Source organism: Aedes albopictus, chromosome 2 (genome assembly GCF_035046485.1).
Source record: "Aedes albopictus strain Foshan chromosome 2, AalbF5, whole genome shotgun sequence".
NCBI classification, from domain to species: Eukaryota; Metazoa; Arthropoda; class Insecta; order Diptera; family Culicidae; genus Aedes; species Aedes albopictus.
Window position 1 is genome coordinate 451,978,547 of NC_085137.1, and position 1,153,433 is coordinate 453,131,979.

At 38.8% G+C, this 1,153,433-nt stretch overlaps 8 protein-coding genes and 2 long non-coding RNA genes across 21 annotated transcripts in view; 3 read left to right on the forward strand and 7 right to left on the reverse strand.

Moving 5' to 3' along the window:
* Positions 1 to 136,401: 136,401 nt before the first annotated feature.
* On the reverse strand, positions 136,402 to 148,895 carry LOC115269197 (uncharacterized). Its single transcript, XR_003898667.2, has 2 exons — positions 148,229 to 148,895; positions 136,402 to 139,859 (listed from the first exon to the last, which is right to left on the reverse strand). It is a non-coding gene; the product is annotated as an uncharacterized LOC115269197 (long non-coding RNA).
* A 52,733-nt stretch (positions 148,896 to 201,628) lies between these two features.
* LOC134288597 (uncharacterized) lies at positions 201,629 to 586,659 on the reverse strand. Its single transcript, XM_062853898.1, has 2 exons — positions 586,139 to 586,659; positions 201,629 to 202,078 (listed from the first exon to the last, which is right to left on the reverse strand). The coding sequence occupies exons 1-2, from the start codon at positions 586,472 to 586,474 to the stop codon at positions 201,890 to 201,892; spliced, it is 525 nt and encodes a 174-aa protein (XP_062709882.1). The 5' UTR covers positions 586,475 to 586,659; the 3' UTR covers positions 201,629 to 201,889.
* Positions 241,465 to 264,163, forward strand: LOC109419698 (uncharacterized). The gene is made up of 5 exons (XM_029877637.2): positions 241,465 to 241,686; positions 242,998 to 243,172; positions 252,739 to 252,814; positions 253,523 to 254,115; positions 263,564 to 264,163. Exons 2-5 carry the CDS (start codon positions 243,005 to 243,007, stop codon positions 263,684 to 263,686), a joined length of 960 nt encoding a protein of 319 aa, XP_029733497.1. The 5' UTR covers positions 241,465 to 241,686; positions 242,998 to 243,004; the 3' UTR covers positions 263,687 to 264,163.
* On the forward strand, positions 282,799 to 300,241 carry LOC115269198 (beta-1,4-galactosyltransferase galt-1). The gene is made up of 7 exons (XM_029877640.2): positions 282,799 to 283,122; positions 283,187 to 283,355; positions 283,414 to 283,516; positions 283,578 to 283,784; positions 298,735 to 298,982; positions 299,489 to 299,935; positions 299,994 to 300,241. Exons 1-7 carry the CDS (start codon positions 282,913 to 282,915, stop codon positions 300,191 to 300,193), a joined length of 1,584 nt encoding a protein of 527 aa, XP_029733500.1. The 5' UTR covers positions 282,799 to 282,912; the 3' UTR covers positions 300,194 to 300,241.
* On the reverse strand, positions 317,113 to 533,675 carry LOC115255807 (prisilkin-39). 3 transcript variants are annotated; one of them, XM_029853983.2, is made up of 7 exons: positions 533,298 to 533,675; positions 522,326 to 522,467; positions 425,488 to 425,930; positions 419,591 to 419,850; positions 419,417 to 419,501; positions 380,896 to 381,570; positions 317,113 to 317,705 (listed from the first exon to the last, which is right to left on the reverse strand). In XM_029853983.2, the coding sequence occupies exons 2-7, from the start codon at positions 522,353 to 522,355 to the stop codon at positions 317,450 to 317,452; spliced, it is 1,749 nt and encodes a 582-aa protein (XP_029709843.2). In that variant the 5' UTR covers positions 522,356 to 522,467; positions 533,298 to 533,675; the 3' UTR covers positions 317,113 to 317,449. The 3 variants fall into 3 exon arrangements, with proteins under 3 accessions (XP_029709843.2, XP_062709877.1, XP_029709847.2); XM_062853893.1 differs by lacking the exon at positions 533,298 to 533,675 and having other exon boundaries at positions 380,896 to 381,522; positions 522,326 to 525,366; XM_029853987.2 differs by lacking the exon at positions 533,298 to 533,675 and having other exon boundaries at positions 317,517 to 317,734; positions 522,326 to 525,371.
* LOC109419701 (chondroitin sulfate N-acetylgalactosaminyltransferase 1) lies at positions 572,017 to 731,793 on the reverse strand. 7 transcript variants are annotated; one of them, XM_062853896.1, is made up of 8 exons: positions 731,054 to 731,793; positions 730,837 to 730,928; positions 710,841 to 710,864; positions 695,050 to 695,159; positions 607,558 to 607,889; positions 573,823 to 575,110; positions 573,606 to 573,754; positions 572,017 to 573,535 (listed from the first exon to the last, which is right to left on the reverse strand). In XM_062853896.1, exons 6-8 carry the CDS (start codon positions 575,009 to 575,011, stop codon positions 572,951 to 572,953), a joined length of 1,923 nt encoding a protein of 640 aa, XP_062709880.1. In that variant the 5' UTR covers positions 575,012 to 575,110; positions 607,558 to 607,889; positions 695,050 to 695,159; positions 710,841 to 710,864; positions 730,837 to 730,928; positions 731,054 to 731,793; the 3' UTR covers positions 572,017 to 572,950. The 7 variants fall into 7 exon arrangements, with proteins under 7 accessions (XP_062709880.1, XP_029733506.1, XP_062709878.1 ...); XM_029877646.2 differs by lacking the exon at positions 710,841 to 710,864; XM_062853894.1 differs by having other exon boundaries at positions 730,837 to 731,793.
* Positions 577,246 to 636,135, forward strand: LOC109398320 (synaptobrevin). Of its 4 annotated transcripts, XR_003898668.2 has the most exons (5): positions 577,246 to 577,446; positions 593,497 to 593,544; positions 594,143 to 594,462; positions 606,253 to 606,434; positions 606,501 to 607,426. XR_003898668.2 is itself a non-coding variant. In XM_019670674.3 (4 exons), the coding sequence occupies exons 2-4, from the start codon at positions 593,516 to 593,518 to the stop codon at positions 635,943 to 635,945; spliced, it is 378 nt and encodes a 125-aa protein (XP_019526219.1). In that variant the 5' UTR covers positions 577,248 to 577,446; positions 593,497 to 593,515; the 3' UTR covers positions 635,946 to 636,135. The 4 variants fall into 4 exon arrangements, 3 of the variants coding, with proteins under 3 accessions (XP_019526219.1, XP_029733508.1, XP_019526237.1); XM_019670674.3 differs by lacking the exons at positions 606,253 to 606,434; positions 606,501 to 607,426 and adding an exon at positions 635,917 to 636,135 and having other exon boundaries at positions 577,248 to 577,446; XM_029877648.2 differs by lacking the exon at positions 606,253 to 606,434 and having other exon boundaries at positions 577,249 to 577,446.
* A 4,694-nt stretch (positions 731,794 to 736,487) lies between the features above and the next one.
* Positions 736,488 to 737,660, reverse strand: LOC109419936 (uncharacterized). Its single transcript, XR_003898663.2, has 2 exons — positions 736,819 to 737,660; positions 736,488 to 736,754 (listed from the first exon to the last, which is right to left on the reverse strand). It is a non-coding gene; the product is annotated as an uncharacterized LOC109419936 (long non-coding RNA).
* Positions 737,661 to 749,571: 11,911 nt separating this feature from the next.
* The window catches only part of LOC115269199 (uncharacterized), a 462,914-nt gene continuing 59,052 nt past the window's right edge, over positions 749,572 to 1,153,433 (reverse strand). Inside the window, exons 2-7 of the mRNA XM_029877650.2 lie at positions 776,965 to 778,288; positions 776,701 to 776,895; positions 776,475 to 776,640; positions 752,508 to 752,804; positions 752,229 to 752,442; positions 749,572 to 752,168 (exon numbers count right to left, since the gene is read on the reverse strand). Coding sequence (XP_029733510.1) covers positions 750,064 to 752,168; positions 752,229 to 752,442; positions 752,508 to 752,804; positions 776,475 to 776,640; positions 776,701 to 776,895; positions 776,965 to 778,288 — 4,301 coding nt within the window. The 3' untranslated portion in view covers positions 749,572 to 750,063. The remainder of the gene's footprint in view (positions 752,169 to 752,228; positions 752,443 to 752,507; positions 752,805 to 776,474; positions 776,641 to 776,700; positions 776,896 to 776,964; positions 778,289 to 1,153,433) is intronic.
* LOC134288598 (relaxin receptor 1-like) lies at positions 842,363 to 852,887 on the reverse strand. The gene is made up of 2 exons (XM_062853899.1): positions 849,887 to 852,887; positions 842,363 to 849,775 (listed from the first exon to the last, which is right to left on the reverse strand). The coding sequence occupies exon 2, from the start codon at positions 846,053 to 846,055 to the stop codon at positions 845,117 to 845,119; it is 939 nt and encodes a 312-aa protein (XP_062709883.1). The 5' UTR covers positions 846,056 to 849,775; positions 849,887 to 852,887; the 3' UTR covers positions 842,363 to 845,116.

The following is a 1,153,433-nucleotide window of genomic DNA, read 5'->3' on the forward strand; positions in this document are numbered from 1 at the left end:
TATTTAACGAATTCCTCTAGAAACATCACCAGGAATTCTTCCAGGGATTCATATGAGGATTCTTCCTGAGATTCCTTCAGGAATTCCACCAATGATTTTTCCAGTATTTTTTTCAGATATTTCTCCAAAAAGTCCTCTAGGAGCTCCTCCAGAAATTCCTCTGGGAATATTTTTAAGAGTTTTTCTACGAATTTCTTAAGAAATTTCTCCAGAGATTCCTACCAAAATTCCTAAGGAGATTCTTCCAGAATTTCTTTCAAGGATTGGCTCCATGAATTCTTCTACGAATAGGTCCTCGGAAGTACCCCAAGAATTCCTCTAAGGATTTCTCCAGAAACTGCTCCTAGAATTCCGCCAGGAATTTGTCCAGAAGTTCCTCCAGGCATTCCTCCTGAGGTTGCTTCAGGGATTCCTCCAGGGATTCTTCCAGGGATTCCTCCAGAAATACGATAGAAATAAGGATTCCTCCCGGATTTTTTTCAAAAGGTTTCTTCAGAAATTTCTCCAAAATTTCTCCCATTATTCCTCTAGGAAATCCTCCAGCGATTTCTTTAGGATTACTCTCTGGAAATGCTTCAGGAATTCACCCAAGAATGTCTGCCTTAAGTCCTCTAGGAACTTCACCTGGAATTCCTCCTGAGATTCATCTACCCGAGCAAAGTCGAATAACAGCACCATAACAAAATGATAACTGGTGCTCACTCCAGAACTCATTTACCAATTTTGTGTTATCATCCTGATAATTCATGTTACCGCACCTGTCAAACTCTGAAGCGTCATCATCGACAACAACATCGGACGTTAGTTATCAATGGCCGAGAAAATATCTCACTGATAACAAAATGAGTTTTCAATCAGATCAATTCAATTGATTTACAAAAGTTGTTATCAGGATGCCCCTGATGATAACATAATGAGATATTTTAATGATATCGTGGGTATAATTGGTTGTTATCATGTTTGTTATTTTGCCTGCTTATTCAACCAAGATGAGAACAAATTTGGTTAATTATTTTTGATATCAGATAACAAAGTTTGTTATCCGTTTATTATGAAACTTTGCTCGGGTTTCCTCAACAAATTCCTTTAGAAATTCCTCCATGGATTCATCCAGGTATTTTTCTAGCAATTTATCCAGGAATTTCTTCAAGGATGCCTCCAGGAAATCCACTTATTTTTCTTTTAGCAATTTCTTCAGGGATTGCTCCAAAAAAAAACCTCTACCGGTTTCTCCAGAAATTCCTCCAGATATACTTTAAAGCCTGTATCCGCAATAATCGGGACACAGAAATACGTATGTAACTCTGCAATGGATACACTAAAATTGCTCAAATTTGGCCTGGGAACATCTCAAAATGTGTTCATTTCACCTGCAAAATTTCATGTAAATCGGCGCAGTATTTTTTGTTGTAGCAAAGAAACAGTAGAACGCACGCAAATGAATTTTGTACAGCACCTACTTTAGCATGTCGGCGCTTTAACTTTTGAAATTCGTCATGTAAATGGCTGAAATTTTGAGCACAAACCCCTCGATATACATTCCTTGCATGTACAAAATTTCAAAAAAAATCGATGCACTATCAACAATTTTATGATCAAATCATGTTTTGGGACTAATCGTGATTTTAGCCCTTTGGACAGGAATGAGTGAGCATCCCTTTTTGTTTCGAATGTACTGTTTCAAGTACATTTCCAAAAATCATGAAATTTTGCAGACATAATATGGACATAATCAACTATCTTCTGTGAAAATTTCATGGAAATTGGCCGAGAAATTTAAAAGTTATCAATAGTCTAACAGCGCATATGAAAAACACGAAACATTTCCACTAACACTCACTCCTATCAACACTGGTAGCTTTCAAACCAGTTGATCAATGTTGATGAAATTTTGTATGAAAGTGCCTTTGTGTGTATCACAACTCCCTATAAAATTTCGTTATTATCGTTGCAGTACTTTGGTCTGTATCACAAAATAACCATCTGTCATTTAGATGAAAATTGGCTGTGTCTGTACAAAATGCTTAAACGCACGTTGTTTTGTTTTTGAGCTACAGTTGAAAGTAATGTACCGATTTTTATTAAATTTGGCACAAATAATAAACAAACACGGAAGAGTATTCAGTCAAATTTTTTGGATAACTTTGTTGATTCATGCCAGAGTTACAGCCGTATTTCTGTGTCCCGATTATTGCGGATACAGGCTTTAAGATGTCTCTCCAGAGATTTCTCTAGGAATTGCTCCAGGGACTTTTCCAGTGATTCCTAAAGGGATTCCTCCAGAAAATTCTCTAGAAATTCCTCCAGGAATTCGTCTAACAATTAATCCAAGGATTCCTCCAGAAATTTGTCAAAGAATTTCTCCCGGATTTTTTTCAGGTATACTTTCAGAAATTACTCCAGGGATTCCTACAAGGTTAATTCCAGGCATACCTGCATGAATTTCTCTAGAAATTTCTCCAGAAATTCCTTCTGGGTTTGCTCCGAGAGTTATTTCAGGAATTGCTCCAGGAATTCTTGTAGTGATTCCTCAAGATTTTTTTTTATCAAAAATTTATTCAGTGTCTCGATCAGAAATTTCAAAAAGCCGTTCATCATCTTTTCCAGGGATTCACCCAGGAACTTTTCCAGAATTACCAGAAGATTTTTTGAATTATTTGAAGAATTTTCAGAAGAATTCCTCCAGCGATTTGTATTGGAATACTTTAAGATAATTTTAGAGGAAGTAAGCAGGAATCAGGAGTTCTTCAAGAAATCATGCAAAAATTCTTCCACATTTATCTCAGATAAATCTTCAACGAGTTCATCCATAGATTATTCAGGGATCCATCCATGAATTCCTTCAAGCAATTCCTCCCTGCAGCTCCTGCAAAGGAGTTTCTTCAGAAGTTCGTCCTGCAATTCTTTCAGGAATATATCCTGTTATACTTTTACTGTGACTTACTTAAAACATATGAGTACTTACATGCTAGAAGCGCTTTCAGGCATTTCTCCAGGAAATTTTTCAGGAACTCATCCAGAGAAGACTCTTTTGGAACTCTCCCAGAGTTTCTTTCCTGCAATTTTTCTAGAAACTACACCACGAGTTCCTCTAGAAATTGCTTTTTAAATACCTTCAGACAATTTTTGGATACCTGTGAAAACATCTTAGTAAAAAAAAAACAACTCCTTCAGATACCTCCTTAGAAAAAAAAAGAAACTCCTGGAGGAGCTCTGGTAGTAATTAAACAAAAAAGCTCCAGAAATTTATGGTGAGATTCCTGGAGAAATCCGTAGAGGAAGTCATAAAAGAATCTCTTAAAAATGATTCCAGAAATTCCAGCAGAAGTTGCCGAATAAGGTACTGGAGGAATTCTTTAAGAAGTCCTTCAGTAAATTTCTGAGAGTTGCCTGGAGGATTTTTTTTGAAGAGCTGATAGAAATACCTCTGAAGGAATTCTTAGAAAAACACAACAATTTATAAATGGAGTAAGTAAAATTCCTGAAGGTAGAAATATCTGAAAGAAATCTTACAGAAACAAATAAAAAAACACGAGGCATTCTTTGGAGAACCACTGAAGATATTAACAGAGATTTTTTTTAAGAATCCTCTGAAGAATATCCGGAAGAGCTAGAGAACTCTCTGCATGACATTATGGACAAAATTCTTGTAAAAAATCTTTCAAAAATACCAATCAACAGATTCCGTAGCCTTCATTACAGGAGTTGCCGAGTGGTTCTTCTCAGACATTTTTGGAGCATCGGCGATAAAATTTCTGAAAGAATCTCAAGAAGCGTTCGAATAAATCCTTAGCAATTCCTGGTGGAATATTTGGAAGAATCTATGGAGAATCCCCTGGAGGAACTTCCACAAGAATTTCGTTAGAGTTATCAAGAGGAATCAATAAATAAATACCCGAGAGAAACCGCAAATATATGTATTAATGCATGAACTCACATGAGATGGTGTTATTTGAGGTCAAGGGGAAGATGATATAAATCGATGAGATTTGAATAACCTTATAGAAATTAAAACACCGTGACATCAGTTGGCTCGGTAGCTTAGTTGATAAAGTCCTTGTCTAGTTCATAAGGATTGTGAATTCCATTCTTACCTGAGCTTTGAATTTTTGCTATTTTTGGACTCCGGGAAACATCACCATACAAAATATACCCAGATCGAATGATTTATTTGCCTTAAACATCATTTCACGGCCGTCATCTTGAACTTTGGGAAGTCACCATATTTGGACTCTGGACATCTTCTTCATACCATATAAATCCATACTGAATAGTTTTGATGATGATGATGATGATGATGATGATGATGAAAGTGTACCCACCATCAGCGCAAGGATTACCTATGGCTGCAGAATCGTTCCGGAAGGGAATGATCTAACTGATGGTTTGTTGTAGCAGGGTGAGCTAAAATCCCTGAATTCCTTCGGTAGTCAACGAAACGTTGCTATCTCATGACAAAAGACTGGCTACTCCACGAACTTAAGTCCAGTCATCAGTTCATTTAGCTCCCTTAGGCTACCCCTCCTCATGTGAGTGTGAACCCCGCAATATAAAAATGGAAATTATACATTATCATAATGCATGATCAATGGAAGGTAAAATAGGATAGATCTCACCAAAAATTCTCTTTAATTCCTGAATGCGTAAAGTAATGCACGTCATCTTCGTCTTATGAACTCCGAAAGCGGCAACTTTGACCGGCTGCATGGTAGTTTTTGTCCGGCCGATCATGATCTTCTCCCGAATCGTGTCCCGCTTAACCTCGTTTTCCCATCAGCCTCAACACGTAGGTACACGGTGTGTCTGGTAGAACAAATTTATTACAAAAAATAGGCATCGCTAATTTTTATGCTACGTGAAAGTTGACGCTACCAGCTTTTATTCAAGCCCAACATCGAAATATTCCATCGGGGGAACTTTTTCATACAAAAATTGGGTATGTTTGTTAAGTAGAAATAGGGATTAATTTGGAACCGTGCATTTTGTATGGGGAAAAACAGTATTCTGAAAAAGTTGTTCGGGATCCCTCGGTGGATTTTTTTGAGGGACTCTGCAAATGAAAGCTGAAAGCCTCTATTTTTGAATAGCGAATAATTTGACGATGCCTATTTTTTTGTTATAAACTTTTCCCATACACACGCCGTGAGGTAGTCTTGGTCACGTACTGCAGGTGTCGTTCGTTTTCTTTCTTCTAGATATTTTACTCTCGAGATTCATTGAAGCCCTCGAGCAGTCGCGTCTTCAATCATCCTCAGCTAGCAAGCTTCTGGCAAGCTTCTGCTTCTCAACCAGCTGTCGTTTGACCTGCAACTATGCGCTGCTCTTACATAGCTTATATAGCGTTTTGGTGGTCATCTTGCACTTTTCGATCCATCCAAGAGAGAACTCGGAAAAAATGAACGGAACTGGTTCCAGGCCCAGGGGATTGCAGGTACATCGGGCAACGATGTTGCACTCATGGTTTTCGACGGATTCATTCGCTTCCTTCTTCCTATTTTAGCAGGTATAAAAACTGTGGCTTACATCATTTTTACTTCTAAATTTTGATATCAAATCCATATTGAATAGTTTTGAGCCTAAAACTACATTAAACAACCGCCAACTTGAGTTTCCATCTTGGATTGCATATCGCCATCTGAAATACTCTGGTCGCCATGTTACCAATACCAAATGCCTTTTGTGTTGATTTTATGATGGAACTTGGATTTTAGACCACCATCGTGGATATTCTGGTCATCATTTTTGGACTCCGAACATTTTCCTCATACAAAATATCCATATTGTATAGTTTTAGAGCCAAAAACTCCAATAAAGAGCAGCCATTTAGGCCGCTATCTTGAATGTTGAATTGCTATCTCAGATTTGAAATCGCCATCTTGGATCTGGTTACCATTTTTCGCCATTTTTGGGCTCCGGACATTTTCTCCATACCAAATATACTCATACTGCATAGCTTTAGAGCCTAAAACTCTATTAAACAGCTTCAACTTGAATTTCGAGCCGCCATCTTGTTTATTAGGTCGCCATATTGAATTTCGGGCCTACATCGTGAAGTTTCTGGTCTCCAGTGTTGATTTCCGCACAAAATTTGTCAACCATGCTAAAGGATACAAAAATCGGCGCAGTTTGATGTGTCGCAGGATGGGACTTAGTTAAGTTTTATATACGGATAGTTCTACCGGTGCTGGTCCGGATCACTGAAATGGCCATAACTTCGGAACGCCTCAACCGATCCGGACTATTTTAAATAGCAAACAATGTGGTAAAATTCCGATTCGATTTGTACCAAAATCCGAAAAATCGGTCAATGGGAAGTGCCTTAAAAGTGAGTGAACTCTTTTTGCACACAGACATACATACACGACACACATACAGACATCATCTCAGTTCGTCGAACTGAGTTGATTGGTATGAAGACTGGACTCGAAAAAAATGAGACACTCAAAATAATGTATAACTTTTGATTCCGTTCACAAAAATAGCTGATTTTTTAACCAGGAATAGCATGTTATGTGTAGTTAATGACATAAAAATTTCATCAAAATCGGTAATGGCGCAAATATTGTCGATACAATAAAATGTGATTTTGGAAATTTTGGGCTTCCATTTTAAAAATTGTTTAGGTTATAACTTGGTTGTTAGCTCATCAAAACGTCTGAAAATTTTACTGTAAGTTCTTCAAGTAAGTCATAATAAGAGGTGAAAATTTCATTATAATCGGTTCAGTGCTTTTTTTAAACAATTCAAACAAAATAACGGGGTTTTCAAATTTTGAACACTTTTTAACATTTTAAAATCAGTGTGCATTATTTTGACTGTTGTATTGACAACACTGTCCCGATTTTTTTTTAAACTTTGACAGTGTAAAATCGTTGTGTTAATCTGATCTCAGTGAAAATTTCAGCCATTTTGATTGAACATTTTAAAAGTTAGAGCAGTTTGAATGTCACTTTACCAAAAACCACATCTACTTATTGTGACGTAGTGCTACATATATGGCTATAACTTTTTGAAGGTCAAATCAAATTGAATGAAATTTTGAGACAATACATCTACATACATACTTTTTTTTACAGAAAAATTTTCATTGAAATCGGTTCAGTATTTTTGGCTCTACAGTTTTAGGTAAAAAATGTGATATTTTTCAAAGTGTTTGTTTGGCCCAAGATTCTCAAATGGTAAGTCTCTTGTTTCGACGATATCAACGCCAACACTTAACCGATTTTGATGAAATTTTTATGGTATTAGCTACACATAATGTACTATTCCTGGTCAAAAAATCAGCTATTTTTGTGCACGCAATCAAAAGTTATACATTATTCTTTGTGTCTCATTTTTTTCGAGTTCAGTCTTTATGTGACTCGACCGTTCGAGCCTTCTATCGAAAATTCTTTTTTTGAGTGAACGTATAGCCTTCAGTACACTTTGGAATACAAGAAAGGCAAAAAGAAAGAAAAAAAATTGAAATACTACATACAGTTTCCAATTTTTGGCTAAATCAAACTAAGCAACGGATTCCGAAAGTCACTAAATTTCGCCAACCAGTACAGCTATCTATCCCCATCTGCAGCCGCGACTTTTATCGGGCCGCGTCAATCAACGCAAGCAAGTAAAACCCGACCCGAGGAATGACAATCACGTCCACGAGTTTAACTGCACATATTTGCATACAAATGGAACCCACAGAAGTAGTGGCGACGATGCTGCTGCTGCTGCTGCTGCACCTAACAACCGGGTGGTGGTGACTGTTACCTTCTGTCCTGTCGGTGGACTTCTTTGGTCATATTTTGTTTGACTGTTTGGATTGGTAAATTGGCTGGGTAAATAGCGCGAAAAAAGGTGATGCGATGAATTTCACACTTGCGCCGAAACGGGTAATGAATTTCACGGTCAAGAGCTCGAGCGCGTGGTGGAATGCAATTTGAGTACGACTGAAGTCGATTGGGATAGTTTGGCTTAAATCTATTTAATTTAGAAGATGCTGTAGATTAGACTTACTAAATTTGTTCTTGTGGCCATTACGATTGTCAAAAATTGATACTTGATACCTCACTCCCCTCCTTTCATCGCACTTTCTGTATGAGACCTCTGAAATGTTATAAGGGTCGTCACACTTTGTTGAACTCGCCTCCCCCCATAGAGCATGACGTAATTTAAGCACGTTTCCCAATGCACTTCATTACACAGGAATGAATTCTGCTATTCAAAGAATTAATTTAGTTAAATTTCAGTAACTTGAAAATATTTGTTAATAAGAAGACAGAAGGGGTCTCCAGTTAGCCTAGTGGTTAAGCTATGGATCGCTAATCCGGAGACGGCGGATTCGATTCCCGTTCCGGTCGGGAAAATTTTCTCGACTCCCTGGGCATAGAGTATCATTGTGCTTGCCTCACAATATACAAATTCATGCAATGGCAGGCAAAGAAAGCCCTTCAATTAATAACTGTGGAAGTGCTCAAAGAACACTAAGTTGAAGCGAGGCTGGTCAAGTCCCAGTGGGGACGTAAAGCCATAAAGAAGACGAAGAAGACAATTGCTTAACAGGTTCGAAAGGCATTCTTTTAATTTACAATTAACCAAAATTCATATTTGCTATGCAATTGCTTAATAATAAAAAAAAACAACAAAAAGTTTCCTCATCCCAAATGTGTAGCAAATACGTACACTGACTGTTCTCCAAATACCCACCAAGCGTCATTCGCTTCACTACTATTTGTATTTGCAATTGAAGTACGGTATTGTCACTTCACAATAACTTAGGAAGCGCGATTGGCTTTGGGTAGGGCCAATCAGTAGATTCTTCCATTACCTCTCTCTATTCCCCGTCCCATCGCATTAGTTAAACGAATGAAAAAAAAATCGAAATAAAAACGACTCTAAAACAAACAATAAACACCATATTCGAAGCATGGAACCTATTGTCGATTTGGGACTGAAGCGGAGTGCAAATAATGGCGCGCGAGCGAGCATGTTGGAAACGCACACGGATCGCGCAAACTCGCCATGGATCACTGGTTTTGCTGTTTCGTTTATAGCTTTACTAAAGCAAAAGCCAAGCCCTTCGCATTTGGTTCCGATTGGGCCCGGAATCGGATGCAAGCGCTGCGAGGTTCGGTATTCAGTGCTCACTGTTCAGTATACATAAGTTGATGCGTTGCGCTCCAAAACGTATGTTGAACGGGGAAGATCGATGATTTGTTTGAATTGCGATATGCGGGTGCCCCTCGAATTAAGCATGCTCTACTCGATTATGAAACAGGCATTATTTTAATCGAATGGACTTCTGCACGAATTTGTGCTGGCCTGCTTCGCTTCGCTCAAACGTCAAATTTTCTGTGACAGTATTTTTTTTTTTGCTTCACCCAGGTGACCATATCTTTGATGCCAGAACTCAAGTTCTATTTTTTTGGTCAACAACGCTTCTTCTGGTTCTGACTTATTAAAGATGACATTCAGTTGATAAAGTCTTTTACATATTCGACCAGTTGCGATAGTTTGCGTGGTTTCAACTTGCTTGATAACAACATAAAGTGTTTATTTGACAACTGACCATTTACTACTCCACAGATTCGAATAGTGTAGATGATCCTATTTGACGAATAGCGATTGGCTACTTTTTGCAACGGCAATATTTATCGGTTTGACATGTTTCGTTGAAGTTTACATGATCACGCAGCTTTCCGCTAGCATCCGAGATCATCGAATAGCATTTCGAATGCTAGTGCTCGAATCTTGCACAGATTTAGAACTTGAACGATAACCTCATTCCAGCAAACTCAGATTCCGAGCCAGGTTTATCGTCGAGACCATTATTTTTTTGCATAACTCTTTGCTTCTTCTTCCAGCAAACGGTTCTTGCCAACCTTTTGGACAGCACCATACACATACCGTCGTGTCGTATTGTTCCGTTAACATCAGCCACAGTTGAACACTGAAATAAATTTTGTTGTGGAAACTACCGATTCCATAGTAAAATTACTAACCGTACCTACGATTCTCAACCGACAACAATTTCCAGTTAATTTCACTAAAACACTGTCAACTTAACCAGCAGTGCAGTTAACATTACCAAAAATAATCTTAACCCTCTAATGCCCAAATTTTTGATTTTGATCTAAATATCATTTTTCGTCATCTAAAATCGATTTAAACATGTTTTGGAAGATGATTCTTTTCAATTCTCGATTTCGTGAATTTCAGTTTTTGATTTTTCTAATTTTTATTTTTAAACATCCCCCCACGTTTATATTTTTCCTGGAAGCCTATTTGGGGTACGGGTTTTTTGAAATGAAAACATTTTGAGATTTTATGATTATTGTTGAAATATTTTTATTTTAAATTTTTTTCATACAAAATTTTATTTTCCGTGTAATTTTATGGAAAATAATTTTAGAGTGTATTCGATTCCCTTAAACTATTAAACTAGGATAGAATGATTTAGGAAAAATTTAAAATGTGTTAATTGTAGCGATTCAGTACATAATAAACAATGACTTCTAAACGGTAGCTAAAACATCATATTTTCAATGATTTTTAAAAAATCTAAATACGCTTTAAAATACACCAAAAACCACTTTGAGATATACAAAACAGTCCTAAATATCAGCCAAAAATATAAAAATTTTGATTTTCCATGAAACAAAAATTACAAAAATGCTCAAACTATACCCCGTCTAAAGGCGGGGTTGGGTATTAGAGGGTTAATTTAACAAATTAGAATTGTATTTTTAACCATACTGTGTTGTAAAATGCGTGTCCTGGAAAAATTAACAATGTTTTGTTGTTGAGACGACTATGCTTTTAGTTGAATTTACTACAATGCATTGTAATTTCAAGCATATTTCAGTTACCTTAACAACTTTTGTTGTCGGTTGAGAATCATAGGAACGGTTAGTAATTTTACTATGGAATCGGTAGTTTCCACATCACAATTTATTTCAGTGAATGGTAGTATCATCTTCTTCAACCTTGGCACCGGCCATTTGCGGCCCTAGAAATAGCTTGTCGAACTCCAACAAATGATTTTGCATTCAGGTACTGTAAACCGAAGTCAAATTGATCGAACGATTTTCTACAAATATCGTTTATTATGTATTTCCAATAACAAGATACTTAAAAGAAAATTGTTTAAAATATGCTCAACCTAATTGAAAAACGTTTGCTCAATTTCGACCCGATGATCAATTTGACTCAGTTTACAGTACTTAATTCCATCCTTGATTTCACCAAGCCAAATCATCTTCGTCATTAAGGGCTGTTCATAAACCACGTAGACCAAAATTTGGCCATCTCAGATCCCACCCCCCTCCCCCCTCGTAGACTTTTATCCATACAAAAATTTTGAAATTTGTATGAAGCGTAGACTTTGGCCAGGCCCCCCTCCCATCCCCCCAATAAGTCTACGTGGTTTATGAACGGCCCCTTACAAACGGTTAACAAGATTTCGTCTTTCGAAAGTTCTTTGCACGCTACCCCAACGTTCGTGTAGTTCTCTTTGAAATCTCAAATTTTATTGTGATTTATCGGTAACTCGGTGTACGAACACGCTTTAGCACTTCCGATCAAGTTTACATTTTTCTTCCAGTTGATGCTTCATTTTCGCCTTTACTGCTGCAGTATCTCCACAGTATTTAACGAATTCTTCCTCCTTAAAGGATTCCCCGATACAATTTTCAAGGCCTTATTCCATGCCTTATTCTTCCAACAATACATGCATGCAGTACGCCTACTGATCGTTATTCCTTCAGTCGAAAATCCACTTCCTCTCCTACATTTTACTTGGTTCAAAACTTGTTTCTCGTATCTGAGCCGATTAGTATTATGAGTAGGCAGTGGTTTTGATAACGAAGCAGTTGGAATAGGGCACTGCATTGTTTTGATTTTGTATTGAATTTTGACATTTACTGGTCTTATTGTTTACAGATTTTCAAGAAAAGTGACGGGGAGGGAGTAGAGACTGTTTATATAGAGACATGCAATTACTAACGAGCCTGGATAATACAAAGAGGAGAAACGAAATTGTAACAGTCGATTTTCTGTCATCTCCATAGTTCCAATCGAGCAAGAGACCTGCCAAAACGACAAGGACCCGCCACTTTGGTATAGGGTGGGGCGGGGCAAGATGGGTCGCATAAGGATGGATCACCATAACTTCGTAAATACAAATCGGATTGGTTTGCATTCGTCCGCTACTCTTCAATACACTAGTTAGCTATGCTAAAAGTCGATAAAAAGTTCATTAAATACAAAATATGATGTTAAACAAGCAGTTTTAAAAAGTGATCGATTTTGTGTCGTGAAAAAAGTGCGGGGCAAGATGGGTCACCTTTTAAGTAATTAACATTTTCTCAACGAAAAACGCCAAAATATAAGATTTGTTCCGCATTCAAATATGCTCCATATCCATACTGAGTAAACAAGCGCTACTAGTAAACATTTTATAAATTTATTTGGAATATAAAAAACTTTACGATTTGAGTGGTCCTGAGGCGACTTGAAAATCGATGTTTTTACTAAAAAATTATCATAATTTTATGTTATAATTTTGAGCGTTTATTCCGCTTGATTGAAGTCATTTATGAGATAGTCTTGTAATAAAAAATAAATAACTTTTGAATGCTCCAAAAATACGTTCAAAATTGAAGGTGACCCATCTTGCCCCGCGGCCGTTTATATGGAGAATATATGGAATGTATCGCATAAGAAAAATGGCAAAAAACCATTTTATTTTGTATTTCCAATGAGAGTGAATAATTTTTCAATCAATGCCCCAAACTTTTGTATATTCATGCTGGTCATCTAACAAAATTATTAACATAATCAAAACATGAGTAATGCGCCAGAAAATGGCACTGACCCATCTTGCCCCGCGACCCATCTTGCCCCGCCCCACCCTACTCGAGACACTTAAGCGAAGACGACTTTTTTGACTGTTATTTTTCTTCTTCGCCAGACTTTGTTTACATACTTTTGCTGGCGTCCTCGATAGGTAGCCGATTTGACAGTATGATAGGGTATGTGTTCCATCATTAATCTCACGCTCCCATATTCATCCTATTCGAAAACAACCGATTACGGCATCGATTGATTCCGTTCTTTTTGTTTTCATGGGTGCTCACTTCTAACAAAAAATACGAAAATAAGAAACAAAACAAACAGCGCTTCAATCCTTTGTTTTTCGTAGGATGAAAATGGGAGCCACATGCTTAAGAAGGGAACCAATACCCTATATAGATTTGGTTTCACTTTTTGAGCGTCTCTAATATAAACAACCTCTAGGAGGGAGAACATTTCATGCAGAGGCCTATAGAGCAGTGCACGCTACGGCTGCTAGGTATTTTTTTTTTGTCCAAGTGTTTGACTTTTCGTGGCTTTGATGTTTACGATATGGACGGAATTCCGTTAGCTTTCGGACTTTCGCTATTCATGGGTAGTTTGATCTAATTCAAAATGTGGGTACGCGTGAGTGGGACAGTATGCTGATATATGACTTGATGGCGGCGCGGTTACACCCATACAGGAGGTCCTTTTTGGATTCCACAGGAATTCCATCCGGGATTCATCTTAGAGATCATTCGTGTTTGAGCACAAATTTGTTTCAGGAATTCCTTCTGGAATTCCCAACAAGCTCTTGATGATATTCTTTTGAAGGTTTGTTTGGGTTCCTTCATAAGTTCCCTCTGGGGTTCTTCCAGGACTTTCTTCTGAGGTTCCTAATGAGGTTTCTTCTGGGGTTCCTTCAAAAGCTCTTGCTAGGATTGCTCCAGGAAGTACTCCCGGGATTTTTCCAGAGATTCTTTCCTGGATTTTTCTAGAAATTAATTCTCTCATCCCTGCAGGTTTACTCCTTCTACGATTCCCCCTGCATTTATTCCTGAGATTCTTTCAGGTTTTCAGGATTCCTTCATTATGTGATACCTTAAGAAGCTCCATCTGAGATTCTTTTTGGAATTTATTCAGAAATCCTCTCTGGGATCTTTCCAGGAAACTCATTTGTTATTCTTAAAATGTTCAATTTGAGATTCATCGAGGAACTCCTTCAAGGATTCCTTCTGAAATTCCTATTGAGACCTCAAGGGATTTGTTCCGGGATTTTCCAGTTCCAGGAATTCCATCCGAGATTCTCCTAATAGTTTTTCTAATGTATTCAGAAGTTTTTTTTTTCGTTTTCCACAAGGTATTCTTCGAAACTATAATTCCAGAAGGAACTGTTGGATGGAAACTAGAACTCAAAGAAATAATGCAGAGGCTTCATGAGGAATTCAAAAAAAGCTGAAGGAATTCCCAAAAATTCTTCTGGAGGAGTTCCCTAATAAACATCTGGACTAGTTCCATTAGAAACATCTGGAAGAATTTCAGAATAAACTTCCGGTGGAATTACAGAAGAGTCTGCAGAAAATCCAGACGGAGCTCTGGGAGAACCAGGGAAACCTGAAAAGAGTCTCTGGATGAATCTTAGAAAGAGTTCTAGATGAAATATCGGAAGCAGTTACAGAAAGAATTCCAGAAGAATCCCGAGAAAAGTTTTAAAAAGAATCACGGAAAGTGTTCTCAAATGAATCTCAAAAGGTGTTTCCGAAAGAATTCTGGAGGAATCCTGATAGGAGTACCCCGGTGAAATTACCCTAGGAGTACCAGAAGGAGTTCTTGAAGCAGTCTCAGAAATAGTTCCTGGGGATATCCCGGACAAGTTTTACAGGAATGTAGAATTCCTGGAGGGATCTCAGAAAGAATTTCTGAAAAAAATCCAGAAGGAACTCTGGGAAGAAAAAACCCAGAAGGAACTCTGGGACGATTCTCAGATGGGATCCCAGAGGAATCTTCTGAAAGATCCCCAAAAGACCAAAACAATCTCAAATAGAGCTCCCTGAGAAATCGCAGAATGAAATCCTAGACCCATTTTGTGAAGAAACCACGGAATAAATTTCTGGAAGACTATTAGGAAAAATAGCTGGGGTAATTTTAGAAGAAATTTCTGGTGAAATCTCAGAATTAATCTGTAGAGAAATTTTGGAAGGCATTTCTAAGGAATCGACGAACTCATGAAGTAATATGAGAATGTATTTCTTAAAAATTCCAGAAAGAATCTCAGAAGAATGCCGCGAGTACTTGCTGGAGGAGTTCTGGCAAGATCTCTTGAAGGAATCCCAAACGAAACCTCTGTGAGAATTTCGGAAGTAATTCCAAGAAACCCACGGAGGGAATTTTTGAAGATATACTAAACAAATCTCCAAAAGAATCTCATCAAGAAGGAAACGTCATGGAACAAATTTGTGGACAAACCGCGAAGGATTTCTTGAAGGTATCCCGGATGGAACCGAACGCTAGACGTGAACCCTTTATTTAGAATCATATTAAATCAACCATGTATAGCTGTCAAATTTTTTTTCCTAAATCCGAAAGCTAACGAAGTTTTTGGGATCTCTTAGGGAACTGTTTTGGGGATTCCTCTCGGAACCCCTCCAGCAGTTTCTTAAGGATTCTTTCATGTATTTTCCAAGCATTCTTTTGAAGATTACTCCCGCAGGTTCATCAGAGATTCCTCTCAAAATAATTTTAATTTAAAATGTTTGAATATTCCTCTTAAGGTTCAATCAGGGATATTTTCTGAATTTTTTACCGTATCAAAACTGTGTGAAGAATTAACTCTACGTTTTCTTTATCTTTATTAGAGAGACTTTCAGTCTTCGGATTGTTTGTCTCTGAAGCTCTAAGTTAAAATTCGTAAATACAAAGATAGACATTCGTTTAGCCGAGGCCCACAATTTTTCAAAAAAGTGTCAGGAAACTCATACAAGATTTTATGATAAAACTTTTTATGGCAGTGATAGTATATCAACTATCAGTTACTCGTCCCGGAAGGGTTTTTTAAAAAAACGACTATTTCGTTTCACTGTTGAACTAAGACTGATTTTATTCTCTCATATTAATTATTACAAAGGCCTAACGTTCCCTGAGCTACCTAACAGACTTGCTAGCCTGGCATTCCTATCTGTTGTCGACTCACGGGTGTAACTTGACCTCGGTGCCGGTGCTGGTGCTGGTGCTGGTCCACGTGCGTTGTCTGCTGATGTGCAAGTTGGTGATAATTGCGCGGGCTCGGCGTTAACTCCTCCCTCCTTAAGTTCGAGCCGTCTCGGATCGGTGTTTGATGGTTCCTGATGTCTTAGCCGCAAACAAGGGTTGATGCTCTTCACTAGTAGAATTATGACGATGAAGCAAGTTACCGTTGTCAGCGAAAATCCTCCGAACGTTGTCCAAAGTTTGAAGTGGAGACTGTCTTGTCGCAAATAAACGTGATCCAATTTCCGCCGGTTTTCGATGGCTGTATTTCCAATTATTGCGATGTCATGATGTTTGCTTAAATTCCACTTAATTAAACTGCCTTGAAATGCTCCGTGTAGCACTTCTGTGTTGATAAGGGTGGTTTCCAAGTTCCGAAATGTTTGATTATTGAAGCTAACTGTGCAATTTTGAAATCTGATGATGAAATTTCCAGTGATGACTCTGTCGGTTGGTCCGCAATTAGTTTGTAATGTATGGTTTATGGCATTCGAGATAATGATGGTATTCTCGTTTGCCAACTGCTGTGTTGTTTCGTTCTTTGGAATTGAGCTGCAACTTGACTGCTTTCCAAGTATGATCGGTTGGATGCAATCGTCCTTAAACTCTTTGATATTTGATGATTTTTGTACAAAGTCTCCAGGTTTATCCGTAGTGAACAATTTCGTACCGTGTCGGATGACATAATTTGGGTGTGCTTCGATGATTTGGTTGTTGACGATGAGCGGGAAGATCCTGATTATGGTCGATGTGGTTTCCTCAAGCTGTGGGACTTGTAAAATATACAGCAAGTCTCCGTTTTTCACCGCAATTTTCGGGGTGACGAATTGTAATGCTTCGTCAGGAAAATTGATAGTTACTCCTTGGTCTTGGAGCGTAGATTTGATGACGTTTATCTCTCGCGTAGACAGTATCTTGTGATTTGCGATGGATATTCTCGTAAGGGTGATCGCCTCTTGTATGTTGTCCAATAATTCATTGATGACGTCGATATTCAGCATCGTGGTGATTGCATCTGTTGTGTCCATGCTGGCCTTGTTTACGTTGATCGAATTTACTATATTATTAACTGTTTGTGTCAGCTGGGTAATCCTATTATTAATGTTGTCGTTTATCCTGTATTGATGATTATTTTGGTTGATAAGGTCGTTCATTGTGGAGTTGATGAGTTGGAGGTCCTGAGCGTCCGGCGTTCCTGCGATCCATTTCCATGCGGTGCCAAGGGAATCCCATCTTCGATGTCGACGTGATTGCTGAGGTTTCAGCCCGTATAGAGTCGAATAGAGCTTTTTTATCCTGAACTTTATGACCTCGTGTAATGGGTTAGTAGGTGTTAGTTTGTTATAAAATGAGTTTGTAAGACTTTCAATGGTTTCTTCTATTGTGCCTAAATTAACTGGATGTATTATTTTTATGGATCCTGTTTGAATTTTGCAATCACTTATTTTGATTTGAACAATAGGATTGTTTAAAGTGTTTATGATGTGTAGTAGCGGCTCGCATGATGTCATAAAAAACGCGATGAATAACATGAATGTGAGACGTAACATCTGTGAAATTAAGGCTAATGTTAGTTGTGTTATAATCGTTTTAACTCTATGAAAAATTAAATATTGATCGTGTTTCGTTATAAATTGATTTGATTGGTTGAACAACGTTACAATAATCGAAGAAGTAAATGTTTTGCACTGAGTTACACGTTTACGCTAATAAATTGAAATGATACAATTTGCGAAAGTGTTCTGGATATTTACAAAAAGTGTTTGTTCTTCTTTTTTTCTTGAAATGTTGGAAATGGTAGAGGGTGCATCCTCCCTCCTTAAAGTGCCGAAAATCCTCTTTCGGTTAATCATTTTGTTATTACTGCTGAATTTGGGAAATTTTTCTTTCTTTTCCATTTTCCCTAAAGGAAGATAGGAGAACGTATTAGCATATTATAAATCAATCATGTAAAAAGGTGAGAGAGACCTGTTCTATTTCCTAACGCGGCGCAATTTGTCTTTATGCAATTTGCGTCTTGCACCATCTACATAGGTTTGATGGCGATCTGTATCTACTACCACGTTTTCGAACAAATCTCTCGTTTTTTGTTTGATTCCTTGTCGTCTGTTTAACACATCCTGACCAGAATCAAGAGGAGGTGGATCCTCTCTTCGTTTATTGTGCCACTCTAGCTGTTTCTGTTGGCATATCTTTGCTCGTAGAGCGACCTCGTCGAAAAGTTGATCTCTGGCTTCAATTATTTTTTCCATGTCGAGAGGCCTTTCTTCTCCATCCTTACAGGCTCTAAAAATCTCTCTGGGTTTTAATTTCGTTGTAGAATGGATAGCATTGTTGTACATGGTGCATGCCAATAGATACTTTTCTTTTTGACAAACGTTTTGGAACCTATCACGATTACAACGAAATATCTCACTCAATGTGGAGTGAAACCGCTCTACCGTGCCATTGCTTTCGCTATGGTTGGCAGGGGTGAAAAATTGTTGGATGTTTAGTTCGCAAAGAAGACTTCTTATTTCTATAGATTTTATCGCTGGTTCGTTATCTGAAATAAGTAGTTTGGGAAATCCGTGTATTGAAAAATATTTGATCAAACCTTTCTTTACGTGGGGTATTGATCTAGACTTAATAGCTATGAGAGAAGCATACTTTGAGAATTTATCTACAAACGATAAGAAGATATTCGGTTGCGCTATGAAAATGTCGGTATGTACGATTTCCATAGGGGCTTTCGGCAACGGAGTTTCGCCAAATTTAATTTTATATGGTTTCCTTTCATATTTATTACGGTTGCATGTGTCACACATAATGACGAATTGTCTTATTTTCCTCTTCAAATTGGGGAAATAATACCTTCTTAAAATTTCGTCATAATTTTCGTTAATTCCACGATGAGAGCATTCGTGGGTTTGCTCAATGAGCAAATCCTGTTCTTCATCGGCCGTAATGTCGATCAGCTGTTTTTGTGAAATTTTTACTTTAAAATTTTTGTGTTGGCTGAAATAGTTACGGTACACAACCTGAAGGGTTGGTATAACTTTTTCGGGACACATGATGCAATTGACTCTTTTCGGATTAGTGTATTCTTTCAAGATTCCGATAAGTGTGGGTACTCCAAAAATAAGTTTGGTGATAACCCGTCGGTAGACTCTTGGGAATATTTCTTGAAATGTTTCACTATCCGTTTCTCCAATTTTCAAAATGATTTGGTTTGAAAAGTGGTTTATTGGTTGCTCCGTGCATGGAATGTAATCAGTGACATCTGAATCGGCAGAATGTACTGAAGAATCATCTGATGTGCCATCAGTAGGTTCCTCAGGAGCTTCCTCATTGACATTGATTTCAGAGTTTCCCACTGGAATTCTAGACAAAGCGTCGGCGACGACGTTTTGCTTTCCAGGTTTGTAAACAGGAGTGAAATTATACTCTGATAATCTCAATCTCCATTTAACTAATTTGGAATTCGGGGTTTTCAAATTTAGAGCGTACGTTAGCGGTTGATGATCCGTGTATAACGTGAATTTTCTCCCAAAAAGGTATGGCCTGAAGTGCCTAGTGGCCCAATCAATAGCCAAAAGCTCCTTTTCGATAGCTGAGTAGTTTTCCTCAGACTTCGTAAGGGTACGGGAAGCATAGGCGACTGGCCTATCCTTACCAATTGTTCCTTGTGACAGGACGGCACCAATTGCAAAATTGCTTGCGTCTGTTGTCAGGATAAAAGGTAGAGAAAAGTCTGGATACTGTAGCACGTCGCTACAAGTAAGCAGATTTTTGCATGTTTCAAAAGTTTTCAGAAATTGTGGAGTGTGTTCGACGTTTTCTCCATTTCTGAGCTGGGCTGTAAGAGGTTTCGTTATCTTAGCGAAATCTCTTATAAATCTTCTGTAATATCCCAAAAGACCCAGGAAGCCTTTAAGCTCTTTCTGGTTTTTGGGTATTGGCCATTTTTTAATTACATCAATCTTTTCCGGATTAGGCCTTACGCCTTCATCCGTTACGATATGGCCTAAGAAGGCGACTTCCTTTTTCAGGAATTCGCTTTTGTCAAGCTGCACCTTGAGGTTAACTTTCTCTAAGGCCTGAAGGACTTTGGACAAGTTTACCAGGTGTTCCTGCAAAGACGATGAAAAAATGATAATGTCGTCCATGTAAACAAGACAACATTTGCCAATCAAATCTCTCAAGACATGGTCCATCACCCTTTGAAAGGTTGCTGGAGCATTCTTCAATCCAAATGGCATCCTCACGAATTCATATAATCCGTGATCCACTGAAAAAGCGGTCTTCGGGATGTCTTCTGGATGTACCTCTATCTGGTGGAAGCCAGATGCAAGGTCGAGAGTCGTAAAATATTGACAACGCCCAAGTTTGTCAAGGATTTCAGTGATGTTCGGTATAGGATACCGATCATCAATAGTTTTCAGGTTTAATTTCCTGTAATCGATAACCAGGCGCCACTTCCTTTGTCCCGAAGCATCTACTTTCTTTGGGACGATCCATATGGGTGATACCCAAGGAGAAGTGCTGGGTCTGATTATCCCTTGTTGGAGCATTCCAGATATCTGTTTTTGCACCTCTTCTTTGTGGCAAAAAGGATACCTGTAGCTCTTTGTGTAGCACGGAAGATCGTCAGTAGTTTTAATTCGGTGCTTTATTGCATCCGAGAAGCTTAGGTTAGCTCCTTCTTGGAAAAATGTATTTTCGTGCTTAGCTAGCACTTTAATAAGACCATTCCGTTCTTCCTGATTAAGATGAAGCAATCTTAATTGTTTACTGAACTTAGTGCTCAGCTTGTTTGTGGTTACAGGTGGGGCAATTTCCTCAAAATTACAAATATCTAGTGGTATACTGTCAAGATCTAATGAAACTATACCGGGTTTTTGATCAAGATTCATTAGAGGGATTATCGCTTGATTATTTTCAGCGCGATAAACTCCGGATGGTATGATGATGTCTGGGGAGACTTCTGTATCTCGTTCGATATAAAAATCACCATTCTCAAAAGGGGTTGTTATTGGTTTATGTAATAAAGATTCTTGAAAATTACACTCTGTCATTTTCGGGAACTTTTTAAGCATTTGTATTTCATTGTCATCGATAAATAAAGAATTATTTGCGGTGTTGATGATGGCATTTAGGTTGCGCAAAGTTTCATATCCTATAAGTCCGTCGAAAAAATTATGAAAACGGAAAAGAAAAAACGTTTGCTTTGGAAGAGCATAGTTTCTTATGATACTTTCAAATGGATTCCATTCGATGTACCCGTCGACATCAAATGTACCCTTGATGTTTCTAACTTGATGTTGGAAACATTTAATGTGTTTTGGTTCAATTAAGTTGGGCGAGATATAATTTTTGTTCGCACCAGTGTCAATGAGAAGACGAATTTTCCCAAGACTGGTGTCGAGCTCTAAATAAGGAAGGAAATTGTTAATCACGTCGGGGGGTTTCGTTCTAAGTCTGGAGAAAAATTTGCGTCATGTTCATGATTGGCTAATTCTTCTTGTTGAAAGTTATAGCTTTGACCAGGCTCGTATTCTGCTTCCTCTTCGTATGCAAGATTGTATTGCGATGAAGTGGGTGGTTGCCCTTCTTCATCGATGTACTGTTCGTGCACATTGATATGCCCGGGCCTAAAGGGCGGCCTTAGTCCAGTATGCGATTTTGGTTCCTGTTTGATCGCTAAGCCTTGGTTGGGGACAAACGGTCTTGCTAATCGCTGATTGTGTGGAAAAAAGGGCCTCGGCTGAGCCGGCGGCACATACGTAGGCTGCCTATTATGAGTAGCAACAGGCGCTTTATATGTTTTGAAAACATTCATTGGTTGTTTAGTAATCTTTTCGCGTCTCCTGTGTACCGCCGCTTCGTGCTCGGAAGCAACGAGGTACGCATCAGCGAGAGATTTGGGACGGGTGGATCTTGTTAGATCCGATGTCGCGTCGTGCAACCCGTCAACGAACGCATTAACTATAAGGGTCTCGTAGGTACCCATTATGGCCTTTGCTTCGTTTGGCGTGTTGTTGGTAATTAAAATTTTGGCATTGATTTCTGCCAGTAGTGACTTCGTTGTTTGATAAAATTCTGTCACTGTTTGTCCGCCTTGTTTTAAGGTTGTCATTTTCGACACTAAAGTTGATAAGCTGGACTTATCTCCAAAATATTCTATTAGGGTATTCTTTATTGAGTCCCACTCCAAAGGGGTGTGACTCGCGGAGAGGGCATCGCTTGCTTTCTCCTTGATTTTATCTCTAATTATGCCCGTCCAAATGGGCAGAATTTGAGGAATATCCTGTGGCGGCATAAATTTTTTTGATTCTGTTAATTTTTCTTCCACGGAGTCGATCCACCGTGGTAGATCGCGTGGGTTTCCGCTAAATTCCGGGACCATTCTAATTAGGTCCGGAATCTTTGGAAATGCCGGAGCCAACTGCACGGATGGTGCGGGGGCTGTTGGCTGAGCAGGAGCTGCAGCCTGAAGGGCTTGTAGCAGCTCATTCGTGCGCTCTGCTCTAACATTCTGGTCTTCTACAATTCGTAGGAGATTATCTATCTGCTCCTGCAAGTCGGAGACGGTAGATTGTCTTGTCGGCATTATTTATTTTCACACTGCACTGCACAAATAGGAGTCACTTAAAAATAATATTCACTTTACTATTCAACTAAATAATGTTCACTTTTTCAAAAAATCTGGATTAAATTAAACTTAAGCTATGACTAACCTTTGACCACCGATGATCGTGTTCCTCGATTCCGATGATCTGGGAGGGTTCGTCTCGCCGGGATCCAGTCCTGTGGGTCAGTGCTGTTCCTCCTGATGTTCCCTCAGGATGCGCTTGCCGATGAAAACACTCACACTTAACTGTCGATTTTCACACAAGCCGCTAATTTTCCTTTAGCGGTGGCTTACACTTGAAACACGCGCTTAACACTGAACCGAATCCGGCACGGCTGCGCCAACTATCAGTTACTCGTCCCGGAAGGGTTTTTTAAAAAAACGACTATTTCGTTTCACTGTTGAACTAAGACTGATTTTATTCTCTCATATTAATTATTACAAAGGCCTAACGTTCCCTGAGCTACCTAACAGACTTGCTAGCCTGGCATTCCTATCTGTTGTCGACTCACGGGTGTAACTTGACCTCGGTGCCGGTGCTGGTGCTGGTGCTGGTCCACGTGCGTTGTCTGCTGATGTGCAAGTTGGTGATAATTGCGCGGGCTCGGCGTTAACTTATCTAGTACTGTTTAAGGAAAAGGTGATTTTGAGGATATCCCCCAAGGCATTTAGTTTATGATATGTTAGCAAGACCTTAAAAGTTTATATATTTGTGAAATTCAAAGAAATATTACAAAAAAATGTTTCGATGAGGAAAAACGATGATACATTAATTTATTCAAGGAAAATGCTTTCTGTAAACACTCTAATGTAAGCTAGATTAATTGTTTTTAAAATATGGCACAGAATTATTGTTGAAAATGGTTAAATTATTGCAAAAAATGTCGTAAGAAAATAAAGTATATAGGTTTTCGATTAGTCAAACATCAAAATGGGATTGATAAAAGCTAAAATAAATAGTTCTATGTCGTGATAAAGACGTATCCAAATGCCTGTGAAGTATAACTGTACTATACTGGCATTATGTACTACAATCGAAAGAACTGCAAGAAGAGTCGTAATTTTTGAACCCTGTTTATTTTAAAGCAGATGCTCATACAAAAATGCATGACATGGTCAAAACATTGACTTATTTCATTCAATCTGAAGAAATATATTATCAAATGAGTCTTAGATTTGAACCATATTCATTTTTAACATGATTTATTTGAAAAGAACGTTTAAATTAGGAAACAAGTAGTTCATGCAAGAAATTTGAATACTTTGGGTGCCATTTTTCAAACTGTGAGGCGTCCAATGTATGTCATTTCAGCCAGAATACAGTCTTGCAGATATTAGGAGCTATTAGAAGACGTAATAGTAGTAAACGCTGTGATTTATGCAAGTTAAACTATCATATTGCATCAAAGCAATACTATAATACGTGATTTTTTATGTTTTGTGGCAACTTTTTCTGTTAAAAACTTTGTTTTTCGTAGATTTTCAACCTACACTCGTCGTGATACTTTTATTGGAATCTTTTAAAACGCTTCCGATGAAAATTACTACAACAAATCACAATTTGAAAACATTTTCAATATCATAACTTACTTATATGAGATACATCTAAAATTTATATGGCAACGCTTCTGAAAACGATCAAATTCATGATTTACAAGTCGATCTATAATGCAAGTCACCTTTCAAAATTATTGTGTTGGATATTATTCGAAATTTGATAGTTTTTACTATGGAATTCTAAAAAATGCACAATTTTGCTAAACGAATGTTTAGGCATATTTTCTATTTTTCTTGTATTTTACGGCCATTAAATAAATAATATATTGTTTCATCCCGCTTTCCTGGGAAGCTGACTAGACTGATTAAAGCAACGATGGACGGTGTGCAAAACTGCGTAAGGGTTTCGGGTGAACTATCCAGTTCATTCGAATCTCGCCGGGGACTGCGACAAGGTGACGGACTCTCATGTCTACTCTTCAACATCGCGCTGGAAGGTGTAATGCGACGAGCCGGGCTCAACAGCCGGGGAACGGTTTTCATAAAATCCGGTCAATATGTGTACTTTGCGGATGACATGGACATTATCGCCAGAACGGTGACAAAGCGGTACACCCGCCTGAAACAGCAAAGGTCGGACTGATGGTGAATGCCTCAAAAACATGTACTTATGCTGGTAAGCGGAACAGAACACGACCGGATGCGTCTAGATAGTAATGTCACGATTGACGGGGATACCTTCGAGTCGTGAGTCGTGAAATTCAAAAACGTATCATCAGTGAAAGTCTGCCTACTACGGCTTCTAGAAGAAGCTGCGGTCGAAAAAGATTCACCCACGCACCAAATGCATCATGTACAAAATAGTAATAGGACCGGTGCTCCTCGACGGACGTGAGACATGGACCATGCTCAAAGAGGACCTGCTAGCACTCGGAGTTAAGGACGATCTCCTGTGGTGTGTGGTGGAGATGGATAAATCACGATCTCGCTTCTCTCTACAGCGAAGCCAGCAAACCGGTGGCCAAACCGGAAGGATACAGTGGGCAGAACGTGTTGCAAGAATGCCGGACAACAACTCTGCAAAGTTGATGTTTACTACTGTTCCGGTTGGCACAAGAAGACGTGGAGCACAGTGAGCACAATGGACGGACCAGGGGGACGTGGTCTGGCGATTTTATAAGATTTTTGTTTCTGTCAATTAAGTATAAACACGAAATAAGTTATTCTTCGTGAAGCGGATATAAATTTCACTACACACAAGAAACGAGTATTATTATTTTTTAGGCTGAGGCATAAATTCATAGTTACTAGCTCTCTGATTTTGATAAACTATAGTAGTTCACATTGTAATCAATATCAACCCATATCCCACCTGCCTTTGTCGTACCATCATCGTATCGTCGTTGTTTGGATATCAAACGATCAACCACCACCATCGCCATCCAGAGGAAGTTGCATTTGCCGCGAACCATAAAAACTCATCTGCATCGACACTAGCACACTAGCTGTATCCAATCAGCTAACCTTCGAACAACAAACGAGATGGTTACGGTCGATTGCCGTCGGGCGGTAGCGGTGATGATGGACACCACACGGTGTCATAAGGGGCTGTCCATAAACCACGTGGTCATTTTTTTGGGACTTCTCAACCCCCCCCGCGTGGTCATTAGTCCATACAAATTTTTTTTTTCTTCCATACAAAATGATCATTGGCCGAACCCCCCCCCCCCCCCCCCCTCATGACCACGTGGTTTATGGACAGCCCCTAAAATACCATCGGCTTTGTAGGCCTAGAGCCAGGCAGATAGGCACGAATGGAGATTCCGATGTTCATTCAAAGGTGATGATAACCTTCCAGGCAGTTTGTCGTACGTCCTCGTATAAAGGTGCGTGTAATCCGACTATTTTTATGGCTATCCCGATGCATCAGCACAGTCGCTGCGCCGTCGCCGAGTGATGCAATCAATGCAATGCATGCACCCATACCAGGAGAGGGAAGATCTTGCAACTGACAAGCGACAAGCGCTTCCACCTAGGCTTCCACGTCGATTGTTCTTCCCGTACGTACGCAGCCTTCCAGAGTGCCAGGTGTGAACTATCAAATCTCGGAACCCGCACCCATCAACCTGAACCGTATCACCGTAGAACCGTGCCCATTGAAGTGTAACGATAAATATAGCCACCAACAACCGGAAGGACGCCTATGGGATTGGCGACCGCTGCCGACGGCGCATTCCACGTGTGCGGTGAACGAGCGCGTTGTGGGCGGAAATGTCACGCCCTTTCCTTCACAATTACTTACTTGTGCTCTGGGTGCACGTGAGCAAACGAGCCAACGGTCATTCATTATACCAAAAATCATACTGATGAGTCCGTCGATCAATGGATGGATGGATAGTGGTGGGATGCTGCAACAGGATGATGACGGGGCAATACTTGAAGCAGCACTTGTTCCGGATCATTAAGCACATTCACATGGTATTTTGGAAGAAGTTAACATTAATAATGATCGAATGCGAGCCTGTTTTCAATTTGTCGATGTCAACGTGTTCCACACTATCGAGAAAACAAATGAATATAACTTTGTTAAACAAAGTTTAGTTGATTCATTAAGACGTTTTTTTGATTTTGTGAGACAGATATCAGTGCCAGTGTTAAGTTCATTTGTGTAAGAATTTTTGTTATACTTCACGCAAGAGTTCAGTGGTTGACTTTTAGTAAGAAACCCAAAGAATTATAGAAGACGAAAATTCTAACGAAATTATAAAGCCATCAAAATAAGTCGATAAAACTACCGCGTTCGTGCCCCTATGTTGCATCATATTCCCAAATACACTTCTAACTGGTTCACTGCTTCACTGATAAAATTCATCAAAACCTACATTGAACCACTTCGTGCCTGACTATACAGATACAAAATTGTCATTGGAAGAGGAAACTGTGGAGTTGCTCATAAAACTCAAAGCTGTCGTAGTCGGGACGTTGTTCGAATTTCGATAAAAAATCTTGCACTTCATTTCTTCAGTTTCAACTTTCGGGGTGCTCCAGAATCATGTCTTCTGATATTTTCTAATGTATTCTTCCGAAAATTACTTAAGAAATGCCTCCAGTGCCAACTTTGCCATTGGCAACTTTTTCATTGATTATTTTAGGAATTCCTGAGGAATTCGTGCACCCAATCCTTCAGTAATTTCTACAATTTATTATTATTTTATTATTTATTTATTCATTACTCCATCTTCAGTATTCAGTATTCAGTATAATGATTCATCCTCCAAGAATTCCTTCAGATAGTTTTAAAAAAAATTCTTCAGGTATTTTTCTATCAATTCTTTAGGAATTCCTCTAAGGATTTCTCTAGATACATCCTCATGAATTTTGTACCGGCTTTTCGAACCCTTTAAGCAAAATACCCTCTTCGAATGAGTGTAATCAGTTTCGTACCTTTTAATTCCGCCCTATGTTGCTTATCCTTTGACAGATACGCGTATTTCGACTACCACTTGTAATCTTCCTCAGTGTCAGTTATCCACAGTGGATAACTGACACTGAGGAAGATTACAAGTGGTAGTCGAAATACGCGTATCTGTCAAAGGATAAGCAACATAGGGCGGAATTAAAAGGTACGAAACTGATTACACTCCCCAGGTAACCAATAAGCAGGTAGAATAGCACTAATTCGGCACTATATGCGCCTTTACAGCAGGTCTTTAAATGCTAATCTGCCGTATATGCGCCATTAGTGCTAATTAAATGCAGGTTTTGGCCCAATATACGGATGATTAAATGCTTATCCCTCCTATCCCTCAGATTGTCAAAAATAAAAACAAATATTTTTCCCTGCCCATTTCACGGCTTCCCTTTCTTTTCTTTTTTTCACTCTCCTGTGGAACTTTTGTGGCTTGGGGCACGTCCTGATCTGCTGTTGCTGTTTTTTTTGCTACTTTCGGCCAAATTGAGATTTGATTCCTCGATCCTCGGGTTGACGATGGTGCTGAACCGCGCTAGAGGGTAAGCTATAGATGATTAGATATAGCGCGTTGGATGTTTGATCTATTTAAGACATGGGTATTACAGCGGCGGCAGTTACTTCGTTATGTTTATGAGCTTGGCAGGTGCTGATAATAAAATCGATCATAGGAAACCAACCATGGAATTAATTTGTCAAAGCATGTTTTCCCATTGATTTTCTTCGTTGTTACCTATGATTGACTGAACATGCGAATAATGAGCCGTGGCACGTAAATTAGGAAGTGGAAATGTGTTATGGTTTTAGAATCACCCATCTTTCTCAGCAGTTTCATGGCAATAAAGTAGCAGTTATGATGCCTGTTGACCAAAACATACAGTGCAATGCTACGAAACTCCTGTCAGATTTTAAGTAGCATTTGAATTGTTAATATAGGGCAGTTTGGCATATATAATGTTAATATAGGGCAGTTTGCTATGATACGGCAATAAGCAGGCCGAATGCAGATATGAAACAGAAATACGGCTTATTCAAATGCTTATTGGTTACCTGGGTCCCTCATGAATTCTTTAGATTTTTTTAAAAGGATTTCCCAAGTTATTTATTTAAAAAATTCACATTTTCTTGGAATTTTCCAGATCTCTTCCAAGTGTTCCAATCAGAATTCCTCTAGCAGCCCCCTCAGAATTCCTCTAAAACTTCTGGGATACTTTCCGGAACTTTTCAAGTAGTTTTTCCAGGATCCAGTTCAAGTTCCTTTCAAAATTTTTCACGAATGCCTCCTGGAATCCATCAAGGAATTCCTTCCGGGATTCATTCAGGAATTGTTTCTCGGAGAACCTTCTGGGACTCGTTCAGATACTAGGATAACTTCAGGAATTCATTCCGAAAATTCTCGAGTATTTTTTTCGGAATCCTCCGGGGATTCCTTTTGAGATTATTTCAGGAATTGTTCCTCAGAATCCTCTGTTAATTCTATACACGCATCCAATTGAAATTTCTTCCAAAATCCCACCAGGAGTTTCTTCAAGAATTTCTCCGAGGGTTCTCTCCGGGTTTTTTTTTCTGGAAGTTCTTTCCGGTAACGCTCCAGCAGCTCCCACCAGGATCCTCTAGGAGTATCTTCCGGGATTCCTCCAAGCACTCAATTCTGGTTTCCTTGTGGAATGTCTTTCTGGATACCTAATTGAACCAGGGGAGGATTTCTTGGAGAAATTCGCGGCGACTGAATCCCTATAAAGTTCCAGAGGATACTCCTGAAGAAACTTTTGAGTAAATAAAAAGAAAATCGCGTTAAGTACTGTTCCTTTGAATTCCACTAAGAATTTGCATCCTTTGACAGATACGTATTTCGACCTCAACTGTAAGGTCGTCTTCAGTGTCTTGTACTTGACTCGACTCGACTGCACATATAATTTGCCAAACGTTTTTCACCAATAAAAGTGCATTAACTGAACGACAAATGCATAGGACCATAGGCGCCAACTTACGGGGGGCAAGCATCGTTTTGCCCACCCCCCCCCCCCAATATTTGACGATTTTTTGATTTTCCCATACAAAAAATCAGAAAAACCAGACTTTGCCCCCCCAATAATTTGGCCAAGTTGGCGCGTCTGCATAGGACCTACTTTTCATATGTAATTTAGTAGGTCCTATATAAAAATATTACATTAGGAGAGTTTAAAAAAGTTGAAAACACTTGGCACTTTTATTGATCAAAATATGATAAATTTTCAAATAATACTCTGAACATATACAGATTTTTCATATTTTTTGTAGTGAATATAAAAACTCGAATGAAGCTGCATATGAAAGCCTCAGGTATAAGCTGTAACACAAAAAAAAAATTTAAGAAGTTTCATCGATTACATATTGAGATATAATGTTTTAAAAATGTGTTCAAAAATCTTATAAGTTTTACTAAAAGTTCTATAACTTTCAGAAAACTTATTCGATCTCGCTCAAAAATGTACCAATGGAGCTTCAATATATGGCTTATGATTGGTAAAAATTTCAGCGTTTTTGATTGACGTATAAAAAAGTTATAAACATTTGAATGAAAAATTATTTTGACCAAAAGATTGCTGTACGGACAATTGTTTGATACACTGTACTTAGAATCAATATTGTGCATAAGAAAAAAAAATGATGACGGTAACTATGGCAACGGTGGCCAGGGGCCGTAGCCAAAGTTGCAAGGGCGTTTCAGGGGCTTTCAGGGATTTTCAGGCAAAAAAAAAGATGACCATTTCGCAATGTAGACCTGGCTTTCCAGTGGGATGTTCCGAAAACTGATAAAAAGTTATGCATCAAGTAACTCGAGAACAAGAAGTGAGAGAATGTGGGGACATTGATTGTCAGATCAGGTTTCAGGAACATTTTTGGGCGGTCTGAGGGTGTATCAGAGGCGTTACGCAGGCGTTTTCGGGAGTTTCAGAGGGTCTCAAATGAGTTATATGGAGTCCGAGGGGGTTTAGAGGGATTTCAGAGGCATTTCAGGAAATTTCAAAGGATATTCAGAGACTCCTTTACAAAAACCCTTGAAACCTCCTTAATCCCATTGAAGTGTCCTTTAATTCAGTTAGAATGCCCCTGGAACTCCTTGCATTTAAAGGTGTTCCTGAGACCCCCTGCTACGACCCTACCTGAAATGCGTTGAAACACCCCTGAAATTATCATTATTAGTTTGATATTGCATATGAAACCCCTTGGAACGCCCCTGAAACTCTCTGAAATGCCTATGAAATGCCCTGAAACCTCTGAAACGCCCTTTGGAGGCTCCTGAGACGCCTCCCCAGAATCGCGCTGGAAGCCCCTTTATACCATTAGAACGCCCCTGAAATCCCCGCAATCCTGTTAAAATGCAACGAACGCCATCAAAATGCTCCAAAACTCTCCTAAAACAACACCTTGAAACGCTTCTGAAACCCCTTCCCGTTTCTAAAGATTTCTAGGAACTTCTTAGAAACTCCCTTGGCTCCATATCCAATGCCCAGGAGCAAGACCTGTTTCCGTAAGCTCGTTTCCTCATTACAGCCCTGACATAATTTATGCACCAATTTCCCTCTTTTTATGGCTTTTTAATTTATGTGACCCCCGCCCCCAAGGTCTTCTAGTGCAATCACACTGGAACCTCTTTTTATGCACATGGCTGGGACTGCATAAATAAGACATAAAAAGAGGGAAATTTTTGCATAAATTAGGTTTGGGCTTTAATTAGAGAATCTAGTTCGCGAGAACAGGTCTTGCTCCTGGGCAGTTGAGGTGGGGCTAAGGGGGTTTCCAGAAAGATCCTAGAGAGCCCAAAAAGGGGGTTCCAAGGGGCTTCAGGGGCGTTTTAAGGGGTTGTTTCAGGGGATTTGAGGAGCCTGTTAAGGATGTTCTGTCAGGATTTTTTGGTGTTTTCATGGTATTATGGGGAATTCTGGAGTATGTAGTTCAATAGTATTAAGTAGATTTCAGGGGCGTTCCAAGGAGCTTTTGGAGCAATTCAAGTTTTGATGTATTTCATAGTCTGCTTTGAAACTTCCTGAAATGCCTCAAAAATCCCCCTTAAACCCCCGGGGACCCCATGTAACGCACCTGAAAGGCCTCGAAACCCCTGAGAACTCCTCCGTAACGCCTCTGAATCCCCCGAAAATGATCTGAAACGTCCTGACATGCCTTCAAAATCCCCCTTAAACCGCCTCGGACCTCATGCAACGCACATGAGAGGCTTCAAACCCCCCGAAAACTCCTACGTAACGCTTTCGTAACGCCTCTTAATTCCGAAGAAAATGTTCTGAAACGTCCTAAAATGCCTTCAAAATCCCCCTTAAGCCCCCTCGGTCCCCATGTAACGCACACGTGAGGCTTCGAGCCCAAATAACCAGTTCATTTAGTTAGATCTCGCCTGTAACTGCGTCAAGGTGACGGACTCTTATATCTGTTCTTCATAATCACCCTGAAGTTGTAATGCGGCGATCCCATGATTTCAATATATACGGCAAAGTTGTATAAATAAATAAATAAATAAATAAATAAATAAATTACAGGCAGTTAAATGTTACTTTTAAACTATATAGATAAAAGAATTACCCATTGCTATTCCATGAAGAGACAAAAAAGTGTTTTCCATAGATCAGTGCTTCCCAAACTGTGCGCCGCGGCGCCCTGGTGCGCCGTGAACATCTCTCAGGGGCGCCGCAGGTTCTTGAGCCAAAACACGAAGAACAAACACTTATTATTGAAGGCAGAATATATTTTTCGTTGTCTTTGTATTGTTTAATAAACTAGTGTCACTTCAAACCCTATGTTGTACTCTATAACAATGTCTTGCCTTTTTTGAGGAAGACTTCAAAAGAAAGTCATTCAAAGGGAGTTTCCCTCTTTTAAATTTTCAATTAAAAAGTAAATATTTCAAAGTCTACAAATGTTTTCCGGATTTTCTTATATCCTCATGAAACATTTAGATTTTTCAATTTTCGGAATTTTGAGAAATTTTGTAAAGACTCTCGAGTTGTTATTTAGACTTTTTATGATTCTGCTTAGTTTTCGATTTTATCAATAGCTTGTAATTCAAAGTAAAAATGTCAAGAAACTTTTTTTGAAGTTCTTTCCATAATACTGTCATCTATAATTACTATCAATCTCCAGGTCTTCGTGCTGTCTCAAACGCTTCGGAACAACATTTTAACTTACATCATTATCATAACTTGTTTGTTTGTTTCTATAAATGAGATTTCCAGCTCGAGGCTGGTTTAGCTTCTTTTCGTAAAACATATCTGTGACAATTTATGTGTCGATGATTCTGAAAACCGTCTTTTTTGAGTTGTTGAGTTGAGTAGAGTTTTTTGAGTTCCGAATGCAAAAACATGACCCCTCACCATCATTGTCAGCCGTCCTAACAGCTTCTGAAGAAACCATTTTTATTTCTATTGTCCCTAAAATTTGGTAATCTACGTACTTTGTTTAAATAATTTAAAAGCTTTGCAATGCAATCCTCCAGAAATCTAAAATTTGTCTTAAGTTCTACAAATCTAGGCAATTTTTCTTTTTTTTTTTTTGATTATAAGAAAGCATGACATTGAAGGCTTTTTCTCTTTTTATTTTTGAAATTTTGAACTAAAGCTGTTAAAATTATTGTTTGTTTGTAAAAAGTTGTTGAGGCGCCGCGACAATTTTGAAAATTTCAAAAGGCGCCGCGTTAGCAAAAAGTTTGGGAACCTCTGCCATAGATCATCTGTTCAAGCAGTGGACGGCCCAAAACAAACCACTATTTTTCTACATTTCCAAATAGGGAATCGAAATTCGTGCATTTTTCTTTGTCATTCCCACTTGACTATCCTCGCTAGCACGTTGCAGTTTTCCCACACCAAACAAATTTCACGTGCCAGCCAAGTCGCGCGACGCGCTGTCTATCTCTTCCGCCTACAACAACAGTCAGTGAATGCATATGGCGAGAAGCTAGTACTATAGGTGCTTACCTTCGCTCTGCAGCCGGACCAGGTCACGTTTCTTGATTTTATGCTTTCGCTCGATTTCGTACTTTTTACAAAAATACGGCTGTGGCGCATAGACGGGTGCCCGATAGCGATACTTGGCTGCGGCGGCGGCGGCACCATTGCTGCCGGACGGTTCCATCGGTTCCTGCCGCCGCTGCTGTTCCGACGATGGAATCGGTGGCTCCCGCTGATGCTGATGCAGATGCTGATGATCATCGTAGGCGTGATAAAACTGCCTGGGGCCTTCATCGCCCGATCCAGCGCCGCCGCTGTCGTTCACGTGCACCATCGACAGCGAACCGGACGACGACGACGGTCCATAATTTAGATTCTGCAACAGATTGGTACCTATTCGTTTGAGAAGTGAAATCGATTTTCCACTAGCAGCACTATTCGACGTCCCACCACCACCACTAGTAACACCATCACCCACGAAGGGTTGCTTCAACCCGGCCCGGTAATCGTCGTCCGATTCGGACGAGAAACACAACGGCGAAGGACACTTTAGCTTCATTTCGATCTCATTCCCAGACCAACGCTGAACACGAGAACACTTGCAATGACCTGCGATAGGCGATTCGCGGCTTCGCACCCTGGAAAGGAGAAAGCATTATCTACGCACACGAACTTTTCACTGGGAAATTCAACGGCACGGCACTTGAAGAAAATCGTGCACTTTCGAACGCGCGTTGTTCAAACCGATCCCGCCCGAGTTCGTACTTTCAATGGCAGCCCTAGAGGAACTTTCCCAATATCGGAGCTGGGTTGGGCTGGGTTGGATTGGGACAGCGCGCGCGGTGTGTCCGATGGATTGTTGCGTCGCCTTCGACGCCGAGAATCCTCCGTCTTGCAAGACGAAGCCATATGGCGTGTCGGCTGGCGTTGGTTGGTTGCGATGCAGTGGTTCCCAACAGGGACAGTTGGTGAAATTTTCAGATATTTTCACACCACAGGCACTAAACCGAGATTTGAAGTAAATTTCCGAGTATTTGGCGTAGCGATAAATTAATGATATATTTGTATTCAAAATCGAAAAACTGTAATTTGTATTAATTATAGTTTAACATTTTCAGCAGTTTTAGTGAACTTCATTTTTCCAAAATTAATTTCATATTGAGTAATATTCGCTGAAACCGGCCCACTATTTACACCTTGTCTTTAAAAATGCTTAAGGTGGCGATTTTCTAAAAGTCCATGCCTAAAAAGTAAGAAAAATGCATTTGGTCCCTCAAATTGATGGACCCCTCGTTAGTTAGAGCCACAACATTTTTTGCGGACCCCTCGATTTTGGTCAAATGTTGGTTCATTTGAACAGTTATAACTCGAAAGTTTCTTCTGAAACTCCATCAACATGAAACGTTGTTGAAAAGAGGAAAAATAGTGCTACTATTTACATTTATTACAAGTTGGGTTGGCCATATTGATTTTGGTCGCCATCTTGAATTTTTATACCAAAAAATTTTTCTCACCATGTTGACAATCACCAATTTTCAATTTTTACATCAATTGAAAGCTGAGACATTTATACACAACATATCAAAAAATTGGAGATCCTATCAAAGGTATCTGCAGTTTTGTAAATCAAGTGACGTTTTCTCCATATATTTCCATGCGCACCGGCAACGACATGCAACAGCATCAGAATTTACGCCTGCATGTATACACACACCCACCGACAGCAATATATTTGGGAAACTCGGAGGTTCGTTACCGTTTTTGACTGTTTCTCAATGATGCGGGCATTGCTTTTATTACTTTTTTAGTGTTTTGAAAAGCTTAAACCTTTAGTTTTTTTTATTAGTGTGATCAGAATTTTTATTCGTGTTTGTAAACACTGCGAAATGACGCGGCATTTATGTAAACGACCGGCACCAGGCCCAATGCGCAAGATTGGCATGATTTACAAAACAACAGTTAGCTTTTGAAAGGAGAAAAAGAGAACTCCATTTTTTGATATGTTGTGTATAAACGGTTCAGCTTTCAATTGATGCAAATATTTTGAAAATTGGTGGTTGCCAACATGGTGAAAAAAACTTTTGGTATAAAAATCCAAAATGGCGGCCAAAACCAATATGGCCAACCCAACTATTTATATCTGTAAATAGTAGCTCTATCTTTCCACTTTTCGACAACATTTCGTTTTGAGGTGGTTTTTAGAGAAACTCCCGAGTTATTACGGTTTAAATGAGCCAGGGGTCTACAGAAATTGTTGTGGCTCTAACTAACGAGGGGTCCATCAATTTGAACAACCAAATGCATTTTCCTTACTTTTTTGGCAAGGACTTTCAGAAAATCGCAACCATAAGCATTTTTAAAGACAAGGTGTAAATAGTGGGCCGGCCGAAATTGCTTTCGAAATATTTTAGAAAAGGTGTAATAAAAACGAAGTGAAAATCGTGAATGTGGACTACTGATAAAACTGAAAAACCATTGTGACAACCAGGTTCGGATTAAGGATTGTAAGGGCCCGGGGCCCGAGCGGTTGTGAAGGCCCCTCAGAGGTACAAATGCTATGAGCAATACAGTTTTTCTTTGTTTTTGAGTAGTATTTGAACCAAAAATGGTTTTTGTGGGGGCCCCTAAAATGTGGGGGCCCGGGGAAGAAATTCGTATAGTACAGTCAGGACTTTTTTTACGCGTTTTTCATTTACGCGGCCGCGTAAATGAAAATTCCTTACAAAAAAATTTTTCATCGTCCTATTTTTGCATGATTCATCCAGAAATGGTGAGACTTTTTTGCACGGTTTTTCGAAATTTGAACTGAGTTTTCTTATAACGCCGGTACGTATCCCCCGCATAAAAAAAACCTGACTGTATCTGATTTGGAAATATTGCTCTAAAACTAGTGGAGTTTTTATTATGGAATATTCTAAAATAACTCCACTGCTGTAGTTCGTATACGGTGGCGAGTATCAATATTTCCATAACGGAAATTCTAAGAGCAGATTCTGAGATCTTTTTCAAGATGTTCCAGAACTTCTTGTTGACCTATTGAGTTTGCTATAAGAATACTCAAGTAAATTTGCATAAGGTCCAATTTATCTTTTGAAATTGTGTTAGCGCAGTAAACTGCGAAAATTGTCAATATAGAAATTCTCACCGTAGTAATTTCCCCCACATCTTCCCTCTGCGTTCATCTATTAAATATTCCCGTAATTGAGTAAGGAAACTGCGCCAGTCTTCGTATTTTTTTCAGAATTCTGTGGAAGTGTTCAAGATTTTTTTTTTTACAATTTTGCCGTGATATGCCTCCTAGATATTCCAAGGAATGTTGCTAGAATGTCCTTTAGGCATTTCTCTTTGCTATTTTCCAGAGTAATTCTTGGTGAAATTTCTGGAGAAATAACCGGATATATATGTGGAGGAGTACTCAAAGGGATTTCCAGAAGATTTTTGGGGAAATTTCTGTAGGTATTTCCAGAGACATTTTTTTCAAGAATCATGGATAATAATCTGGTGAAGTTACAAACATAGAGCAAGCCTTAACCTCTAATACCCAAATTTTTTATGTTGATCTAAATATCATTTTTCGTCGTCAACAATCGATTTGTACATGTTTTGGAAGATGTTTATTTTGAATTCCCGATTTTGTGGATTTTCCTTTTTGATTTGATATTTTTTTTATATTTACCTGGAAGCCTATTTAGTACCTATATTGATTTGTTAGGACGAAAAAAAATTAAGATTCTATGATCATTGTTAATTTTTTTCCTGAAAAAAAATCGTGTAACTTTTGGAGAAATCATTTTAATGTGAATTCAACTTCCTTAATATCTTTCACTTTAATAAAATGATTTAGGAAAATTTGCAATGCGTTATTTGTTGCCATTAAATACAAAAGGAACAATGACATCTGAAAGGTGACCAAAACATCAAATTTTCAATAATTAAAAAAAAGGTCAATACGCTTTAAAAGACACCCAAAAACAATTTTGAGATATACAGAACAATCCTAAATATCAGCTTAAAATATAAAAAATTTGATCGTCCAGGCTAGAAAAAATAATAAAAAGACATCGAATGAGAGTTATCAGTTTCGTATACTACCCCGTCTAAAGGCGAGCATGGTGGTCTAGTGGCTACCGCTTCTGATACATATGCAGAAGGTCCTGGGTTCAATCCTTGGCTCGTCCCTTTTCTCCTACTTTGTATCTTTCTATCTACTTTCTCTCTCACTCTCTCTCTCCTACATATACATCTCATGTATATTCGTATGTTCGTAGCGATTGCTAGAACCAGAAACGGATTGAAAAAAAAAAGCCGTTTCCCTTCCTTACAACTTTCATCACAGCACAGTGTCAATCTATCATATAACGCCTACAAGTTATGCAACCAAGCGGACTGTGCCGTTTCACGGTAATCTTCACACAATCTTCTATCGCTTTACTCCTGGCATCCTTGCACCAATGCATGATCCATGTGCCAAAAATAAACATTTCCCACCAACACACCAACATCCGCATGACCTTGTGCAGGCGCAGAGGATTCAACGGTCTGATGTGGGCAAGCGATTGCAATCATCACTTCCCTCCCCTTCCCCATTGACCTGCAACCTGACGCAGCAGGCGCCATTGTCGCCTAAAAATACAAGACCACCAACCCTCACACACTGAAGTTGCCTGTTAGTCCCAAGCAGCTATCTCATTGGTTCCTTGTGTGAGTGTAGCTGATCTGGCGATACTGGAGTAGCAACTGCGGGCGGCCAATCAAGCTCAAGCTCAAGCTCAATTTATACCCCGTCTAAAGGCGGGGTTGGGTATTAGAGGGTTAAACAGTTTGCTGGAATGGTTCTCCTAGAAATTTTGAAAAGAATCCCAGAATTACTGTTTTGTAAATATCTGACTGAATGATTAACATATTTCTCTGAGAAGCTTTCTGGTGAATATATTACTAAGCCATACCTCGAATTTTCAAGAGCACAAATCTGAGGAACCAAAAGACGGACTGCGCTGAAAAGTTGATCGATTGGTGATCGGCTGGTGGTGACCAATCGATCAACTTTTCAGTGCAAACCAACTTTCGGTTCTTCAGATTTCTGCTTTTGAAAATTCGAAGTGTGGCTTCGAAAGAGAAAAAAATCTAAGAAAATATCGGAGAAAAAAACTAGAGAAATCTTCGCAGCAATGTTAAAGGGAATCTTCAGGGTAATTTCTGAAAGAATTCTCAGATGAAACTCTAGAGAAGCAATTTAACGAGAAATTTGCGTAGAAATTGCTGAAACACTTCTAGAAGGAATTTCTTTAGTATTTTTGCTACGAGTTTTGCTATGATTTTTTGAGGAAATTCTCAGAAAGTTTTGGAAAAATCATCGCGTGTATTTTACAGGAATCTTCCGAGAACTTTCTAGAGGAATGCATACCAAATTTACGGAAGAATGTATGAATGAATCCAAGGGCGTAGCCAGCTTTTCGGCCAGGGGGGGGCGAGCACCCTTACACTGCAAACCACTTTGCAGTAACAAGGAGTTCAAATACTTCATCATTTTAAAAAAAATAAAAATGAAGTATTAAATATGGGTGATTAACAGGAATGGTTCAATGGAAGAATCATATATGATTATAATCCTGAGGAATTCCTCAAGATATTGCTTCAGGAATTTCTTAACAAATGCAACTCCTCCTAAAGCAACCGAACTCCTTCGGAAAATGCTTTAGGATTTCCTTCGCAAAATTCCTGGAGGAATTCATTCGGAAATTCATGGAGGAATTCCTTTGGACATTCATGGAGGGATTCCGTCGGAAAATTTCTGGAGGAATTACTTTGGAAATTCATGTAGGAATTCCTTCGGAAAATTCTTTAGAAATTCCTTCGCAAAACTCCTGGAGGAATTCATTCTTACATTCATGGAGGAATTCCTTCGGAAATTCCAGGAGGATATTCTTTAAAAATTCTAAGAGGAATTCCATTGAAAATTCCTAGAAGAATTTCTTCGGAAGTTCTTGGAGGAATTCCTCCGGAAATTCCTCGAGGAATTTCTTCGGAAATTCGTAGAGGAATTCCGTCGGAAAATTTCTGGAGGAATTCCTTCGGAAATTCATGGAGGGATTTCTTCGGACATTAATGAAGGAATTCCTTCGGATATTCCAGGAGGAAATCCTTTGAAAATTCCAAGAGGAATTCCCTTGAAAATTCCTGGAAGAATTCCTTCGGAAATTCCTGGAGGAATTCCTCCGGAAATCCCTAGAGTAATTCCTCCAGAAATTTGAGGAGGAATTTTTCCGAAATTTCCTGGAGGAATTTCCCCGGAAGTTCCTGGAGGATTTCCCTCGGAAATTCCAGGAAGAATTCCTTCAGAAATTCCAGGAGAAATTACATCGGAAATTCATGGAGAAATTCCCTTGGAAATTTCCAAAGGAATTTCTCCACGAATTTCCGACATAATTTCTCCTGGAATTTCTGAAGGAATTCTTCCTGGAATTTCAAAAAAATTCCTCCAGGAACTTCCAAAAGAGGAATTTCCAATGGAATTTCCAAAGGAATTCCTCCAGGAATTACCAATGGAATTCCTCCGGGAATTTTTAAAGAAATCCCACCAAGAATTTCCAAAGGAATTCCTCCAGGAATTTCCGAAATAATTGCTCCACGAATTTCAGAAGGAATGCATCCAAGAGACTCCGGAGGGATTTCTCCAGGAATTTCCGAAGAAATTCCCCTAAGAATTTCCGAAAGAATTCCTGCAGGAATTTCCAAAGGAATTCCTACATGAATCTTCAAACGAATTCGTCCAGCAATTTCCGAAGGAATTCCTCCCGGAATTTCCGAAAGAATTCCTCCAGGAATTTTTGAAGGAATTCCTAACGGAATTTGTAAAGGAATTCCTCCATGAATTTTCGAGGGAATTCCTCTTGGAATTTCCAAAAATAAAATCCAAAAAGACGTTCCAAAAAAATTTCTTCAGGAATTTCCGAAGAAATTATTCCAGCAATTTCCGAAGAAATTCCTCCTGGAATATCCAAAGGAATTCGTCCAGTAATTTCCGAAGGAATTCCTCCAGGAATCATAAAAAGCATTCTTCTAAGAAGTTTAGAATGATTTTTTTCCAGGAATGTCCTAAGGAATTCATCCAAGGATTTTTTTCAGGAATTTCTCTATAGATTTCTGAAAGAATTCCTCCAGAAATTTCCGGAGGTATTCATCCAAGATTATTCGAGGGAACTCCCCAAGGAATTTCCGAAGGAATTCCTCCAGAAATTTCCGAAGGAATACCTTCAGGAATTTCCGAACGAATTCCTTCAGGAATTTCCGAAGGAATTCCATCAGGAATTTCCGGAGGAATTCTTCCAGGAATTTGCGAAGGAATTCCTTCATGAATTTTCGAGGGAATTCCTCTTGGAATTTCCAAAAATAAAATCCAAAAAGACTTTCCGAAAAAGTTTCTCCAGGAATTTCCGAAGAAATACCTCCTGGAATTTCCGAAGGAATTCTTCCAGGAATTTCCAAAGGAATTCGTCCAGTAATTTCCGAAGGAATTCCTCCAGGAATCATAAAAAGCATTCCTCTAAGAAGTTTAGAATGGTTTTTTTTTTCAGGAATGTCCTAAGGAATTCATCCAAGGATTTTTTCAGGAATTTCTCTATAGATTTCTGAAAGAATTCCTCCAGAAATTTCCGGAGGTATTCATCCCCTTGGGGAACTCCCCAAGGAATTTCCGAAGGAATTCCTCCAGAAATTGCCGAAGGAATACCTTCAGGAATTTCCGAACGAATTCCTTCAGGAATTTCCGAAGGAACTCCATCAGGAATTTCCGAAGGAATTCTTCCAGGATTTTGCGAAGGGATTCCTCCAAGAATTTTGGAAGGAATTCCTCCAGGAATTTCCAATGGAATTCGTCCAGCAATTTCAGATGGAATTCCTTCAGGAATTTCCGAAAGAATTCCTCCAGGAATTCCTAAAGGAATTTCTCCTGAAATTTCCGAATGAATTCCTCTGGGAATCTCCAAATGAATTTGTCCAGCAATTTCCGAAGGAATTCATCCCGAAATTTCTGAAAGAATTCCTCCTGGAATTTTTCGAAGGAATTCCTAATGGAATTTCCGAAGGAATTCCTCCCGGAATTTCTGAAACAATTCCTTCAGGATTTTCCGAAGGAATTCCGCTAGGAATTTCCGACGGTATTCCTCCAGGAATTTAAAAAAAAAATCTAAAAAGAATTTCCGAAAAAATACCTCCAGAAATTTCTGAAGGAATTCCTCCAGAAATTTCCGAAGGAATTCCTCCAGTAATTGTCGAAGAAATTATTGCAGGAATTTCTCCTGGAATTTCCAATGAAATTCGTCCAGCAATTTCCGAAGGAATTCCTCCCGGAATTTCCGAAAGAATTCCTAAATTCCTAAAGGAATTCCTCCTGGAATTCCAAAGGAATTCGTCCAGCAATTTCTGAAGGAATTCCTCCCGAAATTTCTGAAAGAATTCCTCCAGGAATTTTCGAAGGAATTCCTCCTGGAATTTCCGAAGGAATTCCTCCAGGAATTCCGCTAGGAATTTCCGAAGGAATTCCTGCAAGAATTTCCAAAAAAAAAATCCAAAAATATTTCCGGACAAATCCTCCACGACTTTCCGAAGGAATTCCTCCTCGAATTTTCAATGACATTCGTCCAGCAATTTCCGAAGGAATTCCTCCAGGAATTTCCGAAAGCATTCCTCCAGGAAGTTTGGAATTATTTTGTCCAGGAATTTCGTAAGGAATTCACCTAAGAATTTCCTCACGAATTTCTCTATGGATTTCTGAAAGAATTCCTCCAGGAATCTCCGAAGGTATTCATCCAAGATTTTCCCTAGGAATTGCTCCAGGAATTTCCGAAGGAATCCTTCAGGAATTTCCGATGGAATTCTTTCATGAAGTTGCGAAGGGATTCCTCCAGGAATTTTGGATGCAATTCCTTCAGGAATTTCAAAAGGAATTCCTCCAGGTATTTCCGAAGGAATACCCTCAGGAATTTTCGAAGATATTCCTCCAAGAATTTCCGAAGGAATTCCTGCATACATTAAAAAAAATACGAGGATGCAGGAGAATTTTATTTTTACTAGTCAAAAACAGCTCTGATCATCTAAGTTTTTCGGTTAAGTTAGAATATAGTTGCTCGATCAGGGGGGGGGCCACGGCCCCCCCTGCCCCCCCTTGGCTACGCCCTTGAATGAATCCTTGAAAGATTCTTCTCAGGATTTTATAAAGGAAATTTCAAATGTTTCCTCGAATAAATCCTTGGAAAAAATATTAATTTGTTTTTTCGGTGGAACTTCTGGAAGATGTTCTAGATCATTTTCGTATAAATGTTGGAAAGATCCTCATAAGAATCTTTGGAGATTCTGGCAGTAAATTCTGGGAGATCCTGTAATGAAGTTCTGAAAAATACATTTTTTTGAGAATCCATATAAAAAATCTGAAGAACCAATGCGTTTCTTGGGGGTTCTTCGAAAAAATATGAAGGATTTTCTGAAGAATTGATGGTGGAGTCCGTGGAGAAAATTTCTGAGATATTTTGGTGAACTTTCAGAAGAATTCTTCAGAACCCACGTTGATATTTCTAAAGAATCCTCAAAAGAATTTCCGGAGGAGCGTCAGGAGGATATTTTGGAGAATTTTTTGGGCAAATCCGCAGGATCATTTGCAATTTTTTACTTAAATTTTCAGCAGTTAATTATGGATGAAATCTTGAAGGAATTTCACGAGTTTTCCTGAAGAATTTCTCAAAAGAACGCCGGAAAAAACTGTTCGATTAAATTGCCGAAGGCGTCTTCTCTGTATCTCCTTGAGAAATTCTTCAAAAAATTCTGAAGAATTCCTCTAAAACTACTCGACTTCTTAAGTAACCATCGGAAGAATTCCAAATTATGCTCTCAAAAAAATTCTAGAAAAAAAATAATCTCGTGGAAATTACAGGAGAAATCTTAGCAGGAATTCTTGGATGAATCTTCGAACGAATTTGCGGAATATTCGGAGTGAAACTTCTGAAGTTATTCTTAATGGACAATCTAATTTTCTGCAAAAAAAAACTCGTCGAACTTTTCGGAAAGAACCTACATGAATTTTCGAGGATTTCCTGAAATAACTGAAGGGGGGAAATCCAAGACGAATGTCTATAGAAAAGTACAAAAATCGTGTCTGTAGGAATTTTTGTTTGAAACATACAAAAGTCCGCAGATGGCATAATAAAGCTTTAAGAATACTTACAGAGACAAACTTTTTTTTAAATTTTCCAGCAGGTTTTCTAACAGCTTTTTGATTAATTGATGAAAATGTTGTTTGAGTTTTTGAAATGCTAACGATGAATTCAGATATTATATAATTTCTGCTATAGTCTTACATTAATTTCTGGTAGTATCTTATCAATGTTGTAATGTTTTTTTAAATATAATTACAGTCGATTCTCCACAACTCGATATTCGAGGGACCATCGAGTTATAGAATTATCGAGTTATATAATATATGAGAGAAAACACTTCTGACGACCTAAAACCTCGATATTAAGTTTTGCGAATCTTCTCTACGCTGTTTTGAGCTGGAAATGAGCAACAGTTTTACTTTTCAAATGAAAAACATATGAAAGCTGTACAGTAGTGGTCCCAAAACCGTATCTGGCTGGACAAAATTCGTTACGCCTATACTATTAATATTGGTTATATCCTGTCTATGGGTAAGTTTCTCCAAATTTTTTGGACATTAATTTTGCATATCATTTAATTAGCGTGGATCAAAGATCACAATATCAACTTTTTAGTTTTTAAATTTGAAGTAATGAAATGTTCCACAAAGTTGAAAAGCACTTAACTCCAAATAACTTTGCCGAAGAAACCATAGTTCTATCGCTTACGGTTTATGAGATATTATTTTAAGGAAAAAAATAGGGTGACACCTGAAAATGTTTTTTTTCCAATTACGATTTATTCACTCATTTCTCCCAAAAAAAAAATGTTCCGCAAACTTTGCTTAGAGCATTTAATATTCAATATGTTATTTAAAGGCTGCAAAGTTCTCAATTTGTATATATTCAGGGTTTTCTTATAAAAACGGCTTATTTGTGAACGGGGTCTTGATCTTGAACTCAAAACGTCAGAAAACACAGTAGGCAAGACAAAGTTTGCCGGGGACAGCTAGCTGTCTATGAATTCCTTCTAAAATTGTTTCATTGATAATAAAAGCCATAAAATGCGTCACGCAAAAATTGTCCGTTTTCAACCCTCATCCCCCAGAAATTCATACAGTGATACCTTCAGGGCATTCATCCATTTATTTTTTCGGAAATTCCTCCGGGATTTCTTCCAAAGATGCATGTAGGAATTTCTCTAGAAATTTTCAAGAGAAACTAGTACAGAAATTCATTCTGAAATTTCTCATGAAATGTTTTTATTATAAGTTCAAATGTTTCTCTAGACATTCTGCCAGGATTTTCTTGAAAGACTTTTACGACTTCTTCAGAGTTTTTCAATTTAATTATAATAAAGGAAATTCCTCTATTTTTTTTAAAAGAAATGTTTACAGGATTTCCACCAAGAGTTTATCAATCAGTTTTTCAAAAGACAATTACACCGTCTTCGACCTTGCGGCCTCTACAGACAGAACAGTACAAACATTCGACAACGGACAACACATATAACACCCAGTGGTCCAGTGGAGAATTTTCCATTTGACGAAAAGTTTTCCCCGACTGGAGCGGGAATCGAACCCACACTCCGAGGCTTACGAGACACCTAAACGACTGACGCCGCTAACCGCTCGGCCACGAAGCCTATTACTCAAGGATTTTTTTTAGCAACGCCTTCAATGATTTCATCGGGAATTTCCTAGGAATTCTTTCAGATTTTTCTACATGGATTTTTTAAAGAATATCTACTACAGAAATTTTCACAAATATGAGAGAAAATTTAAAAAAATCATTTTCTTTCGGAAATTCCTCCAGAAATATTTTGAGAGACTTCTTCGGTAGTTCGAGGATTTTTCCATGAACGTCAGCAAGGGATTTCATCAGAAAGGATTTTTTTTCTTAAAAATTCATCGAGAGTTTTTTTTTTCAAAAAATCTTCAGCGATTCTTTTGGAAATTCTTTCAAGGGCTCATCTAAAGATTCCTTCCAAGATTTCTCCAGGCATTCTTCCAGATATTCTTTCTTGGATTTAACATAAGTTTTTCATTAAATTACACAAAAAATACGGGAGAAATTTTCCAAAGATTCTCTGAACGAATTTTGAAGCAGTTCTTAAAAATTCTTATGGAGATTCTTATTTTTTTTAATTTGTTGAAGAGGCTCCTAAAAAATCTCTGAAGTAATCGTTAGAGAAGTTTCTGCAGGAATCTCTGGAATCCACTGTGGATTACTGACACTGTGGAAGATTACAAGTGGTAGCCGAAATACGCGTATCTGTCAAAGGATAAGTAAAATAGGGTGGAAATAAAAGGTACAAAACTGATTACACTCATTCGACGAAATGTTCAGACAACAAAATCACTTTTCACGTTTCGATGTTTAGCAATCCGTTGTGATCAGTGCCCATTTATGGAAAAAGATAACATGCCCACAATAAACTCAAAAATTAGTATTCTTTACGAGGTAACACACTAATTCTGTGGGATTTGCTGCTAGTTTATGCAGGTGTGATGTCAAATGTATCTCTAAGCGTTTTTCAGTCTGCATAATGCAATTTCTGGTTGTCTAGGAACTCCCTGAAGCAATAAATGGACATCCCCATAAACTTATAAATTAATGTTTGGAGGAATATTTGAAGAACTTCTGAGAAACCCCCTGGACCTAGAGGAACTCTTAGAAGAATCTTTTGAGGCTCGCTAGAGGAATTTCAGAAGTAATGTCTGAGAGATTCTCTGGAGGAATTCCAGAAAAGAACCTCTTGAGGAGCGCCTACACAAATTTAAGAAAGCATTCTGAACACTTCTGAAGGATTGGCTGGAATGGAGGATTTTGGAATGAACTCTGGAAAATTTCCTGCAAGAATATTTTAAGGAATTACAAAAAAATATATATAACTAGAGTAATATTTTATGAAACTTTTGAAGGATTCGTTAGGAGGGGACCTTTCATACACCATGTTGACTTTTAGGAGGAGTTAGAAGTTCTAGCCAAAGTCTACCCTTCATACAAATTTTCAAAATTTTTGTATGGACAAAAGTCTACGAGGGGGGAGGGGGGTCTAAGATGACCAAAATCTGGTCTCCGTTGTTTATGAACAGTAGGCCGTCCCTTATTTTGCAAAAAAACTGGAAATATTAAAAGTTCATTGGTGGAAAATGGTCATTTTGGTTAAGACATGATCGTATCAAAATTTGAAGGCCGTACCTCATGACTAAGTGGTCCTTCAAGGGGCCTAAAGTTGTCAAATATTGTAGAAAGTAAAAAACTTTGTCAAAAATTGTATGAAGAGAAAATAAACATGATTTATTTTCGACGAAAAATTACCATATTCTACTAAAACCGATGATTTTAGGACCCTAAAGGACCAACAATTTATTTAGAATTGCGATATATCCAGTCGTTTTTAAGTTACTGAGCACTGTGGATTTAAAAAAATGGCCAATGTTGCTTATCTCTTTGTGAATAACTCAAAAAAGAGTAGAGACATCGCAATTCTAAGCACATTTTTGGCACCTTAAGATCCTACAATCATCGGTTTGAGTAGAATATGGTATTTTTTCGTCGAAAATAATTCATGTTTATTTTCTCTTCATACAATTTTTGACAACTTTAGGCTAATGAACAGCCCCTAGAGGAACTCCTTCGAAGGAATTGCTAGATGTAAACTGGAGAAATCTTGAAGATTTTTTTAGAGAAATTTCCAGAGGGATTCCTGGAAAATTCTCAAAAATATCCTGATGGCAATTCTACAGGAATTCCTGGAGATAACTTTTGAGGAATTCTTGATGAAATCATGAATAGGGTTCTCCAATAATTCCAGAAAGAGAAATGATTGGAGAAGTTTCAGTAGGGATCTCTTAGCGACTCCTTGTGGTAGACTCTATTTTTATTTAACAATCATGAATTTTAAACTATGATGGCAGCATATGGTGTTCTAGAAATTATCCCGTACTAGGATAATCGGATAATTTATCGATACACTTGTTGGTCCTTGGATTGATATTGTCCTTAATAACTAAAAAAATCTGCACGGATGCTGAAAAATCTCATACAGATAATTCTGTATATGTGGCATTCCTGTTCCCCGATGAATTTGTTCAAAAGCGGAGTTGGCAAAAACCTAATAATAAGTTTTCACCAGCCTAATTATGATTCGAACAACTTCCACATTGAGAAATGCTGGCGGTGTATGAAGCGTGGCACGCGACTCTATTTTCCATATTGGAACAACACCGTCACCAAACCCGGCGACGACCCCCGCGCTGTACCACCTAACCTACGAAAGGACGGTTTGTTGGTTGGTATAGATTTCGTGACTCCACGCCGCGCCGGATGGTTCGGTAAAACGAGTACGGAAAGCGAACGACCGGCAACAACAACACCCAGTAATGAACGGGAAAACAAAGGGATCCGGAATCCGGATGACACTCGACTCGACGACACGGTAAAACGTATTGCCCCGGGGAGGTTCCCTTGGAAGGCGCGTCGTGATACAGATTGCGCACCGCTCAAGTGAGGGGAAAGGTATTAGGTATTGTTTCCTCAGTTGATGACTCGCTTTCTGTGAATCGGAGCAACGGAAATACAATTCGGGGAACTCACTTCTAGGGAGATTGGTTGGTACATCTGTTTTCTCTCGCTTCAGATGTGTCAATAGCGTGGGACACAAACAGACATTTTACTCCTGTACACTTTTTGAGTTCCATTTTGGTCCCATATCAACTGTGCAAAATTTCAGATCGATCGGAGAAACTATATTTTAGCGCCAGCCATTTTAAATTTTCATACGATTTAGTATGGGGAAAATCATTTTTTCAAAGAAAAATCGCCACAGGTTGCCCCTTAACCCCTAAAAATAAATCGATGAATGATTTCTGTTGGAAATTTTATGGGGAATCAACCCTCCGAAGACCGCGAAGCGATCTGAGGCACGTGGAAAAAGTTATTGACTGAAAACCGAATGGCATGCAGACGCTGTTTAACATGTAAGGAATAACAATAAATAATAAAATCTCGTTATTTTATCGATCGGATAAGGCCTAATAACTTTTTCCGCGAACGTCGCATCGATATACTGTCTTCGGAGGTCTGATTCCTAGTAAAGTATTCTACAGAAATCATTCGTCGACTTATTTTTAGGGATCTAGGGGTGACTCCTAGCGATTTTTCTTTACAGGAGTAAAATTTCCCCATAGTAAATCGTATGAAAAACTAAGAATGGCGGGCGCTAAAATATAGTTTTCCCGATCGTTCTGAAATTGTGTACAGTTGATATGGGACCAAAGTGGAACTAAAAAAGTATACAGGAGTTTGAGTTTTTTCATTTTTTATTTTTTCTCATATAAACCGTGTACCAGGCTAATGTGTCAACCGTGCTCTAGCTAGCAGCTATACGAACAGTTTACGCTTCATTTGGCGGGGTAATGATTCTCTCCAGAACAATGCGCCGCGATGCTTGCTGGAGAACTTGAAACCGATTCTTGAATTGTACCAGTGATTCCGACGACGACGACGTTGTTGCTGTTTGGAGTTGCTACAATGGTACAACAGTTGACTGAGTGGTTGTTTTGAATGTGATCGAATGACATCCATCCCATATAAGATGATGGATGGTTCTAGGCTACTGAACAGTTATAACTACTTACCAGATAGAAATGACACTCCTAGAGCACATGACTCACTTTCAACGCCATCTGTTGAAGATGCTCTGCAAATAATACAGAATAAAAAAACATTATGAATAATATTTGATGCAAGTTTCATCGACTTTTATTCATAGATTTTCGTTGGATTTATTTTTATAAAAACCTTCAAAATGATGACAACAGATAATTCAGGATTTGTTTTGAACTTGCTCGATGACTGCTTTGAAAATAACAGAGACAATAATACAAGTTTTTGAATCTCTTTGTATTATGAGGTCATATACTTCAGCCGTACACCGTAGCCGAACGCGCAACTAATCAACAAGATCAATCTAAGGGAGTCTGGATTCAATTTCCAGTACAATCCGTAATCCATTAGATCGTGCCTTCTATTTACAAGTTTTTCCAGTATGTTTCAGACATACCAGCAAATCTGGTAAAATTCCAGTAAAATGGGCAATATGTGTCATTGAATCCAATAGTCATTATAATTTATTAGACGGCACTACAATAGTTGAGACGTGACACTTGTTTCTTTGTCTTGTTGAACTCCAATGCAAAGAAATGATTTAAACCTAAACAAGAAACACATCCTACATTATACTGCTCATTGTTTCCTATACATGCATCCTAATGGATTAATTACAGTCCTGCTCTGAAAATCCAATCAAACGAAAAAGTAGCCTCAAGCCTGATAAACACTTAGCATGCCTGGGGCATACCCTTTGAATTATTACCTATAACGAGCAAACACTGCCCATTCAGATTAAGTCATCTGCCTCGAATTCTCGGAAACCATTCCCATTAAACAGCCGGCCGGATGCCTCCCACGCGGAAGTCCGGCCACTAATTCCGCTAATGAATTCATCCAATCAACATCATCACGTCACGGTTTACCGGCCACTACATAGTGCCAATAATGCAACGTACAAACATTTGATCGGATTAAATCGTTAGTTTACACTTTGATATTTAGGGTGACCGGAACTGTAATGGGCATAAGCAACAAATTCACAGAGGAAAATCCTTCTTGAATCTCACTAAGAACTTCCGATCAAATCCTTGCACATATATCTAGATGAATCTCATAAACAATTCCAGAGTTTTCACTGGAACAAATATGAAGGAATTCTAGGAGAAATACCAAAAAAAATCTCTCAATAGACGTGTGCGCCGAAGGTCATTCCACCGGCGGCGGCGTATAGGGTAATTTGAGGCAGCGGTGGCGGCGACGCCGGCGTCACACTGTACACCTTTTTCGGTGGCGGCGTTACCGGCGGGACCAAAAAAAAAAACGTTAATTTTCATTTTGTTTATTTTTTTTTTCATTGAAAAAAAGGAAACATGGAATAGGTAGGGTCTGAGACCATTTGGTCAGGAGCACCTATTTTAGGCACTTGCCTCTATAACTCAGTCAACTTTGAATCGATTTTTTAAATACGATCAAATAGGCACTAGCATAGTATCTAGCCATGTTCAAAAATTCAAGTTAATCGGTTTGAAATTGACTGAGTTATAGTAGCAAGTGCCCAAAATAGGTGCTCGTGCCCAAATGGTCCCAGACCCTAGTTTGTATTTTTGTGTGCTAAAGCTCCCACCCAGACAACCAGTAATCGTATGAGATGATGAATAAGATGATAAAGTGGAGACCATTATGTGTACATGCCTCCATTTGGGCGCATGTAAAATGTACGCATATCGCCTCCACTTTAGCATTTTATGCAACATCTTATACGATCACTGGTTGACTGGGCAGTTTGCGGGAGTTTACACTGGAAGTTCATCAATTACTTATATGAATCTTCGGGATTTTCAAAAAAACTTTTTCGTGCGATTCCTCTTGTCATAGCACATATTGATACAGGAATCCTTCTGAGATTGTTAGACATTTCGAACAAAACAAAACAAAAAAAAATGAGTGTCATAAATGTGATAGTTTCAGGGATTACTCGATAAATTACCACAACGATTTTATTATTTTGATTAATATTAGATTCCTCTACGAATTCAAGAGATTTGGGTAGCCCCCCGACAAGGGTGTCAGCCTCACAGGGGTACTAAAGAGACTTAAGACTAGAATTGGACAGGATGCTTTTGTACGGTTGCATAAAGACTGCCCCAGAAAGTATGGATGCACCTAGTCTTGAGTTGTCTGGGCCTGATCGATGGTTCTTGTTTCGGGCTTCATTTTGGTCGTTTCAGCTTACTATAGGATCGAAAATTCAAACATTCTTTGACACGATGAACATCGGAATTCGAAATGGTAACTTTTTTGGAAATTCCCTGCTTTGTGTAAGTTAGAAGGTTTTTTCTTGTGCTCAAACACCTTCATTATTTGTTTATCCAAATGAGGATTAGCAGGGTCTTTATTTTTTACCCAATTTTTGCCTATGCTTAAACGTGTTATCCCCACCGTGGTTACTGATTGCTGCTTGCAAGATTTCCTCACTTACTCCCACCATATTTTGTTCATTTCCTAAGTGACCTTTCAAAGTCTGTACTTCGTTTGTGCACATTTTTTCGATGATGCTCCGCTGAAAGTTCATGTATTTTGAAACAAACTGTTGGAATCGCAAAAACCGCTATACAAATGTTGAGAAAATAGGTTGACCAACAGGATGTAGCTTTCAAAAAGAACTAGTCATCAACAGTTTTGAAATGCCAGTATTTTCTTACTGCGTCCATACTTTCTGGACCGGTCTTTAGTTACAGAATTCAACAATTACTGTGGTTTGAATTGATATTTTTACCATCCATATCCTTAAAAGTTCTACAGATTTGTTAAAAGTATCTTTAGAATGTTCGCCGTGATGATTCTTTATCCAGTTATCCAGGGCAATTATCCAGTTATTTTTTTTTCAAAAAATAAACCTCAATATTTTTCACAAATCTCACAAATAATCAAAGAATGTCTTCATACTTCTAAAATAAAACATCCATCAAATGGTTACCTAACAAATCTTATTGAATTTTAATTCTTGAAGATTTCTCTGTGATTCCTCGAGACTTTTTGCAATTGTTCCAAAGTTAAACTATTCAAAGTGAGCTCTTTCAGTTCATGTACGTTTCATTTAAAGAAATGTTTGCAATAAGCAATTAACAATTGCACAGATGCTCTTTAGCAAATTCACCTCATAGGGATTTCAAAATCATAGAGTAAATCATGAAATAATTTAGGATTTCTAAAAGGTTTCATATTTATGAGGTTCCTCCTAGGGTTCCTCCAAGAATTATCCTGTTGCAGGAAAACCAGAAAGGACTTGCTGGAGTATTTCCTCAAACAAATCCTGTAGGAACTTCATGAGGAATAGCATAAATAACTTTAAAAAAAATTGCAGGAAGAATTGCTTAAAATATTCCCTTATAAACTCTGGGAGGATGTCCATTAAAAACATCTGAAGAATTCCGAAATTAAATTCCAGAAAAATCTGCAGGGCCCACTCCCGACATACTCACAAAAATGTGGGTTCTTCCTTCGGAAGGGAAGTAAAGCATGGGTCCTGAGATGAACTAGCCTAGGGTTAAAAATCTCGTTAATACAAACAAAAAAAAAAAATCTGCAGGAAATTCAAACGGAACTCTTGGAGGAAATCATCAAAGAGTTCCTGGACGAATCCTAGAAAGAGCTCCTGAAGAAATTCCGGAAACAGTTTCCGATAGAATTTCAGTAAAATTTCAAGGAAAAAAAGTTCTTGAAGGAATCATGGAAGAAGTTTCCGGAAGAATCCATGAAAAAGTTCCTGAAGAAATTCCAAAAACAATTCCTGAAAAAAATCCACAATAAATTCCCGGAATTTTTGAAGCAATCCCAGAAGTAGTTTCTGTTATAATCCCAGAAGGAGCTTCTCAAAAGATCCGCGTATGAGGTTTTGGAGGAATACTAAAAGAAGTTCTTGTAGGATTACTGGAAGATCTCAGAAAGAATTCCTGAAGAAATTTCAGAAGGACCTTCAGAAGGAATCTCGCATGAAATTTCTGAAAGGAAAGCCAGAGTGAATTTTTGGAAGGAGCTTCTACAGAAATCTTGGAAGCAACCCCCAGGAGAACTCCTGGAGGATTCCAGGAAGAAGTTCCGTTTTTATTTTCCAGGAATACCTTCTGAAAGCAAAAACACAACTTTTGAAGACATTTCTTAAGAAACTATAAAGAATCTAGGATAGGATTCCTAGAGGATTCCCGGAACTCCTTCCTGTAGAAATCCCGGAAGAAATTCACCAATTAATCTCTGAAGGATCCCTAAGCGAACTTCTGAAGGAGCCCCAAAACTAATCTTATATGGGGCTCCCTGAGGAATCACATTAGAATAACTAGCCACAGAAGTCCAATGTCGCGACTGTTCGTGTGACTTACATCTAGTTTTCCTCGCCCTTACAGCTTCTGTCGGGACTAAAAATACTGGGGTAATCGTAGATTATTCGAGGCAGCTTGGAATTATTATATTTCGGAAGGAATTTAAGACCTCCTGAAGTAATTTCAGAAAATATTTCTTAAGAAACCTCAGCAAAACTCTCGGAGGTACTTCCTGGAGAAATTATGGCAAGAGCCCTTGAAGGAATCTCGGACGCAGCTTCTTTAAGAATCTCAGGAGAAAATTCTAGAAGAACTCCATAAGGAATTCCAGAGGGAACTCCCGAAGGAATCCTCAATGAACCCATGGAAGAATCTCATGAAGAACTTCCTGGGAATCCCACAAGAAACGCTTGGAGGAGCCCTGGAAACACGAAGGATTTCTTGGAAAATTCATTTGTATGGGAGCCAGCACTTACAGAGAGAGAGTGGTGCCTCAGACCTTGCTAAGAACCTTCATGGTCCTAAAAACGCCAATATGCAAATTTTCACGCCAATCGGTCCAGTTGTTTCCGAGTTTAAAAGGGTCAGACAGATAGACAGACAGACAGACAGAGAGACAGACAGATAGACAGGCAGAAGGAAATCCATTTATCTATATACAGATCAAATTTTGACTGACTGCCAACGACTGTAATTGACGAATATTTCGCTAGTTTTACGGCTTTTTCAGTCTATATTAAGCAGCTAAAACACCTTTTGCATCTACTGTCCTGCGTTTCGGTGTGTATTTTACCTTCTTCTGGGAATAGAAGCCGTAAAACTAGCGAAATAATTTATATATAGATTTTGATGACAATTCTCATAGAAAGTCATAACTATCTTTAGAGAAGTCAGCGAAAATCCTGAAGATAATGAATTTAGATTTAACTACCAGAGATGTTTTAAAGCCCTTGGCAGATGTGATCCTAACCGATGTAAAGCTTTCACGAATAAATCATAAAAGATTTTAAAAAATGCGCCGGGAGTCAACCATTGATACTGTAATAATGTGCCAAAATATCATCCAATACAGACTGTTTAAAAATTCGACTACTAGTCTACAGGTATGAACAGTATTTTTTATATGCTGACGAGAAAAAAAAACTCGTTGCTTTTTGATCGGCGTGACAAATTTTGTTCAGCGGCGTGGAAAAATGTAAACAGCGGCACGCCGGGCCAATTCGAGTAGCGGCGGTGGCGTGGAAAAACCGTCGGCGACGGCGGCGCGGCGGCGCACACGTCTACTCTCAAATATATATTCCTAAATTTGGCAAAGGCAGGATCTATTCAGAAACTCATCGAATGATTCATTTAGAAAATCTTTCAAAAATTCCTCAACCGATTCCTTCCGAAAATCTTCAAGGAAATTTTGAAACATTATGTCAGGAATGTCTTCGGAGGTTTCTTTGACAACACCTTCAGGAATTTTTCCAGTAATTTATTCAGAAATATAATAGTTTCCTTCAGAATGTTTTTGAAATTTTCGTAGAGATCAACCTAGAAATTAATTTAAGTAATCCTTTTCTTTTTTTTCTGGATTCCTTTCGGAATTACTCTATGAATTCCTTTAGAAAATCCTCCAAGAATTTCTCTCATTAAGTTTACCAGGAATTCCTTTTGAAAGTTTTTCTAGAACATCTTTCATGGATTGCTCCAGAAATTCCTCTAGAGGATTTCCGAAATTTCTCTTAAAATTCCTCTAGACAAGCTTCTATGGGTTTCCTTATAGATTGCTCCATAGATTCTATCAGAAATCAGTACATAAATTCTCAAAAGAAATCAAACACGGATTTATTCAGAAATGCGTTCAGAGATTTTCCAGAAAACCAAAAAATCAGAATTCCGCCAGAAATATAAGGACTGTTCAATTTATAAAACGGACAACTTGCTTGTGCGATATCTTTTTTTATTTTTCAATAAAATCATTATCAATTTTTTGCGTAACTTTCTATAGCTATTCTCAAATGTAGGAAAAATATAACATTAAGCAAAATGTTCTTTATTGTGTATCTGAAGCGGTTTTCGTAAAACATCAATAAACATACCCATTTCTCAAAATTCGACATAACTTTCCACATAATTAACATGCACATTTTCATGAAGTTTTTAATGAATTGGAAGCTTACACTGTTCTACTAAAGGTAAAGCTCAATAGTTGATCAGTAATAATGCACCAAGCAGGCTCCACCAGCAGGTCGCTTGATATAGTGAGTTGCCTTGTTTTCATAGAAATTATTAAAAAATGTTCATTTAAGTCCTGTGTTGCAATAACATCACGGATTCGGCTCAAAATTTGTTCAGAGTAGTAGACGCATGGTTATTCCATACGTATATGCGCACAAGCCTTGAAATTTTCAAAAAATGCAGCTCAAAAACGGCTTTATGGACATTCCTAGTTTTTTGATATGTGATGTAAAATAGTTAAGCTTTCGTTCAAACAATTAAAAAAATATAGTCGTTGTGGTCCAACTTTGTGCAAATCATAAAAAACTGATATATTTGCGATTTTTGCATATAAAAAACTATTTTTTTCGTGATATTTTTTGTAAATCTAGAACTAATAATGGTTTGAAAATATAAAAATAATGATAAATGTCGTTTTTTTTGACCACCCTATTTTCAAAATGGCCAAGTTTTCCAGGAACTCCTTCTTCTATTTTTCCAGATATTGTATAAATGTCATATCTCCAGAAGTTCATTCTGAGATTTCCTCCATCCAGCATTCTTCCAAATACTCCTCCAGGTATCCTTTTAGAACTCATTTTTGTCCAGGTATATTTTGAAAATTTCTCCAGGAATTTATTTAGTAATTCTTTCAAGAATTCATTTAGATATTTTCCTCCTTAAAGAGGAGAAATTTCTCAAATGGTTCATCTTGAAACTAGTTCAAGAAAATACTCCTGGGGAATTTCTTAAGATTCCTAGGAAATTTGTTCAAGCTTTGCTGCAAAAGTTCGTGCATGTATTCGTTAATGCATTTCAGCAAAAAAGAAGAAATTCTTCCACAAATACTATCATATCAGATTATTTTAAAAATTCCTCCTTTCTCAATAGGTTTCATCAGATATTGCTCCATATATTCTGGGAATATTTCAGGCATTTATATAGAAGTTCTTCTGGAAAATTCTCAAGAGATTTTCTGGTATTTCCTCCTGCAGTTTCTCCAAGTATTGCTTAGGATTTATTCAGACCTTTTCCAGGTATTCTTCCAGACATTTTTTCCGGTGATAGTTCAGGAACTTTTCCAAAGAATCTCTAGTTCTTCCAGATATTATTTCAAAGATCCATTAAAAATTGCTCCATTTTTTTTTGTTTCATAATTTACTAAAAAAAAGTTTTCCAAACAAAACTTTAAGGATTTTTGTGTACTATAATTATTTTCAGAACTTCTTGAACATTCTACTAAGAATTTCTTCAGAGGTATCTCTAGGAGTCCTTCCAGGTATTCAGAAAATTCTTCTGAAATCCATTAGAAATTGATTGTGGGTTTTATTCAAGATTTTCACCAGTATCTTTGTCTGCAATATCTGCTGATATTTTTGAGAGACTTTTACAGAAAATCCTTCACGCTTTTCTACAGAAATCCCTCCAGAAATTTCTATAGCTATTTCCCTTGGAATTGCTTTCGGAGTTCCTACAGAAGTTTCTCATGATTTCTTTCTTTAAAAAAATTCAGAAGGAATCTTAAGAAATTTCTTCAAGTACTCACCCCGCCATTCTTTTTTGAACTCATCCAGAGATAACTCAAGAAATTGTTTCAAGGACTAGAGATTACTTTAGAAATCTTCCAGGTATGTTTTACGGAATTCCGCTATAAATTCTTTTAGTTCTTACAGTTATTTTTTTTTGAAAAAATCACCGGAGAAAAATCAAAATCCTGATGGGATTTCACAAAAAAAAATTAAAGAGGAATTTCTTTTTTTTTTTCTTGGGAGAATTTACATTCTTTGTAAGGATTTTAAATGAATAAGAGAGATATCTAAAAAACTCCATAGAAGAGCTTTTGAATTGTTATTACTTTACAAGCTGTCCCGGCAAACGTTGTACTGCCTGCCTACTGTTTTTTGACTAACAGTAAAGAAATGCCCCAAAAAATAAAGTTTAAAATTTTCCCGTTTTTTTTTTGCTTTTTAGATCGATTTTCATGATTTTTTTTTTCTGCACGAACACGCCGAAGCCCTAAGCAAATGTAACAGTGGAAGAATTTTGAGAATCCGTATTCCCGTTCCCGAGCCTATTCGTGACATTCAAACATCATTCCATTTTTATTTATATAGATAGATTATAGAGATCTTCAGTCCTAGGTTGGTTCAGAACTTATAAATAACTTTTGAAGTTATCCCTTGCTGAAATTCCTAAAGAAACCCCTAAAATACTAAAGAAGTGTCTTGATATATATATATTTGAAAGTATTCCTAAAGGAATTTCAGAATTAATAGGAGATGGAATTTCTCAAAGAATCCCTGGAGAAATTTCAGAAGAAATCTCCAGTACAATCCCTGTGGAAATCTCAAGAAGTTCAATGAATCTCTAGATGAATATTTTAAGAAATCTCAAGTAAATTCCTGAAGGAAGAATATTTGATGATATTTCTGAATAAATATCTTGAGAAAGTGTTAGGAAAACCATTGATGGAATTCCCAGAACAGTTTATTGAGGGTTCTCTGAGGAAATTTATGCATGATTTCCAGGACGAATCCCTGAATAAAGTCCTGTGGTGATTTTCTATCGAATACCGTGAGCAATTCTTGAACAAATCTCTGGTGGACTTCTTGAAGAAACACCTATTCGAATTTCTGAAGAAACTTACTGAAGTATCCACTGAAAGAATTTATTAAAAACTCTTAAAGAATTTTTGTTTTGACAGGAATTTTAAAGGATTCCTTAAAAAAAATCAAAGTGATGTTATATACGAATCCTAAGACAAATTTCGAAAAGAATCCCTGACGGAGCTTCAGAGGGATTCCTTAAAAATCTACTTAAAATAATGCTTGAAGACATCTATGGGGAGATTCTTAAGGGAATATTTCCTCCGGATAGATTTTCTGAAGGAGTCTGAAAGATTTTCTAAAGAAATCCTTGAATAAGGACTGTTAAATTTATAAAACGGACAACTTTATAAGGCTATAAAAAGAAGACGCGTAATTCAAATTTAACCACGCTTGCTTCGTTTTTCAGAACACAATCTCTCATTATAGTAATCATTTTTGAATCGAATAAAAATAGTTTTATTTTATAGAAAGTCGGCCAGATGTAAAATGAGGTGAATTTTTCGATTGCTGAAAATTTAAAATATACATAAAATTACTGTGCACATTTGTTATATCGTTTTTAATACCAGAAAAGTATGTGCCATGCTGCAGCAGCATGAGTAATAAACATTCTGGCAAAATTTAAACTTAATTGGAAAATTATGTGTTGAGATATTAAAGTCTCAAGTCAGATTCGATTTTTAAAATAAAATTCAATAGTGAAGCAAAAAGGTCATGAAAATATTAAATAATCCATTTTTTATGCATCCAGTCGAAAGTGGGAATAATGTGGTTTTTAATGCAGAAAACTGCTTCTTAATAGCATTGCTGGTTTGGTTACTTTGCGCCATTAAAGATACAGTAATCAAAACAGTTTCGTTCTTTGATGTTTCTTCCAAATAACAATGCTACCTAATGCAAATTTTGCATAACAATGATGTTGGAAATAAAAACTTTGCATTCGATTATTATTAAATAAGGTGAACAATAACATAGGATCAACTTTGTTGGAAATATATAATAACAAGATTCGCTAGAGTCGAAAATCTGCATCAATGGAGCAAAAAGTATGAATTTTTTTAATATGACCATCTTTTTGGATTAAATTTTTGATGAAAAATGCAAATTCTTCTGTATCATTCAGAGAGAAGAATTAAAATTGAATAAAAGATGACAAAGATATCAACAAATCACTTTTCCATGTTTTACGATAATGACCCCAAACTTTTGGCCGATACATCATATTGAGGGGTGACCCCAAACTTTTGGTCGATGACATGAAGAGTTAATTTATTTAAAAACTTTTTTTTCTAGATTTTTTAGCTAATTTCTGTAAAAAGCAGTTGAAAACTAATAGAAAATGGGTTATATTACCGCTCTCATCTTAAAAATTGGTCGACCCAATTTCCAGCGACACTGCCGTAAGTTTATATTCATTTTTTTAGAAAATTTGGCAACTTTGGGTTAAGTTTACATACATATTTTTTTAGGAAAGTTCTTTTCAATCATGTTCAAAGTTTCTTTGACTTATTACACAGAGCAACATTTTTTTGTCTCAAGAGCAAACTTATGTGTTTCTGACAGATTTTGGGCCGCTGAATCCGAATCTGGGCTCATATTTGCTCCAGCACGTCACAATTTTGAGCTATACCTCAATTTATAGGGCAAAATATGCGTTTTTGGGCTTTTTTGACTGCAAGCCATGAAGCATGGAAATACATTTTCCATGGATAAATTGGTCAAATAACATCTAAATTAATGGCTCATGCAAAATATTACGTTTTACCAAATCAAATTTGATAGACTTAAGCATTTTATGTCAGTATGTAAACTTACATGCAACTTTTAGAGGGTGACTTGTATGGGAAATATTGTACCTAATATAAATCGTTCAAAACTTTAAAATTCAATTTGGTAAAACGAAAGATTTTGCATGAGTCGTTAATTTAGATGTTAATTGGCCAATTTTTCCTTTGATTAGTTAAAATAAATTTTTCCATGCTTAATGGTTTGCAGTCAAAAAAGCCCAAAAACGCATATTTATGGGGCAAAAATTGAGATATAGCTCAAAATTGTGACGTGCAGGAGCAAATCTGAGCCCAGATTCGGATTCAGCGGCCCAAAATCTGTCAGAGACACATAACTTTGCTCTTGAGACAGACCAAAAGGTAATTTTTGTTACGCTGTGTTATCTTTTGAATGAGACCTAAGGTTTTGGAATCAGACGCAAATTGGCGAAGATATGGGCCTAAAAAAATGACATGTTTTTGAGGGGGTGACCCCAAACTTTTGATCGGGAGTGTAAATATATTTAAATGAATAAACAATCAAAAATAAAATAAATAAACAGCTATTTAAAAGTAATGGAGACGCATGGTCATTCCATACGTATATGCGCACAAGACTTGAAATTAAAAAAAAAATGACTTTGAGAACATTTCCAATTTTTTGATATCTTATGTAAAAATAAATGAACTTTCGTTAAAAATATAAAAAAGTACAATCGTTTGAGAAAATCGGTCAAAAACTGATATTTTGATTATTTTGCATATTAAAATGAACCAATTTTGTTTTGCGATATTTTTCTTTTCATTCGTGAAAAAAGATTGTAAATTGGTCAATTTATTCAAAAGTTATGACGGTTCGAAAATACAAAAAATTGAGAAATGTCGTTTTTGGACCACCCTATTTTTAAAATAGCCACCGTAATGGCGCAACAAAAAAAAATACGGGTCTAATTATTTTTGGTAACGATTATTTTCACCGAATTCGAGCAACATCGGAGCAATTTTATTTGCTAGTCTATTATTTTTTCATAGAATGGCTGAATAGTTAAAGATATAAAAATACAATAAAGATAGATGAATAGGTTTCATGCATTAGGTAGAAAACAACTACATTTTTACAACTACGGTAGCATTCATTTATTACGTAACGCCAAAATCGACATTTTTACCCTATGCCCCACTTCATAACAGTTTATGTATAAAAATCGTTAAATATTTGTATTATTGGTCGTAAGCGTAACGATCGGCCGTATCTTCTCTCCCCTTCTCTCCCTGTCACACAGTTTATGGATGTCACCCAACACATCCTACGCGTCTGGCAGATATTATCACCATCATCAACAGCACACGATAGGCCCTAACAAGTTTTCTTCATTTGCCATCCCCACCGGTTCAATATCCTGCCCAGTACTATCCCATTTGTGATTTTGCACGTCGGGTGCATATCTCACCTTTTAAGAAGATTTACTGCCCCGATTGTTGTTGCACTACTACTAGCAGCAGCACCATCACTATGCGTGGAACCATGCACGCTACCAGTCTTCACAGCAGTGATCCTTTTTCGAAACCGTGCCGATTGTCGCCGCAGAAAGTACCTGAACCCACCTTCGTCATCGTCCCGGTCTTCCTGCTCTTGCAGGTCACTTTCCGAAGAGGTGGTCAAAACCCGCCGCCGACTGGTTCCCGCGAAACCATCCGGACTTTTTTCCTCACTACTGTTCGTTGATGGGTTCCGTTTCGATGGACGGCAAAACTTTAGCATTTTTTTTTTGTTTTCACGAAAGAGAGATTAGTTCGACAAATGCGCGCGCGAGGAACTAGAAAAGCGGAACACTTTTACTGCGTGCAGGAGATGAAGAGCTACTGAAATCCGAAATTGAGGTCGAAGTGATAGCAAAAAAGTAGGCGTCTGACCGGGTTGGTTACTGCGTGGCGCAGTGGTCCAAAGCGAAAGTTTTCTACAGCAAATGTGTTTTTGGCACAAAAGTTACTCATTCAAAAGTCACGCTCTATGGTTCCGAGTCATTTGGCTGAACGCCAATTAGCCGAATATAGTTTGGCCGAACTTAACATTTTTGACAAAAATATTCTCTGTTTTAACGCCAACTAATCCCTTAATGGTAAAACTAGAAAGAATAGCCAATGATTAAAAGAAGGAAATATTTCCGATGGTCATATTGGCAGCTAGTATGTTACCAGAGTTCGCCCACGCAAAATTTTGATAATAATTCGGCCAAACGGCCCTTTTGGTCAAATGGCATTCGGCCAAACAGCGTTCGTCCAAACGACATTCGACCAAACGGCATTCAGCCAAATGGCCGTACACAACGCTCTACCTGGTCCGCCTATCATGCTCTCTGCGCTCCATGTCTTCTTGTACCAACCGGATTACACAGTAGCGACCACCAACTTTGCAAGGTTATTGTCCGGCATTCAGGCGACATGTCCAGCCCATCGTATCCTTCCTGCATTTACTACCTTCTAGATGCTGGGTTCACCGTAGAGTTCAGCGAGCTTGTCGTTCAAGGCATTCATAATGGTTGTGGCGAAAAATCTTAAGATATTTTAATAAACATCGTCAGAATATTTCACAGAGTACGCTTGAGAAGTTTTTTGTTTTTTAATTAAGAAGTTTTGAGAAGAAATTATCGGATGAGAATATTTGGTCCCTTGCTGGACCACTGTGATGTGGTGATAGCAAGGATGCTGGGATTAGAACCATATGAAAAAGTGCCACGAAGCTTTGTAGTGCTGGGTTCGAACTACATACATACTATGAAATATACTGAGAAATGGGAAATGGGAAGAAAACTGATGAATCATTTTAACCCGGTGTTATCAAAATCAGGTCCTTCGAGCAAATCCAATATGATCGTTTCAATAACTTCCCATTTAGACCGGCCCGGAGCTTAGTTATCCAGTTTTGATTGCATCGCTTCCGTCATCTTTTCGCATCTTTGTTTGTTTTTCTTTCTCGCGTGTTTTTTTTTTATTATGTGTTGAGGTTAGATTTTCATTAGGGAGCTCCATCACGAGTCATCGCTATTCGTATTCGTCGCTGTCGTCGTCGTCCTCGTCGCCATATCATCTGTGGAAAATCATACAAGTTTCCATGTTTGTGGATTGCGGTGGCTGCGGCATAGTGGTTGTGGGTGGGTGACATGTTTGCCAAGGGCATTGAAAGTGATGAAAAGCATCACCGTGGCCAGCAATCGATAAAGATGAAGAGAAATCGGGTCAGGTCACATGGGAGATAAGTTTGTTACGGATGTCGATACCGAGATTGAACATGTTCTGATGAATTCGCGTTGGTGAGATATGGCACAAACTGTTTGCCCGGCAATGATTTTCTGGAAATGGTCGTTTGAACAAGCTTTTGTAGAACAGAATAAATTTTGAAAGTAATACTAATTAAAAAATGAATAACTAAAATACTTTTGGGATAAAGATACAGTGTATCAAACAATTGTCCGTACAGCAATTTTTTGGTCAAAATAATTTTTCATTCAAATGTTTATAATTTTTTTATACGTCAATCAAAAACGCTGAAATTTTGATCAATCATAAACCATATAATGAAGCTCCATTGGTATAATTTTGAGCGAGATCAAATAAGTTTTCTGAAAATTATAGAACTTTTAGTAAAACTTAAAAGATTTTTGAACACATTTTTAAAACATTATATCTCGAAATGTACTCGATGAAGCTTTTTCATTTTTTTTTGTGTTACAGCTTATACCTATGGCTTTCATATAAAACTTTGGATAAGGTTTATTATTCACTACAAAAAATATGAAAAATCTGTATATGTTGAGAGTGATATTTGGCAATTTTCATATTTTGATCAATAAAAGCGTCAAATGTTTTTTAAATTTTTTAAACTCTCTTAATGTAACATTTTTATACAGGACCTACTAAGCCACATAAGAAGAGTAGGTCCTATGCATTTTTTCGTTCAGTTAATGCACTTTTATTGGTGTAAAACGTTTGGAAGATTATATGTGCAAAATATGGTATTTTTTTTAATATCGTCAACTACATAAGTAAGCACATTTTTCATATTTTTTGTAGCGAATATAAAACCTCAAACGTAACTGCATATTAAATCCTAAGGTTTAAGCAGTAACACAAAAAAAATGCAAAAATTTCATCGAGTACATTTTCAGATATAATGTTTTAAAAATATGTTCAAAAATTTTATAAATTTTACTAAAAGTTGCATTAATATGTGATTCATGATTGGTCAAAATTTCAGCCTTTTTGATTGACGTTTGAAAAAGTTATAAACACTTGAATGAAAAATTATTTTGACCAAAAATTTGCTGTACGGACAATTGGGTTTTTAAAATAAGAAAAATGTATCGATTTTTCAATTTTATACGAAAGAGCACCTTTTTCTGAGCCACTATGATTTTTTTCAGATTTTTAGAACTTTATTTTGGTACCTAAAATCGATTTCAAAGAGATTTTTTGAAATCACCTTTTGACAGCTGGGTAACTGTTTGACAGCTCTGCCCAGTACAAACTGCGACGAGGGGTGATTCGACAAATCGTTCCCATACAAACTTAAAATTGATTTTTAAATGGGTTACCGGGCACCAAAATTCATGAAAATTTGGATTTCGGCTCAGTTTTGCATGCAGATTCAGAATATCAAATTGTCTCAACACCGTTAAAGAAGCCAATTGTTTGATACACTGTAGCTAAGCGTTTTATGAGTACTTCTGTTGTTATGACCAGAGAGCTTACTTTGGCATTAAAATGATCCAGGGCTAACCGATATTTGCATCCCGACACAACAGTGCACAATGGCTCGTGGGTCGTATTTATCTGAAAAAAATATTAGTTTTAGCTTTATGCTGTCTTTGGAAAAATTTCTTCATATATTTTGAACATTTTTTTTTATTTCCTAATTTCCCATGTTTCTCAGGATCACAATACCAACTTTTCAGTATTTTGTTATAGGGAAATGGAATGTTCTTCAAAGTTAAGTTACACTTAATTATAAAAAAAAAACTTTGCCGAAGTGTTGAAGTTTTGATTCCAGAGATATTCTAAGGCCTTAGAGGTACTCCGAAATTTGTGTCACAAATCTTATATTCTAAACCAAATTTAGTGTACGGTACTTTTTTTTTGTCTGTATTAACGAGATTTTTAACCCTAGGCTAGTTCATCTCGGGACCCACGCTTTACTTCCCTTCCGAAGGAAGAACCCACATTTTGTGAGTATGTCGGGAGTGGGATTCGATCCCAGGTCCTCGGCGTGATAGTCAAGTGTACGGTACTCAAATAGCCTTAAAGCACCTCTAGAAAATTCATGGCTCATGAATTGAGAGATCTAGGTCATCCAAACTACTCTGGAATTCATTTTCTTGAGGTCTTCAACATCTACCATCATCTGTGTTGACTCTGTTCAAGAAAATTAGTCACGTTGATGTCCATTAGGCATCGCAATGCCACGAGCAACTCAATGTTGTGGTAGTTGGACAATCCGAGAAATGCAAGTGGCCTCCAAATCACTTTGAAGCTTGTGCATAGACCTAAATATTCCCACGCCTTCCGATATTCTAAGTCAATTCAACTGTGGAAGAAAAAGATGCATTTCTCCCCCACACTCCCGTTAGAGTAGCTGCCTGGGTGTGTTTTTATTTCAATTTTACACCAACAGCTACGCTCTACCCACCTCACGCGGTGTATATTGGAAGCAACGGGAAACATACCATTCATTATTGACTTTGTTTTTATGACCCATCATCGTCCGGTGGTGGCCGGGTGCGATCGTGTTCAAACACGTGAGTCGAGCCGGTAAATCCACAATATGCTTGGGGGGTCAATGGTCGCTGGGTTTGATTGGTGGTGACCGATTCCAAGGCTCAATTGTAAACCTGTAAAGGTTTTGTTTTTGATCTAAAATTTCGTACTGGACGTTGATCAAAACAACATCCGTACGGTGTCCTGGTTTCGCGGGGCAGCGACCGCGCAGCGATGCGTTTGTTTTGTTTTTCATGATCGTACATGTTGGGTCCGGTTGGTTTGGTGCAGCTCTGATTACGCTCGGTGGGCCGTCGATAGGAATGCCATGGAACGGATATCCTATCGATCGCGCTAGAATGTTGCGAAAATCAAGGCGCCGTATTGGCCGCATATGGCTTTAGGTAGCCTAAATTGTTTTTGTTTTGAAATCAAGGCGCGGTTTCAGGTAGCCTAGATTGTTTTGGTTTTGAAATCGAGGCACTGTATCTGCCGAGAATGGTTTCAGGTAGCCGTGATTGTTTTCACTTGGTTCGATTTTTGAACCCCGGTGAACCGTAAAAGGAATGTTGAAAATCGAAACCGTATTGGCGGCATACGGCGCCGGACTTGTTTTGCACTCGATTTGTTTTGACTTCAAGTAAACTGAAAGAAAAGAATGTGGGGGTATAATTTCAACCAACATCCGCGGCCGGGGCTCGGCTAGGGTTCACTGTGCCCAAGTAAGGTACACTTCAATAACAAAGCGGGTGCTTTGTTTTGGAGAATTTGGTGCCAAATTCCAAAGACGATGAGGATGATGATGATGATGGGGAGAATGATAATGACGTCGATGGTGGGGTTCAATTCTTTCACACACCCAAGCCTTGTATACGCTCAAGTGAGGCGGGGCTAGAAGATGTAGGCCTTGGTGTTAAGATTCTCAGTAGGTTTTGTGCGAACACGCCCAAGTCAGGCGTGGTTAGGAGATTTAAGTTTTTCGTTGGCATTAATATTCTTGGTAGGGCTTGGGATACGCCCAAGATAGAAGAGTCGTGATTTTTTCAAGAAGAGAAGGATTTTAATCACGATGAGGACAAGTAGGATAGGTAGAGGTCTAGGTTTTGGACTTATTAGTATTTTCATTTGGTAGGGTTTTGGATACGCCCAAGTTGGTTCGGGCATTGTTAGGAATTATCATGACATCTTCGGCAAGACGAGAATGATCGTAGGAATTTTAGACACGCCTAAGCTGGTTCGGGTATTGCTAGGAAATTTAGGCTATAAATACGGAGGCTTTGGCTTCAGTCGGGGCCAGTAGTCGGGGAGTTCGGTGACAACGTTAACGCAGGCAGCACATCGGATAAGTCTTGAGCTCCCATGTGGGACACCTCTAGATACTGTCCTAAGGCTGTAGGTAGGACTTAGTAGTCGGGTCAAGAAGAAGCTAGAAGTGTCTCTAGATTGTTAAACTTAGTAGTTCGGTGAAGAAATACAGAAAGGTGATATAAGAAAAAGTGAATCGTTGTAATATAAGTTAAGTGATGGTTTGTGATACTTCAATATAGTTTATTAAAAAGATATCGTCGGACTGTTATGAAATGAAAGATATCACATTCCGTGTTGTGTTTAATGCAGCCCCTGGACGGTACAGGGCGCTTCACTTGGATTACGATATCTAAATACTGTATCATGCTTGAATTGTAAAAAAAAATGTTCGCGTAATGTAGTTTATACTGCTGATGCAGCATCAGTAACAACCCTAATGCTTTTGGTATGTTCAGGGGATATTTCAGGCTTTCCAAACTATACTGGAATTAGGACCTTCAAGGTCTACAGGCTCTACTTTTGTTTCTCTTCAATTTTTCACGGTTATGTCTGTTGCACTTCATAATAGGGTGATTTTCCAATTGTTGCACAGCTAAAAACTCGCCTATTGTCACACTCAATGTAATTCTTATGGGGTATGCAATAAGAGGCGAATTTTTAGCGGTGCAACAATTGGAAAATTACCCTATAACAAATATCTCTACGTGTTTCTATTTAGGTGTCCACTAGCATACAAATGGACCCAATATATGTTGAAGTTTAGGTCGCAATATCTGTAATTCTTAGGATATTTTTATTGTAGTTAATGCTCGCGGAATCTAACCTACGCTACTTCTAGAGCCTCACAGTGCAATTCTGATAACTTAGCAACGTTCACTTGGTGATCTAGATCACCCCTCTATTCTGGAATTAAGACCTTTAAGCTCTATAAGCTCTACTCTTGTATATATTTACTTTATCGAGTATTGATCTCTTTACTTTATTGTGTATTTTTTTGTGTTATTTGTGCATCCACTGACATACAATAGTTATTTATGCAACAAGTTGCAAAATGATGATTTTTTCAGCACGAGTCGTACATTTATCCAACGAGGCTTGCCGAGTTGGATAAATACGACGAGTGCTGAAAAAATCGAGTTTTGCAACGAGTTGCATACAAAGTTTTTTGTAATTGCAAAAAATACCCATCCAGTATAATCCTTGGTATAATCTTGCTACACGTACAATGTACATGTATCAAGATGAACCACGTGGCAGCATTCATGCGCGTCAGCGTGGAGCTTTTGTTAGATCAGGTAGGCTATGATAGGGTAGGTGTCAGAAATTTGCAAACTCCCGTCGTCGTCGTACCGCAACCGCACCATGGGCAAGAGCAAAAGTAGCTTCAGCTGCTGCTTCTACGCCTGATCTGCAGTCTTAATCTGAATCTGGATAGTCCTGATTCAGATTCAAGCTCATTAGAAGATGTAGAAGTTGCAGCTGTGTCTACGGTAGCCTCGAAAATTATCGAAAAGTGGGTTCTGGCAAAGGTGCCGAAAAGTGCTACTTTTCAGCACTCTTAAGAGTGCCGAAAAGTAGTACTTTTCGGCACTTTTGTTTAAGTGAAGAAAAGTAGGCCGTTTCAACGTTACAACCGCGAGTGAAAAGTAGGGGAAAACGCAACGCAATTACAAAAATGATCTTTATGGTACCTTATTTGAAGTGCCGGAAATTACCCAAGAATTCTTCCAGGCGTTCATCGGAAATTCATCGTGATGTTCTCCGAGAATACCTCTACGAGTTCCGAAAAAAGCCTCCAGGACTTTCCGTGCTATTCTTCAAGAGTTTCCCGACAGTTTCTCGGAAATTTCTTCATTAGCTATGCTAAAGTTCGTTCAGGAGTTCCTCAGAAATTACTTCAAGAACTTTCCGAAAAATCCTCCGGAATTTCCTCGAGGATTCCGCGGGAGTCCCCCGAAGATTTCTCCAAGAGTTCCTGGAACTCCTACACACTTATTTCTGAATTGCCTGTTCGGTACTTTTTTGACGAGATTATAACAGCAGTACGATCTCGGTAGTTTCGGTAATCGATTTTACTGAGGTTCAGTAAAACAACTGTCAAAATCGTATGGAAAAGGTAAACAATGCATTTTTGCTGAACGAGCTCGGTGCTCAGCAGTTTTAATCTCGTCAAAAAATTACCGAACTCGGTAATAAAAATTAAGTGTGTAAGTTAAAATTCACGAATAAAAAGAAATTAGTAAAAAAAACCTCAAGGTAGTTTTCTTCAGTGTTCCCCCAGAAATTTCTCCAGGAAGTTTTCCAGGGATTCTTCCAGGAATTTTCTCAGGAATTCCTCCTGCAATTCCTCTAGAAAATCTTTCAGAGACTCCTTAAGGGATTCCTTCAGGAATTTGTTCAGGGATTTCTCCAGAAATACCCCCAGAAATTCTTCCATGGACCCATCCAGGAATTTATTCAAATATTCCTTCACGAATTCCTCCAGAACTGCTTCGGGAATTTATCTAGGATTTCCTCCAACGAATAATCTAGGGATTTCTTCATGAATTTCTGAACGGATTCTCCCAGAAATTCCTCCAGGAATTCCCCCTGAGTTTCCTCCAGGAATTCTTCCAAGAATTACTACAGAAATTTTTCCAGGAGTTCCTCCAATAATTTCTCCACAAATGCATCCCGGAATTTCTCTAGCAGTTCCAAATGGGATTCTTCCAGGCATTCCTCACATTGATTCCTCATTAAATTCTTCCGGAAATTCCATCATTCATTCTTCAAGGTATTCTTCAAGGTATTCCTCCAAGGATTCCTTCACTGCCGTAAATCTGCAAAGTGACGTAAGCGCCATATCAAATTTCGACGTCTTGTGGTATATATCTGATGAAATAATAACACTGTGGTATTCATGCTTTTAAAAGATGCAAGATCTATGGAAGAAAAGTTATATAATGACGCAGAATTTGATGCATAATAACCAAAAATGTGCCAAAATTGTCAATGTCGCTTACGTCACTTTGTAGAACTACGGCAGTTCAGGGATTTCTCCAGGAGTTCTTCCAGGAACTCATCCAGGATGTACTCCAGGAATTCATTCTGGAATTACTTTACGAACTCCTCACGGAATTACTACAGGAATTCCTCTGGGAATTGCTCCGGGAAATACTCCAGGAATTTCTACAAGAAAATATTCCATGAACTATTCCTGGAACTCTCCAGTAATTGCTCCAGGAGATGCTTCAGGAATTCTTCCAAGAATTGTTCCAGGAATTCCTCCAGCAATTGTCCCGAGAAATATTTTAAGAATTCCTCGCATGAATTCCTCCAGGTATTATTCTAGGAATTCCTCCAGGAATTAATCCATGAATTATTACAAGAAATATTGCACGAAATCCTTTAGGAATTCCTTCAGAAAATAAAAATTAAAAAAAAAATAAGCTAGAAAATAAATTCCTCTGGGAATTCCTCAAGGAAATCCTTTAGGAATTCCTCTAAGAATTCCCTTAGTAAATTCTTCAAAAATTCTATCACAAATTCCTACAATAAATCTTCCAGAAAGTGCTCCTGAAATAACTTCAGGATTTTCTCCAGAAATCTCTTCAAGAAACTCTTGAAGAAATTCTTGGAAGTATTCTTGTACGAATTCATGGAGGAATTCCTGGAAGAATTCTTCAAGGGATTCCTGAAGAAATTCCTAGAGAGATTCTTGGTAGAATTTTTGAAAAAAGTCTTGGAGCTATTTCTGATGGAATTCATGGAAGGGAATTCTTAAAGGGATTGTTGGAGGAATTTATGGAGGATTTTCTGAAGAATTTATTGGAGGAATTCCTGGGGAGATTCCGGTAGGCATTTCTGGAGGAATTTCTGAAGGATTTCCTGAAAGAAATCTTGAAGGTATTTATTGAAAAACCCTCGGAGGTATTCCTAGAGGAATTTCCAAAGAAATTCCTGGCCAAATTACTGGAGGGATTCGTGGTGGAATTTTTGACAGAAGTATTGGAGCAGGTCTTGGAGAAATCTTATAAGAGTTCCTGTCGGAATTCCTGAAAGAATTTCTAGAGAAATTCCTGGACGGATTCTTGGTGGAATTCCTATCAGAAGTTTTGGAGGATTTTTTGGAGAAATTTTTGAGGAATTTTTGGAGAATTTTTAGGAAGAATTCTTGTAGTTAGCCATAGAGAAATTCTTGAATGGATTCTTGGAAGAAGTTTCGGAGCAGTTCATGGAGAATTTCCTGAAGGAATTCTTGGAGGAATCCCTGGAGTTATCACAGGAGTATGTTCTATAGGAATTTCAGGATGTTTCCTGAAGAATTTTGTAGGTATTCATGATTTTCTGTATGAATTCTTGAAGGAATTTCTTGAAAACATCCTTGGAGGTATTTCAGGTGAAATTCCTGAAGAGATTCTTTGCTGAAATCTTGTGGGAACTCCTGGTAAAACATTTGAAGACGGTTCTGTTGGAATTTTTGGAGAAATTTCTGGAGGGATTCTTGGATGAATTCCTGAAGAAATTCCTTGGGGAATTTTTGGTGGAATTCCTGGAGGGATTCTTGGAGAAATTCCTGAACATATTATAAGAGGAATTCCCGGAGGACTTCTTGAAGCAATTTCGGGAGTAATTTCTGGGGAAATTTCTGGAGAATTACCTGGTGCAATTCCAAGAAGAGTTTATTAAAGAACTCCTGAACGAGTTCCAGAACTAATTTCGGGAGGAATTTTTGGAAGGAGGAAACCCCTGACGGAACTCTCGGACGAATTCTTGGAGTAATCCCAGAATTTTTTTTGAGGAATTTCTAAAGGTTTCCTGAAGGGTGCTGGAGGTATTCATGGAGGAAATTCTGAAGAAATGCAAATTAAATAAAAATTCTTAAAAAATCCCTGAGAGAATTCCTGGAAGAATTCCTGAAAAATTTCTTGGAGGTTTTCTTGAAGTCATTTCTATTGAAATTCCTTGTAAAAATTCTTCACAAATCCCTGCAGGAATTTCTGGAGAAATGCCTAAAAGTCATCTCGGATGAATCGCTGGAGTTATTTTTGGAAGAATTACTAGGGAAATGCTTGGAGAATGTCATGGCAGGAGTCTTGGAGCACTTTCTGAAGAAATTCTTGGAGGAATACCCAGATACACTCCCGTTCAAAAGTTTGGGGTCACCCCCTCAAAAACATGTCATTTTTTTAGGCCCATATCTCCGCCAATTTGCGTCCGATTTCAAAACCCTAGGTTTCATTCAAAAGATAATAAGTCAAAGAAACTTTGAACATGATTTAAAAGAAACTTTTTCGAAAAAAAATGTATGGAAACTTAACCCAAAGTTGCCAAATTTTCTAAAAAATGAATATAAACTTACGGCAGTGTCGCTGGAAGTTGGGTCTACCAAATTTTAAGATGAGAGCGGTAATATGACCCATTTTCTATTAGCTTTCAACTGCTTTTTACAGAATTTAGCTAAAAAATCTAGAAAAAAAAGTTATTAAGTAAATTAATCCTTGATGTCATCGACCAAAAGTTTGGGGTCACCCCTCAATATGATGTATCGGCCAAAAGTTTGGGGTCACTTTCGTAAAACATGGAAAAGTGATTTGGTGATACCTTCGTCATCTATAGTTCAATTTTAATCATTTTTGGCTCATTTCAAAGATAATTAACTAAATTTACGTTTGATGTCTTCAACTTAACGTATTTAACGAGTTTTGTATATAAAAATGTTATGTAAAGTTAGCACATTTTACCACGCTTCAAAAAATGAGGCAACTTTACGTTAAGTTTTAGTATGTAAATTTCAACAAATATGTGTGGTTCTATGATTATGCAGTAAGTATCATTCATTTTGTTTCAAATAAGCCAAGAAGAATTAAAATTGAATGAAAGATGACAAAGATATCAACAAATCACTTTTCCATGTTTTACGGTAGTGACCCCAAACTTTTGGCCGATACAGCATTTTGAGGGGTGACCCCAAACTTTTGGTCGATGACATCAAGGATTAATTTATTTAATAACTTTTTTTCTAGATTTTTTAGCTAAGTTCTGTAAAAAGCAGTTGAAAGCTAATAGAAAATGGGTCATATTACCGCTCTCATCTTAAAATTTGGTAGACCCAACTTCCAGCGACACTGCCGTAAGTTTATATTCATTTTTTAGAAAATTTGGCAACTTTGGGTTAAGTTTACATACAACATTTTTTGAAAAAGTTTCTTTTAAATCATGTTCAAAGTTTCTTTGACTTATTGTCTTTTGAATGAAACCTAGGGTTTTGAAATCGGACGCAAATTGGCGGAGATATGGACCTAAAAAAATGACATGTTTTTGAGGGGGTGACCCCAAACTTTTGAACGGGAGTGTATATTCTTTGAGGAATTCTTGGCAGATTTTTTTTTGAGGAATATCTGGAGAAATTCTTGGAGAATTTTTTGGGTGGAATTCTTGATGGAATTCTTGGATACATTCCTGGAGGAATTCTTGTAGGAATTTCTGGTAGAATTCTTGGAAAAACTCCTGGAAGAATATTCGGAAAATTTCTTGAAAAATTTCTGGAGGAATTCTTGAAGGAATTATTGGCAGAAAATCTTGGAGAAATGCCTGGAAGGATTCTTTGAGAAACTTTTAGCGAAAGTCTTAGAGAAGTTTCTGAATTATTTTTTGGAAGAACTACAACGATAAAGTAAAAAGATACAAGAGTAGAGCTTGTAGAGCTTGAAGGTCTTGATTCCAGAATATTTTGGATGGCCTAGATCACCAAGTGAATATTGCTAAGTTATCAGAACTGCACTCTGAGGCTCTAAGAGTAGCGTAGATTATAAATATAATGTAGATTTATATAAGATTCCTTCATAAATACATCCGTAGGGCTATCCTACAATATTTTCGAAGAATTTAGAAAAAGGATTTATCCAGAAATTTTAACAAAAAAAAAAGCTTCATAATAGTTTCCCGGCATTCCTTGGAGGGCTTCCTGGGAAGTTTCTCTAGGCATTTTCCCAAGACGTATTCCTCCAAAAAAATTCGCCGGGATTTTTTCGGACACTCCTCTTTATTCGAGAGCGATTCCTGAGAGTGCTATAGGGATTCTACTGAAGGTTTCTTAAGAAATTTCTGGAATTTCTTTAATAGTATCACCAGATACTTTCTCAGAATTTTAGGGCTTTTTCAGAAGTTTCAGCAAGGGATTTCTTCAAAAGTTCCTCAATGGCATTTTTCATAAACTCCCGTCAAAATGTCTTTAAAAATCCTACAGAGCTTCCTTTTGATTTTTTTTAAAATTTATTTTTATTCGTGAATTTTAACTTAGGCTAATTCTTCACACTCCTTTTGAAATTGTTTTCATGGTTCCTTCAGTAGTTTCTTGAGAAAATTTCTTCAGGGATTCCTGCAAAAATTCAAACAAAGATATATTTTCCGAAATTTCTCCTGCGTTTTAGTCAGCTAATATAGGTTTCGACGAGAAAGGGATCGGTTTACGTGAGGACTTGCTTGGGAAGCGAACCTGTGATCATCGATACCCTGGACCAGCTGTATAATCTCCAATCAAACCTATCCAAATAGTGCTCTCTTCTCCTTCATTTGCATCCATGGCTCCCCTCCTTTTTTCCAATGTTTCCAACCTCTCCTAAAAGTAATCAATTTGAGCTGTTTACCTTTCCTAGTTTTATCATTCTTCCTTCTACTATCTTCCTTTGATTCCATCCCTCAGTTATCCATGTTTTATCTCCATTCCTAAAAGTCAATGCAATGCGTTTAGTGCGGCTCCAATGATGACTGGGATTAACTGATGTTTGTTGTTGCTGCTGTTGCTGTTTGGCTGATGTTAATTGTTGCTGCTGTTACTAGTGGGCCTTTAGATGCTGTTGAGAAATTGCTGCTGTAGAGAACATATGATTTTTTTTTTGTCTGCAGGCCACTAGACTGCCAACTTTGTAGTGAATTTAAAAGCGTTAATGATATTCATTAAGCTGCCGAGGTTCCTGGTTCATATTGATTCATGTTTGGTGGGTTTTGGGGAACGGTTTGGCTTCAATCCCTATTTCCGCTATAGAGATGACGGATAATGCTAACAACTTCAACGTTTCTACGAATTCTTTGATACCTAGGGCCGTGCTGAGAGCTGCTCTTGATGCCGAATACTTGAATGTCTGTCATATTAATGTTCAAAGCTTGACAGCACGAAAACTTTCAAAGTTTGAAGAACTAAAAATGAACCTTTTAGAAAGCAAACTGGACATTATCTGTATGACCGAAACATGGCTTGATGCGTCTATTGATAATAGGCTAATCAACATAGATGGCTTTAAAATTTTTAGAAATGATCGTAACCGTCGCGGAGGTGGCATTTGCGTATATGTGCGTAAAGATTTAGCCTGTCGTGCTATAGAAACTTCTCAAAACGCTAATTTCGCTACTGGTAACAACTTAACTGAGTATATGTGTCTAGAAGTTTCAAACGGACTTGAACCTTTTTTGTTAGCTGTTTACTACAATCCTCCTGACGTTGATTGCTCCGATACTTTGTTTCGACATTTTGATGGGTATACAGTTAAATATGAATCTACATTCTTCTTGGGTGATTTCAATACTGATCTGCTTAAAGATAACAGCAAACAGAGGCATTTCAAAGATATTATTTCGAGCATGGGTTATGTGTGTATAAATAACGAACCTACATTCTTTCATCAGTGGGGATGTTCTCTGCTAGATATCTGTTTGACTGATTCTCCAAATAAAGTGATAAGACATGATCAAATTTCTTTGTCTGGTGTTTCACATCATGATATGCTATTTTTATCTTTAGAAATTGATTCAATTCGCAACAAAAGCATTATTCACTATCGTCACTACACTAATTTTGATGCGTTTGCTTTGCAAGATGCATTTTATGCCATCAACTGGACTGAATACATGTCACTTGAGGATCCGGATTTATTATTAGCATTCTTGAATAGTAATTTATTGCTCCTTCATGATACACACATACCTCTGAGATCGACAAAACCAAAACATAATCCATGGTTTAACGAGGACATTGGAAGAGCAATCATTTCTAGAGATATTGCATACAGAAATTGGTTAAGGGAGAAATCGCCTACGAAACGGATAGAATATACGCGAATCCGCAATAAAGTTAATTTGTTAATAAGACAATCTAAAGAAAATTACGAAAAGCGAATTTTGAATGTCAATTCTACAAGCAAACAGCTATGGCACAATGTTAAAAAATTGGGAGTATCAAAAGGAAAAGTGAATGAACATATTTGTGATGCATCAGCTGAGGATATTAATAACTACTTCTCGTCCAATTATAGCAATGACAATTCTCCATATCATTCTTACCCAACAAATTCCAACGGATTCACTTTTCGCGATCCTGAAAACTACGAAATAGTTAATGCAATATTTGATATTAAATCTATCGCTGTGGGACTTGATCTTATTCCCATTCAGTTTGTCAAAATTATTCTACCCCTCGCACTTCCTCTTTTTAAACACCTTTTTATCAAAATTTTTTCTACTTCTAAGTTTCCAAATGAATGGAAAAGGGTTAAGGTAATTTCAATTAGGAAAAAATCTAACTCCTCTGATATTACAAATCTCAAACCTATAAGCCTGTTATGCTCGTTGTCAAAAGTTTTTGAAAAGGTTGTTAAAATTCAAATGTGTGAATTTATTGAACGAATGAACTTGCTCAACCCTTATCAATCAGGATATCGTAAAAATCATAGCACGACTACAACTTTGTTGAAAGTTCATGATGACATAGCTAGAGTAATAGATGAAAAAGGTGTTGCCATTTTACTACTAATAGATTTTGCTAAGGCTTTCGACCGTGTGTCGCATCGTAGGTTGCTTAATAAATTATCTTCCACATATAATTTTTCCAACACTTCAGTAAATTTATTAAAATCATATCTAATAGGTCGCGTACAAACTGTTTGTCACGATGGCGTCTATTCAGCTTTTCAAGAAATAAAATCTGGTGTCCCACAAGGGTCAATTCTTGGACCTTTATTGTTCTCCATGTTCATCAACGATTTACCTGCAGTTTTAGATTATTGTTCTGTACATTTATTTGCAGATGATGTGCAAATTTACCTTTGTGGTCATAAACATTTCGATATAAACGATATGGCAAGGAAAATTAATAATGATCTACAAAACATTCTTGACTGGTCTAATAGAAATTGGTTGAGCATTAATCCTACTAAAACTAAAGCACTTTTAATTTGCAGATTAAGAGCTCCTCCACAAACGCCTGATTTATTCCTTGGTGGAGAATTAATCAATTTTGTTGATCAGGCGTCGAATCTTGGTGTCATTATAGACTCTAGTCTCAGTTGGGATGCGCATATCAACTCACAATGTGGGTAGGTCTATGGTGCATTAAAACAATTGAATCGCTCAACTCGTCATTTGGGCACTACTACCAAAATAAAATTGTTTAAGGCGTTGGTTTTGCCTCATCTTACTTACTGTGATTTTATTTACAGCAATGCGTCAATGGCGTCTATCTACAAATTGAGGCTAGCACTTAATGCATCTATACGCTATGTTTTTAACCTCTCCAGATACTCACATGTGACTCATTTACAAAAAACACTATTGGGTTGTTCTTTTCTAAAATTCTATGAATACAGATCATGTTTGCTTTTTCATAGACTCATTACCACTAAAACTCCTGGCTATCTCTATACCAAACTCACTCAATTGCGATTACCGCGTAATATGAATTTCAGTATTCCTCAGCATTACTCATCCTATTATGGGCAGTCATTTTTCGTACGAAGCGTTGCAAGTTGGAATGCGTTACCCGTGAACATAAAATCCATAAATTCATCTGGGGGATTTAAGCGGGACCTTCTTCAGAGATTTGCCAACATGAATTGATTGAACCAAAAACATATTAAGGAGCCTTCAGGAACAATTTAGTTTGTAGATTATAGATTTAAGTATTGAACATGTTACTTACTATGATTGAATTCACAATATGGCAGCAAAAAAGACATTGTCTTACGTCATAAGATTGGATAGCAAATAAATAAATAAATAAAATAAATAATATATCCTGTGATTCCTTCAGAGATTTCTGCAAGAATGGTTTCAGATATTTTTCCAGGGATTTTTTCAGACTATTTTTCCAAAAATAACACAAACAATACTAGAAGAATTCTGAAAAGAACTTCTGGAGAAATTCTCGAAAACTTCCTGGAGGAGTTCCTGAGCAAAACATTATGAAGTTATGAAACTGGTAATTGAACGACTGTAGGGTTAATTTAAAAATTTTCGGCTACGCAGTCTTTAATAAACTAACGACGTTTGTTGTTATCCCAACGTCTTCCTGAGAAAGATGCCCATCAAGCGTCGAAACGTTGCACATTGGGCAAAATCAAGCCCAAAGGTGGAAAAAATTAATAATTTTCTTAATACAAGACACTATGTGACTATCAATGGCTTACTCTAAAGCAAATTTTCTCAAGAATTGGTTGGTGGATGATTCATGTACGGGCAACTTCTCTGAAGCGAGTTATAGAGCCCGGTTTACCCCAGTTCCCCCTAAAATTTGTGAATTTCTGTTATTTTACGGCACTTGTTATGATTTTAATGATTATTTCGTCCCACTCCCATTGAGTAACGTTACATACAAAAAGTTATTAAAATGATGGAATTTTAGGGTATTGTGGGGTCAATTAGGCAATGGTATATTTTCAAGGAAAAAATTCATTTTTTATTTTTATTTATGATTTTTTACGTGACAATAACTGAATAAATGATCGAATAAACATGGTTTATTCCTAAAGAACCCATTTTTGGTGAGTTTGATCTCAAATTATTGGTTACATTTAAGTTTTCCCGCATACAAATATGAGTAGTTCCCATACTTGTACCACCGATTCCAAACATTTCCAAACGATGAGCCATTGCTTATATACTCCAAAAATATTCTAAATGTTGTTTGCGCATAGCCTCATAGACGGGAGGTGACGACAGCATATAGTTTTAGAGCTTAGTTTACCCAAACTCCCCTATAAACTTATTTTTTTATTGTTTTTAAATTAAAACAACTTTAACTTGAAACTTCTATGCATGATATGAGTTAATATTGATGAATAGCTAACCAGTAATATCTCTGCATCCTATGAAATTTGGAAATTAAGGGTACAATGGGGTTAAATGAGAAAAAAAACTTTCAAAAAGCTTGAATGACCATATAAGTTGACAAATAGCTTGTTAACACAAATAACTTGTGGTTAACGATCATTTATTTAGTTATTGTCACGTAAAAAATCATAAATAAAAATAAAAAATGAATTTCTACCTTGAAAATATACCATTGCCTAATTGATCCCACAACACCCTATAATTAAAACATTTTAATAACTTTTTGTATGTAACGTTACTCAATGGGAGTGGGGCGATGGTATCCCAGCGAAATAATCTTTAACATCATAACAAGTGCCGTGAAATAACAGAAATTCACAAATTTTAGGGGGAACTGGGGTAAAACGGGCTATATAACTCGCTTCAGAGAAGTTGCCCGTACATGAATCATCCACCAAATAATTCTTGAGAAAATTTGCCTTCGAATAAGCCATTGATGATCACATATGGTCTTGTATTAAGAAAGTTATTAATTTTTTCCACCTTTGGGCTTGATTTAGCCCAATGTGCGTTGGGATAACAACAAACGTCGTTAGTTTATTAAAGATTGCGTAGCTGAAAAACTTTAAATTATAAAGTTATTTGTAGATTACAATACTAAAAAAAACCTGGGAGAAACTCCCTTAGATACCTCCATTTTTCCTAGAACAGTCTTGAGGAACTTCTGGAGTAACTCCGGAAGTAATTCCAACGACACATTGCTTGAGAAATTTCTAGAGGGATTCCTGGAGAAATCCGTAAGAGAATTTCTGAATAAATCTGTTATTATTTTTTTTGCTGAAATGGCATACAATGAAACGTGTATAATTATTGAAGAAATTCCTCTGAGGGATACCTGGAAGATTTTTCGAAGGAATCTTTGAAAGAACTCCAATACATACCTCTGAAAAAAAAAAATTGGAGAATTTCCCATGAAATTTCTAAAGAAATGTGTTAACAAAAATCTCCAAAGAAATTTCTGAAGAAACAAACAAAAAATGCGGAGAAATTCTTTGGAGAACCACTTAAAACGATTTTTCAATGCATATTTGAATACCTGGATGAACTGGAAAGCCGTCTGCAGGTATTTATGGAAAAGTTTCTTGAAAAATTCCTTCAAAAATACCAAGAAATAGATTTCGGAATAATTTTGGCAGCAGAGAATCTTTGGAGATACTCATAAAGCATCTCCAGAAACTTTACTGAAAGACTTCCTGAAGAAAGGACTGAATGGATCGGAAGCTATTCCTGGTGAAACATCCAGAAGTATCCCTTGACAATTTATTAGATAAATGTGGAAATAAATGCCTGAGTGAATCCCTGAATGTAAGGTGTAATACCTGAAGGAATTACAGCAACAATTTCTGAATAAGTAAAAAAAATATCTGAATTTCTAAAGTAAATCCCTAGAAGAATTTCTAAAATAATCTCTGAAAGAATATCTGAATTTCTGTGAGAAAATTTTGCTGAAATCACAGCTCTTTAAAAATATCAATAAATTTTTTATAGAAATCTCTGAATATCGTAGAAGAATTTCTTGTTATATTTCTGGAAGAATTGGTGAAGAAATCCCAAAGAAAAACTTCTGGAAGAATTCCTTCGAAAATGTCTGAAGAAATACAACCGCAAACTTCTGCAGCAATCTTTGTCTAAATTTCCTTAAAAATCCATAAGAAAAATCTCAGCAGGTATTACAGATGTGATGGTACAACATTTAATTCCAAATCTTTTAAATAGAACCATAAAAGTTCATCTTTTTGAATCACTCTAATGAATTCAAACAACCCAACCGCACGCAAGCCAACACCAAACCAACAACACAGAAAGATGTAAACAAATTTCATTCCAAATAAAACAAATGCTTCCACACGGGGACCTACGGCCAGGTAGCAGCGATACGACCGGTGAACCAGAATGCACTTTGCTTACGAATTATACATGTAGACTTAAGCTTGGAGACTTTTTAGCAATAACAACTGTTACCTTTAATTTAAATACAATGAGCTCAATAAAGAAAAGTACATTCGTACGGGTTCTAGGCAATTGGAACCTCGAGAACCAAGTTCTCAGTTCTTTTGATTAAGTGCTCTGAAGAGAACCCTTGCGGGGTAGTTCTCTTCAGATACCACTTCGTTATTGAAAGAAATCCTCGTGAGCGATAACGCTTAGTTTTGTCGCGATGTTTCGTTCCCGTATCCCGTGCTCTAAGTATTGAAGAGTAAAGGCAGAGCACGTCACAGAAGAAGTTTCTGAAAAAAACGAGGATGAATATTTTGAGAAATTTCTTGAGAAACTCCTGAAGAAGACCCAAGGAAAATTCCTGGTTGATTTTCTAGAAGAATTTTGTGTAGAAGGATGCAAAGAAATTCGTGGTCAGGTATGCATTCTAAAGGGATACCTGGAGGAATATGGAGAAATTCTTGCTCAAATCCTGCGAGATTGAAACTTTCCGGGAGAAAAAATGATAAATTTTGAAAGAACTCTTAAAAGAATTTCTGGCGGTGACCCTGGGGGAAATCTTGGAGAAAATTCTGAAGAAGTACAAGCGAAAGAATATAATCTTAAATTATTCTCGGGGAGGTATCTTTAGAAGAGTTCAGGTTCAGAAGTAAAACTGGTAAATTCTGCTGTTTGGGTTCCTATTGGTGGAGCTTCGTAGCCGTGCGGTTAAGGTCACCAAGCTTCTAATCGCACCATGCTGTGGGGTGAGGGTTCGATTCCCGCTCCGGGCGATGAAACTTTTCGTGAGAATAGTTTCTTCTCCGTATGCACTGTTGCATGCTCCGTGTGTCCCTTGTCTAATGTTATGTTCAGTCTGTACTAGGGGTCGCAGTACCGACCACTTTTGGTGAGTACCGGTATTTCGGTACTGGGGTTGACAGTACCGGTAGTACCGGTAAAATACCGGTACTGAGAAATTTTCCACTAAAATGAAGAATCATTTATTTTACACAGAAAATCTTCAATTTACCAGGAAAATGTTAATCCCGGTTTTCAGGGATGCCATTGAAGCTAACCTATAAATACCTAATTAAACAAAAATATCAAATAAAAATGATGAAAAGAAATGAGTTGTATGAAACTGTTTTTGTAGCTTTTGTTTAGCTTCTACGCAGTTCCACAGGCAGTATCTTGATGAGTCTAAAATGAAACAGGAACACCCTTTGATATACCAAATTCAGATAGACAGCTACAAGGTGAAGACAGAAGAAGATTAAACTAATTTTTCCTTGATGATGCTTTCAATTGATTTTAAAAACTGAAGAAATAACAAAAAACCCTAATCTAACAAGTTTTATTTTAAGCTAATAAATCCATTTGCAGAAACGTTTTGCATATATGAAATGTTTGTTTGTCGCACTTGGTTTTAAATAAATGTTTTCGTTTATTCCCGACTAGAAAATTATGTCAAGTGTGTAACATATTGTTAGAAAGATGTTACATTTTTGTTATAAACTTCTAGTCGAGTTTCCATTGCATATCGGCTATACTAATGATCGGATTAAAAAAGAAAAAAAAATACCGGTTTCCAACATTTCGAAAGAGATTTCACGGTACCGAAAGTACCGGTACTAAGCCTCAGTCAGTACCGGTATTTCGGTACCAAAAATTGGTCGGTAATACCGGTATTTTCGGTACCGGTACTACCGGTACTACACCCCTAGTCTGTACAGCCTTTGGCTGAAGACGGTGTCCGCGTCTTTTTTTTATTATTTACATGTACTTACTGATTATAGCCTGTGTTTCGATATGGCTAGTTACTATAACTATGTACATTGTACAAACAACAATTTTGGAGTTATGTATTGATTATCAGCAAGATGGCTAGTAAAGAGTTGATTGATTGATTTGTCTTTATTAAAGAGACTTTCAGCCCCTAGTAAAGAGTATCATCGTACAATGTATATATGAAAAATGATCATTGCCTTCAGTTAATTACCATTACCAAAAGTGCGCATAGAACACTATTAGCTAACAAGCAGCCTTTGTGCCTATACTTCTGTGCCTCTGTTGGAACGTAATGCCAAGAAACAGAAAAAGAATATCCACAACAAGTGTCATGTCGTTCAAAGTGCTCTTTACACACAATATTCATAAGGAATGGCTACATTGTGTATTTCACATAACGACAATATTTGCTCTCGCTTTGATTTCCCGCCGATAAACGAGATATTGAAAACTACTGGCTGCGGATACCATCATCGACACGCGCAAGCAAATACTCCACATATTAAACTTCGATTGCTTATCGCCACGTTTTACAATCAATTGTGGAATACATTGAATAATTCGAACAATTCGCAGTTGCGTACCCCATCACCATAGGCATGCTGGTTTTCAACGATGAGTATCATTGATATGTACGCGGTTTGTTAGACTGTGTCGGGTGTTTGAAGTGCAATGGAAAACATACTGTTCTGCTACACTCTTTGGATATGACTTGATTGTTTGATTGGATGCTATTGAATGGATTATTGAAAAATGTTGGAAAAGATGAGAAATGTTTGAATGCGTGAAAAAAAAATGTCAAAAAGTTTAAGTCGAGTCAAGTACAAGACACTGAAGACGACCTTACAGTTGAGGTCGAAATACGTATCTGTCAAAGGATGCAAATTCTTAGTGGAATTCAAAGGAACCGTACTTAACCCGATTTTCTTTTTATTTACAGATATTCCCCTAACAAGCCCAGGTTAATCATCATCAAAAAGTTTAAGATAAACTTCAACTTTCATGTGATTTTATGAAATTTATTAGTTGTTAACATTCAAATATTACTCAAAAATTGGAACATCCCAATGGTATCCGACAATATATTTAAATCACCAATTATGAGCAAATTTGCGCATATGAGACCCACACCAAAATGTTCATCCACTCGAGCAACCTACAAGCTCTCCGCTGTACAAACTAGTGGTTCATACAGAACATATTGGTGTACCATATACAATTCAGAACCAAGCATGAAACGATAGGAATTCAAATTACGTAACGCGTACCCATTCGCTGCGGCACCGTACTCCCCTGCCGACATTCCTATTTCATCATCCGCAGCTTCCGCTCGCTCCCTAGACTGGCTTATATTGTTCCAATAACGCCCTATAGAACAGATAAAGGTTTGGCGCGGGGTTCTACTAGAACTTTGCCACTATTCCGATTAGCCATCCACGATGACTGCGATTGTATGATAGTTTTGTAGACGAATGCCATCAGTTTGGTTCTGTTTTCAATTTCTGAGCGAAACGCAATGCCAAACAGTTAAGGGTATGCGATAGCAATACTTTGCCTGCCCTGCCATTAAGTATTGGAATGAATACGTCAAAATCAGTACAGGTAAAGAGTGTCGTTAGATTTTTACAGAAGCACCATAATGCATTTGTCATTAATTGGCTCGGTAGCTTAGTTGGAAAAGCACTTGAGTCTAGCAAATGAGGCTCGTGAGTTCAAATCTCACCTGAGTTGTGGATTTTTTTTTTCGGGAATTCATCCATCTTTTCATTAAAAAATCATTAATATTTTTGTTGCTTACCGCACACAAAAGTTTAAATATTGGATGAACTCAGGAGAAATGCAATACGTGTAAATGTTTGTTGATAAAAACTTACACATTCCTTTTGCTTTGGTCTTTTTATAGGCGCAAGTTCTGGAAATTTTTACTTAAAATAAGAAGGAAATATGACAAACACCATTTGTAGGAAATGTCAGGCTATATGCCGAAGTATTGAATTGATTTTGGGACAAATTGTTACAAAATAGCATTACTTGTTCTTCATCAGCAATTCTTGATAGAAAATAAAATTTTCAGAAAGCAACCAACAAATTTAAGAAATACTATTAGATAACTTTCAAAATAATCGCAGTATATATTTGTAAGTGTTATTTATTATTTCATTCAAGGAGTTTTTTAATGCCTTCGAATATTCTAGAGAACATTATTTTGAGAATTAATTTGAGTTTCCTTCTGGGAACTCCTGAAGGAATGCCCGTGCACCTTCCCGATGACTTGGAGGAATTTCCGGGAAACTCATAGAAAAAATCCCGAGGAACTACTAGTGAAAAATTCGAAGAACTTGTGTAGGAATTTCCGTGGAACTCCTGAAAAAAAATCTGGGGATATTTCCGACAAACTGCTGGAAAAAAATCCCGAGGAACTCCTTGAGCAATTTCTGAGGAACTTCTGTAGGAATTTCCGATTAACTTTTGGAAAAATGAGTTCCTATGAAACCCTGCAGAGCAATTCCTGAGGAACTACTAGAAGAATTCTCGAGGATCTTCAGGAAGGATTCCCTAGAATCTGTGGGAGAAATTCCCTAAGAACTCCAGGAGATATTTTCAGGGGACTTCTAGAGGAATTTCCGGAGAACTTCTGAAAGATTTTCCTAAAAAAAAATCCTGGAAAAAATCCCGTTGAACTATTGGTGCAATTGGAGGACTTCAGGAGAAATTACCTAGGAACTGCGGGAAACAATCCCAAGGAACTACTAGTTGAAATCACGACAAATTCCTGGAGAAATTCCATTGGCGAATCTAGCTTTTTCTTTTTTCTTCTTGCTCACTCTCCTAAACAAACACTAGAAAGAGAAGGATGGAAATGGGTGCCCCTTTGTATCCCGCTCTTTCTTGTGTTTATCAAGGAGGAAGAGTGAGCAAAAAGAAAAAACTAGATTCGCCAACGAGGAATTCCCAAGTAATTTCCTGACAATTCCTGAGGAACTTTTGCAAAACATCTGGAAGAAGTCCCGGCAAACGTCTGGAGGAATTTCCTGGATATTTTCGTGGAATTCGTGAAAATCTACCCGAAGAACTTCTTTCAGAATGTTCGGTAAATATCATGGAAAAATTCCCAAGGAAATCCTGGAAGGATTCTACCATAAATACTGCAGGAATTATTGGGCAGCCTCTAAAAGAATATCCCCCCTGGTATGCATGCTGAAGAAGTTCTCTGGGGACATCAAAAATATTTTTGAGAACTTTTGAAAAAAAAAATGTCTAGAAACTCCTGAAGCAATTTCCGTGGAGCGCCAGGAGAACTACCCGCTGAACTGAGTAAATTATTTATAAGCTACTGAAGGAATTTCTGTGCAAATTTTGGAGAAGTTCTCAGTGTTACTCTAGAAGTATTCACGGGGAACTCTTGGGAATACTAGGAGAATTTCTAGAGAAAATTATAGTTTTATTTCTCAGGCGTATCCCACAAGGAATTCTAGAAGAGAACTATTGCAACCAACAGATGGCGGGGTTTTCGATAACCTGATGAATGATAGACAGAAAAACAGTCTCAGACTATATCTGAACCGATTCTGGAACCGTTTCCGGGTGTCCCGCCGGAAGTGGCCAATTATAAAAGTGAACCAAACACATACATGCGGCACATCAAATTGCGGCTTTTTTGATAACCTGATGAACGGTTAGCAAGAACATTGGATCAGACCACATTTGAAACTAGGGGTAGTTTTCCGGAAGCGGTTCTAGGTGTCTCCACGGAAGTGGTCAAACTAAAAAAGATCCAAACCCATGCATGGGACACCCCAAATCACGGCTTTTCAAATAACACGATGAACAGTTAGCAAGAAAAGTCTTAGATCGATTCAGGGTAACCCGCCGGAAGTAGAAAAATAACATCTGAACCAAACATCAAATCAAGGCTTTTTGCCAACCTGATGACCAGTTATCAAGAAAATAGACTTGTGTCCTGGAACCGGATCCGATTATCCTGATGGAAGTGATCGAATATAAAAGTACCCCAAAATAAATAGGCTCGGACCACATTGCATTGTAGACAAAACGGAAAATTTCCTTATTTTTGCATTTTTCTCATAAGAAGGTAAAATTTTAGATTAATCGTGTGACCAAGGAAAATAAAATATAGCCTAAAGTGAGCAACCAGCCAACCACATATCGTAAATCATTGTGTGGAAAACATCGTATATTTCCATATATTGAATCAGAATTGTATAATAATATGTATATTTGTTGACAATGATTGCGTAAAATCGCATTTCATGCCAAATTAAATTTCATTTGCGATTTTGTTTCATATAGTCGTCTCCGATCATAAAAGGTGCGAGATACAATCGGTAGGATCGCACAGAATCGGATAGAATCGTGAAAAAAACATACATTCTTAGTGTCAAGCTTCAAGTTCGCTAGCATCGTATATATGATTTCTTTGAATCGTGGATATCGTCGCTTCACATCGTATATGAATCTGCTAAATCGAGCTTGCTACCTAAAGTTATGTCGAAAATCGGTGAAATCGTATACAACTATAAGAATGTTGTATATTGATCGTTTGCGTCACACTTGCGTCGTATACGAAGTAAATGAAATCGTAGAAATCGTATATTCATTTTTACAGTCGCATATAATTGTTACTGCACTTTTAATAGTCGAATCTTAATCTCGGGAATCGTAAATGGTTTTGTTTACATATTTGCATGGTGGAGAAAAAGAAAAAAAAATGTATTCATCACAAATTTATATTTTTGTTGTTGTTGTCACATTCCAACCATGGTAGCAATAATTTCAACCAAATACCTATATATTTCATACTAGCAGATGACTTACAATAAGTGATGTATAGATTCCAACAACGATGTGAATTCCGGGCCTCTTGCAAGGCACCACTTTTGGTGCCACTCAATGCACAACAACAACGCTCCCACCACAAGTGACGCACCGTATCACGCTAATTTTTATTCGTTTCATGCCATTCGATTGGAACTCTCTATTTTCAACTTGGCAGTATAGCCAATAGAGATAACGCGCAGTTCTCAATCAAAGGACCTAAGTTCGATTCCCACTGATCACCAATTGGTTTTTTTTTTTTAATTTGAAAATCTTGAGTCGTATATGGGTACTCTCAATCGTAATAAGATCATGCATAATCGTATATTTAGACGGATAAAATCGGCGAAATCGTAGAAATTTTTCGAGAAATCGTAAATTATGTTGGATGGAATCGCAGTAATCGTATATATGTTTCGATATGGCCTCCACTTTAGTATGTATATGCCTGTTTCGTGCATTGAATACGATTTCTTTGATGCTATATATGTCTGACTATTTCAGTTGCAATTTCAATATAGCAACCAAATTGCTGGCTGGGCAGAATAATTGTTACCGAAACCTGCAAAAAGATATGTGATTGTGAATAAAGTTAGGGGGGCTTCCATAAACGACGTAGCATTTTCTGACCGACTCTTTACTCCCCCTCTCCCCTCGTAACATATTTTCCCAGGTGTCCGGCCATTTGACCGAATGCCGTTTGGCCGAATGCCGTTTCGCCGAATCAAGGTCAAAATAATTCAGAGGTAGTTTTTGACATTATAACTGTCAATATGATCATCAGGAATATTTCCTTCTTTTAATCATAGGCTTTTCTTTCTAGTTTTGTCATTCAGGGATTAGTTAGCGTTGAAACTACAACCATTTTATCGAGAATTTTTCCTTCTTCAAATCCTAGGTCTAGCTATACTGTTGTGGAGAAAATTGGCATGGTCACTTAGGTTCATCATTCATTATTCGGTCAAACGGCATTCGGCCGAATGGCATTCGGCCAAATGACCTGAAACCATTTTCCCATACCTAATTCATGGCTCGTCACACAATCCCAGACCCCCCCTCCCCCTAAAAAGCTACGTCATTTATGGACGCTCCCTTATATCCTAGCATGTGATTTTTGTCTTGATATTGATCGCCCTTCAGTGATAGTGAAGGTGGTCAAGCAGTCAGTGATATTTTCCAGCTCTTTCTTGTCGTTGAACATAACGACGGAGTATGTGCCATCAATTCCTTTTCCTGGGACAAGGGACGAATGACCGAAAGGTTAAAGTCCCTCTAAAAATCAAATACACACACACACACATCAATTCCTTCAGAACCTTCCTTCAGAGATTTCTTCAAGGATTTCTACATATATTTCTTCCAGAATTCCGCAGAAAACTGCAGGAATGTCTCCAGAAATTCTTTAAGAAAATTTTACTAGAGGTTATTCAAAAATTAATCCAGGAATTTCTTTTAAAAAAAACATAAGGAGTCCATCTAAGTATTCCTTCTATAATATGTACAAAAATTACTGCAAACATGAATTTCTTCAAATTTTTATCCAGGGATTCCTACATAAATTCTTCCAGGAATCCGCTTAAAAAGTTTTCTTGAGATCTTCACAAATTTCTCCAAGATTCCTCCAGGGATTACCCTGGGAATTCCTTCTGTGATTCTTTCGGGAACAACTTCCAGAATTATTTTGAGAATGCCTCCAAGAACTCTTCTTGGGATTCCTTTAGAAATTCTTCCTGGAATTATTCCAGAAACTCCTCTAAGAATTAATCTAAGACTTCCTCCACGAACTGTTAAGAGATTCCCTAAGGAATTTCCTCCTTGAAATCGATAAGGTTCCTCCTGGGATTTCTTCAAGAACTCCTATAGGGATTCCTTCAGGAACTGGAATTTGAGCAATTTCTTCAGTACTCCCCCCTAGGATTTCTTCAGAAACTCCTTCTTGAATTCTCTAAGAAATTGATCCCTGGATTTTTTCAGGAATTCTTCCTGGGATTCCTCCAGAAATTCCCCCTGGATTCCTCTGGGAATTCCTACATGGATTCCTCTAAAAAATCTTACAGAGATTCGTCCGGGAATTCCTCAAGAAATTTCTCTAGAGATCTCTCTAGGAATTTATCCAGATATTCTTATAGGTAGTCATCTTGAGATATCTCAAGACATTCTTGTAGAGATTCCTCCAGGTTTTTTTCCGGAAGCGCTTAAGTAGTTCTTCAAGGAAATCCTCCAGGAATTCCTCCAAGGACTTATCTAAGGATTCCTCCATGGATTCACCATGGAATGAATACAGGGATTCCTCTAGAGATTTCTCAAGGAATTGCTCTAGAGATTCCTCCTGCAATCTCTACTGGCATGTCTCCAGGAATTTCTCCAGGGGTTTATCAAGGCATTTCTTCACAAATTCCTCTTGGGATTTCCCTAAGCCTCCAGGAGTTCCTTTAGGAATACCTTTACGATACCTACGGCAATTTCACCAAAAAATTCTCTTGGGTTTCCTTAAGAAATTCCCTCAGGAATTCCTCCCGGAGGTTATCCACGAAATATTCCAAGAATTTCTCCAACGATTCCTGCATCAATTCCTTCTGAGATTCTTCGAGGAATTTCTTCAAGGATTTCTTCAGGAATCCTCCAGGGATTTCTTTAGAAATGCGCCCAGGAATTTCTCCCGGAATTCATCCAGGATTTTTTTTTGTAATCCTCCAGGCATTCCTCTAGGATTTCATCTAGGCATTTCTCCAGGGATTCCTCCGGGAATTTCACCAATAATTTCTCTAGGGATTACCCTAGATATTTCTTCAGGAATTGTCCAGGAAATCCTGCATGGATTCTTTTAGAAATTCTTTCAGAGATTTATTGAGGAGTTTCTCTAGGAATTTTTCCAGAGATTCCTCAGGGATTTCTTCCAGGGTTTATTCCAGGAATTACTCTGGAAAACCCTGTAGGAATTTCTTCAAAAAATTCTCCAATGACTCCTCTTAGGATTCTTCCAGAAATTCCTCCAGAAATTTCTCCGACGATCCCTCTAAAAATTCCTCCAAAAATAGTTCTCGAGAAATTCCTCTAGGCATATCTTCAGAAATTTCTCCAGAAATTCTCCCCAGAATTCCTCTAGAGGTTCCTCCAGGGATACATTCAGGGATTTTTTCAAGAATTCTTCTAGGGGTTTCTCCAGGAGTTCCACCTGGGATTCCGCCAGGAATTTGTCCAGAAAATCCTCTAAGAAATTCTTCCTGAGGTTCCTCTAGAAATTGCTTCAGGGATCCCTCTAGCGATTTTTCAGAATAATCCTCCAGGAGTTCTTCCAAGAATTCTCCCGAAATTCTAGGGATTTTTCCAGGGATTTCACCCAGATTCCATCTAGGAAATCTTCCAGGAATTCATCAAGATTTCTTCCAGGCATTCATCCAAGAATTTTGCCCAGAAATTCTTTCAGGGTTTCCTTCAGGTATTTCGATGTACTATTTCAGTTTTTGATATTAAATTTATTTGGACAAATAAATGATCCAAACTTGTACTCGAAACTGCAAACGGACCGTTTTATTGTTTTGCAACATTTTATAATATCGAATCGATGTGAAAACATCGATTCAAAGCATTCGATTAAATTGGTGAATCGATTCTGCTGGTCCGATTCGAATTGATTCACAATAATCGATGTCTGAGCCAAACTTGCCCAATGCTATTCTGCAGTTTCAGTGCGCGTTAGGGGCCGTTTATAAACTACGTAGACTTTTTGGTGGGAGGGCGGTGGTCTGGCCAAAGTCTACGCTCCATACAAATTTCAAAAAAATTGTATGGACAAAAGTCGTCGAGGGGGGAAGGGGTCTGAGATGGCCAAATTTTGGTCTACGTGGTTTATGAACAGCCCCTTGATATTTCACTCATTAGCAGTTCAGGAAGATCTGAGGGCACTTAACGTCCAGAAAAAAATGCATGCATTTGGTATAATACGCACATTCGTCAATGAGTAGTCTGATTGAGTTCAAAATGTGGAGTTCGTGTGCGTGGAAAAGTGCAGATTTATGGCATGAGCTCCTTCAGCGATTCTACAATTCCCCACAAATTGCTTTCGGGGTTTCTACATGAGTTTTTCTGAGTTTGCCAGGGAGATCTTTGTTAAATTCATAGGGGGGATTATTTGGGATTCCTTTAGAAGTTGTCTCTCCCTGGAGTTTATTTTGAGTATTCAAACAAGATTCCATCTAGGATTCGTCCAAAGGTTTTTGCCAGGATTGTTCTAGAGAGCTCCAGCGGGATTTTTCCAGTGATTTCTTACGGGATTGCTTAAGGAATTTCTTCTGGGATACCTCCAGAAATTCCTTTCTTTTTTTTTTTTCAAGGAATCTTTATTAGGATTCCTCTATAAAACCCTTCTGAGACTACTCTAACACCTTTTCCTAGGATTCCTTCAAAAATTCCTTCCGTAGTTTCTTCAGAAATTCTTCCTCCAGGAGCATCAGGGGTATCAGATAATTCCTTCCGAGAATTCTTCAGGAGCTTAGGGCACCCTCCAGGAATTGTTTTTGAGATTCCTTCCGGAATTCCTTCTAAGATTTCTCCAGGAATTTGTTTCGAGGTTCTCTTAATAGTTTCTTTTGGAATGTCTTGAGAAGTTTTTTCTATGATTTGCAGAATAGATTCATGGAAGTATTAAATTCGGAATGAAAAAAAAAACTAATGAAGGATACCATGAAGAAACTTCGGGGGAAACTGCTGGAGGAATTCCCTGAGAAATGGTTGGAGGAATTTCTCAAGGAACTTCATAAAGATCTCCTGGATTAATTCTATGACGATTTCTATACAAAAAAAACTCCTGAAGGAACTCCTTAAAATACTTTCCCTAAGCTACATCTGGAAGAATATCAGAAGGATCTGCATCAATTTCTAAAGAAACTCCTGAAGGATTCCAGAGAAGGGTTTTTATAGGAACCTCGGAAGGAGTTCTTGTAGAAATCCCTGAAAGAATGCCATAATTCCCGGAAAAAAGTTCCTGAAGGATTCCCTAAAGGATCACGCTAAGACCGCTCAGCACTAAAGTGCATCATTTCCAGACTACACCAATTGTTTTAATCGCCGTTATTATTGTTTTAATCGCCGCGATTTGATGTGCTGGTAGTTTATCGATTGTCGCCGAAAACCAATCGAATGAACTACCAGCACAAAAATGTGTAACACATACACATTCACAAAATCAGCTTCTGCGTCCGCAAAATCGTGAAATTCGCAAAAAAAAAATGTACGGCAATCTAGCTAGGTTTACTAGTGACCTTAGTAAACAAAAATATCAACATTTCGCATCAAGAAGAGTGTATAAGCTGTTTTTGTGAATGTGTAGCTGTTACACATTTTTGGTGTGGTCTAGAAAATATGCACTTATGAGTAGATCTTACACACTTTAGGTGCTGAGCGGTTTTAGCGTGATTTCGGATCTTACGAAGATTCCTGAAAAAAAAAACGGGAAGGAACTTCTGTAAGAGTTTCGGATGTAGTTTTTTGGAGGAGGAAATCAGATGAAATAAACGAAACCGTGAACTTCTCGAATTTGATAAACTGTAAAACTTATGAGCAATACTTCATAATTTTTCAACAGTTTTGATGGTAGCTCAACCTGTATTGCTTTTGGAAAAAGTGGGATAAAAGCGCAATGAAAATTGCAAATTAGAACGAGGTGTGATTAAAACAACTACCTAGTGATAAAGCCAAAAACACACTGTACCACCTACCCCTACCATCAAATCCATTGTCAATTGAGCGATCCCGATGCGTAATTTTGACCCAAATTGAATGAAGCACTTCAACTGGAACTGACGTCGGAAATTTTTGGAAGAGACCTTGATTCGCAATCATATTACCGGTTAGATAGAACTGACCGTACCTAATCGCCACAGCTCTCAGTGAGAGAGTTGACCGTCTAGCAAAATCTCGCTGCCCCAAATGGGATCAATGGACACGGCTATGGCTGTAGTACGATGTGATCTGGATTTAATTGATCCAATTGATTGAGCTCAATTAAGAATACTATTGGTGCGGTTCGCCCACTACTTATGTGTGGAATCCCAGTCGTCGGGTAGCACATAGTACAAAATTCCGCACGTTAATCCAATTAACCGGTTGCATTGTAACCACCAGAAGCTTATGATGTGCAACGCGGGGAGGCACACACACTAGACGTCCCCGAGATTGCCCATCGAGCGGGGGTGGTGTGGTGGCATATGGGATGAATTAAATTGAATGACTAACAAGGTTTCACTCTCAGCTCAGCAGGTTTGACGCTTGACGCCAGCCAAGACAACGTGTCAAGCAGAAAACGTAACCTATATACAAGTGTAAGCCTGACTTACTACGCCCGTCTCCACCGCACATTCGCTCGTTATGGTGCGGAACATGAATCGGGATGAAAGGGGAACCTTCCGCAGCCAGCGCAGTCAATACAGACAGCAAAATGTGGAACTGATTGATAAAGTGTGATTAATGGCGGGGAAGTGACTGTCTCTAATCGGGTGGTTTCGATGCCGGTTCGGGAGTTGATCATTACTGTGCTGAGTCAACTGACGTAAGTATATGAGCTATTCATAGCGCAATATGAATAATACAGTTGCTCCAATGCAATGGTGTAAATAGGTTCACAAGATGTCGGAGAGGTTTAATTATGTTTTTTTTTTATTCAGAAAAATAAAGCAACTCAAATTTATTCTCTCTCTTCCTTTTCCTTACTTTCGCGATTTGTCTGTTAGGGATGACTTCAAGAAGGGGGGAGTACATAAGTACTCTCTATTGGTAAGCGTTCCACCAGGTACCGCCTTTCTCCCCTAGAATAGGGTCCTGATTATTTCTATAAACTACCCGTTGGACTCAAGCTCCTGGAAGTGGAGAGATATCCAACTCAACTTGCTGTTGGACGGCTTGCCATTTTCTCTGAAGTTTAAATACAAAACGGCTGCAAAACGGTGAGTCGATAAGGAGAGCGTCCAACATAGCTCTGGTCCTCACAAGTTCCTACCTCATGCTTCCATGGGTCAAACGATGACAAAGACCGCCAGCTAAGAGTTGTGTGCTTAGCTGGTAGTGCAGCCTGGGCGCTGTTGTCCTTCTGACTTCAGCTACATTGAGGAGATACGACCCGAGCGTCTGTTCACCAAGGATGTGCGGCTCAAACAGCGTCTGTTCTGGCATGCAGCGGCTAAATATGAAACGCTGTATCGCGTCAGCTACACCTAAGGTGGCAGCCCCACCAACGCGATGTAGGCAGCGCGACCCCGGTAAGGTAGCCTGTCGAAGCCTTTCAACACTACGAAAAATGAAGTAAGAAATAGAATATGCGAACGATACTCTCGGAAACCGATCCGGCAACGAAATAAGGACTATGATTGGAAACTCGGTACCTGGAACGTTAGGACCTTAAATGAACCTGGACGAGTGAGCCTTTTGGCTCGTGAATTGCAGAAAGTTGGTGTGTGCGTGGCTGCTATACTGCAAATGCGGTGGCCCAAAACTGGTGAACGTGAATTCAGGGCGGTGGATCCCGTCGCCAACACATCGTTCAAATATAACATCTACCACAGCGGCAGCGATAAGGCAGAACATGGGGTCGGATTCATAGTGATCGGGAAACAGATGAAGCGAGTTATGAGGTGGAAGCCGATCAACGAGCGGATCTGCGTATTGAGGATCCGGGGCAAATTCTTTAACTACAGCCTGATCAATGTCTATGCGCCGACAAACGAGAAAACCGATGATGTGAAGGATGCGATTTATGAATGTCTTGACAAGACCTATGGAGAATGCCCAAAACACGACGTTAAGATTGTTATCGGTGATGCCAATGCACAGGTCGGAAGAGAGGACTTTTTCCGTCCAATCATCGGTACGAAGAGCCTTCACTCCGTCACTAATGACAACGGCCTGAGATTAGTCAACTTGGCTGCCGCCAGGGGGGTGGCCATTAGTAGCACCTACTTTGCACGCAAGGATATCCGCAAGCATACCTGGAGACACCCAAACGGTGAGACTTGCAACCAAATTGACCATGTGCTGGTAGATGGCCGACATTTCTCGGACGTAATTGATGTTAGAACTTTTCGAGGTCCCAACATCGACTCAGATCACTATCTCGTAGTTAGTAAGATTCGAGCTCGGTTATCAACCGTGACGGACTCTAGGAACCGGCCATCGATGCGTTTCAACATCCAGCGGTTTTCAGCAGACGGTACGGTAGCTGACTATCACCATAAGCTGGACGAGCGGATAAGTGAGATCAACGAGAGCGATAATCTCAACACTCTGTAGGAGTCCACGGAGCGATGAGTACAGCAGCGCGGGAGGTGATAGGTACTGCTCAAAGATGACCTAGAAACGGGTGGTTCGACGAGGAGTGCCAGAGAGTAACGGACGAGAAGAATGTTGCCAGAAGCCGGATGTTCAGGTCGGGGACCCGGCAGAGCAGGCAGCGATATAGGGAAGCAAGAGCAGCCGAAAAACGAATCCACCGCAAAAAGAAAAAAGAGCAAGAGGAAAATGTGATTGCTCAGGCGCAAGAGAGTATGCAACAGAATGATATGCGGAGATTTTACGAAACTGTCAATAACGTGCGGAAAAAACAGCGCCTTCTCCCGTTATGTGCAATGACTTGCTGACAGACGACAATGGTGGCTGCCAGGTGAAGCCTGGGCTTCGCGGACGATATCGACATCATCGGAATCGACCGTCGGGCCGTGGAAGAGGCGTTCGTACCTTTTAAGAGGGAGACTGCGAGGATTGGACTTACAATCAACACCATAAAGACTAAGTACATGATTGCTGGTGTTCAACGTCGGTCCGGCCGTGGTAGTGGTGACGAAGTGGTGCTAGGTGGGAAAACGTTTGAAGTTGTGGATGAATTTGTTCATCTTGGTACTCTAGTGACGTGCGATAATAATATTACCCGCGAGGTGAAAAAACGGATTGCGGCTGCAAATCGGGCTGCAAACGAAGACAAAACTCGCGTTGCACAAGTCTCTGATTCTCCCGGTTGCTTTAAACGGCCATGACACGTGGACGTTAAAAGAATTTGATCGGAGAGCCTTTGGAGTCTTCGAACGTAAAGTGCTGCGAACAATACTCGGCGGTAAACTGGAGGACGGCATCTGGCGGCGTCGCATGAACTACGAATTGTACCAGGTATATAAAGAGATGGATATAGTGAAGCGAATACAACACGGCAGGCTCTGGTGGGCTGGACACGTAGCTCGTATGCCGGAGGAACGACAAGCTAAAATTATATTCAGCAGAGAACCAGGAACGGGTCATCGGCTTCGTGGAAGGCCGCGCACACGTTGGCTTTTTGCAGTTGAGGAGGACCTAAGGACTCTAAACGTTCAGGGCGACTGGAAGCGATTGGCCCAGGACCGAGGCCAGTGGAGGCGGATACTTCATTTGGCGTAGACTCACCGCTACGAGTTGTAGCCTATCAAGTATCAAGTAAGTTAAATTCAATTTGGAAGACCGTGGAAGTAACGGAAACCGACTTGACCGCCCCCGTACACATCCTTTCAACAATGTTGTCAGGAGTGATATTTCTACCGTATACATCCTGCATACTTGACCTTTGCTTCACGAAGCGTGGGAATTCAAAGAGTGCATGCTCCCCGATTTCGTCGCAGTCTGCACACTCTGGACATGTGTGGGAGCTAGAATGTCAGAATTCGCGAATAAAATCTGCGTGCGTACCGGTCCCTCTCACAGGCGGATCGATGCTTTTGATGCATCTACCTCGCATTGCTGCAATTGTGCGACTGCGCGCTCATCTGCGTCGGTGATCTCGTCCAGGTTTCTACACTGGAGGGTCGCCTCCACCGTTAAGACGCTAACCTGTACTTCGCTCAATACCTCCTGAGATTGTGCCTTCCCGAGCAGAAAAGAATAGCAACAAAATAACATATCGAGGTATTAATCTTAAATAACATTATACCTCGATATGCCCTTCATTAGGTGGACATAAGAGGCAAAATAACAAAAGTTTTGTATAAATAACACCTGAAAAATAACAAGTCTTGTTATTTCAATAATGAATGCATACCATAAATTTCAAGTGCTCTATTTGTTATCCAGAAGGTATGAAATAACAAAGTAATAAGATTTCTTGCTATGACAGCTTTTTCGACAGCTCCATAATGTAATAATAAATCTTGTTCTTCAGTTATTTTCCCAGCTAAATCAACAATACCACATCAATACCTAACTTTTCTCAAATACCTCCAATTGTTATTATGGTGTTCTCATAACATTGCGTAGAATAATATAGCAATACCAACTTGAGATATTAGAGCACAGGTTGCTCTTTGCACGGTATTTGTAAGGTATGCCTTTCTGCTCGGGTTGTAGGGGGTGCCTTTCTTGGCCGCCTCCTTCTTCAGCACTAGCATCATCTCTCCAGTCCTGGTGCGCCGAATGCTTTTTACATTTGCGTCCAGCGGTGAGAGACGATTTTCGCCTCGCATGGCCCTCAGCACTTCGGCGTATGTATCCACCTCAGTTTTGAAGACCAGCGCGTCGCTCCGTTCGCGTTTGCGGGCTGGTTTCACTTTTCTCAACTTCTTATTATTTCCAACCGTAATCCAAGGGTTCTCCTTCCCTTGGTCCGGTTTGCCACTGGTCCTCTTAGGGTTGGCCTCTTGGGGCTTGGTTTCCCTGTCGCTTGCGCGTTTCGCAACCAACTTGACAGCCTGGTTACTCGCGCTGACCGTCCATTTCTTCTTCTCTGGCTTTTTGCCCGCCTCTGCTGGACGCTTCTTAGGCCGCGTCTCCTCAGCATGAGCCGTAGGGCGGTTTGACCTGTCTGCTACAGCTCCAGCGAGTTTAATGGTTTCGTGGTACATCGTCGCGTTGCCTTGTTCCAGGTCCTTGCTGATGGTAGTCAGCCCACTCGCGTACTGTAGCCGATCAGCTCGTCCAGCTGTTCGGCAACTATCAAGATCTTTGGTAGACCGCTCCTGTTGCGGTTCAGCGCCCGCGTGAGGTCCGCGCAAGTCATCTGTGCTTTCTCGACCGGTGCTGCACCGCCTCATGCTTCTTCCGGTGAACCTCCTGTCACCTGCTCGCTGGTGGGTGCATCAGCTCCTCCTAGTGGGGATCTCGCCAGCCCATCTCGCGCGAACGGGTTCAACGCTGTTCCCTCTGCCTCTCTACTCTCGATCACATTGTTGTTGTCAATGGATTTAGTAGTCGTCATTGCTGTTGAATCCCCCTTAGAGCCGTTCTCCCACACTGAAAATGAAGTAGTCGCCAATGACCCTGGTGGTTATCTATGCAAGCAGGGAGGCCACCCGAGGATTGGCCCAGGCACTTATGAGGACTGAGCTCAGAGCCGGATCAGCGTTAATCAGGAGTGTTCATCTGAAACTACTTCCACCCAGTATGTTGCCTAAGCTGTGCACAGGTCAGGAACGTGCTTTAAGGCCACGCCACATTTTTATAGGAGAGCGATTCCAAGCAACAGCATCAAAATTTAGGACTTTTTTTAATTCATGATTTTCTATTGAGCTGAAACTTTGCACAGTTTTTCAGTTCCATCTAAATCACCATTTTTCGATATCATATCTTCATGTTGAGTCACGACTAACTTTTCAAAAGGGTGTATATGAAAATGGTTGAAAAATATTCAAAAAGCTGCACAGCAAAAACGGTTCGTTCGATTGTTATGATTTTTTCAGCAAAGTTAGATAACTAAATGGTGATTACTAAAAAAATATACACTGTAAAAAAATATTTTTTTTGCATTAAAAAATATAATTTTTGTCACAAAAACTTAAATATCTCAAAACCCTATCTTTTTACCAACGTCATTTTTTTAGGGAAAATGGTCCGTTATATTAGCAATCTACCATAAAAATTTGGTGATGGTAAACTAATAAACAAAAAAGTTATGACATTTCAAACATTTCACAATTTTTTACATTTAGTAGAAAAAAATTTTTTTACCGTGTAAATTATTTCGAGAATCACAGTTTGGTGCTGTTTTTTTTGTTAAGGGTCTTGCGGGAGTTAAACAAGTTGTTTTTACGATATTCAATATTTGTGTATTCATTTGTATTATGTATATTATATGTATAAATATTATATGTATTTATATTATATGTATATACATGTAATATATATACATATAATATATATACATATAATATTTATACATATAAATGAATTCTCAAATTACACAACAATAATCATAGATTTGACACAATAGGGGTAAGAGAGGGCTAAGAGTTTTGGGTTTGGATTTTATTATGGGTTATGAGATCATGAAAACAGTTTTACTTATTTTTTATTTGATTTTATTTATTTTTTTACAATATCGAACACTTTGGCATTATTGTCAGAACAGTTTGAGTATAGTTTTGCTTTAATTTTATTTTCTGACAATGGAATGAAACAATGGAATTTTTGGGTTCCTTGGATCGTTTTCGCGTTATTATATTGCTCGCTGAGCTCTGAAGCCTTTACTTCGTACTCTTCCGTAGTAGTAAAACAAAATGATAATTTGGTTAAATCTTCTTCTTTTCTACGATTCGCCCATTCAAAAAGTTCTTTCGCAGTTTTAATTGGATGCTCACGTTCTTTGGCTAAACTTGCTCTTGTGGCCATGCGCTTAATTGTTCCTCCAATAGCATCACAAGGACCTTTGCCATGTGACGTAGCAAAAAAATGCCATTCTGCATCAATTCCGTACATTGATTTAAATTGACATAGGCTCGAAAAATTCTTACGGTTTTTGTACTGCGACGCTGCTCCATCAGACATAAAATATATCTTTTTGACTTCTTTATGTTTATCAACGCGTAAAAAGTTAATCATTTTGGCAATGAACAAGTTTACGGATATTGAATCGTGCCTTAAATATTCGGAAATTACAATGAAACTAAAGTGTTCAATTTGCGAACTTCCATTAAAATAAATAACGAATGGATGAATTGTAGCTTGTTGCACGTTCCAGTGATGGGACTGAACTTCATCTTGCAATACAAAACTGTAATTTTCAGAAAAATCACAAATGACTAAAAATTCACCATTTTGTAACGTATTTTTCGTATTTTTTAAAAAGCTGGATTGCTCTGTTTTAATGAAATCGTGAGGGATTAAACTTTCTAATTTCAAGCAAAAATATGACACAAACTCATCTACAGGTTTTACAATTGTTTCTAGGTCACACCTATCCGTGGTTACCCATTGCTCAAATGATAACTGATCAATATATTTTTCTTCAAACTCACCGAATAAAGTATTTTCCAATAATGAAGAATCTGGACAATCCGAACAAGATCGTAGATAGCAATTTGATGTTGTATTTTCACACAAAAGACTACCAGTTAACATTTTAATATCCTTTGTTAAATTTATTCTTTTCAAACTATGTAAAATAAGGTTAATATTCTCATGGGTTGTGCACACACAAACATTATGTGTTCCTGAATTGGAAAGAAGCTTGCATTGCCTTGGCCGAAGGCTTGCAAATGAGGAAAAACCTACTTTAATATTATTGTGAATTTCCTTGAAGCGTGTGTAAGCTTCTTTCAATGTCGTCATCATTAATCGTTTTTGGATTGCTTGACGCTTTCCATCTTGTTTTACTGATACATAATCTTTCTGGCCAGGCATAGCTCGACTTACTTCATCATCTTCAAAATATTGAACTACTATTTCTTTTGCCTCGTCTGTTAACGCATTACTAGACCTAGTATTTTTGGTTGAAAGACAGTTATTCTTAAATAGTTTTGCCTCTTTTACTGTATATCTATTGGTTTCGAACTCATCAATGGCATCTTGAATAGACCACGAACTTGGCAGCATCGACAAAATCAATAATTTTTCTTTCCTTGTCGTGGCTGGATTCGAGAACCTTTCCTTCATATTCATAATTACCTCATCGTAGTCTGTATTTTCCACATCCTCAGGTCCTAATTTGAAGAGGTTTCTACGTACAGCTTCGTTTATTTCACGGTATTTTTTCTCTGGATAATAAACGTAGTCCATCTTCGTCCATTTAATCGGAGTCACTTTTATCCCAGCTATGCCCTCGTTAAAGCGTTCGATGTTTACCTTTTGAATACACTCATCTTCCGATTGATTTGTTGAAACAGATGTCGCTGATGGTACGGTGGCAAGGCTCTCTGCACTTGGAACTTCTAGTAATTCCTCAGTTGTTGTCGTTTTCGAACTTCCTGCGCCCTGCTCTTCCGATGATATACAGATTGCTCGTTTGTCAACGTTTAGACGGCAGGACGTGCAAATGCGTAAATTTGTATTCAATGTGGACATTGGAGCATAACCTGTCGCTTTCAGTTTATCTAAGGTGCTTTCGGTGAGATTTCGTAACTCTTTTGAGCACTTTTTTTCTGCAAACGGCCTACAACAGTTGAGAAAGCGACTACTCATGTTGTTCGTTAGATTTTAATAAACAAAATCACTTTCAAGTTTTTACTGACTAGTTTGGTGTCGTTTACTTGACTGAAGAAAACTTTTACTTTACAATCCTTAATAACCATAGCGGTAGTAATTTTTTGCTTTTTCGTGAGCATTGTCATGGTACCTATCATGCATTTGTTGTTGTTGAAGTTACTCGCTTCCTCCCGATATTTATGATTCTATTCTCTGATAGGTATTATGTATTTGTATTATGTATTTGTTGGTGTTGCAGTTACTCGCTTTCTCTCCATCATAAAATCTATTATCTAAGAGGTAAGTTTTTTGCAGGTAAACTAGACGCATTCGTCTATATAAAACTTTTGTTTTGCAGCTTTTATCTTAAAAATAATATTACTTATGTTTCTTATTATCAACAGGTTTTAACCCTATTAACAGAATTTTTCGCCAGTCACGTACAATAAAAATAATGACACTATCAATACTTTTGATCACTACACTGGATCGCGTCTAAGTTTCTAATAGATGCTATAATAGTTATGAATAATTAAATAAAAATATCATGAAAATAACTTGTTTAATTCATGCGGTAGCCTTAACAATAAAATCAGCATCATAATGCGATTCTCTGAATAATGTACACGGTAAAAAAAACATATTTTTTTTACTAAATGTAAAAATTGTGAAATGTTTGAAATATCATAACTTTTTTGTTTATTAGTTTACCATCACCAAATTTTTATGGTAGATAGCTAATATAATGGACCGTTTTCCCTGAAAAAATCACGTTGGTAAAAAGATAGGGTTTTGAGATATTTGAGTTTGTGTGACAAAAATGATATTTTTTTAATGCAAAAAAAAAATTTTTTTACAGTGTATATTTTCTTAGCAATCCCCATTAAGTTATCTAACTTTGCTGAAAAAATCATAACAATCGAACGAACCGTTTTTGCTGTGCAGCTTTTTGAATATTTTTCAACCATTTTCACATACACCCTTTTGAAAAGTTAGACGTGACTCTATATGAAGATTTGATATCGAAAAATGACGTTTTAGATGAAATTGAAAAACTGTGCAAAGTTTCAGATATTTTTGAAATGGTCGCTCAGGATCGACTTGCGTGCCTCCGTGGAATCCCTCAGGACGGAAGACAGCATCGACATTAGCCCATCCGCCGTTTCAAGATAGTGCCACCCACCTTACTAAGAGGATAGAACGCCGTCCCCGATCAGAAAGGCATAACAAAATTATAACCGATTGAGTTATTTATTTCAAAGATTTTTCATAACAAAATGAGTTATAAAATTCGCCGGTTAGGTGTTAAAATAACTAAAATTATAACTAAAATTGCTCTAGCCATAACATCATTATAACAGGTGTTGATACAATTTTAACAAATTTATAACATCGTGAGATATAATAAATATTGGAATGATCAAAAAATTATAACACATTTTGTTATAAATCAGATATAAATTTATTGGGTAAAAATTGAAATGGGTAAATTTTAACTCATTTTTGAGTAATTTTTATTTAGAGTGTTATTTATTTTTAGCGAAAAGTTTTTTGTATAAAAAACTTGCCCCACGTAGTATATAAAAAACCCTCACCCAGACGGGAATCGAACCAAGGACGCCAGCCTTCAACTGCAATCCGGCGCCTTTATCAATGAGGCTATTTCATCACTTGAAGTGACGGGTGGTATATGATCAAGTGGTTCTTCGTTTTGGCGGCTGGTCTATAAATAGACTCATTTGTCCAACGACAAATATGACGTCACATAAAAGTGTTCTTGATACAATTGATCGCAATGACGTCATCTTAGGATATAATAACAAAAAAGAATATAATCAAGTTATAATTGTAACTCAAGAATTTGCTCAGCATTTTGGCTTTATCTCTTGATTCAGACCAGAAATAGGTTCGTATCTTAATCAATGTTGTAGAGATAGTTAATGGCTTTTAAACAGTGAAAATAGTGGTATACAATTTCACCTTCTGTTGGTGAAAGCGAGTAATTAAATTAGAACATTTTGACATATGTTGACACATGTGTTATTAAACAATTATCTAAATAATGTTCCTCACCATCAAGGAAGTTCCTGCCTATGGCAAAGTTATTCAGTAGTCTTGTGATTGGAAATTTCACCGCTTCGTGGCGTTAGTGTGCATTTCTTAAGATTGCCAGATTTGTGAAATAAAAAAATAAGTGTTTAAAGCACATATTTAACATTACATGATACAACACAACAATTAACATACTAAAGCAATTATGTGACGTTCGCTTTGCCTCGTGATCTCATATAATGTTTTATTTTCAGCAGTTAAACAAGAAATTCCCCCACTAGTCGAAAGCACCTATTCGGTATTTGCTTCGAAATTTGCTCAAAATGCATGACGATGTCCATCAACATTTTGGTAAAAAAATAGCCTTCTGCTATTGATTGGTTTTTGAATAGCTTTTAACAGAGTTTCTCATTTTGAACTACTGCGCACTTATTTGATTTCAGTTGAGATTCTGTTTCATTGAGTAAATCCTATTTGAATAACTGCTTTCAAATTGTGGAAGTTGAAGGAAATCATTGAAGTCCGATCGGTATTCTATCACGAGTGCCACAAGGATCGGTTTCAGGACCATTGATGTAAGCCTTATTTTTCAACGGCCTTCCGTCATCTTTGAAAGTATGTAATACACCTGATTCTTTTTTTTGCACGGGTCTGGTTTTTGCTATAACTCAGTCAATTTTTAACCGATTCTCATTAAATTCTGTACACGGTTAGTAATATTGGTGTCTACATGTGTACAAAATTTCATGAGAATCGGTTGAAAAATGACTAAGTTATACCAAAAACCAGACCCGTTCAAAAAAAGAATCGGGTGTATCCACATGTTTGCAGATGATAAGAAGCTGTATTTCTACGGAATTATTATGGACGTTAATTGCATGGTTATGAAACGTGGCTAACGACATGATGTGACGAAATTCGATATAAATTTCAAAGCTCCACAAATAATTTGTTATCAATCAATTCTACAAAAACTAAGGTGTTTTTAATTTGCTAATTGATCCAGTTGTATCATGGTAATTCAATAACAATGATAAAACTTCTAGTTTCAGAATAATTTATTAAAAAAATTCATGAATTGTGTGGCTCACCTACAACGTTGTTGTGCGATGCTATATAGAATCATTCACCAAGGACCTAAATATTGTGGCCTCATCACTAAGATACTGATGATCTTAGGGCTTAAGCACCCGTCATCATTTTTCGGAAAGTAAAAAGCAGTTTTCTCGCTGTAAATCAAAACATCAACCATGACAATATGATGGATTGAATTGTTCAACGTTAACCAGCCGCAGTTTATCACGGAAAGATTGCGCTCGTTTGATTTGTACGAGGTGGCGGAGTATACGTAACAGTTCCCACCCGGCGGCTGCAAAAACAGTTTTAGCCAAGGTGCACACCGTGTACAAACTATACGTGCGCGGTCTGGCGCGATCTGATGCTGCGCGTTTCGAACGCAGCTGGCTGAGAATCTAAGATAAGCGCAACAATATCTATCTGAGCTTTCTTAGGGTCTGTTCCAATTGGCGTAAAATTTATTTTCACTTAAACTTGACAGTTCGATATTTTTTTCGATTGCAGAACTTTCAAGTTTTAGTGTCAAACTGCCAAATTTGAGTAAAAATTAATCTTAATTCGCAAATTGGAACAGACCCTCAGAGGTCTATATCATGATTCAAACTTGTTAAAACTACTGTATTTTACAAGCACAGTAGCACCGCACAGCGGCGTAACTGCGTACCAAACACCACCTGTAAAATGTTCATTTGACATAAACTGCATTTTCATAACTGTAACTGAGTTTGTTATAATGTTCATATAAAGATAATCCAAATAATTTTATTTGTATTATAACTAACCTTGTTATAATTCTGATATAATTAAATCAGGGTTTCAAATCATTTTTGTCAAATATATCTAAATATAACAAACGGTGATATATCTATCAACCGTTGATATAATTTTGTTACATTTTTGTTATGCCTTTCTGATCGGGTCGCTACCAGCTCACTTGTACGTAGTTACCTAAGCGTGTACCGTCTCATTTACCAATTACAAAGCAAGACCAGCATGTCGTAATCAGGAACTTACTGGCGTCGTTCCTGCTGTGCCCGAGGAACTTCCAGCTGGGCTGTGATGCTTTGGATTTGTGCTTCCGGATATGTGGCTTACTCCGCTTGAGCAATCCGTATGTCTCGGTGCTTGGACTGGACACCTTCCGGTACCAAAGGTGGTAAGTCTACACTGGTGTGTGGATATGGTTCGTTTAGGAAAGAATCCTAGGCTCCCACCTGACTCGCAGAAGGAGGCGATCGGACTGGACTCCTGTCTTTACTGCCCTGGCTTATGAGGATCTTCAAATAACCTTTTGCAATCTTACCACGGCAGCATTCAGTTAGCTGTAGGTAAAAGTTCCCTTTGTCTAGCAACGCTTTCAGTGCCAGGTAGTATGAACTACCAACCAAGCCGATCTGTTTAAAAGCACAGGTCGCACGGCAGAAGTTTCACGCATTCGATGTATTCGTTCAATACATGGCCTACTTGCCTAATTTCACCTTCTATAAAATTTTCACACTTGTTCGCTACCTAGCGAATTCTATCATATCTATCATTTCATTATCCACTTTGATCTCTACTCCCTTATACTTATGAGTAGAAAGAGACCGATATAGCCACAAAATCATCAAATTAAACATAAAGATTTGTCATTTTATGAAATCATGATCACGAATCATAATTTCATAATCTGAGCAACTAATATCATGATTTGTTGCAACCATATTTATGAGCTTGAACTCATGAAAATTATCAAGCATTACGCGCACTCCGCACACCTGTCAAAACATGGTAATTCAGTGCGTGGTATCGCTGGTGATTGGTAGAAAAAATGAAAAAAAAAGCCATTATTTTAATTGAAATGTCGTTTTAAATACAATAATTATGCCACTTTTTTGTGTTATTAACGTTCTAGTGTGTTCTTCGTGAAACCATTCTCTCAATAAAACTGGTAAGTAAAATGTGCCGAAAATGGTTTCTTACGTTGTTTTACTACGTTTGTTTGTTCCAGTTCCGGCGCCGTCAAACGACACCAGTCATATCCCGACTGCATAGTTTCGGCCGCATAAAAAACGACGCAGGCACCGTCCCGGCAGTGTCCGATTCTATTCCTGTACAGTAGGGTGGCCCACACTTATATGAAAAACAAAAATTTCGGAAAATGCCAAGTCTTACCTCCTAAATCAGTTATTTGGACTCCTAGAATCTACGTTCAAAATTTGAGCAAAATCAATTGAACCTAAGGGGGCGCTCAAAACGCTTGAAGTTTGTATGGGAAAACTTGGGCAAATGTATGAATTAATTTTAAGTTTTCGAATTTTGCCGCTAGGTGGCGCTGTAAGCGCTCAATGAATAAACCCTTTGGTATTATTGTAGGTGACTATCTGCCAAAGAACTTTGTCGAAGACCACGAAGTGATCTGACGGTTGTGAAAAAAAGTTATACCCTAGGCAAAGTGAGGCAAAGTATTGAGATTTTATTATTGATATTATTCCTTTACATGTACTGGAAAAACAACAATAATGCTTCGCCTCACTTTACCTAGGGTATAACTTTTTTCACAGACGTTAGATCACTTTGCGGTCTTCGACAAAGTTGTTTGGCATATAGTCACCTACAATAATACCAAAGGGTTTATTTATTTAACGCTTACAGCGCCATCTAGGGGCAAAATTCAAAAACTTAAAATTTCTGCATACATTTGGCCAAGTTTTCCCATACAAACTTCAAGCGTTTTGAGCGCCCCCTTAGGCTTAATCGATTTTGCTCAAATTTTGAACGTAGATTCTGGGAGTCCAAAATAACTGATTTAGGAGGTAAGACTTGACATTTTTCGAAATTTTTGTTTTTCATATAAGTGTGGGCCACCTTACTGTACAGGCTCCGTTTAGCGACGCGTGAGTAAAAAAAGCGTGTTGAAATTTCTTCCTAATGATTGAAAAAATAATTTCTAAGTAACATCCGATTGCACGCCATCATTCTCATTCCAGCTCAACCGGCTGCGGCTGTCATTCCTCGTCCCGGATCCGTTCGATCCCGTTACGGCTTCGTTCCTGTTCCGGTCAAATGACACCAGCACCTTACCAATCGCATCTTTCTGTGCTATTGAAAGTTCTTCATAGTAATTACTATAGAAACATATTTTGCTTTTGGGTCATCATTAAGGACATACTTGTAAGAATCCCAAAATGGCCGCCACAATGGTCGATTTAGAGGGCACAAATCTCTTCGTAATCAAAACCAGCGCACCTGAGCTTCTTATTTTACGCTTATTACAAGTGAGCAAAAGCAGAATAATAAAATGGATTGGTGTTTGAAGCTTGCTTCTTGAGATTTGTGCGTCTGAAGTTTTGATGCACTGTTGAAGCGGGATTTCAAGACGTTTGTCCTTAAATCACCTCGGAAATGGCTGCAAATGTTTTATTTAAATCCACCAGACTCATAAGGGATGCGCACCCGAAACCATGATTTAAAATTTCAATAACATGATTTAGCTTCATGGTCCTAGAAAATCTATCAGATTCATAAGCGATGCGCACCCGAAACCATGATTCGAAATATCAAAAATATGGTTTAGCTTTATGATTTCGGGAAAAAAATTACCCCATTGGTTGTGTTACGAGACAATGGATCATACTATCATGATAATAAATCATGGTGTATTTTTATAAAACGAAAATGTACTAGGCTCATGAAATCATGAGTCGTTTTTATGATTTTTGGGAGAAGAATTTTACCCGTGCAAAATGTAAGACTTATCATTTTTCTTGACTTTTAAGTTTTTCATATAAGTGTTGCAGTCACAGGCAGTGTTGTTGAAAATATAATTTCGACATGTCTTGTTTCAAACTTGTGCAGCTAGACCAGTTCAACAAGAAAGTCAAGTTTTTCATACACCATATTTTCAGGTTCAGCTTCTGAAACGAACTGTTGATGATTGAATTCAGATAAGTTAAAATGACACTTTCAGCACTGAAGGTAATCTTGGTGCTAATGCTGCTGAAGACATCAAAGCCATGAGTTAATGACCTGTCAAAACTTAACGTTATAAAATCCCTGTTGTGACAAACAGCGTCGTAATTTATTGCTAATCCCACTAATACCCAATCCCGCTTTTAGACGGGGTATAGTTTGAGCATTTTTGTAATTTTTGTTTCGTGGAATATCAAAATTTTTATATTTTTGGCTGATATTTAGAATTGTTTTGTATATCTCAAAATGGTTTTTGGTGTATTTTAAAGCGTATTCATATTTTTTAAAATTCATTGAAAAATTTATGTTATAGTCACCTTCTAGAAGTCAATGTTTATTTTGTATTGAATCGCTACAATTAACATATTTTAAATTTTTCTCAAATCATTCTATCCTAGTTTTATAGTTTAAGGGAATCGAATACACTTTAAAATTATTTTCCTTAAAATTACACGGAAATAAAATTTTGTATGAAGAAAAAAAAATTATAATAACAATATTTCAACAATAATCGTAAAATCTCGAAATGTTTTCATCTCGAAAAATCCGTACCCCAAATAGGCTTCCAGAAAAAAATATAAAACTGTGGGGATGTTCAAAAATAAAAATTAGGAAAATCAAAAACTGAAATTCACGAAATCGAGAATTAAAAAGAATCATCTTCCAAAACATGTTTAAATCGATTTTAGATGACGGAAAATGACATTTAGATCAAAAACAAAAATTTGGGTATTAGAGGGTTATATTTGTTTTATGTAGATGCAAGAATGCATAGAATGCAAGAGTTACACTCATTTATTGATGTGTAATTCAAGATCAACAAAGAGCGGAGCAACCATTGCACGCTTCCGCTTCTTTTGTCTCCCCTAGGGGTATGTCAATTGATATATGCAAAGTTTTCCCGTTATCAGATAGAACTGAACTACCTGTTAGTGGTCAGAGATTATTTATATGAATAATGGGAAATACGCTCACGAGGACCCAGAGAAGCAGGAATTTGCAATGGTCGTTACGTCCATTTCAAATGTTTGTCTAAAATTATAGAATATGTTGCCACTTTACTTATTTTCGTTTAAAGAGACTTTATCATCAAGGGGCATTCGCGTTATTGCAACATAAATACCTAAATATGTTCCAATTTATGTTAACACTTTGTCGCTCTACCTACATACAAAAAAGCACGTGGTGGTGAGCGGCAGCCTAAATGCAGGCAACCACAAAGTACGGTGTTCGTTACACCACCTCTATCCGTCAGCGGTGCTGAATGGTTGTGTATTTTTCATTTCGTTTGAACTTTTTATTAATCGATTCAATACTCAATCAGAATAAATTCTGAATAAACTACTTACCATCAGCATTCACATAAAGAAAATCATGCTTATCATTCGGTTTATCGTTCCGAACACCGTCGTAACCCAAAAGCACTTACACAAACACACCGCCTTATATTCACCACAAACCCACACGAAATTCACCACATCAACACAGACAGTCTGCTCTTGCAGTTCTCATCCCCTCGTGACGTTATCCGTCGCCAGACTGTCTGGCAAACTCACACTCCTCTCTTTATTCTGAGGTTGAGGTGGTTCTTCTTTGAGCTCTAACACTGTCGTTTCGGGAACATAAATCAAACTCCAAAAATGGGTGTTCTTCCTGCCCGACTGTTTGTAAAGAAAATCACTGATTCACCTTTCTCAGGGAATCCTTACAACTTGACTTGGGTAATCCGAGTTCAGCCTGCGATGCGGAGACTATCCTTTGACATTCGTTGTACCCTTGCACTTGTACACCAGCACGGAACACCAACTGTCTGTTTACTTATTCATGGGTTCAATCGACTCACCGTCGCGATTATCGTTATCTTCATCGGCTGGTACACAGGTACGTCCCAACGGTGTCTATTTTCTCACTTTTCGGTTGCACGAAGGTCGCTCCAATCGCCACTAATCACGCACAGTTCCACACGAAATTCCAGGAATCATCGTCCGGGGCAATCCTTGCCACTCAAATGCCATCACACAATCCGGCAACTCTCCGGCACGCAACGGAATGGAAAGTATTCATGAGGACTCTCTCAACACTGATGCACACAAGTCACGGTGCTACACGGTTGTTTGGTTTGACGGATTATTGGCTACGACGGGGACCGGGTGATGGTGACGAGGCCTTGGTGACTACCAGCTGTGAGTTGAACGGATGAAGCGGGGAAATGCTGCGTCTGCGCTCTGTGGTACTAGACAGGTATAGGCATACCAGGACATACCATAATAGAGGGCTCCTATAGTAACAACTGTAAAGACGTGTATAATCAGCATAACCATGCTGAGAGTGACGGATTCGATTTCCGGTCGGTTCAGGAGCTTTTTGTAAAGGAAACTTCCTTATCTTCCTTGGGCACAGAGTATCTTCGTGCCTGCCACACGATATACAAATGCAAAATGGTTATTAGCAGAGGAAGCTCTCAGTTAGTAACTGTGGAAGTGCTCATATAACACTAGCCTGAGAAGCAGGCTTTGTTCCAGTGGGGACGTCACGCCAAGAAGACGGAAAAGAAGAAGGACATACCAACCTAGACAACTTCACGCGAAGTGCCCGGTGTCGGGTTGGTCTCAGTCATGATGCAAGGGTGAGGTGTGAACCAGGGGAAACTGAGAAGGTCAACCGGAAGGAAGCGAAAGCGGGGGGTTGGTGGGATGTTTAGGAAATGTATGTCAGCTGTTTGGCTAATGGCTGCCGCCTGATAGCGCGGCTAATGAATCGATAAACTATAGCGGGGATATTGAACCATGCATTGTTTGCTTCTAACATTTCGCAAACGCTAATGGGTAATCCGGTCAGGCTTGTACTATCTCCATGGAAGCTATCCAGATGACGATCAGAATGTGAAACACTGAAATTTCACTGTTTGTGTTTGACTGTTTAACAACTGTTCAACAAATTCAACGAACTTCAGTTTTTTTATTTATTTTTTAATTGAACATTTTCAAAAAGGGAAAAATCCCTTTTAAGTGATAATATTTTGAAATCATTCCCAAAAATGCACAAAACCTTTTAATATGTTCAGGAAAGATTACAATAATAACATAAAACTATAGGCTCAAACGGCAATAAACCATTTAAATTGATTCATTACACAGCGCAACTTTTTTTTGTCTCAAGAGCAAACTTATGTGTCTCCGAAGGAGTTTGGGCTGCTGAATCCAAAACTGAGCTCAGATTTGCTCCAACACTTCACAATTTTGAGCTATACCTCAATTTATAGGGCAAAATATGCGATTTTGGGCTTTTTTGACTGCAAGCCAATATGCTTGGACATTTTTTTAAGAAATCAAAAGGTTAATTGGTCACTTATCATCTAAATTAACGACTCATGCAAAATATTTCATTTTACCTAATCAAATTTGATAGATTTAAGCATTTTATGTTAGTATGAAAACTTGCATGCAACTTTTGGAGGGTGACTTGTATGGGAAATATCGTACCTAACATAAATCGCTTAAAACTATCAAATTAGATTTGTTCAAACGAAAGGTTTTGCAAGAGTCATTAATTTAGATGTTAATTGACCAATTAACCTTTTGATTGCTTAAAAAAATATTTCCTTGCCTCATGGCTTGCAGTCAAAAAATCCCAAAAATCGCATATTTTGCCATATAAATTGAGGTATAGCTCAAAATTGTGACGTGTTGGAGCAAATCTGAGCCCGAATTCGGATTCAGCGGCCCAAAACCCTTCGGATACACATTAGTTTGCTCTTAAGACAGACAAAAAGTTAATTTTTGTTACGCTGTGTTATCTTAGATAGCATCCTAAATAGTAAAAAAAATATCCTAAGGACTGTATTGCGATTTTTTTTTCGACTTAGACTTTGATGCGATAAATTTCGTCGTACTCATATTTCGCTTTCGATTTCGCTGTCAATCTCAGTCGCAGGGTTTTTGCAACTCGCCCGATAATGTGACAGTTTTCGCAGGCCGTCTCAATGTTTACCATTAAGGTCTTTTGTTCTCGGTCCACCAGCTGGTCATGTTTACACAACAAAACCAGCTGGTTCACCGATGTTTACGTTCATCCTTATTGTTCTCGGCTACCAGCTGTTTATGTTTTCATAACAAAATCAGCTGGTTTCGCCTGAATCGGGGAAAGAAGGCGAAAATGTGTCATAAATGTTAGGTTAGTACCATATTAGGGCGAGTTCAATTTCGTCGCCAAAGTCTGATTATTCGTAAAAAATACAATATCGGAAATTAACTATAAACATTCAAAATGCTCTATCTCGAAGCACGGTTGGTCTTTTTATTCCGGTTCTTCTATGAAATCTTCACAATATAGTTAAGTTTAGAACAGCTTGAAGAAATTTGGAAAATTCTTAGTATGTATTATTAAAAATATGGTTCTATGAGTATAGCACACAATCTGTTCAAACTGCATTTTTCTTAATTTTTTTAAAGTTTCAATAATTTGTAGCGAAAAAAAATTGTACGGGAAAAATGTGGAAGATAATGATTATAACTAGCAGTTATGTACACATAACATATCACGCAATACCGACTTTTAAAATTCTTTTTTTGGATAGAAAAACCTCCAACATTAAGAATAAGGTATATCCCAAAAAAACACCTAATTTTTGGTCGAACTTTGGCGCTCTGTTATAAATATCTTCAGAGGTTATAAAATTCCGTTCTCTGGTAAAACTACCTTTTCAATAGATTTAAATACATACCCAATCGAAAAAATGCAAATTTTCAACTTTATGTATTTTATATTTGCGTAATCGTTCTTTTAAGACGCATAAAAAAAAATTCCTCGAAAAATGGCCTTTTTTCATTTTTAAGAATTGCCCCAAACTGCGGAGGAAATTTTTCTTGATAAGAATAATTTTCCTATATCTTGAGCATTCTGGAAAAGAATATATTTGCGCAAAAATAAGAGAAAAAATTGAATATTTTCCCACAGTTTTCGCAATTTAAATTTTTTAGAAGGTGTCCAAAATTTTAAAAACATTTGTGCAATCTTTAAGATAAAAGTTCAAGTAAAATGGTTATTTTTTGAAAATTAGAACTGCCATTCTTTATTTAATGGATTCATATAGTATCTCCAAAAATAAAGTTATGTTAATTTCGAACAGATTATTTTTCAGGCATTTGTGAACGGTTATAGTTAATATCCGATACAGTCCTTATGGAAAGGTAGGGGCAACAATACTGAAAAAAATCAACATAAATTGCCCATCATTAAATAATGTACGAAATCTAATTTATAAATTTGAACAAAATCTTTGGTTCATCTTTAAAACATAGCAGTGGCTGGTACTTAGGGCACTTTTTCGCTATAACTCAATCAATTCCAAACCCTTTTTTAATTTTTGTACAAGGCTAGGATACTATACGTGTTGCACCGCATTCCAAAAACTTTGTCAATTAGGTCAAAACTGACCGAGTTATTTCAGAAAAGTGCCCAAAATAGAAGCTCTGTCAAGATGGGTCTCCAACCCTATATATTTTTTTCCATTTTTATGCCTAATTCCACTTAGAATCTCTAGTGTTTCTATCTGCTCAGCTATTTCGGTTTCAAATCACATAAACTCTTACAATTCATTTTTTTTCTTCAACTGTTGTGTTGAACCCACTTGGGCTGGGGCACTTATTTCAGTCACTTTTGTACCAATTGATTTTTAATGTTTGTACCAAGGAATTGGCATCCCTATCCCACCAATGCAATGTTTTCGTAACCAACATAACTGTGGCTCAAGCGTGAGGCTCAAGCTGACAACCTATCTTTTAACACAGCAGCATACATGTAATGCTAAGTAAGAAAACAAGAAGACCATAACAGTCCCCTGGTTTGTACATGGATAGATAGGGCAGTACTGAAACTGTCATTTCGACACATCTAAATTCAACCACATCCAGCTCATTGCAAACTAACACATTTCCAAACTTTTGAACCAGTATCGTATCAGATTCCATTTACTTTGAAGAAATGCTTCCTCCTAGGGTTTCTCCCGGTATTCCTGCAAAAATTTCTTTGGAAGTTTCTGTTGAAGTTCTTGTTGGGACCCTTGAAGAGATTGTCACCTTCCCTCAAGAAGGCCGCATGAGACGGAGACAAAATTGGTAGAAAGGAAAAGTAGGAGAATTGGTCCCAAAATCCATGAGCCAATCAAACAAAACTACCAGGTTCGAGCACTTGGAGAACCAGTGAATTTTCTAAACGAGTCATTCCACAATAAATTCAAAGCATAAATTTAACAATTAAATATTAGTGATTTATTACTTACGTTTAGGGTTTAAGAACTTTAACCTATTGTGGGGTGGAGCAGTGCTGCGAAATGTCAGTATCAACCTAGGTATCAACCGACATTTAAAGCTGAAATTGAGATAGGTTACCACTCATTTTTCCATTTACCATAGGAATATCAATTGACTAGCATCTGATCATTCAATTGACATCAGCTCCAGCCTCAGTCAAGGAACATATCATTCAATTGAGCACCAGCTAGGAAGCAAAATTTGTGCTATTGTAGATTTAAAGCTTTTACCATGATTGATGACGTCAAACCCGACATCAACCTATCATTCACCAATTTTTATTTTGGCCACGAAACCCAACATAGACCCAATAGTTGTTCGATGTTGGTTCAACAGTGGTCCAACATTCGATAAAAATTGACCCGACTTTGACCCGACATTTGATATTTTTTTCAGTCTGGCGGAATTTTGCAGAGTTTTTCGTGTTTCGTGCCCTGCTACTCATTCGAGTGACAATTTATTCAATTGACAAGGATTCGCTTCTCATTTGATAGGTGCTCAGAATGAATGAAATCGTTTTGAACATGACTAGAAGGAAAAATTACTAAAAAGATTTGTCGGTTAGAGTTCAAATGAATGAGATGAATTTTTGCTACACTGGGGGTGAGTGTCAGTGTCTGGGAGTATCCCTCGGCGCCCGCAGAACTGGGGTTTGCCCGGACAAACAGATGCCAGCTACTTGCCGACCACTCCACGGCAGAACTCCCTTGTTGCGCCTGCGAGGCCCATGCACCGCACTGGGCTTGATGGCTGCTAACACCATCCGTGTGGGTTACAAATAATGGCCTGAATAGAGGAAGCACGTAAAACACCACTCAGAAGCACTATTTGGGACATATGTTAGACCACAATTCTTCTAGGCTTACCGATCTCGAAAAAACGTTAATCACTACTCCATCATAGCATGCATCCACATGCAAAAGGGAACATTTGTGGCTCTGGATTATTCAAAATTAGTTCACTAATTTGCCAACACGGCCACTAGACACAACCTCCACAAAAGTCAATCCAACTCCAATTAATTTCGTGCAATCACCAGTCAGACATTCAACTATACGCGAGTACTAATTAGGCCTTGCCTGCTTTACAATTAACTAGTCACTGATCGCTCGCACAAATTTTGGGGATGGAGTATATGTTCGTTCAGGTAGGTAGTATTTTGGCGTTAGATTTCTTCTGGGTGGCGATAACAGCAATAGGAACCGAAGAGACTCAGACTTCAACTTCATGGGAGAATTCTCTTTCGTTAGGGTTCCTGGCATAGTCTTATGGCAATGATTCGCTATGTAGAGTGCTCTGATTAGGTATTATAGAGATTGGATATCGTGCGTTTCCTCTCCTCAACAGGCCGTTTAGTCAGGAATGTTGTCTCTCCAGCGAGTTTGTTTTCTTCGACAAGCCGGTCTGTGGTGGGCTTAACCGAGAATGTGTTCTGTTGTGTTGTGTAAGTGTGATGTGGTTTGAACATGGTAAGGTAACTTATACTTTCATTTTGTATGGCAACGACTTTGAGCTACATAGATGCTCTCTCGATACAGGAATGTTGGTTTTAGGTAAGGTTACAAGGTTCTTGCAAGAAATTCTCTTGTAATTCCTGCAGGATTACATCACAGATTATATCTGAGTTATATCTCCTCTACGATATCTTACGTCGCCTTAGTGGGACCAAGATGAATACTACGCTACCTGTGAAAGGCACGTCTGGACAGTTACTGACCGACCCGGCTGACCAGTTGAAACGCTGGTTCGAGCACTTTGGAAACCTTTTTCAAGTGTCGGCCACGCCATCAACACCTCAGCATGATCCGAAAAGAGTTCGACGCATTACCCATGTCAACACCGAAGCTCTTTCAGTACAGGAGATAGAAACAACCATCCGCAGCATAAAACCGAACAGGGCCCCAGGGGTCGATCGCATATCAGCTGAGATGCTCAAAGCTGACCTCGTAGTATCCGCACAACTACTGCATCAATTATTCTGCAACATATGGGAAACCACGACATTTCCGGCCGACTGGATGCAAGGCGTCTTAGTGAAGGTACCCAAGAAGGGTGACCTGACTGTATGCGATAATTGGCGGGATATCACCGTGTGTTATTCTCTGCAAAGTAATTCTTAACCGGCTAAAATATAGACGACTCATAAGAAAGTGATCATTCTTCATAAATAATTCCAAAAGTCCCAGTGAAGAAACAGGGGTGTAAGCAGTCATAAATTACAAAAGTTCCATAAACAAATAAAAAAATGCATTAATAAATCAAAAGTTTCCATAAATAATTGATTTTTGAGCAATTAAAAAAGTCAAAAATGCAATGAATAAATCAACTGTTGCAATAAAAAAAGCCATTTTTCCCACCAAATAACTTCGAATTTTCCATAAATAAATCCAATTTTTCCATAATAAATTAGAAAATTCACAATAAAAAAATATCGAAAAAGCAATAAATAATTTAAAAAGTGCAATAAATGAAAAAATAAATTATCAATAAATGTCACAAAACGAGCAATAAACGTAAATGCATTTTGAGCCAAAAAAAATACATAGACCGTGCGGCGAAGCCGCATAGAGGATTGAGGAACTGAGGCGGCAGAAGGCCGCCGAAGTTTCCGATATCCGATGCACCGCAACTGCATCGATTCGGTTCTACAGTATGCGGCAGGAAAAAATGCGAAAGTGTTTTTCAACTTCAAACCTCATTTTCGTCCATTTGACATTAACCAATCTATGTTTCAACGTTCCATGATCTATAATAGGCTAGTTTTCTGAAAAGTTAATTAAAAAATTTCCCATTTTGGTCACTAACCTTTACAGGGCGGCGCCTGAAGATGAAGACAACCAGAATTTTCAAACCGCAAAAAATCGCACAGGTCGCTAAATTTCGCATCTGATAAAACAAAATTTTTGATTTTCTCTACAATATCATCAAATATATGTACTTATTTCATCTGGTATGTGAAACTACATGGCTCTGGATCAGTGTGGTCTGGTTGTTCATCGAATTTGAGCTAATTTTGTTACTGTTATAGTCATTTTGTTTAATGACCATTGGGCGCGCAGTTTATTGATATCCGCTTATTAGGCCTACATTATCACATGTTAAACATCAAATATGTTCATTTTAATTTTTCAGTGCTAGAATATAGACATTGACTGATACACTGTCATGAAAAAATAGTCATATATATCCCATATTTAGCATGTAATAGTGCCTTGAACTTTTCGCATTTTTTCCTGCCGCACCCTGTAGGCAAACCACAGATCCAAGAATTTGCCCGGTATAATGCAAACATAGATGTTATCCCTTTTTTTAGGTCCGACGAGCGATAGCGAGTTCGGACAGCAAGCGATTGCTCGGTAAATTGCAATCATAGTTAGGCAGGCTTTTCAGTCGTTACAGTCATATAAGTGCGATTCAGCTTTTCACTACCTCATACTTTCCTGCATTTGTTTTTCATGGGTAATTTAGTCATTTTTTATTGCATTTTTTGAATTTTTTATTGCTTTTTTGATATTTTTTTATTGTGAATTTTCTAATTTATTATGGAAAAATCGGATTTATTTATGGAAAATTCGAAGTTATTTGGTGGGAAAAATGGCTTTTTTTATTGCAACAGTTGATTTATTCATTGCATTTTTGACTTTTTTAATTGCTCGAAAATCAATTATTTATGGAAACTTTTGATTGCATTTTTTTATTTGTTTATGGAACTTTTGTAATTTATTACTGCTTACACCCCTGTTTCTTCACTGGGACTTTTCGAATTATTTATGGGAAATTTTGTATTTATTATGGAACGTTTAATTGTCTGCCATTCTTAACCTAATACAGGAGAAGATTGACGCAACTCTACGACGGCAGCAAGCAGAATTTCGTGCCTGACGATCCTGTATGGACCATATTGTAACGCTCCGTATCATTCTGGAGCAAATCAATGGATTACAAGAGTCTCTGGGGCTGTTCATAAACCACGTAGACCAAAATTTGGCCATTTCAGACCGCCCCTTTCCCCCCTCGTAGACTGTTGTCCATACAAAAAAATTGAAATTTGTGTGGAGCGTAGACTTTGGCCAGACCCCCCTCCCCCCAAAAAGTTTACGTGGTTTATGAACGGCCCTCTCTACCTGGTGTTCATTGATTATGAAAAAGCTTTCGACCGTCTCAATCACGGAAACATGTGGGAATCCCTCAGGCGCAAGGGTTTCCCTGAGAAAATCATCGGCCTCATTGAAGCGCAGTATGGGGCACTTTCATGCAGATTGCCGTAAACCGGAGTCAAATTGATCAGCGGGGTGAAATTGATCATTCGGGTACTACATAGTACTTCCATACTAGGAACTTTTAAGCGTCGTAATGATCTTAAACATTTTACGTAATCTGGTTCGTAGATGTTTTGAGATGAGTGTAGACTTTATTTTTTTTTAGAAAAAGTTTAGTTTTGCCTTTTTTTTAGGAATTTGCAATGTATTTCCCATTTAGCTGAAATCATTGCTACTAAACAATCGATTGCTAATATGACCGTAAATTGCCTGTTTTAATGTTTTTGTGGAACCTTGGTTGGGAAGTTATGTAGCTAATCAGAACATGAAATAGTTAAAAAATATTTCTCTTTATGATGAAATAGTCATTTATTGTGATAGAAATCTCTTTTTTTATGAAATTGCCTACCTTAAGGCGTTTAAGGTGAAATTTAAAAATTTAGTTTTGCAATTGAAAGTATTAAATTCACTAGTTGTAAGATTTTAAACGCGTTATTCGGTTTTAGAAGAGCAAAACTAAGCGGAGAAGGAAATTTTCCTTTCCAACCGATGCTTAATTGTATTCTGATCAATTTCGTCCCAAAGAAACCTTCCCAATTTTTTGATATTTGGAGTTATTTAATTTAAAGTTTAAATTTGTTGAACAAAATTCTGTCGCATGGTTCCATGGAGACACTGGGTACTAATTTTCAGGATTTTTTTTGGCAATCTTTGGTTTGGCACTGATGTTATCCGCAGAAGTTGTTTCCAAGTGATCATTTTGACCCCGGATTACGATACTGCACAACGGTATTTTGTGCGATCCCATCCGGGTCATTGCTGGAGTAAGGCAAGGATGTAGGGTCAAGTGGGGTAAAATACCATTTTTCCAAACTTTTATCGTTTTCAATGATAAGTAGCCTCATTTGTTGGGCTTTCAAAGTGGTAATAGCAACTAGACATAATTTGCTCGATGCTTCAGCAAAAAAAAATCACTTAACCATTGCATTTTCATCGATTTTAAGCGATTTGAAAAACTGGTTCGTAAAACGGAAGTGGTGCAAAAAGACCATCTGCCATGGGGTAAGATGCCACTTCATGAAAACATTCATAAATTACGTCCATCAGTTTTTGGGCATTTCCGACTGCTTTTCCCTCCTCTGTCCCGCTTTTTTCGTATACTCAATAAATTGAGTGTTACCCCCCTCCCCGCAAAACGATGATCGTAATATTTGAATGACCCCTAACATGGAAAGCGCAGACATCAACAATCATGCGTCTCCATGTGTGCCTCAATCTCGTTGGAAACACTTGGCTGCAGTGCTGTCATGCTAAAATGAGAGCTGGTTACTCAAGGTTTTCAAATTTCAGCGCCCCTTATACTGGTACGCCCCTAAGAAAATGATTTCACTATTACGCCCAATTTAGAATTATTCTAAAAAAACTACTCCATATTTTACGATTTTTTCCGTGATTATCGTGGAAGGGACATTATTGTTGGAATTCCTTTTATAAATTTGACAAAGATTCTTCTTAAAAATTCTAGAAAAAATAATTCAGTATTACCTCCAAGGACTTCACCAGACATTCCTTTGTATACACTTTCAGGATTTATCAAATATTTTTAATGATTCTAGCAAGAATGCCTCTAAAGATTCCTTTTAGTATTTCTTCATCAGATTCCTTAGAATTTCTCCAGAAATTTCTCCATGGATTCTTCCGGGGATTCCCCAAGGAATTTTCCTTGGGACTTGTTTAGGAGAAATTCTTTCTGAAATTCCACCTAGGTTTCTTCAAAAAATTATATTGAAATGTTCTTTCAAGAAGTGCTCAACATTTCTGAAGAATTTATTAGGAAATATTATCATAGTATTTCAAGGAAATACAAATTTCTCAAGAACTTCTTCTAGGAATTTCTCCAGGAATTTCTCCAAACATTTCTTAAAAATATGCAATTACAGGGCATTTTTTTCACAGATTGGGAGATTCTATCAGAAGCTGCTCTAGGGGTTTTCGCTATGAATTCAGAAATTTATCAAGAAAATTGTCAGTTATTATTACTTGAATTTATCCAGAGATTGCACTACATAATCAATTTTCTTGGGAATTTATTTGGAAACTCCCCTAGAAAATTCTCAAAGAATTCTTCTGAAAATGTTAACAGTTTCTCCACAGATTTCTCCAATAGTTCTTTCAGGTATTCCCCAGGCATTAATTTGGATTTATTCAGAACTTTCTTTTGGAATTATTTCAGATTTTTCTTTTCAAAAATTCTGTCAACAACTCCTGCAGAAATTGTTCTAGAATCTATTTCTTAGCTTTACTTCCTCATATCCCTTCAGAAATCGCATAAGATTTTTTTCTGAGAATTCCTTCAGGAGTTCTTCCAAGGATATCTTTAGTAAATCCTCACGAGATCCCTCACAAACTTATTAAAGGATTTCTTCGACGATTCCATCAATACCTTTGATTGTGATTTCTGCCGGCATGTTTTAAAAGGCTCCTTCAGAAATTCCTTTATGAATTTCATCAAGAATTCCACCAAAAATTTCTCAAGCATTTTTTCCTTGTAATTACTTGCAGAGTTTCTTTAGACGTTTTTCATGACTTTTTTTCTATAAATTAAATGCCTATCCTATGGTACCCATGTATTCTCCTGGGTATTATCCCTGGAGTTCTCTAGGAGTTGCTTCAGAAATAACATCATAAATTGCTACAATTTTTTTAGGAATCTCTCTAAAAAAATATCAAAATTTGTTTAGGAGTTGTCAAAGGTATCCTCGAAAGTTTTTTAACGAAAACTCATTCAGCAGGATTCTTTAACTCCTAAACTACCAAGGGTCCAAAAAAAGTCGGAAGTCCAACTTTGACAAGGCATTTCTCGGCCGTTTTTCAACCGATTTCAAAACTTTTTTTTGCGATGGAACCGGACAGGTTTCAAGATCATCGTCCATTTAAAAAAATATAAAATAGATGCGTCTACCCAAAGTTATTAAGCAAAAGGCACTTCCTAGTTTTTTTTGAGAGCGCATTTTTTGCACACATTGATCAATAAAACAAAATTTAAAGCGATGACATATGTTTTTTTCGACTCTAAATCATGCGTACAGCTAGAGTGAACATGTTTATGCAAAATTAGTGATTTTTCAGTACACTGATATTTTACCTTACTCAAAAAACTGCTAAAATACCCTATTTTTCGCATAAAATAAGCAATAAATCAAAATTCAAAGCGATGACATATAGCTTTTTTGGTCTTAAATTGTTCGTAGGATTGTACTCGACATTTTTGATGAACAATGAAAATGTTCTAATTACACTCTTATTTTGTTTTACCCGGAAAACTACGAAAATTCCATATTTTTTACACAAAGTAGTCAACAAAACTAAATTTCAAACGTGAACATATAGTTTTTAGCCTTGAAATGTTCGTAGCAGTTTGGGGGACATACTTGAAGAATAATAGTGATGTTTTCAATACACTCAAATTTTGATTCACTCAAAAATCAACGAAAGTACCACTTTTTCACGCAAAGTGATTCACAAAAATAATGGCTTACAATGCAAAGTAGTTTTTTACCTTTAAATTATTCGTGAAAACGTACTGGACGTTCTTGATGAGTAATAGTGATGTTTTCATGACACACTTAATTTATTTTACTCGAAAAGCTACAAAAATACCATAACTTTCATACAAAACTGTCAATAAAACAAAATTTAAAGCCATAACATGTAGTTGTAAGCCTTAAATTTTCCGTTACAAAGGTACTGGACCTGTTTTTGATAAAATGTTGATGTTTACGTTACATTTATATTTTATTTTATAAAAAATGTACGAAAATACCACAAAAAAGCGAATAAGCCAAAATTTAAGGTAATGATATGTAGTTATTCAACTTTGAATTTATCGTAGTAGTTTAGTGGATTTACTTGAACAACCCTAGTGAACTTTTTATTACACTCATATTTTATTTCACTCGGAATACTAGGAAAATACCACATTTTTCACACAAAGTAGTCAACAAATAAAAATATAGGGCAATGCATTCTGGTTTTGGAACTGGAAAATCTCGGAAAAAGCCCTGGTAGGAAATATTTAGAAGATTCATGAAAGAACTCTGAAAATCTCTGAGAGAAATCCCGGGAGAAACTCCGGATGAAAACCAGCGAAGAAATTCAGGAGAAATATCGGAAAACTCTTTGGCAGAAATTCCAGAAGTAATTATCGAAAATCTCTGAAAAATATCGAAAAAACTACGGAAGGAATTATTAATGGGAGCAAATAAAAGAAAAACACTTTGCATAGGAACTAGGATGGAAACTTGAGAGAACTGGAGAAAGCCAAAAAAACAACTTCAAAAACGCTCCAGGACAAAAAATAAGAGATTCGTAAAAAAAATTGATAATATTCTAAATGATTCTTTGATGGATTCACTGAGAAAATCTATGGAAGGTTTTTAAATGAATCCTTGGAAAAAATTACCAAGCAATCGCTAGAGGAATTTCTGATGAAAACCCAAAGGAATTATTCACGGGAACATTTCAAAAGTTTTCTAAAAGAATTCCTAGAAAAATAGAACTCCTAAATAAATTCCGCATGCATCATTGATGTTTTTGAAAATATCCCTGAAGGAATCTCTGCAATATTTTTGAAAGATTTTTGAAAAGAACTCACGACAAAATATTTTTAAAGAATCTTTGAAAGATATCCTATAATATAAATGCACCTTTTGGGAAATTTCTAAAAAAACAAATGTATATAGAAGAGTTTCTGAAGCAATACCGGTAAACGGGGTAGCTTTGATAGTTTTTCAGCAAATTTCCCTAATATTAGTCCATGTATCTTTCCTGATTTAATAATTTTAAAACAAATACTGGCGTCTCAGTAATAATTGCAATGCAAGGATTAGACAGTTTTAATTGTTGTGGATGATCAATACTTTTTTCATATGAGCGAAAATCACATTTTCATTTTGGGGAAACTTTGATAGTGCTCTGAAAAACATATTAAATCCCAAAAAATATTACAGATTGCAACGCAAAGAGTATCAGTATGAAGGGAAAAGCCGTATGAAACATGTTAGGTTAATTTATTGTATAAAAATGCGCATAGTAAGTTTCATATCCGGGGAAATGTACTTATGTGGCCGAATAAAACACTTCACACCCGGATATTACGATAATAAAAACATGCACATTTATTTACAGACTATGTACACAAATTACACAACATTACAATTAATCACAACATATTAAAAGTAACACCGCGGAGAGCGCGCGCGGGCAGCATCTGGCTGCTGCTGCAAATGATGGCGTTCTGCTGTTCTGTATGTTCGTCATCGTCGTCGTCGTCGTCGGCGGCGGCGGCCGTCGTCGTCTATCCATCGTTGTGATAGACACGAGCCGAGCCGATCATGGGGTACACGAATGCTCGTTCACAACAGTAAGTTCTCTTCATTTGAGTCTTTTTTGATTTTTCATAAACAAATTTAGAAAACTACGATTGTAATTGAAAGATCACTATTGTTTATCAAACAAGTATAGTACTTTTTTACAATTAATTTCATGGCAAAAAAAACTATAATGCATTGCCTTATATTTTTATTTGATGACTACTTTGTGTGAAAAATGTGGTATTTTCCTAGTATTCCGAGTGAAATAAAATATGAGTGTAATAAAAAGATCACTAGGGTTGTTCAAGTAAATCCACTAAACTACTACGATAAATTCAAAGTTGAATAACTACATATCATTACCTTAAATTTTGGCTTATTCGCTTTTTTGTGGTATTTTCGTACATTTTTTTATAAAACAAAATATAAGTGTAACGTAAACATCAACATTTTAACAAAATCAGGTCCAGTACCTTTGTAACGGAAAATTTAAGGCCACACAACTACATGTTATGGCTTTAAATTTTGTTTTATTGGCAGTTTTGTATGAAAATTATGGTATTTTTGTAGCTTTTCGAGTAAAATAATTTAAGTGTGTCATGAAAACATCACTATTACTTATCAAGAATGTCCAGTACGTTTTCACGAATAATTTAAAGGTAAAAAACTACTTTGCATTGTAAGCCATTGTTTTTGTGAATCACTTTGCGTGAAAAAGTGGTACTTTCGTTGATTTTTGAGTGAATCAAAATTTGAGTGTATTGAAAACATCACTATTATTCTTCAAGTATGTCCCCCAAACTGCTACGAACATTTCAAGGCTAAAAACTATATGTTCACGTTTGAAATTTAGTTTTGTTGGCTACTTTGTGTAAAAAATATGGAATTTTCGTAGTTTTCCGGGTAAAACAAAATAAGAGTGTAATTAGAACATTTTCATTGTTCATCAAAAATGTCGAGTACAATCCTACGAACAATTTAAGACCAAAAAAGCTATATGTCATCGCTTTGAATTTTGATTTATTGCTTATTTTATGCGAAAAATAGGGTATTTTAGCAGTTTTTTGAGTAAGGTAAAATATCAGTGTACTGAAAAATCACTAATTTTGCATAAACATGTTCACTCTAGCTGTACGCATGATTTAGAGTCGAAAAAAACATATGTCATCGCTTTAAATTTTGTTTTATTGATCAATGTGTGCAAAAAATGCGCTCTCAAAAAAAACTAGGAAGTGCCTTTTGCTTAATAACTTTGGGTAGACGCATCTATTTTATATTTTTTTTAAATGGACGATGATCTTGAAACCTGTCCGGTTCCATCGCAAAAAAAAGTTTTGATATCGGTTAAAAAACGGCCGAGAAATGCCTTGTCAAAGTTGGACTTCCGACTTTTTTTGGACCCTTGGTAGTTCGCGGGAGTTTTTACCCCCTCAGAAGTTTAAGTGTTAAACAATCCTCCGGTAATTTTTATGTAATTTCTTGAAGAAATTTCATAAAAACGCTAGAGGAACATCTGAGCAAAAACTCCATGGTAGAACTGTTGAAGAAATCCCTTGCCAAAGTTCCCGAAGAAATGCTTACAATTTCAAAGAAGTTTCTGAAGATAAAAATATTTCTTCAAGGAAATCTTTCCTTTTTTCCTGAAGGTATTACTGAAAAAAAAAATTAGTAGAGGAATACCTAGAGAAACTTCCCGGGAAATGGATGAGAGATTTCGTTAGCGATTTTATGGAAGTATTCCAGGAGAAATCAGTGAACGAGTTCTTGAAAAAAATCCTTGGAAATAACAGGTGAAACGCATATTGAGGCGTCTGCAAAGATAACAAAAACTCTTGGGATATTTTAAATAGAATTTTCATAGAAAATTTCTTAAAGAACCCGTGAAGAAGTTATTTAAATTATCCCAAGAAGAAATTCCTGTGATAATACAGGGAAGAATATCTGGTGGAATTCTTAAGAAATCTTAGAATGAAATTTCTGGATACTTTAACGAGGGAATTTGCAATGGAATCCTTAGAGCAATTCCCGAACGAATCTCTGCTGGTCTTCCTGAAGAAATACCTGAACGAGATTCTTAAAGAATACCTGGACAACTTTCTGGAGAAATCATTGGAAGAATTCATCAAAAAATCTTTGAAAACGTTTCTATAGGAATCCACGTAGAGAATTCTGAAGTCATCCCTGGATCTATTTTCGATGATTTTTTAAACGAATCCTTTTAAAAATGTTGAAGACAGTTACTGTAAGTTTCAGAAAAAAATCTTCCTAAATGAAATCTTGAAAAAAAAAATCTGATGGAATTCATGCGGGAATATCTGAAGGAAGCGCTGGAGCAATTCATTAATGAAACCCTGGAAGAAATTCTGAAAGAAGCCTTTGTAGATTTTAAGAACGAATCCCACGAGTAATTTTAAAAGGAATCCATGGATTAACTTTCAAAGGACCCATGAAAGCATACCTTGGATTTGGAATCTTGAACAAATTTATGTAGTTATCTTCATTGGAATTTCCTAAACAATCTCCACGAAAATTTCTAAAAGAATTTCTTGAAGATTTTCTAAAGAAATATTTGTATCAATTTCTGAAGGCGTCTGTGGAAGAGTTTCTAAAGTTATCCTTGGAGAAATTTGTGGAGGAACTTTTGATTTTCTTAAAGAGTCTCTGAATACATATCCTGAAAAAAAAATCTCGTACAAATTTTTGCAAGAAGCTATTGGGGAATGTTCAACACTTTTTCGGCATAAGAGTCAATTTTGACACAAAATGTACACGTTACCAGCGAGCTGTTCCCAACGTGAAGCAATGGAAAGTTAAGGAAACCTTCTCTACAGTAATTTTTGGATACATTTCTTAAGGGTTCCTCTAACGAAAACTTTAAAAGAAATCATAGACTCCCCGTAAAAATAAAATCCTGGAGGATTTTCGGAAAAAGTCTATGGAGCAATATCGGAAGTAATCCAAGGAAGTTTTTAAGCTCTCCAATTAATTTCTAAGGAAATCTTTTACTTTGGAGACAATTCTATGAGTTTTCTAAAGGAATCAAAATGGCCGGTATGAATTGAATAGATAGTGCCACCGTTGCGTTGTGTGTTTGACATAACTCCTCTGCTGTCACCATGTTAAAGGCCGTATACAATGGCGCCTATGTTTTTTTTTGATATGCTGAGCACCATCAAACTTTGATGATCAAAGTACGTTGACCGATTCCTGAAGGGTTTCTAAAAACATTTCCAAAGTCATTCCTGACAGAATTTTTTTCATTTATTATTCATGAGATTTTCAGCCGGAGATGGGTTCATTTCATTTGCTAAATTTCTTTAAAATCCCCTTGGAAATTTTGTGGAGAAATCGGTGAAGGAATTTGAAAGAAATACCTACAGGATTCTTGGATGAATTTCTGAAAATATCCATAAATGGTTTTAAATTAAATCTCTCGGTAATTTTCTGGAGGAATCTCTCAATGAATTTGTGAAAGAATCACTAAAAGGATTTACGATGAAATAATTTCTAAAGCAATCCATGCTAGTTTTCTAGAATAATATTTAGATACATTTCGTAGGAATAACGAGTAAAATATCTTAATTAATCCCTGTAAGGATTTAAAGATAAAAATACAAATGACTCTTTGATAGATTTTTAGTGAACTTATTGAGGAGTTTGTGAGGTAATTCGAGAATAGATTTCTGAGGAAATCCTGGAAAAAAAAAATTCTGACAGAATCTTCAAAGCATTGTTGTTCACCTCGTCCTTTTTTTACGTCCATGCTTGGCAAAGCGACAAAAAATTCTACCGCTAAGACATTGAGCAAACTCAACAGTTATATATTTTTTAAAACGTCTTCGTGATTATGAGAAGTGTACAAAAATATAAAAATGTGTATTTTGATCATTATTTTGGCAGTAGAATTTTTTTTCGCTATGCCAATAGTGGACGTAAAATAAGGTTTAGGTGTATTTGGAAAGATTTCTGAAGGAATCCACGTAAGAAATCCCCATATCACTGAACTTTGTTATTGCTTGTATGAGCACCAAAAGGGGTAAAACTCACAAGGATAACTTACTTTATTGAAATATAACAAGCCACAAAAAATCGTAGACAAATTTCCATTACGTCTGGAGACTGAAAAATTATAATATTCACTCTATGTTTGGAGGATAAAGATATACATATTAGTAAACTGACGTAGGTTAATTTATTATATTCAGGAGGGCGGAAGCAATCACTATGGCGCAGTCCGTAGTAGACAATTTTTGACCATCTCAGACCCCCCCCTCCCCCTCGTAGACTTTTCTCCATACAAAATTTTCGAAATTTGTATGGAGCGTAGACTTTGACCAGACAAACCCCCCCCCCCTCTCCCCTCTTTAGAGTCTACGTAGTATATGGGCAGGCCCTATAGATACTATAAGAGATTCTTCCGTCCTTCCAAAATTATAAAATACCTTTTTTACTCGCTTAGCGCTCCCGGAGCGCTAGCATAAGCTTAAATATCAGAAAGGAAGTTTTTATTTTGTGGGCGCTATTATATCGAAAAAAAGAGGTGAGAGGTGATATTCTTAAACCTAGAAAAGGGGAACAAAACATTCCGAATTCCCCATTCTATAAGAGAACTTTTTTTACACCAACGGGGGCGCTCAAACTAAAGAAATTTTTTCCTTACATATTTGAGGGCACATACGTGCCAACTTGTCATATTTAGCCGTTCAGGACGCGTGCCGTTGTAAAAAGTACAACACTACCAAAAAACCTCGCTTGTCGTATGCAGCGCGGCGCAGTGCAGTTTCACCTGCTTGATGGCGCGCGTTCTGAAAGGTTAAGTGAAAATTAGAGCATTAGGCTGAAAAAAGCTCCAATTTGTCCAACTTTGGAGAGCTTCGCCCCTTTCCCAAATACGTAGGAGGCTTTCCAAGGAAGGGTTTTGGGGGATAAACCCCTCCCAGTACCTAAATTCCATATATTAGGCGCCCTCCACTTTTTACTGAAAATACGCCTTTCCTGTACACGACCCTGGACAGGGAGCAAAACTTTCGAAAAAAATCACTTAATCGTTTTTTATCTACAGAAGGGCGAAAACAATTCCTAATTTTACTGAAAAGTTATTTTGTTATATGTGTTTCTTATTTTTGTGAGAGCGCTCATACTGGGAGTTGAAATAATATATTTTTATTACTTCAAGAGCTGGTTACTCAGTGAGTAACTTGGAGTAACCACGATGACACCACTGCTTGGCTGGTAATAAAATCACCAGAAAACCTTAATTGCAAGCACGAAAAACTGGAAGTTGCTAATTTTCATTGGGAAATCAAAAGATGTTTCGTGGGTTTGGTGGACTAGCTTCTAGAAGAATGTTCGATGCAAACATACCTTGACACCTTTCACCTATAGTAATGATCAAGTCCCATTCAGGAATGATTTAATGAGTTGGGCCATTTTACCCCATCTTGGCATTTTGGGCTTTGTTCCCCTATACTATCACCGCTACTGTTCCTCATCGTAATCGACGAGATCCTGGTTGGTGCGATTGACCGTGAACCAAATCGTGGATTGCTGTTGCAGCCCATTACCATGGAGCGCCTAAATGACTTCGAACTGGCTGATGACGTTGCTCTCCTAGTTCAACGGCGCTCGGATGTGCAGAGCAAGCTCGACGATCTTGCCAATCGCTCCTCAGCGGCAGGTCTTACCATCAACGTCAACAAGACCAAATCGTTGGATGTAAACACGGTCAACCCTTCCAGCTTTACGGTAGCAGGGCAATCAGTGGAGAATATTGAAAGCTTACAATATCTTGGTAGCCAAATAACGGCCGATGGCGGCACCAAGGTCGACATAGGTGCACGGATCAAGAAGACGAGGGCTGCTTTTGCGAGTTTAAGAAATGTATGGAAAACAACCAGACCAGACGCATCAAAATCCGAATTTTTAACTCGAACTTGAAATCTCCCAGCCAACTCGAAGTCGCATATGATGTAGCATAGGATGCTAAAGTGGAGGCCATATGTGTGCATGCTTCCATTTAACCGCCTGTAAAGTGTACGCATATCGCCTCCACTTTTGCATCCTATTCAACATCATATGCGATCGTGTGTTGGCTGGGCTGTGCTGCTACACGCCAGTGAAACCTGGTGTGTATCAGTGGAGAACACTCAACGGCTGCAGGTCTTCATCAATAGATGCCTGTGGTATATAATTAGTGCATGGTGGCCTCACAATTGGATCTCCATCGTCGATGTCATCATAAGCCGATAGCGACAGAAATTCGGAAGCGAAAGTGGAGGTGGGTCGGCCACACTACGCAGGGGCAGAAACGAAATCTGCAAACAAGCGTTAGACTAGAACCCAGCAGAGGCAGACCCAGAGGCTCATGGCGGCGCAACCTTAAGAACGAAATCAAGCAAGTCGACAGAAATTTGACCTGGCCACAGGTCAAGGCGATGGCTGGCAATCGCCCAGGATGGAAATCTTTCAATTCGCCCCCAAAACGACGATTCGACCGCTTGGGAGTGTTGTCGTCGTCGTGATGATGCTTCCCGAAAGCAATGTCAAATTCGTTGGGGGTTTCAAAACATTGGAAAGAAATTCATTATTTTTACAGTCAAATTGAGATTTACGAGTAAATGAGTGTGATCCGAAGGTATAACTGTTTATTCTGAGCATAACAGTATTTTTTTACGGTAGTGAAAACTAATTAGAAGTACGATATTTCTGGGTCTGAAAATCGTTCGGGCGAAGTGGATAGCAAATCTAACCTAGAATATCGTACAATTCTAACCTCAACTCCTCACTTGCCAAAGCCGGATCTCATTTTATTGGACCAGTAATCTACTATGTTTTTTTGAGAACTCCTCCGGCGATTTGTTTTTCAGAAACTCTTCCAGAGATTCTGTAAGAAATTTATCCAATGCTTCCTTTAGAATTTCTCACCTTCATGAATTTCTCCAAAAATAGTTCCTAGTATTCTATTAGGTTGATTTTTCAAGTTCCTTCTGAAACTCAATCAGGAAATACTTTAGAAATTCTACTCTACTTCTACTAGGGTTTTGCTAAAAAAAGTCATCGGAAATTTCTACAGGGATGCCTTTGGAAATTCTTTCAAAGATTTCTACATAAATTTTTCTTGTGGTTTGTTCATAAAATTTACCAGAGATTTCCTTAAAAATTCGTTCAGGTATCTTTTTTTTCAGGAAATCCACCAGAGATTTTTTCAGGAATTGCACTAGAAATTCCAATTAGAAATCTCGCGTGAATACGTTCAGGAATTTCTTCAGTGAAATTCGTGCAGAAAATACCGCAGGAGTTCATCTTGATTCTTCCATGTATTTCCTCAGAAATTTATTCGGCATTTCGCTGACGGTTATCTATGAATTCCTTCAGGTATTTCTACATTTTTTTCAGAAATTCATTTACAGATTTCTGCAAGAAACCTTTCAGAAAATCCTCCAAGAGTTATACTAGTCCTCAAATTTTTTTAGCAATTCCATCAAGGATTCCCGAGAAAGTTCCTAAAACAATTAATTAAAACCGGCTACTGAGTCTTGAACTAACAAACAATGTTAATTACTTGCTCAACGTTTCGACACGGGGTTAGTGTCTTCTTCAGGGGGAACTAGAATTTATTACATATACTAATTGGTCTGTTACATAATTTTGTCACGGTAACTTACACTAATTTGGTCGTTTTTGGTCTTATGTTTCGTCTAACTGTAACTGTTCTGTTTTTTGTTTGCTGGTACATGCTATAAAATTATTGTCGTTATTATTTTTGTCTAGTTTCTAGTCTGTATGGATCAATTTTATCGAAACTAATTATCTTACACTTAGTTGGCTTGTAATATCTTCTAACGGACTATTGGCAATGGCGCAATTTTGCTATTATCATCCCCTCAATTTTGTTTGAAAATTTGTTGGTAGCGAAAACTGCCCTATCTTAATAATTACGTTTCGTCTACGGTATGGTCTTGTTTGGTATGGTATGGTATGGTATGGTATAGTATGGTATGATTTGGTTAGATTCTTAATGCTGTGCAGCACTGCTACATATATGGTAGGTACTTAGTCTATCAATGTCTGTTCGTTTGTTGATTGTGTGGTCTGTGTTTGTGATGTGGTACATTTCAAGGAATGGTGGTGTTATTGGTTTGTAGCTGTGGTCTATAATCTCTGTTCGGTCTAGGTTAAATCTATGGTTGTGTTGTATGAGTAGCCGGTTTTAATTAATTGTTGGAACCATACCCTCCAGCAGAAGTTCCTAAAACATTTTCTCAAAGAAGGGTTCAAGAATTTATTCAGATATTTCTCCAGAGATTTTTTCGAAAGTACTTCCCAAGATTTCCACAGAGATAGTCCTGAAGAATTCTTCCGAAACTCCTGTCAGGATTACTTCTAAAATTCCGTTGAGGATACTTCTTCAGGGTTTTAAGGATTTCTTCAGGAATTTCATCAAGTTCAAGAAATTTTCATCAAGTTTCGTCTTAAGAATTTCCTTATAAAATCATGGAGATGCCTTTGGAAACTCCTGCAATGTTTTTTTCTTTTTTAAGACACGGACACGTTCAATGCTTCCAGTGAGCTCTTTGAAGGAAGCATTCCTGGATGAATGCCTAGGATAATACCTAGGAGAATACCTTAAAAAACTCCTTTAGTAGCCCCTTAATTCTCAAGACAAAATAAATCGTAAAAGACTTCTGGAGTAACTACAAGGAAAATGCTTGAAAGGTTTCTGGAGAGATTCTTGCAAAATTCTGTACAGGAATTCAGAAGGAATCTCTTGAAAAATGTCTGCACAAATCGCAGACAAGGGCACTAGTGGAATTCATAGAGATTTTCCGAAGGAATTCTTGGAAGAACTCCCGGAGATACATCATGCAATTTTTAAAGGGGTTTGTACACAAAAAATCCTACCACCTACCAACTACCACCTGGAAAATTTCTGAAGCTTATCCTGCAAAAACAAAAAAAAAATGGAGAATTTTTATAGTAGAACCACTGAAAAAAATATTGAAAGGATCCTTGACATAATATCTAGACAACCTGCTGCAGGTGATCAGAGAAAAAAGCCTCGAAAAATGCTACGGAATAGGTTCTGCAGAAATTTCTGCTTGAATTGTTGAAAGAATCTGTACGAATCCCTAAAGCCCAAAGGAAGATCTGAATAAATGCGAAGCACAGCTTGGAGTAATATCTGGAAGGAACTATTGAAGGAACCCTTTAAGGAACTTTCAGAAGAACCTCTTGAGAATTTTTTTAGAGAAAATTCCAAATAAATGCTCGAGAAAATCCCTTAATAAATGCATGAAATTTCTGAAGGAACTTTTGCAAAAATTCAAGAAATGATGTATGAAAAAGTTTATGAAGAAATCTTAATTTATCTAAAAAACCTCTAAATCTTTTTGATGAAAAAAAAAACTTCTGGAATTGTATAATATGAACAAACGTTTGAACGATTCCCTTGTGAAACCCCTAGAAGAATTCCCAGAAGCTTTTTTTTAATCATTAAAAGTTTCTGGAGAAATCCCAAAGAAAAAAAAATCTCACAATATTTCTGATGTTTGAAGAATCAAGTAGGAGCACAAAAAAAAATGTAGCAAGCATTGAAGGAATTTCTCATTGAATTCCAGGAGGGATATCTGAGAGAACCCGTTGACCAGTTAAAAGATGAAACTTTTGAGAAATTTATTGGAAAACTCCTGAAGAAGTTCCAAGGAAAAATCCTGAGGGATTTTTTTCTAAAAAATCACTCACTCACTCATAATTACCTACACATCAATTTTTTTGGAATGCTTCCAGCACAAAAACAAAGTCAGCAATATTTTTGCTGAGTTTCAGCACAAAGTTGCTGACCAACTGTTAAAATTGCTGAATGGTTCAACAAGTTGAAAAATAATTGATGATACTCAGTAAATTCGTATTCCTGAATGTAATAAGCGCAAAAAATAATCAGCAAAGTTGGCTAAATACCAGCAAATAAAATTTGCAGTGTACACACTTAGAAAAAATGACGGATTACGGTAAAATTTTACCGCAATCTCAACAGCTGAACGTACGGTAAAAAGTTCGGTGAATTTTCAAATCACCGAACGTACTGTGAATCTCAGAAAAATGCATCTGTCAAAATTACCGGAACGTTCGGTACTTTTTACAAATTTACCGTAAAAGTCGCAGAACTTTCGGTATGTTTGTTTACGAATGAACTGTCAATATCACTGAACGTACGGTAAATTTCACAAATGGTCCGTAAATATAACTGACCGTATGGTAGTTTTTCACAAATTTACGGCGATTTTATGCGAGCACAAAAAAAGAACCTCTAGGTCGATCATGGGATTGAATACACGACCTTCTAATCAGGAACCACACATGCTGCCATTGTACAAGTGAGTCTTGCTAGGAGAAGATGCGCAAATTCTAATAGAAGTGATGCTCAAAGCTGCCGGCGTGGCTGTCAAACTGTCAAACATAGATCTTCCAAAAATTTCAAAAAAAAAATGTTTTTTTTATTGGAATTGTTGCTTGAACTTCTACTCTTATAGTTTAGATTATGATCAAGATCTATCTTTTTTAACCCAGATATACTTTTTGATGAAGAAGAACTTAGAGAAGGAAAATTCATGCCAAAAAGTCGATGGTAGAGGCTCTTAAAAAGCAACTGCAATACATAATATTTTAATTAGTTTCAAAACATAACTTTTTAATTTTTGATGGACCAAAAAAATATTCAACATCATTATTGTTTTTTCAATAATTTCAGCATATGATTATAACTTTTGTTTCTATTTGTTTTATCAAATTCAGGGAGATTTCCAATTTTTTGAATTTTGTTTATTCTCTTCGTTATGGGGTGTTTTGGTTGTTTCAGCTTGGTTGAACATGATTTGAGGTCAACTCAAAGTTCAACAGGTTAAAAAACACTTGACGAAGAGAACAAAATTGCCGAAAATACATTAGTTCCCATATCTACCGTGATTAGATTGAAGGGTTATTTGAATTTCGGATTTCATATAAATAACAACAGTATGGTTTGTCTTGTTTTAATGTTTTATTCAGTGACTTCCATTCACTCTTATTCACACGCAAACTATTTTTTTTTTGTTATTTAGAAAATGGAATAAGTTAGTATTTTTTTTGCTTAACTATTAAGATTATCCTTATACAATGAAAAGCTTAGCATAAAGTTGATGTGTTAATTTAATGTTAGTTGAATGAATAATAAAAAAGTGTTTTTTAAAGAGTAAAAATTTAGAAAAATTGAAAAACCTAACGCCGAAAAAAATGGGTACCTGAAACATTACACTCTAAATCAAACCTAGCCTACTTGAAAGAAAGATTCAAAATTAACCTGATTTGACGCCTTTTCTTCTTCTGCTTCTTCTGGAAATTTTTCGCGGAACCAAAACAAACATAACAAAAACGAGATGCTGATCTGAACGGATTCATAACAAGAAAAGAAAAACATTAACAAAGCTAACAAAACCTTTCGGTAACGATCGGGTTTTTTTTTAATTTTATGTACGGGTAACGAACGGGGTTGTCGTGTAACAAACTTTTCATAATATAAACATAACCTTAACAGCGCGCGCGGTTTTTTCTACTGTGATTTGGTATTTTTACCGGAACGTAACTATATGGAATGGTTACGAAAACAACGAGAAGTCACCTTGCAAGGGATGACTTCTCCACTCACTCTTACTGTCAGAAAAAAGTCACATCGGAATGTGTTGGGGTGTCTTTGTGGGGAGGGGCGTGAATAAAACATTCTGTAACACTTAGGAAAACTAGTTAACAAGTCGCGCGGTTCGATCCTAAAAACTAGATAACAAATAAAGCAATAACAAGTGTAACAACCTGAATCAACAGACAACAATTTGTGGTGGTGGTGGTGGGGAGTGTTGGGAATGATAGTGGATGGGTGGGTAACAGTGACAAATGCGTCTTGGCTTGTGTTCCTACTTTTTCTCAGTCTGAAGCTCTTCCACGGGAAGATGGTTGCGAAATTGCAAAAGTTTTGCAATTGCAGTTTTTTTTTCTTACTTTTTTTTCGTTTGAACTTGTGATTCGTTTGTTGTGGGTTGGTGTGGTAAAGTGAAAGTTTTATCGGGTCTTGTGGTTCGAGGGCATGCGATAGATCTTGGCTTAATCTCATCTGACGGTGGATTTTCGCTCCAGCTTGAAGCGTTTGCAATTTGTGATTGGTGTTTTTTTTGTTTTCTTTTTGCTGACGAAGTGGTTTCTGTGGTACGGTTTCAGTTCGCCTTCGCCGGAGAAATTTAGAAGCTTAACTAAAATTATTGTCGAAGTCACGCAAGGCGAAATTGGTTGAAGTTTTTTACGTATAGAAGGTGCAGCAGAAATTCAACACAGTTTTTTAACCTAAACTAAGCACAAACACACAAAAGTAATAAAATAAATAGAAGACAGCAATGCTTGCTCACTGACAGCTCTCGCAATAACAGATTAGAGTGAAACTTAACTAAAACTTTAACAGAAACTTAAACAGATGTACGAACGGAACAATAATGGGAATTTAGAAAAACCAAACATGCCAAAAAGGACAATCAATAACAAAACGGAAACACAACAGTTTGACATCGTACTAGGCGTTAACGTAAACAAGCAACGACGCTTAGGTACATGTCAAAATGTCAACAATAATCAGTAAATCGTGCAAACAAACACAACAAATATCGTGCAGTACTCAACCAACATCGCAGCATCCCGCAAGATGGCGACGAAGATTGCGTAACGCTTAGGCATAGTAACGCGGTGACTCCAACAATGAACATCGAAAACAGACAAGATGTAACGGGAACAATAACGGTAAACTTAACGGGACACTGTGACACCACATGACAACGTTACAGATTCCAAGGTCGGAGCTGTCAAAACCGTCATTCGTCAGTCGTTGGAATCCGGAGCGAATTCCACCAAGCGGCGAAGGTGTTTTGAAATTTGGTCAACAAACAACAAACGCGTCCGAGCTGGATCCGTTGGTTGTGGTTCTCAGTGATAACGGGGGTAACAGGGTAACAGGGCAATGGGCAAACAAAACAAAAACAAGTCAAAGTGCGGTAACGAACGGTGTCGGTGGGGGTAACAAATAACAGGCGATAACAGTGTAACAAACGCTTGAGCTGTCAGTTTGGAGCGCCGAAGCGTTAGTTCCGCAGCGTGCATTGCGATCTAAGGTAAATTGAAAAGGTATACAATAGAAGAATTATAGGTAAAGGGGAAAGGCACTCATAAAACGCTTACATCTAGGGTGAAAGTGAAAAGTGAAATTCTTAACCTAGTGAAACGATAGGTGAATAATTTCTTAACAGCTAAATTTGAAAGCCAAACCACACGAGAAAACAAGATAAAACATACTCCGACAAACGGCGAAATAACGCTGACGCTCGTACCATCCACAAACCACTCGCCGTAATGAATTGGAAAAAGATGAAATATTTATGGTTGGAAATTGAAAAATGTCGTGAAGTTGCCGCAGTGAACCGCTTCCGAGCAAAACACGTTTGTCCCAATCGATTCGTTCGCTCGTTCGTTCGTTTTTCTTCCCGCAGCTCTCGGTTGCTGCGCTCGCTGGCCTGCCCAATCCAGGAGTCAGGAAATCGAGCCATGAAAAATGGGATTCCGTTGTTCGATTTCGGAGCTTCCTCCTGGAATAATGGGCCGCATGCATTGCTGCAATTCTGCTTTGCCGGAATCAGACCGAGAGCAAGGGAGGAAAAAGTGCTGCCTCAGCTAAGTTCCACTAAACGACGACAACCGGGACCGGGAGCTGGGACCCGGTTCGACTCCGACAACGTATACGGTGCGAGCAGTAAATTGAACTGTTGCTGACATTTCACGTATTCCTCTGGCTGGGGCATCGGATGGCCCACACCATTGCAATGCATTGTGGGATCTTTTGTGCCAGGCGATGCTTCTTTCTTCTCGCTCGGCGTTTTGCGGAAGAGAATGGGACAATCACAATCGAAAACGATTACGAAGCAGGTTTTTTTTCCTAGCAGAATCGCAGAATCGCAAAAATCCGTAGTGTCGGAACAGACCAAGCCTTTTGTTCGACGACGATTGATCTATCACCTTGGAGTTCTGGAACTCTCCGCTTACGACACCGCAAAAATTAGACCATTTAGCGCTTTTGGGCTTTGGCTACCACACCTGCGATATCTGTTTCGGCGTTAATGGCTGCCGCTTGCCGTAGTCCGCAACCGCGCCGGATCCAGGGGCAGAGCGTTCCAATGCTGTCCCGTTGAAGCCTTGGTGCGATGCAGATTTCCACGGCGCGAAATTCTGAGCAACTGGAAGTCGATGACCACGACGGCGGTGCTGGAAGCCGGTTAAGCCGTTAGTAGGCGATGAGGCCCCTCGGTTCGCCCGAATCGCAGTAGACTGTGGCCTGTTGTTGGTAGTCAGGGCAGGAGCCAGGGGATTCCCCAGAGGAGCTCGGGTTGCTTCGATGATATCGCTGCTTCTTCCTGGAACGAAATGGATCAAGCCGAAATGCACGCGCGTTAGTTTAAGTAGGTCTTTGGCACCGAAATGGGGGGAAAGGGCGGGGATCGGTGTTAATTTGAGGTTAGGTTAGCGTGGTGCATCAGTGTTAGTGATAGTTCGGAAGCGAGAAAATTTTGAGCATTTCGTTCCATTTTTTCTCTTTTTAGTTTGGTTAGTAGGGAAAATATTTTATGAAGACCTAGCGGAATGTGTTCCTGACATCTGTTTAAATTGAGGTTATACTTCATTTTTCCTGACGTTTCATGCATTGTGTAAAATTGACTTTAGCGGGGATGTGCATCAACTGAGCGGGACCAGGTGCGGCGGGTAAAATCAATTTTAAACAATAGCTGTCGCTTCGTGTGAGCGTTTGTTTTCGTTTTCATCATCTTTTTTTCGTTGGAAATGTTTGTAAAACGTTTGATTCTGATTTATGGGTTTCATTCAAGAAACTCATCGCAAAATTGTGAAGCCTTGTTGTGTGTGTGTGAGTGTAGTCCGGTCATCCCTCTTCTAACCCTCGAGATGGCAACGGATTGTAGTTGTAGTAGCCGAATGGGTGGGTGGTAGTTGCTGCAGTTGTATTGTTTAAAGTTTTTGAGTGTTTTGTGCCAGTGTTGCCACATTGAGTAGTTGAAATAGTAAATTTAGATTTGCAAAAGTAATTAAATTTTGTTTGAACAGATTTTGATTTTCTTTGAATATCAACGATTTGTTAAAGTCACTAAAATATTTTTGGAGGTCCAGATTTGGAAAATAAACTCTTTTATCAGTGATAGTAATATTTTTTTTAAATTTCAGATTCACTGCTTGTTTATTGCTTAGCAGATTGCTTTATTATATTTTTAAGTTAAATTTTGTCTTTTGATTTAAGCTTTCCCAGTGTATAAAGATTTGTGGAAATTGTACTGACTCAGTGCTGCCAGTTTATGTGACAGAATAGTTTGGAAATGTGGCATTGATTTTAACAATCCCTTATTTGGAAATTTTGTGTATATCAGAATAAGTTAATTTTCATACTGCAGTCCAAGAATATCGATTATCGACAGAAGACTTGGGGAGTGACATCTTTCAGGAGAATATATGAGTTGCTTAAAGTTATTCAGGTTTAATCTAAATGTTACGAATTTGCTGCTCAAACCAAAAAGTGTTGGACAATTTTGCAGGTTCCCGGGTTGCTTTTTTAAAGTTTTTTGACGATCCCAAAAAGAATGCTAGATTGATTACAATAACTCCAGATTTCACAGTGTCTTGCCCCAAAATTTTAGATTCTTGCAGTTTTGATAGCAGTGTTCCCAGCTTGTATTTCAACTTTCATGTAAGCATTTTAGTTTCAAAGTAGTGTCGTGTGTTGTCTTGTTTGTGAGGAAATGATTGTCATATAAATTTTGAATCGTTTTAGAAATATTGACTCAAGTGTTATATTAAATCTCTTATTGGTTCTTAATATTTAATAGATGAACAGGCAATTTAATTTCAGTTGATCGATCATTGGATATTGAAAAAAAAAAAGTTCAAAAAAATACGCATGTATAGCTCTATGATATTTTTTAAATTGTTTATTATTTTGTCAAACGGTGCAAAATTGCCATATCTAAGATTTACTGAATTAACTTGGGGTTGGTTGATTTTAAGACTGAGTTTACACGGAGATTTGAGCCGGATGAATTAGGAAATTAAAAATTTTGAAATTTTTATTATTTTGTAGACCATTTCTCAGTACGAATAAATTTTATTTTATTTTTTATTTTTCTAGAAAACTGTTTTGAATTTAAAATGGTCTACACAATCAACACTAGAAGAATCATGGTAAACTCGCATTGAGTGTTGTATCAGGATGATTCGAATAGGATATTTCGCATTGCCCATGATTGCTGTTTGAGTACATTTATTTTTCGATGTTCCAGTTTATTTTTATTCTTTTTCTCCCGAAACTTCTAATCGAAGTTCTTAAATTTTCAGTGTTGCCAAAATGTTGTTTTTATTATCAATTTCATTTTGCTGTTCTCTTCATAAAGTCCAGTGTTGCCAAATAAAATTTTCTGGCTTTTATAATAAATGCTAAATATTTTCGATCAAAAGTTGATATGCAATTTGTATAGACCTTCTAGCAGATTTTTTTTGGCTTTTAGTTTGAAGTTTGTATACTTGATGTAACTATGAAGCAGCATACCATCACTAGAGTATATGTGACACAAATTAGTGGAATTTTATGATTTCAATGATTTTTTTTACTTTTGTGATGTTATTTCAAAAACATCCAAAAGACCTTTGATAGAGCAAAAAAATATGCCAGATGGAGTAATTTAGCCTGGAAAAAAAGTACCAGGTTTCACTGTTCCCAGATTTATGATTTTTGTCAGATGAATATTTGAAAAAAGTCTTCCAATTTTATAAAGGAAATTAATAGTATTTGAATGAATTAAAAAAAATGTTTCGTTTCTTCGTGTGTTTCATTGTTTATGCTACGAACAAGTTACTTTGGTTTAATTAGTTTTTGAATGTCATGATTTGCAACAAACAATGTGTACTCTAAATGCTTCGTAATGCAAAATTTCTTGCATTTTTTGGGAAATTTTTAAAGCAAAAAATTTTAAGCAAAGCAATCTAAATTTTGAATAATCTTGAACAGAATTTTGCTTCGATTTTGAAGTGTCAAAAGTAAGATTTTGTAGATTTCAAAATTGTGAAAACATAAATAAACATAACAAAAATTTACCGAGATGGTCAAGTTATCACAAATTTGACTTCAAGAGGAAATAGATCTTTCCACACTTAAGTTTTGGGTGAATTTCAACAAGACATTTTCTGTGCTATCAGTTATGATCGTAGTTTTCTATTGATTTGTGGTCCAAAATAGATCGAATTTCTGTTGGAATGGTCAATTTCTCTCTGCTGAGAGTAGTTGCATCATGTGGATAGTACAGTTGTTGCCAAGAAAGATAATAATTTTAAGTCAGTCTTTTACAGATGTCAATTTCTCTGCAATAAAATGGTTTAATGTTTAGAATAATTCGAAAGAACAGTATTGTGCTGATGATTTTGAGAACGAATTGTCAATTTGCAATATTTTTTAATTGTTTTCACCATCCAGTGTAGCCAGGTTGAGTTTTATAAATTTGGTAGACATTTGGCGTGACCATCCTAGGTTAGGTAGTGCCCACTTGCGAGGTTGTAGACGTTGTATTGCAGCTCTTGAGTTGATAGATTCAATGCTGATTAGGTAATTCAAATCATTCAGTGTTGCCAGATAGATCCAGAATGTAAATTTGGATACTATTTCCAAGATTTAATCGAACAGTTAATTTATTTTAGATTTGTCATGGTTGGTCGTCTTCACTGCACTCCGAATGCTTATTTCGACACTGTGTTGATTTATTTTGAGAAAAGTTTTCATCATCGTATATTGGATGTTGCTTATTATTCAAATGCTTCAGTTGCTATTGGACAGTTATCACTGTTGTAAGATAAACGGAATCATGCGAATTAGCCATTCGTTGCCAGCCATATTTGGTCTAAATAGTTGCCAGTTTTGCTTTCTTGAAGAATGATGAAAGAGCTTTTTACAGTGTTGCCAGATGCACGATAAAGTATCTGTAGGTGCTCGGAGCAGCCAGATGTACATAAAAGATTCTGTGGACTATTGCTGTATGGATTTATTTAAAGCATACCATCAGATTTGTCAGTCCATTTTTCAATTTCAGTGTTGCCAGCCGATCATGGTTTGCTCTTGGTTATAAATATGCAATTTTTTTCTGTGCTTCTAAATTTGACTGGGTTTATTACGGACAAATTAACACCTGCGCTTTCATATGATTCTGAAGCATGAATGATTGAGCATTTAGCTGAACGTTGATTGTTTTGATCCTCCGGAAGGGAAATCCCTCTTGACACTTCTGATAGTTGGCAATTTAAGTGGGTTATTCTATCTGAGTATTTCGACCACACGAACTAAACTGATTAGATCAGAGTTCTGGAATGTAAATTTCGTTGTTGTTTTTTCAGCGTTTTGATGGCAGCGATAATGGTTTGTGGAAGATTCAAACAGTGGTGCCAATTTCATTCGATTTAATATTATCTTTTTCAGATACTCTAAATTCTGCCATGTTTAATTCTTATGTCATTAATTTCGCCAGTTTTACGAAGTATTTTGCTGATTTTGAAACATTTTCTAATGGTTGCCATCGTTATTTTGTGTGGATTTTTGCGAAATTGTCCAGTGTAGCCAGATGATCATATTTCGGTTAATTGTCTTCCAATGGTTAATCTCACAATGATAACTTCTATACCAGTGTGCTTCATCTTTTCTGTGCGATTGCACAATAATTTAAATTTTGTTTTCTTTCCATGTAGCAGCAATGATCAGTGTTGCCATGACGAGTTTTGTTTCTTTTTTTCTGATTTTACAGCGCACAATGCCAATCGCATCGGGTCAGAGGGTAGTGTTGTCAGATAAATATATGTTTACTGGTGTTCGCTTGTATAGACTTTTGAGACGCTGTTCGTTTTTAGACTTCCTCATATTTATATATATATATTTTATTTTTATTTTTTATTAAATTAACATCTGGTTACGTGAAAATACTTTCTTGCTATTCCGACAAAAGGAGGAATTTTGGCATAGTTCAGTAAAAACGAGTTTGTCAGGATATTTTTTCTGCATTTTGTTAGAATTTGTTTTGTAATTTTCTCTTTGGTCTAATTTATGATCAAACATGGTTAACTCGTTTTGAGTGTTGTATTAGATTGATCCGAATAGTTAGTTTTTTTTTCGCAATCCCAGAATTATTGGTTCGAGCACATTGAAAGTAACAGTGTTTTTGAAAATGATATTCAAAAGTTTCGAAATAAAATTCCTGCAATATTCAATGTTGCCAAATTGTTGTTTTCATTATCATTTTGATTTTGCTGTAGTTTTCATAAAGCTCAGTCTTAATTATTAAGGTCAAGTTATCGAACAGAATGACGTCGAACAGCGCCGTCCAATGTTTGATCAAATTGAAAATGGCTGCAAGGGGATGAAGTTTACGCTTTTGCTTGATGATCATTCCTTAAAAAAACTGTTTTTTTGCATCAGAAATAGTTGCCAGTTTATCAGTTACAAATAGATCGAAAGGCATATCTAAATTGTGCAGTGGCATTTGGAAAATCCTCTATTCTGAATGAACATCACGAATATTTCAATTTTAATTTTATTCAATGCTGATTTTTGTTGTATTGTTTTTTTTTTGTGTCGAAAAGTGTTGCCAGTTTATCTGTTACAAGTAATCAGAAATACATTGTCAAATTTTTTGAAAAATAATAACAAAAATTAAAAAAAAATAATAATTTTAAGCTTTTATTTATTTCTGTCTTAAATTTGAAGGGGTAGTGAATTGAATTAGATATTTAAATTGTTCAAAGGTGTTGGGTAAAGTCGAGAAGTATTACTGACGATTGGTTATATAAGACGTGTTTGGGTTGTTCCTTGTTATGTTATCCTTCAATTTTGTATAAACTAATCAAAACCTCTAAAAATATTTATATTGAACCATTTAAATTTTACTTGTTTGTTTCGGTAATCACCCAAGTGTTTTTAATGGAGTTCAATTCAAGCTAAATAATCTGAGCGGATAATATCAAACGAAATTCTGCCAAAGTTCTTAAACTATAAACATTCAACATTGTTTTGAATAAATGTTGGTCAAAAATTCTTCAGTTGCATTAGAACCAAAAATTTATCAATAATATTTTAAAAACGTGTATCAATTTTGCAGAATAGTGGTCAAATCGCAAATTATGAATTGAAACAGAAGAAAAGCTTATTAAAAATGTTTTTTTTTCAATTTTTCTTAATTTGCCTTTTGAACCTCCCAACCAAATTGGTGGTCATTAACATTGTTTTAATGGAGTTTCTTTTATGAATAGTAAGTAGTTTTGTAATAAATATGAGAGGAAGTGTTACCAATGTACATAAAGTTTACTGATTAGTAATTGGGTTAGAATAAATTTGTTCGTTAAAATTATAACTTGCACTCTAAATCGAAAAGTGTTGCCAGTTTATCTGAAATAGGAATTTTCAATGATCTGTCTGGATTGTAGTTTTATAAGATTTAGGTTCAGAAAAACTTTTAAAAAATTTCCAAAGTGGTTTTTTTTTCAATTTTTGAAAATTTGAAATTTGTTGTTTTGTTTGCTATTTACCTTATTAAGGCAATCAATCAAATGGTTTAAAAGAAGTTTGTTCCAATTTATTTGGCGTTTGAGGAATTGATATCAGAAAAGCTACTGTTTATATACAACATGCTTTCTTGTTTGAATTCGTTTTGAGTGAATTTAGAGATTTTTTTGAATTTGTGGTGTAAAACGGAAAAGTGTTGCCAGATAACCAAATTTTATTAATTTGAAAATTTAATCTTCTGTCTGAATTGAATTTTGGTTTTTGATTTTGAATGAATTGAATGCAGATTTTGAATTACTCAAATATATTAAATTTCTTTATCGTTAGGTTTCTTTGTATTTTTATGTTAGTCTTCGACAACACTATTTTAAAGGTAATTGATTCAAGCTATTTAAATAATTTAATTGTGTCAGAAGAGGTGACAAAGAACATGAATCTATCTGATCTGAAACCGTTTTGATTTAGTTTTGATGAGATATTTTTATCAATTTGTGAAATCGTCAAAAAAGAGATTCATATAAGTTTTAATTAATTTTATACACAAAATGAAGCATGATATAAAAAACACAACAAGCTTCTGTTGGTTTTTGTCATGGTTTTTGCTCAAAAGTTGCTAAAGAAGTTTTGTTTTGAATTGCTGAAGTATTTTTCTTAAAGTTTTTGTTCAAAAGATGCAAATTTTTTTTTCTGATTTTTTTTAATAAAATTACAAAATTATAAAATATTTAAAATTGATGATTACTATTTTTGTTAGTATTTGTTATGGATTTCTGATACACTATTTCACTGTTATGCTTAAATTGTTTTGCGTTTCACAGCTTTTCAGAGTGGATGGATAACCGGGTTGCTATTCAAATGAGGTTTGTCGAACAATATTTTTGTTTTTTTACTGTTCAGAATATAAGGTCTAACAATAATTTTTGTCTCCGTTTTTTTATTCTCATTTATCTTTGTAGGAAGTTTTTTCAGATATCGATTCAGTTTTGAATATCAAATTGGAGTATTTAATTTGGAGTATGTCGTGGACCAAACAACACATTGAATGAGATCAATTTGGTTTGAAAGCACAGATATGTGACACAAAACAGGACCAATTGATTTGTTTTGCCTGGAAGTTTTTTTGCCAAAGCATGTAATGAAAGCAATCTAACAGATGTTTTTGTTTTTTTTTTCTTTATTTTACTGAATTTGTTGTTTCCTGAATGGAATAATGGAACAATTTGAAGCAATTTGAATATTTTTTTTTTTTGAAAATAAACAACTGCAGCTCTAATTTTGTGATAACTGTCTGAAATTTTGTTTCAGTGTTTTTTGTTCGTCAAGTTGTTGGTTGGGCGTGAAATTTGTGTTCATAAATATTATCAGTTTGTGAGTTATTTACACGACATCTAACGAAACGCGATTTTTTAAATTTCCAATCACACGTCCAATTACTAATTTCCTAGTTTTCCGATTATTCAACTTTTATGTCTTTTATAGCAAAAGAAAATATTTATGAAACAAATATCAACATCTGATGGGCAGTCGCGCCAAAGTAGAGAGGCAATTTTGATTACGAATATTAGATTTAAATTAAAAATTTAGATGAGCTTCAAACGTCAAATTTAAAATTAACTTAAGAAATGAAAATCATATACAAAATAAATATTAAAAACCAAAGAGAAATGATAAAGTAGTTTTGATTTCGTGCCAAATTTAAATACATTTAAAGTAATAAGTAATTATAAAAAAAACTGGCTAAAAACGAAAAGTCTTACAGAAAATTTCAATGAAAAAAAAAAAATACATAATCAAAACAAACAAAAAGAAAATTAAACTTAAATCATACCATATGCACACAAACATTTCTAAGGACCATCTCTACCTCAGCGCGGACTTCGATCCATTCATAAAATAACTGCAGCCTGCATGCCGCAGATCGTTCGAACCGTTTGATTCGGCCTTGACCGGAGGCCGCACTCCAGATTGCGTTCCTTAGATGCTGGAGCAATGCCCGCCGCGCCAAGGAACGAACCCAAAACCGAGTTCGAACTCAGAAAACCGTTCTACAAACATTTCTCATCCTGTATTATCGCGGATTTTGCTGATATTTTTCTTCTCGCGTACGAGTTTTTTCCATGATTCGACTCTAATCTTAATAAGGCACTTGATTTTCCATTTCAGCAAAAGTGAATTTTGAAAATAACCTACCTCTTTGTGAATGGTGAAAAAATGCGAGCATCACTCGACTGAGTTCCTCTTTCCGAATCCCAGCGTCCTTGTGGAAGCCGTCCTTGCGAATGCGTCCCTGATAGGGCACTCGATCACCCCCGCTTCAGCTTCCCACAGCTTCTTTTGTCCAAATCACCACTGTACTGACGTGTCTCGATCGGTTTGCATTTCTTGCTCGAATTCTCACTCAACAGATCCGCAGATTTCAACACAAACTTTTTCAACAAGTCACAAACTTTAAAGTTCTGCCACTTCCATCTTCCTGATTTTGGAATTCGCTTATCTTCCTTGCCGGAGGACCCAAGGGAGCCCTTGAGCTCCCTCGAGAAACGCTCCTCCACGCGCTTCTGTTCTGAGACGACACGATCTTCACTCACTGAATGCTCACTGAACTGTGAATGGTTTATGAGTTGCGCGAGCCGCTTTTATAACTCGGCTTCCGAAGGGACACCGAAGGGTTCCTCCGATAACGACCACGCAGAACGGGAACGAAAGGAAGAGACGAAGAATGCGTCACCGCGCCGCCGTTGGCTTTCCATTGTTCGCCGTCGAGCCGAACGAGACTGCGCGCCACTACTGCTGCCGATAGGTATTGGTGACTTTCTTTTGTTCGCTGATTCGTTTCCCCCTCTGTTTCTAAACATTCCCATGCTCGGGTCGTCGTCGTCATCGTCAACGACGACGTTGTCGGTTGATCCGTTGCGCCAGGCTTTTGTTCCTTCTGGTGCGTCACCCCGTCGTCGTAGAGTTGGTGACTCAAGAAAAGGGAACCAAAAGGATAATTGAATCTCTGCTCGGTTGGCGAGACGATCGAGACGAGGCAATCAGGAAGGGTATGTATAAGCGCGCGCGTTCCCAAGGACTTTCTCTCTCCGCGCCGTTTCGTTCTTGTCGACGTCAATTTGGAGGGAATCGAAGATTCCCTTTGGATTAGGGGACTTGCCTTTTCTTCTAAAGGTCGGTCGAATCTGGTTCGGAGCGCTATTGTTAGCGGCTTTTGATTTCGTTTCGATTAAATTATGCAGCTGACAGTTGGGTGATTGGTAAAAGAGCGTTGGATTCTTTGAGAATGGAGAAGACGTGGTTGTTCCCTGGAGGAGGAACAGTTTCATGGGAAAGTGAAATTGGTTCAGGACGGGGGGAAATCGTTGAAAAGCCGATTCCAGTTTATGGTGGGGTTGGTGGTTTCTTCTAGAAATTTCAGCGGGGATTTTCAACCGGTCGTATAATTAGACCTTTTTTTAAATCCATGGAATCTTTGAGAGGAACAATCGTTTAATAAATTTTTATTCAACTTTTTCATTTGTTGGTGTTTATTATGATCAATTTTATCAGTTTACTAGCTGTCCCCGGCAAACTTTGTCTTGCCTACTGTGTTTTTGACGTTTCAAGTCTTTAGCCAAGCGCCCAAGTCCCCGTTCAAAATGTATGAAAACCCGATTTTCAAAAACTCGCAATTTTCCCATGTTTTTGGCCTCATAAACCTTCCTTGGGTGAAAACTAACAGAACAAAACTTAGACGACCCAAATCGGACCATCCGTTCGCAAGTTATGCGCGGTCCCACGTATGCCACTGCATTTATATATATATTAGACTGGGTCAACAAAGTCGATTTTTTGGAACAAAGCTTTTTCGACTCCTTTTAGCGTCCAAAACAACTGTGCAAAATTTGGGAGCGATTGGTTGCTTCCTCGTATTCCGCATTGCGATTGAAATTTGTATGGAATTTAGTATGGAAAAACGGGTTTTTCTGCATTTTTCTCATAAATTCAAATTTTTCGTCTAAAACAGTCTAACCAATGACGGTAAAGTATAGCCTAGGATATGCCGAAAAACTTTGTCGAAGACCGCAAAGTGATCCGACACTTGTGAAAAAAGTTATAACGTACAGATTGCCCGATGGTGCTTAACATTTTACATGTAAAGGAATAACATCAATAATAAAATCTCAATGTTTAGCCTAAGTTACCAGGCGAATAACTTTTTTCACAAGTGTCAGATCACTTTGCGGTCTTCAGCAAAGTTTTTCGGCATACCCTAGGCTATACTTTTACGTCATTAGTTACATGATAATAGACAAAAGAATTCAACTTATGAGTAAAATGCAAAAAAAGTACGTTTTTCCATACTAACTTCCATACAAATTTCAATCGCAAAGCGGAATACGGGGACGCTTTCAATCGCTCCCAAATTTTGCACAGTTGTATTTGACGCTAATATAGATTGAAAAAGCTTTGTTCCGGGTTGATACGATCAAATTTAAAGTTTCTCCATACAACGTTGACCCACTCTAATATATATAGATTATATTCAAAATATTTGCTGTTTTCTTCTATTTTATCAATGTTAATGCTTACCTATAATACTGATGGCGATCATTGCTTCATTTCTTGAACTAATCAAATTTTCTGCATGCAGGTGAAGCCTGAAGTACTTATTTTATTTTAAGTTATACAGATTCATGGTTAAATAGTTATTTATGTGACGAGTTGCAAAAAGTTGATTTTTTCAGCACGAATCGTACATGTATCCAACGAGGCTTGCCGAGTTGGATAAATACGAAGAGTGCTGAAAAAATCGAGTTTTGCAACAAGTCCCTTACAAAATTTTATGCAATGATTTTTTCATAATGCAACTCATTTGAGTTGCATAATGTTCATAATGCAACTCAAATGAGTTGCATTATGAACATTATGCAACTATTTTCTATTATGCAACTCATTTCAGTTGCATTATGAACCGGTACGGAAAAGTTGGTCATTATGATACTGAAATGACTAGTATAAAATAGAAATTATGACACTGAATTGCATAAATATTTTTTTTTACATTTTTGATGGCTATACATTTGGTCAACATCTTGAACAAAACTCTTTTTTTTTTGTTTTTTTTAATGCAAAGTAAAGCAATGGAATGTTTCTGAAACATTGTGGGTGTACAGTAGGATATGACTAATATTGAAAAATCTCTCCGGGATATGATTTCCCAAGCGGAAGGTGATCTACTGGTCGAAATAAGTGAGGCGTGCAAAAATGAACGATGTCTATTGATATTTACGGGTGGCGCAAAGGGTTTGCTGGAGCAAACATTGGAATTGCTGGAGCAAACATTAAAAAAACATTTTAAATTTAATTTTCAAACATAATGTTTCAAAACTAAATCGGTGATTCAAGAACCCATCTTGGCCAAATTTGATCTCTAAATGGCGATGCATCTGAGACACTAAAAATGCCATATTTTAGAAAAATGGTATTTTAGTATATACCCTTTGCGTCACCCGCAAATATCAACTGAAATTGCTTATTTTTGCACAGCTCACTTATTTTGACCAGTAGATCACTTTCCACATGGGGAATCATATCCCAGAGAGTTTTTTTTTCAAAATAAGCCCCACCCTAGTGTACAGGTAATCAAGGGGTTTCCCTAAGAAATTAAAAAGAAAATATATTTTTATTTTATTTTCTCGGTTATTTTTTTTTTTGAAATTCCTCTCAAGGGATTCTTGTGCAAGTTCTTCCAGGGGTTTCTTAAATAGTTCCCTTATGTATTCTTTCACATATTTCTCAAAGTAGAAGTTTGGGGATTTTTGAGTACAAATCCCTTCAGAAATTGTACAAGATTTTCTGCTGAGAATTCCTTCAGAGGGATCTCCAGGAGTTCATCCAAGGATTGTTTCAGAAAATCCTCAAGGGATCCCTCAGAAAATGAGCGGGGTTTTCATGCATTCCACCAGCACCAGTACCTTTGTCTCGATTTTAGCAAATTTTTTTTAGAGATTCCATAAGAAATTTCTCTACGGATTTTTTCAGGAAAACCTCCAGAAATTACTCAAGAATTTTCTTCTTGGAATTACTTGGAATTAGTTCCACCAGAGGCTCATTTGAATTTTTGTGAGCATCAAGGGGGTATCTTTATTTATTTTGTCAGGTATCCTACATAGGCATTCATTCAGCATTTAACTTCAGAAAATGCCTCAGGAATTTTATTTTAAGAATTTCTTCAGTAATTTTTTAAGAATGTCTTCTAGGAGTTTTCGAAGATATCTCCCCGAGCTTCAAAAGCATTTCTTGAAACAACCCACCAGTAATTTAGTAGAAAATACTTCACTGATTCTTTGAAGAATACTTTGACATTTTTTGTGCAATTTCTGAGAAAACCGTTTAAGAATATCCAAACATATATCTGCAGAGATCTCTAAATATATACCTGAAGATATTTCCAATGGAGCAGTGAGATCAATGTCCAGAATATTTTTTTTAGGAATTTTCGAAGGAATTTCTCACAAAAAGATTTGGAGAAAGCCAGGGAATAATGTTCGAAGAAATTTCATCAGAATTTCTAAAGAATTTATTGGGAGAATTTCTGGAAAATTTCACAGAGGAATTTTCGATAAATTTCCTTGCTGAAATTCATGAAGAATTTCTTAAAGAACTAGTGGAGAAATTATTGGAGATATCCCTAGAGGAGAAATTTCTGGGAAAATACATGTAGGAATCTCTGAAGAAAATCCCTAAAGAATCTCTGCATCAGCTCCTGCAGGAGTATCTGGAAAAATTGCTGCCTGAATCACTTAAATTATAATGCAAGAAATTCTAGAGGGACTCCTGCTGGATGTTCTGGATGAATCTCACTCACTCTCTTCGCCAGAAATCTGCCTAAAGTAATTCAAAAAAGGAGAAATTCATGGAAGTATATCTGAAGAATGCCCTGGAAGAATTTATAAAAAAAACTGCTAGAGGATTTAATGAAACAAACTTTTGTAGATTTTAAGACCGAGTTTAAGGAGTACTTGCTGAAGAAATTCTTACAATGACTTTGGAAGCAATCCATTGACAATTTACTTGGACTTAAAATCCTTGTACAAATTTATAGAGGTATCTCATTTGGAATTTTTGAATAAATCTCCAGAGATATTTCCTTTATCCTTGGAGAAATATCTGGAGGAATTTTCGATTTTCTTTTACAACCACTGAAAATGATTTTGAAGAAATCCGTGGATGATTACTTGAAAGAATTCTGGTTCGGATTTTTGAAGAAAATGACGCTTTGGAGGAATTTCACGGAATCCCATAAAAGAGAGACAAAATTGTAGAGGAATTCTAGTAGGAATTTTTGAAGGATCCGAAAATTCGCACGGAAATTCTAGAGAAGATTCTGAAATAATCAATGAAAGATATCTGGAGAACTTTTGAAATAAATCCATGGAAGACTGATAGGACAGGATCGTGGCTTCCGGCTGGGATTGGGATCACACACGGGCAGAACACTACCGGGGCCGGTCACTACCGGCGGAACTGGGCACCACAAGATTTCACCACACAAAAACTACTACTTGTCTTCTGTTAGGATCACTTAATTGGACTTTTCACGAAAGAAATTTATTTCTCGAAGGTTCGATTCTTACTGACTAATTTTATTCTATTTCGTTCTAGTTTTACCCTACGTTGTGTGAAATATTTCAGTTTGAACTTGCCCTAAAAACTACTATAAATTTAAAGATTTCAATGTGCTGCCATGTCAGCCAGCATGGAATATCTGAATTGTGACAGCAATAGGTTTTGAGAACTGTCAAAGACTTTTTAAATGGAATCCCTGGAGGGATTTGGAAGGAACTAACGAAAGGTGATAAAAAATCCTAAAATAATTTCAATAAAACATCGGAAAACATTTTAGGGAAAACTAAGAATTTTCAAAAGAAATCAATGGAAGAATGCAAGAAGGATTTCTCAGACAAAGCTTCGAATGCATTTCTGGCAGATTTTCTTAAAAAATCTTCGGAAGATATTCTGAAAAAAATACTGGTGGACTTTCTGAAGAAATAGGGGAATTCAGGTATTTTGGACAGACCGTTACGCGTATATGTTTTGGACATTTACGGCAAAATCAAATGGAAATGTCCAAAATACGTATGCGTAACGGTCCGTCCAAATTACCTAAAACACCCTTATCTGGACGATATTGCATGGCTTTTGAAAGAATCCTCCGTTCCAATCTTTATAGAAAACGCACCAGCAAAATATAAAATGATCTCATTAAAAGTGCAACTTTGCATCCATAAATAAATCGGAAATGCACCATAATAAAATACAAATGCTCCATAATTAATAAGAAATGTTCCATAAAAAACGAAAATTGTACTCATAGAAAATGGAACATTGCTCCATAGAAAAACCACATTGAACCATAAAAAACCTAAATTGCACCATAGAAATAACATAAATGCTCCACAAATATTATCAATCTGCACCATGTAAAATATGAATTGCTCCACAAAAAATTGAAAATTGCCAATGATGTCCATATTGTCATAATTTAAATTCGGTTACTCAATACTACTTCACATTGCGCTACTTCAGTGGTGCAGAAATTCAAAGTTATGGAGAATTTTCAACTATTTATGGAGAAATTCATATTTTTTATGGTGAAGTTTGATAATTTTATGGTGCATTTATCTATTTTCTATGGTGCAATTTTATTTTTTATGCTGCAATTTACTTTTTCTATGGAACAATATTCATTTTTCTATGGCTACAAAATTTATTTTTTATGGAGAATTTCCAATTATTATGGGACATTTGTATTTTATTATGAAGCATATCAGTATTATTTATTGATGCAAAATTTTACTTTCAATGAGAAAATTTCACGTTTTACTGGTACATTTTCTAAAATGTATGGAATTCTATTATTTATAAGCATCAATGCATATTTTTATGATACATATATTCATTCTTTATGGAACACTTTTAAATTTTCTATGGAGCATTTGCAATTTTGCTATTTATGGTTTCAATAACCTTTTGCCATTATTGGCAAATCTAGCTTTTTCTTTTTTCGTGCTCACTCTCCTAAACAAACACGAGAAATATTGGAACGGAAAAGGGGTTCCGCGGCACCTCTTTGCATCCCGCTCTTTCTCGTGTTTATCAAGAAGGATGAGTGAGAAAAAAGAAAAAGCTAGATTCGCCAAAGGTAATCACTAAAGGATTTTTGAAGGAATTCATGAAATTATTTCAGAATGAGATTTTTTTTAAATCTTTAATTCGGAGGAATATCGAGTGATTATTTGCATTTATCCCTGCTAAAAACTAAGGAAATCCCTGAACAATGAATCTTTGATAGGTTGTTTTTCAAGAGCCCGGTGGAATTTCAGGAGAAATTTGTGAATTCTTGAATACATTTTTTTGAAAAAAATCCCGGGATAAGTTTTTGAAAAAAATCCAAAATATGAACGACAGGAGGTTCCAAGAAGTTTCAGGAGAGGATTCAGAATGGTTCAAGGTTTCCTTTGGAGCTGTTTCTGAGCATTTTAAGGGATTTTTATGGGGCTGAGCATCAGGACCATTTCAATGTGCTTTCGGAGATCTCTTAAAGGCGTTTCAGCGGGTTTCAAAGGGATTCTCAGGAGTATTTAGGGGGCTTAACAGGCTCTCAGATGAGCTACAGGGAGATTTCAGAGATGTTTCAGAGGTGTTTTAATTCGTTTCAAGGCGTTTCATGGTGTTTCGGAAGGGTTCCCTGGGCTTCAGTGGGATTTTCGGGGCTTTTAGCGGGGAGGGGGTCTTCCCAACCCATCAGGTGAGTTTCAGCAATGCTCAAATTTATTTTAAAGCATTGCAATGGCGTTTCAGGAGATGTCAAAGCGATGTTTAGGTTCGATAGCTGTTACAGGTCAGATGACTTATACTCAATATAGCTCAGGATAACGTTAAAAACAACTTGTTATTTAATTGATCGAAGTTACCTGATGCTGTGTGAGTGAGTAGAGTATGAATCTTGTTCAAAAAGTTATTAAAAATAAGTAGCTACATTTGTAGATCTGTTGACCTATACTCCAGAGTAGTATTTATCAAACTGTAGATCGAGATTCACTGGCGAGTCGTGGGTTATATACAGTTTGTATAAGTTTTTGTTTTGTTCTTTTAGAAGCTTCGCTGCACTTCTACTCATAATTGTCCCATGTTTATAGAATTTACAGTAGAAATTCCCGTAGGAATTCCAGGAGGAACCTTGATGGAACTACAGAGGAAATTCTTTAAGAAATTCTTGGGAGACCGGAAAGATTCCCTGATGGCTCAAGAATCTCTCTTAGAGAAATCCGATTCCTAATAAATTCCAGCAGAAATTTTCGAAGGAATTCCAGGAGAAACCTCCAAAGAATTCCTGGTGGAGTCCCCGAAGGAAATCCAGAAGATATCTTCGAAGGAATTTTACAAGTAATCCCTGAAGGAATTCTAAAGGGAACCCCCGAATGATTTTCAAAAGGAATTCTCGAAGGAATTCCAGGAGCAATTTTTGAATCATTTCCTGGGCGAATTTTTCAAGGAAAGGGGAAGTAATTTCCATTTCCTATAATCCTGGAAAGAATTCCTCATAGAATCACATTAAATCCTGGGGGTATCTAAAAACAATCTTGCTGGAATGCAGGTTCTGGAGATATACCTGATTATATATCATGGGCGAAAAAACGTGTTTTTTTTGCCAGGGGGGTGCAATACAATCAAATATTCATTAGTTCATCCATTCAATATTCATCGCCCCATATATCAATGCATCTAAACTTTAGGGGTGCCTGACACTTCCGGTAGTTTCGCCTATGCGGATTATAGTCCTAAGATAAATCAAGAGGGAACTTTTGAGTAGAATTCTTGAAGGAACTCCTTTAGGAATCCTGTAGAAATCTCTGATATAACTCCTGGAGGCATCCGTGAATCCTCTTGAAAAAATCTCCAAAACAACTATAGGAATTTATAAATTCTCCTGAAGGTATCTTTGAATACCCTTGTAAGAATCGCTGAAAGAACTCCTGGAGAGCTCTATGAAGGAACTCTAGGAGGAAGCTCTGAAGAAACATCTAAACGAATACCTGAAACTTCTGGACGTATCTCTGAAAGAACTCCTGAACTAATCCCTGTAGGAACTCCAGCAGGAATTTCTAAAGAACTGCATAAAGAATTCCTGGGGGACCTTCTAAACCAATTTCTAAAGGATTTACTGCAGGAATTGCTGAAGGAACTTCTGGAAGGATTTCTGATGAATGTCCAGAAGAAACGTCCGAATCCTGAATCTCGAATCGTGAAAGAATCTCTGAAGGAACTTCTGGAGTAATACCTGAGGCATCTCCCGTTGAAATCGCTGAGGAAACTTCTGAAGAAATCACTGATGAAACACCTAGAGGTATTTCTGTATCCTCCTGGAACTACTGACTGAAGAAATCCCTGAAGGAGCTCCTGGAGAGAAAACCTATGGAACTTCTAGAGTAGGCTTGTACAACCTTTTTCGGCCGCGGGCCACTGGTGAAACTGCATACCAGCCGACGGGCCAGAAATAAAAATTCGTTAATAATACATTATTTTTTTATCTTTTCTGAGCATGGCTAGATAATAGAAAAGAACGTTTTTGCAGTTTAATGTTTCTGATGAAATTTGAAACGTTTTTTGATTTCTTGCAGAATATTGGAGCTTGACATAGTATTTAGGAAGTTTCAATAACATGTTTCAATGTAGTACCAGACTGAGCTATTGAATGGCACAAAAAATCTCTGAAAGCTTCAAAAATTGTGATAAAATTTTCCATGTTTTTCCTAAATTAAGTTTATGACGTAATCTTCCTATTTTGTTTAACAATCTTATCAGGCGAATTTTCACATTACACATTATTTTATTGTTAAGAATCTTTTACTTCAATTCTGTAGGACACTCAAACCAAATGCTTGCATATTTTTAAATCTTTTAAACATTTTACAAAATATACTCTAAAAAGTCATTTTATTTTTTAAAATTATTAAAATACATTTCCATTGAAAAAGGAAAATATACAGAATAATAATATCCTGGTCTAAATTCTATCATTTTTGTCCAATCGTGCCGCGGGCCGCACAAAATGTTCTCGCGGGCCGGATCCGGCCCGCGGGCCGTACGTTGGGCAGCCCTGTTCTAGAGCAATTCTTGGAAGAACTACTATGCTGCAAGAATCCTCGAAGGAATTCCAGGATTAATCCCTGGAGGAACTTTTGAAGGAATACCTGAAGGAACCCCTGGAGAAATCTCTTAAAAAACTCCTGAAAGAATCTGTGAAAAATTTTCATCAGGCATCCCGAATGAATTGCAAGAAAAATTCCCGTAAGAAACTTCAGGAGGGATCCTTGAAGAAATTCCAGGAGGGATCCCAGAAGGAACTATGTACTGTAGGAACCTTTGAAGGAACTGTGAAGGAGCCCTTGAATTGAATCCTGAATAAACTTCTAGAGAGATCCCTCAAATTGCGCCAGGAGGAATTGTTGAATGGAATTCTGGAGGATTTCCTGCAGGATCTCCTGAAGAAATATCAGAAGGATTTCGTGAACTAATTCATAAAGAAACTCTTATATAAATTATTTATGGAACTTCAGAAAAAAATCCCGAAGGAACTCCTTGACTAATCTCCGGAGGACCTCCTATGGGATCCGTGAAGAATCTTGTATCACTGATGAATCTCTAGGAGACATCTTTAAATCCACCTGAAAGGATTTTTGAAGGAATTCCTAGCGAAATCCCTGAAGGAACTCCTGTTGGAATTCCCGAAAGACCTTCCCAAGTCCATGATAAATATTCTAGAGGCATACCTAAATCGTCGAAGGAACTACTAGAGACATATCTGGGCAAACTCTTGAAGAAATCTCTGTAGGAACTTCTGGAGAAATTCTTAATTGGAATTTCAGAGGAATCTTTGACGAAATTTTAGAAAAAATCTCCGAAGAATCTACAAATCACTAAAGAAACTGCTGTAGGAATTCATGAAGATTTTTTGGAGGAAAGTCTGATGGATCTCCTGGAGAGTGGACAGATGTGAATGATGTAATGATGAATACAATCTAATAAATAATAAAAAAAAAGTTCCTAGAGTTTGGTATTTGAGAGGACAGCCTGGAATTCCATTTGAATTTGTTCAGAAGTTTTCAATAAGAGTATGTATTTCCTATCTCGTAGGGGGTCTCATTCACCCTTTCTCCACTTTTTTCTCTGCCGCTTCCAATCTTGTAAAATGCCAACACGGAAAACGGAAAATGCTGATTGCACCATCCTAAGTGTAATCATTTTCCCAATATTCATTTCATGAAATGTGATCTTGCGAAAAAAAAAATCGCCAGAAATCTTAGTTCGATATCCGCAGATTTTAGTATTTCCCTGACGATAACACTCCTTTAGATCAGATTATACAAGGAGAGAACCAGCAATGCATGCAGCAAACTTAGTTCCCATCGATGGTTTATTCTGTCCGCACACCCTGCTACATGCAGTACTGTGCAACGTGTGACGTAATTTATGCACCCCTTTTTTGTCGTAAAGAAAAATTCTAGCGCAAAAGGTACCTACCTAGGTAAATGCCACCGCTCGCTGCGCTGGCTTGCTTCATGCTAGACCGTGGGAATCTCCGGTGCAAATGCATATTCAAGATACGTATCACACCCGATCTAGTTCCGGAGGACGTGCTTTTCTCATGAGTTAGGTACTTCTCTAGCTTCAGACCGGGAGGAGTTACTGGCCATCAAACAAGTGTTGGTTGATGTGTGTGTATGTGGAATTGCATGAATACATTATTTTGGGAATTCATCATCCTCAACCGGAAACACTCAAATCCCAGCACGACGGACGACATCCTCCGTTTTACAGCAACTGAATCACCGCATGACTCAGATCCCTGTTATCATTCATTTCCTCAGCAGTTTGTAACATCCACTCGTGCCGGCATGTCCTGTGCAAAGGATAATAGACTCTCGCCGCACCTCCCGCATCTATCGATCGGCAAAACAATTTTACAACTTTCTTCCTTCCCATGCTGTGCTGTGTCTGCTCAAGCTACACTGTTGTTGATGTGTCAATCCTTCGGCAAGGACTACTACCCGGACATCGTCGTCGTCGTCGTCGTCGTTGTCGAACTTGTCGGACGCATCGAATCAGTTTCATAATTATGCTACCCCTTGTCAATCAACGGACGACTTCGGAAAGCCCGTCTGGTGGTGGTCTCGGGACTAAATCCATTTAGGTGCACGCTTGTTCTCTCGTCAGTGGAGTCGATTTTCGTGTGAAGTGGAATTTATACGGGCGCCGGCCGTTCCTTGCGGGTTGCAGTTGGTGCACTCTGGTAATGATGGTTTGCATACGAGTGTTTGATGTCTTTGAAGGTTTGTGGTGATACCAGCAGTTGATTTTTTGTGAATGAAGAGGTTCTGATTTGAGGTTATAGATACTTTGGTCGGGTGTCTTTTGTGAAGTTCTCGCCATTAATTGACACGCGTTTATGACTTGGAATCAGATTTCATTCATTAGTTTAAGTTACTTTGATCTCAGTTTCTACCATGCGGGTATAAAATTGGGCATGAATTGAGTAGATTTGCCATGTAGGGTATTGGTTCCCTTCTTAAGCATGTGGCTCCCATTTTCATCCTACGAAAACAAAGAATTTCGGTTAACGGAACTTGGTAAAGGTCCATTCAGTGCATGTTTGAAAAAAAAAAAATAATATTTAATATTTGTTCGGCATCATATGCATTGTACCTGATTTTATTGAAAAGAATAGAGGAAAAGTGAACAACTTCCCCCCAGATAACGGTTCATGCATAAGTGTAACAATAAATACCTTATGAAAAATAAAAATAAACACTCTAAGGACCACACGAAATAGAGAACGATTCGCAATCCGTTCAATACTCCATTCAAATTCATGATGTGACAGGCCAAGGTAAAAAAAAAACTGAGTAAATACTCTTTACTTCAGGTTTTATCGAGTACTCGTAAACCAGGGTGTCCACTACCCGAAAAAAGGTTATCCGCAGGGAATTTTATTAACCAGGGAAAAAACTGAAATACTCAGGGAATATCTTGAATTTTGCACCTAAAAAAACATTTAGTCGTTAGAATAAAAAGTAGCGCATCTTATTTCTTGTAGATGTACTCAGAAATAGAGTCCACAGAGTTTGTTACATCGTCGTTGGTATGAATAAAAAAAGTTATCGATTATGTGTAGTGTTAGTATGTCCATGTAGAAAATCGTCTAAAACGATTTTTCCAGGAATTCGTCAGTTTTTTTTTCTTGATTTTCTTTAGAAATATCTCTTTAAATTCCTCCTAGGGTTTTGCAAGATTACTTCCTTCCGTTCCTTTATCCTTCCATTCCACTTGTCTTGGTATTTCTTTTTTGATTCCTTCCGGAGATTCTTCCGGGTTCCTACCAACATGTTTTTTCCAAGACTCGAGCATTTCTTTCCGGGATTCTTCGTTATGAATCTTCCAGAATTCCAGGATTGCGGGGATCATTCAGAACGTCTTTCAGATGTTTTCCCACTATTGCTGTCAGAGCTACCGTGGGTTTCTATCAGGATTTATTCCGAGATCTCCACAAGAGTTTCTAACAGGATATACCGCAGATGTTGTCGCGGAATTTCTGCTACTTTTTGTCGGAATTCCTCTTGAAGATTTTCTCTTGGAACCACATCCGGAGATCTTCGCGAGATTTCTCCCAGCGTTGCTCCCAGGAGTTATTCTTGGGAACTCTACCAAAGCTTCTCTAAGGGTTTTAAGTAGTTTTTCACTACTGTTCTGCAGGAATTCCTTCTTAGATTTCTGCAGCAGTTTCTCCTGTGAAGTTCCAGCTGGTATGTTTCCCAAAGGTTTTCGCGGGATTTCTTTTGAAGTTTCGCCTGAGATTTCTCTCGGAGTTTCTTCCGGGATTTTTCTCTGAAGAGTCCTTCCTGTGTTGATTCTGAGATGTCTCTCAGAGTTTTTTTTTAGATTTTTTCCTGGACTTTCTGTTAAGATTTTTTGAAGAGTCTTCTGGGATTTCTGCAGGGCTTCCGCTGGTATTTACCACGGAGTTCTTCCCGCGTTTTTAGGATATTTTTTTCCGGAATCTCGACAATAGGCTGCAGCTTATTTTTCAAAAGTTGTTGAAACCTAAAATTCGTAAGCTCTTTTGGATTCAAATGACGTAAAAAGAGAAACCTCTGAGTTTGAAGCAAAAATATTGAGATTTAGTGGTGGCACAGTCGCCTCAAAGTTGAATTTTCGAGTAATAAAAAGATGTTTTCACTTCAAATGTCATAACTATTTCAATTTTCAATCGATTTTCAATCTTTTTTTATGAATCTCTCATCAATTAAGTTTTGAATAAACTTGTAGAACATTATTTTTTTCCAAAGTCACGTAAAATATGAGTTTTTAAAGATTTAATTTATTTTTTTTCTTTTTACAAAAAAAAAATGACTTTGGGACTCGATAACTTTTTAATTACTTGATCAATTTCAAATCTTTTGAAGTGCTTTTGTAGATATTTTTGTTGCCTATCTTTGTTCTGAAAAAAAAAACTATTCGTCAAAGTATTCATTTTTATTATACTTTTTTACAAAAAACTGCCAAAACATGCCAAACAATTTGAAACTGGTCAAGCGGTTAAAAAGCTATCAAGTCCCAAAGTCAAGTTTTTTTTTGGAAACAGAAGAAAAAAATAAATTAAATCTTCAAAAACTAATATTTTGCACGACTTTGTAAAAATTAAATGTTCCACAAGTTAATTTGAAATTTAATTTGTGAAAGATTCATAAAAAAAGATTGAAAATTGGTTGAAAATTGAAAAAGTTATGAAACTTAAAGTGGAAACACCTTTTTATTACTCGAAAATTCAACTTAGAAACGACTGCGAAATCTCTAAATCTCAATATTTTTGGCTCAAACTCAGAGGTTTCTCTTTTTACTTTATATGAATCCAAAAGAGCTTACGAATTTCGGGTTTCAACAACTTTTGAAAAATATGCTGCAGCCTACTCTACAAGCAATTATTCTGGATGCTCCTTTTTGAAATTTCTTCAATAATTCCTCCCGGAGGTATTATTCAGAGTTTTTCTCGGAATGTTTTCTGCGATAACTTACAAGATTTCTTGTAAAAAAATCCCGATGAAATATCTGAAGGAATACCGGTCCAATTTCGCAAAACTCCTCAAAGATTTATTGGAGAAATCTCGTAAGAAATCATGAGAGAAACTGGAACATCTCGGAAAAAAAGTTCTGTGAATAATACCAGGAGAAACATCAAGGATATTTAAGGAGAAATTCTGAAAATCTCTAAGAGAAATTCCGGAAGAAACTACGCGTGAAATCCACGAGAAATATCTGAAAACTGTCTCTGGAAGAAAGCACTGGAAGAATTTCTGCAAAAATCCCGAGAGACACTGTTGGAATACTATCTCGAAACCACTAAGAGAAATTTTTGGAAGAACTTTGGAAACAATTTCAAAAGATCTCCGGGAGGAATCCAGCGAGAAACTCTGGGAGAAAGCAAGGGGGTGCATTAAGGTGGCCCACACTTATATGAAAAACAAAAATTTCGAAAAATGCCAAGTCTTACCTGCTCAATCAGTTGTTTTGGACTCCCAGAAGCTACGTTCAAAATTTGAGCAAAATCGGTTGAGCCTACCCGACTAGATGGACATTACAAAATTATAACAAGCTGTGTTATTTTGTTACGATAAATTTTTATAACAAGGGTTGTTATAAAACATGTACCGTTAGTAGTTAAAATAACAAAAATTTTTACAAAGTTCCCACAAGAGAAGAACAAAAATGTAATAGCTTTTGTTATGATCACAACAAAAATATTACAAAACTTGTTCCATGGAATATGATAGAATTTAACAAAATTATAACAAATTGTGTTATAATTCCTTGGCAACCTTTTAGGGTAAAAACAAAATTTTTATACTCATTTTTTGGTAAATATTTTTAAGTGTGTTATTTTATTTTTAGAAAAAGCAGGTAACATAAAAAATAGTTTTCAGTACGTTATAAAATTTTTGGATCCGAACGGGATTTGAACCAAGACACCTACCATCGGTAGCAATCTGACGCCTCTGCCAATGAGGCTATCACAACACTTGAAGAAGGCGGTGATAGAAGCTTTACTGGTTCTACGTATTGGCAGTTTCCTCATTCAAATCCTTGTTTGTCAGACGCACACGAGCGGGGTAGTATGACGTCACATTGTGCTCGTTTACATATAATAGACTTGATTTGTCGTTAGCAATTTTGTTTTAATCTATCACAATTATATCATATGCAGATATGATAACAGCTGTAGATATAATTTAGTTATATTCCACTTTTTTTTCATTTTAAGCAATGAAATGGAATCTATCACATAAGGGGACATCCATTAAGTTTATTGTCACGTTTGGAGGAGGCAGGGAGGGTTGAAAATTTCCAATTTAAGCGTGACGTACTTAATAGATGCTCCCTAAGTTCGAAGCAAAAAATAAGTAGAATAAACAAATTCCATGTTATAATTATTTAGTTCCACTTCTATTTTCTCTATTTTCAAAATCATTCACTACTTGGTATACTTTTTGGCGAAATTAGAACACAGTAATGTTTTGGTATTTGTTGTAATCGATCTAATGTTTTCACGTGTAAAGATACGTCATTTGTGTTAAATTCAACTCAAAAGTATTGGACGGCATACAAAACGTAGTTTCATATAACAAAAACATGGTTCGTCCGGTCGACACATGTAATATCCGTCGTTTTAGACAGGATGACTTTGAGTATTATTGACAGGTTTGTTCTCTTCGTCTTGCGGGTTTTATCGGCCAAATTGCCTAAAACATCCCGGTCAACCAGTGAGAGATTTTCGATATCGTTCGATAAAAACAGTGGTTGCAGTTATCGGACGTCTACTGTATCTTTGACATCCTACCAAAATTTGAAAACGGTCTGATAAAAAGTAAAAAAAAACCTTTTTCACGTTGTTTACCCGACTATCTATCGCGTAAGAATACAAAACTAAGGTTAACAGACAAAAAAGAAAAGCTAATGATCTGATGAAGGGGAAATTTGTCAATGTTTACTTGTTTTGTTTCACACCAGACAAAACTTTATAATTGTTCCACAAAACTAACCCAACATTATCTAGAAAATACTGTGCTATTGCGTCTACAGCTTCTTCGCCCCAGCTTCCAGCAGAAAAAAATGTTCTTTAAAACGGTACAAAGCGCTGCAACAGTAGGGGAGACTGGGGAGACTTGACCCCTTTTTCTGAATTTGCCTGTAACTTTAAGAAAAAGCACAAAACTAGATCCATTTTTCGTACAGAATAGCAGGTACACATCTATTGCAAGCTTATACAAAAAAGAAGGACTTTAAATTATTGTTAAAGTTTTCAAAACTGTGTTTTTTTATGGAGGCATGTCTTATGATGTATTTTTCAAAAATAGGTCAAAATTGATCCCCTTTTGAGCACATGATTAATTTAAAGGGAAAATAACTAAGCTTCCTATTCATTTTCTTTTCAAGTTTTCTTGCATTTTTGATGTATACGGTGTATTTGAAATTATAAGATTTCCTTGAATTGTTAAGGATATGCCTTATCTTGAAAATGAGGAGGCTTGATCCCCCTTTTCATGGTTTGTACTAAAATAATAATTATCTGACACGTTTTGAACATACTAGAATTCCGAGTGAATAGAGGCTTCCAAATTGAATTTTATTTTTCATACGTATAATGTGTGTGTAATCCTCGTGGGATCAAGTCTCCCCATGTCACTGTTGTATACACTAAGCTACATTAATTGAAATATTTATATAAGAGCCTTGTTTGAATAAATACGTTTAATAGTACTTTATTTATACTATGTGCTGTGAAATTTTGACACGATTCGGTTCAATTTTCACAAAGTTATTGAGATTTTTCGGAATCGCCTAAAAGATTTCTGAAAGACTGAAAACAAACCATCAACCATTAAAAAATAATGCAATACACAATTAAAATCAATTGTAGCCAAAACATTGTCGTTTGTCCAGAAGTCGTTTTGGAAAAAATATGCTGGAAGAAAACTGTTTTTGATTCCGAGAAAATATGGGGGGAACAAGTCTCCCCAGGGATCAAGTCTCCTCAGTCTCCCCTACAAAAACGTACTCTATGAAAGCAGCTGTTTTGTTGGTGAGGATTCTTATTCGATTGGCACATCATTCGGGAACTATTCCGGTTTTGAATTAAAGTGTTTTATTGCAAAAAAAAATAGAAAAAAGATAGCTGTGAATTATTTGATTTCCAGCTATATTCCAGCTTACAGTTTGTATTGATTTTTTTTTGTAAGACAGATAATAATGTTTACATCCAACAAGCCATGGTGATATTCCAACAGTTTTTTTTTATTATTACACCTTCCAGCTGTAATAATATCGCATAACGATAGTAGCTTCAAAGCACTGCTGGTTTGGTAAGAATTTGGCAGATTAAAATTAAATGATAACAAATAACTTGTAACAGAACTGTTTTGTTGCATTTTTTTAAACAAATTTGACGCCGTTCCCTCAAGGAAGAGGGGAAAGTACAACCGAGCTTTACGGTCCAAAATACATACAAAAAATCGTAACGTAAGAGGAGGAGGTGTTAGAACATGACGATTTTAGCGTTGCGTTCTAAATGAATGCTATAAGTTTTGTTTTATGGCTTTTGGCTCGAGTGGTCAATGATCAAACTATTTCGCGTCAATACAAAAAACCCAACAAATTTTGAAAATTATTTTGTTACAAAAAAAATGTAGCACATTTATTATAGAATGTGTTACGAAATTTTGTTATAGGCAATTATTTTAATATACATAATGTAACAAATGCTGTTGCATATCTGTTTGAATAAATAAAACAAGTTTAGTTACAGGTTTGTTTTTAAAATTATAACAAATTTTGTTACAATTTTGTTATGGTTATTCACGTATCGGAATCCTTGCAACAAAATTATATCAAATTATGTTATTTCTAACAACGGTTGTAATAATTTTGTTATAATCTTGTTAGGAGCTTCTGGTCGGGTAACCCGATCAGAAAGGCATAACAAAAATGTAACAAAATTATATCAACGGTTGATAGATATATCAACGTTTGTTATATTTAGATATATTTGACAAAAATGATTTGAAAACCTGATTTAATTATATCAGAATTATAACAAGGTCAGTTATAATACAAATAAATTCATTTTGATCATCTTATATGAACATTATAACAAACTCAGTTATAGTTTTGAAAACGCAGTTCATATCAAATGAACATTTCACTGGTGGTGTTTGGTACGCAGTTGCGCCGTTGTGTGGTGCTATTGTGCTTGTAAAATACAGTATTTTTGACAAGTTTGTATCATGATCTAGACCCTTAAGAAAGTTCAAGTTATACGTTTGTTTTATTTATTGACATACTTGTAGATTGAGGGTCATCCGTTTTTGGAAGTTCACAATCGATTTCTTGATTATATAGGTTCAAATTCACTAACATAAATCAAACCAAATAAACTAAAGCAGTATTTTTAAGAAATACTGCATTAGTTTAAGAAAGCTCAGAAGGATATTGTCGCGCTTATCTTGGATTCTCAACCAGCTAAACGCGCAACATCAGATCACGCCAGACCACGCACGTATGGTTTGTACACGGTGTGCACCTTGGCTAAAACTGGTTTTGCAGCCGCCGGGTGGGAGCTGTCACGTATAATCAGCCACCTTGTACAAATCAAACGGACGCAATCTTTCCGCGATAAACTGCGGCCATCAGTATCTTAGTGATGCGGCTACAATATTTAGGTCCTTGGCGAATGATTCTATATATAGCATCGCACAAAAACGTAGTTAAAAAAATTAGAAATGAGTATCCTAGCAGTTTTCATTGTAGGTGAGCCACACTAGAGTATCTAGTCAAATTGAATGCCCAACATATGCAGTGATTTAACCCTCCTAAGATGTTATGTTTTTCGAACCACGATGGAGTAGTGCACGTTCAGCGTGCCTCTCTGGGTCATATTGACCCCAACATCCTACTAGGGTTAATGCAACTCTCAAACGGTCATATGAAGCTATGATAAGTGAGGCAACAAAATGGATATGAAAAGGATGACTTTCATTGAAACTGTTAACATTCCTGAAGTAAGTTTTAAGTTTCACAATCCTCAATAGGTTTTACAGTTTGTAGTCCCATTCAAGATTATTTAATTAATTTTTTTTGAAATTAGAAGTTTTATCATTGTTATTGAACAACTGGATCAATTGACGGGCTTGGTGGTAAAGTGGCTACCGTTTCTGATTCGTATGCAGAAGGTCATGGGTTCAATCCCTGGCCCGTCCAACAACCAGCACACTCTAACATTCCCTTCCCTTCCCAACTGACTCTAAACACGTGGCCGGCGCCGTTATTGATCAAAAATGTATGAGCTGCTTAAATTGCACTTTGAGAATAAGTGGAGTGTCCCAGCTCTTATTCATTTGGATCTCAGTGCAATTGGTACCAGCTCAGATCAATCACGGAGGAGCAACCATTGACATGTATGTATAGTCAGATTTTTGATCGTTTTTTGTTATTGAACAACTGGATCAATTAGTCGTCTGCAAATTAAAATCACCTTAGTTTTTTGAAGAATTGATTGATAACAAATTATTTGTGGAGCTTTGAAATTTATATCTAATTTCGTCACGTCATGCTGTTAGTCACGTTTCATTGCCATGCAATTAACGTCCATATTAATTCAGTAGAAATACAGCTTCGTATTATCTGCAAACATGTGGATATTACATACTTTCAAGGATGATGGAAGGCCGTTGATAAATAAGGCTAACATCAATGGTCCTTAAACCGATTCTTGTGGCACTCCCGATAGAATACCGATCGGGCTTCAATGATTTCCTTTAACTTCCTTAATTTGAAAGCGGTTATTCAAATAGGATTTACTCAATGAAACAGAATCTCAACTGAAAACAAATAGGTGTTATAATCTGTGCAGTAGTTCAAAATGAGAAACTCTGTTAAAAGCTTTTGAAAAATCAATCAATAGCAGATGGCCATTTCTTTTTTACCGAAATGTTGATGGACATCGTCATGCATTTTGAGCAAATGCCGGAAAAATGGGGGAATTTCTTGTTTAAACTATTTTTTGCTGAAAATAAAAACATTATATGAGATTACGATGCAAAGCGAACGTCACAGAATTGCTTTAGTATATCAATTGTTGTACCGTAAAATGGGGTATCTTTGATAATGCGGGTAACTTTGATAGTGGGACATGCATGGTATAGTTTAGCTTATCACTATGATTCCTTCAATCAGTTAAGAAAAGGCAAACGTAGATCAAAACTATATATATGAAAGTCCATCTTAAACGTTTTGCCATGAAAACCCAGTTTTTATTTAACTTTTTGGGCAAAAAATAAAAATTGTTGATATTTTTGTCATTTTGTCAAGCCTTTCAAACAATCTGCTGTACAACTTTGTTACAACTATTTTTTCAATGAATGGACTCTTATTCTCGATAGATCCATCATAGTAGATTCCAAATCTAGCCTTGAATCTCTTAACGATGTGTGTTTTTACGAAATGGAAGCAATTTTGTGAATTGTGACATAAATCTACATAAACCGATAAACGCTTAAAAGTATACAATGCCCTTGTAATTGAATCTGTGTAGTTTAAAATTTGTTAATAAAACATTCAAAAACAACCCAGAAAAAGAAAACTCGTCATGAATAGCATGCAGTGTATGTTCATGTATGTTGATGTACCGTTAAACATATGTTTTTACAAAGATAATGATTTGCGATAGCTAAATTCACTGTGTTTTTCCCTCAGTACTCCATAAACTCATTTTTATATGAAGAAATTAGTAAAAAAAATCAATATGAATGAGTGTAATCAGTTTCGTACCTTTTAATTCCGCCCTATGTTGCTTATCCTTTGACAGATACGCGTATTTCGACTACCACTTGTAATCTTCCTCAGTGTCAGTTCCTCCACACTGAGGAAGATTACAAGTGGTAGTCGAAATACGCGTATCTGTCAAAGGATAAGCAACATAGGGCGGAATTAAAAGGTACGAAACTGATTACACTCATTCATAGAGGGTATTCTGCTTAGAGGGTTCGAAAAGTCGGTACAAGAAAAAATTCAATGTTTTGTATAAAATTTCTATCTGATATATTCCTCAAGGCTTCTCTCCTTCATACTCCTTCATACTCCTAAGATTTCAATCTGTGATTATTTTTAAGGATTTGATTCGTGTTATAGGGCACTAACAAAGTTACCCCAAAGTGAGAATCTGATTCTCGCTCATATGAAAAATTAAAAGTCACCCAAAATATTTAAGATGATCGAATCTTTCAATTGCAATTGATAACTGATACCCCAGTACTTGTTTTAAAAATCACAAAACTAGGGGAAATACCGTTACAAGGAAAAATATTAAGAAAATTCGCTGAAAAACTATCAAAGTTACCCCGTTTTACGGTACCATGTAATGTTAAAATTGTGCATTAAACACTTCATTTTTTATTTCACAAGCCATCTAAATCTGACAATCTCCAGAAGTGCATTTCGTCAGAAGTGCTAACGCCACGAAGCGGTGAAATTTCCAACAACAAGACTACTGCATAACTTTGCCACAGGCAGAAACTTCCTTGATGGTGAGTGAGATGCATTAGATAATTATTTAATAACATATGTCAAAATGTTCTAATTTAATTACTCGCTAGCACCAAGAGAAGGTGAAATTGTATACCACTCTGTTCACTGTTTAAGAGCCATTAACTATCTCTACAACTTTGATGAAAATACGACGTTTATTTCTTGTCTGAATCATGAGATAAAGCATGCCAAAATGCAGAGCAAATTCTTGAGTTACAATTATAACTAAATTGTACCCACTTTTGTTATTATATCCTAAGATGACGTAATTGCGATCAATTGTTTCAACAACACTTTTATGTGACGTCATATTTTCTCTCCCCTGTACGTTGGACAAGTGAGTCTATTTATAAACCTGCCGCCAAAACGAAGAACCACTTGATCATATAACGCCTCTCACTTCAAGTGCTGCAATGGCCTCATTGATAAAGGCGCCGGATTGCAATTGAAGGCTGGCGTCCTTGGTTCGATTCCCGTATGGGTGAGGGTTTTTTATATACTACGTGGAGCAAGTTTTTTATACAAAAAATATTTCGCTAAAAATAAATAACACTCTTAATAAAAATTACCCAAAAATGAGTTAAAATTTACCCAACTCAATTTTTACCCAATATATATCTCAAATTTATAACAACATGTGTTATAATTTTTTGATCATTCTGATATTTATTATATCTCACGTTGTTATAAATTTGTTAATATTGTATCAACACCTGTTATGATTATGTTATGACTAGAGCAACTTTAGTTATATTTTTTGTTATTTTAACACCTAACCGGCGAATTTTATAACTCATTCTGTTATGAAAAATCTTTGAAATAAATAACTCAATCGGTTATAATTTTGTTATGCCTTTCTGATCGGGAAGGGGGCGCTCAAATCGCTTGAAGTTTGTATGGGAAAACTTGGCCAAATGTATGCAGAAATTTTAGGTTTTCGAATTTTGCTGCTAGGTGGCGCTGTAAGCGTTCAATAAACAAACCCTTTGGTATTATTGTAGGTGACTATATGCCAAAGAACTTTGTCGAAGACCGCAAAGTGATCCAACGTCTGTGAAAAAAGTTATACCCTAGGTAAAGATTGAGCAGGTAAGACTTGGCATTTTTCGAAATTTTTGTTTTTCATATAAGTGTGGGCCACCCTAGGGTGCATACAGAGGGTGACCAAACTGTTTGGGATAGGCAACTTTTTTTACTCCCACAAAAAAGTTCTACGTAAACTGTACTGGATATATTTGGGAAAACTGGAGAAAGCCAGGAAAGAAAAACCTCCAAGGAATCTTAGATGAAAATTCCGGAAGAAACCTGGGGCTGGGATTCCTCTTTCTAGAATTTTCTTCAGGAGCTCAGGCCGAAATTTTTCCAGCATTATTGAGAACAACCAGGGGTCCTCTTCATGAGTTTTTCTTCAGGTTTTCTTCCAGGATTTTTTGCGGTTCCATAAAGAGTTTCTTCTGAGACTTCTTCCGAGATTCCTCCAGGAATTTCTTCCGGAATTCTTTCTAGAGTTCCAAATAAAATTCCTCTAGGAGCTTCATTTGGAATTTCTTCAGAATTATTCCAATAATTCACCCAGGAAATCTTTCTGGGGTTCTCATCCACATTCTTGTTTACGGATGTTTTCACTTTTGAGTGTTTTTGATTCGTTTGAATCCGTTTTTCATTTAATTTGTTGGCATGAATGGGAATGCAGATGTATTACGTTCATAAGTGGAATCGATCGTAAATAATAATGACGGTGTCTTTCTAAGACGCGTTCAGCAGTTCCCTTTGAGATTCATCCACTATTTTTTTATTGATATTCTTTGGTACTTTTTTGGAACTAATTCCTGGTTTGCTTTAGATGCGCCATCTGTGATTTCTCTAAGAGTTCCTTTCTGGATTCGAGTTTATCCAGAAAAACCTTCCAGGACTCCTCCAAGAAACTCTTGTAGGATTCCTCCACGACCTTCTTCTGGGGTTAGAACAGGAACTCTTCAGGTGCCCCCCTTCCCCCTCGTAGACTTTTGTTCATACAAAATTTTTGAAATTTGTATGGAGCGTATACTTCTGCCAGACCCCCCGTCTCTCCTTAAGAGTCTACGTAGTTTATGAATAGACCCTTACGGAATTACTCCATGAGTTCCAAATTTTCCAGTATTTTGTTCTGGGATTTATCCAGGAAATCCTTTCGAAATGTCTTCAAGAACTCTAAGACTTATGTCAGATCCTCCAGGAGTACCATCTACAGTATTTGGAGGTTCTTCAGGAATTCTCTTTGATATGTCTAAAATTCCTGTAGATTACTCCAAAAACTTGTGTGTATCGACTCGACTGTTTATAGGAATGTTGCAGTTTCGGATTTCGGCTAAGGAAGGCTTTGGTTTTAGCGTGAACAGTTTGTTATCTTCGCCGACGCCTGGATCGAGCCCTAAAGAAGATCCGATCCCGAAAACCGAAACGTCGGCGAATATAGTAAACTATCAACGCTAAAACCGAAGACTGCACAAGCAGAAATCGGAAACTAGAAAATTACACCAAAAGCTCCGAATGGAATACTTCTATGATTTTGATATAAATTTCCGACATGACTTTCTTGAGGAACTCCTCCAATATATTAATAAACATATCCTCCTGCAGTTTTGCAAGGAATTGGTCTAGCAGTTCCTTTTGGGTTTCCTCCATTAGTCGGGCCAATAGTACTGTTCGGATTAAACGCTATCGGTGCAGGACCCTACCGTCATATACCACTACATCTTATATGCACCTCAATGTTTACAATGTATAATCTATCTATACCACAACGTAGGCTAAGCTAGATGTATTTCTGTACTGTGATAGTTCTTATAGAAATAAAGTATGTGAAACGAAGTTTATAATCACTTTGTCGTGCGGAATCGAGCCTCCCACCTACCACTTGCTCGATCATATGGTGCCGTGACCAGTTGGCCGTGCGACAAAGCTGTGATGGATCAAGAAATAACGACCGAACCTACGCGCCGTCGGTGCCGCAAACAATGGTGGAGAAGTCAACAATGCCTGCTGCAGCACACAAGCGGTTCGTCACTTCATCTGCTCGATGTGAAGAGTGATACCCGTTTGGCTTGGTGTCGAATATAGATTGGATGTGAATGTGTGCTTCTCACGTCTTTCCTGATTTCCAATCTGGACACATCTTTGAAGAATTAGCTTGCCATTAGTTCGTTTTTCGTCTGGCTCCGTGGCCCCTGCGTCAGTGGATCAACGGAATGTAACTCATTTGGAAGCTCGCCTGTTCTGAAGATGACCAAGACACAGATGTATGCTGGCATTAGCAGCGATTTGTTGAAGTTCTCACTTCAAGGCGGGGAGTATGTTCGGATTAAACGCTATCGGTGCAGGACCCTACCGTCATATACCACTACATCTTATATGCACCTCAATGTTTACAATGTATAATCTATCTATACCACAACGTAGGCTAAGCTAGATGTATTTCTGTACTGTGATAGTTCTTATAGAAATAAAGTATGTGAAACGAAGTTTATAATCACTTTGTCGTGCGGAATCGAGCCTCCCACCTACCACTTGCTCGATCAAGTACTATTGGGGATTTCGTTTCGGACTCCCAGAAAAAAAATCTTCAGAAGACTTTCAAAAAAAGAAGAATCTCTGGAGAAACTCCCAAGGAAATTTCAACAGGATCTTCCGGAGGAATCTCAAAAGGAACTTTCGACCGTTTCAATCACAAAAATATGTAAGGAGCCCTCAGGCACACAGATGTCCTCGAGAAAATCATTGGCCTCATTCAAGCGCAGTACGAGGCATTTTCGCGCAGAGTATTGCACAACGGCGACTTGACGACTCCATTCGGGTCATCACTTAGAGTGAGGCAAAGATGCATACTATAACCGTTACTGTTCCTCATCGTAATCGACGAGATCCTAGTAGGTGCGATTAATCGTGAACCAAATCGTGGGTTGTTGTGGCAGTCCATTACCATGGAGCATTTAAATGACTTCGAACTGGCTGATGACGTTGCTCTCCTAGTTCAACGGCGCTCTGATATGCAGAGCAAGCTTAATGATCTTGCCAATCGCTTCTCGACAATTTCACCATCAATGTCAACAAGACCTAATCGTTGGATGTAAACACGGTCAACCCTTCCAATTTACGGTAGCTGGGCAAGCAGTGGGGAATGTTAAAAGCTTTCCAATATCGTGGTAGCCAAATGGCGGCCAATGGAAGCTCCAAAATTGACATAGATGCAAGGATCAAGAAGGCAAGGGATACCTTTGAGAGTTTAAGAAATGTATGGAACAGTGGCTGCAGGCACAGCTGCAGGTCTTAAGGTCTGCGGTATATAGTTCGTGCATGATGGCCTCACAATTGGATCTCAAACGTGGAGCCCCATCGTTGATGTCATCAAACGCCGAAAGTAATAGAAATTCAGGAGCAAATGTGGAGGTGGGTCATTCAGCAGCGAAAACCAGTCAAGAATAGTAATAGGTTATGACTTTCACTGTTTCAGCTGTACGAAAAGAAAACTTTGTACATGTTCACAAAATTCATCTTAGGAAGAATGCCGGTTGTTTGCCAACCAGAAATTTTCATTTAGCCCATGTTCGATGCACAGTAATTCAATAGCACTACCCACTAGTGGCTTACAATGCATTGTTTGAACCAGAGCACCAGCATCAGCTCAGTATTCCTCCAACAAGTTGTAAAGGAAAGTTACTTTCCCTACATCATCGTACCACTTTACCACTGTGAAGATCTTTGGCGGTAGTTTAGAAGCCACTCGTTACCAGCATCATCAACCTCATCAAAGAGGGATAACAATATATGTAAGGTACCCACCACCGTACCATACTCATTTCCTAAGAGAGATGCAAAAAGATCTTCCCATCGTATCGGTGGAAACTCTGGCGCGCGCGCTGGGAGAAGAGATGTGGAGTGTCGTAAAAAATAATGCGATTCTAAGCTATTGAATGAAATTGAAAATTTCCCCCATATTTGAGGTTGCTCCATTCTGCCAGTGGCAGTAGTGGTATGAAGTTATGCACGCTAGTATGAAAGAGGACGAGAGACAGAGAAATAAAAAGTTGTACTTGTGGAAATCCTTGAAACTGACAGAAAGGAAAGTTAGAGCTAGTTACCAACTACAGGATTTCCTTACATGATTTTTTTTCCTTTGGTAGGAAAAAAGCTCGAACAATGATGGGATGGGTCTTTTGCAAAGGTGAACTATCAGTTTCGGTACTGACTGGTTCAGTGTCAGTAGCTGGTAATAATGGCCGGAGAATATGCTCGAATGTGAACAATGTTTTCTTGATGGTTGTTACACACACTTTGTCTGCGGGCTCTTTGCAGTTCAGTATGCAAAAAAAAACTCGAAACCATCCAAAATGATAATGGGATGAACTTTACAGGTACTTTTTGTTCGTTTAAACAGAGCTCTGAATTTTGCTTTCTATAACAGTTTTGTACTTCATATTATGGGCTGCCAAGGTGTGTCATTACCTTAGTTTGCTTTCTTTAATGACATGTAGTTTCGGTGAATTTTTTTTAAACAGCTGTTTTTAACTATACAAAAATATTATTACGCAACTCTGGGCGTTAACATTCACCGCGTGGAGAGTTGCCTTCACAGCTCGCTCACGACTTTGGTATACGTTTGCGACCCCAATGTTATTCGGCAAACTTTCAGATAAAACTACAAGCACAGACAAACAGACGTAACACTCTAACAATTCCAATCGTACACCGATTTATCGGTCTTTTTCAAAATATGATAGTTGGCCAACTGCCCACCCGTGGCGCTCGCATCGGTTTTGTTCGAGTTTGACGTTTGCTCACTACCGCCACCTAGTTGATGGTCGGCCAAACTTAGTCCTTTAAGCATTGGGCGAATATGTTTCCGTGACTATGATTTGAATCGGAAAATGTTCGAAGTGTTACGTCTGTTTGTCTGTGCTACAAGGTTAAATTCATCCATACTTTGTTTTTCGATAGCATGCTTCTGAACTGAGATAATTGCAAATGAATGTAAATCTTTGCAAATGAATGGTCGCAACCTTGGCCGAGAGCACCATCGGATAAGTGGAACGGAATCGACGGAACGAATGGTTCGACGAAGAGTGCGGAACGGTTTTGGAGAAGAAGAACGCAGCGAGGGCGGTAATGCTGCAGCAAGGGACTCGACAGAACGTGGAGCGGTACAAACAGAAGCGGAAACAGAGAAAAGCGCCGCCTGGAAGAAGCGGAGTGTGAAGAAATGGAACTGCTGTGCCGTTCCCAAGAAACACGGAAGTTCTATCAGAAGCTCAACGCATCCCGCAACGGCTTCGTGCCGCGAGCCGAAATATGCAGGGATAAAGACGGAGGCCTCTTGACGGAAGGACGTGAGGTGGTCGAAAGGTGGAAGCAGCACTTCAATCAGCACCTGAACGGCGTAGAGAACGTAGGCACGAGAGCCCACGGCGATGAAGGCAACGACGACGCCAGTGCAGCGGAAAACCACCAGCTCAAAACCAACAAAGCAGCTGGTAAGGATGGTATCGCAGCTGAACTCATCAAGATGAGCACAGAAAAGTTGGCCACCTGTCTGCATCGGCTGATAGTCAGGATCTGGGAAACCGAACATCTACCGGAGGAGTTGAAGGAAGGGGTAATCTGCCCCATTCATAAGAAAGGCGACCATTTGGAATGTGAGAACTTCGGGCCCGAGCAGAAGAAAATATCAACAGCATAATAAAATGTGTTATTTTTGCCAAATAACTGAAAAATGGAATCAGTAATTTTTATGTTATTAGCATAACATATTATGTTATAAACTTGTCTGTCATAAGCGGCAAAATAACAAATATCATAACAAAATAATGTTCCTGGAAGACTTGTTCAATAACATGTTTTGTTAGATCAATTACAACTTAATAACAGGGAATTTGTGAACTTGTTATTGTTGTGTTATAGCTCATCACATATTTGTATCTCTTTAGTAGAATAATAACTAAACTTGTCCCACAACAAAATATATAATTGAAATGTTATCTTGTGAATAAATGATATATTTTGATAAGTTTACAATAACAAATTTTGGTATAAAAACAGGCTATTTGATTTTGTTGTTATAAATTTGCTATTCTCCTCTGCTCCGGGGGCGATCACTATTTTGAATGCTGCCTACAAAGTGGTATTCCAGATCATCTTCCGTCGTCTGTCACCTAAAACGAATGAGTTCGTGGGAAGTTATCAAGCCGGCTTCATCGACGGCCGGTCGACAACGGACCAGATCTTCACCGTACGACAAATCCTCCAGAAATGCCGTGAATACCAGGTCCCAACGCATCACTTGTTCATCGACTTCAAGGCGGCATACGACAGTATCGACCGTGCAGAGCTATGGAGAAGCATGATTCATGGACGAAAACGGCTCTCCTGGGAAGCTGACTAGACTGATTAAAGCAACGATGGACGTTCTGCAAAACTGCGTAAGGGTTCATTCGGACTGCGATAAGGTAGCTATCATGCCTGCTTTTCAACATCACACTAAATGGTGTGATTCGACGAGCCCGATTCAATAGCCGGAGTACGGTTATCATCCGGTTATTATCCGTACGGTTATGGGCTGCAAAACGGTGAGTCGATAAGGAGAGCGTCCAATATAGCTCTGGTCCTCACAAGTTCCTACCTCATGCTTCCACGGGTCAAGTGATGACAAAGACCGCCAGCTAAGAGTTGTGTGCTTAGGGCCTGTCCATAAGCTAGGTAGACTCTTAGGGGGGACGGGGGGGTCTGGCCAAAGTCTACACTCCATACAAATTTTGAAAATTTTGTATGAACAAAAGTCTACAAGTGGGGAGGAGGGGTCTGAGATGGCCAAAAATGAGTCTACGTAGTTTATGGATAGGCCCTTAGCTGGTAGTGCAGCCTGGGCACTGTTTTCCTTCTGACTTCAGCTAGATTGAGGAGGTACAATCCAAGCGTCTGTTCACCAAGGAGGTGCGGCTCTAACAGCGTCTGTTCTGGCATCAGCGGCTGAATAAGAAACGCTGCACCACGCCCAGCTATATCCAAGGTGGTAGCCCCATCAGCGTGGTCGTCCCAGTGCACAGTGGGAAAAATTGAACCCGAAACACGACTAAATTCATTTTCTCAGCTGGGTAACGGGTTCTGCCAACGGCTGAGACCATTTTCGCTTGGAAAAAGTATGCTGAATCGATTGGTGGGGGTCTCATTGGCCGGATGCCTCACCCTGGTCAGCTAGAGGGCCGGAATCAACCCGAGTTCCCTACGGAAAGCAAAATCATTGTCATCCAAGAATACTTTCGCACCCGATATTAATTCTGAAGCCGCAAATCAGAAGTCAACCACACTCCTGATAATATCAGTTGCATATTATGGTCCAATTGCGGTTCCGAAACAATCCGGGACAACCCGGAACATTAGGGTGGGGCTAATTTAAAAAAAAATATCTCTGGGATATGATTTCCCAAGTGGAAATTGATCTACTAGTTGAAATAAGTAAGCAGTACAAAAATGAGCGATTTTGGTTGATCTTTAGGGATGGCACAAAGGGTTTAAATGATTTTATTTTCTAGAGCAAACCTTTAAAAAACATTTCAAATTAAATTTTCAAACCTAATTTTTCTTGACTAAATCGGTGATTTTAGAACCCATTTGGACAAATTTGGCCGAACTGGGTTCTAGAATCACCGATTTAGTCTAGAAAAATTATGATTGAAAATTAAATTTGAAACGTTTTTTGAAGGTTTGCTCTAGCAAAAATTTTACTTTACCTTCTGATATGCTTCCAGAATTCCTTCTGGGATGCTTGCAGAATTCCTTTGGAATGCTTCTTGATTTTTTACAGGATGCTTCCACATTCGTTCCAGGATGCTTCCAGAATCCTTCGGGTGTGCTTTCAAAATCCAACATGGATGTATCTAGATTCCTTTATAAGCTGCTTCCAGAATCCATCAGGGATGCTTCTAGAATCCATCTGGGTTGCTTTCAGAATTCTTTGGAAATGCTTCAAGATTCATTTTTGAATGCTTTCCAAATTCTCCTGGGATGCTTCCAGAATAATTGTGGGATGCTCCAGAGTTCCTATGATATCAGGGTGTCTACTACTTGGAAAACACCTGAAAACCAGGAATCTTCAGGTAATTATATTTAACAGGGAAAACCTGGAATACTTAGAGAACTTCTGGATACATTTCGTAGCGGATAAAACAAATACTAGAAATCCGTTTTGAATTTTGAAATCAATTGTTATAAGTTAATCAAACATTTTCAGTTTCTGAAAATAACCTGAATCTATCTCTGAGTTCTGATGGAGTTCATAATAGAATATTTAACGAATATACCAGTCATAATTTAGAAAACTGCTTATTGGATTTCTGAATAATTTTTATCTGATTTTTTAGAGCATTTAAATATTTTTCCTCTAAGGGTTTTATAAAAAAAAATGCCAAATGCTTCATTAAAAATTTCTAGCCATTATTTTTAAAGGATTCTGAAAATCATATTCCCTTATCAACTCCTTTATATTTGTTTACGAGCTTTCATACAAATCTCCCGTTAAATTTTAACCTAATTAATGAAAATTTGTTTGCATATTTCAAAAAAAGATCAATTTCTTACATTCATTGCTTCCAGGTATTTATATTTTATATGTAAAATATAAACTGATTTACAAATTGGAAATATTACAAAACTTAAGTTTAATTAACCTTGTTAAAACCTGATAAACTTACAGAATTTCATTTTGTCTTATGAGTATGAGTAGATACCCTGGAGATGGTTTCCCAATTCTCCTGGGTTGCTTCCATTATCTTTCTGCGATGCTTTCAAATTCCTTATGGATTTCTTCCAGATTCGTTTTGGAATGCTTCCTGTTTCTTCCTGTGATGCTTTCAGATTTCTAAATGAATGCTTCCAGAATCGGGGTGGAAGCTCAGGTAAAATATTATCTCCTGGGCGCCCATTAAAAACACCACCCCCGGCGAAGACTGGCGCTCGAGCCTAGCTATTTAGCACTGTAGTTGGAGGAAATGCCAATGCAGAACCCGTAGCTTCCGGGAAGGTAAGCCCAGCTCCCTGGGTTAGTGGGTTGGTGTCAGGCCCTGCGAGCCAGCCGTAAAAAAGACTAGCACCGGAAAATCAACAAGAGAAGAATGCGAACCGATACCAATGGCGACGACCACAGCGACGAAAAGGGACTTGCGATTGGAAGCTCGGTACGTGGAACTGCAGATCTCTCAACTTCATCGGGAGCACCCGCATACTCGCCGATATACTGAAGGACCGCGGGTTCGGAATCGTAGCGCTGCAGGAGGTGTGTTGGACAGGATCTATGGTGCGAACGTTTAGAGGTAATCATACCATCTACCAGAGTTGCGGCAACACACGTGAGCTGGGAACAGCTTTTATAGTGATGGGCGACATGCAGAGGCGCGTGATCGGTTGGTGGCCGATCGACGAAAGAATGTGCAGGTTGAGGATCAAGGGCCGATTCTTCAACATTAGCATAATAAACGTGCACAGCCCTCACTCCGGAAGCACTGATGATGACAAAGACGCATTTTACGCGCAGCTCGAACGCGAGTACGACCGCTGCCCAAACCACGACGTCAAGATCATCATAGGGGATCTAAACGCTCAGGTAGGCCAGGAGGAGGAATTCAGACCGACGATTGGAAAGTTCAGCGCCCACCAGCTGACGAACGAAAATGGCCTACGCCTCATCGATTTCGCCGCCTCCAAGAACATGGCCATTCGTAGCACCTTCTTCCAGCACAGCCTCCCGTATCGTTACACCTGGAGATCACCACAACAAACGGAATCGCAAATCGACCACGTTCTGATTGATGGATGGCACTTCTCCGACATTATCGACGTCAGGACCTATCGTGGCGCTAATATCGACTCCGATCACTACCTGGTGATGGTTAAACTGCGCCCAAAACTGTCCGTTATAAACAACGTACATTACCGGCGGCCGCCCCGGTACGATCTAGAGCGACTAAAGCAACCGGATGTCGCCACCGCATACGCGCAGAATCTCGAGGCAGCGTTGCCGGACGAGGGTGTGCTCGATGTGGCCCCTCTAGAGGACTGCTGGAGTACAGTGAAAGCAGCCATCAACAACGCAGCCGAGAGCACTATCGGGTACGTAGAACGGAGTCGACGAAACGATTGGTTTGACGAGGAGTGCAGAGCGGTTCTGGAGGAGAAGGATGCAGCGCGGGCGGTAATGCTGCAGCATGGAACCCGACAGAATGTGGAGCGATACAGACAAAAGCGGAAGCAGCAGACCCGTCTCTTCCGGGAGAAAAAGCGCCGCCTGGAAGAAGCGGAGTGCGAGGAAATGGAACTGCTGTGCCGTTCACAGGAAACACGCAAGTTCTACCAGAAGCTCAACGAATCCCGCAAAGGCTACGTGCCGCAAGCCGAAATATGCAGGGATAAGGAAGGGAGCCTCCTGACGGACAAACGTGAGGTAATCGAAAGGTGGAAGCAGCACTTCGACGAGCACCTGAATGGCGAAGAGAATGTAGGCACGGAGGACCAAGGCAGCGGAGGAAATGACTATGTTGGTGCAGCAGAGGACGGGAACGAACCAACTCCCACGCTGAGGGAAGTTAAGGATGCCATCCACCAGCTCAAAAACAACAAAGCGGCTGGTAAGGACGGTATCGCAGCAGAACTCATCAAGATGGGCCCGGAAAAGTTGGCCACCTGTCTGCACCAGTTAGTAGTCAAGATCTGGGAAACCGAACAGCTACCGGAGGAGTGGAAGGAAGGGATAATCTGTCCCATCCACAAGAAAGGCGACAAGTTAATGTGTGAGAACTTTCGAGCGATCACCGTTTTGAATGCCGCCTACAAAGTGCTATCCCAGATCATCTTCCGTCGTCTTTCACCTAAAGTAAATGAGTTCGTGGGAAGTTACCAAGCCGGTTTCATCGACGGCCGGTCGACAACGGACCAGATCTTCACCGTACGGCAAATCCTCCAGAAATGCCGTGAATACCAGGTCCCAACGCATCACCTGTTCATCGACTTCAAAGCGGCATACGACAGTATCGACCGCACAGAGCTATGGAAAATTATGGACGAGAACAGCTTTCCCAGGAAGCTGACTAGACTGATAAGAGCAACGATGGACGGTGTGCAGAACAGCGTAAGGATTTCGGGTGAGCTATCCAGTTCATTTGAATCTCGACGGGGACTACGACAAGGTGATGGACTTTCCTGCCTACTATTCAACATCGCCCTGGAAGGTGTTATGCGACGAGCCGGGCTCAACAGCCGAGGTACGATCTTCACGAAATCCAGCCAATTTGTCTGTTTTGCGGATGACATGGATATTATAGCCAGAACATTTGGAACGGTGGCAGAACAGTACACCCGCCTGAAACGTGAAGCAGCAAAGGTCGGACTGGTGGTGAATGCGGCTAAGACAAAGTACATGCTGGTAGGTGGGACTGAGCGAGACAGGACAAGCCTTGGCAGCAATGTTACGATAGACGGGGATACTTTCGAGGTGGTAGAAGAATTCGTCTACCTCGGTTCCTTGCTAACGGCTGACAATAACGTGAGCCGTGAAATACGAAGGCGCATCATCAGTGGAAGTCGTGCCTACTATGGGCTCCAGAAGAAACTGCGGTCAAAAAAGATTCACCCCCACACCAAATGTACCATGTACAAGACGTTAATAAGACCGGTGGTTCTCTACGGACACGAGACATGGACGATGCTCGAGGAGGACCTGCAAGCACTCGGAGTTTTCGAGCGACGGGTGCTAAGAACGATCTTCGGCGGTGTGCAGGAGAACGGTGTGTGGCGGAGAAGGATGAACCACGAGCTCGCTGCACTTTACGGCGAACAAAGTATCCAGAAAGTGGCCAAAGCTGGAAGGATACGGTGGGCAGGGCATGTTGCAAGAATGCCGGACAACAACCCTGCAAAGTTGGTGTTTGCTAACCATCCGGTTGGTACAAGAAGGCGTGGAGCGCAGAGAGCACGATGGGCGGACCAGGTGGAGCGTGATCTGGCGAGTGTTGGGCGTGACCGAGGATGGAGAGCTGCAGCTGCAAATCGAGTATTATGGCGGCAAATTGTTGATTCAGTATTATCATGAATTTGATGTGAACTAAATAAATGAAAGAATCCTTGAAATCTTGAAGTGGCCCTTCCAGATTCCTTTTAGGATGCTTCCAGAATTCTTTTGGGATGATTCAAGACTAATTTCAAGAATGTTTCTAGAATTCCAGATAGATTTTGGAAGCATACTAGATGGAATCTGGAAGCAACCCAGACCGTTTCTGGAGACATCTCATAAGGAATTTGTAGGCATCCTTGAAGCAACTTGAAAGCATCCCAGAATCTGAAAGGATCACAAAAAAAATCTGCAAGCAATTCTGAAGGCATCCCAGAATGATTCTGGAAGCTTCCCATTAGGAATTTGAAAACATCCCAGAAAGATTCCGAAAGCAATCCAGAGGAACTCTTGAAGCATTCATAAAAGAGTCAGAAGAATCCTGGAAGCGTGATTCTGGAAGTATCCCTGATATTATGTAACAGTAGGATTCTGGCAGCATACCTGAAGGACTTCAGAAGCATCCCAGAAAGATTTTGGAAGCTTCAAAAAAGGAGTTTGAAAGCAACCCAAAAAAATTTTGGAAGCAGCCATGAACAATTCTGAAAGCATCCCGGGATTCCTGAAGCAACGTATAAGTATTCTGAAAGTACCCCAGAATGATTAAGGAAAAATACCTAAAGTATTCTGAAAGCATTCCAGAAAGATTCTGGAAGCATCTTGGAACGAATCTGCAAACATCCTATAAGGAATCTAGAAGTATTCCAAAAGAAATCTGGAAGCATCCCAGAAAAACTTGGAAAGCATCCTAGAAGGAATCTGGAAGAATCGCAGAATAACTCAGGAAGCATCCTTAAAAAATTGGAAGCATCCCTGAAAGATTCTAGAAGCAACCTAGAAGATATCTGGAAGCAACTCAGAAAGATTCTGGAAGTATCCCAGAAGGATTCTGGAATCTGGAAGCATCCCAGAAAAAATCTGAAATAATTCCAGAAAAATTTTGGAAACAACCCAGATAGAATCTGAGAGTATCTCTGAAGAACTTGGGAAGTATCTTTAAAAAAATCTGGAAGCATCGTAGAAGTTTTCTGGAAGTATCCCAGAAGGATGTTAGAAACATCCTTGATGGATTATTAAAGCTTGCCAGAAGAAATCTGGCAGTATCCTGGAAGAATTTTGGAAGCATCCCAGAAGGAGTCTGGAAACAGTTTAGAAGAATTCGAGAACCATCTCGAAAGAAATCTGAAAGCATCCCTGAAAGATTCTGCGAACAACCTCGAAGAATTAGAAAGCAACCCAGATGGAATCTGGAAGCATCCCAGATTGTTTCAGGTAATATCCCTGAAGGATTATGTAAGTATCCCTGGTAGATTCTAGAACCATATCTGAAGAAATCTGCAAGCATCCCAGAAGGAATCTGGTAACATCCAAGAAAAACTCGGGAAGTGTCTCAAAAGAAATCTTGAAGCATCCCATAGAGATTCTGGGAGCAACCAAGAAGAATTACGAAAGCAAATCAGAAGAATTCTAGAAGCATTCGAGATGGAATCTGAAAGTGTCATGGAACAATTCTGGAAGTATCCCTGATGGATTCTGGAAGCATCTCAGAAGGATTCTTGTAATATTCCCGAAAATCTAGGAAATGTTTCAGAAGGAATCTGGAAGCACCCCAGATGGAATCTGGAAGTATCCCATAAGAACTTGGGAAGCATCCTGAAGGAAAACTGACAGCATCCCAGAAGCATTCTGGAAGCATCCCAAAAGGATTCTGAAAGCATCCTATAAGGAATATGGAAGCATCTCAGAAGTATTTTGGAAGTAACCCAGAAGGACTCTTGACCAAACCTAGAAGAATTCTGGAAGCATCCCTGAGGGATTCCGGAAGCATTCCGGATTGCCGTTTAGTGGCCACCAATATAGTTTTGTTCAACCTGCATTGATTGTGAAATCTGTATTATTTATTAAGCTGCAGCATTATTTAGATATACATAGTATAGGTATTCAGAGGAACTCGGAATTATCAGTGGCCACATCTTACCTTCTAACTGGCTAGTATTATCCAGAGAGTAAAAAATTCGAAGATTCAAACTGAAAATTGACATTCTCATTTTTTCATTCGTGCTTCGCCACATTCATTGTCAGCTGAATGCCTCTCTATTTTCATTCATTCATGGTTTCCGAGATATTAAAAAAAAATAAAATATTGTAATATTTAGGTATCTAATTTTTGGGTTAGGACAATTTTTTTCAAATATCTCTGAAACCAGTAGAGATATCGCAATTTTGAGCACAAATTTGGCCCAAATGGGTTCTAAAATCACCGATTTAGTCAAAAAAAATTATGTTTGAAAATTTAATTTGAAATGTTTTTTAAAGGTTTGCTCTAGAAAATAAAATCATTTAAACCCTTTGTGCCATCCCTAAAGATCACTTATACTACTTATTTCAACTAGTAGATCAATTTCCACTTGGGAAATCATATCCCAGAGATATTTTTTTTTAAATTAGCTCCACCCTAATGTTCCGGGTTGTCCCGGATTGTTCCGGAACCGCAATTGGACCATAATATGCAACTGATATTATCAGGAGTGTGGTTGACTTCTGATTTGCGGCTTCAGAATTAATATCGGGTGCGAAAGTATTCTTGGATGACAATGATTTTGCTTTCCGTAGGGAACTCGGGTTGATTCCGGCCCTCTAGCTGACCAGGGTGAGGCATCCGGCCAATGAGACCCCCACCAATCGATTCAGCATACTTTTTCCAAGCGAAAATGGTCTCAGCCGTTGGCAGAACCCGTTACCCAGCTGAGAAAATGAATTTAGTCGTGTTTCGGGTTCAATTTTTCCCACTGTGCAGTGTTGGTTCTGACGTTAAACAGAACTAGCACGTAGGCCCTCCGGCGAGACAGGAGTGTTGGCGTATGCCCAATAAGCCACCCGTAAAAATCCCCATTGCGAATAACATAGGAGAAAATACGACTCGATACAATCAGCAAAGACCCACGCGACGAAATAAGGACTACGATTGGAAACTTGGAACATGGAATTGCAAGTCACTAGGTTTCGCAGGATGTGACAGGATAATCTACGACGAACTACATCCCCGCAACTTCGACATTGTGGCGTTGCAGTATCTTTGTTGGACTGGACAGAAAGTGTGGAAAAGTGGGCATCGAGCGGCTACCTTCTACCAAAGCTGTGGCACCACTAATGAACTGGGAACAGGATTTATAGTGTTGGGCAAGATGCGACAACGCAAGGATGTGCATGTTGAGAGTTAAGGACCGTTTCTTCAACTACAGCATCATCAACGTCCACTGCCCACACGAAGGGAGACCCGATGACGAGAAAGAAGCGTTCTACGCGCAGTTGGAGCAAACATGCCATGGTTGCTCGCCGCGTGACGTGGAAATCGTTGTCGGCGATATGAACGCGCAGGTCAGTGTCGCGAAGCATCAGCGTACAAGTCACAAAAAAGCTGATTAACACCAAGCTTGTATCACCCTGTCTCTGCGGTTTCTGATTCGCTCTCTCTACAGTCGCTAACACCAGAAAAGACAGAATCCCACACGGGAAAAAATCCGCTGCTTGGAACCTGCTAAATGATTCATGATTTCGCGTAAAATGTGTGTTTTCATGTTATAAATATACACCACAAAAAAAGGTCATGATTTCATGACTCATGTTGCCGTAACGTCACCTTGGCGTTACGTTTTTAATATTTATTGACAAAAATTTGTAAGTTAAGTCATGATATCATGCCCATGAATACCAGAACTATTAGCTAGATTCATAAAACCAGAAGCGGTATTCATAGAACTAGTAGTTGTCATTTATGGTTCCAGTTTTATTTGCGAAATTTGGTAAGTCGGTTCATATTATCATGAAGTACGTACTCAAACTATGAACTAAATTTATGAAAGCTTGAGCATTACTCATGGTGCAAGTATTTGTCATTTATGGTACTGGATCGATTTGCGAAAAAATGGTAGAACTGGTCATGTTATCATAAAGCATGTTCTAAATTTATTACCTAATGTTATAAAAACATAAGCAGTATGCATGATTCTAGTATTTGTAATTTATACTATCGGATTAATTGATGCAAAGTGGCATTTAAGGTCATGTTATCGTGAAGCACGCACTCTGAAATCATGAACAAGGCTCCTGAATATTGAAGTAATTTTTATGATTCTGGTATTTGTCAATATTTATTCATCATTGTGCATTCAACCTACTCAATAGCCCGCAGTAAATCGCGGGTGCTTTTGGATAGATCTACCGCTGGGATTTTGAACAGATGAGCCTGCAAGAACATCCAGAGGGGCTTGCAGTCTGGTGCATACTGGAGATTCAAAACATATATCACTTGCATGCAAATGCAAATGGCATGGAGGATGTGGTCTGCCTTGTACTCCGCTCCCCCGAAAATAACGCTCCTTCTCCCCGCGATGCCCCAACCGAAACAATTTGCGGCTGCAAATTAAGGTTCTCGAATTTTTCCTTAAGAAAATCCAAGCGTGTGCTGATTTTATGTTCCATGTCGCCCGCCGTCTGCATAGAAAAGAAAAGATTTCTATTAAAAAATATATATATAATAAAATAAAGCAAGGCTTAATTGTATAAATTGTTAGTAGTAATAAAATCAATACGTGAGCTTGATTGTTCTGCTGCTGATGAAGCTGGCCGGAGTTTTGTGCCGGAATATAGTTTTTTCACTTTCAACTTCTGGAATGTAGTTCAATAATTATATAGTTTACTACTATTTAAGTAAGAACAATTCACTACACCTTTTCGAAAACCAAAAAAAAACTCATCGGAAAACACTGCCGCTCACAAAAGGCGCCTAGACAGAAGTGACAAAAATGGCGTAGGTGATTCTGCGCGAGGGTTTGCGTAACGCCAACAGTGCCCAAATTCGTTTGTGATTCATGATTTTATGACTCTGCGTTATGTTCATACGACTCAGCGTCTGGTTGAGATGACTCAGCGTCATAGTTTTATGACTCAGAGCCATGCTACCATGACTATGCTTTATGGTTTTCAATTTATGAAAACGAGCTTAATTTTTTCATAACGCTTTTGACGGCCATGGCTTTTGTTGATGGAATCAGTTATTATTATTCATGATAATCGTTGTTAACGTCATGATATCATGACTTGTAGTTACAATATCATGAAGCGACAAGTTTTATGATTTCATAACATTTTAGTCTTGGATCCGGCAACGAATTTTTTCCCGTGCATTATAGTCACCCGGTCACCCTTGTTTTGCTACAATCATCCTGACTTGGATACGGCTCATGTGAGTGTCATGACTCTCTCCGTCGCCTCAAGCAGATGCACGCGCAACATCATGTAAAACTATGCATGTGTATTATCACAAGCACGGTACTACGTCATAAATTCTATTCGTTTTGCATAGCTCAGTTTAAACGCACACATTGAGTGCACCACGCAGTTCGCCCTGGCTACGGCAAACGCTCTCACTTCGCCCGTTATGCATCGTTGCTCAGTGAGATTGATTCTCTCGCCTGAAGAATACTCAGCAACTGCTATCGCTGCAAAGCTGCGAAGGGTGGAACCCACAACATGTTTGTCATTCCAGGCGTAACATGCTAGCTGGTTCGTATCACCTTGGGAACGGTGACTCCAAAAAGCGGTTCAAGTGATTGTCTCGTGATGGTCGCGATTATTCGCAAGACTGGCGCAGGTAGGAAGGGAGGAAATGTACCGACCGGTAAACAGCCTGCACGCCGTATCGAATGATAACGGCCAGCGATGCGTAAACTTTGCAGCCTCCCGTGGTATGGTAGTCCGAAGCACCTTCTTCCCCCGCAAAGATATCCACAAAGCCACCTGGAGATCACTCGACCACCAAACAGAAAACCAAATCGACCACGTTCTAATCGACGGTAAATTCTTCTCGGATATAACCAACGTCCGCACATACCGCAGTGCGAATATAGATTCGGATCACTACTTAGTCGCTGTATGCATGTGCTCAAAACTTTCGACAGTTATCACCACGCGTCGAAGTCGAACGCCGCGGCTTAACATCGAGCAGCTGCGTAACGTAGAAGTGGCTCAAGACTACGCGCAGCAGTTAGCAGTAGCCCTACCAACGGAAGAGCAGCTTGGCGCAGCTACACTTGAAGATGGCTGGAGGGACATCCGATCCGCCATAGGCAGTATCTCGGCTACAGCACTAGGCTTCGCGACTCCGAATCACAGAAACGACTGGTACGACGGCGAATGTGAACATTTGAAAAACGAGAAGAATGCTGCAACACCGTACGAGAGCGAATGAGGCACGTTACAAACAGGCGTGGAACAGGCAGAACTCAGTCTTCCGGATTAAGAAGCGCAAGCAGAAAGAACGAGATCGCGAAGCGATGGAAGAGATGTACGCCTGTACCGTGCTAAGGACACACGAAAGTTCTACGAGAAGCTGAACCGCTCGCGCAGAGACTTTGTGCCACAAGCTGACATTTGCCGAGATAATCACGGGAATATTTTCACGAGCGTGCGTGAGGTGGTCGAGAGGTGGCGGAAGCATTACGATGAGCACCTCAATGGCGACGTTGCAAGCACCGAAGGTGGCGTGGTAACAGATCTTGGAGTATGTGCACAGGACGAAAGACTTCCGGCCCCTGACCTCCAAGAGATTGAGGAGGAGGTTGGCCGGTTGAAAAACAACAAAGCCTCTGGAGCAGATCAACTTCCTAGCGAGCTTCTAAAATACGGTGGAGAAACACTGGTGAGAGCACTACACTGGGTCATTACCAAGGTTTGGGAGGAGAAAGTATTACCGGAGGAATGGATGGAAGGTATCGTGTGTCCCATCTACAAAAAGGGCGACAAGTTGGATTGCGGGAACTACCGCGCGATCACACTAATGAACGCTGCCTACAAGATACTCTCTCAAATTTTATGCCGCCGACTATCACCGATTGCAGGAGAGTTCGTGGGGCAATATCAGGCTGGATTTATGGGTGAACGCGCTACAACGGACCAGATGTTCGCCATCCGCCAGGTGTTGCAGAAATGCCGCGAATACAATGTGCCCACACATCACTTGTACATCGATTTCAAATCGGCGTATGATACAATCGATCGCGAACAGCTATGGCAGATTATGCACGAATACGGATTCCCGGATAAACTGATACGATTGATCAAGGCGACGATGGATCGAGTGATGTGCGTAGTTCGAGTATCAGGGACACTCTCGAATCCCTTCGAATCTCGCAGAGGGTTACGGGAAGGTGATGGTCTTTCGTGCTTGCTGTTCAACATTGCTTTAGAGGGTGTAATTAGGAGAGCGGGGATAAACACGAGTGGAACGATTTTCACGAAGTCCGTTCAGCTGCTTGGTTTCGCTGATGGTATTCATATTATTGCTCGCAAATTTGAGACGATGGCGGAAACGTACATCCGACTAAAGAGTGAAGCCAGACGAATCGGATTAGTCATTAATGTGTCGAAGAGAAATTCAGAGGTGCATTGTGGCAGGAAATCGTGCTTACTTTTGACTCCGCAGAACTCTACGGTCGAATAAAGTTCGCCGTAACACGAAGTAAACCATCTACAAAATGCTGATTAGACCAGTCATCCTCTATGGGCACGAAACATGGACCCAACGTGCAGAGGACCAACGTGCCCTTGGAGTTTTCGCACGGAGAAGGTGTTGCGTACCATCTACGGCGGGGTGCAGATGGAAGATGGGACTTGGAGAAGGCGAATGAACCACGAGCTGCATCAGCTGCTGAGAGAACCAACCATCGTTCATACCGCGAAAATCGGGAGGCTACGGTGGGCGGGTCACGTCATCAGGTTGTCGGATAGCAACCCGACTAAAATGGTTCTCGAGAGTCATCCGACCGGTACAAGAAGACGTGCAGCGCAGCGAGCTAGGTGGGTCGACCAAGTGTAGGACGATCTGCGGACCCTACGCAGAGTGCGGAACTGGAAACAAACAGCCATGGACCGTGTGGAATGGAGACGGCTACTATGTACAGTAGAGGTCACCCCGGCCTTAGCCTGATCGGTAAGTAAGTAGAGATCACCACAGCCGACGGAATCACAAATCGACCACGATCTATTGACGGACGGCACTTCTCCGACATTATCGACGCCAGGACCTATCGTGGCGCCAACGTCGACTCCGACCGCTAACTAGTGATGGTCAAACTGTGCCCAAAACTCTCCGTCATCAACAATGTACGGTACTGCAAACCGCCACGGTACCAACCTAGAGTGACTGAAGCAACCGGATGTCGCATCAGCATTCGCGCAAAGTCTTGAAGCCGCGTTGCCGGACGAGGGCGAGCTCGATGTGACCTCTCTAGAAAACTGCTGAAGTACAGTGAAAGCAGACATCTTCGACGCAGCCGAGAGCACCATCGGGTACGTGGAACGGAATCAACGAATCGAATGGTTCGACGAAGAGTGCAGCATGGTTTTGGAGAAGAAGAACGTTACGAGGGCGGTAATGCTGCAGCAAGGAACCCGACAGAACGTGGAACGTTACAAACACAAGCGGAAGCAGCAGACCCGCCTTTTTCGGGAGAAAAAGCTTCGCCTGGAAGAAGCGGAGTGTGAAGAAATGGAACTGCTGTGCCGTTCCCAAGAACACGGAAGCTCTATCATCCCGCAACGGCTTCGTGCCGCGATAAGGACGGATAAGGACAGAGGCGTCTTGAAAGCCTGACGTGAGGTGATCGGAAGATGGAAACAGCACTTCGATCAGCACCTGAATGGCGTAGGCACGGGAGACCACGGCAACGGAGGAAACGACGACGCCAGTGCAGCGGAGGACGGAAATGAACCAACTCCTACGCTGAGGGAAGTTAAGGATGAAATTCACAAGCTTAAAACCAACAAAGTAGCTGGTAAGGATAGTATCGCAGCTGAACTCATCAAGATGAGCCCAGAAAAGTTGGCCACTTGTCTGCATCGGCTGATAGTCAGGATCTGAGAAACCGAACAGCTACCGGAGGAGTTGAAGGAAGGGGTAATCTGCCCCATTCACAAGAAAGGCGACCATTTGGAATGTGAGAACGTCAGGGCGATCACTATTTTGAATGCAGCCTACAAAGTGCTACCCCAGATCATCTTCCTTCGTCTGTCACCTACAACGAATGAGTTCTTGGGAAGTTATCAAGCCAGCTTCATCGACGGCTGGTCGACAACGGACCAGATCTTCACCGTACGGCAAATTTCCCAAAATGCCGTGAATACCAGGTCCCAACGCATCACCTGTTCATCGATTTCAAGGCGGCATACGACAGTATCGACCGCGCAGAGCTATGGAGAATCATGGACGAACACGGCTTTCCTGGGAAGCTGACTAGACTGATTAAATCAACGATGGACGGTGTGCAAAACTGCGTAAGGTTTTCGGGTGAACTATCCAGTTTATTCGGATCTCGCCGGGGGCTGCGACAAGGTAACTATCATGCCTGCTTTTCAACATCGCACTAAATGGTGTGATTCGACGAGCCCGAATCAACAGCCGGAGTACGATTATCATAAAATCCGGTCAATTTGTCTGTTTTCAGGACGTTAGTGCTTCAGTATACCCAAGCAACACACATGTTATAATAGAGTTACGACAGCGCAAGTTTTGGTTGTATAGAAGTTTATCTTACGTAATTCTAACATTGTGTTGAAATAACGTAAAATAAACTTCTATACAACCAAAACTTGCGCTGTCGTAACTTTTATATAACATGTGTGTTACTCGGGTATTCAAACTGCAATAAAATCCATGATTAGGAACATTAGAGTTACATGGAACGGATGTTATAAATCGCCATGTTCATCATCAGATACTGTTATACCAGCAAGTTTAATGTTTTGATTTCACCTAAATCTGTTTCATAAATTACCGACAATATATATCGCTTGACCATCGCCTAGCTTTTTCTATTAAAAGCTTCATTTGAACTAATAATTCAATGTTGCTGTAATTGAGATAAGCTCAATGTTTGAACCGTTCGTTCAGGAAAAATATCCTTATCATCCAGTACCTCCAAGGTTAACGACAATCGGTCTTTATTATCCAACTTACGCAACAATCTACAAAGCTTAATCTAACCCCGAAAGCCTACGTTATGACACTGATGATCGTCGCTCAAACCAGCAACGAAAACCAATTACCGATTCAATATCAAATTATGCTAATGCCAATCCACCCGTCGACCAGCCGGTGCCACGAGGCATAAGCCGCCCAGCAGCCAAGCATTGATAATCGTATCCGACGAACGGTTTTATTGCTCCGAAAAGCATGCATTTCTATTCAATCAGGCAAACTTCATTAGCGTAGTATTCTGTTGCTCCGGGGGAAATGGACCGAGCTCCCCGGTCAAATCATCGCCGCTGGCCTGGCACCTCACCAGCCAGAGCAGCAGGGCAGGATATCCCTATAACTAACTATTGCTGGCTGCTCCTTGCTGCCACTGCTGCTGTGTGCCAGCCATAAATATCCAACTGAAACTGAACGCATTATGAAAATTTATTTCACGTGCGCGCACTTGGTACGAGACCCCATTTGGCGCATTCCACCGACTAGCGGCATCCTATTGGGGTGTAGAAGAGCAAGTTAGTCGCTGCCATAGTACACACATAGTTAGGTCTCATGCAGTTGCAGCCAACCGAAATTAGGCTCTTTTTCGCTATTCCGACAAGCGCGCTCGTTTGCAGAGCAGAGGCTGGAAAGGTGGTTCAAAGTGTCACTTTTCGGTACACTCAATGAAAGAAATAATTTAAAACAATACAATCTCGTACCTTCTTCTTTGTCCTTCTGGCGGCACGTGTTAAAAGAGACAAACCAGCTTATCAGTATTCTATGGTAACAAGAACTAAGAAACCCCTGTTAGCCCACAAGATTAAAAAAAAAAAACGAAAAGTGCATTTTGAACCATCTTCCTCCACCGCATAGTAGTGACTCACTACTAGTGAGTCGACCAACCGTTGTTATTATACCTGAAATGAGCCAAAGGCTTACAGTTTTCAATTTAGTCCGGTCAGAGTCTCCCAGGAGGGATCTTCCAGTATGGAGCGCTACGGTCATCTCTCACCACCAACAGCTGCACCACCGAAACCACAATGATTAAAAAATCCGTTAATTTATTATGAACGGAATGAAAAACAAATGAGCATAAAAGTTTAAAATTGCCACGTTGCGACACGTTCGCCGGAAAACTGAAACGTAAGAAACGGAGTTTTTCCTTACAGACGGACGAGAAAATCCGTTAAATTATGATAATTTTCATTGGAGAAACCTGTGCGCCCAATAGTTAAGGACCGTAAGGCGGAGTATGTATGTGGGTCTTGATGGTACGAAAGGGGTTGATGATAAATTGCGCAGTTTCCTGAACTCGACCGAATAGCTTGCGCCCCTTTTCGAAAGACTACACGTATTGGTGCTAAGGTTGCTTTCTTTGAATTCCGGTTTTGAAAAAAAAAAAGACGATGTCTTCGATCAAATACCTACCGTAAGGTGGCGTGAAACGGTATCGCATAACAGCATCCTTGAATCAGTTGAACTTATTCAATGAAAACATCAAATAGTGGGTCTGGTATCACTAGTATCAAACATCATATTAAGTTATCAACTGCCTTTGATGGAAATAACGCCTAACCCTTTCGGTATGGATGGGTAATATATGCCCCATTTCTATAATGAGCAGTATAAACTCAGCAACAATGGATAGATGTTTGGTTTCTCTGGCCAAGTTGTCCAAATGACAAGAATAAGGAAAAAATACTATGGATTATATTTAGTAACATCACAACAATCCAGAAAACCAGAACATTTGGAGATATTCCGTTCTCTTTAACCTGATGAACGTAGGCTGCACTCCGCTTCATTTTACCCTCATCGGTGCGAGCTCTTTGCATCCTCCTTCTAGCTCTTAGGCAGGATGCGCGGAGCTCTTCGATTTCTGGACAACACCAGTATACCGGTTTGCGCCCATTACTGAGTAGGGATCGCCTTGGCATTGCAGCGTCACATGCACGGCTTAAGGTTCCGACTAGATCCCCGGTGTTCATGTTACCCTTCCTTATAAGCAATCGCTTCACAAATGCCGGCTTATCGAAGTGCGAGGTCTGCAATCCCCGATGATGGTCGATGACCTTTAGCTGTAGCCGTCTTCCTCCATGTTCTACCTGGCCTTGTCACAGATGGTCACTGGATGGGTATCCATCGTCAACCCTTCAGTCCGATCTGGGGTATAGATGCGGACTCCAGAAGGTCACATCAATGATGGCTCTGCAATGCATCGTTCCTACTGTAGCTACTTTTTGTCGCCTACGTTCGCGACATCTACGTTTAGTCTAGCCATAGCTCTGGCGGCACGTAGATGCTGACACACTGCTGCTGAGATGCGAGCACACTACCAGTCCACTCTGACTTTGTCGACTGCAGTCGCCTTGTTCACCTCCCCTACGGGGAGCTTGTTCGTGGCCATCTGCGTGTCTGCTGGTCCCTTTCGCAGGCGAATCAATGCTCTTGATGCATCTACCTCGCAATGCTGCTTAAGCATGGCTGCGAGCTGCTTTTTGCACTTTTACGCCGTTAGGGCACACACTTGCACTTTTCGCTCAATACCTCCTGAGGTAGTGCCTTTCTTTTCCGCCCTCTTCTTCAGAACTTGCATCATCTCTCCAGTCCTGGTGCGCCGGATGCTTTCTACATCCACGCGCAGCGGTGAGAGATGATTTCCGAGAGATGAGCACCTCCTCGGCGTATGTATTCGCTTCATTTCTGAAGACCAGCGCGACGCTTTGTTTGCGTTTGCGGGCTGACTTCACTTTTCTCACTACCTTCTTCTTTTAAACCGTAATCCAAAGGTTCTCCTTCTCTTGGTCCGATGGGCCACCGTTTCTCTTAATGTACGCCTCCTGGGGCATGGTTTCTCTGCTCCGTGCGCGTTTCGACTTGGGAGCCTCGTTGCTTGCGCTGGATGTCGCTTTCTTCCACTTTGGCTTTCCCCTCGCCTCTGCCGGACGCTTCTTGCAGGTTTCGGCTATGCAGCTCGAGCCGCGAGGTAGTTTGACCTCTCCGTTACAATTTCGACGAACTGCATGGTCATTGTCGCGTTGCCAGTAAAAAAGAACTGTCCGTTTAAGTAGACCGCTCCTCCCTGCTCACATCAACTGCACTCTGCTCTTCGACCATACTCCTTCGTGACCAGAACCAGCGATTTGCGAAGCTTCAACAGGCCCTGTTTCAGGTCCTGGCTGATGGTAGTCCACCCGTTCGTGTAGCCGATCAGCTCGTGTAGCTGTTTGGCAACTATGCGGTTTCTGCACCCGTGTCGCCAGGTCCGCGCCGTTCATCTGCGCTTCCTCGGTCGGCACTGTGCCACCTCGTGCTCCACCTTTTGAACCTCCTGCCACCTGCTCGCTGGTGGATAAACCAGCCTCTCGTAGTGGTGATCTCGCCAGTCCTCCTCTCGCGAACGGGTTTAACGTCGGTCGTTCTCTTTACATCTCCACTCGCGAACACATGGTTTTTCGTAGTTGTTTCTGTTGGGTCCTCTTTAGAACCACTATCCCTCACTGCAAATGAAGTAGTCGCCAATGATCCTCGTAATAATCTACGCAAGCAGGGAGGCTACCCGAGGTTCGGCCCAGGCCCTTATGGGGACTGAGTTCAGAGCCGTATCAGCGCTAATCAGGAGTGTTCATCTAAACCTACTTCCACTCAGATAGTTGCCTAAGCTGGACATAGATCAAGAAAGTATTTTAGGGCCACGCCACGTTTTTATGGGACGACAGACAGCGTCAACATAAGCCGTTCCGAGACGTTACAGAGTTGCCTACGGATGGGTGGAATTTCCGAAGAGGCCAGCAGAGCCCACTTCTGGGCCCCCGCTACGCCTAGGCTTAATCCGCTTGAGCAATTCGTATACTCGGTCACCTCCCAGTGCCAAAGGTGGCAAATTAACACTGGTGTGTGGATAAGGTTCGCTTGGAAAAGAATCCTAGGCTCCCACCTGCCTCGGAGGGGAGCTTGTCAAGCCCTTGGACTCTTGTTCCTACTGCCCACAGCACTTCTGGCTGTGCTGTGGGTGATAGCCGTTGAAACGGCGTTCCAGCCAAACTCATCCCTACGCATCCTCTGGACCAAATTGTCTGGAGTTGTGTCCTCCCCGCATGTGGCAAGCATACGGTCACGCATTGTACGAAAACGCGGGCACATGAACAAAACGTGTTCAGCCGTTTCCTCTAAACCATTGCACACTGGGCATTCGGGAGAATCCGCATGCCCGAAACGGTGTAGATACACGACGTTTTTCGCACTACTTTTCCTCCTTGCTTTACTTTTTTTTTCATGAAGTAAAATTTTGTGGGGGCCCCTGAAATGTGGGGGTCCGGGGCCCTGGCACCCCTGCCCCCCCCTTAAATCCGGCAGTGGCTATATCTGACATACTGAGTAACGTTTCATAATTAATCGCGGTGACTGGACCAATTTGAAGACTACTATACAGGGTGTTAGGTTCCTGAGTGCAAACTTTTTAGAGGGTGATAGAGGACCATAAATGGAGAAAAAAATTGTTCTACGCATATGGTCAAATCTCAACCGTTACGTAGTTATTGAACTTCCCATGTTTATGACTCTTATTGCCTTAACTGGCAATAACTTGAAAATGGTCAAACTTATCGAAGTTTTTTACCCTTATTCGAAAGATTATTGAATTTTCTAACAAATGGCATCTTTGAATCGATTGGTTTAGTTAAATAACTAAGTTTTCTAGAGCAAAATAGCTAAAAATAGTGTATTTTTATTGGGTTTTGTCAATTATTTTTAAAACATGCGTAATAAATTAAAATTCTTTCTTTGGCAAAGTTGTGGCCCCTGTTACACTCTACAATTCGTTCTTTAACACTAAACTTCTATCTCTTATCGTTTTGTTGCAATTTTAATTTTAACATCGCATTTCAGATCATAAATTTGCAACTGTCATGGAAAGCACTTTTTTGCGCATTGTGCCGCACATTTAAATCAAAATTGCAAGAAAACGATAAGAGCTGGAAGTTTGGTGTCAAAGAACGAATTGTAGAGTGTAACAGAGGCCATAACTTTGCCAAAGAAATAATTTTAATTTATTACGCATGTTTCAAAGATAATTGACAAAACTTAATAAAAATACACTATTTTTAGCTATTTTGCTCTAGAAAACTTAGTTATTCAACTAAACCAATCGATTCAAAGATGCCATTTGTTAGAAAATTCAATAATCTTTCGAATAAGGGTAAAAAACTTCGATAAGTTTGACCATTTTCAAGTTATTGCCAGTTAAGGCAATAAGAGTCATAAACATGGGAAGTTCAATAACTACGTAACGGTTGAGATTTGACCATATGCGTAGAACAATTTTTTTTTCCATTTATGGTCCTCTATCACCCTCTAAAAAATTTGCACTCAGGAACCTAACACCCTGTATATAATTAGGAACCATTGGGACATTGAGGATCTCCGAACTATCCTGAAGTTTAGCTCTATTAGTAGCTATTAACACAATGAACTTTAAACTGTAATCAGTAATCCCCCTGGCATATCATGAGTTATTTCAAGATACATAGTTTTGAGATATTCCAGATCAATAATACTACTTCGGAGATCATAGCTTCAGGTGGCACAAATTTCCTAAATGGAGGAGAATGTGCCTCTAGAGCCGACTTACTGATAGCTACAGGTAATAGCTTTTGCCACTACGTTAAATAGTGTAACATAATCCACTGAACTTACCAAAGCAGTTAGAGGAACAATAAGCATTGTTATAAAGTTTTGGGATATTATGGGTTCCCTTACTGTTATGAAGTTTATTTGTTAAAAACAACAAATTACAAATCGTAGCTTTTAATTAAAGAAGTTAGCGTTACCCCGTAGACTTTAGGATCAAAACTCAAGAACAGTTTGAATGACCTAGGATATCCCAACTGATCTGATATTGTCTATTAAAATTTCATAAGACTTACTGGACATGATAAATTGCAAATCGTAACTTTGTATTTGGGTCATTACCAAGATTTGGGAGGTGGAAGTATTACCGGAGGAATGGATGGAAGGTATCGTGTGTCCCATCTACAAAAAGGGCAACAAGTTGGATTGCGGGAACTACCGCCAGATCACACTACTGAGTGCTGCCTACCAGATACTCTCTCAAACTTTATGCCGCCGTCTATCACCGATTGCAAGAGAGTTCGTGGGGCAATATCAGGCTGGATTTATGGGTGAATGCGCTAAAACGGACCAGATGTTCGCCATCCGCCAGGTGTTGCAGAAATGCCGCGAATACAACGTGCCCACACATCACTTGTTCATCGATTTCAAATCGGCGTATGATACAATCGATCGAGTACAGCTACGGCAGATTATGCACGAATGCGGATTCCCGGGTAAACTGATACGGTTGATCAAGGCGACGATGGATCGAGTGATGTGCGTAGTTCGAGTATCAGGGACACTCTCGAGTCCCTTCGAATCTCGCAGAGGGTTACGGCAAGGTGATGGTCTTTCGTGTTTACTGTTCAACATTCCTTTAGAGGGTGTAATTAGGAGAGCGGGGATAACACGAGTGGAACGATTTTCAGTCCGTTGATCTGCTTGGTTTCGCTGATGATATTGATATTATTGCTCGTAAATTTGAGACGATGGCGGAAACGTACATCCGACTAAAGAGTGAAGCCAGGCGAATTGGATTAGTCATTAATGTGTCGAAGACAGAGTACATGATGGCAAAGGGCTTCAGGGAGGAATCACCGCGTCCGCCAACCCCGAATTTAAATCGACGGTGATGAAATCGAGGCGGATGAAGAATTCGGGTACTTGGGCTCACTGGCAGGGGCGTACAATTTCGTTTCAATGATACACTTTCATAAGGGCCCATATAGCCGAGGCGGTAAACGCACGGGTATTCAGTATGACCATGCTGAGGGTGACGGGTTCGATTCCCGGTCGGTCCAGGATCCTTCGTAAAGGAAATTTCCTTGACTTCCTTGGGCATAGAGTACTTCGTGCCTGCCACACGATATACGCATGCAAAATGGTCATTGGCAGAGGAAGCTCTCAGTTAATAACTGTGGAAGTGCTCATAGAACACTAAGCTGAGAAGCAGGCTTTGTCCCAGTGAGGACGTTACGCCAAGAAGAAGAAGAAGAAGAAGATACACTTTCATGCAACATTTGAATGAGTCACTTCAAGTGTTTCATACATTTTTCTAATGACTCGGTCGTTAAAAAAAACTTTTCCACTCATCGTAGCACTCGGTAGTCTCCCACCCGGTCGCATTGCTTGTGCTTCACCCGTCAGAGCATTAGTGTCTCACTGGTGCGCGCTAGTCTCTCAATGGTTACAGGCGCCGGTTAATTGGATTTAAGTGGTCGAATTTGTTATCCTCTTTCATAAAACATAATTATCATTCTATTGGCGTGCACCACTATTTAAAAATGTGGTTTAAATAGTGTTTTTAGCATGTTGAAGTATTTCAATGACTCATAAATGAAACGAAAATCCAAGTGTATCATCCCATGTTTCATACACACTTGTTTCTGTAGCAGCAACGAACGAGTGTGTTGCTGGGTGAGAGATGAAGCATCACAGCAGTCCGTTCGCATGGGACACGATTTGCTACAGTCGTCGTACGTCATGTTTTCCTTTCGAAATTGCACGACCCTGCTCACTGGTGACCGCCGACAACGACACCAGAAGAGAAATTCAGAGGCGCATTGTGGCAGGAAATCGTTCTTTCTTTGGACTCCACAGAACTCTACGATCGAATAAAGTTCGCCGTAACAAGAAGTTAACTAGTAAAAACGCTAATTAGACCGGTTGTTCTCTATGGGATTGAAAAATGGACCCTACGTGCAGAGGACCAACACGCCCTTGAAGTTTTCAAACGGAAGGTGTTGTGTACCATCTACGGCGGAGTGCAGATGGAAGACGGGACTTGGAGAAGGCAAATGAATCACGAGCTGCATCAGCTGCTGAGAGAACCAACCATCGTTCATACCGCGAAAATCGGGAGGCTACGGTGGGCGGGTCACGTCATCAGGATGTCGGATAGCAACCCGACTAAAATGGTTCTCGAGAGTCATCCGACCGGTACAAGAAGACGTGGAGCGCAGCGAGCTAGGTGGGTCGACCAAGTGGAGGACAATCTGCGGACCCTTCGCAGAGTGCGGAACTGGAGATAAACAGCCATGGACCGAGTGGAATGGAGACGGCTACTATGTACAGCAGAGGCCACCCCGGCCTTAGCCTGATCGGTAAGGTAAGTAACCTTGTGTAACGAAAGAAGTTACCATTATACCCGTAGACTTAAAGATCTAAACTTTAGAACAGTTTAGTTTAGGATGACCTAGAATATCCCGACTGATCTGATACTATCTATTGAAGTTTCAGAAGACTTACTGGACATGGTAGATTACAAAACGTAGCTTTGTATAATGTAAGAAGTTACAGTTACACCCGTTGACTTTAGGATCTATCCTCAAGAACAGTTTGGATGACCTAGGATATCCCGACTGATCTGATACTATTTATTGAACTTTCAGAAGACTGACTGGACATGATAGATCTCAAATCGTTGTTTTCTATAATGAAAGAAGTTACCGATACACCCATAGGCTTGAGGATCTAAACTCAAGAATTGTTTGGATGACCAAGGATATCCAGAAACAATATTCTTCCTAATATTCTACCGTTTTTCCGCTACCGCTTCAAAATTCATTTTAAAGCTTGGAAAAATTCCGGCTTCAAAGGATTAAGAAATTTGTTTAAGTCAGATTGTAACACGAACCACACCTTATTTTGAACATATAATTCAAGCCAGATAGATATCACAATCTTCATTAGAATTACTGAATAGTTTACCTCAAAACGAACAGTTCTGGTACACATTTCTTATTTTACCATGAAATTGTTGAAGATCTTTTCGGGGCTTACAGATTAACGCAACGAAAATATTACGGTGGGAAATTTTTTGTGGCAGCTGAAGTTTTTCAATAGAACTGTACGATATAATTTTCTCTACTAGTTATTGGACGGACATATACCTCAGCCCAAGAATCGGGCGAGGGTTCGACCTACCCAGCCGTAATGCTCTGATTAAAGCATAATTTTCGCGCTCTCAACGCCGTCGAAACCACTCCGCCTGGGTCCCTTCTTGCTGCGAAGAAACGACGAATTTTCTTCGCGTAGGGTCTCTCTGGCACACATAATGTCACTTTATAGCAGTTCGTTCTCATTGACGACGACAGCAGTGATGCAATGCCTATTATTGTTATTTTCGTTCCGTTGTATGAGCATTGAGCGTAGATTTTTATTTTGCCTTTCAAGTTTGCTTTCTTACCCTCTTGCAGAAAAGAACCTGGATCTCGCACACGCTCGGAGCCATTTAATTCCAGTTTCTTGGCGCACCCTTGATGCAAGGGATCGTACCTACGTAAATAGGCACGCTGCTGTGTGGACTGCTTCTGGCGTTGTGTTGAATTGTGCATGTTTCGTAAGGGACGGGAAGGATACCGTAAAGAAATGCGAATGAAAATACTCAGGCAGCGCACTTTTGCACACCTGGTTTGGGCGCAATTGACGACAAGCTGCAACTGATTGAATAGCGTGCAACCATCTGATGCAACGGTCAGTAAGAAATCTAACTAAAACGGAAAAAGATTTAGAAGAAACTGCAACAGTCTTGCAAACAGGACATTTAAATGGAAAATAACAATGGAAGGAAAAATAAGTAAAGCTGATTTTTTTCTACGTAGATAGAAATCATGCATCAATTCATATTCTGTTTCTTACTGCAATTGCAAAATACTTTAGTTAAAGATTATCATTATCTGATTCTTTTCGCAGATTTCTAGAACAAAATGAACCTTTTAATGTATTAATTTGATTAAAAGTTTAGGAACAAGATTTGTTTAAATAAGTCAAAACTTTCCAATTTGTTGTGTTTGAAGAAAACACAGTGAGAAGAATATTTTTGAGTAATTCAAAACAGTTTTAAATTCTCATTTCACTTATGCTGGTTTCGGATCATTTCTCAAAAGTCAACAACGAACAAAGGTATCATGGTCTACCGAAGTGGATGGAAACTTTCCGGAAAGCTCTCCCAAGATGACAATATCATCGGAAAAGTTTCTACCTTCCATAAGTCCTCGGCAAATTCTGGCCGTCCATCAGGTTCCTGAACCATAACCGTTCCGCGGAAACGTGAAAGTTTGTAATCTCGTGAAATTAATCTCGACGCGGCTTCCATCATCTTCCAGATCTTCATTGCCCCCGCGCGCGCTCTGGATTCGCCATCATCGAGTAGCTTCCACCAAATGCTTATTAGGGGGAGCTGTTCCTCCACTGTGTTGACTCAGTTTGGCCCCATCACCGTCGTCATTGACATTCCGCGGCGGCTGAATCTGTGACGTGCGCGATGACAAATGAAGATGAAGAGGTTCCTTCTTGTCTGGGCCCCCAAGTCGCGTGGCAGTGGTATTCAAATTGGAAAATACCGCACCCAGAGACACTTTTCGAAGTTTATTTTCGCTCACTTAATCAGGCGGCTGCTGTTGCGAGTTGCGAGGGAAAACTTTTTTCCCAGACTGAACAACGCCGGTGACAAAGCTGAAATTAAGTCACATTCATGGAAAGCGCTTTAAGACGATGATCACGTTTCTGCCATTATCGTGCGGCCCTGCGATGGAAAATTGAAAATCATCATCCCAGTTCTCGGAATGAGATAAATGTTCAATTGAAAATTCGTGGCCAAAAGAGTCACAATGTCATTGGAGATTTCGTGATTGGATTAGGTCGACAGATGTTACGAAACTTTGAGTAACAGCATCTGCGAAGCGAAAAGACATCGAAGAAATCCCGGTTTGACGTCCTTCGGAACCCGTAAGCAAAATATAGTAATTTGTATGCATTTCTGTGACCAGGCCAATCGTAGAGAATCAATTTCTCAAGATCACGTTTTGTTCTTCGGTCAGAGCCCGTGGGACGTGAGTTACCCAAATCACGTTTTGGCGTTTTGATGTCGCCGGCGTCATCGTCATCCTTGGTGGAGAATCAAAATTATAGTAGTTTCCATCCCGATCCAGCGGAAGAAAACGTGAAAATTTTTAATAATCATAGAGCGGGGGAAACGTGCGACCACTCAATTCCGAATGCAAAACCCGGTACGGAGCATTCTAACGATGGAACTAAAACAGGAGTTGTTACGTATTGTGAAAATTAAATCGAAATCTGAAAGCATGATGTTTTATGATGGGAGAGATGAAAATCATTTCGTGGAGGAGGTTTACGACTGGGAGTAAATGTTTAATTGTTGTTGCTTTCTTAGTCTAACAGAATTGAAACGGCTAGTTTGGCATAGCCCGACGTTTCGGACGACCTATTTCAAGGGATAACTAACCCTTCAACGCGACATGTCAAACATCGGATTTCTCTTGAAATTCCTAGGATAAATGATGATGGTTGGACCAGTCCAAAAACTGATCATGGTTGGACCATTTTGAAAAAAAATCGATTATGTAGACATTTTCAAAGAAAAAAATCCCTGGTATCATAGTACAGTCAAAGACTAATCCAAGGTACCTTAAAAATACCTTTGGTTGGACCTAACCGTTACCATGTCGGTTGCTACGTTCGGTTCAGTTTGTTTACCCGCGTTGACAAGTGTAGGACGCTCGTAACAGTGAAAATTTGGTAAATTTAATGTGCATTGTGTATCTGGAAATGGGGGAGTCACACACTGTAACTCAGGATCTCTATTCATCAATAACACTAGTTTACAGCGTTTTTGAACTCGGTAAGCTTATGATCGTTTTTGGTGTAGAATCATGCCCTGAGTTCGAAAACGCGAAGGAAAAAAAATACAGTAGAGCGGAATTTTTTTCGACTTTCCATACAAGGTTGATGATTTGAAATCGATTTTTGTTCTATTTTTAAGCAAAGTCGCTCACTTCACACATCACATTCTCCGTAATCAATGCTCCGATTGAGCTGAATTTTTTACTGTAACTCGCCTACATATGATATGTCAAATAAACGTTGAGAAAGAATTTTTAAATATTTTTTTTCTTATTGAAAAAAAAATACATTTCTTCATATATTTTTTGGAAATTTTACTAAAATTCAAGGAGATCGTCCCCAAAACTCGCCAATATCTTGAATTTCATCAATCTGACGCAAAACCTGCATTCAGATGATCGAATGGTATTGTATTCAGCTTTTAGTTTATGGAAAAAGATTTAAAATTGGTTGAACAAAACGCAAGATATTTGAATTTTATTAAATTTCAAATTTTAAAAAGTTGTAAAACTCGATATTGAGCTAAAATTCAAAAACTGTTCTACTTTAAATTTTTTGAAGCACGCTTTCGAAATCAGCGCTAAATTATGCCTCAAAAATTTTGGTCGTTGACAGAAGTTCACGACTTTCGTTTTATTTTGTAAACTTGTGTAAAAGATGGTCTTGAGCTCAGTCGATACCAAGGTATCTCAGTGACAAATATGTAAAATATGTTACTGAGATAACTTGCGTACCTGACAGCAAAAGGGTATATCACAATAGTTCTAAAATCCAGGCTTGACAGAAACTCTCTCGCGAGAAAATGAGGAAGCGATTTTGGCGATTTTCTGAGGAGTGAAAATAAAACTCAGAAATCACAACGCAAATCCTCAACAGCACCGAGCGCGAGCTTGCCGCGCAGCGAGGAGTTCGTCCAACACTCACAATTGCTTGTTGTGTTTCTCACGTCCACTCACACTCAAAAAGCTCTCGCGAGTTCCACTCCCATACAAAGAAAGACTCTCGAGGCGAAAATCGCACTCAAAAACCCGACATAATCATCGGCTCTTTTTTCGTTCCCCTCTTCCTCGCTCAGTTTTTTTTGGCCTCTCTGTTTGGGGTTCGTTCGCTCCCTCGCGACGAGGCAAAAGCAAAACACCGCTCTAGAGCATGTTGCAAAACTCTTTTGATTTCGAGGAGGATTATCAAGCCTGCAAAATCTGGGCGCAGTGATCTTCACCCGACATACGAGAGAGTATCTGGAAATCTGTTTTAATGAGTCTATCAGTCATCATGAAGGTTTTTTCGTGTGGCATTTCCATAGACGTTAGTGCCATCAAGTATATTGTTCGTGGCAAAATCCGCAGCGTGGATATATAGGTACACTGTGGTGCATAATTGATCGGACAAACGCCGATTTTCATACAAAATGGCCAAGTTTGAGATGCTGTAACTATGGTTTGCTTTGATGGATTGAGCTCAATTTTTGACACGGAACTACAAATATGCTGAATTTTGTGTATACAAAGTATAAAATGTTTTCATTCACAGGTCTAGGCGTGGCAAGGCGTTGAAAAAATTGCAAAAGTGATCGGACAGCGGCACGCGTGTAAATCAAAGGGGTACCGCTGTCCGATCACTTTTGCAATATTTTCAACGCCTTGCCACGCCCAGACCTGTGAACGAAAACATTTTTTACTTTGTATACACAAAATTCAGCATATTTGTAGTTCCTTGTCAAAAATTGAGCTCAATCCATCAAAGCAAACCATAGTTACAGCATCTCAAACTTGGCCATTTTGTATGAAAATCGGCGTTTGTCCGATCAATTATGCACCACAGTGTACCTAAAACTGTTCGTGGCAGATACTTCTTGTCGACAATGTGAACCTGAACATCTGCGATCTCCAGAAGTTGACCAACCAACTGAACCTCCACGGGTGCTTGATTTTCGTCACTGGAGAATCACCCATGGATTTGGCCGATGATCATTGAGATCAAAGAGCGAGCAGCCCCCATAGGGTCGTCATTTTTCCGCTGAAGAACATCCGGATGGAAGAACATCCCGGATAAAAACTAACCATAGGGTATTTGGTGAAAACCATTCCTGTACCATACAGTGTACCAGCTACAATATAGTGTATTGTAATGGAATGGTTCGCTAAAAGCTTTGCACATTGGTAGCTACTATACATTTACATCCGATCTTTATGTAACAATATATTATACTGTTTTTCTTACGTTTGAACCATTCTCTAGTCGGAATTCGCTCGTTGAGCCACAACCTTCACCCAACCAACGAATTCGATTCGTTAGTTGGGTGAAGTGACAGCAGCACAAGGGGCGTGCGCATTGTTTTTTTTTTTTTTATCATGTTTAGGTTGGAAGTAAAAAGTAAAAATTTGTAAATTTTTCAATTATTTTCACATTTAGAGCCAAACTGATACGTTATGAAAGATACATATATGACCAATACGAGAATTAATTATCTTTATCCATTTTAGTTGGTGAAGTGAAAATACAGATGATTATGAAACCACCTGGTCCAAAGTGCAAGTACAAAACGCTTTCAATGATCGACAAAATAAAGATTATCGATGTTTTGCATTTGTTTCGAGGTAATCATACATATAATTGTTTTTTTTTTTTAAGAAAAATGAATGAGAAATTTTTCTCGATTATCAGTAATGTTTAAGAAACCAAAAAACTCATTTGGTCGCCCCTCGGAATTACACATTGGTTGTCATTTTCAGTTTGACATTGAATTATGACATCCAGGTGCTTTTTAGTTGGCTGACAGCTCAACTAACGGAGACCCAACTAAAAAGTCACCCAACTATTAAACCCCCAACCATTGGGTCCCGACTGTATTCCGAAACCATCTTTTTCCGTGCATTTTTAATTATTTATTCAGTTTATGATTTTTTCCGTGCTTTGTTTTGTTGATGTTCGTGACATTTTTGTTGCAAAGGAAATGAAAGAGAAAAAAGTGAATAAGTTGAAACATCTATTTAAAAGTCAATAAAATGTTTAAATAAAGTGGTAAACCAGGTGTCCTAAGGACTGCATATCCAAGATATATGGTGGGCTAGGTCAACCCGGAAAGACGCAGGCCAGATTACCGTAAATCAGTGGATGAGTTCAACACTATTTTTTCTCTTCTTCTCTCATGTGAAATTGCCTTGTACAACAACCGAATTAAATGCGATTTATCTTTGACATTTTTAACATAAGGACAGGACTGGACACTGAAACGACTTCTGATATAAGTTCGTCTTCGCTTTTTAACGTAACTTATAGTTGAATAGAACTTGACAGTTTTCTCATGAGTTGTTATGTACATATTTCATAGTTCAGTCAAACTGGAGCCTCAATATTGCAATAACGGTTAAGCACGCTGTAATGATACTTATGTACCTCGTCACCCACTTCATGCAACTACATTAGTGGTCTAATAACACTTAGCGCGCTAGGCATAGTTCCATCATGCCGCTCAAAGTGTTGCCACAAATAATGCTTAGTTTGCAAAACCCAGTTATCTGGCTGGTGGGACATGGGAGCCTAAGCTTCAACTGTTAATGCAATCTGAGGCTACTCAGACTTAGACGAGTTTAGGTTAGTTTGGCTAGAACTGCCATTATCGAAGGAACATGACGAGATAATATAACATTATATGGTTTATCTAATGTAAAACAATACAACATAACAAAAGAGAACCATTCCAAAACCATGATTAAATTTATAACCAGTAGTGAAATTACAATTAAAAACAATATATTTACGGTACATTTTATTGTTTGAAACCATACGTGTACCATACAATGTACGGTATATTAAAGCCCACGTATCAGTATTTCGAACAATTCATTTACAATAAAATATATGGTTTTGTAAAAAAATATATATGGAGAAAAATATTTTTTTATATTGTTACGATACTTAACAACCCGTATAGTATATTGTAAAAATCTTATTTACAATTCACTGTATGGGTGTCTACAATATATCTTATTGTTTTTGTATTTTTTATTTTTACAGTGGTGTTTATTGTAACAATATGGTTCTAAATAGTACTGTAACAATACAACATTCGGTTTTTCTACTGTATTTTTTATTCGGGATAACAGAGCGGAAAAAACTGAGAAAACGTGAACCGATGTGAAGCTCTTTTTAATACCATTCTCCGACATGGATCTTTTTAATGTTTAACCACAGACAAACAGACGTAACACCTTGAACGATTTTCATGGAAATCCATCGCCCGGTTCACACTACCATCACCTGGTGGCAAAGCTGCACGAATCACTGTGTTATGCAATATCGTCATCAGAAGGCGCTAATGTGAAACGTCAAACGCATAGAAAAACGATGCGCGCGCCACAACTATGAAAATTTAAATTGATCGTTAAAAGCGTGGTCGATGTGAATTTTGCAAGTGTTACGTCTGTTTGTCTGTGGTTTAACCCTCGAGCGATCGCGCTGTTGTATTTTGTACAACACGTTGAAAAAATCTCGTTTTTTGTACTCAGCATTAGCGTGGTGCTGACGCAGGTAGTCAACCGCGCGAGTTACGGAAAGGTAATTGTAGTTAAATAAACGTATTTTTTAAATCTATTCACGAGTTTTTTTTCTGAAATATCACAATGCCTATACGGTACTCCGGTGTTTTGAGGAAATGTATTCAATTAACATGTCAATTAAGCGGCCACTAGTTAGAACAGATAGATAGGGTTGGCGTTTGCTTCGTGGTTTGATTACTAGAAATTATTTCCAAGGGTGAATTCCATGAGGTATAAAACATTATGCGTATGTGTTATACTCATGGAAATACACATTTTCTTCAAATTAATCAACTATTTTTAACCCGATTCAAAACGCTCCTGAGCGTAAATAACAAACTGAATATGATCCCAAAACCTAGTTATTTACTTGTTGAAATTATGGTGAGAATCGCAAACGCCGAGATTTGTGTGTTTGAAAGAATGAAAAAGCTAATTTTATCCAAATACTTTTGAAATTAGTATTGCAACAGATTGGTCCAACCATTACCATTTGGTTGGTACAACCAAAATCAGCATTGGTCAAACCAACATCGAAATTCTCTACTCGAATAAAACGATTTCCGAAATTATTGTTTAACTACTATGGCTTTTGTTAGTCCTTTCTGAAAACTAGATAAGTAGATCTTTCCACCAAGCATCACTTTAGTATTTAAAATTATAGTTTTCATAGTAAAAATACGGTGTAAACTATGATAAAGCGTACACGCTATTTTTAATTCGCTGGAAACCAGCAAAATTTTGCTGGTTTTTGACATGCTGTAAAACCAGCAATCCATCCAGTAAAATATTTCTTGCTGATTTTTCAGTAATGCGGTTTGACAGCTTGTTTTGCTGGTCGTTCAGCAATTTTGTCCGAGCTCTAGTCTGGGCGAAATGTTTTGTTTTTTTTTCTTTTCAGACGAAACAAAAATTGATACAAATGTTTGTTTGAAGTTAATTTTCAGTATCCAGAGATAGTAAACGCGATGAACGCTCATTATAGAAGTGGCGTATTCCATTTTAATGTAAACCGCGATGAAAAATATACATTTTTCGGATAAATTTTCACGTCCTTCTGCTCGCTCCAGTGTCTCGGGCAGGAGCGCGCAAAATGTGTCCAGGAAAATGCTAAGTGTTTGACAACTCTCTTGCTGATGCTCAGCAATTCCTAACTTTGCTGAATCTTCAGCTATCATTACTGAATTTTCGGCACACTACAGTTTGCTGATGGCGTTCCAGCAATTCATTTTGCTGGACGAAAAAATCGAATTTCGGTGTGTAGGAACCACCCAAATTGGTCCAACCATCATCATTTACCCTACTATGAAACCTCAAGGAATTCTTCTAGGGATTTGTATAAAGATTACTAGATTTATTTTTCCTTCAGAAATTCTTGATGAGATCATTCAAGACAATTTCCCTGCGATTTCCACAAGTTTCTCCGGCGAATGTTCCAGGAACTCCTTGAGAGATTTTAGCCAAGGATTCCTTGAGAAATTCCTGATGGGATTCTTCCAGGAACTCGATTTGGCCAATTTCCAGGAATACCAGCACAGATTCCCCAAGTAATACCTCCTGCGGTTCTTCCAGCAATTCCTCCTAGGAATCCTACAGCAATTCTAACTGGTGTACCTTTATGAAATCTTCTTGGGATTCCTCGTGGAACTACTGCTGGCATTCTTGCTGGATTCTTCCGGGCAATCTTGGGATTCCGCCAAACATATCTCCTGTGATTCCTTCAGGGACTCCTCTTGGATTTCTTCAGAATACCTCTACCGATTCCTCCAGGGATTTCTCTAGGCATTCCTCTTGATATATATTCTTTTCTTCGAATTTCGACTGTTGATGATTATGTTGGGAGGTATGGCGTTCAGTCTTTGGAGGAATAACTCAAAAACGGATTCTTAAGCTTTCATCCCAAGAGCTTAAGAATCCGTTTTTGAGTTATTCCTCCAAAGACTGAACGCCATACCTCCCAACATATTCTTTTCGGGCAGCCCTGATGGGGTTTCACTAGAGATTGTCTATCTCATGAAATTCTTTTAGGGATTCCTCCAGAGATTTATATTGGGATTTCTTCAGCTGCAATTCCTGGTGGCAGGCAAAGAGGAATTCATGGAGTTCATGAGAAATTTCTAGAATAATCCATGGATGAAATCTCTGGAGGTATTCTGGATGAGTCTTTAGAAAATACAACCCTGGAAGAATGACTAGAGGTATTTCTGGAAGTATCACTTGTGGAGTTCCAGCACGAGCTCCTGGATGAGGGTCAGGAGGAGTTCCTGGAGGAATCCCATTAGCAATTTCCGGAAATATCCCAGGATAAATTTTCTGGAGAAATTCCTGGGGGAAACACCAAAAGAACATCCGGAAGAATCCTAAAAAGATTGCCTTGAATCATCCCAGCAAGAATTTTTGAAGGGATGCCAGGAGAAATTCGGACAATCCGTAGAAGAATTCCGGGAAAATAAATACAGGAATTTCTTGAGAAATCCCATCAGTACTGCTTGGAGGAATCCAAAGGAAAAATTCATTAAGAAATACCTAGACGAATACCTCTAGAAATGACTGGAGAAAGCTGTAACGGCATTCTGAAGAAATCCACAGAAATGGTTCTGAATCAATCGCAGGAGGAATTTCTGAAAGAATCTAAGGAAGATTTCCCGTAAAAATTCCAGCAAAAATGCCAGTATAAATTCCTAAAGGAATCACTACAAAAGTTGCTGGAGTTACAATATTTAGAATATCTGGAGGAAGAGTTGCTGGAAGAACCGCAAGGGGTAGTTGTTTGAGGAACCTTCGGGGAAAGGCCAAGAGGAGTTTCTGCAGGAATTCCATGACGAATTTGTGAAGCAATTTTTGGGATAACATCTCTGGGGGACTTTGTGGATGTGTCCTTGGAGAAATTTTTGGAAGAACAAACGATGGAATTTCTGCAGAATTCCAGGAAGATAGCCTGGAAGGATCTCAGAAAAAAGACAGGCGAAAGCTCTAGAAGGATCCGTAGCAGAATTTTTGAAGTATCATAGCTAGAATTTTTGGAGCTAGAGACGCAGGAAGCACTGCTTCAATAATCTATGCCGGAATTTTTGGAGGAAGGTCACGAGCTTCTGGAGGAATAACATGAGAAATTACTCAGAAGGAGTTCCTGGAGAAATACCAGAGGAGCTTCTGTAATAATGTCCGAAATATTGCCATGAATAATCCCAGCAAAAAAAATCCTGATGAATTTCCACGAGAAATCTCTGAAGAAATCCCTAAAAGAACTCCTGAATGAATTACAGAAAGAATTTCTGGAGGAGTCCTAGGAGGAAATGCTGGTAAAATCAGAGTTGTAATTGCTTGAAGGATTCCAGCTGTAATTCCCGGATAAAATTTCTGAAGATGTTGCTGGAAGAATCGCCTCAGGATTAATTCATGGTAGATTGTCTTGAATGGTTCTTGAAGGAACTTCTGAAGAAATTCCTAGGAGGTTTCATAGAAATAATTTCTATGGAAATCATAGTACGAATTGGTGGAAGAATCTCTACAGGAGTTATTAGAGAAACCCCCTCGAGCATGGTGGAGGAATCATAAGAGAAATTGCTTGAACAAATGCCTGAAGGAATATCTACAGTTCTCCTGGGAAGAATTCGTAAAGGTAATTCATGATGGAATCCCAGGAAGCATTTGCGCAGGAGTCTCAGAAAGATTTCCTGAAAGTATTGCAGCAAAAAAGTATGCCAGAAATTATTCCTAGAAGTGTTCCCGGAAGTACCACAGTTAGAAATTCTCGACGAAACTTAGTAGGAATTGCTTGAGGAATCCCAGCTAGAAATCATGGAGGAAGGTCAATGGGCGTTGCTGGAGAAATCCCAAAATCAATTTCTGGAAGAACACATTGAAGATATCCCTGGAAGAATCACCGAAAATTCCATTGAAAAATCTCAGGAGGATCACCCGGAAGAATCGCAGTAAGAATACTTGAAGAAATATTAAGAGGAATCCCTAGTACAATTTCTGAAGGTATCACAGTTAGAATTGCTGTAGGAGTCCTATGAAGAATTACTGGAAGAACCGTAAGAGCTATTACTTGAGGAATCCCTGCTGGAGTTCCTGGAGGTAGGCCAAATCGAGTTCCATGAGAAATCCCATCAGGAATTTCTCAAGGAATTCCTGCACGCAGACAAATTACGCTTTATTTGAAACAAAAAACATGGTTGATTTTCAAACTGAGCATTTACTTATTCCAAAGTTATATTTATCTGTTCTTACTTAAAGTTTATTGGTTGAAACAACCAATTATCATCATTGCAGACAACGTTAGAAACTTATTTGCTCCTTCAAATGGGGACCACCAAAATAGCCCGGAAGCACTCACACATCTGTAAAATCCTTACTCTAACTGTGCCACAACGAGGACGATGTAGTAAATCCATGACTGCAACTTCAAAGTGCAGTTTTGGTCATGATGGATAAAGCGCAGGTACTCGAGACAGCATTAGCAAAAAAAAAAAAAAATGGTCGGTTTCGCCTTTTTGTCTCTTCTTATTCGATCCATCCGCTTGCCGAGCGTCTAAAAATAGATTTCCAAGCTGCCGCAGGAGCTGCCGTCACCAACACAATCACATTCCGGCTTTATAAGTAGCAAAAGTGCTGTCGTTTAAAACAATCCTTTATTTTTATATTGAATCTACCAAATCTCTGTTTATAACGGACGTCATTTTTTTTCGCGTCGCGTTTTCATTCGCTGAGCCAACATTCAACATTGAGGAGAGTTTTGGCTAATGGCGGCCCAAATGGCCTAGTGATTGCGTGTCCGAGATATTTTGATTCGCCTTGTAAAGAATTGAACTCACACAGAAAGAAAGCATGAAAATTAATCAACACGTAAGTTAAGGATCGACTGAAAATCATATCAGAAACTTTGCAATTACAGCCATTTACATTGAGCTGATACAGTCCGCTCAGAAAAGCCAATCATGCGTATTGTTTACAGATTTGAGGACATATTCGCTTGAAATTTGCAAGCAGTAATGTAAACGAAGACAGCCTCGCTCAGTCGTCAGCTAATCGGAACGTGATTTCGTCTGCCTCGCTGCGGAGATGGCTCTCTCTCAGTGGCCGGAGCGGTACAACCGTTTATTCAATACCTGAAAGATTTTCTGAAAAAACACTGTAATAGATTTATAAATTAATATTTGAAATAATTTCTTAACCTGTTGAAATTTATAAAGGAATTCCAAAAGAAATTTCCAAAGGATTTTTTCAATGAATCCCTAGAAGAATTTCATAATAATCCTTGTCAGAGTTGCAGAAGAACCCATGGATATTTTCCTAAAACCTTCTAACTTCTGATTAACTTTTGAACTTTTCTTTTCTGAAGAAATTGCCTAAATAATCCCTTTTTTGGGTCTCCAGTTAGCCTAGTGGTTAGGACTATGGATCGCCAATCCGGAGACGGCGGGTTCGATTCCCGTTCCGGTCGGGAAAATTTTCTCGACTCCCTGAGCATAGTGTATCATTGTACTTGCCTCACAATATACAAAATCATGCAATGGCAGGCAAAGAAAGCCCTTCAATTAATGACTGAGGAAGTGCTCCAAGAAAACTAAGTTGAAACGAGGCAGGCCAAGTCCCAGTGGAGACGTAGAGCCATAAGGAAGAAGAAGAAGAACCCCTTTTTTATCCTTCTCTGTTGGGGAAATTAAGCCACTGCGTCCAAAAAGTTGAACTTTTGTGTTATAAGGCATAAGAATCCCCGTAAATCAATGAAGGGGTTAAAAAAATGTTCTTGACAGATTTTAAGATCGAATTCATGGAGTTATTTTTGAAGGTCTCAACTCCATGGAGCAATTTTGGAAGGAATCCATAGAAGATTTTTCAAAAGAGTTGGACAAACTCATGGAAAAATCGCATAAAAAAATTCCAAATGCAACCCGTGGAAAAATTTCTGAAGGAAACTTTGGAAAAGTTGTTGAAGATTTTCTAATGAAATCCTTAGGGAAATTTCTGGAGGTATTCTGCCCCAGTAATTTTCTGATGAAATCGCTGAAAACATTTCCATGGATGATTTCCTGAAAGACTTTTCGTACGGATTTCTAAAAGAAACTATGGTGAAATTTCTGAGGTAATAAATGGAATTTTTTTTTCTACAGGAATTCTTCAATGAATTTCTGATGGATCCTCGGAATTACTGGAGGATTTTCTAGAAATCAAGAGAAGATTTTATTAAGGAACTCTTAAATTTACTTCTGTAGTTAATACTAGAAACATTTCGAGCAATTCTAAAGGAAACTATGATTTTTCAAAGGAATCCCTGTAAGAATTCTCAGATGCGGAGAAGAAATTTCTGACACAATTGCTTAAACATTTCCTGGAAGACTTTCTGAAGGAGAAGCTTGTGAAAATTCTGAAGAGATACCTTGGTTTTTACAGAAACCCATAGAGGAAATTTCTTAAAATAGCTATCTATGGCGTCCTAAATCGAAGGAGGATGTTCAAAAAAAAATCCTTCTAATATTTTTTTAAAGAAAGTTTATGCAAAGTTCAGGAATTTCTACAGAAATTACTCAAGGAATCTGAAAAATTGTTCAATAAATGCATCTAGGGATTTCTGGTACAATCTATTCCAGATTTACTCAAAGATCCATGGAGACATTTTTCAGGGTCTCCATGGAAGATTTCCTGAAAGGAATGTTTAGAACCTTTTGTTTTAAGAATCTGCAACAATTTCAGAAACAAACCATGGAAGACTTTCTAAAGGAGTACCGGTGAAATTTCTGGAGGAAACTCCAGATTTGGAAGGAATACTTGTAGCAAATTCTTGAGGATTCCCAAAAGTATTTATTTAAAGAAATCTCAGAGAGACTTTTGAAAGAAAAATCCAAGAGAAGCAACTGATGGGAGATGTTTTGTAGCTTAGAGGAATTTGTGAAGGGACCTCTGTAGGAACTTCCGAACAAATCTCTGGAGCACAATTCCCAAATGAATTTCGGAAAGATTTTCGAAAATATTTTTTGAAGAAATTTCTGAAAAATACCCGTGATATTTGCTAATGAAGCTTCTACAACTATCATTAAAAACGACTACGCATTCTTGAAATTAGCAAACGATGTTTATTACTTGCCCAACGTTTCGACACAGGGTTAGTGTCTTCTTCAGGGGGAAACTAATTTGGTCGGTTTTGGTCTTGTTTTTCGTGTATGTAACTGTCCTGTCATTAGTTTGTTGGTACATGACTTATTTGGCATGTTAGAACTTTCAACGGACATTTGGCCAAATGTTTTTTAATGATGGTTGAAACGATACAGTCGAGCCTCCACTAGAAGTTTCTACAGAAATTCTAGAACCAATTTCTGAAGCAAGACATTCGGTTTTTTGGAGAATACTTTTTGAAAATTTCTGGAGAAATCCATTTCAAAACTTCTGAAGAAAACACTTGAGGATTTTCTGAAGAATTCTCTCAAAAAAACATCCGTGGAAAAAAGTGGAGCGCTAGAATAATTTATAGAGGTATTCATGGTATCCTTGAAGAAATTTATGTAAATCATTCTGTGAATTTTTCTGAAAATACCGCGGAAGAATTTCTGATGATTGATTTCTTAACGAATCCCTGGAAGAATTTGCGAAGTATATCATGGATAAATTGCTGAAGCAAGATGCAAGATTTCCTTAAACAAAATCTGATGTTATTCCATTTGAAACTTCATGAAACAATTAATGAAATGCATATTATCTAAAGAAATCTCTGGAAAAATCCTGATAATTCTCAAAAAAAAATATGTAGAAAGAATTTCTAATGAATCCCTTTGAGTGATTTCTGGAAAATCTGTAAATGAATTTAGGTATAAAGACTCTTGAGAAACTTAAAAAAATAAATCTCAATTGACCCTTGTTTTTTTACCAATTTAGAACAGAAGTGATCTCTGATAGAATTTCTAAATGGATTTTTCGAAGAATTCGTAGAAAACCATCGGTAGAATTCCTGAAGGATTTCCTATAGGAAACCCTGCAGAAATTTCGTAATAAACATAAATAGTGGAATTTTTCAATCAATCTCTGAAGAACATTTTCGAATACATTATTGAAAAATTTTTGAAGAAAAAAACACGTGAATGAATTTCTGACGGATTTTTTAAAGAAATATACAAACGGAACTTTTGAAAAAAAAATCTAAAAAAAACTCCCACAAATTTGTTTTAAGGACAAACGTCTTGAAATCCCGGTTCAACAGTGCATCAAAACTTCAGACGCACAAATCTCAAGCAGCAAGCTTAAAACAACAATGCATTTTATTATTCTGTTCTTGCTCACTTGTAATAAGCTTAAAATAAGAAGCTCAGGTGCGCTGGTTTTGTTTACGAAGAGATTTGTGCCCTCAAAATCGTGAGTAGGTGCCAAAGTCGGCCATTGTGGCGGCCATATTGGGATTCTAACAAGTCTGTCCTTAAGGAATCTATGAAGAATTTAAGGGGTCTCCAGTTAGCCTTGTGGTTAAAGCTTTGGATCGCCAATCCGGAGACGACAAGTTCGACTCCCATTCCGGTCGGAAAAATTTCCTCAATTCCCTGCGCACAGTGTATCATTGTGCTTGCCTCACATTATACAAATTCCTGCAATGGTAGGCAAAGAAAGCCCTTCAATTAATAACTGAGGAAGTGCTTGAACAACACTCAGTTGAAGCGAGGCAGGCCAAGTCCCAGTGGGGACGTAGAGCCATAAAGAAAAAGATGAAGGAATTTCTAAAGAGATTTTTGGAGAACTTTCTGACAATATACCGAAAGGAATTCTGTAGGAATCCTTGTATCCTTAATTTACTAAGTTTCTTTTGCGCGGTAACTCCACTGCCTCCAAATGGCAAGTTGCTGATATTTTTCTTGGTATATTCGATCGATGTTTATATGCAAACTTTGTTTCATGTCCTTAAGAAATTAGTTTGAAAAATTTAAAATATCACGCTTTAGCTCAACTGATGTAGGAAGCATATTTCGATCATTTGAGACGTCACATATAAATTTGGACATTTTTCGTTTATCAATTGTTCAACAGAAGTTCAAGTCATTCCCGAAAAAAAAGAATGCGTTCCCAACAACATCCATAAAACATTCATCAGATCAACGTTTCGTGGATTGCACCACGGGCATTGGCGTATCTAGGATTTTTTCCTAGGGGGTGCCTGGGGGCTGCCAGTTTCAGTGGCTTCCAGGTTGTTGTGCTTTTTATTTGTAAAAGGAAACACCGATCCACCTTCAACTTCTTAGTACTACAATGATATAATGCGTCGTGGGACAAATTAGCACGAAAATTTGAACGGGCTATATTTTAAAGAACAGTTTTTTTTTTAATCCGAACCGTTGTACTGACTTAACACTCTCCCCGTCATGTGAGGTTTGAGAACTTGATAACATTTTACGTAATCATACATGGAATTTGTATTTTCAGTTTGAACTTAACAATCATCACAACCCCTTTGTTTTGTGGATTGAATACATTGATTAGGAATACATTTTCAGAGCAATTTGTGTTTTCGGCAAAACATTGTTTCGGTAATTCCTCAGGGAATATTCCCGGGCAATTTATTTGAAAATTGTTGTGCAATTTATTTTAATTAGGACTTCTTTTAAAAATCTCTGGTAAATTTCTTCGACAATTTCTTTAAGAATTTATTTGGTAATGTGTCTGGAATTTGATACTAAACACTTTTTACGCATTTAAAAAAAAAATCATCGGAAATTACTTTGGAAATTTCTCCACTAGGAATTTATTTGGCTTTTTTTTATTCCATTGGCAAATCTTTTGAAATGTTTTCTCGGGAGTTCCTTCGCCAATTTTTTAGTAGTCTTTCAAGCGATGTTTTGTTAATGTCGACAATTCTATTGAAATTTGCTTTTTAAAATTCTCCAAATACATTTCTGGCAATTCTTTTAGTGAAGCCTTTGGTAATTCATTCGATATTGACTCTGGGAACTTCATCTCAATTTTTTTTTGGAAATGTCTTCGGCAAACTTTTTTTCTCGATTTTCATCGATTTTTTGGACTTCCATTATCTATGCTATTAGGTATGTATTCACCTTCTAGATTTTTTCAGTAATTATGTAAGGAATTCCTGCAGCAGATGATTTCGGAACACCTTCGGCATTTCCGGTGTTACTTGCATTGAACATTTATTTGGGAATTGGAAACTTCTATTATTACTTTAAGAACTTCTTCGGTAATTCCTTTAGAAATTAATTCGGCAATATTTTAAGAGTTTTCCTTCGGGAATTTCTTTGAAAAAAAAACTCTGGTGGTTCTTTAAAAAATCTGTTACTGCAATTACTTATGGAATTCTTTATAATTTTTTTTCAGAAATTCCTTTGATGATTTCGGAAAATTCTTCCAGAATTTCTTCGATTTTTTTTGTGAATGTTTGTGGACATTTTTATAAAATATATTTTGGTAATTTACTGTGAGATTGGATTCGGCCAATTTATTTAAAAAGCCTTACTATTTTCATCAGGTATTCCTCTGGTAGTTCTTATATGAATTCTCTTGGCAACTACTTTGAAAGCTGTAAGGTAATTTTGATGGAATTTTTTCCGGCAATTTCTTTGGGATTTTTTCAGGAATTTTTTCGTGAATTTCATAGGATTTTCTTTAAGCAAGTCCATTTGAGGATTTCTGAATTTCCAGTTCATCAATTTTCGGAAGCAATAAATTTAAATACAATAAAATCATAAAGAAATACAAAAATAATCACAATAAAATTGGCTGAGAAATTTTCAAAATAACTGAAAAAGAAATTGTTAAAATAATTATGGAGGATGGCTATTGAAAAAAAAAATCCAAGAAATTGTTGATTGTATGGTCCACTGCGCGAATTTATTCTGGCCTGCTTACTCTCACACGAAATTTGACGTTTGAGCGGTGCCGACACCTCTCAAACCTCAAATTTCGTGTGAGAGTAAGCAGGCCAGAATAAATTCGTGCAATGGACCATTCCCAAGAAACGTAACTAGCTGAATATCAGTTTCTTAAACTATAGTTTTGCAAACCATTCTTTTGTTCCTCTCCTAAAGAGCTAAAATGTTTGTTGGGTTCCAATGAAACTACCGTAGAAATTTAAAAAAAAAACCATACCTAAGGAACCTTCAAAGCAATGGTCATACTGCGGTTTAGCAAATACGGATCCGTGTGTTCTCGAATCCCACCAGAACGCGATTTTATTCCACAAATTCATCTCTCATTTAGTCAATTAGCAACATTCTGTGCCTTCTCATTAATTACAAGTTTTTTCCGTACATTCCTATGAGATTTCACTAGAGATTTCTCAAGTAATACCTTTTTTGATTTTTCTGGAAATTCCAACTATTCTCGAAATTCGTTCAGGGATTTCTCCAGATTTCTATTGGGATTCCTTCAGCTAGAATTCCTTGAAGAAGGCCAAGAGGAGTTCTAGGTGTAATACCATGATTAATTTCCAGAGTAATCCATGAATTCCTGGATGGGTCTTTAGAAAATCCCTGGAAGAATCAAAGGCATTTATGGAAGATTCCTGCAGGTATCACAGAAACATTTTTTGAGGAGACCTAAGAGGCATTCCTGAAACATTAGAAGCAGCAGAAATCGCTTATGGAATCCTAGGAGGAGTTTCTGGATGAAAGTCAAGAAGAGTTTCTGGAGAAGTCCAACAAGTAATATTTGGAGAAATCCCAGATTTTTTTTAAGATTTCCAGGAGGACACACCGAGAGTACTTCTGCAAGACTCCTAGGAGATCCCAGCAAGTTTTTTAAGGAATCCCTGGAGACATTATTAGAAGAATTCCTAGAGGAATTACAGTAAGAATGACTGGAGGAGTCCTAAGAGGAATTGCTGGAAGAACCACAGCAGGAATAGCTTGAGAAATCCAGTTGAAATTCCTGGATGAAAGCCAAGAGGAGTTCCTGTAGGAATCCCATGGGGAGTTTATGAGAGAATCCGTGGACAAAATATCTTCCATGAAAATTCCTAGAGGAATCACCGGAGAGTTTCTGAAGAAATCGTAGGAAAAATCTCACGAGGTATTCTTAGAAGGATTCCGGGATGTATCACTGAAGAAACCTGAGCTGAAATACTAGAAGGAATTGCTGGAGAAAACTATACAGGAATTTCTAGAGAAACCCCATTAGGAATGCCGGGGGAATCCAAAGAAAAAATCCTTGGAATACCTAGAGAAGTCCCTGCAAGAACCGGTAGAGGTATTCTGGAAGAATCTATACAGAAGGCCCTGAAAGAATCGCAGAAAGATTTTCTGAAAGAATCTCAGGAAGAATTCCAGCCATAATGCTAGGATAATTTCGAATAAAGAATTTCTGGAGGAATTGCTGGAAGAATCACAGTTGGAGTTGCTTGAGGTATTCTTGGAGAAAGGCCAAAAAAAGTTTCTGCAGGAATTCTATGAGGATTTTCTGGCGGAATATTTGGATAAAATCTCTGGATGAATTCCTGGGTTAGTCCTTGGAGAAATCCCTGGTGGAGCAACCAAAGGAATTTCTGCAAATAAAAACAGGAAGATTGCCTGGAAAGATCTCAGCAAAAAAGGAGAAAGCTCTAGAAGAATCCGTAGCATAATTTCTGAAGTACCACAGTTAGAACTTCTGGAGGAAGGATAGCTGGAAGAACCGCATGAATTGCTTGAGCAGTCACAGCTGGAATATCTGGAGCAATTCCTAGAATTCTGGAAGCTATCATAGAAGTAATTTCTAGAGAAATCCTAGAATCATCAATGCATGGGGTATCTTAAGAAAAGTTCCTCTAAAAATTCCTGGAGGAATACCTACAGTTCTCCTTGAAAGAAACGGGAGAAGTATAGGTGCTGGAGGAATCCCTGATGGTATCTCAGGAGGAATCTCAGGAAGAATTCCCGAAAGTATTGCAGCAAGTAAGTATGCTAGGAGAAATCCCTAGAAATATTTCTGAAGGAGTCCTAATGGGAATTGCTTGAAGAATTCCAGCTTAAATTCACGAAAGAAGGTCAATAGAAGTTTTTGGGGAAATCCCCTGGATCCCCTGGGTTCTGGAAGAACCTCTGTAGAAAGACCTGAATATGTCCTTGAAGAAATGTATGAAAGAATCAATGAAGGGATTTTATATAAAAATCTCAGGGAGATCTTCCGGAAGAACTTTCCTAGTAGAATTCTAGAAGGTATCACAGTGAGAATTTTTAGAGAATAAGAGAAATCGCTGGAAGAATCACAGTAGGAGTTACTTGAGAAATCCTAGCCACAATTCCCGGATGAAGGCCAATATAAGCGCCTGGAGGTATTCCATGAGAAATTTCTGGAAGAATCTCTGAATGAAATCTCTGAAGGAATTCCTGGAAGAATCACCGGAAATCCTAATAGAAATTTTAAGAGGAATCCTTAGAAGAATTCCGAGAAAAATCATAGTAAGAATTTCCAAAGAAATCCTAGCAGAATTTACTGGATCAATCTCTGCAGAAATTTCTAGTATGTACAACCCCATCAGGACTGCCTGGAGTATCCTAAGAGAAGTTTCTTGAAGAAATATCGGGAGGAATCTATAAAGAAAGGCTAGAGAAATCACGGTACGAATAGATAGAGGTATTTCTGGAGGAATCTGTGGAAAAATCTGTTGATTGTTCTTACCAATATCCAAAACGCCAAAACGTACAACAGTTATATAAGTAATTTCGGGTGTGCTTAAGTTTTGTTGAAATGTGCCATTAATAAATATGGGAATTATTGTGTAAAGTTTTAAATTTTTGGTGACTGTGAAGGAAAAATTCTAGGGGGTGCCAAATTTGTTCTAGGGGGTGCCAGGCACCCCTGGAACCCCCCCTAGCTACGCCAATGACCACGGGAATATTGGCTACCGTGTCGACTCAAATTTATGAGAATTTTTCTCCCATAATCTGATTATCCCAAAACGCCCATTACAATAAATGCCGGTCTGGTCGGAACCGAGTGTAGAACACCTCCCTCAACTCTCCGCCCGTCCAAACCATATAGAGAACCGAACCGGCTTCCTTTTTCATATTTATTATTGTTGCATGTGTGTCGGTGGAATAAATTAATTCGATTTTATTTTCCACATTTTGTCACAAGCCGACAGAGGAATAAAAAAACAGCAGCCAATTCGATATCACATATGCGGGCGGGCACCGGGAATTGGAAGGAATTCGAATTCCACTTCACCGCAATCGATAAGTAGGGAAATGAATGCATTTCGTTCGTTTTTATTTTTCCTCTTTCGACAGCATAGCTTTATGTGATTTCGGCTGTGTCGTGCACTATCTCCCTGTTCGTAAATGTTACAACAGCCGCCGGGGGATTTCCTGTCTGTCGTGTCGTTAGTTCTCCTTTCGTTATCGCTACCTCCTGCCTGGGTCCGTCCACTGTGATTCCGTGTTGACGACGATTACAACCACAGTCGGAGTGCAAATGTGTTTTCCCTTGTGACGTATGTATTTACAACAATCTGGAGATCCTGGCCATGTTTATACGATTTTTTGGAAGGCGATTGCCATATCAGCTTTGGAATAAATTTCCGGCAATGGTCTTGTAGTCATTATAGTCGAAGACCACATTATCAAGAAGACTTGCAGCACTGCTGAAAATCGGGAGTCACTGCTAGCAGCGCCACCCCGGATGAAGGTGGCACTATTCATGATAGTGTGTGTAAATTTTCATACTCGCACCAATACACTCTTACACTTTTACACAAAGGTACTCCAAAATACTTCGAAGTTTGTGTCACAAATCCAGAAGGCCGGCTCCAGAGGCACGTTATCCTCCATTTGGGACATTTGTGTCATAGCACTCCTAGAAAATTCATGGCATATGAATTGGGTGATCTAGGTCATCCAAACTACTCTGGGATTCATTTTCTTAAGATCTACAACATCTACCATCATTTGTGTTTACTCTGTTCAAGAAATTTAGTCACGTTGACGTCCACTAGACCAGAGATGGCATTTCACCGTAGCGATTCACTGCGGCGTCAGTTTATCGACCACACTGGGGATAGGAACATTTTTCACCACACCAAGAAGCCAGTTTCTCTTGTTTTGGGTGGTAGGTAGACCAAGCGCTAGTGCGTGCTCTTGCTCGTCCGCCTTGGATCGAGTGTGGCTCACTCTTTCGCGCGCATTGCTCTCCGGCGCTCTCCCGTGTTTTCACCCAGCAGTCACCGAATTATCACCATGGTGTCGCCGGGGCGAGAACTCTCCGGCGTTTCACCGCAGCGCGCACTCTGGCGCAAAAACCTCACTGGAGCGCGCACCCGGGTGATTTTTTACACTTCCACCGAAGAGAATTTGAAATCGCTCTCGCCGCACTGTTGTGTGGCCTAGTGCTCAGGGAGCTAAGAGATTTATTTCTACCCACCAAGCTTGCGCGCATCCGAATCGCAGTGGTGGATCCACATATAAGAGAAGGGCTCCTGTTCAGATGCACAGCGTGAGTGGTGTATTTTCTATTTCTCTTTCCCACACTGAGGATATGGACATCTCTGCACTAGACCTCGTAATGCTACGAGCAACTCGATATTGTGGTAGTTGGACATTCCTTGAAATATAAATGGCCTCCAAAACACTTTGATGTTTAGGTTACGATATTGACATACTGTATCATGCTTAAATTGTAAAAATTATTCGAGGAATGTAGTCTATACTCAGTGCACAACTGTAATGCTTTTGGTACATTCGTAAGATATTCCAGGCTTTCCAAACTATTTTGGAATTAGGACCTTCAAGGTTTGCAGGCTCTACTTTTGTTTCTATTCACTCTATCGGCATAAGGGAACGTCCATAAATTACGTCACGCAAAAATCGACCATTTTCAACCCCCCTCCCCCCTATGTCACGCTTTTTGTATGGAACCTCTAAAATTTTTGTATGGGTCGTCACATTTTGCTGAAACCCCCCTCCCCCCTCAAAGCGTGACGTAATTTATGGACGTTCCCTAATTCTTTATGCCGATATAGTGAATATGATTTTTTGGAAAGGAGATTGCCATATCAGCTTTGGAATAAATTTCCGGCAATGGTCTTGCAGTCTTGATAAAGTAGTCTTCGTTATAGTAGACTGTTTGCACAATGGTTTTGAATCACTACAGTACTTAAGTGATTATTGGTATAAAATGCACTATCTGGGTTTATCTATACCACCAACATACATATTCTAACAATGCATTAATTTGTAGATCCATATTTTCTTCATGAAGGCTTCAAAACCGCTTGTAAAATCTTTCTTATGTATTTTCTTAGAATTTCACAACACAAAAATAAAGTAACATTTTTAAGTACTTATTTGGAACTGTAAACGACATCTTAACTTACGGAATCACATTTTACCCTCAGCTCATTAATTCCCAATAACACAACAAGTGCAAATCGCGACGGAGGAGTAACCTGTGTGGCAAGAAGACCACCACGACACGAGGCATTTTACATAATGAGAAAGTGTGTAGAGGCGTAATTGAGAACGACAAGGGACTAATCGACAAGGTTGCAAAATTTGGCACTCGAAGACTCGACGGTAAATTTGAGTATAACGAGTGGCACGAGTTTGATTGCTCGCATGGACAGGTAAAACCAGCTGGTGCGTTTCGATGGGTCTAGACTGAGAAGGCCCTAATATGTATGAACGTAGGAAGTCAGTCCTTAGTTGTGATGGCTATTGCAATTATGTGCATGCTTAGTCATTAGTGCTCTGAATGTTGTTATTGAACAACGTAAAATGTATCAGTGATTTACCAGAACAATCGAAATATGTAGCACAGGGAACTAACAAACGGCTTGGGAGTATTGAGCTTACCGTTCTGCGCACCGTCGAAAGTTTTTCCACCTTGTCGCATGAAGAAACGAGTTTACCCCGTAATTGAAAAATTGATTACCGTAATCCGGGGTAACATTGATCAGAATTATCTATCTTTCTTGAACAATTCTCTTGTTAAAGCAAACGTTACATGTTTTATATCTTTAAAACAAGTACTGGCCCTCTGAGTATGTATTAAGCTACTCGAAAAAGTATTGTAAAACTTTAAAACATGTTTAAATAGGTTTTTTAATCTAATTTTTGATTGTGTTGATTTGGGGTAACATTGATCATGTCAGTGATCAATGTTCATTTGTGTTGAAAATACCCTTACTAACTAAATTCGGGGTGGCTGATTTCGAATATGTTGTCCAAATTCTTACAAATTATGTACTTTTTAAGATATTTTAGGATTAAAATCCTCTAAACCACGAATAACGCCTAAAGGTAGGCAATGGCTTAAGGAATTGATAGGCGACTTTTATTAAATCGTATATTTTACTGAAAATTAGCATTTTAATAAAAGTTTCGTTTATTAAATTCAACTCTAGGATATCATATCGATATAATACAGTGATTTCGAACCTCATATTTTATCTAGTATTCACGCCAAGTATGAATGTTTGACAATGTATCTCATTGCGTTACGAAACACAGTTATGGAAAAATCGATTTAATTCAATGAATGAAATTCAATTTTCATAAATTACATGTCATTTAATAGCTAAATGATAGCAGATTACGATAAACTATTCCATAGCAGAAACTGATTCAATGTAAAATGCTTGTTTGAACATTTCATGAGGTGGGTCAAGCCGATCAATGTTACCCCGCTGATCAATGATACCCCGGATTACGGTATGTGATAATGTTTCTGCTTCTCAGAAACAACTGTACGGATATTATTAATGAATCCAAGAGAAACCTCTGTATGAAGGAATCCCATAACCTATTTCTGAAGTAATAGCAGGCGCTATTTCAAAAAACAGTCTTGAATTTCTGTAGGAATCCAATAAAGAATTTTTGAAAAAAATCCTGAAGGTTTTATGTGAATGGTTTTACAAGAAGCTCCTCGAGAAGTGGAGGATTTTTCAAAGGACTTCTTTGTGGAAATCATAAAAAAAACATTTGTAGAACTTAATAAGAAGTCTCTTGCTGAAATTGTTAAAAAAAAATGTTTTAAAAATTGATGGCTTTCTGAGTCATTGGTGGTATTTCAAAAAAAAAACCCTTACAACAAAAGAAGTACGTGGAAGAATTTCTGGAAATAAAAAGCCTGCAAGAATTTCTGAGCAAATCTCCAGTTGAATGTAGTACAAAGTCCTAGAGGTACTCTTGATAGAATATCTGTATAATTCCTAAGTAAAATTTTGAAGAAATCACAACAATTCCTGAAGAAGTACCTGAAGAAATTTCATGGAAATCCCTTGGTGGAATTCCCCAAAAATATTGAAAAATGTTGAAAGAATTCCAGAATTGCAGAAAACCTTGTTTGAGAAAATTTTGAAGAATTTTACTTGAACTCCGGAGGAATCTGTATTTCTGAATGGTATTTGTAGGAATATCTGTAGGTTGTATAAGTTTTGTAAACATTTCTAGAGAACTTTTATTGAAAAAAAATTAAGGAAATTCTTGGAAAAACAATTTTTGAAGAATTTTTAATGTGAATTTTATAAAAAAAAGGTGTGGGAAAATCTTTGGAGTTAATCTTGATAAATTTTTTGAAGGGATGGAAATATACACGAAGGTACTTCTAGAGAAATTGCTGGATAAATTCCTGCAGGATTTTCTTGATGAAACCCTAGAAAAATCATGGAGACATATCTGCGGATGCTTGTAATGGAAGCCCTCCAGAAATCCCTGAAGAAATGAATGACTGTAGGACTTCGTGAAGGCATGCCTGTGGGAATTTATGGAAATCCCTGGATAATAATCTGAAGAAACCACTTTAGGAATTTCTGAACGAGTTCCTCGAGAAATTTCGGAAAAATCCTAGAGGAACTTCTGATGGAATCCATAGAAGAAAAAAATCCATGGCGAACTTTCAGAAGGTTTTAAGTCCGTTTTAAAAGGAATTTCTGAATTCTTATGGAAACATCTGAACGAATCCATCGAAAACTTTCTTAATGAATCCACGAAAGATTCTCCTAGGGTAACTCATAGAAGGTTTTCAATAAGAACTCTCATGGGAATTTCTGGAGAATATTTTAAAAGAATGTGAATTTGGAATGTGAGAACTTCAGGGCGATCACTATTTTGAATGCTGCCTACAAAGATCTATCCCAGATCATCTTCCGTCGTCTGTCACCTAAAACAAATGAGTTCGTGGGAAGTTATCAAGCCGGCTTCATCGACGGCCGGTCGACAACGGACCAGATCTTCAGCGTACGGCAAATCCTCCAGAAATGCCGTGAATACCAGGTCCCAACGCATCACCTGTTCATCGACTTCAAAGCGGCATACGACAGTATCGACCGCGCAGAGCTATGGAGAATCATGGACGAAAACGGCTTTCCTGGGATGCTGACTAGACTGATTAAAGCAACGATGGACGGTGTGCAAAACTGCGTAAGGGTTTCGGGTGAACTATCTAGTTCATTCGAATCTCGCCGGGGACTGCGACAAGGTGATGGACTCTACCTACTCTTCAACATCGCTCTGGAAGATGTTATGCGACTAGCCGGGCTCAACAGCCGGGGAACGATTTTCACAAAATCCGGACAATGTGTGTGCTTTGCGGACGACATGGACATTATCGCTAGAACATTTGGAACGGTGGCAGAGCTGTACACCCACTTGAAACGCGAAGCAGCAAAGGTCGGACTGGTGGTAAATGCCTCAAAAACAAAGTACATGCTGGTAGGCGGAACCGAACACGACCGGACCCGTCTGGGTAGTAATGTTACGATAGACGGGGATACTTTCTAGGTGGTGGAGGAATTCGTCTACCTCGGATCCTTACTGACGGCTGACTACAACGTGAGCCGTTGGATTTCGGAGGCGCATCATCAGCGGAAGTCGGGCCTACTACGGGCTCCAGAAGAAACTGCGGTCGAAAAAGATTCACCCACGCACCAAATGCACCATGTACAAAACGCTAATAAGACCGGTGATCCTCTACGGGCACGAGACGGATCTATGACATTTCGTCGAAAGACATTTGGTCGAATGACGTTTGGTCGAATGACATTTGGTCGAAAGTACATTTGGTCGAACGGACGTTTGGTTGAATGGACATTTGGTCGAAACCCATATTATGGAATAGGAAACATATGACATTTAGTCGAACCGACAATTCGTCGAATTGACATCTGGTCGAAAGGCACTAACATATGAAAAGACACTAGACCAGTCGATGACAAAAACCGCTAGATAAGAGTTATGTGCTTAGCAGGTAGTGCAGTCCGCGCACTGTTGTATTTCCAACTTCAGCTTGGTACGTTCCGAATACTCAATAGGGAGGAGCGTACCCAAGGTGGTAGCCCCTTGAGCGCCATGTAGGCAGAGCAGCCCCGGTAAGGAAGCCTGCTTTAAACCGTCACCTACCAGAAAAGCAAAACTAGAGGAAACGGATTGATTTAACAGCAACAGACCAGGCAACGATTTAAGGATAACGATTGGAAAATCAAATCTTGGAACCTAAGAACTTTAATTCAACCCACACGTCTTGCGCACCTGGCTCGTGAACTGCAGAATACCGACGTTAATGAGCCTACGCAGACGTTCGCAGCGGATAAAACTTTTGTTGAACCTGTCATTGGAAAACTTTCATTTCGTTGCCAACAATATTGCTCTGCGGCTTGTAGCGTTCGCTGCTAGAGGAATGCAAATTAGCAGTACCGTAAACCGGGGTCAAATTGATCATTCGGGTACTACATTGTAATTCCATACTAGGAACTCTTAAGCGTCGTAATGATCTTAAACTTTTTACGTTATCTGGTTCGCAGATGTCTAGAGATGAGTGTAGAATTTTATTTTTATAGAAAAAAGTTAGTTTTGGCTTATTTTCTTAAGGAATTTGCAATGCATTACTCATTTAGCTGAAATTATGGCTAATTTTTAGAAGAACCCATATAGCCGAGGCGGTAAACGCACGGGTATTCAGCATGACCATGCTGAGGGTGACGGGTTCGATTCCCGGTCGGTCCAGGATCTTTTCGTAAAGGAAATTTCCTTGACTTCCTTGGGCATAGAGTATCTTCGTGCCTGCCACACGATATACGCATGCAAAATGGTCATTGGCAGAGGAAGCTCTCAGTTAATAACTGTGGAAGTGCTCATAGAACACTAAGCTGAGAAGCAGGCTTTGTCCCAATGAGGACGTTACGCCAAGAAGAGAGAAGAGAGAGAGTATGGCTACCAAACAATCGATTGCTAATGGGACTTCCCGTAAATTCTCTGTTTTAACATTTTTGTGGAGCCTTGGTTGGAAAGTTATGTACCTAGCTAATAAGAATATGAAATAGTTAAAGAAACAGTTATTTATTGTGATAGTAATCACTTATTTCAAATGAAATTGCCTACCTGTAGGCGTTTAAGGCGAAACTGGAAGCATTTTCTCATTTTTTCGGTTTCTGATTTTTTATTAAATAACGAAGCAATATTTTCAAAATCGGTTTTCGTGCACATGTAGAGTGTGGATTTTTGTGAAATTTTGTTCAAAAATGGTTTCTGCAAAAACGAAAAACATTTTCCACTACAAAAAAAAATCAAAAGAAACCTTGACCCAAACTCTAGATGAGTACAAAACCGATTTTGAAAATATTGCTTCGTTATTTAATAAAAAATCAAAAACTAAAAAGTGAGGAAATGCTTCCAGTTTCGCCTTAAGTGGAAATTTCAAAATTTAATTTTGCATTTAAAGTAATAAATTCGCTAGTTGTAAAATTTTAAACGCGTTATTCGGTTTTAGAAGGGCAAAATTAAGCGGACAAGGAAATTTTCCTTTCCAACCGATGCTTAATTGTATACTGATCAATTTCGCCCCAAAGTGGCATTTCCAATTTAATGATACATATTTGGAGTTATTTAACTTAAAGTTTAAATTTGTTGAACAAAATATTGTAACGCGATTCCATGGAGGGTTAAAAAACGTATAAGAATAGCCTATGTTTTAAAGAAGGAAAAATACATGAGAAAAAGACAGCAGCTATAACATTCAAACATAGTAGAAATACGAAAGTTGAAAGAATAGCCTATGTTCAAAAGAAGGAAAAATCATCGATAAAAAAAATCACAACCATAACGTCCACTGTCAGCACAAATAACAAACTTGAAAGAACAGCATATGTTGAAAAGAAGGAGAAACCTTTGATGGATAAGGCAGTATGTGCTACACAAAAACATAATGAAATGATTAAACTTGAAAGAAGATCCAATATTAAAGATAAGGAGAAATCTTCGATGGAAAATCAACTACTTCCCCAATGCCAACGAAAACTACATTGCAAAACAAGTTACCATAATAATAAAAACCCTTGAATGAAATATTTGCTGTTTAGTGTTTGGTATTATTAACATGATTAAATTGCTATACGACTTAACGTCCATTCGACCAACCATACTTTCAACCAAATAAGTTCAGCAACAAATAAATTCAGATACCGAAATCTATAAAATAAAATTCCAATTAAATCTCTTTTCATCGGTTAGTGCCTTTCGACCAGATGTCCATTCGACTAAGACCGTTCGCAATGCTGTTTTATTTTGTATGGCGAGTTTTAAAATTTTTTAAACTCGCCATACAAAATAAAACAGCATTGCGAACGGCCTAAATGTCATATGCTTCTTCTTCCAAAAAATGGCTTTCAACCAAATGTCCATTCGTCCAAATGTCCTTTCGACCAAACGTACTTTCGACCAAATGTCATTCGACCAAACGTCATTCGACCAAATGTCATTCGACCAAATGTCCTAAAGCCGTTCTAACTATATCCTAACGGTATTTTCAGTAACTTTTCGGAGGAATTTTCTGGATATTGGAGTAGATTTTCGTGAAAATGCTCGAAAAAACACAAAACCGATTTGATACACCTCTAATTCTTTAATAATTTGGCTCATTTTTGGACTGAAGACTTGTTTTTACATGTGGATTGATAATTTGAAGTGACACGGGTAGGTAAAAAAAGTGAACAGGTCTATCGTAGAACTTGTTCATGCCTTGGTTTTCTCTAAAAGTTTCATCAGCAATCTTTTCAAAGACTCTGCCAAGATAGTTCAAGATAAGTAATTCCAGAGGATGATGGCATGGAAATTATAATAAAATTTTCAACAATATGTACTCACATTATTGTGAAAAGTTCCCTTATTGATACAGAATTGTCGCATCCTCAGCGGTTGAAGAGCGTGGTGGGTCACATAGAACGGCCTTCAGCTGCCTCAGTTCTTTAATGTTCTATGTGATCTCGCCACATGGCCTTGAAGACATTTATTGCTAAAAATGCATTTAAGTTTATTGCTCGTTGTGTCATATTCATTGATTTATCATGCTTTTCATTTCAATTGCATTTCCGACATTTTTTATTGCTCGAAAATTATTTTTATGAGAAATTATTTTTTATTCATGTGATGGTTGCTCAGCAATAAAGGGGCAGGACCAACAACATATATATCTGCCTCCAAATTCAATGAACGTCCGGTTATAGATTTTCGTTCTGCTACATTTAAAAGGTTCAGGTCAATCATCGCTAACTTAATACCATAAAGATTAGGAATGAGTAACTATCATTGGCCCATACCTACCATAATGTCCTAAACAAATACTTGTGTTAATAATTTTCCTAATATTTGAGTAGTAGTACTGCTTCTACTCACTTCCATCGCATGTAGTTCACAAAAACAGAGTAGCCTCACACTCCCCTCGAAATAATCGAACCCAAGCTCGGTCATCCGACTCGAGCAGAAAAACGTGCTCATCCTCACTTACTCACCAGCATATCTAACCGTTTGACATCAGCTCAGCAGCAGTCATTCTGGGACGGATTCCACCACCGCACCGCACCGATAGGAGCGATAGGAGCTCAGCTCTAGGGCTATGTTCGATGCGCGCACAGCATGGCGCTGCCGGTTCTGATGCGATAACGAGCCCACCAAGAAAGGGGGTGGCACTGCTGCTGCGTCCTAAAATTTATCGCTACACGCTGTGTTGATAACGATGATGATAGGTAAACATACCCTGCACAACTCCGACAGCACAGACAGAACAGCCAGCTCGTCATAATACGCATAAACTCACTTATCGGCAGCAGCTATCAACAACGGGTCTGTGTTTGTGTCGAAAGGAGCTGAAAGATGCCGTTGAAACTTGGTAAAAGATCTGAAACTGTTGTTTTTCTGGTGCATAGGGAGGCCAGGCAGAAATGCGTTTTCTGAAGAAATTCTCGATTCTTTTTCCGGAACACACCGTTAAAATATTTGTACCTAATTTAACAGTAGAACCACCTCTGTTATACCGAAGGCATTTACATGTGTCAATCACGGAAATATTTCACACCAAAGCCGCATTTTAAACCGATTTCCCCGATCCCATAGTAGGTAGCTAGTCATCGTCGATGACGTTTACTGGGATGGTACGCCCAGAAGCATGGCTCGAGAAGTAGCTAGTAAAAAGATGAGTAATTTTTCGGAGGAACCCATTCCAGTGAGGCCGATGTCTTATGATTTATATGGGAAAAGTTGCTGCGTGCCATGTGATAAGTGCGGAAAGGTTTCGGAAAGTTGATATAGGTGATTATTTTTTGTTTTGACCGAAAGCAAATGGCTGTATGGGCCGGAAAGTCACTGTGTCACGGTGATTGGAAGGATTTTGTGGCTTGGTTGGATAGGAAAGCGTACTTTTGTTCTTTAACAAATAAACTAGACAACAATTTCAATTCTAACTTTCACCAATCAGATTTTTTTTTGTTTTGCTCCTTCTTGAAATAACATTCCATTCTAATTGACCAGAGCCTGCTTCTCGGCGCCTTTTTGAACACTCTCAATTTGCTTCCACATCTATATAAATAAAAATGGAATGGTGCTTGTATGTCACGAGTAAGATCGGGAACGGGCCAACGGATCTACACCATTCTTTCAGTGTTTCATTCGTACAGGGCTCCGACGTGTTCATACAAAAAAATAATTGGGAAAATATACCGGGAACGCACCGAAAACGAGAAAGTTTGAAATTCCATTTTGCGGGCCATTTTTCCGTAGAGCTGTATGTCAAAAAACACAGTAGGCAGGCAGAACGACGTTTACCGGGACAGCTAGTTTTAAATAGAAAAAAAGAAGGAAAATTCACGTCCTAGCAAGTCTAACATAACTTCCATCACTAGAAGACTATGGACCGATTAAGCAACACCTTCTTCTTCTTGGCGTATTACTTTCATTACTTTCAGAGCACTCTCAGCATTTCCTTCTGGAATATCCGCGCATTTACCGCATTGAATCATTCATTTTGATAACTTTTGTAAAAATCTCGGCCATTTGCCTACTGTCCGTTGTAAAGTCGTCGAATCATGTACGAACAAAATATCGGTAGGACAGTTGAAAGTAAATGAGGCGTAAGACCAAAAGTTACTCCCAAGGTTATCCCTGAACAAGCCGCCAATCCCATGTCGAAACGTTGGTTAAGTAATAAACCTCGTTTTCACATACATAAAGACTGCTTAAGAGTTTGAATCCAAGAATAAACCCGTCAGCCAATCTATCATTTTTTTTAATGTAAAGAACACGAAACCAAAAACCTTCATTTTTTCATATGTTTATATTATATGAAAAGCTAGTAGTGGTGAATATTTTTCCCACTATTTTCCCCAAACCGCTCAAACATATATATTTAGTTTCAGCACTTGTAAGGATTCACGCTAGATTTTCTTCATGTGCTACAAAACTGTAGCGACTAACTATTCCGTCTATACTAGCCATCAGCCGTCAAACGGTTCCCCATGAACTATGCATATACATTGAAAACGTTTCAGTGGGAAAACAAAAACTTGACTGAATCACTTTTCTTAGGTGCGACTTTTCTTTTGGTTAAGGTAGTATGGTAAATTGAGACATGATTATATATGGGAAAACATAAATTAAATTTTCACGGGTTTCAGAGGGGTATCTGGAGGTCTCCAGGGCGTTTCAGGGGGTTTTCCAAAGGATCTCAGGGGCGTTTCAGAGGGTCAAATGAGAGCTCAGGGGCGTTCAAAGGAGTCTCAGGGACGTCTCAGGTGGTTTTAATGGATTCCATGGGGTCACAAGGGCGCTTTATGGGTCCCATGGGTGTTTCAGGGGGGGATTCAGGAACACACAATTGGTTATAATGGGACACAATTGGTCTCAGGGGCTTTAGGAGAAGGTTGAACGACAAATGGTCGAAGGACAGAAGGTCGAAGTACAAAAGGTCGAATGGACAAAGAGTCGAATGGGACAAAAGGTCGAATGGAACAAAAGGTCGAATGGGACAAAAGGTCGAATGAACAAAAATTTTAGAAGAACAAGTTACCAGCTGGTGTGTCTCACTTATAAGATTGAAAAAAAATGATGAGTTACTTTTGTTACTCATTGAGAGAACATAAAGAGATCATATGAATTTCAGCCAAAAACATTTCCATAGTAAATTTTTACTTCTTTCGTTTATAGGCTGTTCTTTCAAGTTGTGTTGATGTAGTATTTAATGGCAACTTAGTTAGATTTTTTGTTTAGGAATTTTTCCTTCTTTAATTTATAGGCTGTTCTTTTAAGTTTTGTTACTGAAATAAATATTGAATCTTTAGGTGCATATATTTCAATCAGACATTTTGCCTTCTTTTATTCAATAGCTGTTCTTCCTAGCTTTACTGCAGAAATATTCATTGACTATTTGTGCTTAGTAATCATCCTCTCTTGGAATGATAGGTAGTCCCTATGAATTGCACTGTATAAGTAAATAATTTCATTTTGTTTGCTCATAAAATACCCTGAGATTTATCCTTCTCTAATGCATAGACTGTTTGGCTTTATTAACATTAGTAGAATGTTGGAGCCGATATGACCCAGCCCAGACAGGCACGCTGAACGTGCACAACGCCATCGTGCGAAAAACCTTTGCTTCTTAGGGGTGTTAGATCGCTGTGATGATTGGAGTTTCAAATGACCAAAATTCAATCAATGATTCATCCTTCTTCTACCCATTGGCTGCTCTTTCAAGGAACATTGTTGTCCACATTTAATTTCAATGAATAACATAATTTTCAATCATTTATGGACATCCTATCTTTCCTATCCTATCTTTCAATAATGTTTTTTTTTTAAGTTGTTGAATAATTTTAGAATCACTGGTTCTATTAATTTTATCGGAATTATAGTTCTCGTTTTCCTGTCAAATTTTGATCAATTTTTCATGTCTTCAAATTTGTCTTTTGTCCATTTAACCTTTTGCCCTATTCAACCGTTTGTCCATTCGACCTTTTGTCCCATTCGACCTTTTGTCCCATTCGACCTTTTGTTCCATTCGACCTTTTGTCCCATTCGACCTTTTGTCCTTCGACCTTTTGTCCTTCGACCTTATGCCTTTCGACCTTTTGTCATAGATTCGTCTCAGGAGGTTCCGTCTAAGGGTCTAAGATTCCGTCTAAAGGGTTTCAGGGGCTGTTGCCGATACTGGAGGCACTGCAGCTTGCAGCCTAATGGTGTGCCTGATTCGGAGACTACCGCTTTGTACGCGAATGACATGCGAGTGTCATCTATAAACGACAGTCTGAACTGTTTATAGTTTGAGGTGTCAGTTGTCAATAAGTAATGGAAATGAAGATTTAATTCTGCAAGTCAGCACTCAGTACAGGCTACACAACCAAGTTTGGATTTTTTTTTTGAATTAGTTAATTGATAAAAGTAGTTGAATACAATGAACACATATTCCAGCTACGTTGAGTGTAAATTCAGTATTCTTGAAATAGCAAGTAGCGATAAAATAACTTCAATCTAAGAAAGACTAAATTGTGAGTTATCGCCATTGAACTAGTGTACATTGTTTAATAAAATTACCCCAGCTTCAAAAATTCAATGAATAATCAATGAATTGCGTTTCTTTGGAGAGGTCCTAAAACGATATCCAACAGGGGTGTTTCAGGGAGGTTTCAGGAGATGTCAATGGTGTTTTAAGGGGTCCCAGGGGGTCCCAGGGGGTACCACGTTTTCACAGGAGCGTTTAAAGGGGTCTCGGAGTCGTCTTATGGGGTTTTAGAGGGTTTCATGAGGCTTCAGGGAGCTACAGGAGGCTCCAGGGCATCTCAGAGAGTTGCTAGGGCGCTCAAGGACGATTTAAAAAGTCTCAGTGTATCTCCGAGGCTTTTCAGGGGGTCTCAGGGACGTTTCGAAGGATTGTCAGAGGCGTTCAAGGCCATGTGTGGGGCATGTTAACGAGGTTTCAGAGGGTTTCAATGTATAGAGCTTCAGGAGGATTTCAGGAAGCTCCAGGGATCTCAGGGCACGGCAGATGCCAGAGGCATTTCAACGGGGCCGCAATGAATTTGAGGTGCTTCGGATGTTCTTAGGGTCATTTTAAAGGATTTCAGGGCTACCAGTAGATCTCAGCGATATTTCAAAAAGGTCCCAAGAAATTTCAGGGGCGTTTCAATGGTTCCCAGGGAGTATCAATGAGTACCAAGAGGTTTTAGGGGCATTTCAAGGGGTCTCATGAGGATTTTACTGGGCCTCATGAATGCTTTAAAGGGTCTCAGTGAGTTCCGGGGATGTTAGGGCCTTAGGAGCGTTTCAGGGGGGTCTCAGGGGGTCTCAGAGGAATTTCAAGGGGAATTCAAGGGCGAAAGCCTATGAGATCTCCTGGTACCCTCTGAAAATCCCTGAAAAGCCCCTGAGACTTATCGAAACGGCTCTGAAAATCATTGAAACGCCTCTGAGACGACCGTGAGGCCCCCTTGAACGCCCCTGAAACCTCACGGTACCCCCAAAATCTCTCTAGGACACCCTTGAAATACCGCTGAAATCTAGTGGAACCCCCTGTAATCCCTTGGGTCCCCTTTGAAACCCCCTGAACAGCTCTGTCACTGCTCCAAATATTCTAGCTATATTGTTCATGTTATCTGCAAAACAGAAAAATTGACCACATTTCGTTATAATCGTACCCAGGCTGTTGAACCCGGCTCATAGCATAACTCCTTCCAAGGCGATGTTGAGCAGCAGGCATGAGATACCATAGTCTTGTCGTAGATAAATTTGAACGAACTAAACAGATCGCCCGAAACCCTTACGCAGTTTTTACATCGTCCATCGTTGCATTGATCAGTTTAGTGGGGCTTCTGGAGATGCCGTTCTTGTCCATGATTTTCTGTAAGTCTGTATGGTCAATACTGTCCTATCGACACTTGGTGCATTGGAACCTGGTATTCGTAGCATTTTTGGAGGATTTGCCGTACGGTGAATACCTGGTCCGTTGTCGAGCGTCCGTCGATGAAGCTGGCTTGATAACTTTGAGTGAAAGGCGACGGAAGACGATCTGGGATAACACAAATTGTGATCGCTCGGAGGTTCTCGCACTCCAACTTGTCACTTTTCTTGTAGATGGGGCTAATGACACCTTCCTTCCACTCCTCCGGAAGCTGTTCGGTCTCCCAGATCCGGCTGGTGCAGGCTGGTGGCCAACTTTTCCGGGCCCATCTTGATGAGTTCAGCTCCGATACCATCCTGACTTATTGATCTTGAGCAGCTGGATAGCTTCCTTGACTTCCCTCAACGTGAGTGTTGGTTTGTTGTTGCTCATTGCTGTATTTACGTAGTCATTTCTCCCGCTGCCTTGATCCTCCATATCTACGCTTTCCTCAGTATTCAAGTGTTCGTCGTAGTGCTGCTGCTACCTTTCGATCACCTCACGTTCGTCAGTCAAGATGCTCTCGTCCTTATCCCTGCCAATATCGGCTCCCGGCACGAAGCCTTTGCGGGATGCGTTGAGAATCTGGTAGTTCATGTTTTTTTGTGAACGACACAGCTGTTCCATTTGTTCACATTCCGTTTCTTCCAGGTGGCGCTTTTTCTCCTGAAAGTGACGAGTCTGCTGTTCTTTTATATCGTTCCATGTTCTGCTGAATTCCATGCTGCAGTATGACCGCCCTTGCTGCGTTCTTCTCTTTCAAAATCTCTCTACACTCACCTTCAAACCAATCGTTTTTTCGGCTCCGTTTCATATAGCCAACATTATTGGTCTCAGCAACATTTTTGATGGCTGCTTTTATCGTACTTCAGCAGTCCTCTAGAGAGCTTCATTGAGCTCGCACTAGTCCAGTAATGCTGCCTCAAGACCTTGCGCATATCTGGTTGCTTCATTCGCTTCAGATTATTCCGATTCAGTCATCGGTACCGTACGTTGTACCACCGAGAGTTTTGGGTGTATTTTTACTATCGCCAAGCCGTGATCAGAGTCGATGTTAGTGCTACAATGGGCTCTGACGTTGATGGCCATCTTTAACTACGGACCTTTGCACCACCATGGGTGTTCAGGCCTGAAATAAGTAAGTAGTATTGGAGATATTAGGATAAACAAGATTTGTAATGAATTTAAAAGATTTGATTGTGGTAAGAGCGTCTATCTAGTCTAGTCTAGTCTAGTCTAGCCTACACATTCACATTCATTGAAAGAATCCTGGAAAATGATAGAATCAACCACTTCTATAATTTTTCTTGTCATTATCAATGCTTGCAGTGCATTGGAAATGCATTACAATCATTAAAGTGGCCAGACCTACTGTGCCACATTATTGATTTTAAAATGAAACTATTGAGATGACACCTCGTACCATCCGCTCAATTTTAAATAGCATAAAGTTAAAAATCAGTGGGAGTGACGTAGCTGGGAAGGTTAATGTCACTCCTTGGTCCTCGAATTCCTGGGATGGAACACAGGTATTTAGTCGGTGTCCTGGCCCTTATGCCTAGGCTGAAGTGTCTTTAATCGCTCACAGCAAGAGCTTCTAGCTAGCCTATTGAAAAAAACTTTGAATAATACTTGATGATTTCATGCACGGCATCACTCAGCTACCGAGCCGTCATATCGTGTTGAGTATTTTCTTTCACTGGTTCAATCCTCGTTCCCTGCGCTATTTAAAGTGTTCGTCGATATGTTGCTTCCACCTTTAGATCATATTACGCTTGTTCGGCTCGATGCACGATGACTTTGCGGGATAGATTGAGCTTCCGACAGGACTTCCGAGTATCTTGACGATGATAGAGCAGTTACAATTATTTGCACAATGCTTTATCCAGACGGCTTTGCATCTCTCGAAAAGGATCTGCTGCTTCCACTTCCACTTTTAATATTATTATTACTATTATTGTTATTTATTAGCTCTTTATTATTGGGAAATTCAGTCCGAATCTTGTTTATCACCGATTTTAAAGGAGGAGTGGCCATTCTGAATTTAATAAGAATTTGGATTTCGCATGAATTAACACCCTCTCTGTAAAACTAGGTTCCACGAAAATAGAAAAAAAAAACAAACGTATTTACAAAGTCGAGCGAAATGTTTCCATTTTGTGTATTTTTTCCGCCCTGTTGATCGACCGGCTGTTTTTTCCTCTATTTTTTTAAGGCTTCCATCAGCCAGTCAGTCAGTTAGGCTAGTGATAGCTCTCGGTTAGTCAGTCAATTCGTCATTTAAATCGAATTGATGTACGTGGGTACAGGTACATATCCATCCATCCATCCAGTTTGTGTTTGTCATGACGCCAGTTTGAAAATCCCGGTGGTGCCAGGTGGAAATTTTTGTTGACTGTCGCAAATCCAGGTCACCAATATCCAATGAGTGTGGGGGAGGAGGGTGAGTACTGAGTACATACCGGTGTACAAGTGTAATTTTTTAATCAAATAATTCCGCTGCGAATTTGTGACTGCGCTATGCGGGATGTATTTTTTTTTTGTTCTGTATGAGTATGGATGGGAGGCCGGTGGAGTGATGGAATGTGAATAATCTGAAAATTGAATCGTCGAGTTATATACACAGATTGGATTGAAAATTAATAAAGTTCGTGTTTTAAAATCAAATGTTAAAAAATTCAAGATCTGTTATTTTACTTGTGAATTGAAACTGTTGCATGCAGTTATAATACATCTCTAAATATACATTTTAGTGTTTCCAACAAATATGAATATTTAAATGATTGTTATATTTTAAACTAGAATTTGTCTTTCTAGGATTGCAATACTATACGATAGACTGCATAAAGTTAGAGTTACATCGTACAAATTCATGATGGAAAATACATGATGATTCGAAATGTTTAACTTCATCATTAAAACTCATGAATGTAAAGAAGGTAGCCATTCTAAAAATTCATTTCATTTAATTTTGTTTTGGATTAAAATAAAAAAAAACTGCTCCAAATAAATCGGTCATTATTCTGGCCCAAAACAGAAGTAACTTCTGGTGAACATGTCGTCGTTGATGTTGATGCACGGCTCAATGTGTGCACTTTTTTTTCCGGGCGTGTGAAAGCGATAAAATATAATCATCATTGCGATTTTATTGGCACAGCATGAGGCGTACTGCCACCCCACTATTGCAAGCTGCCATTGAGTGCTAAGTGGGCGGTACCACTGAATGTACAGAAATCCCTCCAATGTGAGTCCTAAAAGACGCACATCTGGTTCGCATCGTATTCTCGTGTAATTCGGTTAGAAATTCTTTACCGATTGGGCCTGCTAGATTTGCTGGCTTACTAACTGGAGTACTAATGGAGTGCCCACTGTATACTTCTGTGCTTTCAAGCTTCGAGGAAGCAGGTGTGAGTAAGATGGATCGTCGCGCTTTGGCGTGCGACAGCTCCGAACAGAAACACAACGCAGCGGGAGCAAACAGCACTTGGCTTCCGATGAAGTGAAACATACATAAAACTGGCTGCTGACTGTAATGCGTGGTGGGTGGAATCGGAAAAAGTTCGTAGAATGTAGCTATGTTCAGTAGCAAGCGCAGTAAAATCATCAAATCAAATAAAAGACACGGACAGAGAGTTCTCAGAGAAAATATGTTTGAACGGGATTTTTATTGTAAAGATTGTTTGCAGCGCTGATTCCCTGTTGTAACGAACTTCTGTTTGAAAGTTTCCTTTATTTTCTTCGAATTAAATTTCAGATGAAAAATGGCTCTAAAAGTTCTCTTCCTCACGACGTGCACTCTAGTGTGGCTCTATTGGTTGCAAGTGCCCGATGTGGCCGGATCGTTTTCCTCCATCACGTGCCGCCAGTTCAGGCGAGTCGAGCGAACCTTTCTGTACGACTTCGTGACCTACAGCGAACAGGTGGATAAGGTTAGTTGGAAATTGAAAGATATTTTTATGTTTTCGTTTGTTTTCTATCGCTTGGTAGTTATCACCCACCGGAATCGGGTGATAAACATGTTTTCACTTCTGGAAGAGGTTATAAGTTTTAACGTGATCGTGACTTCCGGTACTATTCAGAACATTTTTCCCGTGTCACATTGCAATTGAACAAAATATGTATATATCGGAGCGCAGTTATCTCTAGCTTGGATATTCTACCACTATTTGTAAAACGTTTCTCAAGTTTCTTAACCTTCCGTAACTCGCGCGGTTTACTACCTGCGTCAGCACCACGCTAATGCTGAGTACAAAAAGCGAGATTTTTTCAACGTGTTGTACAAAATACAATAGCGCGATCGCTCGAGAGTTAATCAATGTAACAACACCATGTCAACGGCACAAATTACCCAAACGGAGGAGAACGTGCCTCTAGAGCCGACCTACTGATGTCAACGGTAGTCCAAAACGGCAAGGTGGGGTAAAGTGGCCCAAGTCATGAAATTATGCTTGAATGCCAAATCATTTAATCATAACTATGTATATGTGAATTGTATCAAGGTATGTTTGTATAAAACATCCTTCTAGAAGCCAGAAGGCAAACCCACGGAAAATCTTTGGATTTCCCAATGAAAATTGGCACCGTCTGGTTTTCCTTAGGGGAAAAGCGGGTAACACCGTCAGGGTGGGTAAGCCCGTCACCCCAATGATTCTACCAGAAAATAGTTATTTAGTAGCTTTTTGGCCACACACCTTATTTGTTTTTACCATTTTTACTCTTTTGAGATACATGATACCAACATTGACCTGTCAAACGCGAAGAAAATAAACAAAACAAACGCACACGTTGTTGCACCAACGGTGGATGTAATTTTTCGTCGGTAGAATTTAGCCTCTGGATTACAAAACAAGTATATAAATTTATTTTAATCAATCATGTATTCTCATCTGTACTATTCTTTAGTGCCAAGATTCATCGAACGGTCAGTTTCAACAATTATTCAGAAATTACGGTGCAATTTAGGAAAAGTTGGCTTTTCGGGTAAGCCTGTCACTCATCGGCGAGGATTATTTCAGGAACTCTTTTTGGGATTTCTTCGGGTATTTCTTGAAGAATCACTGAGGGCTGGCAAAATAGAATCATAATTATTTTTATCTAGTTCAGTTAATCGAGGCGCAATCACGTTCAACGCTTTACGGAGCCGAACGTTATATCAAGCTTAAAGTTACGATATATCGAGGTATGACCGTGTGTGTGATGGGTTCGATTTCCAGTCGGTCCAGGATCTTTTCGTAAAGGAAATTTCCTTGACTTTCTTGGGCATATACTATAAAATATCTTCGTGCCTGCCACACGATATACACATTCAAAATGATCACTGGCAGCTCTCAGTTAATAACTGTGGAAGGGCTCATAGAACAAGCATAACAACAGGCTTTTTCCAGTTGGAACGTAATGCCAAGAAGAAAAAGAAGAAGACAACGAGCGAGGTGTTTTGGTAGTATGGGCTTTTTCACAACGGTGGGAAAGGTTAAATCATAGGCTGTTCTTTCCAGTTATACTGATGTACATGGAGAACAACGGCATGATCACTTAAGTAGATTTTTCCTTATTTGTCATTCAGACAAATCGCAAAATGACCCTTTTGGCCAAAGGGTTGATTAGAAAAATTGGTAGACCATCACAGATCATCAAAAATATATTGTAAACATTTTCAAATTAAAATCTTCAAAAGTATCTTGAAAAAAAAAAGGTATGACGGACTTACCTCATAGGGGTGACGATCTTACCCGCACTGCATTAACAATATCAATATTTAATATGTTTGTGGTATGTTCATAATTCGGTGGAATAAACATATTTTGAAAATTTTAATGCACAAGTCTTATAAAATACTAATGAATCAAACATTCTGCGTAGTCAAAATATCAAATAACCTCTTACATTAATTTTGAATAATCCCAATGCTTAAGGTGACGGGGTTACCCCTTCCTCCCCTACTTGCAATTATGATTTTTTTATGCCGTGGTTTTCTGGTGATTTAATTATCAGTAGCCAAGTGTTTCCATGGAGATTGAAAAACACATGAAAGCGCATGGTCGTTGATGTCCACGCAATCCATGTTAGGAATTATTCAAATAACAATTATCGTTTAGGGGAGAAGGGGCCTGTAAAGTGTGACACTCTATGTACTCAGTATACGAAAATGCATGACAGGGTCTGAAATGTCCAAAAAATGATGGACTTAATTTTTGAATAACATTATCATTAAGCTTAATCTTACCGCATAGCAGATGGCCTTTTTGAACCGCTTCTGTTTACGAACCGGCTTTTAAAATTGCCAAAAATTGATGAAACTGCATTTGTTTCAAGAATGTTTCTGCTGAAGTATTAGGCAAATATTGTTTAGTTACTGTTACCACTATGAATGCCTAGAAAATGAGGCTATTTATCATCGAAAACAATGAATGTTTAAAAAATGGTATATAACTCCGCCTTACCCTGTCCTTATTTTTATTTTAACTACTACATCACATACAAATTTGGAAACAATTCACTACCACAATAGCATACGAGCATAAAAAAATATGATAAAATTAGATTCTCTTCTTTATATAATGCTGCCTACCTTCTGTGACAGAAGGGGTAAAGAAGCTAGACTTTAACTTACCAGGTTTCATCCCCATATATCGAGAATAGGATGGGTCCATACAAAAAAAAAAGCCTGACTCACAGTGCCAACAAAATAAGTAAAATTAATTTTCAAAAATCCAACCAAATGTACATGTACAGACTACCAAAAAACTCCAAACAGACATTCCGCTTAGCAAAGACTACAGACACAGAACGAACGAAATGATTTTTCCCCTGAAGATGGCAATAAACATTGCCGAAACGTAGGGGCGAATTAAACCCGTTGTCGTTCCAAGGAGTTTGGAGACTAGTGCATAGCCGAGAAATTCAGCAACTAGTGCATCCAAACAGTTGAACACTCAAACCTCCAATACTCTACATATGTACGAAAACCGATTTTGAAAATATTGCTTCGTAATTTAATAAAAAAAATCAAAAACCAAAAAGTGAGGAAATGCTTCCAGTTTCGCCTTAAGAACTGAAAGATGAAGTTGTGAAAGACGGACCCGGTTAGGGTGGTGCTTCAAATCCAGTTTGCCTTCTATTCCGCAGAATCGTAACTTGTTATGTTACGATTATGATTAATGCGCCGGACTGGCGATACGGAGTCGTGGGTTCTAATCCCACCAAAAGAAGTGGTATTTTTACACAATTTTATCTCTTAATTTGTTAATTGAATGTAGTTTGTTTTAATATACTTCAAGTTTTTATGTCTATTTCAGATATACTGGCTGATCGGTATAGTCGGAAAAGGGCAATATATTAAATGTTATATCTATAACTACCGTTTTCCATCCGATTTGATATTTTTTTAGAACCAATCATCTATGAATGTGGAATGTTTACAATAGTGGTATGACCATTACTGTATTTATGGGAATTTTAAAACTCGGGGCCAGTACTTAAAACACCATTTTTTTTGGAGATTATTAATATCTGGAGATACTCACCATGAAGACTATAAAATCTTTGCTAAATTACGAATAATACTGGAAATTTGTTAATCTCTTAACGTTTTTCCTTCCGTCTCTTAACGTTTTCCCTTGAGAATTCCCCAATTATTCTAAGAATTCATTTGGAAATTATTATGTGAATTTCTTCAGTACTGCATTTGAAGTTCGTTCGTGAATTTCTATGAGAATTTTTCGAAAGGGCTAAAATATTAACGACACATAAGAAAGTGGTCATTCTCTATAAATAATTCGAAAAATCCCAGCGAAAAAACAGGGGTGTAAGCAGTAATAAATAACAAAAGTTCCATAAACAATGCATAAATAAATCAAAAGTTTGCATAAATAATTGATTTTTTAACAATTAAAAACGTCAAAAATGCAATGAATAAATCAACTGTTGCAATAAAAAAAGCCATTTTCCCCACCAAAAAATTTCAAATTTTCCATAAATAAATCCAATTCTTCCATAATAAATTAGAAAATTCACAATAGAAAATATCGAAAAAGCAATAAATAATACAAAAAGCGCAATAAACAAAAAAATAAATTATCAATAAATGTCAAAAAACGAGCAATAAACGTAAATGCATTTTGAGCCAAAAATTACATAGACCATGGATTGAGGATTGAGGAACTGAGGCGGCAGAAGGCCGCCGAAGTTTCCGATATCCGATGCACCGCAACTGCATCGTTTCGGTTCTAGGCAAACCACAGACCCAAGAAGTTGCAAACATAGATGATATACCGGAAGTTAGAGTCCGACGAGCGATAGCGAGTTCGGACGACAAGCGATTGCTCGGTAAATTGCAATCATAGTTAGGCAGGCTTTTCAGTCGTTACAGTCATATAAGTGCGGTTCAGCATTTCACTGCCACATACTTTCCTGCATTTGTTTTTCAATTTTTTATTGCATTTTTTGAATTTTTCATTGCTTTTTCGATATTTTTCTATTGTGAATTTTCAAATTTATTATGGAAGAATTGGATTTATTTATGGAAAATTCGAAATTTTTTGGTGAGGAAAATGGCTTTTTTTATTGCAACAGTTGATTTATTCATTGCATTTTTGACGTTTTTAATTGTTAAAAAATCAATTATTTATGCAAACTTTTGATTTATTTATGCATTGTTTATGGAACTTTTGTTATTTATTACTGCTTACACCCCTGTTTTTTCGCTGGGGCTTTTCGATTTTTTTTTGGAAAACTTTGTATTTAGTATGGAACGTTTGATTGTCTGCCTTTTCGAAAGTATATTTTGAAACTTCATCGGCAATTCCTTTGGACCTCTTCCTTAATCTGAGAAATTCATTGATTACTTCTTCAGATATTGCCTCGGCGATTTCTTTGAATATTCCTTCGGCAAGGAAATGGGAATATCTTTTGTAGTTTCATTGGAATTCTGCACTTCTGTTCAACAATTTCTTTGGATATTTCAATGACAATTTCCACGATGATTTTCTCAGTAATTCCATTTGAAATTCATGCAGAAATTCTCTTGTGAATGCCCTTTGGAATTTCTTCAGCAATTTTGTTTAGATTCCTTCAGGAATTTCTTTGCATGTTATTGTATTTATACATATTCCTTCAAAAACTGTTTCGACAATTGGTCAGCGTTAAGTCAGAGGGGACCAAGTAACAAAATTGACGAAAATTAGATTTTTAAGGCATTTGATTAAGAATTACATTCACCCGATTTTCTCAATGTTACAAATAACGGGAGTTGTAACTTAATTGCCTCAATTTGAGCTGCGTAAATCGAAAATAGTGTGCAGTCAGAGTAGACCAAATGATGTCAAGAGAGTTGGAAAATATGTTTTGGTTAAAATCCAATATCAAAATAGTTTATCATCAAAATGTAATACGTTTCCAAATCGTATGACTCCCTAACGCAATTTCTGATTATTATTGATAAATAAAGAACGTGAAAATCCCTTTTAATTATGATAAATATCGTGTTTTACAGACCATTGTGTTGAAGCATATTGTGGCATTTCAGGTGCAGACAGAGTGGACCATGTGTCTTTAAAAAATAGTTGAAATAACCTTATTATTCGTAATACTTTCCAAATCAAAATATGTTTGTTAAGTAGCTGTTGGGCATCATATTGAAATACACCAGTACCCGTTTCATGAAGAAATTTATTTTACCAGTTATTTAAAAATTGTACTTGGTTCACTCTGTCTGAACGAATTTTTGAAAAACGCCAGTCCTCTGAATGAATTGTAATGAACTGTGTAACTACAATATTCCGAAAACTATCTGAAATTTGAAAATACATTCAAAATTAGTTAGCCGTTTCATATTCTAGCAAGAGTTCTTAAATACGTTTTTTGTTGACTACCATTCATGTGCTATTGAACTGTTGTACTTGGTCCACTCTGACTGAACATAAAAATTGAAAAAGTAATCTCAAGTCTTATAAGTAAAAATATCAAATTTTGAACCCTCAGTTTACATATACAACATTCTTTATAATTTTCGTCCTCCTCGTCCGTTATTTCTTTTATCATATATGTATGAATCTGAGTACGTAATGTACATAGTTGGTTGTAGTTTTTTTTTTTTCGAAAATCGTTCAGTCAGAGAGGACCAAGTACCAAGTAGTTTTAAGCTTCATTCTAGGCTTCATTTAAGTTTTTTCACAATCAATACAGAGTGATGCTTCGAAGAATTGTTAACAAGTTGTATCGGAAAATTTCTTGAAAAACTCAAAGTTAGTAGATGCGTAAACTAAAAAGTCGTTTTCCTCCAAATTATGAAAAAGACACATGGTCCTCTCTGACTTGATGCCGACCAATTCCTTTAGGGATTCCTTCGGCAATTTCTTTGTAATATTTTTTTGAGTTTTGTTTAAAAAAAAATGTTTGTGAATTGTTTTGATAATTTTTAATAGAATTTATACAGCAAGTATTTCGGGAATTCCTTCAAAATTGTCTTTATAAATAAGTAGGTCGACTGTGTTTTTTTTTTCTAAAACTGCATAGACTATAGAAAATTTTACTAAAAAATCTATCCGACATCCCAGACAATAATGTTAGCAATTCTCTCTACAATTCTTTTGGCATATTTTTTTAAAAGAAATTCTTTAAACAGTTTATTGCTGAATTATTTTGGTCATTCCCTTGGAAATTTCTCAGACAGTTAGAATTGGAAATTGGATTTTGTGATTTCTTGAAGAAAAACAAATTCTTAGAGAAACTGCCACGGAAAAAATCCAAATAAATATTCAAAAAAAAACTGCCTATGATATTCCCAAAGGAATTGCCGAGGGAAAACAGGAATATAGAAATTGCTGAAGAAACTTTCCAACAAATTTGCAGAAAATAGGATACCAATGAAAATTGTCAAGGACTTTCCTAAAACGATTCCAATAGAACTGTCGAAGACATTTTTATAGAAAGTTTTGAAAGAATTTGCAAATAAAATTCCAATCGACCTCTCCAAGAACCTGCTGAAGGAATTTCGGATGGAGTTGGGAGTCCAGAATTGCTCGAGGAATTGGAAAGTAGTTTAATTTCCAAACGATTTTTCGAAGACTCCTCAAAGGAATTACTGAATAAATTTCCAATGGAATTATCAAAAGAATTGGTGAAGGAACTTCCAAAGCTATTTTCAAAGGATCTCTGAAAGAGTTACCGTAGAGTTTTTCAATGATATTTTCCTGATAAATTTTCAGAAGAACTATCGATAAACTTCCGAAGAAAAAGTAATTCTCAAAAGGATTTTGTAAATTTCTTCAGCAAGCAATTTGCAAAAAAAAAAAATCCCCATTTAAATTGCCGATGGAATCCTGAAAGGCATTTAAGACGAAATTCCGAAAGCATTTACAAAAACATTTCCGAAAAATATTTTTTTCTTATTTTTATCATTTATAACCTTTTGCTAACTCATCACACATCGAAGAAATTTACAAAAAAAAAATGTGAAGAAATCCCCAGAAGCTTTGCCGAATGAGTTACATATGTCCCAAATGAAGGATAACGTGTATCTGGAGTAGGCCTTCTTATATAAAAGGCATTACCTAAGAAACTCTCAAAAAGATTGCCGGTGGCATTGCTGGGTATTTCCAGAAAAAAATGGCTAAAACAATTACAAATAACCTAAAGATTTTCTGAAGCATTTATTCAAAAATTCTTGAGAAATTCCCAAAATGATTGACAAAAAATCTTCGTAAAAATTGGTTTGCTGATGAAACTGCTGAAATACAGGGAAAGGGCAAAATGTTTGGGATAGGCAAATTTGTTCTTATGCAGAAATTTTCAGATATTTCGACAAGAACAAAAACTGATATCATATCACTTTGAGTTATTGGTGCGATATTCTTTAAATTTTTGAATAACATATCAAAAATGTTCACGTTGCATCTGAGATTTATCACAACAAGTTAAACAAAAAATGGACAAAAATCGTGAAAAATGGAACAGGTTTATCTGTTGCATATGTTTTATTTCCTTTTTATTTAGTAAGTTAAAGTTAGAAATCGAAAGACAAAGAGTATTTTTTTTCAAATGAGGAAAACATAATTGTTGTTTTGTTGGGAAATCTAAGAGTTCTGTGGAGCCAAAGTTGAGCCATTTTTATGGAGAATTCACTTTTATTGGGCTCCGTTCTGAAAGGGATATTGTATACACAGTAGCGTGGGACACAAAAAGACATTTTACTCCTGTACACTTTTTGAGTTCCATTTTGGCCTCATAGCAACTGTGCAAAATTTCAGCACGATCGGAGAAACTATATTTTAGCGCCAGCCGTTTTAAGTTTTCATACGATTTACTATGGGGAAAATCACTTTTTCAAAGAAAAATCGCCCCAGGCTGCCCGTTAACCCCTAAAAATATATCGATGCATGATTTCTGTTGCAAATTTTACGAGGAACAAACCCTCCGATGAGCGCAAAGCGATCTAAGGCACGTGGAAAAAGTTATTCACTGAAAACCGAATGGCATGCAAACGCTGTTTAACACGTAAGGAATAACAATAAATAATAAAATCTCGTCATTTTATCGATCGGGTAAAGCTTAATAACTTTTTCCACGAATGTCGCATCGCTTTGTGGTCTTCGGAGGTCTGATTCCTCGTGAAGTTTTCTACAGAAATCATTCAACGGCTTATTTTTAGGGATCAATGGGTGACCTCAAGCGATTTTTCTTTGAAGAAGTAAATTTTCTCCATAGTAAATCGTATGAAAAACTAAGAACGGCTGGCGCTAAAATATAGTTTCTTCGATCGATCTGAAATTTTGCACAGTTGATATGGGACCAAAATGGAACTCAAAAAGTATACAGGAGTTGCAGTTTATCCATTTTTTATCTTTTCCCATATAAGCCGTGTACCAGGCTAATACACAGTCAAAGTTTGGGGATTTTTGATGCACTCTATGAAAAGTTACAGCTGGTTGAACTTGTTCGTGAGAGAAATAAAAGATGCCTATCCCAAACATTCTGGCCATCCCCTGTAGTTGCCAAATTAAATCATAAAGGAAACGTTGAAGTATTTTTTAAAATAACTACTGATCAAATGTTTGAAGAATGTGACGAAGTATTCCTTGGAAAAATAATGCCCTTTTCATAAATTTTCCACTAGATTTGGAAAATAAATGTAGTTCCCATCGGAACGCATTTATTTCACAATTTCATTAATAGATTCAAAATTGTTCAGAAACACAACTGTCAAAACTGTGTGGTAAAAGTGGGCAGCCCATTTTTGGCTGAACGAATTCGGTGCCCTGCTGCTTTAATTTCGTTAAAAATACCGTACTCGACATTTAAAATAAGTAGTGTAAAGTGCTAGTGTATTATAATATTGCTAATTTGTATTTTTCATTATAACACTCTGCGAAAACAAAATCCAAAAGATATTTCTCCGAATGTTTTCATCCAATCGTTTTCCCGATACAAAGAAAAATCATCAAAAGATTACAATTTCAAATTCTTCATTTGCTGCTGTTGGATGTAATCGATAATTCAGTGGCTTAGTATCGTAACATTTGTTGCGAGTGATCAGCGTCCTTTGGGAGTAGGTAAAACGTACAAAGTTGTCATTGGTAAGTATAATTTAAAGAAGCGCTCTAAAATTGTAATTAATCATTCAATCATGTTGGGACACAGTATATGTACCACTAAAATAAAATACAAATGCAGACAATCAAGAGCCCACCATTTGAAAGATCTCATTCAGTACCCTTTTCAAGCCTTTTCTCGTAATTTTTTTAAATTGAATTGTCGCAAGAAAAAAGTCAAATGTATTCGAATTGCATCTTTAATCTCCATTTTTTAAATAAAAGAGATCTTGATTGAAATAATTTTTTCTTTATTATCAAAAAAGGTCAACCATTAGATTTCCATATAATAATAAGGGGACTCACTAAACAGTTTAAATGGCTGCGCGTTAGCCATGATTTTCTGTTTATTTGAAATGTTTCATGAAATTGCGAATGAAATAATCCAAGATTGCCTTGGCGATCGCAACGTTTAATCAGAATAATCTTGAATAAGCAGTTTACGCTGTTAAGTGAATCCCCCTAATATTTAAAGTATTACAAAAATAAAACCCTACAAATTAAAAACCGTGTCCTATTAAAAAAAATCATAGTACTTTTTCACACCCAAATTCAAATATATTTTTTTATAGTCAAACTAGTTCTATGGAATTGTTGCATAGATGGAGTCTGTCATGAAATTCAATATCAATAAAATATTTAAAATATAAAAAGTTTAATAATGGAGTCCATTTCTGTCTCGTTTATTCTCAGACTCTTCCACTGTCCTGCACTTCAACGTAACCGACTACATTCCCTTCCGCCACATCGCCCTGGAAGCACCAACAGGCTTTCTCCGGCCACGCCTGGAGGTTTGGTTCTTCAGTCACCACCGCAATGCAAGGCCATCATCATCCACGATTGGCGATAAACCACCACAGCCGGAGCGACCTTCTGCACCAAATGACCCAAAGAACACCATCATCATCGATACCAGAAGTGCCCATAATGGCAGCGACCAAAGTTTGCCCATCGAACTAGCATCATCGTCGTCACATCCGGCCGAGTCGTCATCCACGAAATTGCCACCGCAAACGGGTGTTCATAATGGCGATGGCGGTCGTCAGCGTTGTGGATGTTGCAGTCGTCGGATTCGGAGCAAGGTCATGGACAACGACGACAGCAGGTGCGACGAGGCGGTGAAACCAACCGCAAATGTCATTAGTGGCGATGTGGAACACCATCATCGTTGCCAGCATCATCACGAGCAGCATCAAGTGCAGAATTTACAGCAACTGGAGCCGGAAAATGGCCCGAGTAGCCTCGGTTTGAAGTTTTATTTCAAACATAACTCATTTTTATTTCAGGTGATTATGGAATAATTTTGGGCGAGTTTCCAAGCCTTTCCCCATTCGCTTAAACTGGCTAGGCTGGAGTAGCTAGACTGCAGGAAATTTTATTTAAAAAGGGCTAGAACAGTAGAAGCTTGGAGCTTAAAATTATTACATCTCTCCAGAAGAGCAGCATCCTTGTAACAGATTATTTTTTATAAAAAGAGCAACCGAAACCAGATGAATCCAACTTCAAAGGACTATTTTTTATACGGATGCTCTGAGGGCATGGTTTACCAATGACAAACTAGAGCTCCAAAAAATCGCATCCTTTTAGCGGCATTTTAAATTAATTTTGCAAACCCTTCTCCTGCTTTGGTTGCATTCTATGGAAGGGTTTTGCGGTATGCAATTGGATCATCTCGACACTTGACTGTGTTTCTTGAAAAGCGAATTTTTAAAGTGTCCTCTATGGCCGCTGAATCCAAATCCGGGCTCAGATTTGCTCCAGCACGTCATAATTTTGAGCTATACCTCAATTTATAGGGCAAAATATGCGATTTTGGGCTTTTTTGACTGCAAGCCATTAAGCATGGAAATATATTTTTTGAACAATCAAAATGTAAATTGAGCATTTGACATTTAAATTAACGACTCATGCTAAATATTTCGTTTTACCAAATCTAATTTGACAGTTTTAAGCGAAAGTAAAAAGAAAATCGTGTTAATTACTGTTTCTTTGAATTCCACTAAGAATTAAGTTGCATGCAAGTTTACATACTAACATAAAATGAAGTTCCTCCTAGGATTCCTCCAAGTATATCCCTGGAATTTCTTCAGATATTCATTTATTTTTCATTTATTCATCAACAGATTCATTCGAGAGTACATACTTCCTGAGATTTCAACTGGAATTCTTCAGAGATTTATTCGGAAATTTGTGATCGTGATGCTTCTGAAATTTCTTGGAAAGTTCCATTAAAAATATTTTCAAAGACTTCTTCAGGAATATTAGCAAGTGATTTTTTCGAAGCTTTTCCATGTAGTTTTTTTTCTTTCGGAAATCTCTCTGGGGCTGTTCCTAAACCACGTAGACCAAAATTTGGTCATCTCAGACCCCCCCGCCCCCTCCCCCCTCGTAGACTTAAGTCCATACAAAAAAATTGAAATTTGTATGGAGCGTAAACTTTAATATAATAAATAAAACCATGCAATATGGGTGTATTTGGCATGGGGAAGATGTCCGGAGCCCAAAAATGGGGACCACAATATCCAAGACGGCGGTCTAATATCCAATATGGCGGTTATTTAATTGTATTTTATGCCCTAAAACAATGCAATATGGATCTATTTGGTATAAGGAAGATGTCAGGAGTCCAAAAAAGGCGTCCAGAATATCCAAGATGGCGGCATTTTAATGGAGTTTTAGGCCCTAAAACCTCTGCAATATGGGTATATTTGGTATGGGGAAGATGTCCGGAGTCCAAACATGGCGACCAGAATATCCAAGATGGCGGCTCAAAAATCAAGGTGGCTGCTGTTAATTGGAGTTTTAGGCCATAAAACCATGCAATATATCCAAGATGGCGATCTAAAATCCAAAATGGCGGCGCCAAATTCAAGATGGTGCCTATTTCATAGAGTTTTCAGCTCCGGAACCATGCAATATGGGTATATTTGGTATGGGGAAGATGTCTGGACTCCAAAAATTACGACCAGTATATCCGAGATGGCAGCTCAAAATTCAAGATGACGGCGGTTCAATGGAGTTTTAGTCCCTAAAGCCATGCAATATGTGAATATCTGGTATGGGGAAGATGTCCGGAGTCAAAAGTGGCGACCGGAATATCCAAGACGGCGGTCATAATCCAAGATTTCGGCTCAAAATTCAAGATAGCGGCTTTTTCTTAAGATTTTGAGGCTCAAACATCAAAAGCCATATAAACGATATGATTTCTGGTGCCATAAAATGGATTTTTGTTAAACATGTGAAGGCGCTAAGCAATTTCTTACCGATTTTGGCGACACCCGTTTTTGGCAACATTTTCTTCCCGATTTTGGCAACATCCATTTTTGGCAACAATTACTTACCGATTTCGGTAATACTTGTTTTTGGCAACATTTTTTCACCGATTATGGCAACACAAATTTTAAACAAAATTTTTTTTAATGCTAGATCATCTTAAACACATGTTTTCAGCTTTACCTCTATTAAAAAAATTCATTAAGGTTTCAAAAACGACATTTTTTAAAATCATGACGGAATTAATTACGGTCCCCAAAGGGAAGCGTTTTGTAACTTGTGAATAGTCCATATTGATAATATAAGTCAAAATAACGCATAAAAGTTGTAAAATCGCAATTTTTTTACCGATTTTGGAAACACCCCATTTTGGCAACAAAAATTCACCTCGTGTTGCCAAAATCGGTAAGAAACTGTATTCATCAACATGTCTCTTGAGTTTTTTTGAAATGGGTTTTCGATGGCACGAGAAAGGCGCCAGCACCGCTAGGTGGAATAACTAGGTTTTTTATGTTTTCAAATGCTCTAGCAAGAATTTCTTTTGAAATTCCTGCAGCAGTATCTGTTGAAATCCAACAGAGATTATATTTAAGAAATACTTCTGCCGTTCCATCAAAAATACCTTCTGGAACTCCACAAAAGATGCCTGCTTATTGTTAGAAAGCTTCAGATATTCCTCCAGGGATTTTTTCTCATAAGTTCTTAATCGAAAAAAAAGCTCTGGGAGAATTCTTGAAAAAATCCCTAAATGAATTACTGAAGAAATCCTTGGAGAATTTTCTGAAGGAATCCATTCAAAACACTCTTGATGTTGCCTTTGAAGATACTTCGAAGAAATTCTTTAAAAAATCCGGGCAGATAATCATGTAGCTATATCCTGAAGACATTTTTCTGGGAAATTTTTTGAAAGAAACCATGGAGATATTCTTGAAATCTCCTGTAGAAATTTTTAAAAATTAGGGAATACCAGAAAAAATTCCTGAAGCAATGTCAGTTTAAATGTCTGTGGGAATCTCTTGATGAATTCCTATTGAAATCACTGAAAAAAATCATGCAAGAATCTATGGCGTGAGAAACTGCCGGGAATTTCTGGAAAAAAATAAGGAGCACCTGGAGCAGGGATATCTCCTTAAAGAATGCTCAAAGGAATCCACGAAAGAATGAATAAACGCAAGAATTTTTGAAGAACTGCTGGTAGATATTTTAAACGAAATCCTTCGTAGAGTTTCTAAAAAAAAATCCATGGAGAAATTTCTTCAGATATTCATAGAGGAATATATAAAGAACTCCACTTCTTAAAAAATACTGGATGAATTTCTGAAAGAGTTATTAAAAGATTTTAAAATGCTATTTCTTGTAAAAAAACAAGAAGATTTTCGAAATGAATTCGTGGAACTTTGTGTTTTCGTAAAATTCAACTAAAAACTAATTATTTTCACATTCTGAAGAAATCTTTGAAGGAATTTCAGAAGATATCCGTGAAAGATTAAAGAATAAATGGAGGAAGTTGTGAGAAAATTTATTGGAGATTTTCTAGAAATTTCTGAAAGAAACTCTAGAAAAATTTCAAAAGAAGCCTCTTGGCCAATTTTGGCAATAAATTCATGGAAGGTTTTTGTTGAATCTCTATGGAAGATCACCCTGTCTTGAGATAGTAGTCTTCATCTAACTACTATTACCTAGTCGTTCAACACCATAACAGTAGGCAAGAAGATCATGCTGTTCAACATAATCACAACATTGTTGTTGTGATTAAGTTGTTCAACAATGGCCCTTTGTTAATGTCATTTTCTGTTCAATTTTTATTATTGCTCGCTTGCGTATCTATCCACCGTATTCTTTAATTGCTTTCCTTACTCCCTTTTACTTCGAGTAGTATTCATAGCACCAAAAAAGCCTATTTTAGTTAATTATGATTTAGTCATGCGGTGGTTAAACCTAGTAAATACTAAAAAACTCTATGGAAGAGTTTCATAAGAAAGTTTCTAAGCGAATCCCACGATCAATTTCCGAATGAAACCCACACGAATTTTGAAATACAATCATGAAAAATCCATGGAAGACTTTCTAATGGTTTCCATGGGGACATTTCTTGGAAATTGCTTGAAGTAAAAATCCTTGAAGAAATCAAAGACTTCCTGAAAGCTGCTTTGAAATAAATTTCAACGATGCTGCTTGAATATTTTCTAATGGGATCCATGTAGGGGTTTCTGAACGTTTTTGGAATAAATTCTTCGAGAAATTTCTGAAAGGTTTGCTTTCCTTAAGTCCAATTCCAAATAAACTTCCAAAATTTCTTAGCTTATGGGCTTAGTTTAGCTTCCTACAGAAAATTTTCCAGGGAATTTTTAAGAATTTGTGACAGAAATGCCTCCTTAGACTTCTTTGAGATTTCTTTCAGAAATTCTTCCAGGGATACTCTTGAAAAATGTATAATGTTCTTTAAAATTTTCTCCAAAGTATCTTAATGCTCCTTTTGCATTTGGGTCCTTTATGGCCCAAACCGCACAATACGTCAGTGAGCTGTTCCCACGGTGGTGCAATAGTACGGTTAAAATGACATAGCCTGAATACTCGCAAAAATCATGGATCAAGATGTGAAGTTAAATATATATTAATTGAAAATGTTTTAATCACTATACATCAAGCATTAATATTTCAATAATCGAATCTTCAACTAAAAAGAAGCCCAGAATTTTCTCCAAAGTTACTTATCGTAGAAATCAATTTAAAACCCCCTTCAAAAAACCTTGTTCAATGGATTGCTTTAGTAAATCCTCCACGAACTCCTTTTAGAAGGTTTTCCACGCATTGTTTGCATGTTTTTTTTTTAAGAACATCTTCCACAGATTGCTTTAAAATATCCTCTGATATTTCCTCCACTATTTCCTTCAGAGTATCTTCTTCATGATCCTCCAGAAATTTCTCTAAAAATCGCCTAGAAGCGATTCCTCAGAAAGTACTCCAACAATTCTTTAAGAAATCCGTACAAGAATTCTTCCAAGAAATCCTTCACGGATTCCTTCCGCAAGACTAACAGCGATTCCTTCTGAAAATCAAAAGTTCAGAATTCATCCAGCAATTGCACAGGAATACGTCTAGAATACTTTGAGGAAGTCATTTAGAAAATCCAGCAGGAATTCCTCCAGAGATGCTTGCATTATTACTTTCAGTGATTCAGGCAGGAATTCCTCCAGAGATTTCTACAGGAGCCCACAGAGATTTGCTCCAGGTGCTCCTCAATGTATTTCTCCACAAATTTATCTTGCATTTCTCCTAAGAATAACTGTAGGAATTTCTCCACGGATTCTTTAAGGAATTTAATCAGATGTATATAGGATTTTTTTTCAATTTTTTTTTGTAAATATGTCAAGAGTTTTTTGCAAGGGATCATAAGTTTATCTAGGCGTTTCTCCTTTAGAAATACGTATACAGATTGCTCCTCCTCAAAGAAGTTTATTTGAGGGTTTCTTTGAAGATTTTTCTCAGAATCCTCAGTATACTTTCCTAGGATTCTCACCAAGAGTTTCCCGAAAAGTTTCTGAGAAGTTCATGTATTTCTCTAGGAAGTTATTCGAAAATTCATCAAAACTATCTTCAAAGACTTCTTCGGGAATATCAGCAAGATATTTTTTTTTGAAGTTTTTCCATGTATTTTTTATTTTCGAAAATCTCTCTCAAGTTATCCTCTATTTTTTGCAGATGTTTTACCAAGAATTTCTTGAGAAATTCCTGAAGCAGTATGTGTAAAAATCAAACAGAGATTATATTTAAGAAACACTTCTGCCGTTCCTTCACGAATATCTCCTGCGACTTCACCAAAGATTCCTATTAAGATTGCTTCAGATGTTCCTTCAGGTATTTTTTCAGAAGTTCTTCACCAAAAAAAAAATACTGGAAAAATTTATGAGAAAACCCAAAAAAAAATATTTCTGAAGAATTTGCTTAAGCAATCCCTTCAAAACACTCCTGGTTATGCCTTTGAAGATACTTCGACGAAATTCTCATGAAAATTCCGGACAAATAATCCTGTAGCCATTTGTGGAGGATTTCCTGAATGAATGCCTGGGAGACTACTTGAAAAAAAAATCTTTAAGATACCTCCTCAGATAAAAAATAACAAACTTCTCAGAAAAAAATGAGCAAACTCTGGAAAGAAAAATTGTTCAATACATTGTTGGAGGAATTCCTGGAGGAAAAATTTCTTAAGAAATCTCAGCAGAAGCTACAGAAAAAAAGGTGCTGGAGTAATTCTTTATAAATTCATCAATAAATTTTACAGACTTGCCTGGAGGATTTTTTGAATAAATTTTTGGAAGAACTTCCAGAGATACCTCTTCTGAGATGAATTTATTATACAATTTGTGCATGGTGTAGTACCCAAAAATCTCCGTAGGTAGAAATTTCTGAAGGAAATCCTACAGAAACCAATTGAATTATTTGAAGGAATCTTTGAAAAAAGGGTTTGGAAAATCATAGGCAAATTTCTTGAAACATATTTAAAAAATGCTAAAGAATAGATTCTGTGACAACTTGTGCAGAAGTTGCTGAGAGGTTCTTCGGAAAAATTTCCGAAGTATCCTGGTGAAGTTTCTGAAAAGAATTCCATGAGAAAGGACTAAATAAATTCTACGCAATCCCTAGTCGAAATTTCTGGAGAAACCCTTGGTGGAACTTCCACAAGAATCTATAGGGAGTTTTTAAGAGAAATTTCCAAACAAATACCCAGGAGAATTCTCACGCGACCCGTGAAGTTTCTCAAATACTTTGTCAGTTTGATTAGAGTGTCGGAATTCCATGTCCCGGTAGTGGGAACGTCACGTGTTTTAGGGTACCTGTTTACCCTGTTTATAATATGCCCCCCCTAAGCAGAAATGGCGATATGTCTAAAACTGGCGCCTTATTCCATTTATTGTCCACGGCAAATCGTTGTTCCTAAAGCCAGTGAAGTGTTGCATGCGAACTTTGCCTTTGGAGGACCGGTTATGGAAGCTTTAAAACGTTTTTCGAAAACGTTCGAAAATTTGCCTTTTCAAAACAAACGGGGCAATACGCCCCATCAAAAGAAAAACGTCCAGCCCCGTGATAAAACTGTCCAAGGGGATAATTCCACCACATGATTATCCAAGGAGGGTCTTTTAACAAGTGTTTAACTGCATAAAAGTTGCAAAATAACTCAAGCCAACAGAAGTAGCTTGGTTTACAATGAAGTCAGTTTACAAGAGGTAAAATATTACGCCAAAAGCCGCGATTTCAGACTTTTTGATATTTTTATTGCTTTTCTGTACCAATCAGCTAACGGACCAGCTTGATGGCAATTATTCTTCAATATATAAGATTTCTAATCGATCACGCATGCGAAAAGCGCATGAATCGCTAGAAAATGAAGGGGGGCGTTTTGCCCCGGTGGGGTGCATTATACCCTTTTACCCTACATGCATACATTTATTTTCGCAGCATCACAATTAGTATAACACATAATCAACAATAGTACGGCTGGTTCCATCATCGGTCACGCCCAAAGCATACCAGATCATGCTCCACCTGCTCCGCTAATCGTTCTCTCTGCGCTCCACGTCTTCTTGTGTCAACCGGATCAGTAGCGAACACCAACTTTGCAGGGTTGTTGTCCGGCATTCTCGTAACATGCCCTGCCTACCGTATCCTTTCGGCTTTGCTACCTTCTGGATGCTGGTTCGCCGTAGAGTGCAGTAAGCTCGAGCATTATCCTTCTCCACCACACACAATTCTCCTGCACATCGCCAAAGATCGCTCTTAACACACGTCGCTCAAAAATTTCGAGTGCTCTTAGGCCCTTCTTGCGTTTCACCTATAAAGCTCCGCATCATATCAGATTTACCCCTCAATGTGAAAATTCTTTAAAGTTGCCTGAAATTCAGTTGCAAATATTGTATAGACAAGAAAGTCAAGCAAGACGTAAAAAAATGAAAGCTCACTCATAAAAGAATTCCACTTGACGCGGAACTGAAATATTTATGCTCAAAAGTAAAGCCCTTGCATCTATCCGACGGCCCAGACTTGCACACATTTGTTTTTTTATTTCTTGCCTATCACTTGTACACTCCTGGAATTTATTTCTTCTTCCGGTACAACTTTGATTCTCGAGCCTTTTTGCTGCTGTCTGTCACTTGGTTTCCAAGCGCGAGTCGTTTTCGAATGATGTATCTTGTAAAGGTCGTCGGTTCCCCGACCGAACAGGACGAAGGAAGAAGAATGACATGTCACGTACAGCCAAAGGCGATTAGAGTCTGGCATTCGGGAGGATAAAATAATGGGGAGAAGTTTTGTCTGGAGTGTGCGAGCCAGATGGAAGAACAGATGAACAGATGCTCCATTTCGAAAAAAAATCCAGGCACAAAAACAAAATTATCCTGGGGTGATACACAAATTGAGTCAAGCAAAAATCGACCTTTTTTAACTCCCCCTTCCCTCTATGTCACACTTTTTGTATGGGAGCTCAAGATAGTTTGTATGGGTCGTCATGTTCTGCAAACCCCATCCCCTCCCTCTAAAAGCGTGACGCAATTTGTGCACGACCCTTATTTAAAAAGACAATTACACCGTCTACGACCCTGTAGTCTCTACAGACTGAACATTACAAACATTCGACAACGGACGATACATATTTCACCCAGTGGCCCAGTGGAGAATTTTCCGTTTGACGAAAAGTTTTCCCTGACTGGAGTGGGAATCGAACCCACACTCCGAGGCTTACGAGACACCTAAACGACTGACGCCGCTAATCGCTCGACAACGAAGCCCACTTTTTGAAAGATTCATTTATTACATCCATCATTCATCCATCTCTGTCAAACGGTTTTTTTTATACCCAATGCACATGCTGTCACACTTTTCTAGACCTACCCCCTTTCCCTAATGTTGGACGTTCTCTATGCTGGACACTCTGCGTTTGGTCCATTCTTCACTAAGTGATAGTTGAGAGTGTATGATTTACAACTTGCAGGGAAGATTGTTGAGCAAGACAACTGCTGTTACAACAGAGCGAGAAGAGGGAGTAGAATAACACTTCTGTTTGTCTGTGATGTGGGTGTACTTATACGTGGAAAAGAATATTACAGAGCTTTGAATGATTCGTGACACAGGTGAACAGTTCGACGAAAAACACATTTTTCTATGCCATCGTTGAATGGACTGTTTCTTCAACTCACTTGAACTAACACGTTATGCCACACAGTCTCAATTCATAGCTTAGTTTAACAATTCTACTTCCCATGTTGAAAAATCCATAAATAAAATATTTATTTACAAGGTAAGCTACGCCTAGATCAACAATTTAGTCAATTACTCTTATTTGCTTTCAAGTATAGTTTAGGTAATATTTTGTGATGCTTGTATCATGTTATATTATATTTGCTATTCTTTAGAATGTAACAATAATGGTTTACTAATAATAACAAATAACCATTCCAACCTCACCAGCACACACTGGGACGCTTGTTACGCCTCCAGGTCGAGCGTCACTTCCGCCGGTCGCTGCGCCATCTGGAGCTGATTCTGGACGATATAGAAACACTTCATCGGGAATTGTACCGACCACTGTAACATTGCATTGCTTAGCCCGCCCCTCCCAAACCGATGAAATATCATATCCACTCAGCTAATGGATTTTCCGTTGGTCGTTGGAATCGTTGCAGCAGAGGAGCGGCCGTGGCGTTGAACACATGCTGCAGCATATCGGTTACCATCTGAAATCAATTGCAGTTAAGCTATTTTGCTGGAATTTTGCAGATGCACGGAAGCAGACACCTTCACTAAATCCCCAAGATTGTCCGTCACTATACTAGGATCCATTGGAAGCTCGAAATTTCAGTCTGAACTGTACCACAAAACCACCAAACACGTAATAACTATTTTGGAATGATATCCCAACACACAGCAGCCGTTCAGCATTGATTAACATCAACCGTTTAAGTGATACACATTTCGGTACCATCAGGTTGAGGCCATCATGAACCTCATGTTTGAATTAAACATGCAGTCATCACACAATTATGGGTAACTCTGCCACAACACAACTCAATGTCAGATAATAATTCACCATGCTAAGAAAACTCTACTAACCAATAATTGTAAAATAAATGTACTTGTTATCACATTGTATGATAGAAGAGATTAAGCGTAGAGGGTCTTGCCCGGGATTTCCCGGGACAAAAATCCCGGGAAATCCCGGGATATGAAAAATCCCGAATCCCGGGATATTTTTCCGGAATTCCCGGGATTTCCCGAAAATTCTAACAATGACAACAAAGGCCATAACTTTCTGTAGAAATGGTTAAAATGTGGATTTGGTGGATTGATTTTAAGCTATTACAAGGTTGTTTTCTTGCAGCTTTTTAAGAAGCGAAATTTGTCAATATTTGTATGAAACGTGTGGAATATTTCCAGGTGGAACTTCTGCGCAAAACTTCTTAGGAAATTATGTGCTAGAGGAAGATAGATACCAGACATACTTCAGATGTTTCTGGACCAATATCCTAAAAGTAATAAAATGATATTTTTTCATGGTCTGAGCAATGGCTTGAAGCATTTTCAACATCATTTTGGTGAAATTTCGCTCACATAAATTTTGATGGAAATAGGGAATCGCGCTACTTGGGCGGTGGCTTCTATATTCGTCTGTTTTCCACTATAACTCAGTCAATCTTGAACCAATTGACACAATTATTGGAATGCAGTGAGATAGGTATAGTATCTAACCGTGTACAAAATTTCAAGTCAATCGGTTCAAAATTGACCGAGTTACAGTGGAAAACAGACGAAAATAACAGACGAAGAAAACCACCGCCCAAGTAGCGCGATACCCTATTTGCAGAATTTTTGGAGGCTTATACATAGTTCAGAAAATTTGGTTATCAATTCCTGACGGGACTATACTATCTCTGGAATATTTTTCCGATTAAATTTCTTGAGACATTTTCTTTTGAAGTCCAACCAAAATGTCATACGAAACTTATTAAAAAAATTGGACAAAATTTTATAGATCACCACTGATGAAAATTGACAGTCATCATATGCCATTCGTGATGAAATTCGAAATCATAGGAAGATGTGATGGTTGGAGCGGTGTTGACCCCCTCAACTTTGATTTTAGCCAATGTGATTTCGAGTCGCTCAACTTCTCACTCACCTCAGTGCGTTGGGATGAATGCCTGAATGGGTGCAACCTTGACGATGCTGTTGCAAATTTTTATGAGCGTGTGTACGATATTCTCCGTGAAAATGTTCCAGTGAAGCAACAACGTCCACGTTGGGAGAGGAGACAACCTTGGTGGACCAACGAACTGCGGCATCTACGAAACCGTCTGCGAAAAGCGAGAAAACGTTATTTTCGGACAAGGAATGAACAGCGTAAAGTTGAGCTTCGTGCTTTAGAGGGCGAATATAACTCTTTGCATGAGCAATGCTTTAGCTGCTACATTCGACGCACCGAAGAGAGCATCAAACAGGATCCCAAGTCGTTCTGGTCATTCGTCAGAAGCCGGAAGCAATCTAATGGAATTCCTCAGCGTGTATGTTACAACGGAATGACAGCCGATACTCCAGTTGATTCAGCAAATCTGTTCTCGGCCTTCTTTCGAAGTGTGCTAAGTAATAACCGATCACCTTCGTCAGACGCGTACTTGAGCAATTTGCCCCAATATGATTTGAACGTGGCCCGCTTCAACTTTTCTCCGGATGAAGTTCTACGCAAGCTGCGAGGGTTGGATGGCAGTAAAGGCGCTGGACCGGATCATCTACCTCCGCTGTTTATCAAGAGCTGTGCCGAATCGCTTGCAGTTCCAGCTGCTATTCTTTTCAACCGATCCGTTGCGGAAGGAATATTTCCGAATGTATGGAAAACTGCTGCTATAACGCCGATTCACAAGTCGGGTACGGTTCATGATGTGGAGAACTACCGTGGTATTTCCATTCTGAGCTGCATGCCGAAAGTTTTTGAAAGCCTAGTGCATGATTCGCTATATCCACAAGTGAAACATGTCATTTCCGAATTCCAACATGGATTTGTTAAAAAACGTTCTACTACTACCAATTTGATGACATACGTCTCAACGTTGGTAAATACTTTGGAAAAGCGACAGCAAGTAGATGCCGTGTATGTCAACTTTACCAAAGCGTTCGACAGAGTGCCCCATTTATTGGCTGTTGATAAATTGGACAGAATGGGCTTACCAAGCTGGTTGACACGGTGGATATTGTCATATCTTACTGGACGGAGCGCTTACGTACGCATCAGTGGAACGAACTCGGATGCTTTTGGCATTACATCCGGGGTACCCCAAGGTAGTCACTTGGGCCCTCTTCTCTTCATACTATTTATCAACGACCTTTGCGAAACCATACAATCTCCGAAACTCATGTTTGCTGATGACTTGAAATTTTTTCGCACAATTTCTTCGCTTGTGGAATGCTGTGCACTTCAAGCTGACATCGACAGACTATCGAACTGGTGCCTGCTCAATGGAATGGAATTAAATATCCGGAAATGTAATGTGATTTCGTTTTGCCGCTCAAGAAGTAAAATCGGTTTCGACTACAGGATGTCAACAACTTCTATCGCCAGAGTTGATGCTGTCAGGGACCTAGGTGTGCTGTTGGATAGCAAGCTAAACTTTGCACAACACATTGCAGCAACGATTGCAAAGGCATTTGCAATTCTTGGATTCATCAAGCGGAACACAAAGTATTTCACGGATGTGTACTGTTTGAAGAGTTTGTATTGCACACTAGTGCGCAGTATACTAGAATACGGCGTGCTCGTGTGGGCGCCCTACCATGCCGTTCATAAACACCACATTGAACGTATTCAACGAAACTTTCTTCGATTCGCACTGCGTCAACTGCCGTGGAATGATCCCATTCGACTGCCACCATACGAACATCGTAGTGCTTTGATACACCTGCCAACCTTGGAAAGTAGGAGGATTTTATTGCAGCGCCTCTTTGTGTTTGACATCATGCGTGACAATGTGGACTGCCCGTTACTGCTGAGCAACATACTTCTCAACGTTCCGCCCAGAAGAACCAGACGGGCTGACTTTCTTCGTAATCCCCTTCATCGTACTCTTTTTGGACAAAATAATCCATTTGATGTTTGTTGTCGTCGTTTTAATGAAGTGTCTGTAAATTTTGATTTTAATGTGACTAAGCATATGTTTAAAAGTAGGATAAGTTCTAGTTCATAGTATTAACTGTCTGTACGATGTATTCGAAGACTAGTAAATAAATAAATAAATAAAAATAAAAGTAACAGAAATTTTGTAACAATTTTTATGATAATTTTTGAATTAGTTTCCAGCATAAATAGTACTTCTTGTTTAGACTTTCTGCAGAGTTGTTGCAGAGATGTATGTCAACAAAACGAAAAACAGAGCGAAATGTATTACATAGCCGAGGTAAAAACACAACCAGCAGTAGAACCTGATCTTATTGGGCTTTCAACGTCCCAGAGCATGAAATATAATCTTGCATGAAATGATATTTCAGTGGACTTTTAAATTATCACAGAAGTCAAAACATTAATAAAAGTGAAACTCAATATATCGAAATAGGATTTTTTGGAAGGAATTATCGAAGTCGTAAGATTCTTCAAAGAGTTTTTAATAGCAATTCCACAAGAATTTGTAAGAAGGACGCGCAGTGAATTACTCTGCCAATTGTTCTTTATTATATTTCACAATATCTAATAGAAGCCTTTTTGCTTGAATTTGTTTGAAATTAACCCAATTTCTCCAATCTTTTTCAGTACGATCCAAAATGTTGACAAAAAGTTGTCATAAGAAATTTTAAAATCACTCTTCCAACCTTTACCACTCAAGCTTTGTCAGAGAAGCTGTCTAATTGCTCCCAGAACTAGCATGAAAAGACCTTATGGATTTATACATATTATTTTTTATGATTTTCCCAGGAATGCAAATCCTATCTTTAGGAATAAGAAATGAAAATAAAAATCCGAAGAGTTGAACATCTTTATTAGTCGCTAAAATTTGGTTAAAGACGGTTTCAAAATTCATTCCATCACTTTTTTATCGGTTATGGGAAATTTTGATTTTTCCCGGGATCCCGGGAAATCCCGGGATTTCAAAAATAAAAATCCCGAATCCCGGGATTTTTTTCAGTCCGGGAAACAAGACCCTCTAATTAAGCGTATTTATTTACTGAATTATTTGATCCATTGATTAAAGCCCATGTCTGCACTCGGTTTGATGCCGCAAATCACTTGTGGCCAAAGACAGTCCTTGGTGCTCATTGTTCGAACACTTCAAGTCTCATGACCGTGGAACATCACCCTGTAGTAAACTTTTCGGTTCGTATGACTTCTCTGTGGTATGACTTGAAGGTGAGAGAAGATACAGATTGATAGATTCACATAAAGCAGCGTCCATTTATTACGTATAGCAAAAATCAAATTTACGAAGTGGTTTGTAGTTCTGAAGCAATCCATGCAAAAGATTTAAAGAGATTTCTATTAAAATACCTTAAGAGTCTTTGAAGGTATTGCTGAAGCAATCCCTGGAGCAGGGATAGGAATTGTCATAAAGATGTCGTATTGGGTAGTTCTCGTTGGAACCAGGCTAGCATAACATAAAGTCTAGGGATTAGAATTTTTCTTGGTTATTCGCTAGAAAATGATAAAAAAGGGTGAAAACATGAACAAATCTCCACATTTCTATGAAGGGAAATTAATGGTAGTCCTTTCATTTGAAGTTGAAATTTTTTTGGCAGCCATCTTAGATGTGGCCGCCATTTTACATTTTATATTTTTTTTTTAAATCTAGATTTTTGCTGTGTTCTTAACCACCGATTTCAAATCTGAACTCATCAAGAAACTGATAGTCTAAGCTTTTCAAAACATTCAATTTTTTAGGTGAGCTTTCACCGCAACAGTGAGATATCGATGACAATGTGAGCGAACCTTCCATTCTCCCAAACATTTTGTTACAATCGCCATAAGCGATCAGATGCGCACGTGACAATGTATGGGAAAATGGGAGGTTCATTGCTATTTGCTAATATTGCTTTAGATGATTTCCCAGAGAATTTCCTGAAGAAATCTCTGTATGAATAACTGCAGCAATCCTGCTGGCACAACAGAAAAAAATATGCAAGAATTTTTGGAGAAATTTCTAATGAAAGAAATTCTTGGAGACATTCCTTCGGAAATTGCGAAATATCAGGAAGAATTTCTGAAGCAACTATGGAACAATTCCCGAAAGAACACTTGAAATAATATCTAAGGCAATGCTTAACAAATCTGAACACACACGTGGAGGAATTTTTGAAAGCATTTCTATTCGGAAGTTTGAAAGAATTTTCTAAAAATATCCATGTGAGATTTTATAAAGTATTTCCTTGGTAAATGTCTAAAGGAACTCTAAGAGAAGATTTTGAAGGAGTCTCTGCCCGACCAGAGCTCCTAACAAGATTATAACAAAATTACACTAGTTTACAGCATTTTTGAACTCAGTAAGCTGATGATCGTTTTTGGTGTAGAATCATGCCCTGAGTTCGAAAACGCGAAGGAAAAAAATACAGTAGAGCGGAAATTTTTTCGACTTTCCATACAAGGTTGATGATTTGAAATCGATTTTTGTTCTATTTTTAAGCAACGTCGCTCACTTCACACATCTCATTCTCCGTAATCAATGCTCCGATTGAGCTGATTTTTTTTTACTGTAACTCGCTTACATATGATATGTCAAATAAACGCTGAGAAAGAATTTTTAAACTGTATTTTTCTTATTGAAAAAAATACATTTCTTCATTTATTTTTGGAAAATTTGCAAAAATTTAAGAAGATCCCAAAACTCGCCAATATCTTGAATTTCATCAATCTGACGCAAAACCTGCATTCAGATAGTCGAATGGTATTATATTCAGCATTTATTTTATGGAAAAAGATTTAAAATTAGTTGAACAAAACGGAAGATTTTTGAATTTTATTAAATTCCATATTTTAAAAAGTTGTAAAACTCGATATTGAGCTAAAACTCAAAAACTGTTCTACTTTAAATTTTTTGAAGCACGGTTTCGAAATCAGCGCTAAATTATGCTTCAAAAATTTTGGTCGTTGACAGAAGTTCACGACTTTCGTTTTATTTTGTAAACTAGTGTTATTACAACCGTTGTTCGAAATAACACAATTTGATATAATTTTGTTTATGCAATTCAGTATCATAATTTATGTTTTATGCAACTCATTTTGGTATCATAATGGCCAATTTTTCCGAACTGGTTCATTATGCAACTGAAATGAGTTGCATAATGAAAAATAGTTGTAAAAAGATCATAATGCAACTCATTTGAGTTGCATTATGAACATTATGCAACTCAAATGAGTTGCATTATGAAAAAAATCATTGCATAAAATTTTGTATGGAACTCGTTGCAAAACTCGATTTTTCGGCACTCTTCGTATTTATCCAACTCGGCAGGCCTCGTTGGATAAATGTACGATACGTGCTGAAAAAATCAACTTTTTGCAACTCGTTACATAAATAACTATAAAAGGATTCGTATATGTGAATAACCATAACAGAATTGTAACAAAATTTGTTATTATTATAAAAACAAAGCTAGGGTATCGCGCCACTTGGGCGGTGGCTTCTATATTCGTCTGTTTTCCACTATAACTCAGTCAATTTAGAACCAATTGACTTGAAATGTTGTACACGGGTAGATACTATACCCATCTCACCGCATTCCAAAAATTGTGTCAATTGGTTCAAATTTGACTGAGTTATAGCGGAAAACAGACGAAAATAGAAGCCACCGCCCATGTGGCGCGATTCCCTATAATAAAACATGTATTATTTATTCAAACAGATATATAACAGCATTTGTTACATTATGCATATTAAAATAATTGCCTATAAAAAATTTCTTAACACATTTATTGTATATTTGCTACATTTTTTGTAACAAAATAATTTCAAAATGTATTAAGTTTTTATATTGACGCGAAATAGTTTGATTATATTTGTAATACTGACCACTCGAGTCAAAAGCCATAAAACAAAACTTATAGCATTCATTTAGAACGCAACGCTAAAATCGTCCTGTTTAGAACCTCCCCCCCCCCTCTTCGATTACGCTTTTTTGTACGTAAGTCCTAAAATTTTTGTATGGATCGTAACGCTCGGTTGTACTTTTCCCTCTCCCTTGAGCGACGCGTAATTTGGGGATGGCGTCATATTTGCTAAAAAAACTGCAACAGAGTTATCATTTAGTTATAATCTGCCAAATTCTTCCCAAACCAGCAGTGCTTTGTAGCGTTTTAAAGAACATTCTTTCCTGCTGGAAGCTGTGGCGAAGAACCCGTTGACGCAACAGCACAGTATTTTCTAGAATCTAGATGATGTTGGGTTAGTTTTGTGGCACAACTGTTAAGTCTTGTCTGGGATCTTTAATTGTAATGGCTCGGCAGTCTTATTAAAGAATAAAGCGAACTACAATGTTCTCGCTCCGACGTTTCGGTCCTGGTTTGGGACCTTCTTCAGGGATCTATAATTTATTACAATAAGGTCAATAATTGGACTCGTATTTGACATATAAAGTTACATATAAAACAATTTTACAAACATAAAGGTGTTTAAATTTACATTTTTGTAGTCTGTTTTAAATTACTTACAAAGAATTGTTCGCTCTTGTCCTAATACTTTTAGCCTGTCGTGTTGTCCTTTTTGTTCAAACATTTCTGGAATCCTATTTTGTGTAATAATCTTAATTTCAAATTGTCTGTGTCGCAAAATCTTCTACTCACTGTTGTAGGTGTACTAAACGGTCAACGGTATTGTATATTGTTCTAGTAGCGGGAGTATTTGGCGTTTTCTTTGCACTGTTTCACTGTCGGGTGTAGGCGAGTCTAATGTTTTCCAGTTTTTTAAGGTGATTCCTGATTCTGATTTTGTGTTTGGATTAGTGATGTGTTTGGTCTATTGCTATTAGTGTTATTGTGGTGATGGTACTTTCTTAGTGTGTGCATGATTCCTGCATAACTAATACTTAACCCATCCGTATCGGTCCGTTTGTTTATATTTTTCGTCGTCAGAATGTGGCAAATTTCTAGGATGGGAAGTCTCGTTGGTTTATTGCTGGTGTCTAGTATTGCTGGGTTGGAGTAGTCGAATGTGTGTCCTGTCGTTGCGCTGTTTTGCATTATAGCCGTCCTTTCTTTCCATTGGTCAAGTTGTATGACACAAACACGAACGGAACGAACTAATAATGATGAGACGATATACAGGTCAATCCCATACATCGACAAGCTTTCACCGCTGATAACGAAACACATACAACAGACAGGGCAATATGCAAACATAAAAATATGTCACTACAACAACAACACGATGCAAGGGATGTACACGCGCATGAAAGGGACAACCGAAAAACAGCAGAGGAGCAACGTCATATACAGCCTAAGATGTCAACAATGCGAAGCTATGTATGTAGGGTTAACTACGAACAAACTACAGACACGACTCTACGGACACAAATCGGACAAAAACAAACTCGATAAAATTATGGACATGCAAGATGAGGACTACAAAAAGATACAACTTGACCAATGGAAAGAAAGGACGGCTATAATGCACCACAGCGCAACGACAGGACACACATTCGACTACTCCAACCCAGCAATACTAGACACCAGCAATAAACCAACGAGACTTCCCATCCTAGAAATTTGCCACATTCTGACGACGAAAAATATAAACAAACGGACCGATACGGATGGGTTAAGTATTAGTTATGCAGGAATCATGCACATACTAAGAAAGTACCATCACCACAATAACACTAATAGCAATAGACCAAACACATTACTAATACAAACACAAAATCAGAATCAGGAACCATCTTTAAAAACTGGAAAACATTAGACTCGCCTACACCCGACAGTGAAACAGTGCAAAGAAAACGCCAAATACTCCCGCTACTAGAACAATATACAATATCGTTGACCGTTTAGTACACCTACAACAGTGAGTAGACGATTTTGCGACACAGACAATTTGAAATTAAGATTATTACACAAAATAGGATTCCACAAATGTTTGAACGAAAAGGACAACACGACAGGCTAAAAGTATTAGGACAAGAGCGAACAATTCTTTGTAAGTAATTTTAAACAGACTACAAAAATGTAAATTTAAACACCTTTATGTTTGTAAAATTGTTTTATGTGTAACTTTATATGTCAAATACGAGTCCAATTATTGTCCTTATTGTAATAAATTATAGATCCCTGAAGAAGGTCCCACACCAGGACCGAAACGTTGGAGCGAGAACATTGTAGTTCGCTTAATTCTTTGATAAGATTGCCGAGCTATTACAATTAAAGATCCCAGGTGACATGCAGTCGAAAATACCGCCCAAGTTAAGTCTTGTCTGGTGCGAAGCAAAACAAGTAAATATTGTCAAACTTCCCCTTGATCAGAGCATTAGATTTTCTTTCTTCTCTGTTAACCGTAGTTTTGTATTCTTACGCGATAGATAGTCGGGCAAACAACGTGAAAAAAGGTTTGGAACTTTTTATCAGACCGTTTTCAAATTTTGGTAGGATGTCAAAGATACAGTAGACGTAAGATAACTGCAACTTGTTTACGTTTCACTTAGCAAACAAAAATCCAATAACTGAAACGCCTGACAGTATCAACAAATCATCAACTGACGGTAAATGAACGTAACTTTCATCCGTCTGTTCATTTGGGCTAACATGGCGCACCATTTTGACATTTGGCGGTGCGAGACTTGCAAATTTGTTGCACTTACCGGACTTGTAGTAAAAAAGCATTGCAGTTAAATCGCTTGCACTGACCGAACGTCTACTGTAATAACCATTCTGAAAGTAACCGTTTCCGAGATATTCGGAATTTGACTTCATGAGTCTCTCACTTAACAGCGTAAACTGATTAAACTGATTAAACGTCGCGATCACCAAGGCATTCTTTGATTATTTCACTCGCAAAATCATGAAACATTTCAAATAAGCAGAAAATAATGGCTTACGCAGCATTTTAATCTGTTTAGTGAGTACCCCAAATGATTTTTGATAGCTAAATTCACTGTGTTCTTCACTCAGTACACACCAAACTAATTTTTATATACTGTTTATAGCAGTTTCTGTTATAGCAGTACAAACATCAAATCCTCGATCCAGTAGACTTTTTAGATCCCATTTAAGTCCCATATGAACTGTACAAAATTTCAGCGCAAGCGGTTCAAAGTTTGCATAGGATTTACTATGGGAAAAGTTACACTTTTAAACAAAAAATCCCAGAGGTCACCCTTCAAATCAGTCGACACTTCTTGAAGAAAAATCATTTATGAAATTTGCCTTCGAAAACTGCAAAACGATTGGATGCTTGTGGAAAAAGTTATTAATTTATTACCAATTAGTGATACAAAGAACGGCTTTTTGTTTTGTTTTATCAGCAGCACTGCTGCTGCCGTATCAGGTATCAGAAGGCCGGCTCCAGAGGCACGTTATCCTCCATTTGGGACATTTGTGCCATCGCCATACATATGAGCCTATTTCATCATTTACCTGAGGGAGATTGGGACAAGGGATGGGAATTGGGAAAGGGAAAGGTGATGAAATAGGAAGGGGTGCCCTAAAAGAGGGAATGAACGCCTAAGCGCAACGAGAGCTCATAGCCCATACCTCAACGGGGTTAATCAGTGCCCTGAAAAGGACACTGTAAAACGCATAAGCGTAAAAAGAGCTTGCGACGTCATGCGACTTTCAATATGACATAGAAAGGCACGTCATCAAAAGCATCCTCAATATTCAAGAAATCACCCAAGCAAAAACTACGTTTGAGCGAGTGCTTTCTTGAAAACGTATACAACTTTGTGTAAAAGAGTCACTGTGGACATCCCAAATTGGGAGACATGTGAGTTCACATGAACAGGCATGCTAGCCAGACGAACATCACAGATGTGATAATCGACAATGCGTTTCAAGCATTTCAGAAAGAACGAGGTAACCAGATGAATCTGGAACTTATTCCTTCTTTTTACAACGCACGCACCCTTTCGGGATAAAACTACAGAGTAATTTCACGCCATGAAAATACCCAGTAGAAAACTACAAGAGTTCAAAACATGTTTGAAAAAACTCAAATCCCTCTGGAGAAAAATAGGACAAACCCCCATTTGGTCCAGGAGATTTGAAGTAAGCAGAGCTTTTTAGTGCACACTAAATCGATTCTATAGCTACAATTCTCGGGGTAGAAGCAAAGGTTCGTAGCTATACAAAAGACTGGTTTATCCGAAGATATTTAGAACTTGAACAGGTCCGAGTTCCATTCAGGAATACCTCTTGCGGTCCGCACAGACCGCAGAGGACAAGCTTCTTTCAAAGCAGTAGTTATGGTATACCACAATGAAGGGCGTTTTAATAACAAAACCACAATGAAACTCTCTTGGAGTAGCAATGGAAGCGAGTTATCCATAAAATGTGATCGCAACCAATTAGGTTCCCTAGTTTATTGAGCAGGGACGCCTGAATACGCAAAGTTTGCGAAGGAACACTCAAAAGTGCAAAGAATGTCAAATGGAGATTCCTCATCTGACACATGCCAATCAGTCAACTCATGACAAATTCTACTCATGCAGAGTTGAGTTAGGTGCAATTCTATGTTAAGTTAACCATGAACTGTACTACCTAAGTATTCCATCAAACTGAAGCATCTCAAATCAATGTTTGAGCTACTTCAGATGCCAAATATCAGCGAAAAGATGCTGAAAACAAGGCTTGCTTGAAGGCATCCACAAGGAAAGGTTGAAACATACTGTTAACGTTATTCTAAAATAAAGCATGCTCGAGGCACGACACTTCATCTATAATGAAAAAAGCAAAGCTGGGTTCACAAGGTAACTTATACAGAAGTTACCCTACGAAAATCAACTTTTTGAAGGAGATCCACTTGGGCTACATACGCTTTTTACGCTGAAAATTGATCTGACGTTTCCTTGCCGTAGCCACTACCCAAACTAGACAGGATTACACTCTTCACAATCACAGCACAAAAAGGAAACATCAACGACGAACCAAATCGGTGTCAAAAACGCCAATGGCGAAAACGCAATAAGCGAACCCATATAGGTAGTAATGTAAGCTAATTAACAACATTTGAATAACCCCGCCCTTATTTAGCCTCAAATTTGAGACTTAAGAAGGGCAACTGATTATCTCGGAGTAAGGCAAGGTCCACTACACCAGTGCTCCGGTTAGCGCAGTAAGGGCGTAATACTGTGGAGGACGCCCTAACTCTCCACAGGCTCCGTTTGTGGTTAGGTTTTTATTAGACCCCCCTAACCATTCATTCTTTGGCACGGTCAGCATAAAGCCGCATAACACCATGAATTAGGGGTCACCTGTTTAGTGGACTCTTACCACTGGATCAGGCGATCCGTAGTGTTATTCTTAGCCAATTGAGACAACCGCTACCGACACTACACAGCTATCTAGGCTGATCGGGAAAAGAAGTTAACATTGATGGTCAACTTCCAAACGAACCCGAACAGCCATCAAAAAAAAAACTGTACAAAATTTCAGTGCAAGCGGTTCAAAGTTTGCATAGGATTTACTATGGGAAAAGTTACACTTTTAAACAAAAAATCCCAGAGGTCACCCTTTATTTCCTTAATTCAAATCAGTCGACACTTCTTGAAGAAAAATCATTTATGAAATTTGCCTTCGAAAACTGCAAAACGATTGGATGCTTGTGGAAAAAGTTATTGATTTATTACCAATTAGTGATACAAAGAACGGCTTTTTGTTTTGTTTTATCAGCAGCACTGCTGCTGCCGTTGTAGCATGGGGTGGCAGGAGGCATCACCTCCCCCAGAAATAGCAGCAGCCAAGGCAGCAGATACAGTGCTGCTAATAAAACAAAACAAAAAGCCGTTCGTTGGATCACTAATCAGTAATAAATCAATAACTTTTTCCACAAGCATCCAATCGTTTTGCGGTCTTCGAAGGAAAGTTTCATAAATGATTTTTCTACAAGAAGCGTTGATCGAGTTGAATTAAGGAGACAAGGGGCGACCTCTGGGATGTTTTATTTGAAAGTGCAACTTTTCCCATAGTAAATTTTATGATAACTTTGAACCGCTAGCGCTAAATTATAGTTTCACCGATTGCGCTGAAATTTTGCACAGTTGATATGGGACCTAATGGAATCAAAAAAGTCAACTGGAGTGAGAATTTGATAATTGCCCCATACTAATACACATGCATCATTGGCAGAGGAAGCTCTCAGCTAGTAAATGTGGGAGTGATCATAGAACACTACCCAGGTAACCAATAAGCAGTTAAAATAGCATTAATTCGGCACTATATGCGCCTTTACAGCAGGTCATTAAATGCTAATCAGCCGTATATGCGCCATTTGTGCTAATTAAATGCAGCTTTTGGCCCAATATACGGCTGATTAAATGCTTATACCTCCTATCCCCCAGATTGTCAAAAATAAAAAAAAATATTTTCCCCTGCCCATTTCACGGCTTTCCTATCTCTACTTTTTTCTCACTCTCCTGTGGAACTTTTGAGGCTTGGGGCACGTCCTGAACTGCTGTTGCTGTTTTTTAGCTGTTTTCGGCGAAATTGAGATTTGATCCCTCGATCCTCTGGCTGACGATGGTGCTGAACCGAGCTACAAAGTAAGCTATAGGTGATTAGATAAAGCGCGTTGGATTTTTGATCAATTTAAGGCATGAGTATTACACCGGCGGCAGTTGCTTCGTTATGTTATGAGCTCAGCAGGTTCTGATAATAAAATCGATCATAGAAAACCAACCATGGAATTAATTTGTCATTGACTAGACATGTGAATGATTGACTAGACATGCGAATAATGATGGCTTCTACAGCCGTGGCACGTAAATTAGAAAGTGGAAATGTGTTATGGTTTTAGCATCACCCATCTCTCTTAGCAGTTTCATCACCGACGAACCGACGTGACAGCTAGAACAAATTAATTCAAACTTGGTGTCCCCGACGCCATGATGAAAAATAGCCGAACACAACCGCCACCTCTATAACGGTTCATGGTAGGAAAAGGTTCGTGTCTGCGCTGATTTGACAGAAGCGTTCGCTCGCTTTGCTGGTCGACCGTTAAATTTAGGGGGGGCACTTTTGAAACACCACTGTCACGTCGGTTCGTCGGTGGTTTCATGGCAATAAAGTGGCAGTTATGATTCCTGTTGACCAAAACATACCGTGCATTTGAAATGCTTCGAAACTGCTGTCAGATTTTAAGTAGCATTTGAATTGTTAATATGGGGCAGTTTAGCAGTCGGACTGCTATGATACGACAGTAAGCAGGCCGAATGCAGATATGAAACAGAAATACGGCTTATTCAAATGCTTATTGGTTACCTGGGTAAGCTGAGAATTCAGCTTTGTCTCAGTTAGGGCGTTACTCCAAGAAAAGGAGAGAAGATGTGAATCCCAGGAGAAATTTTGGAATGAATTCATGGAACGTTTTCTAGAGGAATCCTTGGAGAAATCTTTAGATAAATTTCTTGTGGAAATCGTGGAGAAATTATGAAGAAATCCATGTAAGCACTTCTGAAACAATCCATCACTGGACAAATTATTGAAGGATTCCGTTGTTAGAGTTTTAGGAGAAGTCCATGAACAATTTTTAATGGAAGAAAAAGTTCTGAAGGAATCCGGAAAGAAAACTTTCCTGAAAGCTGCTTTGGTGGAAAATCTGATATAAAAAAATAAATTTCAAGGAAACAGTTTTGCTGTTTTTTCCGTACATACAATTTCCAATAAAAAATATTTACTTAGTTTTTACACCAATATTAAACCGTTCTTAAGTAACGGCTAATTAAAATAAATGAGTAAATAAATGAATAAATTGGATTACTTATTTTCTGTGTATTTTTTTAGTTCTTAACACTTCCTGATATATTTTCCAAAACAACATTTTAATTAAACAAACCGTCTCACAGCTATATTTTTTGAAAAACAAACTTGCTGTTTTCATACAGCTGTTCCAAAAGTATTTCCAGCTCAACACACAAATCACATAAACGCGACATTTTTCAATTCAATTTGTTTCAATATTCTTCACCTTGCTTTTGAAAGAGGCGTATGTTAAAACTATAACATTCTTCTTCAAAAATAAATAAAATTTTAATTCAAAAAAAAGTCAAACTGAGAGTAATATTCAGCGCGGATCTAAGTCAGATGTCTTCTTCTTTGTAACTCTACGTCCTCACTGGGACTTGGCCTGCCTCGCTTCAACTTAGTGTTCCTTGAGCACTTCCACAGTCATTAATTGAAGGGCTTTCTTTGACTGCCATTGCAAGAGAATTTGTACATTGTGAGGCAAGGACAATGTTACACTATGCCCAGGGAATCGAGAAAATTTTCCCGACCGGAACGGGAATCGAACCCGCCGTCTCCGGATTGGCGATCATAGCCTTAACCACTAGGCTAACTGGAGACGCCCCAAGTCAGATGTCATATAATTTCAATTTTCCAAAAACCTTACCCTATGATTTTTTAATTATATTTTCTGTAGGAAGCTGCCTTAAAATTTACCAAGTAGCCCAGGATGGTCGTATGCTTCTAACTGTATTAATTTCCTCAAATTTTTATTTTTCATTGATTTTTAAAAGCAAGCAATAGGAAACAATTTATTGGGATTGTTTATATCAAAAATAGGTTTTAAATAAAAGTTATAATGAAAAAACTATGCATACTTTCCCCTGCATGCAACCATATTCGAGTTTACAACAAATTAAAAAAAAAATAAGATACGAATTTGGATTTTAACAAATGTCACCCATGACAGTATGAAAATTTACATATCTGAGAATAAATTGATATGTCAAAAAATTGGTCCACACATTCGCTTCATGAGCGGCAATTTTTCGTCAGTTGCTTTTTCCCCCGAAAGCAGCTGACCCTCTTCGGAGCATATAGCTCTAACGGACCCGGAACTTTGGATATCAGCGAACCGCAACTCATAATGGACGACCCCCAATTCCCGAGCAGAGGGGAATATCAAACTAATAACTATCAAATCTCATATTCTGTTTTTATATCTTGTTTTGTTATTGTTAACTGATCAAGGCATAACTTTTTTGTAACATGTTTAGTTTAACAGTCTTATTTTGTTATGATCAAGTTATTGATATACACTCATAAAATATATTTTAATAATATGTTTTGTTTAGCAACAAATTTAGTTATTATTAGAGAGTGCACATATATTGTTTAAACAGTAGCACGACAATAACAAGTTTTGAAATTGATTTTAATGATTGATAAATTGATTGAAATTGATTTTGTATAATGCGCATAGTTAACTAGATAGGATTATTGATATGTTTGTTTAGCGGTAATTTCTTTCTGGCTTGCAGTCTTGTATGTTGGCTCACGAAACAATTATTTTTGCTCCAACGTTTCGATCCCGGTTTGGATCTTCATCAGGGGTCCAAACCGGGATCGAAACGTTGGAGCAAAAATAATTGTTTCGTGAGCCAACATACAAGACTGCAAGCCAGAAAGAAATTACCGCTGTAACTCTCTCAGTCAAAGAAATTCAAAAAGATATGTTTGTTTAGTTATTGATATAGGGTCTCGAGTCATTTGGGCCTAGCTTTTTCGGGCACTTGATGCTATAACTAAGTCAATTTCAAACCAAATGATTTGAATTTTTGTATAGGGTAAGAAACTGTCCGTAACTCATCGTGTGCCAATTACGTATAAAATTGATTTAGTTACAGCGGCAAGTGCCAATAATAGGCACACCTGCTCAAATGGTACAAGATCCTAGCATTAATACTTACTTTGTTATTAGTTTGATATCATAACTAATTTTGCTTTCGGATTGTCATCAATAACTTTTAAATAACAACATTTGTTATTGAAATATTGCCCAAATTCATTGTTATTATGTTGTTATCGAACTAACAAAACATGTTATTAAATTGTTCTTCCAGGAACATTTTTTTGTTATGATTTTTGTAATTTTGCCGCTTATGACAGCCAAGTTCATAACATAATTTGTTATGTTAATAACATGAAAATAACTTATTTCATTGCTCAGTTATTTTGTCAAAATAACACATTTTCTTATGCTGTTGTTATGCCCTTCTGCTTGGGTTGAACTGGAAAAGGAACAGCAGCCACACATCAGCACCATCGTGCTCATCATTCTACCTATTGACAGGGTAGAAAAGTGGCAGCAGCGCATCGGTAACCAGTTCGATGTGGTAGAATTAGAATATAATACATTGAGGCGCTATACAAAGTGTAAGTGCCACTGCCAATTGGAATCGATCACGCAGTGCCCTAGTGGACATTTATTGTAATTTATTTTAAGTGGTTAAATTCAAGAGCCTAGGTCTCATTCGAAAAATAATAGGTCAAAGAAACTTTAAACATAGTTTAGGTGAAACTTTTACAAAAATTTGTGTATGTAAACTTAATCTGAAGTTGTCAAATTTTCTAAAAAGAATAAAATTTAACTTAAGACAGTATCGTCTGCCAAATTTTAAGATGAGGACGGTAATATAGCCTAATTTTCTATTAACTTTCAACTGCTTTTAGAAGAGCTAAAAATTCCTGAAAATAAATATTAGATAAATCTACTATTGATGTCATCGATTAAAAGTTTAAGGCTATTTTAGTAAAACTGATTTTTTTTGATATTTTTGTCATCTTTTATTCAATAAAAGTTTTTCTTAGCTTGTTTAAAATATAATAGAAAAATATGACTCCAGAGACATTTAACTCAAATATTAATTAAAACTTATATACAAAAAATTAACGTAAATTTACCTCATGTTTTTACAAGTAGTGAAATGTGTTAGCTTTACATAACATTTTTATATCTAAAAATCATTAAATAAGTATATAACACAATTAAAGACTTGATTAATAAATTTTATTTACAATCTTTAAAATAAGCCAGAAAGAGTTAAAATTGCATAAAAGATGACAAAGATATAAACAAATCCTTTTTCCATGTTTTATTGAAGTAACCCAAACTTTTGGTCGATGACATCAATAGTAAATTAGTTTATTTTTTTTTTTCTAAACCTTTTAGCTAATGTCGACAAAAGCAGTTGAAAACTTGTAGAAAATAGGTTATATAACCGCTCTATGACACTGCCGAATTCAAATTTGTTTTAAGAAAATTTTGTATCTAAAGGTTAAGTTAAGATGCAAATATTTTTGAAAAAGTTTCTCCTCAATTTATGTTTTAAGTTTTTTTTTACTTATTATCATTTGAATGAGGCCTAGGCTCTTGAAACGAGATGTAAATAAACAGATAAATGGATCTTAAAAATGACATGTTTTGAGGGGGTGACCCTACACTTTTGATCGGGAGTGTATGGCGTGTATGTATCCAAAAAAAAAAACCTAACGCGTTCCATGCATGGCCTGCAAGTTGGCGCCGTAACGTCTTCAAACTGTGCTGCGCCATAGCACCGGATGTGAAAAGCATTATAATACATAACCAAGAGAAATGTCAAACTGTACTTCGTCGTTGTACGAATGCAGTAAACATATGGCAATCCGGCGTGTCTCAATCAAAAACGCCTTCGTCCCACATATCTCTTATCAGTCCTAGGAAAAACTTGATTCGTTATCTATCAACCGAAACCTGAACTTCGATAAAAAGCAAACCGATTCAGTTATGCGTAAACACTCGAATCCACTGCATTGAATGGGGGCTATTTGAAGTGGTGTTGTTGGTTGTACTTGTACTGTGATATATTCTACTGACGACGTAATGATTCGTTCATCGTCGGAAGAATCGGACCGTGACGGGGCGTCGTCGGAGATGCGATCCCGCATCAGATACCATCCGCTCAAGTCGCGCTCGAAAGCTTTCGTGCTGACCAGCGCGGTGTTCTCGAATACCTTCATCCGCAAGTACGGCATTTTCAGTGTGATACTGTGCCTGGGGCTGGGCTATCTATTCTACACCCGGGTGTTGTACGTAAGTTGAATGGTTTGGGGACGAACGCAGAGGGTGGAATTTGAATGATTTCTTGATTTTCCAGCAACAGTACATCTACCAAACCCTGCCTCTCTACCAAAAAAGCATCCGGTTGCGATTAGGCCACTCTGAGAATTATAGCGATCAGGTGGATCAATGGAAGCCGATTGGAGATCCCTCGGACCGCCTTCAGATCTACTCGGCCTATTTTGATCCTCGGTTGGAGATTGTTCGTGAGTGATTTTTCTTGTTGTTTTCTTGTTCAGTAATGATATTCTGATATTATTTCAGATAACTTCAGAGTTACAGAAGGAACTCTACCATTCGGCACCGTGCGCATATTCAGCATTCTTCCACTAAAAGTTAGACGCCGAGAGATCTACTGTCATTTCCGGTGAGTGAAAGTCGACGCCACTGCAATTCCAACACTTTCATTGAGCAGTTTTTGGCTTTAGGTATGCAAACAACCGGACCGTGTGGCATCGGGCCGACCAGGTGGATGCAATCCACGAAAACTTCGGAATGGAGTTCTCGGCGTCGTACGTAGTATGCAAACTGGTCGGTAACAAACATCAGGTTGATATCGAGCTTCCGGCGGAGGTTGGGTTAACGTACGACCAGGACTTGAGTGCGATGCAGCCGACAAGCTTCGTTGGGATACAGTAAGTAGATTGTACAGCCTCAATCAAAATTTGGCAGGAAAAACGGACAAAAATAGAACGGAGAATTTCCAATGCATACTTCCTATTCGCCTAAAGTTCAATGAAAGCGAAGTGCTGACAACGGCAACTTAATAAAATACGTAATATTAAAAAAAAGAAAGCAGACTGATAGCAACGAGAGGTACATTTTTGTCAATCTAGGAACATCAAAAAATGTGTGGTTACATCGGTCGGAGGTGATACTTCCGCGAAATTCTATTGCAATTAGAAGGAAATTCTCGAGAGATTGCAATGAAAATTGAGATATAATCAGCTGGTATGAAGTTGTGCAATAATTTTCAATTTCAATGGATCATAATCGAAAACTCTCGAGGAATTATGCAGAAACTTGGATGGAGTTGTCGTGCAAATCACGATCAAATTTCACAGAAATATCTAGGATCATCCCCGGAAGAAAATAATTACCGGTTGAGAGAAAAGTAATCAAAGGACAAACTTTCGAAAAAAAAATGACATATTTCCAGGCCCAAAACATGAAATAAAAACTTTGGAAATCGTTCCTACATATGGCTGAAAGCACAGTACATATTTTTAAAAGAAAAATATATAGATAGCTTCGTTGCCGGGGCCCGTAGCGTAGTGGCTACACGTTCACTTCATAAGTGGATGGTCATGGGTTCGATCCCAGCCCCGGCACTTGCAATTTTTCGTCAGTTGCTCAGTTGGAACAAGAGCCACACAGCAACATCGTGTTCATCATTCTACCATGGACAAGGTAGAAAAGTGAAAGCAGCGCAAAGGCTACCAGTTCGAATAAGAATTATGTAGTGGAATTAGAATAGAATACATTTAGGCGCTGTATAAATTGTAAGTGCAGCTGCCTAGTTGAAATCAACAAGAAAAAATATGTGAACAACGGATCACGTTCACAAAAGTTGATTGCACTCATTCAAACTTCACAATTTTCTTAAATTATGATAGAAATAAATAATTTTCCTTAAAATTTCGGCATCTATGCACCCTATTTTGCCATAGTGTACCAGTTATCCTAATCCCATAAGGAATGCATGTAAATAGTACGAAGTGGAACCGAAATTACAAAATGTGTCCATAACTGGTACAGGGTTTCCATTATTGGCACACGCCGTAATAAATACTAAAAGTGGATTTGACTCCGTTTTTATATTTTTCCTGTAATGTATGCGAACAAATCTATCATTTGACATATCGACGACATTCGTCGGTCTTCTTCTTATTTTTGTAGAAATAGTTTTCCTTAGATAGTGCGATAACTGGTACAGGCACCCTATTAGATTTTTTTATCTGTATCAACAAGATTTTTAGCCCTAGGCTAGTACATCTCGGGACCCACGCTTTACTTCCCTTCCGAAGGAAGAAACTCACATTTTGTGAGTTTGTCGGGAGTGGGATTCGATCCCAGGTCCTCAGCGTGATGGACACGTGTTCTAACCATCCAACGAGGTCCACTCCATCAAATTAGAAAATAATTATAGAGATAACTTTAAGCGTCTCATATACTGGTACGCTTGCATTGAAAGGCCTCCAATCTTGCGCTTTATTAAGATCTATTCTGGAGAAACCTCTCAATGATTATTATATAATATTATATCACGGAAGTGGCACTCTTCCTTTCTTTAAGAATTCCTTTTATGTACTTAGCACAAATTCTTCAAAAGATTTTGAAGAGAGTTCTTTCAAAACCTGTTTCTTTCTAACGTACTTCTTGAGAACTTTCACCATTATTTTATCCTAGAACTCCGCCAAAAAAAATTAAATAATTCTTCCAGGATTAATAAAAATCAAAATTTTCATAGCTAGAAAATTCTCGCAGGTTTTCCGAGAATGATTTAAGCAATAATACTTACACAAATTCCTCCATGTATTCCTTATGGCGACATTCTTGTCCATGTGTGTCTTTGAACATTTCTTCAGAAATTTCCAGTGTATCTTCTCAAGAAGTTTCTCAAGAAATTCCTCAAAAGGTTCACATTGAAATTAGTTTTTGAATTTCTTCAGGGATTCATTAACAAATTACGTCAATGGTTTCATTCGAAGTTCTTGCATGTATTTCATCCATCTTGCATGTATTTCTTTAATATTGTAGATGGAATTAATTTAGGATTATTATCAGAATTTCCTCCAGAAATTAAAAAAAATCTTCTATGAATTTCATTCGGGGTTTCTTTAAAAATTTCTTAAAAAAATTCTGGCGGATTTCTTCACAGAGATTTTCAAGAAATTCCTGTAGGGTTTTCTTAAGGAACTCGAAGGTATGCCAGGAACTCTTTTGAAAATCAATATTGTAATTTCTCCAGAGGTTCATTTAGGTATTCCTCTAGGGATGGCTTGGGATTTATGCATACCGAAGATCCCTGCAGGAACCTAGAGGTATTCTGTTAGAACATTTTCTAGTGATGCTTCAGGTAATTTCCCCTAACAATTCCAGCAGAATCTACTTTTTCTGTTCCTGGGCATTTTTAAAGATTTTTTAAAGATAATCTCCAATGAAAACCTGCAGAAAGTTCTCTACTTCTGTCAGGTTCCCAGGTATTCTGTCAAAATTTTCTTCAAAAATATTTTCTCATTTATTTTATTTCTTAAAAAAATATTTTCCGAGTAGTATTTCAAAGATTTTCATACATCAATCCCTTCAGAAATTGTCCATGAATTATTTCAAGAATTATTACGCGAATATTATGGAACCCTACAAATGCTCTTTTCAGTTCACGCTTGTCGCTCAGCTGCGAAAAATAAAACAGAACACTACAAATACACAATAAGACAACGCCACAATTCAACACTTACAACACGTATCATTAATATGATACAATACAACACAAAAACATAAATATGCCCGGTTACCCTTTTGTGTAACAATTTCCGATCGCAGGATAACGAGGTTTCATTTATTGGTTTCGGTCCATCAGTCAATCTTGGAGCAGTGTTCTATTTGGCTGAAGGTCTCCTTGGTAACAGTATTTGTTCTGTATTCATAGCTTGATTTTGTCTAGGAAAGCTAACCCTAATGGAACCATCCCGAATCGGGTTTTAATGCAAGACGGCTGCATTTTGATGTCCCTGCTAGGGAACGGTTTGCCTGTCATGCAGTCATTTGTGAAAGTATGAAACTATTTCGGTTGCTAGGGGACTGTCTTCTTGCTGAGCGATAGAAGAGCCCTATAAATGCTTATTAAATTGAGCAAGTATTCACAAGTTAAAATCGAACATACAACAGAGAAATAAAATTGGTTAATGAATTCGTCCAAATCTTCAGGATCTCCAAAAGTTTTTCCAAAGACTTCTTCAGAATATTGTTTTTTTTTTTTATTATTCTTCAATCACTTAACCTGGTTTACAGCTCTATTGTCCACCAGGGCACAGCGTGAGCGATTCCAATTGTACTTTCACTTTGTACAGCGCCCAAATGTATTCTATTCTAATTCCAAATATTCTATTCTAACTGTGCTACATTGAACTGGTTGCCGTTGCGCTGCTTTCACTTTCTACCCTATCATGGTAGAGTGATGAGCACGACAATGTTGATGTGTGGCTGTTGATTGTTCCTGTTTCCAGTCCGGTTGGGAATCCATTATGAGGTACCGTTCGCCGATGTCCATGTATCCGGGTCCGTTAGAGTCATGGGCTAAGAAGAGGGTCAGTGTCAGCTGCTCTCAGGAGGAAAGAGCAACTGACGAAAGCGCCGGGGCTGGGTAGATCCGGGGTGACCATCTGCTTATGAAGCAAACGTGTGACCAATTGCACCACGGGCCCCGGCTAGATTGAGTATTCTCCCTTGTATATTTTCAGGAATACCTCCAGAGATAACTTCTAAAGTTGCTTCCAGAAATTTATCAAGAATCTCTTTTATACAAACTTGCAGGGATTTGTTGGAAATTTATTCGAGGATACTTAAAATGTTTCTTCCAGTATTTTCTGAGCATTTTCTGGAATATAACTTCCGAGAAAAATAAAATCTCAGGAGGAGTATCTTTAATAATTCTAAAAGAAATCTCTGAACGTATTCCAAAAGATATGCCAGACGGAACCACAGGATTCTTAGAAGATTCTTAGATAAACCCTTGAATGATTTTTTGTAAGAACTCCTGAAGAAATTGTGCAAGGAATTGATGGAGGAACCCTTGGAAGAATTTCCGGATGAATCTCTATAGAATTTTCATTAAAACTTTAAAATTTATGAAAAACTTCATGGGTGAAATTTCTGAAGAAATCCCCCTAAAGAACTTCTGAAGAGTATCTAGAAATATTTTTGAAAGAATCCCAGAAAAGGCATGAACGAATCTGAGAAAGAATCCCTGAAGAAATTTCTGGTACAAATATCAGGAAGTACTCTTTAAAGAATATAGGAATATCTGAAGAAATCCAAGGGAAAATCTTGCAGAAATCCTCTAATAAAGTTCTTTGGGGATTTTCTGACAGTATTCCTAGAACAATCTGTGGGCGTATTTCCGAAGGAATACATGTTCCTAGTGATACTTCTAGATCTATCCCTAAAATAAAAACTTTTGAGACATGTCTTGAAGAATTCTCGTAGAAAAATCTACAAAATATTGCACAATAAATTCCTTAAAGAATTCGTCGAAAAATTGTAAGAGTTTACCTTAAGGTAAAACATCAAGTACATAATCCCAGTGCTATTTTGCATACAAACCTTAGAGGCTTTGCTAACTTCCAAAAATGTGGCAAAAGCTGGAGGGAAACGACGCGCAGGGCATCTTCTGTGAAAGCCGGACAGCAACCCTGCAAAGCTGGTATTTGCTAGAGATCCGGATGGTAAAAGAAGACCTGGAAAGGTGGGTGGATCAGCTGCAGAACGATCTGGCAAATTTGGGACGTGGCCGAGGATGGAGGACTGTAGCTAGGAACCGAGTGTTGTGGCGAGGAATTGTTGATTCTGCTTTATATCAATTGTGATGTAACGCATGCCTTCGAAATTATTCCCAAATATTCTTCTAGCAGTATGAATAGTCTTTTTTTTTTCCTTCTAAACCATAGGGGGATAAATCTGCTCAACAGACACCCTAACAGGAAGGTGAGGGTAGTGTGGGGTTAAGGCCGTCTTCTACAACACTAGTAAAAGCCAGGACTACTCTCTCCTCGACCCACTAAAACACATTCCTATGGTCGCCAAACCCTACGTCTCTCCGGAACCACCAAGAAGGTATTGCTTCAGAGAGGGGCTAGTGCATATCGCACCCACAAGGTTAGCTGCCGTAGCCTAGCAGCAACGAACATCGATGACTCGCTCTGGAGAGTCCATCACGGTAGCATGCTGGCGCTTTGCCAGTTTCCCGAGTGGTCCTCGCCACTCCCTTTGTCCTCGGAAGGCGGGCAGGGTCAACCCCGCCCGCGCCCAACTGCTTAGCAGACATCAAGAACTGATGCCCACGTGCAATCCGATCTGACCTGCCCGCAAAGGAAGGGTATCACTACCCTTCAGGCCCTATCAGATGCACCCGTAGGTTGCAGACAGCAGGGTCTCACCTACCCCGACCCTTGCCGGGGACCCCTTTCCAACCGCGGGCTCGGATCCAACCCAATAGACCGACGCCACGACAGCACCGCTACCGGGACTTCCTCTCCGCGGCCACTTAATCGCTGTAAGGGTCGAACACGACCGCAGGGCACCGGTATGACCTACGAAGCCGACTCCGAACCCCTGGACCACCTCTTGTACTGCATCTGGACTAGCCATTCTCCGAGTCCACGCGCCACCTCCTCTGTAGCTCAAAGACGATATGGGTGATAGCCGTTGAAACGGCATTCCAGCTAACCTCATCCCTACACATCCTCTGGACCAAGTTGTCCGGAGTTGTATCCTCCCCGCATGTGGCAAGCATGCGGTCACGCATTGTGCGAAAACGCGGGCACACGAACAAAACGTGTTCCGTCGTTTCCTCTAAACCATTGCACATTGGGCATTCGGGAGAATCCGCATGCCCGAAACGGTGTAGATACTGTCGGAAGCAACCATGACCTGTAAGGACCTGTGTCAGGTGGAATGTAACTTCCCCATGGCGCCTATTAATCCAACTATCTACCCTCGGTATCAACCTATGGGTCCACCTTCCTGCGGTGGAACTGTCCCACGCGCGCTGCCATTTGACCATGGAGGCCATCCTGGCAGTCCTGCGTATGCCTCTTGTGCCGCGCATTTCGAAGCACTCCATATCCTCACTGATAAGAATGCTGATAGGCACCATACCAGTAATGGCGCAGAGAGCGTCGTGTGACACGGTACGGTACGCGCTCGCAACCCTCAGGCACATAAGCATGTAAGTACTTTTCAGCTTCCGTCGGTAGCATTTAGTACTTAGGGGCTGTTCATAAACCACGTAGACCAAATTTTGGCCATCTCAGACCCCCCCCTCCCCCCTCGTAGACTTTTGTCCATACAAAATTTTTGAAATTTGTATGGAGCGTAGACTTTGGCCAGACCCCCCCCCTCCCCCAAAAAGTCTACGTGGTTTATGAACGGCCCCTTAGCGCGGTGCCCCACGCCGGGCCGCCATACCTAAGTATGGACGTAGCAACACTAGCCAGAAGCTTGCGCTTACTGGCGTACACCGCAGAGCTATTGGACATAATCCGGGACAGTGCCGCACACTGGGGCAGAACGCAGTTATGGACAGACAAAACCTCTAGTGCTTTGGATATCCATCCTAGAGGTTTGGTGTCTTTAGAGAAGTGTCTTGTAAGAGTTTTGACTAAAACCTGGTAACTCAATAATTGATCTAGATAAGTTGCAACTGATCTAGATCAGTTTTAGCCTTTTATAGAAGCGTCATAGAAGAAAACTTTCTACTGCAAAGTTGTTTATTCTGATATTTTTGACATTTCTTCCGAAGACACTTATACTCTATAATGCACACGAAAGGCACAGTGGGCTACTTTACTGAAAAAGTCGAAAAAAATCGATTTTGATCAATATTTTGAAGTAAAAAAATCAGAAAAAAAAATTCGAACGTTAGGTTAGCAAAACTATGTAAGAAAAAGATTATTCCATAACAAAAACTTACATAATCACGGAAATTGGAGGTTTTTCTTATTTAAATAACAAAAAAGAGGTGATTTACAATTTATTTAATAACTCATGAAGCAGCAGGCGAAGGCAGCTAATTGTTTGGCCAAAACATGTCAATACCACTAGCATCGATACAGTGGGGAAAGAAAAGTGGGGTAACTCGGGGCTTTTGCTATATACTAGTATGAAATCATCTCTAAAATAAATAAAAATTAGCAATTGAGGCCATTTTTTTAAAAACCTATCATGATGGAAAACAATTTTTTGGATTATTTTTTGCTGCCTGGAGAATTTTTGTGATGAAGCACATTTTTAATAAAATTGGTTTGGCGTTTTTTAGATCAATATGTTCCTTATGAATGTATATCTAGATTTTTATTGAGAGGGACCTCAAGTAATAATATTTTTGTATATATATACTCATATAATAGCGGAAGGTGGTGAAACCAATTCTATGTGTTCGACTATCTTAGAGCATATGCCTGATAAACGTAGCGAGAGAGCAATGTAACATATCGAGATTTTTTGCTGCAGTTCACAGATTGAAGTTATCGTAAAATATATTATATACTGATAACACTGCGCAACATTTTTTTGTCTCAAGAGCAAACTTATGTGTCTCCGAAGGATTTTGGGCTGCTGAATCCGAATCCGGGCTCAGATTTGCTCTAACAAGTCACAATTTTGAGCTATACCTCAATTTATAGGGCAAAATATGCGATTTTGGCCTTTTTTGACTGCAAGCCATCAAGCTTGGAAATATTTTTTTTAAGCAATCAAAAGGTTAATTGGTCAATTAACATCTAAATTAACGACTCATGCAAACTATTTCGCTTTACCTAATCAAATTTGAAAGATTTTTCTTATAAATTTTTGCTAACCTAACGTTCGAATTCTTTTTTCTGATTTTTTTTACTTCAAAATATTGATCAAAATCGATTTTTTTCGACATTTTCAGTAAAGCAGCCCACTGTGCCTTTCGTGTGCATTATAGAGTATAAGTGTCTTCGGAAGAAATGACAAAAATATCAGAATGAACAACTTTGCCGAAGAAAGTTTTCTTCTATGACGCTTCTATAAAAGGCTAAAACTGATCTAGATCAGTTGCAACTAGATCAATTATTGAGTTACCAGGTTTTAGTCAAAACTCTTACAAGACACTTCTCTAAAGACACCAAACCTCTAGGATGGATATCCAAAGCACTAGAGGTTTTGTCTGTCCATAACTGCGTTCTGCCCCAGTGTGTGCCGCAATATCTGTGGAGGCTCTTTTACAGGTATAATCGACGTGGCTACCGAAGGTAAGCTTATCGTCGATCATCACGCCCAAGTGTTTGACGGAGCGCTTTGACAGGATAGTGCACTCTTCTACACTGATCTCCGTCTGCTGCTCCGACTTCCGGTTGTTAACAACCGTCACCTCTGTCTTGCGGCCCAAACAACCAGTAATCGTATAAGATGTTGCATACGATGATAAAGTGGAGGCCATATGCGTGCATGCTTCCATTTAGGCGCATGTAAAATGTACGCATATCGCCTCCACTTTATCATCTTATGCAACATCTTATACGATCACTGGTTGACTGGGGGGATACCTGAGGTTATGTGAAAGCACTTCCGACCCACTTCCGTGTCGTAAACTAGTACGCGATTCTGAAAGTAGCTTTCGAGAATCTTGTACAAGTACTCCGGTATCCGGCAATAGCAGACCAGCTGGCGCTATTAAACGCATTCCTTACATCCAGAGTCACTACCGCGCAGAAGCGGATTCATCTCCTCTTAGGCTCGAGTGCTTTCTCGGCGGTTTTTGTAACCGAGAAGATAGCGTCTACGGTGGACCTCCCCTTGCGGAAGCCGTACTGGTTGCTCGAAAGACCATTTTCGCCCTCAGTGAACCTCAACATTCTATTAAGGATGATCTTTTCGAGCACCTTCCCCACCGTGTCAATCAAGCATATTGGTCTATATGCCGACGGGTCTCCGGGTGGTTTCCCCGCCTTTGGCAATAGTACCAGGCTTTTAAGGCCAGGTTCGGAACTCCGTTCGGACCTGGGACTTAGCTATCCCCGCAAGTTCCACATCGGTGACCCTCTCCTCATCGCCAGCCCAGTCCCTGGCTGTCCTACGAAAGGAGGCCAAGGACTATGATCATGACGTGGAAAAAGTCCTCCAATGATCCCCTCCAACATCTCTGGAGATTGCTCTGTAGGAGCCATCACACCTCTCGTCTTGGCCATAACGATCCTGTAGGCGTCACCCCACGGGTTCGTGTTGGCACTCTGACAGAGACCCTCAAAGCAGGCCTTTTTGCTTGCTCTTATCTCGGTCTTAAGCGCGGCTTTTGCAGCGGCGAACACCACCCGCCGCACACTGGAGTAACAGGGTCCAATTCATGGCCAAAAGGTTTCAACACGTTTTTATGGTGTATTATGTATGTACTAGCGATAATATTGTGAATTTAGATATTGAGGAAGCATTTTGGATCATAAATAGCCATATTAATCCACTTAAAGGCTAGACATGATTTCTTATAACCTTTCCAAGGACAACGTTTATTTTCACCTCCAAAAATCGCTTGAAGCATCGAACATTTTTATTTGACAACAGAGAACTGAAAAATAATTATATTTCCATGAAAAATATTGTTTGGAAACAAGGACCACCTCGTTTCATAGAAATTCTCCTAGAAGTGTGAGAGAAATTCAATTATTTTATAAGTGTAGATAACGTGTTTATGTCTTCAGCAAAGTTGTAAGGAGTGTCATAATTGGGAAACTTGTTGAACAATTGTTCTATCTTCACAATTTTTGGGAATATGGGCCGTTATTTTTGAACGGACCCTTAAACTCAGTTTAAATGTTGTACCTTTTCTAGATATTTTGGGAATCACATTTTCATTTTGGGGTAACTTTTATAGTGCCCTGGAAAACACATCAAAACTCAAAAAATAATCATGGATTGAAATTTTAGGAGTTTGAACATGATGATAGAAGACGTGTGGAATATATCAGTTTCAATTTTTCTATTAAAACATGGCATTTCAACACAACTTTATACATAAAAGTAAGTTCGTAGAATACTGAGTGAAAAACTCAATGAGTTTAGCTATAAAAAGCAATATTTATCTGAAAATATTTTCTTAACGGTGCATCAACATATGATTACATGCTACAAATAGTGAGCTCTTTATTTCAGTTGTTTTTGGTTTTTTTATAACAAATTTTGAACACAACAGTTCTAGCTACATTAGATTACTACTGCATTGCATACATTTAGGCGTTTATCGGTGTAGAGTAATGCGGGGCAAAAGTTCGCACCTAACAGACTTCACAAAATAACTATTGAACGAAAAGAAAATAATATCGTTTTTCTTCGTTAAACGGATCCTTATCATGTTGCCTTCAAAACGTAGTACTAGATTATTTCGCGTTCCATTTGTAGTTTTAGTAATACAATTTTTAAAACAAGTACTCCAATGCGAACTTTTGCCCCATAGTGGGGGCAAAAGTTCGCATTATGCGGGGCAAAAGTTCGCACCTTGCACAGGGTAGTTTGTTGGTGTGATGTTCATTTATTTCATGTTAATTCATGTTCATCTTTTCATTCTAGCCATGAAATCTGTTTCTTTCTGTTCTTAGAATTACGACCCAACTGGAATACGACCTGGTGTTCAGCTTTTGTATAGAGTATGTTTTATGAAGACTTCCACAACTATTAACTAAGAGCTGTCCTTTACAGCGTTACTGAAGTTTTCAAAATACATTGTGAGGTAAACATAGAGATACGTGTTGAACAAAATACATGAAAAAAAATCAAATATGCAGCAAAACTGTTGACCGGGGCTGTTATCGAACCTTGTCCTCGTCAGTATGGTGAAGGACTATAACTGTGAATTTACAAACTAAGCTATGAAAGACCCCGGTAAAGTAGATGAACAAAAGACCTTCAGAAACATACGAAACAAACATGACGAGGATGACGAAGAAAATGTTTTAAAATGTTTTTTAGCCATTTTTTATTTATTAATTTAAATGCGTGAACATAATGTTTGCCTTACAATCAATCTTCTTACAAAACTAAGTTCAGACTTTCTGTCGCACAGATTTCTGGGTACATACTACTCATATTATGCATATGTAGTAGTTTCTATACGATATTATCATTGCTTTAAAGATTCTGTAAGTATATTGATGTACTAGACTCAGAAATCTAGTGCGAACTTTTGCCCCACAGCTACTGCGAACTTTTGCCCCACTGTCGAGGTTTTAACAATGTCCCTTCCTGCAAGAAGCACTAGTAGTTTATTGTTTATTCGAGTGCACCTCGCGAACTACTATGGAATAACGATTCTCCGACATAAAGAGGTTATGAGATTCTTCTTCTTCCTGTTACTACAAATTCTTATTCCAAAAGCTCCAAAAATTCTATCAAAACCCCTAAAAACACATTTTTTCGCGTAACTCTGCCAAACCATAACGAAATTGTTCCAAATTTTATTGACCAGTAGCTGACCTGATTATGTGTCGAACCCATGCAGATTTGTTTGGGTTCTTAAATCGTGCTCAGAAAAAGACCCACTGCGAACTTTTGCCCCGTGCGAACTTTTGCCCCGCATTACTCTATGGAGATTTCTGCTCAAATTCACTGAATTAATTCCATTTGACACATTTTGTTAAGAGATAGAAGAATAGATTTGCATTCTGCTATGATTCTATCTACCGAGAATAAGTGGCCGTTCATTGAAAAAGCAGTCGAAACGAAGTTGCTTTTTCGAAATTAAACCTAAATTGTAACTAAAAATTAGTTAAAAAGGTGTAAATTTCAAAATGATTTATTTTTTCGTCTGGTACTTTCTGGTACCCGTTCTCTTGCGATTCACAAAGGATATGCTTCATATTTTATTGTATTTTTACCCAGATCGCGGAATGCTGCAGAATCTGAAAACTTTTTGAATGCTGAAAATGGTTCAAAATTGACAAAAACATGATTTTGAAAACTCTTCTGTAAGAGAGCAAAACAAATGAAACCAGGTGAAGTTTTTTGTTTAAATGATACACCCTTATCAGGAGAATTGTGTTACATACTCAGTTTATTTTTTCAAATTGTCAATATTTCGATAATTGAAGATCTTGCGATGAGTTATGATGCAAAAGAAAAAACCAGTAGAGAAAATCATCAAATTTCGGCATTTATTCTTAAAAAAATATGCATCCCAAAGTATTTTAATGATTGCCACATGATGAAGCATTACTTCATTTATCTTTAAAAAATATTAGACTCTGGAAAACCCTGAAAAAATATTTTCGGCTTATGGCCAGGAATTTGGCCCATTTACGCCTGTGTGCGCCGTTCGTTTCGCTTTTCCTCTGATCGTGCTCGCTGCATCCGCCGCCGTCGCCGTCTGCATCCGTGCATCATCCAGCTCGTCGCCGTCTAAACCGATTAAGTTTCGCTCACGGCGGAGCGCCTCCCTAAATACCTCTTTGTCGAAGTATGATGTCTTCCACCTGCGAGGGCTTGGCCTTGGCCTAGCCGCCTGTTCTTCAATCCGCTGTCTGCTGTTGTTGTAGTCGATACTGTAGCGAACCGCCAGGTGGTCGCTGTGAGTGTAGCCATCATCTACTCTCCAGTTCGGACTACTTGTTAGGCCAGGACTACAAAAGGTTACGTCAATAATTGACTCCGCTCTGTTTCGACTATAGGTACTCTTGGTACCGACGTTAGCCAAGTCGACATCTAAGATGGCCAGTGTTTCTAGCAGGATCTGACCCCGCTGGTTCGTGAAACGGCTTCCCCATTCCACAGCCCAGGCATTAAAGTCACCCGCTATTACCACCGGCCTTCGCCCTGTTAGCACGGTCGTTAAGCGGTCCAGCATTTGCGTGAACCGCTCGATCGGCCACCGCGGAGGCGCATAACAGCTACAGAAGAAGACCCCGTTACTTTGGCGACCACGAAGCCCTCATAGGTAGTAGACACCAACTCCTGCACGGGGTATTTACCCGTCGTCCATATCGCCGCCATTTTCCTGGTCCCATCCGAGACCCAGTTGCCGTTGCCGGCGGGTACTCGGTATGGGTCCGAAATGATGGCGATATCCGTCTCCCACTCAGAAACCGCCTGACAGAGCAGTTGCTGAGCCGCATCACAGTGGTTCAGGTTCAGCTGCGTTACCTGCACTGTGATTTGTTGTTAACTGCGGCTTTCTTGAAGGCCGGGCACCCTGGACCACCCATCGGATGTCTGTTTTTCGAGGATTTCCCGGTACAGATCATGCAGATGGGCGGACTCATGCAGCTTTGGGCCTTATGACCTTCAGCGCCGCATCGCCTACACAGTTTGCGCCTGTCGGGGCCTTTGCAGTCCCACGACTTGTGTCCTGGTTCCAGACACCTGAAGCAAACCTCTGGTGGCTCGTGGAATGTCAGGTGACATACACACCAGCCCACCTTTCTACTCCCTACTTTAACGGACTTTTTAACATCCGCCACAGGTAGCTGAACCAAAGCTATCTGTGTCCCTGCTGGCCCTTTCCGTAGCTTAACGGCTGCGGCGGCCACCTGCACATCGCACTGTTGCCGCAGTGCCGTGACGAGCTCTTCCACTTCGGTGATCTCGTCAATGTCCTTGACCTTCAGAGTCGCCTCATGTGTCAGAGCCCTCACCTGCACACCCTCACCAAGGATCTCTTCTGCCAGCCTCTTATAGGCGGCGCCCTTGTGCTCCTTCTGGCGCTTCAGTATGAATAGTCTGAACGAATTCAAAGGTTATACTCTTGGAAGAAGTGCAATAATACGTGAAAAAACGTAGGCAGCAAAGAACTAGTCGCAGCTTAAAACTTACAAGAAAAAAATGGAATTCCTTTAGGAAAAACCTATATGAAAGTTTTGCAAGTTCATAGAAAATTTTCCAGAATAAATTATTATAATACAATGCAGAGTGCATTTATTAATTCAAGTGTTAATAAATGCACTTTGCAAAAATAAAAATATTGAGAAAATTGCTGAAACATTTAGGAATTTTAAATGAAAAGAAGCAATACGATGAAGAATTCTGTATAGAAAATATCCATTGGCTACTGGCGGAACTTCCGGAGAAATTCGCTGAAGGAATTTCAAGCAATTAATTCTTGGAGGAACATCCAGAAGAACTCGATAGAGAAAATCTTGTGGAACTTTTAGAAGAAATTCTGAAAAAATCCATTTATAGATGAAAATTTAGTTACGAGATCAAAAAAAAAATCACGCAGGGAAAGACTACTAGTTAAGTTATCATTTCTTAACTTCTTAACAGGTGCGTACTACGATCGAAAGAAAATGACTTCTTGATATTTGAGAGAAAATTATTTAAAAAAATACCTCTACAGTCAAACTTCTATTAAGGTAGAATCCATCGAGGTAAAATCTATTCAGGCAACGTTACCTAAATAGAATTAGGTTGTGTCCAGAACAGTACTAGTACTAGTAGATTAGGTATAAGGTTGGTTTACTGGAAAGAAAAAGTGAGTGGAGTTTAAAAAAAAAAGACAATTACACCGTCTTCGACCTTGCGGCCTCTACAGACTGAACATTACTAACATTCGACAACGGACAACACATATAACACCTGAAACACAAGCCTGAAACGAACAGTATTTTTTCCTACGATTGCAAGAATCCTAATTGAAAAGCCTATTTCAAGGTCCCAGCTGTTCACTCTCTCACCACACCCTCTATACCTTTTATCTAAACAAAACAGTAGAGAAATAAAAATGCACAAGAAAGGCCCCCAGCGGGCAAGATAATTGTCGGCAATTTGCTCTTTATCCGGAGTCACTCCCCCCATATTCACGTCTTCTTCCTCCCTGCAAACGTTACACCATTTCACTTACCAACCGTTTAATTCCAGCTATCCCAGCCGGCACCAGGACTTTCTGCTCCGCACGCCGCCCCGCCGGAAGTTGGCCATCTGCGTCGGGCCGGCCCATCACAATTACAGCAACGCGGCACGGATCGTCGAGTTCGTCGAGTACTGGCAACTGCTCGGGGCCGAACGGTTCTACTTCTACAATAAATCCGTCACGGCCGAGGTGGACCGGGTGATGAGTTACTACCGGGAGCGAAACGTGGTCGAGGTACTCCAGTGGAACCTGGAGGGTGAGTGCGGTGATGGTTGGTGCGATGGACCTTTTCAATTGCAGTGCCAAGTGTTTTGAAAACAATTAGATTTTGACTTTTTGAGATTACCAATTGGCGATTGCTTTCTCATTATTACTATTCAACAAATCGTCGAAGTGCTCCTTCCACCTAACTGTCACCATTCAGTACATGTTCTTCCTGGTCATTGCACATAGCCGGCACTGATGTAGTATTATATCGCACACCTTTGACAGGTGCATAAAATCTCCGCATATCGTTTCTTTCCTTACTCTCCTGCGTTTGAGCAATTGCACTATCTTTGTGCTGCTGTTTCTTGATGAAGTTAATTCGTTTCATTATTTATATCAACTATTTTCAATTTCTGTTAAGGAATTGATTTTATTTGTTTTTGTTTTATTGTTACTTAGATAATTATCAGCATACTCAAAAACAATGCACATTTCGAGAGATTTTCTTTTTCCAAATAATACAAAAATAACTCTTTGACCTACTGTGCATTATAGGATACGAATTCGAAAAGGATCTGCGCTACGAGGGAATTTTCGCTGCCCTGAACGATTGCCTTTACCGGGCAACGCTAGTGGGAGATTTCCACTACACAGCTCTGGTGGATTTCGACGAATTCCTTCTCCCGCTGAGGGTAATAGTGCCGAAAAACAACGATACCACCGCAGCCGTCGCCGAGGAAGAAACGCTGGTCCAATATTTGGATCGCCAGGGGCGTTTCGATGTCCATTCGTTCAACTTTGAGGCGGTATTTTTCTACGGATTTTACGAGGAAGATTTTTCCAAGTTACCGCCCGGGTGGGCAAACAATACTTATTTATACACTCAGTTCCGGACTATGCGGACCAAGAAGCCACTGATGCATCACAATCGGAGCAAGTACGTGGCCGTCGGGAGAAACGTCATCGAAGCGGGCAATCATTTTGTGTGGCGAGCGATGAGAGGTGAGTTCGAAATACCTACTGGAAAATAATGTTTCATTTTTACTTTGTATTCCTTTAGACACCAACGAGTATCGGGTCCCAGAAACGGAAGGTCTACTGTTTCACTATCGGGACCTCTGCATCGGATATGGCTGTGAAACGTACGTGGAAGATACGAGTGCCCGTCGATTTGGCAACGAAATTCAACACTCCGTAGACAACGTTTGCCAACAGCTGTTTCCCGAAACGGGCGGAGTTTGTCCTTTGGGCGATGATTAATTGAGTTTAAGTGAGTTCAATAAACACATTCATGAAAACGAATACAAATGTATAATAACTCTTTTCTGTTCTGAAATATCCGCAAAAGTTCAATACATATGGTCCGTCAATCACGAATCGCGATGCGAGATAAGACACAACCACAAGTGTTGTGTCTTACCTCGTGTCGCGATTCTTGACTGTATGATTGTGTGGCTTCGTGGCCATGCGGCGAGTGTCACCAAGTATTCAATCACATCGTGCTGGGAAGCGCGGGTTCAATTCCCACCGCATCTGCTTTCGGCTGTGCCACTATGCGTTCTAAGAGCGAATAGCTCACTGGCAGCATTAAACGTGCCCGAGTGTTTTTTTTTGTTCTTACATTAGCAATAAGTACACAAATTGACAGTGTTGGCCTGTACCTATTTTGAAATTGTTGTTTGTCTTAACACCACCCTGTTATTCAAAAGAAAATGCTTTGAGAACTTTGGTCGTGGTCCTCACAGATATTTGGTATAGTTTTACCCTCTTACTTAAAAAAACAACATACAGTATTTGCTAGAAAAATTTACAAAAAAAACCCTAATTAATCCACCTAGCGGTGATGGCACCTTTCTCGTGCCTTCGAAACCCCATTTCAATAAAATTCAAGCGAAATGTTGATGTATATCGCACTTTGATAGAATTAACAGAAATCCATTTCATGATACCAGAAATCATATCGTTTATCTGGCTTTTAATGTATGAGGCTAAAACTCTTAAGAAAAAGACGCTCTCTTGAATTTGAAGCCGCCATTTAGGATTAAAGATTGCCGTCTTGGATTTTCTGGTCGCCATTTTTGGCGTCCAGGCATCTTCGCTACGAAAAATATACTTCATTAAACAGCCGCCATCTTGAATTTGGAACCGCCATCTTGGATTTTGGACCACCATCTTGGATGTTATAGTCGCCATTTTTGGAATCCAGACATCATCCCCATACCAAATATACCAATAATGCATTGTTTCAGGCTCTAAACAGCCGCGATATTGAATTCGGAGCCGCTATCTTAAATTTTAGATCGCCATTTTGGATATCCTGATCGCCAATTTGGACTCTGGAAGTCTTCCCCATACCAAATATATCAATATTGCATGGTTTAAGAGTCGAAAACTAAACCAATAGATTCCAAGATCTTTTTGGTAGCAAATTTAATAATCTTTCAAATGCGATAAGTTTGACCATTTTCAAGTTATAGCCAGCTTGAGACAAGCAAAGTCAAAAACATGTAAAGTTCAATTACTACGTAACGGTTGAGATTTGACCATATGCGTAAAACATTTTTTTTTTCACCGGTCTGAACCTGTTTGCTTACTAACGTTCATAAGGTTATCAAAAAATCCTAGTTTTGCTGTGTCGGATACATAGGTTTAGTTCAATTTTATATTTAGCCGCTTTCGGAGGAACACTCGGAACTGGTTACGGCACTACCGGCTGCCCCTAATGTGGTCCTAACCTATTTCTTTGATAACCAGTCATCAGGTTATCAGAAAAGCCGTTATTTGTTGTATCGCATGCATGGATTTGGTACTCTTTTATATTTGGCCACATCCGTCGGGACCCCCGGAACCGGTTCCGGACAACTACCGGTTCAGATATGGTCTGATACTATTCTCCTGCTTACCGTTCATAAGATTATCGAAAATGTCGCTGTTTGATGTGTCGCATGCATCGGTTTGGTTCACTTTTATACTTGGCCATTTCCGGCGAGACACCCGGAACTGGTTCCGGAATACAGCCGGCTGTCTCTAATGTGGTCCTAACCTGTTTATTTGATAATCAGTCATCAAATTATCAGAAAATCCGTTGTTTGTTGTATCGCATGCATGGGTTTGGTACTCTTTTATATTTGGCCACATCCGTCGGGACCCCCGGAAGCGGTTCCGGAACACTACTTACTGGTTCAGATATGGTCTGATATTGTTTTCCTGCTAACCGGTTATCGAAAATGCCGCTGTTTGATGTGTTGCATGCATGGGTTTGGTACTCTTTTATATTTGGCCACTTTCGGTGGGTCATCCGGAACCAGTTCCGGATTACTACCGGTTCAGATGTGGTTTGATACTGTTTTCCTGCTAACCGTTCATCGGATTATCGAAAAAGCCGCTGTTTGATGTGTCGCATGCATGAGTTATGTTCAATTTGATATTTGGCCACTTCCGGCGGGACACCCAGGACCGGACAACCCACTACCGGTTCAGATATGGTCTGAGACTATTTTCCTGCTTGCCGTTCATCAGATAATCGTAAATACCGTGGTTTGATGGGTCGCATGCATGGGTTTGGTGCATTTTCATGTCTGGCCCCTTCCAGGGGTACACGCAACCTGAGATTGGCAGATTCTAATACAGTTGGGTATGAAACATATACAAATATTGTATTAGGGCCTTGCAAATACAAAAATTGGTAGGTGGCAGTATACCAAAAATTGTATTGGCTTCCTAGAATCTGGAAAAGGAAAATTTCGCATGTGTGCGTGTGCTCTGTCGCACTGGTTTCTCATTATTTGTTCTATTTTTAGACTGATCATGGCAGCAGCGGCGGCATCAAATACCAATCATTGTTTAAAAAGAAATACGGGTGGCGGCGGGAATCGAACCGAGGCACTGTAATGGTGATTCACAGTACCCTGCGCTCTAACCGGCACGGCTACAACTGCACATGGATAGACACGAGGCTGAAAGCCATCATCATCAACACAAACGTGGCTTGGTGATGGAAGTGATACAGCCGCCACACTGCACAATGGGTCCAGAGCCGTATTTGCGAAGACAAAACTGTTTAAGCTTCAGCTTTAAGTTTTAAGACACATACTGTGTTTTAGAAAGTTTATTTTCAATTGTTGACCCTATTCCCTATTATTGTTATGTTAGGGTGGTTCGTCTGGTTAAACTGATTCAAAAATCTGCTTTCTAATAATTTTATGTGCGATGCCATGATGGATGGTGATGGATCGTTTAATTAGAAATTCCACCAATAAACGGCAAATTTTAAATTTCATATATCTCAGGACTCTCACCACTTAGAAAGTTGGTGTCTTCGACAACGTTGTTAAGTGAGTCAAGGGCTTACAGTTATAATGGTCCACTAGGCGGCGCTAGTTACACATTTGCTAAATCATTCAAATGATTGATATTTTTTCGTGAAGTAATCAACAAGCTATAAGTTTGTTTTCTTTGAACGTGTCTAAGTCAAGTCAAAGGTTTTTCAAAGAGCTATGTATTAGTCATAATTGTGCAATATTGCATTTCATTCGGTTCACTTGATCCAGAGATATAGCAATTAAACGAAGAACACTCAAATATGAACTACTTTATTAGAGTTGCTCCAATTTTATGTAAAGTTATCCAATCGAGCCCAAATTTGTACCGTTTATAGCTTACTAGTTGTGCAACTGGCAGGAAAAATTTGAGAATATTTGGTGCATTATTGAAAAAGTTACAGCTTGCTGAATATATTTGAAATAATAAATAAAAGTTGCATGCTTCAATTAATTCGTAACTAGCGCCGCCTACTGACAGAACCTTAAACCAATCAGCTAATCAACTGAGCGGCCGTAACCAACCTAACAACATCGCCGAAGACATCAAATTTCTAAGTGATCTGAGTCCTGAGATATATGGAATATAATATTTGTTTGCTCACTAGCGCTGCCTTTTTGGTGGAATTTTGAATCAAACGGCTCATCATTTGTTAGTTCTTGACCAGCCAAATAATATTGCCGAAGACACCAACTCTCTAAGTAACCAGGATGATGAGATATTTGGTATAAACATTTCATCAGTGTTACGTCTGTTTGTCTCTGGTATGACAGATATCACAGACAGCAAGACGTAGCACTGGCGAAATTTCCGTACCGTACATCTTAGCACCATGATTACTTAAATATTCGGTATACTTGGCAAAGTTGTTAGGCCAGCCAAGGTTTTACTGGTGATGGGCCGTTTGATTCAAAATTCTACCACTACACAGCAAATAATTTTGTAATATCCAGGCGCGTAATTTCTGGCAATGTATTCATTTTGAACGTAATTTCATTCGGTTACATCGTTTTCCAACATTTATCACACTCACCATATGTTCACCCTGGTTGGCACCGGAAAGTATCAACAAACTCATTCCAGCAAATACTCAGAAGCAGTATCATATTTATCATCTACCTCCCAACTCGGTGAAACAGCCGAGAGGTAAGGGATACGCCTCACAATCAACGGATCAGTGTACAAATCCATGCCAATATTTTACTTATATAATATTATTATGATTCATCGATCGTTCCGGTTCTAGCGATTGCTAGCCCCACTTTCAAGTTGCGGCGGCTGATTTGCTGCGTAGAACGAATGTATTTTGTACATCATTTTTACGACACGACTGATGTGCGGCGAAAATGATGTGATATCACAAGAATTTTTTTGCTGTGTAGGTAGCGCTGACGATAAATTAATTATTATATTCCATACTAGCTTACCCGGCAAACCTTGTATTGCCCATTTTAAATGTGCTGGTGTTTTTTTATAATTATGTACCGCATTTAATATTTATTTAATTGTGTTGTTTTTGAAATTCTTCGCATCTCATGCATATTTTAGTAATGCCGTAGTTTTTTTTTAAATAAATTATGTAGTTGATTTTCCCAACTTTTTCTACATTTAAACATAGCCACCCTGAAGTCGAATTGGACCGTGCAAAAATCATGCCGATCGTTCTATTATTTCATCGACTACAACGTTTATTCAAAGTCAGTTGTATATATCGACACTGATTCTTTATAAGGGCCTAACTGACATTTTCGATTTCTCTTCATCGATTCTCTCTTTGTGTTATTACGGAAAGTGTATTTAGTTTTCCAAAGTTTTTTTTTGGTTGAAAGGCGAAGACAACGACTACATCAAGCTCTAGAAACAAATAGAATAATGATTTTGTTTGTTTTGATCAAGTTATTAGCGAAAGAGAGAGTCTACGAAGAGAAATTGATCAAGTCACTTAGGCCCTTAAGAAAAATCATTGTCGATATAATAGAACATCGTGTATGTATAGAATATAATAGAACAGAACTTCTAACCTAAGCTCCATAAGAAATGCCTGGAGACATGCCTGTGCGAATTCCTGGAGGAATATCTAGAGAAATTCCTTAAGAAATCTTCAGATGAACTCCTGGAGGAATTTTTGGAAGGTTTTCTTGAAGAATCGCTGGAAAACTTTTAGGTAGAATCTCTCGAGGAAGAATTTCTGGAGAAATACCTCGAGGAATCCCTAGTGGAATTTCATGAGGTATCTCTAGAGAAATTCCTGCAGGAATTCTTCGAGGAATCCTGAAGAAATCTCCATAGGAACTCCTGGATGAATTTCCAGAGGAATATCCGGAGGAATTCCTAAATGAATAATCTTGAGAGAATATCTGGATGAATTATTGGAGGAATCTTCATAGAAATTCCTGGAGGAATCTCTGGAAGTATCTTTAGAGGAATCCCTGAAGGAATTTCTGGTAAATACCTGGACCAATTCCTGGAGGAATTCCTGGAGGAAATGCTGGTTGTATTCCTAGAGGGATGCCTTGAAACAATTCCTGGAGAAATCTCTTGAGGAACCCTTGGAGGAATATCTGGAGGAGAAATTTCTGGAAAATCTCCCGAAGGAAACCCTGGAAGTATTCCCTGAAAAAACTCATGGAGGAATTACTGAAGAAATTCTTGAAAGAATTTCAAAAAGGAACCCCTGGAGGATTTTCTGGATCAATTCCTGGATCAACTCTTGGGGTAATTTCTGGAAGTACTCTTGGTGGCAATGCAGGATTTTCTGGGTTAATTCCTGGTGGAATTCTCAAAGGGTTTCCTGGAGGAGTCCCAGAATTAAATCCTGAACCCCTGGAGGAATCCTTATACATATCCCTGGAGGAGTGCCTGGAGGTATTTCAAAAAGAATTCCTGGAGGAATTCCTAAAAGAATTCGTGGAGAAATTCCAAGAGCAATCGCTAGAGGAACTCCTGAAGGAATGCCGGAGCCCGTGGCGTAGTTGGTCACACGTGCGCTTCATATGCGGATGGTCATGGGTTTGATTCCCAACCCCCGCACTTGCAATTTTTCGTCAGTTGCTTTTCCCCCGAAAGCAACTGACACTGACCCTCTTCTGAGTCCCATGGCTCAAACGGACCCGGATACCTGGACATCGGCGAACTGCTACTCATAATGGACCCCCAATCGGACTGGAAAGGAACAACGACCATCCATCATCATCCTTGCGCTCATCATTCTACTAGGTATAAAGTAGAAAAAAGTGAAAGCAGCAGAAAGGCAACCAGTTCGATAAAGTAGAATAGAATCTAGGCGCTGTACAAAAAGTGCAGCTGTCAATTGAAATTGCTCACGTAGTGCCCAAGTGGACAATAGAGCTGTAAATTAGGTTAAGTGATTAAGAATAAAAAAAAACTCCTGAAGGAATGCTTGGAGGAGCTCCTGAAGGAATTCCAGTAGACATACCTGAGAGATTTTCTGGAGAAATCTCCAGAGAAATTCCTTGAGCTATCTTCCAAGGAACTCCTGGAGAAATCTCTAGAGTAATCCCTAGAGGAATTTCTTGATGATTTTCTTGAAGAATCACTGGAGAAATTTCAGGAAGAATCCCTGGAGGAATTCCTGGACAAATCCCTGAAAGAATTCCAGAAGAAGTTCCTGGATGAACCCCTGATGGAATCTCTAGAGGAATTGCTTGAGGCATATCTAGAGGAATACCTGGAGGAATTTCTAGAGGAATCTCTGGCGGACATTATAGAGGAATTCCTGGACGAATCCCTGAAGGAATTCCCAGATGAATCCTGGAACAACTCCTGAAGGAATTTCTGGAGGAATCCCAAGAAGAATGCTTGTAGACATTTTTAAAATAATTCCGAAAGTTGTTCCAGGAAAAATCACAGAAAGAATTTCCGGGTGAATTTTTGAAAAAAAAAAACCATGAGGAATTCCTAAGGGAATTACAGGAGAATTTCCTTAGCGAATTCATGGAAGAGTTTATTTAGGAATCGCTGGATAAAAAAATCTAAAGAAATCCATGTCTGCAATAATTTCTAGATGAATAATTTAAGAAAGAATTGGATGGACTCCTAAAGGAAAATATGAGTGTTAGGTTAGTGTAAGACAAACCCAGTTAACATTCAAATGGCCCCAGTTAACATCCGGTGCAATTCCCCCGGAGACTTTTTTGATACGTTGATCAGGATTTCCCCAAAGATTCTGATATGCATACTTTCAGATTCAGATGTTACTACATAGAGTCTCATAAGTCTTCATTTGAGAAGATTTGGATTTCCCAATGAATTTTCCGCTCATTCCTAGGAAATCGTTTCCTCAGAAACCTGCCGGTTGGTGGAAGTCCTCTCAATCCAGTTGCCCAATCCCCGGTCCTCCCGGGCCTGTTTCCTCGGGACAAAGTCGGCACACCACGGGAGTTAGAAACCACGGGCTTTTCTCGGTGGCTATCGACGCTAACCTTGCCGTAATCGCCTCGCTGTTGTTCACCACCCACGCTGCCGCGCCCGGCCATTCCGGGCCTACTTCTTCGGGACGTAGCCGTTGTCGCACCCCGTGGGTCAGAAACCCCCGGCCTTTCCTCTGCGGCTATTGGGGCCCACCAAGGGGCCCACCTGGCCAGCCACCGCCGTGTTTGCCCCACCTGGTCTTTTTGGGCAAACATTCAATTGGCAATTCAAATTTGACAATTGTTGCACCGCATGCTAGATTGGTTTTGTTACTTTTGAGTTTTGATCTTTTCTCTCAGCTCATTTCTGTTTCATTTGTAAGGGAGCCCCCCGTTCCAGAGACCTGAGAGGTCTCACACCAAGCTAAGAACCTTCCCCGGCCCTTGCCCCGGCCCCAAGAGTACCTACATACAAAATTTGACGTCGATCGGTTCAGTAGTTTCCGAATCCATAGCGGTCAGACAGACAGACAGACAGACAGACAGACAGACGGAAATCCATTTTTATATATATAGATAGATATCTCAGAACTCTGATTACTTAGAAAATTGGTTTCTTCGGCAATGTTGTTTGGTTTATTAAGGCGTTTCAGTTGATTAGCTGATTGGTTCAGGATTCTGCCAGTAGACGGCGCTAGTTGCAAATTAGAAGAAGCATGTATCTTTTACTTATTATCTCGAATATATTCAGCAACCTGTAACTTTCTATAATATGTAGGGAATATTCTCAAATTTTATCTGCTAGTTGCACAACCAATTAGCTATAAATGGTACAAATTTGAGCTCAATTGGATAGTTTTACATGAAGTTGGAGCGACTCTAGTAAAATGTTTCATATTTGAGTGTTCTTCGTTAAAGTGCTATATCTCTGGATTAAGTGAACCGAATGAAATGAAATTTTGCACATTTATGACTAATATATAGCTCTTTGAAAAACCTTTGACTTGACTTAAATATGTTCAAAGAAAACTAAATTACAGCTTTTTGATTGCTTTACGAAAAAAAAAACATTCATTTCCATAATTTTGCAAATGTGTAACTTGCGCTTCCTTGTGGCAAAATTACGAAACAAGTGGACCATTAACTGTAAGCCCTTGACCTACCAAACAACATTGTCAAAGACACCAACTTTGTAAGTGACCAGAATTCTGAGATATATTAAATTTAAAATTTGCTTGACCTCTAGCACCGCCTAGTGGTATATACAAAAGCATGCTTAGTTTTAAAAATTGCCTAAAACATTTTTAGCAAGTTGTATCCTTTTATAAAGTCCACCAAAACTATTTTAATTACTTGTTCCTCAACGAGTTTGATTTATTTGGTGCAAATTTGGGCTTGATTGATTATTCAACTTTACACTAAATTAGAGCCCTTCTATCTATATCTAGTTTTTGACTTCCGTTTATCAAATTACTGTACCTTAGGACTAAGCGAACCGAATTAAATTAAATTTTGAAAGTTTATGACTAATGTATTGGTCTTCATGTATCGTTGGACTCGACTAAAATATGACCAAAGGCAAAAAAGTTGCAATTTATTGAAAACTTTTCGAAAAGTTGTAATGATTCGAATGTTTTATCCAAGGGCTGAAAGTCTCTTTAATAAAGACAAATCAATCAAATCAATCGAATGTTTTATTTTTGTAAATTTGCTATAACTTTGTAAAACATTCTGATATTGTATAGAGAATAATTAATCAGCAGATTTTTGGATAAGCCACACTTGATTGACCGTAATCATTTCACAATAATGAAAAAAAAAAGAAATGGCAGAACTTGGCAGAAACATTTTTGTCTTCGTAAATACGACTCTAGACCCATTGTGCACTGAAAAGCCCGCATCCAGCAGGTTGCTGTTTGCAAGTGGAAAATTCCATGTAGACAATAGGACGCGAAGCTCAGCAGCGAAGCGAAAGTTATTTTTAGACGCAACCCGGTTCAACTTCTCGGGTTTGAATGGAGGTGTTTGTGTGTAGTGGTATGGAAGCTATGAAACCGTGTAGCGCATCTTAATACAACGAATGGATTATGATTTATCACATTTTCTGTACGTTTTTAATACATAAATTGGTAGAAAAGGCATATCTCAATTTTTGGTAGCTTTTCTTGTTTTGCGTGTACCGGTTCCGAAACACCTAAATGGCCATAACTCCGGAACGGCTGGACCGATCCGAACCATTTTCAATAGGAAACAATGGGACCAGATTCCGCGTCGACTGAGCCGTCGATCGTTAAAATTGTTACAATTTACTATCTAAAAGTGAGGTGACCTTTTTTTTTGTACAGCTACACACACACATACATCATCTCAACTCGAGCTGAGTCGATTGGTATATGAAACTTGCCCCTCCGGGGGCTCTATCAAAATTTCATTTTCGGAGTAAACAGTGAACTCGGTACACCTTGGTGTACGAGAAAGGCAAAAATGTTGAATTAACTTATGAAATATCGCAACCTTGCGCAAAACCACATCAGCACTCACCTACATCATTGATGTTAGATGTTAGATTCATAAAAACATTCTGAAACTAAAATATCTTGTTGATCTTTTAAACTTTAATTGATTTTCTTTTAACTAAACCTCATCCTGTCCTGATACACCAACAAAATGCAAATTATTCAAACTCTCCTCGAAAACACACCGATAGACTTATGGACAGACTTGTTAGAATCCCAAAATGGCCGCCACAATGGCCGACTTTGGCACCTACTCACGATTTTGAAAGCACAAATCACTTCGTAAACAAAACCAGTGCACCTGAGCCTCTTATTTTAAGCTTATTACAAGTGAGCAAGAACAAAATAATACAATGCACTGTTGTTTGAAGCTTCCTTCTTGAGATTTGTGCGTCTGAAGCTCTGATGCACTGTTGAAGCGGGATTTCAAGACGTTTGTCCTTAAAATTCATAATAATTTAGAGATAATCTCAATATATTTCACATTTCACTTAACTTCAAACAATCAGAATTCCTGAAAAAGCAGCTGCAATTCCCTTGGAAAATTCTGACGATTATACCTTTGGCAATTTTCTCAGCAATACTTACATATGTGAATTTCTTTAGCAATTTTTCTGCAATTAATTCGGAAATTTCCCAGGCAATGCCTATGTAAAATCCATTGCAAATTACACAGCGTAACAAAAATTAACTTTTGGTCTGTCTCAAGAGTAAACTTATGTGTCTCTGAAAGATTTTGGGCCGCTGAATCCGAATCCGGGCTCAGATTTGCTCCAACACGTCACAATTTTGAGCTATACCTCAATTTATTGGGTAAAATATGCGATTTTGGGCTTTTTTGACTGCAAGTTATTAAGCATTGAAATATTTTTTTTAGGCAATCAAAAGGTTAATTGGTCAATTAACATCTAAATTAACGACTGATGCAAAATTTTTCGTTTTACCAAATCGAATTTGATAGTTTTAAGCGATTTATGTTAGGTACGATATTTCCCATACAAGTCACCCTCCAAAAATTGCATGCAAGTTTTCATACTAACATAAAATGCTTAAATCTATGAAATTTGATAAGGTAAAACGAAATATTTTGCATGAGTCGTTAATTTAGATGTTAATTGACCAATTAACCTTTTGATTGCTCAAAAAAAATATTTCCATGCTTAATGCCTAGCAGTCAAAAAAGCCCAAAACCGCATATTTTGCCCTATAATTTGAGGTATAGCTCAAAATTGTGACGTGTTGGAGCAAATCTGAGCCCGGATTCGGATTCAGCGGCCCAAAAACCTTCGGAGACACATGAGTTTGCTCTTGAGACAAAAAAAATGTTGCGCTGTGTTATCATTTGTTAAGTGATGGCTTTCAGAATCCCATCGATATTTTATATAGAATTCCTTCAGCATTTTTTCTAGAATTTTCTTTGGAAATTCCTCAAACAATTCCATTAAGAACTCTTTCTGCATTTGCGTTGAGGATTGTTGCGGAATTTTTTTTTGTAAAGTAATTCAGCGTTACGTTTGCGCATTCGCTCTGCAATGCATATGATAATTATTAAGACAATTTCTATGTCATTTTTTAGCATAAAGGCAGCAATTGTTTTATAACTCTTTTTGAAGCTAGTTTTTCAAAACTATCATATTGACCAAATTCTCAAAATTCCCAACTCCTCGTGCATTTGTTTGGTTGTTTTTCTTATTTCCTTTGAAAATCTATCAGGCAATTATTAGGGAAGCTTATTTGTCTATTGCTACGGAAACTTCTTCAGGTATTCCTTTTAACTTTTGTTCAGCAATATCTCCGGGGAAAATCACATATTGTTTCGGTTTAGTATAGGGTTTTACGACTGGAAACTTTATGGACGGGGGATGGCTTTCTCAGTCTTCGAATCAAGAACGATTTTTATCTACATTGCCGACGCTTCGGCCTAGGGATTTGGCCTTTTTCAAGGGCCAAAACAGTCGTTACCAGTACACAGTGAATTACACATAATTAAAAATCTAAAATAACAACATATATACATGGAAAGCAACCCAGAAGAGCATTCCTTATGCAAACTCCAAAAACGATAGTCGGTAGACACTACTACCCTTGGAAAAGGCCAAATCTCCAGACCGAAACGTCGGGAATGTAGATAAAAATCTCTCTTGATTCGAAGACTGAGAAAGCCATCCCCCTTTCCATCTTACGGTTAATTGTTTGAATAAAAATTCGGAAAACTTTTTGTTCCTACGGAAAATTCCTTCGGAAATTTTAAGAATTCCTTCGATAACTACTGCGGCATTTTTTCATATTCGTCCCGCTATTCTATCGAAAATACATTCGAAAACTCCATTTAAAACTTCTTTGGCAAATTTTGTTGGGAATATATTTGATCAATTTCTGGCAACGATTTGACCTTTCCCTTATGAATTCTTTTAATATTTTTTTCGGCAATTTATTCCGGAAAATTTCTTGAAATTTTCGAAGAAAATTTCATTTTGAATTCCACTGGCAATTCTTTGTTTTTCAAATTTCTTTGAAAACTCCTTCGGTATATTTTTCAAAAATTAATTCGGCAATTCCTCTTGGAATTCTTTCAAATTCTGTTGGAAATCGGTGATGTCTTCAGAATGCTATGCAATTTTTTCAGCAAGTCTGATGCAGAACATTTAAGTTTTCATAGAAACAGTCTGAGAGAGTTTTTAAGCAAATTTGAGAAGGAAATACCAAAAAAAAATATTAGAGGAAGTTCCAAGGAATTCTCAAATAAACTTTCCGAAGAAACTTCCAAAAATAAAAAAATAAAAATAAACTTTCGAACAAATTGCCGAAGGAATCATCAAAGGAAATGGTAAATCAACTTCAAAGGGGTTTACAATACAATAATAGAATATTTTTTTCTCTTAAAATTTACCGTCAAGGTACCATTCACCGTGGATCTAAGAGGATTCGGGGCAAATAAGGGCTGTCATTTGACACCAGTCTTATAAACATTGTTGGTGCCGCTTTTAATTGCCTTCATTATAGGTTAAAATTAAAGCAATATCCACAGAAGTAGAATTTTTTTCACAAAATTTGGTAATATAGTACAATTAGTAGAGGGTAGTAAGGTCGCCTGATTCCGTGATAGGTCACCATTCACCGTGGTAGGAGGGACCCATTCACCGTGTATGAGAAATTTTATTCTATTTTGTTTAAAAATGATCAAAACAACCCAGCCAAGGGAATTTTCTTCGTTTAAATTCATTTCAAGTAATAACTTGCAAGATTTTATTAGAAAAACGAATGTTCAAATTTTCATTTTTTTTAGATATGGGGCACGGTGAATGGAGACCATTGATATTTAGGGTACCTATTTACCGTGCCTTTTTGTTTCAATTAAAATGTGCGAGTGATCGTACTTTCTTGTTAAACTTACTTCGGTAATGCAAAATACATACCTATATGTGAATTGAATTGCTTCTTGGTGGAATAAAAACGTTACTACAGGGGATAGGCAAAATGATCAGGACAGGCAAAATTTTCGCTTTTCAGAAAATGTTCAACAAGCTGTAACTTTTCGAAAACTGCATCAAATATTATCAAATTTTTACTGCAAGTTCATCAACTAGTTGTGCATCAGTAGTCCAAATTTGGAAAAGATCGGATCATTCTTCACGAAGTAATAAATATTCTTGGAAAAGGTAAGATTATCCGATATCCAACTTTCATCTGTTATATCTCCGGATTCAATGCACCGATTGCAATGAAATTTTAACCATTCATGACCTATATAATAAACTCTGGAAAACATCTCTGGAAATGAACTATAATTTGCATCTTGAATTTTGAAACGATGCTGATGTTTTCAATAATTTGGTGTTTTATTAGAAAAATAATCTAATCGTTATAATTTTCTTCCATGTTAGGAATTTTAAGTTAGGTCAACGGTTTTTCATAGCTCATTATATAAGTCATAAATGGTCAAAATTTTATTGCATTTGGTTCATTTAATCCGGAGATAAAACAGCTCAAAGTTATAATTATATATTTTTTCCTAGAATCTTTATGACTTCGTGAAGAATGGCCCGAACTTTTAAAAATTTGAACCACTGATAAACAACTAGTTGGTGAACTTACAGTAAAAAATTGAGAATATTTGATGCCCTTTTCGAAAAGTTACAGCTAGTTGAACATTTTTTGAAAAGTGAAAATTTTGCCTGTCCCGATCATTTTGTCTATCCCCTGTACATTTAGTATATCGCTTAAATCACCTTAGCGCAGTTTTCGTTTTTTCACTATGAATGCAGTGAACGAGCAGAAACCCGCTTCACGTAAACACACTTTAGTGTCAAAATGATACTTTTAAATGTTTCTAATGAGTGTTTTGACATGGTAACAATACATTAGTTTTGTATTGGTGAAATTGAAGGGAAATTGTCATATCATTCAAAAATAGTCGAAGGAACACGGTGAATGGCGCCTTGACGGTACAAAAAATCAATTTTACTATAAAACCAATTCTCAAAGAATTTAACATAGTAATTTACAAATAATCATTAGGCATTTAATTTGAAGTTTCTTCTAAAACTTCTTTGAGAAATCCATTGGAAATTTCTTATACCAAATTACTTTGAAAACTCTTTCGGTAAATCTTCAGATATTTTATTAAGAAATTCCTTTATCTTATCTGAGTAATTTCTAAACAATGACCAAAGTAATTTTCAAAGAGATCGGCATATGGATACCTGAGGAATAGGGTGAGTGGATTTTAGAAATAATTTCCAAAACAATTGAAAGAGGATTTTCCAAAAGAATTTAAAATAATTCTCTAAAAAAATATCTGAAGAAATTTCTAAAAAAAATGTAAAAAACTTCCACACAAATTTCTGAAGAAATCATCAAAGGAATTGCTAAATCAGTTTCAAAATGGGTTTCAAATCAAAATACAAATGAATTACCATAATATTGCCAAAACATTCCATTACATTCCAAAAGGAATTCCAAGAAAAGTATGTTAAGCAAATATCATACCACTTCACAAATTGATCAGCTACAGCCCGAAAGCAGAATTATTGATTTTTGGTTTCAAACAGTATTCATGTTAATGTGATTGGCAGTGAAAATCGGGACCGATTAAACTTCAAAGAAGCAAAAGTTATTATCAAAATTTACAAAGAAATCGTTGAAAAAGAATCTTAATGTATTTTCAAATCAATTCCAAAAGAAATTGACGAACAAATTTCGTAAGAATGACAAAAGAAACTTATGAATTTCAAATAACTCAACGTACATATGTACAGATGGGTAAATAATTGGTTAAATTGGGAAAAAATCCACAGATCAGGTGAGATTTGAACTCACGACCCTTATTCTAGCTACCGATCCAATTAATGACCCGGCAACCTAGTTGTCATAAAGTTCAATTCTAATCTCATCGATCTATATCATCATCCCCTAAACCGCAAATATAACCATCTCTGTTGTACATATGTACGAAGAGCGAAAGCTATTTGTTTAAAAGAAACTTACCAAACAGTTGGCAAAGGAATCCTCAAAGAAATTCCAAAAAGAATCTTTGAAAGAATTAAAAAAATATCGTTCAAGAAATTTTCAATCGCCTCATGGAAAAATTCCAAAATGGCTGAAAGAAAACTGAGCAACAAAATTAAATGAAATTCACAATTGTCAAATTAGGTAAATACCGAACCTTTCCTCAAAAAACAAAAATCCCGAATTAATGAACTCAAAAATTTTTAGAATGACTTAATGAATTTCAAAAGGCATAGTCGAAAGAACTCCCAAAAATATGGAAGCAATTCTTGAAATCACATTCAAGAATCGATCATTGTATGACTCAAAGTAGTATGGAGGAATAAAAGAAACAGTGGATAGAATCTCAAGTCAGTATCGGGAAAATTTTGAAATTGGAGGGCCAATTTTGTAAAACATACAACGATGACCTTCCTGTTAAATGTCTTGATCTTACCCTTCACAGTACCTGATGCCAACTTTTTTTTTTCAAAAATCTGTAGCTTTGTTATAGCATATCCGACTTCAATCGGGTTCAATCACTGAATAACTGACACTGAGGAAGTTACAAGTGGAAGCCAGAATTCGGGTGTCTGTCAAAGGATAAGCAATCAGGGCGGAATTAAAAGGTGCAAAACTGATTACACTCATTCGAAGGTTATCCGATATTGTGAAAAATTTTACAGAAAATTCCAAATGATTTACATTTTTGATATATGTCACTGGGGATGCCAAAACAAGAGTTTAATTATGTCAATTTCTTGATTTTGCTTTGGCTAACCAAGCCATGTGGGAAATTACACTGTTGAAAATGCTTTGACATCCATGTGCACAACAGAACATGTGCTCGATGAACAAATTGAGATTTGAATTAAAAGACACGAACATGTTTAGTACTTCCAGTGAGCTATTCGCTCTTTGAAGGAAGCACGACACTAGACAACGGACTAGCATGCAACGCCCAGTGGCATAGCCGAAAACTTTTCCTGACAGCTGCGACGAGAATCGAACCCGTGCTCCCAGCACGATGCGACTAAATGCTTGGTGACACTAGCCGCACGACTACGAATTATGAAAAGAAATCCACGTATTCCGGTGAGACTCGAACTCACGACTCCCAATTCGCTAGACGGGCGCTTCTATTCCTTCAAGCTACGGAGTCACTCGACCATCTCCGTCGCCAGCAGGCCTAGAACTGAACTCGATTCCACAGTTGCACATGGTTATCTTCTTTTCACAATCCAAACCTCCTTCGGATGGGATTAGATCAACATCTAACACAAATTCGTCCAAATAATTGAAAATTCAATAATTTTTCTTTGAGTTTTTTCACTTTTTTTCTACAGTCATCTTCTTTCAGAATTTTACCAGTACTCGCCATGATTTTCCCGCAATCCTTTAAAATTTTCTATCATAAAACTAAAGACTTTTGGAATTATTCGGATACAACAAAACAAGTTGCTTCTTAGTTTCTTATTTCTTGCTACTATTTTACTTTGCCTTAATCTATAGTATACTACCTTAGGTGCTAAAATTTACCCTATGTTCATTTTAATAGAGAAATACTAGTATATTGCGATTTATCTGAAGGAAAATTGAATACACTTTCATTCAACTTCTTCTGTTACGCCCCTGTCGTAATAGCTGCCCTCAGAGCAAAGTAAACTGTCGTCTCTTCTTAAATTTATTCGAGTTCTTATAGTCATCTCTTCACTAAACCTAAAATCGGATATCATTCCTCATCGTCGTCCTTTGGTCGTTTAGCCTGGGATCAAGTTTCCATTAGTCATTTTAGAGTCATTTCTCGCGCTCATCGCGGATTATTAGGATTCATTGCTTTTCGGTGGGTGCTCGCCGACGGCGCTGGCCGCCGGTTTACCGTCGTTGCTATCGTTGGACGAAGAGGAACTGCTGGGGAGGGATCCGGAACCAGCACCGGCACCGCCAAGGGCGCCACTATCCTCCGAGTGGAGTTCGCTGGCAGTGACGGAATCGCCGGTTTCCCGATCCATCAGGTAGCTGGTGGCGCCTAGGCTGTTGGACGGACGGTGCTGATAGGGACGCGAACCATAGGCAGTGCTAGAAGGGGCGAGAGAAGCAGGGAGGCTCTGTTTTAATGGTTAGCAATTGGTGTGTGGGTTGAAATTGGGGGGAAGGGGGTTAGAAGAAGCAAAATAAGCTCTTAGTTAACGAGTTGAACAAAATTCTTTGCAAATAATGTGAAACGTGCTTAATAGGTAGCAGATTAAAAAAATGACATAGGGTTTTAATCTAATTCCCGTCTGTGTAAGCACCAACAAATAATGATCGGTCTTAAAATACACATAAATAAAAACAAAACAAAAAAATATGATCGATTTTATTCTTGCACCTCGCCAAACGCCTCACGGCTAATTTGGTATCAATAATACTAATTTATATATTAGCTTCCATATCATGTAAAATTGTTGTAAAGGAACTACAATTTACTTAAAACAATGAGATACACTAATGATTGCTCTTCAAATTCTGTTTCCGTCAAGTCCACGTCTATTTCGGGCACAACCAGGTGAAATTCCAGGCAAGCCTTCTTCGTGACACTATGGTACATAGGATGGTAAAAAATTATGATATGACCGTGGGTGTTTATTGAAAAAGCCGATCAAATTCTTCGCAATCCAACACAAATCATGTTTTTAAAAGTACTATTGAGCAGAAAGCTTTTAAATTGTGATACACTCCGACCTTACTTTACGTCCGTTTTTTTAAGCCGGATTGATTTACGTCCACTTTTTACGTCCAAAATTTAGATTAACGTCCATTTCAATCATTGCTCTAAACCTTTATTAGTTTTCCAAATAAACACATGTAATGGTAAGTAAAGTTCTAACGGACAACAAAGGGCAACCAGTAATAGCTCTTGATATCATATATTTCTTATGGTAGATGGCAACACTGTTCAAATAGAATCATATATTGCTGAATACATACATATGAATGTTTGCAATATACAATACTTTTCAGCATAATTTAAATAGACATCAAACGCTATTTAATGTTACATAAACTAAGACGAAGTTTTTTTTATATATAAAAGCTGGCAACACTGCTGAACTGTAATTAAAAATCTGAATATACAATTCACTACAATTAGGACGGTGTCCATGTTCATTGTAGACTGAAATAACGTAACACAATATCAGCAAGTAATCTAGATTTACCTTGAGTGCTTGTCTTTGTAAAATTTGGTTCTTCAAAATTATAATTGCAAATGGCAACACTACGAAATGTTTAACATCGATCAACACGATTTTGAGATCATATATCAATTTTGATTGTTCAGTTAAGATTATGTAGAAGTCAAGTGGCATTTTTGGCGTCATTTTAAAATACATAAATTTTTGAAGTCATTAAATAACACATATTTTTTGTAGAAGCTAGCAACACTGGCCATGTAGATTCAAATTTAGCTCAATATCACTGATCCGGTGTGAGATAGGCCATTCAAATGTTCGGCAATGTTATAGTACACCTCAAGTACAGTACATTGTTTCACGTTCGGACACAAAAAAAATTATTGCTGGCAACACTGATCATACAGATTCAAATATAGCTCAATATCTCTGATATGGTGTGAGATAGGAAATTCGAATGTTCGACAATGTTACATAGTGCATCTAAAGTTTAGATCATTGTTACACATTGGGGCACAAAAAATCTGGCAACACTGGTAATACAGATTCAAATACATATCTCTGAGATGGTGTGAGACGGGCAATTGGAATGATCGCCAAGTGCAGTACATTCTTTCACGTTGGGACAAAAAAAATATTATTCCTGGCAACACTGATCATACAGATTCAAATATAGCTCAGAATCTCTGATATGGTGTGAAATAGGCAATTCAAATGTTCGAAAATGTGCACCCAAGTGCCGTTCGTTGTTACACATTGGGACACAAAAAAAAGTTATTGAAGCCAACACTGGTCATGCAGATTGAAATCAAACTCAATACAGGTCCGACTCGATTATCCAAATGACTCAAAAAAATCACCCCGGATAATCAAAATTTACAGATGATCGAGCCATACTTTTTTTCTTTTATTTTTGATGTTCTTCAATCTAAAACAGTTTAATAAACATACAGGGGGTGGCCAAAATGTTTGGGATAGGCAACTTTCTTTTCTCACACAAAAAAGTTCAACATGCTATAACTTTTCATAGAGTGCATCAAAAAATTTCAAATTCTGACTGTTTGTCAACCTATTATATGTGCATCATTGGGACAAATTTGAGCTCGATTGATTAATCTTTCGCGAAGCGAGAACCGTTCTCGTAAAACACTATTTTTTAGACAACTAATTTTTGAACTGCCATATCTCGGAAACCAGTGAACCGAATTTAATGAAATTTCTAACGTTTAATAACAATCTATTAATGCTTCACAAGTTATAAAAACATAGGTACTTTTTGAACGTTGAAAAAAAATATCATAGATTGATACTTTATGGATCTTTCTCGAAAAAATGCATTTCTTTACATCAATGTCATTAATATTTAGTTTGATATCCAAAGATTTTTTATTTATGTTTTCACTTTTAGTAATTTTTAAAATTTCATTACATTCGGATCACTGGTTTCTAAGATATGACAGTTCAAAAATAAGTTGTCTAAAAAATAGTGCTTTAAGAACTTCGTGAATAATTAACCAATCGAGCTCAAATTTGTGCCAATGATGCACATATAATAGGTTGACAAACAGTCGAAATTTGAGATTTTTTGATGCACTCTATGAAAAGTTACAGCATGTTGAACTTTTTTGTAGGAGAAAAAAAAGTTTCCTATCCCAAAAATATTGGCCATCTCCTGTAGAAAATAAGTGATGTAATGTTATAGTGCTTGAATTAAACAGCTGACAATATTTTTATCATATATTTTGGGGTTTTAGCAGAAAAATCTGCATAAATTAAATAATTCATGTGGTTTTTTAAATTTCCTATATCTTGACATGTTGCTATCTCAAACCAAGTGAAGAATTATTTGATCCCCGGATAATCGAGCCATTTTTGCCAAATAATTGCATCACGAATAATCGAACTCTTGGATAATCGAGTCCCACCTGTATCTCAGATCCGGTATGAGATAGGCAAATCGAATGTGCAACAAAGTTATAATACATTGTTCCATAGTGTGGCACAAAAATATGTTATTTCTGGCAAATAATATTAGAACATTTCTGGAGGGAATACCAGATTTCCCAGAAAAAAAGGCATCCGGAGTGGTGAAATCAGCAACTAATTGGTAATTCACCAGAATGTTCTTATCCTTCTGAACAACGCTGCCGAAGACGACACTTTTCTATCTGCTTTGGCTCTCGAGATAGAGAACCCAAGCAACACACATGTCATATAAGAGTAACGGCATCGCAAGTTTTTGTTGTATAGGAGTTAATTTGACGTAATTCTAGCACTTTGTTAAAATTACTTCAACTTAACTTCTATGAAACCAAAACTTGGGCTACCGTAACTCTTATATGACATGCGTGTCACTTGGGAAGTCTAAAACTTAAATTTATAATTAGCCGAAATCACCAACTTATTGAAGAATCACCAGAAAATGTTCTTCTTCTTCTGAACAACTTTGCCGAAGACGACATATTTCTATCTGCTTTGGATCCCACGATAGAGAAGTCTAAAAATTTTCTTTATAACTAGCGCCATCTAGCGGAGATATCATCAACTAATTGGTGCATAACAAGAATTATCTTGACCTTCTGAACAACTATGGCGAAAACGATTGATTGATTGATTTATCTTTATTTGAGAGACTTTCAGCCCTTGGCTGGTTCGACTCTTCCTGGCGAAAACGACCCATATCTATATGCTTTCGCTTTCAATCCTGAGATAGACAATTCTTAAATTTAACTTGAAACCTAGCGCACCCTGGTGGTGAAATCAGCAACTAGTTGGAGAATCACCAGAATGTTCTGGTCCTTCTGAACAACTTTGCCGAAGATGACACATTACTATCTACTTGCGATCCCGAGAGCTGAAACTTTACTTGGTAACTAGCAACACCTCCAGTTAATGGATGGTCTTATGTAGATCGATCAGTGTTGTCATCTGCAGCCATAATTCTAAATAGTAAATGGTCACACGTGATAGCCCTTGGCCAATACTTAAACTTGTAAATAAGAAATTTCGCGTAATTATTCAGTTTCCAGTGCAATAGGGTTGGTTTTTGATAGTCTAATATATTTTTGCTTCCATCTTATGAGCCATTGGCAAATCTTGATATATCTGTAATTTAGGCTATTTTTCGTCTGATATGACAGGAATTAGCGCATATGACGTAAATTTCTACCCTAAATATTGCTGAAAACGTACGATGAGTGCAAAACTTAAATTTCATTTAAATGTTCCTTAAACTCCTGAAAAGTTGGCTAGAATAACTTTGAATTGCTAAATTGTTCTGAGACGAAGAACAACAATAATACTTTAGACGAACGCCAGAATGTCATAATTTTTTTTCCAGCGACAACTTCTCACCGAAAGAAAAGAATGGCAGTGCTAAAGAACCAAGCTGCCACGTTTCACTCCTTCTTTGTTCCCAATTACCATCCTAGAACGAACTTAAGTTAAACGCTAATTTATAACCCAGTTTTGTGGAACCGAAAAACTTTCTCCGGGTTCATTCGCCACTGTATGGTGTGCACTTTCGTTGGAGGCATGTACTCATCTAGTGCCATTCCATTTAGTTCTAGCAGAATTTTTCCGAAACAATATAACTTCCGGTCCGGGCCTTGTGTTGCGACTCGCAGCCTCCTTTCACAGTTCGCACGAATTTCCTCCGTCCGTTCCGTACCGTACCCACCCATAAGAGAAAAGTTAGACCTCACACAGTCCGAAACTGGAGAACAAGTCCCAAATTTATTGCTAATAAAAGGCTGCTTCCGCCACCGGCAAAGAAGCAGGGAAATTAATTAAACAAAGATTGGAAGCTCTCTACTGGGGGAGGTGCTGTTTCATCCAACCAACAACTATTCTCGAGGAAAAAGCCCAAACCAAATCGGCTTTCTCGGAGAGGAAACAGAGGTTGTGCGAAACTGCAGATGAATAACAAAAAGATACGCGAACCGGAAGGGAAAGCGAAAGCACCCAACTCAGCTCTGTGAACGGCTTCGTCAAGGATGGTGGAAGGATGACGTTTCCTAGTGGAGGGAGCAATTATAAGTTTTCCTTAGCATGGGTTGGCCACAACACTTCGGGTGGTAGTGGCACTGAAGCATATTGAAAAGTGAAAAAATGGCACGGATTATCCGCTGGGCGAGGTACGATTCGATTGGAACACGGATTGATTGAATGACTGGTGGTCGTAGGTTGATTTGCTGGAGCGGAAAAGGGGAGAAAACTCAGAGTCGGAAACAAATGAGAATAATCAATCTGGATATTCTGCAGCAGAAGTAGTTTCAGAAACCAGTTGGAAGAGCAATTTGTTGGGATCAGGATGGATTAAGTTATTGTGGCAATTGTTTTACTAGTTTGCAAAACCATTAGATCGGAGAAGTGGGAGTTGTGGTGGTGTGTAATCTTATTCACACCAGGTCCGCTCCAATTTGCAAGTTTTCTATTTGCAAAAAGACCGGTTCTGGTAAATAGTCACAGTAATAGTAAGGGCTTTTTTTAATGTATTGATGAACCGTTTACAATGAAATGTTAAACCCCCAGAAGTTCTTGAAACTCCATTCATTTTGAACTTGAACTATAAATATTAACCATCAACTGGTGTTAGACCAAGTGCATATCCTTCCGGAATGGTTTAAATTTTCTGACAAAGCCCGGTTCTGGATCCGAATCGGCACGCCTGGCTTCGTTCACACACAACCGACCTAACTAACTCGTATGGCACCTTTGCTAAGCTAATCTTCGTCGTCGGCAGCTCCAATGCCATTCCACGGTACTCCTCAGGAATTCCGGCATTTGAAGTTGAGTTGGCTTTGACTATAGGTATAGTCGCCTTTCAGCCGCCAGCACAGCAGCCTTCCCATCTGCTTCGCCATCCAAGAAGTGGAAAGCTTCCTAAATAATGGCATCTCGCTGAGTGCTGCCTCTGTTGCTGCTAATGCCAGTGCTAGAAGGTTGGTGTTGACTTCCTTTGGCACTGGGGTTAGTCGTTGGAATTTACAGCCAACACCGGATGGATTTTCAAAAACTAAGCAAATGCATTCATTTTTCTCTGTTGTAAGACTTTTCAGGTCCCAGCTGCAACAAATAGAGGCACACTTTCTGCTCACTTCCAGTTCCGGTTACAGACAACGAAACACGTGTTCTTCGTAAATGCGAATATTTTGAGCATTTCACTATGGGAAGGAAGTTAAAAATGTGTGGCGAAATTATTGAACAGCATGAACATGAGTAAGAGCATGTATCAGTAGGTCGGCTCCAGGGGCACGTCCTCTATATACACCTTTGAGAGTCCCAAGCTTTGGAAAGTAAATAACGGTGCCTACCTCGTCCATACGGTCATCAAAAAAGGGAAGGAATGTTAGTACTATTCTCGTTGCTACTGGCTGCTACAAGTTAATCTCTGAGTCTTCACAGTTATGACAGCAACGTAAATTTACCCCATTATCTGGATTCATCTTAAGAAGTCATGCAAGGAGGATAATTTGAATAACATGTCAAAAGATTATTTTATGAGAAATATGAAGTATTCATTGGTAAAGAAAGGCCATTCGTTTTCTATGATCAGAGCAAATTTCAACTACTGAGATGGTCCAGTATGGGAGAATAACCTTAGAGTAAGGGTTTTCAGATCGTGCAATACGAAACCATGTTTTCAATATTTCACCAACAATGTATTTACCTGGATATTGTGTTGAAAAATACATTAACGTTGTGCTATAGTGCTTTTTCATTACGAATGTTGTTGTTTTTCGGATAACCAACCGTTCATAGGCATATTTTTGTTAAAATTAAAATAAACAAATTGAGTGGAAAAATTGCAAAAAAAAATCCACATAGTTCTTGTTGGGATGCAACGCTCACCTCACCCCACGTTCTTCCACGCAATTCACCATCTCCTGCGGTTCTTCCAACACTTTCTGAGCGTACCCACGAACAACAATGAGAGCATGTTATTTTTAGTGCCGAGACTGTTGCCTATTCGCAGCACGAGCTCATCCACGACTTGCGAATAAGACCATCAGTGTGTGAGGTCAGCGTTGGATTCAGGTTGGCTTTCCACTTCGCAGAATTTTTACCTGTTCTGTGGCGTAGTTGGTTAACGCGCCCTGTCTAGCGAACCTATGGGGACGTGGGTTCGAATTCGATCAAAACTACGTGAATTTTTTCGAAATTTTTAACCAAATTTAGCCGTTTTTCAACACAAATTGTTATACGAACAACAGTTTTACGAAAAATTCTTTAGGAATCCCTACAAATATTGAGACGAAAGTTCTATGACAATCCCACGCTTTTTAAAGTTCCTTATAGCTTAAACTATGAACTACGAAACAATTTATACAGCATTTTGGAACACGACTAGAACATATGTAATGAATTTATATAACAAAATTTCCGCATTTTTTTTAAAACAAAACTCTTCAAGAAATACTTTTGAAGATTTCAATGGAATTCATCCAAAGATTCCTCTCAAAACTTTATCAGAAATTGTTACAAGGAGTTCTTAAAAAAACATTCCAGTGATTCTTTCTGAAAATTCCTTGAAACTTCCTTTAGAAACCACTTAAACTGATTTCATCAGAAAACTCTCCAAGAGAATTAATGTAGAAAAACCCACATAAGTTTCTTCAAAACTACCTCTAGAGAAATGTTCAGGAAGTTTTCCTGGATATTCTTTAGAAGTAAGCAAAAGTATTCTTTGAAAAAAAAAAATCTTCAAGTACTCCGTTCATTTATCTTCCATGGATTAAATTGGAATTTTTCCAAGGAATTCCTTCAGAAATTTCTCGAGATTTTCTTTCAGAACCTTGCTATATCTTCCTTATTTGTTCAGAAATTCCTCCGGAGTTTTTTTTTTCAGAGATTTATCTACAGATTACCCAAAATTTTTTTCAAGGATTCTGTTAGAAAACCAGCGATTCCATTGAAAAAATCTTCCAAGGGTTCTTTAAGATTTTCTTCAGAAAGTTTTTCAGAAGTTCCTGTATGAATTTCTGCCACAAATTCCTTCACATCTGTAAGAATTCTTTGGGTATTTCTCATGGATTGTTTCACAAACTTCTCCATAGAAGCTCTCAGAAATCATTATTTTTTTTATTTCCAATGATTTTCTCAGAAGACCTGGATTCCTATAACAATTTGCTCATAAATTCCTCTAGAAACTCCACCTGGGGCTCCGCAAACTATTCTTTATAGATTCTTCTATAGATTTCTTTGGGAAATTGCACGAACTTCTCCCGGGATTTACTTAAGAATTTCTCCGGAGTTTCCAGATGAAATTGTCGTAGAAATATCTTCGAAATATTCCTTTCAGTAGTTTCAGTATTTCAATGGGAATTTGTCCAGGAATTCATACGAAAAATCATGCAGAGAGTTCATAAGGAATTCCTCCGGGTATTCCTCTACATTCTCAGAAACTTCCACAGAGTTTTTTTTTTTTACACGAATACCTCTTGGGGTTTTTCCAGAAATTCATGCAGGCATTTCGACAGGCATATTTTCAGGGAATTCCTACAGTAATTTTTGAAGAGATTTCTATACATCATTCTCGTGTTACAATCAGCATGCCTTGATAGTTTATTCATGTTTTATACTTGCATGTGAAAAAGCTAGTAGTTCTATACTAGTTTTATGTGGTAGTTTTTGGTGTCCGACAATTTGGCCGAATGGGTCGTTTGACCGAATTATAATCAAAAGAATTCAGAAGAAGTTATTGACAGTCTAGCTACCATTATGATCTTCACAAATATTTCCTTCTTTTAATCATATGCTATTCTTTCTAGTTTTGACATTTTGTGATTAGTTGGCGTTGAAACTGCCAATATTTTATCAAATATTTTTCCTTCTTCGAATCGTAGGCTGTTTTTTCGAGTTATATTCATGCGGGGATCAATGGCATGGTCACTCATCATTCATTTTTCGGCCGAACGGTTTTTGGCCAAATGACCCTTTCGGCCAAATTGCGTTCGGCCAAACGGTATTCGGCCAAATGGCGTTCGGTCAAATAACCCGGAACCCTATCATGAGCTCAGTTATGACCACCTCAGGAGGGTTAGCATCAGCATCAGGAATACAGATTTTTATCAGAAAAATATATCGCCTAGTCGGGGTAATTTATGTAAATACAAGAAAATCATTGCTCAATTACATGATTTCACGTACAGCTAAAGATCAATATCTCCGGGAGTTCCACCAGAGATTTTTTCCAAAGATCTTTTCAAAATATTCATTCCTCCAGGGCCTTTTTCACGAAATTCTTCAATTTCTTTACAAAAGACTTTTCATCATTTTATTGCGAGCAGAAAAAATCACAAATATTTCTAATTTTTATAATAGCACATAATGCCATTTGTGTGCTTCAAAGAGAAATTGTCGCAAAATCATTGAGTTGTGAGCAGCTCTTTTTTTTTCTTGAGAGGCTAAGTGTTCTTTGAGCACCTCCAAAGTTTTGAATTGGAGGGCTTACTTTGCCTGCCATTGCATAAATTTGTGCATTGTGAGGCAAGTACAATGATACACTATGCCCAGGGAAGTCGAGAAATGTTCCCGATCGGAACGAGAATCGAACTCGCCGTCTCCGCCGCACAATGTTCCCATAAAAGTCATTCGATTTCAGCCACAAATTAAAAAAAATATTGTTTTTTATCTTGGTGTACTACCTTCAAAATGTTACACCTTTGAAAAGTACTTGAAAACTAATAAACTCCCCCGAAGACACCAAATGGCTAAAACTAATAGTTTTGCCGCAAAACCCAATGTCCCACTTTTTTGAATTTGTCCCACTGTGTCCAAAGTCTTACACACAAGGCTAACTGGAGACTCAGCAACTTTTATGAAATGCTTAAAAACATCCCTGAAGCTACCTAAAGTACCTGAAACCAATGCTCTAAAATATATTTTTAAAAATTGTTGGTACTTTAAAACCCCCTCTAACGCACCCCGAGACCTCCTTAAACCCTTGTTTCGTCTCTGAAACCCGCTGAAAATCTTCAGAAACATCTTGAAATATTACCGAAAACCCTTTAAAACCTCTTCGAACCCTATGTAACACACCTGTGACCCAGCCTAGGGTTAAAAATCTCATTAATACAGATTCAAAAACAACTTCCCAAACCCCGTAAAACACCCCTGTAACGCCTTCGGAACCCTCGAAAATCCTCTGAAACTTCCTGAAATGTATCTGGCCTACCAATAATTCCTCCTTTTTTCTCCAAAATATTTGGGAGTTTTTTGCACAGGATTTCCTCGGGGAAGTTATTAATAATTCTGTCTTGAGCTGCTACAGTTGTTTCACTGCATATTTCATCATGAAATCATTTTTTCCGTTCCTTAAGCCTTACATTTTTGACTATCGCAAAAGGACAGAAAACTCATTTCTCCATTGTTTATGGACCAATTTATTCCGGAATTATTCCAGGTTATCGTGGGGTACAGTTTTTCCCAGATAGTGGTACGTATGCTTTATGGTGCCTTTTGCATTGGTCACATTTCTCAGTGCCTATTACCCCTGGAATGTTATTATTAGAGTTTGAACCTGCTTCTCAACACTTTAAACTTCAATAATTTATTTCTGCTGAAGATCACTCTGAAATTCCTACAAAAGTTGCCTCCGGTGTTCATCCTAGAGTTCCATTCGGGATTTTCAATTAATTTACTGTCTAGGATTTCTTTTGAACTTCCTTCTTGTTGTCCTTATACACTAAAACCTCTTTTTATGCATGTTATTTTTATGCACTTTTAATTCATGCACCTTTTTTATGCCCTGCATAAAAAGAGGGAAAGCTACTCAGAACCAGTATTGTGCATAAGAATAATTTATAATGACAGGGGTTTACAGAAGAGAGCAAAGGAAGATCACAAGATCGTTTTTGGGTGTTTCCGTAGGTCTCATGTGCGTTACATGGGGTCCGAGTGGATCTTCTCTCTCTCTCTCTCTTCTTGGCGTAACGTCCTCATTGGGACAAAGCCTGCTTCTCAGCTTAGTGTTCTATGAGCACTTCCACAGTTATTAACTGAGAGCTTCCTCTGCCAATGACCATTTTGCATGCGTATATCGTGTGGCAGGCACGAAGATACTCTATGTCCAAGGAAGTCAAGGAAGTTTCCTTTACGAAAAGATCCTGGACCGACCGGGAATCGAACCCGTCACCCTCAGCATGGTCATGCTGAATACCCGTGCGTTTACCGCCTCGGCTATATGGGCCCTATTGGGTGTTCGGATCTTCTCAGGTGCGTTATATGGGGTCCGGGGGGGGGGGGTTAAAGGGGATTTGGGAGGCATTTCAAGATGTTTCAGAACATTTTCGGCGGGATGCAGAGGCGTTACTTAAGCGTTAGGCCGTTCGCAATGCTGTGGCGAGTTTTAAAAATTTTAAAACTCGCCATACAAAATAAAACAGCATTGCGAACGGTCTTACGAGGAGTTTTCATGGGGTTCGCAGCCTCTCCGGGGGGGGGGGTGTGGTTTTGATCCCCTCAGGTGCATTACATGGGGTTCGAGGGGGTCTAAGGGGGACTTTGGAGACATTTCAGCACCTTTCACAGTCCCCAGACAACCAGTAATCGTATAAGATGTTGCATAAGATGCTAAAGTGGAGGCCATATGCCCCTATTTAGGCGCATGTAAAATGTACGCATATCGCCTCCACTTTAACATCTTATGCAACATCTTTATACGATCACTGGTTGACTGGGCCTCTTCGGTGAGATTCAGAGGCGTTACGGAAGCGTTATGGAGGAGTTCTCAGGGGTTTCGAAGCCTCTTAGGTGCGTTACATGGGGACCCCGGGGGATTTAAGGGAGATTTTTGAGGCATTTCAGGAAGTTTCAGAGCAAACTCTGAAATACCTTAAAACGCCCCTCAAACCTCTTGCAACGCTCTTTAAAGGCTCCTGAGAACCCTTGAATTGCCCCTAAAGCCCCTTGGAACGCCCTTGAAACCCACTTAATACTACCCAGCAAACACAAAGTCTTACACTGGGAAAAAAATCTTCATTCCTTCTATGTGTCCGGGACATGGATTTTTGCAATGGGGGTAAACAAATGGTTTCCATTAGTGCGACTCATACTTTTGATGAGGCACCATACAGCAGCGACTCATACAATTTAGAGCACATACTATTCATGCGCTAATTTTCCTGCGTAATCGGGTATTGGTTGCATATATGTACTTTGGATGCGGTTTGGCACATGGATATTTGCCATTAAGTATGAGGCAATTTTCCTGAGTGTATATGATGTTGAATAGAATGCTAAAGTGGAGGCCATATGCGTACATGCTTCCATTTAACCGCGTGTAAAGTGTGCGTATATCTCCTCCACTTTTGCATCCTCTCCAACATCATATACGATCGTGTGTTGACTGGGTATTGAAATACCCCAGAATTCCTCTTAATCCCATGAAAACACCAAAAAATCTTGACAGAACACCCTTGAAAGGCTCTTCTAATCACCCGAAACAACCCCTTAAAACGCCCCTGAAGCCCCTTGGAACCCCCTTTTTGGGCTCTCTGGGAACTGGAAGCAAGACCTGTTCTCGGAACTAGATTCTCTAACTTGATTTATGCATAAATTTCCCACTTTTTATGCCTTTTTTAATTTATGCATACATTTTCAATGTATGCAGTCCCAGCCATGTGCATAAAAAGAGGTTCCAGTGTACAAAGAAATTGTGTTTTTTTTTAAATTCTTTTCTGATTATTTTCAGATACTTCTGCAAGAACTTTTGCTAAAGTTCCTTGCTATTTCTTCAAAGAATTCCTTCTGGGATTTCTTCTGCAATTCCTCCTTTCATGGATATTTTCAGGAGTTTTTTTTTTCTGAGATCTCTCCAATCTCCAGTACTTCTTCTGGCCTGGCATTCGTCAAGAAGAGATTCGCAATCCTTAAGGAATCCCTTCTTTAGGTTTTCTTCTTCAAGACTTCTTTCTGGTATACCTTCTGCAGTTTTTTTTCTAGGATTTTCAGGAATTTGTTCTAGATTTTTTTTCAATATTTTCGTACGTGATTCCTTTTGAATTTTTATCTTAGATTCCTCACATCTGGAATCACTCACGAAAATTCCCGGAATTCTTCTAGAGATCTTTTTGAAATTCATCCAGTTGTTTCTGTTACTACTGGAATTCCTTTCTGAAATCCAGAAACGAAGAAAAATCCAAGAAGCAAATTCAGGAGGAATACCAAAAGAAACTATTAGAAGAATCTTGCAACAAAGTCTAGCAGTAATCACAAAAAGAACTCCTTGCAAAACTTTAGAAGGACCTTTGTGTAGAATCTCAGACAAATATCAGGGGAAATCCATCAAGAAACCTCCAGAGGAGCATAGATGGAAATCTAGTGATCATAATTAATGAGGATTGGACTAACAACCCAAGCAACACACATGTTATTTAAGAGTTACGACAGCGCAAGTTTTGGTTGTATAGAAGTTAATTCGACGTTATTTCAACATTGTGTTAAAATTACGTAAAATAAACTTCTATACAACCAAAACTTGCGCTGCCGTAACTGTTATATAACATGTGTGTTACTTGGGAATTAACACCACAAAGACCAAGTACATGACTGCTGAGTGCTGGTGGTCAACGTCGGTCCGGCCGTGCTGACGAAGTGGTGATTGGTGGTGAAAAGTTTGATTGTTTTTATAATTATTATTTTCGTGTATTTTAACTAATGCTAATTCTACACTTAGAAAAGTTTGATGTTGTGGACGAATTTGTTTATCTTGGTACTCTAGTAACGTGCGATAATTGTGTTACCCGCGACCCCGCGAGGTAAAAAGACGCATTGCAGCTGCGAATCGGGCCTTCTTCGGTCTGCGAAACCAGCTGAAGTCCCGTAGGCTGCAAACGAAGACAAAACTCGCGTTGTACAAGACTCTGATTCTTCCGGTCGCTTTATACGGCCATGAATCGTGGACGTTGAGAGAAGTTGATCGGAGAGCCTTTGGAGTCTTCGAACCTAAAGTGCTGCGAACAATACTCGGTGGTAAACTGGCATCTGCGTGGCATGAACCACGAATAGTATAAAGTACATAAAGAAATGGATATAGTGAAACGAATAAATCACGGCATGCTGCGGTGGGCTGGGCACGTAGCTCGTATGCCGGAGGAACGATAAGCTAAAGCCATATTCAGCAGAGAACCAGGAAGGGGTCTAAACGTTCAGGATGACTGGAAGCGATTGGCCCAGGACCAAGACCAGTGGAGGCGAATGCTTTATTCGGCATAGGCTCACCGCTACGAGTTGTAGCCCATCAAGTATCAAGTAATTACTTACTGTATCACGTTTGAAAGACGTCGCGCATATAATTTTATCGTCAAGCATCATAATAAACTACGCTCCGTGAAATATGTATCGCTCGGTGTATACGGCTGCTACACTATCGTTATCATGAAGCCGATATGATATATTTTGTATATCATTCGCTTTTTGAGCATTCTTGTTGCTCTTATTGCAAAAAATGTCTATGAACAGCTACCTTTGATTGTTTGTAGGTATCCTGTATGATTTGTCGCCAGAAGTGATTCCCTTCAATTCTTACAGAGGAAAATCATAAAAAACGTCCTGAAAAATGTCAGATGAAATCTGTGAAATCTCAGACAAAAAAAAATGTATGAAGAACTCCTCAAATAAGTTTTAATTAAACTGATGGGATTCCTAACCAGAAAGAGCAGTAAACTGTAGAAATTGAAAAAAAAAACGATTTTAAAACAAGAACAGTTATATTTGAATAAGTTTATTTTGGTTTCTAAGAGCTCATTAAAACTAAGTGAAATTATTAAAGTTGCTTTAACTTTAAAGAGCCAATTAGCATGAAAAAATCACCTCACTGTAACAGGAGGTTGTTTTTTTAATCTTTTCAATGAAATTTTTAACGCGCGGTTAGTTTATCTTGAGACCCTCAGCTACATTTCCGTTTTCAATGAAGAACCCACATTATGTGAGTTTGTCGAGAGTGGGACTCGATGCCAGATCCTCGGCATGAAAGAAACTTGTTCTAACCATCCCACCAGGTTCGCTCCACACATGCTGATGTTGACTTTGTCGCTCGATTGTGGAATTTGAACCGCGGTGCACTGTAGGTGTATGTGAGTACGAATCGAGACAATGAAGAAGATAGATAATGGGCATCCGAGGACGCCGCATTGGTCCAATCCTGGAACTGCTGACCATCGTCCTCGGTCGTGTGGTTGGCCTATGCTGCACATGGTCTCTTCTTCATGCAAAACCAAATGGCAGTCCGCAGAGAGCCATTTGGGGATTCCTATTCCGGCAGCACTCATTCGAAGAACAACTGTGACATCAGCATTACGTACTCTGTCACGACAACAGTCGCAAAAGGACAATACTGAAAAAAAAAAATCGAAACCAAACAAATAGATCAACCGGTGTGTACCGGTACTACCAAGAAGCAAGTCCTAGTCGTCGTCGTCGTCGTCGCCACACAGAACAAACTGCAATTGGATTGGTTTCGTAGAGCTGGCGGCGGTGTGGGTGGTGCCCTTCAGCAGAATGTGGGAGTGTGACTATGTGTGGTCGACGGAAGTCGGCATGGTTTATCGGTATGCAGCTTCTGACTTTACTCAACTGTACTACCGACCGGTTAGAAAGAATCCAACAACAACGCAACAACGGGAGGAAAGGAATTGCATTCTATCACTTGAGATAAAATGTAAATTTGTTTTGTTACACTACCCTGAATCCTGATGCGAATGCTTTTCGTTTGGGGTTCTTCGCTTCAGCAGGAGAAAGAATATATATTACAACAAGTGCCTAGGGATGTGCTTCCAATTTATGGACGGCCTCAATTGAGCACTGAATTGATGGCTTTGCACTTTGCAGGTTTGGGCAGGGGAATCAAGAGTACAGGATGATTAAAGTATGCAGAAGGTTTTGAGATTAACTCATTCTGTTTAACAATGGTACGTAACCAGGAAACCTAATTGATGGATTATTAGTAAGAATTCTTGTTGAAGTTGAACAGATTCCAATTACAATTATCTCTGGAATTTACTGATAAAAACAACGTAGGTACTCCACGAGTACTCTTTGTTGAATCATTTCATCAGATCTATGCTGAGATTTCATTCATTGAACTACCAGGAAAATTCTTAACTAAGTCAGTTTAACTTGAAGCCTAATAACTACGGTATTTTAGAGTAGTTCATCGCCAGAGTTATAACTTTTGTAGTTTCGAAACATGTGTTTATCACAGTGTACTTTGTGTGTCTTCTCCATTGGCTTTCTTCTTTCTTAAGCACAACACAACGGCTTCGATTAACAAGTGAAACCTTGTGTAAAATCCTCTATCTGGGTAAACTAAAAAACAGTTACTATTACTCTAAGTAAACATATAATAGTGCACAGCGTGTCATGCCTCGAGCATATGTGCTTGTCATTAATTCAATCGTCGTCGTTCTCGTCTCACTTATGATTCTTTTGTAAAAATTTTTAATTTTTTTAGTAAAAGGGCACCAGTACTTTTTAACAGTGTTGTTATAGCCCATCTTAATAGTTTAGGTTTCTAAAACTTCAGTATAAACTTTACTTGAAGGTATTTGCCAAAAAAGATTAAGCATTAGCTCTGCTGGCACAGTACTGGTAAAAAATTTATGATGTTGTATATGTGAAATCCATGGAATCATACATCTACTCTGAGTCTGTCATGGTTTAATCAGAGCTGGTAACTCAAAGTTTTCAAATTTCAGCGCAATCTATAATTGTATGCCCAAACGGAAATGATATCAACATTGCGCCTAGTTAAGCATAATTCGAAGAAAAGCCCTTCATGAACCATCATGTCATAAGTTCAGCGAGATTTTTTCTAAACATTTTTCCAAGAATTTGTTTAAAAGTACCGCTTCCCATGTTCTTCTTTAGAATTTTCTCCACGATATGCTGCAACGCAATCTGCAGAATTTCTTTTAGGTATTTTTTCAGGATTCATTAATTTTTTTCTGGAATTTTCATAAAAAGAACATTCTTGCAGGCGAGAAAAACTAGCTATTAAGTTTAAGTTTACTGATAAAAAGAGTGGTAGAGAATTTCTCCAAAGATTTCTTAGGATTTCTTTAAAACAATCATTCAGAGATTTTTTCATGAATGTTATATCTTCTTCAGAAGTTTCTGAAAAAAAATCTCAGCAATTCCTACCGAAATTACACCAGAAACATTTTCAAATATTGTTTCAACAAACTCTTTATGGACATCTGCTGAGGGTTCTCCAGTTCTTCCAAGTATTTTTTTCAAAGATTCCTTATTTTTATCTCAGAAATTTCTTCAGTGGTTCTCCAAAGAATTCCTCCAAGAATTTTTGTTTCTGCAGGATTCGCTTCTGAAATTTTACCAGGTAAATAAAGAAATTTTTGTGTACTAATCCCTCCACAAATTATGTAAAAAATTGCTCTAAGAACTCCTTCAGATGCATCTGTAAGAATTTTTCCAACAATATTTTCTGAAAATCCTTTAGGAATGCCTCATAAATTTATTGAATAATTTCTTTGAGAATTCCTCCCTTACCTTTGTATGCAATATCTAGGGATTCCAGTACACATAGTCAAAAATATTTCTTCAGGAGTTACTTGATGGATTCCTCTCTGGGCATCCCTTCACAAATTTCTTGAGCATTTTTTTCTTGAAATTACTTCCAGAGTGCCTCCAAAATTTCTCATATTTTTTTCTAGTAATTGAGAAGCTATCTCAAAAAGTTTCTTCATGTATTTCACTGGAATTTATCTGGGAATTCCACCATAGATAACTACCGAAACTGATTTAGCAATTTATTAAGAAATCTCTCCAGCAAATAAAAAAAAACGAATCTTCACGGGTATCACAAAGAGTTTTTAAAGGCATTCCTTCAGATAGTCCTCCAGGGTTTTTTATTATTTGAGGAATTATTCCAAGAACTTTTCCAGAAATTTGTTGTTCATTTTCGTTGAAAGAACTTCTGAATGTTTGTAACAGTTCCTACAGGAATCTCTGAAGAAATCCAAAAAGATGTTCTTGAAAAAATTACTACAGGGTGTTTAAAAGAAATATTTAGAAAAAAATCTGAGATACTACTTGAAAGATGTTTTAAAGAACTCCTTTGTTAAAATTTCTGAAGAAATTCCTAAAATTATAAAAAACTCTCTAGGGATATGCTGGAAGTAACCCTAAATGAATTTTGGATTGAATCCAGTCAAGAATTTGTGAATGTACCCATGGAGGAATTTCAGAAGAATACCCATGTGAAAATCCCAGGTAGTACTCTTGAATGATAATCTAGAGAAATATCTGCAGAAATTCCGGGAAAATTCGTGGAAGAGTCACAGGAGGTGTTTCTTCGAAGGTTTCTGCAAGATTTTCTGGACAAATCTACCAAAAATTATGCATGGGGAATTTTTAGGAAAAAATCTTGGGAGATTTTTTTAAATTTTTTTTATTAGTGAATTTTACCTCATGCCAATCAATGTAATTTCTGAAAATTTTTCCGGAAAATCTCTGAAGGTATTTCTGTCAGAATTTCCTAAAAATTAAAAAAAACCGAAGGAATCGCTGAAGAAATTTTTGTAAAAAAAATACCCGGAGGACTTTTACAGAAATTCAAGAAGGAACTTCTGATGCATACTTTCCAAATAAACCCTTCACTGAATTTTTGGAGGAATATTCTTGAAGAATCACTGGGACAGTTAAATGAAAAATTTCTGAAGCCATCCATGAAGGATTTTTTTTAAATATCCGACTAGAAAATTATATCAAGTTTGAATCATATTGTGTTATTATGTTAAAGCATATTTTTCTCTAACTTATTATGTTATAAACTAGATGTAGAATGATGTTAAAATATTTAAAATGGTAACAAAAAGTACACTGGTATAATCAAGATTATAACCTATTTTGTTATAATCATATCAAAATTATAACAAAATGTGATATGAATTTTAGCCTCAGGATAACTGGTTTCTATCAATATTTGATGTAATTTTGTTACATTCTTTCCCAAATGTCGAAAACTTAAATCTAAATTATAATACAACGACTTATGGAACAACATTTATAACATAATGTAATGTAATTGAGTTAAAGTATTTTGAAAACACCAAGGATGTTGAATATGATTATATCACAATGAGTTATAAATATCATAATTTGTTAGGATTACGTTATATTTTTGTTACAATTTTCAGGTCGGGTATACTTTTGAGAAGTTTCAGAGGACTTGCTAGTGAAATATCTGAATTAATTCCTGAAATACCAAAAAATTGCGGACGGAATCTTTGACAGATTTTTTTTGAAAAACCCTTAGAGGACTTTCTGGAGTAATCCTTGTGTTACCGGCAACACTGTTGACCGCGAAATGGCGGTGAAACCACCGTCCGTTCCCTCGCAACTGAGCGGTTGTCACCGAGTGGACTGACAGTTCGGACAGCGGCAGACAAAACAAAGAAAAACAGATTCATTCAGACTTCACTTGTGCACGGTTAGTCAGCAGTTTTGGCAAACTTTAATAGTGAAAATTAGTGGAGGAAACTTTCTGTTGTATGAATGATAAATTACCGTAGTTTTTTGGATAGAGTCAGCACCGCACAGTTTGTGAAAATATCAATCAGTTGAGATTGTACTGTCCACGCTATTCCTGGTTACCGACACACCAGAAAAGTGACGGAAAAATACTGAAATTGTAAGTATTTGCTACTAACCGTAAACTGACAACCGACAAAACTGAACTAAATTGAAATAAATAAATTACAGCTTTGTAGCTGCTAAGTTTGCAACTGAAAGAACGGTGTTTGTTCTGACGATCGGGAACACCTTGAATAAATTCCTGGGATGAATTTCTGAAATATCACTTAAATACTTATTTTATTTGGAGGTAATTCTAATGGAATCCCTGGAAAAAGTTTCAAAACCCCGAGTTTTATATTTGCACTGATGTGCAACGAAAATAATGAGATATCACAAGATTTTTTTTTTTTGCTGTGTTGGATAAACGTTCGGGTTGCAATCCAGACAGAATAAACTACACTGGAATGATTTAAAGCTTTGTCGCCAAAGAAAATTGCCTTCATCACAACTAAGCTGAAAGGTACATATATCCTTCCTACGGATTGTTTTGCGTCAGCATCAAATCCTGATACATTTTGTTGGACTTCAAAACATAACATTCCAATAATATTTACGACATGCCATTTTCACACATCCCTTCCGGAATTCATCGCAACATGAGGATTAGACACTGTGTGTGTCGCAACAGTGTCTTAATACCGAAAGTTGCTGACTATTGTGACTGCAATGTGTCCTTCCGTGTCCCATCCGTAGAACTCACAGAATTCTTCCCTCCAGACATTCGAGGACGATGAGAATATGGTAAAACACATACAATCCAGCAGAAGCTTACATCTAGAAGCTTTGCCGTCTCTGTTGCTACTCCATAGCAATATTATTCCTTCGCAACGACGACGACGACGCGTTGACGCTGGGCGACAAGAACAGGAAGCACCAAGAAAGCATTGCTAAAATGTATGTAAATTGTAAATATTTGCGGAGCTTTTCGCATTTACCTTCCTCCCGTCGTCGGTTCGGGGGTGGCCGGCCGGTAGACAACAGTGCAGTGAAGGTACCATATGAGCGAAATAGTTTTCCGCTTTCGAGGACAAATGGAGTCATCGAATGCCCCATTCCATCCAACTTACGGATGGGGAATGATTCCGTTTCCATTTCTCCCCTGGTAGCAGCTTCCGATGGCACGATGCGATGGACAACGTTTGCGACAACGTACAACGTTCACATCCCAACCTAGTGCACAGCCGCCTGCGAGAAATGAAGTGCTGATCTTGTCCTGCGGGGGTGAGTTTTTCTTGGCTGGATTAGGCTATTTTATGACTACACCTACAGTCCCCTTTGTAGAATGCAAACTGACCTGAGAGCCATGGGTTCCATGCTTGACCAGGATTTAAAAATATGTCACCCGGTTTAACTATGGATTAATTATGGTTCTAATTTTCGATGGGAGTCAGTTTGAGCTCCTGTCGAATTTTAACTAAAATAAAGTGGATTGGTGCACGGTGTTAAAGTCTCCTCGATTGTTATCAAAGTTGTATGTACCTCGGATTTTTCTTCGGATTCCTCGTATTTGGGCTGTATATTCATAACCACTGAATCAAATTTCAACCATCGCACAATGCGAAAAAATAAGTAAAAAACGCGAATAAGTTCAATATCTCTGCTCGGAGTGGATGCATTCGAATTAATGTTTGACACAAACTGCAAAAATCCCAACAGTTTCAAATAAGGAGGGAGTCATTCGCCGCACGATGCTGGAAATCAGTGTATCATGCCCGTTTTACCCAACTCTCTCTCTTATTCACGTTTTTGGATAAACCCTGAAGTACCAAATAAATGATTTATTTAATACGTGTTTATGTAAAAACTTCCGTAGTATCGAATGGAGCTGGTTTGGCTCACCGCACAGCCTTAATATAAATATGAAATATCCTCAAATAACTCCGACTTCCCCTATTTCTTTAAACTTTCACATGCATCTCCGCCCGGAATGAAACGCAATCGATAAGAGCAGGACCAACCTTATGTCAAATTGCCGATGCTATGGAAGTTTTACACAAATACGAGTCAAATAAGTCATTTATTTTCCACGCCAGTCGGGAATAGATAAGGATTTTCTCAAAAAGATGTGTGTGTGAGAGAGAGAGAGAGAGAGAGAGAGAGAGAGAGAGAGAGAGAGAGAGAGAGAGAGAGAGAGAGAGAGAGAGAGAGAGAGAGAGAGAGAGAGAGAGAGAGAGAGCGGGGTTAAAGGAGCTCAATACACTGATTTCTAGCATCGTGCGGCGAAACTGAAACTGAAACTGAAATTTTTACAGTTTGTGTCAAAAATTAATTCGAATCCATCCACTCCGAGCAGAGATATTTAATTTATTCGCGTTTTATACCTATTTTTTCCCACTGTGCATCGGGAAACAATAATGACAATGTCGTAGCCTGTACTTGTGGCGACAATATATCGTATGTGACATAGGTTTGTCACAACTTTAACAGAATGGGATAAACATCGTTCACAACGAGTTTAGAGATGGTTAAGTCTTGCATTGCGATTTTCGCGAGGTAGCTTTGAGTGGGTAAACAACACTGCATCATCAAAAAGTTTCGTTTTTGGGTGAGTCATAATTTTTTATTCACGAGTTGAGATGTACGCAACATATTATTCTGTTTTGTGACGAACAAAAAATTTCGAGATCATGTCATTAGAAACCCTTAGAGAAAAAGAGTAATCGCCGCGCCTTCTTTGTTGCTTATTTTGTGCCTCTCTTGACCGATAATTCTCTGTTCATAATCGGAATTCTAGTCTTCCGATTCAAAATTATTGAATTCTTGAAACTTTTTTTTGATCTACCGTTCAACCTCCTCTTCCAAATAGGATAACAATAGTGAATATTCAGTAACTCACTGGAACAATCTGTTGCCAGTCATATTAGCAAACTACATCCTTCGGGATGAAAGCAATTCACTCCGCCAATGCTACACTTCTCAGTGAGTATTAGTCGTTCATCGATGGGTTTTCGACGAGACGAACAATCAACACATCAAATCGTGGTGATTCCTCAATGAGGCAGTATCACACTGACAATCTCGTCATGATGATTAGGGAAGACGTCCATAATTTGTCAGAAAAGTGAGACCTCTCTGTCACGATTTTTCGTATGCCTAAAACATGGAGTGTTGCACTTTCTCAAGCCACACCCTTCCTCCTAAACGATGGACGTCATTTGAATTACCCCTTGCAGTCACTGATGATACTTGCTAGGGGTAGGACATGTAAGGGGAATGTCACCAACTATGGTTCACACCTCACACCACAACATCTCAATTATTAACGAAGTTTCATGTACCTCGGATGTTTCTTCACAGATTGTCAGTATTTTGGCTATATTTTAAAATTGGAGTGTTTTAAAATATTATTATTATTATTATTATTATTATTATTATAGAGTTTTGGCACTTCTCAGCAAAAATTGCTGGAAACTTTCACCTACCCCGGGCAATCGGAATGCCAAAGGGGATTAGGCTCTGTGGATCTCATTAGCCGGTTTTTTAGCTTATCCTAATGAGTCTGCTTTTGGATGTACTTTCAGTTGTGATGATTCAGGAACCGCCTAACTATGCTACAGGTTCCAAGAATCACCGCTTTCAGGATGCTGTTCAGGTCCTTCTTCAATTCCAGCTCGTCTAGGGACCTCAGGAGAGATTTAGGGACAACTCCGGTTGCCGAGAGGACAACCGGAACTATACGGACGTCCTCCAGGTGCCACATCTGCTTCAACTCCTCCGCTAGGTCGTGGTACTTGGTTATCTTGCCGGAGAACGTTGATTGGACATTATGGTCTAACGGTACAGCGATGTCGATGAGAGTTACTCGCTTCATCCTTTTGTCGAAAACCACAATGTCAGGCCGGTTGGCACGAATGAGGACGTCCGTAATGATCTCGCGATCCCAGTACAGCTTTATGCAACTATTTTCCAGAACCGGGTCCGGCTGGTACTTGTAGTAGGGTACAAATCTGTCGACCAAGTTGTGCTTTAAAGCAAGCTGTTGGTGCACAATCTTGGCAACTTCGTTGTGACGATCGAGGTAAGCTGATCCAGCTAACACTGAACAGCCTGCAACGACATGCTCGATCGTTTCTCCTACTGAATTACACTTCCTGCAACGGTCCTCCACGTCCTCGTGCAATATGTACCGCCGATAGTTCTTCGTCGCAATTACCCGGTCCTGGATGGCTACCATGAAACCTTCTGTTTCTGAGAAGAGGTCACCCCGCACCAGCCACGCGTTTGACGCCGCCTTATCGATGTGCTCGAGTTCCAGTTGATGGGGGTGCGTCCCATGCAACTCCTTTTGCTTCCACGTTACGATCATCTCGTCGACGGTCTTGATGTCGCAGTTCAGCTGATAATCCTCCTGCGCCAGATGCAGGGCGCTGTAACCGTGGTCAGCTTCACATACAGTGCGGTACATTTCGTGACGGTTCTGGCTTTCTACGAAATATGCCCGCAGCTGCTGGATCTGGGAGACACACAGTGCCTGGATATCGGTGACGCCTCTTCCTCCTACTGCGCGTGGCAGGGTGACTCTCTCAATGGACGACTTTGGATGGCGCATGCGGTGCTTGGTGAACGCCACTCGTACTGCTCGTTCTAACGCCTCGAGGTCAGTCTTGGTCCACTTTACCACCCCAAAGCTGTAGGTCAACAGGGGCACAGCAAACGTGTTGATCGCCTTCACCTTGTTGCCGGCTGACAGAAAGCTCCTCAGAACACAGTTGACACGATGCAAGAACTTGTCCTGCAGTTCCTTCTTGATCGCTGTGTGGCGAATACCTCTAAGTTGCAGGAAGCCGAGGTACTTGTACACTTCGCCTTCAACCATATTCCGAATCTCCTCCTGTTCGTTGACGCGGAAACAGCTGGCGTCCACTACTTGACCCCGGCGAAGATGGACTGACCGACATTTGTCAATTCCAAACTCCATCCGGATGTCGTTGCTGAACACCGTCACAAGCTGCAACAGTTGATGCAGCCTCTGTACTGATTCCGCAAACAGCTTCAGGTCGTCCATAAAGAAGGTGTGGGTTATTCTTGTACTCCTTCCCCCACTTTTCAGTTGGTAGCCATAGTTGCATTGGTTGAGTGCTCTGCTGAGGGGGTTCATTGCAAGGCAGAACCATAGCGGACTGAAGGTATCGCCTTGAAATATCCCCCTCCTGATGCTGAGAGTTCTGGACCGCAACACAGCTGTTCCGTCGGTGATTTGTAGGGACGTGCTCCACATCCCCATCGCGTGTTGCATCAGCCTGATGATGTTCCCGTCTACCTTGTACAACTGCAGCACCTTAAGAAGGTACGAGTGCGGCACTGAGTCGTACGCCTTCTTGTAGTCGATGTACGCCATGCTCAGGTTCCTCTGCTTATCGGTGGCTTGACCCACAATGACTGCATCTATAATGACCTGATCTTTGCAGCCTTGCGTGTTTTTGCGACACCCTTTTTGTTCTTCGGTCATCACGTTGTTGGCATCGCAGTGGGTTTGTATCCTCCTCGCTATCACCGACGACAGCACTTTGTACAGACTCGAAAGACACGTTATTGGTCTGTACTTTGCTGGGTCAGCTGTGTTTTGGTCCTTCGGCAGAAGATAAGTGATACCCCTGGTAATGAACTCTGGTAGCTGCGTGGGGTCTTCTAGCACCATGTTGAAGCATTCCGCCATCCGCCCGTGGATCGTCGTGAGCTTTTTATACCAAAAATTGTGCACGAAATCGGGTCCTGGTGCAGCCCAATTTCTGGTATACCGGGTAGCCTCGCGTACATCCTGAGCGGTTACTACGACCGCGGTCATGTCTCCAACTCCATTACACTGTCGCTCTTCTTCTGCCAACCACATCCCATCGTCGCTGTGCTGGACAGGGTTCTCCCATAGATTGGCCCAGAACTGTGTGACTTCGCCAATCTCCGGAAGGCCTTCTCCATAGTCAGGCTTGTCGTTTCGGATGCAGTTGTAGAACTCTCTTTCGTTAATGTTGAACATCCGGTTTTGTTCCTTCCGCTTCGAACATTCTCCATAACGCCGCAATCGTTTCGCAAGAGCACTCAACCGCTGTACATGGGTGTCGAGGATCTCCGTAATGTTGACTTCTGTGAGATCTCGGAGTTCTGCGGGCTTCACAATTTCAGCAACATAACGAACTAGCCTCGTTGATCGATTCCCCTGCTTGTACTGTGTTAATCGACCAATCTTGGTCCGCAATGTGGCGATCCGGTTCTCCAAACGTCGCATCCACGCGGGTTTCTGTGTGCTGGGGCGTGTGCGACCTTCACCGTCGCCTTGCGGGCGCGTCCGCAGTCCCAGCGTCTTGACAACAGCCACCGCAGCTGAATACACCGTAAACTGCAGATCCTCAAGGTGCTGTACGGCCTCCAAGTACTGTGGCAAAATATCCTGGTTTAGGATGCTTACTGCACTTGTTAACCGATAGGAATTCCGCAGCTTTGGTATTCGGTGCCGGGACATGGGGTCTGTCCCACGGAACTGCGTGACTGCTGTGGCCATGTGGAGCGCTAGTTCGTCTCGTAGTTGCTGTCGTTGCATATCCGCTGTTGGTCCTGGAGCAGTGGGTGCAGTCGTATCACGACTCTCACTCGCGTTCGATGCATCCAGCCCGTCAGAACTCCTTCTCGACGTATCGCTCGATCTTGTCCTCTCCTCTCCCAATTCCCTCTGCGCTTCCAGCTTGATGCACTCCACTTCTGCAGCTGTGAGCATATTATGAGACATAATTGCTCGCTGTCGTGTGTACAGCTTGTTCAAGTCAAGCTGGTTCGCAAAGCGAGGGAATCTCTCGTTGAACATTTCCAGCATCCCTGATCTGCCGGACATGTCCGTCTCCATCCTCGTGCAGACAAAATAGCAGCGAATCACGTACATATTCATCTCCCTCGTCCACATGATCCGCTGCCGTCGGCCGCCTGCTAACGTGAGTGACTGACGTCGATCAGCCACAGCAACATTGGCAGGTGCAGCATGGCCTTGGTGATTGCTATTGCTGCCGTTTCTGCTCTGCGTTCGTGGTACGGGCTGTGCCCGTTGACTGGAAGGCCGCTCTTGCACCAGTTCCTCTTCCAGCCGCTGGCCGCTCGCTCTGTCCCCCGTTCCAGGACCAGCTCCAGTAGGGGCTCCCTCCTCGGGCGATCGCATTCTTCTATTTCGTCTAGCTCGTGTCTCCATATGGGTGTGCTTTCATTCCCGGAAGCTACGGGTTCTGCATTGGCATTTACTCCAAGTACAGTGCTAAATAGCTTGGCTCAAGCGCCGCTGCTCGCCGAGGGTGGTTTTTCATGGTCGCCCAGGAGATATTTTACCTTGAGCTCCCACTCCTCAAATGGTGGTTTTTCATGGACGCCCAGGAGTTATTTTACCTGAGCTCCCACCTATTTATTATTATTATTATTATTATTATTATTATTATTATTATTATTATTATTATTATTATTACATAAGTGACCCGATTTTGTCAGCCCCTTTTCGGAACACAGTTTTTGCTCTCTTCAAAATCTTAAACAGTTTTTCAAAGTTTTTATTCCTCTATGTTCTGTACCTCAGCTGTAGTTTGATGACAAATATTAATAAATTGTTTGAAATTTGATCGTAGAATAATGAGAGCAAAAGGTTCGCCGCAACATGGGGCTGACAAAATCGGGTCCTTACTGTATTATTATTATTACTTTCAGCCCTAGGCTGGTTCATCTCTTTAAAATAGATTCAACTGTGATTTTTTGCAATTTCCATACTACATTGAATTATTCATTATTCATATAATACTGTTTAAGCTTAAATTAAATAACATACTGTTTTGAGCTAATTCCTGAGGATTTCTTTAGGAACTCATTCAAGCTAGATCTTCAGTTTTTTGTCTGAAAAAACCTTCAGATATTGCTCTATGCATTCTTCAGGAATCCTTAAAAGGATCTCTTTTGGATAATTCTCATGTTTAGAAAATTTCTTCCAAGATTTTCCAAGAAATTTCTCCAAGTATTTCTTTAGCAACTGCCAGCAACTCTTCCAAGGCTTCTCTCAAGAATTCCTTCAAAGATTAAAAAGTGATTAGAATAAGTCGATAGATAACTATATAACTTAGCTGAAGACATGCACTTTCTTGGTGTTTTTAATCATGAGATACACAGCAAAAAAATATGAAAGTTAAACAGCATGTAAATTGAAAATCAACTGAAATTTGCTGCAGAAAAATGTAAATTGCCAACATTTAACGTCAGCCGAGCAGCCCGCTGCTGGTCTGACGGCTTGTTTACAGATTTTAAAGCATATTCACTTTAAATTTACATGCATCTGCTATAAATCATGCCAGCCACTCTCAGTTATCAGCTAAACGAACGGCTGCTCGCAGCTGTGGCGGTTTCACCTTTGTCTCTCTCAGTACTCTCTGCAGCAGCCGGAGCATGTCGGGAATGCGTGCATTATGGTGGAAGCAATTTAACTTTGACTGTCTGTTATTCAACAAGCTGAGATAGTCGAGAGAGCTCGGGCGTTCTACTCACACCCCAAGAATCTAAGTTCAATTCTCGCTCGGAGCTCAATTTTTCTTTAAATTTAAACAGATATCTGCAATGTAATTTTAAGATCGCACAAATATTTCCATTATATATGACGGGGGTCCTTTTGTTACATTCGATCCGTCATAATTTTACAGGTTTTTTTCGAACTGTGTAGAACATTCAAAAATGCAGAGTCAATTCTCCAGTTAAGATTGTAAGGCCGTTACAAAAATTTATTTCACTTTTTGTCCCACCACTCTTTGACTGCTCGGGGGGGGAGGGGGTAGGGGCTGGATAAAAATAACACAGCAAAACAAAAATTAACTATTGCTCTGTTTCAAGAGCAAACTTATGTGTCTCTAACAGCACAGTTTGAAAATAACCTGTAAAATAATGACGGATCGAATGTAACAAAAGGACCCCGTCATATATGATGGAAATTTTTGTGCGATCTTAAAATTACATTGCAGATATCTGTTAGAAAATATAAAGAAAAAAATTAATTCTGAGCGTGAATTGAACTCAGATCCTTGGGGTGTGAGTAGCACGTCCGAGCTCTCTCGGCTATCTCAGCTTGTTGAAGAGCAGACAGTCAAGGTTAAACTGCTTCTACCATAATACCATAATGCAAGCATTCCCGACATGCTCCGGCTGCTGCAGAGAGTACTGAGAGAGACAACGGGGAAACCGCCACAGCTGCGAGCAACCCCAGACAACCCAAGTAACACACTTCCCAAGTAACACAACTTGTTACAATACTGTATATAATACATGATTCAAACAAACGTCCATGTTTTGTTCTGAATATGGAAAACTTATTTTCGTACACTTATATCACCGAAAAAGCGCAAAAAATGGCGGCTTATAAAACATCTTCGATGTTACTAAAGATGTTTTTCAATACATTATTATAACATAAAATTAAGTATCGCATATGTTCTCAGCAACATCGTAAGAACTTACTTTTGTCTAGCAGGAAAATTATTCTTTATCAATCGCACACTGGGGAAATAATGTGCCATGTGATATTTGGTAATGGCTCAAAATAATTGTCAAGCCTTACATTTCATTTGCAATTCACCATCACGATGTTTGGTCACTATGACTTAAATACATGTGCCATTCAACATTTATGGTGAAATAAACACATTCACTCTTCATGAATTAATTCGCCTCCCATCGGATTGAAAACAAGAAGGGAGGTTTTTGTCATCTCTATGGTTTTTGTGAGATTTTCGAGTACATTTTCAGATATGCAACATGGTGGATTCTTGACACAGTACCGTCAGAAAGTTTTGGAATGCTATTTTCAATTATAACGTATTATTTATGTGCTTTTACACTGTAGAATTTGTATTCGTTATCATTAAGGCAACTATATTATTATATTGAATGTTAAAATTGTTCCAGATAAATAATTATTCGGAGAAAAACTTGTAGGTAAACAAACTGCTATACATCTATAAAAGCGTTAGTGTCAAATCTTTTAGCAGGCACTGTAATTTGTCTGGCCTGATAGGAAAGTATTCAAAACATTGGAAAAACGTCTCAATAACATGTTTATCGAGTACTACTTGAATCGATTGAAATACATTGAAAAAACATCTTGGCAACGTACTAGCAACATCCATTTTTAAATAGCATACAACGATGTGATTTTTGGTTTTTGATACCTGTTTTGAACATCAGTGCAACAATAACAAAGTTAGAGTGCAGATCGTAGGATCAACCTAAATAAATTCTTGTCTAATTTTGCGGTATCAAAAATTACGTTTCTAAGTGAGTTTTAGTCGTCACGTAAGTACTCAAAGTGTCCGCACAACATAAAATATCATGGTGCTATCATAGTTAAATTTCGGTGTAGTTTTATGTGCATAAGATGTATCATAAATTTAAGTGAGTGACGGGAGACAGAGATCTGATAAACTTATACATTAACGTATTGAATACGTAAAAATAACGTATTCGTAACATATTTGAGCCTAAAGGCTATAACTATGTGCTGATGATGTTTTACATATCATCTTGAATTGAAAGAAGACAACGATACACAAATCAAGTTTAATCAACGTTATATTTACGTTGCTGTAACGTGTGGTGAGGTTGATAAGATTTTTAAGTAGCTTGTTAATGCCAAACATAGTTTAAACCTGATTTCAACATAAGATGTGTACAGATACCATTTAAGTACTGCATTAAAACATCTTTTTCAAATTTCATTTTCAAAGATGTTTTCTGTGTTACTTGGGTTGTCACCGAAGAGTCACGGCGGCGCAAGTTTTTGTTACGCAGGAGTCATTGTGACTTACTTCTAACAAATAAACACTTACTTGCTAGAAGTAAGTCACAGTGACTTCTGCGCAACAAAAACCTGCGCCGCCGTGACTCTTCGGTGACAAGTGTGTTACTTGGGAACCAATTTGCACGTATAATGAAGTTTATGTTCATGTTATACGTACTTTTATGCGTTAAAGTTACATCGCATAAGATGCTGCAAAAGTGCCTTATGCATACAAAAGTGGAGGCGCTATACGTGCATTGATGGAAAATAATAACGCTCTATGACTTGAAGCGATATCTTATGCGATGCACCGCGTGCACTATTGCGACGCAATTTAGCATCTTATGCGATTTAATAATATTAAAAAAAAACAATTCTGTCAGCTCGATATCGAACTAATGACCTCTGGATTGTCGAGCCACCTTCACACAACACCAAACGCTACTTATGATACAAGCTGATTAATTATCATGATATTCTAACTCACCTCAGTGTTTGTTGGAATGCACTTGGTTCAATTGCGCTGTGCGTGTTTGGCAGACTAAAAACGATTTCCCGTATAGTTTTCACTACCCCTCTTTGGCTAGCACCTCCCATTGTTGATTATCAAGCAAACTAAACAAATAATGATGACTTAGCAACGATAATTATGGCTGTTCACTTTCTTGTAGCTTTTTGGCACAGTGCAACAGAAACTCTTTAATTGTTATCACATATCAAATCGCGTAATGCCAACATAAACGCTTCTAGCTTATGCGAGTTTGTATGCACACTTCAACGAGTTTATTTGTACTTTTATGCGATTTCATCCATACACCAATGCGAGGTAAACTGACACAACAAGAAAAGTACCAAGCGAAGTCCTATAATCATCGTAGTACGCAATTATGCGAATTCATTAGACACTTTGCGAGTTCGCTCGCGCGCTTTTACGAGTAAGTAAAGTTAATCGCAATAAAATATCAGAATATCATCTACTACGATGTACTCCTACCTTACCGAAGTTTATTTGTATTCTTATATGACTTTACCTGATATATCGTAATAAGTTCAAAAAATAACATCATATGCGATGAAATTTGTCAGTCAGACGTACATATATGCGATAGTGACTTAAAATAGTACTTTATACGATATACAACGTGGTTTCTTATGCGACTCCTGGTTGTCTGGGCGTTCGTTTAGCTGATGACGGAGAGTGGCCGGCATGATTTTTAGCAGATGCATGTAAATTTAAAGCGAATATGCTTGAAAATCTGTAAACAAACCGTCTGACCAGCAGCGAGCTGCTCGGCTGACGTTAAATGTTGGTGATTTACATTTTTCTGCCGCAAATTTCAGTTGATCTTTAATTTACGTGCTGCTTAACTTTCATATTTTTTTGCTGTGAGATTTTGGACTGCTGAATCCGAATCCGGGCTCAGATTTGCTTCAGCACGTCACAATTTAACCCATTTCCGCCCAGTGATCTATTTATAGATCAGATGCCTCGAACGCCCAGTGATCTATTTATAGATCAGTAACATTTGCGATAACTGCGGAGAAATGAAGCGTTTTGGAAGACTGGTGTCTTCAGCAAAGTTGTTGAGAAGATCAAGGACTCTTCGATAGTACGTAATTTAGTACGTATTCGCTCCAGTAGGTGGCACTAGTGAACACGAAACATTGTGCTTTGACAGGTGTTTCGTTAGCAGCCTTTGGCAATACTGTCGCCTTCGTATCTTGAGAATCAGACTACATAGAAAAAAAATATATTCAGCAAAGTTGATCAGGATATCAACAGTTATCCGATAGTGAACTAGTTGGTTCTAGGTTTATCCGCTAGGTGGCACTAGTGAGTCCTAAAAAATTTAAACCTCTGTATCTCGAGAATCCGACTACATAGAAGAATTTCGTCTTCGGCAAGGTTGATCAGGACATCAATAGCTATCCGATAGTGAACTAGTTGGTTCTAGATTTACCCGCTAGATGGCGCTAGTGAGCTCTAAAAAAATAAACCTCTTTATCTCGGGAATCTGACTACATAGAAGAATTCTGTCTTCGGCAAAGTTGATCAGGGTATCAACAGCTATCCGATAGTGAACTAGTTGATTGTAGGTTTGTCCGCTAGGTGGCGGTAGTGAGTCCTAAAAAGTTTAAACCTCTGTATCTTGAGAATCCGACTACATAGAAAAATTTCGTCTTCGGCAAGGTTGATCAGCACATAAATAGCTATCCGATAGTGAACTAGTTCGTTTTAGGTTTATCCGTTAGGTGGCGCAAGTGAGTCCAAAAAAATTTAAACCTCTGTATCTCGAGAATCCGACTACATAGAAGCATTTTGTCTTCGGTAAGGTTGATCAGGACATCAATAGCTATCCGATAGTGAACTAGTTGGTTCTAGATTTACCCGTTAGATGGCGCTAGTGGGCTCTAAAAAAATAAACCTCTTTATCTCGAGAATCTGACTACATAGAAGAATTCTGTCTTCGGCAAAGTTGATCAGGGTATCAACAGCTATCCGATATTGAACTAGTTGATTGTAGGTTTGTCCGCTAGGTGGCGGTAGTGAGTCCTAAAAAGTTTAAACCTCTGTATCTTGAGAATCCGACTACATAGAAGAATTTCGTCTTCGGCAAGGTTGATCAGCACATAAATAGCTATCCGATAGTGAGCTAGTTCGTTTTAGGTTTATCCGTTAGGTGGCGCAAGTGAGTCCAAAAAAATTTAAACCTCTGTATCTCGAGAATCCAACTACATAGAAGCATTTTGTCTTCGGTAAGGTTGATCAGGACATCAATAGCTATCCGATAGTGAACTAGTTGGTTCTAGATTTATCCGGTAGGTGGCGCTAGTGCGTCCTAAAAAAATTAAACCACTGTATCTCGAGAATCCGACTACATAGAAGAATTTCGTCTTCGGCAAGGTTGATCAGGACATCAATAGCTATCCGATAGTGAACTAGTTGGTTCTAGATTTACCCGTTAGATGGCGCTAGTGGGCTCTAAAAAAATAAACCTCTTTATCTCGAGAATCTGACCACATAGAAGAATTCTGTCCTCGGCAAAGTTGATCAGGATATCAACAGTTATCCGATAGTGAACTAGTTGATTGTGGGTTTGTCCGCTAGGTGGCGGTAGTGAGTCCTAAAAAGTTTAAACCTCTGTATCTTGAGAATCCGACTACATAGAAGAATTTCGTCTTCAGCAAGGTTGATCAGGACATAAATAGCAATCCGATAGTGAACTAGTTCGTTTTAGGTTTATCCGTTAGGTGGCGCAAGTGAGTCCAAAAAAATTTAAACCTCCGTATCTCGAGAATCCGACTACATAGAAGCATTTTGTCTTCGGTAAGGTTGATCAGGACATCAATAGCTATCCGATAGTGAACTAGTTGATTCTAAATTTATCCGTTAGGTGGCACTAGTGAGTCCAAAAAAAATTAAACCTCTGTATCTCGAGAATCCGACTATATAGAAAAATTTCGTTTTCGGCAAAGTTGATCAGGACATCAACAGCTATTCGATAGTGAACTAGTTGATTGTAGGTTTGTCCGCTAGGTGGCACAAGTGGGCTGAAAAAATCTGAATTTTTGCATCTTGAGAATCAGACTACATAGAAGAATTTCAAAATCTTGTCTTCGACAAGGTCGATCAGGACATCAAGAGCTAACCGATACTATACTAGTTGGTTCTAGGTTTATCCACTAGGTGGCACTAGCGAGTCATAGAAATTCTTATCTTCTGTTTCTCAACAACCAGACTACACAGACAATTTTTGTCTTCGGCAAAGTTGATCAGGACATCAAGAGCTATCTGATAGTGAACTAGTTAGTTCTGGGTTCATCCGTAAGGTGGTGCTAGTGAGTCCTAAAAAGATTTAAATTTCTTTATCATGAGAATCCAACTACATAGAAGAATTTCGTCTTCGGCAAGGTTGATCAGGACATCAAGGGCTAACGGATAGTGTACTAGTTGGTTCTGGGTTTATCCGTTAGGTGGCGCTGGTGAGCTCTAAACATTCTGAACTTCTGTATCTCGAGAATCAGACTACATAGAAAAATTTTGACTTCGACAAGGTCGATCAGGACATCAAGAGCAATCTAATAGAGAACTAGTTGGTTGTAGGTTTGTCCGCTAGGTGGCGCAAGTGGGCTCTGAAAATTCTGAAAAAAAATATTGATGAAGCAGTTTTTACGATGAAGTAGAACTGTATGGCTTCTGTTTGATAACAAAACCAGCTAAGTATCAAGCAGCCATCTCATTTCACTAAATATAATTTTGATCAAAAGTATAATTAGTTATCAACTTGAACTAATGGTAACGTAATTTTCGATAACGTGCTATGTGTTATCAATTTGTAATCTTTACTCAGGTTCATTGTGACTCTCACCTCAAAGACATTCGTTTGGGTCGAACGTGCCTCTAGAGCCGACCTACTGATTGGTCGGCTTCATGCAAAATAGCTGTAGATAGATAAATTGAACGTAATTTGATCAATTAGCGCCCAGCAATTTGGTTAGAGGTCAAAAGACTTGAATGCCCAATGGTCTATTCACAAATTAGTAAATTTTGCTAATACCGTAGAAAATGAAGCATGTTGCAACGTCTTCCATTCTCCTCTCTTTTTCGTGCTCGTTCAGGAGAGTTATTATCCGATGATGAATGGGTTGGTTTATGTTAGGCGGCTTCAAAGATTCATAGAAATTTTGAACCTGTGTATCTCGAGAATAGAACTACATAAAGGACTCTGGTCCATATAACCACAGCTGTAAATTACGTGATCCGTAAAATACAATCACGCATCATCAGTGGAAATCGTTTCCACTGTGAGCTTCGGAAGAAGCTGAGATAGATGAGAATGAGATGTTGATTCATTTAATTCATTTATTTAGTATAACAACAAGTTCAAGATAAAACTGAATCAACAATATTTCTCCACAATACACGGTTCGTGGCTGCCGTTCTCCATCCTCGGTCACGCCCGATGCTCACCAAGTCACGCTCCACTTGATCCGCCCATCGTGCTCTTTGCGCTCCACACCTTCTTGTGCCAACCGGATCTGTCGCGAACACCAACTTTGCAGACATGTTGTCCGGCATTCTTGCAACATGCCCTGCCCATCATATCCTTCCGGCTTTGGTCACCTTCTCGATGCAGGGTTCGCCGTAAAGTGCAGCGAGCTCGTTGTTTCATCCTTCTCCGCCACAAACCGTTTTGCTTCACCCCGCCGAAGATCGTCCTTAGCACGCGTCGCTCGAAAACTCCGAGTGCTTGCAGGTCCTCCTCGAGCATGGTCCATGTCTCGTGTCCGTAGAGGACCACCGGTCGTATTAGCGTTTTGTACATGGTGCATTTGGTGCCAGGGTGAATCTTTTTCGACCGCAGTTTCTTCTCGAGCCCGTAGTAGTCCCGACTTCCGCTGATAATGCACCTCCGAATTTCACGGCTCACGTTATTGTCAGCCGTCAGTAAGGATCCGAGGTAGACGAATTCCTCGACCACCTCGAAAGAATCCCCGTCTATCGCAACATTACTACCCAGACGGATCCGGTCGTGTTCGCTTCCGCCTACCAGCATGTACTTTGTTTTTGAGGCATTCACCACCAGTCCGACCTTTGCTGCTTCGCGTTTCAGGCGGGTATGCAGATCTGCACCCTTCCAAATGTTCTGGCGATAATGTCCATGTCGTCCGTAAAGCACATAAATTGAACGGATTTTGTGAAAATCGTTCCCCGGCTGTTGAGCCAGGCTCGTCGCATCACACCTTCCAGAGCGATGTTGAAGAGGAGGCATGAGAGTCCGTCACCTTGTCGCAGTCCCCGGCGAGATTCGAATGAACTGGATAGTTGATTGTGCGATATTTGCCAGAAAACCATTCGCCAGAATGCCATTGGCCAGAAAGACATTTGCCAGAAAATACCATTTCCCAGAAAACCGTTTGCCAGAAAGAACCATTTCCCAGAAAACCATTGCCCAGAATGTACCATTCCCCAGAAAGTACCATTTCCCAGAAATTTTCCATAGTTCTCAATCCAGAAGTGTTCCCAATCTCATGATAATTTCAAAAAAACCTTATTGAAAAATAAATCGTGTTTTTTATTAGTTTGGGATCGATTAGCCCACAATAACGATTGCAAAAATGTAAAATTAAGTTTTTGTTCAGATTTGTATGCCAAAGTTAAATAAATTATCGGAACTGATGTAAGAGCAAACAAGAAATGATTTTAGAGTAACTTTTAAAGAAAAGCCTATAATTTGAAGAAGGGCAAATCACTCTGAAACAAAAAAATGATGTGAAATCAAACCTTTCAAACTTCACAATACATTAAATCTTTTATGTTATTCAAATATTTTATTGCGCACAACAGCTTATTTTTTCAATTAGAACATTTCCACAAATTTGTCTTGTGGAGAAGTTGATCATGATGTGGATCCAATCGATCAAATATTATTTTGACGGAATTTGATCAATACTCATCAAAGATTTTCCTTTTTTCAACACATAGGATGTTCTTCCCAGCTTTTACTGATATGGAATTTTTGGCTTTACTTATATTTTTCAAAGATTCCCTGCTTTCAATTGAAAGTAATTTTTTAAGCTTATTTTTAACAATAACAATAACATGATCTCTTTAAATAATAATGTTTGTGCCAAACAGAAAAATTACCCGGAATTGTTGACCACACACTAAAGTCAATCGAATACCATAAACAAAAACCTTTTGGAAGCAACGAGTAAAATACACAGAAATAATAACTCAAGTGACGGTTTCACCTATACCATTAGCCTGACTGTCACTGCCCGAAAGCCATTACCATTGGGCTGAATATCACTTGATCAAATGCTATAAAAAGCTTGTTCTTGAGAAAATTAATTCTAATAATTCCAGCAGAGTTTTTTCCTTCTTTTAATCATCTGCTGTTCTTTGTGGATGAACTTCTTAGTTTATTTGCGCCATTTTTTAACCAATATATTCCCTTATCACGGTAATTGTAATATGTGAGCTTAACATATTTGGGCTTTCGTATTATGGCTAATGGCGCTCCGGCTACTGTTATAGAATCTTAATATCAATGGTGTTAGGCTGTTGGTGTTGGTGATTCGACTGAAGGCCGTTGGGTCGAATGTCATTTGGTCAAAAAGTTATTTTGCCGAATGGCCATATTTTTTTTTTCGTTTTCTCCTTATATGCTGTTAAAATAATTGTTGAAGTTGGAGCTACTGTATTTTAACCATGAATCTTTCCTTCTTTTAAATATAGGAACAATAAACGAGTCTAAGGTCTGTTATATTTTTTTATTATTAGATATAATATTGCTTTAGGGTTCTAACATAATCAACAATTTATGCCAAAAACTAGTCTTACAATGAAACTAGAAAGAACAGCCTGTGTTTAGAAGAAGGAAAAATTCACTATTTGAACTTGCCAAGTAACCACGGTGCTGAAGCCTTATTGCATGCTGATATACGGTGTATCTAGAACAATTCTTACTTTACATGAACATTTAAGGTTGATTTAAAGTGGAAATGGCAATTATGCGACTGAACAAAGATTATACCAATATAATCTTAATTTGATTTTATAATTGGCCATTTCCACTTTAAATCAACCTTAAAGTTGCATGTAAAGTAATGATTGCTCTAAATACATCGTATATCTGCACGCAAAAAGGCTTCAGCACCATGCTTAAGGTACACGGGGGCAAGTTGAAACACGAAGTTCTAAAATAGATTTCAATACAATTTGGAAATTTAGCCTTCGCTAAAAGATGGTTTGAATCAAAAACTATGGTTTTTGCATCGAAACCGTTGATGTTCAACTAGTGAATTTTGCCTTCTTTTGAACATAGGCTGTTCTTCTTAGTTAGTAAGACTAGATTTTGACATTAATTGTTGATTGTGGTAAAACAATACGGAAATATTAATATTGTAGAAGTATCAGCTAATTATTGGAAAACCGAACAAATTTAAGAAACCGTTCCGATTCCTGTTCCATAATCACTGAATAGCGATTCATGATCACCATTCTATCCATTGACCAATCGGCCTAATGTACTTCGGTCAGCAGTATTTTCACCATACCAGATGTTTGTGGACCTATGCACTTATAGCCTAGTTACATAGAAGTCTCGCTCTTAGTATCATACAGGCGTACCTGTAATGATCGATTTCTCTTCATCGATTTTCTCTTTGCTTAATAACTACCGGTGAATCATTTCCAGTTGTTTCCGTTGTTCTAGCCATAGACGTTCTTTATCGAAACAAACCAAGAGATCATCCTAGCAGTGAACATATCAAATTATTGTAAAAGATTTAAACTGACGTCATTTTTTATATTAATTAACATCCATTAATGGACTGAAATTAATTCCTAGGAAATGAAGAAAATTTCTATTTGCCCGAAAGTACCATTTGCCAGAATGTACCAATCCCCAGAATTAAATATTTAATATTAAATTCTGGGGATTGGTACATTCTGGCAAATGGTACATTCGGGCAAATAGTATTCTGGCAAATGGTACATTCTGGCAAATGGTTTTCTGGCGTTTGTCATTCTGGCGAATGGTTTTCTGGCGAACGGTTTTCTGGCAAATATCGCACAATCGGATAGTTCACCCGAAACCCTTACGCAGTTTTGCACACCCTCCATCGTTGCTTTTTATGCGCTTCAAACTTGGTAACACAGTGTTACCAAAGGCAAATTAGCAACCAAAACCACCGCTAACCTAGGATGTAAATGCTCTCACTGACATGCACACAGCAATATCAGTCTAGTCAGCTTCCTAGGAAAGCCGTTTTCGTCCATGATTTTTCATAGCTCTGCGCGGGAGAATGAGATGAGCAGAACGCTCATAAGGTGGTCCTTTATAAAAATGAAACATAAACCAAGCTCAAAGAACAATTGCAAATATTTGGAGTTTTCGAATGACGAGTGCTAAGATAATCTTTCGCTCTGTACTAGATAACGGTGTGTGGCGGAAGAGGGTGAGCCACGTGCTCGCAAAGCCAGAAGGATACGGTGGGTAGGATATACTACTAGAATGCCGAATATCAACCCATTATATATAGATATTATTACAATGATGCATATTGAAATGCCTTAAAACTATTAAAAACTATCCATTGATAAGCTACTAGCAGATTGTTTTAGTTATTACTAATGTAATTCATTTCTGGAACATTTCAAACTGTAACTTTTTTTATTAGGAGAATATCAACTATGGTCAGTCATCTAAAATAGATTTACATGGCTCATAGAAACAAGGTAGCTGCGCAAAAAAAAAATAAAAAAAAAATATTTTTTCAACGATTCACGTGTATATGCCCCACTGTGTATTAAAACGAAAATTTCACCGTAGATTTCCGTTTTAATGACTGCAATAACTTTCTTTTATGGGGTTGAGGTACTCCAGAAAAAATCAGACATCTACTGCGATTGTGGCATAATTCGGGCGTTAATGGGTTAAAGCTATACTTCTTTTTATAGGCTAAAATATACGATTTAGGAAGTTGCATGTAAGTTTTCTTACTAACATAAAATGCTTAAATCTATCAAATTTGATAAAAAAGAATTATTTGCATGAGTCGTTAATTTAGAATATTTAGATGTTAATTGACCAATTTACCCTTTCATTAGGCGGATACAAATTTAATTTTGACTTTTTATCTTCCCCCCCCCCAAAAAAAATTGGCTGGATTAGGCATTTTGAGGGGCAGATAAAAAAAATATTTATCAAAATATCGGGTCTTGCTAAAAATTCTTTAACAAATCCGATGAATTTTTAATATTTTTCAGATTTAATGCTTTATTATTTTTATCCCCCCCCTCGACCAGTCAAAGAGTGATGGGACAAAAAGTGAAATAAACATTTGTAACGGCCTTATTTGAAAAAAAAAAAATATTTCCAAACTCATTATGTACTGGCAATTAGCTCAAATTCGCATATTTTGCGCTATAATTCGAGGTATAGCTCAACATTGCGACGTGCTGGAGCAAATCTGAGCCCGGATTCGGATTCAGCAGTCTAAAATCTGTCAGAGTTTGCTCTTGAGACAAAAATATGTTGCGCTGTGTAAAATCATTTAATCTGAAAAAATAATAAAAACTCATCGGATTTATTGAAGAATTTTTAGCAAGACGTGAAACTTTGATAAATATTTTTCTTTTTCCCCTAGAAATTCAAAATCCAGCCAACAATTTTTAAAGAGAGGGGAAAAGACAAAAAGTCAAAATGAAATTTGTATCAGCCAAACTAAATTAAAAAAAAACAACGAGTTCCTTTTTCAGGTTGAAGGGCTCCTAGATTCGTGTCCCAGGGTTTTAATGTATTAATTGGAGGAATTTTTGATGCCAATAACTTTTTTACAAAAATAAAATAAGTAAAAAGAAAATCGCGTTAGGGGGCATCCATTAAGTGCGTCACGCTCATAGGGGGAGGGGGGTTCTGGAAAGTGTGGCAAGCAATGCATTAGGTATACGAAAAACCCGTACGAATGGGGGAGGGGCTCAAAAATTTCCAAATTTTGCGTGACGTACTAAATGGATGCCCCCTTAAGTACTGTTCCTTTGTATTCCACTAAGAATTTGCAACCTTTGACAGATACGTATTCCGACCTCAACTGTAAGGTCGTCTTCAGCGTCTTGTACTTGACTCGACTCAAACCGACTCAAGACACTGAAGACGACCTTACAGTTGAGATCGAAATACGTATCTGTCAAAGGATGCAAATTCTTAGTGGAATTCAAAGGAACAGTACTTAACGCGATTTTCTTTTTACTTACAGATATTCCCCTAACAAGCCCAGGTTAATCATCATCATGAAAAATAAAATATCGCTCTAAACGTTAATAACCCAGTTATTCAATGTTAACCCTACTCGGTGAGTTAATGTTTACCCTACTCACTGATTCATAACAACATGTGATATGATTTGATTTTCTTTTCTTGATTTTTTATATCTCACTTTGTTATAAGCTTGTTAAAATTGTGTCTGGACCAGTTATAGTTGTATTTATGATATGAATAGGCCAATTTAACATTATTATATAAAATAATAGTTTTAATGCTTTTTTTGAAATAATAACTTCACCGGTTATAGTTTTGTTATTTCTTATCGATCGTGCAGCCAGTTGAGACACCCGTACTGTATAAACGCTTTTCTGCAATTTCTCATCGTAATAGGCTGTTTTACCTCACGCAAATCTGACAGGAAAAGGCCTACTTTCCCACACCAAATTAACAGTGCTGTAATGGTTCATTACAGCACTGATTTGCGTTGCGTAATGAACCATTACAGCACTGTTTTCAGTTTTGGTCAACTTCTTGATGCTTTCTGGACGCAGTTTTGAAAAATTGTGACAACTGCACAGTATAACCTGTTATGTTCAGATTTTCTTAAACATGGCTATGAACATCAGAGTGCAGTTTGATGAAAAAGTTTTGTTAAAAACTATCCTCAAGGGTAATTTATGAAATTGCAAAAAACGTTGTACGCAACTCGGTGCAGAACTCGATTTTTCCAGCACTCGTCGTAATTATCCAACTCGGCAAGCCTCGTTGGATAAATGTACGACTCGTGCTGTAAAAATCGTCATTCTGCACCTTGTTGCGTAAACTACTATTTCAGAGGAGAAGTTTTGTCTATTAATGATCAAATTCAAAGCAGGGAGAAATAGCTTTCCAAATCCTTCAACTGATCTGGATTAATATTTTTCTCTATGATCTTGATTGGTCTTGGTTCCGTCGAGTGCAATACAATTATCAGTTTAGAATTTCTTTGTAGCTTCCACCGACTCAGTACTATGTGCTTCTATGTTGTATAATCTACAAAAACGTTCAAGTGCATTAAAAATCCTCCCATAGCCGGAACCAAAGCCAAGGTGTCAGTGTGGTAAATTGGTTTTCCTGACCAGCGGCAATCCGTGCTGCACAAGTGTTGGGGTGTGTGGGTAGGTGCATTCCAAAACCAGAATAAATTTATCCAAAAGACAGAATCTAAAAGTTATCAAGTGTTCCGGCTAGGTTGCTTGCTTGCAGGCCACCAGCACTTCCCAGCAGCCATCTAAGCAGCCAGCAAGCAAACATCCTCATCCTGGTGGTGCAATTGAGTACGATGTTATTTTTGCTACTCCTGACCCTCCCAAGCATTCCGCCACCATCGCTTCGTCGTCATCGGGCTATGCAGTGAGCTCTAATGTGCAATCGCTTCTCACGCTCGTCTCCCCGGTGAATTCACCGGGGTGGAGTGCATTTGGAAATTTCTTCACATGCATTTGCTCCAGAACGCATTCTGCTTCGCAATCCTCATCGCCATACCTCCCTGTGCATGCACCTATACATACGTAGCTAGCTGCAAGATAATATATTGTTCAGGGTGGGAAAATCGGGTTGTACAAGCTTTCGTGCTTATTCGCCTGGCTGTTGTTGCTGGCTGGCTGCTGCATGCTGCTGTCTGATTCCATTAGGGTCTAAATCTTGGAAGCAAACATCAACCAAAAAGCAAAAAGAATACGAAATCGAAAAAAGCACTTATCCTGCTAGCGGAAGCAAATTTACTTTTTCCCAGGGAAGCTCCCTAGGTAGCAAGCAACTTACTTTCTGGTCGGCGATGCAACACTATTATACCGTACCAACCGTCGTCAGTAGCAATGGGGCGATGGGGACGCCCACGTGTCAGTGAGATTCGAGTGTGTGCTCTTGCATAGGTGAATGGCTTGGTTGGGTGAATGGGAGACTTGTGCTCAGTGCCGCTGCTGCAACAAAGCGAGAATGCGATCTTTTGGGCTTCTGTCTGGCTGCAGTGGATTGGTTTCTAGTTTTTGATATCGTATGATTAGAGGCTGCAGATAATTTCGTCATCAATTTTCTGAGTCGTTGATAGGATTTTTTAATTGGCAACTAATACACGCTCCCGATATACATGATATTTTGTTAAGCTTTTATCTTCGACAGATTGCGTCCAATTTCAAGAAAAATTCATAGAATTTCTTCAGACAGCCTTCCAAGATTTTTTTAGAAAACTCATGGCTTCGATTAGAATTTTCTCCAAATTTTTCTAGAGGTTACTATAGAAATAAAATTAGGATCTAACTTATAAAATCTTCTTTAATTTTCTTTTGAAATTTCTCCATGAATTCCTTAAAAACCCTCCGGGAACTCCTTTTAAAAAAGTCTTCCATGAATTCCTTCGAAAGGTTCTTTTAGAACATCTTCCATGGACTGCGTTATAAATTCCTCGAGAATTTCCTTCAAAGTTTCTTCAAGATCTCCTCTAGACCAGAAATGCTTTCTGCGATTTGTTCAGAAAATCAAAAGTTCAGAATTCCACCATAAATTTCTCCAAATATGTCTTTAGAAAATCTTCAACAGACTCCTTCGGAAATTCTTTCAAAGTTTCCTTAAGAAAAGTTCTTCAAGGGATTACTAAAGAAATTACATCAGATATTCCCTCAAGAATTTCTCCAGAAATTCTTCGAAGATTACCATGAATTCCTTCTGAAACTACGCCAGAGATTATTTTAGAAATTCTCCTAAGGGTTCGTTTAGAAAATCCTTCGGAAATTTTTCCAGGTATTCCTTCCGAATTTTCTACAGGGATTCTATCAGATTTTTTTTAAATTCTCTCAAAAATTCCATTAGTGGTTTCTTTGCCTAGTTTTCCAGAGATTCCTTCAAAAATTCGTACAGGTATTTCTTCGAAAAGTCCTCCAAAGATTTGGTCAGGAGTTGCTCTAGGAATTCCATTTAAAATTCCCGCAGGGATCTTTTGCAGACATGCATCCAGAATATTGTGCAGGAATTCTTCCACAGATTTTTGCATATTTACTTTCAATATTTCAGGCAGTAATTTATCCAGAGATTCCTGCAGAAGTTCAAACAGAGACTTCTTCAGTATTTCCTAAAGAGGAATACTCTATGCATATCCGCAGAAATTTCTCTGGCATTTCCTCAAAGAAAAACCCTTAGACTTTCTCCGCGGATTCTTTAAGCAACTTATTTAGAAATACTTCCTAGGAATTTCAACAGGAATTACTTTAGAAATATCTCAGAAGTTTTTTTTTCTAGTGATCTTTACAGAAGTCTATCTTGGTGTTTTTCCAAATATTTTTACAGGAATTCTTCCAAGATTAGGCTAATTCTTCACACACAAATTGCCCCAGGATTACTTTCAAAAACCTTAATAAAAAATATTTTTCTAGGAATTCTCCTGAAATTCCTTTAGGGATACCTTCTTAAACATCACAAGAGACTTCTTCAGAGTTTTAGAGATTTCTTCATGAATTTCAGGCTTACTTCAAAAATCTTCCATGGAATTTTACGGAAATGCCTCTAAAAAATTCTTTAAAACTTCTACGGAGAATCCTTCGCAAATGTATACAAGAGTATCTCCAAGAATTTCTTGAGAAACTTCCTAAGGATTTAGATATATTACCAGGGTTTTTTCAAGTAATTCTTTCAGTAATTGCACAAAATTAACTGGCATATTTTTTGAAGGAATTCCTTTAGGAATTTCTAAAGAAATCGTTAGAGGATTGCCTTTAAAAACTCCTGCTGATACCTTTGGAGATTCTTAGAATAAACGCTTGAAAATTTTCTAAAGTCATCACTGGATGAATACCTGGGAGAATACCTAAAAAAAAACTCTCTGAAATACCTTCTTAATTGAAAGTAATTCAAATAAAAAAATGCTTGTGAAATTTCTGAAGAGATTCTTGGAATATTCGTAAAGGATTTTTTGTAGAAATCTCTTAATAATATCTGCAGAAATCCCCGGAGAAATTGCAGACAAAGGTACGAGTGGAATTCTTGAAGGTATCCCTCAATAAAGTTCTGAGGGATACCTGGAGGGTTTGTACCAATACCCGAAAAACTGGTGAACCCTCTACAGGTATTCATTCATAGAAGAATTTCTTGAAAATTTTCTTAAAATATGCCAAGGAATATATTCATAAGAAATTTCTGCAGGAATTGTTGACATTATTTTTTCTAAAAATTCCTGAAGTATCCCATGAAAAAAATCTGAATGAATCCCTCAAGAAAGGTCTGAATTATTCCTAAGCAATCCCTGAAGGAACACTAGCATGAACTTCTGTAAAAACCCTCATAGGAACTTCCAGAAAAATCTCATGTGAATTTCCTATAGAAATTCATAAATTAATGTATGAGAATTTATGGATCAATATTCAAAAGAAGTTCCTGGGGAAATTTTTAAACTTCCAAAAGAAAACCCTGGCGAAATTTCTAAAAGAATCTCCGAATATCTGTGAAAAAATAATATCCTTGAATTACATCTATTGAAGAAATCTTTGGAGGAAATTCCAGAGTAAAAGTCCTGGAGAAAATTCTTTTGATATTCGTGGAAAAAATCTTTTAAAAATGTTAGTAAATATACATGAAAGAATGCATGCACGAACTTCTGTAGCAATCCTGGAAGAAATTTTGTAAAGAAAGCCAGGAGGAATTTCTGAAGAAACCCATTTCAAGATGAATCTTGTAAGAAATTTTTTGAGAAATGTCTGAAGAAGACACAAGGAAAATTTCTGGAGAAATTTCCAAAAGAATCTCTGGAGAAACTCTCAAAGAAATACATGGACAGGAATGGATTCTAAAGGGATACCTGGAGGAATCTCTGGTGAAATTCTTTCCGAAATTATTCTAAGGAATCCGGCGAAAATCTTGTTTCAATAAAAACAATTTTTGGAGGTATCTTCAAAACAGTTCTGGCTGAAAACACGAAAGGAAATCCTAAAAGAATATCCCTTTCGTGAAGTTCAGAACAATCGCAGTAAGTTCAGAATAATTCATGGAGGGGTTTCCCAGAAAAAAATCTTAATCAGGCGCAAAACTGAAGCCGTTTCCATGGGGGCGTAACCAGTATAGAGGACGCCCAAAATTTGGAAACCTTCAGTAACTAGCTCTGATTTTACCATGACAGCACTGCTGGGTAAAATTTTAATGGGACTTTGAAGTTGGGCGGCACTGTTAAGAAAAAAAGGTTCAATCATACATTTCTTTGGGTGACAAAACTTATTTTAAAAATTTGGTAAACTTTTGCATCAATTGCACCAAATGTTCACGGAAGATATTCTAGTTCATTCGGGAATATCATAGGAATGATTATATTCTGTTTTGACATAAATCTACAACGACGCACACTGGGGCAGGATTGAAAATACACGGAAAAAACCTCTAGCTCGTCGAGATGTCGAGATACGCACTTGGTGTCTTCAGAGAAAATATTTCTATGAACAAGGTCGATATTCTGAACGGTAGCATATTTTTCTTACGTTATTCGCATAAAAGTCCTATAAGCCATTTTGGCCATCTTTCATTTTAGCGGTATGGTGTCTTCGGCAAAGTTGTTCGGCTATTTATTCTAAAAAAGTTTGCCGAAGACGTCGAATTTCCAAAGCCTACTGTTCTTGAGATATTAGTCGTTTTATAAAATACCTACCTAAAATCGAGTTTTTTCATTAAATTACGTTTGTAAACAAATTTAATGTCCGTTTTCGAGTTATAATAATGAAAAATACTAAAATAAAACATATGTAAAATAAATTAGTTGGAAAAAACAAAATATGCAGTGATTTTTCATAGAAAGTTCCTGAAAATCACGCATAATGTATATAGGACGTTCTTGCAGTCGGGCAAGTTCGGGCAAGTTTTTTCATCGGCGATCACCTAAAAAATGCATAAGCTTTCAGGTAAATTTTTTTCACCGACATGATATTTGATGATTTTTTTTAAATAGCGTTCAAAGTTTACTGTTTTGTGTGAATTAGTACAACATTTTTGCACATATTTTACCATGTTGTATGTTGCCAAGTGAACCATGAGAAGTATAAATGCAATCTAGTTACAGGTTTAGTCATTTTTAAGCTCCAAACAAATTGTAAAACACAAAAATGTCCGAAACGCCAATAAAAGTGAGTTTTTAGATCATTGAACACACAAAAAATAATTCTATTAAATAAAATTATATAAGATAATGATAAAACCAAGGCTAAATGGCGTGTTTAGGACATTTTTGTGTTTTACAATTTGTTTGGAGCTTAAAAATGACTAAACCTGTAACTAGATTGCATTTATACTTCTCATGGTTCACTTGGCAACATACAACATGGTAAAATATGTGCAAAAATGTTGTACTAATTCACACAAAACAGTAAACTTTGAACGCTATTTAAAAAAAATCATCAAATATCATGTCGGTGAAAAAAATTTACCTGAAAGCTTATGCATTTTTTAGGTGATCGCCGATGAAAAAACTTGCCCGAACTTGCCCGACTGCAAGAACGTCCTATATACATTTTGCGTGATTTTCAGGAACTTTCTATGAAAAATCACTGCATATTTTGTTTTTTCCAACTAATTTATTTTACATATGTTTTATTTTAGTATTTTTCATTATTATAACTCGAAAACGGACATTAAATTTGTTTACAAACGTAATTTAATGAAAAAACTCGATTTTAGGTAGGTATTTTATAAAACGACTAATATCTCAAGAACAGTAGGCTTTGGAAATTTGACGTCTTCGGCAAACTTTTTTAGCATAAATAGCCGAACAACTTTGCCGAAGACACCATACCGCTAAAATGAAAGATGGCCAAAATGGCTTATAGGACTTTTATGCGAATAACGTAAGAAAAATATGCTACCGTTCAGAATATCGACCTTGTTCATAGAAATATTTTCTCTGAAGACACCAAGTGCGTATCTCGACATCTCGACGAGCTAGAGGTTTTTTCCGTGTATTTTCAATCCTGCCCCAGTGTGCGACGATTAGCATGATATAATTATAAGTCGAAATTTGATGTTTCTTTACACTTCGGGTGACATGGGATCCTCATTTTTCACAAGTTTTTAAACGATTTCGAAGTGTTTATTAATAAGAACAAGTAAAATAAGGATTATACGCAACTAGATGTAATAGTTTTCATAGAGAAATAGCTCAAAACAGTTAAAAATATCGTAAAATATGTCCTCACCAGAGCGTTGATGATTAATCATAAATTTAATCATGAATAATGATTAATGATTAAGATTAATAAAAAATCATTAATCTTAATCACAAAAATTTGTAGTTTAATCATTAATCAATAATCTTAATCACACTGCCTTCGCAATTTTATCATTAATCAGTAATCATAATCATGAGAAAAATAATTTAATCAATCATTAATCATTCAAATGATTCATCATATAAAATATATGATCCAATTTAATTTAGTTTAAATGTTGTTCTGAAGACTAAAAGCTTTTTTATGTAGGTTATATTTATGCTCTTTCAATTTTTGCACATTTTTTTATGCTCTACAATATTGTGCATAAGAAAATGTAGGGTGGTTGGGGGCATAATGGGCACCATAAACAAATGAGTATGTTAGGCCTGTATAACAGAGAAAAACTTAACATATTATCAATAGAATTACAACTTTAACGTGTTATCTACATTTTTCAATCATTTACAGCAGGAAAAATGTCTTTACTGGGAAGAAATAATGGATTTAAAAACTTGTGTCTTTAAGGGCTGGCAGAAAAGGTACGGGGCATAATAGACACCTTTGCATATTTTATGATATACCTTTGATAACATCGATCAGTTAAGTAATTTGCCTACGGAGATAAATTCTACAAATATGATACTCCATCTTAGACGAATTTACCTAACCAAAATTGATTAAAACAACTTTAAGCTAAACAATTTCAGTAAACTCTGATCAAATATTTAATATTTCTTCCATTGATAAATCTGCCGATACATGCAGATAACGTAATACGTCGCTCATTTTTATGGTAAACACATCAAACGCTCGCAATACCTTACTTGCTGTTGCTTTGAAATTATAAGAATTCCACCATATATTTCAATATCAATGATGTTTTCGTTATTTTGAAATATTATACATGATACTTTTGAAAAACAAAACAATGACTTGTTCCTTCACATGTTTGCATTGAAATTTTAACGTAAAATTCCATGGTTTGGAAGAAAACAGGGGTGTCCATTTCGTTCCGGATGTTCATTATGCCCCAAACTCCCCTAATAATAACGGTAACTATGGAAACGGCGGCCAGAGGACGTTTATAGAGACGAGCAAAGGGAGGTTGTACAGGGCCAAAAAGCGATTTCAGCAGGGTACCAAGAGATCTTAGGAGCGTTTAAGGGGGTTTCAGGGATCTCTCAGCGGGCTTCAGGGATTATAGGAAGTCTTAGGAGTGCTTCAGGGAGTCTCAGGGGAGTTTCAGGCAGTGTCAGGGGGATTGAAGGGTGCCTCAGGGGAGTTTATGCGGGTCTCAGGGGTGTTTCAGGGGCATTCCAAGGGGTAACAGGGTGTACCAGGAGATCTTAGGGGCTTCTAAAGGGGGTTCCAAGGGGTCTTAGGGGCGTTTTAAGGGATTCAGGGTGTTTCAGAGGGGATTCAGGGGATCTATAGGGCGATTCAGGGGGCCTCAGAGGCGTTTTAGGAGGGGGTCTTAGAGGCGCTTTCAGGGAATCCAATGGGGTTTTAGGGGGGTACCTAGAGGCCAGGTTGGGGACATAGATTCTCGGAGTAGGTTTTAGGGGCGTTTTCGAGGGTATTTTAAGTAAAGATACGACGAAACAACATCTCGAATTTTCAAGAGCACAAATCTGAAGAACCAGAGTTTCTGAAGGAGTCAGTAGCGTTATATGGGGTCGAAGGAGTTCTAAGAGGATATCGGGAGCATTTCAGGAAGTTTCAGAGGATTTTCGGCGGATTTTGGAGGCGTTACAAAGGTGTTTTCGATGGTTTCGGAGGGTCTCAGGTGCGTTACATGGGGTACATGGGCGTTTCAGGGGAATTTCAGAGGCATTTCAGGTAGCTTAACCCTCTAATACCCAACCCCGCCTTTAGACGGGGTATAGTTTGAGTATTTTTGTAATTTTACTTTAGTGGGCAATCAAAATTTTAATATTTTTGGCTGATATTTAGGAGTGTTCTGTGTATCTCAAAATGGTTTTTGGTGTCTTTTAAACCGTATTTAAATTTTCAAAAAATCATTGAAAAATTGATGTTTTAGTCACCTTTCAGATGTCATTGATTATTTAGTATTGAATAGCTACAGTTAACACATTTTAAATTTTTCCCATATCATTCTATCATAGTAAAATAGTTTAAGGGAGTCGAATACACTCTAAAATTATTTTCCTTAAAATTACACGGAAAATAAAATTTTCAGTGAAAAAAATAAAAAATTCAAATATTTCAACAATAATCGTAAAATCTCAAAATGTTTTCGTCTCAAAAAATCCGCCACCCAAATAGGCTTCCAGGAAAAATATAAAAGTATGGGGATGTTTGAAAATAAAAATTAGAAAAATCAAAAACCGAAATTGACAAAATCGAGAATTAAAAAGAATCATCTTCCAAAACATGTTTAAATCGATTTTAGATGACGAAAAATGATATTTAGATCAAAATTAAAAATTTGGGTATTAGAGGGTTAAAGGGATTTTTGACGGCTTTCAGAGGCGTTACATAGGCGTTTTCGGTGCTTTCGGATGGTCTCAAGTGAGTTACATGTGGTCCATGAGAGTTTTAGAAGGATTTCAAAGGCTTTTCAGGCAATTTCAGAGGATCTCTTCACGAAAACCCTTGAAACGCCCCGGAAATGCCCTGAAACGCCCCTGAAACCTCCATAATCTCATTAAAATGCTTTTAAAATAACCGTAAGGGGCCATCCATGAACCACGTGGTCATGTTGAGGGGGGGGGGATTCGGGCAAAGACCACGGTCCATACAAATTGTAAAATTATTGTATGAACGAAAGACCACGCGGGGGAGGGGGGGGGGGTTCGGAATATCCCAAAAAATGACCACGTGGTTTATGGACAGCCCCTAATTCATATGAAATGCCTTCAAAACCCTTGAATGTTCCCGAACCCCCGCTGATATAGTGCTACCTGAAATGCCTCGAAACGCCCCTGAAGCCTCCGTAATCCCATTGAAACGCCCTTGAAATCATCATAATCAATTTGAAAAAAAAAGTTAAACCCCTTGGAACGCCCCTAAAACTCTCTGAAATGTCTCTGGGGTGCCTCTGAAATGCCTTGAAACGCCTCTGAAATTCCCTTTACACTATTGAAAATTAAACCCTCGTTAAAACACCAATAAAACCTGACGAAACGCCCTTAGAATGCTTCTGAAATCCCATGAAACGCCGTTTCGTTTAGCTTTCTGGGAACTTCCAGGAAATATCCTTGGCCCCACCGCAAATGCCCAGGAGCAAGACCAGTTCACGTGAACTAGGTTCACTCATTATAGTCCTGGTTTATTTATGCACAAATTTCCCTCTTTTTATGCCCGTTTTAATTTATGGACTCCCAGCCACTGGCAAAAAAAACCTATTCCAGTATAATGTAATTCATGATTCCTTTTTGATTGATTGATTGATTTGTCTTTATTAAAGAGACTTTCAGCCCTTGGCTGGTTCGTCTCTCTGATTCCTTTTTCAAAAATCTTTAATATACAGATACCTTTATAAGGCTAAGTAGTCCATTCTATTGTTTCGTAAGGAAAACTAACGCTTTCCCTATACTAGATCAGTTGTTGAAAGTACTTCAAAAATGTTTAAGGTGCCGATTTTCTGAAAGTCCTCACTTAAAAAAAGTAAGGAAAATGCATTTGGTTACTCAAATTGATGACCCCTTGTTAGTTAGAGCCACAACCATTTTTGCAGACCCCTCGATTTTGGTCAAATGGTGGCTCATTTAAATCGTTATAACTCGAAAGTTTCTCCAAAAACTACCTCAAAACGAATTGTTGTTGAAAAGAGGAAAGATAGAGCTACTATTTACAATAATAAAAAGTTGGGTCGGTCATAATAATTTTGGCCGCCATCTTGGATTTTTACATTAAAACATTGTTTTCACCATGATGGCAACCACCGATTTTCAAAATTTTTGCATCAATTGAAAGCATTTATGCATAACATATCAAAAAAATTGACATGTCTTTTTTCCTATTGAAAGTTATCTGCAGTTTTGTTAATCAAGCCACGTTTTTTCCATACATTTCGATGCGCACCGGCAACGACATGCAACAGCATCCGAGTTTACGCCTGCATGTATATGCAAGGGCACTTGCCGCAAAATTTGGGCAAATCGGAGGTTCGTTTCCGTTTTTGACTGTTTCTCAATGATGCGGCCATTGATTTTATAACTTTTTTAGTGTTTTGAAAAGTTTAAACCTTAAGCTTTCCATTAGTGGGTTCAGATTTTAAATTCGTGTTCGTATACAATGCGAAAAAACGCTGTATTTATTTAAACGGCCGGCAGAGGACCCAGTACGCAAAAGTGGCATGGTTTACAAAATGGCAGATAACTTTTGAAAGAAGAAAAAGACATCTCCAATTTTTTGATATGTTATGTAAAAATGCTTCAGGTTTCAATTGAAGCAAAAATATTGTAAATCGGTGGTTGCCATCATGGTGAAAAAATTTTTTTGGTATAAAAATCCAAGATGGCGGCCAAAATAAATATGGCCGACCCAACTTTTATTATTGTCAATAGTCAGTCCCGGATTTAAGGGGGGGGGGGGGCAAAGGGTGCAAGTGCCCCGGGCCCCCCGATCAGGGGGGCCTCCCAAGAATCCATGAGCTCTATATATTTTGTTCATGAAACCATAAAAAATGCACAACAAAGACGATTATATTTTATGCAAGTTCTAGGTTGGTTATAATTGGGTTCTTCAAGGGTATCCATATACATAAATTCATAATCTGAAATCGAAATCCAAAATATCATAATTTTGAAGCACTCGAGCTATTTGCAGATTGGATTTGAAGTTTTTCAGGGATTTTTTTTTTCGGTATGAGCTCTAAAATCATAAAACTGATTTGTTGATTTATATTTTGAAGCAAAGAAATTTGCTCTTTCGATTGAGCTAAAAGCAATATTTAAAATACTTAACAATCCAACTCCCAAGTAACACACTTGTCACAGAAGAGTCACGGCGGCGTAGGTTCTTGAAACGCAGAAGTCAATGAGACTTACTTCTAACAAGAAAGTGTTTATTTGTTAGCAGTAAGTCACAGTGACTCCGGCGCAACAAAAACCTGCGCCGCTGTGACTCTTCTGTGACAAGTGTGTTACTTGGGCTGTTTGGAATCGAAAAGTTTTTCCAAAAATGACTATTTTGAGGGATCAGTTGTAATGATTGATTGCAGCAAATTCATCTCTAGATAGACATAATAGTATTCAGCAATTTGGTAGAACGAAGTTTTTGTTTTATTTTGAAATACGCGAGTTTCTCCAAAACCCCTTGAAAGTTCTTATTGAGTTCAGTAGATTTTTTTTTTCTGTGAGTTACTGTTACTACACAAGAACGTCTCTACCCGACTAGAAAAATATATCATGTTTATAACACATTGTGATATGATATTATGAAATTTTTCTATAACTCATTATGTTATAAACTAGATGCAGGATGATGTTAAAATAACTAAAATCGTAACAAAAAGCACACCGGTCTAATCAAAATAATAACCTATTTTGTTATAATCAGATCAAAATTTTAACACAATATGATATAAATTTTAGCTTCAAGAAAACTAGTTTCTATCATATTTTGATACAATTGTGTAAAATGATGTTCTGAATGTCAAGGAATCAAAACTAAATTATTTCACAATGAGTTATTGAACAACATTTATAGCACAATATCTTATCTCATTTCTTATCTCTTCTTTTAATATCAACAGAATTACATACATTCCAAATGATACAATTTTGCTTAATTCTAATACTAATTATAATCTAATTAATTTTAAACCTATCTAAACTAACAGAAACAAACAATTCATACAGAAGCCGGAAAAACTTGACAAAACATTTTACGAAGGGTACAACGAGGTAAATGAAAATCAAAAACATGAGAACAACGATTGAAGCAGCGACACATACTAGTAAAAGGTTCACGCTAAGAAAATGTTACTCTAAAATGAGTAAGATTCACACAAAACTGAGCTAAACTGGAACAGCTCAAAAAATGAGTAAATTGCATTTCCAGCGATAGCGCTGGCCCAAGTGCAAAAATCCAAACAGTTTAAGCCGTATAATATTCTTCACATCAGCAAGAATATTATACAACTTAAACTGATGAGATTTTCGCACTTGGGCCAGCGCTATCGCTGGAAAAAAAATTTACTCAATTTTGAGTTGTCCCACTTTAGCTCAAAAATGAGTGAATTTTCTGACCGTGTTCATTATGAGCATAATTTGTTCGAGCTCCTCGAATAAAAAGAAAGGCATTAGAGCGAAGTTGTCGATGGGGCATATTTATGTTAAGGAGTGACAACAAATGTGGACAGTCAATGTTCGACTGTAGAAGGTCTCAAATGAAAAGCGTTTTGGCTACATCGCGCCGCGCACTTAGCAGCTCTAGCCCTATCAGTTTGCAGCGCTCGTTGTAGTTTGGCAGATTGTTGGGGTCGTTCCATGGCAGATGGCGTAAAGCGAAACGTATAAACTTGCGCTGAATTGCTTCGATCTGCAGTTTACTATTCATATAATACGGTGACCAAACAACCGACGAATACTCCAAGATTGACCTCACTAATGAACAATACAGGGATTTCAAACATTGAATATTTTTGAAATGTTTCGCCACACGGAATATAAAACCAAGCATTTTTGAAGCTTTAGAAGTTACGAAAGCGACGTGTTCCTTAAAAGTTAGTTTGACATCTAATAAAACACCTAGATCCTTAACCACTGACTCTCTTTTAAGAACGGTAGATCGTATTTTGTAGTCAAAGTGTAATGTTGAGCGTTTACGGGAGAACGAAATCACTGAGCATTTACCAGCATTTAGCACCATTCGATTTGTTTCACACCAGCCAATGAACACATCTAGTTGAGATTGCAGGAAAAGTGCGTCACGAACGTCGTTTACAACAAAATATAATTTGAAGTCGTCAGCAAAGGAAAGCTTACACGTTTCAAGTAGGGAATGCACGTCATTCAGATATACTAGAAATATGAGTGGCCCTAAGTGACTACCTTGCGGTACCCCTGAACTAGCGAGGAAAAAGGGCGAAATGCAGTCTCCAATCTTGACAGCCATTTCACGATCACATACAGGGGATAGACAAAATGATCGGGACAGGCAAAATTCAATGAACCGATTGCAATGAAATTTTGACAATTCATGACTTATATAATGAACTCTGGAAAACATTTGACTTAACTTGAAATTATTAACAAGCGAAAAAGTTATAGCGATTTTATTTTTTTCACGATTTTTTAGTAAATTGGTCTATTTTTAATATGCATCCCATTACTTTTTCGACTTATTGGCGGCTATGTTCTTACTTTCCTTCAAAACGCATTTATATATCAGTCAATTAGAGGGAAACTAAATGAACTATAATTTGCATATTGAATTTTGAAACGATGTTGATGTTTTGGGTAATTTGATGTTTTATTAGAAAAATAATCTTATCGTTATAATTTTCTTCCGTGTTAAGAATATTAGGTTAAGGTAATGGTTTTTCATAGCTCATTATATAAGTCATAAATGGTCGAAATTTCATTGCATTCGGTTCATTGAATCCGGAGATATAACAGCTCAAAGTTGACCGTCGGATAATTTTACCTTTTTCAAAAATCTTTATAACTTCGTGAAGAATTGTCCGATCTTTTCCAAATTTTGTCCACTGATACACAACTAGTTGAAGAACTTACAGTAAAAATTTGAGAATATTTGATGCACTTTTCGGAAAGTTACAGCTAATTGAACATTTTTTGAAAAGTGAAAATTTTGCCTGTCCCGATCATTTTGTCTATCCCCTGTAAGTAGGATTTCAGCCAACGGAGAAACGGTCCACCGAATCCGAGACGCTCAAATTTGGCAACAGCTATTTGATGGTTGATTTTATCGAAGGCAGCTGAAAAATCCGTATAGATCGAATCTACTTGTTGGCCTTTTTGTAGGGATAATGCTATGAACGACGTGTATGCGATTAAATTAGTGTTAGTCGAACGTTTTGGCATAAAACCATGCTGATAGTTCGAGATGATGCGATTGCAGTTAGCATAGCATAGCATAGCATGAATACTTGCACAAATCTTGGATGGAGTTGCAAAGTTGAATATTTCCATTGACATTGCTGATGTCGCTACTATCTACAATGTCATAGATTCACTCAGCTCCACACACCTGGCCAAGTCCTTGCAAGCATTTATAAATCCCTTCATCAACTTAGAAAGAGCCCAGAACTGAAGCATCTTCCAATAGATGAAAGGATGTTGAAAATAGCGAATTTTCAACTTATATGCAGTTATAAAGTAAATATACTGAAGTAGAATTATTTATCAATAAATAATATTGGAAAGATCTCACTAATTGTTGTGGGGTTTTTGTGGTTCAATGCCGATCATCTAGTTGTCTTGATTAATGTTCTTCTCTGTAAAGAACAACACAATACTCAGCAAATAACAACACAATACTGAACACTAAACACCCGCGCATCTATTGTTTTGATTTTCACTCGAGACAATAGCGAACGCGATCGATTATGCTGCCATACTCACCCCTACAGGAGCGATGCATGCACAGCAAAGAACAACACAATACTGAACACTAAGCACCCGCGCATCTATTGTTTTGATTTTCACTCGAGACAATAGCGAACGCGATCGATTATGCTGCCATACTCACCCCTTACAGGAGCGATGCATGCACAGCAAAGAACAACACAATACTCTTCGAGATGATGCGATTGCAGTTGTGCATTAAAAAATCATAAACAATTTTCTCAAACAACTTATGTCGTTTTCGTTTTTGTGGCGATGCTACACCGTTTTGTGCTACACTTTTCGCTGAAAAAACGAACGTTTTTGGTGTAGTTGCATTGGTGTGCGTGTATAAAAACCAAAATATTGACAACTTTGCAAACGCTGATTGGTGGACGCGGTGTACACCTGCTACACTCCCGATTTTTTGAGTGCTGCACTATCATGAGCGGTGCAGAAAAAGTGCTACACCGATGCAGCACGAAAATCAAAAACGAACATTTTCGGTGCAAAAGTGCTGCACCGGTGTAGCTACACCGCAAAAACGAAAACGACATTAGAAACAGCACACAGAGCTGCTATGCCACGATAGTTGCTAACGTCACGTTTGTTTCCTTTTTTAAAAACTGGGAAGATGTACGATTGTTTCCAGCGATCTGGGAATGCTCTAACTTGTAGTGACAAGTTGAAAATATGAGATAGGGGCGCGGCTAACCAAGAACAGCATTTCTTCAAAACAATTGCAGGAATTCCATCCGGACCGCAACTAGTTGACCCTTTCAAAGAGGAACAAGCATTACGGAGGATGAACCAGGATGTTGTTTGCGGCTAGGAAAATTTGGTGCTCATTTAGAGTTTCCGATACGAAAACGTCAGTAAACTGACTAAGAAAGAGATCGCAGATGTCCTTAGTCGACGAGCTCTCCATGCTACCCTTAAACATGACCGTGGGGAGACCAGTTTCCTTCCGTTGCTCGTTGACGTGGTTCCAGAATGCCTTGGGATCATGACGCAATTTTTGTTGAACTTTCCGTTGGTGGGAATTAAATAGCGTGTTGTTGAGACGTTTGTAGCGAGAATTGGCAGTATAGTAGTTCCGTTTGCTACGCTGGGTTTTGAATTTCGAGTACTTGCGCAGAGCTGAACGTTTTAACCTTTTCAACTGCTTCAGACGACTATTACTCCACGGAGGATTTGGAGGAGACTTCCTGGAACGCATAGGAACGAATTGTTCAATGGCGTACGAAACGATGTTAGAAAACGTAGCAACTGAAGATTCGAGGTCCTGATTGATGTAGTTCAGCCAATTGATGTTAGAGAGAAACATATTCATGCCGCTATAATCGCCATTTTTGAAGTCATAGTACAACGTCTCAGCTGGATCAATGAAGACACAAGGTGATGTACTAGTTATTTCAACGAGTAAGGAAGGGTGGTATTTCGTTGGTTTTACAAGACTGGAAGGAGCCTCCATCAGTGAGATATCAACATTTCCATCAAAGCTACCGAAGCAAAGATCCAGCATCCGATCGTTATCGTTTTCAATGAAATTCATTTGGGTAATGCGCGCCAGGTTGTAGCTATCGATGAGTTTTGAGACTGATGGGCTGATCGAGGAACGGGAGACGTCTGGGTAGAGATAATTTGAATTGCAATGCTTCCATTTGATTTCTGGTAGGTTAAAATCGCCGAGAATCAGTAGACTATCCCTAATTTTCATTTGGCTGGAAATCCAACTGAGCGAATTTATGTGCTGATCGATAACAATTAAATCTTGCGACATCTTTGGGGGAATGTATAATACACAGATGAACAAAGTATGAGTGCGGAAACTTATTGCTGCCCAAACCTGTTCAACGGCTTCTGATCCTGGAATCGACAACTGACGAGCCTTAAGTTTAACATTTACGGCTAACAATACACCACCACCGGATTTTTTCCTGCTATTTTGTTGGTTTCGATCCATGCGGAACACGTTGTAACTAGTACCAAAAATCTGGCTTGAAATTGTCTCACTGTTTAACCACGTCTCGGTGAAGGCGTAAACGTCGTAACTGCAGTCAGAGCACGCTATGCGGTAATCCGATACGCGAGTGTTGATTCCACCGATGTTTTGGTAATACACCAGCAACTTGTGATGGGATTCGGGTCGGTTGTTGGTGGCAGAGGTACGATGAAGAGGCTGGAATGTTGAACACCCATTCAGGTTTGGTGCGGTATCCTCCCCAGCTTCGGCGGGACATATACCACTGTCACGGTGCTTCATTTACCGTTATTATCAAAAAAAATATACCATCAAAACCTGAAACGCCATTCTCTTTCTTCATCATTCCTACACCTCTGGACAAATTTTTAAAAAAATCGTTAGACGAAATTTTGAGTTACGCCCTTTTAAAGGGCCTAACCCCTAAAAAATCAGGGTTTCTATAGAAAAACATCATATTTTATAACAGAAGCATGTTTCTGCCATCAAAATTTGAAACGCCATCCTCTTTCTTTATCATTTCTACACCTCTGGACAAATTTTGAAAATAATCGTTAGACGAATTTTTGAGTTATGCCCTTTTAAAGGGCCTAACCCCTAAAAAATGAGGGTTTCTATAGAAAATCATCATATTTCATAACAGAAGCATGCTTCTTCCAACAAAATTTGAAACGCCATTCTCTTTCTTTATCATTCCTACACATCTGGATAAATTTTTAAAATAATCGTTAGACGAAATTTTGAGTTCCGCCCTTTTAAAGGGCCTTACCCCTAAAAATAGGGGTTTTATAGAATACCATCATATTTCATAACAGAAGCATGCTTCTGCCATCAAAACCTGAAACGCCATGCTCCTTCTTTATCTTTCCTACACTTCTGAAATTTTTTTTTAAAATAATCGTTAGACTACGCCCTTTTAAAGGGCCAAGCCCCTAAAAAATCAGGGTTTCTTTAGAAAATTATCATATTTCATAACAAAAGCATGCCTTGAAGTCCCAAATAATAAAACGTATTATTAATAATGCTACAATTTGATACTATGCGCTAATATTGGCTATTTGTATTGATGTTTGTATACAAATTGGCCATTACGCTAATATAAGGGAAGTATTTTCAAACATGTAGGGAGCAATCATGTTTGTATCAATTGCCATTCATAGCGTGGGATGTAAGTTTTTTGTCTTGCTTTTTTAATGACAAAACAAGCGATGGCATGTGCCTATCTCATTCGTTAGATTTTTTGGTGAATGCTGTTTTCAATTAATAAACATACAAAACTAAGGATTGAGATGATCAATTGTAATGATAGTTCTATATTTATCTGCTAAACTATGTACGTTACCGAAGAATAAACGTGATTAAATGAAACTAAGTTTTATAATAATTCTACTATAAGTACTTATGACCTTCAAATGGGCGTAACTGGAGAATTTGACCAACATTATTTTTAAATTCAGTTTATGGGTGTGCATTAACTATATAAATGAAAAAGTAAATGAACTGTCGTTTATGTTTTTCATTGTACATTGTTCTGGCTATAATAGTAAATGAAGCCAACAACGTCCGTATCCTACAGGTTAAAGAATACTTCCCTTATACTGGCGTTATGGCTAATTTTTACACACAATGCATTCAATATTAGTACATAGTATCAAATTGTAGCATTATTAATGATACTGTTCGTTATTTTGGACTTTGGAGCATACTTCTGTTATGAAATATGATGGTATTCTATAGAAACCCCTATTTTTTTTAGGGGTAAGGCCCTTTAAAAGGGCGTAACTCAAAATTTCGTCCAACGATGACTTTCAATATTTATCCAGAGGTGTAGGAATGATAAAGAAAGAGAATGGCGTTTCAAATTTTGATGGCAGAAGCATGCTTCTGTTATGAAATATGTAGTTTTTCTATATTTTTTAGGGGTTAGGCCCTTTAAAAGGGCGTAACTCAAAAATTCGTCTAACGATTATTCTCAAAATTTGTCCAGAGGTGTAGGAATGATGAAGAAAGAGATTGGCGTTTCAGGTTTTGATGGTATATTTTTTTTGATAATAACGGTAAATGAAGCGCCGTGACTGTCCAACTTACCTGACAAAACAAGAATTGAAGCGAAGTGGTATGCGCCTGGGACATCTCGTGGTGTAAGCTCGACAACAGGATGGAGCGAATGGTTATCGGTTTGGTTAACATCGTTAAAATGATACAATTGAGTTATAATATTTTTAAACACCAAAGATGCTAAACATGATTATATCACAATGAGTTATACATATCATGGTTTGTTATAATTATGTTATATTTTTGTTAGAATCTTCTAGTCGGGTAAGCACAGAGTGTTATAAGAAGTTTTGCGGAGTAACTTCAAAATCAGTCTATTGATTATAAAATTACAATCTAAAACTACTAGTTAGTACCTATCTGCATCAGTTCATTGAGTACAGATGTAATCATATAAAAGAGAAGATAATGATTCCAGAAGATGTTTCGAAAATTCGGGGCAGTTTTGGAAATCTTATTTCCAAAAACATGGCGGAGCTGCGGTTTAATATTTCTATATTTTGAGTTTCACTTATGTTTTCGAGAATGTATTGCTAAAGTTCCCCTGGTGTCCTACCTTTTTTCTATCTGAATCTTGAAATACTCATAGAATATTGCAATTCGAAATATAATTTCACAATATGCCTAAGTATTATTATCAGAGAATATTGGAATTGGACATCTAAGGACCGATGGAGTTGGTGAATTGCGAAGAAAAACGTGGGGTGTGGTGAGTGTTGGATTCAGGTTGACTTTCTATTTCAAAGAACTGTCAGCTTTTCTATGGCGGTGTTGGTTAACGCGCCCTGTCTTGCGAAGACGTGAGTTCAATCCCCATCAGAACTACGTGGATTTTTTTTCGCAATTTTTCCACTCAATTTATCCATTTTTTTTCAAAATAAATTGTGCCTATGAACTTCAGTCATTAGGTACGTCTAACATACCATTTCGGTTGATTATCAGAAAAACAACATCATTCGTGTTCGTAAAAACTAAAAAAAGTAAAAATACGAACAATGCACAACATTGAAGAAAAAAAAATATAAATCTTCAGAATGTTGCTGTTGGGAGCCCACTTTATAGGGTTTGCCCCGGGCCCCCCGAAGTCTAAATCCGGCACTGTTAATAGTAGCTCTATCTTTCCTCGTTTCAACAACAATTTGTTTTGAGGTGGTTTCTGGGGAAACTTTCGAGTTATAACGGATTAAATGAGCCACCATTTGACCAAAATCGAGGGGTCTGCAAAAATGGTTGTGGCTTTAACTAACGGGGGGTCCATCAATTTGAGTAACCAAATGCATTTTCCTTACTTTTTAGCGAGGACTTTCAGAAAATCGGCACCTTAAAAATTTTTGAAGACAAGGTATAAATAGTGGGCCGTCTCAGCGAGAATTACCCATATGTTTTATTTTCGATTTATCTAATTAGTCAAAGCACGAAATGAAAAAAAAAAATAGAGTGTTTCTTCCAAATGAGGGATAAAAAAATGTTGTTTTGTTGAGAAATCTTAGAATGCTTGAGAGCTGAAGTTGAGCAATTTGTTTGAAAATTTAACTTTTTTTGCGCTCCGTCCCGAAAGGGATATAGATTAAATAATTTTTCATTTTAGGTTGATTCAGGTAAATAGATATTCCAACATCAAAAATATATTTCTTAATGCGCCAAGGAAAGTGTTCCATAATCCAACACCAGATATTTATGAAGGTGGACCAAATTCTTGGACATCATCTTAAGAAGATATCTAATCAATATTTTATTGAATTTCTATGATATTTTGAAATATCCATTTTGCTATAAGGACAAAGTATTTGGAGTGCACAGCTCCAATTTTCTCGAGCACAAATTTATAGAACCGTCATACGTATCTGGGTGAAAATGTAACTTGATGCTTGCTTCCGCACAGTAAATATTGAGTTACATTTTCAACCAGATCCGTTTGACGGTTCTCAAGATTTGTGCTTGAGAAATTTGGAGCCTGTGTACTCCAAATACCTTGCCCTTTTTAGCTATTGGCAGCTTTGGATTAATTTATGGGATTTTTTTTGCTCACATGCGTAATTTTCGAAATAACAGCCAAAATTATGAAATCCACTGCAGCCAAAAGAGAAAACCCCCCTTTTAACATTAACCACTCGCACTCGGACAAACACAACACACAAAGCGAAATCTACTCACTTTTGCTGCCGATCCCCGCTGCCTCCGCTGCTGGCATCAGGCCTGTGTTGCTGCTGCTGCTGCTGCTGCTGTTGATAGTGTGACTGAGGCTGCTGCGGCTGTGGCTGCTGTTGCTGATAACCACCTCGATTGCCGTAATCCTGGCCGGGCTGTGAATGCGACGCACTCCCTGCTGCCGACGCACCCTGGTGGTAGTCCTGTCCTCCGGTGGCACTACCCCCACTCAGATAGTTCCAGGCCCCCGGCCGTCCGTGACTATCGGGTCGGTCGCCGCCACCATATTGGTGTTGTTGGTGCTGTTGCGGGGGATACTGCGGCGGCGACGGTGCTTGATGGTATCCGGGACCGGTTCCGGTTGGACCCGGTGGATACCGGTTGGAGTTGCTAGGGCCACAGCACTCGGAACAGCATGGTCGGCCTGCATCGGGCCGGTCCTGTCCGCCGTGGAATCCGATCGCACCGCTGGAATAGGTTCCCGCTGGACCCGTTGGCACCCCTTGAGATGATGGTTGCTGCTGCTGGTAGTGGTGCTGGGATGATGAGGGGGATGACGGTGCCGAGGGATGGTATTGATGCTGCGATGGGCCACCGGCAGATGGCGATGATGATGATGGTGGTGATGGACGGCTTGCAAAATAATAACCACGTCCAGAATTATCAAAACCGGAAGTTCCTCTTCTCGAATGGGGTGTGCGTTTTATTTTTTTTTTTTTTTTTGGTTCGAGTGGGGTTGGAGTTGAGTTGAGAGTTGGTTTAGTTACGAACGCGGAGAGAAAGTTCCATGTTAAAATGGTTTGCATATGGAAGGAATGTTCGGTTTAATTGTAGTTTGAAACCATTCTTTCGTTCGCTTGCTGGGGCATTCGGTTTGCGTGCATGGCATGCGGTTGTGCAGAAATAGGGGCAGGAACTACTCTACGACTATGGTTCTACGGTTTCTACTGTTGTCTAGTTGGGGAACAAGTTTGCATGGAGAGTGGTTTCGAATTCAATGTGCATTCCCTGGACCAGATGTTAGTTAGTGGGTGTGTGTATGTTCAAGTCTCTTCGGAGCACTACAAAGTTGGTCAATTAGTTTTAATGTGGCGCATACTGGGTCGGTCAAAATGTGAAGGGGTAATCATGATTCTGCGTAATTGTTATTTCGAACGAAAAGTTGAAAACGAGAAACTCACATTTACGATACGATGGCGACCGTCTTCGAATCAGGTTTCCTCATTTTGACTTCTTGAAATGGATGGATTTTTACGATAGAGCTATACTTGACATAAAAGTTTACCAACTTAACGGTGATCATGTAGTAATAACATTTAAACGAGCGCATTATTCTTCCCGAGATATCTAAGAATTAACAGCATTTGAATTTAAAATACACTATCATCAAAACAAATGTTTGAGTTAATTGTTGTCTTGATTATTCGACGGTTATAAAAAGGTTTTGTTTCAATTTTGTTTTCATAATTTTGTTATGAATATTAACATAGAAAAAACCATACAACAAAATGAAATCTATTTTTGTCATTTTTAACAACATTTGTAATATTTTTCTGTTTTGAGTAGGATGAAAGTGAGAGCACCAAGCTGAACAAATGGAACCACGAATTCAACCAGAATATCTAATTTATGATAAAAATTACTTCATATATATTGAGAATATACAAGGAATCCCAAAGATCACAAAAATGTGTGTATAAGCAAGTTTTTTTGTCTTTTGAGGAAATCTCATAGTCCTCTTGAAGAATGTCTGAATGACATCATGACTAAAACTAATCTACCCCTTTCAACTGACTGTGTACTATGTTCGAATATAAATAATAATTAGCTACAATACATTATTTTCACATCTACCTAAATCAAACTCCAAAGTGGCCAAATGTGTGTGAAAGAAAACTTTCTTCCGGAAATTTCGTTAGGAATCCATAAGTAGAGAGGTTAGATAAATTGCCCAAGTTGTGCTACTGCCAGCCACGCATTTCAGCACACGGCATGTGGCAGTTGAGCTGAGGTTGGTAGGTACCTCTACCTACCTAACACTTTTTTAATGATCAAAGTTTTCAGCCACTTTTCCAACACCTTCGCCCTGAATCTCTTCCACCCACATTTTTTTTCGTCGGTGCCACAGAAAAAGCGAGAATAGTAAACCGGTCTGTCTCTGCACTGGATTCGGAGACGGGTTCGGCAAATCGCATCGTTGATCTTTATTGGCACCCGATTGGTGTTATCAAAAAAGTTTCGCAGGATTTCGATTATCATCGAATCAATCCACTCGTGCTTGGCGAGATATTGCGGGAAGTTCGACTGGTTGATGCAGTTATCGGGTTATTAAATTTGATGTCTTTCAAGGGGTGTCTGCTATTGGTGAAAGCTTCATAATTTTAAAACGGATGCTGATACAAAAAGTTCAGCATTACAATTTTTGACATTCAAAACACCTGCAGCAAAGCAATACGTTCCAACACTAAAAAAATAGCCCAACACCGATTTTTAGTTTCCAAAAATAATTGCTCACGCCTTGCACTTATCAGCCTTATTAGTTTCGCCAGAGAACATTTTCGAACTTAAGCCAAATCTCTTTTTTTCACTGAATTATACACTTCTTTGAAATCAATAACGGATAGTGAGTATGCGACAGGCACTGGCGCTGCGCTGCATTGCATAGTGATACCATAACATATACATAAAACCTAAACATATCGTTTCGATCCATACCTTTTTGAAACTTTTGTAATTCCTGCAATCTAAGATTATCAGAAAATTATGTGAAATCATATCAATCCACCGGGAATTATCAAAGTATTGCAACAGTTTGCAACAGTTACAGTTTTTGGTTGAATTTAGAAATCAGTAGCTTGTTTAATTTGTGTGATGAAAATATGACATTTGGACTCTAACAAATCAACAATGATTTTTCATTAGGGCCTGACTTGATCGATTAATATTCATCGATTCTCTCTTTTGCTAATTACTCAATCAAAACAAACTAAATGAATATTCTTTTTGTTTCTATAGCAAGATGTAGTCGTCTTTTTCGTACTTTAGCCAAACAATTTTTGGAAAACTCAATACACATTTTGTGATAACACAAATTGAGGATCGAAGTAGAGAAATCGAATGTCAGTACAGTCCTAATCAAAAATCAGTGTTTGAAATATTTATGAAATCAATTTCTCTTAACAAAAACATGTAGAGAAACTACATTTTATTTGGATTTTGAGAAAAATACAAAAAAAAATCTCCAAAGAAATGGAATAGTCAAGGAATTCCTTCGGAAATTCCTCAAGAAGTTCCTTAACAAATTACTTTAGGTATTTAGAAATTTCTCACTGGGTTCCTTTGGAACATTTTACAAACAATTCTATAGAAACTCCTTTAGGGGGTTAGGTACAAAAGGCTGAAACACAAAAGGCTGAAATTACAGAAGGCTGAATGCATCAAAGGGCTGAAATAGTGATTCGACTAGTTTTCAAACGCACCAGCCTAAAGATTAACCTCAATACTAACAACTCTGACAAATAGACGTATCACTCCAGTTGGGAATAATTACACGCTTTCACTGATTTTACGATAAACATTTTACTTGAAAATCTGCTAGTTGGTCGTTTACTCAGCCGTGGCACTTGCATTCGTTTTGCTTGAGCTTGACCATCCTACCGTCCCCTAGTTCATAGCTGGCCAAACTAAGCCATTTTGGAGGAACATGCTCCAGTTACTATGTTCTGAATCGGAAAGTTTTACTATATGAATTATTGAACGCCTACATTACTAAGATAGTATTTTCCAAAGAATAGCATTTGAAATAGAAGAAGGGAAAATCTCTGATGATATTGTTAGTAGCCGTTATGTCAACAATCTCCAAAACAACATGACTCGAAAGAATGGCTTATGTTTAAAGAAGGAAAAATTAACAACATTAATATTATCAGTCCCTTTTTATGTTGGTTGGTATGCACCATTAGTGTCTTCAAGCTCAGTTCCGAAACTAAGGTCCTTGCTGACAGTTACGCGTTCGATTCGCATTCGGACCAAGAGCTTTTCATTATGAAAATTTTCTTGACTTTATTTGGCATTGAGTATCTCCGTGACTGTTACACGATATGCTTAAGCTGAGAAACAGGCTTAATCTCAGTTCGGGCGTTAGTCCAAGAAAAGTAAAAAGTGCTATAACTTATACATGCATTTTCGTATTTTCAGCCTTTTCCATTTTCAGCCTTTTGTAATTTCAGCCCTATGTTCGTATTCAGCCCTTTGTGCATTCAGCCTTGTAAAGTTCAGCCTTATGTTACCATCCCCCTTCAGGGATTCTTTTAGGAATTACACTAGAAATTCATTCAGAAATTCTTACAAGTTTCTTCAAGGGAATCTTTCGTGGATAGCTTCAAAATTGTCGCCAATTATTTCCCCAAAAATCCTCCAAGGATTTCTTCAGATTGTTTTCTATAGATTCCTCCACATATTTTTTTTAACCTTTCATAAATTTTGTGAAACCCTCAAGATTTTTTTCTTTCCCTGGAATACTTAAAGAAAATCTTCCAGTGCTTCCACCAGAAATTCCTCTAGGGGTTTGGTTTCTGTAGGTATTCTTTTAGAATGATACCGATAGATTGCTTCAGAAATTTCAGAAATTTCATTCTGAATACCTTTAGAGATTTCTGCAGAAATATCTCCAAGAATTTCTTTTGTGGCTGTACATAAATGTTGGGAGAAGGGGGTTTGTGGTCTGGCCAAAGTCTACGCTCCATATAAATTTCAAAAATTTTGTACGGAAAAAAGTATACGAGCGGTTTCTCGAGGTGGTTTCTTAGACAACTTTCAGTAAGTTGCTTCAAAAATTCCTCCAAGACAAACTCCAGGTATTCTTTCGAAATTTTCTCAGAAGTTCCTTATTCTAGATATTTTCAAAATAAAGCTCTCCAGCGAGTTCTTTAGATATACTTTTTAGATTTCCACTGTTAAAACTTCCTCGATTTATATAAAAAGTCCACGAAAGATTCCTTCAAATATCTCTCTAATAATTTTTTTGAAAAATTTTCCACGAATTCCTATATTTCTATCAGAAAAGATTTTTCAAAGAAATTCTCCCAACAATTCCTTTATACTCTGAGAACTGCTTCACGAGTTCTTCAAGGTATTCCTCCATTGATTCTTTTAAACGTTATTCTAAAGCTTCCTGTACAATTCTGCCAGGGATTCCTTAGGAAAATGATCAAAATTTCTTTTGGAATTCCTCCATGCTTTGTTAATAGAAAATTTTCCCTATATTCCTTTATAAATTTCTTTACAAAACCTTGTGGATATTCCAATGGGTTTCTTAAAAAAATTCCAATAGAATTCCTTTAAAGAATCTTCCAGGAAATTATTTTTAATTCTTTTTAACACATTTCCAAAATTTCTCGTAGACTGTTTTTAGAAAACCTTCCGTGCGTTTCTTCAGAAGTTTCCCCATGATTTTTAAAGACAATTCTTCTAGAGTTGTTCTTTTAAAATTTCTCCAAAGATTCCTCCGGAGGTTCTTTTAAAATTCACAAATTCAGAATTGTCTCAGAAATTTCTTTCTTCAGGATTTCAGGATTCCTTCGGAAATCACTGCAGAGATTTTTTCAAATATTCCTCTAAGAGTTTCTTTTGAAATTTCTTGAAATGTGCTCTCACACATTTGTATAAAGAATCTCTTGATATTGAATTGTTTTCAAAATATAGAAAAAATGCCTATTTTATTTTAGAGGTTCTACGCCCTTACAAGAATTTCAGAAATTGCTCTTATGGTTCCATCACAAATATCTTCTGGGATGTCTTAAAGTATCCCTGCGGAAATTGTTCAGATATTCATGCAGGATTTTTTCAGAAGTTCTTCAAAAAATTATCGGAAAATTGCTGAAGAAATCTTTAAGGAATTCCTGAAGACATTTCTGAGAAATCTCTGGACGATTGTCTCAAGAAATTCCTTGAAAACTCCTTTTGGAAAACCTTTTGGTAACTCATAGAAGAAATTCTGAGGCAATTTCTGAAGATATCATTTGAGCAATTCCTTAATGAATGTCTAGGATGATACTTAGGAGAATATCTGAAAAAAAAACCCAGGTTAATCCACCTAGTGGTGATAGTGCCTTTCTCGTCGAATATGTACTCAACATTTTTTCCGGCCATAAGCCGAAGTGTTCCTGAATCCTGAGAATACTCTAGAACGGAATAAATCTCATTTTCTTCTTTTGTCACAGTGCTCGTTGACTCTTCAATGAGGGGTGGAGTTGATAAATAATAAATGTATTCCCGGGCAGAGTTCAAGTACTGACGATCATAATGTGATATTGGTTTGTTTGAGATAAGAGGTAAAAGTACTGAAAATAATAGCAAAAATTTATTCTTGGACCATCTAACCAATAGCAAAATATGATATTTGCAGATCAATCAAATAGCTCACTGCTATTGGTTAGATCTTACCAAGAGCTAAATGTGCTATGATGATGATCTTCCAGGAGTAAAATTGAGATATTTTTTTCAGTACTTTTACCTCTTATCTCAAACAAACAAATATCACTTTTTGTTCTCCATATCAAAATATGCCATTATTGAGCTTTTTCCCTCTGCTCGGGTTTGATGAAAAAATTCATTAAAAAATTAAGCAAAACCGCTTAAGGCGAAACTGGAAGCATTTCCTATTTTTTTTTGGTTTTTGATTTTTTTATAAAATAACGAAGCAATATTTTCAAAATCGGTTTTCGTGCACATGTTGAGTATGGATCAGGGTATATTTTGATTTTGTTACGCGGCACAAAATGTTTTTCGTTTTTGCAGAAACCATTTTTTGTGAAGTTTTGTTCAAACATGGTTTCTGCAAAAATGAAAAACATTTTATACTGCGTAAAAAAATCAGAAGATACCCTGATCCCTGATTTTGCAAATATTGCTTCGTTATTTAATAGTACATCAAAAACCAAAAAATGAGGAAAGGCTTCCAGTTTCGCTTTACTCATCGGTTTTGATAAAAAAAAACTTCTGGAAGACTCTAATTTCACTTTAAAATTGATAAATCTATTGGTTTATTTATTTGTGCACTTCTTCAAGATGTTGAATTCCGACCAAAATTTCCAAGGGGGACCCCTCTGGACTTAAGAGAAAATCAAAATTTGTGTCAGCCTTATTCAGAAAAACAAGAATTTTATCAAAGCCATAATTGAATTTGGAAACTTATTGATGGCTCATATTCCGACGCTATGTTAAACGTATAGGCCGAGCTGAAAAATATCAAATCTCTCAGTTGACTGCTTGACCACCTTCACTAGCACTGACTGGATGCCGATCATTATCAAGACATTTCGGCATTTTTTTTTCTGCGCACTTTAGCCTATATTTTATTATCATTAGTTATAAGATTCATGTAAAATTTGACAAAAAAAAGTGCAAGCAAGCGAAATTTCCCCTATTAAAGCCCATTCAAATTTCTACCGTGTTACAGAGCGCGAGGACTCAACCAGTTGCATCAAAATTGTTCGCAGTAATTTTAGACGCAGAAGGGGATTGGTGCTATAAAATTTAAATTTTTCCATACAACGTTGATCCATCCTACTGTAAAATGACGCCTCAGGAATCTAAAATGATGTAATTTGACAAGATCGCTTAAAGTTTTATCAAGATTTTGTTCTTTTACACATATTAATCGCTTGCATCGATTTTGTTCACCTGCGTAATTTCAGCAATGGATCCAACCCTGATTCTGCAACACTGCCGGTAAACTTAAGTGTGGTCAGAGACTATTTTCTTGCTGCCCGTGTAACTGGTTAACGAACATTTTTGATGATTTGTTTGTTTTTTTATTGGTCACTTCCGACGGGACACCTGGAACCGGTTCCGGAACACAACCGGTTTAGATACGGTATGAAACTGTTTTCTTGCTTACCGTTCATCTGGTTATCGAAAAACCCCGCTCTTCCATGTATCACATGCATGGGCTTGGTTCACTTTTTTAATTGACCACTTCCAGCGGGACAGATGGAACCGGTTCCGGAACACAACCGGTTCAGATATAGTCTGAAACTATTTTCCTGCTTACCGTTCATCTGGTTATCGAAAAAGCCGCTGTTTGATGCGTCGCTTGCCTGGGTTTGGTTCACTTTTTTAATTGGCCAACTCCGGCAGGACATCCGGAACCGGTTCCGGAACACTACCGGTTCAAACTAGGTTTGAAAGTATGTTTCTGCTTACCGTTCATCTGGTTATCGAAAAAGCCGCTGTTTGATGTGCCACATGCCTGGGTTTGGTTCACTTTTTTAATTGCCCAATTCCGGCAGGACATCCGGAACCGGTTCCGGAACACTACCGGTTCAAACGAGGTTTGAAACTGTTTTCCTGCTTACCGTTCATCTGGTTATCGAAAAAAGCCGCTCTTTGATGTGTCGCATGCCTGGGTTTGGTTCACTTTTTAAATTGGCCACTTCCGGCAGGACACCCGGAACCGGTTCCGGAATACTACTGGTTCAAACATGGTCTGAATCTATTTTCCTGCTTATCGTTCATCTGGTTATCGAAAAAGCCGCTCTTTGATGTGTCGCATGCCTGGGTTTGGTACACATTTTTAATTGGCCACTTCCGGCAGGACATCCGGAACCAGTTCCGGAATACTACCGGCTCAAACATGGTCAGAAACTATTTTCCTGCTTACCATTCAACTGGTTATCGAAAAATCCGCTATTTGACGTGTCGCATGCATGGGTTATGTTCACTTTCTTATTTGGCCACTTCCGGCGGGACACCCGGAACCGGTTCCGGAACACTACCGGTTCAGATATGGTCTGAGACTATTTTCCTTCATCTCCTCAGATAATCGAAAATGCCGTGATTTGATGGGTCGCATGCATGGGTTTGTTGCATTTTCATATCTGGCCCATTCCTGGGGTACCGGTCCGGAACACCTAAATGGCCATAACTCCGGAACGGCTGGACCGATTCAAACCATTTTCAATAGGAAACAATGGGACAATATTCCGCGTCGATTGAAAGTGAAAGCGTTGAAATCGGATGATATTTACTATCCAAAAGTGAGGTGACATTTTTGTACACATACACACATACACACGCACACACATACATACACACAGACATCATCTCAACTCGTTGAGCTGAGTCGATTGGTATATAAGACTTGGCCCTCCGGGGGTTCTATCAAAATTTCATTTTTGGAGTGAACATATAGCCTTTCGGTACACCTTGGTGTACGAGAAAGGCAAAAACGTGGTCAGAATTTTGAAGGGATAAAGGGATAATAAGAGGAATCTGCAGAGTAGAGGTAATTCTGAAGATTTTTTTTTTAATTTTAAGAAAAAAAATCTTGCAAAACTCATAAAAGAAATTCCCACACTCCCACACGCATGTTATTTCTGCGATAATTTCAGAAAAATATTGTCAAATGGAGGTATTTCCTCGGAATATTTTTTATTTAGGCGCAATTATGAAGTCATTTCCTTGGGCGTACCAGTTTTGGGGGGGGGGGGGGGTTGTCTGGTATTTGGAAAACTTGAGTAACCAACTCTTGTTCTATCATAAGAGCTCTACACGAACTCTTCCGGAGATTCCTATATGAATTTCAGCAAGGATGTCATTGGAAATTTCCTCAGAAATGTCTTCAGAAACTCATTCAGAAAATTCTCCTAAAATATTTCATAGGATTTTTACATAGATCATAACAGAGCATAAGGAATTCCTCCAAAGATTACTTTATATATACGTCCATGGCCTCATCCCAGGGATGCTTTCAGAAAGTCCTCCAAAAGTTTTATTAAGGTATTTTCCAGACAATTTTCTAAAAAATAATCAAGAGATCTATTTGGGAATTCTATGACAAGTTTCTCAAACATTCTTTCCATGTATCCTCTAGGAATCTATTCAGCAGAACTTTTGGGAACTCTTTCAAAAATTTATGATATCCCCGACATCTTCATTATTTCTTTTATATTTTCTTCAGAAACTCTGTAAAGGTTCCTATATTAAATTCTTTACAAATTCATCTAGGAATTTCTTAATAAATTTATTTAAGAACATTTTTTTCAGAAATTTCTCGGATGACTGCTTCAGAAATATCTCTTGTATAACCTTGTATGACCTTCTATACTACTTTTTTAAAAGCATATCTGTCATGCTCTACTTTTCGTGACAAAAAAACCACGAAAACTTTTGGCCTTCAAATTTTGAATTTGAATCAAATCCAACGATATCACATTCATACCACCGATAGTTATTTTCAGTTACCTTTTTCACTCCATCTATGGTTCGTCCTGTACTCATTACAAAACCGTAGAGAGATCCGGTACTTCACGACCAGTTCAGTGTGTTTCGACATCCACATGAGTAATTGTGTGCACTTTTTATGGAACGTAGGTAGTATTCAATCGACATCACCGACATCGGCGGAATCCAGTGCTCATAGCTCTCCTCCAGTACCGCCAAATAGTCGTGTGGCCGGAAACCCATTAGAGAGGAAGTCCGTTCCGGCAGCACCGGCCAATGGGTCCTAGTCTTTGCTTCTTCGCACCTTGCAGAGGAGCTCGATGTGCGGTTCAGCCAGGGTCATAAAAGGCTTGCACCAAATGCTGGTGGCGATACTTGCTCGTTCGTCCGTCCGTACTTGCTCGAATATTGAAACAGCACGCTTTTTATCGGAGGATAATCAAACAGTCATTAAGCTCAATTTAGTGCTTTCATTAAAAGCATTTGCCCCGTTCGTCTTTCGATCCGCATCGGCTCGTAGTGGTGGCCATTTTTATTCTCTTCGCACCCAGTCAGCCAGAGTGATGGCTCCCGTTCGAGTACTTTGAAATGGCTTGAAAAATATTATAAACAAATTGTAATGCTTGATGAACCTAACGAGCCGATCGATTGATGCTGCGTACAATGAAGGTACATCAAAGCCTTGAGCTGTTGAAGTCCTTTTTCATCTTCTCTGAAGAGGTTCTCCAAGCGGCGCAATATTTCTCCGGAGGGGACGGGCAAATACCAATTAAATAATTCAAAGAGCGCCATGCATCGGAGAGGACACCCCATCGAAGGATAAGGAATGCTTTGTTCCACGGCGCGCGTTTCAGAGGGTACCTTCAGAGAAGTCCTTCTTGATCCCAGCAAATTTCATAACGAAAGATGAACGAGCTTATATGTATGACCCAGGAAACGTCGGATTTGGAAGAACGAACCCCGGATGGCGGTCGGTGGGTCAGAGACGACAGGATCATCTCCCAAGATACAATCATCCATTCTCCCATAAATTGCTTTTAATTGACATCCTCCGGTGATTTATGGCTTTTCATTATAAATGACTCGAGGTATGTGACAGTTCCGTTGCTTGGGTTCGGTCGTCGCAAGCCAGCCACCCGTCAGTCGGTCGGAGCCTTCGGGTGCGCTCCAAGTTCATTAATTTATGTGTATTTTTGGTCACACCACCACCTTTTCGGACGAAAGGGGAAGGGGAGAAGAACTCAAACCCGCAAACACACATCCAAGTGATTTTCAGAGCTGTTCTTTTTCGATTTTTTTTTTTCCAGAGAGTCCATTCTCCACACTTGTTGTGGCTCTTCATATGTATACACCCGGATATAGGAAAAATCAACGAGATGGCATCATCCTCGAATGGGGGCGGGATATTCATCTGAATGGATGCATGCTCTAGTCTGACTGCTGTCAGGATATGTGTACAGTTGTTCTGCTTCCCCAGAGCGATGGCAACTGGTTGTGGAGGACGACTGGTGCCTACCACTGCTGCTTTGATGTTTGATTTGTGGTGACATGTGTTCAGTTGTGAAAAGGTTCTGTTATGCCAGGAAAGGAAGCCTCTGACAGCATGTGTCTCATCTATAATGAATGGGATATTGTCGGAAACCGAAGCTGACCGATGCGGTTTGGGCAGTAGTTTGAAAGTGGAGTTCTGAGGGAAAAATATTGAATCATGTTCGTGTCGCAAAACTGCTTGGATTTTTTTTTTTCATATAATTCCAACACAAACAACCAGTTGGAAATACGATTTTATAAGATTTTTGAGCATTGTGTTTCTTATGACATGGTAGAAGCTGACATACGTTTGAAGGTTACATGATAGAGACCCGTTTAACGAGAAAAAACGGTATTATTTTTTATCCGTTTAACTCTAATAGAGCCCCGGAGGGGCAAGTTTCATATACCAATCGACTCAGCTCGACGAGTTGAGATGATGTCTGTGTGTGTATGTGTACAAAAAAAAGGTCACCTAACTTTTAGATAGTAAATATCAACCGATTTCAACGACCGACGGTTCATTCGACGCGGAATCTTGTCCCATTGTTTCCTATTGAAAATGGTTCGGATCGGTCCAGTCGTTCCAGAGTTATGGCCTTATAGGTGTTCCGGACCGGTACCCTAGGAAGAGGTCAGACATGAAAATGCGACAAATCCATGCATGCGGCACATCAAACTGAGGCATTTTCGATAAATTGATGAACGGTTAGCAAGAAATTATTCTCAGACCATATCTGAACCGGTAGTGTTCCGGAACCGGTTCCGGATGTCCCACCAGAAGTGGCTAAATTTAAAAGTGAACCAAACCCATGCATGCGACATATCGAAGCGCGGCCTTTTTATTAACCTAAGAATAGTTAACAAGAAAATAGTCTCAGACCATATCTAAACCGGTACTGTTCCGGAACCGGTTCCGGATGTCCCACCGGAAGTAGCCAAATATAAAAGTGTACCAAATCCATGCATGCGACACATCAAAGCGCGGCTTTTTTGATAACCTAATGGAAGTCTAGCTAGATAATAGTTCCAGACCACATGGTTGGCGTTAAGTCAAACCGGACCATCTGTTTTTCAATGACTGTAGGGAAAAGTCCTGCAAACTCTTGGGATAGCAAACTGAGCGCATTATTTTCTGAAATACTATAGTTCTTTTATGAAATGAAACATCTGCATCAAAATAAGGCGAAAAGTTCAAAGTTATCGAATTCCTTCGCTTATCTTTACCTGTTCAAAAATCGCGTAGTCCACTCTGACTGAACCGACTGACTGAACCGACAATATCTGAACCGATAGTCCGGAACCGGTTCCGGGTGTCCCGCCGGAAGTGGCCAAATATGAAAGTAAACCAAACCTATGCATGCGACACATCAAAGCGTGGCTTTTTTGATAACCTAATGAAAGGTTAGCAAGAAAATAGTCTCAGACTATATCTAAACCGGTAGTGTTCCGGAACCGGTTCTGGATGTCCTGCTTGAAGTGGCCGAATTAAATAGTGAACCAAACCCATACATGCGACACCTCAAATAACGGCTTATTAGGTAAGTAACATGATGAACAGTTGGCAAGAAAATAGTCTTGGACCATATCAGTGTGTTACGGAATCGATTCCGGGTATCCCGCCGGAAATGGCCAAATGCAAAAGAGATCAAATGCAAAAGAGAACTGATGAATGGCTGGCAAGAAAATAGTCTTAGATCATATTCGAGACAACAGGTCGTGTTCGAGAACCGATTTTGAGTGTTCCGTCGTGAGTGGTAAAATATAAAAGTGAACCGAACCTATGCATACGACGCATAAAATCGTGGCTTTTTCAATAACCTAATGAACAGTTAACCAGCAGAAAGTCTCAGACTATATTTGGCAGAACCGGTAGTGTTCCAGAACTGGTAACGGGCGCCCCGCCGGAAGTGGTAAAATATAGAAGGGAACTAAACCATAGAGGTTTTTTTGAGAATCTGACGAACGATCATCAAGAAAACAGTCTAACCCACTTCTAAGACTGTTAATAGTGTTGCGGGTGTTACACCGGAAGTGGTTAAATATAGAAGTGAACCAAATTCATGCATACTACACATAAAATCGCGGCTGTTTCAATATTTTGCCGAACGGTTAGCAAGAAAATAGCCTCAGATCACATCAGAAACTACCGGTAGTGATCCGAAACGGGTGTACGTGGCACATCAAATAGCGGTATTATAAAAGTGAACAAAATCAATGCTAGCGATTAATAAAATCGTGGCTTTTTGATACTCTAGTAAACTTTGGGTAAGATTAAAAGTGAAGAAATGGTCCAAGTTTTCATATATGCAAGAGAACAAAATCGCGACCAAGGCGATCTCATCAAATCACACCATTTCAGATTCCTGCGGTGTAAATATATAGTAGGATGGATCAACGTTTTATGGAAAAATTATAATTTGATCGCATCAACACCGAATAAAGTTTTTTTTTTCAATTTCCTCTTGCGTCTAAAATTACTGCACAAAATTTGGGTGCGGTTGGATGAGCCCTCGCTCTTTTCATTGCGCTTAAAATTTGAATGGAAAATTTCCCTTTTTGCATCTTTCTCATAAGGAGTTCAAATTTTACATGAATCGTGTTACCAAGGAAAATAAAATATAGCTGACAGTGTGCTGAGTTTTCGAGTGATCTGTAGTTGTGAATAAAGTGAAGGTGGTCAAGCAGTCAACTGAGAGGTCTATTTTTTCAGCTCTGTTTTGTCGTTGAACATAACATCGGAATATGTGCCATCAATAAGTTTCCCAAATCGATGATGGATTTGTTAAAATGATTGCTATTCAAAAAAACTTTTCTCAGTATTTCGAACATATTCGATGAGATAGACACTATCACCACTAGGTGAATTAATCTGGTTTTTTTAGAGTTAACATTATTTGTATATCCTCAAGGGAAGGTTACTCAATGAGTAATTTGGAGTATCCTCTATAACATCACTGAGTTTTTGGAAGGATACCTGAACGAATTCATAAAGAAATCTCTGAAATATTGTATGTAGAAACCGCTCAAAAATTCCTGAAAGAATCCCTGGAGGAATCCTTATAAGATTTTCTTAAGAAATCCTTGGGGAAATTTCAAAAGAAATGTTTAGAGGAATATTTGAAGGAATCTGTGCAGTAATTTCGGATAGAGTCCTTTAAAACATTTCTGAGGTAAATCTGAATTTGCGATATTCTAAAAGAACCGCTAGAGGAATCTCTAGAAAAAATTATAAAGGAAACTTTAGAAGAATTTTCTATTAAATATCATGGGGAAACTTCTAAAGAAACCCACGGAAGATTTTCAAAAAGAACCCCTGGAGAAATTATCTGAAAGAATGTGTGATTTTTTTTTTTTAATTCCCATGAAGATTCTTTGAAGGAATTCAAATGGAAATATTTTAGGAAATCCGTGGAAAATTTTCTAAAACAGTACTCTGATAACAGGATTTTTTGGAATATCCACAGGATTTGGCGAAGGAGTTTTTAAAGAAATACAGGCAGAATTTCATAAAACAAAACATTGAGGAATCTATAGCATTTTTTTCTAAGGAATCCCTAGAATATTTGTACAGAAAGCTTCAGAATAATGTTTAAAATAATCAATGGAGAAGAATGGTGAAGTATTTGTGAAGCAATTCTCAGAGGAACGTGTGAAGGAATTTTTGAGAGAATTTCTTTAAAAAAGTTGTATAAAAAACAATCTCGAGAAACCGAACCCCTTAAGAAATTTCTGAAACAAACCCTGGAAGATTTTCTTAAGAAACTCCTGGAAATGAAGAATTCCACGGGTCATAAAATTTGAGAGTTTGGCGAGTCAAGAATCGCGCATAAAACAACTCAGAAATTGATTTTTTTTACCAACACTGGCTACTCAAAGGTTTTATTAAATATTCTGCTTGCTGAATTCCCAGAAAATACCTGGAAAAATGTGTGGAGAAACTTATCATGGAGTTCCTAAAGAGACCCCTTAATAAATTGTTAGAAGATTTCCTAAAATTACCTTAGTAAAACTATTAGAACACTTTGTGAAAGAACTATGGAGATGTTCATGGACGTATTTATAAAGTTATTGTGGAGCGGACCTGGTTGGATGGTTAGAACACGTGACTATCACGCCGAGGACCTGGGATCGAATCCCACTCCCGACAAACTCACAAAACGTGAGTTCTTCCTTCGGAAGGGAAGTAAAGCGTGGGTCCCGAGATGAACTAGCCCAGGGCTAAAAATCTCGTTAATAAAGATAAAAAAAAAAATATATATATATATAAAGTTATATATGGAAGAATATCTAGAGAAACACGTAATGCTCTGTAATATTTTTTAGAAAAATCTGTTAAAAAATTTCAACAGGAATTCATGTAAAAAGCCTATGGGATATTTTTGGAGAACATTTTGAATGAATTTCTGCAAGAATTTCTGAAGAAATTGCTGAAGAAATTCTTGCAAAAATTTCCCTACAGAAACTCATGTGGGAATCCCTGGAAGAGTGCGAGGAAGCATTCCTGTACACATTCCCGAACAATCTTTTGAAAAAATTTATGAAGAAACCGCTGGAAAAGTTTCTGAAAAAAAAACCCTTGAGATGTTTCGAAAAGAATGAATGAAGAGAGAAGAAACTTCGGAAAGTATGCATGGAATACTTGAATAATTTTCTGAAGAAATTTTCAGAGGAAAATTTGAAGGAATCTCTGCAAAAAAAATCCGATTGAATATTGGAGAAACTTCTGAGGCAACTCTGCAACTTCTAAAGAAGTTCTTGAGGAAGTATCTGCAGGGTTTTTTTGGAATATCTACGGGATTTTCTGAAGTAATCTCTGGAGGAATTTCTAAAGGAATTCTTTAAAAAAACCTTTTGAGAACTCCACAAGTATATGGTAGATTTTCTCAAGGAATCCCTGAAAGAATGCTATAGGAAACGTTGGGGATTTTTTTAAAGGAATCTAAGGAGCAATACCCTGAAGAATTTAAAAAGGAATTCTTAGAAAAACGTGTGGAGGAATTAATGGATTTTTTTTAAAGGATCCTTGAAAGATTTTTGATGGAATTGTCGGAGAAATTCCAATCTATAAAAGGATTTCTAAAGGATTTTTTCTAACTTTTTGGAAAAATCATCAGAGGTATTTCTGATTGAAATTTTAAAGAATTTTTTTTGAATAACTCATGGAAAAATTTCTGAAGCAATATATCGAAATCTTTCTAAAATATTGCCTAGAGAAACCGAACCCCTAGAGCAATTTCTGTCGGAAACCTTGGAAGATTTCCCTTGGAAAGTATCCCTGAAATAGAAAGAATTCTTGAGGAATCCATGGAATTAATAATTAATTGAAAAATACCTGAGAAGGAATCCTCAGAGCTCATACAAATAACTTCAGAAATCCCTGATAAACTTCATGAAAATATTTTTTGGTTATATTTTGGAGGAATTTCTGAAGTAATTTCTAGAGATTTTTCTATTAATCCATGGAAGGTTTTAAGAGAGTATCCTTTGATAAATTTTGTGGAGGAATCATTAAAAAAGTATCTGTAGAAATCCCTGAAGGATTTGTGGGAAGAATTTCTGATAGTAATAGTGTAATTTCTGAAGGAATCTTTGTAGGGATTTCTAAATCAATCTCCGCAGATAATTTCCTAATGAATTCTGAGAAAATTATCAAAAATTTGATGGTTTGCAATTTTTGGGAATTTTTGCGTGAATTTCCAAAGAAACCCTCTGCGAAATTTCCAAAGGAATTGTAAAAGGAAATTCTGTAGGATTTTTGGAAGATTTTCGAAAAAAACACATGGACGAATTTCTGAAGCCAAAGAAACCCAATGAGAAATTTCTGAGTACCTTAAGTTCTTTCTAAATGAATTTATAAACAAATTTCCGAACCAATTCCTTGACTATTATTTTTTATAACAATTTTTTGATAGTATCTCTGAAAGATGTCTTGATACCACAGTGCTTTTTTCCAAGTTTGGAGGTGTAAAATAATTGGAAAATATTAAAGATAAATAACATGTTTTGAATATACATCTAATCCAAAGAAAATCGATATAGTGTAACTCCGATTGTCGTGAAACTTGATGGGCTTGTAGTTCATCGAAAATAATTGGACCCGTATTTTTTATTTTGTCATAAGGGTGACCAATTTTCAGATAGGGCGGTCCAGAAAATCTAGGTTTTTCAAAACTAAACTTTTTCAAAAAAATCATAACTTTTGAACCAGTTGACCGATTAAAACTTCTTTTATTTTGTTAGAATTCCAGTTATCAGGAAAAATACGTTGAAGGAGCCAAATCTTGTTCAAATGCAAATATATGCAAATATATTAGTTTTCTCATGTTTTTATGATCTCGGGACCAAAGGTATCTTGGTTTTATTTTTTTTTCAGAAAATTTAGGGCATTTGGCGTAACATATAAAAAAAAATCAGAGGTGTATATTTTAGGTTTTTGAGATATGATTTTCCTGAAAATTAACTCAAAAATTTATTCTTTCAGGATTCTCTCAGGGATTTCTATTGAGATTATTTCAGGGATTACTACAAGGTTCTTTTATGGATTGCTACTGGGAATTTTGCCTAGATTTTTTCCTTCCGGGATTTACCCGAGAATCCTCTAGGGAATTCTTTCAAGATTCCTTTAGGGATTTCTCCCGGAGTTATTTGAGAAACACAGTACAAACAAAACCTGTAAAATTATGATGGATTGAATGTTACAAAAGCACCCCGTCATATATAACGGATTTTTTTGGACGATCTTAGATTTATACTGTGGATGACAGTTAGAAGAAAGAAAAATAACATCTGGTTTCGAACGAGAATTGAACTCAGATCCTTGAGATATGAGTAACACGTCTGAGTACTCACGGCTATCTCATCTTGTTGAAATCCTGGCAGTCAAAGTTAAACAGCTTCTACCATAAACGAACGGCTGTCTTCATCGGCTGTGTGTTAGCTGCTGTAGCAAGTAGAAAGAGAGAAAACCAAGGTTTGGCAGCCGAAGTGATAAGTGAACCACTCAGCAGTTTTTCTTCCCTTTTGTTGGTTCTGTTTCAATAACCAAGTACGTATACGGAGAGTTCGACTGTTACGATCTATAGAGCTACTAATTTCGGCACTGCAGTCTTGGGGAATTAAAACGATAGTTTTAGATTTTTCCAAACGTTTCGACTCGTATTAGAGTCTTCTTCAGGGGATAATTCTGATTAATCGTTTTTCGTTTGGGTTGACATAGAACTGTCGGGGTCTAAACTATTGAACATTGGATTCTATGTCAACCCAAACGAAAAACGATTAATCAGAATTATCCCCTGAAGAAGACTCTAATACGAGTCGAAACGTTGGAAAAAAATCTAAAACTATCGTTTTAATTCCCCAAGACTGCAGTGCCGAAATTAGTAGCTCAATAACCAAGTATGTCTATTTTCTCTCGTCGAGTCGCATGCACGCAGAACTCGATGTACACAGCGCAACGAGTAACTTTCACGCAGCGGCCGAAAAGACAAAAGAATTTTCACGCAGATTTGTGTAACACCGGATCAACACAAAAAATGTGCTGATCCGGTGTTACACAAATCTGCGTGAAAATTCTTTTGTCTTTTTGCTCGCTGCGTGAAAGTTACTCGTGCGCTGTGTTGTTTCATTTAAGGGTGTGGTTCAGGAACGAATACAAATAAGATACTCCACATACACAAGTTGCAGCGATGAGCGGGCATCGCTAAGTGTAACACTTTCCGATGCTCTCTTATCGTTGGCTCCATCCAAACAACTTTGAAACACGAGTACCGTCGTTGGGGGTGAGAATGGGTCAAAAAAGCATACTCAAAGATTGTTTGTTAAGTAACAAATGCAGTTGAAGTCGGAATAACTTTTTATTTGGTATGTATACTCTTCTATATGGTAAGGATAGTTTAGCAAGAAAGCATCACATTATATTAATTGTCTACTTAACTACAAATGATTGAAAATTGACCCAATCTCACCCCTTAGAGGGGGTGAGAATGGGTCAAAGTATTCGAAGTCGCCTATCTAAGAATAAAAGTTAGTTTTATTGATCATATCTAGTAAACCTGCTTAAAATACAATGTAACCATAACGAATAAAAACTTAGGTAATTTTAAAAGATGATTAATCCACCTAAGAGGGCTAATACAATCGAAAAAATGGTTGAAATTTGATAAAATAAAGTTTGTATGTTGTATCGCCACTTTTAGCCACCATAATCATCCTGATTTAAAGTTTCAACCTCCATGAGAGGAGGGGGGGGGGATTACAATGAGGAAGAGGCGCATTGAAAGATTTATTGAAAAAAAAACATGATATTTTTCGTCGTTCGTTCGTCTTCCGATATTTTGTCATGCTACCGGTTTTATGGCCCCAGTATTTCCTGAAGGCCGCTACCGACTGGTAGTTTCACGATATTTCCTTAAAATTTAAAAAAATAGTGGAGAAGAAAAACGCTATCAAGTCTATTTTGTGAGCTTACGATATTGCAGTACACTAAAGATTAGCTGATGATCAGAGGAGCAGTCCAAACGCATGGGTTTATTGTTATAAATGATTTTAGGCACTGAACGTATGAACACACTCGCTTGACACTTCCTCAACATATTTTCGAAAAACTCGTGCTTTTATGGTGATACGGTAAACATGGCACCATTCTAACGTCAAATGGGGGCTGGATAACAAGTTGAATATTTAGTTAAGGTTATGTGCACTCGATAACTTGCTTGACCCAATCTCACCCCCATTCTTAATATTTAGACATAGGGTCAAAAATATTGAATTTTTGAATAAAAAGTGCATTGACAGCTCGCTTTTTTCGTTGCATCAACCGAGTAATACCTACAGCTAACCACTTTTAAGATAATTTATGGTTGGGTACTTGTGTAAAACATTACGAAGGAGAAATTTTTTCAGAGTGATTTACTAGTAGTTTCATCATATAAGTTTAGCCACAAATTTAACAAAAAAATGATTATTGCTAAACATCTTATTTTTCATCATGACGTGTGAAAACATCTTCTCTTTGAAATAATATAAAGTTATCAATATAAATTAGCGATAGTTGATGAGCTATTTCCAATTTTATGTTTCTCCGTTTTGACCCAATCTCACCCCCCAGACCCATTGTCACCCCCATCGACGGTACACGTTATTTTCATCATTATTTAATGCATTTTCGCTTTAAAAACGTAACATACTAGGGTATTGGTTCCCTTTTAAGCATGTGGCTCCCATTTTCATCCTACGAAAAATAAAGGATTGATGCGCTGTTTGTTTTGTTTCTTATTTTTGTATTTTTTGTTAGAAGTGAGCACCCATTAAAACAAAAAGAACGAAATCAATCGGTGCCGTAATCGCTTGTTTTCGAATAAGATGAAAATGGGAGCGTGAGATTACTGATGGCACACATACCCTATTTAATTTAATTGTATTTATGATGTTGCAGGCGGTGTTGCCATAAAAATCAAGAGTTATGACAATAAATGTTTCTTTCCGAATGCATCACTTTCATTAGCGTCGCCGAGCATCTACTCTCTTGATTGCGCTCTCGTATTGAACCGGGCAAGAGAATGAATAGCACATTTCGGGAAGCGTTCCCGAGCATGTCGCTTCACGATGTGTTATAGGGGAATTGTGGGTAAAATGAACAGGGGGGGTAAAATGAACAAGGTGGTGTTTTACAGCATTTAGGCTATTTTTGTATATTTTAACGATTGGGTTCTATGCAACAACATAAATCATTGTACTTTTGCTGATATTGGGCTTAAAAATTAGCTAAAGCACTTTAAAATGCGGAAAATAGCGAAAATCATGCAAACAATATGGTCTGATGTAAAATTGAGCTAATCGTAATTAAGGTCAATTTGTCCATTATTCGCAAATTTATGCATGATTCACTTGTAAAACAATATACAGGGTGTTGGGTTCCTTACCCAGAATATTTCAGGGGGTGATTAAGGATGATATTTGATGAAAAAAATTGTTCTACGCATATGGTCAAATCTCAACCATTACGGAGTTATTGAACTTTTCACGATTTTGACAATGCTTTTAATAAAACGACAATAACATGAAAACGGTTTAACTTATTCAAGATCTCTCAGCACCGTTTGAAAGATTATGAAATTTGCTATTGAACGTCATCTTCGAACATGCAAGTTTTTGTTACTTACACACTTTTTAAGAGCAAATAAGTGAAAAGTAAGTGAATTTTTAACTGTTTTTGTCGATTTGCTCTAAAAAATGCGTAATTAACTTATTTTCTTCCTTAGACAAAGTTGAGCGCCTTGAAATGCCCTACAATTCGTTCTTTGACACCAAACTCCTAACTCTTGTCATTTCTCTGCAATTTTGATTTGAATGCACAGTTTTGCATCATAAATTTGCTTCAGCAAGTGCATTAGAATTTAGCTCTCTTGACCCCACTGTGACAGCGAAACTAGCGTCATGTTTACTTCGCGCACAGGGCTACTTGATTCCCCGCGCCGAACAACAACAGCATGGCGCGCTGGCGCATGAGTGAAAAGAACGACGCCGCTCGCTGTGTGTTCGGCAAGGTGTTCAGTTGAATCAGTTGAATGCTTTTTGTAGTCCCGATGATTCTGGGAAGCTCATGATAATTTCGGGACGAGTGTTGGATTTTGGTAGACAGTAACTGAGAGGCTTGGTTAGGCTGTGTTATTATTCCAGCATCCTCTTGGAGGATGAGAAACATCAGAATAAAACTGTTGTTGTCAATACCTAGGGTTCGCGATGATTTTAATAGTGAGCTGGTGATCCCGGAAGGAACCTTGTTAGCTATAAAGTAACTTTACTCCAGCTTTGAGCACATAGTACAGCACAATCTTCGTCGGTCTTGGACGCTGTTGCTCCTGTTTCCCCGAACATTTAATAATTCTCAGGTATTTTTCAACCACGTGTAGCCAGCACGTTCGTAGACGTCCATGTAGTCACCGACCATTACCTGGTTCCATGCTGAATATTGTTTTCGTTATTATTCTTTCTTTTGACATTCGCACTACGTGCCCAGCCCACTGAAGTCTGCCGTAATTTATTCGTTTCTCAATACTCCGTTTTGATGAAGTAGGTTGATCTTGATCGAAGTTGCTGCTTCCTGCTCTAACTCATTCGTCAAACAAATAGGTAAGAGCAGGATGTAGCATCTTCGATCATATTCAATCTATCTCATTAAACATGATTAATATTCGCAGCATTTTGTGCTCTGTCTCTACTCGGGACCTTGTGGTTTTGGTCAAGTTTCAAAAGCAACTAAGCAATGCTCAGAAACTCGAAGTGGAAAATTACTGATTTTGGTTGTATTGAATGAAGTGCTTGCAGAAATTTCTCGATTTCTTTCAGAAGAATTTGTGCAGATCATAGTCTGAGAGTGTTTACCAAACTTATTTATGAGCTGCTCTGCGAACATTGGTTTAGACCTCGCTCAAGTATTCACAGTCGCAATTGAGGTAGCTAATGGTTGGAAAATTCTGTAGGGGATGTTTCAGTAATTCTAACAGGAGTTCTTTTAACGATGTCTCCAGCAGTTTCTTCGAGAATTCATCCAAAAATTACTTAGGAATTTTTGTAAGGGGTTTTAAGAGGTTCCACAAAGAATTATTCCGTGAGTTCATTTGAAGTTTAGTCAGGATTTCTTTTCTAAGAACATTTTTCAGGAAAATCATTTGGATGTTCATCTGAGAATTCTTGTAGAAGGAACTAGGAATTTCTTGCAGAACATCCTTCGGATTTGTTTTTTAAGAGTTTTTAGACAATTTATCCTGAAATCATTTGATTAATTCTGCAGAAGTTTCTCCGAAAGTATCTACAAAAATTCAATTAGGGATAATTTTATTAGCTTCTTTGGAGGAATTCCCACAGGAGTTTCTCCGGAAATTCTTTCAGGGATTCCTCCAAAAGATAGCTCCAGGAATTCCCTCAGAGATACATCTACAATAACTTTGGAGATTGTTCCAGATTTCCTCCAGAGATTTCTCCAGAAACTTCTCCAGAGATGCCTCTAGGGATTCCTCCAAGAATTTCTCAAAAGACTCCAAAGCAATTTCTCTAGGGATCACTACAGGAATTACTGCAAAATTTTCTCCGGAAATACGTTTAGAGATTCCTCCAGAATTCCACTGAAAGCTTCCGCCGGAATGCCTCTAGAGATTCCTCCAAGAATTTCTCCAGGGATTCTATGAGTTTTTTTTATCCAGGGCTTAGTCCAGGAATTCCTGCAGAATTTCCTCCAGAAATTCCTGCAAAACTTCCTCCAGGAATTCCTCCAGGATTCCCTTAAAGATTCCTTCAGGAAATTCTCTAGGAATTCCGCAGAGCAATTTCTCCAGCAATTTCTTTAGGGATTACTACATGGATTCTTTCACGAATTCCTCGAGGAGTTTCAGCAAAATTTCGTGCAGGAATTCTTCTAGGGATTTCTCCAGAATTCCCCTTAAAGTTCCTCCAGGAATGCCTCTAGGAATCCGCCAGAAATTCTTCCAGGAACTCCTCCAGGAATTCCTTCAAGGATTCCTCCAGAAACTTCGTAAGTGATATATCCAGGAATACCTGTATGAATTCTTCAGAAATTTCTCTAAGGACTTCTTCAAGGATTGCTCCAGAAATTCAACAGTATTTTTTCAGCAATTCCTACATCAATTTCTCCAATGATGCCTCCAGGTATTCCTCCAGGGATTGCTCCAGAGATTTAGTCAGTAATTGATGCAGGCATTTTTAAAGTAATTCCTTTAAAATATCTCTAGGAACTCTGCCAGGGATTACTTCAGGAGTTCGCTCAGAAATTCCTCCGATGATTTCTTTAAGAATTTCTCTAAAAAATTTCTCCAGGAATTCTTGGATTGCTTAAGGAATTCCTTCAGAATTTCCTCCAGAAATTTATCCAGGGATTCCTCCGGGAATTCCTCCAGGGATTCCTACGAAAACTCTTCCTCCAGGGATTTTATCAGGAATACCTTCAAGAGATTCCTTCACTAGTATTCCATGGATTCCACAAAGCAACCTCCAGGAAATCCTTCAGGGATTTCTTCAGCAATTCCTTTAGAGATTTTCCAGGAATTTCATCAGAGATTTCCCCAGGATTTCCTTCAGGGATTCTATCAGAAACTCTCCCAAGGATTTCTCCACAGTTTTTTTTTTAAAGTTTCCTCCAGAAATTGCTTCAGTAATTTCTCAAAGACTTCAAAATTTCTTACATTTTGTTCAGGAGTTCCTCCAGAGATTTTTCCACGAGCTGCTCCAGAGATTACTTCAGCTTTTTACCAACAGAATTTATTCTAAGAATTCTTTCAGAGATTCCTTTAGGAACTTGTCCGGAGTTTCCTACAGGAATACCTCAGAGAACTTCTCCTGGGATTCCTCCAGAAATTCCCTCAAAGTTTCCTTTACAAATTCATCCAGTAATTTCTTCAAGAATTCCTTCAGGAATTTCTACAGAAAGTGCTTCAGAGGTTTCTCCAAGTTTCCTCCCTAGATTCCTCCAGTAATTCGTCCAGAGATTTCCTCACGACTTTTTCGAATAATTCGTGCAAGGATTCCTCCAGAAATTCCACCAACGATGCCTCCTGAGATTCCTTTAGGAATTCCTACAGGAATTCCAAAGTTTCCTCCACAAATTCTCCCAAGGCTTTCTTCACGAATTCCTCCAGTAATACCACCTGGGTTTCCTCCACCGATTCCTCCATGGATTCTTCTAAGAAATCCGGGGAATTCTCCAGGTATTCCTTCAAGGGTTTCTCCAGGCATTTCGCCAGTGATTACACCAGAAATTCCTACAAGGATTCTTTACATTTTCCTCTAGAGAGTTCTCGAAGAACTCCAAAGGAGCAATTTCTACAGAAATTGCAACAGGAACTCCTGCAGAAATTTTTCTTGTAATTCCTGCAGAATTTCCTCCAGGAATTCCTGCAGAAGTTCCTCCAAAAATGCGTCTACGGATTCCTCCAGAAATAGTCTAAAAGCTCTTTCAGGAATGCCTCTAGGAATTCCTCCAAGCATTCCTCTAGCAATTTCTTTGGAGATTTCAACATGAATTCCTTCTGATATTCCTCCAAAAGTACCGGCAGAATTTTGTGCAGGAATTTCTCTAGGGATACTTCCAGAATTTCCCTTAAAGTTCCTCCAGGAATGCCTCTAGGGAATCCTCCAGAAATTCATCCAGGGACTCCTCCAGGAATTCCTTCGAGGATTCCTCCAGAAATTTCGTAAGAGATTCCTCCAGGAATACCTGCATGATTTTTTTCGAGAAATTTCCTTCCCAGGAATCCATTGAAAATGTCTCTAAAGGCTTCTGCAAGGATTGCCCCAGAATTTTAACAGTGATTTTTCAGCAATTCCTACATCAATTTCTACAGTGATGCTTCGAGGTATTCCTCCAGAGATTGCTCCAGAGATTTTGTCAGTAACTCTTCCAAGCATTCTTCTGAAAATTCCTTAAAAGATTTCTCCAGCAACTCTCCTAGGGATTACTTCAGGAGTTCCCTCAGGAATTCTTTTGACGATTTCTATGGGAATTTCTCTAAGAATTTCTCCAGGAGTTTCTCTTGGGATTTCTAAGGGAATTTCTCCAGAGATTTCTACGGAAATTCCTCCTCCAAGGATCCTTCACTAATTTTTCCATGAATCTCTCAAGGAAATCTTCTAGGAATTCCTCCAGGGATTCAATGAGGAATTTCTCCAATTCATACTTCCACAGTTATCCCTGAAAGAATTCCTGGAGAAATCCCAAGAGAAGTTCTTTGAGTTATCCCTGGAGGAAACTCTGGAGGAGTTCCTTGAGGACTCTTTGAAAGAATTCCTGGAAGAATCTCTTCTGGAGGAATAACCGAAGTAATCTAGTAATCTCTAAAGCACTTTCTGGAAGAATCCCTGGAAAAACTCCTAAAGCAAACTCCGAAGGAATGCCTGAAAATTTTCCTGGAAAAATATTAGAAGGAATCCCTGGACGAATCTATGGAGAAATGTTTGGAAGAATCCCTGAAAAAAAAAATAACTGGTGAAATTCCTAGAAGAGCCTCTGGCGAAATAGACAACATAATTCCTAGAGGATTTTTTTTGGAATCTTTGGAAGAATGCGTGGAAGAACATCTGTAATTCCAGGAAAAAAATCCTGAAGTAGACCCTGGGGCTCACTCTACAGGAGTCTCTGGAGGAATTCATGCAGTAATCTCTGTTACAATCCTTGGAGGAACTCTGGAGAAATCCTTGAAGGAAATCTAGAAGCAATCCCTGGATAAATTTTTGGGGGAATCCCTGGAGGAACTTGTGAGGACAAATTTGGAAGAAACCTTGGAAGAATCCCTGGAGTAAAAACAAAAGGAATGTCTAAAAAATATCTCTGAAAGAATTCCTAGAGGAATTCCTGAAGGAATGCCTAGAGGGATCCAGAAGTAATACATGGAGCATTCTTTGAAGGAATACTTGGAGGATTCCATGAAGGAATTCCTAGAAAAATTCCTGATGGAGTTCCTAGAGGAATCCCTGGAGGAATCTCTGCAGGAATCCGTGGGGGGATTTATGCAGGAATTCGTGGAGGAATTACTGAAGGAATCCCAGGTGAAATTTCTGGAGGCATCTAATTTAGGAAATTACTGAAGGAAAACCTGTAGGTAATAACCAAGAAATCCAGGGAGGAAACCTGGAAAAATCCCTGGAGAACCTTCTAGAGGAAACCCTGAAGGAATTCTTGGACAAATTCCTGGGGGAATTTGTGAAAAAAAAATTGGAGGAAAATTATAAAGAATCCCTGTAGGAATTTATGGTGTAATCACTGGAGAAATGCATGGAGAAATCCTGGAAGGAATGCCTTGAGCATTCCTTGACGGAATTCTTAGAAGAATCCATGGAGGAATCTGTGGAGGGAACCCTGGAGGTATTCCTGGAGGAATTCGTGAAGAAAGCCTTGGGAGAATTCGTGGAGGAAACTTTGGAATTCCTGTAGGAGTTCCTGGAGGAATCCCTGAAGGATTCTCAGAAGGCATCCCTGGTGGGATTTCTGGAGGAATCCGTGGACGAATTATTCGGAAAACTCGTGAGGAAATCTCTGGACGAATTACTGGAGAAACCCCTGAAGGAATTAATCAAGGCATCCAGGGAGAAAACATGGAGAAATCTCTGGAGCACTTTCTGGAGGAATCCCTGAAGGAATTCTTGAAGAAATTACTGGAGGAATTTGTAAAGGAAACATTGGAGGAATTTCTGGAGGAATCCCAGGAGAAGTTCTCTGAGGTACTCCTGGAGGAAACTCCGAAGAAGTTCCTAAAGGAATTTCTGAAAGAATTCCTAGAATAATTTCTGTTGATAAATTGAAAAGTTATCTCTGGAGCAGCTCCTGGAAGAATCTCTAGAGGAACTCCTGAACGAAATTTTAAAGGAATTCCTGTAGAAAGTCTTGGAGAAATAACTGAAGGAATTTCTGGAGGAAATTTCAGAAAAATCCCTGGAGAAGTCCTTGGGAGAGTTTTTGATAGAATTTCTTCAGGGAATTCCTGGGGAAATCCCTGAAGAAATTCCTGGAGGAATCTCTAATGGAATTCCTGAAGGAATCTCTAATGGAATTGCTGAAGTAATCCCAGGTGGAATTTCTGAAGAAATCCCAGGAGAAGTTTCTGGAGGATTCAAGGAATTCGTGGAGGAATCACTGGAGGATTTTCTAGAGGAATCACTGGAGGAAACCTAAGAATTATCCCTGGAAAAAAAATTCTGGGGAAATTCCTGGAGCAATCATTAGGGAAAATTCCGGAGAATTTCCTGGAAGAATCCCTTGAGAAATCCCTGGAACAATCCTTGGAGAAATCCCTGGAGAAATACTTGGAACAAAAATCTGGAAAATTTTCTTCATGAATTTGTTAAAAAAGCGCTAGTGGATTATCTGACGAAATTCTTGAAAAAATCTTTGAAGAATTTATACAAATAGGTACTTGTAGGATTTTTATTCGAAAAATTCTATAAAAGTGTCTCCGAAAAGTTCAATTAGGAATAACTTCATTAGCATCTATGGAAACTCCTGCAGGAGTTCCTCCGGAAATTTCTCCAGAGATTCCTCCAGACATTCCTCCAAAGATTGCTTCAAGAATTCTTCCAGAGTAAATCTCTGGATTCCTCCAAAATTCCTCCAAGAATTCTGACAGCCAATTCTACAGGGAGCTTCTCAAGGAATATCCTTCAGAGAATCCTACTGAAATTCCTCAAAGATAATATTCTAAAAAAATCTCTGACGATTTCTCTAGAAATTTCTCTAGGAATAATTCTAGAAATATCTCCAGAGATTCCTCCTTGCATTCCTACAAGGAATTTCTTCAGTGATTCATCCATAAATTCCTCCAGGGATTTTTCCTCAAATTTCTCCAGGCATTTCTCCACAAAGTGCTTCAGGGATTCTTTCTGAATTAATCCTCTAGGTATTCGTATAAATTCCTTCGGGATTTATTTCAAGGAATTCTCAACAAATTCGTCCAGGGATCTCTCCAGGGATTTCTCCAAGGATTCCTTCATGCATTCCTTCTGGAATTCTCTATAGGATTCCTCCATGAATTCTTCCAGCAATTCTTCAAGGAATTGCTCCATGAATTCTTTCAGGGATTCTTCCAGGGTTTCCTCTAGGTGTCCTCCAGGGATTCTTCGATTAATTCTTTCAGAAGTTCAGAAGGAAGGCTGACAAATTCTTCCAGGGATTACTCTCAAGAATTCCTTAAGGAATTCTTCAGGTTTCCTCCAAAGATAACTTCAGAAATTTTTCCAGTAATTTCTCCGGAGATTCATCCAGGAATTCCTCCAGGGATTTTTCAAAGCATTCCTCCAGTAATTACACCAGAAATTACTACTTGAATTCCTCCAAGGATTCCTCAAGAGATTCTTTCCTTGTTGTGCATTGGGTATTATTGACCCCAAACACTACATCAGCGAGTTGTTCCCAACGCGATTCATTAGGAAGGTTCTCAAATTCTTCAAGGGAATACTCTTGGGATTCCTTCAGGGAATTCGCCAGGTTTTCTCCGGGGATTACCTCAGGAGTTTTTCCAGATATTCTTCCAGAAACTGCACCAGGGATTACTCCAGTTATTCTTCCAGCAGAGATTATTCCAGGAATCCCTTCAGAGATTCCCAGAGATTCTCTGGATAAATTCCTGAAGGATTTCTTTGAGGGATCCATAGAATACTAGTGAAGGAATATCTTGAAGGTATTCCTGATAGAATCTCTGGAGGAAGAATTTTCGTAGGAAACCCTGGAGGAATTCCCGGAGGAATCCCTGAAGAAATTCCTGGAATTCCTGAAATTCCTCTATAAAATCCTCCAGTGATTCCTCCACGAATTCCTCGAATCCTTCAGAAACTTCTCATGGGATTTCTTCAGAAATTCCACATGGGATTACTTCAGCAAATCCATTACAGATTCCTTCAGGAATTCCTCCAGAGACTCCTTCAGCAATTCCTTTAGAGATTCCTCCAGGAATTTCTTCAGGGGTTTCCCCAGGAATTCCCTGAAGAAATTCTATCGGAAACTCTTCCAAAGACTTCTCCAGGGATTTTTCCAAAATTTCCTCCAGAAATTCCTTCAGTTATTTCTCCAAGACTTTCTACAGGAATTCCTTTAAAATTTCGTTCAGGAGTTCCTCTAGAGATTCTTCCAGGAGCTGCACCAGTGATAACTTTTCAATTTATCAACAGAAATTATTCTAGGAATTCTTTCAGAAATTCCTTTAGGAACTTCTTCGAAATTTCCTCCAGGAGAACCTCAGAGAACTTCTCCTGGGATTCCTCCAGAAATTCCTCCAATGTTTCCTTTACAAATTCCTCCAGTAATTTCTTCAAGAATTCCTTCAGGGATTCCTCCAGAAAGTGCTCCAGAGATTTCTCCATGTTTTCTCCCTGGATGCCTTGATTAATTCCTTCAGGGGTTTCTCCAGTAATTCGTCCAGAGATTTCCTCACGAGTTTTCCGAATAATTCGTCCACGGATTCCTCCAGAAATCCCACCAGGGATGCCTCCTGAGAATCCTTCAGGGATTCCTCCAGGAACTCCTACAGGAATTCCAAAGTTTCCTCCACGAATTCTCCCAAGGCTTTCTTCACGAATTCCTCCAGGAATACCTCCAGGGTTCCCTCCACAGATTCCTCCATGGATTCTTCTAAGAATTCCGTCAAGGAATGCTCAAGGCATTCCTTCCAGGATTTCTCCATGCATTTCTCCAGTGATTACACCATAAATTCCTACAGGGATTCTTTATAATTTTCCTCCAATTTTTTTTTCACAAATTCCCCCAGGAATTTGTCCAAGAATTCCTTCAGGGTTTCCTCTAGAAGGTTCTCCAGGGATTTTTCCAGGTTTCCTCCCTGGATTTCTTGGTTATTACCTACAGGTTTTCCTTCAGTAATTTCCTAAATTAGATGCCTCCAGAAATTTCACCTGGGATTCCTTCAGTAATTCCTCCACGAATTCCTGCATAAATCCCCCCACGGATTCCTGCAGAGATTCCTCCAGGGATTCCTCTAGGAACTCCATCAGGAATTTTTCTAGGAATTCCTTCATGGAATCCTCCAAGTATTCCTTCAAAGAATGCTCCATGTATTACTTCTGGATCCCTCTAGGCATTCCTTCAGGAATTCCTCTAGGAATTCTTTCAGAGATATTTTTTAGACATTCCTTTTGTTTTTACTCCAGGGATTCTTCCAAGGTTTCTTCCAAATTTGTCCTCACAAGTTCCTCCAGGGATTCCCCCAAAAATTTATCCAGGGATTGCTTCTAGATTTCCTTCAAGGATTTCTCCAGAGTTCCTCCAAGGATTGTAACAGAGATTACTGCATGAATTCCTCCAGAGACTCCTGTAGAGTGAGCCCCAGGGTCTACTTCAGGATTTTTTTCCTGGAATTACAGATGTTCTTCCACGCATTCTTCCAAAGATTCCAAAAAAAATCCTCTAGGAATTATGTTGTCTATTTCGCCAGAGGCTCTTCTAGGAATTTCACCAGTTATTTTTTTTTTCAGGGATTCTTCCAAACATTTCTCCATAGATTCGTCCAGGGATTCCTTCTAATATTTTTCCAGGAAAATTTTCAGGCATTCCTTCGGAGTTTGCTTTAGGAGTTTTTCCAGGGATTCTTCCAGAAAGTGCTTTAGAGATTACTAGATTACTTCGGTTATTCCTCCAGAAGAGATTCTTCCAGGAATTCTTTCAAAGAGTCCTCAAGGAACTCCTCCAGAGTTTCCTCCAGGGATAACTCAAAGAACTTCTCTTGGGATTTCTCCAGGAATTCTTTCAGGGATAACTGTGGAAGTATGAATTGGAGAAATTCCTCATTGAATCCCTGGAGGAATTCCTAGAAGATTTCCTTGAGAGATTCATGGAAAAATTAGTGAAGGATCCTTGGAGGAGGAATTTCCGTAGAAATCTCTGGAGAAATTCCCTTAGAAATCCCAAGAGAAACTCCTGGAGAAATTCTTAGAGAAATTCCCATAGAAATCGTCAAAAGAATTCCTGAGGGAACTCCTGAAGTAATCCCTAGGAGAGTTGCTGGAGAAATCTTTTAAGGAATTTTCAGAAGAATGCTTGGAAGAGTTACTGACAAAATCTCTGGAGCAATCTCTGGAGGAATACCTCGAAGCATCACTGTAGAAATTGATGTAGGAATTGCTGAAAAATCACTGTTAAAATTCTGGGGCAATCCTTGCAGAAGCCTTTAGAGACATTTTCAATGGATTCCTGGGAAGGAAATTTCTCGAAAAAAATCATGCAGGTATTCCTGGAGGAATCTCTTACGAAATTTCTGGAGGAATCCTCGAAGGAATTCCTGGAGGAGTCCCTGGATGAATTTCTGGAGGATTCCCTAGAGGCATTCCTGGAGGAACTTTAAGGGAAATTCTGGAAGTATCCCTAGAGAAATTCCTGCACAAAATTCTGCCGGTACTTTTGGAGGAATATCAGAAGGAATTCATGTTGAAATCTCCAAAGAAATTGCTAGAGGAATGCTTGGAGGAATTCCTAGAGGCATTCCTGAAAGAGCTTTTAGACTATTTCTGGAGGAATCCGTAGACGCATTTTTGGAGGAACTTCTGCAGGAATTCCTGGAGGAAATTCTGCAGGAATTACAAGAAAAATTTCTGCAGGAGTTCCTGTTGCAATTTCTGTAGAAATTGCTCCTTTGGAGTTCTTCGAGAACTCTCTAGAGGAAAATGTAAAGAATCCTTGTAGGAATTTCTGGTGTAATCACTGGCGAAATGCCTGGAGAAACCCTTGAAGGAATACCTGGAGAATTCCCCGGATTTCTTAGAAGAATCCATGGAGGAATCGGTGGAGGAAACCCAGGTGGTATTACTGGAGGAATTCGTGAAGAAAGCCTTGGGAGAATTTGTGGAGGAAACTTTGGAATTCCTGTAGGAATTCCTAAAGGAATCTCAGGAGGCATCGTTGGTGGAATTTCTGGAGGAATCCTTGCACGAATTATTCGAAAAAGTCGTGAGGAAATCTCTGGACGAATTACTGGAGGAATCTAGGGAGGAAACTTGGAGAAACCTCTGAAGCACTTTCTGTAGAAATTCCTGAAGGAATTCTTGAAGAAATTACTGGATGAATTTGTAAAGGAAACTTTGAGGGAATTTCTGGAGGAATCCCAGGAGAAGTTCTCTGAGGTATTCCTGTAGGAAACTCCGGACAAGTTCCTAAAGGAATCTCTGAAAGAATTCTTAGAATAAATTCTGTTGGTAAAAAGCTGAAGTAATCTCTGGAGCAGCTCGTGGAAAAATCTCTGGAGGAACTCCTGAACAAAATGTAAGAAATTTTGAAGTCTTTGAGAAATTACTGAAGCAATTTCTGGAGGAAACTTTAAAAAAAAAACTGTGGAGAAATCCTTGGGAGAGTTTCTGATAGAATCCCTGAAGGGAATCCTGGGGAAATCTCTGATGAAATTCCTGGAAAATCTCTAAAGGAATTGCTGAAGAAATCCCTGAAGGATTTCCTGGAGGTTGCTTTGTGGAATCCATGGAATACTAGTGAAGGAATCTCTTGAAGGTATTCCTGATAAAATCCCTGGAGGAAGAGTTTTCGTAGGAATCCCTGGAGGAATTCCCGGAGGAATCCCTGGATAAATTTCTGGAGGAAATTCTGAAGGAATTCCTTAAGCAATCCAAGAATTCCTGGAGAAATTTTTTAGAGAAATTCTTAAAGAAATCATCGGAGGAATTTCTGAGCGAACTCCTGAAGTAATCCCTGGCAGAGTTCCTAGAGATATTTTAAAGGAATTACTTTAAAAATGCCTGCATCAATTACTGACTAAATCTCTGGAGCAATCCCTGGAGGAATACCTGGAGGCATCATTGGAGAAATTGATGTAGGAATTGCTGAAAAAATACTGTTGAATTTCTGGAGCAATCCTTGAAGAAGTCCTTAGAGAAATTTCTGAAGAATTCATACAGGTATTCCTGGATATATCACTTACGAAGTTTCTGGAGGAATCCTTGAAGGAATTCCTGGAGGAGTTCCTGGAAGAATTTCTGGCGGATTCCTAGAGGCATTCCTGGAGGAACTTTAAGGGGAATTCTGGAGAAATCCCTAGAAGAATTCCTGCACGAAATTTTGCTGAAACTCCTCGAGGAATTCGTGAAAGAATCCATGTAGTAATCCCTAAAGAAATTGCTGGAGAAATTGCTCTGCGGAATTCCTAGAGAATTTCCTGAAGGAATCTTTAAGGGAATCCTGGAGGAATTCCTGGAGGAAGTTTTGCAGGAATTTCTGGAGGAAATTCTGCAGGAATTCCTGGACTAAGCCCTGGATAAAAAAAACTCATAGAATCCCTGGAGAAATTCTTGGAGGAATCTCTAGAGGCATTCCGGCGGAAGCTTTCAGTGGAATTCTGGAGGAATCTCTAAACGTATTTCCGGAGAAAATTTTGCAGTAATTCCTGTAGTGATCCCTAGAGAAATTGCTTTGGAGTCTTTTGAGAAATTCTTGGAGGAATCCCTAGAGGCATCTCTGGAGAAGTTTCTGGAGAAATCTCTGGAGGAAATCTGGAACAATCTCCAAAGTTATTGTAGAGGTATCTCTGAGGGAATTCCTGGAGCTATCTTTTGGAGGAATCCCTGAAAGAATTTCCGGAGAAACTCCTGTGGGAATTCCTCCAAAGAAGCTAATAAAATTATCCCTAATTGAATTTTTGTAGATACTTTCGGAGAAACTTCTGCAGAATTAATCAAATGATTTCAGGATAAATTGTCTAAAAACTCTTAAAAAACAAATCCGAAGGATGTTCTGCAAGAAATTCCTAGTTCCTTCTACAAGAATTCTCAGATGAACATCCAAATGATTTTCCTGAAAAATGTTCTTAGAAAAGAAATCCTGACTAAACTTCAAATGAACTCACGGAATAATTCTTTGTGGAACCTCTTAAAACCCCTTACAAAAATTCCTAAGTAATTTTTGGATGAATTCTCGAAGAAACTGCTGGAGACATCGTTAAAAGAACTCCTGTTAGAATTACTGAAACATCCCCTACAGAATTTTCCAACCATTAGCTACCTCAATTGCGACTGTGAATACTTGAGCGAGGTCTAAACCAATGTTCGCAGAGCAGCTCATAAATAAGTTTGGTAAACACTCTCAGACTATGATCTGCACAAATTCTTCTGAAAGAAATCGAGAAATTTCTGCAAGCACTTCATTCAATACAACCAAAATCAGTAATTTTCCACTTCGAGTTTCTGAGCATTGCTTAGTTGCTTTTGAAACTTGACCAAAACCACAAGGTCCCGAGTAGAGACAGAGCACAAAATGCTGCGAATATTAATCATGTTTAATGAGATAGATTGAATATGATCGAAGATGCTACATCCTGCTCTTACCTATTTGTTTGACGAATGAGTTAGAGCAGGAAGCAGCAACTTCGATCAAGATCAACCTACTTCATCAAAACGGAGTATTGAGAAACGAATAAATTACGGCAGACTTCAGTGGGCTGGGCACGTAGTGCGAATGTCAAAAGAAAGAATAATAACGAAAACAATATTCAGCATGGAACCAGGTAATGGTCGGTGACTACATGGACGTCTACGAACGTGCTGGCTACACGTGGTTGAAAAATACCTGAGAATTATTAAATGTTCGGGGAAACAGGAGCAACAGCGTCCAAGACCGACGAAGATTGTGCTGTACTATGTGCTCAAAGCTGGAGTAAAGTTACTTTATAGCTAACAAGGTTCCTTCCGGGATCACCAGCTCACTATTAAAATCATCGCGAACCCTAGGTATTGACAACAACAGTTTTATTCTGATGTTTCTCATCCTCCAAGAGGATGCTGGAATAATAACACAGCCTAACCAAGCCTCTCAGTTACTGTCTACCAAAATCCAACACTCGTCCCGAAATTATCATGAGCTTCCCAGAATCATCGGGACTACAAAAAGCATTCAACTGATTCAACTGAACACCTTGCCGAACACACAGCGAGCGGCGTCGTTCTTTTCACTCATGCGCCAGCGCGCCATGCTGTTGTTGTTCGGCGCGGGGAATCAAGTAGCCCTGTGCGCGAAGTAAACATGACGCTAGTTTCGCTGTCACAGTGGGGTCAAGAGAGCTAAATTCTAATGCACTTGCTGAAGCAAATTTATGATGCAAAACTGTGCATTCAAATCAAAATTGCAGAGAAATGACAAGAGTTAGGAGTTTGGTGTCAAAGAACGAATTGTAGGGCATTTCAAGGCGCTCAACTTTGTCTAAGGAAGAAAATAAGTTAATTACGCATTTTTTAGAGCAAATCGACAAAAACAGTTAAAAATTCACTTACTTTTCACTTATTTGCTCTTAAAAAGTGTGTAAGTAACAAAAACTTGCATGTTCGAAGATGACGTTCAATAGCAAATTTCATAATCTTTCAAACGGTGCTGAGAGATCTTGAATAAGTTAAACCGTTTTCATGTTATTGTCGTTTTATTAAAAGCATTGTCAAAATCGTGAAAAGTTCAATAACTCCGTAATGGTTGAGATTTGACCATATGCGTAGAACAATTTTTTTCATCAAATATCATCCTTAATCACCCCCTGAAATATTCTGGGTAAGGAACCCAACACCCTGTATTTAGTGAAGGAAAAACTAGTTATTATAGGGCACCGCATGAAATTCTCTCCTTCTCTTTCACTCTTACAGAAATTTTGTAAACAACAAGGCCAAGAAACGTCAAAATCCCATACAAAATCAAAACAGTGCAGTGGCCTATTTTTAATAAAATTTTAGAAGTAACTTTCAAACAAACAGAGCTTAGGGGTAAAATGAACAGTTGGTTCAAACTTTATATAATTTTTACAAGATTTTATTCAAACTCAATATACTGAAATCTCTAACGTATATCGTTACATAAATAGAGTAAAAAGTTAAGAAAACATATCTTACTTCAACAATATAAGATTGTTATTAGAAAATACGCCTGTTTTAGTAAATTTTTTTCAAATAATTATTTCAGTACATTGCAAACTTTATATAAGAAGTTTCAAAATCGTAGCACATACAATTTACATCAATTTTACTGACATGCAATTGAAAATATCGAAATTACACGTTTAAATTAACTTTTAAATATGTGTTCATTTTACCCTCAGTGTTTTTCGCTACTCGGTTTTCTAGCATTTTTTTGAAATCGAAAAAAAATGAAGAAAACTGTAGTTTTAAGCATTTTTTTTATTATAGAATGTTTAGAACATTATACCATATACGATATTACATGGTAAAACATGAAGATTTTACAATATTTCCATTGAAAAGGACGCCAAACACTTAGGGTGTTTATTTTACCCCCATTTCCCCTACTCGTTGAGTGTAGCACAAACTGAGCTAGACCACTCAGTTGCTTGCGATGAAATTCCAAACTCTGCATTTTTCTTTTAGATACCATATTCGAAAAACATTTTAATATTGAGAGATTTTGACATGAAAAGTCTTACAAATCCTCACTTGTGACTGTAGTTAGAATATACATCAATCAGAGAATGTACATCAATCGTATCAGCTCCTTATTGTTGAAGAGGGCAGCAATTTCAGTCAACTTTTTTTTTCTAGTATCACACATGTATTCAAACTCGTTCTCAAGGGAACAATTCCAAACAAAACATATTCGGCACCTAATGATCAAATACATTTTCACACTTAACCTTTCATGGTTGCCACCTTTTCCATCATACATAGTGTTTCGCCTATAAACTTGCTTCCCTTCTAGCAATAAACAACCGTAAGAAGTCCGCAAAACCGCTCCAATTTCCGGGAGGGTGTATCATCCGCTCAACCTTCGCAGTCTCTTATGACTAATAAAAAACATACACCAGCAACTCCTTTCCGGCGATCCCGCAAAGGAAACCGTCGTCGTTAATACATGATACTTCGTTTTAGACCTACGTAGTGATAGCACACCGACCGGTAGGTATCGGCGACCAACGGCCACTCATTGTGGGAAAACGGATCGCTAAAAAGAAAAGAACTAAAAGCCGGTGGGGTCGGGTCGTCTTTCAGACCGTTATGGCTGCCGGTGAAAAGCATCCACGTGCACACGCCCTAGAAAATGGGATAAGCTTTTGGGGATTATAGGAAGCGAAAAGCTGCACTTTTAAGCCGGTAGAAAATGTTTTCTCGAAGCATTATTTGTACAAAATTTTTATTCTCAAGCTGGATTAGATTTAAGCACGCTGCCAAGCCTAAGCAGAAGCTGTTGGATTTGAAACATGTTAGACTCTTTGATTTATCTCTCTCTTGGTCTGTTTTTGATTTGCTGGCTCATTTGCGATAATCATAATAGTACCTGTACGTTTCGTCCCACGGCCGGAAGTTCTTGTGATCGTACGCTCCGTAGCCACCATATCCACCGGAAGTTCCATAGTAGCGATCTAGAAACATACAAAATGTTATCAGCGTAAACGAAGCGTGCTCAATTGATTGGCTCGAGCAAGCAGTGCAACAGCGAGAGCCCATTTACCTCGGTTGTTGTTGTAGTTGCTGAGGCCTCCGCGAGCTGCCGTCATGTACTGCTCGTAAAGTGGATCGAGATTGTCGTAACCATTACCGCGGTAGCCGTAGCCGCGCATTCCACCGGTTTCCGCTGGGGGATAGTAGCCACCACCCACGGGCATTCGCTGCTCCCCGCGGTTATCGTAGTAGCCACGGGTGGACATCGGATAGTATCGGTCATCGTAACGGTTCGCCGGGCTCATCTGGTACATGTAGCGATCGTCATAGCTGTAATGGGTAAAAGTGAAATGATGAAATTTTTCTCATTACGGTTGCCATAGATAACCAACAGAACAGAGGTTATCAAACATTTATGAGATACGACCCATACCTTAACCCATAATCACAGAAATTTCACTGGAATTTCCAGAGGACTTCCTCCAGGAATTCCGAAGAATTCCTCTAAAAAATACCCAAAAACTCCTGTAGCAATTCTTCTAGGAATTCCACAGAAACTTCTCTAGGAATTCCACAGGGATTCCTCCACAATTTCCTCAGGCTATCCTCCAGGAAATCCTCAGGGATTCCTCCAGGGGTTTCTCAGGGATTCCTCCAGGAATTCCTCGGGAATTATTTCAGCAATTCGTCACGGAATTCCTCCTGGAATTCCTAAAGGAATTCCTCAGGAATTCCTCCAGGAATTCCTCAGGAATTCTTCCAGGAATTCCTCAGGAATTCCTCCAGGAATTCCTCAGGAATTCCTACAGGAGTTCCTCAGGAATTCCTCCAGGAATTCCTCAGGAATTCCCCCAGGAATTCCTCAGGAATTCCCCCTGGAATTCCTCAGTAATTCCCCCTGAAATTCCTCAGGAATTCCTCCTGGAATTCCTCAGGAATTCCTCCTGGAATTTCTCTGGAATTTCTCCTGGAATTCCCCAGGAATTTCTCCAGGAATTCCTCAGGAATATCTCCTGAAATTCCCCAGGAATTTCTTCTAGAAATCTAGAATTTCAAAGGGTATCCTTCTGGAATTCCTAAGGAATTCCTACTGGATTTCCTCAGGGATTTCTCCAGGAATTTCTCAGGGATTCCTCCAGGAATTCCTCAGAGATTCCTCCAGGAATTCCTCAGGGATTCCTCCAGGAATTCCTCAGCGATTCCTCCAGGAATTCCTCAGGGATTCCTCCAGGAATTCCTCAGGGATTCCTGCAGGAATTTTTCAGGGATTCCTCCAGGAATTCCTCAGGGATTCCTCCAGGAATTCCTCAGGGACTCCTCCAGGAATTCCTCAGGGATTCCTCCAGGAATTCCTCAGGGATTCCTGCAGGAATTTTTCAGGGACTCCTCCAGGAATTCCTCAGGGATTCCTCCAGGAATTCCTCAGGGATTCCTCCAGGAATTCCTCAGGGATTCCTCCAGGGATTCCTCAGGGATTCCTCCTGGAATTCCTCAGGGATTCCTCCAGGAATTCCTCAGGGATTCCTCCAGGAACTCCTCAGGGATTCCTCCAGGAACTCCTCAGGAATTCCTCCAGGAATTCCGCAGGGATTCCTCCAGGAATTCCGCAGGGATTCCTCCAGGAATTCCGCAGGGATTCCTCCAGGAATTCCGCAGGGATTCCTCCAGGAATTCCGCAGGGATTCCTCCAGGAATTCCGCAGGGATTCCTCCAGGAATTCCGCAGGGATTCCTCCAGGAATTCCGCAGGGATTCCTCCAGGAATTCCGCAGGGATTCCTCCAGGAATTCCGCAGGGATTCCTCCAGGAATTCCGCAGGGATTCCTCCAGGAATTCCGCAGGGATTCCTCCAGGAATTCCGCAGGGATTCCTCCAGGAATTCCGCAGGGATTCCTCCAGGAATTCCGCAGGGATTCCTCCAGGAATTCCGCAGGGATTCCTCCAGGAATTCCGCAGGGATTCCTCCAGGAATTCCGCAGGGATTCCTCCAGGAATTCCGCAGGGATTCCTCCAGGAATTCCGCAGGGATTCCTCCAGGAATTCCGCAGGGATTCCTCCAGGAATTCCGCAGGGATTCCTCCAGGAATTCCGCAGGGATTCCTCCAGGAATTCCGCAGGGATTCCTCCAGGAATTCCGCAGGGATTCCTCCAGGAATTCCGCAGGGATTCCTCCAGGAATTCCGCAGGGATTCCTCCAGGAATTCCGCAGGGATTCCTCCAGGAATTCCGCAGGGATTCCTCCAGGAATTCCGCAGGGATTCCTCCAGGAATTCCGCAGGGATTCCTCCAGGAATTCCGCAGGGATTCCTCCAGGAATTCCGCAGGGATTCCTCCAGGAATTCCGCAGGGATTCCTCCAGGAACTCCGTAGGGATTCCTCCAGGAACTCCGCAGGGATTCCTCCAGGAATTCCGCAGGGATTCCTCCAGGAATTCCGCAGGGATTCCTCCAGGAATTCCGCAGGGATTCCTCCAGGAATTCCGCAGGGATTCCTCCAGGAATTCCGCAGGGATTCCTCCAGGAATTCCGCAGGGATTCCTCCAGGAATTCCGCAGGGATTCCTCCAGGAATTCCGCAGGGATTCCTCCAGGAATTCCGCAGGGATCCCTCCAGGAATTCTGCAGGGATTCCTCCAGGAATTCCGCAGGGATTCCTCCAGGAATTCCGCAGGGATTCCTCCAGGAATTCCGCAGGGATTCCTCCAGGAATTCCGCAGGGATTCCTCCAGGAATTCCGCAGGGATTCCTCCAGGAATTCCGCAGGGATTCCTCCAGGAATTCCGCAGGGATTCCTCCAGGAATTCCGCAGGGATTCCTCCAGGAATTCCGCAGGGATTCCTCCAGGAATTCCGCAGGGATTCCTCCAGGAATTCCGCAGGGATTCCTCCAGGAATTCCGCAGGGATTCCTCCAGGAATTCCGCAGGGATTCCTCCAGGAATTCCGCAGGGATTCCTCCAGGAATTCCGCAGGGATTCCTCCAGGAATTCCGCAGGGATTCCTCCAGGAATTCCTCAGCGATTCCTCCAGGAATTCCTCAGGGATTCCTGCATGAATTTTTCAGGGATTCCTCCAGGAATTCCTCAGGGATTCCTCCAGGAATTCCTCAGGGACTCCTCCAGGAATTCCTCAGGGATTCCTCCAGGAATTCCTCAGGGATTCCTCCAGGAATTCCTCAGGGATTCCTGCAGGAATTTTTCAGGGACTCCTCCAGGAACTCCTCAGGGATTCCTCCAGGAACTCCTCAGGGATTCCTCCAGGAACTCCTCAGGGATTCCTCCAGGAACTCCTCAGGGATTCCTCCAGGAACTCCTCAGGGATTCCTCCAGGAACTCCTCAGGGATTCCTCCAGGAACTCCTCAGGGATTCCTCCAGGAACTCCTCAGGGATTCCTCCAGGAACTCCTCAGGGATTCCTCCAGGAACTCCTCAGGGATTCCTCCAGGAACTCCTCAGGGATTCCTCCAGGAACTACTCAGGAATTTCTCAGGGATTCTTACAGAAACTCCAAAGGGATGCCTTCAGGAATTCCTCAGAGATTCCTCCTGGAATTCCTCAGAGTTTCCTCCAGGAATTCCTCAGAGATTCCTCCAAGAATACCTCAGAGTTTCCTCCAGGAATTCCTCAGGGATTCCCCCAAGAATTCCTTAGGGATTCCTCCAGGAATTCCTTATGGATTCCTCCAGAAATTTCTCAGGGATTCCTCCAGGAATTCCTCAGGGATTCCTCTTTGGGAATTCCTCAGGGATTCCTCCAGGAATTCCTCAGGGATTCCTCCAGGAATTCCGCAGGGATTCCTCCAGGAATTCCGCAGGGATTCCTCCAGGAATTCCGCAGGGATTCCTCCAGGAATTCCGCAGGGATTCCTCCAGGAATTCCGCAGGGATTCCTCCAGGAATTCCGCAGGGATTCCTCCAGGAATTCCGCAGGGATTCCTCCAGGAATTCCGCAGGGATTCCTCCAGGAATTCCGCAGGGATTCCTCCAGGAATTCCGCAGGGATTCCTCCAGGAATTCCGCAGGGATTCCTCCAGGAATTCCGCAGGGATTCCTCCAGGAATTCCGCAGGGATTCCTCCAGGAATTCCGCAGGGATTCCTCCAGGAATTCCGCAGGGATTCCTCCAGGAATTCCGCAGGGATTCCTCCAGGAATTCCGCAGGGATTCCTCCAGGAATTCCGCAGGGATCCCTCCAGGAATTCTGCAGGGATTCCTCCAGGAATTCCGCAGGGATTCCTCCAGGAATTCCGCAGGGATTCCTCCAGGAATTCCGCAGGGATTCCTCCAGGAATTCCGCAGGGATTCCTCCAGGAATTCCGCAGGGATTCCTCCAGGAATTCCGCAGGGATTCCTCCAGGAATTCCGCAGGGATTCCTCCAGGAATTCCGCAGGGATTCCTCCAGGAATTCCGCAGGGATTCCTCCAGGAATTCCGCAGGGATTCCTCCAGGAATTCCGCAGGGATTCCTCCAGGAATTCCGCAGGGATTCCTCCAGGAATTCCGCAGGGATTCCTCCAGGAATTCCGCAGGGATTCCTCCAGGAATTCCGCAGGGATTCCTCCAGGAATTCCGCAGGGATTCCTCCAGGAATTCCGCAGGGATTCCTCCAGGAATTCCGCAGGGATTCCTCCAGGAATTCCGCAGGGATTCCTCCAGGAATTCCGCAGGGATTCCTCCAGGAATTCCGCAGGGATTCCTCCAGGAATTCCGCAGGGATTCCTCCAGGAATTCCGCAGGGATTCCTCCAGGAATTCCGCAGGGATTCCTCCAGGAATTCCGCAGGGATTCCTCCAGGAATTCCGCAGGGATTCCTCCAGGAATTCCGCAGGGATTCCTCCAGGAATTCCGCAGGGATTCCTCCAGGAATTCCGCAGGGATTCCTCCAGGAATTCCTCAGCGATTCCTCCAGGAATTCCTCAGGGATTCCTGCATGAATTTTTCAGGGATTCCTCCAGGAATTCCGCAGGGATTCCTCCAGGAATTCCTCAGGGACTCCTCCAGGAATTCCTCAGGGATTCCTCCAGGAATTCCTCAGGGATTCCTCCAGGAATTCCTCAGGGATTCCTGCAGGAATTTTTCAGGGACTCCTCCAGGAACTCCTCAGGGATTCCTCCAGGAACTCCTCAGGGATTCCTCCAGGAACTCCTCAGGGATTCCTCCAGGAACTCCTCAGGGATTCCTCCAGGAACTCCTCAGGGATTCCTCCAGGAACTCCTCAGGGATTCCTCCAGGAACTCCTCAGGGATTCCTCCAGGAACTCCTCAGGGATTCCTCCAGGAACTCCTCAGGGATTCCTCCAGGAACTCCTCAGGGATTCCTCCAGGAACTCCTCAGGGATTCCTCCAGGAACTCCTCAGGGATTCCTCCAGGAACTCCTCAGGGATTCCTCCAGGAACTCCTCAGGGATTCCTCCAGGAACTACTCAGGAATTTCTCAGGGATTCTTACAGAAACTCCAAAGGGATGCCTTCAGGAATTCCTCAGAGATTCCTCCTGGAATTCCTCAGAGTTTCCTCCAGGAATTCCTCGGAGATTCCTCCAAGAATACCTCAGAGTTTCCTCCAGGAATTCCTCAGGGATTCCCCCAAGAATTCCTTAGGGATTCCTCCAGGAATTCCTTAGGGATTCCTCCAGAAATTTCTCAGGGATTCCTCCAGGAATTCCTCAGGGATTCCTCTTTGGGAATTCAGCCAGGAAGTCCTCTATCAATTGCACCATCTGCTTATCCACAAATTCATTGAATATATCCCATCCATTAGGTCTCGCCAATTTAACTAAACCACACATGATCCACAACGTGGATTACCAGCTCATAGTTTGAAAAACACTGTCCCAGAACAAAGCTTGCCAAAGTTAGATTAACGAACCAAGCTGGCATGAAATTCGCCCATCATCCGATAATTCCCTCATTGATTAATTACCTAATCGAAGTCATCGGAACGGCCCACCGCACCCTCCAGTCCAGATCAAACTTACCCCATCATCATGTTGGTGTATCTATCGCCCCCTCGGTAGCGGTCGTCATAAACCTCCGGTCGATAGTACCAGTTCCTATCGTCGTAGATTGACCCCCGTCCGCTGTAGTACCCATAGACGCCACCACCGGGCCTTCCGCCGTACGTTCTCATATCCCGATCAGCATAGCCTCCGCCTCCTCCGGCGTAGCCTCCGCCGCCGCAGCTGATGCACCTCTGGTCCCGCCCATAGCGCCCATACTCGTCCCGGGTGCTCCGATACAAACTGCCCAGCGTCGGCCCGGTGACCAACTTCGATGACGAGACCGATTCACCAACGGTACTTTCGCCATCACCTCTGCCATCGCCTCGGCCATCGCCTCTGCCGCCGCCACCGTTCGATAAACTGGCACACGAGCCCCGGTCCAGCAGCGCCAGTGATAGGACCAGCGCGCAGCTGACTAGCTGTGAATCGAAATAGAACAAAATGGAAAAATAACGCATTCAATAAAAGGTAATCGATGGGTGGTGGGTGGCTTGGGAGTGGAAGTGGAGTCCAAAAGCGATGGAAGGTAGGTTCGGTTGAAAAGATTAATTCTGATGTGATGATGGGCGGAGAAGTGGGGGCAACAAATGTAACTCAATGGAATCGTTGTAACTCGATTTGGTTTAACAGTAAAATGGTTTAGTCACTGATGGAGGTGTGGTGTGGTGGTTCCAAAAGAAATATAAAACTCGCGATCAGTATTATTGTTTGTTCTTTCCAATAATCTTTGGTAGTTTAGGTTCGATTAGTTATAACCCCGTAATCTACATTACAAAGGCAATTTGTATAGGATTAAGTATGGGGAAATAAACGTTTTCGCAGTTTTCTCAAACGAAGTTTAAACTTTTCTTAAACTATGTAACCGATAATGTACAAAAGGACTTTTATTCCGCCCTTTTAAATACTACTAAAATTACCTATATCATTTTCCTTTTCTTCCAATGTGTACTAAAACTTTTGTGCCTCCAAACGAATAATAAAAGTTTCTGCTCCTGAATAGAAAAAAAACCGTATGCGCATTTGTTGGAGTAAACAAAGCAAAGTTAGTTTTCTAATTTTAAATACGTGCAATATACAACTCTCTGAAATTGGAACTTCTCCTAAGGATTTCTTAGGAATGCCTTTAGGTGATTTCTTTAGATTTTTATGGAAATCTTTAGAAAGTCATCCAAAAATCCTCCAGTTTTTTATTTCAGCAATTCCTCCCGCAATTCTTTGAGAAAATTTTCCAGCAAATTTTTAAGAAATCATCTCATGAATACCTTTGGAGATATCTCCGAGAAATTCTAAGTATCCTTTAAAATTTTCTTTAATGTCTTCTAAAGATTACCCCGGAAATAAATCCAGGATCTTTTTTAGAAAACTCTCACTGGAGACCTTCCGATATTGCAATTGGCAAGTCCTCTGGAAATATTTTTCGAACAGTTCTTTACGGATTTCTCTTCAAAGTTCTTGAGGAATTCTCGTTAGAGGTTCCATGGTTTTCCTTAAAAATTCTTTCATAGGTTTATGGTTATTTTTTCGGTAATGCGTGTTAGAATTCTTTCCGGATCCACAAATTCCATCAGCAACACTTTCAAAGATTCTTTAAAATAAACAAAAGTTCTTCCAGAAAATTCTCCCTTCAGAATATTTTCGCCAGACCCTTTCAGAAATTTTTACAAAGATTACTTTGGAAGTTCTTTCAGACATTCTTGAAAAAATTGCCCTGGAGATTCCTTCAACAATTCCTTATGAAATTCCTTTATAAGTTTGTCCAAATATTCCAAGTCAAAAAAAAATCAGTGGATTTCTTCCAGAATTTCTCCAGGAATTCACTCTCAAAATCTATCTAGGTTTGTTTCAGAAACTCCTTCAGCGATTTTTCCAGAGTTTCCTTCAATTTTTTTAATTTCACCAGCGCTTCCTTCAGGTATTCTCTGATGAATTTCTCCAGGAATTCTTTTAGGTAGATTTCTACGAGTTTTTTCTGAAATTCCACCAGGAGTTATTTTGGAAAATCTTAATTTTTTTTACACTGTTGTTCAATAAAGTAATCAGAATATTCTACACGGATTTCTATAGAAATTCTTTCAAATATTATTTGATAAATTCTTCCAGTGCTACCAGTGAAAAATTTTCCAGAAATTCCATGCGAGATACGTTCAGGTATATTTTTATTTCACTATTTGAACAGGAATTGTTCAAGAGATTCCATTAAAATTTACCACTAAAATATGTCCAAAATCTTTTTCAGGAATTCATCCAGAAAATCCTACATGAATTCCTCCAGAGGTTGTTGCATTACTAATTCCAGTGATTCAGGCTGGAATTCCTCCAGCGATTCCTACAATAGTTCATATAGGGATTCCTTCAAGATTTCCTCCAGATATACCTCCATACCCGTAAGAATGGATCAAATAACTCCTCCAAGTCCGGCATCTTGGAAATTCTGGTCGGCATTTTCTACTCCAGACTTCTTCCCCATACCAGGCATGCCCATATTGAATGGTTTTAGAGCCCATAACTCAATCAACAGCCACAATTATGAATTCTGAGACGCCATCTTGAGTATTCTGGTCGCCATTTTTAAACTGCGGTTGTCTTCCCCATACCAAATATACCCATATGAATGGTTTTAAAGCGTAATTCTTCATTAAACAGCTGCCATCTTGAATTTTGAGCCACTATCTTAGATATTTTGGTTGCCATCTTGGATATTTTAATCGTAATTTTTGGACTCCAGTCTCATCTTCCCAATACCAAATATACCCATGTTGAATGGTTTTAGAGCCTAAAACTTCATTAAACAGCCACCATCTTGAATGTTGAGCCGCAATCTTGGATTTTCGATCGTCATCTTGAATATTCTAGTCGCCTTTTTTGAACTCCGGACATCCTCCTCATATAAAATATACCCATATTGCTTGGTTTGAGCGCCTCCATTAAACTCCATTAAACAGCCGCCATGTTGAATATGGAGCCGTCATCTTGGATTTTAGACCGCCATCTTGTATATTCTGGTCGCCATTTTAGGAGTCCAGACATCTTCCCCATGGGGTCTCCAGTAAGCCTAGTGGTTAAGACCATGGATCACCAATCCGGAGACGGTGGGTTCGATTCCCGTTCCGGTCGGGAAAATTTGCTCGACTTGTTTGTGTTTGGGGGTTTGTGAAAGTGTGACAAGCAATGTATTAGGTATAGGAAAAACCTGTACGAAGGGGGGGGGGATTGAATATTCTCAATTTTAGCGTGACGTACTTAATGGATGCTCCCTATACCAAATATACCCATAGTGCATTTTAAAGTCTAAAAAACCATTGAAAAGCCGCCATGTTGAATCTGCAGTCGCCATCTTGGGATTAAGACTGCCATCTTGGATATTCTGGTCGCCATGTTTGGACTCCGGACATCTTACTCATACCATATATATTTATATTGCATGGTTTTAGAGCCTTATTAACCCTAAAAGGGGTACCTTCATGGCCTCAGTTTCGTTACCTCGCTGAGTGTGTTCCATCAAAGACGAGCTCTGAAAGGCGCCTGGGGTCCATTGGACCCCAGGTATCTCTTTTAGGGTTAAACAGTCATCAATTGACTTTTGAGCCATCATATTGGATTTTAGATCGCCATCTTGGATATTCTGGTCACTATTTCTGGTGTCTAGACTTCTTCCCTTGCTTCTTCCCCATACTATATATACCTATATTGCATGGTTTAAGTCCTAAACCTCCATTAAACAGTCACCATCTTAAATTTTGAGACGTTATCTTGGATATTTTAATCGTCGTTTTTGGACTCCAGACATCTTCCCCAAACCAAATATATATATTGCAAGGTTGAAGAGCCTAAAAATCCATTAAACAACCGCCATCTTGATTTTCGAGCCGCCATCTTGGATATTCTGGACGCCATTTTTTGGAGTCCAGACTTCTTCATACCAAATTTACCCATATTGCATGGTTTTAAAGCCTAAAACTATTAAACAGCTGTCATCATGAATTTGGAGCCGTCATCTTGAATATTCGGCTGCTATCTTGAACTTCGGGCTGACATCGTGGAATTTCAGGTCTCCAGTGTTGATTTCCACACAAAATTCGTCAACTATGCTAAAGGTAACAAAAATCGCCGCAGTTTGATATGTCGCATGATGGGGCTTGGTTCAGTGTTGTATACGGCCAGTTATAGCGGTGCTGGTCCGGATCACTGAAACGGTCACAACTCCGGAACGCCTTGACCGATCCGAACCAGTTTTAGTAGCAAACAATGCGATAAAATTCCGGTTCGATTCGAGCTATAATCGGCCAATGGGAAGTGCCTTAAAAGTAAGTGAACATTTTTTGGCACACACATACATACATACATACACACAAACATATACACATACAGACATCATCTCAATTCGTCGATCTGAGTTGATTGGTATATGTGACTTGACCATCCGAGCCTTCTATCGAAAATTCGTTTTTTGAGTGAACATATAGCCTTTCAGTACACTTCGGTGTACGAAAAAGGCAAAAAACAAATCGGAATAAGTTCCTTGAAAACTGCATAAGAAATTGCCGAATCAATGGCCTGATGCATTGACATTGAAATTGCCAAAGAATTTTCCAAAGTAGTTGCCACACTAATCCGAATAGAAATTGCTCAAGGGCATCCTAGAGCATTTTCTAAGCAATTGACCAAATCAATTCCCAAAAAATATATATATATATATTGCCAGGATTTTCTGATGGGATTTCGAAAATAATTTACATAGGAATTGCCGAAGACTTCCTAATTTAAAATACCAATTCATTGCCATACAAGTTCTGAAAGAGTTAAGTTTTCGAGAGAACACCGAAGAAGTTCCAAAAAGATTTGCCAAAGGCATTCAGAAACAAACTGTTGCAGGAATTTCTAAGACACTGAAAAAATCTCAAAGAAATACGGTATTTCCAAAACAAATGCTGGTGGAGTATTTTAAAGAAATTCCCAAAAGCATATGCCGAAATGACTGCCCAGCAGCATTGATATATCTAAGGGAACGTCCATAAATTACGTCACGCTTTTAGGGGGGAGGGGGGGTTCAGTAAAGTGTGACGACCCATAAAAAATTTCAGAGGTCTCATACAAAAAGTGTGACATAGGGGGGAGGGAGGGTTGAAAATGGGCAATTTTTGCGTGACGTAATTTATGGACGTTCCCTAAAGGAATTAGAAAGGAATTCCTGGAAAATTTATAAGTGATTTCCGTTGGCATTGCCAAAGAAATTTGCGACAAAGACAAAATAAAGACAAGAAATGTCAGTTTAACTCGAATTGGTGTATGAATGAAATCAATAAATATCAATATGAACTCGTTAAAGTCTGCTCACAAACTCGCTTAAGCTTAACCGTGACATAATGTAATTTTATATGTGATAACAATGAAGGAGCTCTTGAAAATGCTTTGACATTCATATGCACAACAGGAACATGTGCTCGACGAACAAATTGAGATTTGAATTATAAAAAGAATTCCACGTACTCCGGTGAGGTTCGAATTCACGACTCCTAATTCGCTATACGGGCACTTCTATTCCTTCAAGTTACAGAGTCACTCGACTATCTCCGTCGCCAGAAGGCGTAGAACTGAACTCAGATGGGATTAGATGAACATCTAACATATACACTGTTGTGCACATGTTGACATACAGCGGAAGAGGAAATTATTTTTAATTTCCCCATCCGAAGGATGATTGGATTGTGAAAAGAAGATAACTATGTGCGACTGTGAAATTGAGTTTAGTTCTGCGCCTACTGGTAACGGAGACAGTCGAGCGACTCTGTAACTTGAAGTTTGTGGAGCGGACCTGGTTGGATGGTTAGAGAACACGTGACTATCACGCCGAGGACCTGGGATCAAATCCCACTCCCGACAAACTCATAAATTGTGAGTTCTTCCTTCGGAAGGGAAGTACAGCGTGGGTCCCGTGATGAACTAGCCTAAGACTGAAAATCTCGTTAATACAGATAAAAAAATGTAGCTTGAATGAATATAAGTGCCCGTCTAACGAATTGGGAGTCGTGAGTTCAAGTCTCACCGGAGTACGTGGATTTCTTTTCATAATTCAAATCTCAATTTGTTCATCGAGCACTTGTTTCTGTCAAAGCATTTTCATCGGTGGTCAGCCAAAGCCAAATCAAGAATTTTACATAATAAAGAGCTGCTGTTTGACTGCTGGTGTAGTGCCAAAAAGCTACAAGAAAGTGAACAATCATCGTTGTGGTTAGGGAGTCATCACGATGGGTGGCGATAGCCAGAGAGGGATGGTGAAAACTGAGCGTGACGTTTTTAAGTCCATTTCAACAAACTCTGAGGTTGATTAGAATGTCATCATAATTCATCAGCATGTTTCATAAGTAGTGTTTGGTATTAAGTGTAAATTGTGGCTCGAAAATCTAATGACTTTATTTTTAAATATTATCAAGTCGCACAAGATGCTACATTACATCGCAATAGTGCACACAGTGAATCGCTTAAGATATTGCTTTAAGTTGGATAGCAAAATTGTTGTCGTATCAGTGCACATAGATCGCCTCCACTTTTAAACGCATAAGGCATAAGGTTGGCTGGTAAAGAGATTATCATAGGCACGTATGAAAATGTACTTGATTCCACCCTCTTTGGTCGTACAAAAACGTAATTCAACAACTTTCTTACGATTAGGGCGATCCCAAAAGTTTGACTTGTGGTTACAACCGCTACTCGAACATCCAAATTCAAGGAGCCACCCCATCAAAGCTCCAATTTCCCATTCACAATTACATTTCCCCGTCATCGGATTCATCTGCATTGCCAACGCATTTAATCCCCCGTACACTCCTACACACCTCTCCCAACTACCCAACCAACGCAACACACCGCCCAGTCAGACACAAATTCGCTTTTGTCCTCGAATGCGGGTCAAAATTGTAACATGACTGATTCTAAGCCCACGAACTGCCGCCAGAACTGGGCATGGATTCGGCACCGCTCCGCCGGAATGTTGGCCGATTATTGTTGCAAATTGCTCTGTGCAACCGGTGCAAAGTAAAAGTGATCGGCGGACAGAGCAAATGCATTTTCGCTGCGATGCTGTACTAGTGACTGCACCAGGTGCATTGTTGTCGGCCCACCCGGTTGTGGGAACTCGGGAGTCCGCGGCGGGGGCGGTGTGGTGAAAATGGGCGTTCATTTGTTTGATTGAAATTACAACATTCGTTTAGCGGGAGTGCTGCGGGATGTTGAGTTGGAAATTGGAATCGCGATATGTGCGGTTGGGACAGTAGAAATTGTTCCATAAACGATCGTTAATTACATCTTTTTCTGGCGGGTTATTTGGAAATCTCATCAGGTCTATTTGGATGGGTATAATGCAATTGTGATAATGGGAGTTTCATGAACTGATAGTGTAAAAATGAGATTGTGTTCTCTTTTGAATAATACAGCACCACCAGGAGTGTCGTAAAATGAGCAATTTTCGAAACACCAAAAGTTTTTACTAGGAAACAAAACTTGCTCGGCCCCTCTTGCATCATCGCAGCCGCACCACTTGTGTCTCTTGCAGCAGAAGAACAAGGAACCGCTTTCAGCCACTTAAGGGATGGCATGTTTATGTTCTGCCCAACTTTCAGCGGCACAAACTTCATATTTTCTGGCCACGAAGTGTACCGTAGCTGGGCGATAATTTGGTCTGAAAGTTGTGATAGATCATAATGAGATATTTTTCTTCTTATCATTGATTAAGTATTTGTCTGCATATTAAAAAAAAAACCTAGTAAATCCACCTAGCGGTGCTGGCGCCTTTCTCGTGCCTTCGAAAACCCATTTCAACAAAACTCAAGTGACATGTTGATGAATACAGTTTCTTACCGATTTTGGCAACACGAGGTGAATTTTATGTTTCTAAAATGGGGTATTGCCAAAATCGGTAAAAAATGTGGTTTTACAACTTTTATGCGTTATTTTGACTTATATTATCAATATGGACTATTCACAAGTTACAAAACCGCTCCTCTTAGGTGACGTTCATAAATTACGTCATGATTTAAAAAACTGTCGTTTTTGAAAACTTAATGAATTTATATTTTTCCCAATAGAGGTGAAGCTAAAAACATGTATATAAGAAGATTTTGCGATAAAAAATGTGTGTCAAAAATTTGTGTTGCCAAAATCGGTAAAAAAAATATTGCCTAAAACGGGTGTTGCCAAAATCGGTAAGAAACTGTAGAGCACTTTCATATGATTAACAAAAATCCATTTTATGGCACCTGAAATCATATCGTTTATATGGTTTTTGATATTTGAGCCTCAAAATCTTAAGAAAAAGCCGCTATCTTGAATTTTGAGCCCAAAACTTGGATTTTAGACCGCCATATTGGATATTCCGGTCGTCGTTTTTGGGCTCCGAACATCTTCCCCATACCAAATATACCCATATTGCATGGTTTTGGAGCCGAAACTCCATGAAATAGCCACCATCTTGAATTTGGTGCCGCTATTTTGGGTTTTAGACCGCCATCTTGGATATTTTGGTCGTAATTTTTGGATTCCGGACATCTTCCTCATACCAAATATATCCTACCCATATTGCATGGTTTTAGGGCCTAAAACTCCATTTAACAGCAGCCATCTTGAATTTTAAACCGCCATCTTGAATTTTGAGCTGCCATCTTGGATATGTTGAAACTACCAGCTTCCCTAGCGACTCACGACCAGGTTCTTCAGTGGAACACCCGACAAACTCATCACGGGACTTTCGCGTTACGAAGAAAGGAAACAGTAATCTACTTAATGCTAACGAAAATACGTGTTTATTTACCAACGACACAAAAGTTACAGACTAACATGATCTTCTTCACAACAACAATCTGACAGTTTCACTTGGTCAGGGCATGGCACTACCATCGCTGATATTCTACTGGACGAGGGGTGGGACACTACCAGTTCTCCAACAGGATATACTGGTCGTATTTTTTGGAGTCCAGACATCTTCCCCATACCAAATATACCCTTATTGCATTGTTTTAGGGCCTAATACTACATTAAATAGCCGCCATCTTGAATTTAAGACCGCCATCTTGGATATTCTGTTCGCCATGTTTGGACTCCGTACATCTTCCCCATACCAAATATACTCATGTTGCATGGGTTTAGGGCCTAAAACTCCATTGAACAACCGCCATCTTGAATGTTGAGCCGCCATCTTGGATTTTAGACTGCCATCTTTGATAGTATGACTGCCATTTTTGGACTCCGGACATCTTTCCCATACCAAATATACTCATGTTGCATGGTTTAGGGCCTAAAACTCCTTTAAACGCCGCCATCTAGAATTTTGAGCAGCCATCTTGGATTTTAGACTGCCATCTTGGATATTCTGGTCGCCACGTTTGAACTCCGGACATCTTCTCCATACCAAATATACCCATAGTGAATGGTTTGGGACCAAAAACTCCATTAAAGAACCGCCATCTTGAATTTGGATACACCATCTTGGATTTTAGTCAGCCATCTTGGATATTCTGGCCGCCATTTTGGGACTCCGGACATCTTCTCCATACAAAATATACCCATATTGCATGGTTTTAGGGCCTAATACTGCATTAAACAGCCGCCATCTTGAATTTGGAGCCGCCATCTTGGATATTGTGGTGGCCATTTTTTAGTTCCGGGCATCTTCCTCATACCAAATATACCCATATTGCATCGTTTTAGAACCAAAATTATCAACCGCCATCTTGGTTTTTAGACCGCCATCTTGGATAAAGCCTGTATCCGCAATAATCGGGACACAGAAATATGGCTGCAACTCTGCAATATATACATTAAAATTGCTCAAATTTTGCCTGATAATATCTCAAGATGTGTATATTTCACCTACAAAATTTCAATTGAATCGGTGAAGTACCTTTTGTTGTAGCAATGAAGCAGTAGAACGCGAGCAATTGAATTTTGTACAGCCCCTGGTTTAGCTTGTCAGCGCTGTAACTTTTGAATTTGACAAAAGAAATGGCTGAAATTTTGAACACAAACCTCTCAATATACATCCCTTGCATAGGCAAAATTTCAAAAAAATCGATGCACTATCAACAATTTTATAGCCGAAAAAAATATTGGGGCTAACCGTGATTTTAGCCCCTCAGACAACAATTAGTGAGCAGCCCTTATTGTTTCGATTGTATTGTTGAAAGTACTACACCAATAATCACCAAATTTTGCAGGAATAATATAAACATAATCAACTACCTTCTGTGAAAATTTCATGAAAATTGGCAGAGACATTCAAAAGTTATGAATGGGCAAACATCGCACATGAAAAACATGAAACATTTTCACTAACACTATCCCCTATCAACACCAGTGTCTTTCAATCCAATCGATAAAAGTTGATGAAATTTTGCAAGAAAGTGTCTCTATAAGTATCATAACTGCTCACGAAATTACATAATTATCCTTACAGAACTTTGAATTGTAGCGGAAAATAACCATCTAGAATGCGAATGAAAATTGGTGATGATTGTACAAAATCTTAAAAACCACGTCTGTTTGTTTGTCATCTACAGTTAAAAGTAATGCATCGATTTTAATGAAATTTTGCACAAATAATAAACATACATAGAAGAGTTCTCAGTTATTTTTTGATCAATTTTTATTGATTCAGTTCAGAGTTACTGCCATATCTCTGTGTCCCGATTATTTCGGATACAGGCTTTATTCTGGTCGTCATCTTGAATATTGGGCCGATATTGGGGGTTTTCTGGTCTCCAGTATCAATTTCCGCACAAAATTCGTCAACCATGCTAAAGGTTACAAAAATTGGCGCAGCTTGATGTGTCGCATGATGGGGCTTGGTTCAGTTTTATATATGACCAGTTCCACCGGTGCTGGTCCGGAAAACTAAAATGCCCATAACTCCGGAACGCCTTGACCGATCCTATTCAATAGCAAACAATGCGGTAAAATTCTGGTTCGATTCGTGCTAGAATCCGTAAAATCGGTCGATGGGAAGTGCCTTAAAAGTGTGTGACATTTTTTTGTACACAGACATACATATACACATACACACATACACACATACACACATACAGACATCATCTCAATTCGTCGAACTGAGTTGATTGGTATATGTGACTTGACCCTCCGACCCTTCTATCGAAAATTCGTTTTTTGAGTGAACATATAGCCTTTCAGTACACTTTGGTGTACGAGAAAGGCAAAAACAGAAATCTGTTAATTCGTAACTATCATCTTAGTTTTGTACGGAAAAATTCTTGAACGAATCAATGGTAACAATATTGAACAATATTAACCCTCGAGCAGTCGCTTCTTCGGCCACCCTCAACGACACCACGCACACGCTGTGTTCCACAAGCTTGTTTTTTTCATGGTGCGTGTACTCAGTACACGACGCGACCGCTCCCGGGTTAAAACTACAAAAATAATCTATTGGAGCACCATTTCGTAGAACATTTGGTGAAATACTAGAAAGAATTTTGTCTTAATATCCTAAATATTTTTAAATATATCTTTTTTGTTAAATTCCTTAATTTGGTTGTGCGAAGTTCTTAGAAGAACTACTAATGCATCGTACTCCTAACTTTTAGGACATAGGTTCCCAAACTTTTTTGGTTGGCGACCCCCCTAGCTACTGGGCTAACTTTTCGCGACCCACCAGGGAAAAATGTAAACTTAAATACTAAAAATAAATTGAACTTTTTCTTGAACCGAGAAAACGCTGCAATTTAACCATATCCTTACAATGACTATGTTTACTTTAGTGTTAATGTAATCATAATCATCTAGCAAATGTTATAAAATCCATACTTATACCAATATAAATAAAGTGAAACTGTCGCTCGCGACCCCCCTTCTGAAGGCCGGCGACCCCCCTGGGGGGTCGCGACCCACAGTTTGGGAAACTATGTTTTAGGAGATTTCTTTGGCCAATTTCAGGTGCTTTCCTACGATATGTACGAAACAATGGATAGAATTATTGTCTAAACATGTGGATAATGTATTTGTTTTTTTTTTCAAATTTTATTTTAAACACATTGTAATTTTATCGCCTTTGCAGACTAGTCGCATCCTCAACATAAATTTTCCAAACCATACCATCAGCAGTATCGGAGGTCTGAAAATTTTCAGAAAATGACTTTTTGAAGTCATGTAGTGATTTCATCTTATATTTCTCCAATGATTTCTTCGCAGATTCTTTGAACTTTCTTCAGGAATTACCAATGAAATATATCTGGGAAATTCTTCAGATATTCCTAGAGATTTCGTAAAGATTTTTTTGTACTCGCGTGGATTACTGCAGCAGTTACTTCATTAATTTCTTTAAATAAAAATAAATAAATAAATTACATTCATAAATTCGGTCAGGAATTCCTTCAGTTATTTCTCCACATCTTCCAGTGGACTTTCAAAAAATCTTCCAAAAATTCCAACAAAAATTCATCCCAATTTTTTTTTGATTTTTTTTTCAATTCCTCCAGAATTTTTTCCAGAAGCTCCTTGCAAATTATTTCAAAAAAAAACTTCAAAAGATTCATTCGCAAATTTAAAATAACCTTCAGAAATTCCTTTAGAAATTCTACTAGGGATTCCTCCTGAAATTTCTTGAAGTATTCCATTAGAAATCTTACAATGGGTTTCTTCACAAATGCCTCCAGAGAAACATCCTATAGAAGTTTTCCAGGGCTAACTTCCGAAAAAGTTAATAAATTCTTCCAAAAATGTTATCCAAATATGCTATTGAAAATCTTCCATGAATTCCTTGAGAATTTTCTGCGGATTTTAATCAGAAAATCTTCCAGGGGTTCGTTCAGAAATTCTTCAAAGGATTTTTCAAAAATTCATTGGAGATGTATTCTGAAATATTCTCCAAAGATTTCCCCACAAATTGCTCAGCAGATCCATTCAAAAATTTAAGAGCACTTCTTTAACAGAACCTTTCTTAGAAACTCCTCCATTTCCTCTAGGATAAGGTCAGAAGTTTCTCTAAATCCCTTAAAAACCTGGTGATTTCCTCAGTAAAACTTCTATGATTTTCTTTAGAACATTCTTCAGGGAGTAGTAAAACAAACTATTACTTCAGGAAATATGTCCAGAGACTGCTTTGGTAACCACTTTCGAAAATCTTTCAAACATTCTTCCAAAAATTTATTTATATAATCTATTATATAACTCTTTTGAAAATCCTTCAAAGTTTCTTTTAAAAATTCTTCCAGGGATTTCTTTTGAAAATCATCCAGGGATTATTTCACAAAACCTAATACAAATTCCTTCAGAAATTTCTCGATTTTTGAAAAAATGTTGCTTAGATTTCTGTGGAAATTTCTCAATAAAGTTCTTCCAAAATTTCTCCAGAGTTTTCTTCAGATATTCCTCTACAAATTCTTCCACAAATTAATCCAAAGATACATGTAGAAGAGTATAATTTTCTTTGAACATTCAGAAAAATCTTACTCAGGGATTCATTGTCCCTTCATTGGCCGTGCTGTTGCACCACGATGTGTGGTGCTGGTGGTGGTGGCCGACCGCACACTTGGCGAAATGTTAATGAAATTCTTCCAAAGTTTTCACCAGAGCTTCCAGGAATCCTGAATTCCTCCAGAGAATATGGACCACGACAGTTTCTCTAAATATTCATCCAATAATTTCTACAAGGATGCTTTTGAAAATTCTAAAATAGTTCAAAAATATTTTCAAGGATTCATTTAGAAATTGTTCCTAGAAAAATTTACATTTTTTTCAAGATTCTTTGAGAAATTTCTCCAGTTGATCCTTCAAGAATTCTTCAAATGTTTATTTTAGAAATTCCAGTCATTCCTTCAGTAATATTTTAAGAGTTTTTTTTCTTCAGATTTTTCTCCGAGGACTCCTTTGGAAAGATTCCCATGGATTCCTTTAAAAACTTCACCAGATATTCTTTCAAAGAATTTTTTAGGGATACCTTCAAAACCTCAACAAACGCCTTCAGGGATTATCCAGGGATTATTTCAGAATTTCTTCCAAATATTCTTCAAAAGAATCTTCAAACACCTTCTTCAGGGATGTCGCAGGAGGTTCCATTTAAGATTCCAGAATTTCCATAAAGTACTACATGATTTCTTTGAGTGCTTCCAGTACTATTGTAGCCAGGGGTTCCTACAAAAGTTCATACATACATTTCTTATACAATCCAGAATTTTCTGCTTTTTATTTTTCCAATTCATCCATGGTTTCATTCAGGAATCAATTCAAATATTTCTTTTAAAATATTTTATGTAGAATTTATACAGAAAATTATTGAACAAAATCATGTTTCCAGGAACATTTGCATAGGTTTCTACAGAAATGTCTTCAGAAAATAGAACTTGATTGTTTTATGTTATTTCTCTTGGAATTCTCAAAAAAAATTCACTGAAGATACTTTAAAGAATTCCACTCTTTTGGAAATCACGATATTTACAGGAATTTATCTTAAATTCCTACAGATATTCTTCCAGTGACTCTTTTAACAATTTAAGATTTCTTCAGTAATTCGTTCAGGAACACATACATAACATAAATTTATTTGTTCAACATCACATTTAAGACAAGACATAATCAACAATAGTACGCCACAATACTCGGTTTGTGGCTGCCGCTCTCCATCCTCGGTCGCGCCTAATGCTCGCCAGGTTACACTCCACCTGGTCCGTCTATCGTGCTCTCTGCGCTCCACGTCTTCTTGTGCCAACCGGATCAGTAGCAAACACCAACTTTGCAGGGTTGTTGTCCTGCATTCTTGCAACATGCCCTGTCCACCGTATCCTTCCGGCTATGGCCACCTTCTGGATGCTGGGTTCGCCGTAAAGTGCAGCGAGCTCGTGGTTCATCCTTCTCCGCCATACACCGTTCTCCTGCACACCGCCAAATATCGTCCTTAGCACGCGTCGCTCGAAAACTCCGAGTGTTTGCAGGTCCTCCTCGAGCATGATCCATGACTCGTGTCCGTAGAGGACCAGTGCTTGCAAAATGAAGCGTTCTCCCCCGGACGAATCAAAATTTGCTCCTCTTTGACCGATACTGCTCAAGCCAGAGCGGTAGCGGTGGCTAACATGCTTCAGAAGCAAGTGGGAACATGAGCAATCAAATTTATTACTGAGAGTGCGGAATGGTGGTTAATATGCGTGGTGGCTCTCTGAATCTTTCCCTTCGCCAGCGTATACGGCAATGAATATACATTAGACCTGTTCACTTTGAAACTTTTTTCTCCGATTCTCCGTGACACATCAAATTATCAATCCACATGCAAAAACAAGTCTTCAGTCCAAAATTGAGCCAAATTGATAAAGATTTAAAGGTGTATCAAATCGATTTTGTGTTTTTTTAACCGTTTTCACAGAAATTTACTCATAAATCCAGAAAATTGCTCCGAAAGGGTGCCGAAAATACCGTTAAGATATAGTTAGTACAATACTCTACAACTTTGCCGAAGATACTACGGTGTTTAAATTGCTTATTTCGAAGCTATTCAATAATTTTAGTTGAAAAATCACGATTAAACACGATATTTTTACGATTTTACATATAAAAGTCATGTAATTTTACATTATTTTAAGTGACTAAATTAATTAGCTGTTTCTTCTTTGTGTAACGAACATTTCGTCCATACATCGTTTTTGTGTTGGAATTCGTTTTCAATGACTAATTATCAAAAGTATGTCACGTTGATACTAAAAATCGCGTAGAGTTGCCAGCACGAATTAAAACAAAGTTACCCATGATTAAGACGTCATGCCATCGTATTCTAATGTCTTTCGATTCAAGTATCAGAAATGGCGCAAATGATAAGGCTCGAGCCTGCGGATCAGAAGGTCCCAGGTTCAAGCTCAAATACATAATAAACTTTTTTTTCTTTCTTTGTAGCAGTTAGGATGATGAATCTGCCATGAGCCATGGCCCATGACTTACACGCAATCTCCCAAATAATGATGATCGGGACCTGCCAATTAAGCCCATTCCAGGACTAGCTAGATATTTAGTTTACTTGTTGACAAGAAATCGTGTCGACGAGATCAGCTGGACGAAATATTGGACATCTGTTTGATATCGATTAATTTAGCTAAAACAATTCTATACGATGATGGAACTGCTTCTGGCTGGATGCAAAATTTATCATGCAACTGTGGAGATTACTTGTATCTATCTAGCCACAAGCTACACAACTACACGATAAAGGGAAACTTCATTCTTACAATGCACTCTACGGTTTCGAAACAAGGCTATGATGGCAAATTGCAATGAGATGCAGAGTGTAGTCTCATTAACTTATAGCTGGATCGAGACGCAAAAAAATCCTATTCCAGGGCTCGAACCTTGAATCTTCGAATCGGCAGTCTCATGCTCAACCATCTACACCAACTTGAAACTGATGCAGATGCGACAAAGAAATGTAATGACGTTTTAATCATGGGTAACTTTGTTTAATTTTGTGCTGGCAACTCTATGCGATTTTTAGTATCAACGTGACATACTTTTGTTATTTAGTCAATAAAAACGAATTCCTACACTAAAATGATGTATGGACGAAATGTTCGTAACACATAGGAGCAATAGCTAATTAAATTAGTCACTTAAAACAATGTAAATTTACATGACTTTTACATGAAAAACCGTAAAAATATTGTATTTTTTCGCGATTTTTTAACGAAAATTGTTGAATAACTTTGAAATAAGCAATTTAAACACCGTAGTGTCTTCGGCAAAGTTGTAGAGTATTGTTCCAACTAAATTTTAACGGTGTTTTCTGTACCTTTTCGGTGCAATTTTCTGGATATTGGAGTACATTTTCGTGAAAATGCTCGAAAAACCTCAAAATCGATTTGATACACCTCTAAACCTTTATCAATTTGGCTCAATTTTGGACTGAAGACTTGTTTTTGCATGTGGATTGATAATTTGATGTGACACGGGTAGGTAAAAAAAAGTGAACAGGTCTAATATACATATTTTTTTATCCCGTTATTACAGTGCAAATAACATAAATTCAAATTAAATCGATAACAGAGTCCGATGTTGAAGAGTCCATCACCTTGTCGCAGTCCCCGGTGAGATTCGAATGAACTGGACAGTTCACCCGAAACCACGCAGTTTTGCCCACCGTCCATCGTTGCTTTAATCAGTCTAGTCAACTTCGCAGGAAAGCTGTTCTCGTCCATGATTTTCCATAGCTCTGTGCGGTCGATACTGTCGTATGCCGCTTTGAAGTCGATGAACAGGTGGTGCGTTGGGACCTGGTATTCACGGCATTTCTGGAGGATTTGCCGTACGGTGAAGATCTGGTCCGTTGTCGACCGGCCGTCGATGAAACCGGCTAGATAACTTCCCAAGAACTCATTCGTTTTAGAAGAGAGACGACAGAAGATGATCTGGGATAGCATTTTGTACGCAGCATTCAAAATAGTGATCGTCCTGAAATTCTCGCATTCCAAATGGTCGCCTTTCTTGTGAATGGGGCATTATGACTCCTTCCTTTCACTCCTCCGGTAGCTGTTCGGTTTCCCATATCCTGACTATCAGCCGATGCAGACAGGTGGCCAACTTTTCTGGGTCCATCTTGATTAGTTCAGCTGCGATACCATCCTTACCAACTGCTTTGTTAGTTTTGAGCTGGTGAATGGCATCCCTCACTTCCCTCAGTGTGGGAGTTGGTTCATTTCCGTCCTCCGCTGCACTAGCATCGTCGTTTCCTCCGTTGCCGTGATCTCCCGTGCCCACGTTTTCCACGCCATTCTTGCTTGCTGCAGCATTACCGCTCTCGCTGCGTTTTTGTCCTCCAAAACCGTTCTACACTCTTCGTCTTTCGAAGAAAGAATCTAGGGATTCCGAAGATTGAAGAAAACGCTAGTGATTCTAAAGAAAATGTTTTTGTCGTGTTCATTTCCAGAAGAGTTGAAATTTCTCCAGCAACTCTTGAGGATTCTTCCAGCAGTTTCACCAAAAATTCCTAGGAGCTATAGAAGGTCCTTGAGGAATTCATCTTGGAGTTTCTCAGGACATTGCTACAGAAGTTTCTCTGGGACTTTTTGTAGTACTTCCTCTAGAAATTTCTCTAAGAGTTACTCCGGGTATTCTTTTATGAGATCCTCCGGGAATACCTTTAGAAGTTCTTCCTGGGAATTCCTTTAGGAGTTCGTCCGGCAATTCCTTTAGGAGGACGAGATCATCCGGGAATTCCTTAACTAATTTCTACGGGAATTCCTTCAAGAGTTTATATAAACTGCACTGGAAATACCAGTGGATATTATCGTATATTCCGATAATTACTCTAGGAGTTTCTCCGGTAATTCCTCCAAAAGTTCTTCCGGGAATTCTTCTGGGAGTTCTTCGGCAATTTCTGTAGTAGTTCTCCCTGGAATTCTTCCAAGAGTTTCTTTAAGAGTTCTTCCGGAAATTCTTCCAAAAGTTTCTCCAACATTCCTCTAGAAGTTCCTGTAAGGATTTCCCTAGGATTTCCTCCAACCAAGAATTCCTCCGGGAATTCCTCTACGAGTTCCTTTGGGGATTCCTTACCGATTTTTTCCGGGAATTACACTAAGAGTTTCACCGTGACTTTCTCTAAAAGTTCTTCCGGGAATCCGAATATCTTCGAGAACACCTTCACGAGGTGAAACGGGAATAAGTTATCCAGGCAATTTCACTACGAGTTGCTTCATAGGTTTTTTTTTCTATAAGTTGCACTTGGTATGCCAGGAGTTTCCTCCGAAAATTCCTTCAAGGATTCCCCCGGAAGTACCTGTAGAAGTGTTTCCGGAAATACCTCTAAAGTTCCGGGAATACATCCAGGAGTTTTCCTGAACGTTCCTCCAGGAGTTCTCCCAGGAATTTCTCTAGAAATATCTGAGTTCATCCGGGAATTCCTCTACTTACGAGTTCTTCCTGGAATTTCTTGGGAATTCTTTAGGAGTACCTCCGGGAGTTCCTCAGGGAATTTCCTTACGCATTTCTTCGGGAATTGCTCTAGAAATTCTTCCGGGAATTCCTTTGATAGTTCATCTGGGAACTCATCTAGGAATACCTCTGGTAATTTCTCTACGAGTTCCTCCTTGAATTATTTTCCGAATTTGTTCGGCAATTTCTCTAGGAGTTCCTCCGGAAATTGTTCCGAAAGTTCCTCCGGCAATTACTTTACTAGTTGCTCTAAAAGTATTTCTGGGAGTTGCACAAAGAATGCCCGGAGTTTCCTGTGAGAATTCATTTAAGAGTTCCTCCATGAATTCTACTGAGAGTTCCTCCGGCAATTCCTCTAGGAGTTCCTCCAGCAATTTCTCACTCTAAGAGTTTTTCTAAGATTTGTTTCCGGAATCCTTCCAAGAGTTTCCCCAAATGTTCCTCTAAGAGTTCTTTTGGAAATTCGATTAGGAGTTCATCCGGGAATTCCTCTACGAGTTCCTCCGGGAATTCTTTTAAGAGTTTATTTTGAAATTCCTCTAGAAGTTTTGCCGAGAAGTCCTCTAAAACTTCTTTCAGGAATTCCTTTAGGGTGTCATTCTGGATATTTTTTACTTTTATTAGTTACTAAAAAATAAACCACTGATGTTTCTGTATTTTATTGTAATACTGTATTTCATATAATGTTTTTGTCTATGCTTTGTAGACTTCACTTTTGTGATTTTTTATCTTATTTTGGTAATCTTTCTTGGGGGCTGGCCACAGGTCAAGGCGATGGCTGGCAATCGCCCAGGATGGAAATCTTTCAATTCGGCCCTCTGCACCACCGTGGGTGCCCAGGACTGAAAGCACGTAAGTAGTAGTTTCTAGGGGGCTGATGATAATCCTGATCAGTTTCTTGGCTGTCTTGAAATCATCCACGAATGAGGTGAGCGCTTTAGACGAAAGCTTACAAAACAATGTTCAATTTATCACTGGCTTACGGTGCACTTACTTTTCTGCTAGATGAAAATCAGTCCGCACCGCCATCACCCTAAACGACCCACTTGAACTCGGTTTGCGTTTGGGAAACTGCTTTTTTGTTGCGGCTCCAAACAATCTGTAATCGTCCCCAACTTGCCTTGCTTCGGCGTCCCGGCTGGTAGCAATCTCCTGATTGCATGCATCAACATCAACCTGAGGCGCAAAGTATCTTCAAAGGGAATCCTGCTGCTGCTGCTGCTGCTGGTTTAGGACTGACTGTTAGAGAGGCTGTAATAATGTAGCCAGTCAGTTGCTTGGTTGGTTCATAAGCAGGGGTGGTACAAAACCACAACAATGTCTTCTCCCGACTCCTGAGCTAATGCTTCGTTGCGTTAGATGGCTCAAATTGGTAGGTACTTGATGTGCATGCTTGCTTGCATACGTACCACTGCCAAAACGTCAAACGATGATGATGGCGAAGTGCGCTCTCGGCTCGGGAACGAACGGAGTTGGAAAACTTTCCTGGCTCCTTGACTGCTTTTGACACGTTTGAAAATTGATTGTGGTCTCTGTGAAGATTGGTTTATAATTTGTTGCCCCAGGGAAGGGATGTCGATCGGTGAATGAAGTGGTTGGGGCTTTAAACTGTGTTGCGGATTTGAGGTTTACTGTTCCCTAAATGAAAATGAAAAAAAAAATGTTTGCGTTCACAACTATACTATTGTATATACAATACAATGTGCAATTTTAGTGTTGCTTGATTTTGTACTCCATTGAAAATAAGCAATTTTATATTTGATGAGAAATGAATCAGCAAGAATTTGAGTTCCGATAAAGTAATAAAGATCAAAATTTTCTTTTTCAGTCTATGGTACAAGAACATCAACTTTTGATTTGAGATTGAAAAAAAAACAGTTTACAGGCAAAAATATACATTGATCAAAGTAAATGTTTTTGTTTCAAACTTCGATGGATTTGTGGTATTTTACATACTTATATTTATTGAAGGCATAATTATATTGAAATTTTTAAAACAAAACTGGCAACACGACTTTCTATCCTGGTAACTAGTCGCAAGCCCTTCTGAATTCTACAAGGGCTCTCCTTGTGGTTAACTGACTTTGAATTGTGGTTGAAAGCCAATTGGTGATACTCATATCGAATATTATAGCACAATTGGCTTTCACTATCTATGCTTGAATATGCTTGAAGTGCTACGAGAACAATGTAGTTATCAAATAGCATTGCAATATAATATATGGTATGTGTTCCCTTACTAAGCAAATAAGCTTCTATTTTCATCCTACATACATGTCTTAGAGGCTGTTTATTATGAAAGGCCGTAGAGTACTTTCAGGAATCGCTTCAGAAAAAAAAAAATGGAATGTCTCTCTAATAGTTCTTCTACGTATTTAACATGGAGTTTCTCCAGGGATTTCTTCGCCAGCTTCCTTTGCGATTCCTACATGAACTATCACTGAAGAACCTCCAGGTAGACAATCAAGTTTTTCTCAAAAAGCCCCAAAAGAGACGGACACTAGAGTTCCTCTAACAATTCCTTCGGCAATTCCTCTAAAGATTTCTTCAGAAATTACTGCAAGGACTCTTTCCAAAAATTCTCCAAGGATTTCTTTAGGAAGGCCGCCGTTGGTTCTTAATATTTTTAAAATTTTAAATATGTGTATGTTAATATAAAGCTAATTCTTCATTCGATGGTTCTTATAAGAAATGCACAAAAGATTTCGTCAGAAATTCCTGCAAGAGTTCCTTTACAAAATGTTCAGGTATTCCTACATGGATTGCATTAGGAGTTTCTGCAAAAGTTCCTTCAGAAATTCCTCCACGCACTGTTCCGGGAACCCAGTAAATCTGTCAGGAATTCCTCCGAGAAATTTGTCAGAGATTTCTTCCGAATTTCTTCGAAGTTTTTCTCTAGTGATTCGTCTTGAAATGCCCCAAGAATGTGTTAATAAAATTACCTGTATTACTTATAAAATACTCCAAAGATTTTTTCAGGTCGTAACGTATTCTGCAAGAATTCCTTTAATGAGTCCTCCATAAATTGCTCCAATGATTCCTTCTTGGATGTGTCTCAGAATTTCTCCAAGGATTGCAACAAAAATTCCCCCCAGACTACTTCAGAACTCCACCAGGGATTTCTTCGGAGGTTTCTTCAATAAATTCTTAACCATTTCCTCCAACGAATCAGGAATTGCTCCTCCCGATACTTCTTCAGATAAATTTGCACCTATTCATTCAGGCAAGCGGTCTAATCCAGCAAACTTTAAGTATACCTTAATGGATTTTTTTTTTAAATCTCCAACTATTCAAACAAGTATTTATCCGGATTATTCTTGAAAATCCTCCAACGATTGCCTCAAAAATTTCTCAAACATTTTTTTTAGAAATTCCTTTGTTTGCTGGAATTTTATGTTGTCGCGCTTTCTTCTATTAGAGCCCGGCGGCGGTCGTACGCTCGCAAGGCATACCGTCGCAGTGACACTCGCAAGGCAAAACAAATGGAAATATGTTCCCGCTCAAAACGAAAGCACGTGGGTTTCGCGAAGTGACAGATGTTTTTGATTTATTTGTGATGAACGGCAAGAGTGGCTCACTGAGATGAGTGTGCTTGCTGTCAAATCCCATATAATGGGATAGAAGACTATTGAGATTTGGTGACGCTGTTATGGTTAGTAGCTGTTAGAAGCCGAACACAGATAATCGGCATATTCTGATTTTTCTCGAGAGGCATAATAAATTCTCCAAGTATACAAAAATGTCTCCAAAGATATTTTTCAAAATTGCTTCTAGGATTCTAACAGGATTTCTAGTAAGAATCCCATCGTGAACAAACTCCAGGGTTCTATAGAAAATTTATTTTAGTAATCGCTACAAGGATTCCTCCAAAAATTTATTCAAAAATTTCCCTAAGGGTGCCTACAAAAATATCCAAGGATTACTTCCGAAATTTTCGCCTGTATTTTTCCAAGAATTGCACCACATATTTTTTATGAAATTTCACCAGTGATTACTTCAGCAACTTCTACAAGGATTTTTTTGTCAGGGACATTCACAAGGAGTCTCTCTGGTATACCTCCAATAATTTTATGAGGAGCTTCTGCAAGAAAACCTTTAAGAATTCCGTCAGTTCTTATAGGAATATTACATAAAGTAATATTCCTATAAGAACTCCTACAGCAATTCCTTAAGGAAGATCCTCACGGACTATTTTAAGAATGTCTCTTTTAAAAAAATCCTAAATACTTTCTCCAAGTTTTCCTTAAAAGCTCCTTTGGCAGGATTTCACTTGAACTTTAATTTCAAAATTTTATTTATTTATTTCACCGTCTCCAGCTATGCTGCACAGATTGAATAATCCTAATCTAATTGCCTAATACCATTTCTAAAACTATTTCTACTATGATGGAAGTCAAACATAAAATCGATCTCAGGTAACAAATTAAAACACCTTTCAAGAGGATGGTTCCGACCGTACTCAGTGCGATGAAAAGCGGACCAAAACAGCGTTCGATGTCGTAAACGTCGTACCAGAACTGAAAAGTTTACCTGTTCCAAGAGGGCCGGACAATCGATTCGGCCACTGAGTAAATCGAACGCAAACATCCTTCGGAGATCAACACGTTGCCGTCGCAGAGTTTCAAGATAAACTAATTGACAACGATTTTCATATGGCGGCAATCTCAGTAGGTCGTTCCATGGCAATCTTCGAAGAGCGAAACGGACAAAGCAGCGTTGCACTCTCGCAATTCTGGCAATCTGTGTCTCGTGATGCGGAGCCCAGATTTGTACGGCGTATTCCAGGATGCTGCGAACCAGTGAACAGTAGAGTACCTTCAAAGCGTATACATCACGGAATTCGTATGCGTTTCGACGAATGAAACCCAACACGGCAAAAGCTTTAGCAGTGGTCCTTGTAATGTGTTCCGCGAAGTTTAGTTTGCTGTCCAGTGTCACTCCTAATTCCTCCAAGGCTTCTGTCAGGAAGTCCTCCAGAAGATTCTCCAAGGATTTTTTGTATTTTTCAAAAACATTTACAAGGAATCCCTCTGGAATTGCACCAAGCATTTTTTGAGGAACTTGTCACACGGGGGGAACCCCACTGGCATGAGACAAAAATTGAAAATTTACTAATTAGAAGAACACGTGCAAAAGTGCTGTTCTACCAGAAAACAGCTTGAACAGGTTCGCGGCTTGGCTCAAAAGTTTGCTTAACGATTCTAATCCGTGAAATCACCAGATAAAAAAAAGAATATTGAAATTTTACATGCAAAAACCCCTTTATTAATCCCCCCCAAATCAACTTAATTCTAAATGGTTTTACTTATCTGCTAGTGTTGTAAGTGTATCCCAACGGCGAAGTCATTGGGCCCCGGACGGTGTCCACCGGAGCTAGCCACGTGACGCCACGGCACCACTGCGGTCCACACATGCAGTTTGCCGGCCTTGACCTTCACCGGATCTCCCTCGACGACACACTCGGTGGCATTAACTAATAGGCCTATAGATGGGATCAATGGCTATGTAAGATTCTTGGCCACTTCACTATTATTGGGCTTCGTACCGATCTCATTTCAAGCACTTCTTAACTACTCCATGCTACGCATGCAAAGTTCCGAAAAATAATCTAGATCAACCCCGAAGGGGGCCTTAACTTTCTACACCGCACTTGTTAAAAAAATACCAACTGGTACACTTTTGCAATCTTAGATGCAGCACGGGTTAATCGGAACTGATCATAGAAAGATTGGTTTCGCAAATTGATCTCAGATCTCATACGGATCGATATTCACCACTGCACGATGAAAATGTTGTTCGGCAATTGGGTGGTATCAGTGGATCCCTTTTAGTACAGAACGATCGATACTGAGTTTTGTGCTCTTTAATATCGGGTTTTCAGGTAGCCAGAATTGTGAGACCGGCCTAATGGTCTGTTATCCCACCGCATAGGCAGATACTACGTAGTTACATTATCGATTACTGCGCCGACGAACGTTCGGCTATCGACGATGGGTTCTGTGGTTCTGTTGGTGAGTGTTCTGCAGTACAGAAATGAGAACCCCAACATTCTTTTTAATCTGGGATCATCCATTCCATGACGTTATATATAAAAATCTGTCGCATGCTATTTTGTAGCAGGTGACAAACTCTTCCTAGCATTCCTTCAGGAATTCCGTCAGGCATTACCTTTTGTACTCCTTTAGGAATTCCTACAACGATCCTTGAAAAGTTCCTCCAGCTTCTCTCAGGAATTCCTTCAAAAAGTTATGCAAGAATTCCTCCAAAGTTTCCTTCAATGATTGCTTCAGAAATTCCGCCAAGGGCTTCCTTAGGAATTGCTGCACAAATTCCTTTGAAAAGTAATTCAAAAAGTAAATCCGGAATTGTTTCTATAAATTTTCTTACCTACAGTAACTCCTTTGTGTTTTTCTTAAGAGAATACTTTAAAAATTTCTCTAAAAATTCCATCATGAATTTCTTTAAGCATTTTTCCAGGAATTCATCCAAGGATTCCTTCTGAAAATTGCTTCAAGTATTTATTCAAAAATGTATTAAGGACTCTTATAGAAATTCCTGCAGTGGTTCTTAAGTAAACTTTTCAAAATTCTTTCAGTTCCTCCAAGGATATCTTTAACAATGATTCTGAAATTTCTTTCGGAAATGTCATTTTTTTCTATGTTACTCAACATACTTGCTAATTCTTCACAATTCGGAAATTTCTCCGAGGATTCGCTCAGGAACTTCTTCAAAGTTTTTTTCCAGAATTCTTCCTAAGGTTGCTCCATAATTTTCCCAATGATTTATTCAAAAGTTCCTCCAAAGATTCTCTTAGAAATTCCTTGTAGGACTACATCAGTAATTCCATCAAAACTTGAAACCAAAGTGTTCCTTCAGGAACTTTTTTGATGATTCCCTCTACGATTTACATCAATAATTCATCCCAGGCATTTCTCCGAGGTTTTTTTTCTGGAAATGCAGCATGTAGTGTAACACGACGAAACTTAGAAGGAAAATACTCTATAATATCAAACTTTATTGAACAAGAAGCATATAACATTTAACCGTTTCGCGGGTTATCTAATACTAAATTAACATATGGAGAATCTGCACATTTGCGTTGTTCTTCATTCGTCGTCGTCGCTTGCTGCGACGATCGGGAACCGATGGGTTGAGCCACGGTGCACAGTGGGAAAAAATAGGTATAAAACGCGAATAAATTCAATATCTCTGTTCGGAGTGGATGGATTCGAATGAATTTTTGACACAAACTGTAAAAATCCCTCTAGTTTCAGATAAGGAGGGTGTCATTCACCGCACGATGCTGGAAATCAGTGTATTGAGCTCGTTTTACCCCGCTCTCTCTTTCTCACACCCTTTTAAGAAAATCCTCATCTATTCCCGCCTGGCATGCAAAATAAATGTCTTATTTAACTCGTATTTGTGTAAAAACTTCCATAGTATCGGCAATTTGACATAGGATTAGTTCTGCTCTTGTGGCTTGCGTTCCACTTCGGGCGACGAAGCATGCGAAAGTTCAAAGAAATAGGGGATGTCGGGGTTATTTGAAGATATTTCAATTTTAGGGCCGTGCGGTGAGCCAAACCAGCTCCATTTGATACTACGGAAGTTTTTACACCAACACGAATTAAATAAATTATTTATTTTGCACTTCATGATTTTTCCAAAAAGGTGAAAAAGAGAGCGAGTGGGGTAAAACGGGCCCGATACATCGATTTTCAGCATCGTGCGGCGAATGACACACCCGTTATCCGAAACTGTAGATATTTTTGCAGTTTGTGTCAAAAATTCATTCAAATCCATCCACTCCGAGCAGAGATATTGAATTTATTCGCGTTTTATACCTATTTTTTCCATTGTGCGGTGGTTGAACAGATCTAAATCTGTACACAGTAGATGGATGCAATGCACCAGTCAAACGACTGCCGTTACAGTAGCATACAGGTTTTTTTAGGGATTCCTGCCAAAATACCTGTTAGAATTCCTTTGAGAATTCCTCAATGATTAATTTTGGAATTACTTTTAAATATTATTTAGGAAGTCATAAAAGAACCCATCAAAAATTAGTCCTAAGACAATTTCAGAAATTTATCCTAGAGTTGTTTCGTAAATTTCTCCAAAGATTCATTCAAAATAGTTCCCCCAAAAAAATATTAGGAATTTATTCAAGGATTCCCCTAAAAAAATCATCGAGTATTCTTTCAAAAGTTCATTCCGTAGTCCAATGGATTCTTTAGGAATACCTCCACAGGTATATTTTGAAATTTCACCAAGGATTCCACTTTGTCTAGAATCTCAGCAACTTTTCAGAAGATCAGAACAGGTAGCGCCAAGTACTGATGATATTTAAAAGCACACTACCGCCACGTAGCGATGGATTGCCCTATGATTCATGCATGGGCGTAGCCAGAGGGGGGCAGGGGGGGGGGGCCGTGGCCCCCCCCTGGCCGCCAGATTAATTTTTGATATCGAGTCAACTCAAATATTATCAATAATTCAGAGTTCCAGAAAAAAAAATATCTAAAACATTTAATATTTTAATAATATAGGTTTTTAACCACAGGAAATTTCGCCAAATATTTCTCCAAGAGAACCACTTCAATCTTATCTTAGATTTTTTTACCAAATAACAAGCTTGGTCGAATGGCTAAACTTTGTGATGTTTATTCATGCAATACAAAAACAGCATGCCAAATTTTCCAGATATGCCAGAACCGGTTCCGGAAGGGAAAAAGAAGGACTTAGTAGAATTATATGCTGCTATAGAGTGCAGTTATGTGCTACTGCAACACGAATTTTTACTAGTATTAAATTCAAACAAACGTCATGCTAAGAGCAAAATACCTGGCATTTCTTTACAAATGCTTTCAAGTACACCTTCAAAAATTATTTAAGGTATTTATTCAGGAAATTCTTCAGGGATTCTTTCAGAAATCCCACAAGGGACTTCTCCAGGAGTTTCTCCTTCGTGAATTCTTCCATGGGCATCTTACAGGGTTCCGATAGTGATTGGTTGTTCCAAGAATTCCTCCCACGATTCCTACAGATTTTTTTTATAGATACTTCTGTAAGGATGCATCGACGAATTCCTCCAGGATTTTTTCCATAGCTTTCTTCAGTGATTCCATCATAGATTGCTCCAGAGAATTTTTCACCCAACACCAGACATCCCTCCGAGAATTTATCCTGCGATTTCTATAGAGATTCCCCCAGTGACTATTCCAGAGTTTTTTCGAGGATTCCTCCAGGAATTTCTTCAGTGATTCCCAAAGGAAAATTTTTAGGTATTTCTGCAAGTGTTCTTTCAGAGATTTCTTCAGGAACTTCTCCATATATTCCTTCGAGAATTCCTCTAGAGATATAATTCAATCTGGAATAATTCGAAGTATTTCAGCAGGAATATCTTACAGGAAATTTTATCAGAGATTTGCGAAAAAATCCAGGAGTTCCTTAAAACATTGTGCAAAACATTCATTTTTGAGTCCATCCAAAGATTCGAACAATAATTCGACCAAAAGTTGTTGTAGACATGTATTCCTCCATATTTTTTCCCCAACGGAAAAATTTCCTAAGGAATTCCTCATGTGATTGCTTCCTGAATTCCTCATGGTTTTTTCCAGGAATTCTAGGGATTCACCCGGGAATTTCTTCCGTGTTTTTTTCAGGAACAAGTCAAGGGATTATTTAAAAACTCCTCGAACGATTCCCCCAGGAACACTTTTTAAGTAGTTCCTCTTGAATTTCTTTCAGGAATTAGTCCAGTACTTCCTCTAGCGACTTTTTAGGGATTCCTTTAGGAATGCCTCTAGGAATTGCTTCCAGGATTCCTCCTGGGGTTTATTCAGGAGCTCTTGCAGGGATTCCTTCAGAAACTGCTACAGGGATTCCTCAAGGAGTTCCTCCAATAACTCTTCTTGAAATTCCTTCAGGATTTCTCCAAGGATTCCATATGCAATTTCCTCAGGAATTCTTTCAGGGATTCCTACAGGAATTTCTCAACCCAGTCAATCAGTGATCGTATAAGATGTTGAATAGGATGTTAAAGTGGAGGCGATATGGGTACATTTTACATGCGCCTAAATGGGCACGTATATGGCCTCCACTTTATCATCTTATGCAACATCTTATACGATTACTGGTTGTCTGGGAACGGATTCCTCTACGAATTTCTGCAGTGATTCCTCCAGGAATCATTCCAGGGATTCCTCTGGGAATTGCTGCAGGGATTTCTCTAAACAATCATCCAGGGATTCCTTCAGAAATGCCTCTAGAGATTCCTCCAGAAACTCCTCCAGGAATTCTTCTAGAGATTCCTCCAGGAGTATTTCCAGGGCTTCCTCCGTTAATCCTACAGGCATTTCTCTAGGATATACTCCAGGAATTCCTCCATGGATTCCTCCAAGATTTTCTGCAGGGCTAAAATAGGGAATTTCTTCTGTGATTCTTTCTGCAACTACTTATTTTAAAAATTTCTACAATGATTCTCCCTTGAACTCTTCTTAAGATTCCTTCAGGAATTCCTCCTTGTATTCTTTAAGAAACTTCTCCAGGAAATAATTCAGTACTTCCTCCAGGAACTATTTAGCAATTTTCTTAGGAATTCCTCTTGAAATTGCTTCCGGGATTCTTTCTGGAGTTTCGTCAGGAACTCTTCTGGGGATTCCTCCAGAATTTCTCCAAGAATTTCATCTGCGACTTCTTCAGGAATTATTCCTGGTATTCCTCTACGAAGTTCTTAAGAGATTCATCCACGAATTTCTTCAAGATATTTCATTTTATCTAGAGATTTCTCCAGGAGTTGCCTCCAGGATATCCTCCAGGGATCCCTCCAAGAATTTCTACAAGATTTTTCTTCAGATATTCTTCCAAGAAATCCTCCAAGTTTTCCTCAATGCATTCCTTCCTCCAGGCATTCCTCCAGAGATTCCTCTAATAATTGCTTCCGGGATTCTTCCAAAAATTTTACCATGAATTCCTACAGAAATTTATCCAGGAAATCTTCGATGGATTCCTCTAAGGATTGTTTCCAGAGACTACTACAGGAATTCATCAAAAGATTTCTACAGGAATTACTTCAAGGAATCCTCCAAGAATTCCACTAGGAATTTTCCTAGGCATTTTTTCAGGAAAATTTCCAGGCATTCTACCAGAGATTCATCCTTGGATTCTTGCAGAGACTTCTCCAGAAATTTTTCAAGCGATTCCTCCATGAATTCCTCCAGATATTCCTCCAGGAATTCTCCAGGAGTTGTTCCAAGAGTTTCTCCTGGGATTGCTTCAGGAATTCTTCCTGGGATTCCTTCAGAAATCCACGCAGGCATTCCTCCAGGATTTCTTCCAGGAATTTCACCAGGGAATAATCAAGGAATTCCATCCTATGTTATGTCAGTAATTCATCCAGGAATTTCTCTAGGAAATCCTTCAGGGATTCTTTCAATAATACTACCAGGATTTTCTCTTGAAATACCTTCTAGATTTTTTCAGAAATTCCTCCAAAAAATCTTGAAGATTTACCTCCAGGCTTGGATTCCTCCAGGAATTTCGCTAAAAATTCCTCCAAGAACTTCTTCAAGGATTTTCCCAGGGGATTCTCCACGAATTTCCCCAAGAACTCTCCCAAAGATTCATTCAAAAATTCCTTCGAGGATTTCTTCAGGAATTTCTCACAGGATTTTTTTTTCAGAAATTTCTCCCAGAGTTTCTCTAGAGATTCCCCAGAAATTCTTCCAGTAATTGTTGCATGAATTTCTCCAAATATTCATTCGGGAATTTCTTAAAGCATTCCTGCAGTAATTCTCAAAAGAAAACCTTCAGAAATTATGCCAGCAATTTCTCCAGGATTTTTCCAGAAAATCTTCTGGGAATATTTCCAAGAAATTTTCCAGGATTACCCTCAGGAATTTTTCAGGAATTACTCCAGGCATTTTTCCAGGAATTTCTTCTGATATTCCTTCATGAATTGCTCCAGGAATGCCTCCAAGGATTTCTCCACAAATTTCTCCACGAATTTTCCCAGGGATTCCTCCAGGAAATCCTTCGAAGATTTCTCCAGAAAATCCTCCAAAAGTTCCTCCAAGGATTCTTCCAGTAAATCCTCTAGGGGTTTCTTCTAAAATTCTTGCAGGAAATTCTCCAGGAATACCCTCAGGAATTTTTCAGGGATTCCTCCAGGCATTTTTCCAGGAATTCCTCTAGAGATTCCTCCAGGAATTTATTCACAAATTTCTTCAAGGATTCCCCCAGGGATTCCTTCAGGAATACTTTCGAGGATTTCTCAAAGAGTTCCTCCAAAAATACCGCCAGAAACTCATCCAAGATTTTTTCAGGGTTTTTTTTCCTGAAATAGAAAAATAATATAAATCTGCCAGAATTCCTCTGGAGATTCCTCTAGAAACTTATCCAGTCATTTTTTCAAGAATTCCTCTAAAGATTCTTCCAGGAATTTCATCATAATTTCCTTCAGGCATTCCTCCAGGATTTTATACAGGATCTTATCCAGGAACTCCTCCAGGAACTCCTCCAGGGATTCCTCCAGGAATTACCCCAGGACATCGTTCAGAAATTTTGTTAGCAATTCCTCTAGGGATTCCTCCAGCTATTTCTCCAGGAATTTCATAAGGAATTCTTCCGAGATTTCGGCAAAAAAATTCTCCATGGATTTTATCATGGATTCCTCCATAAAATCCTTCGAAGATTCTTCCAAGAAGTTCTCCAGTAGTTCCCCCAAGGATTCTTCCAGGAAATCATCTAGGAATTTCTTCAGAAATTCTTCCAGGAGGAGAACTTCTTGGAATACATACAGGAATTTTACAGGGATTCCCCCAGGTATTCATCTAGGGATTTTTCCACAAATTTATTCAAGGATCCAGATATAGGATTAGAAATCTCCAAAAATTTCTCTGAAGATTCCTCTAGAAATTCATCCAACAATTCTTCCAAGAATTCCTCCAGATATTCCTCCAGCAGTTATCACAGGAATACCTCTAGGAATTCCTTCAGGCAATTATCTAGGATTTTATCCAGGAATTCCTGCAGGAAATACCCCAGGAATTTCTTCAGAACTTCTCCAGGTAATTCTCCAGGAGTTGCTCCTGGACATCCTTCAGAAATTATGTCAGCAATTCAGGAAATCCTTAAGAAATTTCTTCAGAGATTCTTCCAGGAATACTTTCACGAATTTTCCTCCAGACATTCCTCCAGGAATTCTTTCAGAGATTTATCAGGAATTGCTTCAGGGGTTCATGCAGGTAATTCTCTACGAATCTCCTCAGGGATATTCCCAGAGATTCCTCCCAGGAATCATCCAGAAATTCCTCCAAGGGTTCTTCCAGGAAATCTTCCTGGAATTTCTCAAGGATTTTTTTCAGAAGTTTCTCCAGCAATTCCTCCTAGAATTCCTCTGGAGATTTCTTCAGTGATTTATCAGGGATTGCTCCAAGAATTCATCCAAGAAATATCTCCAGGAATTTCTTCAGGATTTCCTGTTGAATCTCATCCAAAAATTTTTCCAGGAATCGCGTCAGGAATTTGTTTAGAAGTTTCTCCAGGCATTTATCCAGGATTTTCTCTAGAGATTTTTCCAAGCATTGCTTCAGGGATTCCTCCTGGAATTCCTTCAGAGATTTCTCCAAGAACATTTCCAAGGATTTTTTTTTAAATTCTTCTAAGATTTCCTCTATAAATTCCTCAAGAGATTTATTCTGATTTTTTTTTCTAGGGATTCCTCCCAGAATTCCTCCAGGAATTTCTCCAAGGACTCCTCCCGAAATTTATCTAGAATTTCTTCTAGGATTTCCTCATGAGATCTCTTCAAATATGTCTCTAGGTGTTTTTCCCATAGACTATAGAGGAATTCCTCCAGGTATACTCTCAGAAATTCTGCCAGGGATTCCTCCGGGAATTTCTCCGGGATTTCTACGGGAATTCCTCTAGGGATTCTATAGGGCTTCCTCCAGGCATTCCTGTAGGAATTGCGCCAGGGGTTTATCCAGGAAGTCTTCCAGGGATTGCTCCGGGAGTTCCTCAAATTATTTCTATAGATATTCCTCTCAGGTTTTCTTCAAAAAATCATTCAGGAGTTCCTTCGGAAATTTTAGAAATCCTTCAATCATCTTTTCAGAGATGTACCCAAAAACTTCTCCAGGTTTATCTGATGATTTATTTCTATTTATTTCAAGAATTTCTGAAGGAATTCCTCCAGCGAATAGTAATGGAAGATAATTTAAAAAGGACTCAAACAGGAATCAGGAAATTCTAGTCCTTAAAATCCTTAATCTTCCAGAAATTGCTCACCGCTACCAGCACCTCCTTGAATCATGTAGATCAGGCGAGTTTTTTTAACGTATTGTACAAAATACATCAGCGTGACTGCTGAAGGGTTAAATAATGCTGTTAGAATATAATGTTATTATATTCAATTTCATCGTACTGCGAATAGATATAGAAGCTAGTAGGCAACAATTTGCTAAGGGTGCTTGCCCCCCCCATTCACGGAGGAGCTACCATTGATATGTACAGTCAGTCTAAGCTGAGCTAATTTAAGCTCTCAACGCCGATTAGGTGTCGAATATTTCATTTGTGGTCTGTATTTCATCCGTATATGTACCACTCTCTGTTGTAATAAAAAATGAATTAATTATAATGGAAATATTCAGAATAACCCCTTGACATACCGCTCAGTTATTCGGGTTATAAAGTTTCATTGCAGTCAGTGTTCGTAATAAAGTGCCCTATTTTCATCACATATGGCAGAGTAAATGTGCACTGCCAGGGTGCACTATCAACACCAGAAATCACACCTGGAATGCCTTCCGTAGCAGGTCATTCTAGTTACAAGCTGATGTGGTAGCAAGCTCACTCGTGTCGGTTCCCTCCTCCTAACCTAACCAACCACGCACGTTGCAACCATGCCCCGGCCCCGGTAATAAACGTGGATCTGTGCATGGTTAATAAAGCGTAACGTGTGCCGTCGACGCGATGACGACGACGACAGAGCACCACCTATCCACCACACCAGACTTAGACCCCACTGACAGCAAGTGGGATAACTGTCGACATTTTGTACTGTGTACTGTAGTATCATCATTGGAGTTAGCAACCAACCAACCAACCAAACTGCCACCAGGTACGGACCAAACTATACACAGGCACGGAGAAAATATGTGTTTAGTCACCTTGTGAAGAACTAGAAATAGGTAAAAAGTAGGAACTAAGAGTATGCAAATTTCATTTAGCTAAAACGATATTATGTAGGATCACAGTGTCCTTAGTAATCCCGTGTTCCAAAATTCATCCTTCATCCCAGCTGAAAAAAAGCCTGCTTCTCACTGTTTTACGAGCACTTCAACAGTTGTTAGCTGAGAGACCATTTTACATGTGTACATTGTGTAGCAGGCACAAAAATACTCTATGCCCAAGGAAGACAATGAAATATATTTTACGAAAAGTTCCTAGACTGATCGGGAAATGATCCCATCACCCTCAGCTTTGCTAAATACAACACACGGTTTTGTATGAAAAATGTCAGTCGTTGAGGTTCCCTCCGTGGAGAACTGCCACGAGCCGGATAGTTGGTCACGAGCGCGACATATTCACGTAATTAAATACAGCGCGCTTCATCGTTCATGCCACACCTTTGCTTTGGGTGAAATGTTTACTGTCGGTGGTAAATTATCAGCATAATATTGCAGGCAGAGTGTAGCAGCATCAAACTGACTGCAGCAAGCAGAATGTGACAACGATAGGTATCTAGCGCCAGCTGAGCATTATTGCTAACATTATTTCGACCTAACGCACAGAATTGTTATGGGATACATTAATAGAACACGTGCGTTCAACATTGGCCACGAGGAAAGTGCATGCCGGAGGAACCATCATGGGAAAATGCTTTTGCTTTAGGGCCTTCAATGAAGATGCCATTGAACGTAAATTGAGACTGCGTCGAATTGAAGAACCAGAAATTTCAATACAAAGAAAAATTGGAAAAGAAATGTGAGTAACCATAAACTCGAATAAGAAGTTCAAAAAACGTCATGAGACATAGCGAATCCGATTCAATAAAATAAATGCAGAGAAATTTGGATGAACAAGATTTGCGATCCATTGAGAGAGGTTTTAGAGTTGGCAAGTGAGTAAATGGCATTGAGTTGATAAGTGGCTGGGATGACTAGTAGATAAATTACCGAGTAACTGAATTAGTGATTAACATAAGTTCATGAGAGAGTTGATAGATTGGCGAGTGATAATCGAGGAAAATTCTTCAACTACAGCCTGATGAATGCGCCGACATTGACCAAACCAGCATTGCGATGACGTGAAGGATGCGGTTTATAAATGTCTTGACAAGACCTATGGAGAATGGCCAAAACCTGACGTTAAGGTTGTCACCGTTGACGCCAACGCGCTATTCGGAAGAGAGGACTTTTTCCATCCAATCAGTGCAGTGGTACGGAGAGCCTTCACTTCGTCACTAACGACAACGACTATGGGGATGGCCATTAGTTGCATCTACTTTGCACGTAAGAATATCCGCAAGTACACCTGAAGATACCCTGACGGCGAAGTTTTCAACCATATCGGCCAAGTGCTGGCCATATCGGCCGACACTTCTCGGACGTCAGTGACGTTGGAACTATTAGGGGTCCCAATATCGTCCCAATCGATCTCGCAGTTAGTAAGATTCGAGCTCGGTTATCAACCGTGTCGGACTCTAAGATTGGGCGATCGATGCATTTCAACATCCAGAATTTTTTTTCCAAGGTTGCAACCATTCATTTGCAAAGATTTATATTCATTTGCTATTATCTCAGTTCAGAAGCATGCTATCAAAAAACAATGTATGGATGAATTTAACCTTGTAGTTTTATCTGAAAGTTTGCCGAATAACATTGGGGTCGCAAACGTATACCAAAGTCGTGAGCGAGCTGTGAAGGCAATTCTCCACGCGGTGAATGTGAATTTCATTCACGCTGTGGAGAGTTGCCTTCACAGCTCGCTCACGACTTTGAAAAGCGTGTGCGTCCCTAATGTTATTCGGGAAACTTTCAGATAAAACTACAAGGTCAAATTCATCCATACATTGTTTTTCGATAGCATGCTTCTGAACTGAGATAATAGCAAATGAATGTAAATCTTTGCAAATGCATGGTTGCAACCTTGTTTTTTTTTCAGCAGACGGTACGGTAGCTTAGCATCAATAGATGGACGTGCGGTTAAGTGAGATCAACGAGAGAAACATTCTTAACACTCTCTGAAAAACAATCCACGGAGCGATGAGTAGCGCTGGCTTACTGGGAGGTGATAGGCCACAGCTCAAAGACGACCTAGAAACGAGTGGTTCAACGAGGAGTGCCGAAGGGTAACGAACGAGAAGAATGTTGCCAGAAGGCGGATGCTGGTGTCGAGGACTCGGCAGAGCAGGGAGCTGTATATCGGAAAACAAGAACAGTCGAAAAAAGATTCCACCGCAAAAAAGAGAGTGAGGAAAATGTGATTGCTCAGGCACAAGAGAGTATGGAACAGAATAATATGCGAAAGTTTTACGATGGTTACGAATTGTCAATGGCGTGCGGAGAAAACCAGTGTCCGTCTTGTACAACGACCGTAATGAAAATTTTCTGACAGATAAAACAAGCAAATGCAATGGTGGCTTCCAGATAGAGAGAGCACTTCGAGGTATTGTTACACGTTGGACATGGAAGAGTGTTACATAAAATTCGAATCGACGATCACGGACAGGCTGTGGAACCTCCTACGCTAGACGAGGTCAAGACTCTGACTCTTCCGGTCACTTGATACGGTCATGAAACGATGACGTTGCATTATAAGAAAGGGCGAACACGATGAAATTGCCACACAGAAAATATTGTATAACTTTTGATTGCGTTCGCCAAAATAGCTAATTTTTTTTACCATGAATAGTATATTATGTGTAGCTAATACCATAAAATTTTCATTAAAATCGGTTGAGTAATGGCGGAGATATCGTTGAAACAAGGAAATTGCCACTTGAGAATCTTGTACAAACAAACATTTTGGAAAATATCACTTTTTTGCCGTTTCAACGCTGGCGCCAAAAATACTGAACCGATTTCAATGAAAATTTTTTTGTACGTAAAGTATGTATGTAGAAGTAGTTTGTCAAAATTTCATTCAATTTGATCATACCGTTAAAAAGTTATAGCCATATATGTCGCACTATGTCATAATTAGCAGATGTGGTTTTTGGTATAGTGAAATTCAAACTGCTCTTACTTTGAAAGTACTCAACAAAAATGGCTGAAATTTTCACTGTAAACAGTTTAACACAACAAGTTTACACTGTCAAAGTTTTATAAAAATCGGGACAGTGTTACCAGTTCTACAGTCAAAATAGTGCACGCGGAACTAAAAATGGTCAAAAAGTACCTAAAATTTACCTTGAAGCGATTTGAATTTTGGATATTTACTAGAAAAAGTACTGAACCGATTTCGATCAAATTTTTACCACCTCATTGATACTATGTTAAGAATATCGAGTGAAATTTTCAAACGATTTGATAAGGTAACAAAAAAGTTATAGCCTAAGTAATTTTTTGAAATGGGTGTACAAGTTTTCTAAAATCTCATTTTATGATATCGACAATATATGCGCCAATACTCAACCGATTTCAATGAAAATTTTATGGTATTAGCTACACATAATATACTATTCATGGTCAAAAAATTAGCTATTTTGACGAACGCAATCAAAAGTTATACAATATTTTCTGTGTGGCAATTTCATCGTGTTCGCCCTCAGGCGGACAAAAATCAAAAAATGATCCTCATCAAATCTTTTTGTTATAGTTTTTGTCGAAAGTAAACATTCCTACACGCTTATAAAACCGTTCTGGAAAACGTCATTTTCTAGTCACGAAATTGTGAACCAGCTGGAACAAGATTTACAAAAATACACCATGAATTTAAATCATGGATCCGGGAACCAGCAAGAACTATGATCCGCAAGCAGTGCGTAACGCCTGCAAAATCGAGCACCATGCATCACAAAATTCATGGGAACGTGATTTCAGTTCCATCGACAATCAATCTGTTCACGTAAACGAGATCGTTGTTCCCAGAAGTGAGAACTTTGTTTACGGTTACCATTTTTAATCGTGATTTTGATCACGGATTTGATAATCTATTTCATGGTCTGTCATTAGCAGGAGCTAGCCAAGACCATTTTTGTCAATACTTTCATCGCATTTTCACTTTCATTTCAAACATTTACTTACATTATGCATGCCAAGCTCATAATTGGCGAAGACTATGGAGACATTCATCACTAAATATACTTTACTTAACACGATCAGAAGAACTAAATATCTGCGCTTATCAGGGGAAATTCTTTCACCCCGGGTGAGCTGCTGATTCAGCAGCTGTAGAGCAGCCGTCCACAAGATCACACTTAATTATTTTAATTGCATCATAGATTCACACACTACCTTTATTTTTGCACGAACAATTACAGTTAAATATAATTTAGACGTTCAATTATTACTAGTCGACAAGAGAAATATACTCAACAACAAAAGTAAATCTTCGCGAAACATACGGAGCGCTGGCTACCGGTTGGAAGTTTGTTTATGCGTTATCAGTCTTGACAGCGCGCATGAAGGGAGTTCACGCTCTCAAAATCTCTAGCACTTTGCGTTTCTGAGATATGAAATGTCAAAGTTGGAAATTTACATAAATAGAACTTTTTGCCGGATAAACTAGGTTTATTTTAAATCAATTATTAAACATTTTTTATGTGAACTCCTTAGTTTACAATACATCATTGAAAAGGTTACTAAAAAAGCTGCAAAAAAGGGTTCTATACAGAACTAATTCATAAAAAAATCATTGAAAGGGGATGAAATATTGAAATATCGCAAATATGGAATATTTTGATCAGCATCTTTTTTTGCGCTGAATTGATTGCACATATCCCAGCAGTTCTGAAGCATAATCGGGGTCTATTCTAGAAAGTTACGGTGACGAAGTTTTCGCATAAGTTGCGCAACTTTGTAATCAGGATTTTCAAAAAAAAAGTCATTTTAGTACAATTTCATTTTTTTTTATATATAGGGTAAAAGCACTAAACTTCGCCACTGCTCTAGTCTTCACCCCCTCCATACAAACTCCATTTTTTATGTACAGGTCGGACTCGATTATCCGGAGTCGGGTTCACATGCTTCTCAATCACATATCTGGGTAACGGAACGCTCTATAAAGCTGAAATTTTGACAGTTTGTCAAGCCAACTTTGATTAGTGATCAGTCAAAATTTCAGCTTCTTACAGCATTCCGTTTGTGAGATTTTATTATGGGAAGCGCCAGAACCCGACTCCGGATAATCGAGTCCGACCTGTATGTAGTGGCGAAGATTAGAGCAGAATTTTAGGGGGACGAAGTCTAGTGTTTTTACCCTAACAATAGCAATTGTATCGCTTTCATATTTATTTCAAGTAGTGTATGGACAGTACCATGTAAAAACAAAACAAAATCTATTGATTTGCAATCAAAGTACGGATCGATTTAATATTTGATTGACTTTGAATTAATAAGTTCATACGCCCTTTTAAAAAGTTATGCTCGAAATACTCAAAAAGCAAATTAACGAAATGTTTTGATTGTATAGACCACAGAAAACGAAAATAAATATAAATAAATTATTTTCATCCGCTTGCTTGTATCGAAATCGCCCATAGTGCATTGTGAGAAGTTGATCGGGGAGCCTTTGAAGTCTTCGAACCTAAAGTGCTGCAAATATTACTCGACGGTAAGGTACACCGGGGCAAGTTGAAACGGGTGGGGTACGATGAAACAGCAGGTTAACATGATATTTTCTAAAGATGATAAAAAATTTGATTGCCATAATACATAGTATTTGATTCAAAAAAAAACGTTTACCGGAAGATAAATTTTCAAATTTTATTGAAATCCATTTCAAAACTTCGCGTTTCATCTTGCTCCACCCGTTTCAACTTGCCCCGGTGTACCTTAAACTGGAGGACTACATCTGGCGGCGTCGCATGAACTACGAATTGTACCAAGTATGTAAAAAGATGGGTATAGTGAACGAATAAAACACGGCAGGCTGCGGTGGGCTGGGCACGTAGCTCATATGCTGGAGGAACGACAAGCTAAAACCATATTCAGCTAAGAACAAGGAAGGGGCCGTCGGTCAGTCTCGCAGAAGGTCGCGCACACGCTCGCCTTTTGCAGTTTAGGAAGACCTAAGGACTCTGAACGTTCAAAGCGATTGGAGGCGATTGACTACGAGTTATAATCACGTATCAGTAAGAGTGATAATCTTAGTTAGTACTAATATAAGTTGTTTTTGTTGAATTTGGTGGAGGGGCCTACCAACTCCCTCACTCACTCACTCATTTTCATTACAACTTACAAGTTTTCTAGGCTGGACGACCGCATTAGTAAGAGTTTTGTTTTTTTTTTTCAATTTGAGCATATTCCATTAGGGTGAGGCTTATTTTGCTTTATCTATCCGGGAATTGACTTAGTGGAAAATGTTCCTCGGGCCAAAATAGATAAGCTGTGCAATAATGAAGATTTCGATTCATTAGAAAGGCACAAAGGGCACAAGTGAAATTACTTAACAATTTTAAAAAAATCTGATAAATTTTCTAGACTGGTAAAATCTCTAAAGAGTAAATTTTGACTTATAAATTTGAGATATCTCTGTTGGTTTTTGAAATATTGACAACAATGCCTTATTTTAATATGTATATTCGCCCATGATTTTTTACCACTTTTTATTTTCAACTTAGCAAGAATGAAAAGGTGAGATATTGAGATAATGAAAAAGTGAAAATTTCTTTATGAACTCCCGTAATGATTGCTGAAAACTTCTTGCACAATTTCTTGTGCCTAATCATTGGAAATTCCTTCGGAATTTTCTTTACGCATTTATGCACTATTTCATAGGAAAATAACCAAACAATTCTAATAGAAATTCAGAAATTTTCTTTTGAAATTATTGAAGTAACTTTCAAACGAATTACAGAAGGAATGTTCTAAGGAATATTGATTTTCAAAAGAATAGCTGTAAAAAAATGAAAACTAGAATGACCGAATCAATTTCCAAAAGAATTTTAAAAGGAAATGACAGAGAAATATTTAAAAAAAAAACCTGCAAGAAAAATTCCAAAAGAGACGAACCAGCCAAGGGCTGAAAGTCTCTTTAATAAAGACAAATCAATCAATCAATCAAAAATTCCAAAGAAATCACCGGGAGATTTGTTTGTAGAAGTGATGGACCCTCGTAGCCGTGCGGTTTGGGTTACCAATTTTCTAATCGTATCATGCTTTGGGGTGAGGGTCCGATTTTCGCATCAAAAGATGACACTTTTGGTGGGAATAATTTCTTTTCCGTGTCCACTAGTGGATGCTCCAAGTGTCCCTTGCATAGTGTTAAGTTTCGTTCAGTCTCTACAGCCTTTGGCTGCAGACGGTGTTCGTTTCCTTTTTTTAGAAGTTGTCTGATAAATTCTCAAAAAAAAAAAATCCAAAAGATTTACCGAAAAAAGATCCCAGTAAATTGTCAAAGGTATTCCTAGAGAAACTAATTCCGCAATTTTAAAGGAATTCGCCAAACAATTCTCAAAAAATGTTGTCAATGATATTTCTACAGATATAGCCGCAAGAAATCACAAAGGAGTCTCCAAAGTTACTAAAAGTTCTTGAAAAAAAAAATGCCACGAAAATTTCCAAGGAAACATCCATAAATGGCGTAGCATTTCAGGGGAAGGAGGAATCCCTGAAGTTGCTACGATCCATGTATGAGGTATGAGAAAATAGGCTATGAGGGGGAGGGGGTGTTGTAAAATTGGACAAAAAATGATACGTCATTTGTGGATATTACCTAAGACTCTGAAGGAATCATCAAATCAATTTTTGAAGTAGTTCCCAAAGTAATAACCAAAGAAGTTTGCAAAACAATTTCCGGCGAAATTTTCATAAAAATTGTTAAAGAAATTCCTTAAGATATTCTTAAAGAAAATGGAAACGGAATCGTCAAAGAAATCTCAAGTTTCTATAGGAATTGTACTGTGTAGGAATTAGGTGTGATCTACGCCAACTCAATCCGTCTTATGGTGAGACTGAATTGGGATGAAATGTTAGCGAAATTTTCCCAAAGAATATGGCTTAATTCGTTGCGATCGTTAACGATAATGCAAAAGGTAATACTTTTAAACACTTTTGTGACCTCTAAGGTGTGGTACCTCGCATCAATTCTCTCCCCGTATTGTGTGCACACTGCAAAAATCACTACAATAATGGGTAGATTTATATGGAACAACATTGTGGCTAGAATACCGATGCAACAACTAGCACGTGAGCGTAAACAAGGAGGTTTGAAACTACACTTGCCGACACTAAAGTCCCCAGCTTTACTGATCAATCGCCATATTAAAGAACTGGATTCAATGCCCTACTACAAATCTCTTCTATTCCGTGACAATCCTGATCGAAACGTTATTCCTGCGGATCTTCCTGATTTGAGGATAATATACCAAAAATACCAAAATCTCCCAGTGCAAATCCTACAAAATCTGTCATATGATCTTCTGCACCGCTTTTTTGCGGAGCAAACGGAACCCCCGAGGGTGGAACGAGTACATCCAAGAGTGGACTGGAGGAGAATCTGGACATCACTGCACTGGCGTGCTTTCACATCAGTGGAAAAAAGCAACCTTTACTTGCTGACAAATGAGAAAGGACCACACAGGGAGCTGCTACACACTATAGGGCGCGCAGATAGCAACCTTTGTCTACATTGCAATACAACGTTGGATACCATGCAGCACAGATATTGTGAATGTCCAAGAGTTCATCTGGCCTGGGAATATCTACAACGCAAAATGAGGGAAATATTAGGCGGCTGGAGAAGATTGCAATTCACAGAATTGGCGAGGCCGGTCTTAAACCGTATCAATAAAAACAACCGTATCTTGATATTAAAACTATTCATACACTATGTAACTTTTGTAAATAGTCATAATAACCAAATCGATATTAATGCTCTTGAATTTTACCTGAACTCTGAACTGATATGATGAATTGTAAAAATTGTTAGCTTTTAATCATTATGACCAAATAAATAATTTAATAAAAAAAAAAATACCAAAAACTGTATAAACCTAAAGAAATTGCATAGGTGTTACAGAAGTAATATACAAAAGAACTTCTGAAAAAAGTTTCAAAGAAATGGTTGACAGTTACTTAAAAAATACCAAATAAACTTCGAATGGCATTGGTAGAGAAATTCTCAAAGAAATTGAATAATAAATATCCATAGAAATTTCCGAAGCAATTCTCAGTGTTATTTCGAAAGATTAACCAGAGCAATTGCCGAAGGAATCCCCAAAGCAATTTCGGAAGCATTTTCTGAGAAAATAAAAAATAATAATCCAGAGTTATAAAAACAAGCCAAACAAATTTCTGAAGCTGCTTTAGCCTTTCGTAACTTGCGCGAATGGCCACCATCGTCAGCACCGTGCTAATGCTGAGTACAAAAAGCGAGATTATTTCAACGTGTTGTACAAAATACAACAGCGCGTTCGCTTCAGGGATAAAACAAATGAAATGCATGAGAATTTATCAAAATCATTGGCAAAAAATCTCACCGGAAAATTTTCGAAGGAATTCTCGTTGAATTTTTAAAATATTTACCAAACATTTTTTTTCTCAATAAAGTTTTGAATAAATTCCCAAAATTATTAACAATGTCATTGCCACCTTAATATCTAAAACCATTACTAAAAGATTTCCTGAAGCAATTGAAAGGGAATTCGAAATAGAATTCCTTACAACTTTCAAAAGAATTAAAAAAAAATCCTGGGAAAATTTCAAAACAAATTATCGGATGAACTTTTTTCCTATTTTTTTTTATCAAAAGCTTTTTTTTCAAGGAATTAAAAAAGCGCATGGAATTACTGGAGAAAATAAACAGTCGAGCGAATATTCAAAAAAAAAATGGAAATCATTCTTTGAAGAGTTCCAAACAGTCAAGTCGTATAACTAGGTTTTCAAAAAAAAAAGGAAGGAAATGCCAAATTAATTTTTAGAGGAGACTAATTTCAGAAATTAGACCAATTTAAAAGTTCTTTTATCGATTGAATGGTTTTGAAGTTTTCACGAAAATAAGATGGAAGGGCGCAGGTGATTCCTGTTGCAATGGATATGTAAGTAAATTGGTTTATTCATGTTTTTTGTTTTGTTTCGGGATGATGAAGAGAACTACCGTAATTTGGGGGGAAGTTGATCGATATGAGATCCACGTGCTTCTACCGTTGAGAATGCAACAATTTTGTTTCAATAAAAGTACGATTGTCGTAAACGAATTATGTGATTATACTTGAAGATTGTATGATGATTTCTGGAGCAACATTTGAAAAGGGCATACAAGCATTGGTAAACAATGACTTCACACGTCGCTCCTGAGCCCCCCCTCAGCTTATTCACAAAACTAAGACCGTTATCAGATAGAGCAAACATCGATCTTTCGAATAACGGTGTTCATTTGCGTGGGCGGGCTGCTGTTATGCCCTACGGAGTGATTTGGAAAAAAGACACAAGACCTCTTGGGCCCTTTACAAATGTTTCTCCAGATTTGTGTACCAATGATGTCGAATCTCTTTTAAAAATATTGATTTTTCCGGAAACAGTGAAACAAAATTCAACCATCGCGCAACAATAATGACAATATCGCAACCTGTATTTGTTGCGACAAACAAACACATGCGACATAAGTTTGTCCCAACTTGAAAATAATGGGATTAACATCGTACACCACGAGTTTAGAGATTTTTAAGCCTTGCATTGCGATTTTCGAACGGTAACTTCGAGTCGGTAAACACTGCAACTCTGGTGAAGCTCTATCATCAAACAGTTTCGACTTTGGGTTAGCAATAATTGATTATTCACGAGTTGAAAAGTACGCAACAAATTCAGCTTCCGTTTTGTCTGCAACAAAAAAGCTCGAGATCATGTCATTATCTGTTACCAGTAGGGATAAAGAGTAATCGTCGCGCCTTCTTTGTTGCTTGTTTTGTGCTTCTTTTGTCTGACAATTCTCTTCACTGTCCGGAAATGTATGTAATATAGCGGGATGAAAGATTGTCTTTCAAAATATCTCTTCCCATTAACACTTTGTATATCGGATGACTTGCAAAACTCTTTTAATCAATCATAGTAAAAGCTTGAGCTTGATTGACCGCCCGTAGATGCTACGTCAGGTTGCAGGTCAATGTGGGGAAGGGGAATCTCTGCGTCTACACAAATTCATGGGAATGTCGGAATGTTAAAGGTATATGGTAGGCAATGAGTTCACACATTGGTGCGTGGATACCAGGCGTAAGGTTATAGATTAGTGCATTTATTACTCTGAAGATATTGCGGCACAGTTCGCTTGATTGCATAACTCGTAGGCATTATATGATAGATTGACACTGTGCTGGGAAAGTTGGAAGGAAGGGAAACGGCTTTTTCATCTCGTTTTTGTTCTAGCGATAGCTATGAACATGTGAATATACATGAGTTATATATGTAAGGGAATAGGGAGAAAGTGTAGAGAAAGATTCAAAGTAGGAGGAAATGGACGGGCCAGGGATTGAATCCAGGACCTTCTGCATACGAATCAGAAGCGATAGCCATTAGACCAAGCCCGTTTAATCAATCATAATTAAAGCATATTAAACTTAGATTCGAGTAAAAATTAAGGTTAGCATATCCTATTTGTTTGAAAAATCATATTTTCGTATAAATCAGACGACTTTTAAGGAAATTGCAAACTTTTAGGCGTTTAATGTGGGTTATTTTGTAACCAAACCAAACGTTATTTTATTACTTACATACAAAATACACCAGATGTAAGAATTTTGAAACGATTTTCAGACTCAACATCAACAAATTTAGTTTGTTCAATAATTTTACAATCACAATCTTAGAATTTAATGCCATTGGTTCATCAACTTCACCCCGGAATCAAAGATTTCAAATTCGGCCTTTCGAATATTTTTTACAAAATGTTGTAATTTCTTGTATGAATTTCGTAAACAGAGCTTGATGGAAGGGTTCCGGTTCATTTTGCCGAATGTCGTTTGGCCAAAAACTGAATGATGAACTCAAGTGAGCATGTCACTGTTGTCCACATCAGTATAACTCGAAAGAACAGCCTATGATTCAAAGAAAGAAAAACGATTCCTCAATAGTAAAACAAGAAAAAATAGCATATGATAGAATGAAGGAAATATTTCTGATGATCATATTAGTAGCTAGAATGTTACCCGGAGTTTAGCCTCACCTCTGAATTCATTTGATCATAATTCGACCAAACGGCATTCGGCCAAAGGACCCTTTCGGCCATATGGCATTCAGCCAAACGGCATTTGGCCAAATGACCGGACACCGATGGAGGTCCCTTCGGTACATGTTCTAAAAACATTTGTTTGGTAACATACGCATTGTAACTGATTTTTTGAAAATAATAGATGATAAAAGATTAACTTTTCTCCAAATTACGGTACCTGTTTTTATATTTTTATCGGAACATTTTGGAGAGCTTTTGATACTTCAAGAGTAACCTGATGATAAATCGACTGAATGGTGACAAACGACGTTCTTTATTTGCCCGACGTTTCGACATAGGGTTTGTGTCTTCCTCAGGGGGTAAATATTTGTACATAATAGCGATACAAATATTTACCCTGGCCAAGTTCGCAGGGGTTGGCGGTATTAAAGTGAAGGAGTTTCATTTTGATTATTGTAATGTAGTGTTCTTTAGTGAAACATCACCTTTTTAACACTTTAATGCGTCTCCAAAGTTTCATCACGAACCGGCTGCTGCAGATGGAGTATGGCTGATGATATGCATCAGACATGCTCGATAAACACGGAGGAACCGCCGGGGCTCATTAGGGTCTACTCCCAAGCAATAGTTCCAAGTCGGTTGGATTTGAGAAGGGTTTGATGATCGTTACAAATCCTAATGAAAGTATTATAGGATTTGTGACAGGTTTCTTTAACCTTTTACAGCCAGCTGACTTCAAAATGTTGTTTGGGCTCTATTTCCCACGTTTCTCGGTTGATTTTGATTAGTAATTTATTAATGTCAAAGTCGCTTTTTTCGAATTTTTACAATGTTGCTTGGTCATAGTTTCTTCAAATAAAGCAATTAAAATCAACCGAAGAATTAATAGTGGGAAGGAGTTTTGCAGCACTTAATTGTGCTGATAGATTCGAAGCTAACGTGCGAACACTTAAACGCATTGTTGACGTCAATGCGTTCGACGTGACATTTTGGACAAAAACTGACCGCTTTTTATCGGCTGAACAAAGTTACTTGTGTATGACTAGGTTGACATTTATAGGCCACGCTTGAAAAATGACATGGCTTATCGAGGTAGGACCGATAGGACAATTGAACGAATTTGAATATTTTTCATAGTATTTGTAGGGGGAAGAATACATAATAGTTAACAAGCAATCTTTATTATTTTACAGTTTGGCTGACCAACTTGGCGTATTTTTGTTTATCTTTGATAGTATTATGACACCATCAGAAAAAAATATCAGTTAGTTCAGTTACATGTTTCTGTGGCCCAAGTAACACAATTTGTTATAATTCTGTATATAATACATGTTTCATACAAACGTCCATGTTTTGTTTCAAATATGGGAAACGTATTTTCATACACTTATATAACCGAAAAAGCGCAAAAAATGGCGGCTTATAAAACATCTTTGATGTTACTGAAGATGTTTTTCAATACATTTTTATAACATAAAATTATGTATCGAATATGTTCTCAGCAACATCATAACAACTTATATATTGCTGGCACGAAATTAATATTTATTAGCCACGCACAGCAAATAAATATGGCATCTATTAAAATGCAGTATTTAGTGATGGCTCAAAATAATTATCGGGCCTTACATTTCGTTTGTAATTTACCATCTCGATGTTTGGACACTATAACTTAATTTCATGTGCCGTTCAAAATGTATGGTGAAATAAGCACTTTTCCTCGTCATAAATTCATTCGCTTTCCATCGGATTGGAAATATGAAGAAAGTTTTTTGACATCTCTGTGGTTTGTAAGAAATTTTCAAACACATTTTCAGACATGCAACATGGTGGCTTCTTGTCAAAGTACCGTCAGAATGTTTTGGGATGTTATTTTCAATAATGATGTATAAATGATGTTCTTTTAGACTGTAGAATTTGTCTTCGTTATCAATAAGGAAATTATATTATTTTATTACATATTTAAAATGTTCCAGATGGATAATTATTGGCAGAAATATCAGTAGATGAACAAACGGCTATATATAAAAATGGTAGTGTGAAACTTTTGAGCAGGCACTGTAATTGGTCTGGCCTGATATACGGAAAAACTCAAAGTTCTAGAAATACGTTCAAATTACGACTATTATACATCTCAATAACATGTTTGTCGAATACCACTAGAATCGAATGAAATACATTGAAAAAACATCATAGCAACGTATTTTGAACATCTACTTCTCAATAGCATACGACGTTGTCATTTTTGGTTTTGGATGACCTGTTTTGAACATAGGTATAACAATAACAAAGTTTGAGTGCGTTTCCTAGAACGAATACCAATTAATTGTTTTAGTATGTTTCGCGCGATCAAAAATAGTGTAAAAACTGTGCTGGTAAGTGAGATTTAGCTGCCACGTAAGTACCCCCAGTGATTTTTAGGTGACGGGAGGCCTGCCATGCATATAATTTTGAACGGTGGCGCCCATCTTTCGAGCCATGGTGACTGTGGTCTGCTTGGTGGTCTGCGCCAAGTTTTCGAGAGGCTATTAACATACCCATTTGTAACCCCGTTTAGCATACTTCTAGCGGGATCAAACCGCAAAGCATAAAATAAAAGTTGTTATCGTATTTGGATTGCCTTGAATTTTTAAGTGAAAGAGATGTTTCTTAAATAGTGATCAAGTCAGTGAGAAGAGCTATCAAACTGATAATGTTGTACATTAACGTATTAAGTACGTGAAAACAACGTTTTAATAACATGTTTGAGCTCAAAGGTTATAACTATGTACTACTGATGTTATACATATCATCTTCAATTGAAGCAAAACGATGACACAAATATCTTGTGTAACCAACGTTAAATTTACGTTATTTCAACTTGTAGTGAGGATGATAACATTTTTCAGTAACTTGTTATTGCCAAACACAGTTATAACATGATTTCAACATAATATGTGTACAAATACGATTATAGTACTATACTACAACGTCTTTTTTTGAAGTTTATTCTCAAAGATGTTTTCTGTGTTACTTGGGGGGTTTTGGACCGATGACAATTTAAGGACACAAGAGATGAACACAGAGAAGTAGAAAACGATTAGCGAAATCAAGAAAACAATTTGACACAGGATCGACTATATTTTAACATACGAGGTTCGACTGATTCGATAAAAAAACAAACATACTACGACTGACTTAACGAGGAGGAAAACATATTGAACCATACCACAAAACCAAACAAGAAGACAAATACAAACCCTACATAGGCAATTAGGCTGAATGACCAATTAAAAACTTTCCAATCTTCTACCGTAGCTTTCTGAGTCAGTTTGCAACAGTGTCTTAATGGATATCATTTTCCGCGTACGGCTGGTAAACTGCTTCTGAAAGATTACGTACTCTTTTCTATCTTCGGGTCTAGTGTAGAGGTTTCAACTCTATTCAGAGTGCAGCTAGAAACCTAGCAAAAAAAAAATAGCGATACAAATATTTACCTCCTGAGGAACACAAACCCCGTGTCGAAACGTCGGACAAATCAAGAACTTCGTTTGTTCAACAAATGACTGCGTAGCCAAACATAGTTAATTTAAGAGTAACATAATATGCAGTTTCAAGTTTATTTATTAAATAAAAATCTACGTCTACTTACGATTATCATTTTTAATAGGGTAGGATTTCAGTACCTAAAATGATAAGAAAATAAATTGTATTAGTTTCTTGTGGTTCATACCTAATCGCATATACATATTGTTATTCTTTTGTGTTTATTTTTGATTTTTGGAAGATTAATACACTGTGAAACTAGCATTATCCCTATAGTAATTGAAGGAAATGAAGAAGACTTGTTTGGCATAGATTGTTTAAAACATAGGCATACCTGTAATCTTCATGGGTTATCACGGTTTTGTGTTACTATGTTACTTTGTGTTACTATGAAAGGACCTTGGACCACCAAGTTACGCCAGATCATCCAGGATCTAGTATGAATTCTACAAATCTATCCACCTGGTGTTCAATGCCTATGGAAAAGCTTTCGACCATCCCAATCACGAACACTTGTGGGAAGCTCTGGCTGTAATAGTATTATATCTGAGAAGCAATAAATCAGAATACTAATTGATTACTTGAACAAAAAAAAATACCACAGCAACCGTTACATATACCGAGCATAACTAACAAGGAAGCAATCTCATTTGCGCTAGACCAGCTGAGTATCCTTCAGTCGATGCTACCGCAATGCCGTCTACTCGCTTGGGGTTGAATTATGATGATGGTGATACTTGGCCAGAATGATAAGAAAACACTTTCTGCTTAAAGGAGCGTGAAACTGACTGCTGCATGTTGTACATATGTTGTTCCATACTACAAACAACAAAGCACGCAAAGAAAGCTTCCCACTTCCGCTCTCTCCCAGTTCCAATTCTCCTTCTGTGGAAGTCATGGTCATTTGAAGTAGTGGTATTCTCTTGATGGTTGCCTTGATAGGTTTCCACTGAGGCTTGTGAGTAAACACGTAAAAAGTTGCAAAAACTAATTTTCTGAACGCCTCAACCCAAGTCATTTTCCAAAGAGAACCGAAGTCAGGTCCAGTTCTCCAAGGCACGTAACATCATCTAGAAGAAGATCAGGCAGATAGCTTCGATGATGGGACGTGATTAAATTTCTACCACTACTGACTGAACTACTGCAACCCCGGCCGACGGGCGGTGGTGAAAAGTTTCCCTCCCTTTCCCTGTACCTTGCGGCAATATTACCAAGTCTGGCGAGCGAGCAAAAGCCGGCTGCTGCTGCTGCTTTTTGAAGTTTGTGTTGTTTCGTTTTGATATTAATTAAATCTGTTTTTCAAGTGCCAAGTACGGCGGCGGATGAAGACGAGACCAAGGGAAAACCAAAGACCCTTACTCGCTCACTCTGTGTGGGGCACCCGGCCCCACGCCATGGTTGGTACTGGTCTTTGGTCACGCCATCGGTGCTCCCAAGGTGGTGGTGTATGGACGTCGTCGTCACAGCAGTCAGTGATGATGCGTTTTTGTACGAGTGAGGGAGTGGATCCGGAATAAGCGTCCCATGGTTGGAGGGTTGCATGTGTGTAATCTGATCTGAACAACACTCCGCACCTTTGTACCTTTGTGTGTTGACTCTTAGGTACGCCCGGGTCGTTTTAGTTGGCACCAGTCAAGAAGTGTGGGGTTAATTACTGCTATTATGATAAGTTTCAATTCTAGCTCGTCTAGTACGTTTCAAAGTTAAACAGTCGCCTTATAAAAATGGGATTTTGTCATATCTTAACGCAGCTCTTTCTAATTCTTCTATCTGCAAAAAAAATCTAGTAAAAATTGGACAGAACTCTTGGATACACACTAAGATCAGCTCGGTATTTTTCCAATGTTTTTACTGAGTTCTCAACAGCAGATTTAACTCGGTACATTCGGTTGTTTCTTTTGCAGATATTCTGTAAATGAGTTACCGAGCTCAGCTAACAAACTGTCAAAAGTTGCTGATGCACGGTAAATATCGTTACTGGTGAACGGTTAATACGATTACCGAGTGTACCGAGATAAATCTGCTGTTGAAAACTCAGTAAAAGGATGGAAAAAATACTGAACTCAGTGAAAAAATTACTGAGCTGGAACATCTGAATCTTAGTGTGTACATCAAAAAGCTGTTTGGCATAGGTTCGCATTGGTGTGTGGATTGCCGAGTAAGGCATTGTCCATAACGAATCCGGACGCAGATAATGACTTATATCTCAAAGGTGGAATAACAAACAGAAAAGGTAAAGCTCTCAGAATAAAGATAAGTTATTGTAATTTCATAGAAAAATATCATTGATATTATTTTTATTTTTTCCGTGTAAACTTCCTTAAAAATCTGCACAATGGTAGGTAATATTAGCATCAACCCCATCGGCGTATTTATTTTACAATAGGATCATCTCTGTAGTGTCCTGAGACCCTCTACCAGTCAGATTAGAATTCCAAAGAAACTGCCAAACATTTCTCTTCTTTATAAATTTCCCAGTGAATTCCAAAGAGGTGAAATTTGAGTGTTTTTTTTTTGTTAATAAACACTATCCATCCGTGTGATACCACTGAACAAACCCCGGCTATCGTGGAAGCTCGCCAAAGTAGCTCAAACATCTACAGGTCCCTTTTGTGCATTTTAGAAGAGCAGTATGCAATTCTTGAGGCTATCATCCACATGATACACATTTGGTGACATTATCGTGATGGAGAAAGCTATCAATTCAATTATTTCAATCTTCCGGGGACACTTCCTCATTGTATGGTTAACAACATCTGAGCAAAGCACACATAATGGTTTTGGAGATATTAACATTTTTTTGCGACTGTCACCTGATAACGCTAAATTTTCAATGTGTTTGTGTAAGATTTTTTTCATTCTCTTATCTTCAATCTAAAACAACTTTTCACTCTTTGAAAAAAAAATCGATGTAATTTTTACCATTAATAGAGACTAGTTTATGAGACTGCTATAAAAGAATGATGATTATGATCATTCAGTGCGTCACAATAAATTACACTTTGCGTCCGGATTCTAACCGGACAATGCTTCAGTAGTAGAGTGGCTGTGAAAATATACGGAAGGATATTTTACCACACTGTCCACATCGTGAACTTCGCATTGTTTCACAACTAAAACTTAACTTTGTTAAGCATTGTTTGCTATTTAAAATTATCCGGATCGGTCAGTTATGGTCATTTCAGTGATCGGGAACAACACCGGTAGAAAACTGACCCAAGCCCTATCATGCCACGTCTATTTTTGTAACCTTTAGCATGGTTGATGAATTTTGTGCGGAAATCAACACTGGAGACCACAAATTCAACGATTTCGACCCAAAATTCAATGCCTCATATTCAAGGTGGCGGCTCCAAATTCAAGATGGCGAATGTGTAATGGAGCTTTTGGTTTTAAACCCATGCAATATGGATGGCTTGGTGGTGGCATTCGTGTCTTAAGGAGTTTAAAAATGGCAAACAGAATATACAAGATGGTGGTTTAAAATTCAAGATGAAGGCGCAAAATTCAAGATGGCAGCTGTTTAATGGAGCTCTAAGCTCTAAAACCATGCAATATGTGAATGGAATGCGGAAGATGTCTGCTGGATTCAAAAAATGGCGACCAGAATATCCAGATGGCGGCATTTTATTCAATTTAGTCAAGGTTCCCCTATTTCTTCACTGGTACATTCCCATGGATGAATTCCTGAATGAATCTCTGAAGCGGTTGAGTAATTGCTGGAGGAACTGCTGGAACAACTTCTAAAGAAATTCATGGAGAATTTTTTTAAAGAAATCGCTGCTGTTATTTTCGAAAGTATCACTGAAGAAATTTCAGAGGGGAATTTTAAAAAAATCTGCAGGAATTTTCTCCTGAAAGAAATTCTGAAAAAAGGAATACTCTAGTAAACCATAAATGGATTTTCTGAAGAAATTATACTGGGAATACCTGAAAAAATTCCCGTCGGATTTCTGGTCGGATTCTGGTCGGATAACCTACCAAAACCTCTTGAGATATTTAAAAAAAAATCTTGGAGAAATCCTTTAATAAAAATCCTGAACAATGTTTTCATTTTTTTCCTGAAGGAATCCATAGAAAAATTCGAAGAAGTACGATTGGAGGAAATCCTGGAGTAAATTCTGAGAAAATGCATAGATGAATACCCGGCGGTATTTCTGATAAAATCTCTATACGAATGTCAGGAATCTGTGCAAGAATGTCTTTCAGTCTTTCCGTAAGAATCTTTATAAGAATCTCTGAAAGAATCTGTAGAAATCTTCTGAAGGAAAATCAGATTTTCTAAGTCGTTCTTAAGGAATCCTTAAAACAATTTCTGGAAAAGAAATGTCTTGAAGGAATATCTAAAAGAACGTGAATAAATATTGATAATTTTCTTAAAAATATCTTCTAAAATTTATAAAGCAATACTTGAAGAAAATTCTTTAGAGAGCTTCTAAGAAAATTTTGAAGGAGTTCTGAATTTTTGATTCTTAATGTATCCGTTAATCATTTTCTAAAAAAAACCATGAACTATTTTTGAGAAAAATTATGGAAGGTTTTCTATGTGAATCCCATGAAAAAATTCTGGAAGGATCACTATGAAAAAAAAATCTGAAGAAATTCGTAGATGAATTTCTGGAACAATCTATGCAAGATTTTTTAAAAGGACTCCTTGAAGTATTTTCCAAAGGAATTCATGCAACATTTTTGGAAGCTTTCCGTGCAAGACTTTCTGAGGGATTTCTTTCAAAAAATCTGGAGGACATTCTAAAGTCTGAAGGAATCCTTAGAAAATTTTGTGAAAGAATTTCTGACTGATTATCTTGCTGATTTTTTAAAGTACACTTAGGAATAGTTTCCAAAGGAATCTCTGAATGTATTTCTTTAAGTATTTCTGGGAGATTTTTTTGGGAACTCGTAAAACATTCTTTAAATGATTTCTAGGAAAGATTTCAGCAAAGACCTATGGAAGAATCATCGAAAAATCTGTGGAAGTTTTTTTAGGTAATCCTTGGAAAAAATTGCAGTTTCTATAGGAGTCCTTGTAGAACGTTCCCGAATGGATTTTTTTAAAGAGTCCCAGGAAGATTTTCTGGCAGAAATTCAGCAATTTCTAAAACAAATCCCGGAGAAAATTTTAGAACAAATCCTTGGAAGACCAATTGAGAGAATGCTTCAGAGAATTTCTAAAGGATTTTTCGGAAAAAAAATTAGAACAGTCCCGAAAAAATAGGCTAAAACTCTGAAGGATCTCTGAAGGAAAATTTTTGAAGAAACACATACACAACTTTCTTACAGTGCTCTTTGTGAGTCTTCTGGATGAATCCTTAGTGGAATTTATGGTGAAATTTGAAGAGTCTGTAGGAGTTTTAAGTGAAATCTTTAGAAGAATTTCCAAAAAAAAAACAATACAAATTTTTGAAGACACTTTATTTTCTGAAAAACTCTGGATTAGTTTCTGAAGGCAGCACTGAATTTTTTTTATAAAAGATTCTCTGGAGAAATTTCTGAATAAATGTCCAACGAAATTTCTGAAGGAATCCCTAAACGATTTTTTGAGGAACTTCTGCTTAAATTCATTAATATTTTTTGGAAAAAAAAATGGAGGAATATCAGAAGTAAATCATGCAAGATGCTTAAAAAAAATTCTTTGTGCAATTTGGAGTATAGGAGGAATTTCTAAACACATCCCTGAAGAAAATTTCCGTATGAATCCATGGAAGATTTTTTGAGAGAATCCGTAAGAAAATTTTTGGCCAAATACTTAGACAAATTTTCGAAAGATTTTTTTTATTTCTTTTAATATTTTTACGAATCCTGAAATAATTTCAGCAGTTTATTCCGAAAATTAGGAGTAGTTTCTGAAGGCATCTTGGAAAAAATCCCTCGGAAACGGCCAAATGTATCTTTGCAGGAGTTTCTGGAAAACTCTTCGGCAAAAATATAGACATATCAAGAAATATGTGAGGTAATTCTCAGAGTTATTTTCGAAAGAATCCTTCAAAAAGTTCTCTAAAATAGTTTATAGGAAACTTTGGATTGACCGAGATGAACCTGCCTACGGCAGAAAATTCCCGAATTAAGAGATAAAAAAAAATCTTTGGATTCGGGAAATTTCATGTGGATTCTTTACAAAAACTTCAGGTGAAATTTCTGAACAAACTTGTGAAAGAAAGTTTGAAACCATCTATGGATAAATTCTTATAGGATCGTCTCATGAAAATCTTGAAGCAATTCTCGTGCAAATCCTCGGAGAAAATTCTATTGGCATCATCGGAGCATTTCTGCTGAAATTTTCAAAGCAGCTTATGAATGAAGTCTTCAGTTAGCCTTGTGGTTAGGCTATGAATGGCCAATCCGGAGATGGCGGGTTCGATTCCCGTTCCGGTCGGGAAAATTCTCTCGACTCCCTGGGCATAGTATATCATTGTACTTGGCACACAATGTACAAATTCATACAATGGCAGGCAAAGAAAGCGCTTCAATTAATAACTGTAGAAGTGCTCAAAGATCACTCAGCTGAAGAGAGGCAGGCCAAGCTCCAATGCTAACGTCGTGCCATAAAAAAAAAGAAGAAGAATGAATTCTTGGAGAAATTTCTTAAAAATTTCCGGAAGAAATCTTGAAAGGAACTCTTGAACAGATCTTTGACTAAATTGCCTGAGACATCATTTGGCCATTTCCTAGAGCAAACCCTAGACAAGTTTTGCAAGATTTTTTCATGAATATTTCAGGAAGAATCAGATAATGAAATTGTGGAAGGAATATCCGAAACAAAATAATTTCTTGCTGAAATTTTCAAATTTTCGGAAATCCTTCGTTTCATAAGCTAGGTTTCTTTTATTCCTTTTATTCGAGAAGATCTTCAAAAAAGTAATTGGAGTGTACCAGCAGAGGTAGAATCCGATCAATTTATGTGCTTTGCACCAATCTAAAACGCGAAGCAGCAAAGATCGATCTGGTAGTAATGTGCTTCAATCATTGTACATGTTGGTAGGCGGGACAGAATACGACAGGATTAGTTTAGAAAATAAGGTCCTCGGATCATAGCTAACGTCTTGCAACAATATGAGTCATGTAATACGAAGGCGCATCATCATTTATAAATGGTTATTGTATGTCATTTTATTAACTTTCAGTAAAATAAAAACAGTTTTAAAGATTTATTTATAACTGGTCACATGATTATGGACAACAGTAGAATACTCGTAACTCATGCTAGGGTGAAATAGTAAGATGATGGATACGGTAAATGGCGCGCACTGGCATAGCAAAAACGGATTGTATGCTTGCACGTCAGAACCCACTCATTAAAGGGGTGGAATTTAGTTTCTTAGCGCATGGAAAAAAGCCCTTTAATGTTCAACAATCAACAAATCTTGATAGCACGAAACAAATTTCATGCACTTTGTCAGGCCACGATTGGACCAATCTCCGAAAGGAAATGTCCTATTTACACGAACTCAAACCGCTGGAAATTAACTGCATTTAAAATGCTTACAAAAACTCCCCCAAAACAGTCGTTTTTATCAGTTTTTTAAACGTGTAGAATTTAATCTAATTTGACACCAAATGTGAGCAATGTCCATTTACGGGTCTGGCAGAACATGCTCCAATTATGGCAATTTTCCGCACCGAAATGCGCAAATTGACCATCAACACAGGGTCCATCATCGCACCGCACCGCAGTCACCACCATCATCCATTGTATGAGTAATCATCATTCGCCGCTCTCTGCCCTCCTGCTGCCACCATATTGTCATGGAAAGGGAGTACCAAACCGTGGCATAGAGCAACTCAACCAAAATGAGCCAAGCAATGACCGTAATATATCATTCGAACCAGAACAGGCTGTGCTCGCACATTATTCTTTGTCTACTTGGAGTTACATCTCAATTGGAACAAAGTCTGCTTCGCAGTCGAGTGTTTTATAAGTACTTGTTTAACGTATGGCAGGCATGTAAATATCCAAGGAAGTCATGGTCAAAAAATCTTGAATCAGTCGGTAATCGAACCCGTCACCCTCAGTATTGTCCTGTTGATTACCCAAGTAACACAGAAAACATCTTTGGAAATTAAAATTCTCAAAGATGTATTATAAATGTACTATAAGTGGATTCTCAAACTATCAGTGTCATAGACGAGCTCTAATTGTGTTGTTCGATAACAAACACAAAACCTAACTGCAGTCTTGCCCATGGGCTTCATAAAGGTATGGAATATTTTGTTTAAACAATTATGCAACACAACTAAAGCAACAGGCGCGCAAGTTCCAAGAATGTTTACGTTTTCACATTTAGCGGTTTTATTATCAATCGTCACTTTTGAAAAAAAAAATCACTTTGTCGTAGTAAATAATCTGCCAATGCGCCCGGTGCTATGACCTCCGCGGAACCAAGTCAGCCAACGTAACCGATTCAGCTGGTCCAGCCGCATTACGTTTCTGTACCTCCCAAAAGACCAAGAACACTCCAAGCCAGCTCCATTTTTTTATCCCAAATACCTATGCGTCGACTTTTTAGCAGCATCGTGCGGTGTATCGGATGCCACTGCAAATGCAGGGGCAGCGTTCTTCCGGCAGTTTTTTGTTGACCTTCCGACTCCAGTGCATCGTTGTTTATTTTAAAACGGCACACGCAAATCGCCCCGGTAGCTTTCAAAACTTTCGAATTCGAACTTCAACGAGACTGAATATGAGCTGAGCCGTCATTCATTGATCTAAGATTCCTCACACAGACAGCTCTTTTGATGAACACCTTGATGAGCACTACCAAATTCCCTCGGCAATTTATTCGGATGGACTTTTAAATTAATCATTGGACGGATAATACTAATGATTAACGGACTAATTGCTAACTGGAAATTTCAAAAAAAAAAAAAACTAAAAAACTCTGGCGAGCCTTTGGGCAGCAGCGCGATTGTTGACAAAAATACATTTTGACGTTTTGATAGACTTGGGAGTCGCTACACAAATATGTTGTAATACAGTTTTTTAGCTGTTGCGATGATTACTGCAAAATTAAATAATAACATATTTGTGTTTATATTGGAAAGAAGCTATCAAGACGTATTATTAACGTTGAGAAATGACCTATCACATTTCGTTATTGAGTTCCTCTCTGAATGTAATTTCAACGCTATTTTAACTATGCTTTTACAAACAAAGAGCAGCATTAGTAGAAATGTTTTTGTGTCTTCGAGAAATAATTTTCATTACAGTGCTGGCTAAAAATATGAAGATGTAAAATGCAAGTCAAGCAAATTGACATTACATATTAATTTCCTTGCTTGGTGAGAGCTATAAATAAATCTCTTTTTAAATCTGAATGTAAAATTTTTTTTATGAGCGATAATTAGTAATTCGTCATATCTTCCATTAATTCGTGTATAACCGAAATTTAAATTATTATCAACATTTTTGATTGTCACTGTTAGCTTCACGAAGTTGCCGACATATTGTTTTCTTTCACGCGGATTAAAAAAAAATCTCCAAACCAGGATTATTTCGTTGATTTATGACATATTTTCAAGTCATTTCAATGGCGCTCAAATTATGCAAAAGTAAAATTATTGGTTTCACAGTAAATCTGCAATAGCATAGCCAAACATGATTACCACCTCTGTGCCTGAGCATTTCAGAATTTATTTTCTGAAAAGTAAACGGCCATTAACGTCATCACTTATAAATCATATTTTTTTTTCTTGCGCTTAGCAAGTGTAGATTATATTGTTATATTAATTTTTTTTTTTTCGGAAAGTTTCTTCGCTTCAAATATCGAGGTTCTTAAATAAATATCAGTTTGTTTGAAAAAGATATTTTGCAAGCTATATCGCTTTTAAATCACTTAATTGAAATATATGAGTATGTTATGTAATATAAGTGTTTTCTGGTAGTTGATTCACCTAAAATTAGCCAAATTTCAACCAAAGAATGTGATTGCATTATCTGAGTATTTTGCCAGTATTAACTACAGACAAATAACTTGATGGAAACTGATTATTAATGATGCGTCAGGTGTGAACGACATAATTAGTATTATAAGTGTATCACAATACATCTTATATAACTTGTAAGATGTTTTATAAGCCGCCATTTTTTGCGCTGTTTTGATTTTATAAGTGTCCAAAATCAAGTAAATAATGCAAGGAAAATACAGCAGATTATGTTGTAAACGTTGAAATTTAACAATTATATAACAAGTTGTGTTACTTGGGTATCGCTTCGGTTAAACGGGCCTCGTGTGCTCGCACATTGTTCGAGCTAAAATAGTAATTTTCGGCCGCGTACGCGCGTGTGATTTAGATCATTCCAGCACGGTCAATTAACGCAGCATGGAGCACGATTAATGGGAGCCTACAGAGCCTTACCTACTGTAGGGTCAATCTAGTGAATTGTCAACATTGGATTGTTAAGCTCTGGTGGAAGCTCTTAGGACATTGGTTGAAGTGGATTTTCTTAATTGAATTCGATATCGCTGAAAGATAAAATAATGCGTTAACATCTGAATGGGATACTGAAGCATTTCTCGAATCATTTCGTCTTTAAAGCTCTTTTTTAGAAATTGATGGATGGCTGTTCTCAGCTAGGACTAAAACCCTGAAACACTGAAGCAACATAGGAACTTTATATTCTATTGAATATATCATCACATCTAGCGTTAAATTAAAAATTTGTATTTCTGTAAATTGTGAACAAACCCAAATTTCCACCATCCCCATCAAGTTCTACCTCAGATATTCCCAAGAACTTTTACTGGTATTATATTTTTGGATGAGTATAAAAGGGCCTCTCTGAAATCGAATGCTCTTCTCGGACCTAACCGTATGTAGTATTAAGTAAAGTATATCACTAAGCTTCCCATACCACATCAACATACTTAACATCCCGGGTAGAGGTGAAGTACTGACGATCAAAACGTGATATTGGTTTGATATAAGAGTTAAAAGATCTGGAAATAATATCTGAAAAATGTTCCTGAAACATCTGAACAATATCAAAATTTGATATTTCAAGTTCAAACGAATAGCTTGCTGCTATTGATTAGATCTTGCAAGATCTAAATATGATCTGATGATGATGTTCCAGGAGTAAATTTCAGGTATTATTTTTAGATCTTTTATCTCTTATGTCAATCAAACCAATATCACATTTTGATCTCAATATCACAATATGCCATTATTGAGCTCTTTTCCTCTGTCCGGGATAGTAGTCATTGACATCTGAGAGAAGACTGACGTTATCGTGAATCATCACGATCATTCTGTAATAAACCATCAACCTGATGATAGGTACGTGTTGTTACTTCCGCACTATATATCAAAAGTGGGATACAGCCAAAAAATCGTTCCTGGACTAGCGTTGGGCAATTTTAAATCGATGTTTGCAACATCGATGTTTTTGTTTCGATTAATCGATTTTTTAAATCGATGTTGAAACCCCACAAAATCGACCGAATCGATTTTTTACATTCGATTTTTCTTTCGATTCAAAACTATTAAATTTTCATTTTTCGTCAGAATGCATTGTCTCAACGTTATATAAATTTTCGTAAAATTGTAGCTAGCGTAGCTAGGATTTTTTTCTGGAGGGAGCCCATGGGGGAGAGCTGACTTGAGATGACTTAAGCGGCATGGGGGCCCGATATGTTGATATGCAAATAGGCATTGAAGTTTTGAGGAATCAAAATGACTGTTTTAGATTTGTTTCTAGTTCGTAAACTGTATGAGTATGAACAAATTCCTCCAGGATTTTTATCATAGGTTGCTGCAGTGATCCCATCTTGAATTCATCCAGAAATTCCTCTAGGGATTCCACTAACCATTTCTTCGGGTTTTGTGCTGGGATATCTTTAAAGGTTCCTCCAGTGCTGTTCAAGTGCTGTTTTCGGGGTTCCCTTCAGGAATTTCTCCAGATGTCCTTTAAGGTATTTCTGCTGATATTCCTTCTGAAATTTCTTCAAGGAATTCTACATTATATTTGGGAGTATTTCTGCAGGAACGTCTTCCAGAAATTCTTTCAGAAAATTTTACTGGTGATTCTTCAAAAATTAATACATACTGGAATTTCTTTAAAAAAATGTACAAATGTACCATCTAAGTATTCCTTCAACGGTTCGTGCAGAAATTACTATAATCAAGGATTTCTTTAATTTTTTATCCAGTGACCCCTACAGAAATTCTTCCAGGAAGTCGCTAAGAAAGCTCTCGTAAGATTCCCTAAGGAATTCCTCATGGAATTGCTTCTGGAGTTCCTTCACAAATTTCTCCAAGATTCCTTCAGAGATTCACTTGGAAATTTCTTCTGTGATTCTTTCGGGAACAATTTCCAGGATTATTTTGAAAATGCCTCCGAGAACTCTTCTTGGAATTCCTTCAGAAATTCCTCCTGGAATTCTCCCAGAAACTCCTCCAGGAATTAATTTAAGACTTCATCCAGAAACTGTTTGAAGATTCCCTTAGAAATTCCTCTTGGGATTGCTTTCAATCTATCTCCCGGGGTTTCTTCGGGAATTTCTCCAGGAATTCCTTTAAGAACTTCTACAGCGATTGCTCCAAGAGTTCCTATGCATATTTTTTTAGGATTTCATCTGAAATTTCAGCGAATTCTTCAGCACTTCCTCCTGGGATATCTTTAGAAACTCCTGCTAGATTTACCTCAGAAATTGATAATTGGATTTCTTCAGGAATTCTTCCTGGGGTTTCTCCAAGAATTCCTCAAGGGATTCCTCCAAGAACTCATTAAGGGATTCCTTCACAAATTCCTCCACGAATACTCTGGAAATGGATCTAAAAAATCTTACAGGGATTCGTTCGGGAATTCCTTTAGGAATTTCTCTAGGTTTTTTTTTAGAAATTTTACCAGGGATTCCTCTTAGGGTTCTTCCAGAGATTCCTCCACGAATTCCTCCAGGAATAGCTCTCGGGGAATTCCTCTAGGAATTTCCTCAGAAATAACTCCAGGGATTCCTCCCAGAATTCCTCTAGAGATTCCTCCAGGGAGTCATTCAGGGATTTCTTCAAGAATTCCTCTAGGGATTTCTCCTGGAGTTCCACCTGGGATTCGTCCCGGAATTCATCCCGAAGATCCTCCAGGCATTCCTCCTGAGGTTCCTCCAGAAATTGCTTCAGAGATTCCTCCAGCGATTTTTCCAAAATGTTCTCCAGGAATTCTTCTAAGAATTTCTCCAGAAGTTCGTCTACGGATTTCTCCAGAAATTTTTCTACGGATTCCTCCAGGAATTCCTTAAGATGTTTCTTCTCCAGGGATTCCACCCAGATTTCCTCTAGAGAATCCTCCAGGAGTTCATCCAGACATTCCTTCAAGATTTCTCCAGAATACGCTCCAGGCATTCATCCAAGAATTTCTGCAAGGAGTCCTCCATGGTTTCCTTCAGGTATTTCTGGAGGAATCTCTCCAGGAATTTCTTTAGGAATTCCTCCACGGATTCAACCATGAATTCCTCCAGAGACGGTTCGATTACAATCTCAATTTTTGACGAATAAATCATCCAATGAACTTGTATTCCATGTTGCAAACGGATCATTTTATGGTTTTGCAACATTTTAAAATATCGAATCGATGTGAAAATATCGAATCGATGTGAAAACATCGATTCAAAGCTTCCGATTAATCAGTGAATCGGTCTGATTCGAACCGATTCACTAAAATCGATGTCTCAGCCAAACTTGCCCAATGCTAGTCCTGGACAGTAGTCAAAACGAAATTTTCCTGAACTATCGTCAAACTATTCGTGGACAGTCTTTAACGTTCAGACCTCAAAATGCTGGAGGATATAGGAAGAAGCCTTCCTTCTCTAGTTGGAGAAAACCAATCCGATTTGCTGAGTTTGAAGTCAAGTAGTTCGACGGATGCTCGTTTCGGGAACACAATTGGAGAATTAATTTCAACAACGAATAGCAACAGTCTCGCTGCTAACCGGAAATCAAGTTGGTACATGAATTTGGAAGAACTCTGTGTATTCGTTCCAAACTTTGCGGGAAATGAAGGAGAACGAGGAAGATTTTATTAACAGTGTTGAACGCTTGCGAAGAATTTTCAACGTTGAAGAAAAAGCCATAAAGTTGGTAGTTGTCAAGCAGTGTCACGATCATTCTGTAGTAAACCATCAACCTGATGATACGTGCGATGATACTTCTGCACTATACCTGATTCTAAAGAGCCTAATAAAAAAATATCTTAATAATAAGGTAGGCCTTTTTGCAAATTATAAATTTGACTCTCCTCATAGCATGATAATAACACAAGTTTACAAAATAAAACGAAAGTCGTGAACTTCTGTCAACGACCAAAATTTTTGAAGCATAATTGAGCGCTGATTTCGAAACCGTGCTTCAAAAAATTTAAAGTAGAACAGTTTTTGAATTTTAGCTCAATATCAAGTTTGACAACTTTTAAAAATATGGAATTTACTAAAATTCAAATATCTTGCGTTTTGTTCAACCAATTTTAAATCTTTTTCCAAAAATTAAAAGCTGAATACAATACCATTCCATCATCTGAATGCAGGTTTTGCGTCAGATTGATGAAATTCAAGATATTGGCGAGTTTTGGGGACGATCTCCTTAAATTTTAGCAAAATTTCCAAAAATATATGAAGAAATGTATTTTTTTCAATAAGACAAAAATAATTTAAAAATTCTTTCTCAACGTTTATTTGACATATCATATGTAGGCGAGTTACAGTAAAAAATTCAGCTCAATCGGAGCATTGATTACGGAGAATAAGATGTGTGAAGTGAGCGACTTTGCCTAAAAATAGAACAAAAATTGATTTCAAATCATCAACCTTGTATGGAAAGTCGAAAAAATTTCCGCTCTACTGTAATTTTTTTCCTTCGCGTTTTCGAACTCAGGGCATGATTCTACACTGAAAACAATCATCAGCTTACCGAGTTCAAAAATGCTGTAAGCTAGTGTAAATAGATAATTTTGAAAAAAAAAAAACAAAAAAAAATAGGTAAAGTAGGTAGGTTGGACAGAAACTGCTATCAATAAACTTATTTTTTCTGTTTCAAGCCTAGGTCTCATCTGGAAAGAAAAGTCCTCAAGTAAAAAACACTCTTATTACCAAAAGCTTTTTTTATAACTGATCAGTATGGGGAGTCACTTTGCCTTTGGGAACCATTGAACGGAACATTTTTCCGCAAGGAGAATGACAGCTCCATTTGATTTTCCCGGCAAGCGTTACGAACGTTGCGCATTTTTCGTTTCTTTCCAGCTACGAACCGCTCAAGAAATTTTGATAGCGAAAACATTTCTTGACCATTTTTTGCCCTCTACTTTTTCCACAGTACCTATCAGGTGAGAACCTCCCCTTTTTTTGTGAATTTTAATCAAGGCTAATTTTTCACAGAGTGATAAGGGTGATGAGTGGTAAGGGTGATGCAAATTTGTTTTATGTCAAAAATCCCAAAATATTGAGCAAAAAACATGGCAGACTCAATTATCAATAGAAAAAATGTTTTCAAGCTCAATTTTTCAAAAGTAGAAAAATATTGAAACCCGATTTTAAAAATATTACTCCGTTATTTGACAAAAATCAGAAATAACAAAATCAGAAAATGCATACCGTTTTGCCTTAATCCCATTTATGGAAAACCGACAAATAAAGTTCAAAGAGTTTTTCGAGATAAACCTGCACACGGTAGAAAATCTAGTGAATAAAAAGCTAATCAAAAGCAAAGTCCAAGAAATTGTTGAGTAAATTAATGAATTTCCTTGAAATTATTCCTGTGAATTCAAAAAATTTCTGAAATAATTCAAGAGTCAACCATCATACAATGCTTTAACGACATGCTAAAGTGTTGTATGGAAGATGTATTTTGAAAAAATCTGATTTAAGTTTCATGAAAAAAGTCTAATCAAAGTTTCCTAAGCCCGTCTAAAAAGATTCATGAAATGCATGCTATGCCAAAAAAATCAATTAATAAAGGCCCATACAAATTCTTGAATGAGATCAATCTCTGCTTTAATCTTTATTTATATTTTATTTTAGTAAAACAGCGAGAAACTTAAAAAAAACCTTTCTTAGCAATTTCTCTAAATTTGATATTTTCGATCTCGTTTTTTTTTTCGATTCGAAACATAAGAAAGTTATCTAGAACTGAATATTTTCATCTGCAGCTGTTTCTTACATTTTATAAAACTTTACTAGAAATATTCTTTTGAATTCGTTAATAAATTATTCTGATATTCTATCAGATATCATGTATGTTTTTTTTCACACAAGAACTTTAACTTGGATTATTGGACTTCTTTGAAAAGCTATAAATCTAAATGTAACGCATTTCCACGAAAATTTCGTGAGAACTTTGGCAAAATTTAGAAGAATGTTTCCAAAGCATGCCTGGAAAGATTCATTGAATATCTAAAAGTCTTTGTACGTTTTTCCGAGAGTCTTTTGATCAGACTAAGGCCTGTACTCGAAAAAAAATGCACCCTAGAAAAAAGTGTATACCTTTTGATTGAACGCACTGGGCATTGAACAGCTGATTTTTTAAACTGTTACCGTATAATATGTGTAGATGATGCCATAAAAATTTCATAAAAATCAGTAAAGTATTGGCAAAGATATCTTAAACTAAAAAATGAGATTATTTTAAATCTTTTGCACCACTGTAAAAAATGGTCTTAGCTATAACTTTACTGTTAAATTGTAAAAACGTCTGAAAATTTGACTGTTGGTTTCCAACCTAATTCATATCAAAAGGTAAAAATTTCATCAAAATCGGTTCGGCACTTTTTTTTTCTAGAAATCAAAACTCAAACCGCGTCAGAGTTTTTCGAAATTTATGCATTTTTTAACACTGCCAAGTGTGCCAATGTGCACTATTTGGACTGTAGTACTGTCCAGGCTGCCCCGATTCTTATCAAAATTTGACAGCGTTCAACTATTATATTAAACTGTTCTCATTCAAATTTTGAGCCATTTTGGTTGAATACTTTCAAAGTTAGAACATGTTTGATTATTGCGACTTTTGGCCACATATACGACCACAACTTTTAATAGGTTAGTTCAGCGTTTCTCAAACTATGGGCCGCGACCCACTGGTGGGTCGTAAGTTGATTTTCAGTGGGTTGCGAAAGTTTGAGCGATATTGTAAAAAAAAATCTTGATCATCTTATTAAAAAATTTCAAGAAGATTTATCTGACCGTCGATCATCACTATGTATATTTATGAAAACTCTACTTGATTTTTCCCCACTAGTCGTAAATATGGAATAGCACAAACAACCAAATCTGCTTGATGATTTTATTTTTATTGTTGCACGAGCAAACGCGACACAAAATGCTCGATTTCAATTTTTTGATGAAGTATTAAAATGGTACTACATATTTCTTCAAAGACTTTGTACAAATTTTATGTATTCTTTATTTTTGAAATGTGTTATATAATAACTGAAGTCTGTGATGTTCTGTAGTGTTGCATGGAGCCAGAGTGATAAAATTTGTATAAGAACTTGCAAACTTATCTCAAATTCTTAAGAAAATGAGTTTACTTAAACTGCTATCTTGGGAACCATAACCTTACGTTGACTTTTTCCAAAAAAAGAAAAGTGTACTGATAATGAAAAAAATATGATTAAGTGTTACATAACGTACTTATCATAAAACCTTCGAAAGCGATAAATGTATATTTTGAGTCAGTCAGTAAAAAAATGACTTATGTTATGAAGATACGTGGAAGTGGGTCGCCAAATTCTATAACAATCACAAGTGGGTCGCAAGCTGAAAAAGTTCGAGAACCCCTGGATTAGATCAAATTGAATGAAATTACCTAAAAATGTTTTCATGTACATACTTTACCTACTGAAAAAAAAAATCATAGAAAACGGTTCAGTATTTCCTGCTCTAGAACTAAAAGAGTAAAAAGGAATTATATTTTTTATCTTCGTTGGTACAAAATAAAAAAATCTCATTTTTTGCGTCTGAGATATCTTCGCCAATACTTTACCGATTTTTATGAAATTTCCATGGCATCATCTACACATTCTATATGGCAACTGTTTAAGAAATCAGCTGTTTCGATACGTTCAAGCAAAAGTTATATACTATTTTCTGTGGTGTACTTTATTTTCAAGTACAGGTTTTATAATGCAATCCGTGGAAAACCTCTGGTATTCTAAAGATCTATTTCTGCCTTTAATCCTTGTTTAATTTAACAAAAAAACTTCCATATGATTTTAAGGTGAGTGTAAGTGTTGATAAACTTTCTCGACCAATTTTCTGATATTGTGAAGGAAATTTGATCTTGTTTCTTTTTTAACTGTAGCAGGATATTTGTTGAATTTAAAATATATACCAATAATTTAGAATGGATTCAAGCCAATACCACATAAAATGCTTCTGACAATACTGTACTGCTTCAATCACTTTTGATGATTTTTTATACTGATTGCGGAAAGTTTTCAAAAAAAAATTATTGCCTTCAAAATATTAAAAAAATGGATTCAAACAATTAGAGTTAAGCTATCGATAGATTTTAAAACTAATTATTGGTATTTGCTGTAGACTATTTTTCTAAAGCGATTTTTCAGAGATTCTACAAAATAAACTTTTCAGGGTGTTGTATGTATTAAAGAAAAAAAAATTCTGGTTGAAATGTAACAATTAATCCCGAAAGAACTTTTGGTGTGACTAAGATGGAATTCCTGGAAAATTCCTGTTATTCTGATGATAAATTTCTTCTTTCGGGCATTTTAATCTAGAACTTCTTGAAGTGTTTCTTTTTTTTAAGTGTTCAATCAAATTCCTAAGATTTTTTTTGGAAATTTCGAAAGATTTTTTTTATCAAATTTATCTTTATTAATTGTTAAAGGGCTTTTATTGAATTCAAAACATATGCAATAAGAGTTGGAAGAAACCAATATTACATTTAATGCTTCATGAAAAAATGCTACGAATGTATTTCTAAAAATTGCTTCGGTAAATCTCTCGGGCCTTCAAGATAATTTCAGCAAACTCTACTAAATAGTTAAAGCAACCATATACCAGAACTTCAAAGTTATTTTCGTAAAAATTTGCCCAGAATCATCTAAGAATATTCCGAGATGTTCCCAATGATGTATATTCTTCGTAAGGGCATGTCCATAAACTACATAGCCTCTTAGGAGAAGAGGGGTGATGGGAGTTTGGCCAAAATCTACGGTCCAATAAAATTTCAAAAATTCAGTATGCACAAAATTCTACGATGAGAGAGTGGGGTCTCTCACATGGCCAAAAACTCAATATGATTCAATATGTGATTTTAAATATATCATCGATATTTTGATGAAATTTATGCCAAATTTGATGCTCGCTGTTTTGTTTTGTTTTTTTATTTTTTAATTTTCAGAAACCCCTTCCCTAGAAATCGATTTTATTTATTGTTTCGATCAAGTGACTCCCAATTACATACGTGCGGAACAATTTCGGATGTCCCATAAAAATGCCTTTTTGAAGCGATTTTGAAGTGCAAAGAAATCGCTCAAACGGAATTTTTCCTCTTTCAAAATCAGAAGTTAAAAATAATTAATAATAATTATGTCATATGGTTTTACGCTTTTTTTTTCAAGACGACTTTTTAGATTTCATTTAATTATTACCTGTGAATCAGATTAAAAAAAATTTAGTAGGCTTTTGATTATTAAAAAAAATCCCAAATAGGCTCTTCTAGCCAACTTAAGGGGTTTTTATGTCGAGGTCGCGCAAACATCAACTTACATCGCAATAACCCATTTACACTCCCGATCAAAAGTTTGGGCTCACCCCCTCAAAAACGTCATTTTTTTAACCAAATCTCCGCTAACTTGCGCCTGATTTCAAAACCCTAGCTTTCGTTCGAAAAATAATAAAGAAAAACTTTGAACATGATTTTTCAGAAATCATTTAAATGTAAACTTTACCCAAAGTTGCCAAATTTTCTAAAATAAAAAATGAATGCCGTAAGTCAATGTCGCTGTAAATTGGGTCGACCAAATTTTAAGATGAGAGCGGTAATATAACCTATTATCTATTAGCTTTCAATTGCTTTTTGCCGAACTTGACTAACTAATCTAAGCAAAATTAACACTTGATGTCATTGTCCAAAAGTTTGGGGTCACCCCTCAATATGATCAGCCAAAAGATTAGGGTCACTATCGTACAACATGGAAAAATGATTTGTTGATATCTTTGTCATCTTTCATTCAATTTTAATTTGCATTTCACCTAGGGTGCCTGTACCAGTTATCGCACTACCTAAGGCAACTATTTCTACAAAAATTAGAAGAAGACTGACGAATGTCATCGATATGTCAAATGATTGATTAATTTTCATATTTTACAGTAAAAATATAGAAATGGATCCACAACTACTTCAAGTATTTATTACGGCGTGTGCCAATAGGACCCTGTACAAGTTATGGACACATTTGTTAATTTGGGTTCCTTCGCATTATTTACATTCATTCCTTATGGGATTAGCCATAACTGGTACACTATGGCGAAATAGGGTGCAAGGAAGCCAAAAAGTTAAGGAAAATAATTTATTTCTATCATAATTTGAGCAAGTTGTAAAGTTTGAATGATTACAATCAGCATTTGTGAACGTGATCTGTTGTTCACGATTTTTTTTTCTTGTTGGTTTGCATCATTGAAGTTTTAAAATCAACTATGGCGAATTTGAGGTAGTATATCCATAACTGGTACACTGAGCCTAAATCATGTTCAGTTTCTTTGACTTTATTATCTTTTGAATGAGACCTAGGGTTTTGAAAACGGACGCAAATTGGCGGAAATATGGGCCTAGAAAATTACATCAATGGAGATGAACCAGACACGGGCTGAAAATCTCCCTAATAAAGCTTATAATAAAATTACATGTTTTTGAGGGGGTGACCCCAAACTTTTGATCGGGTGTGTAGATCATCGTTAAAATCGACCAATTCATTCCATTGTGTGCTATCATGTATAAATAATCTGAAATATATCAATGGGAACGTAACAATCTCTCTGGTTGACTCTAAATTCCTCCTGAAAGAACTCACAACGGAACCACTAATTGGACTCGTGCAGAAAATTTTATCGGACAAGCAAATTTCATCCCGTATTTTTTCTCCGACTCAATTCCAATTCTCCTGGGAGTGCTCACGAACCGCAAGCATTCGTCGCCGTCGCCGTCGAATCGAATTCTATTTGGTTCCCACACAAAACATCGACCAATGCTGCTATCGCCAATTTATCTTGCCACCACCGTTCGCTCGTTCCCGTACTACATACTGGAAGAAGTCATGAAAATGTCGAAACGAGAAACCCTAAATTAGACCGCGTGCCCTCCTCGGTCCGGTCCGGTGCTCCGGTTAGGTGATGCGGGCGGAGGAAAAGAAAAACTACAGAATTTCATTCCTTCTGGTCATCGGGAGGTCAGTCGCCACACACCACAATGTGTCTGGGTGGGTTATCCGTTCGGTCAGTTGCCCCTTGTTCGAATGGGTTCTCCCTTGGGGAGATCTTGGTGATGAACAGAAAGTCGGAAAATTCAATTATCTTTTCCACTTCTATGCCCGCCGCCGCGAAGAAAAGGCGGTATGCGGAATTTGCTGCCCTCTAGTCGGACGGAACAAAGGAATGTGAGGTGCAGAGAAAAAAAAATCCCAGGTAGGCAAACTACCAGGCATCAGCCGTGACTATAAATGTCATCGTAAATATTCATTTGTGGTAACAGTTTTTTTTTTTTCTTCAGCGAATTCCCTCACGTAAGGATATTGAGGTTTCTCACAGAGAGGTTTTTCCTGAATATGGGTGGACAAAATTAGACTTTTCAAATTTTTTAAAAGTCTTAAGGGCCCATATAGCCGAGGCGGTAAACGCACGGGTATTCAGCATGACCATGCTGAGGGTGACGGGTTCGATTCCCGGTCGGTCCAGGATCTTTTCGTAAAGGAAATTTCCTTGACTTCCTTGGGCATAGAGTATCTTCGTGCCTGCCACACGATATACACATGCAAAATGGTCATTGGCAGAGGAAGCTCTCAGTTAATAACTGTGGAAGTGCTCATAGAACACTAAGCTGAGAAGCAGGCTTTGTCCCAGTGAGGATGTTACGCCAAGAAGAAGAAAAGTCTTAAAAAGGTAATCGATGATAACTTCGCTGATTTTGCATAGTAACTTCTGTGCAACCAAAACCTGCGCTGCCGTGACTTTTGTGTTACATGTGTGCTGCCTGCGATCTATATGCAAGTAACCTCCACGGTCCGCACAGCATAGATAGTTTCGTAAAATTTCCGCATATCGTATTGTTCCATACTGTTTTGCGCTTCCGTAATGACGTTCGCCTCATACTACTTCCTTTTGCTATAACGAACCCGTTTCTCGGCTGCTCTCGCTTCCTTTTTGTACCCCTTTCTATTCTTCTGGGCACTGTCACTTCACGCGCTTCTGTGCTTACTGTTCCGTGGATATATTCCCTTAGATTGTCAAGGTTGTCTTCAAACTCAGCTGCTGGATGCCAGAACAGACGCTGTTTGAGCCACACCTGTTTGGCGCACAGGGACGCATCTACTCAGTCTGACTGAAATCAGAAAGACAACAGTTAAGCAACCAATTCTTAGTTGGCGGTAATCGATTAACCCGTGGAAGCATGAGGTAGCAACTTGTGAGGACTACAGCTGTGTTGAACCCTTCTTTGAAGTTGTGCTTTCAACATTTTGCAGCCCAACGTACTTGAACTGTATAGCTCTATTCTGGCCAGTAAGGTTATTGAGATACCCCAATGTGCATTCATTCCAATCTAGAAATTCAGGTAGCACATAGACCTTCTCTTGGTGCTCACCTTAAAAAAAAGAAAACAAGTCCTTCCACACATCCTTCAAACATTCGTATTGGTATATGGCTACAAGTACACATACCCCAGTCAGACCCATTGTGTTCCCCTCTCCAAATCCAAATTGAAGCTGATGCCATTTCCCGGGCAAAAAAAGAAAACGGATGTCCGATCCCAATTTAACTCGAAACTCGGTTGGCTGTGTTGTTGGTGATAAATTTTCGCCGAATGGGCTTTTGTCCGGGATAAATTTTCCGCAATGCTTTTCCTTCTAGGTAGTTAGAACGAACTACATAGCTCCGGTATGGTTGTCTGGTTCCTTATGCACGTCCTCGTCCTCGGTGCTGACTGGCTGGAACCATTCGTATACGTACATACAAAGCTGTAAATATTTACAAACGATCAGATAACAATGCTTGAAAGAGATCTACTGCCACACACCGTTTGGTTTGGTTAGTCGTCGTCGTCGTCGTTGTCGTCGAGGGCGATTCGAAGGAGAAAGTTTTCCACTTCCTTTCTGTTTACTGTTGGTTTACATTTTTCCTAGTGTCGCGCGGTGCGGTGGTCGTTGTTTTATTGCCAAGTGGCACACCGGAAACGTGGAAGGAAACTGGAAAATTTGTACTTTTAATGCTTGCAAGATCTCTCACGTGCTATATCGGTTCTTTATTGAAGGGGTGTTTTATTTTCTTTTCCTGTTTTTGACTCATAATTTTGAATTTATTTCAAAGTATCTACTTCTTCTTCTTCGCATGACGTCCTCACTGGGACAAAGTCTGCTACTCAGCTTAGTGTTCTATGAGCACTTCCACAGTTATTAACTGAGAGCTTCCTCTGCCAATGACCATTTTACATGCGTATATCGTGTGTCTGGCATGATTTTGAAGTATGTCTAATCTATTGCCCGCTTTGTCTCTAAAGTAAAGTTAAGTACCATGTAAATTGAGTTCTGTTGAACAAAATCATTATACCAGGTATCAGGTAAATCATTCTTATAATGATTCGTGATAAGTTCTTTGGCTGTACAAGAAAATCTAAAAATAAAAAAATTGGGAGATCTTTTAAATAGTAATAGTTTTGTAAGATGTTTGAATTGCTTGTAATTGTGCAAAATCAAGAAGTTTGATATGTCGTTAGCTAGATTTCAGAACTGGTTATAAAATGGCCTAATCCCTGGGGACACCGGGTTTTCTAAACATCCAGAGAAGTAGCCAGTGTATCCAGAATCTGGAAACATGGTCCAATAGTCTTGTTTTGCAAAATCATGAAGCTTGCAATATCGCAAGCTAGTTTTCGAAGACGAATTATAGGTTGCACCTCTATCTGTTAAGGAGGTTCAGTACCCCCGGTCATAAATCCGGACAACGGAAAAATCCGGAACCATGATTCCGGTTCCATAAACTAGAATAATTTTGTGATCAACTGTAAAAATTTCACTAACTTTCATTAAGAAACGGAATGGGTTCAAAAAGCGGTTAAGCCATATAGGTGTTAGGTAAAGTTCTAGATAATATAATAATATAGAGGAACTTACGTATTTTCGGCCGTTTCGTTCTCTTCGTCATGAAGGTTTTTTGAAACCCAATGAACTCAAAATTGGCCTCAAATGTTTCCCAATCAAGCTGAATGATATGACCAGATAATTTGGCCAACAAAAACCACAAACAAACCTGCTGATAATACCCTTTGTTTGTCTGAGTTCTCTATTAGAATTTAATTTAAAAAAAGGTAGGATTTTTTTATTTATCATTAGCTTACTTCTAATTTTTTGAATCCGATTCACAGTCAATAACTCAATGAAATCTGGAAAGTAGTTTTGAAAAAACGTAAGAAAATTTCAGACTTGTTCGTATGAGATTCTTGGTAAACATAAACAATATCTAGCGAAATCTCGTAAATAAATATCTAGCGGAATATTTTTATTGACGAACTCAATAGACGTTCAGGAAATCAAATAGACAATCATTCATAGGCGTGGTTGAAAATTTTAGGTTTATGCATATAACTATTTCAATTTTGTAATACAGTTTAAAGGAAATTTCTCGAAGGCGTACCTGACAAATTTCGCCAAGGAATTCCTAGAAAAACTTCCGTAATCATCAAAATTTAATTATTAACCCTAGCGGTAATGGCGCCTTTCTCGTGCCTACGAAAAATCCAATTCAACAAAACTCAAGTAACATGTTGATGAACATCGCATTATCATACGTTTGACAGATATCCATTTCATGGCAAAAGAAATCATATCTTTCTACTGGCTCTTGATATTTGAGCCTTTACCTCTTGAAAAAAAAGCCGCTATCTTGAATTTTAGGCCACTATTTTAGATTTAAGTCCGGTATCTTGGAAATTATGGTCGCCAATTTTGGACTCCAGACTTCTTCCCCATAACAGATATGCCCATATTAAATGGTTTTAGAGCCCAAACCTCAATTACACAGCTGCACTCATGAATTTTGAGACGCCATCTTGAGTATTCTGGTCGCCATTTTTGAACTGCGGTTATCTTCCCCATACCAAATATACCCATCTTCTTCTTCTTGTTCTTCTTCTTCTTTATAGCTCTACGTCCCCACTGGGGTTGGCCTGCCTCGCTTCAACTTAGTATTCTTTGAGCATTTCCACAGTTATTATTCTTTGGCTACCACCATTGCATGAATTTGTATATTGTGAGGCAAGCACAATGATACACTATGCCCAGGGAGTCGAGAAAATTTTCCCGACCCGAACGGGAATCGAACCCGCCGTCTCCGGATTGGCGATCCATAGCCTTAACCACTAGGCTAGCTGGAGACCCAACCAAATATACCCATATTGAGTGGTTTTGGAGCCTAATTCTCCATTGAACAGCCGCCATCTTGAATTTAGAGCCGCCATCTTAAATTTAAGTATTTTGGTTGCCATCTTGGATATTTTAAACGTAATTTTTGCACTCCAGACATCTTTCCAATACCAAATATGCCCATATTGAGTGGTTTTGGAGCCTAAAACTCCGTGAAACAGCCGCCATCTTGAGTGTTGAGCCGCCATCTTGAATTTTCGATCGCCATCTTGGATTTTCGGTCGTCATTTTTTGAACTCCGGAATCTTCCTCATACCAACTATACCCATATTGCTTGGTTTGAGCGCCTAAAACTACATTAAACACCCCCCATATTGAATGCGAAGCCGCCATCTTGGATTTTAGACTGCCATCTTGTATATTCTGGTCGCCATTTTAGGAGTCCACACATCTTCCCCATATCAAATATACCCAAAGTGCTAGATTTTAGAGTCTCAAAACACCATTGAATAGCCGCCATCTTGAATCTGGAGTCGCCATCTTGGGTTTAAGACTGCCATCTTGTATAGTCTGGTCACCATTTTTGGAGTCTAGACTTCTTCCCTTGCTTCTTCCCCATACCAAACATACCCATTTTGAATGGTTTAAGTCCATTCCACTCCATTAAACAGTCGCAATCTTCAATTTTGAGACGCCATCTTGGATATTTTAATCAGCGGCGTCATGTCCGTGATTTTTTCCGCAGTCAAGTTCGCAGATTGTGAACAACCCTCGATACACAACTACGTAAATTATGTTCAGTCCTTTACTGTCAGATCGGTGTAACACACTAAATATAATTTACATAAAAGGAAGTTTACACGGTAATGCATATTATTGGGTACCGGACTTGACACACAAATTTAATGGTTTTCTTTGGTACATCGAGGACTTTAAATTTGTCTATGTTTTAAATGTCATTTTTGGACTTCGGACATCTTCCCCATACCAAATATACACATATTGCGTGTTTGAAGAGCCTAAAAGTTCATTAAAGAACTGTGATCTTGAATTTGTAGCTGCCATCTTGGATTTTCGATCGCCATCTTGGATATTCTGGACGCCATTTTTGGAGTCCAGACTTATTCTTCAAACCAAATATACCCATATTGCATGGTTATAGAGCCTAAAACACCATTAAACAGCCGCCATGATGAATATTGTGCTGCCATTTAAGATTTTAGGCCGTCGTTATGGATATTGTGGTTGCCATTTTTGGACTCCGGAAATCTTCCTCATACCAAATACACACATATTGCATGGTTTTAGAGCCTAAAAATGTATTAAGCAGACGCCATCTTGAATTTGGAGCCGCCTTCTTCAATATTCGGCTGCCATCTTGAACTTTGAACTTGAACTTTTGTGGAATTTCAGGTTTCCTGTGTTGATTTCTCCACAAAATTCGTCAACCATGCTAATCGTCGCCGCAGTTTGATGTGTTGCATGATGAGACTTCGTTCAGTGTTGTATACGGCCAGCTATACCGGTGCTGGTCCGGATCACTGAAATGGTCATAACTCCGGAACGCCTTGACCTATCCGGACCATTTTTAATAGCAAACAATGCGGTAAAATTCCGGTTCGACTCGAACTATAATTCAAAAAATCGGCCAATGGAAAGTGCCTTAAAAGTGAGTGAACTTTTTTTGCGCACAGACATTCATACACACTAGACTAGACATACACATACATACAAACTAGACTGGGTCAACAAAGTCGATTTTTTGGAACAAAGCTCTTTCGATTTCTTTTAGCGTCCAAAAACAACTGTGCAAAATTTGGGAGCGATTGGTAGCTTCCCCGTATTCAGCATTGCGATATAACTAATGACGCTGAAGTATAGCCTAGGATATGCCGAAAAACTTTGCCGAAGACCACAAAGTGATCCGACACTTGTGACAAAAGTTATAACCTACAGATTTCCCAGTGGTGCTTAACATTTAACATGTAAAAGAATTACATCAATAATAAAATCTCAATTTTTGGCCTAAGTTACCAAGCGAATAACTTTTTTCACAAGCGTCGGCAAAGTTTTTCGGCATAGCCTAGGCTATACTTTAACGTCATTGATAACATGGTATTAGAGAAAAGAATTCAACTTATGAGAAAAACGCAAAAAAGTACGTTATTCCATACTAATTGCCATACAAATTTCAATCGCAATGCAGAATATAGGGACGCAACCAATCGCTCCCAAATTTTGCACAGTTGTTTTGGACGCTAATATAGATTGAAAAAGCTTTGTTCGGGGTTGATGCGATCAAACTTAAATTTTCTCCATACAACGTTGACCCACTCTAATACATACATACGGACATCATCTCAATTCGTCGAACTGAGTTGATTGGTATATGTGACTTGACCCTCCGAGCCTTCTATCATAAATTCGTTTTTTGAGTGAACATGTAGCCTTTCAGTACTCTTCGGTTTACGAGAAAGGCAAAATCCAATAAAATATGTGAAAAAAAAAAACAAAAAGTGCTGGATCAACAGATTAAGAAGCAGAATTTTTTTCAGCATTTTTTCAAGAATCCTCTTAGTCTCATAAAAAAAATCTTTGGGAAAACATATCACAGACTTTCAGATATTCCTAGAAATTTTTCCAGGCGGGCTTTGAAATGATTGTGAAATTTTTGGTGGAAATTCGTTGTTACATTTCAATCAAAGCTATAAGATCTTATGACATACACTACACCCAGAGAAGTTTGGTTTGTAGAATCCCTGAAAAATCGCTCAAGAAAACTCGTATAGAAACTTAAGTAGTTCTGCCGAAAGTACTGGATTTTTTTTTTTTCAAATGAGATCTCTGGATAACTTGAAAAAATCCAGTAATTTGGGAACGTAAAAAATTTTGCGAACAATATACATCGTTAAGAATATCTGGCAGAATATCGGAGTATTTTTGACGATCCCATCAGCTTATTTTTAGTAATGCTTTTGAAAATAAAATAAACAGCTGCGGATAAAAATACTTAGTTCTGACATAAAAAGAGGAACTCTTGGAATTCGTCAAGCTGCTTCAGTATGATAAGGATCGTGACAATATGATTCACACAAGATCTTCCTAGAGGAAGGAACTCTAGAGAAAATCATGAAGAAATCTATGGAAAAGGTCTCAAGGAGTTCCTGCTGAAATGCTGAAATTCTTGCTGAGATTGCTTCAGAGGTTCTTCAGGTTGCTTCCTGTGAATTCTTCAAAAATTTCTATAGAAATTCCTCTACAGATTTTTTTTAGATTTCTCCCTTTAGGAATTCCGCTTGTAATCTTACTAGAAATTCCTGAAGGAATCTCAGCAAGAAATTTTGAAGAAATATTTAGAGGAGTAGAATGGGTTGCATTTCAAAAGGTTACCTTTAGAGGAATTCTTATCCAAATCATTCTAGGAAATTCTGTAAGAATCTTCTTTTTTTCGGATTTTTTTCGCGATGTCCATGCGATAACTGTGATGAAATTTCAAGGAATATTAAAAAGATTTTTTCCGGCAATAATTCTTAATTAGGCGCAAATTTGAAGTCATTTCCTTGAGAGCATTGGGGCGTTGAAACTTGGAATCATTCCGGCTCTATTTTGACCATGGCAGCACTGGTCTCACTATTAACCCTTCAGCGCGCGCGCTGTTGTAAAAAGTACAACACTACCAAAAAACTTCGCTTTTCGTATACAGCGCGAGCACGGTGCAGTTTCAGTTGCTTGATGGCGCGCGTCCTGGAAGGTTAATATCAACAGCAATAAAAAGTTGGATGTAAACACGAAGGTTGATGTTGCTTGTAGGAGTTGAGAAAATATCTGAAAACAACATAATTACATTAGTCGATGCACCCAAATCAGAATATTCAACTCAAACGTGAAATATGTGATACTGTATGTCAAAGAAAACTTGATGTTTGTTATTTAGTGGAGAATACTGATCCGGAGCGAATCTTCATTAACAGGCGGTTGCGGTTTATAATTCATGGATTATTAGTGATTTTAAAAACTGGTTCGTAAAACGGAACAGGTATAACCAAAGGTCATCTGGCATGGAGTAAGATGCCACTTCATGAAAACATTAAAAAATTACGTCCATCAGTTTTCGGGCATTTCCGACTCTCTTTCCTCCTCTGTTCCGCTTTTTTCGTATACTCAATACATGGAGCACCACCACCCCCCTTCCCGCTAAACGGTGTTCGTTATATTTGAATGACCCCTAACATGGATAGCGTAGACATCAACAACCATGCACCTCCATGGGTGCCTCAATCTCTTTGGAAACACATGGCTAGTAGTAAGGCACAAAAATCCGAAAGTTGCCAATTTGCATTGGGAAATCGAATGGTTTTCCGTGGGTTTGGCAGCCAAGCCTCTAAAGAATGTTTTATGCAAACATATTTTGACACCATTCACCAAAAGTAATGATCAAGTCCCATTCAGGAATAATTTTATGAGTTGGACCATTTTACCCCACCTTGGAATTTTGGGCTCTGTTCCCCTACTAATAATGATATATATTTGAGGGCAAAAAAACAAACTTATCGCAGGGGTGGAAAGAAATTCTGAAAATAAGAGTAAGACCTAGCCGAACATCATGGTAATTGAAAAAAATATTTGTATTGACAAACAGAAGTTTGAAAATATTGAATACCACGTACCGGAACAAAATTCTCTCCGATAGTAAAACAAATAGTTTGAAAAACTCTTGTCTATAAATAGTCTAATTTGATTTTATTTGAAATAATTCAGTAGCTCTTTTCGGTTCGTTGAAATTTGTGCCCTGTTTTATGCATATAATGCAGAATGGATTAAATCTATCAACACCATCACCATTCGCAAACATTCACAATAAACTCCAGTGCAACACAATTTCCATTTTGTGTTTTATGCATAAAATTAAAACTTCGAAAGCCATGTCCCGAATAAATACCAAGAGTTGTACATCTGTCATAATACACTGGCCCCGGTTTGTATTTTCCCACGAACTGTGACTGCACCATGACCGTCCTATGAAAACAAGTAGTATCCCCCCATCCTCATTGGTGCCGTTTTCCGCACCCCGAAAATCAAAATATTATTCACTGGGAAACGTTAATTTTTATGAAAGAAAAACATTTGCAGCTGATAACTGGCTTTTCTCGGCTGTTGATTTCCACTCTCGAGTGCAAGTTTCTGTGAAGAGCTGTTCTCTAAATAATTATTCCATGTTGACACACTCGATGGCAAGTGCTCCTCGTGTGTTGCTCAACAGGAGTCCAAATAAAACAAACACCCGTGAATACCGGAGTCCACGTGGGACCGGACCGAGCCGCAGCTGCTGACCTGCACGCGGTAGTACAATGGAAGTTCATGTAGCATAAAAACCACATTTCGATTCGCGCAGTAGGTATTATAACCTCAACCGCGGGCACATGTGTGCCCACACACGGATCAGTCTCCGAATCATCATCGATAGGACTTCCCCATCCTTCCGGATAGGAGTTGATAAAACACACAGAAATTCCGACCGGGCCGGAGCGATGCGATGAATTGAATCGAGCGGAAAATAAAAACTACCCAACACGAAAACATCAATTTTCCACACGATTTCGCTTGATCAATGACGGCGGTGCGGTGGTGGTAGTACTGTACTACTGGCTGTTGAGGTGAGGTCCAAACGACGATGGGTGGCTTTTGCGGATCCGGAAACAAAAACAATTATTTTCACTCCCACACGTTCTGACTCAGTTGACTATTGACTCACACTAGAATATCTAAAGTGAGTTTGTGTGGCATCGTCCCATTCGATTGCTTTCATTGGTTGCTCGATTTATCGCAAATCGACTGGTTAGATACTGAAATTTTGCTGTTCCCAATTGAATTTAGTGTCAATGGGGGTAGGGAGGGACTGTCAACTGTGCTGCAATCCGTTTTCGATCGGAATCTCGGTTAGAATTCAATCAATAAATCAACAGGATTGAGGTTGGAGGTTCTTAATCTGTGTGTTTTTGCGTGATTTGATTGTTGTTTGATCCTTTTGCGAGTGCATTACTTATGAGTAGTGCTGAAAATGTCATTTCGAAAAATCTATATTTAATCACCTACATTCGATAATATTGTCCTTAAATGAGAGCATTTTTCCAGTGACTCTCTTTATAACTGATGATAAATCGACTGTATGGTGAAATTAACTGCGTAGCCAAACTTAGTTATTCTCTTTATAACATTTCCTTGCAAGTTCCAAATCCCATGTTTCGTTTGTTTAACAATTCCTTCGATATTTTATGCAGAACTTTACGAGAAATATTCCCGCGAATTTAAAAAAAAAAATCAAAATGATTTCCAATGATTTTTACTGAATTTTCTAAGAAATTTTAGGTATTCATAAAGGGAGTTTCAGATAATTCTGCAACGGTTTCTACGAAAATTACTTACATGACGAAGAGAACAAAACTGCCGAAAATACACAATTTCCTCTATTTATTCTGAGACTCCTTTTTACCCTTCTTACACCCATAAGAAGGGTATAAATATCGCTCGAAAAACCGACTTTCGATCCGAGGCCCGGAGGGCCGAGTCTCATATACCAATGAACTCAGCTCGACGAACTGAGCAAATGTCTGTTTGTGTGTGTGTATGTGTGTATGTGTGTGTGTGTGTGTGTGTGTGTGTGTGTATGTGCGTTACAAAAAAAAGTCACGCACGTTTCTCAGCCGTCTGTCAACCGATTTGAGTTCTCTTGGAAGCAAATGAAAGCTACAACATCCTAGTAGAACGCTATTGAATTTATTTTCGATTGGACGTTTGGTTACCGAGATATCTCTCGAAGAGTACTTATGAGTCATACATCTAAACTTTTTAAGATTTTCGACCAAGTGTATCATAATAAATATCCCTGCTGTTTGTCAACCGATTTGGGTTCCCTTGGCACCAAATGAAAGCTACTGCATCCTAGTAGATCGCCCAGAAATTTTATTTCGATTGGACATTTGGTTACAGAGATATCTTTCGAAGAGTACTTTGGATTTATACAACTAAACTTTTAGAGATTTTTGACCAAGTGTATCATAATATATATCTCAGCGGTCTGTCAACCGATTTTGGTTCTTCAGACTCTAGTTTAATTTAAAAACTTCACTAATACTTTACTTTTGCAAAAGAAAATAAAGTCGAGCACTTGACACTGAAGAAGTCTGTAAGTCACAGACGAAATAGGCCTATCTGTCCGAAGATAAGCACAGTAGTAGAATTAAAAGGAATTTGCTTGTCCTTTCTAGTTTTTCTTTAAAAGAGTTATTCATTTTTTATTTTCTTTTGCAAAAGTAAAGTATTAGTGAAGTGTTTTTAAATTAAACTAGAGTCTGAAGTAACAAGTTCTACTAAAAGCTCTAAAGTAATAGTAAAGCGATTTTGGTTCTCCTGGTACCAAATAGAAGCTACAACATTCTAGTAGAACTCTATATAATTCCATTAGGATTGGACATTTGGTTACCAAGATATGTTTCAAAGAGTACTTGGGAGTAATACGTGTTAACTTTTTGAGAGATTTTTGACCAAGGGTACCATAATAAATATCTCAGCCGTCTGTCAACCGATTTGGGTTCTCTTCGCACCAAATCAAAGCTGCAATATCCTTGTAAAAGGCCCTGAAATTTTATTTCGATTCGACATTTGATTACTGAGATATCTTACGAAGTGTATTTCAATAAATTCTTTTTTATTTTATTATTCTTTTCACTTGTTATCTTTCATGAGTTTTTGACCATCATATGAGAAATTATTTTTCAATAAATAATGCTAACCTCATATATAGTGTATACTGTAGCAGGTTATTGTTTTCAACAAAATTATAAATAACAAATTACAAATAAACAGGATTTCAATGAAAACTAACAATATGTTAAATGAAAGCTTTGAATTTATATATTGTGGGATAAATGCAAGAACCGGACAGCCAAAATAACTAGCTAATGCCAAAACTGATTAACTTAGTAGATATATCAATTTTGTCCTTTTTACACCATAACCATGAATACCAAGTACTTCGGAGCTAATTTAATCGACTGATTAAGAGATATTAGACAAAGTGTATCTCACTGATTTTCTTACCCATTTGTTAATCGATTCAAGATCTTTTGGCAGTTAACAAAAGATACAATATTCCAGAATATGTAAGCTATTTTTTAAACATTCCATACAAGATTATAGGAGGTGTCTGGCATTTCTGGTAGTTAAGTCCATGGTCCATGATGCTATTTTGGAAACCAATCCACTAGATGTCAAATCCACAATATTTTCTAGAACTTTTGGTCAATTACACAAAATAAATATGTTAAATTCAAATAATACAACAATAATTTCAATAAGTGTAAGAAGGGTTCTGTTCACCATAGGTGGATTAAATCGGGTTTTTTTCTATTTAAATCATTTATTTCAGGCTCCCACCCTGGGCAAAGGCACAACCTTGTGATCAGCTTGATTGCTGTCAGGTTTCGGAGCTTAAATGTATCTTTACTCTACAGAGAAAGATGCACACTCGTGGTGCCAACAAGAACCGATACATTTCGTGATCAAACGTCACGGTCATTTTTTTGTTGTTTTATATATTTGATTTCTATTTGCAGGAAGGAAGTTGAGGCACAATTTGTCCTTCTATTTTTTGAAAGTATTATTAACCAAGCTTTTAGTATTGAAGACACAAGAACAAGAATCACAAGAAGAACTAGCAAAAACGGTTCACTGAAAATCAAGCACCATATCGTCAAGCTTGTTCAATTTGTGTAAAATTACGCAAAGGTAAATAACGTGGCCGGCGCCGTTATTGACCTTAATAAAGTTGAGAGCTCTCGAACTGTGTACATTGAGAATAGTAAGCTAATCCCAAGCCCTATTCATTGGTTCCTTTTGCAATTTCGATTGCTCTGGTCAATCACGGAGTAGCAACTACGAATTGTGCGGTCATCTATGCTCATGCTCATGCTGCTCATGCTCATTACGCAAAGGTAAATAACGTTGTAAATGGTCAATTAACAACACATTCTTTCAGAGCTCGATACGTAAAATCAATCTCCCACCTTTCCTCATCCTTAAGGCCACGCAAAACTTAAAAGCCGCATGGCTAAAGAGGCTGCAATTCCTACTCCCAAATTCCACGGTATATTATGGATGCTAACTCTGCTAGCAATGATGGTTCTCCGTAGTTGCATGTCCGAAAGATTGTGAAACTATTGAGAACTTGAGCTACATGTCCTAAGCCCTGGAAAAGGAGGAATGTTGCGATGGCTGTTATTCATGGCCATCGTGTAAAGCAAAAATGGATAAACCCCAATGCCAAGGTGTCATGCGACCCGTGCCGAGGGCTGAATGGTTGAGGGGGTTCTAAACATGCTCAACCGCGAACGGAGCCTCGGGTGCACCAGGGCGAACACCCCAGTAAGCAGCCCTTACTGCACTACGGCGGGGCACTGGTGCAGCGGACATTTATTTCCCTAGCTACTCGTGGGACCAAAAATGAGTACAAATTCTACAAACAACCTTCAAGGTGACGACTGCCTCTCTCAGCCGTGTGAGATCGAAGTGGAGAATACTCTGAGTCAGCTTGGCCTTACCGAAGACCAGCTACTCAGTAGTTCGCAGGAGAAGATGAAAATATCCTGCCCCTCAACGCCTATCTCCCGGAGCAGCACATGTTTAGACAAAGCTGATTCAGATCTACAACCCCCCTCATCGACCGACTCCAACCTGCTGTATATGGAAGATAACGAAGATAATGGTATAAGGATCGTCATCAACCCCCAAGAATCTTTAGCAAGTAGCAAAGGATCCGAAGATAACAAGGGTTCTACGAAAGCCTAGGGGGCTCCGAGCAAGAAAATCCCCACACTCACTCGCTCGCAGAGGAAGCAGCTTAGAACTCTCCGGGAGTAGGGAAAAGACCGGAATGAGGCCTTATCAACGGGGCAGCGCGGACGTCAACCACGAATAGATGAGCCGTAGTCCACATGAATTTGACATGTTTGGGAAATTGACACTTTTGGGCACTCTGACAGATTTGGGATGTGCACGACATTTGCGAATTAGTCATTACCATAAGTTATTACTTAAGTAAAACGTGTAAAACTAGCAAAGGATTATCGAAATTTAAGCGTGCAATCGTTCGAAATTACACGACAACGCGGAGATAGCAAATAAATCAGTTAGAAATTGTGTAATGCATCAATTTACAGCACAAACAATTTTGGACGTGTTTTTGTTGTGAGCTACGGGGATTTTGGCTTTCGCTGGCCCCCTGGGCCTAATCCATAATCCTGAATAAGTAGAGCGAGCCCACTTCCTCAAAACGCTCGAGAAACGACCTAGACAAATCGGCCACAGACCCAAAGACTTTCCCACCGTCCAACTCACTACAGCCCAGCTAGACCTTCTACAAGAAGCACTCCTGCTCAGAGTAGTTCAACAGCGAAACGAGCCAATAAAACCCAAATTCAACAACCTCATCTACAAGTCCGGCTACATGGTTCTAATATGTAAGGATCAACAGACTGCTGAGTGGTTAAAGAGAATATCCCCATCCATGAATCCCTGGGAAGGTGCAGAGTTGATGGCAATGGACGAAGTGGCGATTCCACGTCCAGAGATGATCCGAGCATTCTTCCCACAAAGCTCCAGCCAAAATGACATCACAACAACTAATTGGCGTATTGTGAAACGATCCATTCTGAAAGACATTCATGTCGAATGGATCTTCACAGTAGAGGGTGCGTCGAAGAAATCCAAATACACCCTCAACTACCGATTTGGTGAAATCCAACTAAGGAAGATTACAAATCAACCGACTGCCGATACCGCCAATCCGACTGGAAGGCCAACCCAAGAGCAATCTGAGGAGGCCTCCTGTTCGGGCGAGGTTAGTAAATCTCACCCAAAAAGCACCATAAAGGCTAGTCTGTCCGCCTCTAAAGGAAAAGCTCGAAGCTTACATGCGATCCCCTGCTCTAGTGGTACCAAACCAAAGGTGTCTAAACAGGACAAAGGGAGTGCTAAAAGCGACAGTTTGACCACAGAGGCGAAACTGGAGGGCCAGGTCGCTACAGGGAAGAGAAACAACCCAAACTGTAACATCAAACGACATCCTGATGATCCGCAACATCCAAAGCCGGACAATCGTCGTCCGGAAAAAAGCGGGAACCCCGGAAATGGCGACTAGAGTTCTACAAGTGAACCTCCACCATGCTGAGAGCGCCACGGGTGTGCTCTGTCGGAGGTTCACCAAAGAGAATTTAACCGTGGCCCTCATTCAAGAGCCATGGGTCAATAAATCCAGAATACAAGATATTCCACAACACTCATGTAAGTTGGTATATGATGACAGCCAGCTTTCTCCTAGAGCGGTTATTTCATTACATAACAACTGTAAATACTTTCCAATTCCAGAATTCATTAAAAGGGACATCGTAGTGGTCAGGATGGAGGTACCTCCGCTAGAGGGAGTAGAGAGATCTTGATGGTCTCGGCATACTTCCCAGGTGACGTGGACGAAATCCCTCCTCCAGAAATAGCTGCGCTCGTAGCCAACAGCCACCGACACAACATCCCCTTCGTCATAGGGTGCGACGCAAATGCACATCACACCGTATGGGGAAGTACCAATATAAACACCAGGGGTGAGTACCTGTTACAGTTTCTCTCTTCCAAGAACATTGACATTTGTAATGTTGGTGACAAGCCCACGTTTGAAAACTCCATTCGTCAGGAAGTTTTGGACTTGACTCTATGTAGTCGGTCTTTCTCTGATAAAATAAAAAACTGGCATGTTTCTGAAGAAATATCAATGACAGACCACAAACACATCATCTTCGAATGGGAAGGGGGTCTAACGATAGAAAAAATCGTAAAGATCCTAAGAAAACTGATTGGGAATCCTACTCAGCTATCCTACACTCAGAAATAAAAGTATACACGGGATTACTATTATTTATGCATTTTGTATCCGCATCTCTCTCACTCTCTTTCAGTTTTCATGCTATCTGCCGTTTAGCCTGGGTTCAAGAGAAGTGTTTCGTCAACCCAGACGAAGCACCAGATAGCATGAAAACAGAAAGGGAGTGAGAGAGACGCGGATACAAAATGCATAAATAATAGTAATTCCGTGTATACTTTTATTTCTGAGTGTACAATCCGAAGAGTACACCATAGAAAGTCACATCAAGTCCATAACACAATGGTCCACTGCACGAATTTATGCTGGCCTGCTTACTATCACAGAAAATTTGACGTTTGAGCGGTGCCGACACCTCTCAAACGTCAAATTTCGTGTGAGAATGAGCAGGCCATAATAAATTCGTGCAGTAATCCATTGGAAGATGCGTCCAAATCCATTGAAACAAAATCCTTAACGCCTACCAAGAGAGCTGTCCAACTAAATCAACTAGTTCGAGAAGAGACGTTCCATGATGGAATAAAACTCTTGAGAAGCTTAGGAAACTGCGCTTAAGGAATTCAACCGTGCCAAGCGAACCGGCGATTGGAGCCTATACAGAAAGGCTCTGACGAACTACAACAAAGAAATAAGCTCAGTCAAACGGAAATCGTGGATTCTAATGTGTGAAATCATAGAGAATACACCCGTAGTGGCCAAACTCCAAAAAACTCTTTCAAAAGACCACTCCAATGGTGTGGGTAGCCTCCGAAAGACGGATGGTTCGCTCACTGTAGAGCCTAGCGATACACTGAGCGGATTGTTAAAGATCCACTTCTCTGATTCAATCCCTGAGTCGAGCATCGGCGACCAAGGCACTGGAATTACTGTCTCAGATCCACAAGAGATCCAATCATGGGTTTCTGGATCTAAAAAAGACGCAATAAAGGATGCAAAGGAAGCTTTCACTCGGGCCAGGGTTGAGAGGGCTGTGAGATCTTTCGAGCCATTTAAGTCTCCTGGCATGGATGGAATATTCCCTGCGTTGATATAAAAAGAGGAGAAAACACTGGTTCCACCCTTGGTTGAGATTTTTAGGGCGAGTCTGATTTTGGGGCATATACCCAACGATTGGCGTCAAATCCGGGCTGTCTTCATTCCGAAGGCAGGAAAGAGAGATAAAACCAACCCCAAAGCATTCAGGCCGATAAGTTTATCCTCTGTAATGCTCAAAATTATGGAAAAGGTACTATGCGAGTACATAAATCACAAATTTATGAAAACAATGCCTTTGTCAAAAAACCAATTCGCTTATCAAAGTGGAAAATCTACGATCTCAGCACTACATACGGTAGTTCAAAAGATCAAAAAACACTTAATGCAAAAGAAATTGCTCTTGTAGCATTTCTTGATATTGAGGGCGCATTCGATAACGCTTCTTATTCGTCTATAGGGTCAGCAATGTTGAGGAGAAAATTCGACCCATGCATTGTTACCTGGGTACATGCTATGCTAGCTAATCGAAAAATCTCCTCTGAGCTTAGCGGTTCATACATTACTGTTAAAGCAACAAGGGGATGTCCGCAAGGCGGAGTGCTTTCTCCTTTGTTGTTGTCACTGGTGGTGGATGAGCTTCTAGACAGCTTAGAGAGAAGAGGCTTCGAAGTGGTTGGATATGCTGATGACGTTGTCATTATTGTACGAGGCAAATTCGAAAGTAGTATCGTGGAAAGAATGCAATCTGCCTTAAATCACACTTTTTCCTGGTGTCAAAAGGAACAACTAGGCATTAATCCTACAAAAACTTACATTATCTCTTTCATAAAACGGAGAAAGGTCCAACTGAATCCCCTTTTCTTGAATCAAACACAATTAGTATATTAAAGTGAAGTAAAATATCTAGGTGTCATACTCGACGCAAAACTGAATTGGAACTCTCATCTCCAATCAGTTGTGCAGAAAGGTCTCAATACACTTTGGGTTTGTTCAAAAACCCTTGGTAAAAGATGGGGCCTAAAACCAAGTATGATCATGTGGATAAAACCATTGTCCGTCCCAGGACTACTTACGCTTCCCTTGTCTGGTGGCCTAAAACTAATGAGGCTGCTGCAAGGGCTAAGCTCAACAAAATCCAACGCACCGCTTGCATAGCCATCACTGGTGCAGTTCGTAGTACACCCATTTTGTCCCTAGACGCAATGCTTCACCTGCCCCGGTTAGATCAATTCATAAAGCTGGAAGCGGAAAAAGTGCTCTAAGGTTAAAGAGAACAAAAACACTGCTGTCGGGAGACCTTACGGGTCACCTCAGCATATTAAATGAATTTGCCATAAATCCCGCAATAGGAATTTGTAGTGACTGGATGGAAACGGTAGTCAATTATGACTTACCTTACGATGTGTTCATTCCTTCCCGCCAGGAGTGGGAAGGAGGTGGACCCAGCGTTCCAACAGGCTCTATAAATCTCTTCACAGATGGTTCGAAAATGAATAATCTGACAGGCTCCGGAATCTATGGCCCTTGAACAAAAATCTCTGTCCACTTAGGACAGTGGCCCACAGTATTTGGTGGGCTTCGTGGCCGAGCGGTTAGCGGCGTCAGTCGTTTAGGTGTCCCGTAAGCCTCGGAGTGTAGGTTCGATTCCCACTCCAGTCGGAGAAGGCTTTTCGTCAAACGGAAAACTCTTCACTGGGCCACTGGGTGTTATATGTGTTGTCCGTTGTCAAATGTTTGTAATGTTCAGTCTGTAGAGGCCGCAAGGTCGAAGACGGTGTAATTGTCTTTTTTTTTGTCTTTTTTATTTCAGGCGGAAATATATGCAATATTAGAATGCGTGTTATTATGCCTGACGAGAAAGTATAGATTTGCAAAAATGTGTATTTTCTCTGACAGCCAAGCGGCACTTAAGTCGCCTAATAACTACACTTGTAACTCAAAGCTAGTTGGGAATGCATTCTGGCATTGAAAAACTTATCCATACACAATCGAGTATTGGATCCCAGGACATACGAGTCTAGAGGTAAACGAGATTGCTGATGAGCCAGCCAGGAATGGATCTAATGAAAGGTTCATTGGCCCTGAGCCCTACTGCGGGATCTCAGACTGCTCTGTAAAAATGGAACTGAACAAGTATATGGTCAGTCAAATCACATCAAACTGGAACGCACTTACCCATACGAGCCAATCCAATAGACTCGTAAGGATTAACCCCAAGAAAACCCAACCCAAATGGAACTGAACAAGTATATGGTCAGTCAAATCACATCAAACTGGAATCAATCTCAACAAAAGGGATCTCAACATCTACACCGGTCTAATAACGGACACTGCCCCTGCAGATACCATCTACAAAAGATTGGAGCAATCCAAACCTCAAATTGCCGCTTCTGTGACGAGGAGAGAGAAACATCAGAACACATCCTCTGCTATTGCAGTGCACTCACCCAACGTAGGTTCAAAGTTCTCAGCAAGCCCTTTTTAGGGCCTGTTGACATATGGATCTTATCTCCCAAGGACGTGGTTGGCTTTATAAAGCTAGTCTCGCCAGAATGGGGGAGTCACATACTGTAACTCAGGATCTCTATTCATCAATAATAAAGGCCGTTCACACCTAAATCCGGACACAGAAAAATTATTCTAGAAAAATAACAGCATGTTTTTGATCCATATTTTTTAATTCATATTATAGACAAATGTAATACTCAACACCACAGCATATAGACTTATATGGATTTGATTCCATTAGCTGCTGCGCGCACTTTCTTGTTTACACCTTTCTTGAAACTTTGCACGGTGAACTTGTCGATTTACTTCTAAGCAATATGTCACTGAATACGAAATTATTGAATTGTTGACACCTCTACACTGCTTTTTGAGGTCTTCCTTCATCATAGACCAGTAATAGACCAGTATGATTTAATTGGCAAGAGCTGTGGACGGTTTGGTGATTAACAAACCTTGGTTACATAAGCAACGTTGTTTTGATGGTACCAAGTGATTGTATCTTTAACGTAATAGCAACTGGCCAAATCTGACCAGAACAAGGTCACATGTTTTTTTTTTTTCAAGAAAACGTAAGAGACGCATTTGGCGGCATTCTTCCGGAAAAATCTCAACGTATATGTTGTTACAAAAATCTGAAATTTTAGCTCTCACGAACATATTGCCTGCCATACTTATTATCTTTCAGGGTATTTGGTTTTAAAATTTCGTTTCAGACATTCAGGATCTTCTTTATGGTAAGTTTGTTGTGTTAAAATCCTGTCCTGTGAAATATTCGAACTTTCTGAGGCAGTATGTTTCATCGTCCATTATAAAAAAATCCCAATAGAAATACTGTATAGGAATCCCTAAAAGAATTCCAGGAAGTATCACAAAAGGAATTTCTAGAGAAATCCAAGGATGAATTTCTGCAGGAATCTGCAGGAGACACCTCATCAGGAATACGTGAAGTAATACATAGACAAATCAATGGAAGAATTTATGGAGGTATTCTGGAAAAATCCATAGAGGAACTGAACGGATCGCAGGATAAATGTCTAGAGGAACCCCAGGTAAATTGCTTGGAAGAATTCCTACCACAGTAAGAATTACCATAGTAAGAATTTCTAGAGGAGTGCTAGGAGAAACTGCTTGAAGAACCGCAGAGAAATTGCTTGAGGAATCCCAGCTGGAATTCCCAAAGAAAGTCCAAGATGAGTGAGCTACAATAATAATTTTTGGAGAAGTCCCAAGAGAAACTGTTAGAAGAACCACAGCAGGAATTGTTTGAGGAATCCCTAGAAGTAATTTCTAGAGAAATGGCAAGAGAAACTCCTGGAGGAATTGGTGTAGAAATATCTGGAGGAGTCTGCGGATAAAATATCTAACGGAATTCCTGGAGGAATCACTGGATGATCTTTTGGAAGAATTGCAGAAAGATTTGCGTGTTTAATCCATGCAGGAATTCCTGGAGTAATCCCTAAAACCACTCCTGAGGGTATTACAGTAAGAATTTCTGGAGAAGTCCTAGCAGGAATTGCTAGAAGATCCACAGCAGGAATTGTATGAGGATTCCCAGCTGGAATTCATGGATGAAGATCAAGATGAGTTCTTGGAGGAATCACCGGACAAACTTCTAGAAGAATTCCAGTAAGATTGCCTGGACTAAACCCAGCAAGAATTTCTGAAGAAACCCCAATAGAAACAGCAACAGGAATCCGTCGTAGAAGTTTGTAGAATTGTAGAAACGACTGACTAATTGACAAATTTATCCCTCTTCGGTTGGCTTTACGGTCAGGATGAAATTATAAGCGGGGTGATACTATTTCATCCGACGTTTCAACTGTTGGTTTGGGCCTTCTTCAGGGAGGTCTAATATACGAGTGTTTAATTACCAAACCCTTATTTTGATATGAGATTAGACATACTTCTCTTGGATCACCCACTGGAACATTTCAAAGGCTCTATGAAGCACCTCTTTAAAAGTATTTTAGCGCCACACCTTCCTCAAGTTTCTTTCCTTTTATAATGAATAAATTGAAGAGAAAATTCCATTTGTGAATCATTCATTAACTATGTGGAGGTTTTGGTGTACAGTTTTTTTTTTGCTCACTAAGGTACTATTTCAGCGGTTACTGTAAGTATTACAATTCATACAACACCTGGAAGTTTTTTTTGTTAAAAATCTGTAAAAAAAAACTGGTTGTTCTTTAGTTTTTCTCTTTTTCTCAGAGAATGATAGGTATCTTGATGTATGTTGATATCTGGCTCTTGTAGTTTTTCTTTTTTTTTCGTTTAAAGATTCCCCCGGATTCACTGAAGATTCACGGAAGAGGATCACTGTCAATCGGAGGAACAGCGACTTGAACGAAAACTTGTACATGCCGAGGTATGGATTGTCTTGGAATTCAGAAGAGAAGTTTGGAAAAAAAATAAAATGGGCTGCCTCAGGAATCTTCTACAGGAGACATTTTTTGAATTGCTCATCATTTTTTCTAGATATTCTATCGAGATGGGTAAATATTTATCCTTTGCAAGTGTTCTTTGGAGTTTCTTCTAGCCTTCTTTGTATAAACTGTGCTGATGATTTGATCGCGAATTCTTTTACAAATTGTGAATTTCTGAAAAAAAAAACTGTGGAAATAATGAAACAATGAAGATTTTTTTTCAAAATCTGTTGAGTAATAATTATATGTTGAGAACAGAAACTAATCTACGAAAAAAAATGGTAAGCCTTCAAATGCCAATAATTTTTCTTCTGGTACAACAGTAGTTTGGCCCAAAGCTTGGGAAAAAATCGTCGATGAATTGCTAGACACATCTCTGAATTTTCCGAATTAGGCTCTGAAATCCATTTTTAAAAATCTACCTAATATATCCAATTTGCTATGAACTTTTTTAAGAACACCGATTCAAACGTAATGAAAATTCCCTGGACATTTGTATGACAGCAAACTCTTTTTGACGAGTTCTGCCAGAAAACTAAAATACATTTAGACACTCTGTAAGATTTAGTCTTAAATGCTATCTTAACCCTCCATGTGCATTAGGGAGATATCGACATGTAGAAAGGTAAAATGTATGCAGATTGAAGGGACCGACCAAACTATCGAGATAGGGAAAGATATCGAAATGTAGAACATCGACATGTAGAGAGTCGACTGTATAATCTGCCAAACGTTTTCCACCAATAAAAGTGCATTAATCCGAAAAATGCATTAACGACAAATCCATAGGACCTTCTCCTTATATGTAGTTTAGTAGGTCCTGTATAAAAATATTACATTAAGAGAGTATAAAAAAGTTGAAAACACTTGACACTTTTATTGATCAAAATATGATTAATTTCCAAATGCCACTCTGAACATATACAGATTTTTCATATTTTTTGTAGTAAATATAAAACCTCAAACGAAGCTGCATATGAAAGCCCTAGGTATAAGCTGTAACACAAAAAAAAAATGAAAAAGTTTCATCAAGTACATATTGAGATATAATGTTTTAAAATGTGTTCAAAAATTTTTTTAGTTTTAATAAAAGTTCTATAACTTTCAGAAAACTTGTACAATCTCGCTCAAAATTTTACCAACGAAGCTTTAATATATGGGTTATAATTGGTCAAAATTACAGTGTTTTTGATTGACGTATAAAAAAGTTATAAACATTTTAATAAAAAAATATTTTGACCAAAAAATTACTGTACGGACAATTGTTTGATATACTGTATATCTCCGATTTTTTATATGTTATGTCAATACCTTACAAAATAGGCAATTTGAAATCAACCGACTGGTTCAAAAGAAAAGATTTTTTTAATGTTTTGTTTGGAAAAACTTTGCATTTTTGATCACCATATCCGACGCGGTTTTCCCATACGATTTGACAGCTCCTTATTATTGATTGTTATTCCTCTGCGTGCAAATTTCCGCGTCGCGCCGCGTGACGCGTCCACTCTGGCCGGCACCTAAAACTGGTAATCTTGATGACGAAATAAAAAAAAATATTTTTGAGAGTAAATAAAAAGAAAATCAGATTAAGTACTGTTCCTTTCAATTGCACTAAGAATTTTCATCCTTTGACAGATACGTATTTCGACCTTACAGTTGAGGTAGAAATACGTATCTGTCAAAGGATGCAAATTCTTAGTGGAATTAAAAGGAACAGTTCTTAACCCGATTTTCTTTGTACTTACAGGTATTCCACTAACACGCCCAGGTTCATCATCATCAAATATTTTTGATTATTTTCAATGAACTACAAACCCAAGTAAATGTTACGACATTCGGAGATTCGCTGTATCGGTTTTCAATGCAATGACTGTATTGAGGGTGTCCATGTTTAATTTTCGGTGTGTCCCAGGATTTTTTTTTCTCGTTTTATTTTCATGAACATATCTTCCTGCCTGGCAGATGATCCCACGTAGAGTGAATAGATTATTTCCTACTCATTCCACTGATGTGATATTTCTGCAACAGTAATTGGAGCAAAATTATCTAATGGCGTCATTTAAAAGCAATTTGTCTGACTAGCAAATCGCATTCCAACATTTTCTCTTCAATCCTGACATGCGCTTGTCAGTGTGATTGCGCCACGATGGTATTACAGCTGATGTCCAATAAATTTTCTCAATGGCCTGTGTATATTTTCTAAACTACTTTTATTCAATTCTAGGTGTATGTTTCTGCTTTATCTACACTCGGCATCGACGAACGACAAGTTTAGGATTCTTATTCAAGACATCTCCATGAATGGTTCTACACCTCTGGAGGTGCCTTTCAACTACACTCACAAAGTGCAATTCGATTTGTTCAATGTGACCATCTGGAACCCAACCTGGGAAACCTACCAGCTGCTTGATCACCGAGTTGAATCATTCGACATGACCGATTGTTCTGCTTATCGTGTTTTCTTGATGCCATCGATACACAAGTTCTGTATATCAACTAGTAACGTTTCTGAGCTCATAATCGTCAACTGGGATCAGGAAGATGCAGTCATCATTGACAATATCTTTGTCAGAAAAACTTCGATAAGAGATATTCCTATCAACATTGACAAATTGACCAAATTAACAGCAATAACGTGGATGAGTAATAAACTGGAATCATTGAATTTAAGCGCCTTCAACACGCTGAAAAGACTCAAAAGTATCACGATCAGCGAATGTTCGATTCCCTTGCTCACAGATGAGAACTCATCGCTTGAACATTTGACCCACATTAGCCTCGCCAATAATCGCATTTTGCACCTGGATTCGTGGATCGCGATCAAACTACCTCGACTGATAGTCCTGGACCTGGATCGAAACCTGCTGCAACATCTCGATGCGAGCAACTGGAATTTTCCAAAAATTAAGACTTTCTGCATAGAACACAATCAGCTGCGTACCGTTGAGGGTTTCGAGACCATTGCTGGCAGTTTGAAGACATTCTACTTTGCCGGCAATCCCTGGGATTGCGAATGGGCACACTTTGCCATGGTGGACATGAAGGAATGGATACAGACGCAGTGGGGGAACAATTGTTCTGTTGATGGTGTTTGAACATTAGGATTTAAAAAAAAAATATGTATCATCAATCACGATACGGACGGGTAAATAAAGTTCAATGATTCACCAAGGTATTCCATCCGAGACTTTTTCTTTAACCATCACACCAGATTTGCTCCCAGGACTTATAAGGTTCATCAAACAAAACTGCTAAGTTCCTCACAGAGATGAATGTCTTCCCGTGGCTCGTGCACTATAACAAAGTCATTATAATTTCATAACCACCTCGAACAGTTCTAAAATCAGCTCAGTTCATCGACTACAAAAAGTCATTTGCGAATTCCCACTTGGCAGATTAGATCTCATCTTCAACTCATTACATTTGCATCACCGCGCAGCAACAGCCGCAACAAAATCGCAACCTAAAATCACTCGTTTTGCAAATAGGCACACTTCAACACGCGACCTGACCATTTTACAACCCCCATCATCATCGGGTTTATTACCGTGACTCTTCCGAATCATCAGCCCACCGCGCACCGGCCACCAGGGTCAAAGTTCCCACACTTCGCAGTTCCAAACCCAAACACAATCGAAATAGCATATCACTCACCTTTCGAAAAACTGCACCATCGGACGCCATTCTACTGGGCCGGCTTCCAAAAACTTTTTCACACTGACTGTAATACACCTACGCCCGGCGCACTACTTTTCGGTTATCGTTCACTTTTTTTTTATTTCGGTTTCTTCTTGTGCTGATGGGAACCAAACGAGATCGACGCAAACTTAAACGCTAATTTCCACGTAAAACATAGGTACCTCTCGCTCGACAACACGAACGTGGTGCCACTGCACTGTCAAGAACTTCCCTCCCCCTTGGTCCGTCCGGTGTGGTGGTGCGGTGCTTCTTAATTGTAATTAAATGTGAAAAAGCCGAAACATGCTGCTAGAAGATTTCCATAAACTGCCAATTAACTAATGCTGCCGGAATAACTGAACACCCAGATAAATGGTTTGATGAAAATTCATGGATTTCGACCTTATGAAATATGGATACGGCTTTGAATCGAACTTTAAACATATTATTGATCTCTAAAAATGACCATTAGACTAAATGGTTAGGAATAAAAATTATCACACATTTAATAAAAGTAAACGAATACTCGCACACACACCGGGTTATAAAAACAAATCAATTTGAAACTGTGCGTTATTTATTCTACATTAACGTGAGGAACAATATTAACTATGATTACTTACAAAATATAGTCCCAAGCAAGTTTGAGCACTGGCCACACTAATATTTTGAAAAGTTTCCAATAAATACATACAGGCTGAGGAAAGCTATTTTGAGGCTACCTTTGAATTCAATACTTCAGATCCACACAGTTGCCATTTTTTTTTTTAATTAATTCTCGCGTGTGTGTAGTTTATCGTGTGGAAAGAGAGCTTTTTTTTATTATCGTACAAATTGGGCCGAAGGGTCTCAGATTTTCATGATTTTTTTTTCCACAGGCAGGGCTCATGGATATATTTATGAACAAAAAAAATTGAGAAAAATTCAGGGTCGCCTATTTTCCCGGAAAACTCAGGTGGAATTTCTTTGTTTCCCTTTGACACTACTTACTTTGAAAAATCATAACTCAAGACCGAAGCATCGTAGAAACAAATACTTTTAATGAAAATGAAAGCAAATTTTTTCAGGAATTCAAAAAAATATGGTGAAAAACGTTTTCCACAAAATTTTCCACCGTTGAGTAAATTCATATTGAAAAGCCGGAAAAAACTATGTCCGAAAAGGTGGAAAATTTTCTAAAAAAATATTTTTGAGAAGGTAAAAAAGGGGTAGAAAAGGGTTTTATGGCACATTTGGACATTTTTTAACAAAATTGGCCATAACTCAAAAACGAAAAAAGTGCATTACAAAAATTTCAGCGATTAAAGCTTATAAAATAACCTTCTCAAAAATATTTTTTCAAAAATTTTCCACGAGTTCGGGCATACTTTTCTCGGCTTTTCTTTACGAATTTTCTCAACAGTGGAAAATTTTGTGGAAAGCTTTTTCCAGTTCATATATTTTTTTGATTCCTGAGAAAATTTGCTTCCATTTTCTAAAAAAATTGTTTCTACGATGCTTCGTTATTGCGTTATGATTTTTCAAAGTAAGTAGTGTAAGGGGAAAACAAAAAATTTCCACCTGAGTTTTCCGGGAAAACAGGCAATTTTTTTGTTCATATATCCATGAGCCCTGCCTGGTGAAAAAACTTCATGAAAATCTGAGACCCTTCGGCCCAAACCCGTGCGGTAATAAAAAAAAAATCCCCAAGATAAAGGAAAAAAATTCGGATTGTGCTTCGTTCCAAACAGTAGGTGATGACAAGATTTACTTCTCTTACTGCCTGTGATGGAACGATCGATAGTGCATATCAATTGGTGAGCTCATTTCAAGCTACATATCAATTTTTATTTTTTTGCTAACAACGATATTCGTAGAAATGAAATGTTAATGCATTTTCAATGTAACAATGTAAGAATTGTTTTTGCTTTTAAATGTATTGGAGATTTCTCCTCCTAAATATAAGAAAAAATACCTTTAACTGTTTTCCAATTTTGTGGTACCCCGCGGGTGCCACAGAACACTATGATAATGGGACTTCCTCTGAAAAGTCCGACAGAAATCTTTCGAAATTAAATAAATATTTCCGGAATTCTTTCGGAAATCCATCCCGGGATTTCTTTCTAAATATATTCAAGGAATACCCCACAAATTTTCCCAGAAATGCCTCAGAGAGATCTCTAAAAAAATGTTTCCGAGATTCACTCGGAAATTTTCTCCATGAGTCAGAGCTTCAGTTTCCTATGGGGAATTGCTGATATTTTACCAGATATTCCTACAAAATTTATCTAAAGATTATTTTTAAAAATTTTCCATGAATTTCTTCAGAAACTCTTCCATGGACTGCTTCAAAAATCCTTGAGAGATTTCTTCAAAAACTCATCGAAGGATTTATATTCAAAAATTATCAATGGATAACCTCAGAAATTCCTCAAAAATTTCTTATACAAACTTCATCAGGCATTCTTTTAAAAATTCCGTCAGAAAATCTTTCAGGGGATTTTAAAGAAATTTTGCCAGAAATACATTCTCAAGCTTCTTTGAGATTTTTTTCTAGAATTCTTCCAGGGATTACTTTAAGAAATTCATAGTTTCCTTCCCAAGTAATGCACTTGTCACAGAAGAGTTACGGCAGCGAAGGTTTTGATTGCACAGAAGGCACTGTGACTTACTTCTAACAAGTAAATACTAATTTGTTAGCAATAAGTCACAGTGACTTCGGCGCAACAAAAACCTGCTCTGCCATGACTCTTCTGGGGATTTTTTTTATTATCGTACAAATTGGTACGAAGGTTCTTAGAATTTCATGAATTTTTCTTCTCAGGTAGGGTTCACATATAGTGTGCCTGTACCAATTATGGCACTATCTAAGGAGAACTATTTGTACAAAAATAACGAGAAGACCAACGAATGTCATCAACATGTTAAAAGATAGCTTAGTTTCCATACTTAACAGGAAAAATATAGAAAACGGAGCCAAAACTACTTTTAGTATGATGATTAACCTGGACTTGTTAGGGAAATATCTGTAGGTTAATATAGATATAAGTTTTTTTTTTTTTTTTTTTTTTTTTTTTTTTTTTTTTTTTTTTTTTTTTTTTGGAAATCACTCAAAGGGGCTTTTCCCCTCTTACAAAATTAAAAGTTAAAAATAAATAAATAAATAAATAAATAAATAGATATAAGTTTTTGCATGCTCGGGAAAAAAAAACTCCCCTGATTAAGTTACCTATTATTCTCACCTAAGATGTATAAAACGTGTAGAATGCGATGGATCTCTTTAGTCGAGTCAAGTACAAGACACTGAAGACGACCTTACAGTTGAGGTCGAAATACGTATCTGTCAAAGGATGCAAATTCTTAGTGGAATTCAAAGGAACAGTACTTAACACGATTTTCTTTTTACTTTTAGTATTTGTTACAGCGTGTGTCACTGATAGGAACCCTGTACCAGTTATGGTAACATTTTTTTTTTTACTTATTCGTTTATTTGGAAGGCTCGGGCGCCAAGTTACATTTTTTAACATCGTTTCCTTTTCGAACTACTTGCATGCATTCCTTATGGGATTAGCCATAACTGGTACACTATAGCGATAAAAGGTGCAAGGAAGCTGAAAATTTGAGAAGAATGATTTATTTCTACCATAATTTGAGCAAAATGTGGAGTTTAAATAAGTGCAACCGCCTTTTTTTGTGAACGTAATCTGTTGTTCACAATTTTTTTTTCTTGTTGATTTACATCGTTAGAGGGTGAAAATCTACTATGTCGAATAATTGGTACTATATCCATAATTGGAACACTTACCCTATATGAACAAAAACTAAATTGAAAATAATCAGGGTCGCCTAATTTTCCGGAAAATTCCAGAGAAAAACAAACATTTTCTACAGACACCACCTACTTTGAAAAATCATAACTCAAGAACGAAGCATCGTGGACACATTTTTTTTGTGAAATCATAAGCAAATTTTCTCAGAAATTCAAAAAAAAATATACAAAATGAAAATTGTTTTCCACAAAATTTTCCACTGTTTAGGAAAATCGGTTGGAAAAGTCGGAAAAACTATTAAGGAAGTCCGGACATATTTTCAAAAAAAAATTTTTTTTGGAATGAATTTACACAAGCTATATTCTGTGAAATTTTCAAGATGTGGTTTTTCCCCGTTCCTGAGTTATGACCAAATTTATGGAGATTGTCTAGATGTGCTACATAAGAAAATGGCTTATAACTATAAAAATATGAAAAGTTATGAAAAATCAAAACTTAAGAACAAAGCGTCGTAGACACAATGTTTTATGTGTAATCGTAAGCAAATTTTCTCAGCAATCCAAAAAAATCAAAATGAGAATGGTTTTCCACAAAATTTCTACTGTTGAGGAAAATCGGTTGGAAAAGTCGGAAAAACATTAAGGAAGTCCGAAAAAAATCACAAAAAAAATTATTCGGAAGGAAATTTCATAAGCAATATTCTGTAAAACTTTCAAGATGTGTTTTTTTTTTCGTTCCTAAGTAATGACCAATTTTGTGGAAATTGTCCAGATGTTGGTTGATTTTCGACAATCTTGATTATTAATATGCACTTAAATGATCATTACTCAGGGACGAAAAAAAACACATCTTGAAAATTTTACAGAATACACAACTTATAAAATTTACTTCCAAAAATTTCCTAAATAGTTATCCCAATTTTTCCAATCGATTTCTTCAACAGTGCAAAATTTTGTGGCAAACAATTTTCAGTTTGTATTTTTTTATTTTTTTATAGCTGGGAAAATGTGCTTACGGTTTCATAAAAACATTTTGTCTACGATGCTTCGTTCTGAAGTAATCTGGACAATTTCCACAAAATTGGTCATAACTCAGGAATGGAGAAAAACCACATCTTGAAAATTTCACAGAATATACCTTATGTAATTTCCTTCCATTTTTTTTTTATTTTTCCGGACTTTCTAATCGGCTTTTCCGACTTTTCCAACCGATTTTCCTCAACTGTGGAAAACTTTGCGGAAAACAATTTTCATTTTGTATTTTTTTTTTTCAATTGATGAGAAAACTTGCATATTATTTCACAAAAAAATGAGCTACGATGCTTCGTTCTTGAGTTATGATTTTTCAAAGTAGGTGGTGCATGTGCAAAATGTTTGTTTCCCACTAGAGTTTTCCGGAAACCCTGATTTTATCCAATTTAGTTTTTGTTCATATATATGTGAACCCTACCTGTGAAAAAAAAATCATTAAATTCTGAGAATCTTCGTACCAATTTGAACGATAATAAAAAAAAATCCCGTTACTTGAATTTTTATTTTTTTACACAGTATTTAAAAGATTATCCCAGAAATCAATTTAAGAACTCCTTCATAAAACCTTCCTTGGATTCCTAAATTGCGCCATGGACTTCTTTATAAAATCACCCAGCAATTGCTTTCAGAGAGTCTTCCAAGGATTATTTTTGGAAGTTCTTTAAAAACACCTTGATTGATTCAGAAATTCCTTCCGAATTTGGTTCAGAATTTCTTCTAGAAGACCCCCAGAAGTTTCTTCAAAAATTCCTCGAGAAAAGCTGCCATGGGTTTTTTTTTCAGAAAGGTTTTCAGATATCAGTACGAGACTTCTTTAAGGAAAGTAACCTCAGATTTCTTCAGAAATGCAATCAAATTTTAAGAATTGCTCCAAAAATTTCTTCAAAGATTTCTTTGGAAAGTCTTCCAGTCTTCTTCAGAATTCTTAAAAGTTCACTCCGCAAACTCTCGAATTAACTTTTTGGAGATTTCCCTGGAAATTCCATCAGAAATTCTCTATGAAATTCTTCCAATTATTATTTGAGAAATTCAGATTCATTCCAAAATTGATCCATATGTTCCTTTAAAAAATCTCCCTGGAATACGGTCTGAAAATCTGCGAAAGTTTCCTTCAGAAACACGTCCGGTGATTTGTTCAGATTTTTTTTCATAAATTGTTTATATTTTTTTTCTCAGGAATGTCTACAGAAGTTTTATCGTTCAAGGTAGAAACTTCGATAGGAATTACTTTGGAAATTCTTTTGCTGATTCGGAAATGTTTATGTATTTTCTGAAAAATGAGTAAAACTCACCAGATTTGTAAAGCAGTTTTGGCCAAAATATTTCGACTCATTCAGACTAATCAGGACGTGTCCTTCCTACTCAGAACGGATGAAAGCCCTACCATGGATTACTTCAGAAATTCCTTTTAAAATTGTTTCATTTCTTCGAGTGGTTTCTTCAGAAAATCTTTGAAAGTACAGGAATGGATCTAGGGATTCCACGGAAAATTCCCACAGGTATGTGTCAAGGAATGTATTCAGTGATTATCCCAGAAAATCATCAAGGAATCCCTCCAGAGATTCTTGTACAATTACTTTCAGTGATTTGGGCAAGAATTCCTCTATGGTTATGTACAGGAATTCATACAGCGTTTCCTTCAGGATTTCCTCCACATATTGCTCTATGTATTCTGCTAGAAATTTATCCGGCATTTCCTCTAAGGATAATTCTACGATTTTTCACATGGTTTCTTTAAGGAATTCATTCATGAATATTTCCCAGGAAATTCTACAGAAATTCATTTAGAAATATTGCGAGAGTATTTTCCAGAGATCTTTACAGAAGCTTATCTATTATTTCTTCGGGGATTCGTCCACAAATTACTGCAGAAAAACTTCCAGAAAATCCTCCAAAAATGTTTATTAAATATTTCTCCAAGAATTTTCCATGAAATTTGTCATTTTTTCTACAAAGAATTTCCTGAGTAATTTTTACATCTATTTATCTAAGAGGTTCATTAGAAATTGCTTCATGGACTCCTTCAAAAATTTCCCTAGTATTTCTTCAGATCTCCCTCTAGAGATTCATGGAAGTGTACTTTCTGAGATTCCACAGGGATTCTACTGAAGTTTTCTTCAGAAATTCCATCAGAAATACTTTCAGAAGTCACTGTTTGGATCCCTTCTGAAATTTCTTCAAAGATTTCATCAAAAATATCTCCAGAGACTTCTCTAGAATTTCTGGGATTTCTTCAAAAAAATCAGCAAAGGATTTCTTCTACAGTTTGTTCATGGAGTTTTTTTTGAAACAACGTCAAAAATCTTCCAATGGTGTCTTCAAGAATTCCTTGAAAACCTCCAGCAGAAATTTGTACAAGACTTTTTAGGAATTCAAACTGTGGTTCCATCAGAAATATATTCTATAGAGATTCTTGCTGGAATTGTTTGAAATATTACTCCAGGATTTTTTTTTTCAGAAAAAAATCCAGAAAATTTTCTTGAAAATTATTTGAAGAATTCTTGAAAGAATCTATGAAGGAATTTTTAAAGAGATTCCTGGAGGATTGTCTTAAGGTACTCCTTTAAAAAACATTTGATGATACTCTTAGAAATTCTCAAGGAAATTCTTTAACATTTTATAAGGGAATTCCTGATCAAAATTCTTGAAACAATTTCCGAAGTTATTTGTCATGGAATTCCTGGATTAATCAACAACGATTTTCTGAGGGATCCTGGCTGAAGGAATCCTTGGAAAACTTCTTAGAGATATCTCTACATGGAAAAATTGATTGCAAAATTCTTTGAAAAATGACCATAAACAGAGTGCCTTTTGCAGAAATTACTGGCATCATCTTTGGAGAAGTTCCTGAAGCATCACCGGAAAAAAATCTGATAAATCTGAAGAATGGTCTTTATAAATCTTAGGCAATCCTGGAGAAAGTTCCAGAAAAATTTTCTTAAGTAGAGGCGTTTCCATATAAATGCCTGAGAGAATCTCTGATTATATGGAGAAATATCTAAAGGTACCTCTAGAGAAATTTAAACAATAATTTCTGAAAGAGCTGCTGAGAAAATGTCTGAAATATGTAGAAAACACTAAATGATTTCTGAAAGAATTTACTGAAAAATTTCTTGAGAAACTTTCAGAAGAATTTCCGGAGAAATTCCGCAGAAAAAGTGCTACAGCAATTCCTTTTGAAATATTATAAGAAGTACAGATCAAATATCATATAAAAAATACAATCTCGAACTTCCGTAGCAATCCGTGAAGAAATTTTCTAAAGACAACCTGAAGGAATCCAAGGAGAAATTTCTAAAAAAAAAATCATGCAACGTTCAAGAGGAATCTTTTGAAAAAAAAAACGTGACAAAATCCCTAAGAAGACATAAGGCAAAATCCTGGAGGAATTCCTGCAATAATCTCTGGAAGAACCCCTGGAGAAATTTACAATGAAAACATGAAGATGAATGCATTCAAAAGTAATTCTTGAAGGAATCTTTGAAGGAATTCTTGCCACAATCATTCAAAGAAATCCTGCAAATAATGATTAATCCTAAATTGTTTTGTTAATTTATGGCGTACGGCATGCCGAAAGGAATTTTTCGGCAGCATTCAGCATGCCTATTATAACTTGGAATGAATATTTGAAGAAGAACTTAGGTTAACCTCTGTATAGTTTCCTAAACACATTTTCTGGAGCAACTTTCAATGGAATTTTGTAAAAATCCTTACAAAACTTCAGAATAAGTTCCGGAATGAATAAATAGAGAATTTCTAACGGTTCGAAGGGATGAAAAAAAAACATGGCGGTATTCGCGAAACAATCAGAGATGTCTGTTTTTTAGTTTTTGAGATATGATTTTTTGAAAATAAGAGACTAATCCTTATAAAATTATGGATACCAAGCACATCAGGAATCACTCAAAAAAGCAATACAAAAGAAAGTTTTATGAGATAATACAATATCATGCAATTTTAGAGCAGCTAGTATTAAAATATATGACTCTCTATATTCACAAAATCATATCTCAAAACTAAAGCACATACATCACTGATTTTTTGATATGTTACACCAAATTTCCTTAATTTTCTGATAAAAATATAAAACCAGGGTACCCCTTTGGTCCCGAGACCATGAAAACGTGAAAAAAACACACATAATTGCACATCTTCGAATGAGTGTAATCAGTTTCGTACCATTTAATTCTGCCCTAATTGCTTATCCTTTGACAGATACGCGTATTTCGACTACCACTTGTAATCTTCCTCAGTGTCAGTTATCCACGCGTATCTGTCGAAGGATAAGCAATAAGGGCGGAATTAAAAGCTACGAAACTGATAACACGCATTCAAAGAGGGTATTCTCCTTAGAGGGTTCGAGAAGTCGGTACAAGATAATTGCACATTTTTTGCATCTAAACACAATTTGGCCTCTTCATCGTATTTTTTTTTTGGTTAAAACTACGATTCAATAGCAATCAAACAAGTGAAAGAAGTTTAAAGTCGGTCAACTGGTTCAAAAGTTATGTTTTTTTTTTTGAAAATTTTTAGTTTTTAAAAACCTTGATTTTAGGACCTCCTTATCTGAAAATTGGTCACCCCAATGACGAAATAAAAAAATACTGGTCTAATTATTTTCGAATAACTACGAACCAACCAAGTTTCACGACAATCGGGGTTGCACTATATCGTTTTTCTATGGAATGGCTGCATAAGAAGATTTTCTAATGAAGTTGTTGAATAAATTTCTGAAGGAATCCCTGGTAGTATTAGAAAACAATCGTGAAATTTTCAGAAGCAATCACTGGGGGAATTTCTGCAGAAATCTCTAGAGGAATACGTGAAGAAATATATGTAATGTTTTCTAAAAAAAAAATCTGGAACACTTTCCTTCAAAACATCTCTGGAAAAATTTCTGAAGGAATCTTTGGAAAATGTTTAGAGGAATTGACTTAGGTATTTCTGAAAAAGTCCAAGGACGGTTTTCCAAAGTAATCCTTTTAAAAAATTGAGAAGGAATCTAATTAATTTCTGGTTAAATTTTGAAACAATCCCTAAAAACAATTTCCGAAATTTTATTAATAATTTTTTTAAGAATCCTTGAAAAAGCTCAGAGGGAATTGCTGGAGGAACTTCTTGATATCTTAGGAAGAAAATTGCATGGGCACAGAACATAAGGTGGATCAAAAAGGAAAAACAAAATAGAATTTTTCGAAGCCACGTTAAAAAAAACATCATAACATTTTCTTATATCCATTCATTCCCAATTTCACGAAGGAGCTTTTATCTCACAAGTATGAAGCCTTAAAAATAGGAAAAAGTCACAGCGGTTATTTTTTAAATAAAACCATTAATGCCCAAAATTAAAATAACGAATTGCTTGTTATGAGGGCGCCATCAAATTAAAAAAAATATCAAATGCATTTAATTTGGTTTAGTAAAATATTGCATGAAATAAAAAGAACTGAAGCACTTATAGCATTATGTAACATTTTGATAACCAATTAGTCTTGTAGAGGTTTTTAGAACCGTCATAAAACCTAATATCTTTTATTTTAGCTTTATGGTGGTTATTTAAAACCTTTCCTAGTTTATTTGACTACAAAAAATATTTGGTACACTGAATAGTTTGTTGATTTTGTGACCACTCATTTTCCTCACTACTCACTACATTTCACCTTCGAGTCTATCAGTTTGCCACACTTTCATTAAACATTTTAAAATACGGTCTATCCATGAGCTTCTCAAACCAAATTCTCTGAGTGTAAGACAGCTAAAAATCTCGATAGGCATACAAGAGGAAAAACAGAATTAACACCATGCGCCACCTCCTCCAAAGGGGTTACATAAATGACCCAACTTTGTAGCTGGGCGCCGCCTGTCCGCCGCTGTTCTAGATTGGCTCGTTCAGCATAGCTAAATATTCACAATTTTTACGCTATTGTCACTCCACGCAACCCCGGGTTTTGTTCCACTATTTTCGTGTCACTTTTTCAAGGTTCAACTCTTTTGTTAACACCACCACCAACTTGATCACCCGGGTCACTATTTTTGCTTAATTGGTGGCTATTCATCAGCACCCTGAATTGTCCGAATTGTCCAAATCCGCACTTCCAGGGGTCAGCCAGCACTCAGCGATCGCGATCAGCTTTTGTCAGAACACCCTAAATTAAGTCACCACCACACCTGTTGTGCTCACGCGCTAATCTTCTCGCTTGATAGTTACTTTGATTGATCTGCACCACCGGAACACTCAGAGAACACTCGCGATCGCGTCAGAAAGAACAAGCGACGAACCTCACGCGCGTCCACACTATAAACCTGACGACGGTTGACGTTCGAATGAAACCAGAACTTTTCCGCGGGGTCTATTTTATATAATTGTTTTAACTCACAGACCACACGGATCGGCGGCGTGGTGCTTTTCCCCAACGTTAACGAACGACGATACTACACGCGGATGCTCTCCGGTGCGTTAGACCACGCGGTGATCATAGTGATGATGGTTCTAGTTTTTTTAACGTTTGCTTTTTCCTTCTTCTGAACCGCTCGCCTAGTGTCACCAACAGTTGGGGGAGAACGCGGTGAAATGCACTCAATGACAGAAGGTTGGCCTTTGCCTTTGCCTTTGCCTTTGCCTTTGCCTTTGCCTTTGCCTTTGCCTTTGCCTTTGCCTTTGCCTTTGCTTTTGCCTTTGCCTTTGCCTTTGCCTTTGCCTTTGCCTTTGCCTTTGCCTTTGCCTTTGCCTTTGCCTTTGCCTTTGCCTTTGCCTTTGCCTTTGCCTTTGCCTTTGCCTTTGCCTTTGCCTTTGCCTTTGCCTTTGCTTTGCTGTAAATTCATGTCGATTCATTCGACCACACAAAGTGCATTTTATACTGATTCCCATTTCATCGCGTCGGGTTGAGGTGTGCGCAGATTTTCATAGTTTACTGCGTACCATCATTATCATCCACCCGCGCGCCACCACGGACCACAGTCAAACAGTCAGATAACCTCGTATAACGACCCTAGGGCCACAGTAGTGCTATACAGTAGTGATGAAGCTCCAATAGTTGTGGCGCGTATGGTAATTTCATTCAGTTTAAATTTCTTGTTTTTCCATCTGTATTCTAAGCTAAATAGTCGTGTACCACGCATACGTTCCGGTACATGCTCGGATAGGTCATATGTATAATGTACTGGCCAAATAGATAGATATGTAACTGCAATCGTATGATGACTGGAAATGACGGTTTTGAAGTGTACGGTTGATTTTTTTTAATACTATCTTGGGTTTTCGGGAATCAATGGATATATTCTGCCATCCAATAAGGAATAATCAATTTGGAAAAAAAGTTGCCAGTTAATTAATTCAGAAATGTTTAAATACTACAGAGAAGAGACGTTGACTTTGTCCCAGAAGAATATATCTGAATAACATAACATCAGAATCGAAGAATAATAAAATAAAGAAAAGGAGTAATTAAATAAATACTTATATGAAGGGTCTCTAGGGCTCGGCTTCGATATTTTGCGAAAAACCATGTACGATAGTATAATCGAGACCAGTTCAACACCTTCAGGGAACGGGGATGGTCAAGTGGTTCCTTAGCTTACAGGAAAGAAGCGCCCGTCAAACGAATTGGGAATCCTGGGTTCGACTACCACCGAACCACGTGCATTTTTTTTTTTGCAATACAAACCTTAATTTGTTCATTAAACACGTTTTTCTGCTGTGTACATGAATGTCAAAACATTTCCAACATTGTAATGTCCACTAAGATTGGGGATCCTTAGTAAAAAAAATCATTTCAAAAACAAATAATTTGTAAATTTTGTACTATAATGTTTTTTTTTATATATAAATCTATCTCACTAAAATAAGTGAAGGAAAATCCGAAGCCATTATTTCCATATTTTTTTGTCTCTGTCAACCGCCCAAAATCATTTCAAACTCATCGAGAAAAAATAACCCAAATCACAAAAGAAAATAAACAGTTCCAACACCAAAAACGTTTCCCAACCGGAACTAAACGGCTTGCCGAAATTGTTTGACAAAGTCTGCGTTTGTTCTTTTGTTGCAAAAGTTTAACACAAGGCGACAATACAGCAGTCCCGGCTCTGTATTATTCCAGGTCATTGACGGTTGGCAGTTCGAGTTCCGCTTGCTACCGCCTCCAGAAGGGTTTGAATTCGTCGCCATGTTCACTGAATAACACGCATTCCGTTCCCCAAAAATAATACATAACTGGTGAGGTCAGGTGAAAAATACATTTCGAATGAGTGCTGGCGCGTACCCTAATAAAAATGTTTCAGGAAAATGTAGCCCATTTTGAAGGAATTTCTTCGGAAAAAAAATTTGAGCATTTCTTCGCAAATTTTCATACTTTTTGTAACTCTTTTAAACATTTTGACGGTTTTTTTTTTTCTAAAATTTGTTTTAATTTTTCTAATTTTTTTGTGAATTCCTCCAAAAATTCTTTTGGGGAATCCCTCGGTAACGCATTTGAAAACTAAAATGTCAATAAATTTGAAAATTTGTTTGGCGATTTTTTTGAATCTCCTTCGCAATGTCTTTGTAAATTTTTATTTTTTTTTTTCTTTATTAAAGTGGGTTTTCGCCCGAGGCGAGTTCGCCACTACAGGAAATTTCTTCAGAAAATCACTTCAACTCTACAAGTTTCTCAAAAAAATCATCGATAATTCATTTCGGAACTTTTTCAACAATTCCGTTAGGAATCATCTTGGCAATTACAGTATGACTCATAAAAAACACGAAATTCCATTTTTTGCGGTATTAGATGATTTTTAATGAAATAATCCTAATGAATCAAACTTTTTTGGATTGGGATACAATAAGAAGGTCATTGTCATACAGGATCTCTAAATTTTTTGTCAAAATATTCATTGGTTACGTATATGGGATACCTTATAATTGTTAACAATTTCTAAATAAAATCAAGTTTTCCTCTAATTTTCAGAGCAAAATGAACTAAGATTAAAACTTTTAAACACATGAAAACCATGAAGAAATATGTACTCTCTAATACGCCCATGTTTGAACAATATTTTAAAAATAATTTCAAATGTTTAGGAAACAAAAACTAAAAAAGGTGCTACATATTAAAAACCGTATTTAAGATAAATTAATAAAAAACTTAACACTGTTTGAACATTTTTCAAAACAATTTTTTGTCGATGAAGGCATATAAACCTACCTTTATGATAGGTACAAATACTAAGTACCGTAAACCGGGGTCAAATTGATCTCCGGGTCGAAATTGATCAGACGATTTTCCGTTAGATAAAGCATACTTCAAATAGTTTCCAAGTAAATATCGTGTAGTATCGGTTCCCAACTGCACGATACTTGGAAGGAAATTATTTAAAATATGCTGAATCTAACCGAAAAACGTGTGATCAATTTCGACCCGAAGATCAATTTGACCCCGGTTTACGGTACTTAAAAACAATTTCATGCTTAAAACATAATATTTTCTAAAAATTATCATTTGTCAAATAATTCAATTTTCAGAAAATGTCTCTTAATTTAAAAGTTAATTTTTTTTTTTTGTTTCTTGTCCGACGAACCAACGAATTCCTGAAGACCTTATCCATCCATAAAAGTACTATTTTGAAAATAAAATTTTATTGAATGTAATTGAAAGCAATTGAAAGAAAAGTATATCCTTAAAAAACGGCCTCTGGCGCGTGGACGATTTCGACATCCATAAGTTCAACGTTATATTTCCAAAGGTATGTGCATGAAATCAGTCTGTGTTCCTTTGCCATTATCAGATAAGTGGCTCTACTATACTATCCAATAGATACATGCAAGGTTAATCAGTTCGAAGTAGGGGAACGATGACTTTGAAAACTTTCGCATTTTTTTATGGGTCACTGTATTTCTAAGCAAACCGTGCCGAAACAGTTACAGGATTTTGATGCCAATTATTTTGGGAATTACTCAAGTATTGTTTTTGGAAACTGTTTCAGCAATTCTTTTGGTAGATTTCTTTTTAATTGTTTGGTCTATTTTCTTTTCTGGATTTTATCAAGTAATCTTTCCGGCAATCCATTTGAGAATTCCTTTGGTAATGCCTCTGGGAGTTTCTTTATTTAAGTTTAGTTTTTTATGCTTGTTATCAGTACATCATTTGGGAATTTCTTCATCATCAATTTTCGGAATTCTGTCGGCAATTTCTATGAGGAATTTTTCAGAAAACCTTTAGAATCTTTTTTCGTGAATTCTTCAGAAATTTCTTTGAGAATATTGCTTTGTCACTTGCTATGAAACTTTCAATACGAATTTAATCAACAATTCATTTCACCAATTTTCATACAAAAATCCCTTTAGAAACTCGTTCAGTAATTCCATTAGTAATTCACTAGCAATGTCTTTGAAAACCTATTTGATTATTACTTATAAATTCCATAAGCAATTATTTTGAGAATTCCGTCCTAAGTTCCTTCAGCGTATGCTTCGTATTTTTTTTTGTGACAGTTGCTACATCAATTCCTTCGGAAATCGATCAGTTATTCCTATAGAAGCTGTTCTACTCTTGTCGTTGAAAAGCCATTCGGTTATTACTTCGAAACTCCTCGAGCAATTATGTTGGGAATCCCTTCCTGAATTCCTTCAGCGTCATTCAGATTTTTTTTTTTATACTTCCACGGAAATTGCAGTTGCAATGAGAATTTCTCAGGCTAGTAATTGAAAAATTCCTTTGAATTTTTGTTTCTGTGACAGTTCCTTTATCAAATCCTACGGAAATCTTTCAGTAATTCCTTAAGCAATTTCTTTGTCATAGTCTTTGAAATCCCATTCTGTAATTACTTCTAAATTCCCCGAGCATTTTTTTTTTATTCTCTTCCTAAATTCCATTACCGTTTTCTTTCTGAGGTAGTTCAGTTTTTTTTGTGAATTCTTGAAAATTCCCTCGGCAGTTCCGTAGGGACTTTCTCAGGCAGTTTTTCATAAAATTTCTTCGGATTTTGTTCTGTGATAGTTTTTCTATCAACTCCTTTGGAAATCGTTCAGTAGTTCCTTTAGAAATATCTCTACCATTGCCTTTGAAAACCCATTCTGTAATTTCTTCAAAATGCCTCGAGCAATTATTTTGGTAATCGCTTCCTAAATTCCCTCAGCGTATTCATTGAGAGGTTGTTCAGGAATATCTTTGGGATTTTTTCGAAAACTTCTATAAGGATGTATCCGAGAACTGCATTGGAATCTTTTTCGGAAATTTATTTAAGAGTTTCTATCGCAATTTTTATAGGTATTTCTTCAACTTTCTTTTCAAAATTTCTTTGGAAATTTCTATGAAAATTATCTCGTTAGTTCCATTGAGAATATTTCAGACTGTTTTTTCGAAAAAAATCCTACGTTTTTTTCTTTTCTGTGGCTGTTTCTGTATCAGTAGTTTCGTTTAGTAATTCCTAAAAGCATCTCATTATCACCAGTATCATTGAAATCCCATTCGGTAATTACTTCTAAATTTCTCAAGCAATTATTGTAGAATCCCTTCCCAAATTCCTTTAGCATATTCTTTGATACACCGTTCAGAAATTCCTTTGTGAAATCTTGCGGAAATTTATCGAGCAATTATTTTGGGAGTCCTTCCCTTATTTTTTTCAACGCACTCTTTTAGAGCTTATTCTTTGTAAATTCTTGGAATTCCTATTCAAATTTCTTCGATAACTCCATTGGACTCTTTTTCGGAAATTCCTTTAGGAATTCCCTTGGAAATTCTCCGGCTTTTTTTTCAAAATTTTATTTTAAAAATTCTATCGAAATTCCCTCGACAGTTCCGTTGACAATTTCTCTGGCAGTTTCTCGATTTTTTTTTATTTCTTTGACAGTTCCTCTATCAATTTCTTCGAATATCGTTCAGTAATTCCTTTAGAAATTTCTTAGCCATTGTCTTTAAAAACTCGTTCGGTAATTATTTTGAGAATCCCTTCCCAAATTCCATCAGCATATTCTTTAAGAGGTTGTTCGAATATTCCTTTGTCAATTCTTCCGGAATTTCCAAACAAAATTTCTTCGGCAAGAACATTGATTTTTTTTCAAAAATTTCTTCAGTAGCTCCTCTGACAACTCTCATAGGTATTCCTTCGAATTTATTCAAAAACTCTGTGGAAACTTCTATGGCAATTCAATCGGCAGTTCCAACGGCAATTTCTAAGGCCGTTTTTCGGAAAAAAATCTTTGGATTTTTTTTCTGTGACATTTTCTATATCAATTCCTTCGGAAATCGTGCAGTTATTCATTTTGAAATTTCTCTACCGTTGTCATTGAGAGCCCGTATAGTTATCACTTCTAAATTCCTCGAGCAATTATTTTGGAAATCCCTTCCTAAATTCCTCCTGCGTATTCTTTTAGAGGTCGTTCATAAATTTCTTTTTAAATTTTTGCAGAAATTTTTATGAAGATTTCTCCTTTAACTCCATTCGAATGTTTTTCTGAAATTTCTTTAGCAGTTCCTTCAGCAATTCTCATATGTTTTTCTTCGATTTTTATTTCAATTTTTTTTGTAAACTTTCAAGGAAATTTCCTTAGTGGTTCCATAATAGTCTCGCTGTTTTTTTGAAAAAAAAAATCATTGCATATTTTTGTCTGTGACAGTTCCTATAATGATTCCTTCGGAAATTGATTTGGAAATTCCATTTTTAAATATCTTCAGCTACGCATTTAGAAATCGAAATTTCTCAGTGAAATCAATTTAACATAACGTAGCATAACAGCTGACCTATTTCGGCCAGTCTATCATTTCTCACTTGGGGTATTCTCCCGGTTTATTACGTGGAAGAAATTGCCCAGCTGAAACTTACAATTTTAGGAAACATGACCTGCATCACGTTAAACGTTCATATCTAAATTCAACATATCATTCCAACAATTGAAAGGTACAGAGTACAGACAAACAATTTTGGTTTTTTAAATTGACCCCAGTGTTTTTGTCAATAATTCTGTTTACTGAAGACAACCATAATTAATTAATCGACAATGAAATATTCGTAAAATGTCGTGCGGTAAACAACATGTTATTATTCGATTTCAATCGTTCGAAATTCTTGAGAGCATCTCCTTCTTTTTTTTTTATGCTCTTAAAAATTTTCTTGGCAATTTCTTCGTTTTTTTTTTGTAATTTCTGAGCAATTTCATTGGTAAATCCTCTGCAAGCAATTTAATTGATTAATCACTTTAGGAATTTCCATGACATTCCATTTGAACATTTTTTTTTTTTCATTTCTTTAAAGAATCTGGCTTTTTTTAAACTAACTCCCAAGGGCTGATAGTCTCGTCTCTTAAATAAAGACAAATCAATCAATTAAACTAACTCGGTAATTTATATCAAAATTGCTAGAGTAGTTCCGTTAAGAGCAAAATTGTTATTTTTTTATTAATTTCATCGGAAAACCCTTCGGAAGTGCTTCTGTAGTTTTTTGTCGATCATTCTGGGAATAATGTACTGTAGTATTTTTTTTTAAATTGCTTCTCCAGATGTTTTGGCAATTGTCTTTTAGTTGCTTTCCGCCATTTTATTTTTGGAATTTACGCACTCAGTTTGAGAATTCCTTCGGTAATGCCTTCAGTAACTTATTCGGCAAAGCTTTTGGGAATTTCTTCGCAAACTTGTTTGGATTTTTTTAAATTTATATTTTTTTTGTAAAAGTCCCTTGCACAAGAAATCAACCAAATTCTTTTGTTCCTATGATTTTTTCAAACAATTTGTTCGTTACCCTTCAATGATGCTCTAGAAAATTTCTGCGGCAGTTTCTTTGAGAATGTCTTTGGCAATTCCATTCCAACATGCTTCGAATTTTGTCGACAATTGTTTCGATAGTTTCTCAGGAAAATATCTTTTTTTTGAAAAGTTTAAGCAATTTAACTGAGAAATCTCCAGGCAATTTCTATGGGAATTTCTCCAGTAACGCCTTTGAAAAATTAAGAGGCAGTGACTGGGGTATTTTTTTTTTTTTTTTTGAATTTCATTTGGATCACCTTCGATTCCTTTTTTAATTTCATCAAAGATTTTTTTTAAATTTATTCGGTAATTCATTTGGAAACTGCTTTAACAATTCCTTCAAGAGCAAACTTGCCTATTTTTTTTAGTAATTTTGGAAGTTATTACTGGAGCTTTTTGCCAATCGTTCTGAGATATACCTGAGTATTTTTCTTAAATTGTTCTTGCAGATCTTTTGGTAATTTTCTTTGAGATTCTGTTAGCAATTTTAGTTTCGGAATTGACGCAGCAATCCTTCCGGCAATCAATTTGAGAATTCGGTAATACCTTCAGTAGCTAATTCGGCAATACTTTTAGGAATTTCTTCGCATATTTGCACAAGGAATTAACAAAAATCTTGAGTTCCTTCTGAAATTTCTGCGGCAGTATTCTGCAACAGTATTCTTCGACAATTCTATTCGAACATGCTTCGAAACTTTTTTTTCATTTTGACAACAATTGTTTCGATAGTTTCTCAAAAAATTCCTTTGGCAATTCAATCGGAAATAAGTTTGGAAATTCATTTGCTAATTATCAAAAGGAACTGCATGCATGATAGTTCTAACAATGTTTCAGTACAATGAACATACAGGTATACCTCGATTTAGTGGACATTTCAATTTTTGAAATGTCTGTAAAATCGATTTTTTTTTATCTGTATTAACGAGATTTTTAGCCCTGGGCTAGTTCATCTCGGGACCCACGCTTTACTTCCCTTCCGAAGGAAGAACTCACATTTTTGTGAGTTTGTCGGGAGTGGGCATTAGATCTCAGGTCCTCGGCGTGATAGTCAAGTGTTCTAACCATCCAACCAGATCCGCTCCACAAAATCGAATTTTACATAAAATCGAAGCAAAAAATATTATTTTATTTTTATTTAAATTGTATACCAAAATGTGCAAACACATACACAAATTGCATGAAAATTGAGTTTTCGATAAAAGGCTCGGAGTTTTTGGCATATTTTAGTAATTTTTCGCTAAGTAACGAATAAACCACTATCTCGCTATTTTGTTACGATCGAAATCTTTTGTCCAAAACTATGTATGGTTGATTAAAAAGCCAATATTTTGAGCAATGAATATACATAATAACGTTATTTGCATAAATATCCCAAAACATGGAACAAAATCAGAAATTCACTCAGGGATTCCTTTAAAAAACTGTCTGAGGATTTATTAATCCTGGAATTTCTTCACGAATTGATCCATAAGTTCTTTCAGGGATCCCATCTGAAATTCCTCAAGGGGTTCGGAAATTTAGATATTCCTGACAAGCGCTTGATAGAGCGTGGTTACTGGTTGTGCTATATTTGCCGAACGATCTTTCTGTATGAGTAGTGTAGTCTGCTCGGTCGCCTTTTGTTACAATTCTGAGGTGTTTAATAAAATTAAGTGAACCCAGAATCATCAACTCTATAACGACGGTCTCCGAATAAAACTTCCCACATCATATCATCATGTTACAGAATATTTAAGAAAATCTACCATGTGTTCCTCCAGAAGAGTCACATAGAATTATTTAACGAAATTTGGCAAGAATTGCTTCACCAATTTCTTCATGATTTGTCACAAATCATTTCAGAGATTTTTTGAGAAATTCGCCCAGGGATTACTTCAGAAATTCCTCTAGTTATTTATTTATAACTTTCTCTAGGCATTCGTTTGGAGAATCTTTTGGAGATTTCTTTGGAAAATCTTCCAAAAATTCTTCAGAAATTCTTGTAAAACATCTTTCTATTTTTGTTTGCGAAAACTTGTTCAAATATTCGGCCAAAAAATTCCTTACGGATTCTTTCAAAAAATCTTACATGGATTTATTTGGAAATTTTCTTCAGAGATTTGTTTAGAAATTCTTTTCATTCTAAAAATTTCACAAAGAATTCTTTCAAAGCTCCTCCTCTCCTCTTCTTGGCGTAACGTCCTCACTGGGACAAAGCCTGCTTCTCAGCTTAGTGTTCTATGAGCACTTCCACAGTTATTAACTGAGAGCTTCCTCTGCCAATGACCATTTTGCATGTGTATATCGTGTGGCAGGCACGAAGATACTCTATGCCCAAGGAAGTCAAGGAAATTTCCTTAACGAAAAGATCCTGGACCGAGCGGGAATCGAACCCGTCACCCTCAGCATGGTCATGCTGAATACCCGTGCGTTTACCGCTTCGGCTATATGGGCCCTTACTTCTTTCAAAGCATGTTTCATGATTGACTTTTAAAATTCCTCCATTTTTTTCAAAAAAAAAAAGATATTCATGAATTTGAGTAGCAATTCGACTAGGGATCCTTACAAAAATGCGTTCAGAGATTCATTCAGGAATACCTTTAGACATTTATTCAGAAATTTCTCCAGAGATTCCTTAAATAAAAATTTCTGCAATGCCTTTATTAACTATTTTTCAGAAAATATTTCAAAAGCTCCTTCGAAAATATGAACTGGTGTTACTTCGGAAAATCTTCCAAGGATTTCACCAAAAAATTCACAGCAATTTCTACCGAAATTCCACTAGTGATTTCTCCAGAATTTTCAGAAAGAGTTGCGTATGATTTTGTGTAGAAGTTCTTCCAGGGATTTTTTTCAGAAAATCCTTCAAAAATTTAAGCATTCCCTCAAACGATCCCCCTAGGATTTATTTCAAAAGTTTCTCCGGGGTTTGCTTTAGAAATTGCTCTCGAGTTTTTTTTTTAATCCGAATTTCTGTCAGAAAAACTTTCTGGAATTTCTCTAGAAATTCCTCCAGGGACTCTTTAAAAAATGTGAGATCCATTCAGGAATTTTCTGCAGGGATTCCTATAGAAACTACCCTGAGGGTTTCTTCAGAAAATATCCCATGATTTTTATTATAAATTCGCCTAGTCATTTCTTCAAAAATATCTCCAGATTTTCCTCCAGAGATTTCTTTATAAATTTATCCATTGTTTTGAAAAAACTATCACGGATTTTTCGATAATTCTTACATGGGCTTTAGCAGAAATCCGTTCAAGGATTCTTTTGAAAAACCTTTCACGAGTTTCTGAAAAAATCTTTGGCAAACTGCTCATAGATTTACTTCGAAAATTCATCCAGAAAATCCGGAAGAAAATCAGTCAGATTTTTTTTTTCACAAAATTCCTTTAGATTTTAGAATGTGATTTTGAAACTTCTCCAAGTACTCCTTAAGACAGTCTTGCATGGATAGCTTCCAAAAATCTTGCATAAGTTTATCCCAGAAATTCAGCTACGAATTTCTTCGGATTGCTTTAATAGAGATTCCTTTAGATATTTTTCAAAGCATTCATCTAGAAAACCTTCCATGAGTTTTTCAAAAAAAAAATCCATGATTTTTTTTTAGAATATGATTCAAGTTTTAAAGAAGTTTTGAGTTTCTGATGGCAGCTATATTATCGCTCAATAAAAAATTAGAAATTAGCAATAAACTTGATCAAAATCGCCTAACACTTTGTATGGGTGGAGCAATAAAAATTTCGGTTTTTGTTGAATAACTGGCAACCCTATGGATATTTTTCAATAGTTTTTTGTGCAGATGATAAAAAGAAGGAACATCCTCTGTTATCAAAGACTTTGATAGTTTTTAATATTATTTCTGTGAGATATTGGCTATTGCAAATTTTTGCCGTTTCAGTGCGCGTTAATATTTTAGTCGTTTCTGATTCTCAATGTATCAGAATCAGAAACTTAAAACTCCTTCAAAATTTTCTCAGAAGCTTTCTAAAGAACTGTCTCAAAGGATTGCTTTAGGAATTCTTCAAGAGGTTATTAAGGAAATTCCTTAAATTTATTAACATTCCTTCAGATATTGCTTCAAGATATTTCTCTTCCAGAAATTGCTCCAAGGATGTCTTAAGAAAGTCTTAGGAAATCCTCCAGGGGTTACTTCAGAAATTTTTCTACAGAATTTGCAGACTTCTACAGAGGATTGCTATGGAAAGGCTAGAAGACACTCTTGTAGATTCCTGCAGAAGATTTCATCAGAAATTCCACCGGATATTTATTCCTCTATATATTTTATCAGAAATTCCTCCAGGATTTCCTTCGAGCATACCTCTAAGAATTCCTCTATGGGTTTCTCATGGAATTCATTGAAAAATGTTTAAGATTTTTATTTTGGGGATTTCTCCAGGATTTTTTTTTTTCAAAAATATCTCAAAAGGTTTTTTGTTGGTTATTCCACCAAGAGTTTCCAGGTATTCCTTCCGGAACTTCATCAGAAAATTCATCTATGAATTTAAAAAAAAAACCCTTTTTTTCAGGTATTTATTTAGAATTTTCTTCAGATGTCTGCAATATTCCTTCTGAAATTTCTTCAGCAATACTTTCGGAATTATCTTTAGATACTTGTTCAATGTTACTAGAATTACTTCAGAAATTTCGGCAGGGTTTTCTTCAAAAGTTGTTCCATGGATTCTTTTAGAAGTTGTTCCAGCAGTTCCTCAAGAAAGATTTCTATGGGAATTCATCCTTGGGAATGTGCACCTGAAGGGACCTTGAAATCTGGGAACCTTGACTAACTAGCTCTGATTCTACCATAACAGCACTGGAAATAATTTATCACACATCTTGCCAGTAATCAGCCAAAGCATTACAATGACCTTTTTATGGAATTTGCTACAAATTTTGGAATTCAATCAGCAGGCATCTACCAAAAAATGTCAGAAATATAATACAATTCTCGGTGAGGAAGTAATGAGGAATTCCACGGAGTCATGTCAGTCGATCCTGAGCGACCATTTCAAAAATATCTGAAACTTTGCACAGTTTTTTAATTTCATATAAATCGCCATTTTTTGATATTAAACCTTCATATTCACTCACGACTAACTTTTCAAAAGGGTGTATGCGAAAATAGTTCTAAAATATTCTAAAAGCTGTACAGCAAAAACGGATTGTTCGATTGTTATAAATTTTTCAGCAAAGTTAGATAACTAAATGATGATTCCTTAGAAAATATACACTGTAAAAAATTTCTTTTTCTACTTTGAAAAAATATGATCTTTGTCACAAAAACTCAAATATCTCAAAACCCTATCTTTTTACCAACTTCAATTTTTTAGGGGAAATGGCCCATTATATCAGCTATCTACCATAAAATTTTGGTGATGGTAAACTGATAAACAAAAAAGTTATGACATTTCAAACATTTCACAATTTTTACATTTAGTAACAAAAAAAAAATTTTTTCTGTGTAAATTATTTCGAGAATTATATTTTGATGCTGATTTTATTGTAAAGGCTACCGCCTGAATTAAACAAGTTGTTTTCATGATACTTTAGTTTGATTATTCGTAATTACTATAGTATCTATTTGAAACTTAGACGCGATCCAGTGTTGTGATCAAAAATATTGAGATTGTCATACTTTTATTGTACGTGACTGGTGAAAAAATCCCTTGATAGTGTTGAAAAGCTGTTGATTATAAGAAAAATGGAATTGAATTTATTTTTAAGACAAAAGCTGTATAATAAAAGTTTTTTATACGCGTATACGTCTAGTTTATCCGCAAAATAAATCCCTCTTACACACTTATTTCTGAATTGCCTGTTCGGTACTTTTTGACGAGATTATAACAGCAGTACGATCTCGGTAGTTTCGATAATCGATTTTACTGAGGCTCAGTAAAACAACTGTCAAAATCGTATGGAAAAGGTAAACAATGCATTTTTGCTGAACGAGTTCGGTGCTCAGCAGTTTTAATCTCGTCAAAAAATTACCGAACTCGGTAATCAAAATTAAGTGTGTAGAGAACAGACTTTATGATCGGAAGAATGCGAGTAACTTCAACAACAACAAATGCATAAGAGGTACATACCACAGACAAACAGACGAAACGCCTAGAACAATTTTAGTGAAAATTCATCGCACAGTTCACACTATCACCACCTGGTGGAAATGTTTCACGAAACACTGCGTTGTGCAATATCGTCATCAGAAGGCGCTAGTGTGAAACGTCAAACGCAAAGAAAAACGATGGGCGCTCTTCTTGTTATGAAAGCCACAACCAAGATTCAAAATGATTGTTGAAGGCGTGGTCAATGAAAATTTCGCCAGTGTTACGTTTGTTTGTCTGTATACATACCTGACAATGCTCACGAAAAAAAAGGAAAAAATACTACCGCTATGAATATTAAAAATTGTATAGTATTTTTTTTCTTCAGCCACCAACACCAAACAAGTAAGTTAAAATTAATAAGTGATTTTGTTTATTATAATCTAACGAACAAGATGAACAGTCGCTTTCTCAAAGGTCTTCAACTCAACGCTCTCTTGTAGACCGTTTGATGAAAAAAAATGTTCAAAAGAGTTACGAAATCTCACCGAAAGCACCATAGATAAACTGAAAGAGACTGGTTATGCCCAAATGTCCACATTGTGTACAAAATTACGCATTTGCACGTCCTGCCGTCTAGAATTTGACAAACGAGCCATCTGTATATCATCGGTAAAGCAGGGCGCAGGAAGTTCGAAAACGACAACAACTGAGAAATTGCCATCAGCGACATCTGTTTAAACAATTTAATTACGCCCCTTTTCAAAAATGCCCTGTAATATTCTTCAACATCTATACCCATTTCAATATTTTTAACGTTGCAAAACACGCTTTCAACATTCATCTTGAAGAAGAGGGAAAACACTTGTCCTCAAATGTAACAGCAAATTAATGAATAAACGACTAATGCGCGGAGGGCGTGATAAAATCGGAACATTACTGTACATAGTATATTATATGTAAATATAATATATAATAAAAACAACTTGTTTTACTCACGCAAGGCTATTAACAATAAAATCAGCATCAAACTTCAATTTCCGGCCGAAATAATTTACACTAAAAAAAATTATTACTAAATGTGAAAATTGTGAAATGTTTGAATTGTCATAACTTTTTTGTTTATTTTCATGGTAGATTGCTAATACAATGGACCGTTTTCTCTAAAAAATTACGTTGGTAAAAAGATAGGGTTTTGAGATATTTGAGTTTTCGTGACAAAAATGATATTTTTTAATGTTAAAAAAGATTTTTTTCACAGTGTATATTTTCTTAGGAATCGCCATTTAGTTATCTAACTTTGCTGAACAATAAAATCAGCATCAAATCGCGATTCCCGGCCGAAATAATTTACACAGAAAATTTTTTTTTACTAAATGTAAAAATTGTGAAATTTTTGAAATGTTATAACTTTTTTGTTTATTAGTTTACCATCACCAAATTTTTATGGTAGATTGCTAATACAATGGACCGTTTTCCCTAAAAAATTCAAGTTGGTAAAAAGATAGGGTTTTGAGATATTTGAGTTTTTGTGACAAAAATGATGTTTTTCAATGATAAAATAGATTTTTTTTTACAGTGTATATTTTCTTAGAAATCACCATTTAGCTATCTAACTTTGCTGAAAAATTCATAACAATCGAACAATCCGTTTTAGCTGTGCATATTTTTGAATGTTTTTGAACCATTTTCACATACACCCTTTTGAAAAGTTAGTCGTGGCTCTAAATAAAAATTTGATATCGAAAAATGGCGATTTAGATGGAACTGAAAAACTGTGCAAAGTTTCAGTTCAATAGAAAATCATGAATTAAAAATTTTCCTTAATTTTGATGCTGTTGCTTGGAATCGCTCTAATAAGAAATGTTGAAATAAGCTTGTTAGAAAACTTTAAGGGAAGATCTGGTGAATGAGCAGTTTACATGCATCAGCCAAAAATGTTGTCATTTCTGAGGGATCTGTAAAAAATATCGCCAGAAAATAACTCCGTATCGACAAAGCAAGGGATATTTATAAAAAAAAAATGAAGTCAGAAAGGGAAGTATGACATTACGGTAAATATATAGAACTAAGTATATCGTGAGGTATGCTTTGGCGTTAAAATTTGGGGGCTCCACAAAACAATTTATTGATATGAAGTGCTCCGCGTGTCAAAAAGCTGAAAACCCCTGCATTATAAGTCATCATGATACAAACTGCAAGATTTAAACTGATTGAATATTTAAAAAAATACCAGTTGATATGGTAGAATAGGATACATTTAGGCACTGTACAAAGTAAATGTGCAGCTGTCAGTTGTACCCAAGAAACAGCAGTAGCTGAACAACAGTTTCTTAAGCTGAAGTTTGCTTAAGATGAGTTTGTTTAACTCTTATACAGCTCAAATGTTTGATAGGTAATCACTCATCGTGTCGTGTGTAGTATGGTTGTCCCATGTTTATAGAGATTCCCATAGCACATGGGACAACTATGCTGCACACGGCAGAATAGTTCCCAAGTGAACAAAAGACCTATGAAAATAGCTTTAATGATAAAGAATAAAAAAAGGTATTCTTTAGGGAATTTTTCAGGTTGTTTTTCGGAAATTTCTGAGGGCTTTTTTTATGAGAGTTCCTATTAAAATTTCTTTGGAAACTAATACAGCAATTCCATTTCCAAATTCCTTCGACTATTCTTTTGGAAGTTGCAATTCTTTTGTGAATTCCGTCTGAAATAAATTTGTTCAAGAGCTCTTTCAGCAATTTCTGTAATTTTCAGAATTTCCAAAAGAATTGTATGAGAAATGGCCAAAGGAATGACCGAGGGAATTCACAAAGAAGCTGCCGATGGAATTCCCAAAGTATATTGTGAAAGAATTATGGAAGAATTCCTAGCATAATTACTTTGGAAATTTTCAAATAAATGGCGGATGGAATTTAAAGTTGAATTTTCATAGAAGCTGCCTATATTTTTTTTCGTAAAAAAATAAAAGGAGATACCAAAGGATTTACCAAAACTTGGTAGAAAATTTTTCAAGTTAGGGTGACGAAGGGTATTATCGGCAGGTTTGTTCTCTTCGTCATGGAGGGTTTTTGTGGGCCAAATTGCCTGAAATTTGGGCATATAACTCAGCTTGGATGTCCTGCCCATCCAACTCCTGAGGCCAACTCTGAGTTCAACAGGCTTCAAAAATCCTTCCATGACGAAGAGAACATAACTGCCGAAAATACGTAAGTTCCCCTGTATTTTTTTTTTTGAAAATGTAAATTAGGTTTTTTTCATACACCCTTTTCACGAATTTTACAAAATAAATAACATAAAATAACATTTTTAGATAGAAGCTCATACATGAGCAAAATGTTATTTGAATTAGAATAGATCACAATTCACACATTGAGCTGGAAATGTTCATATTTTCTTTTTCGGGTACTGGTTTCCGGTTGGGAACACTAGAAAATATTCACCTTTTCTGCGGAAAATCAACTATCTACGACCAAACGAGAATAGTGGCCAACGTATTTCCCATATCGCTCTTACTCTTCCTAGCCGTAGATAAAAGCGTGGTAAAATAAATAAAAATTGCGACACTTGGCACACTCACTCACGCGATAATCAATTTCACGACTCACCGGTTTCACGCGAGTGAGTGTTACCGTTTTTATCGGACGCAATGTGCGTTGTGTATGCTCACTCGCTCGCAGATCATTCCAGTTCAACGAGCCGTTGATTAACCATAGCTCCGGACCAACCATGATGATGGTGGTGATGATGATGATGATGATGATGATGATGATGATGTTTGATTACGGCCTCAAAGTAGGTCGCCCTCTAATGGTAAATCAATTGCGGGGGATGATTGTGGGTTTGCTGATGAGATTGTCGCACTCTGGTGAGTTCCGATTGCCATAATTTTCGGATAATTTTTTTTTTTCGGCTCTGCGACATATCACAGGTCACATACGAACGACTAATTTCCCAGAACCTTGAAAATTTTGAACTTTTTTCGCCATTCTGATGGCAGCGCAGATCAGCGCTCTGACTCCGCTAATAAAGCAGATGTTGATGACCTTCGAATGAATTGTTGATGTGTATGCGGGAGGCGCAGTAGACAGTAAAGTTAGCAACCATGGCCCATCAGGCAGGTATTTAATTTGCTTACAGTAGCGGAACCGAAACAAAGGTTTCCAGCGGTTTACCAAAAAATAACGAAAAAAAAACGTATCAAAGAAAATGAGTGACGAATAAAAATGCCATTAAAAATAAGTCGGAATTGTGGCATGATTCCTTTGAGCAGAAGTTATAAAGCTGTTGAGTAGTGTAATTAAGGTGTGATAATTACTGGCGGCTATATTTGCTAATATTTATTACGTCTACGTCTACTGAAATACGGATTAAATTGTAATATGCGCACGGCCTATATTGTCGAAGCGCCAAACAAGCATCTATTCACCAAATGTATGCCAAGGAAATGTGGGTTCCTGTTACGATTCAAAATTAACTTGAATGCCTTGGCCATAGCGTATCTTGATCTCTATGGTTCCTTAATATGTTGAGATGCAACTCTATCGCCTTATAAAATAGACCAGTGGTACAGTAGTCTTCCCATTCAACCTTCCACTCCCCATTGTACAACAATTAAATGTAGGCTGAGTGTACCAGTTATCGCCATAGTAGTTCCCTATTTGGCCATAGTGGTTATTTGAGATAATTTAAAATGTTACATCATTTCAAGAGTTTTAATGACAAAATACATTTAAATGCTAACGATGGACGGTGTGCAAAACTGCGTAAGGGTTTCGGGTGAACTATCCAGTTCATTCGTAACTCGCCGGGGACTGCGACAAGGTGACGGACTCTCATGTCTACTCTTCAACATCGCGCTGGAAGGTGTGATGCGACGAGCCGGGCTCAACAGCCGGGGAACGATTTTCACAAAATCCGGTCAATTTGTGTGCTTTGCGGACGACATGGACATTATCGCTAGAACATTTGGAACGGTGGCAGAGCTGTACACCCGCCTGAAACGCGAAGCAGCAAAGGTCGGACTGGTGGTGAATGCCTCAAAAACAAAGTACATGCTGGTAGGCGGAACCGAACACGACCGGATCCGTCTGGGTAGTAATGTTACGATAGACGGGGATATTTTCGAGGTGGTGGAGGAATTCGTCTACCTCGGATCCTTATTGACGGCTGACAACAACGTGAGCCGAGAAATTCGGAGGCGCATCATCAGCGGAAGTCGGGCCTACTACGGGCTCCAGAAGACACTGCGGTCGAAAAAGATTCACCCACGCACCAAATGCACCATGTACAAAACGTTAATAAGACCGGTAATCCTCTACGGGCACGAGACATGGACCATGCTCGAGGAGGACCTACAAGTACTCGGAGTTTTCGAGCGACGCGTGCTAAGAACGATCTTCGGCGGTGTGCAGGAGAACGGTGTGTGGCGGAGAAGGATGAACCACGAGCTCGCTGCACTTTACGGCGAACCTAGCATCCAGAAGGTGGCCAAAGCCGGAAGGATACGGTGGGCAGGGCATGTTGCAAGAATGCCGGACAACAACCCTGCAAAGCTGGTGTTTGCAACGGATCCGGTTGGCACAAGAAGGCGTGGAGCGCAGAGAGCACGATGGGCGGACCAGGTGGAGCGTGACTTGGCGAGCATTGGGCGCGACCGAGGATGGAGAGCGGCAGCCACAAACCGAGTATTGTGGCGTACTATTGTTGATTATGTCTTGTCTTAATGATGTGGAACAAATAAATGTATGTATGTACATTTAAATGCTAGCTCCTAGAACTTTAACAATAGGTCAAAGCTTGAAAACTTTCTAAATTTCCACTATGGCCAAATAGGGAACCACTATGGCGATAACTGGTACACTTACCCTACGCATTTTCAATATTTTTAATACCGAAAAGCACGCCTTTGGAAGAAAGAAATTACATTCTATGTTGTGTCCTGAAATAAATACTCAGAGTTTTCTAGAAATTACTCTCCAGAATATTCCATGCCTTTTTTTCAAGAATTTCATCAAATTTGAATTCTTCCAGGAACTTCCTCACATTATTTCTGTTAAAAAAAACCTCCACGAGAAATCTTCATGGAATCTCCAGGATTTCCTTCGAGAATTTATTCTAAGATTTCTACAAGAAATTCTACCGGGATTTCACCAGGGATTACCTCAGAAGGTGCGTAGATTCCACCAGAAATTCCAAAGATTTCACCCGTAAAGTTCCCCATCATTATTCTGGGATAATTATGGCAAATTTCCTTGGATTCCTGTAGGAACTCGTCCCGGTATTCTGCCAAAAACTTCTTTCAGGATTGCTTCAGCAATTTTTACAAAGATTTCTGCGCGGATTCCTCCTTCAAATCTTTCCATATTTCCTCCAGAAGTTATTCCAGGATTTTTTTACTTATTCGTTTATTTGGAAGGCTCGGGCACCACATGGGCATAACTGGGCCGAAATCTTTTGTTTTTACAATGATTTTACATTTTACAATTTATTACTGCCTTAAAACTATGTTAGTTTGGGAAGCCGAAGTACTCGCGACTGTTTCGAGGTTATTCCAGGATTCCTCCAGGAATAATTTCCTGGATTCCTATCCGGGGTTACTTCAGGCAGGTAATCCTCCCGTAATAACTCCAAAAGTTTCTCCCGTTGCACAGCTTTAAAATGTGCAAAAGTGACCGGACAGCGGTACCCCTTTGATTTACACGCGTACCGCTGTCCAGACCTGTGAACGAAAATATGTAGTAGTTCGTGCACATGAAATTCAGCACATCCGTAGTAGTTCCGTGTCATAAATAAAGCTCAATCCATTCGGGAATTTTCTGCAGGGGCTCACATAGAAACTGCCCTAGGGGTTGCTTCACAATTTTTTCGACATATTTTCACATATTTATTGATAATACTTTCATGGGCCCTTGCTGAATTCCATCCTAGGATTCATTTAAAAATCTTTCGCCAATTATTTTCTATTCCAGAAATTGCTTCAAGGATTTTCAAAGAAAGTCTTAGAAAAACCGCCAAGGATTTCTTCAGAAGTTTTCATAAAGGTATTCTGAGATTTGTATGAGTATTCTTATGGAAAGGCTGGACATTCGTGCAGAAATTTCTGTACGAATTCACACAGGGATTTTATCAGAAATTCCGCCAGGTGTTCCTCTATGTATTCTCTCTGAAATTCTTCCAGAATTTCCTCCAAGCGTACCTCTAGGAATTTCTCTCCTGTTTTTTTCAGTAATTCTTTCAGGAATTCATTTAGAATAGTTGTTTTTTTAAATCCTTCTGAAATTTCTTAAGCGATACTTTCGGCAATATCTTCAGAGACTTTTTCAATATTCCTAGAATTTCAGCAAAAATTATGAAATTTGGGCAGGGATATCTTCAAAAGTTGTTCTATGGATTCTTTCAGAAGTTGTTCCAGCAGTTTTTTCAGGAATTGCTCAAACGGTTCCTTCAGAGATTCCTCAAGGAATTCATCCATGTGACAATGAAGGGGCGCTGAAATCGGGGAACCTTGACTAACTAGCTCTGATATAACCATGACAGCACTGGAAATAATTTCTCACATATCTTTTCAGTAACCTACCAAAGCAATACAATGACCTTTCTATGGAATTTACTACAAATTTTGGAATTCAATCAGCTAAATACACGCCAAAATAGTATTCCAAGTAACATTTTAAGTTTTGTTCAGCTCTATAAGAGATCTTCATGATCAATTTTATAAAACTTGCAATAAAACTGATTTATACATCAAAACCTCTTGATAACCTCTTTAAGAGCTTCTTCCGGCTAAGTGGACCACTCTCGGAGAGGTTTTGCAAACCACATTAAGAGTAGCAATAAAACCGTTTCGAAACCTTGTTGAAAATGTTTCCATTCTCAAAAAGAGGTTATGATGATTGTTGTTGTTTTTTTTTCTCAACAAAAACTATGACAGCTTAAGATGCAGAGAAGCTTCTTCGATGGCACGTAAAGTTCTGGAGGATACATTATTCGTAAGTAGAAAGCGATCATTTCAAAGTAATATTTTAGTAGTTATTGTGTTGGTAGGCTTATGCGCATTCAATTTTACCGTGAATATTGGGGTTGCAGAAACATAAAATTAATACGCTTCGAAAACGGTGAATATTTTTATCTTGAAATGAAATAAATGAATTTGTAAATTTAGGAAAACTATCTCGAATCACAAGAAAACTCAGCTAAGAGTATTTATTTATGTAAGCATGTTATGGAAATGGCGGTAAACTTTCAATTCATTGGTATTTTTGGGCAAAATTAACTATTTTCCATTCACGTTAGCTAATTCTTCAATGTGGCGACGACCATAATTAGCGAAAATAAAACGAAAGCATGTTTACTTTTATGATGACCGCAATAAACCTAGAAGTGTCACAGTTTCTGCTTCGTCACCATCAGATGTCGTTACTAATCGAACCGATCGCCATCTGTTGAGAGCTTGAACAGTTTTATTGGGGTAATAATGAATGCCAGAAGGTTTACATATCGGAGAGTTTTGTTTACTCTTAAAATCTGGCTTTATGGATATCTTCAAGTATTCTATTAAACATTTCATCAATGGTTTTCATAAAAGTAGTCATACAACTGTGAGTTTTAATTTTTGCTATAATAAAACCCTAATAAAAATCAAACAAAACCAATCAGCAATTGAATTGTTACTTGGGATAGGACATCTTCCAAAAATATCAGGAATATATTACATTTCTCGGTAAGGATGTCATAAGAAGTGCTAAAAGAAGTTAGTTAGAAAGCTGGCGAATGGGCATTTTGCATAATTATCTTACCGAACAGGCTAAGGCCGGGGTGCCCTCTCCATTCCACCCGGTCCATGGCTGTTTGTCTCCAGTTCCGTGCTCTGCGTAGGATCCGCAGATCGTCCTCCACTTGGTCGACCCACCTAGCTCGCTGCGCTCCACGTCTTCTTGTGCCGGTCGGATGACTCTCGAGAACCATTTTAGTCGGGTTGCTATCCGACATCCTGATGACGTGACCCGCCCACCGTAGCCTCCCGATTGTCGCGGTATGGACGATGGTTGGTTCTATTAGCAGCTGATGCAGTTCGTGGTTCATTCGCCTTCTCCAAGTCCCGTCTTCCATCTGCACTCCGCTGTAGATGGTACGCAACACCTTCCCACAGTGGTGCGAGGGCGGTCGAAACCTAAAAAATGAAAATGCTTTTCACGTAGATATAATATTTTTGTCAGATTCCTAAATATTTCAACTGTAGAAATCCAAAATTTCAGATCGATTCATTGAAATTTGAATTTTTGACAGCCTCCTGAACGGACTGTGGTTTATGGCCTTCATACAAAATCTATAATGTTTATTCACAGCTATGCCAGTGTCCCGTGCTTTAATAAACGCATGAACTATAATAGTTGCTTTGAAGGCTTTGTTCGTAGATATGTGAAGATCATCTGTATGGCATTTAAGTTGTGAAAAAGCTGCCTAAAAATGAGTTATCCTTCGATATTCTTGAAAATTACCCATTTTTGAGTCAAAATTGATCTAAAACTATAGTAGGACGTGCGCGCCCGCGATGTGGTTGTGCGATTTTGTAAGCCTAAGACCAGTGCTTTCGATTGGTGTATGATTTATTTTGCGAAAACTTGCGATATATTTCAAGATTTTCATATGTTTTTGAGGGTTTTGGGTAAGAGGTTTTGGCTGGCTTTTGTTCAGCACCACTGTGCTTCCGTTCGAAAACTCCAAGGGCGCGTTGGTTCTCTGCACGTAGGGTCCATGTTTCGTGCCCATAGAGGACGACCGGTCTAATCAGCGTTTTGTAAATGGTTAACTTCGTGTTACGGCGAACTTTATTCGATCGTAGAGTTCTGCGGAGTCCAAAGTAAGCACGATTTGCTGCCACAATGCGCCTCTGAATTTCACTGCTGGTGTCGTTGTCGGTGGTCACCAGTGAGCCCAAGCACACGAATTCTTCAACCGCCTCGATTTCATCACCGTCGATATAAATTCGGGGTGACGGGCGCGCTGATTCCTCCCTGAAGCCCTTTGCCATCATGTACTTTGTCTTCGACACATTAATGACTAATCCGATTCGCCTGGTTTCACTTTTTAGTCGGATGTACGTTTCGGCCATCGTCTCAAATTCTCGAGCTATAATATCAATATCATCAGCGAAACCAAGCAGCTGAACGGACTTCGTGAAAATCGTTCCACTCGTGTTAATCCCCGCTCTCCCTATTACACCCTCTAAAGAAATGTTGAACAGCAAGCACGAAAGACCATCACCTTGCCGTAACCCTCTGCGGGATTCGAGAGACTCGAAAGTGTCCCTGATACTCGAACTATGCACATCACTCGATCCATCGTCGCCTTGATCAATCATATCAGTTTATCTGGGAATCCGTATTCGTGCATAATCTGCCATAGCTGTTCTCGATCGATTGTATCATACACCGATTTGAAATCGATGAACAAGTGATGTGTGGGCACGTTGTATTCGCGGCATTTCTGCAACACCTGGCGGATGGCGAACATCTGATCCGTTGTAGCGCGTTCACCCATGAATCCAGCCTGATATTGCCCCACGAACTCTCTTGCAATCGGTGATAGACGGCGGAATAAAATTTGAGAGAGTATCCTGTAGGCAGCACTCAGTAGTGTGATCGCGCGGTAGTTCCCGCAATCCAACTTGTCGCCCTTTTTGTAGATGGGACACACGATACCTTCCATCCATTCCTCCGGTAATACTTCCTCCTCCCAAATCTTGGTAATGACCCAGTGTAGTGCTCTCACCAGTGCTTCTCCACCGTATTTTAGAAGCTCGCTTGGTAGTTGATCTGCTCCAGCGGCTTTTTTGGTTTTCAACCGGCCAACCTCCTCCTCAATCTCTTGGAGGTCAGGGGCCGGAAGTCTTTCGTCCTGTGCACATACTCCTAAATCTGTTACCACGCCACCTTCGGTACTTGCAACGTTGCCATTGAGGTGCCCATCGTAATGCTGCCGCCACCTCTCGACCACCTCACGCTCGCTCGTGAGAATATTCCCGTGATTATCTCGGCACATGTCGGCTTGTGGCACAAAGCCTCTGCGCGAGCGGTTCAGCTTCTCGTAGAACTTTCGTGTGTCCTTAGCGCGGTACAGCTCTTCCATCGCTTCGCGATCTCGTTCTTCCTGCTGGCGCTTCTTCGTCCGGAAGACTGAGTTCTGCCTGTTCCGCGCCTGTTTGTAACGTGCCTCATTCGCTCTCGTACGGTGTTGCAGCATTCTCGCCCATGCTGCATTCTTCTCGTTTTTCAACTGTTCACATTCGCCGTCGTACCAGTCGTTTCTGTGATTCGGAGTCGCGGAGCCTAGTGCTGTAGCCGAGGTACTACCTATGGCGGATCGGATGGCCCTCCAGCCATCTTCAAGTGTAACTGCACCAAGGTTCCGTTGGTAGTCTTGAGCCACTTCTACGTTACGAAGCTGCTCGATGTTGAGTCGTGGCGTTCGACTTCGACGCGTGGTGATAACTGTCGATAGTTTTGAGCGCATACATAAAGCTACTAAGTAGTGATCAGAATCTATATTCGTACTGCAGTATGTGCGCACATTGGTTATATCCGAGAAGAATTCACCGTCGATTAGAACGTGATCGATTTGGTTTTCTGTTTGATGGTCGGGTGATGTCCAGGTGGCTTTGTGGATATCTTTGCGGGTCATCGCTGGTCGTTATCATTCGATACGGCGTGCAGGCTGTTTCGCCCGATTACCGGTCAGTACATTTCCTCCCTTCCTACCTGCGCGTTCATGTCGCCGACAACGATTTTCACGTCACGCTGCGAGCAACCATCGTATGTTTGCTCTAACTGGGCGTAGAACGCTTCTTTCTCGTCATCGGGTCTCCCTTCGTGTGGGCAGTGGACGCTGGTGATGCTGTAGTTGAAGAAACGGCCCTTCACTCTTAACATGCACATCCTTGCGTTGATCGGCTGCAACCCGATCACACGTTGTCGCATCTTGCCCAACACTATAAATCCTGTTCCCAGTTCATTGGTGGTGAAACAGCTTTGGTAGAAGGTAGCCGCTCGATTCCCGCTTTTCCACACTTTCTGTCCAGTCCAACAAAGTTCCTGCAACGCCACGATGTCGAAGTTGCGGGGATGTAGTTCCTCGTAAATTATCCTGTCACATCCTGCGAAACCTAGTGACTTGCAATTCCATGTTCCAAGTTTCCAATCGTAGTCCTTATTTCGTCGCGTACCTAGGTCTTTGCCGAGTCTCTGTACCGAGTCGTATTTTCTCCTTTGTTAATCGCAATGGGGATTTTTACGGGTGGCTTATTGGGCCTACGCCAACACTCCTGTCTCGCCGGAGGGCCATCGTGCCAGTTCTATTTAGCGTCCCAACCAACGCTGGGACGACCACGCTGATGGGGCCACCTTGGATCTAGCTGGGTGTGATGCAGCATTTCTCGAGACGTACCTCCTCAATCTAGCTGAAGTCAGAAGGACAACAGTGCCCAGACTGCACTACCAGCTAAGCACACAACTCTTAGCAGGCGGTCTTTGTCATCGCTTGACCCGTGGAAGCATGAGGTCGGAACTTGTGAGGACCAGAGCTATGATGGACGCTCTCCTTATCGACTCACCGTTTTGCAGCCCAATTCACAATCTTGTTATAATTTTCCACAAGTTTTCCACTAATAAAAGTGCATTAATTGAACGAAAAACTGAATAGGACCTACTCTGTATATGTAGTTTAGTAGGTCCTGCATAACAATATTACATTAGGAATGTTTTTGGACACTTGGAACTTTTATTAATCAAAAAATGATGAATTTTTTAATACTAGGGTACTTCGCTAATTGTTGAACACTACCCAAATGTTGAACAGTTTCTGAATATTTTATTATAAATCTTACTTAAGTAATTTTCATCCAACGTAAACGTAAGATGTAGATGCATATGCATGTGGGTCACGATATTGCTCTAATTAGGTTACAAAATTATACATATTTTACGTCAAAAAAATTGATTAAAAATTTTGTACCGCTGATGACACGAAAACTGCACAATTCTTAAGATTAATTTTAAGAAATTGCTGTTACGAAATAAGCTTTGCGGGCAAATCGACCACAAATATCAAAGGCACACCATAGTTACAAGAACTGGAAGGATGTAATTAACAGTTTAACATTGTTTAAAATCACATTTTCATTGTAATTTAATTTGAAAAAATATTTTTCTTATCGCACTATCATTATGCATCCATGATCCAATTGTTGAACACTGGCATAACCTACGATGTTAGCATGACTGCTAGAATTTTTTTTCACTTTACCTAACCGTGCATTTCTTGGGGTTTCAAGGGCGTTCCAGGGATGTTCTAGGGGTGTACCAGTGGGCTTCAGAAAGATTCCAATGGTTTTCAATGGATTTCAAAGGCGTTCCAGAGGTGTTCAAGAGGAATTCAGAGTGTTAAGGGGCTCCCAGGAGTATTTTAAGGCGTTCCAGGAGGCTCAGGAGCAACCCATGGGTTTTCAAGGTATTTCAGGGTCGTCCCATGAGTGTTCTTGGGGGTTGAGTGGGTCCCATGGGTTTCCAGAAAAGTTTCAGGGGCTTTTAAAGGCATACTTTTCTTCTATCGTTTTCGCTTCTAATCAAATTTTCTCTGCAATTTTTGCGTCTAGTCATGTTTAAAATGGTTTCACTCCACTAGAGCTCTCTTCAAACGCGCGATTACTTGTCATTCAAATGGATTGTCACTAGCTCGGACTAGATGGGCACAAAACACGAAAAACCTGAAAAAATCCGCCAGAGTGAAAAAATATCGGATGTCGGGCCAAAGTCGGGTCAAATTTTATCAAATGTTGGACCACTGTTGGACTCACATCGGATAACTGTTGGGTCTATGTTGGGTTTGGTGGCCAAAATAAAAACAGGTGAATGATAGCTTGATGTCGGGTTATACGTCATCAATTACTTCAACCGTTCAACAATTGGCGAGAACCGTCCAACATTAGGATAAGCTAGCTTAGGGAAGCGTCCAACATTTGGGTTACAGACTTCCCATACAAATGTTCTATTTTCTCTTAGAAAATGGAATTTAAGGGAATACAAATTCAATTGGAAGTATAAGGGATAAGTAGATCTAGACGTTCACTGGATATTTTTCAACTAAAGTGGAATTATGCACGGAAAAACAAACGAAAACCAAAATGCCGGTACTAACCGTTCAACAATTGGCGAATTACCCTACTCTAAACATGCACAGATTTTTCATATTTGTTGTAGTAAATACAAAACCTCAAACAAAGCTGCGTATGAAAGCCTTAGGTATAAGCTGTAACACAACAAAACATGTAAAAGTTTTATAAGTACAAATTAAGATATATTAAGATAATGTTTTAAAGATTGGTTCAAAAAAGTTCTATAACTTTCAGAAAACTTATTCGATCTCGCTCAAAATTTTACAAATGAAGCTTTAATATATGCTTTATGATTGGTCAAAATTTCATCATTTCTGATTGAAGTATAAAAACGTTATGAACATTTGAATAAACAATTTGAGGAAAAAATTGCTGTACGGACAATCGTTGTATACACTGTAGATATAAGTGACATTTTCAGCAGTCTCTCATTAAAGTTCAATAAGAGGCTCACAGAGACAGTTGGGCCTAGAAAAAATACTGAAAGATTGAAAATTTACTAGCGACATTCTGAGACATTAAGTGTCAAAAATATATTTTTATGTGAATTTCATGAATAAAAATTCAAATAATAATGCGGTGATTCCACCTGCTTAGACCCCTGCGCGGAAATCATTTGCGTAAATCAAATTATCTGAATCATTTCTTTCGCACTGGAATCTATAAATCTTCGCAATGGACAATATTTGAAAAGTTATGTACGAACAAAAGCCTATGTGGGGCACCCAAGCTGATCAAGCATAAGTCCATGCACGCACATAGTTTGAAGAGAGCGTCTAATTTCATAATAAAAATTTTGTCCAGCTGAATACGGCTTTGGGATCATTGTGCAATGGCTCATTTCTACTTTCCTTGACAATCTACTGAAAGCTTTTCCGAGGATGAGTTCAACGATTCCCGTTCCGCTTAAAGAGGCGTTCAACAACATCACGCTGCCATCACCGGCATAGTCGTTTCGTTGTTCTAAAGAGGCCGTGAGAACAAAGGAGCCACTTAGTGCAAATATTCCACTTTATGAAAATTAAGCTGCTTGAGCGAAAATTCTCCTTCTAGCTCCTAGGTAGGTACTTACTTGTGCACATAGAACAGCTAGGTATAGAGTCAGAATGGGCGACGTAGGTACTTTGGTCACGGTTGTAGACTAGAGAAGTTCGCTTCCGATAATGGCCGCTTCTTGAGAGTCGCAGAACAACGACCTGCCTGCCGTGATGATTTATTTGTTTGAGGAGACAAATGTCGATGACATCGCTGCTAGTTGGCTGGCTGGCTGGCTGCTGAGGTGTTGCACTGATGGTAACTAAGAATTGCACGCTTCGGTGCATCACACCCCCGCGGCAGAAAGCTCTACGTAGCTACGTTTCTGTTTGGTATCTGGCTGGGTATCACACGCTAAAAAGGACAATGGCTTCATTTCCGTTCTTTTGCCGGTATCGCTTGATTTTTTCTACGCTTAACTCACTTAACCTTGCATATACACTCTACATATGTGCTACGCATGTGTGTTCTTTTCAACGTTATGTTAATTTTCCACCCGGACCATTTTGGCAGATTCCTTTTACCTCTTATATCTACGAAGTACACGTGGGGCTTCCGTTTCGGTGGGAGGCATTTGAATATTTAATTATTTCCATTTGAAATGGCACCGCCGCGCCGTCCGTCCGGACAGTAGCAGTTCGGTTCGACTTTTTACCGTTTCCTGCCCGAACCATATCTCCGGAAAATTGAAAAGTGCCCCCTCTTTTATCACCCGAGTGGTCTGGTCGCCGCCCGCCGGCCACCGCTAACGATGACTTGCCGAAAAAGATATAAAGGTTGAACACAATCTGGATTCGGCTAGCGAGAGGTAGAATGCCAGTTCAATGACCATTCGTTTATGGTTTCGAGATAAAAAGCACTGAAAGATTGGTAAATTTTTCCTCATTGAAAAAGTTGGATAAATATAACATTTGGGTAAACCAATCATGATAATTTGTCTTGTACTATCTTTTCGAACCCGATATCAATGAGTGTAATCCGCTTTGTACCTTTTAATTCCACTCTCCTGAAAGAGTTAAAAGGTACAAAACCGAAAAGAAAATCAGGTTAACCAATGTTCCTTTTAATTCCACTAAGAATTTGTATCCATTGACAGATAAGAGTCGAGTCAAGTACAAGATACTGAAGACGACTTTACAGTTGAGGTCGGAATACGTATCTGTCAAAGGATGCAAATTCTTAGTGGATTTAAAAGGAACAATAGTTAACCTGATTCTCTTTTCAGTTTTGACCTTTTAACTCTTTCCAGAGAGTGGAATTAAAAGGTACAAAGCGGATTACACTCATTGATATCGGGTTCGAAAAGTTAGAGGAATAAATTAACAAATAAATAAATAAATGAATGAATAAATAAATAAATAAATAAATAAATAAACAAATAAATAAATAAATCAATGTGTATTCCAATGACATGACATTTGAAGACATTAAGCACAGCCAAACAGAGTTATAACTACTATCAATGTTAATTGATTACATTTTTACCGATCATTTCAAATCCTCACAATCAAAAGCACGTGCATCGTTTCACACTAACTTGTTGCACTAAACGATGTTTAGTGAAGAATGCTCACCAGATGGGGATAGTGTAAACTGAGCGATAGAATTCAGGCCAAACATTTCAATGGGTCCTATCTGCATTTGAGAGGCTCTCTTTTTTCACTTTCTCTTTCAATTATTGCAATGTAATGGTACACTTTTCAACTACTTTTGCAGTAAAAATCAAAAGACGACTGTTTTGACCATCGTTCTATGCAAGGAGACAATCATAATTCAAATAAACAGCTGAGATATTAACGAAAGAGAGAGAAAGCAAAGAGAGCCTCTCTTCTGCAGATAGGACCTTTAGACATGTTTGGCCTGAATTTTGAGCTTGATGAACCGCCCGTAGATGCTACTCCAGCATCGCCAGACCAGCTACACTCACACAAGGAACCAAGAGATATCTGCCGGGGACTAGCAGGCATCTTCAGTGTGTGAGCGTTGGTGATCTTCCATTTTTAGGCGACAATGGCGCCTATTACGTCAGGTTGCTGTGCTGTGAAAGTTTTTTGGAAGGAAGGGAAACGGTTTTTTCAACCCGTTTCTGTTCTAGCGATTGCTATGAACATATGAATATACATGAGATTTATATGTAGAGAGGAGGGAGAAAGTATATAGAAAGATACAAAGTAGGAGGAAAGGGACGGGCCAGAGATTGAACCCAGGACCTTCTGCATATGAATCAGAAGCGATAGCCACTAGACCACCTAGCCCGTTTTGTAAACTGAGCGATACAATTTTTAGGAAGAAGTTTCAAGGTTTACGGCTGTTTTCTTCTGTGTTTGCCATACTAAACTTGGATTCCTTAAGTGTGAGAGAAGAATGAACTCTTTAGGTGAAAATAATCTTTAGGTTAAAATAGAGATAAAGTTACCGAACGTCCCGGAATTCTCGGGATAGTCCCGGACTCAAGATTCCTATTCCGCATACTAGGCATCTTAAAAATGTCATTTGCCAAAAAATGCACTTTCATGATTTTTTTTTGTTTGCACTTTTAATCTAACCACCACCCCCCTTAACGACGTTTCATACACTAGGCGCCCCTCCGTCTTTTGCCGAAATAGGGAAAAAACCCTTCCTTGGCACCACTTCTGTGCACGGGACTGCTTTCAATAACATCAATTTAACTGCTTGTATATGAGATTTTATAAAAAGTGATGATAGAGCACAATAAAGTTGTACAATACAATACTTGAAATTGATAAATCCATGTTAAATTTTTATTTCTTCCAACAAATATGAACACAAAAGGCGCAAATATCTGAACAAGTAGAATGGATCTTGTAAAAAGTATTTAAGCCAAATTTTCACGTTGATTGAAACTGATTAATCTTCTGAATGATTCAATTGAATTTTTCTGGCTTAAATGTCACAACAATTTTAACTTTTTCTCGTGAAAACTAATAAAAGATAGCTTTTACTTCCTGTAGCAATTTATGTCGAGATTTTTTGAAAACTTAATTCATGAAAACATTTCCGCTTTAAACATTCAAAAAAGATATTTGAGGCTCATTCCATACCAATTGATACCATACCAATTGATTTTAATTTTAAAGAAAATCAAATCTCGTCCATACAAAAAAAAAAACAAGATGTCTCAGGGAATACCAGTAGCATGTTGTCCGTTGTCTAGTGTGAGTTATTTTCAATCTGCACAGCTTCTGGCTGAAGACGGTGTGTAGTGTCTTTAAATTTGAAAATACAGGGTGTTCAGTATGTTCAATTACAAATTCAAACTACAGTTATTACCTGGGTACTGCGAATAGAAACGGTTTTATTTTCCAAGTTAGCTAGCTATTCAATGATAATAAAACTCGTTTTATTATTAGCCGTTAATCTATAGAGTTGCATATAACGTATGTAACATCCTAGGAGGATTAAACCACTTCAGACGTTCTCAAGTGTATAATGCTCGGCACGCTTAAAGGCAGAGGCAAACTCAAACCATCGCTTTTCTATATTCCGACATGAAATTGCCCATCTAATTTAACCTTCCATTTGCATCATGATGACAGCAGCTCGCCGACGTAGTATACGGTTTGGGTCAAAAATGACCCTAATGCCAAAGAAGGGTTAATGTATCAAAGGGTATTACTATGCTGGTTTGTTATAGCAAGGGGTAAAGTAAAATTTTACAGTTAGTAGTCAGCTCCAGACGTTCAGCCAACGCCTACGAGAAGGAAAAGTGTATTCGAATAGGGGATTGTCGGCCGTTTTGTTCTCTTCGCCATGGAAGGTTTTTCGAAGCCTATTGAATTCTAAATTAGTCTCAACTTAAATCTTTCCCAAACAAGCCATTTATATGGCCTAGTTTCATGCACTTTAGCCGACAAAAGCATATCATGACGAAGAGAAAAAACCTGCCGTATTTGTAAAGAGCATACAAAAAATGATATGCGGCTCCGCAAACGTGAGCCAAGATTTGAGCCTCATGAACTAGATTAAAAAAAAGATTTTCGTTACCATATTCTGACCTAAAAAAATACTTATACAAGTGAAACAGAATATATCCATCTAAAGAAAAAAAATGTATGATTTCCTGAGTTCATATTGCATTTTTCTTAAAAACACCACCCCCGGCGAAGACTGGCGCTTGAGCCTAGCTATTTAGCACTGTACTTGGAGGAAATGCCAATGCAGAACCCGTAGCTTCCGGGAAGGTAAGCCCGGCTCCCTGGGTTAGTGGGTTGGTGTCAGGCCCTGTGAGCCAGCCGTAAAAACGACTAGCACCGGAAAATCAGCAAGAGAAGAATGCGAACCGATACCAATGGCGACGACCACAGCGACGAAAAGGGACTTGCGATTGGAAGCTCGGTACGTGAAACTGCAGATCTCTCAACTTCATCGGGAGCACCCGCATACTCGCCGATATACTGAAGGACCGCGGGTTCGGATCGTAGCGCTGCAGGAGGTGTGTTGGACAGGATCCATGGAGCGAATGTTTAGAGGTAATCATACCATCTACCAGAGTTGCGGCAACACACGTGAGCTGGGAACAGCTTTTATAGTGATGGGCGACATGCAGAGGCGCGTGATCGGTTGGTGGCCGATCGACGAAAGAATGTGCAGGTTGAGGATCAAGGGCCGATTCTTCAACTTCAGCATAATAAACGTGCACAGCCCACACACCGGAAGTACTGATGATGACAAGGACGCATTTTACGCGCAGCTCGAACGCGAGTACGACCGCTGCCCAAGCCACGACGTCAAGATCATCATTGGGGATTTAAACGCTCAGGTATGATGATGATTAACCTGGGCTTGTTAGGGGAATATCTGTAAATAAAAGAAAATCGGGTTAAGTACGGTTCCTTTGAATTCCACTAAGAATTTGCATCCTTTGACAGATACGTATTTCGACCTCAACTGTAAGGTCGTCTTCAGTGTCTTGTACTTGACTCGACTCGCTCTCACTTGTAGTTGTTGGGCACAAACGAGGCTGTGTTGTGGATTGACATCTAAGCCGAAAGAGAGATGGTTCTTGAAAAAGTGAATGTTCATGGTGAGGGCTCGGGTTCAGTTTGGCTTTCTATTCCGCAGAATTATCCCCTGTTCTGTGGCTTAGTTGGTTAAAGCACCGGTCTAGCGAATACGGGGTCGTGGGTTCGAATCCCACCAGAACGCGATTTTTTTCAAAAATTCATCCCTCAATTTGTCAATTAGCAACATTCTGTGTCTTCTAACCACAAGTTTTTCTGTATGTTCTTGGGGGAATTCCTTAAAAAAACGGTGGAGGCATTCCAGAAGAAATTCCTGGAGGATTTTCAGGAGAAATACTTGGAGGAATTCCAGGATGCATTTCTTAATGAATCCTTGAAAATCCTGAAATTCCAGCATGAATTCCTGGAGAACTTTCAGGAGAAATCCCTGAAGAATTTTTGGAAAAAAATCTGGAAGAACCCTTTGAGGAATCGCTAAAGGAACGCTCTCTTTATCGGCTCACCATTTTGCAGCCCAGAATTAATCCCTGGAGGAATCTCTAGAGGAACCACAGGATAAATCCATGGAGGAATTCCTGGAGGAGTTTCAGGGGAAATTCCTATAAGAATCCCTCTTGCATTTTCTAGAGGTTTTTTTCTGGACAAATTCATGAAAAAAATATGCCGGAATTCCTGGAAGAATTTCTGAAGGAATTCCTGAACGAACTTTTTGAGAAATTTCTGGAAAAATATTTGCAGCTTCTTGGAGGGATGATTGGAGGAACGTGGAATTTCTGAAAGAATTCTTAGAGGGGTTTTTGAGGAAGATATTCCTGGAGAAATTCCTGGCGAAATCCATAGAGGAATCCCTGAAGAAATTTCTCGAGAAATTCCTAGAGGAATTCCTGGAATAGTTCCGGGAGTTTCTTTCTGGGGAAATTTGTGGAGGAATTCTAGATACCTAGAGGAATTCCTTGAGGTATACTTGGAGAAGTATTAAGATGATTTTCTGGAGGAATAACTAGAGGAATCCCTGGAGTTATCCCAGGAGAAATTTCTGGAGAAATTCCTGGGGAAATTCCAGAAAAAAAATCCTGTAGAAGTCCGTGGACGAATCCCTGGAGGAAATTTTCTAGGAATTCTTGGAAGAATTCCGTGATAATATTTCTGGAGAAATCCCAAAATGAATTCTTCGAGCAACCCCTGCAGAAATTCCTGGTGGAGTGTCCGTAAAAATTCGTGGAAGTATTTCAGAAGGAATTTCTAAAGGATTTTCCGGACGAATTCCCTAAGGAATTCTTTGTGGTATTTTTAGAGAATTATTTTAAGCTTCCTGGAGGATTTCCCGGAGAAATTCTTGGAGGAATTTCTGGAGGAATACCTGAAGAACTCATGAAGCAGTTCCTAGAGAAATTCCTGGAGGAATCCCTGTTTGCATTCCGGAAGGTATTTCTGGAGAAATTCCAGAAGAAATGTTTGGAGAAATTCATGAAGAAATTCATTCATGAATTCTTGGAAGAATATTTATGAAAATTCCTGGAAGAATTCTTTAAGGAATTACTGGACAAATATTTAAGGCTTCCTGAAGGAATGTATGGAGAAACTCCACGAGGAATTCTCGAACAAATTCCTGAACCGAATTTCTGGAGGAATCCACAGAAGAATCCCTCGAGGAATTCCTAGAGAAAAGTTTCGGGAGAAATTCCCTTAGGATTTTCTGGAGGAATCCGTCGAGGAATTCCTGGAAGGAACCCTGGAGAAAATATTGGAGCAATTCTGACAGAAATTCCAATAGAATTTTTTGGAAGAATTCCTGGAGGAATTCCTGCAGCAATCCCTGGAAGAATTCCGCAAGGTGTTTCTGGAGGTATTTCTGGAGAATATCATGGAGATATCCCTGGAGGAATTCCTAGAAGAGTTCCGTGAGAAATTGATTTAGGATTATGTGGAGGATCCGTGGAGGAGTTTCTGGAAAAATCCCTTAAGAAACTCCTGGAGGAATCCATGAAGAAATTTCTGAAAGAATTCCTAGAAAAAATCCTGTTGAAATTCCTGAAGTAATCCATGGAGGTGTTCCTGAAAGTATTCTTGGAAGAGTTCCAGGAGACATTCCTTCAGGATTCTCTGGAGGAATTCTTGAAGAAATTTCTAGAAGTTTTTTTTGAGGAACCCTCCCAGTCAACCAGTAATCAAATAAGTGGATGCCATATGCGTGCATGCCTCCATTTAGGCGCATGTAAAATGTACGCATATGGCCTCCAGTTTAACATCTTGTGCAACATCTTATACGATCACTGGTTGACTGGGCTGGAGCAATTCTTGGAGGTATTTCTGGAGGAATTTTCGAGGAATTTCTGAAGTAATTCATGGATGAATCATTGAAGGAATTCCTGAAGAAATCCTTGAGAATTTCCTGTTGAAAATCCTGGAGGAATTGCTCGAGGAATTCCAGGAGGAATTCCTAGAAGACTTTTGGGAGAAATGTCTTTAGAAATTTCTGGAGGAATCCATAGAGCAATTCCTGGCAGACATTCCATGAGGATTTTTTCTAGAAGAAATTTCAGGAGCAATCTCTGGAGGAATTCCTAGAGGTGGTTTTGGAGGAATTCCTGGAGTATTTACTGAAGGAATCTCTGGAGTATTTACTAGAGGGATTATTCAAGGACATTCTGGAGAAATATATGAGGCTTCCTGGAGGAATGTCTGGAGGAACTTTTCGAGGAGTTTCTGAAGGAATTCCTGGAGAATTTTTTGGAGAATTATCGAAGAAATTTTTGAAATTTTTTTTAATGAATCTCTGAAGGAATTCCTGAAGAAATTCCTGGAAATTTTTTTTAGAATTTCCTGTAGGAATCCGTTCAGGGTTCCTTGGAGGAATTCCTCGAGGAATTCCTGGACGAATTCTTGGAAGAGTTCTTGGAGACATTCCTTCAGGATCCTCTAGAGGAATTCTGGTAGAAATGCGCAGAGGATTTTATGGAGTAATCCCTGGAGGAATTCCTGAAGAAATTTGTGGAGGAATTTCTGGAGGATTTTTGAGGGATTTCTGAAGAAATACATGGATGAATCTCTGGGGGAATACCTGAAGAAATTCCTTGAGAATTTACTGGAGAACTTCCTGGAGGAATCCGTGGAGAAATCTTTAGAGGAAAATCCCAAGGAATTCCTGAAAGAGTTCCGTGAGAAATTTCTTTAAGATTATCTGGAGGAATCCGTGGAGCAATTCATGGAGGAACCGTTAGAGGAAATATTGGAGGAATTCTGGTAGACATTCCTAAAAAAAATCCTGGAAGAAATTTCAGGAGGAATCTCTGAAGGAATTCTAGAAGTATTTATTGGAGGAATACCTGAAGGAATGATTTGTGGAATTTCTGGAGAAATATATGAGGCTTACTGGAAAAAAATCTGGAGGGATATCTGAACTCCTCGATGAATTTCTGAAGGAATTCCTGCAGGAGTACCTGGAGGAAGTTTTTGAAGAATTTCTGAAGAAATTCATTAATAAATCTCTGGAGGAATTCCTGAAGAAATTCCTGGAGCGAGCCGTGGAGGATTCCCTGGACCAATTCATTGCGGAATCGCTTGAGGAGTTCTTGGAAGAGTTACGGGAGATATTCCCAAGTACTGAACAAGTACCGTCCAATTAGTATGCTCAACAAAGATTACAAATTATTGATGAAAATATTAGCAAATAGGCTTTCTTCAATAATTGAAACATTACTTGGCTGTAGTTGGGGGACGTCCCTGTACCAGAGATGCCAGATATACAGATTTTTGACCTTCTCTCAGACAATATGGATATTTGAAAGACACTATACCTAAAAACTTTCCCGAAGACACCTTTTTTATTTGAATTTGTACCATTTTTCATTGACCGTATTAAAGGGATAGTTTTTACTCAATAAGAGTTATATGAAAAAATGGCTATGCAAAAATTTAGGCAAATAAAAAAATGCTAAATTAAAAAAAAAAAGATATTTTTCGTGTTGTTATGTGTAATTCTCTCACAAGAGTTTTGAATGTATGAACGAAAAGTAATAACGGAAATTAAAATGCGGTGCGAAGTGGTGCTATTTATTAAACATTTGATTATAGTTATATATCATTTAGGATGGTTAGTCAATACTTAGTTGCTGCTCCTGTTTGTTGATATACCGTGTATTTATTGTTGTGGTGTTTCGATGCGCTGCTGTTCTGTTTCGACATTTGTGCTGAAGGTAAACGCATTTATAAAATATAGTAATTCGCCAAGTAATCATTTACAGACAAACAGACGTTTCCCATTCCCATTCCCGAGAATAAATGAAGCTGCAATAAAGTAGGGACATTTCTGCGTATAAGAGTAGTATAACGCAACACACTCTCTTACTCTTTTTCTGACTGTCAATGTTTTATAACGGCTGTTAAAAGTAAATTTCGTTTTTTTAAGTGGTTTAAAACCACGATAAAACCAAAAATGTTTCATGGAATGAGACGTCTGTTCATCTGTATCTTTGTTTCAACACACTCTCTTATTCTTACTTTGATTCGTGAACCTCGGCATGACTTTCGGAAATTGAAGGACCCTCTGGTTTGGGATCTTCTGATTCCGGAATATCCGGTTGCGGGCCCTCTGGTTCCGGAACTTGCGGTTCTGGACCTTCTTGATGGGGTTGCGGTGAATGTACAGACGATCCAGAAGATCGAACTCTAGCGGGATTCCGGATTTCTGGACTTTGAAATTCTGTCAGCTTGATGCCATCGTTTGCCTCCGCGAGTAGGAAGAGAGAAGCAATTATAACTGATGCGAGAAGGACCACTTTTGATGACATTTTTTGTAAGTTGGTCGTTTCTTTCCTTGATCTTTACTTACTGTGATGATTTCAGCTGGGTACGCATCCCTTTATATAGCCGGTAGCTTTTGAGAAGGCATGATCACGATCTTCTGATCGTGACTTACAGGGGAAAACAATGGACGTCATCAACAATGGAAGTCAATATCTCAAGTCGTAAACTTTCTAATACTTCAAAAGTAATTATTATTATCGGTTTTCATGACGTTTTCATTAGTTTCTCACGACTTCGTACATATTTACAATTGATAAATCGTCCCAACCACAAGAAAATCTAACTGATTTTTCAAAAAACCTAAGTTCAAAATATTAACAATCTCTTCCAATTTAAACTCTTACATAATCGCTCGCATTCTTCGCTGAACCTGCTGTTTGGCAATGGAACTAATGTCAGCAACGCGGTTCGCTTCAGGTCACTGAAAAGTACTTTCCCACTTACAAACAAATTACAAACTAGATAACGCACGTTGGTGCCGATAAAAAAAAACTGTATTTAATGGCCACGGATGATCTCCAACAAACGAACGTGTTTGTCATCGCTCTATTTACTCGACCAATGATCATTTCCGGACCGTCCCGCGGCTATCGTTCTGCACGCCCGCAGTTTGAAGATAATCACGAACGATACGCGTACCATTCGTCATGCGTTCTCGTCCATATTCGGACGATGTAGGTGGAGGTGTCGAGGAAAAATTATTTAATTGCCTTCTGATCAGTGACCGTAACACTTTTTACTTCCCGTTCATCTGTTTCTATTCAAAAGGTTGAGCAGTTTGGTAAATTCTGGCTGATTTCTAAATTTGATCTAAAAGTCTTCATTTCAATTGGAATCCTAATTCTTAGGAAGGAGAAATATTTTCTTTCTACGGAATGTATTTACAATTTAACTTGTCTTGAAAACTTAATATCAACTAAAGAAAGGTGTGATAAATTCACTTGATCTATTCGACTAGCCCGTTTATACAAACATCAGGAATTTGATTTTGTTTAACCTATGTCGCGCTTCGTCTATTTAGCTGTTGGTCCTACTAAGATGGTCTAACCTAGAATTCAATGCGCCAGATACTTTCCTGATGCTGTATCATGAAAGATCATGTGCTCTTCTTATTGTGATCTGTCGTTGTAAGCTTCTTGTCCGAGTCCTTGCTCGTCTTATTACCACCGCCGCTGCCACTTCTACTAACCTTCTGATTCACCTTGCTCGAGTTTCCGAGCTTCAGGCCGCTCAAAATCTTACCCTCGTTGGCAACGATGTCGTCCCGGAAGGCCAGGAATCCCAACTGGGCATGGGACGCTTCGTTCAACGCCCTGGATCGGATGCACGCCCGGTACTGATCAACGGAAAGTTTCTGGCCCGCTGCCACACCTGTACAGATCTTGGGATGCCAGATGTGGAAAATACCTGGATCTGTCGCCCGGATGACCTTGATGTGCGATCGCACGTACTTCCGGTACAGCATGACGTCTTCACCGCCCCAACCGATGATTTCCTCGTCGAAACCACGCACCTTAAGGAAATCGGACCGGTACTGGCAGGTCATGCCGTACCCGAAGTCCCGCCAGAAACCGGAGTCCTTCGAAATGAGCAACTGATCCGTTTCCGGAGGCACTTCCTTACCCTGCAACGTGTACACCACGTGCGGGTTGTACAAGCTGAACACCACCGGGTAGTAAACCTGTCATTTGCAGAAAAATAATGAAAAGATTTCAATAATAAGTTCTTCTGAAAAGATGGGATATACCGACCTTTCGATTCGGTTTAGTGTTCCATCGGCATCTATCTAAGAATTTAGCGCTAAATACTATATCTACATCACACATGAACAGCAGCACGTCTTTGTCCTTATTTACATTGCTGCTCCACACCTTTTCAGCACCAACTCGTAGAGCCTTAGCTGTTGAAAAACAATAAGAAATCCCAATCAGTCCCACAACTTCTCCAGCAATCCACCAAACGACTCACCCCTCGAGAACGTTTCGTTCAACGCCAACAGCTTCAGATTGGACGAATTTCCTCCGGAGTTCTTCATACCGATCACCCGGCTCATGATCGACCTCGCCTCCGACAGACCCTCCTCGCCGAAGTAGATCACCGTCAGGTGCACCCGCTTGTCGTGCTTCAGCGCGATCTTCACGTATTTGTCCATAAAGCTCTGGAAGGTCGACGTCCGACCGGACAAAGGCAGTATGATATGGATCAGTTCCTTTTCCTGCTGCTTCGGAAAGGCCTCCATCTGGATCGTCTGCAGCGGAGCGAACGGCCTCATCACGATCAGCTTGGTCGTCCCGTGGTTGCCGTGATCGTGATGCTGTCCGCTGGATGAAGCGCTTTTGTTGAGTTCTTTCGTACGAAAGTATAGCTCATATTGCGTCCCCGTGGTGGGCTCGTTTCGGTAGATACCCTCCGTGAAGTCGTCCAGCGTGTATTTCATCATGTTTGCAGTTATGTTCCGATTCAGCGTCTCGATCGCTTTGTTCAACGCCCCTAGAATGTCCCGTCTCTTGTACCCGATGGGCTTCTCCACCACTCGTTTCCCCAATCCCAACTCGATCGGGTACACCCGGCTGAACGTAAAATGGTTGAAGGGAATCAACTCGTACTCGTTGTTCAATGGAAGCCCATGGAGAATCTCCGCAGATCCGACCTGCCGTCGAATGAATGCCGAACAATCGTGAATGATTGGTGTTTGCGGTGAATTCAACGTTCCACTGCTCAAGCTCCCATTCGGAAGCAGTTCCCCCGGCTGAGCGTTCCTCATCTGCAAGATCTGCAGCTTGAGCGCCTTGATCTCGGCCGTCAGCTTCGCTACCTCTTTGAGGTTCTCCTCTTCGCGCTGTTGCAACATCTGCAGATACCCATTCTGCTGTTCATCATTCGTGAAACGGCTTGCCGCAGGTAGCGCAGCGGAAGACTCTCGAATCCCCGAACCGGGACCAGCAGCGTACTCTTCATCTCCGCCGACGCCGAAGGCTTGCGGTGCACCGCCAGCACGCTCTCCGTTGAGGGCCGCTGCACCGTTCGAGAAGCCGTTTTCTGTGGCGATGAGGCCACCGAGACCGCAGCGGGTCAGTGCCAGCAGCGATACCAACGTGACCGATGAGATCAGTAGCAGTAGTCGTGCCAACAGCTTCGAACCTGCCATGCGAACCATGCTAACGTCGTTCCTTCGGCGGTTGTTGCCACGCCGGGGCTCATCGAGTTGAGGCGAATGTCGTCACAGGGGGAGGCATGTGATAATGAGTTGTGCACTCTGGAAAGAAGGAAAAGAGAGATAGAACAGAATTATTATAAGTGGGGTGTCTTTTCCAGTGCTGGCCAGTGATAGGCTGTTCAGACACGTGGCATGTGGTGGCGAATAATGAACCACGAGGGATGTATACTCGAGAATCTCCTGCAGAGATTTTCGAGGAACTCCTGGAAAAGTTACTGAGGAACTCGTGTAGATGATTCTTGAAGAATTCTTGGAAAAATTTCCGAGGAATTCTCGATGAACCCCAAAAGGATGTCCCGAGAGACTCTTGAAGGAATGCTCGAGAAGCTCCTGGGGGAATTCCCGAAAAACTCCAGGAGGAATTCCCGAGAATCTCCTGAAGCGATTTCCTAGGAACTGTGAGAAGAAACTTCAAGGAACTCGTGGAAGAATTTTCGACGAACTCTCACAGGAATTCCCGATGAACTTCTCGAAGAATTCCTTGGCATCTCCTGGAGAAATTCCCGAGGAACTCCTGAAGAAGAACCCGAAGAACTCCTGAAGAACTTAAGAATTCCCGAGTAATTCCTGTAGGAATTCACGATGAACCCCTAAAGGAATTCCCGAGGAACTCCAGCAGGAATTCTTTAGCTGCTGAAGAAATTACCAAAGAAGTCCTGCAGGATTACCCGAAGAACTCCTGTAAGAGTTCTCGAGGAACTCCTGGAGGAATGCAATAGAATACATGCAACATTTTCCTAGGAACTCCAGGAGGAACTCCCAAATAACTTCTGGAGAAATTCCGAGGATTACATGGAGGAATTTTCTAGGAACTCCAGGAGAAGTTCCCGAGTAACTCCTGAAGGTATACCAGAGAATCTCTTGAACAGATTTCCGAGGTACACTTGGAAGAATTTCCGAGGAACTCGTAGAGAAATTCCCGAAAAACTCCTGGAAGAATTCCCGAGGAACTCATGGACTACTATTGGCGAAATTCCCGAGCAATTTCTCGAGAAATTCCGTGGATTACATGGAAAAAATCCTAGGAACTCCTGCAGAAATTCGCGGCAAGCACCTGGAGGAATTTCCGAGTAACTCCTGGGGGAATTCCCGAGGAATTCCTGGAGGAATGTCCGAGAAAATCCAGGAGGAGTTCCCTATGGACTTCTGGAAGAATTCTCGTGAAAGTTCTACAGGAATTCTCGAGGAACTCCTGGAGAAATTCTCTAGCAAATACTGGAAGAATTTGCGAGGATCTCCAGGAGCAATTGCAGAGGCATTCCGGAGAAACTCTTTTAAAAATCTCAGTGAACTCCTGGAGGAATTTGCAAAGAACTCCCAGAAGAACTCCCAAGGAACAACTGAAAGAGTTCTCGAAAAGCTCATAAATGAATTCCTAAAGAAATTCTTGATGAAATCCTGAAGGAATTCTCCTGCATTCCCGTCGGGAATTTCCCGAGCAACTACTGGACAAATCTTAACAAGTTTTCATGGACAAATCTGCAGGAAATTCTGGATGAAGCTCTGTTTGGAATTCAAACAAAGTTTTGATAGGAATGCTTTACGGGGCATCATCAGAATCATCAATCGTACAGTCTGTTTATAACACAGTCCCGCAAAGAGTGAAACCAAATCTACCTATCGAACTGTCAAATCGGCTACCTATCGAGCACGCCAGCAAAATTATGAAAACAAAGTCTGGCGTAGAAGAAGAACAACAATTAAAAGAAGTCGTCTTTGCGTGTCTCTATATATACAGTCTCTAATCAATCGTTGTTCTCAAACTTTGAGGATGCAAATCTCGAGTTCTACTAAATCAAATGAGTTGAAAATTTGATCGTTTGTATGCTTACATGTGATGAACAATCGACTAAGTTTTCAGTTAGATCAGTCCTCTGGAACCTGAGATTTGCATCGTTAAAGTTTTGAGGGTAATGATGATGAAAGAGACGGAAGATAGCCAAATTAACACGGTGTCCCGTATACATCGCACTCAAACGACTCAAACACGTGTTTGATTCACCTGTTGCATACCTAAACGGCGCATTCCGTGGCGATCAACGCGCGCCTCGCTGACTGCAATCCAGTGCCACAGCGCAAGCGCAAAATGCGCAGGCATGCATGCGCCGAACCGGTCCAACCGGTTCAATTTTGCGTCGTCATTTTCTTGACGGCAGCTGTCAAAACAAAACCGATTTCACATCAAAAAGAAAGACTCCTCCCGTCGTCGTCGTCGTCGTCCGTCACCATCACGCCAGTGCAGCAACGCAGGAAGAAAAAAGTGTCGAAGTCGGAAATTTCGTGTTTTCCGGATTGGAAAAATCGTTCGTCCGTGTCCAGTTTCACCAGGATTTAGTGCAGTTTTTGTTGCATTTAGCTGATCGTCAGCCGCTGCGGTAAGTTTCGTGCCTAAGGGGGTGAAATTCCGGGGCGAATGGGAACAGTAGCCGATTGAGTCACTAAGCTCTGGCTAATGCCGTTTTTACGTGTCACTAAATACCGTTCGAATTCCCATCGGATTCCGCAATGGAATTTGTCTTCCGCGCGAGATGTGCTGGGGAGAGTCATGTGTGTTAGTAACTGCAAATATGTCGGGAGGCTAGAATTTAGATGTGATTGCATTGCATCGCGCGAAAAGATAAAACGCGAAACGACTAGAGGTGCAACAGGTCCATTCGGGGGTTCATCGAAATGCGTCAATCATTACCTATATCAGGCAAAAGCTCTCAATGTTTACATAGTGCTCTTTACACTGTGTGTTTCGTGTATTGATGTAAGAAAAATTTCAACTTCACCACGATATAGAATAAGAACTGACTGAGCTCATCATCGCGACTAGACGAGCTTCCATTCGGATGATGAGTCACCGCGAGCGCTATTGTATACTGGATGCGCGGTATCTTTGATTGAACGACCAGCAAGCTGGCGGCTACAGGAGTTAGTAGTGCTAATCTGCTTACTAATTGCTTGGATGGTGTCTAACTTTCTTATGGTGTGCTTTTCTTCCGCTATGTAATCTTTGTACCAATTACTCTCTCTGGGGGGCGCTATTCAGCAATGAAAGACAGAAAACATACATAGGGGATTCTGGGGTAATACGCACCAATTAAGGAAGATGCGTCCAAATGCATATAAAAAGGCAATAATTTATTGGTTTAATGCATGCATTCATTGCATATACTTTCATTCTAAGAGAAACCAATCAAAATTTCAGCCTTAATACAGTTCAGTTCTTGAAAATAACGTTTTTTGTAAAGACTAACATTACAGCTTCGTATGTTTATGCGGGGCATTATGCACCCTTGCTCGGGGTAAAATGCACTTCAACAATGGGGCAGGATGCACTCAAACAAAGGGGCAAGACGCACCACAACATTGAGGCAAGATGCACCGTCGAGTTTAGAAATCTTTTTACTTCTTAGACAAAATGCATGTTTTATAAGGTTTTAAGACAAACAATAGCTCAATTTTGTTTGTGATTACTTACAGAGCACGCATAGATATGATTACAGCTTTTTTTCTATAGGTGCGTTTTGCCCCAACCAATGGAGTGCATATTGCCCCAATAAATAGCAAAAAATAAAATAGTTTAAAACATATAATTTACGTAGATTACTGTTAAAGTTATTTTTTCTATGCTTAGCATTGTCCTCAATGAACTGAATAAACAGAACAGCATTAGATGTTTGGTTGATTTTCACCATCAACTCATTCGACAAACGATCGGGAAAATTACATCAGAATCGTGCTTTTCAATTTTATTCATTTTTCTCACTAATTACGTAACGCAGATATGTAAAATTTTCCAGATGCTCATTTATTAAGACGTTCTATGAGACTGATAAGGTTTCAAAGCTCTAAAACCGATAATCCCTGAAAAACAAAGGGGGTGCGTTTTGCCTCGACAGTGCGTATTACCCCAGATACCCCTATATGGAATTGACCTTAGGGGCGGTGTAGTTTTCTACCGTCTCAAGGGCGAACAAGTTCAGCGAACTGGAACGCATTTCAATACTGCAATATGATGCATTGTAGCATTTCATTTAAATTTTGCAGTACTTTATACGACATTCTGTGTACTCTAAAAATTTAATGATAGAACTACAAATTTTGATCAGATGTTATCATGGTCCACCCACTCCACAGACAGCTGCCTCCATAGCTTATCATTGCTGAAAACTAGTTTTAAGCCACAACTATTTTCGTTTTATAGTGCAAATTAGACAATAAATAATCAGACCAATCGTGGGAAGCAAAGGGTCAAACCAACTTAATGTTAATTAGCCTTCTTTCACAGAGGCCATCCCCAATTGGCAGTGAAGAGAATTGTCAGACAAAAGAGGCACAAAACAAGCAACAAAGAAGGTGCGACGATTACTCTTTATCCCTACTGGTAACAGATAATGACATGATCTCGAATTTTTTTGTTGCAGACAAAACGGAAGCTGAATTTGTTGCGTACTTTTCAACTCGTGAATAATCAATTATTACTAATCCAAAGTCGAAACTGTTTGATGATAGAGCTTCACCAGAGTTGCAGTGTTTACCGACTCGAAGTGACCGTTCGAAAATCGCAATGCAAGGCTTAAAAATCTCTAAACTCGTGGTGTACGATGTTAATCCCATTATTTTCAAGTTGGGACAAACTTATGTCGCATGGGTTGCTTTGTCGCAACAAATACAGGTTGCGACATTGTCATTATTGTTGCGCGATGGTTGAATTTTGATTCACTGCCAATTGGTGATTTGATGTTGCATGAAGAAGAAGAAGAAGAGAAAGGATGATGTTTTGAAAAATCCCTATCCCTATAACACAGGGGAAGATTTCAAAATCTCTATAAAATCTAAAACAAAATCCATTTAAAAACGGTTTGATGTACGGTGTTAGACTTTGAACGGACTACAAATAAAGTACCTTATCTGCCATTCTGCTATTATCAACGCATCCCCTGGCTTTCGCCCATCTGCGTTGTCTTTTCACTAGGCAATACGTCTACCAATTGATGTTTATGGGCTTGCCGCACCAAGTCATGTAGCTAAGCCAAACACCCCACCTACAACTGTTTAATAGTTTAATAGTTTATTTTCAAAATTACGGGATCCTATTACAGTACAGTATCATTAAGGACAAGGAAACAACCATAGAGTGTTTACTGAAGGATATTGAAAAGCTTAACTTTAAAACTAGAACTTTAACTTTTAAACTGAGATCTGAAAAATTGCACATTTAGTTAACAAGTTTCTTAGATTTATAGAGATTTTTTGAAAGCGTTAAAGGTGGGCTTCATTTTGGTCTCCAGAGGAAGGCTGATCCATACGCTGACACCATAAATAAGTACACTCCTTCCCAGTTGAGTTGAGTGTGGTGGGACGATGAGAGTTCTGCTACGCTGCATCTGGCCATGTTGTAGGTGTTGTTGGATGTAGTCTGGATGCTCCCTTACGCATATAGCAGCAGATTCAGTAACGATAGTTGACATGTAAGTCTCGGCCAAATACGCAGTTTCTTACGGCTGCCGTAGTGTCTCGTGATCGCAGACGGTGTACGAAACGAATTGCAGATTTAAAACAACGGTGAAGTCGATCTTTCAAGGCTGCACTTAGTCCCGGGGTATAGACAACATCACAGTACGTGAAATAGGGCCCTATTACGGCTTGCACTAGCTTACGGCGTGTTTCGGCAGGTAGTACCGAAGAGAACCTTCGAAAGGTCCGCAGTGTCCCGTACACCTTTGCGATCACGTCGTTCACCTGGTTGCACCACTTGAGATGCTTATCCATATGGAGGCCGAGATTGATGACTCTGTCCATAGGTACGATTGTCTCATTGCAGAAGACGATGTTTGGGTGCGTTGTGACCGAGTTTTCACGATGATAGCTTGCGTCTTCTTGGGGTTTGCAGCTAGTTTGTTGGCGGTGGCCCAGTGTTCGATTGTTGCCGGGTCGGCATTTATCTGGGCTATCAGACGATGGATTTCTGCGATGGGTCCAGTCACATAATTTTGGAGGTCATCGGCGCACAGGTGGTAGTTGCAAAGAAGGGTATTTGGAAGGCTATTAATATATAGCGAAAAGAGTAGTGCACTCAAGCAGGACCCTTGTGGTGTGCCGTCTGTGAGGGCATGTTTGTCTGACAACACATTTCCAGCTTTAACAACTTGACTCCTACGGTTAAGGAACGAATCAAGAAGGTTACAGGCTGAAGTAGAGTCCGAACTCTCGTTCGAGCTTCCTCTTTAGTAGACAATGGTTAACACTGTTGAAGGCAACAGAAAAGTCAACCAATACCATAACCGTACAACAGTTATTATCGAAACCGGCATAGATGTCATGCACCAACTTGGTCAGAGCGGTGGTCGTACTGTAGTGTTTCCTGTAACCGGACTGGTGTTTTGCGAGGAGAGAGGGGTCAGACGCTTCGAGGTAATCGGAGATTTGATCCAAAAGGATTTTCTCGAGGATTTTGGATGCCGCCGGGAGCACGCTGATCGGTCGAAAATCTTTTGCTTCGGTGGGGTTGGTTGATTTCGGGATAGGTGTGACCACTGTTTTTTTCCAACACTGAGGAAAGGTTTCAGCATCAATTATGGCGTTGAACAGGTGCATAAGCAACGGAAGAATGAACGGGGACAGCATTTTGATAAACGAAACAGGAATGTTGTCGCTTCCAGTGGCGTTACTGTGTATTTCCCACATCTTTTTAGACACAGTGTCCACATCAGTATGTCTGAAGTTAAACGTCGGATGAACATGGATTGATCGTTGGCAACGATCTTCCACTTGTTGATCAACGTAGGCGGCATGATCCGGAGACCGGAGAGAGTGGTGACCTTCGGCGAAGAACCGATTGAGCTGGTTAGCATCAATGGTCTCGTTTTCTGACGTATTCTTAGACGGGTTGTGGACTCCTTCTCGTTTCAAGTTGTGCCAAAGCTGTTTAGCTGGGAGTGTCCGTTTATCCCTGATGGTAATGGTTTTCTCAGGGGCATGCTGATCGAGAAGTGATTAGAGTGCGGATGTTAAAAGTTGAAATTTGACTTCGATGTTCCTAGACCGATAAAACGGATCCAAGTCTTTTGCTAGGAAATCTGCTTGAAGGCAAACGGGATCGATTCTGCGGAAATTTCGAACCGTAGTTCGTACAGGCGTTGCAGGTGGAATATGTACATCGGCGATGAGGAACACGATTTCATGATCGGAGATGTCGCCGGCGGGCGCCGTTCCTAGGGTTACCAGACGTACTCTTTTTAGAGTACATGTACTCTTTTTCAGCAAAAATTGGACGTACTATTCTTTTTGGTGCAATGGGCCCAATTGTACTCTTTTTTTGTAAAATTGCTTTTTTTTCGATAAAATATACATATCAATCAAAATAATTTTTAAAATAGTAAAAAAAATCAGTATGCAACAAATTAGAATCACTTAACGATAGGTCTTATCTGCAGAAGAAATGACGTCTTTATTTTCCCTTTCTCCCATCGAAATCACACTAACTCATTCAGATAATGATTTGCTCCTTGCTGAAAAATGTTGTCAAAACTGTCGTTTATTATTTTGTTTTGCAAAAATGGCTTCACTTTGATGTGTAATAAACGGTAGGGTAAATAATAATGAAAGTATTTCGTTTCTGTAATATGTTTGCTTTTGAAAGTAGGCTCAAGTTTTTAAACTGTCTTGAACGAAGGAGTAAATTACATTTTCCATTGAGTTCATAAAAGAAGTTTGCAATCTGTATTAACGAGATTTTAGCCTTTCCAAAGAAAGAACTCACATTCTGCGAGTTTGTCGGGATTGGAATTCGATCCTAGGTCGTCGGCGTAAGCGTCACGTGTTTCAACCATCACACTAGGACCGTTTCACGAAAAAAAAAACATTAAAAAAAGTTCTACGAAATCTATTGCACGAAATTCATCTACGGGAGATAAAAATAAATGACAGTTCTCGCTAATTCTTAACGAAAGAAATATGAAAACAAATCACTTACACACAAGTATTTGGATTGGTCAATAGTTGGCATGAATACTGAAAAAATGTGTGATTAGAAACTGCTGTAATAACTATCCAGTGATGTATTATTTAAGAAGACGCAACTTTAGTTTTACACTTCGTTAGAAAATTTATCTACCTTTAGGTGCCAAGTATGGTTTACAGAATTTAAATATCAAAAACTTCAAGAGTGTCAAACAATGTTTAATCGGAAAAAAATAAATATTTACTCGATTATTGTACTCTTTTGTACTCTTTTATAAGAATTCTTGAATGTACTCTTTTCATGTGTGAACAATATGGTAACCCTAGCCGTTCCGGCTCTTCGTACGGTGTGTGGTGAATCGGTTACTAAGAGATCAATCGTGGTTGAGGTCGTGTCCGTGATTCGAGTAGCTGGCGTTGGGAGAACGGTAAGATTGAAAGTGCTATGAATAGCATGCAGGCTCATAGCGTTGTAACTGTGTTGGGTACTGTTTACGTTGATGTTGTAGTCGCCAATTATGAACGTCCGATCAAAACCAAAGTCCAGTAGATCTAGGAGGAGTTTTTCGTAATTAACTGTTGGATAGGCACCATTGTCCCGCCCACTGGTCTTTTACAGCTAGTTGTAGGTGCATGTGTGCGTGTAAGTATTGGAGTGTGTGTGTTAGTGTTGGTGTATTGTAGACGCCAACTCGTTCTAATCCACTCTGATTGCTAACACCCTATTGAACCACTACCCTTAAATTTGGCAATCTATGAAATAGAATGAGTTTAACGACTGTAAAAACAGTCAGTTAAATCAAACAAGGAATATTAGTATTAAAGCGAAGATACAACGAAGCAACGCCCCGAACCTCGAGAGCACAAACCCCAAGAACCAAATGACAGGCAGCGCCGATAAGTCGATCGACTGGCCACCATCAGTGAATAACCAATCGAGCAAACCCCCCAGCACAAACTGCCACCAGCTCTCCCAACCTGCGCCCAACAAATCCGAGGCACAGCCCAGCCTTAGCTTCACCTTAAAACTAAAATCTAGATTACAGAGCACAATACTTATACTTCCCAAGCAACCACGTAGCTCGAGCCGCAAATCACGCACAAGCACAACACGTCACAAATAAGACAAACACTACCCCGCCCGTACAACCGAAACCGACCTAGAGTAGAGAAGGGTCTATTTCCATTCCAACCCGGACTCAACTGCACCCACAGGGCAGCGCACCTCACCCACACCGCACTCATTCATGCATCACTGTCCGAGCCGCACGGTCACCTGGGTTGAGTCTATCTGCATGACCTCGCCCAACCCGTAACACAGAGTTAAAATCCCTCTCTTGCATTACAAAGTACTCCCTCTTCCCAAAAGTCTGTGCGTGGTATAAATGAGATCTTAAGGCTGAAGAAATTGTCACCAATACAAATGCCAACACTGAGCACTCAATGATGTCGGCCTTATCAACGACGACCCCCTCAGTCCCAAACCCAATTATCCCACACTACTCAAGTAACCACCCTGCTGAAGCCGTATGCACCACACGCACAAAGCACACACCCACACCGACACGCACCACCCCACACAAACCACCAAGGCCGAACAAAAGCGGAAAGCGATGCCACAACTGCTGTTTGCAGGTCCTCCTCGAGCATGGTCCATGTCTCGTGCCCGTAGAGGATCACCGGTCTTATTAGCGTTTTGTACATGGTGCATTTGGTGCGTGGGTGAATCTTTTTCGACCGCAGTTTCTTCTGGAGCCCGTAGTAGGCCCGACTTCCGCTGATGATGCGCCTCCGAATTTCGCGGCTCACGTTGTTGTCAGCCGTCAGTAAGGATCCGAGGTAGACTTATTCCTCCACCACCTTGAAAGTATCCTCGTCTATCGTAACATTACTACCCAGACTGATCCGGTCGTTTGCGGTTCCGCCTACCAGCATGTACTTTGTTTTTGAGGCATTCACCACCAGTCCGACCTTTGCTGCTTCGCGTTTCAGGCGGGTGTACAGCTCTGCCACCGTCCCAAATGTTCTGGCAATAATGTCCATGTCGTCCGCAAAGCACACAAATTGTCCGGATTTTGCGAAAATCGTTCCCCGGCTGTTGAGCCTGGCTCGTCGCATCACACCTTCCAGAGCGATGTTGAAGAGTAGGCATGAGAGGCCATCACCTTGGCGCAGTCGCCGGCGAGATTCGAATGAACTAGATTAGATAGTTCACCCGAAACCCTTACGCAGTTTTGCACACCGTCCATCGTTGCTTTAATCAGTCTAGTCAGCTTCCCAGAAAAGCCGTTTTCGTCCATAATTCTCCATAGCTCTGCGCGGTCGATACTGTCGTATGCCGCTTTGAAGTCGATGAACAGGTGATGCGTTGGGACCTGGTATTCACGGCATTTCTGGAGGATTTGCCGTATGGTAAAGATCTGGTCCGTTGTTGACCGGCCGTCGATGAAGCCGGCTTGATAACTTCCCACGAACTCATTTGTTTTAGGTGACCGACGACGGAAGATGATCTGGGATAGCACTTTATAGGCAGCATTCAAAATAGTGATCGCCCTGAAGTTCTCACATTCCAAATGGTCGCCTTTCTTGTGAATGGGGCAACCTTCCACTCCTCCGGTAGCTGTTCAGTTTCCCAGATCGTGACTATCAGCCGATACAGACAGGTGGCCAACTTTTCTGGGCCCAACTTGATGAGTTCAGCTGCGATACCATCCTTACCAGCTGCTTTGTTGGTTTTGAGCTGGTGAATGGCATCCTTAACTTCCCTCAGCGTGGGAGTTGGTTCATTTCCGTCCTCCGCTGCACTGGCGTCGTCGTTCCTTCCGTTGCCGTGGGCTCCCGTGCCTACGTTCTCCACGCCGTTCAGGTGCTGATCGAAGTGCTGCTTCCACCTTTCGATCACCTCACGTCCGTCCGTCAAGAGGCTTCCGTCTTTATCCCTGCATATTTCGGCTCGTGGCACGAAGCCGTTGCGGGATGCGTTGAGCGATTGAACTTCCGTGTTTCTTGGGAACGACACAGCAGTTCCATTTCTTCACACTCCGCTTCTTCCAGTCAGCGCTTTTTCTCCTGAAAGAGGCGGGTCTGCTGTTTCCGCTTCTGTTTATAACGTTCCACGTTCTGTCGAGTCCCTTGCTGCAGCATTACCGCCCTCGCTGCATTCTTCTCCTCCAAAACCGTTCTGCACTCTTCGTCGAACCATTCGTTCCGTCGATTCCTTTCCACGTACCCGATGGTGCTCTCGGCTGCATCGTTGATGGCTGCTTTCACTGTACTCCAGCAGTCCTCTAGAGGGGCCTCATCGAGCTCGCCCTCGTCTGGCAACGCGGCCTCGAGATTCTGCGCGTATGCTGAGGCGACATCCGATTGCTTCAGTCGCTCTAGGTTGTACCGTGGCGGTCGCCGGTATCGTACATTGTTGATGACGAAGAGTTTTGGGCGCAGTTTGACCATCACCAGATTGTGGTCGGAGTCGATGTTGGCGCCACGATAGGTCCTGACGTCGATAATGTCGGAGAAGTGCCGTCCGTCAATCAGAACGTGGTCGATTTGAGATTCCGTCTGCTGTGGTGATCTCCAGGTGTAAAAAATTTCAAAATCAATACGTTGAAAAAAAAAAAACGATGACGAAGGAAACAAAACAGTCAAAAATTACGTACCTAAGTTCCTCTATTTGATATTTGAAGAAATCTCTAGTGGCTCAATAATTGATTTATTTATAATTTCTCCGGCGATAATTTATTAAAATTAAACATAAATTTTAAAAATATAACCTTCATCAACTTGATTGTTTCAAGACAACACATGTTAACTCTAGAAAGATGTTGGGGTCTATTCGACATTCGATCTGACAGTGTGGTACGCCTAATTTAACACCCTAGAAGGGGTAACATCAAGTGTTTTCCAACTGTAAATTTGGTAATTGATTGAGCAGATGATGTTTGAAAAGAATTCTTCTGAAAATTTTGGGTAGATATCAATACACTGCCCAGCGTATTTTGTGCTTCTACGTTTTACCCTCGCCCCGTACATGATTATCGTAAAACAAATTCATTAAAACGCTTTTATATTTCCTAGAAAATGAGATTTCGTATTGCACGATTTACTGTGCGCATACGAGACCAATTAACCCTGCCGGTTAAGATGCGTTTCCTCAAGAACGGAAGTAAAGAAGGGATATACCACAGCTTGCGGTTCGTATGTGACTCAATTTCCAGACATCCGGTCTAGCAGCATCTCCTCGTTAGCCCTTGCGGTGATGTATCGCTAACAAGGCAACGCCTAACGACGAAGGAGCACCCAAAGTAATGAATTCGTTTCGTTGGCGTAAATTGTTACGTGATGGGCATTTGTGTTACGCTGATGGAGCTTTACCCTAATGTCTACATTCATTTGTTGGCTCTCACGCGCGCACACTATCGGAAACAGACGGGCGGTGGCATGCACACGTTTCGATGATCATCAATTGTGGAGTTTCTCGCTTCAACTGGGACTAGGTCTGGCTGGTAAATCAATCGAATTAATTATGGAAATTGCGCTCCGAGAACGCGTTTTGTTCACGCTTCATTCAGTCAATCAAATCGATTGTTCTTGATTGTAAGTTCGATATTGAACGAATTCAAGTCGCCCAGGCCTGCAACCTGGAGGAACATTTTCATCCCAATTGCATTCAATGTAATCATTCTTGTAGCCACCCACCCACTGTGATAACCGCTTGATCCAGTGTACGTACAATTAGTTCACAAACATGTCTTATCTCGAGCAAAACAACCTCTCTACCTCATGTGGGTCCGCCTCTCTATTAGGCTCATTCATTCTTTCTCCGGATCACTATCGTAGCCTCAAGCTTTGCCGGAAAGGCAAATAGACCTAGGAAAGAAGATACACATCGTCGACCATGGTTGGGTAGCTTGACCCAGACCCACCCTAGCACGCTCCACTAGACATAAGCCTTAATGGGACAATTTGTTTGAATGAGTTTGTGTTTTGTCCCCTGCTATTGCCGAGAGACAACTCGGGCAAGCTCATATGCACCTGCCTGGTGGGCATCCTATAGGCTGGCAGACAATTAGGAAAACTATGGATAATTAGTTTGCAGCTTTTTCCTCGATACATTGGCGACTGCAACAGGACGGAACTATTTTGCAGTTGTTGGAAATACGCAAACCGGTTGGGTTTGATTCATGGTAGAATAACCTCTCCTACATCTGGGTTTTGTTAATTAAGTTATTGTAATTTGTTAGACGTCAGCGTAGGACGCATCTTGCCAAACCGATAATATCCAGTTTTTCTCTCGAAACACCGATTAGTCATGAAGCTTGACTTGGTTCAGATATAAGCATTTTATTTTTCTGGCGTTGGGGACAGGATATCATTGCGCCCTTAATTTGATCTAGGGTATCGCGCCACTTGGGCGGTGGCTTCTATATTCGTCTGTTTTCCACTATAACTCAGTCAATTTAGAACCAATTGACTTAAAATGTTGTACACGGGTAGATACTATACCTATCTCACCGCATTCCTAAAATTGTGCCAATTGGTTCAAATTTGACTGAGTTATAGCGGAAAACAGGCGAAAATAGAAGCCACCGCCCAAGCGGCGTGATTCCCTACACACATAGTCGAAATACTACTGATTGCTTGCTCACAGTAGGATCATTGATAAGCGTTTTTATCTCTGCGCGTTTTCTGGATGCCGAATCCGTGCTCTTAAAAATGAGATTTAACAAATTCATCAGAACCTTTATCTGAACGTAATCTCTTATCGCAAAGCCATAGGAATTACATTGATTCTTCAACATAAGTAATCATAAATTTCAAAAATGTTGCGGTCGCTCCACTTCAAAACGAGCTGCGTCGAAAAGGAGAGCGTCCAACATAGCTCTGGTTTTCACAAGTTCCTACCTCATGCTTCCACGGGCCAAGCGATGGCAAAGACCGCCAGCTAAGAGTTGTGTGCTTAGCTGGTAGTGCAGCCTGGGCACTGTTGTCCTTCTGATTTCAGCTAGATTGAGGAGGTACGTCTCGAGCGTCTGTTCACCAAAGAGGTGCGGCTCAAACAGCGTCTATTCTGGCATCCAGCAGCTGAGTATGAAATGCTCCTCCACCGTACACTATACCTAAGGTGGCAGCCCGACCACGGTGGATAGGGGACCTTAGGCCAACACCCTACTTTTTCCGAAACCCAAAAAACGTTACAGAAACCGAAAATGAAAGATTACGAACTGATTCAACGGCAACGATTTTTAGCGCGAAACAACGGACAAGATTTGGAACTTGGAATGTATTAACCCTAGCCCATCAGGGTAAACTGGCACAACTAGCCAATGAGGCATGCCGTTTGAAGGTTGAGATCCTAGGACTGAGCGAAGTCCGTTGGCCGAATTTTGGAGAACACATATTAGCGTCGGGGTAAATTCTGCTATACTCTGGCCTACGTGGTGAACACGCTCCTCACCACCGTGCAGTTGGTTTCCTGCTCAGCGCTCACGCCCACGCTGCGCTCATGAAGTGGGAACCTATTAATGAGAGGATAATTGTAGTCAGATTCAGAACACGGGTTCGAAACCTTACCATGATCCAATGTTACGCGCCAACCAATGCTGCCGAATTGAGAATTTTTACAGTCAACTGAATGCTGTCGTAGACAAGATTCCGAAAGGTTATACATATCAAGATCCTCATGGGCGACTTCAACGCGAAGGTTGGTTCCGACAACTCGAACTATGAGAACGTCATGGGACGCCATGGTCTCGGAAAAATAAGCAAAAACGGAGAGCTGTTTGCAGAGTTATGTGGCAACAATGGCATGGTGATTGGGGGATCGCTCTTTCCTCATCGACCAGTGCACAAAGTGACATGGGTTTCCCGTGATGGCGTCACGGAAAACCAAATCGACCACATCTGCATCAGCCAAAAATGGAGACGGAGGCTTCTTTGTGTGCGGAACAAACGTAGCGTCGACATTGCGTTCGACCATCATCTCCTAATCGGCGAGATCCGACTGTGCATTGCTAGGATTCATTGACAGGAGGAGAAAATCGGGCGCCGGTTCAACACACGTCGACTGGAAGACGCTGCGGTGGAAAGGTCCTTCGTCTGAGAGCTAGAGAACCGTGCTGCGAATATTCCAGAAGGTGAGAGCGTAGAAGATCAATGGAGCGCCATCAAGAACGCCTTCATCGCCACCGGCGAGAATAATTTGGATGAGCTACGCATCCGAAGAAAGCAGTAGATCACAGATGATAATTGGAGGAAGATAGAGGAACGAAGGAACGCCAAAGCCGCGATAGAGCGAGCGAAAACACGAGGAGCCAAAGTCGTAGACCGTCAGTGCTATTCGGCTCTCGACAAGGAAGTGACACGCTCATGTAGATGAGACAAAAAAAAACGTGAGCGGACTCCCTAGCCGACGAAGGCCAGAAAGCCGCAAACACCGGTGACATCCGCCTCCTCTACGATGTCCCACGTCGCCATAGTGGGACCAAGATGAATGCTACGATGCCCGTGAAAGACACGTCTGGACAGTTCCTGACCGACCCGTCTGACCAGTTGAAACGCTGGTTCGAGCACTTCGGAAACCTTTTTCAAGTGTCGGCCACGCTATCAACACCTCAGCATGATCCGCCAAGGGGTTCGACGCATTACTCGTGTCCACACCGAAGCTCCATCAGTGCAGAAGATAGAAACAACCATCCATAGCATGAGAACGAACAGGGCCTTAGGGGTCGATCGCATATCAGCTGAGATGCTCAAAGCTGACCCCGTAGTATCCGTACAACTACTGCATCAATTATTCGCATAACCGCGACATTCCCGGCCGTTTGGATGCAAGGCGTCTTAGTAAAAGTACCCAAAAAGGGTGACCTGACTGTATGCGATAATTGGCGGGGCATCATGCTGTTAAGTCTATGATGTTACTGTCCTCTGCAAAGGGATCCTTAACCGGATACAAGAGAAAATTGAAGCAACTCTCCGACGGCAGCAAGAAGGATTGCGTGCCGGACGATCCTGTGTGGACCGTATTGTCACGCTCCGTATTATTCTGGAGCAAATTAATGAATTCCAAGAGTCTCTCTACCTGGTGTTCATTGATCACGAAAAAGCTTTCGACCGTCTCAATCACGAAAACATGTGGGAAGCCCTCAGGCGCAAGGGTCTCCCTGAGAGAGCCTCGTTGAAGCACAGTACAGGGCATTTTCGTGCAGAGTACTGCACTACGGTTTTTTGCCCGATCCCATCCAGGTCGTTGCTGGAGTGAGGCAAGGATGTATACTATCACCGCTACTGTTCCTCATCGTAATCGACGAGATCTTGGTAGGTGCGATTGACCGTGAACCAAATCGTGGATTACTTTGGCAGCCCATTACCATGGAGCACCTAAATGACTTCGAACAGGCCGATGACGTTGCTCTCCTAGCTCAACGGCGCTCTGATATGCAGGGCAAGCTCGATGATCTTACCAATCGCTCCTCAGCGGCAGGTCTTACCATCAACGTCAACAAGACTAAACCGTTGGATGTAAACACGGTCAACCCTTCCAGCTTTACGGTAGCTGGGCAATCAGTGGAGAATGTTGAAAGCTTCCAATGTAGGGGGCCCGGGGCAAGAAGGTCACCTTAAGCATTTTGAACTATTACATGGTAAAAACATTAATAAATCGAACGTTTGTCGAACGCAAAGTGTAATGCAGATTACTACCTGCAAAAATAAATCGATATTGATGTGAAAAACATCAAGAAAGTGCATAAAATATGAACATTTCTTTCGGTAGTTTTTTCATTGAAAATAATGAGCCGGGGCAAGAAGGTCACTCTACCGGGGCAAAAAGGACACATACCTAATAAATCAGCGTTCGTCGATGAACGCCGTCCTGAGTTAGCTGTTCGCTTTACCGGCATGTCAGGATCGGTCACCGCTTTGATTTTTGGGATCCTTCTGGTGGATTATTATATGATGAATATTACATTGTTAGACTGTGAAGAAGGTTCAGCAGTCATCGATTATGCCTATATTATTGCGTTTCATAGGGAAATCAAAGGGTGTCCTTCTTGCCCCGGTGTCCTTTTTGCCCCGGGGTCCCCTATTGGTACCCAAATAACGGCCGATGGCGGCACCAAGATCGACATAGGTGCACGGATCAAGAAGGCGAGGGCTGCTTTCGCGAGCTTAAGAAATATATATAAGAACAACCAGCTTAGTCGACGCGCCAAAATCCGAATTTCCAACTCGAACGTGAGATCTGTGCTGCTAAACGCCAGTGAAACCTGGTGTGTATCAGTGGAGAACACTCAACGGCTGCAGGTCTTCATCAATAGATGCCTGCGGTATATAGTTTGTGCATGGTGGTCTCACAATTGCATCTCCAATGTCGAGCTTCATCGTTGATGTCAAAAGCCGATAGCCACACTCTACGCAGGGGGCGGAAACGAAATCTGCAAACAAGCGTTAGACTGGAACCCAGCAGGACATCGCAACAGAGCTGCCAGAGGCTCATGGCGGCGCAGCCTCAACAACAAAATCAAGCAAGTCGACAGAAATTTGACCTGGCCACAGCTTAAGGCGATGGCTGGAAATCGCCCTGGATGGAAATCTTTCAATTCGGCCCTCTGCACCACCATGGGTGCCCAGGACTGAAAGTAAGTAAGTCCACTTCAAAAATCTCTAACAAGAAGTCTCAACAAGCAAGCTTACATGCGTAAATATTGTCCATTAAACATATTTATCATTAGAAGCAGAAAAGTTAAAAATAGCCGATATCAAACACGTAGTCCCATTCTTTGAAATACCAGGCGCAATTTAGAGCCATGTTGCACACTTGACTCTGAACGATTCTTTTCCTGAATTATAAGTATATAAGATGGAACAGGCAAGCGAATAAAAGCGTTCCACAGAAAGCACAATCATGTGCCTGACGAGAAGATGTAGATCCTCTTTCTACCCCAACACAGTATACTCGATCCTTCAATCAGTCACTTCCTTCCCCACATCCAAGCATTTAGGCATTCAACTGGGAGCGCTGCCGTAAACGAGACTTCGTCCGTCTTTTCCATCGCTGCTGTCTACTTCAACAATTCAACAAAACAGAAAAATTGATTCGCTTTATGTTTCATTTTCCGCCCACACCTTCATGCTTGTTATTTCATAGCCAATCCATCTCCTTGTTGTTGGTTCCGATGATGGAAACTGGATGTGCGTTTTTTTTTCTTTCCTATTTCCGGACCAAAACTGCCTATCTAGACTTTTTCTTCAAGTGCCATGCTGCTGGAGTGTTCCGCCGATAACGAGCAACGGTAATACATCACAAGCGCAGCACAATTGATCTTGACAATAAGAATGGTGCCAAAGGGGGTTGATGAAATTGGTGTTTATTTGATACTTTTTCTCAGAAGCGTCATAAAGATTGTTCAGAACAATATTGAAGAGTTCGGTGGTACGTTGAAGTTTTAACAATCAATTCTCTTTTTTCATTTCAGAAATTTATAAGCATTAAGAATGTCTGCCCCAGAAGGATCTTCAAATGGGTGAGTATTGTTTACATATATGTACTGATTTGTTGTGTTTATGTAATATGTAGTTGGTTGAGTAGGTCAGAAAAGGCGCGTTTTTATTACTTATTTGAATTACTTATATGAAAGTAACTTATTTGTAATGCAAGGTATCTCAAACTTTCACTTCTTGAAAGAAAAATTCAATGTCTAACTTTGAAACCTTGTAAAGTCTTGAACATCTTGCAGAGCTCAGATCCAACATGTTACGTTTATTCAGACCTACTCATTAATTACTGTAATAGAAATAGAATGTAGTTGTAAGACCCGCTACAAAGTTCTGTAACTAACCATTGACCCACAAGCTATATTGAGAAGTGCTGCAACGCAACTTTCACCATGTTCTTTCAAACATCGCCTTCCAACTTTGTGTAGCAGTAGTAGTTGTACCGCACCATCCGTCCGAATCTCAATCCCCCAGCGCACTGTGTGTAACTATACATTTATGTTAGTTTAGTTTAGAATGGAGTTTTAAAGTTTTAACACGTTTTTCTCGATCATAACCCGTGCCCCCTCTCGTACCTTTCCCGCACCCAACCGCTCGCTCGTTGGTGTACATCTCTAATATGTAAAGTTTTCCTAAATTACCGCCCCCGCCGACCGGTAGCACCCAGCCCGCGGCCAGCAGTGCCAACGGAGCGACGGCCAATCGGCTCAAGCAAACCCAGGCCCAGGTGGACGAAGTGGTCGGCATCATGCGCGTCAACGTCGAGAAGGTCCTGGAGCGGGACCAGAAACTTTCCGAACTGGACCAACGGGCGGACGCACTGCAGCACGGGGCGTCCCAATTCGAGCAGCAGGCCGGCAAGCTCAAGCGGAAGCAGTGGTGGGCCAACATGAAGATGATGATCATCATGGGCATCATCGGCGTGGTCCTGCTAATTATCATCATCCGTGAGTACCGAACAACGTTTTTTAAAGTTTTTCTGTGTATGAACCATCCGTTGTTGCTTTGTGGGGCAACGCGGCGGGGCTAATGGAGTGGCGACGTCCTAATTAGATGCATGTTGTTCCCATACCTACTACTAACCTACTAAACTAAAGCAAGGCTACTCTGCTGGTCAACTTGTAACCGGAGAAAGAGGAAAATAGCACAGCTGTTGTTGCTGTAGTTGCCTTGCCATTAATTATGTCAGTCCGTATTTTTGCACGCTCGCTGCACAGATTCCCACCACCGGAAGCTCCAAAGCGGAAACGTTAATTTTAATGCACGGCAGGCGGTGTCGCTGGATGCAGGATAATCTCTGTATGCAGTGGCGTAGTCAGAACTTTTTTTATGGGGAAGAAGGCACTGTGTGCTGGCACAACCCTGTCTTACGAATAGAAAATAAATAACACTTAATATATTACATGGATTTGTTAAATAAGTATGGTATTCTTGAATTTGGATCATATCGGTGGCTTAGAAACTTTCTACAAACATATGTGGTTGAAATAGATTTTTTGTAATATCGGCCTCCATGGGTCAGATGGCCGACTCCAGAAACACGATCTTCTGCGTACAAACAACGGAGGCATGCTTCAAAGCTACCGCAATGAAGAGCGTTGTAGTATTAACGAAATCATCCAATTCAATTGGATTGACGATTCTCAGGAATCCATCCAGTGATTCCCTTAGGAATACGTGCTGAAATCTCAGGAATTTTCAGCATTTTTTTAGGAATTCTTCTAGAAGTTCTTCGGAAATTCGCCCAAGTATTCTTTTAGGAATTTATTCAGGGATTCCTTCAGGACTTCCTCAGAAATTCTCTCAGGAATGGATCCAGACATTTCCTCGGGAATTCCTTCTGAGCTTTTCTCAGGAATTCCTCCATAGAATTTATTAGATACTTCTCCAGAAACTCTCTCAAGAATACCTGCAAAGATTGCTTCGAGATATCCTCCAAAGATTTTATTTAGGAATTCTTCCAGGTATTATTTTAAGAGTGACAGTTCTATCAGGATTTCCTCAGGTTTTTTTCCAGGAACTTTGCCAGATATTTCTTCCAAAGCTTTACTCAGGCATTTTATGCAGAAACTCTATCAATACTTCTTTAGAAATTCTCTCAAGAATTCCCCCGGGAATTACCTGAGGAATACCTTCAGAGCTTTTCATTAGACAATTCTTCATAGATTTTTCCATATATATCTCCAGAATTTCTTTCAGTAATGCCTCTACACATTTGCTCAGGAATTACTCAAGAGATTTTAGGAAAATTTCCGGAATACCTCCAGAAATTCTCAAGAATTCTTCCAGAGATTCGGAATCTCTCGGTAATTCCTCCAAGCATTCTCTCAGGAATTGATCCAAGAATTTCCTCAAAAATTCGATCAGAAATCCATCCTTCATGCATTCTCTTAAGAATTGCACCAGGAGTTCTCTCTGAACGTCTACCAGAAGTTCTCAGAGGAATTCGTCCAGAGATTTCTTGTAGAATTCATACAAATCTTTGCTAATTACTTCCGTCATAGATTACTTCCAAGCATTATCTCAGGAATTCTCTTAGGAATACCTGCAGAATTTTTCTTAGGAAATTCACCAGAAATTCTCAAGAATTCCTCCAGATATTTGCTCAGGAGTTCCTTCAAAGAATTTCTCAGGAATTCATCCAAGAATTCCTCCAGAAATCTCAGGAACATCCTGAAATTTGCTCAGGAATTTCTCTACAGCTTCCCTCGAAATTTTCATTTAGGTATTCTCTCAGGAGTTGATCCAAGACTTATTTGAAGACTTCCTTAGACAGTCTCTCAAAAATTCATCAAGAGATTTCCTCAGGAGTTTCTGCAAGGATTTTTTCAGGAATTTCTCCACGAATTTTCTCAGGAATTTTTCCATGCATTTTCTCAAGAATTCCTCCAAACATACTCGTAGGAGTTTATCAAGGAATCCCCCACCCCACTCCCGACAAACTCACAAAATGTGAGTTCTTCCTTCGGAAGGAAAAGCGTGGGTTCAGAGATGAACTAGCCAAGAGCTAAAATTTCTTCAATACAGATAAAAAAAAAGAAATTTCCTCAAGACTTTTCCTAGGAATTTCATCAGGAATACCTCCAGAGTTTTTCCCAGAAAGTTCTCCAGAAATTCTCTCAGAAATTTCTCCAGAAATTCTCTCAGAAATTTCTCCAGAAATTCTCTCAGAAATTTCTCCAGAAATTCTCTCAGGAGTTCATGGAGAAATTCTCTCCCAGGAATTCCTCCAGAGATTTGCTCAGGAGTTCTTCCAGGGATCCCCTCATTAACAGCTCCAGGAATCTCAGTAATTTCCAAAAATTTGCCCAGGAATTCCTATATAGATTTCCTCATAAATTCATCTAGATATTCTCTCCGGAATTTATACTAGAATTTTTTGAATTTCTCCATAGATTTTCTCAGGATTTTCTCTCCATGGATTTTCTCAGAAATTCCTCAAATATTTTCTCAGGAACTGATTCAGGAATTACATCAAGAATTTACTCAGAAGTTTACGCATGAATTTCTCCAGAGATTTTCTCAAGATTCGCTTAGGATTTCCCCCAGAGATTCCCCCGGGAATTCTTCCAGATATTTGTTCAGGGGTTCCTTCAGAGATTTTCTCAAGAGTTCATCCAAGAATTCCCTCAGATTAACCTCCAGAATGCTCAGGAACATCCAAAATTTTGCTCAGGAATTTCTCTACAACTTTCCTGGAAAATTTCATAAAGGCATTCTCTCAGGAGTTGATCCAGGAATTATCTGAAGACTTCCTCAGACTCAGAAATTCGTCCAGAAATTCCTCAGGAATTTCTTCTCGAATTTTCTCAGGAATTTCTCCATGCATTTTCTCAAGAATTCCTTCAAGCCATTATCTTAGAAATTGATCAAGAAATTTCATCAGGACTTTTCCTAGAAATTCCCTCAGGAATTCCTCCAAGGATTTGCTCAGGAATACTATACTTCCAGAGTTTTCCCACGATTTTTTTCCAGAAATTCTCTCAGGAATTCCTCCATAAATTCTCTTGGGAATTCATCCTGAAATTCTCTTAGGAATTCATCCTTAAATTCTCTCAAGTATTCCTCCAGAGATTTGCTCACGAGTTCATCCAGGGACCTCCTCATAAATAGCTCCAGAAATCTCAGGAATATGAAAAATTTTCCCTGGAGTTCTTTAACAGATCCCCTCAGAAGTTTATCCTGACATTATCTCGAGAATCGATACTAGAATTATCTGATTACTTCCTCAGACATTTGCTCAGAAATTCCTCCAAAGATTTTCTCAGGAATCTTTCTAGGAATTTTCTCAAAAAATCCTCCAAATATTCTCTCAGGAATTGATCCAGAAGTTTCTTCAGGACTTCCTCCAGAAATTCTCTCACGAATTCCTCCAGAGATTTACTCAGGAGTTCATCCGGGATTCATCAGGATTACCTTTCAGGAATTGATCCAGGAATTATCTGAAGACTTCTCTCAAGATATCCTCAAGAAATTTCTCCGAGAATTCCTCCAGAGATCTGCTCAGAAATTCTTCCAGGATTTTATTGAGGAATTCGTCTAGGGATTCTCTCATGAATACCTCCATGAATGTCAGGAATTCCTACAGAGATTTGCTCAGGAGTTCATCCAGGGATCCCCTCATAAATAGCTCCAGAAATCTAAAAAATAGCAGAAAATTTGCCCAGGAATTCCTCTACAGATTCCCTCAGAAATTTATCCTGATATTGTCTTCAGAATTTATACTGGAATTATCTGAATACTTCGTCAGACATTTGCTTCGCCCAGAAATTCTTTCAGGAATTCTTCAAGAGCTTTGCAGGAATCTCTCCAAAGATTCCCTCAGGAATACTTCCAGACAAGCCTTCAGAAATCTTAGGAATATCAAAAAAATTGCTCAAGCATTTTTTCAGGAATTGATCCAGGAATTATCTTAAGACTTCCTCAGATATCCCCTCAGGATTTCTTTCAGAAATTTCCCCATAAATTCCTCCAGAGTTTTACTCAGGAGTGTGTCTAGGGATTCTCTCATGAGTACCTCTATAAATTCCAGGAATTCCTCCCGAGATTCCCTTAGGAGTTCCTCCAGAAACTCTCTGGAATTCCTTTTTGGGAATTCCCTTAGTATTCCCTCACAGTTTCCCTCGGGAATTCCTCCTGACATTTTCTCAGGAGTTCTTTCATAGATTTTCTCAGGAGTTCATCCAAGAATTCCCTCAGGAATTCCTCCAGAAATCTCAGGAACATAAGACATTCTCTCAGAAATTCCTCCGGAGATTTCCTCAGGAATTCCTCCAAAGATTTTCTCAGGAATCTCTTCAGGAATTTTCTTAGAATTTCCTCTAAATATTCTCTCAGCAATTCCTCAGGAATTCATCCAGGGATTCCCTCGGAAACACCTCCAAAAATCTTAGGAATATCCAGAAATCTGCTCAAGCATTCTCTCAGGAATTGATACAAGAATGATCAGAAGACTTTCTCAGATTTTCTCTCAGGATTTCCTCCAGAAATTTCTCCAAGAATTCCTCCATAGATTTCATCAGGAGTTTGTCTAGGGATTCTCTCATGAATACCTCCATAAAATTCCTCCGCAATCTCTCAGGGATCCCTTTTTAGAGATTCTCCCGAGAATTCCTCCAGAGATTTCTTCAGGAATACCTCGAACAATTCTTTCAGGAATTCCTACAGAGATATCTTCAGGAATTCGTCCAGGAATTCCCTGAGGAATACCTACCTATAGAGCTTTTCTCATGAATTCCTCCAGGAATTGCCTCGGAAATTCTTCCAAACATTCTCTCAGAAATTGACCTAGGAATTATTCGAAAACTTTCTCAGAAATTCTCTCTGGAGTTCCTGGAGGTCACCTCATAAATAACTCCATGGTTTTCTTTCAAAGATTCCTCTGGATTTCCTTCCAACTTTATGAAAAAATGTAAAAAAACAGTGGCAAATCCGTGAAACCTTCAGACAAATACGAAGCTTGCCTAGAGACTATGGCTGTTGCTAAGCCATGGTCTCCAGCTTGTGTACAAGCGAAACTTTCCCACTTTCACTCGAATGTCTAAATCTGTGAAACGGTCCGTAAATCATTATTGCGTTTCCACCGACTGAAGCGTTCAGACGAATGTTTCAATTTGCGAATAGCAACGTGTAGGTATATCCACCGAGAAAAGTTTAAGGTGAAACGGGACGCCGTGTTATTTTTCCTATCTTGCCTCTCTTTCTAACAATTTGCCTCGCGATTTTGAAGATGGTAATCTCGAGACCTATCGCACTGAAGATGCTGAAAACCAATCAGCATATGCACTGCAAGTGAGCATACACAATGATAGGTTTTTGTTGCAAAATATGAAGTAGAATCTGAGATTACCATCTTAGTAGCAACAGAGCAATGGCGGATATTTTCTCGACCGTCCCGTCCGCCCTTAACCATCCCTCGAAGTTTTTTTTTTTTTTGAGGGCTTGTTTTTCCCACTTCCTGAGAAAAAAAAATAGTTCCGTATTGCTGCATCAAACTGTCGTAATCGCCACCAACGAACAACAACCCGAACAACGTTCGGCCCCAGCTAGTTCCTGGATACCAGTTTTGTAGGAGTAGTTCATGCCCGGCTGCTAGGCTAAATTACATGTTAACGTCGTTCGTTGGGCACGAGTTTGTTTTCCTTCTGCTTTGCGTCGCGTCCTGTGGTGGTTTGGCCTTCGTTCTTCGGAAGTGGTGGGGTTGGGCCGCGACTCGCGAGCTTTTCCTACAGTAGTGCTCGGAACATCCGGCCGGTGCGGTGCTGCTGGGCGGTGGAAGGTACAAGATTCATTTACATTTTAATTAATTTGAATTCATTTAGAAACATTTTTTTTTCTCGTCTTCGTCCCGCTTACTGCCTGGTGCTTGTGTGCTGTGCTTATACTTATGCTTGGATGTCCTGTCCTGTGTTCTCTGTGTGTTCGATGGTGTCCGCGACCTGCCTGCCTATGTTGGTTAGGTAGGATGAAGGAAGATATATGTTCCTGCTCTTCCGCCGGCTGCGCCAAGGATTGGGTTGCATTAACGGAGAGTAGCAGCGGGCATTTATTTTCATGCACAATCTGAAGGATTATTTTGCAGTCGTGGAAGTGGGCCTTAAGGCGTAACTGGAAGCAAATCCTCACTTTTTGGTTTTCGATTTTTTATTAAATAACGAAGCAATATTTTCAAAATCGGGTTTCGTGCACATGTAGAGTATGGATCAGGGTGTCTTCTGAATTTTTTACGCGGTAGAAAATGTTTTTCGTTTTTGCAGAAACCATTTTTGAACAAAATTTCACTAAAAAATGGTTTCTGCGAAAACGAAAAACATTTTCTACTGCGTAAAAAAATCAGAAGATATCCTGATCCATACCCTACATGTGCACGAAAACCGATTTTAAAAATATTGCTTCGTTATTTAATAAAAAATCAAAAACCAAAAAAATGAGAAAATGCTTCCAGTTTCACCTTAAGGACACACCAGAGTTAAGCTCCGTGCCGCAGTATGGTTGGAGAGATATTTTAATTTGTTTTGGCTTCTGTTTCAACCGACGACGGTACTGTCGCTCGGTTAGTTCGAATGAAGATTAATAAGGCTGGATGGAATTAAAAATTCATGGATTTCCCATGAATAAATTTAAATTGATTTGGGTTGGATGGTTTAAATATTGTTATTCATCTGAATAGCTCAGTTTTTGACCAAATACACTAGACTTTAAAATACATCCTGGGCTTGGATTATATCTTCCAATTGATTTGAGCATGATGTCGGTGTGCTTTGCAAAAGTGATAAGGGTAACTGATTGTAAAATCAGCGGCAAACACTTTTGTATAAATCAGATTTTCAAATCTTCTGATTATAGTGACACTTATGATATTACTGCACATTTAGTATAGCAGACATCTACCAAAGTCATTCATGTATGTCTCTGGAAAATATAATTCCAAGTTATTGCGAATAAGTATTACAAACTGGGGGGGTAATAATACATCTGAATGGGAAATCTAGGTTAGTGTGTAGGAATGCCATTGAAGGTTTGCAATGTTTTTGACGGCCACAACTGAAAAAGATGCTCGATCGTTACCGGAGCCTGTGGAGTAACTTCCCAACAAACTTTTTGCTGTACAAGAGTGGAACAAAAACTTTCAAGCAAACTTTAGCTTAAGAAACTGTTATTCAGCTAGTTCTGTTACTTGGGTGGGCACTCCCCATATTATTTGCACGGCCAAATGGGGATTATCTATGAAATCGAATCAAAACAAACAAGTACAGGTGGTATACGTAGATGCTATCGACTTTTTCGAAATTCACAGGGGTTTTTTTCGGCTTTTTGTCTGTCAAACGATTGAAACGAAAATTTCGGGCGTAAGAAAGAAATTTTCGTTTCAATCGCTTAACAGACTGAAAGCCGAAAAAAAACCCTGTACAGGTGGTAGTGACGAGGATAACCCCTTCGCAAGAAATGGGTTAGCTAGGTCTCCGTTAAGGAGAAGTGAGGAGTCAGGGAGCTGCGCACGCAGCTCCAACGTGGGAGCTTCGATTCAATCCCCAGTTAGCCTGCCGGGGGAGATATTGGACGGAGAGTGGTTGATGAGGGCCATCAACCAAAAAAGACATGGGTTATTTGCAATAGAGGTGGCTGAGCAGCAGCTTGGGAAGATCATCGACTTTGCGTCCACGAAGTCCAACATAAGCAAGGACCTTAAAACGGCCCTGTTGCGACTTCGTAAGTCGATAAACGATGCCAAGCAAGACCACGAGAAACTCGTGAAGACTGCTGCAGCGGCAGAACCGGCGAAAGCTAGGGTAATGAAGCCTACCCAGACGGAGGCCTTCGCTTTTGCAGGAAGCCCAAACGATGTGGCAGATGCGACTACTTTTGGATAAGCACTCGCAGAAGCGGGCGAAGCAGCCGTCAGGCGAGGAGCTGTCTGGCGGTGCCCGCAAGACTAGGCGGATACTAACTTCCGCAGGTCGGCAGTAATGCTGGCAAGTCGGATCCCAGCCAGGCCTCCCGAAAAGCTCGAAAATACCTCGTCCAGGAGTTGGTGTCTACTACCTACGAAGGCTTCGTGGTCGCCAAAGTAAACGGGGTCTTCTGTAGTTCTTATACGCCTCCGCGGTGGTCGATCGAAAAGTTCACGCAGATGCTGGACTGTATGATGACCGTGCTGACTTGTGCGAGGCGCGGAATAAAGAGAATGGAGAAAGTGTTCGTCGCTGCTAATGTTGCGCTGAAGACCGAGGGCAATCAAAAAGGCCTGCTTTGAGGGTCAATGGGAATCCGTATGGGGTGATGCCTATTGAGTTGTCCAAAAAATGTCTCACGAAACCTAATGCAAGCCTATCCATATACGTGAGAACAAAAGATGTTTACAAAGTTCTTACAGATAGATTAACACGGTAAATCTGAACACAAACCACTATCACACATGAATTTGGATTGGTCAATACAAAATGAGAGGTGTAATGGCTCTGTAGCAATCTCCAAAGATGTTAAATAGAATCAGTCTTATTCCTCGTCATGATCCTAGTCCTTGGCTTTCTTTGGTAGGACAGCCGGGAACTGGGGCGTGTGATGAGGAGAGGGTTACCGATGTGGATCTTCTGGAAATAGCAAAGTCCCTTAGCGTAGGAAAGGCCCCAGGTTCGAACGTAGAGAAAAGTGTTGTAGAGAATCGTCAGCATTTCGTCCAATGTCCTTGTAGCTAATAACGCACTCCAATGAGTGTTTGCAAAACCATTGTCAAGCTAGCGCAAACTAGACATTCCAATAAACGCGAGACTTGAATATTTCCTGCAAGTATTGCAAGAAAATTGATTTGAGAAAAATATTGGCAACAATAAAAGAAAAGAATACAGGAAAAATGATGTGATGAAATAAATTTATCTCATTGTTACGTAATCAACAATAGCAGCATTACTTCAGCCTAGATCATAATTTGTGCCAACCGGGCCAACAAATCTAATAAGCGTATATAATCCGACCTTCCAAATAGGCAACATTTCTTTCCGTTTTTTTTTTCTGGCTCTGCAAACGAACAGATAAAAGGAAAAGAAAAAATGCTCCAGGATACAATGCTATTGAATCAACCAACGCGGTTATTCCTTCGTGCTGCATATCGCATCAGTATGCGGGACGAGATGGGGCTGAGAAAACCGAGCTCCAAACCGATTTCGAAACACAATAAATTACTGCTTGCTTCTTTCGCCAGAAAAGGAAACGTACCTACCCGTTCCATGCTGGATGTTAATAAATAACAGCAGAAGAGGCCCGAAACCTGGATTGTGTATGCTTACTGATGCAGTTCATAAAAAATAAGCATAACTGACCTATGGGGATTTTTGAATATGACCTTTTCCCTTCAAAAACTTCACTCTGTCGAACGAAAACGCTCTTACAGAGGAGACCACTTCTCGAAGCTCCTTTATTCTCGTAACAGTTTGTTTCGCTTGAATATGTTTTTGATGATTTTTTTTGCCTTCCATAACTGTTGATATAGCCGAAGCGGTAAATGCGCGGGCTTTCAACAAGACCATGTTTGAGGGTTCGATTCCCTGTCGGTTCAGGAACTTTTCACAGTTGCTATTTCCTTGATTTTTGTGGACATAGAGCCCAGTGCCACACGTTGCACACATGTAAAACGGTCGTTGGCAAAGCAAGCTCTCAGTTTATAAGTGTGGAAGTGCTCAAAGAATACTAAGCTGAAAAGCAAACTTTATCCCAGTTGGCACGTTATGCCAAGAAAAATTAGAATACATGTGAAAGTGATATTCTTTCGATTAAATGAGGAATTTTCTCAAATCCAACTTATGTCAAAAAGCGTGTTGTGCCTTTAAGGACCGTGTTCCAGAAACATAACATTTCCGAGGAAGAAACCCAGATTCGCCAAGAGAGTTTGTTGTGAAAATTTGCAAGAAGTAAAACCGAACCAAAAAGCTAACCGAATTGTTCGGAAGCATTCACCAATTCAACCCTCCCTCCTTTTGCACCACCCAAAATCTTCTCAATTTTCTCAACGTGGTTTCACCGGAATTGGCAACGACACGTCGGGGTTGGGTGGAAAGCGTTCACCGCCCAGCCACCCTCTGGCATCCTTCCATCCTCATTATTGCTTTCCACAGTCAGTGTTCTCTGTTGAGAAAGAAAATTATAAATTGTGACACCGGTGGCTTTACCCATTCCTTCCGGGGGACCGGGCTTGAACTTCGTCATCCCTCCCTCCCTTCCAATCACACTTCCCGTTTGGCTGTAGACAAGAATCAGCAGGCTCAGTTTTTCTCCGATGAAGAGACACGGATACGAGGAAAAACAACGTTCCCGGAAAGAGCCAAATCGATGAAAGTGAATAAATAAAGTTACTTTCAGTTTTGTTATTTTTTTTTTCTTCCGCCATCAACCACCCAAGCCCAGCTCAGCTCGGCGGCAGCTTTGGGTTGGTACTACGTTTACATAGTGAAAACTTGTGTTCTTTGGTTCTCTGGGCCATGTCCTAGTCGCAGCAGTGGTGAGGATGATGATGACACATCAGGGAGGTCAACCCTCAGCAAGAAGGGGAAAATGGTAAAAAGTGTGGATTTCCCTTGTCCGCTCTAGCCAGGGACCAGGCCAGGCATATTGTTATTCTGACCTAATTTGTTTGGCCGGGTTTTGTCTTGGTGAAAGGCAAGGCGCAGAACAACGCCGCCGCCTGGAGCATAAATGGAACGGAAAACAGGCGTCAATCAGAAGAGGAGTCCAGGAGGCTGATTGAGTGAGTTCGGGACAAAATTGGATTTGTGAAAAATGGGACTCCAATGCGAAATCGATTTCGTCAGTCAATCAACCGGGCTTAAAGGTTGACTGGGTGTTATTTTGGGGTAGTCGAGGTTGAAGAAAAATGAATGGATACTTTTTCTTACCTTGTGTAAGGCAGATTGTGGATGGTTTGCGAAACCTAGGTTCTTCTCTGTGAGTGTCGGATACCTCAAAGGTTAGGTTGTTAGCTTTGTAATGTAACCTAAGATCTGTATATAAACTGGAGTCCCTCGGATTAATATCTGAGCTGACCCAGGTGATGTAATGAGCATTAGCATCACTGACTACAATTAACGGATGGCCGTTTGAAGTGCAGTATGCGATGATTTGTTTGAAAGCATCCGTAGATAATGGTTGGTCATGCTATAAGTGGCTGCATTTCTTGTTAAGGTTTCCAACTGACAATAGTGACTATGTTTAACCCTAGTAGGATGTTGGGGTCACTATGACCCAGACAGACTCGCTGAACGTACACTACGCGCCTAGCCTAACATCTCAGGAGGGTTAATTTCGAAACGAGTGTAGTTACGATTTCTTTGTTGACAAGCACACATGCTCGAGGCATGACACGCCAGTTTGCCTTTTAAACTGGAAACAGCACTCTCCATGTTCACAGGGAAGAAGTTTCTTTTGTGAGATTAAAGTTTTGCGACTTAAGTTACTTAAGTTTTGCATAAGTCTGCAAAGATTGAGCGATTGAGTATTGCTGTTCTTCTAAGCTGAAGTCAAGTGTTATCCTAATCGCTAGGACATTTGCTGAAAATCAGTTTCTGTTCCATTTAAAACACTAAATTTCCATCATAATTGATTTGATTAGTTCAACATACTGCTTCACTTTTAGTAGCTACCAGCTTTTTGTCTAATTCAACTAACGCTTTTGTTTCAATCATGAGTATTTTAAAGCTAATACTTTTTTTCGTTTCGCTAATGAAACCACATTTGAATTTTGGTTCTAGTTGTAATTGTGACTAACACTAACTGACCCAGTAACTAACCAGCACTAGAGCTAGGATCGCAGCAACGTGTGATCTTGAAGCTAAACAGACCAACAGAGAAGCAGATGTGATCCCGTTTGCTCGTTTTACTAAGACTGTTAACGCACGCACAAGTGAGGCTAACAACAACCCTAATCTTAATGGTTAGAACCAAAATTCATTACGCCTGAAGCGTCCTCGATCGCTGACCGTTCTTCTTGTAATTTCAGTTTCCATCGTCTATTAAAAACCATTTACTTCGACGTCCCTCCAAAACACGCACATATAAATAGACACACACACATACTCGTAGGAGCAGAAGCGTCCGATCTTTTCCGCTCCTCCCCGGTAAGAAAACGTAGACGAAGAATAACAAGTTTCGGATCACGCACCGGAAAGGGGTGGTAGGAGAAAAAAAGCTCGTCCAGCAGAAAAACGCGCAATCCAATTTATTTTTTTCCTTTTGATGCCAGTGTAGAACTGGCGGTCCGTGAATCCCTTCGAACCGCTGTGGTTGGGGCCCATTATGATAGGTGACCATTTTCCTCCGGCGAGAAGAAAGGATCTTTGGAAGAAAGATTATCACAGAACGATAGCGCATAATAAATGTCCGTGCAAAAATGGCATAATCCATTGTTAGAGTTCTCTTTTTTTTTTGTTTCGACTAAGGTAGAAAAATAGGGTTAGCACAAAAAGGTGATTCGCCTCCCGCATTATTTACTGGACCCGTAAAAACTCGTTTCACACGAATTCAAAAGCAATAAAACTAAACAAGGTCTCGAAGGATGCAGTGGCCCCGACTAGAAATAATGAAGCTGCGGAAAGTTGTCTTGAGCTTAGATTAGATCCGTTATCAGGTTCTGGGTTTGGACTGTAGAACACTACTCGTGAATAGGGACTAAGCAATGTAGATTCATACATCACAAATAATGGTAATGCCTTATTATAATCAACAGTTTCAATCGCATAACAAGGTAACAGGACGACACGTCAAACTTTTTTCCCGGAAAATGAAATTTAGCATGAGACACCCAGAGAGTATGGTATTTGCTATTATGTAGACTTTTATGTAATTGTTATCAAACTATGGAATTATTATAAAACGGAAATCTTTAATATATTAAAGGATACTAATTTACAATGTATAGGTAGAAAATGCTTTTGTGTTTTGTCTTTGCTCGCTTGCGCCACTTTGTGAAAGTCCCACACGCCGAAAGCTTTGTAAATAGCACCTTGAAACATATCCGAAAGCCAAACAGTAGCGTTACAAAATTTGGGTGTAAGTACCTTCTTGCTGGCGAATCCGACACATCCGTGTATTCCGAAGCCAGCTTCACTTGTCGCAATCCTCGACGGTTGTTTTCGATGGTCCCTCGACGGTTATATGTACCACAATTTTGTTTACGGGAGCATTTCGTCGCATATTCAACACGTCTATGTATGCTTTCCTCTTCACTTAGCTGAGGTAAAATCACCAATCAAATATTACAGCAGCAAAAGCTTCACTTCATTCTTCGTTATTTAGTACCGTGTATTTATTTTGCACTTTTATTCGGAAAGCTTGTTTACCACATGCTGAGTTGGCGTCACACGTTCAATATTCGCAGCTGCAACTTATCCTGTAACGAAAAAGAAGAAAAGTACAGTTAGTTAAATTATTAATTTTAATGTTTCGGGATGAAGCACATACAAATAAGATCTCCATAGGGATGGCTCAAATTTGGCTATTCAGAACTTATGGTCTTTTCAGACAATGCCCACCAATGCATGAGTAAGCCCAAATTGGGAAATCCCCATAACAACGCAGAACCACACCAAAGTTTCGTCAGGGTTTTTTCCTGGAGTTCATTCAGAAATTCCTCCAGGAAGTTCTTCTATGGTTGCTCCAAGAAGTCCATCAGGGATTGATTCTTCAGTGATTCCTCCAGGAACTTATTCAAAGAGTTTCTTCGAACATTCTTGAAATTCTGTTTGAGGTATCTCCCGAAACTAATTCAATGATTCATCTACCAGGTCCTCCGGGAATTTCTTCTTAAATTCCTCCAGGAATTCCGTGAAGGTTTCATCTAGGAATTTCTTTGGGAATTCTTCTATGTTTTTTTTTTGTTTCAGGGACTCATCCAGAAATTTCTTGATCTTCCTTCAGGGATTCGTCCAATATTTTTTTCTAGAAATTCCTTAAAAGATTTCTCCTGGAATTCTCTCTCGAAGTTCCTTGATAGATCTCTCCTGAAATTCCTTCAGGGAATCTTCTAGGAATTTCTTCAAGGAACTTCTTGATAGATTTTTTCTAGAATTCCTTGAGCGATTTCTCCAAGAACTTCTTCAGGAATTTCTCTAGGAACTCTTTTAGAGATTTTTTCAAGAATTCCTTCAGGAATTTCTCCTAGAATTCTTTGTGGGATTTTTCCCGAAATTTCTCGTGAGATTTCTTTACAACCTCTTCCAGTGATTTCTCCAAGGATTCCTTTAAGAATTTCTTTTTTGATTCCTTCAGAAATTTCTGCAGGGATTTTCCTGGAAATCTTTGGCGAACTTCTCTTGGAATTGCTGGAGATATTTCTCCAGGAATTTCTTTCCAAATTCCATCACGGATTTCTCCAGGAACTCCTTCGTAGATTTCTGATGGAACTTCTTCTGGTACTCCTCCAAAAACTCCTTCAGAGATTACTCCAGGGACTATTCAATGATTCCTGCCGGAATTTCTTTTAGAATTCTTCGCAGGATCTTTCCTGGATTACCTTGAGGGATTTCTTCATAAACTCCTTAGTCCTTAAGGATTCCTTCAGAAATGTCTTCAAGGATTTTCCTGGAAATCTTTGAGGGGTTTCTGCTGGAATTGCTGTAGATATTTCTCCAGGCACTTCATGAAGGATTTCTCCATTTACTGCTTTAGAAATTTGTTCTCAAATTTGGAACACCGTCAACGAATGCTCCAGGAAATACTCCATGGATATTTAAAGAACTTTTTGAAGGATTTCACCTGGCAATTATTCAGGGAATTTTCTAGGAATGTCTTCACGGAATTTCTTGATAGATTTCTTCTGAGTGATTCCTCCAAAAACTTGTTCAGGGATTCCTCCAGGAACTCTTTCAAAGTTTTCTACAGAAACTTTTTAGGAATATCTGCAGTAATTTCTGCTAGAATTTTTCGGAATTCCTCAAGAGATTTCTTCATAACATGCTTCGGTGATTTCTCCAGGGATTCCTGAAAAAATCTTCTTGGATTCCTTTAGAAATTGCTTCAGGGATTTTCCAGGTTCGAGACATTTCTCCAGGAACCACTTATGGAATTTCTTCTAAAATTCCTCAACTTATCAAGGATTCCTGCAGGAATTTCTCTTGGAATTATCTGATTTTTCCCGGAATTTCTCGAAGGATGTCTTCATAACCTCTATTCTCTAAGGATTTTTTTCTTGGATTACTGCAGAAATTGTTTCAGAAATTTTCCCGGAAACCTTTGAGGAATTTCTCTAATAATTCCTACAGGAACTCCTTCAGGGACTCCTGCAAGAATTTCTCTTAGAATTCTTTGTGGGATTTTTCCTACAATTCCTTGAAGGATTTCTTCATAAACTCCTTTAGGGATTCCTCCAGAAATGTATTCAGGGATTTTCCGGGAAATCTTTGAGGGATTTTTCCTGGAATTGCCGTAGATATTTCTCCAGGCACTCCATCCAAGATTTCTCCATGAATTTCTTCAAGAATTTGTTCGCAAATTTCTTCAGGGATTTTCCAGGACCCCCTTCAGCAAATTCTCTAGAAAATCCTCCATGGATATTTCCAGAAACTTTTTGAGGGGAACTCCTTGAGCGATTTCTCAAAAAAAATGTTCATAGATTCCTCCAGGATCTCCTTCAAAGATTTCTTCAAAAACTGTTCAGGGATTCCTGCAGGAATTTCTCCTAGAAATCTACGTGGATTTTTTTTCTGAAATTCCTTGTGAGATTTTTAATAACATCCTTCAGTGATTTCTCCAGGGATTCCTGAAATAAATCTTCTAGGATTCCCTCAGAAATTGCGTCTGAGATTTCACTGGAAATTTTCGAGGAAGTTCTCTTGTTGTTACTGGAGACATTTCTTCAAGAAACCCCATCAGGAATTTCTTCTCAAATTCCTTCAGGGATTTCTCCAGGAACTTCTTAATAGATTTCTGAAGGAACTCCCTCGTCAGAAACGCCTCCAGCAACTCCTTCAGAGATTTCACTAGGAACTCGTCAGGCATTTTTTAGAATTCTTTGTGGGATTTTCTTGGAATTCCTTGAAGGATTTCTTCATAAACTCCTTTAAGAACTCCATGAAAGATTTTTCCATGAACTTTTTCGGGAATTTCTTCAGGTTTCTCCAGGAACTCGTTCAGGGAATTCTCTAGGAACTCTTCAGGGTTTTTGTTTTCTGGAATTCCATGAGGGAGTTGTCCTTCAAGGATTCCTCTATGAGCTCATTCAGTTATTTATTCTCAAGTTACCTCAGGGATTTCTTCAGGAACTCTCACGGATTTCTACAGAACTCCGTGAGGGACTCCTCTCAAAACTCCTTCAGGGATTCCTCCAGGAAGTCTTTGAAGGGAGAGGTTTTCCTGGAATTTCTCTTAGCATTCTTGGAGACATTCTTGAGGAATTCTTTCAGTGCATTTTTTACACGGAACCGCCAAACTACCCGAAATTGAGTTCTTTTGACGCAATCCCGTAGTTCCGCCCAATAAACCAGATTTGAGTAAACCGATTAAACTCACACTAGGTAAATTGCCTTTACCTCCAGCAAAAAAATATACTTAAGAGTAGGTAAATTCAACCCAAGACCCCCACCTCATTCAACCCAAATTTGAGTATACCTACATTTACACAAAATTGGCTTATTGGGCTCAAGGACCCCCATTGCACAGTGGGAAAAATCGACCCAAAAAAACGGATCTTTTAACGCCGCTGGTTTCGGTACATGAAGTAGACCATTTCTGACGTAAAAAAATACGAGAAATCGATTGGTGCTAATTTCATTCACCGCACGGTACGGGAAGTGGTCCATTTTGCCCCATTTTGCCCTTTTTTCATACAATAAGAGAATCAAAATGTACTTTCAAACATCAAGCACGACTGTAGATTGCTGAAAATAGCTGCAGGTGTAATTAGAGGTTCATAGCTATCATTAAAATACATGGAAGATCCTTTAAATTGCTTATTTTGCCCCATATGCCCCAACAACTGCCGAAAATTCACACTTTTACCTAATTATGAATGGATATTTAATGTTACTGATTTGAAGTTGTTTTTTTTTGGCATAAACAAAATGCACTGAATCTATTATTACCAGAATCATCTTCGGGAGTTGTCCAATTTGCCCCATTTTGCCCTATTTTCATAGAAAACGGAGATTTAAAAGAAACAGATACTGCAAAGGAACGTTGAAATTAATTTTATGTCCAATCGAAAGCTTACAGCTATCACGCGCATATATGAATTATATTTTCCCTATTTTACCCTAAATGCCCCCAAAATTGCTGGATGATCACATTTTTTGTGTTGTTTTGTAACATCACCCTACATCATGGTTGCAACATGAAGTTATTAATCATTTTTGATACATACAAATACAGTTTATCGATTAGCTTTAGAATCATTCACGGGAAGGTACAAACAGATGTCCATTTTACCCCAATTTGTCCTGATTTTTTGTCGTCTCATGAATAAATTGATTTCTCGTGTTTGCTTATGTCCGAATTAATCGACATCTGGTACTGAATCCAATGTAATCCATAGGACAGGTAAAATATTTTACTTTTTTCTAATTCTTGCTTTTGGTGGGGAATTGAGGGCATAATAAGCATCAATCTCAATCTTAATATCAATATGTGTCAAACATGCACCAAACTGATTAAATGTAGCATCTTTAATATTTACATATTGGTACTTTAAGACGGCCTATTTAATCAGTTTTGATCATATTTACCCTTAATTCCCCATTAAAAGCTGAAGTTATAGAAAAAGTTATATATGTATATATGACTGTATTTTCGATTACATTGGTTTCAGCACCAATGAAAATAAGGGATAATAATTTAAATAATTATAAATACATTACATAACAAAAAAAATCAGTGCAAATTTTGGTAAAATGGACAGCTGTTTGTACCATTCACGGAATGATTCTAGCATTAAACGATAAACCGCATCTGTATATATCAAAAATTATCTCATTCATGTTTTGCAATCAGTGACATTACGAAACCATACAAAATATGTTATTATCCAGCAGGATTTGGGGCATGTAGGGTAAAATAGGGAAAAGATCTTTTATATACGCGCATGGTTACTCTTAGCTGCCAATTGTTCCATGACCTAATTTAAACATTCCCAACAATATATGTTTCTTATAAATACATTTTAAATATCCTTTTTATATGAAAATAGGGCAAATTGGGGCAAATTGGACAACTCCCAAGATGATTCTGGTGATAATAGATTTAACGCTTTTTGTTTATGCCAAAAAAATCAACTTCAAATCAGTAACATTGAAAATCCATTCATAATTAAGTAAAAGTGTAAATTTCCAGCAGTTGTTGGGACATATGGGGCAAAATAAGCATGGGAAGGGATTTTTCATGTATTTTTATGATTGCTATGAACCTCTAATTACACCTGCAGCTATTTTCAATGATCTACAGTCGTGCATGTTGTTTGAAAATACATTTTGATTCTCTTCATGTATAAAAAAGGGCAAAATGGGGCAAAATGGACCACTTCCCGTGCCGTGCGGTGAATGAATTTAGCACCAATCGATTTCTCGTATTTTTTTACGTCAGAAGTGGTCTACTTCATGTACCGAAACCAGCGGCGTTAAAAGATCCGTTTTTTTGGGCGATTTTTCCCACTGTTCATTGGGTAGACGCATCTCTGTTTGTTTTTGACAACATCGGTGGGGGAAAGAGGGAAAACAACCTAATTTTGAATAACTAGTTTATTCGATATACTCAGCTTTGAGTAAAATCGACCCAAAAATTAGGTAGTTTGATTTCTCCGTGTAAAGAGTTTCTTCAATTATGCATGAACAGGAAATTCGTCTTGAACGATTTTTTTTTTCAGAAACTTCTTCAGCGATTTCTCCAGGACTCTAAGAACTCTTTCACTTATTCTTTGGAGATTCTTTTGGGAGTTTCCTTAGAGATTTGTCCCGAAATTGCTGAAGTGGTTTTTCCTGCAATTCCTTCAAAAATTCCTCCAGGGACTCCTTTGGGGGTTTCTACTAGATTTTTTTCAGGGACTTCTCCAGGTACTTATTCAGAAATTTCCTCAGGAATTTCTTCAGCAACTCCTTCAGGAATTTCCACCGAAAGATTTTTTCACGATCTCCTTTAGGGATTCTTTCAGAAACTTCTTCAAGGATTTCTCAAGGAATTTCTTCGGAGATTCATCGAGGATTTTTCAGGAATTGATAAAGGAATTTTTGCAGAGATTCATTCCGCAAGTTCTTCCAGGGTTCATTCACGAGTCCTTTCTGGGATTTCTTCAAAAGCTTCATCAGGGGGTTCTCCCGGAGTTCATTCAGAATTTCTTTCAGGGATTTTTCCAGGAATTCCTTCAGGGGTTCCTCCCGGAACTCCTTCAGGGATTCTTCCGGCAGTTCATTGAGGGATTCCTCCAGGAATTCCATCAGATCTCTACTAGAATTTTTGAGGGATTTCTCCTGGAAAATTTTTCATTGATCTTGTCGGATTTTCCCTGGTAGTCTTTGAGGGATTTCTTCTCCTTCAGGCATTCTTTTGCCTCCTCCAGGAACTCCTCTGGGGCTTTCGCCTAGATTTCTTTCAGGGACTTCTCTTGGAACTCATTCAGATTTTTTTCGGAAACTAGTTTTGGAATTTCTTCAGTAACTCCTTCAGAAATTTCAACTGGAACTTCCTCAGAGATTCCTCCAGGATGTTTCGGGAATTAAAACAGAGTTTCTTCTGAGACGCAAGTTCGCCTGTGGTTCTTCCAGGGATTCCTGCAAAAGCTCCGTCAAGGGTTTCTCCTGGAGTTCATACAGAAATTCCTTCTGGGGTTACTCCAGGAATCCCTGAAGATTTTTCCGAAAATTCGTTGAGGGGTTCCTCCTGGAATACTGTTGAATCGCTACTAGATTTTTTTGAGGTTTCTTGAGTTGAGACATTTCTTTAGAAACTCCTTCAGGGATTCCTCTAGGAAATACTTCATTGATTCATCCAAGAAGTTTTTCCTGGATTCCTTCAGAATTTTTTTCAGGGATTTTTCCAGAAATTTCTGCTTGAAATCTTTCAGGAATTCCGTCTTGAATTCCTCTAGAAATTTCAGAGATTTTCCTTGATATTTGTAGAGGTTCGACTGTGATGTTGACTTATTTCTCGTGAGATTTCGGCTTTCAGTCAAAGAAAAGCGTTGATTTTCTTATCTCATCGCCAACGTTTCGATCCAGATGTGGGGATCTTCTTCAGGGCTTGAAAATAATCAATTTGTCTGTTCCCGTGTACATCTCACGGTTGATTGTCGCATTTTGATTTGTCACTGCACAAATCTGGTACAAAATGGGAGGTCTACACCTGGAGCCACTACACTTGCCAACACTGCCAGGGCTAGCAGCTGATCAAACATTACTCATTCCTTGATATTATTTGAGGATTTTCTTCCCCTTCAGCATCTCCTTCAGGCATTCCTTCTCAGACGACTTCTGGGATCTCTATAGCAACTCTTTTAGGGATTCCATCAGTAATTTGATCTTGAAAGTTACAGCAATTTCATCACAAAATCATTTAGGAGTTCCTTGAAGGATTCCTTGGGAAATCCGTCAGAGGTTTCTCCTGGAGTTCATTCAAGAATTCCTCTAGATGTTTCTTCAAGGATTCCTACAGAAATGCTTTCATAGAAATTTCTCTTGGAATTGCTTTTTTACTGAACTTAATTTAGAAATTTTTCCAGGAGCTCATTCAGGGACTCCTCCAAGAACTCATCCGGGAACTTCTTAAAGGATTCCGTCCGGAATCCTTCCAGGAGTATGGTCTGGGGTTCTTCATAAAGTTCATCCAGCGATGTCACCTGAAATTTCTTTTCTGATTTATCTAGGACTTCCAACAAGGATTCCCCCAGGTGTTCTGTGGTTCTTCCCGGCGTTTCCTTATATGGTTTCTCCTGAAGTTCCGTCAGTGACTCTTGCAGGAATTTCCTCAGGAACCTCTGTCTGCATGAGATCCTTCAGTGATGCCTCCAGCGATTCCGTCGAGGATTCTTCCTGAAGAATATTCAGGGATTATGCTAGAAGTCCTTTCAGGGATTCCTTGCCCAAAAATAATAGACCACCAATACTTGAAAACTGAAGATGTCTGTTAGTCCCCAGCAGTTAGCAATGTTCCTGTTAATACCTCTGTGATATTTCTCAGTATCTACCACGTTAAAGCAACCGTTACCGAAGAAACAGCTAGTATGTAAATACTTGTCAGTTTACCATCCACCGTAAACCACGACTGTAGGAAGTCGATGTCGGGGAGTCGGGTTGGGTTGGAGATGTTGATGTTGATGGCCAAGTAAACCGGACGCTCTGTTCCCAGACTCACATCATCACACCGACAAAACCCATATATCATTCCACAAAAGCATTCGCCCCGCGGTTTCCACCGACAAAGGCCAGTTAGGGCTATAGTGGGACTTATCTAAGCCCGCAACCAAACAAGACCCTTTTCGTTACGCCTGCAGCAGCAGCTGATAATTTTCCGTCTGCTGGGCATCATCAACCTCCATCGGCGGCTTTGGTCATAAACCGACCGACCCGGCAACGAACTGCCGACTGCCGCTGACTGGTCGGATCTCGTTTGTCCGCCGAAGAGTGCACCGAAGCGTGCACAGAATCTTCCGCCTGCAAGGAAACCCCGTCTCGAAAGGTCGTGTAAAAACGCGACTTGTCTCGTTTTTACTTGGCTCATCATCAACTGAGCGCGTCCGAGAGTCTGATGATGCCGCGTGGATGAAAAGCTAGGAAAAGTCATTTTTCATGTTCCTTAAGCCTTGGTTACTCCTACGCGTGGTGCCTTTCGAGCGTATGGTGGCAGTTCATGGCCTGTGCTCTACTTGTGGTGGATTTTACTTTTCTCTACCCTGAAGCTGGTTTTTGTTTTTGTTTCACAGCCACCACGGTTGTCAGGAGGCTTTATTCGACGATGAAAACTTATACCACGGGGAATGTGGGGTGGAATGACCATGGCAATGTGTTATTTTTAGAAAATTTAATCACTCATGATATTTTGATGCTCAACACATTATAATTCGACAACACATACAATTGAAATGCGCCGACCAACGATGAAAGCCATGTCTGAAGGATGTGTTCTACGAATGCCTGGACAAGACCTATGGAGAATGCCCAAAAGGCGACGTTAAGATTGTCATCGGTGACGCCAACGCGCAGGTGTCAGGACTTTTTCTGTCCAACCATCGGTACGGAGAGCCTTCACTGCGTCACTAATGCCAACGGCTTGAGATTAATCAACTTTTCTGCTGTCAGGAGGATGACCATTAGTAGCACCTAGTTTACACGAAAGAACCCGAAAGCATATCTGGAGACATACAAACGGCGAAGTTGTCAATCATATCGACAATGTGTTGGTAGATGGCCGTTACTTCTTGGACGTCTTTGATTTTAAAACTTTTAGGAGTCCCAATATTGACTCAAATCACTATCTCGTAGTTAGTCAGATTTGAACTCGGTTGTTAACCATGTCGGACTCTACGAACCGGCGATCGATACGTTTCCACATCCAGCGGTTTCATCAGACGGTGCGCTAGCTGACTGTCACCAGAAGCTGGACGAGCGTATAAGTGAGATCAAGAAGACGGTGTTGTGTCTTCCCAACGGGAGCGATAATCTCAACACTCTGTGGGAGTCTATCCACGGAGCGATGCGCACTGCTCAAAGACAACCAGAGGGTAATGGACGAGAAGAATGTTGCCACAAGCCGGATGCAGTTATCGAGGACCCGGCACAGTAGGAAGCTATATACAGGGTGGCCACCCAGTCGGGAATTTCGGGAAAACCGGGAAAAGCTCGGGAATTTGAAATCACCGGGAAAAAGTCGGGAAAACCTCGGGAATTGTTGATAACCACCAGGAATTTCTAACATAGACACTCGGACAACTTCAAAAATTTAAACAGTCTCCAGAAGCAAATGTACGAGATTCTTAGGGATATGCAATTAAAAACTGTTGAACTAAAGAAGATAATAGGAGAACGGGCGTAAAAACCATTCTTGGACATTAACATTTTGTCTTCGAGTAATGACAATTAAAGTGAATCATAGTGATGTTACCTAATATCACATTTTGAACAATTTCAAAGATATTTTAGAGAACTTTCTGATGAAAAGACTGGTTGAGACAAACATCAATATTTATAGATTCATATGACACTTCTGAATTTCAGGATGTACATTAGTATGGGACACGCTTGTATGGCAAAAATAAATCCTCGCTCCAGTCGACATTTTAGATCCCATTTAGGTCCCATATGAACTGTACAAAATTTCAGCGCAATCGGTGAAACTATAATTTAGCGCAAGCGGTTCAAAGTTTTCATAGGATTTACTATGGGAAAAGTTACACTTTCAGATGAAAAACCCCAGAGGTCGCCCCTTGTGTCCTTAATTCAAATTGATCAACGCTTCTTAAAGAAAAATCATTTATGAAACTTTCCTTCGAAGACCGCAAAACAATTGGATGCTTGTGAAAAAAGGTATTGATTTATTACCGATTAGTGATCCAACGAACGGCTTTTTGTTTTGTTTTATCAGCAGCACTGCTGCTGCCGTTGTTGCATGGGGTGGCGGGAGGCATCACCACCCCCAGGAACAGCAGCAGCCAAGGCAGCAGCTACAGTGCTGCTAATCAAACAAAACAAAAAGCCGTTTGTTGGATCACTAATCGGTAATAAAACAATAACTTTTTCCACAAGCATCATTGGAGGAGCCAGCTTTTTCTTTTTTCTTACTCACTCTCCTAAACATATACGAGAAAGAGCGGGATGAAAGAGGAGGCAAGCTGCCCCCTCTTCTATCTTTCTCTTTCTCGTGCATGTTTAGGAGAGTGAGTAAGAGAAAAGAAAATGCTGGCTCCGCCAATGACAAGCATGTACAGTTGTGTTCAAAATAATAGCAGTGGCTGATCAAAAATTAAAAAAGTAGAAAAAATCAAAACAAATGCAAAACTTTGGGATTATTTTTTTTGCCATTCTTTATTAAAACTTCTAACAAATTAGTACACATATTTTGTTTGAGCGAATTCATATATTTATTCTTTAAATTTAAAAAAACATACAAAAGTCGGTGTTCAAAAAAATAGCAGTATTCGAGCTCATTGTAATAAACATGATTGAAAATGATCATTTCTCATTAAAAGTTTTTGCGTCTTTTGTACTCGTTTTAGTACTTTGTAGCATAGCCTTTATTCTTGATAACAGCAGCACAGCGTTTCGGCATTGAGTCCACAAGCGCTTGACACCGTGAGACAGGAATTGAAACCCACGAAGTGCGAACTACACTCCATAGGTCGTTCGCATTTTTCGGGTTTGCTTCAGAAACAGCGTATTTCACATCTGCCCACAGGTTCTCAATTGGATTGAGATCGGGAGATTGTGCCGGCCACTCCATAACCTCAATTTTCTTCTCAGTGAACCATGCCTTTGCACGTTTACTCGTGTGCTTCGGGTCATTGTCTTGCTGAAACACCCATTTCAGCGGCATCTCTTCCTCGGCATACGGTAGCATAACTTCATTGAGTATTTTGATGTACCCATGCTGATACATGATTCCTGGTATCCGGTAAATCGGCCCCACACCATTGTAGGAGAAACAACCCCACACCATGATTTTCGCTCCACCATGCTTCACCGTCTTCACTGTATACTTTGGTTGGTATTCTGCGCAAGGTGGACGTCTTACATACAGACGACGACCTTTTGATCCAAACAACACTATTTTGGATTCATCAGTCCACAGAACATTTCGCCATTTTTCTTTTGGCCAATCGCCGTGTGACTTGGCAAACTTCAAACGATTTGAGACATGGCGTTTCGTCAACAATGGTACCTTCCGCGGGCTATGAGCGAGCAACTTAGCTTCAACCAATCGGCGCCTAACTGTAACCGCACTCACAGGTAGCTCCAGCTCTTCTTTGACTTTGTTTGACGTTATGGTTGGGTCCATTCGCACCAGTCGCGCAATCTTTCGGTCGATTCTTTGGGAAGTTTTCCGTTTCCGGCCGCGAGTTTCTGCTTTTGACCTCCATTTCAAGGCATTTCGAATCATTTTGGCTGAACATCCCACTGATTCCTGCACTTCTCTGTATGATTTTCCATCTTTTATTAGCATTTTGATCAAACTTCGCTGTTCCTCGGAACAATGCTTACCGCGACCCATTTTTCTGTAATGGATTTAAACCAAATTACTTATTTTTCTACTACTTCTTATTCGATTACTTACCAAACGAATATATGCTCAAACTTCCGCAAAAACACGAATGGCAACAAAATTTCCGAGATAACTTTTTCTACTGCTATTATTTTGATTGGCCAAAGATGGACGCACGAACAGGTTTGGCTAGATATGTAAACATAAAGAGAACAAACGACAACAAAAGTGGTATGCTTCGGATGGAAGATGGCACTACTACAAATACACATAATCAGATGGGGAGATGTGGAAGCAATACCATGAGAAATGTGTGAAACTGTCATGAGTGATACAGCACTGCTATTTTTTTGAACACAGCTGTAATTGTTCTGCGGTCTTCGAAGGAAAGTTTCATAAATGATTTTTCTTCAAGAAGCGTTGATCAATTTTAATCAAGGACACAAGGGGCGACCTCTGGGGTTTTTCATCTGAAAGTGTAACTTTTCCCATAGTAAATCCTATGAAAACTTTGAACCGCTTGCGCTAAAATATAGTTTCACTGATTGCGCTGAAATTTTGCACAGTTCATATGGGACCTAAATGGAATCAAAAAAGTCGACTGGAGCGAGAATTTGATGTATGTCCCATACTAATGTACATGTTCCAGAAAGCATCAAGCATCGTATTACATTTTATAAAACAAAAAAAATATATAACTTAATTCTAGAAAAAAGTCCTGGTACAATCTCTAAGAGAGTACTTGTGCATTTGAGCGAAAAGTCCTTGAGAAATTCGGGTAGGATGCAGATAAAATTTTTGATTAATTTCTTGAATGAATTGCTCCAAGAAATTCTTGATGAAATGTCAGAGGAAATTCAAATAAAAAAATGTGAAAATCTGGATGAGTAACTCTGCTGAAAACATTCTTACAATTTAAAAATAATGAGTGAAAAACATTTGGCAGAATATATGAAGGGATTTTTAGTATCTGGTGGCATTCCTAAGAACACGCCTAGTATATAAAAGTATTTCTAATATTTTGTTTAAAAAATTCTGTCGTTTTTCATGAAGTTCTTTGTTGTATTCTTTCGTTGAACTGATGAAAAAAAAAGTTCGACGAAAACCGGAGTCGTCGTGAAAATCCCTTTTTGGTGAAGCTTTAGCATAAATCCCCGGTGAAACTTCTGGTCCTGGAAATACTAGAGAATTTAGAAAATTCGTAGTTTCTAGTTAAACTTCCAATTGAAATTCTCGCGGGAGTTCCAATGAGTTTTCAAAAGCATTTGCAGCAATATAGTTGTATGATTTATGGAAGAATTCCCGAATAATTGATCTGCCTCTAAATTTTGATAAAAATACGTTCTCAAAAACGAGTCTTTCAGGAATTCCTGGATAAATACTGACATATCTAAAAATGTGAGACTTTCATATTGCAGTCGCTGATGAAATTACTCAATGCTAGACGATTACACAAGTTTACAAAATAAAACGAAAGTCGTGAACTTCTGTCAACGACCAAAATTGTTGAAGCACAATTTAGTGCTGATTTCGAAACCGACCTTCAAAAAATTTAAAGTAGAACAGTTTTTGAGGTTTAGCTCAATATCGAGTTTTGTAACTTTTCTAAATATGTAATTTACTAAAATTCAAATATATTGCGTTTTGTTCAACCAATTTTAAATCTTTTTCCATAAATTAAAAGCTGAATACAATACCATTCGATCATCTGAATACAGAATTTGCGTCAGGTTGATGAAATTCAAGATATTGGCGAGTTTTAGGGACGATCTTCTTAAATTTTAGCAAAATTCCCAAAAATTTTTGAAGAAATGTATTTTTTTCAATAAGAAAAAACCAACTGAAAAATTCTTTCTCGACGTTTATTTGACATATCATATGTAGGCGTGTTATAGTAAAAAATTCAGCTCAATCGGAGCACTGATTACGGAGAATGAGTTGTTTGAAGTGAGTGACTTTGCTTAAAAATAGAACAAAAATCGATTTCAAATCATCAACCTTGTATGGAAAGTCGAAAAAAAATCCGCTCTACTGTAATTTTTTTCCTTCACGTTTTCGAACTCAGGGCATGATTCTACACCAAAAATGATCATCAGCTTACCGAGTTCAAAAATGCTGTAAACTAGTGTTATCATACAAAATCTAAGATATCTTTAACCTCTGGAAATTCTCCTAAAATTTACGATTTCAGCCTAGCCTTTCTGCAGTAGCCATTTACGCTACCATGAAATACACTGATTTCACCATAAGATTTTCCTAAAAATTGTTTCCAAAATTCTTACATGAGTAATCTTTCCAGATATTCCGCCAGAAGTTCATCTAGATTCTAGAATGTTTATTCTGGGTATTCTATTTCCCAAAAGTACTTACCATGAATTTTTGGAAGAGACCTTGAATATTACTAAGAAATACACCTATTATTAGATTCGTACAACAAATCCTACAGTCATAGTGTATTCTCTAGGAATTTCGACCCCCTAATTTAATCCTCTTTATTTTTGTTTTCTTAAATAACTGCATAATTAGTACTAGATGTCATCTATAAATTTAAGGAATTTTTAATGAAGATGTCGTAACTTCAATGCCCATCATTGGATACGAGACAATCACATCAAACAACACATGACTTAGCTAAATATTTAGTAAATTAGTTATAAACTTATTTTCAGGGTCATATGAACATTATGTTAAATCCAAGGATTTGAAAATATTCAATATTATTTCTCTTAAATGTGTCTTAGTAGGCTACTTTTAATTTTCACTGTAAACCATTATATTTCAGAATCGGGAAAATTTTGAAAAAGCTACCGGGAAAACCGGGAAAAACTCGGGAATTTTATTTGCCGCTTTGAGTGGCCACCCTGTATATACATAGGGATGCAAGAGTAGCCGAAAAAAAAGAGCATGAGAAAATTGTAATTGCTCATGCGCATGAGAATATGGAACAGAATGATATGCGGAGGTTTTACGAAACCACGGAACTGTCAATGACGTACGTAGAAGTGGCTCAAGACTACGCGCAGCAGTTAGCAACAATCCTACCAACGTAAAAGCAGCTTGGCGCAGCTACACTTGAAGTTGGCTGGAGGGATATCCGATCCGCCATAGGTAGTACCTCGACTGCTGCACTAGGCTTCGTGACTCCGAATCACAGAAACGACAGGTACGACGGTGAATGTGAACAGTTGAAAAACGAGAATGTTGCAATACCGTACGAGGGCGAATGAAATACGTTATAGACAGGCGCGGAACAGGCAGAACACAGTCTTCCAAAGGAAGAAGCGCCAACAGGATGAACGAGATCGCGAAGTGATGGAAGAGCTGTACTGCACTAAGGACACACGGAAGTTCTACGAGAAGCTGAACCGCTCACGCACTTCAATAAGCACCTCAATAGCGAAGTTGCAAGCACCGCAGGTGGCGTGGTATCAGATCTACGAGCACGTGCGCAGGACGAAAGTTTTCCAGCCCCTAACCTCCAAGAGATTGAGGAGGAGGTTGACCGGATTAAAAACAACAAAGCCGCTGGAACAGATCAACTACCAAGCGAGCTTCTAAAATGCGGTGGAGAAGCACTGGTGAGTGCACTACACTGGGCCATTACCTAGATTTGGGAGGAGGAAGTATTACCGGAGGAATGGATGGAAGGTATCGTGTGTCCCATCTACAAAAACGGTAACAAGTTAGATTGCGTAAACTATCTCGCGATCACACTACTGACCGCTGGCTACAAGATACTCTCTCAAATTTTATGCCACCGTCTATCACCGATTGCAAGAGTTCGTGGGCTGGATTCACCAGATGCTCGCCATTCGCCAGGTGTTGCAGAAATGCCGTGAACACAACGTGCCCATTGCCCACACATCACTTGTTTATCGATTTTAGATCGGCGTATAATACAATCGGTCGAGACCAGCTATTGCAGATTATGCACGAATGCGGATTTCCGGATAACCTTTCGTACTTGCTGTTCAACATTGCTCTAGAGGGTGTAATAAGGAGAGTGGAAATATTATCACTCATTCACGTTCAGCTGCTTGGTTTCGCAGATGATATTGATATCATTGCTCGCAAATTTGGTACGATGGCGGAAACGTACATCCGACTAAAGAATGAAGCAAGGCGAAACGGATTAGTCATGTCGGAGACAAAGGGATAGAAAAGGGCTCCAGAGAGGAATCACCGCGCCCGCCTCCCCGAATTTCAACCGACGGTGATGAAATCAAGGCGGTTGAAGAATTCGTGTACTTGGGCTCACTGGTGCCCGCCGACAACGACACCAGCAGAGAAATTCAGAGGCGCATTGTGACAGGAAATCCAGTTTACTTTGGACGCTGCAGAACTCTACGATAGAACAAAACTTGCCGTCATACGAAGTTAAATATCTACAAAACGCTGATTAGACCGGTAGCCCTCTATGGGCACGCGCCCTTGGAGTTTTTGAACGGAAGGTTTTGCGAACCATCTACGGTGGAGTGCAGATGGAAGACGGGATTTGGAGAACGTGAATGAACTACGAACTGCATCAGCTGCTGAGAGAACCAACCATCGTCTTCACCGTGAAAATCGGAATGCTGGTCTGGGCTGGTAACGTTATCAGGATGTCAGATAGCGACCCGACTAAAATGGTTCTCGAGAGTCATCTGACCGGTACAAGAAGATGTGGTGCACAGCGAGCTAGGTGGGTCGATCAAGTGGAGGACGTTTTGCGGACCTTTCGCAGAGTACGGAATTGGAGACACACAGCCATGGACCGAGTAGAATGGAGATGACTTCTACGTACACAGCAGCAGGCGCAAGAGAGTATGGAAGAGAATGATGTGCGGAGGTTTTACGAAACTGTCAAAGGCGTATGTAGAAAAACAGCGCCTTCTCCCGTCATATGCAACGACCGTGATGGAAACTTGCTGACAGACAAAACAATGGAGACTGCCAGGTGGAGAGAGCGTTTCGAGGATTTTTTGAACGATGAGAACGGAAGAGCGGCAGACAGAATCCAAAACGAAGATAACGGACACGCTGTGGAACCTTCAACGCTAGACGAGGTAAAGACAGCCCCTAGAGGGCTGAAGAACAACAAGGCTGCTGGAGAGGACAAACTCTCGATCGAGCTTCTCAAGCACGGTAGTGAACAGCTGTATCAACTCTTAAACCTTATTGCATTGAAGATATGGGAAGAGGAAGAACTGCCGGCTAGTTGGTTGGATGATCTCATCTGCCCTCTATACAAAAAAGCATCGACTGTAGTGCGCGAAATATAGAAGAATATCACTTTTCAATTCAGCTTGCGAAATTCTGTCCGGAATTTTGTTTTACAGCCTAAGACCGATTGAGGAATCCTTCATCGGCGAATATCAGGCGGGTTTTCATGAAAGCCGATCAACGGCGATTCAGTGAAGAGAAACGAGTTATGGCAGATTGTGATCGGTTATGATTTTCTGGCGAAGCTAGTTAGACTGATTCGTGCGACGAAATCATGGTACGGGTTACAGATGAAGTTTCGTCATTATTCGTAACCACAGACGGACTAGAGCAGCGCGATGCTCTTTCGAACTTACTGTTCAACATAGCACTAGAAGGAGCGATGAGGAGAGTGGGTGTTCATAGGAGCAGAACCATAGTCACGTCGCTAATGCTCCTTGGTTTCGCGAACGATATCGACATCATGAGGATCAAACGTTGGGTCGTGGATAAGGCGTTCTTGCCTGCGAGAATTGGACTACTGATTAACACCAGAAAGAACAAGTATGGCAGTGGTGACAAAGGCAGTGAAAAGTTTGATATTGTGGACGAATTTGTTTATTTTGGTACTCTAGTGACGTGCAATAATGATGTTGAGCAAACGGGTTGCGGCTGCGAATCGGGCTTTTTTCGGTCTGCGAAACCAGCTGAAGTCCCGTAGGCTGCAAACGAAAGACACAACTCGCGTTGTACAAGTCTCTGATTCTCGTGGTCGCTTTGCACGGCCATGAATCGTAGACTTTGAGAGAAGTTGATCGGAGAGCCTTTGGAATCTTCGAACGCAAAGAGCTGCGAACGATATTTGGCGGTACACTGGAGGACAGCATCTAGTGGCATCGCATGAACTACGAATTGTGCCAAGTAGGTGTATATGGAAGGGATGGATATAGTGAAGCGAATAAAACACGGCAGGCTGTGGTCGACTGGGCACGAAGCTCGTATGCCGGAGGAAGGACACGCTTAAACCATATTCAGCAGAGAACTACGAAGCTGGTCGGTCGCGCACACGTTGGCTTTTTGCAGTTGAGAAGGAGAATTTCTTGGTTTTTCAGTCCGATTGTCAGATCAAAAACACCTTATGTTCTTTTACTCCAACGTTTCGATACGCCACACACACCAAACAAACGCACAGACACAGACAACCTGCACATAGTTTACGCTGCTTTACTCCACACGATAAAAAAACATACAGACGACGAAAATGAAAAATCAAAACAGAACGAAGTTTAAAATCATCAACCGTTATTTTGAAAACGTAGACATACAGTAGCGAAAGAGGTCCGATCACTAGTGATTGAGGTTACAGTTTTACGGATAAAAACGGACGGGAAAGTAAGTAAAACTTGACAAAACTACGTTAAAAAGACTGACAGTTAATTATTTGTAGCTAGAATATCGAATGACGGTTGAAAGATTGAAAAATCTACATGACGAAAAAACGACCAAAAACTCGGTAATGTGTTAATTGTTTGTTAAGTGTCTTGTTGTAAAACGAAAATAATTGTAATGTTTCGAATAAATACAGATTCCTTGATAAAGATCCGATAAGGATCGAAACGTCGGAGTAAGAGAACATAAGGTGTTTTGATCTCACAATCGGACTGAAAAGCCAAGAAATTCTTCAAAGAATACACCAAGAACGTTGAGAAGGACCTCAGGGCTCTAAACGTTCAGGGCGACTGGAAACGATTGGATCTGGTCCGAGACCAGATGGATCCCATCGTCAACATGATGTAGGCTTTATAGTGATCCAGAAGGCAGATGTATCGAATTAGGGTTCGTTCTTTTATTACGTTAAGAATTTAATTTTAAATTAAGGGTCTGTTTCAATTGCAGAATTAAAATTAATTTTCACTTAAACTTGACAGTTCGGTAATTATTTCCATAAGAGAACTGTCAAGTTTAAGTGTCGAACTATCAAATTCAAGTAAAAATTATTATTAATTCGTCAAATGGAACAGACCCTAAGTGTGTAATGAACGAAACGTTATGGGGAGGTTTTATGAAACTGCGCCACTGCTCCAGGGAGGTACATTAAGGGTGAGCAAATGCGTGGTCCGGCGCGCTGCCGACGCTCGGTGAATTTTCCCGTTGCTCGGTGAACTTTTGAAATTTCTTATGGAAAACTGTTCATTACTGTTCATGATTGAAATTTTTTATGGAAACTTTTTGCACCATAAAACACAAAATTCCTCCAAAAGTGAAAATAAAGCAGGAAATCATGAGGCAATGACTAACAGGCATCCACCTGATGCGATCTGGTAGCAAATATCAACGGTATTTGCTACTTTTCTGTGATGTTTCAAGATTTGAAAAAATACCAAGTACAGCTGATTGGATCTGCCATAAGCAATTTCGGCTCAGCTTCGGGTCTTTTCGGGTGAAGCTAACGAAAAATAACTCACGCATACCTGACCAAACACGTCTGTCTTGGTACCCTTAATAAACTACTCTGCCACTGCTCGCCATACGGAATTGCCGGGAAAGAAGTATGACACTATGACAGATTAAACTATGCTGACATCCAGAAACCGGGGTAACCTTTTGATTCGACTAGCTGGTCACCCTATAGAGCCTTGTCGAACGGCATTTGACAATCAGTAGTGTTGATGAATCCAGATAAAATCAGTGGAAGGAAGTAACATTGCATCCTGTGGAGCATTTGGGCACAGCCTCACCCCCCCCCCCCCTACACGGCTATCCGATTCATCATTGCCAGCAGCGATATGACACACTTATCCAGCACGTCCTTGCAAATAGCGAAGCGGTAACCAGCCAACCAAAAACGACGTTTATTAGACAGTGAGTGATGGTTTGTCTCTAGTCAGTCGGTCACCACCGTGCGGCTTTGCTGACATCGCTGGCTGAATGAGCACCAGGCCCGCCGCCACCATCGTCTGTCCCGGAAGCCGTCAAATTGAATCATTTGGGATTCTAATGGCGCAAGGCCCCCCAAAAATAGCTCGGATTTCCTTTCTGGGACGGGGTCGGTCATGTGAGTGGGAGAGAAATGCGTGCCACTTGGAATGGACTTTTTTATGATTGACGAAATAACACCGCACCGGGGTTGTTATCGTCCTTTGAAGCGGCGTGTAGTTCAGTTTTACCGTTGTCGATTACGCGATCGATGATTGCGAGTGGAATTGCGGAATGAAAAAAAAAGTTGAATTCCAGGAATGCTCGCGTAGGCGCGACAAAGTTTCGTCGTAAATTGTGAAAATTAACGAAGAATTACGACTTGTTTTATGACATTTTGCATGTCAGGAATCGAGGCGTGAAATTTTAGTTGTTTACCTGAATTCGATGCGATAAAACTTATGTTTGCTTTGTGGAGAAGCATTTCGTTTATATTACGTGGGCAAAACTTTATGATTTAAGGTACAAAAAATTTAATAAGAGACATTCAGGTAGAAATGATTTGATTGCGATAGTTCAATTTTAATTATTCTTGCGATAGTTCAATTTAAATTATTCTTGGCTCATTTCAAAGATAATCAACTAAATTTACGTTTGATGTCTTCAACTTAACGTACTTAACGATTTTTGTATATAACAATGTTATGTAAAGTTAGCACATTTTACCACGCTTCAAAAAATGAGGCAACTTTACGTTAAGTTTTAGTATGTAAATTTCAACAAATATGTGTGGTTCAATGTCTATGCAGTAAGTATCATTCATTTTGTTTCAAATAAGCCAAGAAGAATTAAAATTGAATGAAAGATGACAAAGATATCAACAAATCACTTTTCCATGTTTTACGATAGTGACCCCAAACTTTTGGCCGATACAGCATTTTGAGGGGTGACCCCAAACTTTTGGTCGATGACATCAAGGATTAATTTACTTAATAACTTTTTTTCTAGATTTTTTAGCTAAGTTCTGTAAAAAGCAGTTGAAAGCTAATATAAAATGGGTCATATTACCGCTCTCATCTTAAAATTTGGTCGACCCAACTTCCAGCGACACTGCCGTAAGTTTATATTCATTTTTTAGAAAATTTGGCAACTTTGGGTTAAGTTTACATACAAAATTTTTTGAAAAAGGTTCTTTTAAATCATGTTCAAAGTTTCTTTGACTTATTATCTTTTGAATGAAACCTAGGGTTTTGAAATCGGACGCAAATTGGCGGAGATATGGGCCTAAAAAAATGACATGTTTTTGAGGGGGTGACCCCAAACTTTTGAACGGGAGTGTATTTATGAACGGCATCTGCACTGTCTGACTTAGACATTTTCTCACCTCTGGAAAACAATTCCAACGAACAACATGCCCTAGGGATTCTTCAACCTGTCCAATTATAGCAACGTCAGTCGAAATTAGCATCAACACAAAGCATCAGTCATTTCAACGCACATCGTCAACTCAGGGTTATGGATGGCTTCTCCGAGCTATTCTCTCGGAGCTAGTCCCGGGAGAAAATTCCACCTCAATCCTACCGAAGCACGTCCTCCATTCAGATTTTTCAATGAATATAAAATTATTCCCCGGACGGGCGGTGGTGGATGGATGCGCTTGTGCTGTGCTTTGAATTGCGTGGCCCCGTCAAAGTCGTTTACAGTTAGCATCGTTCATCGTCTGTGCATTGTCCCTGGTGGATCGGATTGACGGCAACGTTGACGAGTTGATGCAACGTGATGAGAAACTTCCCTGCACTGTGTAGGATGAGGCCACTCACTATCCTAGTGATATATTGTCCATAATAAGGATTTCTAGAAATTGTAGATACAGTGGTAGACATAAGTTTGATCTAATCTACTTACTTCCTTTCAGTTCTGACCACCCACGGTGGTGCAAAGAGCCGAATTGAAAGATCTCCATCCTGAGCGATAGCCCGCCATTGCCGTGACCTGTGGCCAGAGTAAATTCCTGTTGACTTGCTTGATCTCGTTGTTTAGGTTGTGCCGCCATGAGCCTCTGGGTCTGCCTCTGCTGCGTTGTCCTGCTTGGTTCCAATCTAACGCTTGCTTGCAAATTTCGTTTCCGCCCCTGCGTAGAGTGTGGCCGACCCAACCCGGGAGCTTCTTGACAGCTGCCGAACAATGTCAGCGTACCTAAAAATTTTGGTCCGGGTGGTACTGTCAGATTCAAAGCGGCAAGCGCTACTTTTGAAAAGAACGAAAACCGACAATAACAAACCGAACAAAAAATATTAAAACATTAAACAGAAACCTTTATTTGTTGTTTCCGCATTTTTTGTGGTAGATACATGCAAATTAAGTGCGGCATAATGAATTTGTTTACTAGAAGCGAAAATTATATCTATAAAACAAGTAAAGGCAAAGTAATCGGCTTTCATAAAATTAATAAGAAACTCATGTTTTCTTCTAGTGCGGTTATTAAACACCAGCAAGTAATAAATTAGGTAACTTATGCTAACATTTTACAGCTACATATCTGATGGCCAAGTGGAAGTTAAAAACAATCATTTGCAGATGTTTTTTTTTTCGAGTTTGATCTTGGTTTGGTCTAGCATGCGCAGTCATCAATTAATAAGGAAGACCGTTTAAACATGTACTTTTATTACATTTCTTACGACAACAAAAAGAAAAAATCAAAATAATTTCAATTTAATGAACATCAGTTTTTGCGCTTCTGTTGAATACGTCCTTTTGATACGAAACGCTAGCCTCTTGTTGGCTCCACTCACCACGAAACAAAAATATGTTTTCGCATGGACAAAAATTGTAGCGTCAGTGAAGGATGGACCCGTTGTTTACGAACAATAGCGACATCTGCTATTTGCAAGTAGGTACGCGAAACTGAGCTCATCTGTCAAGTTACGGGGGGGTTGGGCCGACCCAACTCTACTTTCGCTCCCGAATTTCTGTCGCTATTGGCTTTTGATGACATCGACGATGGAGATCCAATTGTAAGGCCACCATGCACGAATTATATACTGCAGGCATCTATTGATGAAGACCTGCAGCCGTTGAGTGTTCTCAGCTGATACACACCAGGTTTCACTGGCGTATAGCAGCACAGATGTCACGTTCGAGCTGAAAATTCGGATTTTGGTGCGTCAAGTAATCTGGTTGTTTTACCATACGTTTCTTAAACTCGCAAAAGCAGCCCTCACCTACTTGATCCGGGCACCTATGTCGATCTTGGTGCCGCCATAGGCCGCCATTTGGCTACCAAGATATTGGAAGCTTTCAACATTCTCCACTGATTGCCCAGCTACCGTAAAGCTGGAAGGGTTGACCGTGTTTACATCCAACGATTTGGTCTTGTTGACGTTGATAGTAAGACCTGCCGCTGAGGAGCGATTGGTAAGATCATCGAGCTTGTTCTGCATATCAGAGTGCCGTTGAGCTAAGAGCGTAGCGTCATTAGTCAGTTCGAAGTCATCTAGGTGCTCCATGGTAACGAGGTGCTACAGCAACTCACGGCTCGGTTCACGATCAATCGCATCTTACCAGGATCTCGTCGATTATGATGAGAACAGTAGCGATTATAGTATACATCCAGCCACGACCTGGATGGGATCGGATAAGACACCGTTGTGTACTACTCTGAACGAAAATGCCTCGTACTGAGCTTGAATGAGGCCAATGATTTTTCTTTTTTCTTTTTCAAGGACACCCTTGTGCCTGAGGGCTCCACACATGTTTCCGTGATTGAGACGGTCGAAAGCTTTTTCGTAATCAATGAACAACAGGTAAAGAGACTCTTGGAATTCAATGATTTGCCCCAGGATGATACGGTGCGTGACAATATGGTCCACACAGGATCGTCCGCCACGGAATCCTGCTTGCTGCCGTCGAAGAATTGCGTCAATCTTCTCCTGTATCCGGTTAAGGATCACTTTGCAGAGGTCTTTGAGAACGATACACAGTAACATGATGCCCCGCCAATTATCGCATACAGTTAGATCACCCTTTTTGGGTACCTTTACTAAGACGCCTTGCATCCAAATGGCCGGGAATGGCGCGGTTTCCCATATGTTGTGGAATAATTGATGCAGTAGTTGTGCGGATACTACGAAGTCAGCTTTGAGCATCTCAGCTGATATGCGATCGACTCCTGGGGCCCTGTTCGATTTCATGCTACGGATGGCTGTTTCTATCTCCTGCACTGATGGAACTTCGGTTTTGACACGGGTAAGGCGTCGAACCCTTGGCGGATCATGCTGAGGTGTTGATGGCGTGACCGACACTTGAAAAAGGTTTCCAAAGTGCTCGAACCAGCGTTTCAACTGGTCAGCCGGGTCGGTCAGTAACTGCCCAGGCGTGTCTTTCACGGGCATCGTAGCATTCATCTTAGTCCCACTAAGGTGACGTGAAACATCGTAGAGGAGACGAATGTCGCCGGTGTTTGCGGCTTTCTCGCCTTCGTCGGCTAGGGAGTCTGCACACGCTCTTTTGTCCCGTCTACATGAGCATTTCACTTCCTTCTCGAGAGCCGAATAGCGCTGACGAGCTACTGCTTTGGCTCCTCGTGTTTTTTCGCTCGCTCTATCGCGGCTTTGGCGTTCCTTTGCTCCTCTATCTTCCTCCAGGTATCATCTGTGATCCACTACTTTCTCCGTTTGCGTAGCTCACCCAAAATATTCTCGCCGGTGGCGATGAAGGCGATCTTGATGGCGTTCCATTGATCTTCTACGCTTCCACCTGCTGTAATATCCGCGGCACGGTTCTCTAGCTCCTCGACGAAGAACCTTCTCACCGCAGCGTCTTCCAGTCGGCGTGTTTTGAACCGGCGTCTGATTTTCTCCTCATGTCGCTGGATCCTGGCAATGCGCAGTCGGATCTCGCCGATTAGGAGATGATGTTCGAACACACTGTCGGCGCTACTTTTGTTCCGCACATCAAGAAGGCTCCGTCTCCATTTTCGGCTGATGCTGATGTGGTCGATTTGATTTTCCGTGACGCCATCACGGGAAACCCATGTCACTTTGTGCACTGGTCGATGAGGAGCGATCCCCCAATCACCATGCCATTGTTGCCACAAAACTCTGCAAACAGCTCTCTGTTTTCGCTCATTTCTCTGAGACCATGATGGCGTCCCATGACGTGCTCATAGTCCGAGTTGTCGGAACCAACCTTCGCGTTGAAGTCGCCCATGAGGATCTTGATATCACTTTTCGGAATCTTGTCTACGACAGCATTCAGTTGACTGTAAAAGTTCTCTTTGTCTTGCAATTCGGCAGCATCGGTTGGGGCGTAACATTGGATCATGGTAAGGTTTCGAACCCGTGTTCTGAATCTGGCTACAATTATCCTCTCATTAATAGGTTCCCACTTTATGAGTGCAGCGTGGGCGTAAGCGCTGAGCAGGAAACCAACTCCACGGTGGCGAGGAGCGTGTTCACCTCGTAGGCCAGAGTATAGCAGAATTTGACCCGACGCCAATCTGTGTTCTCCAAAGTTCGGCCTTCGGACTACGGACTTCGCTCAGTCCTAGGATCTCAAGCTTCATACTGCATGCCTCATTGGCTAGTTGTGCCAGTTTACCCTGCTGGGCTAGGGTTAATACATTCTAAGTTCCAATTCTTGTTCGCTGTTTCGCGCTAAAAGTCGTTGCCGTTGAATCAGTTCGTAATCTTTCATTTTCGGTTTCAGTAACGGTTTTTTGGTTTTCGGAAACAGTAGGTTGTTGGCCTAAGGTCTCCTATCCACCGTGGTGGGGCTGCCCGCTGCCACCTTCCGGTATAGCTTCCGGTCATACTCAGCTGCTTGAGCCGCACCTCCTTGGTGAAAATACGCTCAGGACGTATCACCTCAATCTAGCTGAAGTCAGAAAGAAAACAGTGCCCAGGCTGCACTTCCAGCTAAGCGCACAACTCTTAGCTGGCGGTCTTTGTCATCGCTTGACCCGTGGAAGCATGAGGTAGGAACTTGTGAGGACCAGAGCTATGTTGGACGCTCCTTGTCGACTCACTATTTTGCAACCCCCAATCATTCATTTGGTATTGTCAATTCAATTTGACTATTGCAGAGGCAATAGACACACTATTGCGTTTTGATGAGCTCGTTCTAAGCTAATTTAGATTCCAGTGAAAACAACCAAGTTTGAACTCTAACAATTTACCACTTACTTGGAAAAGCTGAAATTAGTTACAAGACGGCTAGAAGTTTAAAGCCTGTCTAGTGCAGGGGGATGACGAAGGGCCAAAATCATCTACCCAGCATTCAATTCAACATGGCGTACAATGTTTTGTTTTGATTGTGTAATTCATGGAAAAAAAATGCGCTGGAAACATCGACGCTGCTTCGCTGCTACACATAATATCGTGCAAAGTGATAAAGAAAGAGAAACAATCATCAAAACCAACGATTTCGTTTAAAATGTGTAATTTCTGAAATAAGCACTAGCAACACACGAGACACACACCCGAAAATCAGGAGCAAGTTAGGGTAAACCGACCAGAAAGTGGGTACCAAAACACGCCGTACCAAAAATGATGATGGGTGGAGCGGCGATGTACCGAGTTTGACAGCCGTGTCACCCCACTGGTCTAGTGCACATTATAACCCTATACGATAGCACGATACCTGATGAGTATGTTTGTGCCTTTACGTTTGCTCGGCAATTTGAACCTCACATCATGTGTTGCCTATTCTCTTGGCTGATTGCAAAGTTCATACCGTTCCGCTTAACCCATACTCCACAAATATATTCATCCCTTGGTTCCTAAGGGTCCATTTCCATCAGCAACGTCATCATCATTAGACACGCATCGATTCCACCCGACGACGTCGACGTCGGCAGGCCAAGGATGTCTATTTACTCCGCGCCACCGTAGTCGATGTGGAGCGAACTAGTCCAAACTACTGTTGGCGGCGCAGTTCTGCTCCCTCAGTAGTGTGTTAGTTTGGAATTGAATTCTACACGCCTGGTTAGGTCCATGGCACGGAGTGCCTGCCTCGTGCCTGTGTGCAACAGCATCAGCATCATCTCATGGAACTCCATCTCTTCATCGTCCTCATCAACCAGTAGGTAGTGCAACGGTGCAACACTAGAAGTGGAGCCAGCTGCAATTTGCCGTTTTTGGAGTCCATCATCGCAGTTGGCAGTCAGTGAGCCGTACCTACTGGGAAGCTTAAATTTCATTTTCACCCGTCTATCATGACTGCGGTGCGGATGTTACGCTGCGCTTCTCGGTGAAAAACTTTCATTTCACGGACTTATTTCCAGGCTATTCGTTAACAGTGATCCTAGTTTGTGAAGTGAACCATAGACAAACAGAAATGCGAAGCTATGCTTTCATTTTTTAAAAAGAGGATGTAAATTTCATACGAGGTGTACCCTGAAATAAAAATAAGTAGCATGTGCTGTATACATATTATGGATCTACTCAAAACTGAACATACATCCAAGCTCATAATTTCTGAAATCCTCGAACTATCGTAACGCTTTATGGATGGGTCCTTGAATCACTAAACTGGACACAATGGGCTCGATACCCGCTTCGGTCAAGGATCTTTGATGGTTGAAGATTTTCTCGATTTCCTGAGCATAATGCATCATTGAATTGCAGTGGCAGGCCAAGTTCCGGTGCCAACGTTGAGATAGAAAAGGGGAAGAAGAATTAGAGCTTCTGATTCCTACATACCTCATAAGTTGAAATTGAAACGTCCATCATGCTCATCACCCGTGTTTTTGTTTTAAGTTTCGATCATTTCGTTGTGGAAAGGCATCAAGAGTTTCGCGAATGTGGGTGGAGCTCTGCTAAGGATACTGACGTCGGCAAAAGGGTATGTATCCGCATCCTCGTCAGCTAACTTGTTTGCAAAGCTGTTCACCTCACTGACTGTGTTGTTGAAGTGTTCACAGCAATACTTGCTAGTTCAAAAGTTGTGTTTGTACTCTTTCCTAGTTTTAGAACAAGACTTAGTCATCCCCATATAATAGTGGTACAATAGTGCTCTGAGACTCGCTTCTGGTAATAATTGAAACATCTCTTCCGTGTACATAATAGCGTCACTGAGCTGAATGCTGTCATCAACCAAGATCATCAACGGCAAAAATAAGTTTTACCTTGCATGTTTTACTTTCTTTTCAGTTTGGCTCGTCCCTAATGATTCGAACTAAGTGAACCGTGAAGAATAAGAAAGGCTTCGATCGAAAAAAAACGTGCCTGATTCGTTATGGAACGATGAGAAAAGGATTGTTTTTTAATCAGAATATACCTATTGACTATTTTAACCCGGTGGCCAGTTACACAATTTATGTGACATATTACTAATGCATACTTTTTAATACATAAGTTATTGAAAGATTATTGGTAGTTGTGTTTATTTGAAAGAAATTCCAGAGATTGTATGCCTACATTTTATAACTTTATTTGACAAGTATAAAATACAGTACTGACCCGATTAGACCCGTTTTTTTATTTCGTCATTAGGGTGATCAATATTCAGATTGGGTGGTCCTAAAGTCAAGGTTGTTGAAATCTAAAAAATTTCAAATAATCATAACTTTTGAACAAGTTAACCAATTTTAAACTTCATTTTTTGAAAGCTATTGAATTCTAGTTTTTTAGGAAAAATGCGTTGAATGGGCCAAATTGTGTTTTTGTGCAAAACATATGCTGGTTTTATATTTTTATCAGAAAATTCAGGAATTTTGGCGTACCATATCAAAAAATCAGAGTTGTATGTTTTATAGTTTTTGAGATATGAGTTATTGAACATCGAGAGTCATATATTTTGATACTGGCTGCTCTAAAACTGCCTGATCTTATAAATCTTCATAAAACTATGCCTTATATTGCTTTTTTGAGTCCATACATGTATAAGGATTCAAAATATAATCAAATTTAAAAAAAAAATGTCTTCTTTGGGAACATTTGGTCTTTTATTTTCATAAAATCATATCTCAAAAACTAAAAAACATACATCTCTGATTTTAGAAAATTCAACCGAAAATCTCAACGAATTCCACCAGTAATTTCAGGAGTTCTGATCGAAACTTCAGTAGAATTTACAAGAGAAATTCTTATAGGCATCCACGTCGAATTCCTGTATTAGTACCACTGCCAATTCCCGCAGGAGTCACATCCTCTAGTTAGTAGTTCCATCGAGAATTCCTCTAGAAGTTCCAACGAAAATTCTTCTAGGAGTTCCACCTGAAATCCCTCTACAGGTTGCCCCGTAAATTCTCTCGCCAGTAATTTCTTTAAACTGCGAATTGTTTCTGAAGTTACAAAGGGAATGCCTCAAGAAGTTTCTCAGGAAAGTCCTCTAGGAGTTCCGTTATGAATTCTTTTAGGAGTTCCAAATAGACTTTCTCCAGGAGTTCCACTAAATGTTTTTTTACTTCCACCAATTATTTCTCTAGTAAATCCACTGGGAGTTCCTCTAGGAGTTGCTTCGGGAATTCCTGTCAGTTTTATTGGGAATTCTGCTCAAAGTTTCAACGGAAGTTCTTCCAGTTACACCGGAAGTTTCACTCGAAGATCCTCTGTAAATACTTGAAGGGCATCCTCCGCTAATATCTAGAAATTGTAGTAGTTGAACCACCGTGAATCCGTCCAGCAAATCTACCGTGAATTCCTCCAGTATATTCACTGGAACTCCTCTAAGACTTCCACCAGAGATTCCCTTAGGAGTTACAGCAAGAATCCCTCTAGGAATTCCACTGGGGATTCGTCTAGGAGTTCCAAAGAGAATTTCTCTAGGAGTTGCATCGATTATTTATCGAAATTTCATCGGAAAGTCCAGCAAGAATTCTTGTGGGAATTCTGCTTGAAATTCCACCGAAAATGTCTTCAGAAATCGTTCCAAAAAGTTCCAAAAACTATTTCTCCAAGAATTCCACCGCAAATTTCCTGTAGAAGATAAAATTCTGCCAGGAATGCCTTTGAAAGTTTATCTCACTGGGAATTCTTTTCGACGTTCTAATGTATAATCATGTAGGAGTTCCACTAGAAATTCCTTGCACGAGTACCGCCAAGAATACTTATGGGAATTTATTTTCAAAATACCATTGTATGAGTTACACAAAGATTTTTTCAGAAGTTTCACCAGTATTTACATTAGCAGTTCTTTAGGATTCGAATTCTTCTAAGACTGTTGATCGATTTTTTTTCTAGGATTTTCATTGGGAAACCCTCTAGCCTAAAATTTCCTACAGAAAATTTTAAGAAGCTTCATCAGGAAATCCTGAAAAATTTCACCAGGCAAAATACACCAGTAATTCCTCTAAAAGCAAGTTTATTTTTTTTTATTTGAAAAAAAAAAAACAAACAAAAAACCAGCAATTCTTCAAGAACTTCCACAGGAACTGTCCTAGGAGTTCCACCGCTAATTATTCTAGGGTTTCTACCAGAATTTCGTTCAGTAGTCTCTCAGGAAATTTCTTCGGGCGACCGTTCAAAAATTCCTTCAAGAGTTCCTCCGGATTTTTTTCCATTAATTTTCCATAAGTTCCAAAGGAGATTCTTGGTGCATCTTCTGGAGAAATTTTCTAAAGTACGGAATTATTTTAAAATCAATTATTTGGTCACAAAAAAGCAAATGACAGATTGGTTTATCACACTTTGCACCACAAGCGTGAAAAACCATATGAGGTCATCTGCTAAATGTCTACTGATGTTTCAAAAACACAATTTGAGTTTCTCTGGTGATCACATCAGTGGACAACGACCAGGAAAGATCGAAATCACCATTTCAATACCAGAACATTTCAGTGACGGTAAATGACAAAAATTGAGCCGTCGGAAGCATACATTTGTTGTTAAAATCTGAGAGCAATACAATATGGATTTCTCCGGTGGCCACTCCTGTGACCACGTGGAACCAATATGACTATTCGTTTGGGGCTCCTATAATCATAGCTGTAAAGGCATTCAGCATGACCATGCTGAGGGTGACGGGTTCGATTTACGGTCGGCCTTGGAACTTTTCGTAAGGGAATTTACCTTTACTTCCTTGGGCATAGAGTATCTTCGTGCCTGCGACACAATATACAATCATTGGCAGAGAAAACTCTCAGTAACTACCTGTAGAAGAACTCATAAAACACTTACTAAGCTGAGATGTATGGGAAGTGCCAGGCAGAGACGCAGAAGCGGACAGAACCGGACGAAATATCGGGAATCGGAATACGCAAATGAACTCTAACAACGCGGTACTCTCAAACACGTTCGTTTATTGTTGTCTCACTTTTAGTTCTGATACAGGAAGTAGATCGGGTGACATATCAAAAATACACTGTTGAATACAATGCGCAGTTTTTCCTCTAATGTTTACACAGCCGTGTTGCCAGTATCGCTACAAGATGCAGGCTATTTTCCAGTAGGGATATAACGCCAAGAAGAAGAAGAAGAAGACGATGTATATCAATCTCTTTGTGTATCACAAGAGCAACAGACATGAAAATCCACGAAGGTTGAATCATGTGGCGCCGGCTTTTGGAGCGAAAACTATACGAAGTTCATTGTCGTTACCCAATTGGCTTCTTTAACGGTGTTGAGATAATTCGATATTCTGAATCAGCATGTCAAACTAAGCCGAAATCCAAATTTTCATGAATTTTGGTGCTCGGGAACCTATTTAAAATCAGTTTGAAGTTTTTATGGGAGCGATTTGTCGAATCACCCCTCGTCGCATTTTGTGCTGGGCGGAGCTGTCAAGCAGTTGCTCAGCTTTCAAAAGGTGATTTCGAAAAATCTATTTGAAATTGATTTTAGGTACCAAAATAAAGTTAAAAAAATCTGAAAAAAATCATAGGGGTTCAGAAAAAGGTGCTCTTTCGTATAAAACCAAAAAACTAATACATTTTTCTTCATTTAAAAACCCAATTGACCACTTTCCGGAATCCCTGTAACCGGTTCCGCATTGACCACACCTGACCAGAACCCCCCAAAAATGGTCCTAAACAATATTTTTCTCATTTCGTTGAGGTGTGCAGAGAATTTATGCAATGAAATGCATAAAATGAATAACATTAGCGGATTTTCAAGCACATAGCAACGATTAAAACTAATTTATTATCAAAGTCCACGTAAATACCTTTCCAACGATTCTTGGGCGGTCCTGATTACTTGTTTGGTTGCTAAGTTATAGCTTGCTAAAGTTAGGGTCTCTGAGGCGGCATTTTTTCAGTTTAAGCAGGTTCCCGGTGGCCTCAGTGGCCAATTCCGGATTTCTCCGGTGGTTTTGAAAACTAGACAAGTGCCCCTTTCATTTGAGCCAAAGAGATCCAAAATCGGACGAGCCACTGATTTTTGCGAGCTTTCCAAAGTTTGGGGTCAAAAATGACCCCAGGGTCTTATTTGTAACTTTTTAGGGACTAAGGAAGGTTAAAAAAGCCTTATAGGCTTTTCGGGCCCGTTGATCAACAATAGTATCTTCTTTTCTCGATCAGCCTAGATAGCAGTATAGTATCGGTAGCGGTTTGTTAACTGCGGTAGGAGTCCACTTATTAGGTGATGAAGCCCTTACGGCCTTATACTTACCGTACCTAGGAATGAATGGTTAGGGAGGTCTAATAAAACCTATCCGCTAACGGGGTCTGCGGAGTACCATGGCTCCTTTACTACGCTTACGGGAGCAATGATTAACTTGAGAGGCTCCAGTTTAATGGAATACTCAAGTAGTACAGACCTTGAATTACTTAACTTAGGCAACCGCCCAACCTTCATGGTATCTGCTAGACAGGAAGTGGTAGACATAACGCTTTGTTCTACATAGTAAAATATGTCACGAGCTGACCAATTGGCATGTGTCAGATGAAGAATCTTTTTTTTTTGAACATGTGAATGGTTACTTCGCAAACTCTGCGTTTCAGGAATCCCCGATCAGCAAACTAGGATCTCTTTACTGATTTGGATGCGGAAAAACTTCATCGATATTCAGTATCAATTGACAATCCAAGTTATTTGGATGATGCCGTTGATGCTTGAACGGCCTTCATCATGGGATTTTTTGAAGATGCTTGCTTTCTGCGGTCTATGAAGACCACAAGAGGAACCCTTTGGTGAAATTCTGATGTAGAAAGAGTTGGAACAGACGGATCGGAGGCTTTCAAGTCGGCTCGCAAGATCTACAAGAAATCTCTCTGCTCTGCTGAACGGCTGAAAGAAACCTTAGTAGAAATGTTTCCAGTTTGAGTGAAGCCAGTCAAGCTGAACAAAATCCTTGCGAGATCTGAGGATTTCCGAATAAACAAACGTCGTTTGCCAAATGGCGATTTCTCTTCCTCTCATGAGGAATGTATGGATATTACATAACTATAGAATCGATTGAGTGGGCAGAGCCCACTGGGCACTAAATTACTTTTCTCCTTTCAATTCTCTCGGATAAGGGATTTGATTATTTCAAACACAAAGTCCACTGTGACTCTTTATCACAAGGATGTTTACGATATCGAGAAGGCAGTCGCTCAAAAGCAATATGCCTGGGTGTTTTCTTATTATGCCGTTTTTCTTTTTTAACCTGGGTTGGAACTGGGTTGGCGGAAAATATGTAAACAAACAACGCCAAACAAACTTCAGGACAAGCGAAATCGAAGTCGGGTTGGGGTTGAAACTGTGATCTCATCCAGTTCCACCCCAGGTTGGCACTAGTTCAAAAAGAAAAACGGCATTAGATATCGAGGGTGCTTTTGACAAGCTGCTTTTTGATGCCATACTGAAAGCCGCACAGAATCATTGTATATCTCGAATCGGATTCACCAAATGCTCGAAAAAACACCATCTAGACATTGCATCAGCGACTAGGAAATTTAGTGTTTGCGGATGCCCCCAAGGGGGAGTCTTATCACCACTTTTGTCGAACCTCATGGCAGATAGGCTATTGAGGCAATTCATCGCTTTTCCTACTTATGATTTTGCTGATGTTAGTTTATATGTGCATCAGCACCCTTTTTGTCGTGATGTAAATTGCTCTACAGGTAGTTAAGGGAAGCTGTCACCAAAATGGACTCCGAATGAAACATCTACTGCAAGATCTATTGTTCTTTCCAAGGCAAGGCGAAATCGTTATGGCCTTTGACCTTTGAGTCTCTTTGATTCTTAAATAATGTGACTGAACAGGTAAAGTATGTTGGAGCCATTCTCCCAAGTAACCAAAAGTTCAGATCAGAGGGTACTTTATAAGCTAAGCAGCTTGTTAGAGGTTGCTCTTTAGCCTTCAAAGCAGCTTCATTTTTAAGTAATTTCGGAACTTGAAAGTTTACATAAGAAAGTCGGATAGCCTTCTAAGCAGCTTCTGACGGAACTTCCTCAAAATGAATGTGTAAACAAAAATGTACTTTTCTGATTCATTCTTACTTGTTGTTGCTTGTATTTTATTGAGAAACATGCTCAAACTTACTTTACATATTTATTTACTTATGCATATGGCACTCCTATGTAGATTTGAACCGTGACCTCCTACGTGATAAGCTGCCGTCATACCGCTGCGTTGCTACAAATACATAGGCTAATATGGCTTAGTTAACTTCGCTGCTGTACAAGTGTGCAAACCTAGTTGTCGACAGAGGATTGATTCAAGACAGATTTCATCCGCTTTGCACTTCATCGCAGTTATGGTGTCGGGGTAGAGTGTACGGTTCTAACGCAGCGACTACCGGTTCGAATCCTGGTGGGCGTCATATTTTTTTTCATTTGCATTTTATATTCATTGATTTGGTGAATTCAATTTAGTTGTCTATAAAAATTTGCTAATGATGTTTTTGCTAAAATGAACTTCAAGGAACTAGAATGTTCAATCAAAGTTCCCAGTAGCATCTTAAGCAGCTTTCAAGTTCCACGAAGTTCAGATAAAGTTCCGAATGAAACTTTCTGGCTGCTTAAGAGGCTAACAAAGAGCCTTGCTGGAACATATGTTTGAAGTTCCTTTCGTAACTTTATCTGAAGCTTGTGGAACTTGAAAGTGCATTTTGTCATGGGAAGCAGAACTTTTGGTTGCTTGGGCTTGATTCCAAGCTTTCCTGAACGTTTCACATTGAGTTCCGAATCAAGCAAGCTTGCAGGGCCTTTGGGCAATGCCGACGAATACAATTTTTTTTTCGATCCATATTCTCCTGTGAATTAAAAACTGAGTTTCGAAAACCCTTTCTCAAAACTCTACATTTGATACAGCAACTACTGAACAAGTAAATGTAATGAAGACCAGCAGCCTATTTCCAGTGTAGCTAACCATCGTACTGCGAATCAACGACCATGGCATTATTACAATGAAATCCTTGCTCTGGCTCGTTTGTGTCGAATTTCCATCCAGCAGAGAACCCCCAAACGGGATGCCAACCGCTCAAATGACCCACTGACTGACTGACTACCTATAGCGCTAGGGATAGGGTCTGCTGCTAGTATTTACTTACCTACGGCTACGGGTTTTCGACGGGCTTCAGGCGAAGCCCCGATGATGCCATAGGAACAGGCTATGAAATATTAAAATTAATTCAGCTAAAAGCTGCGACCCGTGGTTTGCCGTAGGAAATGAGTGAAATGCTAACTTTTTTTTCCACTGACATTTTTATGTTTTCCACGAAACGGAGCTGTGTTGAAAAGTTATTTAATATGCCGACAAATATTGCTGGAAATGCAAGGCTTCAAAAGTTTAGTTCTAACTGTTAACTGCTGCCAACTGCTAACTGCGAACTTTTGATTCTGCTGTATGATGCCAACCATTCATCAATATTGTCTATGATTTTCTTGCTTGGAGACGAACTGGTGCTGAAATGGCTGTGGATCTGGTTCATGAAAATCAAAAAATAAACTGACCAAAAAAGTTACTATTTAATGCGTGTCAGCGTCTAAAAATATTAGCGATAATGCAAACTAAGAATACATACCAGCGTTAGGTGGATTACTCAAGGTTTTTGGTGAATTGTAAAGTAATTTTCAAATGCGATCGAAAAGTTTAGAACCTTAAAAGAAGGGAACGACAAACCCATCTCATTAAAGCCTATGGAGTGGCACAACTTTAAGATAATCATTTTGGGGTAGGAAATTCTTCATTAGAAAGTAGAGAATGGACGACCGAACAACAATGTCACGTAAAATGCTCAAGCTCAAGTGGAAGCACGTTTTATCGACCGGATAGGCACCGGAGCTTTACTATAAGGAAGGGTGGTGGGAGAAGTGACACGGCGACACGCACTTCGGCTGATGGTTCGACCGAGAAAAGACGCGTGGAATTTTGCCTAATGGGAAATGCTGTGCAGCGTCGCCGGAAGATTTGATATCAATAGGAGTTGACAGTTGACATTTAGCGGAACGAACATGAACAGGAATATGAGGCATTAAGCTTTTTTAGCTGGCAAAGGTTATTTGCAGTGCCCTTTTTAACTGTTAGCTGTGACAGTTTTATGTGTCAGCAAGTAGCATTCACGGTTGTTGCACACAACGTGACATGGTGCTGCTTCATTGACAGTTTGGTAAAATTTCCGCATATCATTATGTTCCATACTATTTTGCAACTCCTTCATGGCATTCTATTCATACTGCTTATTCTTTCTGAGGTCGAGGTGGATTCTGTTTTGGCAGTTATCGCTTCCTTTGTACCGCTCCACATTGGCCCAGCACCCAGATTTAAGAGGAAATATGCATTCAGCAGTTTCAAATATTTTTTTAGACGAATATGGTCTTCTACAAAGCTGGTCCCAATAATGAGGTGCTTTTTCGATACATAAAATTTAGGGTGGAAATATTTTTTCAAAGAAATTAGAGACCAAACTTTTTTAAATAGGGTTTCGAACTACTTGGGCACCAGCACCCATTCCCGGCACCTCACAGCAAAACAAATTAAAATATCACTTGCCGCATATTTTCCAAACGCACTTCCGTAGGTAATCGTCTCCCGCGACATTTACACAACGGTAGCCAGTAAACTCGTTCAAAACTATCTTTCCGACAGAAAAACTTCATAACAAACACTGTTAACAACAAGTTCACGCAATAAGGTATCTGATTCAGATGGAAGAAAAAAACGGTCGTTTCGTTGTGAATTAAGATAATGCACAATTTTGTTTACATCTTGTGCCGGAAATGGGGTCAAAAATCCTACATGAATAACTATCGGGGTATCCCAAAAAGTACGATCAACACGATTGCTTCCAACAAGCAATCACAGAAGCAAGCGAGACAGGCGTCAGGTGAGGAGCTACCTGGCGGCGCTTCCAAGGCCAAGGGGTTGTTAACCCCGGGAGTAGAGGGTAGTAATGCTGATAAGTTGGACCCCGGTCAGGCGTCTGGAAAGCCTTTCCGGATCAAAGGGAACAAAGGGTTGCGACCTTGTGTAGGTTCTCAGGTTAAGGGCGTCTTCTCGCTGGATCCTAGTGTACAGGAAGAAAAAGAAGAGTAAGACATGAAGAACCGGAACCCATGGACATGAAGGAATGGTGATGCGGAGGTAAAGGCCCATAAGGTACAAACTTACTCTTTGTGTAGTGCTGGTCCAACAAGAAGCTCAAATGGTAAATGAGTCCTGCATTCACAACGATCATTTGGCGGTTCGCTACACTATCGAGTCCAATAACAGCAGGCAGCAGACGAAGTTAGGGACTACCAGGCAAAGTCAAGCCCTCGCAGGCGGATCTGCCAAAGGATAAGCAACATAGGGCGGAATGAAAAGGTACGAAACTGATTACACTCATCATTGAAAGTTTTGTAATTCCTGCAGAATTTTAATAACATTCTGAGAAATCATTTCAATTTTGCCGGAGTTATCTTTGATATTGCACAGTTCTATTGTTTTGCTTGAATTATTAGGAATCAGCAGATTGCTTTAGATGTAGAAGTTTTTGTCATATTCGTTTTGTTTGTTCGACATTTGAAATCTAACAAACATTTATGATATTCTTAAGCAATTTTTCTTAAAACACATGTTGAAAAACTGAATTTTAAGAAAACATGATATTTTTTATATTCTGCACAATTTTGCATTTAAATTTTTGAACTGAAAGTCGTTTTAAAATAAGGTAAATTCTCTGTAAAAAGATGTTGGTGCGCCGCGACATTTTCGAAAATTTCAAAAGGCATAGCAAAAAGTTTGGGAACCTCTGAGTTAGTTTTATTGTTCTATGTAATTAGTTAGTTTTGATTTCCAAACATTATATAACCAGAATTATATAAATAGCAATGCATTGTTAGTCTTCTTTTTTGAATAGCTGAGAATTTAAATTTAAATGATAATTTCTAGGAATTCCTTGATGAGTATCTTTAAGAATTTTTGAGTTTTCTAGCAGCGTTACTGCAAAATATGGTTAAGTGCTTCTTTGTGGAATTCAAGTATCATGTGGGAAAAAATCTGGTTGAATTTGCAATGGAATTTCAGCCAAAGATTTTGAATTCCTAGTGAGAATAGATGTCAGGGGTATTTGTGCGTCTATCAAACAATGCACACATTCAAAAGGCCATTGATGAAATTTTAAAATATTTAAAAGCTTTTGCTGCAAGGGGTAATCTTGAAGGTATTCATGTTTGGATTCCTCAAAGATTTCTCGGAGATAATTGTGAAAGAATTCCTGGATGACTACTTGGAGAATTTCTTGACTGCTATGTCCCTCTAAAATTATCTAAAAGAATTCCAATACAAATCTCTGGAGGAATTCCTCTAGAAATCCTTCAAATTATTCAAAAAATTTACAAGTAATCCTATAAAACCCTGGAGTGAGTCCGTGATAAAGATTATGAATGGATTACTGAAATTTTTGAACTTATCGCTGAATATTTTTTTGAAAAAATCCAGAGAGAAATTTCGGAAGAAATCATTACAGGAATTCTCGGAGCAAGACCTGCAGGAATCCCTGGAGAAATTTCTGAAAGTATACCTGGAGGAATTCAAAGAGCAATTATGCAAGAATTTCAGGAAAAAAAATCTGAAGAATCCGCATCAGAAATCCTTGTAGAAATTACTAGAAAAAAATTAGAAGAATCCTTGGCGGAACTTCTGGACGCATTCCTGGAGGAATTCTTCGAGAAATCACAGGAGGAATTCCTAGGTGTATTTCTGGAGGAAATCCTGGGCAACCTTCTGGACAAAATCCATGTGGAATCCCTGAAGAAGTTGCTGGACTAATGCCTGGAGCATTAGAGAAATTTCTGAAGAAATTCCAAGATAAATTTTCTAAAAGAATTCCCATTGGAATTTCTGGAGGAATTCCAGGAGGAATGCCATGAGGAATTCTTGGAGGAATTTCTGGAAGAATTACTGGAGGAATTTTACGGAAGAATCCTTAGAGGAATCCCTGAAGGAATTTCTGATATATTCCTGGAGTAATTCCTGGTGGAATTTCTGGAGGAATCCGTGAAATAACTCTTGGACCGATTTCTAGAGGAATCTCTCTCTTCTTGGCGTAACGTCCTTATTGGGACAAGGCCTGCATCTCAGCTTAGTGTTCTATGAGCACGTCCACAGTTATTAACTGAGAGCTTCCTCTGCCAATGACCATTTTGCATGCGTATATCGTGTGACAGGCACGAAGATACTTTATGCCCAAGGAAGTCAAGGAAATTTCCTTTACGAAAAGATCCTGGACCGACCGGGAATCGAACCCGTCACCCTCAGCATGGTCATGCTGAATACCCGTGCGTTTATCGCCTCGGCTATATGGGCCCTTTCTAGAGGAATCTCTGGAGTTGAAATTCATGGATTAATTCCTGGAGGAAACCTGCAAGAATTTCCGGAAGAATCCCTTGGAGAAATTCCTATAAAATTTCCTAAAGAATCTCCTGAAAGAATATCTGAAGTAATCTCTGAAGGATTTCCTGCAGAAATTCTTGAAGGAATGCTGTAGGAATTTCCGAAGAAATTCCTGGAGGAATTCTTGGATCAATTCCTGAAAAAAAATCCTGTAGGAATTTCTGAAGAAATACCTGGGGTAGATCTTGGTGGAATTCCTGGAGGAGTCCCTGAAGAAATGCCTGGATGAAATCCTGGAGGAATACCTGGAATAATTCCTAGATAAATTCACAGAGAAATTTCTGAAGGAATCATTGAAGGATTTCCTAGAGAATTCCCGAAGAAATCCTTAAAATAATTCCAAGAGGAATCTCAGGAGGAATTCATGCAGGAACCCCTGGAGGAATTCTTGGAATAATTCCTGGAAAACTCCGGGAGGAATTTCTGGGGGAATTTCTTAAGAAGCCTCTGGAGAAATTCCTGGAGAAATTGCGGTAGTAATTTCTGAAGGCATTCCTTTAGGAATTTCTGAAGAAATTCGTATATGAATTTCTGGAGGACTTTCTGAAGGAATTCCTTGAGCATTTCTGAAGAAACCTCCTAAGGAATTCCTGGAAAAACTCTTAGAGAAATTTATACAGAAATTCTTGGAAGAATCCCTGGGGGAATTCTTGGAAAGAACCCTGAAGGAATCCCTGAAACAAATTTCTGGAGAAACCTCAGAAGGCATTCCTGGAGGAACTTGCGGACAACTTCCAGGCGTAATCCCAGGAGGAATTCCTGGAGAAATCTCTATAGGAAATCTTGGGGAAATTCCATGGAACTATTCAAGGAAGAATTCCAAGAGGTATCCCTAAATCAATTCTTTGAAAAATCCTTCAATGAATTCCTGGAAGAATCTATAGAGGTATTCTGGAAGGAATCCATGAAGAAATTTCAGAAGAAATTCCTAGAGGAATTCTGAGAGGAATTTCTGGTGGAGTTCCAGGAGAAATTTGAAGAGAAATTTCTGGAGGAATTCCAGGAGCAATTTCAGAAGGAATTTCTAACAAATCTCTATAGGAAATCTTGGGGAAATTCCGTGGAACTATTAATGTAAGAACTCCAGGAGGAATCCCTATACGAATACCTTGAGGAATCCCTGAATGAATTCCTTGAAGAATCTCTAGAGGAATTCTGGTAGAAATCCATGGAGAAATTTCTGAGGGAATTCCTGGAGAAATTTTTAAAGGAATTCTGAAAGAAATTTCTGGTGGAGTTCCAGGAGGAATTATTGCAGGAATCATTGGTGGAATTTCTGGAGGGATCCATGAAACAATTCCTGGAGGAATGTGTAGAAGAAACCCTAGAGAACAAATTCTTGGATTAATTCTTGGAGGAAACCCTGGTAGAATTCCTGGATCCATTCTAGAATAAAATCCTGGAGGAATTCCTGAGGAAATAACTGGGGTAATTCTTGTAGATTCTTGTAGAACTCTTGCAGAAGTCCCTAGAGAAATGCCTGAATAAAATCCTAGAGGATTGGCAGGAGGAATACCTGGAATAGTTCTTGAAAAAAAAAAATCCGGGAGGAATTTCCGAAGGAATCCCTTGAGGAGTTTCTGGAGGAATCTCAAGATTTATGATGAAATACAAAGTTTGAATTCTGAGAGAATTCCAGGAGGAGTTTCTGATGAATTCTTAGAGGAAATACTGAAGAAACCGCTAAAATTCCTGAGGAAATCCTGAAATCCTGGATTAATTCCTGGAAGAGTTTCTGAAGGAATCCCAACAAGAATTCTTGCAGGCAGTTTTGAAATAATCCCGGAATTCGTTTTTGAAAGAATAACAGAAAAAATTTCCCTGGAAATTTTTGAATCCCTGGAGGAACTCGAAGTAATTTCTGAAGAAAACCGATGAGCAATCCCGGAAGCAACCCCATGAGGAACTCTATGGAATCTCAGGAGAGCTTTCTTAGCGAATACCTGGAAGAATTCTTGTAGGAATATTCCTAGATAAAAAATTGAAGAAATAAATGTCTGCAGTAATTGTTGAAGGAATACTAGGATCCCTAAAGGTTTTTTTGTAAAATTTTTTCAAACAATTCTTGGAGTATTTTTTAATAATCTCTAAGTAAAATTTTCTAAAAGATTTTCTGGAATACATTCCTGCAGAAATACTTCGAATCATTCCAGATGTAATTATTGGAGCAATCTTTAGTAGAATTCTGGAAGCCATATATGAAGAAATCCCTGTCGAATCTCTGAATACCTGCAGAAATACCTTTAAGGATCTCTGGAGCCTAAAGAAAACCTAGAAAAAACACTGAAACAATTGCTGGAGGAACCTCTAAAGATATCCCAGGACAAATCCCCGAAAAAATGTCTAGTGGAATCCCTAGATGAATTCTTGATTGAATTTCTGGAAGAAGCCATGATGGAATCACTGAAGCAAGCTATGGAAAAAAAAATCTTGGAGGAATTGTTCGTACTCATATAGTTTACGAAACTATGAACAAATCTAAAACAGTCATTTTGATTACTCAAAAATACAATACCAATTTACATATTCACATATCGCCCCCCCCCCCCTGGGCCCGCTCCAGGAAAAAATCTTAGCTACGCCAATGGAAAGTCCATCACCTTGCCGTAACCCTCTGCGAGATTCGAAGGGACTCGAGAGTGTCCCTGATACTCGAACTACGCACATCACTCAATCCATCGTCGCCTTGATCAATCGTATCAGTTTATCCGGGAATCCGTATTCGTGCATAATCTGCCATAGCTGTTCTCGATCGATTGTATCATACGCCGATTTGAAATCGATGAACAAGTGATGTGTGGGCACGTTGTATTCGCGGCATTTCTGCAACACCTGGCGGATGGCGAACATCTGATTCATTGTAGCGCCTTCACCCATGAATGCAGCCTTATATTGCCCCACGAACTCCCTTGCAATCGGTGATAGTCGGCGGCATAAGATTTGAGAGAATATCGATCTTGTAGGCAGCGCTCAGTAGTGTGATCGCGCGATAGTTCCCGCTATAAAATTTGTCGCCCTTTTTGTAGATGGGACACACGATACCTTCCATCCATTCGTCCGGTAATAGGGTGACATCAGTAATCTCACGCTCCCATATTCATCCTATTCGAAAACAAGCGACTACGGCACCGATTGATTCCGTTCTTTTTTTTCATGGGTGGCTCACTGCTAACAAAAAATACAAAAATAAGAAACAAAACAAACAGCGCTCCAATCCTTTGTTTTTCGTAGGATGAAAATGGGAGCCACATGCTTAAGAAGGGAACCAATACCCTACTTCCTCCTCCCAACAGACAGGAATTAGATGAAAACCTTACCCTGGTTTGGACAAATACGTGTCAAAATTATAGGTACCGTAATCCGGGGTATCATTGATCAGCGGGGTAACATTGATCGGCTTGACAAACAAGCATTTTACATTGAATCAGTTTCTACTATGGAATGGTATATCGTAATCTGCTATCATTTAGCTATTAAATGACATGCAATTTATGAAAATTGAATTTCATAAACATTGAATTAAATCGATTTTTCCAAAACTGTGTTTCGTAACGCAATGAGATACACTGTCAAACATTCATGCTTGGCGTGAATACTGGATATAATATGAGGTTCGAAATCACTGTATTACTTCAATATGATATCCTAGAGTTGGATTTAATAAACGAAACTTTTATGAAAATGCTATTTTTCAGTAAAATTTACGATTTATTAAAAGTCGGCTATCAATTGCTTAAGCCATTGCCTACCTTTAGGCGTTATTTGTGGTTTAGAGGATTTTAATCCTAAAATAACTTAAAAAGTACATTATTTGTAAGAATTTAGACAACATATTCGAAATCAGCGACCCCGAATTTAGTAAGTAAGGGTATTTTCAACACAAATGAACATTGATCACTGACATGATCAATGTTACCCCAAATCAACACAATCAAAAATTAGATTTAAAAACCCTTTTAAACATGTTTTAAAGTTTTACAATACTTTTTCGAGTAGCTTAACACAAACTCAGAGGGCCAGTACTTCTTTTAAAAATATAAATCATGTAACATTTGCTTTGACAAGAGAATTATTCAAGAAAGATCGAAAATTCTGATCAATGTTACCCCGGATTACGGTATCCAATATTTCGGAATAATTTTGGGCAGCTAGATTAATTAAATTATTGAGAGTCGACATTTCTTAAAAGTACGATTCACACCAGTAGTCGAAAGCTTTCAGAAGTATGCCCTGTGAATGACGAAGCGCTTTTCCAGTATCTGGTTCCACGTGTGGCCTTTTTTTCAGGAGTCATGGGAAAGCAGCAACATCACTAACGGATGACAACAACGAGCCTATCCTCGTTAACCAGGAAATGGGGAAAACGCTGCCCAAAGTGGGATGAAGACGATTAATATTTGAGCAGGTAGACATAGCCCGCCTATATCCTATCTGCTACGGCTACCGTAGGACGTCAAAGAGCTCTCTCCAATCAGCAGATAGGGACGCACTACACTACTGTACGTGTATGCTCTTCCGGTCATGAGTAGTGTGGGTAGTAACCGTGGCGCGATGAAAAATTGAATCGCCCCAAACCATACCATACGTATGCGGACTATGCCGGCCGGTTCGGTTGAGTTGCTGCCTGACAGGTGCTCCGTCCGTGAAAATTTAATATCTGCTACGTAGGGTCACCACCCGGGGTTCGGACTCTTTAATATTGCTCATTTATTATTCAAACTGTATTCCTTTGGTCGGAACTTCCGACTGAAGGGAAGCACGACTTGTTAAAATATAAAGAAAAAGGAAACGGGCTTTCGAAAAAGGTTTCAAAAATAATTTATAATTATAGCCATCCGTTTACATTTCAAGTGACTTCGCCTATCTTAAATTTTGAATATGTTGTAATGACATTAGCTCTTTGGCATATCACGTGTTGCACTTCGTCATATGATATTTGTTCTTTTTGTTAGCCACGGAAAATCCTAACAATATTCATCTAAAATGTTGCTGGTTTTTATACTGTGGCTCTATTGAAGCGCAACTGTCGCCATACGACCCCTAAATTATGCAATCCATGTTCTGGGATGATAAAATCTGACTGACGCCCACAACATGTCGATTGACTACGTAACGGCAACAACTACGACCATATATTCTGTAGTCTGCTGAACGTTTGCTTGCTTTCAGTATGATCCACTACCGCAAGCAAGCTACTTCAAGCGAGCCGGAACCGGATGGAGAGTGTGTGGAACTGCAGTAGAAGCATTTTCACCTGCAGCCACATTCCAGCGATTATTATCTCAAAATCCCGGTGCTGAGCGGATGCCACAGTGCCACACGCCATCATCGAGTGATTTTTTTTTGTTACCCGGAGCTCTGACGCGACGTACTCGAGAGATAGGTATGTGGGTGCAAATGCGTAGAGATGATGGTTCAACGTGAAAATACACTCTTCCATAGTTCCATGTCGTGCGGAATTTTCCGTGGCGACTCCATTGCGGGGGAGTCTCCGAATACGTAATGGTAACTGGAGAGTTGATGTCCAGTGATGCCATATTTTGTATGTTGTTAAAACTCTAAGAAAACAATAGTCGCCAAAATGATCATTTCCATATTTTTACGCCTTCACATAGTGTTCTCTTCGTCATGGGGGTTTTTTGTGGGTCGAATTGCCTGAAATTTGGGCATATAATTCAGCTTGATTGGGAAGGATTTGAGGCCAACTTTGAGACCCACAGGTTTCAAAAAACCCCCCATGACGAAGAGTTCTTCTATGTAGCAAAAATTATTACAGTGGATATTTATTTATTTATTTATTGTCTATAATCGTATAACATAAGGCTGAAAGCCTTTTTTATCGTCATACCAGGTATTTTGAAGATATCAAACCATGTTCTTAAATATCTAAATATTTTAAATGTTTCCTACCATTTATCCAACCTACTCTGCCAAATGCTGCTTTAGATCCCTTTTGAAGCCATATATAGAATTATTGGATTTTATACTAAGTGGTAACTGGTTACAACGCCTCGTGCAAATAGCGATTGGCTGTAGTAAACCGATTGGTGTTGCGGAATAAGATAATTGCGATTTCTGTCACTTCGCATTGGATTTAGCTTCCTAAACAAATAATCAGATATTTCCGCTCTCCCTAAAATAAGGAAATATTAGTATCGCATTTGAGGATTTTTTTCCACTTTATGAATTTTTTGTAAAACCTCTTCCAGATTTTCCGTTAGAGGATCCTAGAGAAATTTATCCTAAAATTTCTGTAAACAAGTTTCCTTAAAAATTTTCTCACAGTTTTTGAAGAAATCTGTTCAAGATTTCGAGATCTTTCAGAGAATCATCCACAGATTCAATTAGAAATGATTTCAGAGATTCAGTAAGAAAATCAAAAGATCCTCCAAAGTATTTTTCAATGATTTTGTTTTAGAAAATCATCCACAAACTCCTTTAGAATTTTTTTTAAAAAAATCCTTGAAGATTCCTTTAACAAATCTTAACAAAATTCATCATGCAACGAAGAACATTTCACCAGCGGCGGTGTGTATACTATATAGTGATTGAAGGCAGCGGCGTAATCGGCCTTTTTTATATTTCTTGTATATTTCAGCTTGAGAAAACTAATGCTGAATAAGAAAAAATGTTAACACAGAATTTGTTAAGAAAGGTTTGAACGAACCCCGAAGCAATCAGGGGTTTCAATAAAAACTATCCCCACAACAATTTTGCTATGCATTTTTGAGAGATTCCTTGAGGACTTTCACTAAGAAATTTATCAAAAATTCCTCGAAGTTGAAATTCACAAAGTCGCACGTCTTTTCTAATGATATTTCCACATTTCTGAGCAGTGTGCTCTCATGGTAAAATCAGAGATGGTTACTCAAGAAGGTTTCCACATTCCAGTGCCCCATATACTGTTTTACGCCTCTAGAGAAATTTGTCCAATTTTGAACCTTATGTACATTATTTAGATGCTGCTTTACTAAACTCTTTAAAATAAACGCCCACTCAACATTATTTAATTTATCTTGTGAAGAAATGACGTGTAATCGGTGTTAGTTTTTCTCACCATGAGAAAAAAAAATAAACGAAGTCTTATGAAAAACTGAACTGATAAAAAGAGTTTCATAACAATTACTGTTTGTACAGTATTCTTTGAGAAATTATAGGATGAGTTTCAAAAGGAATTCCTATAGAATACCTTTCGGATTTTTTTTTATTTTTCCCAGGAATTCATCTAAAAATTTCTCAAAAAAATCCTTCATGCGTTTCTTTACAGTTTAGATATTCTTCCAGCCATTCCAAAAATACAATTCCTGCAGATATTCCTAAACAGATTAAAAAAAGTTCCTCCAGTATTTTTTTCAGCAATGCTTCAAGTTATTCTTGCACTCCAGGGGTTTCTCGGGTGTTCATCCCAAAATTCCTTTATCGTTTCCTTCATATTTTTTTGCAGGTATCCTTTTTGAAATTTTTACAATCACTGGAAAGTCTTGATGATCACAGGCTTCGGAGTCACTTTGGCTTTATATTCCGCAGAATCGTTCGTTACTTATTCTATGGTTTAGTTGGTTAAAGCGTCGATCTAGTGAATACGGAGTCGTGGGTTTAAATCCCACCAGAATGCGTTTTTTTTTCATTAATTTCATTCTCAATTTGTCAATTAGCAACAGTTGTCTGGCTTACTGGTAAATGCCAGTAAGGGGCAATTTACATAATTGTGTCCTTCGGGAATTTCTGTTTTTATTCTTCCAGAATCTTCTCCGCGAATTCTCCCAGTAATTCCTTTAGAAAATTCTCAAAAGATTCTTCTAGAAGTTCCTCCAGGGGGTTTCCCAGAAAATCTTCAGATATTCCTCCACGTATTGCATCATAAACTACTGTTGGGGTTTATTGACACCTTTCTTCAGAGATTCTTTCAGAATTTCTACCCGACTCCTTCAAGAATCCCTTAAGAAGTTCTTATAGGAATTTCTTCAGAAATCATGTCAGGCTTTTTTCCTGCAATAACTCAAAAATTCAACTTGGTGTTCATTTGGCGGATGGTGAGGTGACTATTCCAGTGGGAGAAACACGGAGAACGTAGTGAAAAGTTTCTCGGTAGATTGAAAGTGGTCGGTTGGTGAAAAGGAGGGAAAAATTGGTTGAAAGCAGGCGAGGAGAGAGGGGACTTTCGGTTAGTTGTGCGAATATAGTTTGAATGGTGGAACAAGAGAGAGGTGGTCATTTCAGAAGATTTTGTTTGGTGAATTCAAGTCGTTTCTCAATGAACATTCGGCATCAAGTCACGAAGGCAGTCAGTTGCATTTTCGAGTACGGTTTTTTCTCTAGTAAGGGACGATTTTTTTGGTGATTGGTGACGGTGGTTGGGTTGAAGAGGAGGGGTGGGGTAGCGTTGGTGGTAGGGAGCGGTGAATTTCGATCGGAGAGTCGAATGGTGGCTGGTAAAAAGCGTTTTCGTTTGCCTTTACATCATCCGGTGGCATCCATTAGCCGGACGGCGAAAAACCAAGCCAGGGGAGGGGAAGCAGAAGCGGTTGCCGGTTGAAGTGGAGAGTTTCTCAGTGAAAGAAAAAAAATAGAGCTTGGAGTTGGGTAGTGTGAGAAAAGCGAATAAAGATAGGGGAGAGTGGGAATGAAACTGCGAGTGGCGAGAGGAAAGTGCAAGTGCGGCTGGTGTTATTGGGGAAGAGTGTGTTGAAACAGAAGAAGGAAGAAAATTGTCACAAACAAAAAAAAAAAATAAAGTGATGGAAAGCTACTGGTATGACGATTCACACAAACACGAAGGGATACGACATATATGAATGAGTGATGTACGATGGACTTATCCGCCGATGAACCAAGTTCATCGCGGTCCGGGAGTTTTGACACTAGAGCGGGGTCTGTTCCAATCAGAATCGTCCAATTCTGATTGGAAACGGCCCCGCTCTAGTGTCAAAACTCTCGGACCGCGATGAACTCGGTTCATCGGTGGATAAGTCCATAGGATGGGAGAGAAGAATACACCGAGAAAAATTTCTACTCAATGACTGAGTTGGCCTTACTCAGAAATCGAGAAATCCTTTGTTTTCTTACTCAGTTTCGGCTAAAAGTGGGACAACCCATTGGCAATGGGTTGTCCCACTTTTAACGGAAACTGAGTAAGAAAACAAAGGATTTTTTGATTTCTGAGTAAGGCCAACTCAGCCTCTGAGTTGAAATTTTTCCCTGTGTACGAATGGCTAAAATGGTGGTGGTGACGGTGGGAAAACGAATGAAAGAGAACATGTGAGTCAAGTCAAATGGTGCATTTATTCCTCGCAGCTGGTGGTGTTCATTCGGCGGACGGGGGGGTGAGGTGATTATTCCAGTGGGAGAAAAACGGAGAAAGTAGTAAAGAGTTTCTATCGCGGAAGTTTGAAAGTAGTCGGTTGGCGAAAAGGAGGGAAAAGGTGATTAAAAACAGGCTAGGAGAGAGGGGACCTTTGACGACTACAGGTGAATTGACCAATCCAAATTCCTGTGTGGTAGTGGTTTGTGTTCAGATTTCCCGTGTTAATCTATCTGTAAGAACTTTGTAAACATCTTTGTTCTCACGTATATGGATAGGCTTGCATTAGGTTTCGTGAGATAAAATTTGGAGAACTCAATGGTGGATCAAGAAAGAGACAGTGAATGAGCGTGGGTTCTGACGAGGTGGGTTTGAAGAAAATAAAAAAAAATGAATCAATTTAGTACATAGTGGTTTCAGTAAGGGCTTATCTTAATTATTAGAGGGGTAAAATCCATTTTCAACGCAGGGGGGATGGTAAGAAAGTATATGGAGCGGAAAACAAAATAATCGGTTAAAGCTAAGGTAAGAAATTCATTTTATTATTATTATTTTGTTTACTAATTGCATTGCCATAATCCAATCATCTAGATCGTAAAACGGCTCATCAGTGATGTTACTCATTTACTCATTATCTTCAAATGGGAGATTTTCCTGTATCACTACACCAAATTACACTACATTATAATTAATTATTCATTTATTTCCTATATTGATTAGACCATATTTAAATATGATATTTCATTACAACGCACTATACTATTGGTTGTATATAATATATGGAATTGGGAGGGTGCCGGAGTGAGGTGAAAAGATACTATAACATCATTGTAGACGGATCCTTCTATCCCAACAGTTGCAATGGAATGGTTGCGCCCTCATCGAGACAAATCATCCTGTAGCAAGCTTTATAAGAGATGTGAATTATATTATTCATATTGTTGGATCATGTTGAACGGAGTTTCCTTATTTAACGTAAGTGTGTGTTTACGATTCCACCACATCCCCTTTTGGGCCTCCATTCAGTAGTAGGATAAATTCACATTGACACTATAATGACGTTCTCCGCATAATCTAGGTCATAAAAAACACTTCAACAAAATATACTCAAATATCTACAAATTCATGCCTTAATTATTATCGCTATAAAAAAGGTCATTACATTTTAAATCGTTATTATATACTATACTTATATAAAACTTATTTCATTATGATAATTTGGGATGGAGCATCAGGTGAAGTTACAACCGGACGGTAGAGAGGTTTTCAGCCAGAGTAAACAGAGAAGACTGTAGAACATCCTTGTAGATGGATTTTTCAACTCCAACAGTGGTAAAGGATTGGACGAGCTACTAATTCTAAAAAAATTATCCAGCAGAAGCTTAACGAGTGCTGCAGATTTTAATATCAGACGTGTTGAACCACATTATGTAAGATTCACTTCATTTCGCAGGTTGCGCATCACTAACAAGCCCGCCACACTTTTAGATCTTCATCCAGTGCACAGTGGGAAAAATTGAACCCGAAACACGACTAAATTCATTTTCTCAGCTGGGTAACGGGTTCTGCCAACGACTGAGACCATTTTCGCTTGGAAAAAGTGTGCTGAATCGATTGGTGGGGGTCTCATTGGCCGGCCGCCTCACCCTGGCCAGCTAGAGGGCCGGAATCAACCCGAGTTCCTTACGGAAAGTAAAATCATTGTCATCCAAGAATTCTTTCGCACCCGATATTTTTTCGGAAGCCGCAAATTAGAAGTCAACCGCACTCCGGATAATATCAGTTGCATATTATGGTCCAATTGTGGTTCCGGAACAATCCGGGACAACCCGGAACATTAGGGTGGGGCTAATTTTTAAAAATCTCTCTGGGATATGATTTCCCAAATGGAAATCGATCTACTAGTCGAAATAAGTAAGCTGTACAAAAATGAGTGATTTTGGTTGATCTTTAGGGGTGGCGCAAAGGGTTTAAGTGATTTTTTTTCTAGAGCAAACCTTTAAAAAACATTTCAAACTAAATTTTCAAACATATTTTTTCTAGACTAAATCGGTGATTTTAGAACCTAATTAGGCCAAATTTGTGCTCAAAATTGCGATATCTCTATTGGTTTCTGAGATATTTGGAAAAATGTCGTATTTTGGTATTTTTTGGGATAGATACCAAAATATTACATGTTTACTTCAAACATCTCGGAAACCAATTTAACGCAATTTTGAACGCATATTTGGCCCAACTGGGTTCTAAAATCACCGATTTAGTCTAGAAAAATTTTGTTTGAAAATTACATTTGAAACGTTTTTTGAAGGTTTGCTCTAGCAAAAATTTCACTTAAACCCTTTACGCCACCCCTAAATATCATCAGCTTTCTCATTTTGACTGGTAGATCACTTTCCAGTTGGGAAATCATATCCCGGAGAGATTTTTTAAAATGAGCCCCACCCTACCAGAACATCCGTATAAGCGGGTATACAGAAGACTTACTCCAATAGATATTTATATTACATTCATACCCATATTGAAAGTATGAATGAAAATAGAGAGGCATTCAGCTGACAATGAATGTGGCGAAGCACGAATTAAAAAATGAGAATGTCAATTTCCATTTTGAATCTTCGAATTTTTTACTCTCTGGATAATACTAGCCAGTTAGAAGGTAAGATGTGGCCACTGATAATTCCGAGTTCCTCTGAATACCTATACTATGTATATCTAAATAATGCTACAGCTTAATAAATAATACAGAATTCACAATCAATTCAGGTTGAACAAAACTATATTGGTGGCCACTAGACGGCAATCCGGAATGCTTCCGGAATCCCTCAGGGATGCTTCTAGAATTCCTCTAGGTTAGGTCAAGAATCCTTCTGGGTTACTTCCAAAATACTTCTGAGATGCTTCCATATTCCTTTTGGGTTGCTTCCAGAATGCTTCTGGGATGCTTTCAGTTTTCCTTCAGGATGCTTCCCAAGTTCTTATGGGATACTTCCAGATTCCATCTGGGGTGCTTCCAGATTCCTTTTGGAACATTTCCTAGATTTTCAGGAATATTACAAGAATCCTTCTGAGATGCTTCTAGAATCCATCAGGGATACTTCCAGAATTGTTCCATGACACTTTCAGGATCCATCTCGGATGCTTCCAGAATTCTTCTGAGTTGCTTTCAGAATTCTTCTAGGTTGCTCCCAGAATCTGTATGAGATGCTTCAAGATTTCTTTTGAGACACTTCCCGAGTTTTTGTTGGATGTTACCAGATTCCTTCTGGGATGCTTGCTGATTTCTTCAGATATGGTTCTAGAATCTACCAGGGATACTTACATAATCCTTCAGGGATATTTCCTGAAACAATCTGGGATGCTCCCAGATTCTTTCTTGTTTCTAATTCTTCGAGGTTGCTCGCAGAATCTTTCAGGGATGCTTTCAGATTTCTTTCGAGATGCTTCTCAAATTCTTCTAAAATGTTTCCAGAGTCCTTCCAAAATTCTTCTAGGATACTGCCAGATTTTTTCTGGCATGCTTTAATAATCCATCAAGGATGCTTCTAACGTTCTTCAGGGATACTCTCAGATTCTGTCTGGCTTGTTTCCAAATTTTTTCTGTAATTACTTCAGATTTCTTATGGGATGCTTCCAGATTCCTTCTAGGATAACTCCAGAATCCTTCTGGGATAATTCCAAAATCTTTCTGAGTTGCAGTGGTATGCGAAATCCAGAAAACTAAATTCATTATTTTCAAACAGTTATCTTTTACTGCCTCATATTGTTCGTCGATACATTATAGTACATTATTTATCGTCCGTAATTCGAGTAGTTGGTCAACACCGCCAGCACCGCGCGAATGCTGAGAACAAAAGGCGAGATTTGTTCACATGGTGATGTATTGCTTTTTTCACTGAAAATTTTCCTTGCTTCGCTGAACAACATGACGTTTTCTTCCAGCGAAGGCTTACGCGATACAGAAAACCGCTGAATTTCACACTAACACTGCAGAAAATCTGTCAACAATAACTCAATACACATGCATTTTCAGCGAAAAGATCTATTTGCATGACAACAATCCACTCCCATGACTACCGGGCGGCCGCCGTCAAATATCAGGATTGCCAACTGTCCGGCGACTGCTGTCAGTTTTCTTTGTCACCGAATCTTGCGCTGGGTCTTCGGCGCGGAAACCCAAAGGTGGGAATAAAATTTTGGGGTTTGCGCGCAATACAAAATACAACAGATCACTAGAGGGTTGATCATAATAATATATAAGTTATCGCGTTAACCGATTATTACTGTATAATTATGTTCCATCCTATCATCAGATCACGAAAGGACTCCACAGCGAATAATATTCATTCAATTTATCCACAAATTGATACCATATCTCATTTTGCTACATTTTACATCATTAAATTTTATTTCATTTATTTTAGTTGATTGATCATATCTTCACTTCAATTTCTTGTGGTTTGTGCTAACGTAAGAACCTCGACAATACACATAAGATGCGACGCGAGACAGGACACAACACTTATAGTTCTTACAACAAATTACTGGATCTTATCAGAATATTATACATAATTATAATGAACTGAAACATGGAATATATAACTATATGGGGTTGGGAGGGTGCATCATTATATACATTATATACATATACATATACATATACATATGATACATTATATACATTATATTTCATTATTATTTATTGTTTGCTTAACATTGCATCATTAGATTTCATCATATTGAATTATACTACATAATTATACTACTATAAAAATATATAACTATATGACTGTATAACTATATAACTATATAACTATATGATTTTATAACTGTATAACTATATAACTATGTAACTATATGACTATATGGGGTCGGGAGGGAGCATCAGGGCATCATTGAAGTTGTAACTGTGAGAAGATACTATAACATCCTTGTAGATGGGTTCTTCTATCCCAACAGTTGCAATGGATTTGACGCGCCCTTCTTGTAACAAACCATCAAGTAGAAAGCTTGACAAGTGATGTGAATCTCATTATTCACCCTGTTGGATCATACTGTTGGAAGGAGATTCTTATAAACCCGCGGATTTCGCGTAAGTGTCTCTACTTATGGGTCCGCTACACCCCCTTTTGGCCCTTCATACAGCGGTATGTTGAATTCAGAGCGGTAATGAAATTTATTCTTCACTGTTAAGTGGAACTGCATGCAGAGCAAGACTCAAGCTAGGATGGTGGCTACCTACATACATACATACATACATACATACAATAACTCAAAAATTCAACTTGGAATAACTGCAAAACATTCTCCAGTATGCATCAGTGGATCCATTGATGGACAAACATAAGGCATGGTTTTCTTAAAAAAAAACCGCAAAAATGCCAGGAATCCGTGGATGGTTTTCTTTGAGAATCACCGGAGAGATTTCTGAAATAATCCATGAAGGAATTAATGCATGAAAGGTTTTCTAGAAGAATTCTTGATGAAATTTCTAGAGGTTCTTCTTGTGGGATTTCTGAAGGAGAATCTGGAAGAGTTTCTAAACAATATTTTTTGCAAATTTTCTGAAGAAATACATACAAGGAAAATTTTCTGAAAGGAATCTCTAGAAGAATTCCTGAAAAAGGATCGGGATTCGAATCATTCGTCATCTGATAGGCGATTCACAGCCTCAATAATTAGAAGAAGTCACCAACAAAATTGTAAGAAATCCTCCAAGAATGTCTCATATATCAGGTCTTCACACGTAATTACGTAAATTACGTAACTAATTTCGTAAAGTGCTAGCGGAAAAAATAAAATGACGTTTTCTCATCGGCGTAGGAAATTTTGTTCGGCGGCGTTGAAAAAATATGATCAGTGATGCGCTGGGTCAACTTAACAGTCCAAGGAAATCTTCTATAAATGGGTTCCAAAATTAATCCATGGATTTCAGCAGAAACTATTCTAGGAAACCGATAGTAAACTCTGCCAAGGTTTCTTTCAGAAACTACACTGGCAGATTTTTTTTCTTCTGAAATTCTGCCAGGGGTTTAACAAATATTCTCCAGGGTTTATATACATACCATTCCTAAAGTTTTTTTTCTAAATTTATCCGGCATTTCCTCTAAGAATAACTTCAAGCACTTCTCCACGGGTTCTTTCAGGAATTTATTCAGAAATACCCCTAGAAATCTCTACAGTATTTTCTTAACAAATATCCCAAGAGTTTTTTTCTAGGCGTTTCTCCATGTATATCAACAGAATTTGTTTTTCAGAAATTTGCCAGAAGTTTGTACAGAAATTTCAGCAATCTGTAGCTCCAGGAATACATTCAAAAAATCCTCCAAGGACAGTGTTGAAGAATGTCTCCAGGAATTTCTCTTCAAAATGTTTTATTGGACTTTTCTAGGAATTCCACCAAAGGTTTCTCGAGAAGTTTCTCCGGGTATTTCCCCATCTTCCCAGGAAGTTCTTCAGAAATTTCTCCTGGGATTGATATAAAAGTACTTCGCAATTTTTTTTCAAAAGTTTCGCCATGGGTTTTTAAGATTTTTTTTTAAATTTTATTTTTAAAATTCTACCCGAAAATTTTCCAAGTGTTTCTGTAGAAGTTCCTTGAGAAATTCCTTCAGTGGATCCTGCGGAAATTCCTACTAGAAATTGTTTCCACGGATCCATCAGAAATATTTTCTGGGATTTTTTCACAGATTCCTGCAAAACTTGTTCAGACAAGGATCTTTCGAATGTTCCTCCAGAATTAAATAGAATTCTTGAAAAATTCTTCAAGAATACCCTGAAGGAATTTTTAAACTAATCCTTGAAGGATTGTCTCAAGAAAAATTTAAAAAAACTCATGCAGAGACTTTTACAAACTCTTAGAGAAAATTCTTGAAAATTTTCTGCGGGGATTCCTGGACAAAAGTTCCTGAAGCAATTTTTCTGGAGCAGAATATCTAAGAAAATCTCTTAAAAATGGCTGCAAAAATCCCTGCATCAATCGGAGACAAAGGCCCTGGTGGAATTCTTTAAAGAAATCTGTCAATAAATTTCTGATTGAGCTTTTGAGAATTTTCTGAAGGAAGCCTTGGTAAAACTTCTGGATGGAGTTCTCAGAAAAATGTATTATACCATTTTTAAAAGGATTTGTACACAAAAAATCAGCTGGGGTAATTTCTGAAGAAAATCCTGTTAAAACAAATAAAAAAAAACTTGGATGAAATCCTTAGAGAACCATTGCAGAATATTCAAAAAATATGATTTAAAGAAAGAATTCTTTAAAAATTACCTGGAAGAACCTGGAAGAGAACAATTTTCAGGTATTCATAAAAAATACTTGAAAAAGATCTTGAAAAATGCTAAGAAACAGATTCTGGAGTAATTCTTGCCGGATTGTCTAAATATAAAAAATCCAAAACCATCCCCGGAAAAACTATTGAAGAAACCCCTGGAAAATACTTGTGAATTTTCTAGAGAATAAATCTGAAAGTCTCTTTAATAAAGAGAAATCAATCAATTAGAGAATAAAAGGAGAAAATTCAAGCAATAATTTTTGAAACAGTTTCCAAAAAAAACTGATTTTCCGGAATCCTTACAGGAATTTCTGAAAAAATCTAGATTCGTCGATTCGTGAACAAATCTCTTATGGATTTGCATCTATTGGATTGACGTTTAGAGGAATTCCTAGAGAAACCTCAGGAAAAATTCCTTGAACAGTTTGATGAGAAATATCTACAAGTTTTTTGAAAAACATCCCAAAAAGAACTTTTTAGGAGAAAACGCTGGCGATTCTTTCATAAATTTTTTAAGAAACACAGTCATGAACTTCTGCAGCAACCCTTGAAGGAGTTTCCTAAGAAATTCATGTACAGGAATACATTCTGAAGGGATAAGCTTACCTAGAGGAGCCCTATAAAGAATATTTTTGCTGAAATTATATTTGGAAACCTGCAAGAGTACTGCTTTTGTAAAAAAAAAATCAGAAAACTTTTGATGAGTCCTGAAAGATCCCCCAAGGGATTTCTGGCAGTGTTCCTGGAAGTAAACGTAGAAATTTTAATAAGAATTCTTGCTGAACTCAATTTCAGCAAGACTGTCCCTTCCACGGTAACTACAGAAAAAGAATCTATAAATTATAAAGCAGGAGTTTTCCCGAAATAATTTTTAATTAGGCGAAACAAGGAAGTCATGTCCATGGAGATCCAAACCGGATAGGGGGCGCTTCAGTTCGGAAACCTGTAGTAACCAGCCCTGATTTTACCATGACAGCACTGTCAAAAAGTTCCTTCCGAGATTCTTTCAGCAGCTTAGGATTCTTCCAGAAGTGAATCCTCATGGAGCTCCTTGCGAGATTCCTTCTAGGATTTTTCAAAGAAATTTCTTCAAGGGTCAATCAATGGATTCTACATTTTTTATTTTGCATACTCTTAGTATGTTTATGTACATTTTACCTGATTGGCTCATAAAAATTTAGCCCGATAGCTAGGAGACTGTCACCCGAATATATTGGGCACATATGTATGTCCTAAAGGAATCTCTAAAGGGATTTCTAGAGAAATTCTGGAAGCAGTTCTCAGAGGACTCTGGGATGGCACAGAGTCCCAATAGAGTCTCCAGGAGAAATCTTGGATTTAATTCCTGAACAAACATGAAAGGAATTCTAGTAGGAACATCGGATGCCACTGCTCGAGTGATCCTAGCAGGAATTCCTAAAAATACTGAAAATACCCTCCGTGAATCTCCAAAAGATTCAGCGGAGGAATCTTTGAAAGAATTTTTGGATTAATACCAGAAGGAATTTTTGATAGAATCCTGCTAGGAAATCTTAGGAATATCACAGAGAGAACTCCTGCGAGATAATAGAAGAAATTTGCACTAAATTGGCAACACTGCTGCTGTTGCTGTTGCTGCTGCTGCTACTGCATACTGCAGAAGCACCTAGCTTATGTATGGAATGTGTTTTTGGCAAATATTTTCGGTCTTTTGGCTCGTCGTCGGGAATGAACTGGTAGGCGTGGGGACCCCATACCTACCATCAACACGATGCCATTGGTAAAGCTAATGTAAGGTGGGTAAGTGCTCGACGTTCGTGCGGTTAGCGCAGATCAGATTCTCTTAGTTTCAGCATCACAGCTATGATGCGGTTCCAAGCGCTAATGATGCAATGCGATACGCAGTCTACTGTACTAGATGGATGTGGGCATATGTGTTTAGTAAGAATGTGGCGGGGTGAAATTGCATGCTGGGATGATGGAAACTAGGTTAAGCTGCTGGCTGCGCTGCCTTTGGACCAGTAAACAGTTGTAGAAGAGGTGTTCGTCCGGTAGGTGCATCCATATCCAACATGGATGCTGTGATGATGAGATGAGATACTAAAGGGTGCGGATTGCTCTAGGATTAGGATTCTTTAGGAATTGGGATTTAGGAAGCTTCTGGTTAAAATGATCAACATAAATAGATTTTTAGGAAAATTCTTAAATGAATTCAGAATTTGAATGCAAGATTTAGTACCCGAGGTATACAGGGAGTCCCACGAGGTATGGACACAACTTTGCATAGCGAGGATACAATTAACTTCTCAACAAACAGCTATTCTGTTATTTCTTATTTTTTATTAGATTTTTTTATTTATATTTAAAAGAGTGTTTTTCGCACTGTACGATCTTTTCTTTTTATAATCAGTCCGATCTTTTCTAATTACACAAACACTTGCACAAACATGTATCATTAGGAACAATTGCGTCTACCACGTCAGGTTGCAGGTCAATGTGGGGAAGGAGAAGGAAGTGATGATTGCAATCGTTTGTATCCACATCAGATCGAATATACCTCTGCGTCTGCACAAAATCGTGCGGATGTCGGAGTGTTGGTGAGGTATGGTTGGCAGAGGGTTCACACATTGGTGCGTGGATTCTAGGCGTAAGGTGATAGAATTTTTGTGTTTTATTATACACATCTTCAAGTGCGACACAGTTCGCTTGATTGCATTACTCGTAGGCATTATCTGATAGATTGATACTGTGCTGTGAAAGTTTGGATGGAAGCAAAACGGCATTTTCAACCCGTTTTTGTTCTAGCGATGGCTATGAACATTGAATATACATGAGTTGATTATATAGAGAAGAGAAACCGGAGAAAGTTTATATAGAAAGTTGCAAAGTAGGAGAAAAGGAACGGGCCAGGGATTGAACCCAGGATTTTCTGCATACGATTCAGAAGCGGTAGCCACTAGACCACCAAGCCCGTCAAAAATGTAAACTTATAAAAACTTAATAGGGAACGTCCATAAATTATGTCACGCTTTGAGGGGGGAGGGGGGGTTAGGCAAAGTGTGACGACTCATACAAAAATTTCAGAGATCCCATACAAAAAGTGTGACAAAGGGGGGAGGGGGGGTTGAAAATGGTCGATTTTTGCGTGACGTAATTTATGGACGTTCCCATACCGTCGTGCGGGGCTTCTTTTTACACTTTTTCGTGGTTTTTCAAATTTATGACATTATAACTCCCAGAGTAGTGAATGGATTTCCACAATTTATACACATAATAATCGTGAGTGTATATGTAGGGTGTATGCAAAATTTGAACTAAATCCCTCAATAAACAAAAAAGTTGTTCATACACCAATCGGACACATCTCATATAGAACCGGATGGGGACTACTTTGGACATTTGTATGTATAACCAAAAAAGCACTTCAAATTCCAGGGTTATTTAGAAAACTACTTTGTACCAATGCTGTAGTATACTATATCAGACATGATCTCAATAAATATATGCGTTTTAAGATGGTTCTGTGCTACTTTTGGTATTATGAGCAGCGTGATATTGCTATAAAGATAGCCTGAAAAAATGGGCCATCAATCCTTCATTTAGGTGAAACGGTCATTTATAATGTATAACGATACAAATATTCGATTGTATATGCTACGTTGATACATTTTGAATAAATTGATCAACCCTTGGAAATTTATGACCTGTAGAAACAATGCTTACAGACCAAATGTTCTGATACGTTATGTATATTTTATTGGTTTAATCGATGTTTTTTCGCGTCCTGACAGGAAATAAACGGTCTGTTTGAAAAAATAATTTCAACCAAATGAAGAGAAAACTATTGCTTCATAATAGTCCCAAAGACATCAAACAGATTTGAACCATATTTTGAATTCAAAAAATCCATATTCAAAAGTGTCCAAAGAAGCCCCGCACGACGGTATTTGAAAAGGATTTGAACAACAACCCACTATAAATAAAATTTCTTTTTTTTTAGTTTTTTGACATGATAAATTTTTAGAAAGACAAACACAACTTTTTATACTCGGTGTTTGTTGTTACAACATTGATACATTTGGCTAAAAGCGGCAATATGCCTAATCAGAAGACGTTTAAAATCAGCTGATTTTGGAGGCCTTTGACAGATCTCCCATGAAAATGACAGTTCAGCGTTTGCGCCTTTGTTCGGCTTATGGTGCTGTCACATCTTCCTTCAAATCAACTTGAAATCTTCTTACTTCTTGAGTGTCGAGAAAAAAAATCGGGAAAAAGAAGGGAATCTCACTTGCCTTTTTTACTTAGTCAGCATTTTTTAAGCTTCAATGGCAATGTTCTGTGCAAAAAATCGGCAATATACAAGTATCTATTCCCATTCGTCTTTTCAACTCCACCATGTGTGTAGGTGGCTCCATTCCATCGCCCCCACAAAACCAAATGTCTTTATCTTTTGGGTGCTTCCAGTGTGTAGCAACGAAAAAAGCTGGAAAAGCATTTTCATGTTGCACCATCATATCTACATAATATGAGCAGCACATTCTAAAGGACATACGGTGTTGAATCTATGGAACATACTCCTTCTGTCGTACGTAACCAAAAGGACGAGAATAAAGCAAGAGCGAAATTGCGACCTTCCCACACTTCGACCGGGAGTCGAGACATCTGAATGGCAGCGAACATTATACCACGGCACAGAGTTCATATGTAATATATCACAGTCTCAGCTAGCTTGTTGGATTTTTTTTTTTAATTTTCCTCCTTTCACGGTCAGCATATTCTACATTAATATATCTTTTATAGCAAGCTGTGCGCCAATGTTATCAAAATCGCTTACAGCATGTCAAAGTGCCATTTCAAAGTCTTTTTTTTTTCTATCGTTGTGAAATAATGGCATGATTTTGGAATATAATGTGATACTGTTTGTTTTTTTATATGACTTCCTGTTTTCTTTCTTCATTTTGTATCCTTTCATAAAATATCTGTTCCACTGAATAAGCACCATTAATATACACTTAACCATAATCGAAACGAGCACGATTTCATCTTCAACGTACATTTCTCGAACATTTGGTTAGGGGCTGTCCATAAACCACGAAATTATGTTTATGGATATTCCGACAACCCCAAACCCACCCGTTTGGTCTTTTGTTCATTCAAAACATTATAAATTGATATGGAAGTATTTTTAGAGGAATTCCTTCCAGGAATTCTTTTACAAAATTTTAGTTTTTTTTTTTCAAAAATTAATCCAAAAATTTCTTCAAAGCAAAAATTAATCCAGAATTTTTTTCAAAATTTTGTACAAAAATCCTTTAGGAGTCTGTCTAAAGATTCTTTCTGTCCAGAAATTACTGCAGACATGGATTCCTTCAGATTTTTTCTCCAAGGGTTCCTACAGAGAAAGTCTTCCAGGAATTCGTTTAGAAAGGTATATCTCCTTGGTATTTCCTAATAAATTCTCCATGCGTTTTTTTTCCAGAATTTCTCCAGGGTTTTCTACAGAAAATCCTCTAAGTATTCCTCCAAAACTTCCTCTAGGGATTCCCTCTGAAATTTTTTCCGAGATTCTGGCATGAACAAATCCAAGGATTGTTTTAGAAATTTCTTCAAGGATTCTTCCAGGAATACTCTTTGGGATTCTTACAGAAATCACTTCTGGAAGTAAGAGGTATTGTCAAGGGATTCTCCTGGGAACTGTAATTGCTTCCAGGATTCATCCTGGGGTTTCTTCAGGAACTGCTACAGGGATTCCTTCAGGAGTTCCCCTACGAACTCTTCTTCGAAGAACTTTCCCAAGAATTCTTCTGCGATTTTTTTTTCAGAACTTCCTTCTGGAATTTAAAAAAAAATCCTTCAAGGATGCTTCCAAAAAAATCTTTCAGACGTTTCTCTAGGCATTCCTCCAGAAATTTCAGCAGGAATTCTTGCATGCATTCCTCTGGGAAATCCAAAAATTTTTACAGAGATTTTTGCAGGGAGTCCTCCAGGCATTCCTTTACAGATTTCTCTAGAAATTCCTTTAATGATACCTCTATGAAATCCTCTAAACAATTCTCCAAGAATTCCTCTAACCAATCCTCCAAGAATTCCTCTAGAGATTCTTCCAGAAGTTCCTCTAGAGACTCCAGGCATCTCTTCTTGCATTCCTGTGGGAATTTTTCCAGGAATTCCTCCTGGGCTTTCGCCACCGATTCCAACAGGAATTTCTTCCTGAATTTATTTAAGAATTCCTTCAGAAATTCCTCCATGCATCCCTTCAGAGATTTCTTTAAAAAATTCTTCAGGGATTCCTCTAGGATTTCATCCAGGAAGCCTCAGACTCCTACAGGAATTCCTCCAGGTATTTCTCCAGGAACTCCTCAAGGTATACCTCCAGGAATCCCTTCAGAATTTTTCAAAGGATACCTTCTGCGATCTCTTCACTACTTGCCGTTTCTAAATCCCCGGTTCTACAGAGAATCGTCGTGGGATTCCTTCAGAAATTCCTGCAGTAATTCTTCCCGGAATTTCACCAGGAAATCTTCCATGAATGCCTCCAGATATTCTTCCATAAATTCCTCCAAGGATTCCTCTAGAGATTCTTCTAGGAGTTCCTACTGGGAATCCTTCAGGCATTCCTCCAAGCATTGCTCCAGGAATCTTTTCAAGCATTCCTCCAGAAAATTCTCCAGGAATTCCAACATGAGTTCGTCCACAAACTTCTCCAGGGCTTCCTCCAGGTTGTCTTCCAAAAATTTCTCCAGCAGTTCCTCAAGGAATTTATCCAGGTATTCTTCAAGCGATTTTTTTCAGAAGTTTCTCCAGGGATTCCTCCCAGAATTTCTCTGGGGATTCCTCCTAGAATTCTGCAGAGAATTCAATCAGAGATTCCTCCAACATTTTTTTTTCGGGGATTCCTCAGGAGTTCCTCCAAGGATTGCTCCAGTAATTCATGCAGGAATTCCACCAGGAATTGCTTCATAGATTTGTTCAGATATATTTTCAGTCATTACTCAAGGATTTCCTCCCAATATTTCTGCAGTACATCTTCTACGATCTTTTCAGTATTTCTCCCTAGGATTCCTCCAGGAATTGTTCTTGGAAATTCTACAGATATTCCTTCAGAAATTCATCCAAATCTCTATGAGTTCCCCTAAACAGTCCTTCGAAAATTCCCCTAGAGATTCCTCCAGAAGTTCCTCTAGAAATTCTTGCAGGAACTCCTAAAGGTATTCATTCAGTAATTTCTCCAGAAATTGCTCCTGTGATTCCTCCAAGAACTGCTCCATTAATCCCCCAGGGATTCCACCAGGAATTGCTTAATGGGTTCTTCTAGAGATTCCTTCCGGAATTCCTCTAGAAACTCCTTCCGGAATTCCTCTAGAGATTCCTTCAGGAATTCTTACAGGCATATCTCCAGATATTCCTCAAGGGATTCCACCAAGAATTCCTCCAAGAAGTCCACTAGGAACTCCTCCAGGAATTTCTTCTAGGATTCCTTCAGGGATTGCTTCAGGAATTCCTCTGGAAATTTCGCAAGGAATTTATCCAGAAATTTCTCCAGGATTTTTTCCAGGGTTTGCTCTACCTACGGCTTCTTCCAGGGCTTTCTGCAGCGATTCCTTCCAGAATTTTCTTTAAGTGTTCCTCCAGGAATTCATCCAAGGATTCTTCCATAGATTCCTCTAGAAATTTCTATAGTGATTCTTCCACGATTTCATCCAGGAAAGCCTCCAGAGACGCCTCCTTAAGGATTTTCTATGAATTACTTCTGTGATCTCTTCAGTACTTCCTTCGGAGATTTCTACAGAGAATCCTCCTGGGATTCCTCCAGGAATTCCCTCAGAAACTCCTGCAACAATTCCTCCAGGAATTTCACCAGGAAATCCTCCTTGGATACCTTCCGAAATTCTTCCAGGAATTCTTACAGGAACTCATCCAGCGAATCCTTCAGAAATTCATCCATAAATTTGTCCTCAAGGGATTCTTCTATCGATCCTTTTGAGATTTTTCTAAGAGTTCCACCAGCAAATCCTCCAGACATTACTTCAGGCGTTCCTTCAGGAATTCCTCCACAGATTCCTCCAGGAGTTGCTCCAGAGATTTGTCCAGGAATTTCTACAAGAGTTCGTTCAGGAATTCCTTCAGGAAATTGTTTAAGAACTCCTTCAAGGATTCCTCCTTGATTTCCTCCAGAGATTCCTCTAGGAGTTGCTTAAGGAATTATTGCAGGAATTCCTTCAGGCATTCCTCCGATGATTCATCCAAGCATTCTCTCAGGAATTCCGCCAGAGATTTTTCCAGGAATTTCTCCAAGGGTTTCTTCAGTAATATTTCCAAGGTTCCTCTAGGAACTTCTACAGAAATTTCCTGCAGCAGTTCCTCTAAGAATTTATCCAGGACTTCTCCAGGGATTCCTCCAGGAATTCCTCAAAAAATTTCGCTAGGAGTTCCGCCTGGAATTCCTCAAGAGATTTCTTTAAAAAAAATCTCCAGATATTTCTCCCAGAACTGCTCTGAGGAATTGCTCCTCCTGGAATTCCTCGGAGAATTCAATCAAAAATTTCTGCAGGAATTGCTTCAGGCATTGCTCCAGAAATTCATCCAGGTATTTTTTGTTCAGAGATTCCTCCAGGAATTCCTTCAGAAATTCCTCCAGGGTTTCGTCCAGGTATTTCATCAGGAGTTCCTTCAGGGATTCCTCCAGGGGCTACTGCAGGGATTCATACAGGACTTCCTCCAGGCACTCCTCCAGGGAGTTTTTTAGGAATTCCTCCAGGGATTGCTACAAGAATGCATCCAGGGATTGGTCCAGGAATTCCTTGGTGTTTCTTTCAAAAATTCCTCTCGGGATCACTTTAAAAATGTATTCAGGGATTCGTTCAGAAATTTCAGACATCCTATCATCATCTTTCCTGAAGACTCTTTTGAATTACTTCAAGGAAAACTAGAGGATTTTCTCCAACGATTTGTATTGTATTTCTTGGAAATAGTTTTAGAAGAATGCAGGCAGTAGCTAGCAATTTTTTCGAAAAGTCATCCAGGAATTTTCACAATAATTCCTCCAGAGGTTTCTCAGACATTTCTCCAAATTCATCAAGGTACGACGTTTTCGAAATTCTACCAAGAATTCCTCTACGATTTTTTTTTAATCCTCTATACATTTTCTTTTGAATATACATATTCGGACGATTCATCTATAGATACTATAGAAATTCCTTCAGGTCATTTCAAGATTTTTTCCAGGGATTTCATTATTTGCTCTCTTGACATACCTCCAGGAAATTCTTCAAAAACTTCTCTAGGGATCTAAAGGGAATCCTTGCATAGAAACCTCGAGGTGTCCTCTAAAGATAGTTTCAAGGGTTTTACGAGTCTACCTTCAATAATTCTTTCGGGAATACGTCAATTGACATTTCTATAGGATTTTTCTCTTCAGTGAGTATAAGCAGCATATTAGTATATAAAATTATCTTTAGGGAAATTCCGGCAAGGGTTCACTCGGAAGAAATACAGATCCAGAACATTCCAAGATGGGAAGCTGACTAGACTGATTAAAGCAACGATGGACGGTGTGCAAATCTGCCTAAGGGTTTCGGGAGAACTATCCAGTTCATTCGAATCTCGCCGGGGACTGCGACAAGGTGATGGACTCTCATGTCTATTCTTCAACATCGCTCTGGAAGGTGTGATGCGACGAGCCGGGCTCAACAGCCGAGGAACGATTTTCACAAAATCCAGTCAATTTGTGTGCTTTGCGGACGACATGGACATTATCACCAGAACATTTGGAACGGTGGCAGAGCTGTACACCCGTCTGAAACGCGAAGCAGCAAAGATCGGACTGGTGGTGAATGCCTCAAAAACAAAGTATATGCTGGTAGGCGGAACCGAATACGACCGGATCCGTCTGGGTAGTGATGTTACGATAGACGGGGATACCTTCGAGGTGGTGGAGGAATTCGTCTACCTCGAATCCTTACTAACGGTTGACAACAACGTGAGTCGTGAAATTTGGAGGCGCATCATCAGCGGAAGTCGGGCCTACTACGAGCTCCAGATGAAACTGCGGTCGAAAAAGATTCATCCCCGCACCAAATGCACCATGTACAAAACGCTAAAAAGACCGGTGGTCCTCTACGGACACGAGATATGGACCATGCTCGAGGAGGACCTGCAAGCACTCGGAGTGTGCAGGAGAACGGTGTGTGGCGGAGAAGGATGAACCACGAGCTCGCTGTACTTTACGGCGAACCCAGCATCCAGAAAGTGGCCAAAGCCGGAAGGATACGGTGGGCAGGGCATGTTGCAAGATTGCCGAACAACAACCCTGCAAAGCTGGTGTTTGCTACTGATCCGGTTGGCACAAGAAGGCGTGGAGCGCAGAGGGCACGATGGGCGGACCAGGTGGAGCGTGACCTGGTGAGTATTGGACAAAATATGGCCCAAAATATGTACAACAGTGTGACTGCTGAAGGGTTAAACCACAAACTTATATAACTTATATAAACTTAATAAGTTTGTGGTTGAACAATGCTTTTAGAATATAATGTTTCTACATTCTATTTCATCGTGTTGCGCTAAGTTATAAAAGCTAGTAGGTATGAATTTGCTAAGGATGCACCCTCCTCCCCTGACCGAAAAGCTGGTTATGCCCTTGAGTATTTCCTGCAAAAATAAACCATCAAACTCCTTTGTAGGATAACTTCCACTTCCACTAGTAAGCAAGGAAGTAAGGAATTTGGAAAGTAAAGATGTTTAACCCCATTTATGGAAAACAATTTCGATTCTATCGACGTCAAAACCTACCTTAGTAGTGGACTTGATTAATTTGCTTAGAATGGAAAAAATCTCCCTCATCAGCCATGTACAGTATCGACGACAGCCTCAATACGCCAGCAACTCTTAACCGTTATGTGGCCGGCAAACTTTTTGCTTTTTTCTACACCGTGTATTTTAAATGGGTGCTGGGTACCCGGGTACCCTGCCGGCCACATAAGGGTTAATATACAAGTGTGGAGCTGAGAGTGCGGAGCAGCCTGCGGTTACGGAAAAGTTCAACCAGAACCAGACCCGGTTTTGTGTGTGCGTGGAAAAGTTTTACTGACAAGGATAAGCGCAAAGATGGTTCGCTGCGAAGATTTCAACCCACCCGTTCCGCTTGCTACCGTCGTCGTGAGTATAAAAACGTGGGATAACATAACAATCATTACTGGAGCTGGAAAAATTGGAATTCACAAGCAGCGGAACAAACATCAGATTGGATCTGTGATTTCTTTTCCCGGAAACGGCTAAACTTTTGTACTGTCTATTGTTAATATCTTTATATTTTCTGATGGATAACTTTTGTTTTCAACGACGAGTTCTAGAAGAGCAGATTTCTTCAGTAGAGTACAATGTAATGAACAACGAAATACAAAATATGCCAATTATTTCAGATCATTTGATAACAAACTATAATTACAAAACAGGGTCTCCAGTTAGCCTAGTGGTTAAGGCTACCCGACTAGAAAAATATATCAAGTTTATAACACATTGTGTTATGAAATTTTTCTATAACTTATTTTGTTATAAACTAGATGCAAGATGATGTTAAAATAACTAAAACTGCAACTAAAAGTACACCGGTCTAATCAAAATAATAACCTATTTTGTTATAATCAGAACAAAATTATAACACAATATGATATAAATTTTAGCTTCAAGAAAACTAGTTTCTATCATATTTTGATACAATTGTGTAAAATGATGTTCTGAATGTCATAGAATCAGAACTTAATAAGTTATTGAACAACATTTATAACATAATATGATACAATTGAGTTATAATATTTTTAAAACACCAATTATGTTAAACATTATTATATCACAATGAGTTATACATATCATGGTTTGTTATAATTATGTTATATTTTTGTTAGAATCTTCTAGTCGGGTATGTATCGCCAATTCGGTGACGGCGGGTTCGATTCCCGTTCCGGTCGGGAAAATTTTCTCGATTCCATCATTGTACTTGACTCACAATATACAAATTCATGCAATGGCCCTTCAATTAATAACTGTGTAAGTGCTCAAAGAACACTAAGTTGAAGCGAGGCAGGCCAAGTCCCAGTGGGGACGTCGAGCCCTAAAGAAGAAGAAGAAGATAACAAAACAATGTTGTCCTAAAAGTCCGCTTCAATTTGATGAAACTCTGTTGGAAGATTGTGTTTAAGTCTTCTGCTTCTTGACGTAAGAGGACAAAGCTTGCTTCTCAGCTTAATGTTCTATGAGCATTTCCCCAGTTATTAACTGAGAACTTCCTCTGATAATGACCATTTGGTATGTGTATGTCGAGTCAAAGAAATTTCCTTTGCGTAAAAATCCCGGACCGACTGGGAATCTAACCCGTCACCCTAACCCTGGTCATGCTGAATACTCACGCATTTACAACTGTGGCTATAGGGACCTCCCTGTGTTGAAGCAGTCTCCTCTAACCAGCAGAACTAGCATAGCACATGAATCCTACTTAGCACCACTCTCTGTGTAGCGACACTATAAGTAGCAAAATAGCTGAAAAAACTTTTATAAAGATGAGCACTGAAGTGGATGAAGAATAACTCCATTGCAGCGTTGGACGGACGGGACGAGCTGCGAGTGTGCCTCTCACGTCAGCTAAAGGAAGTGGAAACTTTGTCGATATTTTCCGCATTTTTATGCAAAGTTGATTTCCCGTTTCCTTCTTTGGCGCTCACACTTTGCATGACGCTTGTCTTCGTAGTATTTTCTCTTGCGTACTGTACAACATAGGTATGCTTTTTAGAAAGCATAGAGCGAATCATGAAAAGCAGACGGTAAGAATAGGCCAAAGAAGCTTTTCCTTCCAACACTTCATCTGGAAACGGTGTGAACGCGTGTTCCGCGATAAAGTGATGGCGTTAGTTTCTTCACGTTGCAAGAAGGTAGAAGTCCGTCCATGTGAAGTAAATACTTATGGAAAGGTTCTTGAATCCAGCTTGTTACTGTCACTGTATAAACGATAGCACGTAGAACAGCTTTTGAAGTTTTTAAGAATTAATATGCTTCAATTCAAACAGCGGGAGGGAATAAATATTGCATGTTCGTTGAATTCATCCAAGAATAATCCTGCCTGGTAGATGAGTGAGCGAACAAGTGCCATTAGGAAGTTCTTCAAAAATAAGAAACACATTTTTCCGTCGCTTTGTCAAGTTTTTTTTTCCCAGTATGACTTATTTACGATGAGCTCCAGGTTCTTGCCTTTCTTGAACGAAGTGAGTACCGGCAAGAAATAAAATCTGCTTAAGATGCACTGTTTCGATAAATATGCATGAGAACAAGCTTCAAAGTTGAAAACATGAATCGTGAATTTGTGCTACATGAAAAGGTCCTTGGCGTTGATACCTAATATTAGTTGTGGGGTGCATTATTTTCACAATAATTGAGAAAAATCAGTGCTCTAACTTGACTGACATTGTTAGTTTTTTTTTGTTCCCTCTCATTTCTTAGTCTATGAATATAGGGCTGATCGACAGCAATCATTAAAATTACTCAAGATTAAACCTTAAATTTGGAATAATAATCCCACAGTAAGCGATGGCGTTGATGGTCTAATGGCTATCGCTTCTGATTCGTATGGAGAAAGTCCTGAGATCAATCCCTGGTCCGTCATTTTCCTATGCAATTTCTTTTTTCCTCTCTGCATATACAACTCATATATAATTAACACGCAATTCTTTTAGCTGACGCCTGTCATCCACGTACCAATGTGTGAACCCTCTGCCATCCATATCCCACCAACACTCCTACACCCGCATGAATTTGTGCACACGCAGAGTCAGGTTTATTCGTTCTGCTGTGCACACAAACCATTGCAGTCATCACTACCTTCTCCTTCTACCCATTGACCTGCACCCTGACGTCGCAGGCGTCATTTTCGCCTAAAAATAGAATATCACAGATATCTCACTGATTCCTCGTGTGAGTGTAGCCGCTCTGGTGATACTGGATACGGGTCTCTGTTTCATCAGGCATTCCTGAGGGAATGCTAGCAAGAATGAAATTTCAGATTTGAGATAGAATCTAACATGAAAGAAAATCGGGATTTCGAATGTTTCAAAAAACCCTTTGAGAAGGAACTCTTATTTGTCTCGCAGTAGAAAGCGCTAGAGTTCTTAGGAATATATTTGGCGGAGATTCAGTAATTCACGGAATCATAATGAGATATCTAAAATACCCGTAAAAACTTGAAACATTTCAAGACAAAGTGCGTTCAATTGACAAAATGAGAGATAAATTTGTTTTGGTGGGATTCGAACACACGACTCCGTTTCGCTTGTCCGGCGCTTTAGCCAGCTAAGCCACAGAACAAGTAACGATCCTGTGGAATAAAAAGTCAAACTGGATTCGAAGCACCATCCTAACCGGATCCGTTTTTCACAACTTTATATCTCCTTCGGCTCTTAGATGTCAATCTTCCGCACTCTCGCAGCCTGCGAACAACGAGCGTGACCATTATTTTAGAATGTTGATATTAAAGCCCGACTGACACATACTTCGTCACTTTACTTTAATTCGTATTTCGTAAATTAAAAATATATTACAGCTAGTCGACTTCTGCAATTTTTACCGAAATCTCAACTGCTGATCGTTCAATAACGGATTTTTAACGAAATTTCATAAAAAAACAACTTTCAGTGAAATGATATAGTTTATTTGTCAAACTCTGGCGAAGTTCGATAAAAGTTGCTCATTCTACTGGGTTTTTCCTATAATACAAACTTAACGGTTGAGATTTTGGTAAACCATTACAGAAGTCAAAGTTTTTTGTAAGTGTGCATACAATAAAAAGGGCATAAAAAGAGGAAATTATGTGCATAAATGAAGTCAGGATTTTAGTGAAGGAATCTAGTTCGCGAGAAAAGATCTTGCTCCTGGGCATATGAGATGGGTTCAAAGGAGTTTCCAGAAAGTTCCCAGAGATCATAAAAAAAAGCGTTTCAAGGGGTTGTTTCGAAGGATTTCAGGGGCGTTTCAATAGTATTAAGAGAGTCTCAAGGACGTTTCAATGAGCTTTAAGGGCGATTGAGGGAGGGCCTTTAAATGGCGTTACAAGGGACTCAGGGGCGTTTCAAGACATTTCAGAGACTTTTCAGAGACTATCAGGGGGTTTCAGGAACGTTTTAAGGGTTTTCCTAGATGTTTTAGGAGCATTTGATGACAATGCAAGACCGTTAGGTTCGTTTCTGGGGGTGTTTGGAGCCTTTTGAAAAAACTTCAAAAGTTATTAGTTTTTATTAACCCGTTAACACCCAGGACGATTTACTTTTGGTAGAAATGCAATATCTTTTTTGTTTTAAAACATTTTACCCCGGAATTTTTTTATAGTCAAGGGGAATAGTTGTGCTAAGAAATGCATGGTACCTCCCCCCTTTGTACCCTCCCCCCTTTTGCGGGGAGCCGAAAATACGTGGCTTTTTTTGTATTTTTTATAAATTCTGCATGTTTTTGCTCAAATTTTATCGTTTTGCTAATCATCAATAGTTTTCACAGATCCTAGACATGCAATGTATTACTACCCATCATAGTCTGTTCAAGTTTTGATCACAGAGCTATTCTAAGGCCTCCAAAGTACTCCGAAGTTTGTGACACAAATCTAACATTCTCAACCAAATGTTGTACACGATGAATGATCACAAAACAGAGCCTACGGTACTCAAAAAGCCTCAAACACCCCTAGAAAATTCATGGTACATGATTTGGGTAATCTAGGTCATCCGAACTACTCTGGAATTCATTTTCTTAAGATCTAAAACATCTACCATCGTTTGTGTTCAGGAATTCCTCGGGAATTCTTCAGAAAGTTCCACAGGAATTTCTCCGAAAATTTCCCGAGGATTCCACGGGAGTCCCCCAAGGATTTCTCCAGGAGTTCTCTGAAAACTCTTCAAGGAAGTTTTCCCAAGAGTTCATCCAAAAATTTCTCCTGGGGTTCTTCCAGGAAGTTTTCCAGGGATTCCTCCAGGAATTTTCCTAAGAATTTCTCCAGGGATTCCTCCAGCGGTTTCTCTAGAAGTTTTTCCAGGGATTCCTTCAAAGATTCCTGCAGGAATACCCCCAGGGATTGCAGCATGGATTCCTTCATGGATTCATCCAGGAATTCATTCAGGTATTCCTCCAGGAATTCCTCCAGAGCTCCTTCAGAAATTCTTCAAAGATTTCCTCCAGCAACTAATCCAGGGATTTCTTTAGGATTCAAGGGATACTTCAGGAAATCCTTCAAGAATTCGTCCAGGAATTTCTTCAAGACATCCACCAAGAACTCCTCCAACAATCCCTTCTAGAATTCGTTTCCATGAATTCCTTCAGGATTGAGAAATCTTTCAAGAATTTCTTCAAGAATCTCGCTAGGAGTAAGTGTAGAGTTAGCATAAGTAAAAATACACAGAATAAAAAAATAAAAAAAAAACTCTCTAGGAATTTTTCCAGGAATTCCTTGAAGAATTTATTCAGGAATTCCTCCAAGAATTCCTACAAGAATGCTTACAGGAATTTCTTCAAAAATTTCTTGAAGAAATATCTGGAGAATACCCTGGAGGACTTCCTGGAGTACTTCCTGCAAGAATTCATGCAGTAATTTGTGAAGGAGTTTTTAAAGAATTTCCCAGGGAAATTCTTAGAAGAATGCTTGAAGAATTTCCTTTAACTGCGAAGAAATTTTGAAATTTTTTTTTTTCAATTTTTTTTTTCTGGAGAAATTCCTGGAGAATTTCATGAAGTATTTCCTGTAAGAATTCATGGAGAAATTTATGCGAGTAATTCCGAATTCCTCACGTGTTTCCCGCAAGAATTGGAAATGAAGGAATTTCTGGAGAAATTCCTGTAGTAATTCCTACAGCAATTACTGTAAGAATTCTTGCAGTTATTGCTGGAGGAATTCCTAGAATATTTCTTGAAGGAATTCCTGGGATATTTCCCGGAACAATTTCTACACGATTTTCTGTAGAAATTCCAGAAGGAATTCGTAGAGTAATTGCTGGAGAAATTCCTGGGGTAATTCCTGAAGGAACTCCTGGAGTATTTGCTGGAGGAATTTATGGAATATATCTTCGAGTATATCCAGAAAGAATTCCTGAAGGAATACCTGGAGAAATGACTGATGGAATTCCTGAAAGAATGTAAGAAGCAATCCCTGTGAATTTCTGGAGAAATTACCCGGGAAGATTACCCGGAGAAATTCTCTGGAAGAATTCTTGGAGGAAACTCTGGAGGAATCCCTAGAAGAATTTCTGGAAAAATCCCTTGAATCCTGAAGAAATCTCTGGATTAGTTGTCGAAGGAAATCTTGGATGAATTCCTAAAGGAGTTCTGGAGGAATACCTGAATGAATTCCTTGATGAGTCCATGGAGGAATTCGCGAAGGAATCCCTGGGGGTATTCATGAAGGGATCCCTTAAAGAATCCCAGGAAAAACTTCTAGAGAAATCGCTGGAGCAATCCCTGTAGAAATTCCTAGGAAAATTCCTGGAGGAATCCCTGGCAAACTTCCTGGAGGAACCCCAGGAGAAATTTCTGGAGAAACTCTTGAGAAAATTTCTTTGAGGAGTTTTGGGGGGAGTTTTGGGGAGGAAAATCTTTGGGGGACTGCCGTAGAATCCTCGGGGAATTTCTGGAGGAATTCCCGAGGAACTCCTGTAGGACTTTTCGATAAGTTCTTAAAGTAATTCCTGAGGAACTCCCGAAGGAATTCCAACATAGCTCCTGAAGAAATTTTTGAGAAACTGCTGGGAAACTCCTGCAGAATATCATGGGAAGTCCTGAGGCATTCCCTAGGAACTCGTAGATGTTCTCGGAGAACATGACGATGAATTTCCGAGGAACGCCTAGAGGAATTCTTGGGTGATTTTCGACACTACCAAATACCATAACGATCATTTGTACGTCAGTGGATGCACAAGTAATACAAAAAATACTTAATATTTATTATGACATACAACAGAGGTAATCGTGGAAGAATTACACCGATAAAGTAAAGAGATACAAGAGTAGAGCTTGTAGCGTTTGAAGGTCTTAATTCCAGAACAGTTTGAATGACCTAGACCATCAAGTGAATGTTGCCAAGTTATCAGAATTGCAATTGAGGTTCTAAGAGTAGCGTAGATTACATTCCGCGAGCATTCGCTACAATAAAAAGTATATAAGATTTACAGATATTGCGGCCCATACTTCAAAATACATTGGGTCCATTTGTATGCCAGTTGACACCCAAATAGCAACAAATAGAGATACTCGTAATATAATGAAGTGCAACAGACACAATCGTGAAAGAATTATGCCGATAGAGTGAAGAAAAACAAGAGTAGAGCCTGTAGACCTTGATGTTCCTAATTCCAGGATAGTTTGGAAAGCCTGGAATATCCCATGAATGTACCAAAAGCATTATGGATGTGCACTGAGGTTCGATCAGCAGACAATTTTTCACAATTAAAGCATGATATAGTATGTAGATATCGTAACCCAAACTTCAAAGTGTATTGGAGGACATTTGTATTTCACGGAATGTCCAACTACCACAATATCAACTTGCGCATAGCATTGTGAGGTCTAATGGACATCAACGTAACTAAATTTCTTGAACAGAGTGAACTCAAACGATGGTAGATGTTTTAGATCTTAAGAAAATGAATTCCAGAGTAGTTTGGATGACCTAGATCACCCAATTCATGTACCATGAATTTTCTAGGGGTGCTTTGAGGCTTTTTGAGTACCGTAGACTCTGTACTGTGATCATTCATCGTGTATAAAATTTGGTTGAATATGTTAGATTTGTATCACAAACTTCAGAGTACTTTGGAGGCCTTAGAATAGCTCTGTGATCAAAACTTGAACAGACTATGATGGGTAGTAATACATTGCATGTCTAGGATCTGTGAAAACTATTGATGATTAGCAAAACGATAAAATTTGAGCAAAAACATGCAGAATTTATAAAAAATACAAAAAAAACCACGTATTTTCGGCTCCCCGCAAAAGGGGGAGGGTGCAAAGGGGGGAGGTACCATGCATTTCTTAGCACAACTATTCCCCTTGACTATAAAAAAAATCCAGGGTAAAATGTTTTAAAAGAAAGAAAATATTGCATTTCTACCAAAAGTAGATCGTCCCTGGTGTTTACGGGTTAACAGATTTTCAGTAAATTCATCGATTTTTTCCAAAATCCTAAAACTGTGTAACAGAATTCACGGTGGAAATTCTGGCAGTGATTTCTGGCTTTAGCGTAAAGAGTTTTGGATGATTAAAAATAATAAACAATACAAATAACAGAAAAAGCTTTCTCTCCGTAAATTTTTAGAGCTTTTTTATATTTGTGATGGAATCCCCAGAAAGAATTATTTTAAAAAATCATTGGAAATTTCCATTTGAACTCCAGTCTCTTGCAGAAATTTACTGATGAAAGTCTTGAAGGACTAATTTAATCAGTCAACTAAAAATTGAAAGTAAATAGGGCTTATAGTGTGAATTTTATACATGGGACAAAAATTATACAGCAATTCATGTGAAGGTTGAACTCCCAAGGGAGTGTTTCTGATTAATTGATTGAGAAATTTTTGGTGATTTCATTCAGGAAAGTAACCTTCCTGAGCACGGATTATATTGGCAATTGAAAAAAAAACCTGATAAATTGCATTAGATGTCGTGTAGAAATTTTTTTTAGATTTCCCAAGGAAAATTATTGAAAGTGTTTCTCTTATTTGTATTATTTTTTTTATGCAATTCGGTATCATAATTTTTATTTTGTATAACTAACTTTGATATCATAATGGCCAATTTTTCCGAACTGGTTGATTATGCAACCGAAATGAGTTGCATAATGAAAAATAGTTGCGTAAAATGTTTTATGACTATTATCAGAAGCTATGTTCGCGAGTTTTTTTTTCATCAATGTTTACATTAAATTACATTAGCACATTCTCTCAACAATTTCTTGAACAGTACCACCAGATATTTCCAAATGTGAAGGCCCATTTGGAAATATTTGGGGTACTGTTCAAGAATAAAACTATAAAAAAAATTCATACGTGTAAAATCACATCAGAAACAGTTAAAGCATTAGAACTCAGCTTGAAACATCTTTATTAATTCTCTATGTTGGTAATCTCACATTAGGAACTTTTCAAGGAATTTCTTCATAAAAATCCATTTATAGAAATTCAAACTAAATTGTCTGTACTCCTTAAGCATGTAGCAGGTTTTAGCAGTTTAAATAATGCTCAAATTGTATGGTTCAATGAACCATTAGACGCACTTCTCGCATAACCCAAAACCCTCGCCCAAAAAAGTTCGCCAACTTCCCGAAAACACAATGGAAACCTTTTCCGATGATTGATAGGTCGGTGGATCTTTCCGTTTGACCGGTCACCGAAAAGAGTCCCACAAAGTTGGAATGAAATTACAAATTTCGGATTCATTTACCCGGTGATGTTTCGTTTTCCCATTTCGCTCAAACCACGTATCCCGTGGAAAATCGTTTCGACCTTCGACGATGACATATCGCTCGCTCCATTCCTCCTTCGGTTCGGAATCCTTCCAATGAAAAGACGTGCATTGTTACGAGTTTATTAAAATCTGCTGACTCTCTTGAACCCATTCACGAACCCAAATGAATGAGCCAACAACGTGAAACTCCGGAAGGTGCTGCCTGGTACAGAGAAGAAGAACTCAGCAACAACGGAACCATATCCGTAAGTCCATGGTGCAGAAAATGAATGAGTGGATCGTAAAAACAGAAAAAGGACGAACCGGAAGGACGAGCATTTCTTTGGATCCGTCTCGGGCTTTTTCTGTGTGTTGGTCGATGTTGTCAGCGTCTTTACCATCAGCGCACAGTGGTTTAGTATGCAAATTTACGAGGAAAGGCCTAAATATAATACACTCAAACCTCCATTTAAGTAATGAGTCGGGGATACTTAAATGGATCCATTACGTAAATGGATTCACTACGTAAATGGATTCTGTGTTTGACTTAAATAGAGTTCATGCTCTTCCATTGCAGTTTCGTCAAAATATTTACAGTATTATCGAAATAAGCCAATAGACGTAATTAGGTCGAAAGGGCCATTTGGCCGAAAAAGTTGTAAGGTCGAACTGGTCATCAGGCCGATATATCGTTTGGTCGGAAAAAGGTCGTGTGGCCGAAAATATTGTTACATCAAAGTGTTTATTTGGCCGAATAGGTCATTAGGCCGAATAGCTCGGCCTAAAGACCTTTTCTGCCTAAAAACCTCTTCTGCCTAAGGTCCTTTTCGGCCTAAAGACCTTTTCGGCCTAAAGACCTTTTCGGCCTAATGACCTATTCGTCCTATTGACCTGTTCGGCCTAATGAAGTGTTCAGCCTCATGACTGGGCCGAAAAGATCCCTATTCGGCCTATTTAACCTAATGACCTTTTCGAAGAACAGATGTTATCGAAACCGTAGCATATTTACATTCGTTTTGCTGTGAATACAGTCAAATTTCATTAAAGTTGCGTTACTTAAATGGAGGGACTTTAATAGAATTTACTTTAATGGATTCGACTTAAATGGAGGTTTGAGTGTATCAAGCTTTACCAAGTTAATTACAATTCGTAGGGTGTCGACGCGACCGCTCCCGGGTTAACTCTATCTGATATTTTTCCTTCTCTTACAAATGTGTTGTTCTTTCAAGTTAGACTGTTAAAGAGTAGTTTATTTGCCAAACTGTCAATCGCACCTTTAGAGATTTTCCCTTCTTCTAGCAATAGGCTGTTCTTTTGAGGCCTGTTTTTCGATAGCTTTCGTTTCAATCTAGCCTAATGACAATTTGGTTTAGTAATAATGTGGCCAAATATATTTTCGGCCTAATAAGCCACACCCAGTCGTTAGGCAAGAAGTTGAAGTGGGCCTCTTGTTATTTACGGTTTTTAAGGTTTAGTATCAAAAAGGGAAAGAACATATATGAGAGAAACAATAAAAGGGTATAAAAGGGTGAGTGCTACAAATAAATTTTATTCAGTATACTCTTCTTTAATATAGTCATTCATTAACTTCCCCATTTTTGACATTTCGTCTCTCATTTATTTTTTTTTCATTTCAACGTTTTATTTTTGTTTTTTTGTTCGCGTCTGATGTGTAGGTTTCAGAAGCGTTGTCGAAAGATGAGCTAACTTTTTCATTTCTTGAGCTAATATTGACTAATCTGCAACCCACATAGAGCTCGTAAATAGTAAGAAACTTTAGACCAAGAGTATACTGGTTACAAAATATGCGCAAGATGCAACAGGTGCCATTTTATTAAATATAATTCCTTTCTTTTGCTTTCTTTCGAATATTATCTTTTGGATTTACAGCTTCCAGAATTGTCATTGAAAATTTTCCTTCTTTAAAAAAGGCTGTTCATTTAAGATGTAGTGATAAAACTGTTGGCATCATACCTGCTAATATTTTTAATGTTTTTTCGAAGATTTGGAAATAACGCTGAAAACCTTGATTAAATTCTTCAACCAAAATAAGTCAATTATTGTGCATTTCATAAAAAGGATGAAATTTAATGAGTCTGGGAATGGCGCTAACAGTTTTCCGGGAAATGTTCCATTCCGGAAAATGGGTTTCCGGGAAATGGGATATTTCGGAAAATGGGTTTCCGGGAAATGGGTCATTCCGGGAAATGTTTTCCGGAAAATGTCTTTCCGGAAAATGATTTTCCGGGAAATGTCATAGAATCCTGAGACATAGCTGTTTTACCCCAATATCCGCTATTTATGTGAATATTTTTCACGTATTTCTGCTTGGATTGTAATATTTTCGATAAACTAAGACTTTCCGCGAGTGAAATTGCTCGGGGAATCGAATGGAAGTGGTTCAGGTTGCTGCACGAATATGCACGAATATGGGCTCGTTTTGCCCCAATTCCCTTATTTATTTGTATGTTTTACACGTATTTCTGCTCGGCGTGCAACATGATCGATAAAGTTAGACTGTCCCAAAGTAAATGTGCCCACAGAATCGAATGAGAGTGATTTGGATTACTGCACAGTTCCCTGAACTGGAATACTGCCAATTTTACCCCAATTCCCCTAAAATCTTTGAATATTTAACTGATATTTCTACTCGGAGTGTAACATGGTCGATAAAAATGGACTATCCTTAAGTAAAACTTACTGGGAGAATCGAATGAGAGTGGTTTGGATCACTGCACAGCACTGTGAACTGATATGTTGCTTGCTGTACCCCAGTTTCCCCTATTTATTTGTATATACCGGACATATTTCTGCTTGGATCGTAATGTTTTCGATATAGTAGGACTTTCCGAAAGTGAAATTGCCCGGGGAATCTAATGGAGTTGTTTGCATCACCGCACGGTTCTCTAATCTAATATAACGCTTGTTTTACCCCGGATTCCCCTATTTATTTGTAGCTTTCACACATATTTCTGCTCGGCGTACAATGCGAGTGATAAGTTGGACCAGGCTTGTCCGCACTCAGCGCATGAAAATTCTGCTCTTTTGATTTACGTCCCCTAAACCATCGTATTTACTCAATCTTCCTATCTTATCTGATAGAAGGATGTTGAAATATCCTAAATGTCATTTCGAGCTGTCAAAAAACCGCACCGCAGTGCCGTACTGTGCGAGCAAAGAGAATTTCTCCCGGGTGAATTCACCACAGTGAATTTCTCTTTGCTCGCTCAGTGCGGCACTGCGGTGCGATTTTTTGACAGTTCGAAATGACATTTATGATATTCAAACATCTATCTATCAGGTAAGATAGGGAGATTGTATAAATACGATGGTTTTGGTTGTGTAAATCAAAAGAGCAGAATTTTCATGTGCTCAGTGCGGACAAGCCTGGTTGGACTATACTAAAGTAAAATTGCATAGAGAATAGAACGAGAGTGATTTGGATCGCCGCATGGAATCTGAACTTTAATACTGCCCATTTTACCCCAATTCCCCGTAAATCATTGAATATTTCCCTCAGTTCTGCTCGGAGTGTAACAAGGTCGAAAAATATGACTACCTTTACATAAAAATTACTCGGAGAAAAAAAAATGATAGTGGTTTGGACCGCCTCACGGTTCTGAGCCTCACGGTGAGCTGACATGTTGCTTGTTTCACCCAGATTTCCCTATTTATTCAAACTAGTTACTTGTTGGATAAGTGTACTGTTGTGGCTGTAGTGGTTGCCTATTTGGTTATTGTGGATATATGGAGTATTCAAACTTTGAACTTTAATGAGTACTTTATTAGCAAGTTTATAAGTGACAACAAAGCACTCCGAGTGATAAAAAGTTTTAGAATTTATGACTACGTACTATAGCCAAATATGGAACCACTGATTACAGTCACAATAAGCCTATTGCAGCTCAGAAGAGGAAACAGTCGACCAACTAGAATCAGTCTTGAGTCTCGGGAAATCGAATGGAAACATTTTTAGTCACCACACGGCTCTCTAAACTAAGATGTTGTTGATTTAACCTTGATTCACCTTTTTTTTAATATTGCACAAGTAATGCTCCAGTCTTGGGTATAAACTCCTGGAGGTTGAAATAAATGGCATTATGAAATAATTGGCAAATAATGCATTGGCAGAACATTGCACCGATCGTAGAAAGACAGCTTTACGCGTGGATAGTCTTGACGTTTTACTTAACAAAAATGAAGTACATGATTGCGGGTAGAGACAGAGGCAGGTCTACAGCCTTTCTCAAACTATAAGTCGCGACCCACTGGTGGGTCGCGGACTGATTTTTGGTGGGTCGCGAAGGCTTGGGCGATATTGTAATAAATGTCTTGATAAACATATGTCATACGATATTGCTAGCCATCCCCAAGTAACCAGTAAGCATTTAAAATAGCATTCCTTCAGCATTATAGTAGCCTTTACGACTAGCGTTTAATGCTAATTAGCCGTATATGCGCATATAGTGCTACCTCACAGCAGGTTTTGGCAAAATAACGAGCTGTCTTAGTGCTATCCCTTCAGGAACGTCGTGACAAAATGTCAAAGAAGCGTAACGGCTGGTCGAGCAAAAAAAAAACAAAAATAGATTGACGTCTGCTTCTCGTTCTCTCAGCCTGCTTCCCCGCTTCATCGTCCTTCCATATTCCAGCCGGTGCTAGGTAGTACTTTTTTTGCTGATTTTTGAAGTGATGTAGGTTTGAACTTACGATCCGGAGATTGATGAATTATATCTGCTTCTGATTCTGTTGCTCCTGATCCACGATGCTAAAGCTGTTCCGGCGGCGTGCGTTGATTTAATCGCCAACATAAAGAATGATTTGATAACAGCTTCAGATTCAACATCCAAAACTTGTTTTCATTGAGATATTTCATTATGGTAGAGCATTACGATCCCTTCTTTTAAATATCTGTGGAATATGATTCATTCTTCCCTCTTTCAAACAATCCTATGATCCACCAAAGCATCCACCTATTCGGCACACATTTTCCAACGAAATGATAAATAATTAGTGATTTTTTGATGGACAAGTTCCCAATCCAATCCAGCTGCAGTAATGTTTTCTTTGGTCCTTTTGGATGAGTAGGGGAAAATTAAGGAACAAATAAGATGTAAACAAAAGCATAGGCTCTGTAAGAGAGAGACAATATATGTTGCCAAATGCGTAACATATCTCCCAACCTTTTTGCTCCTAGCATTTAAAGAGCAGTTGAAAAGCATTCTGATTGGTCCCAAGTGAAAACACTTCAAGCAGTTGAAATGCTAATTAACAGCCAGAAGCTTTTGAGCAGCACAGCTTATGCTAACTCAAGGCAGTTATGCATTCGAACTGCTTATGTAGGGCAGCAAGCAATTAAAATGCATAATACGGGCTGATACACGGCTTATTCAAATGCTTAGTGGTTACCTGGGTTATCTAACTAACAAATACTCGCTTGGAGAATCGACAGTGTTATTTCTAGAAATTCGGCTCTTCTCAACTCTGTTTAAAATTGTTTATTATAAGTGTAGTTATCGCTCAGCTTCTGAGAGACACAGACGTGATTTACGATTGCGCTCCTCATAAGCCAAGCTTTTTTTTCTGGTCGTTCTCGTTATACCCTCGCAGTGCCGCGTCGCGTGTGCCGTGATTACGCGATGAGGCGAGAAATCACCTTCAGGATTAAATGGATTCCGATTAAATGCTTTATTATTTTTAACCCTTCCCCGACCAACAAAAGAGTGATGGGACAAAAAGTGGAATAAATATTTGTAACGGCCTAAAACATTTCCATCAATGTTTTTGGGGATAGAAATTCTCGATTTTTGACGCACTTCAATGGGAATCGAACCCACGACTCTCGATTCGCAGACGAGTGCTTCTTCACTTTAAGGCCCCTTAGCGTGTCAGCTCAAATCTTGCTCTTCTTATTTGATTCTTATTCCAAACAGTCATCAATCACGATAGTAGTTGTGTAGGCTTTCTATACCAATTACATAAACAAACAAACAAAAATAGCAGCTCTTTGTCTCGGTAACTCCAATGTAAACATTTCGAGAATATGAATCATTTGAAAGCAACTTAAGCAGTAAACTACTCTACTTCAATGAATAACAAGGAAACATATCCAAATGTCACGAAAAATGTTGGGTTTTTTATGTAACAAGCTAGAAATGATCGAATTATTTTGGTACGCTCTCCCACTGTTTATGTTTACTGCAACAGCAGTGCTGGCGGCCCGCTTGGTGAAGATTTCGTAAATTATAATGCTTTGCTTATTTCACTAAAAATTGCGGTAAAAAAGTTAAAAAATAATCACCCCACAAATTATTTTTGATTTTATGATGCATAACCAATGTGTTTGACTGGATTGTTTAATTGATTTCGATCAATTTCATTGATGCTTTGCCCAGCAGGATCGACATCACTGCGTGCAATGATCGATGATTGTGCGCGCCAAAAGACATCACCACGCTGCCGCCGTCGTCGTTGGTACTGCAGTGGGTGGTAAACACCGCCAACCACATTTTTTGTGCGATCGAAACAAATCGTTAAAAATTTCTACTTTCGAGTGAAATAATGCTTAGTAATCGTGATTACTTGAAAAGAGGCTTGTATTTGAAGTAGTGTGAATACATTTTTATGCCGAATATCTCGCGTGAAATTGATTATTTTATAGAATAAGATAAGTGTCGATTTTTTACAAATATGTATTGGTGCAATGTTGTGTAAAGTTGATTTCGGTCAATGATTTTGAAGAAGCCATTTTGCGATGACACGCTAAGGGGCCTTAACCTACGGAGCTAAAAAGGGGACAGAGATGGTCAAGTGGCTTCGTAGTTTGGTGGAAACAAGCGCCCTTCTAACGAATTGGGAGTCGTGGGTTCAATTCCCACCGGAGCCGTTTCTGTTTTTTTTTTCGCAATTTAAATCCCAATTTCTACATCGAACATGTATTTCTGTTGTGCACATGAATGTCAAAATATTTCCAACTTTGTGATTTCCAGTTTAAGCCTAAATAAAATCAAGAAATTGGCATTACTGAGAACAGGTAAAAACCTTTGTAAACTTAAGAAATCGATTTTTTTCCCGCAACTTACAATGATATGAGTTAGAGCTTACGTGCATGCTTAAAAACCCAAGACATTGTGTGTGATGCGGGATACGGAAACCTTATTTGAACGATGGTGCATACATACGCATACGGTACTGGATGACGGGTTCAATTCTTGGTTGGTACTCTTGTTATCTCTTGACATAAAGTATCTTCGTTCTTGTTACACGATACGATATACACTCACAAAATAGCAGAGGAAGCTCTCAGTTAATAACTGTGGAAGTGCTCATAGAACAGTAACCTGAAAAACAGGCAGTACACTCAAACCTCCATTTAGGTAATGAATCGCCAAAATATTTTTTTTACCCAAATGGATACAAGGTTGCAAACAAGGATTAAGAAGGGCGAGTGAACAGGAGATTTAATGGGGAGTCATGTGGAGTTTCAGAGCGCTTGCAAGGAAGTTTCAGGAGAGGAGGGGTTCAGAGGCGTTAAAGAGGGTATCTGGGACATTTTGGGGTTTTCGGTATGTTACATGGAGTCTGAGGTGGTTTTCAGCGGTATTTTTGGAAGTTTCAATTTAAATATACAGCGAGCTTTAGAGGCGTAAATAGGCCGTTTTCAGTAGTTTGCAGGGGCTCAGGCGCGTTACATGGGGTCCGAACCCGAGGGGGTTTAGGAGGTTTTCGATGGTGTTTTTGGAGGGTCTCAGGTGCGTTATATGGGGTCCGAGGGAATTTCCAATGGTATTTTAAGAAGTTTCAAAGTATTTTCCGCGAGTTTTCTCAAGATGTTACCGATGTTACAGGGGTGTTTTCAGATTTTAAGATGGTATCAAATGCGTTAGGGGATTTCAGGGGTTTTTGTTGACATATCAATAAGTTTCAGAGGATTTTAAGAGGTTTCCGGTGGCGTTACAGGAGAGTTTTCGGGGGTTTCGGAGGGACATATGGATTTCTGGGGTTTTCTATGGTATTTTGGGGTCGTACACAAATAACGTCACGCCATTAGGGGGGAGGGGGGATTTGCAAAACGTGACAACCCATACAAAAAAAATTGAGGTCCCATACAAAAAGTGTGATAGGGGGGAGAAGGGGTTGAAAACGGTCGATTTTTGCGTGACATAATTTGTGTATCACCCCTTTAGGAAGTTTCAGAGGATTTTCAGCGAGTTTTCACAAGGCGTTACAGGGGCGTTTCTGGGATCTCAGCTGATCTCAGGTTCGTTACATGGGGCCCGAGCCCGAGAGGATTTCATGGAGTTTACGTTGGTGTTCTAGGAAGTTTCAGAGGATTTTCAGCGAGTTTTTGCAATGCGTTACAGGAGTTACAGGGGCATATTCGGGGTTTCAAAGAGTCTCAGGTACGTTTCATGGAATCCGAGGGGGTTTCAGGGGTTTTTGGAGACATTTCAATAAGTTTCAGAGGATTTTTAGGGGGATTTTGGTGGCGTAACAGCAACGTTTTTGGGGGTTTCGGAGGGTCTCAGCTGCGTTACGTGGGTTCTGAGTGAATTTCAGGGAGTTTTCTGAGGCATTTCAGGAACATTCAGAGCATTTTCAGCGGATTTCGCAGGCGTTACAGAAGGGCTTAGAAACGGAAGCGTTTTCGGAGGAGGTTCCAGGTGTTCTCATGAGGTACAGGAAGTTTTGAGGAGGTTTATGGGGCCTACAGCCTTTAATTATATTTTTTTGAATTACTGCACTGTTTTCAGGTGAGCTTCAGAGGGTTTTCAGATGTCATTTGAAGCGATTCATAAACGTTTAGGGCGATTTCAGAATAGATTCAAGAAGTTGCAGATGCTAGTAGATTACGCTAGAAGATCAAATGACCCATATTAAAGGGAGTACTTGGAGAATCTTAAACCAACATTGAACTCACCACTTGACAGCATACAGTTGCATAAGGCTGTGTAAGCATGTATTTCATTCAAACACATAAGTTATGCATGTGGATTCGATGCTATGCTAAAAAAAAGTTTATAGGGAACCTTAAACAGTCCAAACCAGGGCGAGTTCAGGGGGCATCTTTTACCCCTGAACACGCCCCAAACCCCCTTAGCTAGACTCGCTACTTCTTTCCCGTAAACCAGCCTTACCCCTAATCTGTTCTGAACACAATCGAATTCCATTTTGGTAATGCTACCTAAATGGAGGGACTCAAATAGATTTTACATAAATGGAGGCTTGATTGTAAATCAACAAATTGAGAATTTCCACCTCGGGTCTTCTGAAACTTTCCGGTTTGTTTTTAGAGCATTCTCCCCTAGCCGTTTTTTTCTTCAGTAATTTAACATCGTTAGCTGACTAGCAATTAGCCTATTTACATGTCCATAAGTTTTTGCGGTTAGTCGACAACCACTGTTCTGCAATTGCAGCAACATTGTTGCTGAATATCATTTGTGGTCAGTTATTGGATTGAATCCTTGCGATGTACCTATGAACATTCCTATGCATCAGAGGAAGGGTTAGCAGGATTGCGATTGGGTTGACATAGCCAAAAGCCATTGACTTTGGTGAAACTGTTAACGTCAACTGAACGGTACCATTCAGTTTAATTTGATATATTTACTGTAAGTTAAATTCGACTTTTCATTTTCCTATTTGGTAAACAATCTCAAAACCCAATCCATCAAGCACGGCGTGCTACTCAAACCAGGTTAACCGAGCTCTAGCAGGTCATCCTTCGAAATAAATCTCATCAACCGTACAGAATCCGCTTCTAGTCCTTTCTCGAATCACCGAAAAAACTATTGAAGCGAGAAAAATTCTAGCGATGTTCCCGTCGTCGATTCCACTAGCACCGTCCGTCGAGCTTCGAGATCCGTACCGTAGGGAACAAAAAGTCCTACGCTTTTGGCACCGCGTAGCACACATCCTGCTGCCAACCTGTGTCCTTTTTGTGACTCCTTCATTTCGCCTTCTATATACAAACATGCTGTCACTTTGGTCTCACGACATTTTCTAGCAAGATTGATCCTAGCGTCCGTCGGTCGTCTCGAGCCAAGGACAGTTTAGGGTTGAAACGAGAATGGGTGGGATGTTTCCGGCCGGCGACCGGTATGCTATATTTGGACACGATTTGGGCAATCGGAAGCTGTAGGGGATGCGTTAAACTGAATGAACCCTGTTGTTGTTGGTGCGTGACTAACTAGAAAGCTGTTTTAGCTTCAATCATCATCATCGTACTGCTTATTCAATTGGTTTTATTTTATTGAAGGTAAAACCGAGTCTACAACTTTACACCATTGCATTGTAGTGAGATCTATATCTGCTGGGTAAGAAAGACCTAGTTCAATATATGCATAGTATTTCTAAATTAGAACGTAGACAGCTGCTCCTTCTTAGGGCAGCTGCCTAAATTAATTCTTATTCATTTCGTGAAAGCTACGCAATAATAGATATTGCTAATGTTGTGGCATTTGCTAAGCAAAGAAAAAGAGGGCACAAAGACAAGCAAGGATTCTCTATTCACCAACCAGAAAAACAAACCCACAAATTCTCACCTTTCTTCGGCAAATATGTATGTCCTTGAGCTTTTTGCGTACTGGCGCTACTAATATTTGCACGCCATCACCGTTTTCGCCAGTTTGCCAAACATAGGTCCTGGTTGAATCTGTCGAGAGAGAAGCAATAAAGAATAATAGTCATTATTATCATTATTAATATTACGACAACAAGTCGTTTAGTTTTGTTGCCCAGCGGCACCGGTCATGATACGGATCCCAAGGTGCCACGTACTTTTGTTTGTTTTTCGACCCAAGTTACCCCTCGCTCAAACAATAGAAGATATTGCCCCTTTTCGTCAGGGGTACGAGCATCCATATAACAAAGGGGATGCTGTCTTATCTTTGCATTATGAGACACACTTGCTTGTCTTGATTTACATATTTCTTATTTTGGTGACTAGGTTGAAACGATTATGAAGGGTCTGAGCACATTATTGATCATATTTAAATTGTGATTCTGTAGCCCAAAGCATGCTTTTAAAGTAGTTAGCAGAGGCTAGCAGCTACTGTTTTTTTTGTCCTATTCTTTTATAGATCAGCACCGACCAATAATCGAGTTTATTTTTGCACCACGTCCAATGCCTGATGGCCAATGTGGTATAAATTACTAATTTATAAATTAGCTTCTATATCATGTAAACAATATGTTGAAAGAACTACAATTTCCTTAAATAATAAAATTTAATAATTGTCTCTCAAATTCTATTTCCGTCTTGTCCACGTCTATTTTGGGCACAACCAGAATTCACTTACCACCACACATTCTACGTGACACTATTGTACATAGGATGGTCAAAAATTATAATTTGACCGTAGGTGTTTGTTTTCGAAAGGTCAAATTCAATCCAAATCCAATCGTGTGTGCAAAGTACGATTGAGCAGAAAACTTTTAAATTGAGATAGATGTAACTTTAGAATAACAACCAAAATATTACCATTAATATTTTTGTCCACCTGATTTTAATACGCCATCGTAGTGCAACGAAGAAATCTTTCTCTGTGGTTGTGAAAAAGTATGCTCCGTATGTAGAACATCCACACACACAACTTGTTGTTCACATAATACCGACGGAAAAAAGTTTCATTTGATTAATTGAGCAGCTTTTGCTGCATTATGGAACAGTGAAAACCAACTTTGAAGTGTCAGAGAGCGTGACCAACTTTGAAGTGTCTGGCGAAGTGAATATTAAAAGATGATGAAGAAGAATTCGGTTAGCTGATGTTTTGGTGCGGTTGCCTTCGTCGTACGGAAAATTTTCACATTTTCAACTCGGAAGTGGAAGGAAATTGAAATGTAGAATTTTGCGTTGTCATTCGTTTTCCGGTGCAATAAGAGCCGGTTATCGATATCTCAAATTCCTTCTGGGATTTCTCCGGCAGCTCCTTCATAAGTTTTCCAGAGTTTTCTTCAGGGATTTCTCCTGAAGCTCTTCAGGGATTCCTGCATGAATTTGTTTTAGAATTCTTTGTTGGATTTTTTACTGGAATTCTTTGAGCGATTTCTTCATCAAATCCTTATGGATTCCTCCAAAAATGGCTTCTGGGATTTTCATGAAGCGATTTCTCTTGGAATTGGTGTAGATATTCCTCCTGGCATCCAATCGAAGATTTCTCTATGAACTCTTTTATGAATTTGTTCTCAAACTTCTTCAGGGATTTCTCGTGGTACTCCAGGAAATCCTCCATGGATTTTTTAAGGAACATTTCGAAAAATTCATCCAGGCAGTCTTTGATTTTGTGCCAATTTCTTCAAAAAATTGTTCAGGAATTCCTCCAGAAACTCCTTCAAGGATGTTTCCAAAAACTCTTCAGGGATTCCTGCATGATTTTTTCCTAGAATTCTTCGTGGGATTTTTTCGCGGAATTTTACATAAAATCTTCCAGCGATTTCTCCAGAGATACCTACAAAAAAATCTACTAGGATTTCTTCAGAAATTGCTTCAGGGATTTTCTTGGAAATTTTTAAGGAATTTCTCTTTTGATTATTGAAGGAATTTCTCCAGGAAAACCCTTCAGAAATTTCTTTTCAAATTCCTTTTGAGATTTCTCCTGGAACTCCTTCATAGATTTCCGAAGAAACTCCTTCAGAGCCCGCTCCAGGAAAACCTTCAATGATTTCTCCAGTGTCTTCTTCAGGGATTTCTGCAGGAATTTCTTTAAGATTTTTTTGTGAGATTTCCCCTTGAGGGATTTCTTCATAAATGCCTTTAGGGATTCCTCCAGAAATGTCTGCAGGGATTACCCTGGAAATCTTTGAGGGATTTTTCCTGTAATTACCGTAGATAATTCTCCAGGCGCTCCATCAAAGATTTCTCCATGAACTCCTTCAAGAATTTCTTCTCACATTTCTTCAGGGATTTCTGCAGGAAGCATTCAATGGATTTTTCCAGGAACTTTTTCAGGGATTCCTCCAGGAACTCCTTCAGAGATTTCTTCACCAACAGCTCCTGCTGGGATATCTCCAGCAGCTCTTCAGAGATTTCTCCTACAGGTTTTTTTTTCTGAAATGTGTATTAAAATTATGAGAATATCTACTAGTTAAATTGAAACATATAATACATAGAACGCACGAACATTAAAACACATTAAACAATTATTCTGTCTTATTTATGTAACAAATATTTATATCCGTAACAGATTCTTAGAGGCATTTCGCCATGAGTTCCATGATGGATTTTTTTTTCTGGAACTTATTGAGATAATCTTCAAGAACTCCTCCAGTGCATTTCTCCAGGAGTTTCTTCATCCAAGGAGTGGTACATAAAATTCGTATTGAGAGATTTTCTCAGGAACTCCTTCAGGGATTCCTGCAGGAACTCTTTTAGGGATTGCTTTAGAAACTCCTACAGGAACTCCTTCAGAGATTTCTCCAGAAACTCCTGCTGGAGAATTCTTCAAAAATTCCTCCAGGAACTCCTCTTGGGATTTCTACAAGAATTCTCTCAGATACTTCTCCAGGAACTAATTTAGAAATTTATCCAGAAACAACATCAGGAATTTCTTCAGTAACTCCTTCAAGAATTTCAGCGATTTCTTCAGGAATTTCCTCAGAGATTCCACCAGGATTTCTCAGGAAATAATAAAAAAATTCTCAGAGATTCATCCCGCAAGTCCTCCCGGGGTTTCTTCAAGGGTTCATTCATGAGTTCTTTCAGGGATTCCTTCAAAAGCTCCGTCAGGGATTTCTCCTGGAGTTCATTTAGAAAATTCTCCATAATTTCCTTTAGACATTTCTCGAGGAATTCTTTCAGGGATTCATTCGACAGTTTGATTAGGGATTCCTCCAGGAATTCTGTCAGATCTCTACTAGAATTTTCTGAGAGATTTCTCCTGAAGTTCCTAGAGCGATTGCTCCTGTAATTCCTTGAGGTATTTTTTTAGAAAATCCTTCAGGGATTTCTCCTGGAAAATTTTCATTTATCTTGTCGGATTTTCCCTGGTATTCTTCAGGCATTCTTTCGCAAATGCCTTCTGGGATCTCTATAGAAACTTTTTAAGGGATTCCACCAGGTATTTCTTCTTGAAATCCATCGGCAATTTTCTCAGGAATTCATTCAGGAGCACCTTCAGGGATTCCTTTAGAGAATCTGTCAGAGGTTTCTCCTGGAGTTTATTCTAGGATTCCTCGAGATGTTTCTTCAAGGATTCCTACAGAATTACTTTCAGAGAAATTTCATTTGGAATAGCTTTACATCTTTTTGCTTCCATCTCATGAGCCATTGTCAAAGATAAGTTGGAATATCCGTTTTCGGCTCGCGGCACGAAGCCGTTCCGGGATGCGTTGAGCTTCTCGTAGAACCTCCGTGTTTCATGGGAACGGCACAGCAGTTCCATTTCGTCGCACTTCGTTTCCTCCAGACGGCACTTTTTCCCCCGAAAGAGGCGGGTCTGCTGCTTCTGCTTCTGTTTGCCAGGTTCCTTGCTGCAGCATTACCGTCCATGCTGTGTTCTTCTCCAAAATCGCTCTGCACTGCTCGTCGAACCATTCGTTTCGTCGATTCCTTTCTACGTTCCCGATGGCGCTTTAGCTCCAGCAGTCCTGTAGAGGGGCCACATCGAGCTCGCCCTCGTCTGGCAACACTGCCTCGAGATTTTGCGCGTATGCTGAGGCGACATCTGGTTGTTGCAGACGCTCAAAGTTGTACCGTGGCGGTCGTCGGTACCATACATAATTGATGACGGAAAGTTTTAGGCGCAATTTGACCATGACCAGATAGTGATCGTAGTCGAAATTAGTGCCACGATAGGTCACGTCGTCGATAATGTCGGAAAAGTGCCGTCCGTCAATCATAACGTGGTCAATTTGCGATTCCGTCTGCTGTTATGATCTCCAGGAGTAACGATGAGGCTATGTTGGGAAAAGGTGCTACGTATGGCCATGTTTTTGGAGGCGGCGAAATCAATGAGTCGTAGGCCGTTTTCGTTCGTCAGTGTTGAGTGCTGAACTTACCAATCGTCAGTCTGAATTCCTCTTCCTTGGCCTACCTGAGCGTTTAGATCTCGATCCTATGGGTCCTATGATGAACTTGACTTCGTGGCTTGGGCAGCGATCGTAATCGTGTTGGAGCTGCGCGTTGAATGCGTCCTTGTCATCATCAGTGCTTCCGGAGTGTAAGCTGTGCACGTTTATTATGCTGAAGTTGAAGAATCGGCCCTTGATCTTCAACCTGCACATTCTTTCGTCGATCGAACACCAACCAATCACCCTGCTCTGCCTGTCGCCTATCACGATAAAAGCTGTTCCCAGCTCACGTATGTTGATGCAGCTCTGGTAGGTGGTATTTTTTTTTCTTCTAAACCATAGGGGGGGAAATCTGCGCAACAGACACCCTAACAAGAAGGTTAGGGTAGTGTGGGGTTAAGGCCGTCTTCTACAACAATAGTAGAAGCCAGGACTACTCTCTCCTCGACCCACTAAAACACATTCCTATGGTCGCCAAACCCTACGTCTCTCCGGAACCACCAAGAAGGTATTGCTTCAGAGAGGGTCTAGTGCACATCGCACCCTCAAGGTTAGCTGCGTAGCCTAGCAGCAACGAACATCGATGACTCGCTCTGGAGAGTCTATCACGGTAACATGCTGGCGCTTAGCCAGTTTCCCGAGTGGTCCTCGCCACTTCCTTTGTCCTCGGTAGGCGGGCAGGGTCAACCCCGCCCGCGCCCAACTGCTTGGCAGACATCAAGAACTGCAACCCGATCTGACCTGCCCGCAAAGGAAGGGTATCACTACCCTTCAGGCCCTATCAGATGCACCCGAAGGTTGCAGACAGCAGAGTCTCACCTACCCCGACCCTTGCCGGGGACCCCTTTCCAACCGCGGGCTCGGATCCAACCCAGTAGACCGACGCCACGACAGCACCGCTACCGGGACTTCCTCTCCGCGGTCACTTAATCGCTGTAAGGGTCGATCTCGACCGCAGGGCACCGGTATGACCTACGAAGCCGACTTCGAACCCCTGGACCACCTCTTGTATTGCATCTGGACTAGCCACTCTCCGAGTCCATGCGCCACCTCCTCTTTAGCTCACAGACGATATGGGTGATAGCCGTTTAAACGGCGTTCTAGCTAGCCTCATCCCTACACATCCTCTAGGACCAAATTGTCCGGAGTTGTGTCCTCCCCGCATGTGACAAGCAGGCGTCACGCATTGTGCGAAAACGTGGGCACATGAACAAAACGTGTTCCGCCGTTTCTTCTAAACCATTGCACACTGGGCATTCGAGAGAATCCGCATGCCCGAAACGGTGTAGATACTGTCGGAATCAACCATGACCTGTAAGGGCCTGTGTCAGGTGGAATGTAACTTCCCCATGGCGCCTATTAATCCAACTATCTACCCTCGGTATCAACCTATGGGTCCACCTTCCTTTGGTGGAACTGTCCCACGCGCGCTGCCATTTGACCATAGAGGCCATCCTGGCAGTCCTGCGTATGCTTCTTGTGCCGCGCATTTCGAAGCACTCCATGTCCTCACTGATAAGAATGCTGATAGGCACCATACCAGTAATGACGCAGAGAGCGTCGTCGGTAGCATTCAGTACTTAGCGCGGTGCCCCACGCCGGGCCGACATACCTAAGTATGGACGCTGCAACACTAGCCAGAAGCTTGCGCTTACTGACGTACACCGCAGAACTATTGGACATCATCCGGGACAGTGCCGCAATAGCTGTGGAGGCTCTTTTACAGGCATAATCGACATGGCTACCGAAGGTAAGCTTATCGTCGATCATCACGCCCAAGTGCTTGACGGAGCGCTTTGGCAGGATAGTGCACTCTCCTGTACTGATCTCCGTCTGCTGCTCCGACTTCCGGTTGTTAACAACCGTCACCTCTGTCTTGTGGTGAGCCAGCTCCAGTTTCCTGAACCGCATCAACGCCTCCACAACCTTGATCGAGTGGTCGGTAGTCAACTTCACCTCCTCGATCGTTTTACCGTAGACTTCGAGCGTAATGTCGTCGGCAAATCCGACAATCTCCACTCCCACTGGGTACTCTAACCTCAACACCTCGTCGTACATGACATTCCATAACACCGGACCCAGGATGGAACCTTGCGGGACTCCTGAGGTTATGTGAAAACACTGCCGACCCTCCTCCGTGTCGTAGACTAGTACACGATTCTGAAAGTAACTTTTGAGAATCTTGTACAGGTACTCCGGTATCTCCAGACGCAAGAGCGCATCGGCAATAGCAGCCCAACTGGCGCTATTAAACGCATTCCTTACATCCACAGAGTCACTACCGCGCAGAAGCGAATTCCCCTCCTCTTAGGCTCGAGTGCTTTCTTCGCGGTTTTTGTAACCGACAAGATAGCGTCTCCGGTGGACCTCCCCTTCCGGAAGCCGTACTGGTTGCTCGAAAGACCATTTCGCCCTCGGTGAACCTCAATATTCTATTGAGGATGATCTTTTCGAGCACCTTCCTTCGATCAAGCATATTGGTCTGTATGCCGACGGGTCTCCGGGTGGTTTCCCCGCCTTTGGCAATAGTACCAGGCTCTGCCTCTTCCAAGCTTCTGGGAAAACTCCCTCGTCCAGGCATTTCTGCATAGCAGACCTGAACATCTCGGGAGCCTCTGCAATAGCTACTTTTAAGGCCAGGTTCGGAACTCCGTCCGGACCTGGGGCCTTACCTACGCTAAGGGACTTAGCTATCCCCGCAAGTTCCACATCGGTGACCCTTTCCTCATCCCCAGCCCCAGACCCCGACTGTCCTACGAAAGGAGGCCAAGGACTAGTATCATGACGCGGAAAAAGTCCTCCAATGATGATCCCCTCCAACATCTCTGGAGCCATCACACCTCTCGTCTTGGCTATAACGATCCTGTAGGCGTCACCCCACGGGTTCGTATTGGCACTCTGACAGAGACCCTCAAAGCAGGCCTTTTTTCTCTCCCTTGTCTCGGTCTTGAGCGCGGCTTTTGCAGCGGCGAACACCACCCGCCGTTCGTTTCGCTCTTCCTCTGATCGTGCTCGCTGCATCCGCCGCCTAGCTCGTAGGCAGGCGCGGCGCAGGTCCGCAATCGCGTCGGTCCACCAGTAAGCCGGTGGCCTCCCATTTCTAGGATGGACTCGCCTAGGCATGCTCGCATCACGCGCACGTGAGAGCACCGCTACTAGCTCGTTGCCGTCTAAACCGATTAAGTTTCGCTCACGGCGAAGCGCCTCCCTAAATACCCCTTCGTCGAAGTATGATGTCTTCCACCTGCGAGGGCTTGGCCTTGGCCTAGCCGCCTCTTCTTCTATCCGCTGTCTGCTGTCGGTTCAGGCATTAAAGTCACCCGCTATTACCACCGGCCTTCGCCCTGTTAGCACGGTCGTTAAGCGGTCCGGCATTTGCGTGGTAGGTGGTATGATTACATCTAAACGTTCGCACTATGGATACTGTCCAACACAGCTCCTGCAGGCACCGCTACGATGCCGAACCCGCGGTCTTCAGTAGATCAACAAGTTGAGAGATCGGCAGTTTCACGAACTGAGCTTCCAATCGCAAGTCATTTTTGTTCGCTGTGGTCATTGCCGTCGATCTCGGTTCGTTTATTCTGTTGCTGATTTTCCGTTACAATTTTTTTTTTACATTTGGCTCGTAGGGCCTGACACCAACCCCGATGCCTTCCGGAGGACTAAAGTGCACAGGTGAGCTTAGAGTCCTTCCCTGGCACTCGGACGTTGATCAGCCGCCCTAACATGTGGATTAGATGCTGTTGAGAGCGGCTCCTCCTGGAGAACAAGAGAACGCTCAAGTTTGCAAAGCAAACCCCCCCCCCCCTTCCCTGTCAGCCTACGATCAAAGTTCCCACCGGGGTAGGTAACCTGGTCTTCCCCAAGGTTGCTAGCAGTCTGACCGGTTCCCCGCGGAAGTAGAGATAGGAAGGAGTTGATGTGCAGAGGCTAGTGATCTCAATGGGATCTGTATTGCGCGAATAACCCTCCCTTTACCGTGCCGAGCATTGGTTTATATTTGGTCAAATATTTGACCATGTGTACTAGCATCTTAAGGTTGGTACCATGGAGAGGTAGGGATAGGCATAGGAGTTACTGGTAACTCCTTTACCGTATCGTATTTTTTCTTTCCCCTTTACATACGATACGGTTGAAAGCATTTTTTGCCAATTTCTGTTGAAACATTTGACATTCAATTGCAATATAGCCACGTCCGACACTTAAAGCAGAAACCGCTTTACGACGCACTACAGCGCCCCAGTAGAGCAGGAAATCCAAAACCCTAGCAAAAATAGATTTCGTGTGTGGATCCGATTTGATTTTGCCATATATAGTATACCGGTTCAAGGTGAACTACCAGAGGGCATATATAGAACCGAAAGCGAAAACCAATGTCACGTGAGAACTTTTCCGAAAGTTTGCTATTGGTTGCAGATGGTAAACTAGGTATATAAGCCGGAACATGCTGAGCGGCCTCCTCAATCGGAGGAACAGGGTTACAATGCTCTGTACGAAATTTTCGTTTTTTTGTATTTGAAGATTGCCTACATTCTCTAAATTCATTACACGCAAACATCTTGACTCATTAAAAATAACTTACTTGACGACGAGTAAACTACTGAAAATATCTGCATTTATTATAAAAACAACATGCTGTTTTTATTGGAGCTCTAAAGAAATTTAATCACAAAAATAAATATGTATATGAATTGAACAAAACGGGTGAACAATTTTTCTACACTACTTACAGCGAATATTTTGACCTCTTAGATTAGCATTTTAAACAGGTTAAATTAAATTCGGCAATAGTTTATGTAAAATCGGGAAAATTTCACAATCTTGAGGTATTAAACAAACTTACTTAATTATTCAAGCCGTTTACGGCAATCCTGGAAGTCTAAGTTGAACCGGAACAAGAACGTTAATTTTGCCTAGAGGATGTTAAAATCCGTGCTCCGATCCAACACGAATCATGGACCGGCTACTTGTATAGTTTATGTGTGCGGCGAACAAGACGAAGTAAGCGCTCCGGACATAGGGTGACCATATGGTATCCTAAAGGAGGACATGTCCTCCTTTTTGATCAAAAATCAAATGTCCTCCTTTCCCTCGGAAATGTCCTCCTTTTTAACATTTAATAAAATTATAGTAATCAATTATCTGGCAAATCTCCAGAAGATGGAATAGAGTGCAGTAAAAGCGTAAAAGTACCCCAAGTGAGAAGTTCTTCATTCCAGGACTATAAGACAACTAGACTATAAGATGGTTTTATAGCAGCTGTGAATTTGTTCTAGATTGCTTACTTGTTATTAAACGTTTGCTGCTTCATTCGACTGTTATACAGCGAAAAAACAAATATTTGTGTAGTTGAACGATTGAAATAAAGCTATTTTCCATATTTCCCCAATTCGAAGATTATTTTTATGAGAATAACACAATTTTATTGCGCTCCTATATTTTTGTTTTGCTTATCAAATAAATACATACGCAGTTTCAATTTTCATTGATTTATCATTACTCAATAGAATAGAATGACAGCTCGAAGAAGGACATAAAAATTTAAATGCATTTTAAAAATAGTTGCAGAAGGTTTTCTTGAAATGATGTCTTTTGAAATTTCAATTAATTTTCTGACCCGACCGATTCAGCGAATTGAATAATCTGGATACTTTTGAAAAAAAAAATGCAGAGTTAAGTCAAATACAAAAAGTGACTCTTTAGTGGAAAATATGTTGTGTATTTGCTGCTGCTTCGATAAGTGTCCTCCTTTTTAAACAAATGTCCTCCTTTTTTAACCGAATTTGGTCTAAATATCCTCCTTCGCTTGTTTTCCATATGGTCACCCTATCCGGACAGGACTATCCAAAAGCATCGAACACTACACACATAATCCCTCCCGTCGTCGTCGTTGCTTGGCAAGCTGTAATTAGATTTGCGAGTGGACCGGAAATGAATGGAAGAGCATTGGAACGGGGGCACGTAGGTAGGTAGGCAGGTAGGTAGGTACCTATTGAGCTTTGGAAGTTGTCGGTGGTTGAAATGGAAACTAATTGGAGGAGAAATTGGTTTTCTGGTAAGGCCGTGTCGCTGCGCTGGTGGGCTGGGACTTTGGGACCAGCCGCCACTGGTCTTGTGCTGCATGCTTTGCGACATGGGAAACTAATTCTCGATGAGTGGGGTCGGATTTCGAGACGTTAACGAGAGCTGAAAACTTTTGTGGGTGATCACTGATTTGCTTGCGTGTAGGCATATGGCAACATGTCATTACACGGTTGAATTATCAAGATATTATTACTTATTTATCCTACGATTTTTGTGGTGATTATCTTTTATCACTGAGCTTCGAGAAAAGCTAAAGTTATTCATAATATCTAATGAATCGATATCACATAAACGAGGAAAACTTAAGATATATACACGGTGCTCCCCAGACCGTTATTATAAAATAAAAATCTCCATCCAATCGGTGCCCACCATTCGTTTTCTATGGCTATCCTGCATGTCTGGGCAAAATTTGAAAAAAATCGTAGGGCCCATTTTTGAGTTACGCCCTTTTAAAGGGCGTAAAGCCCAATATTCAAAGAAAAAAATCGAAATATTTAGTACCCAACCATTTTTTAACGATTTTGATGAAATATTTTCTTGAAGAATTGTATTGCATTGAGTATTAGATTTGTTTAGCATAGTTTTTGTTGAAATAATTGAAGAAAATATGACGTTTTTGTGAGGTGACATAAATAAAAATGTTTTTATATGAAAATATTTCAATTATATTTGTAACTTCTCAGGTTCAAATACGGTAAGAAAAACGTGAATGTATATAAACAAAAAAATAAAGTGAATGAAAGGAAGTCTCTTAAAAAGAGAAATTTAGCATAACATGTGAAAAGGGCCTAAGTGCTTTTTTGTAAACAAACACGGTTCGATCGCTGTAAATAGGGCCCAACTGTACCCACGAATATCTGCATCCTTTAGCGATAGCCCGGAGATTGCACTTTCTGAAACATGTTTGTTTACAAAAAGCACTTAGGCCCTTTTCACATGTTATGCTAGAAACGATATTATGTGTGTTTGAATAAATGGAAGAAGAGCTGTTGTGTTAAGCCCTTTACATACTAGTTTTATTCGCACAAGACAAAAAAAACGAATCAATTCTGTATGAAATCATGAACAGCAATATGTGATGATTTATAATTTGTTTATGATAATTACATCTAATCAGATATGTATTGTTTTTGAAAACGTAATATTTTGAATAAGAATGTAGTGTATTATAAATAATAATACCTACAAAGACCACAAAAATGTTTCTAAATTTACTATCTGTGCCGAACCCAATCGCGCGCTATTCATACGGGCGGTTGCACAGGTGCTGCCGTGGAGAGAGACTTTTCGCTCACTGTTGAAAACGACTCAAGGCTACTCGACTATGTTTTCACAAAATAGCAAAGTTGGTTTTAAGTACTATGAAAAAGAGAGCATTTATGCATAGTAAGGGAACTGATACCTTACGTAGATTATGGACAGCGCCTAAGTTGAAATGAGCCGCGCAAATATATAGATATTTCTTTAAAAAAAATGAGATATAAACAGACTTGCTTCAGCATTATCGTTTTTCTAAGTCTCTTCAATTGCATCTCATGTCCACATAGCTTTTAAAAGATAAGACAACACGCTGCCAGGAGGCGTTTGTGGTGTGATAATCATGTTTTCCAATAGTAAATTTAAACACATTTTTGTGGTCTTTATCACCGTAAAGCGGCATTCAGTGTAGGTATTATTATTTATAATACACTACATTCTTATTCAAAATATTACGTTTTCAAATACAATACATATCTGATTAGATGTTATTATCATAAAAAAATATAAATCATCACGATTCCATGATTTCATACAGAATTGATTCGTTTTTTTTTGTCTTGTGCGAAAAAAACTAGTATGTAAAGGGCTTAAAACAACAGCTCTTCTTCCATTTATTCAAACACACATAATATCGTTTATAGCATAACATGTGAAAAGGGCCTAAGTGCTTTTTGTAAACAAACATGTTTCAGAAAGTGCAATCTTTGGACTATCGCTAAAGGATGCAGATGTTCGTGGGTACAGTTGGGTCCTACAGCGATCGAACCGTGTTTGTTTACAAAAAAGCACTTAGGCCCTTTTCACATGTTATGCTAAATTCCTCTTTTTAAGAGACTTCCTTTCATTTACTTTATTTTTTTGTTTATATACATTCACGTTTTTCTTACCGTATTTGAACCTGAGAAGTTATAAAAATATAATTGAAATATTTTCATATAAAAACATTTTTATTTATGTCACCTCACAAAAACGTCATATTTTCTTCAATTATTTCAACAAAAACTATGCTAAACAAATCTAATACTCAATGCAATACAATTCTTCAAGAAAATATTTCATCAAAAACGTTAAAAAATGGTTGGGTACTAAATATTTCGATTTTTTCTTTGAATATTGGGCTTTACGCCCTTTAAAAGGGCGTAACTCAAAAATGGGCCCTACGATTTTTTTCAAATTTTGCCCAGACATGCAGGATAGCCATAGAAAACGAATGGTGGGCACCGATTGGATGGAGATTTTTATTTTATAATAACGGTCTGGGGAGCACCGTGGCTCTATAAGCGTTTCAAGGTGGCAGCTCTATGTAACAGTGTTCGTAATTTGTCATAAGTAGGGGTAGTGTCCCCCCGAGCATCAGCGGAGTGGGCATTCTTGATATTCTTATTCTTTGATTTCAGGCTCATGCATGGTGTCTTCGACAAAGTTTTTTTGTTGTAATGATCAGGGACATTAATCGCCAATAATTTAATAGTTCACAACTTATCCGCATATTCCGTGCCAACATCTAACGTTTTTGTTTTACGCCCTAGAGACTTCGCGTCTTCGAAAAAGTTGTTCATATCTACAAAACAAACGACTCTGTCTTGAACGTCAAAATTCCACAGCCTACTGTTTCGGAATTATTTTAAAAATAAATTTAAATAGTCAAAAACCAGTTTTTTGTCTCAATTTGGCGTTTCTACGAGAAATCATGTGAACTTCAAATACTTCCTAATGCTAATGTGTCAAATAATAGCTTTCGGACAGAAATTGGTTGAATATCAACATTTAAAATAAAAGAAAACATTTAAAATTCGGACATAGGTGTGATTTTCAAATTATAATATCTCATAAAGCGCAAAAATCGCAACCTAAAATTTTCAGCATATACACATCAATACTAGGAAAACATACTGTCAAAAATTTGTAGAGGTATATTTTGGTGTTTTTAAGATATTTAATCTTTTGTAATAGTAAAAGTGGTGCCAGCATCAAACTTTTTTCCGTGACACAACAAAGATAGTTCTCTTTGACAAAATAAAGAGCTCTTCCATAGACGTCGAAATTTCATGGCCTACTCTTTTCGGGTTATTATAAGAAAATCATTATTGATGTTTTTTGAGGAGTATATGTTCAGAATAAACTACATCTGTCAATAACTCAAAAACACGACGTCTATGAAAGAGTTGTTTAGTTTAACAAAACAAACAACTTTCTCGAAGAAACTCTATGTGTATTGTCTATATAAGTGTCACGATCAAGAGTTAGACGCTGGTACCATCTTTCCCAAGTAACACAGAAAACATCTTTAGAAATCAAAACTTCAAAAGATGTTCTATAAACGTATTATAAGAGCTTCAGCAAACATAATATGTTCTATTTGTGCTTATTTTCTGTTGACTGCTGATGAACAAGAAAAGAATATAATTGGCTACAAAATGTGAAAAAATATGTACATAATACACATATTCAACACTTATCATACAATGTGGACATCAAGTAATGTTATCGTTTTGATTTCGCAGAATGCTGATGAGACGGGTAAAGTGAGGTTATAAAATTATTAATGTTTTGTTCGCAAAGGCTACCCCAAAAGATGCATTAATAAGCAAGCTTATAACAAAAGCATCCACAACCACTGCACTGAAAACTAACAACTAATTAAGATCATAGGAACTGGCTCTGAGCAGGACTGGGTACTAGTTCAATTCCAACGGGATGATCAGTTCTAGATACCAAGCGGACAATGAGATATCCTTTTCCTAGCATCCTCCGCACCAATTCATCTAAAGGAAGCGACTATGATAACCTTCCCAGTTCAAACAGGGTATACATTCACAAATTTGGGTAGCAGCGCATTCGTCAGTATTCAGTGTGCTTGCAACTATGTTCCAAATGCAAAGTTGTCAGAATCTAACCACCGGACTTTGTTCCGCTCCGATGTGCTACGTGTTGACCATGTTTCTGAGCTGCTGGCCAATTCTCTCAACTCGTGAACTGTTCACTCATAACTTGTTCCGGGTAAAGAATAGTGAACCGTACACTATATACATGAAAATACAAATAGATTAAGATTTTAACAATATCATTTGATAGTTTTTTATGTTTTTTTTTTCATCTGGATAGAGCCAGCACTCTAAAAAATCGGTAGTATACATGGTAGTATATATGGAATTTAAAAGTTATTTAACTTTCAAATAGCTTTATTACATCATTTGAAATAGGATACGATATAAATGTTTGCTGCAGATTTGTATCACTTGAAAATAACAGTATAAGAACTTTAAAAAGAGATTGTAATATATATGTAATATGTTAGTTTTATAACTAATATGTAACTTGATTATAACTAGTCAATATAAAAGAGTTAGTTGGAACGTACATTTTATGTACTATTATTGTTTTTAAAAACATCTTAAATAACCTGTAAGATGTTCTATAAGCCGCCATTTTTTGCGCTGTTTTGATTATATAAGTGTTCGATATTAAGTTTATAATACAGGTAAAATACAGCAGAGTATGTATGAATCGTGAATTTTAAACTTTTATAGGACTAGTTGTGTTGCTTGGGTTACTAACCCTACAGCAAAAGATCAAACATCTTAAAAACACCAAAATATACCTCTCCAAATGTTTGACAGTATGTTTAGCATAGCAAAGCATAAGCGATTGTACACGTGATGGGTGGCTATACAATGCTTAGCTTCATTTGTTTTGAAAAATCTAACACGTGGTGTCGCTAATGTAAAGTTTGGGATTAAGCATCACATTGTATACCTGGCCACGTCCTTACAATCGCTAGAAACGGGTAGGAATGTTAGTTTAACGTCTACTTGAGAAGATACAGGGTACCCAAACTATCCCCCATAGACGTTAAGGAAAAATAATTTGTGTTAGTAGGGTGGGGTTGTTATGAGGAGCTCTATTGGACAGTCTAGAGCGCAGTTGACATTTGATGGATTCTCACTTTTGGGTTTACAGATCTGTTAAATGAACTTACCTTGATATTCCTGAAAGAGAGTACCTATATAAGTATACAAAAATAAAAATATAAAAAGTAATAAAAATTTGCATTTCGATATTGAAGACATTGAAGGAGCCGAAGGATTGAAGCAACATTGATTGGTTTGACAAACACTAGCTTGGAGAGGAAAAAATAAATAAATAATAACAGAAGCCGTTCGCAGTAGAATCAAAACATAAAAATAAGACTCAAACATCACAAAATACACATCAAAATTTAATCCATGCTCCCAATTTAGATAGGAAAATGGCAATATTAAAACTTGATGTGGTAGATCTTACGCCGTAACACCACAGAGAACAGACGTCTATCTTTGCTTTCTGCCTTGTATAAAACTTTGTAACGATCATATCAGGGAATGTGGTTATGCTCCCGTTGGGTGGCGCTAGCATCCCATCACTAACACGGTCATATTGTCATTTTTGTTTCCACTGCTCACCGTGTTTGGCATTTGAGCGCTCGTGTCGCTTTGTGGGCTAGTGTATTTTAACGATGAACATTGCCATCATGGGGTCAAATCGATTTTATAAGTGGGGCAGTCTGCGTTGGTGGCGTTGAGGTACACTTAAATCCTTTACACACAATTTTAACGTAGTTTTGTTCGAGGTTAAATGTCTGTTCTCTGTGGTAACACACCGTTCTGAGGTGATCTCCCCACGTTACGGGACATATCCAAACTTTTGACAGTATGTTTGCCTAGCATTGATATGTATTTACTGAAAATTTCAGGTTTCGATTTTTTCGCGCTTTGTGAGATAGGGTGACGAAGGGTATTATCGGCAGGTTTGTTCTCTTTGTTATGGGGGGTTTTTGTGGGCTGAATTGCCTGAAATTTGGGCATATAACTCAGCTTGGTTGGAAAGGATTTGAGGCCAACTCAGAGACCTACAGGTTTCAAAAAAAAAACCCATGACGAAAAAAACAAAACTGCCGAAAATAAGTAAGTTCCCCTATATTATAATTTGAAAATTACACCTTTATTTCGATTTGGTAATGTTTTCTTTAATTTTTAACGTTAATATTCACCAACGTCTTTCCGCATCAGCAAATATTTTAAATTCACATGGTTTCTCGTAAAAAACGCCAAAATATGCTCAATAAACTGATTTTTGACTATTTGAATTTATTTTCCAAATAACTTCAAAACAGTAGGCTGTGGAATTTTATCGTCCAAGAAAGAGCCGTTTATTTTGTCGAAATGAACAACTTTGCTGACGATGGTTGTGCCACCTAGGTGGATAAGTTGCGAACTACTAAATTCTTGGCAATAATTGCCTCGGAACATTACAAAAAACTTTGTCGAAGTCACCATGAGCTGGACATGCTTCGTTTCGGAGTAATTTATTTTGTCCCAGTAGATTGTGATCCTGACCCTTAGTGCACTGATCATCTATGTGTATAAAAATGCAGTGGCATACGTGGAACCGCGCATAACTTGCGAACGGAAGGTCCGATTTTGGGCGCCTTAGTTTTGTTCTGTTAGTTTTCACCCAAGAATGGTTTATGAGGCAAAAAACATGAAAAAACTGAGAGTTTTTGAAAATTGATATTTTGTCCGGGGACTTGGTCTTGGCCAGAAACTGGAAACATCAAAAAACGCAGTAGGCAAGACAAAGTTTGCCGAGTGCAGCTAGTTTCTTTATAAATTAGTTTCCAAAATATGTAAAAAATATTGTAAAAGAACTACAATTTCCTTACAATAATAAGACTGAATAATTATCCCTCGAATTCTGTTTCCGTCTAGTCAACGTCTATTTCGGGCACAGTCTGAATTCGATTCCCGGCACATCTTCTACTCGATACTATGGTACATATGATGGTCCAAAATTAATATTTGACCGTTGGTGTTTATTAAAAAAGTCGGTGAAATTCTTCGCAATTCAAATCAAATCATGAGTTCAAAGTACTTTTGAGCAGGAAGTCTTTAAATTGAGATGGATCTAGTTTTAGAATAACGATTAAAATATTTCAATTCATATTTTTGTCTACCAGATTATAATACGCCATAACTGTGCAACGAAGAAATCATTCTCTGTAGTTGTGATTTATGATTGTGGTTTCGTATGCAAAAAATCCACGCACATTTATGTCCGCATCCTCCTTAAATGAAGACAACTGTAAACAAACATTTTACCGACTAAAAAACGATTGATTTGATTAATTAAACAACTTTTGCGGCTTTCTGCAGCAGTGAAATTAATCTTTAAAGTGCCACAGAGCTTTTGAAGGGAGGTTCAAAAGTGATTAGGGCGAACCCAGTAAACCACAGATCGTAATGGGAAGTGCATTCAAAAACCGTATATCTCGCGGTCAGAAATCAAAATCGTAAAAACCGTTGAATCTTGTGATGAAAAGTGTCAAGCCCGCAATTGTATATAAATCGCTACTGCGATTTGTTTTCGAGTACGTTTGTTGTGTATAGAGCAAGTCATAAATAACGCTAATTGAAGTCATCGCTGTTTGCCTACGCTTACAAGTCATATATAATGTTATTAAGGTTTGGTTGGGAATCGTAACGACTTAATGAATTTCGGCACCGCGACGAGGTGATTGGGTGGCGTTGGATGCAAAATGAAATAAGCATCCCACTTGCCTTGCTCATCACCAGTCTTGTGCATTATCACCATCATAACACAAAAAAGCCGCAACATCAACATTGCTCTTCTTCCTCCATCAACGCTACAGCAAGGGGTCGGACAGCCTGATCTGGGATCGAAATATCAAAAAATATTAAAAATATTAATCCAAATATCACAAAAATGATCAAGTGTGCCGTGATGGTTATTTTTGTTTGTTATCATGTCAAACAAGAATGCCACAGAAGTAAGTACAGATCTTATTTTGTGAACAGCCTGATGTTGTACATAAAAAACCGCTGGCCATTTCCGTACTCCTCGGTCCTCGCTACCATACAGCTTCATCTTGTGCATAGGGTATATTCAAAATTTATGTTAGCCTGGGTTTTTGTTAGAACAACCGTTTGTTTATCAATGAGATGCTGCTTAATGTATGTTGGTACTGCCAGCTTAGTTTGTGGCATCAAGCGGCCTGAATATGAAACTATCCTGCCTCGGAAGCGATACCCAAATCATACCAATAACATACTGTTTTCGAAACATAACAAATCATCAAAGAAACCGAAACCCTGGCTAAAATTTTACCCTCCCAAGCTCTATGGTTCTCATTTCGTAATTATTTTCCCCTGAAATACTTCACTACTTTTATAGACACGTAGATTCTGAGAGCCTTCTACGTGTCGGTACATAATTTAATAAATAATCTCTTATGATAATATATACCCCAGAGTTTGATTTACCAAACCTCCCTCAGCTACGTGGAAATCGAGCATGATACACATACGCTTGTTGAACATATTTGCATGGAATCTGCCTTAAAGGTTTTATTGAAAGATTATATGTAAGAGATCTTGGTATTTGATTTGTTATCTCAAGGAACATCAAGTAGAGCTGATTTCGTCTTCAGCAAAGGATCCTCTTTGGTGTGGGTCTTTGTATCGTCAGCTCCTGAAACTGTAAAAATTGTGTGTGATGTACTACAAATAGAAAAATGAAATATGATTTCAAATACTTCAATTCTTTGCCAATGTTTGTCTACGGTTTGACTTTCGTTGTCTTCAACATCCTGGTTTATGACAGATGTTCATTGAAAAGAAAACCAAAGCTACTTTGATGAAATTATGGATTTTAATAAATATTAAAAATATCAACCAATATTAATCCCAGTATCAATGAGCTGTCCGCCCCCTTGCGCTACAGCCGACCGTCTCTATGTTGCTATCGAACACATTCGAGACGAACGCATTGATACGGTGGCTGCCGCCGCCACGCTCTTTCTCTGCAAATCTCTTGAGTAGCCGAACGCTTCTTAACCGTCGTTCCGACGCAGAGCTATGTCACTCACTGCTGGGTGACTCTCGTCTGAAAATGTCAGGATGAGGGTCAATTTGTTAAGTAGTATTGCATGGCGCAGCAAACACAAACATAGCACGCCCTATGAATAGAATGCAAAGCGTAGAACAAAAACTCGCTTCGGTGTTTCATCGTGTGGTTCGAAAACAAGAGACGATCGCTGCTGTTGGATGTGGTTGACTCTGCATTGAACGAGGGTTGGCTTGAGTGGCTTTTGCGTGAATCGATTATGTTTTGATGGACTGCGTTTGTCGTATGAAGTGATGGTTAGAGCGAGTGTCATTCGACATTGACCATCCTGAAACTGCACAACCCTGCTCATCACCGCCAAATTTTACAGACCAAAATGTTTACTAGGAAGTTTTTTTTTATTCACGACACTTTACACCAAGAGGTGCATTCGTGTCGGTAATCCCATTTAAATTACATTCTTTACATTTCATGGTATTTTTTAGCATTAATCAATTATTTATTTTTTCTCGATCTGGTGTTGTAAATTCTCCATTCTGAATCGGGGCCACCCTGACTGCAGGTACGCTTTGATTCATTTTCGGCTCTTTCTCCATCTGTTTCTGTTGACAACCGCCGCTTCCCATGTTCGAGCTCGTTATGATGATCGTCGTCGTTGTCGTCGGTGTTATTGTTTTTCTCATGTACGCTGTCCGATTCCGATTCGCTGGAGTCTGATTCTTCGGTCCGCGTCGATCGTGGTTCAACTGTATTGCAATGAACGGGTTGAGAGTGGTGGTTGTTGTCGTTTCTGTTTTGGTCATTGGTATCGTTTGCTAGTGTTCGACTTTGTTTCTTTTTATCGGCACGCACAGACGGTGCCGATCGGTCGAGGGGGAAGTTGATAAGTGTGCTGTGGTTGTCGATGACTATTGTTGACGGTAACGCTTTCTCCATCCGCATTTGTACTATTTTAACTCCATTCGGTACTCCTGGGAAAAAGTCCTTCCAAACTTCGGTTTTGGATGGAAATTACCTTCCCGTACTGCTGCATTTGCTTGGTGATCGTGGCGTTCGATACATCGGGTGGAAGATCGAGGATTCTCACTGCCATAGTGGGGCCATCTACGTAGACAGGGACATAGTGTGATACCCCTTCGTGGGTGAAGCAGTGCTGAAGATGATGCAGCTTGTGCAGGCGCGGAGCTATTCCGGCGTTGATCATTTCAATATAGACACCATTTTTTAGGTTGTGTAATTGAATGCTCTTTACGTCGGCCATGTCGAGCTCGATGTATTCCTTTAGCAATTTCTCGATCTGATCCAAATACGGACGTTTTGGAAGACCGGAGAAATCCACGACCAGGGTGTTCTTCCTGAACGAAGACATTTTGCATCGAGTGCAAAAGCTTTTCGCAACAGGGGCCACAAAAACTTGTTTTACGAGTGAACGGTATTATGCGAAAAGCCGTGTGTCGCGCACGAAGGGCAGTTGTCAACTGAACTAGAAAGTGAAAATTGAACGGTGATAAGAACAATTCAGCTAGCTGTCGCTTTGGTGCGGTTTTCTTCGTCGTATGCAAAAAAAAAAAAAAAAGTCAACTTGTAAATGGAGTGAAATTGAAACGTGAAATTTTGCGTAATTATTCCATTTCCAGTGCTATAGGGGCTGATTATTGATAGTCTACATCTTTTTGCTTCCATCTGATGAGCCATTGGCAAAGGTAAATTGGATTATCTGTAATAATAGCTCAGAGAACAGACATCCAAGTCCAGTTCCGAAACTGTGTAAGGAATTTAACGACCATTTGAAATCGGTAACACAAGTGGCAATAGCGTGGCGCTGCAATCGGTTAATTTCCCATACTAATTTAATTCACCACTTGAAATGTTTCAATTCACCACTGACTGTGGCAATATGGTGTTTGGTGGCGTTAGTGTTGTCATCGTATATTGGTCTGTAACCTCGCTCAAGTAAAGATTCAAATCCTTACACAACTTTCCGAATGAAATTTGTTCTAGCCTGGATTTCTGTTCTCTGTGATAATAGGCTATTTCCGTCTAACATGACGGGACTTAGCGCATATGACGAAGTGGATTTCTTCCCTCAGCGTTAAAAAACAAACTGCTTTTTACTCGTATAATTAGTACCTGAACCATTGTGTCTCAAATAAGCATAATGCCTTCTAATATACTGTGTACGTTCAAAGGAAAAGACTATGTATACGAAAGCAATAAGAAATTAACAAGAAAAGCGTACGGCCACACTCTGGCACATAAACTTCCTTTCTTTTCTATTGTCGGGTGGCAAAATGTCAAATCCAATAAAAATATTTCGCATAGCTGTGCACCGTGGCATGGCTCTCACACCGTACCACGATACGCCGACGTGCGTGGCTGCAATACATTCACTCGTCCTTGGTCCTTGTGCCACTTCTTGGGGACTTGGAATTCCGGAGAAATCCTCCCACCACGGTGAAACGAGCTTTTGTGTCTACACTTACAATCCGATGGATACACGGTCAGAAAATTCACTCATTTTCGAGCTAAAGTGGGACAACTCAAAATTGAGTAAATTTTTTTTCCAGCGATAGCGCTGGCCCAAGTGCGAAAATCTCATCAGTTTAAGCCGTATAATATTCTTGATGATGCGAAGAATATTATACGGCTTAAACTAGTTGGATTTTTGCACTTGGGCTAGCGCTATCGCTGGAAATGCAATTTACTCATTTTTTGAGCTGTTCCAGTTTAGCTCAGTTTTGTGTGAATCTTACTCATTTTAGAGTAACATTTTCTTAGCGTGTAGAAAGCAATTTTCGGTTAATGCCATTCGCTTACTTCTTTTCAAAAGGCATTGCTCGCTCGACCGAAAAAGGGCACGCCAGCGATTAGATTTAATCTATTTTATATCACATCCGATTTTAATTTCAGTGTCCCTCCTGGGGTGATTTCCTTTCTCTGGAGGAGAAAGCCGAAAGTGAAAAAGTTGGCAATCTATTCGATTCGTTTAATATTATGGGAGTTTCGATAATAATAACTAGACAACATACATAACCTTTATATCTGTTGGCCCGGCGCCAAGGCAAAGGTCAACCCTGCAGTGCGAGCTAAAAGATAAACGACACCATTAGCAGTTTTCGTTGACACCTATCCCCTCCCCATCGCCGCTGACCTGATACTGACTGGCAAAAGGGAGGAGGAGGGACAATTTAATGAAGTAAACTTCCCGTTTCCGCTTTTTATTGCACAAAAGATGGATTCAGCACTTTCATACAAACAGCTAGCTCTAAAAAGTGATATTGGAGCCGGCGGTGCACAGTGGGATATATGTGAGCAATAAAACTCACGCATCTGTTCTTCAAGTGCACGAAATTCCCCTTGTCAGGTTAGTTCGAAAAAAATCAGGAGGCCAATGCGCTACTGAATTCTTTAGGATTTTTTCTCAGGTCATCGTAATGTTTCCGATTCTGATGTCGCACGGTTAAGAAGCGATTAATTGTTGCTTAGCGTAGATGTTTGGATAGATATGAATTGGTGAGCCCGTTTGATGATATTATTTTATAGTTCACGTTCAAACGAAATATTTGTTTGCTGTAGAACATGAGTGATTCGAAAAATTTACTCAAAGTTCGTTCATAAACCACGTAGACCTAAGTTTATAGTAACAAAGGATGTCACGTCACAAATTTTGTCACGCAAAAATCGACCATTTTTAACCTCACTTTCCCTAGTCACATTTTTTTTAAGGCTCACGTTCGGCAAAACACCTTCCTTCCCCTAAAAGCATGATGTCATTTACATCAATATCAGCTGTATGTTAACTATTATCGGCATTTTGGAACATATTCGTTAATCCAACATCACCATTGTGCATTTGTTAGTTTGAAATGCTTAACATTATTTAGGTACAATCTAAAAAATTGTAAATAATTTTGAAAATGAAAACTTTGATCTTGGAGCGGACCTAGGATCGAATCCCACATCCGACAAACCCACAAAATGTGGGTTCTTCCTTTGGAAGGGAAGCGTGGGTCCCGAGATGAACTAGCCTAGGGCTAAAAATCTCGTTAATACAAAAAAAAACTTTGACTTTCTTTCTCACCGTAGCGTCCCGTTGTGCATACGGTGGCCCTCAATAAGGCCTCCGAATTGTGCGGAGACCAGTGCAGTGGCAGCTTGTGTGACAATTTCGGGCAGCAATGACGATGGTTTCACATTTAATGACCCCGATGAGATGATGGGCACGAATTGTGCAAACAGATGCGCGTTCGTTTTAGACAAACGCCAAAGCACTGACTGCTGCTGCTGCATTAGGGGTTTGCCAGGATTTATGTCCAATTAAATGGTTGATGAGCTTTGGTGTCGTATGGCCGGGAGGATAGGTCGCAATAATTTCAAGTCGATGCTTTGTGCATGTGCGTTAGGAAACAATTTATATTTCCACGCCGGAAGACGAAATTAATTGTGGGGATTCTCTTTTATTGCGATCCATTGTGGTCGAAAAGTGTGAGCAATGTGCTATTGTGGAATAGAACCATTCATGCTTTCATAGTTGGCTGTAATGAATTTCAATTGAAACACACGTTTATCGCAAGTGCCACTGTAAACATTTTATTTTTAAATTAATTTTAACAAGTCAGAAGAACATATTTCTTGATGTTGGGTAACCGACTGTTATAATTTTATGTACCTACCACAAAGGGCTTTCCTTATAAATGTGGTATTGTCAAGGGATTTGTCCGAGAGCTTCTCTAGAGGTTTCTTCAGAAATTCTTTGGGATTCCTTCAGCAACTTCTGTAGGGTTTCTTCCTGCAATTTCTCGAATCGTTCTTTGGGAACTCTCAGGGATTTCTGCAGGAATTTCACCAAGGATATCTCTAGTGATTTCTCTTGAGATATGTAAGAGTTTTCTCTAGGGAATTTACTGCGTTAACCGGAGCAATGCTGCAGTTTTATTCTTCAATCACTTCACCTAAATTACAGCTCTTTTGTCCACTAGGGCACTGCGTGAGCGATTCCAATTGGAAGCTGTACATACAATTTGTACAGCACCTAAATGTATTCTCGTCTAATTCTACTATATCCAACTGGTTTCCGTTGCGCTGCTTTCACTTTCTACCCTATCATGGTAGAATGATGAGCACGAGGAAGCTGATGTGTGGCTATTGGTTGTTCCTGTTTCCAGTCCGATTGGGGGTCCATTATGAGTTGCCGTTCGCCGATGTCCAAGTATCCGGGTCCATTTGAGCCATTGGCTCCGAAGAGGGTCAGTGTCAGCTGCTCTTAGGAGGAAAGAGCAACAGACGAAAGTGACGGGGCTGGGATCGAACCCATGACCATCTGCTTATGAAGCAAACGTGTAGCCATTACGCCACGGCCGGCCAATGCTGCAGTTGTCCTTGTGTTTCTCCGAGATAATCAGCTATCCTTCTTAAACCTCAACTGCGAGGCTTAATAAGGGTAGGATTATTAGTATGTTGTTTATTAGTTTTAATTATCACTCCTATAAGGCTCTTCACATTATGCGTTTTACACAGTGTCCTCTGTGTATCTTTGTCTCTGGCGTTCTTCAATCGATACCGCATTGGTTTTTATCGTTGCTGTTATTTTCTTGTGTTGTGATTGTAAGAATTTGGTCCAAGAACCTTACTTTCGTAGGGATTTCTATCTAGGTGTCTTAGCTTTAATTAACACCTAGGGTAATTTTCCAATTGTTGCACGGCTAAAAATTCGCCAATTGTTGCACACCTCATAAGAATAACATGGAGTGTGCAACAATAGGCGAGTTTTTAGCCGTGCAACAATTGGAAAATTACCCTATTTGGTTTCGCATTATGCGTTTTACCCAATGTTTGCTACTTTCAGTAGAAATGGAATGGCGATCTCGCGTGTCATGCCTCGAGCGGCAATTAACATCCTCTGAAGACGATTTCCTAGAATGCTTAATTGCTTATTCAATACTCACTTCTCCGAATGTGTGGATAAAACATATTCGTATAGACTGTTTCAGAAATTATAAATACACTTTGTTTATTCAATAAAATGATCCGTTTTGATGATTTCTACCATCTTACTTCAGAATACAGCATATTGTGCTCTAGTTTTTTGTATTTCCTTTCAATTGTCATGATATTTTGAAGAACAGTCGAGTTATCGAACAATTAACTTCATTTTTCAAATTTGAATTTGCACAAAGGTGTTTTTTAATGATTTAAACATTATTTATCACTAAATGCCTCAAATTATCTAACTTTTATCATATTCGCTTTCTTAACTAGTTGTCGAAGAAATGCCTTCATCAAAACCTGGGAAAAATCGATGAAGGCATTTCCACAACATTTTTTCTGACATCAAGTTTCTTATTTTTAGAGGATTTCTACGAAATATAAGAACTACCACACAGTTTCTTAGATGTTCTAAACACATTTCATTGAAATAAATTAATTTTTTCAACTCATTCGATCCTCCAAATGGCAAAGTTTGTCATACCATAAAAAAGAATGCAGTAAGCACTATTAAAGACATTCGTTTGCTTAACGTTTATCGCTACCTGTGTTGTTGCGAAATTTGAAACAAAAATTTTTGCATTGAGAAGGTCCGTAATGAAGGTTCTTGATCAAATATTCCAGTGAAAATTACTTTTACCTATCGAGAAATAACTTTTCTTATCGACACAGTAACTTTGATTGTGTTTGAAACTTGATTATTTTATTTATGAGATTTTTTCCTTTTCTACTATGCTATATTTTTTGACCACTTTGTGCAACTTAAAATTTTAATCATCTAGTTTACAGAGCCCTATCTTCTAACTTTTACAAAAAAACATCAACAAAGTTGGTATTATTTGCTTCGTTAGAATATTTACTATAAGAGCTTGAAGAAACTTTTTTGGATATTGTGCTCAATTTGAAATGGCAGTCAATCGTTAGTGTATTTATAATTTCTGAAACAGTCTATATGAACTCAATAGATATCGATTGAATGTGTACTAAATCGCTTTACTCCTTTTAAATCTCCAAAATGTGAATACTTTAAACATGTTTTGATAAAACTACTTGTATACAGCCTTGATATTTCCAAATCTTGGCGGTATTATACTGTCAAGTTTATTCCGGGAGTGGATAATGCATCGTATGAAAATCAGACCTATCAGTTTGATCTCTTTCTTATGAAATGATTAGAACGCTTTGTCGAGCATCACATCCGTGATGTTTTTCTAGCAAACATGCCTCTCCATGGGAACCAACATGCTTACTGAAATGTTGCTCACGACATCAAGAAAGCATGTACTCAAAAGCAATTTTGTTGGGGTGTTTTCTTGGATTTCCAGGATACTTTTGAACACGTAGGGTAATTCGCCAATTGTTGAACGGTTAGTACCGGCATTTTGGTTTTCGTTAGTTTTTCCGTGCATAATTCCACTTTAGTTGAAAAATATCCAGTGAACGTCTAAATCTACTTATCCCTTATACTGCCCATTGAATTTGTATTACCTTAAATTCCATTTTCTAAGAGAAAATAGAACATTTGTATGGGAAGTCTGTAACCCAAATGATGAACGCTTCCTTAAGCTAGCTCATCCTAATGTTGGACGGTTCTTGCCAATTGTTGAACGGTTGAAGCTTTGTTCGTAATTGATGACGTATAACCCGACATCAACCTACACTCCCGTTCAAAAGTTTGGGGTCACCCCCTCAAAAACATGTCATTTTTTTAGGCCCATATCTCCGCCAATTTGCGTCCGATTTCAAAACCCTAGGTTTCATTCAAAAGATAATAAGTCAAAGAAACTTTGCACATGATTTAAAAGAAACTTTTTCAAAAAATTTTGTATGTAAACTTAACCCAAAGTTGCCAAATTTTCTAAAAAAATGAATATAAACTTACGGCAGTGTCGCTGGAAGTTGGGTCGACCAAATTTTAAGATGAGAGCGGTAATGTGACCCATTTTCTATTAGCTTTCAACTGCTTTTCACAGAACTTAGCTAAAAAATCTAGAAAAAAAAGTTATTAGGTAAATTAATCCTTGATGTCATCGACCAAAAGTTTGGGGTCACCCCTCAAAATGCTGTATCGGCCAAAAGTTTGGGGTCTTTATCGTAAAACATGGAAAAGTGATTTGTTGATATCTTTGTCATCTTTCATTCAATTTTAATTCTTCTTGGCTTTTTTGAAACAAAATGAATGATACTTACTGCATAGACATTGAACCACACATAAGGTATGCGCACAGCAAAATCTGGCCAAAGAAAAACAAGCAGTAATAATTCATTCCAACTTATTCTCAAACCAAAAGCAATTCATCGTAAAAAATCATCAATTTACTTTAAATCAACATCAAGACATTGCTGATTTGACTTGTTATATCCGTCATCTCGAGTTTTGAGCTTGAGTCCTTCCGTAAAGTTTTGCACAGTACCTTCGACCGCATGCCAAGAAATTTTTACCACCTTTGTGTCAAAATCAATCTTATTTTTCGATGAAAGCTGTCGTACTTGACATTTTTTGAAGGTTCCAATTCACGGTTACTCAATATTTTTCAATTGGGTTGAGTTTTGAAGTGTATGAGATTTCACGTTTTTTGGAAAAATCCAGTACAATTTCTACATAGTTTGCTACATACAAACGCAAGCATTCTCCGCCAAAAACAGGGGACAAAAATCAATTCAAATCAATACACAATATCTAAGCATTTGAATAAGGGGTGCCAGCAATTATTCCCGACATTTCCCGTAGTGAAAAAGATGATTTGCTGTACATGTATTTCTAAAAGTTCGGTTTTTCAAACCACAAATTCATATTGTTGACCAAACTATGTATTACTTGCCAAACTTCGATTTTTTCTTGCTCTTAAGTTGATCTGCAACCTTTCCAGGTTGTAATGATGTATAGAACCGAATACTTGAAAGTTAACTTAGGTCTGCGGGGACGGTCGCTTTAATGTACATTGTCAGATTTTCAGCACGTTTGTGCAAAAACTTTTCGAGGACTTCTTGTTCCCTTGACTCTATTTTAAACACAATGTCAAAATATATCCCGAAGTAAATATTTTTCGATTCCTTACACAATAAGCTTTCATTTGCGCCAGAGATTGCCACGATTCGTTGAAAATAGAGAAATTTCTATCCAAAATGCGGTGGCTAGATTTTGCTGTGTGCATACCTTATTTGTTGAAATTTACTTACTAAAACTTAACGTAAAGTTGCCTCATTTTTTGAAGCGTGGTAAAATGTGCTAACTTTATATAACATGTTTATATACAAAAATAGTTAAATACGTTAAGTTGAAGACATCAAACGTAAATTTAGTTAATTATCTTTGAAATGAGCCAAAAATAATTAAAATTGAACTATAGATGACGAAGATATCACCAAATCACTTTTCCATGTTTTACGATAGTGACCCCAAACTTTTGGCCGATACATCATATTGAGGGGTGACCCCAAACTTTTGGTCGATGACATCAAGGATTAATTTACTTAATAACTTTTTTTCTAGATTTTTTAGCTAAGTTCTGTAAAAAGCAGTTGAAAGCTAATAGAAAATGGGTCATATTAGCGCTTTCATCTTAAAATTTGGTCGACCCAACTTCCAGCGACACTGCTGTAAGTTTATATTCATTTTTTAGAAAATTTGGCAACTTTGGGTTAAGTTTACATACAAAATTTTTTGAAAAAGTTTCTTTTAAATCATCTTCAAAGTTTCTTTGACTTATTATCTTTTGAATGAAACCTAGGGTTTTGAAATCGGACGCAAATTGGCGGAGATATGGGCCTAAAAAAATGACATGTTTTTGAGGGGGTGACCCCAAACTTTTGAACGGGAGTGTATATTTCACCTGTTTTTATTTTGGCCACCAAACCCAACATAGACACGACAGTTACCCGATGTGGGTCCAACAGTGGTCCAACATTTGATAAAAATTGACCCGACTTTGACCCGACATCCGATTTTTTCACCCTGGCGGATTTTTTCCGGGTTTTTTGTGTTTTGTGCCCAGCTAGTTCGAGCTAGTGACAATTTATTTAAATGACAAAGAATCGCAAATTTGAAGAGAGCTCTAGTGGACTGAAATCGGTTTAAAGATGACTAGATGCAAAAATGGCTGAAAAGATTTGATTAGAAGCGAAAACGACAGAAGAAAAGTACGCCTTTTAAAGCCCCTGAAACTCTTCTGGAAACCCATGGGACCCCCTAACACTCTGAATTCCTCTTGAACACCTCTGAAACGCCCTTGAAACCCATTGAAAACCACTGGAATCTTTCTGAAGCCCACTGGAACACCCTTAGAACATCCCTGGAATGCCTTTGAAACCCCACGAAATGTACGGTTAGGTAAACTGAAAAAAAAAAAACTAGCAGTCAAGCTAACATCGTAGGTTATGCCAGTGTTCAACAATTGGATCATGGATGCATAATGATAGTGTGATAAGAAAAATATTTTTTTCAAATTAAATTACAATGAAAATGTGATTTTAAACAATGTTAAACTGTTAATGACATCCTTCCAGTTCTTGTAACTATGGTGTGCCTTTGATATTTGTGGTCGATGTACCCGCAAAGCTTAGTTCGTAACAGCAATTTCTTAAAATTAATCTTAAGAATTGTGCAGTTTTCGTGTCATCAGCGGTACAAAATTTTCAATCAATTTTTTTGACGAGAAATATGTATAATTTTGTAACTTAATTAGAGCAATATCGTGACCCACATGTATATGCATCTATATCATACGTTTACGTTGGATGAAAATTACTTAAGTAAGATTTATAATAAAATATTCAGAAACTGTTCAACATTTGGGTAGTGTTCAACAATTAGCGAATTACCCTACTTTTCAATTCCATATTGGAAACCGCACGGGTTTTCCTGTTTCTCTTTAATGACTTCCTATTGGATTCACCAAAAGCTCAAAAACCGACATCTCTTCTCGGCATTACGTCAAGCAACGATTATGAAATTGAGTGTTTGTGGATGCCCCCATGTGGGAGTCTTGTCACCACTTTTAAGGAATCTCGTAGCAGAAGCACAAATGAGATAACTCAGTGTGGTTTTCCTACTTATGATTTTGCCCACGATAGGCTGCTTCATTTGTATATCTTAACAAAGAATCCGACTATGGAACTTCGTATCTTTTGATTGTAGTTATCCAGTTTTTACGCATCTGCGTTTCCGAGTACTGTAAACCGGGGTCAAAATGATCAGCGGGGTGAAATTGATCACTCGGGTACTACATAGTAATTCCATACTAGGCACTCTTAAGCGTGGTAATGATCTTCAACTTTTTATGTCATCTGATTCGTAGATGTCTATAGATGAGTGTATAATTTTATTTTTTTAGAAAAAAATTAGTTTTGCCTTATTTTTTTTAAGGATTTTGCAATGTATTTCCCATTTAGCTGAAATCATTGTTACTATACAATCAATTGCTAATAGGACTTCCCGTAAATTCTCTGTTTTAACATTTTTGTAGAGCCTTGGTTGGGATGTTATGCAGCTGATCAGAACATGAAATAGTTATAAAAAGTTCATTTATGAGGAAATAGTCATATATTGTGATAAAAATCACTCATTGCAAATAAAATTGCCTACCTTCAGGCGTTTAAGGGGAAATTTCAAAATTTAATTTTGCATTTAAAGTATTAAATTCACTAGTTGTAAGATTTTAGACGCGATATTTGGTTTTAGAAGAGCAAAATTAAGTAGAGAAGGAAATTTTCCTTTCCAACCGATGCTTAATTCTATACTGATCAATTTCGCCCCAAAGTGGCATTTCCAATATTTTGATATTTAGAGTTATTTAACTTAAAGTTTAAATTTTTTGAACAAAATTCTGTCAAAAGGTTCCATGGAGATCCACAGGGTACTAGTTTTACAGAAATTCTTTTGGCAATATTTGAACAGACACTGATGTTATCCGCAAAAGTTGTTTTAAAGTGATCAATTTGACCCCGGATTACGGTACTCGATAAACACTTGATTAAGTGAAACTGACCTAAGGAGCCTGAATCTTCAGGATGTTCTGTTGTTCTGAACCCGTTGTGGTAAGTAGCTATATGCTTACTTTACGCTTTATGCGTTTTTTAGGTGCCCTTTTCAGGGCGCTGTTTGAACCCGTTGTGGTACGCTTATGCGATTATGTCGATCCTATTCCCTCACCTTCCTTTTCCCTATCCCGGATTTACTGTTATGATAAACGTATTTTTCCGAAAATTTGAAGTAGAAAAGCAGCGGAAGTAGATCCAGCTGAGCAAACTCGTTCCACTTCCGCATCCGACTACTGTCTTTTGTAGGCCACAGTTACTGTGCAAGAAGGTTGTGTATCTCAACTGAAACGCATGATATGAAGAAGAAGCAAAAGATTTAAAAGTTCTACTGTAAAATGCAAAAAAAAAAACATTTGTTATATGAAATCATAATATTAAAAATCCCATTTGTATTTTTTCTGCCCCCCACAAAGCGAACCTCCGCACCATTCATCTCCAACACCACTTATTAGGTATCAGTAATCAGAAACCCGCCTACAATAGCACGTAATCCTCCATTTGGGACATTTGTTACATCGCCATATAGGCTTTCATCTATTACATTGTCCGCCTGAGGGAAAAGAAAGGAAATGAGGATTAGGATGGGGATAGGGACAGGTAGGTAAATAGGAAAAACTACCATGGAAGAGGGTACTAACGCATAAGTGCACCACAATGGGTTCAAACAGCGCCAGCGCCCTGAAAAGGGCACTGTAATAACACATGAAGCGTAAAGAGAGCCTTTACCTCTTTACCACAGCGGGTTAAGAAAATAAGAAGAACATAACAGCCTGAAGATTCAGGTTTCTGAAGTCAAAAACTGGACAGTTACATATCAGGCAAAACATTTCAATAGGTCGTCCTATCTGCATTTGAGAGTCTCTCTTTGTTCACTTTCTCTTTCAATTATTACAATGTAATGATACACTTTTCAACTATTTTTGCAGTACAAATCAAAAGACGATTGATTTGACCATCCTACTATGAGACAATCATAATTCAAATAAACAGCTGAGATATTAACGAAAGAGAGGCAAACAAAAGAGAGCCTCTCTTCTGCAGATTGGACCTTTAGAAATGTTTGGCAAGATATCAAATGATACGAAGTTCCACAATCGAATTCACAGCTATCACATACAAATGAATCAGCTTGCTGAATATTCGTCATGTGATAGCTAAACCGGCACTGGCCAGCCAATGCTTTAATCAGCATGCTGCAATTCTGCTTAGACAGATTAGTTAGATACTTCGCCACCCCTAGAGATGGCTCAGTACAATAAAATGTTGTTTGACGACATGACTCCAAACTATTCCAGTATTGTTTGTGCTGAGTGGCAGTCCAGGTGTCAATCTGAAGCTTTACCCAACACTTCGATATCGGAATAGCTGGCTCAGGGCCAATTAAGTCATGTGATGCTCCAGTGTGAGCCAACACATTATCCATTTCATTCCCAGCGATGGAAGAAGGACTGGTACTCATGAAAGGTGAACAGCGTTTGCTGAATTCAGCTCCACGATTTGAGTTCGACAAGCGATAACTATCTTCGACCTAGAGTTGGCCAGAACAAATGCTTTAATAGCAGCCTGGCTATCTGAACAGAAGTATATGACTTAACCTTACCCATTACGTGCTGCTGAAGTTCTGATTGTACTCCGCACATAAAAGCAAAGATTTCGGCCAGAAAAACGATGCAGTGTCTACCAAGTGAGTAAGACTGATGTAGCCTTAGCTCACGAGTGTACACACCAGCACTTGCTCGGCTTTCGAGAAGGGAGCCATCAGTGTAACATACGATGCCGTCTGAAATACTTCTCTCCAGATATTCAGATGTCCACTCTTCCCGGGAAGGGAATTTCGTGTAAAATGACCTATATGGAAAATTACAAGCATTTTTGAGATCACTTGGAGCAAGGACAACTTTGCCCCAATTCACCAAAAGTGGAAACAACGCAGGAGTTTCCTCTAGTGAAGCGTGTACCCGTAAGTGGCGAGTGCCAGAAAGTGCTTCTCGATTGAGATGAATGTGTAGTGGGACAATTTCAAAGAGAACTTCGAGCCCTACCGTGGGAGTTGAAGAGAACACTCCAGAGATCGCCATTAAGCACATCCCTTGTGATGGGCTTATTTTGATTGAATCGTACTCACTTCGCTTTTTTGCCACCACACAAAACATCCATAGGCCAATATTGGCTGAACAACAGTTGTGTAAATCCAATAATATACTTGGGTTTTAGTCCCAAAGTTTCATCAAAGGTTCGCTGGCATTTCCAACTCCAACTCCAACGTACTTTGCCTGTTCAGTGTTCAGTCACATTGATTTCAGAATCAAAGAGACGCAAAGGTTGTACGCCATTACAGTTTCGCCTTTCCGTGAAAAGAACAATATATGTTTTACTCGGATTTACCGTAAGGCCATATTGGCGTTAACACCCCTCAACTATCTGAAGATCGCTTTACATCAGGTCAAAAAAGGTGCTGATGTACATACCGACTAACAATGTTAGGTAGTCGTCGGCAAAACTATAAGTAGGAAACTCGCTATTATTGAGTTGCTTCAATAGAGTACTGCTACGAGATTCCACAAAAGTGGTGATAAGACTCCCTCTTGGGGGCATCCACAAACACTCAATTTCCCAATCGCTGCTTGACGAAATGTCGAGAAGAGATGTCGGTTTTTGAGCATTTGGAAAATCCAATTGGAAATCATTGGAGATATGTATACTATGACCCCGTGCGGCTTCCAGTATGGCATCGAAAGGCATATTGTCAAAGGCTCCCTCGATATCTTAGAAAACACCCAAGCAGGATTGCTTTTAAGTGAATGCATTCTCAATATCGTAAACAACCTTGTGTAAAAGAGTCACAGTGGACTTTCCAGATTGGTAAGCATGCTGATTCACATGAAGAGGCACGTTAGCCAGATGAACATCACGGATGTGATGATCCACAATGCGTTCTAAGCATTTCAGAAAAAAAAGAGGTCAAACTGATAGGTCTGTAACTCTTTACTTCTTCATACGATGCACAATCTATTTTTGGAATAAACTTTGCAGTAATATTCAGCCAAGATTTGGGAATATACTCAGTAACAAAACAGCAAACAAGTGTTTTTTTTTTTCAAAACATGTTAGAAATAATCAAATCTCTTCTGAAGCAAAATAGGATATATCCCGTCTGCTCCAGGAGATTTGAAAGGAGCAAAACTATTTAGTGCCCACTCCATTGATTCTATAGTTTTGATACTCCAAGCAGAAGCCAGAGAATCATAACTACAAGAAAAGACATCAGGTTTATCCGAAGATGTAATGTCTACACATCGGAGGAAACCAAAACTTCCTCATCAGAGGAAGTGAAGTCGGGTTTAGGCAAACGAAGTTCGTGCACTCGGAAATCCTTAGATTTTGCAAGGATTTTGTTCGACCGACTGACTTCATTCAAACTGTAAACATTTGCACAAAGACTTTCCAGCCGGATCGTTCCGCAGACTGAAGAGCTTTCTGTTAGCTCACTGGAAGCTCACTGCGTTGTTGGCAAGCACACAGGCTCGTGGCATGACACGCGAGTTAGCCATTTCATTTTAATTGAAATTAGCAAACACGATGTTCACAAGGTTGCCTAGACAGAATTTCACCTTACGAAAGTAAGGTTCTTGGACTTGTGCACTTGGGCTGTACCATTTTGCATAAGTCTGCAAAGATCGATCGATGCTGTTCTTTTATGCTGGAGATTTATATTCCCTAACCGAAGCCACACTAGGTAAGATTAAACTCTTTGCAACCACAGCACAACAAATAACAGCAGCAATAAAAACCAGATCGGTATCGTTTGAAAAACGCCAAAGGCGAGGATACACAGAATGCACCATATAGGCGAAAATTTAAACTAATTAAGTATGAATTCATAAATCCCGAAGATATTTTACTTATACATTTTAAATTTTTTATGGACAGAAGTATACGAGAGGGGAGGTCTGCAGTGAATTTTCGCCAAGAAAGCTGTAAAAATATGGTGCACATAATTACCGTTTTTATCAAAGGAAATAAATACTACTTGATACCATTTAACTTACCTCACAATGCACATTCAATCAGGACTTGTTTTACACAACCGTAGAAAGCATTCGTAAGCACTTGCTTTGCAGCTGTTTCATTCCACAAACAACTATGTAAATACAAAACCACGACCAATTCAAACCTGCTACGTTTGCAAGTTAATGCTCTTTTTTGCCTCAACTTCGTCCTCACAAAATTGTATCATGCACGAGATCAACACAAAAAAATACTCACAACAGAAAAACTCTCCCACCGTCAACTTTCCTCATCCACAGAAACATCCCACCATCAGTATTGCAGCAGCAAAAAAAAAAATAGAATTAACTTTGTTGCAATCAATATTTTCCGGGAGGCTTTTCCTTCCCTGCAGCTTTGCCAATCTGCGATTATCCTTTTTTTTTCGCGTGTGTAATTTTTATCCTCTCTCCGCGATGGGCCAAATGCAGCAGCAACCAAAACTCTGCACTCCCCAGCCAGGAAACCACATGGTAGCGGAACACAAACACAAAGTATCACTTCCCTGTTACACGATTCGACAAAACTGCCTCAAATGCCCACACCGAGTCAGGAGGAGGAAGTTCACTTGCTGCGGCACACGCTTCCACAAAGCTCTACTGCTCTATTCTTCATTCACCATCACCACCCATTCATTCATCCGGCGACGGACGACCAACAACCAGGAAATGTAAACGATGATAATCGGGAAAACCACACCAGGGGCTTCTTTTTTCTTGGAAACTCACTGTACCCCCTCACTCTTCGTCGCACACTAGTCCACCAGTAGTCTCGAGAGGTCCTTCGAAACGTTGTTGTTGATGGTACAACCGAGCGGTGACAATGTTCTGGAGAATGCAAATGTCATTTGAGATGCTGTCTGGTAGTGGAGGTCCTTTCTGCTCCTGGATCCGCACCGCGCGAACGCCAACCGAACCGAAACGGGTGAAAAGTCAACGCAGACTGAATGCCGATGGAGCCAATGCGGGAGTTTTTCTAGTATCCTCCGTCAGGACACGGAGGTGCGAGCTTTCATCATAGGGGAGGAAAGTTGTTCCTTTCTCTCTGGGGGGAGAAAGGATCAAAAGCACCGGATGTTCTCGGAGAGCTTGAATGACTTCCGCTCGCTTGTTACAAAAATAAAAGAAATTAATTATTACAAACCATTAACACTTCACGGCATACATAGAACCGTACAAATGCACAATATAGAGACATCACAAATTGACGAAACACGACACAAAACATATACGTGCCCTGTTATCCAGATGGATAACATCTTCCGATCATAGGATGACGAGGTTTCATTTATTGGTTTGGGTCCATCAGTCATCCTGGAATTGTATTTTAGTTGGCATTTTGCCTCTTAGTTCACAGTATTTGTTGCTGTATTCATAGCTTGGTTTTGTCTAGGAAAACTAATCCTAATCGGGCATCCCGTTTCGGGTTTCGATACTAGAGCTCTATGACTTGAAGTCTGTGTCAGGGAAAGGTTTACGTATCTAGTACTTAATCGCGGCCCGAAATGGCCTGGATGTTGGCAATCGAAATAGGATTGCACTTCATTGGCCTCTATCCTGCCAGAACCCTATAAATGTTAATTAATACTAGGGTAATATTTACAAGTTAAAATTCAATATGTAGCACAAGGAACGAACGAATATTGTACTTTAAACACATTAAACAATTATTCTGTCTTATTATTGTAACAAATATTTATACCCGTAACACAATCCAACGTTTGAGCAAGAATTTTTCGTGAATCGAGCACCGATTCACGAAAAATTCAGCTCCCATATGCTTCATATCCTTCATAACAATAGTGTTAAGGCCATATACTTAACACTACGATAAAGATAAACAACTTAACCTAAACTCAAAACAAAACCAAAACGAGTTATGCTACCCGAAAGCCACAACGCTTTCCAGAAACGTAGCGGTGAACAGGACTAACAAGTCCCCAGAAAACACCTCAACTCAAAACTAAAGATTGTTACCCGAAAGCCAAACTGCTCTTTAAATCACGTAACGAATTAATCTAACCTTAACTAAACTTTACTTTTATGGAGGTTAACTGTCCACAAAAATAAAATGGCCTTAAGACTGAAGTTATAATCCTTCCAACTAGCTTGCATTTGTATACACGGGGTTTTTTAGTTGGGCGCCATGTTACAAAATACAACATGGAACCCTACAAATGCAAGGGCCCCACGTTGGGCGCCATGTTACAAAAAATAAAAGAAATTAATTATTACAAACCATTAACACTTCACGGCATACATAGAACCGTACAAATGCACAATATAGAGACATCACAAATTGACGAAACACGACACAAAACATATACGTGCCCTGTTATCCAGATGGATAACATCTTCCGATCATAGGATGACGAGGTTTCATTTATTGGTTTGGGTCCATCAGTCATCCTGGAATTGTATTTTAGTTGGCATTTTGCCTCTTAGTTCACAGTATTTGTTGCTGTATTCATAGCTTGGTTTTGTCTAGGAAAACTAATCCTAATCGGGCATCCCGTTTCGGGTTTCGATACTAGAGCTCTATGACTTGAAGTCTGTGTCAGGGAAAGGTTTACGTATCTAGTACTTAATCGCGGCCCGAAATGGCCTGGATGTTGGCAATCGAAATAGGATTGCACTTCATTGGCCTCTATCCTGCCAGAACCCTATAAATGTTAATTAATACTAGGGTAATATTTACAAGTTAAAATTCAATATGTAGCACAAGGAACGAACGAATATTGTACTTTAAACACATTAAACAATTATTCTGTCTTATTATTGTAACAAATATTTATACCCGTAACACGCTCTCATTACCGTGCACTCATACATGTATGGAAGTGGGGCAGAGAGAACATTTTGTAACACTTTGTATTGGTGCAGTCATTAGTTTTGAAGGTTGTGGAAATGCGATGTCAGCTGATTTTCAATGCGGAAGTACGTGTTGATCAGCTGTTGAAAACACATCGTGAGGATGCGTGGGTGGGTTCCAAGGGGCAGTCCGATGTCTCCTTCTTAACCAATTAACGCCCAAGCTATATCACAATATTCTTCATAAAAAATTGTTATGTCTTAACAGTCAAGCTTTAATAAAATAAACATGATTTCACGAAAAAATGGAAGTCTATGGTGTAGTGGGGTCTCAAGTTAACCTAGTGGTTAAGGCTATGGATCGCCAATCCGGAGACGACGGGTTCGATTCCCGTTCCGGTCGGGAAAATTTTCTCGACTTCTGGGTACTTGTCTCACAATATACAAATTCATGTAATGGCAGCCAAAGAAAGCCCTTCAATTAATAACTGTGGAAATGCTCAAAAGAACACTAAGTTGAAGTGAGACAGGCCAAGCCGCAGTGCGGACGTAGAGCCATAAAGAAGAAGAAGAAAACGAAGAAGATGGTGTAGTGTAAAAAAAAGTTATTCAATGTCATTATCTGACATTTTTTTCAAGCTCTATTTTAACACAACTTCTATACTCTTTATAAATACTCACGGTATTCTTTCTTCATCCGTTGAAATCACTCAGAGACTCCTCATAAACAACGTAACGTTATTGAAGGAGGGAATGAGTCTACAACAGCGTTACGCTTCATAAAAATTTCAAAATTTTCCTTACAAAAGATTTTCTAAAGTAATCCTGGCAGAAATCGCTAAAGGAACCCCCGGTAGATTCCCTACAGGAATTCTGGAAGAAATATCTGGAAGAACCCTGAGAGGAATTCCGGCTGGAAGTTTGGCAGGAACCCCTGAAGAATCACAGAACAAATATTGGGAGGAATTACTGGAGAAATCCCGACAAACCCGAAAAAATCGCAAAAAAAACCGCGAAGAATCTGTCAAAGAATACCAGCATATTGGCGTAGTAGGCAATCGGGCGTCGCCTACCCCCCCTTCCCCCCTGGATCACGTTATTAGGAGCCCTTAGCAACACCCATGTTAATGAAAATTAACAAGCCTGGTGAAGAGCCCAGCTCTTTCCTCAACTATTTACCGTGTTATATAGACGTTTAAATATAGTTCCTTTTTGTTCATCGAGTACATTTTTCTCCCTGGAGTCCCCCGATCACACCTTCAAGAGGTTATGGGAACCACCGCGAAGGATCTATCATGCAACATTCCGTTGCTAAAGGGAAGCGGAGCAGACTTCCACAATTGGAGTTACCGCGTACGACTGTTTTGTTGGAGCTATCACACAGCGGAACTACACAACAGCGGAACGAGAAAGGAACTTTCCGGACCGGAGTAAAAGCAAAAACACTTGCGTACGGTTTGACGATCACGAACGACTATTTTATTCAATATTTACATTTCCAATATAAACAATAACATTGCTCGACAACACTCAACATGATTATGGTGCATCCATGAACATAGATGTTGTCTTCTTAACGAGGGGTGCTCGAATGCACACATTACTAATTCCCAACACCCCCTCTCAGGTCGACAACCCGAGTAATCCTTCGAAAAATATCACAGATCCTATCTCACATCTTCGATAGTCAAAATCATCGTCAACATTCAAAACATCTAGGTCAGATCGCCAAATTTAGGCTCCAATTAAACAAGATCATCAAACTAATACAACAACAGTTCTCTCGCACACAATAAACGTCTAAAACAGTCAAATTTCACAATCATCAATCGTCAAACAACATTGTCAAAACACTTAAAACAGTTTTGTCTAATTAGGATTTATTGTTTCGTCGTTTCACAACTTCGTACTCACTCGGATTCATCGGCAAACGCACACGACAGTCGGCTTGTTTGTGTCCAATTTTGCCGCACCGAAAGCACCTCAAGGTTCTCCACACATGCCTGCTCGTCATGGCAACACACTCACTTTCTCGCTCATTTTCGACCACAGGGGCCAACAGATTCTTCTTCAGGTTCACATCGAGCAACCGCTTCTTCACAAACGCCAGTGTCACCAGGGCTGAAAATCGTCGCCGTTCGACCAAAAAAGTCGACGACGAGAACGAAAACTAGATCGTCATCGTTGCTCGTTCCACATCAGATAACTCATTCAAGCCAGCGAATCGTTGTGAAGGGTTTGCGTCGTGACGAAAACAAAATCTTCATTCGTTTTGTTTCGCTCTTCGTCCAAGTGCGTCTAGCCGACGGAGCCATTGTTGCCACCAGCAACACACAAAAAAAAGATTTTATTAAAAACACAATTGCACCTGGAATCAAACAACAAACCTCTAGATTGCCAAACCAGCACTCTTACCAACACGGAGAAAAATTTTTGGTAAATACAAACAAATTTTAGCGCGATTCAACCAAATCTCTAGGTTGATTTTTGCACAAACAAAATCCTAGCTTCCTTCAACTCCTGCCGTTTGTTGAAACAAACTATAATGTCATATAACTGTTTTGAGAGTTCGATAGCTTAATGCAACCAACTTTTGTTTAAATTTACCATTATGTTGGTTGTTCAATTTTGACAGCTCTCGGAACAAACTAAAACGTTTGTTGTTTCAGCCAAGTTGTCTAGTTTCAACTTAACAAAAAATGGCTCCAAACAAACAAACACGACAGTTATACTAAACAAAGAATTCATTGAAATTACTTTGTTTTTTTATTCTTCCCTACCCCTCCCCTTCCTTCTTATTCTTTTTTTTTAAGAAATTAATATACAAATAAAACAGTAAAAGATTGAACATAGTAACACTTTTATTGCCAAGGAAACATTATTACTATCACATTTGGCTTACACTTTTATTGTCATAAAAACATACATCCAGTTCTGCACCTTCCGCAAGGGGGTCTTCCTTTGCCTCAAGAAAATTATCGGATATTGCTAATTCCGGTTGATCATCTGCAAAATCCGGTCGTAACATCGGGCTACTGCTTTGCGGTAAAAAGAAAAATCTTGAAAATCGCAACTTTTTGGCCATGATCCTTGTGCAAAAGCGCATCAATCTAAAATAATAAAATTGCATTGCCAATTAGAAAAATTCTTTAATTGAACAAGAATTAAACTTACTCGTGGGCTGACGATGATTTCTACCTCAAATTTGTCTTCCGGCGGTCGTAGGGCTCCACTAATAGCCGCAGGGATCTACTGCAGCTGATAAGCAGTCAAACTTTCAACCCAACGATCTGAAAACCGCGAAAACTGAGACAAAAACAATGAAAACAAAGAACGACTACGGCTGTAGCAACACATTTAGCAGTGGTATGGACAAACTGATAGCTTAGTTTGCTTCGAACCATTTTTTAGGTTGATCTTCACCCAACCAATTTTTTAGGTTGATTTTATTGAGGTTCTTGATTCAATCCCACCTATGATCTAGTTTAGATTTGGCAACACCGAAACATGTTCATCAACCTAAGTTTTGGTAAAAACAAGCATGTAATCTTAGTTTGAATCAAATCAAACATGGCTTTAGAAGAACCAAATCATGTAGGCACAATATACTCGAAAAAATGATTTGTTTCAAACAAAACCCCAATGTAGAACAACATATTTGTTTACTTTGGAGCAATAAAAATCAGGCTTTGAACATCAACCAAAATTTTGGTTGCTTCAAACTAGATGGTTTTCTCTCCGTGAACTGAGCTAGTGAGGTTTCACACCACCGTAAGTGCCGAAACGCCAATAAAAGCTATTCCCAGTTGGCGTTCGCTTGTCCCGTCGTCGCTCGTTTCCAGGCAACAAAGAGGACGACGAAAAAGATGGTGGGTGACTATTTATGATTGAGCTTCGTCGTGAAGCCCGCAGTCGGCGACGAAAAGGCTAATCGTCACCGTTGTTCTTTCGGACGAAGATTGTTTTATTGTTATCTTCACGCAGTGGTGACGAGAAGGACGATTGTCAACCCTGAGTGTCACACCACCGGGAAGCGTTTCGATGGCCGTCACCACCGAATCGAACGACGCAGGCATTGTCAGCAACAAATGGCAAATTGCATCAGCCTCTTCCACTGCCGCACCACTCTCCTTCAACTCGCGAATCAAACGATCGAACTTTAACAAGTGTTCCGGCAAATCACTATCAGCCCCCTCTTCATATTTTAAGGTTCAACTCACAATTTGTAAGTATTGGTGAAAGCGCCTACTGACTTTACAGAGAGTAAACAAACACTCCTGCACGCGGATGTGCAGATGAGGCAGGTTCGTTAGTGCATTTCATTTGTCTCTTTCCCATCTTCAACTTGTTTATCACGCTGTGCATATGACGCAAGAAATATGCACGCATAGGCAATGGGAGAATAAAAGAAACAGCAAATCAAGAAAAGCCACACCATGTATGTGCACTACATGGAAGTAAATACCGCGCCGGTTGGAAAGTGAAAAACAATTTGGTGCAGTTTTCGCGATTGTGTGGCTATCGCCGCGGACTTTTTCGTGATTTAGTGAATATTATTCCATTTGTGAAGCCGGTGAAACATTTTACACTTCGATTATGGAAGCAATTACGTTTCGAGAGGCAATTAAAAAGTGAGACTGTTCCCGGTAAGATAGTGCTAGTGAAATGGTGCGAGCTGGTGTGCGTTGGGGGGGAATTTGGAAAAGATAGCGCATAATTTATTAAGTAGCAGTTTTGCAGTGAAATATTGTGAAAATGTTGTGTTTCTTGGTTTCAATGAAAAGGTAAGTGTCCTGAGCAAGCGTTGAAGCAAATTTTAACATAACTCGATATCAGATAGTGGTGAAAATTCGAGTATTTCTTCATCTTCAATTGAAAACTCACACATGTGAGAAAATTAAGCAAGCATGTGTTAGAAAAACCAAACTGAATCCCCCCTTAACCGGAGGAGCTGTTTTCGAATAAATAACTGGCCGGCGACACCACAACGCTCGAACACCGCCTTTAGCGTGTCCCAAATTTGTTTCGGATTCGCGCAGTCTTTCACAAGCTCCAGCTGATTATCCGCGATGGCCGAAACGATAATCGCTTTACATTTTTTCTCTGCGGCTCTTCGCGCCACCATTTGCGTTTTCTTCTCCGTTTTCACTTGCGCGGAATCGTCGGCCATCTCACGCAACTCGTCAATTTCTTCGATCTCCCGGTAGACACAATCCAGTAGCCCGTACATGTCGAGGACGGTCTCCATCCGGAACTTCCAGTTATGGAATCCGGACCCGTCGAACGCGGCGACTTTCGCTTTCTCGTCCATACCTGGACCCATAGCCTGTTGGAGCTATCACACAGCGGAACTACACAACAGCGGAACGAGAAAGGAACTTTCCGGACCGGAGTAAAAGCAAAAACACTTGCGTACGGTTTGACGATCACGAACGACTATTTTATTCAATATTTACATTTCCAATACACTCATTGCACAATTATGGGTCACTCAAGGAACAACCATTTCATAATATGAATCGTTTTTCATACAAAAACAACACTTTCATTATTTTTATTTTATATTCTCCTCTTTGAAACCCCTTTTTATTGTTTTAAATAAAAATATGCTTGTAAAATTCACTTTAGGCGGTGAAAATTACTAAAATGTTGGTGAATAATGAAAACCACAATAATGGGTCAAAATTGGCTGTGTAACAATTATGGGTCAATTTGCTGCCTATTATGGGTCACTCAAGAGAAATCGGCTCAACAATAATGTTTTGTCTATTTTTTCAATGAATGATCACTTATTCTCGATAGATCAACTATAGTAGAATCCAAAACTGGTCTCAAACCTCTTAACGAAGCGTGTTTTCACGATTTGGAATCAATTTTTCGAAATTGGGTCAAATTCTCCAACACAACCACTGATAAATGCCTAAAAGTATGCAACGCCCATGTACGCAGAACTGTCAATATTATGCTGCACAAAAAGTGACCCATAATTGTGTGATTTTCGGTGTTCTTTGGCACAATAATGAGTCACCTAAATTTTGCCTGAAATAAGCTTTAATTAGCTGCAGTCACATGAATTTCTACATTTAGAACGTAAATTATACCTTTGTTCTGGTGACGATACCATTTCGCACATGAAAATCACTAAATCTCGCTTTTACAGAGCTTACGAAAGCAGCGCACGCACTGTCCGTTATTCACAATCGAAGCGTTACTTTGACAGCTACTTTTGCGCCGAACAAAAAAATATTGAAAATATGTATTTTTTGATGTATTAGCCCGTGTGCGATACGTATAGTGACACAAAACAAATCAACTTATGTACGAAAAATAATAATAGCTAACAAAAGCTTGCAATTAATAAGTATTTATCTATTAAAGTGAAAAGTGACTAATAATTGTGTGTGACCCATAATTGTGCAATGACTGTATAAACAATAATATTGCTCGACAACACTCAACATGATTATGGTGCATCCATGAACATAGATGTTGTCTTCTTAACGAGGGGTGCTCGAATGCACACATTACTAATTCCCAACATGTTTCTTGAAGTCAAGGGCGTCGCGGATGTGCTGACGAAGAAGGCACCGGCAGCGGGAGCAGAAACGATGGAATTCGAAGAAACGGACCGGATCTCCAAAGCGTTGTTGGTGAGTTGCCTGTCGGACGAGTGCCTGGAAATCGTCCGGGAGAAGGCTACCACAAAGGAGATGAGGAACAATCTGGAAACGACCTACGCGAAGCAGTCTGTGGCGAGCCAAACCAAAATTCGGAAGCAATTGGCTCGTCTTCGGATGAATGAAGGCGAAAACGTTCGGACGCATCTTTTGGAGTTCGATGTTAGGAAGTTGAAGACGTCCGGAGCGACGCTAGCGGAAAGTGATCTGGTATCGCAGCTCTTCCTGATGCTGCCAGACTCGTTCCACTGGTGACGGCCCTGGGTAACGTAGCGGAAGAAGACTTAAACTTGGAGCTTGTCAAGCAACGTCTACTGGCCGAAGAAATGAAGCGATCCGACCGGCAGGGCGATTCGGTTGAAGACAAGTCGGCAACGTTCTCAAGCGATTCGAAGAAGAAGCAAGAATTCCCTGGAAAGTGCCATAAATGCGGACGCCGTGGTCACATGAAGAAGGATTGTCACCATCGGGAAGCAAATTCAGCGAAGAAAGATGCAGTCAATTTTATGGCCGACGCAAACGTTGCGGAGAAGAGACCTGGACGGATCCTGTTCAAGCTAGATTCCGGATGCAGCGACCATCTGATTGGCGAGAATACTGTTTTAGCTGTCTTGAAGAGATGACCAGCCTCGTGGAGATCCAGGTTGCAAAAGATGGAGAAGCCATGCTTGCGGAACAGATAGGCGAAATCAATGCGGTAAGCAACAAAGGAGTACAGTGCAACTTGAAGAATGTACTCTACGTTCCGGAACTACGAGAGAACCTAATATCCGTGAGGAAGATGGCCGAAGCAGGCATTAATGTCTTGTTCTCCGGAAGTGTGGCTTGAAGAAAAACGGGACGTTTTTGGCCATCGGACACCTCCGGGGCGGACTGTACGAGCTGGTCACTTTTTGGATTCGACTGTGATAGATTTTAGCTTGAAAATGGCTCTTCCAGTCTTGTCAAAATTTTAATACAGCTATTTAATCTTGTCCGACGTTTCGGTCTCACTTAGGACCTTCTTCAGGGACTCAATTATTGCCGATTTTTCGTCCAGTGTTGTTTTATCGAACAATGATTGTCGGACGGATGGAGTTTTCCCGCAACGAGCTGGAGCTGTCGTTGGAGGAAGCAAAGGCGAATCACTGCGAGGTAGCAATCGGAAACCTAGGGCATCGTCGACTCGGGCAAATCGACCAACGCGGATTGGAGACCATGGCCCGTAATGGCATACTGAAAGAACAAAGCAAGGTCAAGTTTGACGAGACGTGCTTTCCGTACGCTTCTCGATGAGACAGGATGACGATGTCTCGTCTACTATTCACTTCCCGCTCGAGCAAGAGGGGAAAAAGGGCCATCGGGCCACCGTTGATATAATCGGTGAAGTCAAGCGAGAACCTGAAGCAGAGACCATTGATGAAGGTCAAGACCCAGTTGAAGAACCAGAAAATGCGCTCCCTTCGCCCACAGAAAGACACGAAGTTCCAAAAAAGTTGACGTCGAGGCATAGCGAACACTGAACAGGAAGCCGACTCCCCGGTAAGTTATTCTATTACTTCATCGGTTTTATAGCTGTTTTTGGTGAATTGATTTCTGCAGATGTGCCTGAATCCTACGATGAGATGACCAAGCATACCGACCGAGCCATGTGGATGGCTACCGTACGAGACGAGCTGCATTCCATGGAGGGGAACAAGGTCAAGGAAATTTCAAAGGGAGTGAAGCCTCTGAAATCGAAGTGGGTGTTTCGACTGATGCGTCAGGCAATGCGGTCAAACACAAGGCAAGACTGGTGGTGAAAGGATTCCTACAGAAGGCTGGAGTCGGCTATGAGGAGACATTTGCTCAGGATGCAAGACTTGCCACCATCAGAACGGTTCTCGCGGCCGGTGTGCAGCAAGCAAGCATCATCCTATATGTGTACGACCTGCAATGAAAAGCACAATTATGGCAACTACTTTCCAGGGCCTCCAATGATGGACCAAATTCAATCGCAGTGCAAATACCACGTGCAGTCGAAGTAGTCAACACATCACCCGGCCATGTGGCGACCTTTTTCTAAGAATTATCAAAGAGCGCTTTGATTAAAAATTTGAATACAGGTTTGTTTTCTTAGGCGATTATCTCGCGCGTATCTTTCACTGCGGGTAAAAGTAATCGCTATAGTAGATTTTATTACAATTCGTATAATAGTTTTTGAGTCTTAAACTCCATAATAAAGCCATCAGTTGTGGGCCGCCATCTAGGATTATACGCCGCCATCTTGAATTCTCCGGACACAAATGTTGGAATCTGGACATCTTCCCCATACCATTATCTTGGATTTTAGGCCACCATATTATGATTTTAGACTGCCATCTTGGATTCCCTGGACACCAATTTTGGATTCCCTGGACACCAATTTTGGACGTCGGGGCGTCTGTGAACCGGAACCGATTTCGACGCCACGCCGGGGATCCACATACAAACAGACGTAACACCTAGAACAATTTTCGTGAAAATCCGTCACCCAGTTGATGAAAATGTTTCACGAAGCACTGCGTTGTGCAGTATCAGCAACAGAATACGCTAGTTTGAAACGTCGAACCGAAGACTACTTTATCAAGAAGACATGAAACTCTGTTATTTTCTCACACTAACGGCAAGCGTCACCGACAGCACTGCCACCTGTTGAGTTAAGGTGGTACCTTTGTATAAAAATGTAAGAGTGTATTGGCGCGAGTATGAAAATTTACACACACTATCATAAAAAGTTCCACCTTTACCCGTGATGGCGCTGGTAACAGTGACTCCCGGTCTTTGACAGTGCTGCAAGGCTTCTTGATAAAGTGGTCTTCGGTCACACGCAAATAAAAGCGATGTGCGTGCCTCTGGTTGTGAAAGCCACAACTATGAAGATTTAAAATGATCGTTAAAATCGTGCTCGTGATCGTGGTTGATGTAAATTTCGCCAATTTGTCTGTAGGGGATCTCTTCGTCGGTGTAGGATAGAGTCATTGCCAGTGACTATCCGAGTATTGCGCGATGAGATGGAGTGCCAAAAAACACGATTGTCGACCTCCTTCGTCGGAAACTGGCCATCGGAACGAGAATACCATAAGGTACGTTGGTAGCTCACACAGGTCGTTAAATTGTGAACATATTAAATCTAAAAAAATACTAACTGGAGCCGAGGGACTCGACATGTGGCACGTTAAGTCTAACTAATGCTGTAGAAGGCCACTAAATGGCGGATGTAACAATGAGAAGGCACCCGAAGAATTTTGCTTGATCTAGTTTGAATAACAGATTGCATGGGAGCCAAAGGGCTCACCACGATATAGAATAACGAATTGGAAGCAGTGCACACGACACATACACCTCCCAACCTCACAGAAGTAATGCTGCATGGTGGTACCAGAGGAAACATTTGAGATGATTGGTGAACTTGGAGAGTACCACACAGCGTCTTTAAATGATTTTTTGAATTCCTATACTGCCGTGAATCGCAAGTTAGTCCCATATGTAAAAAGTAGGCATTGAGAAAATGGCCTCTGAAGATTTCAAATTCGATTTCCATGCGAAACTCTAAAAAATCGCCATGAATTGAAAACTTTTGCGATCATCATGAAACTTTCACATATTGTTTCAAACGTGAATACGTAACAGTGAAAAATATAAAACTGGCTAAAATAGTGTTAGGTTTTGTTCCGGAGGGCGCACAAGTTCGTAATGGGACTGACTTGCGATTACATTTCACTATGGGACAATCTGACTTGGTGTTGTTTTTCAATTTTACTGAACAAACTATATATTTTTTTGTACGCAGCTGAAAGATCATCCGAAGAAAGCTCAAAAACGGTCATTAACTCATTTTTGCCCAAAATGCAGATGGGACTGACTTGCGATTCACGGCAGTATATGAATATCTCCAGAATAACGCAAAATTTTAGAATGCCTTCAGAGAAGTTGCTCATCACATCCACTCCCACTCTTTGTTCATAGTGAGCAATATAGTTTGTGACTGGTTCACAAAGTGGCGCAAACGTTGCTTCTAAGATTACATACTGTCAACTCCATAGCTTCATTTCCATTGTGAAATAAATTTATTCCAATTAAACCTTGATAGTGCATAATGGTTTGTAGTTCATGTTTTCAGCAGATTTGTTAATACAAAAATAATCCTTCCAGTCAATGGATCTCTAGTTTGACATTTTTCTACAAGATGGTGTTGTTTTACAAATTTATTTGATTCGTCAATTCAGTCAGTTCTTCCATAAGGTACTCTCTACGGGATTTCTTCAGGAATAACTTCAGTATTTTCTGCTGGGATGGTTTTAAAAAATTCTGAATGGATTCTTCCAGGTTTTCTAGCCAGCATCCTTCGTGTATTCTTATTGGGATAACTTCATGGACAGCCGGGGCCCGTGGCGTAGTTGGTCACACGTTCGCTTCATATGCGGATGGTCATGGGTTTGATTCCCAGCCCCGGCACTTGCAATTTTTTGTCAGTTGCTCTTCACCGAGAGCGGCTGACACTGACCTTCTTCTGAGTCCCATGGCTTAAACGGACCCGGATACCTGGACATCGACGAACTGCTACTCATAATGGACCCCCAATCGGACTGGAAAGGAACAACGGCCATCCATCATCCTTCTGCTTATCATTCTACCATGTATAGAGTAGAAAAGTGAAAGCAGCAGAAAGGCAACAAGTTCGATAAAGAATTAATAGAATACATCTAGGCGCTGTACAATACTGTAGGTGCAGTTGTCAATTGAAATCGCTCACGTAGTGCCCTAGTGGACAATAGAGTTGTAAATTAAGTTAAGTGATTAAGAAAAAAACTTCATGGATTTCTCATGGAACACTTTCAGAGATATCTGTCAAGATATATTTAGAGAGTTCTAGTAAAATTCTTTAGATATACGTATATGCTGTCTTGAAGGTGTGATCGGGGGACTCCAGGGAGAAACAAATACTCGGTGGTTCAACAGTGAACAAAAAGGAACTATATTTAAACGTCTCTATTACACGGGGTCTAGTTGAAGAATGAACCGGGCTCTTGAACAGGCTTGTTAATTTTCACTGACATGGATGTTTCTAGGGGCTCCTAATAACGTGATCCAGGGGGAGGCGACGCCCGATTGTGTACTACGTCAATACCCCTTCTCAATCGGCCAATCATAGGCCTCGGTTCAGCTTCTCCAGATGTACCGCATCCACCCGTTTGGTGAACAAATCCGCCAGCTGATTTTGTGTGTTTACGTATTTCACCGCCACTCGTCCATTGGCAATGTCTCAGGAAACTGACAGGGAAACATAGGTCCGGCCTGGTACACAGCATCACGTACATAATTGTTCCCAGACGCTCACGGTATGGTTCCTGGGTTGCTTCGCCATCGCGGGAAACGGCCAGACTCTTCTCCCATCGGGGTCATGAAAGGGTTGCAATCCGCCATCTTGAAGCGTACCAGTAGCTTGTCGATGCTCGCTTCTTAAGAAAGATTCATGGAATTTGTCAACCGGTCGTACACCAGCTTCATTCCCCGGAAACGGCTGATCTCTCCACAGTCCGTCATCTTGAATATCAAACCGAGGGCTTCCTTCAGATTCAAGACCGTTTCAAGCTTTTTCCCAGTAATGTGTCGTTTATATTTTAGCCTTTCATGCAACGCACAATATGTAAAATGGATATATTTGGTATGAGGATCATAAAGGCTTAGCACAGACAAACAGACGTCTCACTCTACCCACTTCCTAATGTTTCCCTTTTTAACAGACTATTCAAATAAGGAGTGTATCGGAAAGTAGTTGAAAATGTTCAGGATGCTCTATTTCGAAGCTGGGTTGGTATTTTCATTTCGGTTCGTCTCTGAAATCTTAACAATATAGTTAAGTTTAGAACAGCTTGGAAAAAATTGGAAAATGTTTAGTATTATTTAAAATATGGTTAAATGAATACACCTCACAGAATAAAAATCTGCACAAAATGCAATTTTGTTGAAATTTTTCAACATTTCAAACATCTGTAGAGAATAAAACTTGTACGATAAAAAATCTGGAAAATATTGATGCTTGTTAACAGTTATGTACACATAACATACCATTCAACACCGACTTTCAAAATTCATATTTTCGATAGAAAAATCTCATATATCTACAAAATGGTCTACTCCAAAAAACGTCTATTTTTGGGTCAAACTTTGAAGTTCTGCATTTAATATCTTAAAAGGTTATACAATTCTGTTTTTGCTCTAAATTACTCGTCCATAAATTAAAAAAAAAACATACCTTATTTAAAAAATGCGAATTTTTCATTTTATGTATTTTTTATTTGCGTAAACATGATTTGGAGGAGCGTAGAAAAAAGGGGTTCCTCAAAAATGGCCTTTTTTCATTTTTAAGAATTGCGCTTAAATGCAGTGGAGATTTTTCTTGAAAAAAATAATTTGCCTATATCATGAGGATTCTGGAGCTTATTATATTTGCACAAAAAAGTAAACAATTTTCGAACATTATCGAACTTTTTTCGCAATTTCAATTTTTTAGAAGGTGTGCAAAAATTTAAAAACATGTGTTCAGTAATCTAGGATAAAACCCAGTTAAACGAACATTTTTAGAAAATCATAAACGCCATTTAATTTTTCCAGGATTTATGCAGATTCTTCAAAAATAAAATTACTTAGAAGTTGTATTAAACTATTTTTGAGGCTATTCAGGCCAAACATTTCAATAGGTCCTATCTGCATTTGAGAGGCTCTCTTTGTTCACTTTCTCTTTCAATTATTGCAATGTAATGGTACACTTTTCAACTATTTTTGCAGTACAAATCAAAAGACGATTGTTTTGACCATCGTTCAATGCAAGGAGTCAATCATAATACAAATAAACAGCTGAGATATTAACGAAAGAGAGGGAAATCAAAGAGAGCCTCTCTTCTGCAGATTGGACCTTTAGACATGTTTGGCCTGTATTGTAAACATTTTCAACTACTTTACGATACACTCCTTATTCTTCAGTTCGCAAATTTCTCGTTCATGGCGCTCGCATTATTTTTGCTCCTGTTTGACTTTTGCTCACTACCGCCATCTTTTCAGTGGGTTTGCAAAACACAGCGTAATTAGCATTGGGCGATTATGCTTTTGTGACTATGATTTCAATCGCACTTTGTTCCAAGTGATACGTATGTTTTTCTATGGGTTTAGACTCTCAAATCATGCAAATTGGGTATACTTGGCATGAGGAAGATATCCAGAATCCTGAATAATGACCAGAGAATCCAAAATTGCAGTCTTAAATAAATCCAAGATAGCTGCTCGCAGTTTAAAATGGTGGCTGATTTTTGGAGTTTTGGGTAATAAAACCTTGGGGTGCCTTGGGTATATTTGGTACATAGTAGGAAAATGTCCAGAGTATAGAAGTTTGTGCTAAAAGTCGTTGCCGTTAAATCAGTTTGAAATGTTTCATTTTCGGTTTCTGTACTGGGTTTTTCGTTTTGGGAACATTTCGACTTTTTTAGGGTTTTTATGTCAAACATCATATTTTGGAACGAATTTTTGATATATTTTTCAAAAGTTGAATTGCGTTGAAGTCAATCAAATGCGACAATAGTCAACGTTAATTTTGAAACTTCAAATGTGTTTTTATCGTGTTTTTCTATTGTAACATGTGACATTTATGCGTCCGATGGCAGCAAAGCCATGGTGGACGCTCTCCTTATCGACTCACCGCTTTGCAGCCCAGAGTCTAGAAGTGGTGCCCAGGAAATCCAAGATGACAGTCTAAAATCCAAAATGTCAGAAGGATATTCAAGATGGTGGCTGTTTTATGGAGTTTTACGCTGTAAAACCATGCAAAATGGGTATATGTTGTTTCAGGAAGATGCCTAGAGTCCAAAATTGGTGGTCAAGGAATCCAAGATGGCGGCCCACAATTCCCGATGGCGGCTGTATTGTGAAGCTTGTATGAAGTTTAAAACCTTGCAAAATGGGTATACTTGGTATGAGGAAGATGTCCAGAGTAGAGATCTTGCGTCACTTTGTAATAAATTAAATGTATTGACTGACTGTTTTTCTACTCATCATATTGACCAATGTGACGCTACCTTCTACCTGTGTGGAAACTCGCTAGTAGTTAATTGTGTGAAAAACAAGCTACTAAGTAAAAATTCACATATAAAAAAGAATAAAAAATAACAATCTATCGCAAAAATGTTGTATGGCAAATAGCTTTTTAAAGCAAATTTCCGAAAAAAAACGGTTCGGATTCAGCGGCTCAAAATCTGTAGAAGTTGCTGAGTCAAAAAAAAAAAGTTTCACTTTGTAAGACCGCCGAGGAATTGCGCTGGCACCATATTATAGGAATTCCGACTGTATACTCATGTACACCCGCACAAAGCACTTTTATAAAATACACACACTCTCTCTCTTCTCTCCCTATCTATTTCTCAAAGCTCCTACAAGGCTCTCTAAATGCCAGTGATACTGCAGCTGGTGCTTGCTTGACCAATTTTCACACGTGCTGCAATCGAGTTCTCTCTGTTGTTGTAGTTTTTACGCTCAGAGGCTATCAACTAGCTCTCCATGTTGTGGAAATGGGTCAACTTTACGATTCACGTAGAGATTGGTATAAGGAAAAAGCTTCCGTGAGGTTTTTCTACTCACGCCTAGATGGGTTTGGTCCATCGTTAATGCTTCGTCAAAAAGCTGTTTACGTATTATACATAATGGAACTGCAGGCTTTTCCAGCACTATTTAAGGATTAAGCTTTTTTGTAACCGTAAATTCGGACAAAATTGGTCCACGTTGAATCTACCAAGTTCAACCTGATATCTATGTCAATGAGACTTTGATATTACTTAGGGTGAGAACTCTTCTTAATCGTTTTCTTCCTTATTCAGCCATTGTCAATACATATGATTTAGACGCATATAGTTTCAATTAAATGGTCTTAATAAATATGACGAAGGTGTTTAAGTATATTTATTATTTGATGATACGAGTACATATTGATAAAATTAGTAAAAGAAAGCATTAAACCAGTAAGAGATTAATTCACTGGTTTCTTCGCATGGTCAAGTGTAAAACATGTGAAACTGAATAAACTATACTACTTTGGTAAAACAATGATAAAAACCATAAAATAATGTTTTGTGTTGAGCTAGTGCATTATTAATTTGTGTATCAGCCCATATGCATTGTGAATGTTTTCGAAAATATTTTTTCATAGATAATGCTGGTTACTTATATATTGATAGGTATTTCTCAATAAAATAAAAAAACAGCATTTATTTTTTAAATAGATTAAAACTTTATAACTTAACATATTGCTTCCAGTAGTGATGAAAATCGATTGCTTTCCTCGAACATTTATGGCGCATGCTGCTGACGTTTGCGGTTCTAAACTAAAATTACCGTGATGATTTTCGCATTATAATTCTTCTAATTCACTTCCCGCTTTCAGCCTATTCTCGCAGAAACTTCTAAAATTCTCTACTAGAGTAACGAAATTATAAATCACATAAATAAACCTATCTGTGTTATTATTGGTGTGGAAAACTGGAGTAGGTAATAAATACAATATTTGATGAATAGAACACACGCGTCCCCCAAAAAAAAACTGACGAAACGCAACCGTTTGGCTTTTATCACTAAAACATGTAAAACACTCAAACGAACAAACCACGACATTGAAATCTTGGGCGATTCTGGGCCCACACTTTTTGGCTTTGATACATTCGACCAGTTACAGTAAGGCACATTCCTCAGTCTCTCGTGTTCACTGAAATCTCTTAACCTGCTGTAGGACCCATCCTTTGGGAGCCGGGGAGACCTTGGTAGGAGTGGAAGTATCCGAACCCCCACTGGCCACTCGTGGTTTAACCTTCTTCATCTGCTCTAGGTGAGCGGGCTTCACCGGAACAGGAGGCGGTGGTCCACTGGAACTGCTGGAAGCCGAAGAAGATGAACGCGCAACCTGCGAGGTGGACCTCAGCAGTTGCCGTTGCTGGTTGATTTCTCCAATCGATTCGTACACCACCTGGTCGTCCAGGTCGGGCCGATTGTCGTCTCCACTGTAGACTGCTGAATCGCGGAAGTCTTCGTTCTCCAGACATTCCTCAACGGATTTCTCGTAGAAACCACACGAGTCGTCTTCCAGTTCGATTTGAACTCCGCAGACGCTGTCGTTGGATGAGTTGAGTGAGAAGATGGAGTCTCGCTGTTCGAGATCTGTTGAATATAGAGGCTTCAAGGATCCTCGGTTGATGAGAATGTTGGGTTGTTGGTTCGGGCTAGTAAAAAGCGTTCGTGGATCGGCATAATCAAGATTGGCAATCCGCGAACCTAGGTCCAGACTTCCCTGCTTGTAGATGGGTGTTGGATCCTCTGGGTTGGAAATCTTGCGTTGATTGAGGTTGCTGTCGCAACTTCCGGTCGTTGATGGAGAAGCATGAAGGCTGATGAATCTTTGGAGCAAGTTCTTTGGTGACTTGATACTGAGACTTCCTTGTCGTTCCAGTGGCTTCAAGGTATCCTCGCTTGCGAGTGTTACAATCTCGGAGCGCGTGTCCTGCACGGGTCCGGATTCTTCGTCCTTTCGCCACGGATGATGATAGTTGATATTGGTATCGCTGTTCCTCAGCTGAGCAATCGAAGACTTCGGCACGACAGATTGACCATCGATGTTGACCAGGCCATTCTCCGAGTAAGCAAGTGTTACATAATCTGAATCCGGACGGGATCTCTTCGGCTTAGCGTCCGACTTCAACGACGACTCCTGACCTTTTCCGTACTGCTGCGATACGGACCTGGTCAACGGAGGGGCATACTTGTACGGAACATGGACGTTCCTTAGCAAAGACTCGTAGATCGGTTCAGGCGAGGTAAGATCAGATTGAATTTCGTTCAACCGGTTCAACAAGTCCTCCGACTCCTTGTTTAATTCATCAACCTCCCTGAATTCATCTTCCTCGATCTCTTCTGGAGGTTCCGTTTTTGGTAACTCAGGAAGTGCTTGCTCCTCTTCCACCTCCCTACGGTCAGAACCACCATCTTCTTCTTGACTAGTACACGACAGTGATCGAACCGAATCGAATGACTTCTTTTTCGGTGGTCTACTCATCTTCCTGAACTCAGTCTTCTCCAACACCAACTGAGAGATTATATCCGAATCCCTCCTCGGGCTACCTTCTCCTTCCATCTCTTTAGCCCCACCACTTTTTCTAACCTCCACTTCACCCTCTCCTACCGCATCCACCAAACTCAGATTATCCGTCGATTCGGTGATCTTCAGCACCGTCGTATCCTCTTCACCATCGCCCAGCTCCAGATCCGTATAGAACGTCGAATTCCCTGTCAACGTTTTGGATCTGGTCTTTCGTATATTGGCTATTCGCTTCGGTATAGTCGTCGTGTTGTACGACTTCACATCTACCAGACTCTCCTTCGTCTTCCTTCGCTGCGTTGCAAACCTATTTCTCTCTGCCATTGCCTTTGCAAAAATCTCCTCGTCGCTCATCTTCAACCCCTTGCGGTCCTCCGGCAGCCTTGTCTCCGAGCGACTTCTATTCTTCAGCTGCTTCTGCTCCAGCTCCTTCTTCACTGAATCGCACTTACATCCACCGGAATCATCCTTCGTCATTGCCGCTTCTTCGCCGCCACCCTCTTGCTCCAGCGCTTTCGAGTACGACTGGAACGTGGGTTGCTTAACGTCCTTCTGCGAGATCCCATCCAACGATATGCTGCTGGCCGTATTCTTGCGCATCTTCTTCGAGCGCATTCGCATCTCGCTGCGACGAAACTGTTGTCTCCGTTCCAAGTATTCGGGCGTTGACGGGTGATGCGTGGGCCACTTCCAGCTGGCATTCTTGTCGGCCATGCGATCTGAAATGAGGATGACAGTTATTGAAAATGTACGATAATCTGAGAACCCAACAAACATACCATCTTCATCGCCAAGCTGCAGCACCAGTTCCTTGGCCCGTTTCGGAATGTCAAAGTGCTCCAACATGGCTTGTTTGATCTGCTGGGCCCAGTGTCGCTTTTGGTCCCGATTGCGAGCGGTGAGCTTGATCTGGCCCTTCGGGTCGTTGTACGGGATCACGTTGAAGCTGGTCGGCTCGCCCGGTAGATGCTCCACCAACATGAGGTTCTTGCACTGGAAAGAGGAGGTAGGGGAATTAGAATAAGGACATTGTCTGATTGATTCCAGTAATGACTCACCGGAATATAAGCACGAAACTGCAACCGCTTGTCCTCCTTGGGCTTGGTGATGATGAGCATCGTCTGGAACAGTAGCACGACCCGCGGTTTGGCATGCTCGCTGAGCAGCCCTTCCTGGCGCAGTTCACCCAGCACCGACAGATCCGGCCCGAGCCACCCGTCGACGATGCCGGCCAGCTCCTTAACGCGGCTTTGCTGTTCCAGCTTCTTCTTGACCTGATCAATGTTGTGCGCGACGCTTTTCATAAGCTCGTGCGCGTGGGCCACCTGTTTGTCGTCGCAGTGTTTGCGCAGGTTCTGAAAAGATGATGGGAGAACAATGCAAAAGGGCAAAAGGGTGATGACGATTTCCAGGAATGCTCTTGCGAGCGCTTAATTGAACCCATCCCCTGAGGCCTGATTAGCGTGCAGCATGCTGCTCATTGATTGATTTATCGACTCGCGATGATACTGTCTTTATTTTCAGTCATCATTGTTCGCCGATGGTTGGCGCAATCGTGAGAGTAAAATGCAGTCATTGGAAGGCATTCCTCATCTACGCCGGCCATTACTCTACGACGCGCGCGTGAAAGGAATGACCTTCGAGAACGGAGTCGTCATTGATGTGTATAGCATATATGCGAATGAAACGATACACAGTGGCGCAAACCTGAAGGAAAGCTAAAAAAAAAACAAATTGTATTCACTTTAATAATTCTGAATAACATGTACATCCTGTAAAACGTTTAAAAGGGCCAGCTCACTTTTTTCCACTGTATTAACGAGATTTTTAGCCCTAGGCTAGTTCATCTCGGGAGCCACGCTTTACTTCCCTTTCGAAGAAAGAACTCGCATTGTGTGAGTTTGTCGGGAGTGAAATTCAATCCCAGGTCCACGGCGTGATAGTCAGGTGTTTTAACAATCACACCAGGTCCGCTCCTCAATCCCACTTTTTACACATAAAAAGTGGAATTTATACGGGGCGTAGACTTTATTTAGAAGTCCCTAGCTAGAATTCTCACATTATCATTGAATGACAAACTAATGAACCCACGCTAGTTAGCAATTAAAACCACAACTATTTCTGCGCTTTCCTCGACTTTTGTCCATTACTGGCTCATTTAATGGGAGGAGTGTAATTGACGAGGGCCGTCAACTAGAACCGAGAAGGGCTTCCTTCTATGGAAGAGGCTGCATCACAGCTGGACATGATCATCGACTTCATGTCTCCTAAGAGCAACATCAGCAAGGAGCTCAAGCAGGACTTACTGAGGCTCGGGAAGTCGATGCTAGCAGTACTGCAATACCATGCCAACTATGGCAACAAATGGGCCCAAGTCGGCACATGCCGCGTTGAAGAGAGCAGTGAGTGAGTGTCTTCAGCCATCACAGGTTACGGCGGGCCAGAGGAAGGACGCCCTTTGGAGAAAAAGCGAAAGAGGTCAGGAAGGCTCTCTCATCATGAGTGCAAGTACTCGAAGGTCTTGGAAGTGATGTATGCATTATCAGACGTGCTCGTTCCGGTGAAAATTAATGACCCAAGTAACCAAAAGTTCAGATAAAAGGGTACTTTACAAGCTAGGTAGCTCGTTCGAGGTTGCTCATTAGCCTTCTAAGCAACTTCATTTTTAAGTAATTTTGGAACTTGAAAGTTCTCATGAGCATGCTGGATAGCCTTCTAAGCAGCTTCTAACAGAGCTTTGACAAAATTCATGCAGAAACAAAAATGTGTTTTCCAGAATCACAACCGTGTTGGTGGGGTTTGTGATTCATATATGGAAAATTGCTTCTGATAATTATATTTTCACATATGTCGCTGCTATGTAAATTAGAACTGGATCCTCCTGCGTGATAGACTGCCGGCTTACCGTTGCGCTGAAGACACTTGACAAAGTCAAGCTAACTTGACTACTGTACAAATGTGCAAAACTAGCTGCCGACAGAAAATCGATTCAAGTAAGACTTAAGCTGCTGTTTACTCAATCGCAACTGTAGTACTGTGGTAGAGCGTAGGGATGTCACGCAGCGACTATCGTTTCGAATCCGATGGACGGCATTTTTTTTTTGCTCAAGCCTGATTTGATAAATTCATATTTGTCTTTTATTCGTCACGGTGCTCCCCAGACCGTTATTATAAAATAAAAATCTCCATCCAATCGGTGCCCACCATTCGTTTTCTATGGCTATCCTGCATGTCTGGGCAAAATTTGAAAAAAATCGTAGGGCCCATTTTTGAGTTACGCCCTTTTAAAGGGCGTAAAGCCCAATATTCAAAGAAAAAATCGAAATATTTAGTACCCAACCATTTTTTAACGATTTTGATGAAATATTTTCTTGAAGAATTGTATTGCATTGAGTATTAGATTTGTTTAGAGCGATTCCAAGCAACAGCATCAAAATTAAGCAAATTTTTTAATTCATGATTTTCTATTGAACTGAAACTTTGCACAGTTTTTCAGTTCCATCTAAATCGCCATTTTCCGATATCAAATTTTTATTTTGCATCACGACTAACTTTTCAAAAGGGTGTATGTGAAAATGGTTAAAAAATATTCAAAAATCTGCACAGCCAAAATGGTTCGTTCGATTGCTATGAATTTTTCAGCACAGTTAGATAACTACATGGTGATTCCTAAGAAAATATACACTGTGAAAAAAAATATTTTCTAACATTGAAAAATATCATTTTTGTCACAAAAACTCAAATATCTCAAAACCCTATCTTTTTACCAACGTAATTTTTCTAGGGACAACGGTCCATTGTATTAGCAATCTACCATAAAAATTAGGTGATGGTAAACTTATAAACAAAAAAGTTATAACATTTCAAACATTTCACAATTTTCACATTTGGTAAATATTTTTTTCTGTGTAAATTATTTCGGTCAGAAATCGCAGTTTGATGCTGATTTTATTGTTCAGCAAAGTTAGATAACTAAATAATGATTCCTAAGAAAATATACACTGTGAAAAAAAAATATTTTTTAACACTAAAAAATATCATTTTTGTCACAAAAACTCAAATATCTCAAAACCCTATCTTTTTACCAACGTAATTTTTTAGGGAAAACGGTCCTTTGTATTAGCAATCTACCATAAAAATTTGGTGATGATAAACTAATAAACAAAAAAGTTATGACAATTCAAACATTTCACAATTTTCACATTTAGTAATATTTTTTTAGTGTAAATTATTTCGGCCGCAAATCGCAGTTTGATGCTGATTTTATTGTTAATGGCCTTGCGTGAGTAAAACGAGCTGTTTTTATTATGTATTATGTATATCATATGTACAGTAATGTTCCGATTTCATCACGCCCTCCGCGCATTAGTCGTTTATTCATTAATTTGCTGTTACATTTGAGGACAAGTGTTTTCCCTCTTCTTCAAGATGAATGTTGAAAGCGTGTTTTGCAACGTTAAACATATTGAAATGGGTATAGATGTTGAAGTATACTTCAAAGCATTTTTGAAAAGGGGCGTGATTAAATTGTCTAAACAGATGTCGCTGATGGTACGGTGGCATGACTCTCTGCACTTAGCACTTCTGGCAATTTCCTAGTTGTTGTCGTTTTCGAATTTCCTGCGCCATGCTTTACCGATGATATACAGATGGCTCGTTTGTCAAAGTCTAGACGGCAGGACGTGCAAATGCGTAAATTTGTATTCAATTTGGGCATAACCAGTCTCTTTCAGTTCATCTATGGTGCTTTCGGTGAGATTTCGTAACTCTTTTGAACATTTTTTTTTCATCAAACGGTCTACAAGAGAGCGTTGAGTTGAAGACCTTTGAGAGAGCGACTGTTCATGTTGTTCGTTAGGTTATAATAAACAAAATCACTTATTAGTTTTAACTGACTAGTTTGGTGTTGTTTGCTTGGCTGAAGAAAAAAATTACTATAAAATTTTTAATATCCATAGCGGTAGTATTTTTTTGCTTTTTCGTGAGCATTGTCATGGTATGTATACAGACAAACAAACGTAACACTGACGAAATTTTCATTGACCACGCCTTTAACGATCATTTTGAATCTTGGTTGTGGCTTTCATAACCAGAAGAGTGCCCATCGTTTTTCTTTGCGTTTGAAGTTTCACACTAGCGCCTTCTGATGACGATATTGCACAACGCAGTGTTTCGTGAAACATTTCCACCAGGTGGTGGTAGTGTGAACTGGGCGATGGATTTTCACGAAAATTGTTCTAGGCATTTCGTCTGTTTGTCTGTGGTATGTACCTCTCATGCATTTGTTGTTGTTGAAGTTACTCGCATTCTTCCGATCATAAAGTCTGTTCTCTAAGAGGTATTTTTTTTTGCAGGTCAACTAGACGTATACGCGTATATATAAAAGTTTTATTATGCAGCTTTCGTCTTAAAAATAAGTTTAATTCCATTTTTCTTATGATCAATAGCTTTTCAACACTATCAAGGGATTTTTTCACCAGTCACGTACAATAAAAAGTATGACACTCTCAATATTTTTGATCACAACACTGAATCGCGTCTAAGTTTCAAATAGATACTATCGTAATTATGAATTATCAAACAAAAATATCATGAAACCAACTTGTTTAATTCAGGTGGTATAATTCTCGAAATAATTTACACAGAAAAAAAATATTTTTTTGTTACTAAATGTAAAAATTGTGAAATGTTTGAAATGTCATAACTTTTATGTTTATCAGTTTACCATCACCAAAATTTTATGGTAGATAGCTGATATAATGGGCCATTTTCCCTAAAAAATTGACGTTGGTAAAAAGATAGGGTTTTGAGATATTTGAGTTTTTGTGACAAAGATCATATTTTTTTAAAGTAAAAAAAGATTTTTTTTACAGTGTATATTTTCTAAGGAATCATCATTTAGTTATCTAACTTTGCTGAAAAATTCATAACAATCGAACAATCCGTTTTTGCTGTACAGCTTTTAGAATATTTTTGAACTATTTTCGCATACACCCTTTTGAAAAGTTAGTCGTGAGTGAATATGAAGGTTTGATATCGAAAAATGGCGATTTAGATGAAATTGAAAAACTGTGCAAAGTTTCAGATATTTTTGAAATGGTCGCTCAGGATCGACTGACATGACTCCGTGGAATTCCTCTTTAGCATAGTTTTTGTTGAAATAATTGAAGAAAATATGACGTTTTTGTGAGGTGACATAAATAAAAATGTTTTTATATGAAAATATTTCAATTATATTTTTATAACTTCTCAGGTTCAAATACGGTAAGTAAAACGTGAATGTATATAAACAAAAAAATAAAGTAAATGAAAGGAAGTCTCTTAAAAAGAGGAATTTAGCATAACATGTGAAAAGGGCCTAAGTGCTTTTTTGTAAACAAACACGGTTCGATCGCTGTAGGACCCAACTGTACCCACGAACATCTGCATCCTTTAGCGATAGTCCGAAGATTGCACTTTCTGAAACATGTTTGTTTACAAAAAGCACTTAGGCCCTTTTCACATGTTATGCTATAAACGATATTATGTGTGTTTGAATAAATGGAAGAAGAGCTGTTGTTTTAAGCCCTTTACATACTAGTTTTTTTCGCACAAGACAAAAAAAAACGAATCAATTCTGTATGAAATCATGGAATCGTGATGATTTATATTTTTTTATGATAATAACATCTAATCAGATATGTATTGTATTTGAAAACGTAATATTTTGAATAAGAATGTAGTGTATTATAAATAATAATACCTACACTGAATGCCGCTTTACGGTGATAAAGACCACAAAAATGTGTTTAAATTTACTATTGGAAAACATGATTATCACACCACAAACGCCTCCTGGCAGCGTGTTGTCTTATCTTTTAAAAGCTATGTGGACATGAGATGCAATTGAAGAGACTTAGAAAAACGATAATGCTGAAGCAAGTCTGTTTATATCTCATTTTTTTTAAAGAAATATCTATATATTTGCGCGGCTCATTTCAACTTAGGCGCTGTCCATAATCTACGTAAGGTATCAGTTCCCTTACTATGCATAAATGCTCTCTTTTTCATAGTACTTAAAACCAACTTTGCTATTTTGTGAAAACATAGTCGAGTAGCCTTGAGTCGTTTTCAACAGTGAGCGAAAAGTCTCTCTCCACGGCAGCACCTGTGCAACCGCCCGTATGAATAGCGCGCGATTGGGTTCGGCACAGATAGTAAATTTAGAAACATTTTTGTGGTCTTTGTAGGTATTATTATTTATAATACACTACATTCTTATTCAAAATATTACGTTTTCAAAAACAATACATATCTGATTAGATGTAATTATCATAAACAAATTATAAATCATCACATATTGCTGTTCATGATTTCATACAGAATTGATTCGTTTTTTTTGTCTTGTGCGAATAAAACTAGTATGTAAAGGGCTTAACACAACAGCTCTTCTTCCATTTATTCAAACACACATAATATCGTTTCTAGCATAACATGTGAAAAGGGCCTAAGTGCTTTTTGTAAACAAACATGTTTCAGAAAGTGCAATCTCCGGGCTATCGCTAAAGGATGCAGATATTCGTGGGTACAGTTGGGCCCTATTTACAGCGATCGAACCGTGTTTGTTTACAAAAAAGCACTTAGGCCCTTTTCACATGTTATGCTAAATTTCTCTTTTTAAGAGACTTCCTTTCATTCACTTTATTTTTTTGTTTATATACATTCACGTTTTTCTTACCGTATTTGAACCTGAGAAGTTACAAATATAATTGAAATATTTTCATATAAAAACATTTTTATTTATGTCACCTCACAAAAACGTCATATTTTCTTCAATTATTTCAACAAAAACTATGCTAAACAAATCTAATACTCAATGCAATACAATTCTTCAAGAAAATATTTCATCAAAATCGTTAAAAAATGGTTGGGTACTAAATATTTCGATTTTTTTCTTTGAATATTGGGCTTTACGCCCTTTAAAAGGGCGTAACTCAAAAATGGGCCCTACGATTTTTTTCAAATTTTGCCCAGACATGCAGGATAGCCATAGAAAACGAATGGTGGGCACCGATTGGATGGAGATTTTTATTTTATAATAACGGTCTGGGGAGCACCGTGTCGTGTATGCTTAAACAGTTGTTTTCTGTAAAAGAAATAAATTTAATCTTCATTGAAACACAATGCACAGTGGGGAAAAAACGACCCAAAAAGGCACCTAATTATTGCGGCTGATTGCGATCTTTGAAGTCCATCTTTTCCGAATGGAAAAACGTCAAGGAATCGATTGGTGATAGTTTCATTCACCGGAATTGAGTGTAAGTGTCCATTTTGTCCCATTTTCCCCTAAAAACACTGTTTCTCTGAATTAAATAATGGTTTTAACTGATTGCGGCTAACCAACCAATTTTATATTGATGTAGAATTGACAGGTGCATTTTATGGGGCATACCTCGATCTGAGTATTTGACTGGAAGTGCCCATTTTGCCTCATTTTCCCCTAAAAATACTGTTTTTCTAGATTAAAAAATAGTTTCAACTGATTGCGGCTAACCAACCATTTTTTTCTTGATGTAGAATTGACAGGAGCATTCTTTGGGACACACCTCGATTTGTGTCATTGACTGAAAGTGCCCATTTTACCTCATTTTCCCCTAAAAATACTGTTCTTCTGAATAAAAAATTAGAATCTACTGATTGTGGCTTACCTACCATTTTTTTCTTTATGTAGAATTGACAGGTACATTTCATGAGGCACACCTCGACCCGTGTCATTGACTGGAAGTGCTCATTTTGCCCCATTTTCTCCAATAAATACTGTTTTTCTGGATTAAAAAAATGGTTTTAACTGATTACGGTTAACCAACCATTTTCAATCTGATGTAGAATTAACCGGCGCATACTTTGGGACGCACCTCGATCTGTGTATTTGACTGGAAGTACCCATTTTGCCCCATTTTCCCCTGAAAATACTATTTCTCTCAATTAAAGAAATGTTTCAACTGATTGCGGCTAACCAATCAATTTTTACTTGATGTAGAATTAACCGGCGCATATTTTGGGGCACACCTCGTTCTGTGTCTTTAGGTGGTGGTGCCTATTTTGCTCCATTTTCCTCTAAACTACGGATTTTCTGGATTTAAAAATAGTTTCAATTGATTGCAACTAGCCAATATGTTTTTCCTGATGTAGAATCGACCTACACTGTGGTGCATAATTGATCGGACAAACGCCGATTTTCATACAAAATGGCCAAGTTTAAGATGCTGTAACTATGGTTTGCTTTGTTGGATTGAGCTCAATTTTTGACACGGAACTACAAATATGCTGAATTTTGTGTATACAAAGTAGAAAATGTTTTCGTTCACAGGTCTGGGCGTGGCAAGGCGTTGAAAATATTGCAAAAGTGATCGGACAGCGGTACCCCTTTGATTTACACGCGTGCCGCTGTCCGATCACTTTTGCAATTTTTTCAACGCCTTGCCACGCCCAGACCTGTGAACGAAAACATTTTATACTTTGTATACACAAAATTCAGCATATTTGTAGTTCCGTGTCAAAAATTGAGCTCAATCCATCAAAGCAAACCATAGTTACAGCATCTCAAACTTGGCCATTTTGTATGAAAATCGGCGTTTGTCCGATCAATTATGCACCACAGTGTATGTATACTATGTGATACACCTCGCGCTATGCGTTAGTCTGAAATTGCCCGTTTCGCCCCATTTTCCCCTAAAAAGTTCCAACTAATGGCGGTTACCAAGCAATTTTTTTCCCAATATGAAATTAATCGATGCAAAAACTTTATTGGTTAGCTGCAATCAATTGAAACTATGTTTAAATCCAGAAAATCCGTAGTTTAGAGGAAAATGCAGCAAAATAGGCACCACCACCCAAAGACACAGAACGAGGTTCACCTTAAAGTATGCGCCGATTAATTCTACATCAGATTGAAAATGGTTGGTTAGCCGCAATCAGTTAAAACCATTTTTTTAATCCAGAAAAACAGTATTTTTAGGGGAAAATAAGACAAAATGGGTACTTCCAGTCAATGACACAGATCAAGGTGTGTCCCAAAGTATGCGCCAATTAATTCTACATCAGGTAAAAATTGATTGGTTAGCCGCAATCAGTTGAAACTATTTTTTATTCCAGAAAAACAGTACCGTAATCCGGGGTCAAATTGATCACTAGAAAACAACTTTTGCGGATAACATTAGTGACTATTCAAATATTGCAAAAATAATTTCTGTAAAATCAGTACCCAGTGGATCTCCATGAAACCATGTGACAAAATTTTGTTCAACTAATTTAAACTTTTAGTAAAATTACTTCAAAAATAAAAAAAAATTAAGATGCCACTTTGGGGCGAAATTGATCAGTGTGCAATTAGGCATCGGTTAAAAAGAAAAATTTCCTTATCCACTTAATTTTGCTCTTCTGAACCCGAATAAGGCGTCAAAAATCTTACAACTAGTGAATTTCACCCTTAAAATGCAAAATTAAATTTTGAAATTTCCCCCTTAACGCCTAAATGTAGGCAATTTTCTTTGAAATAAGTGGTTTCTGTTACAATAAACTTTTTTTTCGGCAAAAAATGAACTTTTTTTTAACTTATTCATATTCAGAATAGCTTCATAACTTTCTAACCAAGGCTCCACAAAAATGTTAAAACAAAAAACTTACGGGAAGTCCTAGTGGCAATCGATTGTTTGCTGTCAATGATTTCAGCTTAGTGAGAAATACACTGCAAATTCCTTAAAAAATAATGCAAAACTAACTTTTTTCTAAACAAATAAAAGTCTAAAATCATCTCTAGACATCTATGAACTAGATGGGGTAAGAAGTTTGAGATCATTGCGACGCTTAGAAGTTCCTGGTATTCAATTACAATGTAGTACCCAAATGATCAATTTCACCCCGCTGATCAATTTGACCCCGGTTTACGGTACTTATAGGGGTAAATGGGGCAAAATGGGCATTTTCAGTCAATGACACAAATCAAGGTGTGTCCCATAGAATGCTCCTGTCAATTCTACATCAAGAAAAAAATGGTTGGTTAGCCGCAATCAGTTGAAACTATTTTTTAATTCAGAAAACAGCATTTTTAGGGGAAAATGGGGCAAAATGAGCACTTCCAGTCAAATACACAGATCGAGGTATGCCCCATAAAATGCACCTGTCAATTCTACATCAATAAAAAATTAGTTGGTTAGCCGCAATCAGTTGCAACCATTATTTAATTCAGAGAAACAGTGTTTTTTAGGGGAAAATGGGGCAAAATGGACACTTACACTCGCTTCCGGTGAATAAAACTATCACCAATCGATTCCTTGACGTTTTTCCATTCGGAAAAGATGGACTTCAAAGATCGCAATCAGCCGCAATAATTAGGTGCCTTTTTGGGTCGGTTTTTCCCCACTGTGCAATGCTACTGAACTTAACTTCTATGAACTTGAAAGTTCCGACAATTCTTAAGCAGCTTTAAAGTTCAGCGAAGTTCAGATAAAGTTCCGAATGGTTCCAAGTTGCATTTGGAACTTTATCTGAACTTCGGGGAACTTGAAAGTGCATTTTGTCATGAGAAGCGGAATTTTTGGTTACTTGGGGAGCTATGTTGGACGCTCTCCTTATCGACTCACCGTTTTGCAGCCTGCATCAATGAATCAAACGCTCGTGATACTAATCTTCTATGGATCATGCTCGAGAAGGACTCACACCAGGTAGAACGTGATCTGGCGAGTCCACAGTTATTAATTGAAGGGCTTTCTTTGCCTGCCATTGCATGAATTTGTACATTGTGTGGCAGTACAATGATACACTATGCCAAGGGAGTCGAGAAAACTTTCTCGACTGGAACGGGAATCGAACCCGCCGTCTCCGGATTGGCGATCCATAGCCTTAACCACTAGGCTAACTGGAGACCCCGTTTTTCTCAATAGTTTCCTTCAGTTATCTCAGTAATTCATCCAGAAATTTGCTCAGAAATTCATCCTGAGATTTCTTTGAGAGATCCTCTAAACATTCTCATAAATTGACCCAGACATTTCCTCAGGTTTTCTCCGGGAATTTCCTTGAAAATTCTTCCAAAACTTTGCTCAAGAATTCCTCAGGGATTCCAACAGAGTCGCCGGGGCCCGTGGCGTAGTCGCTAAACGTTAACTTCATAAGTGGATAGTCATGGGTGTGGTATTCCAACTCGTCAATATCAACTAGCCTTATATCATCGAGATCAATCACTAGAAAACACACTTCTTTTCACAGCCCATGTGCACTGGCCTCTCGTCTCTTCGGTCCTCGACCCACAACTGTCCGCGGCCTCTCGGGCACTCTTCTCAGGATGCCACATCCTCCCCTTGCAAGAATGTGTGAATACTAGGGATAACTATGCAATTTTTTAATGATCTTTCAATAAAACTGCAACATAAACTACGACACTTCATGTAACCTTAGAAATCATTGTAACTGTTACCTCTTCTATGTATAATTATGTAATTCATCCGTTCATATGTTTATAAATGTGACTATCCATGACTGTGATAATTTAACGCCGATCTATTGTAATTTTCAAATATTTAATCTGTTTACTTCTCCTATGCCTGGTGGGCAAAGGCTACCTATATATGTGGCTTTGCAAGCTGACGTTTGAAATCCTAACTCATCTCATCCTTTTCTTTCCCACAAAATATTTCAGTGTTCTGCTTTCATTTCCTTTCGTTGTCATTCCTTCCATTTGGAAAACTGAAATTAGTCATTTTATGCAAAGGCCCTTTATTTAAATAATGTAATGGAACTGATAAGAAATCATAATTGGTTCATTGAATCTCCGACACATTTTTTTACTTAGCCTCGGAATGAAGAAAAAAAAACTCTACTGCTGGTCAAAACCATAAAGCCTGTAACACATAGCGTCCATTCCGTCGAGGTTTGCGTTTTTATGTGACAGTGAAAATGGGAAATCTGTCAAACTTCTGTCACGCAAACGTAACCATTTAGTAGGGCACTTAACACTCAAGTGAAAAGGCCACTGAAACAGAATCGTATAAGTTGATAAGTTTCCACAAACCAAATCTCTCAAACTTTCGAAAGAAATCAGGTATTTCTATTTTTTTTAGAATAAGCACACAAAATATACTGAGAAATACATTACAGTTAATATGTAACCAACAATTTAAATTATTAATCCATCAAAGAAACAAAGTTTCTAGAAGACCTATTCCATTTGGCAACGCGTACACTGCGTGTCAAAAAGTTGAATATTTCGAAACTCAACCAATGGCTTTTAATAATAAACAGTGTACTCAAGTACAATCGAACTTGCATCTTGTCACTTCAATTTGCCTATTCTACTATGTTACTGTTACTGTTTGTTGCCACAAAAGTTCAGCTTATTGGACGCAGTGGCTTAAACTCCCCAACAGGGGAGGGAAAAAAAAAAAAAAAAAAAAAAAAAAATGTTACTGTACGACCTCCGATGAAACATAGAGTAGCTTAAATTCGTCTATTGTTTTTCGCTGTACATAATTTTGCTAATCCACGTTCCTGTCGCCAACCACCCGCATAGAAAAATACAATTCACAGTATCATGCATATCATACGAAGTTGGTTCGTGGAATAGTAACTATACCACTAAGAATTGTTTTATGATTGCATGATTGAGAATGAAAAAAATTAATTATTTAATATTTTTCAAGAATCATTACAATTATAATAATGATTCATTGAATGATACATGAATAGTTCCGAATCATAGGTTTTCGTAAATTTTGCGGCCGTGACTTGTTTTCTTTGAGATTTGGCATGTCTTTTTCGGTTTCCTACAGATTAGAAACCCCACAATATTGAGTCATTTCTTCTTGCGCTTGTTAATCAGGCTAATAAATTGAACTTCCAGGCGCGAAACATTTTTTTTTTTGTTGGGATTTGAACCACTGCGACCATTATTGTGATCTATTGTGGTAAGGCGCGAAACATGCAGGACATTGTAATAAATTTGATGAGCACTGCAACGAATTCGAATTTCACCGCACCCAAATAAACAGTACAGTGGTAATGATGCAGCGGAAACTGCCGCCCTCGCTGCTGCCCGTGCACATTGAGGATCAAAAACAAACGCATCAGTTGTTGCTGTGGCCGCAAAGAGTATTTCCGAGCAAGCTGCCGGGTATGCATTGCATAAGGAGAGCACTAACTTACCTTGCACTCCTTGCATCGGCCTCCAATGGTTGTTCCTCTGCCAGCTCTGCCACCTTCTTTGGGAGCATTGCTTTCTAACTACCCGCGAGCACCAAGTCGATATGGTCTCATGGGCAAAGACCGCACGAGGAAAAAGGAACCAGCCGAATACCAATCACCGCAGTTCGAGTCCCGGATAGTAAAAAAAAAATCCGCACCCAAATATAAACAGAATGGGTTACGTCACGAACTTGACAGGTGGTTCCGCAGGGGGGTGTATTTTTTTTCAAGTCGATAATGCAGAATAACGAAATATTTCAAGCTTGTTTATATTATTCAGTGTATCATAAAGTAAACGATAAGTTGATTATAATGTGAATGATTTGACAATTTTTTTGTTCGTGAAAATTGCCATTTTTGAATGGTAACGATACTTAACAACCCATTCGGTCTATCGTTCAAACTCCAAATATGATACATGTTATCACCGATATGATTTACAGTATCATCGGTTTATCATACATTTTATGATACCGTGAATAATTGGAAAACGATAAACAGAATCGTAATCGTATAATACCATTCTATTCGGGCAAATATTCCCATGCGAGTAAATTTATAAAAAACAAATGAAGGTCTTTAGCTTCAGATTGAGCTTGAGCTTGATTGACCGCCCGTGGATGCAAAAAAATGCAAGTAACAAAAACCATCCTTTGAATTTGAGAAATGCTATTTGCACAAGCAAACAGGTACTACATCTACCGCACTTCAGCCTAGAAAATGCTATCTCCATCCCACCAATACGAAATTAGTTTATGATGTTACCGTCCAGCATCGGTAACCTATCTTTTAACACATAGGAGCATAGTTTCAATGCGTACCACGGCGAGAAGAAGAAGAGGACTGTAGTTCGCAGAACCCTGACTCCAGTACACAGTGGTGCGTTGCTGAACAAAAGGCAGCCAAAACCTCTTACTCAAAACTCCCAAAAACGTATGAAAATCACGAAATCTATCTCTATCGCAAGTTTTCAACAAAGTACATCATACACTAATCGAAAGCACTGGTCCTAAGCTTACAAAATCACACAACCGCATCGCTGGCGCAAGCATCCTACTACCTGATAGTTCCAGATCAATTTTGACTCAAAAACGGATAACTTTCAAGAATAACGAAGGATTTCAGGCAGCTTTTTCGCAACTTAAATTCCATACATATGATCTTTACATATCTGCGAACAAAGTCTGCAAAGCAACTATCACAGTTCAAGAGGCTGTCAAAAATTGAAATTTCAATGAATCAATCTGAAATTTTGAATTTAGACATATTTAGAAATATTTGGGAAACTGACAAAAATATTACATCTACATTAAAAGCATTTTAATTTTTTTTGGGTTTCGAACGCCCTCGCACCACTGTGCAGCGGGCAGATCGTCAGCTGAGTGACTGACGCTTTCCTCCCCCCGACATCAACAACCCAACAAAATTTTTATGCTTACAACCTCTTACAACCAATCACAATCAGCCACGATCCAAAACATCGTGAGTACTAGGCGACACACACCTCAAAATCTATCTAGTGAAGTTTGTAGTTGTAATGTTTGAGCAAACAAGTTTTGCGTAGTTTATTTCTTTTTTCAAATATATATCGGAAATGTGTCTCTCATGTGTGAAGACACATTTGTTTTTTTTTTCAAACTGCAAATACAAAAACTGAAACCTTTCACAAATTAACGAGCTAATCGCATAGAATTGATTTGTTTTAGCGTGCACGTACGCGTGCCGCTGCCGTTAGTCGTCGCTGACTTACTGACCCCCCTCGAACCGTTGCAAACTCGCCGCACACATATCAATGCATAAATAGAATGAAGCAAAATAGCGCGAAGCTTCGGTTCAAACATCATTCACTCGCGCCGTTGGGCCACGTGTTTTCAAAACAGTGCTGCCAAGCAAGTTTGTATTACATTATTTGCAAAATAAGAAAATAATAAAAAATAATAAAAATATGAACGGATGGTTTTTGGTTTCGGACCAATTTTTTTCTCAAAACAATACTCCTTTCTACACTAACGTTATCTTTTCATGATATATCGCAAGTTACACACCCTATGTGCGGCTCCGTGGTCGTGTGGCTAGGGTCACCAAGCTCTTAGTCGCATCGTGCTGAGGAGCGCGGGTTCGATTCCCGCCACAGCTGTCAGGAAAAGTTTTCGGCTGTGCCACTGGGCGTTGCATGCTAGTCCGTTGTCTAGTGTCGTGTTTCCTTCAAAGAGCGAAAAGCTCACTGGAAGCATTGAACGTGTCCTTGTCTTTAAAATTAATTTAATAATGTTTTTTTTTTATTCCAAACTGTTAAAATACATCACAACTTTTTTTTTCTTTTTATCGCTCATTCTATTAGCCTTGATCTGACTTAGCTTAATACTGATGTTGGCCTTGGGCTGAATCCGGCTCAACTCCACAAAGCATGGCAATAAGCTAAAACTCTACGCAAGCTTATTTTTTAACTGTATGGTAATGAGCGATACTCGAATACTCGACACAATACTTTTGATTTTCTTCCAATTAATTGTTCAAACTGATTGCTAATGAGCTAGCATTCGTTTTTTTTGCACTGTTGCATTGGCCATGAGCTTCACTCGGCGCAATGAATATGTTGGCCATGGGCTTGACCCGACGCAACATTTTAAATGCTTGCCAATGAGCTGAAACTCTACGCAAGCATGAATTTATCTGTTTTCACTGTATTGGCCATGAGCTATACTCGACGCAATACATATGTTGGCCATGGGCTTTACCCGACGCAACATTCAAAATACTTGGCAATGAGCTAAACTCTGCGCAAGCAATTCTCTCCACTAAGTAGGAAAATATATATTTCTGGCAACAATGCCACATGAAGAACTCACCCATCTTACCATCTCACCCTCTGCCAAGCTGATACTTTTTGGCACCATTGATTGATGCACCAAGCGGTAAGAAGAAGAATTTTGACATCCAAGCGGTGTGCCGTTTACATCCATCGACCAATCAGCGACGAGGATCTAATCGACGGCACACCGCTTGGATGTCAAAACTTCTTCTTCTTTTCGCTTGGTGCATCAATCAATTCTCGGAACTCACTTTAACCACAACAAAAATGCTCTCATTTTATAATTTCAACTTTTTTTTATGTTTTCGCATCATAAAACTATTGAAAATATCATGGCAGGATCGCCAATGTGGTATTCCAACTCGTCAATATCAACTAGCCTTATATCATCGAGATCAATCACTAGAAAACACACTTCTTTTCACAGCCCATGTGCACTGGCCTCTCGTCTCTTCGGTCCTCGACCCACAACTGTCCGCGGCCTCTCGGGCACTCTTCTCAGGATGCCACAATGGGTTCGATCCCAGCCCTGGCTCTTGCAATTTTTCGTCAGTTGCTCTTCCCCCCGAGAGTGGCTGACATCTGACCCTCCTCTGAACATATGCTTTAAAGGACCCAGAAACTTGGGTATCGGCTAACGGTAACTCATAATGGACCCCCAATACGACTGGAAAAAGAACAAGAGCCACACATCAACATCCTCGTGCTCATCATTCTACATGGACAGGGTAGAAAAGTGACAGCAGTGCAATATAGTAGATATAGGGTATCGCGCCACTTGGGCGGTGGCTTCTATATTCGTCTGTTTTCCACTATTACTCAGTCAATTTTGAACAAATTGACTTGAAATGTTGTACACGGGTAGATACTATACCTATCTCACCACATTCCAAAAGTTGTGTCAATTGATTCAAATTTGACTGAGTTGTAGTGGAAAACAGACGAATATAGAAGCCACCGCCCAAGTGGCGCGATTCCCTAGTAGAATTAGAATAGAAGACATTTAGGCGCTGTACAAAGTGTAAGTGTAGTACCCTAGTGGACAAAAGAGCTATAAATCAAGTGAAATGGTTGAAGAATAAAAACAATCCACCAGAGTTTTTTTTATATATTTATTTTTTCAGGCATTTTACCATGAATTCCCGTAAGATTTTCTGCATTAATTCTCCCAGGAACTCCTCCAGAAATTTCCTCAGAAGTATCTCCAGAACTTTTCTCCGGAATTGCTCCACAGGTTCTCTCAGGAATTTATCCAGAAATTGTCTCTAGAATACCTCAACAGATTTGCTTAGTAATTCCTCCTGAAATCTGAGGAATATAAAAAAAATTGCTCAGGAATTCCTTCTGATATTCCCTCGGGAATTCATACAAGCATTATCTCAGGAAATGATCCAGAAATCTTTACATGACTTGCTTAGAAATTCCTCCAGAGGTTTTCCCCGGGAATTCCTCCTGAGCTTTTCTTAGGAGTTTCTCCACAGATTTAATCAAAAATTGCCCCAGACTGTCTGGATAGATTTCGTCGTGTGGGTGAGTGTTTTTGGATCGTTGGATTCGCGCGTAGAGGCGTTCGTTTGTAGTAAATATTGAGCGACTACCGGGTAGTTGATTGTAGGCTTTTCGCGTAAATGATGCAGTCGCAGCGATAAACGCGGTCCTTCAGATAACAAAGGTTGGTACTAATATTCCATCCCTCTTCCAACCTCGCTGCAAGGACGTGGCCGGCGTCGTTATTGTACCGTTAAAGAGAGTCTCTGAAGCATGCACAGTGAGAATGTTGACCACCCCCAGTCAATTATTCAGTTGATTCATTGTGCAACTGTCATTGGTTCAGGTCAATCACGGAGTAGCATCCATAGATATGTGCAGTCAGTCTAAGCTAAGCAAAGATTTACTCGAAAATTCTTCTATAAACTGTGGAGTACTTCAAACATGACTACGGCTTCCAAACTCTGGGTAATTTCCAATGGGAACCTTCCTTCGGTAATTCCTTTGATAACTTCTGCAACTTATTCGGCAAGTCGCGTGGCCGTGCGGTTAGCATCACCAATCGTATAACCGTATCATGCAGTGAGTGAGGGTTCGATTCCCGCTACGTGTAATGAAAATTTTTGCAAGAAATGTTTTTTCCTCGTATCCACTGGTGCTCGTAATGTGTGCCTTGTCCGTTGTCTAGTGTTAAGTTTTTTCTTTAGAAGTTGATCCGTAAAATTTTGCGGCATTTTTGGGCGATTCTCCAGTAATTTCTTTGTGAAGAATTTCATCAATTGCTTTGGAAATTCTTTTGATAGTTTCAATTCATTTAAAATCAATTGGTTGAATAACTGTTTGGGCAATCTTTGAAATTTCATCGGCATTTCTATTGGAAATTCGTTCGGTATTTTCCTTACAGTACTTTTTCCCTAGGTCACTCTTCGAAAACTTCCAAGTAAATTCCTTCGAGAATTGATCAGGCAATTTCTTTTTGAACTACTTCGGAAATTCCATTAGCATTATCTTAGGGATATTTTTGGAAATTTGTAATTTTTTTCAGAAATTCCTTTCAAAATCTTTCGACATTTCTTTTGAGCTCATGAGATTTAGTTTTACGTTTATCTAGGCAATATTCGACCTAGACAATGCAATTAATAATGACTTTCTGAAATTTCCTTGAAATTTGAGTACTTTGAGTAAATTTGAGGGCATTCCGAAAGGAAAAATGCATTTTCAAAAGCATTGCGAAAGAAATTACATACGGTTATTTAAGGCAAATCCTGAGAAACATCCAGAGAACTTGCTGACAAAAATATTCTAGCAATTCCGTATGGAATGACCGAGAGGATAGGAAGATTTTTTCAAAGAAATTCAAACAAATCCATTATAAAAGGTATAGCCGAATAAAAGGAAATTTCTGACGGAAATCATAAAAGATTTGAAGACAGAATCTCGAATTGAATTTCCTAAGAAATTTTCAACGGATTAGAAAAAAAATCTGTAATATAATTCTTAGAAATTCTCATAAAATTTTTCGAATTAATTGCAGAAGAAATTCCCAAAGGAATTACCGAAGGAGCTTTGATGGAAATTGCCGAAAGAATTGATGGAGGTTTCCGATAAGTTGCTGCCGAAGAAAATTCCAAAACTGATGCTGAAGGAATCGCCTAATCAATTCTAAAAGAATTGTCGAAGAAATTTCCAAAAAAGTTGCCGAACAAATTTACAAAACTGTTATCATAGCAGTTTCCAGGGCAATTGCCAAATGATATCACAAATTACTGAATCAATTTCTAACGGAATTCTGAAGGAGTTTCCAAAGAAATTTTCGAAGGAAAATAAATTTGACATAGTTTCCTAAGGAGTTTTCCAAAAAATTCTCCGAAAAAAATCCGAAGGCTTTCCTGTTGAAGTTGCTGAAAGAACTCGACAGCAAATATACAAAGCTCAGATCACATTGGTAGCTCCAAATTGCTGTCTATGAGAAAGCTTCTATCCTTTTTAGTAACTTTGCTTTTTATGTGACTAAGAAAGTGATATATACGACGCTTAAACCTAAATGAAAGCTCATCAGAACACCAGCGCATCGCAGTGAGTGGATTTTGAACTAAATTGTTCTCTTCTGAGACACCTTGCCGAGGGCAGTGTGGAGGTATATAAAGTTCAGAAAATGAGATTTACAACGCTTAGACAAACTGGACAAGAAACACTAGCGCCGTGTAGTGAGTAAACTTCGAATGTTTCGACCTCACAAATCGTAAGAGACACATTCTACCGTAACGTTACAAGGTTTTGACTCCTTTTTGGTCCGATTTTTCACTATAACTCGTAAATTCGTCCGTAAACCCTCAAATAATTTTGAATATTCGGATTCCTTGTAAAATTTCCAATAAGTTTAGTCTGTTGGACAGTTTCCATAGGAAAAGTATGTTTAAAATGGGAATTAGTGGCGTGGCGATACAACGTTGTAACGTCAAGCTACTAATTCCCATTTTTAACATACTTTCCAATTTTTTTTTTTTTTAAAGAAGCTATAAATATTTTGGAGGATTGGCTTCTTAGCCAGTATGAGGAGTCGAATTGGAAAAACAAAGTTCGTAGCTATATTAAATTGACACGACTTTGTATAGAAGAAAACTATTTCAGTTTCCGAGGGAATTTTTACAAACAAACAAAAGGAGCACCAATGGGTAATCCATTGTCTCCTTTTCTGAGCGAATTATTCATGGCAAATCTTGAGAGTATTTTGAAAAAGAAAGATTTGTTACCTAAGCGTTGGTGGAGGTACGTTGATGATGTTTTTAGCATCATCAAGAAAGAAAGTTTGCCAGAGATACTTGGAGCAATCAATGGCATCCATAAAGATATTAAATTTACCCATGAAGAAGAGAAGGATAGTAAATTGTCGTTCTTGGATCTTCTAATTGTCAGGGAATCGTCCAACTTTGTATTCGAAATTTATAGGAAACCAACGAATACAATGAGGGTTATTCCCAGAACTTCTAATCATTCTTATCAGCACAAAATGGCAGCTTTCCATCATATGATTCACAGGATGTATACTCTTCCTTTAAGTGATATAGGCAAACAAAAGGAAATGGACTATATTTTTGAAACGGCTAGGCTCAATGGATATAACGATAGTACAGTTAAGGCTATTATCGATAAGAAAAAGAGGGATTTATTTAGAAAAAGCATGACAACTCTTGATGATGAGTTGAAAAGGGTTGCGGTGAACTTTGATGATAATATTACGAAACCATTAAAATCAAAATTCAGAAACTTGGGTATAGATTTAGTTTTCAGTAGCAGGAACTGTCAACTTAAGTCATTATTAGGATCAACAAAAGATAAAATAAGTGATTTAAACAAAGCGGGAGTATACAAGATAACATGTCCACATTGCAATAAAATCTACATGGGACAAACGAAAAGAACGCTTGAAATTCGATTCAAAGAACATATTGCAGAGGTTAAGAAAGCGGGTAAAGAGTTAGAAAAGGGTTTAGCGTATGAATTTAAATCGAAAGTGGCAGAACATGTTTTCCAAGATGAACACCTGTTGACAAAGGATAACATTAGTATCCTGCGAAATGTATCTTCATCTTGGAAACTTGACGTAGCGGAAAGTTTAGAAATCCACAAAGAAAGGGCGGCATTACTTCTTAACAAGGATCAGGGAAACGGCCAGTCACGTTTATTTAAATTCATACCTAAGCGCAGTGCACGTGATAGGAATACGTAGGTACCAAAATAAGCTACATACTAGGTACTTTTATAGAGGTAAAAAATAAATAAAAAATAGGTACATTTATAGGTATAGGTAGTTTTTTAGGTAACTATAGTAGCGGTAGGATTTTAATATATAAGCGGGGTGAATGCGATTACTTCTTCAGTGGATAACTGACACTGAGGAAGATTACAAGTGGTAGTCGAAATACGCGTATCTGTCAAAGGATAAGCAACATAGGGCGGAATTAAAAGGTACGAAACTGATTACACTCATTCAAAGAGGGTATTCTGCTTAGAGGGTTCGAAAAGTCGGTACAAGATACTTTCCAATGAAAACTAACTGTTCAGCACCCAACTAACATTTATTGTGAATGTAAACGTCAACAAAGCGTGTGTTGTACATATGGACGGAAGCTTCTATGCAAGCCCTGTATCAATGAATCTGGCGAACTTAATCCACATGTTCTGTAGGGTTTTAGTCACCGTCCAATGGTATATTTATTGGTTGTTGATATTTTTCGGTGATTGCTACACACTAACGCCTCGATTTATTACGTTTCGGCTTACTCTTCTTTAGCCATCATCAGATCTAAAATATATTTCTATTAGTTACAATGTTACATAATTTTCCCAATTAAGCAATCACGGAAAAAAAATATCAACAACCAATAAATATACTAATATTAATCCACATGTGTATGCTGTACGAGTAGCCACCAAGTCATAGCTCTTTTCTCTGCTCCTATGTTACCACTAACTGAATAACATCTTGGAAAGGCGCTTGTTATGGATGCTGTGACGCAATACACATGGAACTGGAACTATCGCTTTTAAAATTGAAAAGTTAAATTACTTGCCACTACTTGGAATCGAACTCCTGATCTCCGTATCCACTGGTCCCAATGATGTCCTCGCTGCCACATATACAAAAAGCATAGAAAATAGCCCGTTTCGTTTTACTCCAGACAAGGCTTCATAATAGTGCTACAAGAAACCTTACCCAACTTCATCTTACTGCAAAAGCTTGTGAAACGTCAAACGCAATGATATTTACATTGAACAAGCTGTGTGGTTACACCAACAGGTTCTTCGTCACAGCTTCTAGCTGAAAAAGTGTTCTTTAAACAGCTATAAAGCGCTGCTGTTTTGTGTATTTGGCAACATTACAAAACGTACTGTATAAAAGCAGCTGTTGTATTGACTGGGACTCGTACTCGATTTGCACATCTTCCGGCAAATCTTCCGGCATTGAAATAAAGTGCAATAAAAGCAACCCAAATAATTTCACAGCACAGAGATGTATAGCTGTAAAGCAGTTGTGTAGTAGCTATATATCCCGCTTGAAGTTTGTTTTGACAATAATGTTTACATCCGACAAGCCGTGTTGGTTTACCAACAGTTTCTTTATTACAGCTTCTAGCTGTAATGAAATCACATAACGGCCTTCAAAGCGCTGCTGGTATTGGGGATTTGTCAGTATAATGAATTGTACTGTATAGTAGCAGCTGTTTTGTTAGTGGGGACTCCCATTCGATTTGTTCAAGTTTTCACATCTTCCAGGAAATTTCCCGGAGTTGGAATAGAGTTATACTCCACTCTACCAACCCACTATACTCCACTGGCAACCCCAGTGACAAGTGATGGATTGCTGAAAAACGAGTTTGGTAGCTGTATGGTGCTTGTTTTGCAGTCGTGTATTAGCTTATGATTTATATTTGACTAGCTTCCCTTTTATTCAGCGTTGACTGCTTTTATTCGATGGTTACACAACAGGAAGCAAATGACTGAAGCTTATAGCGCTGAAAATGTTAGTTGGGCAGATCATACTTATTGGAAATTTGACAATAAATCCAAATAAGCAGGGTTTACGGTCGAATTTACGAGTTATAGTGAAAAATCGAACCAAAAAGGCGTCAAAACATTGTAACGTCACGGTAGAATGTATCAAGAACTCAAAGGAGAATTGGCCATGGGTCTTGGGAGAAATTCAAGGGAAATCTCTATGTAGTTGAAGTAGATGAACCTCTCAGGTTCGTAACATGGGGTTTTAGGGAGATTTTAGAGGCATTTTTGAGAGTTTCTGAGGATTTTGGCGGGTTTAAAGACATCGTATTTTGTGGTTTCGGAGAGTCTTAGGTGCGGGATCCGACAGGATTTCAGGTGGGTTTCGGAAGTATTTCAGATAGTTCTGGAGGACTAACAGCGAGTTTTAGAAGCGTTACAGGGGCTTCATGGAAGTTCTGGAAGGTGCCAGGTGCGTTGCCTTCTGAACCCCGTAGTAGCGCCCTGTAACGCCCGTGAACGCCAAGATATCTTCCATACGACAGTTGAGAGCCACTGAATATTGTACCACAGCTTCTTTGGTGGTTATGGTTCTCGAAACGCACAATCCCAAAAGCATTTTGACAGTACATTTTAGATCATTGCAGGTCTTTTAACTGTAAAGTTCAAGGGAAGTAGTAAAACATCCCTTAAGATCTACAAAGATGAAGTTCTACTATACGTAGCCAAGACCATGAAGAATCATGATGAAATTTTTATAAGATTTCTGGTCAAAATTGCGTATGAGGATATTCTCAAACTTGTGCCTTAAATGCCAGAATTTTAAGAAATGTATGATTGTATTAACTTTACTCCAACCAGTAACGGAGACGTTTACAATTCATCCGGTTATTGCATGAAGCTGCGCCACTGTGTTACAACGATGACTGATTGAAATTGATTTCGCCTGACGTAACGACTGCAACCCATTGCGCGGGCGACAACTGTAGCTAATACCTAAATATATACTCACATCAAGCAGCAGATGGTACTTCAGTATCCGCTGGACCGGCTTCAGCAGGTACGAACCCAGCGGCAGGTTGTGGTTGAGCATCTTCTGTGTGTGGATGAGCAGGGCGTTCGTGTGGGTGGCCTGCAGGAGACTGGTGAGCAGAGCGATTGCCTCCGGGTAACGGGTGCTGTGGAAAAGAACTTAATGTTCAGTCTCGAATGTCAGGGAATGCGAAATTTAAACTCACCAATAGGTAGTGTAGCAATCGAAATCCTCATGGAGATCGATGAAGCAACCGGAGATTTTGACCGGATCACCTTTGGTTTCGTTCAAGCGGTTCAACAGCCGGCTGTTGAAGTCCCAAATCTCCTGGATGTTGCTGAAGAGGATTTCTAGCTCGTCCACCTTGAGACAGGCTCGTTCCTTCCAGTCTTCCAGGTATCTGAAATAGAGACGAAGAAGACGAAATGAATCTTTGTTCGACGCCATTATCAGAGTAACGTTAACTTACCCCTTGATGATCTGCCCGAGATCCTCGACGAAGCTTCGCTCCGAGTCGATGATCTCCCTGACGGCTCGTTCGCACATGGTTAGCCCGCTGCTGCCGGTCGCACTCTGTTCGCACTCGCTCTGGTCGGCTAGACTTTCAACACTGGCCTGGTAGGACGGGGCTCCGCAGCATTTCCCGTTGACTAGTAGCAGGTGCTCCGAGCCGGAACTGCTGCTCGAAGAGTACGAACAGATGGACGAGGCGGAGAGCGGTCGGGTGCTGAGAACAGGAGTTCCCGGGGCGTTCTGCTGCGTGAGGGATGTCTTGCTGGAAGACAGTGAGGCGGAACTGGTGTCCAGGGATGGAGTCGAGGTTGAGGTGGACCGCGGAAGTTTTGGCGAAATTTGGAGGTTCCGCGGGAAAGAGTTCAGGGTCGTTTTGCGGTTGCGTTCGGTTTCTTCTGCCGAAGGTTCAACTACGACTAGGCTCAGTAAGGGATTTCTGGTTTCCACGATGGTGTTGCGGTTCTCGGACTCGTCACAGTTCTCCACGAAGGCATCCTGCTGATCCACTTGACTAGCTTCCATAGACTTTTCCGGATTGCGGAGAACTGGTTCGGGGTCAACGTCGTCCTGGACGGTGCTTGTCGGCTGTTGGTTGACCTGGTTTTTGGCTACTTCGGAGTCTTCGTCGTTGTCGAAGAGGGCCGAAGTGAGCGACTTGATTCGCTGCTGGATGAAGCTCAGCTTGGGGATGTCTTCCTCGATGGAAGTATCACAGTTTCCATTGGAAGTATCCGGCGAGCTGAATGCGTTAGTGGACTCTCGCTCTGGTTCTCTTCCGAGATGACTGAGTTTTGTAATGTTTCTGGACAGTGGGATGTTTTTCAAGACAAACCGCGACGTGGAGGCTGTGGTGCGACCAGAGTTAAACGATAAAGTATGAAGTTGGTTGCGATGGAAGGGTGCTGGTGGTGGTCGCGGTCGGTTGGTCTCCGAGTCTACGGCTGTTTCCGTATTGGACAATATCCTTGCGACGTTGTTAGATAGATTACGGAATTTGTCTCCGGATTTGGGCAGCTGTGGTGCTACTCGGATGGGACGTAGACTTGATCCGTTGCTGAAGCTGAGGGTCTTGAGTTTGCTGGACTGGCAGGACCTTTCGGTGATGGTAGTGATGCTCTGCTGGCTTACCGATAACGACGAGCTTGCAGTTTTGATGCTGGTGGTCGTAGACTCTGCTACCGAACTCTCGGTGTTACCGTTGACGTTGGGTTCGTCAGTCACCTTGGTAGCTAACGAGTCGTAATAGCCCAGCAGGGAGGGAGCCAAGCTGGTACTGCTACCTGTAATTGAAGGAGAAGAAAGACGAGTACCAAATTAGTTACGACTCGAATTCGAGTGGGAATGATCTCATAAATAAAGCTGTATGAGGGATCCGCCTTCGGAACCCCGGGGAAGGGCCCCCATCGTAGGACGCTTGAAATTCGAAACCTCCCATAAATGGATGCACCGTCGTCGTCCTACAGCCACGTACGCACAGGGTACGACCGCAAGTACAATCGCATCAATTCGATTTCGGTAACATAAATTCTGCCCCTCCCTAGCTGTTCTTATTAACTTTCACGACGATACGTGTTAATAAGCGACCCCGGACGGATGGATTGGATTGGGACGACCACGATGAGAGGATTGATAGGAAGTCGTGAACGGAACGTCGCTAGTGTGAGGTGAATAGGAGTTTGGGGTAAGGCTCCTCTGGGTCGTTTATTTTTTCGACTGTTCGTGGGCTGCAGTGTGGATGCACGACGTCTGCAGGCGTTGCATCGGTTGGGGGGGGGGGAGAAATTTAAATGCATCAGAAATGTAATCCTTAGGGGATAGAAGGTAATAGCACAGATAACAGATGTTCATTTTAGAACTAAATTTCATCCAAAGTCTGTGTAAAACTGTATCTATACAACGAATTTCCTCTGGAATTGGAAAACATAGGAAGTCATGAATATTAAAAGATGAAAAAATAGAGAAGAAAGATAAGAAGAAAAGGAAAATAAAGAGTCAAGAAGATAGGAATAAGGACAAATAAAATGGTAAAAAATGGGAAGCAAGGAAGCAAAACGTTGAGCATAAAAGAGTAGAATGATTTGAACAAAAAGGCCTTACGACATAGGTCATAACTAATTATACTAAATTTTATATACTTTCTATGGTTTATCCAAGTCCACACGCATGTGCCGGTGGGCAGTCCAAAATTTGCTCCGGCTATAATTTATTACCATCCAGCAAAAGAGAAGTTTATACGTGGAGTAAAATTGTTCCACGCGTGAATCGCTGCTGGCTGGGTGCGTCGTCGTCGTAGTTGTACACACTCTTCACCATCACCTCCACCATCCACCGAATCAGACTCCACCGCAATGGAGTTAATTTGCCTTCAGTTCAGTTCGTAGTCTCCGCTTTTTAGTTTTCATTCAGTTTTTGGTCACGCGCGTTGACACCTCGTTAAAAAGTGTAACGCAATAATTCGGCTCTCCGCAGGCGCCAACCAACGCAACGCTGTATAGTTTTGACTTCGTCGTTTCCTCCTGACCCAAACCTGTAAGCTGAATTTGGAGTTAAATGGCGCAGTCGTTGATGCCGTTGCGTCAAAGTCACACCCGTTTTTTCTTCTTCAATGGTTCCAATTAATGACAATTATTCAACGTCGTTGTATGTATCCCGAAGCGTTTCCATGCCAAAAAACGGAAGTCTAATGATCTTGATAAACGATCCGGGGGGAGATACACTGGACATCAGGCACCAAAATTATCTCTATCAATTATCATTATCACTCCTATCTTTTGATAGTATCAACTGATACTATCAGTAGGGGCACTGATAGAGATACTATCATTTTTTTTAAACTGATGGATAGAAGATAAAATAATTATCTCTATCAGCTGATAGAAGGTTACTGATATTATCAGCATTTTTACTATCAAGGATAGACGTGGTCTATCTCTATCATCTATCTTTAGAAAAAAGATACTATCAGAAAAATTCTATCATTATCTCTATCTATCCTATCATTGATAGCAAATCCGGAACATAAATCTTCCGCATAGTGGGAAAAAATTTAATAAAAATATATTAACTTAAAATGAAATATTGGTTTTAATCAACAATTTTTATCTTCCGGATACCAAAAAACGAGTTCCGCAGCCATTTTGAAATCCAAGATGGCGGCCATCGAATTTCAAAAATGGTTGTAAACCCATGCAATATGGGTATTTTTGGAACGGGCTCGAAGAGTAGATGTCGAAAATCGGTGTCTGCCGCCATTTTGAAATCCAAGATGGCGGCCATCTGATTTCAAAAATGATTGTAAACCCATGCAATATGGGTATTTTTGGAACGGGCTCGAAGAGTAGATGTCGAAAATCGGTGTCCGCCGCCATTTCGAAATCCAAGATGGCGGCCATCGGATTTCAAAACTGGTTGTAAACCCATGCAATATGGGTATTTTTGGAACGGGCTCGAAGAGTAGATGTCGAAAATCGGTGTCCGCCGCCATTTTGAAATCCAAGATGGTGGCCATCGGATTTCAAAAATGGTTGTAAACCCATGCAATATGGGTATTTTTGGAACGGGCTCGAAGAGTAGATGTCGAAAATCGGTGTCCGCCGCCATTTTGAAATCCAAGATGGTGGCCATCGGATTTCAAAAATGGTTGTAAACCCATGCAATATGGGTATTTTTGGAACGGGCTCGAAGAGTAGATGTCGAAAATCGGTGTCCGCCGCCATTTTGAAATCCAAGACGGCGGCCATCGGATTTCAAAACTGGTTGTAAACCCATGCAATATGGGTATTTTTGGAACGGGCTCGAAGAGTAGATGTCGAAAATCGGTGTCCGCCGCCATTTTGAAATCCAAGATGGTGGCCATCGGATTTCAAAAATGGTTGTAAACCCATGCAATATGGGTATTTTTGGAACGGGCTCGAAGAGTAGATGTCGAAAATCGGTGTCCGCCGCCATTTTGAAATCCAAGACGGCGGCCATCGGATTTCAAAAATGATTGTAAACCCATGCAATATGGGTATTTTTGGAACGGGCTCGAAGAGTAGATGTCGAAAATCGGTGTCCGCCGCCATTTCGAAATCCAAGATGGCGGCCATCGGATTTCAAAAATGGTTGTAAACCCATGCAATATGGGTATTTTTGGAACGGGCTCGAAGAGTAGATGTCGAAAATCGGTGTCCGCGCCATTTTGAAATCCAAGATGGTGGCCATCGGATTTCAAAAATGGTTGTAAACCCATGCAATATGGGTATTTTTGGAACGGGCTCGAAGAGTAGATGTCGAAAATCGGTGTCCGCCGCCATTTTGAAATCCAAGACGGCGGCCATCGGATTTCAAAAATGGTTGTAAACCCATGCAATATGGGTATTTTTGGAACGGGCTCGAAGAGTAGATGTCGTAAATCGATGTCCGCCGCCATTTTGAAATCCAAGATGGCGGCCATCGGATTTCAAAAATGGTTGTAAACCCATGCAATATGGGTATTTTTGGAACGGGCTCGAAGAGTAGATGTCGAAAATCGGTGTCCGCCGCCATTTTGAAATCCAAGATGGCGGCCATCGGATTTCAAAAATGGTTGTAAACCCATGCAATATGGGTATTTTTGGAACGGGCTCGAAGAGTGGATGTCGAAAATCGGTGTCCGCCGCCATTTTGAAATACAAGATGGCGGCCATCGGATTTCAAAAATGGTTGTAAACCCATGCAATATGGGTATTTTTGGAACGGGCTCGAAGAGTAGATGTCGAAAATCGGTGTCTGCCGCCATTTTGAAATCCAAGATGGCGGCCATCGGATTTCAAAAATGATTGTAAACCCATGCAATATGGGTATTTTTGGAACGGGCTCGAAGAGTAGATGTCGAAAATCGGTGTCCGCCGCCATTTTGAAATCCAAGATGGCGGCCATCGGATTTCAAAACTGGTTGTAAACCCATGCAATATGGGTATTTTTGGAACGGGCTCGAAGAGTAGATGTCGAAAATCGGTGTCCGCCGCCATTTTGAAATCCAAGATGGCGGCCATCGGATTTCAAAAATGGTTGTAAACCCATGCAATATGGGTATTTTTGGAACGGGCTCGAAGAGTAGATGTCGAAAATCGGTGTCCGCCGCCATTTTGAAATCCAAGATGGCGGCCATCGGATTTCAAAAATGGTTGTAAACCCATGCAATATGGGTATTTTTGGAACGGGCTCGAAGAGTAGATGTCGTAAATCGATGTCCGCCGCCATTTTGAAATCCAAGATGGCGGCCATCGGATTTCAAAAATGGTTGTAAACCCATGCAATATGGGTATTTTTGGAACGGGCTCGAAGAGTAGATATCGAAAATCGGTGTCCGCCGCCATTTTGAAATCCAAGATGGCGGCCATCTGATTTCAAAAATTGTTGTAAACCCATGCAATATGGGTATTTTTGGAACGGGCTCGAAGAGTAGAAGCCAAAAATCGATGTCTGCCGCCATTTTGAAATCCAAGATGGCGGCCAACGAGTTTCAAAAACTGTTGTAAACCCATGCAATATGGGTATTTTTGGAACGGGCTCGAAGAGTAGAAGCCAAAAATCGATGTCCGCCGCCATTTTGAAATCCAAGATAACGGCCATCGGATTTCAAAAATTGTTGTAAACCCATACAATATAGGTATTTTTGGTTCGAAGAGTAGAAGTGGAAATCGATGTACGCCGCCATTTTGAAATCCAAGATGGCGGCCATCGGATTTCAAAAAATGTTGTAAACCCATGCAATATGGGTATTTTCGGAACGGGCTCGAAGAGTTGAAGTCGGAAATCGATGTCCGCCGCCATCTTGAAATCCAAGATGGCGGCCATCGGATTACAAAAACTGTTGTAAACCCATGCAAGATGGGTATATTCGGAACGGACTCGAAGAGCAGATGTCGAAAATCAATGTACGGTGCCATTTCGAAATCCAAGATGGCGGCCATAGGATTTAAAACAATGTTGTAAACCCATGCAATATGGGTATATTCGGAACGGTATCGAAGAGTACACACCAAACGCTTTCAGCAATATTTTGCTGAATTTTGCCGAGCAAAATTTTTCACTGAACTTTCGGCAAAGTTTGCTGAATTTCAGCAAAACGTTACTGGTGATCAGCAGAGTTTACTGAACAAATCAGCAAAATTTTGCTGAAACCCTTAACCGATTTTTGGTGTGTAGATGTCGAAAATCGATGTACGCCGCCATTTTGAAATCCAAGATGGCGGCCATCGGATTTTGAAAATCGATAGACACCCATGAAATATGGGTATTTTCGGAACGGGCTCGAAGAGTAGAAGTCAAAAATCGATGTTTGGCGCCATTTTGAAGTTCAAGATGGCGGCCATCGGATTTTTAAAGTCGATAGAAACCCATAAAATATGGGTATTTTCGGAACGGGTTCGATGAGTAGACGTCGGAAATCGATGTCCGCCGCCATTTTGAAATCCAAGAAAGTTAATTTTGCCGTGAGGTTGTTTATTCATCACTACCTGGAGAACCTGAAAAAAATCGAATTTGAGTTCTTTTTAATATTCCTTTTTATGCGCTCTTTTTATTGTTGTCGAAGAGTTAAAAACGAAACAGCCTAACTTTTGCAATTCGAGTACGTCCACAAAAAATGGAGCTTCTGGCACGAAATTTCAATTGGGTGAAAAAAGATTTTTTTTTTTTAAATGGAAGCAAACGGAAGCAACATCAATAACATCTATTGGCTAGACGCACGCAACCCCGAAGTTAGGTGGAAATAACTTTGATAAATAAAATTGAGTACAGCGGGGATTCGTTGGATGGGTCACGACTGCACCCCGATTAGCGAATCGTATTCATTGGTTGGGGCAACTGACCAAAATGCTCTAGACACACGCAATATATAGGAGCTTCGGTGCGTCGGCGGTCAGACGTAAAACTTAATTTTGACATAGACAGTGCTTTTCAGCTGGGTTTTGCCCCAACCAACGAACAATCAATGAGCAGCACTGTGCTCTTATTTTTCCGCGTGAATGGAAAATCCCAAATTCCTAAATTTGAGTACATTTAAACTAACTTTTAAGTTTTTTTATCTCCTCTCTCATTAACTCTCGATATTGTTGTCAAAGTTCGAAAAGCAAAACAACCCAACTTTGACAGTTCGGTGCGGGAAGCCACAATTGAATAAAAAGAACAGTGCCAAAGACGGCTCATAATTAATTAATTAATTTTTACTAGCCGTCTTCGACAGTACCCAAGTTTGAGTATATTGAACTGGCAGTTGGGTAAAACAAAACTTAGGCGGTAAGTGCATTTATCATACGGGATCAAATGTGAATAACCTATCCCAGCATCATTTCCAGAAACTTCTAAAATGCCTAATTTCCTCTCAAATCCCCAACTTCTCCTAAAATCCCCAACATCTAAAAAAATACAAAACTTGCTGCTTATATTTTACAGGGGCATCATTTTCCTCGAAGAACCTCATGAGTCCTAAGTTTCCTTTATCCTCCCCAATATCTCCTAAAAAACCCCAATGTCCCTTAAAAATCCCCAACTTCTCCTAAAACTCCCAACTTCTTCTCAAATCCTCAACCTTTCCTAAAATGCCCAACTTCTCCTAACATCCCCAGCATCTAAAAAATACCCAACTTGCTGCTTAGATTTCCCAGACGCATCATTTTCCTCGAAGAACCTAATGATTCCTAAGCTTTCTTTATTCTCCCCAATATCTCCCAAAACTCCCAAAGTTCTTTAAAAATCCCCAAATTCTCCTAAAATGCCCAACTTCTAAAAAAATGCCCAACTTGCTGCTTCGATTTTCCAGAGGTACCATTTTCCTCGAAGAACCTAATGAGTCCTAAATTTCGTTTATCCTCCCCAATATCTCTAAAAACCCCCAACGTTCCTTAAAAATTCCTCAACTTCTCCCAAAGTCCCCAACTTCTAAAAAAATGCCCAACTTCTTCTCAAATCCTCAACCTTTCCTAGAATGCCCAATTTCTCCTAACATCCCCCACATCTAAAAAATACCCAACTTGCTGCTTCGATTTTTCAGAGGTACCATTTTCCTCGAAGACCCAAATGAGTCCTAAGTTTCCTTTATCCTCCCCAATATCTCCTAAAAATCCCCAACGTTCCTTAAAAATCCTCAACTTCTCCCAACATCCTCAACATCTAAAAAAAATACCCAACTTGCTGCTTAGTTTTCCCAGAGGCATCATTTTCCTGAAGGAACCTAATGATTCCTAAGTTTTCTTTATTCTCCCCAATAACTCTCAAAAACCCCAACGTTCCTTAAAAATCCTCAACTTCTCCTAAAATGCCCAACTTCTTTTCAAATCCTCAACCTTTCCTAAAATGCCCAACTTCTCCAAAAATGTCCTACTTGCTGCTTGGATTTTCCAGAAGCATCATTTATCTCGAAATACCTCATGAGTCCTAAGTTTTCTTTATTCTTCCCCAATATCTCCTAAAATCCCCAACGTTCCTTAAAAATCCCCAACTTCGCCTAAAATCCCCAACTTCTAAAAAAATGCCCAACTTGCTCCTTAGATTTCCCAGAGGCATTATTTTCCTCAAAGTAGCTAATTATTCTTAGGTTTTTTTACTCTCCCCAATATCTCCTAAAAACCCCAACGTTCCTTAAAAATCCCCAACGTTTCTTAAAAATCCCCAACTTCTACTTAGATGACCAACTTCTTCAAAAATACCCGAATTGCTGCTCAGATTTCCCAAAGGCATAATTTTCCTCGAAGACCCTAAAGAGTCCTAAGTTTCCTTTATCCTTCTCAATATCTCCTTAAATCCCTACGTTCCTTAAAAAATCCCTAAATTCTCCTTAAATGCCCAACTTCCTCTCAAACCCCCAACTTCTCCTAAAATCTCCAACTTCTAAAAAAATGCCCAACTTCTCGTAAAATGCCCAACTTGCTGCTTAGATTTTCCAGAAGCATCATTTTCCTCGAAGAACCTCTGAGTATTAAGTTTCCTTTATCCTCCCGAATATCTTCTAAAAACACCAATGTTCCTCAAAAATCCCCAACTTCTCCTAAAATTCCCATCTTGCTGCTTGGATTTTGCAGAGGCATCATTTTCCTCGAAGAACTTTATGAGTTCTAAGTATGTATGTTTGTTTATTCATAACGGTTACCTATTAGTACAATACTTTATCTTAGGTCAAGGAATCTGATTTAAGGAAAATTACATGTAGGAAAGAATAAAGCCACAACGTACAAAACAAAAAAAAAACAACTAAACAAATGAAGTAATGGAATTTTAAGCAGGACTATACTGAACAAAATACTAAACAAGATTTCTAACTAATGCTTTAAAAGTGGCTAATGTTGGTTTCAGCTTGGCATCATTAGGTAAGCCGTTCCAGCAGGTGAGTCCGTAAACCAGTATACTCTTCCCGCTCGAGGTTGTATGCCTTGGGATGATGAAACCGCGAGCTCTCTGCATCTGTCCTCGCTGTAGATGATGTTGGATATAGCTAGGTAGTTAAGTTTCCTTTATTCTCTCCTATATCTCCTCAAAACCCCAACGTTCCTTAAAAATCCCCAACTTCTCCTTAAATGCCCAACTTGCTGCTTAGATTTCCCAGAGGCATCATTTTTTTCCGAAGAACCTCATGAGTTCTAAGTTTCCTTTATCCTCCCCAATATCGCCTAAAAATTCCCAACGTTACTTTAAAAGCTGAGAAACAGTCTCCTCCCAGTGGGGGTGTTGTGCCAGATAGAAGAAGAATGCACTTATATCGTCAAATAAAAAAAATCTTTTAAATTGCCGCCCGCATAGACCCCCTCATCTGAACAGCACCGCAGCAGAGCTACGAGTGCGAGGGATTTAAATGTATGCTCTTGTAAATAAACTTTCATCGGTGCTTTCGCTCCGTCGGAAAATAAGTTTAGCGCACGTCGCACTTAGTTTGCTCACACGATTTATTAATACCAAACTCCGCCTCGATTGCTTCCGCAGGCGGAGATGCGACGCGTCAAAGAGCGAACTCGTTTTCCGTTCGCAACGACAGCACCAGCAGCTGCCGTCGTCCTCATGCTGTGGAGCTACAACAAAAGAACGCGCGAACTGATAGGGTGATGACCATTTTTTTGGTATGAAGTTTATGGAATTTGGAGTGTTATATTCAAAATCATATCTACAATCTACAAAAGATAGAGTTTTGCTGTCAAAGAAACATTTTTAGAGAACAAGTTTGTGCAAGTTTTGTAGAAGAACTTTTTTAACAGAAGTTATTTTTTCATTTAATATTTTTTAAAAGTAAAGGTCGGACTCGATTATCCGGGGGCTCAATTATCCGGGAAAAACGGCTCGATTATCCGGGGAAAAGTTTGTTTTTGCTTTGTTTACAAATTCTTAGATTACAATATGTCAAAAAATGTGATAAACATCAAATACAACACCTGTAAGTAGGATTTAGCCTATTTGCAAATTGTTTTTATTTTTTCACATTTTTCAACAAAAATTTTATTTTCAAAAAAAATGGTTTTAATAATACCAGACGTTGAGTTTAGGCACTACAACGTTATGTATGTTAGCTTCTATGTTTAACGAATAGGTTTTGATTGAAGGACATCAAAAATAAAAGAAAAGAAGCATGGCTCGATTATCCGGGTGATTCAATTATCCGGGGTGAAATAATTTTGGAGTCACCCGGATAATCGAGTCGGACCTGTACCTTAAAAATGACTGATTTTTAAGACACTTTTTGCAAACTTTTTGAAATTTGAACCTTTTAAGTAGCTTTTACCAAATCCCCGTCAAAGAAGCTAAGAAAGATAAGTTCATTAGCTGTCGTTTCGAGCATTAATGCCTAATGTACGACCTTCAATTCCTGAGATATTTGATTGCAAAAATGAGCTAACTTTAAAAAATTAAAATGTGAATACAGGTATGTTCCGTTTTTATCAACACGGGCCGCGATTTTCAGTTGACAAAAACGGAATAGTGATAAAAACGGAATGATTTTCTTTGACAAAATATTTTGCAACATTTTAATATGAATTGGAAGTTTTATTATAGAACACATTACAAAAGTAATAATATGCAGTTTACTCTGAAATTTAACTGTTTTTACTGTCTTTTAGCACATCTTGGTTGCACAGTTCAAATAACATTTTTGTGACTGTGGCGCCGACACATTTTTGGGAATCTATTTTCGTTGAACGCAAGAATGACACATGTTACTGTTCCAGAACCGGATCGACGTTTTAAAATATGACATACTTTCAGGAATGATTAATCTCCAGGAACGTAATTTCGATATAGGATATGTTCATTTCCTTTCGAAAGGCATTTCTCCACGAGTATCATCTTCACAGATTCCCGTAAATGTTTCGTCTAGGATACTTTTAGGGCATCTCCAGGAATTTTTCTAAGAAATCGCTTCTCCAGAATATTGGCAATCAACTTCTCCAGAATATTGGTTTCCTAAGAAGTTCCTCCATAATTCTTCTAGGTTACCTTGTACCATGCCGATTGTTTATCTTTTGGAATTTGATAAAAAATTTTAGAGAAAAGATGATCTGCCCCTTACGATTTCTTCAGAAATTTCTCCTCGGATCAACCTAGATGTCTCTTTGTAAATTTCTCCTAGAGTTTTTTTTTTGGGATCCCTTCAAATATTTTACCAGGAATTGGAATTTATTACCCTTCCTTTTGCATTATGTTGGGAACAGCTCGCTGACGTAGTGTACGGTTTGGGTCTAGAATGGCCCGAATGCACAAGGTGGGCTGAGAAAATCTTTCTGGGATTTAACCTAGAACTCCTGTTGAAATTCAGTTGCTCTGGAGATTCGCCAGGATTTTACTTTTGAAATACAGGTCGGACTCGATTATCCGGAGTAGGGTTTTGGCGCTTCCCAAAAATATAACTTGCAAACGGTATGCTGAAAAAAATCTGACATATTGACTGATTACTTATCAATGTTGCCTTGACAAAATGTCCATATTTAAGCTTTTTAGAACATTCTATTCCCAGATATGTGTTTGAAAAGCAGCAGATCCCGGCCCCGGATAATCCAGCCGGATTTGTATAGAAGTTTCTAAATTTCTTTAGAATTTCCTACGGGAATTATTTCAAGATTACTTTCTGAAATCCCTCCAGAAAATATTTCTCCATAGGTTCTTTCTGGGGTTCCTCCAGAATTTCTTTCTGTGATTCCTTCAACAGTTTTTCTAGAATTTCATCAGAAGTGTTTTCTTTGACTCTTTAAAGAGTTTCTTATAATATTTTCCCTGAAATGTCCTCCATCCATAAATTTCTTTAAAGGATTCCTACATAACTTTGATTTGGTATTTATGCGTAGTAGAAACACCTACACCTACTAGAACTTTTATTACGAATACTTCCCAGAGATTTTCCAAGAGGATTCCATCTTTTATCTTTGTTATTTCCCCATGACTACTAAGGACTGTTCAATTTATAAAACGGACAACTTGCTTGTGCGATATCTTTTTTATTTTTCAATAAAATCATTATCAGTTTTTTGCATAACTTTCTATAGCTATTCTCAAATGTAGGAAAAATATAACATTAAGCAAATTGTTCTCTATTGTGTAACTGAAGCGGTTTTCGTAAAACATCAATAAAAACCCATTTCTCAAAATTCGACATAACTTTCCACATACTTAACATGCCCATTTTCATGAAGTTTTTAATGTATTGGAATCTTACACTATTCTACTAAAGGTAAAGCTCAATAGTTGGTCAGTAATAATGCACCAAGCAGTCTCCAGCTTTATATAGGGAATTGACTTGTTTTCATAGAAATAATTAAAACATATTCATTCAAGTACTGTGTTGCAATAGCACAACGGATTCATCTAAAAATTTGTCCAGAGTAGTAGAATATTGCTTTCTGAATGATACAGAAGAAAAATTTACTTTTAATTGCATTCTTCAGTAAACATTTAATCCATAAAGATGGTCATAGTAAAAAATTGCATATTTTTTGCTTCATTGATGCAGATTTTCACACTCTAATGAAACTTGTTATAATTTATTTTCAACAAAGTTGGTCCTATGTTATTGTACACCTTATTTAATAATAATAGGATGTAAAGTTTTTATTTCCACCATCATTGTTATGCAAAATTTGCATTAGGTTGCATTATTATTTGGAACAACCTTCAAAGAACGAAACTGTTTGGATTACTGTACCTGTAATGGCGCACAGTTACCAAACCAGCAATGATATTAAGAAGCAGTTTTCTGCATTTAAAACCACATTATTCCTGCTTTCGACTGGATGCATACAAAAATTGTTTGTTTAATATTTTCATGCCCTTTTTGCTTTACAATTGAATTTTATTCAAAAAATCGAGTCTCACTTGAGACTTTAATATCTCAATAACTAATTTTCCAATTGAGTTTAAATTTTGCCAGAATGTTTATTACTCATGCTGCTGCAGCATGGTACACGCTTTTCAGATATTCAAAACGATATACGATATGTGAACAGTAATTTTATACATATTTTCAATTTTCAGCAATCGAAAAAGTCACCTCATTTAACACCTGGCCGATTTTCTACAAAATAAAACTATTTTTATTCGATTCAAAAATTATTACTATAATGAATGATGATGTACTGAAAAACAAAACAAGGGTGGTTAAATTTGGACTACACGTTTTGTTTTTATAGCCTTGTAAAGTTGTCCGTTTTATAAATTGAACAGTCCTTAGATGAATCAGCCTTGGGCTGAAAATCTCGTAAATAAAGATAATATAACAATAATTCTCCCCGATTTCTTACTGCCTTTACTGGGAATCTCCCAGAAGTGTCTACCCAAGTAACAATCAGCATGCCTTGAAGGTTTATTCATGTTTTATCCTGGTTTTATACGAGCATGTCAAAAAGCTAGTTGTTCTAAATTAGTTTTATGTGGTAGTTTATTACTTTGAACCTCTTGCGTTCCATAAAACTATCATATAACTTCTGCTATAAACATCTTCAGTTTTAGACTTGCAAGTAGACATTAATTGGTTTTATCACTTGTTATATACCATTTCAATAAAACTTGCATTTGCGGTTGTTGTCGGAGAGTTTTTTTTTTTGTAAACAAATACACAAAACTGTGAGGCAATGAATAAAACCAACAAAAGATTTCGTGGCCGTAACATAAACCAAAAAAATGCTGTGATAAAACTGCTAGTTCTATCATGAGCTCAGTTATGACTACCTCAGGAGGGTTAGCCCTATTGGAGGAATCATCAGGAACACAGAGTTTTATCAGAAAAATATGTCGCCTAGCCGGGATAATTTATGTAAATACAGAAAAATTATTACTCAATTTTATGATTTCACGTACAGCTTAAGATCAAATTAAACCATACAACACGTTTCCGTCATTTTATTTTGTTAGAAAAATTACATAATGTATTTTAAACTCCGCTGTGTTGAAAAAACCTTTTTTGCACGCAATTCCACCGAGTAAATTGAATGCATTTAACTTCCAAATTATGCATAGTTTGTGCGGCGCACTTAGTTTTTGCCATTATCACAGTCACATTCACCACAAATTTTCCGTGGCATGTCTCCTGACACGTATTAAATAGGAAAACAAATCTGAATTCCATATCTGCATCTTTCCAATTGATGGCTGGATAAACAACCAAGCATAATTTATTCTGACGATCGAACATTTAGAGTGAAAAATAATCAAAACAATTATTTGACAAGTCAGAAGATGGTTTTATTTAGAAGATTGATAAAACTATGATACAACCCGAGATCCTAAGCCGGTTTGCATACGAAGTCCTGTAGACCCTAATAAGACTGGGCCAACTAGCCAGAACGTGGGCTTATTGAGGCATACAAGAACTCGAGAGCATTTTCAAGTCGGCATCAATGGTTTTATGTTTAGGATTTTTGAATCGCTAGAAAACTTTGATAAAATTAAAATTGTTATTTGGGTAGTAATCTTCCAGAACTTCTTTCCTCAAATCCTAAAGAAGTTTCTTCACGGAGTCCTCCTGATACAGAAGAAATCTCGGGGGAGTTATTCCTGAGAATTTTCCCCTCCTTCTAGGAATCCTTTATAAGTTCTTTCAAGAAATATTCCAATTGTTTCTCGAAGGATACTTTCAGAACTGATGGGATTTCTTCAGGATTTTTTTTTTGAGAATTTCTTCTGTGATTCCTTCAGGAGTTGCTGGAGAGATCTCCAGATTGTTTTCCAAGATCCAAGGCTCCTCTTTCCTAGAGAAACTTATTTCTGAAAGACTAATTCACCTAAAAAAGGAACTTCTGAATTATTTCTTGGCGATTTCTCAGAAGAAATCCATTAAGAAATCTGGAGGAATACAAGGTAGAATCACTAGTGGCAATTGCTGAAGAAAACCAATGAAAACAAGAGAGATATCTGGTAGAAATTTAGGCCCCATCGGAAAAAAACAGCGTCCTGGAGGGAAGAATTCAGCACATCGCGTAATTTTAAGAAAATCGTGCAAAAAATCGCGTGAAATTAATTTTACTTAAAAAAAGTCTTGTAGTAAAGATTGTTGTGTAAAAATTCAGGCAGCCTTAAACTGTTAAATTTCTCGAATAACAATTTCTCGAATAACACTTGAAGGACAGGCCAAGTTCCGGTTGGTACGTAGAGCCGTAAAGATGAAAAAGAAGAAAGGAGAAAATTGATCTTCAGAAGGAAGTTCATGGAGAAATACCCAGATGGACATCCTGGAGCAATCCCCGGAAGAGACACCAATTAAGCTAATGAAAAAAAAAAAAATGAAAAAAAAGTTCGATTATCCAGTGATTTTTTTTCCTATTTCCGGATAGTCGTGTCCGTCCTTTGATGGTTTATATGCACATCCCATCTATTATTGATCTATAATGATCAGCTACTTATGTTACACTTGGAAAATGATTGAGCCATTTTACAAAATGACAAAATTGCTGATGATGATGTTGATATTCACGTGTTACCTCCTGCCACCTCCTGTCAGATTTTCATTAATTAAATTGGCTCGGTTTAATTTTTCTATTGGACTATTGGTTTAATTTTTCTCATGTTCATATAAGAAGTAAAATTATGCGTGAGAGAAAGCATGAATTAACATTATTTACGGCTAAATTTGAAATGTGTTGAAAGCTGCTGTGGCGTATACGTCTTATATGTCATCATTGGTGGTTGCTTCAAATTCATTCATGGATGCATTTCCTCAAGATTAATGTTAAACTATAAATAACTCGTATTCGAGGAAACAAATTTGACAAAAACTTTAGTGTTGACAAAAACGGAATGAAATGTTGACGAAATCGGATAGTGACAAAAACGGATAGTGATAAAAACGAATAGTGACAAAAACGGAACATACCTGTAACTCACTTAGCAGTGATTTCCAACCCTATGTTACTTGACCATTTTTTCATAACTTTTGAAGACCTAGCTGCCCTAAAATTTTGTAAAGTCCGGAATCAATCACTCTGTATGAAATCCGATGGCCGCCATCTTGGATTTCAAAATGGCGGCGTCCATCGATTTTCGACTTCTACTCTTCGAGCCCGTTCCGAAAATACCCATATTGCATGGGTTTACAGCATTTTTTGAAATCCGATGGCCGCCATCTTGGATTTAAAAATGGTGGCGTACATCGATTTTCGACTTCTACTCTTCGAGCCCGTTCCGAAAATACCTATATTGCATGGGTTTGCAACATTTTTTGAAATCCGATGGCCGCCATCTTGGATTTCAAAATGGCGGCGAACATCGATTTTCGACTTCTACTCTTCGAGCCCGTTCCGAAAATACCCATATTGCATGGGTTTACAGCATTTTTTGAAATCCGATGGCCGCCATCTTGGATTTCAAAATGGCGGCGGACATCGATTTTCGACTTCTACTCTTCGAGCCCGTTCCGAAAATACCCATATTGCATGGGCTTACAGCATTTTTTGATATCAGATGGCCGCCATCTTGGATTTCAAAATAGCGGCGGACATCGATTTTCGACTTCTACTCTTCGAGCCCGTTCCGAAAATACTCATATTGCATGGGTTTACAGCATTTTTTAAAATCCGATGGCCGCCATCTTGGATTTCAAAATGGCGGCGGACATCGATTTTCGACTTCTACTCTTCGAGCCCGTTCCGAAAATACCCATGTTGCATGGGTTTCATAATGTCTATTTAGAACATAACTTAATATTTTATGACGGCTTATGATGTGTCTTGCTCATTGTCCAACAATTTTCTTTCTATCAGTCTATCAATTGATAGAGATAGAACTTCTATCTCTATCAATTGATAGAAGTTTTACTGATAGTATCTCTATCACTATTTTTACTGATAGAGATACTATCTTTATTTTTTCTATCCCTGATAGAACCCGTTCTATCAGTGATACTATCACTGATAGAAAAGAACTGATAGTATCAGTAGCTCAAATTGATAGTATCAGTGGTCTATCAGATAATTGATAGTATCACCTTCTATCAGATAATTTCGGTGCCTGCTGGACATGTCTTTTTTCGTGCAGGGATAGATTAGTCAACAACGAGGCGGTTTGTTTGCGACGATCACTTGTTTTTTCCAGGAGGAAAGTCATAAATCATGGCATCGAGTCATCGAGTTTTGATTGTTACAGTAGCGATCAAAATATATTTGACATGTAAGTTTCGACAAGGTTTTATGAAATTCTATTATATCTATTAAAGCATAGTAGCACGATAACCATTGGTTCCTATTCACTAACACACATTACATATTCCTGTGACCACAAAGGAGATGCAGAGGTAGTCTCGGTCTCTAGTAACATCGGTCGTACCATTCATCTCTTCTGATGAAGGCATGAGTGGAACGTAGTTGATTTCGTTATCAAATTGTAAATATTGTTATAATAGTTATTTATGTAACCAGTTGCAAAAAGCTGATTTTTTCAGCACGAGTTGTACATTTATTCAACGAGGCTTGCCGAAGGCAATGCAGAAGAAAATAATAGAAAACTGTTGAATAACTTCTGCACTCAACCGTATGAAAGTAGTGGAAACCGGTGACAAATTGGAATACGACGAAAAGCTGTAGCATACTTGTTTACAGCCCTCTGGTTCCCCCAGGAGGAACACCATATGCTAATGATGCCTGACCCAATTGTCGTCGGTCAGTTCGGTAGGGCCGGCAACCCGTTTCGAACTGCCACCTGCGCACATCGCTGGCTGTGTTCGTCCCTCCAGAAAAGGCCAACTCGACTCAATTAGCCGTGCGGCTAGACTGCGTGGGGGTAACTGAAAGACCAAACAAACCAGCCAGCGCACAAGCGCAGTATAGGATGCACTCCCGTGTCCCGGCCGGAATGGACCCACCATTATAGACGTTGACCGTGCCGATAGAGTTCCACTAGCTCGTTATCTATTCGGTGCCTAATCGGTACAAAAGGGCCTATGGCGAACGGTACCGTCGTTGTGCGGAGGCCAACATCAAAGGTTACCTTTCGGGCTGTTAGAAAACCTCCCAAATGATCGTGGATAACGGTTTGTGGAATTCCATTCCTGGTGAATAGGTTTTGGTAGTAAAGTTAAAATTAAAAAAAAAAGTGCTTTTCAAAGTTTTGTGGAGCTCGGTTGGAAAAACGTGAAGCTCCAAATCCGATCTGAAGGTCACTGGGATTGAATCGCGCTACGATCCAGGAACTTCTAGTGAAGGAAAATTCTTTAGCTTGACAGGGCGAATCGGATTCTATAGAACTTTAGTTGAAATGATCCCAGGATTCACTAGTAGGAAAAAAATACAATAAATCATAGCTAGTGTTATTCCAAATTTAGAACTGTGCAAAATCAGTCCTGTCACTTGACTCCTGATAATCATCACCCGACTGTAAGCTCATCAATATCAATACGATAATCACAGCCAGCAACATGTCATTGGCCTGCCCTTTATTTAGATTAACATCATTGCAGCTGCTCTGATAATTTGATAGATTTAGCCAAAATCAAACTCAAACTTTTTGACTAACTTATTGCAGTACTTGTTATTTTGTGCTACATTTCAAAATATTATCCTGGTGAATCATCATTTAGATTTGAACATGTATTCAAAATGTCATATCATGCAACCATCACAGTCAGCCAGTCTGATGTAAATATGAAAGTGACGACGACACAACAGAGAACGTGCTGACTTGGATCGCAGTCAGCCTATAAAAAAAAGGCGGAGTTCTTACTGTTGATAGTGACAGAGCGCAGCTCTGAATTCAACAGAGATTTCAATATAAGTCTGTAATAATTTAGTTTCAAAACTAAATCGATCTCGTTCAGATCACCCCATTATCTCACCAGGTGGTAAAACAATTTTGTTCGCTTTTTTTTTTTATTGAAATCTAATTTCGTCGTTTGTTGCCCATCGTCGAACATCTTTCCGAAGCTATGTGGTCTGGTCATGGTCGTAGGTAGTAGGTAGGTTGCATCGAAAGCAGCTTCACGCTGAGGGCATTAGCTCACACACCTACTCATTCCCGAATGCTTAGGCCGACCAGCCGGTCGCCTAAAATCACACCCTGATAACGAAAAACAGAGAACCGTTTTCACTTCCTTCGTTCGGTCGGACAAAAGTCATACGGAGCACGGTGTCAAAATTTCAATTATTATCGAACATTCATGTACCTCGGATTTTTCTTCGAAAATGATTAGTATTTGGTCTATGTATTCATAATCGGAAAACTATTTCATCGGCGAAAATTTTTCCATACATTTTGTATGGGACGTTTTTTGGTCTAAAATAGTAATTATTGATTTTTAGTATGGAAAATAGCCAAAAACTCATCAAACTCAAATTTTCCCCAATAGAATATTTTCAAATTGTGCATTTATACATTATTGCCGAAATTCTAACATTCTATGAAGAAAAATCCGAGGTACATGAAAGTTCAATAATAATCAAAATTTTGACACCGTGCGGAGACCGAAACATTTCGGTTCCCTGCATAAATTATGCAGTTTTGGTTCCGTCCCTTCTTGTGTCTCTCTTTTTCCTCATTGAGTTTTGGAGTCAACTGCACACGCATCCATTCATTGACCGATGCCGCCGGTATGGCGGCAGTTCATTCATAAGTTTATTTTTGTTGCATCTGTTAGTGTTTTCCCTGAAGACATTGACCTAGGTATTACAAGAGCGTCTGGCATAGTAAAGACGAGAAGTGTTTTTTTGTTGTCACAATGCTACTCAAGTGCATGGTATATCCTGAGTTTAGAGAATTTTTAGCCTTCTTGGCTTAGGACCTCCTTTTAGGACCTGAATTTTTCCAAGTGTTATTATACAGTTCTTCAGACATATTTTCATACTGTTGGTGCCAAACATAATTTTAAAATCGTGCACAATTTTCGTAGGGATCATACACAGCAAACATTTCTGAAAATTACAACCAACGTAAAAAAAATATCAACTACAGCTTCGTACTGAGAGCAAACTGTAAATTAAAAAAAAACACTCGTTCCCGTATGTTCCTGTCCTCTCATTTCAAATCAGTGGAATCCTGAAAGTGATTTTCCAAGCGTTAAAATTGCATCCAAAGCAATGAACACTACGGCGAAGATTATAAGTAGGGACAATGGAAATTCGCGATTGGGTAATGGACGCGAAATTATGGAAATCCCGCGAAATGACGCGAAATATGAGGAAATTTAGAAAATAACCTCAAAATTCCTAAAATTTTTAAATTTTTAAACATAAATTAGTTTATAAGTTTTAACAGTGTAATGTAATTTACCATTCCAAACCTGGCAAAATTAAAGTTTAACTAAAATGCCTCTACTTATTCTCTGATTTTTCATCAAATTTGTTACTTTTTCTGTATATTTATGATTACGCCTCACAAAATCCAAGTAAAATATCAATTTCGCATGCAAAATTGGTGATTTTTTCAACGATACAGTCAAAAAAATGTTGCCGCGAAATCACCGCGAAATGTTCAATGTTGGCCCGCGAAACTTGAGAAATTTTGCCGCGAATTTCCATTGTCCCTAATTATAAGCAACAATAAAGATCTAGTAGAATCGCAGCTTCAGTCAAACGTCGTATATCAAACACCATGCAACGACTGTCCAATGGTATACATCGGTATGACTAGGAACTATTAACGCCAACGAATGTACGGACATCAAAATGATAGGGGAGACTGGGGAGACTTGATCCCTTTTTCTTAATTTACCTGAAACTTTGGAGAAAAAACACAAGACTAGATCCGATTTCCGTACACAATGGCAGGGAAACATCTATTGCAAGTAAATACACAACAGAAGGCCTTTAAATTATTGTTAAAGTTTTCAAAACTGTGTTTTTATGGAGGCATGTTTTATGATGTATTTTTCAAAAATGGGTGACACTTGATCCCTCTTTGAGCACATAGTTTATTTAAAGGGAAAACAATTCCAGAGTCTTCCTATTCATTTTCTTTTCGAGTTTTCTCGTATTTTCGATGAATATGGAGTGTTTAAAATTGTAAGATTTTCTTTAATTTTTAAGGATATGCCTTTTTTCAAAATGGGGAGACTTGATCCCCATTTTCTGGGTTTGTACTAAAGTTATAATTATCTGACACATTTTATCGTTGAAAAGACTAGAATTTCAAGTAAATAGAGACTTCCGAATAGAATTTTATTTTTCACATGTATAATGTGTGTGTAATCCTCGAGGGATCAAGTCTCCCCATGTCACTGTTGTGTATACTAGGCTGAATTAATTAAAATGTGTTAACAACAGCCTTATTTGGATTAATAAGTTTGAAAGTATTTTATTTAAACTATGTGCTGTGAAATTTTGACACGATTTGGTTCAATTTTCACAAAGTTATTGAGATTTTTCGGAATCGCCTAAAAGATTTCTGAAGGACTGAAAACAAACAATCAGCCGTTAAAAAATAATGCAATGTACAATCGAAATCACTTGTAGCCAAAACATAGTTGTTTGTCCAGGAGTAGTTTTGGAAAAAATATGCTAGAAGAAAAATGTTTTTGATTCCGAGCAAGTATGGGGGGAACAAGTCTCCCCAGGGATCAAGTCTCCTCAGTCTCCCCTACATATCAACAAATACAACACAATGACAGCGTTTTCGGAGGGTCCCAGGTACATTACATGCGTCCGAGGGGGTTTTAGAGGGTTTTTGATTGTAATTCAAGAAGTTTCAGAGGATTTCAGGGCGTTACAGCAGCGTTTTAGGGGGGTTTGTAGAGTCTCCAGTTAGTCTAGTGGTTAAGGCTAGGGATCGCCAATCCGGAGACGGTGGGTTCGATTCCCGTTCCAGTCGGGAAAATTTTGTCGACTTCCTGGGCATAGCGTATCATTGTGCTTGCCTCACAATATATAAATTCATGCAATGGCAGGCAAAGAAAGCCCTTCAATTAATAACTGTGGAAGTTCTCAAAGAATACTAAGTTGAAGCGAGGCAGGCCAAGTGGGGACGTAGAGCCAGAAAGAAGAAGATGTAGGGTCTCAGGTGCGTTACATAGGGTCCGAGGTTTGAATCGCGTTTTAGGAATTTTGTTTTTAGAAAGTTTAGGAAGGAGCGTTCTAGGAAGTTTTGAAGGGTCCCAGGTGCGTTACATGGGGTTCGTTTCTTAAACAAGTATTGAACTCGCCACTTGACAGCATATAATTGCATTAAGCTGCGCAAGCATGTATTTCGTTCAAACTCAAAAGTTATTTGATGGCTTATGTTCAAGAAAGTTTCTAGGAAACCTAAATAATCCAAACCAGGGGGGGGGGGGCTAGTTAAGGGACATCTTTCAACCCTGAATACACCCTAAGCACTCCTGAACTCAGCTCGCTACTTCTTTCCTGTAAGTCAATCTTATACCTAATCCTGAGTACTTCAACTACTCTGAACACAATTAAATTCCATTTAGGTAACGTTACGTAAATGGAGAGACCTAAATAGGTTTTACCTGAATGGATTCTACCGTGGAGTTTTGAGTGCAGTTGATTATGCAGCGTTACAGCGTATACAGCTGCTGTTACGATTGTACACCTAAAGTCCTGCTTTTTGAAGTAATTTGCTTGGCCAGGAAATTTGGTATATGCATACATACATTTATTTGCTCAACATCACATTTAAGATAAGACATAATCAACAATAGTACGCCACAATTCTCGGCTTGTGGCTGCCGCTCTCCATCCTCGATCACGCCAATGCTCGCCAAGCTACGCTCCACCTGGTCCGCCCATCGATTTCTTTGAGCTTCACGCCTTCTTGTACCAATTGAATCAGTAGCGTACACCACCTTTGCAGGGTTGTTGTCCGGCATTCTTGCAACATGCCCTGCCCACCGTATCCTTCCGGCTTTGGCCACCTTCTGGATGCTGAGTTCGCTGTAGAGTGCAGCGAGCTCGTGGTTCATCCTTCTCCGCCACACACCATTCTCCTGCACACCGCCGAAGATCGTCCTTTGCACGCGTCGCTCGAAAACTCCGAGGGCTTCCGGTGCTCCTCGAGCATGGTCCATGCTTCGTGTCCGTATAGGACCCACCTGTATCAACGTCTTGTACATGGTACACTTAGTGCGTGGGTGCATCTTTTTAGACCGCAGCTTCTTGTAAGGCCCGTAGTAGGCACGACTTCCACTGATGATACGCCTTCATATTTCACGGCTAGCATTTATGTCAGCCGTCAGTAAGGATCCGAGGTAGACGAATTCCTCCACCACCTCGAAGGTATCCCCGTCTATCGTCACATTACTACCTAAACGAACCCGATCGTATTGGATTCCGCCTGCTAGTATGTACTTTGTTTTGGACGCATGCACCATCAGGGCGAACTTCGCCACTTCGCGTTTCAGGCGGATGTACAGATCTGCCACCATTCCAAATGTTCCTGCGTGCCTACGTCCTCCACGCCACACAGTGCTGCGCCCCATAGACAAAAGTGAAAAAATCGACTTAAAAATTTTGTTCAATCTAGTATGCCATGCTGTTCATACATGCTTAAAGTATGTTGCTCGATCATTATAAGCTTGAAGATCGTGTTTATTATACCAAAGAAACCTAGATTACCAAACAGTGTTTTCGCTGTCCAAAGAAAATTAATATTTTATAAAACAGATTCATCTTTGGGCTAGCTCACCATTATTAAACGTTTAAGTTTTCAGTGAAAATCAAAATGGAAGGTCTACAACACATCAGTAGAATCTATTTTTTCGTTTTGCATGACAACATGTTTTGATATTTGTGAAAATAAAATGTCATAATGTAAGTACTTTATGGCGTAGAGGAAAAACGACCCGAAAATTCAAATTGCTAAACTAAAAATGACCTCAAAAGACCTCTCTGAATTTTTCACCATGTTTTCTTTAGAGTATCCGCTAAATACTGAATTCGACTCCAGCTGCTTTTATTTGCTAATTTGTTAGTAATCGAGCTTTTTCCGAATGATGTATTTATAGTCAAAATCGAAGATATTTTTGATCAAGTGTTCTTTTCTGATCCATTCAAACGAAAAGTGTATCGGTTTATATTGTTCTCTCGTTTTCTTATGAAACTGCTGATTTCTACGAAGAATTTCAGGGTAAACTTCAACGATTTCGCCATTTTTAAAGCATGTAACTGGACAAGAAATGGTCAAACGCACGACCTTCAAGAAACAAAATGTTCGGTGAGGATAAAGTTTGTTGAATAAGTCATTCTTGCTATTATCTATTTATGATGATCTATATGTTTATACAGTTGCCTAAACTGCATTCTAGAAAAAAAACAGCAAGATTAAAATAAATTGGCGTTTAAGACACTTAAGCGATTATGAATTATGCAAAGGACATTTATGCAAATTGTAGCTTTAATCAAGTTTGTCAACTTCACCGAAGACACTAATGCGAAAAAATGTATGGTACGTTAGTTATGATTTTTGTCCTGCAGTTCCATACATTCGCAGCACTGTGCGCCATTGTGCTGCTTCCACCTTTCGATCACCACACGTCCGTCCTCCGAGCTTCTCGTAGAACTTCTATGTTCATGGGAACGGCACAGCAAGCAGCTCCATTTCCTCACACTCCACTTCTTTCAGGCGGCGCTTTTTCCCCCGGAAGAGCCGGGTCTGCTGCTTCCGCTTCTATTTGTAACGCTCCACGTTCTGCCGGGTTCCATGCTGCAGCATTACCGCCCGTACTGCGTTCTTTTCCTCCAAAATCGCTCTACACTGCTCGTCAAACCATTCGTTTTGTTGACTCCTTTCCACGTACTCGATGGTGCTCTCGGCTGCGTCGTTGATGATTGCTTTTACTGTTCTCCAGCAGTCCTCAAGTGGGGCCACATTGAGCTCGCCCTCATCTGGCAACGTTGCCTTGAGATTATGCACGTATGTTGAGGCGACATCCGATTGCTTCACTCGCTCTAGATTGTACCGTTGCGGTCGCCGGTACCGTACATGGTTGAAGACGGAGAGTTTTGGGAGCAGATTGACCACAGAGTCAATCCCAAGTAACAATGACAGCCGAATAATAGCTTATTCATCTGTTATACAGCAATAATGTTATTTTTGGGATTTTAGCGCCACGATAAGTCCTGACATCAATAATGTCGCAGAAGTGCCGTCCATCAATCAGAACGTGGTCGATTTGCGATCCCGTTTACTGTGGTGATCTCCTGGTGTAACGATAAGGGAGGCTGTGCTGGAAGAAGGCGCTACGAATGGCCTTGTTCTTGAAGGCGGTGGAATCGATGAGGCGTAGGCCATTTTCATTCGTCAGTTGGTGAGCGCTGAACTTTTCAATCGTCGGTCTGAATTCCTCCTGCTGGCCTACCTGAGCGTTTTGATCTCCTATGATGATCTTGACATTGTGGCTTGGGTAGCGAATGTACTAGCGTCTTTGTCTTTGCAGCGCTACGATTCCGAACCCGTGGTCCTTCAGTATATCGACAAGAATGCGTGTGCTCTCGATGAAGTTGAGAGATCTGCAGTTCCACATACCGAGCTTCTAATTGCAAGTTCCTTTTCATCACTGTGGTAGTCGCCATTGCTATCGGTTCGCATTCTTCTCTTGTTGATTTTTCGGTGCTTGTCTTTTTACGGCTTGCTCGTAGGGCCTGACACCAACACACTAAACAAGAGAACTGGGCTTACCTTCCAGGAAGCTACGGGTTCTATATTGGCATTTCCTCCAACTACAGTGCTAAATAGCTAGGCTCAAGCGCCAGTCTTCGCGAAGCTTTAGATCTCAAATTTGATTTACAGCTCAGTGTTCATGGGAAGTTTGATAACAATCACGTATTTTGAGCTGTTCTTGTAGTGGTCTCTCCACGCCCTACTGGAACTAGTTCTGGAATATCCGAGTAATTGGACTGTTTATCTTTTGGTCCATGGCTTGATGGTATTGTGAATTTAGTTCAAAATTTGTAAAATATGAGCCGTTGAACCATATTTAGGCGTTGCAATCTGAAAACGCTCTGTTCTGGTAAGTCCCTGTGTCCAAGTATTGGCAAGTCGCCAATAGTGACCTAGTAACCCATATGTTTTTTTTTTTTCATTTCAGGCCAAAAGAATGAAAATCGATGCAGAGCTATGCTCCATGGACCTGCAGGATGTTACACCGTATCAGCAATGTTCAAAAATCCATTTATTACGCTTATAGATCTTAAGGCCTTTTTTCGTGGAAGTTCTTAGATGCCCTAGAATAACCTTGAAAATAACATCTCTTCAGAACTATGCTCCATGGACCTGTAGGATATTGCATCGTATCAGTAATGTAACTACAATCCATCGATTACGCTTATAGATCTTAAGGCCCTTCCTCGCGGAATTTCTGGGAGGCCCTTGAATATTCTTGAAAATAACTTCTCTTCAGAACTATGCTCCATGGACCTGTAGGATGTTACACCGTATCAGCAATGTTCAAAAATCCATTTATTACGCTAGTAGATTTGATTGATTTGTCTTTATTTAAGAGACTTTCAGCCCTTGGCTGGTTCGTCTCTCCTGCTTGTAGATCTTAAATTATTTATTCGCGGATATTGGATGAGCTAGAGCATATTTGGGAAGTAGTTTTCTACACAGAACCATGCTCCATGGATCTTTGGGTAACATCATATATAGGTAACCGCATCAATAATATAGCAACAATTAATTGATTACGCTCGTACGTCTCTACAGAACTATGCTCTAAGAACCTGTAGGATGTTGCACCGTATCAGTAATGTAACTACAATCCATCGATTACGCTTGTAGATCTTAAGGCGCTTATTCGCGAAAGTCCTTGAATAACCTAAGTTCTTGGATAACCTAGAACATCATTTAATTTGTTCTTAACAGAACCATACTCCAGGAATCACGTTTAGAAAACCCCCATCTAACACCCCTAGCCCCCCATGTATTAACCCCCCCCCCCTCCTCCACCCTTTTCTACAGACCTCTTACATCATCCTCCCCAACCCCCCCCCCCCCCCCTTATACCACTTTTCAACCCCCTTGCAACCCTTTCCCATAAATCCCCTCTTATCCTTTTACTAAGAGTTCCCTTCTGGATACTTAGCGCGAGAAAGTTGAAAAAAAAACCCGTGTTAATTCGCGAATTCGTGTAAAAAAAGCCGTGTAAAAAAATGCCCTTTAGCAGAAATCCAATTATCCAGGCAGTCACGACGGACGCGCCGGGCCGCCAATTCGTCAAAGTTGGAGCCTCTGTCCGTCCTGTCGCACCACCAGCGCACCACACTACAGGGGAAGATCCACGCCGCCCGATAAGAAAAGCGCGAGACGAGCAGATGATGCTCTCATGACCGCATTCTTGAGGGGATCGCACACCCTGTCAGCTTCGAGTTCCAGTCAACTGTAGTTTGTGTGTTGAACATGTGCGTGCACTAGCGCCACGCCACGGCCGCACGCCGGTCGGCCGCCGTGTTTGCGGGGGAGATTAAAATCACATCAGCTGCGGATTTGTTACGTCCGCCGTCCGTCGACCGTCCATCAGTCAGAGTCAGGAGGATGACAACGGGAAGCCCTCGAGAGGGACACCCAGTTCATTGAATTAGTTGATAGAAGCATTTCGAGAACAATATAGTCGATTCAGGCCAGGCCTTGGGCCAGGCGGCCGAAGGAAAGCGGCCGATACGATTCCGATGCGGCGGCGATGGTTGATTAATTGACGTGAAGTGTGTTCGGCGCGGCACCAGCCGGCAGAGTCTCTGCCAGGGCTGACACACAATGTTTAATGTGGAGCTCGCGAGAGTGGGTGAGATAATCATGGACTTGGACACGCACGCGTACTGATCTGTTTTGATTGGGTGTGACTTATATTAGAAAGCCGACAGGATTGATCATTTTAAGCGAGAAGGTGCAAGGGAAACATGTCAAAATGAACGGTTTTCCGAAGAAAGTCTTTTGTGAAAGATCGAGATAACTAATACTGGCTAATAAGCCTCTTACAAAACATGTCGAACTAACGGGATTGGTTGTCTAACAAATATTACTTCTTATTCTAAAGCAAACGATTGTATGCTAAGCTGCAGAAGTTCAGTATTCCCTCCAGATTCATCATTTTCATTATCAGATATTAAAAATGTTCTAGGTAATGTTCCATCTCCATTTTACATACTAGGAGATTTCAATGCACATAATATTGCTTGGGGTAGTGATATAACTGATGGTAGAGGAAATTTGATTATGGATATTATTAATGAATTTAATTTGAGTATTCTTAATGATGGGTCCTTTACTAGAATTGCTGATCCTCCTGCTCATCATACGTGCATTGATTTATCTTTTTGTTCAAATTATTTGTCATTTATTTCTTCCTGGAAAACTATCAATGATCCTAATGGTAGTGATCATTTACCTATTTTGATTGAAATTTGTAATTCTAACTATAATCAACCATCTAATGAATCACGTGTTTCTGACCTATGTAAAAATGTAGAGAATGGATCAAATTTGCTGATCTCATTTCGTTATCATTAACCAACTTTGATTATTCCGTATCTTCTCTTGAAAACTATCAGTGTTGTTGAGTTCCGAGAGAATCAGTGAGAGAAATTAATATTTTCTCTCTGTTTGAAACAACCGCTTCGATCGGTGTGTTGGTACAGCCTACATAGTACATACACTGCCACTCGGGAAATGAACAAGTTTACACGTTTAATGGCTAAGTTTATTCAGCCGCACCAACCGAATGGACAGTCGAGCAGCAAGGCCGTGATTCGCTCACGCATTGATCGAAGTCGGTTGTAAACATTGCGGTGCTCAATCACTTGGCGATAATTTTCGCAGAAGATTGCTGAGTGCGTTCATTTTGATCGAATCAGTTTCTTCCAAAAGTTCTTGTTGATGTAGCATTAGGCAGCAATCGACAGGCATTTTTTCACGTTTCTTCCTGTTGCACCCAAAGCACTCTATTTCTGCATTAGTGTAGGTGTAACCAGTTGGATTTCCAATAATATAATAAAGGGCGTAAAAAACGTTCGTTTTAATAAGAGACTTTCACTGCATGTTCATACAAGTCCACCATTTGTCCTCTAATTGTCCTCTAATATATCAGCAGGGGAAGGCCCCAAACGTCCCTGGAAACCACTCGAATCCCGAATGCGTCCCAAAAGCCAAATACTAAATCATAAATTAGTACACTTTTCCACACGAACGAATCAAGCGTTTTCCATTTACAATCAGGATAATTGACTGGCCTCTGATCATTAAATTTACACCAACCCAAGCAGCAGTTAGGGTTCTCCGACGACTGACGACCGGCACATACCTTATAATTTAGCTGCCCCAGCTAGCAAGCATATGTTCTGGTTTCGTCATCATTGATGACGTCAAACCCAACATAGACCCAACCGTTATCCGATGTGGGTCCAGCAGTGGCCCAGCATTCGTTAAAAATTGACCCGACTTCCGATAATTTTTCAGTGTGGCGGAATGTTGGTGCTCCGTGCTCAGCTAGTCATTTAAGTTACATTTTTTTTTCAAATGGCAAGGAATCGCTTCCTGTTAGATGGTTGCTCTGGCTGACTGAAATCGTTTTAAGATGACTAGAAGCAAACATAAGTGAAAATGTCGGTTACTGTTCAAATGACTTACTGCAATAAGGCAATCTAGCGTTCATCACCATTCTCTCTCAAGCAGCCACAGAAGATAGCAATTTTGTGTTTAATATTTTCATAGGGAGGGAAACGGTTCCGTATGAAAACAAACCTATCCTCCTCGGCAGCGAAACAGAGAAAGATGATCAAACGTCAGATAGCCTTATACTAAGGGGTACCGCTAAAAAAAATAATCATTTTGTTCCTTCAGCATATTCGTAGTTACACGGTACTGTACCGTGTCAAAATTTGAGTTGAATTCATCAAAGCAAACCATAATTGACAATTTTGATTAAAAATCGGCGCCAGTCTGATCAATTATGAGATACAGTGTGTACATATTTCCAGTTGATTAATGTTTTTATTTTGAAAATCGGTCGACAAATAGCTGCAAACTGAGCTTCCGAAAATTATCAGACTGCGATAGAAATTGATTCGATCAAGACACAAAACATGAAAGGCGCAATCGGATCGGAAAGTGATAATGAACAACCGATTGGCAGAGACGATTCTATCAGTTCATAACAAATACATGCGATGATGAACGCTTGTTTAAATGACAGCAGTGCAAGATCACTCAGTATTCATTCAGATTTTGAGTTACTGTGCCAGTTTTCAAACGTATAGGTGATGCCAGCCCCTTTGCTGTGGGTGTTGATTGAGTGTGGAAAGAGTGGTTACTGATCGGGTTTTGAACTGATTGAAAACATCCTTGAAAACTATAAATTATTTTGTGAGATAATTAGATGTTTATTTAAATCTCAAAAATTTAAAAACTTTACTAAATCATCTGTAAATAAACGTCCTTCATTTTGGTGGGACAGTGATTGTTCATTTGCTTTAAAAAATAAATCAGATGATTTGAAAAAGTTTCGTCGTTTTGGCTCTAGGGAAAATTATTTTTCATATTGTAAGGCAGAAGCTCAATTCTAAATTCAAAAAACGTAATTATTGGAAAAGTTTTGTTGAAAATCTTGATAGAGAGTCTTCTTTATCAACATTATGGACAGTTGCCAGAAATTTGCAAACATAATTCTTCTCCTCCCGAAATTCTAGAATATTCTGAAGATTGGATTCATAAATTTTCATCTAAGATTTGTCCAGATTTTGTTCCTCCGATTATAAATTTCAAAAATCATCAAAAATATAATCACTTTCCTGAACTTTGTGCTCCATTTTCTATAGCAGAATTTAACTTGGCTTTATTCATAACAAATAACACTTCTCCGGGTATTGATAATATAAAATTTATAGTGTTGCAAAATTTACCGCTTGATGGGAAATTACATTTATTAGCATAATATAATTCATTTCTTTTTGAGAACACTTTACCTTTAGAATGGCGTGCTACTAAGGTTATTAGTATAGTTAAACCGAGTAAGGATCCTTCGTTTGTAGATAGTCGTAGACCAATTAGTTTACTATCATGCCTTCGGAAACTAATGGAAAGAATGATATTAAATCGTCTTGAATTATGGGCCGAGAACAACAACATTTTATCCTCGTCGCAGTTTGGATTTAGGAAAGGATCTAGTACTCGTGATTGCATTGCTCTTTTGGCTTCCCAGTCAATCTTTCATTTAATATGAAGCAGGATGTAGTTTCTACTTTCCTGGATGTTTCCGGGGCTTACGATTCTGTTCTCATTGATTTACTTTTTCAGATACTGAATAATTTCAAAATTCCTTGTGTTATGAGTAATTTATATATAATTTGTTTTCTTTTAAAATTATGCATTTTTATCACAATGGTTCTTCTAAACTGATTAGATATAGTTACTTTGGACTTCCTCAGGGCTCTTGTTTGAGTCCTTTTTATATAATTTATTCACAAGTGATTTGGCGTTAGTTAGGGTATATGTACCATTCCTTGGCCTAATTTGCAAGCCACCTTGACAATTTTGACCATAACTCATGAATTAATAGCACTAGAAATAATATGTTGAGCATATTACACACTCTAGGCAATGCATGTTTCACCATTTGGAAGTAAACAAACGTAAATATTCAAGAATTTACTTAAAGAAGTTGAAAAGATTCGATGCGATGGTATGCAACGTTGGTCTATGGTACAAAAATTGGCCTATTAGTGGATACAACGTTGGCCTATTGCTTTCTACGCACTAGAACCACTAATTATCTCATTTTTCAATATTTCTGTTGAAGTATTATCTCTGTTTGTTCACCAATCTTACTTTTAAATTACATATTTGGAGCCAAATTTTCAAAAAAGTATAAATAAATCACTTAAACTAAAGTACTTTCTTAATTTAGTAACGAAAACAACGCAACCCTATTATTGTGTTAAATTTTTTGTCACCGCACACAAAATCTTTCTTCCTGTTCGTTCTTTCTGGTTCTTACGCAAACAATGTTGTGACGTCACTTTATCGGTGTTTTTGACGTCACTTTACTGATGGGCCAAGATTTGGGTACATAGTGAAAAAAAGGTCCTCAATATTCGGCCCACATTCAATTTGTGAAATAGTTATTATTCGTTGAAAACAAATACACAACTTCAAAATAGCGTCTTTGACCGTCGCATTAAATGTTCAGTTATTGAAAAGTCAATTCGAAAAGTTCCAGAATCATGCCATTTATGATCATGTGTATAGGCTACCCACTAAGCCGAAGAATCGTGGCGTCTACAAAAGCTAAACAAAGTGACATTTTCATTCAATTTTAATGCTCCAAAGTGCTAAAATTGAAACGAAATGTTACAGTTGTTTGGCGTATAGCTTTTCCGATATCCAGTTATGTGTGTTTGTTTGAGTTTTTGGTTTACGTTGAGATAGGCCGAACGAGGGGACTATGCCAACGAAGCATCCCGATACCCTATACCAAATGGATGTTATTTTTATCAATTTGCTGATGATAAAGTTTTATCAATCAGTGGTAAAAACAGAGAAATTATTCGTCATTTTATGCAATGTACGTTAGATAATATTGATGTTTGGGCTCATAACAATGGATTCACATTTTCAGTTTCGAAAACCAAATTTATTATATTTTCACGTAAACATTTAATGGTCATGAAATCGAGCAAGTTGATGATTATAAATATTTGGGAATATGGTTTGATTCAAAATTATTGTGGAATAAACATATTCAATATGTACAAAAAATTTGTGCAAAAAGAATCAATTTTCTTAGATCTATAACAGGGACTTGGTGGGGAGCTCACCCTTCAGATTTAATTGCACTTTATAAAACAACCATTCGTTCTGTTATGGAATATGGATGTTTTGCTTTTGTGCTGCCAAAACTCATTTTTCCAAACTTGAAAAAAAAATCAATTTCATTGCTTAAGAATTTGTTTAAAACTAATGAATTCTACTCATACTCAATCAGTAGAATTTTTATCTGGAATTATTCATCTTAAAATTCGTTTCATTGAATTAAATAGCAAATTTATGTTACAATGCTTCAATAATAGTCATCCAGTAGGTAACATTTTAAAATATTTATTTGAAATAAATCCTACTTGTAGAATTTTAGATTCCTTTAATTGTTGTTCTTCAGTAAATATAATACCGAGTTCAATTCCATCACGTCATTTCCATAATTATGGTATTGATAAAGGGCGAACACGATGAAATTGCCACACAGAAAATATTGTATAACTTTTGATTGCGTTCGTCAAAATAGCTAATGTTTTGACCATGAATAGTATATTATGTGTAGCTAATACCATAAAATTTTCATTAAAATCGGTTGAGTATTGGCGCATATATTGTTGATATCATAAAATGAGATTTTAGGAAATTTGTGCACCCATTTAAAAAAATACTTAGGCTATAACTTTTTTGTTACCTCATCAAAACGTTTGAAAATTTCACTCGATATTCTTAACATAGTATCAATTAAGTGGTAAAAATTTAATCGAAATCGGTTCAGTACTTTTTCTAGTAAATATCCAAAGCTCAAATCGCTTCAAGGTAAATTTTAGGTACTTTTTGACCATTTTTAGTTCCGCGTGCACTATTTTGACTGTAGAACTGGTAACACTGCCCCGATTTTTATAAAACTTTGACAGTGTAAAATTGTTGTGTTAAACTGTTTACAGTGAAAATTTCAGCCATTTTTGTTGAGTACTTTCAAAGTAAGAGCAGTTTGAATTTCACTATACCAAAAACCACATCTGCTTATTGTGACATAGTGCGATATATGGCTATAACTTTTTAACGGTATGATCAAATTGAATGAAATTTTGACAAACTACTTCTACATGCATACTTTACGCACATAAACATTTTCTTTGAAATCGGTTAAGTATTTTTGGCGCCAGCGTTGAAACGGCAAAAAAGTGATATTTTCCAAAATGTTTGCACAAGATTCTCAAGTGGCAATTTCCTTGTTTCAACGATATCTCCGCCAATACTCAACCGATTTTAATGAAAATTTTATGGTATTAGCTACACATAATATACTATTCATGGTAAAAAAATAAGCTATTTTGGCGAACGCAATCAAAAGTTATACAATATTTTCTATGTGGCAATTTCTTCGTGTTCGCCCTTTATTCATTCATTTCATCCTATAGTGGATTTGTCTTTTTATTACGAACTGAAACAAATTCCAAATTATGAATATTCTCGTTTTGCACCTATTTTATTTCAACGTAAATTTGTTGGCCTAGAGCCTAATCAGTTTTACTTTTCTGATGGATCATTAATCCAAAATGTAGCTGGATTTGGTATTTACAATTATTCTTCAGCATATTTTTCAAACTACAATCTCCTTGCTTGATTTTTATTGCTGAATTAATTGCATTATATTATACATGTACTTTAAACAGAAATTTGTCTTGTACCGACTTTTCGAACCCTCTAAGCAGAATACCCTCTTCGAATGAGTGTAATCAGTTTCGTACCTTTTAACTCCGCCCTATGTTGCTTATCCTTTGACAGATACGCGTATTTCGACTACCACTTGTAATCTTCCTCAGTGTCAGTTATCCAGTCAGTTAGTTAGTGGATAACTGACACTGAGGCAGATTACAAGTGGTAGTCGAAATACGCGTATCTGTCAAAGGGTAAGCAACACAGGGCGGAATTAAAAGGTACGAAACTGATTACACTCATTCGAATAAATTTGTCGCCAAACATTTTTATTATATGTTCAGATAGTTTAGGCTGTTTAATTGCTATCAAGTCGATTAATTTTAACTTTAAAACGCATCATATCATTTTGAAGTTGAAAGAAGAACTATATAATTTACATCTTCAGGGTTTTGTTATCAAGTTCGTGTGGCTTCCTGCTCATTCAAATATTTATGGTAATGAGCAAGCTGATGCTTTAGCCAAACTAGGTGTTCGTAATGGTGTTGAATATTGTCGACAAATTGCTTCATCTGAATATTTACAGAGTTGAAAAATCATTCGTCAGTTAATTGGCAAAATTCATGGGATTCTAGTGATAAGGGGCGTTGGTTTCATTCCATTTGGCCTATAGTCAACCAAAATTTATGGTTTAAAAATATGTTTGTTGGACGAAACTTCATTTGTACATTATCGAGACTTATGTCTAATTATTATATATGTAACAGTCATTTATTTCGTATTGATATTAAAGATTCTAGTTTGTGTGATTTTTGCTCAGCCTATGAGGACATTGATCATATAGTTTTCCATTGTAGTAGATATTCTGTACCTAGAATTAATTGTATTAGCAATATTAGGATAGATAATCATTGGGTTCCAGAATCTGTTCGCGATATTTTAGGAAGTAAAAATCTTCGTTTGATGAAAATAATTTATAGTTTTTTAAATGAAATTTCGTATATAGTATGATACTCTTTTTTTTTTTTTTTTTAATTTCTCGTTTCAGAATTTAGCAAGATGGTAGATGAAAATTGTGGTTCATTCAAGACTTTGGAGGATTTTCGGCCCATATTCAAGATTTGGCTCTGCTATGGACGAATGCCGTTTGAGCCTTTATTTTAAGTTATATTAGCTTTGTAAATGTTTTTCGAAAAGAAAAAGAGGGTTTGTGCCTTTTTGAGAACGATTTCATTGAGAGAAAAAGAAATCACTCAAAGGGGCTTTTCCCTCTTTCTAAATTTTGGTTAAAAATAAAAACTAACTTGCTAACTAAGTTCAGTATTTAGATTGACCAAGTGGTGTATGCATTTTACATCTTGTAGGGTCTACAGGGGATGGCCAAAATGTTTGGGATTGGCATGTTTTTTTCTCTCACGAAAAAAGTTCAACGAGCTGTAACTTTTCATAGAGTGCATCAAACAATCTCAAATTTTGACTATTTGTCAACCAATTATATGTGCATCATTGGTACAAATTTGAGCTCGATTGGTTAATCTTTCACAAAGTTAGAGCAGTTCTGGTAAAACACTATTTTTTAAACAACTAATTTTTGAACTGTCATATCTCGGAAACCAGTGAACTGAATTGAATTGAACGAATTTTTGATGCACTCTATGAAAAGTTAAAGCACGTTGAACTTTTTTGTGAGAGATACGGCGATACTGGAGTAGCATCTAAGGACGGTCAATATCTAAATTTCAATCGGTTATTTTTTAAATTCTATTAGTATGATTATTCTATTTCTGCCGAAAAACTATTATCAAATTGCAGTAGAAAAGCTTCGAATGATTTATCCGGGGATTTTTTTATTACCAAACAAATTGGTACGAAGGTTCTCAGCATTTAATGAACATTTTTTCACAGGTAGGGTTCAATTTTCACAAAATAGGTCATAACTCAGGAACGGAGAAAGCCCACATCTTGAAAATTTTACAGAATATAGCTTATAAATTTTCTATCAAAAATATTTTTTGGGAATTACAACAGTGGAAAATTTTGTGGAATACAATTTTTATTTGTACTAGCTGTGTCGGCAAACGTCGTACTGCCTGCCTACTGTGTTTTTTGACTTGCAGCTCCAAAGGGACGTCCCCCGTAAAGTCATCTGTATGGTAGCCCCCCGTTCCCGAAACCGTAGAGGTCTCACACCAAGCTAAGAACCTTCCCCGGCCCCCAAAGCACCCACATACAAAATTTCACACCGATCGGTTCAGTAGTTTCCAAATGCATAGCGATCAGACAGACAGACAGACAGACAGACAGACAGCCAGACAGACAGACAGAAATTCATTTTTATGTACATACATAGATTTTTTTAATTGATGAGGAAGTTTACATATGATTTCATATAAAAACATTGTGTCTACGTTACTTCGTTCTTGAGGTATGATTTTCCAAAGTAGGTGGTGTTTGAGGGAAATGTTTGTTTTCCACTAGAGTTTTCCGGGAAATTAGGCGACCCTGATTTTTTTTTCATTTTAGTTTTTGTTCATATATATGTAAACCGTACCATAAATATTTCATTTAATTCTGAGAATCTTCGTATCAATTTGTACGATAATAAAAAAAAATCTTGATATCTTTTCATGGCAGCGAACCAGTCCACGGGAACCAAAACTTGGAAACTTTGAGTAACCAGCTCTTAATTACCGTAACAGCACTAAATAGGATAGTAAAATTAGCAAATGCTCAAAAGATGTAAGGCCATATAACAATAAAGTGTACGCACAATCAATCGGAAAGATCTCACCACGTTCCATTCGTGTCAAAAAGTTGTACCCACGCTTCGTTTTCTTTCCATTTCTGCGACAAAGAATGAACAATCATTGGATGCTTACTGTGTAGTACGGTTTTCACTTTTTGTTTTATTTAAGGTGATACGGGACGTCGTGTTTTTTTTCCTGTCTTCCTATCTTTTCCTATCTCTCTCTTTCTAACAATTTGCCTCGCGATTTTGAAGATGGTAATATCGATTTCGATCACACTGAAGATGCTGAAAAACTAGAAGCATATGCACTGCAAGTGAGCATACACAATGATAAGTTTTTGTTGCAAAATATGAAGTAGAATCTGAGATTACCATCTTAGTAGCAACAGAGCAATGGCGGTTATTTTCTCGACCGTCCCGTTCGTCCTTAAACTTAATCGCTTTGAGTGGCGTAGTCACTTTCCACTTCTGTCGCTCATCAAAAAACTCCCAGCAAGGAATTCTTCGAATCTAGCTGTGTATACGCTCACTGTTTACTTTTCGTGCCGATCAACAAACTTCTATAAAGAAATCCAAATCTAACCGCAAATAAATCCAGATCTTGCCAGGTGATTCAGAACATCCTGGAATTGCATGAAATTAGTATATTTCTCATTATCTTTTCGTGGATAAGTAAGGGTAGCTAAAAATGTCAAAACCGCAACTATTTAACAACTTTTCGCCCACTTCAACTGCAGATTTTCCTCTAAGTCAACCATGGCAAAGTGCACCCACTCGCAGTCCCAAGGGTTGCTGTCGAAATCGAACAACTCCAGTGAGCCAGCAATCGTTTCAAATCCCTCAATAGTGCGCAACTGATTTTTTTCCACGTGCAGTTCTCTTAACACAGGTAGTTTCCACTTACGCAAATCGAGGCGTCCCAATCGGTTCCCATTGAGATGGAGGTGGGTCAACGCAGCGAAATGTAGAGCACTCGTGGCGCTGAGGTTGTGAAATGTGATTATGGGCCAGAATGACGGTGGATAAATGTTCCAGCTGGAATAATTGGTACTGATCTAGACTGGATATAAGGTTGCGATTTAGGTTCAAGGTTTGAAGTTTATGGAAATGATTCAGTATAGGCAACTCTGTTAGTTGATTGTTCTCCAAATTTAGAGTGCGAAGCTCCGGCATGGCCCACCGTGTGGTATAGATGTGTGATATTTGGTTATGCCCTAGTTCCAGTTCGCATAACGATGGCAGCAGCACTGCAGTGTGGTTGGGAACCTCTTTGATAGAGCATGCAGTGAAAACGGCATACTTGAGATTTTTAAGACCATTCAAAACGGCAAGATCCAAAGAATCGATGTCATTATTTCTCCACTGTAGTTCTTTCAATGGCACCAGTCTATTGATGTCGGTCGGAAGGAACCGGACCGAAGCATTTCTAACTTTAATTTGCTCAGTTGCAATTTCGTCGATTTCGTCCGTGTGGATGATTTTGATCTCAGATACGTTACTATTTGTGATAGAAAACCATTCCACCGATGGCAGTAGAAAAACTTGGGATATTGAACAATCCGTCAGATAAAATATTTTCACTCTGTTTTCAAGTAGCTTGTATGTATCAACCGTCGGATTCCAGATAGTCACATTATTCAAATCATATCGCACTTTTTGATTGTAGTTGGAAGGTATTTCCAAAGGTGTAGAACCGTCTATCAAAATATCGTGGATGAGAATTCTATGTACGTTGTTCGTCAATCCCAAACGCAAGTGAAAGAGGAGCTCCAATCTGAAATTCAGTTGAAATATTATAGAAAATATGTACGAACGATTTTAAACCTCTGTTTAACAACATTTGGATTACCATCCTGAAGCGATCACATGAACTGATAGTATCCAAATCTGATTTATGTTCGCCAATGAATAGTGAGCCAAATTACGTTTTAATGAAGATAACAATATGAGTTGCAACTACAATGAAACAAGGGTTATTTCAAATTTTCCCAAATGCTAAAGAGTTGCCGTCATATAAGTACTTAACATTGAATTGATCAACGGAAAATTTCATAACTTTTTTGGAATAGAGCTTCTTCACACCAGTCATACGATACACAATTGCAAAGAAATGAACCATTGGCAGGATATAAGCTAAGTGGAATGATAGCATTTCCGTAAACCTAGGAAAAAATTCCTGAACGCTTCTCAGTGCTGCAAGTGCTATGGGTGGGACCACGTAACGAGACTGACGCGTGTCCTCAAGTAGTTCCAAACCCTATCAGATAACGCCTACAAGTTAACCTTCCAGGACGCGCGCCATCAAGCAACCGAAACTGCACCGCGCTCGCGCTGTATACGAAAAGCGAGGTTTCTTGGTAGTGTTGTACTTTTTACAACAGCGCGCGCGCTGAAGGGTTAATGCAATCAATCGAACTGTGTCGCACATCTTCAGAATAATAAAACACATAATTAATTCAATCACCCTACGAGTGCACCGATGAAGTGAATTCAACGCGGTCCGAGAATTTTGACACTAGAGCGGGGCCATTCCCAATCAGAATTGTTCAATTCTGATTGGAAATCGTGCACTTCTGATTGGAAGTGGCCTCGGTCTAGTGCCAAAATTCTCGGACCGCGATGAATTCAGTTCATCGATGCACTCGTCTATCTTGGCATTCACGCACCAATGCGTGAACCTTCTGTCAACCAAATCCCACCAATACTCCGACATCAGCATGAATTTGTGCAGAGGCAGAGCTATATTCGGTGGATACAAATGACTACAATCATCACTTCCTTCCCCTTCTTCACATTGACCTGCAACCTGACTAAATAGAAGATCATCAACGCTCACACACAAAAGATGCCTTCCTAAGATTGATATCTGCATGACTTTCTCACAATTAGATTTTATTCGCTTTTATATGAATCTAATACTACTTAAATTAGACAGAATTGCTAGTGGCCGACAAGATGTTGACTGTAGAAGTAACATTGAACAAGGGATTTTTTTTAAAGACACGGACACGTTCTATGCTTCCAGTGAGCTATTCGCTCTTTGAAGGAAGTACGACACTAGACAACGGACTAGCATGCAACGCCTAGTGGAACAGCCGAAAACTTTCCTGACTGCTGCAGTGGCAATCGAACCCGCGCTCCTCAGCACGATGTGACTAAATGCTTGGGATACTAGCCACTAAGCCACAACTCTGGAATCAGTAACGGGTCCAGGATTCAGATTTTAGGAATTTCACCAAGGATTTCTTTACGAAGTCTTCTTGGGATTTCCTCAGGCATTTTTTCAGAGATTTCTTCAGTGTGCGAACCATGTGATCAGTTCTGGTTACTATGGCAATAATAATCGGTTTCCTCATGGAACTCTTCCAGTCATGATTAAAACTCAATTTAGCTGATTATATCACATATGGAAAGCATATACTTGTTGGACATTACTCGTCAGTGTTATCGGGTCAGGATGGTTCTTCGTCTGTTGTTCGATACAATCCCGTTTGAAATCGTAGATTTTCTAAAATATTCCCATTGCATTTTAGGTTGGTACTGATTCTCCACATTCATTCGGGATTAAGCGGCAATTACAGCTTTCAGGATACCATCTTGAATGGTTCTACACATCTGGAAATAATTTACAACAAATCCGGAGAGCTGAATAATATCCCCATAGGAAACTTGACAGCTGAAACCTACGAGCTTCTTGATCGCAGACCTTCAATATCCCAGAATTTCTTACTGCCATCCATGGAACAACTTATCATCACAAACAGTACAGTATCTGAGCTCAGTATCGCTGACTGGAACAAAGAAGAAACATTTGTCACTTCAAAAGTAGTGGTAAGAAACACATCTATAAGAAGTCTTCCAAAAGGCATCGACAAATTGGTCCAGTTAAAAGAAATTCGGTGGAATGGTAATGAGCTGGACACCTTGAACCTGGGTGCCTTCAGCGGAATGAAACATCTCATTGGTATCGTCTTTAGCGAATGCAGTTTGCGCGAGGTGACAGACAGCGCCTTAGTACTATTACCATCGTTATCTATTTTAGTGTTAGCCTATAATCAAATCTCCCACATTGACACCGAACGGTGGATCATGCCCAAACTCATCACCCTAAATTTGAGGAACAATCAATTGATAGAGTTACCTAGACTGAAACAGTTTTACAAACTTTATGCCCTTCATGTCCAACACAACCTAATATCCAACGTTAACCCAACCGACTTTTCGGAACTCAATAGTTTGTCCAATCTCAACCTGAACAACAATCGCATTTCGCACCTGGATGCCACCAATTTCATTCATCTTCCACGCCTCAGACTAGTCGTTCTCGATCGAAACCATTTACGCAGTCTCGATGTCAGCAAGTGGGACTTTCCGGAGTTGATTTTGTTCAGTGTAGAGCACAACCAGCTGCGGACGATTGAGGGATTCGGGTCGATTTCCAAACGTTTGAGAACCTTCCGTTCCAACGGCAACCCTTGGGACTGCGAATGGGTGCACTTTGCCATGGTTGATCTGAAGGAACCGGTACAGCGGGAATGGGCGAAGGGGTGTGTTTCGAATAATGGGGGTAGGTATGAGTTCGACATTGTAAAGACGGACTTCAGCGTAGTTGTTTAAAGAATGTCTTAATAAACGTTATTGGTTAGTTCATTATTTCAATCACCAACAGTCACCAATATTACGCCGTAAAACTCGATTTTCGGTTACCATTCTCCACGCTAACTTATACCAGCCGGATCTTTTGCGAATACCAACTTTGATGGGTTGTTGTGCGGCATTCTCGCAACATGCCGTATCCTTCCGGATTTGGCAAGCTGCTGGTTTCTTGGTTCGTCATACAGTGCAATGAGTTCGTGATTCATTCTTCGCCGCTACCCAGGACGAATTCCAGATGAATTATCCAGAGAATTTTCAAAAGTTACTTCAGAAAGACCTCCTGGAGGATTTCCAGAAGAAGAGTCCGGAGGATTTCAAGAGGAACTTCTGGAGTGATTTTCAAGAAAAAAAGTTCGGAGGATTTTGAGAAAAAAAAAATATTTTTTGAATTATTTTCAGAAAGAACTTCTGGATGATTTCCATAAGAAAAGGAGGATTTTCGTAAGGAATTTTTTGAAATTTCTAGAACGAACAACTGGAAAATTGTATGAAGCAACTTCAGCAAGATTTCCAGAAAAAAAAACCTTGTGGAGGATTTTCAGAAGGATCTTTTGGAGGATTTTGAAAAGGAACATCTCGAGGATTTTCAGAAGAAACTTCTGAAGGATTTTCAGAAGGAACTCGTGGAGGAAGTGTTAGATGAATTTCGGAAGGATTCTTTGGAAGCATTCTAGAAGAAACCCTTTGACGCATCACAGAAGGAACTCCTGTAGGGTTGGGCAATTTTGAATCGATGTTCGCAACATCGATGTTTTTGTTCCGATTAATCGATTTTTTGAATCGATGTTGAAGCCCCACGAAATCGACTGAATCGATTTTTTACATTCGATTTTTCTTTCGAATAAAAAATATTAGATTTCTTTTTTTTTAGAATGCACTGTAGAATTTTACCATTAAAAAAAATTACCTAAAATCGGGATAAAATGTACATAAAATCGAAGTTCATTAAATCGAGGGTCTATATAATCTAAGGTCCACTTATTCAAGGTATACCTGTATATATCAGGTTTCTTGGGCAACCCCTCCCAGGCGTCTAAGTGAATCTTTCTCAGGATTCTGGAGAAATCCTTTTTATGGTCGAGAAAGTCCCTTCCAGGGTTCTAGCCCATCCTTCTCAGGATTCTTGGTCAGTCCATCTCTGGATTCCATTTTTTTTGAGAATCCCTCTCAGGATTCTAGTTGTATTTCCTTTAATATGTGGAAGATCCCCTTAGGATCCCTTTCAGAGTTCTGGGGCAATCTGATTTATGAATCTAATGAGATGTCTTTCATTACTGCAGGAAAATTTCTTTCAGGGTGAGGCAATCCATCACAGGATTCAGGGAGAATCCATTTCGGGAATCTGAGGAAATCCCTCTGGGTTCTGGAAGATTTCCTCTTACATTCTGAGAAAATCCAACTCAGAAAACTGGAGTAATCTCTTCCGGGATTCTAGGGAAATCCTTAATAGAATTCAGGGAGAATTCCTACTGGAAGAGTTTTTCTCTCTTTTCTGGGGAAAGGTCTCTCAGGATGATGATGTTATAATTTTCAGCATTTTGAAGGAATCTCTCACATAATTTAAGAGGAACCCTCAGAATTAAGGAAGACGCCCTTCAAAAATCCTGGAGGAATTTTACTCAGCAGTATTATTAAGGAATACCTATCAGAATTCTACGGAATCTCTGGATTCTAAGAAAATTCATTTCAGGATTTTGGGGTATTCCCTAGGGTGAAATCCCTTTCAGGATTCTAAGAAATTTCTGGATGATCTGGGTTGATTCTTCTTAGGATTCTGGAAAACCCTCACTTAGGATCCCACATAGAATTCTGAGGAAATCTTTCTCAGCATTCTCAAGAACTCCTCTCAGACTTCTTGGAGAATCATACTCAGCATTCTCAGAATTGTGGCGAAACTTTTCTTAGAATTCTGGGGGAATATTTCTTAGGATTCTAGGGGAATCCCACACAGGATTCTGCGTAATATCCTTCCCAAGATTCTCAGAAAATTCGGCTTTCTGGGGAAATTCCCGTCAGGATTCTGAGACCATGATTCTGGAGAAATCATTGGGAATCTGAGGCTATATTTTTCAAGATTCCAGGGCACTTTCTTTCAGAATTATTAATTATTGAAGAATCTGTCACGAGATTGTGAGCAGAATTTTCTAGAGAAATTTGGATTTTGGAGAATCCCTCACATAGATTTCGTGATTCCTGTTAGGGTTCGAAAGAAAACCTTCTCAGCATTGTATGAAAATCTCAGTAGAGTTCTGTTTTCTGTATTCTGGAGCAGTTGCTCGCAAAATCCCTTTTAGGATTCTGGGAGAATCTCTCTTAGTAATCAGGGAAAATCGCTGACAAGACTATGGGAAGATTCTCTTGAGGTTCTGGTGTAATTATTTAAAGTATTCTGGGGGAATCACTCTCAGAGTTCTGGGACAACCCCTTTCAGGAGTTCAGGGGAGTCCTTTCAAAGATTTTGGGAGAATGTCTTGTAGGAATCTGCTGTAATTTTTCTGTTTTATGTGGGAATACCTCTTAGAATTCCAGGGAGAATCCTTATCAGATTTTCGGAAAATAACCCGCTTAGGTTAATAGATATATTTCTTTCAAGAATCAGGAAGAACCCCTCTTATGATCCCTCTCATGATTCTGAGTAAATCGCTCGTAGAATTCTTCGGCATACCTTTCGGGATTCTAGCAGAATTATTATCAGCATTTTAAAAGATTCCACCCAGGATTTTTGGGGAATTCTTGGAGAATACTCAAAGGATTCTGGAGGAATTCCCCTCAGGATTCTGGGGGAATCCTATCTTCCAGAATTATATGAGCAGGATTCTGTGGCAGTCCCGCCAGGTATTTTGAGGAAACCTTTCTCAGGATTCTGGAGTAATCCTTCTTAGAGTTCTAAGCTACGCTTTTCAGGATTCTGGGTAAATTCTTTTAAGTTTCTTGGGGAATTCATCTTAGAATTCCGAAAACCTTTTTTTGTGAGAATCTTTCTCAATATTCTACATGAATTTATCTCAATAATGTGGATGAACCGCGCTTGAAATTTCTCTCAGGATTCTGGGAGAATCCATCTTAGGATTCTGGGATAATCGTATTCAGGATTCTGGGATAACTCCTCTTAGGATTCTGGAACATTTTGGGACAATCCCAAGGGAGAACTTCTATTAGGATTCTGAGACAATCTATCACAGGATTCTGGGAGAATTCCTCTCGGGACTCTGAGACAATCTGTCTCATAGATATGAAGTAATCTCTCTCATGATTATAGGAAAATCCTCAATGGAATTAAGAGAGAATTCCTACCAAGATACCGGAAGGGTCTTGCTTTCTTTTCTAGGTAATGTCGCTCAGGATTCTGGTGTGATCATTTTCAACAATCTTAAGGAACTCCTTTCAGAATTCTGGAGGAGTCTCTCTCACAGTTTTGTATTACTTTATAACATCGAATCGATGTGAAAAACATCGATTCAAAGCATTCGATTAAATCGGTGAATCGATTCTGTTAATCCGATTCGAATCGATTCACAAAAATCGATGTTTCAGCCAGATTTGCCCAATGCTAAACTCCTGATGAAATCCTTAAATAAAACTTGTGGTGGAACTCCAGGAGGAACTTCTATGAGAGCCTCGGAAGGAACTCAAGGAACTAAATTAACTTATATGGATTAAATAGAAAATTCCGATTCAGCTCAGAATCGTAAGTCGTAAATCAAAAATTAAGGTATACCTGTCTACATACTTTCAGTATTTTCCGAAATTCTAGCAGATTCTTAAGAACCTTCATCGTTGGAAGCGAAAAGTTTTTGAATAAAATAATGCATTTCGTTATTTATATTAGCCATTGATATTAACAGTTTTTATTGAACATATACATAATAACTATTCTAAGTGTTACACTTGTCCTTACTTAGATTGAATTCCAAACATTTCCGTGGATCGGTTTGTGACAAACGGGCAAGCTTATCGTATTTACACCCATTAGGTTCAACAACTCTTCGCCCACTCCAACTGAAACTTTTCATTCAAATCAACCATAGCAAAATGAACCCACGCACAATCCCATGGGTTTCCACTGAAAAAGGAAACCCTCAGACCGCTGGCAATGGATTCGAATCGCTCAATTGTGTGCAGTTGGTTGTTTTCAATGAAAAAATCTTTTAGCTTCGGAAGATGCCACATGCGCACGTCTAGCCGTCGTAGCTGATTAGAACTAAGGTCGAGGGTCTTCACTACAGGAAGATGGATCGAGCTCCAAGAATCCAGGTGAGAAATACGATTGTAGGATAGGAGCAGACTGGTCAAGCTCTTGAGCGAAGACAAGTCAAAGTGATCTATGTTGGAAATAAGATTGTGCCGTAGATTTAGGGCACGTAGGCTAGTGAATTGTTTTAGTCTAGGCACATGACTGAGTCGATTGTATTCCAGATTTAGCATGGTCAGCTTTGGCATACTCCAGCGTTCAGTATCGATATTGGAGATGTTGTTCTGTTTAAGCACTAAAACAAGTAACGAAGGCAGATGAACTGAATTTCGATCCGAAACTTTCGAAATAGAGCATTCATTGAATGTCACATGTGTCAGCTTGTTCAATCCGTTCAAGCTACTCAGGTTTAACGATTCAACGTTATTGTTACTCCACTCTAAATCGTTCAATTTCACCAGCTTGTCGATGTTGACTGGAATAGATGTGATGGAAGTATTTCTGACCTCTATTTTCCACGTTACAATATCGTTCGTTTTTTGCCAACTGACGATAACAATCTCAGATACCTCACTTTGTGCAATACGTAAGAGTTCTATCGTTGGCAGTAAATACACTTTGGAAACCGAACAATGTTTTATGGTGAACCGTATAACTCTTTGGTCAAGATGCTCGAAGGTATTAGCTGTAGGGCTCCAGATGGTCACATTAATCATATCAAACATAACTTTATGACTGTAGTTGAAAGGCACTTCCAAAGGTGTGGAACCATTGATGACAATATCCCGCAGCACATACCTATGGTTGTTGCTCGATCCCAAGTGTATCGGAAGAAGATGTACCAACCTAGAATTCAGTAGATTAGGTTTAGATTTTTTTTTCAGACGTTTTTTTTTTAAACTAGATCATTCACCAACAGTTGGAATACCATTCTGACGGTGTGGCGTTGACTGCCGATATAAAAAATCAGAATATTGGAAGCAACAGCGAGACAAATGGCATTTTAGGCTCTTGCATCATTTACTGTAATAGTCGTTAACGCCGCTTAAGTGTGCAATTGTGAAATTAATTTGGCGTGACTGACAATTCACAGCACGATATTTCATTTCAAAATCAAATTTAGTTGATACCTGCTTCTTCTTCTACTAGTTTCTGCCACTTTATAAATAAGTGAATCAAAAAAGGCTAACACAGAAACAAAAAAAAATAATACATATTAATTTTACGATATAGAGTTCGTATCGTACTCTCGGGTTGAATCATAGGAATCCTTGTAACAATTTCTGCAGAAATCCTTTGAGAAATTTCTGGGGGAATCCTTGAAAAAAAAATTTGAATGCAATACATTTCTCAAATAATTGTCTGAGAAATTTCCAAATTAATGGCCTAAGGAATTTCCAGAGGAATTCCAGAAAACTTTGGTATGTAATTTGCAAAGAAGATTTGAAAGGAATTACTTAATGATTTTCCAAACAAACTGCCGAAGGAATTTCCAAAGAAAGTGCTTCACACCAAAGTAATTCGCAAAGGGATCGTCGAAGAAATTATCAATGGAACAGCCAAAAGGAATTCTCAAAGAAATTTCCAAAAAAAATTCTAAAGAATGCCAACAAAATTAATAAACAAATTGCCGAAACAATTCTCGAAAGCAAAAAATATGTGTACAATCAAATTATGAAGAATTTAAAAAGAAATCCCTATAAAATTGCCGAAGAAATTTGCAAAGGAACTGTAGAAGGAATTGCCAGAGGGATTTCAGAGGAAAAAATTGAAAAAAAAAATTTCAGTACAAATTTCCAAAGAAATTGTTGATTAAATTACAATGGAACTACTGCAGGAAATACTAAAAAAACAAACATGCTGAAGGAATATTAATTATTTTTATTGATGTTTTTGGGTGGGCCCAAGGTGAAAGCTGCAGTGGTGATCTGAATTGTCTGAGGATGGCTGAAAGCAAAGAGTAGACCGAAACATCACACAAATAAAAGGCTTTTTTATGGCTCACCGAAAAACATCAATAAATAGGATAAATATCCATCATCGGTGATTAACACAACCAATATCTAAAGGAATTAGGTACCACAGAACTATCTAAAGAAAAAGGCGAAGGAATTTCACAAATTATTCCTAAACATTAATTCGAAAAAAAAAAAATCTAAAATAAATTGACGAACAATTTTCAAAAGCATTACCTAAGAAATTCACAAAGTAGAATATTCACAAGAACAACAGAATCGTGTCTCAAATATATTTTCGACAACAATTATACCGCTGAAGTAAATACCGAAGGAAATCTCAAAGGAATTTCCAAAAAAATCACTATGATAATCAATGTATTGCCTTTTTCCGGTTGCACCAGTCGGCCAATATTTCGGAAATAGTCGTAAAAATGAAGCATTTGAAGGCAAAGTGCGTTTAATTGACTAATTGAGAAATTAAATTGAGAAGAAAAAAAAACACCACTTGTTTTGGTAGGATTCGAACCCTAGACTCGGTATCGCTTGATCGGCGCTTTAACCAGTCAAGCCACAGAACAAGTTACGATTCGGCGGAATAGAAAGCCTAACTGGCTTCGAAGCGAGGAGATGCCTAGCTCCCGCGTTCTCGCGGCCTACGAACAGCAAGTGCGAGCGAAATACTAACTTCATGTATTATACGTAGTTTTTTTTATTTATTTGTAAATTTAATAGCTCATACTTCTCACAACTGTACTGGACAAAGTATTCTTAGGACCTTCAAGAAATACATAAAGGGATTTTCGCGACAAATGTTGAGTTCGAACGGAAATTACAAACTTACTGTATTTTGAGACGATTGTGTAGTTTTCAGGGTTCATACTATTCACAATTATGCTGTAATATATTTTTTATTAAAAAGTCAATCGTAAGCTGAAGATGAAAGTGCGTTCTAATAAAACCAACTAAGCGACTTAAATAATTGGTTAATACCAGGAGACATTTACCAAAGAAGTAAAAAAAATCATTCTGGATCTACCACGAATTGAGCCTAAATACCTCCAACAAGTCGACATACTTATATAAAACATGTGAGTTTAAATCTCATCATTTATGATAATCAAAATTAGGCCCCAATAACCTCTTGGCGAAAATGAAAAAATGGCATTCAGAGGCATAGCAAATCCGGCTTTGGCCATGGTGTTCAACTCTTTCCAGTTGTAGCATTACCAGATTCTTGATAATAGAAGGATTGCTCGGTACTCAAAATTGTTTAAATTGATCACTCAGGCCACTATCAGGACCGAAAAAATGATACACACATTTTAGATTAATCCTACTTAGAGGGTTCTAAACAAAATAACCAGCTTGGATAAAATTAGCACCATTTTGGTAATTTATTTATAGAATATAGGTAAGTCTGTTGATTGTTCTTTCTTACCAATCCAAAACGTAAAACAGGTAATGAAGTAATTCCGGGAGTAGCCTAAGTTTTATTCGAATGCGCCATTTATAAATATTGGAATTGTCGTGTGAAGTTTTCAATTTAAGGCGACTGTCAAGGAAAAATTCTAAGGGGTGCCAGGCACCCCTGGAACCCTCCCTAGCTACGCCAATAAATTCCTGGAAGAACTCCGGGGAAAATCTCTTTCAGGACTCTTGGAGAAACACCTCAATGTTTGGCTGAAGAATCTTCAGTTAGAATTTAAGTGGAAATCATCGAGACACCTTTCGAAGAGATCCCTGGGTGAACCTGAGGTGAAACCCCTAGAAGAACTGGAAAAGAAATACTTTAAAAATGTCCAGAAGCATTCCCTGAAAGTACTCCACGCCCTGACATCCTAAATGAACAGCGTCTTAGGCACTTTCCACTTTTGTAGATGGACTTCTGGCCCAAATCTACTGGCAACTTTCCGCCCACTCCAGCTGCAGCTTCTCGTTCAGGTCAACCATGGCAAAGTGCACCCATTCGCAGTCCCAAGGATTCGCACCGAAGAAGAATTTCTGCATCGTACTAGCGATCGATTCAAATCCACCAATTGTGCGCAACTGATTGTGCTCTATCCTGAGCTCATAAAGCTTTGGCAAATCCCACTGGCTGGTATCGAGGTTTCGTAACTGGTTCCGATTAAGATCCAGGTGGGTCAGATGAGGCAGGTGGATCGAGCTCCATGAATCTAGAAGGATAATACTGTTGTTGGCCAGAAGGAGGACCGATAGACGACCAAGCGTTTCCAAAAGAATTGGGTCTATGATGGAAATCAGATTGTTCTGTAGATTGATGGTGTGAAGCTTATGGAATTGAGCTAGTTGAGGCAACTGGCTTAGTTGGTTGCTATCTAAATTGATAATCATGAGATCTGGCATGCTCCACCGTAAAGTGTTGATAAAGGCGATTCTATTATGATCCAGCTCTAAAAATTGTAACGACGGTTGTTGCAATGAGTTGCGATCTGGTACTTCTGAAATAGAACATCCACTGAATACAATATGTTTGAGATGTCGGAATCCGTTAAAGATACTAAGATCCAGAGCGTTGACTTCATTATCAATCCAATGGATTTCTGTCAATTTTAGCAATTTGCCTAGGTAGGTCGGGAGCGTTCTAGTCGAAGAATTTCTTACTATTATTCGCCAGGTTTTAGTATTGTCTATCTCGTACGGATCGACAACTTCTATCTCAGTTACGTTACCATTTGTGATAACTAGAATTTGTATCGATGGAAGTAGGAAAACCTGGGATACTGAGCAATCCATCAGACTTAACATCGTGACTCTATTAGCAAGCAGCATGTAGGTGTCCACTGTTGCGTTCCAGATGGTTACATTTTTCATTTCCAATGTCACATATCGACTGTTGTTAAGACCCACTTCCAAGGGTGTGGACCCATTTAGGTGGATATCTTGGATGAGAACTCGCTGACGGTAGTTCGTCGATACTGAACGGAGTTTGAGAAGAAGCACTCTGAAATTCAGTGAGAAATTTTAGAAAATACGCTCGTGAGATATCGAGAAATGACGCAACAGCAGTTGGATTACCATCCTAGAAGGTGTAACTGGCGATATCGCATCCTACCGAATTAAGTTTTTTTTTCTGAGAAATAGTTAGGCAAATTAGGTTTTAATAGTGGCATGCAATGGTTTAGTAATCATTTTTTTTTATTAGATTCAAGTTTGCATTTGTCGATGTACAATTTACAATCATACTGTTAGTTGTTATGGTTGGCACCTCGACTTCTATTTATGTCCATCATTGGCTAATCAGGAGAAAAATTACCATAAAAAATAAAAAAAGCTTAATATTGCTCTTTTTTTATATTTTTGACATTTCTCTTGAATAAGTTGATATAGTCTTCTAGTCTTTAGCGTTACGTCCCAAATCCGACAAAGCCTGCTTCCTAGCACAGTTTATTCTCCTATGAGCACTTCCACTGCACAGTAATCAACATAAAGATTTTTCGGCAAATAAACACTTTGCATGGCAGGCAAAAATATACTCTGTGCCCGAGAAAGTTAGGGACATTTCCATTACGAGAAGTTTCTGAACTGACGGGGATTCGATGTCGTGTGGAATAGCCTTGCTGAATACCGCTTTGGCTGTATGAATCCAAAGTGATGTAGCAAAAACAAAAAAAAAATAAAAAAAATACGTGTAACTGACAGTAATTTTCAGGAAAATTCAATTGTTTCGACATAAAGATGTATCTGCAAATGAACATACTGAAGTAATTGACGAAAGTCGTGAAGGTAACACTCCAGTACGTACCATGTGAATTAAGGAAGACGCCCTTCAAAAATCCTGGAGGAATTTTACTCAGCAGTATTATTAAGGAATACCTATCAGAATTCTACGGAATCTCTGGATTCTAAGAAAATTCATTTCAGGATTTTGGGGTATTCCCTAGGGTGAAATCCCTTTCAGGATTCTAAGAAATTTCTGGATGATCTGGGTTGATTCTTCTTAGGATTCTGGAAAACCCTCACTTAGGATCCCACATAGAATTCTGAGGAAATCTTTCTCAGCATTCTCAAGAACTCCTCTCAGACTTCTTGGAGAATCATACTCAGCATTCTCAGAATTGTGGCGAAACTTTTCTTAGAATTCTGGGGGAATATTTCTTAGGATTCTAGGGGAATCCCACACAGGATTCTGCGTAATATCCTTCCCAAGATTCTCAGAAAATTCGGCTTTCTGGGGAAATTCCCGTCAGGATTCTGAGACCATGATTCTGGAGAAATCATTGGGAATCTGAGGCTATATTTTTCAAGATTCCAGGGCACTTTCTTTCAGAATTATTAATTATTGAAGAATCTGTCACGAGATTGTGAGCAGAATTTTCTAGAGAAATTTGGATTTTGGAGAATCCCTCACATAGATTTCGTGATTCCTGTTAGGGTTCGAAAGAAAACCTTCTCAGCATTGTATGAAAATCTCAGTAGAGTTCTGTTTTCTGTATTCTGGAGCAGTTGCTCGCAAAATCCCTTTTAGGATTCTGGGAGAATCTCTCTTAGTAATCAGGGAAAATCGCTGACAAGACTATGGGAAGATTCTCTTGAGGTTCTGGTGTAATTATTTAAAGTATTCTGGGGGAATCACTCTCAGAGTTCTGGGACAACCCCTTTCAGGAGTTCAGGGGAGTCCTTTCAAAGATTTTGGGAGAATGTCTTGTAGGAATCTGCTGTAATTTTTCTGTTTTATGTGGGAATACCTCTTAGAATTCCAGGGAGAATCCTTATCAGATTTTCGGAAAATAACCCGCTTAGGTTAATAGATATATTTCTTTCAAGAATCAGGAAGAACCCCTCTTATGATCCCTCTCATGATTCTGAGTAAATCGCTCGTAGAATTCTTCGGCATACCTTTCGGGATTCTAGCAGAATTATTATCAGCATTTTAAAAGATTCCACCCAGGATTTTTGGGGAATTCTTGGAGAATACTCAAAGGATTCTGGAGGAATTCCCCTCAGGATTCTGGGGGAATCCTATCTTCCAGAATTATATGAGCAGGATTCTGTGGCAGTCCCGCCAGGTATTTTGAGGAAACCTTTCTCAGGATTCTGGAGTAATCCTTCTTAGAGTTCTAAGCTACGCTTTTCAGGATTCTGGGTAAATTCTTTTAAGTTTCTTGGGGAATTCATCTTAGAATTCCGAAAACCTTTTTTTGTGAGAATCTTTCTCAATATTCTACATGAATTTATCTCAATAATGTGGATGAACCGCGCTTGAAATTTCTCTCAGGATTCTGGGAGAATCCATCTTAGGATTCTGGGATAATCGTATTCAGGATTCTGGGATAACTCCTCTTAGGATTCTGGAACATTTTGGGACAATCCCAAGGGAGAACTTCTATTAGGATTCTGAGACAATCTATCACAGGATTCTGGGAGAATTCCTCTCGGGACTCTGAGACAATCTGTCTCATAGATATGAAGTAATCTCTCTCATGATTATAGGAAAATCCTCAATGGAATTAAGAGAGAATTCCTACCAAGATACCGGAAGGGTCTTGCTTTCTTTTCTAGGTAATGTCGCTCAGGATTCTGGTGTGATCATTTTCAACAATCTTAAGGAACTCCTTTCAGAATTCTGGAGGAGTCTCTCTCACAGTTTTGTATTACTTTATAACATCGAATCGATGTGAAAAACATCGATTCAAAGCATTCGATTAAATCGGTGAATCGATTCTGTTAATCCGATTCGAATCGATTCACAAAAATCGATGTTTCAGCCAGATTTGCCCAATGCTAAACTCCTGATGAAATCCTTAAATAAAACTTGTGGTGGAACTCCAGGAGGAACTTCTATGAGAGCCTCGGAAGGAACTCAAGGAACTAAATTAACTTATATGGATTAAATAGAAAATTCCGATTCAGCTCAGAATCGTAAGTCGTAAATCAAAAATTAAGGTATACCTGTCTACATACTTTCAGTATTTTCCGAAATTCTAGCAGATTCTTAAGAACCTTCATCGTTGGAAGCGAAAAGTTTTTGAATAAAATAATGCATTTCGTTATTTATATTAGCCATTGATATTAACAGTTTTTATTGAACATATACATAATAACTATTCTAAGTGTTACACTTGTCCTTACTTAGATTGAATTCCAAACATTTCCGTGGATCGGTTTGTGACAAACGGGCAAGCTTATCGTATTTACACCCATTAGGTTCAACAACTCTTCGCCCACTCCAACTGAAACTTTTCATTCAAATCAACCATAGCAAAATGAACCCACGCACAATCCCATGGGTTTCCACTGAAAAAGGAAACCCTCAGACCGCTGGCAATGGATTCGAATCGCTCAATTGTGTGCAGTTGGTTGTTTTCAATGAAAAAATCTTTTAGCTTCGGAAGATGCCACATGCGCACGTCTAGCCGTCGTAGCTGATTAGAACTAAGGTCGAGGGTCTTCACTACAGGAAGATGGATCGAGCTCCAAGAATCCAGGTGAGAAATACGATTGTAGGATAGGAGCAGACTGGTCAAGCTCTTGAGCGAAGACAAGTCAAAGTGATCTATGTTGGAAATAAGATTGTGCCGTAGATTTAGGGCACGTAGGCTAGTGAATTGTTTTAGTCTAGGCACATGACTGAGTCGATTGTATTCCAGATTTAGCATGGTCAGCTTTGGCATACTCCAGCGTTCAGTATCGATATTGGAGATGTTGTTCTGTTTAAGCACTAAAACAAGTAACGAAGGCAGATGAACTGAATTTCGATCCGAAACTTTCGAAATAGAGCATTCATTGAATGTCACATGTGTCAGCTTGTTCAATCCGTTCAAGCTACTCAGGTTTAACGATTCAACGTTATTGTTACTCCACTCTAAATCGTTCAATTTCACCAGCTTGTCGATGTTGACTGGAATAGATGTGATGGAAGTATTTCTGACCTCTATTTTCCACGTTACAATATCGTTCGTTTTTTGCCAACTGACGATAACAATCTCAGATACCTCACTTTGTGCAATACGTAAGAGTTCTATCGTTGGCAGTAAATACACTTTGGAAACCGAACAATGTTTTATGGTGAACCGTATAACTCTTTGGTCAAGATGCTCGAAGGTATTAGCTGTAGGGCTCCAGATGGTCACATTAATCATATCAAACATAACTTTATGACTGTAGTTGAAAGGCACTTCCAAAGGTGTGGAACCATTGATGACAATATCCCGCAGCACATACCTATGGTTGTTGCTCGATCCCAAGTGTATCGGAAGAAGATGTACCAACCTAGAATTCAGTAGATTAGGTTTAGATTTTTTTTTCAGACGTTTTTTTTTAAACTAGATCATTCACCAACAGTTGGAATACCATTCTGACGGTGTGGCGTTGACTGCCGATATAAAAAATCAGAATATTGGAAGCAACAGCGAGACAAATGGCATTTTAGGCTCTTGCATCATTTACTGTAATAGTCGTTAACGCCGCTTAAGTGTGCAATTGTGAAATTAATTTGGCGTGACTGACAATTCACAGCACGATATTTCATTTCAAAATCAAATTTAGTTGATACCTGCTTCTTCTTCTACTAGTTTCTGCCACTTTATAAATAAGTGAATCAAAAAAGGCTAACACAGAAACAAAAAAAAATAATACATATTAATTTTACGATATAGAGTTCGTATCGTACTCTCGGGTTGAATCATAGGAATCCTTGTAACAATTTCTGCAGAAATCCTTTGAGAAATTTCTGGGGGAATCCTTGAAAAAAAAATTTGAATGCAATACATTTCTCAAATAATTGTCTGAGAAATTTCCAAATTAATGGCCTAAGGAATTTCCAGAGGAATTCCAGAAAACTTTGGTATGTAATTTGCAAAGAAGATTTGAAAGGAATTACTTAATGATTTTCCAAACAAACTGCCGAAGGAATTTCCAAAGAAAGTGCTTCACACCAAAGTAATTCGCAAAGGGATCGTCGAAGAAATTATCAATGGAACAGCCAAAAGGAATTCTCAAAGAAATTTCCAAAAAAAATTCTAAAGAATGCCAACAAAATTAATAAACAAATTGCCGAAACAATTCTCGAAAGCAAAAAATATGTGTACAATCAAATTATGAAGAATTTAAAAAGAAATCCCTATAAAATTGCCGAAGAAATTTGCAAAGGAACTGTAGAAGGAATTGCCAGAGGGATTTCAGAGGAAAAAATTGAAAAAAAAAATTTCAGTACAAATTTCCAAAGAAATTGTTGATTAAATTACAATGGAACTACTGCAGGAAATACTAAAAAAACAAACATGCTGAAGGAATATTAATTATTTTTATTGATGTTTTTGGGTGGGCCCAAGGTGAAAGCTGCAGTGGTGATCTGAATTGTCTGAGGATGGCTGAAAGCAAAGAGTAGACCGAAACATCACACAAATAAAAGGCTTTTTTATGGCTCACCGAAAAACATCAATAAATAGGATAAATATCCATCATCGGTGATTAACACAACCAATATCTAAAGGAATTAGGTACCACAGAACTATCTAAAGAAAAAGGCGAAGGAATTTCACAAATTATTCCTAAACATTAATTCGAAAAAAAAAAAATCTAAAATAAATTGACGAACAATTTTCAAAAGCATTACCTAAGAAATTCACAAAGTAGAATATTCACAAGAACAACAGAATCGTGTCTCAAATATATTTTCGACAACAATTATACCGCTGAAGTAAATACCGAAGGAAATCTCAAAGGAATTTCCAAAAAAATCACTATGATAATCAATGTATTGCCTTTTTCCGGTTGCACCAGTCGGCCAATATTTCGGAAATAGTCGTAAAAATGAAGCATTTGAAGGCAAAGTGCGTTTAATTGACTAATTGAGAAATTAAATTGAGAAGAAAAAAAAACACCACTTGTTTTGGTAGGATTCGAACCCTAGACTCGGTATCGCTTGATCGGCGCTTTAACCAGTCAAGCCACAGAACAAGTTACGATTCGGCGGAATAGAAAGCCTAACTGGCTTCGAAGCGAGGAGATGCCTAGCTCCCGCGTTCTCGCGGCCTACGAACAGCAAGTGCGAGCGAAATACTAACTTCATGTATTATACGTAGTTTTTTTTATTTATTTGTAAATTTAATAGCTCATACTTCTCACAACTGTACTGGACAAAGTATTCTTAGGACCTTCAAGAAATACATAAAGGGATTTTCGCGACAAATGTTGAGTTCGAACGGAAATTACAAACTTACTGTATTTTGAGACGATTGTGTAGTTTTCAGGGTTCATACTATTCACAATTATGCTGTAATATATTTTTTATTAAAAAGTCAATCGTAAGCTGAAGATGAAAGTGCGTTCTAATAAAACCAACTAAGCGACTTAAATAATTGGTTAATACCAGGAGACATTTACCAAAGAAGTAAAAAAAATCATTCTGGATCTACCACGAATTGAGCCTAAATACCTCCAACAAGTCGACATACTTATATAAAACATGTGAGTTTAAATCTCATCATTTATGATAATCAAAATTAGGCCCCAATAACCTCTTGGCGAAAATGAAAAAATGGCATTCAGAGGCATAGCAAATCCGGCTTTGGCCATGGTGTTCAACTCTTTCCAGTTGTAGCATTACCAGATTCTTGATAATAGAAGGATTGCTCGGTACTCAAAATTGTTTAAATTGATCACTCAGGCCACTATCAGGACCGAAAAAATGATACACACATTTTAGATTAATCCTACTTAGAGGGTTCTAAACAAAATAACCAGCTTGGATAAAATTAGCACCATTTTGGTAATTTATTTATAGAATATAGGTAAGTCTGTTGATTGTTCTTTCTTACCAATCCAAAACGTAAAACAGGTAATGAAGTAATTCCGGGAGTAGCCTAAGTTTTATTCGAATGCGCCATTTATAAATATTGGAATTGTCGTGTGAAGTTTTCAATTTAAGGCGACTGTCAAGGAAAAATTCTAAGGGGTGCCAGGCACCCCTGGAACCCTCCCTAGCTACGCCAATAAATTCCTGGAAGAACTCCGGGGAAAATCTCTTTCAGGACTCTTGGAGAAACACCTCAATGTTTGGCTGAAGAATCTTCAGTTAGAATTTAAGTGGAAATCATCGAGACACCTTTCGAAGAGATCCCTGGGTGAACCTGAGGTGAAACCCCTAGAAGAACTGGAAAAGAAATACTTTAAAAATGTCCAGAAGCATTCCCTGAAAGTACTCCACGCCCTGACATCCTAAATGAACAGCGTCTTAGGCACTTTCCACTTTTGTAGATGGACTTCTGGCCCAAATCTACTGGCAACTTTCCGCCCACTCCAGCTGCAGCTTCTCGTTCAGGTCAACCATGGCAAAGTGCACCCATTCGCAGTCCCAAGGATTCGCACCGAAGAAGAATTTCTGCATCGTACTAGCGATCGATTCAAATCCACCAATTGTGCGCAACTGATTGTGCTCTATCCTGAGCTCATAAAGCTTTGGCAAATCCCACTGGCTGGTATCGAGGTTTCGTAACTGGTTCCGATTAAGATCCAGGTGGGTCAGATGAGGCAGGTGGATCGAGCTCCATGAATCTAGAAGGATAATACTGTTGTTGGCCAGAAGGAGGACCGATAGACGACCAAGCGTTTCCAAAAGAATTGGGTCTATGATGGAAATCAGATTGTTCTGTAGATTGATGGTGTGAAGCTTATGGAATTGAGCTAGTTGAGGCAACTGGCTTAGTTGGTTGCTATCTAAATTGATAATCATGAGATCTGGCATGCTCCACCGTAAAGTGTTGATAAAGGCGATTCTATTATGATCCAGCTCTAAAAATTGTAACGACGGTTGTTGCAATGAGTTGCGATCTGGTACTTCTGAAATAGAACATCCACTGAATACAATATGTTTGAGATGTCGGAATCCGTTAAAGATACTAAGATCCAGAGCGTTGACTTCATTATCAATCCAATGGATTTCTGTCAATTTTAGCAATTTGCCTAGGTAGGTCGGGAGCGTTCTAGTCGAAGAATTTCTTACTATTATTCGCCAGGTTTTAGTATTGTCTATCTCGTACGGATCGACAACTTCTATCTCAGTTACGTTACCATTTGTGATAACTAGAATTTGTATCGATGGAAGTAGGAAAACCTGGGATACTGAGCAATCCATCAGACTTAACATCGTGACTCTATTAGCAAGCAGCATGTAGGTGTCCACTGTTGCGTTCCAGATGGTTACATTTTTCATTTCCAATGTCACATATCGACTGTTGTTAAGACCCACTTCCAAGGGTGTGGACCCATTTAGGTGGATATCTTGGATGAGAACTCGCTGACGGTAGTTCGTCGATACTGAACGGAGTTTGAGAAGAAGCACTCTGAAATTCAGTGAGAAATTTTAGAAAATACGCTCGTGAGATATCGAGAAATGACGCAACAGCAGTTGGATTACCATCCTAGAAGGTGTAACTGGCGATATCGCATCCTACCGAATTAAGTTTTTTTTTCTGAGAAATAGTTAGGCAAATTAGGTTTTAATAGTGGCATGCAATGGTTTAGTAATCATTTTTTTTTATTAGATTCAAGTTTGCATTTGTCGATGTACAATTTACAATCATACTGTTAGTTGTTATGGTTGGCACCTCGACTTCTATTTATGTCCATCATTGGCTAATCAGGAGAAAAATTACCATAAAAAATAAAAAAAGCTTAATATTGCTCTTTTTTTATATTTTTGACATTTCTCTTGAATAAGTTGATATAGTCTTCTAGTCTTTAGCGTTACGTCCCAAATCCGACAAAGCCTGCTTCCTAGCACAGTTTATTCTCCTATGAGCACTTCCACTGCACAGTAATCAACATAAAGATTTTTCGGCAAATAAACACTTTGCATGGCAGGCAAAAATATACTCTGTGCCCGAGAAAGTTAGGGACATTTCCATTACGAGAAGTTTCTGAACTGACGGGGATTCGATGTCGTGTGGAATAGCCTTGCTGAATACCGCTTTGGCTGTATGAATCCAAAGTGATGTAGCAAAAACAAAAAAAAAATAAAAAAAATACGTGTAACTGACAGTAATTTTCAGGAAAATTCAATTGTTTCGACATAAAGATGTATCTGCAAATGAACATACTGAAGTAATTGACGAAAGTCGTGAAGGTAACACTCCAGTACGTACCATGTGTAACTTGGAATTCTGTATTAGTTAAAAAAATTCAGCAATCCTTTACAAAAACTGTTGGTAATTGTTTTGAGAATTTTCTCAGCAATTTCTTCATTTTCTTGTGAATTTCTTTGAATTTTCTCAAGCAATTTATTTGGAAATTTCTCAGGTAATTTCTTTGGAAAATCCGCTGGCCTTTGGAAACTTATCCAGCAATAACTTTGGGAATTCTTTAGAGAATTTTCTTCGGAAATTCGTCCAATTTTTATTTGATTTTTTCATTCGATAAATGCTTCGGAAATTTCTTAATTAATTCTTTTGGGGTTCCTTTCATATTTTTTCTTGATTCATCCTCCGGCCAATTCTTTGAAAAGTACTTCAGTGAGGATTTTGTAAATTCCCTCTGTGATTCCCATAAGAATTCTAAAGACAATTTCTTCGTATTTTTTCCAGACTTGTAATTCCTTTCAGACTCTCTTTAAATATTTCTTTAAGAAATGCCCACATTCATTTCGCAGTTTTTCATTTATAAATGATTTTGCTACACCCTTTGCAAACTTTTTCGGTTAGTCCTCTTCTCTGGGAATTGATTCGGTAATTGCATTATGAATTTCATAGGAAATTTCTTTGAAAATCTCTGGGAAATTCTTTGAAGACTTCTTTGGAAAGTTCTTCGGCTACTACTCTGGGAACTTCTTGATCAATTGCTTTGGAGTATCCTTCTGCAATATTTGCCGGAAAAAATATTGAGATTTCCTATGAAAAATTTGATTTTTGTTACATTTTTTTTTGAAACTGTTTTCGCTTGCTTGCTTAACCATTGCTTTAAACAATTACTTCAGCATTTTCATTGGAAATTTTGCAAGCCATTATGTTGCAAGTAACTTCTGCTATTTGTTTGGTACACTCCATGAGAATTTCTTCGGAAATTTCTTGGTGAATGCCTGCGGTAATTTATTTGGAAATTTTTAGCAACTCCTTTGGGATTTTGTCCGGCAATTTTATGGGAATTTGGAAATTTTTGTGTGGAAGGTACTTCGAAAATTCGTATATTGGAAATGTATGATGTTAGCGAGTTAGGGTGTGTCCATTTATTACGTAAGGGAATTTTCACAAAAATGTTTGACACCCCCTCTCACCTTGTAACATGTCTTTGTATGGCGCGTTAGCTTTTTTAACCACCCCCTTTACCCCGTTTAATTACGTCAACCACTTACAGTAAAAATCTCAGCTCAGTTGAATCGTTCTCGAACTCAGGGCATGATTCCACTTCAAATTATCATGATTGTTGTGGCGGTTTTCTTGTGAAACTGGCAACACTGTAGGAGCTTATACGACAGTAGAAAAGGCAGCTAGTAGAGTGAGCTGTTCATCAGTTGGAAGTGTGAGCCTTTGTTAGTGACTGATAGGAACACTTAAATGTCAGTTAAAATAATTGTAAATAATGTTTAATCTTTTTTAATAATAAATATATATTCCAGCATTGAAGCTGCACAAATGAAATGCTGCTATCAATAGGTGTTTGTCAGTACAGAGGCGACGCTCCCAACAATCTTCAATGATTTAAAGCGCCTACTGAATAGTGGAATGGAGTCCACAATTCAAAGAATTCAATTGTTGGAGGAGCAGAGCTTGCTGCGTCGAAGGCAATATGAAGAAGAAAAGGTACGAATTGAAGAGGAATACCATCGAGAACTGGTGAGGGTTGACGAAGAGTTCCGGAAGGCTGCAAGGAAAATAGAGCTGAAGTTTGCTGCTAAAAGGGGCAAGGTAAAAAAACAATTCGGTGATGAAAAAGTTGCGAAAAGTTCAACAACAGAACTGCCGCCCGCAGGGCCGCCGATTATTGTTTCCAGTACATCGCCGTCTGTTTGCACTACCTCCCAAAATAAATCAATCAATCGACATCCAACCTACGAACGACAACAAAACGCTGCTCTTCCAGAACACTGCTCGGTTGTCGTGAACGTTTTACGTGGAATAACAGTAGCTGCAGACAATAACGAAGAAATAAAGTGTGCCTGCCTGTGGCATCCATTCAGTACAAATTTAGTTGGATACAAGTTTGAATGCAAGCCACGGGGCATCCAAAAAATTGTGTGTAATCTTGAACACAACAAATGTTGCAATTTGGATCAGTATATAGCACGTGGTGTAATGATGATTTTGATTGCGATAGGGTATATCGTTTATGATCCTGGAGGGACTTTTGTGAACGATTCATTCAAGATTTGCAGTACGCGAATGTTTGTACTTTAACAAAACAGTGTATGAGGATATAATTCAATTGAAAACAGAATAATTTGAACTTAAATATGATAGGTCTGAAATTTGTAGGGTTGAACTATCGTTACCAGTTTCACCCGGGGAGATTGTTGTGGCGGTTTTCTTGTAAAACTGGCAACACTGTAGGAGCTTATACGACAGTAGAAAAGGCAGCTAGTAGAGTGAGCTGTTCATCAGTTGGAAGTGTGAGCCTTTGTTAGTGACTGATAGGAACACTTAAATGTAAGTTAAAATAATTGTAAATAATGTTTAATCTTTTTTAATAATAAATATATATTCCAGCATTGAAGCTGCACAAATGAAATGCTGCTATCAATAGGTGTTTGTCAGTACAGAGGCGATGCTCCCAACAATCTCGTCCGGGAACACCAGAGAATGTTCGGAATCGGAAATATAACTATTTTTTGTAGCAGACTTTTACGCGCAGCTCAAACTAGAAATATATTTTTACTTCAGTATACAGTTGGTTATTCAATTATATATAATTCACTCACAAGAAATAGTTTTTTTTAACCTCATGTAACTACCCTCATGTAACTGATGTTTGATTATATCAGTACTTTGTCAAAAAACTGAACCCTAAGAACTGTGACGAGTGTTCCAAAATTGAGGGTTCTACAGAGATTACAAAGAAATTACAAAAAAAACCACCCTAAGGAGTTAAAAAAAAACAGTTAAGGAATTTTCAAAAATACCTGAATAAATTTCCGCAACAATTCAGAAAAGGTGGAGCGAACCTGGTGTGGTGGTTAGAACCAGGCTTGATAATCCTCCTCGAAATCACAAGAGTTTTGCAACATGCTCTAGAGCGGTGTTTTGCTTTTGCCTCGTCGCGAGGGAGCGAACGAACCCCAAACAGAGAGGTAATAAAAACTGAGCGAGGAAGAGGGAAACAAAAAAAGAGCCGATGATTATTTCGGGTTTTTAAGTGCGATTTTCGCCTCGAGAGTCTTTCTTTGTATGGGAGTGGAACTCGCGAGAGCTTTTTGAGTGTGAGTGGACGTGAGAAACACAACAAGCATTTATGAGTGTTGGACGAACTCCTCGCTGCGCGGCAAGCTCGCGCTCGGTGCTGTTGAGGATTTGCGTTGTGATTTCTTATTTATTTATTTTATTTATTTTAACTCCTCAGAAAAACGCCAAAATCGCTTCCTCATTTTATCGCGAGTGAGTTTCTGTCAAGCCTGGTTAGAACACAAGACTATCACGCCGAGGTCCTGGGATCGAATCCCACTCCCGACATACTCATAAAAAAATGTGGGTTCTTCCTTCGGAAGGGAAGTAAAGCCGTGGGTCCCGAGATGAACTAGCCTAGGGTTAAAAATCTCGTTAATACAGACAAAAAATTCAGAAAAGAATTGACGAAAAGATTTGAGAAGAATTACTGACGAAATTTTCAAAGAATTTACCGAAGCAATTCCCAAAAATCGGTGAAACAATTTTGAAGATATCGCCGAAAACCCGTGAAAATGCATTATCAAACAAAAAATCGAGTAATCCCCATTCAAGCTATTTTACCAATTTTTGGTGATTAGTTCAACTGATTTTACCAGAATTTTTCAACAACTTAATCAAAAGTTTCTTCTGAAGTTTAATCAAAATATTTTCCAGAAGGTCTGTTAGAAAACTTTCAGTAATTATTAGATACACCATAGACATGGATCAATACCAGGAGACATTCCTGACGAAATCGCTATGAGTTTTTGTGGGGATCTCTTGAAGAAATACTGAAATTACTGAACGAAACAATGCAGGAATCTCTTAAGGATTTCCTGCAGGAATCTCCGGTGCATATGAAGATTCGAGAGATATTTCAGCATGAATTTCCAATGAAATCCATGTAATTGTTCTTGCAGGAATTCCAGGAGTAGTTCGCGAAGAAATGTCTGCATGAATTTGTGGAGAACTACTGGAAGAATTTCTGAAAGAATCAATGGAAGGCCTTCAAAAGAATCGTTCGGAGAAATTTTATATAAAATCTAAGGCAGACTTACCGACGGATTGCCTACAGAAGTTTCTGAAGGAATTCTTAATTTATGGTTTTCTGGAAGAATTTATGAGGGAACTCTTGGAAGGTTTTCTAGGGAAATTCTAGCAAAAATAGAGAACGTGGAACAATTTTGAAAGGAATCAATGGAAGGTTTTCTAATCGATATGAGAGATTTATTTTTTCAAAAGGAATCTATACAAGACTTTCAGAAGGAAACTTTGGTCAAATTACTAAAGAAATCTATAGACGACTTTCTAAAAAAAAAATGTCTGGAAGAATTCCTGAAGGATTCCTCAGTGGCATTCCTGAAAGAAATCTCTGAAGGATTTTCTGTAGGAGTCCCCGGAGTAATTACTGCGGAAATCAATTGTTTGGGTTTAAAGTAATCCTTCAATATATTGTTGCAGGAATCTCTATAAAAAATTCTGAAGGAAACTGTGGAAAATTTCTAAAAAAAATCATTTGAAGGAACACAGGAAAAAAATGTGAAATAGAAGTATAAAAAATGTTTGAGAAAGAAGAGATGAACCAGCCTAAGGCTGAAAATCTCTATAATAAAGTAATTATAACAATAGTTTTGAGGGAATCTTTGTAGAAATTTCTGAAGGTATCCTTGAAAATTTACAAATTTATCACTGATGGATTTTTTGGAAGAATATCAGCTGAAATTATTTTTTAATATTTTTTGTGTATTTTAATGTTTGCTAATTCTACACTCTTACCGAAATTCCTCGAAGAAACTATGGAAGATAATTTAATAAATTTCTTAGAGAAACATCTGGAAGATTCCTTTGACTAATTTCTGCATTAATTCCTAAAAGAAATACTTCAATTAATTCGAAGAAAATCCTCGGAAGTAACCTCATGGTATTCCCCAGTGAGAATGTTTAGGAATTTTTTAAAGTAAACTAGAATTTTAAAAGCATTTTGTGTTTGCTTTACTTGTTTAAAAAATAAGTCACTAAAAATAAAAAAATGATGCATTTAAAGGTAAAAGTTAAAAAAAAACTAGAGAAATTTGAATTTTTTAGAATACGGAAACATGTTAAAACGGATAGATACTGATATAGTGAAATCTTGATAACATTCAGGAAGACAGTAACATCATCCTGTTTTCTTCTAGTCTAAGGCCTTTTCGGCGCCCCTCAGAGGTTGGCGCCCTTGGCGGGGGCCAACCTGGCCAACCGCACGCTACGGCTCTGATTGTCCGTATTGTTGTGCTAGCACAACAATATATACAACTAAAGTTAGCAAGAAATGAGGTCATATACAATCCTGAATATCATAGGACCTGCATAAGTAATCGAATTAATGTAGCATTAGAACATGGCGTTCCCTAAGACCGAGTGAATAAAGGTTAATACAATTTCATTGATAATTGGCAAAATTACAAAATAATTATGGGCAAAACTGATCCGAAATAATTTGTTCATTGTTTTACATTTAACATTTTTTATACTGCCTTAAATACTATGTTAGTTTGGGAAGCCGAAGTACTCGCGGCTGTTTCGAGGTTAGGGATTACAAAAAATTAAAATTGGAAAGGAGGCATTTTTTTAAGCTAAATTATTTGCTAACTTATTTTAAAAACATTGATGAGACAAAATGTCCTGATCTATAACAGAACCAAAAAAAAAGGGATTTACGGTAGACCAAGGTTTTTATATATTGTAAGGTTGAGCATGACGTTTAGTTTGAGGAGAAAAGCAGAAATTTCAAAGGAATTTAAGGAGGCGGGGGATTTGTTTTCAGAATTTCTCACGGTGAAAAAATAATGGCCGCTCAGCCAGTTTTGACATCTAAGACTACCTTAGAATATGTAAACACCTTGCGGTAGACAACGACAAGAAGAGGACAAACGGAAGGGGACAGCGACTGACAGGGGCGAACAACAAAACAAAATGGCGGACAGAGAAAACAAGCAACGTGCTACACCAAACTCTGAGATCAACACGTTTCAAAAACTGATAAATCAGATTCATGTATTCCAAATCAAGGCCTGCCAACACTTCACAAACGGGTTTCTGTTGTTTGCCTCGGACCCGGAGAATTTCATGCAGCTCAGATCTGACCTCACGATACTCATCGCACCCCACACGACATGTTCGATATCCTGATAAGCCACGCCGCAGACATAGAAATTGCTTTCCGAGAGCCCAATACGGAAGGTATGTGCGTTCAACAAATAGTGGTTGGACATCAGCCGACTCATTACACGATTGAAATCGAGGCCTAAACCCAACCCTTTGAACCCTTTGGCTTCTCCGACATCTGTGGAATGATGAAGTGCAACCGTCTACCCATCTCTCCATCTCTCCATTTGTGTTGCCAGCCTAGCTGATCATGGTCGGGCCAATGAAAAAAAATCGTCGAAGGCGATTTGACGCTCGTAAATATCGCCTTCGCAACCGCCCACCGTAGCCAGAGAGTCCGCTTTCTCATTACCCGGAATCGAGCAATGTGAAGGGACCCAAGCTATGGTGCTGGTGTATGAGTGTTTGGACAAAGCACTCAAGACTTGGCGTATTCCATTCAGGAAGTACGCTGAGTGCTAGATATTGTATTTTCTAAGTTTTATTATGAAATAAACAATTAATACATATTATGCTAAAAGGTGGCTAGCGAGTGAGTACTGCTATGGTTCTGCTGAAGGTTTGTTTGTCATCCAACGTAAAAATCAAACTTTCAAAAATTTTCTTGTGAAATACGTGACTTTTTTAAAAGTAGTAAAAATCATCAACCAGAACTATCTGGGGATATGTATGAAATAATCGTGATAGATTTATCAGAGAGATGTTTTAAGCACTTATCCCAGAGAAAGTGGTGGTCAATCCCGGCAGGTATTCCTCCGTGCTAGAAGGGAATTCCCTGGACCGAATCATAACGGATGGCCCAGAAGTGTAGCAGACAGCGTGACCCTTTACGACCCGACATTTTTTGCTTTCTAAAAAGTTCTGTGACAGGTTGATTGTTGTATCGAGCCCTGAGGAAGGTCCCATACCTGGACCGAAACGTCGGCGATGATCTGAAATCAGTCAACGCAATTTTTTCAGACTGCAAGCCGAAAACCCAAGAAATCCCAGAGAAAATAGGTAATTTTTGACGATTTATAATATTTTCTTTTTTAGAAAAAAAAAAACCTTTTCAATTTTACTCATATTAAATCAAAATCGTTTAATATACAAATAAGTTGAAGCAGGATCTAACATGCAACCAATGAATCCCCTTCAGAATTGAACCCCCCTATTTCCTCCGTGGAGCCGTGCTTTTTTTAATCCTTAATTCGCAATTCGTGAAGCGGTGTAGGTTTTATTACATAAACGTAATAGAATAATTATATTAACAATATGAAAAACTATTTGAATAGTAAATCGTAATGTTCACATTAACTATTAATTCCAAACATTTCCATGGATTGGTTAGTGACAAGCTTATCATATTAGATTCGACAACTCTCAACCCATTCCGACTGCAGCTGTTCCTTCAATTCTACTACGGCAAAATGTACCCACGCACAGTCCCATGGGTTCCCTCCGAAAGAGAAAAGCCGCAAACCGTTGGCAATCGATTCGAATCCCTCAATTGTGCGCAGCTGGTTGTCTTCAATGAAGAATTCTTTCAGCTTCGGTAATCGCCACGTGCGCACGTCTAGCCGTCGTAAATGGTTCGAATTGAGGTGGAGGGTCTTCACTTTGGGAAGATGGATCGAACGCCAAGAATCCAGGTGAGCAATTCGATTGTAGGACAGGAGCAGAATGGTCAAGTTCTTGAGCGAAGACAGGTCTGAGTGCTCTATGTTGGAAATGAGATTCTGCCGTAGATGCAGGGCACGTAGGCTTGTGAATTGTTTAAGTGTAGGTATTTGACTTAGTTGATTGTTATCCAGATTCAGCGAGGACAGCTTTGGCAAGCTCCAGCGATTAGTCTCGATATGGGAGATGTTGTTTTGTTTAAGCACTAAAACAAGTAACGAAGGCAGGTGCACTGGATCACGATCTACAATTTCCAAAATAGAGCATCTAATGAATGTCACATGTGTGAGCTCGTTTAGTCCATTCAAGCTACTCAGGTTTAACGATTCAATTTTATTGTTACTCCACTCTAAATCGTTCAATTTCACCAGCTTGTCGATGTTGAATGGAATAGATTTGATGGAAGTATTTCTGACCTCTATTTTCCACGTTACAATATCGTTCATTTTTTGCCAATTGACGATAACGATCTCAGATACCTCACTTTGCGTAATACATAGAACATCTATTGATGGCAGTAAGTACACCTTGGAAATCGAAGAATGTTTTATTGTTAACCATCTAACTCTTTGGTCAAGATGCTCGAAGGTATCAGCTGTAGGGCTCCAGATGGTCAAATTAATCATATCAAACACAACTTTATGACTGTAGTTGAAAGGCACTTCCAAAGGTGTGGAACCATTGATGAAAATATCCCTCAGCACATACCTGTCATTGTTGCTCGATCCCAAGTGTACCCGAAGAAGAAGTACCAACCTAAAATTCAGTAGATTAGGTTTAGATTTATTTTCAGATGTTTTTTAAAACTAGATTATTGAACAACAGTTGGAATACCATCCTGGCGGTGAGGCATATGCTAGCGATATAAAAATCAGAATATTGGAATCAACAGCGAGACAAATTGCATTTTAAGCTTTTGCATCATTTGCTGTAATAGTCGTTAACGCCGCTTAAATGTTATTGAAAACCTACAATTATGAAATGAATTTGGCGTGACTGACAATTGAGGGGGTTAGAAGCAAAGGGGTGTAAGTGACAAAACCCTATTTCGAGTAAATGAGGTTTAAAGTTTTTGATCAATTTTTCTTCCCATACAAAATGTATGGAGTTTCAAAATCAACCCAATTTTCTCCGATTTATTGTAATTTTTCCAATCATCTTAGAAACAATCTTAAAAAAGTATATGATATGCTCAGCTCAAAATCGACAAAATCGTCACTTACACCTCTTTGCAACTGGGCCACTCAATTCACAGTGCGATATTTGACTTTATATTCAAATATAGTTTCTGTCACTTTATAAAAACTGGAATAAAAAAAGGTATTTGAATTCGTAACGTACTTTAGTGTTGAATTCATATAAGAAGTACTGAAGTTATGGTGAAACTTTTAAAAGGAATGCTTGCCCGAGCAGAGGGGAATATCAAATTAATAACTACGAAATCACAAAACCTGTTTTTATATCTTGTTGTGTTATTATTGAATTATCAAGGTATTACGTTTCCATAACATGTTGTGTTGGACAATTTTATTTTGTTACTAGCTGACCCGGCAAACCTTGTATTGCCCATTTTAATTGTGGATCTTTCACTACGACGCTTTAGATTTATTTAATTCTGCTGGTTCTGAATATCTTCTGTTCTCATTAATCTTATGATATTTTCACAGTTTTTCTAATGTTTTTGTTATCCTGAGGACGAATTGAACAATTCAAAAATCTTATTGATCATTTCATTCGTTTATTAGTTACATACATGGCTACAAAAGATATGTAAACCAATGTGTGTATATGTACATTGAAATGCCGGCTACAAATGCACGTTATCTTCCATTTGAGGCATTTTACTAATAATAAATTAAAACTTCTATTAGAACATACTTCTTGACTGAGAAACAAAGTTCGAGTTTTATTTTCCTTAATTATTATTATTTTTTGTTGATTTTTTATGCGAAGGTCCACGCTTTTGTAACAGTGTAATACAAAAGAACAGCCTGTTTTTGAAAGAAGGAAAAATCTCAGATGAACTATGTAGTTTGATGGCTAACCAACTCTTTATCATTGTAACTTAAAGGGACAAATCTGCCATAGAGTTAACAGTTCACCTGCCATCAACTACAAATCATTGCCACTTTAAAGAAAAACCTATGATTAAAAGAAGGAAACATTTCTTTTTTCATTTTCAGCAGTTGAATCGCAAACATTGTAACAGTATGACTTGAAAGAACTGCCTTTTACTAAAAGAAGGAAAAATCTCAGATGGAGTGAGCAGTATACTGCAGTATAATCACCCTTATCTACAACCTGTGTGACAATGAGGGTATGATGATTTTCCGCCTGATCATCTTTTGGATCAATGGCCATTATGCCTAATGTTCATTCGGGATATTGTGCAATCGGTTGTATGACGTTCGGCCTAATCGTCATCAGCCGAACACCATTTCCAAATTATGCCTTTTCCCCTTTCAAGGATGGACTGAAACCATCACATGAATCTTCCCCGTCCCAAAAAACCCCTGCATGCAAATTTCCATACCAATCAGTCCCAAGATCGGTCCAGTAGTTTCCGAATCCATAAGGGTCAGACAGACAGAAATTCAGTTTTATATTTTTTTTTTGAGCGTCACAAATCAACCTGGTATGGAGTTCAGGTTTACATTAATTTAGTTCTTTGGGTTTTATGGTATGTGACCTCTATCGGTTTCCAAAATGGTGGTTTAGTTTATGAGAGCAGTCGTTGGTTTCCCAGGTTAGGTTTGGATCATGTTGGTTTTTTCAACCTACCTGTATTATTTAGGGATATAAAAGATTATTTTCAAAGTTTAATCCTTAGTTTATTCTTTTATCTGATTTGCACCAATTTCTAAAAGGAGTTCGAAAATAGCTATAAAAGCTCACAAACATACATAAGAAAATTACTCATGTCGTACCCAGAGAGTAAAAAAGTCGAAGATTCAAAATGAAAATTTACATTCTCATTTTTTCATTCGTGTTTCGTCACATTCATTGTCAGCTGAATGCCTCTCAGACCACCCCCCCCCCCCTGCGTGGTCAAGATCTACCCTTCAAGTAATTGATGGAAGACCTCTTATTGAAGAATCTGGAGTTCGTAGAGGTATACCTGGTAAACCTTCAGCATATCGCGTTAATATTTTTGTCAAACAATGCCGAATAATTTTGCACGGTATTGCAGAACGTATGCATGATTCGCCACGATGCCTCTTTCTATCTGGTCCCGTTACGTCCTTTGCTTATTAAAATCCTCACGAATACCCACAGATTATTGCATATTTTGTTATTCCGATAATGTCCTGTTATTGTAGGCTTGTTCACGTACCTTGTTCTTTCAATAAGGTTGTAGGATAAATTTCTTGAAGCTAGTTTAACGTTCCAACCCCTATTCCGCTTTATGTGGGCAATATCAACGAAAAATGATTTATCATAACCCAGCGCGGACGACCCAATTCTGAAGCAGCTACGTTTAACCTTCATAGCAGTCTCTAACAATCATGCATCAGATCGGCCTCTCTTGGGCCGTTTCATCGATCACATCAACGAACCTCCGGGGGCGACTAAAGCATTAACGTTAAAACTTTAGCAAGGATCGCATAATTCATTCAGTATTTACAAATCCACTATGGCTGTGTCCAAGACAGCTCTTCAGCATGACACCATCCACCCCTGGTATCCAGCTCCTTTTATTAACCAATCGGTGCACTCGATCCATTCCTAGCCATCGCTATGACAAAGCCGCAAAGCTAGCGATCCATCTGATTTCGTTGGCCAGTAATGTTTTTTCATACCTCAGGAACACTTCCGCTATCAATTCCTAGGTCACCCATTCAAAAACGCCTGTGGACCTGGGAGTAGAAAGAGTTCTCTTGTGCCTACCCAAGATGCAGCCGTTGGATTGATCAGAAGTTTGCGACTTGCGGCCGATACCCGGGATCAAAAGTTGTATTAGTCCTTCCCGTATAACTCGGCAAACTCACTGTGTACAAAACAAATTCATTTAATTGTCAGAAGTTTTCCGAATAAATCATCAAATTGTTAAAGATGGTTGAAAAGTCAGTGAACTCGGCCGTCGTGTAGTTTATTAAAATTAAACTTAATACTGAAAACTTCAGTTATTTATTTAAGGAAAGGGCACGGTACATGTTCTTATTTATTTGAAACGAATTTTTCAATTTTAGAGCATCGGGATCGCATCATCCGTGACACAACGGTGATCGCCTCGTTGTACACTTGCACAGAAACCTCCAGATGATGCCGTCGATTACCAAACCCGTTTCTCGGGTGCCGCAAGGTTCTGGAACACTACCTCAGGTTCTACCCATCGCGATGCATCGCTGGAAGAAAACATTGTTGTGTATTACGGTACTGGTCGATACGAAAACAAACCGCAGCATTCGACTGTCTTTAATTTTGCACTACCCTACAGTTTGATTCTCAAACCGTACCTCCTCCAGGGCCAGGCGGGCTCCATAGTAAAAAAAGACCTGCATCCTGAACATTGGCAATTTGACATACTTGTTGAGCAATGGGATCTTAGCAACGCACTCTAGATTGTTGTCCCGACAAACATCGTACTGCCTGACTACTGCGTTTTCTGGCATACACCTCCATGGAGAAGTGCCCCGTAACTTCATTTGTATGGGAGCCCCCCGTTCTCGAGACCGGAGAGGTCTCACACCAAGCTAAGAACCTTCCCCGGCCTCAAACATATCCGCATACAAAATTTCACACCGATCGGTTCAGTAGTTTCCAAATGCATAGCGGTCAGACAGACAGACAGACAGACAGACAGACAGACGGAAATTCATTTTTATATATATAGATGACCAAGCTATTGGTATACAGCAATTAAATAACATTTCAATATTACATTTTGTTGTGGAACAAGTTTAGTTATTATTGTATTATTGAGAGTGTACAAATGCTTTATGCTATGCTATTTATGCTATTTAAACCAAAACAAGTTTTGAAATAAAACTTACGTCATTCTACAACGCTATTTACAGCATTTCGTGAGTGAGGGGAACAACTGCATATTCTCTCATCAATTTGTCTTCCTCTTCCATTTTTTATTACATCCTAACTGAGACAGAGTGCAAGCAAACTTTTTTCCACGGAACACTAGCTAGTGATAGTATTCCGTGGGAAAAAATTTGCATAATGCACCAGCAAAATTGTTGAACGATTTTTTGAAAAGTGCGCAAAGTTAGGCCCAAGGTGCGCAAAGTATGTTACGCTTACGGTATCACATTTGATAAGAGGTGTGGTGTATTACGTGACATGGAGGTGCTGTTATGTGTACAACACCAAGTCCCTGCTGGGCGGCGCGAGGTTTGAAATTGACTGAGTTGTAACTTAAATGTACCCTATACATCAAAACGAGAACATAGCAAACGATATTGAAGGTGGGGTTTGAAAGGGACGTTCCAGATTCCGCCTTTGACATAAGAATTTCAATGATAAAAATGTCAAACTTATTGAGTAAATTTGTTCAAACAAATCTAATACAGACAGCTGAATCCAAAATTATAGATGGTTTTGAATGGGATTTTTCAGAAATAAATATGTATAGCATTCTCAGCCAACACGAAGTCAAATATGATGTAGAATAGGATGCTAAAATGGAGGGCCTATGCGTAAATACTTCCATTTAACCACGGGTAAAGTGTACTCATATCGCCTCCACTTTAGCATCCTATTCAACAGCATATGCGATCGTTTGATATCATTACTAATTTTGCTTTCGGAATGTTATCAATAACTCTTTAATATCAAAATTTGTTATTGAAACATTTCCCAAATTCACTGTTATTAAGTTGTTATTGACACTAACAAAACATGTTATTGAATTGATTTTCCAGGAACAAATTTTTGTTATGTGATTTGTTATTTTGCCGCTTATGACAGACAAGTTTATAACTCAATATGTTATGTTAAAAACATAAAAATTACAAATTCCATTATGCAGTTATTTTACCAAAGTAACGCATTTTGTTATGCTGTTGTTATTCTCTTCTGCTCGGGTGGAGGTATTTCCAGAAAATCTTAGGAGAATATCTTAAGCGAATCCTTTTACAGGTCGGGGAATGTTAAGGACACGACGACACTGCTTATGAAAACCGGAGAATCTTGTACGGGCCCATAATCTTTGACAGCAATCGTGTCATGGCATTTATTTGTATCTGTATTAACGAGATTTTTAGCCCTAGGCTAGTTCATCTCGGGACCCAGCCTTTACTTCCCTTCCGAAGGAAGTACTCATTTGTGAACATTTTGTGAGTTTGTCGGGAGTGGGATTCGATCCCAAGTCCTCGGCGTGTTGGTCACGTGCTTTAACCATCACCCCAGGCTCCACGTCATGGCATAGTAACAGTTATATGTACATTTGCGCAAATCATGCCATCTGAAACCATCACTCAATAAACAAAGACGGCAGAGTTAAGTTCAAGCTGGATCATATGTTTTTTATTGTACAAGGTGAAAACTAACGTTGGTAGGTACTCGACTTGAAGATTGTAACAAAAATGTAGCATAATTATAATAAACCATATAACTCATTGTGTTATAATCTTGTTTGAAATCTTTGAAGTTAATAAAATATTATAACTCATTATGATATGAATTGTATCAAATTTTAGTTTTGATTCTATGGTTTTCAGATAGTATTGTTACAAAGTTATGATAGAAACTGGTTATATTGAAGCAAAGACACATATCTTGTATTGTTATAATTTTGATCTGATTATAACACGATCAGTGTGAGTCTTATATGAATTATTACTATGTTCCCACGAGATGGTTTAGCAATGGCTTTCGAGCTCTGTGTAACCCCAAATAGACGTTCTGCAAAACGAGTTCTTAAACTATCCCCAAAATAAGCTGTAAATACAGTAATGTGGCGATTTTACCACGCTCTCCGCGCGATTTTTATTACATTGAAAGGTACATTTTCCCCTTTTATTTAAAAAGGATGTTGGCGCGTATTACACCATTGAAAATGTTGAAAACGAATGTAGATTTAGTACAATGTCCAAACATATTTTTGAAAAGAGAGGTGATAAAATCAGAACAATACTGTATTTAAATAGAAGATTTTCCCTTCTTCAACTCAAGTTGTACTGATAGAATATTAATAATTGTTGTTGTTCAGGAATATAGATTTCTCTAATATTTTGGCAGTCATTTAAAGTATTACTATTGTTGAACTTTTAGGGAACCCGACTAGAAGCACATAACAAGATTATAACAAAATTATGACTTCTGTTTTCAGAAATAACAGAAGTTGATATAATTATTTTGTAAGGATCTTTCTTTGTGAATATGTATCCATAATAAATTTTTATAATATTTGTTATTATTTTTTGTAACAAAATTATAACAAAACATTTAAAATTCATAACAGATGTATGACAACATTTTAATACTATGCATATTCATATAATTGCCTATAACATAACTTTTACAACACATTTAATGTAATGTTTGTTATATTTTTAACAGAATTATTAAAAAAAATGTATTGTCAAGAAGTTTGGTTTTTTTGTTATTTAGTTCATTCGTGTCAAGAGATTCATATCCCGAGTAATTGAAAAAATCTTACAAATAATATTACTTAGCATTAGCATTAGGCAAGTCGCACAAATTCATGGATGGTACAGTCCCAGATCGCTGATATGCGAATTGCCTCCTTCCCGTCCGTTACCAACGCACAGAGAATTGGGGCTTATCACCGACTCTAAGACAAGATTGCCGCAATCTTTTAACGGTCGAAAGTTGTCCTGGCCACGTCCTTGTGACAGCTGAGGGATGGGTTTTCCTTTCCTTTTTGGACACCTAAGAATGGTAAGTAGAAACTTCTACGTCCTCTCACACCTAGTTGTCATGGGGATTTGGGTGTTGTTAGTGGAAGGGTTAAGGCCACAGGATACCTTTGGTTAACTTTCAGGCACCAAAACGATGTACATGAACTCTCGAGACGAATTTGCGTCTCCCGGACATCTAGCAGCAATATCAGATTTGAGAACGCAGATGCTGGCGTGCACAGCCTGCTGCGATCTCTCGGAAAAATCTAACGAATAACATATTCAGATATTACTAATTGAATTACTGAAGAGCAAAAACTGATATTGGTTAGTTTGAGATAAGAGGTAAAACATCAGAAATAATATTAAAGTTCAGTATGGAGAAGTGCTCAATAATAATTCATTAAGATATTACAAGATCAAAACAATATCGGACAAGATTTCTCGACCGTTTTCCTTGAATAACAAAAAAAAACGGCCAACACCTAGCATCGAGCCTTCGAGCTTAGGATTCGCAAGCAGCGATGTTTACCACTCAACTGTGGCTTACCGATTTAAATATTAGGGTAATAAAAGTATTAGATTCATCGCTTTCACAGCTCACGCTTTTCCATTCTTTAACATATCCGCCCAGCATCATATTTTTGAGACAGTACTTTTGAAGTGAATATCTTGAGAGCTACATAATATTTCAGCATACTGTCCCTAGAGAAGTTATGCAGAATATCCATACTTAGTGCATGGTAAACAATTAACTTCAGAATAAGCTCACTAGGTGGCGCAAACGGTACTGCAAAGATTACACATTGCTGCGGTTTGTTCGTCCTACTTTAAATGCGAAGTCAGTCCTGATATCTTAACCATGGTTTTAGATCTTAAGTTGGTGTCGTCGGTGGAGTTGTTCATACGGTTGTGAATAAATATGGCGTCGTTAATAGAAGTGCAGGCGTATGAAAGCCATGTGTCGAAAAGATATCCAGTTAAAAATTATCGCACTAGATGGTGCTGATGTTATTTATATAACGGATAACTTGGTCTAAATACAATGCCTCCCGCAGGGGATTTATCTATGGAGATATTCAGCAATTTCTCCCGATGATTCTCCGTGGATTTCTTCTATGCTTGCTACTATTCTACCATGTATCATCTTGTAGTTCCTCCAATAACTCCTATAGAAATTCGTCCCAAAATTTCGCTTGGAATTCCTCTCGAAACTCCACTCGGGATTCTTCCTGAGATCCCTGAAGTAATGAGGATGAACCAGCCTCGGGATGAATTTCCCCATAATAAATAGCTAATAATAAAAACTTGAAGTAATCTTCTAAGGATTACTCCCCAGATTCTTTAACGGATTCTCCCAGGGATTCCGACCCGGGATACCTTCATTGATTGCTCACGTGCTTTCTTTAGGAATTTCTCACGGGCATTGTTTTTTTTTTCAATGACTCCTTGGTTTCCGTAAAGGATTCCTCCTGGGATTCCACCAGGGATTTCACGTGGGATTTTTTTCATTGAATTTACTTGGGATTCTTTCAAAATTTGTTTTCGTGATTCCTATTGAGACTTTTTCCTTGAATATTTCATTGATCCTTTCAATGTTTCCCTTATGAACTTCTCCTGGGATTCCCTTAGGTATTCTGACAAGGATTCCTCCAAACTTTTTTCTGGAATTTCGCTAGGATTCTCCGGAATTCCATAAGGGGATTCCTTCCGAGATATTTTCCGGCATTTCATCAGGGATTCTTCCCGGGATTCCTTCATTGATTTCTCCTAGTATTCATTTAGAGATTTCTGCCAGGATATCTGGGTTCTTTCACGGATTTTTCCAGAGATGCCATCAGGAATTCCTCCAAGATTCTATCAGGGTTTTCTCCCGGGATTGTTTTAGGCTTCCATGAGGGATTCTTTCTGGGATTGATTCCTCCTGGTATTTCTTCATTGATTCTGCCCAATTTCCCTTTAGAGATTCCTCCAGTGATTCATTCAGGGATTGTTTCACAGTTCATTATGGAATTCCTTTAGGGATTTCTATCAGGATTCCTTCTGAGTTTTCGAGATTCCTTCATTGATTTCTTCCGAGATTCCTTTAGGGCTTCCGTTCGAGATTCCTCCTCGATCCTTTCAGAGGTTTCTTCAGAAATTTCTCATTGATGCCGATCCCGATGTTTCTTCGGGATTCCTCCAGAGATTCTTTCAGGGATTCCACCCGGGATTCATTTGGGGATTTCTCCAGACATTTCTTCAGAGATTTCTTCCGCATTTCCAAGATTTCTTCAGAGATTTCTTAAGAAATGTCCCACATGATTCCTACATTAATTCCTCTTGAGATTCCTCCAGGTATTCCTCCAATGCTCCTGGAGTATTTTCAGGGATTCCTTCAGTATTGTTTCAGAGATCTCTCTTGGGAATCTTTCAGAGATTCGTCCAGGATATTCAAAAAGACTCCTTTTGCGATTCTCTCAGAAAAAAAAACTCCATGATTTTTTTTGAAATCCTTCTCCGATTACTGTGGGGATTCCATCAGGGATTTCTTTAGAATGGCTACTGGGTTTTCCCCTGGGATTCCTTCAGGGTTTTATTCCGGGATTCCTTCCAGGATTCCTTCCAGGATTCCTTCAGGAACTCCACCCAACATTCCTTCAATTAAATTTCTCAGGATTTCTTCATTGAGTCCTCTCAAAACTCTGACATTGACTTTCCTGGGTTTGCCCTTTAGGGATTTCTCCCGGAATTATTTTCGATATTCTTCCAGGTATTCCTCCCGCGATTCATTTAGCTATCCCTTCGAATATTTCATTCATCCTTTCAGAGATTCCTTCAGTGTATTTTTCAGCGAATCCTTCATTTTGTTTAGGTATTTTTCTCAAGATTCTTTCAGGGATGCCTTCCGGGAATCAACCCGGGACTCCATCCGGGATTCCTTCCGGGATTCTTCCAGAGATTTCTCTTGGAATTCATTGAGGGATTCCTTCCGATTATCCTCCTAGGATTTCTCCCGAAATTTTCGCTGAGACTGGATTCCTCCGGATAATTTCCCCGGGATTCCTGCGAGGATTACTCCATGTGGGAAGTAAGAGTATTTTTCGATAGTGTAACGCGACACGTATTTAGTATGTGAAAATGTGCAACAAGGGGCAGGAGAATGTCAAAAATTGAACGACAAATAAGGCATAGTGAAAGAGAAAATGAAAGAAATTTTTGAGATAGGCAGATATTTCTGTAAAAAGCCGTAATGTAATCTCTTTTATTCGTTTGGAGTTGTTTTGTATCTATACGGATCAGAATGTAATCATAGTATTTGGGATTGTTTAAGGTTTCCCAAAAACTTTCTTGAGTATAAGTCATCGAATCTACATGCATAACTTGTGTGCTTGAATGATTGAATGAAAGTCATGCTTGCACAGTCGCATGCAACTGTATGCTGACAATTGGTAAGTTCAATGTTTGTTTAACCCTTATGTGGCCGACAGGGTACCCGGATACCCAGCGCCCATTTTAAAAGCACGGTGTAGAAAAAAGCAAAAAAAATTGTCGGACACATAACGGTTAAGAATCTCTAAGAGCTCTTTTGAGTATATGTAATCGTATCTACAATCGAAAACAGTCTGGAACGTCTTGAATCTCTTCTGGAACCGCTTGAAAAGTTTATGAAACGCTTTAAAGCGCCGCTGAAATCTCCCTGAAGCTCACTTAAGAACAGTGATCCAAAATGAATTTTTAGAAACTGTAGGCCCCCGGCCACCCTCAAACCCTCTATATCGTCCCTGAGACCCTCAGAAACCCCCGAAAACGTATACATAACGCTTGCGTAATGTCTCTGAAACCCGCCAAAAATCATCTGAAGTTTCCTGATATGCCTTCGAAAGCCCCCTAAAACTCCCTCGGACCCCATGTAACGCACCTTAGACCCTCAGAAACCCCCCGTAAACGCCCCTGAAGCCCCCATGCAACGCCTTTGACTCCCCCTCCTCCTAAAACTCCCTTGAAAGCCCTCTGAAACCCAGCATGAGCCCCTTTAAATCTCCAGGCCACTCGCTCTTCTTCAGCTTCTTTGAAATCTTCAAATCTGTTTAGGTAACGAATCTATTTAAGTTACAAGTTCCGACTCGTTACCTTAATGAAGGTTTGGGTGTAATGAGACATAGACTTCTTTATGCCTAATGGGGTATACTCGTTTTAAAATTATCAATTCAAACTTTTTCCATTCACACCCCCAGCAACGGCGCTTCTATCGTTTCTTAATTTCTGTAGCGACAGCCCTTTGAAACTGGATTGAATAAAATAGAAAATCGATAACCCACAACAACTTACATCACCAAGCCAAATGCCAACAGTCTGTCAACCAGATGCATAGACCGCACAATTCCAATGCAGTACCACCACCGCACACCACTGAGAGGGCACAAGAGCGTCAATTATGGACCGCTCAAGTGTCCGCACGATTCAATTTGACAGAATCTGACAGATTTCCACTCACTGCCCACCGACCAAATGTCTCGCCCGCTCAAACTGCAGCAACACGCACAAATCAGTCACTTTCACCGATGATAATTACGTGGGCTGTCCTACACACCGTTGCACCCACGCAAGAGGGTAAGTTTCACCGGTTGCATCCCTGCCTCATGGAAGGGCCTCCTCAGCTCCTCCAACTCCGCAGGGAACCCATCGCATCGGGCGGCTGCACTTGGAGAACGCATTTATGCGTTCCCTGGCCCCCGGTGGCGGAGGTTGATGCCAGCCGGCAGCTGCTGCTGCTTTGTTGCCAAACATTCTTCTACTTAATCGATCATAAACCATCGCATCGGCAACAGCGAGCGCCAAGTTGCGCCGTAATCCAACGCGGTCGCAGTCTTCGTCTCTTGGGAGTTACAAGAAGCGACACGCGCTGCTGGGGCTGTAAGGCTGCAAGTCTATAAATTTGCTCACTTTTACAGCCTTTTAATCGACTCCTCTCCGGGGGCCACAAGTCACCACATTGGCAGTCAGCCAGCTTGCCAGCGAGCGGCTTAGTAACGTTAAATCTCCAGTTACAATTCAATCTCCGCTGGGTGCTGCTACAGCCAGTTAGGCGGCTGGCTCTGTCTTGTGTCTCATCGGAACTAGAGTGGTGCATGCTGCATTCCAAGCGCCCATGCTCATCTCGTAACGACGATGGGTGACGTCTACTAATCCCCCTAAGCACCCTAAGTCACTCAATCCCCAACTGAATCTAATCTCAGACCTCAGTGTCCAGGGATGCCAGGTGTGCAATTCGGTTTCATAATTGCCATTTTTTTGTAAAGCAAATAATGGGTAAATTGGTCGATTAATATCTAAATTGACGAGTTACATATACAAACTATTTAGTTTTACCAAATCAACCTTGAAAGTTTTGCGCATTTTATTTAAGGTACATTGACTTGTATGAGCATTTCCAGTTCAAAGCGCGAATCGCGTAGACGCGACCTCTTTCGAATCAAGTAAAATTTTGAGCATGTATATGAGCTTCCATCCGAAAACGTTTTTCATGTTATTTGTTTTGTAATATTATTCACCTGACTTTTGAAAAGGGCGCGTGGAAAAAATATATAAAAATCTTCTTAAAAAAACATTAAACAGCTGCCATCTTGAATTTTGAGCCTCCACCGTGAATTTAAGGCCGCCATCTTGTATTTTGGGCCGACATCGTGGAATTTCTGGTCTCCAGTGTTGATTTCCACACAAAATTTGTTAACCATGATAAAGGATACAAAAATCGCCGTAGTTTAATGTGTCGCATGATGGGGCTTGGTTCAGTTTTATATACGGCCAGTTCTACCGTTGCTGGTCCGGATCACTGAAATGGCCATAACTCCGGAATGCCTTGACCGATCTGGACCATTTTCAATAGCAAACAATGCGGTAAAGTTTCGGTTCGATTCGAGTTATAATCCGAAAAATCGGCCAATGGGAACTGCCTTAAAAATCAGTGAACTTATTTTGCGCACAGACATACATACATATACACATACATACACACATACAGACATCATCTCAATTCGTCGAACTGGGTTGATTGGTATATGCGACTTGATCCTCCGAGCCTTTTTTTCGAAAAATCGTTTTTTGAGTGAACACTGAGAGCTTATTTTGCTTGTTTTGCAATTGATGAAAAATTAAAAAATCGAGAAAATAAATAGTTTGAAGCCTAAAGTTAGCTGAGGAAAAATTGTTATGTGCAAAAGTAAATGATTCACGAAATCCAGCGCATGAACAAAATCTCATTCAAATTTAACATTATCCAGTCAAAAATGGCAATTTTTCGTGTTTCGGGCAGAAGATGCTCGTATACATCATTTAGAAGCTGACTTGTATGGAAAATATTTTACCTAACCTTGAGTGTATAAAACTGATTTGGAAAATCAAATATTTGGCATATTAAACTTGTTAATTTAGATGTTAATCGATCAATTTACCTACCAATTGCTTAAAAATTATGCTTAATAATTTTCAGTCAAAAACCCTTCGGATTCAGCGGCTCGAAATCTGACAGAGGTACACATACATTTGTTTTTGAGACAAAAGAATTTTTTCGCTGTGTTCTTGAAAAATATTTAGATGAATTCATCGAGAAATTTCTGTTAAACTATTTAAACGTTTGGTGAAATTCAACGAAACTTTTGATAAAATTATGTAAATGTCTTTTCTTGTAAAAATTCCTCAGACATTCTTTTTTGCAGAAACTTTTTTCGGAATGTATTACATAGACTGATTAATTTAGATTCTCTCTTATGTCAACCACCCCCCCCCCCCTCCATCGGAAAATTTTGGTCGGAATTTCATATTTTGAGAGGGAACACAAATAAATCATTCATAAATTTTAAAATTTTATGGTGAAATTAGAGTCGCTGTGAAAGTTTCTTAACTAATCCGATGAGTTTAATGGTAATGCTTTATTGTTTATGTATTTGTTTATCAAATATATTTATTAATTATCATCCCCCCTTGACGAGTCAACGATCACTGTGACAAAAATAAAAAAAAATGAGATTTGTTCTGGCCTCAATTCTGCCAGAATAACTAGTGGTGAAACTACGAGATCGAACCAGGAATTCATTTATCACTGTTTTTTCTTCACTCTTAGGTTGGAAAAAAATTTGATTTTTTTTCTTATGTCACCCCCTCTAAAACAATTGGTTGTATTTTGGCCCAAATTTGTACTGTAATTCGCTTGACATAAAGAAAATCAATTGTTTTTTCCTTGTTGAGAATATATTTTTTTCAATAAATTTGGAAATTTTGCAAAATTTTAGGAAGATTGTCTCATACAGGGTTGGTAACCATCTGTTTCGTCACCGACCAACGACGAAAAACTAAAAAAGTTCGTCACCAAATAAAACTCCGTCACTTTCATCATCATCAGCGACCGACAAAGAAATCACGACGAGGATGAACCGAAAATAAAACAGGGAGCTATAGTTTTCGTCATTCTCTTTTGTCTCCTTTAGCATCGACAAAAAACGAACATGCATTCATCGCATGTCATCCGACTGCAGACGCAAGGCGAACCAGTCAAGCTTTTATTGATGATTTAGTCTCAGACCTTCCGAGCTGTTGAATTAGCTCTGTTGGTATGATTGTCGTGCTGCCAATTCGAAGGTTTTTTGTGCGATTCCGGTGGGAAGCGTGTTTCATTTTTGCATTTTTTTTTTCTGATCGGCCGTTCCCGTGAGGCTGATTATTCGTTCGTTCTATCAGGGCGATGCAAGCAGTTCAACGAAAATGCCATTAAAGAGAAACGGCAAAACTTTTTCGTCGCGACCAGCAAACTGACTGACGGTGTTTGAAGAAAAATATTCAAGAGCTGCGGACTCAGTGACGCTAACTTTTTATTACCCGTTGTTGTCAGTGATTATGCTTCAGCTCCGATGACTATTAACAACCCTGGTCTCATATTTTTGATAATGACAGGACTTCCATTAACCTTCCTTTTGTATCACGTTGGAAGTCGAAATACGCGTATCTGTCAAAGGATAAGCATTATAGGGCGAAATTAAAAGGTACAAAATTGGTTACACTCATTCTCATTACTAAAACTCTAATTAATCCACCTATTGGTGATGGCGCCTTTCTCGTGGCTTCGAAACCCCACTTCAACAAAACTCAAATGACATGTTGATGAATATTGCACTTTTGAACGTTTAACAAAAATCCATTTCATAGGACCAGATATGATTCGCTTAACTGGCTTTTGATGATTGATCCTTAAACTTAAAAAAGCCGCTATCTTGTATTTTGAACCGCTCTTTTGGATTTAAGTCCACAATCTTCGATATTCTGTCGCCAGTTTTGGACCATAGACTTCTTCCGCATACCAAATATACCCATACTGCATGGCTTTAGAGCCTGAAACTCCATTAAACAACCGCCATCTTGAACTTGGAGCCGTTGTCTTTGATTTTAGACCTCCATCTTGGATATTCTGCCCGTCATTTTTGTACTCCGGACCGGACATCTGCTTAATATCGAATATATAATTATTTCATGATTTTAGAGTATTTGACAGCCGCCATCTTGAATTTTGAGACGCCATATTGGATATTCTGGTCGCCAGTTTTGAATCCAGACTTCTTCCCTATACCAAATACTTATACCCATCTTGTCATCTGGAATTTAAGGCCGCCATGTTAGTTTGTGGGCCGCCATACTGAAAATTCTAAACGCAATTTTTGGATTTCGGACATCTTCCCCATACCAAATATACCCATATAACATGGCTTTAGAGCCCAAAACACTATTATAAAGCCGCCATCTTGAATTGGGAGCGGCCATCTTGGATTTTAGACCGCCATTTTGGATATTCTGGTTGCCACTTTAGGACTCCAGACATCTTCCCTATACCAAACATACCCATACTGCATGGTTTTAGAGTATAAAACGCTATTCAACAGCCGCCATCTTGGATTTAATACCGCCATCTTGGATATTTTGGTTGTAATTTTGGACTCCGGATATCTTCCCCACACCAAATATACTCATATAGCATGGTTTTAGAGCCTAAAACACCATACAATTGCCGATATCTTGAATTCAGAACCGCAATCTTAGATTTGGAGCCGCCATCTTGGATTTTAGACTATTATCTTGGATATTTTGTTCGTCGTTTTTGGACTCCAGACATCTTCCCCTTACCAAATATACCCATATTGCATGGTTTTAGAGCCTTAAACACCATACAATAGCCGGCATCTTGAATTTGGAGCCGCCATCTTGGATTTTATACCGCCATCTTGGATATTTTGGTCGTATTTTTGGACTCCGGACATCTTCCCCATACCATATTGCATGGTTTTAGAACCTAAAACACCATTAAACAGTCACCATCTTGGATTTTATACCGCCATCTTGGATAAGGACTGTTCAATTTATAAAACGGACAACTTTACAAGGCTATAAAAAGAAGACGCGTAGTTCAAATTTAACCACCCTTTGCATCGTTGTTGAGTACATCATTTTTCATTATAGTAATGATTTTTGAATCGAATAAAAATAGTTTTAATTCATAGAAAATCGGCCAGGTGTTAAATGAGGTGGATTTTACGATTCCTGAAAATTGAAAATTTATATAAAATTACTGTTCTCATATGGTATATCGTTTTTAATATCAGATAAGTATATGCCATGCTGCAGCAGCATGAGTAATAAACATTCTGGTGAAGTTTAAACTTAATTGGAAAATTAGTTGTTGAAATATTAATGTCTCAAGTGAGATTCGATTTTTTGATTAAAATTCAATTGTAAAGCAAAAAGGACATGAAAATATTCAATAAACACTTTTTTTATGCATCCAGTCGAAAGTAGGAATGATGTAGTTTCAAATGCAGAAAACTGCTTCTTAATAGCATTGCTGCTTTGGTTACTGTGCGCCATTACAGGCCATTACGCCAAACAGTTTCGTTCTTTGAAGGTTCTTCCAAATAACAATACAGCCTAATGCAAATTTTACATAACATTGATGTTGGAAAAAAAAAATTTTTCATTCGATTGTTATTAAATAAGGTGTATAATAACATTGGATCGACTTTGTGGAAAATAAATAATAACAAGGTTCGCTAGAGTCGAAAATTTGCATCAATGGAGCAAAAAGAATGCAATTTTTTACAATGACCATCTTTATGGAATAATTTTTTTATGAAGAATGCAATTAAAGTATTTTTTTTCTTCAGCATCATTCAGAAAACAATATTCTACTACTCTGGACAAATTTTTAGCCGAATCCGTTATGCTATTGCATCACAGGACTGAAATAAATATTTTTTAATAATTTCTTGTAAACAAGGCAACTCACTTTATCAAGCTGAAGGCTGGCTTGGTGCATTATTACTAACCAACTATTGAGCTTTACCTTTAGTAGAATAGTATAAAATTCCAATACAATAAAAACTTCATGAAAATATGCATGTTAAGTATGTGGAAAAATATGTCGAATTTTGAGAAATGGGTTTTTATTGAAGTTTTACGAAAACCACTATAGTTACACAATAAAGAACATTTTGCTCAATGTTATATTTTTCCTACAATTGAGAATAGCTATAGAAAGTTATGCAAAAAACTGGTAATGATTTTATTGAAAAATAAAAAAGATATCGCACAAGCAAGTTGTCCGTTTTATAAATTGAACAGTCCTTATTTTGGTCGTATTTTTGGACTCCGGACATCTTTCTTATACCAAGTATACCCATATTGTGTGGTTTTAGAGCCTAAAACATCATTCAACAGCCGCCATCTTAAATTTGGAGGCGCCATATTTGATATTTTGTTCGTCATTTTCGGCGTACAAAGACATCTTCCCTATACCAAATATACCCATATTGCATGATTTTAGAGCGTAAGTCACCATTAAACAGTCACCATCTTGAATATGGAGCGCCATCTTGGATTTTATACCGTTATCTATCGTATTTTTGGACTCCGGACATCTTACCCATGCCGAATATACCCATATTGCATGGTTTTAGAGCCTAAAACACCATTAAACAGCCGCCATCTGAATTTGGAGTCGCCACCTTGAATATTAGGCTGCCATCTTAAATTTTGGGCCGACATCGTGAAATTTCTGGTCTCCAGTGCTTAAGGTTTCAAAATTCACCGCAGTCTGATGTGTCGCATGATGGGGCTTGGTTCAGTTTTATATTCGGCCAGGTCTACCGGTGCTGGCCCGGAACACTGAAAAGGCCATAACTCCGAAACGTCTTGACCAATCCGGACCATTTCCAATAGCAAACAATGCGGTAAAATTCCGGTTCGATTCGAGCTATAATCCGAAAAATCGGCCAAAGGGAAGTGCCTTGAAAGTGAGTGAACTTATTTTGCTCACAGACATACATACATACACACATACATACACACATACAGACATCATCTCAAATCATCGAACTGAGTCGATTGGTATATGCGACTTGATCCTCCAAGCCTTTTTTTCGAAAAGTCGTTTTTTGAGTGAACATATAGCTTTTCCAGTACACTTAGTGTACGAGAAAGGCAAAAATGTCTTTATTAAACTGATAGGGTAGCGAACAACTTGGGCAGCGGCCGGTATTTTGGGCACTCTTCATTATAACTCAGTCAATTCTAAACCAATTGACTTGAAATGTTGTACACGGCTAGATACTATACGAATCTCATCGCGTTCCAAAAATTGTGTCAATTGGTTCAGAATTAGCTGAGTTTTAGCAGAAAAGTGCCCAAAATAGGACCCCTGCCGAGATGGTTCCACTTCCCTATTTGTGAAGAAAAAAATGCTGAAGAAATTCTTTGAAAAATCGTGAAGATTGTTTGAAACATTTAATACAAAACAAATAATGAAATAAAAAAAAATCTGCAAAAATTTCATGGAAAATTGGTGCAAATATTAAAATATGATGTTCGGAAAACATGTAGGGCATTTCTTACAATTGGGTTAGAAGCAAAGGGGTGGAAGTGACAAAACCCACTTTCGAGGAAACGAGGTTTAAAGTTTTTCACCAATTTTTCATCCCGTACAAAATGTATGGAGTTTCAAAATTAACCCAATTTTCTTAGATTTATTGTATTTTTTCTAATGATCGTAAAAATAATCGTCAAAAAGTTCCTAAAAGCTTGAAATCTGAAGAATTTTTTTTTATGTGCTTAGCTCAAAATCGACAAAATGACCACTTACGCCCCTTTGCATCCGGCTGGGCCCCTCAATTATCATCAAAGACGCTATCATCCAACTCCCATATTCACAGCGTGAGTGCGTTCGTATTACCTACTTATACTAAACGATAAAAAAAATCGATGGTTTAGTATCGGCGGGTGGCCTCAACAGTTTTACGCCGTGATTATGAGAGTTAGAATTAATTGGTAATAGGTCATTGGGCCGAAGTACGTTAGGTCAAAGTACGTTTGGCCGAAGTTCATTAGGCCGAATGGGTCATTAGACCGAATGAGTTTAAAACCAAGAACGGGCAGCCAAGTTGAATGATTGGACTATGTTATTTGCATAAACGCCGAAAGAACAGTCTATTTTTAAAAGATGGAAGAATGTACCTACCATGAAAATTATGATTTTTTTTATAAAAAAAACTTCTGAAATGAGTCAAACGATTGCCAGGTGATTCAAAACATCTTTGTATTTTGACATTAACTCAGAGTGGTAAAATTAAAACTGGTATTATGTTTTTATTTCATCCGATTACAATTTCTCATCAATGTGATCAAAAAAGCACTTCTAGAACTCAAACACGTGCCATTTGGGTAGCAGAGGATGTCCATCATATCATTTTAGGTTTCGTAATTTCATGCATTTTCTTTAAAAAATCATTATTATTTCAAATGTTGATATCACGAGTTGAGACAAACATGAAAATCATCTCTTGACAAAATCTAATAATAAGTTAGCAAGAAAAAAAAAGAAAGATTGCCCATAATTCGGTCAAAAGTTGCTGTGATTTGAAGTATATTTCTTTCTTTAAATTCTGCGCATAGGATCATTCCTGCAAATAAAACAAGCTTAAGTTTAAATTTATTTAATTTCTGACGAATTTAATGCGGTTTTCGTTATATGAACCTTTGCCCATTGCTGACAGCGACTTCTGGATATTCTAAAGATCCTGCAAAAATTACAAATTGATTACACAAATTTATTAAATAAAAGAAAATAGAAAGATATAAACAACCAAAATTTGAAAACGTGCTTCAAATTTTTACGACAGTTTTTGAGTTATAACGGCAAATGGAAGTTGTAGGTTAAACAAAAATAAATAATTTATTAAACACCGAATATCGTGTGATGTAGTGAACCAATTTCCAATGACCTAATCTTTTAGCATGCATAGAAAGTTGAATACAAAGTCTTTCGATCAATCACTTTCACACAGGTTTTGCGGGGGAGCGGACCTGCTGTGATGGTTGAATCACCTGACTATCACGCCGAGGACCTGGGATCGAATCCCACTCCCGACAAACTCACAAAAATGTGAGTTTTTCCTTCGGAAGGGAAGCACTGCGTGGGTCCCGAGATGAACTAGCCTAGGGCTAAAAATCTCGATATTACAGATAAAAAAAATGTTTTGCGTCAGTAATATAAAAGTGGTTTTATTTGCGATTTTTTTTTATATACGAAACCCTTTTATTTTTTTTTGAAAAATTATCCAAAATCCAAAGATTTGTATTTTGTTAATAAGAAAAAGACAAAACACAAAAATATCGTTGTTTATTTCAAATACTGAATGTTAGCGAGTTACAGTAAAACAATCAGCAACATTGTGGAGTATTGGCTACAATATTTGTAAAAAAAAAAACAAAAATCCAATTCAAATCGTCAGCGTTGTATGAACGAAAATTAAAAAAAACGCTCTACTGTAATTTTATTTCGTCGCATTTCCGGACTTTGGACACGATTCCTACTCCAACTCTAATCATCAGTTCACTAAATTAATTTACCAGTTTTATTCTATTGCAAATGCCTACGAACAGCAAAAGATGTGCGTAAAAACAATAAGCGATGTTCTAGACTTAACATATTTGTTGATGAGCTCAGTTTAATTTGGCGAACCTTGGATATATAAAAATTACCAAAATTGCAAGCTTTCCGTTCCTGAATTTGACGATTTGACCATTATTCTGAAGAAAACATTCCGTTCAAATTAATTGATCATTGCGGGAAAATAAAGTTAGGAGTTTTCAACACTTCTTAATCGAGTTGTTCACCGGAGAAAGCCTGTCTGTGTGGAATAGTTGAGCTCTATTACATATTCTGAAAGCAATACAAATCGATGAAATTGGGAGTACTCTGCTGAACAGATGAAATAGTCTCCTTACATTGTAATATAAAGCATGAATTGAGCTTATCCCTGCCGTCTAGCAGTAGTGGTAAGTCAACGACCATTTTTTTTTAAATATCAACAATTTCAAAACGGTTTCTCAAAATTTTATTCAAAAAGATTAATGTGATTTGTACCACCAACCACGTGTTTTACATTTTCAAAAATTTTATGATTACTTTACTTCACAAGTCAAAATATCATGAAATATCAATTTTGAGTATTTAGAGTATTCACGATTAGCGCCTTGACTTGACCATATGTTTCAATTTAAATGAATATGGATTTTAATATAGTTCTCGCGCTTAGTATCATACGGGCGTATCTGCAATGATTGATTTCTCTTCATCGATTTTCCTTTGGAATACGTTTGTGATGCTCGGTTTCATCGCCGGGGTCATATCCCAAGTAACAATTTTGATTCTATTTGGTTTTATTTGTTTTTATGACAGTTTTATCGGAACATTACATATTCTAGTTGATCTTATCGAAGTTTAAGCTGAGCAAAACTATTCTTCATCAATTTGTGGTTTTAAGAACACCTCCAAGAATACTTGAGATTCAATCCATAAAACCATAAACACTACAAGAACTGTTGAACTTTTTTTCAGTTTTATAAGGCTCTTGTAGTTAACTTCAATCATCCGTTCTTGATCAAGAGCAACTGTTCTCGCATAAGAACAGTTTGATACATGAAAAATACAATAAAAAACTCAAGCATCACATTTTGATTCTCATCGTTCCATTATTGCTGCCAATCAAGAACACCTACCCGGAAACCCAACCGCGACGCGGTGCGGTGCAGTGCCAAGTTCCTCCGGTTGCAGCATCCGAAATGAGGTTGTTCGGTCATCCAGGACGTTGATTCCCGTGCAATCGGCGTTCAAATTATCGACCTGCCAAATCAACAAATTTCTTACCTGTTGAAAATGCTGACCGGAGGAATGAGGCGCTGCACCACCTTGAGGCCGGTTCTCGGAGAAGGTCTACCTGGTTAGAAATGGTACCGGGGATGATAAAATTGAACGGGCGGTTCACAAAATCCACTGCGGTGCGATAATTTATTGTTTGTTTACAACTTGGCATACTCGATTTATGATGTTCTCGGCGGAGTTTGCATAAACCTACATCAAGAACGTTATAAACCTGAGTATTCTGGAGTAATACTTCTTACCCTTGTTTAAGTTGGAATAAATTTAAGACGTTCTTGATGGAGGCCAATCAGGCTGCATTGAGAACGCTATAAATCCAAGTATTCTTGAGTTATGCTTCTAACTCTGGCATGAGTTGAAAGAAATTTAAGGCGATCTTATGGTGATGCTGATTGAAACCACCGGTAATGGACCGACCACCGACCTGGATTCCAATGGAAGCCATGTTGAGAAAACTTATTAACAATGTTCTCATGACCAGGAATAATATTTTTAAATATTTTATTAGTGCATTATAATGGAAGCGCGTTGCAATTTTTGGAAGTATCTTGCAACATATATACGATGAATTTTGCTTGGCACGTGGCTTCCTTGTTACTCCACGGAAATGTATCCAATTTGTGTTATAAATTAATCCCGATTACAATAATGTGTCATTTTCATCGTGTGTTTTTTTTTTGTCAATTTAATTCACCAAACTTTTCTGTCAACATAAAAACTGCATCAGCAACAACACCGACAAATTTATTATCGTTTTATCGTGCACTTGAAAAATTCTACAAGGAGAGAGCAATTCGCCTTGAGGACAACTTGGGAAGTACAACAAGTTTTAAGAGAAATTTAAAAACAACTCTCCAAGAGCATCTAAGGATGGGCCCCTATGGTCTTATGCCGGGTTTATGGTTGAGTTGATGTCGTTTTGCAGAGCAATTTGGTTTATGCATGGTTTTAAAGAATAGGTGTTGAAGAATACTTCAAAAGCATTATAAAAATAATTTTGTTACTTGGGATTTTACCCCTCCGGTTCCAAAGGGTTAAGGCAGGCGAAGCTGTGCGAATTCCCTCATTCTTGGTTTCTTTTTTTTATTATTATTATTAACCCTTGTGGGATGTTAGGATTTTCGCACAACGATGGCGTAGTGCACGTTCAGCGTGCCTATCTGGGTCATATTGACCCCAACATCTTACTAGGGTTCAATAATGAAGCAATACTTTCAAAATCGGTTTCCATACACATGAATAGGAAGGATCAAGGTATCTTCTGAAATTTTGTCCTGGTGGAAAATGTTTTCCGGTTTTCAGAATTTTTTTATCGAAATTTTGTACATAAATGGTTAAAATCCACTTGAAAATAATTCATAAGATACCTAGATCCTTCCACTGAATGTGCGTGGAAACCGATTCTAAAAAATAATGCTCCGTTATTTAATAATAAAAAAAAAAGAGGAGTTGCATTCAGTTTTGAATCAACAACGTAAATCTCATATATATCAATTCTACACGCAGAAAAATGAGGCTTGTTTAAAACATTAAAACGCATGGTTGATTTTCAAACTGAGCATTTACTTATTCCAAGTTATATTTCTTTGTTCTTACTTAGAGTTTATCGATCAAAACAACCAATTTCCATCATTCCATATAGAGGGTCTTGCCCGGGATTTCCCGGGACAAAAATCCCGAGAAATCCCGGGATCTAAGAAATCCCGAATCCCGAGATATTTTTCCGGAATTCCCGGGATTTTCCGAAAATTTAGATAATGGCAACAATTTGTTCTACTGAATCATAACTATTTACTATAAATCATCTTAATCAATATTTCCATTTTGCCATTCGATTCTACATTATATGGCAGGACCAGAGGCCACAACTTTCTATGAAATTGGTTAAAATATGGATTCAGTGGATTGATTTTAAGCTATGACCTTGTTCATTCTCGTATGGTCATTTTTCTGGCAGCATTTTATAAAGCAGAATTTGTTTCAATTTTTTGTACAAAACATGTGGAATATTTTCAGATGGAAATTCTGTACAGAATTCTAAAAAAAATATTAAATTTCGCTTACATAAATATTGATGTACACTTTCACAGAATGTTCGGTTGCTTGTAAAGCCTGTATCCGCAATAATCGGGACACAGAAATACAGTTGTAACTCTGCAATAGATACATTGAAATTGCTCAATTTTGGCCTAATAACATCTTAAGTCATGTTCATTTCACCTACAAAATTTCATGTGAATCGGTGAAGTACTTTATGTTGCAGCAATGAAAGAATAGAATGTGCGCCACTGAATTTTGTACAGCCCCTAGTTTTGCTTGTCAGCGCTGTAGCTTTTGAATTTGGCAAAGGAAATGGCTGAAATTTTGAACACAAACCTCTCAATCTACGTTTGTTGCATAGGCAAAATTTCAAAAAAATCGATGCACCATCAACAATTTTATAGTCGAAACTAGAGGTGGGCAAAACGGCTCACTTCAGTGATCGGAACCGAGTCGGATCAATCGCTCTAGTGAACCAGATCTTCTGAACGGATCTGCGGCTCAGTCATGAATGACCGAACCGCACTGAGCAGTCATAACTGTACGACACGTGCTTTTTCCTCACGCCAAGCAAACACTGCTAAACAGCGCTGGCTCCGAACCCTCACCACTACAGTCGTATTCCAACCGCGTTCTCTTACCTGGCGAAGAATTGACGCATGCGATCCGCTTACGCACACGATGCTCAATCGGAAGATCGCAGATCCGACTGTCCTGGGCGACCTGACTCGAACGACCCAAACACGCAGCGAGGGGGTAATGTGGATGCGAGAATGCATAACACATCAAGAGAGTGAGTGTCGTGCTGTGTCTGAGAGAATAAGCTGGAAGCAATCCAGAGCGATGCAAAGAGGAGCGAACGGTTCTTTTCTCGTGTTTTTCGTACAGAGGTATGCGGATGCGGGTGATCCGGCTCTCTCTAGAAAAGAGCCACGGTTCGCTCATTCACTGCACGTATCCGGATCTTTTCAACGGGTCCTGATCTGGTTGCCCATCTCTAGTCGAAACACATATTGGGGCTGACCGTGTTTTTGGCCCATCAGACAACAATTAGTCAGCACGCCCTATTGTTTCGATTGTATTGTTGAAAGTACTATACCAACATTCATCAAGTTTTGCAGGCATATTATACACATAATCAACTACCTTCTGTGAAAATTTCATGAAAATTGACAGAGAAATTCAAAAGTTATGAATAGGCAAATATTGCACATGAAAAACACGGAAAATTTTCTCCAACACTCACCCCTTTCCACACCAGTAGCTTTCAAACCAATTGATCAAAGTTGATGAAATTTTGCAAGAAAGTGTCTCTATAAGTATCATAACTGCTAACAAAATTTTATAATTGTTATCACAAAACTTTGAACTGTAGCGTAAAAGAACCATCTGTTATGCGAATGAAAATTGGTCATGATTGTACAAAATGCTCAAAACCACAACAGTTTGTTTTTTATCCACAGTTAAAATTAATTCATCGATTTTTATGAAATTTGACACAAATAATAAACATACACCAAAGAGTTCTCAGTCAATTATTTAGCCAATTTTACCAATTCATTACAGAGCTACAACCGTATTTCTGTGTCCCGATTTTTGCGGATACAGGCTTTAGTTCAGAAAAAATGGTAATCAATTCCTGACGAAACTTACCATGTTACCTCTGTGATATTCTTCCGATGGAATTCTTTGGGACATTTTCTTCTGAAGCATAGGTAATATTTCATACAAACTTTGTGAAAAAAATGTGGACAAAAATAAATAGGTAAGTAGAAACTTTAAAGCATTTTGCTGGAAATTTGACAGCGAACTACAAATATGGTCAATATTGTTATTGCAAAATCTGAGAATTTTCGAAGCACGTGGGAAAAAGTTAAACACTATGTGAAATTGTTCAAAATAATAGCAGTGTAAATAATTTGAAATGTAGTTTTACCTTGAAGAAGCAAGAAATATTTTCGCACGCTATTCGAACAGTTTCCGCCTTGATTACAAGTTAATGTTAAAATTTGAAATTTTTAAAATGGTTTGCTGAATTTAAAAAATCAGAACAAACATTGCTATTATTTTGATCAATTTCACATAGTGTTTATCTTTTTTCCACGTGCTTCGAAAATTCTCAGATTTTGCTATAAAAATATTCATCATATTTGTAGTTCGCTGTCAAATTTTCAGCTCAATCGCTCATATGAAAACAAAGTTACAGCATGCCAAAGTTGACCATATTGTATGGAAAACGGCTTTCACTGCTGTTTTTATGAGCACAGCTGTAGCTGGAAAATGAAAATTAAGTGGATTTTTAAACTATCACAGAAGTCGAAACATTAATTAATTAGAAACCCAATATATCAAAATAGCGTCAGAGTTTGAGGCAGGAATTATCAAAGTCTTTTGACTAATAAAACATTTTTACTTGAATTTGATTAAAATTCATTCAAATTTCTTCAAACTTTTTCTTTGGCCAAAAGGTTGACAAAAAGGTACCACTTAGACATTTTCAAATCACTCTTTCAACTTTTACCACTCAAGCTTTTTCAGAGAAATTATCGAATTTGCTCCCAGAAATAGCATAAAAAGTCCTCATGGATTCATATATTTTTTTTCAGGAATGTAATTTTTTTTAGAAATGAGAAATGAAAATGAAAACCCGACGAGTTATCAAACAATGGAACAGTTCAGTTTAAACTTGAAATCAGTTTGTCGCTATAACAAACTGATAAATCGGTTGATTTGAACTAGAATTTAATTGTGTTTACAAAATATTTTTCTGCGTGTAAGTCTTCATGGTGATTAAATTTTCAAAAAAAAGAAAAAACTGGCATCCCTGTTCGCATCGCACGCACTCTCCGGTCTGAAAGTGATCCAATTCTCCAACAAGCGAGCCAGAGCCCGAGCCCAGCCCACTAGTTGTCGGGGTGGTAATCAAAACCGACTTTAATTGAAAATTTATTAGCCGGATTACATTCGTCTTCAGCTGCCCGGAAAATAAGCGTGACCACATGTCACGATGACGACGACGACGACGACGACGACGACGACGACGACGGCTACAATGATTGGCCTGCGGCGAGGACAGATGAACGGGCGCGCGAGAGCGGAGAAGACCTAGAAGTGTTTTGCTTTCGTTATGCCATTCAAGACGATAGGTTAATCTATAATTCATTAGATAATTCAATTTCACTCGGCGAGACTGCTGCATCTTGGGAATGGGTTTGGATGGAGGGAGGGGGGGGGAGAGGTTGAAGCGGGACGCGTGCCCTCAATCTAGCCCATCAGAGAGTAGGTAAGGGTCCATATGTTTATTTTGGGACCCATAGTGTGCTCTCTTCGGAGTTCGGACGATGGGTGTGTGATGATCAATCGCAGCGATGCGATGGTAGCAAGTCAACGTCCGGACAGAGGCAGAAAGGGGAAGCATACCTCGTCAGAGATATTTTGTTTGAAGCGTTCCAACAAGTGGAGGAAGAAATATGATAATTTAATGCGTTTGAGTTGCACTTCCCCATGTCTGCTCCTCTAGCGGCGGTGACCAACGACGGTTCCTAACCGCGCGTAGGGTGTGTGTTTTTCTTCATGTTTGCCATTGGTGATGATGATGGCCATTTGTTTAGCGCGAGATTATTTTTTTATTTTGGCCTTGTTCAAGTGAAAACCGATGAGTGATGGTGTTATGGGTTGGGAATTATATTTTTAGGAAATGGAATCGATGTTTGCGTCAATCGCAAGCCAAAGAAATCAAGAATTTGAAAAAATAATCTTACTTTGTTTTACGTAGATATGTACATATTAAAACGTGTCACCTTTTTGAGTTTAACGTTTTCATAGTTACACTAAAAGCTTTTGCATACCTGGAAAGAGAAGACAAGAAAACATGATTAGCAAAAATATATAAATCATTGCATTTTTATAAACTTTATCTTTAAAAACAATTTCAAAGATAATTTTTAACGAGACTTGGAGATCATTATCCTCACAATAGTCTTAACAACACAAGAAGCAATCTACGTCTACTTCACATTTACCAAACGGTAACCAGTACTTGCGCATATTTTTCACCTAACTTAACCTAAAGGACGTATGAAAAAAAACCTAATAATATTCTACAAAAAAATATAACTCGAAAACGGTTTGCTGGATTGAAATGATGATAGTTTGTTTGTTTGTTTATTACCGACACTTTACACTATTGTGCATTCTTGTCGCAATTGATTGAAATGATGTCTTCGAAGATGTTTGAGGATATTTGAAGGACTTAAAAAAAGAGTAATATTCATCGCGGGTCTATCTAAAATGTTATAGAATTTCAATTTTCCGAAAACCTTATCCTTCGAATTTTTTTATTATTTTTCTGTAGAAAGTTGACTTCCAGCATCAACATTTTCCAAGTAGCCCAGGATGGTCTAATGCTTTTAACTATTTTTCTCGAGTTTTTATTTTTCAACGATTAATACGGATAAAAGGAAATAAATTTAGGGATTTTTTGTATCAAAAATAGATTCTATGTAGTGGAGCGGACCTGGTGTGATGGTTAGAACACTTGACTATCACGCCGAGGACCTGGGATCGAATCCCACTCCCGACAAACTCACAAAATGTGGGTTCTTCCTTCGGAAGGGAAGTACAGCGTTGGTCCCGAGATAAACTAGCCTAGGGCTAAAAGTTTCGTTAATACAGATAAAAAAAGATTCTACGTACAAGTTCGAATGAAAAAAACTACGCACATGTTTTTTCCTACATCTGCGGTAACCGCGTGTGGGTAGCCCGAGTGTGTATAGAAGACTGATCATTCTTGAGTGGCGCCGCGGAGCGTATGCTTGTTGTCGGCCCACCGCGCAGGTGCGGCGCGTATGCATGCATAGGTGTGTATCGTCCCGAGTAGAGATGGGCAACTCACTCGCAAATCGACTCAAAGAATCGATTCGCGAAACCGAGTGAGTGAGCCATGACTCTTTTCAAAAGAGTTACGATTCACTTTGACAATTAATATTGTTTTCATACTTATATCATGTGGGCGGCTCGCACCAGTGATTCGATTCTTCGATGGAATTAACGAAAACCTGCGAATCCTACATTTCATTACGTTATGCTCAGACGTTTGTGCAGATCGTCAACATCCGTACCATGCAAGTGAATTTTCTCGAAAACTGGATAGATTTGTACTAAAAGAAGTCGGCTCACATCGAAAATTTACATTTTTCTTCAAATCCCGGAAATGAGTTACTGAATCGATCAAAAGAGCCGACTCTTTTTTGAGAGTGAATTGAATCTGTTTTCCCATCTCTAGTCCCTAGTAACAATGAATGCTGAATAGTGAGAGTATTAGCTGAACAGTGGCTGATTAATGGTGTTAGTGGCTGAACACAATGACAGCTGAATATTGGTCTGAAGTATGGCTTGATCAACCTCTTTATACAGCAATACATAGATTGCTGAATATCAAGTTGAATAGAATATTCTTCATCTGTGTAACCAGCTTGAAAGCATACACCAACAAGCAGAATTAATCATCTGTTGTTCAAACTTTAATCACAAATTTTTTGACAGCTAACCCAAGCATGTTTTTGTGAAGTCAACCTCGTTTGTTCAGCCTTAATACAGCATTTTTTCAACTTATGTTCTTCACTATTCAGACTCAACAAGTAATGCTCTTGTTTTCGAGCATACGTATACAAGTATGTGTGGTATAGGTGCTAAGGTGAGTAACTGTAAATCAGTAGGTCCGAGTTCAATTCCCAGTTTTCTCACAGATTAACTTATACATTCTAAAACATCTCCTCTGAAATAGAAGCAGCTGATGATAAAAATAGGCTCTCGAAAGTGTTTTTATTTTTACACAACTAATAAATTTAATTGATAACTGATTAAGCGAATATTGAGCCTTAAAACAGCCTTTTAAAGAACCTCAAATCAGCTAAAGGTTGAATAAAATCACCAAAATTAGATGTTTAGGAGCTGAAAATAGGATTGTACCTCTTGTGCTCAGCTTTTGTTCAAATGAAGGCTGATTTAAAATAGTTGGAGAAGCGTTTGTACAGTATCCAATTGTTACCTGGGGTATATTCGTTATTGATAAGGTACCACATCCCCTGTCTTTAATCTACAACTGAACATTGAACTTTAATACTTTTGTGGTGACCTCACACAACCTATCAGACGCAGTCAGATGGTATACCTAATGATTTTAATAATCTGATGTTATGGTACGCTTACCCAACAATAGTGTAGTCTTGCTTTTCTTTTCAAATTGTGATGAAGGTCAAGGAATTAGATTCCTCTCACCTTTTCTACAATCAAGTTGAATTCGTAACTATAGCTTAACCCATAGATTTACTTTCTCTCTGGAGTTAGTTCTTCGCCTCCAGAAAACCATTCAACCTAAAAATTACAAGTTTAATTATCAGCTATTTTTACCTTTCTCTCCGTTGTCTAGAATAGTAGAAACTTTAGAACGATCACTTCTAGTAGGTGAAGAATCAAGCAACCCGTTAACTCACTACTTTTAGTTAACATTGTTTGCTATGATCAATATCTTACAAGTTTGGGTGTGTATGATAAATAATGAAAGCACTTGCAAATCACACAGAAACTATAAAACCGACAGCGATTTTTTTTTTCCTCTACACACTTTATATGAGCATTTTTGTAAGCCATGCTTGCAGTGGGCTCTGTGTCTATAGACTTGATTAATACCGCGAGTTGGTGACTTGATGAACAACAAAGGAAGACTTGCATATACAACGGATCTCATATCAATTTTATGATATGCACAGTATTGTTGGTTTCTGTAGCATGATTCCCAGCAAATCAATTTACACTTCTTACTTCTTGGGTGTTATTATTTTCTCAAGGTTCGCTGTTCTTTTACGATCAACCTGATTCCAACATTTTCTTTCAATTCATTGTGAATGCACGAACAGCGTTTTTTGTACGTTACAAGTGAATTCAATCACCGTTTTATTCACTTGCTTTCAGTGAATTTATTCACAAATTCTCAAAACGCTGGACAGATTTGAACACTCGAAGGATTGATTCTCTACTTAAAACTTGTACCACTTGATTTTTTTTCTATCATTCCAACATCATTTACGTCTCTGTCCTGGCTTGGCAACAACTAATTCATGCTACAATTAAATAATTAATCTGAATTCTGAACTCGCACAGTTTTTGTGATATGTAAAAAGGAAAGCACAACACTTCACGGACAACAATAGCTCTTTTTACGGCTGGCACTTCTTACTTATTCTCACCTGTTCAATCTATCCTGACATTTGCGTTAGGAATCACAGCGCAACATTTTTTTGTCCCAAGATCAAACTTATGTGTCTCTGACAGATTTTGGGCCGCTGAATCTGAATCCGGGCTCAGATTTGCTCCAGCACGTCACATTTTTGAGCTATACCTCAATTTATAGGGTAAAACATACGATTTTGGGCTTTTTTTTGACAGCAAGCCATTAAACATGGAAATATTTCATTAAATCAATCAAAGGGTAAATTGGCCAATTAACATGTACATTAACGACTCTTGCAAAATATTTCGTTTTACCAAATCAAATTTGTTAGATTTAAGCATTTTATGTGAGTAAGTAAACTTCCTTGCAACTTTTGAAGGGTGACTTGTATGGGAAATATAGTACCTAACATAAATCGCTTAAAACTATCAAATTCGATTTTATAAAACGAAATATTTTGCATGAGTCGTTAATGTACACATGTTAATTGACAAATTTACCTTTTGATTGCTTAAAAAAATATTTCTATGCTCAATGGCTTGCAGTCAAAAAAGCCCAAAATCGTATATTTTACCCTATAAATTGAGGTATAGCTTAAAATTGTGACGTGCTGGAGCAAATCTGAGCCCGGATTCGGATTCAGCGGCCCAATAACTGTCGAAAACATATATTTGCTCTTGAGACAGAATTCTTCCATCCTGCCGTACACCACCATTACTGTCCTCAACTGTCTCCATGTGCTGGCGTACGCTACTGGATCCCTTAGTAATGACGACTTGCTACAGTTCGAAGTGGTTTAAAGATGGCGCCTCCAAAGCCACCAACTGAAAGCTCCCTCTGCTAACAACTACTTCGAATGAGTACTGTGTGGCAGGCACGAAGAAACTCCATGTTCACGAAGGTCACGGAATTCTTTCTGGACCAACCGGGAGTCGAACTCGTCATTCTCAGTATGGCCTTGCTATCCATGCATTTACCACTTTGGCTATATGCGCTGGTTGTCCGTTGTCTAGTGTAAGTAATGTGTTCAGTCTGTCCTCTGCTTGGTTTCTCATTTTTCTCCATTTCAGTGAATTCAATCACAGCCTTCATTGCGCTCTGAGTGAATTTAACCCGTAAACACCCGGGACGATCTACTTGTGGCAGAAATGCAATAAGGTACCCCGGGGCAAGTGGGACCTAAAAAAATGCTAGTTTGGTTTCGTCAAGCCAAAAAATTCCAAACATAAATAATTTTATAATTCCAATGGTTCTAAGAGACATTGTTGGTATATTTCTTCTTAGTAATGGGCATTAAAACTGTTTCAAAATTTTTAAATTCTGTATATTATGCATATTATGAAAAGTGGAACCGATCTTCATTTACACCGTATCACGGGGCAAGTGGGACCTATTCGGATTTTTTGTAATAATGGCTTAATATAGTTGCTGCATATATGTAAGGTAGCATAAATTATAAATATGTTATGCGAATAACTATGTTTAGCGACTTATGTTGGAAAAGTTTTGTGGTATCGTGCATAAATTACGTAACACATATAATAACGAATCACTGGGAAAAAAAATGATTTAACTCTAGCATCTCGTGCAAAACAAATTGATTTTATTTATACAAAAAGCGTCCTAAGGTTAAATGCCGAAAGATTTCCAAACTTACTTTTCATATTACGTAGTTGATGAGTCTCGCCAAAAGGTTTTTCAACATTTACAGATGTTATGTTTTCCCTTACCATAATATTACGATCATTAAATAAAGATTTTTAAATCGTAAACTCCGAATAAGTCGTTTTCCAATTTTCTGATACTTTATGGCCGATTCCTTAACATTCAGAGAAACTCATTATGCAGCGAAAAACGGAAAATAATAGAATTTGCTTGAACTAAAATATGAAAAATAGATAATTTCGAAAAAAAAATGTTCAATCGAAGACTTCATTATTTTAAACAATAGCTTCATCATCAAAATAGAAGTAATTAAGTATTATTCAACGATTGATTACTTAAGGCGACTATTTTTACTTCACTTTTATGTGAATTTCGACTTAGTCTGAAGAAAGTGAGATCAAACTATGAAATTGTGTTTGCTTACTCTCATAGGTCTCACTTGCCCCAGATGCTGAAATGCACTGGGGTAAGTGAGAGCAGTTAACAAAAGGTAATAAATGAAAATAAATCACAGCTTTTTCGCTTAAAATAATATGCAAGCACTCCAAATATTATCCTGAAACTGAAAAAGTTTAACTTATTTTGTTATTCTATTTTTAAACGACGAATGTAGTAGGGTACGTTAATCTCACTTGGTGAATTGAAAATTATATATGAACAACAATAACATATATGGTCTCTTTATGGTGAGAACAATAACAATTTTTGAATTCGAAGTATCCGTTGGTGTGATACCTATGTTTTCTATGAAAAATGTTTGCCTTAAAAATAAAAAATAAAAAAAGTTATAGCTGTAGGTCTCACTTGCCCCAGATTCTCACTTGCCCCGGGGTACCTTATCTTCTTTGTTTTAAAACATTTTACCCCGGAGTTTTTTTTATAGTCAAGGGGAATAGTTGTGCTAAAAAATGCATGATACCTCCCCCCTTTTGCTGGTAGCCGAAAATACGTGGCTTTTTTGTATTTTTTTTTATGAATTCTACATGTTTTTGCTCAAATTTCATCGTTTTGCTTATCATCAATAGTTTTTACAGATCCATGACATGCAATGTATTACTACCCATCATAGTCTGTTGAAGTTTTGATCCCAGAGCTATTCTAAAGCCTCCAAAGTATTCCGAAGTTTGCGTCACAAATCCAACATTCTAAACCAAACTTTATACACGATGAATCATCACAGAACATAGTCTACGCTACTCAGAACGCCTCAAAGCACTCCCAGAAAATTTATGGTATATGAATTGGGTGATCTAGGTCATCCAAACTACTCTGGAATTCATTTGATTAAGATCTACAACATCTACCAACATTTGTGTTCACTCTGTTCAAGAAATTTAGTCACGTTGATGTCCATTAGACCTCGCAATGTTACCAGTAATTCAATATTGTGGTAGTTGGACATTCCGTGAAATACAAATGGCCTCCAAAACACTTTGAAGTTTGGGTTACGATATCTACATCCTGTATCATGCTCAAATTGTAAAAATAATATTCATGGAATATAGTCTATACTGCTGATAGAGCCTAATTGCACAACTATAATGCTTTTGGTACATTTATGGGATTTCCTGAGAGCTTCTTGGAAAAATTCAAAGAGGAATTCTTGGAGAATTTCTGGAGAAACGCTTGGAAGAATTTCTGGAGGAATGCTTGGAGAATTTCTTGGCAGAAGTCAATGAGGAATTCCTGGAGAAATACCTAGAGAGATTCTTTGAGGAATTGTTGGCAGAATATTGAGAGTAATATCTGGAGCGATTCTTGAATTTCTGGTGGAATTCTTGAAGCAATTCTTGGAAAAATTTCTGAAGGGATTCTTGTAGGAATTTCTGGTAGATTCTTGGAGGCACTCTTGCATGAATTACCGAGGAAATTCTTGAAAAATTTCAGGATGAATTCTTCCAGGAATTATTGGCAGGAATTCTTGGAGGAATACCTAGAAAGATTCTTCGAGGAATTCTTGGGGAAAGTCTTGGAGGAATTCCTGAACGATTGTTTGAAGGAGCTACACCGATAAAGTAAAGAGATTCAAGAGTAGAGTTTGTGGATCTTGAAGGCCTGAATTCCAGAATAGTTTGAATGACCTAGATCACCAAGTGGGTGTTGCTAAGCTACCAGAATTTTACTCTGAGGCTCCAAGAGTAGCTTAGATTATATTCCGCGAGCATATGCTACAATAAAATATCCTTAGACTTACAGATATTGAGACCCATACTTCAAAATACATTGGGTCTATTTGTATGCCAGTGGACACCCAAATAGCAACACATAGAGATACTCGTATAATTATGAGGTGCAACAGACACAATCGTGAAAGAATTATGCCGATAGAATGAACAGAAACAAGAGTAGAGCCTGTAGACCTTGATGGTTCTAATTCCAGAATAGTTTGGACAGCCTGGAATATCCCATAAATGTACAAAAAGCATTATAGTTGTGCAATGAGGCTCCATCAGCAGTATAGACTACATTCCACGAATATTCTTATCGTTGTTTTGATCACCGTTTACTTTATCTTCATGGGATTCAATTGGTGTTTTTCGGTGATGATTTAAAACTCGTTTTTTACTCTTCTTTACGTTTCAACCTACTTTATTGCTTTCGGTCATCTTCAGAACTGTTAAATAATACAAAATACAAATTACAAATTACAAACATTATAAACATTTAAAATTTTACAATACAAACACTTACGATTCCGCCGGACGTTCGTTTGTCAAGGCGGTACACTTAATTCTAAAATCGTTTCGTTCTTAAGTAATGTGTCCTCGTCTCTCTTGCTGTCGTCGTGTTCGTCGTTGTTCGTCTTTTAGTTTGTTAATCAAGTTGTTGTATGTGTTCGAAAACCCGTCTACGTCACGCTGTAAATTAACCGTCGTTTCGTTGTTGATCTTTATGTGGACCACTTCAGCAGCCAATCTGCTTGCATCATTATTTATTCTCTCTAGGATCCGAGTTCGAGAGAAGTCAAAGTGATGCCCGTTGTCTACCGCGTGTTGCGTGAGTCCCGTAGTTGAAGCGTTGGTGCGTATCGAGTTTTTGTGTTGCGTTATGCGCTTGTCCAGTGTTTGAGAGGTTTGTCCGATGTATTCCTTGTTTTCACATGCTCCACAAGGAATACTGTATACCACGTTTGTTTGTTTCATGTGTGGTATTGGGTCTTTCAATTTTGTGAAGACCGTGTTCTTCACTTTATCACATGGTTTGAAAGACGCTGTGATATCGTGTTTTCGCAACGTTTTGTTCACCTTCTCGCTTAAACCAGGGATGTATGGGATAGACACGTACCTTTTTTGTTCCCCATTCTCGCATCCGTTCTCAAGAGTGTTGTATATGAGATGAACCCGACGCTTTATCGTGCGTTGGATGAGGTTCTCTGGATAATTATTATTGCGGAGAATGTGTTTGACCATTCGAATGCTTTCCTCCCTTCGTTCGACATCTGTTAGCTTCAGTGCTCGGTCAATAAGCGCGAATAGAACCTTGAGAAAACTCAATACGATAATTGAACAATGGTGGAAAGATGGACACATAGACACACAGACAAAAAATCGTCTCAAAGTGTTTAACTGCCATCCTCCAAGAATTTATGGCCTGCCAAAAATCCACAAAACCAACAGACCTCTCAGACCAGTGGTTTCGACCATTGGTTCTGCAACGTACCGCATGGCCCAGTTCTTAGCGAACATCTTGGGTAGTATAGTGGGGAAAACACAATATCACGTCAAAAACAGTTTCGAATTTGCGGAAGAAATCTCGACCGTAGTGATTCCAGAAGGCAGTATCATCTACTCCTTGGATGTAGTATCACTTTACACCAACGTTCCAGTTGAGAAAGTATACGAACTCGTAGAAGAAAAATGGGAACAACTACAAGAATGCACCACTATCCCTTGGGAAAGTTTCAAACATGCAATGAAGACGGTTCTTGAGGCATCTTTCTTCCAATACGAAGGAAAATTCTACAGCCAAACAGCGGGGGTGCCCATGGGATCCCCCCTTTCACCGGTTGTAGCCAACATCATCATGGAAAAGGTGGAACAGGAGGCCATAACACAGCTGGAGGAGAACAACATCATCATCTCATACTACAGAAGGTACGTCGACGATTGCTTCGTAGTCGGCAGAAGAGAGGAAGTGGAGAAGGTGGTGGAACAGTTCAACGCAGTGGATGAGAAACTGAATTTCACCGTGGAGCAAGAAACGAACGAGTCACTCCGGTTTCTGGATCTCACGCTCTCGAGAGAGGGTGAGAGAATTAGAAAAATTTGGTTTCCAAAACAACGTGACGGCAGATACCTGGACTACAACTCAGAGAGCCCGCACACGCACAAAATGAACACTATGATCGCGCTTATTGACCGAGCACTGAAGCTAACAGATGTCGAACGAAGGGAGGAAAGCATTCGAATGGTCAAACACATTCTCCGCAATAATAATTATCCAGAGAACCTCATCCAACGCACGATAAAGCGTCGGGTTCATCTCATATACAACACTCTTGAGAACGGATGCGAGAATGGGGAACAAAAAAGGTACGTGTCTATCCCATACATCCCTGGTTTAAGCGAGAAGGTGAACAAAACGTTGCGAAAACACGATATCACAGCGTCTTTCAAACCATGTGATAAAGTGAAGAACACGGTCTTCACAAAATTGAAAGACCCAATACCACACATGAAACAAACAAACGTGGTATACAGTATTCCTTGTGGAGCATGTGAAAACAAGGAATACATCGGACAAACCTCTCAAACACTGGACAAGCGCATAACGCAACACAAAAACTCGATACGCACCAACGCTTCAACTACGGGACTCACGCAACACGCGGTAGACAACGGGCATCACTTTGACTTCTCTCGAACTCGGATCCTAGAGAGAATAAATAATGATGCAAGCAGATTGGCTGCTGAAGTGGTCCACATAAAGATCAACAACGAAACGACGGTTAATTTACAGCGTGACGTAGACGGGTTTTCGAACACATACAACAACTTGATTAACAAACTAAAAGACGAACAACGACGAACACGACGACAGCAAGAGAGACGAGGACACATTACTTAAGAACGAAACGATTTTAGAATTAAGTGTACCGCCTTGACAAACGAACGTCCGGCGGAATCGTAAGTGTTTGTATTGTAAAATTTTAAATGTTTATAATGTTTGTAATTTGTAATTTGTATTTTGTATTATTTAACAGTTCTGAAGATGACCGAAAGCAATAAAGTAGGTTGAAACGTAAAGAAGAGTAAAAAACGAGTTTTAAATCATCACCGAAAAACACCAATTGAATTCCAAGAATATTTTTTTACAATTTGATCATAGCATGAAACAGGATGTAGATATCGTAACCCAAACTTCAAAGTGTTTTGGAGGCCATTTGTATTTCACGGAATGTCCAACTACCACAATATTGAATTACTGGTAACATTGCGAGGTCTAATGGACATCAACGTGACTAAATTTCTTGAACAAAGTGAACTCAAATGATGGTAGATGTTGTAGATCTTAAGAAAATGAATTGCAGAGTAGTTTGGATGACCTAGATCACCCAATTCATATACCATAAATTTACTGGGAGTGCTTTGAGGCTTTCTGTGTAGCGTAGACTATGTTCTGTGATGATTCATCGTGTATAAAATTTGGTTTAGAATGTTGGATTTGTGACGCACTTCGGAATACTTTGAGGGCCTTAGAATAGCTCTGGGATCGAAACTTCAACAGACTATGATGGGTAGTAATACATTGCATGTCATGGATCAGTAAAAACTATTGATGATAAGCAAAACGATGAAATTTGAGCAAAAACATAATGAATTCATAAAAAATACAAAAAAAAGCCACGTATTTTCGGCTACCAGCAAAAGGGGGAGGGTGCAAAGGGGGAGGTATCATGCATTTCTCAGTACAACTATTCCCCTTGACTATAAAAAAACTCTGGGGTAAAATGTTTTAAAAGAAAGAAGATATGGCATTTCTGCCAAAAGTAGATCGGCCCGCGTGTTGACGGGTTAATCACAGCCTCTTTTGTCCTCAATAAATATACAGGGGATAGACAAAATGATCGGGACAGGCAAAATTTTCACTTTCCAAAAAATGTTCAACTAGCTGTAACTTTTCGAAAAGTGCATCAAATATTCTCAAATTTTTACTGTAAGTTCTTCAACTAATTGTGTATCAGTGGACAAAATTTGGAAAAGATCGGACAATTCTTCACGATGTTATAAAGATTTTTGGAAAAGATAAAATTATCCGATATCCAACTTTGAGCTGTTATATCTCCGGATTCAATGAGCCGATTGCAATGAAATTTTGACCATTTAAGACTTATATAATGAACTCTGGAAAACATTTGACTCAACTTGAAATTTTTAACAAGCGAAAAAGTTATAGCGATTTTATTTTTTTCACGATTTTTTAGTAAATTGGTCTATTTTTAATATGCATCTCATTACTTTTTCAATTTATTGGCGGCTATGTTGTTACTTTCCTTCAAAACGCATTTATATATAAGTCAATTAGAGGGAAACTAAATGAACTATAATTTGCATCTTGAATTTTGTAACGATGTTGATGTTTTGGATAATTTAGTGTTTTATTAGAAAAATAATCTAATCGTTATAATTTTCTTCCGTGTTAAGAATATTAAGTTAAGTCCATGTTTTTTCATAGCTCATTATATAAGTCTTAAATGGTGAAAATTTCATTGCATTCGGTTCATTGAATCCGGAGATATAACAGCTCAAAGTTGGCTATCGGATAATTTCACATTTTTCAAAAATCGTTATTACTTCGTGAAGAATTGTCCGATCTTTTCCAAATTTTGTCCACTGATACACAACTAGTTGAAGAACTTACAGTAAAAATTTGAGAATATTTGATGCACTTTTCGAAAAGTTACAGCTAATTGAACATTTTTTGAAAAGTGAAAATTTTGCCTGTCCCGATCATTTTGTCTATCCCCTGTACTCGAATACTCTTCTACGGTGGTCGTTTCGCTTCGTGTTAGTGAATTGAATCACATCATCTACATCTACATTCACCTCAGTGAATTCAATCACAATATCTATGCTCTACCAATGAATTTCATCACATGATTATGGACTTACATACCAGTTTAACAGTCGATGTTGAATTATCAGTCAACCACTTTTCTAACGAAGAACATCAACACAACTGCAAATACTGGTGAGAATTTAAATCATTTTAAGTAGAAACTGACTGGAAGGATACATGGGCAGTATAAGTACTTTGAGACACTGGCAAATATGTACATATGATAACAACTGCCCTTTTGCTGGTACAAAAGAGATGGCAAGTTGCACCAAAAAAGCATAGTGAAAAGGGGCATTCATTTCATTCATTTATTTAGTATTACATCAAATTCAAGATAAAACTGAATCAACAATATTTCTCCATAATACACGGTTCGTGGCTGCCGCTCTCCATCCTCGGTCGCGCCCGATGCTCGCTAAGTCACGCTCCACCTGGTTCACCCATCGTGCTCTCTGCGTTGTTATCCGGCATTCTTGCAACATGCCCTGCCCACCGTATCCTTCCGGCTTTGGCCACCTTCTGGACGCTGGGTTCGCCGTAAAGTGCAGCGAGCTCGTGGTTCATCCTTCTCCGCCACACACCGTTCTCCTGCACACCGCCAAAGATCGTTCTTAGCACGCGTCGCTCGAAAACTCCGAGTGCTTGCAGGTCCTCCTCGAGCATGGTCCATGTCTCGTGCCCGTAGAGGATTACCGGTCTTATTAGCGTTTTGTACATGGTGCATTTGGTGCGTGGGTGAATCTTTTTCGACCGCAGTTTCTTCTGGAGCCCGTAGTAGGCCCGACTTCCGCTGATGATGCGCCTCCGAATTTCACGGCTCACGTTGTTGCCAGTCGTCAGTAAGGATCCGAGGTAGACGAATTCCTCCACCACCTCGAAAGGATCCCCGTCTATCGTAACATTACTACCCAGACGGATCCGGTCGTTTTCGGTTCCGCCTACCAGCATGTACTTTGTTTTTGAGGCATTCACCACCAGACCTTTGCTGCTTCGCGTTTCAGGCGGGTGTACAGCTCTGCCTCCGTTCCAATTGTTCTGGCAATAATGTCCATGTCGTCCGCAAAGCACACAAATTGTCCGGATTTTGTGAAAATCGTTCCCCGGCTGTTGAGCCCGGCTCGTCGCATCACACCTTCCAGAGCGATGTTGAAGAGTAGGCATGAGAGTCCATCACCTTGTCGCAGTCCCCGGCGAGGTTCGAACGAACTAGATAGTTCACCCGAAATCCTTACGCAGTTTTGCACACCGTCCATCGTTGCTTTAATCAGTCTAGTCAGCTTCCCAGGAGAGCCGTTTTCGTCCATGATTCTCCATAGCTCTGCGCGGTCGATACTGTCGTATGCCGCTTTGAAGTCGATAAACAGGTGATGCGTTGGGACCTGGTATTTACGGCATTTCTGGAGAATTTGCCGTACGGTAAAGATCTGGTCCGTTGTCGATCGGCCGTCGATGAAGCCGCCTTGATAACTTCCCACGAACTCATTCGTTTTAGGTGACAGACGACGGAAGATGATCTGGGATAGCATTTTATAGGTAGCATTCAAAATAGTGATCGCCCTGAAGTTCTCACATTCCAAATGGTCGCCTTTCTTGTGAATGGGGCAGATTACCCCTTCCTTCCACTCCTCCGGTAGCTGTTCGGTTTCCCAGATCCTGACTATCAGCCGATGCAGACAGGTGGCCAACTTTTCTGGGCCCATCTTGATGAGTTCAGCTGCGATACCATCCTTACCAGCTGCTTTGTTGGTTTTGAGCTGGTGAATGGCATCCTTAACTTCCCTCAGCGTGGGAGTTGGTTCATTTCCGTCCTCCGCTGCACTGGCGTCGTCGTTTCCCGTGCCTACGTTCTCCACGCCGTTCAGGTGCTGATCGAAGTGCTGCTTCCACCTTTCGATCACCTCACGTCCGTCCGTCAAAAGGCCTCCGTCTTTATCCCTGCATATTTCGGCTCGCGGCACGAAGCCGTTGCGGGATGCATTGAGTTTCTGATAGAACTTCCGTGTTTCTTGGGAACGGCACAGCAGTTCCATTTCTTCACACTCCGCTTCTTCCAGGCGGCGCTTTTTCTCCCGAAAGAGGTGGGTCTGCTGTTTCCGCTTCTGTTTATAACGTTCCACGTTCTGTCGAGTCCCTTGCTGCAGCATTACCGCCCTCGCTGCATTCTTCTCCTCCAAAACCGTTCTGCACTCTTCGTCGAACCATTCGTTCCGTCGATTTCGTTCCACGTACCCGATGGTGCTCTCGGCTGCGTCGTTGATGGCTGCTTTCACTGTACTCCAGCAGTCCTCTAGAGGGGCCTCATCGAGCTCGCCCTCGTCTGGTAACGCGGCCTCGAGATTCTGCGCGTATTCTGAGGCGACATCCGGTTGCTTCAGTCGCTCTAGGTTGTACCGTGGCGGTCGCCGGTACATATCGTACATTGTTGATGACGGAGAATTTTGGGCGCAGTTTGACCATCACCAGATAGTGGTCGGAGTCGATGTTGGCGCCACGATAGGTCCTGACGTCGATAATGTCGGAGAAGTGCCGTCCGTCAATCAGAACGTGGTCGATTTGAGATTCCGTCTGCTGTGGTGATCTCCAGGTGTAACGATAAGGGAGGCTGTGTTGGAAAAAGGTGCTACGTATGGCCATATTTTTGGAGGCGGCGAAATCAATGAGTCGTAGGGCGTTTTCGTTCGTCTGCTGGTGGGCGCTGAACTTACCAATCGTCGGTCTGAATTCCTCCTCCTGGCCTACCTGAGCGTTTAAATCTCCTATGATGATCTTGACGTCGTGGCTTGGGCAGCGATCGTACTCGCGTTCGAGCTGCGTGTAAAATGCGTCCTTGCCATCATCAGTGCTTCCGGAGTGTGGGCTGTGCACGTTTATTATGCTGAAGTTGAAGAATCATCACTGATTGGGGCGTGTCATTTCTCTCGCCCTATCTTCTTCGGGGTGAAAGTTTTACGACCTCCACTTAGCTGGCAGACTGCCGGGATTGTCACCACGCGTGAGGAAGATACAACATACAATCAATGCTACGAGGGGAGAACTCCCCACAGCAACAATCATCCTTATTGCTGTCCATAAAAGTTGGATATCTTATCAAACTGATTCCCTTCTCATCCATCAAGATCAGACGAACGAACCTCTTGGTCGTCGTCGATTGGCGTGGTATGTTCATTTAAGCGAGCAATGTGTAAACCAAAGCGTCCAGTAGTAAGGGTAGTATGCATCTCTTGTTCGATCTAATGTTTTAAACATCTTCGCGGGAGTCCGTGGCCGTCGTCGTTTCCAATCTGAAGTTGAATTGATGGATGTCGAGTCATTTCCATTTATGATGATACTACTACTGCCGCCAAGCCCTACTGCACACACTCTGTTGTGCAGCTTGTGTCTTTGTCTTTTCTTTATCTATCAGTCGTAAGCTGTCGTGTTCTGCGCTTCTCGGTGCATTCTGTGTTCTGTCAATCTGCCACGGGGTTTTATAGGGAGATGCAATGACGATGACGACAACTTCGCCGGCGATGTTTGTAGCAAAGCGGCGGTTCCTTAAATGATAGTTTTGCTCCGACAAATAAAGGCTGCAATTGTGGCGAATCAGCACCACTGGAGCACATCAGGGTCATCAGTCATGCCGATATATGGAAGTGATGTATCGAATTTCGATCCAGAATCTTCCACAAAGGACCGACTATTGCATTCGAATGGGTGATGAATTCTTCCAGTTTGTTGAGTTGAGGTATTTGAGCCTTTTTCTCATAAATCACTTTTTGCAATTTTGCAATTAGTCTAATCGTATTCAAAAGAAAAGCTCAACCCGTAGTCGCCGTACTCATAAAGTCGTGAAAATTACGACCACAAATTGCAAATCGACTGTCGAGTGTCGAGACTTGTAGGTAGATAAAACAGTCTGCTACAATCCCCCGCAGCTACCATCAAGGTTAGATCCACCTGATGGATGACCTTCCAACTAACTCAACCGACAAGTGCTCTATTTAAATGGGACCACTTTTTTCGCTCACACCTCCAACAGCCAGCCGTGTCTAATGCCACTGCATTGCACACGTTTTACCATATCGTATATCAAGTATCTTATTTCAATCGTTGCGCTGCTGTCTCGATGTCTTGAAAACACTTGAAACCTGTTTCCAATCACCAATGTAGGTAGGCAGACAGTTCCGAAACACAACTCAGTCACTCTAACGCGATTGTCGATTGTACGGTTGTCCGTCCACGCGTCCTCCAAAACCCTGTCGCAGATCTCTAGAAGTGATGCTTCATCTCTCACATGTCACGCATCATCCGCGCTATCAACAACGGATACAGCCGATTCTTGCCGATGCGATGGATACCTACCGACTTCGATCGGAACGGGCGAGGCACGGTCATTTCCAGGCATCATCATCATCATGTTGAAAAACGACAACAACAACGATGACCATCATGATGGTGAGGATGACCTTAACCTAAATCAACGCCCAGCGATTGGGGATGGTGATCGTCGGCGATCACCACCACCGCGACCGGTCGCTGACAGATGATGGACCAATTAAATACGGCATCTTTTTTTTGCTTTTGTTCCCCTTTTGCATTTTTGGTATTGGGGTTGTAATATATGCGTGCCGGTCGCTGCTCTGCTGCCATTGACCCAAAAGCGGGCGCATAAATTTTTACGATCCCGAATACGGTGGAGAAGGGTCTCTGCGATCGATTGGGTGCGCGATGGTGATGATGGGCGTCAGCTTAAGGTGAGAAATTGTTCCAATGATCGAGTGGCAAGGTTTTCTTTTCGACTTGTTGAATTTACATAGTTTTACAATATCTTCTTCCTGCCCTTACAGCGGAGACATGGACTGGCCTATATCTTATTATAGTCACTAATGTGGCGGGAGATGAACCAGCCTCGGGCTGAAAATCTCCCTGATAAAGCTAATAATAACTAATGTGGTTTGCACTTACATGAAAACATAAATTTTGATTGGGAGCAATGAGTTTTGATACCTTATAATTCCACCCTCTAATGCTTGTCCTTTGACAGATACGCGACTTTCGACTACCACTTGTAGTCTTCCTCAGTGTCGGTTAAGGGCAAACGTCTTAAAATCCCACTTCAAAAGTGCATCAGAACTTCAGACGCACAAATCTCAAGAAGCAAGCTTCAAACAACAGTGCATTTTATTATTCTGTTCTTGCTCACTTGTAATAAGCTTAAAATGAGAAGCTCAGGTGCGCTGGTTTTGTTTAAGAAGAGATTTGTGCCCTCGAAATCGTAGGTACCAAAGTCGTCCATTGTGGCGACCATTTTGGGATTCTAACAAGTCTGTCCTTAATCTTTTAGGATCTGGGACCCTTTGGGCAGGGGGACCTATTTTGGGCACTTGCTGCCCAGTTATCCACTGTGGATAATTGACACTGAGGAAGATTACAAGTGGTAGTCAAAATACGCGTATCTGACAAAGGATAAACAAAATATGGCGGAATTAAAAGGTACGAAACTGATTACATTCATTCGAAGAGGGTATTCTGCTTAGAGGGTTCGAAAAGTTGGTACAATATCGCTTCCATTGCTACTCCAAGTGAGTTTCATTGTGGTTTTGTTACTATAACGCCGTCCATTGTAATATACCATAACTATTGCTTTAAAAGAAGCTTGTTCTCTGCGATCCGTGCGGACTACAAGAGGTATTCCTGAATGGAACTCTGATCTGTTCAAGTTCAAAATATCTTCGGATAAACCAGTCTTTTTTATAGCAACGAATCTCTAGCTTCTGCCCCGAGGATTGTAGCTATAGAATCGATTGAGAGGGCACTAACAAGCTCTGCTTACTTCAAATCTCCAGGAGAAAATGGGGTATTGTCCTTTTTTTTCTCTAGAGGAATTAGAGTATTTCAAACATGTTTTGAACTCTTGTAGTTTTCTATTGAGTTTTTTTTATTGGCGTGAAATTACTCTATAGTTTAATTCCGAAAGGGTGCGTGCGTTGTATGAAGAAGGGATGAGTTCCAGATTTAACTGGTTACCTCGTTCTTTCAGAAATGCTTGAAACGCATTGTCAATTATCACACTTTGATGTTCTTCTGGCTAACATGCCTATTCATGTGAACTCACATGCCTCCCAATTTGGGATGTCCACAGTGACTCTTTTACACAAAGTTGTATACGTTTTCAAGAAAGCACTCGCTCAAACGTAGTTTTTGCCTGGGTGATTTCTTGAATATTGATGATGCTTTCGAAGACGTGCCTTTCAATGTCATATTGAAAGTCGTATGATATCACAAGCTACCTCCAATGAGCTATAGGCTCTCTTTACACTTATGCGTTTTACAGTGTCCTTTTCAGGGCACTGATTGAACTTTGCGCTTATGTGTTCATTTCCTCTTCTAGGGCACCACTTCCTATTGGCTTTAGGACATTTGGTCGAATGACATTTGGTCGAATGACGTTTGGTCGAATGGACATTTGGTCGAAACCCATTTTTTGGAAGAAGAAGCATGTGACATTTAGTCGAATGGACATTTGGTCGAAAGGCACTAACTGATGAAGAGTTTTGAATGGAAAATAATTTTATAGATTTCGGTTTAATAATTTATATGTTACTGAACTTATTCGGTTGAAAGTACGTTTGGTCGAATGGACGCTAAGTCGTATAGCAATTTGATCGTGTTTAATTATATCAAACATAAAAAGCAAACATTGTAGTGCAGTGTAGGTTTCGGCTCTTCTTTCCAGTTTCACCATTTCATTGCGTTTTTGTGTATAACATACTGGCTTTTCCATCAAATATTTTTCCTTCTTTTCAACATACGCTGTTCTTTCAAGTGTATTATTTGTGCTGAGAGTGAAGAGTGGACATTATGGTTGTGATTTTTTCATCTATGATTTTTCCTTCTTTTGAACATAGGCTATTCTTTCAAAATTCGTATTTGTACTATGTTTGAATGTTATGGCTGCTGTCATTTTATCATGAATTTTTCCTTCTTTGAAACATAGGCTATTCTTTCACGTTTATTTATTTCATTGCGTTTTCCTGTACCAACTACTGAATGTTTCAGAAGCAATTTCTCCTTTTGAATGCAAGCCGTTCTTCCGTTTGATATTTGGATGTTATAGCTGCAGACTTTTTCATCGGATATTTTTCCTTCTTTTAAGGACAGATTGGTTAGGATCCAGAACTCGCGACTTCGAGCGTACACATCTCTTCGTAAACAAAACCAGTGCACCTGATCTTCTTGTTTCAAGCTTATTATAAGTAAGCGAAAACAGCATTATAAAATGCACTGTCAAACTACAGTTTGCTTCTTGAGAATTGTGCGTCTGAAGTTCTGATGCACTGTTGAAGTGGGATTTCAAGACGTTTGTCCTTAAACATAGGCTATTCTTTGACGCAGTGTTGCATATGAACTGAACGCGAGCCAAAATGGTTATTTATGCAACAAGTTGCAAAATGATGATTTTTTTTTTCAGCACGAGTCGTACATTTATTCAACGAGGCTTGCTTGTTCAATAACATATAAATAATTATGATACCGAAATCCATAATATTATTTTCCACTCACATCCCTTTTCATCAGTTAGTGCCTTTCGACCAAATGTCCATTCGACGAATCGTCCATTCGACTAAATGTCATATGCTTCTTTTCCAAAAAAATGGCTTTCGACCAAATGTCCATTCGACCAAATGTCCGTTCGACCAAATGTACTTTCGACCAAATGTCATTCGACCAAACGTCATTCGACTAAATGTCTTTCGACCAAATGTCATAGATTCCTTCCTATTTCATCACCTTTCCCTTTCCTAATTCTCATCCCTTGTCCCATTCGTCTTCAGGTAAATGATGAAATAGGCCATACATTAGCGTGGGACACAAAAAGACATTTTACTCCTGTACACTTTTTGAGTTCCATTTTGGCCCCATATCAACTGTGCAAAATTTCAGCTCGATCGGAGAAACTATATTTTAGCGCCAGCCGTTTTAAATTTTCATACGATTTACTACGGAAAAAATCACTTTTTCGAAGAAAAATTGCCACAGGTTGCCCCTTAACCCCTAAAAATATATCGATGAATGATTTCTATTGGAAATTTTACGAGGAACCAACCCTTTGAAGACCGCAAAGCGATCTAAGGCATGTGAAAAAAGTTATTGACTGAAAACCGAATGGCATGCAAACGCTGTTTAACATGTAAGGAATAACAATAAATAATAAAATCTCATCATTCTATCGATTGTGTGATGCCTAATAACTTTTTCTCCGAACTTCGCATCGATTTGTTGTCTTCGGAGGTCTTATTCCTAGTGAAATTTTCTACAGAAATCATTCATAGACTTATTTTAAGGGATCTAGGGGTGACTCCTAGCGATTTTTCTTTGCAGGAGTAAAATTTTCCCATAGTAAATCGTATGAAAAACTAAGAATGACGGGCGCTAAAATATAGTTTATCCGATCGATGTGAAATTTTGCACAGTTGATATGGGACCAAAGTGGAACTCAAAAAGTATACAGGAACTTGAGTTTTTTCATGTTTTGTATTTTCCCATATAAACCGTGTATCAGGCTAATACATATATGTAGGCGATGGCACAAATGTCCCAAATGAAGGATAACGTGCCTCTGGAGCCGACCTTATGATACAGGGGATAGACAAAATGATCGGGACAGGCTAAATTTTCACTCCTCAAAAAATGGACAACTAGCTGTAACTTTTCGAAAAGGGCATCGAATATTCTCAATTTTTTACTATATGTTCATCAACTAGTTGTGTATCAGTGGTCTATATTTGGGAAAGATCGGGCCATTCTCCACGAAGTTATAAAGATTCTTGGAAAAGGTGAAATTATCCTATAGCCAACTATGAGCTGTTATATCTCCGGATTCAATGAACCGAATGCAATGAAATTTTGACCATTTATGACTTATATAATGAGCTATCAGAAACCGTTGACTTAACTTAAAATTCTTAACACGGAAGGAAATTACAAGGATTAGATTATTTTTTTAATAAAACACCAAATTATCCAAAACTTTAACATCGTTTCAAAATTCAAGATGCAAATAATAGTTCATTTAACTTCCCTCTAATTGACATACACTGTGGTGCATAATTGATCGGACAAACGCCGATTTTCATACAAAATGGCCAAGTTTGAGATGCTGTAACTATGGTTTGCGTTGAAAGATTGAGCTCAAATTTTGACACGGAAATACTTATATGCTGAATTTTACGTATACAAGATACAAAATGTTTTCGTTCACAGGTTTGGGCGTGGCAAGGCGTTCATATTGTGCAAAAGTGATCGGACAGCGGCACGCGTGTAAATCGAAGGGGTGCCGCTGTCCGATCACTTTTGCACAATATGAACGCCTTGCCACGCCCAAACCTGTGAACGAAAACATTTTGTATCTTGTATACGTAAAATTCAGCATATAAGTATTTCCGTGTCAAAATTTGAGCTCAATCTTTCAACGCAAACCATAGTTACAGCATCTCAAACTTGGCCATTTTGTATGAAAATCGGCGTTTGTCCGATCAATTATGCACCACAGTGTAAGTCATAAATGGTTAAAATTTCATTGCAAACGGGTCATTAAATCCGGAGATATAATAGCTCAAAGTTGGCTATCGGATAATTTTATCTTTTTCAAGAATCTTTATAACTTCGTGGAAAATGGCCCGATGTTTCCCAAATTTGTACCACTGATACACAACTAGTTGATGAACTTACAGTAAAAAATTGAGAATATTTGATGCACTTTTCGAAAAGTTACAGCTAGTAGTCCATTTTTTGAGAAGTGAAAATTTAGCCAGCCCCGATCATTTTGTCTATCCCCTGTACCTGATACCTGATATGTCGGACATGTGGGATAGCACTACATTTTGTCAGTAGTTGTGGAATATCTCGCGCTCTGTACTGCTTAGAAGGAGACTGTCTTCGTCAAAGTTGCTCAGAGCTTTCGCATAGAAAACAATTTAGTTCGAGAATCGTTCACTGTGTGGCGCTAGTGTTCTTACGAGCTTCCAGTTCAGTCTGAACATCATAAATCTCTTGTTCTTTTAACAAATATTTTGCAAAAACTTTCAACTCGGAAAATTTCAGCTAAAAATATTTGGGGTGTGTTAGAAGCTGAAAGTTTCATATAATCGTTGTGTATCCATATGTTACTGTGTTTGTTAAAACTTAGTAGAAGAAAAAAAGCTTCCACATTAAAAATTTATTTCAAAATTCGCTCCTAACGTGGCACTTTTGTTCTTTAAAGCTGTCAGTTAGATCTAAGTGTCAAGTATCTTCTCTGTAGTTTATTCGAAAATTTATTTTCTTTTCAATAATATCTTTGGATATCTGTGCAGTAATTCCTTAAGGAACTGCTTTGAAAATCGATTCTAAAGTTACTCTTTAAGTTCCTTCGGCAATTTATTTAAGAATTTCTTTGGCATTTTTTCGAATTTTTTCACATAATTTTTGGAAATTTTTTGTCAATTCTTTTGAAAGCTGTCTTAGCGACAATTGAACTCGCAATTTCTTTGGTGAAAGTTTTAAAGATTTTTTTAGGAACTTCGTTAGAAATTTCTTTAAAAAATTTATGTGTCAAAAAACGTTTTCCAAATTTCTTTTGGAAGCTTTAATTTATGTTACAAATGCTTCGGCAATGGCTTTGTGAACTTCTTTAGAATTTTGTTCTACGGAAATTGCTTTTGGAATTCCGTCTGAAGGTTCTTTTTGTTTTTTACAATTCGTTTGGAAAATCCTATGGTTATTACTTTGGGATTTTCTTTTTATATTCTTTCACCTTTGCCAATTCTTACTGGACTCGATTGGGTATTCAATTGTGCATTTCCTTTGCAAATCTACTCGATGAATTTTCTACCCTGGAAAAACATTTCGAATTTCCTTTTGGCGGAATTTCTTCTGCAAATTCTTTGGAAATCTTTTCAGCAATTTTTATTGGATTTGATCCAAAACTTCATATAAGTTTTTTTGTGGGTTTTCTCAAGCATTTTATTGTGGAAACTATTTCGGCAAATCCTTTGCAATTTTGTTCGATAACTCTTTTGAAAATTTCTCAGCAGTTATATTGGAAATTGATTCAGGTTATTCTATTTGATAATACCTACAGCATATCTGTGAGGTTCGTGTCCGTACTGTTAGTGACGCCAGCCTTCTAGGCGTATTGTAAGCCACGGGTTGTCAGAAATATTTTTCGGCTGTGCCACTGGGCGTTGCATGCTAGTCCGTTGTCTAGTGTCGTGCTTTCTTCAAAGAGTGAAAAAGCTCACTGGAAGCATTCAACGGGTCCGTGTCTTTTAAATAGTCCATATAGCCACTGTTGTAAAGTTTGGGTATTCAGCAAGACCATGCAGAGGGTGATGGGTTCGATTTCCGGTAGATCCAGGAACTTTGCGTAATGGAAATTTCCTTGACTTCCTGGGTATCATCTTGCCTGCCACAAGATATACACATCCAAAATGGTCGTTGGATGAGTAAGCTCTCAGTTAATTACAGTGGAAATACTTATAGAACTCCAAGCTGAGAAGCAGTGTGGACATTGCGTTAAGAAGAAGAAAAAGAAGAAAAAGGAGAAGAAGAAGAAGAAGAAGAAGTAGAAGAAGAAGAAGAAGTAGAAGAAGAAGAAGAAGAAGAAGAAGAAGAAGAAGAAGAAGAAGAAGAAGGAGAAGAAGAAGAAGAAGAAGAAGAAGAAGAAGAAGAAGAAGAAGAAGAAGAAGAAGAAGGTGTTCACTGAAATTTCTGATTAGGATTCCTAGAAATCAAAAAACAAAAAAAAACTGGTTAAATTCATTAAGCAACACAGCTAGAAATCATGCACATTATTGCATGCATGTAAACCATCATGGACTCCAACCGCTTGCGTGACTATTAGCGGAAATTTACACGATTGTAACGTAATTTCACATGATATCTCATGTAAATATGCACTAACTCTAGCATACCCTGTATGTGCATAATTTCTCGTTGAATTTTACATGAATATTTTTTTCTGTGAATCCTTGGAGAAATTGCTGACACTAATTCTTGGAATAAATCCCACAAAACTTGTGGTAGATTTCCATTACTAACCCGTGGTAAAATTTGCTTCCCTACGGATGAATTGAAGATATTCCTGAATAACATCCGAAGGAGCATCTGATGGGTTATCATAAAGAAAATTCTGGACGAAATTTCGAAAACAAAATCACCATAGAAAATTAGTTTTGACTTTTGCCTGGAACGTCGGCAAAAGTACATGTGATTAAATTGGTAAAGTAATTAATTAAATAGGAAATTGATTTTTTAAATAGACAATTGTGGTTGACTTCTAAAATTCTTAACTTTCATAATAAATATAACCTTGTTTTGTAATAAATTTCGAAATTTCTTAAAGAATAACAGAAATTAATCGTGCTAAAGCTTCTGAGTATTTTTTTAATTGAATTTTGGCAATTTCTGGAATAACTTTCGAAAAATTCTTAAACTACATTTAAATACAATTTCCGATGAACCACGCTGAATAACTTCATATAAATCTTGAACTTTTGCAGAATCATCATTTTTCAAACATTTTCAACATCAATATGATTGTTATTATTTTTCGGATAACCAACCAAAATGGTATGTTAGATCATTGCACTAAGGGCCAGAATCGCAATCTAGCGGAACTAAATTAATTACTCCAAAACGAAGCATTTCCGACACATGGTGTCTTCGACAAAGTTTTTTGCCGTCAGCAGGGGCATCTATTGCTTAGAACGTAATAGTTCGCAACTCGTCCGCATAGGTGGCACCACCATCTAACTTCTTTGTTTTACGTCTTAGAGACTTGGCGTCTTCAGCAAAGTTGTTTATTATGGCAAAATAAACAACTCTTTCTCAGACGTCAAAATTCCACAGCCTACTGTTTTCGAGTTATTTAAAAAATAAAAACCAATCAATGAAAAAACAGTTTTTTAAACTTATTTTGACATTTTTACTAGAAACCATGTGAGTTTATTTTTTTCCTAATGCATGTGTGTCAAACCAAACACATTGTATGGGAATATGTTGAATATTATCATTAAAAACTCAAAATAAAAATACAAATTCGTAAAAATAGTGTGAATTTCAAGCCTTAATATCTCACAAAGCGCAAAAAATCGCAATTTAAAATTTTCAGCAAATACGAAGCAATACTAGGTGAACATACTGTAAAAAATTTGGAGAGGTATTTTTTGGTGTTTTTGAAATAATAGCTTTTTAGTAACAGTATAAATGTAAGTAGTGTCAGCATGTAACTTTTTACTGTTACACATTAGAGAGTTTATGTCTTTGAAAAAGTTGTTCATTTTGACTAAATAAACAACTCTTTCTTAGACGTCAAAATTCCACGGCCTACTGTTTTCGAATTATTGCATATAAATTAGATTATATTGAGAAAAAATGACAATTAAACACGTTTTGATGCAATAGTATGAACTATTTTTATTTTTACGATACATAGTAGGTCATGAACATGTCAGTTTCGTGGAGCTACAGTTTCACAATCTTCGACCAACGTCCTTTCCATCCAGGAACAGATCCACGAGCTTTCGACAAGATATTTCGTGCTCTAAAATTTAATAAGGTTGGCAAAATTGGTTAAGCATAAAACATGTTGAAAAAGACATGCCAAAAATTAAAAGATAGCTTGACCCATGCTGAAATAGTAAACTGACATTTGCTTGACCTACTATGTATCGTAAAAGTAAAAACAATAAAAAAAACATAGTATTGCATCAAAATGTGTTTTAATATCAATTTTTATCAATAACATCTAGGTTATATACAATAATTCGAAAACAGTAGGCCGTGGAATTTTAACATCTAATGGGTAGTACGCTGATCGCAAGAATTTTTTTGGCCTATCTCGATGTGTGGAAAATTCAGGCAAGGAATCGCTCAAGAAATAATAAAGCATCGCTTTATTCTGGATCCTAGTACGGAGCTGAAACGAAACGTCAAATCAAATGGGGCTTGCTGTGTTAAATTTCTTGACCATTCCGGTCACGGAAAAATAATGCACTGAACGAAAATTACTTGAGCGAACCCGTTTGAAGTGCATACCTCGCATAAGAAAGAGTTGTTTATTTAGTCAAAATGAACAACTTTTTCGAAGACATAAACTCTCTAATGTATAACAGTAAAAAGTTACATGCTGGCACTACTTATATTTATACTGTTACTAAAAAGCTATTATCTCAAAAACACCAAAAAATACATCTCCAAATTTTTGGCAGTATGTTCACCTAGTATTGCTTCGTATTTGCTGAAAAGTTGAAGTTGTGATTTTTTGCGCTTTGTGAGATATTAAGGCTTGACATTTACACCATTTTTTCGAATTTGTATTTTTATTTTGAGTTTTTTATGATAATATTCAACATATTCCCATACAATGTGTTTGGTTTGACACACATGCATTAGGAAAAAATTAAACTCACATGGTTTCTAGAAAAAAATGTCAAAATAAGCTTAAAAAACTATTTTTTCATTGATTGGTTTTTATTTTTTAAATAACTCGAAAACAGTAGGCTGTGGAATTTTGACGTCTGAGAAAGAGTTGTTTATTTAGACAAAATAAACAACTTTGCCGAAGACACCAAGTCTCTAGAACGTAAAACAAAGAAGTTAGATGGTGACGCCACCTATGCGGACGAGTTGCGAACTATTACGTTCTAAGCAATAGATGCCCCTGCTGATGTCAAACAACTTTGTCGAAGACACCATGTGTCAGAAATGCTTCGTTTTGGAGTAATTAATTTAGTTCCGCTAGATTGCGATTCTGGCCCTTAGTGCATTGGTATAAAGAAATCACGTAGTTCAACTTACTGGAAATGTTTGCATAAGTGTAGAAAAAGTGTAGAAAAATTTTGTAAAGTGCACCAAAAGTTCTCAAATCTTGATTGTTAGTTTCAACAGATTCAACAGGTATTCAACAGATTGAATCAGAACGCATTCATTGATTCAATTCGTAATACAGGTATGTACCTTTTTTATCTCTTTTCCAATTTCGTCAAGATTATATTCTGTTTTTTGACAACCCTAAAAATTTTATTAAACAAAAATGTTTCGAACACTCGATAGACATTAAACTTGACACTAAATATGAACACAATTACAACACATTTTCGTTCAACTGTAAATAATAATTAACCACAATATATCAATGGCGGTAGGTGAGATAGATAAAATTATAACAGTTAAATTCATGATCTGGGGACATGAAAAAAATTATAATCCCGGTTAATTGAAACACCCGGATAAGAGATCCATTTGCTATTCATTTCCTTTCTTATTTCCATAGGATTTCTGTCGTTTCTCCAGGAATTTCTGAAAGATATCCAGAATATTTTTTTAGGTTTCTCAAAAATAAAATTATATATATAAAGGACTGCCAGAAGCAGCTTTCAAAGAATTTTCAGTAGAAACTTCTGGAGCATTCCATTCCTATAAATAATTTCAGGCAGATCTTCAGAAGGAACATCAGCAGAACTCTCGGAACTTCTGGAGGATTTTCAGAAGAAACTTTTGAAGAGTTAGCAAAAGATACTCCTGGAAAATTCCTAGAAGGCACTCCTGGAGGATTCTAAAGAGAAACCCTTGGAGCATTCCCAGAAAGAAGTTTGGGAAAATTTCCAAAAGTGACTTCTGGAAGATTTCCAGTATGAGCACTTGGAGAATTCCCAGAAGTAACTCTTGAATAAACTTTTGGAAGATTTCTAAAATAAATTCTTGTAAGAAAAGCAGTAATAATTTCTGGATAAATTTTTAAGAAAATTGCAGAGGGACCCCTCTAAGAGGAATCTTAGATCGATGTTCCAGAATAATTTACTGTAGGAATCTCAGAACAATACTCTAGGAGAAATTTTTGAACGAGCTTATGAGCTTTCCTGAAAGAATCTCAGAAGAAACTTCTGATGTAATCCCAGAAATAATTTTGGAGGAATCCCAGTAATAATTTTTTGGGCAAACCGTAGAAAGGAGTTCTCGCTAGAGGAATATTAGAAGAAATTTCTACACGGATTTCAAAAAATAATCTCGGAAGAATCCCCGTAGGAAACTCTGAAGAAAAAATCAGAGGAACTCCTGGCGGAATTCCAGAAAGAATATTGAGTGAATCTTAAAAGCAACTCTAGGAGGAATTACAGCTAAATGCATGATGTCTTGGTTAACTCCCTGAATGAGTTCCTTTGATGAATTCCGATTCCTAGTGAAATTTTAAAAGGGACATCACTGGTTTATCCCAGAAGAAGCTCTTAAAAAAGAATCACAGAGGAACTCCTGTAGAAATTGCAGAAGTTAGGAACTCTTTCTTCGGAAACCTCTCATCAAATTCAAAAGATAACGAAGTGGAATTCTTAGATAAGGCATCGTACACAAATCACGTAACGCTCTAGAGGGAGGGGAGAGTCAAGCTGAGCGTTGCAATCCATACACAAATATTAGATTTTTTATGCAAAAAGTGTTACATAGAGGGAGGGTGGTTATCAAAAGACCAAATTTTGCGTTACATAATAAGTGTACCATGCCTAAATCGTAGGAAAAATCCATGAGAAAACCTAGAAATAGTATTTCTGGAATTGTCGTGCTCGGTTTCTAGTGAACCGTTTTGGCTGAAATTTTGACAGTCGCCGGAGTTACGTGAATTTTTATTTGCATTCAATTGATTAAGTTTAGTTCACTACATCAAACGTTACAGATATACGAAATGACAAAATAATAGGACCACTTTCAGATTGCCATTACACAAGGATATATCAGAGTATCTGATGTTTGATGATTATTACTAGTACTATAACTAAAGGTGCCATTTAAACTTGGAGACATTTTATTTGAAGTGACCACAAATAACCATCATGAAAATCTGGTGTTTTAATTTTGTCGCACCGTATATCTGTAACTTTGGAAGTAGTGAACAGAACTCAATTAATTCAATGCAAATTAAAATTCCCGTAAATTCATGTTGGCTGCAAAAACTTCATCCATATCGGTTTACTAGAAACCCAGTACCATATCGTTAAACTTGGCCACTTTGTATGAAATAGGACCGGTGATCTTACTGTTTTGTCCGACACTGTAGGTAATCCAGAAAAAAAATCTAAAGAAATCCGTGAAGGAGTCCTTAAAACAACTCAAGGAGAAACGTCTTTCAGAAGGGAGTAAAAATATCCTTCTTCGTTGGGATATTAAATCGTGTTCCTGGCGATGGATCGTTTTGAGAAGTGCATCATTCTAGAAAGCGTCGTATCGTATCGAGTAATGGTCATATGTCATATATCAACGGATATATGCTGCAATCGCCTTTGGCTCATAAACTCGGAAGTGATTTTATATTTCTGTCATGAAAAAACGCCACGGGGGTCAATATATGACCAGACAGGAACGCTGAACGTGCACTACGTCATCGTGGTGCGGAAAAACTAACATCTTAGGAGGGTTAAGTGTTTATTGAGAAAGGTTTAAAACTTACCCTCTTCTGCTTGGAAAGTATCAGTTCAAGTCAATTCAAAACCTTGTTTTACGTACCTGAAAATAAAAACAAATCTTAATGTTAGATCGTATCTTGCAATACATAATTATAAAACTATTACATAAGAAGTACAGTTATATCAACACTCAGAGATAAATAACCGTTTTCCTCCAAAACCATCCAAGTGGGTCTCTGGGTTAATTGATTCCCATCACATCCCTCAAAGCGCACGAAGAATCAAACATCACACTCGTTCCCCAAACATTCCCCATTCATCACTGATAACACCCCGGCCTTCAAATTTACACACTCCAATCCAAACATTAGAGCCATCGTCGGCGTCGTCGTCGCCATCATCACACTTAAGCCGGTAAACACGAATATGCAGTTTTCCCGGGCACGTCAGCAGCGATTCCAAATGCAGCTCAAATTGTATGATCAAACATGGGATCGTGAAATTTGACACGCTTTTCACTGGGACCCGCCGTCGTCGTCGATCGACGGCGCTAATTGATCCATCAAATGCGTGCATGAGCCCATTTCCCATCGATTAGTGCGCGCGGTAATATTTTGAATAAATTAAAAGTAAATAATCCGCCGGCGCGGTCACAAATTTATGTTTATCTGCGACTTGGCTGCTTTTTATGAGTACTTATGGACGATACTTAAACAGGTGAATTGATAAACATATGTTCGATCATCGTACGCCAGCACCGCACCGGCGACGCCGCGGTCGATATGCGATCGTTACATTATCGGAATGTTATGTCATTATCCGTTGAGGATAGCAACCAGTAACGGTAGGGTACCTACCGGTGACGACCACAGTGATGATGATGATGATGATGATGATGACCCGTGAGAAAGCATCGCGTCGGTGTTGCGTTAATTGATTGTGCAACTTGCAAACGGCCGGCAGTAATAACGGAGAGGGAGTGTAGAAACAGCAATCAAAAATGCAAATGTTTCATGTTCACGGGCGAAGAAGCTACGTCGTCTGTGGATTAAACCTATGACCTATTGATCCGTGCAATCAGAATAAATAGGGTATCGGGATGCTTCGTTGGCATAGTCCCCTCGTTCGGCCTATCTTAACGTTAACCAAAAACTAAAACAAACACGCATAACTGGAGATCAGAAAAGCTATGCGCCAAACAACTTTAACATTTCGTTTCAATTTTAGCACTTTGGAGCATTAAAATTGAATGAAAATGTCACTTTGTTTAGCTTTTGTAGACGCCATGATTCTTCGGCTTAGTGGGTAGTCTATACACATGATCATAAATGTCATGATTCTGGAATATTTCGAATTGACTTTTCGATAACTGAACATTTTATGCGACGATCAAAGACGCTATTTTGAACTTGTATATTTGTTTTGACCGAAAAATAACTATTTTACAAATTAAATGTGGGCCGAATATTGAGGACATTTTTTTCACTATGTACCCAAATCTTGGCCCATCAGTAAAGTGACGTCAACAACACCGAAAAAGTGACGTCAACAACATTGCTTGCGTATGAAGCAGAAAGAACGAACAGGAAGAAAGATTTTGTTTGCAGAGATTGTAAAAATATAACACAATAATAGGCCAATTGTTTTGTTTTCGTTACTAAATTAGGAAAGAGCTTTAGTTTAAGTGGTTTATTTATAGTTATTTGAAAATTTGGTCCGAAAATGTAATTTGAAAGCTAGATTGGTGAACAAACAGTGATAATACTTCAGTCAAATATTGGGGGGGGGGGGCAAACCTATGCTTGCCCCCCCTAAGTTGGCGCCTATGGTAGAAATATTAAAAAATGAGAGAATAAGTGGTTCTAGCGCATGGTAAGCAATAGGCCAACGTTGTATCCACTAATAGGCCAATTTTTGTACCGTAGACCAACGTTGCATACCATCGCATCGAATCTTTTCAACGTAACTAAGTAAGTTCTTGAATATTTACGTAAGTTTACTTCCAGTTGGAGAAACATGCACTGCCTAGAGTGCGTGATAGGGTCAACACATCATTTCTAGTGCTATGAATTCACGAGTTATGGTCAAAATTGTCAAGGCAACTGGTATATTAGGCCAAGGAATGGTACACATACCCTAATAAATGGCAAATTATGGTTTAATGCACAAAATCAGTCACACTCTAGGCCAGGGCTGCACAGTGGGACCATTCTGAAAAAAAGACGACCAAAACCTCTAAGAGCCATTAGATGACATTTTAGCATATGGGTGTCTTTGGAAGATATGTTCAGAAAAATCTTCACTATTTTTAGGCATATTCACTGTATGGTAAAACTGTAGGGTGAACCGAGCAAAAAAATATTTTTTCAAAATAATTGTTTAGAGGGTTGATGTCTTCAGCAAAGTTGTAGAACAAGTAATTTCAAGTAACTTTGCTGAAGACGCCATATAGCTTGCACTATATTTTTTGGGAGAAAATATGAAAGTTTTAAAAAACAACCTCAAAATCAGTTTTTTGAACTTTTCCATGATTATATCGTAAAATTTCAACGTGATATGTTCTGCAAGTTTGTAGGTACTACTGAAATACACTATCTTGCCGAAGACACCAACTCTGTAAAGTTGAAAATTGCTCCAGCAAACAATTTTTTTTGAAATTTTTTCACTATTTTCACTAATGAATATTTTTTGAACAGGCACTTTTTGGCAGCCCTGCTATCAAAATTTTAAAACTTTATTATGTCCAGAATAGACCAAAAGTGACTTAACAATCGGGTCTGATAAGGCACTTTGATTTCTGATGCTATTTTAATAGTCATTTTTCAAAGAAAATATTCACAAATTTCATACAAATCATTTAATACAAACTGAAAACTCACGAATACTTTTTGACATTAATATTTGTTAATCCAAATAGTATTCTTGTTGAAATAGTCTACATTTTTAACACTGTGGTTGACTTCACATTGATTACCCGACAAAAAACATCGCTTTTTTAATTTTTAGATGTGTTTTTAACACCAATCAAAAACTGTGTTTTTTATCTAATTTTTTATTGCAATTCTCAATGCATTTGTTTTTGTTAAAATGCATACATTAATCAATCAACTAAAACAATGATAAAATATTTTTCATTTGCTATGTTAACATTATAACTTCGGTTAGAACACTAAAAAGGCGAAAATATAATGAACGCCTCTACAAGTTTTGTGTTGAAAATAAAAAAAATAAAATAAAACGAGTGAAACATTGTTACATCACAGGGGGCATCCATTTAGTACGTCACGCAAAATTTGGGATTTTTCGACCCCCCCTCCCCCATTCGTACGGGTTTTCCGTTTACCTAATGTATTGGTTGTCACACTTTTCAGAACCCCCCCTCCCCCCTCTAAGCGTGACGTACTTAATGGATGGCCCCACATTGAAATAGCCAGTATCTGTTAGCGATATTCTAGGTTGTAAATCTTTCGTCATAATGAAAATTCTTCACAGATATTTTATTGAAATTGGTTATGCTGTTTGATACTCCTTAAAATTCATTTTTTCCAGTTTTCAAGAACTGCGTCGGTTAGGTCGATTCCTGTCCTTGATGTTCAAAATTCCTTCGTCGTAGACATATAACCTTGGTACATCCCTTGACAAATCCGCATTAAGATCACGGCTCGATTATGGATACTTTTCCGGAGGAGCCTTTAGTGTTAAGTTTTTATTATAACGATTTTTTGAACAGATAAAAAGGTTTTGTGCCTTTTTTGAGAAAGATTTCGTAGATGAGGAAATCACACGAAGAGGCTTTTCCCTCTTTCAAAATTTGTAGTTCAAAATAAATGACACTAAAAGTTGAAATAGCCTACATTTATTTAACTTGTTTTTTTTTATTCAGAATTACTACTCGGATGAACTAAAAATAATATCGAAAGGTTGTATGAGATTTGTGAATATTTTCTTTGAAAATGACTAAGCATCAGATATCAAAGTGCCTTATCAGACCCGATTGTTAAATCAATTTTGATCTATTCTGGACATAATGAACCATTGAAATTTTGACAGCACGGCTGCCAAAAAGTGCCTATTCATATTCAATAGTGAAAATAGTGAAAAAAATTCAAAAAAAAAATTAAGTAAAAAGAAAATCGGTCAAGCACAAGACACTGAAGACGACCTTACAGTTGAGGTCGAAATACGTATCTGTCAAAGGATGCAAATTCTTAGTGGAATTCAAAGGAACAGTACTTAACCCGATTTTCTTTTTACTTACAGATATTCCCTTAACAAGCCCAGGTTAATCATCATCAAAAAAAAAAATGGTTTACTGGAGCAATTTTCAATTTTACAGAGTTGGTGTCTTCGGCAAGATAGTGTATTTCAGTAGTACCTACAAACTTGTAGAACATATCACGTTGAAATTTTACGATATATTCATGGAAAAGTTCAAAAAACGGATTTTGAGGTTGTTTTTTAAAACTTTCATATTTTCTCCCAAAAAATGAAGTCCAAGCTATATGGTGTCTTCAGCAAAGTTACTTGAAATTACATGTTCTACAACTTTGCTGAAGTCATCTGCCCTCTAAAAAAAATATTTTGAAAAAATATTTTTTTGCTCGGGTTCACCCTACAGTTTTACCATACAGTGAATATGCACAAAAATAGAGAAGATTTTTCTGAACATATCTTCCAAAGACACCCATATGCTAAAATGTCATCTAACGGCTCTTAGAGGTTTTGATCGTCTTTTTTCAGAATGATCCCACTGTGGGCTGCCCACCGTACGGCACGCGGGCCGGGTTCGACCCGCGACTGCATTTAGTGCGGCCCGCAGCACGAATGAAGAAAAACGATACAATTTGGCACGAGATGTATTTACGAATCAAAATAAAAACTACTTTCGCGACTACTTTTACCCGCAGCCAGAGATACGCGCGAGACAGTCGCCTAAGAAAACACCCGTTTTCAAATTTTCCATCATAGCGCTCTTTGATAATTCTTGAAAAAAGGTCGCCACATGGCCGGGTGATGTGATGACTGCTGCGACTACACGTGGCATTTGCACTGCGGTTAAATTTTGTACATCATTGAAGGCCTTGAAATGTAGTCACCATAATTGTGTTTTGCTTGCAACGCACAATAATATTCAGGAATGATTTACTTTTTCAAGAGAAATGCAAGTCAGAAAAAAAAATTTGAGAACTCTTGCTGACATTGTTATTTTACATTTCGAAAAGAACTTCGAGTAACTTTAGAAATCTATCTATCTATCTATCTATCTATCTATCTATCTATCTATCTATCTATCTATCTATCTATCTATCTATCTATCTATCTATCTATCTATCTATCTATCTATCTATCTATCTATCTATCTATCTATCTATCTATCTATCTATCTATCTATCTATCTATCTATCTATCTATCTATCTATCTATCTATCTATCTATCTATCTATCTATCTATCTATCTATCTATCTATCTATCTATCTATCTATCTATCTATCTATCTATCTATCTATCTATCTATCTATCTATCTATCTATCTATCTATCTATCTATCTATCTATCTATCTATCTATCTATCTATCTATCTATCTATCTATCTATCTATCTATCTATCTATCTATCTATCTATCTATCTATCTATCTATCTATCTATCTATCTATCTATCTATCTATCTATCTATCTATCTATCTATCTATCTATCTATCTATCTATCTATCTATCTATCTATCTATCTATCTATCTATCTATCTATCTATCTATCTATCTATCTATCTATCTATCTATCTATCTATCTATCTATCTATCTATCTATCTATCTTTGGAAAACTGTGTTGTTGTTTTCTCCATTTCTTGTATCTTCAACAGCACAGTTTTCCAAAGTTTTGCTCAAATTAGACAACAAATCCTAATACCTACACTTTTTGTACCATTTCCTTGCTGAAACGAAGAATACGCCTTTTCACCATAAAAAAATTCAGCTCATTGCTACAAATCTAGTACTTCTCCCATCGTGCCCTATTGTTGAACTGTTAGCACTGCACCGTGGTCCACGAACCAGATTTACGAGGAAAGATCATTCAACGCCTTTAAATGAGTTTTTAGGCAAATATGGTCTTCTACAAAGTTGCCCCTAATAATAGGGCCCTCTTTAAAATGTGCATGAAAATTAGGGTGGTCCATATTTTCAAAGAAATTGGAAACCAAACTTTTTTATTTGCAAAAATAACTATACACATTCTTGAGCAAAGTTGGAGACCTATCAATTTTGAGCAAGTTTGCTGCATACAGTTTTTTTTGTAGCTTTAAAATTGACCGATCTAGAGATATATTTCTGAATTAGCATAGGGTGATTCAAGAAAAACAGGTTTTCTGGCTTTAACTTTTTTAGTTTCAATTTCTCATCAAAGTCGCCCAAGAAACACATGTGTGCATTTGATAACGCGTCGTTTCGTGCGCTGAGACGATCGTTATCTCTTTTGGTTCAAAAGTTATGAGCGTTTTTCTTCAAAAATCATAGTTTATTCAAAAAGCGAAATTACGGGTTGGGGCAAAGATAAAAAATATCTTTTTCCAGCATTCAAAATAAGAAATATTGTTATAAAACATATCAAAAAATTAGAGAGGTGTTATTTTTTTAACTCAAGAAAATAATAGTTGAAAAGTGCCTATATTTTCTAGAAAATCATCAATATCTTTTGAACGGAATGACGTAGCAATATTCTCAGCGCACGAAAATGTGCGTTTTTGGAAGCTCTCAAAGTGGTTCATTGACGACTTTGATGAGAAAATTGAAATGAAAAAGATAAAGCGAAAAAAATGTTTTGCCCAAATTTTGAGCATTTTCCCATAGTTTTCATAGGGTGACGCTAGAACAAATCGTTTTATCGCTCTAACTTTTTTGTTTCAAATTTCTCATCAAAGTCGTCAAAGAACCACTTTTAGAGCTTCCGAAAACGCTCATTTTCGTGCGCTGAGAATGTTGCTACGTCATTCCGTTCAAAAGATATTGATGATTTTCTAGAAAAAATAGGCACTTTTCAAGAGTTTTTCACTTGAGTTACAAAAATAACACCCCTCTAATTTTTTGATATGTTTTATAACAACATTTTTTTTTTGAATGCGGGCAAAAGATTTTTTATGTTTGCCCCAACCCGTCATAACACCTTTTTAAAAAAAACTATGATTTTTTAAGAAAAACACCTGTAATTTTTGAACCAAAAGAGATAACAACCATCTCAGCGCACGAAACGACGCGTCTTCAAATGCTTCTTGGGCGACTTTGATGAAAAATCGAAACTGAAAAAGTTAACGCCAGAAAACCGGTTTTTCTTGAACCACCCTAAGCTTATTCTGAACAATACCTCTAGATCGGTCAATTTTAAAGCTACATAAAAACTGTCTTCAGCAAACTTGCTCAAAATTGATAGATCTACAACTATCCCGAAGAATGTATATAGTTATTTTTGCAAATAAAAAAGTTTGGTTCCCAATTTCTTTGAAAATATGGATCACCCTAATTTTCATGTATATTGAAAAGAGGGCCTTATTTTTAAGAACAACTTTGTAGAGACCTTATTAATCTAGAAAATCGTTTGAAGGCGCTGAATGCATCTTTCTTCGTAAATCTGTTTCGTGGACCATTGTGCACTGATATTTTCGCTGTCGTTTGTTTTCTGGGGGTTCCAAGGGGGGTTTCGGGTAAAACCGGTGCCGACTTGTCAGGGAATTTCAGGTACCTTCAGAACCCCCTAGCCTAGAACATCGCTGGATACGAATCGTGACGAAATTTTCAGCACTGAAGGAGAAGAGCATTCCAAAACAAACTGCTGTCATTTTTTTTCATACCCGACCACTAGGAGCGCTACAGTAAATTAAACGGGGAGTTTCAAGGTTGTTTTAGAATCGACTTGTCAGGGAATTTCAGGTACCTCTAGAACCCCCTAGCCTGGAACATCCCTTTATACTCTGATACCCCTGGAACATTCCTAGAACACCCCTGAAACCTACCGGAACCCCTTAAAACGGCCCTGGAACTTTTCTGAAAGCAATTCAAACCATTTGGAATGTTCTTCCTTTCCTTAACTGCCTTAGATCCCCTGGTACATGCCTGGAACGCCGTGAAGCCCCCGGGGAGCTTATGAAGCCCCTTAAAACCCCGGGAATGTCCTTGAAATCCCTTGGATCACCGTTGAAACCCTTGGAACCCCTTGAAAATCTTTGGAACGCTTCTGACATTCCTTAACAACTCCTGGAACCTCTCTTAAAATCCTTGGAACGTCCCTGAAATTCCTTGAAACATCCCTGAAATAGATTAAAAAACTTGAAGCATTTGAAGGCATAGTGCGGGTAATTTACAAATTTAGAAAAAAATGTTACTTGTTTCGGTGGAATTCGATCTCATGTCTTCATATCGCTAGTCCGGCGCTTTAACCAACTAAGCCCCAGAACAAGTTACGATTCTGCGGAATAGAAAGTCAAACAGGATTCGAAGCACCACGAATCCAGTTTGACTTTCTATTCCGCAGAATCGTAACTAGTAGTTGGTTAAAGCGCCGGACTAGCGATACGGATTCGTGCGTTCAAGTCCCAACAAAATAAGTGGTATTTTTTTTTTCAAAAAAATATCCCAAGTGTGTTTTCTTTGATTTCAAATGCTTCATATTTTGAAGTCTTTTTCAGAAATACTATCCGACTGGTATAACCAGAAAAGGGCAATAAATTTATTGTCACTCTTAAAACACCCTGGAATACTCCTTAAACGCTTTGAAATTGCCTGAAACGCTTCTACGTTTCCTTGAAAACCTCTGTAAGGCCCTGAAACACCCCTGATATCTCTGAATCTCTCTGTAAACCCTAGGAACGTCCCTGAAACCCCCTGTTATCCTCCGGAAATTCCTTGGAGCACCTCTGAAGTCCCTTGAAAACCTTGGAACGCCTTTGAAACCCACTGGAACGCCACTTAAATACCTGGAATGCCTGGGAAAAAGCAATTTATTGCAATAATTGAGCAGCTTTTGCTGCATTCTGCAGCAGTGAAATCCAGCTTTTAAGTGCCACAGAGCTCTTTTGGGTGTGAATTGAAGATCAGTTCAATAACACAGCGTAATAAAAATTAACTTTTGGTCTGTCTCAAGAGCAAACTTATGTATCTCTGACAGATTTTGGGCCGCTGAATCCGAATCTGGGCTCAGATTTGCTCCAACATGTCACAATTTTGAGCTATACCTTAATGTATAGGGCAAAATATGCGATTTTAGGCTTTTTTGACTGCAAGTTATTAAGCATAGAAATATTTTTTTTTAATCAATTAAAAAATTAATTGGTCAATTAACATCTAAATTAACGACTCATGCAAAATATTTCGTCTTACCAAATCGAATTTGATAGTTTTAAGCGATTTATACGATACTTCCCATACAAGTCACCCTCCAAAAGTTGCACGCAAGTTTTCATACTAACATAAAATGCTTAAATCTATCGAATTTGATTAGGTAAAACGAAATATTTTACATGAGTCGTTAATTTAGATGTTAATTAACCAATTAACCTTTTGATTGCTTAAAAAATATTTCCATGCTTAACGGCTTGCAGTCAAAAAAGCCCAAAATCGCATATTTTGCCCTATAAATTGAGGTATAGCTCAAAATGGTGACGTGTTGGAGCAAATCTGAGCCCGGATTCGGAATCAGCGGCCCAAAATCCTTCGGAGACACATAAGTTTGCTCTTGAGACAAACAAATGTTGCGCTGTGTAAGTGAATCTTGCGGATTGAAAATTGAGCGGTGAGGAAGATAATTTGGCTAGCTGCTGTTCTGGTGCGATTGCATTCGGCATATGCAAAACAATGAAAACTGCGAAGTCGTAAGTGGAGTGAAATTGATACTTGAAAATTTGCGTTATTATTCGATTTCCAGTGCTAGAGGAGCTGGCTATTGATAGTCTACATTTTGTTGTACCCATATATTAAGCCATTGGCAAAAGAAAGTTGGAATATTTTTAATTATTGATTATTTTTCATTTGACATGACGAGAATTAGTGACTATGACGAAGTAAATTCCACCCCTTGTTCTACCCTACTTGCCTCAAATACACTCAAAAAAATATCAGTTTGCTTGGTTGTAAGTTTCCCGACTGTATAATTATACGTGAAGTCAAACATTCGCTGAAACTTTCAAGAGCTTGACAAATAGCTGGCACATAGATCACAAAAATTGTGTCACCAATGCAAAATCCCTTTCGAATCATTCAATGCAACCGTTCCACTTGATACTAGAGGCAGGCGTCACCAAGTGCAGCGAATTGAGCAAAATATTTTGACTTGTTGTTTTAAGTAACCAGCATATGATCTAGCAACTTTGTAGAAGGGACGCGGCTGGTAGCGACCGTGGGGTGCCGTAGGTGTGGCCTCTACTGAGAAGCCAGCCGCACGTCGATCGTTTTGTAACACTCCACTCCTCAAGTAGTTCCATCTAGTAGAGTGTGTGTGGCGTTGCAATTGGTGACTAACCTACATTTTGTTGTGGATTCTCGGTCCGGCTGGGTGGGAAGGTACGTAGGGCTGGAAGGGCACTTTTTAATTGCAAACGACCCTTTTGTTTCGCTGCTCAACGGACGGACGGACGGCGGGCAATTTATCGACTCATTGAAGCCAGTCAGCCCCAGACGCAGCAACATTCGGAGGCGTCGTTGGACATTGAAGAATGGCCCTTTCAATCGATTCTGGACCATTGAATTGATCTATGGGCCTATTGAATGTTGGAAAACTGATGGTGGCTGCCTGGTGGCTACTGGTTCTAGCAGTTGATTTATGGTGCCTCTTAAAACCTGGCGCCAAACAGGGGTGGGCTCTTGATGGAATTCCTCAGCGCAATCGGTGCTGTGCGTCGGAGCTCGCCAGCTTTGGGCGCATGAATCACTTCGCTTCGGGAAGGAGCAATCATCTTAAATTGGTTGATAATTTACATACGAGCAGCATACTTTCTCTACGAAAATTATCGACCAATTTGGATGGCGATTCATCCCATCGTGCATCTCATTCAAAACTTTCCGAAATATTTAAATGCTACAATTTTCATCACCCACCGACCGACCGGTTGGCTCGTAAATTTCGTCCACCCACCTTGAACCACAAACTTCAATAAATAACTCCTCTCCGGGAGATCAAAAGTGCCAAGATGTCCACCGGGTTCACACTTCTCCGAGCGATCGGAGCCGCTGAACATCTTCGAGTCGTAAAATGTCGATAAATTATGATCACCCCCACCACCAGTGGAACCAAGTTCTTGTAGGTATGCTTGTAATCAATTTGGGTGGACCGCCCAAGGAAGCCAAAACCCGACGAACGTTTCTCTAACAAACCAAACAAAAGCGCGACTCACCGTTCATCCGACATGGAGTGCCGTGCAGCGGCCAATAAAAATCAATTAAAATCTTACTCTCCGGTCCGCGGACCGTAGTAAGTTCCAGAAGTTGGGTGCGTGTTTGATGGCCATGTCCCCTCGTGGCACGCACAGGTTAATCGAAATCAATAACTCATCGGATCAGCAGAACGAGAAGCAATGCACTCGGCACAGTGCAGTGAGCAAATATGTATTCCATCGTTAGCGTTTACAAGTTTAAACAAACGAGACTACAGAAGAGGAACGTCTCTCAACTTGTTGGAACAAACTTTCCTCGTGGAAGAGATATGCGGACAGACTCGGACTAACACCAGCTTTTAATTGGCTGAGTACTCACCGATCGTGTGAAGGTGTCGGGGCTGCATGTTGGAGACTTCTTTCTATTTGAACAATATGGGATGGGGGTATTCCAAGTTTGAAGAAGTGTGCCACGCTTTTGAATGTTTTACTGAATCTCAAATCTGGATATTGTGAACAAGCTCTGAGGACTATAATGTAGATCACAAGCCCTGGACATAGGCACACAATAACGTTAATTGTATAAATGTTCAGAAATTTATTCAGGAATTCCTTTGAAAATGTTATTATTATTATTACCATTATTGTGGCATTCGTGTCATTCAAAAATGTCTCAAGAATTTCTTTTTCTTTTTTTCTTTATAGCTCTATGATCCCACTGGATCTTGACCTGCTTCTCTTCAACTTAGTTGCCTAGGGTATAACTTTTTTCACAGCCGTCGGATCACTTCGCGGTCTTCGACAAAGTTGTTTGGCATATAGTCACCTACAATAATATCAAAGGGTTTGATTATTGAACGCTTACAGCGCCACCTAGCGGCAAAATTCGAAAACCTAAAATTTCTGCATACATTTGGCTAAGTTTTCCCATACAAACTTCAAGCGTTTTGAGCGCCCCCTTAGGCTCAATCGATTTTGCTCAAATTTTGAACGTAGCTTCTGGGAGTCCAAAACAACTGATTTAAGAGGTAAGACTCGGCATTTTTCGAAATTTTTGTTTTTCATATAAGTGTGGGCCACCCTAGTGTAGATTTGTACCGATATCTACTCGGTCACCTCTTGTTGCAATTCTGCGGTGTTAAATAAAAGTAAGTGAAACCAGAATTTTCAACTTAACTACGATGATCTCTGAAGAAAACTTCCCAAATCAAATCATCATGTTACAGATTAGGTTAGAAAATCTTCCATATGTTCCTCCAGAAGTGTCAAAAAGAAATCTTTTACGAAATTTGGCATGAATTGCTTCACCAATTCTTCCACGATTTTTCACAAATAATTTTAGAGATTCTTTGAGAATTTCGCCCAGGAATTACTTCAGAAATTTCTCTGGATATTTATTAAGAAGTTTCTTTAGGCAATCGTTTGGAGAATCTATAAAATGTTCCTATAGAAAATCTTCCAAAAATTTCTTTAGGAATTCTTCTTAAAAATCTTTTTAAAAAAATCGTTCGAAAACTTGTCCGAGTATCCGACCAAAAATCCCCTTGCGGATTCTTTCAAAAAATCTTCCATAAATTTATTCGGAAATATTCTTCAAGGATTTGTTAAGAAATACCTCCTATTCTACAAAGAACTCTTTCAGAGAAATTTGCATGATTTACTTCTGAAATTCCTACATTAAAAAAAAAAATCCATGATTCTGAGCAGAAATTCCTCCAGTGATTCTTTCACAAATTCATTCAGAAATTTCTTCAAATATTTATTCAGACATTTCTCCAGAGATTGCAACAACAAAACTTTTAGCGATGTCTTCAGAGTTTTTCAAAAAATATTTTAAAAGTTCCTTCATAAATTAGCACTGGGATTACTTTGGAAATTCTTCCAAGGATTTCACCACAAATTCCCACAGAAATTTCTAATTTCTCCAAAATTCCACTAGGAATCTAGAAGTCTAACAAAGAGTTATGTAAGGAAGTTGTGTAGGAGGTTCTCCAGAAATTCTTCCTAGAATTTCTTTAGAAAATCCTTCATATATATAAGTTACGAGCAACCCGTTTCCACTGACCGCAATTAAACCGTTACCACCGATCATGCCGATATTCGTCAATAAGCCACTTTCGCTATCCAAGCCTGAGACGCAATCATCATGAGTCAACATAAACATTCATTCGCCGGAGCACCATTGCAGCCGAATCGCACCAAACATAAACATCCACCCGCACGCACATCATACGACGTAGAATCATCGTCATAGCTATGGCGCAACATATTTTTCAAGTTCAAGTTCAGTTAGGTTAGATCAGGAATAATCATGATCGATCGGGAAGTGTTAGTTTATAAAAACTGATTTGCACAATACAGAAAAGAGAGTCTTCAGCTGAAACTGAAGTGGCGCAGTCGTAGTTTTTTAAAAACGCCGAAACCCCCTCGGGTATCATAAATGTCGCAGTGTCGGTAGGATACCGCTTGCAGTGATCAGTGATTAGTGAGTTTTTTCGGGACAATTCCCATCAGCGAGTGCATATCGTCGATTAGAAGAAAACTTAATTTCACCTGGACACGGCGGGAACCGAAGACCACGGCAAAACACCGGACACACAACGGACGCATACCGAAGTGCAACGGAAACCCACAGCCAGGACGGAAACGCGACGGACGAACACCGAAGTGAGGACCGAAAAGGATTGTGGTAAGTTAAGTGTAATTTTAAGAGAAAAAGAAAAATATTATTGAAAAATTTATCAAAAATTATTATTGAAGAAAATTTAACAAAGAATTTTTATTGAAGATTTTTTTTAAAGTGAAACAATTAATAAAAGTGAAACCAAATAAAAAGTGAATCAAAATTTTTAAAAGTGAAAAAGTTAATAATCAAAATTAATCTCTAAACCTATAAGTGTATTTTTAAGTGTGTTTAGATATTTTTAGTGAGAAACAACGATGGCCAGGTTCGACGGAAACCGTGATTTATTGGCTGTAGAAAATGAGGCGCTACAAGCACAACTGGAACAAGCCGCTGCAGACATGGTTGAACAAAATCGTCAGGTAATTGAACTACAACATCAATTAGCCGCTGGACAAGATGTGCAAAATCAACTTGATAATGCTTTATTGCAAATTAATCAGAAAGATCAACAAATTGCAAATTTGAGAGCTGCTACTATGAATAATTTCAATGATGTGGAATCTATTTTGAAAAGCTTGCAGACTCCACAAATTTTGAGGGATTTTCCATGTTTCACTGGGGATCCTGTTAAATTGCATTCATTTATAAAATCCATTGACAAGTTAATGCCAACATTGGAGCGTGCAAAAGGAACACCTGCATTTGATATTTGGATGCATGCTATTCGATCTAAAATTACGCATGATGCGGATGCTGCGCTTGAATTATATGGTACTGAAACTAACTGGGATGATATTAAAAACACCCTGATTACTCATTTCAGTGATAAAAGGGATGAAATTTCTCTTACTAGAGACTTGTTTAAATTGAAGCAAGAGTATTCAGTTCAAGATTTTTATAGAGACGTATCACATTCTATTTCATTACTAATCAATTTGTCACAGGTAAACGAAAAGGTAAGTGTTATCATAGCTGCGAAGAAACAGTTTTATCAAGATCTAGGTTTAAAAGTTTTCTTGTCGGGACTTAAAGAGCCTCTTGGACCAATTATTAGAGCTCAAGCACCCAAAACACTTAAGGAAGCACTCAGACTTTGTCTTGAAGAGGATACTTACAATTATGTGAAAAATCCATTCCAATCAGCATCAAAAACTCCGAATCCAATTTCGTTACCACCAAAACCGATGCAAAAACCTTTCCAATTTCCACCACCAAGACCATTCAATTTTCAGAAACCTCCACAATATCAAAGACCTTCCAATTTCAGCCAACACCTCGACCTCAATTCAATAATGGACCACGTCCATTCCAATTTAATACGTCCCAAAGACCTTTTCAATTTAGACCATTCCAACAAAATCAATTCCAAAAACCATTCCAATATCAAAGAAATCCGTTTATGCAAAACACATTCCAAAGAAATTTCCCAAAACCACAACCAAAGCCGACACCAATGGAAGTAGACCCTTCTCTCAGCAAACAGGTAAATTACATGAATCGTCCACATTATCAGGTAGAAGAGTTTGACGAATGTTTTGATTATCCCGATTACAGTGAACCGTATTATTATCCTGAATACACAGAATATTCACCATATCCACAATACTCAGAATATCCAGAATACTTAGACTATTCAGAATATTTTGATGAAGATCCAAATCAACCTTAAGTTCAAAACAAAACAAATTTTCCAAAAGTAACTCTAACTTCAATTAAAGAATGTGAAAATAATAATGTTCAAGTTGATGACATAAATTTTCGCGAGCGAACGGAAAACGGGCACCCAACATGAATAATTTTATACCCTATGTTGAAGTTGACACTACTAAAGGTCCACTCAAATTTTTAATAGATACTGGAGCCAATAAAAATTACATTAGCCCCAAACATGTAAATCAAGCTAAATTTACAGATCCATTAACAGTTCATAATATAAATGGAGTTCACACAATTAATCAGTCTGTACATTTCAATCCATTTTACAAAATTCCAAACACCCAAAAGTTGCAATTTTATGTTTTTGATTTTCATCCATTTTTTGACGGACTAATCGGTTATGAAGCTTTGCAAGACTTAAAAGCAAATATCATAACAAGAACAAATGAACTACAACTTCCCTCTGGAAATATTAAAATGCTACGTAAATATCCATGTTCTACACAGGTACAAATTAATGCAAATGAGACAAAATTTATCCATTTCCCTGTTAATTTTGAAAAAGGTGATTTCTTTGTTTCTCATGATACTCAAATTCATGATTCTATTTTTGTTCACGCAGGATTATACAAAGCAGAAAACAATCATGCTTTTCTAGCAATAACAAATCATCGGAATAACCCAATTCAAATTGAAATTTTCAAACCATTTGTTTCTGAGTTGAATAATTTCGAATCACAATCTTACCCACATGCAGTTAGACCAATCAATCGACAGTTATTTATTCAGTTAAGATTGGATCACCTAAACTCTGAAGAGAAGCCAAAACTTTTAAAATTAATTGCAGACAACCAAGATGTATTCTACTTACCCGGAGAAAGTTTAACATTTACAAATGCTATCAAACACAGCATTAAAACAAAGGATGAAATGCCAATTTATTGTAAATCGTATCGGTACCCCTTCTGTCATAAAGATGAGGTACAGAAGCAAATTAATGAAATGTTAGAACAAGGAATTATTAGACATTCTATAAGTCCTTGGACATCACCAGTTTGGATCGTTGCTAAGAAAATTGACGCATCTGGACTTAAGAAATGGAGATTAGTGATTGACTATCGTAAATTGAACGATAAGACTATTGATGATAGATATCTTATCCCAAATATTACCAATATTTTGGATAAGCTTGGAAGATGTAATTATTTTACCACATTAGACTTGGCGTCTGGATTTCATCAAATTGAAGTTGAAGAATCAGACATTTCTAAAACAGCTTTTAACGTTGAAAATGGACACTATGAATTTTTGAGAATGCCTTTTGGACTCAAAAATGCACCGTCTACATTTCAAAGAGTAATGGATACTATTTTACGTGAACATATTGGCGTAAGATGTTTTATTTATATGGATGACATTATTGTGTTTTCCACAAGCTTACAAGAACATCTTGATAACTTACGAAAAATATTTAATACATTGTCTAAATACAACATGAAAGTACTGTAACATGGTTACAAGATTGAAACTGCTTTCTTGTTTTATAAATCGATTGATCATCTTTTCGTCAGGAAAAGGCTGAGTCAAATCGTACCCTAAAGAAGCAATTATATTCAATTATCATTTTTATGACGGTAGCGCCTCCCTGTGGTCGATATTGATACCATATTTCCTTATCTCAAAGCAATGAAGTACCCACTCATTGTCTAATCCGTTACAAAATAACTCATTCCATGTAAGAAGATTAAGACAGTGAGTGGGTACTTCATTGCTTTGAGATAAGGAAATATGGTATCAATATCGACCACAGGGAGGCGCTACCGTCATAAAAATGATAATTGAATATAATTGCTTCTTTAGGGTACGATTTGACTCAGCCTTTTCCTGACGAAAAGATGATCAATCGATTTATAAAACAAGAAAGCAGTTTCAATCTTGTAACCATGTTACAGTACAATTAGACAAATGCGAGTTTTTACGCAAAGAAGTTGCTTTCTTAGGACATATCGTATCTACAGATGGTGTAAAACCTAACCCTGAAAAGATTTCAATTATTAAGAATTGGCCTTTACCTAAAAATGAACGGGAACTTAGAGGTTTCCTAGGAATTTTAGGGTACTATAGAAAATTCATAAAAGATTTTGCAAAAATTGCAAAAACTTTGACAAATTCACTTCGAAAAGGTGAAACTATAATTCATTCAGAAGATTTCGTGAAAGCATTTCAAAAGTGTAAATCAATTTTGACAAGCAGTGATATTTTGCAATATCCAGATAAATCATTCATTCTCACTACTGATGCATCAAATTTTGCCATAGGCGCAGTACTCTCACAAGGACCATTGGGAAAAGATAAGCCAATAGCCTTGGCGTCACGTACTTTAAATAAAACCGAATAAAATTATTCTACAATAGAAAAGAAACTCTCAGCTATTGTATGGGCTTGCAAACATTTTCGTCCATATTTGTACGGAAGAAAATTCATTTTATACACAGATCACAAACCTTTAACATACAGTTTAAATTTGAAAGAACCAAACCAAAGATTAATTCACTGGCGCTTAACTTTGTCAGAATTTGACTATGAAATTCGATATAAACCAGGCAAACAAAATGTTGTAGCCGACAGTTTATCAAGAATATTCCAAGAATTGAACATTAATGAAGATGAAACATCGTCTAGTAATGATACTATGCATTCAGCAGACACAGATGATTCAGAACTTATACCGTGCACTGAAATTCCGATTAATTATTTCAGTAATCAAATTATTTTGAAAATTGGAAATGAAGAAAGCAATATTTATGAAGAAGTTTTTCCATGAGTTTATAGACGAACTATCACCAAATTTATTTTCGGAGTACCTTTCATAATTAAAATATTCAAGGAATACATGGATACAAGACGTACCAACTGTATTCTTTTTCCTGAAAATGTTATCAATATCATTCAATTTGTTTACAAACACTATTTCAGCAGATGTCGCACTTTTAAAGTAAAGATATCTCAAACGATGCGTATTGACGTTCGAACCGAAGTTGAACAAGATACTCTTATTGAAAACACTCACGAGACTTCACATCGTGGTATTTTAGAAAATCTATGTGAAATACGAAATTGATTTTTCTTCCCCAAAATGAAAAATAAAATACGAAAATACATTATCCTTTGTGAAATTTGCAATAAGATGAAATACGAACGAAAACCATATAAAATCAAACTAGGTGAAACCCCATTACCAAAACAACCTCTTGACATTATTCACATAGATGTTTTCATATCACAACCAAACTTATTTCTCTCAATTGTAGACAAATTGTCACGATTCGGATTTTTAATTCCTATCAAATCAAGAACTACAATAGACATTCGAAAAGGTTTGATAAAATTCATTTCTCAATTTGGATCACCAAAGTTAATTGTTTCAGATAATGAACCAGCGTTCAAATCAATTGAAATTCGAGATTTGTTAAACAATCTCAACATACAACAATATTTTACACCAACTAATTACAGTGAAGTGAACGGAATTGTTGAGCGGTTCCATTCTACCTTAAGTGAAATTTACCGATGCATATACATAAATACGAAAACCTCTCCAGTAAAGAAATGTTTCTAATCGCATGTAGTTTATACAATAACGCAATTCACACCTCAACAAAATTAAAACCACGTGAAGTATTCTATGGAATAAAAGATGGTGAAGAAAGACCACTAGATCGTGCACAACTCATAGAATACCGTGATAAAATTTATGATGAAACCATTACTAAAATAACTTCTACTCAACAGGAACAGCATAAAAACCGGAACGCTTCTAGAGAAGATCCACCAGCTTTAGAACCAGATCAACAAGCATTTAATAGACGACAAGGAATTAAAGCTAAAACCAAAGAATGGTTTGAAAAAGTCAAAGTAACCTCGGATAGAAATCAAACTTACAAGGACGATAAAAACAGAAAACTCCATAAAACTAAAATGCGTCGTATCAGAAAATAAATTTCAAATTATTCTTCTTTCTCGTTTTAGATCTCATCATGGAAACAACAGTATTTCTCTTGTTTTTAATATCTACTAGTTATATGATACAACCCATTCATTGTACTATTCAAATCATGGACCTTAATCAAAACCCAGGATTATTGGCATTGACAGCAGGAGAAAGTTTTATGAAAGTCGGTGAACATAGAATTTACCATACTATTGATTTTGATTTATACGAACCCACTTTCACAAAGTTGAAATTAATTACCAAGGAATTAAGAAATTATGGAAATTTTACAGAATTGAACGATGTTTTATCTACAAAGCTCTTCAATCTCAAAAACCTCTATTTTGGACTACAAATGAAAACTAGACAAAAACGAGGATTGATGGATTTTATAGGTACAGGAATTAAATTTTTAACTGGAAATATGGACCATCAGGACTATATCGATATTTCACGAGATTTAGATGATCTTACAACAAAAAGTAATCAATTAATCAGAGAAAATAATGAGCAAAGAAAAATAAATTATGATATGCAAGATAGAATCCATAGATTGATTAAACAGATAAATAATCAGCACTCACTCATAATGAACGCTATAAATAATAATCAATCAGGAAGCCTACAGAAGCAAATAAAAATATTGGAAAGCATTATTAATGTTAATATTCAATTGGATCATCTTATCTCTCATTTTAAAGATATCTCTGAATCTATTCATTTAGCAAAGGTAAACATTATTTCGAAACATATCTTGCATCCCGATGAATTGTCATTCTCGATCGATAGATTAGAAGAAAAAGGAATTGTAATTCATAATTTTGAACAGGTATATGATTTCTCGGATACTTTTTCAAAACGACGTATAATACACGCAAATCCTATGTTGATACGTCGTTTTGAATAAGTATCCGAGATTTCTTAGAAATATCAGCTTTTTACAATATGACAAAACTTGTTTTTGTAGTTAAAATTCCATCTTTGAAGAATCATACTTACAGTCGTTTGATTTTAGAAGCTTTGCCAATCGAAAATAAGATTTTAAATTTGCCCGCCAGCACAGCTATGACCAACAACAACGAGACATATTTTATTACGAAGGAATGCCGAAACATAGAAGAATATCGCATATGCAATCAGAAGAATTTATTGGATTTAAGCAATGACACCTGTTTTACACACTTACTTCGAGGTATGACCGGTAAATGCACTTTTAAAATGTACAATCAACAAAAAGAATTTAAGAAAATAACTAATAATCATATTATTGTCAAATCGAAATCTCCCGTGAATATTAAGTCAAATTGCGAAATAACAAACAGAAACCTAACTGGCTCGTATTTAATAGAATTTCGCAATTGCAGTATAATTTTAGACAGTACAAAATTTGAAAATACCGAAATATTCAAAACAGAGATGCCGTTGATAGTACCATTAGATGGTTTACATATCGAAAAGCAGATTATAGAAAGTTCAATTGAAGATCTGCAAATACAAAACCGAAAGCATTTGGAAACCCTATCGACAAGTCATCAAATTCACCATTATTCCTCAATAAGTTTGTCGGTATTCAGCATTCTGGGAATTATAACCCTTATCATTTTGTACAAGGTCAAAACCAAAAACGTCAACATCAATTTCCGCAGAAAACCATTTTTAGAAGAAGTATCAAACAATGATGAGTCATCAGAATTGCGAGAGATTTCATCATCCCCAAAAATACAATCAACATTTTTGTCGACCCGGGACGTCTCGACTCCACGGAGGGGAGTAGTTACGAGCAACCCGTTTCCACTGACCGCAATTAAACCGATACCACCGATCATGCCGATATTCGTCAATAAGCCACTTTCGCTATCCAAGCCTGAGACGCAATCATCATGAGTCAACATAAACATTCATTCGCCGGAGCACCATTGCAGCCGAATCGCACCAAACATAAACATCCACCCGCACGCACATCATACGACGTAGAATCATCGTCATAGCTATGGCGCAACATATTTTTCAAGTTCAAGTTCAGTTAGGTTAGATCAGGAATAATCATGATCGATCGGGAAGTGTTAGTTTATAAAAACTTATTTGCACAATACAGAAAAGAGAGTCTTCAGCTGAAACTGAAGTGGCGCAGTCGTAGTTTTTTAAAAACGCCGAAACCCCCTCGGGTATCATAATTTATATATACCCTATTTTTTCAAGACTTTTCTGGTGTTTTTTTTTTACCGAAAAACCCTTCGGAAATTGCTTCAAATAATTTCTCAAACGATCTTTCAAGGATTTATTCCAAAACTCTCTCCGGGGTTTGCTTTAGAAAATGCTATAGGGATTTTTTTTTTTGAAAAACTGATTTCTGTTAGGAAATCTTCCTGGAATTTCTTTAGAAATACCTTCAGGGACTTTTTTTAAATTGTGAGATCCATGCGGGAATTTTCTGCAAGGGATTCCGAAACAAACTCCCCTAGGGGATTCCTCACAAATTTTTTGAGAGATTCTTTCAGAAAATCACTCATGGCTTTTGGGGGTCGTCCATAAATGACGTAGCATTTCAGGGGGGTTGGGGGGAGTCCCTGAAATATCTCCGAGCCTTGTTTTAGTTATAGGAAATTAAGGTACGAGGGGGGAGGGGGTGTTGAAAGTTGACCAAAAAATGCTACGTCATTTATGGACAACCTCTTATTAACCTTAGTAAGGTCTTGGGGTCTTTTTTGACCTTTTTCGAATTTCAACTCGCTGTAGTTTTTGTTTAACGAATCCTAGCAATCTGAAATTTTCTGACAATTATTTTTTCGCGGAAATAAACCTTTCCCAAAAATAAAAAGTATTGAACGACCCCTAGGGGTGCTCCCATAAAAAAAGTTACAAATAAGACCCTGGGGTCATTTTTGACCCCAAACTTTGAACAGCTCGCAAAAATCAGTGGCTTGTCCGATTTTGGATCTCTTTGGCTCAAATGAAAGGGCCACAAGTCTAGTTTTCAAAACCACCGGAGAAATCCGGATTTGGCCACTGTGGCCACCGGGAACCTGCTTCAACTGAAAAATGCCGCTTTTGAGACCCTAACTTTGACAAGCTATAACTTTGCAACCAAACAAGTAATCAGGACCGTCCAAGAATCGTTAGAAAGGTATTTACGTGGACTTTGATTATAGACATTAATATTGACTAATTATTGAGAACCGGTTCCGGAAATCCGGAACATCCGAAATATTAGTTTTCATCGTTGCTATGTGCTTGAAAATCCATAAATGTATTCCCTTTATGCATTTTATTGCATAACTTCTCTACACACTTCACTGAAATGAGAAACATATTGTTTAGGACCATTTTTGGAGGGTTCTGGGCAGGTCTGGTCAATGCTGAACGGGTTACAGGGACTCCGGAAGCTGGTCAATTGGGTAACAACAAAGAACTTCATATAGTTTTCGCTCCAAAACCCGGCGCCACATGGTTCAATCTTCGTCTGTTGTTCTTGTGATACAAAAAGAGATTTATAGTCATCTTCTTCTTCTTCTTGGCATAACATCCCTACTGGAAAAAAGCCTGCTTCTCAACTTGAGTTTTTTAGCGCTTATACTGGAATTTACTGAGAGCTTTGTCTGCTAATCATTATTTTACATATGTATATCATGTAGCAGGCACGAAGATACTCTATGCCCAAGGGAGTAAGGGTAATTTCCCTTAACGGCTTAATTTTTATTATATTAATGTTCTGGTATAGAAATGAACAAATGCTGATCTTGATCTTGTCTTGCGATTTTCGCCTGTGAAGATTACAAATTGGGTTCCAAGCTTTGGAGTCAAGAAAATAAATTCGCATGCCAATTTATTGAGACTGCAAGCCACATTAAAGTTCGTTCAAAGATGATCTCGATCTCGGCCATGGTCATCAGAGTAACTCAAATTGTGTTTTACACCGATAAATCATCTAAAATTTCCGCGGAGAATTTCTCCAAGAGCTTCTCAGAGAATCTGTTGAAGGCATTATCAGGTCGATCTCCTCCGGAACTTATGGAAAATTTATAAGAAAAATTCCGAAGGAACTCTTAGAAAGACAATTCACATCGAAGGGATTTTCGGACGACCGCCTGAAGAAATTTCCTGATTTCCTGAGATTTACTGAAGGAATTTCTGCTAGACAGATTCTTGGTAGAAACCCTAAAAGAATTAGCGGTCGAACTCTTAGGACAATTCCTGTGGAAGTACTTGCGGAATTCCTGGTGGAACTGTTTTTTGGTTTGTTTTTTTTTTCAAATTAAAGAAATAATAAAATTATCTTTTGGATGAATTACTGGTGTAAGGCCTGGTGAAATTTTTACAGAACTTCCCGGTGAAGATCCTCAATGATTTTCGGTAGGAAATCTTGGAGGGTTTCTCGATGAAAATCTTAAAAACAATCGAATAAAAGTCTTTGAAGAATTCCATGTAGAGTATCCATAAAAACTATGAACCAGAAACATAGGGCATTTAGTGGAACTCCTAGGGGATTTTCCGGTGAAACTCCTCTGGGTGTACCCACTATAAATTCCAGAGGAATATCCGGTGTAACTATTGTAAATTCAAGAGGAATTTCTAGAGGAGCTCCTAAAGGAATTCACGAAGCATCTGTGTTGCGGAGCTCCTGCAGATATTCACAGCAAAACTCTTGAAAGACTATATGATGGAGCTCCCAGAAAATAATTCGGTTAAACTTCTAAACAAATTTACGGTGAGAATCCAAGAGAAATTAGAGTGGAACTCTGGATTTTCACACACAAAAATGCGTCATGGAGGGGGAGTGGTCCGAAAATTAAGATTTCATTATTACGTAATAACTTGATGCTGCATAGAGAAATTTCCGAAGGACCTTTTAGAAAACTTTCCGCTGAATTTTCTGCGAAAATTTTAGTGCACTATTTGGTAAAACTTGTAGAGAAATTCCCGATGGAATTCCTGCAGGAATGTACGGTGGAACTTCTACAGTAATTACTTAGTATTCTCGGCGGTACTCCTGTTAGGAATTTCTAGTGGAACTTTGAGAAGTATCCCCAGTGAATTATACTTTCAAATGAATTCCTGACAGAACTTCCCTAGGGATTAAAAGTTTATCTTCTAGAGAAAATTTGCGGCAGAACACATAGAGAAGTATTTTGAGGAAATCTTAAGGAAATTCTCTTTGGAACTTTTAGAACGATTTCTGAAGAGATTTTCGGTGGAACTCCCACAAGAATTTCCGGTATAACTCTTGCCGGACTTCCCGATGCAACTTCTAGTAATAATCGATGAAACTCCCAGAGAAATTCTCTAGACGAATCCCTAGTCGATTTCCTAGTGGGATCCTTGCTGTAACTCCTAGGAGAATCACTGGTGAATGTCTTAGAGGAGTTCCAGTGAATATACTGGAGGAATTCACAATGGATTTGATGGACGGATTCACTGTGGATCAACTACTACAATTTCTGGATATTAGCGGAGGGGGGCCTACAAATATTCATAGAGGATCTTCGAGTGAAACTTCCGGTGTAACTGGAAGTACTTCCGTTGAAACTTTGAGCAAAATTGCCAGTGAAACTCTGACAGGAACTCCTTGAGGAATTCCCAGTGAATCTACTAGAGAAATAACACTAGTTTACAGCATTTTTGAGCTCGGTAAGCTGATGATCATTTTTAGTATAGAATCATGCCCTGAGTTCGAAAACGTGAAGGAAAAAATTACAGTAGAGCGGAATTTTTTTCGACTTTCCATACCAGGCTGTCGTTTTGAATCGATTTTTGTTATAATTTTCAGCAAAGTTGCTCCCTTCATGCATTTCTATTTCCGTAATCAATGCTCCGATTGAGCTGATTTTTTTTAAATAACTGGCCTACATCTAAGATTTCAAATGTAGAAAGATTTTTTTCAATTTTTTTTTATTCTCACTGAAAAAAATACAAATCTTCATTATTTTTGAATATTTTGCTCAAATTTAAGGAGATGGTAAATGTCATATTCAAAAAAAACTATAGAGCTCGATTTTCAGGATAAGCTCAAAAACTGTTCTACTTAAAATTTTTCAAAACACGATTCTGATATCAGAACATAATTATGCATCAAACATTTTGGTCGATGATAGAAGTTCATGACTTTCGTTTTTTTTTTGTAAACTAGTCTAATGAATTAACTACATCGGCTGTTTTCCTACTCTCCGCATCGACCAATGTGGCGCTAGCTTCTATGCGCGAAAAATCGCTAAAAGTAAATCGCAAAAATATTGTATGGCGAATACCATCTAAAGGCAAATTTTTCAAAGTGGAACACATTATTCGAAAAAATATTTGGTTGTGGTTGTGCACAACGGTGACCACTATTAAGCCTACCAAATATTTTTTCGGGAAAAGCTTTGTATTTCAAGTAATTCAAGTTTAGATGCATTTCGCCATACAAAATGAAATTGATTTACTCCTGCTGATCAACTGTGGCTGCGCGCAAAGCGGGTAGTCCATTGGTGGAAGTAATAAAAAAAAATTTAGTGGAACTCCTAGAGATAGTCTATTCAGAACTCCTAGGAGAATTCGTTACGGAACTCCTAGACGATTTTGCTGAGAAACTCCTTGAGGCATTCCCGTTGGTACTTCGAAAACAGTTCTTAGTTCAAAAAAAAATTCTACTGGCGAGAGAATTTCCGGGGTAACCTCTTCTAGAGGGATTTCTGGTGGAGCTCCTAGAAAATTTTTCGTTGGAACTTCTAGAGCAATTCTCGCTGGAAGTACTAGAGGATGCGACTCCTGCGGGAATTTGCAGTGGTACTAATACAGAAATACGAGGTGGAACGCCTATACGAATTTCTGTTGTGAATCCTACTGGAGTTTCGATCAGAATCAGAACTCCTGAAATTTCTGGTGAAATTCCTTGAGAATTTCTGGATGACTTTTCTGGTGGATTTGATGGTGGGACTATTGGAAGTATTCCTTATGGAACTCCTTAAAGGTTACCAATAATGGAACATCTAGAGCAGTGGAGCTCAGCGCTTCTCGTATTTTTCGCAACATTTGGTTAGAAATCAATAAAAACTGAAGAGATGTGTTACAAATTTATGCTTTATCCAATGCCTGGTGTTGTTGCTAACCGGTTATGAAGAAAAACCTGAGTTATATTTTCAATCTTTCGAGATTTGCTCGATTGAGTAAAAAATTACGCCCGCAGGCCACACTCATTTTTGTCGAAGTTCGTCAAGTTACGAAAAGTTGCAAAACTTATTTCAGTTTAGTAACCTTGTACTACTAAATGACCTCGATACTAAGCTTCAGTTTGAATACTAATTTGCTTGTCGTTGAAGTGGTTTTCGATAAGTACTAAGCAATTTTGTTGATGAATTGCGTAAAATGCTGAGCACCACTTCTAGATCAGTGGTGCTCAGCATTTTTGCTGGAGCTCCTGCGGGCACTTCTAGACGAAAAATAGGCTTCGTGAGAGATTCTCGTTTGAACTCCGTAAGGAAATCCTGGTGAAGCTCCTCGTGGGAGCTCCCAAAGGATTTTTGTTTTATTTTCACCGGAGATGGAAAAAGCCGGTGGAATAGAGCAATTTTCAACAATCCTTCCTCCAACTGACATGAAACCTCCTCATTACTTCATCTTTGTATTTTATAATTTGCAATAACATATTTCGAGTTCATTTCCAGTGAGAGTACATTTTTTTTTGGAAGTTAGATTGCTACATCTACAATAAGGTGGATATATATTTCATTTTGACTTTTTGTCTCCCTCACTTCAAAAATGTTTGGTAGGATTTTGCATTTTGAGGGGGCGGATAAAAAATATTTACCAGGGGGTGGGACAAAAAGTGAAATAAATATTTGTAACGTTGAGAAGCAGGCTTTTTTCCAGTAGGGATGTTATGCCAAGAAGAAGAAGAAGACTATAAATCTCTTTTTGTATCACAAGAACAACAGACGAAGGTTGAACCATGTGGCGCCGGGTTTTGGAGCGAAAACGATATGAAGTTCATTGTCGTTACCCAATTGACCAGCTTCCGCAGTCCCTGTAACCCGTTCAGCATTGACCAGACCTGCCCAGAACCCTCCAAAAATGGTCCTAAACAATATGTTTCTCATTTCAGTGAAGTGTGTAGAGAAGTTATGCAATAAAATGCATAAAGGGAATACATTTATGGATTTTCAAGCACATAGCAACGATGAAAACTAATATTTCGGATGTTCCGGATTTCCGGAACCGGTTCTCAATAATTAGTCAATATTAATGTCTATAATCAAAGTTCACGTAAATACCTTTCCAACGATTCTTGGACGGTCCTGATTACATGTTTGGTTGCAAAGTTATAGCTTGTCAAAGTTAGGGTCTCAAAAGCGGCATTTTTCAGTTGAAGCAGGTTCCCGGTGGCCACAGTGGCCAAATCCGGATTTCTCCGGTGGTTTTAAAAACTAGACTTGTGGCCCTTTCATTTGAGCCAAAGAGATCCAAAATCGGACAAGCCACTGATTTTTGCGAGCTGTTCAAAGTTTGGGGTCAAAAATGACCCCAGGGTCTTATTTGTAACTTTTTTTTAGGGACTAAGGAAGGTTAAAAATTTGGCGAATATTTTCTTCAGAAATATCTCCAGATTTTCCTCCATAGATTTCTTTACAAGTTTCTTCAAGGATTGTTTTGAAAAAACTTCCACAGATTATTCGAATGTTCATTCATGGACCCTTGTTGAAATACATTCTAGGATTCATTCAAAAAATCTTTCTCGAGTTCCTGGAAAAATCTCTCTGGAATTCTTAAAGAAATTCTTAGAGGGACCCCTTTGGAAAATCTTTTTAGATTAACTTTAAAAAAACATTCAGGAAATCCTAAAGAAATTTAGTCAGAATTTTTTTTTCACAAAATCTTCTAGGGATTCCTTTAAACTTTGGAATGTCCTCCTGAAATTCCTCCAAGAACACCTTAAGATAGATAGACAGATAGACAGACAGACAGACAGACAGACAGACAGACAGACAGACAGACAGACAGACAGACAGACAGACAGACAGACAGACAGACAGACAGACAGACAGACAGACAGACAGACAGACAGACAGACAGACAGACAGACAGACAGACAGACAGACAGACAGACAGACAGACAGACAGACAGACAGACAGACAGACAGACAGACAGACAGACAGACAGACAGACAGACAGACAGACAGACAGACAGACAGACAGACAGACAGACAGACAGACAGACAGACAGACAGACAGACAGACAGACAGACAGACAGACAGACAGACAGACAGACAGACAGACAGACAGACAGACAGACAGACAGACAGACAGACAGACAGACAGACAGACAGACAGACAGACAGACAGACAGACAGACAGACAGACAGACAGACAGACAGACAGACAGACAGACAGACAGACAGACAGACAGACAGACAGACAGACAGACAGACAGACAGACAGACAGACAGACAGACAGACAGACAGACAGACAGACAGACAGACAGACAGACAGACAGACAGACAGACAGACAGACAGACAGACAGACAGACAGACAGACAGACAGACAGACAGACAGACAGACAGACAGACAGACAGACAGACAGACAGACAGACAGACAGACAGACAGACAGACAGACAGACAGACAGACAGACAGACAGACAGACAGACAGACAGACAGACAGACAGACAGACAGACAGACAGACAGACAGACAGACAGACAGACAGACAGACAGACAGACAGACAGACAGACAGACAGACAGACAGACAGACAGACAGACAGACAGACAGACAGACAGACAGACAGACAGACAGACAGACAGACAGACAGACAGACAGACAGACAGACAGACAGACAGACAGACAGACAGACAGACAGACAGACAGACAGACAGACAGACAGACAGACAGACAGACAGACAGACAGACAGACAGACAGACAGACAGACAGACAGACAGACAGACAGACAGACAGACAGACAGACAGACAGACAGACAGACAGACAGACAGACAGACAGACAGACAGACAGACAGACAGACAGACAGACAGACAGACAGACAGACAGACAGACAGACAGACAGACAGACAGACAGACAGACAGACAGACAGACAGACAGACAGACAGACAGACAGACAGACAGATTAAAAATCTCTCAAGAGGTTCTGTAAGGTCAGGGGTTTGCAGGTGTTTCTTTATGTGTTTCTTCTGGAATTTCTTCAGAAAATCCATCTATGGATTCTCAAAATATTCCTGTGTTTTATTTTTAGATATTCTTTTAGGAATTCATTTTGATATTTTTTTAAATTATTTTTTAAGTTCCTTCCGAAATTTCTTCAGCGATACTGTCGGAAATCACTTCAGAAATTTCTTCAATAGTTGTACCATTGATGCTTTCAGAAGTTGTTCCAGCAGTTCCTTCAGGAATTGCTCAAGCGGTTCTTTCAGAGATTCTTCAGGAATTCATCCATGACAATGGGCCAGTGAAGGGGCGCTGAAATCGGGGAACCTTGATTAAGTGGCTCTGATTTTACCATGACAGTCCTGGGAATAGTTTATCACACATCTTGTCAGTAATCTGCCGCAGCATAACAATGATCTTTTTATGGATTCGCTATAATTTTTAGAATTCAATCAGTTGAGTAAACGCAAAGATATTATAATGCATCTATCAAAAATATCAGGTATATATCACAATTCTCGGTGAGGAAGTCTTAAAAGACGTTTATTAGAAAGCTTTGAAGAAAAAAACTGGCCAATGGCCAGTTTGCATGCATCCACCAAAAATGTTGTCATTGCTGAGGGATCTGTGAAAATATCGCCAGGTAAAATATACATAAAATTGAGGATCTATATAATCGAGGATCCACTAAATCGAGGTATATGTACCAATATTTCAAGTATAGTCCAGGAGCTTCAGAACTGTTTGGCTGACCTGTAATGCTCTGCATTGCAGGTTAAGCAATGTTAATGTTTACTTGTAAAAACATCTTTCTTAACTCTTATACATTCGTATTACTGGGTTCCATGAGAGTTCGGCTGATATAGAACAGCATCCTAGAGCAACCTGTTCAGTGGCTTAGTCAATTGAAGCGTCGGTCTATCGAATACGAAGTCGCAGGTTCGAATCCCACTAGAAGCGATTTTTTTTCGCAATTGGAACTCTTAATTTACGAATTCTTCAAATACTGGGAAACATTAGAAGACACAAAATGATGAAGGCGGAACGTGTTAGGCGGAATTTTGATTGGATGATGCAATATGTCAACACCTGATTGGAGAGATGCCTTAAAGACATTTTTCGAGAAGATGGTTTGTAATCTTACTACTTCCAGATGATTACTGACGGTTTTGTTACGCATTCAATGAGTTGCAGTCGTTCGGAGGTCATTCAACTCTACGACCGACTGTCCAAACGATATGTGATGCAAGAACCTGATCTGTATATGCTAACGACCGATAGGCCTACGCCACGATCTCCCTAGTAAACGTTGGTTATTTCCGCCTAAGACAATGCCTCATGTATGATAAAGACCATTCGTCTCTCGACTGGCCATAGTCTAGTGTCAAAGGCTAATTTAGCCCAACTTCCGATAGCCGTATTTGGCAATCGGATCGTCCGCTTTTTCACACTTTCTTCACGTGCCAGCCACATCGCCGCCGCCACCACCGTGTGGCCCTGGCCATCCATTATTTTGGGCGATTGACACAACTCTTGCCAAATGGAATCGGAATCAGCCCCTGGTGTTGCTCCACGCGCCCCAGGTGCCGATGACGGGAGCAGATCGTTTTGACGATGAAAGACGCCCTTTTACGGTGGTGGACGGGGCTGACGGGTGGGTGAGCAGCCGGACACACACGGTGGCGCGGCGGTGCGCAGTTCATTTCGGGAAACCAATTTGGTGGCAGCTGGTTGGCTGACTGGCTGGCTGCTGGAACTACTCCAAGGTCCGGGATTCGATCGTACCTACGTATTTGCATGCCGGTCGACAACCCAGAGTCAGCAGCACGAGCAAGGAATCAACGAGGCGGCATCTTTTAAAAGCATTTAGCTGGTCGAACGTGACTAGGGTAGGGCGGGGTGAGATGGGTACCCTGGAGATGATATTAATAATTATTTATTGTATTAGAAAATTTTCATAACGAAAACATTCTGAGGCATGAACTCTCAATAATGACTTCTTTCGAGCTTAGTGTTTCGCGGGCTTCTACATTTTTACATCATTAAAACAGAAGTCAATATACCGAATGCCCCGGTTGCTCACCTTGTCACGTTTTCCCCTAGAGAAAGAGATGTACCCACGTTGTCGGTTGGTGTGACGTAAGTGGTGCACTACTGCTGGCTGGAGATTGACAAGGGTTCCATCATCCACCTCCGCCTCGACGAATGCCATCCACCAAAATAAACAAGGGAAACGTTTAAATATGCATTTTGGCATGCGACGACGACGACGACGACGTGCGGCGTGGCATTCAATTTTCGGGGTGTCGAGGGTTTCGGAAAAATCACATTTAAATACCAAACGTGGATGAACTTCCGTCCCTTCGATTGTCGTCACCAGTGCAACGCAGTGATTGCCTGTCTGTCTGCTGGATGCTTGCAACATTCACACCACACGTTGAATGGATTTCTTTTATTTTTCGGCTGAGAAGGGTGAAGCAATTACACTGAACGAAAACCCCCGCCGTGTGGAGAATGATTCATCATTCAACACGATACAAATCCTTAGAATCCTAATTATGAATGATTACGCAGCATAATGATTTTACTGCGTTCAACTGAACGGAAATCATCCAGTTCATTTCATACTTATTCGTTTATTTGGAAGGCTCGGGCGCTACATGAGCATAACTGAGCCGAAATCTTTTGTTTTTTTTACAATGATTTTACATTTTACAATTTATTACTGCCTTAAGCTATGTTAGTTTGGGAAGCCGAAGTACTCGCGGCTGTTTCGAGGTTAAGGATTGACAAAAAAAAATAAAATTGGGAAGGAGGGATTTATGGGTTTAAAACTAAATTATTTGCTAACTTATACTAAAACATTGATGGGACAAATTGTCCATATCTGTAACGGAACCAAAAAGAAAGGACTTTATCGGTAGAAAACGACAAGAAGAGGACAAACGGAAGGGGGGTGACGACAGACAGGGGCGAACAACAAAACCAAAAGGCGGACAACGAAAACAAGGAACGTACTACATCAAACTCTGACATCAACACGTTTCAAAAACTGGTAAATCAGGTTCATGTATTCCAAATCAAGTCCTGCCAACACTTCTCTAACGGGTTTCTGTTGTTTTCCTCGGACCCGGAGAATTTCATGCAGCTCAGATCTGACCTCACGATACTCATTGCATCCCCACACGACATGTTCGATATCCTGGTAAGCTACGCTACAGACACAGAGATTGCTTTCTGAGAGCCCAATACGGAAGGTATGTGCATTCAACAAATAGTGGTTGGACATCAGCCGACACATTACACGAATGAAATCGCGGCCTAAATCCAACCCTTTGAACCATGGCTTCTTCGACACCTGTGGAATGATGGAGTGCAAACATCTACCCATCTCTCCATCTCTCCATTTGTGTTGCCAGCTGATCAAGGTCTCCTGACGGGCCAATGCAAAAAATTCGTCGAAGGCGATTTGACGCTCGTAAATATCGCCTCCGCTAGCGCCCACCTTAGCCAGAGAGTCCGCTTTCTCATTGCCCGTAATTGAGCAATGTGAAGGGACCCAAGCTATGGTGATGATGTATGAGCGTTTGGACAAAGCACTCAAGACTTGGCGTATTCCATTCAGGAAGTACGCTGAGTGCTTCATCGGTTTCATTGACCGAACAGCCTCCAGAGAGCTTAGACTGTCGGTAAAAATGAAGTAGTGCTCAGGTGGAAGAGTGCGAATGTACTCTAAGGTGTAGTATATAGCCGCTAGCTCAGCAATGTATACCGAACATGGCTTTTGAAGCATGTAGGTGGCGCTATGAAATTCGTTGTAGACACCGAAACCACTCGAATCATCGGTTTTCGAACCGTCTGTGAAGAACTGTCTGTCCCCGCTAACATGCCCGAACTTACTTGCAAAAATTTGTGGAATACCTATGGAACGAAAAGATTCCGGTATACCGGTGATCTCATCCTTCATAGAGAGATCAAAATCCACAGAGGAGCTGTCGAAGTCTGAGAAGTTGTCACGATTGGTGTTAACCGGAGATGGGCTTACCTCCAGCGTCATGTACCAGTAGTACACACTCATAAAACGAGTTTGAGGGTTCTGTTCGAGCAGCTTTTCGAAATTTTCTATGACCAATGGATTCACAACCTCGCATCGGATGAGGAACCGGAACGATAACTCCGCAAAGCGGTCTGTCAGAGGCTGTACACCAGCGAGTACCTCTAAACTCATAGTGTGAGTTGAGTTCATGCAACCTAACGCGATCCGAAGACAACGGTACTGAACCCGTTGAAGCTTCAGCAAGTGTGTTTTCGCCGCGGATTGAAAACAGAAGCTACCGTATTCTAAAACCGACAGAATGGTTGTTTGGTACAGCCTGATCAGATCTTCCGGATGTGCTCCCCACCATGTTCCGGTAATAGTTTGCATAAAGTTGATTCGCTTTTGGCATTTCTGTATCAGATACACAATGTGCTTCCCCCAGGTGCATTTGGAGTCGAACCAGACGCCGAGATATTGAGAAGACATGCTATGAGTGATTGTCTTACCCATCAGATGGAGCGGAAACTTTGCCGGTTTGAAATCATCCAGTTATAAGATTAGAACTGACACAATTAGTAAATGATTTTTCGCTTAGGGTTTGTTGTGATTGACAATCATCTCAAAAACATCTGAGAGCGCATTTCCCTCTGTTTCCTATATCGAAAATCATTCAATTTCTGTTCAACTCCGTCATTCGTTGAAAAAAAGTATGGCGGAGTTGTAGTTTGTTCGGATTGTGGAGCCAGCATCTTTAGACATTCCTAGCAAAATATTGAATTTATTACTGCTGTACATCATGGGAGGCAAGAATAAAATTTTCAAGATTTCTGGCGTTCGATTTGAATAGATCGAATATACATAGGAATCGATCAATTCAAATCGAACGCCATGTTTTCTTTGCTTATTATACGATTTTTCAAACATGACTGATGAGTGATTAACATTCGGTAATATATTGCTTCCAGGATCCAGTTATCCCAAGAGTTATCCCGATTCGGATCCACGCACCAGGTCAAGCACCTATACTGTAAAACCTGGAATATTATTATCGAAGTTATTCAAATAAAATGTGCATATAATGTGCATATATGGCATCAATATATGTGTAAAATTCCATTAAAGTTCGTGTGTTTCTTTTTTATTTTCATTTGAGACAAATTCGAAATAGAAACAAATCCCATATAAAATTAAATCAGCAAAGAAATGAACATCATTCAATTATTGGTTTCCTAAAGAGTGATGAAAATCATTCTTTTTTGGAATTGTGATCATCCAAATTGTTTTGATTTTGAAGGAGGCTGCGTCGGACGAAAATCATCCGATCTCTGACTGAAAATAGGCATGGGGCTCGAATGAGGCAAAAATCATTCAATTCATGGCGGGGGTTTTGGTTCAGTGTATGTGAGGACGAAATTGTTTTACGAAGACATTTATGAATGCTATGCTTTGAGCCGGAACATGCGCGTAAATGTCTTGTGAAATTCAGGCGGAAGTTTCCACTTTGGTACCGTGCTAACAGCTTATGTCAAATTTCTACTAAATACAATCAAGAGTACCGTCTACCCCCGTTGGTTTGAACGATACCTCATGCAAACCAACGGGGTTCATTTTTAATTTGAACTTCTGGTAACCCTGTGGGCATCGAAAAATACACCGATGGTAACCTTTATTTCTGTTTTGTTTTGATTCTGCGTTCCGTTTCACCCCGTTCCATGTGTTGAATGGCGTTTGAACCATTTTTAATTTGAACGACATGCAGATTAGCGGGGGTCAAATTAAAAAGTGTTCAGATTAGATGTGGTCAAACCAACGGGGGTAGACGGTACTCTCCTTTATGGGGTCTCCAGTTAGCCTTGATAGAAGAGAGCGGGTTCGACTCCCGTTTCGATCGCAAACTTTTCTGAATTCTGTCAGAATTTCCGTTAGCAACTCCTACGGTTATTATGAGGAACGTATTTAGTGTGGGTCATCGGAACCGTTTTCTCAGATCAAAGCTTTTTTTGTTCCGTTTCGGGTCCTGAGTATCTGTGCAAAATTTGAGCACGATCGGTTGCGTATACACTTTGCGCATTGCAATTGAAATTTGTATGGGATTTTTTATGGGAAAACACACTTTTTTGCATTTTTGTCATAAGTTGAAAAAGTTTGTCTGAAACTTTTCAACCGATTATGTAAAATGATAGCCTAGAATATTCTGAAAAACTTTGTCAAAGACCGCAAAGCGATCCGATGCTTGTGAAAATAGTTATAACCAACGAACCGCATGTATGTGTTTATGTTTTAACATGTAAAGGAATAACAATAGCAACAAAATCATGCTGCTTTGCCAAGCAATGCCAACGCTATAACTTTTTTCATAAGCATTAGATCACTTCGCGGTCTTCGACAAAGTTTTTCAGGACACCCTAGACTATGTTTTCACATTATCGGTTACACGGTTTTAGAAAAATTCGAGCTTGTCATGAGAGAAATGCAAAAAAGTGTGTTTTCCCATGTAAAACCCTATACAAACTTCGAACGCGATGCGCAAAACGTAGACATAACCGATCGTGCCCAAATTTTGCACACTTATTTGAGTCCTGAAATGGGATAAAAAACATTGATCTAATGGGATACCATTGAATTTTTCATTTTTCCATATAAACGATGACCCACTATAAGTAAAGACCGGTCCAGAAATTATGGACGCATAAAGAAAATACTGGCATTTCAAAACTATTGATGAATAGTTCTTTTTGAAAACTACATCCTGTTGGTCAACCTATTTTTTTAGTATTTGTATGACGTTTTTTGCGATTCCAACAGTTTGTTTCAAAATACATGAACATTCAGCAGAACATCATCGAGAAAATGTGCACAAACGATGAACAGAGCTTGAAAGATCGCTAAGGAAATGAGCAAAATATGGTGGCAGTAAGTGAGAAAACCGTTCAAGCAGCAATTAGTGAACATGGTGGGGATAACACGTTTAAGCATAAGCAAAAATTGGGTAAAAAATAGAGATCCGCTAACCCTCGTTTGGGAAAACAAATAATTAAGGAATTTAAGCACAAGTAAAAACCTCCTAACTTACACAGAGCGGGATATTGGCCAAAAAAGTTACCATTGCGAATTCCAATGTTCATCGTGGCAAAGAACATTTGAATTTTAGATCCTATAGTAAGCAGAAAGAGCCAAAACGAAGCCCGAAACAAGAACCATCGATCAGGCCCAGTCTACTGAAGACTAGGTGCGTCCATACTTTCTGGGGCAGTCTTTATGTATTCCGTATTATTACTTCTCTCACTTATCAGAACACAATACCAATGACTCCACTATCCAGAACAGTGACGTAGCTAGGAATTTGAGTGCCCGATGCTGAACCAAATTTGTGACCCCCATGAAAAATAAAGATGTGTATATTTTGCAATGATAAATCTATACATTTAATTTTCGGATAATCTCGTTGTTATATTTTGTACAAAATGTTCAAAAAAAATCTCGACTTAAAGTACTCTGCATTAGTGTGATGCTGGCAGTGGGGCCAACTGACTGACGGAAGGTCAAAAAACATTTATGAATTTCTTTTGGGATTTATGCAACGATACATCCCGGAGTTCTATCAATGAGTACAGTCAGATTTTTTACGCGGGGGATACGTACCGCGTAAAAAAAAACTTAGTTCAAAATTCAAAAAACCGCTTAAAAAAAGTCTCACCATTTCTCGACGAATCATGCTAAAATAAGACGATGAATTTTTTTTTGTATGGAGTTTTCATTTACGCGGCCGCGTAAATGAAAACCGCGTAAAAAATACCTGACTGTATAAGATTTTTTTCTAAGAATTATGTCGTATTTTAACAATTTATTTAGAAATTGCACCAAGCAATCCTTTAGGAATTCCTTCAAAGATTGCTTCACCGTTTTCTTTATACATAATATTAATAATATCTCTAACGATTCGTCTATATTATTCTAGTATTCTCGAAAAATTCCAAAAAAACTACAAAACAAGAATTCTTTTAAGAAATAACATCGCAATTCCGCCAGATGAAGAGAAGTCCTTCAAAAATTCTTCAAAAATTCCTCCATGGTTTGTTTCAGGAGATTATCTCAATATTTCTTTGATGATTTTTCCACAGAAGTTAACTATTTCAGAGATTTCTCCAAAAAATTATCTTGGTACTTCCTGTAGCATTCATCACTCATCTTGGCGTTCTTTTGAAAATTTCTTATGTTTTTTACCCTTCTTACACCCATAAGAAGGGTATAAATACCGCTCGAAAAACCGACTTTCGATCCGAGGCCCGCAGGGCAGAGTCTCATATACCAATCAACTCAGCTCGACAAACTGAGCAAATGTCTGTGTGTGTGTGTGTGTGTGTGTGTGTGTATGTATGTGTGTGTGTATGTGTGTGTGTGTGTGTATGTGTGTGTGTGCGTTGTTACAAAAAAGTCACGCACGTTTCTCAGCCGTCTGACATCCGATTTGGATTCTCTTAGTTGCAAATGAAAGCTATAACATCCTAGTAGAACACTATTGAATTTTATTACGATTGGACATTTGGTTGCCGAGATATCTTTCGATGAGTACTTTGAAGTCATATAGGTTAGCTTTTTGAGAGATTTTTGACATTTAGCATATTGATGAGTATCTCAGCCGTCTGTCAACCGATATGAGTTCTCTTGGCAGCAAATGAAAGCTACAACATCCTAGTAGAACGCTCTGAAATTTTATTTCGATTGGACATTTGATTACTGAGATATCTTTCGAAGAGTACTTAGGAGTTATACAACTAAACTTTTTGAGATTTTTAACAAAGTGTATCAAACTAAATATCTCAGCCGTATGTCAGTCGATTTGGGTTCTCTTGGCACCAAATGAAAGCTACAACATCCTAGTAGAACCCTATACAATTTTATTAGGATTGGACATTTGGTTATCGAGATATCTTTCAAAGAGTACTTGGGAGTAATACAGGTTAAACTTTTGAGAGATTTTGACCAAGTGTATTATAATAAATATCTCAGCCGTCTGTCAACCGATTTGGGTTCTCTTAGCACCAAACGAAAGCTCCAGTATCCTTGTAGAAGGCCCTGAAATTTTATTTCGATTGGACATTTGGTTACTGAGAAATCTTTCGAGGAGTATTTCAATAAATTCCTTTTTTTATTTCGTTTGTTATCTTGCATAAGCTTTTGACCAGTCTATGGGAAATTATTGTTCAATCAATAATGCTGACCTCATAGAAAGTGTATACTAGCAGATTATTGTTTTCAATAAAATTATAAATAACAAATTGCAAATAAACAGGAATTCTATGAAAACTAACAATATATTAAATGAGAGCTTTGAATTTATATATTGTGGGAAAAATGCAAGAACTGGACAGCCAAAATAACTAGCTAATTCCAAAACTGATTAGCATAGTAGATATATTATTTTTGTCCTTTTTACACCATAACCATGAATACCAAGTACTTCGGAGCTGATTTATTCGACTGATTAAGAGATATTAGACAAAGTGTATTTCGCTTATTTTCTTATCCATTTGTTTATCGATTCAAGATCTTTTGGCAGTTAACAAAAGATACATAATTCCAGAATAAGTAAGATATTTTTTTTGTCTGGCATTTCTGGTAGTTTAGTCCATGGTCCATGGTGATATTTTGGAAACCAATCCACTAGATGCCAAATCCACAATGTTTTCTAGAACTTTTGGTTCATCACTCAAAATGAATATGTTAAATACAAATAATAAACAATAATTTTAATAAGTGTAAGAAGGGTTCTGTTCACCATAGGTGGATTAAATCGGGTTTTTTTTTCAAAGATCCCTTCAGAAATTCCTCCAAGGATTCCTTCAAAAATTACAGCAACGCTTTTTTTTGAAAAAAAAATCTGTGAGGACTTTTCAAGGAGTTTCTTTAAGGTTTAACTAAGATATTTATTCCAGAAATTCTCCAAGAAATTACCAAAGAACCCATTAGATAATAATTTTAAAAATTCCAAGGATTAATACAGAAGTTCCTCTTAGAAAATTCTGTAGGAATCCTTTCGAAAAATCCTTCTGCAATTATTACAACGAATTCTTTAATACTCATCAACTCTGGGGGTTTTCCCAAGGATTTCTTCAGGAAATTTTGCCACGCATTCCGCTGGAAACTCTTCTTAAAATTTCTATGACGATTTTTGTTAAAACTCTTTCAAAATTCTTTCGAGAAACCTTTTGAAAAATCATTCTAAATTTCTATCGAGCACCGCAGTCAAGAATTTATCTAGAAATTGCTCCAAAAAATCGTTTAAAAAATTCTCTGTGAAAATAAGAAACAAAACTAAAAGTGATCATTGCTTTGTTTTGAGTACGATGAACATTGGAGCGTATGAAGAAGGTGCTCCAAGGATTCATTCTAAAACTGTTTTGTTCAGAAAGAGCCTAGAAGCATCCTTTAAGTGCTTAATGCCAGGCTAAGATTTAATAGGTGCTTTTCATCGGTAATTATTCAGGAATCGCTTCTAGAATTTTTACGGCAATTTTTCAAAGGATTTCTTAAGTATTTTCTCAAAAAATCTCTTCAAAATTATCAAAAGATTATCTTAGAATTTCTTCAAGGATCTTGTTTGAAACTTCTGCAACGGGTTCATTGATCGGATATAGCTTTCCTTGTTTAGTTATTTTAATAATTTCTCCAAGGAATTTACCGAGGATTACTTTTGGGAATTTTCCAGGGATCATTTTAGGAATTATTACAAGATTTTATTCAAAAACAGGAATCCCTTCAAAGAGGCCTCTAGAAATTCCTTCTTTGCTTTCTTCAGGAATTTTTCCAAAGATTTCTTTATTAGTTCATCCAATAAATTCTCTTTCGATTTCCCCGAAGATTCGTTCGGAATCTATTCAAGTATTGTCTGAGAATTTCCTAAATTTGTTTGATTCATTCATTCTTAAACGGATTTTCCCAGGTATTTTACAAATCATTTTGTACAACAAATCTTTCGGGAATTCTTGCATGCAACGATTTCTTTATGTATTTATATAATTACTCCTGCGAGATTTTTTCGAAAATTTTCGAAAAATTCTACAGGAATTCCTCCCGAGGATGCTTAGAGTGTTTTTGCTAGAAATGCTTAAGAAGTACCTCTGATAAGTCTGATAAGGATCCAGAAACTCCTCCTTTAGAATTGGTTGTATACAAATAAAAATATGAGAATTCTTTCAAGAGCTCTCACAGAAATTCCTTCATGAAATTATATTGAAGTTACTTATAACATTTTTTGGAATTGATTTGTGATTTTTTTTTATGAAATTTTTGTGAACTTCTTTGGTAATCACCTTATTTTTTTTGACAATTCCTTAGGTAATCCTTTCGATTAATTCCGTTGTAAATTCATAGATTTTTTTTAATTCGCAAGAGTGTGTCTCATAGAACTTCAAAAGTAATAACAGGCGGAATTCTGTAAGGAATTATCAATTGAAATTTCCAGAGCAATTATCAAAAGATTTGTTTGAGGAATTGTTGTAGAAGTTTTAAAAAAAATTGTCACTTGAATTTACAAACGAACTGACTAGGGAATTTTCAAAGCACCTGTTGAATGAATTATTAAAGGAACTATTGGAAGAATCACACAAGTAATTGTCAGGTGTATAAGCAAAGGATCTACCAGTGAAACTTTCAATGGGATTGCTGAAATCCCGTAGGATTCTGATCCTGATAAATTTCCAAAGCACTTGCCCAAATAATTTTGAAAAATAATGCTGTGGATATTTTCAAAAAAAAAAAAAAAAAAATAACCTAAACCAATTTCGAATATTATTGCCGAGCAATTTCCATAAGAGTTACCGAATGAAATTTCGAAGGAATTGCCGAAATAGTTTTCAAAAAAAAAAAAAATCCAAGAAAACCTCAAAAATTATCTTATAGAAATTTTTGGATAAAACTCAATAAAAATTGCTAAAAGCTTTCCAAAGAATTTGCCGAAAAAACTGCACAAAAAGTAATTCGAAAGATTTAGTCAGGCAACTCTAAGGAAGTTCACCGAATGAATTCCCAAAGCAAATGCCAAACGAATTAACCATACAAATTTCTAAGGAATTGGCAAATAAGTTTCATGAAGAGTGTTGAAGTTATTCCCAAAGTAATTACCAGAGGATTTTTTAAACTTATTGTAAAAAAAACAGAAAACCCGCCAAAAGTTGCAGGCGATTTTTTTTTAAACAAATTTCCGTAGAAATTAAATTCTGAAGAAGTTCGCGAAGCCATTGCTGAATCATTACCGAGAATTGATTTATGAAGTTTCCAAAGGAATTGCCTAATAATTTCTCAAAAGAATTGCCACAGATATTTTTTAATATTTTTTCTAACGAAGATCCTAAAAAAAACTTGATTTTTTTAGCAGAGGAATAGCGAACTCAATTTAAGACACAATAGCTGAGATAGCTTCCAATAGAATTGTCAAAAAAAAACTAAAAATAATGCAGATAGAATTCGGAAGAATATTGCTTAAGGAATCCTCAAAGAAATTTGCGAAAGCAATTTTCAGAGTTATTACTGAAGAGGATTTCCAAAGCAATTATTGAAAAAGATCCAAAAGAAATTGCCAATTGGGTTACCAAGATGAACCAGCCCTGCGCTGAAAATCTCGTTAAGAAGAAACAAACTCAAGAGCAGTTTTCATGCTGAAATCTCAACTAATGCTGATAAAAATTTATCACTGCACTCCAGTCACCATCTGGATAACACATTTTCAATGACGGTTTTGTGATTTAGAGTAAAAAAAAACATCTTTTGAATAATTGATGTTTGTTGATGGCTGAATGATGGTTATTTGAGCCTTAATAAAGATAATAATAATGAAAAAGAAATCGCCTGTGAAATGCTTTAGAAATTCTTATTAAAAAAATGTTAAAATTCCTTCAAGAATTCTCACAGAAATTCATCCAAGAAATTTAACTCGGATTCTTTCAATTTATCCCTTAAGTATTATTTCAAGGCTTCTATCCGGAATTTTTCTATTGAAACCTTTGAATATTTTTTGGCTATAACACCCGTTACGTCTGAATCCCCTTCTAAAACTTCTAAAAATGTTTCTTAAGCTTTCATCAAGCATTTGTTCCAAGTCAGGAACTCTAAGAACTCTTTATTGGATACCTTTTGCAATTTATGTTGGAATTACTTCAAGGAAATTTTTACAAATTTTTCCAAGATTTACTTTGAAAGTTGCTGTGGGAATTCCTTCAAGCGTTTCTGAAGGAATTTCTTCAGTAATATGTATTCCTAAGAATTCCATAAAAAATCTAAAAGATTTCCTTAAACTGTTCCTTTGCGGCTACCCCAAATAATAACTTGAGCAATTTTCCAGAGGAGTGCTTTTGGTATTCCTCCAAGATTTTTTTTTCAAGAATTCCAATGCTTAAAACAGTTTTTCCTAAAGTACTTTCAATGATTTCTTACGAATTTGTTCAAGCATTTCTTTAAATAAACCTGCGGGGATTTCTTCAGAAATTCTTCCACTAATTGTCCAAAGACTCCTTAGGCGATTTTCTCAAGTTCTCTTTCTCAATTCGTTCGAGAACAATTTAAGAAAGTCTAGTAAAGGTTCAATATTTTTCTCCAAGGTTTTTTTCTTTGTCACGTAGCAAAGATTCGTTCCTGGAATTTTCAAAGGATTCCTGCAGAAATTTCCTAAAGGGGTCCTACAGAAATTCCCCCAAGACCTCCTGCAGAATGTCCTCCAAGGAAATAAATAGGATTTTTTTTTAATTTTATTTGTTGATTTAAGAATTTGAGAGGATTTTTTTTTGAGAATTCCGCCATCGATTTCTTTGGGAAATAATCTAGGAATTTCATCATTAGTTCTAACAAAAATTTCTTTAGGAATCCTTTACGTAAATCTTCAAAGTACTCCTAGTACTTCTAGTTCTACTTCATAGTACTGTAGTAACCCTTCAAGAATACCATCGAAGATACGTCCATAATCAACTCAATAATTCTTTCTGAATACATCTTGAAATTCATCTTCATTCTTCAAAGATTTCGTTAGAAATTCCTCCAAAAAATACCTGGAAGCATTTCTACAAGGATTCCGTCGGGAATTCCTCTAAAATTCCTTTAGGAAATCTATTAGAAAAAAATCTCAGAAATTCATGAAATATATTTTCGATGAGCAACTCATGCAAGATTCTTTCTTGGATAAATCTCAGAAGGAATTCTTGGAAAAATTCCATAATGTTCATCTGAAGGATCCCTTGAATGACTTCATAAAATAATCCGAAAAGGTATTCCTGAACGGATGCTTGAAGAAATTTCTAAAAAAAAAATCCTTGTAGGATTTTTTCAAAAGTTCCTGAAGGAATGCTCGGAGGAGTTCCTGAAGGAATCATCATTGTAAGTATTCCTAAATCAAAACTTAGAAGATTTTCTGAAACAATCCCTGAGAAAGTTCTAAAGTTAATCTTAAAGAATTTTTTGTAGAAGTCTTTGAAGTAACTGCTAGTAAAATCATAGAAGATATCCCCGAAGACAAGGTAAGTATTTACCTCGCCCGAAGGAATTCCCGCAGAATCCCTTCAAAGAATATAATAAAAAAATACTTTGAAAAAAAATACTTGATGAACTAGTTGCAATGCGTTGATTGTCCTTAAGCTAAGTCAAACGCTATGTTTGGTCCTGTGGTAAGGATATCAGGGACGTTTTCATAATGCTTATGAAATTTACTTCCATACCAGTACTGAATTTCGTAAAATTTAATTTTGATTTCTAGCACATTTTTTCTTGTATTTTGGGGCCCCTGTAGAAAGAGTAATCATTAAACTAATCAAAATTAAACTAACTAAACTACTTGAATAAAGTGAGCTGATTTACAATTGTTATTAAAAGGACTTCAAATTAGCCATCTGTGTGTCCATTCCAAAATCCCTTGATAATCATGAAGGGTCTCCTACAAACCTATCAGCAGATCTGCAAGTATTGAACTTACAGGAAACTTTCGCTAACCCTAGTTGGGGTCATTATGACCCATATAAACACGCTGATCGTATCCTAAGTCAGCGTAGAGAGCGTCTGCTATGGCACGAAGATGGTTGAAGAACTTTATTCAAACTAGTGTTAGAAATCTTCTCTGATTAGGAGGCCCCCTGAACTAGGGGGCCGGTGCGGACCGCACCCTCCGCACTCCCCTTGCTACACCACCGATTCAGAACGTCTTGGAACGTGGACCAGCTTCTAATCCCCAACGGCAACTGCGTTTTCTCGGCTGTCAAAAATCGTGACTCAATTTTTCACGTTCCTGCCGAACCCCGGTGTATGTCATAATTAATGTGGAGATGTGTTATTTAAATCCCACACCGCACACGGGTCCAAAAGACAAGAACGGGCCAACCTGAATCTACATATAGCCTCCGGTCAAATTCTCTAAGTTTCAAATCGGAGAAATGGGCGTCTAGGGGAGCCGTCCGTGTGCAAACAATCATTAGCCCAAGAAGCAAAAACAAAGGTTTAACGTCCCAGCTAGAACACCACCCGGCTGGTGGTAGGTACCTATCACAATGTGTAAGGCGGGGGATTCCTTAGGGACGTCCAGCGACGAAGTCGCTGATCGATCTCTTTCTCCTGCGCACGACTTGAAGAGGAAGACGACGACGACGACAACAACAACAACTGTGGTGGTGCCCGGTCGTGGTCGCGATCGTAAATCAATTCGTTTCGATTGAGTTGTCGAGAATATTGACCGCATGTTCAGCCATCGCAGGCACAGCGCACATAGCTTTAGCATACCTGAACTGAATCGTGGACCGATATTGCTGTTGCTGCTGCTGGCCCCCTTAGGGAACGTGATGAGCAAAACCGTTTGAATTGTATAGGGGGTTTCTGGATGAGTACAAATAACTGCGAAAAGAACGCGGCTGGCTGCACCAATGCAGTGCAATGCAAAAGGGCATTTATAATCCTTGATTTGTGTGCTTTTGCACTCTCTCAGGTTGCACGGTTGATTTGTTTGGCGCGCCGAGCAATAATGGAGGTGTGAATCCAAGCCGGTGAAATGCCTTTACGGGTTTGTTCGTGAGCAAAGTGGTCACCAGGTGTCGTTGAACTTTGGGGGATGTTCGTCATCGGTTGAGCCACATTACTTCTCTCAATGTCCCACTATGTGGTATTTATGGGGGTGTCACTGAGTCGCAGGCGTACCTTTAAGTCTGAGCAAGATTATCAAAAGGAACATGAATGTTATTTGTAGTATCCAAATCACGAAAAATGCCACAACTTTGATAATGCTAACGTTAGCGTTCCATTCTTAAAGACGAATCCAAATCTGTCGTTCTTGTGATCTGAGACGGCAAATCCTCAGTCCTATCATTCGTTATGCTATGTCAGAATTGCTGCAGCAGGTAACAAAATCTTGTTTTAACTGCAACTTAACATTTACATTTAAATCTTTTTCAGGACAATTTTATCTGTATCCAACCATCCAGACGAGCTTGGTGGTCTAGTGACTACCGCTTATGATTCATATGCAGAAGGTCCTGGGTCCTTGGCCTGTCCCTTTCCTTCTACTCTGTATCTTTCTATTCACTTTCTCTATACTCGCCTCTCTACATATACAACTCATGTATATTCATATTTTCATAGCCATCGCTAGAACCAGAAACGGTTACAAAGTTACAAGGAAGTTCCAACTTTCACAACACAGTGTCAATCTATCCAATATAACGCCTGCGAGTTATGCAATCAAACGAACTGTGCCGCTTTAACTTCATAGGTAGTAATAATCGCAAAAATCTATCATCCTACGATTGGCATTCACGCACCAATGTGTGAACCACCTGCCAACCATATCCTACCAACACTCCGACATCTGCATGAGTTTGGGCAGACGCAGAGGTATATTCGGTCTGATGTGGATTCAAGCGGTTGTAATCATCACTTCCTTCCCATTTCCCACATTGACCTGCAACCTGACGTGGCAGGCGCCATTGTCGCTAAAAATAGAAGATCAACAACGCTCGCACACTGAAGATGTCTGCTAGTCCCCGGCAGATAATCTCATTGTTTCCTTTTATGAGTGTAGCTGGTCTGGCGATACTGGAGTAGCATCTACGGGCGGCCAAATCAAGCTCAAGCTCAATTTTATCTGCATCCGACCATCCTTCTGCAACCCCTTGCTGTCACAAAAACGTGGCCAGTACGGCTATCGACCGTTGCATAATTCCTCCTTCCTATCAGTCCTGAGCATCCATGGTGCTGTAGACTTCCTCTATTTCCTTGTTGAGGCTGCGCCGCCATGGACGTCTGGGTCTGCCTCTGCTGCGATGTTCTGCTGTGTTCTTATCTAACACTTGCTTGCAGATTTCTTTTCGCGCCTGCGTAGAGTGTGGCCGACCCAACTCCACTTCTGCTCCCGAATTTCTGTCACAATCTGCTTCTGATGACATCGACGATGGAGCTCCACGTCGGAGATCCACTTCTTAAACACGCAAAAACAGCTCTCGTTCTCTTGACCCGTGCACATATGTCAAACTTGATGCCATTTAGCTCCCAAGATATCGGAAGCTTTCAACATTCAGCACTGCTTGCCCAGCTACCGTAAAGCTGGAAGGATTGACCGTGTTTACATCCAACGATTTGATCTTGTTGACTTTGATGGTGAGACCTGCCGTCGAGGAGCGGTCATCGAGCATATTCTGCATATCAGAGCGCCGTCTAATCCGTCAAGCCCTTGGCGGATCTTGCTCAGGTGTTGGTGACGTGGCTTGGTAGCTAAAACGCTAGAGCTGGTGACCCGGATCAATTAATAACTGTGCAGACGTGTCTTTCACGGGCATCGTAGCATTCATCTTAGTCCTACTGCTTACCTACAGCGTAGAGGTGATAAAAGTTGTCAGTATTTCACTAGCATCTCGAGAGTTGAATAGCGCTGACGGGCTACGGCTTTGGATCCTTGTGTTTTCGCTCGCTCTACACAGGCTTTGGCGTTCCTTCACTCTTCTATCTTCCTCCAGGTGTCTTCTGTGATCCATTGCTTTCTCTGGGTGCGTAGCTTACCCAAATTATTCTCGCCGGTGACAATGGAGGCGCTCTTGATGGCACTCCATTGAAGGTGCTTTCACCTCAAGTGCTATAACTTTTTCAATCTTCAACAGATTTTCAATCCTTTGATATGAACCTCATCCAAATTGGTTTCGAATAGACTTGTAGAATATTAAATTTTTCCAAAGTCTCGCAAAATATGAGATTTTAAGATTTCAATCATTTTTTTCTCCTTTTTACAAAAAAAAACTTTAAAGCCCGATATCTATTTAACCACTTGATCAATTTCAAACATTTTAGTGTGCTTTTGTAGATATTTTTGTTGTCTTAATATGACCTGATTATAGGGGATTCCTATGAGAGTTTCTTCAAAAATTAGTCCAGGAATTTTTTGAAGATTCATACAGGATTCCTTTGAAGATTCCTCTAAAATTTCAATCAGGATTTTTTCCAGAAGTTCTTTCAGAGATGTCTTCAGAAGTCCCTTCAGGGACTCATCCAGGAGGATTCAGGGATGCCTTTATAAGCTTCTTCATTGATTATTCAGTTGATCCCTCAGGTATTCCAACAGGAGTTCCTTCGAATATTCTTTCATGAGGATTCAGGAATGCCTCCAGAAGATCCAAAAGTTATTCATCCAGAAAAGCCTTTAGGGATTTCCATAGGAAGTCCTTCAGAGATTAGTCTAAGAGTTCCTCCAGGGCTCGGTCAGGCTAAGGCCAGGGTGGCCTCTGCTGTACATAGTAGCCGCCTCCATTCCACTCGGTCCATGGCTGTTTGTCTCCAGTTCCGCACTCTGCGTAGGGTCCGCAGATCGTCCTCCACTTGGTCGACCCACCTAGCTCGCTGCGCTCCACGTCTTCTTGTACCGGTCGGATGACTCTCGAGAACCATTTTAGTCGGGTTGCTATCCGACATCCTGATGACGTGACCCGCCCACCGTAGCCTCCCGATTTTCGCGGTATGGACGATGGTTGGTTCTCTCAGCAGCTGATGCAGCTCGTGATTCATTTGCCTTCTCCAAGTCCCGTCTTCCATCTGCACTCCGCCGTAGATGGTACGCAACACCTTCCGTTCGAAAACTCCGAGGGCGCGTTGGTCCTCTGCACGTAGGGTCCATGTTTCGTGCCCATAGAGGACGACCGGTCTAATTAACGTTTTGTAGATGGTTAACTTCGTGTTACGGCGAACTTTATTCGATCGTAGAGTCCTGCGGAGTCCAAAGTAAGAACGATTTCCTGCCACAATGCGCCTCTGAATTTCTCTGCTGGTGTCGTTTTCGGCGGTCACCAGTGAGCCCAAGTACACGAATTCTTCAACCGCCTCGATTTCATCACCAACGATATAAATGCAGGGTGGCGGGCGCGGTGATTCCTCCCTGGAGCCCTTTGCCATCATGTACTTTGTCTTCGACACATTAATGACTAATCCGATTCGCCTGGCTTCACTCTTTAGTCGGATGTACGTTTCCGCCATCGTCTCAAATTTACGAGCAATAATATCAATATCATCGGCGAAACCAAGCAGCTGAACGGACTTCGTGAGAATCGTCCCACTCGTGTTTATCCCCGCTCTTCTTATTACACCCTCCAAAGCAATGTTGAACAGCAAGCACGAAAGACCATCACCTTGCCGTAACCCTCTGCGAGATTCGAAGGGACTCGAGAGTGTCCCTGATACTCGAACTACGCAAATCACTCGATCCATCGTCGCCTTGATCAACCGTGTCAGTTTATCCGGGAATCCGTATTCGTGCATAATCTGCCATAGCTGTTCTCGATCGATTGTATCATACGCCAATTTGAAATCGATGAACAAGTGATGTGTGGGCACGTTGTATTCGCGGCATTTCTGCAACACCTGGCGGATGGCGAACATCTGGTCCGTTGTAGCGCGTTCACCCATGAATCCAGCCTGATATTGCCCCACGAACTCTCTTGCAATCGGTGATAGACGGCGGCATAAAATTTGGGAGAGTATCTTGTAGGCAGCGCTCAGTAGTGTGATCGCGCGGTAGTTTCCGCAATCCATCTTGTCGCCGTTTTTGTAGATGGGACACACGATACCTTCCATCCATTCCTCCGGTAATACTTCCTCCTCCCAAATCTTGGTAATGACCCAGTGTAGTGCTCTCACCAGTGCTTCTCCACCGTATTTTAGAAGCTCGCTTGGTAGTTGATCTGCTCCAGCGGCTTTGTAGTTTTTCAACCTGCCAACCTCCTCCTCAATCTCTTGGAGGTCAGGGGTCGGAAGTGTTTCGTCCTGTGCACATACTCCTAGATCTGTTACCACGCCACCTTCGGTACTTGCAACGTCGCCATTGAGGTGCTCATCGTAATGCTACCGCCACCTCTCGACCACCTCACGCTCGCTCGTGAGAGTATTCCCGTGATTATCTCGGCACATGTCGGCTTGTGGCACAAAGCCTCTGCGCGAGCGGTTCAGCTTCTCGTAGAACTTTCGTGTGTCCTTAGCGCGGTACAGCTCTTCCATCGCTTCGCGATCTCGTTCTTCCTGCTGGCGCTTCTTCATCCGGAAGACTGAGTTCTGCCTGTTCCGCGCCTATTTGTAACGTGCCTCATTCGCTCTCGTACGGTGTTGCAGCATTCTCGCCCATGCTGCATTCTTCTCGTTTTTCAACTGTTCACATTCGCCGTCGTACCAGTCGTTTCTGTGATTCGGAGTCGCAAAGCCGCTGCTGCTGCAGCCGATGGCGGATCGGATGTCCCTCCAGCCATCTTCAAGTGTAGCTGCGCCAAGCTGCTCTTCCGTTGGTAGGGCCACTGCTAACTGCTGCGCGTAGTCTTGAGCCACTTCTACGTTACGAAGTTGCTCGATGTTGAGCCGCGGCGTTCGACTTCGACGCGTGGTGATAACTGTCGAAAGTTTTGAGCGCATGCATACAGCGACTAAGTAGTGATCCGAATCTATATTCGCACTGCGGTATGTGCGGACGTTGGTTATATCCGAGAAGAATTTACCGTCGATTAGAACGTGGTCGATTTGGTTTTCTGTTTGATGGTCGGGTGATCTCCAGGTGGCTTTGTGGATATCTTTGCGGGGGAAGAAGGTGCTTCGGACTACCATACCACGGGAGGCTGCAAAGTTTACGCATCGCTGGCCGTTATTATTCGATACGGCGTGCAGGCTGTTTCGCCTGATTACCGGTCTGTACATTTCCTCTCTTCCTACCTGCGCGTTCATGTCGCCGACAACGATTTTCACGTCACGCGGCGAGCAACCATCGTATGTTTGCTCTAACTGCGCGTAGAACGCTTCTTTCTCGTCATCGGGTCTCCTTTCGTGTGGGCAGTGGACGTTGATGATGCTGTAGTTGAAGAAACGGCCCTTAACTCTCAACATGCACATTGCACATCCTTGCGTTGATCGGCTGCCACCCGATCACACGTTGTCGCATCTTGCCCAACACTATAAATCCTGTTCCCAGTTCATTGGTGGTGCCACAGCTTTGGTAGAAGGTAGCCGCTCGATGCCCACTTTTCCACACTTTCTGTCCAGTCCAACAAAGTTCCTGCAACGCCACGATGTCGAAGTTGCGGGGATGTAGTTCGTCGTAGATTATCCTGTCACATCCTGCGAAACCTAGTGACTTGCAATTCCATGTTCCAAGTTTCCAATCGTAGTCCTTATTTCGTCGCGTGGGTCTTTGCCGACTGTATCGAGTCGTATTTTCTCCTATGTTATTCGCAATGGGGATTTTTACGGGTGGCTTATTGGGCCTACGCCAACACTCCTGTCTCGCCGGAGGGCCATCGTGCCAGTTCCTCCAGGGATTCCTTCTGAAGTTCCTTCAGAAATTCCTACAGGAGTTCCTTCAGGAATTGGTCCAGAAGTTCCATCAGATATTCCTAAACAAGTTACTTCAGGTATCCCACAAGAATTCCAATCAGGGATCCCTCCTAGCATTCCGCCAGGTAACCTTCCATGAGTTGCATCAAGGTTCCTACAGGAGTTCCTCTAGGATGTTTATCAGGGATTTCTTTTGGAATTTCTTCAGGGATTACGCAACAAGTTCCTTTGGGAATTCGTACAGGAGGCCTTCTGGAGATAAGTCTAGGAGTCCCTCCATCTTACAGGAGTACCCACAGGGATTAGTCCAGAGGTTCCTTCAGGGGTTCCATCAGAGATCTCTTCAGAGATTCTTACAGGATGATCCAAGATATTTCCAGAAGAATTCGGGATTCCCCAGAAGTTTCCTAAATAAGTTCTTTCAGGAATTGGCCAAACAGTTCTTTCTATGGTTCCTCCAGGAGTTTCTTCAGGGATTCCTCTAAACGTTCCTTCAGGAATACCAACAGGAGGTTCATTAAATATTAGTCTAGGATTCCCTCCTTCTTACTGGATTTTTCTAGGACTTTCTTTATGAATTTATTCAGGACTATCATTCGGAATCCATCTAGAATTTCCTCATGAAGTTCCTACTTTAATTTTTCCAAAATTTGGTTCAAGAAATCCTACAGGTTTTGCTTCTGGAATTCCTCCAGAAATTCTTGCAAGGATTCCTCCTGGAAATTCTTTAGAAGATATTACAGAGTTTTCCCCTGGAAATCTTTCAATGATGCCTCCAGGATGGGCATTCATTTTGAAAATCCTGGAAATCGTTCGAAGATTCCTCTTGAAAATCCTTCGGAGATTGTTCCTGGAAATCCTTCGATGATTCCTCCTGGAAATCGTTCGGAGATTTCTCCAAGAATTCCTTTAAAAATTCCCATTGGAAATTCCTGCTGCAATTCCTCAGAGGATGTCTGCTGAAATTTCTTTGGCTATTTCTGCTGGTAATATTTCTGGGATTTCTACTGGAATTTCTTCGATGATTCTTCCTGGACTTCATTCGGGAACTTCCCAGAATTTGTTTGGGGATTCCTTCTGCAATTCCAGCGGATTTCTTCGGGGATTTCTAAGAAAGATTCTTGAACCTCCAGGGTCCTGCAAAAGTTCCTTCAGGGTTTTATGAAGCAGTTCCTGTTGAGACAAGTCCAGGAGATTCTTCAAGGATTGCTGCACAAGTTCTTTCAGAGATTTCTTTAGGAAAATTTTCAGCGATTGTTTCTTTAAGGATCTTCTTGGAAATCTTTCGGGGGTTCTAAGTCTACCTACATAGTAACAAGCAACATGCATGTCATATAAGAGCTTTGGCAACGCAAGTTTTGTATAAGTTAATTTGATGTAATTTCAACAAAATACTAGAACTACGTCAAATTAACTTCTATACAACCAAAACTTGCGCTTCTTAGAAAACAAAATAAAAACTGTTTCAAATCGATACTTTATTGCCTTTCAATGGCAATGGATAGGCGTAATGTCACAAAAGGTCTTATTACAGATCACAGTGACGAACAGAAAAAAAACAATAGGTATTCAAACGCAATAACTTATGTCATCAATGGTAATGCAAAAGCTCAGACTACAAATTCCAGAGCATACTGACATTGAGGGCAGCAGGGACGGATGTCCTGGGGCCTGACGCACCCCCCCGCTTGCGAGTCAGCCGCGTAGTTGCCGGCTAAGAATAGGACTACTAATCCCAATTCAAGGTGTCAAGCGACCCGTGCCGAGGAATGAGTGATCGAGGGGGTGAAAAAGATGCTCGATCTTTAACGGAGCCTGTGGGGCACCTGGGCACCCCCCACAGTAAGCTGTCCCTTACCGCGTTAATGCAGAGCTCTGGCGTGGTGGACATTCTTTCTCGTGCGACTCGTGGGAATAAAATATGAGTAATAAACAATCTTCAAAAACAAGTGCAACAGGTAGTAGTGGTGCGATCAACCCCTTCGCAAGAAGCGGGTTGATGCGGTCTCCAACAAGGAGAAGCGAGGAGTCAGGTGCTGGAAGCTGCTTACGCAGCTCAAGCGTGGGAGCTCCTGTCCACTCCACGGCAAGCCAGCCGGCGGAGGTTATGGACGGAGCATGGTTGCTGAGGGCCATCAGCCAAGTAGCAGGTAAAGGACGGCCCGCATTGGAGGTAGCTGAGCAGCAGCTTGGCAAAATAATCGACTTCGCGACAACTAAGTCGAATATAAGCAAGGACCTGAAAACGGCCTTGCTTCGGCTTAGAGCGTCAGTCGATGAGGCCAAGCAGGAGCACGCGGTCGCGTTGCTGGCTGCGGCAGCGGCGGAACCCGCAAAGGAGAAAGCCTCTAAGCTTACGCAAACGGAGGCCTTCTCCTTCGCGGGTAGTCCGAAGAGTGTGGAAGCGAATGCTCGTGACAAACGTGACAAGCATTCGCAGAAGCGGGCGAGGCAGCCGTCAGGTGAGGAGCTGTCTGGCGGTGCCCGCAAGGCCAGGCGCATAATAACCCCGAAAGCCGGTGGTTATGCCGGAAAGTCGGACCCCAGCCAGGGTTCCCGGAAAGCTGGGAAGGGTGGGCCTGAAAAGGCCGGCCCGTCTCGGATTGATGGGAACAAGGGGTTGCGACCAATGGTGGGCCCTCAGCAGCCACAGAGCAGGGCGGTCCAAGGAGAAGACCCTCCTTGGACAAAGGTGGAGCGGAAGAGGAAGAAGAAGGGGAATCCGCAGGTAGAAGCGCAGGTCGCCAAGCCAAGGCGTAGGAAGGCAGGTGCCAGGCGCGAAAAAGGTGACGCAATCGTCATCAAGACCGAACAGTCGAAATACTCGGACGTCTTGAAGGCGATGAGGTGCGACGCCAAGCTCGAGGGTCTTGGAGCCGACGTACGCAGTATCAGACGTACTCGTACGGGCGAAATGATCCTGGAGCTTAAGCGCCAGAAGGATCACAAGGGCGCCGCCTACAAGAGGCTGGCAGAAGAGGTCCTTGGAGATGGAGTGGAGGTGAGGGCTCTTACGCATGAGGCGACTCTGAAGGTCAAAGACCTAGACGAGATCACCGAGGCGGAAGAGCTTGTCACGGCACTGCGGCAACAGTGCGATGTTCAGGTGGCCGCCACAGCCGTCAGGCTGCGGAAGGGGCCAGCAGGGACACAGATAGCTCTGGTTCAGCTACCTGTGGCGGATGTTAAAAAGTCCGTTAAAGTAGGGAGTATTAAGGTGGGCTGGTGTGTTTGTCACCTGACATTCCACGAGCCACCTGAGGTTTGCTTCAGGTGTCTGGAACCAGGACACAAGTCGTGGGACTGCAAAGGCCCCGACAGCCGCAAACTGTGTAGGCGATGCGGCGCTGAAGGTCATAAGGCCCAAAGCTGCACGAGTCCGCCCATCTGCATGATCTGTACCGGGAAAACCTCGAAAAACAGACATGCGATGGGTGGTCCAGGGTGCCCGGCCTTTAAGAAAGCCGCAGTGAGCAACAAATCACAGTGCAGGTAACGCAGCTGAACCTGAACCACTGTGATGCGGCTCAGCAACTGCTTTGTCAGGCGGTTTCTGAGTGGGAGACGGATATCGCCATCATTTCGGACCCATACCGAGTACCCGCCGGCAACGGCAACTGGGCCTCAGATGGGACCAGGAAAATGGCGGCGATATGGACGACGGGTAAATACCCCGTGCAGGAGTTGGTGTCTACTTCCTATGAGGGCTTCGTGGTCGCCAAAGTAAACGGGGTCTTCTTCTGTAGCTGTTATGCGTCTCCGCGGTGGCCGATCGAGCGGTTCACGCAAATGCTGGACCGCTTAACGACCGTGCTAACAGGGCGAAGGCCGGTGGTAATAGCGGGTGACTTTAATGCCTGGGCTGTGGAATGGGGAAGCCGTTTCACGAACCAGCGGGGTCAGATCCTGCTAGAAACACTGGCCATCTTAGATGTCGACTTGGCTAACGTCGGTACCAAGAGTACCTATAGTCGAAATGGAGCGGAGTCAATTATTGACGTGACCTTTTGTAGTCCTGGCCTAACAAGTAGTTCGAACTGGAGAGTAGATGATGGCTACACTCACAGCGACCACCTGGCGGTTCGCTACAGTATCGACTACAACAACAGCAGACAGCGGATAGAAGAAGAGGCGGCTAGGCCAAGGCCAAGCCCTCGTAGATGGAAGACATCATACTTCGACGAAGAGGTATTTAGGGAAGCGCTCCGCCGTGAGCGAAACTTACTCGGTTTAGACGGCGACGAGCTGGTAGCGGTGCTCTCACGTGCGTGTGATGCGACCATGCCTAGGAGAGTCCACCCTAGAAATGGGAGGCCACCGGCTTACTGGTGGACCGACGCGATTGCGGACCTGCGCCGCGCCTGCCTACGGGCTAGGCGGCGGATGCAGCGAGCACGATCAGAGGAAGAGCGAAACGAACGGCGGGTGGTGTTCGCCGCTGCAAAAGCCGCGCTCAAGACCGAGATAAGAGCAAGCAAGAAGGCCTGCTTTGAGGGTCTCTGTCAGAGTGCCAATACGACCCCGTGGGGTGATGCCTACAGGATCGTTATGGCCAAGACGAGAGGTGTGATGGCTCCTACAGAGCAATCTCCAGAGATGTTGGAGGGGATCATTGGAGGACTTTTTCCGCGTCATGATCCTAGTCCTTGGCCTCCTTTCGTAGGACAGCCGGGGACTGGGGCTGGCGATGAGGAAAGGGTCACCGATGTGGAACTTGCGGGGATAGCTAAGTCCCTTAGCGTAGGTAAGGCCTCAGGTCCGGACGGAGTTCCGAACCTGGCCTTAAAAGTTGCTATTGCAGAAGCTCCCGAGATGTTCAGGTCTGCTATGCAGAAATGCCTGGACGAGGGAGTTTTCCCAGAAGCTTGGAAGAGGCAGAGCCTGGTACTATTGCCAAAGGCGGGGAAACCACCCGGAGACCCGTCGGCATATAGACCAATATGCTTGATTGACACGGCGGGGAAGGTGCTCGAAAAGATCATCCTCAATAGAATGTTGAAGTTCACTGAGGGCGTAAATGGTCTCTCGAGCAACCAGTATGGCTTCCGGAAGGGGAGGTCCACCGTAGACGCTATCTTGTCGGTTACAAAAACCGCCGAGAAAGCACTCGAGCCTAAGAGGAGGGGAATTCGCTTTTGCGGGGTAGTGACTCTGGATGTAAGGAATGCATTTAATAGCGCCAGTTGGGCTGCTATTGCTGATGCGCTCTTGCGTCTGGGGATACCGGAGTACTTGTACAAGATTCTCGGAAGCTACTTCCAGAATCGCGTACTAGTATACGACACGGAGGTGGGTCGGAAGTGCTTTCACATAACCTCAGGAGTCCCGCAAGGTTCCATCCTGGGTCCGGTGTTATGGAATGTCATGTACGACGAGGTGTTGAGGTTAGAGTACCCAGTGGGAGTGGTGATTGTCGGATTTGCCGACGATATTACGCTCGAAGTCTACGGTGAAACGATCGAGGAGGTGAAGTTGACTACCGACCACTCGATCAAGGTTGTGGAGGCGTGGATGCGGTCCAGAAAACTGGAGCTGGCTCACCACAAGACAGAGGTGACGGTTGTTAACAACATGCAGTCGGCGCAGCAGACGGAGATCAGTGTAGGAGAATGCACTATCCTGTCGAAGCGCTCTGTCAAGCACTTGGGCGTGATGATCGACGATAAGCTTACCTTCGGTAGCCACGTCGATTATGCCTGTAAAAGAGCCTCCACAGCTATTGCGGCACTGTCCCGGATGATGTCCAATAGCTCAGCGGTGTACGCCAGTAAGCGCAAGCTTCTGGCTAGTGTTGCTACGTCCATACTTAGGTATGGCGGCCCGGCGTGGGGTACCGCGCTAAGTACTGAATGCTACCGACGGAAGCTGGAAAGTACTTACAGGCTTATGTGTCTGAGGGTTGCAAGCGCGTACCGTACCGTGTCACACGACGCTCTCTGTGTCATTACTGGTATGGTGCCTATCAGCATTCTTATCAGTGAGGACATGGAGTGCTTCGAAATGCGCGGCACAAGAGGCATACGCAAAACTGTCAGGATGGCCTCTATGGTCAAATGGCAGCGCGCGTGGGACAGTTCCACCAAAGGAAGGTGGACCCATAGGTTGATACCGAGGGTAGATAGTTGGATTAATAGGCGCCATGGGGAAGTTTCATTCCACCTGACACAGGTCCTTACAGGGCATGGTTGCTTCCGACAGTATCTACACCGTTTCGGGCATGCGGATTCTCCCGAATGCCCAGTGTGCAATGGTTTAGAGGAAACGACGGAACACGTGTTGTTCGTGTGCCCGCGTTTTCGCACAATGCGTGACCGCATGCTTGCCACATGCGGGGAGGACACAACTCCGGACAACTTGGTCCAGAGAATGTGTAGGGATGAGATTAGCTGGAATGCCGTTTCAACGGCAATCACCCATATCGTCTGGGAGCTACAGAGGAGGTGGCGCGTGGACTCGGAGAATGGCTAGTCCAGATGCAGTTCAAGAGGTGGTCCAGGGGTTCGAAGTCGGCTTCGTAGGTCATACCGGTGCCCTGCGGTCGAGATCGACCCTTACAGCGATTAAGTGGCCGCGGAGAGGAAGTCCCGGTAGCGGTGCTGTCGTGGCGTCGGTCTACTGGGTTGGATCTGAGCCCGCGGTTGGAAAGGGGTCCCCGGCAAGGGTCGGGGTAGGTGAGACCCTGCTGTCTGCAACCTACGGATGCAGCTGATAAGGCCTGAAGGGTAGTGATACCCTTGCCTTCAGCAGGTCAGATCGGGTTGCATGTGGGCATCAGTTCTTGATGTCCGCTCAGCAGTAGGGCGCGGGCGGGGTTGACCCTGCCCGCCTTCCGAGGACAAAGGGAGTGGCGAGGACCACTCGGGAAACTGGCTAAGCGCCAGCATGCTATCGTGATGGACTCTCCAGTGCGAGTCATCGATGTTCGTTGCTGCTAGGCTACGGCAGCTAACCTTGAGGGTGCGATATGCACTAGCCCCTCTCTGAAGCAATACCTTCTTGGTGGTTCCGGAGAGACGTAGGGTTTGGCGACCATAGGAATGTGTTTTAGTGGGTCGAGGAGAGAGTAGTCCTGGCTTCTACCGGCATTGTAGAAGACGGCCTCATCCCCACACTACCCTAACCTTCCTGTTAGGGTGTCTGATGAGCAGATTTATCCCCCTATGGTTTAGAAGGAAAAAAAAAAAAAAAAAGAGCATACTGACAACTTTTTTGCTTCGTCAATGTTGACCATAAAGGTCAAATTTTAGTCACGCTGATTCACGTCTGATGCAGATATGGTGGAAATTTCATGCTTCTGCCGAGCTTCAAGAATTTTCTTTCAAATAATCGCCGCTGTTCTTATTTCGGCACAAGTTCAAATTACCAAATTCGAGACAAATATTATCATTAGGGGGATTCACTTAACAGCGTAAACTGATTAAACTGATTAAACGTCGCGATCACCAAGGCCATCTTTGATTATTTCATTCTGAAAATCATGAAACATTTCAAATAAGCAGAAAGTCATGGCTTACGCAACAATTTAAACTGTTTAGTGAGTACCCCTATTGTTGCAATAAAGCTAGAGTGATGTTCGGTGAAACATACAGAAAATTCCGTGGAGACTACAAAACGGTTGGTTCCTTGTCGAATTTAAGTATTTTTTTTTGTAATTTCTCTAACTTCTGCTAAAAAAAAGAGTTTGAAAGTGTATATTAATATTTTTCTTTTAGGGCTTTCACTGACATTTACCACAAATACAGTTGAATAGTATTTTAAGCATTAAAAGTCATACGTCCAAAACTCGTCGGTAAGTTCATAAAATTGCCTAAAACAACGCTTTTATAAATTATTTTTTGCAGAGCTATTGAAGGATTTTTTTCTCTTCAGTAAACAGACTTTCAGCCCGGGGCTTGTTTATCTATGTATCAAAAGGTATTTATTACGTTCTTAGGTCTTTTATACAAGAACAAGAATTAATCTGGATATTTAGAAGTTTTTATTGCTCAAACTACTCATAGAAAACCCTGGACAAGTCTGGAGTTAATCAGTGGCTGAGAACTATTGGATTTATGCAAATGTGATCTGCAAACACGATGTAAGAACTTCATCGTAATTCCAAAATCTTTTAATTTTTTTTTATTCTGGCTTGGAACAGCTAAAACCTACATTTCAATTCATCGAAAGGAATTATGTAAACATTCAATATCGTATAACAACCTGAATGATCCACAATAATTAGGCCCGACACGCGGCTTGTTCAAAAAGCCTCTGGACAAATGGAGTCCTGTCCAAGATATGACCCCCCAAAGCACCAACAATCAATACCGCTTGTCACTCCTCGAATTAGGCATCATTTGTCAAACAAAAAAAAAACAAAAAGAAAAAAACAACCGCCATCGAAACAAGACTCACGCTTTCGCCTCCAATATCCAGGAACATACGTGAGTTTCGAACGAACAGTAATATCGCGCGAGAAGGGCCCTGCCAATACTGGTTAGCAGCGCAGTGTTGCGACTACGCGGTGATAGGTCAAAAATTCCACCTGTTATCTCAGTACGCGCGCGCTATCGTTTGTGTGAGATGTCGGTGTGTTTACATTTCACCTGGGCTAATTGACAGCACCTAGGCAGCGTGTCCAGGTGTGTTATGCAAATCACGTTACGCGTCGCCCAATTTGCAACTAGTCAAATCTGCGTACCCACGAGTCGTAGCATAAACCGTCGTAGGGTCCTATGGTGGTGGTCAGATAAATCTGACCAACATTTCCGAACCGTTCAATGTTTGTTTGCTGGAATGTTATTCCTAACTTTTTGGTGGTGACGTTGCGTTGTCATAACCTGGCAAGAAAAGGTTTGCGCATTGTTTATGCTCACGTTTTGACTCGGAGGCTTTCTTCGGACCTTGAATCGGACCACCAAGCCAGCTAGCAGCAAGGCCCACAACTCGTAGCGGAGCGCAGCCACACGTGAGTCAAGGTGTTACAACATACATAATTTATATGCTATCTGACTTGTGGTATCTCTCTACCACATGGTATAATTAATGGTTTTGACAAAGTGCAGTACAAACGTAGCGTAGCGTTTAGGTCGCTTAATTCAATTAGCGATAAATAATCTTGTGGGATCTGGAGTTGTGATTAGACATACCACCCATAGTGAAATCTCTTTAAGGAAAACCACAAAACATAAATGGATAAACATTGATTGGTATAAATGAGAAAGGTTGTAGTCCTAGTCCTAGACCAAGAAAATACGATATCCAACAATGTCTTGAAAATTTTCAAGTACACCAGAAATATCCACGCATTTCTGAGGTCTATCACCCCAAAAAGTATCACAAATAACCACCTTCACGCATCCTTTCCCAACACCGTCCTACTTATTGGGCCGAATCCGATCAATCAAATCGTACCGTTCCGATGTTGACCTTAGGGTTGCCAAATTTCGTCATTTAAGTCTCGCGGTCCGATCCGCAGTCAGATCCGAAATTAATACCCAGCAATTTGTTGAACAGCTGGCTCACAGCCTCTCAACTTCAGATGCTCGCTCAGACCCCAAACTGGTGGCAATAACTGTGTGTTTCGGCGGTGGCGATGGCAGCAGTCGGTCTCTCATTGTTCGAATGACCACATTTATCTGTGTCAGCCGTGTTAAGTTGTTCCGCTAATTGCGATCGGACGGACTTTATATTTTTTGAACTTCGTTTACGCTTGCTTATTCTCCCCATCATCCACCGACGCTGTGCTGCGCTGGGGTCCAAAATGACCTTCCCGCGCTGCCGCGCAGCTTTCTGACATTCTCATTTCGCACATTTGTTTCCCCAAAAAGGTAGCCGAATGTCGTCGTCGTCGTCGTCCTCATCACCATCGGCTCGGCACTGTCATTTTTTCGACTTTGGTTGGTTAATGTTCACTGTATAAAGGACTTAATGAATACCACTTCGGTTTGGTGGTCGGTTCTTAAGACCTCCAAGAGTCGCCCCGGAGGGCAATCAATTATGCCGCCTGTCTGGTCCTAACCGTCGCGATCGCTCTTCGAGAGCTGATCTTCTCACCATCTGTCAAGATGATACAGTCTCCGGAGTGCCGGAGGCAGATCGGTCCAGTGATAACTTCTTAATAGCTCCTGTCCCTTCGAATGATAGGCCAGGCCCAAGAATTTCAACTTTTACATTTTAATTAATTTACACAGTGCCAACTCCTTCTGTCGAAAATCGAGGCGAAGCGAGAGGCTAGTCAGGTTTGAATCATAAAGTCGACGAGTTTACGAACTTCCAGCGGGGACTACGCGCTGCACCGATTTCGTGACGTTCGGAAATTAGTTCGAAATGGGTTTGTGTCGTAAACACCGGTAGCTTTCTTAGCTGATGAGTGGGAACGTCGCCGTCTGGATGGCGGGAGACGATCTTCTCATGAAACTCGAAAAAGAAAGGAGGGCGAGAAAATGAGATGATCGATTAAAAAGGGAAAATTAGTGGAATATTTCCAAACATTCATGATGTACATCAGATGAATGTTTTTTGATGTTCACCATGGAATAATAGCATGAAATGAGCTCACCAATTTGTCATATGACATGAAATGATATGGATTGCCAATGATTTGACATTTCGAATGAATACCACGTAATAAACTCGAGCTTCGACCAATTGAGGTCGCTGCCTAGAATTTCCAGTACCTAGTTTCTTCGTTCTCAATACGCGATGTACGAACCGAAACTCGCCAATAGCACTGGAAATCAAATATTTACGCAAACTTTCACGTTTCAATTTCACTTCACTTACGGTTTGAAAACTTTTCTCGTTTTGCATACGACGAATACAACCGGACCAAAGCAGCAGCGAGCTGAATTATTCTTAGTCATGTTCAATTTCCACTACGTCGGATTCACTTGTTGATCCAACCTTCAATTCACACCCCGCAGAAGGTCTGTGGCAAAAGTTGGATTTCACTGCTGCACAATTCAGCAAAAGTTGTTCAATTAATTAATATTAAATAAATATATTAAATAAATCATTTTTATCCGTCGATAAAATGTAAACAAAAAGTTGTCTTCGCCTAGGGAGGTGGCAAGCAGTTGTGTGCGTGGATTTTTTGCATACGAAACATATTTGCATTTGTATTTCACAACCACAGAGAAAGACTTCTTCTTTGCACAGTAAAAACATATTATGATTTGGTGGGCAATAGAAATTGAAATATTTTGATCATTATTCTAAAGCAGCACCCATCTCAATTTAAAAGCTTCTTACTCAATCATACTTTGAACACATGATTTCATTTGGATTGGGAAGAATTCGACCGACTTTCGGAATAAGCACCTGCGAGCAAATCATAATTTTTGACCATCCTATGTACCATAGTGTTAGGTAGAAAGTGTGCCAGGTATTGAACTCAAGGCGTGCCAGAACTAAACGTGGACTAGCCAGAAACAGAATTTCACGACTACGTGACGCTAGTGTACAGAAAAACTTCCGGTTTGATATAAGCCAACTGTTCATTTCCAAATTACTGCCAGGTCTTCGATAATGATGTTCAGGATAACGATCAACGAATGGATTGCACGGGTTCGACTTCCTCCACCATGAGCAGCTAGTGTACAAACATGTTCTGTTCGATAATCCTCCAGGAAGTTCATCAAAACTTCCCCAGGAATTACTTCAGGGATTGCTCAGGGATTTCTCCAAGGATTTCTTCTGGAATTTCAACTCATTTGAAGATTTCTACCCGAGCAGAGGAGAATCTCAAAGTAATAACAACGGAATCACAAAACCTGTTTTTATATATTGGTTTGTTATTATTGGCTCGATCTTCACGAAATCCAGCCAATTTGTATGTTTTGCGGATGACATGGATATTATTGCTAGGACATTTGGAACGGTGGCAGAACAGTACACCCGCCTGAAACGTGAAGCAGCAAAGGTCGGACTGGTGGTGAATGCGGCTAAGACAAAGTACATGCTGGTAGGTGGGACTGAGCGAGACAGGACAAGCCTTGGCAGCAATGTTACGATAGACGGGGATACTTTCGAGGTGGTAGAAGAATTCGTTTACCTCGGTTCCTTGCTAACGGCTGACAATAACGTGAGCCGTGAAATACGAAGGCGCATCATCAGTGGAAGTCGTGCCTACTATGGGCTCCAGAAGAAACTGCGGTCAAAAAAGATTCACCCCCGCACCAAATGTACCATGTACAAAACGTTAATAAGACCGGTGGTTCTCTACGGGCATGAGACGTGGACGATGCTCGAGGAGGACATGCAAGCACTCGGAGTTTTCGAGCGACGGGTACTAAGGACGATCTTCGGCGGCGTGCAGGAGAACGGTGTGTGGCGGAGAAGGATGAACCACGAGCTCGCTGCACTTTACGGCGAACCCAGCATCCAGAAAGTGGTCAAAGCCGGAAGGATACGATGGGCAGGGCATGTTGCAAGAATGCCGGACAACAACCCTGCAAAGTTGGTGTTTGCTAACCATCCGGTTGGTACAAGAAGGCGTGGAGCGCAGAGAGCACGATGGGCGGACCAGGTGGAGCGTGATCTGGCGAGTGTTGGGCGTGACCGACGTTGGAGAGCTGCAGCTGCAAATCGAGTATTATGGCGGCAAATTGTTGATTCAGTATTATCATGAATTTGATGTTAACTAAATAAATGAATATTGGCTTATTGAGGCATTAACTTTCAATAACATGTTTCGTTGGACAATCTTATTTTGTTATCATCATGCTATTGGTATATTTTCATGAGATAACATTTCAATAATTTGTTTTGTTGTAGAACAATTTCAGTTATTTTTGTATTATTGAGAGTGCACAAATATTTGATCATCGATAGCACAACAATAACAAGTTTTGCAATCAAAACTACATCATTCAAAATTTACGTTGTTTTGAGCATTCCGTGAGACAATATTAGCTTCTCATCAGTTGATCGTTTTCTTCTATCCAATATTACATACTAAAGCTGTTAGTACACAGGGTCAAATATTTGTCCAAAAAGAAACCAATGCTGAAATATCTTGTTTGACTCAATCGAGTTTTCATTAGTGTCAAACTGATGTTGTTTGTTGAGTTCTTTCCTTGTCAAATATTTGACCCTGTGTACTTCAGGCCTAACTGTAACAGAGCCAACTTATCAGCTTATTGCTTTACAATCACTTTGATAAGTATACCTGTTTTTTGTCCCAGTTTTTTTAGTAAAATAGGTACGAATATAGAAAGTACAGTAGAATCACAGACAAACAGACGTCTCATTCTATTCATTTCCCATCGATTCACTTTTTAACGGTTGATTCAAATAATCTATAGTTCGCAAATCGCCCACTAGCGGCACAGGGTATTTAGCATGGGGCGATCATGTTTAACATGGTTAACTTCTGTGTAATTATTTTGAAATTATAACTCATTCTGTTTTCAGATTGTTATCAATAACATTTTCATATCAAAATTTGTTATTGAAATACTTTACAAATTCGTTATTATTATCTTGTTATTGAAACAAACAAAACGAGTTATTTAACTGGCCTTCCAGGAACATTTTTTTGTTATGATTTTTGTTATTTTGCCGCTTATGACAGACATGTTTATAACATAATATGTTATATTAATAACATAAACATAATAAATTCCGTTTCTCAGTTATTTTGCCAAAATATTATATTGCTATTGCCTTCTGCTTGGGTGAAGGGATTTTTCTAGCGATCCTTCAAGGAATTTCTGAGGGAATCCCTCGAACTGTTTCTTCGGAAACTCCACCAGGGATTCCTCTGGAAAGTCCTCCAGCAATGTATTTTGGAATTCTTCTTGAGTTTGCGTCGGGAATTCCTTCGACAATTGGTAGTTCCATTAGGCATTTTGTTTTGGGATGGAAATTCTTCCAGGGTTTCTTTCTGGAGTTTGTCCTCAAGAGATATCTTCAAGAATTCCTTCAGAGATTATATCGGGAATTTCTTAAGAGATTCTTTCGAGAACTCATCCAGATATGTCATCGGAAGCTCATACAGTGATCCCGTTGGGATTTTTTTTTTGTTTGGTGAGTTCTCGAGGTAATTTGGGTTTTCAATCTGGGATTCCTTCGGTAATTCCTCTACGTTTTGTTTCGGTAATTCATCCAGGGATTCCTTCTAGAATACCTTCGTTATTTCCTTAGGGATTACTGTGGGATTTTTATTCGAGAATTCTTTCAATGATTCGTGATTTCATCCAGGGGTACCTTCGAAAATTCCTTCGAAATTCATTTGAACACCTGGGAGGATTTTCGGCGTGGCAGTCGCAATTGCAATCAAATGATCAGATATTCTCCTTCATCCGACGTTTCGATGTGTATTACATCTTCTTCAGGGAATTCTATGATTGAGACAAGATAATTATACTATATATACTTAACATTAAACAATGGAAAATTATAGTATAATATAGTATAATTATCTTGTGTCAAACATAGAATTCTCTGAAGAAGATGTAATACACATCGAAAGACGTTTCGATGTGTATTACATCTTCTTCAGGGAGAATATCTGATCGTTTGATTGCAATTGCGACTGCCACGCCGAAAATCCTCCCAGGTGTCCAGATACCTCAGTCGAAAGCTGCCTCCAGAAATTCATTTGGTAATTCTTTGAGGGGGTTTGTGTTAATATTCAGGCATTCCTATGGTAAATCCTCCTTGAATTTTCTCCGTAATTAATCCAGACTGATTTGAATGCTCCAGGAATTTCTTCCTTGTTGTCATTACAAATAATCAAAGGGATTCGCTAGAGAAAATTACTGATGTACATATTTCCAACGAAATCCGTGGAGTTTTTTTTTTAGAATAAATTACCCATTTTTTAGTGTAACTGAAGAAATCTCTATAATAATGTATTAATAGGTGGAGATCCTAGCCTTGTGGAAAAGGTTACTTTCATGAAGTTATAGTTTAGATAGCTTTCCTGAAATAAACTTACGAAAATTTCTTTACATATTCCGCTAAGAATTCTTCTATGAGTTCTACTTGAAAAATGCATACTGCACCTGAAATGCTCTTCGCATTTTTTCCCAATGGCTGGACTCAATTAGGTAAAGTTGCGTTCTTTAGCTTGCCAAACATGTATCTGGCGAACATCATCCCCATGATTTTTTTAGGATTCATTGAGAAACTAGGAAGTTCCCTCTAGGATTCTTCAAGACTTCCTTCTAAGAATCCCTAAACGGTTCTATTTGTGATCCATTGAGTAATTCTTTCTGAGATTACTCCGAAAAATCCTTCTGGGATTCTTTCCTAAATTCCCCCAAGAATTCTTTTCTTTCGGGAGCTACTTCTGGGATTCCTGAAGAGGTTCCATTTTGGTTTCCACCAGGCACTCCTTCAGCGATTTCTCCAGAGATTCCTTAGGAAATTTTTCAAAGAATTCCTTCTGAGATTTCACCAGAAAATTGTCCTGTGATTCGTACAAGAATATCTTGTTACGGGATTCCTCTAAGAGTTCGTTCCTAATTTCCTCTAGGTGTGGGAAATCCTTCTGCGATTTCACCAGGAATTCCTCTCGATATTCTTCCAGCAGTTCCTTTTAAGATTAATCTAGGAGTTTATTCAGAATTCCTCCTAGCATTCCTTTCTGGGATTTCTTGGAAAGTCGTTGTTGACATTTTTCCTCGGAAATAAATCCAGGACGACTCCCGGAAGGAAGCTATTGAAGAATCTCGTAAGGAGTTCCTGGTGGAATACCACAATAAAGTATTGGGATGAATTTGGAAAGCTCGCTTTTAGGAATCTAAGAAGATTACTTTGAATTCTAGAAAACTCACAGAGGGAACTTGTGAAGGAACTCTGAACAAACCCCAGGAAGAATCTCAGAATGAGCTTACCGAGGAGACCTAGAAAGAACTCCTGCAGGAATCCTCACCTAGAGTAAACACGGAAGCAATACTTGGAGAAATCTTGGAAGGATTCCCCGAAGAAATCTCGAAACACATGTCAGTAGGAATCCTAGAAATAATCCTGGAGGTATCCCGGGAGGGCTTACTGGAGGAATCCCTGATGGCAACTCTTTAGGAATCACAAAAAAAAAACTCCTGAAAGATTCCCAGATTAACCTTCTGGAGGATTTCTGAATAAACCCCCGGAAGAATCGTAGAAGTATCTCTATGAGGAATCCCAGAAGGAGCTTCTGAAGCATTATTAGGAAGAATTTTTGGTGGAAGAATTTCTAGGGGAATCTGAGAAGGTCCTGAAAGACTTACTGAAGGATTCCAAAAGGATCTCCTGGGAGAGTCCCACCAGCAAGTCATATATTAACACCCTTTTTAACACACTTTTAACCCACATTTTAAATTTAATCACGCTACCTAATATTGATTCAGTAGAGTTTTGCCCACCGCGTAGTGTGACCCACAACCTTACCAGGGTTCCACAATAATTCCGACAATTCCACTGGATGTTTACACAGACCCGAAGCAAAATGTCTTCTCGGAAGCTCATAATTCGGGTTTACCCAAGACCCACCCGAAATTTATAAATTGTAACATTTGCCATATAAGTGCGAACCATAATTTTTAATTTCAATTAGTAAATATGAGAAATAGAACATATTTTAAAGAAGGAAAATGTCTGGATAGTCAGTAGCATCAACATCTAAATTTGAAAACTTGAAAGAGCAAAAAAGGGGAAACTTTGATGAAAAGTCAGCAACCCCAACAACTCTAACGGAAACAACACCTATGAAGCAAACAGAATGTCCCATACCCAATTTTTTTCATTTATGAATACGTGCCAATTTCGCAACCGGACTCCTAGCATTTTGCATTTACTGAAACAGAAATATCTTGCGTTGTGGTACACCAGTTTCAAATCTTTTGGGCATGAATGGAATGGGAATAAAATTGCGTTCAAACGTTTCTGTATCAGATTTATGGAAGTTTTGTTATTGACGATCCATTTATGGAAAATCTCAGCAAAATTCCAAGAAATTATAGAGGTTTCAATTCTTTTTTTTTTTTCAATGGATGATTGTAATCGAAAAACTCCTTTTCAACGTACATTTGGAAAAATAAGATTTTAGTGAGTTACAATTAAAATTTTAGCTCAACCGGTGCGTTGGATTCGGAAAATGATATGTATGAATTAAGCAACTTTGCTAAAAACTCAGTGCTTGATTCTGAGTGAATATGAAAAATACACCAACCACCACTTCGAACGAATACGCAAAGAAAGCCGAACCAACTGCAACCGCTGATCCTCATAACTTGATTGGCTCGTGAAGCAAACTGACTGGAGATTATTTATTTTCATTTGCTGCGGCGAAGTAGAAGATGCGGAAATGATTCAATGGCTTTATTTGTTGCTTGAAATTTGTAAAAGCAATCACTTTATTGGTGGGAATGTTGGACGTGACTATTATAGTCGAATTAATTTGTAGTTTATGTCATTTGCACTGAAATAACTGGATAAAAACCAAGTAATATTCATCGGCGAAGAGAAAGATTCAGAGAGCCATACGCCGCTGAACCATGGTTCCTCATTCACAGTCATACGTTTTGTTGGTTCTGCTTTCACTAGCTTCTGAAGAGTGTTAACGAACGAAGGCATGTAGTTACCGCTACCGGAAAAAAATGCTTCACTTTTCAAGCACTGTAAAAAATCGAACAAAAATCGATTTAATCGATTTATGTTCTAGAACTTAGGACATGATTCTCCACTAGAAATGATCATTAACTTACCGAATTCATAATTTCTGTAAACTAGTGCCATTGTTTACCTTGACATTTGGTCATTGGACGTACCAGGATTGTTTTTCTACGTTGCTTTCTAATTGATATCTTAGATGACACTGCAATAAAAAATAGCATGCTTTCTCCTTTTGACATAAAAATGTTAAGGTTTCATGACAAATGCAGTTTTTACCACTGTTATTGTCAAAGTTAATGATTTTTCCTACTGTTCGAGCGGTTCAAAGCTCCATTCCAACTTCACTGACCCAAATGCAACCGATGGCATAACCATTAACAGCCGCATTCCACCTTTTCAATATAACCCACATGCCCACTGACCGAGAAAAAGGCCTTAAAAATATGTGACGCTCCTGGCGCTGGCTGTCAAACCATCAAATCTGCATCAATAAACCCACATATTTAGTAGGTATGACGAAGGTACGGCACCTTCTCGGCCGAAAAACTGCATCCAACAGCATGCACCCCAAATCACATTGACACCACTCAATCACAGTAGTATAGTAGTGGGTCTGACTGCATGCCGCGCGGCTGATGATATGGCTCTCAGAAAGGTGGGCCGAAAAGATTTAAATCCTCCCGAAGTGACAACGAATCCATTAACAACGGTCATTTTTCACCTGTAGGTGGACACTTGGCCCGTCAGTCAGTCACTTGGCTTCAGTAGCCGCGGTCGAGTGGGGCAGAGGTACCTGCTGCCTCCTGGCCTGGCGGCTCGATACCTATGACGAATGTTTTGATTTCATTTGCTGTTTCGGAGGCCGCCTCCGTCTTAAGCCCTAAGTCTTTGATGCTGGCGGTATCAGTTACGAAAAATGTCATAATTCAAACGCCGCATGGATTTAGCTCAACAAGTAGGTATATGACAGCTTATGTGTCACGGTTATTTTTTTGGGTTATTCGGTTTTCCGCACGTTTCGAAAGAGTCCAATCAATACGGCTGTAAGGTTGAACCATGCAGAATGTGGAAAGATATTAATCGGATTGAACTGTCAAAATCGATTTCGTCTGTGAGACCCTTCTTTTTTTCTTGGTGTAGCATCCCGATTGGGACAACGTCTGCTTCACAGCTTTGGGAACTTCGCACAGTTATCATCTGAGACCTTTCTCTGCGAATGGTCATTTTGCATTTGCATACTTATATAAAAGCAGACAAGTAAGCAGATTTGAAGATACTCTCTGCCCACGGAAGTACAAGAAACTTCCACAATTCAACTATTCGAGGACCGCCCGGGAATCGAACCCGTTATTCTCAGCATAGTCGGGAACCTGGGACCCTTAGCTTTATTTTTTTTATTTCGAGAATAAAATCGAGACATTTCGTTATATTTCTAAGAATTTCTCCGAGTCTCTTTAAATTTAAAATAAAATTGAAAAATACACTGTTCTATAAAAAATACATTTGTAAAGAAAAGTTTTAATTTTCTTGGATACCTTGGAAATTTTAAGAATTTTGCCTTGGAAAAAAACTGCAACACAAATGTTTTTGTAGTTTAATAATATCCCAAACAGAAATGTGAAACGCAGTCCAATAGCAGACATTTCCAAAAGAAAGCCATATCCAGTCCATTTCATCCGGCATTGCTATAGCATAAATCATCACTGACAAGGCTCACCGAAGCCTTGAACTGGAAGAAACCATTGGGCATCTGAATCTGGGGAGTTGCATTTCACAAATGCATCCTCGATTAAATGCCCCAAAACATTAAATTAATCCTCCTCTTCCAGCAAGGCATACAGTCATAAAACGATCGGCCGAAGAACAAGCAATCGAAATACCTCATGTCGTACATTTGTCGTGTTCGATGTAAATAAATATTATGAAAACGCGGCAATGCCATGTTCTCTCTCCACACCACATCGCACAGCACGCGCGAGCGCGGTCCCAGTCGCAATCCCAGAGAATAAAAGTTATTTTTGGATTCCGAAATGTCTCCAAAAATAAAAGAACACGATCCCCGCTGGACATTCGGTGGTCGGCCGCCCACCTACTCCTCCAATCTCAGTTTCCGAGTCCGGACGTTGCCTTGTGCGACTGCGACTGAGATGGGGCTCGCGAGCGGTGACATTCGACAAACGACCGTCGTCCACCATCCACCACAACCATGCCAATACCTACATAATTGTCCGAAATTGAATAAATTATGTTTACATCGTCAAAATGGTCCGTATCTCGGGTAAACCTGGGAATTCGATGAGGAACAGGGGCCGGAAAGGTGCAGTCTGATACAGTCGTAAATATTCTGATTCTCTCCAGGAAGGAAGAAAGGTCGATTGTATGTGATTCTCGTCCAAAGTGAGGACAACGCCAGCACAGTTGAGGAAACCGATTTTGTTTCGCAGAAACGATCAATTTGAAATATTTTCGATAAAATTATGATTTTCTCAGCATTTTTGACAAATTTTTCGTTTATTTGGAGGTTTCCTCAAAATTTCTTAAGGTTTTTCTTTGAGTCACGAAACAATAGTTGAGATTTTTTTAAGAGAATAATTAAGAAAATTGTTAATGAACTTAAGAGTCATACCTATGTATTGCAAATACCGTAAATTCATAAAAAAAATATGGGCATCTACAAGATTTGCCTTTCTTGACACGTCTTCAAAAATCAATCTGTCATGTTTAAAGAATTTCATTCTGATTTTTTTTTATTTTTTTTTTCTTCAAGAAGCTGCTGTAAGAATTTTCAAAAGAAATTCTGAAAAGGTCCGTTTAGGAATCAGGTAAGGTACACCGGGGCAAGATGAAACGGATGGAGCAAGATGAAACACGAAATTTTGAAAATGATTTCAATACTTCACCATAAGGTTGTTTGAACTATGTTTTTCAATGTGTAATGAGTAATGACATTCAAATTGTTTATCATGATAAGATAATATCACATTAACCCGCTGTTTCATATATCCCCACCCGTTTCAACTTTCCCCGGTGAACCTTACAGGCTTCTGCAGTGATTTCTTCAGAATATCATAAAACTTCTATAAATTGTAACACATTCCAGTAAAACAATATCTATTTTTAATTGAATCTGAAAAATGTATAGAGTTTTGTTCTTATTTGCATATCCAAAATATCTCAAAAGCTTCTGAGAATAATTATTGCAAAACTATTTTCTTCAACTTTTTTCTTCAAATGTTTTTGAAAGTATTTAAATTCTTCAGAAACCTTTAGTTTGAGTTTGTCTACAGTTTCCTTTAATATTTCCAAACTCTTTCGAATGGTTTTCCAAGATAATCTCTGAGAGTTCTCCAGTTTCACATTAATTCTTATATGTGCAAAATCTCATTATTTTCGGGAATATATTTAAAATTTCCATAATTTTATGATATTATACAGATAGTTTTACAAGACTGTTCAACAAACATGTTTGCCATTTTTTCGCGAACGATTTCTTTTAAGAATATATCTAGAGATCGCTACCTCTAAGATAGTGTGCATGTTGTTCTCAATTCTCCAGATTTTCACGAAATGTCATGATTAAGTTTTCAAGTTGTCCTCTAAATAATCTTGCTCAGTTAAAAAAAAATAAATAGTAATTTCAGAAAGAGTTCTTGGCGGAATTTTAAAATGATAAAAAATATAGAAACTCCAGATATATAGTAAGCAGTTGCTATGAAACTCCTTCCCAAATCATCTCAAGAATTTGCACAGTGATTTCTTCAGGGCCTCTAGAAATTCCTGAAGAGTGTTTATCAAAAATTCTTCAGAAGATATTTTTTCCGATTAAAAAAAAAATGCTCTGTTTTTTAAGGAATTTTTTGCTTTGTGTGGTGAACTAGTACCGTGTACCCCCGCTGGTTTGACCACATTTAATCTGAACACTTTTAATTTAGATACAGCAAAGATATAGCGTTTTGCGTCTCGCTGGGCGCGTAGTGCAAACTTGAAACTTAAAACGCGATTATCCCGGATTTTTGTTTTTCCAAAAACTTCGATGCAATGACTACGATAGCGGGAACAGTTCATAAACGATATCAACCAAATTTGTTTGAGTGTTCGCTATTAATGTGTCGTGTCCTTGAACAATCAACATTTTTCAAAAAAAAAATAAAAAAAATTACAGGATTATGATTTTTTTTTTCATACATTTTGCATGAAGAAAGTGATTTTTTTAAACCGTCCCCGTTTGAAAACTAAAAACATTTTTGAACATTCAGAGCGTTCCTGGGACACGACACATACATAGCGAACACTAAAAAATTGATTGAAATCGGTTGAGAGCTGTTTCCGCAATCGTAGTCACCGCATCGATGTTTTTGGAAAAACATAGTTCCGAGATAATCGCGTTTAAAATTTCAAGTTAGCACTACGCGCCCATAAGGAAGATAAAAGAATAAAAAAGTCGATTTTGTGCTCCACCTCAACGTATATTACCCCTTAAGAAATTAAACATTCAGGAATCCTTCAAACTTTTACAATAATTTTATTAAAATCATTCTCAAGAGATCCTGTCAAAATTTTCTCAAGATGAATTTTACGGTGATTTTTTCGGAGTGCTTATCCGTCCTGGAATTTCTTTACAGTTATATTCTTAACAAAATGATGGGAAAAGATGTCAGCAAATATTATAAATTTCCTCTTCTAGAATTCCTTCAAAGATTCCTACAGAAATCATTCCAGTGGTATAAGACCCTTCTACAATATTTTAGAACATTTTCACATCCAATCACATCGGCTACACCTTGACAGCAAGAACAGCGGTACCGTGATTTCGGGTGAAATTGATCGACGAGAGGTTCATTTTTATTTGTTGAAAATGACGTTTTAACCTAAAACAATTTGTGGAAAATGGCCATAATCTTTCTCAAGGGTTATTGAATGATGAGTTAACTTCTTTACCAGTGAATTAGCCACATATTTCGGTATGAAATTCAATATTCTCCGAAACTGCATGTTAGGCGAACTTCATAGACACTTTCAAACTTTTGTTACCATAGTTGTATCGCACATGTAATGAAAATTCGAATAAATGTTTGTAGCTGCATAATATTCGCTAAACCAGATTTCGTCTTCAAATGTTTTGTAAATATTGTAATTTATGTATAAAATTTTACTTTTCCGGAAGTACAATATTGATACACATAATTAGTGAGGAAATTGCATACTTTCAGGGGTTTTCTTTGGATTTAATAAATTTTAAACTTAAATAATTAAAAATTTAGTAAACTTGTAACAGTTTTGCTTTCTAGAGAGGTTAATTCAGATAGAAAAAAATAATTTCAGCAGTTTCAAAGGCATTTCACTGACTGACCAATTTTACACCGAAAGTAAAATTTTTGATTGTTTATTTAAGGTGATACGGGACGCCGTGTTATTTTTCCTATCTTCCCTATCTTTCTAACAATTTGACTCACGATTTTGAAGATGGTAATCTATCGCACAGAAGATGAAGAAAATCAATCAGAATATGCACTGCAAGTGAGCATACACAGTGATAACTAAGGGTGAAATGGGAGCGCGTGTCCAGGTGCATTTTTGCCTCGCATTTTCGAGAGCACCGATCTCGTCATCCACAAATTGCCTGAAAACGAAAATGCTACACAATGTTTACCACAAGTGAGTAAGGCTACTCATTGCTTTTTTAGCTGTGTTTGTTGTTTAGATGACAAAATCCGTGCTTTTGATATTTGCAAGGCAGCTATTGTGATGGCCATCTTTGGATTCGCTCACATATGTCCTTAATGTTGGGAAATATGAAGTAGAATCTGAGATTACCTTCATAGAAGCAACAGAGCAATGGCGGATATTTTCTCGACCGTCCCGTTTGTCCTTAAAATTATATTAATTACAATAAAATGATTTGCCTAAAATTTTCAACCTCGTTGACTGATGGAAATCAAGGTCGTACTTGTTTTAAAGCATTGAATTTAACCTTATTGTTAAACATTCAAAAATAAGGTGCCAACTGCGAAAAGTGATCAATTTCACCCGAAATCACTGTGCCCATGCTGGAAATTAGTTCGAATTATATGTTAAATTTTGGTTGAAAAGCGCTCGGTTATTCAGATTAAAATAAAATAATATTAAAAAAGATTAGATCAACTGCGTATATATTTAAAAAATCATCCAAATATTTCTAATGATTATTTCTAGACTTCCTGTGGATGCATTTCAGAGTTCCATTGCAATATCTCCATATGGTTTACTGATAATATAATCATTAAAAAGATTCCTTTAGTAATCCTTCCATTTTTAGAATTCCTTCAAGAAGTTTTTTCAAGTGCTCATCGATCTCATAAGTGATATTTTTTCCAGAGATTTCCTCAAAAACTATGAAAATGTCCCTGGGTATATTCAGAACTGTCCCAGACCAGGGATCCATAAGAAATTTCTTCGGAAAATTTATGATTTCAAAAGGTTTCTTAAGAAAATCCTTCTGAAATAACTAACATCCTATTGTTATCTCAGGGAAAAAATGGCAAATTCTTAATTATGATTATTGTAGCGATTCCATCATGGATTTTATAAGATTAATCCCAATAAAAACCTGTAGAAATTTGTTTAGAAATCGCTGCAGAGTTCATTCCCAAAATTGTTCCGCATCTCTAAAAAAATGTAAGAAAATTAGAAATTTGATAAAAAATATTTAGATTTTTTTGGAAAATTCTTCAATTTAAGGATTTTTTTGAAGAATTTACTTAAAAATTGTCATTTATAATCTTTCAGAATTTCTCCAAAAGTTTCGAAATTGTACGTAGCTTTTTAAATGCAATCATCTCAATATGTATAGAAAAGTTCAATCATCTAAATATGTATAGAACATTTCTATTTTCAGATGGGGATTTTTTTTACTACCGTACGGGTTTGTGCCCAAGAATTTCAGATTTACATGAAACTTTTTCCACAGGCGGGGCTTGTGGATATATGAACAAAAAAAAATAAAATAAAAAAAAAACAGGATCGCCTGTTTTCCCAGAAAACTCATGTGGAAATTGTTTGTTTTCCCCTGACACTACTTACTTTGAGTGTGAAGAATTATCATTAAGTTAAAATTCACAAATATAAAGAAATTTAAAAAAAAACCTAACTTTGAAAAATCATAACTCAAGAACGAAGCATCGTAGATACAAAGTTTTTTTTTTTCTAGAAAATGAAAGCAAATTTTCTCAGAAATCCAAAAAATATGAACTGAAAAAAGGTTTTTCACAAAATTACCCACAGTTGAGAAAATTCGTAAAGAAAAGCAGGAAAAACTATGCCCGAACTCGCGGAAAATTTTCAAAAAAATATTTTTGAGAAGGTTACTTCATGAGCTTTAATCGCTGAAATTTTGAGAATGCACTTTTTTTTTTCGTTTTTGAGCTGTGGCCACTTTTGTTTACAAATATCCAAATGTGCCATATAACGTTTTTTTACCATAATATCAACTTCTTGAAGAATTTAATCTCCGTTTTTATCAGGAATGCCCAATACAAATCATCATTTTTTAATTCTGTTAAAATTTGAGAAGATCATCCCATTTTCTCATCAATATCTCGACTTCTATCAATCTGGAGAAAAAACGGTGTTCGATGGTCGAAACATATTTTATTTAGCTTTCTATTCATGCAAAAAATTAAAAAAAAATTGGTTGACTTCAGCTACAGAGCTCAATTTTCAGGTAAAACTTAAAACTGTTCTGCTTATTTTTTTTAAGAACGGTTACGAAAACAACACGTAGATTCTTTCAGAAATTAAAAATTTAGTGTATATTTATTCCAAGAGTTTCGTTAGAATGAATGTTTCAAGCGAATCCAGCAGAAGCTACTTGGATGACAAAATTGGCAGTTCCTGCCGAAGATTTCCCCCAGTCAGTTATTTTTTAAAATTTCAGAAATTATTCTTAAGAAATTTCTTCAGGAACTTTCAAAAGATTTTCTCGAAATTTCGAGTCAGGTTATTTTGAATCCAATAGTTAATATTTTAGGAAAAACACAGACGGAACCTTTTCAAGGTCAAGGTGATTATTAAGGGTTTAAAGGTGACCACCACAACGCCCGTCTTCCTCTTTACCTCTTTACCTACTATACCTAGCACAAAATTTGCGAGTCACCAAATGTATTGCTCTAAAAAGCCTAATCGTTGCATCGCTATTCGCAGTGATATGTGCTCGACAAAATGCATTTGTATTTTGGGAAATTGCACGCAGTGCACCTTTACCTTAACACGGTACCATCAACTTTATGCTCACCATTGGATTTTTTGGTGATTCCTCTCAAAATTTCTAAAACTCTTCCAGTGCTTTGGCCAAAGATTTCTATCTTTTAAAAGTTTTGAAGATGTTTTCGGAGATTATTGGTAAATTTTGTTTGTCTCTTAGTATCTTTCGTGGTGTAGTATCGAGAATGTGAAATTTCATCCACATTTTTGGAGTTCTTCAAAAGATTCTTTTTCCAAATTCCCTCAGAAATCCTAAAATTCGAAGAGCTGCAAAAATCTCATCCAAAGGAAAGTGTTCTGGCATCACTGTATAAAAATCTTCTGCTGCTTGACAATCAACTGCAGCAGATAAGTCGTGTGATGTGGGATGAGACATATCTGCTGTTATTTTGACGAAACGAGATGTTAGATTAGAGAAAGAATGTGTGATGAATGTAAAGTAGTAAAATTGAAAACAATAGGAGGGGATTAGTTTCAGTTTGATCTGTCTAAAATAATAAAAAGGTAGATTTGCAAAGAATGTTATGGGCGTGTCAGTCCACACAGAAACATTCCTGGATTGATAAACTTTCAGGTTTTCAATGACTTTCCTGAGGAATTTATATATAAAAAAACGGAGATTCTGGCTTTCTCAATCGTTTGGATTCCCTAGACTGAGAAAGCCAGAATCTCCGTAGCAAACCATTTCCAGTCGAAAACCTCAAATAAAAGAAAACAACAATTCCAAGTAATTTCAAAAATTAAAAAAAAAATAAATAACAGTACTATCATACAATGGACTGTTTCCAAACATTTTCATGGTAGATGTTTTCAAAATCTTCAAATAATAATTTAATACAATCTGGGATGGGATAATTCACTTGCAAAGAGTTGCACTTACTTGCTTTTGTATTAGTTATGAATCATGCTATCAAAAAACAGTGTATGGAGTACTTATACATTTTTGTTCTTCTTCTTCTTTATGGCTTGACGTCCCCACTGGGACTTGGCCTGCCTCGCTTCAACTTAGTGATCTTTGAGCACTTCCACAGTTATTAAATGAAGGGCTTTCTTTGCCTGCCATTGCCTAGATTTGTATATTGTGAGGCGTACAATGATACACTATGCCCAGGGAGTCGAGAAAGTTTTCCCGACCGGAACGGGAATCGAACCCGCCGTCTCCGGATTGGCGATCCATAGCCTTATTCACTAGTCTAATTGAGGACCCTTTTTGTTATATCATCTAAATAACAATAGGGTACGGTAAACGCATAGTTATGCCGTGATTGAGCTAAAAAGACAACATGGTGACTGTAAATTACATTCATTTCGTGAGGAGTTGTGTCTGTTTCATTAACGGTGGAGTTATAATTTTCAAAATGTTCAAAAACACAAATTCTTACCGTTCTATTTTAAGAAAAATATGTCAGCATTCAGTTTATAAAACCTAAAGTATTCCAAAAAACGGTCCCAGGACACACATTCGCGGATGAAATTTCGAAATGAGCGGCGTGATATTCAAATTTCAAAGTCACGTGAAATTCGTGACATTTACTAGCAGAATACTATTTCTATTCTATTCATTCTATTTTATCTATTCTATTTCTATTTTTCTATTCTATTCTATTTATTCTATTCTATTCTATATTCTATTTCATGGCTTGGAATTATTCGGAAGCATTCGAATAATCATCATTTGGAGGTTCTTCACTGTTTCCTGTTTGGTTTTTTTTTAGTTTGAGATTTTTAACCCAATCTTCTTTGTCGGTACCCCACCGTGATTCCAAATCACGCCGAAGAAAGTTTGTGATCGTCGTAACTCTCATCGTTGTCACCGTGAATCACCTTCTTCCTTTCCAGAAAGAATCAACAACCCCTTTTACGGGTGACCGACCACAATGCAGGAGAAGAATCATACCAAAAGCGGTGGTGGTATGATTCTCGAGCCTCAGCCTTTTTCGGGATAACCTGATATATGTATGTACCATCAACGAAACGACGGTGGTGAATCGCGAGGGAATGCCGGTCTGCCGGGACGCAACCAACAACGTTCGAGAACCCTGCAGTCTGCGGCGTCTCAGTTACGACTTGCAATGCAACTTGTATATTCCAAAACGGGAGCTGCAGGGCACTGCTCTGGAACGCGCGATATAAGGGCAATAATATAATTGGAATTCCTCTTTTGGGGAGGGACGACGGTTGGTTGGTCGGCTGCTATTTTTAGCACTCTCCGACGAGCTCTCTCTTCTGCTTCCTGATGCGCTGCGTGAGATAAGAAATTCTGTTCTGTTTCAGCGAGAACTGCGCGCTGGAGTTGCATGTGCAATGAGCTCAACGCTCAACGGTAACTCGTTTGAATAGCACAGGGAAGAGACCGTGGTGAAACATGAGAAATTGCCGTGTCTTCGAGTGTACTGAACCGAAGTTGTCGCTTTGAAGTCGAACAACGATACAGAAATATTGGAGACTTCTCAAGTTGATCGTGGTCACAATCGAAAATTCTGATTCTGACAATTCTCACGAACCCCGGTATCATCCGTCGTAAATCAAAGGCGCTCTCGTGTTCGCGTGGAAAATCCAGAGCTGAGTAATTAAAAATACATGCTCGTTCATTAGCACCATGCCGGGCCGGGCTGGAGTGCTCGGGGAAGAAGAGCGTTGTACACACATTCTTGAGTGAAAGGGGTCAAACATTGATGGAGCTTGTTCCAACATATGCCACTACAAGCATATTTAGGTATGCATGCTGAGGGTGAACTGGTTCGCCCCATTTCTTCGATCGTCCGGGGAATGGACGTTTCAGTTCGTGTTAACTCACTTAGGGAGAGACATGTAACAAGTTTCTTCCGACACTTGATTTATGGAACACTCTTTCTTTCTCGGCAATTTGAAATTCGTTAATCAAGAATGCTTGATGCTTCTAAAGTGGAGCCCTGTGAAGTTTTTGGATGAAATTTCCAGAATTTTCTAAATTAAGATTCTTAAAGCTTCTGAATGAAGCCTTCTGAGATTTCTTCATGAAGCTTTTTGAAGTTTACGGTTGAAAATTTCTGAAAATTTTGGATGAAGCTTCTAGAATCTTTTGAATTAAGCTTTTAAGTATCCGGAAGCCCTCTAACTTCTAAATAAAGCTTCCTCTGTAGTTTCAAGATCAAGCTATTTCGTGATTGTGAAAGTTACCTGAAAATTCTGGATATAAAATCCTGAAACTAATGGATGAAGCTTCCAGCTTTTAGTGATTCTTTTATATTTCTGAATTGAGCTTACTGCAGCTTTTTAATATAGCTTCCTGAGGCTACTGGGTAAAGTTTACTCAAGCTTTTGGATAAAGCGTCCTGAAGCTTTTGAATGGAGCTCCTTAAAGCTTCTGAATAAAGCTTCTTAAAACTTTTGGATGAAGCTGTCTCAAGCTTCTAAAGCTTCTGGATGAAAGTTTCTGAAACTTTTAGATAAAGCACCTTGAAGTTTCCTGAAACTCGTGAATGTACATAGCTTCTTGAAGTTTCTGGACAAAGCTTCTTAAAGCTTCTGAATGAAGTTTCCTGAAGCTCCTGGAAGAGGTTTCTTGAAGGTTTTGGATGAAGCTTCTTTAAACTTTCGGATCCAGCTGTCTGCAGCTTCCGGGTGCTGCTATCTGTAGATAGCTGTAGTTAAAATTCACGAATCAAATAAAATTAAAAAACGAAGCTTCTGGATAGAAGTTTTTAAAGCTTTTGGATAAAACATCCTGAAGCTTCCTGAAGCTTTTGGATGAAGTTTCCTAAATCTTCTAGATGAAGTTTGTTAAATTTCCTCGATGATTCATGAAGGTTTTGAAAGAAGCTTCTTAAAACTTCCGGATAAAGCTTCTGCCTGAAGCTTTCAGAAGCTTCTGGATGAAGGTTTCTAAAGCTATTGGATAAAACATGCTGAAGCTTCTGAAGCACCTGAAGCATCTGGATGAAGTTTTTCAAAGCTTCTGAATGAAATTTCTTGAGGCTTATCTAAGAATTTTCTCAATGCTCCTGGATGAAGTGTCTTGAAGGATCTGAATGAAGCTTTATGAAACTTCCGGATGAAGCTTCCTAAAGCGGCTGGATGAAGGTTTCCAATGCTTTTGGATAAAGCATCCTGAAGTTTTTAAAGGCATCTGAAAGAAGCTTCATTAAGAAGCTTTTGAATAAAGCTTCCTGAAGCTTCTGAATGAAGCTTCCTGAAGCTTCTGGGTGAAGTTTCATGAAGATCCTGGATGAGTCCTACACTCGGAAATAATAGTATACACGGAATTTATGCATTGTATATCCACATCCTTGTCACTTTCTTTCTGTTTTCATGCTGTCTGAGGCTTTGCCTGGGTAGATGAATCACTTCGCTTCAAAGAGAGTGAGAGTGAGAGAGATGCGGATACAAAATACATAAATAATAATAATTCCGTGTATGCTTTTATTTCTCAGTGTATTGAAGGTTCTGAATAAAGTGGTCTGAAGCTTTCAGACGAAGCTTTCTTAATCTTTTGAACGAAGCATCCTTAACCCTAAAAGGGATACCTTAATGGCCACAGTTTCGTCACCTCGCTGAGTGTGTTCCATCAAAGACGAGCTCTGAAAGGCGCCTGGGGTCCAATGGACTCCAGGTATCTCTTTTAGGGTTAAGCATCTGAATCAGTCATCCAGAAGCTCCTGAATTTAAAGCCAACAATTGAAAAGACCGCATCGACATTGCGTAAACAAACACGTTTTTGTCGAATTAGGGTCTTCTGAGATCCACCCACGCATCTCACTACCATTAACAGAATGTTTGATGTTTGCGCTTTCTATTAGTGGTGGTGAAATGTGTGGGTGTAGTTCAGACGGTCCTTAGTTGACAGAAACATGTTGATGCGGCCTTTTCAATTGTTGGTCTCAAAGAAGCTTCGACAAGCCTCTGAATGAACTTTTTCCGAAGCTTTTGGATGATTTTTTTGTGAGGATTCAAAATAAAGTGTCTTGAAGCTTCCGGCTGATTCCTAATGCTTCTGAATACACCTTCTCGTCTGCTGGATGTAGTTTCCTAAAACTCTTTACAAAATTATTTTTTTTTCATCAAAATTGAATTTTTGTTAAGGATTCTTTCTGTAACTTTATTTTTAACGTTTTGGTAATTATTTTGCAATTTTCTAGACATTTTTTTTTATTTTTTCCGGAAATTCCTTCATTTCTGTTAATTACAGTGTGGAGTTTCTTCGGGTTTGTTTTAAATTTCTTTGGATATTCCTTTGACAACTTAATTGGTACCGTAAAACGGGGTATCATTGATCAGCGGGGTAACATTGATCGGCTTAACCGACCTCATGAAATGTTCAAACAAGCATTTCACATTGAACCAGTTTCTGCTAACGAATGGTATATCGTAATCTACTGTTATTAAGCTATTATATGACATGTAATTCTTGAAAATTGAATTTCATAAACATTGAAATAAATCGATTTTTCCATAACTGTATTTCGTAACGCAATGAGGAGCATTGTCAAACATTCATGCATGGCATGAATACTAGGTACAATATGAGGTTCGAAATCACTGTATTACTCCAATATGATATCCTAGAGTTGGATTTAATAAACGTAACTTTTATGAAAATGCTCTTTTTCAATAAAATATACGATTTATTAAAAATAGGCTTTCAATTCCATTGTCAAAAGTCATTGCCTACCTTTAGGCGTTATTCACGGTTTGGAGGATTTTAATCTTGAAATTACTCAAAAAGTACATAACGTGTAAGAATTTGGACAACATATTCGAAATCAGCGACCCCGAATTTGGTAAGTAAGGGTATTTTCACCACAAACAAACATTGATCACTGACATGATCATTGTTACCCCAAATCAACAAAATCAAAAATTCTATTAAAAAGCCTATTTAAACATGTTTAAAAGTTTTACAATACTGTTTCGAGTAGCTTAACACATAATCAGAGGGCCAGTACTTGTTTTAAAAATATTAAACATGTAACATGTAACAAGAAAGATTGAAAATTTTGATCAATGTTACCCCGGATTACGGTAATAGTTTTTTTTTTGCAGTAATCTTTTGAAAATTGCATCGATAATTTTTGTGACAATTCTTTTGGTAATTGATTTGCAAGTTTTTCAGAATTCCTCTAGCGTTTTTGTCCATGTCATCGGAATATCTTCTTCGGATATAACGTTGTTTTTTTTTTCGGAAATTCTTTTGAAAATTGATTCGACTTTTATTTTAGAAATTTGATCGAAGATTCGTTCTTCCTCTGATATATTCTTTTGCAATTATTTTAGAAACTACTCAGTTAGTTGCTTTTGGGAATTGATTGGGAGCAATTACATTGGGAATTGAAAAATCATGCAGCACATTTTTCAACAATTCCTTTTGAAATCCTTTTGGAATTTTCGTAAAATTTACCTCGAAAACTTTACAGCAAAATTTAATAGGTAGTTTTTTTTGAAATATCTGCAAATCCGTTACCCATTGATTTAGGAAATTTCTTTGAGAATGCCTTTGGCAATTTCTTTGGAAATCTCATTGGCAACTTTTACAGCAGTTCCTTTGGCAATACCTTTTATAACTTCTCGGATTGTTTTTTTCTTAAATTTTTCGTTTTTTTATGGCTGGTGTTTTTTTGTTTATTTTGGGATAGTAGCACAAAGAAAATTCTCTATAAATGTTTGGGTTTTATCCGGAATTTCTCTCCTCTGTACAACTGGGTCTTCAATGTGTTGTTCGAATTGTTTCGCCACTACTGTCGTAACCACGTTGGCCTCAAACAAGTTTGTTATGCTCGATTTCATCGGCCATATATGATCTTTTCGGCTCCAAAGCGTTAGGTAATATTTTAGACTGTGCAACCTTTTCTTCAGCGATGATATGAGGAATTCGTTCAGAAATTCCTCCAATAATTCGTTTAGAAAAAGGTTCAAAAGGTTACATTCCTGTCAAGATCGCTCTTGAAATTTGACCAAAAATTAACGTTGTTGGTACTACTGTTGATTGGCATGGGAATTGCCTTGGAGGTTGCCATGAATATTCCTCTATGAGTAACGCTTGAAGTTCTTTCATGAAATTGTCTGTGAATTTCTCCGCAAATTTCTTTAAAACCTAATGTTTGCATATTTGTATCTTCAGAGGGTTGGCTTGCTTTCCTTTGTGAAGACTGTAGAAATTCGTGAGGGAATTCCTCTGAGTTTTTTTTTAAGAATTTTCGTCAGTTTCTTTAAAAATTTCTCTGATATTTTATTTAATGTAATTTCTTCAAAAATTCTGAGGCCAATTTTGCGAGTTAGTGTTAAGAATCATTTTAATAAAAATGATGACAAAAAAAAAACAAAAAAATAAAACATAAACACCTGCGATACATTTTTAAGGAATTCTATGAATAGTTTCTGCAGGATTTTTTTCTAAAATTTCGTTAAGAATATCTCTGATAATTTCTTATTGATTTCTTTTTGGCAAATCTGTTAAAAGCTTTTCTGCCACTTTCTTTAGGAATTTCTCCAGTAATGTCTTAAGGGATTTCACCAATTTTAGGATTTCATAGTAATTTCGTGAGTAATTTGAAGTACTCCCGTGGGAAGAATTCTCTGAGGGTTTTTTTAAATCCACTGGCTATTCCTTCAAAATTTCTGAAGAATTTCCTTGGGCAAAATATTTAGAAAATTGCTTCGGAAATTATCTTGAGTTCTCCCACAGAAGTCCGTCTGGTGAATTCCTGTGAAAATGTTCCTACAATTCCTACGGCAATAGCCAATGAACTTCTCCAGAAATATCTTTAGAATTTCTCATAGGAATTTACGAAGGAGATCTTGACGAAATTGTTGGAGAAATTCCTGAATACAAAAACAAGTATCGGCAGACATAGTGAAGGAATTACCTGAAAAATTTCTGGAGCAATTCCTGAATAAATCGTCAAATAAAAATTTCAAAAAATCACAAAGTTCATTTTACAAAAACAATCAATTAAGAAATTTCTAAAGCGCTGGCTGCTTCAAAAACCCTTAGGAAATTAACACTTAGAAATGGCAAAGTAATCCAAAGGTAATCGTCTGATAAATTTATATTGAAATTACGAATTCCTAAAAAAAAACGCCGGTTACACAACTGAAGAGGCTGCCAGAAGGATTACTCAAGAAGACGAACAAAAGAGATCCTGAAGGACGTTTTAGAGAAGTTTTTAATTGAATTTTCAAAAAATAATAAAACGGAGTTGTCAGAGGAACTTCTCAATTGCCGGAGCTGTTTTCAATGCAAAAAAAAAACAAATTTCCAGCGGAATTCGGAAAGTTAAGCCTTAAAAATACTGAAATTCCCAGAGGTATTCCTACAGATATTTATTTAGAAATTTTTAAAGGAATCGGAAGGAGCAGCTAACGTAGTTTCGGAAGTGGATTTATGGTAGAAGTACCAAAGGAATAGCCGGACGAATTTAAAAGGAATCTTCGCTGAAATTCCCAACTAAAATACCCAAAGAATGCCCGAAAAAAAAAATTTAAGGAGTTTGTTATGGAATTTACAAAAAGTCTAAATGAATTGCTACAGGAATTTCTAAAGAATTTGGCAGACCAATTTCTAAGGAAGTTTCCTCAGCAAATCATGATGGCATTGTCGAATGAATTTCTTAAGAAATATGTAGAGGTGTTCCCTAAAAAAAATGCCAGGGTAGTTTTGAAGAAATAGCAAGACAAATTCCTTAATTTTCCTGAGCAATTACCGGAGAAATCCACGTCGCAATTCCAGAATTGATTTTCGATAGAATTTCTCAAAATATTTCTGGAAAATAAAAAAAAAATACAGAGGGGTTCAGTCAGAAATAAACGGAGTTGCCGTAGGAAGTGACAAATAAATTGCTCAAGAAATTCCTGAAGCAATTGTTACAGAATTTATTAAAAAAAATAACAGAGGGACCCACAAAGGCATTTCTTTAAAAACTTGTCGAAGGAATTTCAAAATAAACTTTTTTTAGGATCTCAGAAATTCCTATATAATTTTCCTGTAGAGTCCGCGGAGAAAATTTCGGTGGAGCTCTAAAAGAAATTGTGAAAAAAATGCTGAATTGAAAAAAAAAAATGCTGAAGGAATTCCTAAAGAATCTTCAAGCACATATCCTAAGAAAATTTCCAAAGTAAATCCTGATGAAATTTTCGAATGAGTTTTAAAGAAGTAAGTTGAAGAATTCCTCAAAAAAATATTAGATTAAACTACGGAAAACAAAATGCCACGGAAATCCTAAGGAAATCAAACAATAAATCCTAAATAATGTGCCGAAGAAATTACAAAAAAAATCTACTGAGAAATTGTTGAAGTAATTTTCATGAGAATTGCCTTACGATGCAATTGCTACATACCAAAGATGTCCGCCAAAATGGCCACCTTGCTATTCATTCAAATTTCCAAAAGCACGACTCTGTTTAGCAGGCCAACAAGACTTAAAACGCCACTTGATGCTTGCTCACTCGCAAAGAGCAAAAAGTTACATTTTCAGCCCGCGTCGTTCGACGACGAAGTAAGAATAAGAGATAAAAATCATGACACAAGGGACTTTTATCTTGAGAAATGTCCTAAAATTTTCCAAAGAAATCGCCAGAAGAATTTCGTAAAAAATTGCAAGAAAAATCGCGCTGGAAGAAACATCAAATTTTAAAAACAATTTAATAACCATAAGAAATCCTGAAGACATTGTCCAAGTAGTTCCTTAAGAACTTACAAAAGGCATCCCTAACGAAATTATCAGAGAATTTTGTTAGGACATTATCTCAAAAATTTGTTGAAAAATTGGCAGGTAAAAATAAAAAAAAAATATCGGGAAAATTTCTCAATTGCTCGAGATCTTCCAGCAGAATTTATGGAATAATCCAAGAGGAATTATCAAAAAAAAATGTGAATTAATTGCTGGAGGATTTTCTAAAGGAATTGCAGGCTGAGATTCCTACAGAAAAAATCTCGGAGAAATTTTTACATTATTTGCTTGAGGAGCTTCTTGAAGACATTTCCGGAGGAGTTCCTTGAAGCATTTCTGCAAGAATTCTGAAAAAATATCAAGTGGAATTGTCGAAAGGATTTCAAAAAGATTTATCGCAAAGGATTTCAAAAAGCATTCCGCAAAAAAACTATTAGGGAAACAACCAAAAAAATATGCAAATAAAAAAATGTCGGAAATTTTTTTGAAACATTTGCAATTTTTAAAGTAATTGCGAACAGATTTTGTTTTCAAATTAATTGGAGCAATCCCCAAGCGATTGCAAGAAAAATTCCTGGAAGATTTTTTGAAGAAATTCCTAAGAAGCCTTAAAGAAATTGTATTACCGAACTGTTCCTGAAGAAATTGCCAAATGAACTTTAAAAAAAAATGTCGGACGATTTTTAGCAAAAATGGAGCAAGTACTCTTAACGAAATAGTAGTAGAAGTTTGTGACTAATTTCTCAACGAAATTTTTAAAGGAATGCCTTAAGAAACAATCCTGATCAAACTGTTAGAATTTTCGATTAATAGGGAATATCGTGTATTTTCGGGAATTTTGTTCTCTTTGTCATGGGGGATTTTTTTAAAGCTGTTCGACTCAGAATTGGCCTCAAAACTCTTCATGACGAAGACAGCAAACCTACCGATAATACCCATCGTCATCCTATTAAAAAAAAACTTTTGGAAAACATATGTTTAGGAATTTCTGGTAATTTGTGTACATATTTTATTAATTCCAACAATAAGAAGTTTGAATGATGCGCCAGCAGTTCCATCTCAGTTGATTATCAAAACTTGTTTTTTAGAAAGTAGTGCAAAAAAAAACAAGCAAAATTCTATAAAATATTTTCTTGGAACTTCATGGAAGAATCGTTCCAAAATTTCTTGGAAGATGCTTTAATGCGTTCCTAGTCTTCTATGGAGATATTTTCCACAGCATCTCGTGATAAGAGTTCCACAGCTTCTGGGAAGAAGCGTTTCACAACTTCTAGGAGGAAGCCTTCTCTACTTCTTGGGAGAGACGCCTTTTGCTTCTTGGGAGAACCGTTGGCCAGTTTTAAGAGTAAACGTTCTACAACTCTTGGAAAAAGCGTTTCACGGCTGCTTGGAAAAAATGTTAACAGCTTCTTGGAAAAAACGTTCGAAGCTGCTTGTAAGAAGCATTCCAGACTTTCTTGGAAGAATCGTTCCGCATCCTACGATCCAAATTCTAAGAAAAGACTCCCACATCATCTCAAGAAAAGACTTCCATAGCTTCTTGCAAGAATCGTTCACAAAATTCGTGGACAATTCGATCCATAGCTATTGGGGAGATGGATTCGGTAATTTCTTGGAAAACCGTTCCACATCTTCTATGGAAATGCTTTCCACAGCATCTCGTGATAGAGTATCTCAGCTTCTTAACACACCATTTGAAAAAATGCATTTTACGACTTCAAGGAGGAAACCTTCCATAACTTCTTGAAAGACGCCTCCTATGACTTCTTGGACGAAGCGTTCCACAAGACCAGGACGTCTCATGATAAGACGCTCACAGATTCTTGGCAGGTTCGTTCCACAGATTCTTAAAAGATACGATCCACACCTTCTGGAAACAGTTTCTTGGAACAAGCTATCCACAACTTTCTAGAAGAACTGTCTTCGACAGTTTCTTAGCATTTGCTGTACACAGCTTCTGGAATGAAGTGTTCCGCAGCTTCTCAAAAGAAGCGAGAAGCTCTTCAGAAGAAGATTTCTGATGTAATATGTGTTTACTTGAAAGCATACATCACTATTTAACAATTGATGTATCCGGCAGGGAGGTTCGACCAACGGATAAAATACGAGCAGCGGGGTAAATGGAGAAAGACTCTGGTACTATTCGGGGAATAGCTTTCTATAACTTGGAAATATAAAACACTTCTAAATACTTTGTTGGCTGTGGTCCAAAAGAGAAATCTCCGATGGCCTCTTTAATCTTTTATACCTTCGATATAACGTTACATGCCGTTACCATCCATCTTCTAATTCAACTCTGACTGTAGTAGTAATGAAGGTATCCACACTGAACAAAATGCACTAGTAATACTCAATACACTACACAATGTTCAGCAAAATCATTATTTGTAATTTCGTTTTCTTTCAAAGGTGATAAGGTACACCGGGGCAAGTTGAAACGGGTGGGGCAAGATGAAACAGGGGTTAACTTGATGTTTTCTAATTATGATAAACAGTTTGATAGCCATAACACATAGTTTTTGAATCAAAAAATATTTTACAAAGGATAAATTCCTAAATTGTATTGAAATCTATTTCAAAACTTCGTGTTTCAACTTGCCCCGGTGTACCTTACAAATGATGAGATGAAGCTCTTATAACAAACGTTTGACAATTATGCAGCATCCTAATTAGCAAAACCTGCAAACCGATTCGCTTCCTATATCCGGATCTTTGCTTACCTGAAAGTGAAATAGAGAAAGAAAAAAATATCAGATAAACTTGTTAACAACCTAATTTGATAATCGCTAAAGGCAATGAAACACATCAAACAGCGCGATTTGAATAAGATGAGCAAAACTACGCTAAACTGCGTAGATCATATCGAAACAGGCCTCGTTATAAGAAGAAAAAAAAAACGCACTACTCAACCTAGGTAATGGTGCATGATTCAACCCAACCACATTTTTCCCAAGCATCTTTCACTCCACGACGACGTCGACGTTGCCGCGCGCTGCCCAGTTGCTCCATAAGCAGATGCAAATTGCTGGCTCCGCTTAGGCATTAAATAAATCACCTCATGCAAGCTGCCTGATTAGCCCCTCATTTTCCCCCGGTCGGCCGGGCCGGTGCCACCATCCACTACGCTCCTCTATGATGGAGATGACCCTGGCGCTAAGATGCAGTTAGCTGTACTCCGTGCTGCTGAGCTACCTACTCCAGTTTCGTTTCTCAAAATAAGATAACACCCAGCCGGAGACTACGGGAAGCATGTTAAAGCCGACGACGTCGCCATCATCATCGTTATCACACGCCAACAAAACAGCACTTTAAAGACATCTCTATCATCATCATTAGAGCGCGGTTATTACCGGGCTCAGTCTAGTCTTCCTTAGGGTGGATCCGAAGAAAATCCGAGTTGGTTTGCGTCATTCTACTAATCGAACTATTAATTTCTGCAATAAGACATTACAAATTTCAAATGCTCACAGAAAGATTGAGAATTCGAGAGCCCGTATAACCACAGCTGTAAAGGAGTGGATTTTCAGCATGACCATGCTGAGGATGACCGGTTCAATTCCCGGGCGGTTCAGGATTTTTTTGTAATGGACATTTCCTTGACTTCCTTGGGCATTGAGTATATTCGTGCCGGCCACACGATATACACATGCACAATTGTCATTGGCAGAAGAACATCTCAGTTAATAACTGCGGAAATGCTCATAGAAACTGAGAATCAGGCTTTGTCCCAGTTGGGACGTTACGCCAAGAAGACGTAGAAGAAAAACCTGGGGAAGTCCTAGCCAACCAGTTCTAGAGTAAGTCTTTACAGTACAACCTCTACGAGGAGGGCCCTCCGGTCTCGATAAAAGTAAAAAAAAAATCTGCTTTTTTATATTATCCGACGTTTCGGTCCGTTTGGGACCTTCTTCAGGGACTCTATACAATTGTTTATTTATTCAATTAGACAAAAAAAAAATACAAATTTATTAATCGTTAGCGATTTTTACAGATTGTTCGTCAAGAATAATTCTGTCGAACGTCTAAATGTAACGTTTTCGAACCACCCTAACCCACATAGACGATCCCTTCGTCAGATCTCCAAAGTCTGCGTTCGAGTGGGCAGATTCCCGGAAAATGATACAACTTGGAGCCCTGCTTCCATCGAACCCGGTTTGTCAGCTACTCCGCAGTCCAGCCAGTAGTGTGTCGACGACGTGAAATCCAATTTACCGTCTCAAAGTGAGTGATTCATCGCTACTACAGCGCGCGCTGAATGTTATCAGAGTCGCGAGAGTTGAGCACATTGTAGCAATGTAAAGCGGGCAGTTGAGATCCTCCCCCCAATTTGGAATACCGACCGTGATCACCGTCGTCGTCGTCGTCGTCGTCACCCTTGTGCAATGATATTGCGTGCGAAACTTGGTCTACTGAAATGCTGCTGCATCTTGGACGCGGACTATGATTGAAGCACGAAATGTTTAAGTGTCACGGAAGTCTGGTCTTGGTCACAGCTACGACACGAAGGTTCTGCTCGGCGGGTCTGAGCGAGTTTACCTCTCGGCGCGGGTTGAGTGAGTCTGACAGCAAGACAACAAGCGAGAGAGGGGGAGGGCTCGTAATAATTGAATGGTCGTCGTTCGTGGTGGATGGGAATTCAGGTCTCGGAGTTATCGCAATTTATATGGAACCGTGCGCTTCCTTATACGTCAAGTTGTTGCAATTATTTATAGAAAGGCACAACCATCTTTATGCGCGTTCTGATACTGACCGGCTAAGAGTATCAATACGCGGTGCTAGTTACAGTTAGTCACAAATCTTTTCGTTGCGCGATCAATCTGCGGGATTGTAGAGAGTGTGTGGCTGAGATGAATACTTTGACGAGCCCTGCTAAGGGGCTGTCCATTAATTACGTAAGGGAATTTTTGCGATTTTCTGACACCCCCCTCCCCCCCCCCTTGTAAGATTTTTTGTATGAGAACCAAAAAAATTTTGTATGGCGCGTAAGATTTCTCAAACCCCCCCTCCCCCCCCATAAACCCTTACGTAATTAATGGACAGCCCCTAACAAGAAGCTGTGTTTGTTTTTGCTCTTAATATTTTAAATACCTATCTGAAATAAAACTTAAATTTGTAATTCATTACAACCCACAAAAAGCATTGAAGTCAAGTGAAAATCGATTACTAGATGAATTTCATAGTGCTGTTAAATGTTGTATAAGTCAGATGACCTTTTTATTTGAATATAGCTTATTTTTTGCTTCACAGCGTGGAGGTCACCAGTAAACATTTGCTTTTGTAACCATTATTATAACACGTAGCTCACTAAAAGACACTCTTACGGCTTTTGCTTTTTCCATTGGATACCACCAACATGTTTGGAGGGTTGTTCCTGTAATTCAGTTCTTTTGTGATATTTCTGATTCGCTTCAGACTCCGTAAGATTCCAGTTAGCCTCCATAGGGTCTCCGGTTAGCCTAGTGGTTAAGGCTATGGATTGCCAATGCGGAGACGGCGGGTTCGATTACCGTTCGGGTCGGGAAAATTTTCCTGACTCCCTGGGCATGGTATTTCATTGTAATTGCCTCACAATATTCAAATTCATGCAATGGGACACAAAGAAATCCCTTCAATCAATAACTGTGGAAGTACTCAAAGCACACTAAGTTGAAGCGACGCAGGCTAACTCCCAGTGGGGAAGTAGAGCCATAAAGAAGAAGAAGAAGAAGAAGAAATAAAATATACGCCCTTTTCAAAAGTTACAGATGGTTCCATACAATCTTTCAGGAAATTTTTAGGAGTTCTATCATGAATAACATCGGAGATTTTTCTAAAGAATCCTTCAGAAATTATTTTATGAATTTCTTTAGAAATGTTTTAGTTTCCTTAGAATATTCTCCAAAGTTGTCTGGAGATACTGATTAGTACTGATTAGGATACTGTCTGGAGATTACCTCAAAAACTTTAGGATCTTTCATATATAACCTTTCCTGGATTCCTTCCGATATTACTCCACGAGTTCCTTGAGAAAACTCTCCAATAAGTTATTTTAGAAAGTCTTCCAATGACTTCTTTTGATAGTTCTTTCATAACATCTTCCATGCATCACTTCCGAAATTCAGCTGAAATTATCTCCGGAATTCCTCTACAAATTCCTCTAAAAAGCTTCCATGTGTTGCCTTGAATTCGTACGAATTTTTATCAGGAACCCATTCACGGATTCATTCTGAAATGCATTCAGCGATTCTTTAAGAAAACCAAAAGTTCCTGCCTATGAAATTCCTAGAGAAAATTCCAGTAGAATTTCTAGAAAAAATCCTGTGTAATCCTGGAGGAATTTCTGTTGATTTCCCAGAGCAATTTCTGTGGAATTTTAAAATATTTTTTTTTGTCAAATTGAAAAAAGAATTACTATGGAATTCCTAGTAGAATTCCTGGAAGAATTCCTAGTTAAATTATTTGAAGGAATTCTTGTCGAATTTCTGGAGATTTTTTTGTGGAATTCCTAGAGAAATTCCTGAGAAATTCCTGAAAATGTTTTGTGGAATTCCTGGAGATGTTTATGTGGAATTCTTAAAGAAAAACTTCTGTAATTGCTGGAGAAATTCCTGTAAAACTTCAGGAGAGATTCCTGTGGAAATCCTGAATTTCTGGAAGAATTCCTGTGGAATTTCTGAAGGAATTCCTGTAGAATTCCTAGAGAAATTTTTATGAAATTCCTAGAAGAGTTCCTGTGGAATTCCTGGAGAAATTCCAATGGAATTCCTGGAGAAATTCCTGTGGAATTCTTGAAGAAATTCTAGTGGAATTCCGGGAGAAATTCATGCGGAATTCCTGAAAAAATCCTGTGGAATTCCTGGAGAAATTCCTGTGGAATTCCTGGAGGAATTCCTGTGGAATTCCTGGAGGAATTCCTGTGGATTTGCTGGAGGAATTCCGGTGGAAATCCTGGAGGAATTGCTGTGGAATTTCTGGAGGAATTCCTGTGGAATTAATGGTGAAATTCCTGTGGAATTTCTCAAGAAATTCCTGTGGAATATCTGGAGAAATTCCTGTGCAATTTTTGGAGAAGTTCCTGAGGAATTTCTGGAGAAATTCCTGTGGAATTTCTGGAGAAATTCCTGTGGAATTTCTGGAGAAATTCCTGTGGAATTTCTGGAGAAGTTCCTGTGGAATTTCTGGAGAAATTCCTGTAGAATTTCTGGAGAAATTCCTGTGGAATATCTGGAGAAATTACTGTGGAATTTCTGGAGAAATTCCTGTGGAATTTCTGTAGAAATTCCTGTGGAATTTCTGTAGAAATTCCTGTGGAATTTCTGTAGAAATTCCTGTGGAATTTCTGGAGAAATTCCTGTGGAATTTCTGGAGAAATTTCTGTGGAATTTCTGGAGAAATTCCTGTGGAATTTCTGGAGAAATTCCTGTGGAATTTCTGGAGAAATTCCTGTGGAATTTCTGGAGAAATTCCTGTGGAATTTCTGGAGAAATTCCTGTGGAATTTCTGGAGAAATTCCTGTGGAATTTCTGGAGAAATTCCTGTAGAATTTCTGGAGAAATTCCTGTGGAATATCTGGAGAAATTACTGTGGAATTTCTGGAGAAATTCCTGTGGAATTTCTGTAGAAATTCCTGTGGAATTTCTGGAGAAATTCCTGTGGAATTTCTGGAGAAATTCCTGTGGAATTTCTGGAGAAATTCCTGTGGAATTTCTGGAGAAATTCCTGTGGAATTTCTGGAGAAATTCCTGTGGAATTTCTGGAGAAATTCCTGTGGAATTTCTGGAGAAATTCCTGTAGAATTTCTGGAGAAATTCCTGTGGAATTTCTGGAGAAATTCCTGTGGAATTTCTGGAGAAGTTCCTGTGGAATTTCTGGAGAAATTCCTGTGGAATTCCTGGATAAATTCCAGTAGAATTCCTGGAGGAATTCCTGTGGAATTCCTGGAGTAATTCCTGTGGAATTGCTAGAGGAATTCCGGTGGAAATCCTGGAGGAATTCCTGTGGAATTCCTGGAGAAATTCCTGTGGAATTTCTGGAGAAATTCCTGTGGAATTCCTGAAGGAATTCCTGTAGAATTCCTGAAGGAATTTCTGTAGAATTCCTGGAGGAGTTCCTGTGGAATTCCTGGAGGAATTCTTGTGGAATTCGTGGAGGAATTCCTGTGGAATTCCTGGAGAAATTCCAGTGGAATTCCTGGAGAAATTCCAGTGGAATTCCTGGAGGAATTCCTGTGGAAATCCTGGAGGAATTCTTGCGGAATTCCTGGAGGAATTCCTGTGGAATTCCCGGAGGAATTCCTGTGGAATTCCTGGAAAAAATCCTGTGGAATTCCTGGAGGAATTCCTGTGGAATTCCTGGAGGAATTCCTGTGGAACTCCTGGAGGAATTCCTGTGGAACTCCTGGAGGAATTCCTGTGGAACTCCTGGAGGAATTCCTGTGGAACTCCTGGAGGAATTCCTGTAGAATTTTTGGAGGAATTCCTGTAGAATTTTTGAAGGAATTCCTGTGGAATTTCTTGAGGAATTCCTGTAGAATTCCTGGTGGAATTCCTGTAGAATTCCTGGTGGAATTCCTGGAGGAATTCCTGTATAAATCCTGGAGGAAATCCTGTGGATTTCCTGGAGGGATTCCTATGGAATTCCTGGTGGAATTCATGGAGGAATTCCTGGAGGAATTCCAGGAGGAATTCTTGTGAAATTCCTGGAAGACTTCCTGTGGATTTTCTGGAGGAATTCCTGTGGAATTTCTAGAAGAATTTCCGTGGAATTTCCAAGGAAATTAATGTGGTATTCAGGGATGCAAGATGATGTTTTTTAAAATTTGTATCGCGCTTTTCAGAAATCTGTATCTCATACAAAATTTGTGTGAAAAATCTGCATCCCATAAAAAAAATATAAAATGAAATCTGTATGAAATATGTATGGGTGCTCAAAAATCTGTATAATACAGATAAATCTGTATATATGGCATCCCTGGTGGTATTCCTAGTGAAAATCTTGTAGAATTCCTAGATTAATTTCTGTCATCATGTGTGTGTGTGTGTGTCACAAGCACAAGCAATGGTGATCGATCAAGCGCGAGGTGTCAAATTCCAGTGCGGTAAAATTCCGGAAGGGTTTACCGAATCCCAACCGTTAACTGCTGTGAGGGAAAATTCATTCCGCTGGACAACCTTTGTTCAACAGAACACATTGGACGAAGAATCTGTGATAATTGAGTCCCTGATGAAGGTCCTATATGCGACCGAAACGTTGGACGGAATTAAATAGCAGTATTTGAATTTTGTCGAGACTGAAAAAGCCATTTTCAAGTTACTTCAGATGAGAGTCCACCTTTGGGATCACGGAACTCCCCAAGGTTTCTTTCAGAAATTCCAGCTGGGATTCCTTCGAAAATTCCTTCGAGGAGATAGTTTCATCTCCAGAGATTTCTTCAGAATTTCAGAGATTAAGAGATTTCTTCAAAAGTTCTTCCAAGTAGTTTTTTCAGAAATTCTTCTAAATCCTTAAGAGATTGCTTCGGAAATTCTTCCCAGATTTCTTTGGGGAATTGCTCCAGTGATTTCAGCAAATACATCTAAATGGATTTTTTTTGTAGAAATTGCTTTTATGGTTCCAACTTAAATATCTCCTGGGATGTCTTTGCAGATCACTGCATATTTTTTTCAGATATTCCTCCAGGAATTTTTCGAAGTTCCTGTGGAATTCCTGGAGAAATTCCAATGGAATTCCTGGAGAAATTCCTGTGGAATTCTTGAAGAAATTCTAGTGGAATTCCGGGAGAAATTCATGCGGAATTCCTGAAAAAATCCTGTGGAATTCCTGGAGAAATTCCTGTGGAATTCCTGGAGGAATTCCTGTGGAATTCCTGGAGGAATTCCTGTGGATTTGCTGGAGGAATTCCGGTGGAAATCCTGGAGGAATTGCTGTGGAATTAATGGTGAAATTCCTGTGGAATTTCTCAAGAAATTCCTGTGGAATATCTGGAGAAATTCCTGTGCAATTTTTGGAGAAGTTCCTGAGGAATTTCTGGAGAAATTCCTGTGGAATTTCTGGAGAAATTCCTGTGGAATTTCTGGAGAAATTCCTGTGGAATTTCTGGAGAAGTTCCTGTGGAATTTCTGGAGAAATTCCTGTAGAATTTCTGGAGAAATTCCTGTGGAATATCTGGAGAAATTACTGTGGAATTTCTGGAGAAATTCCTGTGGAATTTCTGTAGAAATTCCTGTGGAATTTCTGTAGAAATTCCTGTGGAATTTCTGTAGAAATTCCTGTGGAATTTCTGGAGAAATTCCTGTGGAATTTCTGGAGAAATTTCTGTGGAATTTCTGGAGAAATTCCTGTGGAATTTCTGGAGAAATTCCTGTGGAATTTCTGGAGAAATTCCTGTGGAATTTCTGGAGAAATTCCTGTGGAATTTCTGGAGAAATTCCTGTGGAATTTCTGGAGAAATTCCTGTAGAATTTCTGGAGAAATTCCTGTGGAATATCTGGAGAAATTACTGTGGAATTTCTGGAGAAATTCCTGTGGAATTTCTGTAGAAATTCCTGTGGAATTTCTGGAGAAATTCCTGTGGAATTTCTGGAGAAATTCCTGTGGAATTTCTGGAGAAATTCCTGTGGAATTTCTGGAGAAATTCCTGTGGAATTTCTGGAGAAATTCCTGTGGAATTTCTGGAGAAATTCCTGTGGAATTTCTGGAGAAATTCCTGTAGAATTTCTGGAGAAATTCCTGTGGAATTTCTGGAGAAATTCCTGTGGAATTTCTGGAGAAATTCCTGTGGAATTTCTGGAGAAATTCCTGTGGAATTTCTGGAGAAATTCCTGTGGAATTTCTGGAGAAATTCCTGTGGAATTTCTGGAGAAATTCCTGTGGAATTTCTGGAGAAATTCCTGTGGAATTTCTGGAGAAATTCCTGTGGAATTTCTGGAGAAATTCCTGTGGAATTTCTGGAGAAATTCCTGTGGAATTTCTGGAGAAATTCCTGTGGAATTTCTGGAGAAATTCCTGTGGAATTTCTGGAGAAATTCCTGTGGAATTTCTGGAGAAATTTCTGTGGAATTTCTAGAGAAATTCCTGTGCAATTTCTGGAGAAATTCCTGTGCAATTTCCGGAGAAATTCCTGTGGAATTTCTGGAGAAATTCCTGTGGAATTTCTGGTGAAATTCCTGTGGAATTTCTGGTGAAATTCCTGTGGAATTTCTGGAGAAATTTCTGTGGAATTTCTGGAGAAATTCCTGTGGAATTTCTGGAGAAATTCCTGTGGAATTTCTGGAGAAATTCCTGTGGAATTTCTGGAGAAATTTCTGTGGAATTTCTAGAGAAATTCCTGTGCAATTTCTGGAGAAATTCCTGTGCAATTTCCGGAGAAATTCCTGTGGAATTTCTGGAGAAATTCCTGTGGAATTTCTGGTGAAATTCCTGTGGAATTTCTGGTGAAATTCCTGTGGAATTTCTGGAGAAATTTCTGTGGAATTTCTGGAGAAATTCCTGTGGAATTTCTGGAGAAATTCCTGTGGAATTTCTGGAGAAATTCCTGTGGAATTTCTGGAGAAGTTCCTGTGGAATTTCTGGAGAAATTCCTGTGGAATTCCTGGATAAATTCCAGTAGAATTCCTGGAGGAATTCCTGTGGAATTCCTGGAGTAATTCCTGTGGAATTGCTAGAGGAATTCCGGTGGAAATCCTGGAGGAATTCCTGTGGAATTCCTGGAGAAATTCCTGTGGAATTTCTGGAGAAATTCCTGTGGAATTCCTGAAGGAATTCCTGTAGAATTCCTGAAGGAATTTCTGTAGAATTCCTGGAGGAGTTCCTGTGGAATTCCTGGAGGAATTCTTGTGGAATTCGTGGAGGAATTCCTGTGGAATTCCTGGAGAAATTCCAGTGGAATTCCTGGAGAAATTCCAGTGGAATTCCTGGAGGAATTCCTGTGGAAATCCTGGAGGAATTCTTGCGGAATTCCTGGAGGAATTCCTGTGGAATTCCCGGAGGAATTCCTGTGGAATTCCTGGAAAAAATCCTGTGGAATTCCTGGAGGAATTCCTGTGGAATTCCTGGAGGAATTCCTGTGGAACTCCTGGAGGAATTCCTGTGGAACTCCTGGAGGAATTCCTGTGGAACTCCTGGAGGAATTCCTGTGGAACTCCTGGAGGAATTCCTGTAGAATTTTTGGAGGAATTCCTGTAGAATTTTTGAAGGAATTCCTGTGGAATTTCTTGAGGAATTCCTGTAGAATTCCTGGTGGAATTCCTGTAGAATTCCTGGTGGAATTCCTGGAGGAATTCCTGTATAAATCCTGGAGGAAATCCTGTGGATTTCCTGGAGGGATTCCTATGGAATTCCTGGTGGAATTCATGGAGGAATTCCTGGAGGAATTCCAGGAGGAATTCTTGTGAAATTCCTGGAAGACTTCCTGTGGATTTTCTGGAGGAATTCCTGTGGAATTTCTAGAAGAATTTCCGTGGAATTTCCAAGGAAATTAATGTGGTATTCAGGGATGCAAGATGATGTTTTTTAAAATTTGTATCGCGCTTTTCAGAAATCTGTATCTCATACAAAATTTGTGTGAAAAATCTGCATCCCATAAAAAAAATATAAAATGAAATCTGTATGAAATATGTATGGGTGCTCAAAAATCTGTATAATACAGATAAATCTGTATATATGGCATCCCTGGTGGTATTCCTAGTGAAAATCTTGTAGAATTCCTAGATTAATTTCTGTCATCATGTGTGTGTGTGTGTGTCACAAGCACAAGCAATGGTGATCGATCAAGCGCGAGGTGTCAAATTCCAGTGCGGTAAAATTCCGGAAGGGTTTACCGAATCCCAACCGTTAACTGCTGTGAGGGAAAATTCATTCCGCTGGACAACCTTTGTTCAACAGAACACATTGGACGAAGAATCTGTGATAATTGAGTCCCTGATGAAGGTCCTATATGCGACCGAAACGTTGGACGGAATTAAATAGCAGTATTTGAATTTTGTCGAGACTGAAAAAGCCATTTTCAAGTTACTTCAGATGAGAGTCCACCTTTGGGATCACGGAACTCCCCAAGGTTTCTTTCAGAAATTCCAGCTGGGATTCCTTCGAAAATTCCTTCGAGGAGATAGTTTCATCTCCAGAGATTTCTTCAGAATTTCAGAGATTAAGAGATTTCTTCAAAAGTTCTTCCAAGTAGTTTTTTCAGAAATTCTTCTAAATCCTTAAGAGATTGCTTCGGAAATTCTTCCCAGATTTCTTTGGGGAATTGCTCCAGTGATTTCAGCAAATACATCTAAATGGATTTTTTTTGTAGAAATTGCTTTTATGGTTCCAACTTAAATATCTCCTGGGATGTCTTTGCAGATCACTGCATATTTTTTTCAGATATTCCTCCAGGAATTTTTCAGAAGTTCTTCCAGAAATTGCACAAAAATTGCTGAAGAATTCTTTGAGGATTTCCTGGAAGAATTTCTAAGAAATCCCAGGAAGATTGTCTCAAAAAAATCCTTAATAACTACTGAAGATACCTTTGGAAACTCCTAGAACAAATTCTTGAAAATTATTTAACGAACTTCTTAACAAACATTCCTTAAACAATTTCTGAAGTTATCTTGTAAGCAATTCTTGAATGGATGCCTAACACAATACATAGGAGAATACCTGAAGAAACACCTGAAAATACCCCCTTGATTCTTTGAAAAAAAAATCCATCAAATTATACCTGGAAGAACTAGATGGCCCTCTCCGGGTATTCATAAAAAAATCTTGAAAAATACCAAGGAATAGATTCTGGAGTATCTTGAGAATCTTAAAAAAAAAACATTCGGAAAGAATCCCTGAAGGAAGGTCGGAATAAACTCAAAGAAAAGGAATACCTGATGGAACTGTTGGAGAATCCCTTGGAAGAACTTTTAGAAGAATCTGCTGAAAGTTTTGTAGAGTAATTTCTGAAAATATTTCTGAGAAAATCCCTGAATAAATGGAACAATACCTGAGGAAACTTCAGAAAAAAATCAAGAAATTATTCTGATAATGTTTCTGGGAAACATCTTAATTTGTGAATGCAACCACTGGCACTGGATGAATTTCTGAAAGAAATTTAAAACCTTCACGAAAATTATTCCCGAAATTCCATCTTTTGAAGGAGTGTTTGGAGGAATTCCTAGAGAAACCGCTAGAGAAGTTCCAAGAAGATTTTCATGAGAAATTTCTAGTAATTTTTTTGGAGAAATCTCAAAGAAAAACTCCTGGAAGAAATTCTGATAATATTTCCGGAAGGATTCCTCCAGAAATGTTTCAAGAAATACGTGAAAGAATGCAAGCATGACCTTATGTGCATAGCATTCCTTGAAGGAATTTCCTATAAAACTCCTTAAGGAATTCCGTGGAGTTCTGAAAGAAATTTCTTTGGACCAGTTTCAATCTTTTGAGAAATTTCTTGAGAAACTCCTGAAGAAGTGTCATGGAATATCTTGGGAGAATTCCTGAAAGAATGTCTGGATTAACTCTTGTGGAAATTGTCAAAGAAATCCATGGACAGGGATGAATTTTGAAGGAACACTAAGAGTAATCTTTAGAGGAAATCTTTCTTACATCATTCTACGAAATCCTGCGAAAATGTATAATAAATCCTCAGAAAATCCATAAACGAATTTCTGGCAGTGTCCCTGGAAATAATCCTGGAATATTTTCTAAAAATTTTAAGAAGAATTCTTGAAAAAAAAATCCTAAAAGGAAATCCAGCAAGAATGTCCTTTCCGCGCTTATTACTCCCTTTGTCAATAACTGCAGACCTTGAGTCCGGCCTGCAGAAGATGTGGAGTCCTCAATGCGGAAGAACAATGAGAAAGTCAGATTGCCTTTAGTGAAGCTCTGCGATCCACTGGGAAATTGGAACCCTGTAGCATTATAAGCGAAGGAAGGGGCGAAGATTGGTTTGAGATTGTAGGACAGGTAGAGAAGGTTACAGCCGGATGACACGAAGGAGTGCATCAACCGATAGTTGGCACAGAATCAGGGATATCTAAAAGACCTGCAAAGAAGTTAGCTCAACTAGATAACGTCGAGAGCGGTGAACCTGAAATCGATAATGATGGTGGCTCCAGAGAGGAGCCCTAGGACGTGATCCAGGTTCGGTGCAAATAACACTAGTTTGCAGCATTTTTGGACTCGCTAAGCTTATATCCATTTTGAGTGTAGAATCATGACCTGAGTTCGAAAAAAAAAATACAATAGAGCGAAATTTTTTTCGACTTTCCATACAACACTAACGATTCCTTTACCGCTGTGACTATAGGAGCCATATTTACGTCCCAGGAACTTTATCATAGACAATTTTCTGAAATAGTTTCTAGAAATGTTGTCGAATATTTCAATTTAATCCCTTTGGAGCCGGATAATTTTGCCGCTGGCCTCGAATATGTTTGTTATGCTCTGTTTCATCGCCGGGGTCACTTTGTCCCATCCGGCTCCAAAGAGTTAAGGCAGTACCTCAGAAAGTTTCGTAGAATATTCATTAAGAAATATTTCAAGGAGGAATTCTGTCATAAAAGAGTTTGTGAGAATTTTATGGTTTGGATTCCGTGAATTTTTTAATCTAATAATATGGGAATACCTACTCTGGTTGTTCTCGTATTGTTAGTGAGGTGAATCGAAATCTCTTGATTAATTTGCACTGATCTTCCGCCGATTCCCAAATGAACTGTATACTAGAATTACCATCAAAACACCATCACCTCCTCCATACCACACCGATTGTCGGTGACAATGCAGCTATGATGATGATGATGATGATGACTAGGGTGTGAATTACCGGACCGCTTCCCACTGCTTGCCACACTCGGCTCTAGCTACCGAGCACACTTGGATACCGAGTCGAGAAACTTGTGCACACACTAAATCACGTTGCCCTTTTCATCCAAGCAACACTGCTGCTGAGTACTCGACCGAATAGGTTTCGAATTACACCACCAGCTTTGAGATTGTAACAAGCACCTTGAAAAATAGACAGGAACCCCCGACGACAACGCCGACGTAATTACACTCTGTAGGACAAGGTCACTGGTGCTTACGAGCACAAGATTGTTTTCCTAAACCGAATTACACCAAATTTGGTGCATCCACTTCCGAACAGCAAGCGCTCACGACTAGCGCATTAACACACACAATAGTTATCATTCATTCGGGGTGTCAAACATAAGGAGCGCGCGGTGGTTCTCCACTACCTCTACAACGTGCACAGCTGGAGATAAGATATGAACGACCGAACGAGCGACAGAATCGGTTGCAACCCGAACCCGTCCGCGATGTAGGTAACACCAACAATAACAGAGGAGATATACTCGCGTAAAGCCAATTCGCGGAATAGATAAATGCGTTGGATGTGTTGAATGCTCGCGGAAAAACAAACACGCTTAAGTGAAATCACCGAGAATGGTTATCAATGAGTGGGTTTATGTTTGGCCAAGATATTCAATAATACTTCAAATACTATATAGTAGCTTCACGCATTTTGTACGAATTCGTATATGATGATGATGATGACGGATTTGATTCCAGGTCGGTCTTGGGACTTTTCGTAAAGGAAATGTTCTTGACTATCTTGGGCATCTAGATAAAAAGATATAACAGTCTGAGAAGACACACTAATAGAGAAGATAGCGAAGACATAAACTCTAGTTAAGACAGAGCATTCAGGAAAGAAATGAAAGGCAGACGATACTGAAAAGAGAGAAAAGATATACGAGAAAAGCGAAAAATAAAAGAGAGACATTGGCGCAAAGGAAGGAAAGCCCTGACAGAGAAGTAAGAGAAGACAGAAAAGACAAAGAAGATAGAAGAAGAAGATTCTGAAGACATAGAAAACGACCAAATAAGCCAGAGTCGGGAGTCGAAACAGAAAAAAAAACCAAAACAAAAATCAGAGAAGACAGAGCAAACAATAGTGGGAGCAGAGAAAACAGTACAGGTGTCGGAGAAAGAAACCAGGGAAGGTTGAAACAGATAAGATACAGAAAATAGAAAATATTGTGAATACAGAGAATACACAGGCAACACAGATAACACAGATGGTAGAGATGATTGATAAGACAAGAAGAAATAGTAGTGAGATGACAAAGATGACAAGAAGGTAGAGAAAAGAAAAAGACACACCAGATAGAAAAGACAGTAAACCCAGGAAAGAATGGAGTATATAGCAAACCAAACAGAGAAGAAAAAGAGAATACAAAGAAGACAGAGAAAGTAGAGAATACAAGGAATATAAAAGGCGAAAAAGAAGATAAAGCAGAACATACAAGCAAGACAGCAGGACAGAGAAGCCAGAAAATATGAAGACGACAAAGAGGTTATACAATTCAGAAAGACACACAGAGAAGACATAGTAGATAGAGAAGACAAAAATTATGAAACCATAGAAGCCCAGACAGGTCAGATGGAAAAACAGTAAAACAGATAATGAAAGTAACTGAAGAAGCCAAAAAAAGTAAGTAAAATAAAGAATGTGGAGAAGACATAGAAGACAAAAAGACTAATGCAAGACTGGGAAAACAAAGAAGGTGATAAGATATAAAGGGCGAACAAAGACGAAAAAGACAGAGTCAATAAAAAAATAGAGAAGATAAAAATACAGGAGAGACAGAATTGGAAGAGTGTATAAAGAGCAAAAATAACAAAGACATAGATGCTAAGCAAGATAGAGGAGTTTATGTAGACAGGGAACAGAAAAATTAGAAAAGGTAAAAACATGGAGTATACAGGTGACTAAGAAATTTTGAAATTCAGGGAAGACATAGGAAACAAAAAAATAGAACATAGATGATCGAGACGACCGAGAACATAAGAGACAGATAGGAAAGAGTATAAAGGGCTGTAATTATAGACAGGAAAGTAAGAGAAGAGAGAAATCAAATAAAGAATGCAGAGATAAATAAATAGACAAGACCGATATGCCAGTGCAAGTAGAAAAAAAAACAGAAGACTGTGATGGTAAAAAGGTAGTGAAAAAGGAAAAGTTAGAGCAGACAAACAAGACAAAGAAGACAGAAACAACAGAAGACAAAGGAGCCAGAAAGCCAGAGGCAATAAAACTTTAAGGAGCAAAATATGACGGAGAAGATAGAGGAAACATAGAAAACAGAAAGAAAGCAGAAAAGATAGAGAAGGCAAAACTTCAGAGAAGACATAGTTGGCATAACAGACACAGCAGAGAAGATCAATAAGACAAAGAAGACAGGAAAACAGATAAAACAGTAGTGCCAGAGAAGCCAAGGAAGAGAAGAGAGAAGAGACCAAAGATGGCGTCAAAGAAGCCAAGGAAGAAAACATAGAAGGCAGAGAAGATCGAGAAGCCAGCCTCTACAGACGACATAGAAGACAGAGATTATAGAGACATCAATGAGTCAGAGTAGTCAGAGAAGAGGGAAAGATATAGAAGTAAAAAGAGCTGAACAGGAAGGCAGACCCGACAAAAATATAAAGAAGACAGAGTAAACAGGAAATACAGCGGACGAAAGATACAAAGAATAGAAAAAGACTGAAAATACTGATAAGTAATAGTTAGCAGCAAATACAAAACATACAAAGAAGACATAGTTGACATAAAGACAGAGAAGACACAGAAAACAGAGATGGAAGAAAAACCAGAGAAGATGCAGAGGGCAACGAGGACAGTAAATACAGGGAAGATGAAGAAGACAAATAAATTAATGTAGACAAAGAAGTCAGAGAAATCAGAAAAATTAGAGAAGGCAGATTATACAGACGAATAAGGAAATACAGAGAACACGAAGGAGATAGAAAAGTCTAGTCAAGAAGACATAGATGACCGAAAAGACAAAGAAAACACAGTTGACTTTGAAAACAAAGATGAAAGAAAATAGATAGAAAGCATAGAGGATGCAGGGTATGGAAATAGCGAATTCAGAATAGCCAGCGAAGCGAAGTAGATAAGTCAGAGAAGACAAGCATGACATAGAAAACAGCGAAAACAAAGAAGATAGAGAAGGCGAAAAAATACAGAAAAAAACAGCGTGAATAAATAAGATAGAGAAGATAAAATATACAGGAGAGACAGACTTGAACAGTATGATAGAGAAAAAAAGAGAAGACACAACACATACAACATAGAAGATAGAAATGACGAAAGTAACAAGTATGACTGATTAGATACTAACAGAAACCAAAGAAAACGAAGATGAAACAGAGAACAAAAAAGACAGAGAGACTAAGTAGGATAAAGAGGTTCACGAAGATAAAGAAAACTGAAAAATCAAAAAAGACAGAAATAGGAAATATAGAGGAGACAAAATATTCCGGAAATACAGAGAAGACATAGTAGACAGAAGAGACAATGAAGACGAAGATGATCGAGAAAACAGAACACACATGCCATGATAGATAGCACCGAGAAGGCAGGGCTGACATAAGATACAGACAGACAAGAAGATATAAATAACAGAAGACGGTGATAATGGAAAAAGGCAATGCAAAAGAATAAGTTAGAGAAAGAGTAGAAGACAGAGTTAACTGAAAAGACAACGAAACCAAAGAAAACAAAAATAACAAAGAAACCGAACAAGACAATATCAATTTGAGATGTTAGAGAAGACAGAGAAGACGAGATAGAGGAGACATAAAAGAAAGAGAGGACGGAGAAAATAGAGACAGAGAAGGCAGAAAATGAAACAGAAGTCCGGAGAAGACATAGTTGACGAAGCAGACACAGAAAAAAGAGCGAGCAGAGAAGATGAAATAGACAGAGAAGTCAAAAAAAAACATATAAAACAGGGGCGTTGGAGAAGTTACGGAAGATAAGATAAAAGAGATAGAAATGACAAAGAAAATAGACAACGCATGGAATAAGAAGAGATAGAGAACACACGAGAGACAGAGAAGACACATAAGATCGAGAAGACAGTGAAGAACAGGTGGCAGAGAGGACGTAAAAACAGATTGATTGATTTGTCTTTATTAGAGAGACTTTCAGCCCATACGTAAAAACAGAGATACTTATACTAAGACAGAACAGAATAGAGGGAAACAGTGGAAGTACATAGAGAAAAATGGAGACAGAAATGAGCATATAGTAAACAAAGCAGTAAGAGAAAAAAAAGTTTGAGAAGCAAAACAATATAAGTCTGGAAAATAAGGAAGACTTGACAAAAATACAGCGTAGACAGAGTTAACATGAAAGACAGAAGAGTATATTTATGGCACAAAAAACAGAGAACACAGAAATTACAGGTGACAGTATGGGTGACAGAGAAGACAAAAAATACAAAGAAGACAGAGTTGTCATAAAGACAGAGAAAATACAGAAAACAGAGATGACAGAAAAAAAAAACAAAGAGGATGCAGTGGACAGCGAGGAAAGAAAAATTCTTACCTGAAGGAGACAAAGAATTTAATGGATTATTATTACTTCTTTTTTATCGACATTTTCAGCCCTCGGTTTGTTCATCTCGAAATTTAATAGAGACAGAGAAGTCAGGCAAGATAGATAAGTGAGATATAGCAGAAAAATCAGAGAAAGCAGATTATATGAAGGAGACATAGGAATAAGGAAATACAGAGAACACATAGGAGACAGAGAAGCCAAAGTGGATATAGATGACCGAGACAACAGCTGACTAGGAAAATAAAAAAGTAAGAAAAAGACCTAAAAAGACAGGATACAGGGTATAGAAGACAGAACAGTCAGAGAAGCGAAGTAGAAAAGTCAGAGAATATAAGTAAAACATGGAAAACAGAGAAAACAGAGCAGATAGAGGAGGAAGGGAAGACAGGGTTGGAAAAGAAGACAACGAAGTAAACTGTGATGACAAACGAGATAAAGGAAATAGAAAGCAATGGGAAGTCAGCGAAAGTAGAGCAAAGGGCAACACAAAGAAGACATCAGCGTCGTGGAAGACAAAGAAGACAATCAATACAACGAAGGCATAAAAGATAGAGAAAAAATGAAATTAAAAAGGGCAAAGAAAAAAGATGTCAGAAAATTTAAATAAAACAGAACTCAAAACAACAAAAAAAGAATCAAATGTAGAAGAAAAATAGAAGAAGAAGAAGCAGATAAAAGTTCGTTTTTGCAAAGATGTCATTTTCAATTTGTATTTCATGCGGCATAATCGAAGATTTCTCAGCACAGGAAAAATCAAGATAGATTTCAATACAAAGATATTTTAGACTGCACTGAATATTGAACACATATACCTTCAGCATGGCTTTGCAATGTGGGTCCATTCTGTATCACCGCCTCAACACAGCCATCAGTAGGTACGGAGCCGAGTGACACTCAATCCAAGTAGCGTCGCATCGTCAACGCCGACGTCGCCGCCGTTCTCGAGCAGCGATCGTCGCTTTGCCGCGCGTCTAATTACGCCTCATTTGTCACCTGGCTGGTAATTGTTATTTTTCCTGAGTAGCGAATCATTTTCTTAGCCGCCGCCCACCACACCTCCACCGTTGTTGGGCGCCAACTCCCATCTCGTCTCACCCACCACCGACCGGACGGAGCTGATTACCATGAACTCACACTGCGCGGACGCCGCACACTACCTAGCTAGAGTAGCTACCCACCTTCTGGAGTAGCTGATGCCGATGATGCCTGATTCCGAGACAGCTGACGGTGGTGGTGGTTGAGGGTTTACACCGCAAAGGCGGAGAAGTTCATACGCGCGCGCGACCAAGACTCTCAGAAGCAGCAAATTTATAATCTCGTTATGTAAAAAAATAAGAGTGTTTCGCGCAACGCGCTGGTAATGGTGGCTGATGATGATGATGATGATGATGATGATGATGGTAATAATGCTGGGTTTCGAGTTGAGTGTTTGCAAACATTAAAACAGCTGGCACGGAAAACAACCAACAACTGTGCAGTGTAGTTTCGACGTTTGTCGAGGAGTTTTACGTCAGACTCCGCGCGGGCCGGGCCGAAAGATTGATACTTCCTCAAGGGTGGAGTTGCGAGTTTGCTTTCGATTTGGGAGTAATGATCCGGTACATTTTCCTGTCCGTGTTGCTTTATGGAATCGTAAATTTTGCTTTTAATGTTTGTTGATTTCGAGATTGAGTTTCCTTTACAGGCTTTTGCAGTGCTTCAGATATTACAAATGTTAATACAAGGAACTTCCGTAAAGATCGATGTAGGAGTTCCCGCAGGAGTCCAAAGAAATTTTCTCTACACATGAACATGAGATTCAATTCCTTTCAAGGTAAAAAAAAACACACGAATGGATGAACCCATCAATATGATTTTGGCAATTGGTCAATTCCTCTTCAGGGCAACAACTGTGTTTATAAGCAGAAAACTGCCGGAAATTCAGTAGAAACCTCTTAAGGATTGTTTTAGCAAGAATTCTTGAAAAATTCTTCGCAAGAATCCATCGAGAATGGCCTTCATGAATCTCAGTCTAAAATTAACCCCTGCAAAAAAAAATCCGTATAAAAACCTTGAGAGAATTATCTTAGGGATAATGAAGATATGCAGCAATCGAGCTCTGTTTAAAAGCGTAACTTCTGGAGACACCTGAAAAAAAATGCGTGATCAAATTTATAAATTTTCATTAATTTCGATGAAATTCATGCAGAAAGTTTCGATAGAAAGCTGCACTTTTTGCTGCACATTCTTTAATATTTTATTCTCCAAAAACCACTTACAAAATATGAATTTGAAAAACATTCTTCTGAAAGCATAGCCATGTTTGTATCTAATAATTCAGCCTAAAACTTCTGAATAAAGGTCTTTTGCAATTCTCCATAATGCAATTTTTAAAACCTACACACCTAGAAAATATCATGTAATTTTATGTGTCCTGAACCTGACATATACGAGCATCTTCAAACACACAAATTTAGAGGTTGAAACATTTAAATTTACGTCTTTCAAGACACCTCGAAATAAAACTTATTTTTTAAGCGTCTAGCAATCGCTAGAACCGGTTTGACAGATAAAACACAGAAAAGTAAAATAATGCCGTTCATGGATTCGAACACCGGATCTGCTGATCGTGAGTCACATCTCTTACCTCTCGGCTATTTCACCGAATTAGAAGGCGGTTGATGAACGAGATACTGATTCTACGTTTATGGTGAAACGAATTTGTTGACATCTAACGCAACCAACCTGCAATTACATGATGTGCGTAAAATTGAGTCCAATTTGTGATTCAGTCTTGAAAACGTTTACGTTCTTTGGTGATTCCGTTTCGTGCAAATTTCAGAATTTCTAAGTGTGCAGTATATTCACTACGATCCAGTAGCTATTCAGCAAGACCTTCCTTCGGATGGCAGGTTCAAATCTCCGTCTTCATTCATAGCCCACATCTCTTCAATTGATGGATATTAGTAGTTTTTTTTCGAAATCCATTAAAGTTTTCATGGAATTCCATTTTGTTCCGTCAAAACATGTGTTTTGATTGCCAAATCGTTGGGAATTGACAAATCGGAATGAAATTCAAAACCATAACTTTTGCTTGATTGAAAGCTGTGAAACTCTGTGCGAAATTGAGTCTCGAGATGTAAACGGCGAAATATATAGGTATACCGAATACCCTTAGGGGCCGTCCATATACCACGTGGACAGAAAAATCATAGTTTTTGACCCCCTCCCCCCTCCCCGTGGACAAGCGTGGACTTTACATTGACCCCTACCCTCCTCCCCCAATGTCCACGTGGACATAACAAAAGATTTTTCATTTTTTCGATTTTGATTTTTTTTAAATGATTCTTTTTGTAAGCAATGTTTTATAGATAGTTAATAACTTTTTTTTTAATGAAATAATTGCTTCTTTCAAAGTCTTTTTAAAAGAAGTATGTACAACATTATTTTAAATTGAACGGAATGTTTTTTAATCCATGATTGTCATGATTTGTTTAGACAATTTCTCTAAAAGGTCTTCAATTGTGGAATCCTCCAGGAATTCTGCCGCAGATTCTTTCAGATGTTTTACTGGGTATTCATAGTGAAATTTTTCAGGGGATTCCTCGCCTAGAATTCCTCGAGAAACATCACGGCAAATTCATCTAGGAGTACCACTAGGAAGTCATTCAGAAGTCCAATGTGAATTCCTGCAGGAGATCATTCGGGAATTCCTCTAGAAGCTCCACTAGTGATTTCTCTAGAAACGCCTCTAGGATTTCCTCTTAGGATTCCACTGGGGGTTCTACGGGGATTTTTTTTCAAAAGTTCTTCCGGAAGTTGCTTCGGGAACTTTCTCATAAGTTCCTCTGGGAATTTATCCAGATGTTTGGTAGGAAATTCCTCTAAGAGTTTCACCGGGAATTCCTTAAGGAGGTACTATTGGGTTCACTAGGTAATCTTCTAGGAGTGCCACTGCAGGATTTTCACCGGCAATTTCTCTACTGAAAATTCTTTAAAGACTTCCACCAGGATTTACTCTAGGAGTTTCAGTGGAATTCTTGGATAAACTCCATTGGAAATTCTATCGGAAGTTTTCCTGAGGATTCCAAGAAATGCTACGGTATTTCTGCATTCGGGAATTTATGCGTAAGTTAATCCAGTTCTCCAAAGTTTCACCGTTGTTTTTTTTTCAGTAATTCATTAAGGAATTCTGCAGGGAGTTTCTCTGCGAGTTTTCCAGAAATTCCCATGAGGATTCTTCCAGAAGCTCCCCCAAAGATTCTGATAATTCTTCCGGGAATTCTGTATTTTTTTCTGTCAAATCTTCTTGAAGTTTCCCAGGGAATTCTGCCAGGAGTTTCCCCCGGAAGTTTTCCGAAAGTACCATCGTAAATTCTTCTAAATTTTTTTGCAAGGATTTTTCTGGAAGATCCTCCGCAAAATCTTCAAAAGTTTCTTCGAAAATTCCTGCTGGAACTCTTTTGGAAGTTTCTTCAAGAAACTTTTCGTATGTTTTCCGGGACTTTTATCCAGGAGTTTTTTAAAAGAACTTTTAATTCCTAAGAAAACTCTTCCGAATTGTTTCGATCTTGTCGTGGAGTCAGATATCAGTCCTAAATATTTGTGCTTTGTGTAACAGATGGGAAGAAGGGAACTCTCATAACAGCGTTCTAGGAATGTAACACCTACAAATTTGTGCGACTCGCTTGATGCTAATACTGGCTAATGCTTATGATAAGTTCCCAGGAGTATTCCACCGAGAGTTTATCCGGGAAATCCACCGAAGTTATCTCATGGAATTTCATCTTGTAATTCCTCCCACTTTTTTTTAATAATTCCTCAGGATTTTTTCCAAAATTTGCTCCGGGAGATGCTTTGGAAATTGTTTCAAAAATTACTTATTAGAATTATTTGTTTCGTTAGTGTATCTTTGTTTCTTAATTTTTATATCAATGTTGTCCACGTGGACATTTGATAAACCCCCACCCCCTCTCCGTGGACAAGCGTGGACTTTTCCCGAACCCCCTCCCCCCTCCAAGTTGTCCACGTGGTATATGGACGGCCCCTTATTTAGAAGGAATATTTGAAGAGAATAAGGAAAGGAACATCTAGAGGAATTATCACAGGAATAGAAGAAGTTCCTGAAGTAATGTCTGAAGGAATGAAGAAGTTGTGAAAGGAATTTTAAATGGACACCCAGTAGTATTTGATATTACTGACAGAGGTTCAGAAGGAACTACTAAAAAAAACTTTGAGAGGAACACTCGTATGAATCCCTGAGGGAATTTTAGAATAAAAAACCTGATTGCAGATCAGCACTCTAGAGAATAGGTTGTCCCAAAAAAAAAACGATGTTCAAAAATATAAAAATATACATATTTGATGCATTTTTGTAGAACATCAAGATTGTCTAAAAAATATTTTGACATTCCGCCAAGATGACTTTTGAAAAATTGCCATCTTTCATAAACAATCCTCAAAAAAAAAAAAAAATCGAAATATTTTTTCAATTTCAGATTTTTTTACATTTCATATTGTATTTTTTATGGACCACTGGCCAAGTGTATTGGCTTTTGAAATTTTATGGTAAGTAAAATTTTGCAAACATTTAAAATATTGTCCAATTACACGGAGCGTGATATCTCAGCTTCTGGACATGATTTTTCGTTTCAGAAAGCGAGTAATGGCTCTAGACTAGACTAGACTAGACTAGACTAGACTAGACTAGACTAGACTAGACTAGACTAGACTAGACTAGACTAGACTAGACTAGACTAGACTAGACTAGACTAGACTAGACTAGACTAGACTAGACTAGACTAGACTAGACTAGACTAGACTAGACTAGACTAGACTAGACTAGACTAGACTAGACTAGACTAGACTAGACTAGACTAGACTAGACTAGACTAGACTAGACTAGACTAGACTAGACTAGACTAGACTAGACTAGACTAGACTAGACTAGACTAGACTAGACTAGACTAGACTAGACTAGACTAGACTAGACTAGACTAGACTAGACTAGACTAGACTAGACTAGACTAGACTAGACTAGACTAGACTAGACTAGACTAGACTAGACTAGACTAGACTAGACTAGACTAGACTAGACTAGACTAGACTAGACTAGACTAGACTAGACTAGACTAGACTAGACTAGACTAGACTAGACTAGACTAGACTAGACTAGACTAGACTAGACTAGACTAGACTAGACTAGACTAGACTAGACTAGACTAGACTAGACTAGACTAGACTAGACTAGACTAGACTAGACTAGACTAGACTAGACTAGACTAGACTAGACTAGACTAGACTAGACTAGACTAGACTAGACTAGACTAGACTAGACTAGACTAGACTAGACTAGACTAGACTAGACTAGACTAGACTAGACTAGACTAGACTAGACTAGACTAGACTAGACTAGACTAGACTAGACTAGACTAGACTAGACTAGACTAGACTAGACTAGACTAGACTAGACTAGACTAGACTAGACTAGACTAGACTAGACTAGACTAGACTAGACTAGACTAGACTAGACTAGACTAGACTAGACTAGACTAGACTAGACTAGACTAGACTAGACTAGACTAGACTAGACTAGACTAGACTAGACTAGACTAGACTAGACTAGACTAGACTAGACTAGACTAGACTAGACTAGACTAGACTAGACTAGACTAGACTAGACTAGACTAGACTAGACTAGACTAGACTAGACTAGACTAGACTAGACTAGACTAGACTAGACTAGACTAGACTAGACTAGACTAGACTAGACTAGACTAGACTAGACTAGACTAGACTAGACTAGACTAGACTAGACTAGACTAGACTAGACTAGACTAGACTAGACTAGACTAGACTAGACTAGACTAGACTAGACTAGACTAGACTAGACTAGACTAGACTAGACTAGACTAGACTAGACTAGACTAGACTAGACTAGACTAGACTAGACTAGACTAGACTAGACTAGACTAGACTAGACTAGACTAGACTAGACTAGACTAGACTAGACTAGACTAGACTAGACTAGACTAGACTAGACTAGACTAGACTAGACTAGACTAGACTAGACTAGACTAGACTAGACTAGACTAGACTAGACTAGACTAGACTAGACTAGACTAGACTAGACTAGACTAGACTAGACTAGACTAGACTAGACTAGACTAGACTAGACTAGACTAGACTAGACTAGACTAGACTAGACTAGACTAGACTAGACTAGACTAGACTAGACTAGACTAGACTAGACTAGACTAGACTAGACTAGACTAGACTAGACTAGACTAGACTAGACTAGACTAGACTAGACTAGACTAGACTAGACTAGACTAGACTAGACTAGACTAGACTAGACTAGACTAGACTAGACTAGACTAGACTAGACTAGACTAGACTAGACTAGACTAGACTAGACTAGACTAGACTAGACTAGACTAGACTAGACTAGACTAGACTAGACTAGACTAGACTAGACTAGACTAGACTAGACTAGACTAGACTAGACTAGACTAGAGGTATTAATATTAATGGTGCTCACTCTTCCCTGACCAAGAAGCTGAGGCTCAGTGTACCAGTTATGGCTACAGAACCTTAAATTGGTCATAGTTAATTTTTAACTTTTGGCGGAATTTAATTAACATAAATAATTTTCTTTTCAGTTTTTGGTATATTGACAACATTTGTAGGTCGTGTTGTAATTTTTTGTAGAAATAATTTTGATTATGTAGTGGAATGAATGGTAAAGGTAAGAGATATTTATGTAAAATTTACAGGATACCGCGAAAAACAAGGAAATTTCTTTTCGAATTTTGAATGGTTTTTCTAAGCTTAACCCTTTGAAGCTGGATTTTTTCCAAGCGTTATTATGGAGTTTTTTCTACGTTATTCTGTAGTTTTGGTGGTCAATGGCATAAAAACGGTAGAATATTATGTAGAATATTTTTTCTGGATATCCTTCCTAGGTCATCCAAACTGTTCTTGAGTTTAGATTCAAAAGTCTACGGGTGTAACGGTAACTTCTTTCATTATACAAAGCTATAATTTGTAATCTATCATATCCAATAAGTCTTCTGCAAGGTTAATAGACAATATCAGATCAGTTGGTATATCCTAGGTCATCCAACCTGTTCTAGGGTTTAGATCCTAAAGTCTATGGGTTTTTTTTAGTTTTTATTAATGTGTATTTTAACCTAAATGCTAATTCTACACTCGAGTCTATGGGTGTAACGGTAACTTCTTTCATTATACAAAGCAACGATTTGTAATCTATCATGCACTGTAATTCTTCGGAAAAGTAATAGACAATATCAGATTAGTCGAGATATCCTAGGTCATCCAAACTGTTCTTGAGTTTAGATCCTAAAGTATGCCGGGGTACTGCCCATGATCGCATAGTTGACGTAACCACCATTGACAATGTCAGCATTAACGAGCTAATATCTTTCACATTTGCATAATTGTAATCAGTTTTATTCAATAGAGCACAAGATCTAATCACTAGCTAGATGACAACGTGAAGGAAAATCTTAAACATTCCATTATTCATTGCAAGGATGGGAACACTCACTTGCAAAGAGTTACACTCACTTGCAGTTTTCTCAGTTCATAAGCGTGCAATCAAAAAACGATGTATGAACGACTTTTGCCTTGTGATTTTGTCTAAAAGTTTGCCGAATAGAGTAGGGGTCGCACACGCTTACCAAATTCGTGAGTGAGCTGCGAAGGCAACTCTCCACAAGGTGAATGTAATTTACACTCACCTTGTGGAGAGTCGCATTCACAGCTCTGTCACGACTTTGGGACTCGTGAGCGATCCCTACTCTATTCGACAAAGTTTGAGACAAAACCACAAGCAAAAGTCGTCCATACATCGTTTTTTGATTGCACGCTTATGAACTGAGAAAACTGCAAGTGAGTGTAACTCTTTGCAAGTAAGTGTTCCCATCCCTGATTCATTGTTAAAATTTCAAAAGTATATTGTGGCGCTTACGTCAACTATGCGAATATAGGCAGTGTAACGGTAACTTCTGTAATTATACAAAACAACGATTTTGAATCTATCATGCCCAGTAAGCCTTCTGTCAGGTTAATAGACAGTATCAGATCAGTCGGGATATCCTAGGTCATCCAAACTGTTCTTGAATATAGATCATAAAGTCTACGGGTGTGACGATAACTTCTTTAACCCTAAAAGGGATACCTGGGGTCCATTGGACCCCAGGCGCCTTTCAGAGCTCGTCTTTGATGGAACGAGGTGACGAAACTGAGGCCATGAAGGTATCCCTTTTAGGGTTAATTATACAAAACTACGATTTGTAATCTATCATGTCCAGTAAATCTTCTGAAAGTTACAGTGGTTGTTTCTATCAACTCAGCTTCAGTAAGTGTTCAGTAAACCCATAGTGTCTCCAAATGACATTTGAGATTTCAAGAGCATCACGGATCTCAGCAGATAATGCTATGCTATTATTTTGGGTGAAAGCACAAAGTTTTTCTTGTTGATTTGGAGAACTTCATTATATAACAGTTTGGACGAACATGAATGTCCCAAAGGTTTATAATAAAAAAGCAGATTGGTCCAGTAATCACGGATTAATATTCAATGTTACTCAGTATAAAATATATGGCTGTTGTTACAAGTGTAGACCTAAAGTCCTGAACTCCGAGGTAGTTTGGCCGACCTGGAATATCCCTGTAGTATCTCTAAATGACATTTGAGATTTCAAGAGCTTAGTGGATCCCAGCAGATTATTCAATAACATTATTTATGGCGATAAGACATAAGATATTCTTGTAGATTTGAAAGACTTCATTTTAGATCAGTTTGGACGACCCTGAATGTCCCAAAGGTTTATAATAAGCTAGTAGACTCCAGATTGCTCCAGTAACTCCGGTTGATTATGCAACGTTACTCAGTATAACAGATATGGCTACTGCTACGAGTGTAGACCTGAAGTTCCGAACTCCAAGGTAGTTTGGCTGCCCTGGAATATCCATTTAGTATCTATAAATGGCATTGTAGATGTCATGAGCTTCACGGGTCCCAGTAGGTTCCGTTCTATTATTTGTGGTGAAATTGCATAAAATTATTCTTGTAGATTAGATAGACTTCACTATAGGACAGTTTGGAACACCTAGAACATCCTGGACTATAAAACACCTTTTGATACTCTTGACGAAAGCTAAATGATTACATATAAACGTAGCCCACATCCAAGTTTAGCTTTTAAAACAACTGGTATGCCAATTATTTCGTTTTTCCAAATTTGATGGTGTTCAGGATGTTCTAGATTATCAATGAAAACCCAAATACAAATATTCCCATTTTTCCTAATAGAGGACTTAATTTGCAACACCTTTGCTGAAGACAGTATTCTGTTTTATCGAATGGATGGATTGATACAGCCATTTCTATGTTGGGGTCATATATGACCCCTTCGACTCCAAAGGGTTAAGGCGACTGCACTCAATTTTCGAAGAGGTTTGGTGGTAACTTATACTTAATTTTCAGGACATAAGGTTTCAAATTTCAGAAATATCATCTGAAACGGTGCCACTTTGCATCATGGAGTAATAAAAATCTATTGAATCAGCTACGAGTAGTCCAGTGGTGATTCCGTATGATAATTGGATCCATCACTCGTGTCTAAATCACTCAACAAGAGAGTTCCGTCTGGTCAAAAGGAAGGTAAATGAAATTCGTTTCGCCAACAACAGCTAAAGCACACAAACCCGATGAATGCAAACAACTGGCGGACGACAGCCAGACATCGCGACATCGCGACTTCGGTGTGCGGACTTTGGTTGGAGACTCTATCTACGCCGAAGGGAGACTCAACTCAATTGACATTAGCCGGCCACTTAAAGTGCACCGCGCACTGCTGCATAAACTTCATCGAGTTACTTCATCTCGTTTACAACAACTATTGCACTCTGCCATGCCGGTCGCCGGTCGTTCTCCCATCATGCACACTACTGGGCTGTCTGGAACTTTCCTTTGGCCTCTTGGGTGAAAATAAAAGTGAATTTATTATTGGTCATAAAGCAGAACTACGGTGTACGGTCGTTGTCGTTACTTTGGAGCAGCGACATTACCTACAACATCCCAGTCATTATTGCATTGGATGGAAGAAACAAACGTGTCGAAGAAAAATTATCATAATTATCAACTACAAGTTCTGCCTGATTAATGAATCAATAAGCTGTGCTGGATGTTTCTCTGTTTGTTTGCCTTTGCTTGCAGCTCAGTGGGATTGATACAATATTTGTTACTTTTTAGTTGGAAATATTGTGGGCAGAATGAATTTTCAGCTGAGGAATGAGTTATTAAGTATGTTCCAGAACATCCGGATAGACCTCTCAAAATGCTCGTTAAGACAAATTGTTACGCTTCTAGATTCTATTGCGTGTTGGAAGAATCTGAAGTACATCGAAGATGGTTGAAACTAACAATAGTAAGGCCGATGCAAATATTATTTTTCTTTTATGTCCGAGACCTCTCATCGGGTACGAGGGGGGGGGGCAAAAATAAATAAGGAACAAACAAAAAAAAACTATTGAAAAATTAAAATTTTTACCAACTATTGAAAAAATATTTTTCAACTATTGAAAAACAGTTGCTTGTAAACATTTTTTCTATTGAAAATGAAGTCAATGGACGCCATGTTTTTTTTTCGCCCCTTCAATATTTTTGGATTTTTGAAGGGGGAGGGGGTGACATAAAACAAATTAAATATTTGCAGCGGCCTAATGAAGCTGATAAATTTCTCCATACATTTGGTTGATTATTCTTTACATACTTTTTCTAGTAGCTGAAACTCATATGCACCTAATAACCACAAATTTTCATTGGGTTACACTGGTCACAAACAATCAATGGATGTGGAGCGGACCTGGTGTGATGGTTAGAACACTTGACTATCACGCCGAGGACCTGGGATCGAATCCCACTCCCGACAAACTCACAAAATGTGAGTTCTTCCTTCGGAAGGGAAGTAAAGCGTAGGTCCCGAGATGAACTAGCCTAGGGCTAGAAATCTCGTTAATACAGATATAAAAAAAAATCAATGGATATGATTTGAGACCTCTGAATCAGCTTGGAACAATCTCATGACGCACTCACTGTTGTTTTCACTGCATGATGAAATATTTTCTTCTACATTTCATCTGATGATATCGTAGTTGAGTTCGTAGTTGAGAGCCACTACACCAGTTAAATAGAGTAGTTAAATATTATGCAAAACTACACACATAGATCTTGGAAACACCGCAAGTCAACCACCCCAAACAGAGGCCATAAACGGCGACAACTAACCGTGCCTCCGGATTGATCGCGTTCAGTAGGTAATCACACTTCAGCAGCGCACTTCCACACGGTTGCTTACACGGACTTTCAAATCTGTCTAGACAGGGACGTCGATCTTTTTCTCTCTCGTCTCTAATCCACGGCCGCGGGAGCATCTACCACAGCAGAGCGGTCAAGTTAGTAAAAATGCAATTTTCGCAACGCGGATCGATTAACACTTGCTCGGACGACGACGCAACGGTTCACTGCTTGGATCGAACTTGTTATCAGGCAGACTACCGCACCTCCTGAATATACCAAGGTGGTGCTAGGTATACCAAACTAACTGACGAAGATACGCGATACGGACGGAGCTCAACTCGAAACTGACTCGAAGTCGAGGACGGAACTTGCGCGGCGTGATGTGCGCCCTTCGGCGGTATCAGATTTGATTTGCAAGTTCCACACACCAGTTCAGAGCTATGCTGGGACGGATACCGACGGAGTTGTCACTACACGGAGGATTTGTTTTCGGATGTGCGGGTTTCGGTCGTGTTAGTATGTAGGAGAGTGACGACCGGATGATAACAAACAAACGACAATGACTGATAAATGACGATGACGGCGACGACGATGATAATGGGACACTTGTTATCACATTTATTCAATCGCTCGTCTGAAATGGGGGAATAGCCATCTAGGGGTTCCTCCAATCGTTGAACAATGCATACGTACAGGCGTTTTCGTTTGTCATTGATGGAGGCGTCTTCGAGTGGTTCTAACTATGTTCTGATGTTTTCATCGTGATCTATAGTGTTCTGATTTATAAGCAGAAATACCTTAGTTCAATATTAGTTCAATTCAATACCAATACATTACTTCCAACAATTGGCAATCCGCGAACCAAAGTGAACCTGTGCGACTGTCATAATGTCATAACCATCGTGTTACAAATAAGATCAGTTCTGATTCGCGTAGTAGTTAATATGGGCCAGTGGACGGCCGAATGCTTCATCAATTCATTCCATTTCCATCACTACGCCAACTTGATCTCGAACTTCAAAGCTTGGATGGACCGCGCGCCCGAAGGTAATTGCCTTTCCACAATCGATAGATCAACTGCAATCCGATTACTACTAAGGGGCTGTTCATAAACCACGTAGACTTTTTGGGGGAGGGGGGGGGGTTGTCCAGCCAAAGTCTACGCTCCATACAAATTTTAAAAATTTTGTATGGACAAAAGTCTACGAGGGGGGAGGGAGGGGTCTGGCCAAAATTTGGTCTACGTGGTTTATAAACAGCCCCTGAGAACTAACAGAGCCTTTAGTAAACAAGGGCTGAGGATTTCCTTTTTTGCCTTTCTCGTACACTAAGTGGAGTGGAGTGGAAAGGCTATATGTTTACTCCAAAAATGACTTTTTGATAGAAGGCCCGGAGGGTCGAGACACATATACCAATCGACTCAGCTCGACGAATTGAGGTGATGTCTGTGTGTGTGTATGTGTCCCTAGTAGCACATATGTTTTATAAAAGTCAATGTAACTCCTATATGACCAAATTTGGTCATATAAGAGTCACATGAACTGATGTAGAACAAGTGTGCTACTGGGGGTGTGTGTATGTGTGTGTATGTGTGTGTACAAATAAACTCACATCACTTTTTGGCAGTAAACCTCAACCGATTTTAATGTCCGATGGTTCATTCGACGGGGAATCTGGTCCCATTGTTTCCTACTGAAAATGGTTCGCATCGGTCAAGCCGTTCCGGAGTTATGACCATTTAGGTGTTCCGGACCGGTACCCCAGGAAGGGGCCAGATATGAAAATGCTACAAACCCATGCATGCGACACACCAGACTGCGGATTTTTCGATAACCTGACGAACGGTAAGCAGGAAAATAGTCTCAGACCATATCTGAACCGGTAGTGTTCCGGAATCGGTTCCGGATGTCCCACCGGAAGTGGCAAAATATAAAAGTGAGCCAAATCCATGCATGCGACACATCAAACAGCAGCTTTTTCGATAACCTGATGAGCAGTTAGCAGGAAAATAGCCTTTTACCCAGCAGAGACTACCAGTAGTGTTCCGGATCCGGTTCCGGGTGCCCCGCCAAATACAGAATTGAATCAAACCAATATATGCTTGATGTGTCGAGACTCTTTAGATAACCTGATGAACGGTTAGCAATAAAATGAAATCAGACTATATTTAGGAAAACCAGTAGTATTCCGGAACCGGTTCCGTGTGTTCCGCCGCAAGTGGTCAAATGTAGATGGGAAACCAAACCCTTGCATGCGACACATTAAATAGCAGCTTTTTCGATAACCTGAAGCACGGTAAGCAGGAAAATAGCTTTAGATCACAGCAGAGGCTACCGATAGTGTTCCGGAACCGGATCTGGGTGCCCCTAGACCGGGAACCCTAGACCAAACTCATGCATGCGACACATCAAATCGCAGCTCTTTAGATAACATGATGAACGGTTAGCAAGAAAATGGTTTCAGACCATATTTGGGAAAACCAGTAGAATTCCGGAACCGGTTCCGGGTGTCCCGCTGGAAGTGATCAAATACATATGGGAGCCAAACCCATGCAAGCGACACATTAAATCACGGCTTTTTTATAACCTGATGAACGGTTTACAAGAACCCAACCTTTGATCACATCAGAGACTACCGTTAGTGTTCCAGAACCAGTTTTGTATGACTCGCTAGAATGATCAAAATGTAAAATAAATCAAATCCATGCTTGCATATCAATTTTCGGCTTTTCAGAAAACCTGTTGAACAGCTAGCAAGAAACTAGCCTCAGACCATATTTGGGACAATAGGTATAGTCTTGGAACCGGTTCCGGGTATCTTACAGGAAGTGGTAAAAACAGTTGAAATAATCAATGCAAGCGATAAATATGTGTAAGAGAACAAAATCTTGACAAAACTGAAGCAGGCTCATCAAATCCCACCTTTTCAAATTCCTGAGGAGTAAATATACATTAGAATGGGTAGAACCTCGAACAATTCTAAATTCCCTTCAGGTTTGACTCTGCCGCCATAGGTAATCCTTACGCTTATGGTGGGTACACAATCATCATCATCATCATTAGAATGGGTAGAACCTCGAACAAAGCTTTTCAATCTCCATTCGCGTCTAAAATTACTGCGCAAAATTTTGATCCGACTGGTTGCTCCTCGCGCTCTGTGATATGGTTCAAATTTGAATTGGATTCAGTATGAAAAATTTCACTTGCTTCCATTTTTTGGTCAAATTTTATGAATCTAGTAAACCATTGATAATAAAATATAGCCTAAAGTGTGCAGAAAAAAGTTTATCGAAAACTGTAAAGTGATTTTTGGTTGTGAAATAAATTATATTTTAGCTTTTTATTGTCGTCTTGGTATCGATCGGCCTCTAGTAAAGGTGGTCACGCAGTCAACAGAGAGGCATGATATTGTTCAGGTCTGCCTATACATTGAACATTACGCCGGAAATATGCGCCATCAATAAGTTTCCCAACTCGATGATGACTTGGATAAAATTCTTGCTTTTATAAATAAAGTTTTCACAGGATTCAGGGTGCTTACGTCGACGGAAAGATCATGAGTAGATATTCGACGAGAAAGGCATTATCACCACTAGGTGGATTAATCCGGGTTTTTTTGTGCAAGTATGGCCATGTCAGAATGTTGCTGAATAGAAAGAGTATAGAAAGAAAGAGAACAGAAAAAAAGCAATATGATAAAGCAATCACTTATCTGCTGCAGATCGTATGGGGCTGTCCATAAACCACGTGGTCATGAGGGGGGGGGGGGGGGTTCGGCCAATGACCATTTTGTATGGACAAATAAAAAAAATTGTATGGAGTAATGACCACGCGGGGGGGAGTTGAGAAGCCCCAAAAAAATGACCACGTGGTTTATGGACAGCCCCTATGCACTGCTTCACTTATCTGCATAAGTTAATCGTTAATGCTGATGTTGGAGTGTTGAAAAATGATTGCAAGGTAAAGGTTCACGTAAGTGCGTGAGTAGCAGATTAGTTGACTGTAGATTGTACACTACTGTGAAGAAGGAGCTTTTAGAGTCCCCAAAATCTTTCTTGTGCATAAGGCAGATGCAAAACGTGTGATCTCTCATTGTGTTATGAATAAGGCTTATACCCACATGAGGTCATACAAATATGTTTTATCTATCTATGAAATCAATGATTTTCTAAATGTGTCCGAGAACTCCCTGGAGTATAGGTCATCAGATCTACTCGTGTAATCAGTGATCTATTCGATTATAATAAATAAAAATGTGTGCTTGCACAGCCATATGCAACTATAAGCTGTCAAGTGGTGAGTTTATTTTCTATTTGAGGACCTCAAAGAACTTCCTTGAGCGCTTGAGTATAGGTCATCGGATCTACCAACGTATTTAATTGTTTCTAAGATCTTTATGACTAAGGTAAATACTCACACAGCCTCAGGTAGCTATGATTTGTCAAGTGATAAGTTCGATATTTTTTTTAAGGGTCATCAAATCCACGAGAGCTACTAGTTGTATCTATTAGGATTATGAATAAGGTTAATACTCACACAACCTCTGGCATCTATGGTCCTATGGTCTATCTAGTCTTAAGTTCTATGATTGTTTAGGAATATTCGAGAACACAAGTAATCAGTGATCTGTTGGAGCATTTTTAATGAAATTTATGCTTACACAACCTCGTGTAACTATGTGTTATCAAGTGGTGAGATCATTGTCAGTTTGAGTGCTTGAGTATAGGTCATCGGATCTACCATAGTATTTGCTTATCTCTAAGAGCTATATGATTTAGGTTCGTACTAACGCAACCCACACTCTATCAGGTTGTGAGTTCAATCACTTTTTAAGAGTTCCCAAGAACTCTTATGCGAAAAGCTAATCGAACCTAGGAGCGCTATCAGTCTGGAACGTCTTGAAGCCTTGCTGAAACAATTTGAAGTACGCATAAAATGCTGTGAATCCCTAGATCCCCGGGGCTCCTGTAAAAGCCCTGCTGGAATCTTCGTAGAACGCATTTAAACCGCTCTTTCTTCTTCTTTATGACTTTATGTGCCCATTGGAACTTGACCTGCCTATCTTTGGCTTAGTATTTTTTGAGCCCTTCCCCAGTTATCAATTGAAAGGCTATCTTTGCCTACCATAGCATATTTTTTTTATATTGTAAGGCAATCACAATGATACACTACTATGCCCACGCCGACGACCGTAACGAACATTGAACCTGCCGTCTCCGGTTGCAATCCATACCCTTAACCACAACCCCTGGAGACATTGAAACCGCTCTAAGCTATCTACATTTCTCCTGAAATCCTTTGAACCCCTTCAAACCAACTAAAGTGCCCTGAAACTTGCTGAAGTCCTCCTGAAACCCTCTGAAACGTTTTGAAATTTACTTGAAACCCCGTGAAACCAATTGAAATATACTTAAAAGCATGTTAAGGTCCATAAAACTTGCGAAACTCTTCTGATATACCTTGAGAAGCCTCTGAATGCCCCTTGAACATCTCTAAAGCTCAGATGAGAGCCCGTGAACCCATCTGAAATCCACCGATCCTTCTTAAAATGTCTTCAAACACCTCTGGAACCTCCTGAAGCTCACCTGATCTGGCTCCCAAAATATCAGATAATTTCTACGAAACCCCCGGGCTTGGATTCATATATATATATATATATATGGTGGGCTTCGTGGCCGTGCGGCTAGAGGCGTTAGTCATCTAGACGTGTCGTAAGCCTCGGAGTGTGGGTTCGATTCCCGCTCCAGTCGGGGAAAACTTTTCGTCAAACGGAAAATTCTCCACTGGGCCACTGGGTGTTATGTGTGTTGTCCGTTGTCATATGTTAGTGCTTGTTCAGTCTGTACAACCTCTGGTTGAAGACGGTGTAGTGTCTTTTTTAGAAGCCTATTGATACCGGGAGTCTGTTTGTCTTACAGCTCTTATTATCCAGGAACTGATAAGGGGTCGTCCATAAATGACGTAGCTTTTTGGGGGGGAGGGGGGTGTTTGTGATTTTGTGACGAAGTGTGACGATAGGGGGGTAGGGGTTTATGATATGCTACGTAGCATTCTAAGCTCATTGAAAAAAAAAAGTATTTCGTAATTAATAAAAGTTTTACTTACATTATTACGTATCATTATCCAGGAAATAAGAAAAATATATTGCATGTTCTTTTTATTCCATCACATTAATGTGAATAACAAATAATGGACATAAATGCCGACTTTCTTTTATAAGACTAGCTATCGGACGCAACAACTGTATCTGAGAAAATGGTTTTGAAGTCCTGCGTAATAAATAATGAATAATGAAAGAATAATGTGCATGAAAATCAATTTCGCTCAAATACTTCTCACGACCAATAGTTTGCTGCTTGCTATAAGGTACTGCACGCCGCTAAGGTTGTTTTTGGCATCATGGTATTATTCTAGGAGTTCCTTGTATAGTTTCTACAGGACTTCCTTGAAGAATTCCTCCAACAATTTCTTAGCAGCTTTATAAGAAATTTCTCATAGTGTTCTTTATAGGTTTCCCCAACAGTAGAAGGATAACACTTTCATAGGAATTCTTACTAGGAATCCCAGAAAAAGCTTCTAAAACATCCCAAAAGAATTTGGAGAAACCTCAAAAGGAGTCTCTCAAGGAACTTCCAGAAGAATTTCAGAAGAAGCTCCTGGAGGAATCTTGAAAGGAAATCATAAAGAAAATCCAAAAGAAATCCCCTGAGGAGTTCATGGAGCAATTCTAGATGGAACTTTTGAAGAAATCTTGAATAAACTCCTGGAAGAATCTCAGAAGGGACTATTTGTAGAGTCTCATAAGAAACTCCTGGTTCAATTTCTGAAGGAAACACGGAAGAAATTATTGTAGGAATCCCAGAAGAAATTTCTGAAGAAATCTCGAAAATAACTTTAAGGGAATCCCGGAAGATATCCAGATAGAACTCATGGTGAAATATAAGAAAGATAATCCTGGAGGAATTCCAGATGAAATTAATGGATGGATGCCGAAAAAAAATCCTGGAGGAGTCTTAAAAAAACCTGGATAAATCCTAGAAGGAAAATCTCGAGAAATCCCAGAAGTAACTCCCAGAAGAATTTTGGAAGGAATTTCTGAAGGAATCCGAAAAAGAACTCCTGAAGGAATCCCATAAGCAACACCTGGAGGGATCTGAAAGAATGTCGGAGGGGTTTCCTGCAGAGATCTCTGAATGAATATCTGTGTGAATTCCTGAAGGAAACCAAGAAGGAACTCCTGGAGGAATCCCGAAAGGGATTTCTTTAGGAAACCCAGAAAGAAGTTCTGATGGAATCTCAAAATAAATTCTAAAAGAACTCCCGAAGGAAATCACGGATTAACTTTAAGAAAAACCTTAGAAAAAAAATTCCCGGAGAAGTCCCAAAAAGAACATTTGCTGTAATCTAAGAAGGACTCCGGAAGGAGTTCTTGGAGGGATCTCCGAAGTAACCTCTGAAGCAGAGTTGAAGTACACGTGCTGTAGTCTCATGTACAGGAGCCACATTGTAAGCTCCCAGGAGCACAGTACATTTTAAGACTGAAAGTTGTGCGCCTCATTTTTCTCAAGATGTGTCTCATGAGCTTCGTCTCATACGCTGATTAAATTAGAAAATTTCACGACAAAAACTTCCTAAACGAACGAGAATTGAAACCTTAACCTTTGCATTGAGAGTCCCTAGTCATATCGCATAGACCAATCAGACACTTGTGTTGGGTACGGAATGAAGATGTTGAGGTTCTTCGTTACCAAGATGTTGTTTTTCACCTTAGATACCAACAGCTCACACAGCGCATGAGACGAGCTCCCCGGGAGCTATGCGCTACGCTCGCACCCACCAGGTTTTCGTGAGCCTCCTAGCAGCCCAGCACACTGCGATTTTGAAGAGCTAGGAGACAATTTGGTGGGAGGCTCGCTGTCATATTTATGTACACATGAGAAATCGGAAACTCTGCTCTGAAGGAATACAAAAAAGGAGGAAATTTCAAATGGAATCCTAAAGGAAATTTTTGGAGAAACCCTAGAACGAAGTGCTGGAGGATTTTAAAAGGGAGGAATTTTCAAAACATGGGAATCCCAGAAGAAACTCCTTGAGGAATTCCAGAATGAACTGCTGAAATAATTTTAGAAGAAACTCCTTCAGAGTCCTTCAAATGTCATGGTGAATTTTATTAAACTGAAACAAAATTGATATTCTTAACAGATTCATTACTGAGCAAACCAATATCTTCGGAAGAGCTCCTAGACTAATATGGTATTGAACTGTATTGGGAGCATAGATCCCAGGTCCTCGACGTGATAGTCACGGGCTTTAACCATCACACCAGATCCACTCCACAGTTGGCAATGTTTTCTTGCTATTGTTTCTTATAATATTCGTTAAACATTCAACATATGATTGAAATCAGAACTAAGTTTTTAGTTTTTGTTTGCGTTACTTGCAATTAGAAATGAAAATTTTGTTAAGGGGGGTTGTTTAACAAGCTACGTCATTTATAAGGGGGGGTATCCAAATTTGTGACGAAATGCTACGAGGGGGAGGGGGGTAGTAAAAATCGCTTAAAAAAGCTACGTCATTTATGGACGCCCCCTAAGGAATCCAATTGTTACGTGTCGGCTGTGGTGAATAAATATTGAGCGATCACTTGACAAGAGTGGTCTATTGTTTGCTTCCCGCGTAAAGCGAACAGTGTCATGGCGGCCTGCATGGCAGGAACTAATATCAAAAGGTCATATTACTTATCAAAGTGAATCCTGACCCAACGATACCATCCCTTCTAACAAACACTCCTTCCTGCAGCCTTTGGTGGAGTCGCAACGGTAAATGCGGTCCTTCACTTAACAAAGGTTGGTACAAATATTCCTTCCCTCTCCCAACCTGACTGCAAGGACGTGGCCGGCGCCGTTATTGTACTGTAGAAGAGAATCTCTGAAGCGTGCACAGTGAGAATGTTGACCACTCCAAGTTGATTCATTACGCAACTGTCATTGGTTCGGGTCAATCACGGAGTAGCAACCATAGATATGTGCAGTCAGTCTAAGCTAAGCTAAGCTAAGAAACCCCCAGAAACACCTTCAAACGTTTCTGAAACATCCCTGAATACCCCTTGAAAACCTGTGAATCTCCATAAAACCACCCGGAACCCCTCTAAATTTTCTGAAACCTGAAATACCCATTAAAAGCCTTGAAACCACACCCGTTGAAACCTCAGAATCGCATTAAAACATCTTCCGAAGTCCCGTGAAGTGCCTCTGAAACGTCTTGAAACGCCTTTACAACCCCCTGATCCTGGAACTCACCTGGAAGTCTGTAAGTTCTCCTTTAACTTCCACGAATTCCGCTGAAGCCCCCTGATGCCTCCCAAAATCCTGCTGAAACGTCTTGAAACGTTCCCTATTTTTAGGGGATCTCAACCGCTTAGGTTAAGCTTAGCCTAAATTATAGCTCTATTGCACAGTGTTTTATTTTGCCGATTTCGTGGGCTTTTTAATAACGTTTCAACCGATGATTTAAGCGATATAGTTTCTTCGGAGAAGTTTCTACATTAAACAAGGCGCTTATTTTGACATGAAGAGTTGAATGATCAATCCACCTATAAGTGAGATGAAAAAAATATTCTTTCAAAAAATGCAGATAGACGTTTGATGTCTTCGGCAAAGTTGTGCAAAATGCAATTTTGAACAACTTTGTCGAAGACGCCATAATGCTGAATCTCATACTTTCCGAGATATATTGCGTTGTATGTGCATGACCCCTAGAAATCATGTATTTCATCATAACTTTTTAACGGGATTTTTCAGATTTTTCGCGTCTTCTACAAAGTTGTTTGGAATGTAAAAATACATGTTTTTGCTGAACATTGAAAAACGCTAGCTTTTGAAATAACAAAGTTATTTACTGATTTTTATAGGGTAACTTTGAACTCGTGTTACTTTTTTCGGCGCAAAATGGCGCAGAGAACAGTTTCGAATAATGAAACTACTATATTTCTACTATATTAAAATGGCCTAAACTTTTGTATACAAGTGTATTCTTTATGTGTTATGGTAAATAAACAAACAATTATCAAATATTGAAATTATTTAATAACTTCTTCATTTAACGAGATAGAATGTCGAAAAGTTCAGCAAAATTGTGTATTTTTATATGCTCAACAACTTTCTAGAACATGAAAAAAATGTAGAAAATCTTGATAAAAAGCTAAGATTATTTTCACGAATTATAAATAAAAACATATTTAAAAATCACTCTGAAATTGATTTTTATTATAACTTTTAATCCATAATTTTTACATTATTTGCAGGTTCTGCAAAGTTGTTGAGCATATAAAAATACACAATTTTTCTGAACATTGCGACATTCTATCTCGTTAAATGAAGAAGTTATTAAAGAATTTTAATTAAATAATTCGAAACGGTTATCTGCGCCATTTTGCGCCGGAAGCAGTTAGACGAGTTCAAAGTTACTCTATAAATATCAGTAATTTGTAAATAACTTTGTATTTTTAAAAGCTAGCGTTTTTCGATATTCAGCAAAAACATGTATTTTTACATTCCAAACAACTTTGTAGAAGACGCAAAAAATCTTAAAAATCCCGTTAAAAAGTTATGATGAAATATATGATTTCTAGGGGTCATGCACATACAACGCAATATATCTCGTAAAGTATGAGATTCAGCATTATGGCGTCTTCGACAAAGTTGTTCAAAATTGCATTTTGCACAACTTTACCGAAGACATTAAACGTCTATCTGCATTTTTTGAAAAAAATTTTTTCATCTCACTTATAGGTGGATTGATCATTCAACTCTTTATGTCAAAAGATGCGCCTTTTCTAATGTAGAAACTTTTCCGATGAAACTATATCGCAAAAATCATCGGTTGAAACGTTATTAAAAAAGCGCACGAAATCGGCAAAATAAAACACTGTGTAAGGACTGTATCGGAAATTAACTATAAACATTCAAAATGCTCTATCTCGACGCACGGTTGATCTTTTCATTCCGGTTCTTCTATGAAATCTTCACAATATAGTTAAGTTTAGAACAGCTTGAAGAAATTTGGAAAATGTTTAGTATTATTGAAAATATGGCTCTATGAGTATACCACACAAAATAACAATCTGTACACACAACATTTTAATTTTAATTTTTTTAACGTTTCAAACATCTCTAGCGAAAAAAATTTGTACGGAGAAAAATCTGGAAAATAATGATTATTACTAGCAGTTATGTGCACATAACATATCACTCAAAACCGACTTTTAAAATTTTTATCTTGGATAGAAAAACCTTCAACATTAAGAATATGGTCTATCCCAAATAAACACCTACTTTTTGGTCGAACTTTGACGCTCTGTTTTAAATATCTTTAGAGGTTATAAAATTCCGTTCTCTGACAAAACTACCTCTTCAATAGATTTAAATACATACCCAATCAAAAAAATGCAAATTTTTCAACTTTATGTATTTTTTATTTGCGTAATCGTTCTTTGAAGACGCATAAAAAAAGAGTTCCTCGAAAAATGGCCTTTTATCATTTTTAAGAATTGCCCTAAACTGCGGAGGATATTTTTCTTGATAAAAATAATTTTCCTATATCATGAGCATTAGGTTGTCCCAAAAATTGCACATGGTCGAAAAGCTTGGGGGCTCACCCTGCAAATGATAGCAAAGGGTGTTAGAAACAAACTTTTGTATGACGGCAACTTTCAAAAACGATGTTTAGAGGTCGCCCCGGCAAGATTTTTGAAAAATGGCCATTTTTCGTAATCAATTTCATACAAATATTTTTAAATGTGCAAAAATTGGCAATACCCACTATTTTTATATTTTTTACAACTTGATATAGATCCAAACTACCTGGGAAAAATAATTAACAACATGTTTTGAGGTTAACTTTTTGATACTGATTTTTTGAATTCACTAAAATTTGTCATTTTTTGATATACTGTGCATTTTGCCCATCATAAAAAGTATCTGAATCTATTTCTAATTTAAAACAATTTCCATAAAAAGATAGGAAATTTTATGAGGAAAAACTTTGCCAAAGACAGCATTGCATTTTTTCTATCCGTTTTAGAGTTATTCGCGATTTACTATTTGGTGAAATTTTGATTTTCAGGTATTTTTTTTAAATCACAAAAGAACTGCCCGAAAACACATACAAAGTAAAAAATCACGTATACTCAACAAGTTTTTGTCTTCATTGTGTTTAGGAATTACGGTAGCATCATTTATTGAATTTTTGTTTCCGTTGACAAATCCATTTTCTTTGATATAGAAAGGTATCTACTAGCGAGAAACTTTATCATTTGGTACTATTTTGAGATGCGTCAGTAGGCCATGGCATATTTAACGGTTATGTACTGACAATGGTTTATACGAGCATAATACACAATCAAACGCACGGCACATTTTCTGTATCATTTAGAAGGTACATTCCGCAAAACATGCCGTTTTGGTTTTCAATGATGTTGTTCAAATCGTACAAAGACATGAATAAAACGTTCTAGTAGTCCCTATCATTTTAATCAACATACATATAGGACGATAAAAATGATGTCATGTCACTTGTTTACGTCCTAAACTGTTCTTTACCAATAATAGCCTACCTTGTCTTATTGTATGCCGTGTATGTGTTATGGTAATCAAATGGTTCTAACCTTGGATAACATTACGTTAACTCGCTGGTTCATCTTATCCCACGCGTTTCAATTTGCCTCGGTGTATATATTTTCGGTGTTGATAAGATAGTTCAAGTCAGTAAATGTAAAAAAGACATGCTCTGCCTTTTAGAATGTCTTGAATTGGAACTTAGTATCTAAAAATTGTTACCTATTTTTACGTAAAATGTTCGTAATCGCGATTTGAATTTGGTATGGATCAACGTATTCGTCTTTATTCACTTTTTCACTCTTTCCTGGGCTGTTTCACTGATCCAGGACTCATACGTCTTCGTGTAGAAACATAATTGAGAATAACGACAGGAAAGTAAGATAAACGCGAAAATATGGCTCAACATTTTGTGGAGAATATCTTTAAAAAATCAATAGGCAGTACGAAACTTGTCAAGAGAACTAGCTTTTTAATAAATTCTGCTAGTTAATTTCTATATGAAGGGATTGAATAACACCACCATGTCACCATGTCACCATAATTTCATAACACAATCAAGACAAAAACTTGTTGAGCATATGTGATTTTTTACTTTGTATGTGTTTTTGGGAAGTTCTTATATGACATTTTTAGAAAAATACCTAAAAATTCAAATTTCACCAAATAGTAAAATGTGAATAACTCTTAAACGGATAGAAAAAATGCCATGCTGTCTTCGGCAAAGTTTTTCTTCATAAAATTTCCTATCTTTTTATGGAAATTGTTTTAAATTAGCTTAAGATTCAAATACTTTTTATGATGGGTAAAATGCACAGTACTACAAAAACTTACAAATTTTAGTAAATTCAAAAATTCAGTATCAAAAATTTACCTGAAAAACATGTCGTTAAATATTTTTCCCAGGTAGTTTGGATCTATATCAATATGTAAAAAATATAAAAATAGTGGGTATTGCCAATTTTTGTGCGGTAAAAAATATTTGTTTGAAATTTATTACGAAAAATGACCATTTTTCAAAAATCTCGCCGGGGCGACCTCTAAACGTCATTTCTGAAAGTTGCCGTCATACAAAAGTTTGTTTCTAACACCCTTAGCTATCATTTGCAGGGTGAGCCCCCAAGCTTTTCGACCATGTGCAATTTTTGGGACAACCTAATGAGCATTCTGGAAAAGAATATATTTGCGCAAAAATAAGTGAAAAAATTAAATATTTTCCCACAGTTTTCGCAATTTTAAATTTTTAGGAGGTGTCCAAAATTTTAAAAACATGTGTGCAATCTTTGAGATAAAAGTCCAAATTAAATGATTATTTTTTGAAAATCAGAACTGCCATTCTTTATTTAACCCTTTGGAGCCGGAGGGGTCATATATGACCCCGGTGATGAAACCGACCATAACAGACGTGTTCGAGACCAGCGAGGTTGCGGCAGCAGTGGCGAAACAGTTCGGCTCCAAAGGGTTAAGAGATTTATATAGTATCTCCAAAAATAAAGTTATGTTTATTTCGAACAGATTATTTTTCAGGCAATTGTGAACGTTTACAGTTAATTTCCGATACAGTCCTTATTGTCTATTAGGGCACTATACGTGAGTGATAACAGCGCTCAAATGCATTCTTTTCTTCTACGCCGAACTGGTTTCCTTTGTACTGCTTTCACTGTTCTACTCAGTCCATGGTAGAAGGATGAACACGATGATGTTGATTTGTGGCTGTTGATACTTGTCCAGTCCGATTGAGGGCCCATTATGAGTTAGAGGGTTCACTCAAATATTACGCAGCATAAAATTAAACTATCTTGAACCCCTCATTCCCCCACGTAACAACTTTTGTATTGGAAGTTCTGAAATTTTGTATGAAGCGTGACGTGCTCTGCCTTTACTCTTCATTATTTAGAGCACGGGATACGGGAACGAAACATCGCGACGAAACTAAGCGTTATCACTCACGAGGATTTCTTTCAATAACGAAGTGGTATCTGAAGAGAACTACCCCGCAAGGGTTCTCTTCAGAGCACTTAATCAAAAGAACTGAGAACTTGGTTCTCGAGGTTCCAGTTGCCTAGAACCCGAACGAATGTACTTTTCTTTATTGAGCTCATTGTATTTAAAGGTAACAGTTGTTATTGCTAAAAAGTCTCCAAGCTTAAGTCTACATGTATAATTAAATTGAAGGTCCAACAATCACAGTCAGCGCGGTCGGCCGGTGGATCAAAACGATTCGTAAGCAAAGTGCATTCTGGTTCACCGGTCGTATCGCTGCTACCTGGCCGTAGGTCCCCGTGTGGAAGTATTTGTTTTATTTGGAATGAAATTTGTTTACATCTTTCTGCGTGGTTGGTTTGGTATTGGCTTGCGTGCTGTTGGATTGTTTGATTTCATTAGAGTGATTCAAAAGGATGGATTTTTATGGTTCTATTAAAAAGATTTGGAATTAATAAATGTTGTACCATCACAAGCGTAATAGAGCACTAGAAGCCCTCCCTCGCTCATTCGCGTTACGTAATGTTTGAAAGACAATTCCCGGTCGGTCGAGGTACTTTTCGTAATGGAATTTTCCTTGACTTCATTGGGCATAGAGCATCTTCGTGCCTGCCAGATGATGAACACATGCAAAATTGATACTGGCAGCAGAGGAAGCTCTTTGCTAATAACTGTGCAAGTGCTCATAGAACACTCATAGCTGAGAAGCAGGCTTTGTACCAGTGGGAACGTTATACCAAGTAGGAGAAAAATAAATCTCGAGAAGAGAGGAAATTCCTCCAGTAGCTGTTTAGGGGATTGCTCCAGCAGTTTCGTCAGTAATTCCTCTAGGAGTTTCTCTTGAAGTCTAGTATAAGTTACTCCGGGAGTTCCACTAGTAGTTCTGCTGAGAATTTCTATTTCGGAGTTTATCTGGGAATTTCTCTTGAAGCTCAATTGGGAATAGCTCTAGTAGCTATACTGGGAACTTATTCGGGAGTTTTATTAAAAGTTACATTAGGAATTCCCTAAGGTTTTCTACCTGAAATTACTTCAGGAATTTCACAAAGAATTTCTCTAGATTTTTACTGGAAATTCCTCTAAGAGTTTCACCGAAGGCTCCTGTAGTAGTCCCAACAAGAATTCCACAAAGAAATTAAAAGATAATTTCTCTATGAGTTCCACAGTAAATTCCTCAAGCATGTCGTTCAACAGCTACTCCGGCAATTTCTCTAGAAGTTTTTTCTGCGGATTCCTAGAGCTTCCTTTGGGGAGTTCAACTGAGAGCTCCTCTCGGAGATCCTCTATACTATGAATTTCACTGGGAATTCCATTAGCAGTTGCTTTAGGACTTCCTTCAAGAGTTACGCTGGTAACTAATCTCGAAGTTCCACCGGGAGTTCTTCTAGAATTTTTACCAGAAATTCCACTAGGAATTCCATTGGGAATACCACCACTGGAAATTCCATTAGGAGTTACACTGGGAATTCTTTTAGAGAAATTCTACAGTACATTCCTAGATTGCTTCAGGAGTACCACCGGGAATTGTTCTATAAGCTCCTCCGGGTATTCCTGGAATGTCCTCTGGGAAGTTCCATTGAGAATTCTTCTAGGAACAAGAAGCTTCATTGGGATGTGTTCTTGGAGTTTCACTTGGACTTCATTCAGGAGTTACCCTGAGAATTCCTTTAGAAAATTCTCCGGGAATCGCTGTAGGAGTAATTCCAGCGGATTTTTTTTTCGGAATTTGCTGCTGGGATTCTTCAACATTCTACATTATATTTTTAGAAGTTTTTTTTCAAGAACTTTTGTAAAAGTTCCTTCGTTATCACTTTTAGAAGATCCTTCGGAAATTCTTTGAGAACTATTCTGGAAATTTATCTAGAAGTACTATTCTTACGAATGTTCAACCATGCGTTTTTTTTTTTCAGAAGTTTCTTACAGATTTTTTTTTCATGAGCTGCTCCAAGAACTTTTAAGATATTCTTCCGAAAACACATGAGATCTTTCAGAAGTTCATCCAGATATTTTTCCGGAATTTCCTCCGGGAACTCTACCAGAAGATCCTTTACAAATTCTGCTGATAGGTACTCTGAAAAATCTTCCGGACAAATATCTGGAATATCTCTCGAAACATCCACTGGAAATCCCTCCAGAAATTGTATCGGAAGTACATCGAGAAATTCATAATTTCCTGCGTTTTCAAAAATCTCCAAACGAACTTAAATAAATTCTTAAAAAAAATCTCTTCACTTAGATTCCAGAAAAAAATCTTCCGGGTGTTCTATCTAGAATTCTACCGGAAGTCCCCCGTCCGCAATAACTACAAACCAGCTCAATGTAGAAGAACTATAGCAGAATATGGCTCACGCAGTGCCCTAGTGAACAAAGGAGCTGTAATTCAGGTTAAGTGGTTAAGAATAAAAAATAAACTGGAGATTCAACTATTGATATAAAAGGGATGATCTCCTAAAATTCCCTGCAGTATAGACATTCAGATCTACAAGCGTAATGAAATTTCTGTAAATTAAGTCCAGCTCAAATAAAATGAAAGTATGAGGTTCCATGGTATCTTTCAATTCATCTGACTAAATCCTACCCGTATTGCCATCAATTTGAATTGCGTCGGTGTCTCAGCTAAAAATGGCAAAGCCAACTCTAGAACCCGTTCCACAATAATGTCCTACAAATGCGTTCACTTTGGACATGTCTTAGAATATGGCATTGCAAATTCAATGAAAGGCAATGCGAAAATAAAATGTAACAAATCTCCTGGTGAAATATAATGAACTACAACCCAAATGCGCAAGGGAGGATAATGGCCCTCTCTTTTTCCGCCGTCACGTCGTAGGGCGACGCATGCATACAGTCAGTGTTTAATAATAAAGATTTTAATTTAATTATTGCATAATCCAGTCAGCCGGCTTTCAGTTCAACGGCAGCAGCCAACTGGAGGCAGACAGTTGTGGCAAATTTGCCGCGCATAGCGAGAGTAAAAGAGTGATCACAGTGCCAGTGGTACTTATTGCGCGAATCCTCCCCAGAGGCCCCTTAGGCAGTTAGGACTAGGTGGAGCCGCGCAACAGTGGTGGTGGCAAGGAGCACAGACATCGAAACTAAATCCAATTGCCATTTTAATTTGACTCGCTCATTCACAAGTTTTTTTTTTTGCTTAGCCTCGCTCTAGCTGCGGTCGCTGGAAGCTGTGACTTGTGTGCAATGTGAATTGGATACGAAAGAGTTTGCTGGAATATGGAGGACCCGCGGAGCTGTGGGGCTGCAACCTACGCACTCTATGAGCGGCCTGTCGCGGCTGATCCTGCTGCGGTGGCTCTCTTGTGCGATTAGCTTTGCGGGAGTGTGGTTGCGGTGCAGCGGTGGTCGAGGAGGACAACTGCGAAAAATGGCAAGTTGTAATCTATATTTATGCCATTAGTCGCTTCTGAATAGGAATTCATGAATAACAACCGTACACAGCGAATGCAATTCAGTTGGAAGTTTTATGAAGCTATTTGTCTGGGTATAGTGGCGATGCGATAGAGCAATGATGGAGCGAAAAATGGAGATAGAGTACGCGTAATGTTCTGGATAAGGTGAAAACGTCAGGTTTGGTTATTATAATACGATGGCCTATTGAAGACGATCAGATTGAGTGGCATATTGCAAAATTTATAGAAATGCTTGGTAGTGACACAAGAGGTCATTCGAGAATATTAAATTTGGGGCCGCAAAGTTAGCCGACAATAGTTGATGTTTTTTGACTTAGTGTAATATTAGGGTCAATGTAAGCGAAGCATTCAATATGCCTGTGAAGCTGCTATATTTCTATGAATATCAGACAGACAGACAGACAGACAGACAGACAGACAGACAGACAGACAGACAGACAGACAGACAGACAGACAGACAGACAGACAGACAGACAGACAGACAGACAGACAGACAGACAGACAGACAGACAGACAGACAGACAGACAGACAGACAGACAGACAGACAGACAGACAGACAGACAGACAGACAGACAGACAGACAGACAGACAGACAGACAGACAGACAGACAGACAGACAGACAGACAGACAGACAGACAGACAGACAGACAGACAGACAGACAGACAGACAGACAGACAGACAGACAGACAGACAGACAGACAGACAGACAGACAGACAGACAGACAGACAGACAGACAGACAGACAGACAGACAGACAGACAGACAGACAGACAGACAGACAGACAGACAGACAGACAGACAGACAGACAGACAGACAGACAGACAGACAGACAGACAGACAGACAGACAGACAGACAGACAGACAGACAGACAGACAGACAGACAGACAGACAGACAGACAGACAGACAGACAGACAGACAGACAGACAGACAGACAGACAGACAGACAGACAGACAGACAGACAGACAGACAGACAGACAGACAGACAGACAGACAGACAGACAGACAGACAGACAGACAGACAGACAGACAGACAGACAGACAGACAGACAGACAGACAGACAGACAGACAGACAGACAGACAGACAGACAGACAGACAGACAGACAGACAGACAGACAGACAGACAGACAGACAGACAGACAGACAGACAGACAGACAGACAGACAGACAGACAGACAGACAGACAGACAGACAGACAGACAGACAGACAGACAGACAGACAGACAGACAGACAGACAGACAGACAGACAGACAGACAGACAGACAGACAGACAGACAGACAGACAGACAGACAGACAGACAGACAGACAGACAGACAGACAGACAGACAGACAGACAGACAGACAGACAGACAGACAGACAGACAGACAGACAGACAGACAGACAGACAGACAGACAGACAGACAGACAGACAGACAGACAGACAGACAGACAGACAGACAGACAGACAGACAGACAGACAGACAGACAGACAGACAGACAGACAGACAGACAGACAGACAGACAGACAGACAGACAGACAGACAGACAGACAGACAGACAGACAGACAGACAGACAGACAGACAGACAGACAGACAGACAGACAGACAGACAGACAGACAGACAGACAGACAGACAGACAGACAGACAGACAGACAGACAGACAGACAGACAGACAGACAGACAGACAGACAGACAGACAGACAGACAGACAGACAGACAGACAGACAGACAGACAGACAGACAGACAGACAGACAGACAGACAGACAGACAGACAGACAGACAGACAGACAGACAGACAGACAGACAGACAGACAGACAGACAGACAGACAGACAGACAGACAGACAGACAGACAGACAGACAGACAGACAGACAGACAGACAGACAGACAGACAGACAGACAGACAGACAGACAGACAGACAGACAGACAGACAGACAGACAGACAGACAGACAGACAGACAGACAGACAGACAGACAGACAGACAGACAGACAGACAGACAGACAGACAGACAGACAGACAGACAGACAGACAGACAGACAGACAGACAGACAGACAGACAGACAAAGACATTCTTTGACTGACGTTATATTTGAATGATTTCACATCTAGATTTTGTCAGAATGGCAAGTATTTTAAAGTTTGAAGAAGTTCGACATGTGATTTTACTAGCCAGTGTCTTTACAGAACAAGATTATCAGAAACGCGTCAGGAAATATTACTTTTTGCTGAACGCTCATCTTCGTCCAAAGTAACAGAACAACGATTACCCAAGAACTCTTTCCAGGCTTTCGTATTACGGAAAGCATGCGCAGCAGCATCGTATGTACCTCCACATCTCCTCGGGCTCTCAAAGCATAAATTCAAATCGAGGACGACAACGGTAGGTATTGCTTCTATTTTCCATATCCGCCTGCGCACAACACACAGCAGTTGTTGCATGTCGTAGGCAAACATAGGCGACGAAGACGACGATAAACAAACGACAATTCGCCGACCTCTGGGCTATTTTCTGGCGAAGTTGAGTTGCATGTTTGCGTTGGCTTGGCACACACCGTCATCCCATGTAGGTAGGTACTCTACTGTAGGTAGTAGGTAGAGGAAAGGATAAGTGCACGAGAATATTATTCTGCGGTAGCGACATGAGGTGTACCCATTTTGCATCGTTTTGGCGTCGCCGTCGATGAATATAAATAATGGCGACGCGCGCGCGGCCATAATGAAGCATATCATCGGTAGTGTTTGCGTAGCGTAGCGCCGGCCTCGGTACTCGCATTAGTAGGCCAAGTCCTCGCACCGTCGCCGCCGCCGCCGTTGTGGTCTAATAAGTTATGCCACGCAGCAAAGACAGTTAGCATAAAACGCAAAACAAAACAGTAGCTTGGACAACATTTGGCGCCATCTCTCGCGAGAGCTGCGATGGTAGCGACGGTGGCCAACAGTCGGCGGCGCCACCTCAGCCGTGAGAAGAAGAAACGTAACGCGTGAGGGAGTGAGGTTCGCAAGTGGTAGGTAGCAGAAGTAGCACCAGGCGTTGATTACGGCACCCGCTGCAAATAAGGCAACCCGCGAGGCGCGCAGCTCAATTGTGGCCTTCTCCGAGGCTGACCTAATGACTCGCTTGAACGCGTGTGCTATGCGCGCCTGCCTAGAGACCTCCGTCCGTCCGAAAACGGCTGCGCCGCCGACGAACCGCGAGCCACAATCGAGGGGATCAAGTTTCGGAGGTCTTTTCGGTTAACTGCCTGATGACCACCACTCACCGAGAAGGACCGAGAAGATCAACAACAAGGAAGAGAACGCGAATGGCGAAAATCCGAATCGATAAGTGCTTGTGTATCGTTTAGGATCAACAACGACCCCTGGGAGAGGGCTCGAAGATAAACATAGGTCTGGCGCGTTCGGGCTGGCTCTGCTCGATTCGAACTGGCAAATGCCACCAACGACGACGTCGACGTCGTCGATGAAACCGATACACTGAAATAAAGTGATCAGAGACCCCTGGGAGGACTGCCTGCCTGGGAAGACTGGGCCAATTGACGCTGCGGCGCATCGAGATCAGCTGGCGAGCGAGCCGGCAATAACTAGTCCACGCCATTTCGCAAGTCGCAAGTCGATCGCGCAGCAAGAATATTTGTTTAGGACCCCAGGATGGATGGATGTAAAGCGCAACACCGGCGAGCAACAGTAATCGATATCGTTCAGTTTTTGCACCACCACTTACTTAAGCCGGGGGTGGTCTAATCCATTAGCTGTTTTCATGGTACGGGTTAAGTTTGCGGCGCAGCATGGAAACCAAACCACCAATATTTCATTCCGGTAATCTGGTGGTGACCACCGGTTGCGGAACGAATGCCAAGGCGTTGAAACTATTTTTGAACACAGGAAGATGAATCATGCTCGAAGGGTTCCACCCGATTGCGCCGGTTTGAAGTGGGTCTGTGTCACGTACAGCAGCGATGACTAAGAGTGGTAAACAACCAGTAGTGGTGGCACAAATGCAGGAAAACCCGAAGATATAAGAAATCATTTGTGTGACTGTGGACCATTCGTAGCTCTGCGATAAAAGACACAAAGTTTTGATTAAGCAAATCAATCTACAAGTTTGTTAGGGTGTTCAATCAAGAAAATGGAATGATTTCTAAACCTAGTGAGATCAACATGTAGCAGTCAGTCATCATTGACATTCGCTCTATCTGTCGTTGCACACATTTGATGCAATAATTGTCTGACCTCGAAACAAGATGCCTGACGGAAGGCATCGACCAGCTATTACCTCTAACCTAGCGATCGTGCTTGCTTTGTAGTGGGTAAGATATGAAATTGTTCGTCATAGATAACTGCACAAAGAGGAGCTCGTTATTAGCTTCTCTTAGTTCATTTAGTGACAAGAACGATCAGTCTATAATCTTTGTTTAACTGATAGTAGAGAGGTTTTGATGGTCAATACAACATTAAAAATGTGTAATGACAAATTTCTACCAGAAGGAGGGAGCCATCTGACAAACCCAGCAACATATTTGCGTAGTTAAAGTGTAAGTAGCGCTATTGAAATACGACTGTATGGTTGAATCTCTCGATTAACGGCTACGCAGTCTTGGGATTTAAAAAACGAGTTGTTTTATTCACCCGACGTTTCGACACGGGGATAGTGTCTTCCTCAGGGGGGCGTAGCCGTTAATCGAGAGAGTGTAAGTAGCAACATATTGCAGTAATTAAAGTGAATGTCTTGAGAGTAACACCAAAGTAAATTTTTTTTAGTCAAATTGACAAATAGAGGTTTAGAAAACTACCACAACACCAAAATTAAAGATGACGGTTCTCAAAATCTCAACAATGCTAATTGCTAATCGAAATGTGGAGGCCATATATGTACAATGAACATGCTTCCATTTAACCACGTGTAAAGTGTACTTATATCGCCTCCATTTTACATTCTATTCAACATTATATGCGATCGTGTGTTGACTGGGTATATCAGTTTACTGTCATCGGCGAAGTTATTCCTACATGATGAACAATAAACCTATAAATCGGCTCACTAAGGAATTCGAGAGATTCTTTCAATAATTCGTAATCATCTCTTTCAGGGATTCATTCCGGTTCTTTCAGGGCTTTCTCCTGGAATTGTTTCCGTGATCGCTTCCGGGAAAACTTCCAGGATTCCACCCAAACTCCTTCATTGACTTCTCACGAGTTTCTCTGGCAGTTTTCCTTGGGATTTATCAGCAATTTTCCTCAGTGTTCCTTTCGGGATTCTTTCCGGAATTCCATTGTTGATCCCGCCCAAGATCCTTCTTTTAGGGATTGCTCCTGGGATTGCTTCAGGGGCTGCTCCAGGATTCTGTCAAGGGTTCTTCCAAGATTTTCACTGGAATTCCGTTAGGAATTCCTCTCGGGATTCTTTCATTGATTTCTACAGGGATTCCTTTCGGTATTGCTCCTGGGATTCTTCAGAAATATTTTCCATTCCATCAAGGATTCCTCCTGAGATTTCTACAACGATTTCTCCCTGGTTTTCTGCGAGTTTTTTTTTCAGAGATTTATTTCGGATGCTTTCACGACTCATTCCCGAAATTCTAACAGAAATTTATCAAGCATTCTTCGAGAGCTTTTTCCCGGGATTCCTTCAGAGATTTTGATCGAACTTACTTGAACTACGCCTTCCTTGATTTTTTAGGGATTCCTCCCAAGATTCATTCAGAGATTCTTCCCTGGATTCTTTTAAAGAATGATCCCGGAATTCCGTTTGGCATTTCTTCATTAAATTGTCACCGGATTCCTTCCTCCCGGATTTTTTTTTAGAAAATTATCCTTGGCTTTCGTTAAGGATTTCTCCCGAATGATTGATTTATCTTTATTATAGAGACTTTATTATAGCTGGTTCTTCTCCCACTGTTCTCCCGAATGAATTTCTTCGGCATTGTTCGTGGAATTCTGTCAGCTTTTTTCCCCGAGATTCATTTCGATATTCTTTCCAGGATTCGATGCTTCCTGAATTTTCTTTAAAGATTGCCTGGAATAATTCTTCCTGGAATTCCGTTAGAAATTCCTACCATGATTCCTGTAGGTAAACGTCCCGGGCTTCCTTCACGAGTTTTTTTTCGAGATTACATCAGGAATATGTTCTAGCATTTCATCAGGAATTCTTACAACATTTCTTCATTTTGCTTCTCCCAGGATACATTCTGGGGTTTATCCCGGGAATTCCTTTAGGATTTTTTTACGGATTATTCCCAAAATTGCATCAGGGGTTGCTCCACGATTCTTCCTGGGTTTCTCCTCTGGGGTTTCTCCAGGAACTCTTCCCAGAATTCCTTCATTGATTCTTTCTTAGATTTCTTCTTTGATTTTCACAGTTTTCCTCTACAGATTCCAGAGATCATTTAATGAATTTTTCCCGAAGTTTTTTCAAGGGATTCACCCGATATTTTTTCTGAGATGCCTTTATTGTTTTGTTCCGGTTATTTCTTCTAAGATTTATTTTGGGATTTTTTTGGGGATTCCTTTAGGGATTTTTCTCGAACTTCTTCAGATACCTTCGACCGTCTTTCTGGAATTTAAGTTGGTATGCATCAGTTTTCTGCCAGAATTCTTTCAGTGATTTTTCCGGAATTCCTGCATCAGTTCTTCTTGGCATTTCTTCAATGATTCCTTTGGCGATTTGTCTTAGGTTTCCTTCAAGCTTTTTCATAGATCTCTCCCAGGCTTCCTTGAGAGATTCGGTTAGGATATTCAAAGGAACTCATTTTAAGGTTCTTTTATGGATTGTCCCAGCATTTGTTGGAGATTCCTTCAGGGATTTTGTTTAGAATTCTTGCTGGATTGGGATTCCTTAAGGAATTCCTTCAAGGCTTTCTTCCCAGGTTTCCTTTAGGGATTTCACTAGGGATTCCTCCCGGCATTATTTTAGGTATTCCTCCCATCCCTACTAACAAAAGTAGCTGCATAACAGCATACAGAGCAAACGCCTTTGTAAGCAAGCGCTTTTAAACTCTTTTACCGCAAAAATGTTAGTCGGGAAGTCATTTAGGAATTTCTTCATGTATTTTTCCCGAAGTTCTTTCAGGGTATCCTTCCGATATTCTTTCAATGGTTTCTTCAGGAATCCTTTCGAATTTCCTTTATGGATTCCTCTCTGATTTTTTTTTCTAAAATTTTCTGGAATACTCTCATGGACTTTTTTTTTGGACATTATTTCATGGACTGCTCCCAGAATTCTCTCTGGGATTTCTGGCAGGATTTTTGCCAAATTCTTTAGGCGTTCCTTCCAGGATTCCTTCAAGAATTGTTCACGGATCTTCTTCAGGAATTTCTTTCGAATATCTTTTCCGTGATGCCATGAGGGGAAGAAAGGAGTTTACTCTTCGATAGTGTGACGAGCCTTGCAAAAAGTATGAAACTATATGATACTAGCTGTACCCGGCAAACTTTGTCTTGCCTACTGCGTTTTTTGACGTTTCAAGTCCCTTGCCAAGCGCAAGTCCCCGTTCAAAGTGTATGAAAACCCGATTTTCAAAAACTCTCAATTTTCCCATGTTTTAGGCCTCATAAACCTTCCTTGGGTGAAAACTAACAGAACAAAACTTTGACGACCCAAATTTGACCATCCGTTCGCAAGTTATGCGCGGTCCCACGTATGCCACTGCATTTTTATATAGATAGATATTGGCCAGAAGAATGATAACTTCGAATGAACATTGATAAAAAATAAAATGTAACTTCGTTTATGGATTCTCCCTTACGAAAAGATCCTGGACCGACCAGGAATCGGGAAAAGACACTCTCAGCCTGGTATCGATCAATAATATAATTTGAATAAGATCAAATAAGATTGAGAGCGTAAAAAATGTTTATGATGGATAGACATTTCTGTAGTAAATAAGCCGTAATGTATTTGAACAGTCCTTTTATATTATTTTTGTGAAATATCGTCTATTTCTCTCGTTTAAAGTTGTCCTGTATCTATTAGGAACAGAATGTAACGATAGTATCACCTTGGTCCTGTATTAGATCTTGAAAAAAATATTAGGCGTTGAGGCCTAAGGCATTTTTTCACGGATATTTGTCAAAAAAAACTTCCAAATATTTTGGAAATGTCCCAATCATTTAATGTAAAAACATGATTTCTATAGAAACATTTCAAAGAATTCCACGAATTCACTAAGAATTCCTTGCAGATATTCTTGCAGAAAACCGTTCATGGATCCTTTGAGAAACTCCTTCGGTTTTAAACGAAAAATCTTTTACATTTTCATTCGGAAATTTTCTCCACCGATGTTTTTTTTTCTCGAAGATTCTTTTTTTTTTCAGAAAATCAGTCATGCATTGCTACAAAAATCTCTCTAAGAATATCTTTGGAAATTACAGCGAGATGTTCTTCAGGCTTTCCTTCAAAAACATCTACAGAGATTTCTCCAAAAATATATCCAACGATTTGTTCAGAAATCCCTCCACTGATTCATTTGGGGAAAAACACGAACTTCTACAGAAACTTCTTTAGAAATTTCTTAAAATCTTCCAGGGATTCTTTAAAAGAGCCTTCGAAGGAAATTCCTCTGGTTATTGTTTTAGAAACCCATCCATATTTTTTCAAATTTCTCTAAAGTTTTCCACAAAAGTTCTTTCAGAGGTTGCATAGGAAAAATCTTCATTTTTGCAGAAAAACTTCTAGGGATGAAAGGGTTCATGTTCCCAGTCGGTTTAGGAACTTTTTGTAAAGGAAATTTCCTTAACTTCCTTGAGTATAAAGTATCTTCGTTCCTGCCACATGATATGACATTTTAAAACAATATTCGCAAAGGAGGCTCTCAACTGAAAACTGTGAAATTGCCCCTAAAACTCTAAGCTGTAAATCAAGTTTTTTTTTTACCTAGTTCATTTATTTGGGGCTCAATCGCATATAACGCTTTGCGGAGCCGAAGATCTTTTTTTTTGTACTTAATAGTAAAGAATATACAGAGTAATAACTTTCTGATGATATCTGTTAGTAATGGGTGGAAGCCAGGGTACTCGTGGCTGCTCCAGGCTAGAAGGTCACATTTTGAGGGATGGACAGGGTAAGGCTTGGGCCAAAGGTTTCACTGCTGCTCATCCGGGGGTGAATCGCATCTTGCTAGCGAATTCGGTGCCTTGTGGTGTTGGTACCAACTTGTTGTGGGACTTGGTCTTCCGGATGGCCAGGAGCAGCTTGGTAACACAAAGAGGACAAAACAGAGAAAAAAACTGAAGAAGAAAACACCAGCGAATTAAACTTTTATACCAGCAGAGCGAAGAAAGTCGAAAATACATCCCATGTATGTGACATCGCGAGTGCCCAACACATCTCTCACAAGAACAAAGGGTCTCAAGGGTATCCAAAATTAGTGCTCTGGAGGCGTCATTATCCGGGCATTGCCAAACTATGTACGTGGTCGATGTCATCATAACCGGAACCGCACTTAGTACAAACATTGCTCATCGCGAAGTTAATCCTGTATAAATGCGCATCTAGCGAGTAATGGTTGGACATAAGCCTCGACATCACGCGAATGAAATTTCGACTTACATCCAAACCATGCCACCACACTCGCAAAGAAACATTAGGAATAATGGAATGTAACCACCGTCCCAGCTGGCCATCTCGCCAATCATTTTGCCAACTTTGAAGAGAACTCTGGCGAACAAAATGGAAAAATCATCATGTGAAATTCTTCTACCATAGATCTCACCTTCCTGTGCGCCCACCTTTGCGAGAGAGTCCGCCTTCTCATTGCCATAAATTGAGCAATGTGAGGATGGGTCCCCAAAGGTAATCTTGTATGATCAGTCGAGCAAACTCGACCCCTAAATCTCTTGCCCAGATTGACAGATTATTTAGAGAATTTTGCAATGGTCTTTGCATCATTTCTGCATGTGGGCCTCTTAGAAAAACCACAGCATCATCTGCAAGTTGTCTTAGCGTGTCCTTCCAAGCAACTATCAATGTCTTTCACGTAAAAAATATAAAGCAAGGGACTTAAACATGAGCCTTGAGGTAGGCCCATGTAGCTAATTCTGGAAGTTGTCAGTTGTCCGAGATTGAAACTCATATGTTTTTCTGACAAAAAATTGTACAAGAAATTATTTAGAATTCCTGGAAGTCCACTAATGTGCAGTTTTTCTGACAATATGCCTATGGAAACTGAATCAAAGGCGCCCTTAATATCCAAGAAAACTGAAGCCAGTTGCTCCTTTTCCGCAAAGGCCAGTTGAATATCTGTTGAAAGCAACGCTAGACAATCGTTTGTTCCTTTGCCCTTGCGAAACCCGAACTGTGTATTTGAAAGCAAGCTATTCGATTCAACCCAATGGTCGAGTCGCGATAGGATCATTTTTTCCAACAATTTCCTTAAACATGATAACATAGCAATTGGGCGGTATGAATTATGATCAGACGCTGGTTTACCAGGCTTTGGAATAGCTATTACTTTGACCTGTCTCCATTCTAGCGGAACAATGTTGTTCTCCATGAATGAGTTGAACAGATCCAGTAGTCGTCTTTTCGCGATATCTGGGAGATTCTTAAGAAGATTGAACTTGATCATATCGCGTCCCGGAGCGGAATTGTTTGATGAAAGAAGAGCCATAGAAAGTTCCAGCATAGTGAAGGGTCTGTCCAGAGAACCGTCTCTTGGGGATGTTTCCCAAGAAATCGGCTGTGCCGGGACTGAGTCTGGGCAGACCTTTTTCGCGAAGCTGATTATCCAACGGTTGGAGTATTCGTCACTCTCATTAGAAGAAGAGCGGTTTCGCATGTTGCGAGCCACTCTCCAAAGCGTTGTCATTGAAGTTTCTCTTGAGAGACCCTCAATGAAGTGTCGCCAATAACTACGCTTTTTCGCTTTTGACAAGTTCCTAAGTTGTCTTTCAAGTTTAGCGTACTCTTGATGAAGATCCGAGGTGCCATGCCTACGAGAAGCTTTGAAGGCATCAGATTTTTTTAAGATATAATTGGGTGCAATCATCATCCCAGCCAAGTGTGGCTGGTCTTCTTTTGAAGGTTGCACTTGGAACGCGTCGTTTTTGTGATTCTAATGCACTCCTGTAAATCAGTTCAGACAGGAATCGATACTCATCCAAAGGTGAGAGAGGATTGGATGATTCAACTCTAAAAGATACCGCTTCTGCATACTTTTGCCAATCGATATTCCTAGGGAGGTCACAAGGAACCTGAATTGGTTGGACTGACCTTTCACTATTTTGCTTTATGGTGGTTATAATGGGCAAGTGATCACTACCATGAGGATCCTCGATTACTTTCCACAAGCAATCGAATGATAGTGAACTCGATCCCAGTGATAGGTCTAGACGACTTTCTTTGCCGTCAGATGCAATACGTGTCACTTCACCTGTATTTAAAATGTTCAAATATCGTCACACAAATCATAGAAAATGACCGTTCTTTTATCGTCATATGGTTCGCCCCACCCTGTACCATGTGCGTTCATATCACCCAGAATCAAAACTGGATATGATAGTGCAGAAACCGCATTCCAAAGATGACGGCGGTTAATAGAAATTCTTGGGGGAATATAAACGGAAGCTACGCAAAGATTTTAACCCTTTACGTTTATTTGGAATTTCATAAAATGAGTAACTTTTTTTTGATTCCCAAAAGTACTTCTCCGTAATGGTCATCTCGATCCTGGCGTATAATGTTGAAATCGTGGAAGTTGAGTTCATCTTCAGAAGAAAGCCATGTTTCACAAAGGGCAAATATATCACAATCTGAGTTGTGAATCAAAAAATTAAACAGGTCTAATTTAGGTTTTAAACTATGACAGTTCCACTGTAGCACAGTGATCATATCTTGCACCTCTTTTGATGAATTATTCATCGAAAGATATGATCGAAGCAAGGAGAGGCCATGATTGTGTCAAATTCCGAAGATATTCTTCTACTGTTGGGATAAAAATATCAAGAATGCCTCGAAGAGTGTCCGGAAGGCCAAGGGCATGATATAAGCGATCCACAAGAACCCTGAAAGTAAGCAGTCCTCGTTTGGGCCTGGGGGGTTTAGTTGAAGTTCGAGGAGCTTTTGTAGCCTTTTTTGCTACTTTGTCGAATGTTTCTTTTTGAAGTATACTTAACAGTAGGAGGCGGCTTCACTAGGTCTTTACTGCAGCATGGAACTGAGTAATCAGGGGCCTGTTTATTCGGAGTTTTTAAATTTACTCCGCCTCCTTTCATATTAGGCAAACCTTTGAGGGAAGATTTCAAAAAAAAAAAAACTTTTTCCAGGTGCGTGTACCTCCGAAGAAGATCCACCCTTATCAATTTCGTCATCATCCTGATCATCAGAAGACAACTCGTGAAAGGGATTTTCAACTGGGACAGCTGATTCAGACACGGATTCTGGTGTTTTAAAAGATTTCACCATCTCCGCATATGTCTGTTTGGAGCGCCTTATGATCCCCCAAAAACTTCTCCGTGGATTTTCTCAGAAAATCTTCCATAAATTGCTTCCAAAAATGATGCATGGATTCCATTCTAAATTTACCCAGGGATTATTTCAGAAAATCTTCTACAGATTCCTTAAAAAATACTCAAGGTATTCCTTCGTAAAACATTCAAAGGGTTCAAAAAGGACTGAAGGGCGTTCCAGGGAATCTCGACAGGTTTCAAAGAGATTTTGGGGTGTTTTGGGAGGTTTTCAGGGTCGCTTCAAGGAAAATTCCAGAGGATCTCAATGGGTTTTCAGTGGTATTCATGGCATTTACGCTCTTAAACTCCATGAAACGTTCCATGGAAGGGCATTTCAGGTGGTTTCAGGCATGTTCCAAACAGTTTAAAAGGGTTTTCAGGATCATTTCAACGGAATCCATGGGGTATTCAGAGGCGTTTCAAGGGTGGTTTAGGGGCTTTCAGAAGGCTTCAGAAGATTTCAAAATGGTACAGGGTGTTTCAGAAGACCCCACCGGGTTTCAAGGGGTTTCCAGAGCGTTTCAAGGAGTTCAGAAAGTCACAGGGGCGTTTTATTGGGTTTCCATGGCGTTTAAAGAGGGCTAAGGAGTTTCCAGGTAGGGCACTGTACCTCCGAATTCTTTAGAAACATCCCTGAACCTCTTGAAACGCTTCTGAAAGAGGCAATAACCTCTTGAAATTTCTTTAAAACTCCTTTGAACTCCTCTAGACTCTATAGGAAGGTTTTCGGAGCCCCATGAATCTCCTGGAATCTTCTTTGCCCCACCTCAGTAGGAAAGTCTATTTTCGTGAACCGATTTCCCTCATGCAATATACTGAATTAAACTATGTACAAAATTCCCTTGTATGCCCCCATTTTGTATTTAGGGTCACCCATAAACTATGGTTAACTAGGAGAAGGGAGAGGGCTTTGACCAAAGACCACAGTCCACACAAATTTATTGATTTTTTGTATGAACAATATACCACGCAAGGGCGAAGGATTAACCACGTGATTTATGGACAGTCCCCTACGTACCCCCACTCCATGGCTTGAAAAAGTTACAGTGTACTTTAATTGTTTTTCTTTGTTGAATGCATACCATATGATTCCTTCTACGATGAATATTATTTTCTGAGCAATCGTAATTAATCTCGTACATACCTGTAAAGAAAAAAAAATACGAAACAATTAGCAAAATTAAAACCTTGTTCAAATTGAAATTCCTCGCCTTAAAAGTAAGCAAACCATCATCGAAAGAATGTTAATTTGTAGAGAAAGACTACGCACTATTAAAATCGTCAATCAACGCTAATGACCCGCAATCAAAAGCGCACTCCCAACGATGTGTTTTAGTGCAAAAACCATCATCATCATCATCGTCATCTGCATCAATCGAGCAACCTCCGTCAACGAAACGACGGCATGGCATACGCTCTTAATTAAATCGGCGGCGGCAGCGTGGTGCAGTAAAAGGCCATTTAGATTAAGCCGCATTGCACTGCACGGCTCATACATGAGCCGCTCGCTTAAGTGCAGCAAATCGACCATTGCAACCTTTACCTCGAAAAGAATGTCTGGCGACGGTCGCAGCACACCGCGACGAAGCCGCAAAGTCCGCAACTTTTGGAGGTTAGCCGCTTGTCCGATAGTGCGCCGCCGCCGCCGGATTTTCTCTCTTTTTGGTTGCATGCGAAGGCCGACGCGCCTGGTTTGGGTTGATACGGTTTTCTTGATGGGGAGCGGGATTGATGCGGCCATAAAATACGCTAGTTGGTTTGGTATAGACTGCTTAAGCCTTTATTAAAACCTTTTTGAGATATTAGGTCGCCGAAACAAGAGTTCAGTATTTCCTTTCTGCTATAGTGTCTATTGTGACTCGATGGAGACAAAAGACTTAAAGAGCTTTTAATAACCATCATAAAACCAGAGCACGATTGGTGATGAATTTGAAAACCTCTTTAAAACTTAACAGATTTCAACTGAATGACTTCGATATGCTAGATCGACGAACGCTTTTTAGGTTAAGTATGTGACGATTGTGCATCGAGTTTTTCCGTCAGGACAACAGACTTAGTGAGCTTTTGACAAGGCTTTTGACAAGCTTCATAAAATCAAAATAAAGGTAAATAATGGCCTTTAAATCTTCTTAAAACTAAATTGACTTGAAATTGCTACCTGTGATAGCTGAATGAACATCTTCACTGACGAACTGCTGTTGAAGCCGTGAACTCTAAATACCGAACTCCAGGGTAGTTTAGATATTCCAAAACGTTTAGATTCATGAACCAATTTCGATTTACTGTAATACCCACCTAGATCTTCAATGAACGTACAATTTTTTGCCTCATTTTTTGAGGTAGGCCGCAGCAGGTTGCTACCATAGGGTATGGCACTTGTGCCGCCGCGGGTCCATCCGATTGATCACGTCGACCACAGTTTCAAGTCACGACCACGACTAAAACGACGACCAAGATCGCTTTTATCCGGCAATGCGACTACCTACAACAGGCTTAAGGAGGACCGCTGGCCGGTCCGACCCGGTCGCCGTCGATAATCGAGACCCGATGATGTTGCAACAACCACACAACCCTATGCAATGGATGGACTTGGACGCCCATGGGGAGAGTTTTCTCATGGCTGCTGGCTGACTGGCTGGCTGGCTGGAAGCGAAGGGGTTTGCTGCCTGATTTTTGGGGTCATAAAATAATTGCTTTTTATTGAGTGTTTTACCAGTTCCAGCGAGCAGCAACACCAGGGCAGGGAGTGTCTTAGCTGCTTTTGATTTGCATAAGTAAGCAGGCGGCTGGATGGCGGGAGCTCTCTATCTGTCTCTTTCAAGATGATCAGCATCACTGATGCACAATGGGTAAGAAGAGTTCAAATTTTATTAATGTTTAAAAACTTTCCTGCTGGAATTTCCAGTGGATTACTTGGGGGGATTCACCAGCAATTCCTTTTGGAATTTCAACAGGAATTCCTCCAGGAATTCCTCAATGAATTCGACCAGGAATTCGTCCAGGAATTCGTCCAGGAATTCCTCCAGAAATTCCTCCAGAAATTCCTCCAGAAATTCCTCCAGGAATTCCTCCAGAAATTCCTCCAGGAATTCCTCCAGAAATTCCTCCAGGAATTCCTCCAGAAATTCCTCCAGGAATTCCTCCAGAAATTCCTCCAGAAATTCCTCCAGGAATTCCTCCAGAAATTCCTCCAGGAATTCTCCAGGAATTCCTCCAGGAATTCCTCCAGGAATTCCTCCAGAAATTCCACCAGGAATTCCTCCAGAAATTCCTCCATGAATTCTCCAGGAATTTCTCCAGGAATTCCTTCAGGAATTCTCCAGGAATTCCTCCAGGAAATCGCCAAGAATTCCACCAGGAATTCGCCAAGAATTCCTCCAGGAATTCACCATGAATTCCTCCAGGAATTCGCCAGGAATTCCTCCAGGAATTCGCCATGAATTCCTCCAGGAATTCGCCAGGAATTCCTCCAGGAATTCGCCAGGAATTCCTCCAGGAATTCGCCAGGAATTCCTCCAGGAATTCGCCAGGAATTCCTCCAGGAATTCGCCAGGAATTCCTCCAGGAATTCGCCAGGAATTCCTCCAGGAATTCGCCAGGAATTCCTCCAGGAATTCGCCAGGAATTCCTCCAGGAATTCGCCAGGAATTCCTCCAAGAATTCGCCAGGAATTCCTCCAGGAATTCGCCAGGAATTCCTCCAGAAATTCGCCAGGAATTCCTCCAGGAATTCGCCAGGAATTCCTCCAGGAATTCGCCAGGAATTCTTCCTGGAATTCTTCCTGGAATTCTCCATGAATTCCTCCAGGAATTCTCCATGAATTCCTCCAGGAATTCGCCAGGAATTCCTCCAGGAATTCGCCAGGAATTCCTCCAGGAATTCGCCAAGAATTCCTCCAGGAATTCGCCAGGAATTCCTCCAGGAATTCGCCAGGAATTCCTCCAGGAATTCGCCAGGAATTCCTCCAGGAATTCGCCAGGAATTCCTCCAGGAATTCGCCAGGAATTCCTCCAGGAATTCGCCAGGAATTCCTCCAGGAATTCGCCAGGAATTCGCCAGGAATTCCTCCAGGAATTCGCCAGGAATTCTTCCTGGAATTCTTCCTGGAATTCTCCTTGAATTCCTCCAGGAATTCTCCATGAATTTCTCCAGTAATTCGCCAGGAATTCCTCCTGGAATTCGCCAGGAATTCCTCCAAGATTTCGCCAGGAATTCCTCCAGGAATTCGCCAGGAATTCCTCCAGGAATTCGCCAGGAATTCCTGCAGGAATTCGCCAGGAATTCCTGCAGGAACTCGCAAGAAATCCTCCAGGAATTCGCCAGGAATTCCTCCAGTAATTCGCCAGGAATTCCTCCTGGAATTCGCCAGGAATTCCTCCAGGAATTCGCCAGGAATTCCTCCAGGAATTCGCCAGGAATTCCTCCAGGAATTCACCAGGAATTGCTTCAGGAATTCGTCAGAAAGTCCTCCGGGAATTCGCCAGGAATTCCTGGCAAATTCCTAGAGGAATTCGCCAGGAATTCCTCCTGGAATTCGCCAGGAATTCCTCCTGGAATTCGCCAGGAATTCCTCCTGGAATTCGCCAGGAATTCCTCCAGGAATTCTACAGGAATTCCTCCAGGAATTCTACAGGAATTCCTCCAGGAATTCTTCAGGAATTCCTCCAGGAATTCTACAGGAATTCCTCCAGGAATTCCTCCAGGAATTCTCTAGGAATTCTCCAGGAATTCTCCAGGAATTCTCCAGGAATTCCTCCAGGAATTCTCCAGGAATTTTTTCAGGAATTCCACCAGAAATTCCTCCAGGAATTCCATAAGGAATTCCTCCAGGAATTCCATTAGGAATTCCACCAGGAATTCCATTAGGAATTCCACCAGGAATTCCATAAGGAATTCCACCAGGAATTCCATTAGGAATTCCACCAGGAATTCCATTAGGAATTCCACCAGGAATTCCATTAGGAATTCCACCAGGAATTCCATTAGGAATTCCTCCAGGAATTCCACTAGGAATTCCTCCAGGAAATCCACTAGGAATTCCTCCAGGAATTCCACTAGGAATTCCTCAAGGAATTCCATCAGGATTTCCTCCAGGAATTCCATCAGGATTTCCTCCAGGAATTCCTCCAGGAATTCCTCCAGGAATTCCTCCAGGAATTCCTCCAGGAATTTCATCAGGAATTCCCCCAGGAATTCCCCCAGAAATTCCTCCAGGGATTCCCGCAGGAATTCCTCAAGGAATTCCCCCAAGAATTTCTCCAGGATATCCTCCAGGAAATCCTGCAGGATTTCCCCCAGGAAATCCTCCAGGAATTCCTCCAGAAATTCCCCCAGAAATTCCTTCAGGAATTTCTCCAGGAATTCCTCCAAAAATCCCACCAGGAATTTCTTCCGGACTTCCACCAGGAATTCCTTCAGGTCTTCCACCAGGAGTTGCACTAGACAAGTCTCCAAAAAATTCTCCAGAAATTTCTTCAGGAATTCCTCCAGGAATTGCTCCATGAATACCTCCAGGAATTCCCTCAGGAAATGCTCTAGGAATTTCTACTGGAATTCCTCTAAGAATTCCTCCTGGAATCACCATGGAATTTATCCTTAATTCCATCGGGAGTTTCTGGTTATGTTCTTTCTACGATTCCCAGAGAAATTTATAGTAAAAATTTAATTCGTATTTTCCCACCGTGTTTCCACATTGGGTCGATTTTTTTCACGTGTAGAGTCCAGTCCAAAGACGCGTGAAATTAGCCATAACAATCCACATGCATGAAATGGGCATTTCGATTTTAGACCTCTTCGAGTGAGGGCGATCTTTGTGTGGTGTGGCTGCACTTATAACCAAAGCTAATTGATGGGAAGGGGCCTCTTTCTCTCCGTGGTGGCAGCATCAACAGCATCAGCAGGTGGTAATGATGAATCTACTTACTTTACCCCGCCGAAGTGGTTGCGTACGGCGATTACAATTGGATGCCGGAGAGCTGAGGTGAGGTGATGACGATTGTCTTTCTCGCACTGGTGGTGGTGATCTGCCTACCAAGGAAGGAGGAGAAGGAAGGGATCCGCATCGAAGTCGTCGGGGTGAGAGTAAGTATGCGCCAAGGTAATAATGGACTCCGTCGTCGTCAGAAGGTACTATTATTGCTGGCTTTAAGTGACTGTTAATTTGAATGGGATCGAAATGACCGGCGACGACGACAGCGCCGAAGATATATGGGTGGACTTAATGGGGCTGGAAATGGGCATTTTAGAGGCCTAATATAGGGATTTATTGGGCCGTGAAAACCTTAGAAGGCATTGCAACCAATTTGCAGAAATGGATTTGTGCGCTTTTTTGTGTTTTTATTTGGCACGAATGAGTCAAGATGATGGATGCGAGAGCCGAAAGAAAAGTGCAAACATTGTTTCCACGATGATGAGTCAGTAACTACCAGATGTATTTCCGCCGTTCACTGGCTTGTCCATAGCTAAACGATTCTTCAACAGATTGAATTTGCAGTGTTGTGTGTGACTCACATAAGACCATAAGAAGCTATACTAGGAATTCGAAGGAATTCCCCCAGGGAATTCGAAGGAATTCCCCCAGGGAATTCGAAGGAATTCCCCCAGGGAATTCGAAGGAATTCCCCCAGGGAATTCGAAGGAATTCCCCCAGGGAATTCGAAGGAATTCCCCCAGGGAATTCGAAGGAATTCCCCCAGGGAATTCGAAGGAATTCCCCCAGGGAATTCGAAGGAATTCCCCCAGGGAATTCGAAGGAATTCCCCCAGGGAATTCGAAGGAATTCCCCCAGGGAATTCGAAGGAATTCCCCCAGGGAATTCGAAGGAATTCCCCCAGGGAATTCGAAGGAATTCCCCCAGGGAATTCGAAGGAATTCCCCCAGGGAATTCGAAGGAATTCCCCCAGGGAATTCGAAGGAATTCCCCCAGGGAATTCGAAGGAATTCCCCCAGGGAATTCGAAGGAATTCCCCCAGGGAATTCGAAGGAATTCCCCCAGGGAATTCGAAGGAATTCCCCCAGAGAATTCGAAGGAATTCCCCCAGGGAATTCGAAGGAATTCCCCCAGGGAATTCGAAGGAATTCCCCCAGGGAATTCGAAGGAATTCCCCCAGGGAATTCGAAGGAATTCCCCCAGGGAATTCGAAGGAATTCCCCCAGGGAATTCGAAGGAATTTCCCCAGGGAATTCGAAGGAATTCCCCCAGGGAACTCGAAGGAATTCCCCCAGGGAACTCGAAGGAATTCCCCCAGGGAACTCGAAGGAATTCCCCCAGGGAATTCGAAGGAATTCCCCCAGGGAATTCGAAGGAATTCCCCCAGGGAATTCGAAGGAATTCCCCCAGGGAATTCGAAGGAATTCCCCCAGGGAATTCGAAGGAATTCCCCCAGGGAATTCGAAGGAATTCCCCCAGGGAATTCGAAGGAATTCCCCCAGGGAATTCGAAGGAATTCCCCCAGGGAATTCGAAGGAATTCCCCCAGGGAATTCGAAGGAATTCCCCCAGGGAATTCGAAGGAATTCCCCCAGGGAATTCGAAGGAATTCCCCCAGGGAATTCGAAGGAATTCCCCCAGGGAATTCGAAGGAATTCCCCCAGGGAATTCGAAGGAATTCCCCCAGGGAATTCGAAGGAATTCCCCCAGGGAATTCGAAGGAATTCCCCCAGGGAATTCGAAGGAATTCCCCCAGGGAATTCGAAGGAATTCCCCCAGGGAATTCGAAGGAATTCCCCCAGGGAATTCGAAGGAATTCCCCCAGGGAATTCGAAGGAATTCCCCCAGGGAATTCGAAGGAATTCCCCCAGGGAATTCGAAGGAATTCCCCCAGGGAATTCGAAGGAATTCCCCCAGGGAATTCGAAGGAATTCCCCCAGGGAATTCGAAGGAATTCCCCCAGGCAATTCGAAGGAATTCCCCCAGGCAATTCGAAGGAATTCTCCCAGGGAATTCGAAGGAATTCCCCCAGGGAATTCGAAGGAATTCCCCCAGGGAATTCGAAGGAATTCCCCCAGGGAATTCGAAGGAATTCCCCCAGGGAATTCGAAGGAATTCCCCCAGGGAATTCGAAGGAATTCCCCCAGGGAATTCGAAGGAATTCCCCCAGGGAATTCGAAGGAATTCCCCCAGGGAATTCGAAGGAATTCCCCCAGGGAATTAGGAATTCCCCCAGGGAATTCGAAGGAATTCCCCCAGGCAATTCGAAGGAATTCCCCCAGGGAATTCGAAGGAATTCCCCCAGGCAATTCGAAGGAATTCCCCCAGGCAATTCGAAGGAATTCCCCCAGGGAATTCGAAGGAATTCCCCCAGGGAATTCGAAGGAATTCTCCCAGGCAATTCGAAGGAATTCCCCCAGGCAATTCGAAGGAATTCTCCCAGGGAATTCGAAGGAATTCCCCCAGGGAATGCGAAGGAATTCCCCCAGGGAATTCGAAGGAATTCCCCCAGGGAATTCGAAGGAATTCCCCCAGGGAATTCGAAGGAATTCCCCCAGGGAATTCGAAGGAATTCCCCCAGGGAATTCGAAGGAATTGCCCCAGGGAATTCGAAGGAATTCCCCCAGGGAATTCGAAGGAATTCCCCCAGGGAATTCGAAGGAATTCCCCCAGGGAATTCGAAGGAATTCCCCCAGGGAATTCGAAGGAATTCCCCCAGGGAATTCGAAGGAATTCCCCCAGGGAATTCGAAGGAATTCCCCCAGGGAATTCGAAGGAATTCCCCCAGGGAATTCGAAGGAATTCCCCCAGGGAATTCGAAGGAATTCCCCCAGGGAATTCGAAGGAATTCCCCCAGGGAATTCGAAGGAATTCCCCCAGGGAATTCGAAGGAATTCCCCCAGGGAATTCGAAGGAATTCCCCCAGGGAATTCGAAGGAATTCCCCCAGGGAATTCGAAGGAATTCCCCCAGGGAATTCGAAGAAATTCCCCCAGGGAATTCGAAGGAATTGCTCCAGGGAATTCGAAGGAATTCCCCCAGGGAATTCGAAGGAATTGCTCCAGGGAATTTAAATGAATTCTTGAAGGGAATTCAAATGGATTTCCCAAAGGGAGTTTCTCAAGCGAATTCGAAGAATTTCCCCAAGGGAATTTGAAGGGATTCCCAGAGGAAATTTGAAGGAATTCTCCATGGGAATTCGAAAGAATTTTTCAAGACAAGTAAACGATACATTTTAAAGAGGATCCAAAAATCTGCTCTATTTTTTGGTTCGGCCCACCAAGCATTCCAAAGTGATCAAATCCAAACTCGCCAAACAGGCAACAGAAGGCTGAATTTTTCGCAATTACCGACTATCAAATTGAAAGTTCCATACACTCCTGGCACGCTGTTCTATAAATACCACCAGACCCATATAATTTCCATTATCTGCTCGTACTACAATGTCCGCAATTCAAACGCGGCCAACCACTTCGCAAAACGTCTGCGAGGCGTCATCCCCTTTCCATCTCACCTGACCGGTCAAAATGCTACCAATTATCTGGCAGTATCCGAACGAAGACCATCATCGCATCGTCGTATCTCTAGAGGTGGCGGAGGCATACCTCTCTGGTTACGCGCCAGTGTGAGCCAGTATCGAAATGCAAACCGAAATCACATGTTTTGCGTGATTACCGGCTATTCTCCTGAGTCTTCACTCTTCAGCAGAGCCCAGTTCCCTGCCCGTAAGGGCGATTTCGGAATTGTAGGATAACTGGTCGGGGAAGCCTACTAACCTCACGAACGCTCCCGGTACACGGTATCTTCTTATGTTGCAAAAAATGAGTAAGCAAAATCAACAGAACCGACAGAAGCAGCAAATAAGAGACCACAGGTCGAAACCGACAGACAACAAAACATTCCATCGAACTGCTGCTGTGTGTAGGGCACTTTAAAACGTTGTTGTTGGGCGCAAAAAACTGGGAACAAAAAAAAAAGTCTAAAACGCACAGCTAAAATCGAGCGATGCATGGGCAAACGAGGTGAGGCAAAATTACAGTTAGCACAAGAAGCTGGAAGCGTAACAGCGGGACGACGACGCGATTTTTGTGCCATCAACGCTGTGATCCAAGTGAGGAGCTAGTGATAACGAATTAGTTGTAACAGAAAAGTTATGGATAACAACTGAAATTATTCTCGATAAAACTTGAAATTTGAAACAAAGCATGCCAAATTGCGAAAGTCGTCATACAGTTTTTTTTTTATTTGAAAAGATTGTTGCCACTTATGGAATAAGTTGACGTGAAATCCGTCATGTATGAATTATTTCACGTGAAATATTTCAAGCACCCAAACATTAGCACTTAAAGTCCATCATAAAACTTCAAATCTATTATTTTGGTTCTTGGATGATTGTAAGGACCTCTTCAAGCTAATTTGGCTTAAAAATGTAACCTGGTTGTATTAAGGTCATACTACCCACTAAACCCAATTCAAGCGTTATCTTCTCGTTCTTCATGCTGAAACTGTTCCAGTCTCGAGATGAACGCATGACCAACGAAAAAGGAATCAATCTCGAAAATGGCCTTTCGTGCAAAGCATCGACAGAACTTCGCTTGATTTGAACCAGAGTAGACCCCGACAGTAAGAGGCAGAAGAGGGCTGGTGAACGGGAGGCATTTAATGATAGTGCCAAAATTCTTCAACCAACGAACGCAAGCAACGGACGGCGAGCCCACGATTCGGTGGTAGGTACATATCACACACAATCGCCCAATAATGACGACGGTGGTCAGTGGTTTCGCACATCGAGTTCGTCGCTTCTTTTGGTTGGCGTTTTCGTCCGTCATTCAACGTTCGACCGGATTCTGTCCGCAAGAAAAAAAAACCCTAATTAATCCACCTAGCGGTGATGGTGCCTTTCTCGTGCTTTCAAATATCCTTTCAACAAAACTCAAGCGACATGTTGATGACATTGACATAAATACAAAATGAAAACTGCTTGCTAAATCAACTCAATATGGATACATTTTATATTAGCATAACATCCAATATTCAGAAAATTTAAGACAACGATCCAAAATTCAAACCAAACAAGTGTCATGAAGCCGCAAAGCTTTGAAACGTCATTTTAGATTTTCCGGTCGTCATTTTTTGACTCCGGATATCTACCCCAACTAAACTAACCGCCATCTTGAACATTGAGACACCATCTTGGATGTTCTGGTATTCAATTTGGGACTCTGTTCCTAAAATTACATAAAATAATAGCCGTATTGAATTTTGGCATGTCGTTTATGATTTTCTGATACCAGTTTTGGACGAAGACCGGCATTCTTCCCCATTCAAATTATATTCATATTGTAGACCTTGTGAAACAGCGCACAGCTTAGGTTTTCTGATTACAAATTTTGAATTCTGGACATGTTTCCATACAACATATGCCCATAATGCAAGAATTCAAAATTCTTCACCTTTATCCAATCACCGCGATTTGATATATCGTATGTATAGGGGTTTGATTCACTTTTACTTTTAACCACTTTCGAAGCCACAGCCGAACCCGCAACACTACCGGGAATCTAATGTGGTCTGACCTTATTTTTCCATCAGGTAGTCGATAAGTCGTGGTTTGATGTACCGCATCCATGGGTTTGGTTAAATTTTACATTTTACTACCCGGATCTGATTCCGAATAACTACCGGCTGAACCAAATAGGGTCTGACACTATTGTCTTGTTAACTGTTCATCGGTTAACTAAAAATGCTGCAAATTGAAGGTGTCACATGCAGGGTTTGACAATTTCGACGGGACTCTCGGAACCAATTCCGGAACACTACCAGTTGTGTCTAGTGTGATCTAAGGCTATTTTCTTGCTAACTGTTCATCAGGTTATCGCAAAAGCCACGATTTGATGTGTCACATGCCTGGATTTGATTTACTTTTACATTTGGCCTCTTCCGGCCACTCAAAACCGATTCCGAAACAATTGCTGGCCGTTCATTAGGTAATCGAAAAAGCCGCTATTTGATGTGACGCATGTACGGGTATGTGTTTCTCTTTCAGATTTGACCACTTCTGCGGGAACCCCGGAACCGGTTCCGGAACACTACTGGTTCAGATATGGTCTGAGATGATTTTCCTGCTCATTGTCCATCAGGTCATCGAAAATGCCGTGGTTTGATGTGTCGCATGCATGGGATTGGTTCAATTGTATTTTTGGCCACTTCCAGCGGGACGCCTAGAACCGGTTCCGGAACACTACCGGTTCAGATATGGTTTGATACTATTTTCCTGCTTACCGCTCATCAGGTTTTCTAAAATGCCGTGGTTTGATGTGTCGCATGCATGCGCTTGGTTCACTTGTATTTTTGGCCACTTCCAGTGGGACGCCTAGAACCGGTTCCAGAACACTACCGGTTCAGATATGGTCTGAGACTATTTTCCTGCTTACCGCTCATCAGGTTATCGAAAATGCCGTACTTTGATGTGTCGCATGCATGGGTTTGGTTCACTTGTATATTTGGCCACTTCCGGCGGGACACCCGGTATCGGTTCCGGAACATTACCGGTTCAGATATGGTCTGAGACTATTTTCCTGCTTACCGTTCATCAGGTTATCGAAAATGCCGTGGTTTGATGTGCCGCATGCATGGGTTTGATTCATTTTCATATCTGGTCCCTTCTTGGGGTACCATTCCGGAACACCTAAATGGCCATATCTCCGGAACGGCTGGACCGATCCGAACCATTTTCAATAGGAAACAATGGGACCAGATTCCGCGTCGAATGAACCATCGGTCATTGAAATCGGTTGAGGTTTACTGCCAAAAAGTGATGTGAGTTTTTTTGTACACACTCACACATACACACACACACGCACACACATACACACACACACACATACACACACACAGACATCACCTCAATTCGTCGAGCTGAGTTGCTTGGTATATATGACTCGACCCTCCGGGGCTTCTATCAAAAAGTCATTTTTGGAGTGAACATATAGCCTTTCCAGTACACTTAGTGTACGAGAATGGCAAAAAACATAATTATTTGAATGCGCGAGAAGTCGCGTGAATGACGAGTTGGATCTCGTGATTTTTAAAAGCGGACGGGATGGGTTTGAGTTTGGATGATTCCCACGAGAGGTGCCATCGAAAGATGCATCGATGGGTTTATGGTGATGCAAAATGTTATTTTTAAGATTTTGAGATCACCGATTAAATATTTAACAATTAATGGCTCTCCTGATTCTTGGCACATAATTCTTAAAACAAATTCTACCGCATGTGTTTGAGCAGGTTCTGCAAATGTATGCAAAGAATTTCTTAAATTTTCTTTGATGATGCTCGGCCAGTTCTTACGTAAAACTTCCATTAATTTCTATTGAAAATTGCTGGATGTATCGTAGGCTTGTTGTTCACGACTTGGAACTAGGAAAAAGAATCAGCAGCTTACCATGAGTGATTTGATTTAATTCTTAATGTGGAGTGCGCGTGTTTGGGAAAGTGTGCTGATTTATGACTTCATTACAGCACGGTGGCACTCCTCCTGGAGATCCTTCTGGATAACTACAGGAAAACCAGGAAGATTTTGCAGTTTCTCCATATTTTTTCCGGGACTGCTCCAGGAGTTATATGTGGATTCCCAGGGAGTTTTTGATGAGATTCTTCCGAGGGTTTATTTAGTAAATTTTCAGAAGTTCTCTCTGCGGTTCTTCCAGAAGTTTCTTCTGATATTCCTAAAGAGGTTCCGTTTGAGATTCCTTCAAGAATTCTTGCCAGGAGTACTCCAAAGATTCTTTGCTGATTTGCATGAGAAATACCTTCTGAGATAATTTCAGGAGTTTGTGGATTTTTTTTTTTTCAAAATTCCTTCTGAAATTTTTCTACAAAATAATTTAGAGATCCTCCAATTATCCCAGCAATTTTTCCTAAGATTCTTCCTGGAATTCCTCTATTGATTCCTCCTCGTTTTTTTTTCTAGGATCCATCTAGGATTTCCATCTGTGATTCTTCAGGGATCTATGTCTGGGATACTTTTTGAGGTTCCTTCTGAAATTACCCCTGAGGTCCTACCAGAAGTTTCTTCTGAGATTCTTTAGAAACTTTCAAAGAATTTCTTCCGGGATTTCCCATGGAGTTTCGGGAATCCCTCGGGAATTCCATATGAGATCCTCTTAATAACTTCTGAGAGAAACCAGAAGGAACTTGCTGGAGTATGAATTTCACGAGGAAGACGTGGGCGAAATTTCTCAAAATACTCAGTAATAAGCTCTTGGAGGATTTCCATTGGAAACATCTGGAACAATTGCAGAATATACTTCCAGAGGCATTCCAGAAGGATCTACTGAAATTCCAAACGGAACCATAGGAGGAAACCTAAAGAGAGTTCCTAGATGAATCCTGGAAAGAGATTGTAAAGGAATCGTGGAAGCAGTTTTGAAAGAATTGCAGAAGAACTTCCCGGAAAAAGTTCAAAAAACGAATCACGGAAGAAATTTCCAAAGAATTCTGCGAAGGAGTTCCTGAAGAAATTTCAGAAGTAAATCTGGTCAGAAAAAATCCCGGAGAGATTCTTGATGGAGTTCCCGGAAGAATCCTGGAAGTAATTCTTGAAACAATCCCGGAAGAGGTTCTTGGAGGAATCCCGGAAAAAATTCTCGGTGGAATTACCGTAGGAATCCCAGAGGGAATTCTTCAAGTAATTCCAGAGGTAGTTCATGAAAGAATACCTAAGAAGTTTTTGAAGCAATACTTAAAGAAGTTATTTGATTCCGGGAAGGATTTCCTGGAAGGAATTCCTGACGCAATCCCAGAGAGAACTCCTGGAGGAATCCCGAAAGAAATCTCGGATAAAATTGCTGGAATTCATAGGAATACCTTTTGAAAGTTAAAAAAACTTATGAAGACATTCCAATGCAAACTACTAGGAGAATCTAGGATAGATTGCAGGATGAATGAATCTAGGAATTCCTTAAGAAATCCCAGAAAAAAATCCCTGGAACAATCTCATTGTAGGAATCACAGCCGGAATCTTCTTAAGATATCTCAGAAGAAATTCCTGCAAGAACCCTAGAGAGTCATCAGGAACGCACTGGGACTCCCACATAAAACTCCTGGAGGAGTTCTGGACCAAAATCCTTGGAGATATCGCAAAGGATTTTTTGGAGGAATCCCGGATGGAATTCCTGTGGAATCCCAGAAGGACCTCCTGGTTGGGTGTCATCCAGTCGTCTCCAAGTCATAAATCAGCACACTTTCCCACGCTCGCGCATGCTTGAGAAAATATTTTAGAATTAACCATTAGATCAGGGGAACAGATTCCACGGTAAGTAACCGGTAACCGAGAATCATGCTAAATGTGCACTAAAAATGTTGAAAGTAATTAGGTCAGCATTTCTGAAATATTCCACCGAGAATATCACTAGGAACTCGACGAAAATCGTCACCAAATTTAAAGTTCGTGTCGATGGTCTATACAACAATTATATGGGCATCTTAATACTGAATCTGCGATTTCATTGGAAATTAATTGGAAATTTCATTGGAAACCCATCGAGATTCTTGCAGGTATCCGTGAGATACTACAAAAAAAAAATAACAAATATCTTTGAAGCCTAGTTCAATAATGCACCAGATACATAAATCTCAAGATATAAACAACTAACGATAGTGTAATTTTTATCTTGTTCTTGCTTTTGAACTTTATGCTTCAATTAAGAAGATCCGGAGTGCTGGTTTGGATTTTTATGAGATTTGTGCGCTTAAAATCGTAAGTAGGTTCAAAAGTCGATTATGGTGGTCATCTTGGAATTCTAACGAGCTTGTCCTAGTTTTAAGAAACACATAAGCAAGTTTTAGTTATTCCATAATATGTTCTAATACACTATTTTTTGGCGATCGTGGAAAATTTCCCTGGTCATCAATCACATTTGATCACATTGATTTTCCCTGACTTTCAGTTTTTTTCTGAGTCGACACCCTGTTTATTCCTTAATTTCTTCAAATAATTCCTGGAAATTCCATTGAAGGACTCTTCTAAGTACTCTTGATTCCTAATTGGCTCTCATCATTTACGTAATAAGGTTTTTTTTGAGCGGGTTCAGGGAATTGCGTCTTGTGTCGATGTGGCATGATGGTTGAATAGAGGCCAGATAAGTATGAATATATATATGAGAAAATGGAGTCATTTTTTTTTTCAATCTGCAGTTTTTTTTTAAATTCAAAATTTCAGAAATTTTGGAACTTTGAGGATGCTCATAGACTTCATAATAAAGTGAAATGCTTGTATCTTGAACTTACATATTTTGTACGATTTGTTTTGGCAGAGGTTGTCAGATTTCTGGTTGAATATTTGAAAAAACAAAAAAAAATCTCCATGATAAATATTGAGATGCTTCAAATATGGAAGACGAGCAAATGTTCCAGCTGGAATATTAGTTGAAATTTACTCTGGATTAACTTGAGAATTTTTAAGCGATACTTGTATAAGTGGATGCATGAAGTGAAATTCAACTTTGAGTAGAAAAAGTTGGAAGACTATTATGGAAAAAATATTTGGAAACTTTCAAAGCTCACACTAGATTTTAATTAGTTAGAACTTTTAACGAAATTTATGTGGGAGCCCCTGCAGATGTACAAAAAAATTGGAACTATATTGGGACATAAGCTTGCCAAATAAATTTTCTTGAAGAGTTTTAAAACTTTCAGCGGATTTCTAGAAAAAGTTCTGATGAAATTTTTAAACATTTAATTTTTATTTTTTAAGTTCTTTTAATTTTCCTAAACAAACTTTCATAAAATCTCTTAGAATACTTTAGAGTTTCCTGGGTATCCTCTTTTGAAAACTAATTTAATGAAAGTCTATCCCTAGATTTCGCTGCGTCTTCGATCCGATATTGTTGGAAAAAATTGTAGCTTCAGTCAGGCCCGTGCACAAACAAGGTGACAAGAGAAGGGTTTCTCTTTTTTTTCACAAAGGGCGAAGGGGCGCCTAGTTTATGAAACATAGAGAATGAGAGGGGTTTAGCCCTTAGTAACCCCTCCCTTGTGCACGGGCTTGCCTCCAGCAATCTCTTTGAAGGTTTTTCGTTTTTTATATTTCTACAAATAAGTTCATTAAAACTTACGCTAGGTATTTCTATTCTTCAGAACATAAAACAATGTAAAGTTTTTACAAGAATGATTAAAAGAAAACTGTAACAATAAATAGCAATGTGGATTTCCTAGAATATTTTGGTTTAATTTATTGAGACATTACTTGCAATTTTTGAAGAATTCCTGGTACCAATTTTATAAAATCCGTAAAAGTAGTGGCTGGACGGAGCTCAATTTCTCTTCCTACTTCATAAAATTCATCGGAGAATTTTTGATGGATTTCATAAATATGTTCTAATGAATCTAGAAAATCTTCTGCGAGAAATACTTAAACGATTTTTAGGGGAATTTCAAGAAAAAAATAATAGACATAATTGTTTGAAGAATTTTTGAAATGGAACAGTTAATTGGAAAAAATTCGATGGAGTTTTAAAATTTCTTAAATAAATACTGAAGTTTTAAATATTTATTTAATAAGTGGAAAAAATGTATTGATTTTGAATGATTTGTTGCTATATTCAAGAATACGTGAACTATTTGTAAGATTGCAAAAAACTGGGAAAATCCCGAATGAAAAAAAAACAAAATAAAATTATACCGGGGGATTTCCTAACCAAAATGGAACAGATAATTTCAAACAAGTTTTTATAGTTGGAATTCATGCATATAATTATTACAGTTCGTGTACGAATTTAGACGAGATTCTTCGTGGAAATTTTGAAGTGTTAGTTATCCGATTTTTTAGAGAAATGTCTGACTGGAATATCCCAAAACACACCTGGCGAAATCTGAGTGGTGACTCTTGCTGCCAGAAGACCACGTGCTGGTCGACGGGGGCGACAATTAGATGGCGTCATAGATGCGATGTGATGGCACGGTGAAGGCTGGGTATGCTGCGCAATTCAGAACTCGTTATAATCCACTAGCCTCTGCCCAGCAACTTCTATCCCTACCTCCACGCGGTACCGGCCGGAAACTATGAGCAACCTCAGGGAAGATTGGGTAACCAACCCCGGTGGGAACTTTGGTCATAGGCTGACAGGGAAGGAGGGGTTTGCTTCGGTAAACTTGAGCGTTTGTTCTCCAGGAGGAGCGGCTCACAACAACGTCGGATCGAGCCCTACGAGCAGCCGTAAAAACCATTGTAACGGAAAATCAGCAACAGCATAATACGAACCGAGACCAACGGCAACGACCCCAGCGAACAAAAAGGACTTGCGATTAGAAACTCGGTACGTGGAACTGCCGATCTCTCAACTTCATTGGGAGCACCCGCATACTCGCCGATCTACTGAAGGACCGCGGCTTCGGCATCGTAGCGCTGCAGGAGGTGTGTTGGACAGGAACCATGATGCGAACGTTTAGAGGTAATCATATCATCTACCAGAGCTGCGGCAACACACGCCAGCTGCGAACAGCTTTCATCGTCATGGGTGATATGCAGAGGCGCGTGATCGGTTGGTGGCCGATCGACGAAAGAATGTGCAGATTAAGGATCAAGGGCCGATTCTTCAACTTTAGCATAATAAACGTGCACAGCCCACACTCCGGAAGCACTGATGATGACAAGGACGCATTTTACGCGCAGCTCGAACGCGAGTACGATCGCTCCCTAAGCCACGACGTCAAGATCATCATAGGAGATTTGAACGCTCAGGTAGGCCAGGAGGAGGAATTCAGACCAACGATTGGTAAGTTCAGCGCCCACCAGCAGACGAACGAAAACGGCCTACGACTCATTGATTTCGCCGCCTCCAAAAATATGGCCATTCGTAGCACCTTTTTCCAGCACAGCCTCCCTTATCATTACACCTGGAGATCACCAAAGCAGACGAAATCTCAAATCGACCACGTTCTGATTGACGGACGGCACTTCTCGGACATTATCGACGTCAGGACCTATCGTGGCACCAACATCGACTTCGACCATTATCCGGTGATGGTCAAACTGCGCCCAAAACTCTTCGTCATCAACAATGTACGATACCGGCGACCGCCACGGTACAACCTAGAGCGACTGAAGCAATCGGATGTCGCCTCAGCATACGCGCAGAATCTCGAAGCCGCGTTGCCAGACGAGGGCGAGCTCGATGAGACCCCTCTAGAGGACTGCTGGAGTACAGTGAAAGCAGTCATCAACGACGCAGCCGAGAGCACCATCGGGTACATGGAACGGAATCGACGGAACGAATGGTTCGACGAAGAGTGCAGAACGGTTTTGGAGGAGAAAAACGCAGCATGGGCGGTAATGCTGCAGCAAGGGACTCGACAGAACGTGGAAAGTTACAAACAGAAGCGGAAACAGCAGACCCGCCTTTTTCAGAAGAAAAAGAGCAGCCTGGAAGAAGCAGAGTGTGGAGAAATGGATCTACTGTAGCGTCCCTAAAAAACACGGAAGTTCTATCAGAAGCTCAACGCATCCCGCAACGGCTTCGTGCCGCGAGCCGACATATGCAGGGATAAAGACGGAGGCCTTTTGACGGACGGACGTGAGGTGATCGAAAGGTGGAAGCAGCACTTCGATCAGCACCTGAACGACGTGGAGAACGTAGGCACGGGAGACCACGACAAAGGTGGAAACGACGACGCCACTGCAGCGGAGGACGGAAATGAAATAACTCCCACGCTGAGGGAAGTTAAGGATGCCATTCGCCAGCTCAAAACCAACAAAGCAGCTGGTAAGATGGTATCGCAGCTGAACTCATCAATATTGGCCCAGAAAAGTTCGCCACCTGTCTGCATCGGCTGATAGTCAGGATCTGGGATACCGAGCAGCTACCGGTGGAGTGGAAGGAAGCTGTAATCTGCCCCATTCACAAGAAAGGCGACCATTTGGAATGTGATAACTTCAGGGCGATCACTATTTTTAATGCTGCCTACAAAGTGCTATCCCAGATCATCTTCCGTCGTCTGTCACCTAAAACGAATGAGTTCGTGAAAAATTATCAAGCCGGCTTCATCGACGGCCGGTCGACAACGGACCAGATCTTCACCGTACGGCAAATCCTCCAGAAATGCCGTGAATACCAGGTCCCAACGCATCGCCTGTTCATCGATTTCAAAGCGGCATACGACAGTATCGACCGCGCAGAGCTATGGAGAATCATGGACGCAAAACGGCTTTCCTGTGAAGCTAACTAGACTGATTAAAGCAACGATGAACGGTGTGCAAAACTGCGTAAGGGTTTCGGGTGAACTATCCAGTTCATTCAAATCTCGCCGGGGACTGCGATAAGGTGACGGACTCCCATGCCTACTCTTCAACATCGCTCGGGAAGGTGTAATGTTACGAGCCGAGCTCAACAGCCGGGGAACGATTTTCACAAAATCCGGTCAATTTGTGTGCTTTGCGGACGACATGGACATTAGCGCCAGAACATTTCGAACGGTGGCAGAGTGTACACACGCGAAGCATCAAAGGTCAGACTGGTGGTGAATGCCTCAAAAACAAAGTACATGCTGGTAGGCGGAACCGAACACGACCGGATCCGTCTGGGTAGTAATGTCACGATAGACGGGGATACCTTCGAAGTGGTGGAGGAATTCGTCTTCCTCGGATCCTTACTGACGGCTGACAACAACGTGAGTCGTGAAATTCGAAGGCGCATCTTCAGCGGAAGTCGGGCCTACTACGGGCTCCAGAAGAAACTGCGTTCGAAAAAGATTGCACCATGAACAAAACGCTAGTAATACCGGTGGTCCTCTACGGACACGACACGTAGATCATGCTCGAGGAGGACCTGCAAGCACTCGAAATTTTCGAGCGCCACGTGCGTGCTAAGGACGATCTTCGGCGGTGTGCACGAGAACGGTGTGTGGCGGAGAAGGATGAGCCACGAGCTCGCTGCACTTTACGGCGAACCCAGCATCCAGAAGGTGGCCAAAGCCGGAAGGATACGGTGGGCAGGGCATGGTGTTTGCAACTAATTCGGTTGGCGCAAGAAGGCGTGGAGCGTAGAGAGCACGATGGGCGGACCAGGTGGAGCGTGACCTGGCGAGCATTGGGCGCGACTGAGGATGGAGAGCGGCAGCCACAAACCGAGTATTGTGGCGTACTATTGTTGATTATGTCTTGTCTTAATGATGTTGAACAAATAAATGTATGTATATACATGGTACATTTGATGCGGAGGAGAATCTTTTTTGATCGTAGTTTCTTCTAGGCACGACTTCCACTGATGTTACGCCTTCGTATTTCACGGCTCACGTTATTGTCAGCTGTTAGCAAGGGCGGTTCTAGCAATAATATCCATGTCATCAACAAAAAAGACAAATTGGCCGGGTTTCGTGAAGATCGTACCCCGGTTGTTGAACCCGGCTCGTCGCATAACACCTTCCAGGACGATGTTGAATAGTAGGCAGGAAAGTCCATCACCTTGTCGTAGTCCCCGTCGATATTCGAGTGAACTGGATAGTTCACCCGAAATCCTTACGCTGTTACGCGAACTTCTTTTTTCTTCTTGTCTTCAAAAAAGACAATAAAATCATTACTTTTACCAATCTAGTTTTATAGACCTAATTCAAAGAGGCTCTCACCTCTTTTTTAGACATCAATAGAGGTTTGGTATATCTCTGAGCTCCATAACTGCAACTCGCACAATTTACTTCTGCGTAATCAAAGGACCTGTGATTTCCAGTATCACAGCAGAAGTCCAATTTAGGGCAAATATACCACACAGGAGAAAAAAATAGATCTGTGGATCTGATATGTCCAAGTATGTCCCCACACAGTGCAGTGACAACACCATTTCATAACCGACAACTGCCAAAAGAGACCCAGTAACCATCCCACACGTCCGGATTGTTCAACAACGAGATTCGTGCCGTGCATATTATCCCTCGTCATAATTAGAGTACAATTTATTCAACATAACTCCACATTTGCATTTGCATTTATGGCTCAAGTACTCACCCACCCACTGACTCTGTGGGTACCTTGTACTTTGTACCGTGTGTGTCCCAATAGAGGAGCCCTCAACAAGTATCTGACACACAGACACAACACCATACCGATCCACTTTGGGTAAACTGTCTCTAAACGGTGGGCGATGAAAAATAATAGCATAAACGCGAAAAAAACAAACGCGTCCCCATGTGGAACCTTGTGGACATCGTCGCCGCCACGACCCTTCGCCCATCCCCAGCTGTACGTGCTCCCATAGATAGCACACCGGCTAAGCTCGACTTTGAAGAAAAGAAGTATAAAGATGCTGTCGTAGTTGCGAAAAGCAAATTTTGTATGCATGTCGGAGCCAATCCAGTGCCCCAATGGAGACCCACATCATGCAAGCAAACACTATTTTTACTCGGTTCGAAGCTTATGGAGATCGGACGGAACCCCCCAAGACGTTATGGTGCGAGCGCGGTTTCTCCCTCACCCGCGCGATTACCAAGCACCTTTTCTTAGCTTTCGGAGCACACCCGTCGCGTCGTCCGTCAGTGGTGCAAATCTGTAAAGCACGTAGACGTAGGCTTTCCCCGTCCGCCCGTTCGCCCGCCTTTGAACCTCTTGACGCGCACGCGAGTGTTTTTGCTCTTCGCGTCAAACGAAAAGACTCTTCACACTTTCGCGCGAGCTGTTACACTTTTGGAATAATTGGCCTCCCCGGCGCGTCGCGGCTTCGCCCACCCTCCCGATCTGGGGTAACAAACAACAACGGCAGCCAGCGCGGCTCACACATGTAGTCCACCAAACACACACACGACGAATGGGCGGAAAGTAGGACGCTCCAGCTTCTCCCTATGGTGCCTTCAAGAAGAACCAATTTCCGTTCGTGCCACGGAAAGACCCTGAGAAGATGAAGATCGCAGACGACGACGGCGGTGAAGACTTGGAAGGCGATTTGCCCTTTGGGCCGCCCACCCAGCAGCGCAGTGCTCTAACCTTGATCTGATGAACACTGACGAGACGACGCGACGTGGAGGCTGCGAGACGGGAAGTCGAGCCAAGCGGAACTCCAGAGATGATGTCAGCAGAGACTGGGGCTTGCAGGCAGACGTTTGAAAAAGGGAAGGAAATTGAAATGAACACATTCGCAACTCGAGGCGGCTTCCTGATAATGTCGTCAGACGGCGGCGCGTCTCCAGTCCCCGTGACTGACTGGTTCAATCGCGGAGAATGAAAGTTGCGAAGTTATGATGCAAAATACTAGTTGTGGGCCATAGCCGCAAATGTGTGTGCAATCAACCAAGCGGCCGAGCGTAATCCGGTTAGTGGCTTATCGATAAGCTCCTCTCTGGCTTTGGACAGGTTCCTTCCGCTGCTGTTGGCTGCGGCTGTCGAATGGATTGATGGGCTACCGAACGGCCAACGAATGACTGGTTGAGATGGTCTTAGGCAAGGTGTTACGATTCCGAATGCCATAAATCCAATTATTACGTCTGCCTGGTTGGTCAACAGGAATGATGTTCGCGATGTGGGAAAGTTGAAGTAAGAGAAGGAACCACGGATGATGGAATACAAGCTTCAGCGTTTCCTGATCTATATTGCCGTCTTCTTCAGGCGTTCAAAGGTATTTTGATATTTTATGATACAAGACAGGCGTACCTAGGATTTTTTTCTCCAAGAAGGTACCAGTTTCAGTGGCTTCCCGTTTGTTTTTTTTTTCTTTTTAAGGAAACACCAATCTACCTTCAATTTCTTAAAATAATGATATACAGCGGGCGTTCCCTCATATCATCGGCAAATCTTTCGAATTGTTTTTTTCTATCGAGCATTCCTACGCCAATTATTTAAGAAGTCTCTACAGCATTTTTGAATAAAGTCAGTAATTCTTTCGGTGTTTGTTTTTGCTTTTCTCGTGCACCAAGGTGGACCGAAAGGCTATATGTTCACTCTAAAAACGAAAATTTGATAGATCCTCCAGAGGGGTCAAGTCTTATATACCAATCGACTCAGCTCGACGAATTGAGGTAATATCTGTGTGTGTATGTATGTGAGTGTGTGTGTATGTGTAAAAAAAACTCACATCACTTTTTGGCAGTAAACCTCAACCGATTTTATTGACCTTCGGTTCATTCGTCGCGAAATCTGGTCCCATTGTTTGCTACTGAAAATGGTTCAGATCGGTCCAGCCGTTCCGGAGTTATGGCCATTTAGGTGTTCCGGACCCCTACCCCAGGAAAGGGCCAGATATAAAAATGCCACAAACCCATGCATGCGACCCATCAAACCGCGACATTTTCGATTATCTGGTGAACGGTAAGCAGGAAAACTGTCTCAGACCATATCTGAACCGGTAGTGTTTCGGAACCAGATCCGGGTGTCCCGCCGGAAGTGGCCAAATAAAAAAGTGAACCAAACCCATCCGGGTGTCCCACTGGAAGTGATCAAATGTAAAAGTGAGTAAAACAAATAGCGGCTTCTTATATAACATGATGAACGGTAAACAGGAAAATAGTCTTAGACCATATCTGAACCAGTAGTGTTCTAGGACCGGTTCCGGGTGTCTCGCCGAAAGTGGTCGAATAAAGAAAGAACTAAACCAACACACTTAAATTAAATCGCCGACCTCAGCAAACGGATTTCCGAGAATCCAACAGCCGAGAATCCGGTAATAATTTTCACTGAATCTCACTAAAAGTTTTACCGAGATGTCGTTAAAACTTTGCCGAGATCTCGATAATCCAACTTTTTACCGAGTTCACCGAAACTCGGCAATGGTTTACCAAAATCTCTATAAAATTTTTATCAAGAATCAGTAGCATTTTACCGAGATATCAGCTGTTGGATTCTCGGTAAACCGTTTACCGAGATCAATTTCTGAATTTAAGTTTGAATATTCGTGACATATCAAACGGTAGGTTACCTAATGAGCGGTAAACAAGAAAAATAGAATTCAGATCATATATGGGAAAACTAGTGGTGTCCTGGATATGGTTCCGGTTGTCCATCCAAACCCATGCATGCAGCATATCAAATCACCGCTTTTTTGATAACCTGGAGAAAGCTTTTCAAATTACGTTTAGACCACCGGTAGTGTTACCCAACCGGTTCCGTGTGTCCCGCCCGAATTAGTCAAATGTAAAAATGAATTATGTAAGTGTCCCGGAACCGGTTCCGGGTTTACCAGCAGAGGTGGCCAAATATAAAGGTAAACCAAGCCCATGCTTGTAGTACATCAAATTGCTTTTTCTTGTCAGTAGCCTTATGCACGGAAAATAAGAAAATAGGCACAGTTCACATAAGTTACTATCGATAGTGTTTCTAGTTCTGGGTGTCCCGCCAGAAGTGGTAAAATGTAAAAGTGAATTAAACCCATACATGCGGTACATGAAATCGCTGCTTTTTAAGTAACCTGATAAACAGCTAGCAAGAACATAGGCTCAGACCATATTTAAAATTACCGGTAGTGTTCCGGAATAATTTCCGAGTATCCCGTCGAAAGAGGCCTAATATAAACTAACCAAACCCATGCATGGGACACACATCAAATCCTGAAATTTTGATAACCTGTTGAGTGGTTGACAAAAAAATAGGTTCAGACTACATAAGAGGCTACCGGTGGTGTTGTAGAAGCAGCGTTGTGTGCCGAAAAAACTTGCAGAAAAAACTTTGTCGAAGATCGCAAAGTGATCTGTGAAAAAGTTATATCCTAGCTTGTATTCAGTAGTCAGAAACTTTTCTACTTGCATCGACGGAATGATCTTCAGTATTAGCATTAAGCAAGTCACACAAATTCGTAGGTGGTACAGTTCCAGACCGCTGTTATGAGAATTGCCTTCTTTCCGTCCGTTACCAAAGCACAGAGATTTTGGGCTGACTACTGGCTCTTGTTACCGACAACGTCGGCAACAATGGAACGTCAGGCCTGATTATTTGTTAGTAATTCTAAAATAATTTGTATTGTTATATTAAGCTTAAAAATTTGTCCCAAAACTATTGTTAGTCAAAAACCAAAAAAAAACATAATGTAAATAATGAATCTAGAATATTATTAGTACTTTCAAATTTATTAGAGATAAAAAAGGTTGAGAACCTCTGAAAGGTGAAATTAAAAATTTGTATTAAAATCTATTCATTGCCCCTCGTTTGAAAATGCATCGAAAACGGGAGCAAATGTATCACACAACAACACCAAATCCGGATGGAGTATTTAGAGGAAGGGAATGGAGGAACGATGGGAATGGGAGAATAAAAAGGAAGTTTTTGGAGAGAAAGGAGGTGAGGATCGGATGATCATTTTTTGGAGGAGGGATTTGATTGAAGTCCGGCATCGAGAGCAAACCGCACGTGAAAAAAAGCTCGACACGGAAAAAAAGTGGACAGTGTGTGATTTCTTTCCGGCTTTATTCCGAGAAAAATAATAGCTTTCGTGAATTGAGCAATAATTCCCACGTTAGAGTGCACCAAAGTGAAGTGGAGCTGTTCCTAGTATCAGAATCCGCAAACCCTTGGACGGTTCAGGAACATAGCCTCTACCGTACGGAACATTACACACATCTCCACACCAAACGATACTAGCCACCAGGATCTACGACAAAAGGTCGAAGGGTCAAAAGGTCGAAGGTCATAAGGTCGAAAGTTGAAAGGTCGAAGGGTCAAAAGGTCGAAGGGTCAAAAGGTCGAAGGGTCAAAAGGTCGAAAGGTCGAAATAAAAAAAAATAACTAGAATAAAAGGTCGAAAGGTCGAAATGACAAGCGATCAAAAGGTTGAAAGGTCGAAATAACAAAAAAAAAATAACTAGGACAAAAGGTCGAAAGGTCCAAGGGTCAAAAGATCGAAAGGTCGAAACGGTCAAAATAAAAAAAAAATAAAAAGGCCAAATGTCGAGAGGAAGAAGGTTGAAAGGTCAAAGGCTCGAAGGCTGTAGTTAGTAATAAAAATGAAAGGCCAGGATTCGTTGTGTACGAAAAGCGGATTTCAAATTTATTCAAGTACCTGCAGCGCGATGGTTTACGCCATAAATAGTTTTCGCATTGCGTCACTCATAATCAATATGAGTTTTTGGATGGAATAAAAAGAAATGGACAAAACGAATAGAAAAATTACGTATAAAGTATCAAAAATGCAATGTCTAATAAGTACATTGAACTAGAGGTTATCAAAAAAATAAAACGTAACATTGATCTTCACATCTTTTGATATTTATGTAGATCTTTGTAGGAGATCTCTTTGGACATATTAAAAATCAAATTTAAAATAATCGCTTTGATAGTATAACTAGAAAGATCGACCTATTTTTATAAGAAGGAAAAATATTATGCACATTTATATTATTAGTAAGTACGCCAAAAATTATCAAAGAGCATTACTAGAAAGAACAGCTTATCTTTTAAAAAAGGCTAAATTCTATAAAAGAAATTAATAGTAGTAACGCCAATAGTTGTTCAAATGAATCATGCATTCTACAACAAACTAGTACTAGGAAAACGCCAACTATTATAAAAACCCATTGTAATTAAAGGGTGCATTCCCGTTCCGGTCAGAAAATATTGTCGACTTCTTAGGAATAGTGTATGCTTGTCAAAGAAAGCCCTACAATTAATAACTGCGAAAATGCTAAGAGAACACTAAGTTGAAAAGATGCAGGCCTAGCTGCAGTGAGAATGTAAAGTAAGAAGGAAGAGGAAAGAAAAGATTTATGGTTATTTTGAACTTCTGTATCATCGTCATTGTTCCCCTTTACCCATTTTTCAATTCGACCTTTCGATCTTTGGTCCTAGTTATTTTTTTTTTCAATTTCCACCTTTTGACCTTTCGACCTTTCGACCTTTTGTCCTTTCGACCTTTCGTCCTAGGTATTTTTTTTATTTCGACCTTTCGACCTTTTGACCCTTCGACCTTTTGACCTACAATCTAGTCACCAGGCGGTGTGATAGCATCAGACGATTCCACCGTCGGTTTTATACCCCTGTGATACCCGTGGCCAGCAGGCGCCGATCGACCAGGCGCCATCCGGGGACGCGTCGGTCTCTTACACAACGATACGGCTTCGCAAAATCCAGCCGTCAATCTCCGACGCCCCGTATCGATCAGCGAAGCGCCGGCTTCTCATCGCTCCGAAACACCATGACAACGTACAGCACATGGTTCATCAGGTACGTCACCATCTCCTCCTTTCCTTCAATACCAAGAAGCACCAATGGGCCCCAACGAAAATATAAATTTGTAATCACAAAGCTAACCCCCACACACACCCAACATGTATGCAATATAGTAGATAGGACTCAACTCAAATCTTTTAAAACCTAAAAACGAGAGAGCAAATCCTCTAGCAGTGTTCTGGCCTTCCCTTGTTCGCTTGGTGAATTTAGTTGGCAGGTAAGTATAGGGTGGTCCAGTCTTCCCCGATCAATGCCGACCCTGAGGAACTAATGAGGTGAGCTGGCCTGGGCGTATGGACGCCGATATCACAGGATGTACGGACGTCCATCGGTAGTTACATTCTAAGGCAAGATAGATTGCGTCGACGGAAAGATCATGAGTACATATTCGACGAGAAAGGCACTAACACCACTAGGTGGATTAATATGTTTTTTTTTATTTCTTCAATAACTCTTTCGGTAATTCATTTGGGAATTCCTTCGGTAATGCCTATGGTAATTCATCCGACATTGACTTGGAGAACTTTCTCGCAAATTTGTGTGGTAATGTTTTCGGCAATTTCCGGGGTTTTCGTCAGCATTGCTTAGAAACCCCATTCACACACCCCTATTTTATGAATACCTCCTATATTTACTACGAGAATAATTTTTTAAACAATTTGCTAGAGATTTCTTCAGTTTTTTTTTTTGGAATATCACCGGCAATTCCATGTTGTAACTTTCTTTGAAATTTGGGAAATTTGTCTGGTAATTCATTTGGAGGTTCCTTCAATGATTACTTTGGAATATTTCTCGGAAATTCCTTTGGATATTTCTTCTGCAAATTTATTAGAGCTTCGGGATTTACTTAAAAAAAAGGCTTTGGCCTATCATTATTTTTTTCAGGAATTCCTTTAAAACTTGCTTGGAAATTCTTTCTAAAATTCCCAGAAGACTGAACAGCCAGCAACACGACTGAAGACATCCAACTTACGGTCGATCATCTAACAAGAATTTTTTTTGAGAATTCCTTCCTAAACATCTTCGAAATATTCTTTGAGAATTCCTTTGAAAATTTCTTTTTGAGTTCTTGCAGAAATTTTAAATATATTTCGGCAATACATTTTGGGATTAGATGTGATCAGTTTCTTTGAAAAGCTTCCATTATTTCTTCAGGAATTTCTTTGGCAATCTTTTTTTTTTGGGAATTTCTTTGGGTTTTTCTTTTTAAAATCCCTTCAAGAAATCTTTTGCAAATTGATTCGGCAATGCCATATTTATATAACTTCCTAAATTAAATCATCTTATGAAATTTTCGAAGAAGATTTGAAAGGAATCCCTGAAGAATTTTCCAAACAATTTGCCGAATGAATTTTCAAAGAAAGTACTAAACACCGAATTAATCCACAAAAAGATCGTCGAAGAAATTATCAGTTAAATAGCCAAATAATTTTTCCATTTGTCAAACAACCACATCCTGAAATGGCAACACATCGTTAGCCGGGACAGCAAGATTTGATGATCACGATTGGCGAAGTATATAGGGTGATTCTCTGGCGATATTTTTACAGCACCCTTAGCAATTACGAAATGTTTGACAAAGGCATGTAAAATGCCCATTCGTCAGCCATACTTTTCCTCAAAGCTTCCTACATTTCTTATGATTTCCTCATCGAGAATTGTAACATATTCCTGATATTGTTGGTAGATGCCTTATATAATTTTGGCGTGTACTCAACTAATGAAAATCAGAGCTAGTTTCCCCGATTTCAGCGCCCCACTCACAGGTACATTTCCAAGGATGAACTCCTGGAGGAATCTCTGAGGGAACCGCCTAAGCAATTCCTAAAGGAACTGCTGCAACAACTTCTGAAAGATTCCATGGAACAACAGTTGAAACTTTTGAAGAAATTCCTGCTGAATTTTTTAAAGTAATTCTAGGAATACTGAAGAAGTGTATAAAGATATTTCCGAAAGTATCGCTGAAGAAATTTCAGAAAAAAAAATAAAATGAAATCTGAAGAAAATATTAAATGAATTCCTGAAATTATTTCTGAAAAAAGGGGTATTTTAATAATTCGTAGATGAACTTTCCGATGAAAATCTAGTAGGAATATCCGAAGAACACCTGGATACCCACGTTACATGATTTCCTATTCCTTATAAGTTTTCCACTTCCGACCAGAGTTGTTATATTAAAGTAGTTATATTAAATTAATAACGGTTCCTTATGATTGGCCATCAAAAACAATAATACTGCATTAGTCAAACACTGGGTATGATTCGTAAGCCAAGCCCAATCGCTGCGCAGAGTTGTGATCTATCGCCTTCATAAAGATTTCCCGCCTATTAGATGAAACAAAATTAAATACTCTGAATGCTAAATTATGGCTTGTAAGGAAATAAACTTATCAAACGCCTCGCGCCAAAATTTTCCACCATGACCATAAAATTTAACATCCCATATCGCATTTCACTTCGGTGGGTGCCTTAGTTGCTACTGCGCCACTCCGTGTGATCGTAAAAGTTGCATCGTCCAAAGAGCTGCAGGAGAAGAAGGAAGAGTGGCGGGAGGGGGACGAGTCATAAACCGAATCACCCAACTGAACTTCATTCATCATCGGCGCATTCGCTTGCACGGCGCAAAATCGGTTAAGTAACCACACTACTCACTACTGATGGACACCGATGCCGCGCCGCTCGGTCCGGAGTCTCCGCTTTTTTCCCGTCTCTTCAACGGATATTGAATTCCAAATAACGCCAGCCAGCACTTCACCTAGCTATCGCTCGGTCGGTATCTCTACCATCGTCGCCTTCGTCACCGTCGTCGTCGTCGTAGTTGCCATTCCGTGGTGTGTTGTGCATCCATCGTGAGTGGAATACCCGAAGCATTTTCCGGCCCACCGCAGCACAGCTGCTGCTGCTAGATGCTTCGATAATACCCGGGCGAAGAGATTATATCCACGGGTGCGCACACACCCGAGATTACATAAATGAGTCACAAGTTCTACACTTCAATGAGACGGGGGTGTGCGGCGCCTAGTTTGGCGTTATTATCTAAAAATTAGTTTAAAATGAGCTGACAGCGCCAAAGTCGTCTCGTACCATTTAGCTTGGTTATTTCATGGGATTCGAGAAGAAATTTTCGAAGAAAGCGTTATTGATACATTGGATTTCCTTCTGACGCTTTCCCTAAGTCCTTTCTTAGAATTCAATTGAGAGTTTCTTCGGGGATTCCTTCAGGAGTTCCTTTGATTGTTCAGAATTTCATACGAAAATTCCTCCGTGATTTTTTCCCGAAATTCCTCCAGAAATTCTTTCTGATATTCCTCCAGGAGTTTCTTCCGTGGTTCTCTCCCCACGAAATTTCTTTATGGGATTCCTTCAAAGGTTTTTCTAGGATTTAAAAAATGCTCTATCTGGGATTCTTCAAAGAGTTAGTCCAGGAATTTTTTTTGGGACTAATCCAAAGATGCTTCTAGAATTTCTCTGGAAGACTCCTGCACGAGATTTTTTCTTTGGTATTTGTACAGCAGAATTTCCGTCTTAAACTTCGAATTTGAATACTTCAAAGCGGTTACGCTTTATGCTGGATTCTCTCTAGTCCGTTTTTGTGTATTTCTCCAGGTTTTCTTACCGAGTTTTATCCCAGATTTTCTTCTGGGAGCCCTCCAGGAGTTGCTTATGTGAATCCTCCAGGAGTTTCTTATGGGAATCATTCAAAAGAAGAATCTTTGAATCCTTCAAGAGTTCATGGACAATTCCTTGGATACCAGACAAACGCCACATCCAGATTTGGATTAAGCACAGTGCGATCATGTTAAAAAAACCCTAATTAATCCACCTAGCGGTGATGGTGCCTTTCTCGTGCTTTAAAATATCCTTTCAACAAAACTCGAGCGATATGTTGATGACATTGACATAAATACAACGTGAAAACTGCTTGCTAAATCTACTCAATATGGATACATTTTATATTAGAAAACATCCAATATTCAGAAAATATAAGACAACGATCCAAAACTCAAACCAAACAAGTGTCATGAAGCCGCAAAATTTTGAAACGTCATGTTAGATTTTCCGGTCATCATTTTATGACTCCGGATATCTACCCCAACTAAACTAACCGCCATCTTGAACATTGAGACACCATCTTGGATGTTCTGGTATTCATTTTTGAACTCTGCACCTAAAATTACATAAAATAGTCACCGTATTGAATTTTGGCATGTCGTTTATGATTTTCTGGTTACCAGTTTTGGACGAAGACCGGCATTCTTCCCCATTCAAACTATAGTCATATTGCAATAATAAACTAATATTAACATTCATAATCGGAATTGGCTGAAAATCTATGCGTAAAGCTAGAATTACAGTATGCGGCAGGAAAAAATGCGAAAGTGTTTTTCAACTTCAAACCTCATTTTCGTCCATTTGACATTAACCAATCTATGTTTCAACGTTCCATGATCTATAATAGGCTAGTTTTCTGAAAAGTTAATTAAAAAGTTTCCCATTTTGGTCACTAACCTTAACAGGGCGGCGCCTGAAGATGAAGACAACCAGAAATTTCAAACCGCAGAAAATCGCACAGGTCGCTAAATTTCGCATCTGATAAAACAAAATTTTTGATTTTCTCTACAATATCATCAAATATATGTACTTATTTCATCTGCTATGTGAAATGTGCTACATGGCTCTGGATCAGTGTGGTCTGGTTGTTCATCGAATTTGAGCTAATTTTGTTACTGTTATAGTCATTTTGTTTAATGACCATTGGGCGCGCAGTTTATTGATATCCGCTAATTAGGCCTACATTATCACATGTTAAACATCAAATGTGTTCATTTTTATTTTTCAGTGCCAGAATATAGACATTGACTGATACACTGTCATGAAAAAATAGTCATATATATCCTATATTTAGCGTGTAATAGTGCCTTGAACTTTTCGCATTTTTTCCTGCCGCACCCTGTAGACACATGTCATCGTGTCAGATGACATTGATTTGACCCTTTCTTATGATTATTGATCTTCGTTCTACTGCTCGTGTTGTGTGTAGGTTAGAGGTAACGATAGCGCACGAATGTAACAAAGCCGACTGACACCCGACTGCGGCAACGAAATGAAGGTAGTAAAAAGTGTCGAATGTTTACAAGATTGGTCGTGATTTGATGTACCGCATCCATGGGTTTGGTTAAATTTTACATTTTACTACCCGGATCTGATTCCGGGTAACTACCGGCTGAACTAAATATGGTCTAACATTATTGTCTTGTTAACTGCTCATCGGTTAACCAAAAACGCTGCAAATTGAAGATGTCATATGCAGGGTTTGACAATTTCAACGGGACTCTCGGAACCAATTCCAGAACACTACCGGTTGTCTTTAGTGTGACGTAAGGCTATTTTCTAGCTAACTATTCATCAGGTTATCGCAAAAGCCACGATGTGATTGATGTGTCACATGCCTGAATTTGGTTTACTTTTACATTTGGCCTCTTCCGGCCACTCATAACCGATTCCGAAACACTTGCTGGCCGTTCATTAGGTAATCTATAAAGCCGCTATTTGATGTGACGCATGTACGGGTTTGTTTCTCTTTCAGATTTAACCACTTCGGCGGGAACCCCGAAACGGGTTCCGGAATACTACTGGTTCAGATATGGTCTGAAATGGTTTTCTTGCTCATTGTCCATCAGGTCAACGAAAATGCCGTAGTTTGATGTGTCGCATGTATGGGTTTGGTTCAATTGTATATTCGGCCAATTCCAGCGGGACGCCTAGAACCGGTTCCGGAACACTACCGGTTCAGATATGGTCTGAGATGATTTTCCTGCTCATTATCCATCAGGTCATCGAAAATGCCGTGGTTTGATGTGCCGCATGCATGGGTTTGGTTCAATTGTATATTTGGCCACTTCCGCCTAGAACCGGTTCTGGAACACTACCGGTTCAGATATGATCTGAGACTATTTTCCTACTTACCGTTCATCAGGTTATCGAAAATGCCGTGGTTTGATGTGCCGCATGCATGGGTTTGGTTCAATTGTATATTTGGCCACTTCCAGCGGGACGACTAGAACCGATTCCGGAACACTACCGGTTCAGATATGGTCTTAGACTATTTTTCTGCTTACCGCTCATCAGGTTATCGAAAATGCCGTGGTTTGATGTGTCGCATGCATAGGTTTGAAGCATTTTCATATCTGGTGCCTTCCTGGGGTACCGTTCCGGAACACCTAAATGGCCATATCTCCGGAACGGCTGAACCGATCCGAACCAGTTTCAATAGGAAACAATGGGACCAGATTCCGCGTCGAATGAACCGTCGGTCATTGAAATCGGATGAGGTTTACTGCCAAAAAGTGATGTGAGTTTTTTGTACACACACATACAGACACACACACACACGCACACACATACACACACACATACACACACACACACATACACACACACAGACATCACCTCAATTCGTCGAGCTGAGTCGATTGGTATATGTGATTTGACCCTCCGGGCCTTCTATCAAAAAGTCATTTTTGGAGTGAACATATAGCCTTTCCAGTACACTTAGTGTACGAGAAAGGCAAAACAATGTTTCCATATTTCAGCGCAGTTACTATAGTATTACTAGTATGGCCCTATGAACATGTCTTCAATATTGCGTCTTTTTAAGAAAATTAATCCTGCAGACACCCCTCCATGAATTATTTTTTCATGACTTTTTTCTCTGCATTTATCGGCAAAGAGGCATTTTTTGCAGGAATTCCTTTTATGAGCTTAATAAGACTGCTTCTAGAGTTTCATTCGAGATTTTTTTTTAGAAAGTACTCTTGTCCATGTACTTCTTCAGAATTTTCTCCACGATTCCTTTAAGAAACAATGCCAGAAATTCTATAAAGGGTTTTTTGAATATTAAGAAGAATGATTTCAGCAATACTTCCTCTAAAGATCTTAGAATGATTTTTTTTTTCATGTAATACTTTCTTCAGGGATTCATCCAGATGAGTCCAGGAGTTTCTAAAAAAAACTCCAGAGATTCTTTCACACATTGCTATTAAAGTTCGTGTATGTATTCCTTCAAATAATTTTGATGGCTTTCCTTCAGAATTTCCTTCATAAGTTTTTCTTTGGGATCTCTCCCGGAAGTTTTCTTGAAATTTCTCAATGCATTCTTCAAGGAATTTCTCCAAGGATTTTTTCAGGTTTTTTTTTGAAAAGATGCACTTCCAGTAAATTTACTTTTACATAGATTCGGATATTTTTCCAAAGATCCTTCCAGAAATTCTTCTTTACCTTAGAAATTCAGAAATGTTCCAGAAACTCTTCCAGAAATTATTGTTGGAATTTCTCAGGTCCATGTTCTTGAATACTCTGTGTCATTTATTCAGAAATTGCTCTAGATATTCTGCTAGAAGTTCTTTTCTGGGGTTTCTCCAAAATTTCCTCCAGATATTTTTGATGGAATTTCAGAAGGAAACCAACCTGGAATTTCTGGAAAAAAAACCCTGAATAAATCTCTAGTAGTATCCCTGTAGAAATCATAAGATGCAGTCTTGAATGCTAGAGGAATACTTAAAGAAATACAAGGAGAATTCCCAAAGGAATCCCTGGAAGACTGTTTGAAAAAGTTTCTGAAGAAATAATTGATGCAACATTTCGGAAAACTATTGGACAATTTATGGACGATTTTTAATGAAATTTTTGGACGATATTTTGAACATATTCTAGGAGCAATCAAACGTATTAAAAAGCTCCATTAAAAACCTATGGAAAAACTCTTGAAGTATTTCTCATGAACTTCCGGTAGAAAATTTTATGGAAAATTTCTAAATAAATTCCTTAAAGAATCGGGTAAGATATTCTTGAAGTTATGCTTGAAGGAAACGCCAGAGAAACTTCTGGGGAAATACATGGAGGAACATGTGAATGAATTCCTGAAGGAACCTCTGCACTTCTGTGGGAATCAATTGAAGAGCTTCCACTTGAACCACCTAATTAAATGAGTAAATTCTAATACCTGGAGGAAATCATGAAGGAACTTTTGGACACATTTCAGTGGGAATTTGGAATTTATTTCCTATAGCAATTTCTGAACGAATCTCTGGTGGACTTCCTGTACGAATTTCTGAAAAAATCTCTGGAAGCTTTTTTTTTTTTTGAGAAACCACTGAAAAAAATTATGAATGAACCTGTGAAAGAATTTCCAATAAATCACTTGTTAATGGTAGAGACGAACCAGCCAAGGGCTGAAAGTCTCTTGAATAAAGACAAATCAATCAATCAACTTTTTAATAATTTTGGAAGATTGTCCAAGCGAATGCCTAGAAGAATTTCTTAAGGAATCCCATGAGCTATTGAAGGGTTCAGATGGAACCCATAAAACTCTACCAAAAATAATTCTTGAAGATATTCTTTAGGGAATATCTGCGGAAAGCCCTGCAGGAATTTTCTAAAGAATTGCTAGTAGAATTATGGGAGGAGTTGCTGAAGAAAGTTCTTGCAGATTTTAAGTCTGATTTTTTTAAGTAATTTTGGAAGGAACCCATAGAAGATTTCTTTAAGGACTCCCCGGCCAAAAAATGCAGAATCTCATAAAGAATTTTTGAAGCAATCCCCGGGCGAAATTCTAAAGATTTTCTGATGGAATCCGAGGATGATTTCCAGAAAGAATTTTTGTAGGGATTCCTAAGATTTTGAGGAGGGTACCTATGGAAGCATTTTTAGAGAATTTCTAGGATAAATTTCTGGAGAATAACAAAGAGGAAATTCTGAAGAAAATTGTAGAGGTATTTGAAGAAATCCGTGAACTTTTAAAAGGAATCCGTACTAGACTAAAAAGAATACCTGGAGAATTTCGAAAGTAATCAACGGAAGGTTTTATTGAAGGGTTCTTAAATAAATTTCTACAGTAATCTCACACTTTGGAGAAAATTTAAAAAGTAAGCTTTGAATATTCTAAAGGATTCCCTGGAAAATTTCTTGTAGGAATTCTAAGAGAAATCTCCGAAGGCTTTTCTGGGAGAATTTCTTTATAATTCCCTAGAATTCACATATATTTTGGATAAGAAGAAGTTATTTTCATTAACATAAATGTGACTTTTCTCACAAGCCTGTAGGCGCAAAAACTACAAAACAAAATCACGGAGGTATTTTTTCTTAAAGTTTTATGGACGCAAAAGCCTAAAAATCACATTGACGATTTTCCCAAATTTGACAGAGCATGAGAAAAAATCCATTATCTCAAAAGAGATTTGCAAAAAAAAGAAAGTTAAAACAGTAATGAAGCTTTTCTTGTATATTTATAAGGCGATTTTAATTTTCCAGTAAGGAATTTCTTAAGGATTTCCTGGAGAAATCCTCAGTAGAAATTATTCAAGAAGAAATCCACAGAATGTATACAAGGTTGAATCTCTAGCAGAAGTTACTGAAAGGTTGGTATTCTTGGAGCAGTCGACAGATACAATTCCTAGATGGAAATTTTGGATAAAAATTCTGTCAAACATATTTTAAAAAATGGATTTTGAAAATTGAGTTGTGAAAATAATTTAGGAAATTTATGAGAAGCGTTTTTAAACATTCTTGAAAATTAGGAAAAACAATGCTGGAGAAGATCCACATATAGAAACGTGTAAAACTTCTTGAATCATTAAACTACAATTTTCAAGAAATTCAAGAACTTTATAAAAAAATGGAAGATTCGCGACATAATTTTATAAGATTTTGGAAACTTTCGAGATAATTTTTTGACAGATTATCCATAAATATTTATTTGAAAACTTCTTTTGATAGCTGAGAAACATTATAAAAATTTCTCTTACGTCTGTTATGAAAGTAATAATATATAGGTATTGCTCTTTGTTGGTAGGTATGTCTGAAACATACTGGAAAAACATGTAATTAGAAGGCATCGAGTGTAACTAATTGACAAATTAAGAGATACATTTTTGAAAAATCGCGTTCTGGTGGGGTTGGTGGGGTTCGAACCCACAGCTCCGTATTCGCTAGACCAGCCCTTTAACCAACTAAGCCACAGAACAAGTAACGATTCTGCGGAATCGAAAGCCAAACTGACTCCGAAGCCCCACCATGAACACTCCTTTTTCACAAATCCATTTATTTTTCGGCTTTCTCGACACACACTAAATTAGACACCAGCAAATGGACTGCTTGGTGGCTAGGTATGCGGAATGCGAGACCAAATCTCAGCTTCATAAAAACTATTCACTCTCACTTGTAGTTAGTCTTCATGGTGTGGCGTCGGAGCCAGTTTGGCTTTCTATTCCGCAGAATCTATTACCTGTTCTGTGGCATAGTCGGTGAAAGCGCTGGACTAGCGAATACGGAGTCGTGGGTTCGAATCCCACCAGAATGCGATTTTATCTCTCAATTTGCCAGTTCGCAACATGCTGTGCATACTAATTACACATTTTCTAGTATGTTATGAAAACGTCTGAATTTTTTTCTGTAGGTATAGAATTGGTTATAGAATCTCTGCATTACAAAAACAAAAAACAAGAATTTTTGTAAACTTAAAAAAAAATTGAAAATTTAGAACATGTCCAATTGATCTTCTATAACCGAAAAAAAAACTCAAGAACTTCTCTCAACGACCAAAATTTTTCATGCATAATCTCGGGCTCATGCTCTCCAAAATTTTAAATGCGACAGCTTAAAAAAATGTTTTTAAAAAGAAAAATTACCAAAATTTAAATGTCTTGCGTTGCAATTAATTAATTTCAAATCTTTCAGTAGGCTTCAAAAGTTGAATATTATATCTTTGGAAGGGCCGGAATAGCCGCAGCTGTACAAGTATGGGTATCCAGCATGCCCATGTTGAGGGTGACGGGTTTGATTCCCGGTCTAAGAAGTTTTCGTAATGGAAATTTCTTTGACGTCTTTAAACAAAGCATTGAGTATCTTCGTGCCTGCCACGCGATATATACATTTATAATGTGCATTAGCAGAAGTTCTCAGCTCAGTGAATAACTGTGGAAGTGCTGTGGAACATTAAACTGATAATCGGCGGCTGTTCGGGCTCTAAAGAAGTTGATCATCAATATTAATTTCTATTCCCGATCAGCCTAGAGAGCCGTGTAGTGGCTTTAGCAGCTCCCTCAACTGGCTAAAAATATCACTACGGATTGCCTGATCCGGTGGTAAAAGTCCACCAAACAAGCGACCCCTAATTCATGGTGTTAAGCGTACCGTGCCTAGGAATGAATGGTTAGGGGGGTTTTATAAAAACTTAACCGTGAACGGAGCCTGTGGAGTACCAGGGCACCCTCCACAGTATGTTGCCCTTACTGTGATAAACGGAGCAATGACGCAGTGGACCTTATTTGTCTCCGGGATAATCAGCCACTTTTCTTACGTCTCATTTCCGAGGCTTAATAAAAGTGGGTAAATGAAACTTTTATGGCAGGAATTAACTTCGTACAGGTAAACCTTCATCACGCAAAAGGTGCTTCTGCTGTGTTGAGTCGAAGGTTTAAAAAAGAAGGACTGGAAATGGCGCTTATTCAAGAGCCATGGTCCAATAAACGAAAGATTCTTGGAGTTCTGATACAAAATAGTAAAATATTTTATGATGAGCAACAAGATTCACCCAGAACCGCTGTCTTGGTACGCAAAACGTTAAAATGCTATCCTATTACAGAGTTTATCAGAAAGGACATTGTTGCGATCATGGTAGAGGTACCAACCACTAGGGGTAAAACTGAGATCGCTGTGGCTTCAGCTTACTTTCCTGGTGATGTTCCTGAGGCACCTCCTCCTAATATCGCATCATTTGTCCAATTCTGTAAAAAAAAACAAATCGTTTATCATTGGCTGCGATGCCAATGCACATCACACGGTTTGGGGTAGTACGGATATTAACAGTCGAGGTGAGTCACTATTAGAGTTTCTGTCTTCGAACAATATAGACATTTGCAATAATGGTGATAAACCTACTTTCTCAAATGTAATCAGACAAGAGGTCTTGGATCTAACACTGTGCAATGCTGCAATCTTTGACCAGATCACAAACTGACACGTGTCAGATAAGATTTCTCTATCTGATCATAAACACATAATCTTCAATTGGAGTGGTGGAGATTATTCTAGAACCGCATTTAGAAATCCCAGGAGGACAAACTGGGATCATTGTGTAGAATTGTTGAATACGCATTCATTTACAATGGGAGAAACTATTGATTCAACCCAAAAGTTAGAATCATTTTCTGAGAGGGTAAATGAAAGTATCATCAATTCCTTTAACAGAAGTTGTCCCACAATACAATCGTCTTCTACTAGAGACGTGCCATGGTGGAACTCAAAACTGAGAAAATTTTCCCGTAAAATGTTCAATAGAGCGAAACAAACGGGAGATTGGACTCAGTACAGGAAAGCCCTGACTGATTACAACAACGAAATACGAAAATCGAAAAGAAAATCTTGGATGCTGACATGTGAAAACATAAACAGCACTCCTGTAGTTGCAAGACTACAGAAAACGCTTGCAAAAGATCATTCAAATGAATTGGGAAACCTGAAGCGCGACGATGGAGCTTTTACCAAAACTCCTCGTGAAACTTTGGATTTAATGATGGAAACCCATTTTCCAGGTTCGGTTCTAAGTGTGGATTCCAATGATAGTAAGGAGTGTATCGAAAATTAACTATAAACATTCAGGATGTTCTATCTCGAAGCATGTTTGGTCTTATCATTTCGGTTCTTCTATCAAATCTTCACAATATAGTCAAGTTTAGAACAGCCTGAAAAAATTTGAAAAATGTTCAGCATTATTGAAAATATCGTAGAATGAATACATCTCACAAATTAAAGTTTTGGACAAATTGTTGTTTTTTAAAGATTTTTCAGCGTTTCAATAACCTGTAGCAAATAAAACATGTACGGCGAAAAATCCAAAAAATATTAATTATTGTTAGCAGTTATGTACACATAACATAGCACCGAACACCAACTTAAAAAAAAATATTTATGATCGTAAAAACCTCAACATTTAAAAAATGGCCTATCCTAAAAAAACAATAATTTTTTGTCGAACTTTGACAGTCTGTTTTAAATATCTACAAAGGTTATACAATCCCGTTCTCTACTAAAGCTACCTCGTCGTTAAGTTTAAAAACATTTCCAATTAAAAAAACTTGAATTATCAATTTGATGTATTTTTTATTTGCGTAATCGTGCTTTGAATGAGCATCAAAAAATTGGGTCCCTGAAAAACGACCTTTTTTCATTATTAAGAATTGCACTAAAATGGAGTCGATTTTTTTCTTGAAAATAATTTTTTACCTATATTATGAGCAATCTGGGAAAGAATATATTTGCGCTAAAATATTTTAAAAAATTAAAAAAAAATCCATTTTTTCCGCAATTTCAAATTTTTAAGAGGTGTCCAAAATTTCAAGATCATGCGTTTAAACTTTGAGATTGATGTCCATGTAAAATAAATATTATTACAAAAGCAAAAGTGCCATTCCTTTTTCTGAGGATTTATATAGTACCTCCAAAAATAAAATTATTTATAACTCGAATAAATTATTTTTAAGGATGTTTAGAACATATATAGTTAATTTCCGATACACTGCTTATATCTCTGGAAGGTGAAGGATATCCTTGTATAAACTCATCGGAGTCAACTAGTACAATAAACACCGCCTCAGATTTAGATGATGAAATCTTTACGAAGGCCAGAGTGGAAAATGCAATTTCAGGTTCATTTCAGCCTTTTAAATCTGCAGGAGTTGATGGAATATTTCCAGCACTGATTCAAAATGGAGAAGCGGTGTTGGTTCCACCACTAATTGAGATGTTCAAGGCTAGTTTAAGATTGAATTACGTTCCATCAAAATGGAGACTTGTAAAAGTTATCTTTATACCAAAAAAGGGGAAGCGAGACAAGACGCATCCCAAAGCATACAGGCTAATTAGTCTTTCTTCGGTTTTGTTGAAGACTATGGAAAAGGTTTTGAAGGATTTAATCAATTCTTCTTACATAAAAGAGCATCCCCTATCTGACTTCCAGTTTGCTTATCAATCTGGTAAGTCAACGGTTACGGCACTTCATTCGCTAGTAACAAAGGTGGAAAAAACGTTTTCAGCAAAAGAAATAGCTCTATGCGCCTTTTCAGACATAGAAGGAGCATTTGATAATGCCTCCTATTCATCTATGAAGCGTGCCATGGAGAACAAAAACTTCGATCAATGTATCATACATTGGATTTACACTGTGCTTGCAAAAAGAGAAATCACCTCTGAGCTGGGAAGTTCTTCTATAACAGTAAGGGCAACGAAAGGGTGCCCTCAAGGAGGAGTCCTCTCACTATTATTGTGGTCCTTGGTTGTAGACGATCTTCTAAGAAGCTTGAAGGAAGAAGGTTTCGAAGTTGTGGGCTTTGCAGACGATATAGTCATAATAGTGAGAGGAAAGTATGACGAAACTGTTTCGGAGAGAATGCAAAGGGCTCTAAACTATACACATTCATGGTGTATTAAGGAGGGCCTTAGCATTAACCCGTCAAAAGTCGTAATTGTCCCTTTCACTAGGAGAAGGAAGATCAACCTAAAAGCTTTTCGGCTTGGAGGGATACAAATTCATCCTAGTGATCGAGTCAAATACTTAGGTTTGATACTTTATGCTAAACTGAACTGGAATGCTCAAATTGAGTCTGTGATCGGTAAGGCAACAAGTGCGTTCTGGTTATGCTGGTGGGGCTTGAAACCAAAAATGATAATGTGGATTAATACTGCCATAATCCGCCCAAAAGTGACGTATGCTTCGTTTGTCTGGTGGCCAAAAACAAAAGAGGTTACCACGCAATTAAAGCTTGCGAAAATTCAACGTCTTGCGTCCATTGCTGTTACAGAAGCGATGCGAAGCACACCATCAAAAGCTTTAGATGCGATTCTCAATCTGCTACCTTTGCACGAGTACGTGCAATTAGAAGCAGAAAAGGAATTGCTGAGACTTGATCGAGTTGAAAAGTTTATGCCAGGTGATCTTGTAGGTCACCTGAGCATTTCACAATACTTCCAAAATAGGCCAGTAATGAAAATGATTAAAAACTGGATGAAACCTGTGGAGAACCATGATGTTTATTACAAGTTGCACGAAACAACTCGTGCAGATTGGGAAGTCGGAGGTCCCACTGTTCGTCAAGGATCAATCAAATTCTATACAGATGGCTCAAAAGTTGGAATAAAAACGGGAGCAGGAATCCACGGCCCTGGAATACAAATTTCAGTGGCGATGGGACACTATCCTACGGTGTTTCAAGCAGAGATTCTTGCTATTTTGAAATGTACAAATATATGCCTTGAGAGAAAATACAGATATGCAAATATTTGTATTTTCTCAGATAGTCAAGCTGCACTAAAAGCATTGTGCGCTTACAAATGTACTTCAAAGCTTGTCTGGGAATGCATTCTTTCACTGCGCAGGCTGTGCCAAGGGAATTCAGTAAACTTATACTGGGTTCCAGGTCACTGTGGCATTGAAGGGAATGAAATGGCAGACAAGCTTGCTAAAAGTGGTTCCAATTTACAGTTTGCTGGCCCAGAACCATTCTGTGGTATATCAAACTGTACAATTAAAATGGATCTGAAACGCTGGGCTGAGCAGAGGGTGATATCCAATTGGATGGACGTCAAAAATTGCAATCAGTCAAAACGATTTATAACACCAAATGCTTATGAAACCAAAAAGCTCTTAGAGCTCAACAAGAGAGCTCTATGTACATACACTGGCCTAGTAACTAGACACTGCCCGAGCAGGTATCACTTGAAAAATATTGGCCATATTCAGAGTGATATCTGCCGTTTCTGTAATATGGAACGTGAAACCTCGGAACATCTGCTTTGCAGTTGTGGTGCTTTATACATGCGCAGGCAAAGATTTCTAAATAGTGGTTGCTTGCAACCCAGTAAGATCTGGTCTGCAGAACCTGGAAAGGTCTTGGAGTTTATCAATTCCATTACACCTGACTGGGAGACGACGCGTCGTGGCAGTAGCTGATTACTTGACACATGGTAATAAGCTGGCTAGATGCGAATATCAAAACGGGACATGCCACAAAAGTTCAGCCTATTGGACGCAGTGGCTTAATTTCCCCAACAGGGGAGGAAAAAAAACTGATAATCATGCTTTGTCCCAGTTGAGACGTTACATTTTCAAGAAGAATATCTTCTGATCATCTGAAAACAGTTTTCGGTAAGTTGATAGGGCAATCTCTTTATTTTTTTTTTTAATAACAATGAATATTATTGAGAAAAATATTTTTTTTCTCAACGTGCATTTGGAACATAAAATGTAAACAAGTAACTTCACGTATTTAGCTCAGTTGGAACATGTGGTACGGAGAATTGTTTGTATGTAGTGAGCAACATTGTTTTAAAAGTATAACAAAAATCGATTTTAAATCGCCAGTCTGTATAAGAATCCTACTTTCAGTTTAATATGCCGGATATTTTTTTTTTCGATAGTATCAGATATTAGGTACCGTCGACCCACGTTGATTTCCGGAGGTTGAACCCCAAAGGAAGGTTACGTATGTGAGATCTCGCAAATAGCCAGCGTGCAATTTGCGCGGGAAGATGTTATCGTGTCGCTTTTCCGCGACCTTAGCGCAATAGACAACCCCGCCGCCGGGCTCAAAATCTGCGCCACCTTTCGAAGGTTGTCCCTGCGCAAACTGACGACACAACAACGGCTGGCTGGGGTACTTTCTCCCTGCTGAGGTTAAGAGACGTCGTCGTCGCCAGCGGCGTCATAAATAAGCCCGGTAAATGTCGGCAGTTAGTCTTGCCAACAAGCTCGAGGACGTATGGAGTGAGTAGGTAACTACTCCCCCGTGTCGTGTGTGTACGACACTCGTTGTCGCCAGGGTGCAATTTGATACATTTGAAATAATAAATTGCCGGGTAATTAGCCCAGATTAGAGCTGACGACGACGATGGAAGCCAGCACCAGGGGCACGCGCGCAGATGTAATCGAAGTTATGAGCACGAAACGAATGGGACAGTTTGCAGACAAATGCGATCTTCATCTCCTTCGCCGGTGTTTTGCGATTGAATGCATCACGGATGCGTACATTTCAGCAACTCTTTCGGTCCCGGCAGAAATTTGAAACCGCACACTTTCTCCACTCCGACGACGACGACGACGACGACGGCTGGACTACCAAACCCAACCAACGTCATCATCAGTAGGAGTGAGATGAAGTGATTCCGATCACCGTCCCGTCCCGACGTCGGTCGGGACAGATTGCCGTTTGATGAAGTCGACTAATAAGCTGGCAACAGAAGTCATTTCCCGTACCGTCGGATGGTGAAATTTGAAACTTTAAAAATCAATTTCCTTCCCCCGGCCGGCCGACCGGCCGGGCAGGAAATTTCGATTTTACCAAACAAACATTCTCAGCTGGGTTAGATTTCGTCAGAGCTTCCAGTCTCCGGTGCTAGTCAGTTAGTGGTGTCCCACATTTTCTCAGAGAATTGTTTACGTTTCCGCGCACACAAACATCCGAAGGTGTTCTGTTGCGCCTCCGGGTGACGATTTTGGCGCGGAGCAATAAAACTGTCATCTTCGTTCGAAAATGGGCCCTCGTAGCGGACAAAGAATGGCTTCAGTTGACCCAGTGACTTTATAAATGGGGGAACATTTTTTGGGATGGTGGTGACATTATGCAACACGATGTTTTTGTGGAAAACGTTTTGGTGTCTCGAGGGAACCCGTTGACAGATTAACAAATTGCTTCCTGCTCGTAGCACGTGCGAGGTGTTTAAAGAGAAATATATTTTATTGGCTGTGAAAAATTGTCAATGCATTTATAAAACGATGATCATTCAGAGTGCAAAAACAGCGCTGATCATTTCCTTACAGTCTCGAATAGAAGAGCACTGAACGTAGTTTTAAACTACTGCAAATCACAGCTTATCAAAATTCACAAAAAAAAAACTCTTTATAAATGTATGCAATTATCCGTAAATGCACAGAGCACGAGACAAATGGACACTGACTATCATAGATGGAATGTAACCAGCTCTTGAGATCGAAGAGAGAGGATATCAATTTCTCGATTTTTGCTTAGCCTAGTGGAAATCACAATGTTTGATTGTTCTGACGTTCATACACGCAATAGAAACACGTGTGCGATGAACAAATTGAGATTTGAATTATGAAAAGAAATCAACGTACTCCGGAGAGACTCGAACTCACGACTCACGACGGGCGCTTCATTCCTCCAAGCTACGGAGCCACTTTTCATTTTCACAATCCAAATCTCCTTCAGATGGAATTAGATGAACATCTACACGTCTCCGGTGTGTTCAACGGGTAGGGTTTCGAACTACTTGGGCACCCGCGTCAATTCCCGGCACCTCACAGCAAAACAAATCAAAATAACACTTACCGCGTATTTTCCAACTCACTTCCGTAGGTAATCGTCTCCTGCAACATTTTCGCAACGGGATCCACAGTCAATGAGCTACACTTTCACTCTGAAGCAGCACAAGTGCTCAAAACAAGTACCGTGATTTCGGGTGAAATTGATCACTTTTCGCAGTTTTTTACGTCTAATTTTTGAATGTTTGTCGATATGGTTAAATTCAATGCTTTAAAACAAGTACGACCATGGTTTTCATCAGTCAACGAGGTTGAAACTTTTACAGCAAATCATTTTATTATAATAAATATCATTTTAAATAAAAAATCAAAAATTTTACTTTCGGGGTGAAATTGATCAGTCAGCGAAATGCCTTTGTAAATGCTGAAAATTATTTTTCCATCTAAATTAACCACCCTAGAATGCGAAAAGCTATGCAAAACTGTTACAAGTTTACTATTTTTTTAATTATTTAAGTTTAAAGTTTAATAAATCGAAAGAAAACGCCTAAAAGTATGCAATTTTCTCACTAATTATGTGTATCAATATCGTACTTCCGAAAAAGTGCAATTTTATGCATAAATTACAATATTTATAGAACTTTTGATGACAAAATCGGGTTTAGCGAACACTTGGCAGCTATAAACATTCATTCGAATATTCATCACATGTGTGATACAACTACGGCAACAAAAGTTTGGAAGTGTCTATGAAGATCGCACAACACGCAGTTTCGGAAAATATTGACTTTAATACCGAAATTTGTAACTAATCGGCTGTAAAATATGTAAACTCATCATTCAATAACCCTTGAGCAAGGTGATGGCCCTTTTTCACAAATTGTTTAAAGTTTAAAGCGTTATTTTTAACAAATAAAAATGGACCTCTCGTCGATCAATTTCACCCCACTGATCAATTTCACCCGAAATCACGGTACATATTACACGCAGACAAGTGTACTTCGTCAGCACAAAGATTGGTGCCGAAGTGATTGCCCATTTGATTTTGCTGGAAGTTCGGCACTAGTGCCGGGATTTGGCGCTGGACTATGTGCAGTAAACTCGTTCAAAATGAAAATCTTCACAGCAATCACTGTCAACAACAAGTTCGTGCAATAATGTATCTGATTCAGGTGGAAGAAGTGGACGAAAACGGTTGTTTTGTTGTGAATTTAGGTAATGCACAACTTTGTTTACCTGGAGTGCCGGGAATGGGGTCAAAAATCCTATGTGTATGTGACTTCTTTCAGGGTTCCTTCCAAAATTCTTTCAAATAAAATAAATAGTTAAAGGATTCTTTCAGGAATACGTTCCGGGAATTTTAATAATCCCTCTACAGGCTCTTCAAAAAATCTATCAATACTTCATTCGAAAATTTTCTCCATGGATTTCTTCAGTTTGTTACAGGGGATAATTCAGATATTTAACCAGCTAATGCTCTGACAATTTTCAAGGAATTATTCAAGACAAAAATGTCGCCTGTATTGTTTCAGAAATTTCTTCAAGTTTTTTTTAGAAATACTTTTATGATTCTTTAAGAAGTTCTTTGAGAGATTCCTCTAAAAATTATCAAAAGATTAAAAAAAATCAAAAATTCTTTCAGAACATCTTCCGTTGATTGCTTAAGGAAATCCTCTAAAATTTCCATCATAATTTCCTCTAGGGGTTCTCCAGAAATATCTCTAGAAATGCTTCCATTGGTTTTCTCAGAAGCTCCCCCATAGATTTTTTCAGAAATGGGGATTTTTTTTTAATATCGTACAAATTAGGCCGAAGGGTCTTAGATTATCATGAAACTTTTTTTTACAGGCAGGGCTTATGGATATATGAACGAAAAATGAGAAAAACATCAGGGTCGCCTATTTTTCCGGAAAACTCTGGTGGATTTTTTTTTGTTTTCCCCTGACATTACTTACTTTGAAAAATCATAACTTAAGAACCAAGCATCTAGAGATTTTTTTTTAGTAAATGAAAGCAAATTTTCCCAGAAATAAATAAAAAATATGAACTGGAAAAAGTTTTCCACAAAATTTTCCACAATTGAGAAAATTCGAAAAGAAAAGCTGGAAAAACTATGCCTGAAATCGTGGAAAATTAAAAAAAAAAAAATATATATATATATATATATATATATATATATATATATATATATATATATATATATATATATATATATATATATTTTACAAGGTTATTTTATAAGCTTTAATCGCTGAAATTTTTGGAATGAACTTTTTTTCGTTTCTTAGTTATGGCCAATTTTGTTTAAAAATGTCAAAATATTGCATTCATTTTCGAAATCTACGATGCTTTGTTCTTGAGTTATGATGTTCCAAAAGAAGGCTTATACGGCACATTTGGACATTTTTCAACAAAATTAGCCATAACTCAGGAACGAAAATAAAGTGCATTCTAAAAATTTCAGCGATGCTTTTTCATTTCTTTTTTTAATTTTCCGCAAAGTTTTTCCGGCTTTTCTATATAAATTTTCTCAACGGTGGAAGATTTTGTGGAAAACTTTTTCCACTTCATATTTTTTTTCTGGATTCCTGGGAAAGTTTACTTTCATTTTTATTAAAGAACTTTGTTTCTACGATGCTTCGTTCTTGAGTTATGATTTTTCAATAAGAAGGCTTTTATAGCACATGTGGACATTTTCAACAAAATTGACCATAACTCAAACACGAAAAAAGGGCATTCCACAAATTTCAGCGATTACAGCTTATAAAATTACCTTCTCAAAAATATGTTTTTTGAAAATTTTCTACGAGATCAGTCATAGTTTTTCCGGCTTTTCTAAACGAATTTTCTCAACTGTGGAAAATTTTGTGAAAAACTTTTTCCAGTTCATATTTTTTTTTTTATTTCTGAGAAAATTTGCTCTCATTTTCTAGAAACAAAACTTTTTTCCGCGATGCTTCATTCTTGAGTTATGATTTTTTTAAAGTAAGTAGTGTCAAGGGAAACAAAAAATTTCCACCTGAGTTTTCCGGAAAAATAGGCGACCCTGATTATTTTCATTTTTTTTTTGTTTATATATCCATCCATGAGCCCTGCCTGTGGAGAAAGTTTCGTGAAAATCTGTGACTCTTTTGCCCAAACCCGTACGGTAATAAAAAAAAAAAAACTCGAATGCAAACTAGATTAATTTCAGGAAATCATTCACGGGATCATTTAGAAATGCTTTCAAGATTCCTTCAAAAATATCTAAAAAAAATCTTCTAGGGATAAAATCTTCCGTATTTTTTGTGTAGGGATTGCTTCAGAAATTCTTTTAAAGATTCTTTCGTAAATTCTTCCACTGTTTTTTTGAAAATCTTCAAGAGATTTTCTAAAAAATGTCTACGAATCTGGTGATCGAACGACTGTAAGGTTTAATCTTATGATTTTCGGCAACGCAGTCTTTATTGAATCCAGTGTCGAAACGTCGGGCAGATAGCTTAAATTTCGTTTAATTCAATAAAGACTGCGTTGCCGAAAATCATAAGATGTCTACGAATCTTTCTTCAAGAAGTCCACCAAGGGTTTGTTGAAGGATTATTCAAGGTATTCCCGCAAGAAAATGTGTCAAGAAATCCGGACTATTTACAAAGATAGCTTCTTCCAGAAATTTATCCGGCAATTTCTACAGAGATTCTACAGGAGATATCTCTAGAAATTTCTTCGGGGATACTTTTGGGAATTGGGTATCCTTCTGAAATTCCTTCCAAGATTCCAAAGACTGCTTCATGGATTTCTTCAGGAATTTCAACAAGGACTTTGTTTAAAATGTCTTCCGTGGAGTGTTTTTATGAAATTCATTTAGAAATTTGTTTTAAAATCCATCGGAAATTCTTCCAAGGATTTATTTAGGAATTTCTCATCTCGAGAAATTCCTCAAGGAGTTCCTGCAGAAATTCTTACAATGATTTGCTTTTTAATTGTTTCCTGCGGTTCTGTATTTCGTGTTTTTTTTTCCAGAGATTCTTGCAAGAATTATTCCAGATATTCCTCCTGGAGTATTATCAGAAGTACTTCCAAAAATTGCACAAAAAATACTAAAAGAATTCCTGAAGGAATTTCAAAACATATCCCTGGAGGATTGTCTTAAAGAGAGTACCAGAAGAAATTCTTTATAGTTTTTTGAAAGGAATTCTGAACAAAAACCCATGACACAACTTCTGAAGTTATCTTTGGAGGAATTGGGAGAATACATGAAGAAACTCCTGAAAATACCTTCTTTATTCGCAGAAACAATCATAAGAAACTTCTGCAGGAACTGCGGAAGTAATTCCTAAGGAAAAACTGCTTGATTTATTTCTAAAGGAATTCCTTAAGAATCCGTAGAGATACTTTGGAAGGGATCGTTATAAAATGTCTACAAAAATCACTGCAAAAATTGCAGTCAAATATACCGGAAAAAATCTCGAAGAAATCATTCTGAGGGATCCCTGGAGGATTTTCTAAATAAATCCTTGGAAGAACTTGGAAATCCTGAAGATACCTCTGGAGGAATGTGTAGAAGAATTTATTAAGTTGAAGATATGACGAAGCCACAGCTCAAATTTTCGAAAGCACAAATCTGAAGAACCGAACGTCCATTTGTGCTAAATAGCTGATCGATTGGCCACCACCAGCGGGTAACCAATCGATCAACTTTTCAGCACAAAACGACATTCGGTTCTCTAGATTTGCGCTCTTGAAAATTTGAGCTGTGGCTTCGTCATATTTTCACCTTAAACTATTTCTGAAGGAATTAGTACACAAAAAACTATCTGGAGAAATATTTAAAAGCAATCCCGTAGAAACAAAAAAGTCCTAGAGATTTTTTTTTAAATTTAAAGAATCTCTGTAAAATACCTGGAAGAACTAGAAATTTCTGAAAGAATTCTTTAAGGTTCCCTCACGGCATCTTAGGCCTGAATAATTTCTGAGCAATCCCAGAAAGAATCCTGGAGGAACTTCTGGAAAAAAACCTTGATGAGCTTCAAGAAAAATCTTTTGAGAGTTTTCTAATAGAATTTCAAAACAAATGCCTGGGAGAACCCCCTGCATGGATATGAAGTAATATCTGTAGAAACCTCTTAAGAAATTGTAATAATAATTTCAGAAAGACAAAATTCTGGAAGCAATTTTGATAATATTCCTGGATGAATTCTTTCAGCCAAGTTTGAAGCAATACATTAAAAAATACATGTCCACAATTTTGTAGAAATGTTTGAAGGATTTTCCTAAGCAATCCTTGAAGGAATCTTTTGAGAAATTTCTTTAAACTCTTCTGAAGAAGACCCAAGAAAGTTCCTGGAGTAATTCCTGAATGAATTTTTGGAAGAATCTTTTTTAAATAAATTCATTAAATGCCATCTAAACGAATAGGACAGATCGGTGAAGTACTAGATTTGTAGTAATGAGCTGAAATTTAGTATGGGGAGAAGGTCAATTCTCCGTTTCTGCAATGAAGTGGTGCAAAAAGCGTGGGTATTATGATTTCTTGCCTAATTTGATGCTGTTTGAGCAAAAATTTGGGCTACAGTATTGTTGTTTTCTCCACTTTTTGCAACATAAACAACATAGTTATCCAAAGTTTTGCTCAAACAGCATCAAATTAGGCAAGAAATCATAATACCCACGCTTTTTGCACCATACTAAAATTCAGCTCATTACTACAAATCTAGTACTACACCGAACGTGCTCCATACCGCGAAGCATCTTTGGAGGTTTTTTTTTTGTCTAAATCATTCTCGAAATTTCTTGTGAAATTTTTTTTTTGGCACTTGAAACGTGTCTAAAATTCTTCCGGAACTCACCTGAGAGCCTCTGTATCCTCCAAAACCTTCATAAACGTCTTGAAACGCTTTAAAACGCCCGGGAAAGCCTCTGAAAACATCTGAAGTCTCCGTGAAACTCTTATGAGAGCCTCTGAAGCCCCACAAAACGCCGCTGAAGTCTTTTGAAACCCCTCTAAACCCCCTGAAACTCCCATGCAGCTCATCTGAGAGCCTGTGAAACCCCTTAATACTCACTGGAACGCCCCGAAGTACATTGAAACGCCTCTGAAATCCACCGCCTGATACTGTTTTGAAAGCTGTCTGAAACAGCGTATGATACCTTTGCAGCTCCTAGCCACTCGTTCTTCTTAAACCTCTTTATAACCTAGAAATCCACTGCGGTAATGCATCCATTCAGGGAGACATTCTATATAGGCTGTTTCGACTCGTTACCTAAATAGCTTTGTGATACTGAAGAAGTTCCTGGAACGAGACACTTATGAAGAAATATGGTAAACCCTTGGTGGATCCATCATAAAACAATATTTTTATTAATTTTTGGAAGAATTCCTTGGTGGAATATCTGGAGAAACAAATGGATAACCATCTACGAATATTCCTAGAAAAATCTCCTAGAAAGTTTTAAGAAATCAATAGGAATTTCTATCGAGAAAAAAAAATGATGGAGAAATTTCGTACCAAATTTCTGAAAGAATCCGAGAAGAACTCCCTTGGATGAAATCCTGCACGAATTTCTGGGAAAGTACATAGAAGAATATCTGGAGGCATTCATGAAGGAATCTCTTGTGAATTACTGTAGAAATTCCTGGAGAAATTCTTGCTTGAACAACTTAAACAAGTCATGTAAGAATCTCTGAAACAAATCCTGAAGATAATGCTTCGGGAATTTCCAATGTACAGTATGCGGCAGGAAAAAATGCGAAAGTGTTTTTCAACTTCAAACCTCATTTTCGTCCATTTGACATTAACCAATCTATGTTTCAACGTTCCATGATCTATAATAGGCTAGTTTTCTGAAAAGTTAATTAAAAAAATTCCCATTTTGGTCACTTACCTTTACAGGGCGGCGCCTGAAGATGAAGACAACCAGAATTTTCAAACCGCAGAAAATCGCACAGGTCGCTAAATTTCGCATCAGATAAAACAAAATTTTTGATTTTGTCTACAATATCATCAAATATATGTACTTATTTCATCTGCTATGTGAAACTACATGGCTCTGGATCAGTGTGGTCTGGTTGTTCATCGAATTTGAGCTAGTTTTGTTACTGTTATAGTCATTTTGTTTAATGACCATTGGGCGCGCAGTTTATTGATATCCGCTAATTAGGCCTACATTATCACATGTTAAACATCAAATGTGTTCATTTTTATTTTTCAGTGCTAGAATATAGACATTGACTGATACACTGTCATGGAAAAATAGTCATAGCGTGTAATAGTGCCTTGAACTTTTCGCATTTTTCCTGCCGCACCCTGTAATCCCTAAATAAATTTTCAAAGCAGTACTTGAAGGATTTTGTGATTAAATACATGTAAGAATTTAAGAGGAAACCGTATGATGAATTTCCAAAATAATCCAATGAAAAATGACGAAGAAATTCCTGGAGAAATTTGTAAAGGATTCCCTTAAGTGCCTGCCTTTCGAACAAAACCCAAGGAGATTTTTTAACGTATCCCTGAAGAAATTTCTTAAGGAATCCATTGAAGACGTTCTTCAGAAATCTTTGGAGAAATTTTAGAGATAGAATCCGTGAAAGAGTCCGTGAAGAATTTTTATTATGACCATTGGAGAAATGTCTTAAAGAATTCTTGTAAAATTTTATGGAGGAACTATTGATGTAATTTCTGATGGAGTTCGTGGGAGATTTTCTGACCGAATCCCCGATGTAATGTTTAAAGTAATCCTTACAGTAATTTTGAAAGAAGTTTACTGAAGATTTTCTGAGGGAATCCTTAGAGAAGATTTCTATGGAATTTCAGAGGAAATTCTTGATTATTTTCTAAAGGAATGTCTGAAAAAAATTATGAAAAAATAATGTTGAGAAGTTCTGAAAGAATTCTAAATTTCTGATTTTTTAAAAGAATCACTGAAGAAATTTCTGAAGGAAATCGTGAAGTTTTTTTTTCTTCAAGAGAAGCCCAAGAAAGATCTCTGAAAAATTCATGAGAGCAAGTCTAAAGAAGGTCCGTGCAATTTGCGTAGGAATGTCTAGAAGAATTTAAGAAGAAGAATCCTGAGAAATTTTTGAGAAATTCACGAAGGAATTTCTGAAGCAACCCATATGCAAGAGTTTTATTTAAAAAAACACCAGCAGAAATGTTGTCCGTGAAATATTTTTCAAAGATATCCGTCAAGCATTTTTTCCAAAATAAAAGGAAGAATCTTTAGAGAAGTTCCAAGAGAAATTCCAAGAATACTTTTATTAAACAACTTCCAAAAAAGTTATGGAAGAACTTTTAAAGGTATCAATAGAAGATTTTGTAGAAGAAAACCTGAAGTAAAAGAGTCCCTTGAAGATTTTTTTGAAGAATTGAGGAATTTGAAAAACACGGTGTGGGTTTCCGAAGGAATCCCTGAAGGGTTTTTAAAAGACATGCATGGATAAAGTTTTCTCAAGGGGACTTTTTTTGGTAAATCTCTTGACAAATTTTCTAACAAAACTCTAAAGAAATTCTTAGAGAATTCCATGAGAAATTTCTGAAGGAATCTCAAGACAAAAAATCCGATTGAATCACTGAAGATTTTTTTTAAAAACACTTGGGTCAATTTATGAAGAGATTACTGAAAAATAATCCTTGAAAGCAATTAACCCTTATGTGGCCGACAGAATACCCGGGTACCCAGCGCCCATTTGAATAACACGGTATAGAAAAAAGCAAAAAGTTTGTCGGACACATAACGAGTAAAAGAGAATCCATGGAAGATTTTGGAATGGAATAGGAATTTCTTTTGGATATGCTATATGAATCCGTGGATGAATTCCAATGGAACTCCAGAAAAAAAATCTGAAGAAATTTTTGTGATATTTTGTGAAAACTCCCCGAATTTCTGGAAGAATATCCAATGAATTTTCTTAAATGGCTCTACCCCATTTGGCATAATGCCATTTGACATAAAGCCGTTTGGCATAATGCTATTTGGCATAAAAGCCATTTCGCATAACGGCTATTTAGCATAATGGCCATTTGGCATATTAAATATTATGCACATTCTTACCAATAAGGCTGTTCTTCGTGTTATGCCAAACGGCATTATGCCAAATGGCCATTATGCCAAATCACCATTATGCCAAATGGCATTATGCCAAACGGCGTTATGCCAAATGGCATTATGCCAAATGGGGTAGAGCCTTCTTAAATAATCCCTGCAGTACCTCCTGAATAAATATCATGAGGAATTTCTGAAGGAATTCTAGGAAAAAATCTGTTTTCAAGTTTTTATTTTAGAAATTTCGGGAGAAATCACCAGTGGAAATTCTGAAGAATTCTCTGCTGAATTTTCCGAAGCGATCTCTGAAGAAAGTTTATGAATAAATTCTAGGAGGGATCTTCAAAAACATATGTGAAGCAATTTCTATGGGATTTTATGAAGGAAACCCTAGATAAATTTCCGATGGAACTGCAGCCAGAAGAAAGATCTGAAGAAATTCTTGTGATATTTTCTGAAAACTTCCACAACTTCTGGAGGAATCTCCGATGGATTTTCTAAAATAATCCATGGAGAAATGCTTGAATAAATATCAAGAGGAATTTCTGAAGCAGTCCATGCAAGTTTTTCTTATGAATTATTTGTAATTTTTCTGGAGGAATCCTCATTAGAGGAATTTCTGAAAAAAAATCCCTGGAGGAATTTCCACAGCTGAAGAAACGTAAACAAGAGTTTCTATCTTATTCCCGTCTAACTATGCACCTGAAGCGCCCTGTACCGTCCAGGGGTAGCATTAAACACTACACGGAATGTGATATCTTTCATTTCATTACAGTCCGACACAGTTTTAATAAACTATATTGAAGTATCACAAACCATCACTTATATTACAACGATTCACTTGTTCTTATATTACCTTAACATTTTCAGTATTTCTTCACCGAACTACTAGAGACACTTCTAGCTTCTTCTTGACCCGACTACTACGTCCTACCTACAGCCTTTATTTGGACAGCTGATAACAACGTCCAGATATATTCATATGATTTCGTTTAGAAAGATTAAACAATTTGAAGATGATTCAATTTTTAGCTTTGAAAAATCAAATAATGCTAAGCCTTTATAACTCAGATTCCGAGCGCACTGAAATACATAATGACGATATCGAAACAATTCTTCGAGAATTTCATGATGCTCCCTTAGGCGGACATGTTGGAGCAAGGCGAATGCGGAAACGCATTGGTCTCATTTTTAATTGGAAAAACATGAGAAGGGATATCGAAAATTACGTAAAACAATGTGATTCATGCCAGAAAAATAAAATTTGTAAACCCAATAGAATTCCTTTAAAAGTAACCACAACGTCATCCGAGCCATTTGAAAAATTATATATGGATATTGTAGTTCTCCCAGAATCCGAATGGGGCAACAAATACGCGCTGGTCATGCAGGACGACCTTACAAGATTTTTGGTAGTAGCTCCAATGGACAATCAAGAAGCGGAGACTGTATCCAAAACTTTTGTCGAAAAATTCATTTGTAAATTCGGTACTCCGTTGGAACTGGTGACAGACCAAGGAGCAAATTTCATGAGCAAGTTTTTTAAACACGCATGCAAAATTTTGAAAATCAAAAAAATCAATACAAGTGCTTATCACCCACAAGCAAATCTAGTAGAACGATCAAACAGAGAATTGAAAACATATTTGCGACAATTTGTCGGAGAAAACCCGCAACAATGGGACCAACATCTTGATTATTTTACCTTTGAATACAATACTACAAATAATAGCTCAACAAGCTACAGTCCGTTCGAACTTTTATATGGAAGAAAGGCAAGGATTCCTACCTCCATATACACTCCAACAGATTCAGATTTAACATATAATGACTATTTTTGCGAAATGAAACAAATTCTTAAAAATTTGCATGAAAACGCCAAAAGAAATTTGATTATTTCCAAAGAGAAACGTAAAATTATTTATGACAAGAAAACCGAAGAATGGCAACCTATGTGGGGCGAATTGGTTTTAGTACAAGCAATCCCAACAGGAACAGGTCAAAAACTTCAAAGTAAATGGAGAGGCCCATACGCAGTAGTTGACCTACCCAGCGAACAAACTACAATTATTAAAAATGGAAATAAATTGGAAAAAGTCCATAATAATAGATTAAAAAAGTATAATGATTGATCAGCTATACGCATCAATCAGTGTACAAATTTTGTAAATATAATATATTCCATACTTTAGTTACTACATGTTTTGTTTGAACACAAAACAGTAAAAAAAAATATGTAAGTCTAACGGTTAGCATACGTCAAGCGCAGGTGTCGATTAAAATAAACTATAATAATTTAATAAATACATTCAGTAGACAAGGAATACGAATCAAATCTGAACAAAGTGACGAATCTACAACAAAATGACAAATCTATAAGTGACTGATTATTAAAGAACATATGAAGAATACACTGAACGATTGAAATTATATTTGAAAACATGAAACAAATCAATAATAACATATTGAGAAAATGAAAATAAATAATAAAAGGTTAAAAAAAGGCGAGGAATAAAATATATGATTTTTGGGAATATTATATACAGCTAAATTATAACAAAGATGCGTCCATCATTTCGGCGTTAATTTAATGCAAAAACGACTTGAATGTACCGAAGAGCTGAAAAAGGGTAAATTGGGATGGGGAATCATAATTAAGAAAAGATTAATTGAAAATTACTAGGGATAAAAAAATATGCTAATGGTGAAGATATTATGCAATTTTTATACAAACTAGACACATGGAATAGAACATGGAAAGCAGGTGAATAATTTGAATATTTTTGAGACATGAGAGTGAAAATGTCATTGGGGGAAATAAAGTTACAAAACATTAAAGTATGAAAAAGGGCAAATAATGCAGAAATAATAAAGATGGAATAATATGAAATATGATAAACATAATGGAAGATCTATAACAGGACAAAAAAAAAAACACAGAAAAAGTAACAATTGAAAATGAGAAACTCAAAAAAAAGATAATTAAACTGAAAACTAAATGACATTTTACTGAATCAATTTACACGACCTTAGGCGTGACCAACGTACGAAGAATTGACGTCACAATGCACAACAATTTTGAATGGACATCCATCAAAACCTTAGCATAAGACGAATAGGTATCCTACAGCGGTTTAGAAAAGGTAAATGTGTAAATTAAACGAAAGAAAAGGACTTGTGACAAAAACGCGAATTAACAAAACGGCAAATTAACAAAGAGAAACAATATGGAGTATAAGGGAAATATTATACAAACAGACAGTTAAAAGAGTAATGGCGAAAAGTGTATGAAAATGCTAGAATTAAGGTACAAATATAATACAATCTTTTAATAATTATATATATTTTTTTCTTTTTATATCATCTCGTTTTAGTTTTTTTTTTAGAATAACCATAATACATAGTATTTTATTACAGAAGTAGATCCCTCATCAACCAACCGTAGCAAAGCCTCCAAAAGGGGAAAAGGAGGAGTGATTTTGTAGCAAAATCTCAACCGCAAGCCTTACCCACGGAACCGGAAGGCGCAGACAGGAGATGCGTAAAGGAAAAGCAATAATGACATTTTTTATTCCGCACAGGTAAACAACAGTAACAGAAAACAATGAATTTCTTCAATTTAAGCCAGCCCCAACTTTTATTCAAAAATCTGAAGTTTGCAATTGAATTATTCGGTAATTGCATCTCAGTAAAGTTCCAGAGGATCTACCTCACAATATTATAAAGGCAATAAAAATCTATTACAAGAGTCATCATCAAATGGGTTAATTTCGCGGTCCTATGAAAAATTGAAAAAAAAAATTGTAATTAAATAAGTATACTGAGCAAGAAACAAAAGAAAACAACGATGTTATTAACGATCTTTTTCGATGGAATTTAATGTCATGTTTGAATAAATTATTTTGACAAAATCTAAACATAACTTCCTCGAGAGATGACGCGGGAGGACAAGACGAGAAGGCAACATCCGGCGAGAGCAACCAGAGGAGCAGTTCAACGGTACCTCTATGAAAACGTACCACAGTCAAATTGGTACGAAGACGAGAAATAACAGATCGGATGGAAAGTTGAAGGTCAAAGGTGCTGGTATGGCGGAGGAGAAGATTCAGCGAACATAATTTTTCACCGGAGACGATTCAAGGTCAACTCGGGTGGCACATCGAGACAAATATTATTGTATATCTGCGAATCTGCTAATATGAACCAACACAATGCAGAGCATCGGGAAAAACTACAACAACAACTTAAGGGCAAAGTCTTCGGTATACCAATCCGTGTGGTCAATTATTGGATTTTTTCGCAATTTTACTAATAATATTTCCATCTGTACATATGTACGTTGAGTTTCATTACAACAACAACGACAACAACAACAAAACAACAACAAAACAACAACAACAAAAACAACAACAACAACAACAATTCATACAGACATATGATGAGAGAAGGACGTCTTCAAAGTTTCCCAAATTAACCGACATAATGTAATGTTCACCAACCGCATTACATTCACCATTGAAAAGGCACTTACTCCGTGCTTCTTACAACAACAATTAACAGTAACCATAACCAGGAATGCAACATTTCGACATCATCAAAAGGTTTGGAATTTAAGCCAACTAATTACAAACTCTTTAAAGAATGTGCAACAGTTCCACAATTTGCACCAGGTCAAAGACAACAATATTCGCATCACTATTGAGATTGATCCAATACCAACAAAATTCAGAAGGCGGGCGATAAGTAATCAACCACAACACCGTAAATGACAATGATAAACAATCCAGTTCGGAAGGCAACTTATGACACTTTTTCGAGAAACAACAGAAAGCAACAGTAAAACTAATTCTTCTGTCTGCAAACGACAACGCGGGAATTACAAGCAGGGAAATACGATTCAACCGAGGTAATATCCGGATACCAAAGCTTCATGGTCACGTTCCCACAGGAGACGACATCAAGTGAATCAACTACATCATCTTCAAACAAACCAGTACAACAGAGAAGCAACGATACCATTCATCTGAGGCCTGAAACTAACCAATTGATCTGGACATTTAACAAGAAGAGGTAGAAATCAATGGCAGACGAACAACCCCTACGACGAATCAAGAGGAGCAGCAGCGAGTACCAAGGAAGTCAATCTCTTGAGGAAGAATGTAAGAAGGTTAATACAAAATTTAAAGTTTCTTTGGGATATTCAGATCAATCAACTGTAGTGGAAAATATTGTAAGACACTTACTGGGAAGATAAAGATTAGTTTAGCAGTTTTAGTTTAGAAAATTAACGATCATCGTTAACGTCATCATCTAAATGAAGTTTTGGGGGATACATTTTACCCACATCCTTACATTTGAACGTGATTTTATACACGTTCAAACTCCGTTAAGTGGGAGGGCATGCAAAGACCTAAATATTCCCACGCCTTCCGATATTCAAAGTCAATTCAACTGAAACAAAAATGCATTTTTCACCCCACATTCCCAACAGCTGCCCGGGGGATTTTAGATTCAATTTTCATCGTAGGGTCTACCTACCTCACGCGCGGCATATTGGAAGCAACGAAAATCGCACCATTCGTTACTGACTTTGTTTTTATGACCCATCATCGTCCGGTGGTGGCCGGGTGCGATCGTGTTCGAACACGTTGGGCCTGGATCGGTGTGGTGCAAATTGTTACTACGCTTGGTGGGCCGACGACAAAGATGGGCAATAAACCCGAAAGAATGTTCTATTAATCGCGGTTGAACAAAGGTGACATTGGCTTGGGTTGAACCTAGGTGAACCTAAAAGGAATGTTGCGAAATCAAGGCGCCGTATTGGCCGCCTATGGTTTCAGATAGCCTAGATTGTTTTTTTTTTTGTCACAAGATTGAGGCGCCGAATTGGCCGCATGTGGTTTCGGGTAACCGCAATTGTTTTTGTTTGTCTCGAAAATCGATGCGCCGAATTGGCCGCGTAGCCGTGGTTGTTTTTTTGTTTTCACTGGGTTTGCTTTGAACTCAGGTAAACCCTTGCTGGAATGTTCTGAAATCGACACCGTATTGGCCGCATAGGGCGCCTGGCTTGTTTGCACTGGATTTGTTTTGTCTTCAAGTAAACCGAATGAAAAGAATGTTTGAGTACAATTTCAACCAACATCCGTGGCCGGGACCCGGCTAGGGTTCATTGTGCACAAGCAAGGGTACATTTGAATAACAAGGCGGTTGCTTTGTTTTGAAGAATTGGGTGCCAAGTCCGAAAGATGATGGGGCTAAGAATGATGATGATGATGATAATGATGATGATAATGACGATGATGTTGACGAAGATGGCAATGATGGGGGTCGACTTTGGATACGCCCAAGTCAGGCGTGGTTTCGGTGTTAAGATTTTCATAGCGGTTTGCTCAAACAAAAAAAAAACGCCCAAGTCAGGCGTGGCTAGGAGATTTGGACTTGGGGATAAGATTTTAATAGGTTTTGCTCAAACACGCCAAAGTCAGGCGTGGCTAGGAGATTTAGACTTGGGAATAAGATTTTCATAGGTTCTGTTCAAACACGCCCAAGTCAGGCGGGGATGGTAATCATGATGAGAACGAGTAGGATAGATAGAGTTCTTAACTTTTAGCTTTTTTATTTTTGGCATCGATGGTTTTTGGACACGCCCAAGATGGTTTAGGCAACGTTAGAAATTTTCGTGACTTCTTCGGGTATTGCTAGGAAATTTAGGCTATAAATACTGAGGCTTTGGCTTCAATCGCGTCAGTCGTTGAGGGCCAGTAGTCGGGGAGTTCGGTGACAACGTTAACGCAGGCAGCACATCGGATAAGTCTTGAGCTCCCATGTGGGACACCTCTAGATACTGTCCAAATAAAGGCTGTAGGTAGGACGTAGTAGTCGGGTCAAGAAGAAGCTGGAAGTGTCTCTAGTAGTTCGGTGAAGAAATACTGAAAATGTTAAGGTAATATAAGAACAAGTGAATCGTTGTAATATAAGTGATGGTTTGTGATACTTCAATATAGTTTATTAAAACTGTGTCGGACTGTAATGAAATGAAAGATATCACATTCCGTGTAGTGTTTAATGCAGCCCCTGGACGGTACAGGGCGCTTCACACCGACCAATATCAATCGAATTTATTCTTGCGCCACGCCTGATGTCTCATGGCCAATTTGGTATCTATTAGGGTAAAAGCACTAGACTTCGCCACTGCTCTAGTCTCCACCCCCTCCAAACAAATTATTTTTATGTATGAAGTAGTGAAGATAAGAGACAATTCGGCTAGCTGCAGCTTTGGTGCGGTTGCCTTCGTCGTAGGCAAAACGAAAATACTTTTCAACTCGTAAGTGGAGTGAATTTGAAACGTTAAATTTCTAGTAATTAGTCGATTCCCAGTGCTGAAGGGGCTATCTGTAACTATTGGCTATTTCCTGTCTGATATGACGGGAATTAACGCATCAAACATATTGATATAATCGGAGTTATCAACATTGCCTTAAACTAATTTGCATCATACGTATCCAGATGTTAGAGGACTGCAAATTCAAGAGTTATATCCACGTATGCTCATACCTGAAATGAAAAAGGGAAATAAAACATCTATTAACTCATCGTGCACCCTTCGCACGTTAGAGAAAAGTTTTTCTTCTTAGTTTAACTTAGCCTAGACTGACTGTACATGCCAATAATGGTTTCTCCTCCGTGATTGGTTTGATCTGGTATGAATTGCACTGAGATCCAACTGAAGTGGAGGGCAGGGACGCTCCACTTATTCTCAAAGTGCAATTCAAGCAGCTCATATATTTTGGATCGATACTGGCGCCGGCCAAGTCCTTACGGTCAGTTGGGGAGGGAAAGGAATGTTAAAGTGTGATGGTTGTTGCTACTAGAGACCGAGAGCACTCTACGTCTCCACAATTAGCACGGATGTAGTATTTGTTAGTGGGGTAGAATTTGAGATCTGGGAGTCACTTTTGATCGAGGATGCGATGCTTGGATAGGGGCTATATTTTATAGATTGTGTCTAGACTATTCTGAAGGAGAAACGGAACAGTTCGCTTGGTTGCATAACTTGTAGGCGTTATATGATAGATTGACACTATGCTGTGAAAGTTGTAAGTAAGGCAAACAGTTTTTTTTTAACACTTTTCTGTTCTAGCGATGGATATGAACTTATGAATAAGTGTAATAATACATCAGTTTCAAATTATGCAAAAGTACTACCCAAGCTCATCATTCAACCTCTCATACGGACTTTATAACGCAAATCCTAAGTTGTCGGATTATGTCCAATTAATCCTACAATAGGTTCATTACTTCACCATATTTCACCAACATCCGACACAGCACTGCATCTTACATTGCGGCAGGTTCCCTCTTTGTACACCAAACAAGCAGTACATTACCGTGAGAAAACCTAAACCACAACTCTCCTGATAATCCCCAAAACAATGCTCACCACTGACTATACGAGTTTGGTGTTTGCACAGGGTTCAACTCGGTGCACCTCAATCGGATTACGCTAGGGACAGTTCCGCTCTTCCCTCTTTCCTCACGCCGAGATCACCTCTTCCCACAAAAACAATTCACCTCCCAACTTATCGAACCGCAAGATCTAATTTTTGCCAATTAGGTATCAAACAATCGACGAATCGCAAACTCGCGCGATCAAGTAGCAATTTCCTGTTTGTCGGATCTTAAGCCTTGCGAACGGGAATGGGAGGCCAAAGATCGGAAGCCTTAATTTAGCATCATTGACGGTGGAGGAGGATGAGAGGGGTCCCTTCTCCCGGACCACGGTGGCAGCCAGATCCATGGTGAGCGAGCACACAGAAGCATCAGCATCTCATATCGCGAAAACTTTCCCAATTGTCTCTAATTTGGATCACCGACGAGAGTCGATTAGCAAGTCGCATGGTGCGCATGGAGCTGTAATTTGCACAGCCTCAGCGACTTTCGTAACAAGGAACAAACAAGTTGCACTGCCTTCTCTCGTTATGTTCGCTTTGGGGTTACAGAGGTAGTGACGTTACTCGATGGAGGCGTGATGTAATGAAAGGATGTGCAATTTTGAGGGTTTTTGAAGCTTTCTTTCTCTCTCTCTCTCTCTCTCTCTCTCTCTCTCTCTCTCTCTCTCTCTCTAGCTGAATTCTTCCTAAAGGAAGAAATTTCCTTGACTATCTTGAGAACATAGTATGTTCGTAAAGTTACGTAATGTTCCTGGACCGACCGGGAACCGAACCCGTCAACTTTAGCATAGTCAGCGTGGGTACTCAACGTTTTTACAGCGGTGGCTATAAGGGCGCATCTGTTACTATAGTTCTTGTAGATAAAATGGTTATCTCCAAACGTACGCACAGCATTCTGTTGATTGTCATTTGGACTTGAAATTATTGAATTCTGCTTCAGCTAGTTCAGCTCTCAGAAAATAACACATAACAAAAACCATCCACCCACCAAGTGGATTACTCCCGCGGTATTGTTTCTGACGGCTCAGCACAATGACTACTTTCAACTTCCATAAAAGTCGTCCACCCCCGTTGATCCCTAGCGGCGCGGCGAAGGAAGTTCCCAGTGGTCTGCAGTTCCCCAATTAAGCGAACACAACAAATCGCTATGCATACCGCGCTACTCAACAAATTCAATTGACTCGTTGACTTGTCCGTCCCCGCCCCGCTGCTGCGCTGGCTGTTGACTATTCCTCAGCGCAGAGCAGTGGACAAGGATGGCGTAGCACAGTTAAAGGTCTATTGACAGGCCAGTCGAAGTCCCAAACTCGGAACTTGGAAATTAGAGTGTACTACCGTGCCGCACGGCGGCGGCGGCGGCGCGGGCAACATGGAATTATATCATCCAGGTGTCGTCGTCATCGTCATCTCGTTACACGGGATTAGGTGTCCGTCGTGCGAGGGCAAGTGTGTTGTACACGTCGTTGCCTTTTTGCAGCGGACGGAGGGGTAGCAGCTACCATTTTGGCAGTGGGAATGGTACTGTAGGGGGAGACTTCCAGTAATTGACGGCTTTCGGGCTTCTGGGCTTCTATTTTTGGAGGAATGGGGGAAATTGGTGTAAAAAGAGCCGTGAGAGTTCACATACCCAAAGTGAACGCGTCGGTATTTATGATAAGGGACGGGTTCGATACCCGGTCGGTACAGTTATAATGCTTTTTGGCACAAATTTGTTAAACACTGAAATCTCTATTTAGGTAAAATCTATTTAGGTCCTTCCATTCAACCTAGATGAAATTTGATTGTGTTCAGAGCAGTTGGAGTACCTAAGATTACAGAATTAAGAATTAAGAAACGTTTACAGAGTGTTTAAGGGTTAAAAGTTTAAGAGTACCCGAGAACTCCTGGAGTTTAGGCCACCTGATCTACAAGCGTAATCAGTGATCTATTGGAGCATTATGAATGAAATTTATGCTTACACAGCCTCATGTGTTGTCAAGTGGAAAGTTCGTTGTCAGTGAGATCCGTGAGGATCTCCAAGAACTTCCTTGCGTATAGGTCATTGGATCTACCTATGAATCCTCAAGGTTCTCCAAGAACTCCCTTGAGTATAGGTCATTGAATCCACGAGGGCTACTAGTTGTATTTAAAAGCATTAAGAATGAGGTTTATACTCACACAGCTCCAGGCATTTATGTTCTATCAAGTGGTGGGTTCTATGATTGTATAGTTAGTATATCCGAGAATTCCCTATAGTTAAGGCCGTCTGATATACAAGCGTAACCAGTGATTTATTGGAGTATTATAAATGAAATTTATGCTTGCACAGCCTCATGCATTGATGTGCTGCCAAGTGGTGAGTTCGTTGTCAGGTTGAGGATCTCCAAGAACTTCTTTGACTATGGGTCATCGGATCTACTAACGTATTTGGATGTCTCTAAAAGATTTATGACTAAGGTTCATATTCACACTACCTCAGGTAATTATGATCTATCAAGTTTTGAGTTAGAAGATACTTTAAGGGTCTCCAAGAACTTCTTTGCATAACCAATGATTCCTTAAGGTTCTTCAAAAACTCCCTTGAGTATAGGTCATCGAATCTACGAGGGCTACTAGTTGTATCTTAGAGTATAAAGAATGAGGTATATACTCGCACAGCCCCAGGCATCTATGTTGTATCACTTGATGGGTTCAATGATTGTATAGGAGTATCCAAGAACTTCTGGAGTTTAGGCCATCTGATCTACAAGCGTAATCAGTGATCTGTTGGAGCACTATGAATGAAATTTAGGCTTACACAGCCTCATGTAGCTATGTGCTATCAAGTTGTGAGTTCATTGTCAGATTGAGGATCTCCAAGAACTTCCTTGAGTATAGGTCATCGGATTTACTACCGTATTTGGTTGTCCCTAAGAGATTTACGCAATAGAGGAATAGTTGAACGGGCTTCTATATTCCCCTGAAACCGCTCTGAATACCGTTGAGATGCCTTGAAACGATTTGAAACGATTCAAGAACCCCCATGAAATCTTCATGAAATTTACCAAAGCGCCTCTGAACCCCCTAAAACCACTCTTAAATCTCCTGAAACGCCCTGTAACGCATTGAAACGCCTTGAAACGCTTTGAAACGCCTTCAAAACCCTCATGAAATCCCATGAACCGCTGGGGCCCCTTTAATCCTCTTGAAACGCTTTGAAACGTCTTGAAACGCTTTGGAACGCCTATGAAACTCCTATGAAAACTGCGAGAAATTCACCCGCTAGAGGCCCCCTAAAACCCTCCTAAAACCTCCTGAGAAACTCCATGCAATTCACCTGAGAGCCTCTGAAGCCCCCTAAAAGTCCTGTGAAATCTCCTAAAACGCCCTGAAGCGCATTGAAACGCCTTGAAACACTTTGGAACGCTAAAACGCCTCTAAAATCTCTATAAAACCTCCGTAAAATTTACCTGAGAGTCTCTAAAGCCCCTTAAAATCCCTGTAAAACCTCCTGAAATACCCTGAAACGCCCTAAAACGCACTGAAACGCCTTGAAACACTTTGAAACGCATCTGAAACCCTTATTAAACCACCGTGAAATTCACCTGCGTACCTCTTAAGCTCCCTCAAACTCACCGTCAGCTTCATGAAATGTCTTGAAACGCATTGAAACGTCTTGAAACGTTTCGAAACGCCTCAGAAATCTCATGAAACCTCCGTGAAAATCACCTGCGAGCCTTTGAAGCTCCCTTAAGGCTCCCTAAACCTTGTAGCATTTTTGAGACTCTCTCTTTCTCATCACATTAAAAGAAAAACTTCCGGATGTTATCAGCTGTATTTACAACATTTTTCCTGCCTATCTGACCCTACTACCTTCCTACGCCACTGTTCATTTCTCGTTATAGTCTACTCACATCGATTACCACCGGTGCTTCCACCACATTCTCGGTAGTCCAACAACGGCCCGCCCCACGGCGATGAGATGTTACTTCGTCGAAATCTCCGGAGGACTTGGCCACTTCCCGCGCTTGCTCCGAATTCGGCCGTGAATCTTCCCTCATCTCGTTCGTTGCTGAATGGCGTGACTCGCCGCCTTCCATCACGCGACACCCTTGCCGCGGTTCGTCGTCGATTGTGCCAGAAATATCGGTACCTAACCTCAACTCGAGTGCAAAGTTTGACGGACCAGAGTACATTCTCGAGGCCGACGGTCTGCCGGACCTCCTTCCGGTGGCTGATCTTCTGACTCCGGTCATGGATTACGGATCCCCTGTGAAGCGGTGCACACTGAACAGTCTTTACGGCTCCGAATTCCACTATTCGTCTCGCTATCACGACAACCGGGATCACACTTCTCTTAATTACGGTAGCGGAACACGAAAAACGACCTCACTGCACGATAGTTCGGGAAGAAGAGAGCTCTTTCGTTCGTTTTTCGGCTTCTCCCGCCTTCGTCGCCGTCGGCTGTCATCCTTGTTGGCCATCTCCATCGACGCGCAGTGGCGCCGTTAGGCGAAAGTGGCGAAAAGTGGGTAATCGTAACGTGAACGAAGGTGGGCGTTGTTTGAAGCACGGTGTGGCAGATGCATGATTTAATTGTAATCTATTGTTTGGCTTCTATTTTTTTTTATTTACTTTTACACTATTTATTGCACAAATAATAAGAATCATACAATACAATTTAGTAACGTAACACAATCCTACCATTGGAGCAGAATTTTTCATGAATCGCAATATGGCGATTCATGAAAAATTCATTAAGCTTATGGAAAGAAGTCGATCAAGGACTAGGTGATTGAGCAACACTAGAGGCCTTCCTAATATCACTCAATTAATACCTTACTAACTAGCTAAACCTGATTGCGCAAGCCAAATTGCTTGCCAGATATGCCACAAACGTCATAATTCTTAAACTAAATCCACAAATCCACAAATCAAATAATTACGACAGCGAATCCTGTCAAATAACCAAAGGAAACCGATGGTGCCTAGTCCTCGACAAAGTTCTTACGAAAAAAATCGTTCCTATCTTGGATGCTGCAGTCATCCTAATAGAAGATTGACATACTAAACCTAACCACAATTACATAAAACGGGTTCGTTTTGTTGGGCGCCAATGTAGCATTTTTGAGACTCTCTCTTTCTCATCACATTAAAAGAAAAACTTCCGGATGTTATCAGCTGTATTTACAACATTTTTCCTGCCTATCTGACCCTACTACCTTCCTACGCCACTGTTCATTTCTCGTTATAGTCTACTCACATCGATTACCACCGGTGCTTCCACCGATGCATTCCGGAGGTCCTCTAGGATGGTCCAAGACCATCAAAAGCTGGGAAGGGATCGTTCAAGCCCTCTCCTGTTTTGCTGGCCTTCTTCTTGGGCATAACTCGCCAGCATCACTTTACATCGCTGCAGAGAAGATCGAATCCAATGCATGCTTCTCATACGGATCGGCCTGCGATGAGCGATCCCGACGTCCGACTTTCGCATTGGTCTGGATGGAACTGCCTTGCCCTCGGATAGATTCGAACGATATCATATCCATGAGCTTCGACAGGAACATGTGCAGAGAGTGAGTGATGGCTGGCTACGGAGAGAGTTTCTCGCCTGACGATCGTTGCGGTGCAGATCTCTCGCTCTCACGATCTCGCGTGGAACGTCGCATGGTGAGATAATTGCTGTGCTTTTTGGATTTATTCGTTCGTGCTCGACTCTCATTCTCATGCACGAAAGTATTCGATCGCCTCTGTCGAAATCGAGCGCTCGCGGAAGTGTGCAGATGACGCCGTTGAGCAGAGATGATCTTCGATGGCTTCGATTTCGAGAGATGGTGCAGGGTAGGCAGGGGTGCTCATTGCATAAAGCGCGGCACAGTTGCTATATCCTCTAATATTCTAATCCTATTTTCCATACATAAAACCAAACGTAACAACCTCCTGAAACGCCCTGAAACGCATTCAGCACTTTGAAACGCCTCTAAACCCCATTAAAACCTGCGTAAAAGCACCTGAGAGCCTCTGAAGCACTTTAAACCTCCTGAAACGCATTAAAATGCCTTGAAACGTTTTGAAATGCCTCCTAAACTCCTATAAAACTTCCATGAAATTCACCTGAGAGCCTCTGAAGCCCCTGAAACCCCTGTGAAACCTCCTGTAATGCCCTGAAGCGCATTGAAATGCCTTGAAACGCTTTGAAATGCCTCTGAAACCCCCATGAATTCATCGGTAACCTTTTTAACCCCTATTAAACTTCCGTTAAATTCACCTGCGACCCTCTGAAGGCACCCTTAAACCTCCTGAAACGTCCTGCAAGGCCCATGAAATGCCTTAAAACGCCTCTGAAACCCCCATGAAACCTCCGTGAAACTCACCTGAGAGTTTCTGAAGCACCACAAAATTTTTCTAAAACGCACCTGAAAGCCTCGGAAGCCCCCCAAAATACCTCTGGAACATCCTGAAACCAAGCCTGAAATAGACGTGTGCGCCGAAGCAGTTTTCACCGGCGGCGGCGCTTATACTATAGTGAAATTCTACTTCTAGTTATTAAAAAAAAAACATCTATTCAGAATAATTTGTTTCCTGTAACTAAAGTACAATTTTCATATATTTTGTGTGAAAGGTTTACAGTGGTTTAAACGTATGTAAATCAGAGGTTTCAATAAAAAAAAAAACTATTATCATAGGATTTATGCTACACATTTTATAGAGATTTCTTGAGGACGTTTACCAGGAAGTTTACAAAGGTTTCCTCTATGTAAAAATTCACAACGTCGCACATGTCTTCCAAGGATATTCTTTTCTAAAACTTATGTTAGACCAGTGCCAGTGCTGTCATGGTAAAAACTGAAACTTTTGCCGGAGTTCTGTAAGGGTTCTTTTCTGGAATTCCTCCAGAAAGTTTTCAATAGATTTTTCTGAAAGTTCCTCCAGGGGGCTTTCTAGAAAATCCCACGTGTGGGATCGTAAACTTCTCTAGAGATTTATAGAAACCTTCCTGAAGCGATTCCGATGTCCCTTGAAAAATCCCTTCAGAGATTCTTTCAGAAGTTCATGAAGAAATAACTTCAGGATTTATTTCTTAATGTTACTCCAGGAATATCTCAAGAAATTCTTCATGGAACTACTGCACGGTTTTCCAGGCCAGAGATTCCTTGAAATCTTGAAAAAAATTTTAGATATTTTTTTTCGTCTAGGGAAATTGTATCAGGGAATTTCATCCACTAATACCATTCAGAAATTCTTTCAAGAATCCAGAAGTATCTGCAGGAGTTCTTTCAGGGTTTGTTCTAAACTATCCTTCAAAAATTCATTAGAAGATTTATTCAAGAATTCCTCTAGTAGGAAGATTTTTTTCTCAAGGATGCCTTCAAAAACTTTTTCATGATGTAATTCAAAAATTCCACAAGGATGTCCTTCAGGGATTTTCGCAGAAACTTCTCCAGGATTTTTTCCGAAAACATTAACTCCTTCCTCAAATGTTAATCCCTGACGAAAGATTCTAATGAATTCCGGAAGGATTCTTGGAAAAATTTCCAGAGCAATCGCTATTTTTTTTTTGAAAATTCTGAAAATCAACAAAAAAAAGAATCCATGGTAAAATTATTGTGGTAATCTCTTATTGACATTCATGAATAATCTTCCTAAAACTGAAGGAGTCTTTAGTTATATTTCAGAAAGAATTCCTTAGCAAGTTTTAGATGGAATCTTTTGAGGAATTTCTGAAAGAATTCTTGGAGGAATTTTTGAATAAATTGTCTATCTAATTTGTGAAGAAATGCTTGAAGATATTCTTGAACAAATCCCTGCAGGATTATGCGAAAGAATCCCAGGGAATTTTCTGGGAATAATTTTAGAAAGAGTTGCCAAAGAAATTTCTGGACACTCTCCCTCAAAAACCCCTGGTGGAATCCTTACAAGCATTTATGAATAAATATTTAGAAAAACTGCAAGAGAAATCTCTTACTAAAATACATGGAGGATGTTATGAAAGAATTCCCAAAGGAGTTTATAAAGATATTTTTAAAGGAATCCCAGAAAGAATGTTTAGAAAAATACTTTAACTTAAGATCCTTGAAATTTCCAAAGGGATAAACATATGTAAAACTTTTATTGAATTGTTACTGAAGATATTTATAAATTATTTGAAGAAGCCAACTGGAATGCTTGGGAGAATTTCAGGAGGAATTTCTGGTGAAAAACACGGAGGAACTCATGAAGATCTATATGATTTTTTTGCAGAAATCGCTAAAAGAATATCTACTGGAATTACTTGGAAAAAATCATGAAAGAACTTCTGAAGAATTTGTTGGAGACACTCCATGAAAAAAAAACATAGAAGAAGCCTTGAAAGTATATTCAAAGCAATCGATGGAGGAATTTCTGACGAACCCTGGAATAACTATGTAAATATAATTCATGGAGTTATTTCTTAAGGGAGAACGTCCATAAGCTACGTCACGCTTCAAGGAGGGAGAGGTTTCTCAAAGTGTGATAATTTCAGAGGAGGTCCCATACAAAAAGTGTGCCATTTGGGGGAGGGGGATTGAAAATGAACATTTTTTGTGACCTAATTTATGGAAGTTTTTAATAAATCGATGGAACCATTTCAGGAAGTTCTCCATAGAAATTCTTTTGAAAATTTATGGAATAACTTAAGGCATCTTTAAAAAAAATATTTCTGAAGGAACATTAGGTATTTTTGTTTTTTGAATAATCATTGCAGAAATTTCTGGAAGAATTCTAGATTCTCAATTTTCTAAAAATGAAACGCTGTTATCTGGAATCCATGGATGGTTTTTTGAAAGAACCCCCGGAGAAATTTCTGAAATTACCCATGGAGGAGTATCTAAGGCATGGAAATTTTTGGTGAAATTTTTGGAGGGTCATCTATAGGAATTTCTGAAATTTCATGGAATGTAGCCTCCAAGAATGTCATTCATAAATTGCCATGAAAATCTTCCAAATCCATATATCCAAAGTATTATATTATGGATTTGATAGGAAGTCAAATACATTTTTTTGACAAACATATTTTTGCTTTTGTTGAGTTGTTTACATCATACATACAAGTGACGCATATGAAAGTGCATCATTGAACGCACACAGCGCAGCGCACCCGCTACTGAAAAAAGTGTCGCTAGTTAAAACGTCGCTATTCGGTTTGGTGCTGGTGCCATAAAAAGAGAATGTGCTTATGAACCTAATGTGAATACCGCCAAGAATAAATTGTTATGGTTTACAAAAGAGACTCGTTTGGTACTTAAAAAAGAATAAGTGAGAATCTTCCAAGTATTACTGTAGGAAATCATTAAATAAGTTATAAAAGATTCACAAGAAGAAGTTCAGTAAAATACGCCTAATATGCACAAGAAATTCTATACTTTTGAAAATTACATTTTTTACTGCTACACAGCGCAACATTTTTTTGTCTCAAGAGCAAACTTATGTGTCTCCGAAGGATTTTGGGCTTTTTTGACTGCAAGCCATTAAGCTTGGAAATATTTTTTTCTGCAATCAAAAGGTTAACTGGTCAATTAACATCTAAATTAACGACTCATGCAAAATATTTCATTTGACCTAATCAAATTTTATAGATTTAAGCATTTTATGTTAGTATGAAAACTTGCATGCAATTTTTGGAGGATGACTTGTATGGGAAATATCGTACCTAACATAAATCGCTTAAAACTATCAAATTCGATTTGGTAGAACGAAATATTTTGCTTGAGTCGTTAATTTAGATGTTAATTGACCAATTAACCTTTTGATTGCTTAAAAAACCTTTCCTTGCTTAATGGCTTGCAGTCAAAAAAGCCCAAAATTGCATATTTTGCCCTATAAATTGAGGTATAGCTCAAAATTGTGACGTGTTAGAGCAAATCTGAGCCTGTATTCGGATTCAGCGGCCCAAAATCCTTCAGAGACACATAAGTTTGCTCTTGAGACAGACAAAAAGTTAATTTTTGTTACGCTGTGCTATCAGATTTACACAGGTAATTCGTAAAGCGTTGACAATAAAAAAAGTTGTTGGTCGTTTTCTCATCGGCGTGGGAAATTTTGTTCGGCGGGTCAATTTAACTGGCGGCGGCGGCGTGGAAAAATCGTTGGCGACGGTGGGGCGGCGCGGCGGCGCACACGTCTAGCCTGGAACGCCTTGAAACGCTTTGGAAAGTCTCTGGAAAGTCCCCCCTCCTCTAAAACTCCCTTGAAATCCCTCTGACCACCCCCCCCCCCTTTACATTGAAAGCCTTGACCCCCTCCCCTTTGCATGTGCAAGCCACTTGCCCTTCTCAAACTTCTTTGCAACTTTGAAATCCATTTGGGTAATGAACTGAATCCAATTTAGCTTAAAATTCTTTTTACGCAGTCCCGACTCGTTATCTAAATGAAGGTTCGGGTGTAGTACAAAAACGGTGGACAAAATAAGTGAGAGATAACGCACCCGCACCAAACTCCGAATTTTCAACTCGAACGTGTGCTGCTATACGCCAGTGAAACTTGGTGTGTATCAGCGGAGAACACTCAACGACTGTAGGTCTTCATCAATAGATTCCTGCGGTATATAACTCGTGGATGGTGACCTCATAATGGTCGGATCTTCAACGTGGAGCTCCATCGTCGATGTAATCAAAAGCCGATAGCGACAGAAATTCGGGAGCGAAAGTGGAGGTGGGTCGACCACACTCTACGCAGGGGCGGAAACGAAATCTGCTAACAAGCGTTAGATTGGAACTCAGCAGGACATCGCAGCAGAGGCAGACCCAGAGGCTCATGGCGGCGCAGCCTCAACAAGGAAATAAAGAATGTCGACAGAAATTTGACCTGGCCACAGGTCAAGGCGATGGCTGGCAATCGCCCAGGATGGTGATCTTTCAATTCGGCCCCCTGCACCACCATGGGTGCTCAAGACTGAAAGTAGTAGTAGAGTTTCCACAAATCGTCACAGTTTATCCTATTCTCCCCTCAAGCAGTAACCTCACCATACCGGGAGAGGTGAGAAGAAATACCATTTTTTCCCTCCGTCTGATCAGATGCAAATTGGGAAAAAGCAACCTATTGGTATTGCGAATGAATGAATCAGTACCGTGATGGCGGCGGTGGAGGCGGCCGCGTGCGGTGTCGGTGATGAACGGTGCAGCCGCGGAGACACCCCCATTGGCCGCCATTGGATCGATTTGAAAAGAGACTTAAGACTCACGACGACGATTGTGAAAGGTTGGCGTGGACTTAGCTAAAAATAGTAACTTGTGCGGGGGTGCGATGCGAGCGCAATTGTACCTACTGACTGTTCGTACATGCATACCTACTATTCAAAGTGAGCCCCGCGTCTGTCGCGGATTGCGCAAGTTAGTTGTTGATTTGACATTGACATTTTCCCGGGACCACTGCTTTTTTTTTCTCTCTATCTATCTGATGGATGGAACAATCCCGAATAATGGACATTGGATTGGGACATTGTTTACAATTGGGGCCATTCCTTTCTATGGGGAGCGATGATGTGTAAGCAATAAGTTATATGATTGAGAGTCTATTCTCTGCAGTTGAAATACAATTCGATTTATGTTAGAAGATACATATTAGAAAACAACGTCGTTCAAAAGAGATTTGAAATAACAAAATCTATTTGGAGGCATTCTTGACGGAACTCCTAAAAATTTAGGCGTTTTTTTTTCGGAGTTACCCAAATCAACCCCAAAAAAAGAACTGTCAGTTTCATCAAAAACTTTTCTAGTGATTTCTTTGCATATTCCAATACACATTTTCCGCTATTAACTTTTCTGCTGTTTTTATAAGAATAAAATTTTGTGACTTTCTAAAATTCTCCAAGAGTTCTGTGGGAGGTTTTGTTCATCGAATCTGAGAGCGTAACTAATTCCCGCAATTATTCTATTTTCATTATAATTAGGATTCATATACATCTACAGAACACACGAGGATTAATTTAAATATTTAACTCGATATTCTTCCGAAATGCTCAAAGAGTTATTTTAGAAAATCTTGTATTTATTGCTTAAGACATGATTACAAGAGTTTCTAAAGAATTCACTTAGTGATTCCTTCAAAAATTTCTAGTGAGATTCCTCCAGAAAACAATGGAAGGATTTATTTGAAAACATGCATGCATTCGAAGATTTGTTTAAGATATTTTTCAGGAATTCATCCATTGCTTCCTTTCAAAAAATCTCCATAGTTTCCAGAGATTATTCCAGAAATTAATTTTGTTACTTGAAAAATAAGAAAAACATTCCCCGTATTGCTACGATATTGATCCATGAAGAATTAAGAAAACCCTCCTGGAGTCCAATTCGGGAAAGTTCAACAGTTTTCGTTTCAAAGTTCTTAAGAACATACACTCCCGTTCAAAAGTTTGGGGTCACCCCCTCAAAAACATGTCATTTTTTTAGGCCCATATCTCCGCCAATTTGCGTCCGATTTCAAAACCCTAGGTTTCATTTAAAAGATAATAAGTCAAAGAAACTTTGAACACGATTTAAAAGAAACTTTTTCAAAAAATTTTGTATGTAAACTTAACCCAAAGTTGCCAAATTTTCTAAAAATGAATATAAACTTACGGCAGTGTCGCTGGAAGTTGGGTCGACCAAATTTTAAGATGAGAGCGGTAATATGACCCATTTTCTGTTAGCTTTCAACTGCTTTTTACAGAACTTAGCTAAAAAATCTAGAAAAAAAAGTTATTAAGTAAATTAATCCTAGATGACATCGACCAAAAGTTTGGGGTCACTTTCGTAAAACATGGAAAAGTGATTTGGTGATATCTTCGTCATCTATAGTTCAATTTTAATTATTTTTGGCTCATTTCAAAGATAATTAACTATATTTACGTTTGATGTCTTCAACTTAACGTATTTAACGAATTTTGTATATAAAAATGTTATGTAAAGTTAGCACATTTTACCACGCTTCAAAAAATGAGGCAACTTTACGTTAAGTTTTAGTATGTAAATTTCAACAAATATGTGTGGTTCAATGTCTATGCAGTAAGTATCATTAATTTGGTTCGAATAAGCCAAGAAGAATTAGAATTGAATGAAAGATGACAAAGATATCAACAAATCACTTTTCCATGTTTTACGATAGTGACCCCAAACTTTTGGCCGATACAGCATTTTGAGGGGTGACCCCAAACTTTTGGTCGATGACATCAAGGATTAATTTACTTAATAACTTTTTTTCTAGATTTTTTAGCTAAGTTCTGTAAAAAGCAGTTGAAAGCTAATAGAAAATGGGTCATATTACCACTCTCATCTTAAAATTTGGTCAACCCAACTTCCAGCGACACTGCCGTAAGTTTATATTCATTTTTAAGAAAATTTGGCAACTTTGGGTTAAGTTTCTTTTAAATCATGTTCAAAGTTTCTTTGACTTATTATCTTTTGAATAAAACCTAGGGTTTTGAAATCGGACGCAAATTGGCGGAGATATGGGCCTAAAAAAATGACATGTTTTTGAGGGGATGACCCCAAACTTTTGAACGGGAGTGAATTCCATGGATTGCTTCAGGATTTCCTCTAGAATTTCCTTCGGAATTTTTGTTAGAGGATTTTTCTCCAAAAAATTCTCCGAAAAATTCTCATGAAACGCTTTTATGGATTCCCGTAACATTTCCTCCATAGATTTTGTCAGAAATCCGTACGAAAATTCTTTCGAGCAATCGTCCACGGATTCCTTTAAAAATTCTTTAAGTGATTCTTCAAAAAAATCAAACGTTTCTTCCCTAGAAAATCTTCCGCTGACTCCTGCAGGATTTCACGAAAAGGTTCCTTCAATAACTCTTCCAGGGAATCTTTTAAAATTTCCCTAAGGATTCCTTGAAATGTTCCCAATGGGATTCCTCCATAAATTGATTCAAGGATTCCAAGTCCAAGGAAATCAACAGTGGATTACTGAAGTGACGATTTTTCATACGTTTTATGGAGACATTGACTTGAAATGCTAGAAAACGCAGTCCTTCAGAAATTACACCTGAAATTTGATCTACCACACACACTTTTTAAGGGATCCATTTTAAAAATCATCTACATAACTACAAGGATTCCTCCAGAGTTTGCTACGGAAAATTCTTTATAAGATTCCCTCATAAATTCTTTCAGTCATTTCTTCAGAAAATTTTCCAGAGAATCATTCACAAATTCTTTCAGGTATTTCATCAGGAAGTGTGCCCTGGAGTTTCGTCAGCGGTTCATCCGAAAAATTCTGCAGAAATCAATCCAGAGATTCTTGCATTATCACTTCCAGTGTTTCGGGCAAGAATTTCTCCGGAAATTCCTTCAGGAGTTCATTCAGAGATTTCTTCTGGAATTTCTCCTGTTATTCCTCCATGCATTTGCCCATCAATTTATCCGGCATTTTCTCCAAGGGTAAATACAATCATTTCACCACGATTTTTTAAAGAAATCTATTCAAATTATTTTTCTACGGGAATTCTTTAAGTCTAATTTTTAAGAGTTTTTTTGGATCTTTTCATGTGCTAATCTATGCATTTCTCAAGGTATTCTTACAGGATTTTTTTTTTCAAAAATTCGTACACAGTTTTCTCTTGGAATAGATGCAGAAAATCTTGCAAGAATTTCATTACCGAATTTGTTCAGGAATTTTCCTATAAATTCCTCATTATTTTTTTTAAGACTAACGCCTGAGAAGTTCCTCCAGTAAGTTCTTAAGAAATTCCTCCTGAAATTCCTACAAGGATGTGCCTGGAATTCCAAACAATACATCAAAGATATCACCAGGAATGTCTTAACGAGAATTGTAGAACTTTTTTAGATATTCCTCCAAATATTTTTCGGTTATTCTTCCTGAAATTCCACAAAAATAATGTAGAATTCTTTAACCCTTGAGATACCCCTTGATTCTGAGAAAAAAAAAACGCGAAAGATTTCTGGAGTAACTCTGCAAGTAATTCAAAGAAAAAATTGCGTTATAAATTTATGAATGGATTTCTGGAAAATTATCCGTGGAGGAATGTCTGAAGTTAAAATTGTCTGCAAAAAACGCAGGAAAAGGTGCTGATAAAATTCTTGAAGAAATTTTCACATAAATTTTAGAGAAACCCCAGGAGGATTTTCTGAAGGAATCCTTTGAAGAACTTTTTTTTGTATCTATATTAAAGACTAGCTGACCCGACGTGGCTAGCCACGTTAGCTAGAAAAAATGTTTTTAAATTTCCAGTTACACTTCTTCAATGAAACTGTTTTCGAGAACATTCCAGAATCTCTCTCCAGAATGCTTCTCTCTTGAACGTTTAGTAATCTCCAGAAAGTTCTCAAAATTTAATGAATTCTGATCTTGCAGAACTTTTCAGAAGGTCCATTTGACATTTTTTTTTTCTTGAACGTTGACAAATTCCCCGAACATAATCGGCATTTAAAAATTTGTTCCAGAAAATTCCAGAAGGTTAGTTTTCTTATTCTTTCTGAAACATTCAGTAACTTCTGGAAAGTACCTGGGAAGTTTAATGTTCCAGAATATTCTAGAGATTATTTCGGTTTTCATTTGGAATGCTCAGTAGCTTCCAGAAATTTCTCAAACATTTTATGAATTTGGTTGTTCTAGAAACTTTTTAAAAGGTATTTTTCATTCTTTCTGGAACGTTCACAAACTCTCAGACACTTTTCGTAAATTTAAAAAAGTTTGCAGAAAGTCTTTGTCTTGTTTTTGTCTAGTAACTTCTCGAAAGTTTTAAGAATTTTGTTTATCTAGAACATTTTTGTAGATTATTATTCTTCATTCTGAAACATTCAGTAATCTCTAGAAAGGTCTCGAAATTGAATGAATTTGGGTGTTCCAGAACATTTTAGAAGGCCCTTTACTTCTTTCTTGGACTTTCATTAACTTCCAGAAAGTTCTTGAAATTAAGAATGAAAAGTGTACAGAACATTCCAAACAATTCTTCTCCTTCCTCTGATTGAAACGTTCAGTAACGCACAGAAAGTTTTCGATATTTGAGGAAGTGTGATATCCAGAATATCTCAGATGATTGTCTTACTTTTGTAACGTTCAGTATCTTTCAGAAGGTTTCTGGAAATTTTATGGATTTTTATGTTCCAGAACATTCTAGAAGGTTCTTTTTGGTTCCTTGCTCGTTCTCTAACGTTCATAACTTTTTCCCAATATTATTAGAAGCCGAAGTTCTCAGTTAATAACTGAGCTCATAGACACTAAGCTGAGAAGCAAGGTTTGTCCCCAGTTGGGACGTTACTCCAAAAAAAAGGTGTTTCATAATGCTGCAGAAAGTTCTTCTTCTTTTTCTTTCTGAAGCGTCCAGAAACTTCAAGGTGATTCTCGAAAATTTAAGAAGTTCCATATTTTAGAGCATTCCAGAACGTTATTTATTTTCTGGAACTTCCAGAAAGTTCTTAGAATTTTTAGAATATTGATGTTCCTGAACATTCCAGAAGGTTCTTCTTATTATTCCTAGAAAGTCAAAAAACATTCAGAATGTTCTCGTACATTTTAGAAATGTGATACAACTATGGTGAAACATTTCAACGAAACATTTCAAAGCGTTACGGACAGACAGACAGACAACGCTGGAATTTTATATATATGATGCTTTCAGCCCTCGGCTGGTTCCCTACTTGGAAGAACTCCTGGAGATACCTCTAAAGGTTTTCTTAGAAAAAAATCTTGTGCAATTTTGAAAGGAACCCCTAAACTACTACCCAGAGGAATTTATAGGAATTCTGCAGAAACAACAAAAACTGGAAGAATGAATTTTGTTCACTGAATTCACTGAAGAAATTTAAAATAAAAAGGAATTTTGAATTAATCTTTGAAATACCGGGAAAAACTAGAGAATCATAGGCAGGTATCAGGTAGTACTATCTATTCAAAATTCCTTGAAAAATGCAAAGGAATAGATTCTGGAGTAGTTTGTGCAGGAATTGCTGAGAGAATCTCAGAAAACAAAAAATCTGAGAGAATCTCTGAAGGAAGGTCTGAATAAACCCAAAGTAATGCCTGGAAGAATACCTGGAGGAACTATTGGGGAAACTCCTGGAGAAACTTCTAAAAGAATCTTTTGAGAAATTAAAAAAATAAAGCCCGAGAAATACCAGATAAAAAGATAGTTAAACCCGTATGAACCTCTGAAGAAATTTAGGAAATATTTTTTGAAAAAGTTTCTACAATATGTCTAAATTTCTAAAGGAAAACCCAAGAGAAATTTCTGAAAAGCTCAGGAAAAACATTTCTGAAGGAATTCCTTCAGCTGAACGCAAGCATGAACTTATGTAGCAATACTTGAAGAAAATCCCAATAAAATCCCTTAAGAAATCCCAGGAAGAGTTTCGAAATGATTTCTTGAAGTAACCCGTGAAGCAGATTCAAGATAATAAAAAAAACTTGAGAAACTTTAGAATGAAACTTCTTCGCTAATTCTTGGGGGTATTCCTGAAAGAATATCTGGAGGAATCACTGGAAAATTAGAAAAATGCATAGACAGTGTCGAAGAAGAGATCCCAAGAAATCCCATAAGGAACTCCTTTTCTGGTAGAGCTCTTGAAATAATTTTGAGAAACATCTGTGACAAATCCTTAATAAATTCCTAGGATAAATCGCAGGAAAATACCTTAAGAAACACCTTGAAATACTCCTTGATTCTCAGACAAAAATCTCAGGCAAAAATACTGATAAATTCCTTGAAGAAATCCCTTAATGAAATTTTGGAGGGATCCCTGGAGGATTTTCTGGAGGAGTCCTTGAATGAACTCCTGCAGATACCTCTGAAGGCGTTATCAGAAAAAATTTTGTACAATTTCTGAAGGTACCTTACCTTACCGATCAGGCTAAGGCCGGGGTGGCCTCTGCTGTACATAGTAGCCGCCTCCATTCTACTCGGTCCATGGCTGTTCGTCTCCAGTTCCGCACTCTGCGTAGTGTCAACACGTCCTCCTTTTGGTCGACCCACCTAGCTCGCTGCTCTCCACGCCTTCTTGTACCGGTCGGATGACTCTCGAGAACCATTTTAGTCGGGCTGCCATCCAACATCCTGATGACGTGACCCGCCCACCGTAGCCTCCCGATTTTCGCGGAATGTACGATGGTTGGTTCTCTCAGCAGCTGATGCAGCTCGTGGTTCTTCCGCCTTCTCCAAGTCCCGTCTTCCATCTGCACTCCGCCGTAGATGGTATGCAACACCTTCCGTTCGAAAACTCCAAGGGCGCGTTGGTCCTCTGCACGTAGGGTCCATGTTTCGTGCCCATAGAGAACGACCGGTCTAATCAGCGTTTTGTAGATGGTTAACTTCGTGTTACGGCGAACTTTATTCGATCGTAGGGTTCTGCGGAGTCCAAAGTAAGAACGATTTCCTGCCACAATGCGCCTCTGAATTTCTCTGCTGGTGTCGAAGATATTCTGAAGGTATTAAAACCCAAAAGCCGCTCAATTACTACCTGGAGAAGTGTCTGAATGAAAAACTGCAGAAACAAAAAAATGGAAAAAATTTGTTCGCATCCTGAAAGCACTGAAGAAATAAAATAAATGGTTTTTGCAGAAATCATTGAAATAACACAACTGGAAGAACTGGAGAACCATTTGCAGGTATGCAGAGAAAAATTTCTTGAAGAAATTCTGGAAAACTGCCAAGGAATAAATTGTGGAGTTGTTTCTGCAGGAATTGTTGAGATGATCTTTTAAAAAAAATCTGATAGAATCCCTAAAAGAAAATCTGAATAAACCCAAAGGAATGCCTTTTGGAATACCTGAAGAAAGTATTGGAGAAACCCCTGGAGGAGCTTCCAAAAGAATCTTTTGAGAAATTGCTAGACGAATAAAAGCCCGAGAAATTTCTGGAAAAAGATAGTTAAACCTGAAGGAACCTCTGGAGAAATTTAGGCAATATTTTCTGGAAAAGTTTCTGAAAAAATGTCTATAGAAATTTCATGACTGCATGAACTTATGTAGCAGTCTTAAGGAATCCCAGGAAGAGTTAAAGGAATTTCTAAAGAAACCGTAGACCAGATTCAGATTTTTTTTGGAAAAATCTTGAAAAACTTCTGAAAAAGTTTCAAGGTATATTCCTGGGGAAGTTCCTGAATGAATATATGGAGGAATCGCTGTTGAGCAAAAAAAAATGCATGTACATACAGTGTTGCATTTTGAAGGGATCCCAAGAAATCCCTTAAAGAATTTCTGGAGATATGTACATTCGAAAACTCATAGAAGAAATTCTTGTACATTTTCTGGAGGAATTCCTAGACCAAAATTCTTGAAATAATTTCGAGAAACCTCTGAAGCAAATCCTGGATAAATGCCTAGGACATAACGTAGGAAAATACCTGAAGAAACACCTTGAAATACTCAATAATGCTCAGAAATAAATGAAGGGGGATTTCTGGAGTAAGTCTGTGAATAATTAAAAAGAAAAACGCATTAGAAATTTCTGAAGGGATTCCTGGAAATAAATCCGTTGAAAAAATTCTGGAGAAATCTCTAAACATGCCTTCACAAGTTTCAGCCAAAGGTACTGGTGAAATTCTTGAAGAAATTTGAGCGACCCCTTAAGGATTTTTTGAAGGAATCCTTGGAGAATTCCTGAAGATACCTCGAAAAGAATTCTCAGAAAAAAATCTTGCACAATTTCTGAATTCATATAGAATCCTTCAAAAAATCCCAGGAAGAATTTCTAAATCGATTTCGGAGGAAACCCACCCAACTAACAATAGCCAGCCGCAAACAAGCCGCAATGCATGCTGAATTGTTGCTTTATAATAGTAATTATAGCTGAACTAAAATTATGCTGTACACATTACTGTACAAATGCTATTTCATTTGAAAAAGTAGCCAATGTTCAACTTTTCGTATTGGTATTAACAATGATAAATTAAAACACTTTTTAAGCGTTTAATAAGATTTTTATTCGACTCGCAGTAATTCCTTTTCAGCATAGTTTATCAAGACTTTTTTTTTGCTTCTTGTTAAGTTTAGCACATGTATCTGTATAATGTGTTTTTCACATGTCAAATAAGCGCTTTCGTTTCATCATACTTCGACTCAGAGTACATAATGAAAAAACACGTGTTTATACTGAACAACAGCTGAATTAATCTGTTGTTCAGTCGTTAACCATAATGTCTGTGCTAATTTACCACTGCTGAATAGTAGTCGAAGTCTGATCATTATTAAACCACGGGAAGTTTATGCTTTGATTTGAGCGATGCAACTCATCATCTCTAGGATGGCGCAGATAGGAAGGCATGCGGCTGGCAATCGACGGGTCTCGAGTCAGAATCAGAATTTAGCAAAATTTTTGTGTAGCTATTATTTCACAATATTTGTTCACAGCATTAAGTTTCAATCATAGAGTCTCGTGGAAATCGAAAAAAAAACCTCTTTTAATTTTTAACCATTTTTGCTAGAGCTGAATAACAACTTTACTATATAGTAGTAAAACGATTTTACAACAAACGGTTCAGTTGATACACAATACTATGCTTTATAGATTCTCCAAATTTGTGTGAACAAAACCCGAACAAAGGTTGTGCTTGAAAATTATCCAAATGTTATTCAGCATCATGCTGAATCAATTAGTCGTAAAGGTGGTTGTATAATGAGTGATTGTTAGTTGGGTTGTTAGTTGGGCATAAACCAGTTTCAAGATAAAAATTTTGAAAAAATCTTGAGAAACTTCTGAAGAAGTTAGAAGGAAATTTTTTGAGGAATTAATGCTAAAGCCGTTTTAAGAAATCCTGCAAAAATCTTAAATATTCAAACATTTTGGATTATTTTTTTGGCAATTCCTGCAAGGATTCCAAAAGGTATTTCGGGCGGTGTACCTTGAGGTTTTTGAGTAATTTTTCAAGAAATGTTGGGTAGAATTCTTGCTTAAACCATAGAAAGAATTTCAGCGGGATATTCTCGATATAATAATTACAGAAAATAAAACTGAAATAATAATGCATGAAGGGGAATTCCAGAATAATTCTTTATTAGATGCAATAGTAAAACAACTTCCTTGGGGGCGTTTCAATGTAAGGGGCGCTAACATTTGAAATCCTTGAGTAACACAGCTTTGATTTTACCAGAACAGCACTGCTTATGGGTGACAAAACAACGAACCGAAAACCGCAATGGTCTCTGACGCACAAACCGCAATTTGCTCTACTATGAAACTACCACTTCTGCTGACACAGCCATCAGAACCAATATCCAAGAGGAACCGATACCGCAGAAGTGCTGCCGGGCCGGTAGATCCAGTTCCAGTGATGTCGCCAGTCAACCTCTAGCTAGACTATGGAACAGCTAGTCTACGGCGGCAGCCACGACACTTACCTATGACGACGCCTCTATCGAATCGACACGGACAGATCAGGGCGTCACCACAGACAGGAGACTACTCTGCGCCGTCACCGTCGCTGCCACAGGAAAATGCAAATAAAAATTGTAAGTACCGATAGACCAAGAGGTATGTGTATCACACTCCGTCGTCGTCCGTCGGTTATCGATGCAAAGACGTTCCAGGAAGCACTTGAACCCCGTTGTGTCGGTCGTCGACGTACACAGTGAAATTATGTATGTTATGTATGCAATTTCTGGATGTTCCTCCTCAAATCCCATCAAATTACGGTTTGGAAGTATTTAAGGACTGTGACAAAAATAAAAAGAATATTGAACCGAGTAGCAGACACAAAAAATGACAACTGTGTATAACCGATCGGGATTCGAACCTTGGTGCGCAGAGTGACATTGACCACGCACGAATCGCCTTCGGCCATACTGCTAGTTCGAAAAATCGCATATTTATATGTAATTTATTTTTTACTGTGCACACCCCCTTCTGGATCGTCTTTAAAGGACGGTTACGAGCAGTAAAATGGCTTGTTTGGATTACATAAAGCGACAGTTTTACGCTTAATTTATATCGACCGCTATCAATTGACAGTATCACGCCTTCCACCGTTTCGTTTCGTTCCGTACGAAGTCAAACATTTCTCCAACTGCATACACTGACTGAAATACACAGTTTGCCGAGCTGAGAAAGCCACTACTCGAAGCGACACAACTGTAAACATTACTACGTACGGACGGCCGGCGCGGCGCGCATTTTATCAGGAAAATTGATATCGGACGTGACCCGCACCACTGGCACTGGGTTCCACCATCGTCATGTGGCCGCAGGGATCGGTTTCTAAAGTTTATAAATTAATATACTTCACTTTGAGGAAATGCAAACACCAGCTGTCGTCGTCGTTGTCGTCGTCAATAGCCAGTAACAACGCACGGTCTCAAGTGAGCTGTCCGAATGCAAGTCTCAATCAATAAACACTATTGGGATCGGCTGGTGTTGGCTGGATGGACTGTCGCTACCAACGCCACCGGGTTGACCGGATGATTCGAAAAGTTTGATTTGGATGAAAAGGAAAATATTTGCGGGGCCTATCATTTCTTTGGGCATGGCTTAATCCACTGCACTAGAGTGGAGTACCATACCAACCTGTGTTGGTTTTTGTTGCGTCATCGTTTTCAACTGAAGTGGTTCTCCGAGGAAGAGGAATAGGTGCTTTCTTCAAGTCGCTGATAAAAATGTAGAATACCCGTTGGATGGTACGTACTGCAATAGAACCAGTAGGTGAACTAACCGATTGCTTCTGATTTTCTAGGGTTAAGCACCGATTGCTTCTTGCAATATCAAGAAGATTTCATATGTATAGTGTGGATGTGCTAAAACTGGTATAGTTATTAGTCATGGGGCAGTTTGTAGTATGACTAACAAGCATATCAGAGAGAAATAAATTGAGCGGCCCAGATGCAAACGGGTGCAAATGTGCAAATTTTGTCGACTTTGAGCTGAGCATATCAAACAAATTATTCATGCTTTTTGGATTTTTCTAAAGATTATTTTCATAATGATTCAAAAAATTACAATAAATCGGAAAAAATAGGTTGATTTTGAAACTTCGTAGATTTTGTATGGGATGAAAAACTGTGTGCCTCATTTATCCGAAAGTAGGTTTATGTATCTTAACCCCTTTGCTTCTAACCCCCTCAATTAATATTTGAGGGTCAACATAATAGTAGTTTACGCAACAAGGTGCAGAATGAAGATTTTTACAGCACGAGTTGTACACTTATCCAACGAGGCTGGCCGAGTTGGATAAGTACGACGAGTGCTGTAAAAATCGAGTTCTGCACCGAGATGCGTACAACGTTTTTTGCAATTTCATAAATTACCACTTCAGGATAGTTTTTCACAAAACTTTTACATCAAACTGCACACTGATGTTCATAGCCATGTTTAAGAAAGTCTGATCATAGCAGGTTATACTGTGCAATTGTCACAATTTTTCAAACCTGCGTCCAGAAAGCATCAAGAAGTTGATCAAAACTGATAACAGTGCTGTAATGGTTCATTACGCAACGCAAATCAGTGCTGTAATGAACCATTACAGCACTGATAATTTAGTGTGGGAAAGTTGGCCTTTTCCTGTAATATTTGCGTGAGGTAAAACAGCCTATTACGATGAGAAATTGCAAAAAATTTATTTCCATTTTCCAATTTTGTTTATGCGAAAACTTCTACATTCAAATGGGGAATGAGCAACACATGCCATTGAAAATTCGGTGAAATTCTGAGACTGAAGACTCAGTCAAAATTCATGAGAATCTATCACTGCTACACGCAGAGCTGAAAATGCCATTTCTACATATCTACAGGGTGAGGAAAAATTATCCGTGTTTTTTTCTCATTGTCTAATTTTCTATTAACAGTTGCTGAATTAAGCGTACCTGCACCTTCTGAAGGATACTGTAGCTTCATGGGCACGTGAGTATTTCGGGGATAAAGGCTGGACATTTTTAGTAAGACTGGGCTCCATCGCACGGGGCTAAGAAGACGTTGAAAATGTGCGCCGCGCTTTTCCCTAGATACTCAACAAAAGATCACTGCTTTTCAAACTTTACGGATCGAAATTCAATAAACTATTCTGTGTGGTCAATCCTTGAGACCAGGTCCTGGTTCCACAGCATAGTACGTTGAATCGTTTGAAAGATAGTTGACCAGAGCCTACGACGCAATTTCTTTGGAAGAGCTACCGAACATTGTCGACAAGCTTCCTAAGTGGTTGAAGGCGTGTGTGAAATCAAATGAGGGATATTTCAAAACAACTTTATAAAATTTATTAGGCATATAATTGTATCTTGTATCACTGTAAATATTCTGAAAATATATTAACTGGAAATGAAGATATGACAAAAACATTTTACACGGATAATTATTCCCCACCCTGTAAGTTCAACCACCTGCAGCTCATTTTAGAAGCTGAACCTGAGAATATGGTATATGAAAAACTTTTGCGGCTAGACCAGTTCTACAAGAAAGTCATGGAAAATCGCTATTTTTCGAATATTTGAGGTAAATGTCACGGACAAATGGCATTTTACGAAGATAGCCCATGACACTGACCTTAAATATTTGAGTGAGAGCGGTTTTTCCGTGACTTTCTTATAGAACCGGTCTAGCCGCAAAAGTTTTTCTTATACCATATTCCCATAGTTTCCAAATTGTTAATTAACGAAATTTTTTCCATATTTATCGCGGAAGAGAATTCCCCAGAAGAGTTCAGCAAGAATTCTTCTTAAAATTTCTAGAAAATTCTCCAGGAAAACGTCCAGAGACACGGTCAGCAATTCTTTTGTCGATTATTTGACGATTTATCAAAAATTTCTGGAATGTTCACAAAAACAAGATTCTCGTTTTATTTCTTAGAATGATTTTAGCAATAATTTCTCTAAAGATTCCTCTAAGTCTTAGTATCCCTTTAAAATCTATCCAAGTCCATGGATTTCTTTGAACATTTTTTCCAGAAATTCTTTCATGAATTTTCTGAACTCTTTTTCAGGAGTTTCTCAAAATAATGAACTCAAAACCTGGGCTTCCTCAGAAACTTCTTCCGAATTTCCTCGAGGGATTCCTTGAGGGAAATTCCTACAAGGGTAGCTATCATGCTTGATAGAGTCATGTTTCATTTTACTCGTGTATTTTTTCTAGGAATGAAGGAATTCCTACTGAAACACTGCTAGAACTTTTTTTACGAGTTTTTCTTTAGAATTTCGTCAAAAAAAATTTCAAGAATGTTGCAAGAAATTCTTTGTGGAATTGCTCCAGGAATTCCTTCAAACTTGTGTCCGAAAAATACAACTTGAGTAGATTTTTTTTTCACAAATATTTGAAGATTCTTTGAGAACTACCTTCAGGGTTTCCTTGAGAAATTCGATTTTTTTTTCCAGAAACTATTCTCTTAATTTCTGCAGAGGTTCCTTAGCGATTTTCCCGGGCAATTTATCAGAAATTCATCTGGAAAAGTCTCACGCTATTTTATCTTGAAGTTTCTCTAGGTGATTCTCCAATTATTCCTCCAAGTATTCCTACTTTTTTTTCAAAAATATTCTTAACATTTCCTACAGAAATTACTACAAAATCTCCAGAATAAATTCTATGAAAACTTGCTTGCAGATGCTTCCTCAGTTTTTCCAGGTACTATTTCGAAGATTTTTTCAAATTTTTTTTGGGGTTTCTAAAATTATTTCTTTTGGACTCTTTTATTGGTTCTGCAGGATTTTTTTTTAAGAATTTCTCCAGGTAGCTTAGGGATTTTTGTTTACAAATCCCCTCAGAAATTACACAAAAAATCTGAGAATTGCTCAAGAGCCATGTTTAGGAGTTTTTCCAAGGATTCCTCAGAAATTCATTGAGAGATTTCTTCAAATGCCTCAAAAATTCCTCTACGGATTTTTTTCAGCCATTTCTTAAAACGTTTTTTTCATAATCCTCTCATACTTTCTTTCTGAGATTTAAGGTGGTATCCTTAAGATAAGATCCTAAAGCTAAGTAAAGATCATAAATGCATTACCCTAAGAATTCAACCAGGAACTGTTCAACCCTTCAGGACAGGCGCCGTTGTAAAAAGTACAACACTCTCAAAAAACCTCGCTCGTCGTATAAAGCGTAAGCGCGGTGCAGTTTTAGGATGAAACATGCGCACGTCCTGAAAGGTTTAGAGATAACTTCAAAAATAGCTGCAGGACTTTTTGTGCATGAGTTCCTAAAAAAATTTCAAGGATTTTTCCTATGAGTTCCAAAGGTATCTTCAGGAGTTTTTAAGGGATTTCACGAGACAATTTGACAGAGATTTCTTAAAAATTCTTTCAAGAATTCAGTTCATCAGAAAAATGTTGTTCAATTTCTGTATACCAGCCAAAGTCTGAAAGTCGCTACAATATAGCGAATTGAATTGTAAATTTTCTGGAATAACTTCTGGAAAATCCATATTTCTCCATGGAATCTGAACAAATTCTGAAGGGATCTCTTAAGACTTTCCTGTAGATATGTATTTTTGAAGAAATCTTTATTCTTTATTCTTTATTTAATTTATTTGACTATTACAAGTCTTATTGAATACCTTATACTATAAATGCAATAACCTACAAAGGAGACAAAAAATATAATTTAACATTTCACATTCATAACATTTTACAAACAACATCATCAAATTACATATCATGTTAAGTACTAAATTCAACACATAACAACAGCGATTAATATTCTACTTTATTACTATTACGTAGGTCTCCAAACATCATTGTTTCGTTGGACAAATTCCCTAAACTTAATATTTTTCGGCCATGTCATAGAATTCATCACGCGAGATTTAAATTTTAGGTCAAACACTAGCTTAAACGAAATATAATCCAGTTTACGACATTTCCATTTTGATACGAGCTTAGTAACACCAATGTATTCGGGATCTTGAATTCCTTTCGCACGAGAAGCCATTCGTTGGATATCTCTCTCTGAAACACTCACATCGACATTTGTTATTAGAAGCGCAAATTCACTATCGTTCTTTATGCTCTGCGGCTGTCTTGGCGGCTGCTGTTGATCATCACCTCGCAAAGTGCTCGAAATACACCCGCAAACAATACTTCCATTGTGTGACGAATGCGATGATACCAGCGTTGAAGGGTCCGAATTAATATCATTTGAAACCGATGAAGCAAATGTACCAGATAACGATACAGTTTTTGGGATGTTAGAGTTCGAAGCAATGGTTCGTAGAATTTCAGAAACATTGGTTTTGAGTTCTCTAATATCATCTTCTATCGATGTCGTTCGGGATATCGATTGATTTCCAACATCACAAGAGTTGTCATGAGATTGAGGCGTAACGGAATTCTTCGTTTGCATGTATTCGCAAATACAGCTATCACACATCCACAATACGTTATCTGAGAGGCAAGCAAGCACATTCATATGGAAGACTCTCATGCTAATGCAGCTACCATGAAATACTCTCTTACAGTTACCGTTGCACACGATGGAGAAATTATCTCCCTCGTCGATATCCCGAGAGCATTAGCGACACATTCTCATTTTAGATGGCGGGAATTTCTTTTTCCACTGAAACCTTTCTTCAAGACACCGGATCGAAAGTCAAATAGGCTTCTGCATAGAATTTGGTGAAATAAACAGCAGAAATTACACAACCAGCACAGCAAATGATAACTTTACACGGATGATCACCACAATATTAGAGTTAAAACAACAGCGATACACAGACTTTAACGTCGAAAACGAATTTCAGCGACGACGAGTAGTACCGTCCACATCAACAACTTTCAGGCTTCTTCGTAGTACTTTTGAATGAACCTCTGTTATCTCCTAAGAATACCAGGGAAATTCTTGAAGGAATTCCAGGAGGATTTTCCCTGGGATTTACAGAAGAAATATCTGCAGAAACTTCTCGGGAAACCCTTGGTGGAATTTCATAAAAAAAAACATTGAGGGATTTATAAGAAAATTCCTGAAAAAAATCTTTTAATATAATTCTTGGAGGATTTTCTGAAAGTATTCTTGAAGAAATCTGTTTACCAATATCCGCAAAATCCTAAATACAGGTATACCTCGATTTAGTAGACCCCCAATTATATAGACCCTCGATTTTATGTACACTTTTTTTTCGTAGCAATGATTTCAATATCCAATCAGTTTATGATTTGCAGTTTGTATTATGATGACTTATAATGCAGGGGTTTACAGCCTTTTGACACGTGGAGCACTTCAGCATACTTCATAACATACTCAGTTTTATATATTACCTTCATCTTCTACTTCCCTTTCTGATTTCAATTTTTTGTAAATATCTCTCGCTTTGTTGATGATCACGATGATCATATAGGGTGATTCTCTGGCGATTTTTTTATAGATCCCTTTGCAACATTTTTGGCGAATGCATGCAAACTGCTTATTTGGCAGACTTTTCCCCAAATCTTTCTAACAAACTTCTTTCAAGATTTCTTATGACTTCCTCACCGAGCATCGTAGTATATTCCTGATATGTTTGGTAGATGCTTTAAACTATCTTGTAGTGTTCACAGCTGACAGTATTCCAAAATTTGTAGCAAATTCCATAAAAAGGTCATTGTAAAGCTGCAGCAGATTACTGATAAGATGTGTGATAAATTATTTTCCGATACTGTCATGGTAAAATCAGAGCATGTTAGTCAAGGTTTCCCGATTTCAGCGATCCTTCACTGGCACTTTTCCATGGATGAATTCCTGAAGCAATCTTCGAAGGATTCACGTGACACAGTTCCTGCAGGAACTGTTGGAATAATGTTGAAAGAGTCCTTGGAAAAACTTTTGAAGAAATTCCTGCTGAAATTGCAGAAGTAATTCTAGGAAAATTTGAGAAGTCTGAAGATGTTTCCGAAAGTATCGATGAAAATATTTCAGAAGTAATTTACAAAAAAAAACTGAAGATAACACCGTTCAACACTAAATTTTGTTATGGGATGAGAAAAAAAAGAACAGTGGTTTGCGACCCTAGAAGTGTCATAGTGAAAGAATTTTTGAAAAATATTGAACCGGGCCTTCATAGTTCAAAACCGAAGTTTGTATGGAGAACTTGGGGTGTTCAATTGGTATGTGCATTAGAACGTGCTGTGCATATTTTTGGGCGTTAGACAATAACGAAACTAACCCAAATACCGAAAACGCCTAAAAATATGCACGGCACGTTCTAATGCACATACCAATTGAACACCCCAAGTTCTCCATACAAACTTCGGACTGTGAAGGTCCGGTCCAATATTTTTCAAAAATTCTTTCACTATGACACTTCTAGGGTCCCAAACCCCTGTTATTTTTTATTCTCATCCCATAATTTCCGAAAGAATTTGTTTTAAAACAAGAAAAAAAATTAAGAAGAGTTCCACAACAAATTTTTGGTGGATTTTCTAAAGGAATCTCCAATAGATTCTGCAAACGAATGCCTTAAGAAATTCCTGAATAAGTATCCAGAGAATTTTTTAAAGTAATCCCTGGGCAAACTTCTGAAACAATCCATGAAATGATTCGTGAAAATCATGGTGGAGTTGGTGTAGCAATTCATGCCAGATTTCGTGTGAGAATTCTGTCTGTACTTCTGGAGGAGTACATGGAAGATTTTCTGAAATAATCTGTAACATGATGGTTTGATTTGGGATGTTTTCTTCGGAGACCTTCGTAATAAATTTAAAAATTCTGGCTGCACTTACTTTTATTTAACACCGCAGAATTGCAAAAAAAAAGTCGACTGAGCGGATAGGGGTACAAAACCACACTATTCGTACAGAAAGATTGTTCGGCAAATGCAGCACAACTAGTAACCACGCTTTATCAAGTGCTTGTCACGAAGCTCTAAAAATTGAGAAAATTCAGCGTCGCTATTTTCCCGGAACACTCAGGTGGATTTTTTTTGTTTTTCCCTGACACTACTGATTTTGAAAAATCATAACTCAAGAACCAAGCATCGTAGAAACAAAGTACAAAATGAAAACAAATTTTCTCAGAAATCAAAAAAAAATGTGAACTGGAAAAAGTTTTCCACAAAATTTTTCACAGTTGAGAAAATTCGAAAAAAAAAGCAGGAAAAACTATGCCCGAACTCGTGGAAAATTTTCAAAAAATATTTTAGAAAAGGTTATTTCATAAGTTTATTCGCTGATATTTTTGGAAAGCACTTTTTTTCGTTTTTGAGTTATGGCCAATTTTGTTGAAAAATGTCCAAATGTGCTATATATGCCTTTTTTGATAAAAAAAAAAAACATAACTCAAAAACGAATTGAAAATAATAACAAATTTTCTAAGAAATCCAAAAATATATGAAGTTGAAAAGTTTTCCACCATTGAGAAAACTCATCAAGAAAAGCCGGAAAAACTATCCAAAAATGTCCGAACTCGCGGAAATTTTTCAAAAAAAATATTTTTGAGAAGGTAATTTTATAAGTTTTGTTATATTCATAAAAAATATGTTTCTACGATGCTTTGTTCTTGAGTTATGATAAAAAAAGGCTTATATGGAACATTTCGACATTTCCAAACAAAATTGGCCATATATCAAAAAATGTGAAAAAATCCAGCAAATAAAGCTATGAAATAAAATTCTCAAAAATATTTTTTCGAAAATTTTCAACAAGTTCGGGCATAGTTTTTCGGCTTTTCTTTACGAATTTTCTCAACTGTGGAAAACTTTGTCCAGTTCATATTTTTTTGGATTTCTGAGAAAATTTACTTTCATTTTCTAAAAAACTTTGTTTCTACGATGCTTCGCTCTTGAGTTATGATTTTTCAAAGTAGTGTCAGGGGAAAACAAGAAATTTCCACCTGAGTTTTCCGGAAAAATAGGCAACCCTGAATTTTTCTCAAATTTTTTATTCATTTATCCATGAGCCCTGAAACAAGCATCGTAGAAACTTTTAGAAAATGAAAGCATTTTTTCAGAAATCAAAAAAAAATATGAATTAGAAAAAGTTTTCCACAAAATTTTCTACAGTTGAAAAAAATCGTAAAGAAAAACTATGCCCAAACTCGCGGAAAATATTCAAAAAAATATTTTTGAGAAGGTTAATTCATAAGCTTTTTGATCGCTGAAATTTTTGGAATGCACTTTTTTTCTTTCCTGATTTTTGGCCAATTTTGTGAAATATAACCATGTGCGCATATATTATAGACATAAACATTTCAAGACATTGTTTTTTTTTTAAGTTAAGGGGTTATATATGTTGAGGTCGAGCACAAAATCGATTTTTTTATTCTTTTATCTTTATGTATGGGTTGTTAAGAGTGCTGTGTCAATTTTTCATAGAAATCCAAGCAGTACCTACTACATTCAAATTAAGAGCTAGATTAAAGGTGTCTTCGGCAAAGTTGCTCGAAATCGCATTGCCTACAATTTTGCTGAAGAACTTGATTGATATGACTGAAAATGGAAATGTTTTATTTCAGATTTAAGCAAAGACGAGGACCACCCTTATCAAAATTAATTGGAAAAGATACAGCAAACAAATCCAAACAACTTCTCTGAAGACACCAAAAGCCTGAAATTAACGATAACAGAGTTAGTATTTTTTTTCCTGCTAAAACGTGGACTGAGTAAAGAAAATCAAAATATCTTCTGAGGAACCGCAGTTAGTTTGCATACTAAAAAATCGTAGCTCCGCTTCGAGTATTGTAACAGCACAATTGATTGTAGCGGTACATGAAAAGCTCTAGTTCATTTTAATCTCCAGGAGCAAATGTGCTCTTCATCTATTGTGCTCCAAAGAGACTATTTTCCATACTTATTTTTCCTCCCCTGTTGAAGAAATTAAGCCCCCTGTTGGGGAAAGTAACAGTCGTTCCCTTAAAAGTAAAATAACTACTCATTTGTAGTTTTTCTATTGCGAAACAGTACATGTGTCATATGGAGGACAAAAGAATTTCAGCCTCATTAGGTTGACTTCGTTTCTTCTAAAATGTAAAACATCAAACTGAAATATCAGTGATGTTTGGTGGAGCGGACCTGGTATGATGGTTAGAACACTTGACTATCACGCCGAAGACCTGGGATCGAATCCTACCCCCGACAAACTCGCAAAATGTTAGTTCTTCCTTCGGAAGGGAAGTAAAACGTAGGTCCCAAGATGAACTAGCCTAGGACTAAAAATCTCGTTAAAACAGATAAAGAAAAGTGATGTAGATGTGGCAAACATGTCTATTCATGTTAACTAACTTGTAGGTATCTTTGGCGCCAGCCTGATGCAGCAGGAAATGGTTTGTAATAGAAGTGGATGATGGAATCCGCTACACTTACACTAGCCTTATTTGTGGATGCACTTACCTGGAAATAGATAAGAAAAATGAGAATATAACTATTAGTATGTTCATACAAAACGAATAGAGCCGTTTGAAACAATTCGATACATCTAAAAGGATTTAGAAGTAATGTCCCCTAGTCGTATAAGAAGCAAGTAAGTAAAGTGGAAATCTTTGATACAGTCATACCTCGATATAACGTAACCTCGATATAACGTAACCTCGATATAACGTAACTCGATATAACGTAACTTTTACCTCGATATAACGTAACTTTTTTTTTGATCCAACTTTTCACTATTTAAATAATTAGAGTGATTTACAAAATTTTCTATATGATATTACACCCCTCCTGGAACCAAGCCTGCTATCCAGTTATGGGTTATATGACAAATTTCAAAGTTTTATAAGAATTTTCGGTGTCACTGTTGATAAGAAATGTTATATAGCTTTTCACGGAACAAACATTACATCTTCTACTCATTATTGACATTACATCCCTACTGGAACATAGCCTTTAAACTCCAAACGAGATGACAGTAGACAGCATTGGTAGTGAACTCGATTTCGTGTGATACTGGGTGTAAGAACGCCATTAACGGTCCGCTTTGTCTTTTGCAGAAAATCACTAGAGAAATCCCTGGAGGAACTTCTTGAGAAATCACTGGAGAAATTCGCGAAGAAATCCTCAGAAGAACTCTTGAAGGAATTTCTAAAGACATTCCTGAATAAATGGTGGAACTCCTGGAGGAATGCCTGGAAAAAAAATCGTGCTTTATCCTCGGAGGAATTTCTACCGCAATAAACACAGTTATTCCTGGTAACATTCAGGGGCAGTCCTTAATTACATAAGGAACTTCTGTATAAATCTCAGCAGGAACTTCTGGAGAAATTCGTGCACTGGTGGAATCCTAGTTGGATTTTCAAGAAGGGTTACAGTGAGAATCCATGGAAAAAAACTCAGATTGAATTCCTGAAGTAATTTAAAAAAAAACCGCACTGCATTCCAGCATATTAGCATTAGCATAATTGCATAGCAATAAAAAAGTACAAAAATGATGCCTCAGCCTCTTCATATTGATATTGCGTGTTGAAATTGTCCTAATTATCGCATAGGTTACTGCCCAGACAACCAATTTGCACGTATAATGAAGTTTATGTTCATGTTATACGTAGAAGTGCGATAAAGTTACATAGCATAAAATGCAGTAAAAGTGCCTTATGCGTACAAAAGTGCTGGAGGCGCTATACGTGCATTGACGGGGAAATAATGACGCTATATGACTTGAAGCGATATCTTATGCGATGTACGATATGCACTATTGCGACGTAATATAGCACCTTATGCGACTTAAATATTCGAAATAAAAAATCTTGTCGCCTAAGTATCCAACTAATAACCTTTGGATTATCGAGCCGCACTTCACACTTAGCACCAAACACTACTTATGAAACACACTGATTAAATGTCATGACATTCTAACTCACCTCAGTGCTTGTTGAAATGCACTTGGTTTCCGTGCGCTGTACGTGTTCGGCAGGTTCTTTGGAAATCAAAATGATGTAGCATGATTTCCCGCACAGTTACCACCACTCCTCTCTTGCTAGCACCACCCATTGTTAGTTATAAGGTCATTTTTGGGTATTTTTGTGGCGTTTCAGTCTTTTCGGGGATCAAAAACAACTATATGTTTTCTATTTCCAACGTTTCGATCCTTATTGGATCTTCTTCAGGGAATCTGTAATTTTATTGGACGTTTACATTGGTTTTTAACACATTACGCAACACTTAACACATACCGAATAAGTTGTTGTTTCTTCGTCTAGTAGTTGTTTATTGAAACATTTTAACTGTCATTCCTTGTTTTTGCTATAAGAAGTTATTGTTAATTAAGGAATACCTAATTGTCACTTACTACTTACAAATTTGTCCGTTTTTACATATACAACACGCCACACACGGTAAACAAACGTACTGACACAGACAATCTGAACGTAGTCTACGCTGGTCTACTCCACTCTATAACAAACCTAAAAAGAACGAGAACGAATAACCAAAACAGAACCAATGTAAACTTAACACGAACCAACCACACTGACACAATTATAACCGACCATACAACACACGAATAGAACGAACTTTAAACTGTCATTTTGAAAACTATACGCAAAAGTAGTGGATTGCGGTCCGGGTTCCGACTACCAAATCAGTTTTTCGAATTTTGAAGGTTTTTCCGGTTCCAAAAAACGGACAAATTTGTAAGTAGTAAGTGACAATTAGGTATTCCTTAATTAACAATAACTTCTTATAGCAAAAACAAGGAATGACAGTTAAAATGTTTCAAAAAACAACTACTAGACGAAGAAACAACAACTTATTCGGTATGTGTTAAGTGTTGCGTAATGTGTTAAAAACCAATGTAAACGTCCAATAAAATTACAGATTCCCTGAAGAAGATCCAATAAGGATCGAAACGTTGGAAATAGAAAACATATAGTTGTTTTTGATCTCCGAAAAGACTGAAACGCCACAAAAATACCCAAAAAGTCTACCAAACAGTCGTCGTCAAAGCTGTTATAAGGTCAACAAAACAAAAATGATGACTTTGTAACTTGTTTTGTAACCATAATGATGACTTTTTATTTTCTTTTAGCTTTTGGTGTTGGTGTGTTGCTGTTGGTGTGCACCTCTTTCATTTGAACGAGTTTATTTTCACTTTTATGCGATTTAGTTTGTACGCCAATGCGAGTTAAACTAACATAGTTAGAAAAGCACCAAGCGAAGTCGTACAATCATCGCAGTACGCAATTATGCGAATTCAATTGACACTTTGCGAGTTCACTCGAACGCTTTTGCGAAGAAGCAAAGTTCGTCGCAACAAAATATCGGAATATCGTCTACTACGATGTAGTCATGCATTATAAAAGTTAATTTGCACTCTTATATGATTTTACCAGATACATCGCAGTAAGTTCAAAAAATAACATCATATGCGATGAAAATTGTCCCCCAGCCGTACATATATGCGATAGTGACTAAAAATAGTACTTTATACGATGTACAGCGTGCATCCTTATGCGATTCTGGGTGGCTTTCGAGAAGGCTATAATAATAAATCTCGCTTTAAAATCAAATTTAGTGGATAGATAACTGGAACACTAAAGTTTGTTCTGCAATATAAAAACTCTTAATTATTTCACAAACTCATCAGCGGTAGCTTACAACTTCCGGCATCCAAACTGCAACGATCCATCACATGGTAGTTCTCTTCCCGCTTTACTATTTGTTGTCGTTGGCGTCGCTCATTAAAACCTTCCTGTTTCTGACTCTGAATTATATGGAAAACTGGCGACACATGTTGGTGTAACCTTCTGTCAATGCTGGATGCCCGCC

Coding starts and splice junctions, on each gene's coding strand:
- LOC115255807 (XM_029853983.2), bottom strand. CDS start 522,355: ATGGCGTCCGATGGTGCAGTTTTTCGAAAG. Junction 419,851..425,487: donor TACACCAACATGATGATGGG/GTAAGTTTGATC, acceptor TACCCATTACAG/CTATGACGATCGCTACATGT. Junction 419,502..419,590: donor CAACTACAACAACAACCGAG/GTAAATGGGCTC, acceptor GTATGTTTCTAG/ATCGCTACTATGGAACTTCC.
- LOC134288597 (XM_062853898.1), bottom strand. CDS start 586,474: ATGGTCAAACTGCGCCCAAAACTCTTCGTCATCAACAATGTACGATAC. Junction 202,079..586,138: donor AGCAAGGGACTCGACAGAAC/GTGGAACGTTAT, acceptor TCGTTACACAAG/GTTACTTACCTTACCGATCA.
- LOC109398320 (XM_019670674.3), top strand. CDS start 593,516: ATGTCTGCCCCAGAAGGATCTTCAAATGG. Junction 593,545..594,142: donor CCAGAAGGATCTTCAAATGG/GTGAGTATTGTT, acceptor TAATATGTAAAG/TTTTCCTAAATTACCGCCCC. Junction 594,463..635,916: donor CCTGCTAATTATCATCATCC/GTGAGTACCGAA, acceptor CTTTCTTTTCAG/TTTGGCTCGTCCCTAATGAT.
- LOC115269198 (XM_029877640.2), top strand. CDS start 282,913: ATGATTCGTTCATCGTCGGAAGAATCGGACCGTGACGGGGCGTCGTCG. Junction 298,983..299,488: donor ACTCCAGTGGAACCTGGAGG/GTGAGTGCGGTG, acceptor TGTGCATTATAG/GATACGAATTCGAAAAGGAT. Junction 299,936..299,993: donor TGTGTGGCGAGCGATGAGAG/GTGAGTTCGAAA, acceptor GTATTCCTTTAG/ACACCAACGAGTATCGGGTC.
- LOC134288598 (XM_062853899.1), bottom strand. CDS start 846,055: ATGATTAATTTGACCATCTGGAGCCCTACAGCTGATACCTTCGAGCAT.
- LOC109419701 (XM_029877646.2), bottom strand. CDS start 575,011: ATGGTTCGCATGGCAGGTTCGAAGCTGTTGGCACGACTACTGCTACTG. Junction 573,755..573,822: donor GAACGAAACGTTCTCGAGGG/GTGAGTCGTTTG, acceptor GTTTTTCAACAG/CTAAGGCTCTACGAGTTGGT. Junction 573,536..573,605: donor ACACTAAACCGAATCGAAAG/GTCGGTATATCC, acceptor TGCAAATGACAG/GTTTACTACCCGGTGGTGTT.
- LOC109419698 (XM_029877637.2), top strand. CDS start 243,005: ATGGCTCTAAAAGTTCTCTTCCTCACGACGTGCACTCTAGTGTGGCTC. Junction 252,815..253,522: donor AACGTACAAAGTTGTCATTG/GTAAGTATAATT, acceptor GTTTATTCTCAG/ACTCTTCCACTGTCCTGCAC. Junction 254,116..263,563: donor ATAACTCATTTTTATTTCAG/GTGATTATGGAA, acceptor CAACCTCACCAG/CACACACTGGGACGCTTGTT.